General features: G+C 40.3%; 4 protein-coding genes across 4 annotated transcripts; 1 reads left to right on the top strand and 3 right to left on the bottom strand.

Annotated features, from left to right (window-relative positions):
• Positions 1 to 206,609: 206,609 nt before the first annotated feature.
• SNX13 (sorting nexin 13) lies at positions 206,610 to 341,701 on the bottom strand. Its single transcript, XM_067562103.1, has 26 exons — positions 341,370 to 341,701; positions 302,301 to 302,413; positions 296,372 to 296,474; positions 292,189 to 292,278; positions 286,629 to 286,750; positions 282,137 to 282,258; positions 281,860 to 281,961; positions 280,445 to 280,533; positions 279,256 to 279,339; positions 274,031 to 274,169; positions 273,262 to 273,350; positions 271,766 to 271,865; positions 270,485 to 270,678; positions 263,081 to 263,185; positions 260,993 to 261,125; positions 256,577 to 256,614; positions 250,921 to 250,990; positions 241,696 to 241,835; positions 233,020 to 233,127; positions 231,463 to 231,573; positions 229,409 to 229,570; positions 223,348 to 223,416; positions 219,942 to 220,087; positions 213,414 to 213,482; positions 210,185 to 210,297; positions 206,610 to 209,843 (listed from the first exon to the last, which is right to left on the bottom strand). The coding sequence occupies exons 1-26, from the start codon at positions 341,379 to 341,381 to the stop codon at positions 209,596 to 209,598; spliced, it is 2,871 nt and encodes a 956-aa protein (XP_067418204.1). The 5' UTR covers positions 341,382 to 341,701; the 3' UTR covers positions 206,610 to 209,595.
• A 68,988-nt stretch (positions 341,702 to 410,689) lies between these two features.
• On the top strand, positions 410,690 to 1,053,186 carry HDAC9 (histone deacetylase 9). The gene is made up of 28 exons (XM_067562102.1): positions 410,690 to 410,799; positions 460,969 to 461,117; positions 538,512 to 538,646; positions 724,258 to 724,320; positions 787,413 to 787,654; positions 788,656 to 788,806; positions 790,677 to 790,803; positions 793,821 to 793,942; positions 813,958 to 814,086; positions 818,861 to 818,976; positions 826,915 to 827,037; positions 829,804 to 830,014; positions 830,440 to 830,657; positions 843,940 to 844,209; positions 885,641 to 885,818; positions 890,894 to 891,027; positions 900,987 to 901,107; positions 906,671 to 906,720; positions 925,726 to 925,833; positions 937,671 to 937,726; positions 937,974 to 938,061; positions 941,646 to 941,765; positions 942,080 to 942,177; positions 986,136 to 986,254; positions 1,027,476 to 1,027,609; positions 1,038,555 to 1,038,639; positions 1,044,023 to 1,044,176; positions 1,053,147 to 1,053,186. Exons 2-28 carry the CDS (start codon positions 460,973 to 460,975, stop codon positions 1,053,184 to 1,053,186), a joined length of 3,537 nt encoding a protein of 1,178 aa, XP_067418203.1. The 5' UTR covers positions 410,690 to 410,799; positions 460,969 to 460,972.
• A 46,322-nt stretch (positions 1,053,187 to 1,099,508) lies between these two features.
• Positions 1,099,509 to 1,101,617, bottom strand: TWIST1 (twist family bHLH transcription factor 1). Its single transcript, XM_067561674.1, has 2 exons — positions 1,100,965 to 1,101,617; positions 1,099,509 to 1,100,208 (listed from the first exon to the last, which is right to left on the bottom strand). Exon 1 carries the CDS (start codon positions 1,101,601 to 1,101,603, stop codon positions 1,101,010 to 1,101,012), a length of 594 nt encoding a protein of 197 aa, XP_067417775.1. The 5' UTR covers positions 1,101,604 to 1,101,617; the 3' UTR covers positions 1,099,509 to 1,100,208; positions 1,100,965 to 1,101,009.
• Positions 1,101,618 to 1,123,653: 22,036 nt separating this feature from the next.
• Positions 1,123,654 to 1,124,151, bottom strand: FERD3L (Fer3 like bHLH transcription factor). Its single transcript, XM_067561673.1, has one exon. It carries the CDS (start codon positions 1,124,149 to 1,124,151, stop codon positions 1,123,654 to 1,123,656), a length of 498 nt encoding a protein of 165 aa, XP_067417774.1.
• Positions 1,124,152 to 1,132,212: the final 8,061 nt, after the last annotated feature.

The following is a 1,132,212-nucleotide window of genomic DNA, read 5'->3' as shown; positions in this document are numbered from 1 at the left end:
TGTATTCTGTTGCTGCCAAGCTGCTCTCAGCACCTTAGCTCATGCCTACGCCCTGGCAGGATTCCCAAACCAGGTCCCCCTCCCCCAGCTATCTCACCTACGGGGCTCAGCCCACACTTACCAGATCAGCGCTGAACCAAAGGCAGGCAGAAGTGAGCAGGTCTGGAGAGGACAAAGTGCAAGTACACCCAGTATCCTGATGGTTTGGGCACTTATCTTAAAGATGGGAGACCTATTTTCAGATCCTCACACTGCTGGATTTGGAGCAGAGATTTGAACTCAGCTCTGTCTCCTTCTAGATGAGGGCCTTAACAATGGGGCTAATATGGTTCTCTGGGGTGGGGCTTTCTTAGTCTCACCTGTTGAAGCTGTTCCACAGTGGATAAAATATTTCACTATTCATTGAATCAAGGACAGGAACCCAGATTGCCCAGGAGAATGCTCTAACCATCTGGGTAGGGTGTCATTCTCTTTGGCCTAGAGTTGGACTCTGCCCATCTAAGCATTCTGGTGACTAAGTTCCTTTGTAAAAGTGGGTGTGATTGGCGAGATGGAGACTCAGGCATCGCAATGCCTAACATGGAGGCACTCTGCTGCCCAGTGGAATCCTCAGCCCCCAAGTTAAGAACTCAGACTCCCTGCAGGGGGATAGTTAGACTGGGATCCACAGAAGTTAGCACGCTGAGCAGGGAGCCGCCTACGCTAGCCCATAGGAAATGCCAAGGAGTGTCATCATTATCACCACATGAGGCAATCGTACCAGCCTCACCGTCACTACCTGACTTCGATAGGCAATTCCAGAACCTCTGGAGGAGGCTCTCAACCTTTCCAGACTACTCTACCCCTTGTAGGCATCTGATTTGTCTTGCGTACCCCAAATTTCACCTCACTTAAAAACTATTTGCTTACAAAATCAGACAACTGCACAGAAGAGTCACAGCACACTATTAATGAAAAATGGCTCACTTTCACCATATAATTATAAAATAAATCAAGTGGTATCTAAATATCATACTTACATTTCAGTGTAGAGTATAGAGCAGTATAAACAAATCATTGTCTCTATGAAATTTTATTTTGTACTGACTTCGCTAATGCTTTTTATGTAGCCTGTTGTAAAACTAGGCAAATACCTAGATGGGTTGATGTACCCTTGGAAGACCTCTGTCTACCCGCAAGGGTTCATGTACCCCTGGATGAGAACCACTGCTTTAGATCTCCATTGAAGAAGTACAGCCCACCCCCTCCATTAGCTACTGAATATCCTGCAGGGTGCAGGTCCTAGTAAACACCAAACAGTGAGGTCATCTTAGAATAGGCCAACACAGCCTGACACACTCCAGCCACCTGCTCTCTCTCACTCCAAAAAGAACAGGAAAAAAAATTACTTTGTACCATCTAAAGGGGGAGGGTGGAATACTTATTCTTCCACCCTGCTCCAAATACTCAAGTGCAAACTGTCACTGAAAGAAACAAGTAGCACTTACCTAGATCTACACCTGCAGACAAAGAGGCCACTGTCTAGATCTCTTTGAGGAAAAGAGCTTAACTTTGACAAGTTTACAGTTCCACATCAACCCTACCAGGCTTTGTTAGTAACATATGATATTAACTACAATATTCACCAGGCCCACCAACAGCAATTCCAGGCCCCAGGGCAGAACAGTCCCATCCCACCTCTTCCACACACGGCCCCCATCCACAGTCCATCCCCATTCCACCCCAGGCCCCGCCTCCTCCCCCGGCTGGTCCCCTCACCGCCATGTCCCTCCCCCCGCCCCCCTGGCTCAGTTCCCCTCCTCTCTTCCATAGTCCCCCTTTCCCCAGGCAGTGAGTGACCGCTGATGGGAGGGGAGGGACGCAATGGGCAGCGGCGGGGGGTGGAGAGGGGAGGAAGGGGAGGGACACAAGTGGCGAGCAATGGCAGGGAAGCTGAGCATCAGGGACGGAGCAATGTGGCAAGCAGTGAGCAGCGGAGTGTGGCCAGGGCCACGGGCAGAAGAGTCCTGGGCCCTTTTAAATTGCCAGGGCCCTGAGCAATTGTCCCCTTTGCTCCCTTTCCCCCGTTAGCCGGCCTGGAATTCACCAACAAATTGCCGCAAGAACACAGACATCAAATTGAAGCAATCATCGAAGAAGGTAAATTGATAGCCTGCTCTGCCTTCCAAGCTTTGGTCAGTGGACACAGCAGACACAGTTTCCTGCTCATTGAAACCATCCATGGTTATGAGACAGGTCTCATGGCACCAAACCGCTGGATTTCCCAAAGCAGTCCAATCCTCCGAGGAAGAACTGTCTTTTGAGGGAAATCACCTCAGTGAGAAAACAGCTCAGTCCTTGCTCTCTGTGTATCGTTAGCCCAGCACTATGGAGAAAATACACTAAGTTTCAGCCTTATGGAAAATGACTAGCTCCCCAACCATTTTCCAAAAAGAGGGCTTACAAACCTCTAGAAAACACCAAAGAATGCAGTTCAGTAAGCAAAATGTTCTCCCTTCACTCTCTTGCAATCCCCAGGCTCTCTCCAAGATGTCCTTTTGATGGGACCTTCAAGAGCAGAAAATCAGTGTTCCTGCCAAATCCACTCAGACTAGACTCCTTCACCCCCATTTGCTGACTGCTTAGCTCACTCTTCCTCTGCCATATAGTATCTTAAAGATACAGAGTGGCACTGGAGACAATCACCACCAGTTACATGAAAGAATTCCTGTCCTTCCCTCCATCTCTGTCCCTTTTCAGGGACCTCTCTAATGAGATGATACCCAGACAGGAATTAGAAGCCTTGCTCCATCTGGGAGCCAAACAACTGGTACTTTCTCATCACAAGTGGAGAGGCTTTTACTCAAGATATTTCCTCATCCCCAAGAAGAAAGGGACTGGATCTCAGAGAACTGAACGTCTTCATCCACTGCCTGAAGTTCAGAAAACTGTGGCTTGTTTATTCAAGGGATTATACAAAGGTGACTGGTTTACAGCTCTCGATTTGAAGGTCCTTTATTTCTATATAGATATCCACTCCGCATGAAGGAGGTTCCTATGATTCCTCAATCAATACCAGTACAGAATGCTCCCTTTAGCCTTTTGATGGTGCTAAGAGTGTTTACAAAAGTATTATCAGTAGTGCTTACATAGTGATGACACCTATGCTATCAAGACAAGTCAGCATTCCCATACCTTGATGACTGGCTGTTCACAGGAAAGTCATACCAAGAACAGCGGACAGCAACCATATCCCTGCAACAACTCTTTTGACCATTAGGTCTCCAAGGAAACAGAATGCCTCTGATGCTATCAGCCAAAGCATACTTACTTTGGGACATATTCCAAGCTACATAGGATCTCATCACTCAGCTTTCACTGAGCGCTCAGATGACAATGGGATTCTACCTTATCCTTCCATGCTACATGCACTTATGTAATGCCCTTCATGGGACTTTGTCTGCATAGTATGACTGCAGATAGTCTATGTGCCAAGCAAGCAGAGTCTGGACAAACTGGTATCTCTCCACCACAGAGTTTGATTTCATTCAGCTGGTGGGAGACCATGGAAACAATGTGTGTGTGTGTGTTTGGGAGGGGGCCCTTCCTTCCCCACCTCTGCCCTCCACCTCCCACCCATGAAAAGGTTGATTTCAGATTCCTCCCTGCTAGGTTGGGAAGCATATCTAGCTGAGCACAGAGTACAGAATACTTGGACCCAACAATAATCCATGTTTCACATAAACCTTCTGGAACTGTGGGCAGTACATGAAGCTTGCAAATGGTCCCTACCATTTATTCAGACCCTGCACGTTAAGTCATGCTGGACAACATGACTGCAGTTTATTATATCAACAAACCAAATGGAGGGACAAAACCCATTTGTCTTTGTATAGAAGACATCAATCTCTAGAATTTGTGCACCTGTCGCCAGTTCACCCTCCTAGCAGAGCACCTTCTGGAGTGCAAGATACTCAGACGACATCTCTCCAGACACCATGAGTGGAAGTTACACAACTCAGAAGACCAGATCATCTTTCAACAATGGGGTTCCTGCCATGTGATATATTTGCATCTCAAGAGAACAAGAAATGCCTGACCCACTGTTCCCAAGCAGCCAGGGGCCCAGGGCCACACAGGGGACGTATTTCTAGTACAATGGTCAGAATTGCTGACATACGCATTCCCACCCATCCCCTTCTTACCTCGAGTCCTGATGAAGATCAAACAAGACAAAGCACCAGTGATCCTACTGATACCTCGATGGCCAAGGCAGTTCTGGTTCATCAGCATCCTTCAATAGTCCTCATGCCCATACATCGTCATGCAGTTCTTCCCAGACCCATTGACCAGAGGCAAGATCCTCCATTCCAACCCAGCATCTCACAGCTTGGTGTTTGGATGAATGATGAACTTAGAGAGGTCTTGCTTCTAGGCTATCCAATCCATCATTAGCAATAAGAGAAAAGACTTCACAAGAAAATGTGACACAGTAAAATGGAAAAGGTTCTCTATCTGGTGCCATCATCATTGGATGTTCCCAGAGCGCTCTATAATCCCTATTATTCTGAACTACCTCCTCTCTCTAAAAATGTCAGTGCTGTCCTTCAGCTTCTTGTGCATACACTTGGCAGCCCATCCTACTATTGTGAGATTTCTGAAGGAATCTGTCAGAACCTAACCACCTCCCATGCCATCATAAAATCTCAATCTAGTCCTTTCATTATTATGGCCTCATGCTCCTTTGCTCCTCTATCTGTGAAGGTTGCCTTTCTTGTTGCAATCACCTCAGCCAGAAGGGGTGAGATGGGGGTTCTGACGGTGGACTCTTCCTATACAGTTTCCCACAAGGATAAAGTTTTCTTGAGGTTACACCCTAAATTTATTCCGAAGATAATCTCAGAATGTCATCTGAACCAGGATATCCACCTGCCTGTCTTCCATCCGAAAACCCATGCCACCAGAACAGACAGGAAACTCCACTCTTTAGATGTCCATTGAACCTTGGCACTCTACCTGCTGTGGAACAAACCCTTCAGGAAATCTCCCAAACTATTTGTCTCTGCTGAATGCATATGAGGAAATGTAATCTCTGCACAGAGACTCCCTAAATGGAATTCAGGCTGCATCCTTCTGCGACCTCTCCCCTACAAGGTATGAGATCCCACTTGACCAGAGCCCAGGCCATGTTGGTAGCTTCACTCTGGAGATCTGTACAGTGACAACATGGGGCTCTGTACATGCCATGACATTACACCTTGGTGTTACCAATTGGTTCCCGAGGGTTGGCTGAGAACAAAACCTCACACCCAGACCCACGGCCAATGGGCCTGCTTCCTGAAACCCAAGGCACCTCAAAGAACAGTTCAAATTTGTAATTGGGCTGGATTCTCCAGGATTGCCCCAAAGACTATGGTATCTAATCACCCACTCAAGGGATTACAGGCAAGATTACTTTCCAAAACAGGGAGAGGTTTATTTACAAGGATAACAGAACCAGAAAACATATATAGGCTTAAAGCCAAGATCCATACAATGAGCATGGACTAACTAACAACAGGGGTTTTACTCACTACCAGGGACCGATACCAGGGGAAGAAAGGACGCAGGACGAAATCAGGATCTGGGACCAGAAACAACAGGAATCAGGAACCAAATGAACACCAACAGACACCAGGTACTTCGGGTAAGTTATTCTTCTTCTCTCTTGCATTGATGACAGGAATCAAACGATGGAACGAGTGCACACAGACTGCCACTAGAATGGACAGTCCGAGTGCCAGGGAGCACAGGATATTTATAATCTGGTTTTCACACCACTTTTCCACTCCTCCCGCAACTGTGCTGCACATGGTACTCAGTTCTGCACCCCACCCTCTCAGATTGGTGCACACGACACTCAAAACTCTGCACTCAGCACGCTGAGCGATGCACCCGGCACCACTGGAACACAGAAGTTCAAACAGAGGTCAATTAAAACTCTGATGACCAAACAACGTGGTGCTAATCTGTGCATATCCTTGACTACTCAAGCTCCTTTTGGGGAGGGGTTCCAGGTTATACTGGTACCAGCTTCAACAGCATATGCATCCTTTGGATCAGCAGGCCCCAATCTGGGGCACAGCAGGATTCCTTGCACCCTCCGGCTCAATAAACACTGCTTGAGAGTCTCCTCAACTGAAAACAATATAAGGGCCATCACTCCAAGAAGAAAGAAAAGTTACTTACCGTGTACGGTAACTGGCATTTGAGATGTGTGGTTCCTATGTGTATTCCACTGCCTGCCCTCCTTCCCCTCTGCTTCGGATCCTTACCCAGAAGGTTATCCGTGGTCGAAAAGAAACTGGAGAGGCAGTTGATCCACACTTATGCCCTCAGTATGGACACGAGGAGGAAAATATCTCAGGTGTGGACTAACGAACACTGCTAGTGAAAAATCTTCCAGTTTCAGGTGCATGTGCACCTTGAGTGGAATACACTTGGGACCACACATATCAAAGAACTCCAGTTACTGAAGAAGGTAATGTCTCTTTTTAAGTGAATAGCCTTCCAGTAGCTTCTTTAAGTAACTTGTTTATTGAATCTCCTTCAGATACTGAATTTATCAAGGCAAGCTGGCACCTATATCCTTGGACTTACTCTGGGGGGACAATATTTCTATAAATTGCTTGGGTAATCTATGATAAGAAAATAGAATCCAACTATTGATTTAGTGTATAAACTCAACTTCTGCTAAGCAGAGAAAAATCTATGGTAAATGGGTTTCATACATATAAAAGCTATTCCTTTCAGTTGTATGAATTTGTAGGAAAACATATTTTCACATTAACATTTCCATTACTTGCTAGTTATTTTCTTTACAGAATATTTATAAATAAACTTGTAATTTTTCCTTCTCTGAGTCATGGTTTCCCTTAACGTATAAAAATTGTATGAAAAAGAGTAGAATCACCCCCTGGAATTAAAATCATGAGTCAATTAATAATTGGGTCTAGCAAGACCTTTGCTTCTCCATACTGTATTTTAATAATATAGTTTAGAATAAAATTACTTGGCGCTAGCATACTAACTCATGCATAAAATGCTTTCTTATGCCCATGTTAGCAAGTAAATTCCTGGCTAGTTGATATTAGAAACCAGATATGCGCCTTCATTTATAAATAAAATGTCTGTGGTTTTGGTGTAGATTGCTATAGCATAGTTGAAAGATCCCACAGTTGCTCTTTATAAAACCCAGCATAAATTAATCTTGTTGATGCTCAAGTGCATATTTTGCCTAGTAGTAGAAGGGGGAATTAATTTGAAGACTGGGAAACTCGCCGCCATTGTGGTTGAATGCTGCGAGCCTGTGCATTTTCGAGCACATTATTCATTTTAGACTTTTGGAGCATGCTCATTTGTAACCACATATCAGTTAGTGGATCTATGGATTTTTTTAGCCTGCCTAAATACAATCATTTATAGTAGATGAATGTTAGTATATTTCCCTTAAAGTTACATTAAAAAGAACTTTTTTTGACCTTGTGGGATAAAATTACATCCTGTTCTGATTTTTGTGATTCTCTTAATGGCTCAGAGCCTTGTGTTTTAGGAATACTGGAAGCTAAAAATATGCAAGCACTTTGATATTGGAAAATACATTGTGCTTAGTAAGCATTGCACTGCTTACATTCTTTTTGTCATGTCATTTCAGTTGAGCATTTGTAGGTAAGCTACACTTGCAGAATGAATTCCAGCAATCCAACCAGGCTTCAAGACTTGTAACGGACAAACTTTGTTAAATTACTCCCTATCAATCACAAAAAACTAAATGTTTGGTTTCACAGTGAAGTATTGAGTAGAACTGCTTTATCTGATTAACTGTAGTTAGCTGTAGCTGTGACTGTCATGCCATTTTTATATGCTCATAGTGGTTGTACTTCATCCAAATATTGAGGCTTTGCTCAATTTGTATTTTAGGGCAGACATCAATCAAAGTTCTCATTTGCCGGTTGGCTCACTTTGATAATTAAGGCACTATCAACTCCATAGTGTAACCCAATTACAACAATGTGGTTGTGCTCCAGCTGTGTTATAACATGGTTTCTTTTTGTCTACACAGACCAGTTCAAACCATATTAAGGCAACCATATTACCAAGATCAGGGATGTAAGCTGAAACCAACCCGTGTTATAACATGTTACAGGTAGATCCGTGTTTTATAAGGTTGTCCAATGTCATGATTACATGGCAGAAAGGACGGTGATTTCACTAGATTTCTTAACCACATCAACCTTATTTTTAAACTGCCTTTGTAAAGATCAAATAAACTGAAATGTTATTGATGAATCATAAATCTAGAGATGGTTCTTGTTATTGTACTAAAGCTTTGTTCAGTCTAAGTTTATCTGTGCCAAGCAATGGGGCTTCCACTAATTCCCTTGAGAGTGTATTCAACCCCTAACAGTTGTCACTGGCAGGAAGATTTATCTGTGTTCAGGCTAAGTTTTCCCTTTCTTAATTTCTTCCCATTACCTTTCCTTATATGCTGTCTCATTATATCAAATGATTCAGCCCTCTCCTGGATATTTACACCACAAAATATTTAACTGTTATTGTGTCTTTCCCAAATAGCTGTTGCTTAGCCAAGCTGGGCATATTTTACTCTAATGGCTTGTCTACGTGGCCCTGCAATTTGGACTACAGAGGTGTGAACAGCAATGCACACTAGCATGTTGTGCTCTAACTGCCCTGTGTAGCTGCTGCTTGCACAAACTAAAAGGTACCTAGCTCGTGTTAACATAGTCCTCTTTCAAACAGGACTGCGTTAATGTGCACTAGTTACCTTTTAGTTCACGCTAGTAGCATCCACATGGAGCAGAGCACAACAATTTAGCGCCCTCTACAATTCACACCCCCATCGTGTACAGTGCAGTATAGCGAGAGCTATTTTTCCTCATCATGTCTCAACAAAATAATCTTTGTGTGAAGAGCTAAGTTAAAGTTAATATTTCAAATACATATTAGGTCAGACGTGACCATCAAAACGTCTTTAGTCTTTCCTCATAAATAAATCCCTTCAGCCCCTCACCCATCCCCAACAACGTTTATTGTTGTTCTTTAAACTCCCTCCACTTAGGCAAGGTTTTTCTGCAACTGAAAATAATATTTCAGGTGCTGTCACACCAGACACAGGATATATCTAAACTAAGTATTCATCACATTATAATGGTATCTGGATGCAGAGAACCCCTCCCTAGCTCCCTGTTCCAGGAAGCAATTCCTCAGGCATTGTATTGCTCTGGGTTTGTTGTATATTACATTGCAGGCTTACATCGACTTGGTCTCCAAAGTCTCTCTTTCTCCATTGGTGTCTTACAGGTCTTTCTTTTTTCGATGATTCCCCTCTGTGTAGGAACCGATACAATATCTGCTAACCAAAGAGGAGACATCTGTCTGTGATTCTTTGAAAGTTATAAAGACTAAATAAGTAAGGAACTAACATAGTACCAGAGAATCTGACTTAGAATCTATGGATGAAATTAAGAAAGAGTAGACTCAATATAAAAAAAAAGCTTCCTGACAGTAAAATCTGTTAGGTTGTGAAACAGTCTGCAAAGCAGACTCTGTTGATTAGGACATTTAAAATTAGACTGAACCATCTTGTACTCTGGGGACAGACTAGATGACCTAATGGATTTCTCCCATTTTTAATTTATGACCCTATGATACATGTGCTTAGAATCCATGAATGGATCTTTCAGTCTATTGGGAAAACACATGTCATGCAGCTCCTGAGGTTTAAGGGTACATGCATGTATGTGTGTGTGTGATAAGAGAGACTGAAGAATTTGGACCTGACCGCCACATTTCATTTTTTGTACATTTTTCAAAAGTCAAACAAAATATTTTAAAGTGCCCCAGCCAAATATTATTTCCAAATCTACCCAGAAAAGTTGGAAGAAGGAAAGGGTGTTTATTCCCCAGCTGAGACCTTGTGTTTGTACTTTCAGCTGCAGAGCATGTTTGCTGCTATCATCAAGAGGGTCTCATGGCAAACAACCAGAGATCTTCATTTGCTTCCAATTTTATTTATGATTCCCCTCTGTGTAGGAACCGATACAATATCTGCTAACTAATTCATTATTTATGAATTTATTTATATAATTTAACAAACTACAGCAGAAATTGTTTGCTGCTTCCAAGCATTTCTGGCACTACTTTATAGAATCCTTTTAGTATGTTAAAAATAATTTTTTATTTATCAATAACAAGGTATATTTATTTACTTTCTGGCTTGCTGTCCTCCTCTCCACCCTTACTTGCATTCTTATTCTGGATGTTCTTCATTACCCTAGAGGCCCAGTCACAATGGATTTAGTTCACTCTGCAAAAGAAGAAAATTGGCTTGTCAAAGATAGCAGGTGGGTTTAAAGCTGGCCTACCTAACCTTGAGAATGTGCATGCTTAAGGAAAAAGATCACTTCTCCTCCTCCATGTAGAAAAAGTGCAGGCAGTGTTTAATAAAATAACTGTACCAAAGTGCTTCACTGGCATCTAAAAAAACCTAGTCTGTCTATGCCACTCTGTTTCACCTCTGAGCCTCTGCTATCATTCCAGGTGCAGGGTCAAGTTTTTCAGGCTGAAAGCATTTGTCATTTATCTTTAAAAAAAAAAAAAAAAAAAAAAAGAAGCTATTGAGGAAAGTTCCCAGTTTTTTGGGTCCATTTTAAAATGAAATATTGTCTAAGTCCTGAAAACACTGACTGACCATTTTATTACACTACTTTTCTGATGTAGGCTGGGGCTATCTTTGGGACCAAAGTGGCTGAGATGGCAGGGGGCCAGGGGAAACATAACAGATTACCAGTATATCTCCCTACTTTATTCTTGCCAGGACATAGTCTCCCCTCCCCCTCAATCGAAGACACATATATCTTCACAAGTTACACCCTGTTGCTTGATTTGTCTAGGAAAGTGGGGAGTACTTTTGCATTCTATGTTCTAACAACTTCTGGAAGATTCTTTCTTGTAGAAGATCAGTTTATTTTTCAAATAAAGCAGCCACCTGCAATTAATTTCTCTCCAGCATTAATATGGCAGTAGAAACGAACTACCGGTGTTGGTACTCAATGCCTACAGTGGAGACTTCAAACTTCTGCTGCAGCAGACTGGCCCACTTATGCAGCTTATTGGTATGTGTTTTATTTATTCCTTTTGCAGAAAGATAATGTCATGGTCCAACAATTTCAGAGGATGAAGAGTGACTATTAGAAAGACTTCTCTGTTGAGGAGAGAGAGAGAGAGAGAAGGGGGATCTGTTACCAGATGCAACACTAGATGTAACCCTCTTTTGTATCTTACAAATTAGCAAGTTCATGCATTGTGATGGATGTATTAGATAAAAGTCTGCATTTCACTATGATAAAAGTGTCAAATAGTTACATAAATAAACTTTTTATTTTAGATTTGTAACTTCTCCACCCATATGAATGACATAGTTGTTTCCTTAATATTTAATATATTTCAAAGGGAAAAAGCAGATGGAGACTGAAAAAGAACATAACCCTACCGTATTGCGGCTGAAGCAAAAAGTTAAGCATGCTAGTACCTTTTATGGGAAAATTAGTATAACTCACTTGTGATACTACCAATCATGAATTAGCCAATGAATTTTGAGTGGAATTTTAGTTTCTTAATTAATTTACTTCCTCTGTGTTAACATCTTTCTGTGGTCATCTCTTACAAACCTTTGAGAGATTAATCGAGTTTCACTAGGAAAAATGTTTGCTTGAGAGGGAATATCAAAGTCACTTGTATGAGTATTCACAGAAACCAGATTTTTATGTTTATATGTGTAAGTCTCACACCAGAATGGCTTATGAGCTTACCCAATCAGAAACCAGAAATACTATGTGGCACATCTGGCCAGTCGTAACTAAGCAATACAGAATGAATTCTGAATTTTGGTGCTCAGTCCACAGAGTATAAAATCATTAAGATGCTCGTCTCATAGAATCATAGAATCATAGAATATTAGAGTTGGAAGGGACCTCAGGAGGTCATTTAGTCCAACCCCCTGCTCAAAGCAGGACTAACCTCAGCTATATCATCCCAACCAGGGCTTTGTCAAGCCTCAGCTTAAAAACCTCTAAGGATGGAGATTCCACCACCTCCCTAGGTAACCCATTCCAGTGCTTCACCACCCTCCTAGTAAAAAACTTTTTCCTAATGTCCAACCTAGACCTCCCGCCCTGCAACTTGAGACCGTTGCTCCTTGTTCTGTCATCTGCCACCACCGAGAACAGCCTAGCCCCATCCTCTCTGGAACCCCCTTTCAGGTAGTTAAAGGCTGCTATCAAATCCCCCCTCATTCTTCTCTTTTGCAGACTAAACAAGCCCAGTTCCCTCAGCCTCTCCTCATAAGTCCTGTGCTCCAGCCCTCTAATCATTTTGGTTGCCCTCCGCTGCACTCTCTCTAACTTGTCCACATCCTTTTTGTAGTGGGGGGCCAAAAACTGGACACAATATTCTAAATGCGGCCTCACCAATGCCGAATAGAGGGGAATAATCACTTCCCGTGACCTGCTGGCAATGCCCCTCCTAATGCAGCCCAATATGCCATTAGCCTTCTTGACAACCAGGGCACACTGCTGACTCATATCCAGCTTTTTATCTACCGTTACCCCCAGGTCCTTTTCTGCAGAGCTGCTGCCCAGCTGGTCGGTCCCCAGTCTATAGCTGTGCATGGGATTCTTCCTTCCTAAGTGGAGGACTCTGCACTTGTCCTTGTTGAACCTCATTAGGTTTCTTTTGGCCCAATCCTCCAGTTTGTTTAGGTCACTCTGTATCCTATCCCTACCCTCCAGGGTATCTACCACTCCCCCCAGCTTAGTGTCGTCCGCAAACTTGCTGAGGGTACAATCTACCCCATCCTCCAGATCATTAATAAAGATGTTGAACAAAACCGGCCCCAGGACCGACCCCTGGGGAACTCCGCTTGTGACCGGTTGCCAGCTAGACATGGAGCCATTGATCACTACTCGTTGAGCCCTATGCTCTAGCCAGTTCTCTATCCATTTTATAGTCCATTCATCCAACCCATACTTCTTTAACCTGCTGATAAGAATACTGTGAGAGACTATCAAAAGCTTTGCTAAAGTCAAGGTATATCACATCCACCGCCTTCCCTACATCCACAGAGCCAGTCACCTCATCATAGAAAGCAATCAGGTTGGTCAGGCATGACTTTCCCTTAGTGAATCCGTGTTGACTGTTCCTGATCACCTTCCTCTCCTCCAAGTGCCTTAAAATGGATTCCTTGAGGACCTGCTCCATGATTTTTCCAGGGATTGAGGTGAGGCTGACCGGTCTATAGTTCCCTGGATCCTCTTTCCTCCCTTTTTTGAAGATGGGCACTATATTTGCTTTTTTCCAGTCCTCAGGGACCTCCCCCTGTTGCCACGAGCTTTCAAAGATAATAGCCAATGTCTCTGAAATCACCTCAGCCAACTCCCTCAGCACCCTCGGGTGCATTGCATCCGGCCCCATGGACTTGTGAATGTCCAATCCTTCTAAATAGTCTTGGACCCGTTCCTTCCGCACTGCGGGATGTTCGCCTCCTTCCCATTCTGTGCCACCCAGTGCAGCAGTCTGAGAGCTGATCTTGTCTGTGAAGACAGAGGCAAAAAAGGCATTGAGTACCTCAGCTTTCTCCACAGCCTTCGTCACTAGGTCGCCTCCCTCATTCTCTAAGGGGCCCACACTTTCTCTAATCTTCCTCTTGTTGGCAACATGCCTGTAGAAACCCTTCTTGTTCCCCTTCACGTCCCTTGCTAGCTGCAACTCCAATTGTGCTTTGGCCTTCCTGATTTCATTCCTGCACATTCGAGCAGTGTTTATATAATCCTCCCTAGTCATCTGACCAAGCTTCCACTTCTTGTAAGCTTCTTTTTTGTGTTTAAGTTCGCCAAGGACATCTTTGTTAAGCCAAGCTGGACGCCTACCATATTTGCTATTCTTTCTGCACATCGGGATGGTTTGCTCTTGTGCCCTCAATAAGGTCTCTTTAAAATACAGCCAGCTCTCTTGGGTTCCTTTCCCCCTCATATTAGCCTCCCAGGGAATCCTGCCCATCAGTTCCCTGAGGGAGTCAAAGTCCGCTTTTCTGAAGTCCATGGTCCGTATCCTGCTGCTCTCCTTTCTTCCTTTCGTCAGGATCCTGAACTCGACCATCTCATGGTCACTGCTGCCTAGGTTGCCACCCACTTGTACTTCCCCTACCAAATCTTCCCTGTTTGTGAGCAGCAGGTCAAGAAAAGCACGGCCCCTAGTTGGTTGCTCCAGCACTTGCACCAGGAAATTGTCTGCAACACTCTCCAAAAACTTCCTGGATTGTTTGTGCTCTGCTGTATTGTTCTTCCAGCAGATGTCAGGGTGATTGAAGTCTCCCATGAGAATCAGGCCCTGTGAACTGGAAACTTTCCCTAGTTGAGTAAAGAAAGCCTCATCTACCTCATCCTCTTGGTCTGGTGGTCTGTAACAGACACCCACCACGACAGCACGCTTATTGTTCTTGCTTCTAAGCTTAACCCAGAGACACTCAACTGACTTATCTCCAGTTTCATACTGGAGCTCAGAGCAGTCATAGTGCTCTCTTACATACAGTGCAACTCCTCCCCCTTTCGCCCCTGCCTGTCCTTCCTGAACAGTTTATACCCATCCATGACAGCGCTCCAATCGTGAGAGTTATTCCACCAAGTCTCAGTTATTCCAATCATGTCATGGTTTCTTGACTGTGCCAGGACTTCCAGTTCTTCCTGCTTGTTTCCCAGGCTTCTTGCATTTGTGTACAGGCACTTGAGATAAGTAGCCGAGCGGCCTACTTTCCCAGTATGAATCGGGAGGCTTCCCCTGCTGCACCCTCCTCCTTCTGCTTCCTTGTGGTGTCCCTCTTCCCCACTAACCTTCGGGCTTAGGTCCCTGTCCCCCGTCGAAACTAGTTTAAAGCCCTCCTCATTAGGTTAGCCAGCCTGTCTGCGAAGATACTCTTCCCTGTCTTTGTTAGATGAATCCCGTCCCTTCCTAGTAATCCTTCTTCCTGGAACAGCATTCCATGATCGAAGAATCCAAAGCCCTCCCTTCGACACCACCTGCGTAACCAAGCATTCACTTCCCCAATGCGACTGTCCCTACCTGGGCCTTTTCCCTGAACAGGGAGGATGGACGAGAACACCACTTGCGCTTCAAACTCCTTAATCTCTTTTCCCAGAGCCACATAGTCCGCAGTGATCTGCTCAAGATCATTCTTGGCAGTGTCATTGGTGCCCACATGGAGGAGCAGGAAGGGGTAGCGGTCTGAGGACTTGATAAGTTTTGGCAGTCTCTCCGTCACATCCCTAATCCTAGCTCCAGGCAAGCAGCACACTTCTCTAGTTTCCCGGTCCGGACGGCAGATGGATGACTCCGTCCCCCTTAGGAGGGAGTTCCCGACCACCATCACCCTTCTCTTCCTCTTTGGAATGGTCGTGGAACCCCCGTCCCTAGGAGAATGCATCTCTTGCCTTCTGATCAAACGGGTCTCCTGATGATCCATTCCCTCTGAAGGGTCCTCCAAATCATTCTCCGCCGTAGTACTTGTGCAGAGAGGATGAAAACGATTCCTTACTTCTATCTGCATGGTGTAACTGGATTCTTCTCATGAATATTCTGCTAGCAAAAGCCAGGCATTGTGAATTATTCATTCATCTCTGCTTGTGACAATTCTTTATCTTTAGGCCAACCCACACATTATATACTCCATATATACCACCCACTCACTAGTGCTGTAAGGCGATTATAGATTTTCTCTTTTCAAAATGAAAGGAACAGTAGGTCAAGCAATTGTGATGAGAAACTATCATAAACCTAATTTTATGCACATAATTAAAATGCCTTCTAGCGAAAATTCACAAGTACAAGTATTGTGATTTTGTCTTTATGTACAGGATTCTGTTTAATTAAGTCTGCTGAGAGGAAAAACGGATGCCCTCCCACTGGGAATGAATGAGCACCCCATCTGGGAAAGGTGGTGGCCCAGGGCAAATGGTCAAAAAGTTGTTCAACCACCTCAAAATGAGGGCAATGAGACTCCCACTTCTAACACTAACTCAACATCAAGGCAATCCAGGTGTAGTGAGACAATGCAACCTTGGTCACACTTGCTGCTGACCTGGGTGGAAAAACACCTAATAAATCTGTCAAATACTCACATAGCAGAGGACCAAAATGACACCGCACAGTGTCTGAACAGTAATGTCAAAGAAAATAGGATCTTGATCTCAAGAAATTCAAGGAACTATGACACAAGCAGGTCTGATCATCACAGAGACTTATTTCAGCAGGTTCCTGGAGCGCGCCTCTGTGGGCAAAGATACTATCCCTTGAATGGCACTTTGAGTTCCATACATATTTCCATCACGGCCCATGGGCCTAGACAGTGGGCTGGCCCTCTGCACAGCAGTGCATTTCACTCTAGATAAATACAGATATATATAAGAAAAGTTAGACATTGATTCTGCAAGGTGTTGAGGCTACCCTCAGCTCCCACAGATGAGAAGACGTCAGTGAAGATACTGAGCACCAAGCAAGAATAGCCCCATGTTAATAACCATGGGAAGAAGTGATCTCTTTTATTCAGCACACATCTTCCAGGAAAAGCACCTCTCACTGCCTCTGCTAATACTGTTCCTTTTAAAGGTTTCCTACGGACCAGACACACAGTGTGTTACTGAAGGAGAACATTTTATATTAAAAAATAAATGTGGCTTACCTGAAGCTTTAAACTGACTTTGAAAGGTTTCACTTCAAAGCAGTGTATAATAGCTATCCCACACCCATGAATAACAACCTTGTTCTTTCTTTGAAAAGCCAGAAGTACAGCATTTTCTCTGGCTCAAAACCTGACACAAAGACACAATTCATTAAAGATTGGAGTGCTTTTTTTTAAATTTAAAACAAGGTTTGCTTTAAATGCTGATGTGCTACATGCCAGAAGACTCATTTATTTTAAGTCTGTATGCTGCATTTACCGTCAAGCTCTATGCTTAAGAATGATTCGACCATTATAAGTGACATCATATTCCTCAGGCTGTCCACATAGCAGATCTGTTATGCTGACTGGGGCTTGACAGATGCTATTGGTATGGGTGATAGGAGACTCATCCTTCATGTTTAACATAGCCATGGCATAGCATTTCCCCTTCCTCTCCCTGACTCCCCAGGTCCCATCCTCAACTGGTGTTGTGAGAGCTCCCTCTTCCGTTTCTAACTTCATCACTATTTGTCATATTTAATGGAAGAGTTGTGCATCATTTGCAAAATGGAGGAAATAGTGATAGGGATGTAATATCCACCTGTCAACCTCATCCCCGATCCCAGTATAAAAACAAGATCTAGAGTGGGGCCTCCTACTGTATATATATATGCTGAGCTAGAAATCACAATATTACAGGCCTGCAACTCTGAGTAGAAAGACAAGTTTTTTTTCCATGAATGTTGAAAGTATGGACTGAATCACTGTACTGGGCTACGGTAATACTACTCCCATTTTTAATAACAATAATATGGAACCCAGATCGGTAATGATGGAAAGAAATCACCATCAGCTAGCTGTTCAGTGACCTATTTGAAATGGGTTGGGTCTCCATCTAACTCCACATCATGAAAAAAGACACCGGAACTTGCAGATGTGAGAAAGCTCAAAGGCCTGTACTGGAATGAAGATTGAACTGCCCTCTTCCTCTGCTAGACATGTATTCTTCAAGTCAAGATGAGGTACAGTGATTCAGAAGCAGGGGTGAGGGAGAGAACTTGCACTTCCACCTAATCTGTTCAGTGGCTAGAAGACTTCATTCCCATGCTGTCAATTCACTACCAATGAACAGTACTAAATTCACATAAAATTTTGTAATAAATAACTAAAAAGTAAATAAATAAATAATATGGGCATGGACTAGTTTTTGAATATATTTTTATTCATATTACAATCACTAAAACATGCTACACACAGACACCGAAGTGAGCCAGGCTTCAACACCAGAAGGTAACAACTGGAGTTCCCAACTTGAAGTGATACAGAAACCCTTACTTTATTGGGAATAAGGAGAAGAATCATTTTCACATTTCTTTTACATGATGTATTCAGATCCTAGTATTTCTTGAATGCCTGAAGCTCCCTTATGATTTATAGATTAGTGGATGAATCACACTGGGCTGTGCCAACCAATCTAATATAAATGTTCAGTTTTAGTGTTATCTCAAAATCGATTCCATCAATAACACATAGGAAGAAATGTAATATAATTACATCTCCCATCCTCAGAGATTTCTAGTTGTAAAAACATTTCTTGTCATGTTACTAAGATTAATTTATTTGTACATTCATCTCTGGACTTAGATCCAAAACTTCTTTAAGTAAACTCAAAACAAATGCTTTCATATCTCTTTCTTACATTCCAGGCAGGAGCCTTTCATTTTTCAATGTGTTTTCCAATTACTTCCTTTCTTAAAGAAACTCACTTATGCATTTTATATACTATAAAATGTTCAGTTAACATTGAACAGCTGTTTTAGAGATGACCCACCAAAAGCTGGTATAATAGCAGGTGCTGGTTAAAACATTCAAATGTATTAGCCAAAAGCTCCATTAAAACTAGGGCTTCTTCAGTAAGCAATTTAACATATGCAAGATCCAGGTTTTTTTACCTGTACAGTTATTGTGATGTGATGTCTGGGGGGCTCAAGGGCTAATATTACAAGATCAGGTTTCAGCCTTGTTCTGGGCCACTTTTTATCATCTTTGTGGCATGTTTGTCTGACACCATGACTTGGTAACACTAATGAATGCTTTTATGTCATGAATCTGCATTATGTCTGTATCAGACTTTCTAACGGGTGGATCGGGTGCCTCTAGTTTTTGTCCTAATGATTATCAAGTGTTGGTAGAGGGGATTCTACCCACCATAGCATGTTCTGCATTGGCCCCTGACAAGAGACTAGTTCAAGATTTGAGTTTTGACTCTAGCAGCACTTCAAAGCTTCAATCCTGCAAATTATTCTGTACGGTACATTAACTTCAACTGCACAGAGCAACTTCAGAGCACCTGTTCTCCATCAAAGCAGTGAAGAATTTACAATAAAAGGTAAGGTTGACCCTGGCAGCATCGTCGTACACTACTTTCCCCCTGCATACTGGCTGGTGACATAATAAAAATGTGCTTCTCTTGTTATAGGACTGTGTGCTAGAGTCGTTCACTATGTGTACAATAACATGTTTAATTAGAATCATAGAATCATAGAATATTAGAGTTGGAAGGGACCTCAGGAGGTCATCTAGTCCAAGCCCCTGCTCAAAGCAGGACTAACCTCAGCTTTATCATCCCAACCAGGGCTTTGTCAAGCCTCAGCTTAAAAACCTCTAAGGATGGAGATTCCACCACCTCCCTAGGTAACCCATTCCAGTGCTTCACCACCCTCCTAGTAAAAAACTTTTTCCTAATGTCCAACCTAGACCTCCCGCCCTGCAACTTGAGACCGTTGCTCCTTGTTCTGTCATCTGCCACCACCGAGAACAGCCTAGCCCCATCCTCCCTGGAACCCCCTTTCAGGTAGTTAAAGGCCGCTATCAAATCCCCCCTCACTCTTCTCTTTTGCAGACTAAACAAGCCCAGTTCCCTCAGCCTCTCCTCATAAGTCCTGTGCTCCAGTCCCCTAATCATTTTGGTTGCCCTCCGCTGCACTCTCTCTAACTTGTCCACATCCTTTTTGTAGTGGGGGGCCCAAAATAGGACACAATATTCTAAATGCGGCCTCACCAATGCTGAATAGAGGGGAATAATCACTTCCCGTGACCTGCTGGCAATGCCCCTCCTAATGCAGCCCAATATGCCATTAGCCTTCTTGACAACCAGGGCACACTGCTGACTCATATCCAGCTTTTTATCCTCCGTTACCCCCAGGTCCTTTTCTGCAGAGCTGCTGCCCAGCTCGTCGGTCCCCAGTCTATAGCTGTGCATGGGATTCTTCCTTCCTAAGTGTCATCATCATCAATGCTTTTTTGCATTCCCTGAAAACTCCAGCAAGTTATATTTGCTTCTATGGCAGAAGCAGCTGCTTATTTTGTTTGTAAAACCTTTACACACTCAATTTTCTATTAATGTTGACTTCAGAAGACCTGTTACCGTCTGATACCTCATTTTACATACGTCTAAAACGTAGATACTCACTGTTTAAAGTTGTTCTTGAAAACCCCAAACAGTACTGAATTCTTCTATAATTTACATCCTAAGAGGGGAAGAATGTATTCATGTCCCACAACTTGACAAACCAATCCATTCAAGATCAACCTCTCTTCCCACTACTTTAGGGAACTGTTAATACATGAATGGAGTGAAATGTTCCAGTCAAATCACTCAGTGGCCATGGCAGATAACTAACGGCCAGAGTATAAGCTAAATTAAGTTTAAAATGACTAGAACAGCTCTGAACTATGGTTTCAAAATATGCGTTTATAGCTACTCAGTTTAGGATCTTATACCATGCCAATATTAGAACTGTTGTTCTACTCTTATCGAAAGTTATTTTAAAAATGGCATAGAGTCCAGTAATTGTTATTCTGCATAGAAATGTAATGATATCAATGTACTCTTCACTGCAGGCATAATGTAAAGCAGATGTTTTTCCAAGCAATGAGTACATTAAAATCCAAGCTCTAATACAATGTATATAGTGCTTCTAGATTAAAGCTCTTGCATGCCAGATTTCTAGCTTTGATTCTTTCTGATTTTAGCGTTTTGTAGGATTTATTTCAGCGATTCTGCCCTTGGGCCAAAATGAATCAGCTTTTATCTAGGATGATCATATACTGGCTAAGCCCTGTAGCTCTTCTTTTAATAAACATGTAACTTTAACCTACCATTACAGATTCATATAACATCAAATGAGCTCTTGCACAACACCACAGCCAAAGCAAAGTCCATTAAAGTTCAAGATGGAGTTCATGTGCAGAGTGATCTAAATAATACTTTTAATGTGTGTTCTTTTCGTTTTCCTGCTTGTCTTGGAGTTAGCTTTGTTATAATCAGACTTATTCTTTTACAAAATTAGAGTTTAGCCAGAGACACCAAAGGGCATATCTGCAGATTCTAGCCTTCATTTAAAAAGGGTGCTATCTTCATATAATAGCATTTTTAAAATGTGATTTAATGTTGTCCGATATTTAAGAATGACCCTTTAATCTCCTCAGTTTCTTCTTCAGCGGTAACTTTCCAGAAATGCTTGTTTATGTACTTGGCTTAATTTCTTAAACTTCTTTATTTTTCTAGGCCTTGCTGGCTTTGCTCATATTCTGAAAGCCTAAGGTGCCTGAATCCTGAACCAAGATTGTTATTTGTTATTTTTATAGCACCCAAAAGCGTGCTATGCACGTCACGAAAATAGATAAAAACAGGTGAACAGATGGTCTGCTATAATACTCGCCTTTTTCACTATGCAGGTGGTGCAAAAGAAGCTTGCTGGGCCCCCCCCCCCAGGTAATCTTTTCAAATGTTTCTTCTCCACTCACAAGCACTCTGGAATCTCTGTGAATAAGAAACCACAAATACTTTTTTATTTGGGGAAATACACAATATATACATAAAAATAATACATATTATACAAATAATAATACAATATATACATAAAAATAAAATTTGGAAAACTTAAACACAGTGTATTAAGGATATGGTCAATCCCACAGTTTTTATAAATAATTGCCTTGCTTGCTGAGTCCCAAGAACTCTTATTCACAACGCAATCCCCACCCAACTATAACCTCACTCACCTATCTAAGTAGATTCAGTCATGGTCATGTGGGCATTAGGAGTCAGCTCTCTTTCACCTGGTTGCTATAGTCCACCACAGGAGACCAACCAGTTCAGCGTTATGACTATCTAATATGCATATCTAATATACAGTTCCACAAAGTCAGCTCTACCGAGCTAGCTTCCACCACCGTTATCTTATGGTGATGGCAGCAGGCAAAGTAAGAACTCTGAAGAAACCCTTGAACTCTTAGAGACAGCCTCTCAAATTCCCTTACTGAAGCTGGATTTCTCAACCAACCAGAGTCCACTAACGCTAAACTCAGGATGTCAGTCACGTCTTCTAGGGGATATCTTTCTTAATTTCTAATTTATTTTAACAAAGACAAATTAAGGGATTACAGTCTATATGTATCTACATGGAGAACAAATATTTAATAATGGGTTCTTCAATCTAGCAGAGAAAGGTATACAATGATCCAATGACTGGAAGTTGAGACTAGACAAATTCAGACTGGAACGAAGGTGTAAATTTTTAATGATAAGAGTAATTACCTGTGAAACCATAGTGAATTCTTAAATCTGACAATTTTTAAATCAAGATTGGATGTTTTTTCTCCAGGAATGATTTTTGGAAGTTCTATGGCCTGTGTTATACAGGAGGTCAGTCTAGATGAGTCTAGCCTTCTGGGCTTAGAATTTGTGAATCTATGAATTTCTCCCCACTTTCATAACTATATTTACATGCACCATTTAATATCATTTCAAAAAAACAGAACTCAAAACCCAACCATACAACACAAAACACTGTACAACAATGCATTGGGGCACTATTATAATTCATGTAAATTAAGTCTGCCAGGGCTATTTTTTCCTCTTGCTCTCTTTCTCAGAGAGCAAAGAGCTATTTTTCCCCATAAGCCTTCTAGTTCTGTGGCTTACAGGAAGATCAAAGCTTTGAGCAGGGGGTTGGACTAGATGACCTCTGAGGTCCCTTCCAACTCTAATATTCTATGATTCTATAATAATTGTCTCAGAGAGGGAAGAATGCTGGCCTTTGCTCTGTTTGGTCCAAATTCAGAGGTAACTGACATACATGGATCAGTAAGTATATGTAATTTACAAGCTAAAGGCTAGAAGGACTGGCAGAAAAATAACCAACAGAAATGGTGTTAGAAGCTATAAGATAAAGAGGAGAGTCTTCCTACACTCTTTGCTTTCTCTCCTGCATGATATATTCACTTATCAACATCTAATTTACATCAACCTTACTGTCACCCCTGAACTCAGCTCATTATCTCTACTCTAGGTTAAATTTCATCTTGGATCAGCACAGGTTGGGTAAAATAAGAAATATTTCATCTGAAGTCATATGTTCATTTCAAAAAGTGGGATTACTGAGTGTGAAATATGCCCTATGCCAGACACATAAAACTTCTCGCTGCTGAACACTGCCACAACAAGCTTCCCTACACCACCAGTGTGACTAAAATTAGTCCTCAAGGGGCTATCTCTAGGAGTGAGGGAAAGTGTGTATGCATGAATGGTGAACTGTTGGCCCCTTTACTGAGACAGCCAACAAAAGGCAGTCGGGCTAGTGAGAGATTTATTTTGTTATGTGGATCTGGATTGAAACCACTAGTTTGGTTCACTTAGTCAGAAAACAGACTTCAGGAGATCTTTATCAAAGATCATAAAAACATTGGCTTACTACTGGTCTGGCCTGATTCAGTCCAGCTACATAGAGATGAAAGATTCCATCTCCTATTACCTGTCCTCTGACCCTATCAATCTTTCTCAGTTGTGGGGATGAAAATTTATGATACTATTTAATCACAAAATTGTTAGAGTTTGTTCACCTACCACAATTAATGCAGTAAGAAATGTCATCAGGTCAGCAAACTGTTTGATCATCAGTTCATTTTAACTAGTGGATATTAAATTACTGCGTTGCAGGAGATGCCCAGTTTTGTAATGAATAACCCTTTATTTAATATTAGAATTACCATATTGATCTATTTTTTTCCAGTGCTTATTCCTGGTACTGCAAGATCATTCTGTGATTGGCAAGAAGTTGAATCCTCTGATTTTTCACTTCAGTGAGGTGGTAAATAAACAGGCTGAATGCCTGAAATCTGTCTGTAGTAATTCATACCATGTCAGGATACAAAAGCCATCACAGTTTTAGTTAGGAAAATGTCAGCCTTCTAGTGCTGAGTTTAATTTTTTTACACAAAGAGTAGGGAAAATTCCATTTTTTCCAAAAGTTTGTCTTAAAAAGGGTGTCAGGTTAATTTGTGTTATGCTCTCTGATATGCTACACCTTTACTGGTATGTATATAAATTCTATTCAGACAATTCAGCAATGAAAATAGTGAAAGATATTATTGCTCTTTTTCACGATAGTCTAAATACATTTTTCTATCAGTCTGAGGAAAATGACACAGCCTTTTCAGTTCTTCTGAAAAATCTTTAACAGCCCATTAAATTGATTTGCTTTCCCTCTGTGCTTCCTAATATACTTATCTTTTTTTTTCAATAAATACACTGCTTTGTATATGGTGAGAGAGAAAGGCATAAAAGGAAGTCATATTTACAGAAGCTATTCTTTGAAATGATTCCACTCTGACTATGGCTGTATAATAGTAATACCCAGCTCTTCTGTAATGATGCCCATCCATATATTTCAAAGCACTTTACAAAGCAGGTCAGTGTCATTATCCCTATTTTGCAGAAGAAGAAACTGAGGCACACAGTGAACTGCCCCAGGTCACCTCGCAGGCCAGCACAGAGCTAGGAAGATAACCTAGATCTCCAGTCTAGTGCTCTATGTATGGCACTAGGTCACATTGATGTAAATGAGAAGTAACTTCACTGAAGTCACATGGGCGAAAACCCTAGAGAATCAGGCCAATGCTACTGAATTTGTCAACAGTATCAGTTTGTAGATTGTTCTGAGCCCCTTTTAAATTAGATTCATTTTCATTTTATTTCGCAGGGTGGTAAATGAGTAGCATGAGGGACAATAATGTTTCATTATGCTGTGGCTTAGTGATAAGTTAATTTACATTTTGTTTACATTTTCTTTTTAGTGTTTTATGCTGTCGGCAACTATTCACAATTACAAATACAACAGAATTAGTCACGGTGGCTTCGATAGTCACAAAAAACAATGATAAAGCTGGAAAAAACCCCAGACGTTAATTATGAGCGCTTTGAACCATTGCAACAACATATAATGTTAAATGTGAATGCTTTATAGTGAAAGCATTTTACATTTGGGAACTGATTAAGATCTACACTGGATTTGTTTACTGTAAATACTGGGGAAAATACATAATTCCATGAATTTACTTGATACAGTGTACAGTGACACAGGTGCCTGTGATTCCCCTCAAATTTAAACACTGTCAGGAAGGAAACGCCTCATAGAAAAGCTGCACAGGATTTTGGAATCTGCAGTTCCCATGTGACTTCCCTCATTTCTGCTGTGGCCCAGCAGCTCTGCCAAAAGTCTGGAGAGCAGAGCCTGAATTTGTTCTGCAGCGTGGAAAGCCTTGTAGAACGTTAACTGAAAAGCTAAAGAAAAAAGACGGTCTTAGATTTTTTTTTTATGGGTCTGCAATGGTAAAGATATGAGTGAGGCTGTCACTCAGAGAGGGTCCAACAGGACATAGCTGATGTCAGGGAAAGGTAGGGGAAATGGAAAGGATGGGAATGGAAGAAGAGCTGGGTTTGGAGCAGAGCTGCCAGAAAATGCAGATAGGAATTTGTAAGGCTGAGAAGAGGATTGGGATAGGAATGGGAGGGAGTCGACGTGGTGTGGGTATGAAAGGGAGATGGATAGAGAGACAGAGCTGAAGGACCTGAGCAGAAGAAGAGGAGAGGGGACAATGAGGCAGAGAATGAGGTATCCCTGGTGCAAAAGTAATGTCAGAAAATGATATCAACTAGCAGTCAACCAACAGTGCAGGTAATCAAACAGAGTAACAAACAGACTAACAGGCCATTCAGGTAATTGTGCTGTGAGTTAATAGGTGAATCAGGGAAGAAACAACTTGGTCAGAGCTGGAGGGAAAGAGCTGGGCTCCAGATGCTGGGGCTGTGGTAGTTATGGCAATACAAAAAGAGACCAAGTTTCAGAGGATAGCAATGTCACTGGCGGGGGGGACAGGCCTGAGGCAGTGGAGGTGAAGGTACACTGGTGATCCCCGCCTGCCATTAGAGCGCATCCAAGCCAATTCCAATTCATTTTTCTAGTATGATTGTCCAATTATACCTGACTGGCACTGTACATACTTTTAACATATAGCTTCATTCGCCACACCTCTTCTTCTCTTTTTATCTCATCTTTCTAGATTGTATTTCCCTATGCGACATTCCACTTATAAGAATCATCACAATAACTTCCAGTTACACCCACAACATCTATATCACACCTCAGCTTCACATACAATGTAAGTTAAAGCAATAACAAACAATTATATCCTGGCATCCATCCACTTACGCCCACTAACACTATTATCAATGACTATTAGAAGGTCTAATTATTCAACTGTTGTGGGTACAGTAGCTGCAATAGCTTTTTCAGTGTATAATTAAGTCCCTGATTTACCTTGTCACTTGTGACAATAGCAGTCTCCTTTCTGTGTGTGTGTTGTAGTACCTATCGCACTCCATTCCACTTTAGATGGTGTCGATTCCATTGTAGACGGTGAGTTTTTCTGCTATTTGTCTCTGAATCTACTGGAAGCTTCATCTAATCCTGCCACACTGCTTGGGGCAGGGACTCGCTGCTTGTTCTGTATTTGTGTAGTGTGTAGCACAATGGGCTCCTGGTCTGTGATTGGGGTTTCTAGACGCTACAGTAATACACATAAATAAAATAATAAATAATAATAATAATAATTAATAAAAGCTTTCGGCTTCCATCTGAACTCGAATCCATTAGGCAGTTGAACTGAATACATCTGGTAGCATTGTCTTTGACCAGCACTTTAACAAATTCTTCATGTTTCCTTACTATATACTCACTTGGTCACCAGTATTCAAAGAGAAGATAAATTATTCCTTTTGAGAAGCATATTAATTGGAATTAACAATATTTGGTTTTTTAGATGTATTGGGATGTATTTCCGCATACAATATACTTGAGAAACAAAAAAAGCAATCCAGATTCTCTTTATTTTCTTTTTTCTTTAGTGTATTTTTGACTATTTGAAAAGTTTGTTCTGCTAACTTACTTAGCACCTGGGACTAGGACCATATGTAATCAATTAAAATCCCAATGCTTTCAATTATGCACAAATATATTGTGGACCAGTATATCAAAATGCTTGATCAGGCACTCCGTGACTTGTAAAGATCACCAAACTCAAATCAATTTTCAACCATCCACCACAAGAATGTGTTGTTGCTTATGCAATCTCATTAGACACACTCACTCTGGAACATTGCCTGTTAACTTCTATCTTCTTTGTTCACTGCTTTCTCTATCCTCTATCCTTGGTAAGCTATTTTTCCAGGATGGGTGCAAGGAATTTCTACTGATGATAAAGGGAACTTTGCAAATGCACTGAAGCTATGCTAGACCCATCAGTTCAAGTCACTGCAGCATCACAGAGGAAAGAAGGCACATAGTATATATGACATGCTATACCCCATGTACACCCTTATGTGATGATATGATATGTGATTTGTATATCATTCATGTTCACTCTTACAGTGTAACTGTGTATTGTCTGACACAAAGTATGCCATGTAAGGTGGTTTTGGCTCATGGTATGCTGAACATTATTGTTATGGTAGCATGTTCCCTGCAATGTCATACATATGTACAGATATGAAACTCTGCCATGTTATATCTCCAAATTTGTTTCACACATGGCTTGAATAGATGCAGACGAACACAAAGCTGTGTTTCCATGCCCAGCAGAGGCATGCATACAGGAGCAACGGACTGGCCTAAGCATCTGTGAGCACTTTGGCTGAAGTGGAAGAAATCATGCCCATTGCCGGACAGAGCCAATCACCTGACCCCACGCGGTGTTGGGGAAACTTGTTAAAAGCTGAGGCCTCTTGTCTGGGGCTCTCCCCTGGAATCCATCTTCTAAGCAACACCAAAGACTGAGAATCTACCCACAGGGAGTGGGGGCCTGGTTGCAAGAGGCATCACAACCAGCCTGTGTGGTAAGCTGCATACAGACTGAAATATTAGTCTTAGGTTAAGATGCGAGTTATCTTTTACTTAATCATGGTTAACTCCTTGACTCATTTATTAATCTTTTGATTTATATTAATCTGACTTAGATCCACTTAAAATCTTGCTGTAGTCAATAAACTTACTTGTTTTATCTAAAACAGTGCATGTGGATTGTGTGTGTGCAGAGACCTCACTTAGAGTGACAGAGCTGGTGCATATCAATTTCTTTGATAAATTGACAGACAAGTGTAATGAGCTTGCAGGGTGCAGTGCGCAGCAAGAATGCAGAATTGGGCTGACACAGCTACACACCAGTCCGGACTGCAGGGTGGAACATCACAGTATGTGATGCAGTTCAGGACAACTGAACCTGTATTTCTCCTCAGTGGTTTAGCCAGGGCACCTGGCTCAGCCTCCAGCTACCCAGCTTCTGGCTTTCTGGGTGGAGATCTGTCTCTCTCTCCCTTCTGTCTGGGGTATTACCAGGCTGCCCAGTTCCCTGCCCTCACTGTGTATTTCCCAGCAGATAGTCTGCCTAAACAGAGCCTCTTGCTTTCTTTTCAGAGACTGACCACAGAGTGATTGCTACAGACATAAGTTGTCACACAGTTCTTTCTAAGCAAACCTACTTTATTCTTAAGGTAAAAAGCATTACAGAGAAAGCATGTGATAAACAATAAAAAAACCCTACACACATGCTAATAAGCCTACCGGCTATCACTGAACGATAAGGGTTTCTTTGAAGTTACAAATTCATCAGAGTTTCAGCTCAGTAAAGCACACAGTCTTATGATGCCTCTGTCCAAGGCCCTCCATGGACAGGGGGTCCTGCCCATTTGCTGGATCAGGAAGAAGGTCCTGAGTCAGTTTAATAACCAGGTTTTTTATCCAAAACTCTTTTTTTGGTCTGTTGATCTCTGGAGAATCCAGTTTGAACTAATGTATGGGTATCTCCCCAGGGGGGCTTCACAGGCTGATAATGAAGGAAGTTCATTGGCTTCCCCCCCTGCCTATTAGAGAAGATACATACAAAGCTACAACAAGGCATTGCATTTTTTCATCCAGTGTATCCTAAAGGTATAAACCCTACTTTAATAAGGTTTAATTTAATTCCATAAAGTGTATCTTAATCCCATAAGATTTGTTAAGGATGTTACAGTCAGTCACAGTATGTTATAAGATGGAGTGCCAACCTTTACTGTTTGTATTGTGCTAGCACGAAGGATCCCAAGGCAAGGACCAAGGCCCCTTGCACAGAAAAAAAGATGGGCCAGGTGAAATTTCTCTCTTGCTTATATTTCAGAGAAACAAAACTTTTGGGAGAAAAATATTCTTTACAGAAAGTTTATAAAATGCAAATACTGTTCTGATCTCTTGCATAAAGAACTGATTCCACATTTTGATTTCAAAAGTCGTGTAGTATTAATATATATATGGGGCCAGATCTTGAAGTCATGTAAATGGAGCTACTTCATTTACACCAGCTGAAAATCTGCCCCATAATTTTTAAGACGTATTATAGAGGCAAAAGGCTACCTATCACATCATTACACATGCAGCCTGGCTGTGGTTCATTATAATGAAATTCCTATGAAAAGTATATGTATATGCGAAACTTACAATAGCCAATTTTCAAACCACAGTGTCTTAGCAGTGATTATTTGCCAAAACTCCAAAAGCAATAAACTATATTATGCACTGTTCATATGCCAGAATATTTTTATCCAGTCATTTTTGTTAGATGAGCACAAAAAACAGCCAAACTGAATAAATGTTTTTACAAAATGTGAATACCTTAGAACAACAAAACTAATTTTTCTGTTACCCTTCTGGTTGAAAAGATACTGACTTGGAATACAACAAATAAAGTAAGGACTAAAGCCAAAAACTAAGGCTATTATTTCACAACTGAGGTAGGTGGGGTATTTTTAATCTCAAGGGAACTAATATATACAGCTGCCTAGTCAAGACATGTCAATGTTTTATTTTGTTGTTGTTAAAGTGAATGTAATGGGAGTGGTATAAATCTTACATGGAAAGTCATCTGAAATGAGATTGTGTGCACTATATTAGCCATTTCTGATTTTGGAAAGCATGATGCATCTAAACATGCACTTTAATATACTGGTTCTGTCTGATTTTTCCACTCAGTAATTCAGAACAGAACAGGTCACATGATGCTATTTCTACATATGTGGAATACATTGTACATATATGGAAGTTGGCCTGAACTTTGTAAAATGCTCATAGTTAAATCAGGAACAATGAAAAATCCTGTATTCATTCCTAACACTACTCTGTACCTTGGACCACTCAAATATGCATGTGAGTTTCTGGCCAAGAGAGCATATTTGAGTCTTTGTCGCTCCATGGTGGGTTAAAGTATGGCACTACTAAAAAAATGTGATGAACATATTAGAGCTGGTCCATTGAAAACATGCCGAGTTTCCCGCAGCTCATCCACTCAGCTCCTAAGCAGTCCACCAGGTAGGCTGACAGGGAGCTGGGAGCCTGGACGCCTGGGAATCCTGACTCCTAAACTCACAGCTATTCAGCAGCCTCAGCAACCAGGGTTTCCTTGATCTATGGCTCCAGGGCATCCTGCCACATGGACTACCTCAGGGATCCTGGCTCTGGGGCAGCCCGCCAGACAGACTGAAAGGGAACCTGTGATCCTGGAAGTCCTGGGAGGCTCCTGGCCCTACTGGGAGGCACAGGGTTTCCAGGCTCCTGGCGCTGCAATTTTTTTATTAGAGTTTGAATTTCTGTTTTTCAGAGAATTTTGAAAGATTTTGTTTTCATTCCAGATTGGAATTGCTGTTCTGCACCCAGGGCTATAACATAATTTCTCTTTGTGGGTACTCAGATTCACACCAGAGTGAATAAATAAATATCACATAGACTTTAAGGCCTGAAAAGACCATCATGATCATCTAGTCTGATCTCCTGCAAATTGCAGGCCACAGAACCTCACCCACCCACTTCTGTAATAGACTCATAACCTCTGGCTGAGTTCTGAGGACTCTGAAGTCCTCAAATCATGATTAAAGACTAGTTCCAGAGACTCCATCATTTACTCTAGTTAAAGCCAGGAAGTGGCCTGTCCCCCATGCTGCAACGGAAGGTGAAAAAAAACCCAAGTCTTTGCCAATCTGACCTGGGGGGAAATTCCTTCCCTCCTTCAAGTGTGGTGAGCATGTCTGTAAGACTCATCAGCCAGACACCTGGGAAAGAAGTCAACTGTTGTAACTCAAAGCCCTCCCTATCTAGCATCACATCTCTGGCATCTAGAAATATTTGCTACTAGCAGTCACAGATGGGCCATGGGCCATTGTAGGCAACCTCATAATACCATCCCCTCCATAAACTTATCAAGCTCAGTCTTGAAACCAGTTAGGCTTTTTCCCCTCACTGCTCCCTTTGAGAAACTGTTCCAGAATTTCACTCCTCTGATGGATAGAAACTTTCATCTAATTTCAACCCTAAACTTGCTGATGGCCAGTTTACAATTTGTTCTTCTGGCCCTTAACTTAAATAACTCCTCCCTGGTATTTATCCCTCTGATGTATTTATAGAGAACAATCATATCTCCCTTCATTCATTTGGTTAGGCTAAACAAGTCAAGCTTCTTAAATCTCTCATAAGATAGGTTCTTCATTCCTCTGATCATTCTAGCATCCCTACTCTGCACCTGTTCCAGTTTGAATTCCTCTTTCTTAAAGCTGAAAGAGCAGAACTGCACATAGTATTCCAGATCATCAATGCCTGATCTAATGCCTAATTTAATAGCAATAACACTTCCCAATCTGTAATGGAAATACCTAACCTGGTGTATCCTAGGATTGCATTTGCCTTTTTTCATGGCCACATCACATTGGTGGCTCATAGTTATCCTGTGATCAACCAATACACCCAGGTCTTTCTCCTCCTCTGTCTCTTCACTGATGTGACCCAGTTTATAGCAAAATTCTTGTTGTTAGTCGCTAAGTGCATGACCTTTCACTTTGCACTATTAAATTTCATCTCATTTCTATTACTTTTTCAAGTCATCCAAGTTTTCAAGGTCATCCAAATCTTCTTGTATGATATTCTGGTCCTCCTCCATATTGGCAATACCTCCTAATTTTCTATCATCCACAAATTTTATTAGCACACTCCCACTTTTTGTGACAATGTCATTAATATATATATTTAAATAAGATTGGTCCCAAGACCGATCCTTGAGAAAGCCACTAGTTATTTCCCCCCAACCTGACACTTCACCTTTCAGCATCACCTATTGTAGTCTCCCTATCTTCTCCAATTTAACTAATAATTTCCCATTTGGAACTGTATCAAATGTCTTACTGATATTCAGATAGATTTGATTTACTGCATTTCCTTTGTCTAAAATATCAGTTATCTTCTCAAAGAAAAAGATCAAGTTGGTCTGGCACAATCTATCTTTTGTAAAACCATGTTGTATTTTATCCTAATTACCATTTATCTCTATGTCCTTAACTGCTTTCTCTTCCAAAATTTGCTCCTAGATTTTGCATATAATTGAGGTCAAACTAATGTGTTTATATTTTCCTGGCTCACTTTTTTTCTTTTCTTAAAAATAGGTACTATATTAGCAAATTCTCCAGTCATAGGATATGACTCCCCAAGTTTATGAATTCATTAAAAATCCTTGATATTGGACTTGCAATTTACTGAGCCTGTTCCTTTTATATTCTTGAATAGAGATTATCTGGGGCCCCTGATTTGGTTCCATTAAGATGTTTGAGTTTGACTTCTACCATGGATGTGATCATTTCTACTTCCACATCCTTGTTTCCATTAGCACCCTGGCACTACCCCGTAAGCACCTCATTACCCTTATTAAAAACTGAGGCAAAGTATTCATTTAGGTGTTGGGCCATGCCTAGATTATCTTTAATTTCCACCCCATCCTCTGTGTTTAGTGGTGTCACTTCTCCTTTCTCTGTTTTATTTTTATTTATATGGCTAAATAAACTTTTACTGTTGGTTGTAATTTCTTTTGCAAGGTGCAACTCTGCTTGTCTTTTGGCAGTTCTCACTTTATCCCTATGCTTTTTGACCTCCAAGGGTTAGCTTTCCTTTAAGATCCATGCCACCTTCCATTCTTTGTAGGCTCTCTCTTAATGACCTGTTTGAAATGCTTGTTCATCCAGTTTGGTCTGCAACCCTCCCCTATGATTTTTTTCCCTTGCTGGGATGCAGGTTTCAGATAGTTTCTGCAACTTTGATTTAAAGTAATTCCAAATCTCCTCCATATTCAGATCCTTGAGTTCTTCAGTCCAGTCCACTTCCCTAACTAATTCCTTAATTTCTTTAAGTTTGCCCTTTTGAAATCAAGGACCAAGTTACTGACCTATTTTTCTTAGTTTATCCTTCCATTTCATTTAAACTGAATTAGTCCATGATCTCTCGAACCACAGTTGTTCTTTACAACCAGTTGTTCTATGAGGTCCTTGAGGTCCTCGTTACTAACCAATATAACCAATACTAAACCTAAAATGGCATCACCTCTTATCAGTTCAGTGACTCTTTGGTGAAGAAATCTGTCTGCTATCACACTGAGGAATATCTGGACCCAACCCTCCAATCTTTATGTAGAACAATGAAGTCTCCAATAATCACATAATTTGCAGTACTATTTACTTCATTAAAAACATTAAAGAGGTCTGTATCCATATCCAAATAGGATTCTGGGGGTCTGTAGTACAGCCCAAGCACTATCCCAGTGGAGCCTGTATTGATGTTAAATGATTTTGGCCTAAACAGATTCCATTTTATCCATTCCATTATTTCTAATTTCTTTATTGTCTACCTCATCATTAATACACAATGCTACTTTACTACCTTAACCTTTATTTCTGTCTGCTTTGAATGGCACATACCCTTCAATACCTATACTCCAGTCATGACTACTATTCCACCATGTTTGTGTTATTCCTATAATATCTGGTTTCACTTCCTGCACCAGTAATGCTAATTCCTCCATTTTGTTACTAAGGCTCTTTGCATTGGCCTACAGACATCATAGTTTTTTCGGCTTGGCTTAGCCCAGATTCTTTGCCCGATTAGGTATAGTCATTCTACTGCCAATATCACCTACCTGACTGTTAGTGTCATTGGTATTGGCACTATCTTTCCTCTTGTTATCTAGTCTTCTATCTCTGTTATTCCTTTCTCCATTGCTGTATCCTCTCTTGCCTGATATTCTTCCCGCTCAATATTTGTATCAGGCATGAAGATTATATAACCATCTCCAAACTGTCTCCCCCAGATTCCTAGTTAAAAGCGTTTTTAATCAGCTGTGCCAACCTCCATCCCAGAAGTCTATTTCTCTCCCTACTCAGGTGAAGTCCATCCCATGAGAACAGTCCTCTATCCATGAATGCCTCCTAGTGGTCAAACATCTCAAAGCCCTCCCAATAGCACCATTGCCTGTTGCACATCATAATCATGCCTTGTCATTGCTCTCCTTATCTAGGGACATGTAAAATCCCACTGAAGATCACATGAGCTTCCATTTCTTTAAGTGTTTTCTCCAGTCTGGCATAGTTTCCCTTGATGTGTTCCAGTGAGAATCTAGCAGTATCATTTGTTCCCACTTGAAGGACAAGCAGTGGATCCTTTCCTGTTCCCATTAGGATCCTTTTCAGTCACAGGTCCCCATCCTATATCTATTACTTTTAGCTCCTGTAAGATGTGCTGGAGCAGCTGAATTCTATTCTTTCTTGGCAAAATGACCAGAATAGTTACCAAGTTAAATACTCTTACCCCTGTGCAACTCTACTGACTGGGATTCCACAGATGTCATATTTGAGGAGAATGAGGTTTCACAGCTGTGGATAAGGGCATAATTTGGTCTGCGGAACCCTTACTGCTGGTGATGATACACAAGGATGATGAAAAGAACCCAACTTGGTTTTCAAATTCCAGATAAACTCTGAGGTTAGCAAAAGCATCTTTGTACGTGTGTGTCATCATCTCCATAACAAATGTGCTGATTCCACAACATAGAACCCCAGGACACCATATTTTCAGAGTATAACAACACTTTAAGGTGAAGGGCACAGAAGCATCAAAATTCTGGTGACACAATAAAAATATCTCCTAGAACCCAATAAAAAAATCTCCTTTGAGAGTCTCCTGCAGGCTTAACCAAACGTCTCTTCTCCTTCTCATTCCCAAGATCCCACTCCTCTCCACCTCTCTCTCACCCTGGAGCCTACGTTATTGGGAACTTAGTTGGTGGATTGAAGCAGTCTGGGCAATATTTTTCTATAGTCCATATTACACCATAAATCCCCTCAATTACCATAACCATCTATGTAAGATGTGATAGGGATCAGCCTAGTGTACTCAGTCACCATTGCACTCTGCTCTCATTTTCTGACCCACCTTTGGGCTCTGCTCCACTCATTCCCAGCTGGAGAGATATCAAGGGAGCTGGAGGTAGAATGGGGAGTTTTTTCTTAACAGGGGCTAGTCCTTCATGTTGCCAAAACTGGTAGTCCTGCTCATGGTTTGGGAGCAAGGATCCCAGAATTTTGTTATTTGTGAGTAAGCAGCTTCCTACTGCTGGCATCTAAACTTTGTAGCTGTCCATGAAAGAATCACACCTGACATCCAGTGTGAATCAGTTTTTCTGCTAGCTAAACACATTCTAACCACACACTTTTAAATGATAATTAAGGCAAAGCCTGTGGGAATTATATGCACAAATCCCATTGCAAGTTGGATGCTCAACTCGTTGGATGTTTAAGTCTCTCAGGCTCCTTTTAAAAACCCGAGTCTTTGTTCAGATTCCAGTCAGCATCATCACTGTGAACCAAAAAATACAAATACTCATTGCAACTAATTATGCACATAATTCTTGCATTATCTTTCAGTAACGTAGTGGAAGGCCTCACTGAGCCTGCACAAGCTTGAACCAATGCTAAGTGGTAAATTCACAACTGATCTTTAACTGGTCATCAAAAGAGAGTTTCCAACTACTGTAGCTTCTTAGAAATTGAATCCAGCTATGAGCAGTACACATTTATTCCCCATAAAGATAGATAAAGTTTGCAGGCCAAAATGTTGGTATTAAAAACAAAATGAAATATGGTTCTAATAAAATGTATGTTCTTTTAAACAGCTAGTTTTCAAACTTGTTATTGCAAATCCCAGAGATAACTAAGCTTTTAAAGTCCTTTCTTCAATTCATAAAACATAGAGAATCTCAAATTAACTATATTTATTAACCCCTTTGTTTGTTTGTTTTCGATCCTATCTTTTCTTTGGATGCCAATGAGATTGTGTATGGAATTGCTCTCATGTTCATGCACTTAGAGAAAACGGTTCCCACTGGATATCAGTTACCCATCCCATCATAAACACCTACAAGATCATGTTCAAAATAACATTTTAGCACCCCAGTCTAGACAAGGCAGTGTAAACATTACTGTGCGCTAGCTGGTCACATTGCAACCTAGGCTTCCCACTAGGCTACAGTTCAACCAGATAGGACAAGTCTGCATTGCCACGTCTATAGAATTTTAGAACTTGTTAACACAGGTGGAGTTTGACTGTTTAATTTGGTGGGGCAAGCGGGTAGAGAGGTAATTTCTCAGCCAGTCGCTTTCCCGAACATCCTGCTTCTGGTCACATGACCGGAAGACGGAAGTGCTTGTTTTTCTGGCAGGCCGACCTGCCAAAAGATAAGTCCCAAAAAAATCATCATAAGTTTGGGGGGGGAGGTCAATGCCCCCCAAACTCCACCCATGCTTGTTAACTAACATAGTCTGACACACTTTATATCCTAGTCAAAGACAAACCCATAAACTCCTTGGAAAATACCTGGCAAAATGTTCAAGACCCAACTGTCTATTGGATTAGAATGCTTTGTAAAAACAATATTGCTCGTTTTCTGTTCAGTTATTTTTTGGTATGACATGGTTTGTTCCATAGTTAGAGATTTAGCTGTAATTTTACAAGATCATTACCAACTAGGGCCAAATTCTCTACTGCTATGAATGGACACAGCTCCATTGACTCAGTGGTATTTCACCAACTTACACCAGAAGATTATCTGATCCCAGATAGCATTGTACCAGCAAGTTTTCTGATTTTGGCACTGCTGATTTAACAGGATGGAGGGTCACTGACTGAGAGACCCAGGCAGCCAGGGAACTAAGAAAAAAGCGGTTCTGTTTGTAAGTGCTTCAGTACAGGATCATCTCTAACACACAGGAAGAAAGCAGTCAGTTTGCTGGTGCAGTGTTGTGTCTTGTACAATGAGGAAGGCAACAAAGCTGATCTGCAGTGGGCTCTGTTTACCTAAAGAATCTAGGGGTGAGGATTTCGGAAGCACGCTGATCCACGGGCACAGACAAATCAATGAGATGCTGCTGCAAACATTGCCATCTCCCCACTCTGTCAGTGAACAGCATCACTATATAGATATACACCATAACCAACGTAACATAACTATCCTGACAACAATACAAATAGCTAGAGACAGTGTATTCCTAGTCTTTAGCTACCCCTCAGGTTTCAGGTGACAAAACAAGGGAATCACTGATTTCACAAAGATTCAAGTGACAGTGAAAAACCTGTGCAATGTTTCTGTCTGATGGGGAAAAGAAGTCAGAGTAAGGTCATGGTTAACTGCTTATTTATTTACTTTCATTTATTTGGAGAGTGGAGCGGTTGGAAGTAAGGGTGGGGGAGGTTGTGGAAACTCCACCGAGTCTATCAGAAGAATGACATATGCAAGTGAAGTGGAAGAACAGGTAATCACAGTTAGAAGGATTTTGCATGGGATATAGAGAGAGAATGATGGGACAGAGAGCTTTTCTCTATTCCTAACATTTCTTAACTTCTACATGGTCTAGTGATTAGAGATGAGGGTTGGAAAAGCAAGAAATCTGAGTTTCATTCCTACCATGGCCTCTGACTTGGTGAGTGAACTTTGTCTAGTCACAAACTCTTTATACCTCAATTCTTTCATGTACAAAATGGGGATTAATGATTAATCTTCTAATGCTTTGAGATCCCAGGATCAAAGTAATGATATAAGTACCAAGTATTATTTTCTTTTTTTGATGTAATATCCCATTTTTTGTGTGTATATCAGGGCCAGCCCTAGACCAAATGGCGCTCCCTCCCCTCCCAACTTCCATTTGTTAAACTTTTGAGTATCTTATTTTTTATTTCATTTGTAGCTTATTTCACTACTTTGCTGTGTGATTTGCATCATATATGATGATAAATTTGCACTCTAGGATCTGTAAATCTGTATTTATTCATTCAATATATAAGCAAATAAAAAAATCATTTCCTCTAAGCTTATAGAAACTTTTTAATTTTAAGAATAACTGAAATGTACTAAAGCCCGGTCTATGTTGTTCTGTTTCAGATATTTTCCCATCAAATTTGCTCCTTGCTGCAAACTAGATTGCCACTGAGCTTTTCGCTTCCTATACTGAGTTTCTGAAGGCTTCTTCCGGGGGCATCTTTTATTTTCGACGGGGGAAAATGGACAGTATTAGGGAGAGCAAAAGCCTATGTTCCGCAGTCTTAAAAAGTCATCAAACATTATGTTTTAAGCATGGCAAAAGAAGTAATAGTATTTCTTTTATATTGTTGCATAGATAGGGGTTTGATAAATATCTCTGGTGTCTTACTAAATGTCCTTTATTAGTCACTACTTACTCTCTTTAAATCTCAAGAAACAAGTACACTTTCACAATGTTCACGATATTGCAGCTGGGCTCTCACTTCACTTCAGTTCATTCTTATATTTCACTGATTGACTGGTGATGCTCCACTCCTTATATACCCTAGAACATTCTAGGAGGTTTGAGGAAAATTTAGGTCTCAGAAAGTCTGGAAGGTTCCATGAGATTCTACAAAGGTCCAGAACATTCTAGGAGATTAGTGAAAAAAAGGGCCACATACAGAATACCTGCAATATTTTAATTCAAACATTCAATTTTCCCTTTTGTCACTAACAACCAAAACATCATCCAGATCGTGGCACCTGGCCTCTAAATCTGGCCCTGGTGTGTATTCTATATTTGTCTGCATGTATATGCACTGAGTGAATAAATATGTAAGGAAGTGTATATATTGTAGATTTGGAGGAGAAAAACAGCTAAAGATGAAAACTAGCATTTACTTTTTAAATCTTCAGCTTTAAACCATCACTGTTAGAGCTGTCAAACTATTCATCAGGCTCAGTTAGTTAGTAAATTTAGCCTGTTTCATCTTCATAAATCGCCCAGGAACAGATCATGAATTTGTTCATTATTCACAGTTGTTCAGTGACTAGTTTCTATGATTCCATGTTTGAGCTATGCATTGTTTGTAGTAAGCTTTCAGGTGATTGTTCAATATTTGAGTTCTGTGACTGGTCACTCAGGTCACCTGGCATCGTTTCTGTTTCCTGATTGGATATGGTAGTACCTTTAGCCTTGATGAGGGATTGGGATTGCATTGCACTGGGCACTCTGCAAATGGCTAACACTTGAGAGAGCTCGCACTTTATGACATGGTGCAACACACAGATAAGCAGATGAACAGGTGTGGGATGGGAAACAGCAAAGACAGGTTCGCTGCACAAGTGGATAGTCTGCTATCAAAGTAGTTACATATATCATCACCCTAATACCAGACTGTTGTAATTTGTTGGCATCACAGAGAGAGGTTTTAAGGAAGGATTTAAGGCCTCTTTAGCAGAATACATGACTAGGGCCCAGACCCTCAAAGCTATTTAAGCAGCTAACTCCCATTGATTTCAATGGGTCCTGGTGTTTAGTCTCTCATGCTTAGGTCCCACTCAAGTCAATGGAATTTAAGCATGTCTTTAAAGTTAAGCATGTATGTAAGTGTTTTGCTCAATTGGAGCCTAAAAAGAATGATGAGGCAGTTTTTCAAATGTTGATGGGGAATTATTCCCATGTATAATGGCAGTTCCAGGCAAAAGTCAGATATGTTAGAGGGGATTTCCAGTTAAGGTCTATTTGCTTTGCCATGCAAATATTTGCAAATAGTAAATAAAAATACATCCCACACAGGCTAAATCTAAACCCAATTGCTAAATAAGTGAACTGTTTTGGAACAGGCTTTTGTACTATTCAAGAAGTTTCTCATACAGCGTACTGTCCCTTTGAGCCTTCCCTTCCAAGAATTAATCACTCATTGAAGGTGTGTAAAGAGCAGGTGTTTTCTGGGAGTGGAAAATCATTCTTCATCCAGCTTTGATTAAATGTTTGCAACAGTGGAAGCTTCTGGGTAAAACATTACGCTTTCATGGAAGCACAAAGAAATCAAAAAGGGTTTAGTGTTTTTAATTTGGCAGCAAATATTTCACAGCTGTTACCAGCTGATCACTACTCTACTATTGCTGAAGAAGAACAGACACAGACTGATGCCTACAAAGAATATATTCCAGCACCTCAACTTAATTGAGGTTCGCAGCATGCCATATACTAAGGCTTGCATGTGACAGGAGCCCAGGTTGTCAATGCTCCACTTGTACTACATAATAGACTTGTGTTTTGGCCATCTCTAAATGTTGAGCATTTTACAATTAACTAAGTCAATGACACAATGACAATGACAATGACACAATGACAGATTTCTGAGAATGGAAGGCAGATGTGAATGAACAGTGCTGCTTTGACCAGATGTCTATAGAACTGCAGCAATGGGCTGCCTGTCCAAGTCTCTGCTGCCTTAAAAAAAAACCTCACATCTTGTGAACTGGTGTGTGTGCTCCATTGGACTGTGCTTGAATATCAATCATTCTGAACAGGAAGAACAGAATCTGTAATGGAGCAGATGCTGCAAGTCAGCTTCTCTTCATTTTACTACTCCCCACCCTTCCCAGCCCCCAGAAGAAGCCAAGTCCACACCACAAAAGGGGAATCTGTCCTGAATGGCACATCTTCATAGCAGAGGACTATAAAGCCCTGCCGTGGGGCTGGATTTAAATTACTGTAAAAATAGCCTGTAAAGTGAATGTGCTTTTTTAGTCTTCTTTCAGAGGTTTCATGAAGCTTTTACTTCTTAAAGCAATCTATGTAATCTGTCACAGATAAACCTGAAGTCATCTGTGCTAGCTCTGTAATAAATGTAAATGTCTGGTAGAATGCAGTGTGTTCAGTGTTTCTTGGTTCTGTTTTGTGGCACGAGGGGGGAGTGTGTATTTTCAGTCAGCTGATCAGAATTAATTAGGCTCCAACTGCCAGGTTTAGGTTAGTGGTTTTGGAACATGATTTGGTACCACTTCAAGGAATTTCAAGCTTTGAAAAAGTAAGTTGTCTCAGTTTCCAATTAAAACAAAAAAAGCTCCCCTTGATTCTTCACTTCAGTTCAGAAGGCAGGAAACTCCAGAGTTCTCATTTCATAAAGCTTAGTTTAATCATTACTATACTAAGAGTTCTGGAAGAAGATGGCAGCAGCAGAGGACCACCTGCAGTTCAGGAGCAGCCAAGTTCTCAAGCTGAGAAATGGGAATTTGACCTTGATATCCACCTCCATTCCAGTCCATCTTGAGACCAGATGAATCTAGGGTTTCAAGAACGAGGCTAAAATATTTACAGTATAATGTGCCTTCTTTTTGCACTATCCAACCTGTGGTTCTCTTAACTGTCTATTTTATTCCTTATAACATCAGAAAAGAAAAGAGATTGTGCCAGAGTGAATATTATTCCATATAAAGCATTGCCTAATAAAGATGACAAATGTGCCTGAGTCTTAGAGGGCACATTTCTAGGGAGCTGACTCTTATTTGCAAAACACCACGGATACCCATGGTGATGAAGAAATAAATAGCAGCTTTAAGGAGAGGAAGAAGATGCTTTCCAAAATCTCCCTCGCCTCTTACCTCACTCAAGTGTCACACCCTATAGGCTGTAAATCAATATGATCCCTGACATAATCAAAAAGGGATGCATTTTCAAGTATGTCTAATAGTCAGCCTTCCTCACTTCTTGGCAATTTGATTGATTCACAGATTCCAATGCCGGAAGGGACCATTGTGATCATCTCATCTGATCTTCTATATAACACAGGACATAGAACTTCCTCAAAATAATTCCAAGAGTGTATCTTTTAGAACAACATCCAATCTTGATTTTAAAATGGTTAATGATGGAGAATCCACCACAAACATTGGCAAATTGTTCCAAAGGTTAATTACTCTCATCATTGAAAATTTACATCTTATTTCTCATTGGAGTTTGTCTAGCTTCAATTTCCAGCCATTAGATCGTGTTATATCTTTTTCTACTAGATTGAAGAGACCATTATCAAATATTGATTCCCCATATAGGTATTTATAGACTGTAATCAAGTCACTTGTTAGCCTTCTCTTTGCTAAAGTAAATAGATTGAGCTCCTTGAGTCTATTATTATAAGGCATATTTTCTAATCCGTTAATTATTATCATGGCTCTTTTCTTAACCCTTTGCAATTCGTCATCATCCTTCTTGAATTGTGGGCACCAGAACTGAACACAGCAGTCATAACAGTGCCATATTCAGAGACAGAATAGCTTCTCTACTCCTACTCAAGATTCCCCGGTTTATGCATCCCAGGATCCCATTAGCTCTTTCAGCCACAGAGTCACATTGAGAGCTCATTATCCACCATGATCCTCTCATTTTCAGCATCAATGCTTCCCAGAATAGAATCTGCCTTCCTGTAAATATGGTCTACATTCTTTGTTCCCAGAGGTATGTATTTACTTTCTCATTAAAATGCATATCGTTTGCTTGTGCCAGCTTACCAAGTGATCCAAATCACTCTAAATCAGTAACTTGGCCCCTTTGTTATTTACTACGTTTAACTCCCCCAGTTTTTTGCATCATCTGAAAACTTTTTCAATTATGATTTTATGTTTTCTTTCAGATCATTGATAAAGATGTTAAATAGTAAAGGATCAAGAACTGATCCCTCTGAAAACTGACCTGCTCGATGATAATTCCTTGTTTACAGTTACATTTTTAGGCCTATCAAGCCAATTTTTTAGTCTCTTTCTTGCATACCATGTTAATTTTATATCACTCTGGGTTTTTTAATCAAAATGTCATGCAGCACCGAGTCAAATGCCTTATAGAAGTCTAACTGTATTATGTCAACATTATTGTCTTTTTCAGCCAAACTTGTAATCTCATCAAAAAAAGATTTTAGTTTGACAGGATCTATTTTCAATAAATTCACACTGATTTGCATTAATTACATTACCTTTCTTTATTCTTTGCTGAAGTCCCATATCAGCCGATCCATAATCTTGCCTAGGATTGATGTCAGGCTGACAGTCCTATAATTATCTTGTTCATCCCATTTAGTCTTTTTAAAAATTGGCACAACTTTAGCTTTCCTCCAGTCTTCTGGAACGTCCCCAATACTACAAGACTTATTAAAAATTTACATTTTTACAAAGGGTTTTATCACCATATGATGAAACTGTTCTCCCCCACCCCCCAAATACAGAACAGAAATAACTATTAAACATTTCTACCTTTTTCTGCATTTTTATCTACCCTTTCCATCTAGTAATGGCCCAATACCATTGTTGGGATTCTTTTTATTCCTATTATATTTTAAAAACTCCTCCTATTGTCCTTAACTCTGCTGGTCATAGATTTTTCCTTGTGTCCTTTGGCCTCCCTTATCAATATTATATAAGTCTAAACTTCTGATTTATATTCATTCTATCAACTTCCCCATTCTTCCATTTGCTATATATTATTTTTCTACAGCTGCCTTCACTTTCTCTCTAAACCAGGTTGTGGTTTTGTTTGTTTGTTTGTTTTTTTAATTTGCACAGCATTCTTCCTCAGCTGTGGGATTGTGGTTTTTGGGGCCTGTAGTAAGGTATTCTTAAATTATTCCCAATTATCATTCAAATTTTTCTGATTAAATTCTTCCTCTCAACTGATCTCACTCATAATTATTTACAGCTGTGTGAAATTGGCCCTATTAAAGCACTAAGTATTTATTTATCTATTATTGACTGGACTTTCTTTTGCTTGCACATTATAAATGTGATAAAGTGATGATCTCTTGTACCTAAACTACCATTAACTTTTATTTCTGGGATCAGTTCCTCTCTGTCTGTTAGAACGAGGTATAATATAGAATTCCCCTGATAACTGCAACACTTTTTGTGTTAGAAAATTGTCATCTATAATGTATAGAAATTCCAAGGTATTTTAGGTATTTAGGTGCCTAAGTCCCATTGATTTCTAATGGGAATTAGGCACTTAAATACCTTTAAATATCTGGACCTAAATGACTTAGAAACCTAAGTCCCATTTGCAAAAGTGATTTAGGCATTCAGGATCCAATGAGACTAATGCTATTAAGCACTTAAATCACTTTTGAAAATAGAACTTAGGCATTTTGGTAAATTAAGCCTCTAATGGCATAACAATGATTTCAATTAATTAGTCTAGTGTCTCTTTCTTGGGCAAGTTACTCTAAGTCTGTGTCTACACTGACAGCAGCAAATTCGCCACTGTCAGATCAATTTATCCGATTCAATTGAGCGGAAATGAAGACCCACTCAATTGATCCGAAAGTCGATTTAATAAAACCACCTCTGAAAAAAGAGTAGTGCTGCGTCAATAGGTAAGCATTTCATGTCGGTGCAGCGTAGTGGAGACCATGCACGGAAGAGAATTTAGGAAGCCAACATAAGCTACACAAGCTACTTTATGTAGCTTGCCTAACTCCCATCAACTGCCGCCGAATTTGGTGGTTAGTGTAGACCAGCCCTAAGAAATGAGAACTTTATACCCTCTCCAGATATTTAGAATCATAAATATTTGTCACTGGAAAATAAGAACGTATGTTCTTATAAATACTTGTGTGACGGAGTTTCCCAGGAACAGTGCTTTGGAACCACTCAGGACGCAGCCAGTCAGGATTCTAGTGCTTTGGCATCTGCCACTTTGGGTCTCCACACACCAATGTAGCCACCTCCTGACTCTGGTCTTGCAGCGCTCAGCACGTCTGCTCCACCCGAGCTCCCCAAGCCCTTTGGCTGGGACTCTGAGGAGCCCTACATGCCCCCAAAGGGACCATGCACCCCGCCTTGCAGTCAGAAGCGATTCACAGCCAGTGTGGAAGTCAGAAAAGTTTAATAGTTCTCAGGATCACAGTGAAGACAGACTTTGTTAGCAGCTTACTTAGAAGTTACAGCAGCGACCACCTGGACAGCCCCCTTTCTCAGGCCCTACTCTCCCCAACCGCTCACGGGGGACCGGCCTCTTCCACCCAGCCACCCACAGACCCATCCCCTTGCCCTTCCCCAGTCCTTTGTCTCCTTCCCAGGCAAGGTGGCCACTCCTCCTGGTCTCCACCTGCTACAACCTGTTCTAGCTGGCTGACTCAGGAGGACAAAGGGGCCTGCTCGGTGGATGTGTGACTGAGGAAGACCCTTCCACCCTCCAATGGCCTCTGCAATGGTTACACACCCAGTTCCCATCATCGAAATATATGAGTAAAATTTGGGGGAAACTGAGGCGCGCACACAGCACTCAGAGAAGACCCCAAAAATACCTTCCCTTCATCACAACTTGTCATGGGAAGTCCAGACTAGAGACAAAATTCATCCTTGGTTTAAGAGGGAAGAAGCTTCCACTGAAGTTAATATGTATTACACCAAGGTTGTCTTCAGCCATGGGCAGAAGTCACTGAATTTACTGTAGGATGAAATGCTGCATATATAAATATCTGTATTTACAATATAATATATGCTTCTGAATTAGGCCCAATGCTGGACTGCACCCTGCATGGGTGGACTACCACACACACACACAGCCCCATTGACTTTAGTGGGGCTCCACACAGGCACAACCGTTAACCATGCACAAAGAGCTGAGAGATCTGGGACTAAAACTTTAGAAGGACCAAGGTATGGTTAACATTTTCTGGTCTTAAGAATATTTTTCCCCTGTCATTCTAGTTCTGAGATAATGATCCAAAAAAGAACGGAAAGGTCCACATAACAGCAGTTGTACATGACATTTGGCTTTTCCTGTGACAAGCTCCAAAAACAAATGTAAGAAGAAAATGTGGAAAAAATAAAGACCAACTGGTTTTGGAAGTGAAATACCGTCAAAATAAAATTACTACACCACCTATGGAAACTTTCATTAAAAAGCATAGCTCAACAAAAGAAGCCTTGTTTTCTAGTATAAATGAGAGGCCTGTAATGTCAGGGTTATCACCCAGCAAAGGGCACTTAAACAAACACCACCGAGAGAGATTGAGTGTGAGGATAATGAAGGACAGATGTTGATCAACCAAGATGCTGAGCTGAAGGTTTTGCTGTACCGAGTTAAGAAATAGGTGTGGTATGTATTGTGCTCTGTTTGCCAAAAATTATGCAGAAATACTCCTATACTTCATGATGAGCTGCCAACATTTTAATAAGGGGCTCCCTTCAAAATAAGTTCTGCCTCAGCTGGCAACAAATGTGATATTCTCTTCTTTCCCCAGAAAATCTTTCAGTTCTGTGTTCTCGCTCTCACTCAGAGCAGCTGCCAATCCCATACTCTTCCTTTCAGCAATCCTCTGGCATGTATGGGGGAAGTGAGTGGGTCTTCTCTGGTTGGTGAGGTGCTGTGGTAGCAGGTGTCCTTGACTGATTGGTGCATGAGTGGAGAGAAGGGTTTGGCACCTTTTGCCAGTTGGCGTAGGGGTTGGGAACAAGTTTCTCTTGGGGTCAGGGTGAGGAGTTGTACTCCACACTCCCAATACAGGTGCTTCAAGCTGTAGGCTAGGTGGACTGGCATCAGTGGGTTACAGCAGCTACAGGAGTCTCACTGCAATATCATTTGCTTCATCTCATTTGCTCCTCTTCAACGGTTAGTGGCTTTGAAAGCAAGTGGGTAATGTGTGCTGATTGTGGGGAATTCTGGAGAGGACTTCCTGTTGCAACAGCAGCAGGCTAACCCGAAACATAGGAACTGAGCCCTGGTCTACACTTACCTGGAGATTCGGCGGCAGTCGATGGGAGTTACGCAAACTATGCAAAGAACCTTGCGTAACTCACGTCGACTGTTGTGCTTCCCTTCTGTGCGGTGTCTTCACTGCGCTGCGCCGACGGGAACAGCGTTCCTTTCAACGCAGCGCTACACTACTTGAGGGGGTGGTTTTACTCAGTCGACTTCCAGATCAATTGAGCGGGTCTACACTGACCGTTCAATTGATCCAGAAAGATCGATCTGGCGGTGGCGACTTTGCCGCCATCTGTATAGACATGCCCTGAGTGAGCAGAAGCCAACTCGGTCCCATTTCCAGAGAGAGTTGCAAATGATAAGTGGAGAGGACCTTAGCATTTTCACGCAGTTTTACAAAACAATTTTCCAGTTACCCCACACCACAATGTAATATTCCTGTCCACTGTGATCACACCTTATCACACAGCTTTGGGACGGGGGAAATTGTGCTTCTCCAATCCACTAGAATTCTCTAAGTGTGTGAATTTAAAAAAGTAGATGATGGGTAAACAGCTGATAAAAATAACTTTCCACAAGAAAAATGTCCTTAAAATGATACTACTAAATAGTCATGTTGTGAAAGCTGAAGTTCTGTCCTGGATTAGCAATTGGCTAAGCAATGGCAAGCAAAGAGCAGGAATAAACGATAATTTTCACAGCCATGTGGTGTCCCAAGGCTGTATTAGGACTAGTGTTGTCTAATATGTTTTTAATTATCTGAAAAGGAAGTGAATATTGAGGTGGCAAAAACTACAGATGATCCAAATTTAGATTACCATGAATGGTATGTTACTGGAACTGTTGAATTAAGGTTCAAAGACTGTTTGCATTCATTCTGGATAATTAACTAGATTATTTCTCATGTTAGTCATTAACATTATTGCAATTGAATTTTTCATTTTAATTGCACTGCGTAATGGAATGATCAATGCTTTTAGGTGGAATATAATTTGGGACTCAATCCACTAATTTTGGTGCTTTACAATGCACATCAGCTCAAACCTGATAAGATCACAGCTCCCAAATCCCATCTGTTGCTCTGTTTTCACTGTATTTTCTGGTGCCAGAAGGGCACTCTGTGAAAGTCTTTATAACATTCAGCAGAATTTTAGATACCTAAGTTACAGAGCATGGATATCATGTAAGTACCCATTGCTTACCCAATAAGTACACTAGGTTTGTTTGGTAATGCCCTATATCTACTATAATTACATGTTCTTGCAGATTACTTAGTAATCCAAAAAGAATTCTATAGCCATTCTGCAACACGAAAGACTGGCAATGTGTACATTCCTTCCCTGATAACACTTGCAGAGTGTAAAAATGAATCGGGTGTGCCAAAGAACTGGTTGTTTACCAGAACAGAGACTGGCTGCTTCGAAGCAGAGAAACTTAAGGCACGCTAACCTGGAAAGCACTCCTCAAGCAATACAGCAAGTTCAGACAGGTACAGATAATAATAAAAACACACTAACTGCATTTCAGGTGCACTGGTTAAGAGCTTAATATTGACAATACTTACCGGTTTTTCAAGGGAATTGCAGAATATTTTTGAAGTATGTTTTGTCCTGGAGAAAAAATTTCAGTTTTAATAGGATTGTTCTATTATCAGTTAAAGTTTTAAGTTATGTGTTACTTTTATCAATTAATATTCATTTTATTAGAAATAATTCCCTCCTATTTTTTTCTTGTTAAGTAAGATAATTTCTCATCTGTTTAAAGAGGGGGAAATGTAAATTTTGTTATGTTTATGATAAACACGATTATTCTTAAAGTTATATCACTGGTAATCTGTGTTTATAAACTTCAAGTGACTAGATTAGACCCAGATAGAGAGAGATGTACTCAGTAATTGTTTCCTAATTAGAGGACACATTAATTTACTGTAGGCTCTAACACACACTCAGATATACACTTCCCCAGTTTTGCTTTATGTGGGACATATAACAGAGCTTTGTTTCTGACCTTTCTTCCTACTTGTCATGAAATCCCTCAAAGTTGCATGATATAAGCAGTCACACAACTTTTACCTTTTTGCTGGTGACTTCTACTTAACCAATTATAGTGCAGGGAGAAAACCAAAAAGATCATGTAAAGTAATCAAGTAATCTCTTGGAATATGCAGCACAGTCACCAAAAATAAATTGTGCATGTGAGATTTATTCTAATACTACCTGTTTTTATTCTTAGAATGAGTGATACTTCTGCAAAATGTCCTAAGAAAGAAGCTTACGGTACCACTTCATTCATAGTATGTACCTGAAATAAAAGGCTTGTGGGCACTTCTAATGATTGTCTGCACTTTCTGTGAGCCAGCTATGAGCATCATGTACAGGGTCTCTGCCAGCTTTTGCATCACATGTGATTGCAGTAAAAAATATGAGGTACGCACCCATAACAGATAGGTTAGCAAAGCATTTTAAGAATGGCTCAGTGTTAAACAATCCGAGTTATACATTTCACATTGAGTGTCTTCACCAGTGGAAGAAAAGCACATTCCTGTGTGTCCTTCCAATAAAAAGAGTAAAAGTGTAGCAAATGGAATAGCACTGTAGGGCACTGATAAGTGTTTGCCAGCTGGTGATAACATAACAAGCTTGCTCCTAATTGCTACTACTGAGCTGCCTAGGAAGAACATGCCATTTGATGAAATTAAGAGAATGATTATTTTGGGGGTTGAAACCAAACTTCATTTACATTTCTCTAATGTAAGAAGCTTTTGCAAACAAATATTTCCAGAGCTCATAAAAGAAAGTCTGAAATTCAAGTATTGAAAATAGCTCAGTCTGGTTCTGGATAGTTGCTGTGTTGTTAATAATTAACTTACACCTTAGTACTGTGTGCTTGGGCAAGGATTTCTAATCACAGAGTAAAAAGACTGGCTAGCCATGGTCATGGACCTTGTTTTGGACTAAGTCTGTCCAGTTATTCTTCATTCTTTCATCTTTCTAAATGCAGCCCATTTACTAGGTTCTCTTGATTTGCTTCCTTCCGTGTGGTTTCTTTTTGGCTTGTATTCAGTAGCTTCATGTCTTTGGATAGATTCTGCCCCATGTGCTGTCACGAGTGCTGGATAAGCTGCATAGCACCACAGGAGGAATTCTGCCTGACTTGATCAAAATTCCTCTTGGGGGCTGTGAGGAAGTGCGCTCTGGTTTGGCTGCTATCCAAGCCTGCAGCCTCCTGCCTCTATGATCTGCAGAGAGTGGGTAGAGTCATCCTTCTGCACTCTTCCTGCCCTATTCCAGCAGGTAGTGTACAGGTGGGAGCTAGAAAGAGCCCACTGGGATTCTGCCCATGCCCAGTTTCTTGTGCTCGCTCTCTCTTTCTCTCTTGGAGAACTGGCTAGAATCTGGCACTTTGCTAGTTCTATTAGAACCATAATTTTAAAGCTATTATTTAGTAGTGATGTAAACTACTCCAGAGACTCCAGTAGATATTGGGGCCCAGCTGTGTTGCATCCACATAAATCACTTCGTGCCTACAGGATGCAGGTATTTCTTTTTCCCATTCATTATCTCTTTTAGTGAATTTGTGTAGGTTGTGCCTCATTTAGGTGTCTCTTTTATATCTTGGCTCTACAAAACTCTGACAGTCAGGAGAAGGGGTAACTTACAGAAGGGAGTAGCACAGGGTGTCCTACTTTAACTTACACATTAGTGTGGTATGCCCACTGAAGGGCCAGAAGGATTGGGTTTAACCAACTTAGACTCTTTTTAGACTTTCCTAAACTTATCTATGCATTTGGTCCAGGCTGCTTAATTTTGACTCTAGAATAAAAATCACTGGAGGATTTAGCAAATCAAAAAGGGAAAACTCACAGAATGAAGATCTGATATGCTCCACTGATCTGGGTCTGTCTCTGACTGGATCTGCAGGTTCTTCTGGTTCATCAACTTAACTGGAGTTAAAAGGTCACACTTCCACTTCTGCAAGACTTGGGACTTAGACCTGTGTTATTTGAGTGCTGCCTAGGAAACAAAGACAGTTCCTGAAGAGAATCTTAGTAGGATGCCAGACTGCACGCGCACACACACATACACACACACACAAAATGTGTCATATTACTGAGCAACATCAACGGCAATGTGTGAAATAAGAACATAAATGATGCTTTAGGTATTTGTTGGCAAACGCAGGCTCTAGGCGCTTCAACTGGTAAATATATACAAATGTGCATTTTTGTGCAAAATACAATTATTTGGCCCAAAGTTCTCAGAGTTGCTATGACATCACAATGTAATTATTAATCTGCAAATTTCAATGGAAATTAAGTGGCAACTTTCATTCTGCTTGTGTAAATGTAGATAAAAGTGTTAGCCTTACTTGACACTAACGTAATATCTCATACTGACTTTCTCAGGTACCTTTCATTTGATGATTTCAAAATGCTTTACAAACGTAAAGCATAAATTACCTCCATATTACAAATAAAGAACCCAAGCTTCAGGTCATGAAGCAAGTCAATATCAGCGCTAGCAGCAGAACCCAAGTCTCTTGATTCCCAGGCCCCCGTTCTAACCAGTAGACCACATGGGGAAATAGCCACTTAAGGTCTAGCAGGACACTTTTGTGGGTTCTGATCAGGAGGAGGATACTTCATAAGTTCATATCATGTCTGGCTCTAGTCACTTGTATTCCTTGGGACATCCTAACCTAATATAAAAACGTCATGTGATGTGACTTCATGTCAGCCATAGCTCAGGTGTTCCAGTGGTTAGTTACCTTGCTGTGCCTTATTCACTTCACTTATTCAGCTTCAACCTCAATCCATTGGACTTTGTTTTGCCTTTGTCTAGATCAAAGAGTGCTGCAGTACTGGATATCCAGTATCATCCCCTTTTTATGGATGAAGAAACTGATGCACAGACAAATGAAGTGGTTTGCCCAAGGTGATACAACAGGAATGTGTCCTTCCTATTGAACCACATTGGCCAGATAAATGTTTAGGATCAGATTTTTTAATGACCATTGCCACGTGTGGGGCATGATATGGATCTGAAGCATCGGGGAAGGGGCATTTTGACTGGTTGTACCACAGGAGGCACAATCCTGTTCCCCAGATTTACAACACACAGGGAAAACGCGCATGTTTCTTTATCCTTTTGGATGGTGCAACCAGATCTTACAACAAACCACTAGAGAGCAGTGGCAATTACATGGCGCAAACTTCTCTGTTCTTTTTTGACCCCCTTTGGAATTATTTGCAATCCTGGGCCCCCTAGAAGGGAGCAGATCCTACATTCTCCCAAATGCAAGGACTGCTTTCACAGAGGTGCAAGTGGATGTGGGCAAAGCACACTCCCCATTTGCATACTCCCCTCTGCACACAATCTGTCACTTCTTTGCTAACACCTCCAGTGCCTTCTCTCAGCTACAACAGAGGAATGTTACACTATCATCCTGAATATTTCATTCTTTTCAAAATAGTTTCTTAATATCCCAAAGCAGATTAGTTTTCCTGTTCTTTCTTGCTGCTTCAATTCATGCTCACCTACTCCAACCATTTGATTCTTGAGAAATCTTTTTTTCATGACCCTTAGGCACATGATACAATAAAACACGAAGGTTCCCTTTGTTACTGTTAAATCTTTTCATGCTGCCCTAAATTCCAGACACATCCTATACATTTTTCTCAGTACTTTTCCTGATAAGTGATGGGTGAACTTCAAAAGGCCAAAAGATTTAGCTTCTTTCAGCATCAATCCAAATTAGAGATGAGCTGAGGATCCTGTGTTTTGAAAATCTTGTTGCGGGGAAGGGTGGGGGGTTTGATTTATAAAATACAAATCTTGGGTGAGTGACATATTGGGTGGGTGATAGCTGGATCCCATTTAATTTGAATTAAAAAATATAGGCTAATGAGGATGATGAGCAGAAATAGATCATAGCCTTCTGCATAGTATGCCCTCAAAAATTCATGAAGAGGAGTGGTTTCAGTTTTGCAAAATCTTGTCAACCTTTTTTTTTTCCCCCATGCAGTTTTTGTCTCAGAAATTAGGCTTGAGACCTTGTAAGAATGAGATTTTTCTGGTGAGGTCTCTATTCCTTTCCAGTTTTGATGGGTTGGGCACTGATAGTAGTCAGATTCCCTTACATAAGCTGAGTAGTCCCTTACTACCTACTAACCCCGCTGAAGTCATGGCATTGCTTGTATGAGGGAACTTCCCATCCTATGAAACCAGGGCCTTGTGGTACTTCTGGTCCCAGTATTGTGTGAAGCCAGGAAACATGGAGCCATCTGGGAATTCAAAAAAGTTCCATTGTTTTCAAACTAGAAAAAAAAGGGGGGGGGCGCTCATATTGGACTAGGTCTGAGTTTGAACGGTTGGTAATTTTATTTTTACCCCCCAGTGTTTCACTTAGCTGTAATCTTTATATTTGCTGTTAAACGTTAGTCTTTGCTATTGACATAAACAGAGGTGTCACAGAGGTTGGAAGGTATGAGTTAGAAGAATTATCATGTGAACTGTCTGCCGAGTACCTCAGCTTTCTTCCCTCAACCTCACCATATTCCCCAAAGTGGACCAGCTGGAAACTCTGCTAGAAAGAAAATCACAGTATTGTCTTGAGAATAATAAGACTGCATGAAAATCCCACCCTCATCATCATGTAGGTAGAGGAACTAGTGCAGTTACATAAGTAGTCTGCAAGATAAGCTGTCTGCACTAGACAGTGCACATATGACCTCCGGAGTGGGATGAAGGATTCTAAGCACATGGCAGAGGGAGGACCAAGGCCAGATGATTCGCGACTGTGTCCTACGATCTCCAGTCTGATTGAGCTATTAGTTATTACCCTCCCCCACTCTATAGATAGAGCAAGCTAAGGCACAAAACCTTCTCCAACCTCCTGGAACTGGCTCTTTGGAGCAGTTCGTGGAAGGTTCCCCCTGGCAGCAGTTAGCCAAAATATTTGGACTCTGGAGCGGGTCACTGGAAGTGGATTTGCTGATCCTACAAACTCTTAATCTTATGTGTAGGACTGCAATCCATAGGACTCCGAGCCAGGATCAGGCCCTAAGGAACTCTTTGTTTATATGAGAGTGATGTTAAATTTGAGGCAAGTTGTGTCATTCAGGACTCAAACATTAAAATTAAAAGGGAAAGCAAATTTGTGAGAACTCTTGTATATTCTCATTTCCTAACATAAACCTATAATGTACATAAGGAATCCATGTTTCCCCTCAAACAATTCGCACAGCAATTCAAAGGGACTTCAGATATTGAAGCTACACCAACATCTGACTGGGGAGTGTGGGGCAAGAACAAATGCTGGAACACTGTGTCTTACAGTTTTGGTAAGCTGGTCTTAATCTTCACTGTTTCCCTAAAAACTTCAATTCTTCTGGTTAGCAACTTGTGTGACTTTTTTGTGGTTACATTTTTGTTGCTATGGCAAGGTTTGGAATATTATTAAGGTGGTGTCAGATCACATGCCTCCACCTGGTGACACAAACTCTTCAAGGGAGAGAAGCTGCCAAAATATGTTGGGAAAAAGAACTGATAGTTAACCATTGTTTTGCTCAAAAGTAAACCAGGAAACCCCCACATGTATTTTAAATGCCATGCTAGTTTCTACTAATTAAAAAGAGATGAGGGTCAAAGCTGCACCATCTCTATTACAAAAAATTGAAAAGAGAAGTGACTCAACAGGAATTATTTAGAATTACAGCTCTGTGTGATGCTCTCAAAGGAGGAAGTCAGGCATGATTCAGGCTCAGAAACATAAATGTTTGCCCTCAGTTACACCTGTAAAACCCCATTAACTTCACTGGGGCTACGTGCATTTAACCGAAAGCAGAATTAGACCTTGTGTCAGAAGACTATGAAAGCAGTGGTCATTTCTTTTATGATTATCCCCACAAGTTCGATGCCATGTTTGAGAGTCAAGTACTGCTTTTCATATGGCTCTGTTAGGAAGAAGGAGGAATTCTCAGCCTGAAACCCTTTATCATTAACCCTTTGTAAGCCATATGCCTCATACTCAGGTCTGTGAGAGCAAGTCAACCAAAATATGCAGCTGCCATGTGGATGGGTTTTTGTAGGCAATGAAAGGGTTAAATGGATACCAGGTTTTTAAAAAACTTGAGAGCACAAAAACTGATCCCTCATTTAGCCTGGAGGGATGACGCTGGGTATTTCTCAGCCCAGTGACATGAAGGATGGCAAGCCATTCTGTATTTACAGTGGCACAATTCCAAGCCTTTATACTGTACACTTCCTCCTCCCCCCCCAGCCCAATACCTACTCAGTTCTTTATTTCTCAGAATTACAGACTTCAAATGATACACAACACCAAACTTCAGCTGAGACGTATGTGTCTCCAGCACACCCTCTCATTTTATGGGAAACATCAGTCTCTAGATAATGAGTCTCAATGAGCTCTAATGAAGAGAAAGCCTCATTATAGCCCCAATAACAGAACAGTCAATTGTTAATCACGAGATGAGATCATTATTTTCACTCTGACTCCTCAGTCAAATACCAAGATTTCATAGCACAAGACAGCCCTGGTTCCTCATACACCAATACTTCTCATTCATTTTAAAGGGAGCTTATGAGCGCTCAGCCGACTTATGAATCATTCCATTTATCTTCTTTCATCGATTTACTTTATAACTGTTCTAATGCAAAATATTTTATAACTGAGTGATTTATGGTGTAATAAACTTAACAGCATGTGTTCACAGTTACTGTTGTTGCAAAATGGGGGGATTTCTTATTGTTTTTTCAGGAAGATAATAAATAATACTTGGGTTGTTATGAGCTGTTTATTTCAGTGTCATTAGCAATAAAAATATCCGTTGCTAATTTAGTTAATAACTCAGTAACTTTATCAACCATTACATGCTCCAGAAGGTTTTCTGAGGGTTTTTTCCTCATTAATATGTGTGCACATAAAGTTTGCCACATTGATAGCCCTGGAGACCAAAGTCCATTTTATAGACACAAGAACAGGTATGGCATAGGCAATGGCAGTGAAAGCTTCCTCCCATTGCACCATTAAGAGGATTCAGCTGTGATTTGGGGACGATCAGCTATGTAGTTGTAGTTCATTCTCCATGGCCATTCTATCCTTGGCTTTGCCAGAGAGGCTGCCAACATAATGACTAGTTATTGCCCGTTGTCATACTGGTTATGGTAAAGCACTACCATAAACTGGACAGGAGCCACAAGGATGTTGGGCACCACTAAAAGGAAGTGCAAGACAATGGAAGGTGGACACTTAACTCCCATTTATGGCATTGAAAATATTTCAGAAGACTGTCAAATGAATCCCTGGTGTAATTCTACTAAAATCAGTGAGATTACACTAATGAGGTTGGCCCATAAGCAATTACTTTTGGCTTGGACAGTGGATCCCACAGTGAGATTAAACAAAGTACCATAGAATCGTTGCTGTCCACGTGTAGTACTTAATTGTGGTATTTTTCTTCTACATCAGTAGAACAGGATTTTACATTAATCATTAGTAACAATGTTGTACACATACTCCTAACAGCAGCGTGTTTCAGAATTCACCGTGCTTAACTGGAGGTGAACATGCATTATAACTGGTGGAAGGGCAGAGAGAGCTATCTAACAAACAATTTCTGCTTCCACTAAGACAAATAAAAATAATATGCCAAAACTCTTTAAACTTTTACTTAAACCTATTTTAAATTACATGTAACGTATCTGTCAAAAATATACAAATATGTGGGCCTGTCTTCCAGATGTGAAAATGTTTCAAAGCAGTTTTCACTGAAGTGGGTCAAAGGAAGGTCTTAAAAGTTACATAAACCTGTCGAGGTTCCTTCCTTGGCAGGAGGATATGAAATAAAGCTTGAGAGCTAGGTCAAGTCAACTGTATCTTAACAAGACATGACGTCCATCCTGTCAAACTGGGCATTCAACTGAGCTCATTGTAAATGACATTTACAATAGTATTTATTGAAATATAGCTCAGGCAGCTGGTATATTTAATATGGAGAGTGTCTGACATGTTAACACAGGGCTCAATTGTGCTGCATAGGCACAGCTCCATCTTGAACCATACTATGCCTGAAGAAGTTAGGGGAGGAGTTCTGCTTCCAGGAAGCAAATGCCTCTCAGAACTCCTCAGCCAACTACTATACTCCCTTTTGTGGGGCAATATACTTCCTTTGCTACACCAGTCCCAGTCCGTGGCCCAGGGGGAAAAGGGTTTGGGCCACACACCTCATCCCTTCCCACCTGGCCCGACTTTCTTATGGTGAGACAAGCCAACAAAACCCTGTATGGGCTGTATTTAGCCCATAGGTTCTAGTTACAACAATATGGATTGTTAACCATCAATACCATTTTCTGCAAAGGCTTTTCTACTATGAAAGCTTCCAGCCAGATCTGCCATTTCTCCAAACTGTTCATGTATTTGCTGTACTGAAACTAGCCATTGTCAATTGTTTTCTTAAGCTTCACTTCATTTCACTTTCTTTGGTGGCTGCTTTTATAGACTTGCAAATCATACAATAAGAGTAGTTTTCATATGCTATACGTGCATAGTTATTTCTTTTATTACTATTACTACAGACACTTGTTTCCGACACTGAACTGGGCCATAGCAGCAGACTTGAGGGAGTTTTTATTTAAGCCTTTAATACTGCATATGGTAACTCAGACCAGGTTTGTCAACAAAGCCACTAGAGTTCACCAAACTTTCCAGCGACTCTGGCCCAGGTTATGGGTTTGCCTCAAAATCATGTGAAATTACAAATTTCACCCGGTTTTCATGCAAACCCAGGTGATAAGCAATATATTCAAACCTGAAAAATCAAAGTGAAATTCAGGAGATGTAATCAGGCTAGAATTTTGCAGCCCAAAACTAACTAAATTGTTTGCACATGTCCCTGTGAAGGTAAGTTTAGGTTGTGCAATGTTTAGCTATGCACTGCATCAAATGAATGATGAGAGAACATTGCATTCCCGCGAAAACCACTTTGGACTTACTTGCAGGTTGAGTTATCTGGTACACAGATACCATAGTGATGTGGCTTTATTAGAAATGTCTACATAGTTCTTCCAAAAGAATTCAGACCCCCCCATTTAAGCTTCTAAATGAAGTAGCCAGACTTTTGGAAGTACTCAGCACCCAACAGCTCCAATCATTTAAACATAGTCACAATACCACTTTTCAGTACAGTATAATATTTTCCCACTGAGAACCTAACTGAAATCAACCAGTCAGACATTATAAAGACTTAGACAATCTCCTACTGATAGGTAAATATATATGCATGCAATATTCTGACTAGGGGATTCTCAACCTTTCTCCAGCCAGAATTTTATATTCACCCAATTTTTCATCCTGTGACTCCACATTCTGCCTCATTCAAAGAGTCTTGCTCAGATGCAACCAGAATCTTTTGTGCTGGTCCCTGTGGCACTTCTAAGGAGCCACTACAAGGGTTGGCAAAGCAGCTTAATAAGGTGTTTTTAGTATCTGAGAAAGGCTAATTGTAGTGTCTGAGCAAATCTGCTTTGGCAGACGGTCAGAGGGAAAAAAAGAAAGCAGACTCATAACCCAAAGCAACTGCTGGCTGCTCTCTTTGGAGGCTGGTAGTCATGGTGTTGTCGCTGAAAGCCCCCGATATGGCATATAGAAAATGTACTTCTTTTATTCCATGTAAAAGTGTTTTAAACTAATTAACCTGGTGCACACATGACAAGCATTCAGTGGTGCTGTCAAATTGGTGAAATACTGCAGAAATAATAGTGATGATTACAAACAGTGGCTGCCACTGATAAGCCAACACTTACCATGCAGTGGTACCAGAACTTGAGGTACAAGCAGTAACTGGATTACTTCAGAACGCACTGAATGCTGTCAGTAAGATAAATGTTGATTTTTTTTAAAAAGACAGCCACTGTGCTGAATGGTGATAATAAAATACTGCAAAGTTTCATTGCACGCCTTAGTTAGTGGATAGTTAGTTTTTGAGCTAAACTGTTGCGGGATCATTGCTGTTGTTATTTTTTCACTGAAATAAAAAACTCAGCTCAGAAAATTCATATGATTTCTAGTGACATCCTATTTATATGCCGTGTTCCATCTGTGTTGACTAAAGGACCAAGAGGTCAAGTGGCTTCCCATAAAGGCAAAGCAGCAGCTTCCTAGTGTAGCAAAACATAAAGCAGAATAATATTTCGTGACTTTTGAGCATGTAAATAACTGCAGGCTGGAAGGAGATAACATTTTTCCAGATAGACCAGAGCAGCAAAATCCTTTGGGAAGATGCTGAGTGATTTGCCTAAGATCATTAACTCTCAGCCAACATTAGAACTAAAAGCTTCCTGGTTTCCTAGACCTTTGCTCTAATCACTAGGCCATACAAGTGTTATCCATAACAATTATGCCTACACACGTATAAAATTCACTTGGCCTGAATCTGCTCCCACTGATATCAATGGGACAATTGCAATGAGTGTAATTAGGCGCATGCTGGACACCTCAGCATGTATGGTAACCTTTGGCAAATGTTGCTTAAGTTATATGCTTAGCTTTTGGGCCAAGGGATGACTCTTCTCTGAAAGGATGAAGAGGGTTACTGGTAGAGTTGTGAAAACCCTCAATGATTCCAGGACACCCAGGATCTGCTGCCTTTCCTGTTGGCCTGGTTTATGCACTAATAGAAGCTGTCCATTCAGAAATGGTTGGCATCCATACAAACTTTTATGGTCAGAAAAATGTTGATGAACTGTATTTTCATTCTAATATGCTGTTTCGTCACAGCCAAAATATTTTGCAGAGTCATCATGATTTTGATGGGAGATTCCAGAGCGTACTGGTCACTTCTGACCAGAGACAGAGAAAGAGTGACCTGAATTGAAAACCTGACAGTTTTTATCAGAAAAAGTGCTGTTTTAGCACAATTCTGTTTTTCAAAAATGTTGCAGCGGTTTTGGATTTCTTCCAAAGTGGAATGACAACAAATTTCCAAACTTGTCATGAAATGGAGCTGTCCTTTAGGTAGCTCTACTCCCATGCTCATGGCATGGTTTCTTGTATACTCATAGGCCTATGTGTTCATAAGAGCCTCTTTGGCCTGGAAGTGGAGCTAGAAGCTCTTTTGTAGATTCTCATGTGTAAAAATATAAAGACACTTCACACTAACTAGCAGGGCCATATTCAGTCGCCTCTCATTTACACCTGTGCAACTTCACTTTCGATAGAGTTCCACTATTTCTATGTTGGCCCTTACTGTACATGGTGTTCAGGCCTCTGTCCTGCAATAATATTCTAGCCCCCAGCATTATGCAAGAGAGAACTCAGATATCAGTGAAAGAAACTTCTCCTTGAAAAACAGAACTAATGATGACAATTTATTAAATTGCAATAATACTTAGAAAATTCCCATTAATTGGGGGAATTACAGAAGATGTTCATAGGCCTCAGCACAAGGTCTGAGTTGGATTGTTTTATTTTCAAGGGGCAGGAAGGAAACATATGTCAGGCAGGTCATAGAAAATTAGCTCTTTTAAGCAGTGCATGAGAAAGGAAGTTAATGTAACATTCCTTGAAATATATAATGAAAGCTTGCTGACTGATGGGTGACAGTACCATTAATATATCTAAGACAAAGAACAACTTTTTAACAAAACAAGCTTAGCCCAGCTGGCTTGACTTGGGAAAGGGTCTCTTTTACAGCTGTTGCCTATGGACCACAAGAGTCATGGTTCAATGGCCTGTTCAGTGATAACACGCAGAAAGCGAAGTAAAATTGGGACAGACGTTGGATGTCATTGCCTTTCTAAGCAGAGGGATGTCATTAACTCATTTGATAGTGCATGAAAGGGTGATAGATTACAGAAAAGAATGGAGAATTTTTAGGGTAACAGGAAATATCTACAGTCATAGCGTCTCTAAAGCATACAGTCATAAAGAATGTTCGTTAACTGTACGTTAAAATAATCTTGGTGATATATTTTACCTTGTGCCATTTTCTCTGACATATTATAACAGACTTCTCTTGTTCTTTCTGCTAATTAAATGTTCTGCTTACAAATAGAACTAACAGCTTGAACCAGATGTTTGCAGCATGAAGTATCCTTAGGAGGAGCTGAGGTAAAGCTGTGATTTTCATTAACGCTTTGTAGTTCATCCATTATAGATCTGTTACATTTATAAAAATTCTATTCAGTAATTGCATAGAACATTGTAATGTTTCAGTCAGGATGCAAGAAAGTATTCTGTGAGATATTATGGAGATTATGCATTTCTAAAATGCCTAGACACAGATATTTTATCATATAATGTGTATACATGCATGCACGCACACAGAGGTTTGGGCATTATGAATAGACAGTTGAACTCCAACTCCTCCTACATTAACAACTGATTTTTTTAAATTGCCAATGTCATTTGGAAAGGAAATTCCCCTTGATCTGTAGTAAAGTCTCAGACTTGACCTACAGTATGACTTCCAGTATCAGAAGGTAATGCACTAATGATCTCCATACAGGTATACACAGACAAGCAGAGAGCTTTTCGCTTAGCTGGCTGATTTATGTTTTGCTGATTTTACCCAAATTGTATCTAGAAGAATAAATTTCATGAGTAGAACAATGTATTTCTAATAGCTGACTTATTCACACTGGATATACCTGTTTCTCAGATGGAGTGAAATTAAGACCTCTTTAATTCTAAGAACCTCCCAGGAAACCCTTCTCTTCAAAGTACTGAAAAACTAGAACATTCTACTCAATAGTGAATGGATGTTCTGTTCACAGCTGCAGCTGTTGGGAAACATGCTGTATATCCAGGCATCACCAAGGGGGTTAAAATATATCCAGACATTGAAAATCAGGATTTTATTAGTCTCAGGTCTCTTTAAATCCCACTACATGGCTAGATTTAACAGCACCATGAGACAGTAAGATCTGAATATCAGTTTATATCTGCTGTTCTCCTTTCCATACAATGAAAAAGTATATTTAAAAAAAAAAAAGGCAATTTGGAAACATACAACAGATGGGAGAGCAAGGAGAGACATGGGGTTCCAATTACAGTAAAATGAACCATATGTCTAATTAAATATATATGTTTTCTATTGATCTTCTCACTAATTGCTGAAAACGGACACACATGTCTTCATCTAATCAGCAGTTAGCAATGGGTAGCTATAATCTGCCATTATGCATGATACAACTTTTTCTCACCTGTTGTTCCTCTTAACCCTTTGTAGATAACCACTTTGGTTTTCGCTACAGGTGTGTGCTAACTTGGATATTTGCATGTGAATTCTAGTGCTTATCTGTATGTCAAGTATAATAATCTTCACTTAGCAGAAAATCACAGGTAAGTTTCTAAAGAGTGACTAGTGATGTGAGGTGCCTCAAGTTTACAGTGTCTCAGATTGGCCACCTAAAGGATTGGGTACTATGTGCGTTATGAAAATCAGGGCTCCTTAGTGTCTGCAAAGCTGGACACCCAAAAAGGAAACTGCTTGCGGATGGCTGACTGTAAATCTGTTTCTCATGCACTTCTTGATGGGGTGCATCTATACACAGCTACAGTCCTGACACCATGCAGAGTTAGAAGAGTAACAAAATATTTTCCAATTTTAGTTTTAATGCTGTACCCATAAAGCAATCAACCTCACATAGTATGTTTCTGGTTCTTTTAACAAACGGCATGCCTACAAATTACTAATGTCATCTTGAATATATATTAATCTAAGAAAAATGCCAAGCCATGGGTGGATAAATTAAATCACTGCAAAAGACTTTTGTAATAAAGAGTGTGTTATTGAAATTTTTGAGTAATGCAGAAAAAAAGTGACCACTGAAATCATGTAGTCCATTTTAGTTCTTGAATGCATCTATTATTACAAATTGTGTCTTCATAATATTGTACTAGGCTAAAGCAAAGACAGTTCGTCATCAGAGTTACTAACTTTTTTTAACACTACTCCACACTGATTGGTGTATCATAGAATCATAGAGTTGGAAGGGACCACAGGAGGTCATCTAGTCCAACCCCCTCCTCAAAGCAGGACTAACCTCAGCTAAATAAATGTAGTATATAGGTCCTTTGTTCCAGCATTTCCCTTAGTCAACTTTGAATGTACTATACTTTTGACTGGTCACGGTCATTGAAGACGTATGGAAAAAATAAACAGAAGAACCAACTTCAATGTAAAAAGCTGTTCTTTAAACTCTTTCAGTGAGAGGAATTGTGGGGGGGGAGGGGAGGTTGTTGTCGTTTTTTGTTTTGTGAGAATAACTCTGCCAGATAGCATCCTCAAAATAATTAATTTCTCTGTCATTAGACCACGTTAGGTATGCAATATTTTAACAATACCTCTTCATGGGTTAATGCATTGTATTGGTTCTGGGTAGGTATAGCAGGCATATATTTAAACAGAGTATCAGTCATGTTTCTACCTATTTTTAACTATTTCCAAACACAAAACTTAACTGAGGTGAAGTTAAGGTTGAAACTCTAATTCAGTAAGTTAAGGGTAAACACCTTTACAAAAACATTGCAAATTAATAAAAAACAACCATTAAAAGCCAGGAAATTTACAAGAAACCAAAACATTTGAGGTTAAGGCACTCAGCTTATCTTAAAATATCAGATTGGTTGGTGAATGATTCACAAACAGAGCAAAGGGAAAAGTTTGTAACTAACATTATTCACAATAAACTATTTGCTCATATTTCTTATCTGGCTCACATGCATGCACACATATGCATACTTGATTCTGATCTCATACTAGTGTAATGACATTGACTCCAGTGGAATTATTCACAATTTACAGGTATAGATCAGAATCAGGCCCAGCATAAATAAAAGTTAGAGAAACCAAAGTCTGGGACTGTTCAGAGCCATGGTTTGGTTCAGCCATTATAGATACAGAGACCACGCATACAATTCAAATCTGCATCCAAACTTTCATGTAGTTCAGATCCTTGTCGTTGGCTTGTGTCCATCTGTGATTAATGCATTTAGAAAGACTGTATCAGTACTATTGAACAAAAAAACAAAAACCCAAAGCAGGTTATCCCCTCCACTACACATGACCATTTCCCAGTCAAAACTGGAAATCTCAAAACCACTTAATTTGACCTTTTGCTGCATAAGAGACCAATTCTGCTGCTTCAATTGATATTCAGTGGTTCACTGCCCTGCAGCTAGATGTATTGATTTCATTAGGAATACTCACAGAGTAAGGTCCTAGTCAATGTGAGTGAGGGTGGCAAAAATAGACCCTAATTAGTTAGTACTCTATATGTCTGGATTCCTATTTGTTAGCACATAGTCACTCCTGGTAGGTCTTGTTATTTGTCAGTGAATGTTCACTTTTGCAGAGGTATCTCCAGGAGATGCTTTACAGCAAGCCTACTTACAAAATGGAATTTGGACAAGCTATGGTACTAAATTTTATAATTCAGAGAAAGTCTGTGGGCCAAATGTGCCCTCACTTATACACTACGCAACTCTTATCTTAAAAAAAAAAAACATCCACAAGTCTGTTTGTTTTAGGACTCTTTTCTAAGATAAGTGCGCTCTCTCTCTCTCTCTCTGCTGAATTTGCAGATTGAAACTTCCAAAATGAAGACGGCCCACATTTCCCCCACCCACCCCACCTTCCCGCAAAAGACAGCTGCTCTTTTCAGTAGTGACATTCAGTGGTCATGCTCAGTGGTGCCATTTGGTGACGAAAATGCAGACTATAGAATATTACAATAAAATAAACATAGAAAAGCATCTACTTTTATTGCTGCTTTTAAACCAAACCTTTTTACAGGCTATAAAATGTGCCACTCTTAAGAAGTCCTCCCCAATCCTTCTCACGAGCAATATATGTTAAACCTACAAATCCATTAAAGTTTATTATCCCCATAAGATTTCAAGAAATGTCCTCTTTGCCTCTCGGTGGAGCAAAATATTATTTGTTGAATAACAACATGAGATGAGAAAAGCAATGACATGAGTAACTTATTAGGAACAAAGAGAGTTCTGTGAAACTGAGTAGACATCTTCCTCATAGTCATAGATATATCTAACACGCTGTTTGCATGGTGATCATCTTAACACCATTCATGTAACTAGCCATAAACACTTAAAACAGCAGAATTTTGTCTGGTAATTTATAACCTCAGTTGTTGACATCTCCGACTCAACCATGTTTATAGGTGGGATGATTAATTAATGGCTTCTCAGTTCAACGATGAGATCATTGCTACTTAAATTGACTACCACAGTAATATTGTATAGCTCCCCAGCAATTAATTTTATAGCTAATTTAGTACAGGAGCATTGGATATTCTTTCTTAATCTTTAGTTTCTAGTTTGTGCAGTAACAGTAGATGACAGTTCACGGGCATCACCAGAGCAATGCTACGATAAGTGTCTTTGAAGATACATAGAACTGTATCAGTAGCTCAACATATAGCAGTGTCACAAGTAATTTACATCATTATTCAGAGTAGAAAATGTATTAGTGGTAACGTGAATTAATATATGTATGCATCATTATGTCCAATGGGATTACTGTGTAGCTACCACAATGTGCAGTAATTGTCAATAACTATAATAACTTTTTGCCAGAATGTATTGGGTTGGCCAAGGAGCAAAGTATAGTAGCAGTAGGCTCATCCGTTCATGCTTGCTGTAATGTCCATTGGCTTTTTATAATGGTAAGACCTGGAGTAGAAGGTTTGTAAGGAATAACAATTCTCTGGGTCTCAACAGGAGCAAAAGAGAAAATGGAAGGGGCATTTAGATACCGGAAGGCTTAATTTGCACAATCATCATTTGCTTCATTGTAGTTACACAACACAATTCAAGTTTCATTATTCAGACTTCATTTCTTAGTTCTGTGTTTGGAATTGTATTATGATGAGTAATGTAACTGAATTTATGAAACAGCATCCAAAGATATGCCATGAGGCAAGTGGATAAGCCTGATCTGATATTCATTTGTCTCAGTTTGGATAGCCCAAGGTGGTTAAAGCAGGGAACAAAAGGGAGAAGTGTGCTTGGGATGGCATTCTGTATAGGAAATTCAAGACATTGTTTCAGATCTGAGTTTTGTTGTGTGTTTTCATCCCAAACAAATTGTGTGTGAGAGCGACAGAGAGCTGAAATTTGTGATGGGAAGAAAGCTAAAAATAGTTAAGGATTTGAGGTAAGTGTGTAAGCCTTGTCTACACAGAGTGTTTACTGCATATCAAGTTGCACCTCACTGGCTCATGCGCATTAAATAAGCTGCAGTGATAACATACACATGGACAGCTGTTTTCTGTTTCAATCTGTATCTTAGCGCACACACAACAGAGGCGTTGTGCGAAGTAAGTCTACAGCATTCTGGTGGGTTTCCCATGGTTCTCTGCTTCACTGCTGGGCTGTATATCTTCTGGGATTCTACTTGCTGCCCATTGTGGGATACATAGCAGAAGCCAGGCAGAAGCATAGCACAAAGCGGTGCAGTTACTACAGAGTTACTGTGCTTTAAGGGTTTGTGCCATGTGCACATAGGACACTACAATGAACACCAACTCAAGTTAGCACATAGTAACCACGCCATATAGACAAGCCCTCCGAAAGAAATCCAGACTTAATTTAAAGACTGAAAGGAATGGAGATTCTGCCATATCTGTAGATAAATTGTGCCAGTGGTCAATGGTTACCTGCCCGGCTAAAAATTTACGCCTTGTTTCTAGTCTGAATTGGTCTAGTTTCAACTTCCAGCAACTGGATTTTGTGTGCTAAATTAAAGAGCACTTTACTATAAGAAAATTTGTCCACATGACCCTTACAGACCATGATCAAGTCACTTCTTAAATTTTTCTTGGATAAACTAAATAGATTGATCTTCTAGTGTCTAATCAGCAGACAGGTTTTGCAGACAGATGTCAGATGAATTCTGTAAGCTCTTTTCTGAACTCTTTGTAATTTTTCAACATCGTTTTTGACGCGTGGACACCAGAAATGGATATAGTATACCTTCCTACTTCTACTCAACATTTCCTGGCGTATGCACCCTAAGAAATTAATTTGCTCTCTTACCCTGGAGCTCACTTTCAACTGGCTATTGACCATGGTCCACAAGTCCTTATCCAAGTCACTGCTTTCCAGTCCCTCATTCTGTAAGTGTGACCTATGTGCATGTGGCAGTATTAAAATGCATATTGTTTAGATGAGTCCAGCTTCTCTGTGATATTTCCTTGTGGATCTTGGGTTTGTCAGGTCATGGAAACTCCACTGGGTGGCAAATCTCTGAATGTATAATTCTATAATGTAAACTCACGGAATTTTCCAAGTAGCATTGACCTTCCTGCAGTTTGATCCGTCAATGTGATTACATGATTTGTACCTAAGTATGGTCTCAGTAGTGCCATACAGAGGGGGTGCATTCAGGGTCTTCTTACACAGGCATACCAGCCACCCATATAAACCAACATATTTTTTAGGACAGTTGCCTATCAGAGTGATATTTTTGTGCAGCAGCCCTGAGTCTCTGGAATGCCCCACAACATGAAGGGGATGGCCAGCAAAGTTAATACTGGTTCATCAGTATGGACCTTAATCTAGAATCTATGGAACTGTGTGCCCAAATCCTCTACCCTAACACTGCAATGAAGCTTTTGCATGGTTCACGGGTAGGGGACTAAAATTCTAACACTGTTCAGAGTTCACACTGGCAGCTGGTTAAGTTAGAGATGCCCTTTGGCTGCTCTAACTTACACTGGCGATCAGACCAATGCAGAGTCAATCCAGGATTGGAGGAATACAAAGGTATCTTAAAGTCACCTTTACACCAGCCTCCACTTGAGTGCTGAAATGTGTACTCATTGGCTCCAGCCACTATAAGTAATAAATTACATAAATGTCTTAGAATTAAATACATTTTAAAAGCAATTCAAATACAAACAAAGTGGAAAGATATTGTATTTTATGTGGGATATGGCTTGAGGATAAATAAATGACTTGTATGCCTAATAATAACCAACCCTCAGACTCCAGAGTGACTAAATGTAATATATTTGTAGAGAGTTGCTGGCTGAAAATACTCAGGAAGAATGTGAAATATTAATGGTTGACTTGGATTGCATATTTAATTTTATGTTGGATTTCCTATTCATTGTATGGTACCATTCATTTGGATTCATAGTAGCCGCTTTTATTCTCTTTCACAAACAAAATGTGATAGCTATTTTAATCTAATACATTGAGGCAGCTAGTAACAATAGATACACTGCAGATATAAGCAGTTTCCTACTTCTCCATCGTTTACTGAGAACAAAACATTTTTTCTCTCATTTCAGATCAAACATCCTTGTGATTAGCTCAGCTGTTGCCATTTGTTACCGCTTATTCTTGCCTACTTCCCACCCCTTCTCCTTCATTGCCAGATTTTGAGGAGAATGTGGGGGGGGGAGAGGGGGGAATGTAAAAGGGTGTAAGGGGGGAGAGAGAGAGAGAGGAAGAGGAGGGAAAGATCACATTTCAGCAGTCCTGGATGCCAGATGTCATTGTCTCAGCTCCATGCTAGCCCAATATCCTGAAAGCACAGTTAACATATTGTACTATATGAGGTGAGAAATAAAATTGGGGAATTCAGCTGAACTTAGCAGCAAAAGCTTCTGCTGTGATGAGCAGTCTGGTTTCTTTAAATTATTCACCACAATATCAAATGCCACTTTACAAGGTAGAGGCAACTGGTTTGGATACTAGTCTTTGTATTTCACAATTTAAAGATCCACACTGAACAATGGTTTCAAAATATGCCTTGTAATATTTAGTCATAATATGTGCACTTTCTTGCACTTTGTTCCCTTCCTGTGAGGGTTCCTCTGTGTGAAATTTTGTTTGCAAGAATGTTTGTGGAAAGAGAAGGTGTCATGATTATCGGATTTACAGAAGCGTTCATGCCAGAGGTATAAAGTAGCACTATGAGATTTGGGAGCCAACCAGACAAGAAGCAGTGGATAATTCACAAACAGAAAATGGGGTTAAATTTGCTGAATTAATTGTTTGCTAATAATAATTCACCTAATTCTTACCCCTTTCTTTGCATGTATCACTACTCAGGCTAGGGTTATATGTAAACACAAATGTTAGGAACCAAGAGTGCCAAAGGAAACAGAAGAAACTGTCCTTAGAAATGTAGCTTTAAATTCTATTTTAATTAGCACAAGGAAGCAAGAACAGAATTACCATGGATTAATACCTGTGGCCATGGAATTTTGACTTCACACAATAGGGTCCTGAGGTTGTAGAAATGACCATAGACTGGCTCCACACCTCTCTATGGCTTGGGAGAAAAGTTACTTCTTCAGCATGCAGCCTTATGACTTTGGCTGTGTCTTGGGGTGGGAGTTTTTCCATAAACATCAGTCTAACTGTATGTATGTCTTACAAGTTCACAGGGATCTCTTATTAGTATTCATTTGTATTATGTTAGTGTTTAGATACTCTAATCAAGGATTAGAGCCTCATTGCACTAGGCATCAATATACAAATAAAAAAAGAAAGCATGAGATTGAGAGCCCCATAATAGCTCGGAGGCAGGAACTAGCTATGTGACAGACAGGATGCAAGAGCTGCACAAAAAAGACAAATTGAATGGGGGCAATACCTGCCAGGGGTGTTGCAAGGGCTCTCACCTGCCAGTCTCTAAATAATAAAGTCCTGTAGTAGGTAAAGCAGCCACTAGGTAGAATCTTGACCATAGTGCATAGAGCAACCCCATCTTGTAGCACCTGTTCTCTGCCTGTGGCGCATTGTTTCATCTCCCGAGGACTGAAATGTTTTGGTCTAACTAAAGACTTTGAGCTTAATATAGGAATATCTGGGTAAAATATAATGGCCTGTGCTATACAGGAGGTCAGACTAGATAATTGGATGGACCCTTCTGGCCTAAAACTCTGTGACACTGTGGGGAAAGACTAGGGAGACAGTACCCGAGACATACAAGTTTGGTGTCTGAAGAAAATTAGGCTAAGGCATCTTGACCAATGCTGACTAGGCACACTACTGAGAGTGATATATAAGGAGTTTTATGCTGTTCCTTTAAATTTTATGTTACTGTATCTACAGAGACATTTTTTCCTAGCTGCTAGTATGCAAAGGCATTTACATCAAGTTTATTACAGAATCCTTGTCACAGGGTGGCTGGACCCAGTCATTGAAATAGGTCCAAGTCCCTGGTGCCTGAGCAAGAACTCCCAGTTGAGTCAGTTAAGGGGCAGGGTTGCACGTGGGTTATAAATGGTCAGAGGGAGTTCAATGAGGGTAGAGCTAGCAGGGGAACGGCAGAGTAAAGCTGCAGGGAGAGAGGGACTCCTGCAGTGGTTCCTGAAGCAGGGAGTTGGGGCTGGATAAGACAACCCAGATGCAAGTTTTGTTCCCCTTTGGGAGAAGGCAAAAAAGGCAGGCCAGGTCTTGCATATTCTCCAGCTGCTCAGACAGCAGAAAGGGCTAACACCTCAGGACGATGGGCGGGGCCCAGGCTGAGGTGAGGTGGAAGATTTGTTTCTGTGTTTGTGTTTGGAACTTTGTATGAACAAAGAAACCAGACCCCCAAGAAGGGCTGCGATTGGATGAGCCAGATTGTATGGAGTTTTGTTTGAGGAGCTCTAAAGAAGGGGAGAACAAGGGCAGGGTCCGGCAGAGCCACCGATCCATGAGGGGATGCCCGGGTGGCCACCACCAGGTCTCAGTCCTCCAAGCCAATTCCTAATTATTAACGTAATTATGTTCATTGGCATTTTATTAGCTTTCATTCGATTATGAGCAAAATCCTAGTGGGTGGAGCAAGAGCAAGTTCTAGAAGGGTCAGAACTTTGTGTATAGAAACCAAACTGAATAGTTCCGATTTTTTTTTTTTTTAAATGATGTCCTTGAATTGAAATTTCTGAGGTGCCTATATTATAGAACCATTTGCCACCCTTGGAAACAGATTATTTCTCTGACAAACAATTTTCACTGTCACCATGTTTTCATCTCTCATCTAAAATTGTCCGAAAAAGGGCGTCTCCCATTGTCCAACATGAGACCGCATCAGGCTACTTGCTCCTTGCAATGGTAGGACTTATTTGAAGAGTGCGGGATGTCAGAGCAGTGCCAGGAAACCTGAGCTCTATTCCTGGCTCTGCGAGTGGCTGTGTGATCTTGGCCAAGTTAAGTCAGCTCATGTCTTTGTGTCTGTCTTTCCCCTCCTGCCATTTCTTTATCTTGTCTATTTAGAATGTAAGTGCTCTGGTGCAGAGACTCTTACAAAAACAGTGTTTTTGAACAATGCTGAGACCAACAGGGCCCTGCTCTCTCTTGGGAAACCAGGCATACCTATCAAATTGCTACTACTAAACTAGTCTGTGCACAACAGTACAGCTTATTCTGAGTTAATATAACCCTGTGTTTGTGTGGGTTTTGGTTTTTTAAGTGGGACCGTGAGGAGTACACAGTTTAACATCGATGAGTTTAATTGAGAAAATGATTTATGCATTGTACATTCTATATATGGGCTCACAGAGAATTTTACTGCATGCGTTCTGAGTCAAGATTATTCCCCTATCGGTTCCAAAGACAATATTGCATGACCATTACTCTCCTCTATTCCCCTTCATAGGTCTCTGCCTTTTCATTGCAGGCTAAAGATGGCGTGCTGTGGAGAAGCTGTGCCCGAAACATCAAAGTTTATAGAAAACTAGGATAGCTTTTCATACATTTTAAGGCCAACAGGGCTTATTATGATTATTTAGTCTGACCTCTTGCATAACAAAGGCCACAGAACCTCACCTAGTAATTCCAGCATCAAGCACATAACTTCTGTTTGAGCTCCTGTGATATGTAGCACGAGCACTGGGCCTGCCAACTGAAGTACAAGACTAAGTTGACAACCACTTAGCAGAGCTCTCTTAGCCCTCACAATTGATTTAGGAGTTTGCCTCATTGCATCTGCACATTACCTCAGCAAAACACAGACACACAAATTCTACAGTAGTCTGTCTACCAGGTGAGCCAGGAGGCTATGTATTTCTCTTTTTACTATATCAGTTCGGATAATATCAAAGTCCTATAATGACAGCCCTGTTTATCATATAATTCTAACAAAGCTTAACTTCTACAAATATGTGGGGGTAAGTTAACAGAGACAAATACTTTGATAGTGCTAGCACTGTAAATCAACCTGCCATGCCGCAGAATCAAAATAACCCTCTAATGCCAGAAAAAGCAGGCTGCATCCTATCTACCTTTCATCTTTGAAGAAGAAATAAACATTGCATTGTACCAGACTAACAGCTGCCCCAAAAAGCTTGGGTCTGCCATCAAGGTACCTTAACTGGGTGAATTTCGTAATAGAGCATAAACAAATGCATGTGAGTCAAACCGCAGCAAACACCAACATCCTTTTAGATGTTAAAATAAAAAATTGTTTATGGCATTACAAACCAAAACACTAAAGCCCCTTTCTAGGCATGGACGTTTAACACACAATGTATTAATACATTGCAATAATCTTTTATTAGTGACTGTATCCTGTTTCCAAAAATTCTACATTAAATCCGCTGCGCTCTTGTTCTAAGACTATTCAGAAATGTTATTTGAGATCATCCATACCACCTTGGCTTGTGATCTTGTCAGCTCACATAAGTTAAGCAGTCTTTGGCATGGCCAGTATTATTATTTATTATTTGTATGATCATAGTGCCTAGCAGACCCATTCAGGGCCAGGATGCCATTGTGCTAGGTGCTGTAAAAACACAAAACAAAAAGACAGGACCTGCCCCAAAGAGCTTACAATCTAGATAGATTAGACAGATGTTGGATGGGGAAGAGGTATATCACACAAGCAGAATAGCTAATGTGATGGTGGCAAACTTCATGGCAGTTCCATGATTATTTCCCTCCTCCGCCGTTAGGTGGCATACTTAGAAGGAGTTAAATGGAAAGCAAAGAGAAGGGAGAGGGATACTGAAGGGAAGTGGGGTGAGGAGGGTAAGAGGCAAATATGGAGTGACACAGGGGCAAAGGGGCTGTGAGAGAAAGGGAGATTTGGAGCAAACAGCCAGTCAACACAGGGCAGAGGAAGTCCAGTCAAAACTAGAAAGAGTTCTTTGATGTGAGTACTCCAAGGAAAATGCAGATAATGATGGATAGATGGTTTTGTGTTCAAGGCATTGCACTGGGACTAAGACCCATCTAGATTCAACCCCTGGCTCTGACACAGATTTCCTGTGTGACCCTTGGTCACTTCTCAAAGTTACTGTAAAATGGGCATAATGCTTCTTTTCTCACACCGTGAGTGTGTCCTGTCCATTTAGTTTGTAAGCAGTTAGGGCATCTCGGTGCAATTATAATAAGGAAGTGGTGTTGGGGATTTGAGCAGAGTGACACCTACTAATGAGTCAACTGTGCATCAGTTCCCAAGCATGGTGTTGGGGACATTGTACTGTTGGTGGTGCTATCTCTCATAGAAGATGTAAAACTGAGATTTTTACCATTCTTGGCAATGAAAGATCTCACTGCACTTTTCAGAGATTAGGGATGTTACAATTAAGCTCAGTCCTTAGCTAAATTGCAGCTGCAGAAGGTCCAAATACAGCAGAAATATTGTTTTTCTGCTGTCGCTGGAAGTTAGTAGCCTGTGCAGAAGGATTCCTTGACTCCACACAAGCTGTGAGTCTGAGGGACATCACAACTCTCTTCACCAGACCACCGGATAGGTTTGTGGACAGGCACAAAAACTGGAAGGGGTGTGGCCACTGGGTTCAAAACTTACCTGGATCTTCTGGAACTTAACCCCCATGAAAGGAAGGGCCCAGCATGTGATCTGTACCAGCAAGCATGGCCAGATTGCCCAGATGCTCCATGTCTTGAATCCAGTTTAGGGGTGAAGATTTCATCTCAATCAGTAGCCAGGTATCTACCACACACAGAGCCCTCCTATTATAGCTTTGCTCAGGGAATCAGAATGTAACCCATTTTGCCTGTCTGATATTTCCCTAGTTATTTCAAGTTGATATGACTTCCTGTTTTAAACTGCTGTGTGTGGTTAGAGCGTGCTGTTAAACAACTGTTCAGCTGTTAAACAACTGATGTTATCTCTTGTGTTTCTATGGTGGAGGGAGTGGTCTTTTATGGTTTCTGTATTTGAAGAAATAATAAGGCCAGTGTGCAACCCAGGTTCCCATCTGTATTTAGCCTGTAAGAAAGAACAATGTGTTGCTTCTAGGCACAGACAGGGAAGTGCACTCTTTGAATTGGTGGAGTGGGGGGAAGGAACACTGATTGCTCTGACAGATGACATAATTGTTGGTGATCTCTTATTGTATCTTAACCATCAGGATTCATTACTAGTTCACTTCTGCTCCAACAGCTCAGTGTAGGTAACTGCTAATGGCTGTATGTCATAATTGAGATGATACAAGGAACTAATAGGAAACTCTGAAAAGGGAATGTAAAGGGGCCTTTCTATGCTGCAGTTTTAAGTGTCACCTAGAGAACCTGTCGGTTTGCATTGATTATTACACGTACATGAGGAGGATGTAAATAAAGAAACTAGAAAACATTTGCTAGACAGAGATGTTTTCCAGGGATTCTTTGAGAGAGAGAGAGAGAGAGAGAGAGAGAGAGAGGAGGGAAGAATCCAATAACTGAGAAAGGTCTTGCTGTATCTTTGCATGCTGCATGCCACATGCCACATTCTGAGCTCAGTGACGCTAATGCAGTATATACTAGTAGGGGCTTGAACGGTAGAGGAATGCTAAGATGGGAAAACTAGTTAGAGTGAATGTAGTAGAGAGTAGCCAGATTCCAATAAATGTTAGACTTAATCCATTGCCATCTGTTGTTATTCATTTAACTGGAACCATCATTACAGTGAGACTGATTTGAATATAGTATTTCATTTTCATTCAAACAGCCAGGCTAAGGCAGCTATTCACAACTGCCTTCCATTAGTAGTGGGGAAACCTGAATACCCTACGTTTGTGTAGTCCACGAAAAATCAGGTGCTTGCAGTTATTCAGACCTGTCAGTAAGTCCCCTTCTCTATAGCCCATCCTTCTCCCCAGTGCCCCAGCTCCTTCCCTCCAGCCTTTTGCTTCCCCTGTTTCTGTTTTGTTCCTTCTCTAAAATCCCTGATCTTTTACTAAACAACAACAAATTTCCACACACAGGACTATAATTCTGAGCACCTTTATCCTTCCCTTTCTCAGAGCAGCTCATAGGAGTCAATTGTGACCAAGCAATGTCTCCTCACATACTCATGCAAGGCCTATCCACAATCTAGTCCAGTGCACTTATCATAGGATACAGGAAGAGACCATGGTGAATTATGCCAAATTCCTCCTTATAACTCCAGATGCCTACATATCCTTTCCCTAGAAACTTGGCCAGGTAGACAGCATGGTGAGATTACCTGTTAATACTTTGATATAGTCCTTTACAACACTTATACTGCATGGTGAAGATTAAAGGTAAGATATTCCCTGTCAAGACTCCAGATTTTTAAATGAATTGGCGACAGGACGGGAAATTTCTCTGACATTGGATTGTCATAGTAAAAACCAAAGACAAAGTCCCAGATTTCCACATTAAAAGTCTCTTGGAATGCATAGCTAATATCCTGCAGACATGGTTTTTAGGCTTTTTATGTAGTGTTGCAATAAATCTTTCCCAAATCTGTCCAAATAACTTTCAAGCCTAGTTAATTTCTTTTCCTCTCTTGGGCTCTCCTCCTATTGAGAACTGACATCAGGGTAAAGCCACAGTCAGAAACTATTTTGGTCTCGCTCCATATTTACTAATTACACTTTTTAGTACGCTTTTCCAAATAATGTGACACAAGATAAAATACAGTCAGTGAAGTGGTAAGAACTCATCATAGTATACAGAGGTGCTGAATTGGTCAGAGGAGATGACAGAGATGGTATCCTTGACAATTGGCTACATCAGTGAGACCTAAATAACCACAGTTTCTTGGAACCACAGTAGAGAAACCTTGTGAACCAGTGTGACTTTGGTTGCTGCAGGGGCCACACTAAAAATGCTCAATCGGGGCAAACTGCAGAGACTTGGGCAGACGATCCCCAAAACTGGTGGTTTATTCTATAATTAGATTCAAGCCAGTAATAAAACAGTTTCCCTAATACCTTCCTGGTTACCAGGAAGCTAATATACATCTCCCTTTAAGAAAGCCAGCTTTTGGCTCACACCAAGACAGCCAAGTCTATATGGTGAGGATTATTTAAAATCTTATTCACCATATACAAAGTTCTACCAATCCCAAGAGATTCCCAGGTCCATGAATATTTCAGACCTTACCCAAATACAGACAGCCAATTCTTATAAACGAATCAGAGATTTATTAATAAAGAAAAGAAAGAATTACTATGGTTGAAAGATCATTATACTTACAGATAAGTTCTTAAGTCAGTTTTCATAGTAGAGATAGTGTGGCAGATGATTTGTAAAAGTCCTTCTGGAATCAGTCCCATAGATTATAATCCAATAGGTAGTCCATGTGCAGCACTTGTTCAAATTCTTCCACGAGAAGATGCAGGGATAATCCAGTCTAACTGGAGACCTCAATCGTTAAGGCTTAGAACTTTCCTGACAAAGTTTAAGCAGATCTGAGATAAAACAGGATCAGGCCCGACTTCCTTTGCAATTTGGGTGCTGTCAGATAACTCCAGCACATGGGCTTTGATGAAAGTGACCCAACAGTTTGATCTCTATTCAGTGGGCCCTTCCTCAGACAACACATGAAGCCATTCAAGCTATTCACAGGTAGTTTTACAATGTGGAGCCACAGATTGCAAGGAGAAATGAAGACAACAATATTATTATACCACAAAGGCCATCTAAATGTTAATATTCCTTTTTGATCTCTGGATCAATAGATCACAGTAATGAAACATTACAGATGGGAACTGAAGTTTAGCATCTAACAAGCTAATTAGATCACATTGTTAAACTGCTAATAAGATATAGGTAAACACAGACAAATACAATTAGTATCTATTTCTGATTCTCTATCAATACAGGCCTACATTTCAAAGACTCTAGTCTATTAGCATGGCTTTAAGAACTATCTACAAGGAATGGTCTTGTTTTCCATTTAAATACTTTTCTGATATATCCTTAAAGGTTAATTTTCAAGTCACACAGCTGCTGGTCGTTTAAGCCTCGCTGGCTCAGTGTCACAACCAGTCAGAACACTACCACATTACCATTATAGGTCCAGAATTCCCTGGGCTGGATTCTCCAATCCACTAAAGCCACTTTGCACTGTATAAATAGAGCTCAGGTGTAGTAGAGAACGAAGGCCCGGGTGATTCAGTGGGAGTTTTGGATGTGCAAGGAATGCAAGATCAGATCCATATATGGCTCTTAATACATAGGATCATAGATCCCATGGAAGAGCAACGTTCAAGGTTAATTCTCATTATGATGATGAGAATGTATTTGTGAAAGCCGTGGAATTTAGACATTTTTTAAAGCAGGTGAATTAAATATCCAGGGCATCTATTAAATCTCCAAAAAGAGAAATCATGTAGATTAATCGTAAATTCACTGCAGTCCGTTCTGTCTGATGCCCACTGTATAATTTTTGCAGCTTGATAAGTGTAGCTCAAACATTTAATGAAGACTTATATGTGCTCATGCATACAAGGTATCGTCTAAGAAAGAAAAGTGTATATTCATATAAAAATTCCTGATTTTGTAAGAAAAGACTTTAACACATTTAATACTAAGCTATTATTCTAACAATAAACTTTAGATTTTAAAACCTCAAATGGAGATGTACGTAACCTACGAAAACTGATCAAATAGGTTTTTGCATATGACATGTATATCTCCAGTGTTCTCTAATGGGAAGGTACTGGTTTCAAAGTGGCTAATTCTAAGTGTATATAATTATTCTTCCACCGTCAGACCCTCAAAATCATCACTTTTATTCCCATTCCTTCTTATGCACTGTGGCTGTAATGGTGGTGCTCTAAGGCAGTAATATCAGCAATATCTTAATTTCTTCTTATATGGACTCATGCTCTGAACATAAAGAGATGTTTTTCCTGAGGTCTGTGACCCAAACATGGGAGTGAGGGGAAAACTATCTGTTCAGAAGCACATTCTCCCATAGATCAATATCTACAACTATTGCAAGGTTTCAGTTTTCTCATGTTTCTTATACTGTGGATCAAGCAATGCTGCCAACTCTGCTGTCAAGATTTATTATGGATTCTGTAGTCCACTTTTATTAATTATACTGCTGGTCAGTGTTATTGAAGTTTTGTTTCTTTTGTTCTCAAATAAAGACACTTTGGTTTGAAGACTGGATATAGTCAGTCTAGCCATGAATCTTGGTAAAATGAGACCCTGAATTCTCGGACATGAGCCCCCTGTCAACTTAAAGATAGGAGCTACCCCTCCAAAGTTTGACATAAATACTAATGGCGGACCTTTTCTCACATTTGTTATCATTGCATTTCTATGTAGTACAAATGGCTACTCGTCTTTAAGAATCCAAAGCACACAATGCTTGGGAAATGCTCTCCAATTCTGTTACTGCCCTGGACATTGCATGATATCCCAGTACTCCAATGCGCTGATAAATGGCAGAGGCGGACTTAAAAATATTACTTTATACATTGTCCAGTTCACTTTATAGAAACAAATAATTACCTTGAATAGATGAGTGTAGTGAGTAGAGATCAGGGCCACATCCACTGTACTGAGCTTGGACTTGTCTGTATTGCCATGCCTGAGTCTACATCCTATGTTACTTACCACCAACGATCATTCTATATTTTAACTTGGAGGGGTCAAATCCCTGACACTTGTCCCCATTTCATAGGAAAACCCCCTTCCAAGGCTGGCTCCAAATGACAACCTTAATAAGAAAACATTCTGCTACAAGTCTTATAGTCCTCAGACTATACATCTGGAGCTACTCCATCTTACAGTATTAAACAGCGTGAAAATGCATGATGAGAAACAGCTCAAAGGATGTCTTTACTTCAATGGGAACAATGATTAAAGGATTGGAAAACATGTCTTATAGTGAAAGATTTAAGGAGCACAATCTGTTTAGTTTAACAAAGAAGGCTAAGGGGTGACTTTATCAAAATCAATAAGTGTACACAGGAAACAGAAATGTGGTAATAGAGGCCTCTTCAGTCTAGCGGACAAAGGTATAACAAGAACCAATGACTGGAAATTGAAGCTAGACAAATTCAGACTGGAAATAAGGCATACATGTTTAACAGTGAGGGGTAATTAACTATGGGAACAATTTACCATGGGTTGGGGTGGATTCTCCATCACTGGAAATTTTTAAATTAAGATTGGATGTTTTTCTAAAATATATTGCTCTAGCTCAAGCACAGCTATTGGACTTAAAGCAGGAATTAATACAAGGAAATCCTATGGCCTGTTGCAGGAGGTCTGAACAGACAATCACAATGGTTCCTTCTAGCCTTAAAATCTATGAATGGGAGCAACAATGGTTTCTGGCTACTGGAGACCTGTATTAGATACTATGCAAAGTTGTACAAGCTTTGGTGACATGATACCAGTCACAAAAGCTGGCCTCACCCTGTATACTATGGTGTTACTCAGGATTTTCAGTACCCACAGCAGTGGTGAATTAACTGTTTCACTCCAGGCTGTTTCAGGAGTTAACCAATGGGAACACAGCACTTCCTGCTGATGAGGATTAATACAAGCAAATGTGCTCTCATCTGAAACTAGTATTTATTAGATTTAAGTACACACAAACATAAGCGATAGGTTTAGGACATCCCAGATCTAGTTACCCACAGTCTGAGATGGTTTTGAGTTGTCACCAGCTGGACTCCCTCTTTCCGTCCAGCTGATGAGGAGTTCAGGTGTCAGCTCCTTGCCCTAAGAAAAGCTCCATCAGACTGCTCTGTGGTGTTTACTTTGACATAGCTAACTTTTATAAAACACATAACTCATAGTGACCCCTACTGGGTCATCATTTCTCCTAACCATCTTAGCTATAATAAGCTTCTGTATCAGAGGCACCTAAATTCCCAGCCACTTGTTTTCTTTCTGAGTCTCAAATTGCTGACTTTCTTCTCCCATCCTCCCATTCTGACTAGCAGAAACTGCCAGCCTTCAGTTAGCATCTGACCTTGCCTTTAAAAGCCCAGACCAGTGGATGCAATAGCTGTTAATAATAGTTGCTAGTACTCATAGACAGGTTGCTGTGGCCATAGGAGCTTGTTCAATTAACCCGTAACTGTGTATTGTTCTATTTTATTGATTCATGGTGGCTGAATGCACGCAATATGGCTGCTATTCGCTGGATCAACTTCTGGGGTACAAAGCCCCTTAAATCCAGGGTAACATTCCCCTCCTTAAAGGCCATATAGCCTTTAATATAAAGGCTTTTACACATGTGTAATGAGTTCAGTGGGTTACTTGTGAAGGCCCAGCCTTAGGCTCAAGGCTCTCAACCAAGACAGAGCAAGAATCTTCTCATTGGCACTCTGAATAAAAAAACCCCATCAAAAACAGCACACAGGAATGCATCATCTCCAAAATCTTCCAGCATTCATACTATCAGTAATCTGTAACACAAAAGAAAATAACTTCTCCCCTCCCTATGTAGTGGGAGTATGCATTTAAACATTTATTAACTTGTATTTAGACCTATCCAGGCCTAAATTCCTCTCTTCTCAGGACTGGGATCTTGAATTTTTCACTCTACTCCAAGCATCCTCTTGGGATCCAGCATGTGCAATGATCTTAATTTATTTAAGATTGGTTCGAGTTATTATCCCCTTCCCAGCTTTTCAGCTGTGAAGAGTGAAACCATTTCTTCTTTGACCGAATTTCTAGCTGATAAAAAGTGAGACTGGCTCTACTGCGAATTCTCACAGGTCCTGTCCAGGCTCAACTTAGAGTGTGGGCTTTCACTTTAACTGGTTGGTACATAACCATATCCTCTATCTGCCACTCCTGCGAATTCAAGATTGGACCCATTCTCTGATCCATTTTTCAAACATTGGTTCCTACGGCCACAGCAACCTGTCTATGAGTACTAGCAACTACTATTAACAGCTGTCTCATCCACTGGTCTGTAAGGACCTGGATTTGCAGGTTATCAGACACTGTTCCAGAGATTCTATCACCCTCTCTACACTTACCTCCGGGATTCGGCGGCAGTCGACGGAAGCTACACAAGCTATGCAAAAAACTTGCGTAATTCCCGTTGACTTCTCTGCTCCTCTTCTGCGCGCCATCTTCACTGCACTGCACCAATGGGAACAGCATTCCCACCAACGCAGCGCTATGCCACTTGCGAAGGTGGTCTTAGTACATCGATTTCTGGATCGACTGAGCGGGTCTTCACTGACCGCTCAGTCGATCCAGAGAAATCGACCTGACGGCGGCAACTTTGCCACCGTCAGTGCAGCCATAGCCTTTGATTATTTTACAATCGGCATTAGTGGCTGCACAGGACAGACGGTTATTTTCAAACTGTTCCACATCACTGCTCATGTTTGGCCACCAGCCAGCGGCTCGCAATCTAGCTAAGATTTTCTCTACTCTCAAATGCTCCCACTCACGGACTAGGAAAATCATTTCTGTTCTGAATGGTGTGGGTATCATCCAAACTCCTTCTCCTTCTTCCCCTTTTCATAACAGCATCTATCTACAAATCATATAACATCCATTTTGCTCTGTATTTCACTTAACACAGAGGACAATCTCAGCTGTTTGTGCTGCAAAGTCCAAACTAGTATCAAAACCTCCTTTTCACAGGGGACGAACCCTCTCTACTTCACTTACAATTTTGGAGGCAAAAGCCACAGGGCAAAGCCCTGCTCCATCGATCTGACTCAGCACAGTTCTCAATCCCCTCTCCATAATTGCCAGCTGCAGCACAAACAACCGTCTGACCCTGCTCCCTCCTAGAACAATTCCTGCAGCGGGGCTGTTTTCTCTAAAATCCCTCAGTCAAATCTTGGGAAAAATTAGCCATTCCCAGAAAGGATCTAAGAGCAGGAGATTAAAATCATCTCCACATGCTATTGACCAAGGGAGTGCCCTTCCCTGTCCTAAAATCACTCCAAGATAATTTTGCTTGTTGGGAGCACAACTGGGCTTTCTTTGATTTTATCTTAAATCCAGTTCGTTGAATTTTTTGTAACACCATACTGATATTTCCAAATTCTCTTCCCTGGTCTGAGTGCAAATCAGGGTGTCCATCCACATTTAAAAAAAAAAAAAAAGCACACTGTATATTTCAGGAATCCCATCCCACATCCTGATTACATGGGCATGACAAATAATCGGGGAATTATTCCAGCCCAAGGAAACTGGCAAACCACAATTGCTTCCCGTCAAGCAAAATTTATATTAGCTGTCCCGATGTAAAGGGATAGCAAAGAAAGCATTAGCCAAATCCAAAACTGAAAACCACTGCCCCCCTCACCCCCCCACACATACAATGAAGGCCATCAGCAGGGTCTCTAATTAAGGGAGGTAAAAATCCACTATCTGTCTCCAAATCCTACCGTCCCTTTTAAGAACTCACCAGAAGGCAGCGTTATTGAGGCTGAATTGTTCCACTAACCCCCTTGGCTCAAAAACCCTTCAATTGTTTCTTTCAGGTTGGCGTCTGCCTCCTTTGGATACCTATACTGCTTCTGGGAATTCTGCATCAATGTTCCCGTATCTTAGCTTTATTGTATCACTCTTTATTGCCATAGCTTTTAAAGGTTCACTGGCAACATGGTTTTGTGGTCTTAAACCTGGATTGTCCAATCATGGCCCGGGGGCCAGAGTCCGGCTTGCTAAAGGCTGCTATCTGGCTCACCGGGGCAAAGGAGCAGCTCCTCCCTTCCAGCCCCGAGCCAGCCAGCCTGGTGCAGCAACATCCTCTTACTCTGGCTGAGCACAGCAGTAGCCCCGCCCCTTCCATCCCCAAGCCAGCAGGGCACATTAGCAACCCTCCCCCTCCCCCCAGCGGGCCCGGTACAGCAGCAGACCCTCCCCTTCAACCCCGAGCCCCCCAGACCCAAGCCAGCTGGGTACAGCAGCAGCTCCCCCTCAGCCAGCCAGGTGGAGGACTAGTCCATTCCCTCCAGCCCCTTTGAGCTTACTAGCCCCCTAAGTGAAAAAAAAATTGCAATGTGGCCCCTCACACGAAAACTTTGGACACCTCGTCTTAAACAATCCATTCTCTCACTCAGAGTGCTGTGTTTCTACAGCATCACTGAGCTAATTCTTCTGCTTTTGGCATTCATTTCTTAAGGTGTTGCATTTTGCTGGTAAAGGCTTAACCGGCAAGTACAATCCCTGCAACACAGCTGCCTTTCTTGGAGTAACACCAAACTTGAAAGATTACTGGCAGCTTTCCCTAATGCTGCTTTTATCGCATCTTTGTCTGATTTCAGCTTCATGCCATTATAGTATACTTCAATCCCCTTACAAGTGGACTCAAGTGCCTCTTTTCCCTGGAAGGCGTCCTGTCCTCATAGGCACGGACCTCGTTCCACTAACCCTTTAGCAAGGAGGGTGGGCCCATCAGCTAGCTTCCCACCTCTCCTGGTCCCCTTTTTTTGTGTCTGGGGTGGTCATTCTGCCACAAGGTTGTGAAACTTGGCTGGCAGAAGGGCATGGGTAATCTGTCCAGCTGCTGTGTTGTGCTCAGTCATTCTGGTCCAAACAATCTAGGTTGCCCAAACAATTTAAGATTCCTGCCCTTACCCTTCTTTGTGGTACTCAGGGCATAATGGACCCAAGTTTACCCCTCCGTGGGCTCCAGGCTGTACCCCTCCGTGGACTCAGGGCACACACTCATTTCTGGTGGACTCAGGGCTCTATGGGGGTGTGGGGCCTTTTCCTAATGAAAGAGCCTTCACCCAGTGAATATCCTTCAATTAGCAACAAATCAACAGGATACACATGCCAAACATCTAAAGCTCACCACTCCCAATAAAACAGATGTACGCCTCCCAATGGCCAGTCAGGGTCAAGTTGTCTGTGGCTCCAGCTTCTGCACAGTCTGGTCATGCAGGGGTTCAAAAGTTCTAACAGCTTCGGTCTGTAGCTGTAACCCAGAGTTACCGTAAGTTCCAATGAACCCCGTCTCCAAACTTCCACCCACCAGGGATCAGGGACTCTGTCTCCCGTCTCCCTTCCTTCCCCCGCTTTCTTTAAAATGCTATCTGGGGAGGTTATTGATTTAAACAAGATTGCATCATGCACTAACAAACTTTTCAGTTTTTGAGCAGTCTTTGAGTCCAAGGGAAAAGAAAACTCATGGGGACCATCCCTCTCATCCTCATAATGAGAAGGGTACGGGTAGAGATCTTCCTCTGACTCACTCCCTCGTCTTAGGCTACGTCTCTCACGAATCACAGCCACTATTCCCTTCTGCTCTGTCAACATGGCTTTGAGAGCACAACTCTATCTCTGACATTCCCCGTGATCTGCCTGAGTTTTATCCTGGAAATCCTTTGATAAGGCTCTAACAATATCTTCACTCTCCACTGTCTGCTATTTCCATCCAGATATTTCCTGTTCAAGCCTGTTACTCTCTTGCTCACTATCCACTCTCTGAGCTGCCCTTAGCCTAGATATTTCTTTGTCTCTCTCTCAATTTTCTCTTTCTTTAACTCCTCATTTGCTGCCTTAAACTGCCTTATCTCTTCCATCTGCAGCCCAGTAAAGCTCCCAGACTTCCAAAAACCCTCATCAGGCTCCTGCATAAAATCTGTCAAGCTGATATCCAAAATCATTTCCAACTTTTCTTTCTTTCTAGATGTTCTCTTTCCTTCTGACGTATCTTCTTACTTAACCAGGCTATGAGCCTGAGACATAAATGAATAGCAGAGTGTGACCGTACATCAATTCACAGACTACGAGGTGGAAAATTACAGGTTGCTACCCTGCTCCGCTGTCCCCTTCCTCTATTGCAAACAAATGTTTTGTATTAATCTTTCCCTCCTCTCCGCCACTCCTGGCAACTGGCTCACCAAATCTGTTATGCAGGATTTTCAGTACCCACAGCAGTGGTGAATTAACTGTTTCACTCCAGGCTGTTTCAGGAGTTAACCAATGGGAACACAGCACTTCCTGCTGATGAGGATTAATACAAGCAAATGTGCTCTCATCTGAAACTAGTATTTATTAGATTTAAGTACACACAAACATACGCGACAGGTTTAGGACATCCCAGATCTAGTTACCCACAGTCTGAGATGGTTTTAAATTGTCACCAGCTGGGCTCCCAGGGGACCTCTTTCCGTCCAGCTGATGAGGAGTTTAAGTGTCAACTCCTTGCCCTAAGAGAAGCTCTATCAGACTGCTCCGAGGTATTTACTTTGACCAAATCTTTTATAGCTAACTTTTACAAAACACATAACTCAGTGAGCTCTACTGAGTCATTATTTCTCCTAACTTCAATAAACATCTAAAAAAAACCACATTCCTAACAACCTTAGCTATAATAAGCTTCTCTATCACAGGCACCTAAATTCAAGGTTCCCAGCCACTTGTTTTCTTTCAGTCTCAAATTGTTGACTTTTTTCTCCCATCCTCCCATTCTGATTAACAGAAACTGCCAGCCTTCAGTTATCATCTGTCCTTGCCTCTAGAAGCCCTGCTTGTTCAAATTAACCCGTAACTATGTGATATTCTATTTTATTAATTCATGGTGGCTGAATGCACACAATATGGCTGCTAGTAGCTCGGTCAACTTCTGGAGTACAAAGCCCCTCAAACCCAAGGTAACAATGGAAGCTCACACATTTTCAGTGGTTTGGGTTTAAGGCATGAAGTTAGTGATGCATTCTTTGATAGTCTTTTGTGACACAGGCATGTTATGTGTTTATGGACACCACTTTTATAGGCTGAATTATAATAGCATCATGGTCTGAGGCCCTAGTTCCAGAGATAAATTCACAGACAGTCCATACAGCATCTGCTGCGGAAGCTCCTGAAATGTAGACTGTAATGTGTTTGCTGGTACTGTATGTTCTGGATGTAGAAAATATCAGATACGCCATCAACTGTTCGACTGCGTTTGTATACATGACTGATGATCTGCTTCAGTTCTTGAAAGTCATGGATGTTCTGTTTGCTCATACAAATTTGCTGAGATAGAAAATCATTTTTAGAGTGCAATCTATGTACGAAATAGGACAAGGAGCCGCTCAGCCCCAATAGATTTTAGAGCTTTTCATGGATCAGAGTAAGAGGATGACAGAGAGCTTGGTGACTTTAGCACTTGTGTTTTGGTTTGTTCTTTAAATATCAGGTATTGCCATGTGTTCTTCTACACCAGCTTACATGTGGCACACTGGTGATTATGCAAGTGTTAAGTCTGTCTGTGCAGGAGACAAAGCTTTATCGAGGGCAGTCAAACGCTGTAAAATGAATTTCTTCAGGATCTATGAGCTGCCTCCAATGTCACCACTTTCTGTTCTAAAAGGTGCTTTTCTTTGACCTGTCTTTTTGTAACACACACAACACAGCAGACCTAAAATAAATAAATATGTACTTTTTAAAAAAATCCCTCACATAATTTTCCCCTGGAGAGAAAGAGGGTGAAAGGAGAGAATCATGTGTAATAAATGCTAGTCACAGAGCTTAACGTACTTTAGAAAGATGCTCAGTCACGAGGGTGATGGGGGTGGTGTAAAAACCTAAATAGAACTGTGTTCCCTTGTGTTTCAGAATGCATGTGTCTCTAACACTTAACAAGAAAAGGGCAGATGAGATTGGTGATTGAGATTTTCAAAGGGATCTAACTGAGGTAAGTACCCAACAACCACAGATGTTCACTGTCCAATACTTTTAGGAGTAGGTCTTTCAGGCTAGGAATGTGCTGATATTGTAGTATATATACCAAGGGCCTACAGGAAGTGCGGGGGAGGGAGGGAGAGGCTAGAAGGATTATTGAAGGTATTACCTGTACTCAGCCCTTTCCTGATATCAATACACATATGAGACAGTAGCTAAACCTCAGTAAATTTTGCACAGCTACGCCCGCCTTTAGGAAGCAAAAAGTGCAGAGGGCTGCTGAGTTACCATCCAGAGCTCTTTCCAAGTCTCCCTGAGAGCACATACTGCAGTGGCAGCTCGGCCAGACCCTCAGCTGCCTTTTGCGCCTTGATTTCAGAGGTCCCTGAGTGTTCTTTGGCCACAGCTCAGGACGTGGAGTCTTAAATTTTTTCTTTCTTTCTTTCTTTTTAATCTTCATCTGACAGATCCTGCATTGTTCTGTCTTTCAGTTGTGACACTAGAATAGATTGCATATCATTGTTCTGGTATGTCAGTTATTACTGCATTGTCCTCCCAGTGCTGCATTTCACAGATTTGCCTCCTCTTTGTGTCCATGTTGGATGGGCTTTACTACTAATCAATGAACATTGGATGGAGGTAGCGACAGGAAAAAAAAATTCATTATGAGACCAAGCGTGAACTCTGTAAAGCTTCCTGTTGTAAACTTATGCCTAAAATGATAATTAATTCAATCAAGCCGTAGTCAGAGCATGGCATTTCTCATGGAGCACAGCAGAGCTTAATGGAAGATGTATCATTATACAATAGTATATCCCTGATTGATCTCATGGAATAACTAAATTTCTGTTAAACACATGCCAGTCTTTGAAACTCCATATCTTGCCATGCCAAGTTTTAAAACTTAGAAGTCTAAAAATATCCTCCTTTAATGATAAACAAAGTGCATAGTTTCTGTTACAAGCAGAAAGCAAACTCCTAGAAACTTTACTAAGCACGGGTGACCTTTAGAGAGCGAACTAATAAATAGTTCTGAAAGAACAACTGCCAGGATATCATCTGTGATACTTTCTTTTGAATGTCATTTCATGGAGAGATCACAGATTCCCAGCTTTCATAAATTACTATATTAATAGTATTATGTTCTGTTATTATATAACATATTTATTATTTAATAAACACTAAACACATGTGACTGCAGAAACTACTTTCTTACTCTTTCCAGGCCCCCCAGTTCAGGAAAGCACTTAAGCATGTGCTTAAGTTTTAGCATGTTTATGTGCCCCTGACTTCTTTGGTACTTAAGCTTGTGCTTAAGTTCTGTTGTGATGAGAGGTGCTTTCCTGAATCGAAGCCCAAACCAGCCGCTAATCCAGCATTAGACATCTGACAAGATGAGAGCTTTACAATTATATGAAATGAAAAGCTGGATATAAACCTGATTTCCTAGTGAGTCAGGAACAGCAGGAAGATACAGGAAACAGCTACTTTACTAGAGATAGTCAAATTATTTGTTATTAAGATATTATCCCTCAAGTTTAACTTTTTTTCTGTTCATAAATCTTTCACCAATCAACATTCAATTTTATTTATTTTCTGTTCATACTTCTTCAATGAATGGCTTATACAAACAAATTTAAGCCTATGGATTACTGGCAAACTGTTCAGTATTCATTATTTGTAGGGGCGAGGAGGGAGGGATTTCATTCCCTAAATCAGAGGGTGTAAATTGTAAAATGTTTTTCATCCCAAAGTGTTTTATAAAATTGTGGGCCTGATTTGATTGCCATTGAAGTCATAGGAGGCTCTCCATTGACTTTTGTGGGAGCAGAATTGAGCCCTATAAAAGCAGAACTCGGGAAATCATGAAAAACAAGTGTTTTTGACTAAATTATTCAATTGACATAATTGCAAATTATTGACCCAGTTCCACATGCCTGGTGAATAAGGGGAGAAAATATTGCAAAGTTAATTGAATAATTATTTGATAAATATTATTCTACCATCTTGATATAAAATAAATCACCTCACCCATCACTGAAATGCAGCCACTCTTGGAGTAGAAGGTAGCAGCTGTGTAACAACCCACAGCCACACTACACCCTAGTATACAACAGCAAAAAGGTAATACCATATACTCTATCTTCCATTGAAACTGAACTCAGATAGGCTGAATGTAATTACTCAACTCAGATTTTGACTAGGACAGAGGAACTATCTCCCTTATATATAATAGCAAACTGGAATATTTAATGAAGACAAGTGATGGGAAACTTAGTTTAACATCTCAGCCAAAATATAAATAAGAGTATGGAGCAATAAAAATATGAGGAAGTAACCACCCCCTATATGTACATGCTAGGAAAATCTCCTATAAGTGAATCTCCCCTCTCCACAGCACTGCCCTGGCTCTCCAGGACTCCATGTGACACCATCTGCACAGGAGAGGGAGTAGAAAATGGGCAGATGATAAGGAGGAAGAGTGGGCATGTCAAGGGAATGCTTGGATGGGTTACACATCAGACACCCCCCAGACATACACACGCGTGCACACACACACACACACACACACGGACATTTCCTGGGAACATAATACAGTCTGGAGCTATTATAGTTTGCAAGGAGACCCCTGCAGGCTCCTCCAGAAGTGCCAAGAACAACTGTAACTAAGGACATAGTTGGGAAGGGCCCACTGGACACCAGAATCAATGTGGAGGCAGAGGGATCCACCAGTTTTCAGGATCCATGGCTGTGATAGAATGACTGGGAAGAACACCAGAATAAGAACGGCATTTTCTCCTCTGAGACCCCTCCTGACATCACCCCACTCCCACCCACCCACCCAGGGGATGATCTGGGACCCTATTTTCTTTAGAAAAGTTTTCCATATTTGGTTACATCTACATAACTAAGCAGAATTTGGCCCATCTCTGGTGCAGGAAGATGTGCATTCTTCACTGCAGATCCCACCAAAATCCCCATCTTAGATAAACAATCCCATGTGGTATAGAAAAGCTTTTGACTTGGATCCATTTTTGTTTTAAGGCAATGAATGGCCTCCAGAGAAAAGTTCTGATAAGAGACTAAATTTGGATTTCCAATTGCAGACAGCTGTTCAATAATTCACAAGTGAAATGACTTTGGCATGGTTAATTCTTGAAAACAGACATGTGCTGAGTATTCAACATGCCTGACTTCAGCACCTCATTTTTCACTCCATTTCTGTTTTCTGGGGGTCCTTAAATGGAGCAACTTCAATTTAAAATTATGAAGATTGCTGCCAAGAACTGATTGGAAAAACATGGTGCATGAACAATACTTTTTCCCAGGTATATTTTTAACTGTAAAGCTCAGCTTTAAATGCAAAAGACCATTATATAATGGTTTACATTTTAATAAAAGAATCACTGAATGGTTTTGAAAACCGAACTCTTTATATTCTGTGAAAATGCACATTTTCTGCTAGATTACTTTTATTTTGTCTCGCTTTTCAGATGTATTTTGGTGCATTTTTGAGCAACCTCAGTTAAGACTTTTTGAACCCTAATACAAGATAAACCACATACTTTAACTGAGGAAAATTATCCATTATACACTCAGCATTTCCTTTTAGCATAACTGTTATATTTTTGTTTGTTTCCTTGGTTAATGAGTCCTCCCTCTCCATCAGCTGCAATGAGCTATCCTTCTTCCATTTACTAATCAAAGGTGGAAGTGCTCTTTCTCGATAACCAGACAGACACCTTTCCTATCCTGCCTCTCTATTGCATTGTATGCAGTACCAACAGCAAGTCAGAAGGATCTGTTGAACCAATGAGAGCAGATAGGTCAAATGAGGGAATTCATGGTTCAGTAAGATCTAAAGGCATTTCAGTAAGGCCCATAAGTGCTAGATGGAACCAGTTGTTATACCACCAGCAGCACTTTTTGGAAAGATGGCACAGAATCAACCAGCCAATGAGATGAGGATGTCCTTTCTGGCAACAGCCGTTTCAGAGCCAGTACTGCTGAAAATGATCACACTCAGTAGGTCTGGTTTAAAAGGGAAGCAGATGGGCAGGATGCCCCGTTTGTCTGCAACTCTTGAAACTGCAAGTAGCTGTTCTCACATGGCTCCTCTCTAGCTTCCCTTCAGTGAATCCCTTTTCCTTATCAAACTTGTTTCAGCTTTCAGGAGATTTGAATAATACAGAATGCTTTCTGAATAATACAGAATGCTCTTGTATAACAGTTCTTATATAAATATATTTACCATCTGTTCTCTGTTTTCAAATGCAGACATGTGTTACTGTTTTATCAACTATGTGTCACTACAACAAATTCAGTCAAGTGGAAATCAGGTCAAGGTGACATTTATTTCAAGTACTTTTGTTCCAGTTCATTTAAGAGTTTGCCACGTGTCAATTATGTGAATTCTGAGCCAGAATCAAAAAAATAAAATTGCACTCTGGCTTCTGACTGATGCATTTTCAATGGACTGTTTCATTCACCTTTTTGAAAAGCTCTGACTTGGCTTCACTGAAAAAAGTGGCTGTTGGAAATCTTTAGCAGCCCGTTGGAAGATATGGGGGGCAAAAGCTGAAGCCCAGAATGCAAAGTCAAAGATAAAGCATGGACGTTCTTACACGTTTGGGTTACATGCTGGGGAGAGAAGTTACACATTACCCCTCACCACTCCATGTGCACTGAATGCAGTGGAACCAACACAGCTTCCTATACAGGGTGTCTGATCCTCCAGCTCCACTAAAGACAATGCAAGTTTTACCACGGACTTCAGTGGGGCCAGGATTTCATTCCATATGTGTTGCAACACTGTGTTCCACAGGAACTTCTTCTATGGAACTCGGGGTTAAATACAGACAGACATATGAAGGGGATAATGCAGATCAAGAAGGTGATTGCATAGATGCTATGGTACCTCAGCTGGTGTTTCACAAGAGAAACAGAGAGATATGAGGGAGTATTTCACCCTCTTGACCCTCACAGAATTTGAAACTATATAGACCAGCGGTTCTCAACCGGTGGTACTTTGAAGAAGGCTGGGTGGTACGCGAGCCGTACCGCGCCGCTGAATCCGCCGCCGAAAGTCCCGCCCCCCGCCACTACGAAACCCCACCGCTGCCGAAAGTCCCTCCCACCCCCGCGAAACCCTGCCGCCGAAAAGGGGCAAATGGCGGCAGGGTTTCGGCGGAGGGCATTGTTCCCCCCATGTAACCCCACCGACGCCGAAAGTCATCCCCCCCCGCTGATGCGAAACCCTACCGACGCCGAAAGTCCCCCCCCCCCCTTTTTTTCCCGAGTGGTACTCGGGTCAGGTACAGTCAGGTCAAGTGGTACTGTACCTGACCCGAGTGGTACTCGGGAAAAAAAAGGTTGAGAACCGCTGATATAGACCATATGGATTGTGTAAATTGGCATTAGCTACATAGTTCTCAAAAGCTATTTGCCTCAGAAACAGCAATTTGCTTAACCTAAGGTATATGCCAGGATCATTACTATTAAATGTCTTTAAAAAGCACTTTATTTTGCAAATTTTCCTATGCATAAACCAGAAAGCAACCTGAAGCAAATACTTACCAGGAACCATACACAATACAACAAGAACACTAACCCAGGAACCTATCCCTGCAACAAACCCCGTTGCCAACTCTGCCCGCACATCGACTCTAGTGACACCATCACAGGGCCTAACCACATCAGCCACACCATAAGGAGCTCATTCACCTGCACATCTACTAATGTAATATATGCCATCATGTGCCAGCACTGCCCCTCTGCCATGTACATTGGCCAAAACAGACTGTCACTACGCAAAAGAATAAATGGACACAAATCAGACATAAAAAATGGTAACATTCATAAGCCAGTAGGAGAGCACTTCAATCTCCCAGGACACTCTGTAGCTGACTTGAAAGTTGCCATGCTTCTACAAAAAAAAATCTTCAAAAACAGACTTCAGCGAGAAACTGCAGAGCTGGAACTCATATGCAAACTTGATACAATCAAACTCGATGTGAATAGGGACTTGGAATGGTTATCTCATTACAAGACGTAATTGTCACTGTTCACACATTCTCACCTTCTAATCAACTGTTGTGAACAGGCCTTATCTACTCTAACTGAATTGACTTTGTTAGCACTTGCCCTCCCCATTGTTATGTTTCTTACCCTTGGATGTATATATATATATATATATACCTCCTATCTGAGGTTTCCACTTCATGCATCTGATGAAGTGGGTTGCAGCCCCCAAAAGCTTATGCCCACAGAAATTTGTTAAGATGCTACAGGACTCTCATTGTTTTTACTGTATACAGACTAACACGGCTACCCCTCTGGAACTTTTCACCATAAATAGTAGCGATGGTGAAGCTGCTGAATTGTAAAAATATTTGTGGAATCAATTGAAAGGGGTTATAGTCCAATAGGCAGTACAGGTGCAGAGTCTGTTCAAGTCTTTCCATGCATTTTCCAGGTTATTCCAAATCATTATTTGGAAGATCTCCATTTTATGACTTATACTTTCCCTGTTCAAAGTTTAAGCAGACTAGAGATGGCAGGATCAGGCCCAGAGCTTTCCTTTATAGCTGTCTAGCAAGTTGACAAGTCTCTTGTCACAGCAGGACCTTCCCCAAGGAAGCACAGGTCATGCAGATTGTTGCTTTGAAATTAATCTTCTATTTCCTATGCATATACAGGTAAACTAGTTGCATTCATTCACATAAGGCAATTAGCCGTTACTTCATTATAGCATAGATAATTAAGTAGAAGACAATGCAGATAATATTATTAGTTTCCTGCAGTATCTTACAGATTTGATCCTAAGGTTAATGGAAGCATTCTCAGGCATAATATAAGGCAATTAAGACATGAAAAGGAATTAGCATCTACCAATTAATCTGGTTACATTGTTAAATTTCTAACAAGATATAGGTAAACATAGACAAATACATGTAGCATGTACCCTTAATTTCTATTATTACAAATAAATGTGTCAATGATTGCTGGTCAAGTACATCTCTTTTAAATTCACATACAAGTAGATTGTCTTGATTACATTTCAGTGCCTCTTGTTAAGTTGTTTTGGGTCAGACCCAGGTTAGCTGATCTGTCAGTGTAACAGACAGGTTACCGTTTTTATAACTATATTTTCTTAAATGCATCAAAGACCCCGGAGAGCAAAGGATAAGCCTTTGTACTTAGATTGTAAACTCTGTGGGAAAAATATTTCTTTTTGTTCTGTGTGCGGTCCCCACGTGCTATGGTAATACAAATAAATTACAATAAAACAAAAAATTGAAGCATAACAAAAATTCATTCCCTTATATTTCTATCACTCCCTTTGTTATGTTGTATTGTATTGCAAGGCCCCCATAGACCTGGAATAAAGGTGTGATGCAAAGGAGTGCTATTAAACGACTGATCTTTATCTGGCCCTAGTCCCGTGATATGGGTCAATTACAAAAGGTTCATCTTTATTTCCTGGACACAGTCACATGGCAGAGGTCTGCATCCTCTGACTCCAGTAGGTTCACTTACAAAACTAAATTCCCTAACCAGTTCCTCAATGTACCCCAAACAAGGCACTAGCTACACTGCATTATATTCCTTCAGCTCAGTAACAAAGCATTATATTTGTGAGCATATTCATCTTTTCCGTATAAACATCTATTCTAAAGGGTTTGCAAATAAATCAGAAAATACTTAATGAATAGTGCTAGTTCAAAAAATATTGACAAAAACAAAAATTCATCTTAAAATGGAGACATGTTAGTGAAATTTCTGACTCTCTCATTCTCCACTCCACTCTACAAAAGTGTTCACAAATTAATCAAAAACCTGGGCATCTCAGCTCAGGAAATGTAGCTTCTTCAACTTTTATGTTTCAATATAAAAAACAATTACTGTTTTTTGTGGCATGGGCATGATATATAAAATCTGAAATCATTTAAAACTCCAGCAAACCTACACAAATTACAAAACCAATATTTCAAGTGGGTTCTTATATTACACGCTCTGGTTTTATCAAAACCATTCTTATTTTTCTGATGTAAAGCCATGGTAAGTAGAGACCTTAAAATTGTCTAGATATTACATAGATATATATATTTTTAAAAGCAACATGATATATATAGCAACACACCCATATATATATACATACAGTATTTTCTAGGTCATTCCCTAAATTCTCCCAATACTTATCTCATATTATCTCTTATGTTTGTTACATCATCAACGTCATAAATGTCAGGAAACAAGCCCTCCATCATAACTGACTATTGAGATTACATAACTGATGCATTTGTAATATAAAATATGGAATTGCATTATAGGAAACCTTGAAAACTGACTCAATAAGGATTCCAACTATTTCCCAGTCAGAATTTTGGATTTGTTGATTTCATTGCATACACACCAGATTATTTCAAAACATTTCCATTTTTGAGTTTGGAGAAAATGTTAATAGGATAAGATAAAGTAACACGGATACTCTGTGATGTGATTGAATGCTGTATACAGAGGAAGCCTATTCAGCATAATGACAGATCTCCTACTGCTTCAGGAATGGCACATTACTTAGGCAGAAGTACTGTATCAGTGCACAGATGTTTCCTCTTTTGATTTTCCAAGTCCCCTCTAATCATCCAAGACACAGAGGCCCAAATCCTCAAAGGTATTTAGGCTCCTTAACTTTCATTGATTTCAATGGAAGTTAGGAGTCTAAGTACTTTTGAGGATCTGGGCCAGAATCATTTGTGTTACAGCTGAGAAGAAAATTTGTGAATGGCTAACACATTTTAATTAGGATACAGCTAATGAGAACCAAAACACTGTCCTATTAAAATAAAAGGAAGTCCCCAAGGTTCAAAATTATTTTATCCTGTCTTCAGCCATCTCATGATCTGAGGTTTCACCACGTTAGAAGACGGGACTCAATGTGCTTCTTGAAGCATAATCATATTGGGGATAGCATTTCTTTAATCTATATTTAGTGTCTTGTTTCTCACCGGAAATAGCTTGGACTCTAAATTAACCATTCTGCATGCTCTCCATGCTCTATCTTAAAATGTAACTTTAAAATTGCATTATTGCATAAGAGGCACAAAAGGCATAACTATTTCCCACTGATAGGTTCATTCAAACAAAGTCATCCTGGCAGTGACTCCACTGAAATAAGCAGAGCTGCAGTCAAGGTGAATTTCTCCTATTGTGTTTCGCACAGAGAAAGATACAATCTTTCAATATCTTGCTTTCAGAAAGCACTGCCAACTTTGAGAAAAACTTTGCAGAATACAATCTTTTAACAGAAGCCCTGTGGAACTGTCACATCATGTTTTGGTAATTCATTTTTAATGTTCGGGATTACTATTATTATACTTCTCTGTCAAATAAAGCTCTCTGTAGACAGGCTTCCCTGTGACTATACACTGCATCATCTGAATCCTTCCTTCGTTTCTCAAGTGATTTGTGATAGCCGAGATGTTGGTTTTCACCTTTCAGTCTATTCTTTATGTTTTATCCAAAAAAGGCTTATGTGTGAGTCAGTTGTTATGGCACGTTAAGACACCACTCTGCAGCTCTTGCATGGAAGCTAGTAGGAGTGCTCACCTGAGAAAGATCATTTTACATGGGTAAAAGTTTCAGAAGCAGGCTTTTGTGCAGGGCCTGATCCAAAACCCATTGAAATCAATGGGATTTGTTACATGGATTTCAATAGGCTTTGGACCAGGCTTATGTAGGAGAGGAAGTATGGCCCAGCAGTTAGGGCACTAGCCCAGGATTAGGCCTGAGTTCAGTGTCCTACTCCAACACAAATTTTCTCTCTGACTTCGGGCAAGCCATGTACTCTCTTTCTGCCTGAGTTTCCTCTCTCTGAATTGGGAATGATACTTCCGTACCGGACAGGGACATTTACAGAATAATACATTAATGATAGTGAGGCACACATATACTATGGAAATAGAGGCCATATAAATGCCTTAGACTAGATATGTAGAGCTACAGTAGCTTCTGCATACCCTTATATAATATTTAACAGACTTATTTCAAAGTAACAACATTGTAATGTAAAAAAATAAACTAAATTGCAAAACATGTAAATGAATTGTTAACGTACACCTGATTTCATTCAAATTTTTGAATTTTCATTACATTAACCACAATGCTATGACTTTTGTTATTTCATCATGTCAAATGCATTCTTCCCATTCCCAAAAATTGTACCATGACAAAATGCCAGCCTAATCAATCCAATAAATAATGCAGAAATAAGAAAGCAATCAGTATATTCAAACAGAAAAACACTGACATAATTTAAATGGCAATTTCTGTGGAAAAAATATACATTAAAGCAACTGGCTTGTAAAAAAGTTTCGGTTACTGGATCACTGCCAAAACCCAACCTAAACTGTGATTATTTTCTCTGTCAAAAACTATTCATGTGTGTAATGGCTGGGCCACCAGAAATATGCTTTATTGTATCCACATGAAAAAACTTACCACATTTTACTTTTGTACCGCAATAATTTTCTTTTTGCTAGTGTGCTAGAAGTATAAATCAAAGGTCAAAAAATTATTTTCTAAGACAAAATGTTGGGATAGTTAGTTTAAATTAAGCATAAATCAACTTTGTTAACGTGGAAAGATACTAAATAACCTATTCCTGTGATCAGCTTTCACATGGCAGAACGATATATAGAATAGACCTACAAAAGTGCACAGTGATAGATTTGAAATGTGCCTATTATTAAAAGCCTTCCAATTTTCAGGGCATCCTAAAAGCACTCACACTTCACCATGAGCTCAATGCCGGGGGTGAAATCCTACTGAAGTCAGTAGTAAACTGCAGCAGGCGGCTTCTGTCTCTACATCAAATCTGCCTTTCCAGTTTTGTTCCTTTTCTTCTGCAGACAACATGCAAAGGATCATGCATTGTTGTTGTCAGGAAACCAATGAAAAGAAATATAGAGTCTGGTTTTCAGAATGAGTGAGTGAAGTTTGCATGCACAAAATGGAGATCTCTGGTGACTGTGTCAAAATGATAGGAAGGAGACTACTTAGCTGTTTCTTAATAAACACATGCCAGGCTAAGAGCATCTTTGAAAGTGCTTCTCCATCCTCTGCTTTGTATGACAGGTTGTTCAGTTCAGTGCCTGATGTCTTGCTGTTGCTATGACTGTCCCTGCTGGAATGTGCACTTAACGTTAGATTGTGTATGGTAACAGATGTCCTAAAGTTGATTTTTTATATGGAATTCAGAAAATATTTACACTGTTAAACTAAGCACTCTAAGTGACACACAGATTCCAGGTGAAAGTTGTTTTATTTTAATATATTTTTCTGAGTAAGTTGGTTTCCTAAGATCCCCATGTCTAGAACCATCAGACTTAGGCCCTTTGAAATATGTAGCAAGGAGGAGGAGGAAAGTGTTCAGTCTTCTCATCTGCTACCTTGGGCTGAATTTTCACAGATATAACAAGGGCTTGTCTACACTTTATTCACTACAGTGGCACAGTGCTGCTGTAGCATTTCAGTGTAGACATTACCTATGCCAACGAGAGGGATTCTTCTGTCAGCATAGATAATCCACACACCCCCATGAAAGGCGGCAGCTAAATTGTTACTTCTTCCATCCATCCAGCACTGTCTACACCTAGGGGTTAGGTCGGTATAGCAATGTCTGTCTCTAGGTGTACATTTTTCACGCCCCTGGAGAGACGTAGCTATACCGATGTAAATTCTTAATGAAGACCAGACCTTAGAATATGGTTTTATCAAACAGTGTTAGTACTATATATTTTCTGAAATATTAGAAAATGTTATGTTTATATTTTCATAAGTAAGCATCGATACCACCACATTAATGACACTGATATCGATAATGGAAAAATACCCATGCCAGGAAAAGTGTCAGAATCACACATGCACAGTGTGTGCAGGATGCAAAAATGTCCTTATCTAGGAATGAGCTATGAATGTTCCTTTTATTAAACCTTGAATATTAAATTATTGTATCATCTATGCTTAAGCCTTTCATTTTAATAATACAGGAAGAAAATAATATAATATATAAACTTAAACAGCTTTTAAACTCCACGTCTAGTGGATTATATTTAGCCAATTATATCTAGCACTTTTTTTGCCTGCAAATGTCATCAGCAGGAAGGTAAAGGATATTTTTTTAAAGAGAATGATCAGAGACATGGCTATGGGAGGCAGAGAGAATATAGGAATAGCAAGAAGCTGGCACCTGAAATGTGAAGAGACTGCACTACAGGGACCACAGGAAGAAACTAAAGAGAACAGAAAGGGCTGACAGCAGAGATTATTGAGGGAGAGGAATCAGGGGAGGAGTTGGCACCTCAGAGATCATAGGAAGAAGGAACAGAGAAAAGGCTGATGGAGGAAGCAGAGGTCTGTGTAGCTGGCACCATGATACCTGAAGATGTTCAAAAAGCAGCGAAGAAGTTAACACAACAGAGAAAGTAGGAGTTGAAGGGGCTGGTATTGAAGAGACTGCCAAACAAGAAGTTGGAGCAAAGATGCCACAAGCATAATTTGAGCAGGAGGAGCAGCAAAAGGCAATCCTCCAAGGCAGAAAAACAAAGCAACCTTAACTCTTTTTTACAATTCTTACATATAAATTTCTTCAAACAGAATTTAGTGGGTTCTGTTGCACTCACCAAAAACCAGATGTCCTAGTTATATGTGGATTTGCCACCTCTGCCGTGGCTTTGGTAACCCCAGTAGAGTACTCAAGAACAACCCTTTAAAGCTCCCATCCAAAGTCCATTACCTTCAGTGGAAAGATTCCCACCAATTTCAATTGTGTTTGATTGGGCCATTAAAAAAAAACAAACCTTTCTCTCATCCATCTGCTGGAATATATTTGTTTTTGAAAATGTGCTTTTTGGACAATTGTTTTAAACACGTGGCAGCCTTTTAGCTACCTTGTTGTGGTTTAGCAATAGCAGAACTATCTATTGCATATTCCATATGCAATACACTGTTCTTTTGCGGAGCCCTAAGGAAAAATAATCTAACAAGGAAGGAAAAAATATTCCTCTTTTCTTTTTCCATAGGGCTGTTTTAACTTGCCCTCCCCTGGAAAAACAAGGCCAGCCTCAAAGTCTGAGAACTAAATGGCACAGAACAGAGCGCTGCTGGTCTTGTCTTACTTTTGTGCACATCTATTCTACATCTCCTGCTATATATCTTAGGAATGCACAAGCAATTTGTTAATTGGTACATCTAATATCAGTCAGAAGCAATGCAACGGGATCATATTTACTCTATTACATAAGAGGACTTGAGCAAACGTCCTAATATTAATTAAGGCAGACAAAGGAGAAAGGCACCCCAGAGAGTAGATGAATTGTCATGGCTATCTGCACATCTTGTCTTTGACACAAAAGACGGAATTCTGCACCACCTGCATGAAATGACAGGCACCAACTAGCCACGCATCATTCAAAAATCTTACTATAAAATTTAAAGTGCTTTAAAAAAATAAACATTTGCAGGCACATACTTTTTTTCTTTCCTTCCTCCTTTCTTGAAAGATCAAGATTAAATTAGCTCCTATATTTTTACGCTCATCCTGTGAAAAGTGACATAACACTGTAAGATTCTTTGAACAACCCGACAAGTGAGATTGTTGCTTTAGTTGTGTTTGTTCTTGCTCCTTGTCATTTCAGATAGCAAGTATTAAATGAAGCCCAAAGCAGAGGCTAAATAGCATGCTGGGACACAAATGCAAAGACTGCACGGGGGCCAGAACCTACCAGATGGGACTGTAGGCATTACAAATCTACTAACATTTGTACATAATGTCACATACATGGACTTTACATGGCCCCTTGCCCCAAAAAGCTTACCAATGAAGGACCCAGTCCTGGATACAGGTTGTGATGGAGTGGTGTATGTATGTCCATGTTTGTACCAAACTGTGACCTTCAATTGACATTGTAACCACCATTTTGAAAATGTAGCTGTAACTTTTTAGAGACGTAAAGGACAGACCAAAGCCAGTTTATTGTAATGCCTGACAGCTCCCTGAAGGACTGACACAAAAGTCATCAACTGTGATTGTCTTCCAGTCAGTGGGGGGGTCTACTCCTAGAACACTAATTTTTCTAAAGAGAGGAGCCAGGCTGAAGAGAGCTACTTTTCCCACTGTGAACTCCAGGAAGGCTGGGACTTCCCAGCTAATCACCTGAACAGAGTTCTGCCTTGCTGGCTGACCATTCCCTGTCACAGAAGGACTGCAAGAGGGGCCTAGCTATAGGGCTGACACCTTTCTAATGGCTGGTAACCAGCCCCCCTGAGGCCCTGCCCCTACCCCACCTCTTCTCCCAAGGCCCCACCTCTGCTCTGCCTCTTCCCTTTAGATAAAAAAAACAGATATCAGGGCTTATCCAATGGCATCCAGACACTTACACCAAAACCCGGACTGTCCAGGTGAAAACCGGATGGGTGGCAACCCTATCTAGCTACCTGATACACTGAATGGCCTAGGACTCACACAGGTGAGCATGAACCTAGGGGGAGAGAGTGTACAGACTTTTGTTGTTTTGCCCAAAGATCTGTAACTTTGGTATATTTTAGGGGTAACATTTATGGTAGTTAAGAAACTCCTGTGCAAATCCTGTGTTCCTTTTTTTACCTGCCTTGTGGTCCCCAAAGAGTTTAACTATAAACCAGTGCACATAGCAACTGGGGAGAACTGGGGTGGGGGAGTCTTGACACTGGTTTCGGAGCTAAGAGCAGTTGAACTGCAGAGTCCCACATCCAAAGGAAGGGTGCCAGACAAGGTGTTTGCACCCAGAAGTGTATCTATGGGTACATCTACACTGGAATAAAAGACCTGTGGCACAGCTACAACTGGCCCAAGTCAGATGACAGGGCTCGGGCTGCAGGGCTAAAAATTGCTGTGCAGACATTTGGGTTTGGGCAGGAGCCTGGGCTCTGGGACCCTCCACCCACGCAGAATCCCAGATCTTGGGCCCCAGCCCCAGCCCAAATGTTTGCATAGCAATTTTATAGTCCTGCAGCCTGCACACCACAAGCCTGAATCAGCTGATCTGGGCCAGCTGCGGGTGTTTCATTGCTGTGTAGACATAACCCTGAGCTGCCCAGAGCTAGAAACAGGGACTAGATTCTCCCCAGACCAAGCTGACTTGGAAGCATGTGGGATCCAAAGGTTGGGTCCAGTTACAACTGAATAGTGACCAACAGCTAGGGGGACTCAGCCAGGTCTGTAACACATGCATGTGAGGAACTCTACTCCTGGGAGTAATCCCGCTGAGCGCACACTCAGTAAAGCCATGTGCCTGTGGTAGGGTTTCAAGGACAAGGCACTGTATATTATATATAAGGGCCAAGGTGTCAGGAGGAAAGAAGGTACAAAATAAGGGTGTGCAATGACTGATCTGGCACAAGATTCATCTTAGTGCACAGATACCATGGCTGCAGGTACCCCTAGGAAAAAAACAGACAGCTGGGAGGATAAATCAATAGAAATATTACATGTTATGTAAGATGTCATGTAGATGCCTATATTTGGAGGGCTGGTCCTGTCATTTGATATTTTAACACGTATGGAGAATGCATTTATATCATGAAGGGGGTAGAAAAGGATCCGCTGTGCGTGACTGTCATGGCATCAGGATAAACAGCCTCCAAAAAAAATTCATTCCACTTTGCCGTTGATCAATGGAAACAACCCAGGGAGCCACATGCCTTATGGGAAAACCCCACGGAATTTAACAGATAACATCTTTTCAGCAGAACTTTTAAACCAGCATATAGCACTCATGTGACCGGGGCCTGGCCATTTCAGGCGGGTCAGCGACCGGCCTATCGGTGACTGGCTCCGCTATGGAAAATGAGCCAACTCAGATCCACTTGTGAGTAGTTAATTACCTCAGTGGCTGGGCAGCAGTTAATTAGTTAAGGAACATCTGGGCAGAACAAAGGCTTATGAGGGCCCAGTCAGAAAAAGAGACTCCTCAGGGGAGCTGGTTAGGAAACTACGCCCAGTGGTGACTCCCTAGAGCAGTGTTTCTCAATTGGTCTTCCGCGGAACGCGGGAACACTGTTAGGGTTCCGCGAGCAGCTGTTCTCCACGCCGCCAAAAAAGGGAAGATGTCTTGGATTTTCCGGCAGAGGGTATCCAGTATAAGTGTAATTTAAGTGAGAAATGCTGACCTTTGCTTATTTCAACATTTGAAGACTGCTAAGAGTTTGGGGGGGTTCCGCAATTATTTATGGAGTTCAAAAGGGTTCCGTGGCCAAATTTAATTGAGAAACACTGCCCTAGAGAGCAGGGGCTCACAGAAGGAGGAACAGCCCAAGAGAGAAAGTGCTCCCAGGCAAGGTACAGGAGCCACCCAGGGGAACAAACTGGGCACCTCCTGGGCAGCTACAGGGGGGCTCGCTCACAGCTGGCTCTGGGTTGGCTCATTTTCCTTTGCAGAGCCTGTCCCAGGTAGGCTGGTTCCAGACTTCCCTGAAAGGGACAGCCGCCATCACAACTCTGAAACAAGAGTATAGTTCTCATATATAGGTTTTTTGTTTTTTTTTAAACAAACTCTCCAATGTTTTTAAATTTGCTAACATAAGTAACCATGTGAGCTTATTACTGATCCCCTTGAACTCCCTTACCTTCCCGCTTCTCATTTGTCACATTCTTTTATTGGGTCTGAGCTGAAATTAGGCCTTGATCCTGCAGACACAGTCCCATTCATTTCAGCGTGGCTACTCATGTCCATAAAGGCAAGCAGATGCTTGTGGTTTTGAAGGACTGGGGCTTTGGATAGCCTCTTCAGAAGGGACTGGGAATACAGTTTCCAAAAACAGCTAAAGGTAGATCTAGACTGCACTGCAAGCCCAGATCTGTGTGACCTGCACCTGTGGACTCCGCATTTCCAAGCCTGCACTGGAGCATCCACACTGCATTTTAATCCTGGGTTTACAATTGCTGAACCCGGGCCTCACAAATGTGCTGATACATCCATACTGCACTATACAGATGTGAATCAGACCTTCTGCTTCTAGGATCATGTCCCAGCGTCTCCCAGGATTCCTAGCACCCTCGTCAGCTGTAGCTGCCTTTTGTACCTGAATCCCTGTGAGGAAGACTCAGGTAGACAGATAACAGCAAAGGTATGGTTTATTCTCCTTGCTCCTTCACAGAGTTTCCATTCTTATTCCTCCTTCTCTTCCTCTCTCTCCACCCTCCCAGCATGCTCCCCTCTCCTCATTCATCCTGGGAATTGTAGTTCCTGGGCCCAAGGCTACCAGAAACATCTAAGAACAAACTTACAAACACAAACTGGTGTGGCTATCTGCACCTAGCTAGGTACAACAGCCTCGCCTGACATGAGTAATTAACACATGTAGGGAGGTCTTGTTTCTTGGAAGATAGAGTTAGAGAGGTAAATGAATCATCAGGCTGAAAACAGGATGTTTGTGCTAAATAAAAGAAGTCAATAGGTCAGCTGAGCCAGCTAAGATAAGACAGAGATCATCCAGGGAACCATTTACTACAAACAAAATAAAAATGGACAAGGTAGAGATGAGGTAAAGAGTACATCAAGCATGGACAAAGTAACGAAGACAATCCAAAAATGTGTCATGGAATGTATAGTCAATTCAATGACATGTGTAATGTATATAAAAGGAGAAGGTTTCTGTTTATCTTTGGAACTGTCATGTACTCCCCCGCACCTCCCATGTTGGAATCTGATCAACTCAGCATAGTGTTGCTCTATGCCAAATAAAAATATCTGAGTGATCAAATCTGGAGTCACACTGAGTTCTTGGGAAGGCAAGTGGAAAGAGATCACAGAGGGAATCCCAACATGCTCTAGCCTTTCTTCAGGGTGTATTGTGGGAAAACATGTCTGACCATCCTATGGCACTTCAATGGAAGTTGTCTTAGCCTGCAGACACACCCAGCTGAGACATTTCTGGGTCTTCATGCTCCCGGCAACTGGAGCCAGCACCGATGGAAGAGCTTGTGCTTTCAGTCCTATTTCAGGAGTCAAGCAGAACATCCTTGAAATGCTGGTGGACATTTCAGTGGTGGTATTTGTCCTATCAATGGCACTTCTTGGAGGGTGATCTAGACCCGGCAGATACCACCTGGTTGACACTGGTTATGTCTGTTGCCATACCCACAGGTTCCTCATATGCAGAATGGTGCTTGTGGAGCAGGGCAACAAGCACAGACTGGTAGGATCGCATCATCATGCAGACCTGGGATGAGTACCAGTGGCTCCAGAACTTTTGCATGAAGAATTTGATTTCCTGGAGGATTGTGAGAAGTTTGCCCTGGCTCTCCAGCATCAGGGAGGTCATACCAGTCCAGACACAGGTTGCTAGAGCCATCTGGAAACCAGCAACCCCAAACTGTTACAGGTCTGTGGCTAACCAATTTGGTATTGGCAAGTCTACTGTTGGGTTTGTGATGGTGGAGGTTTGCAAGGTGATCAGGACTGTGATTCACCCAAAGTGGAGGGCAAAAACAATGTCCCTGAAATAATTGCTGGTTTTGAGAGAATAGGCTTTCCAAACTGCACGGGAGCCATTGATGGAACTTATGGACCCATATTTTGCCCACTGCAAGGATCACATGAATACATAAACCAAAAAGGATACTACTCTATCATTATGCAAGTGCTGGTCAACCCCAGAGGCAGGTTCACGAACACTAATGTAGGATGTACTGGCAAAGTACTTCCAGGAATAGCGTGGGCCTGCCCCCACTGATGCGACCGCTCTTGCACAGTGCACGTGAGGTCATGCTGCATGGGAAACACCATTCTGAGGCGTGTGCCACACTGCTCCCTCTTTCTCTCCCCCATGCAGCATGACCTCTCACGCACAGTGCGTGTACGGTCAGACCAGCGAGGGCTGAGGAGTGCACTCTTCAAAATGGCATCCCCCCGTCCAATACCAGACAATACCATATACGGTTTTTGTCTCAGTGTCGGATGGAGGACAAAAAGAGTTTCAAACTGGACAAGTGGCCTCCCTAGTGTAGAGGCTACACACAGCCTCAAGTGGGGTGTAGTTTAGACATAGCATAAGAGAGGCCCTGTTCCAAAGAGCTTACACTTGAAATCACGGGGGAAGGGATGCTAAGCAAGTTATGAGAGATGCTCAACACCTCATAGGATTGGGCCCCTAAATCATTCATTCCATCTAACCTTTCATGATCTGCTTTCACTGACCATTAAGGGCAAAATCCTGCAACCTCTTACTCACACAAGCAGCTCAGTTGAAAGCAGTGGAGCTGATCACATGCACCAAAATGACTCAGAGTAAGAGTTTGCAGGATCAACCTTTTGCTCTCTTCAGCTACTCTCAGGAGGATTAATGTAAATATCTGGTTTGGCTTCCTCCCTGAGCATTCAATGAAAACATTCCAAGGCTAGAACTTGTAACTAACCAATACGTCTTTATTTTTTTTTTCTCCTTGCTCCTAGTACAGTTGAAATTTACTCGGAACAGAGCAAGGCAGTTTGGTTTTTAATGTTTTAAAAGGAAACTTTTTGTTTTCTGTTTCCCCAGAGATGTGAGCAAGCTCCCAGTTAGTGACCTGCACCTGAGGTGAAAGGAGTGCCTGGAGTGGGAGGCCTGACTCTGTGTACATCACCTAGGACAAGCCAATTTATTTGGAAATATTATGGCACACACAAGCATTTTTCCTATAGTTGTACTTTTCCAACTGATAAGATCAAAATTTACATAGCAAAGAGCTAGATGAGTTTTTCCCCAGGCAGGATAAGACACAGGCCAACTGCAGTGGTCTTTTCCCTTCTTTAAACAAAATATGAGTGCTGCTAACAATGAGTTCTTTTCCCCACATGTGTGAAATCTACTCTAATCTCATATTTTTGGCCTGTAAATAACTTCAAACTTTCTGGCTTGTCTAGCCCCATTTTTCCTGAAAGAAATCTGTGATATAGAAAGACAGATTACGGGCATTATGCCCAAACTGAGTCATCTGATTACAGTTATGTAGCCACAGGCTAGGATTTTCCATTATATGTTCATGAACGGAGTTGGTCACATTATTTATCACAAACAACTTACTCAGCAATCTTTGGTGTTTCTTCAGATTGTGAATTGTTCAAAAACTGATCTGGATTTCTATGAATGTGGCTGTTCTAGTTAAGTATTTTGCAAATATTGTATGTAACAAATTTCAGCCTAGGATTGTTTGCAAACTGTTGGCTGGCCTTGATCCTCCACCCATGGAAGTTAATGATAAGGCTGTGATTGATTTCAGTGGGGCAGGATCATGTTCCTGGCCTATTCACTATTCACAGTGTGTGAACAGTCATCTGCATCACATGGTTCTGTTTCCTGACTGGTCAACTTTTTTAAACAGGAGAATGACTAATTACAATACAAACAACGACCAGTGACTAATGGGCAATGAACTATATAGCATGTGCTTTAGCTAGATAGTCATTTGTGCTAAAATTCACTAAACGTTCGGTTTTGCGGACTTTTTCATGAACAGACGAGCAGATATCTGATTACTTGTTGATTACAAATAACAAAGGCCCACATATGATGCAATGAACTCACATTTATTTGTGAAACTCTTTGTGATCCACCTTTTATATTATTTGACCCCTTCTACTAATAATTCATAATTTAACCTTGACTAGGATATTCCCAAATTTAAGACCAATCTAACAGCCTAACCTTGATTTTTGAAGGAACTGCAATTCAAGCGGGTCTTTCAAATAACTATCTTAAAAATTACTACAGTTTTTAAATGTCTGTCAAATGGGCATTGCCAGGGATGAAGAGAACCATGCTGCCACATAAAATAAATATACTGAAATTTCCATATTGATTTTTGAGTTTAAAGAATCATTCCCAAAGCATACCTTGTGGACATGAAACCAGACTATGGAGTTCTTCCTGATGGTGTCCAGGCCCACCAGAGCAAACAGAGAATGCTGGCGGGGAGAATAGGGGGGATTGTGAAGCTGGAACAGCATGTGTTCCTAAGAAACTCCTTTTCCTGCCGCATGCTCCAAACAATGAAAAAAAATCACTGAAAAGACACACACACAAAGATTATATTGGAATACTCCACAGAAAGCAATCAATCCCACAACATTTCCAGCAGGCTGTAAGTTATAGCAGAATTAAATCCACTGAAAAAATTTTCTTGGTTTTGGCATCTCTCTCTCCATTCTGAATTCCCACCAAATGCTAAAAGGAACTATTTAGCAAAGGCAATTATTTAGACACAGTTTTAAGGGGAAAATCAGTGATTTTAAATATTAAAAAAATAGATATTTGCTTTAGCTAAGTTGAACTAACAGGAACTGCCTTTCACGACAGATTCGGCTGACCACTGTACTATAATTGACCAGGACATCCAACAAACACAGTTGCCTTCAGCTCAGCATGTGATGCAGCTTTCATAATGTTTGATCAGCAGGCAGCAGAGCTGAAAGTGATAGTGACCTTTGCTAAAAGACATTTCTAGACTGCTTCGTTTACAAGATGGAAACTGAAACCTTGATATACATTTCTCCACTTGAAAATTGAGACAGAGCCATTTCTTCCAGACAGGATGTCATGGGTTTATCTAAATTATGCTAATAACATTCCTCAACAAAGGTTCTTGTGTGAAGAAAGCAGTAAAAGTCAAAGTTAAATAAACTGCATTAAAAATGAAAGCTATCAGTTGAAGTTTATGGCTCAAAAAGTCCACTCAGGCCATTGCCATAAAATAGCTATACAGTTGGAGGCCCTCACTAAAATGTAGATTGTTGAAATCTGAAAGGGAAGAAGTGTATGCAATGGTGTAGAAGGTGGTTCAGCTGATATAAATCAGCTTTACTTTACTGACATCATGGGAGTACTCCAATTTGCACCAGCTGAGGACCTGACCCAAGTATTGAGAAACAAAAACTAGTATTGTAAAGTGTCACCTTTAGGAATCAAGGTAATGCTTCTACAAACCCTTTCTCACACAAGCAATTTTTACTCTCACAGGTAGCCTCAGCGATTTTGATGGGACTGCTCACTAATATTAAGTGAGAGGATCTGGGCTAATGTGTTCAAGATCAATAATTTCTATGCTCAGTTTTCTGAGCTTTACAGTTACATTTGCCTAATCCTACATAAATGAATGAAGACAGAAAAAATCCTGCTCACTAGCTAATACAAAGAAGAGATAAAACCACCGATCACAGGCACGGACCAAAGTGTAAGGAACCAATTATACATTTGAAAGAAAAGGAGAGAGACACTTGAGTTTGCAAAATAGTAAGTCTTTCAGGGACAACTGAAGGAAACAATGTATAGTTCCAAATTAAAGGCCAGTCCCTTGGCCTGGAGCATAGGATAATATTTAAAAGAGAGAGACAAAGACTGGATTATCATGAATTTTGAGGGTTAGTGGATTTTTCTGCAAATACCTCATCAAAATTAATCATCAGTACAAAGGAGATATTTTAAAATGGGAATGCCTTAGGGCTTCACTTTTGTAACCTTTGATTAGCAGCGTGTTTGTCCATATTTTCACCAAGATGAACAGTTTAAACAGAAGTTCAAGCTTTTTTATATACACATGGATTATGGTTCTGGCAATGACGTTGCACTCATTTACAACAGCAGTGAATCTGAGCCCGGCAGTTTTACTTTGAAAAATACCACTTCTTGGTTAACACTGGGCCTCATCCCGCCCCCAGTTTGTATCAAACAGCTTTGGTGCACCTTTTTGTCTAATCATTAATTAAAACCAACACCACACCACTGAATCACTAATTTGGGAGTTGGATTCAATGTCTATGTGCAACCTGACCATTATTTCAGCTGAGACTCAAACCAGAACCCTCAAGTCTATAGAAAGCAGCTCTAGCAGGTGTACGAAAAGAGAGTCGTGCTAAACTTGTCTCAGTTGAGAATCAGTCTTTGTGTTTTGCTACTGGCAAAAGACACACATGGTCCTACTATCGTCATACTAGTCCAAATTCTGATAGTTATACCAGTGCAAATGTGGAGTAAGAGCTTTAAAAGGGCAAACGTTGGGATGCCTCGCTAGCGAATCCATGCTTCATTTTAAATACGCCACCATAGTTCCAGATGGATTGGAGACCTCAGATAAAAGGTTCCAGATTTGCCCAATCTCTAAAGAGAAGTGGTTTTGCTCTTGCAAAATGTTTTGGTCCTTCTAAACCAATGGACACAAATTACATTTTATCTGAATCGAGGCAGGAGAAAGGTGGATAAGGTTTGTGTTTTGAATCATCTCTAAACTAAAAGCTTCTTGGACATCGAACAGTAAGTTACATCCATCTTGCTGATTTGGGGATTTTTATAGTGCTTTATATCTCCAAGGCCTACTTACCACGTGTATAAATAGAAGGCCAAATTCTGATCTCAGGCAAGTGCAATAACGCGGAAGTGAATGAGGAGTACAAAGAAGTAAATCAGGGAAGAATTTGGTGGAAAGTTATTCATTACAGACTCCCAAAGAAGGGAGTCTTTCCGCTGAATTCACTAACCTTTGAATCAGGTCCTTAAAGTTGTATTTAGAGCCCTTCACTGATATTACTACTACAGCATTTTGCTGAAAAATGACATGATGCTGGCATTACAGGAAATCAGTGTCAAATAGTGCAGACCATTTTCCATCTTGATTCAAGACAGCTTTCAGAATCAAAAATGAAACTACATTGAGCATTTTGCCTGATTATCAGAGGTGCTGAGAACTCACATCTCTCATTGGCTTCAGCAAGAAGCCCTTAAGTAGTAAAGTTCTGCTTATTGGTAAATCACTTTTAAGCTGTACGGAAATAAATAGATTCATACATTTTAAGGCCAAAAGAGATTATTAGGATCATCTAGTCTGAGGTCCTGGAGAACACAAGCCACAGATTTCTCCCCTGATTTGCAGTAACATTTAATTTATCATCTCACAGGCAGTGAGATGCTAACCTCCAGGAACAAAGCAGAGAAACTGCAGTTTTTAGAAATGGCCAGAGATGTTTCTCCTAATGCAAACTGTTTGAATATTTGCCTTAGTACAATGGGCCCGGCTTTTTATATATCTCTGATGGTGGTCTGATTATGTGTGACCACAACCTCATTTAATCCTCTTACCTCATTGCTGCAAGAGCCAAATAAATCCTGTTTGTAGGTCTTCTGGCATGCATATAACATGTATTGCTGGACTGCATAGCTGTTTAACAATTAAATATATATACAGAGGTTCAGTAAGCCTAGTTTGGCTGCCAGGTGTAGCAAGAGGGGAAGGAGGTAGGCTAACGTGCTTAAAAGTGGAATGGCCCATAGCAGTTAAGGAGAGATTGTTTACATCCAGGAATCTGGGGGAAATGTTAAAGTTATGGAAGAAGTTTAAAGAGCTCAAGAGCAGCCACAGGTTGGAAGAGGCTTTTACTGCAGGAGGGCAGAAGAAGTCTGAAGAAATGGAGATGCTCATCTTCCATGATAGTGTGTAAGAGAGGAAGATCAGAAAGGCTCTAAACAATTGAAAAGAACATCTGAATGGGCCTGTAGTGGGGGCAATTTTCACACTACAGAGGCCCAGAGTGTCTGGGGAGGAGAAATGGAAAAAGTGCAGAGTAGCCAGGGGTTGACCAAAGAGGCCCAAAATAGTTGCAGAGTAGACTCTCAAGATGATGATTAGCTGTGGACAGAAGGAAATGGAATGCTCCAAACAGCTGTGGGTGGAGGGAAATGGAATCCCACAAGCAGTGGAGGGCAGGGGCAGCATAGAGAGACACTGAAGAAAATTTCTGAATAAAGATGGTTGACATTTTTTTGATAGAAAAAAATTTCCTTCTCCCCCCCTCCTCCCCCAAAAGAAAGAAATAAAAGAAAAACAAGAGTGAGCAAAAAGGGGGAAATGTGGGGAAATTAAAAATTTGGACTGTTCAAATTTTTTAGAAAAAATACTTCGAGAACAAAGTAAAAAAAGTTCCAATTCTAATCCTGTGAAATGGAAGAAAATTCAAAATGTTATTTTGTTCATTAAACTGTTTTTCCAACTTCTGAATGATCCAGGAAGGCTCAAGAGAGCTGGTGGAAAGGCAGCAGAACATGGACTTAGTATCACATATTGTAAAATCCTTTTCCATGCAACCAACATCCCACCCACAAGGCTTAAAAACTTATATGAGACATTCATAACCTAAGACAAAGGGGAACTGTTCCCTAAAATCCTTTTTAATGTTGGAAAGTGAGTCTTGTAAATCTTTTCAAGATTTATAAGAACCACCAAGAAAAAACTAAGGATGAACTCTTGTGCTTATGGCTTACTGATAGAACAATGATATTTTACCATTAATCTTTCATGTTTATTAGTCTTGGTCTAGATTATCAATTTAATGGCATATTTATAGGCTCTGAATTAGCCGTCCGTTCCTAATCAGCAAAGCACTTAGGCATGTGTTGGTATCAATGGGATTGAAGTACATGCTGAAAGTTACGCATATGCTTGAATGCTTTGCTGAATTGGAGCCATAAGACAGTTCTACTTTTCCATTGGTAATTGTATCAGTCTTTGGCTGAAAGGAAAATATCTGCATGTGCTGTGTTCATGGCATACACAAAGAGTCATTAGTTAAAAACAAATGCTTTTGTCAAAAGGTTGCAATATAACACTGCTTTTATTTATTAGGATTCAAGTCAATAACACACAAGAACCCCAAAATAGAGGGAGACAAGCAGGTTGCGTCCTCAAACTGAAAGGCACAAATCATTCCACCTTACTAGGTGTCTGACTGTCTGCTGCTCGGCCCAGATTTCCCACTTCCCTATAGATCTCCTTAAAATGAATCAGGAAACCCTGAAATGTAAAGTGACAGTTTATTATTTGAATAGTTTTCAATAAACCAAAGTATGAAACTGTGATTTTAACCTCTAGTTTTCTAGCACTGTGAACATTTTATATTTTCTTCTTTGCCAACTATATTTTCATAATAGCAATAATTACCTCTGGTCTGTCTGGATTAAGAGCAATCAGGTTCACCTGGGACCCTCATCTCTTTCTACCGGTCATTAATTGTGAGGCAATGCCCTCTCCAGAAATCATTATTCCTTAAAGTGCAATTCTACCCTGAGAAGTGATTGTAAAATTGGCATCATAGTGGGTTGCATGTTTATTATAGAATCATAGAAGACTAGGGATGAAAGGGACCTTAGGAAGTCATCTAGTGCAACCCCCTGCTCAAAGCAAGACCAACCCCAACTAAATCATCCCAGCCAGGGCCTTAAAAACCTCTAAGGATGGAGATTCTACCACCTCCCCAGGTAATCCATTCCAGTGCTTCACCACCCTCCTAGTGAAAAGGTTTTTCCTGATATCCAACCTAGACCTCCTCCACTGCAATTTGAGACCATTGCTTCTCGTTCTGTCATCTGCCACCACTGAGAATAGCCTAGCTCCATCCTCCCTGGAACCCCATTTCAGGTAGTTGAAGGCCGCCATCACTCAGTGATTCCAGATCAAATATGCTCAGTTTACAATAGAAAGAGGGTGAAGAGGGAGGGAGCTGCTGAGTTCTAACCATCAGCTCTGCAAAGCCAGCCAGATAAGATATAAGAATAAAGAGCTTCTTTCTCCTGTATCATCCCTGGTAATAAAGATTCTGCAGGCCAGTTTATGCCCTCATTTATATACATGCAAACCCATAGACTTCAGATTATGCCTTCAGTGACAACTGTACAATTCAGTTGTTAGGTGTAACTGATTGTCACTGTAGAGCAGATGTGACTCTGAATAGACACAGGGAGCAGATGTGTTTAGTCAGAAGTGGCCATTGCAACATAGTCAAAATTTCAAAATAGAACTACATTTTGATTACTCATGAGTTTTACTGCAGTACTTTACATAGGTAAAAATCAATCTCTATGTTGTACAAGGATTTTAAAAAATCACTGCAAAAAATCACTGAGGCCCAGATGAAGTGCTGGTTCCAGTAGCAACATTCAGTATTGCAAATAGTTTTTTCATATTTTAAAAAGGCAGTTTGCATTTTTTTAAATGTCACCATATTTCTGTGGGACACTGCATGTTTTTAATTTTAGAGCTGGGAGAAAGAAAATCAAATTTCAATATTTTTCATCAAAAAGCAGGGACAAACTTTTCACAAAAAAGCTGCAAAAAAATGTTCCAATCTTTTGACCAACTGTACAGGTTTACATTTTGACATAAAAACATATTTTTACCATTGTATTGTAACTTAACTGGCTTTTGATATATGCACTTTGATAAATCAGCACTTTTATTCCAAGGATCTCTGTGTTTTACAAAGTTACAGAGTCACAGAGTTTAAGTCCAGAAGGGACCACCAGATCACCTAGACAGACCTCCTGTATATCAAAGGCCACCAACACCGTTCAGCAACCATGCACTAAAGCCAACAACTGAAATCAAACTAAAAAATTTGGATAAGTATTATCTGTATTTTACAAATGGGGAAAATGAGACACAGACTGATCAAATGACTTGCCCAAGATTACAAAACAAGTCAGAGGTAGAACTAAAACTAGAAATAGACCAGTCTCGGTCTATCGCTTGATGGGGATAGATTAGATATAGGGGTATTTTTCAGCATCATCATCCCAAAGGGTCCTTAGACGGGTACACAATATATCATATGCCTGATCTCTAGAAGTGCTGAACAAATGCAGCTCCTATTGACTTCAGCTGAAGTTTTGGATGCTCAACCTCTCTCAAAATCAAGCGCATGTTCAGGTGTAAAATACAAGGGAAGTACAATTTTCCAGGAGGTGGAGACAAGCCTTAAGTAAATATTCAAGAGATCTATGATGGTCCCCAATAACCTCCTCATGTAGTTGCTACTGCACAAAAACGGCTTCTGGAATTCAGTTTTTAACTTCTTTGTCATCTAAAGTTCTCAGTGCCTGGATCAATCACCCATGAACACATGTGAAGGAAACACTCTAGCTAATAGCTGAGAAGTCTAGCAGAACTTCTACTGACACACCTGGAGGAGGAACTTCAGATATTTACCACCTTCACAATTTAAAGGCAGGAATGCTCTGAAGCTGTTCTCAAATCTTAATTTCTCATTGATTTAGCACATCCAAGCCAGTTGGCTGTGACTGTAGCAGTTAGTCTTCCTGTTCATCTATTGTTTTAGGGCATATCTATATACAGGCACAAATTAATCTGAATTAACTAAAGGTGAGAATTTAAAAAGTGGATTAGTTCAACTGCATTAAACCCCTGTGTGGATGCTCTTATTCAGGATTAAGGTGGCCTTTATTCAGTTTCTCTCAATTCATTTCCAAAGTGAATTAAACTGAACCAAAGTAAATCCACTTTAATTCTGAATGAGTGTGTCCATGGAGTGATTTAATGCATTTTAACTAATCCACTCTAACAATTAATTTGGATTAATTTTCCTGAGTGTCCCTGTGTAGACAAGCTCTTAGATATCAGGCCAGATACTGATCTCTGATACTGAGGGACATCTCAGCATCTGTGACTGAGCTTCACATTCAGGTAAGCCTGGGAATATATGAGCCTAGATTCTACTTTACAAGAGTTGAAGCTGGGTGCTTCTTAATAAAATAGTGAATCTAGACTGGCTTTTCTTTAGGTTCACCACTTTCCACAAATTTCAGGAATATTGCTTGGGTGGAAGAGTGTTTTCTTTTCCTGCTTCCAATCACTTTTTAAAGTGCTTTCATTGTTGACTCTCTGAGTCCAAACACTTATTCCATGATCTTCTCACTTATCCTTACAGTACCAGTTTTTCAGCAGAAGGTAAGTAGATATTTGACTGAAAATTCATTTGGACAAAGATGTCCTTACTGTTAAATGCTTTCAGCTCTTCTACTGAATGCTAGCGTTCTAACTGTCCTTTGAACTAGCTCCAGAACGACTTTGGGGACATTTAAATGTTTGTTCTCTGAACAGGTCCTTATAATGCCAAGCTGTAAAAACAAATGAAATAAATAATGTATTCAATATTATAGGCCCCCAGCATATACGCAGAACTCGTAAAGTGAAAAGGCTGCTTTCTTTGAAAAGAGCTTGTGTTTTTCATCTTGCTGCTGGCTTCCACAACTTGCATTCACTCCCTAAAGACATACCAAGAGATGCAGTGCTATAATTAATGCCTGTTAGATAATAATGTAAAAATAAACAGGACCAGATTTCCTGAAGAGAAGCACAGGGTCGGGGAGGTGGAGGAGGAAAGAGAGCAGAAAAGTTTGAAGAAAAGAAATTGTGTGTATTAATTAGTGGCAGAACAGAAAGTTCACCTCATTAAATCAAATCATTTTTCGGCCATATTCCCCAGTGAATTCATAATCCCTCACGTGGCATCATGGGGACTAATCTGGCTGTAAATGACCAGTAGAAAACTCACCAGTTTAGGGGAACACTCTGCTGCTGGGCATTGCTGAGCCTTATTCCACTCTGTGGCTCTTCATCCCCACCCCACTCTCAGCATGGTAGGCTTGTTGGGAACAGGGAGAGGAAAAGGTACGAGTGAGGAGTGAACGTAATGGAGCACCACTCCACAAATCCTCCATTGGTACAGGGTTCATTAAGAGCTATATGGTGCAGTTGAGAGGTGCCCAACAGCAGGCTGTAAGGCCTAGTCTACACAAAAAGATTTACCAACATAGCTATGTCACTTAAGGCTAACTGACATAGCTAAGCTGGTAAAAGCCCTTGTGTAGACGTAGTTATGTCAGGATAATTGTAATCATCATATCTGATGCCAGTTCCCTGAATGAGCATAAGTTATACTGATTTATAAGCACTTTTATACTATAACTGCGTCCACACTAGGAGTTTATACTGGCAAAACCCTGTTGGTATAGACAAGGCCTTCTGGTGTTGTAGCTGGGACTGACCCTTAGAAATAAAAAGTTAAACTCCATTCGCTGACATTCTCCACCCTGGATCAAGCAGAACTCTGGAGAAGGAAAGAATCTTGCCCTTCTATGGGAGCACAGAGAAAGCGACTAATCCTTTTCCTATGAAGTCAATGGCAAAATTCCCATGTAGAGCTGGCTGGTCGAAAAATGGTAGATCTGTTTTGTGTAAAATGTTGAAAGAAAAGTATTCTTTATTTCATTTGAAATTTTTCATGATTTTGTTTCAAGGAACAATTTTGTTTCAGTAGGGGGGGAAAAAACCTCAGTTTTTTTGTTTGTTTTAAGTACAAAAGTAGTTTTTCTTTCGCCCTCAAAAATAAAATGAAAAATTTTGAAATTGTTGCAAAACAAAACATTTTTAACAAAAAAGCCATTTTTGATTAAAATATTTCAACAGCCTCCACTCCCGTGATCTTCAGTGTGAGCCAAATCAGGCCCAAGAAAGTTCACCCTAGTCCCATTGAAACCAATGTGAGTTTTGACATTGAATTTTAATAGGAGCAAAAGCAAGCTCTATCGCTGTAGCATTTTTGATCCATCCTATTTCAGTCCACACTGAATAATCTTTAGTTATCTTTTATAAACTATCTGTGACATTTATTTATTCAGCCACGCACCTTCTGAGTGTTTGATCAGTAACATATATCTTGCTTCCACTATGTTTTTTAAAATCAGCATCATTGCAAATAGAAGCATTAGACACTGGGGAAAATTCCAAAGCATTAAGACCCAGGCTCCCTTTACACAGATGTAAGCCATGCTAGGAAACTTGGATCTTTATACCTTTCTAGTGGATAGTCCACATGGGTGGGTAAGAGTCTACTACAGCTTTAGTGATACAGGGGCACACTTTTAGCACTGAAGATTTGGCTGCTAAACTTGCTGGCAACACAACTAGAGCCATTATACAGGAACAATTTATATCTTCAAAATGAATTGCTACCTAGTCCTAGTCCTTATGTTGGCAACCTAATTTGCACCCGCAATTGCATTCTTTTAAGTGCCAAGCACTCAGAATAGTGCTTTTAATTCAACTATGGTGCAAATTGAAAATGGGATTGTTGCCCAGGGTTTTCCAAATGACCCCCCCAAAAAAAGGTTTTGATTCACCTTTTTTTTTTTTCTTTTCATTTTCTAAGAAGCCTTCAGGCTCACCAAAAAAGCAGTTTCAGAGTTTAAAGCTGCAGAACCCAGCAGTAGCAGCTACCCTATAAAGGAGAGCACCACTCTTGTAGGCAATACCACAAAAACACCACTCCTGATCAAGCGTTACACTTGATTTTAATCAGATATTCTTTGATTATTGAAATATAACCTCACACCTTGGAAATGTTTCTGCTCAGTGGCTTACCAAAGATGAAGTCCCCAGCCGCACCCTCTGCTCCACACTGCTGTCAGTTCTTCAGGTATTGTCAATAGGTTGTTCCAATGCTCTTCCCTGGACCATCTAGAAGCAGCTTTCTAAGGATGCTGATTGGCTATAAAATAAATACAGGTTCTTGGAAAATGAATTCCAGGTTCCAATAATCTGTAAGAACAGTTTGGGCAGTGAGACTGTAGACTGCTCACTTGAGTTTTTTTATTTTTAAAAGGTGTCACAAGCTCTTCTAATCTAAATCAATGTTTGTGAAAGAAGCTAGATTGACAGCACCAGAACCTGAAATCCCCTCCTTTCACAGATGAGGTGCAAGCACAGGCAGGGCACATTCCCTAGCATTGATCTCATTCTTTATCAGGAAGAAACACTATTAGAGGCTCTCTGTGGCTCCCTGAACATTCAGTCCTTAGCTGTTCTCCTGGGACTACTAACAAAAGTGCTGATGGTCAATATGCACAGACACCTGCTGATCAAGAACTAAATAGAGATAATTAACTCACGTTATATAAGCCACCAAACAGTCACAATAATGATTTTTGGTTACCACTAATCTGTGCTGGATAAACCTGTCTGTATCCTGTCACCAAACCCCTGCTAGGATGTAAACATGCTAGTTTAATGCTGGATGGGTCATTGGCAGGAGGGTTTGAACCTGGGCTTTCCAGATCTGAAAGCATGAACCTCTGTTGTCTGAGCTAAAAGATTCAGCTGTTAGTTTAAAGTCAGCAACTCAAACATCTGAGTTCCAGCCACTAAAGGAGGACAAAAAGCCATCCTGTGCAAGTGTGGGTTAACCTAGGATACTGTAAATTGCAGCATTGTATTCTAGAACATTTTTGTAATGCTGTTATGCACAGACAGGATATGATGCAGCCCATCCTCCTCTTTCTAGAAGGACATGTACATGTTCTGGTCCATAAAATCATTAAAGTTTCTTCTTTTCAGTTTCCACGACAGTACACAAAGCAGAATACAATAATGTTATTTATTGCTGCTGAAGACCTACAGTAGAAACTATGATCCCAGCTTTAACAGGATTTCTCTCCCTCTCCTACACCACTACACTAAAGCACATGTATAAAGTACACACTTCACTGCTTTATATACCCATACATTATAAGGCCAGAAGGGACCAACTTGATCATCTAGTCTGATCTCCCGTATAACACAAGCCATAGGAGTTCCCTGAATTAATTCCCTTTTGAACTAGCGCATGTCTTTCAGAAGAACATCCAACTGTGATTTAAACATTGCCAGTGATGAATATCATATTGATCTAATGCATTTATTCTTTTAAACACTTCCTGTATTTTCTCATTTTACAAGGAAACATTTGCTCTGACCACAAAGTCAGAGTCAGATCAGCACTGCAACATGGGCGGGGGAGTAAGTTGCAAGCCTTTCTCCTTTTACCAGCTAATACAAGAGACACACTCATTTCTTGGGCTATCTACATTGTGTAAATCCCAGAAAAGGAAGTGAATCATGAACTTGTGGTTGCTGCTTCAGCCTCTGAAGGCTAAGACCAGTGAAAGTGGACTGGCTCTTTTCAGGCAGAAGTGATCATTACAATCACATAACACACTATCCAGTTCTCTTTTCAAACAGACTAACTTCTCCTTTCATATAGGTATTTTATAGCCAGACTTCCTCGAGTCAGATGTTGAGAAAAGAATCTCCAGTGAACACCTTGAATAATTTTCCTTTTATTAAACAACCAGGTCAGTAGCAAAATGTTGGCCCTAAACCTGTAACTTCAAGACAAACTAAATAATGTCCTAAACTAAACAAAAAGAGAGAAAATAGCATTTGGATAGCTTCACAGCTGTCACTGCATTTCAATTTGGAATCTTTGACCAAACAGGATAATAAATAATTACTCTTCCACTTAGTGTTGACTCAATGTTGCTGATCTTTAAGATCGTGAGCCAAAAAAAAAGACTTGAGGACATGAGAACTAGCGCTGGCAACTGGGATCAATTTTGTAAAGGATGAAATACAGCAGATGTGTGACAGAGGAGGTGGGATTTAGCCAACAAATAAAAGATAAAATGCTTTCATTCATTCTGGCCAGAATGAGTTAATAAAAAATCCTCCATCCTGCAAAATTTTAACTAAGGAATCTTGACACAAGCCAGTGGTAACACCTTGTGCTCAGTGGGAATACTTGCAGGTGGGTAGGAATAGTCACACGAGTAAAGGTCTGTGGGTTTGGGCCCAAATGTGTTCAGACAGAAGAGATCATGGATGAAGATTTCAGATACTTTAGTACAAACAGTTTAAACAAATGTGAAAAATTGGGTACGATGCATTATTTTTGCAACAAGCATCAGCCTGCAAGCTAAACACATGTACATTTTACCCCAGATTGGGCCTGATGGCTACTGAGCTGTGTTGGGATCAGTGGGAAGCCCCCCGCCCCAGGAGAAGTTCTGGGGGGTATTGTGCCAAAGAGAAGCGTAACTCACTGAGATCCCTAGAGGAGCACTATGAGCACATCCACTGCACCATTCCCTAGATGGGTGCAGCATGTTTTCCCCTCCACAGCCACCGTGTTGCATTGGCTAGTGCAGACATGGCCCTGAGGTCTCCTCATCCATCCTCCTCCTACTGGGATGGTTAGTGCCTCAGACGATGTTAGCAGGGACCAGTCCTTGTGTTTAGGATACAGACCCGACTGATACTCTGTCTGGCCTCTGTGGAGAGGTCGACCAAGGATGGCGGAAGACTCCTTACCCTCCTCTGCTTTTGCACACAAGGTCCAGGTACAATCTGATTTCCTTCCGGCGTTTGCTCCCTTACTCATAACATCAGTCACCACACAGCAGACTTGATTCGACGTTACCTGCTGACATCTCATCTAATACCACTTAGTAACTGCATTTCACACAAGGAAGCTACAGCAGAGGATTTCCCCCATAGTATATCTTCAGCCTAGGTAACTTATTATACATCAATGTGACAGCAACTATTTATCTTTCACAATAGTATCTTCGATTCTTTTGGGAGCGGCTGTGGCTGGAGTAATAAAGCACCGTTGTGACAGTAGTCACCAGATGGTGCTGTTAACATTGTTTTACAAGTTCTGTTTCTTAGCTTATGAGAACCATTCAGTCTTTCAAGTACGGCTGCATTGTTGTTGGTTTTGTGATGCCACAGCTTTGGGGATGCAAGCAGAAGCAGAGTTTGCTACCAAAGTTAGTCTATTTAAATAGTATCCAATTCTTGAGGCAGAATTGCACCCTGGGAACAGGGCCTTAGTATTTGGGCTGCGGTTCCTGAAAGACAGGATTCCCCACATGCTGTTTGAGCACCTCTGTTCAAGGACTGGTACATACAGTGTAAATAAAACAAATTTCACTAATATCCATACTCTGCATCACTGATTTCCAGTGAGAAATTGACGTTAGGCCACAAAATCTGCTACTTCTCAAGAAAGGAGCGACAGTGTTGCAAAGTTTAAGCACCAATAAAGCTTTGCGGAAAAGATTTGCAGTGTTAATTAATCCCTTTCCCATAGTTCGGCAGGTCAGACTACATTGCACTGACTTCAGCTCAAAGAAAGTGATTCTGCGATGCTGTTCAGTTCTTACTTAAAACAAATTTAATATTATGATGACCAGTCCTTTATATATTGTCACCAATGCATTACAGAATGTAGTGGCAGACAGATTCCCTCTCATACAAATCCAGCAAATCTATCAGCCTGATCTTGCACTATTGAAATCACTGGAAGTTTTGCACCATAAATACCCAATCTTGCATTATTCTGAGGCCCCATGACCTCATCATCTTCAGAAGGAACCAAGGGAGCTCCGCACTTTGCAGAGACAACTCAGCACCTCGTGGAACCAGAGCCAAATCTGGCTTCTGTATATAGGCTTGATCGGACAAGGTGCTGAGCATCCACAGCTTCCATTGGTATCAATGAGAGTTCTCAGAATCAGACCCTGCTGCTGCCTGGCTGCTCCTCTCCTTCACTACACCCTCCCTCCCTGGAGGCCCCACTGCTCGCCGCGTGCATCCCTCCTCTCCTCCCCGCCCCCACGAGACACTCATCACCCCCGCTGCATCCCTCCTCATCCCCTTGCCCCACAAGAGCCCTGCTGCTCGCCGCATCCCTCCTCTCCTCCACACTTGATCCCCAACCCCTGCAAGACCCTCCCGCCTGTCTCATCCCTCACCCCTCTCCCCTGCCAGACCCCCTCCACTCTCTGCAACCCTCCTCACCGCCCAGCCCCCGCAAGATACCCTTCCTGCCCACCACGTCCCTCCAGTGGTGGGGGGGGGGCTGAAAGGAGGAGAGGGAGGAACTTGGGGTGCAGTGGGGCAAGGCCATGGGCGGAAGAGGTGGGACAGGGAGCTAGCCTTCTCCAGGTGAAGCTTCATCCGCTGCCCAGGGATCGAGGCCTCAGTGTGCTAAGCACTCTCAGACCCAGAGTGCAGTGACAGTGACACTTTGCAGTCCCAAAGAACTTACAAGACAAAATAGACAAAGGTGGGAGAGGAAACAGAGAGAAGTTACTTGTCTGAAGTCACATGGTAGGTCAGTAATAGAGCCGGGAATAGAAATGAAGTCAGCGATGACCAGTCCAGTGCCCCAGAGCCCTATCTATCTGTTAGACTACACTGTCTCCCCGTTAACCAATTTTAAAAAATGAGGCTAGGAACCAACGCACTCTCATTGGAATAGTGGAAGTCCATATCTGCAGGACTGAGCTGTATGATGGCATGAATGGGGTGGGCCGAAAGCGACAAACAAATTATCGATACAATTTTACAGACAATGCTCCATATCAAAGAATATAGAGCATCTGCACCCCACCCCTTGGCTCTCTTCCCTATGAAAAATCCAGTACGCCAAAACTATGATTATTTATTATAGAGGTATAAGGCATGTGGCTTCTGGCAGTGCTTTGTCCCTAAGGGCCGCTCTCCTGCAGAAGGCTCTCCTCATGCCAATCAACCTGTATTTGTTGACCTTCCAAGCCAGGCTGTAAAGCCCATCTGTTTGACTGGGCATCAATGGAGATGGGGAGATTGCAGTCTGAGCAGTGGGGTTTTAAACTACACTGATTCCTTAGCTTGGATGAAACAATACGTGGGAGGGAGAAATAAGGAGTGAGGCTTTGTATGGTGTTATGTTTGGAATGCCTATGATGTTGTATTTCAAAATGTAAGTCAAGGGTGCTCTGAGATTTCAATGGTACGCTTTGGAGTGGAGCTGCTTTTAGACTGAAATCAAAATAAATGGATACAATTTTTTTTTATTATTACTACTACATTTTTCACAGTTCTGAAATTGCCTCCAAACGTGGTGAGTCTTTGTAAAAATGCCATGGAAAAAAAAAACCTTTTGTTTTTAACCACATTGGCACAGCTCTAACCCAGAGGAAGTTTCATTTGCTTGTTAAATATGATTTGCTTTTGAAACAAATGCCAGTGACGCTATTTGGGGCTTGGGGAATGTTAAGCGGTTGTTTAAATTTTGGGGGGAAAACGCAGTTTCCCTTTAAAGAGCAAAATACAAGTACTGAATGAAGAAGGCCCCAAATCCATCTGGATATACTGTACAGACGCCTGAGAGTCCTGTGAGGCTGTACTAAAGGGATTCACTTGCGGTGGAGGGTTGGGTAGCTAGAACACAGAAAACAAAGTTGCATTTTATTAAACATCTTGAAGACACCACAATGTCCCCCTTCCCACCCAGCTTCAGAAGAGGCGGGGGACTTTGGACCAGTAGGGAAAAGAAAAGCTCTTGGCCCCCGTTAGAATTACTGCATGTCCCCTCTTTCCTCTTCATTGGCTTGAGAGGAGGAGATTGGGGGAGCTCTGTGGTAAGACATGTAACTGAAAGCATTTTGAGGAAGACTCTTAGTTTTAATGAAGAGACACTAATGTTTGGTATAGAAAGGAAAGGTAACTACATGGGTACGACTTACAAAACCAAGAACGTTAGATTTGAATTGATCTTCACTTTTGCCCTGTGACAATTAACAATCAAGTATATTAAGGCTGTAGCAAGCAGCCTTTTGCATGTTCACTGTAATGGCAGAACAGAGAGTTTTGCAGTAACTAAGCCACGTTGCGATGTGTCAAGCTTTAGATTATGAACATTTGCTATATAGTCCTGTCAAATAACCTCTGGTTATTATATTCACATTTGAATAGGATACACAACACTGTTCCTGTTCCATTACATTGTGTGCACCCACACACTTGGAAATGATCCTGACCTGTCATTTTGAAGAGAAATGGAAAGTGCATAGATGGTCCAGAAACTCATTTTGTGGGCAATCTTTGTTTATTTTGGGCTCTTCATCCCAAGAGTTGTTTTGGAAAGTGCTTGCATTGGGTTTGTGGTTTTTCAGATGAACAACCCTGGTTTTTGTTTATGTTCAACATATTCTTTTTAGGAGAAAGGGCAAAACCATTCATTTTGTTTTGCATATTTATCCTAGATACGCTTTTGTCTTCTGTCCTTTGCCCTGATGTACTGTATCTTTTTGTTTAAATTTTATGCTTTAAAAATGCAATAAGGCTTACTAAGGGGTTTTATCTAGTTTGATTCATTTATTTGTTCTATTTGAAAATAAAGAGTAAAAACTATGTTACCTTGAGTAGTCTGGTTTTTTTCTATCCTAGAAAATATAAACTTTACTTTTGTGTGACAAAAAATATGACATGGCTCCAGATACTCACAGAACTGGAAGGGATCAGAAAACACTGGAAAATAGTGGAAGCATGAAATGGTTTTCTTAAACAAAACGTAATCTGTCTTAGATATAGTGAAAATGTTTGAAATTTAGTAGCATGAGCTACTTGGCCTTCTATTTTCTGGAAAATATTGTGGACCATCTTCAAGAAGTTGTCGATATGTCCCAGTAATATGAGACATAATTACATTCTATTTATTGCCTGGGTTAGTTACACAAAGCCAGATCCAAAGTCCGTTAGAGTCAACTGCTGTTGGAGCCACAACTAGTTATTGTATGGCAATAATCAGTATAAGGCAACATTTTTAGCCACTCTCACTCTGGTCTTTAAATCTGTGTAAACTAATTGTGCAGCTGAATAACCCACACTTGTCCGTGACGCAGGCTTTTAGCTCTGACAGTCAGGAAATTATACATTTAATTACAAATCTGCACATACAAATATGTGTTTTGCATATGCAAATGGGTGCTCACATGTTATTGCTTGAGCAAAATTAATGGTGATAGCTCAAAATTTGCATAATGTCCTATACTTGGTGCATTCTTACTGTATGTGGTTGTCCAGCTCACTAGTAATAACTAACAAACTAACTTACAGAAATGTAACATTGAAAAGCTGTGAGTAAATAATCACACTATTGTAAACTGTAGACTGGTGGCATGAGAAATCTATACAAAAGGGCCTGCAACCTGGAGATTACTGAACCCAGATCTGTTATGCTTTATCCCATTGATCCCATTCTGGCAGCATAAAATGGGTGGAATCTCATGATGGAGAGCTGGCATAATAGCTCTAAGCTACCCTTCTCACAACCCCAAGCATAGCAAACAAACAAGATCATGGATGGAAGACAGAATGTGTCACACTGCTTCAGTTACTCATGGCTGCCACAACCACTTCTAGAGTCATTACAGCGGGGTGAGAATTAGAGCCACCCTAAGGCTGCTCTCACTTGGCTGTTCACTGAGAACAGGCAGAGTGGAAAAGTGGCTTATAGCTATCTTTGTCTCCACTTCCCCACCATTCCTAGAGTGAGTATGGCTTGGCCAGAACAGAGAGTCAGTGCACGCTTTTATTTTGACACAAGACAACATGGGTCATTTAAAGTTTGAGGAGGAGACATTACATTCAAATGGATTTTTAGCACAGGCTACAGAGAGATTATTCTTTAGCTAAAATTGACAAGGATATGCATTCCCAGTCATACCCTAAACAGTATTTGGCTTTGGAAGAGAGAGAGGTTTGTTAGTCTCACTGTAAGGGCTTTTGAAATATTTTAATAAACAATAAGGCTTTGTCTGAAAAGAAAGAGTCTTGACAGCCAGTATGTAGTGCTCAAATACATGCATAGTACAATTTTACTGAATTGCCTTTGTATTCCGACAAATCCATGGAAGACTAGTAGGTGTAATTCTTATTTGCACATCTGAATTGTTATTTCAGTGGCTTTTCCCATAATACTTATCAAAGAGGGTTAAGCTTCATGCTTCTCATCTGATTCTTCTGTCTGCTCTCCATCTGATTATATTTCACCCTATAAACAACAAAAGAACATGCAGCCTACAGTGCATGGGAAAATACTTCCGTGTTATACCTTGTATTAGAGAGAGCAAGGAAAGGAAAGGTGACCTGTAAAAAAGACTAACATTAACAGATGTTAGTTAACTGCTCTGATCCCAGCCTTAAAACATGTTTATTTCACAAAGTACCATCAAAACTGTGTTAGTCTTAATCCTTCTGTGTTCAGATAACCCAGAAAAACCATTAATAGGAAGACACCTGCAATATACAAGCTGTAAAATTATCTTCTGCCTAATTCTTTTGAATACCAAAGACATATGATTTAGATAAGCTTAAATGAGCCATATTAGATCTCTTCATTGGAAGAAAAGTCAAGTCTCTAATCTGTGTATCAGAGGCAAAATACAAAATGGAGGTGTCTTTAGCCTATAGGAGATGGTGGGTAATAGTCAGAGCTGTAGACAAAACAGTGCTTGATGTACAAGCCAATATGTAGCATGTTGGAGGAAATACTGTATAAATGAGGTAGCATAGGTCAAAGTAGTGGATTTCTGTCCTTTTCAGTTAGGTAAATGTTCAGCAGTGGGAGAGGAGCATTCTCATTGGATTTTGACTCTAAATGTCCTGACTTCTAAATGTTTCCGTTTTTATTGTCTCTCTCAAACAATCTCTATCTCCTCCAATTAAAGCCACAGGCAAAATTTCCATCGACTTCGTCAGAAGTAGGATGACAGCTATGAGGTTCTTTTGCTTTACTTCAAACTTTGGTTTATAAAATATATCCAATCTTGATTTTAGTTTGAGAATTCCCTTTACATTTTGATGAATAATCTTGGCAATGACTAATCTCTCAGTTACATTATCATTAAATGATACGAATGTTTCTTTTCATAGTGTAATTAATTAGTGACGCAAAACCTCATTTGTAAATTCAAAGCCTCTCTTCTTACCCAGGATTTTCCCCCACCCATAAGTTAGAAAAAAAGTGTCCTGCATAAATCTTTCTGATCCCTATATAAACTAGAAATATTTCTTTAAAAAAGAAACAAAAAATCATTGCAACCCTGAAGGAAAAGTCTGCTTTGAGGTACTCAGTTGAAAGTTTCTGTCAGAGATTTCTTACACCAACTGGGCTTATCTCTGGTACAAGGAGACTCCCTTAGATGCTTCCCTGGTTAACCCACACTGATGTCAATGAAATGCCCACGTTGATCCACAAGCGCCTGCAGTACCAGAGAGAAGAACCCTTTTCTATTGATGTACTACATCGCAAGATGGTCTGGGGCCAAAATTGGGATATGCGTGCCATCTGTCACCCCACCACATGTAGGGAATCCCATTGCTGCAAAGCCATCCTCTATTCATGCACATTTCCAAGACTCTCAGTCCTTCATAGCAGAATGCAATAATGACCCTGCACATGTGTGATAACACAGCTCCAACGGTGGACTTCCCACATCCAAACTGATTAGTGACAGATCAATAGCAGTCTGGAGTTGCCAGCTTCCACACAGCGATCGTCATGCACTTCTCCACCAAGAGGGCAGCTCTCATTCTGGTTTCCTTGCGCCACGGGGCAGGGGTGAGCTCCACACAAAGTTCCAGTCTGTGAGTTCACAAAGGCCCTGGAGAAGCTAGGTCCATTCTTTTTCAACTACAAAGCATACAATCATCTCAGGAAACAGATCTTATGCAATAATAACACCCTTCTTCTCAGTAAGGAGCCAGGCACCAAAATACCTATAAAATAATAGTCCAGGACACACATAGTGTATGGAATGTTTCACTCCGTATTATATGCAATGGGAAATGGTAAGATTTACTATTACAGTCCACAAACATCCATTTGTCTGCTTCTAAACAATTCATTATTTCATTAAAACCTGTTACTTCAGACTTTAAGCACATGTTTTTCTGTGTCAAGAAATATTTTGAGTCAAAGTGGACATTTTAATTAATAAAAAGTGCGCAACATAAATCTAATCATATTTTAAAAGGAAATATGCTCACTACATTGTTCTAATCTTAAAATGAAGGGTGATCGATTTTAATGTGCCTTCAGGTAGCTTTTCATCAGAGTAGATTTTTCAGTATTGTAGTGACATGGCCCTGAGCCCTCTAAAATTGACATGCTTAATCAGATTCCTTTGAAATATGGTGTACCTCAAAAGATTGCAGCATGTGAATAGTGATCCAAATTTGGGGTCATCTGAGTTAGGGATAGAAGCCCTGAAAAAAAATTGCCATTTCACTCAATGATAAACTGCCAGTATTTTGGAACAGACGCCTTATCTGTGATTCCTCTCACCAGTCCTGCCACAAACTACACCCTCCAACCGTTCTGAAACACAACCAGCAACACCATTCTACACCATTCTTTCCTATGTGTCTGAATGGTGGATCTCACCCAAATGCTCTAACCAAGCACCATATTTGGGCTCAGGAAGGTATTTTCCCCCAGGTCAGATTGGCAAAGACCTGGAGTGGGGGGTCGCTTTGCTCTGCAGCGTGGAGCACGGGTCACTTGCTGGCTTGCACTAGAGTAAGTGGTCGATTCTCTGCAACTTGAAGTCTTTAAATCAAGATTTGAGGACTTCAGTAGCTCAGCCAGAGGTTAGGAGTCTATTAGAGGAGTGGGTGGGTGAGGTTCTGTGGCCTGCATTGTGCAGGAGGTCAGACTAGATTATCATAATGGTTGCTTCTGACCTTAAAGTCTATGAGTTGTCCTTTGCTGCAAGCACTGGCTGAGGGGGAAGAAGGGGAGTAACAGCAATACAAACGTTTGTATACCAGGGAGTTAAGACTTCTGAAAGATTTGTTCCCTGCTTGTGGTAGAGGGTGGCCTGGGTACAGTAGAAGGGAAAGAGCCAGGTTGGAGGGGGAAATGGGTCAGGCACATGGGTGGGGAGAGTGTGCTGAAGCAGGGCCAATGGGGCCCAGCTGATGTGTGAGTGGGAGGGAGGGAGTCTGGCTTTCTTGGTATGCAAATTACAGTACATGATATATGCACCTGCCTAAATGACCACTAACCTCTCCCAACACCACATCCTTTTAAAAACCTAGGAAATTCAATGACAAAAAGACTATGTTAATGCAGAGTTAAGATTGCTTGGCGGTATGTTGTCCCCTTGCAGAATGCTGAGTTGAGACAGACAAACTTCTGAAAACCAGGAAATGCACAGTTAAGATTGCCCATGCAATCTTAACTCTGTCTTCTTTCAGCGATGCCCCAATATGCCACATTAACAGACATACCTTTACTTTGCCAACCCCACCGCTGTTGAAATGTACAGGGTCATCACCTCCTTTTGTAATCCTTTCCCTCTCACCTACACGATTCCACCTAACACTATGAAAGGATAAAAAGTGAAAAAGAAAGTTTGCCCACACCAACTTCCCTTCACCCTCTTCAGGCAATGCCTCAATATGCACATACTCCACTGGCCCTCAGAACTGTAAGAGTCAGGAGTTTCCAGTTCCTGGCGTACAATTATACAAGTAGCAAATGAACTCAACAGGAATAGCAGGGGTTTAGAACTTCTGAAGATCAGGCACTTTTTACCTAAGTGCCTAGCTTTATGCATTTCTCTCTCAATCTTTTGGTCTAAATTCACTAGTAGTGGTGGTGGTATTGCAAATGACACCTTTTGAAGTACATCCAAAGGTGTATGTAAAATCTATTTTGTCTACAGATTCCTCACTCAGTAGTCAGAGAGACCCATTAATGGTTTGCTTTCTGGTGAACTGCTCAGTAAATAGGGGAAGCAGGGCGAATAAAAATATAGTCCAATGTTAAACACTACTTTGCCTTTAGCTGGGACAAATACAGTCACATTTAACACACTAACCCTGTTTTCTAACATAGTGCATTTTCCCAGCATAGACAAATCCTGAAAGAAATCCAGAAGATTTTTCTGAAGGATACTTTATGCTCCTATAGTGACCAGGTCATATTATCCATACAGCTTAAAAGAAGAGAGAATGAGTGACCCTGTTTGGATACACTAAGAATCAAACTGACCCTTCACCCAAAACTCTGTCCAAACCCAAACTAAGCTTATGATGTTCAAAAAAGTTCATTTAATTTTGGTTTGTGCTGCTTTAAAAAAATCAACATTTCTTAGTTTTCACTTAAAATAAAATAACAACTGCGATTAATAGAATGGGTCAGAGATAATAAATTGAGAAAACTGCTTTAGGTGGACACACATCAAAGAACTCTAAAATTCCATGTGTGTTATGTCACTCAAGGGGATGATCATAATTCTTCAAACTGCTTTGTTAGGATGTTTTTTGCCTACTTATCCTAGTTGTCAATTACAATTAGAAGTGCTAATTACTCTGGTTCAAGGTTACAGCAGGTTTCCATTGGAGTGGAGAGATGTGTGGTTATACATTGAGTAACACAAAATGTTAAAATGAGTAGCCTTTTTATTTGGATGGCTCAATTAAGCAGCTTCTACTGCACAAAATTATCACACAGGATCATGTTCTAGTGAGTTTTTCCAGTCTACTTTTATGAGCAGGAGAGACAGTACATTATATACAGTTAAATATCAGGACATAGCTGCACAAGTTTTAGGGAAGCAACTAAACTTTTCAGTGATCATCTGACCTAAAACAAACTTGCACAGCACAGTGAGAAGTTTACAGACATTTCCACAGTGAGGAAATGATGATATAACAACTAGTGATGGAGCACTGGCTTGAATAAAAACTAGAGCCTTTGCCCAAATCTTCTAACCAAATTGGAGCCGAACCTTTTGAATTTGAAAAAGTTCTAACTTTTTTCTCTTTAACTATCATGTTCCTGTCCACTGCTTGGTCCCAGAGGGAATCAGAGTGCTGATATGGTACAAGAAAGGTTTTACTTATGGCGTTCCCAACCCATTCTGGAGCAGGAGTAAGAGGAATCTCATGAGAAAGCTTATTCCCATGAGTCTTGCAGCTCAATTTTGCAGACCCAAAGGGCTAAGATAATTCAGTTCCATGTTGGAACATGTTGGTGCTGCTTATGCACAGGGAACTAAACATGAACATAAACTAACAAGCTTGCTTGAAATTCACCCGGCAATAATAATTGTGAAGATAACACAGGGAGTGAAATCAAGGCAGTCAGTGGTTTCAGTGTTTGTACTTGCCCCTTTGTTTGTATTCTATCTTCTTGTTCCAGACAAATGTTGATATTTAATCGGGAGGCCATGCGACCTAGTGCTTGTGAGACCTGGGATCAATTCCTGGCTCTGCCACTGGCCTGCGGGGTGACCGTGGGCAGATCACTTCCCTCACCTGTGCCTCAGTTTCCCCATCTGTAAAAGGGGGATAATGATACTGACCTCCTTTGTAAAGCATTTTGAGATCTAAGCCAAGGAGGCATAGAAACTCCATCAACATAGAAGTCCATATTTGTGCTATTAAGGCACAAAGGGGAGGTTTGAGAGGCATTGTGTATAAGGGATTTGCTTTCTGTGATCTTGGGAGATGGTATCTTGGATCTTAGGAGGAGGTATCATGGTCTCTCCTCTATACCTCCGCCTGGGCCCTCTCCATCTTTTAGGGTGGCTTTCAGCCCTTTAACACAAGTAGTCCCTGGGTTTATCCAGGATTACTTGAGGACAGGGAGCAGGGCAGGCCCAGTGATGGGGACACAAAAGGAAGAGAGACCTCCTTGTACCTTGAACATTGGAACAGATTGTGACTGGCTTAAATAAGCAATCACGGAAGTCATGTGTGTCTCTGTTTTAGTCACTCTGGACATGAGGGCAGATCCTTCCCACACCAGAACTCATTTTGGTCAGGAAGAGGTGAGGGACATCAGGAAAATGCTCCGAGCTCCTTGAGTCTCAAGACCAGTCCTAGCATTTATCATACTTAAAACCACTTCCAGGCAGCTCTAAGTTCTGCTACTGACAACCAGTCCTTCTCCTATAGCAGTGGAGAACAGGTGGAGTGGAGTGGACCTCCACCACACCCCTTCTCATTCCCACCCCAGTCCTGCACACTTGCAGAGGGTGAAACAGGTGCGGAGCCCACAGCCAGCACACTTACAGTATCAGGGAGTTCCTTTAAAACAGGGGAATTCTCCATTGACCAGTTGCAACCCATTTCTGGCTCTTTTGCCTCTCCTGAGTGGCAAATTATCCTGTGGTGTTTTCATAGTGATAGGCCTGGTGTTTGCTTCCTGCTCAACACGGACTGCCTCTGCAGGGTATTAACCAGTAGCAGTAGCCAACTATGCCAACATTTCACCCTGGATTTTTGGCTAGCTCATTAAACCTGCATCTCTCCTGCTGCTCTCTGGTGACTTTCCAGTTATTCATTCCGTGGCTCTTTCCAAAGAGAGCTGCATATCATTCCTGATTGTCCTGACCAACATTCATTCAATAAAACATATTCTTGAAGTCCATATGAAGAGAGTAAATAAGGACATCTGTTTCCCTATATAGTCACTATTCTTGGAAGTATTGCCTTCAGGAACAATATTTCCTTAAATGGTCCAGTGCTGGTAGAGGGCCTTACGGAAACTCCTACAGAAGTTAATAGGACTGGAATCAACAGCTTTCTATAGAAAATTAATAAAGTTCTAACACTATGATTAACAGAGGAAGAGGATAGACTTGCAGGGTTTTTTTGGCCATCATCATTTCCTATTAAATTCTATATGGTTGATCAAAAAATAATGTAAGGTTCAGCATTTTTTATTAAATTCTATTAATAAAGGAGGGACCTATGGCAGATGTAAATAGTGGAGTTTTCAGTTCATTTAGAAAAACACCTAAAATACTGTATATTTCATCTGTTCCAGTAAGAAGGCAGAATGATTTAACTATCAACCCTGTAGATGGCAACAGTCAATGTGGGATTCCCAGCTCAGTGGGGATTACTTCAGCATATGGAAGATTCAACAATGGAAGGAAATAGTGGAAACCAACACCAGGATTTCCTTTGACAATTTACTTATTTCTTCTCCCATAAAATCCCTTATACTCACCTAGTAAAAATTGTAGGCATCAATGGCAGCTGGATGGAATGCAACTGAATGCCCTGAAAACACTTTAATCAGTCAGCGCATAGGTGTGGCAGCTGATTGCTATGTTATCACAAAGGAAAAGAATTCATGGCCTTTGTTCCCAGAGTCAGTAGAAGTTGACCAAGGAGGGAAATAGCTGTGGTCAGATAGAGGGGGTGGGGGAGTTCGGTTTTGGGGGCAAATAGACTCTACTTCAAGTTTACAGTTACCAATAAAGCTTTGAGTCAAGCTTACGCTGAGTAATCAGGACACAGGGGCTGTTTTTCCTCTTGTCATTCTACTGCTGCTCAGTTCTTCAGATAATGGATATGCCCTGAATCAATATCCCAAAAACCACCATAAAGTCGCCTTTATAAAGTCACCATAAAGTCGCCAACTCAGATATTAATACCAGGTTATAAGAAATGAACAAAATGTTGATATCTGTTCATATATTTTAGCCTTACTGGTAAAATTAATCTTTTACAAGGGACAGGTAGTGTCGGGAGCCCCTCTGATGGAGTGAGATCATATGTACTGGTTAGTGTGCCATTATACCTCTCTGAATTCAATTCCCCACTGTCACTGTGAAATCTTGAGTGGTGATGGCATGGTATGGAATGGCAGAGCTGTGAAGCCCTAGATAAATGTAGTTCTGCAAAATTATCATCATGAAATCATCATGACAAAGTTCTAATCCCACTCGGGGGGAAAGAGCTTCTTGCATATGTTTTGCAGCTACTTTCCAAAATTCAGCTTCTCAGACATCTTAAAATAACCTGTAAAGTGTGTTGTGTGAGGCCATTGCTTCTTCAGTTGTGTGTGGCTCTAGTCTTGATGGGAAAATTTTAGCTTTCACTCCTTAAATGAAATGTCAAGTTAAGTGTTTGAGAAAACGAATGCCCACTTTCCATTCTGGTTTATTGCTAAGTGTTTATAATACATCATGATAGTACAAGCACATTACATGGTCTAATTATGCAAAACCAGATCTTTCCAACTCCACAGCAGTTGGCTATGCAGCGTGATTCAAGATATACTGTATCAGCTGTTGGTTGGCTGGCTGACTGGGAGTTAGCAGTGGTCTCCAAAGAAAACATGTAAAGAGAGCAGAATTCTGTGAGGGAAAAGAGCAAACTTCATGTCACAGAGTTTTCTACCTGATGCCAACCAATTCCAAACATAAGACACTTTGATCTGTTTCTTTGGAAGATGAAGGAAGTAGGAGTGATCCGTGGATGAATTATATGAAAATACAACTTGGCAAAATTGTGCTATGCCATATCCTGTTGACACATGTAATACAAGAAATAAAATGGAAGAGTGGCAGATATTTTTAAGTCCAGACATTGCTATGCTTGGCTGTATACAGTACAGTGCATATTTGCACTGTCAAAAATTTACAAAATAAGGTTAAGATTTTGGCTTGCATATGCACAGGCAAAGGAAATGTAGACTTAAGGCTAAAATTCCATCTTCAGCCCACACTGTTATGTCTAATGGACTGATTTTAAAAACTTGGAACTGCCAGTATAATCTGAAATGTATGGACCTCATTATGGATAGAGATTTAGCCTGTTATCTAAATTTCCCCCCTTTTGGTAAACCCCTAAAATTATTTTAACTTTTTGTATATTACTTTCTTTCAATATGTGAATTGATTTGTCATTATTAGCGTTGTACCTAGCAGTTGGCTACTGGCATTAATTATTTTTTATTCATTTTTATGTTTATATACTTATATAGAATAGCCATTTTATATTTAAGGAAATAGTTACATGGATGTTGCAAATAGATCTAAAGGAGTTAGTTGAAAGCTGGGCCATTTAGGCTTAACAGTGTCCTTTTCCAGAACAACAATATGAAAGGTCAGTTAATTGACAGTATGCACAGTGGCTAAGCCCTAAAAGGGGTAATTAAGGGCCTGCTTCTGCTATCAGATACACTGTGGTAAATCAGTAGCAACAATGTTGAAGTCAGTGGTGTAAAATCAATGTAAGTAAAATCAAAAAGAGATCCTGGGTGTTCAGGCTCCATTTTTAGGCCATTAATGTTGCATCTCCACCCTTGCCCCAGTTTAAAAATTACTTGTGCTTTTGCTGGATGTACAGTAGTCACTATCCCCAGCTAATTAATATTACAGCAGAATTCACATGTTCCCTATACTTAATATAGGGAATACTGAGGTAACGAATTACTTGCAAAAGGAAAATATCAACATTTAGGCCTTGTCTACACTTAAAAAAATAAGTCGACATGATATAGGTCAATTTACAGTCACTGTTGTAATTACAGCGGCGTGCCCTCCTTGGGTGGGTGGAGTGCATCCTCACTAGGAGCGCTTCCACTAACCTAAGGGCAGTGCGGGGAGCTGAGAGCCCTGAGGCTCTCGGGCTCCCTGTGGGCTTCCTTCCCACTCCCTGGTCCCAGGCGGGAGCCGGGGGAAGGTGCTGGGGATTTCTCCCCTCTCCTTTCCCTGCCAGGAGCTGGGGGACGACATGCAGGGCTTTTCCATTCCCTGCTCTCCTCCAGAAAGGGCAGTTATGTCAATTTCATGGCCGTGTAATTGACAAGGCTGCCCCCCAAGGGAGCAGGTGGAGAAGCAACTGGACTTCTGACCCCAGCTCCCAGCTGAGAGTGGAGACCAGCCACCTGGGCTTGGGCTTTCTTGTCAATTTCACCGCTCCAGCAGTTGACACATGTCCAACAGAGTGGTGAAATTGACAAGAATGACAGCCCCACCTCTGACATAAGGGGACACAGTGTCTACATTAACACTGCATTGCCCTAACTATGCCGACAAAAGCCCTATACCTCTCGTTGAGGTGGTTTTATTTTGTTGAAAAAATGGGACAGTTTTGTCAGTGAGGGGTTGATTGTAGTATGTACGCCACCTCTGTTTTGTCTACCAAAGCTGACTTTAGTAGTGTCTTAGGCTATGTTTATACTGATGACGGCAAATTTGCCACCGCCAGATCGATCTTTCTGGATCGATTGAGCTGTCAGTATAGACCCGCTCAATCGATCATGAAGTTGACTGAGTAAATCCACCCCCTCAAGAAGCGTAGCGCTGTGTCGACAGGAACAACGCTGCTCCTGTCGGCACAGAGCAATGTGAACATCGCGCAGAAGGGAAGCAGAGCAGTCGACGTGAGTTACGCAAACTACTCTGTGTAGTTTGCGTAACTCCCATCGACTGCCGCCGAATTGCGAGGTAAGTGTAAACTCACTTGCATCTCAATACTGACTGAAGAACATTTTTCTAGCTTACAGCTCTTTCACAACAGTATTAGTGTCTGGATTTTAGGAACAAACTGAACAGTATTATGTTTCTTTTAAATTAGCTCCAACAAGTCCAAAATATCATTGGATACCTGTTGTCCAGGTACTGTTAGGATGGACTCACATCACTATATCTCTTGTAAACTAAACTATCAGCCTTGTTTTATGTCTAGAATTTGATTTTAAAATACATAAGGGAAAAGGTGCCAGCATGTTCCCTGGCAGGAATGGGAAGAGGATTGGATGCAGAATCTTTCACCTGTATGTCAACAATGTAAATCAGGCATTGACTGGTGGAGTCTGAAAATTATGTAAAATGAATTGACCACTTCAATAGTTCAGTTCCTGCTGAGGGAGTTTACACCACAAAAGCTGCCATCACAGTTGTCACTAATTTTCAGCAATCTCAGCTAAGCCATTACCCTTGCATCTCCAGAGGTGGTCTCTCCAGGTTGGGTTTGAAAGACATTGGCTGATTGTGTATATGTTGCCACAGCCCATTTTGTTCCTGCTTACTATTTAAAGAAATATAAAGTTTTGTTTGCACTATATTTCTCTCTCAAAGATGAACCAGGAAACAGAAGTACAAGGAAATTAGAGGAGTAATGTAAAGGAATGAAAATCCCCTAAATCTTAATGTGATACTCTGAAAGGTTTCTTTTTCTTTTCTCCTTAAAAAATCCAAATTAAACCAAGCTATGTATTTTGCCAAAAGGTGCTAAATCTTCCCTGCATTTACCCACCTCTAGTCCAAGTACAAACTGTTGACATTTGGATGTGATTACCTGAGTTCTAACCCCACGGGCAAAAAGACTGAAACACCCTGGCAACCTGCCAGCAAGAAGGAGAGAAAAAGACAATTAAAATCAATTTTTATAATCTATAATTAATTTGAATGGAGTCTCAAAATGCTCTAATCATTTCCAAAATCATCTGAAAAAGACTTCACTTCAGTCGCTTTCCATTCTCCTTCCTTCTGAACACAAAGAATTTGCATTCGCTATATCTGAAATTATTTCTATTCCATCCTAGTAACCTAATGTAAACTGTAATAAGTCTCTGCTATTACTGCGACTACTCAAAGGAACTAAAAGAATGTAAGAGGTTAGATCGTGTCAAAGCTTCCATTTACTTAGATGGGCTTTGGATTGGGTCTCCCAAAAGGAATGCTATATATCACTGAACAGTTTTTCAAGCAGTCAGATTCATTAATTCTTTTCACAACTACAGGATTTAGTGAAGATCAAGCCTTTTTAATTCTTTTCATCAAAAACTATGTTTAAATGCTCAGACATACTTTTTACCCCTAATGCATAAGAACATGGTGTTAAAATGGTCTTCTCCTACCCTACTCCACCCCCAAAAAACCATGAGGTTATGTAAAAACAGAAAGGGGATGAGTTGTATGAAGTCTAATATGATTAGAAGAATGTTTAAAGTTTTTTTTTAAATGTAAAGATTTTTGGGAGGAATTTAACATTTCCCTGCAGTATTAGGTACCCAAACACAACCAGCCTGATTCTCATTTACACTAACGCCCCCTTTATACCACTGTGACAGTGTACAAGGGGCCTTACTGTAAATGAGAATTTAGGCCCAACTTCATTGAACTAATGTATGAGAACAAGCAACTGAAAGTAACTGCACAGCAAAAGTGAAATTAAGGTCTGACTTGCTCCTATAAAAGCCAATAGCAAAACTACTGAGTACATGTTTGAACTATCAGTTAGTCATTTGATAATCCATTTAATACATGCCATATTGATTTTGTATCATTCTAGTTTCTTAATCAAAATGTCATGCAGTGCCACGTCAAATGCCAAGTTTACATATATTGCACTAGCATTGTTACTTTATCAACCAAACTTTTAATCTCACCAAAAAAAAAAAAAGCTATTTTCTATAATCTCATGCCCCTCAGCCATCTCTTTTTAGCTTTAGAAACAAGCAAATTCCACAAGTCACTATCAACAGAATCTTTACTCAGGCAACTGCATAAGAAAGTGTATTGAGTTGAGATTGGTGGAGCACACACAAAGACTTTGTGATGTTTTAGTTAATATAGACAAATATAATTGAAATAATAGAATAATAAAAAAGCAAGGTAAGTATAAGTACAGTAAAATGCTCTCCTGTACTGTATATACTTACAGCTTTAGGCTGGCACAAGATAAAATAATCCCCCAATGCTGATATACTTACAACCCTGTGCACAGTTACAACTTTAAAGAGACTGGTAACAGCAAAGATAGAAGAAAAAATAAGTGGAACTCACAACAAGAGGCTCTTTCGTATTCAGGCTCCAGCCATTTGGTCATCCCTGACGTTCTAACTAGCATGTGTTTGACCAGCTTTTACACACCTTTTTTCATTCCACCCATATGCATTTGGGACCATATCTGATCAAGTCTCAGTCCCCTATTCATCTCTGGTATTTCAGGAAATCAGTTTTAGGGTTTCGGTTTCCCAGATATGTTATTCCAGTTGGTCATAAGTACATTTCTGACAGTTAATCCAGTCATTCATGTCAATCCTTTTGGTATGTCAATGAAGTTTACTCTTTATGCAAAAAGCCCCTAAGATGCTACCATCTATCGATTTGTTGTTTACCTGTTTATCACAAGATGCATTGCTAAACTATCACAAGATGCATATTGCTAACATCTAAGCCTCACTCTAAACTCTTAATACTAATGCTTAAGACTTATAGCTGAGCCTATTTTTACTACGTACATTTTGGTTCTTCTACTTGCTGTTACAGCTTCAATAACTTCCATCATTATTTTGCCCAAAACTATAGACCCTCCAAGATCAGTCCAAAGGTCAACATCTTCTTAAAACTCTTGGAGTCATTAAGACCTACTGATTTAACAATGTCTAGTTTCAATAGCTTCTGTTTAACATTCTCAGGTGTTACTGTCAGACTGGAAAATATTTCATGATCATTATATGATATGAATACATCATCTGATCTAATAATGGACCAATACCATTGTTAGGATTCCATTCTTCCCAATATATTTAACCCCCTTCTTGCTGTCCTTAGCTCTGCTGGCCATAGATTTCGTCTACTGTGACTTTCCTTCCCATCTCAATTTTCTACAAGTCCTAGCTTCTAATTTATATTCATTACTATCAACTTTCGTCTATTGATTATTTAGATGTTTAATTTTTAATTTTTTTTACAGCTGCTTTTGGTTTTTAACCAATGTGGCATTCTCTCTCAGTTATGGTTTTTGTATTTTGTTTGGACTTTTTTAGGGTAGGGGAGAGATCCAGCAAAATGGTCTTAAACTGTTCCAAGTTATCATTTACTTTTTTCTGTTTACATTCTCTCCCAACTGATATGGCTAATAATCAATTTCAGCTTTGTAAAATTGGCACTTTTAAAACACCAAGTACATATATATTACTGGTCTGGACTTTATTCTGTTTTCACATAGCAACTGTAATCAAGTCATAATCATTTGTACCCAAGCTACCACTAATTCTGAGTTCTGTGATCAACTCCTCTTTATCTTTTAAGATGAGGTCTACTATAGAATTCCCTCATGTCGGATGCGACACTTTTTGAATTAGGAAATTGTCATCTATAATATTTAGAAATTCTGAGAATGTTTTAGTACTGGCCGTCTGAGACCGCTAGCATATGTCATTTGGGTTGAAGAATGCACCTCATGCTAAGGTAGCTTTTTTCCCCTATGCATTATAGATGTGTGCTTAAAGAGCTGGTCATACTGTTCTCTAGTGTGATTTAGTAATCTGTGGCAGACAACAGGTAGAACCCCCATCTTGTGCTTTGTGTGTTAAGATCAACGTTCTAAGCATTCAAAATCACTTGCTTCTGACTGTCAATGAATCAAAAACAGATGCCTTTCCAAGAATGCTTTCCCCCACTTATTGCTCACTTGAACCTTTCTAAATAGGTTACAACCATTGATTTTAACATTCCACTCATGCAACTCTTCCTACCACGTTTCAGTAATACCACTCAAGTCAACTTCATGCTTATAAATGAGCAATTCCAGTTCCTGTTCTTTATTATCCAGGCTCCCAGCATTGGTGTATAGGCAATTTTAAGGCACTAAAAAAAAATTATTGGAAGAGTCTCAAATGTGCTTTTTATAAGGACAGTTGTACATACAATTGGAGTAAACTGTTCAAATAAGAAAACAGACCCTCTTTTTTTTATCCAATTGAAGGAGCAAATTGACTTGGTTGGTCAAGATGTCAAATCTGTAAAATAAGAGATAGAGTTTCTTGAGGAGAATCTTAATATGATTTTCCATATACATAGTAGGCCTACTTACATGAGTAAGTTGAACAAGACTTGACTTGTAATTTGTAACTGAATGTGTGTATGTGTATTACTCCTTAAGGGAACTATGATATTCAGATCGCTTCTAATGATGTCACATCCACGGTACTTAACACTTTCAAATTCCCCCTGAAACACAGCTGAGTATTATAATTCTTAATGAATTCTGTGCTATGCCATGGAAAGGATTTTAAATGACACCAAGCAGCAGCTCTAAGGTATTTAAGTATGTGCACACGCATGTGTGTATATACATCTGTTATGTATATTCGGAGGTGCGTTTATATATAGGGTGTAATTTTCAGAAGCACTCAGTGTTGACCTAACTCAGCTCCTATTGAAGTCAATATAAGTTTTACCATTTGCTCTAATTAGAGCAAAATTAGGCCAATGCTCAGATCTTTTTGAAAAAATCACATCCCATAAACGCAAGCTACATCCTCAGACCAAATTAATCACTCATATAACTTCATTTTGCTCAAGAGAAATAGTATAGGGAATCAGTTTATTTAGAGAGCCCATCCAACCACAGACTTTGAACCTCATTCAGGGGTAACAGTTTTAAAAAAAAATTCTTCTTTGTGTTCTTGAGTAAATTACATAGACTTGAAATTTATGTTAGTTGCTGACCCGTTAGAAATGGCACAGAAATGTCTCCCAAATGTTACATAATTCAATTAGGGGCTTTGTTTAGTGATTCAGCATGAGCTTTAGATCATTTTTCCAATGAACTCCTTAACAAATTAATCGCTGTTCTCTTCTTAACAGGATTAAAAGATATGTAGGAACTCATATGAATTACAAGAGAATTAGTTGAACTGATCACTTGAGAACAGCAGTGTGGAATAGGTGGAAGTAATTTAGATGCCAAGACTAATTTCCTTATTATTGTAAAAGAACCAGTGTTTTTAAAACTAAATGACCCTGAACTGAAAGATTGTCAAGATTACACTGTTAAGCCACTCCAACAAATTAGGTGGGAGAGGTTGTGGAAAATATATCAAAACAAGTAACCTTCCGATTTATTGGAATACCAAAAATGTTTCCAAGCACCAACTAAGATTATGTTTTAGGCTCCCCTTTTGACTTGCCAGGTTGATCTGAACTCATGTCTGTATTTTGATGTCTGAACTGATTTGATCTGTTGCCAGGTTGTTCTGAACTCATGTCTGTCATCTTGATGCCATCTCGTTATTTTGTGCATCCTTAGTCTGAAATATTTAACAAATGTATGAGCATATTCATGGTTTTGTTTAACTGTCAGTGCTTATCTGAAGGAACCACTACAGGAAGAGGCAGCCTATCTGGTAAGCAAACTGCATCTTGCTTTGCTACACATAGGCCCCAAGTTTTAATATATTTAGGCATTGCCCTGTTCAGTGGTTCAATGCATGTGTGACTTAGATGCCTAAGTTCCATTTTCAAAAATTATGTTGGTACCTAGGCGCCTGAGTGTCATTGAAAGTGTGGGATTTAGCTGTCTAAATCCCTTAGTACTTGCAATGCTGAGCAGCGCAATGCATAACTGCCTTCAAAAATCTGAGTCATAACTGGTGGGTGGACCAGAAACCCAGGTTTATGAGGAAGACAGAGGAACAGGATGTCCTGAAGTGCTGGGCTCTGGGGACCTGGTCTGTCCTGTGGGGCAGCAGCTATATGGAATAGGGAGAGAGAAAGAGACACTATCTGAGCAAGAGAAGGAAGAGGAGAAAGATTGGGAAGGTGGAGGAAGAGAAAGATGGTGAAATCAGTGGAATTGAGAGAGACATGGAGCAGAAAGAGAAGAAGAGGAGCAAAATAAGAAGAGAACAGAAAGGAAAGTACAAAGGGAAATTGGAAGATGACAAAACAGATGGAAAAAAGCAGAAGGAATTGAACAGATGGAGAAGGGAAAGGAAGAAGGAAATAGGAGGTGAAAGAGAAATCAGTCCCATTTAATAGAACTAATTTGAAAAATACCAATAAAAAGTGTTTTTGTCCAAAGAGACATTTTTTCTGGAAAATTTTTGTAAAAAAAAATTAATGCCTCTTTCCTCTATACCTCTCACCCCCAACATTTTTGTCAGAAACATTATCAAAAGGGATATATAAATTTTACATGGAATGAAAGCATGGAATGAAATTCTGGCTCCATTGAAGTCAATGGCAAAACCTCAATTGATTTTAATAGTAAGGGGATTTCACTCCAGATTTTTAAAAAGGGACATGCACATTATTTGGATTGATCTAACCAGGAGGAGGTGAAGAAGTGTGACAAAAATGTAAAACAATTTAATGAACTGAAAAAATTCAATTTGGGATCGTGGAAGGCTTGCATCAGTTATTTTATTCCAAATCATCACCAATTTGAAATTGAACTGCACGCATTAATAAATAGCGATCAAGAGAAAGTAGATCCTCATCTACTCCACAGTGCTAAGTGAGCCAGATAACACTCAAAGAAATTAAACACCAAGAGGAGTTTAGAAGAAGAGACAACAATTCATGTCTAAATATGACAGCAGTTTCAAAAATAGAGGGAAAATATCAATCATGTTTAAAAAATGTCAGCCACTTCTCAGTGGCAGAAAATATCGGCAAGTCAGTGCAGATATAGCCAATATTGTTGAGAATGTGAAGCTTTTCATTTGAAAACACCACCCCTCTAAACTAATATGACATATATCTGACCTTTTTGCTCTGCTGGCAATGGGTAGAGACAGCAAGGCACTGCATCAAATCTATCTCATGTCAGTGAGGACAGTAATGCTGTTGATGAAGACAGCGTTTCCCTTAATGCACAGTGTATCAAATTACCAGCTAAAAAGGGACTGTGTCAATGAGCCGGGAGGCATGCTGAGAAGCTTTGGCAAAGAGAATGAAAAGGAAACATAATGTGGAATAAAAGAATTGAGGTGAAATTCCTGGTCCCATTGAAGTAAGTGGCAAAATTCCCCTTGACTTCAATAGGAAGAGTATTTCAATTCTTTACGTTTAAATCACTGCAGAATGAACTATGCTTATATCAAGCTGCTTGCTCACACTGCTGTTTCAGTAACATTGATCACAACAAACAACACACATGTATTCAGAGACATTTTAATTATCAAGGGGTCTGGTCACTTTTACCATCATTTGGCTTCTTTAACTCAAGATGGGATGTCTTTCTAAAAGATATGCTCTAGTTCAACCACAAGTTGTTGGGTTTGATGCATTGGGTGAAATCTATGGCCTGTGTTATGAGAAGGTCAGACTGAGATGCTGGCCTTAAAATCAACCAATCTATGTTCATTTCATCCTGAGAATGAAGCATAGTCCCTCCATATAGTGAAAACATGTTGAGGACACTTGGTCAGAAAACAAACCCTTTTAGCAATTCCACCAACTGGGAATTCTAGTTTTCCTGAAGGACACTTCAAAAATAAATGAAACAAGACACTTTCCATGTATTTATTTTGTTTTGCCCCCATAGTACCTTACTGCTTCCAAACTTTTCCTATTGCAATACTGTAAAGGAATGTGAGTAAGTAAGGTTTTGTGGTGGGGTTTTCAGTTTTAAAAAACACATTTGCTTCTAGTGCTAAATTAACATATGAAGTGAAAGAGTTTGTTACTTTTTCTCAGACAGTAACATTTTCAAGACTTCTTTGCAAATTAGCAAAAATTGGAAAACAGTAAAAAAAAAAAAACCCACACAATTTGAAAATTTGAAAAATTAAAAAATATTTTCTATTTAAAAAAGTTCAGTTCCAAAACTTTTGGAAAAATCATTATTGGCAAAAATGACATTTTTCCCATTAAAAAAATATCATTTTTGACTAAACCTCATTTCTTGATCCAAAAACAACTTTTAATTGGAAATTTTTTGTCATCTCTAATTCTGAGCTTTACTAGAGCTCATACTGACAATGAGAAAGGCGGAGGTGAATAACACAAACCACCAGCACTGTCTTGTTTTACCTAGCATTTGGTGAGCACTGATAGAAACATGCAACTGTTCCTTTGTCAAATTCTTCTGCCTGGAACACTATAGGGATCAATGAGAGGAAGCCTATAGCTCCTCTCACACTGATCTCATCGCAGCTGTATGGAGTAGAATGTGAATGGAGGAGATTAAATATACTTAAAATGTGATTGGCCCTATTTCAGTTATGACAAGATGGCTTGTGGAGAACATATTAGCTAGTAATGGTACTCTGATACCTATTTAAAACTCTTACCCATATACTCAAATATTTAAGGAAAATTTAGCAGAACACCAGCGGTAATTCTCACCAACACTGATAAGTAACTCTAATATGGGAAATCCTCCTGTACCATTAAAGTGAAAATGCCACAATGATCCTCAACACACAATGCCTAACACAGTGGGACCCAGCACAGAGCGGGCTGTAGGTGCTATTATAATACAAATAATCACCAGTTATTATATATAATTAAGGATAAAATTATGTCACAGAAGTTATGGATTCCATGATTTTCAGAGACCTCCGTGACATTTTCTGCTTCAGCCCCAGGGTGGCGGGGCCAGAGCTATCAGCCTGCAGGGACCCCACAGCTTCAAGCCGTGGGTGGCAGGAGGACCCGTCACTCAGCCACCACGGACAATAGGGGGATCCAGAGCTCCAAGCCTCTAGCTCACAACTCTCAGCAACCATAAGCAGCAGGGGGACTTGGAGCTCTGAGCCACCACAAGTGGTGGGGGCCCCTGAGCTGTCATATGCCACTACAGTGGATGCTGGACACCCCCCTCTCAGCTCCCCCACTCAGGCTTCAGTCATCAGCCCAACCCCCATTATTTTTATTGAAAGTCACAGATTTGTCACAGGCTTCCATGAATTTTTGTTTATTGTCCGGGAACTGTCCACGACTTTTATTAAAAATAACCAGAACAAAATCTTAATTTTATATATAATATATATAATACCCAACCCTATTCAGCATAAATGTATTAAATAGTCTATACTACCAGCAGGATAAACACAACCACTGAAAGACAATTGGGGATGTGAATATGGAATGCTGATTAACCAAGAAGAATTAACCTGGCTCCTAAGTGAATTCCCAGTGGCACTTCCAGAGAGCTAAAATGCAGCACAGTTTTTCTGTTCTGCTTTTTCCCCTCTGCTGAAGAGACAGTGATTGATGTCCTCTCCCATCCAAAGCAAGCTGTGCTTATTGCTCCTTCTGGTTAGAATTAAACCCAGCAAGACCAACGGCTCAATTCAAACACTCTCCCATTTAAGTGAAGTATTTATTAGCCCTGGATCCCTCTGTTCTTATACCACCTCAAAGTTTTTCTGCACGTCACTGAGAAAAACAAAAAGGCAGGATTCTGGCATTCAGCTGGAGAACTCAGCTACCAAACTCTCTAATAAGACAACAGACATAAAGTGACTCCTTCAAGCCAGATGTTTAAAAAAACATATAAAGCTGCAAAGAAAATAAGGAGCAGCTGCATTACATGGGAAGGAATGCAAGATAGTCATTGTCTATGCTGACACTACTGTAAGCTTTGAAATCTATATAACGGAATCTATTATAAAACCCAACTGATTTAAAATTAATAGTCTTAAAATTTACTTCTCTATTATTTACGGTATAATGATAAAGCACTTTACTAGGACCTCTCACAGTAACTACATGGATTCCATTAGTACTGCCCTGTTGAAGACTAAAATTAAAGGGAAAAGGAAATACTTTTTTTTTTTTTAACGGCAGTCTATTTTCATTAAAAAGCTTTCAGCAGCAGAAACTTAGAAAATGTAAAAGACAAGGGGAGGCTTTTTTATTTCTTCTGTAGTATGGCAGGGGGCAGGGAAACGACCTATTTCCAATTGCCTACACATAAAGCGCCTGCCCAAATATGCAGGGCATGCCTGCAGGCTCAGACCAAGGTAAAAATTCGAATCAGAGTGGATTTTGTCAACAAATTGGTTAAATCTGATTCAGATTTTTACTGCTAATCATGCATAGCTAAAATGACCTCTGTGCCCTCCACTTTTCCCCCTCCAGCGTCCTTCCCTTCCCTCCATCCAGCTGTGTGCTAAGTCCAACTCCCCGCTTCCTCCTGTCAGCTGTTTCCTCCCTCCACTCCCTTCCCAGAACCTAGCCTCCTTTCTTCTTTCCTTTTGGCCTAGCTCCTATCTTCCAGCCAGCTCTGGGTCCCTCCCTTCTGGTGGCTTCTGCAGAGTGGTTAGTAGACTTGTGTGTCCAGACCGAGGGCTTAATTCACCCTCACAGGCACAGGGAAGTGCAGTGGGTCTTGCCCTGGAAGGTTCCAGAAGAGGAGAGCAGCTTTAAACTCTATGAAATCTCTGCCAGAGGAGGCTGCCTTGGAGACACGCCAAACAAGCATATGTCTCAGATGCATCAGCCATGTCATCATCTGATGGACTCTGCACAAATTCTGGGTTGTGCCGGGTGGCTGCTCTCGACACTTCTGGTGAGCCAGGGGCTGCAGGCAGATTATGGCTCCATGCTGCTACTTCAGATAGACTTTCTGCTATGGGGGGCCCACAGACTTTGCCTGTGAAGTATGAATCAGGAACAAATTGGATCCTCAGTGTCTACTGGATCCCGCTAGCTACTGTTTCGGGCTCAGTGCATGGAAAATAACATGGACTCCTCATATCCAGACCAGTGCAAATAATGTAAAATGTGCTCAAACTCCATTCTTAGAGGTTATGAATGGCTATGCCTTAAAACAGGAATAAATAACGCCATACATTCTTAGTGCCAGTTTTCATAAATTCATAAAAGTGACTTTTCTTTCAACAACTTTCCTGCAATTTTCTATTTTTTCAAATTTACTTTTACGTGGAATTTTGGCAAAAAGTCATTTTTCACCCTGAAAATTTGCAAAAGCAGGAGTTTTCTCATGTTTTTAAAACAAAAGCTTTTTTCAAATTAAAAAGGCACAATTTCACTAAGACTCACGCTCATTCGTACTTAAAAAAAAAATCTGCAGAACATTGAAAGTTTCCTCAAAACTGACATTTTTAGTCCACTCACAAATGCAAACCACCCCAGACAGTTTAGCTGTTTTTACTACATTATGAATATTTTGCACGTCATCAGAATTGCAAGCTAACATTTCCCCCCACGCAGTATCAAATTATTTAACTGGTATTGAAGCAGCAGATTCTCTTAGAAAGTATATGCTTTTCCAGAGGTGAGCTCAGAATGTATGTTTTATACCTATGCAACCAGAAGAAAATAGGCTTCAAACCTATTTTTATTGAACAACTATGCAATTTAAGGGCAAGTTTTGCTTCAGTTTTATTCCTATTTCCCTACTGGTTCCACCTATTCATTTTTGAACTAGTATCCTTAATTTTCCTCATTCAAAGGAAGATATACCCTCCATTTACAATATTTTGGAGTTTCTCTATGTTCTCCATGCAATTTGTCTTGGTACTGATGACAGCTCATTTCTTTTTTGTTTCCCACAAAGGCAGTGCTTAGTGATCTTCTGCGTAGAGCACTGTGATTAGTAAGATTGATTTTTGTCATCATACTAGCTCAAATGATCCAAAGACTTTGCCTCAAAATAGGCAGCTGATGAAGGACTCTGGTGGATGGCACATTTAAATGTCTTTCCTGTTTGTTGATGTGTTGTCATTACTCCACTTGAGAGAGAGAGAGAGAGAGAGAGAGAGTGAAATATAAAAGGAACAATCCAGCATTTACATATGATTAATCCACTGAATTAAAACATGAGAACAAAAGGACAAATGGCATTTCAACTGTCTACGAACATATTTTAATGACATCAAGGGCAATCAGATCTCACTTTTTTTTTTCTTTAACCCCTATTTCACACATATGAAAGAAAAATGACCCCTCCAGTTTTCAGAGTTTGGCTCTGAATTTGCACCTTGTTTCATTGACACATACTTGCTTTTCAAATGCATGCTTATGTACACAGGGTCCATGCATTAAAAGATTACACTTGCAAAATGCTCTGTCATTTTGGTGATTTCACACCCATTAAAATGGAAAATGATCAGCTGGATTCTCATGAGGTCTTAATGGGGCCCAAGTAGTCTGTAAATTGAGCTTATTGGAAAACTTTGATGTTCCCATTTTATATTCCCCTTCCAATGCTTTTTATTATTTTTAATTATTTATATTTTTGATGGTGATTTATTTGGAGTTAGCATATCACCACTGCAAGCAAATATGGGTCCTAAAGTCAAGATCCCTTTTCACTCATTTATATTTTAATCTACTAATGTCTCCATCAAAGACTTTCTGAACAGCACTGCCTTACAATGACACCTGCTGGGAGAAGCTGGGAATGGAAAAACCACAAAGTCCACTCAAAATAGAAACAGAAAATCAATACATGCCTATATGCTGATTCTAAAATGCCTGTTTCTAACTGGTGATTCTGCATATTAAAATGTATGTGCCATGTATTTCCATCACTATAATATAGACAGAACCATTTTCTTTGAAAAAAAAATCTCCCTGAATAATTGGCCTGTCCATATTCACTTTTTTCAAAGAGATGGTGCCATATTGGGATACCCTTACTCACACTGATTAGTACCTCATGCTACAAGGAGGCTCAGCAAAGTCAAAAATGAAACTGAAATTATTTTTTTAATTGGAATCCAAAAAATTGTTTCAAAGTTTCCCTCAAAATAATTTGAAAAAATGAGAAGCTCTCGTCAGAGGGCATTAAATTACTTTGTTGAGGAAAAGCAACGAGTTTGGAAGTTCCAGATCTCAAGTTCTGCGGTTCAGAAGAAACAATCAGATTTTAAGACAAAACAGGATAAATACACACAACAGGGGAGAGAGATGAGACTGGCGGGAGACAGGAAAATTCCGCTTCTCTCTCTGGGCTACTGTTCAATTGGTAGAAAAACCCCTGGCACAGCACACAACATTGTTAGCCACTCCAGGAACTTCTACCAGAATCAAGCTGCTCCAAGCATTGTTTCTAGCTTGCTACTCTGATCACAGCAAATTTTTGCAAGTACAGATTTGTCCTGACTTGGCTAAGCTAGATTCTTATTAAAAAGAAGGTTAAAAATAAGAGGAAGGAAGAAATGGTTATACAAGTAGGGTGACCAGACAGCAAATGTGAAAAATCAGGACAGAGAGTGGGGGACAATAGGCGCCTGTGTAAGAAAAAGCCCCAAATATCGGGACTGTCCCTATAAAAATCAGGACATCTGGTCACCCTTTATACGAGTAAGGTATAGGATCTCAACCATGAACCCATCATGGATAGCAATAACTTCATTAGCTAGCAACCCTGAACTGAAGAGTAGTTTATGGGATTTTTATTACAAAATAGCTGTTAACTAACAGTTCATAGAGAACTGTGCTACCTATAAACAGAGCAATGGCTTATTTTATTTTTTTATACATATTTTTCAGTACTCTAAATTCTAAAGTATATAACTTACAAATAGGAATTCCATTATTTGTTTAAATTCCTACATATGATCTCATTGATGAATCCAGTGCTATGAGTTTACAGGCAGTTGTACAGTAAGAGAATGTGATTTAACTATCCTAGAATTCTGGGCTTGATGCGAAGCAGGAGAGGAAGTTGTATCATACAGGAAAGCACCATCACTAACATCAAAATACAATACTAGGCAGTTGATCTCAGTACTATTCCCAGAGAACATGACCAAACCCACCAACATGGTTGGGACGGTCAACCTAGCTGGCAAGCTGAGCAGAGAAGACAAATACTGAATAGAGCGTGGAGACAGAGCTATCTCTGAGTGCTAAAAAGTGGTCTCTCTCAGGGTTGAGGCAATTTGCCAGCATATCATGGAGAAACTCTGCCCTAACATATGCTTTATCTGTTCTAGGGCTTCAAGCCTTAATTCCAGCACCTTCCACAAGCACTACATTCACACAAACAAACAAAAAACTCCAAGATTAAGGTCATGTGGGCTTCAGATAACAAATATGTGGCTTTTAAAATGCTGGCTCCCCCGCCCCCTGCAAGTTTTCTCCCTTAGTCTCTTTTCAATGGCCCAGCCTGGTAATGAAACTTCTATTATTTGTATTTCTATAGGGCCCAGAGGTTCCAATCAGAAGCAAGGCATTGTTCTGGGATCTATACACACATTATAAAGGATAGTCCTTTCCCTGAAGTGCTTGTAATTCAGGGTTAGATCCTGCAAGTGGGTGAGGAGTTGCTCCCAGGTAGGCAAGATAGAAAAATAGCGAGGGGAAAGGATTAAACATACAAGCACAATGACTAGAGAGAATGACAAGCATCATGTGAGTTCCACATTTTAAAAATATGCTGTTCTTTTTATAGACAAACAAAGTAACAGTGTTACTGTGTCCATGCAGTGAAGTGTTAGCCCACTGTACACTGAGAGAGAAACCTAAAAAGGTGCAGGTTCTCCCTGGTGTGAAGGACCCCTCATCTCAAGAAATAATTCTGAAATGAGTTCATGTGTATGTTTGTACTTCCTGCCTGGGAAAGAAAGTGAAACTATTTGGTCCCGCAATACCTGTCCAAGCAGGGGAATTGCCTTGGCACCAGTGCCTTCCTCCAGTGACAAGAGTCTTGCCAGTCTCAGTTATTCAAAAATCATGAGTTAGGCCCAAAAAATCATGAGAATTTGGAAATACATTTGATGCTCCTTTCATTTTCTTCTGGATTGTCAGCCTTCGGGTTAACATCTTCAAGCTGTTCTCTGCAACCACGAAGCCTGGGAACTTACTAATTTTTTTTTTTTCAGCTGAAAGCTGAAGTTCTTATGTAATCACTTGATTGTAACACCTGGGGATCTCAGAAAAACATCCAATATTACAAGATTCATGATAAAACCATGAAAGAACTGGTAACAGTGTTAGATGGGGATCTGTTTTTAGTGAGCTCATGTCTGTGTCATTATTAGATTCTGCCTCCTTGCCTTAAACCACTAATATGGAGACCACGGCGTTGTATAACAATTGATAACTATATAAGGGAGAATGGTGTAATGTGGGAAGGAAGAGGGCATGAGTGAATCAGAGTAAGGGGATAGGCAAAGGAGGAGAGGGATGAGATGAGAATAGGGAGAAGAGAGAGGAAGGATAGAAAGAAGCTGAGTGCAGAGGTAGAAGCAAACAACCAATCAGCAGAGATGAAAACACACCCAGAATCAATATATATTAGATTTTCTTTTTTTAAATCTGCTGTTCAAATGGTTATTTGTCATAAATTCAGATTATTTCAATGAACATGTTGCACCATAAATTGCTTGTAAGCCCCATGGACCCTTGCAGAATACAAGCAAACACAGAGTGGAAGGAATACCAAGTAAAACTGAAACAGAAAAGAGACCTGTAAGGACACTTAAAAAAATGTGTTGTTTAAGTAAGTTCGGTATTTCATTCCATGAAAATAAATGATATTTTGTTGAATATTAAAGAGAAAAAAATTATTCCAAGTGCCATACACGTTTTTAGCCCGGTGGTTCTCATTGGCAAGAGTTGTCATTTGTGGGGTTAAACTACTAGCTGTCGATTTCAAATTAGATTTAATCTGTTGTCCTCATAAACTATGAAATTTAAAAGGGAGGGAGGGAGAAATGTGTGCGTATGTGTTTGAGTTCACATGCAAGTGCTAGCTTGCACTGACTGGAAGTGGACAAGGAGCCTTCTGTTCTGTATAGTTACTATAAATTCTCCCTCACATTTTTTTTTTTAAATAAGTTTCCTTTGACTTGAGAAGTACTTACCAAAAAGCTTTCTTTTCCTGTAACATTAAAGCTATATTAATTTACTACAACAACAGAAGTCAGTTTCTCAGTTGGTGTTTTGTTTTTACTATAAAGCTTGAAATGCGACCTTTGGCCTTGATGAAAACAGTAAAATTCCCGTAAATGGGATTAGTCACCCTTTTGTGTGCTGCAGTGTTGGATATCAAACAGCGAGCAATGATTCCCTGAGCTAACAAGTGGAAGCATACATTCCTATGAAAAAAAAAAAAAAAAGCCACAGAGAGGATGAGTAACATTTGACATTTTCATGTCCGGAATTTCTGTAAACGTCTCTCTCCCAGAGGAGAAATATCTTCCAAAATATTTGGTTCATTGTGGTATCACTCTTTGATACAGGAACCATAAAGTCCAGAGGGGGAAATACAGTTAATGAAAACATCTTTGTATTTAACTCTTTGTAGCCTGAGAACTTTTAAGGTATTTTAAATTAAGACTAGAATAGCAGATGGCATTTTAAATTATGGACAGGAAATGGAAATGGATGTCATTCTAATGGATTCCTGATGGACTTGGATCCCTTCGCTATAAATCTCCCTGTCCATGAGTCTCTTGAGGCTTTTAATTTCGTTCCCAAGAGATTAATTTCATTATTAGTAGGATCCTATTTTTCATGTGAAAAATTCCTCTGACTCCTTTGTTATGGCTGATGCAACCCTTATTCTTTCAAAAGTAATTAAGAACTCCTCATTAATGCTGAAGACCATGTTTAGTTTGGAACCCCTAGAATAACATTCATGTTCTTTGAAGTCTTTGTGAGGCCATATATTGAGCCAAATCCCATGTTGATCTACAATCTGTGCAATCCCAGACATGGTAATGGAATTACCCAGGTTATATAATAAGGTACCAATTCAGCAGTCTGTTCTTATTGAGCAAAGAACTTAAGCACATACCTAATTTCAGGTACATATGAAGTCTTGTCAAAACCAGTGGGATTTGAACACATGCTTATCTCTCAGCATGTGCTTAAGTGCTTTGCTGAACAGGGATGGACTTAAGCACATTCTTCAATGCTTTGCTAAACAGGGGTCTAAGGTTTTGGCCTATGGTAAAAGTTTTAGGCCAATAACATATCAAAGATTTTTAATGCTAATTTCACAACTTGTCTAAAGATACAGATCAATTGCAGAGGACCCAAGTTGTTTTGAATATCCAGGGCTTAGCATGACCATACTACTCCCACTAGATGCTATGTATTTAAGAATATGTATTTTGTAAGTGATGACTCATTAAGCCTCATTTAAATTATCATAGTGATTGAATTGCAAGAGTCATGGTGTTGGATACACCAGGTATGGAGTCTTTACTGTCCAGTGAGTGCTTTTTTAAGGGGCTATGTGAAATGAGTTAATGATCTCAGTGATCTACCAAATTTGGGTCTACGGCACAAAATCCAGCAACTGATACCCTTGCTGGGAGTCTCAGTAGAACTGCCAATAAGTAAAGGCTCAACTGTGCAAAAACCTTTGACAAGTGGCCAACAGAAGTTGAGGGTGCTGAGCCCCTTTCAGGAAATCCTCAGTACACTGCAGAACAGGGGCCTAAAAAGGGCAGAGGAAATGACCTCACCTCTGCAGATCAAAGCTAAGGCACAATGAATGTCTAGGGACCAGAAGGAAGCTTCCACAACAATGGTCTGAACTGCTCCTATTATGCAGAAAGAAAAGGCGGGTGAGGGGAGAGGGAGAGAGAGCATTTCTATTTCCAAAGCTGTTTATCTGGCACTTCTCTCATTTTTGTATTTTATTTTAATAGTAAGACTGCTAGGAGGTAAACTACCCTGACACGCAAGTTACAACTTGATAATGTCTTAATATAACTGTTGTTGTATTAACCCACCAACAGAGCATTAGCACCACAGCCACATATCCTCTATATTTCCTACAACACTCTTCTCTCTAGTTTTATTTAAGTAGAGCTGGTAAAGGCATACAGCCTGATTCAATCCTTCCCAGCTTAGCTGCAGCCTAACTGTGGGAATTTCTCACTGTTGCATTTGAATGGCTGGATTTAGGAACACAAATCCAATACATTTTATGTCAGTTCATTAACACCTTGTTCAAATCATTGCGTTCCACATACACTCCTAAACAAATCACCTATTACATTTACTGCTAAATGGTATTTGTTCCCCTGCTGCCAGACAGACTTTGCTATCAGGTGTCTGGGGGGAAAATATCTATCGTAAAAGAAAAAAAAGTTTTAAAATAACCAAACCATTAAAATGAATTGTCAGTTAAAGCTGCCATTTTATCCTTATCTTCCTTCACTGGACCTAGCTGGTCCCAGTATTCACTCCTACAGAGCTCTATCAAAGACGTAAATGGCTGTATTAGGGCAAAGAATTGGGCCCAGTATGTACGCTGTGTCCTACCAAGCAACAGCTTCAGTAGAAGCTTTGCTATGTTACTGATACAAAAAGAAAGGTATTGTCTAGTCTTGTTCTTATTTTGGATTTGTTATTTGTAGTAGCATAGTGCTTATGAATCCTAGTAATGGGCTTAGACCCTGTGCAAACCTGGAACAAAAAAGCCATTCCCCCTGCCCCAAAGAGCTGACAATGTAAAACTCCAGAAATGGACAAGAAGAGCAATGATTCACTAAGAGGGTGATGAAGCACTAGACTGGGTTACCTACGGAAGTGGTGGAATCTCCATCCTTAGAGATTTTTAAGGCCTGGCTTGACAAAGCCCTGGCTGGGATGATTTAGTTGGGGTTGGGCTAGATGACCTCCTGAGGTCCCTCCCAACCCTAATTTTCTATGATTTTCATCTGCTTGAAATGGATCATCTCAACCTGTGCAAATCTCAACCTGGTCTGCACTTGATGTAGCTGTACTGGGAGCAAACTCCACTTTCTGGCCAAAAATAGCAAAATGGGGTCTAATTTCTAGTCCAGGCAATGCCTACAACTTAACAGAGCAATTGCCCCATTGATCATTCCCTATCACATGGAACACCTCCCCATCCTTTCGTGACCACATATGCTCTTTATCACAGTTAGAGCACTGATCTCATGGAACATTAGAAAAATATTTCATTTATAATATTTAACCTTGACTTCTAATGCCATTTGATAGTTGGAAGCAAGGAAGAGAGCCAGTACAGTGTGACCAACCAGCCCTCTGCAGGCCACCAGCAAGCGTTTTGTGGACCACAGACAACAGTGGGAAAACCACTTTGTTACAGCATTTCATTGTTTGGTTCTTATAAATCTGCATCAGGTGGTTGATCTCTACCATTGGTCTCTGAAAAGGAACAGCAAACCAGGTGCAGGGAAATTAAGACATCCTTCATTGTGTTCATTCAGTTACTGCTGCATATATTTGCTTGTGGATGAAAGGTGCCGCTTGACTTGTTTCAAGCATTAGCTCTGCTGGCACAGCTCAGACAGGCTTTTACAGTAAAAGTATGTAAAGAAATACGAAAAAGGTGTGTCCTCAGAACTGACTGGAATTGCCGTGTGAGGGGGAGAGAGCAAGTGGGTGCTCCGGAAGGTCAGCAGGCCGGAACTGGGTAGTAGTCCAGACATGCCACCACAAAACCTCATACACCATCACAACCTTCAGATTTAGTCTCTCAAGTCATGGGTGGCTGCCAGTGTAACTCAACAGCTACATGCAGAAGAGGAGGAGGGAGGGAAACTTTACCCATTTCCCATTTAACAATTTATAACTGTGCTGCAAATAATTTCAAAGAGCTAATACAGGAAGGAAGGAAATACACTAAGGCATCTTTCAGTTTTAGGATTTTGAGGGGCTTTCTGAAAAAAAGATAAAGAGTTGGTGCAAATGACAAAGCCATTTATGAACAAGGATCTTTCTGCGCCAAATGAAAATGTCCAGCAGTAACAGCCCAGAGCAGCCCAGCTAGTGCTGTTTGATAGATGAAATAAGAGTTTGGAGTTTAACTATCTTGGAAATATCCAAAAGGAACTCATCTTTGAAGCCAAAAAAGTATCTCGCACCTTTTTTTGGGGGAGGGGGGCTTGGGGGGGGGGTAAAATAAAAATAAAGACAAATGAGCAGACTAATTCTTTGTTGAACCCAGTTATACTTTTGGCCTTCACAACATCCCCTAGAAATGAGTTCCACAGGTTGACTGAGCTGTGTGAAGAAGAACTTCCTTTTTTTTTTTTTTTTTTGTTTTAAATCTGCTTCCTATTAATTTCATTGGATGATCCCTGCTCCTTCTGTTATGAATAAGTGTAGACAGCGGTAGAACTGTATTCATTCATAGCTCTATGCCTATATCAGCCACCCATGGGAAGATGTATCACCTACCTAGATTATGGCTACACTTTAATCTGAGGTGTGACTACATCTCAGGTACATAAGAACATAAAGATAGAAGAACGGCCATACTGGGTCAGACCAATGGTCCAACTAGCACAGTATCCTGTCTTCTGACAGTGGCCAATGCCAGGTGCTTCAAAGGGAATTAACAGAACAGGGCCATTATCAGGTGATCCATCCCGTTATCCAGGCTCAACTTCTAGCAGTCAGAGGCTAGGGTCACCCAGAGGATGGGGTTGGATCCCTGACATCTTGGCAAATAGACATTGGTGGACCTATCCTCCATAAACTTATCTAATTCTTTGTTGAACCCAGTTATAGTTTTGACCTTCACAACATCCCCTGGCAATGAGTTCCACAGGTTGACTGGGAGTTGTGTGAAATACTTCCTCTTTTTTTTGTTTGTTTGTTTTATACCTGTTGCCTATTAATTTCACTTAGTGACCCCTGGTCCCTTTGTTACGTGAAGGGGTAAATAACACTTCCCTATTCACTTTCTCCACACCATTCAAGACTTTAAAGACTTCTATTATATTCTCCCCTCCTCCATTAGGTAGACATACCCATGCAAGCATTGGTAAAAATAACAGTGTAGAAGTGAGGCAAGGCTTCAGTGCAGGCTAGTATGTATCTTAGGATCCCCACCAGGCTTGTACAGGAGGCTGCATCATATCTACACTACTATTTCTAGCAATGCATGTGCAATGTGTGGGTGAAGCTAGAATGGATATGTCTACCCAAGCTGCAATCACACCTTGGCTTGCAGTGTAGACATAGTAAGTGAAACTGTATTCAGAGGCAGTGGCTCCAGAGACACAATTTCCATTAAAGAAACTTAGGCACTGGACATATAGACTGGGTAGCTTTGATACAATGGGCACCCCTCCTGCCATAGTAAAAATGTATCATTAACATTTCCAGAATGAAAGAAACAGTTTCATATTCCCCAAATTGACTGATAGAGAAATACTAATGGGAAAGACCACTGAAGGAAAAATCCAACAAGCAATTTATTTAGTTTTACACACAACTGTTGGACGCAGTTTTCACGTAGGGTCAGATTCTGATAATGTTATTCACATTGCATAGGCACCTTACTCCACAAAAGTTCCCACTGATTTCAGTGAAACTATTTGAGAAGTTAGGCCCAGAGCCACAAAGGTACTTAGGAACCTAAATCCTTTAGGTTCAGACACCTATGTCCCAGTTCTAGGCACAACTGTGATCCACAAAACCTCCATTCAGCTGACATGTTACCCTGGAGGCAGCTAAATTCACTCACAGCCTAAATTTTCCTCTGTAAAAAGTCCCTAGCACCTAAGTTTCTGCCTCTGGGCATGCACACAGCTACCTCAACTCTAGGCCTATCTCCTACCTACCCCCACTGCAATCCATGAACTGAGAGAAGATAGGTGGACAAGCATCGACCTTACCTGTGGTGCCCGATCCAGTAGGCTTGCTCAGAGGTCACCTCCAATTCAAAATCTGTCAAGAGGAGGAGGAAGCGGTGCCCAGTCTATAACTTTCAGACCAGTAGCTAGAGCACTCACCTGGGATGTAGAAGATCCACGTTCAATACCCTTTCTTGGCTGAGGTGGAGAAAGAAATCCCTCTTCAAATCCTGCATCAGGGGAAGGCTCCAATCACTGGACTAAAGGTTGTAAAGTGGGCGGCCCCACTATCTCCTCCTCCAGCAATTGTTCCTTTGACTTTCTAGGCACCCAAAACTGAGGTGTTGCAATGCTGAGCATTACAACACAAGTCCCCATGTGGATCCAGGCCAAAGTTAGTGAGCAGCATGAGTAAGGGGATCATAATTTGGCTATTAACAGGAATATATTGATTCATGTTCCACCATGTGGAACAAATTAGACATTAAATATAAAACTTGCTTTGGTTTTTAGAAGTCTATGTAACTTTGCAAAAAATAAAAATCCCACAGACTATATATCAATCACATTGACTGATCTCTGGAGAATATTAGTGCACTTTGAAGTTTGTCTGTTGTGCCAAGGCTCTGTCAGCTGAAGACATATTCTTTCCATCGTGCTTCTTGTGTAAAAATTGCTTTATCAAAAGAAAGCAAGTTTAAGAGGAAGGAGAGATGCATTTTTCTTTTGCTTTATCATTCTAGCCTACAGGAGGTCATTGTGAAATGTGATTAGATGATTGATTTCACCTTGAAGTCACTTCCTCTAACAGGACTGACTAATCTTCTCCACCCAGTCACCCCCACCCCAAATATTTCAAGAATCATGCTGCAACACAGGGGAAAATGTTTCAAAAGCACACATCCATCCCATAATATATCACCAGATCGCAACGGTTCAGACATGAGGCAGTAAGTCACCTTTAGAAGGCTGTGTTCATAAAAACACTTGAGATTTGCTTTGTCTCAGAACGTGTGGTATATAATCAGCCTCCTCCCTTAAGTGAGTATCTATTTTGCACCTGAATACAAAACATACATCTGTTTCTACAGAAAACACCGAATTATTAGAATAAGCATAAAAGGACGGGATGATAAAACTCTGCATGACTAGTATAATAACTAATATAACAATATTATATGACGAAGTGGGTTTCTGCCCACAAAAGCTTATGCCCAAATAAATGTGTTAGTCTTTAAGGTGCCACAGAACTTTCATTGTTTTGCTAAAATAATATATATAATTATAGTAACCCTGTAATATTCCCTTGCTTAAAGTGCAATGCCAGTTAGCATCTGGGAAAGAGATTAATCCTCAGCAGTTAAATGGTATGGGCTAGTGCAGACCTAAATGATGTCCAGTAAAAGAAAAACAAAATAAAATAAGTTAGTCCAATAAAAGGTATTACCTCACGCACCTTGTGTCTCTGCTGTCTATCTAGACATTTGTATGGGCATGTATATGGGCTCTGTATTTGCAGAGTCTGACTACCACTTAAGGGACTCTCTCTAGGTACTCCAAACCTGAGAGAATTATTGCGCCTCTAGCATGAAAAACATTGACTGAAAGCCAAAACACATCACAGCTGCATAAGGACAAGGTCAGGAAGGGCATGCATTTCATAAAGGTGCAGGACAGAATCTCACCCTTGAACAGGGATCCTCACCATTTTTTACAACACCAAAGGGACATGAAATTCCCCATTTTTCCTTTGTGGATATTATGAGGAAAACACAAAAACCTGAGTTTAGTGAATTTTTCATTAGAAAAAATAAAAAAAATAAATTAATTTAGACATTTTGCCATTGAACAAACATTTAAAAAATTCTAATCCTTCTCTTTTTCCATCTTAAATACAGACATACTGGAGAGGAAAGGAACTAAGCTCATGCTTACAAAATAAATACGTATGTCACATTAGCCTCTGTTACATGATCACATTATGAAAGACCCTGCTATCACAACACATGCACAGGATGCACAAAAGGTCTTGGTAAAATCACCACGAGGAACCTTAACATTGAACGTGGATTTAAACAGCTGAAATTTAATCTTGAAGCAGTATGATTTATGGCATTAAATAGACTGTTTTCATGAAAAGGATGCCCAGCAGCTCTTCCATTATTATTTTATATATAACTATGTGTACACACACACACACACACACACACACACACACACACACACACACACACACACACACACACACACACACACACACACACACACACACACACACAATAAATAGAGGTAAAACATAAGCATCCCGTTTGAATGGTTCAATTTTTATTCTCAAAAAGAGGTAGTTACTTATCATAAAAGTTTAAAGCTAGCTCTCTGTTGAAACTGTAAGGGACATCTTTCCCAGGCAGGGAAAGGATGTTATTTAAAGTGTTCCATTAGTCACCAAAGCTTTTTGCTCTAAATTGTGCAATTCTGTGACCTTGGAGGTCAGTGACTGACTATGCTGTTGTTGTTGGTTGATTTTTCTAGGGATTCACATCTAAATGCTCAGTCTGATGGGGTTTCTTAATTACATTTCCTTTTAGAATAATCTACCATGGTCTCATTCAAAAGAGGCTCAAACCAGTTTGTAAGTGCTTTCTGAGTGCATTCAGGGAGGGTAGTACTTCTCTAGTACTTCTGGCTGAGATGGACATGCCAAACTTAGTGACCACAATTTGTCAAACTCGAGTAAAACCAGATAGGGGGATCCTTTCTGAAATGGAAAAAAGAGGTTTGTACAATATGCCATCAAACCACAGCAGTCTCAGAATAAAGTCCAGACAACACATATTGTGCCATGGGAAAGCCTCTCTTTCCACTGTACTACCTGCAGAGGTCAGTGGTTATTTGTGGGGGTGAGAAAGAGTGCAGATGTAACTTTTTGTTTGCTTCCCCCCCCCCCCCCAACCTCACCCTTTCCTTTTTCTGGAGTTCAGCCAAAAGCCTTATTGAATGTAATCAAAGAAGCTGTATCTACTTGCTCTGAGCAAATATGGAAACATTCCTAGACAATAACGGTTTGAGTGACTACAAACAAGTAGTTGCTATTTCAGCACACTAGAGGGAGTGCAGGAAGCTGTTAATCATGCTCAGAAACTGTTTGGCAGGTGGGGTGGAAGTTTTCATTAAGGACAGACATTCTTCTACACACACAGCCTCCTTAGGTAGAAGCTGGAAACTCCTGACGAATGAGTAGCGAGTTGTATCAGGGATACAAAAGTGGTAGCCATGTTGAGCACCAGTCAGATCCATCCTGGCTTCACATGGAGAAGATAGAGCAGCCAGGGTAATTCAGAATGAATCTGTGGGCTGGATCTCAATACAGTTTCCAGTAATTTTACAGAAGTCAGTGCTATTGAGAGCGGGAAACCACCATAAAAGGAGAAATCTTAGACTGGAGGCCAAATGTCTTTCTGAGTTGTATCTCACCATTGAACCAAAGACACCACGTGAGCCTAACAATTACAGCAACTGCAGTTTTTTCATTTGAAATTGTGTATGCGCTCAGTATTGTAGATTGTGAAAAGTGGTTCTGTGGGACAACTAAATGTTTTATCTAGTTGTCAGTATAACACCCAAGGTGAGCCTACCTAAATGCAAAAGACCTCCACTTGTCTAACAACGTCCCAATCCCTGTATTTATTTTGTGAGATTTAAATATATATATTTTAGAGTTTAGACTATGTTATATTTTTCATTTTAAAAGAAAAATAGCAAATCTCCAATTAGATATGTTAGTCTAGCCAGGGTGTGTTTTAATTGATGTACTATTAACGGTTTATCTTCTGAAGTGTTATTCAATAAAAAAAAAATTGAAATGTGTGTGTGTGTGTGTGTAAAACTTTCTAATGGTAAAGACTGGTACATGATTACTAAAGGAGGGAGACAGGGAGTGAATCCTATTTTAATTTCTATCCTTTAGCATTTAGAGGGTTCCTTTACAAAACCCAGCCCTAGTTCCTCGCAAGGTCTCGCATGGTCTGTGCAAATACCAAAAGTCAGACAAATTCTGTAGCATAGACTTGGTAAGTAAATTGCCACCAATACAAACTCAGGCCTTGTCGACAAAACAATGGAAGTGTACACACTACAACGCTCCTCCTGCTGATTTAACTCTCTTGCTATACCAACAAAATAAAACTACCTCGACGCAATGTCTACACTAACACTGCATTTGGTTAGGTCGTTGTAAATGGCCTCCAGAAATGTCCCACAATGCCCATCCCGCTGTGGTCAGAAGTTCGAACTCTGCTGCTCTGTACTCAGGCACTCAGGAATCCACCCCTCCCCCTTTAAAGGAATGGGAATTTTTGAAATTCCATTTGCTGTTTGTTCGACATGGAGAGTTCGAATCGCATCTTCCCAGCTGACCAAGGCGGCTCCACACGCTAAATGATCTCCTGCATGGAGTACACTGGAGTTGCTGGCTCTACAGGGAGAGGAGACTGTGCAGTCCTAGCTCTGCTCCAACAATAGGAGCTTCGATAGCTACAGGATGATTTCTTGTGGCATGTTGGATAAGGGCTATAAATGGGACATGCACCAGTGCCATCTAAAGATCAAGGAGCTGGGGCAGGCATACTAGAAGGCCAGGGAGTCAAACCATCAATCTGGTGCTGTGCCGAAGATCTGCCACGTCTATAAGGTGCTGGACACCATCCTTGGCAGCGACCCCACCTCCACCGCCAAGAGCCCTGTGGATACTTCAGTGGGGCTGGAAACAGTGGACCCTGGACTCAACCTCGAGGATGAGGTGGTTGATAAGGAGATTGAGTTTGAGGATAATAGGGGACAGGCAACAGGGTCGTCCGGTACCATGGTGAGCCAGGACCGCTTCTTGACGCCGAGGGTTCAAGCCAGTCCCAACACTCTGGCTCTGGCACGCACGATGCAGGAGAGGGGAGCTCTGGTAAGTGCTGATTTTGATTTGATACTGTTCGATGACATGAAGAGCTGTCCTTTGCTTTGTTATATGCTGGAAGTGAGTTAAGGGATAGAAATGTACAAGGCTAGCTGTGTTTGCATCTGCTTCATATCACATTGCCCTATGCAGCTACACAGTGGGGGCCCTGCAGAAAAGTATGTTGATGCACACCAAGATTTCACAGGAATCCACCTGAGAGATCTCTAGGAAACTTCCACGATGGTACTTGCCAATCCTCTGCTGAAGGTTCCTCTGCAGAGCTGCTTTGTTTCTTCCCCCGCTGTAGGAAACTGCCACACCAATCGGCCATAACTTGTGCATGGACCAAAGCGGTGCACAGATGAGCGGCATAGGCAGGCCCACCAACAGCATTTCTGGGCCCCAGGGCAGAACAATCAATGGCCCCCTAGAAAGGGATGGCTGAGGGCCGAGTGAGCTTCCATTAGACGTTTTTACTTATTTATGCACCATGCATGTTCCCTGACGGCTGAGTGGTGGTATCTGCTACTCAGCTTCCCAGGTGCCTTGGACTCCCCAGGGGGATTACTGATGAACCTAGGAAGCTGAGTAGCAGATATCACCTCCTCAGCCTGCTCGGGAGCCTGCATGGTGCATAATAAATAAGCTCAGCTCAGGGGACGGGTGAAGAGCGTGAGCAGCGGGGGGATCGGGGAATGGGGAGGCAGTGTGGAGGAGAGGTTTCTATCCTCCCATCTGCCCGGACTCTTTTAAATTGTCAAGTCCCTGGTCAATTGCCCCTCCTGTCAGCAGACCTGAGCATAGGGACCCAGTCTGAAGCCGCATGCATGCAGGAGATGCACCCTTGAATCCTTGCTTACCCTCAGGAGTGAGATATCAGCTTCAATGACCCCGGCCTGTGGAAAATGGCGGCAGAATTTGCAATATTGTCCCTGGTCACTTGCAATGATCCCCTTAAAAAACCATCTAGGCCCTCTGCACCATCTTTAGCTCCCGCCCCCTGGGCTGAACTCACCATGTTTAAGGCGTTCACTGAGCTGTGTGCTTGCCAAGGGACAGAGAGAAAGAGGTATATTTTACTATGATTCAATGCTGTGAGTGCACTAACAATCATGCTTCTGTTTATTGCTTCTTATGCTTCTGCAGCGGTGCCCTACACACCCCTACACATGGTGGAGCACCTCTGCCATATAAACAAACAACCCTGGAGAATCAAGGAGGACATGTCTTGGGAGGTGCTTCAATCCTCTGATGCCACAGATCAGGAACACAGGGGGTGGAGAGAGACAATAATGAAAAACTAAAAATAGGCAGCCAGGAAAGGAAACTGGGCCAGGAGCGAATTTTAGAGAGCCAGGAGCAGGTGTAGAGGAGCAAACCGAGATGTTGAAGTCCCTAACTGCGCTGTAGACAGAACAACTGCGTGCTCGCCCCTCCTACCGCCACAGCCCATACAGAACTGCTTGCCACGTCCGCCCCAAACTTCACCCACACATTCCTTGCCTCTTCCTGGCCTGTTGCCCTACCCCATTCTCTCCATCCCTTTGGACAGATTCCCCGACTGTGGAGTTAACACACAGCTATGAGAGCCTCCATGAAGAGAGTGCTCCTCTCAGTGTTATTTCCCTTTCAATGGAGCATTTTCTGTGTGTTTGTTATTGCTCTTTAATAAAAAAAATACTCTCTGAAAGAAAAATCAAACTTTATGTGTCTCCTAAACACTGTGGTTGCTGCTGGAATTAATACACAGTGGCTACTGGCACATTTGCAGACTACAAATCACGGTCAGGAAGCAATCATCAAAATTTTCATTCAAGGCAGCAAGTTAACAAAGCATGGCAGAATGCTTTATAGAAACATATTATTGGTGCTCATTGTCACCAATCCATCCCTGATTCGAAAAGCCCCTCTTGTGCCCCTTTAATATCCCTGCTAGCTGGCTGCTCAAAATCAGCCACAAGGCGATCTGCCTCCACACTCCACCCCTGGGGCACCTTTTCACCCTTATTATGCCGCACACAGCAGGCTGCTATGACAATGGGAATATTTTCTTCACTGAGGTCTAAGCTGCCATAAAGCCAGTGTCAGTGTGCTTTTAATCTGACAAACACATATTCAATGGTCATTCTACACCTGCTCAGCCTGTTGTTGAAGCACTCCTTGCTGCTATCCAGGTTCCCCGTGTAAAGCTTCATGAGCCAGGGCAGTAAGGGGTAGGCTGGGTCTCCCAGGATCCCTATGGGCATTTCAACATCCCCCACTGGAATCTTAAGGTCTGGAAAGAAAGTTCCTGCTTACAGCTTTCTGTACAAGCCAGTGTTCTTGAAGATGTGTGCATCATGCACCTTCCGTGACCACCCTGCATTGATAACAGTGAAAGACCCAAGCGGTCCATAAGAACTTGCAATACCATAGAGAAGTACGTCTTTCTATTGATATACTCCATCGCAAGATGATCCAAGGCCAAAATTGGGATATCTGGGCATGCTATCTGTTGCCCCAAAGCCGTCCGCTATTTCATGCGCATTTCCCAGAGTCACAGTCCTTCATAGGAGGATACAATTCATGGCCCTGCACACTTGCATGAACACAATCCCCACAGTAGACTTCCTCTATGCAGGTTATGCAGCAAGGGACGCAGGTGGAGAAAAGAAAAAGAAGGGGAAAGGCAGGATAGCAGAGAATAAGCATTACTATGAACAAAAATGGTAAGAACAAAGTAATTTACTTCCCTGTCAGTAAACAGTCATAGAATATTTACTTACTCCATCAGGCATCCCTTTTGGGTTGAAAGACAAATATGTCACAGAAGGGGGCTGTTAACTCACAGACTGGGATCTGCTATTAGTGTGCTCAGGAATTGACACGACTCTCGTTCGATAATGACAGAAAGGTTTTAATTACTATACTTATAAACATATAAAATGAGCCCCCAAACCAAAAGTCCAGTATATTTTAGCTGCAAAAGTAATTATCCTCACCAATGCAGGCAAGAGGCGGTGATGGTTTCTTAGCAGCTTCCCCCGAGAGCCTGGATCCGTGGTCTCAGAAGACAGCTGGGCAAGATGGTAGTTCTTCTCAGTTTCTTGTCAAGAGTGTTCTTCTTCTCTTGAAGCTTGCCTGCTTGCTTATTTCCATTGCTTCTCTTTTATATTCTTAAATCCAATGTTTTTCAAAGCATTTTGGTAATTTACATGAGTAAACACAGGAATTCCCAAAAACGATACAAGAGGGAGAGACCCATGTGCTTTAATTAGTTAAAAGGTGCTATCCACCTAGATGTGTTGTTTAGCTTCAGTGTTCCACCCTTCAAACAAAGGGATATTGGGGTTGTTGTGATTAAATTGAGCAATACCTGGGGTGGCATCCAGCCATTAGCTTTGATCCTAAGGTATTTTGAGAGGTCTGGAGCCATGGAGGTCTAGCACCCCCTGCATTTAACACATTTCTGTTTACTGCATAGATGAGTTACTCCCAGAGGATAAATTCATTAGGGAAAATGGTCCAGACAGAGAGGCAATTAATAAACAGTTATCTTAATGAAATACCAACATACTTTGAGAATAGAAAGACAGCATGGGTGTGTTGCAATGAGAAACAATCACCCCTTTTCAAAATGGACTCCAGTCACCATTTCACATACTCTGCAATATGCACTTATTAATTTGGTAGTTTAATTTTATAAGTAGGTCCATCTTAGCTGAAATTTCACAGTCTACAGGGGCCAGCTATGCCACAGATCACGTTACTGATGGTCAGTTTCAGTTTTCAATCTTTTTTTTTATATATATATTACATAGATGGCTCCATGTTTCAGATGGTTTACATATGCTATAAAATCAAACCAACTGTGAATAAATATCTGTTTAAAGAGAAATACAAAAAAGGTGATTTTTTCCCCTCCCAATTGCATCTTGGACAATTAAGAGTCCAGAACCCTTATGTCTCCAGAGTCCCTAGGGCAGTTCATTTGCACAGATATTCTAAAGCAACCCATCACCAAAGAGCTGCTTTCTTTTGACAGCCCAGTAACTCAGAAGGTGTTACTGAAAGAGAGAGGGAAAGATTAGGCATCCTATGTGTGTCCTCTGGCAGTGATCAATACCCCACAATGCACCTGTCTAGCTGTGCAATGGAATATTATTGGGACAAGGTGGAGATTATAAATTCCTTTCTAACCTGCAGAGAGGAGCATCTCACAATTCTCCATGATAGACCATAAGGAATCAGACTGCAAATCTGTCACTTTTATAAGAATGACTATGTCCCATTCTGATCTCTAGGTTAATGTTATTTTGGAAATGAGTGGTCAGTGTGGAGGTAATAAAAATAACATAACCCATAAGTATACATATGTTCATATATTAGATATATAAATTCAGAAAAAACCTTGCTAAACCATTGACTTTAATGAACCCCGTGTCAGGCAATGAGTGCTGTTCTCTTTAAAATACACCAGACCCCTTCTTGATTTCTAACATTGAAGAGATTGTTCTTGAAGAAGAACAAATTCATATACAGTAGCAGAAAACAGATTTCATAGGTAGTTTAGGCTCCAGCACTGTGATGTAGGCCTGAACCAGGGCAGGCCCGGACCATGGATACGTATTTGAAGCTTAAGGGTTAATCCTCACACTGAGAAAGAACAAAACAGGGCATTATAGATAGGGATGTTCCGGACACATTGATTCTTTGTTCATGCCACCCCAGGCTCCACTATGATAATTGACTACTTGAACATATGAGTAGGAACATCCTACCTAAACATTTTGTGATTTAACATTTATGACACATTGGGGCCCTGTTTGTGAAGATCTACGTATGAATGTTTGGGAACATTTTGAAATATAATTGTGATCATTTACAAGTGAAGTAAAGTGCCCAGTGTATATCAGGAATATGGTTGATGTGTAAATCATGGGGTAATAAGGAGGCAAATAAGATTTATTTTATTTCCTTTAGTAAAATTGGTATTAATAAAATTAGTGTAGGTATAAGGATTTTATTATGTTAGTAAGTAAGTACAAGATAATGTACCAATGTAAGGGGATAAGACTGTAATGATTTTTAGTAAGTATGAATGAGGAGTGAATGCAGTTTGAGTTTGCTGAGATAAGATGGCAAGGAAGTAATTGCTGAGGTAATGGATCTTAGCCTCCAAGGGCAGGAAGGAGAGAAGATGCTTTTTTTAAAAGAACTTTTACAACCCAGATGCCGAATATCAAGATAACCTCGGAAAACAGGGGAGTTAACACCCAAGGACAGGAACATGACAAAGTGTGAAACAGGAATGAAAGAAGAATGGGAAAGCTGTCACACTTGTGATATCAAACATAATTGATGATTACATCAAACAAGGAGACTATCTGACATGACAAAATCCATAGACCCGAATGGGGATGTATAAGTATACAAATGGGGTGAAGAAACCTGGACTTTGGGCTCGTTCTGCAAATCCCAAGGAGCATCGTCTTGCGATTGACAGAGCCTGGTTCCATCCTCATGTCTGAGTCACTTGGCCAGTGATTCAGCTCACACAACACAGAGGCTGGTAATTATATCCCCCCTGCAGAACTGTGTGTGTGCGCGCGTCTGCAGGTTTGTTTAAGCAATTGCTCTTTTGAAATATTTTCTGTCTTCATAATAAACGCGGTATACTGCCTTGTCCCCTGAATAAGATCCTGCTGTTTATTTCATAAGTGTAACAGTAGATGGGGTAACTTTTTAAAAACTTTAATTCCCATCGACCTCACTGGGCTTCATATGCCTAAAAAACGCAATGCTCTGATAGTTATCACCTTGCTGTACATATCTAAATAGCCAAACAAGAACCCTTTTGTTGTGGTATGTTGCACTGAGTCTGTCATTAAAACTATTTTAGCTTACTCCCCAGGGTAAAAACTTTTGAAAAGGTAACAAAGGTGTGATCTTGAATTATAAAAGGGAAGAATTTATCCTAAGAAATTTCAGATTACAGTTTAATACAAATGTAATAGTTAATCTCAGTGCTCACTAGGTGGCAGTATTAGACTATAAACTGCATCTTAGCCCTTCCCCCCGACCCCATACCTTTTTAAAAAAGTTTACTTGTAAATTGCTGTGTCTGTTTGAAATGTGAAGACATTTGATTCATTGCATTTTCATTCTCTCAATATTTCATAACTTTCTTCTCCTTTTATTAATGAAAAATGTACTTGAGTTTCTGTTAAACAGCTGCCAGACAAACCAAGTTACACTGAAGCCATTCAAGCACTTCAGCAAAAGAGCAGCGCTTCAAAAAGACCAAATGAGTTCAAACAACAAGTATCATATTTATAATGGTAATCAAGCAGGGTATAAATCACCTTATCTCATATATAACAAAGGCTGGGGATATAATTGACACACATCCATAAGATCCAACATAGCTAATTGGGGAAATGTCCTGAAGAGGAGTGTATTTGAAGCTTAGTTTTAAGCAGCACACACTATATGCTTTTATGTTATTAAGACAATCTTGAAAAAATATATAAAATGCCTGCATAACCGTGGCATTTTTATCCCACTTTTGAATGCTCAATTATTCAGAATGAATTACTCTAATGATTCATGATGCCTAGTCTGTTAGTAGTCATTTGGTTATTGTTTAAAAAATGTAACGAATCATATTGAATAATAAGGCTCTGCTGATTTTCCACAATGAGGAAATCAGGGGCATTGAAATTCCATTCCTGACTTGTGTCACTCAAGAGAGCGAAGGGATAAGACAAAAATAAAGGTAAAGGTAGTGGAGTACCATTGTATATTATTGATAAGGTAGACTTAAAGAATGTAGAAGTGATAGAATGGATAAGACAGAGCCTGTTTGGGTCAAAATCACTTTAGGGAAGAAAGCTACCAGAGGTTCCCCTGGGATCGTGCTTGGGGTATGCTATAGAGCCCCAGAATCCAATCTGGATATGGATAGAGACCTTTAATGTTTTTAATGAAGTAAATACTACTGGGAATTGTGTGATTATGGGAGACTTTGACTTCCCAAATCTAGATTGGAGGACAAGTGCAGCTAATAATAGTAGGGTCCAGATTTTCTTGGATGTGATAGCTGACAGATTTCTTCACCAAATAGTCACCACACCAACAAGAGGAGATGCCGTTTTAGATTTGGTATTGGTGAGTAGTGAGGACCTCATAAAAGTACCAGCTATAGGAGACAATGTTGGTTCGAGTGATCATGAGTTAATTCAGTTTAAACTAAATGGGAAGATAAACAAAAATATGTCTGTGACTAGGGTCTTTGATTTCAAAAGGGCAAACTTCAAAAAAATGAAGGGAATTAGTTAGGGAAAGTGGACTGGACTGAAAAACTCAAGGGTCTGAATGTGCAGGAGTTTTGGGATTACTTCAAGTCAAAGTTACAGAAACTATCTGAAGCCTGCATCCCAAGCAAGAGGAAGAGACTTCTAGGCAAGGGTTGCAGACCAAGCTGGATGAACAAACATCTCAGACAGGTGATTAAAGCAGAAAGCCAACAAGGAATAGACGATGGGAAGGATCAGCAAGGAAAGCTACCTCTGGGAAGTCAGAAAGTAAGGTGGAAAGTGAGAACTGCCAAAAGCCAAGCAGAGTTGGACCTTGCAAGGGAAATTAAAACCAACAGTAAAAGATTCTAGAGCCATATAAATTTAAAAACAAAAACAAAAAACAAGGAAAAGGGGGACCATTAAACACTGAGGATAGGGTGGAGATTAAAAATAATCTAGGCAGGGCCCAATAACTTAATGAATACTTTGCCTCAGTGCTTAGTAGGGGTAATAAAGAGTTTAGGGATAATGCTAATGGAAATGAGTATATGGAAATAGAAATGACCACATCCGAGATGGAAGTCAAACTCAAACATCTTAATGGGATTAAAATGAGGGGCCCAGATAATTTCCATCCAAGAACATTGAAGGAACTAGCACATGAAATTGCCAGATTAATAGCAAGGATTTTTAATGAATCTGTAAACTCAGGGGCTGTACCTTATAGCTATAGAATTGCTAATATAGAACCTATTTTTAAGAAAGGGAAAAACTTTCATGAAGCTACAGACCTGTTAGTTTGACCACAATTGTATGCAAATTCTTGAAACAAATTTTGAAAGAGAAAGTAATTAAGGACATAGAGGTACTCAGTAAATGGCATAAAACACAGAATGGTTTTACAGAAGGTAGATCATGCCAGACCAACTTGATTTCTTTCATGCTGAAAGATGAACTGTCAGGCTGGAGGGACGTTACTAGTGGAGTGCCTCAGGGATCAACCTTGGGACCTATCATATTTAACGTTTTTAGTACTGACCTTGGCACAAAAAGTGGGAGTGCACTAATAAAATTTATGGATGACACAAAGTTGGAAGGTATTGCTATTAGGAAGAGAACTGGAATATCACACAAGAAGATCCGAAGGACCTTGAAAACTGGAGTAATAGAAATAGGATGAAATTTAATAGTGCAAAGAGCACTTAGAGACTAACAACAATAATTTTTCCTATAAACTAAGGCACTTATCAGTTGGAAGCGACAGAGTAGGAGCAAAACCTGGATGTATTGGTTGATCACAGGATGACTATGAGCAATCAATGTGATGCATCCATGAAAAAGGCTAAGGCAGTCCTAGGATGCATCAGGTGAGATATTTCCAGCAGAGACAGGGAAGTGTCAGTACCATTATATAAGACACTGGTGAGACCTCGTCTGGAATACTGTGTGCAATTCTGGTCTCCTATGTTTAAGAAAGATGAATTCAAACTGGAATAAGTGCAGAGAAGGGCTACTAGGATGATCAGAGGAATGGAAAAACCTGCCTTATGAGAGGAGACTCAAAGAGCTTGAGGGGAGATATGATTGCTCTCTATAAATACATCAGAGGGATAAATACCAGAGCGCAGAAGGAGTTATTTAAGTTAAGCACCAATGTTGACACAAGAACAAATAGATATAAACTAGCTATTAATAAGATGAGGCTTGAAATTAGACTAAGTTTTCTAATCATCAGAAGAATGAAGTTCTGGAACAGCCTTCCAATGGAAGTAGTGGGGGCAAAAAACCTAACTGGCTTCAAGACTGCACTTGATAAGTTTATGGAACGTTTGATGAGATGATGAGACTGACTACAATGGCATGTGGCCGATCTGTAACTGCTAGCAGTAAGTATCTCAAACAGCTGGTGATGGGACACTTGATGCGGAGGGCTCCGAGTTACTACAGAGAATTCTTTCCCAGATGCCTGGTTGGTGGGTCTTGCCCACATGCTTAGGATCTAATTGAATGACATAACTGGGAAAGGAATTTTCCACCAGAACAGACTGTCAGAGATGCTGGTTTTTTGCCTTCCTCCGCAGCATGGGGCATGGATCATTTGCAGGTTTAAACTAGTGTAAATGGTGGATTCTCTGTAATTTGAAGTCTTTAAATCATGATTGGAGGACTCAGCTAGAGGTTAGGGGTCTATTACAGGAGTGGGAGGGTGAGGCCTGCAATGTGCAGGAGGTGAGACTAGATGATCATGATGATCCCTTCTGGCTTTAAAGTCTCTGAGTCTAAGAGGATTGCATGCGCAGGATAGTGAAGACATATACATTACCACGGACAAGTATGTCAGCCAAAAATTAGTCACTAAAGAAGAATTTAGTGAAACTAAACTAAAATTTAGGAAGTCTGAATCCTGTTGCAGATTTTCAGTGGCAGTTTTGCTCTGTGAGGAAGGAGATGAGTGATGACTTGACAGACTGTTTTTGGAAAAGGAGGAAGACAAATCTTACAAATACAAATAATTTTGGCTTATGAGTAAGAAGCGCAATAGCTGTTTTTTAGGCAAAAAAAGTTCTAGTCTCTTGCCCAGCCTAATTCCCATTAACATCGATGGAAATTAGTCCCAGATAAGGGAAAAAGAACAGGAGACAAAAATAGAAGTTACCAGGGATAGTGGCAGGCTAGCTGAAGAATGAACGGTACGAAGGGCCAGAGCTTGTTCTCAGTGAGATCAATGGAAGTTTTTCCATTGACTTAATTGGGCTTCAGATAGAGCTTTGGTATCAATGGCAAAGCTCCCTTTCACATCAACGGGAGCAGGAGGGAGGCAGGTTTCAAAGGATTTTGATTGGGTGTGTGGTTTTTCCACATATTTTCGTCCATCAACTGCCACACTGATGTTGAGCATAACATACTGTACATCTGTAACTATATTCTAGATCAGAAAGCTGTGTGCTATCCTTAAAGGGGCACAGCCCCAGAAGTTGTCTTGGCTGGTGAGGGAGTCAACCACATAAGAAATACCTGTAAAAATTAGGCTCCCTGGTGGTCACCTATGTAGTCTATACCTCACACTAGCTGTGATTATACCTTGTTGAAAATCTATTATCTGTCACTCATCTGCATTTGTCTCTTAGCCTTGTCATGTTCAGGGGTATGATGAATGGAAGCCAGATTGTCAACACAAATTTTGCTTGAACAGCTAGAATCTACGGAATGTCAGGGGTGAAGATGCAGATGTGTTTGTGGCGATCACTGTTTATATCTAATCGGGGTGTGTAATGGAAAAGAACTGTCCATTTATGCCATTGACACACCCAACTCTTTTCAGAAGACAATTCTACTGTCTCCCAGAGAGCGCAAGGAGCCAGAGTTTCATACGTGCTCTCAGCACCCATTACATCTGGGAACATCTCATTCCACGGGTGACTTGATTCATAAAAATCTATAGAATCATGATTTCAATGGTGTCACTCTCTGCAGTGTGGCAGGGGAACTCTCTGCCCCCCTCGCTCCAGGTCCCTGAAGCTTCCACATACTACAGGACAAAATGCTTTTCTGCAAAAACGAAGCAGCTCCTAACAATCTTTATATTACTATTGACATCAGCACTTTATTCCACTTTTGATAGCAACATGGCTTTTGCAGCTTTTAAGGATATGTGTTGTGGTGCATTTCTGTGGATACGATTGCTAAAAGCTATGTCCATATCCCACAGTTCATCTTCAATAAGTGCTTTAAGGGCCTTTCTGCTAAGCATTTGTTTCTCTTGAATCCCATTCAAAGCACATTTTTCTCTGTACTTAGAGACCATTAGAGCCTCTGCAAGGCAAGTTAAGAACTCCAGATGAGTCACACAGTTTGCAGTGGTAAAACCAGTATTTTTCTGTAACTTTCACCTTTTGATGCAACACATTACATACATTCTTGGTATAGCACTCAATGTAATATGCAGCGTCATATGCATGGGCGTCTTTTGCAACAATGCAACTTCTTAACTTCACTTCCATGCAACGTGCTCACTACGTGTGACTGATTCATACCATTTTTCACCCATCTCACATATTGAAATTTCACTTAATGAATGCCTTCAGGCTTCTGGCTTACCACAGAAGCAGCAGGTGTACTTCTTGAAAAGCATGCCAAGGGACATTATATAAGGCGAGTTTCACCCACATCTGGCACTTGTCCCAGCAGCTTCACCTTTTTCTTAATTCTCAGTGTACTTCCTCTCCAACCTTGCCAAATTCAGCTTATGAGTACACTTCTTATAGCACGTAAGATGCCACTGATCATTGCATTTAACCAGGTCTTCCACACTGGTATTTCCCAAAGATTCCGCTGTTACCTGGTACTCTTCATCTCCCAGTTGATGTATAAAAAGGGTGGAGACCAAAGTAAAAACAAGAATTTTGTAGTACATTACTCTGGGATATTAAATTACGTTATGTTATTATGTAGTAGAATCCACCCGCAAATTGTACGCAATGTCTGACTGGATGCTGATGTCTTATCCAGTGCTTCATTTCAATTCTTTTGGCATAATAAACAAAGCTGATAATCAATACCATTGAGCCACTTTTTTGACGACAATGGCATCTCATCTCGACGCATTTCTGGTAATCTGTAACATTACAAAAATTAATCAGATATCATGTTCTGAACATTAACTGATAGTACTGTGTTCTCGTTTGAGGGCCACAAGGTAACTGTATGAGGGCTGCCTGTTTGACATGCCTGCATCAAAGTTTAATTTTTAAAAAAGCTGATTTTTAAACATTTTCTGAAGTATATAGCTACATAATTGCTCTAGGGTTGTCATGTTTGGTACCATTGTGTTCATGAGAGAAAAAGCTTTTGATTGATGCCCAACTTGACCAATTTCCAGTGACATTGTATAATTTCTAACAGCCAGAGGACCTGGAGCTGGGAGCCAGAGGTGGGGGAGGGGGACAGGAAAGGGAGGGAACAAGTCCCCCCGCCATGCTGCAGATGGTAACACCAATGAAATTATGATTCTGTAAACTTTTACAAATCAAATGACACTTCCTTTACCTTTCTAACCATTAACTTGTCTATGAAATTATCAGTGGTCCCAGACTGACTGCTGGGGTCGGCTTTTCATAAGGGTTTAGCACATTGGCTGCTGAACTCTTCTGAAACTTTGGTCCTTATTTCGGTGAGCAAATGGGAGCTGAGTAAATCTGGTTCTGAGCTCTTTGAAAATCTGACCCTAAGCAAGCCCTGGTCTACACTTACCTGAAGATTCGGCGGCAGTCGACAAGAGTTATGCAAACTATGCAGAGTAGCTTGCATAACTCATGTCGACTGCTCTGCTTCCCTTCTGCACGCTGTCTACACTGCACTGTGCGACGGGAACAGCGTTCCCATCAACACAGCGCTATGCTACTTGAGGGGGTGGGTTTACTAGAGTTGACTTCCTGATCGATTAAGTGGGTCTACATTGACTGCTCAATCGATCCAGAAAGATCGATCTGGCGGCGGCGAATTTGCCGCTGTCAGTATAGACATGGCCTAAGAAGGGTGTCAGAATCTTACATTAATAGAGATGGAATACCCTTGATAAACCATTGAGTTACCGTCCCCGTAAATGAAGGCCTTTACCATATAGAATATTTCCTAGTGTTTTCCCTGTTAGTGATTTTTTTCAACAAATCCCAGGAACAGGTGCTTTTAAGCGCTTCCTAAGTAGCTTTGAAATATTTACTGGAATGGACTTTTTCCAGTTCATTTCTTGCCCACATATCTGAAGTTTAGTAAAAGACATAGAACACCATGGCATTTAGAACTAATTCTTTAAATATTCTCAGTGGAGTTGTAACTCAGCAGGAATACTAAGCTGCTTGTATGGGCTAATTAGCTGGCAGCTTTCTCCAAAGCTTCTAAATCCAAAGAAGCAGGAATATTAAGCGGGTTTGCATGTCACATACGTTCGTTCTTCAGTCTAACCTAACAAATCATGGAAAAGGAGAAAAGATCTAATTTAATAGGAGTTCATTCACTAATTTAAAAGCTCTCCAAGGACAAGGAAGGAAAATCTACCTTCTTGTGATGTGCTTGATACAGCTACAAGATGCCAGTAATAACACTGGCAAAGTTGGTTGGGTGGACTCAATCCAGTTCCCAGTAGAAAAATGTCTACAAACTATCAGAGCATACTCATTGGCAGTGTTAGTAATGAGGTCAAGCATTCAATACACATGGAAACTAAACTACTTCTTTTGCCCCTAGAAGTGGTTTGCAGTCATTCCATGTACTGCGCATAGGTAGCTTGGTTTGAGTGTGTCTTTCATGCATTAGCTGCTTGGGATTTGTCACCTGGGGTCACAGGAGATTGTTTCTGCTCCATTTGCAGATGAGAAAACCTTTCAAATAGGAACATAACTAATAACTAAGAGAAGCAGTGTGGTCTAACGGATAGGTTGATGGATGGGGATTCGGGAAACCTGAGTTTTATTCCTGGATCTGCCATTGGCCTGCTGGGTGATCTTGGAGTTCAGTTTACCTTTGTGTAACAGTTTTACTATCAGTAAAATGGGGATAATGATACTTACCTCCTTTGAGAGCTGCAGATGGAAAAAAGCCAAGTATTATCATCAAAGGGACAATAGAAATTTTTAAAAATATTATTAAATAGCTCACAATGCACTTGTAGTATAAACCGTCTTTACAATGAACATTAAACACATAGGTGTGCGCAGCACATTTCATTAGAGTGTGCACCCAGGGACTTTTCATGGACTTTATCAGGGATGTGAAACTCAATTCCACCGGCGGGTCACATTTGAAGTACCCGCGGGTGGAATTCTCACCGCATCATAGTCTCCGCCGAGAAATATTGCGAACAGTGGTATGTTGGCGGCAGATTGTGGTGTGTTCTTTTTCGGCGGCAGCTCGCTCTGTCTTGCCATCTGCCGAAAAATCACGCGCCCTACTGTCTTTCGGTGGCAGGTCTACCCTCCAGCGAGATGGCGCTGCGGGACACATCAATAAGGTTCACGACCCAGAACTTTGACACCTACATGAGGATGTGCCTGGGCACACCCGGCACACCCCGTACGCATGTCTCTGATTAAACATTTGGCCATTTATTCAAGGAAATGTCTGCGACCGAACCAGCAGTCATGTGTGAATCAAAAACTATCCCACGAATGACAGCTGAGCAAATTTGACACACTAATTGCTGAAAATATTCACAAGTCATTTCTTGTGCTGCTTCACCAGCAATGCTGCACATACTACACTTATTAGGGGACATGCAAGGATGGGTGAGTTCTAGGTCTGAAGAGAGATTGGGAGTGGCTAGCCCACTACAAAAAAGAATGTTCCCTCTTTTGACATTCACACCTTCTCATCAACTGTTATGAATGGCCTCATCCACCCTGATTGAATTTACCTCTTTAGCACTTGCCCTCCTCACTGTGATGTAACTCACCCATCCTTGCGTGTGTATAGATACCTACCAAACTGAAGTTTCCACTTCATGCATCCAACAAAGTGGGTTTCTGCCCACGAACGCTTATGCCCAAATAAATGTGTTAGTCTTTTAGGTGCCACAAAACGTTCGCTGTTTTGCGAAAAACAGAGTAACATGGCTACCTTTCTTGCTGTAGTTTGTCATTGCTGCATAGCAACATCTTGGGAAGTTTTCATTCTGTATTGTCACATGGAAAGTGGTGTAGCTTAGTGCCACAGACAGACCATTTTGCTAAAGCAGTGCTCTCCTATACAATAGCCTGGATGTTACATCCCTGTGAAAGATATGGACAAAATAAAGTTAAAATTATCCACCAGTTTTTAGCCTCCGAGAGTAATGTCACTTAGGAAGCTCTATCTTTATGCATTGTGTGAAGTGGCAAAAACAGCACTCCAAATGAAAATGGAACTGCAGACAATAGTAGCTATAAAAACAGTGCTGGCAAAAAGTTTGGCACTGGAAAATAAAAACCCCCACAAAAAACGCAGGGCAACATAACAGCAGAACTGGAGCCTGTGGAGTTCTAACCTGCTGTCCATCCTTGCAGTCACCCTTTCCCTTTACAAACAGAGTGAGGGGAAAAAGATAATCAGCTACAAGTTACAAGCAATTGGTTGTTCATGCTGTGTATCACCAAAGACAAAAGTGATTTAGTGTGATTGTATAGATTGGTTTTGTGTTATGCTCATGAACATGAAGATGGGATAACCATTGGGCTTCTGGCAAGTTATCCATAGAGCTAACAGTACAGCAAAATGCAGATCTGAGTCATTTTAACTATTGTGGTTTTATCAGAGCTCCCTTCTGTACACTTGCCATTAATACATTTTGTATTACCACTTAGCTTTAGGGTGTCCTGTTTTCTTTATCTAATGAATTTGCTAAGATAAATTTTAAAAATATGGCAAAGGGCCCATGGGTAAGTTTTCTACTAACAGACCCTCTGCTCAGTGCTTTTTAAATGAGATGCATCTGCATTTGAAATAGTCCCTTCACAAGTGCATCAGGTTAGAAGACATGCTTTTTATACAGTGGACCTAACTCTAAAGCCTTTACTCCATCTTTGTTCAGGCAAACTCAGGCCAAGCGTCGAATACATGTGGTAAGCAAGAAATGTCAGCAATAGGTAAATTACCATCTCATTGCCCCTTAGGGAAGCTTATGTCTGCTTCTGAATCCTCTTCTATTGGGCCATGTCCGAGTCAGTATACCAGACTAATTGGTCCATTGAACTGATCCATAACCGAAATCATCATCATCATGGCAAATCCCAAACGAGTTGGCTCCTTGTAAATTGAACACTACCCAGATGGATCCCTGGCAAGGTGCTTAAGATGGTCTGGTTGTAGTGTCAGTCTGTGTCCCACCGAAATCACTTGGACTTTTGCCTGAGTCAGGGCTGAACAGGGATTCCCAGTTTGTATGTACTTAACTATTGTATGTGCTTTCTATTGTCCTTTAGCATTCACCATTGAGTTATAACAGCATCTCAAAAAGCCTTGGCTACACTCATCTTCTAGTAGACAGCAAAGATTAAATAGTTTTTTTTACAAATGACACATTTTTTAATTACTTAAGACAAAAAATCTATTGCGAAGTATGTTCATTGTTTGATTTGCCAAGGCCTAGTCAGCAAAGGAGATGTAACAGACACTTTTCATTTCTTACATCCAAGGGGGATAGTTGAGATTTAGCAACTCATTTTCAGTGGGTTTCTCAGAAGCCAAGAAAGGCAACACCACACACAAAGAGCAATAGCAAGTTACTTACCAAGAGGCTTAATTTACAATTTTAGGCAGCGATGCTGCAGGGAGCTCCAAACAGGCACAAGACTGGATTAAGTAAGTTGGGTGCCCTAGTCACACTATGAAACAGGGACCCCCCCATGGCTCTCCCCAGAGGCTCCATCCCCAGCATTTGGGGTTTGCAGAGAAAACTCAGGATCAGCCAAAAATGAGTAATTAACTAACAACCAATGGCACATTTGTGTTTACAAAGACTAGCCCAGACTGAAGAAGAGCTCTGTGTTAAGCTTGACAAACACCTGTCAGGGAGGGTTAAGGATGCATATTCTTGGCCTTCCCTCAGAACAGGAGACTGGACTTGATGATTTCTCAAGGTTCCCTATGAAAGCTGGACTCTCCCACCAACAGAAGTTGGTCCAATAAAAGATATTACCTCACCCACCTTGTCTCTCTACTATCCGGGGATGGCTTTAACAAAACTGCATTTTCCAGGAGGTGGCACTCTTGCTTTACATTTGTGCACATTCATAGTCAAAGGTCGGTAATCAGGTTTATTGTACTATATAAAGACTGGGCTTGGTGGAAGGCTTGCAGCTATTGACTTATTGTGAGACCAAGATATTTAAACCTTCTGGAGAGGGAAGTATTGGAAATTCAGGCAGTTTTGTTCAAAGCAACTTTTTTTTTTTTTTAAATGAGCTCAAATTTGGTTCTTCTTGGCAGATGCAAATCATTTGCCTTTTTTTTTTTTTAAAATAAAAATGATTACCAGATCTGAAAACAGATTCAACCCCCAACTTTGCAAGAGGAAAATCAAAAGTGTTAGCTGGGGCAGTCAGAGCTTCTCATCTCAGGAGATTCAGATTTAGTCCAGGACTGATGTGTTATGATCCTAGCCTGGTCCCCATTGGTCCACCTCTCAAAAACACGACCAAGGAGCCCTGTATGCTAACGAGTCCATAAGATCTGCTTCCTAGGAGAGTTTGGAACTTTTCTCAGGTAGCAGCAATGCTCATTAGGAAGATGCAGCTCAAGTCACTGGAGAGCACAGTAATGCAATCACTATCCCACTTAGGAACAGGAAAGGGTGGAGTGTACATTAGTATTCATTCACTGAGGGCCAAATCCCAACACCGGCACCTGCTAATAGTGGTGGCGAATTTGCACCTTCAGGGCAAAATTCTCATTGAAGTTACATTAGAGGTTTACCTGAGAAAAGACTTCAGGACTAGATCCCAAGAGAATTGAAAAGGAATGACCATGTAGTGCTTAACTATGACAAAAGATCATACCCTTCAGTGCAGGGGGCACGAACAGCTCTTATGGAGTCACCACCCTCCATAATTAAAATATGATAATGGAATTGTTCCATAAGCGTGCAGATAAGCATGCAGATTCCATAAGTGTGCAGACATGTGAAAGGAGTGCTGAATCAGCCAGAAGTGTCACTGTCAAACTGCCTCTTCTAGGAATAAAATATCAGAAAAAGGCACTTCTAATGCCATTGAGTGACGCAGACATCATTGGGAGAGTTAAATTGGTCAGAAATGAACATTTCCTAGGAATAACTCAGAGACTTAACCCTTACCTCTTTGCCTATTTATAAGGTACACTGAATACAGATTAGGTGTCAGCTACAAACTATGAGCCTATATATGAAACATTCCTATTTGAATTCAATAGATTTGTGTAGGATCAGGCCCCATATAAACCGGATCAAACCTGCCTTAAATTGCAGGAGATTAAATAGGGGGTTTAAATTCTAAGAAGAGAAACTATTCTGCCTTTTCACTCTATTAGGTATCTTGCTCCTTTCTAGTTCTCTTAAGTAATGATCGAGGGTTAGAGTGCATTGGCAGCAGTAGCAAAGATTTCCCATTACTGAGTATTCATGTATTTGCTATTAGGGCACAGAGCTGGGAAATCCTACGTGCACTTACTGTCAAGTTTTGTGGATGTTAATAGGCTGTTTTCCTCTAGATCATCAACTGCTGTCTCCCAGCAGACTTCTTTATTGTAGTGCATATAGATAAAGATTTCCCATTACTGAGTATTCATGTATTTGCCATTAGGGCACAGAGCTGGGAAATCCTACGTGCACTTACTGTCAAGTTTTGTGGATGTTAATAGGCTGTTTTCCTCTAGATCATCAACTGCTGTCTCCCAGCAGACTTCTTTATTGTAGTGCATATAGCCTCAATTTTCTGCAAACTCTTAAGGGATGCTTTTTAACAATTTGGATTTTAAAAGGAAATCAAAGTGCACAAATGGAAAAGGAGAATCTTGGTAATTTCTAACCAGGGACTCTGCATTAGGCATTACGTATCTAAGCCAGACTCAACAGGGCAAAGTAGAAAAGTTCTTCTCACCTGCCCCATACATATCATAGAACTGGATGAAAGGTTGACATTGCTAGCACTGGCTGATATTAGGAAGTCTGTAATAGTATCAGTCTCTCTTCTCAGAGTGGGTGCTGTTTTCCACATCAGTACAGGGAGAGCCAAATATATGGGACTGAGTCGAGAATGAGGTTGATAAATTACACATTCCAGACCAAAAAATAAATTATATTGCACAGAGACATTTGCTGCTAGTTTAATGAATTGGGACTGAAGGCCAAGAGACTGAGGGGTGTAAATATTCTCAGTCTGCCTCAGATGTCTATTAGTGACAAGTTTTAATCATCACAATGTGAGGCCAACATAAATCACGGAGATAAAAGGAGATTTTTCTTCTGAACACTGGAAAACACTGGAACATCTGGATTGGAAAAAGATTCAGTTGGATGTGTATTTTGGACATGGCATAGGAAAATATGTGCAAGAAAAGAGTGTGTCTTGTCTTTAAGCAATGATCACTGAGGCACAGGACATTTCCTAGGGATTAACAACTAGCTGGGAGAGTTAATGACCCAAGGAAAAGCTGAGGGTCATTAAATCCAGCCAGTCATCAACTCATCGGGAAATGCCCTTTGCTTGAGATAGTTATGATTGCTTTTAGAACCCCACCCCTCTTCCTTAACACAGACAAAAATGAATTGACGATGTGCCTTTCTGCATATCCAGTGGCCTTGATAACAACACTGCAAGGAGACTTTTTAGGGGTACTGCCACGATGCCAGGCATTTAAAAGATGCCCATCACAGAAGCCAGGAAAAGGTCTTCCTTTAAACTGAATGTTCTAACTGGGTTATAACAACAAACCACATGCCTCAGAATCGCCATCTGACAAAACATCTCAGAGGTGCTGGTGAACTCATAATCTGCCAAAAGCAGATTTTATCAGCACTAAGTACAGCATATTAAAATTATTGGCAGCAGAAATCACGTCATCCCTGGATATTTATGAAATCTATACTTTTTTAAAAAAACACTTGGGAAGAAAAGAGTACCTCCGCCCCCACTCCAGTTCTGTCTGTACCTTAAAACATTAAGGGACTGAGAGACTGAAATTTTGGCAAACATTAGTATCTTATGAATGTCCATTTGAACTTTTATTAAAAAATCTTCAGCATTACTTCTCACTTTCCTTCCTACAGAGCAGAACCCATTCTTACCACCACACAACTTAACTGAAAAAGGGATTCTCTCCACGCTTACCAGGTGCTTTCAACTGTCAGGTGCAGTTGGCTGCTGGAATGCACACATGTAGCTGCACTTCCCATTAGTTTGTGTATTGATCAAAGGGAAACCCGTGAATTCCACATCATTTCAATCTGTTCTGTCTCACACTTGGATTATGACACACATGTGAAATGGAGATCTGAATAGCTGAGGAGGCCCAGAGCCCATATGTGACAGAATTGACAAAGAGCCGACTGTGGTGTGGATTGCAATGGATCCAACCCTAATTTGATCATCATAAAGGGCATCCAGTCGGGATAACAACAGAACAGTCTAAGACATAAGTGACACTTTATATTTTGTCCAGTATACTGGACAAATATCACTCCATCCTCAATACCTTGAAGATATATTAGCATTGTTAACCACGTTTTAGAGATGGAGAAAGAGAGACAGTGAGGTTAACTGCCTGATTTTCAGAAGTGAGAGGCCCAATGAATTCAGTGGCATGCATTATGTTAGGCGAGCATGGAAGTTTTTGCAGCAATGGAGCCTTCAGCTTTCTTTCCTTCAGTTTCCTCATCTGTAAAATGGGTTTCATATTTATTTACCTTACTTCGGTGGGGTGCCTGTCATGAGGGTAAATCACACATTGCAGAGCACTTTGAGATACTCAGATGGAAGGATACGTTGAAGTACAAAACATTACTATCCCATAATCATTATTTATTGTTAGAACCTTGGCAGACTGACCACATTGTGCCCTGAAAGTCTCTCTAATCTAATGTATTTTCCTGTTTCTCTGTTATTCCTTTTCAAATGTTTCTTTTAGAATTTTACTCTACTTTTATTTTTCATGTAAACACTGTTATAAACAAACAACTCTTATTTCTGGGTAAACAGCAAGCATGTTACTGTTTTAAAAGGCCCAGAAGCTACTGTTCACCTGAAATATCTGTTTGCGTGCTATGCTGCATTAAAGGGACACAGTTAAAGTAAATATTTCATTTGCACCTGAAACTTTTAACTATGACGGGTACAAAAGTAACATAAAATGACAACTGGTCACTTTGTACTTTATGTACCATCAACTTTCACCATTTAGGGGGATCAGAAAATCCCTTTTTTAAAATTGGCAATTAAAAATACAAATCAGGACCTACTCTGGGAAAGGCGTTGTGTCAGAAACAGTGAGTCAGATTTTTAAGAATTCACTGAATTTTCAATGAATATAGGAATGTATTAGGGATTTGTATCTTGCTCTGAGCAGATCAGTGACACAGAGGCTACAAAGTGTAAGTTTAAGACTACCCTACAGTTTTGCTAGCATAGCCATGTTGGCCAGGGATGTGAAAAAAGCACACCCCCCCCCCCAACCGACATAACTATGCCACCAAAACTCCCCCTGTAGACATAATTGACTGGCTCTTTTGCCAGGATAGCTGATATTGTTAAGAGGGAGGAGGCCAAGGGGTGAACTATATGGGCAAAAGAACACCTTTTGCCAGTGTACGCTGCGTCTCCACTAGGGCACTTTTGCCAATGTAGCTATACCGGCAAAGCCTTTCAGAGTAGGCAAGCTCTATGACTGTTTGCCAAGGCCCAACCAGTAAAGGAAATGTAGCAGTGAAGCATTCTTTCCTTTTCTTTCACCCAGGGGAATATTTAAAATTAGTATCTCATTTTCAGGGGGTTCTGAAGAAGCCAAAGGCAACACCAGATACAAACAGCACTAACAAGTTACAGCTACCAACAGACTTAAAGTAATCAACAGTTTTAAGCCTTAGGGTATGTATTCACTGATGGTGGCAAATTCACCGCTCTCAGATCGATTCTTCGGGATTGATTGAGTGGAAGTGAAGACCCTCTCAATCCATCTGAAGTCGATTTAATAAATCCACCCCTGGAAAAAGAGTAACACTGCGCCAACGGGAGCGCATTTCCTATTGGTGCAGTGAAGTGAAGACGCCGCGGTAAGTTGAAGTTAGGAAGTCGATGGGAGATACGCAAGCTACTCTACTGTTGACTGCCGCCGAATTTCCTGGTCAGCGTAGACTAGACCTCAGTCCTTCAGGGAGCTCCAAGTGGGCACAGGGCTGGATGAAGGCAATTGGGTACTCTCACCATGACACGGGGCCCTCCTCCACAACCCCCACAGCTCCACCTGTTTCTTTCATTCTGACCAGGCCCCCACTTGCATTAAAGATGGCAAGGAGCCCTCCACTCCTCTCAAGGAGGCAGGGACAGCAGCATAAGGGTCACCTTTCCTCCTCAGGGGCTGCTGCTGAGGGGACCCTCCTACATATCCCAGCAACTGAAGTGATGCAGGTCCATTGAGCTCTTCCCCACCCACCACACAGAGTCCTTTGCTGGGCTGCTATGGCCCGTGTCCCCCAAAGCCGCGGGGCTTCATATTAATCACCCACTGAGACACGTGGGCAGTCCCCACCTCTCGAGCACACATCACTGCATCCATAACGTATAAGTCCTATTCTCAAGCTTTCCTTCAGAACCTGGAGGGATAGAAACATTTTTTTTTGGGGGGGGGGGGTGTGTGTGTGTGTGTGTGTGTGTGTGTGTGTGGTAAGTGAAAACAGATTCTGATGTAATCATATGGCCCCAGGAGCTGGAGTCCTGGGCAAGGGCCTACTCCTGAATGTACACCAGCAGAGCCCTATCGACATCAGCTTGGGTGCAGGCAGCTGCCCAGGAAAGCTCATTTTAGAATCAGGGCCTTAGCCTCAAATCAGAACAGACAATTGCTAATGTGTGAAGCAGAATTTCATGCTACCACTGCTCAGTATGAAAAACAGTTTGACCAGGATGATTATTCTAGTAACATATTGGAAGAAGGTCGATAGCCCAGCACATCCAGGGGGCTTAATTAGGAAGGGTGCTGAGCATCCACAACTCCCAATGAAGTCATTAGGAGTCAGAGGGCACGTGGCAGCTCTCAGGAAGAGGCTAATAGTTTGTTCCAGGCTCGTAACCTCTGGCAGTTGGTTGGAAAGGCAAAACTTCAGTGACATGCCACAGATTGCAATGACAAGGCTATGGTTAGGAGCATGTGACTTCAAAAAAAAAAAAAAAGAAATCTCTGCACAGACCATGTAGACAGTGCTACTTTATGCATGTGGCAGACACTAATATTGGCCCACAGACGGGTGCAGTCAGAAGAGACCACCATTGCACCCACGCACCTGGTCAGCCAGACTGTTTTACAAGCAAACAGTGGGGAAATCTGAAAGGGGGAGAAAAGCGGGACGCATCCAAAAATCAAAACAAGCTCTTCGTGCCCAAGAACAAAGAAACCAACGTTTGTTTCACTTTTCAGATGTTGATCCTTTTTCTCCCTCCCACACATGCACACAAACACAGACCTTGTTTTTCCTGCCTCTATCAAAACAATTTTAAAAGATTGATTTTTCTTTTAAAAGAACATGAGAAAGCCTATCTGAGTCACTACTCAAAATATCCTTAAACACAGGCTGGATATGGGCCCAGTCTGTGTGGGCTCTATCTTTACAATGCCTTGAAAAATAGTTACCTTGGGCCATTTTTTTAAAGGTGACCTGAAAAAGACTTTAAAAAAAGGGTATGTGCCCATTTTTTATTCTTTATCAAATACAAAGAAGGTTGAAGGTTTATTTATTTTAATAAACTTTTGTTTTCCTGCCTGTGTAACCTTGAAATATCAGGATTGTCATTTCTGGTCTTCCTCATTTGTAATGAAGGAATTCAAGGAGTCTCAAAGAGCATGGATTGCAAACAGTCATATGAAAGTAGTAAGACTGCTGAATTTTTATTATGGATACTCTCTCTCTCAAGCATTCATGATGCTTTAGAGTTAAATTGACATTAAACAAAAGAATTTCAAACTAAAAATCCCTTCCCCTCTCAATTACTCATTTTCAGTCTCTTATGATGTCAGAATTTCACTAGTTTTCCAGTTGCCTTCCAAAATCTGACTTTCTAAAATTTCTAAATGTAAAAAGCTAGCAAGGGTTCTAAACCTACCCTGATTTATCCCTTCTCCCCCTCTCCACTTTAAAATGTATTTTAAATGGCCTTAAAGAAACACTTTTGCGATTCATCTTTAAGGTCTCAGTAAGAAAACATTAAAAAAAAAAAAAAAGTCCCATTATTTTTTTAAAAATCTTTCCAAGTCCCCAATCCTACAATCAGATCTTGATTAAGAGTCTTTCTGCATAGATCCACTTCAGGATTGGATTTTAAACCAGATTGTGTGTCACATAAAGTAGACATAATGCAATGACATAAAGATTTCATTAGCATTCTTCTGGGATGACCTGCTTACAACCCATTTGGGGCTTGGTCATGCAGAGTAATTCAGACACTCATGCCAAGAAAACCTCTCTCACTCCCCTTCTCACGTTTGCTATCATATGGGTAGGTTTGTAGATAGAATGAACATTCCCAAGAATCCCACACACTGCTACAGACTGGGGACCGACGGGCTACGCAGCAGTTCTGCAGAAATGGACCTGGGGGTTACAGTGGATAAGAAGCTGGATATGAGTCAGCAGTGTGCCCTGATTGCCAAGAAGGCTAATAGCATATTGGGCTGCATTAGTAGAAGCATTGCCAGCAGATCGAGGGAAGTGATTGTTCCCTTCTATTCGGCATTGGTGAGGCCGCATTTGGAGTATTGTGTCCAGTTTTGGGCCCCCCACTACAAAAAGGATGTGGAAAAGTTGGAGAAAGTCCAGCGGAGGGCAACAAAAATGATTAGGGGGCTGGACACAAGACTTATGAGGAGAGGTAACTAGGCTTGTTTAGTCTACAAAAGAGAAGAATGAGGGAGGGATTTGATAGCAGCCTTTAACTACCTGAAAGGGGGTTTCAGGGAGGATGGAGCTAGGCCATTCTCAATGGTAGCAGATGACAAAACAAGGAGCGATGGTCTCAAGTTGCAGTAGGGGAGGTCTAGGTTGGACTTCAGGAAAAAGTTTTTCACTAAGAAGGTGATGAAGCACTGGAATGGGTTACCTAGGGAGGTGGTGGAATTTCCATCTTTAGAGGTTTTTAAGCTGAGGCTTGACAAAGCTGTGGCTGGGAAGATTTAGCTGATGTTAGTCCTGCTTTGAGCAGTGGGTTGGACTAGATGACCTCCTGAGGTCCCTTCCAACACTAATATTCTATGATTCTGGGGGGAAATGCACTTTGAACAAAAACTTAAATTATCCCTTCTACAGTAATTTAGAACAAAACTAAAATTATTAATCTCACAGAGAGAAGGAAATGAACATGCATTCGACAGTCAAGAAGATAGCAAGAAACAATTATATATTCTGTAGCAAGGAAACAATTCCATTCAAAGTAAAGTATCTCATTTTAGTAGCTTGCCATTTGGATGGCTTGACCCAGATCTACCCGAGATAGAAGTGTATTTTGCACTTGGAATAGATGTATTTTGTCCCCTGCAAAAACTTGCTGTACTGTCAGGTACCGAAACACCTCTTGTTTACTCTGTTTCACTGAATCTGTGACTCATTCCAAGTGAACATTTCCTCTCCCATGTTAAAAGGATACAGCAGTGTTCATGCCAGATTCTACTCTGACCCAACCATGGCAGCACTTGAAATCATGACCCCTTTGGAAGAAGCATGCCTTTTGGGTTGTACTCAAGGGGTTAGCAACTTCCTTTTCCGGAAAAAGTCTTGTAATCAGTTTCTGGTGGTCCCAGTTCTGAGCCAGGTTTGAAAGTTTACTCCTTAAGCATATGGTTTTACTACAGCCTTCTTTGGTTTTAGAAAAATAAAAAATTGCCAAGAGCTAGATTGACCTGAGAAAGTTTGACCCCAGTCAGCTCTTGTGAGTACTGACTAAAACAAACACATTTTCCCAATGCTCCCCTCCCTCCCACTTCTACTGTCTCATCTTTCCTCTTGCTGTGACACACTCTTAAACAGCAGCTTCTCCTCCTAAGAGACAAATGAGGGGAAAATTCAGCTGCTTTCATAGATTAACCCCCACACCTGCTGGAGTTTTCCCAGACACTTCTGTCATCAGCAGTTGACTACCCCAGTATGAGAAATATATAATTAGACCAGCTCATGAGACTCCTTTTTTGAAGGGATAAGATCACTGAAGGAATTAAAATAAACAGTAGGGGTTGGGCAAGGGACAGGGTGGGGGATATGAAAATTTGGTACAGCACCTTATGCAAATGTTTTGGTTCTACAAATATGGCTGGAAATCTACCAAGAGACCTTGTTCTCATGAGATTCCTGGCTCTCGATGGTTGCAGTGAGATTTGAGACGTTTTGGTAGTTTTGCTTCTAGCTGATAGCAGAAACCACAGAGACAAGCAAATATAGGTGAGCAAAAAGTTAACCAAACTTTTTCAAATGCCCCCATTCCCATTAGCTCTATTTTGTAAATTCTCACTGGACTGGGGGGTTCCTAGTGATGTAAAATTCATAGGTAATTTTTATTTTTTACTTGTAGCCCCCAATCAAACAGCTGGGGTCCTGGGCAGTTGCCCTGCTTGCCACCCCCTAATGCCGGCCCTGCACTTGTGACCCCCCCTAAAACCATCCAGCAACCCCCCTGGGGGTCTAAACCCTTAAGTTGAGAGAAACATATCTAGATGAGTTGATGTACCCCCTGGAAGACCTCTGCATACCCCTGGGGTACACATACCCTTGGTTGAGAACCACTGTGATACGAGTATACCCTAGGTCTCTATTAATTATACACGGTTGAACATCCACCCACTCAAGAATTATATTTAGAATTCTCTTGGTTACCGGAATCCCTAACTCCAGACATTTTAGAGAAATGTTTGTTATAAATGTACTGAATTTATATACTTATTCACTCAAGAAATATACTTGGATATTTGTTACCTCAGAAATCCAATTATGTTGGTGGGTTTTAAGTCAGCATATGCAAATATCTTGGAAATTCAAATCCTATGTGTGGGCTCTCCATGCAACTTTATTTTTTCTGTTAAGGCTTAACTTGGTGGCATGACAAAACAAAAGCTACTTTCCAAAAAACAAAAAATCATGACTTTTTTCTGGTGCATATTTCCACATTGAGAATGCCTCCTCCATTCAGCCTGAGACTTGCGCTTCCTTTCTAATTTGAGAGAGTCTATTGAAAGGTTAGCACATATCAATACTACATCCATTAAACACTAGCAGAATGATGGTGACATCACAACACACCCCTACGATTGGCAGGGGAAGGGTTAGTGAAAAACTAGAACATTCTGGGACTGAAGTGGAGAGAAAAGGGTTTGTAAGATGGGCCTTACACTGTATCCAAGTTTTACATTTAGTTCCTTCGCTGTAGTATAAAGAGGATCCTCGTTTTTTTATGGAGGACAAGTTGTTGAGCATTAGAGCTTCCCCATGCTGTCTATGTGCTTGGTGCCCTGGTGAAACCTGTTGCTCAAGTTGCCATGGCTGTTCCATCCTTGGCTTCTCTGCCCAAAGGGTCACAGCTGATGGGGCCAGCCTTACAGAAAACACCACCCACCACTAGGAAGGGGACTGAATAGAGCTGCTGCCAAACTGAATGCCTCTGAGAGTTTCTCTATGAAAGCCTCAGTAGCGCTTTTCCCTGCATCTCTCCCCCAGTTCATAGCACAATTTCCAAAAGCACATGCTGTACCTAACGTGCCAGCCAAGTGTATATTTCACAAAGGCAAAGAGATGATTTACTACTCCAGGGTAATAAATGTAGTGTGTGCGTTCATGGGGGCAGGGAGGGAAGTCACATAAAACACAAAGGAAAAAAACACTGTACAGTGGGCTTGCATATTGGTTTCTATAAACAAATCTCAAGTCTCACCCCACTTTAAAACTGAAAATAGTGTAATGCTGTTTTATAGGCCCATCACAATGGAAATATCCTGAGCAAGTTATTTGGCTGCAGTGACAGAAAGAGCTGTTAGTTTTGACACAGAATATTTATTTTTGTAATACAAACAAATTAGCAACCTTTTTGATGAATTACTGCTGCTTATAAACATCATGATCTCTGCAAAGTCACAGGACTCAGAGCCCATCAAAAACATTGGCTCAGAAAGAGAACAGAGTCAGGCCAGTATGTTCGTTATTGGCCTGGAATACTCTGAACCTCCACAGACAAAGCTTAGGGGATATTGTTGGCTTCTGTAACTTGCAAATTCAGTATCTTTCAGTCTTCCAGTCTGTTAACTTCTCCAGACTGCCACACATCTCACTTTGGGAGATAGTTGTGGTGGAGAAGAGGGATTAAGTTATCGTAGCCTGAGGCCCAAGAAATTAAATTTGCTACTGCTCTGTATCTCACTTTGGGAGTGCCTTAAACGTCTCTTTGGGAACTAGAGTGGAATGTTCCATTTCTCCAGACCTGCAGCGCTTTCTTTCTTTTTTTTGATGTGTCAAACGTAACTCTTACACGCCACACATTTCAACAGCATTCTTCAGCTGAACTATTCTGCAAATACCATTAGGAACCCTTGTGTTTAAAAAACCAAACAAATCAACATTAGCATTGTAATTACTGCAAAGCCACTGAATGGGCCACTTTGTTACCTAAAGTCCTTTTAAATCCCAAAACAACATCATTAGGATGGGAAAGACTTTCTGGAGGTATTTGAAATATGCTTACTCCATTTCAGTTCCTGAGAATCAAGTTACCAGCCTGTGGTGAGATAAGGCAGTGAGAGTGCTGGGACCCCAGGTTCTATGCAACTTTGGTAATTTGCTTGGCTCAGTACATGGGCCATGTTAAGCCCCCGAGAACACCAGCTGGAATGTGTGCTCTGTAGCCCTGGACAGCTGGAAGGAGAAAAGACTAGTCACAAATTAAATTAAGAGGTGTAAAATGCTGTGAGAAGAAAAACAAATTGAGATGGTGAAAACAGGTGCCAACTGACATTTACTCAATACTCAGTCACACTTTCCTTTCTCTATATGTAATTAGCAGCTAAGCTGAATGAAGGCAGATTTCATGCTTCTGTGACCTCCCTGAACCCCCCCTGAATAGAAAAAGGAAAAACACCTGCAGCTAGATTTTCCAAAACGAGTAAACTGAGAAAAATCCCTTACTACTGTGGAGCTGTGTGGGTAACAAATTACAGTGACCACATTTTTTTAATGATAAAAACTGTCTTGATCTGAGGAATTGCTGGTTAAGTCAAATCATTATTTGCCTTATTACATTTTTAGCAAAACACAGCAATGCAATGGTGCCTTGTGGGGAAAAAAAGAAAGGAAAAATACTAAAACCATTTATAGACTACTAATAGATGGGTAAATAATTGAGTGGTATAATCTAATGGCCAAGAGCACTGTGAAGTGGGAACTCCCCGCTATCTTATTCGTGTCTTCAGACTTGGACCCGTCAGCCACTGACTTCAGAGAGCTTTGGATCAGACCCTGGAAAATGGGGATCACATTTTCTTGCCTCTCTTGCAGGGGTGCAATGGGGGATTGAATTGGTTAACACTGTTAAACTATTTGAAGATGCAAAGCACTAGGCAGCTCTAAGCATTGTGCTTTAAAGTAGTAGTGGACTTGGGTCCCAATGGATTTAACTGCTCTCCCCTCCACTTTAAAGCCAACCTTTAGTGGGGGGAAAAAAGACGACAGCTGCTCAAAACAAGCATTATGGTCCTTGCTTTAAGTGACAATAATGGTTTAAAATCCATGGGACCAATCCGGCAGCTCTTGCTTACATGAACAATATAATTGAAGTAAATAAACCCAGTCATCCCCCCCCCCCCCCCCCCCAAAGACAATTTCCCACTGCTATGTGGAACTGGGGCTCTGTGGTTCGATCCCTGCCTTCCTCTGGACCCCCCCCCAAAGGCTCTCTCCTAGACTATGGATGTGGATGAGAGGAAGCAGGAAAAGAGTAGGTTTGGGAAGGCAGGGTGGAGGTAAACATCATAATAAAGTACAACCTAGGGCCATTTAACTTTTCCTCTGTCTAAGGACAGATCTGGAGACAATTCTGTCACTGGCAACGTGGAGCTGACTGCCAAGGAGCAGGGCCAGAGCTGTTGCAAAGACACAGAATTTGCAAGGACAAACCTTGCTTTGAGTGAATCCCAGATGATCCCAGGAACAAACTCTCTCCTGCCCCTGGAAGGAGTGACTTTGGAGAAGTCTCTGCGAGAACCACCGGGTTGATTCCTTCCTCTTTAGAAACAAAAATGTAGAGATCAGGTGCAGTAGGACAGTTACGTATACAAGGGCTGTAGGATAGGGTCCCATGCCTTTACTTTAATATCACTGCCTGTGTTACCAATAATACATGGATTATTAAAACAAATGGTACAACTCTACCTTGCTTCTTACCATTTCCAGTTATTTCCAAGCTTTACACTCAGCTTGGATAAAGGAAATGGAGTAATAATCAGTTCCAGCCTTTGATTTTCTGTTATCCCCACAATGCTGCAATGCATGGGTCACAAATAATGCAAGGGAATGTTTAAATCCAAACTCTATTCACTGACATTTAAGGGGTTTGCATTTGTATTTGATTTTATCCAAAAGCACAAGTTTGGCAAGATAGCCTTTTACTAAGCAGGTTGATGTTGCCTGTCTTTTAGAACATTTTTCTGCTTTGGACCATCTCCTTATCTGAACAGATGATGGCAAGCATGTACCACAAAATCATCTGAGAAAAATGCAGCGGGCTTTGAAAACAGTTCACATCCTCTGGTCTTCAGTTTCATGATCATTATCACATCAGAAGAATGTGTACTTTTGCTTACATTGTTTCTTGGAGCCATTCCTGTTGTGTTTCTTGTTTAAGTACAGACCTGTAAATCATTTTTCTATTCAGTATCTCTTTACATTCTATAATCGCTACCTGTATATCATTGACCAGTAATGTTAATGTGCTTTGTAATTAGAGAGAGGTAAAAAAGCAAAATTTGAGTTGAGGGAAGTCTGCATTTTACATTCAATAAGGACAAAGTCTTGAAAGCTGATCTCATGAGATTTTGAATTAAAATGTCAGAAGCTTCACATTTCCCAGATGTCAGGCTGAAATCTCGTATGGGGCGCCAACAACAACCAAACCAGAACCAGAAAACAGGTTCGTTATGATTTTGGATCTGACCACAAACAAAATTTTTAAGAGTGAGATTTGATCCAGGGATTCAAAATCTGGCCCCTGTCCATGCCATGTAATTCAAAGGTAATTTCATATGAAGTTCCAGTTTTGACCATTTCTGTTTTAATTACAATGTTCACACTTTGGTTCTTACAATTTCTTAAATGATTCCCCTTCACAATTGCTCTCAATTGCCTCATTGGTTAGACATTCAGAAATACACTCTATATCCCTTAAATTATACACTGTACCCTGAAGGCCTCCAAGAACTGTGCATCATCACATGTATCAGCTAAACCCTAGCGTGGTAACATCCCTCAGAACATATTTGCTTTTTGAAATGTACTACAGTGGTCACTATTTAAAAGCAGCATTTACTCCCAGGACAAATGAGACTAAATAATGAGTTTTAAACAAACTAACTGAAACAAACCACAGTTTTAAAAATATTGCTTTAGGTATAACTTAGGTAGAATTCAAGTGAAATAAATATTTTGGGAAATTTACTTAGGGTAACAAAACAGTGTTTATTACATACTGCAATACTGATTACAGAACAATTTATTGCCCACATCAATCCAGACTACGTAAACTCCAAAGACATATACAAAGCATTTTCTCATGTGTCTTATACAGTGCTGTTGTTGACAGGAAATTTTGTATTTGCAGGTAATTTCAGTAAGAACATGATTAATTCATAGAATTTAGTAATGGTTCACTTAGGTTAGGATTGTTCTCTGCAATATATTCTTAAGTGTTCAATCCTATTTTAGTTGGCTGGGCTCCACCATATGAAAAATGTTTAAGTAAGAGGAGAAGGGACCAGAAAACTGGCATAAGTGTGCTGAGAGCATCGATTTATACATGAAAAACCTGGAATGTTTTCCAAAAAAGTCAGGTGTATAAATGAAACCATTGAAGGTCTAAGTCAGGCAACTGGCTCTAATGTGGAAGAAGAATTAAGCTGATGAAGGGGAGGGGTGGAGAAAAGGAAAGGTGGTGAAATGCTAGGAATGGTGCAGGAATCCTCTCCTCCCTGTCTCTCTCCTTCACTTGACACTGTGATATCACATAGGCCATTATAATGTTTTACTAGCATAGCTATGTTGGTTAGGAGAGGGGGGGAAGCCACACCTCTGACCAAGATAGTCATGCTGGCAAAAGCCCTGGTGGTTATACCAGCAAAAAAGTCCATTTGCCAATATATCTTATTTTGTTCACTGACTTGGTTTAAGTTCTGCCAGCAAAAGAAATGTCAATATTAACTGTGTTTCCATCAGCGGATGCTGCCAATATAGCTAGGTTGGTGTAACTAATCGGCAAAGCCATTCAAGTATAGATGAGGCCACAGATGCCTGCCTTTTTTCCCCATATAAAATGGAAATAGATTGAAGTATCTTTAGCATGACAGGTTGGACATGACAAAGAGTACACTAAGCAAGCACAGATCAACTTGGTTATTGAGTCCTCTCCAGTGTTTTGCTACTTTAACCCCTTAGTGAATTACAATGGTCTGAACAAAATGGCAGACTGTCATTGTCAATGATGGAATTTACTTTATGTATCTGAAATTATCATAAAAAAAGCACCTATCCTGTATTGCAGGTGCCTAGGTGTATCATAAGCTTCTCAAATCTATTTTTGTTTGTTTTTATAAAGCACCCAAGAAGTCAAATTCATTTTTATAATTAGTTTTTTATAATTTGTTTTATAATTTAAAATTCGTTTTTATAAAGCACCCAAGAAGTCAAATATCTGAACCAAATGAAAGACTCTTTTCTTCTGAACCAATTAAAGAAATTGCATTCCAATGACCTGCTGGAATCCACAGTACTCTTTTTAGTTTGTGCTAACATGCTCAAATCTGTTTTTAGGACGTTGGATGAAATCATGGACTCATTAAGTCAACAGGAGTTTTGCGATGGGGCCAGCATTTCACACTCCGTACTTAGCGCCATTACCACAGTGAAATGATACCCTTGTCTTCTCTTAACATGCTGGAGTTTTACTTCCTTTCTTGTCACCACTTATATTTGGGAAGCCTACCACTTTTCAGTATTTTGAGCACCGAACATACCCACCAAGCCCAATTCTTTCATAGCACCTTCCTACACCCTTTTGCTGAAAACCTCTCCACATCCACCTGCATCTGAACTGTTGCTTAGTAGCATAAATATATGAAAGTATAACATCAACTAATCATGAAAATGTCTGGTGTCCAGGCTTCAAGGGCAAGTTCTGCAGCCAGAGTTTCAAAATCATTATAAGGTTTTTGGGAATGTGTTCCAGAAAATCCATCATTTTGTGCCATTCCTGATCTCTGTCACTTTCACAATAGAAGAAAAAGAATAAAGACAGTGTTTCCACCATCCCCTTCTTCAGTCCATTCCAGTCAACTGTTCCACCCTTCCATAGGGAATCTCTTCAAAATTGTTTGTATATATATATATATATATACACACACACACACACGTGTGTGTATTAAATATAGCTTCACCCTCTATACATGCCCGAAGAATGAGTGACTTTAAGACATTCCAAAACTATCTAGAATGTATTGCTTACCTTAAAATTAAAACAGGGTGAAAAAAAGAAGTCACATTATGGAGGATTCATCATACTCTGCCATTTGACCTAAGAAGCTGGCTATACAGAGGAATGGTTCAGACTGACCAGCATACCACAGCACAATCAGAGGATTGATAGCAAGTAAGTCTAACAAGAAATTTTTGAATGCTGCCATTACAGACAGCAGTCACTGGAGGTTAAACTTTGGTGTCAAGGTCAGTGAAAAGATGCCAAATCCCACCCCCGTTTTGGGTTCCATACATAGAAATATGTCCCATATTATGGAGGAATACATATCAGTGAGATTACATTTGACAACATTGCAAACAAAGGTGTGATTGTAGCACAGGCATATCTAGGCGAACTAGATTAAATCTAGCACAAATGTGCCTACATGTGCTACAATCACACCTTCACTTGATGTGTAGGCATACCTTTAGATGCCCTGTACAGTTATCCACAAGAAATTCATAGTTTTTTAAAAATATACTGTTAAAGCACTGCACTAATACTATTCATTTTCACTATGTTCCTGTGAGATATTGCCCTGATTTTACAGATAGGGAAAACAGGTAGAAATGTAAGCGGTAAGTGACTTGAGTAAAGCCAAAGGAAAAGTTGCTATCATAATCAGGTTTAAAACTCAGGAGTTGTTGGTTCTGCTGCTTGCCAGTCCATTAAATCACTCTTCTAAAATAGATATGGGAAATATTTAAAAAAGTCTTTTCTCTATTAAACCCACATTTTTAGCATTTTCATATTACTATTATCTCATAACCAGAAAAATGGTGATAAACCAGAATTCAGGGAAAACTAAGAAAAATGTTTAGGCTGGCATGGTCAAAGGGGCTTATGGGAGTTGGGTGCTCAGATCCTTGGATTAAAAAGTTACTTACCTTTCGTAACTGTTGTTCTTCAAGATGTGGTTGCTCATGTCCATTCCAAAGAGGTGTGCGTACACTGCATGCACAGTCATCGGAAGGTTCCCCCCCAGTGGAACCAGTCTGGTCAGTGCAGGCGCCCCCTAGAGTGGCATCACCATGGCATTGTATATAGGGCCCTGCTGAACTGCTACCTCCTCAGTTCCTTCTTGCCAGAAGGCTCTGGACAGAGGGGAACGCAGGTGGGTCTTGGAATGGATGTGAGCAACCCACCTCGAAGAACAACAGTTATAAAAGATAGGGAAGCGTTTTTTCTTCTTCGAGTGCTTGCTCATGTCAATTCCAAGTAGGTGACTCCCAAGCTGACCGTAGGAGAAGAGGTCAGAGCTCACAGAATCACTGATTGAAGCACAGCTCTGCTGAATGCTGCATTGTCCCTGGCCTGCTGAGTAATAGCATAATGCGAGGTGAACATATGGATCAATGACCAAGATGCGGCCTTGCACATTTCCTGTGTAGGGACCTGTGCCAAGAAAGCTGCCAAGGAAGCCTGGCCCTCGTGGAGCGCACTATTAGTGCTGGGGCTGGCACCTTAGCCAGGTTGTAGCAGGTCCCGATACAGGAGGTGAGCCACAATCAGATCCTCTGGAACGATACTGGGAGACCCTTTATCCTATCTGCTATAGAGATGAAGAGTTGGTTTGATTTATGAAAGGGCCTAGTCCTCTCTATATGGAAGGTTAGTGCCCTCCTGACACCTAAAGAATGGTGGCTTCTTTCCCTTTATTGGCATGTGGCTTCAGGAAGAACAGTGTGAGGAAGATGTCCTGGTTTGTGTGAAACTAGGATACCACCTTAGGAAGGAAGGCCAGGTGGGGTCACAATTGAACCTTGCATTTGTAAAGCACCATGTACGGATGGTCAAATGTCAAAGCCTTGAGCTCAGACACCCTTCTGACTGAGGTAATCGCCACCAGCAATGTCACCTTCCACGAGAGGAGCACACCTCAAAGGGAGGTCCCATTAATCTGATGAGTACCAGGTTTAGGCCCCATACTGATATCGGACAGCAAACCTGAGGGTTGACTCTGTCCACGCCCTTGAGAAAACGGGATCAGCAAAGACTGATCATCTGTCCGCTTCCAGGTAGGATGCAGAGATCGCTGCCAGATTCACTTTTATGGATGAAACTGCCAGCCCTAGTTGTTCAAGTGCAGTAGATAGTCCAAGATGAAGGGCAGCGATGCTTGCATTGGAGGAGTGCTCTTTTGCGTTCCGCAAATGGAAAACCCCTTCCATTTGGCAAAGTATGTAGCCCTCATGGCTGGCTTCCTGCTGCTGAGGAGGACCTCCATGACTGGCCCTGAGCAAGCAAATTCCATGGGGTTCAGCCATGGAACTTCCATGCCGTGAGGTAGACAGACTGGAGGCTGGGATGCTCCAGGCAACTATAATCCTGCATGATTAGGTCCAGCACCAATTGCAGGCCAACTGGGGCAAACACAGACAGTTCCAGCAGCAGCAGCATATACCAATGCTGCCAGAGCCAGGCTGGAGCTATCAGTATGATGGATGCCCTTTCCCTTCTGATCTTGAATAGGACCCTGTGAATGAGCGGGAAAGGGGAGAAATGCATAAAGCAGGTGGTGGGTCCATGGAAGGAGGAATGCATTTGTGATCGAGCCCGGACTGTGATAGAGGAAGGAGTAAAACTGCTGACACTTCCTGTTGAGTTGGGTTGCGAACAGATCTACTTGGGAACTGCCCCACTGCTGGAAGATGTTGTTCAGGATGGACCACTCATGACTGTGGAAGGATCTGCCGAGATGGTCTGCCAGCTCGTTCTGGGATCCCAGAAGGTAAGATGTTTCCAGACATATGGAGTGAGTGATAGAGAAGTTCCACAGTTTGATGGCTTCCTGGCACAGGGGAAGGAGTGTGTTCCACCCTGTCTGTTTATATAGAACATCGCCAATGTATTGTTTGTCGTGACTGACATGCATCTGCCCACTAGGTGAGGCTGAAAGGTTTGGCATGCCAAGCAAACTGCTCTCAACTCCCTGACGTTGATGTAGAGCAAGAGCTCTGCCAGAGACCAAAGACTTTGGGTCCTGAAGGTCCCTAAGTGCGCTCTCCATCCCAACTCGTATGCGTCTGTGACCAGAGACAATGATGGGTGTGGTCTGGAAAAGTGGACTCCCTTGCATACCAGTTGAGCACTGAACCACCACTGGAGGGGTTCGATGACCCAAGGGGAGACTAAAACCACCTTGTCCAATTTGTATCTGTTTGGTGGATAAGTTGATGCTAGCCAAGCCTGGAGAAGTCTGAGGTGCAGTCTCGCATGCTGAACCACATATGTGCAGGAAGCCATGTGACCTAGGAGTTTCAAGACAGTTCGTGCTGTTGTAGTGAGAAAACAACTGAAGTAATTTATGATGGAGCACGTATTCTTGAAGCAAGACTCCACCAGAAGTGCCCTGGCCTGAACCGAGTCTAGGACTGCTCCTATAAACTCTATTCTCTGGGTAGGGGATAATGTTGACTTGGGCACTTTTAGCCAAAGCCCTAGTTTTTTGAAGGTCAACCATATCAGGCTGATGTGTGTCTCTACTTGTTCCTTGGAGTGGCCCTTTACAAGCCAGTCATCTAGTTACAGGAACACCTGTACTTGTTGTTTCCTTAGGAAAGCAGTGACGACCACCATACATTTTGTAAAAACTTGAGTTGCCACTGACAGTCCAAAGGGAAGGACCAAGAACCTGAGGAACCTTCTGTGAGACAGGACTATCAAAACGTGAAAATATGCATCCTTCAAATTGAGGGCAGCATACCAGTCTCCCAGATCCAGGGAGGGGATGGTGGCCAGGGAGACCATACAGAACTTCAGTTTCTTCGTGAATCAATTGAGGTTTCGCAGATCAAGAATAGGTCTGAGAACCCTCTCAGCCCTTGGGATTAGGAAATATTCGGAGTAAAATGCCTTTCCCTTAATTCCTGAGGAATCTCCTCTACTGATCCTGCTTGTAGAAGCTCCTGCACTTCCTGTATAAGGAGTTGATCATGAGAGGGATCCCTGAAGAGGGGAAGGTGGGTGAAAGGAAAAAAATTGGAGAGAATATCCCACTGTTACCATACGAAGCATTCATGCATCTGAGATGATCCGAGTCCATGCCCGGTAGAAATGGCATAGACAATTCAGGAAAGAGGGGGAAGATCCTGGATTTGGTCTGATGAGTCAACTGGGTGCACCCTCAAAATGATTACTTGGAGCTAGAAGTCTACCTTGCCAAGCCCTGACCCTGGTTAGACAGGGGTTGGGGGATCTTGCGCCTGTTATTCCTGCCCCTTTCTAGACTAATCCTGTCTCTCTTCTGCAGGATAAAAACGTGGGGTAGGTTGGGGTTTGAAGTGCTTTCTCTGGGTGCTCAGTGTGTGTAGACCGAAGGATTTCAGAGTAGCCCTGGAATCCTTCAGGCTGTGCAATTTGGAGTCTGATTGCTCCAAAAACCCCGAGCCCTTGAATGGCAGGTCCTGTATTGTTTGTTGAACCTCTGGGGGAAGGCCCAACACTTGTAGCCATGAACTCCTTCTCATAGCAAACGCTGAAGACATTGTCCGTGTGGCTGAGTCCGCCGCATCGAAGGCCACCTGCAACAAGGTCATGGCCGTGGCCTTGCCCTCCTTGATGATTGCCATGAACTCCTGTCTGAAGTCATTCGGAAACAACTCCTTGAATTTTGTCATAGTAACCCAGGAGTTGAAGTTGTAGTGGCTCAGAATCACCTGCTGGTTGGTGATGGGAAACTGGAGCAAAGTATTTTCGTTCTATCTCCTTAGCTGTAGGGGGAATAGAAGCTGGTGTTTGCCAGTGTCATAGTGGTGGCTTGTATTGTCTTCGTAAGGGATAGTGTTACCCTAGAGAAGCCCTCTGGTACCAAAATGTCCACCATTGGCCCTCTGATTCCCGCTCTTCCCCAGGTTTTTGGCCACCCTCCTTAGCAGCTCCTGGTGCACCTTATTTCACTTGGTGATGGCATGGTCGAAGTTCCATTTTTCGATCAGTTCTACTGATTTTTACTACTGACATATTTCGACCAGCTCTACTGATCATCAAGGAAGAATAAACTTGGAATAAATATTTTTTTAAAGTCATTGACTGTGGAACAGTTTGAAGAAGGGCATGGTGGAAGCCCTATCTTTTAAATTATTCAATTGGAAAAAACAATGGAAAATACATTATAAAGAAAAACTGTATGTTGTCAGAGGCAAAGGCTTAAAGTCTTGCTTGGTATTTTCTATCTTAATTCCTCATGAAAAGACACCAACTTTGCTCACCTGAGAAAGCCAAACTGGCCAACTGAGATACAGTTCTAACCAATCCCCCCCCCCCCCAAGATGATCAACAAAAAGCAATTTTTAAGAGGTCTTAGCCCTGAAAACAGATGATGGAATGTTTGAATGGCAAGTGAATTTAAACGTGATGCATCCCAAAATGTTTGTGGGGTGTTCTGGGCGGGGGGAGAGGGAATAAATCAAGAAATACTTCCTCATCGCTAGTGTTTTTCTGATGTGGAATGTGTCTAACATAGAATCACAACAAATTGCTGAAAAAACCCACTAGAAACTCTATTGACCTAAAATTTTTGTCTCAGCAGGTGCTAGCCCCAAAGTCTCCAAAACTCAGTGCCTGTAGAGCCTAATTCTGTTTCATATTAGTAATGGGCAAAATTCAAAAGATTTAGAAGTTCAGTTAAGAACCTAGAAGTTATTTGTCTGACCCATTTCATACTACTTGGAGTCTGTGAATTTAGGCTCAAACTCCGTCTCCTATAGTTTTTTCTGAAGTACTTTATTGTTTCTTTCAGCTAGAGCAAGGGCAAGCAAAAGCCCTTTCAAGATCATTTTCAATCCTAAGAAAGATCCAGTTTGAATTTGGGGCAAAAGTTTGGGTTCATTATTTCATATTCTTCTTAACATTTTATCCTGAATGTCTCCCTCCATCACATCTACAAAATCTCACAACAGACTTGACTTAGGTTGTGGATAGCCAGGTTAATCTAGCCAGGTTGTGGATAGCCAGGTTAATCTTTACTCAGTGGATTCAATTCTTTTCTGTTTTGAGGAAATGATATGTTATGTTGTAGGTGGATTTGAAATTAATTCTGCATCCATGGGAAGGGAAAAATGCTAGGTCTGCTTTGCTTGAATTGCTCCCCAAGGTACTGGAGACACTAGGAACATCTTGTGCCAGAACCCATGCATTTACTGGATGGTGAAGGCCAGTGGGAAAGACATAGAACCATTGTTGACAGAGACAATAATGACTCTCTTACGGTGGGGGTTAGGGCTTCAGCTCAGGAAACTATTATTTGACCCTAACAGTGCAACCAAACAACATCCAGTATCTAATCTTCTATTTTTGGTTAAGTCTATTGAACAAGATGTGATGACATAACTCGGTCCTCCTGGCCTTCTTCAGTACATTTCCCAGAAGTGAAGAGCAGCTTTTTGTAGCTCAAAAGCTTCTCTCACCCACAGAAGTTGGTCCAATAAAAAAAAAATTACCTTGCCCTTGTCAGACTTGGTTTTGAGATGAGAATGTTATGGAGGTTACACTGGCCACACTGGTGAATATTCTCTTCCTAGCTGCAGATTAAGGAAGTGATCTGGAAAAAAAAAAGGGGGGGGGGGACACCTCATCACACCCACAGCTGCCCATCTCCCTGCCCAGCATTTAATTCTACCCCAAGCCCCAAATCATCCCTTTCCCCCTGCTAAATTCTGCCCCCACATCTGTTCCGCTCCTCCAGCTCTCCCTTTAATTCTGCCTCCTAGACTCACGTCTGCTGCTCCTGGGTTTCCTCACCCCTCTCTCCCAGGCCTGAGTGGACTGCAGCAGAGTCACCTTTGCTGCTTCTCAGGCTAGATACTGCAGGAAAGGAAGGGAGAGGAGTAGAGGATGCTGAGCTCTTTCTCCTCCCCTTTTTCCCCCTCTTGTACGAATTGGGTCTGCTCCTGAGGGGGTGTGGGGAGTGCTCTGCCTACTTCCTGCAGCAGCTCTGATTGGATGTTCCTCCCAAGGAGGCAAGGAAGTGGGGGAAAAAATCCAGAGGAGTTTTCCCTCCAGGCTGTACTAAAAATACACGCCCCCTAAGCAACCTAGGTGGCTCTTTAGAACTATTTATTTGAGACACAGCACACCTTAAACACTGGATGATCCGGGCAAAGATTTTTTTTTTTTTAAATGGGCAGCCATGGTTAGGCTTCCTAAAGCTGGGGCCCAATTCTCTGTTGTCCTATACTTTGAATACCAGGGCAAAATCAGATTAAAATGGGTGTAAAACACCACCAAGTGAGAATGGCAGTATCCTACATTCACTTTACACTTGTGTAAATGACTACACAAGATGCAGGGCAACAGAGAATGAAGCACCTAATTTTTTCCAAGTTTTTTCTATTGGTTCTCAGGCCTTGTTTATCCTTGCAGGACTATAGCGATGACTGGAGAACTAATGGATTTAAGACAATACAAGACCTGAAATGTGAGCAAGGAAGAGGGAAAGTGGATTTTGAGGCGCCTCAGAAAACTTCCACTCCAGTTCACTACTCTTCCAAGGAGTTCTCCAGAAGGTTTGCCTGAAATTTGTTTTCCTATGTCTTCATCCTTTAGGGCTTACACTAGAAAAGTGGTGCCAAACAAGAAAAAAATAGTAATTTTCTCCCATGCTCTGTCCATTTGATACAGCAAAACAAGATGCCATTCATAGTTGAGGGCCTGTGTGGGATCAAACCCTTAGGGCTTGTTCACACTTATCCGGAAATTCGGCGGCAGTCGACGGGAGTTACGCAAACTATGCAGAGTAGTTTGTGTAATTCCCGTCGACTGCTTCTACGCTAGTTGAGGAGGTGGACTTAAGTCAACTCCCTCATTGATTGAGCGGGTCTCACTGTCCGCTCAATCGATCATGAAAGTTCGATCTGGTGGCGGCGATTTTGCCACCGCCAGTGTAAACATAGCCTTAATGAACATAACAGCATTGCTAACTCACAATATTATGAATCTCATGATATCTGGGTTTTTTCTTGTAGCTCTGGTAATTCCATGAGAATCTCTGCTTTCCTTTAATAGAAGTAAATTTCTAGCCCTCATGGTTGTAGTAAAAAAGCCTGAAAACATGACCTCAGTGCACCTAAAGATTCAAAATCATAAGGACAATACCCTCCTTGCCAACACAGACAACTTAAAAAAAAACCCTCATATTTTCATACCCAGTTTCATTATTTATTTTGGGCCAGACTCAGGATTTTTTCAGTGCGCTGAATTGTCAATACTGTATAAACGCAGGGATCTAATTGTATAATTAAAATGATTCTTGGAACTAAATTGTTCCCCATTCAGATTCTAAAATGATGTCAAGTGAAAACTCCAGTTAGCTCTATCAACTTGAGTAACAGAAATTAGTCTATGAAACTATCGTATGTAAACAATCCCTAACCTCAATGGACCACAGTAATTTTTAAAAAAGCTTTGCAAGAGAAATAGTTATTTGAGATACTTAAAGACTAAAGTATCCACAAATAGCGAATCGGGGAGGAAAAACTGCAATGGTACAGATGGAACATTTCATGAAACTAAACCTTAATTAATTTTGAAATATTTAGCAAAAGTGTATTCACACTGTTTTCATTACATAAGTTAATTTCCTTTTCTCTGAGAGATACAGCAAGAAGTTTGAAGTTAGAAAAAGTCAAGATAAATGATGGTGAGTGCATAACATTATAAATACCAGTGACCCTCCCCCTTTGCGAGAGATCAAAGACCACATAAATTAGATATTATATGGTATCTTGGAGAGTAAAAACTAAATAAAATACATACATATACCACCTTCATTTAGCAACTAGCAGATGCATAATTATGTAGATTCAACAGAAGGAAATCCTTTTTAAAGGAGACAATTGTTGGGCAAGTTTTTTATTTTGAATAATCTAAATTGATTAAAGTTCATACTATGAAGTAAGTCTTACCATCAGTAGTGGCAGCTGAAATAAATTTTAATATAAATTATCAGTGAGCTAATGGAATCCCTGAAGTGTACATATATTCTGTAGCAAGAGTGTAAATTAGCTGAAAATAGCCACAGTAAATATTTTACCACAGGGTCAAACAAATGATATCTTTGTGGCTCCAAGATCTCAGGACATCTTTATGATGAATGTGGAACAGCTGGAATATATATATATATATATCTCAAAGGTAATAATTGTGCTTCCATGGCAGACCCAGCTGCTGTGAAAATAAACCCAAAGGGTAAAGATGTTTTTTGTAGCATAGGTCCAAACACGTACAACAGTTTGAGGAAGATCTGCAGTTATTTGCTTTTTGGCTTTCCTGCTCCAATCTTTTTAAAATGCAGGTGCAAAAAATGAAACTATGCATCATGAACTTCTTTTTAAGAAGTGAATCTGTACTCAGTATTTACCAATGGAAATGACTTTTTGAAGACTTCTTCCATACTACCTTTGGCAATTGTTGTAAAAGTATTCCTCTGGTATATATTTACAAATTATTCAGCTTCTATTGCTACTAGGTAAAGCAGTAGTGAATAGTGGGTTTTCAGATCTGAAGTGATGTGTTTGTCTACTGATAGGAAGGTTATTTTGAAACAAACCAATTACAGACTCTGCAAAAATATTGTTAATACTTTATTAGTGTAATATTTTTTCAGCTTTTTTATTGGACAGAGCATAATGCAAACTCCAAATAAAAATTTAGAGTCCTTTGCCGTTCAGTAAAAATGACCATGACATTCTGATTCATGTTCATTCTTTGTTAAACAAAAGAGGGAAGGGAAATATCATTAGAACAAGTAGGCACACAGCTGACACTTACTGTAGAATGATATGCACAAGTCATTTATAACAGCTATATTTGTAAGATGTGCTCTTTAGATTTTCCCTTGTACTATACGAGCCATGCTCAGTTGAGCAAAGATCACTGATAACAAGAGAGATTACAAGGAGTGTCAAACAAGACTTTTAAAACAAGTCCTTAAATAAACCGATGCAACAACAACAGAACATAAGTTGCTGGGTTAAGGAGACAGCTTAACCTAGATCACAAAACATTAAAAATTCATTTATTTTACAATAATTCAAATACACATGAGTTAAATGAAAATATTGCACAAAATTAAAATTTAGACTGTGGAATTAATTTATTATTTTTTACTTTTTAAAAAATTTGGTACACATTCTGGTAGCATTAAAGTTAACTGTTTTGTTCTAGCAAACACCAGCAACACAAGCTTAGGATTAACCAAATGAAATGTTTGACTGTTCATTTTCTCTTAAAAACAATTAAGGCTAAAATAAGTGCATTTGTTGGACAATGGCACAATTATTTTCAGCAGCTAGTCACAGCACACAAATGCTAGGAGATAGAGCTAGCCAATTAAGTGCTGTATTTTAACATTCAATTTTGGGGCCTTTACAGGGTAACAGATCACATGGATTGGCAGGGTTGATTATTTTAAATGGTCAACATGTAAGCCATTTAAAATACACAAACATTGATAAAAAAATTATTTACCATTGATGGTTCCTGCCTACAGTTAAGAAACCACATTCTGAAATAAAATAGTAGAAGACAAACCTTTATATATATATATAGAGTAGTAAATGCATTAAGTGTAATGACTTTTTTAAACATGGTACATAATGTACAATTCATGTACCTACAGATTTTTTTTTAAACCTATGGACCAAGTAATTGTAAAATCTCCTACAAACTGAGCATGAGCATTTTTATTCCAGCAGTCTAACATGGGTGCCTGCAGAGAAGATGCACCACAAGTTTCACAGACTACCATATTATCTTTCTGATTTCAAAGTACTAGATATAATTATTAACTTAAGTGATATTCAAATTTAACTCAAAAATAGAATTTGATATGGTCATGACTATGGTCATGGCTGATGTATTGTGTGGCCCATCAAATACAAATTCTGCATGATATTCTGTCCTTTAGATGTCAAGTATGCTGATACATACTGACATAGGGATAAGATTTAGATTGACATGTAAGCAACAGGAATTTCAAACATGGCCATATCAGTTACCTTATATAAGAACGTGAGGAAAAATGGTTAATTCCAACAGCACTTAACTACCATGTTTCTTTAGAATCTGGTGAAATATACATAGATGGGGCAGTGGGGAGGGAATTTTCCATATGTGCTAATGGAGTGTGTATGGTTCCCATCCTTTGCTCTATAGGTGGTGCTCAAGATAGAAGGGGAATCCAAAAAGAAGGATGCAAACTCTGTGATATACTACGGCCAAACAAGTGTAATTAATCATTACTTTATTCTTGATTAGACATTAATTTTTATTGAAGTAAATGGATACACTAGGGGTGGGGCCTTTGTGTAGAACAGGTTTATTTATTAAAATTTTACGTTATGTAAAAAATAAAAAAGATTGTTATTAAAAATATTGTAGTTATGTTTCCTTTTTTTATTTTCATATATACACTGATGCATTCAGGAATTTCCAAATGATTGCATATGACTGTTCAATGAAGTCTAGAGGAATCTTGTGTAGGTGAGGCACCAAGAAATTCTAGCAATTCATGTGAAGGGTATATAGTTAAAGTTATCCTAGGGCTATTTTAAATGAAGTACAGTATAATGGGCTTTTAAAAACAATTCTAAACGTTTTACTGGGAAAAGTTGGGTGTAACTTGCTTTTCATTGCAAATTTCTACTCTTTTAACGTGGTGTCTACCGTACTTGGAACATGTATCCCCTTCCTTCTGTAACTTCAAGCCTACTTGAGATATGCTTCAAGGAATATACCAACTGCACACTTTCAACAAAAAATTGTATGCCCCTTTTCCATTTAAATTGCATGCAAACTGTATGTCATGTGCCATAAGAACAGAATAGGGCCCTTAAAGCTACAAATTAATCAGAATAAAGGGTCTATTTTCTACTGAACCTCTGCCTTACACCACTTGAATAACAAAACCAAACAAGATATAATGTTAGTTTATTTTGAAAAATAAATGAAGGTGAAGTTAATTGTGGTGTAAAAGTCACATTATCTTATCTCAACCTTTTCTCAGTGAATGTTCTTTTTGGAACATACTGTAACTTTTTTTTCCCCAGAACCAGCTGTTCCAAAGACTTCTACTCCTGTTAGCTCAGCCTTTACACAAATATTGATCAAGACCCACAAGACCTCAACAATGATAACACAAAACAAATCCCACCTGATTCTCTCACATTGCACAATCTCCCAGTGATGAACTAGCCAAATCTCTCATTGTCACTGTAGTTGTGCTTTGCTTAGCACTAAACAAACACACTTTTCATGCTGGCAATCATCGATTCAGTCAGGAATGGAAGAAACTGACACTCCTTACATAACTGGCCAATATTCTTCTCAGTGTTGCATGAAGATGCACCAAATCATTTAAGACACACAAACTTCCTTGTGGTAGTGGTTGTAATATAAGTGAGGTTGAGAAGATCCACAGGTCTTATGGATGTATCAATAATCTAATATGTGACACGAAAAGACTGGTGCAGAAATAACAGCACGTAAATCCCACAGAATATGCCCAAGCCATTAGTCCTGGACAAAAACACACCAGTTTAATAGTTTGGAGTGTCACCTTTTCTGTAAGGAAGGCTCTTGAGTAGATTGTAGTCTCTGCTTGTATCTCTGCATCTGCTCTGATCGTGAATGCAGTTTGCTGAAGAGCTCATGAAATTTATATTGTGGAAATAAGGTTTCCAGGAAGCCCTCCAGAAAGACATATACCATTCTCTTATTTAGTTGAGTGTGCTGAAACATTTCAAAGACTCGAAGAATGCCTTTCCGTGTTGTCTCAGCACCTATGATGTGCTTCAGTTCATCTAAACAAATGGCAAGAGTTATAAAGCAGTTGTCTCGTTATCTACATACAGTATGCATGTCCACGACTCAAAAATACATTCTTTAGTTAAATTTAATACTGAGCTGGTTTTAAGAGAAATCTTAAGCTGTCAGACTATACCAAAATATTCAATCTTATCATAATCAGTTAAAATATGGGTTTAAATAGACATTTAGTTACTCCATGGATATTAATTTAATTCTTTAGCTCCTTTCCCTTTTAAATAAAGATCGGGACCCCTTACTCCAACTTTAGTAACAATATAAAATCCAAAAATGTACAATACTAGTAAAAATATTAAAATAGTTAAAGCTCACTCACCTGGCATTATCTCCAGTAGCTTAGTTTTCCCTGCCACTCTTGTTCGCATTCTAATAGCTTTGTCTCTGCGTGGAACAGTTTCTGCTAAAATGCCATTGGGCCAAAAGGCATCTCTGTAACAAACACAAAAATAAGCCTTTCAAAACAAGTTAAAATGCCCAGGTTTCTTTTTAAATCACATTTTTAAATCGTCTGAGCTACCTCATAGCATAATGTGAACAAACTGAATTCATTCAGAGATAATGCTAATGTGCAAAAAAGTTTAATACTCAAAAAACTTTTGGTAACGACTGGAGGTGTGTATCAGAATGAGTAGAATAAGGCATAGTTTCTCAACCTGTGATACGTGTACCCCTGGGGGTACGTGAGACATAGGCAGGAGGTACCCGGGGAAAAACTGAGTGAAGGGGGGATGGGCGGCAGCTGCCGACTTCTGGGGAAGCCAGGTGGCAGCAGCCCACTTCCCACCTGGTCCCAGTTCTCAGCTGGGAAGTGAGTGGCAGCTACTGGCTCTTGGGGGAGCCTGATGGAAGCTGCCCACTTCCTGCCAGGTCCCAGCTCTAAGATGGGAGGCGGGTGGCAGCCCCCAGCTTCTGGGGAAGGCAGGCGGCAGCCCCCTGCTTCCTGCCCGGTCACACCTCCCAGCTGGGAGGCAGGCGGCAGCTGCTAGCTTCTGGGGGAGGCGGGCAGCAGCCCCCCACTTCCCGCCTCGTGTCAGCTCCCAGGTGGGAGCCTGGTGGCAGTCTCTTGAGTCTTGTGAGCTGGCCAGCAGCCACCCATGCCCCGGGTCCGACCCAAGGGACAGCCTCCAGTGTCCTGGCTTGAAGACGGGCAGCAGCCGCCTGCCCACATCCCTGGGTCCCAGATGGTGCGGAAGCCTCCTCTGCCCCAGCTTGGATTGAGTGGCAGTTGCAACTTGCCCTGGTGGCAGCCCCCCTCCCTGGCTCAAAGCCCAGTGTCCAGAAAACTTGTCAATTTCACTGCTCTAGCTGAGCCATGAAATTGACAACTATGACAGCCCCAGATTTTACCAGTTACCCGCTTTTCCTGTCTCTCTCTCACCCCCTCCCCCTCTCAAATCTATGGCAAAAAATTTGGCCTGGCGCTTTATATCCCCCAGCATTGGCATGCTGCTCAAAGTCTCTTAGCTTTGGCCAACATCACCTCTAGGCCAGGTACATACTTGAGTTGTGCACCCCTGGCATAAAGATGGTAACCCTACCCCACTAGATCTCACATCTGTCATATCATGGCCTTATATATTCAGCCCGTTTTCCAACGTATGGCTCCCATTAGTCTGTAAATATAAAATCCCGTGGAATATTGAGTGTTCGGGTACTTATTAAATTTTTCAGAAGTTAGGGGGTACTTGCTACTTAAAAGGTTGAGAAACACTGGAATAAGGAAATAAGAATTTCTTGCTTGTCAATTTCTTTTCTTTAAAAGGAACATAACTCAGCAATGTTACTAAACAGTTGTATACTACTTTATGCATTCCAGGGAGTCTGTTGGTTGAGCCTCTTGGGAAAATGTAAACAACCACACCCACCCCTTCCCTGCCAGAACCTTCCAAATACAGCTGAATTTATTAGCTATATGTAACTTGTTTACAAAATCACTTTCTATCAATAAGTTTTTCTCTCTTTTAATAAGAACTTAGGCTGAAATTTGTTGGTAGTAAGACACAAGACGATGACTTGCTTTGGAACATTTGATCTGTGTGACAACAGTGCTGCTTGCATTTTTTACTTTAAAAGGGTCCAAAAACCGTAAGCTTCTTTGCTATGTAGAATTAGATGACATATGGGCCTCTCAATTTTCTTAGTTGGATAATTCAAGGAGACAAATGAAAACATAGACAATCCTGCTATCTTATCAATGAAAACTGCCATGAAATTTTGACTATTAAGACGAAATGTTACTTTTAAGCTTGTTAAAAAAATTAACTTTTTAGTTTCAAACATGTATATTATTTAAGAAAACCTGTGGATTGAAAGTTCCATTCTCTGTAACTGTCTGCCTGTCTAGCCAATCTGCCTTTACTTTATCAAATCAATTTGCAATTGCTCTGTTGGATAAATAACAAACACTGAAGTTATTTATCTGGAACTATTGTTTTGGAAAGGTATTTAACAGAGCCTCACGCGTAGGTCCGTACTGTATATTAATGACTAGAATCAGAACAATGTAAAATCACATTTTGAGCTCATACATTGCTGGCAAAGCAGTTTCAGTTTGGTACATAACCCTACTCATGCACATAAAACATGGATCACAGTCTGGAGATCTATTCTACCTTTGGAGAAACTAAGAAATTCACTCAGTAATTCCAATGAGAGATGAAATCTCTGCATCATCTTCACATACAGTCTTGTCCATAGTGGGTTAGATTTATACAGACTGGAAGAGTGTCCAAAAGACCCTCTGTTATTGGATGTTAGCACTATCCTTTGTATCTTTAGGTATTTCTCTCTTCAGATGAAAATACCTGTCACATATCCATCTTCTTTGCTAAACAGGGAAACTTTGTGAACATTGAAACCACGTTTCTGAAGAGCTCATGCTACATATCTTAGGACTAATCTTAGCTTGTTCTTGAGGCATTCACTAGGACAGAATTCTAAAAGTGATGTAGTACAAATAGATTTCTTTAGCTCATACATTTTTTAAAAACCAATTACTCGAGGGGCTGAAAACACCAAAAGAAAGTTCAAATGTTATGTATGTATAGGCAAATATTCGTAATAACCTGTGGCAAGGATTTAACTGCAGTAATTGTTGCTGCTTGCTCTATAATATATTATACATGTGATGTGCTTGCACACAAACAAGCCAATTCACTCATCAGTGAAGTGAAACTTAACTACTGTTTAAGACTAGACAACAATACTGCAGCAGTTTAGAACAGGTAGTGAATAACTTATTCCTTTCCCAAAAAAGAAAATTAAATGAGAGACTAGTCACAGAATCATCTCTTTCTTCAAGTAATGAGTCATTTATGTACCAAAATCTTTACGAATCAGGAAATAATCTACCTATCTGAATCTTTTACATAGACAGAATTTCTAATGTGAAGAGAGCAGGGAGGACTTACTGTCTCGAACAGCTTAAACTGGTTCCACTATTGAGGTAGGAGGACAATCTTTAGGTGTCAGTTGGCCTACATGGTGTAAGATTACACACTTCACCTTTTAGCGGTTTTAATAAAAAAGGTAGATACAACACATACCTGAAGCGTTTCACTGCATCTGCTACTTGTTCAGGAGATGTCATCCAGTCAACATGATCAACTATTTTTCTAAAATCAAAGTGAGACGAATCAGTGATCTCTCTCATTTTACTTTTCAAAGGGGATCAGGAAGCAGAGTGCTTTAAAGTAGCTAAAACTTCAAATAATATGCAACAAGAAAAAACAAAGAAGTGTATCCTTTTCACCATTCCACAAATAGATTACATCAAGTTATCACACCAGGAAGCCTACTGTAAATTTTCAGTTTCATTTAAGGTTTAAATTCACCCACTTTCCTTCCTCATTTTGAGTACTTCTGAAGTTAAGTATGTTTACCCCAACAGAAGTAGGAAAGGAAAAGGATGAAGAAGGGTGGAAAACAGGAGAAGCCTACAAGCTAGATTGTCATTAGGTAATTTACCCTCTTTCCCATCCAACAAACAAAGCACTAAATCATTACATCACGTTGACGTAGAAAGAGAGCAATTAAAGAATTTTCAATTTTCAGCCACTGAATCATATTGTAACTTTGTTTCCTAGATTGAAGATACCATTATCAAATTTCCGTTTCCCATGTAGGTATGTATAGACTGCAATCAAGTCACTACATAACCTTCTCCTTGATAAGCTAAACAGATTGAGCTCCTTGAATTTAATCAATATGAAGGCATGTTTTCTAAGCCCTTAATCATTCTTGTGACCCTTCTCGGAATCCTCTTGAATTTATCAACTTCCTTCTTGAATTGTGGGCACCACAACTGGGCATGCTATTCCAGCAGTGATCACCAGTGCCAAATACAGAGCTAAAAACCTCTCTACTCCTATTTGAGATTCCTCTGTTTATGTATCCAAGGATAGTATTAGTCCTTTTGCCCACAGCATCGCACTGGGAGCTCATGTTCAGCAGATTATCCATTATAACCCCAAAATCTTCTTCAGAGTCACTGCTTCCCAGGATAGAGTCCCCATTATGTAAGTATGGCCTACATTCTTTTGTTTCTAGACGTATACATTTACATTTAGCTGCATCAACACACACATTGTTTGCTAGTGCCCAGCTTACCAAACATCTAGATTGCCTTGTCTCAGCAACTCATCCTCTTCATTATTATCACTTCCCCCAATTTTTGTGTCAACAAACTATCAATGAGGCTTTACGTTTTCTTCCAGATCATTGATAGAAAATGGTAAATAGCTTAAGGCCAAGAACCATATCGTTCAATGATGATTACAATTACATTTTGAGACCTTTCAATTAGCCAGCTTTCAATTAATTTAATTTGTGCTTTATTAATTTTGTATTGTTCTAGTTTTTAATCAAAATGTGAAGAACACGAAGTCAAATACTTTGCAGAAATCTATTACATCAGTCAAACTTGTAATCTCTTCAAAAAAGGTATCAAGTTAGTTTGATGAGATCTATTTTCCATTAACCTATGTTGATTTGCATTAATTATGTTATCCTCCTCTAATTCTTTATTTAATCAAATCTCATATTAGCTGCCTCATTATCTTGCCCAGGATGACGTCAGACTGACAGGCCTATAAATGCTCAGATCATCCATTTCTAAATATTGCCACAACATTAGCTTTCTTCCAGTCTTCTGGGACTTCCCCAGTATTCCAAAACTTATTGAAAATCAGTATTAATAGTCCAGAAAGTTCTTCAGCCAGCGCTTTAAAAACTCTTGCATGAAAGTAATCTGCACTTCTTTATTTATAAAAAGGGCCTAATTTAGTAACTGCTGTTTAACATCCTCCTGAGATACTAGTGGAATGGGATGTGTTATCATCATCATGAGGTATGACTACATCTGGCTTGTTTCCATAACAGAAATATTTATTGAACAATTCTGACTCTTCTGCCATTCTCCCATTTCCATTGAGTAACTGACCAATACCATTTTTAGGATATATTTGTTACTAATATAGTTAAACTCCTTATTGTCCTTAACTCTGGTGGCCATAAATATCTCCTTGGGTCCTTCTGCTTACCTTATCAATTTTCTGCAATTCCCAGCTTCTGATTTATTTTCATTACTATCAACTTCCCCTTTCTTTAGTTTGTTATATATTCTTTTATAATGTTTTATAGCTGCCCTCACTTGCCTTCTAACCCAGGTTGGCTTTTACCCAATACAACCTTTTCTTCTGATGGTAGGACTGTGGCGGAGGTAATGGCCACCAGGAAAGCTACCTTCCATGAAAGCATGAGCACAGCACATGAAGCCACGGGTTCAAAGGGGGGCCCCGTGAGTCTCGAGAGGACCAGGTTGAGATCCCAGGGAGGTACCGGATCACGGACCTGCAGATAAAGCCTCTCCACGCCCTTGAGGAATCTGACCGACATGGGATGGGAGAACAGGGATCTCCCATCTAGTGGCTGATGGAAGGCCGAAATGGCCGCCAGGTGAACCCTTAATGAGGCAGGCCAGAAGTGTGGCCCTGGAGTCCTTCAGACCGTGCAGCTTTGCATTGGTCTGATTGGAGAATAGAGCCGACCCATCGAAGGGGAGGTCCTGGATCAGTTACTGTACCTCCTGGGACTGGCCCGAGGACTGCAGCCATGAGCACCTTCTCATGGAAATGGTGGAGTCTATGGCCCTATCTGCCGAGTCAGCAACGTCACTGGACATCTGGAGCACTGCCCTAGCCACCGTGATTCCTTTGTCCAGGATGGTGGTAAAGTCTGAGGCCTGGTCCTGGGGCAAGGCCTCAGCAAACCGCCTGAGGGAGTCCCACAAGTTAAAAATTTATCTCCCAAGGAGGGCCTGATGGTTGGCAATCCTGAACTGCTGGGCTGCCGTGGAGTAAATTTTCCTCCCAAACAAATGTTGTCTTTGTTCTTGGGAGTGGAACCAGGCTGACCTTACCTGTTCCACTGGTTGGCCACATCTACCACCAGGGTTCCCAGGGCCAGATGAGTGAACAAATACTCGAACCCTTCGGCCGGGACATAATACTTTTTCTTGGCCACCCTTGACACAGGGGCGACCGAGGAAGGGGTTTGCCACAGGGTCTTTACAATTTTGAGGACCCTATCGTGGACTGGTAAGTCCGCTCTCACTAGAGCAGCCGCCGCCAGCACATTGAAGAGGGTATCATAGGCCTCCTCTAACTCCTTCACCTCCAGTCCCAAGTTAGAGGCCATCCGCTTGAGCAGCTCCTGGTGTGCCCTGAAATCGTCCAGTGGCGTCATGTGGTCCCGGGAATCTGCCTCATCCGGTGAGGAGGAAGAGGACTGCCGAGGCACATCCTGCAGGTGCTCCGCCACCTGACGTGTGCCTGTAGAGGGTCCCTCCATGGGGTCAGACTCCTCGTCCGAGGAGTGGTGTCTATGGGCTTTCTCCTGTGCCGGAAGCATGGACTGAACCCCCAATGACAGGATGGATTGTGGCCCCAGACCCATTTGGATGCCCCATGGGGCCCAATAAAGCCATTGTTGCGGCCATTGTCCCTGGGGCCAACCTGGGGCTGACTGCGCCACATGCTGTGACACCTTCTGGGAGAGTCGGCTGTCCCGACGACTGTCCCCCCCGTGGGACCTCGAGCCACTGGACTGGCGGTGCCGTGCACGTCCTCGGTCTCAGGTGCCCTTCCGTGCCGGGGACCATCCTCTCGATGCTTCTGACCTGGAGGACAACGAGGACCGCCTCCGTCGCCGCAAGTGGTGCTGACAGACAGAGGCGCACTCCGAAGAGCTCTCGGTACTAGAGCACCATCTCAGTACCGATGACTTGTGGTGCCGCTTGCCCTTCGGTGACTGAGACCGGCGCCGCCCGAACTCAGCGGTGCCAAGTCGGACTCCGGTGACCAGATTCTGCTCCTCCTCGGTGCCAGGGATCTGGAACGGGAGCTGTCCGAGTACCACCTGGCAGATCTCGACCAGTGCTGCCTCTCGGCCTGCGCTGCCGCCGGGGACTGACGTCGGCGCTGAGAGGGAGACTCCTCGTCCTGAGTCAAAGCAGGCCAGCTCACCAACGCCGACCTGGAGCGACTGTGGGAGGAGCATCCTCACTCTACCCCCGGCAGCCAGCCGGTAGAAGATCTTCCTCCTCGTACCGGAGATCTCCATCACCCTTCGAAGGGACCCAACGTGGGCTTGACCCGAGACACTGGCCCCTTCTCCCTCGGTGGAGAGGGCGGGGGGGATGGAGGTAGCATTGGCAAGGCCAACAAGGCTCTTACCGCCTGAAAAGCCTCCGGTGTCGATGGCGTCGGCAGGGGCACTCTCCCACTTCCAGGAGTCGGGGGAGGCTCCCTGTACGGAGATGCAGGGACTGGAGAAAACTCGACGGGCGGAGCTCGGTGCATCTCCGCACTTGACCGTGCCCGTACCGATGGCGCAGAGGAATGTCCGTGCTCCGTGAGCTGTTTCTTCTTTTTTGGCACCGGGGATGTTGCTCAGTGCCGAGTCAAGGCCGGTGCTGACAGTGCACTCTGCACCAAGGTGACGCTCGGTGCCAACGTAGAGCGGGATGGCCCGGACTCTGGGCAGAGTGCTGCATGCATGAGCAGGGCTTTTAAGCTGATCTCTCAGTCCTTCTGAGTCCGTGGTTTAAAAGCCCTGCAGATCTTACACTTCTCTTTTCTGTGGGCTTCCCCCAAGCACCTGAGGCAGCGGTCGTGGGGGTCACTGGGCAGGAAGGCCTTCCAACAGGAGGCACACGGCTTAAATCCTGGCGACTGGGACATAGCCCGGCCGCTCTAAGTCCCCACAGGGACTTGCTTATCTAACTACACTTACCAGCACTTAACAACTACTTAAAACTAACTAGACTACTTAGAATAACAACAGTTCAAACAAGGGGAATAGCACTTGCAGAGAGCAAGGCTAGTTCCAGCAACTGTCACTGGCAGAAAGAAGGAACTGAGAAGGCGTAGGGCCGGCAGTGCCTCATATACCGTGGCATGTGCATGGGACTCCAGGGGGCACCAGAGCCAGCCCTATGGGATCTGCTAAGGGGAAAAAAGTTCTGGGAACTGTTCATGGTGGCGTGCACTCACATATAATGGAATGGACATGAGCAATCACTCGAAGAAGAACTAACTTGTCAGCTTCTCTGATTCTCAGTAGCATCTCTACTTCACCTTCCAATCCAAGAATCTTTTCTTCCAGTATAGCCACCAACTTGCACTTCATACAAAGAAGTTCCTTCAGGCAAGAAAGAAAACATGGCATGTCTGTTGCAGGTCACCACCATCGTTCCATTGCTGGCCATTGTGGAATCACATGTAGTGCTGGACCTGGAAGGAAAGCTTCTCAGTCTCCCTCTCCAAACTCCTGAAACTATCATGTTGCCTGCCCCCCGCCATCTCCCCCCCCCCTAAAAAAAAAAAAAAAAAAAAAGTTCTCAAGTTTGCCTAGCAAGTGACATTTTATGTCACGTCTCCCTGTTTAGCCCCTCAATACCAGGGAGCGACTAACCACCCAGACTTCAAAGTAGGGCTGGATCAAAGGTCCAAGGGTCAAAGCCACACAGCCTTACCAAGGCACCAACAAACTGGACCTGTCTCAGCTGCTTACTCAGGGCCCACGGCCCAGCTACAAGCCCACATGCAGAGAACAAACGTGATGAAATAGAAAAACTAATGCAGTAAGTTCCCAAATCATACTTAATGGAGCTGAGTGGGAAATAGTTTTACTATCCCACAAAAACTGGACATATCAAAACATTTTTCCATACCAAATCAGTCAAAATCTCACATCCATGAACGGAAAAAAATCAAAAAATATTTTCAGTTTGAGTCAATCAAAACATTTTGTTTCTATCATTTCTAAATATTTTGTTTTGACTTCAACCATTTAATTTTCCCCCCTATAATTATATTAAATATCTAAATGAACAGCTGTTTCAATGGGAAAATTGGAATTTTTCATTTTGAAAGCATCAAAACGAAACATTGACAATTATGATTATTTTTCCAAAACTTTTTTGAGTCAAAGTTTGTCAAAACCACTCCTTCCTTTGATAAACTGGCATTTTCCAACAAAAAATATTTTCTTGACATCAGTTCTAATATGTACAGTATAACTATGTACAATACAACCAATTTGATACATTGCAGGGCTTCAGTTTTATGGCCATTTGATTAACTTAACTGTTTAATCGTGCAAGAAGTAATAAATCTTTATAAACAGTCAAACACTATATAAAGTTCACCAAAAGCTTACACAATGTCAGCATTAGTTGGTATCTATAGAAGTATAAATCCATTATATTAACATCTGCAAGAGTTTACTACATTCTAGGAGATACACATTTTTAGAGAAGTTTAAATAGGACACATTCCATGTCTTATGCAACAGACACTAAAAAGACCATTTTTAAAAAAGACTGTCTCCATCTCATTCCAGCTTTATGAACAGAGATCATTAATCTCAGAAAGAAAAAATGGTATTCAGGCAGTGAACTTGCATTTGCAGATGCACAATTGTAAGAACATTAGAACAACGTGATAAAAGAATTTTTTAGACATGATTCACAAACTCATACAGCTATTGAGCATGAATAAAAAAGCTGGTACCTATTGATCGTGTCTTCATATGTTGCTCTAATAAGCTGTTGAAGTAGATTTTTTATATTTCTTCTTAACCACTGATGTTTCTCCTTTAAATCAAAGACTTCATCCATAAGGAGCAGCATTACTCTAAGAGGAGTATTGTCCTCCACCTAGATACATGGATTAAAAGGTAAAGTATAAACAGAAAACGAGTAGACCTGTATTCCAACTCAGGCAATTAAGGTATCTACTACAATTGTTAAAGTTAAGCATTTTAGTGCTTCTGCTACTGCCCTACATGCACTGTCTTTCTGAAAGAAGTCAGTGGTTGAAAGAGTTTGCTATGATCTGAAATCTTTTTCCCACGATGGAATCATTTGTGGTTTTTATTTTTAAATTAAACTAGGCTTAAGTATGGTCTTTTAAAAATATGGCCCAAAACAGAATCCGCTGCATTGTCAAGGCCAGGATGGTAGAGTTCAGAACCAGATACAAGGGCAGTGGCAGTACTATTTAGAGGAGTTTCTTCTTCTTCAGGGAGCAACAGCGCTCTCGAGAGTGAAGATGATGGGAAACTCAAGAAGTGGCTTTCTTCTGGGTACCCTTTCTTTTGAATGCAGGAGTAGCAACAGTGGTTCCGAAAGGAAGGGGCCTGATTGCAGACCATTCTTCCATGGCTACAGAACCCAAACTTTTATTCATTGAGGTCCATCTGAGCCTGATGCAGAAGTAAGCTGTCATTGTCAGGTCAGGGCCTGTGTTTTTAACTTAGTGGTGGGGAGACTGAAAATTCTGTTTTCAAATGCTTCACTGTGCTTCTGTAGTAAAAATTATGGTTTTTATTTTTAAAAGTTTGTATAGGCTGCTATTCTACAGTTTCGCTATATTTACAGAGATATTGCCAAAAAAATGTATAGCCCCAAATACTAGAAATCTAACGTAAAAGCCTATTGTGCAATTGCAGTAACTGTCGGTTTATATTGATTTTTAATATATATTCGTTATGTTTTCAACTTTTATCTTTGCATTTCATATTAATATCCATCACCGTAATATCTGACCACGCCAAAAGTAAAAATCTGATAACAAATGTTTCTTTATAGGATGAGCAGTAGGGTCTGTTATCAATGTGTTTTATGTAACAAATGCCAAAATAGTAGTTTACAAGATTGATGGATACTATTACATAAATAACTTTATTTTTGTCAAATACATTTACATGTAAGATCATAACTTATCTAGAACAGCCATTTCAATGTGTGAAGTCAATTCATACCAGATTGTGAATCAGCCAGAAGTGGGTATTAAAAATCAAAGAAAATCCACACAAAAATATTAACTGAGCTTCTTGCAGGCTTTTTTTTTTTTGCCAATTAGTATAGTTTTAACAAACTTGTACCCACTGGAACACAAGAAATCTAAGAAAACTTACTGAGCCATCTGTAAATCTCTGATTTAAAGGGTGAATTCACTTTGCTTCAGGTAGAAATTTTAAACTAAACATACTATTCAGTTGTATCGAAATATCTTATAGTGTGGCTTTGCTCTGAAAGGTGTCTAAAAATGGAACCTACTTCCTTTAACTGATATAACAACATTACTAAATTTTAGTCTTGTTAAAAGTCAATTGCAGAGTAAATACAGCTATGTGAAAGTTAGCTAGTCTACACCTTAGTGCATGTCTTCACTACAAACCTATGTCAGTTCAACTTACAGCCACCGGAGTAGGCTCTTGCCTTCCCACCCCCAGCTGGGGGTCCAGCGTCTAGGGACTTCTCACCTCCCTATATGGGGGAGCCCAGTGGGCGCAGCCAGCTCTAGCTGCTTAGCTTTCTTGTCAATTTCACGGCTCCAACATGGAGCCATGAAATTAATAGGACAGCCAACAGCCATTGTAAGTAACAGTGTTTTTACATAAAGACTGTGTCACCCTAGCTACACCAACATAAGCCTAACTCCCTTAAGGAGCACCTAACTCCTTAAGGATCCCTTGAAAATCCCAGCCTAAGTTTATATTTAGTCACTTAAAGGGCAAGATTTCCAAAAGTGGTCAAGACCCAGCATCAATTACTGAAGTTGGGCACTCAAAATATGGCCACATATTTAGGAGCCTTAATACAGATTTTGAAGCCTAATTTTAAGAGTCACTTTTTAAAAATCTTGCTCTTAGTTCACAATTCAGTTAGTGAGGTATAGGCCAACTAAATCTTCCTTATAATATTGATTCTCCGCAATGCTCACAGAAGAGAAACGCAGTAGAGTTGTATTATCTAAAGGTTTAACTATGAATATCCAATGAATTTTGTTAAGTTCAGGAAAAGTTCTAAATGTAACATACCAAATTCAAATATTCAAATTTCCAAGCACTATTCTTTAAAAATGAACTTTTTAGACTAGGTAGATACTAATACTTTTTCTGAAAAGTTGAACTACAAAAAAAAAAGGAGGACAATAGTTCAAACTTCTGCCCTATTTAGTGCTGACAACTGTGTATATGTACTTTTTGTATTAATTTGTTTTGTTTTGGCTGAGCTCAGTGTCTCAGAATACAAGAATATCAAAAGTAAGCCTCTGAAATAAACAATCTACCGACAAACAATTGCTTTAGACTAAATCATTGAAAAACAAAAGAATTGAAGCCTATGTTACTTGAGCAAAAAGGCATTTACCAGACCCCTGGTAGCAGTTATGCACAGGAAGAAAAACTGGAATGCTTTGATGTGACAAATAAAAATGTGAAGTGTAGAACAGGTGCAGATTTATGACCATGACAAATCTGCATATAATCACTAGTAATCTTATGGTTCTTTAGTCCTAGTTACGGATAAAAGATTTTTTTCAACTATTTTTCACACATATGATCAGTGTATCAATCAGAACACTGGGAAAATACCATAGCTTATGAGAACATCAAGAGTTTAACATTTTAAACTTCACTATCACGTTTCTAATATTTTTTCCCCTTTATGTACTTCAGGGTCTATATATTGAACATTTATTATTTAGGAATTTCTTTTTTTAAAGTTTTCTTTAAAACAATTCTCTTTGATCACCAATATTGAGTATGTTTGCTAGTTTTAAAGATGTTAGAATCAGATTTAGCTGAATACTATTAACATTGCAACCCTATTCTAACTTTGACAATAGTTATGGAAGTAACATTAGGTAGGTTATATTTACCACACTCCCATGCAAACCATTTAGTGTTAAAAGAGCTAAAAGTTTTAGAATGAAATATGTAAATTTCAGAAGTTAATTTTTTTTTTTAACTTTAAAGTGCTATTTTCAATTTTCACTCCTGTGTAGTTTCTGATTCTAATAAATAGCATAGCATAGACTGAGCAAGCATATAATACAATATGAAACAAAATACACATTGTTACTTTAAAATTAAGTAGCTAAACAAATCTGAAAAAGAAGTCAGACTCACGTCATCAAGCTGTGCTGCGACACGGCAGTGTTCAGGATCTGAATCAGTTTTCTGCATTAAGGGAGGCACCTATACTCAAAAAGAGACATGATTATGGGGGGAAAATTACAGGTCTCAAGGAAATCTCTAATTGTGATAGAACCAATTTCAAAATTTGATTTGAGATAATCTTCATAACTGACATACTATCAAGCATTTTGATCAGAAGTTAGTTACATACCAAGATATATCAATGTGCATATTGAACTATCTTCCAGTACAGCTTGAAGTGTGTATCCCAATATAGTTTCCCAAAACTTGGAATATCCTCATGAAAAAAAATCCAAATGCATATTTATATTCAAAATAATCATAAGAACTGGAAGATGATGATGGATTGTCTAAATTCTATATCCTCTCTCAGATAGCAGCTAATGCTTCAGAGAAAGGTGTAAAACTCATCAACTCATACCATAGAGCCAAGAGTGGATATGTCTTCCTGATCTCAGCATGTGCCCTGATCTCTGGCCTGAAGCATGAAGATTCATAATTCTAGATCTCTCTTAGTATATAACTGCAGGTGTTATCCTTATTCATGCAATTGGAAAGCTTTTCCAAAAGGGAGGTTCAGGGTGAGTCAAGGCCCAATCTTTGTTTTTTACAAGTAATAGTTCTCTCAAGGAAGATCTTGGAGTCATTGTGGATAGTTCTCTGAAAATTTCTACTCAATGTGCATAGGCAGTCAAAAAAGCTTACAGAATGCTAGGTAGGAATCATAAGGAAAGGGACAGATAAAACAGAAAATATCATAATGCCATTACATAAATCCATGGTACCCCCTACCTAGAATACTGCATAAAGTTCTGACTGCCCCATCTCATAAAAGATACATTTAAATTTAAAAAGTTACGGAGAAGGGCAACAAAAATTATTAGGAGCATGGAACAGCTTCCATATGAGAGATTAAAAAACGGTGAATGTTCCTATTAGAAAAAAGAAGATTAAGGGGGTGATATGATAGGGGTCAGTAGAACCATGAATGGTGTGGAAAATGTGAATAAGGAAATGTTATTTAACTGTTCACATAACACAAGAACACCCAATGAAATTAATAGACAGCAGGTTTAAAACAAACAAAAGGAAGAACTTCTTTACACCATGCACAGTCAACCTGTGGAACTTGTTGCCATGGGATGTTGTGAAGTCCAAAAGTATAACTGAGTTCAACAAAGAATTAGATAAATTCATGGAGGATAGGTCCATCAATGGCTATTAGCCAAGATAGTAAGGGATGCACTCCCATGCTCTGCATGTCCCTGAACCTTCTCTGCCAGAAGCTGGGACTCGATGACAGGGGGTGGATGACCTCTGAAGCATCTGGCACTGGCCACTGTTGGAAGACCAGATATTGGGCTAGACAGACCATTGGTCTGATGCAGTATGACCATTTTTATTTTCTTGTAATCTTGAGAAATTAGATCTGGGTCCAATAGAACTCTGTCACTGAAAGGGACAGGAGAGGAGGAGAGGAGATCCAGTGCTACCTTGGCCACGTTGGGGAAGTAATGACTCAGACATGGTCCAGGCTGATTTTTAATAGCACCCTGCGAAAGAATGGAATTGTTGGGAAAGAGTAAAGGAGGTCACTCATCCAGGGTATGGAGAAAGCATCTATTAGAGAACCAAGACTGTGACTTTGTAGGGACCAAAACTGCTGGCACTTCCTGTTGTATCTCAATGCAAACAGATCGACTGGGGAATCCCCCAAAGCTGGAAAATGGACTTGGCTACATCTGGATGAAGGGACCACTCCTGGTGACTCATGAATAACCTGATTAGGTGATCTGCCAGTTAGATCTGCACCCCTGGAAGGTAAAAGGCTGTAAGATTGATTGTGTTGGCAACAAAATCCCATAGACAACTGCCTCTTAGCGGAACAGGGGTGAGTGAGCCCCTCGTCTGTTGCGATAGAACACTGACTCTGTTCGGTCTGTGGCAGCGACAGGGGTAGGCTAGCCGGCTAGCCCTCAACTCGACATTTATGTGAAGAGTCGGGTGTTTTGTGGACCTAACCCCTGTGACTGAAGGAAATCCAGATGAGCCTCCCAGCTGAGGGCAGACATATTCATTACTAGCACTAGTGATGGTTGAGGAGGAACAAATGGAACACCTATGCAAATTTGGCAGGGTTTGTCCACCAGTCTAGAGTCTAAAATGTGAGCAGGCACTCTGAACACAGTGTTCAGATGGTGATGGCTGAGAAAAAATACTGAGGCTAGCCAACCTGGTAGAATCTGGAGACACAATCTGGCATACCAGACTATATATGTGAAAGAGACCGTATGTTCCAGATGTCTCATACAATTCTGTGCCGTTGTGACTGGGTAAAAGCCTTGAGATCTAAAATGATGGATTGAATGTCTCACATCTTGATCCAGGAAGGAAAGTTCTGGCTTGGGTAGAATCCAGTACTGCTTCTATAAATTCTATTCTCTGAGCTGATGAGATCAACTTTTCTGAGTTAATCAACAGACCCAAAGACTTGAAAGTTTACTGGATGCGAGATACACTGGAGAGTCCCTGAACTGTGGAATGGTCTCTCACAAACCAGTCATCCAATTAGGGACAGACATGTACTCCTAACCGTCTCAGGAAGGCAGCTACCATTTTGTAAAAACCTTGGAAGCTGCATACAGGTCAAAGGGCAACACTGCAAACTGGTAATGAGATTGATTTACCCGGAATCTCAGATACTTCCTGTGGCCTTCATAAATCACTACATGGAAATAGTGATCATTTAAGTTGAGGGTGGCATACCAGGATACAGGGAGAGGATAATGGAAGCCAGCATGACCAAGCAACACTTTATTGTTTTTAGATATCTGTCTGCTTTGATGTGGGAGGGAGAAAGGAGAAAGCTTTCTAGAGAGCCTTGATGGGTTCTAAAATTGCCTCATTTATTAGCAGTGCCACCTGAGATGGAGCAGCAGAGAAATATTAATGGGGCTGTGAGAAAATTCCCTCACCTCTTCTACTTGAATGTCCAAGACTGAGGGCCCCCCTTTTTAAACATTCTTGTTGAGCTCTGTAGTCATCAGGAGGAGGCAAAGGCACCCCCAAAGAAACTGCTTCATCTGGACAGGAGGAGGATGAAGCTAGGAAAGGGGGAGGCAGCTGAGCTTTCTTTGTTAGTTGTCCCACTGGATGCTCATGAACACCTTCTTCCTGCTTGGTACCAGGCTTGGGATCAGGAGGTGCTCAACACACAGACTCCCCACTTCTAGCCAAGGGAAACTGAATGCTACTGATACACTGAGGATCTGGAAAAAGGGGAAATCCCTCATGGATTCCAGAAGGGCCACAGAAAAGGCGCTGGAACACAGTATTTTGCAGGCCATATATGCATGGGTCTCATCTCAGGGGAATAAGGTGTAGGAGGGGAGTGGCAAGACACACTGTGCCTGGGAAACACAGGAGCCAACCTCAAGTCAGAAGAACTGCCTTCTCCTGACTATAGAGGAACCATTCCAGCCAGTGCCAGGGACTGGTGCTGAGAGTCCTGGGAAGAGAAGCCATCATCGCTGAGTTCTCTTTTGACAATACTGGAGGACAGAGCTCCAGGACCCAGGAGATTAACTGAGTACTGTGCCCTGCACTGGTGCCAAGTGGTCTACAAGTACTGGATGAATGATCTCCTATACCACTGGGGACAATGGTACCAATAAGCTTAGCAAGTCCCTTGCAGCTTGAAACATCTCTGGCATGGATAGCACCGGAATAGTCTGTGACCAGTGTGCAAGAGATTTAGACAGTGCCACAACCATGAAGGCACCAATTCAGGCCTCAGATTCGACAGTCCCTGCCCAAGCGCAGGAGTCAACAGGTCGACTTAGCCAATGAATAAGTGGAGGAGTGCTTCGATTCCGATTGCATTTTACTAACTCTGTCCCCTTTCCTGGCAGACTTCATAGCTGAAAACCTGCCTCTCCCAGCAGAGTCCTTGAAAGACTTCTGTTTCTTCCAGGGCACAGCAATTCAGTCTGTATTGGAGGCACACTTCCCTCAGATTCTGAATTGCTCGGTACCCTCTCTGACCAAGAAGGTTCTGAAAGTGATCTCAGAACAGCCTCCATCAAAAGAAACTTCAGCATGGCCACTCGATCTTTCTTGGGCCTAGATTTGAAGTCCTTTCAAATCCAACACCGATCCCTAATAGGAGACTCACCCAAGCACTTCAAACAACTAGAGCTCACAGGCTTGGACTTCAAGCATGCCAGGCAAGATACTTCCAAAGGCATTCCTTGGTACTCATAATGGAACTCCAAACTTGGGAAATTGAGGAAGAACTAAGGGTATGTCTTCTCTGTCGGCGCCGCGGCTAATCGATTCAGCAGGATCAATTGAGCGGGTAGTAAAGGGTGTCTCCCGTCGATGCAGCACCGTGAAGACGCTGTGCTATGTAAACTTAAGCACATTGATAGGAGATCCAGTCAACCGCCGGCAGCAGTGTAGACCAGGCCTCACAGACGCTAAAACTCACTCAATAAAGACTAACTAACCCTAATAACAATACAAATATGTAACTATATACATGAAAAAAACATGCTGAGAGCACTTGCTAAAGCAAGATCAACAGATTCCAACATCTGTCACAGGTGGTAAGAATGAAAAGTGGAGGGCATGTCATCAGTGCCCTTTATAATGACACACAGGCAGCACGCAGCAGCAGAAAGGCATTCAACCAGCACCAACAGGTACCACACCACTAAGGGAAAAAATTCCAACAACTGTTTGGGGTGCAAACACACCAAGAATAAAATGCACACATGCAGTTATTTGAAGAAGAGAGTGGAGCTCCCACTGCTTCCTTATAACCTTTGATATCTGATATACAGGAGGTGGGTGAGATCATGAAATTAGTCCAAATTATACAAAGGTATAAACTAGCCAGGGAGAAAAAAAGAATCCTGACAGAACCAATGCCAGGAAGCAGGCAATGAAATCACTGTTGAGTTCTCCCACTTCTAGTGCAGGGTCAGATGAAAAGAATACTTTCCTCTACTCCCACCCTTTCAGTTATCAGGGCAGCCACTCTCAGGAAGAAAAATAATGTACATGCCTGATGAGAAAATCATCAAGAGAGGGTGGTGAACAGAAGAACAACAGCTTCTTCTCCCCTCCCTCACAGCAACACCAAAGACTTGGTGGGAAAGAGAGCAGAGCAGCAGCTTAGGTGGCATTTGTAGGCAGCTATCATAAAGCCCTGCAACAGAAGCAGGAATGCCAGCATTGGACTTAGCTCCTTATCAATAATCCCTTGTCTGCTTTCAGTATCTGTGGAGCCTAGGGTTTCTTCACCTCTTGCCTGATCCTCAGCTGCAAGATGTAGGAAAGAAAAAGGCACAGCATCACCCCCTATGGTCCTGTAGATCATCTGAGGATACTCCTTCTATGTGAAGCAATAGCACCTTCTTGCTCCCTCTCCTAAAACAGCAAATGCTGCTTCCTTGCTAAGTGACTTCATTAGCTATTTTAGCAGGTAGCAGAGTGAGGGAAGGTCTTCCTAGAAACAGGAAGCAAGGAAGAGTGAACCTGGGCCATCTAAAAATTGGTTTGGGTCTTTAAAAGCACTTTTATTTATCTTAACTCTATTTTGAAGAGTGACAGTAAAAATGGGATTCTGGTTGTGCTTTGGGTTTACTCTTTTTTCAAATTTTGCTTAGTTGTTGGCTTAAATAAATCATGGGGCAATATGTAAATTTTTGCACAATATTTCCATCCATTTGAAATGTGTTGCCTTTTAATTTTACCTAGTGCCCTCTTTTTCTTGGATTTTAAAAGTAACTAGGTGTCTGATGTAGAGACTATCATCCATTACCTTGTATTTTGCTTTTATTTGCAACTCCTATTACTCTTCAACTTTCCAAAGTAAATAGAACCCCTGCATAATAGTTGTTTCCCCGTTTATAGCCTTTTCTATTCAAAAGGGTGCTTAACATTTGCTTTTAGATAAGGGGACCCAAACCTAAATGTCATTTCCTGTTAGACTCTACTATATATTACCTCAACAATACATTCTTACCTTGAAAAATGATTGCTTTATGTCTTGTCCCAATCTTTCTGACATTTTGCCCATGTTGTCTGACATTTTAGTCATCCCCTCTGCCAGGCTGTCAGGCAGGGACTTGACTGCATTTGAAACATTTCTCATAGAGTTACGCAGTGGGTTTACAAATGTGTCCATCTGAAAGGGAAAACATTTACCACAATTGCATAACCTATGGAGGACACTAGTACAATCATCCAGTACGAAAAAAGTCTCACTATTCTAGAGAATAAACTAATTTATAATATACCTCTTATTAAGAATGTAAAAAAATCTATTGATACAAGCACTATATTAAGTATTTTTACTTCCGTATTTTCACTCACACATACTGGAAACAATATCTAATGTGGATGAAAATTAATTGGCTATCAACACTTAAAATTTGGGAACAATGTGTTAAATACAGAATAAGGGACTTCGCCTGCTAGAATCAGACATGAGGCATGTTTTACTGAAAAGTCTTCAAGGTTCTATCCCAAGACTAATTTTATTAGTTTAAATGAATTCTGCATTTATTTTTTTTTACAATAAAGTACATTTTGAAACTTCTGGGAAATCTACACACAGTTGTTTGATATCTTTGTGTCATATTATCTTAATATATGGAAAAGTTTCCGTGTGCATATCTGAACTATACTTTATGGTGACACACAGAAATGTTGATTAAAGTGCTTAAGTTTGTTTCCCACTGAGTTCAGAGAAACATTTTAGCTTCATTCTCATCTATATATTACAGTTTCCATTTTCTCACATTCCCAGTCTAACTGCCTACACCTATCTAACCCTTATTTACTGTTCCTTCAATCTCAGTTTCATGTCTTCACTCATAGCACTCCCTTAGCTTGTGAAGGGTTTTCCATTTTATCCCCACTAATTGTCCTCTCTCTCCTGCAATCACACTTCTTCCAAAAGAGCTTCCTCCCTTGATCTCATCTCATATCCTACCTGAATCACTGTCCCATGTGTTGTCTATACAGCATCATGCTGAGCATGTTAGATGTAGCATATCACCATTAGGCACACATATTGAAATTATTTTTAGCATAATATTTCACAGAGACGAATTATGATTGTTCTGATTTTTCAGTGTACACTTTTTTAAAGTACAGCGCAAGTAACAAACACACAATCTAATATAATAGCTTACAAAAGGAAAAGATAAAATTATGAAGGATCCAATACATTTGGAAAGGAGAATACCAAATCTGCATTCTTTTCTGGCCATTTCATAAAGCCGGATAAATTCAGAATGATGTTTTGCAACTCTAAGGTCAGAAATTTTTAATGAACACAGTTTAAATAATTAAAAATAAATTTGTGAATAGTTTAAGGTGTTGGCTATGCAGGTCACTGGAAATTTGGGAATGACAATGAGGACCTAATTTGCAAAAGCAGCTGCCCATGCAAAATGAGCAACTGTAATCACAAGTACCTATTTGCAGAGACACCCATTTCACAAACACAACTGAGTTTTGGCAGGCTTAATAGTGAATGTACAACTTTGGTGTTTAGCTCTATGTGTTCTCTGCTGGCTGAATGTAAAACAGCAATAACAGCAGCCTCAGAAGGGACAAGCATTACATCTTTTGGGCTGGAAAGTAGAAGTCATGATAGCAGCAGCATGTGTTGAGTTGGAGGTGGGTAGGAGATTGGGAATGGAAAAGGGAGGACAGGAATCTCTGATGAGACGTTAACTTGTCAACAATAGAATTAAAAAGCCTTTTGTAGCATATTCAATGCCCACTCATTTCTTTGGAAATTTGGTTTCCTTGACTTACAAATAAAGAGATTTTCAAAAATGGCTAAATTCTTAATTCTATACTGCTCTTAATTCCTGATGTATTATTGTTGCCTTCCGACAATATACAACACTAATACAATGCAAATTCAAAAATTGCTTGAATATGAAATAAAACACTGTGGTTTATTACTGTCTGCAGTCAGTTACTGATATGTTCAACTCATTTACTAAACCATGGCACCAAATGCATCACTAAAGTCTGCTAAATATTAAATGCCATTTTTACCTTCCGAGCAAAATCTCCTTTTCCTTTACTGTAGGCTTTATTCTCCAGGAAGTCATACACACAATGGGCTAAAGCTGGGGAAGCTTTCATCATTTCAGGATTTAATAACAACTAAGAAATAAAAGTTTACAATTAATCTTTCAACTTCTTCCAAAATACTATACCATATTTAGAAAAAAATCATATTTCATTTCATATGATAAAGGTTTTTAATAACGTATGCATTGCCCAAATTTATATATTTGTACAAAGAAGTGGCAGTTTTGAATGTATTTTCTTCATTCTCTCTCTCTAAACATTACTTCAAGGTTAGTATTATTCCAGAGAGAGAAATAAGTACTTCATAATTAATTTCAAACGTTTTTAAGAAGGATCTATCAGTCCTACACTATATGTAAAAGGTATCTTTTTTGGCCACCTTGAAACTAGTTTCTAAAGCCATTAGTCACTTGGTAATCAACACTAAGAAAAAATATTGAATTCAGTTAAGGTACCACACATACTACAAATGCAGGCTGTTAGACAACCTAAACAGCTTTTAGATTTCATAGCATTTTGTTTACTCTCACTCCCTCTTAGAATTTTACTTCGAAACAAAGTAACTTCCCAGACAACTCTCCCCTGCTGATTGGAAGAGTGTACTTCAGTGTTAAGCCCTTTAGAAATCAATCTTATCAGTGAGTCACTTAAAAATTAGCCAGCTGAATTCAGCAACAGAATAACGGAAGAAAAGAGTGGTTACTCTAATGCTTTTTTTTAAAATGACCAAAAGACAGGACTATTATTTCAGTCAAGTTGAGTACAATTACCAAGACTACATCTTCGCTGCAGCTGGAGGTGTGATTTGCAGCTTGTGTAGCCATACCTACGCTATAATAAAGCTAGCGAGGTCACTAAAAATAGCATTGAGGACAGAGTGGCGTGGACTTCCATGAAGGCTGCACAAGCTAGTATACAACCAGAGAAGCCAGGCAAGCCTGTGCAGCCTGTGTTATGTCCTCACTGCTATTTTTAGCAAGATAGCTAAATTAAAGGTAGAATGGTTACATCTACACAAGCTAAAAATCACACCCCCAGCTGCAGTGAAGATGTAGCTAAAGTCAGAAAGTTGAGCTGGGAGTGGGGAAAATAAAGAAGGATGCTGAGCTAACAGTGAGAGGGGAAACGATTAACTAGAATAAAGTTTTAGTGTTCTACTTATGGTATAACAGGAGGGATACTCTTCCTTAAGCAGTAAACCACTTTCCATCACTGGGATAAACTACTTCCAGCCCCTTTGCTAATAACCCAATTTCCAGTTGGATTAACATTTTATAAAACTGTATGTATCTCTCACTTACACTTCAATTTAAATTCTGGACACTGAAATTATCCAAGTTAAATTTAGCATTTACCTTCAGCTGCGACATTTACAACATACTTGTTTTGTTTCAAATCATTATTAAGACAATAGCAAGGTGATTGAAATTTACTGAATATCTGATGGAAAACCATTAGTTCAGGCAGACAGCCATATATATGAAGGAAAATTTGAAACTAAACTAGTTAAGAACTTACTTGCAAATATGCATTTAAATCTTTTTTCCTCTTTTCTAAAAATTCTCTGTCCATGTTGTTAAATGTCTTTTTGCCAGGAAGCTTCAATATACTTGCTAGGTTTTCAAACTAGGGGGGAAAAAAAATGTTAGCATATTTTTTTAATTGTGATGCCTTTTCATGGAACCATAGGCTGGAAGGGTCCATTATGATATCTATTCTGACCTCCTGCATAACACCAGCCAAAGAACCTCACTCAATTTCTGCATCAAGCCCATAACTCCTGAAATTTCCAGAAGGCACCCCTGCAGACCACAGAAAAATTGCAATTAAGGTGTACAGCACATTCTCTGAAAGATGCCATGGGCAGACTTGAATGCTCATGAAATGGGTCTGCTTGTGTTCAACAGCCACAGCAGGTCAGCTTGAAACACCCACTTATTTTTAAATTAGAGCTGTACAAAATATAAACATAGAATAGATCATGAAATCTGCTCAAACTAAGCTTGGGTTTAAGATTTAATATTCTGTGAATTGGGAAGGAGGAGCTAAAAGATTGCTTGCACATTGGGAGAGTCCACAAACCCCTTCAAAACATTCTCCTGCCTCTCTTCAAGTCAGCCAGCTTGCTGCCATTCTCCACAAGTCCTCGGATGCCCTGCTTACCATTGTGTCTTCTGGGGAAGTGGTCTCCCTTCCTGCTACTGCTGATTCCATTCTGTAACTGTGGATCTATGCCAAGGTCTTTTGGGATATCACATGGCTGACTGCATACTGTATCTTTGGGGGAACAACACCAGCTAGAGAAGTGAAACACCCAGACCTGAAAGTGGCCACTGTCACAATAAACCCAGAGCAAGATAAGCACACCATAATACACAGCACACTAGCAAAGGAATCCACAGTTTCTTTAGCATTTATATGCTAGGAAATCAAGTCTCAATTCTTAGCATGTGGATTCTGGGAATCAGAGTTACCCTTAGTTATCGCACTAAACCTCACAAGCCATTATCCGCCCTTGGGCTTAGGACAGCAGCACCTATTGATGAGGCTGAAGTGCTTTTCTATCCCATTGCTTTACATGGAGAAGGTTTTTTTCAGGCTGTTTCTGCCTCTCTCCAATGAGACCTTGAGCTTTAGGAAGAGAGTGTCTTTCCATGACAATACCTTAGAATATTCAAGGTTGTGAAAAGAGACCCTGAAGACTCAGGAACAGAGATCTTCATGCTCAGCAAACCCAGATTTTCCACCAGAAACCTGGGACTTCTGAAGGGATAAGTGGGATTTAGTTAAGAACCACCTCTGGGACAGAGGGAAGAACTGTTCTCATGATATGTGAGTTAGAGTCCAATCAAACAGGGAAGGGTTGGTTCTGTCAAAGTCAGGCCAGAGGGTCTCAAAAGGGCATAACAGGGCCAGAGCGTGAGCCCTAGAATGCCAAAAACCCTTTTTCCTGCAAGCAGGGGAGAGATTATTGCAGGGCAACTAGACACACCTGGACCCAATGAAGGGCTAGTCCAGGTGTACTTAAACCCTGCCTTCCCTAAAGGGAGGGGGGGAAGCACAGGAGAAGGAAGCTGCCAGAAGGCTTGTGGCAGCTGGAGGAGAAACTTCCCCCAGGCTAGGAGATGGTGCTTCTCTGCAGCCCGAGGGGCAGAGACAGAGAACAACCCTTGGCCGCAGCCAGCAGGAGGGAGCCACAGTAAGGTACCTCCCCTGGCCCCGGGGGCACGCTGAGGGAAAAGGACAAAAGACTTGTTCAGCCTCGGGAGACGGGGTGACCGGTGACTCCCTTGCCCACTACAAGGGGTAGAAGCGTGAGATCCACTAGGGTGAAGCTGGCTGTTTGCCACAGTTCATTTCCAGCTCCTGCAAAGTGAACTCCCGAGTTTAGTCTGTGAAGATCACTGATCCTCGTAAAGCTCCCACAGCTCTAAATGAATTACAATCTGTAGGATGCACTGTGTAAAACCAAAAGGGAAAATGGTTCCAAGTCTAGTTCACTCTACAAAAAATGTCACAGAGGAAGGCTACTAGACAGACAGACAGACAAAAAATATCCTGCTAAAATAAGACTAATTAGAAGTCCTGGAAGTGGAGAATAGGCTATTGAATATGGGTGGTTGGTTTCAATGGCACTTTTCAGAATTTATTAAAATATGAACTTTTAGAAATTGGAAGCAAACCTATAGTACTTTCAAGATGCAGCACCAAGGTCAGAAAACAGAAAATGCAAACAGAAGTTGAACCAAAAAAAAAAAAAATCATTAAGTAAATAAATAACTATACTATCTTATAGTCTGACAAATTGTTTTAAATGAATATCAGGATTTTAAGCTCTTCTTTAAAACAAAGACATATTTATAAATTTGTATCTCATGTACAGCAATTTTCAAATTCACCACATCTTTACATTTCAGACAGACACCTGAAATATCATCATAAAAAAGTCAGTCATTACACAGCCAAAGCGAAGTTCAAGATCATGATCAAGTGCTGAGTTTCTGCAATCCTGTAAAAGGCAGTGCTAATCTTCAGTTTCAACACCCCTATTGATCTAAGATGATATTTCTATTAATGCACCCAGAGAAGCTTGCTTCAGTAGCAAGAGAATTTTGAGCTCCCTCTTCCTGCCTTCCAGAACCACCCACTACAAATCCTCTGCCCCTTGCTTCTAGGGTTGGGGTAGCTCAATCTGAAACCAATGTCACAAGCCAGCTTTGATAACTCTTATTTTTCTCAAAATTTCAGAAACATCACAACCCTCCTTCATGAAGGCACAAATACTTGTGACCCATTTCTGGGCTCTTTTTATAATAAAATATTGGGCCTAATTCAAAGCTACCACAGAAAAGCATAAAGTAATCCTCCCTGAATCAGCTAAGACCATTGCACTAAAGAGGAGATTTATTATCACAGGATAATTAAAGCTTTACTTCTTCCCCACTACTCCCCCTCAACTCTGGATGTTATTTGTTTTTAGAGACTCTCTTAATAACATGGTGGTTCTTTCTGTTAAAAATTAAATAAAAAAGGCAAACACCACAGGACTTGGTTTCCCATGGGTCCAAGCCGTGCTTGAGAATTCAGGAGGCTGCAAGCCACTGGCTATGACTCCTTGATCTAGCATTGGCAAGCCCCTGTACAAGTTAGAGAACCTGAGGGGCTGCTTTAACTTATGCCACTGTTGCAAAGCCCTTTAAGAACCTTACACCAGTGTAGGAGAATAGATGTAATACAACTCTGGCTCAAACACCACTATAGAATATTCTCATATTGCAGAGCACAGGAGATACAGCAATATCATTAGTTCTAACAAGCTATTTACCACACAGTGGCATCTAAGGCTTGGTCTACACTTACCTCGGCGATTCGGTGGCAGTCAACAAGAGTTACGCAAAGTATGCAAAGAACTTACGTAACTCCCATTGACTTCTGTGCTTCTCTTCTGCGCGCCGTCTTCACTGCCCTATGCCGACGGGAACTGTGTTCCCGTCAACGCAGCGCTGTGCCACTTGAGGAGGTGGTTTTAGTACGTCAACTTCTGGATCGACTGAGCGGGTTTTCACTGACCGCTCAGTCAATCTAGATAAGTCGATCTGACGGCAGCGACTTTGCCACCGTCAGTGTAGATATAACCTAAGATACCTAATTTTTTTCCAATGTCTAGAATAGGAAATCTCACTATATGGTAATACTTGGCAGTTTTACTTTTTAAATCTGTAGATTCAAGGTTTTAGATCTTGCGAACACCAACTGGTCATACATAATTAACAAAAGATTGAAAACTAGATTCAAAAGAAAGGCCACAGGATGCAAATATTTATAGTTTACAGAATTAGAATATATGCAGGTTAATTAAATACTCTGTGAAAGAGCAAGATTTAACTAACTTAAATGCACAATAGCACTGAACAGTGGTTTACAGCTTGTTCTGTACACACTTCCATAATTACATTTTGCTGTTATTTATCTGTAGCTTCCAGAGAAACTCATTTTAAAAAATAAAGATTTATCATAGAGTCAATATTGTTGCTTTAAACTGTAGTCCAGACTATGGTGATCTAGAGCCCAATACAAAACCCACTGAAGTGAATGGAAAGGCTCCCACTGACTGCAAAGGGCTTTTAATGTGTGTCTATATGTACAAACTACTGTTTTTCAAATACATTTTATCATCACGGGGTCAACATCAACTCCATATCTTTACCAAGTGCTGTAAGAGACCTACAGCTGTTTCAGCTTCTTAGATTCCAGGGTGTGGTATGTCTTTGCTTTTTTTTTTTTTTTAAATAGATATTGCATAGATATGAAGAATTATTCCTGCAGTCAGAAAGGGGTGCAAAATTGATATACTGAACTGTATTATTCAATATACCCTGCTAATTAGTGAGTTAGAATTGTCCAACTCTGATCATAGGTTTTATAACCTAAAAATTTTTTAATCTATGTGCATATACAAAATATTAAATATAAATTGTATGTGTACAGTATATGTACGTGTGTGTGTATATATGCTTACTTTTCAAGAAGTTGGCCATTTTCACTTTAAAATATTATTTTGACCTTATAATACTGACCTAGCCACAGAGAACCCAGAGTATTCAAACGTATTTAAATTTCTGTTACCAAAAAACAGAGTAAACGCATGCTACAGACCAAGAGTTTTGGATAGTTAAAGGGTTTATATAGTCATAATCTCAACTGCTGCTAAGACGTGGTTCAAAAGCATCTGACTTTTTTAAAAGCATTGTGTTGTTAACCCTTGTTCATGTCAGCAGGTTCTACTTTGTACCAGCTGGTGAATTACAAGTCTTTGCATTTTTTTTCTCTTATTTTATGGGGGGTTAAGAGTATGAGAATACAAGCAAAGCAATAAAAGGCAGATTGTCTAGTAGTATATAGCACTGCCAACAGCTGTCCCCTTCCTAGACCTCACAGATCCTTAGCATTTCACTTAAAAACCTAAATGGCCCATTTCCCAAGCTCAGTTTTTATTTCTTAAGCTCTGTGACAAATACAACAAATGAATTAAACCACTGTTCCACACTGACTACACTTCCAATGTGAACATCACTTAATTTTTTATTAAAAAGATTATTAAAACATGTCAACCAAATAATTCTTAAGATAATCTTTTTTTTAATTATTCTTTTGATGGTTAATTCTAACACCTATAAAAAGCACCTCTTTATTGACCAAACATAAATAAAGACTTCAATGACTAATCTACAAAAAACTATTTTATTAAAAAAATATGCAAATAAGGCTCAGTGCAAATCCTTCTTAACACTAATCATGAGAAAATGCAGTTGCATATCACATAAAAGCACATAAATTTAAATAGAAAGTCAGAGTCTAATACTGTTTTCAACAGCCCTACTTGACAAACACTTGTTCTGCCTGTCAAGCTAGGGAAATGGTGTCTATGCTGCAGAATAACAGTTTTGCAATTTATTGCCAACATATATTGAGGACTGCGATCAACTGCTTTCCATGTTCACTGAAGGCAGGACAAGAAGAAATGGACTTAATCTGCAGCAAGAAAGATTTTGGTTAGGTATTAGGAAAATCTTTTGAAGTATAAGGGTAGTTAAGCTCTGGAATAAGTGGCTGCCAAGGGAGGCTGTGGGATCCCCATCCTTGGAAGTTTTTAAGAACAGGTTGGGTAAACCCGTCAGACAATCTAGGTTACTTGGTCCTGTCTGAGCACAGAGGGCTGGACTTGAAGACTTCTTGAGGTCCCTTCCAGCCCTACAATGCTAAGATTTTATGATACTGTAATAACAGAGATGAAAACAAACTGGACTTTGAATTTAATATGCAAAAATACATTTGTGTTCTTTGTTTATACAGCAACTAGCACAATAGAATCCTGACCTCTGACTTAGGCCCTCTAGTAATCCAAATAATAATATAATAATCCTAAACTGACCTAACCGTGTAAATCCTAACAGCATGTACACGTTACCAAAACCAAAGCAGACATCTCTGCCCTTGCTAGACTGATTTTACCCCCAGGTATGAACAACACTGATTTAGACCACACTGATGTTGCTTATTCTGATTATCTTTAATGAACTATCTTGACAGGAATAAAAGGGTGCATTTTTTATCAGGTCAGATCAGTAATATTATAGAAGAAATTCATTAAGATGCAGGCTAGCCACATTAGCTGGCTGTGTTTTAGCCTACGGGGAGACTGCAGGGTAGAATTAAGGTTGTTTGCCTTATCTGCAATAAGAACTCAACCTTAGCATGCATGAATCTCTTTTTAGTGTAACCTTAACTCTGAATTTCTGGGTTTGTAACATGTGCAATCCACTTAATTATAGCATCCCTGTAATGCTTTTTGGCTTTAAGTGACTAATATTCTTAAAATGGAGTTGAAGTTAACATAGCTTTTTGTCTTGACATTGCCTTACTTTTAAAAAATCATTATAAGTTTCATACATGAACATTAAACAAAGAAACAGAATGCTACTCATTGATATTTCTAATGATCTGAACATATGTACTAAAATCTTAATTTTTTTCTATTTCCAGCCTGGTTTATAGACCTGTTAGTGAAACTGGTGATATGTGAAAGAAGGGCTGGGGAAACCAGGTCCCTGAATCGTAATATTTATGCAACTTTCTAGGTTCACCAATGTTTTTGCCTGAATTCCCTCAACAGTGATGCCCCTATACACAGTATAGCAGAGACAGCAGTGCCATGAGAGCCTGTCTAGGCGTGCAGCCATAGAATCTTTAAAAAGCAGTCCCACTTGAGCCAACTAATTTACCAATGAGAACTCAACACATGGCCAGTCTCCTTCATACCACTGTTTTATTACATGCAAATTAACTGCAGAGGAAGGGTGATGATTGGCTGAGTTACCTATGATGTCACAATAGCCCACACATACTTAGTTACCCAAGTTAATTAAAGCCTGTCTGTAGTTTATATAATCACAGCAATTACGTACAACTGTTGCTAATTTTGCTTAATTACAATTTAATTTCTTCTAATATTGTCCATGCCCAAGTTAATTTTAGTTAAATAAATTGTAACTATACAGAAAATTTAAAGAATCAGTGTTATTCTGTTATTAAGATCAAGTGGGACAAAAAATTGACATGCTAAATTTTTGAAGGACACAATTTTTAATAAATTTTAACCATCTAATTAACAAATTTGTCATTTTAAAGAAAATTCAGAAAACATGGACTCAGAGTAAATGCAGTAAGTTTGGGGACAATATACCATATTTTTCATACAGAACAAAATATTAAATCTCTGATTAAATACGAAAGTGAACTCAACCTTAGCTATGGAGTTACAAACAATACCTCCATAATAAAATTATCATTTATGGCTGGTTCACATATCATTAATTATATCCTTCTGAAGACTTCTCAACAAAGGCTCAAAATAGACGTTTCCCAAATCTGAATTCAATAATCAGAGTACATCCACACTGCTGTGGCTGCAGGGATCAATACAGTGGGATCGATGGAGTGGGCTATGGAGACCCCCTCAATCAATCCTGGAACTGCTCACCGGTCAATGCCATTAATCCACCTCCCCCTGCCAAAGGAGTAAGGATGTGTCGACTGGAGGGCAATTCCTCCACAATACAGCAACATAATTACATAATGTAGCTTGTATATCTCTCGTCGACCACTGGCAGCAGTGTAGACCAGGCCTCAGTTTTAACATTCTTTGCTCCAGTACACTTTCACTAAAATCAGGCCTAGTCTACATTTAAAAGTTAGGGTGACATAGCTATGGAGCTCAGAGATGTGAAAAATCCACACCCCGACCGACACAGCCATGCCGACCTACCCTCAGTGTAGGCACAGCTAATTTTGCTTGGGGATATGATATTCCTACACAGATGGAAAAAACCCTTCTGTCAGTGTAGGCTACATCTACACGTTATGCCAGTGTAGCTACAGCAACATAGTTAGGCTAGTATAGTCTCTGTAGTGTAGACATTCCCTCAACAAACTTTTACTTGAGCAAGTGCTAAGTAAACACTAAGTAACGACTTTAGGATTATCATTTTATAGTGATTAAGACAGTGGCATATCAAGGCAGGGAAGGGGCCATGACCCAGGTGCCGGCCTATGGGGGCCCTCTTCAGAGGCGCTTCCCCTATCACAGGCAGCCAGGGCATACTCCCAGCCCCTCCGTCCCTACACTGGGCGCCAGGAGGGAGTCGCCGGGACCAGAGCCCAACACCCTCCCCCCTGCCATTGGGCAGCCCCCGACACCCCCACAGCAGGGGGAGAGCAGGAAACACACCCACAGACCACTGCCCCCATGGGATGCTGCCCCTGCCGCTGTCAACAGGGGGGAGAGCAGGAAATGGGCCCGGAGACCCTCTCCTCTGCAGGGTGTTGCCACCACTGCTGCAGCCACTGACAGGGGAGGAGTGGGGGAGGGCGGACATGCCGCTGCTGCTGCCGCTGACGGGAGTAGTGGGGGAGAGTGGGCGCTGCTGCCGACAGGGGAGAGGGGCGCCAATGTAAGTGGGCCCCCGGGGCATCAGACACCCATAGTACACCACTGGATTAAGGCCACACAAGTGAAAGTATATTAACATCAACTTTTAGTAGCCAATTCTAAAACAATGCTATAGCTGCTTAAACATAATCACGACTTTCAAAGATATACTCATAAGATTAAACAGTCTCTATAGGATCAGTTACCTGTTCAGTTATCCTCATGTGGAAGTCATGGAAGTCACTGTAGCGACGATAGGTTTTCCATATCTCTTCACTAGTTGGATTTCGTCGATGTACAGTGATAGCATACAGTGCATATGTCTTGCCATGGTCATTGCATACTCCTGCCACAGCATATGGGTCATAGTCAGCATAGACTAGTAATTTAAAATAAAAAACGAAGAGGAAAGAGAAACACAAACAAGGAGGAAGACGAAAGGACACAAGAGACATGAAATGGAAACATCTGAAATGACAGACGTGGAGACAAAAATGGATGTACAAGCAGAAGAACAAACCCTCCTGTAACAGAAATTCTCCATAGGTAGCATCCTCCAGAGACTCCCATATTGTGTAAGCATGAAACTTTAGCTTAGAAGAAAATTATATAAGTTTCACTAATGTATGAAGTAAAAAAAAAAAAAAAAATACATGCCTCAAGGAGCATATAAGGTGTCAGATCTTCAAACACTGAATACCTTTTTGATTGACAAAAACATTTTAGCCTAGAGGATTTCAGGGAATGGGTGGAGGCTACTGTAAATCTAGAAAGAGTACTAGTCATACTCAGGTAGTTTCTTTTCTCTAAACATATAAGTCTTTCTTCTGCCTCTGCGGATTTCTTCTTTTGGGAGGCATGCAGAGTTAAAATGCTACCAAGCAAAACATTTTAAAACATTTAATAGTAACATCACTTGTAATTAGTTAAGTGAAAATTAAAACACAACTAGTAGATTATGATCCAGAAAATAAGTGCCATCAGTTAACTTGAGATTTTATTAAATGCAAGGCCTACACTTATTTAAGAAATAAGAAATTTAAGATATGTATACACACCCATGTAAGGAGATGCAACTCGATCCATGTAGCCTGTCTCTTCTTAATTTCTCTTTAAATGTTAATGAGTAATGAGTGTGACTAATCTGAGAGGTAACCGCTCCTTTATTTTTCTTTTATTACAGATAATTGTAATTGTTTACAGAGCAGATACAGATACCAATATATTTTTGAAATTTAGGTTCTCTCAGACTAATAAATTCAGCAAACTGGTTATAATTCCAATAACTTTTGTACCTTTCCCTCCCCATCCCTTTTCTACCAATGGATTTGTAGAGTCTAACACCAGACGGAAACATTAGATCATCTAGTCTGACCTCCTGTATAACATAGGCCATTAAATTTTACCCAGTTATGCTTGTATTGAGTCCAATAACTTATGAACCCACTGAGAGAGCCCAAAATGTTAGATATATAGTTATAGAATTCCCAAGTAAAAGCATTAACAGATATTTACAGTTTAAATCCATATCAATCAATGGTAAAACATTAAGGAAGTCTAAAAACAATATCAAGTTTATACTTAAACATACAGTACAGAGAATGCCATGTTAGGCGGTCAACAGAACTTTGAGTTGGCCCATCTATTGTCACGCTTGAAAACATGAAAAACCTCTGAGGTGGCATTTTTAGCTTTTAAAACTCTGTTTCATTGAATTAATGACTCCAAAAATTGAAGAACACATGTTAACTGACAACTTTACTCAGCTGTGCACTTAAAAATACTCTATCATTCCAAATGATACACCTTTACATCACACTAGTCCTGCTTATTTCCAATTATATACAACCCACAGAAAAAACTTATGCTTGCGAGGTTTTTATTAGAGAGACCACGTAGGGGATAATTGTTCAAGAAGCATTATGGCATCTATTTTCTGTAGGCAAGGATAACTCACTTTCCATTTGGAAAAATAGATAACCCTATGTAGGTCAAGAAACTTGGGCTCTCTAGACTCGTGGGGGAGTGAATATGTTAAACAAGGAAGATCCAGATTCAAAGACCTTTAACTGAGAACATCCTGCCTCTATGCCATAGAACAATAACTAGAAACTATCAGTTTGTGTGTTCAGCGGATTTCAATCACTAGGTTAAAACTCAGAGAGAGAAGTAGTCCTAAAATTAAAGGTCACAACCAATGACTTTCTAAAGGGCAACACAAAATATTTTAAGTTGTAGTTTTTAAAGCATTCTGAAGTGAAAATATTATATTGTAACCTATTGCCATCAGAACTGAAAGCTGCCATATCTTGAGCTAATAGGAGTCATGTAGTTCAATATGAAGCACATTTATAGGTGGGGCAGAGATACTGATGTATATAAAGTTGCTTGACGTTTTCCATTATAAGACCCCTTTTCAGTTACTTATAGCTTTGCCAAACAGACCATCTGGGTTGGAACTTTGTTTGTTTTTTTAAGTTTCAGCTAAACCAGCTCAGCTGCTTCTGAGAACAAAGTTAGTGAAAAAATATTTTGCCTAAGAAACTCTAACACTGGCACGCCATGGAATAGAGACCTTAAAGTTGGTAGGGGGACTTGGACATACCAGGGAAGCAGTTTTTGTTCTCCTCATGAAGGCTCACCCAAATTTGGCCATGTCATAAGCCTCTGGAAAAATCACAGTTTACACATGATCAATAGAAACTTGTTAGAGCTCGGAAGCTAATGTGTACGATTCCATGGGCGCCAAGCATGCTCCATCCCCTCATAGCCCAGACAGGCCTAGTGGACTGCACATGCATCATTCCCATAGAATACCAGAGTATGTATGCCCCATCCAGGAAACATAGGGGCTGTGCAGGACTTATCTTGCAATTACTCCTCCCAGCTGCCAGGAGTCACTGTGGCACTGGGCATAGGAACTAAGAGAAGGAAGATGGTCTTTCCTGTGCTCTCAATGAAGGGTGAGAGGATAGATGTGTGTGGGGAGGGGGGTGGGAAGGAGAGAGAGATACAGGGCAGGAACTGTCCTGGAGACAGGAGCTGGAGACAGGGAGAAACTGGATGATGAGGAGGGAGAGACAGGAGCAAAAGATCTATTACCACTAGAGAATGCTCCCGTGCAGAACCTGGACTTGATCGTACAATTCCTGAATCTCAACTTTTTTTTTTTTTGCTATCTAGCAAACAGCTGTGAAAGCCATTGGCCAATCATTCATCTTCAGCTCACTTTAGTGACAGGTACACATAAGATAACTGCATTCTACTGCCACCAGTTACTCCATTACCCAACTGTTAGAGGACAATGTGGTGGATCTAAAGATTCCAACACTGCTGAAGGCCCATATGAGTGTCAATGTTTCCACATGATGACACTTCTTTTAATAATTTTTAAACTTAGGAAATTAGATAAAAACCAGGTTGCAAGCACGCAAAAGCTATGAAATATGAGAATTAAGGTTACCCATGTAACTTTAATTTGGCCTCTGTGTGTATAGGTGTAATTAAAGACTGTATCATTATATGATCACATACTATTTATTTCACAGAACTGCTGCATCATTCAATTAACACAAAGGATGTGCTTAATGAGTTGGAAACTATTCAATGTTTTCTTTTATCCTCATCATTCAATGGGTGGCCCTATGCATTACTTACTACACATTATCCAAATCCTTCTCTGAATATAGAAATATTAATTTCCTCATGGGAAATTCTTTTATCATAGTGTCTTAATAAATATGAATTTATTTTCACAACTCTGTAAATTGAGGAGGTATTATTCCCATCTTACACACAGGGAACTGAGGTAGTGAGATTAAAGCCAATACTGTCAGAATTGTCAACTAATTTTGGGTGCTCTGTTTAACATTTATAGAAATACGTATGTTCAGGACAGAGATTCTATTGACCTCAGCTGCAGTTATGGGTACTCAGCACTTCAGCAAGGAAATAATGAAACCATATTTGTTGGCATGACAGGCAGTGATATCAAAACACCAGTGGCCTAACCATTATCTAGTTTTATGTAAGCATTACTGCAAAGGAGAGTTTGAAGGAAGATAATGAGTTAGCTTTGCGGATGCTCTTCCCAGGCATGAAGGAGGGAGAAAGCATCAATGTGCTTGTTTGAAAATTTAAACAGTGGGTGATGGAGGTTGGCATCGTGGGCTGCTTAGAGATGGTAGTCGGAATCTCCACAGTGAACAAGAGATAACAGGTATCATAGACGATTAGGGTTGGAAGGGACCTCAAGAAGTCATATAGTCCAACGCCCTTCTCAAAGCAGGACCAATCCCAACTACATCATCCCAGCCAGGGCTTTGTCAAACTAGGCCTTAAAAACCATTAAGGATGGAGATTCCACCTATCTTTGCAGCAGCATTCTGAATGGATATGAACAGAGGAACCCTACAGACAACAGCCGTATTCACTACACAAACCTGATACATTCCCATAGCACAGAATAAGACAGAATTCCTGGAGGTGGGGTGAAGGAATAATACATGATCATGTATTAAAGGCGTATTACTGCCCAAACTTACTGACTCTCAGAGCCGCATACAACAATTTTCAGAAGCTCAAGCGCCTGGGCACACCTGCCGGGCCTCTGGGCTTAAGCCCTGTGGGGTGGGGGTGGGGCTCAGGGCATGGCAGGCACGCCTCATGGGGCAGAAGCCCTAAGCCCCACCACCATCCTGACACAAGGCAGAGGCCTTCAGGCCCAGCAGGTGCCTCTCATGGGGCAGAAGCCTCTAGCCCCATCACTCACCATGGGGCTGAAGCCCCGAGCGCTGACAAGTATGCCCCTTGGAGCTGAAGCCCTGAGACCCTCCCCCGCTGGGCAGAAACCTCTAGTCCACATCACCCAACTGCATGGCAGAAGTCCTGAACTAACCACCCCAATTTGGTAAGTGGAGAATGGTGGTGGGAGGGCTTTGGGGGCACTGCGAGCCACACTAACTGCAAAAGAGCCGCATGTGACTCCTGAGCCACACTTTGGCCACCCTTGCTATATTATAATGCATATTCACAAGGGGGACAAATTAAGGCTGCACAAACTCTGATTTCTGGGGCTTCCTAACTTTTGAGTGCTTGACCTTACATTAAAGAGCTGTTAACATTGCAATTTTTATAATCAAGATATTGGTATTTCATATCAAACAGCATCTGCAAAGTTTATTAAATGGCAATAAAAATTAGTCAACATGAGTTAAGCTTGCCCAGTAATAGCTCTCTGCACTTCCAGAATGTCAAGTTCAGGATAACCCAAGCTTTTGAAAACTAGGATATACAGAGTTAATACATGTCCATGAAACCCTAACTCTACTTTCTTTGAATGACGCCCTGAAACACCCATAACACATATACATATTCTACTTTTTCACTGTAATGGCCAGGCGCAACCTCACTTGCCCTACACTAAAACACTGAGCCTACTGCCCCAAAAGAATACCACACTTGTAAAATTTAACAGCCATTGAATACCTTTTTACAAACCCTTGACATTTGCACACAGGATACTACCTAAACCTATACTTTCCACTACCCATCATCAAACCCATAGATTGCTGTCATATTCCATCTCACTACTGATAATACCAATAGCAAGAAGACCCCAGTGCCCTGCTACTGACACAACCTATACAATTATGTAATGAAATGATGCAGATTGGAAGTTCAAGGTACACGTGTACCTCCTTCTTTGATAACACACATGGGGGGCGGGCTCAGACCCAGATCTCCTCATGCCACAATCACAGCTCTCTGATGCTCCTCAGACCTCCTCACATCACAAACACATCTCTACCTGCCCCACCTAGTGCCTCTACCATTCATTATAGCCATATCTAAAACACAGGAAGCAGCTGGAGTGCAGTGCAGATAATTGTCAGCAGCTCTTGCCAATTCCAGAGGGGCAAAGTTAAAGTTGCACAGGTGGGTACCTTAACTTTGGATTTCCCAGGTTTCAGACGATTGAGTTTTGCTGACCTTGGCATTCTGGAAGGGCACGAGCTATCACCCAGCAACCTTACCTCTGTGGTAACAATGCTTTCTGTCATTTAATTTCTTAGTTTTTTAAAAAGAAAGAATTTTTTGTTGGTAGGAGTTAGTGGTAATTTAAGCAGTTGTAGTTCACACCTAGGTTTGCAGCTGACATGCTACTGTGGCTAGGTAATAACAAAAAAGACTTAGCTTTAATATAGTGTTTTTCATCAGTAAATCACAAAGAACTTCGCATAATTATCCCCATTTTACAGATGAGAAACTGAGGTACAGAGAGGTGAAGTGACTGGCCCCAGGTCATCCAGCAGGCCAGTGACAAAGCCAGTCCACACAGTTGCGATGTGATTCCTCAATGCTCCTCCCCTATCGTTTACAGTTTGAGTGGAACAGAGATAATGGTCATGCTTTTGACAGTTTTCTTACAGGGTGGTTACAATAACTTTAAGCAACATAGAGAAGACTTGTGTGTCTCCTTCTATATCTCCCCCCCATCATACACCTCTCCCTAATTCCAGTTCACCTTTTCCTTTCCATTCATTAAGCCATTAGTTGGCACTCTAGAAGCTATTAACATGTAAGAAGCTCATCCTTGCTGTCTCCTGCCCTATACTTCTGTGTGTACACATTACAGGCAGCAGCTTACTGGAGGGCCACACATTACCTTGGCTATGTAGCCTGAACTTCACATTGAGCTGAGCCCCTCACTCCCACCACTTACCCTACCTAGGACACTCCTGTCACTGCTTCAGCCTGGCTTCCCCAGCCATATGCCAGGCTCATCCAGTCCACTCCTCCTCCACACACTCTAGCCAGCCCTCCCAACCCCATACAGAGCAGATGTGTATCTTCACTATTCATTTTCTGAAATTCAGATTTTTAAATCTGCATTACCTTCAGCTCTTCCCTCCCAAAATACTTGCTTACATAGGGCAAGGAGAGAAGCTCCAAGATCCGCTGAGGGACAGAACCAACGAGATCCCAGCTCACAGTGAGGGGCAGGGAGAACTGCTCAGACACCCCAAAAGGAGCAGGGTGCCCTAGATCCCAGAACGGTCATTAGGCAGGGAGAGTGGCTCAGATCCCTGCTAAGAGCTAGGGGTCCCTCAGATACCAGCACACTAACAGAAGTGGAGAACTTACAACTGATAACGATACCCCCACCTCTAAACAACCAACTTCCTCTGCTACCCCTCACATTCTCCAGTTCCTCCTACTCTCCCTAATCCACACCTCTGTACCTGAGCCCTGAATCTTTTCTCTCTCCATCACCCATTTTCATTTATCCTCTTCCCCATAATAGCCCCATCCCTTGCTGCAGATCCAACCCCCTTTTCCTACCTACTCTTGCATCTCTTATAACCCCTCTTAATCGGGGCTCATATGTGGGAGGACGGGAGGAGGGGATCAGAGCCCCTCTACAGGGGCTAGGGTCTCCAAAATTGTGGTACACTCACAATGGCAGTGAGAGAGTCTCAGACCACTCCAAGAGGTACTGACAACCAGATCCTGGCATACATGGGAGGAGAATGTCATGTTGACACGTGCCCCAGCCCTATTCTCCCCCAGCCACTCTCACTCACATTCCCACTTCCCAGTGTCCCAACCCTTCTGCTTCCACTCCGCCTAGCCTCCTCCCCATAATCCCACTCTCTTTTTTGCACTCCAAATCCCTTTCCCCCATTCCCAAAAACTCTTCCATCCCTAATTACTTTCCCCTGCCAATGAATATTTGCATATGTAATTTATTTTTGTTTCAAAAACAGTCTCAGCGCCTTCTGAAAATCCTGCTGTATTCTGACTACATTTCCTCAAAACAAACAAAAACCTTTGACAGAGCCAGATGTCTCCTTTTTTAATTTCAGATTTCTGTCAATAGTTGGATTTGAACACACAGTGCCTAAAATGCTTTCCAGGTTTGATGGTTGGAGTATTCCTCCTTGAGCCACTCCTGTGACTCAGATATTAACAAGCTAATTAGCTTCACACTTGCTCTCTCTCTGCATGTGCAGAGTAACCTTTGTGGAGTGCCGCCAAGCACTTATATAGCTGACGTCTAAGAACCAAACTCTTTGGATAATAATGTTGTACTTTGATTTTCCCCAAAGGGCTAGTGGGGGGCATGCACTCTGTTGGAATAATTCAAGTATTTGGGAACTTGGTGGTATGATCTGAGCCCTGGTTTCTCTCTATCGGTGCACAGAAAGTCATCACCAAAAGACAGAAAGTCATCACCAGAAGATGCCCACTTTAAGAAAAGCCGTTTTTTCAGGTGGCTGTATCTCAGGAACTCCCTGTTCAAATGACCTCCAAATTGGATCACTGATTAATCCTAGTGCCCCCATGAGGCAAACAAAATCTCAAGGCAATATAACTAACTGCAGGGATTTGAGAGCACTTAGAAAAGTCAAGATGTAAACAAAAAGAGATATTTAAGGTTAGCTATAGTGGAGCTGGTGTTCCGCTATAATAAAAGGGGAGTTTCACTAAAGTCTACATAGGCTTTTGTATGCCTCCCAACCAACACTATCTAGAAGATGTACAAATATCCACAAATCATCTCTGGTTTTTAAGACATTACACTGCAAAATTTTCAGTATCCATATAGTGAAACCATAAAATGCACTCAGGGAATGGTTGTCTGAAATTATGGCCAAGAAAGAATAAAATACTAACAGGTTTCCCAATAGCACCGTGATACCAGGCAAAAAAAAAAAAAAAAAAACAAATATTAATATTGTAAAAAGTTCAAATGAAGTAACAATGACAGTCTTACTGTTGTAGCATAACGTGAACAGAAGATATGATATCATTAAACAGCAATCCTATTGAACAACTAAATTTTAATTGTAACAAGCAATTAAAATGTCATTAATTTTTGCAGAACCATTCTTAACATTCACTGCAGCATAAGATTTAGCCCCTTCTATAGCTGTAAAATTCTGGCTCACTTAATCTTTACAGAAAGATAGCCGAAGATGTTACAATACAGAAGAAAATAGTTGAGAATAGGGTTTGCTTGACTGAAAAAGGAACAATTAGAAATGTATAAATTCAATTTTAAAATAAATTCAACTTGACAATAATATGGTATTGTACATTAGTGAATTAAAATAAATGGATACTTTTCTAATTATTATTAGTAGAGAGACTGAAATATATCATATGCTGCACAACTATAATTACAATAGGAATTTGATGAGGCTCTGGATTAGAATGATTTCATCATCAGCAAACATGAAAACAAAAGTGTAAAATACAGAAAGGAAAGGATTAGGATTTAAGAGGGGCCTATAATTAGTTCACTAACATTAGAACATTAGTATTAATTAAAATAAAAAAATGTATTAAATGGTGGAACATATGGAAGCTCAAAAATGGTAGGGGACAGCAGAGAAGTAAGCCATCACAACAATAAAATCACTTACCGGTATCTGAAATGTATGCATGTAGTTGTGTTGATTCATCAGCAGAGACGTTTGAAAGGTCATCTAAGGACTAGAGGGAAGAAAAGATCATAGGTATACCCCTCTTATAGGAAGGAGATTTTTGTTTATTCACCTACTCATTTAATTTTCAAGGTCTTAATTCACGGTGTTGAATGGAACAGTTTTGTAAGCAGAAATACTATTACATTTATAAATATTTCCAGTATCTGACAACTACAATTTCTGTTTTGACATTAAAAGCCCCTATCTCAGAAGTTTTATTTCCACCACTTTGTTATACCTTCATTTTTAATTTTTTTTTTGTATTTTTACAATTTGATGAGCACCACTAACATGTCTGTCACACCTTCATCTGTTTGTTTGATTTTGGCAAAAAAGTTAACACAGTTTTAGATTGTCATCTCATCTACGTGCATCCTCTTTTTATAGAATATTTTCAAACAAAAATAATATTATAGACATAGTAGATACCGGCATCAAGAGTTAATAAATGTTATATACTATTGCTTCACATGATTGCATCACTCTGTTTTCTCTCTAAATAGGTTAAAAGTATTACACAAAAGTTGATGAACTGGATGAAAGAACATCTTAATTAAACTAAGAGTAGACAGTTTCAAAAAATTTTCTCAGCAAGAGATTTTTGCACTTATGTCATATGTAGGAGTACATTATCAGCTGGGTTGATGCCCTGTCTCCCAGTTCACAATTTGTCCCTCCCCCCCAAAGTGCCCATGTGTACTGGAGTGTGCACCCCATACTGCCCTAACAAGAGCTGAGTGGGGTCAGATGGGTCCAAGCTACTAATTAGGCTGCAAGCCAGGGAGCTAATTGAGGAAAAATGGGTTCACCTGGGCAGGAACAGGCAGGGCTTGTAGAAAGCCAGGTAGTTAGCAAGAGGGTAAAGGGCAAAGGGCAGTGGCTAAGAAGGGTAGTCACTCCCTGGAAAGGGGGAGGAGTGTTTGAAGCTGCAGGAAGGCAGGCTGCATAGACTCCCCAAGAGGAGGGAGTGGAGAACCAGGTGAACCCAGGGGGAAGCTAGTGAGATAGGAAAATGCCCATAGCAAAGTGAACTGGCTAGAGCATAGGGCTCAACGAGTAGTGATCAATGGCTCCATGTCTAGCTGGCAACCGGTCACAAGCGGAGTTCCCCAGGGGTCGGTCCTGGGGCCGGTTTTGTTCAACATCTTTATTAATGATCTGGAGGATGGGGTAGATTGCACCCTCAGCAAGTTTGCGGACGACACTAAGCTGGGGGGAGTGGTAGATACCCTGCAAGGTAGGGATAGGATACAGAGTGACCTAAACAAACTGGAGGATTGGGCCAAAAGAAATCTAATGAGGTTCAACAAGGACAAGTGCAGAGTCCTCCACTTAGGAAGGAAGAATCCCATGCACAGCTATAGACTGGGGACCGACGAGCTGGGCAGCAGCTCTGCAGAAAAGGACCTGGGGGTAACGGTGGATAAAAAGCTGGATATGAGTCAGCAGTGTGCCCTGGTTGTCAAGAAGGCTAATGGAATATTGGGCTGCATTAGGAGGGGCATTGCCAGCAGGTCACGGGAAGTGATTATTCCCCTCTATTCGGCATTGGTGAGGCCGCATTTAGAATACTGTGTCCAGTTTTGGGCCCCCCACTACAAAAAAGATGTGGACAATTTGGAGAGAGTGCAGCGGAGGGCAACCAAAATGATTAGGGGCTGGAGCACAGGACTTATGAGGAGAGGCTGAGGGAACTGGGCTTGTTTAGTCTGCAAAAGAGAAGAGTGAGGGGGGATTTGATAGCGGCTTTTAACTACCTGAAAGGGGGTTCTAGGGAGGATGGGGCTAGGCTGTTCTCGGTGGTGGCAGATGACAGAACAAGGAGCAACGGTCTCAAGTTGCAGGGGGAGGTCTAGGTTGGACATTAGGAAAAAGTTTTTTACTAGGAGGGTGGTGAAGCATTGGAATGGGTTACCTAGGGAGGTGGTGGAATCTCCATCCTTACAGGTTTTTAAGCTGAGGCTTGACAAAGCCCTGGTTGGGATGATATAGCTGAGGTTAGTCCTGCTTTGAGCAGGGGGTTGGACTAGATGACCTCCTGAGGTCCCTTCCAACTCTAATATTCTATGATTCTATGATTCTAAAGTTAAAGGCAATACAGGCCTAGATGGCATGTTATAGAGTTCCTGGGCTGGAAGCAGTGTAGAAGATGGGCCTGGGTTCCTCTACCAGCCACTGGGTAGTGGTTCCGGGCGCTGGAGATGTCAACCGGACAGATGGGCCGGAAAGACTAATTTCCCCAAAAGGGGAGGGACTTAGTGACCTGGCCAGTGGGCCAAGCCATGGACCGGCAGTGACAGCACCGAGAGCAAGAGAGACCACCTAGAGAGATGACGAATGCACAGCATGAGACGGAGCTAATCCCCAGAGCGATCAGCAGGAGGTGCCATGAGCGGAGAGGGAACCCTGTCACACCATGTTTTGGGGGTTTTTCTTTAAGAACACATTTTACAAAGTTAACTAACTTATTTGTGTATGTATAGACGTCTAACTACCTAGATTTATCTAGGCTGCAATTATCTAAAAGTGCAAAGAGTGTGGGTACAAATGTGCTCACAAAAAGGGAGAATGGAGCTTTTAGAAATTTGAAGTTTTAATCTTACTCTATTTTTTAAAAATAGGGAAGAGAGAAAATATATGTTAAAGGCATTTACATGTATGGGATCCTTGCCTCCTTTGCACCTTATGTCCAGTTTTTCAAAGTTTGGAAATCCCTAACTAATAAATGCACACATTAGACATGCATGTGTGAGCAAGTGCATATTATTCATCTATGCCAGAGGTCGGCAACCTGTGGTATGCATGCCAAGGGTGGCATGTGCAATGATTTTGAGTTGCACACTGCTCTCGCCTTCCAGCCCCACCCCTCTCCCACAGGGGCCCAGCAGTACCCTCTCCCTGGCCAGAGCTGGTGCAAAGCAGGCGAGGAAGGCTGCCTGGCCCCTGCATGCCCGGGGTCCTCGTGACTCCCTAGATGCACCCAGCGCGGGACCGGGAGGCTGAGGGGCTGGGTCCGCGCCATGGCCCTGGCCAGGAGCTGCGCAGAGGCCGCTTCCCCCCACCCCCAGCTGCTTTGCGCCAGCTCCGGCCAGCACACCACTGTGCCTACATGGCCCTGCTTGGGGCGGGGAGCCGCACAGCTTCGGCCAGCAGGGCACCGCTGGGCCCACTTGGAAGAGGGGCAGCTGCCGGGGATGTCAGTGGGCGGGCAGCATCCCTCTCAGGTACACCACTGCTGCATGGGGGAGGAGAGCAGGAAACGGGCCTGCAGACACACACCTGGCCAGGGCGCTGGGCTCATTGAAAGTGGGAGGCGGGAAGGGGGGAAGACTTGGAACCCCCCTGCCAAAAGGTTGCCGACCCCTGATCTAAACAAACTAGTCACCAATTAAACTTCAGAACAGAAATGTGTTTGCACAGATATCTAGTTTATGTTCACAACTGTATGTACCTAGCTTTGAAACCTGATTCAGTTCCATTAAGCTAATATTTGTGCAATTTTTATAGGCATAACAGCATATACTGCTGAAACAGTGTAAATTCTATATTATGGACTCATTTAGATATCTGTTTAACAATTTGCAAAATAGTTAGTGTATGTACTGCAATGGTTCTGTATATCATACATCTCAAATCAGACTATTTCAATACATCATATAAGATTAATCTATAATATAAATCAACTGCAAAAAGTTAAGAGATACATCAGTATTTTATTTTAAAATTATCTTAAAACAAAGTATATTTTCATACCTTATGTTTACCTATCTAGAACCTAAAACAGTTGATTTAAAAAAATTAGTTCTTAGGCTGAAACTGTCCTCCAAATAACTCTGAAATACATTCTTATGACCAAGGTATAAAATGCTAAAAATGCAGTTTTATAATGGAAACGCTAGCAATCACAACTAGATTGGCCGTGCTGGGAAGTGCATTGATTAATTATAGTAAACTGAACACATTATGGTTTCTTTATGAACAGATTTAACACTTACCACAACAGGTAAGAAGGGTGTGTGTGGGGGGTGAGGGGGAAGGGAGGTGGTTGGGTTGGGTTTTTTTTTTTATTAGAGCTATTAGGACATTTAAAATTATAAGTCATTTTACATAAAAACTTCTTACACAGATTACATTTAGGGAAGCACAAATTAATCCAAACGCTGTACATGCTACAGTAAGATTTCTTTAGATCAACTATTTTTCTTTACTTTTTATTTTGTGTGTTTGATGGCACTTTATGTATAGGCCATTTCCTTTTAACAATTGGTTAGTCAGTTTCCCCTGTTTTTGTGCACATTTTATATAACAGGTGAGAAGAAAAATAAGAAAATATGATTGCAAAATCACAAAAATTGGCAGGGGAACTCCAAGATATGTGAAAAAACAAATTACTTTCAATTCATTTTTTAAAATGTGTTAGCTTTCAAGTAAATTGTGGGAACTATTCTTTGTATTCCTCTGCCAATACAGCCAGGTAACTTAGTTACCATGAATCATACTGTAGTAGAGGGACTCCAAGAGAGTCGAAGAATCCCCTAAAAAACAACCTAGAACATTTTCTAGACATGAAAAAAAGTCATGCCTTCAAATTCAGATTTCTGGTTTTTTTGTACTTGAAGTAAGGGCTGACCCCAATGTTTACTTCAGAGCAGAGAGATGGGGAATACAGCTGAATCTTCTTGTCTTGGGCCTCAGCCAGGTGTAATTTAGGGGAACACACTGAGGGGAAAAGGAGGAAGTATATTTGGGCAGGCGGATTTTTTTTTAAATGGCTGTGGATTGAAGGTGCGGAATGTGCTTAGGGATTTGGAATGTTAAAATAAGTCCTGTTGGAAAAAATTAGTGGGAAAATGGCAGAGAAGGTGCTCAAAAGTGTATGATAAATTTGTTTATCATATGACTATTACCTTCATATATGTGGGAACATAGTACTTGTTGCTATAATGTTTATGTATTAAAAACTATAGAGGAGTCAGATAATTGAACGGTTCTGATTAACTATTGCAAACCTTTTATTTTAAAATGAAATTATTAAATCTGCAAGATTGATATTTACATATTTTGAACAATTACAATTATTTGTATATCTAATATAGAATAGAATCTAGAATTTAATTTACAAACTTCTAAATTTGTTTATCATATCTTGAAAGCTAATACTAGTAACCTTATAATTTCATAGGTGAATTATTTTTTAAAAATTATTCCTTTTAGATTTGCATGGTTTCAAGGTGCTCCATCAAGGTATGAAGTATTTTATTTTCACCCAAGCTCATATCTATTTAAGAAATCATTTAGGAATTAATGTACTTTTTTGCATAAATTAAAATAATTGTAGATGAATGTATCCCATTTCCATGAGAAACAGAATAATACATTCTTCATTTTTTAAAAAAATAGGGAAAGGGCTGAAAAGTAAATCTGTGTCCTGCGGCTAAATGAACAGCTTTAGGTTTGCTTAATCAGCTCAACAGGAAGGTAGGCTTGTATTTTCAAGAAAAGCAATTGCAGTAAAATCAAACCTCTCGTGTCTACATATTTTAAACTATTTTATAAGACTTCTATAATGTTGAAAAAAGCCCAAGGCACTTACCAAATTTATGCTGCTTGTCGGGGACCCATTAAAAGATTCTGCAGGAAAAAAATCAATTTAGAATTCAGAACATGCTTTCTAAACAGTTGCTGCATCTAAGGGTCATTCACTAGAAATAAAATCATGTCACCTTAAACACCACAAAACATTAAAGAAAAATGAAGAACTTGTGGCACACACCCAATTCCAAGTCTCTAAGCTCCTAAAGGCTCCAATCAAAACATCTAAATGAAAATGTGTGTGCACCTGCAGCTAGAAAAGAAGAGTGTATTCATACACTAGAGAACAATTTGTGATTTTAGGCTCATAGTATTACTTTAAGCTGTCTAATTATGTAGGCATAACAGTTAAAGTGAAAATATGAAAGTAACCTTAAGTTTGATTAAAATTCCTATATAGTTTACATTAACTATTGAATTTAGTCTCCAAATATGACATACTAACTTTGCTCGGGACAACAGAGTTACCTTTCTTTTTTCAAATGTTTACTAATTTGCATAAAAACCACTTCTTGGCCCCTTCCAGCTGAAGAATCAATCACTAGTCTCCAAATATTCCATACTCCATCCTATCACACATCAAATCCAGGCAGCTTTTAAAATTTAAACACAAAGAATCATTCCCTTGTTTGTTATAACCAATCTGATTTCAAGGAAAAGTCAGCATTCTGGTGGCTACTTCCATTCTATGACACTACCAGTTCTACTCAGCAGAGATACTAAGGAGCATGAGATATGGGAAGTTTTTGTGGGACCTGTGGATAAGGAGCAACAGAAGCAGTACTCATTGCTGCTGTTGCAACTCCAAGAAGCACTAGGCAGCAGCACCACCATACTGAAGACTTGGGTGCAGAGGGAAAGAAATTGACTGACTACTTCTCTGGTGCTGGTGTGTCTACTCAGGTTTTTATCCAGTCCTTATTACTGTAGTACCTGAGGGCCTTGCAAGCATTAATGGACATTATCCTCACAACAGCATTGTGAGATAGGAAGGTATTCCTCTTATTTTGCAGATGGGAAACTGACGATCAGGGTCCCACTGGGTGAGTAAGACTAAAGGCATGTCTCTACAAATATTTAGTGCATAACAAGCTGTGGTGTAAAATGACCTTGCACTAGGTCTGCTGCATGCTAACTGTCCATGCTAACTACACATTAAAAGTTCCATTTGAAATGGGAGTAGATCAAATAGCAGCAGGCTAGTACATGGTAAATTAACACACTAGTTTCTCACACACTAATTGTTTGTGAAGTCAAGCCCTCAGTGACTTCCCCAAGGTCTCAAAAGGAAGTCTGATTGAGCCAAATCTTGGTCTCACAAGTCCTAGTCCAATCTCCTATCCATTAGGTCATAATTCCTAAAAGGACAGCACAGAGCAAGGAAACAGGGCTCGGCAGCCTTTTGAGCAACAGCAACTTGGCGCTAAGGGATAAGGCTACCTCTTTAAGTCCCCAATTTTCCTGACCTGTTCCATCCGACCTCCCATCCTCCCATATGCTCACAAACCCACGTCAACTCCCCAGGCATACCATATAGCAGCAGAGGAAGGTACCAGCAGGCGTAGGAAGGAGAGGGAAGCTGAGGTTTATAGGGGGAGAAGTAGGGTACGAAGAGGGGGTCTAGGATGGAGATGCAGAGAGAAACTCCACTCAAATATCCTGTAGCTCCTCAGGGCAGGTCTACACTAACAGTGCTGCAGCAGCACAGCTGCCCCGCTTTAGCACTTCATTAAAGATGCTACTGTGCTGATATGAGAGCGTCTCCCGTCGGCGCAGTTAATCCATCTCCGCGAGCGGCAACAGCTATGTCTATGGGGAAAGCCCTCCAGTTGACATAACTCTGTCTACATCGGGGGCTAGATCAGTATAACTGCACCATGCAGGGATTTTTCATACCCTTCAGCAATATAGTTATATCGATGTAAGTTTGTAGTGTAGATGGGGGGCCCCTAGGTGGACTGCTCCCCTTTGCTCCTTTACCTGTCACTAATATAAAGCTCCACTTCTCCCACTCCATATATTAAGTCCAATTTCCCCATTCCTCACTTACCTGCCATCCTCTCTCCCCGCACCCACCATCACACCCTCTCATTTGGCATGTGCATTTGTTGTTATGTATATGTCAAAAGTGCAAACAATTATATCATGGAGGTAAATACCCAAATGCACTTGGACTTGTATGATATTTCGTTGTTATGATATGTTTGAAAGTTGCATTAACTTGCTTTTTACTTGATGTAAAGATTGTGTTTGCTTAAAGTTCCTCAATGCACATCCCATCAACAAAGTTTTTTGTTTGGGGCTAGCATATGCACAAAAAGTTGCACACTAATGTCTGCAAAGAAATGTTAGCTCTTCTTTACTATTATTCTTGCCTCATCATATTAGGTCAAAAAAGCCACCTAGTTTGTACTGCGAGAAAGCCATGAATTGGCTTTCATTATGAAATATCTGGACAAACAGTCTGCTAGCAGCAAAAACTAAATATGGAATGTGATTTAATGAATAACAGAACATCAGTTAAAGGGAATTTCTGTAATCTACTCATCATTATATAGCTTACAACAAAGATTTTAAAATAAGGCATTTTAATCTGGAACCATAGAAAAAATATAAAAAGGGTATTGTCAAATTTCTCTCACTAATGAAACTAAGGTGTGGTAATAAAATTGTTATCATTAATTTTTTATTCATAGAATCATAGAATCATAGAATATTAGAGTTGGAAGGGACCTCAGGAGGTCATCTAGTCCAACCCCCTGCTCAAAGCAGGACTAACCTCAGCTATATCATCCCATTTATTAATTTATTTATCATTTATTAATACAACATAATGAGAAATATCTAAATAAATAGTATAATATGCTAGCAAAACTGCATCCAATATCAAATTTGGAGATAACATTGTTCCTTGTTTATATATTGCATTGGTGAGACAGCACCTAGAATACTACATTCATTCATGGAACATTTCAATAATAGAGAAATGTTGACAAATTGAAGAATGGGTAGATGTAAAGGGTATGTCAAATTATTTGGGAATGAAAGAAAAGAAGTTGGCTGAATATCCCTGGGTTGTGTTTGATTGACATAACCTTCTCAAAGACAAGGGGAAAACCACGTGAACTTTGCTATTTAAAACTGGACAAACACTGGAGAATATACTCTAGTGAAAAACTATTTTGGCAGAAGTATAAATGAGATCAAGTAGATCTCATCTTCTGTTTATTCTTGTATAGAATAAATTGAGAGCTTTTGCTACAAAACACCACTAGAGGGCAGAAAAGTACACAATTTACATCTTTCGTCTTCAGCTGTTTCTATACTTTGTGTATATGTACATACATTTTAGCAACTAAATTATTTTTTCACTGTAGCAAAATCCTCCATTATATCAATGAGGTTAAAACGTGATGCAGTAAGTTTGGTTATCCTCAAACCCTGTATCACTTTATGTAAGTCATAAGAGAAACATGGGGCTAAATTTGTATAATCAAGAAAAAGACAACTCAGGAAATAGGATCATAGTCTGAGATAAAAATATAAAATAAAAAAGGGAACTATTCCCAGACCAGATAATACAGAAATGAGGAACAATGATCTGATACTAAAAGGGAAAGTTTTTAACTAGTTATTGAGTTAGGAGCTTTATTCCTCATTGGAATATAGCATTTCCTGTTTAGAAGTGGCTATAGATTTTTAAATTTTTAAATTTAAATTTTTAGAGAGTTTTCAGAAAACTCCACATCTCATGCATTTTCATAACACAACACATTTTATACACACAAATAAGTAGTACACACACGTGTACTCATGCACAGTGTTTACATTTTCATAAAATGAACCATATAGCTTAATATGTCAGGACACAATGATATCACTGTAGAGGCTGATTACATTTGAAAGTGAGTTGGCAAACTTCATCACTGCCCCGACATGCAATGTATTTGGAGAAAACCTGAGTTAAAGTTAGATATTTATTTTATCTCGTGACTCTTGTGGGCAAGCCTTCATCCAGCTTTATAGAAAGTCAGCGACACCAGGAATCCTAATGTAAAATCTCAAGCTTGAGTTCATCACAATAATCAGTTATAAAGTTAGCTATTTAAATACATACCAATAACTGGATTACAATGTATCTATAAGTTTGTCATCTGTGATATATTGTATACATTTAATTTAATAAAATTAATCTAAATACTGTTTAACATCAGTTAATAAAAAGTTAAATAAAATGTGTAACTCAGAAATCCACATATAAGAGAACATAGCAGGATAGAACATGGGAAGGTGATACAGCAAATCAATATTCATTTATGATTTGAAAAGTCAGACTGAAAATTCTGGTTGCATGACTGCTTAATATTTAAGTGGGAATACAAAGCTAAAAGAGAAAAGCTATAGTTCATGACCTCACCTCCTTCCCCATCATCGGATCCTCTGAAACTAGGATCCTTCAGCATATCCAGCTCGGCTAACATGCGCACATACAGTGCATTTTGTTTGAATGAAGGGTAAAATCTTTCATCCCGCAGCATCAATTCATACACCTTATTGAATTAAAATACCAAGATTACCAAAGCTAATAGTCAACGTAAGTTTCTAAATATGCAAAAGTTTTATTAAATTCTACTCGACAAATTGTTTATGTGCACACCATATCTCTCTCACACACACTCCCTATTTTGGAGTTTCTTTAAACCCTGTTGCTGTATTATACAAATGCTTTGGTTCACACGAAGCACAGTTAATATACTTACTTTTAAAACAAGGTTTGATATTACTGGTTCTAGTAATATTTCCCTTTGAAAGTATAGAGAATATCTTCTCAGACAATATCTGGTTTACCAGAACAAAGATTAAAATATGTTGTGTGTGTGTGTGTATATAATTTTTTCCCCCTTGTTTACGGAAGCGCAGTTAACCTTTTCACATCTCATAATAGCTCCTTAATATTTTAACAGTATTTCTTGAAGTTATCCATTGCAATAGCAATAAATGTAGATTTTAGACATTCTTGCAAAAAAAAAAAAAAAAAAAAAAAAAAAAAAAAAAATTTGCCTAAATTTCCAAGCACAGGCAAAACAATCTACTCACCCACCCTTACCCTGATATTATCAAAAGTAGTGGGACTTAAACACATTTAAATGTGGTCCTGCATAAGAATGCTTTCCTAAACCAGGACTAACTCAGAGATATCAATACCACCCTAATTATAACAATGCCCAAAAAATGCTGTCATATGTACATTCCCCCCTACCTGCTTTTAAAACAATGAACCAGTTATGACGCTTGTGTACTAGAACTGTAAGAACAGCATTGGATGACTAATTTGAAGCTGACACACTTTGGAGTGCCTTTCATTTTTTTAATAAAAATTGAAGAAAAAAGTTTGGTTGTTGCCAATAAATCCTGTAGAATGGGGGGATAGATAAACATCAATGATTTAATTTTTTTTTATTTAAATAGGTTTTTTATTTAAATTAAATACAGCTTTATATAATCAAATACATTTATTCAAAATTAAATTTGAAGTTGACAGCCTATATTAAATTTATTGTAATATATTAAAATTATTTAAATTAAATATAAAAAATAATATTAAGCACTACGTTTGCCAGTTTTAAGGAAAGTCAAACCCCTGAACTGGTGGAAGTCCCTGGCTAAGCACCTGGAATCAGCATTTAATGAAGTGCTAAAACAGCTTTTGACAGCAGTAGCTTCTTCTGCAGGAGCAGAAAGAATATTTTCTTCATTTCAGATTATTCAGCTACTTCAGTTCAATGACTAATTTATTCAAAGTTAAGAAGCCAACTGGAATTTGAAAAAGCAGGAAGACTTGTTTTTCTCTGCCATTTTATGAATGAACACTAGCTGTGAAAGGAGATCTACTAATTCTAAAATCTTGAAGAACATGGTGACCAGAAACAATCAGTTCAATTCACTAACTGTAAATAATACTTCCTTTTATGTGTCAGTTTTTGTTAAAGTTTTATGCACCCAGCATATTTAAGGCAATTTTATTTAATTCAACAAATCAAAATGCCGTTTTGACAAAAATCACAGGGAAAAAAAAATCAATTTATTAATAAAAATGCATTATCCAGCATTTTCTAACACGATAAAAAAGTAAAAATTAAAAATTTGAATAAATGTAAGCCAAGCTTATATAGCTGCTTAAATAAATGAGTATAGTTATAGTGTATCTTCCTGGTTACTACCACCAAATATAGTGTAAAGGCTGTGTTAAATTGCAAGTCCACATGTTTTAATGGTTACTTTCAACAAGAATCAAGTTTGGTTTTTTTTTTTTTTTTTTTTTTAAAGGAAAATAACTAAAAAGTACAAATACAAAACATGATTAACACCAACCATTTAAATCAAGTATTCCTGCTTGTGATTTAAATCATGATTAAAGTCAGCGATTTAAATTATTTTGATTTTAAAATCCACCTTGTTATGAGTCTCAACAAGTCCTATTAAGTAAAAAGTGAATATGTTATACCTTTCTCTGAATGTCATCAAAGATTTCAGGTGTTGGGTCCTCATGGTTCAATGTTTCTGCCAGTTTTGCTACCAAGGAGTCATCAATATTAACTCTTGGAGATGCCTGTCACAGAGATCTAAATCAATGTGTGCATTGTTTAACTTCAAAAAAAATAAATACTCCATTTGAAAAAATTAATCCCCAGCCTTAATACTCGAGACAAAATAGGGCTATAAATAAGAAACACAAAATAATGACTCTGCAACAGTTACTGAAATCAAACCTAAAAATGCCCCTTGGCATTTACTCGATACATGCATACAACTGCTATTCAAAGTTAATAAGAGTTATATGAATCAAGGAGAGAACAGACTGTTCAAATTAACTCTCAATATCTTCATTTTTGTTTCTTGAAATTTTCTGAAATATTATCCAGTATTAAATGTGGAGAATCACCTCAAGAATACATGTGAATGCTTTAAAGCTGTTTTAATAAAAATTAAATTATAAGTAAGGCATAATTTAAAAACAATTAAAATATTTGTTTTCATGTTTTTGAAGTGAATTTGCTGTTTGTGAAATATCCCAGTTGGGTTTTACAGAAAACTGAAGTAGTATTAATAATTATTATACAACATGGTCAACAAGAATATACATTTTTTAAAGAATATAAATATATCCCACAGGGAAAATGTGCCTCACCCCTGAAGGGACGCAGGGGAAAGACTAACAGTCTCTGAGTCAATTCAATCATTGATTTCTACATAGACTGCCAAGAACGGTTCTAACTATGACAGAGGGGTTTTTTCGGTGTATATCCAAGCTGGACTAAAAATACTAATCCATATAGCCCACCAAATCAGTTCCAAAAGGCAAAAATTTCTGGTCACCACCAACCTGGCTAGTATTGAAAACAAGTAACCAGAAGTGAAAGACTCATTATGAAACTGATGGAAAAAATACGCTGATAAAGAAACATTACACAAGAGATTTGGACAGTAATTTGTTGAAGACATCTGTGGAGGACATTGTCAGTGAATTTTATGAGCAGAGTGGAAGAGGTTAATCACCTTGTGCACTAATTGGTTCTTCGAGATATGTTCAAGATACCCCCCCTCCCATGGGTGCCCCACTTTAGGTGCATGTGCCTCTCGAACCCTTGATTGGACATTTTCTGTTAGCAGTGCCTGCTCAACCCACACATGTGCTCTATACAACTTCTTGCTGCATTCTGAGGGATATAGGGCTGTGTGGATGAACTACCCTCAGTTCCTTCTCTATCCGAATGTCCAACAAGAACAGTCCAAAGTAGATGGGAAGGAGGTTGGGTTGTTGAGCACCCATAGGTCAATCATCTCAAAGAACCAGTTATTGTACAAGGACAGTAATCTTTTCTTCTTCAAGTAGCATACGTATGGGTGCTCCACTTCACATGACTCCCGAGCTGTATCCTCACAGGGAAGAAGAGGGAGACGACCGTGTCCTGGGATAGAAGGTCGTGTCGCCTCGGGAGCTCAAGGGGTGGGGCAATCGAAAGGTCAAGCAGCATGCTGAACCACTGCTGTCTCAGCCAGGCTGGAGCGATGAGCATAATGTTCGCCCTGTCCCTCTTTACTTTCAGGAGGACCTGGGGTAGGAGCGGAATGGGAAGAAACACATACATGAGGGTCCCCACGTCCAGTCCATGAGAAATACGTTGGAAATCGACCCAGTCTTGCAACCCCGGAGCGAGCAGAATCTCAAACACTTCGTGTTCCAGGCCAATGTGAATAGGTCCAGTTGGGGAACATCTGGAATATCAAAGCCACCACCTCTGGGTGCAATGACCAGTTATGGCGGGGTAAAATCGACCTGCTGAGGTGACTCACCTCTTCATTCCTCACTCCCAGGAGGTGAGAGGCAGTCAAGTGGAAGTCGTGCGTCACGGCAAGGTCCCACAAATGGATAGCTTCCTCGCAGAGGGCTGAGAAGCGCGCTCCCTCCTGCCTGTTTATGTAAAACATGGCTACGGTGTTGTCTGTCAGCACCTGCACAACTCTGCCTGTCAGGAATCAAAGGAACACCTTGCACGCCAGGCGAATGGCCCTCAGCTCCTTCACGTTGATGTGCAGGCGCCTCTCCTTCCCCGACCAGAGCCCCTGAATGGTTAGGTTGGCGCTGATGTGAGCTCTTCATCCCACATCCGAGGTGTCAGAGATTAGGGTGACCGACAGGACCAGTTCCCTGAATGGAACGCCCTTCAACACTGCCCTGGGAGACCTCCACCAATCTAGGGAGGCTAGGACGGGCGGGCGAAACTGACCACCCAATCCAGTGGGTGTCTGCTCAGCACATATTCCGAGGTCAACCACGCCTGAAGCGATCTGAGCCTCAGGCGAACTAGTCTCACTGCGTACGTGCAGGCCGCCATGTGGCCTAACAGCTGTAGGCAGTGCCTGGCGGTTGTTCTTGGGCATCGGTGCAGCTGGGAGATGACAGAGACCATCACCTCTAAACATGGCTGAGGCAGGAAGGCTCTGGCCTGGGAAGCGTCCAGGGTAGCCCCAATGAATTCTATGCATTGCATGGGGGGTTAGTGTGGACTTCTGCTAGTTTATGAGCAGTCCCAGCCTGCTGCATGTGGAGCAAGTGATGGTCACGTTTTCCTGCACTTGGGATCTGGACCTGCCCCTGATCAGCCAATCATCCAGGTAAGGAAAAATTTGCACATCCTTTCGTCTCAGGTGGGCTGCACTACCGCCATGCACTTGGTGAACACCCTGGGAGCCAAAGATAGGCCAAAGGGTAGGGCTGTAAACTGGTAGTGGGAGCCAGACACTGTGAAACGGAGGAAGCGCCTGTGGCTGGGGAGGATGGACACAGGAAAGTATGCGTCCTTGAGGTCGAGGGCAGCATACCAGTCTCCGGGATCCAGGGAAGGGATTATGGAGGCTAGGGAATCCATGCAAAACCTGAGTCGTCTGACATATTTGTTTAGATGACGCAGGTCTAATATGGGTCTTAGACCCCCCTTCACGATGAGGAAGTACCTCGAATAGAACCCCTTCCCCCTTCTGCCTTGAGGGACCATTTCCACTGCTCCCAGTTGAGGAGGGTGTCCACCTCCTGTAAGAGGAGTTGCTCGTGAGAGGGATCCCTGAAGAGGGACGGACAGGGACAGTTGTTGGGGGAGGGGGGGGGGGTGTGTGTGTAATATGTAAACTGTAGGGCATAGCTCCCTGAGACTATCCCAAGGACCTAACGGTCCAAAGTGATTTTTGCCCATTCGGAATAGAAGGGGCTTAACCTGTTCAGGAAGGGGCGGGGCAGATCCAGGAAAGCAGTCAGGGCGACACCCTCGGGCGCACCATCAATATTGCCTCCTCTGGTTGCCTGACCTCCTGGGGGGCCCCTGCTGAGGAGCTGAGGACGAGCTATGGTACTGATTTCTTCTTCTAAACCCCCTATTCCTATCCCTATAGAGTTGAAAAGGGCTGGGCGGAGGCCTTGGCTGCTGCTGCGCCTCTAGCCATGACTGACGCGTGGAAAACTGGGGTGTGTAAAGGCCCAGGGAGCGAAGCATGGCCCTGGAGTCGTTTAGACCGTGCAACTTCGCATCGGTCTGGTCGGAGAACAGGGCCGACCCATCGAAGGGGAGGTCCCGAATAGACTGCTGCACCTCCTGGGACAGGCCCGCGGATTGCAGCCACGAGCACCTTCTCATACAGATGGCGGAGGCTATGGCCCTGCCTGCCGAGTCAGCAGTATCACACAATGTCTGGAGCGCTGCCCTAGCTATTGTGGTTCCTTCCTCCATGATGATGCTAAAGTCTGCAGCCTGGTCCTGGGGCAGGTCCTCAGCGAACCGCCTGAGGGAGTCCCACAGGTTGAAATTATATCTGCCCAGGAGGGCTTGAAGGTTGGCAATCCTGAACTGCAGGCTTGCCGTGGAATAAACCTTTCTCCCAAACAAGTCCAGCTTCTTATTGTCCTTGTTCTTGGGAGAGGACCCTGGCTGACCTTGCCTGTCTCGCTGGTTAGCCACATCTACTACCAGAGTTCCTGGGGTGAGGTGAGTGAACAAATACTCAAACCCCTTGGCCGGAATGTAATATTTTTTCTCGGCCACCTTTGACATGGGGTGACCAAGGAAGGAGTTTGCCACAGGGCCTTTAAAATCTTAAGGACCCTTTCGTGGACTGGGAGCGCCACGCTTGCTGGGGCAACCGCCGCCAGCACATTAAAGAGGGTATCTTCAGCCTCTTTTAGCCCCTTCACCTCCAGCCCCAAGTTGGAGGCTACCCTCTAGAGCAGCTCCTGGTGCGCCCTGAAATTCTTCAGTGGCGCTGAGTGGTCCCGGGAGACTGCCTCGTCAGGTAAGGAGGAAGAAGACTGCTGAGGTGCGTCCTGCGGGTGCACCCCTACTGGCATAGGATTGCACCCACTGAGGGTCCCTCCATGGGGTCCATCTCCTCGTCCTCGGAGTGGTTTCTATGGGCCTTCTCCTGTGCCCGAGGAACGGACTTCACCCCCAACAACATAATGGATTGGGGCCCCGACCCCACCTGGATACCCCATGGGGCCCACTAAGGCCATTGTTGCGGCCATTGTCCCTGGGGCCACCCCGGGGCTGGCTGTAATGCTTTGTGGGGGCATCGGTTCGCCCGACAACTGTTCCCCTTAGGAGACCCTGAGTCATCCTCATAGTCGGAGGCCCTGGACCGGCAGTGCCGTGTAAGTCCTCAGTCCCAGGCACCCTTCCGTGCCGGGGACCACCCTCTCGATGCCTCCGACCTGAAGAATGATGAGGACTGCCTCCGTTGCCGTGAGCAGTGCCGACAAACATAGGTGCATTCCAAAGAGCTAGAGGTACCGGAGTGTTATCTCGGTACCGATGATTTCCGCTTCCGCTTGCCTTGCGGCCCTGCAGACACCTTCGGTGACCGAGGTCAGCACCGCTGCCAACTCCTCGGTACCGAGTTGGACTCCAGCGACCTGGTTCCACATTGTGGAATGCGCGGTGCCGGGTCTTCCTCCAGTGACTGGGTTCCGCGCCGTCTCGGTGCAGGCGAACTCCTCAGTGCCGGGTCCTCGGACAGCAACTGTCTAGGTTCGCCATCTAGGTACGGGTGAACTCCTCGGTGGCGGGGATCTGGAACATGAGTTGTCCGAATGCCGCCTGGCAGATCTCAACCGGTACCGCCTCTTGGCATGCACTGCCTCCAGTGCCGGGGATCGACATCGGCGCCAAAAGGGAGACTCTGCATGCTGTGCCGGAGCAGGTCAGCTCGATGACAACGACGTGGAGTGGCTACTGGGGGAGCGGCTCTGCTCTACCCTCGGAGACCATCCAGCAGGAGATCTCTCTCCCCGTACCAGGGATCTCCACCGCCATTCAGGGGGACCCAACACAGGTTTCCCCCATGACACTGGCCCCTTCTCCTTGGCGGAGGGGGGCGGAGGTGGCGTAGGCACGACCAACAAGGCTCTAACCACCTGAAAAGCCTCCGGTGTCGACAGCATTGGTAGGGGCATTGTCTCACTCCCAGGAGTCGGAGGAGGATCCCTGACCAGAGATGCAGGCACCAGAGAACACTCGACGGGCCGGGTCCGGTATTTCTCCGTACTCAACCCTGCCTGTACCAACGGCGCAAGGGAGTGTCCATGCTCCGCATGCTGCTTCTTCCTCTTCGGTGCCGGCGATGTTGCATGGTGCTGAGTCGAGGCCGGTGCCAGCAGTGCGCTCTGTACCGAGGTCACGCTTGGTACCAAGGTGGAGCGGGATGGCCAGGACGCCAGGCAGAGTACTGCCCTCCATCAACAGGGCTTTCAACTGGATTTCTCAGTCCTTTTGAGTCCTCGGTTTAAAAGCCCTGCAGATCTTACACTTCTCTTTTCTGTGGGCTTCCCCCAAGCACCTGAGGCAGCGGTCATGGGGGTCACTGAGCAGGAAGGCCTTCCAACAGGAGGCACATGGCTTGAATCCCAGCAACCGGGGCATAGCCCAGCCGCTCGAAGTCCCCGCAGGGACTTGCCTTATCTCTAACTACTCTTAACAACACTTAACTACTTATCTAACTTAGAATATCAAACACGTCCAAACAAGGGGAATAGTACTTGCTGAAAGCAAGGCTAGTTCCAGCAAGCCATCACGGGCGGAAAGAAGGAACTGAGGGGGTGTAGGGCTGGCAGCACCTCGTATACTGCAGCAGCTTCAGTTTGGGCTCCCAATTCTTCCAAGCTCTAAATTTTAGAGCCAGGCAAAAGGTACACTTTTGGGAGATATGGGACTTCCCCAAACAATGGATACACTCAGAGTGGCTATTGTTGATCAGGATTGCCACCTGACGAGAGAGTTAGTGTTTGGAATGTATTTAGCCAGGCATGTCCCATCAGACCAAATAAGCTCCCCAGAAAAAAATGGGGGAGAAAAAAGGAGGAAAGGAAAACACGGAAGCCTACCACAACTAATTCTATACTAAAAACAATTAACACTAACTAGAACATTAAACAAACTAAACAACAACTACAAAACATGCATGAGGCAGAAACGCTAAAGCTCCATCTCAGGTAGAGGGGTAGAGACGGAACTTAGGGCAGTTCGCCCATGCAGTCCTGTAGACCCTTGGAACGCACACAGTATGAGGTTGTATAGAGCACCTGCGAGGGCCAAACAGATACTGCTAATGGTAAATCTCCGATCAAGGGCTTGAGAGGGGCCTGGCACCTGAAGTGGAGCACCACTGAAGTGAAATTGGCCTCTGAAGTGGGCCAATACTGAAGCAGAATATTGAGATGAATATGTCAGTTAAGTTTCCCAATATAACTATGGTAAGTCTCTCTTACATTCAAATCTGCATCACGTTACTTTTACAGTACCTGACCTGAGGTGGTGTCTGTCAAAATTGTGCCAAACTGGCTCGTGGATATTTAGACAGATAGTCACACAGGGACAGCAAATCACTTCACTTGGAAGCGAGGCCACTTTTAAAATGTAGGTTTGAACAGATGGAAGGCTTTACTCCACAGATGAGCCTTCTCTCCTCCCTGGAAAGAGACTCTGCTGCTTTCTTAGGTTTTCAATTTGTTTTTCTTTGTCTGTGTCAACCAACATTTGAGTATCTTATATGCATTGCATTTTACAGGACAGGCAGCCATCAGTGTTGATGCCAGTGTCCTTTTATAGACCAGCTAGCAGGAACTACTTATCCTAAGCTTGATACAAGTGAAATACTTCAGGTATCAACTGCAAAACGTCTGTGTTCTTGCAACAAGTTTTTCACCAAATCTATTTCACAGGAAGTTAGCTGCTATCGCCTTCTAATTGTTCTAAACTCAACTATGAGTTCCGACACTGCAGTGTATGTTTATTTTAAAATAAAATTTCACAAATACTTACCAATTCAAAATTTAATAAATTATTTCAAAAGACAATATTCCTACCTTCTCTGATAAATACTGCTCATAAATTCCAACTGCAGCTGCTCTTAATAGGCCTTTGGTTTGATTAATCTGATGTTTTCCATCTCTCTGCCGGCTTAGTAATACCTCCAGTTGCTGCTGTGCTGTAACCCTGTACCCTTCCACTGTCATCCAGAAGAAGAGATGTGCTTGGCCTCCAGTCTGCTGCATGTAATCTACAAAATCAATTATCATTATTGTAATTATACCTGTTAGGATAAAAAACACATCTTAAAAACTCACACATCCTCATGTAAAAAACTACTAAATCAGAAACATTAACTAAATTAGGAATAATCTTCAGGATTTGATTCTGGTTTTGGATAAGAATATAACATTAATACTCGCAAAGCCACCGTCATCCTCCCTCCTGCCACCTCCCCCAAAAAATATTAGTATACACAGAAGACTATCAACCAGCTAAGTCTGAAAGAAAGTCTAAAACTGGGGCTGTGTTTTATATTAAAACATGAACTCATCACATCTGAATTGCAGCCACAAAGAGCTGGGTACAGCATGGTAGAAGTCAAGAAAAAATTGAGCCTGGGGCAGAACCGGGTCACTTCAGAGATGTCTCAACTTTTATTTAATCCTTGAAAATGTCAGGTCTCAACTGAATAAACTGACATGTGAAATTTGTAAATGAACTTCACTCTATCAATTTTGTGATTTACTGCAGAATCCAATAATCTAAAGGCAGACAGATCACTATTCTTACATATGAATACATTTTAGAGATATTAACATTTGAATGCTTTTAAAAAGCATTTTTAAACAAAGGGCATTTTTGGAGTCTTAAAGTCCTGCAATCCTCCAAATTCAGACAGAGTGGATACTACCAGATGTAGTCTCATTGACTTCATTAGGACTACCTAGAGTACGAAGCAATGTGGTCATAATTAAAAAAATCAGTTCAATTTAAGAGAAATTACCAGTTCTAGTATATTCCCTACTTAAAAGGGAAAGAATCTCTTAGACAGGTAGAATCTTTCAAAACAAACTTAGGTGACATCACTACAAACATTTACTGAATCAGTCTTGGAGCTAGATCACTATGTCTGAAAGCTCTTTCAAACTGACTACAACATAAAGTATGAAGTTTAGAATATCAGTTTAACCTAGACTCATTATGCAAAGACTAAGTTTCATTTCCCTCTGACAAAGATCATGTACAGTTATGGCATGAGACAAATGTGTATTAGCTCATACGCATGTTCTTACCTCAGAAAAACATATATATTTTTAAAGTTAGCATTTCCTTACCCATAAAAAACTGTAGTGCAACATTGTCTACCAGAATGTTGTCCAGAGGGACTGTGCAAAGTTTTCCAAAGTTTGCTGCCAATTTCACAGTATCTATTTCCTGTAAAATACAGGATACAGCATTGATAAGTTACCGTATTATTTTGATATTTTTTAAATTACTACCAAAGAAGTGTTTATATTACGTAAACAGATTTACTTGAACTATAGGAAGTTGTTTGGGGTTTGTTTGTTTTTTTAAAACAGTAGTTTAGAGGATCACTGCTATCCCCACAATTTTTGTTTATGTAACTACTCACAACGTTTGTTTACAGCATGGGTGATTCGTGCCCTCTGGGGAATTGGACTCTATCCCTGCCCCTGCCACAGAGTTCCTGTTGGCAAGTCTTTTAAACCTAACTGCTCACAAGAGTCCAGTAAGTGCATAGATTAGAAAATGTTCATCACAATCTTCTGAAATATTTTCTAAAGAAATCAGTACAACCATCTTAAAAATGACCTGATACCACCTCAAATTCTGTAGTCAATTCATTATCACTTCACAATATATAACATGATATAGATCTGTCTGCATTGATATCTGACATCCATTAGTTATTTTTTTTGTTTGCATTACAGTAGTGCCAGGGGTCCGAGTCTTGGACCAGCACCCTATGTTGTACAATAAGCACAAACCACATAATCTTTATGCCACATCCAGGCTGAAAGCTCAGTTGATGGTGTCCCAAGAAACTGGACAAAGTCAGATATGCTAAAGTAAGAATGCAAGCAGCTTCTCAAACTTCGCAAAAAGTAGAGCTAGAGACTGGATAGCAATTGGAAACGCTATTAGAACAACAAAGAGTAATGACTTTTTGACACACAAGCACTTCCAAGCAGTGCAAAATACCATTGGTAGGTCTAAACAAAATAACTGGCACTCTGAACAACCAACTGTAGTTAAAAAGAGAGCATTACTATCAATAAGTAGACAGCAACTTTATGAACTCCTACAGCTGAAAAACAGGGACTTGCTCTAAAGGTTTCCAGACTGAGCTGCTTGCTGCATGAACTTCCTAGATGACATAGAGAAGCTAATCCCAGAAGTCTGAACCCATGTCAGAGAAACCTGTTTTCTCTTAATTCTGAACTTCATTAGTCAGCTATAAAGCTTACTTCAGTTCTTTCCTACCTAAGATTTTTAAATGTTTGAAAATAATTGAAATATGCAATAGTAATATTTAGCATAATAGCTATTGCACTAGGTAACATTTTCTAACAGAAGCTCTGGTAGGTGAATTTCCCATACAATATTGGAAGTATGAAGGTGCAACTTCAACTACACAGTTACTTAGTATACAGCTCAATATATTCAGTATATATACTGAACAGTATAAACTCAAGGGCTACAGCCACATTTTTTGCTTAATGAACTAGAGTGATAGAGACAATTTCACATCATCATTTACAATTAAAACATACATCAGAAAGAGTATTAACAGAAAAACAGTACTTACTTTTCCTGAATGCAACCTCTGTATTCTTGAATCACATACTTTAACAACATATAATAAGCTGTTGATTTGATTTTTTATATTATTGATATCTGAAAACAAAACATCACATGAACTAAGACTAAAAAAGACTGAAGTAGAAACAAACTAGTGATTAAGCAATTGATTTGAAGTATATTATCAATTTAAATATTTTTTTTTTTAAAGGTACACATTATGGGTTTTTCTTGATTTGTTCTTTCTGTAAGGACACCTACCAAACTGGATATCAATGTCAATATCTATAGTGAAGTTTTTCTTTTTTTTCCAATTTCATTTCTATTGGAAGAACTAAATTGCAGTTAAAAAGTCTCTTTTTCCTTCCCTCCTCAACATAACTTTCAGTTATTTAATAAAGTGAGAGTAATCCATAATTAATAGGTGAAGCACTATTGAAAGTCAGAACTAGTCAGGCAGGTTTCAACCAGGATCATTTGACTTTTATTAAAAGATTAATTTTATTAAAACAAAACCTACCAAGACATGCAATTACTGTTAGACACCATGGCCAGCACAGAAAGGGGAAATACAGATGGAGGCAATCAGTCGTTGATCTTGCACATAAGATCAAACTCAGGTTTGAATCTTCCACATAACATTTTTAATAGCACTCATAATTAACACTATTTAATAAAATAAGAGTTCACATTTTAACTCTTCCCGCAATAGAAAAAAAAACCCTTGCTGTTAGCTTTAGCCTATTTTACTTCTTCATAAAAGTAAAAATACTAACCATCTCCTGCTGTATCTAAGGATCGAAGATACTGCAGTTCTTCTCCAGCCTTATCTCTTACTGCTTCCAGCTCCCCTACATTGTCACTTAATTTAATAACATTCATGAAGGCCTCATAGTTACAATTGGAATCACGAATCTGAAATAGAAAATTTACAACCAAAAATTATGCAGAAGAGAAACATCTATCCATAGCATATGCTTCTTCATGGTGAATTGGAATGAGACAATTAAGGAAAAATTATAATTTTAACATATACTGTACAGTGCCATCACTTTAAAAGCATCACAGTTCACAGATGCCATGAAATGCAAACTGCTCTCTTGGGATTATGCTGTCTATGGAGAAATAAATCCTTGTGGCAGTTTAAACTATCAAACTTAGTTTTCAATTAGAAAATTCTATTTGAACCTGTAGACTTTTATAATTAAAAGCTGAATTTTTAATGAAAATTGTTAAGGACTCTCTGTTCAGAAGAAACAAAGACCAGATTGTGGGGGCCCACAGTAATTGTGTGCCTGCTATATTTAAAGCAAGTTTGTCATTTTGCTATCACATACAGATCCACACTTGTGTGTTTTGAATTGTTCCTGAGTCCATGAATGATATATAGACCCTACGGCATATAAGGGTTTCCCCACATTCTATCAAGAAAAAAAGATCAGAAAAAGGCATGAATGGTCCCACCGATATCCAAGACATCTTTCACCTCAGAAAATATATAAATTCTGAAAGTTTAAGACCTCACATTTAAAACTCCTTCTTAGATATTACAGATCTAGAGGGTCTCTCCCTACATAGTAAAACTGAGGGTGAGATACTGAGAACTTGCAGCACAGGGGAAAGTGAAATAATGCACCTTTAAGTCACCTTTGTGCCTTCCTGATTCTGGACTGTTGCAGGAGCCAAAACAGCCCACAGCACAACTCAGGGGTGTCAAACTTTTAGCAGTCTGTCTCCAGCTTTTCATATGCAAGAGCACTACCCAGAAGCTCTACAGTGCTATGTTCTGCAGCCTTTCACCTAACACACACACATCCTAACTCCACCTACCCTCTAAAAGGTTGCAGCTCTCTTCCTCAGTTTATACATCAGGAAAATTCTCCCATGACTGGATCCAGGAATTTTACAGCCCATTTATACTGCTCTGACCCTTTCATGTGCAGTACAAGGGCAGAGCAGAGAGTGAGAATCTCACCCAGAAACTGGGCACTAACTCTCATAAAAACAAACATATAATGAAAAAACTGCCTTCCCCCAACTCCAATCCCGAAGAACATTCTTAATTATAGGCAGTGCTGGTAAGGTCATCTGACACTTCCCATTATAAGACCTGTTTTCAGTTGCTTCGAAAATTTTGGCAAACTTTAACCATGTGGGTTTAAATTTTCTATGCTGGGCTTCTGCCTCAGGCTGAAGTTTTTGGAAAGTTTCAGCCAAAATGGTTCAGCCATTTCCAAGAATGAGGGTGGGGAGATGCACTGTTTTGCCCATATTAAAGAATTCTGGTGACATTTTCTTTACTTGCTTTGGAGCAGGGACTCGAAATCGGCAGAGGCAGTCTTTGTGTCTGGGATGTACCTTTGGTTGTGTCTGTGAAAATCTGCCTAAATTTGACCAAGTTTGACCATATTCAGTAGAGACAACTTAGATTTAAGCAGCTAAATTTCCCAAAGGTTACATCTACTCTGGACAGGCTCTAGCCTGGGGCTAAACAGGGCTTTCCATGCAATTGCAACTCTGAGCTGCTGTGACAGGCCCAAATGCAGACATTTGAACCGAGCTCAGGGAGACTCTCTTTCCCGTGCTGTCAATGATCCCCCTGCTGGCCCCAGCATGAAGAAGCTGCCTGATTAGAAAGTGGAGGTGACAAGAGCCGGACTGCAGCACGATGAGAGGAATGGACTGAGACAAGGAGCTCCACATGCCTGTTCTATAAATTCAAATAAGTAGCATTAGTCCAAGATTGTTATTTATTATTTGCAGTATCATAATGCCTAGATGCTAGTCATGGACCAGGAAGACCCCATTATGAGAACTACTGTACAAACAAAGAACAAAAACACAACCCCTGCTACAAAGAGCTTACGACCTACATGTAAGACTAATGACAACAGCGAGAGAGAGAGAGATCAGAGGAGTACAAGGAAACAATGAGACAACATTGGTCAGCACGATAAGCAGTGGTCTCAGCCTACCTTGCAGCCTAACTGTTGGCAATTTTTTTTTGTGGGCATCACAGCAAAGGAGAGTTTTAAGGAGGGATTTGATGGAGGATATGTCGTTAGTTTTGGGGGATGTTTTACAAGAGCTACCCCCAAGCATGACATTGACTTTGTACTACATGACATTTTGATTAAAAAACTCGAATGAAATGAAGTGAACATGGCATACATTACATGAATTAAAAGTTGGCTAACTGATAGGTCTGAAAATATCATCATAAATGGGGAAATCATCACTGAGCAGGTATGTTTCCAGTGAGGTCCCTCAGCGGTTTTTGGTGCTATGCTATTTAGCATTTTTATATATTGCCAGGAAGAAAACAAAATCATCACTGATAAAGTTTGCAGATGACACAAAAATTGGGGGAGTTCTAAATAATGAAGAAAACAGGTCACTAATGCAGCACAATCTTGATTGCTTGGTAAACTGGATGCAAGCAAACAATGTGCATTTTCATACAGCTAAATGTAAATGTATACATCTAGGAACAAAGAATGTAGGCTATATATGCAGGATGGGGAACTATGTTCTGGAAAGCAGTGCTTTGAAAAAATTTGGTGTCGTGGTGGATAAAAAGCTGAACATGAGCTCCTGGTGTGCTGCTGTGGCCAATAGAATTAATACAGTTCTGGGATGCATTAACAGTAGAATCTTGAGTAGGAATTGAGAGTACCATGGATTTATATAGTGGCATTATGATATTTTTGGTCTTATTATCTATCCCTTTCCTAAGGATTCCTAACATACTGTTAGCTTTTTTACCGCAACTGCACACTGAGCAGATATTTTCCACAGAACTATCCACAATGACTCCAAGATGTCTTTCTTGAGTGATAACAGCTAATTTAGACTCCATCGTTTTGCATGTATAGCTGGGACTATGTTTTCCAATATGCATTCCCTTGCATTTATCAACATTGAATTTCATTTGCCATTTTGTTGCCCAGTCACCCAGTTTTGTGAGATCCCTTTGTAACTCTTCACAGTCAGCTTTGGACTTAACTATCTTGTGTAATTTTGTATCATCTGCAAACTTAGCATCCTCATTGTTTATTCATTTTCCGCATCATTTATGATGATGTTGAACAGCACTGGTCTCAGTACAGATCTTTGGGTGTCACCGCTCTTTAACTCTCTCCACTGTGAAAACTAACCATTTATTCCTACTCTTTATTTTCTATCTTTTAACCAGTTACTGATCTACGAGAGAACCTTCCTTCTTATTCCATGACTACTTATTTTGTGTAAATATGCAGTGGTGTTGTAGTCAGGCTTGTCCCAGAATACTAGAGAGACAAGGTGGGTGAGGTAATATCTTTTATCATCTTTTAATATCTCTTCTTAAGAGCCTTTGATGAGGGATCTTGTCAAAGGCTTTCTGAAAGTCCAACTATATCATATCAACTGGATCACCCGTGTCCACGTCTGCTGACACCCTCAAAGAATTATTATAGATTGGTGAGGCACAATTTCCCTTTACAAAAGGGACTCTTTTTGTTGACTCTTCCCCAATATGCTGTATTCATCTGTGTATCTGATAATTCTGTTCTTTACTATAATTTCAACCAATTTTCTAGTACTTAAGTTACGTTTACCGGCCTGTAATTGCTTAGCTCGCCTCTGGAGCCTTTTTAAAAAGTCATTGCTACATTAGCTATCCTCCAGTCACCACAGAGACTGATTTAAGTGATAAGTTACATACCACAGTTAGTAGTTCTGCAATTTCATATTTGAGTTCCCTCAGGTCCTGGTGATTTATTACTGTTTAATTTATCCATTTGTTCCAAAACCACTTTGAATGATACATCAATTTGAGACAGCTCCTCAGATATGTCACCAAAACTAAATGGCTCAAATGTGGAAATCTCCCTCACATCCTCTGCAGTGAAGGCTGATGAAAAGTATTCATTTAGCTTCTCTGCAACGACCTTGTCTTTGAGTGCTCCTTCAGCACCTTAATCGTCCAGTGGCGATTGTTTGGCAGGCTTCCTGCTTCTGATGTACTTAAACTTTTTGCTGTTAGCTTTTGTTTCATCTATTATTCTTAAAGCCCTTGGAAAACTATTTCATTTGGAGGCATGCTATGAAAATCACTAATAATGTTGCTGAATTCATCTTTATCATGGTATTATGACCTACTGTTACTATTTTAACTTCCACGTAAGGCTAAAACGATTCCCAAAACTCTTATAAATATGGTTTTCCACCAACCCAAATTGGTCATTCCATTAAAATTGTACTGAGAACATTAAAGTTGCAGTTAAACACTTAAGTCAGGAAATGAAAAGTATAAGGTGGCATATGCACTTTACCTCTGCCCTTTAGTGCATAATTTAGGTGACCTCTCTACTGTGAACCTTAGGAACTATGCAGCTTTAACCTTACAGCAAGATGTATGTTAAATCATACATACACTCACAACTAAATGTTTCACTGTGTTATGCGCAAGTGCAGGTTTCCCTAGCTGTGCATCATGGTTAGGAAACTACTGTGCAAGTGCAAAATATGATTTCAGATGTATCGTGTCTTCCAACCCAAAACTAAACATCTGATGCAACTCTTACATGCATTTTTCAATTAAGGCATTTTCATAACAAATATTGACTACTGAAGAATCAGACCTCTCAAAACACAGCAAGAATTTAAGTTTTATGATTTTATAGTGAAGACAAATTATTTCCCCCCTTAATTTGATTGTACTCAAATACAAATCATTTTTACTCAAACTTTTTTAAAAAGTTTACCTGCAGGTAGAGAGCAAGTTTAGAAACTATTATCCTGAAAGAACAAAGTTTGGGAAAGTTATAAAGCCACCAAAGCAGGGAATTAGAATGGGAATTCTTATGCAACATTAACTATAGCATCCCTACCACTTCTACTGCATTACAAATTGTATTTCCAATACACCAACCATGCTTAGAAAGCATAGGAAAAGAGAATAAGAATGTGCTTACAGATGAATATTCTGGAAATACTACTGAAGCACCAAAAAGCTTACCATACATATGACATACTGATTAATATAATCAGGATCACTGAGCTGGTTTATTAATGGAAGAAGAATTCCTCGGGCGAGGATTTCCTGAAAAATGAAATATAATACAATTGAAATCTGTCCTCTATATCTAAAAAGCAACAAATGCTGTACTCAAAAAAAATCAAATTTTACTATGAATTCAACGTAAAGCTTATATTTGAGTAACAAATCAATCTTCAAGCAGATTAAGAACAAACTTAAAAACAAATTCTGAAACAAAGAATGAAAGAGATAATTAGATTTATTTTTCAAAACTCATTCCCCACACCAAAATGTAAATTCATGTGATAAATAAAGAATGTTAGCTCTCTTAGGGTATGTCTTCACTGATGGCAGCAAATCGCTGCTGTCAGATCGATTTACCCAGATCGATTGAGCGGAAGTGAGACCCTCTCAATCGATCCGGAAGCCAATTCAATAAAAACAGCTCCAAAAAAAGCATAGTGCTGCGTCAAGGGGAAATCATTTCCCGTTAGCGCAGCGTAGTGGAGCTGGCGTGCAGAAGAGAATTACGTAGCTTGTGTAACTTCCGTTGACTGCCACCGAATTTCCTGGTAAATTATAGACCAGGCCTTAGTCTGCTATGTGTTCAGTACAGAAACTAGTCATCTGACCTCAAGGAAGAGAGCCTTCCTTGGCAGACAGATATCATAGTGAAAGGAACCATAGAGAAGCATGACAAAATGAAACACTCATCTTTATAAAATTTCAAGAACTGTAATATTAATTGGACGAGAATACAAAGGTGACCATGGAAGAAACGTTTACCCTCTATAGTACCTGCAATCTCAGTTATTTCCCATTTTAAGCATACCAAAGTTATAGTATCACAAAAACCACTGTGTGGTATCATTAGGTAAATACTGAGTTTTTAACAGTGACCACTGCACACCAAAAGCTACTCATATCTCTAAACAATGACATCTAGAATTGTTCACCAATGTCACATGAAAGCCAACACCTCAGTATGAAAACATGTATCTAACCGATTATGTTGAAAAATATCATCCAGTATAAATATAATAGCTGATGATCACATTTTATACAACACACAAAATAAGTGACCTAGATCTAATTCTATTTTATAATATATATATGACTGGAAGTCTTAAGGTAAAATATAAATATAAATATAAAATCCTAAATTTACCCTGACAAAATATCGCATGATCTTGTTCTGGAAGTCTCCAGGAGGTAGCAATAAATACAGTAACACCTCACACAGATCCCTTAGGAATCCTAAGGAAAAAAAAAAAATTCAATCCAATACAGAGAAGTGACAACACTATATGTTCCTTTCCTGTATTCTCAGATAGCTTTTTTGTTTTGTTTTTTTTGCTTTCTAAAAGCTTTAGTTTATGGATTGAATTTGAAAGCATTAAATATAATTTTCAATGATTTTCAAACTTTTAAGTTTATTTTTCTACTTTATATAAACATATGTAACTGTCTTAAAATCTTACAATGCAGTAAATTCCTGATTGACTTAATCTAGACAGTATATTACTTTACTAATTATATATATTGACTAGAATAGAAGGATGAATGCATTGTCTTAACTCCCATAGAAGCACCTACTCTGCTCCAGTGCATTTTTCATATTTATGCATACAGCATTTCAGGATTTTTTCAACAAAACAGTTTTTCATTGAAATATGCAACTAGCTGAAATTGAAACTCTTCATAGAAATGAATCAGTGTCCATTAAACTTTTGTTGGGAAGTTTCTCGGGTCCAGGATATGAGAGAAAAGGAGAGAGAGACCCATCCCAGAGAAGCTACTGGTGTAGTGGTCAGGGCACTCATGTGGAATACCCTGATTCAAATCCCTGCTCTGAATCAGGCAGAGCAGAGACTTGAACTTGATCTCCTATAACCAACAAGTGCCTTAGTCAGTGGGGCTATGCAGTCAGTCAGTCTCTCTCTCTCTCTCACACACACACACACACACACACACACTCTCTCTCTCTCTCTCTCTCTCTCTCTCTCTCTCTCTCTCTCTCTCTCTCCCCCCCCCCCCCCCCCCCCCCCCAAAATGAATAACTTATTTATTCAAAGTGGAACGGTTCCAACAGGAAAGAGAGACTCACCACAGAATAACCAATAGCATGGTACTCATGTGGGAGACCCAGATTTAAGTTCCTGCTCTGAATCAGGCAGTAACTGCATTATTAATGACAAATCTCTTTATTATTGGTTTTTAATTTTTTTTAAATGAACAGATCCTTGTTTCCTCATCCAGATGATAATCTGAGGTTAGATAAAGAAATGACTAGCCTCTCCTTCCTCCCACCACCCATAAAGGGATACCATGACATTGAATAAAGTCACATTTCCATATGAAATTCTTTCAGCCTTAATTATATATATTGTCACTGACACTAAAAGTATAATACTGATATGCACCAATCAAGAAATATATGAAATACCATGTCATATTTGATTGCAATAAAGTTATAGGCTTAGCTTTGAATATCTTCCATGCTGTCAGCTGATGCTGTAACTAACATTTCTAACACCGCTTAATGAAGCAACACAACCCTTAGAAAATAATAATTAGAAAAACCTTCTTCATCTTTGGGAGAAGTGCAGACTAGATCACGACAGACTTCCTTCTCCATTTCAACTTCAACCTCAAAGAATGTATTTACAAGGTCTTCGGCTGTACCTACACAAAAGAAATTAAAAGATATTTGTGTACATGTAAGACTCTTTTGTAAGTCAGTAGTAATTGAATACAAATAAAGAAATTGTTTGGATAAAGAGTAGAATAGAGAAAACCCTAGTTTGCTATGCAGAGTCAACAACAACAAAGTCAAATGTATTTTAAATTATGGCAATACCTTTTGTTTGATCATCTTTTTCTGTTATCTTTTGTTGAGTTTTTCTGAATACTCGAAGATGAGTGGCAAAATCATCAACAAGTCGTGTGGTGAAATAAGGCTGCCAGTCTATTTCTTTTGACCTTTTAGAAAACAGACTATACACATCAACATAATTTTTAAAGCAGAATAAAGCGTTAATTTCTTTTAATGCTAAGGTAAACAGTAGTTATCTAAGGATTCAAGAAGTATGATTTAGTATTACATTTCTGAAAACCTGTATGAGTAACCAATAGTAGGGTCCTACGTTAGTCTATCAGCTCAGGGAGGTCTACAGAAGCCTACACAAAAGGGAGTCAATCAGACACACATTTCCATGTTTGTATTTATTTGTTCCTACAACACTAGAAAGCTTTTTATACATCTAAAAAAACACACATAGAGGACAAGGAAAAGCTTAAATCATGTATGATTTCTTACATACTATAAATATATTTACATAATAAACTATAATGTATATTGTACAACAGTAATTTCAACATTTGCATCAAAATGTTAAAAATGAGCATTTGCACTTTTCATAATTTATACTAAGCATAAGAAAGCAGAGGTTTAACATTTGTATGGTGTCTCAATATATAACACTAACAGACATCGCAGACAGATGTGTGACGTTACTTGTGAAAAAATATGGTGTCAAATTATTTTCTTCTCAACTTGTAATATGTAAACATATAAGAAATCACATTAGCTACAAATAAATGCAATGTCATAAGCAAGCAATCATTTAAAAAAAAAATCACATGAACTGTGAGGGAGCCAGTTATAGCAGAACCTCAGAGTTATGAACACCAGAGTTACGAACTGACCAATCAACCACACACCTCATTTGGAGCCAGAAGTACACAATTAGGCAACCGAAAAAAAAGAAAATACAGTACAGTACTGGGTTAAACGTAAACTACTAAAAAATGAAGGGAAAGCAGCATTTTTTTTCTGCATAGTAGTGTTTCAAAGCTGCATTAAGATAATGCTCAACTGTAAAGTTTTGAAAGAACAACCACAACGTTTTGTTCAGAGTTACAAACATTTCAGAGTTACGAACAACTTCCATTCCCCCAGGTGTTCTTAACTCTAAGGTTCTTTTGTATTATACATTTGGTATAATAGTAGCCACCTTTTTATGATATTCCTGTATCAGCATTTCATAAGTGCTCTGAGGGAAAAAACCACTTTCTAACTGTTTAGAGACTGAAAGATGTTCCTCCCTTTTGTTTTTAGTAAAGTAGAAGGCAGCCAATCATAGCATCTCCTCCCTGCTAGGCATTCCCCAGTCTGGGTTCTTTCTTAACTGAAACAACAAAAGCGAACTATTCTGGACCCTACTCTGCCCTAAAAGGTCCCTTACCCTTAACTAAAACCTCCTTGGTTTCTGAACTGCTTTCCCTCCAATATCAACAAGAAACTTTACAGAGGAGTAAGCCTATAGTAAAGTCTAGAAGAATGAACTGGGAGAAAATGATAAGTAGAAAGCATTACATCTTGAAGAGTGTGACAATGTTATGACGACTCAGTAGCCAAATTGTTCATCTGTAGTAAGTACCTACTAAAGCACACAAAGAACACTAGGTGGCAGCCTTACATAATTTCTCTGACAAGTATTTCCCAAGGAAAAAAACCAAGGAATTTTGCAGTATGTATATATTATCATTTTAGTGAATCTATGCCACCCTGTAAACTTTTAGAGAAAACCAAAACCAAAACCAATCCACCTATCTATGACAGTTGTATACCTCTCTCTAACCACTGTAACAAAAACTTGGAGCAGCCTTTTTTGATTGCCTATTGATGGCTTTGCACCAATTTTATGAAATAAGGTTCTTAAAAATAAGATGTGCATAAATGCAAACTTCCCAATCTTACAAGGACAGCAAGTTCTACTTTAATGTCAAAACAGGTCAATCAAGTTTAACTAACTAATTAGCACTCCTATAAGCTGTTAAATTTTTTGCCTATAGCCAAATAGCACTCAAAAAGTCGTGAATTCTTCCCTCCCTATAAAAATAAACCAATGAAGTAATTGCACAGAATCACAGTAGTTAAAAGATGGAGGCAAAGAGCAGTCCATCTCCTGCAAATGCAGGATTATTTCCCACAGTATGCTGTCTCCCATGTTGTTTAGTCCCAACACTAAACTTTTAAGGGTCCCAAGTGATAACATTTCCAAAAGTTTCCATTATTCGATAACCTAACAGTTGTCAACAGTAAGACATCATCTTGATATTAAGACTAATTTTTCACATCTATTTCACTCATTATTCTAGTTACATCCCACTGTTCACCCTAGATTATTTTTCAGCTCCATTGGCAACAAAACCCTTACTTGTGAAATGTAGGCAAATTAAATAGAGTTATTAACTTTTCCTCAAGTTACTACCAATTGATTCTTTATATAACTATTATCTGAACTTGCTCCAGCTTGCTGTCTACCCACTGTCTTTCTGGTAATGACATTGCTAAAACTGAATAATATTCCAGGTTCAAGCCATTTAAAAAGTGACCACTATGCTTTCCTGACCCAGGGCAAGGTACCTAAAATTGAACAGGGCATATCCTGAGAACAACAGGGCAAACCCCTCGTATAGTCCCACTGTACCAGTGTACAAAGTGCCTTGCAAAAGTGTAAGAAATGAAGTGCAAGCCAGTTGTAGTACTAGTGCACTGCATCTACACTAGGGGTTTACACTGATGTAGTTCCATCAGCATAGCCACACTAGTGCAAAAACACAAACACACCCACAACTACTTTAGACAAACCCTTAAGTATCACTGATTTTTTGAAAACTTACTTTTGTCAAAGGTAGCATCCCTATTTTTCAATTTTTTATTTTGTGCATTCGAGACCAGTTAATTTCTCCCTTTTGTCTATATAAAATATCCCCCCTATTTGTGTTGGGTGTCTCACTGCAACAGGGGAAAGAAATTAAAAATATAAAATATGATTGTAAAGCCACAGAAAATAGCAAGGAGACTTTGTGGCAGTAGTAGCATCTAGAAATGCATATTTTTCTTTTTTAATTAGCTAGATTTTAAGTTATCAGTATCCCTTTAAGAAGCAAGAGGTGTAAAGAAACCACCTTATTCTGTTCAAAAATAAATTCAGGCTAAAGCTCAATGAGGACAGTTGTCTATTTTCACTAGAAAGTGATTGTCTACTCAGTAACCCACAGCAGACCTGCCAAGAGAACTCATAGCAAATATATATCACTTTCAAGAAACTGGCAGAAAAGCCATTACTAAAATGTGCTTGACATCACACTTTAACTAAGGTAATCACAACCCCCTTTTCCTGCATCAAGCTACAAAAAGACATCATATTGGTAATAAAGCAATATATCTAAGAATACATATAAATAAAAATAAGATGATCACTCAGAACAAACAGTGAATGAAATATGTAATGAAATAACACCAAAATATGATGCTGTACAGCCACTTGGACTGATATAGGAAGCATACTAGGGAATAGCTGGAAGAAGAGGAATTTCTCTCTAAAGCTGTCCCTTTCTTTTCTGCTACCTACTTGACCAAAAGCAGGGGGGAAAAATCTAAAATTCCTAAAGAATGAAATAGTCGTGCCCATGTTATAGCAGCTCAGATACCATTCTAACACATATTTCTTTAAAATACATATATAAGCTTGCCATTTTCTGCAAATCACTGATGTCGCATTTACCCTGGACACACTGCATTGCTCTTATGTACTCCAGAACAAAACTACAGTATGTGAAACACTGGTAAACAAGTTCCAGAAGGTTAGCCGTATTAGTCTGTTTTTAGCAAAACTGCGAGAGTTTTGTGGCACCTTAAAGACTAACAAATTTATTTGGGCATAAGCTTTTGTGGGCAGAAACCCACTTCATCAGATGCATCGTCGGATGAAGTGGGTTTCTGCCCACGAAAGCATATGCTCAAAAAAATATGTTAGTCTTTAAGGCGCCACAGAACTCTCACTGTACTGGTAAACAAATCACCTTCATATAAATAGCTAGAACTTTTTTATTTTAAACAAATATATTATACAAATACCTGAACTATGGCTTTGATTGACTTGTCTTTGGAACCATATCTCTGTTGCAGATATGAAAAGGGATTACATATAAAAAGATGTCCGATGAATCACAGGTATAATTTAAAGCCAAAACTACCTGGAGATTACTATTAGGCATTTTTATGCATTATTTGTATAGACTCCAAAATAGAATAGCTGTAAATATCCCCTCGATTTACTCAGATTAGAGGACGGTTAAATGGTTGCACCTGTCTTGAACAATTATTTTAAAAAGCTATGGGCTCGTTCCACAAAATTCAGATACTACTTTTTGTACTATGCTTAAGAAGTTTTTGAAGTTTTTTTTTTTTAATATATAAACTCCACAATTTATACTGCAATCTAAAAGTATTATTTTGCATTTGCTTAAACTTAGGTTTATATAAACACAAAGAGTCTTACCTAGTAGAAAATTGAATGAGTGCATTTTGAAGAGCCTGCCTGATTTCAAGAAGAAAGGATTCATCATCACTTAGTGTATAATACCAATAGTGGACATAGTCCCTCAATGAGAACTGGATTACCTAAAATTAAAAAAAACATTAAAAAGATACAAAATTATTTGTGTAATAAAACAATGCTCTCTTACATCCTTTACATCCCAGTGACTGAGACACTGCTATACACATAACTAAACCTCAATGTTGTCTATGTTTAACTCACTCTCTACAGTTGACTAACTTGCACCCTTCTTTATTGTTACAATGGTGAAAACTCCAAGAAATATTTCAAAACATGCAGAGACTAGGCTGAGCATCAAAACAATCTCTGAAACATTTGATTTTATCAATATATTTTTATGCTTATGTAGACATTAAATGTACCTTAGACTATGCAAATTTACTCACAGCTACATAAAAGTCTCAGACTTTCTGCAGTTGTGGAAGGCCCCAAACACAGGGAAACACCTATTTTACTGGTTGGCTAAGGGAATGATAAAGCAGAAAGGCTATGCAGACAGACTCTGTAGCTTCTTGGAACTACATAGCTACTCTCTCCATGTAGTGTCTGAGCTATGGGGTGTTGAGATGTTCACCCAGTGGATTTGCCAATTACAGAGAACCACTGGTCACATAAAGGAAAGACGTGCAAAGCAACCTCTACTCATCACAATTACAACTGTGGCTCAGACATACAAGTACCATGAACCCTGCCACAGGGTTACAAGAGGATGGCAGAATATTTTATCTGCAAATCACAGCTCGTTTCTTTTGTTCTGTCTGGCCTTTGTGTTAAAGACATATCTAAAGGCACTGTGTGATGCTGACAGATAAGGTACCAGCTCTTACCAAGAACTGACAAACTCATAGCTGGCAACCAAATCAATTCAGCTGTATGTTAGTTTTGCTCAAAACCCCCCCCAAAAAAACAGTTATTAGTCTTATAAGATTTTATTTAGTGTTTAGACTAGGAAATGCTTGTTCAAATTTCTGCATCCATTAATCTTACTTCTAACGTACACTCCATGCTATCAGAAAATACGTAAGTTTTGCTTTATAAAACTTTGTAAATGTTTGCTCTGAATTTGTGAGCCAAGGCACGGAAATTAACCCCTCTTCAATTTCATCCAGGACTACCATCAAAATTTAAGATGGCCATTATCAGACAGTTTCCCCATCCACCATGAGAAGTACATGCAGGAGGACTCATCACATTGCTTTGAATGCTGGAAGAGGGAAATAAAAATAGCTGACATGAAGATTTTTCATATCTTTACTGTTTGAACTCTCACAGGGCCAGACACACCAAACTGCAGACAGAGATCCCCAGAGGTTGCCTCCTGAGATTTCTCTGGAAGACACTTTGAATTGACAGATCACTACAACTCTGTCACTCTTTGGATTCAGCAACTCATTTGCTTGCTTTAAAACCTATAAATAACTTTTTTCTCTTTCCCAGTTAATAAACCATTAGATCATTTATTACAGGATTGGCGACAGGAGTTTGTCTTTGGTACTTTCGATCGTACACTAATTGATCTGAGGTAAGTGACTGGTTTCTTGAGACTGGAAGTGACCTGAATATTGTGTGATTTTTGGTGTAAACGACCATTTATCACTAAGTACATTTTGTCTTGATGGCAAGATAGACTGGAGAGTCTAAGGGGATTGTCCGATTCCATGGTTAGACTGTTACAGTGATTCATATTTGTTACTGGCTTGAAAAAATCTAATTATAGAACATACCATCAGTTTGGGGTGTCTGCCCTGTTTTTGACAATCTACCCTCAGGAAGTCACTTACAATTGTGAGCCACTCCAAACAGCGTGACACACTGTAATTTTTAAATCTTCATATACTTCTTAGTGGGAGTACTTGGCAAGTACACAAGATTTAACATACTCAAGTGTATGATTTTGCTCTACATCATAATAGTAAAAACTGTGTCATTGGTGATTATAATATCAAATTCAATGAGAAATTTAAAGAAAGTGAAAAACTTGCAAGTTTCCTCTTTTCATACTCACAGCTCTGCATTCATAGCAAGTAATGGATTTTGCACTGAAAAAATCTGGTAACAAAACTGGCAGCAATCCATTTGTGACTCTTGCAAAGCTCACACTACATTTACTTATGCTGAGCAGTCTCCACCATTCTTTTTGTACAGTGTAGCTCTATACTGTAGATCATTGACTCCTTGCAATTTCTCTCTTTTATGAAATTGAACCAGAGATGAATCCATAAACTACAAGTACAAATATTATGAAATATACAAGTATGATTTTTAATAAATGCATTATCATTCAAGAACTATTTGCATAGCCTCCACAATCACATGCTCACAGCTATTTTACATGTATAAAAATACAGCAAGCTGGCAGTAAATACAGTTTCAAAATGAGTATTCCAGGGTCACAACTAATCTTGTAAAACCTTCCCTCCTCCGCACACACACAAATGGGTTTCATATAGATATAAAAAGCATATCTCAGACAAACAATAGAAAGGGGAAGTGAAGACAGTCTTGAGCCTGGGCTCAACATGTGAGTGCTGTTAGGTATATCTGAGGGGGGTAATGGCTCTGCTTTAAATTTTCCTAAGAAGCTTTCTGAATTACTGAAGAGTAATTCAACTGCAATGAGGCTAGTTTGAATTCTGCAAGAAGATGAGAGTGAGGAGGCAGAAGGACACAATTTTATCTGGTCCCAGACAATCCTTGCGGTCTGTGGAAAGCTAAGCATTGCAAATAGAATTCTGAAAGTACTTAGTGGTTTAGAATACAAAGAATCCAAGCTGCGAATTTTTCCTGACTGTGCTTTGTTCCAAGTTAACTTCTCCATGGTCAGTCAACAGCTGATAAAGATAGGGATTAAATTTCATTTATCAGCACCTATAAAGCATGTAGCGGCATGAAAGTCAGAGGAGAAGGGAACTAATTTAGCTTTTTTTTAAAAAATAATGAAAAGGTTTCTAAGCCTACACAGCTGCAAAGATAACTTCCAAATATGGACAGAGTGTGAATAGATTAAGGCTTGCTCTACACTGCTGGCGAAATTCAAGAACATAGAGAAGCTTGCTTATCTCCCGTCAATTTCCTAACTTCTACCTATTGCGGTATCCCCACTACACTGCGCCAACGGGAAATGCCTTCCTGTCGACACAGCATTACTCTTTTTGCAGGGGTGGATTAACAGCATCAACTTTCAGATTGATTGAGCAAGTCCCCACTGCCGCTCAATCAATCCCCCCAAGAATTGATCCAGTGGTACCCAGAGTGCTGCCATCAATATAGATATACCCTAAGTGTTGCCTTCCTGAATCTGAAGACAAACAACTCTAGTGCCTCTTCTGTTGTTCAGAGCCTTCCCAAGCAGTAAAAGAAGAATCTGAGCAGGAGTGAAACACATAACAGTATCAAATTCACTCTTCCTGCATGAAATGACTATGAGCAGAAGTAGAAGTAAGCACTGGTGATATTCACAGATAAAGAGCATTCCTCCCTCCTCCTAAAAGAGATGTTTGGGAAAGAGTAGCACACTGTAGGTCATCCCTCCAGAATCAAAAGAGTTCTGGAAACAGGTATTGATAGGGAAAGAAGGAATTAAGAGAAAATGCTCTATAGAATCACAAAAGATTAGGGTTGGATGGGACCTCAGGAGGTCATCTAGTCCAACCTCCTGCTCAAAGCAGGACCTACCCCAACTAAATCATTACAGCCAAGGCTTTGTCAAGCCACACTCTAAAAACCTCTAAGGATGGAGATTCCACCACCCTCCTAATGAAAAAGTTTTTCCTAAAATCCAACCTAGACCTCCCCCACTGCAACTTAAGAACATTGCTCGTAGTTCTGTCATTACCATTACTGAGAACAGCCTAGCTCAATCCTCTCTAGAACCCACTTTCAGGTAGTTAAATGCTGCTATCAAATCCAGCCTCCACAATCACTATACCCTGGGGCCAAAAGCCAGATATAAAGAGATCATGGAATTTGAGGACCCCAAATGATTCCGAAGTTGCCTCCCACACTTTCTCCATCTTCTTCAAAAAACACAAAATTAGAGACATGCCGATAACAGGTACAGCTGATATGACAGAGATCAGGGTGACAATTTTAACTGAATTTTGTAACATATTAATTTGGTACTATACACAATATCCAATCTGTACTAATTTAGATAGAGAATGGTGAGTTGTACAGTATCATTAAGAGATGAGTTATGGGGAGGAATGGATATAGACAACATAAGAACTCTGAGAATTATTTGCCGTACAGAGCTTGAGAGCTAGTACTGGGGTTTGAACACGAGTTTTATCTTTTTTAACAGTAAAAACTAAACTAAATTAATCAGTCTTTTTTTTTTCTGTGCGGATACTACTCAATATTAAGCACAGGATCCAAAACATTTGAAGAGCTGTATGCTACACCTATGCCATGTCAGCTACCATTACTTTTACTTTGGGAGAACAAACACTTCTAGAATAAGTCACTCACAAAAAAATACCTCCTGAAAATGAGATTGTTAATTATGTCTGTAGCACCAAAGGTGTGATAAAAGCTTAACCTTATTCTGAGCATTTAACAGGTTGTTACAGAACAACTATTTCACTTGAGTTTCTGGGTTTGTAGCAGAGAGTTTGTATTCATAATTCAAGATATTTGCAATCTGATGCCTGAAGGCTAGCACGTACTTCTCAGGTTTATTATAGCACGTAATTTAAAAAAAAATATGTCTCGCATTCTTTGGGGCAGAAAACATTGCTTTAGCTAAGCTCTATAAAGTGAAATTTATATTATTCTGTAACATTTTATGATAAATAACTTTAAATTAAGCTTATGAGAGTTAAATTTATAATTTACTATCTTTGCTTTCTTCAGTAAAGAGACCAATATAAGAACACATATGGAGATTGAATTCAATCTTTTCAACCCTTAGTCCTTCCTTTTACAGTAGAGGCATACTGGCAAGGCAATGTAGGGAAATTTATAATGCCACTGCCCATGTCATATTTGATCTATAAGTAAACAGAAAATGTCAAAGGAGACGCAATCTAATATATTTTATATTTATTTCTTGTTAAATTTCGTGCGCAGTGCTCAATCTGCAAGTCATTACTATGCTGAATGTAACAACTACTCAAAAGAATTAAACAACTGACTTGCTGTTTTTGTCCTCATTCATCATTTTGGACAAAATCTGTCGAACAAATAAGTACAACGGTAAAATTAAGGATTTAACAACACATTCCGCCACCATGTAAGTATAAAGTGAAATTCAGTCTTCCATACAGAAGATATTTTAAAAACGAGCTCTTCAACCTATAAATAAGGCAGGTATTCGTTAGTTATTTAGAACAGACTTCTATAAAAACTATGCAATTTATATTTAAGCAATGTTCAATTATTGTTATTCATAAACAGTTTCCCATTTTGTGGATCACACAAATATTTTAGTTATGAAAGTCACAAAAATACCATACCCAATAGATAAAAAAATATTCAAATATTTTATATTAAAACTCACTTGTTGCAAAGGTTCATCAATTATATTGGCACCTGTCAATCTTCGGTCAATCTTAATAGGCCTGGCTTCATGTTTCATTTCTTCTGCACACTTAAAAATAGATTAGACAATTTTACTAAACAGATCTTCACTGTGAATAAGAACCAGTGATATCTATTGTTCATGGTACATGAACATTTCGTAGTGAAGAATCCTACACTACAGTATTTATCTTATAATCATGAGTTATATAGTACATAAAATTATTTACACACACACACACACACACACACACACACACACACACACACACACACACACACACACACACTCTCCAACTCCTTCTACTATGCACTGAATCGAGCCGAGGGACTAATATTGGAAAAACTCTACCCATATGGTGAAAAAATTAGGTTCCTTCGAAATGCCATAATAGACAGAAGAGAAAGGATAGTCTGTGACTAAAATAGGACTGAAAGTACAGATCTGGGATTTGTACCTAACCATTAGAAACTGCAACCTTGAGCAACCTCCATGCTGTGTTGAGCACACAAAACTAAACTTATTTGGAAAATGACTTAAAAGAATGATGAACTATTATATAACAAACTCTGGAAAGCCTGTAAGTCAAAAATAAAGGTTTCTTTTATAAAATAAACATTGGAAAAATAGGAAAAGCAGAACTGTTTGTCTGGGTGCCCTAAACTGTGTCCTGTATCAATAGCAACTCTGGGGGTGGGGCGGGGTGGTGTAAAAAAAGGATATTTTCATTTTCTTACAGTCTTTGAGAAATCTGGAGACCTCTCACATTTTGGAAAACCAAAACTATACTTTTTTTTTCTTTTTTAAAAGACAAGTCATTTCTCCCACCTTGACCACCCGCCCACGCCTCATTTCAAAAAGTGACATCAGTTATGAGAACAAATGAGGTGGTGGTTCTGTGTAAATTGGGAGTTCCCTGCAAGTGCAACTTTTGATGAAACATATGTCCTATAATTAATTGAGTTGCTCTGTATATGATATTGCACTTGGATACATCACACTTCTAATTCACTGGTCTGAAAAAAATAAAACTTCTAAAACTTAAGTCACTGTTCTTCTGAGCCCACTGAATTCTATAGTGGTAGTGGGTACTATAGTGAAGGTAAGGCTGCCTTTAATATTTTAGGAATTTATTAGTTCAATCTGCTTGTCTAATTGTTTTTAATTGTTAACTGGATGAGCATAAGAGGTTAATTCAAACAAGAATTGGGGGCACATACCCAGGATGGTAGACTGTGACATGTAGCAGCTGCTCTGCAAACTCCTGAATCAATGCAGAAAACCAACTGCTTTCAAATCTAACTTGGACCCCATTGTGAACAGACCAAACTTGTTTAACCAAGCTCTCATGAGACACCAGAGAATACAAAGGACTGGTCTTAGACTTATAATAGGACATTCCCCATACAGGGGAGTATGAGAGTTTGGTGAGAAGGGGAACTCAGATTCCAGTGGTTGGGGTCTTTGGAGTTAAACAAGGCTACTTTAAGCCGTTAGGCAAGAGAGACATGCATACAGACCTTCATTTGTGTTAAAAAAAAATTCTTTTGTTATGCTGTGTTACTACTGTTACAATTAAACAATACTTGGTTTTGAAAAGGATGGTTTGGGTCTCTATTCAGTGGGTCATAGGTCCTGAAGAGAAAATTTGCAGGCGCCAAACCCAGTCAAGCCTGTTGAGTAGTCACAGGTGGTACGAAGATTGCTGTAACCAAGAGACTGGTACAAGAGTAGGAGAACTGCAAGATTGCACCGAGAAAGGTGAAGATGCAAAGCTTGTCACTTGAAGGAGTGCACTCAGAGATTGAAGAGGAGGAAGAAGTTACACACCTTGTGCAGGAATGATGGTTCTTCAAGATGTGTCCCCCTATAGGTGCTCCACTATAGGGGTGTCTGCGCCCCGGCACTTCTGTCTGGAGATTTTTGGTAGCGGTCCGTCCCGCCTGCACATGCGCTGCTCTCTGCCTGCCACGAGGTAGCCAGTGCGTGCGGACATTCCCTCCTCAGTTCCTTTTCTACCACAGAGTCAACTACTAGAACTCTGAAGCAGAGGTAGTGGGGCACCCATAGGAACACACATCTCAAAGAACCATTGTTACTGCACAAGATGAGTAACTTCTTTTCTTCCAGTAGAGTCTGTTTGATTGCTTCACTATAGGGTGACTCCCGAGCAGTGCCCACCACTGAAGGCTGGGACTTCGGAGTCGAGTCCGATATGGATGATAGTACTGTAGCATCAAATTTGGCATCTGCAGCTGAATCCCCCAGGATGGCATAGTGTTCTGCAAAAGTATGTGCAGATGGCCAGGTAGCTGCTCTGCAGATTTCTGATACAGGGATACCTTTGAAGAAGATTACTGACAAGGAGACCGACCTCATAGAGTGTGTGCATACTGAAGATGGGGATGTTGCATTACGCAGTTGGTAACAGAGTTTAAATAGAGCCTGAGACCCACCTAGACAGCCTTTGAGCTGAAATCGCTGTTCGTTTTGATCTATCTGCAACAGAGAGGAAAAGTCTCACTGATTTTCTCAACCCTTTCGTCCTGTCCAAGTACAAGGCTAAAGTTCTCCTTACATTGAATGTATGGAAGATGGCTTCCCTATTATCCTGATGAGGCTGGAAACTGAATAAGCTGATTTATATGGAATGCAGAAGTTACCTTGGGAGTGAACTTCGGATGTGGTCTAAGCGCGACCTTGTTTGGGAAGAATACAGTGAAGCGAAGAATGTGCCATGAGAGCCTCTATTTCCCCTATGTGTCTCGCTGAAATAATGGTGATAAGGAATGCTGTTTTCATGAAAGGTAAGTTAATGAACATATGGTCATGAGTTCAAATGGCAATCTTGGAGTGGGAAGTCTAGGCTGTGGGAAGAGGTTTGCTATGGCTTTGAGAAACCTCTTCATAGCTGGATGGGAGAAAATAGGTTCTGCTGGTGGAAGCTTCTGATTGTTGCTAGGTGAACCTTTAGTGAGTTAAGGTAGAGTCCTGATTTCTTGAAAGCCAACAGATAGCCCAGGACTATTGGTAGTGTGTTTGTATTTGGGGCGACACCCTTAGGTTGGCATCATACTTGGAATCTCTTCCATTTCTGTAGGTAGGTATGAGGATTACTTTCCTTCCTACTGTGCAGTAGTACTTCCTGTACTCATTACAGAAAGATGTCTTTATGTATTGGAACCATGAAGGAGCCATGCTTTGAGTCGTGGGAGTCACAGATTGGGATGGAGAGTATGTCTCTTGTTTGGCAATAGAAGGCCCAGAGTGGTCTGGAGAGTCCTTGGTGGACATAGTGCCAGCTGAGACAGGTAAGGATGCCACGTCTGTCTGGGCCCAGTGGGGGAAATCAGCATGATGGTTGCTTTCTTCCTTTATATTTTCTGGAGGGAGGGATCTTTTTAGGTGGACAGGATCTTCGTTTTTAACAAAGACAAGTACGAAGGAACACCTTCTCACTGTGGAAGTTCAAATACAGAGAACTACATGACAGCATGAAATACCTCTTCCATTGTTCTGGCTGAGGTATTTGTTACATTACCTTCAAGGTAAGGAGATGCAAAATCTACCCAGTGAAGAGTCTTAAAAGGAGGCTCAACCAACCAGAAAACCAGGTTGTTAGAGCAAAGAAAAGTCACTGGCTTCAAGAAACATGACTTCAAGAAAAATCCCAAACAGCAATGGTGATTCTATTGGATAAGAAGGAGGAGGAGTCCAGTCTCCACACTTTTGCAGACTAAGCCACAAACATTTATTAAATTAATAACTAGGAAATGACAAAAGTTAAATAGAGAAAAACTACACAGATTGCACATAGGAAGAAACTACTTAGTATATATGTTTTTCTGCTTCTCACACTGCAGCCAGAAAAATACAATAAAAACAAACAGTTTCTTTAAAGTAGCACACACTTCATAAAAATGTGTTTAGGAAAGACCAGTGCAGGGTTTACCCATTTATTATATTTCTTTGTAGCAGAAGAAAACCTGGCTCGAACTCTGAAAACAGAATTGTTCATCTTGGGAAATACGCACTTAAACAGATACATTTCAAATTCTTTGATAGTACCAGCACACTGAAAGAGTCATGCAAGAAAGCTTGAAGTTTATAGATTCTGATCTTGCAGCTAAAAAGTTTTGTTAATTTTCCTTATGCTGCTTACCTTAGAAATCCCAACAGGTGTAGAAGGAAGAAATGAGTGTTCACACTGTTCAAGGTACTTTTCTGAATTTGTTTTTCCAAATAAGAGAGTAACCACAAAACCCCTTAAAAAAAAAAAAAAAAAAAAAAAAAGGAAGTGTGAGCTTCCATGTTCTAAACATTCAATGACAATCTAAAACTTAAAAATTCAAAGGCATCTAATAAGCAATATTTTTTAACAGAAGTTTACATCAACATTGTATAACGCTTGTCAAGGGTGACTGTAATGCACCATATACAAAGTTGAATCTCTATATTCTTCAAGAAATATTTTAAATAGAAAGAACCATGAAAACTCTACTTTTGTTTAACATCCTGTTTAATGTCACCAGTGTACTTTGTATTAAGTAAAATCTTTAGACCCTACCCAGCACTGGGATCGGTGTTGATTCCTTCCTTCTGCACAGGGTAGGTGACTATGCTAGTGGACCCTGATTTAGGATCAGAACTAAAGATGGTAAATTTACATAGTGTTTATATCCACAGAGATGTTAGCAAAATGAAATAGTTTTAGAGGAAATCAGACCACTAAAAACAAATATATGTATATATTTTTTTTCTTTACATTCTATAAAGCGCTAAACTCTTTAGAAATGCACTCAGATCACAACATGAAAGCATAAGACATGGACACAAACTTTAACATTTAGTGTATGAAAAGAACCCTTTGTATAATAACTTTTACCAGAAAGAAACTGCTATGACACTTAATGTTTACTTAAATTTGCATGACGACAGCTGAAACCAGGTAGGAGCAGTAAAATAAAGATGCAAGGTTGAACAAGTAGACTGATCAGCTAACTTGGATAAGAACAGAACACTAAGTTAAAAGCCTAAGATGATGCTGAAGGAATTTGGTAAGCATGTGGTCCTATTATTTTTATTTAAATATATAATTTAATCAATAAAAGGAACACTCGAGCTTTTTGTGGGGTTACTATAAAAAGAGGTTTTATTAGAAATTAACATTTGGCTCTTCTTGAGTTTCTACAATGATAAAATGAATTGGAGATCAACAAATTTTATTACTGCATCATTTTCATCCTAGTAAAAACTAAGGTGACAGTAAAAAAATAATGGTTTCAGTTGCGATTATGACAAATTCAATTGCTTTTTCTGATGAATCAGCTATTTAACTCTGGTGGATGATAGTAGAAAGACAAATGCTGCTTTTGATAGGAAGTGGATGAAAGCAAAAAAACTGTACTGTATGTTCTTTTTCAACTTCTGAAATGGGTGGAATAAAAAAAAAAAAGCAATCTTTGAAAAAGAATTAAGCTGTAGATTAGTCAAACACAGAATTTTAAAGACCAAATTGCAAATTTCAAGTAATCTAGTTGGAGGCCTTTAACGGCCAAAGGGACAACCTGACGTGCTGCTCTACACTGAAATGTAACTATAACAAAAAGAACGAGAGTCCTGTAGCACTTTAAAGACTAACAAATTTAATTTCTGCAGGCATAAGCTTTTGTGTTCTGTAACCCACTTCATCAGATGTAAGGAATAGAAATCACATAGGAGGTATATATATATATACATATCCAAGTGTAAGGAACAACAATGGGGAAGGTAGATATAAGCAAAGTCCATTCAGTTAGAGCAGTTGAGGTCTATTCACAACCATTGATTAGGAGATGAGAATGTGTGAACAGTGACAATTACTTCTTGTAATGAGATAACCATTCCAAGTCCCTATTTAGACCCAGTTTGATTGTGTCAAGTTTGCAGATGATTTCTAGTTCTGCAGTTTCTCTTTGAAGTCTGTTTTTGAAGTTTTTTTTGTAGAAGTATAGCAACTTTCAAATCAATTACAGAGTGTCCTGGGAGATTGAAGTGTTCTCCGACTGGTTTATGGATGTTGTTATTTTTTATGTCTGATTTGTGTCCATTTATTCTTTTGCATAGTGACAGTCCGTTTTGGCCAATGTACATGGCAGAGGGGCATTAATGGGGCATAAATGAAAACAAAAAAAATAATGCTACTGCTTAAGTATATAAGCTTTGAAATACTGGTGAGGAAAAAGACACATTTTTAAGACTCTGCATGCCAAACAGGAAAAAACACAGGTATAAATATCAAAGTATCAAGCAAAGTTCCAAACCCAAAATTGTTGTGTGTTATGTGTTTTGGATGATACAGGATGATAAAGATGAGTTAGGTATAGGGAGGCCTTCCAAAGGGTGATCCAAAAGTATTAAGGTTTTTTTTCCTTCTGGTATAAAGGTAGATATACTACATGGCATTTTATGAGGAGGAATTTACTTTAAACATCAGCTTAAAACTTTGTAATTTATTAAAGTCAACAAGTACTTAAATACCTTTGTATCAGATGAAGAGTATTTGGAATCTTACATAATTTGGATCAGATTAATGTGACAGATCAATTTGTGAAGAAAAAGCAGACAGGAACAATTCAGATAAACCTATCTTCACCAGTTTAGTACACACAGCTTTGTTTTTCACACATTAATACAGCTTAGAGTAAGTAAATATCATGTTCCTAAAAAGATTAACAACACTAAGTAGTGATAAGTAGGAACAAAGGTAGGAAACCTTGCGCATGTTAAATTCACAAAGTAATAACATTCCACTTGAGGTCTGAGATTTAACATTTACCAACACCAGTAAACAAGTAACAGGAGGATGGCTAGAAACTCTACCATAACAGTATAGAGTATATTTTACCATAAAATGAAATTAGCTTTAAAGCAGATATTGATGAAGGCTTGGTTAAGTGTTCAAGATGTAGCAGTCATGCTACCTACAATAATGAGTAATCAAAGAAGGTAAACTGACTACATCAGGAGTTGTCTTTGGTTCCTCAGTCTGATAGGTTTGACAAGCCAAGCAGTTCAGCATGGGAGCTGAAACTGAACACAAACTAGAGATTAATGTAGTTTCCAAGAGAATAATGTAGTTTCCAAGAGAATTTATGAGAATTTCTTAGACTACATTGTAGTAAGGAAGTGGTAATAAGAACTGAAAAGCAAGAATAATGCAGGAGCTCTTGTCTATAAACATTTTAAAGTGGCCTGCAAATATTTTTTTTTTAAATGAACTAGTTTACAAGTCTTGTGCTCACTGCCCCAAATATCAACAGTAAAGGGAAAGTCAGCACATATATGATTTCAAACTTTCAAAGACAAAGTTGTCAAAAGCAAAAACATGCTACCTCAAAATATCAATAACTTACTCAAGTGAAGGAGCCATCGAGCACTTTAAGTAGTACTGGCCAACAGGAGAATACATACACATTAGATCAACATACTAAATATTGATAAGACTTAAGATATTGACCACACCACACCTTTAAGCAGGGGGATGCTGTCCGGCTGGCTGAGGAAAAGGAAACAATGCTCCACAGGTGGGGGTGGGGACGTAAGAGGTCAAAAGCAGCTGCAAAAGGGGGAATGGGTCAGCATGGTGACAAACTCATTCCCTGGGACCAGAAGGGTTGAAAAGAGGCAAGTCAGGGTGGAAGAATCCCTTTTCCATGGAGCAGAAGAGGTAGCATCCATCCTCCTCCTCCTTTAGGTGGAAAAATATCAGATTTGGCCACAACCAGTTGTGAGCATTGCATAGCCACCCCTTTCTGGGGGGAGCTGGGAAGGAATTTTTCCCTCACTACCAGACTGGCTTCCCCACAGCGGGTTCAGGGAGGGCTTTGTTGACATGAGGCGTAAAGGGAGTTAAGCTATATGTCACAATTCATTATGTAAGTATGCGGTAGATGTCCAGCACAGGTATTCCATAGGCAAAGTAAACAGTAACTGGATAAATGGCTTGGGTAAAGGACTTAAAAAGGAGGTGTCGGTTAAAGGAATGGAATGAAACGGGGTGGAGTGTAGAAGGGGGGAGTTCAGGGCTCCTATGAATGGTATGGCAGAGGGCCAACACCCCCCTTTCTTAGATCCCACCTTAACGCTCCTATAAGTGGATGGTAAGGTCCCAGCAATGGGTTGGCTGGGGGACCTGGATGGAAGAAGAGGAGGGGGCTTGCAGAAGCCCACCAGGTAGATATTGAATGAACATGGGATTACATTCACTATACACTTTTATCTGCTGGTTTGTCCCAGACATCTAATAATAAAGTTGCGGCCTGATTAAAACCAGATCAAGTGTCTCTTGTCCTTCTTTTGGTATAGCCGGACAATGAAGTTTTCAGATCATCTTACATATTGTGCAGTGAACCCATAACAAAATGTAAAAATATTAGTCTCTTTACAACAAAGCTCTACAGAAAATGCCACTAATAAAAAAATACCTTATCCATTCATGTCTAAAAGCCCACTCCTCCTAGGGAAGTGTTTGTTGGGAATAATTCAGTTTTAACCAAGTTGTCCTACTCCATAAAACTGACCATTATGGGCTCATTATGAGCCTAGACTCCAAAATGGTTGAGAAATACTGTGTCCTACTTTTAACTATTCTAGCCACCAATCACTCTCTCAGAAGCTACTATACCTGCCAATATGACCTACTGACCTAGCATCCTGAAGAAAGATTACTACAGTTGATAAAAGTGCACAGTAAACTAAAACTCACTATGTATTGAAGTATAAAAAAATAACACAAATGCAACATCAGAAGTTGAAAAAAGGGGGAATTTCTTGGCTGTTTACAATAGCCAAGGTTACTCCCACCACACACATTGTATAGTTTAGGATATACATTAATAAATATAATTTTGGCTTACATACTAGTATGCAATAAAAACAAACTGCAACCTTAATTATATCACACACAGTTGTGCCTACTATAATACTGGTGGCTAAACACAACTAAAATATCACCTGCTTTCTCCTCAGACAAAATTACACTCCCATGCCATCTCTCTTTGAATATGCAGTTGCAAGTGTGGTTGCCAAGGAAGACTGGCATTCAAATAGGAGTTGCTAAGAGCCTGTCTTCACTTACCTTGGAGATTCAGCGGCAGTCGACCGGAGTTACGCAAGCTACGCAAAAAAATTGCGTAACTCCCATCGACTTCTCCGCTTCTGTTCTGCGCGCCATCTGCACTGCACTGCACCACTTGAGAAGGTGGTCTTAATACGTTGATTTCTAGTTCAACTGAGCAGGTCTTCACTGACCGCTCAGTCGATCCAGAGAAGTCGATCTGACGTCAGCAAATTTGCTGCCGTCAGTGAAGACATAGCCTGACTTGACTAAGTTGTCTAAGATCTAGCATATGTTATATATATGTATATATATATAAATAAATGGGGTTTTGATAAGGGAAGTGGACAAAGTACAGTTATCCCATGGTTCTTGGCCAAATAATCAGTACAGCAATGGAAGGTAATGATCAACTGAAGATAGTTAAGTTGGTCATTGTATGCCTGTTTATTTTCTGTTTATTGCTAAAACATAAGAAATCAATATGACAAGTCATGAGTCAGAAAAAAATGATTACTGCTCAAACTTGTGTGGAAACAATGTACTTGGATGTTATAAGCACCATTCAGTGGAAAATAAAGTTCTGTTTGTTTTATTTCAAATTTACCTTTTTATTTCATAGTAGTTTGTACAGAAATTTTCAAGGGAAATAAATACCCTGTTAAGAAAGTTTATCAGACAAATAAAATACTGTAATTAAGTAAATAAGAAAGCAGCAAGAAGAGAATTTTGATTTTCTTCACTTATTTAATAAGAGAAGGTGGATAGATTTTGATCAGGTAAAGAAAAAAAGCTAGATAAGGAAATGTTCTCTGCTGTGAACACATGAAGCATCTGATAAAATATATGTGCTTCATGTCTTGATAGCTTCCTCTTGTACTTCTATCCTTTACTTAATTTTAGTTCTCATGTGTTCTTTTCTTAATTGTATTTCAGCAGACACAGTAAATTAAACATACAAAACAAACTATAATCCATAGTAGAGCATACTTACCCACCCACAAAGCTGAGGATATAAAACGCAAAGTAAAATATAGCAAAGGGTCCAAAAGTTACTAGAAAGAGCACAACAACAAGGCTTCCCCATCCCCATGTGGAAAGACTGGTCTGAAATAAAAAACAGAATAGGAATAATTAACGTAATATTTGTACATTTTGAAGAAATTTTAATAGATTAAATTTAACATATTTGTAATGTCTTAAAAGATTTCATAATGATGGCCCATTTCCATTTAGTTTTCAGAGTTTTAGTTTTGTTTGATGTTAAGAGAAGAGGTTCCAAAGTATCAGACAGAAAGTTTATCACTGAATATTTGGGGGCTAACAATCCCATTTAGCCAACAATCAGACTGCACAATTCTTTCAGCTACTAAATCTCCCTTTCACACAAAAATTAAATATTTACACATCCTTCCCTACTTTCCACACCGTCACTCCTATTCCCATTATGCATTTGTGCACTTCTCTTCCTTGGGTCATCTTATTTCCATGTAACTTTCTATTTCTTCCTCCTCTGTTACAGTCTTTACACTACTTTTGATGTGCCCCAGACTTTCTGGAGGAGAGAAGTGTGATGGTTCTCAGGGAATCCACGACTGAGAGTCACACTCTGCCTCCAACAAGAGGAAACCTTGGCCATGGTGGCTGGCTGTTAGCTCCCTATACCACTAGCCTGTTAACCACTCGTGCTCTCCTTTGGGCTATGCCAGGCCTGTCTTCATCTTGCAGGTTAACAATAGGCGCATTCCAGTCCCCGAGTCCCTCTGAAGTGTTCTTCTGTGAACTCCAGCTCAACACTTGCTACTCAGAAATCCCATATCCTCTGGGCCCAAAGGAGCAGTGTATACCAGTTTACAAGCATTATGAAAAACATCCTTACGCCATAAGATGTATCCTCAGTGAACTGATACACAGTGCCTTTCCCCACCCTGTGTTATACTGAAACAGTCTTTTGTCTTTATTCATAGGCAGGGTGATTCTCTGTCTGTTGTAACATTCCTTTTGTACCTCCACATGGCTTTTATTGTTTGCAGTTTCTCTGCTGATTTTCCATTGAAAGTCTTGGGACGGAGCAAGGCTAGACAATTTAGTCTTACATTACATCACCAACCAACCAGAGCAGGGTAACAACTCCCTCCTGCTTGAATAGGCCATCACCAAGGCAAATTATCCTGGAGGCTAACTTTCACTCCAAGTCCATAAAGTATACTCTCACTATAAAGACATTATTCCTTAAATATTACTCTCCATGCATCTCGCAATGATTATGAATCTTGACAAGTTACACGCTTTCTACAGATACCTTATGGATACATATTCTGCAAGACATGTTTGGTTGAGTAAGTTTGTCAGGTTTGTGGTGAGAGTCCTTTGCCAAGGAGCCTGTGTGTCATGGAAAGTATATCTTCATGTTACACAACAATAACCATCTTTCCACTTGTACACTACTTTCCATAGCCAACAAGTGCTGCTCCTTTATTTAGCCAGAAGGAATTACTAGACTAGAGACCAATACAAAATGGCTTTCTTTCGCTAATTCCACCACACTGGCCAAGAGCTGCATCAAACATTTGTTGAAGTCTTAATTAGAAGATGGAGTTAATTGTGTGTGTCACTTTCTCAATGACAGTGTCAGAGTCATAAAATGTAAGGCTGGATTATCTAGTCTGACTTCCTGTATACCACAGGCTACCAATACCACCCATACAGAAGTCTACTATAAGCAATCTATGTTGCTCCACAATCTGCTCTCCCCAGATCACTTTACAGTCTCACATTTTTAGACCTCCTCCTCCTATCAGGAAGTAATAAATCTGGGACCTGATGTATGTAATTAGGTGCTCCTCCCTCTTTATGAAGTATGTATTGGCAACAATCAGGCCATGGGCTGGTTAACCCTAAGATATCCTCATCAGCTTCATTTCTGGTTTCAAAAGCTCACCCTCCATAACAACTATCATAGCCCTCACTGTGTTCTTCCACATGCTCATTGAGATCTGCTACGACAATCAAGTATTTAATTTGCAGTACTTCACTTATCACTTCATCCAGATCTATCTGGAATTCCTCCTCCCTCAATCATACAACCACCCTCCGGTTCTTATCTGCATATAACATTAAATATTTGTTCTCTGCTCAGTGCTATTTTAATTTTCATCAGCCAATCACTCTTCCTCTGGATATCCACAACCTTATTCTGTAATATTTCTGATACAATTATTCCTATTACATTCCTCCTTACTGCTGAGCCATGATACATCATCTTGTAACCCAACCCTGATGTTCATGGATTTTGACCCAATCCATTTTCGTCTCATGTATGCAGACAACATGCACTTTCCTTTTCAACATTTCATCTACTCTTCATTTTCCAGTCACTGATCCCACATTCAGGGAAGCCAAATATAATTGTTGGGCTCACTTCTTTAGTGGAATGCACCCAGAACACATAGCCTTTTCCCATTTCCCCAGACAGCAGACGAAGCAGTTGTGTGTCACTTCTGGGGGGGACACCCTAGCTTTGTACAGACATACTCCCTGAAGATGAAGACCCACAGTGTCTATACTTCTCTTGGAAGCAAATCTCTCAGCATGGGTCAATAGATTTGGGTTAGTGGGGCTCGTACTAGTGCTCTATAAAAAGCGATTTAGACAGTGCTTTGAAGCTGCAGCTCAGGCTGAAGGTTGGTCTTTGAAACCTACCCCCGCCCCCCCAATCTTCAGAGCCCAAGGTCCAGACTGAGCAGCAACTGTCAGAGGCTACATATATTACACCAATTGCATGAGGCATTTTCGAGGGAGTGAAAACCACCTCAACCATGAAAAAAATTTGGAGGGAGGAGGGGGGGTAGGCAATATATAGAACAATGGAAAGGAATATATAGATAAGCCAAGATCCGGCAAAGAAGCACAAAGGATTTGGGAGCTGTAAAGTGTGTCAAAGATTAAAAGAGACGAGTATTGATGGAAGACAGTGAGATCATTTGGAAGTGGCAGTGGTTTTATGAGAAAGTGCTCAATGAAGAAAGCTCTGAGGGAAGTACATGCCAACAACATCCTCACAAGACCAGTCACCATAACAGAGACAGACAGTGGGAAGGTGGCCAGCACTCCACCCTGTATCCAAATGCTGCCCTGCAACCCAAACCCTGGGAGCCCAAGCCAGTCGACCTGAGCCAACTGCAGGGGTCTAACTGCTGTGTAGATGTACCTACATTTTACTTTGGATCACAAGCAATTTAACAATATGAACACTAAGGAGACAGAGTGACAAATGATAGAAAACAAGACAGAAAATTTTAATTCTTGCTCAAATCATTTGCGGATAGTATTGTAAAACGAAGCCTAATTTATTAATCTAATGAGCATTTGCTGAGTAAATTAATTCTGGGCAGCTACTTTATAGAGTTCAATGGACAAATCTTTACCTTTTTCTGCTCATGATGAAACTGCCAGAATAGTGGAATGAGATGTACACCATCACTATGCTCAATTAGTATTTACACTATAATTTGTGATATGTATCCAGGGTCTTCCAACAGCAAAGTAGGCCCTCAGATATAGTTTTAAAAGTTCAGTATGACAGTGAAGATGGGACCAAACTGTATTACACTACTTTTGCAATGCTGCAACATGGCTTATGAACATAATTTAAGCATAGTTCAATCCAATCTACAGTGGAATATGGAAAGCAAGTTTTAACCTGATCCCAAGCATGAAATAAATTAATACAGAAAATAATTTAGAGGCCTTCCAAAAGTTCTGCTATACTGAAGGGTTGTCAAACTTTTTCTTGGTGTGGACTACATCTAAGAACATGCGTAATTTACCACCTCTCCTACTAGTGATCAAATGACATCCCTGTAGCAATTGCTTATGTAGAAGAATAACATTAAGTATTTAATATACTTGTCTTTTAATGTGATTTGACAGTTGGAAAACAAAAGGAGATCTAGCACTACGTTGTCAGCTCAGCCAGCTCTCCTCAGAGAGTGATGAAAAGTTTACCTTTAATTCTTATTCTCTGAAAGGAGTGATTAGAATATTCAGAGCTTACATATTTTGGATTCCACTTTATGTGTGAAAGTCAGAAAGCTCACTTTCTAGAAAAGGCATTTAGATCTCTTAGGAGAGTCAAAAGTCGTATGATCCAAGGGAACAGACATCATAAAGTGGCCTTTGTGCCTTTCGTGGAGGGGAGTGGGGAGAAAACATAGGTAATACATTTCCACCTCTCAGGATAGATTGCTGGATGAGTGGGTGTCTGTCAATCTATCTTAACAAGATATGAAGAATCATATGTGATTCTAAACCTAGTGGAATGTTGACAGTGAAGTTCTGCTTTCCCATTGGTTAAAATTACTTGTTTCTTCCTTAGAAAGAGAGACAAGTCCCCTAAATAAGTGTCCCCATTATACATATTAAAAGGCAGCTATTTGAGCAGGTGGTCAAGAGTTGGAAAACACATTTTCCTTCTAACATCAGGGTTTTTATAGATAAATATTAATTAAAAACATTAATACAATTCAAAATCTAGTAGATAAAAACTGAAACCTCTACAGATTTTTTTTGGCTGCGAACTGTTTTGACCTTACTAGATGGAGTTATCCTTGCCTCAGAAAATAACAAGCTACTTTCTCTCTCCCCTTTACTCTTCTGACTATACATACATCTTTCTATCATGAAAAATCCAGTTTTTGTTCGTTCTCCATCCAGTTAGATCACCCTTAATAACCAGAAAAAAAGTTGTTTCATCTACGATTTCAAAAACACTACTTTTTCTAATATTTTCTAATGAAAAAACAGATTCTTCAATTCTTCTTTCTGCTATCAAATGATCCAAAGTGAAATACTTGGCTATGCTGATTTAACCTGTTATCACAAGGCTTAAAAATTAACCCCCCACTTAGAATAGGGCAGTTCTCACCTTGCAACATGTCTTGTGTCAGGAGACTAAAATCTCTTACAAAAGCTTAAATTCTGCAGAAAATAACAGAAATACCAAAGACCTCTGTCACCCTAAAAGTCGGTATTTCCAATGGCCCTTATTATAAGCAAGCTCTTGTGTGCACCATAGCACGGTGGACCAAAATTCTGAATCACAGATGCAACATTCTGGAAATTTTACGACAGCTTCATTTAATTAAAAATAGAGGTTTGTTAATCAATTTTATGAAAGCCAATAAATACAATTAGTGAATTTCTCCCTGTATTACTTTTACTGATATTAAATCCTATTTTACACTGTCATCCAATTTCAATACACCACATAATTTTGCATAGAATTGTCCCGTTTTGGAATTGGCACCTGAACAGAAAGTTTGGGATTGTGGGATAAAAACACTGGCCAATATTTTCAACTTTAGTCACCTAGAGATTTGAGGATTTGGTTGCCTCTTCTAGTCATATTACTCCTGTATATCTTTCTGTACATGTTTTCAGTGGTATCATCATAACTAAGGCCTGATATTTTTTTTTAAATGACCGTTCCAATTCTGAAGAATTGAATGCTAACTAATCATGGAATCGTCGTCTAGCCAAATCAGTCCAGGATGTAATTGTTTTCTCTTTGGGCAAAATACTATGGCCAAGCAGCAAAATGACAAATAATCTTATTTTTTAAGACCACAAGAACAAAAAAGTTTCCATTTCACAATATGACAAAGCAAGATTCCTCCAATTCTAGGTGCTCCCCAAGTTTAAAGAAGGAAATTTATTCACTGTGCCCTCAAAAGTACTAGGTGCTTTAACTAAAAAAACAGACATGACCCCTATTCCAAATAGTTTACAGTCTAAGCAACAAGAAAGGACAAGGGAAGACAAGACAGGCAGAAGTTAGAGAGTATGGTGATCAAAATTTATAAACACAAAAATCACATCTATGCTTAATGGCACTGTACACATTTTAGTTTTCTCTATATTTTTTTAAGTCATACAAAATGCTTATACTGAGGCTTTATTAAATTTGCATCACAAAAGCTAATCTTAGAAGTTTAGGGAAAAACTTCATATTTAGAAGATAAGGGACTCTCTATAATTATCAAACACACCTCCCTCAAAACTTTCTGGGTAGCCAGAATGACAACTTCTCTACACCATACCATTTTTTGTAATTTAGCTAACAGTAGCAAAGGGAGACAAATCTCATTAGGCATTTTAATAGGATTTCTTAAGACTAAAATTTAACTGACCCAATTGTATAAACTCTCTCACTACTTGGTACCACTGTATTAACTTTAGCTAGATATTCACCCAAATTGTCTATACTTTATGAAATGGTGCATAATCTTCTTGTTTTTTAGCTACTCAAAAAAGCTAGTAATTAGAAAGGTACTATTTAGGCTTCTTGATAATGGAATTCCCAAGAACAATTTTAGACAAAGGTAGCACTATGTCTCACAGCTACATTTGTTTTTTTAAAATTATATATATCAGCTACTGAAATGATAGAGTTAAGGCAAGGAAAGTCCATGCATTGTATTGGGTTAGCAAAAGGAGAGAATTTGCTACGAACACATAATACCAGTTTAGTAGAAAATGCTGGAGAATTATTTACCTTAGTGTATACTAATATTCAAATGTCAATATTTTCCAATTCCCCAGCCTTTCCTACTCGCCAGATCTCAGAGCCTGAGCTTCAGCTCCAATGGGAAGGCATACACTGCTATTTTTAGCTCCATAGCATGAGTCCCAGTCTCAGGCTCTGAGATTTGCTGCTGCAGTGTTTATTTATAGTATAGACATACTTTCAATCTCAATGACAGAGAATTTTTACTGTACCTTTTTTGTAGATATGTAACTCCTATAGAAAACTACTTAGACCCCCCAGCATATAATTTAGACCCCAATCCTGCAAAAGACTCAATCATGTTTCATTTTAAGCAGAAGAGTAGCCCTATGTAGTTCAGTGGGATTAATCCCATACTTAAAATTAAGCATGCGAGGTTGTGGGATTGAAGCCTAAATTATGAAATTCATAGCTCAGCTACAGAAAGGGGAATTCTATAAACATAATTTCTGCCACATAGCTCAGAAAGTTACACAGAATTCTGTATTTTGTTATAGTCTGTTCTTTTTCTGGGTCCCAATTTAAGAATATAGCATGAGCCAGCTCTCCAGAGAAGAAAGATGTGTCAGTTTATTATTACAGATAAGTAATTCCTTTCTAAAAAGTACAGAAGATATACACATCCTGCCACTGGCTCTAGCAGCAATTTGTAAGGGAGCGAAAGAAGAAATTGTGTTTTCCCTCCTTCTTTCCCCACTTCCACATCCCAGCCTCCTCGCCACATCGTGGATAGGCTAAATAAAGGTAAAGTTGCTGTAGGCATGCTGTGGGAAGGACCAGGTTAATGGTTGGCATGGACAGGGCTGATAGGACAGGGCTGTTTAGAGGCATTCCTTGATAGTTCAACTCTGTTTCCTGGTCAGATTACTCCATGTTTCCTATTTAAGGACAAGATTCTTTAAAATGGTGACTGGTAGTACCTTCTCCAAGTATGAAGCTAAGACACTCATTGAGAGGATGGTGGGTTGGGAGGGCTGTGCTTTTCACTGGGCAGCCATCCTGGGAGAAGGAAAGCATGTAATACACAGAGGGAGCCTCATGAAACTGACTAAATTGGGGTTGTGCCCACTTCCCTTTATAACAATAAGAGCAGAGCTTGTTTACGGATTCCCACTGTAAAGTTTTGTTACTGCTTTACACTAAGTTTGCTGGTGGCTTCACAGTTAAGTTTAAAAAATTTGGAAAGGCCATGGACACCTAAGATGAAGTGCCTTTTGATTGTTTTGTTCTCATAAAAGCAGAATAAAATACTTACATTAAGAGCTTGTTCCATACCTCCAAATAGCTAGATAGCAAAGAAGGGCATTTCAAAAGTTTAGGGTCATTAAGGGAAATGCACCAAACTTTTTTTAAATGGTGCATTGTGAAAATTATATACCTTGTATTAGAAGCTGAACATAAGAATTTTGAAATCTGCTGAATGGTTCATGTTACAAGCTGCTATTAAAAATCAGCAATTATGCTTTACAAGTATTTTTTCTGCAGTTTTCCATATGGTAGTTTTCCACATTTTTTGAACTAGCAAGTTCAGACGCATACCTAAAGCTATTTTAAGATGTACAAACAACAACAGAATTTTTTGTTATATTTTTAGAATGGCATAAATCCTGTGACAGGAGTTTTGATTTTTCCATGTTCGTGGGGGTGTAGGTGTTCTGAAACTGAAAAACACAAATGGCAAACTAGGTTACTGAATAGTTTGCTACTGTCAGAGTCTGTATTAAATGAGAAGCGCACCTTGAAATGGAACTTTCCTCTCTTTAAATAGTTACACAAAGATGAACACAAGGGGGGTATATAGCAGAGTTTTACAAGTTACATATTTTTCAATTACATAAATTCAATTGGACCTGAAGCTATGTAGGAAAAGCCTACTTTCTTCAGAACAGAAAGACTCAGCAACATCAGCTACCTGGTGGTACCTCTCACGCTCCATTAGTTCCAGATTCTGAGATGGCTGTGAGGTTACAGATAGGCTTGTTTGGAAGGTGTGGAAACAAACAGATAAGTGGACAGGGAGTTAGCAGTATTCAAAATGGGCAGTGTTACCACCTCACGAACAATGTGATTTTGGCCCCTGCTGCAACTGATCTTCGGAAGACTGGAAAAGCTTCAGCCTTCACATGATTTCGGGATGCTCAGGTGGTACAGGTTCATGCTTTTACATCCTGGTACCCACAGACAATCTTCATGGGGGCACAGTTACATTAGCTATGCTGTCTAGCTACTACACCACACTCTGCTTCCAGACACAGGCAAAAAGACCAAGAATCCTGACACCCAGAGTGTCAGGATCCTGACACGGGCAGTCATGACCAAGGGTCAGAGCAGGGTGAAATAAGAGGCTGAGAGTAGGAAAAGTTTTCAGTCAAGTTCCAATCTGGAGTCAATACAAAGGAACAGAGTCCAAGTCAGGAGGCGAGGTCCAAATCAAACTTGGGTCAGAGCCCTGAGTTCAAGAGCAGGAATGGACGTGGCAACTACAAAAAACCTGCTCTGTTGACTGGACACTTCCTGGAACTCCCTTTGGGTTTATATAGGGTGGGGAGCCAATCAGAAGCCATGAGGTTACTGCCTGTTAGACCCTTAAAGAAGGACTTCCTGTATTCTGTGTCCACAGCAGGTCATGGGTAGTGGAGCATGAGTTGGTTACAACTGTTGATTGGTGGCAAAGTGGAGGTGTTCGCTGCAGACTTGAGTTTGAGACTCGCTGTGCCTTACACAGAGTTGATGCTGTGTCACAAATACAGCTGAATTTTTTGATTTTGTGGCTTAACTGAAAAAAATCCAAAAAAGAATCTGGCTCATTCAGAACGGAAACTGAACTTTTGGTTTTCCTCACCGGAATGAAAAACTGAAAAAATGTTGTTTCAAAGTGACACCTTTCAACATTCCCAAAATATGGTTTCCTCAGTTCTTCTGACTGAAACTAAATGCACTTTTGGTGAATTTACCATTTGCCAAAATAATTCACTCAGCTTGTCACAAACACATTTAACACACTGGCAAAATATGTCTCATTGTTATGCTCTAGTCCACATAAAGAACAATAGTACGCTTACTTCCACATCAGCTAAAAGAATAACTGGTGGGAAGAGGTTTGTGCTGTGGATCTGACAACTCTGTGTTCAAACTCTGCTGATGACCCACCGCGTGAGAATGGGGAAAATATACATCTAGTATAAAACGTTAATGTAAAAAACCTTCAATAATTGCTGGAATGATTTTGTATGCCAAAGCATTGTATTTAGAAATGAAATTGAATATGTGATAATATTTGTATTACTGTTGCATTTTTACTGTTTGTGTTTTAGTTAATGGGAGCTCTCTCTTTAAAAACAGGCACCATTCCAGAGTGTATCTGAGATGCAAAGCAATCTGTGGGAGATTTTGTCTATGTCCAGAGAATAGAAGACTCTGCTTGTGAAAGCTCCAAAAAGTCCAGATATGATTTAATAAACTTGTTTCTCCGGACAGCAAGTCTGAAGTAACATTAATGCTTATGAGGGACTAAATTTGTGACAGTTGACAACACCAGTTGTCTCCTACATGTTGAGGGACGGAAGAGGTAATTTAAAAAAATAAATCAAAAACATGATTTAAAGCCTATTTAAAACATTTTTGTGCCAGTTATGTGATTTTCTCGGGATCTGACATGATTTTTTTTGAACTTTTGCTCCTGGCAATACTGAGTTAAGATTTGGGTATGAGGCATAATATGGGCATAAGGATTAGGAAGCAGGTATTGAACAAGTGATTTGCAGGGCAAATATAAGATTGAATCAAAGGTAAACGGTTAGGGGGACAAGATGTAGGAGGAGGAAAGAAAAAAAACACTACAAAAATTGTGGACTTCTCACTTATTTGCTTGCATGACGGCATCCCTTCCCCCTATCCTTCATATGTCTAAAACACCCAGCACACGTTTGGACATTAGAAAACACTGACTGTTGCATTATGACTCTTGCACTGTCAAAGGGAAAGCGGGCAACCAGATGCCCCAGACAGCAATTTGAACTGGCCATCTTCATACCAAAATAGGAAATGAGGAAGTGAAACGTGGAAAGAACCGTTAGATGCACAGTGAAAGTGGAAAAGAAAATCTCTGATATCTTCATTTTAAAAATACAGGCAAAATTACAGCTTATCTAAGAGAAGCTGGCATAAAGGCTCAGCTCCAGAATCATTTACCTGAACCTCAAGACTTCAAGAATAGGTTACTCCCCCAATATTACAGCTGTGGTAATCCAGAGATTTGTCCAGCCACCAACAAGAAACAGACTGGTTAAAATAGGTAGTTTTCCTTTCCTCTCAGTGGAGTTGTGAGAGAGTGCAGGACGGAGGTATCTACTCACTACAGAATAGTAGTGGTGAGGGTGCTCCTTTGAAACACCTACATTACATAATCATTTTATTTTGTATATCTGCTCTATTATAATATTTAAATTAAATTCCAGTGAGACAATGGTTTTACTTAGTGTAGTTTGTAAGTAGCTACTACAGAGCAATGACAAAACTACTCAATTTACACAAAGAATTATCAAATCAGTGTGTTCATTTTTAAATAAGAAATACAGTGCTAAAGTTTGCCTAATATATTTAGCATCACTGCTGGAATGATGGAAAACTCCATGTCAATGAATAAGTTACTGCATGTACAGTAGTTATCAGAAATTGTATGACAACTAACTAACATACAGTATTTGAGTTTAACTATTTAATTCCAAACACATCTGCCTTTTAAGCTTTGGCTTCCAAGTCTCAGAGCAATTGAAATTTGTTCATATATACACCTTATATAATTAGGGCAGATGTCATTTTAGTCATGTGATTAAAACAATTATTTTGAGATTCAAATTACTGTACTTCAGCTAGCATGACAACTAGAATCTGGAATGTTGTAGGTGGAGCTAGAACTCTGATTCACACAGCATATAACAAAAAAAAAAAAAAAAAAAAAAACTCAGTGAGGCACCTCATATGATGTGAAATAAACTGCTAACATCTTTACACCTAGATGACTTAAGGTTCTGACAACCAAATGAAAATGATGTCAGGTGGAGCTGTGCAAAAACACACCTCTGCAAATTATTTATCATTCCCAACTTCCTAGTAGCAGAGAGAGGCTAGTAACTATACTAAACTCTAGTAATATAACAACATGCAACTATCTAACAATTTGTTTGTATTTTTTACAGTCACTCTGTGATCCATTTTCATCCTAAGAAACTTTAAGGCTATGAAAAATTGCTGTAAGGCATGCACCATAACCCAATTCTCTCCGGTTAAGTTTTTCATATTGCAAAGGAAAACAAGGGGGGGGGGGGGGGGGGGGGGGGGGGGGGGGGGGGAAATCTATACACAAATCGACATCAGGTAAAGAGATTGAACTAATTTCCTTTGATCTTTTAAGTTATAGTCATTTTAGGTGTTATAACAGTAGGAAAAATGTTTCAGATAGAAATGGTATTGAATTGACTGTATCCCTTTAAACACTGATTTTTCAGTAGAAGTATCAAGATCACTATAAAATAATTTAGACCCATTTATTTTGACAGAACCTACTGGGTACAAAGGATTGGCATAGTCATGACAAGCATTGGGGCCTCAGCCTCTGACTCCAGGAGACACCATCATGTACGTCATCAGGATCATTCACTGAGCCTATCTGAGTGGTCTCATACTCCTAATTTACATCTTCTCCCTATCTGATTGACGCAATTCTCAAATGATGAATATTTTTTACTCCATCCAGCATGGAAACTTACTTTCCCCATCTCATGGAAAACACTGATCTGCCCAGTAACTATCAGCCCTGGCTTCTGGACGGTTCTGAGCACTTCTAGTTCTGGGCCTTGCTGTCTCCTTGCATGAGATACGGACAGAGATACAAACAAACAGAAATCCATTCATTTCTCAACTGCCTCCCCTCTCTGTCTCTAAACAAATAAAATATTGCAGTGCAAAAAGAATGAGGGTTACACAAGCAGAAGTCTTGGATTGCTGTTCGCTTTTTTGTTTTTCTGGGGGTGAGGTTAGGGCAGGGCAGTTTTGTAACACGGGAGAAGGAGCAGAATGTGAAACCAGAAAGGAGCAACACTGGTGTCAAAGCAGGACACTAGGAAAACTGGTCTAATTCTTTGGAGTCCAACCTTTTGTTTTGATTTCAACACGTGGGAACTGGTGGAAAAAAGCTGCCATGACTGCAGGTCATAAAGATTCAATCTGGGAATATTTTCAATAAATTAATGTACTTCTGGGTAAAAAATGAACATGTGCTAAATGTAAACAGTGGAACAAAAGGATGCCAGACCTGGCTGTCAGAATGAAACAATATTGTAAAAAATACTCTTCAGAAGGCAATGATTTTGAAGATGATGATGATGATGTTCAGATCACGTCTGCACAATCTGGATCAACTGCTTAGTAAATTTATTTTTGCACCATTCTTATTGACTGCCTCTGTGTCTTATGCTAGTAAATTATAACTTAGTCAGTCATAAATTTGTGTTTTGGGTGGATTACTTATGAATTTCAAAACATTTATGTTCAAAATATAATTGGTATATTAATTTGTCATAGGAGAAATTTATCAATAACATTTTTATTACTACTGTTGGATTTCTGAAATTATTTTTATTGCTTAATATAATCAAACATTCTAGGTGAAGATTTCTTGTTTGAAAGTAAAGTGTCATTAGGTATTTATGAATTTTAACATTTAAAAAAAATTCCCAAGCTGTTTGATATGTTGCTAGAGATAAGGGTTTAAATAGATTAAGATAATCTTTATGATTCATTTTTTCTCTATAAAACTGAGTTTAGCAGTAAAATTGATAAACTGTACAACACTTCAAGTGTCAAGAACATAGCTTTATCACATAAAATGCTGCAAAGGTAGCAAAGATGAGAAGAAATCTACAAGATAATGATGGGAACCTGAAACTAACAACATATGGTTTCAGTATTCATTTGATGCCTCTTTTAGCCGAAGATTTAAATATAACTCCAGGAATAAAGAGAAAATGTTGTTGAAATTGGAAAATATTACCGTAACAACCACTTTGCTTCAGCTTCACTGAGAGCAGGAGGATCCAAACTAATTCTTCCTAAAGATGTGCAATGGAATTCAGTGGTTGACTGTTTTGAGCTGTTTATTAAGAAGTGGCCTATTTTGATGACAATTTGTGAAGAAATTCTGACAAAATAGATGGAACTATCAAAGCCAAAGGAGTAACACTGAACTAAAGAAAAATGTAGAAGATATAGTGAATATACTAAAACCTATTTCCATAGACTTGGATTGCAGAAAGTTTGCTGCTTTATTGCTGATGCTAAAATTTGGAAAGAACTTCAAGAGACATTGAAAGGCATACCCAACAACCAAGATAAATTGCAGACGGTTAAGAAGCAAATAGATCAAGCACTGTACTCCACCTTACTTTCTTGTCATTATTCTCAGCTCAAAGTACCAGGGTAGATGCGGAAAATGCAACTGCTACACATGGGCATCTAATAATCACCCATCAACTATGCCAACCAGAATAAATTTCAGGGCTGGAAGTGAACCCTTCAAGCAATACATGTTCGCTGATGTTTTAAAAGTCATACCACCTAGCTGGTGGAAGTTACCAGCTAAGCACCTGGTGCCAGTTTAAATGCTAAGCCAGCTTTTGACAGCAGTAACCTCTTCTGCTGGCACAGAAAGAATATTTTCTTTATCTGGACTAATTCATTCAATGTTGAGAAATCAACTGGGAGTTGAAAAAGCAGGAAAACTGGTTTTTCCCTTCCAGTCTGTGAATAAAAATGAGGAGGGAGGGAATGAGATCTAATAGTTTTAAAAGACTGAAGGACAGCCTAAGTAACTTAGATGACTGTCTCATTTTCAAGGTACTTAGGCAAGAAAGAACAAACTCTAATCACTTTCACTTAGGCATATCTGAAAGTTTTCCAGGCTCACCTGAAATCAGTTTAGTTCACTGACTTCAGTTGTTTCCTCGGTTCAATAAATCATTTAGTTGTAAATGTGAAACATGTTTTGATAAAAAAAAAGTATATGTATCCAAAATGTTTAAGGTTGTTTTGTTCAGTAAAAATAAATTTTGCATGCTGTGTGTGTGTTTAATTTAGTTCGTTACCATCTTAATGCCACATGACACAAATCATGAGCAAAGAGTTAATTATTTAGTAAATAAGCAATATATCATTCACCATTTTCTAACATACTAAAATGTACAATTAATACAAGTCTGAAAACATTAAGCTGTATAATTGTTTAAATAAATGTATGCAGTTATAGCATACCCTCCTATGAAGCAAAAAGATGTACCAAAGCTAATTTAAATTAACATGTTTCAACCATTGAGAATGCACCTTTCTTTAATGGAAGTACAAATGGAAAAGTTGATTAAAATTGATGATTTAAATTGAGACTTTCCAGTTCGTGATTTAAATCACTCCACCATGAATGCAAATCAAAAAGGTGAAAACAGGAAGGAAATAAGTAAAACTAAAGGGGTTATAAAGAGTAAGAAAGTATTTTGAACCACACTAGCATGGGGAAAGCATAACCTTCCACTCAGAGTGGGAAAATAAAGTGATCTTTCTACCTCAAGGCCGAGCTCACGTCAAAGGGATAAACTTGTACTGTATCTGAACTGTCCTGTATTTGGTCTTTAGATAAATACATTACGTCTATTTCAGATTCTGCACTGAAACTGAATTCTCAAAACATCTCTTCAAGTAAATACAATACTATGGCTATATTCTACATTTCCTAAAACAAAAAAACAACTATATTTTAAACTATTGTTTTCATGTTGCAATAACATTGCAATTCTGTGTTAATCACTTAATAGTTTATTTCACCTATATTTACTTCCTGTCAGTTTGGGATTGTCTGAGCCACTCAAACTTCCTCCAGCTTCCAACATTCCATTCAAACCAGCTCATTAGGTCAGCCTTCATTTACAAAAATTATTTCAAGTAGACTGTCTACCTACCTATTCTACCAGGTTTAAAACTTGAATGCAAAGCTCAGTCGAAGCTATGGAAGCAACAGTAGTCATACAAGATGACCTACAACTGTAACAAACTTTTCTTCATAATTTAGTAGTTCTGCTTCTTGAAGATGAAAAGTGGTTTTGTAAAATTAATGTTGGTTATGTTTGTGTTAATGTGCCCTGAGAATGGAATGCCAACAGCAAACTAGCTGATTCCTCTGTAACACGCCTGCACTGCGCCTCTTCTACCATTCCGCTTAGCAGCAGTAGCCAGCTGCTCTCTGAATCCATTTCTACAGCGCGCTGCCCTGTCAGTCTGCACTCTCCCTGAAGTTATTAGATATATATGTACCAGTTGGTACAGCACATGGCCAACTCCTGGGGAGAGGGTGATGGTTGGCAGGGCCCCTTAAACTTAAATTTTTTTAAGCTTACAGACTACCTCTCTTTTATAAAGAAAAATTTCCAATGCTGTAAGAATAGGGGAAAAAAATCTCTTACGTTGGCACGGCACACAAGCTGCCTGATTCCATTGCAATAACCTTAATACTTTGCTTTCTCACAGCGTGATCTGGATTTTATCAGAGTTTCCAGCACAACTACTGAAATGGTGATAAAGAAGCAGGTGATCAGGGAGGAGAAGACTTGACAAGTGCTATTCGAATAGGTCAACCCAGATGATTTGGTAAGAGTTGTCAAGCTGCACTAGAAAAATGAAAATCTAGTCCTCTTATTATTTCTTAATATTATTATTAACATGGTGTTTACCAAATCAACAGTGATGTACTTATTTCATCTAAAATATCCTATACTGCTACACCCTGTGACAATGACATGGTGATTTATCAACTGCCTCAGCAGTATAACAACACTACTTGCCAGCAAGAGAATAACTAGTTCTGATGACTCCTAATTCATTTAAGAAGATAAATAGCCTTAGTTACTATAAGCAGATTGTTACATAAATTCCCAGGTAATAATTTTATCCTATTCCTACATAATGGGAGGCACAGTCAATAGTTTAATCTATGCCAACAACATACACTTTTCATGCCTCAAAGGGCATGTGATAAAAGTATTGAGAGCTGTTTTGTCCCAAGAATAAACTATATTGCCAATGTGTAAACGTGATTATTTTGCTATCGCTTTCTTTCCTTTGGATCATAAAGAGATGACAATCATTCTTTAAACGAAAGAAAATCCTCCACCAATGTTTAACAATCCCCATTCAAGCATAAGGCCTAAGCCACCTGTTTCTGTAGAATTTTAAATATCATTTAAAATAAAAACTAGGCTTCTAGCCCGTAGAGCTGCAAATTTAGAATTATAACCAAATGTAAACCAGTGTTTTTCTCCAAGTCTGCAAGTACTCCAGTTCTATGCAGCTAAATATAACTTTGCTATTTAGAATACTAGGTATTGATTACCCCTGCCTGCCAAACACACACATACCTGTGCTTCTCTTGTACCTGATGTTAAGGTAGGATTGTTTGTTTTTGAAGTATTTCAAATACAGAGTTACAATCTATCCTCTGGAAACATCCCCTGCAACCACCTGTGTGGCAGTCAAGTGAGCCTGGGAAAAGAGTATTTGAAGTTTTCACCCTCTTAAGCCTTTATATTACAAAATCTCCCACTATTTTTTTTTAAAGTTAACCATTAGACTGATATGACATTTTCTTCAGAAAACTTCCAAAAACTTAGGAAGCCCAACAAAGGCAGATAGTAAATTATGACCAAAAATGGAACAAATTAGCTGAGTTTAAACAAATAAGGAAGTCAATGACAGGCACTGAAGTAGTGTAAAGTTTCCCTCTTAGTAAAATTATGAAAATGTGAAAATTGCATACAGCACAAAAGAAATACATTGTCTTTTTTTTTTTTTTTTAATCATACATGAAGATACAATGCTCCAGAATACTTCACTGAATTAAATCTAACAGGTTATTTATTTAAATAAATTTTACATAATAAATTTGAGAACATTAAAACCCATTAAAATTTAAGACATTTCATTCTCTCTCCTTAATTCATGTATTGGTTTGTGATTAATATTCTTTTAACATACAATTCTCTTAAATTAACTGTTTACAAGAGGCTTTTCTTTTAAATATTAGATTGACAAATAATCAAAATGTAAAGACAGATCTACAGTTTCTTATGGGCAGGAAACACTATTGTGGATGTCAACAGAGCCCACCACGCATATGCTGCTACTATAATGTGTTTAGTTTTTAAGGTGGTAAGCTGCAAAAAGATTTATTCATGAATTACATCTATTTCTTTAGCAATGGTCTTTATTTTAATTACTGGTTAACTTTATACTACAATTATTTGAAAATCCTGTTTTATTTCTTTAGTATCCAGTTTGCTTGTTACTATAAGAAGCAATTACCAGAATTACAACATAGTTATCAAATGAAAACTGAATTATTGAGTTGTTCATTAATCTCATTCACCTGCATAGTTGATTTTATCTGGTGCTTAGCTGTGGTAACTGCAGATTCCATATTTTCACTCATGAAAATATATTCAAAGTATAATAAGTCTATGATAGGATATTAAATGCCATGTTTTAACAGTGCAAATAATTATGCACTCTATTATGTAAACAAGCAAGTGTCCAGTCTACTTGCTAAGTGAAGTGTTTCAATGCCATTGCTAGACAAGGAAAAGAGGTGCTTTCTAAAATCAAGTTAGCCAGCATGTCTTTTAAACAACCCTTAACACTTAGGGAAGACATAGTTAACGCCTTTACAATGGTGTTGTTTGGTCATGTTGTAACCTAGGTGTTAATGGGTTCAAGTCATGCTGACTAAATCAATTTTTTTAAAAGAGCACTGCCTTGCCTGCAAATCTTGACACACCCAATGACACTGACACTAGTAAACACTGTAGCTGGTAATAAATGTTTGCAAGATCAGACCCTTTTACAGCAGGCAAGAGGTTTTGCTTCTAGAATGAAATTTTTAGAATCCAAGTCAAACATAATTAAGTATTCAACCTCTTAAATTCAAACACAAATTGTCCAGATTATCACACTATGGAAAACAAAGTACCATGTAGCATCTGTATGGTCACTTTTAGTATTATGCATCCTATCTCATTGTGTGGGCTTTTGTTTGCAAAATTTTTTATTCTGCCTTTTTTCCCCCAAAACTTCATTGAAAATTCAACAGTTTACAGTAAAACTTTATATTGCACTGTTTATACAGTACTGCAGCACTATACAGTGGGGAATAAACCAACGAATGGAAAGGCTTAAAAATAAATTCAACAAAAAACTAAGGTAAATGATATGTATTATTTAAGTCAAATATAAATTCAAAGTACCCAAAACCAAAAGACAAAGGACACCCGGAAACAAACATAAGTTAGAAACCCATGACCTTATGACATGAATTTAAAGGGATGCCATTAACTTAAAAAAATTTAGAAGTGAGATTTTATATCTATTGCTAAAAACACTAGACAAGATTCCTTGAGCTGACAGATTAAAGAAAAATATCCATTTCTTCCAAGTTTACCTTGTCCATATGACAACACTTTGTTTATTGTCCTTTTCACTCTTTACCTTCTTAGTCCATTACCTAGTCCAGTTTCTTATTTGTGCTAATCGTTCACAACCCAGAGGAGAGAAAGCACTCATAGTTGTGTATTCTATTTTTCCTTCCTAAGTGATGTGCTTTGCACTCGCCTTCAACAAGATGAAATTCAACAAAGACAAGTACAAAATACTTCACTCAGGAAGGAAAAAATCAAATGCACAGCTACAAAATGGGGAATAATGAGCTAAGTGGTAGTACTGCTGAAAAGGACCTGGGCTATAGTGAATCTCAAACTGAATATGAATCAGTGTGATGCCGCCGATAAAAAAAGCTAATTTCAAACTGGGGTGTATTAAGAGGAGTGTCATATGTAAAACACGGGAGGTAACTGTCCCGCTCTACTCAGCACTGGTGAGGTCTCAGCTGGAGTAGTGTGTCCAATTCAAGGCAACACACTTTAGAAAAGATGTGGACAAACTGGAGAGAGTTCAGAGAAGAGTAACAAAAATGATAAAAGGTTTAGAAAATCTGACCTATAAGGAAAGGTTAAAAATACTGGGCATGTTAAGTCTTCAAAAAGAAGAGTGAGAGTGGACCTGATAAGTCTTCATATTTGTTCAACACTATTATAAAGGATGGTGATCAATTGTTCTCCATGTCCACTGAAAGGACAAGTAGCAATGCACTTAATCTGCAGCAAGGGAAATTTAGGTTAGATATTAGGAAAAAATTAAGTACAAGTGTAATTAAGCTCCATAATAGGCTTCCGAGGTCTATATTGTAGCATGAACCCCTTAACCCTCTGAGGTCATCGTTCTACAATGACCTTTGAAAATCTACACGTACCTTTGCAAATCTCAACTATAGTGCTTGTCCAGCAGTGTTTCTAGTTAGTTTCACTCAAAACTCTATAGGTATAGACACCTAAAGGAGTGGCAGAGTCAAACAGGAAATTTCCTGCAATTGGTGGGTCACTTAAAGAGATACTTCACTCAGCTCATCCTGCTGTGCTGAAGGAAACTGACTAAACAAAGTGAAAGATTTCACTCCGGAACTTCTCCTGCCATGTCCATGGGTAAGGGAAAGACCAAAAATAAGAGAAAAGAAAAACATCAGGGGAGCAGTGAGAGATGCACAAGAAGAAAAGCTACACCATCAGCAAAATGGAAGCAACCATTTGTATGGAACTAATTCAATCCCTATTCTGTGGGTCAGCACTGCAGAGTCAATTCATTCAGGCCCTAGTGAGAAATGGGAAATCTTGCATCACTAATTATCCATTCTCTCTGGGGAACTGAAGCAGCAGTATTACTATGCTATTTAGGGAAACCCCAGCTGGAGGAAGAATGGCAGGTATGCAGAGCCTTGGAAGACGGAGAAGGAGGGAAAGAGAAAACAGTTATCATGCTCTTTCTAACCAAAACAACAACAACAAAAAACCCAGCAAAAACAAAACCTGAGGAGAGAGGTTTCTGCTGTTAGATTTCATCCTGCCTGCATTTGGATCATGCAGTTCCCAACAGTGCTGTTGTGGCAGCAGTCACTTCCACAATAATAAAGACTGCATTTATTCTCACAGCAGATACCACCTTACCTGATTTTAACATACCAATGATGAGTTGGTGTGCCAAAATTTCAAATCCGGATTAGCATGACAACCAACATAAGAATGGCCATACTGGGTCAGACCAATGGTCCATCTAGCCCAATATCCTGTCTTCCAACAGTGGCCAATGACAGATGCTTCAGAGGGAATGTACTGAACAGGTAATCATCAAGTGATCCATCCTGTCGGCCATTCCCAGCCTCTGGCAAACAGCAATCCCTGCCTATCCTACTAGTCATTGATGAACCTATCCTCCATGAATTTACCTAGTTTTTTTTTTTTTTTTTTAACCCTGTTAGTCTTGGCCTTCATAACATCCTCGGTAAAGAAGTTTCACAGGCTGACTGTGTTGTGTGAAGAAATATTTCCTTTTGTTTGTTTTAAAACGCTACCTATTAATTTAATTTGGTGACTCAATTTTTGTGTTATGAGGAGTAAATAACACTTCCTTATTTACTTTCTCCACACCAGTCATGATTTTATAGACCTGTCATATCCCCGCTTACTCATCTCTTTTCCAAGATGAAATGTCCCATTCTTCTTAACTTCTCATATGGAAGTTTTTCCATACCCCTAATCATTTCACTTGCCCTTTTCTGTACCTTTTACTATTCCAATCTATCTTTTTTTCAGATGGGCTGACCAGATCTGTACACAATATTCAAGATGTGAGCATACCATGGATTTATAAAGAGGCAAAATGATATTTTGTCTTATTATCTATCTCTTTCCTAATGATACCCAACATTCTGTTAGCTTTTTTGACTACCGCTGCACATTGAGTGGAGTTTTCAGAGAACTATCCACAATGGCTCCAAGATCTCTTTCTTGAGTGGCAACAGCTAATTTAGACCCCATCATTTTATATGTACAATTAGGATTATGTTTTCTAATGTGCATTACTTTGTATTTATCAACATTGAATTTCATCTGCCATTTCATTGCCCAGTCACCCAGTTTTGTGAGATCTCTGTTATGAAACATAAGTGTTTGTTATTTTTCATTGTATTTAACTACTGATTTGAAATATGTGCAAAAGAACCCCATTCCAATCAATAACTGTGTCAACAGCTGCTATACAGAGATGGTGAACAATTGTTCTCCAGGACCACTGAAGTAATGGGCTTAATCTGCATTAGGTTAGATATTAGGAAAACTTTCTAACCATAAGGGTAGTTAAGCTCTGGAATAGACTTCCAAGGGGGGCTGTGGAATCCCCAGCATTGGAGGCTTTTAATAAGTTGGACAAACTCCGATTATGGATGTTTTACGTTTACTTGGTTCTGTCTCAGCACAGAGGCTGGATTCAAAGACCTCCCCTTTTCCAACCCTACATTTCTAAAGATTTTTAATAACTTCAACCGAGAAGTCTGAGTCACTATATCATAGTTAGTGGGTCATCTGCAACAAGTCTGATAATGAAAATCTGAACATTTTCTGCAGTTGATCCCTGTCTGAGAGAGTCAACAGGAAACATGGAAATGCAGAGTATCCTACAGGATGGGTAGCAACTTCAAACTTCCTTCTGAAGCTCACTCCTTTACAGCATAAACAATGGCCTTACTAACTTGGAATGGCCTTACGGTACCAGCAAATGTCTTTATTACAGCTCATTCCTTAAAACTAGAGAGATATGCTGCAAAGCCTGAAATTGAAGGAACTGAAAAGCTAACTGGCATGATTGTGACCACAAATATATTATAATCAGAGCTCATCCTAAAACATACTCCAGTAAAGTATTTTTACTCCCATAATCATGAAAAAATGAAAAAGCCAGATGTGTCTGCAGCATTGCCTAATACTCATTAAATAGTAACAAGCTCAGAAACGTTCTTAGAAAGCAAAAATTTGGAATATAGCTTCCTGACCTACTGATACAAAAAGTCTACAGTTAATTGTCAACATATGGAAGTAAAATAAGGAAGTATTTTAAGAATCTAATGACACAGTTGACACTGGCGGAAAGGACATTTAACAGGGTTATTATCCATCACTTTCACAAAAATACCATTAACTATGAATCAACTCACCCTAGCAAGCTACTGAACAAATGTAAAAAGCACTGTCCCAACAGCAGTTATGCATGTTTCCTGAAATACAAAAATTGGAGATTGTACAAGAATTGTTGGGGATCACCTGACAAACCTCATGTTTACCTATACACATTTGGCAAGATGAAGAAACTCCTGATGATTCCCAACAGTTCTCCATATCAAACTGTTCGAACCCACTTCTCAATCCATCTCACACACTTCCTTTGTAAAGTGTGACAAAATTGATGGTGATGGTATAGTCAGTCAATTCTATAGTTTCCAATATGAGGAACTACTAACCTAATCACTGTGGCCTGATCCTATAACATGTCTGCGGACAGATTGCTATACTTGTGTAAAACCCCATTAAAGCTCCATTTGAATAGAACAATTTGCAGTTCTTTGAAGAAGGGATTCTTTATTTCATGTGTGCATAATACCTAAATACCATGATGATGGTGCAAAAAACAGCAACTTTCAGACCTATATTTGGTCAGCTTATCTGAATTGTATTATCGAGGTCACATTTAGCCACAATAAAAAAAACATGCAGCTGTTTAACACAAATTGTACAGGACATGGTATTGCCATGTGCCAACATACTTGGGAATTTACAGGCAATAGCTACACATAACCTGAATAAAGACAAGGCAACTGATTCATAGATATCCTTCAACACTCATAGGCATGGTACATAAAAACTTTGAAAGTTATCCTAAGAACAAATATTTAGTTACCAAAAAAAAAGCACTCAGCCCAACATGCCTAGCCATCTATGTATGCTATTTCACAATGCTTGGTTTTGGTGTGTATTTGCAAGTATTGAATCTTATCCATAATAATCACGGTTATGCCACTGAAACCGTGATCATTTAAAAAAAAATTCTCAAGGGTGTTTTATATGATTAAATTTAACTATGTGAGAACTGTCACCCGTCCGCACCTAGGGTAGCCCACCTGAAAATGCCACGGTCAGGGCAGGCTACAAAAAGAGAACAGATTCTCCCAAACTGGTGGCTAACACTGCAGTTAGATTCACCAACTAGTCACAAACAATGCTTCTCATTTCCCACACTGGTTATCAAGAAACTACAACAAGAAATATACAGCCCCCTTCACTGCATTTCTGTCTCTGGCCCCCAATCAGCAACTAGGTCCAGTAAAGAGATAAGTTATTAAAACTCTATTCCCTTTACCAAAAAGGTTATCCTGATCCACAAAGGTTCAGCCACATTACCAAATCATTATGTATCTGGATCTTACCCAAAATACCATGCTGCCAGCCAATCCTTTAGCAACTAAAGGTTTATTATAAAAGGAAAGAAACAAATAAGAGAGATGTTAAATGATTAAAGCAATCAGATAAAAACAAATGACTTCCAAGTCTATATACATATATCAGATTCTTAGTGGAATTGTGGAGTTTGCAGGCTTATACAGTTCCTCTGGTGCAGTGGTTGCGAACCGATAAAATTTTTACAACCCCGAAAGGCCACCAGTCTCCACCAGCAGGCCCTCACCTCCATGCAGCCAGAGGGAAGGAGTTCAGGGAGGAGGCTGCCTTCTCACTGATATCCCCTCCCCCTCGCTGCAGCAAGGAAACTGCATGGGTCCTGTAGCTCTGTGCACTCCACCTGGGTCTCTAGACAGTGGCTCCCTTCTGCAACCCGCGGGACAGAAGATCACTGTTCCCCTCCCTCTGGCTCCAGCAGGGACCTCAGGACCTAGAGACCCAGGCAGAGCACTTTGCCATGCTCCCTGCTACAGCCAGGGGGAGGGGAGCACTGATCTTTAATCCCATTGGCTGCAGCAAGGAGCCTTCACCAGACTTTTAGCCTTGCAGAAATGCGCTCTGCCTGGGTCCTAAGGCAGGGGTTCCCTTCTGCAGCCAGCTAGAGGGGAGCTGTGGGCCACTTAGAAAGCCCCCGTGAGCCACAGGCTGGGAACCACTGCTCTGGTGTATATCCAGTACCTGGATGGCTCTCAGGCCTTTGTTTCACAGCTTCAGTTATAGATGAGTTGATCCAGAAGTAGGAAGCAGGAAAGGGGACAATATGGATGTGGTACAGCTGCCTTTTATGTCCCTTTGCCATATGGCTTGTGCCAAACACAGCCACATAGCATGGAAAAGTCTCAGAATCCCCTGTCCTTAGGACATGTTCTTACATGTCCTGGTGACTCATAAGGTGTAGCCCTGGCTTCTCTCCCTGGCTCAAACCTGAGAGTTCCCTTAATGGGCCATTAAGCAGGCTTAGTGCTACTGTCATCCTGTCCAGGCTGTCGCCCAGAAACACAGCACAAGCTGAAGTACAGATATGCCAGACATAATTATAATTTACAGTACCAAGATGATACATACACAAACAATATCATCATATTTAGCAAATTATAACCTCTTCAGTGATACCTGACATGGCATATGCCGTATGAACTATTGTAATTTTGCAATACTGATATTAAATACTATTCTAAAAGAGCCCCTTAATTTAGACAGCATCACAAGAACACCCATACTAGCCCTAACAAAGTAAATTTCAAAATGTTTTCAAAGTGGGACAGCATCCAACCATTGAAGACAGGGATCAAAAATGTCAAAGATTCGGACACCTATTGCTCTACCACTATCAGTGGTCAGGTGATCAACCCTACCTCATGACCCCTTCTATGCCACAACACCTGAAATTATGTTTCTGGAGACAGTGCTTCCAGCCTGTGATTTACAAATAGCACTGCTTCTGGTTGGATACATTTTATTTGAGATTCTACCTCTACTATTTTCTATCTTTGTCCTCTACTATTTTCTGATCTTTCTACCATATCAACATTGCCATCTCTACCCAAGTAACAGTCTGAAATGTTAGAAGCACTTTAAATAGCCAATGCTTTGAGTGCTACCAGCAACAGAATTACTACCAGCACCTTGTGTCTAAAGCTGAAGATGTCTGAGAGCTGATACTAGCAACTCTCCTCATGGTCTCTGCTAAAACAGCATGCTATGTCATCTTTGTGTGGGGAGGTGAAAAGAGGGGCAAACATTAGGATCACAGACATAAGGTCTCTGTTAGGAGCCAGTTCAGTGCTACAGACCAGCTGGAATCATGTTCAGACAGTTTTATCAATTTGCTCCCTGTCTGACTAACCACCATTTTAGCCCACTTCTCACAATCTTTATATCTGCTTTTACTTCATGGGTATCACAGGCTATACATATAGGTTGCTCTACCATACCAGTCATCGCAGAACCTGAACACACATCAAAATTCTATGTTTACTGTATGACTTATGATAAGCTATTTTGTATGCACTTAGTTCATGTGTTGTGCAATAAGGCCAAGTACCAAGGAACTACAACTGGCTACACTGCAACTAAATGATTTTAAGCTCCATTATATATTCAAGGCTATTCTTTTGGAGATTTCAAACACTGCCCTTTAATAAAGTTGAAAACATTTTAAATATATTGTGTAGCAGGGATGTAAACTATGTCAGACACTTGAAACTTTACCTTTCTTAAAACTGCCTAAGAAATATACTCTAAGATCTCTTTATTGTTGGAGTTCCCCCAAAATCTCTTCCACTTATTCCTCAAGAACTCAATTCAACTCCAAACTCATCACTTAGGTTCCTTTATTTGGAATACAGCAAAGTTATGCTGAGTTGATCAGATGCAGCTAAGGTGCGGGTAAAGAGCATACCACACATCCAAAGTTACACACAGCAAACCTCTTCTTTTATATACATTTACATATTATATTGTATTTACTTTGGGATTGGCTTAGTTACTTTGTAGGGACCAATCCCTATACAGCATGCTCTGTCCATGCACAACTTATTCTTTACCTCATCTTTACATTCCTGACTCATCTTATCCATTGTTAACTTGTCCATCGTAAATGATTCCCTGGATGTTCCTCCTTATCTTTGCTAGTACAAACGTTCTATTTCCAATATGCTGATCCATTCACCTCCCTAATTCAGTCTCCCAAGAAATGAGGCCTCACCCACTTCCAATTACTCATGTCAAGCTAAGCCTACATTCCACTGCTTTTGTTTTTCTTTTCTATGTTAGCATAGGTTTATTTGCATTACATTTGTGTTTCTGTGCTTTGTTTTTCAAGTTTATTGCCCAACAACACATTCCCAAGATCACAGTAGTTGTAATTATTTGAACCACCACTAACACTAGGCCCACCTGAAAATGCCAAGGTCAGGGCAGGCTGCAAAAGGACAGCAGATTCTTCCCAAACTAGTGGCTAACACTGCAGTTAGATTCACCAACTAATCACAAACAGTGCTTCTGACTTCCCACACTGGTTATTAAGAAGCGACAACAACAAATACACTGCCACTTTCAGTCTCTGGCTCCTGATCAGCGAGGTCCAGTAAAGAGATGAGTTATTAAAACTCTATTCCCTTTACCAAAACGTTCTCCTGATCCCCAATGGGTCAGACACGATACCAGATCAATTTAAGTTTGGATTTTCCCCAAAAGCACACTGCCAGTCAATCCTTTAGTAACTAAAACTAAAGGTTTATTATAAAAGGAAAGAAATGAACAAGAAGAGATGTTAAATGGTCAAAGAAATCAGATATATATGGACTTTGAAGTCATTTGTATGTATCAGATTCTCGGCAAAATGGTGGAGTTTGCAGGCTTGTATAGTTCCTCTGGTGTATATCCAGTACCTGGGTGGGTCTCAGTCCTTTGTTTCACAGCTTCAGATGTAGAGTAGTTGATCCAGAGGTAGGAATAAAGACAAGAAAGATGGAAATGGTGCAGTAGTCTTATAATTTCTGTCATGTGTTTGATACAAGCCACAAGTTCACTGCACATGGGCAGGAAAAAGCACTTGCAGTCCCGTCCTGCCACCGCCCCCCCAGCAGGCATGTCCCTACATATTTTGATGACTCATAGGTGCAGCCCTGGCTTCTCTCCCTTGGCTCTTTGTATAGGTGATGACCCTCGATGAATCATCAATGCAGACACTAATCTGCCTAGATGGTGTAACCCAGTAGCACAGCACAAGTTTTTGGGTACAGATATCCATATATATCACACATCCATAACTTAAAGTACAAAGACGATAGATACACATAAACATTATCATACTTAGCAAATTATAACCTTTCCAATGGTATCTGACATGGCATATTTTGTAAGATTCACTGCAATTTTGTCATATTGGTATTAAATAATATTATGGTCACCTCTAACACAGACAGCGTCACACAGGGGGTGCAACCTTACTTCCTATGGTATAGCCCACCAGGGAATAATTCCACATTATAAGCTTACAACTGCCTTTAAAGCATCCTTCTATAATTTTAACTTTGCTTTTATTACATTATAAAAAAACTGCTACAAAATATAAAAAACTTTCCATTTATTAACACAGGAAATTTAGGTGTGAAAGAAAACCTATGTCAATTAAAATAACATTCCCCAAATCCATACCAGAAGTGGCCCTCTTCAGACACCACACAATATTTATCACTAGCATAGGCAATTTTTATTTTACAAAGATCCTAGTGTCTCAATTGTATTGTGCAATTTGGACACTGTTTCTCCAGTGTGAACCCACTTGCCAGCATCTCTGTTTGTAAGACATTAGACCTTCACATGTAAGTGTCCCCTAGGTGCAAACAGTAGCACAAGTCTGGGGCTTTCCAGGCCTTGCATTATCTTGCAACAGGATTTGAAGAGAGAAATCAAAATTCTTCCACTTCGTATGGGATACAGTGGTTCCACATTTAATTTAATGGTATTGGGCACTTGCTGATTTTCTTACCCCGCACCAATTGGCATTACATTACCTCTCTTATACCAAAATTGTAACTTTTTTGTGGTGATAAAAGACAAGTTTTCTTGCTTCATATAACTTGAGGTCACATTTACTTTGCATAGCATGTATCTCCCTCAAACTACTATACTATTATTAGAACATATTGACTTAATGTCTTACTTTTTAAAAAAGCAATTACTTACACTATTAAATATATTATATACAGTTAAAACTTTATTAATATGTCCTTGGTTTTTCTCATTCAATGGATGCACTATTTTTGCTGCTATCTTCTGTTGAACTGCTTGGTTACGTTCCCACAGTATTTCTCTGTCAGTTTGGTTTTTAAATGATATGCTAATTTTAAACAGTTTACTTTTTGTGCCAGTCCTATGAAGTTTCTTGCAGTTTAGCTACTCCCACCCTAGCAGTCCTATGCATTTTAATAGGGGTGTCGAGTGATTAAAAAAAATAACCATGATTAATTGCAATTTTAATCGTGTTATTAAACAATAACAGAATATTATTTATTTAAATGTTTTTGGGTGTTTTCTATATCTTCAAATATAGGCTTGGAGCTTCAGCCCTGCTCGGGGCATGGGGCTTCAGCTCCCTCATGGAGCTCCAGGCTCAGGACTTCAGCCTTCCACTCCCCCCGCTGAGCTCCGGAACAGGGATTCAGCGACCCCTCTCCCCACCCTGTCTGAGCTCCAGGCTGGGGATTCAGGCCCCCCGCCAAGAGCTCCTGGCTGGGGAAATCACACACCCCTCCCCCCTGCCGAGCTCCAGGCTGGGAATTCAGGCCCCCCCCTCCCTCCGAGCTGGAAATTCAGCCCTCCCCCCCTCCCCATGCCTCCCTTCTAACCCAAAGGTATATGATTAACCCGTTAATAGCAGTTAACACCTGCACTTAACTGAAAACAAAATTAATTGACAGCCCTAATTTTTTGAAATTTTTAAAAAGTTTTTAACTGTATTTTACTAAACTTTAGTGAGCACAATTTTTTAGGTAAGTGCAGATTGGTAAAATTTAAAAATGACACAAAAAACACTTTTGTGCAGTATTCCCCCCTTATCTTAGCTAATAAAAACATTCTGTTTCTGGCCTCTTGATCCATTTACCTCCCTGTAGCCGGGAGACCAGGGCCCAGCTGGCAGCCGATGCAACCCGCTCAAAGGTGACTAGGAAGGCCTCCGGGTTGTCCTCTGGTCCCAGCTTAGTCAGGCGGAGCAGCATCAGGGCCCTACCTGGGCCCATCTTTTCTCCCACAGCTGTGCTGCTCGGGCTAGGGAACAGTGCAGCCAGGTGCTGGAGGCACTGGTGTTGCTGTTCCTGCTGCTGCGACCCTTGGAGAGCCAGAAGGGACACGCAGACCCTGGGACCTAGAGGAGCTGCTCTCCGCAGAGGACCCTGAACAGTTTCCAGACCTGCTGCCAGTCGACGGTGAGGGAACTCATGGGACTCCCGCTCACCATCTACCCCAGCGACACAGAGGGAGACGACTGGCCCCAGGTACTCTAGGGAGAGGGAAGCCAACTACGGTCCGGGTGAGCTTGCACAGGCTGTGAGTCAGCGTGTTTCGGCCAGAGCCCCACTGACCCAGTGACGGGACACCCTGTCACTGACAGGGCCCTGGGCTGGGACGCGGTGGAGATAGGTGGGCCTGCGTCCCCCTCCCCCTTTCCTACGCTGACCTGGGGTGAATGTCCATTGAGGGTCAGAGCCTGTCCCTTACTGCCAGCCATGCCCTGCCAAGGGGCTGGGCACAGACTACTTACCCGCCTTGCTAAGGGCTAGAGACTGCTGCCCTTCTGCCCTGCCCTGCCCGAGGGCCAGGGCCCTGGACCATTTCCTCGCCCTCTAGAAGGGCTAGGTGTTAGTCTGATGACTCGCCCTGCCAGGCAGGTGCTTGCCTGCCTGCCCTACAAAAGGGTCAGGCCACAGACTGTTGCTCGCCCTGCCAAGGGCTCGAGCCTGTGCTTGCCTGCCTGCCCTACAGAAGGGCCAGGCCATAGACTGCTGCTCGCCCTGCCCAGGGCTCGAGAGTGTGCTGGGCAGCCTGCCCTTCCGAAGGGCTAGGCGATAGACTGTTTCCTCACCCTCTGGGGCTAGAGACTGCTTTTCCCACTGTTGGCCCGTCCCTGGCTGAAGGCCTGGCCCTAGACTCTTTGCCCGCCCACAGGGCAAGAGACTATTCCCCTTGGAGCAGTCTGAACCCCCAGCTCGTCCTACTAAGCGCCAGAGGCGGCCCCTTTAATTTGGACTCCCAAGAGGCATAGGTGCCGGGAGGTGTGGCCTCCCTCGAGGACTGACACCAATGGAGAGCCGCCGGCGCTGCCCCCTACCGGGGGAGGATCTTCTACACTCCCTTATATTGTCTCCCAAAAAATAAAGCTTCACCCATGTCCAATTACTCATGTCAAGTCAGGCCTACATCTACCAGCAATTTATAACTCAGTCATGATGTTAAACTTCTAAACCATCTTTGGAAAACCTGATTGTCAACCTTTCATAGCTGCAAATCAAGGAACAGACAAAAGAAATCAAACAAGTCTGTATATGCAAAGCAATTAACTTACTCCTGAATATTTCTGAATCAAGCTAGTATTATAGTAGTGAAGTGGTAAACGGCAACGTGTTCATAAATGTGATTATTTCAAAGTAAGTTAATAGCAAAGAAGGCTGGTTGTTTGACATTGCAAAAATAGCACATACACAAATTTATGGGGAAAAATCCTACAATAATTATTTTCAGTTCAATATAAATTATTTCACAATAAAAATATAAAGCCACCAAAATACCAGTGTCAAAATACTTTGCTCCATTACATAGGAGCCAACTATAAATGACCCTAAGACTTTTTACTGTTTTTCCTCCATAAAAGACAGCCCTTTTTATCATATTTAAGACTTGATAAGTTATCCTGTCATTTAAAACTACTGTGGTATCCTATCTTTGACATTTCTTGATCTGAATACTTAATTTTGCAACCTTAACATTTACTTAATATAGGGTTATATGGGACTTATTAGGTTTATTGTTTATTTTTAAAAGGCAAATTCACATAAAAAGGGAGTCACTCCCTAGGATTTTGCAAAGTTAGCTTTAAACAATATTCTGGAAGTTTTGGCTCATTGACATGGGAACACTAACTTACTTAGGAGATCCACAAAAATCCCCTTCTATTTTCAAGATGCACAACTGGGAATGGTGCTTTGTACATTGTCCTGCTTTGATACTCTCAAGATGCTTCAGAGCAGCAATTCTACCAGACCCCGTTGCACCTCCAGTACACTTTTACCTAAATAATTAAGGATTTCGCTTCAGCTTAATTCACTTAGTAAACTAAGGCCACTTTAGTTCTGAATGAGATAATTTACTCGGGAGTTTAATGTGCTTTAACTAATACACTTTAAAGTCACACCTTTAGGCCTGGTCTACACTTGAAATTTTCATTGACATAGCTGTTATGCTTGGGTGCACAAAAAATCCACACCTCTGAACACGATAATGCTGACTTAACCCCGGTGTAGACACAAGTAGGTTGACAGATGAATGCTTCCGTTGACCTAGCTACCATTGTCAAGGGAAGTGGTGTTCTACGGTGATGGAAAAGCCCATTCTGTCGCTGTAGCTGCATCTACACTATGGGGATATGCCAGTATAACTAGGGCGCTGTAACAAAACCACTATTGGCCCATAGTGTAGACACTGTCTTAGTTATTTGGATTAACTTCCTGTGTAGATGAACCCTAAGAATTCATCTACACTGCAATGCAAGCTCAGAGTTAGTAGAATGAGAGTTAGCAGACCCTGGGTTTGTTGACCTAGGGCTTGTGCATCTACATTCATTTGCAACCCCAAGTTAAGAATCATTGAACCCTGTGTCCCTACCTGGGATTCTAGCACCTACACTGCATTACGTGGACTCAAGTCCAGCCACCATATCCCGACTCCCTAGGGCCCTCCCAAAATTTGGCTACTATAGTCCTTTGTTCATGGCACAGTGTGGGCAAACTCAACTATCCCCTAAAACTGACTGTCCAGAGAACAAAGAAAGTCAGCCCTTGTGATTGTGGGATATTTTTGGCAGACCCCCAGAGCATGAGTCCATGGGGCTATATTTACACTGCAAAGCAATAGGGCTTGAACCCTGGGTCCCAGCATGAGTCAGGCTTGGACCCCCTGCCCCCAGGGTTCTGGGACCCCGGGTCTGAGCCCTGGGTTAATGCAATTTTGTACAGCTGGAAAGAGGATTAGGCTTGAGCCTGAGTTCAAACCCTGAGCTTACACTGCAGCACAGACAAATGCTTAGTCAGCCATATATGTATGCAGCATAGATTTCCATATTTGCACGCTTCAGAAGCTCAGCAAGAAACATTATGCAGAATGTAAATGACACAAGGAAACATGCAATTTTCATAGGGTCATAATTCAGTCAAATCAAACCTAATCTTCACCAAAACATTCAAAATCACTTCCCAAAAAGCATTATTTCCAGCCAAGTTTCAATTTTCTATGCCCAGGTGTTTCAACTGAAGAGCTGTTCAAAAATTATTTAGCAGGAATTTGTAATGTGAAACCCCATTTACACACACACTTTTCACAACTCAATAAACAGCTCATCTGTTTTTGCACAAACTTTAAATAAAGGATCCCTTTCTGGCAGAGCCCAAGCCTGGAAAATTTCAACCTGAAATAATGAAGAGTTTCAGAAAGTTATAAGAAACTATAAAGGAGGCTGGAATGGAAACCACTGTTGAATTGGGTCCTCAAACTGTCAAGACCTATGCACATGCTTAACTTTATTCAATGTAAGAAGTCCCAATTCAGACAATGGGCCTAACTCACTGTACAGAAATTTAAACATGTATAGGTCTTTGCTGGATTTGGAGCCACTGTAGTCACTGATGCTCTCATTACAGCACCTACAAATTAAACAGTGCTTTGCAAACATTAACTACATTTTAAGATATTTGCACACAGATTTAATAGAAAGAAAAAAATGAGCTACCACATTTTAGTCTACTTCATTTAGATCAGTGGTTCTCAGTTTATATTGGTGAACCCTTTCACACAGAAAGCCTCTGAGTGCAACACCCTGACCCCCTGGTGCCTGCTCCTGGCCGCCGTGGGCTCCCCACTCCCCCTTCTCCTCAACCCCTGCAGGCTCCCCACTCCCCCGTCACCCCTCACTCCTGCACTGTGCTCTCTTCACCCCTAACCCCTGCAACCCCCTCCTGCGCCCACCTGGGGAAGCAGACCTGCATGCACAGAGCAGCTGGTATTGCTGCTTGCTCCCATCTTGAATGCTGCTCTTCCACACACCCTTAGGAGGCTATGAGGGGGAAAGGGAGGAGCAATGTCAGGGCTCCCTGCATCCAGGTCACTTCCCCATTTGGGCTGCATAAGGGTAGGGCAGAGAGCAGCAGTTCCTGATGCTCACCTCATAGCACTGCCCAGATGGAGAAAGTGACCTGGATGCAAGGAGCCCTGGCACTGCTTCTCACTCCTCCCGGCCCAAACCCGTAGGAGGGCACAAAGGAACGTTTGGGGGAAAGAGGGAGTGTGCAGCATCTGTGTATCACTACTTGTCCACTCCCCCCAACATTCCTTTGCCAGGAGGAAGCAGGGAGGCTCACAGCCCCGCACCTGGCCAGGGCCAGGGCTCACAACTCATGACCCTCACATAACCATGTTGCAACCCCCAGTGTGAGAACCACTGATTTAGATTCATAGATTCCAAGGCCAGGAAGGATCTTTGTGATAATCTTGTCTCACCTCCTATATAGCACAGGCCATAGAACTCCCCCAAAATAATTCCTAGACCATACCTTTTAAAAAAGCATCCAATCTTGATTTAAAAATTGCCAGTGATGGAGAATCCACCACAACCCATGATAAGTTGTTCCAATGGTTAATTACTCTCACTGTTAAAAATGTATGCCTTACTTCCAGTCAATTTGTCTAGCTTCAATTTCCAGCCATTGGATTGTGTTAAACTTTTCTTTGCTAGACTGAAGAGCCAATTATTAAATATTTATACCCCATGAAGGTATTTTAACACTCTAATCAAGTCACCCTTTAACTCTCTCTTTGACAAGATAAATAGATTGAGAGCCGTGACACTTTCACTATAATGCACGTTTTCTAATCCTTTAAAATCATTCTCTTGACTCTTCTCTGAACCCTCTCCAATTGATCAATATCCTTCTTGAACTGTGGACACCAGAACTGATCACAGTATTCCAGCAGAAGTCAAACCAATGCCAAATATAACCTCTCTACTCCTACTCAATATTCTCGTTTATGCATCCATGGATTGCATGAGCCTCATGTTCAACTGATTATCCACCATGACCCCCACCAAATCGTTTTCAGAGTCTCTGCTGACACAGTTGAGGGCAACTGCACCTGTATTACCCCCTCAGTGATCCAGCCAGGGCACCCACTCTCAGGCTTCCATCTCCCCAGCTGTTATCTTTCGAATGGAGACATGCATCCTTCTCTCTTGTGACCAGGCTATTTCCAGTCTGTCCAGTTCCCTGCCTTCACCATGTATTTCCCAGCAGAGACAGGTTGCCCTCAGATGCATGCTTGCTTTTTCTTCAGAGATGTTAGCAGTTATAGTCACTACATACCAACAGAGCACTTCCTATGAAAGCCTATTTTATTCTTAAGTTAAGCATTACAGAGAAAACATATTTAAAATAATAAAAGAATCTACATACATGCTAATAAGCTTATCAGAGTTAACATCAACTCTAACACGGACTATGGCAGGAGCAGTCCTTCAACTCTCCTATCCAATGGGATTCCTTGCGGTTAACACTTCATCGCAGCTTTAGTTCAAAACAAGCACTCACTCTTATAAACCTCAATAGACCTAGTCCTCCAATCTTACCCTAAGCACTGTGGTCCTGTGTGGATAAGTGGTCCTGTCTGTTTGCTGGATCAGGAATAAGGCCATGAACCAGTTTAAATCCAAGCTATTTATCCAAAAACCCTTTCTTTGTCTGTTGGTCCCTGTAGAATCCAGTTTGAACTAGTATATGCATACCTCTCAGGAGGTGTGAGGTGGGTAAAGAGAGCTCTTCTCTGAAGATATTACAACATGAATGAATTTGCTTAATCTCCCCCTGCAGTTCTCCTTTTTATCCCTCCACGAAAATATATACAATTGCACAATAACACATACACAACTGCATTTTTTATAATTCAATAAAGTTAATTCAGGGTATTGCAGGAAGTTATCAGTCTGTCACAATTGCTTCTTAGGATAGAGTCCCCCATCCTGTGAGCATGACCTATATTCTTTGTTCCTAGATGTATGTATTTCACGTAGTCATATTAAAAAACAATGTTTGCTTGGAACCCAGTTTACCAAGTGATCCAGATTGCTCTGTATCAGTGACCTGCCCTCTTCATTATTTACCACACCCCCAATTTTTGTGTCATCTGCAAACCTCATCAGTAATGATTTTGTTTTCTTCCAAATTATTAATAATAATGTGAAATGGCATTGAGCCAACAACAAGCCCTGTGGGACCCTACTAAAAACACACCTATTCTATGATGATTTCCAATTACATTTTGAGACTTATCAGTAAGCCAGCTTTTAATCCATTTATTGTGGCCATGTTAATTTTATATCTTTCTAGGTTTGTTTTTTAATCAAAATGAGATGCAGTACCAAGTTAAATGCCTTACAGAAGTATGACAATATTTGTCATTACTAGGCTAAACCATACAGAATATTTGTTTTCCAAAAGAAAAGTCGTACATGACCATCTAAATGGTATCCACTTGAAATGCATTTTTGTTTTTGCAAAGCAATAATTTTATAAAGCAGAATCTAGTGTCTGCTTAAGAAGAGATATACTATACTTGGACCACTTAAAGAATTATATTTTTAGAGGAGCATCTAATAAAAGCATCATGAACATAGCAGCAGCATCCCGGAAATGTTAAAGTAATGAAGGAGCAATACTAACAATAATTTAAAATGGGTCTGTTCGGGGGGGGAGAACAGAGGGGAAAAAGAGGGTGCTCAATGACAAGCTGATAATACTTAATAATAAGAATAGAAAAACAATTAAGAATATGAGTATATGAATGCAAATTGTGCATTAAAATGTTTTTATTATTTTGATTAAATGTAACTATGGATGACTGAAGGAGGAATAATGCTTCTAAAAAAAAAATTAAGATGAATCATCTACATAGCACTTACATCTCCCTCTGACCCTAACATCAAGTCATATGTTTGGTTCAAAGGTTATACTTCTTAATTTTACATACTAACTTCACTTAAGGTGGGCTACTCTTAAGGTTTCCAGTTTTTGATATTGCCTGACAATTTTATGGAGTTTCTTTTGGCAAATAAAAAGGACACAAAACATTTCTACTACTTACTGATTTCCTCTCCAGTTAGAAGTCTTCAGCAATGGCCTCTTTATGAAACTGATTCTGAGCAACATGAAGCAGCCAGTGGGGAAACCTGGAGCTGTATGTATCTTTTTAGTATTCATTTTAGTATATAGCATTTGTGGATAACTCTGTTTTGCTAGTAGGCTTTTAATCAGCAAATCAAATTTAAACCTGAAACTTGAAAAAACTGGTAATCTTTATTAGTTTTGGGCAGCATTCTTCACTTTACAACTCAAATTGGAAAATATAAGCAGCTATTAGCATGAATTCCAATGATGTACCTTGAAATATCACTAAGAAATCTGATAAAAATCAAAAGAACAAGTTTCAACCTCAAAGCAGCTCAGTGCTACTATAGGAACTCCTCAGTAATTCCTTTTAGACATAAAGCTCCTTGGATATAAGAAATGTTAAAATCTATGCTAATTTAAAATAAACACAATCTGAGATAATATGGTTTTACTGCTGAAATACTGCACATAAAGCTTTGCATATACACATCACTTACTGATCATTTACTCCAAACAAAATATCACCATATAGTTCATGTTCAAACTAGGATTTTTATTTTCCTTCTATTATTTATTCTGCAAGTTCTTGCCCTGTTATATTAATATGAACATTTTCCACAAATACTGCACTGAACCTTCTGCAAATCAGAAGCTTAAATGCCTGTTTGCCTTCATGTCCAATAAAAATCAGATGCTTCAAGTGTCAAAAGGCAGTGTCACTTTCCTTTAATGCCATTTTCCCCCACACAAAACAAGTGACAAAATTTAACTATACATTGTTTAGAGGAATTAGCCTTCCATCCCTTTCCTGCAGGTAGATGAACTTAAATGACAGACTAGAATATGAAGAGGAACCATGGAGAGGGATCATGCCTTACAAATGTTTGTACACCAAACACATTCTTGACATTCAGAAAATGAATAATCCTTTAAAAAGAAAGCTTACAAACATATGAAACCCATGTCACTTCAAGTGTTTAATAAACTATACCAGACATGATATTGCACACCTAGCCTGTTGGTGCAGTAACCATATCTTTTCTCTGTTTCATACAGCACCAAGCACACTTATGACACTCAGGGCTTGTCTGCACTTAAAACGTTATAGCAGCACCACTCCACTGTACCACTTCAGTGTAGACACTACCTACACGTCAGCTTACATAATCCACCTCCCTACAAAGCAGTAGCTAGACTATGGAAGAATTCTTCCATTGACCTAGCTCTGTCCACATGGGGACTTAGGTTGGCTTAACTATGCCACTCAGTGGTGTGGATTTTTCACACCCGTGAGCAACAGTTATGCCAACCTAATTTTCTAGGGTAGACCACGCATCAGATACTTTGGATTTACATCAGACTTTATGTGATATAAAAACATTACCTTAAGCTTCACAACACACTTGTAAGTAAGGCAGGACTCCCCACACTGCCATGGGGAAACTGAGGCAAGCAAGTTACAGGAAGTGCCTACAGCCATACCCCAACAAGGCAACAGCGGAGCAAGGCTAGAACCCAGGAATTCCTGCTTCTCAGCCCTTTACACCAATCAGCCTCACTGTCCAATTAATAAACACCTTAAGTAAACAGGGCAAAACCTCTGCTCAGCCAGAGCACCAAAGAGCATCACAGGGGGTCCTAGTAACGCTGAAGCAAAATCGTGTGGGGTTGGGGGCGACCCTTGGATCTCTTAGGCTGAGAAACCTGAGGCACGCAGGGAGGGACCTCGGCCTCTTGAGTGACTAAAACCCAGAGCAGGGGCGGCCGCACTTCATAACCACCCAACCCCGCAGCCCTAAGCGGGGCCGGCCCAGCGGCTCCTCCAAGAACCTCCCCAACGGGAAGCGACGAAGCGCCGTTACCGGCTACTGAGGGGATTAACGATGGGGACGGGCTGAGGGGGCCCAGCCCGAGGGTCGGGCTGCGCAGCGCAGCGCCAGGGGAAGGGAGCCGCTGGCTGCTGCCTGGGCTGGGCTGGGCTGGGGGTGTGAAGGCGCCAAGGCGCCGCAGAGACCCACACAGCGGGGGATGGAGGGGTGGCTCCCTCCGCCGCTCCCCCGGCCTCGGTGGGCTCTTACCTCTGCTAACATTATTGCCCCGCTGCGGACTCTCCCGGCTCTTGCCCCGCTGCATGGTGCCCGCAGTCGCCCGGAAAGACTCCCCCGCCCCGCTGCGCGGCGGGCGCCCCCGGCTCCCGGCCGCCCTCCTGAGCGGCCGTTTGGTGCCCCCTAGCTCAGCCCTGCCGCCGCCGCCGCCTCGGCGCAGCCCGGTTCGGAGCGGCGGCCATCTTGGGAGGACTCCGTCACGTGAGCCGAGCCCCGCCGCCTCGGGCGCGCCGCCTGCCCGCCCACTGGGGCCGCGGCCCGGCGCGGCATGCGGAGAAACGCGCACTCAGCCGCCCCTCCCCTCCCCTCCCCTCCCCATCTCGCCCTCCTGGCCTGAGCCGAGCCCAGCCGAGCCCAGCCCTGCTGCAGTCCTGAGGCCTGGCCAAGGGTGCGGGGTGATTAAGGCAGCGGCCACCATGGGCTCGCTCCCGTCCGGGGAGCAGCCTGGGCTAGTCACGCAGGGCAATGGCCTGGGGCAGGGGCTAGTAGGCGGGGAAGGAGGCCCTAGCTGGGAGCTAGGCCTTGCGCTGGCAAATGCACCTCAGTCAGAGAGCAGCAGAGGGAGCAGACGGTACGTGTTGGCCCCCCCCGCTAGGGCACCAGGAGTTCAATACAGTAACTGCATGGATGATGATGGTGTATTGGGTCTAGAAATACCTCACGTGTCAGGGGCGGGGCTGGGTTGGTTTATTGGGGGGTTTCCGGGTTTGCTGTCGCTCAAGAATGTAGTTGGGTGGGCTTTGTTTTACTACAGGCCCTGGCTCCTTATCCTTATGGATCTTGTGTTCTGATCCTGTCCCTCCTGGATTTCGCTTGCTCCTTTAGCTCATTGCTACCTGCAGGTGCAGCTGGATCTGAGCAATGCCTGGGCTAACAGATCTGCTCCTATAGAGTTCACTGCCCTCTGGTATCAGCTTTTAGGGCAATAAGCAAGTATTTCGTTAAGATGGCTTTGTAACTAGTCAACACGCTTTTGGAGGGGGGACAGTAAATTGTGTAATACTTCCGCAGATTTTGCTGCACAATTAGGAGAGCAAAAATATAAATGTGTAAACATATTTACAGCCTGATCTTGCAGAAACACACATACACCTAACTTGACCCACGTTAATAGTTCCAGGGAAGTCAGTAGGAATGATTGCAAATTAAGTGCATCAGTCTTTGTAGGATCAGGACCTTAAATTACAATTGATCCAGCAAGTCTCTGCTTACAGAAGAATCTGTCTAGACAGTGCAGTATTCATCTAGTTTTATATGTACTAAAATTAAATTATTAAAGCGGTGGGTTTGTACTGAAAGCAAAACTCCATTATCCTTGGAAGGCCTTCATGAAATAGGCATGGGTGTGTAAAGTGGGGATTGGGGTTTAGCATCACAGCTCTCATGAGGTGCATGAAGGGAGAAATAGGAGGAGGAACTCCCTGTAAGGGAAAGTTTGGAATCTTCAGAAATGGAAGAGGGGAGGAGACCTGTTTTGGTCTTGTTTGGATTTGGAAAGGGGAGGAGACCTGTTTTCTTTAGAGTGGAGGCGTGAATGGGGGAAGTGGTAAAGGAGAACTCCTCTAGGAGTAGTGAGTACTAGATGTGTTAACTTAGGTAGTGTTTACATTAATATTTACTAATAGAGTGTTGTCAACTCTTTCAACTTTTGTCATGCGTCTTGTAATGATTTTTTTTTTGCCCTTAAGCCCGAGCTCCTGAAGTTATGTGAATTTCAGCTTTTGTTTTAAAAAAGAGGAAGTATCTAGTCCTCACGGCTGCAGAGAAAAGCTTGAAAAGGTGAACCCTAAAAGTTAAAAAATGGAATGCAAAGTAAAAGAACCCAAGATGTTTTGTTGAATTTTGTATAGTTATTTAAGCCAAATCTCATGATTTTTTAATGCTTGAGCTTGGCAACAACAGTAATACTTTCTCTAAGTGGATACCTAAGAGAAGTACAACATTAGAAAACAGAACCATACTTTTAACAAGATGGTTGTTAACAGTAACATACTGTACTATGTAACTTTATGTAATTTGTCCACTTTATGACTATAACAACAAACTGATAAAATAATTGTTCAAAAATACTCTGTCATGAACGCTGATAGCTAACAAGAGGTATTCCGCTGCATCAGGCATTTGGGTTTTACTTACATATAAAAAAGGACAAAACAGAACAAAAAAAGTTATCAGTGCTTAGTTTTCTTTCACACAAAAGACAATTGTTTGGCAGAATTAACAAAATTATGCATTGCAGTAAGACTGCATTTACAACGTTCATGTCTTCATCACATAACTAATTGCATTCAGCCAATTAGCTGCACCGTGCTTAGAGACAGCTCTGAAGGGAGAATAATATAGCAGAGTGCTTGGTAAACCATCAGTTGTGTAATTATGCAAAAACAGGGTGTGAGCATATAGTCATATAGCTATTTTGGTACTAGCTGTACCCAAACTAGGTAATCTCCACAGGCTGCCATTAGTGCATTCTCTATGGGTGAGGTATAGTACCATCCAAATGATAAGATAAATTACTATTGCTACTATAAATCATGAGCGAAATGGGAAACAGGAAGTGCAACTGTAGGGATTAAGTAAACGTATACAGACACAGGGTTATTGTGTTTTGCCTGTAATTGAACCATAAATGGTGTTCTAGTAAAATGGGTACTTTGTGATTAGAATCAAATGTTTCTTCTTTCTGCACCTTGAGCATCCTTGAGAGCATAGGGTGGGATTTTCAAAACACCTAAGTGAGTTTGAAGCCTGAATCCCATTGAAGAAAAAAAAACACTTTTGAGAATCCTACCCTACTTTAAATATGCTACGAGCAGAAAGAAGGGACACTTTGTTCTTATAACAAAACATCCATTTGAAAGTCAACAAGACTTGTGCTTCTAACTCACTTAAGCACTTTTGAAAATCCCAATTGTCAATGCTATAAGAGCAGAATATTAGGCTTGACACTGTAGCATGTATTAATTGCTCAGTATCCCAAATCCTGGAGCAGTATCCTTAGCCTCAGACTGGTCTTTTTAGGCAAAAACAACCCTTACTTTATGGTAAGACCTTTTTTTCTCCCCTCTTAAATGTGTATTTTTTATGATAGGTTATGCACACACAGGAAAATGTACTTCAGAGAATGTCAGTGATACAGTAATCTTGGTTTAGTTGAACAAACTTAATCTTCCACTCCTCTTCCATCTCATAGAACAAGAAGCACTTCCTGACTCAGGTCAGTGCAAACAAGGGAGCTTGAAATTCCCTGGACGTAACATGTATCATTTTCAAATTGTTGAACCAGAGTTTAGGTAGATAAATATAAAGATTTCTTTTCTTGTCATTAAAAAGATATCCTAATTAATACATGAATTATGCTTGACTTCTTTGAATGTATCCCCATTTCTGCCTGAGAGCTGGCAGTGCCAGACAACATGCTGTGCAGGGAACCACCTAGCATTCCTGTACTGGTACATTGAAGCTACTGAATAGTGTATTCACTACTGTTCTTTATCCCTATACCTCTGAAAGATCCTGTGGAATGAAACATCAATATTGATGCAAAAATGATTAGCTATGAAAGTTATAATATATTATTCTAATTTTAGGATATTAGTAGTCTGGCATCAGAAGAGAAGAATGATGTGGCTATAAACAGCAGGAAGAAGGGTGCAAGGGAGGGCAGGACCACAAACATTTACACAGAGGAACATGAGACAGCCTAGCAGAGGAGTTAACATGGAGCGGGGTGGGAGGTGGTGGGGAAGAGGAGAACTGAGGGTCTGGGAGTGGAGTGGAAATTGAGGCATAATGGCCTGCTGAGATTAGAATTGAAGAGGAAGAGAGACTGTAAGGAAGGGAGAGAACTGCTGTATTGCGTGGATCATTGATGGATTATGGAGAGTGCATAGTGAGGTTCTCCTGGAATGCAGATGTTTACATTTGCACATCTTAGGCACATTTTTTCAGGCTTCTTGCTGTGCCAGTGTAAGCAGGTCTGGAAACAAGGCCATTCACACAGCTAGATAAAAGGATGACTACGCTGATGGTCCCTTCAACAAAACCACCAAAGATAAGATCAAACTCTGCCCCGTAAAACCCAAAGACCAAACACTTATTTGCTCTTCAACATAGATCAACTTCAAGGGACAAGCCTGATACTAGGTTTGAGGAATCATACACAGAAGTGCCAAGACACCTTTGTACCTGCTTTGTGGACAGCTACATAATGCCTCTGATATGGAGTATGTATAGCTTTAACTGTAACAAACTGAATAAAACTTTACATAAAAGATTGGGCATCCTATTCTTTCTTGCAGACCTGGTAAACCATTCTTTTCTAGTAGATATATCAAAGTGCTTATTGGGAAACCTACAGAGTCAGAGCCAATCGGGCTTTACATGTGAAGACCCTAAAGCTGTCAAACTCGTGGTAAACCTTGTATATCACCAAAAGGATATTCAGCTCATCTACAGCTTTTCCTGACCTGAGCTTCCCTGAAGGCTAATCCAGATTTTTTTAACTCCTGAAGCTCTGATACTGTGCAAAGTAATATTTACTGCACTTCTTGGTGAACTTTGCTTTTAAGCCTGCAGCTTATACCCACACCACCAAGGGATGGAGTGGAAAAGAGAATCTGAGAGTTTAGCAGCTTTGTTCTTTTAGGTTTTGTGTGCACTCCTGGATGCAGTGTGAAATTTACCAGTGATTTCAGTAAATTTCAGTTTGTGAAAACATTGAGTTGATCTGCCTTCTCAACAAAGTACAGGTATGGGCAGAAGGACACAAGAGAGACCAAGGGAAGGAAGAAAGATGATAAGAGAACAGGGGGAGTGGAAAGAAAGAGATCAAATGGACAAGATGTAGCAATAGAGGGAAGAGATGCTGCTCTGACCTGCAAATGAGACAGAGAGGAAAGTATTAATTTTTCAGAGACTAAAAGGAGGACAGTCTGGGGATGTAGGGCTGTCAACTCACCTGGAAGGCAAAAATCAACACACACAGTCAACAGATCATCCTCCAAAACACTGATCATCTGCATTTGGAGAGGTCATATACTCTGGCTTCATCCCAGAAGGTCTGAAATACAGGAGACAAGACAAGGGGAAAAGGAAAGATCTGAACACTGAGGAGGCAGGAGAAGAAAAACACTAAAGAGAAGAGGTGGAGAAGGCCAGACCAAAGAAAAAGGTCTACAAAAGAAAAGTGGAGAACAACAAAAGAAGGAGAGATAGCTTGTTCTATACAGCTCTTCACTTTAGTAGTTATTAGTCTTTTTCTAACTAGAACAAAAATCAGCAAAAACAAATTCTGAAATTTCCCACTTTTCTTGGTAGGAGATTCTCTTCCTAATTTTGCATATTATTGATCAGACTCATTTTTTATTTTGACAGGTTGTGTAGTTTAGGGATGGATAGATCCAAGTTTGACTTGATTCAGTTATCCTTGTTGTTTTCATGACCCTTTCTAGCAGTCTCATGGCAAAGTGTCCATCTATAAATAGCAAATCAAATGCCTGATGTGATGGAATAGCTGTTGATGTGAGACAGTTTTCAAGATTTGATACTGTTGCTAATATCAAATTTCCTAAAATGACTCTGCTTTTCTTTCAAAGAGGACTCAGAGGGTTGTGATTCTACTTCTCCCCCAGGGCTCTTATATTCTGAATCCCACAGATTCTCTTCTGCTACCCTTCCTGCTTAGTGTGCATGGGCTATTAGGGTAGACTGGAAGATGTTTTGGGCTGTTGTACCATCTGTATGCTAGCGAGATTCGGCTCTACAACTTCTTATTGAATAGATAGCTACATCTTCTTGGTTCCCCACTGTTTAGCTGAGGAAAAGTATAGGAGAAAAACTAACTGGTTTTAACACAAGATGTCATGACTGAAAGGATCAATTGAGACAAGGAGAAATTAATATTGGCAGGTAGAGGGAAAGGATCTTGAGGAAATGACAGGTGTTATCATTGCTTCTTTCATTGCGAGGGGCATGTGATGCCCACCCCTCCTGTCAGTATTTCAGCAGTTTTCTTGGAGCCATCATTGCTCCTTGGGGGTCTGGAGTCTCTTTCATCACCTTTGACCCTTCCTTCCTGATAGAGAGCTCATTACATTTATACATACATTTGTCACCTCCATTATGCTATGCTGGACTACTCCAATGGGCCCAAGGTTCTGGGTTTTGTTTACTATTTTTACTTATTTGGAGCATTTAGGAGCTAGTTTGGACTTCTGCACTTAGAAAAATGGATTTATTTTTATAAAGACCATCATTCTGAGATTTGAGAAATTAAATTGTTTCATTAGTCTATAATGACAGTGACTGAGATCATTTTGGAGCAATGATGCAAGCATCAGTCACTCAGCTTCTGGCCTTCATTATCTGAATAGCATGCAAACAGAATGCTTCTTGTGCCACTTACCATGCTGTTGCTGCTATGGGCAACAAGTAAATGAAAGAGAGTAGACAGCATGCTTAGGAAAATAGGGGTTTTTAACTGGCCTGTTTTCATCGGTATTTCTTTCTTTAAGTGGACTTATTTTAAAAGATCTTTTTTTTTTTTTTTTTTTTTTTTTATTTCTTGCTTTCATTTTAAAATAAAATTCTTCATGGAGGTTACTCAGACACTTCAATTAGTATGGAATATGTGGCCACATGTCACCAAAGTGGGTCAGGAGTTACAAGAATATATAGCTGTGCTCTGCAAATGCTTCCTGTCCCCATCAAGGTATTGGGTAATATCTGTACAAATGTAAGTGGCCTTTGTCCTGGCTATCGGAGTGATGTCTCTCCTATGCCCTCTTGTGAAATGTCTGAATGCTCTTCCTCTTTGTCCTAAGATCTAAACTCCTGCTGTTAGCTGACATGTCATTGCAGGCCTTCAGCTCTGAAATCTGCTTCCTCTGGGGTTCCATTTGAGCGTGACCATTTTTAGAACACACTGCAGCCTATATTTGTTTACTCAGACTATTTCTTTTGTCATTGATCAGAGGTGCTGGAGACAGGGATGGGCTTTATTTGTTCCAGTGGTAAGCAAGCAGAATTTATTTGAATCTTTGTAACACTCACCCTCCTGCTCATGAAGATATGCACAATACCATTTATTCAAATAAAGTTTGGGGCCAGAATACTTATGTCACAAACTAAGCTGAAATTGGTGGCGGGCAGGAGGGGGTGTCTTTGGAAGGAATATCTAGTGATCTTCTCTGTATAGTGTAGAGAGCACAGGTAACTGGCCATACACAAAGATGCTGTAATGTGGTACTTTGTAGGTTGGGATTCCCCAGTATTTCTAAAGGTGTTAGGATGTTCTTGGGTTGGAATGAAAGACTGAATCGATGCAATAAATTTAACAAAGAAAGGAGCACAGGGTCACATTAATGGCTGAATGACCCAAGGATGGGAGCCAAAAGAAAAGATGTCTCACTCCGAGAGACACCTCAGTAAAATAAGTTGGTAAAACATACAACCACCCCAAATATGTTATTTTCCCATTTTCAAAGAAAAACACTGGATTCCTAGTAGAAGGGGAAAGGAGGCAAGACCCAAGAATAGAAGAACAGGTTGTATGCTGAAGGCAGTAAATGAGAGAATGCATTGATAGTCATCTAAGCTTTGTGGATGACCCAATCAAAATCAGGGTATCTGTATTCTTATGCCAAGCTGTTTTTAAAATTGAAATATTGCTTAGAAAGAGCAGTAGAAAAATAGCATTGGCTGCTGAAGGTTTGACAACAAGGGGCCAGTGAAAAACAAAACAGTATAGAACCAAGCCATTTTGATGCATTAAGAGAAGGAAATCGATAATGGGGAGCATGAGTCACCCCTGTAGTCCTGACTATGCTGGAAAGGGACCAGTCCTTGTTATGCAAGATCAGCTGTAAACACCATCCTGAAAGCTGTTAGAACTGTAAGGAAAAATTAATCTCAGAGATTTGACACTTCATCCGAGAAAGTGTTCTTAATTAGGAAACGTTAAAAAAAGTCTGAGTTTTAGTAAGGGAGGCTGAGTAGAGGATGAGTGTCCTTGAATATAAATTCATCATTCTGTAAAAGGAAAATACCAGTGACTCTCAAGATTTCTTGTACTGTGGGTCACCTCCTGTCCCAAACTCCTAATCTAGAAACCACAGCTTTCCTGTGGCAACTAGCCTGCCTCCTGTGCATAAGATACTGTATTATTATGGCAGTATTAAAAAGACAAGACAAAAAATGTGCTAACTGCAGCATTACCAAAACCAAGCATTTACAGATCATTAGTCAGGTCATAAAAAATGAGATTTCTTTAAAAATGATCATTTTAAAGTTTTTTATTTTCCTTCTGGTTTTTTAATCTTTTCAGGTTCATTCACGTGACATTTTCAAGCTTTTATCCACAACCATGAGGGCTAGAAACTTACTTTTTCCTTTAAATGAAAGCCAACACTATCTCCTAATTGCATGACTCAACAATCTGGTATTAATACACCAAATACTGAGAAAGTTACAATAAACTTGGAAGAACTGGCAACACTAAAATTCATGCTGACTATAGCTAGCTGATTGTAAGCCTTCCTCGTTGTGTGTTTCTACTATTTATTTCTTCTCTCCAAGTGAAGAAGTTTATTATTTGTACTGTATCTTCCCTTATTGCTTCAAGCTCCCACCAGTCCAATCTTTTCAGGATGCTTTGCAGTTTGGTTCTGTTCTCCCATGGGTTGAAACCCCTCCCATTTGGCACTATTAGCAAAAATGGACCCAGGTTAAATTCATGCCAAAAATCACAACAAAGACAGACAAAATAATAACATAAAGTCAGAGCTGTTTGTTTGTTTAAATTTAGTCATCAAAATGGTCCTTGGAAACCCTCAGAGACAAATTTGGAACCCGGCTGCAGTTTGCAATAAATTAGGGAAAAGACTATCCTACAACTCTATCTGACCTATCTGAAAGCAAGTAGCTTGTGAGTTGTGTTTAATCAAATCTATGCCCTATCCAGGGTCTTGTCTATACTAAATGATTTACAAGTGCCAGTCACTTTATTTCAATTTTTTCAATTTAAATTTTTACAGTTGTGCAAAATTATGGGTTTTAAAGTAAATATCCTTACGTCAAAATCAAAAAACTTCTCAAGAAACATTTTTCTTACTTTGCTTATCTATAAATTTAATTACTGATGGAAATATTTTTTGTCAGTTTGTGTTTGTATGGAGAAATCAATGTTTAGTGACAGGCTATTCCTTTCCCCCCCAGAAGTACCTCTCTTCCACTGGATTGGGAAGGGACTCTGGCTAGTGTCTCCACTCTTTCTTCCCCAGTGTAGCGTGCAGGCTCTGGGGTGGAAGCATGCTGTTGGGAAGGCAAGTCTCTGCTGCCTTCTGTCTTCCTCTGCTGGCTGAGGAGAAGTCTCATTTCCAAGGATAATGGGGTGCTGAGAGCCGCAGTTGCCCCTGCAAGAAGCCCTTCTGCTCCGACCTCTCTCCCATTCCCTCCAATTCAAGGGGAAGTACTATTGTCTCCCTCTGTCCAAATTGAGAGAGGAAACGTCCTCCCTGCTCCTTCCGAAACTATGGCTATGCCAGTGTTGCCAACTCATATCCTAAAAAGTCTTGTTTTTTTCTTAAAGCTCCAGCTCATTATGTCATGTGATTACGTGAGAATCTCCTCGTTAATTTGTTTGAACAAATAAGTTATCCCTCATGGCTGTAGAGAAGATGTGAATCCTAAAGGCTTAAAAACTAGAAGGCAAATAAATGTACTCAAAACTTCCTATTTGTAAGTAATGTCATCACTTTTAAAGCCAGTCTCATGTTTTTAGGAGCTGGCACATGATTTCTGAACACTGAGGGTTGTCAATACTGAACTTTACTGTATTGATTTGAGCAGAGTCAGAAAGACTCCCTAGATTCAACAGCTATGTATCTCTTAGTCCCTAGAGTTCAGATGCTGCAAACACATGAGAATGCCTAATTTTACTGTAGTGGGAATACTCTCAGCAGTAAAATTAAGCACATGCATAAATGTTTGTAACATTAGGACCTTAGAAGTTTAATATATTTATCTAGAAACATCTTTGTACTGATTAGGACTGATTGGTGTGTTCTGGGCACACAATACTCCTCAAAGAGATTAGCATTTCAAAAGGTGAGTGATCCGTATTCTTCTCAGAAATAAAGGGCTTTCCAGAACACACAGGAATCATTTGTTAATAATTTTAATATGGATGCAAAATAGACAATAAGGGGAGATGACTTACGGTGCAGGATACACACATTCTTCCAAGCAGAGAGTGAAGCTGTTACTGATAAAGGGCCTGAATCTCCACTGTTTTGAATCCACAGGCAGAAGTTATAAACAAGTTGGAAAGCAGTGCAGAATCAAAGAACCAGAACAAAGGTTCTCTAATGAGATCTAATGATGGACTTTTCTTCCTACATTTATTCGTTTTTATTTAAACCATGATTTTTCTAGTATGCAGCTGCTTAGTTAAACTAAAGCCCTGGCCTTGCAAGATCATCTGCTTCGGCTATATAAATCATCCTGCAAGATGAGGGCCCTAGTTTGTAATGCAATTGCTAGCCAAGTGACTGCTGTAGTGATTTATTTTTGAGACTATATAAAGAAAAATAATCTCTCTTCTTACCTGAGGTAGGTAAAAATGCTGTGAGTGAAATCCTGGTTTTACATTATTCACCATTTAGCTGGATACATACTAGCTGTCTTTATAAATACATTCAGAATCTTTACTGTCATGCCTCAAAGACCTGATCCTATAGATACTTATGCCTGTAAGTAGTCCTGCATACATTGTATGAATAAATGTTTGACCTCATTGCTGCAAACAATGAGGAAGACTATGTAAATTCTGCTATTACCATAAAATATATTCTCTCTTTTTGCAGTTAACATTTTTATCACACTGAGGAGTTCAGGTGTTGATTAAAAGATTGCAGAATGGGGAGCTAGAATCAGCTTGCTTTTTTTTTTTAAACAAACCAAATGAACTAGTGTCTACTAGACCTTTGAGTGGCACTTTGTGAGGGTTTTTTCCAGTTAAAAATGACACTTAATTTTAACAGTTTTAATAGCTGCGTGGTTCAGATTCAGGTGTGTTTGCCTAGTACTGTAATTACATAAAGTAATTTTCAGGATTTTAGATTTCAGGATTTAGCTCTCCATGAGAGAGCCTACGAATCTTTGACTTCCTGTACTATTTTTAAGGCCTCAGTAATAATGTTTATTTTCTGCTATGAGTGCCATAAAAACTGAAGTCATTCAATTTTCATTTTTATTCACTTCTTTCTAAAGTATGAGGTAAGCTGTAGGCTTTGGTTTTCCACTGATTTCTGTATGCTTTAGATCAGGCCATAAAGTAAGGTGAATATCAAGGAAAAATGCACCTCCTATAGGCTTGTACATGACAGTAATTTATCTCCAAAAGGAAACTTTCAAGATCTGTAGGCATAAATATTGACTTGACAATTTTTTCATATTGTTAATCTTACCTTAGGATTTTAAAGGTGTATTTTTGTTGTAGTAATTATTATTTTGAGCACCCAAAGGTATGCTAAACGCTTCACAGGAATAAATAAAGATATGGTCCCTGCACCTAAGAGCCGGCAATCTGGGGGGCGGGCTCACTCCAGCAAACATTTTCTTGTGAATTTCACTCCCATTCATAAGTTAGGATTGGGACCTATGATCAGACGTTGTTATGCAGTTCTTTGTTTCTATGGAGTTCACTGTTAAAAAAAAACAAACCCCAAAACAACAACAAAAACATTTGGTGTGCACTAAACAGGAAATGAAATGTTACATATTATTACAGTATTTACTATATTTTGAGCACTTAGCTTGAAAGTGAATTGTCAAGGCACTTTGCAAATTAAATTTTTAATATTAATTTTCAGCTAAAAAGATCAGAATGGAACAAGGAATTTATACCCAGTTTTAGGAAGACACCGTGAATGATAGTAATGAAGAAATTAACATACACATTTTTATGTAGATACATTTAATCACTTGTTTTTAATAGTACTGTAATACAAAAACAGGTATGCCTAAATAAATAAAGAAACAAGAAACAGCCCTCTCCTCGCCTTCTCATCATCTACTCCCCAGGGCCAGGGACACCCACAACCTTTCCCCTGAGCCACTCAGCTGAATTGCAACAAGACCCAGACAGCCCCAGTACCCCTCAAAAAAAGAGAGATGGATGTGGGGCTTGTTGGGTTGTGGTTTTTTAATGTGTGCATTAGAAATTCAGATCTTATTTACTGTGGAAGACTGGTTGAAGACTGTGGGTGACTGGAGAATCAGAGCCTGACTAAAAAGTCTTTGGATTCAGGCCTCTAGTGAAATCACAATATAAAAAAGAAAGATAGCAGGCAAAGATAAGTAACTGAGAGAAAGGTATTCATTCTCGAATTTTTTTTTCAAGATAAATATCAGTTTAACTCCAATGTCTAAAGAACCCATAAGAGAAAGGTTGCCTTTGTTAAAGATTCAGTACCTCCTCCAGTTAAGTTGTGAGATGTAATAAAACAGCTGAGCCCCACGGTGACAAGGCAGAGTCCCACTCCGGTCTTCTGTTCTGCCAACACAGACTGTTCAGAGATCTTCAGTTGTTAGACACCACTGTGTAGTTTATTTACATTGCTCTTCCCTCCACCTTAATTGAGCTATATACCACGTCATTTACAGCATTGGTTTCTCTTCTGCCAAGGAGGGGAGAGATCTCAACACCAAGAAAGCCTTCCATAGTTCTAACAGCCCCCATTTTCTATCTGTGGTGCCTTCTGCCCTGTGTTGATGCCCTGTGTCTTTAGTCCTCCCCAGCACATTCTAAGCCATTAATTAGCCACAGTCAGGTCCACCCTAGAAGGATTTAATTGGCATTTAAGTGATCAGAGTGCTGGCTTAGCTGTTGCCTACCACAAAGTTGACATTCCAAACATTTCTAAGGTTAAAAAACCTAGCCAAATACCTCACTTTCAAGCCTTCATTATGCATCATAAAGAGGCAAAAAAGGGCACACGCCCAATTAAAATAAATTATTTGCAGATCAATTGTTGTAATTCTTCTATTCCATAGTTTTCATAATGTTTTGAATATTCAAGCAAAAAATTCTGGCACTTAAGGCCCAAATTTTGTGACAAACAACACTGGCTTCTGTAACATTAATAGATCAATTAGATGATCCTGAACCAGTAAAAAAGTATGTGATACCAAGAAAGTGGCAGGTGTTCAGCCCCTTGCAGGATAAGGCCCTGAGTGAACATTTCTAACACAATGCACAGCCTGATAAAATACTCAAGATCTAGTAGGAAAGATAGGAAGTATGGCAAGAGACCACCCTGGCTTAACCAGTAGATCTTCAATGATCTTCAACTCAAAGAATCCTACAAAAAGTGGAAACTAGGTCAAATTGCAACAGATGAATATAAACAAACAACACAAGCATGTAAAGATAAAATTAGAAAGGCCCAAAATGAGATTAAACTAACTAGATATATAAAGGGTAACAAGAAAACATTATAAAAATACATTAGAAGCAAGAGAAAGAGCAAGGACAGGGTAGGCCTGTTACTCAATGAGGAGGGAAGAACAATAACAGAAAATGTTGAAATGGCAGAAGTGCTAAATAACTTTTTTGTTTCAGTTTTCACCAGAAAGGCATTGGTGAAATTGGACAACCAGCATATAGTGAATGCCAGTGAAAAGGAGGAAGGATCAGAGGCTAAAATTGAGAAAAAAATGAATTAAAAATTACTTAGACAAGTTAGATGTCTTCAGGTTGCCAGGGCGTGATGAAATACATCCTAGAATACTCAAGGAGCTGACTGAGGAGATATCTGAGCCATTAGCAATTATCTTCCAGAAGTCGTGGAAGGTGGGAGAGATTCCAGAGGACTGAAAATGGACAAATAAAATGCCAATCTATAAAAAGGGGAATAAGGACAACAGGGTGAATTACAGATCAGTCATCTTAACTTCAGTACCCAAAAACGCATTTGGGGTATTGTGTCCAGTTTTGGGCCCGCCATTACAAAAAGGATGTGGACAAGTTGAAGAGAGTCCAGTGAAGGGCAACAAAAATTATTAGGGGGCTGGAGCACAAGGCTTACAAGGAGAGGCTGAGGGAACTAGGCTTGTTTAGTCTGCAAAAGAGAAGAACGAGAGGGGGATTTGATAGCAGCCTTTAACTACCTGAAAGGGGGTTCCAGGGAGGATGGAGCTAGGCTGTTCTCAATGGTAGTAGATGACAGAACAAGGAGCAATGGTCTCAAGTTGCAGTGGGGGAGGTCTAGGTTGGACATTAGGAAAAAGTTTTTCACTAGGAGCGTGGTGAAGCACTGGAATGGGTTACCTAGGGAGGTGGTGGAATCTCCATCTTTATAGATGTTTAAGCTGCGGCTTGACAAAGCCTTGGCAAGGATGGTTTAGTTGAGGTTAGTCCTGCTTTGAGCAGCGGGTTGGACTAGATGATCTCCTGACTCTAAGATTCTATGATAATGGAGCAAATAATTAAGCAAAAATTTGCAAACACGTAGATGATAATAAGGTGATAAGTAACAGTCAGCATGGATTTGTCAAGAACAAATCATGTCAAACTAACCTGATAGCTTTCTTTGACAGGGTAGCAAGCCTTGTGGATGGGGGGAAGCGGTGGATATGGTATCTTTACTTTAGTAACGCTTTTGATACAGTCTTGCATCACCTTCTCATAAATAAACTAGGGAAATACAACCTAGATGGAGCTACTATAAGGTGGGTGCATAACTGGTTGGAAAATTGTTCTTAAAGAGTAGTTATCAGTGGTTCACAGTCAAGCTGTCAGGACATATGGAGTGGGATCCCGCACAGATCAGTTCTGGATCCGGTTCAGTTCATTATCTTCATCATTGATTTAGATAATGGCATAGAGAATACACTTATAAAAGTTTGTGGATGATACCAAGCTGGGAGGGGTTGCAAGTGCTTTGGAGGATAGGATTAAAATTCAAAATGATCTGGACAAACTGGAGAAATGGTCTAAAGTAAATAGGATGAAATTCAAAATGAATTTATGCAAAGTACTCCACTTAAGAAGGAACATTCAGTTGAACGCATGTAAAGTGGAAAATGACTCCCTAGGGAAAAGTACTGCAGAAAGGGATCTGGGGGTCATAGTGGATCATAACCTAATCAGGAGTCAAGAGTGTAACATTGTTGCAAAAAAAGCAAACCTCATTCTGGGATGTATTAGCAGGAGTGTTGTAAGCAACACATGACAAGTAATTCTGCCATTCTACTCGGTGCTGACAAGGTCTCAGCTGGAGTATTATGTCCAGTTCTGGGTGCCACATTTTAGGAAAGATGTGGACGTACTGGAGAAAGTGCAGAAAAAGGCAACAAAATAATTAAAAGTCTTGAAAACATGATCTGTGAGGGAAGATTGAAAAAACTGAGTTTGTTTAGTCTGGAGAAGGGAAGACTGAGAGGGGCTATGATAACAGTTTTCAAGTACATAAAAGGTTGTTACAGGGAGGAGGGAGAAAAATTGTTCTTGTTAGCCTCTGAGGATAAGACAAGAAGCAACGGGCTTAAATTGCAGCAAGGGTGGTTTAGGTTGGACATGAGGAAAAGCTTCCTAACTGTCAGGTAGTTAAGCATTGGAATAAATTGCCTAGGGGAGGTTTTGGAATCTCCGTCATTGGAGATTTTTAAGAACAGGTTAGACATACCTGTCAGGGATGGTCTAGATAATACTTAGTCCTGCCATAAGTGCAGACGACTGGACTAGATGACCTCTCAAGGCACCTTCCAGTCCTACAATTCTATGATTCTATCCACAAAGGCATCCCTCTGTGTGTGGATCTTCTCCATGTAATATAGTGGGTCAGCCACTTCCATAGGACAGCTGTCCTGTGCATAGGGAGGACTAGAACATGGAGTGATATATGCATTACAATAGTGTGTCTTGTCCATTTGTCAGTTTTACAATTACCTGTAATTGCTTTCATGCATGAAAACCTGTAGTTGTTTTTGCTGCTTTCCCTTGCTTCCAGCATTAGTGTAGTGATATCTCAGGCTTCTTTATTTTGCCAACTTTTACAATAGTCGATCTGAATCACCTTTATTAGTCACATTATCCTTTTTCCCTTTCCCATGTAAGCCCTTAGGGAGCTCATTTGGGGATATTAAATTCTCCATAATGATGACTCTAGTCTCACTGCTTAGTTTAAGAAATGACTACAAATTAAAAATGAAAATCTGTACAATCAAAGGAGGAAGCTAGTAATAGGTGCATGCAGCTGTACAATTATTTAAAAGCAACAGTCTATACTTAACGGAGTTATCATCTGTCAAACAGACAGCAATGACTAAATAACACAATTACGATAAAGTTTCAGGTTGAATTTGTTTAACAATTATTTTCCTTTATGCATTTCTAGAATTACTTGGCACAAATAGGACTTTGGGTTTCTCCAGCATCTCTTAAAGGACAAAACCCACAGCCCAACCTAAAATGTAAAGAGCAACCGACATCTGAGATGAAGAATTCTTTCTTCATGCTCATTGTCCCAGGCTGCCCTGATAATGGTTACAAATGCATACAAGTGTCCAATTATCTTTTTAGGAAATTGTCAGAAATTCTCTGAAGTTCTCTTACTGAGAGCGTGTCAGAGGCAAGATGGCTCTTTAACTATACCAGCTGAGGCTTTCATAGCAAGTTTTGTTCCATCTGTCTCCCTATGTTCCCACTGTGCTGGGGACTATGCTATTTGTAGGACTTCCTCTAATTCTAGGGCCACAGTAACTCCATCTGTGCATCCGCAGGATGAGGATGGATGGCTCATGGGTCAGCCTCAGGAACACCTTTAAACTTCCTTTTAAAACGTCTTTTTGGAGTCTGAGAGGAGGTTATAGCCTTCGTGATGTTGCAAAGATGGCAAGTCTCCATCCTGGGTATATATCTGGGTGGAAGGAGGGAGTCTTTCCTGTTTTTTTGATCAACTTATTTTGGAAAGATAGAGGGTGATTTTTGGCCGCATGGCCCCTTATCTAGCAAGGAACTATCAGACAGGGAGATCCCAGTGAATTTGGTCTATGACTCCTTTATAAGTCTTTCCTGGCTGAGCCATGGGAGAGCCCATTTTTTAGGATTTCAGATAACTTGCTGAGCATAATTCTTAAAAGCCTCATTATTATATCTACTGACCAAGCTGGGTAATGTCTTATCCAAGGTCTGAGGGGAGGGGAGCCTAGTATAATGCTCTATAGTGCCGTCTCTATTATACCAGAAGACACAAAGCCCAGCTTGGACTGATTGATCCCTTGCTGCTAATCAGTCCTCAAAGTGACCTTGCTTCCATCCTATCTGAAGTTAAAATTCTGTACCATTGACTATTGACTTTTGAAAAACCCACACTACATCTTTCCCTGCCCCAAAGTACACCTCACAATACAATTAAAAAATATGATCCTGTCCCAAGGATCTTTCAAACTTAGGGCAGGTCTACAGTACAAATTTACATCAGTGTAGCTGCACCAATGTAGCGTGTCTGGTGAAAGCACTCTCAGCCGACAGAAGAGGGCTCTCCCATCGGCTTAATAACTCCACCACCATGCCGCCGACATAGCGTTGTCTACACGGGTGGTTAAATTTGGATTTTCACACCCCTGAGCAACGTAGTTATATTGGGCTAGTCTACACTACAAAGTTTTGTCGACAGAAGTCAGCGTTTGGCAAGAAACCGGTGGCATACACACTACAATGCTTCCCCCGCCTGCCGACAAAACTCCTGTGCTTTGGCGACAAAATAAAACCACCTCAGCAGAGGTGTAGAGCTTTTTGTGGCGAAGTTGGAGCGAGAAAGCATCAGCATAGACGCTGTGTGCTGTAACTAACCTCCAGGAGCTATCCCACAATGCCCACCCAGACCATTCTGCTCAATGTTTTGAACTCTGTTGCACTGCACTGCATTCCAGCTACACAAGCATGCACCCCTCCCTTTTCAAAACCCCAGGGAAGTTTTGAAATTGCTCAGTGTGGAGAGCTCACACAGCTATTGCCCAGTTAAGCATGCCAGCTCCCGGCAGCAAACGCAATCCTGCATGGACTACAGGGGAAGGGGAGTGAATCATTCTCCTGGGTCTGTGGGCTGGGGATACGAGGCTGTGGGAAAACTCGGAGGGAATCAATCTTGCTATCCTATGGCAGGCATGTAGGCAGCGTGGGCTGCTGCTGGGTGACCAGGAGGGAGAGACTCCTGATGTGTTGTGCAGAGCCAGGGAGGGAGGCAGGGGTTGATGTCAGGTGTACAGGTAATGCTGGTGTACAGATCTCTGCTGAGCTGGGTGTGGGAGGAAGGGGACACCAGCTGTCTGTTCACCAACTTCTGCCTCAGGATGGTAGCTTCCAGCTGCTGTCTGAAATTAAAGAGACAGCATGTAGACACACTCGTTGTCCCCCAGTACACACACTGGCTCTCTCACTCACTCATTCACTCACTGTCTAACACTCCCCCCCCACCTTCACCTCCTCCCCCATACACATATACTTCTGGGGCTTCTTGTGTTTGTGTTCAGCAATGTCAGTTTGGCTGACAGGGCAGTTGAAAAGCGGCTGTCGATCTAGTAGGATGCCCATGGAACAATGGGATTCAGAAACCTTAATCGTGTGATGAAGTGGAGGGGGTGAGGTTCGGTAGCCTGCATTGTGCAGGAGGTCAGACTAAATGATCATATTGGTCCTTTCTGACCTTAGAGTCTCTGAGTGATGCTGTGCCTGCCCCATGAGGCATTGCAAACCCTTCTCAAGGCACCCTGTGTGCAGTTGCACTTGGGATAGCTACCCACAGTGCACTGCTCCCTGTGCCGATGCAAGAGCTGGTATGTGAATGCATTCCATTGGCACAAGGAGCATAGCAAGGACGGGCAACAGCAGTTTAATTACAGTGGTGGCTGTGCTCTGGCATAACTTGCATTAACAAAACTTTGTAGTGTAGACAAAGCCCAAGCCTAAATTCTGATGTGCTCTCAATGAAGACAATAACAAGGCAGAAGGGAGGAGGAAGGACAGAGGTAACACTAGTAAAGTCAGAGTTACTCAATGGAAGCTAGTGAAGAGCAAAGTGAACCAGTCATAGATTTTTATTTTTAACAAAGTCTTAGATGGCTAATTTCTGTAGGCTTCACAGAAAAAGTTGGCCTTAAATAGGGCTATGAATTATAATGACATCTGATCTATTTACGGTGTGCAATTCAGCAAAAAAAGGGAACCAATTTAATAAGATACTGAACAAATGTACTTCCTCAGTGTATAATATTCTATTTTGGAATGTGCCATAACATAAGACTTGTCTTCCCCCTTTAATATAACAATACAGATAATTAAATCTAATTATACATTTTCCAGAGTAGTTTTCCTTGCCTCCTGCAGAAGTGCCAAATAAATTGTGGGCTAGCAAAATTAATGTTATCACAGAAGTGTTTTATAATAAGATGTAATGTAAAAGTTAACAATCTATCTCCATTGTTTCCAGATTTGACTAATTAAAATAACACAAAAATGTGTTTATACATTCTGAAGATTTCTTCCTGTTATGACATTTTGGACTGAGTCACTTATCCTAATCTTTCCACTTTGGTGCTAAATCCTGTCCTTTTCAGCTTTGGTGCAAAAAAGGGCATAATCAGAGGTTTTAGAAGGCCATTTTCTCACCACTTTCCTCCCCATCCACACATACATAAATAGGTGGTATACCTCCATAAGGTGTGGAAATTACAGTTATTTAATATACCATGTTCCCAAGAGATATAATCTGTTCATTACAAGGTATATCTGCTCATCCTTTCTCCGTCGGGCTAGTCTATGTGCAACTTGACACCATGTACAGGTTTTGTTTGGTTGTGTGGAATCTGTAGGCAGCAGCTCTGCACCTACTAAATGATTCAGTCAGAGGGATAAAGGCAAGGAGAACCAACTGGCGATATGATGAGCTTCTAATAAAGTAAATTTCATTACTACTAAGCAGTTGCTCCAAGACCTAACTACCTATGCAGTCAAACAGAACATGTAAGACAATCTGTAAGAGCACCAGCTAGTGATTTTCAGTGTTACACTGCTTTCAACAGTTTCTGGAGTACCTGTTCCTGCTAAGATGGACAGCAAAGTGTGCCCTGTGGGACCTGATCTGAAGCCCATGGAAAGATCTCCATTTGAATCAGGCCCATGGTGCATTGTCCTGTCCTGTCTTGTGGAAGCTTTACCTTGTACCATCAGGATTACACAGCAGATAGCATCTAATTTCTCCCATTCTGTGCCAATCAGAGCATGTTTTATCTACATTACTTATTATAGTTACATAGTTTATTTAAAGGCTTAATTAAGAACTCCAACAAAGTTATTAATATTTTTATTAATTGGTAACATTGTGCTGCTTCATGCTTGGAAAAACAGATCCTGTCCCTGTCTTGTGAAGTTAGGTACAAAAGCTTCTTTACTTAGCCCCTTAAGAAAGGGCTTATTTACTCAAACTAATTGTACCTTTTCTTCAGTGTTTTAAATAGACTTTTGAAATTCTAAAGCAGAAGTATGTATTTGTACAGCGGGTACCTTGTTCTTCACAATAAAATAGAGAGTTTATCTTTGGCAATTAAATTAATGTATTCAGACTGTATAAATCTAGCACCAGGAACCAGAGACTGCTGTTGACTTCAGCCTGCAGCTTGTCTATTATGCTGTGTAGTAGTAACAGTCTAGAGTCCTGAATCCCAATCTGGAGGGTCATCTATGGACCTTTGCAGCCACACCTTGTATCCATGCTATACAATAACATCTGTTCTCTGAAGTCACACCATTGATTTTGTGGGAGATAAACGAAGTTGGCAAAATATGTGAATTTTAGTAACACATTAATCATTTTAGTGTACTGTACATATAGCTAGGGAGTTTTATTTGTTTATAAGCTATTAAAATGAGTAAGAATAGAATAAGAGAATAAAAGTTCATCGACAAGTAAGCATCAGCCTGTGTGTTTGGCAGATAGAGGGAAACATTATCAGTTATAATGGTGTGTGAGTCTATAAGGACCTCATATCTTCAGCAGAGTCACTCTGAACTTAAACCAGCATAACTACTAGAACTCTACAAAATTTGGAATTTACATCCCACAGGACATTCTAACATTTCAACTTTTGTTTTCATCCTGAAATGGAACAAAATGTTGAAATGTCTAAATTTTCTGTAGAAAAGAAATTCAAAAAATTCCTGTATGGAAATGCTGAAATGTTTTCTTTTAACATTTTAAATCAGAATTAAATATTTAGATATTCCCCAAACTGAAATGTTTTGTTTCAGTTTGCTGAAGTGATACGAAAGACTTTGTAAATTCATGTCAACATTAAGCTGCATTTCCTTATGGTGATGGTGGCCTTATCAGGACTATAGTTTAGACCTTGATGCCCCCATTCGCCTTTATGGCCCAGTCTTCCTGGCAGTATTACATGAGCCATAAAGTATCCAAAGTCATGTGACTCTTATTACCTGCCACACAGCTTGGTCAGAGTGAAATCAGTGCATTGTTTTATGGGAGATGTAGTCCTCCAGGAACTCAGCCCATAGGAAAGAACAGGGGTCAGAACTACAACAGTAAGTTGTTCCCTAATAGGAAAATGCAGTTTAATATTTTGTTGAGCTCATCTGAAATTAAACAGTTCAGTTAAAAAAACTAAATATTCCAATTCATGTCAAATCGACTCAAAATAAAATATTTCATTTGATTTAAAATTTTCCTACAGAAAAATTTTATTTTGTGGCAACTTCATTTCCCGCTGGAAAATCATTCCGCTGGAAAATTCCTGACCAGCTCTAAGCATAACTGATTGCAAAATTAACCCTGTGTGTTTATAAGTTCTACTTCTTCCACCTTACCCCTTCCTTCCCTCCCATCTCTCTGGAAGCAGATTTAATATACACTTTCAATTTTTCTGAGAGTTCAAAAAACTTTCAGAATGGGCCAAATTTTCCTTCCACTGACACTACTGTATCTCCATGAAAGTAAGTGATGTTGCTGTAGTGTGCCTGGGAGGAGACTGTGGCTCTGTATATGACTTGCTCATTTGACTGTTATTTGGACCCTTATTTACTTCCTTCTCTTCCCTTTTTAAAATGCAAAGCTACACTTCTGCAGACCTGGCAATTTCGCAGGCTGCTTATGGCACAACACCATCTGGTTTATCAGCAGGGGCTGAAGCCAGGCCCCACATTGTTACAAATATGAGACTTTGTTATGTGAGCTAATAGACTTAGGGACAGATTTTTAAAAGTATTTAGATACCGAAATATGCAAATAGGCACCTAGAGGAATCTTCAAAAGTGCCTAAAGCACCTAGCTCCCATGAAAATCTGACTAGGAGTCTATCTGCATTTTTAGGTGCCTTTTAGGTATCTTTAAAAATCTGGCCCTAGTCCTTCATCTGGAAGCCATAGCAAATTGAAAAATGTATATGGACATCCACTAGAGGAGAACAAAGATCAACACTCTCCTTGTATGTCTTACATAGTTCCTTAGCCATGGGATGCTTGTCCAAAACATCCGAGGTCTCCTAGACTTCGACACTCACATTAAGCATGATTATTGTAACTGAGGACTATTAGCAGGAAACACATTATGTGGACCAGCCACGAGAGCCATAATTTCCTAGTTCGGATTAACTATGCATAATTTTTAAAAGCAGAATACATTATAGAACACTGTTATACAATCTAAATTATGCGAACCTTCAAGGTGTACAGGTACAATTATAGGCAGAAAGCAGCCTTAAACTAATCATTAAAAAGACAGAAGAAACATTCCCTTATTATACTGCTTCTACTTTTTTTCAAATGTTCCATTGATAAGCAATGAAACCTGACAAACATTTCCAAATGTTTGAGATGTTATTACCTGCCAACAGCTCTTCAAATCTCTTTTTGATGTCACCAGGTTATATAAAATTAAGGAGAGTGCAGGAATATGTATTGTGTGTGTGCGTGGGAGAGGGAGAAGAAATACAGACTGAAATATATAGTAGAGGAGTGCAGTAAAATGTAAGGAAGCTATCATTTGTCATTGTTACCTATAGCTATCAAATGCAAAATAATTATATTTGATGTAAAGCGAACTGCAGTGTGTCTTCCAACATTGTGAGCTGTCAATACTTTTATTTCAAAAAGAGCTACAACCCTCAGAGATCATGAATTCTGTCCAAAAAGTAATTTACTGCTTGGATGAGCATGACATCATAAACCTACACAAAGCATGATCACTGAGCTATAGCAACATTCTGTCTTCCTTTACAAATGTTTCTTATGTAGTAACTTGCTGAATGCTTCAAGATGGCACTATTCTTTCTAACTGAAAATGCTTTGGAGACAACTGGACAGTGGGGTTATAAAATGTTAACTACAATCTAAACCAGCTGAATTTGTTAACAGATTGGGGGCCTCATAACTGTAGATTACTGCATGGCAGATGTGTAGTATACTTCTAAAAATACCATAACTGAGAGATTTGTTGGAATAAGTCTAACTGCAGCCAAGTTCTGTTGGGTTACACTGATACAAATCAATGGAATTACTTCAGATTTACACCAGTGTAACAAACCCCGCTGCATGGGGTCACTGCGAGTGTTGTGGTACAATAGTCCTCTAGATGTTTGGTATAACACCAGCCCACATGCAAGAGCTGTAGGCACTCCTAGCACAAGTTTCTACAGGCTGTAGTTCCTACAGTGAGTTCCCAAAAACATTCACAAGGTCTGATGAAACAACAAAGAATTCCTTTGCTAAGGCTGCCAAAAAGAGGAGGTGCAATATCATAGGCACCATTGTTTTAAGAATGACAAAGAGATGAACTGACAGTTCCTATTCCCAACCCCGGGGAACAGTCCAGTAAAGGGGTCTAAAGGTAACCGTGTTGTTATAACCCCTTCATTCTGTCCTCCAGTCAGCAGGCCACAGCCCTCGTGACCCCTTCTAGTGCTGGCTCCCTGCCTTCATCCTCCTTGTAACACTAGGTCTAGGAAGTGGGAACTGGGGTGAAGGGCCCTGGAGCTGCCTTGGGGAGGGGGAGAGGGAGTACAGAGCCTTGGAGCTGCCCCTCCCTCCCCAATCTTGGAAAGGGGAGAAAGCTGAACCCTCTTCAGCTGCCTGTGACACGCTATGGGGTGGAACTGATATGGAGGCAGAATTGATGTGGAGGCTTGGCGATGAGCATAATAATTGATATGGGTGCTGGGGACCAGAATTAAATGTTGGCTAGAGGATGGACAGATGTCGAGTGGGCAGGACGCAGAATCGATTAATTAGAATTTTGAGGTTTGGGGAGAAGCTGGAAGCCCCACGCCATTAGGCGGCCAGCAAGAGCTCCCGCAGCTAGGGCCAAACTCACCTTACTCAATACAATTGGGAGCATTGGCAGCACTAATTCACACACTGTAGAGAGGTGGAGTGGTCTCCCTCAGAGCCTGATGGGGAGGGACCACTCCACTCCCTCCTGTTAGGCAGAGCCAGGCCAGCCCCACCAACCACTTGGAAGCAGAGGAGTGGGACCAGAAAGATAAGAGGTAGGGCCTCCGGTTCTCTTGGGCCGGAACCAGGGAAGGAGCCAGACATGTCTAGCCTACTGCGAGACTCCAGACCAGACCCCAAGCCACCCACCACCTTGCCTCCAGAGGAGACCAACCGCAGGGAAGAGTCACTGGGACTGCCATCTACTGTTTACCTGGGGACATGGATGGTGGAGAGGTGCTACTGAGACCTCCAGCTGCTGCGTGCCCTGAGGAGGCTGAGAACTTACAGACTATGGAGCTGCACCAGGAAAGTGTGGTAGGAAATGACCTAGGGAAAATAGACTTTACTTTGATGGTGTTGCCAGAAGACGTGTCAGCATGTTTTGGTGAAATCTTCACTGATGCAGTGGTGGAATCATTTGCCACTGTTAGGACCCTGACTTGGGACCTGGTGGAGTAGATCCCAACCAGAGATGGTGGCCTGTTCACCTTAGGCTGAACAGCCGGTGTTTAGCTGTGCTGGGCTCCAGCCAGAAGGCTGCTGCTAGCTACTGCTCCTTGCTCTGCCCTGCCCAGAGAGCCAGAGCACCTGACTGTATTTGCTGTCTGCCCTAGCCAGGAGGCTAGGTTCAATCTAAAGACTGATGGTTGCTTGGGCCTGCCTGAAGGGCCAGGGCTATAGACTGCCAATTGTAGCTAGGAGCTACTAATTCCCCTGCTAATTGACTTGATCTCTGTGCTAGTAGTGAAGCAGAGTGGCCTCCCTCTGAGCCTGATGGGGAGGGATGACCACCAACGTGAGAGCACACACGCACGGACAGGAGGAACAAAAATCAAAGACAAACCAAAAAACCCACTATGATTTTCTTTTAAAAACAAGCTCATGATTATTGAGACAATCATGATTTTTTTTTTTTTTTTTTTTGGTGATCTGATTCATGGGATTTGAGCTTTGGGGGTTGTCAGTATTGTTTGCATTAAAATCTTCCTACTTGACTCTTGAATTCAGAAATGCCAGTATCAAAATGTATTTTTGATGCTAAAGAGGCATTGTATAATATGTATGTTGGATGTAAATTGGATACTTCACTCTTTATACATGTCTCTGGATTTACTTTAATGCTGGCTATCTGGCAGCTTTTCAAAAGCAGCTAAGTACTTAGGAGTACAAGCCCTGGTGAAAAGCAATGGGACTCTGTGCCTAGGGGACAACTAATAGAGCACTGGATAAATGCCCTGCATCTCAGTGCAGAGTAGCTGCTATTGTTACATCAGGATGTAGGGGGAGGTGGCTACAGATACCAAAGGTCATTCTATATCTTGGAAGGCAGGTTGATGCAAGTTGCAGTCAACACAGCCTGTTGTGTTACTGCTATGCAATGTTAAAATAAATAGTAATTTCAGTGTTAAATACAAACTCTCCATATGTAACACCATGCCCCTGGGTGGGTTGTTGGCCATGGGGCGTGAATCTGAGACCTTTGGCTCAAAAAGCATGAGGCTCTACCTGCCTGCCCTAAAAGGCCCAGTCTCGTTAGCCAACATTGTTTGAAGCTTATCAGCTCCTTTAGATGGCCCAGCAAATGCTACAGTGCAAGTGGGTGTAGGTGACACCCTGGAAAGGTAAGCTCATTCTGAACTTCAGAAGTTCACCCAGCTCAATTCCCTGTACAGGCCAAAGAATATCACAAGCTCTTCCCTCAACTTTTAGGTAGAAAGATTATAAAGTTGTTGAAACAGAGACCATGTCATCCTATATGTTAGCGCAGCAGCTAGCACAATAGGGCTAAAATAAAAACTCTGCTTTTTCATTTTATTTTCCCAAAATAAAAAATGCCACAACAATTTTTGTAAATATGCGAGTAAACCACATTGCATACATTTTTTACAAAGAATACTTGTTTCAGAATGCCCCTTTTGACTCCTGCACAAGTAATCAGTCTGGCATCTCACAGGCCAAAGTCTAAGGGCATACATATCTCTAGTCATCATTAATGAATTGTCAGAAGGCACTCATAAAATGCCAGTATAATCTTTAAGGCCAGTATAACCTCAGCCTTACAGAGACTACAGATTCTCTTTTAGCTCAATAACTAGTCCCATTTTTGGTGCAAAGGTCCCTGGTTCTCTTCCCTGCTGGAATGGATCCTTCAAAATAACAATAACTTTTCACTGGATTTCACACACTTGGTTATTATAATATGCCATGCACAACAAACTATGATTTGTATGTCGATAGAATTCTTGATAGAATATGATTATACAACAGGCTATTTTGAATTTTTTAATTGGTAAGTTAAACAGTCCAAAGCTGCTTTTGGATAAAATGGCTAAAAGAATTGGACACCATTATAAGTAAAAAATAGTTTTATAATAAACTTACTGTATTTGGCAGGAAAGACAGCTTGGTCTTGTAAGTAGAACACTGAAATGGGATTTAGGAATCTTGGGGTCTGTTTCCCACTCTACCAAAGACTTGCTGTATGACCTTGGGCAAGCCTCTTAACCACTCTGTGCCTCACTTTCCTCAAATGGAGATAATAATTCTTACCCATCTTTGTAAAACACCTTTTTTAAAACGAGCAAAATATCTCATACATATAAATTCTAGAACATTTTGAAGACATGTATCGATCTATGATCTTTTCTTTTTATCATGAATGAAAGGCAGCTGTGGCTTGTTCATATTTTGGCCTGGTACAGTTCAAGGAGTGGGGGGGCCACCAAAAAGGAAGCAAGCAGCCAGGCCAAGCATCAAGCCCGCTTGGAATCTTTATTTAATAGTTTTGCAAGTGATAATTGTTCAACAAACTCAGGTCCAGGAGGTCCTGTCAGCTTGGGTCCAGTCAGCTCTCCAGTTTCTGGAACATTATGTGTGTATTCTGTGACTTTCAGGATTTATATAGCAGTTTCCAACTGCAATCAATTGTTATAACCTCTGTGTGCGGTAGCGAACTCTTATGATCTCTCTCCTTTAACATCATAATTAATAAATGTCTCATTTACATATAAATGGACATACTATATCCAGATTTCTTATTTAGTAGATTTAGAAGACAGTAGAACTCTCTCTGCTTCATAATTCATGTATGGAGAAAGAAAAACCACGCAGCTGATGAAATTGTCAGGTCTTGATGTACCTGTACATGCAATCCCACTGGACTCAAATTTAAAGCATCAAGAAATGAAAAACGACAGCCTGTTTTTAAAATATTGGTTCATTTTGCTGATCAGCTATTACATTTGTAATCCGAATAGCTGAGAAATATAGATTCAAAAAGATAATTTCCAGTCCTGTAGTGTCTTTGAAACAGATTGGTATCAGTCAAGAAATTACTCACGTCATCAAACTCACATTTATTTAGAATCAGTCCCAATTTTCTAGTCCTTTGCCAATATTCAAAACCTAGAGCTGACTAGTGGCACTTAGCTCCCGAAATATCCTGATGCTGGAGTGTCACAACGCAATACTAGTGTCATCCTACGCCTCAACTCTAGGTGGCAGTTTATTCCATCGCTTTGTCAAACATCAACATCGGCTGCAGAATACTGATTCACAAGCTTTTGCATTACATTGTGAATGTTTTAAGAAGAAAGCAAATCAGCATATGATTCCATTTATCTTGATTTTATATAGATGTATGGCTAAATTAATCTCTGGTGTGATGTTATTGAAATGATTGGGTTACAGGAGGAATGGATTTGGCTTAGAGAAATGTAATTTCTTTTAAGATGAATATTTTCTATAAACTCAAGCTTTCTTTGGTTAATCTAGAAAAAAGGTCACAAGACTAGGCATCCAAATGTTCCTTTAAGCATTCTGAGATTTTATATCATGGTGCATATTCAAGACAACAACAAGCCAATCTTGTACCATAATTATATATTATTGAGCTAAATGTTTTGTTTTTCTTGAGTCCTCAAATGTACTCATTTGCTGATAATGTAAAATAATGTAATTTAAAACCTCATTTTAACTTTCATAGCATACACTTAAATGTAGATCAGGTATTCTTATAAGATGCACAGAATATGGGCTACCTTCCCTGAAGGAACTGTATGGGGGTGTAAATTGCACCTCATGCTTCTAGCAATCCCCTAGAGAGATTTACTCCCAGTATCCACTACCTGCCCTTCTTTGGGGTTTCCTCTTGAGTTCCAAAGAAGAATTGCTGGTAGAACCAGCTGAGGGGATGTATTGAACCAGCACATCCCCTGACAGCTCTGTCTACACTCTCTTCCTGGCTAGCTCCATCAACTGTTGGGCTGTATTCCTGTGGTAGTGATTATGTTCTTGGTTTATAATTGATGAGACAGGGTCTGTATTCCACTGCAGCCCCTTTACACTACCTGGAGCAGCATATAGCTGGTGGAACAAGCCCCTAAGAAACACCATTGGTAGGAAGGAATTGTCTGGGCATCGTGGAGATGCTGGAACGGTTCTGGGTTGCCCTTCTGACTCCTCATACCCCATTCCACCTGTGAAAGTCCCTTGTGCAGGGCACATACTGGGGAAGGATGGGATCACAGTCAGACTACGTTGCACTCTGATCACTAGTCTTAGCTGTAGAATGACCCCTAAATGGCAATTGTGAGTATAAAATTATTTTCCAGTGTGTTTGCAGAATTCTCACCTGTAAGTCTATGGTACAATTCACAAAAGTCTGATAGGTCAGGGAGTAAGCATCATTGACTGAGTCCGTGTGGGGAAACTTCTGCTTATGACAATCCCCTTTTTGTACCTTCTGCACCTCTGCAAAGAAACAAAAGCCAGCGCTCCAGCTGCAGTGCACCTGGCCAAACAGAATCCTATTAGGGAGCACAGGACTGCACTAGAAGACATTCCTAACAAGTGTGACTGGACATGCACACTGTGCCTACTGGCCAGGTTCCAGGAAAAACGGATAGAGCTACGCCAAAATCCAGTGATCACGTATGCTGGTGTGATTGCAGCGAGCATGTTGCTCCTACATTTGGCAGCTTTACTGTACCCAAGCCTTGAACATCTATGAATATTTTTGCAAGAACAGGCTCCGCCTGTGCTATCTTGGATGTTTCTGGTACGGGACATGCTTTACACTTATATACAACTGCATGAGGCTGCCCATACTCTGCAGGATTTTGGCCATAAGGTTTGGAGATTTGGGTTAAACCTGGCTGTAACTAGAGCTACTAGTCCTTCATTTGCATAAGAATTAAATTAACAAATATTTTTGTAAAAATCTAAATCAAATTATACCACAGATGAATAAACCATTTTGGTGAGGAAAAATAAAGGGGGGGAGGGGAGCTAAAATTTAAAAACAAGTGAGTGGGCTTTCATTTGAAATCTCTTTAATTTCCCTAAGAATTCTCAAGTGAAGAATATATTAATTGGCCAGCAATAAAAGACATCAAGAGGCTAAACACAGACACACCCATCCACAGGAAAGACATAATCTGGCACACAGAAAATCAGTGGGGGAAATGCCTACAATAGTTACTGTAGATGAACCACATCCTGAAATTTATTTAACTAGATATCTAATATTAGATGCAAAATAAAATTAAGACCAATTAATGCTAACCAGTTTGGTTACCCCTAATGTAGAGCATATGTTTCATGACAGACAGATCAGAATAAATGATCTAATGATCCCTTCTTCTGGTGAAAATCTATGAATTGGTCTGAATCTGATCGCTCCACTTTGTGCTGTAGGCAGAAAGTGAATGTACAGTATGACATTTTCTCAAGTACTGAGCATATTGTTGTTAGAATTGATGTGGGTCAACTTGGACAGTTCTCTCTGGGTGTCAAACTGTGAATGATCCAACATCCCTATCAAAACAACTGGTTTTTTATGTAACAATGACTTTGTACTTGGTTCTGTACATATGTAGCTATGGTTTCTGCCTATGAAATTGGATTTTCAGTATAGTTCAGACATATAGAGCCAGAACCTAAGCCTAGGAGCCATCTTAAATGACTGGAAAGATATTAAATGAATAGTTAGGAGGGTGATTTAGGAAGAACATAGGTAGTAGGTTGATGGAAAGAGTAATCCAGAAGAGAGGTTTCAAGAAGGGAGGTCACATGGTCTGAATGCCAGGCAAGAAAGAGGCTTTAGCAGCAGCATTCTGTGTAGTCTGGCTTGTTTTGCTTTTAACTGACTAGTTACCAAACAGGCTAATCCTGCTCCATCAAAGATAGTGGCAAAACCCACACTGACTTCAATAGAAGCAGAATCAGACCCACAAACTGTAGCACCTGTCAGATGGGAATGTGTGCTTCAGCTAATCCATTTTACAAGTTGTACCATATGCTAATTGCTTGATTTAGAGTTGATTGGAATGAATGTGCAGCACAGATTTAGACGTTATTTTCTTGCTCACTGTTCTCTTTGTGTAGTAGTATCTCCTCTCCCTAAGCTTGTGTTCTTTTATCCTTTGTGCTAAAGCAGGAAATCTGAATCAATAGTTCATGCAATCCCAGACAGTCATTTTTGGGTAATGTGTTTGAGCACTGGATTGCCTGTGAGTATTTTGGATACCCATGCTGTTTTCCTGAAGATAAGGCAGAGCTCTGTTCATTAGCTAGCAAAACATCTATATCTAACTGACAGGTAGGCTAATAAATGCAGTTTTTGCTCTTTCAGTATCTAATAAAAAAAGTGTTCACAAAGGGTGAGAAAGCAATATTAAAATTTTCATGAAAACATAAAAGCTTAGTTCAATATCACAGCATATAACTGCAAAGCTTGAAAGAAAGATTGTCAGATTCTGTATGTGTAGAGGAAAACGCTTAAACAACTATACAATTCTGTTGCAAAATCTGAACATTTGGGTCTTAGGCAACGTAAGAATTTCTGATGGGACAATAATTCAGACCTAATGTATTGTGTCAGTGGCCTGTAATTCTCAAGTTTGTTTAGCTTTGGAGTGAAGATTCTAAAAGTTGTAATTTGTTAGTTCACATGAATATTATGTTATATGATATAGTTTTTGCTATAAAGAAGAAAAGTTTGCTTTTTGCAGCTGTCATAGATAGCTAGAGTTCCAAAAATGCAGAGTTATTGTTTCTGTATTCATAAAGCTCTAACCCACTATCCTTTTCAAATTGAAATTAACATAAATAACCTAAGAAATAGGACCAGAACGAGGGAACACAAGTTAACAGTCTGTGCTATTTACATATCTTTCATTATATAGGATGAAAACTTGCTGTGGCTTACCATTAAAAGCAAAATCTTCACATCTGATCTTAGACACACAATTTAAATGTTTTAAATATAGTATGGAAAATCTCTCTTAAATGCAGTTGTACTGTGCTGTGTATTTTTGCTCAACATGTTCTAATTTAACTTTAAGCTTTGTGGAAAAGAAATAGGCAAAAAATGAAATCTAAGATGAATAATGCTCTTACTGAAAATATAGGCATTTGGTTTACTGGTGAAAATGAAGTTTAATAAGAGGGGTACGAATTTCTAAACTAAAGTTGTTTAAAATTATAGTTATGAATGTTTAGAACTACCACCAGTAGAGCAAGTTCCCTTTGTTGTTCTTTTAAAATACATATATGAATCTAGAAGAACTCAATAAACTATCCTCTGTCTCATGAGGGTAAATCTACACTACAAGGACTGCAGCAGCACAGCTGCAGTGCAGCAGCTATGCTGTTGTAGTGTAGACCCTTGCTACCGCGATAAAAGGGTTTTTTCCATCACTATAGTAAATCCATCCCCTTGAGAGGCGGTAGCTAGGTCGACAAGAGACTTCTTCCATCGACCTTCCAGTGTCTACAGCAGGGTTTAGATCATCTTAAACAGGTCTCTCGGGTGTGAATTTTTCATGCTCCTGAGCGGCACAGCTAGATTAACTTAAGTTTTAGGTGTAGACCAGGCCTTAAAGATATGCTGATGTCTCATGGAAAGCTTTGAAAAACATTTTTTTCTCCTTGTTTCCTTTTTATACTCTGTTGCTAAGATCATTTTCATGAAAATAGGATCATGTCTACTGTTTATTCCATACATGAGGTCATTAATCTTTTTTCAAACTCATAATCCTTTTCCACTGCAACTAACTGGAATGTCAGAAACAGAGGATTATGACCAGTTATGGAAGGCCTACTCCTGCTACCACTGAACCCACTGAGCGTTTCAGGGGTTCAGTACGTATGAAATTCAGGCCACTTGGTTGCATAGCTTTAGAAATCCCAAATTTGTACATTTTGGCTTTAATGCTTTTCAGAGTTTCCCATATGGTGTAGTGCTCTCTTGGGACACAATGACTGTTCCTTTTCTCTTCTCACTTTCTCTATTTAAAAAAAAAAAATACCCCTTCCCCCTCCCCGCCCCACCCCGCCAAACACATAAATGATGTATCTTTTAATCAGTGGTTCTTCAGTTCTCCCTGACACTGGGATCAAGGTCTCAAGTCACTTAGACACATGCATGTGTTACGCTGGGGAAAAAAAGGATAATTTGAATAAGACTTTGATCTAGTGGACTGAGCACAGACTTTAAGCCAGGAGACCGAAGTTCCATTCCCAACTCTGCTGCTGACGCTGTGATTTTGGCTAGATCACTCAGGCAAACATTTTCACTAACTTCGCATTTCTCCTTTTTTATGTGCCCAAGTAATGCATTTGATTTTGAGAGTTGCTAATGATGTGTAGCACCTATTAACTTTAATTGGAATTGAAGGTGCATAGCAACCTCTGAAAATCTAGCCCTACAGCAGATTTCTGAAGTCGAGTGCCGAAAAATGGAGGCACCTAAAGTTTATGAATGTTTGCATTTGAAGATTCAGATCTTAACTTCATGCCACATCTGTAATATGGACATAACAATACTTATGCACGACTGAGCTCTTAGAGATCTACAGATGAAAACTATTATAAGTATTCATATTAAATTGCTAAGATTACCTCATAATTTCAGTGCCACTGTGGACTCCTTTGCCTGAAGCAGTTTAAAACTTTCTATTAGCTCAGCTTTTGAATTTATGCCATTCTTTTCAATACCATTTGTAGAAGACAACAAATTTTAAAATGAGGGAGTGATCAACCAGGGTTCAAATCTCCATAGAAAAGCTAATAGTTTTAAAATAATTGCCATGTATATTTAAAATATCTTCTCTAAGTTTCTGCCTATCTTGGTTTTCTAATGTGTTTCATCACCATGGTATCTCTATGCCTTCACTGTAGTATTTGAATACCAGATGGATATTTAATATAAGTGTGTTTCAGACTTGATACCTATATTGAAGCATCCAGGCAAATAAAATATTTCTTTACTCCAAATACCACAGTACCTTTTTTCATGGTGCAAAATCTCTCAAAAGGTGTAGATCCCCAAGTTTACTTCTGGATGTCTTAGTAAAATGTCCTATTCCTCTAACGGTCTTATAGTCTCATAGGCGTGCGCAGCACATTTCATTAAGGTGTGCACCCAGGGAATTTTCATTAGGGTGGGCACCCAGGGACTTTTCATGTTCTTTATTAGGGGTGTCAAACTCAATTCCACCGGCGGGCCACATTTGAATTATTTGAAAATCGCACGCTGTCCACTCTTTCGGCGGCAGCTCTACCCTCCAGCGAGATGGCACTGCGGGCCACACAAAAAAGATTAGTGAGCCAGATGTATGACACCCCTAGGCATAGTCTGTAGTTCTAAAAGAAGTTCAGACAAAATAGTTTTGACTATAGAGAAAAAGGAACTTTGTAACCTGAAGGACTCTTTCTCTTTGCTTACATTTCAGTACAGAAACACTACACTGAAAAACAAGTATCTTCTCTCTAGATCAATATTCTTAGTCTGAGGCTATCCATTGCATTTAAGCCTGTACTCTCTGTTATGGAAACAATACTATTTAGCAGACCTAAACAGGCCACTGGATGATAAAGTTCTGCATCAGAAATGATTCATTTTTGTCATTTTTGGTGGTTTATTCCTTGTGTACCTTTTTTTATAAATACAGCCTATTATTTGAATGTACTTTATAGTCTATCCAACTGCAGTGTGTTGTCATGGGACCTGATCCTGCATTCTTTGCAACCCCAAAACAAACAATGGTTTCAATGGGGGCTTTGAATGTGTGAAAACCTAAGATGTATGAAATTATTAGTTATGCACATTGATTCATAGAAGTCCTCAAGAAAGAAACTATAACTTCCAGGTATTCAGGAGGAAATGGAGGAGTTTGAGCTGATGGGAGTGGCCATTTCCCTTTGCATATGATGAAGAAACAGCCAAACAGCAGCAGAGAGGCACATATGACTGAAGGGCCTGATCTAAAGCCCATTGACATCAATGATAGTTTTTCCATTTACTTCAGTGGGCTTTGGGTCAGGTTCCAGGAAGGTATTACCAGTGATGGCTACTAACAAAAATTATCTGAGCCAACAAAGAATTTAGTGCTATTAAAAAAACACAGGAAACACCATTTTTAAAAGTGGGTCAAATTCCACTCTTACTTGTGCTGGTATAAATCTGAAGTAACTCCTCTGACTTCAGTAGATTTTCACTAGAGCTAATGACAGCAGAATTTTGGGCTGGGAATTTCAAAGGCGCTTTAGGCATCCAAATCTCACTGAATTAGAATAGGAATTGGGCATCAAACTGCTATAGATATGACTGAAAATCCCTGCCTTAAATCAATGTCACAAGGACATAGAAAGGGTTTCGCTTACTGAAATACAGTATAGATGATGATCATGGAAATATGACATTAGTATTATCTTGCTAACTCTCTAAAATGCACCTTTCTCCCCTGTAAAACAGAGATGATAATATTTATCTATATCACAGGGACTTTGTGATGTGCTGTTTATGTAAAACTATTTGTATGATAGATTCTGTAGTGGTGCAAAGTATTATTATAGTGTAAGGAATAGCTTTTCATTTTTGTCTACTGAACAGTTTGTTTGCTTCACCCTGATGAGCAATTCCAGTACAGGCTCACTCCCAAGGTGTGAATGCATATTGACAGTTGTGACAAGAGGATGTTGTTATACTTACCTGGACAAATATATCCCCAAGAACTTCACTGAGACCATCCAGCTCATTTCATTTCTTACTCAAGAAGCCCAGACCACAAGAACTGAAATGCTAATTTATTTCTCACTGTGCCCCTTAGACATTCAAGTGTGTGAAATACAATCTTTAGACAGAGATCTAATGGCTTAGGGAAAGTTAGCACTGAATTACTGGGCAATGTTACTAGATTAGTGTCGTATTAATTTCAGAATGTTTCTTTGAGTAAACTTGCATATCCTTCACTGTTCTTTAGTTCATGAAGCTGAACATATGCAGAATAAGCTTTTTAAGAAAACAACAATCAATAGCCCCATTTAGGCAAATGGTTAATTTTATCTTTGTTTTGCCAAGTCACATTTCATTGTCCTTCTTGATGGTGCAAAACTAATCGGCTCTTATCACAATTACATTACCTCCAAGGCAAATACAATTAATGCAAAGTAAGGATCACCATGATGTGATCTGGTTAAAAGGGAAATAGGCTTGCATAAAGTTGCTGCAGAAACCCGCAGCAGACACTTGCTGAATAATAAATCAAGAAGTTCTCCAGGTTATCATGTTGTGCTCTAGTTCATTATTTTTTTTCGTTTGTTTTAACCTTGGGTTGTCCCTAATACATCTGCTCTGTAGTGATTAATAGTGCTGATGGAAATAAATTGTTGAAGGGCAGTGCTGTAGTGCATGACTAATTAGCCTACCAAGTTGTGTTCACAAATTTAAAAAACTGTTTTTATTCATATAAATAGATCAAAGCTTGCTAAACCCCCTGTGCGTGGAGCGCTATCACACCTGCTGATGTGACCTTTCCAAGGGGGTCCTTCACTTTCAGAAAATGTATTTAGAATGGCATCATTTTCCCACTTTAATTTCCCTCCATTCAGTTCCTGTATCATTTGCCATCTTTCCAGAAGGATACCCTTTGGAGTCTGATAGTGCCATTATTTCCTTGCCCAGAGGGGTCACTGTTAAGCAAACCTAAATAGTAAATTCCTTTCAGGAAATCTCTCCTGTCCTAGAGAACAAATATCAGGACTGAGTCGGAAGGGACACAGTATTATCACTGGGTAGTCAGACTGGCCAGTAACTGTGGAATTTAAAAAAGAAAATACCAGTGGTATTTTTTTAAATCTTCAAAATTAGGTATTAAAAATAAAACGAAAACCACCAACACCAACAAAAATATTCTATTTAAGATAAAAACAGAAGCTTTTCTTCAGCGGAAGACATTCAACATGTCTAGAAAAGTCAATAAAGGAAAGGTCATTTGCTAGATGAGGTTCTTATGTTGGATATTTCAATTATAGTTAAAATTAAGGCCAACTTTCTGTTTAAAGTTTGACTCTTCTAAGTGCTCTAAAATCCATTTGGTTACTTGGTTGTCTTGAAACATGGCATGCCTCTGGGAGCCAGGGGTACTGTTAATGATCCAAATTTGGGGTCTGTAACAGGGTGGCTTATGCTGGGGGATGGAAAGCCTGGGGCAAACCTGATTACAGAGTGAATCCAACTTGTAAGGTTGTTCAGTCCAGCAAGGGGCAGCAGACGCACCTGAAGACATGCTGAGGAAGAGCCCCAGAGAGGGCAGAAGGATTTTTGGTTTTGTTAAAGATATCCGTGGAGTTTTAGTTTGAGGCAGTTGTGACCCTAAAGAGGGTAGATGATGATCCAGCTGAAGAGCTGTGATACCAAGCAAAAAAACCACCCTAGTGCCTTACAGATCATTGATAAGTGCACTCTGTTAGAGGGCCATTTGACCAAGGGATTTCTGAGATACAGCTGCCCCAAAACAGCTTTTTTTTTTTTTTTTTTTTTTTTTTTTTATTATGTTGACACATTCTGACAACCTCCTTTTGTGCACAGATAGAGTTCCAAGCAGGGCTCAAATCATTGCATCAGGGTCTCAGAAGCTTAAGAGTTACCCCTCCACCAGAATGCACACCATGCACCAAGCCCTTTAGGGGAAATCAATGTTATTTGAAAAAGAGTTTACTTCTTCAAGTGCTTGCTTATGTCTATTCCACTATAGGTGTGTGTACGCCTCTGTGAACGGCTACCGGAACTTTTTTCCCCTTAGCAGATCCCGTAGGGCCAGCTCCGGCGCCCCCTGGAGCGCCGCACACATGCCACAGTATATGAGGCGCTGCCGGCCCTATACCCCCTCAGTTCCTTCTTTCCGCCCATGGCGGTTACTGGAACTGCCTGTGCTTGCACTGCAAGTGTGAAATTCACCGTGTTTTGAACTTTAAGCAAGGATTTTTTGTGTTAATTAGTTACCTTAATAACTGTTGTTAGTGGTAGTTAGAGACTTTGAGATAGTCTAGCTGAGACTTTACAGGGACCGGGTATGCTCCAGTCTCATGGCTTCATGCTGTGTGCTTCTGGCGGGAAGGCTTTCCCGCTAAGTAACCCCCACTGCCTGAAGCATGAGGGGGAAGCCTTCGTAAGAAGAAGAACGGATCTGCAAGGCTTTAGACCAAAATCCGCCTGAAAGCCTCGCTTACGGAGCCCCTGACCGGCTCCGAATCAACCTGCTCCACTGCAGTACCCAGTGTGCTGTCGGTGCAGAGGGCACCATCAGTACCGACCCGACTCAGCACCGCGAAGAGATGGGATCAGCGCTTGGAGCGCAGATACTGTCCCGCACCGGCCAAGCAGGCAGGGTGGAGCACCAATTCGCACGTAGGTCGGATCACAGAGGATCACTGCCTGAGCCAGTGTCTCCAACCAGGGATCCTCCTCCAACTCTTGGGAGTGGGGGAGCCCTCGGCACCTACCGGCACCGTCGACTTTGAAGGCTGTTGGGCGGCAAGAGCCTAGTTGGCCTTGCATATGCTACCGCCACCCATATCTCCACGAGAGAGAAGGGGTTGGCATTATGGGAGAAGCTCGTGTTGGGACCGCATGAATGGCTCAGGAGATCCCCAGCACAGGGAGGAAGATCTCCTGCAGACCAGTTTTCTAGTGTAGAGCAGGAACGCTCCCCTAGAAATTATCCCAGGTCGCGGTCGCCAGACTGACATGCATCGAGGCAGAGAGCGAAGTCGCCTGCCCGACACTGGTCTCAACCCCCCGGCACCAGGTGAGATCCATCTCACCGTTCCCACTCTCTGGCAGTGAAGAGTTCTCCTGCAGTTATGATCCCAGTTACTGGAGACAGTCTCGGTACCGAGGAATTCACCGGGCGGTGCTGAACCCGGTTGCCAGAGACAGACTCAGCACCAAGGAGTTCGCTCTCTGCACCAAGGCAACACTGAATCTGGATGCCGCAGACAGCCTCAGCACCGAGGATTTGCCCTGCACCGAGGCTGTGTCAAACTCAGTTGCCGGAGACAGACTCGACACCGAGGAGTTCTCCCCCGCACCGAGGCCGCACAGAACCTGGCGCTGGAGTTTGACTTGGCACCAAGATGCATGCAGAGCGCAAGTCCTCGCTACCAGGATGACGCTCTGGTCAGCCCAGCTCACCGGAGCATTGTCCGTACACCTGCTCCAGCCGCGGCACCAGTGTCGAACCTGGAAGTTGAGGTCATCGATATTGAGGGGAGGCTCATCGGAGCGCCGGAGCACCTGGGGATTGGGGCACTTCCCGGCTCCTCCCCCCCGCGCTCAGTACTGCACGGTGAGAGCCTTTGGGGCAGTGCTACTGTGGCCTTTTGACGGTGCCTCGGTGTCCCTTGGAGAGGTAGTTGCTGGAGGAGCCACCACCAATGAAAGGTGCCAGAACCCCAGCCTCAGGTAGTCCCGGATAGCCTCAGAGGCAATAGTCATGGAGGCCTATAGGGTTTCTCGGGGGACGGGACCATGGTCCATCAACCCCTCGGGGATGCAGTCAGTCCCTCGGGTACAGGAAAAAGGGCCATCATTTGCCCTCGGACAACGACTCGGCCCCATGGGCAGGGACTCCTGTGGGGACCGCCTGTCGATGGGAAGAGGTGCTGTGGCCCTCCAATTCCCCCCCTCTCCTCCCCGCCGGATGAAGCATTCTCCTGGACCCTGGTTGATTTTACGGCACACTGGGGACTGCTCAAGAGGTGGCCTCCACCTTGGGGCTGGAGGCAAAGGAGCTAAAGGGGCGTCAGACAGTCCCTTTAATGTGCTAGCAGTAGGCCCTCACCGTGGGGGTAGCCCTACCAGTCTACAAAGGGCTACTCAAGATAGTGAGGGCCTTGTGGCAAACCCCCTCCTCCGTAGCCGATACCTAAATGAGCTGAGAAAAGTATTATGCCCCAGCCAAGGGGTTTGAATACTTGTTCACCACCCCGCCCCAGGTCCCTGGTGGTGGTTGCCGCCAACCACAGGGATAGGCAGGGCAGCTGGGCTCTACTCCAGAGAACAAGGGCGATTGTAAGCCAGACTTGTTTGGTGAAAAAATTTATTCAACAGCACTACCAGCAAGTAGAAGGTGAGCCCTTGGGGGACTCAGTGAGCCGCTTTGCTGAGGCTCTGCCCGGCAGCAGGTGCTCAACTTGTATACCATTGCACAAGAAAGTACCATGGGAGCTAGAGCAGCGCTCTGGGCTGTGACCCGTCCATGCCCAGGGCAGCCACCTGAAAATGCCAAGGTCAGGGCAGGCTGTAGAAGGAGAGCAAATTCTCCCAGCACTGGTGGGTGGCATTGAAGCCAGACTTCCCAACCAGCCACAACTGCACTTCTGAATCTCCATAGAAGCCAGTACACAAATGCATACAGCCCCCTTTACTGCATTTCAGCTCAGGGCTCCCAAATCATCACTAGGTCCAGTAAAGAGACCAGTTATTTAAACTCTATGCTCTTTACTAAAAAGGTTCCCTCTGACCCCAAGGAGTCAGCCACAGTACCAGTTCAATATAAGTTTGGATCTTACCTAAAATATCACGCTACCAGCCAATCCTTTAGTAAGTAAAACTAAAGGTTTATTGTAAAAAGAAAGAAATAAACCATGAGAGAAATGTTAAAGGGTCAAAGCAAATCAGATACATACAAATGATTGAAATTCCATATACATCATGTTTCTAGAAGAAATGTGGAGTTGCAGGCTTGTATAGTCTCCTCTGGTACACATCCAGTACCTGGATGAGTCTAAGTCCTTCAGTTCAGTTGCAAAATGAATTGATCCAGAGGCAGGTGTCTGTCAGTAACTGAACAGGAACAAAGGCAAAATGGTTTCTCTGGCTTGATCTTATATACTCTCTGTCTTTGGCCATGCGGCCTGTGAAAACTTACAGGAGCTAAAATGGAGACCAGAGTCACATGGACCAGTCCTGGTGCTTCATCAGGTATGCTGCCTGTAGAATTTCACAGGAACCAAAAGGGAGTCCAGAGTCACATGAGCAGGTTCTGGTGACTCATTAGTGGTGCTGGCTTTTGCCCCTGGCCCCCTTGCACATGGGAATGGCTTAATGGGCCATTAAGCAGGCTATTGTTCTGCAGCCATCCTGTCTGAGATGCCACTCAGACAGCACACTCTGAAATACAGATATATCAAATATATCTATAACTTCAATGTCACACCTCACACATGAACATAAGTATTATCATCTTACTTAGCATATTATAACCTTCCTAACAGTACCTGACATGGCATATCTCACATGAATTATTATGATTTTGACATATTGATGTCAAACAATATAACCAGTGCTCTCCCCCCATCTACCCAGCATGACACAGGCTCCTCAGTTGCTGTTGATTCGGTGGGCAGAGCCATACCCGCCACCATCAGCATGCTCAGCTGTTAGTGGTGGCAATCCCGGGCTGTCCCAAAAGGTTCGAGCACCCCTTCCGGGGCCCTCCCTTGGATGAGTCAGCCTTGTCTTCAGTTCAGATGGATGCGAAGCTGCGTTGTCTGAAGGACTCCAAGACCACGCTCTGTTCCCTGGACCGTTACACGCCACAGACCTTTAGGTGTCAGGCATGTCCCCAGGGACAGTAGCAGCAGAGGGGTCAGCCACGGCCGTCTCACGACCTACGGGCAATGCAACAGAGTCAGGGGGTCTAGGAGACACCATTCGTCCTGAGTGGCTCCTTAAGCCCTCAGTAAGGGTCATCTTGGCGATAGGGCAGTGGGAAAAGGCCCTTTCTGATGGTGCACGGAAGGGCAGCACCCTAGCCTCTATCCTCCTTCCGGTTCACATGGGCCAGAACGCCTTCGGACCACTGGGTCCTTGATATGGTTCGGTGGGCTAGGCCCCCCGGTCATCTCCGCTTCCCCCTCCCCAGCCCCCATGACACCTCCCCCTTCCTCCCTCTCAGTGGCAATTCCACATCCAAGAGGTTGAGGCTGCCTCAGCCCGGAGCAGTGAGAAAGGTCCCTCAGGGTACGGCAGAAGAGATTTTACTCAAGGTACTTCCTCGTCCCCTAGGAAAAAGGGGAAAAAAGTTCTGGTAGCCATGTATGGAGGTGTGCACTCACCTATAGCGGAATGGACATGAGCAACACATCTCGAAGAACAACAGTTACTGGTAAGTAACCTTGTTTTTTCCAGTGCGATGTGCACCAAGCAGGTCTACAGCTACGTCCTATTCGTGCACATAAAGGATTACACTGTACGTATGCAGAGAGAGAGAGAGAGGGACTGTCTGGAAAATTACTCTTACATCCCAGGAGGTGTGTGGCTCATGGTCTTTGAATCCAAGTACAGCCACAGGCACTGTGAATTTAAATTGAACCCAGGCCAGAAATCTGAAGTTAAAAAAGAAAAAAAAATCCACATTGCTCCAAGCTGGCTCTTTCTCGGGGGGTGGTTATTTGGGGGAAATGTAATCAGACTACAGCAGAATATACAGAAGGTGCTGAAACCAATTTCTTTAAAGAAAAATTATACAAAGAAATGCTCACTGGGAGGGGAGGGGAGTGTGATTAGGGGTGGAACAACAGGTGGGAGTAGGAAGAGAAGGGTTGGGAGATCAGATGATGAGCCGAGGGGGAGTGGGAAGAGAGGATTTGGGACACTGGGAAGTGTGACAGGGGATCTGGGGGAAATATGGCAGTCCTAGTTAGGGGAGATGAGAAAAGCCACTGACTTGAATGGGGCAATTCACATATCCCAGAGCTATTATTTCAGGTATTGGTATTCACTTTCAGATGAGAATGGGCACTTCACACCTCTCTAAATCTGCTAAACTGCTGATGGATGCATAGAACCCCTCTGCTCCATACTCTTTTTAATTCAAAGGTCCCCAAACTGTGGGACGCACCCCCGTAGGGCCACCCAGTCCTGCTCTGTCCCAACCTCTGCTCCAGGCCCAGCCATGGCCTCTAGCCCCAACTTGGCTGCAGCTTTGGCACCCATCCCCTGGCTCAGCCTCAGCCCTAGTCACACCACCCAGCCTCCCACCTCAGCCCCGGCCACCTTGGCCCCAGTCCCAGCCTCTCCCCCAGCCCTGACCACAACCCCCCGACCTTGGCTCCACTCCCAGCCGCAGATCCCAGCCCCAACTATGGCCCCATTCCCAACCCCCCCAGCTGGAGGAGGGCAGGGGACAAAAACAGGAATAAGGTGGGGTGCAGGTGGGGACCACTGCTTTAATTTCATATAGTATTATAATTAGGCTTGGAAGGATTAAGTTTCTATCAATAAATGTCCGTAAACGTCAATCTCGCTGAACACACACGGAGGAAAAAATATTTCCATAAAAAATAATACAAAATTACAGATAGGCAAAGTAAGAAAAATGCTACTTGAGAATTTCTTAGAGTTTGATTTGATATTTACTCTATATTTTGATATGTGATGTTGACAATTTGTATTTTAACAGTTATAAAACTTTGTTTTTGAATCTCAACAGCTATTATATAATTATTTTTTGACTTTCCTATAAATTCCCATAAGTGTGAAAATTTAAATTGACAAAAATAAAATATTAAACATTGATATTATGTCATTCAGAGCATAATTGTAACAGAGCACGAGCTCTGCTCTAGGTAAGGTGAGGAAGCCCTTCCTGTTTAAAGGATGACTCTACTACTATGGAGGATGACTCTACTAAGTAATCTAAAATCCATCTACTTACATGGATTGTCTTGAAATTTGGTATGCTGCCTAAAAGTTTAGGGTAGAGTGAATGATCCAAATGTGGGGTCATTTGAGCAAGGGATTCCCAAGATACAGCCCTGAGAACAGGTTCACTAAGTACACAGCTTTGAAGCAACTTTGAACTTTGATACCTACCTTGGGCAGAAATCTGGTAGTGAACTGTAAACATCTGTGGAAAATCTGCCTCTGTCAAGGTGTGTTATTTGCAGGGTATGTGTGTGTATGTGTGTGTGTGTTTTGTTTATTTTTAAGAAATCTTATCTGAGTATAGCAGATTATTCTTCAAGTAGTGTCCCCATGGGTGCTCCTCTGTAAGTGTGTCTGTGTCCCTAAGCTGTGATCGGAGAACTTTGGTAGCAGTATCTGTTGGGCCTGCACATGCGCTGTCTCTTCTCTGGCTGCGCCATGAGGATAGCCAGTGGGTGCAGGCTAAACCATCCTCAGTTCTTTCTCACCTGCCCTTGGCTAGAGAGAGAACTTTAGCTGTCCGTTTGTAGATCATTAACTCTTTTACAATTGCTAATTTTAGTTTCCTTTGTAGCTGCTTTTGTTTCTTTTCCTTGTTATACTGTTTTTTTGGCCATTGTCTAAAAAAAGAAGAAGAAAGGATTTTGTTCTTTTGTCATCCCCCAGTTTGGGGCGGACCCCCCTAGACAACGGTATGCCAAGGTTTCCAGGATTCAAGAAGTGCCACACTTGCAGTGAGGTGATCCCAGTTGCAGACAAGCACTTCCAGTGCATATGCTGCCTCAGCGAGGGCCACATCCAACAACAGTGTCACCTCTGCCAGCAGCTCCAGCCAAGATCCCACAAAGCCAGAGAGCTTCACCAAAAACTCATCTACATGGAGGCAGCTCTCTGACCCCAACCTTCCAGCGGGAGTGAGTCTTCCACTCAGCCTTCAACTTTGAAGGATAGTGGGTTGAAGAAACAGTCCAGGGACTCCTCTCACAAGTAAAAAAAAGACAGCGGGAAGTCCCCTCAGCAAGCTTAGGGATAGCCAAAAGTGATCGCCATCTCACTTGGTATCTTTGGCAACGCCAGCACTGAGACCACAATCTGGCTCCCACACCTCATGGTGACAGTCGATATCCAGTACCACAGGCCCACAGACCCTTTGGGCATGAGCACAGAATCTTCAGTACAAGAGATAAGGGCAAACATGCTAGGAAGATGCTACCGGTACACGAGTTGACATCAGTACTGCCAGCAACAATAGTCTGTCTGGCACCCAAAGAGACCGGTACAGACAAGGACGCCATCTCCCCCAGCACCACCACCAACACTGGGCTGATCAGTAGTGGCAGAATTTAATTATGTCAGTTACCTGGCATGATGGAGACACCTGACTCTCTGCCTCTCAGTACCGATGTCACGACACTGAACCTTTGCAGGCCACGGGGCATAGCCCCGTAATCATGCCATGCCCCTTTACTGTTGAGTGAGGAACTGGATAGTGAGCCTGGGAGGTTACAGAGTACTCCTCCCAAGTTACATATGGGACCCACTATCAACAGGGTCTGAGACTGTACTTGCAGATGGCACCACTACCATCTTGGTAGGGCCACCCATGGGCACCTCCACTAGGCCATATGCCACCACAATGGCCATACTGGGACTCTTGGGCAGCACACTGACAGCTACCTCACAAGGTTCAAGCATCGCCCGGCAACCCTCCAGGCACGTTCCTTCAACCACAGGATTGAGGGCGTCAGAGCCTCAGGAAACAGAGGAGCAAGAAGAGGACTCAGAGGTAACACCTAAAGCCATATCCACATCTTCCCCAGATGAAGTGGTCATGCGTATAACACTGTCCATGGCAGACGACATCCATCTGTTCCGGGAGCTGGCAAAAAGAGCAGTGGATATCCTCCACATACCATTGGAGGAGATCAAGGACACACCATCAGTTAATCAATATTCTCCATTCTTCCTCCTTGAAGATTGCCCTCCCAATCAACAAAGCCATGTTAGACCCAGCTAAAACTGTGGCAAACCCTGGTAGTAGCCCCAATGTGAAAGCATGTGACAAAAAATATGATGTCCCCGCAAAGTAATCAGAGTTCCTTTTCTCTCACCCGCCACCCAATTCCATCATGGTGGATGTTGTAAACTCTGATGGCTGACAACATCATTTCAGGGACTAGAAGCTCCTCAATCTCTTTGGCAGGAAGGTGTATTCCTCAGCCACTTTACAATTTCGTATTAAAAATTACTAGGCACTCATGGCAAAATACAATTACACAAATTAGAATAAATTAAATGACTTTATTGATAAGCTGCTATAGAGTCATCGGGAATCTTTCAAGGCCATCATTCAGGAGGGACAGCTAGTGGTAAAAACACTGCAATTGGCTCTCGACGCCACCGACACAGCAGTCAGACCCATCTCCAAGGCCAAAGGAGGTGCAGACCACAGTGGAAGACCTCCCCTTCAAGGATGTGAAGCTCTTTGCAGAGAAGACCAACGCCTCTCTCTACACCTTGAAGGATTTCAGGGCCGTCCTTAGGTCACTGGTAATCTATATACCGGGGCAAAAGAGATGTTTTAGCCCCCAATCTCCACACACACCTTATTTGTCTCAATTCCCATCCCAGCGCCATTATGAATCACAAAAAAGGGAAAATTCCTGAAATGTAAGCCATCTGGTTCACAATCTTCAACCTAGCGCACTGCCTCAAAGCACCACTTTTGATGGGCAGGTCGTGGTTCTGCAAGACAATTCCCAACTACTATCTATGACCGTGCACCCATTTGGCCACCATTCTACAGTGTTCCACAGTGCCTGGAAACACATAATGTCAGACAGATGGGTCCTAGACATTGTCCTATCTGGGTACTCCATCCACTTCACCTCTCTACTCCATCCATAACAGCCTACCCCATCCCTCTTCAGGGACCTTTCTCACAAGTGTCTCCTATGACAGGAGATAGCTCCTAGCTGGAGAAGTCGATCTATAAAACCAGTTCCTCAGCATCTACAAGGCAATGAGTTCTATTCTCGTTACTTCCTAATATCCAAAAGGAAGGGAGGCTGAAGACGCATACCAGACTTCAGAGCTCTCAGTAAATTTGTCAAAACTCAGAAGTTCAAGATGGTTACCTTATCGATGATCATTCCATCACTGGAACAGGGAAACTGGTTTTTGATCCTCGACCTGCAGGACACTTACTTTCATATTTCCATACTAGTGGCTCAAAGACGATTTCTCAGATTCACTCTTGGATCTGACTATTATTAATACAGAGTCCTCCCCTTCAGGCTCTCATTGGCCCCGAGAGCATTTTCCAGTGGTAGCCACCTATCTATGCTCGCAAAGGATAATGATCCACCCATACCTAGATGAGACTCATTGAGCCATCGACACCACAGTATACTTGTTTACAGAGCTGGGCTTTCGGTTCAATACCAGAAGTTGACCCTTATGCCACATTAGATATCAGGAGGGCTTTAGCTGTTAAAAGGGTAATTGATCTAATTTTGAGGGGCACACTCAACCTCTCCCCCTTCGCAAAGAAACTCTGTGTAATTGTCCACTTCTGAATCCGTATCTATCACTAGTGTGGTTTGAAATGACCAATGACAGTTATAAGTGAACCAGTAACAGATTTATTTATGGATTGATTAACATGTAGGATAATTAGAGAATGAACAAAATTACCATATGCCCAAAAGTCACTCGGGTTAAGATGGTATGGGAGGTGTACTTGAGACCCCACTACCTTAACATTATCCTAGGTCCAAAGTCAGTGATAGTACATTACAGTTCTTTTTTCCCTCCCAGGGAATGCTGTTCATGATCTGGATGGCCCAGAGCCGATGACTGGATCCCAAACAGGTAAGTGGTCTTTCCTCCTTTTCTCCTGCACTTGGGTAAGGTGTCTTCTGGCTTGTCTGTCTGCTTCTCGTCCTGGTCCTGAAGCCTGTGCAAATAGACGTAACCGTGCCACACTGTTACACGTATGGACAGCCCTGAGTCTCAGGGCATGCTGTCTTAAATACCCTGTCCGAGCCTAAGCTCAGCCAATCGGTCGGCTGGGATTTTCCCTCCTTAGCCCTGCTCACTGAGTTGCTGGGCAGAGTTTAATCCTTGGCACACTGTCAACTTAGGCCTGCTTCAATATGGAGTCCAACACAATTTAATATGGAGTCCAAAACCGTACATTACAACAGCATATAAACCAATTAAAGAGAAAAGGATCTGTTTACAACCTAAATCTCTCCCAACATAGCATTCTACCTTGATAGAACAAAGACTCACAGGAAGTTACCTAGACTTTTCTTTTCTATGGTGGAAAGATCCAAGGGCTCATCAATATCAGCCCAAAGACTTTCTAAGTGGGTCTCAACTTGCATCAGACAGTGCTACCAAATTAGTAATGTGACCCTCCCCAGACTCGATCCGTAAACATTCCACAAGATCGATCTCCTCATTGTCGCCTTCTTCAGGGATGTCCCTATCTCAAAGATCTGCAATGTAATTCAGGAGTGGCTGGCTATAGCACTCATATACTATAACTATGAGGAGACCAGGAGTGGTAACTCTCACACCAAAGCAATGTAAAAGGCACCCCAGTCTGGAGAACTGAGGGGACACAACTGTTCATCAATCCAGATGGTATCCTGGGTAATGTCACAATGGAGCAGGCAAGGAAGGGGTCAGTCAGGGTGGGAGGGGGAGCACAGGGTCCACAGTGGGGGGGAGGAGCATAGGGTACCCTGTGGTGGGGGTAGGTGGGAGTAGGGGAGCACAGGGGCCCCAGTGGGGTAGAGGAAAGAAGCAGAGGGTCCCCAGTGGTGGTGGGGTGGGGAGCAGAGGGAATACAGGGTCCTTCGTGGCAGTGGGAAGGAAAGGGGCCCCAGTGAGGGGGGAAGTTGGAGCCTGTAGGGAGCAGTGGGGTTGGAAAGGGGAGTCAATCTCCAGGAGAAGGGAGAGGTGAGGGTACAGGGGTGTGTCCTGAGGGAGGGGGCAGTGAGTGTGGGAGAAGCAGCGTCTCTGGGGCAAGGATCCTGAGAGAGCGAGAGCTGAATAAGGGTGGACAGCTAGGAGCAGCAAAATGGGTCTTGGTATCCGTTTGCCTTCAGAGAGGTAGCGGCACTCTCACCTCTGCCCAGGAAGAGACCAGGGACCGACCCTTCTGGTCCAGAGCCATCATGTCCATTAGCAGTTGCCACTTTAAGGACAGGTGTGTATCCATGCTATGCTGCAAATTCTGCCAGCAGGTGCTGAGCTCTCAGGGGATGAAGCTGTGCTGCTGGCCCACACAGAGGTTGACCTGTACTCCATCGACATCCCACCCACCAGGTAAATCCCCTTCAGCTACCACTAGCAGGCATCTCAACAGTTGACTCATGTTATAGTAGCATCCGGTGTCCTTAACCAGTAGGAGTCCCCCTTGTGAAAGGCACCATACAAACCATTAGAAGGCCTAGTTCCTGAGCCATAGATCTCAATCTAATCTTTATAATGCCGTATGGTAGGCAGGCAAGTATTATTATTCCCATTTTACAGCAGTGGGAACTAAGGCACAGTGTCCAAACACAGAATGGTATTTTATTATTTAGGGTTTGTATATATGGGTATTTTTTAAACAAGACTCAATTTTTTTTCTCAACTTTAAAATGTGGAATTTTCTTGGTATTTGGTTTTAAATATTCTCTCGTGAGAACTGCAACGCAATCACTGAAGTGTTGTGTTTAAGAGCTTTCTGGAAAATAACTAGCCTTTAAACTGAAGCGAAAGTGGCTTGCAAGTGTCAGTTTCTAGTCTATTACTATTTGTGATAGGGTAACACTCCTAGAGCCCCAGTCAGGTACGGTATAAAGTCTCAGGTCTTTGCCCTAGTAGAATGTTTCCAAAGAGTGAACGTTTTCTTGAGTATGAGAAACTCAAAATAATTGCAGATCATTATGGCTCAACAGGCACCAATTTTTGGTGATGTGGATGCAGATGTCAAAGTTGTCAAGAAGCAGATTGCACCAAAAAATTGACTTCAATTTCTGAATTCTGGAATGTTCTCAATGACTTACCAAGGAGTTACCAATCTTTGCTGTCTATTGTAGATATTGTGTTGAGCCTTCTGGTACTTTTCAGTGCTTAAAAGAGTGAAGGACTACTTAAGATCCACATTGGGAGATGGGCGCTTAAGTGACATGGTAATTTTGGCCTGTGAATATGAAGATTCAAAGCACCTGGATATCAACAAGGCCATTGACAATTTTGCCAAGTTGAGACCATGGTGGTATCCATTGTTTAAGCTCAGATCTGGAGTGGTTTTTGTTTGTTTTCAATAATTTATTTAGTGTTAAGCAACAAACTAACTGTCTTATTCTCCTCTTCACAATTTGAAACATAAAACATTTTTTAAAAAAAACATTGCAGGGGTAAATAGATTTTATTTATTTTTATTTATCTCTACTAAAGATAGTGTACAAAGTATCAAATCTGTGTTTCTGATATCTGTGTTAAGGCTCCAAAACTGATACCTAAAGGCTTGGGATTGGGACTATCTTGCTGTATTATCTCCTGATTGTTCTAAATGTACATATAAACTCAAAATACAGCTTTAATTGGTGTTTGTATATATTTTTTCTTTCTTTATATAGGAATTAGATACAGTGTTTCTGTCAGCTAATTTCTAAGTTATCTTGAAAAAAAACTAGAGTTTTCAGATGCCTAAATATCTGGCATCACAGATAAAGTTGCCCCTCCTCTATATCTGAAATGGTGCCTCTGCCCAACCCCTAATATTCCCCATTACTGAGACCCTAGTCTACTTCCCCTTCTGGTTCCCCTACCTTCAAGAGACACTGCAGATCACATCTTTTCCACTCTTAAGATCCACATAGATTCCATTTACCCTTCAGTACCCTACTTTCCCACAAAGATCTGTCAGATCCCATTCTCCTCTCTCTCTATAACTTTCTTTTCAATAGACCCCTAATGGACTTCCTCTCTGAAAGATCTCCAGATCAGTCTTCATAACCTCCTTGCCTAAATACATCCCCTATCCCCTTCTCCCCTCCCATATGAAACCACCATAGCTTAACATCCCATCCCTCCAAAACTTCCCTACCATATCCCATCCTTTCTTGGAAGGAGAAGGAAAGAGAGAAATTATCCCAATTCAACTAACAGCTGAACTGAACCCTGACATTATGTAGCAAACAGTGGATGCTCCAAATACTACCAAATGGGGCCATCTCAAAGGCCTAAATATCTCTTATCTGCAAATACGAAAAGGCATTTAAGCCATCAGGAAAAGAATCAGGTTTGTAGCAAACCAAACTGTTTGTCTTTTTAAAAAGTCTATTTTTCCCCATTGTTGTACAACTTAGCTGCTATTTGAAATCAAGATCACCTTCTGTTAAGCCATGTCAGATCAGAGAATGCAGCTGAGGTTGCTTCTTCTTAAATACAGGGGAGCTGGGTATTTGTAACTATAAAAAGATGACTATACAGAATGTTGGCACAAAATTTGTTTTGAATTTCACCTCTGCAGTTGGTATATTTAAGGTGAAACATTGCATTTTATTGAAAAATAGCCTCATGGATAAGCACAGTTCAGCTTTAACAGAAGGTCCTATTTTAAACCTGATAAATTAAATCAATTTCTCTCCCTTCTTGTCCTCAAGAATATTTGGTATTATTGCATATAGCCTTGCTTTTAATGGCTTTGAGCTACATTGTACCTTCTAATGAAGAGGGGCAGGGGAATGGAGAGGAAGAGAGGGGCTCAGACCCTACAGAGGGGCAACCCCCAAACCTGGCTCACACAGAGGGCAGGGAGTAGGGTTCAGTGCAGAGCCCTCCCAGATCTCAACACTCACATAAGAGGAGAGAATGTGGTGGTCACAGGCCCCTGGTCTGCCTCCTCTGCTGCTCACCCTCATGACCTCTCTCTGTGTCTCTCCTACTTCCCCAATCCCCATCCCCTCTTTCTGGCCTCCTCCCCAGGTCCTCTCCACTCCCTTACCATCCATCCCCTTTTATCCAACTTGCCACAGCCCCAAACCTCTCTCCCCCTAGCCCCTGCCTCTCCTTGGCCTGCAAATCTCTCCTCCTTGCAGTATTCCAACCCCCACACCCAAAACACTTTTTCCACATATACTCATTCCCCCTCATTGCTCTGATACCCCATATTCCACAGCTCTGCACCAAAAGAGATGGAAAAATCTAAAAATGTTATGAACACCTCAGAGGGCTGCGTATCAGGAACTCCTTGACCATAAACTCACTCAATCCCATTGCTCAGGAAATATGATTACATTTGATTACATTACATATCCTGTCTTTCATCTCCTGTATAGATAATTAATGCTGGCTGCAGGCGGAAAAGTATCAACATGCCCAGCAATCATTCTCACATATCTGCCCAGATCATGTGTCATTTATTATCTTTCAGAAAACAGCTCTCTAAATTTGTTGTATAAGTTATCGGGGCACATTTAAAAACAAACAAACAGAACCCAAAAACATAACAAAGGCAGCTAATAGCAACATGCCTACAGATTTCTGTTGAGGGTAAGGTTCAGACTTAACACACATGTAGTAGGGTGTAGCTTAGGTTCAGTGATAACCTGTCCCATTGAGCCATCCAGTTACTTTGTTGTTAGCTTTCTGCATAGACTACTACTAATCTATAATCTATAACTGATTAACTTTCATTGCATATTTTTAATTGCATCCAAAGTATTACACCAGCTCTGCTATAGTTAAAATTAGGTTACTTGCAAACCTTCTTGCCTAATCTTGCTACACATGCACATTTCAATCTCTTTGGTGCATGAGTGTTTGGCACATACCATTCTTGAGAGCCACCCTCTTCCATTAATAATACTTTCAATATTGCTTCCCCAAAGAGGCAGTGGCGGGCCGTGCACTAGCTGTGATAAAGGTCAAATGACTGAGATCAGTTTGGGGGGGGACAATCAAAGCAATAGTTTTAACCCAGGAGTGTGCAAATAAAAATAAAAAGAAGTTAAGGACTTGATATTGTAAAATGCTGTTTTTTTGTAGGGCTGTATCTTAGGAACCCCTTGCTCACATGACCCTAGATTTGGACCACTAACCTTACAAGTGAGGCACATCAGATGCCAGGCCAATCAAGGTAAGCATGCATATTTAGAGTACTTAGAAAAGTCGTCCTTTAAACAGACTTAATTTTAACTAAATTTTAACTTAAATTTAACTAATGCAGAGCTCTGCTATAATACTTTGGATTCAATGAAAAATATGCAAAGAAAGTTAATCAATTATAGATTAGTAGTAGTCTCACCTATGCAGAAAGCTGCTGTATAAAAGGCACATCACAGTTCCTTTTGCAGGAACATTCTGCCTCCCCCTGGAATGACAACTTTCAATCCTGTAGCAATGACTGTATATGTAGAATAACTCTTCACATTTGAATAAAACTTATACAACGGTATTATAATCTACTAGTAAATTAAAAAAAACAGCCCATGGGGTTTACTATGTAACTGTGGTTCAAGTGTATTAAAATGGCAAATACTGAGACATTATTCCTCCATTCTCACCCTTGCTCCTGTGATAGGCAGCACAATACCTACCTAAATCAGCTCTTCAGGTTAAAAGACACCAATTAACTGTCAGAAGTACCAGTATCTTTGTAGAAGTATCTCTTAAATTTCTTAAATTGATATTAGTTTCTGCTCATTATGGATTCCTCTTTTAAAAGTTCCAACTTCCTTCACTAGAAAAATACTGTAAAGAAAAAAAAAAACCCAAAAACCCTGACTTACAACCACTAATGAGAAGAAAAAAAAATTGTCATCTTCCAGGAAGGAAAAAAATTGGTGTGTGTGTGTTTTTAAGTGAAATAAATGCTTTCCCTAACCATGATAGCAGTTGACAAAATGCTGGATGTTTAGGTGGCAATTATAGCTCTTTCAGAAACTGTCAAATCTTGTCACAACACATATTATAAACAAGGACAAATTTAGACATCCTTTATGACAGTTATGTGTAGGATGTGAATGGTTGGCAGTTAAATTTCAAATGCAGGGAAATTTTCCTTACAATGGATATTTGCTTGTTTATTAAGAGGGAGTTACTTTGTGCATTGAATCTTGCATCTACCGTGTGCAGCTCCTGATACTTACAGCATTTGATGTTTCACTTTAATGTTCTTTCATGACAGTCATCTGAGCATATCTGAGGTAAAAGTAACCTACAATGCTCTGGAGATGTATGAAAGCTTTAAAGCTCTGAGTGTTTTCATACTGAGATTACAGTTGAAAATGTGTCATATTATACATGGATGGGTAGACAGCAAAAAAGCAAATAACAGTGAGTGAAACAACAATAAGAGAAGGAGGAAGCTTCGTGATGTACACAGAGGCTGGAATAATATATTAGCCCCCGTATATCATGTAAGACCCGTAACGATACATAATAATAATTAATTAATAATAATCATGTGCATCATATAGCATTTTTCATCTGACAGTATCAAACTGTTTGAGAATGATTACAGACCAGATGATGGATTTTAAACCATTGCCTGTGCTGAAAGTCAATGGATGGTGGGGAAAAGGATGTGAAGAGAAATGTGGAGAATGAGGGAGATATCTGTAGTACTGTTTATAAGTATGATGTGTTACTCAGTTTACCTATTTGACATTATCCTGCCTGACTACATTGAGTAATATCAAAGGAGGCTGTTGAGGAAGGGGAGGAAGAAAACTGTAAAGTGGATATGAAACAAAGAAAAAGACAAGGCTGTCTAATGAAACAATGGGAGGAACTATTAACTGGAGAATGCTTCTGCCTGTCTCCAACCAGGCTGGCAAGGTTTACTGTTCTGAGGCCCAGTCAAAAAGCATGCTAAAACCTTAAAGATGCTGAACTAGGGAAGAAGTGGATTGTCAGCAGCAGCTGGAGATGAGTCTCTGTCAGAAAGAGACACAGAAACTGCAGCAACCAGGTAGTCTGCTTCTGTCAACTTAGAAATGGAGGTAACTGGGCTGAATGGAAATTACCAGAGCTTGCAAGGAAGGATTAAGTCAGTGGTTCCCAACCTTTTTGGCTCAAGGGCCATAGATATCGTTTTTACAACCCTGAAGGGCCACCAGTCTCTGCAGCAGCCCCTCCCTCTCTGCTGGAGCGAGGGAAGGGGGGCACTGATCTCCCTTCCCCCTGGCTCTAGCAGGGATCAGCTATGGTCCTGACGGTCCATATGGACCAGCTATGGTCCAGCGCCTATGGACCGAGGTGGAATGCTTTGCTGTGCTCCCTGCTACAGCCAGGGGGAGGGGAGCGCTGATCTCCAGTCCCCTTGGCTGCAGCAAGGAGCCTGCACCAGTCTTGTAGCCCCACTGCAATGCACTCTACCTGGATCCTTAGGCAGCAGCTCCCTTCTGCAGCCAGCAGGAGGGGAGCGGCAGCCACTTTGAATGGCCATGGGTTGGGAACCACTGGATTAAGATTTAGGTAAGGGGAAATATGCATATAGGCCTTTATTGTTTTTACCTTTTGCTCTGCTTACTATGTACGTTTGGGTGAATAAATAATGCTGTGTTTTGAAGAAGCTGTTTTTGAGTCACTTTAATCAGTGGCTGTGGCATGCTCCTGGTCAAAAAGGGCTTACAGGTGCCAAACATATTTGGGCCTGTCTGGTCAAAATGGTTGGTAAACAAGGGGCTGCAGCTTAGACATTCAGTATCAAAGTGGTAGGACCATATGGTTCCCCCCAGCAAGGAGTGAAGGTACCAAAATACAACTCCAAAGGAGTACTCTCGAGAAGGACTAAAAGGGGTCTTATGTGCACCTCTCCCTGTAACTATGATGAAGGGGTCACATTGTTGTGGAACCCCTCAGAAGTAATTCTAGCTGAGTCAGCCACCTCCACCAGTCCAGTTCTGCTAGCCAGTGCAGGAAGAGTGAGTGAAGTCCTGCAATTACCCCACCACCTTTTTGTAAAGCTAGGGTCATCGCTAATTAGAAAAAAGCTAACAATACTCTCTAACCCCTGATTCACATCTGGACAGGTCCCTGAACAGGGATGGGCAGGGGGAAGAATTGTTACACACTTTCCCTAATACTTGCACATTCATGTATGCTTGACCACAGTCTAGTTACAGCGATTCCCAACTTGAGGTTTGCAGACCCCTGGTGGTCCGTGAAGCTACTACAGGAGGGCTGCGGAAAAGAAAAATTATAACATCCTCACCAAAGAAATGTACAATTTCAAATAAAACTAGTAGCATGTGGTGGTCCGCAAAATGTTTGGAGGTTGAAAAGGGGTCCACACACTCGAGAAAATTGGGAACCGCTGGCTAGTATTAATGAATTTTATCCCACAATAACCCAATGAAATAGGTAGATAAGTGTAATTACACCATTTAACAGAGATAGGGAAATAGGCAGGTCATCAATGATATATAGCATCATGGTCTCATACTGTGGTCCTACTATTTAGCTAAAGTATTTTATCAGACAACATTTTTTTTATATTTAAATAGTTAAAAATAGCAGGCTAGAGTAGGATAATAGTTTGAGGGCCAGGTTGCATTGAAATCAATTGGACTACTGATGTGCTTAAAGTTAAGCAGGCGCTTAAGTCCTTTGCTGGATCAGGGCCAAAGTGCTCTGTGTGTTGGAGAACTGAGCCCATAAACTGGAACATTGTGGGCAGTTACACTATGCTTCTTGTAGCACTGAAGTCTTTGTACTTTCTACCTGCATAGATGTGATAGTGTTATATACTTAGCAAAGGGATGCACTCATGAACATTCCTAAAGATCATAAGACATTCAGAAATATTTGTGAAGTTCTATCTTGGCTCAGACAAGTCAAACCCTTGAATTTTAAAGGAGGAATTTTTTTTTTTCATTTTGTTTTGGTTACAGACCATTCACTTAGCCTTAATTACACGCATGCAACTAAATGCTTACCATTTCACAAATGTGAAAACAAATGTACTGTTTCTGTGTTTCTCAAGACATCAGCATTTATTGCCTCATTTGGGGAAACAATAGACTTAGTTAGTTCATTTATACTCAACTCAGATACTGTTTTGAAACATGGACTGCCATCTTGAACCTTGGAGTTTCCTTATAAAGGCTGAAAGTGAAGTTATTTGCCCCCAGTCATCCTTCTTTCATTCAATTCACTTGTACAAAGGAATATTTAAGGAGAAGAAGACCACAGACCCCTTGAAAAATATATAAATCAACCTATCAACAATTTGCTAAAATGTACCATACGTTAATCTCTTCTGATTTGCTCAGCTGATCAAACTGATTTACAGCATGTTCCTTTTGTCTATTATTGACTTCAGAAGTTTATGTAACCTTCAACCACCTTGTGTGTAAATAAATTCTTCTTGATGTTTTGTTTCCGTTTTAACCATTCAGTCTATGAGTTCTTATTATAAATAATTTATTACAAAATGTTTGCTCTCCTGAGAAACCCCCTCTATGTGTGTTTAAAACAAACAAAAAAGATTAATGACTTTAAGAAGTGGCTATACAAGTCATGGATTTGGCACTGGAATATTTATCAGCTAATTCTACAGTCTCAGCCAGTGTTTAACTAATGTGACGGTGATGGGGATGTGAGGAAAGAGGAAATCTCCTCATTGCAGTTTCAACCCCACTTATTGCTAGATTCACAAGGGAGACTTAGGTCAGGTCTACACTACAAACTTACATCAGTACAACTACGTCACTCAGGGGTGTGAAATATCCAGACCCGTGAGTGACCATAGTTATACTGACTTAATCCTCAGGGTAGACAGCGTTACGTTGACTGGAGAGTTTCTCCCATCAACATAGCTATTGCCTCTCGCAGAGATGGATTATCTACACCAACGGGAGAAGCTCTCCACAAGCACAGTAGCATCTTCACTAAAGTGCTACAGCAGCGCAGCTGCCCCGTTGTAGCTGTGCCGCTGCAGTGCTATATGTGTAGAAAGCCCTTAGGTGTTGCAATGCTGAGCATTGCAGTGTCTAACTTTTAGATAATCTGCCTCCTAGTGGAATTCACAACCCTAATTTATGCACCCAGACTCCCTATACGATGCAGTGGGAGAGTTAGCTGCTAAAAAAGAGATTATTTGATTTTCCTGTTGCTCACTATGCAAATACAATTCCCATTATCTCTGGCTAACCCTGCTCCGTGTACATTTAAGACTTGAGCAGACAGGGAAGTCAGTATTCTTTTGTCTGGGAAATCTTTAGTTATTAACTCCCCTGCTTCACTTGTCTTAAATATATATTTAGTGTAAACATACAACTATTTAATGGTATGTACATACATCACATAATGATCATGATAACCAACATGATATAAGTTTTCATTTGATATCTTACAAAATATTCTTTGTAGATAAATACCATGACAGCGATGTGTTAGGTGTAGTGAGTTGTTCAGGCCAGATAGGCATTGCTGTTACATGACAGCAAACCCTTTGCCAGTCGGCATTGAGGGGCTCTTAAGCTCAGACATGGTAACTCAGAGTAGACAAGATTTTAATTATTATACAGATGCAGAGGCCTTCAAACTCTACAGCATCCAAAAGCCCTGCCTCAGAGTTCTTAAACTGGAAGGATATATATGTTTTGGAAGCAGGCACCCACTCCCCACTGGGGAGAAGGAGGCTATACTTCCCTGCATCCATCCCTACTTCTGAGGGTCAGGTTGTTGGTGGAGGTCATCTGGAGCCAATGTATACTCTGCCATGGGCAGGAGAAATATAAAAAACGTATCTCCTCCAGGGTCTCTGATGTCACCTCTGTGGGATGTGAGGTCAGTAGCAGAGGTTCTCTGTATTTGGAGGCTGCCCTACGACTGGGGAGGGGAGCATATACCACCGCTCCCTCCCCTAACCTCTGTCTCCCTGATGTCAACTCTTGAGAGTGAGGAATCCATGGCAGGGGCCCTCTGGAACCAGGAACTGCTCTTCATTGAGTTGAGCTCTTATTCCACTTTTAGGCACAGTGACGGGGTGGACTTATCCCACACTGAAAGAGTTAACCATACTCTGTGGGCAGCAGAAAACCCGCCCCCCCCAGACTCTGCTGGGCATGCTCTGACTGTTCCCTAGGATAAAAGGGAGCAGCCTAGCTCATTCAAGAGAGACCACCGAGAAGGAAGGATGCCCTGCAGGAGCTCTCAGCCACGAGCTGCTTCAGCTCCAAGCTGGAGGAACTGGAGACTTGGACAACCAAACTGAGACCCATGGGACACCGTCAACGGTTTGGAGACCGACACCTAGTAAGAGGCCAACACGAGGGGACCCCCGAGAATCTGAGGAGCCCCAGATGACAGCAGCAGGGGAAACAGTAGGAAGTGGCCAAGGAGCTCGGGGTGAGTGGTACCTCCTGCCTACGTCAAGTCAGCATGTTGAGGCAGGATCCCTGCTGACCTGCTGCAGTCAGGAGGTACCACTCACCCCGTGCTCCTGGGCCCCACCTATATTTTAAAGTGTTGGTGTAAACACCTAGCACTAGTACTACATCTAGGTGTAGACACTCTTGGTTGTCTGAGTTGATGATTTTTGCCTTCAGTATCATCTAACAAGAAAACTGACATATTGTGACATTATGATTTTGAATTGGGTAGGTCTCTGTCCCCTATATTAGTGAAGGCTTCAGATGTGTTCATGTATCTTATATGTATATTTCCATAGGACATTGTTAAAGGTAATTTATTATTCCAAGCCCTCATCTGTTAATTTTTTTATGTGGTCTCTTTGGCACAAAACATGGACACACAATGATTTTCTGTAGTGTTGTTATTTTAAAAATAAATATGTCACAAAGGTATTAGGGCAAACATAACTGGAGTATTCTCCCACCTTCATGCTCACAGTTTGAATTTGAAGGTTACTTTATATGATTGTTTCAAGAGTCATTGTTTCAATAAACAATATTGGGGGAAAGGAGAGGCCTTGTCTTTTGCCTCTAGTTAACTTTAAAGAATTTGAGATAGCTGAACTAGTGGGTTTGGATTCCTGTGGGCTACGGTATAGTGTTTAGACACACCTAATAAAATTGGCACCAAAATCAATTTTTTTCTAGTATTATATTAAATGTGTGTATTTCTATACTGTATTAAAAAGATGACTCCATTCAACACTATCAAATGCTTTAATCGTGAGAGATAAAGCAAAGCATGAGAACAGTTTCTTTCTAATCAATGGGGTTCTAATGCAGTTAGCTTCAAATCTCTTCTTTATTAATCCTGTTTACTCTTGAGGGGTTATAGTGTCTATATCTTTTTGTAGTCTGCTTGCAAGTATTTTTGACAGTAGTTTACACTCACATTGTGAAAGTGAGATCAGCATAAATAATTTAAAGAGAGTCTTTGCTGGGTTTTAGCAGTAGGGGTAAAATGTGCCATGTTAGTAGAATGGGCAACGATCCTTCATCAAAGCACAATTAGTAATCTAGGGGCCCAGACTTATTTATGGGGATGAGAGAGTGAGTTCAGGACTAGAGAAGTTTGATTTTATTTATTTGCTGTTGAATATTTATCTGTCAAGATGGGATAGGCACACTTTTATGTTTTCTGTAATTATTTGTGTATATATTTTTGTATATATAATTTTTAACATGTGGGATGAAACACTTAAAGCATAGATGAGGGTCTAGAGAGGTTTTTATAAATGTAAATAAAAAGAAACATCAAAATCAATAAACCTATATTTAATATAAAAGCTCACCAGTGAATCCATCTGAAGTCAGCTTTATTTGAAGTCAGCTTTTGAGTTTTTACTCTATTCATAAGAAATACAAACAAGAGACTAACATACACTTGTTTCATCTGAACAGACTAACAGGCCAAGTGTACAGGAAAAATGTGAGTTAACAACCTGATTGCTTATTTATTGGTATGTATTTATCCTTAATGAACTCCCTTCTGAAGACCTTAAAGGACCTATAGATTGGGCTGTGACAGGGCGCCTACCCTTCACTGCCAGGAAAGGGTTAACAGGGCATTTGGAAAGGCAGCCAATAGAAAGGAGCAGCATGGCAGCCAATCAGGGCCCAGGAGGCCAGTATATAAAGAGAGAGCAGAGCAAGGAGTACCTCCCAGGAGCTTGAAGGGGAAAGACTGGCAGTACCCTGGACAGAGCAGTGGCTGGCTGCTGGGAATCAGCAGAGCCAAAGGCCTTGAAGCAAAGATGGAGAAGGTACTAGGGCTGTGGGAAAGTGGCCCAGGGAAAGCTATGGAGGAGTTGGGGTTGATGCAGTGAAAGGCTGGCGCACCTAGGGGCTCTGGGCTGGGACCCGGAGTAGTGAGTGGGCCCGGGTCCCTCCCCCAGCCCGATTGCCATAGGACTGGTGGCAGGACTGCAGTGGCCAACCGTGGGGAAGTGGGCTAGAATGGACTGCAGAATCCCTTGAAAGGGAGGGAGCCCAGACTGTGGCTCAAGCAGAGGGCTGAGTCACGAGAGCAAGGGTTGAGCGGAGACTGGATGAGACACCACAAAGAGAGGCATCTGCCTGGCTGAGGGCTGATTCCCCAGATAAACAGTAGGAGGCACCCAAGGCGGGGAGTTGCACCCCGAGACATAGGCTCATAGTTCAGCTGCCTTACAAGAAAAAGACAGGAATACTGAGAGAATGGATTCTCTATTCTATCATATTCTCCTATAATTCTAGTACTGTAATTCAGTGCAGTGGAAAGAGTTTAAAAATCTCTTAGACATCAAAGGTTACACACAAGGTGAATTTTCATTTAACCCTAAACCCCTTCTTCTAGGAATTTTAATAATTGTCATGGTAAAAATCTCTCACACCTAAGTGCGCACACAAAACAACTACCAGCTGCACACAGTATAGGTATTTAAAATAGTATTATAACATTTTATTTTACAACCATCAATGCATAACACAATGTTATTCAATGGTTAGCATGAACAAAGACATAATTTTGAATTTGCATCTCACACACATACATACATACTATTTTACTCCAGCTGAATAGATGGTACTCAATGGGTGTATATATATATACACACACTGTGCACAATACATTTTCTGAAATCTTTCAGTAAGTGGGCACTCATACAGTACAATGAGCATGTATGACCTCTACACCATTATTCAGTTTAGTGTAGAAGATATTGTACATAGTAGGCTGATAAAAGCTTAATCAGAGATTCTCGTCCAGGAACATTTACTGAACTGAAAACTGAACTCTTATGGCAAAGAGATAGTAATTGTGAGAAACAGCCAAAAACTACGCTGTGAACCACACAAAGTTATGCAATATTTAAATAGTTCAGATATCAGTGAGATTTCTATAGAAGCAAAAGACATCCTTTGATAATTTTTCTCTGAAAGTCTTTTGTTTTTTGGCCTCCTCTCAGGTGTTAAAGCCTGCATTTGTCAGACATCTTCAACATTTTTTTGTGTTGGGTCTCTTAGAATTGTCTGTAGCTGGCTTTTTATTGTAGCTTTGAGTTGGTGAAGCATTATATGTTAACCTATTGGTGCTATTAAACATAGCACCTCTGTTTGATGGCAACATAGCAAGTAAGTTTTGGCATTTATTGGTATTCACTTTTGGAACTCAGGAACTGCTTAAAAGTAGGCCAGCTTCCAGTACAGACGAAAAGTGTGTTTTTTGTTTTTCTTGTCTGATTAATTACCTTTTTAAAACTTCTTGTAATAAGAAGAAATCTGGTAAGGAGTTATAGGTAGCAGATACCTTGTGACCATTATATGAACAATCTGAAAGTCGTATTTTGTGCCTTCACAATGCAACATAAAAGGAACTCTTTCTAAGTCATTTGAAAACTAAGAGTTTGATGATGCAAGGTGCTGAGGTCCATAACTCCCATTGGATTCAATGAGAGATGAAGGTGCTTAGTACTGCCCATGATTAAGTCATTAATATGTTGTCTAGTCCTGCATGTGCTGAGTGCTTCCTGTGCGTTGCTCAGCATCCTCAAATCTTAATGAAGTCATTGGATTGAGCCCTTAGCATGCTTGTGAGTCTACAAGATTGAGTTGCACTATTTATACTCCAATAACATATGTATACTGTACTATCTGTACTAATATTTTGTAAGAATATTTTTGAAAAGTAAAATGTGATAAGATTTGTGGGCAGTAATCGCAGGACCATACATGACAGCTTCTTCCTTCTCTCACTCAGTCACACAAACATTCTTCCTTTTAATATAAAATGTAAATGGAACTGATCATTTTCTGTAAATAATGTTTATATTATGTTAAATAATGTTATGTTGGTGGTGGTAGGTGAGTTCCAAAAGGGAGCCAAAATCCTTATTTTCAAGCAGAACTCAATCACATCACAGTATTTTATTCCAATTACTTCATTTTCATTATCCACATCAACTTATAATAACAAATATGAATTTGTAAAGTACTAGTGTTCATACCAAAAGATCTCAGATTGCCCCACAAACTGAAGCCATATGTGGGGAGCTGTTTAAACAGATCAGAACGCTAATGCTACTGAGTAGGGCTGGCTGGAAAACAAGAATTTCACAATTTTTTTGAGGTTTCAAAATGTGTGGTTCTACATCAGAATGAAAGCAAGACGTTTTAAAAATGAGGGCAAGACAGACCCAGGAATAGCCAATAGCTCAGTGGGTAGGAAACTCACCTGGATAGTGGGAGACCCTGGTTCAGGACAGCAACTTGAGTCTAGATCTCCCATTTGCCATCTGAGTGCCCCTATCCACCAGCCTATAGAATCAATCTCTCCTGTTCCACTTGAATAAGTAATTAAATATTCACCAGGCTACCGCAAGACTGACTCTATAGCCCAGTGGTCAGGGGTCACTCAGCTGACATGAAGGGAACCGAGGTTACAGTCTCTGCTCCTAATTAGGCAAAAGGAGGGACTTGATCCTGGGCCTCCCACAGCCCAGGTGAGTGCCCTAACCATAAGGTTGGTGTCTTGCTCACTTGAAAGTCCATCTTAGATCTGAGAAGTGTTCTCATGAAAGTTTTATCAAAACCAGTATTTGTTTTTTTACAAATCACACTTTTGTTAGAAAATTTCCAGCCAGCTCTGCTACTGAGAAAAACTGCAGTCCTTACCCAGGTCTCACTATAAAGTCAATGGAAGTTGTGCCTGAGCCAGCAGGAGCAATGACAAACAGCTTCAGCCATTAACAGCTGCAACATGGCAGGGGGAGCCAAGATCAGGCTGCGGATACTCCTCCCTCCAAGACTCTGAATTATGCAGAGTAGAGTCCTCTTCCAAGAGCACCGTGGCTCATATGGACTCACCACTCCTCCCAGTAATGTTGTCTCACAGAAGAGAAAATTCTGGAAAGGGCCTTCTTGAAATTCTCTCTGCTTCTGCTGACTCAAGGAGCCACAGTAGGGACCTGTAGATACTGATTGTCAGCAGTGCCTGACTGCTTTTTACAGGTGTTACTCTGGCCATTCTCTTCCCCTGCTGATTGGCTGTTGGCTCCAACTCCCTCCTATCCTCTCCCACATAGACTCTTCAGCATCACTCCACCTATCTCCAGGCTTCCTTCTACCATTCTTTTCTTTTCCCCTATCTTCCTTCTCCCTACTTCTTTGTCTTGCTGTTTAGCTAATATACCTCCCAATAAATAAATAAATAAATAAATATGCCCATCCATAAATAAATAAATAAAAATACATAAATACAAACAAATCAGGAACACTGAAAGAAAGCAACAACAGAAATTGTGGAACTCTCATGACGTTTGCATTTGCATCTGTTCACTCTGTTATACACCGTCCCCCTTAATTCCTTGTCTGTTGTGTCTATTTTCAAATCAGGTCAGAGTTGTAAGCTTGCTCCTGGTACCGCGTAACCCAGTTTAAGCGGTCGTGGGTCAGGTGTTCGGCAACTAAACTGTGAACCCCGTCATTCAGTGAGTGGTGGGATGCCTGATACCTATTGGAATGAAAAACAATATCCACAAAGGAGTGACTCCATCTGGTGCGGCTGCCTTACAGAAGCTAGTTCTTTGCTGAACAAAGGCTAGAGGAGAAAACCCTGAATCAAATCCACTGCATGGAAAATGTTAGGTATACAGCACTGCAACTCAGCTCTGCCTTGCAGCTGTGCTGACTTCCAAATGTCTTGGTCTCCAAGCCTTTGGGCCCAGTCAGTACCACAAAAGCGGGGGCTTTGATCACAAGGCAAGCCTCTGCCTCCTTATTTTTTCTGCTTAAGTGTACATACCAAAGGTTTGTGTATGATGGTCTCCCAGCCTCTTCACACTTGTTTGTTGGAATGTGAAGACAATGTGCACTGGTATGTCAATCTAGAGGAGGTCAATGGCTCTAGAAAGTCTGCCAACATTGATAGAGAGCTGGAGAAGTTAGACATTGACGTAGCCACTCTCTCTGAAACCAGACAAGCTGACACAGGCAAGATGCATTATACTTTTTTCTGTCATGGAGAAAGCGAACAAGACCACTGTCAACACAGGTTGCATTTTGCAGTTAAAACACTCATTAGCACTCATGTTCTGATATCTTGTTGCAACATCGGAATGTATCATTTAACTACAAATATTCATCACAGATGGCTTTGCCAACGTCATCAGTACATATGCACCACCACTTTCCTCCATCTCTCACTAGTAGGACTTCTTCTATCAGCAACTTAACAGCATTATCAGTAAGCATTTAGTGAGTAACTGTAACTACGGGGAGTTTTCAATGCTCAGATGATGAGTTGTGGCTGCTATGCACTGGCCACCAGGGAGCTGGAAAAATGAACAACAATGGGCAAAGACTACTGGAGTGCTGCACTCTGTGAGTATTGTGCATTACCAGTACCTACTTCCAAGGCTGTCACCACTGCAAGGTGTCATGGAGACATCCCAGATCTGGACACTGGCACCAACTGGATTAATTACCACCCACGGAAAACACTGGATGTTCTCCATACTCTCAGTTTTCACAGTGCAGACTGTGACACAGACTACGCACTTGTTGCTGAAAACTAAAGCTTTCATACAGAAATTCCATAGTATCAAACAAAACTGTTGCCCACACATGAACATCAGCAACACAAAAGATGAAGGAAGATGTCTCCAATTCACTATGAATCTCAAGGAAGCTATGTCATTGACTATACCTCCCCTGAATTCTGATGTAGCATGGAACACACAGAGAATAAATAGCTATACAGCTGCAACCTTACCTTTTGGTAAAAAGACTGTACACGATAAAGACTGGTTTTCAGCATACTCTGAATATATGCTTCCAATTGTTGAAGCAAAATGTACAGCATATCTCCGCCGCAACATGAACCCCTCTCCTGAGGCATGTGCTAACCTCAGTGTGGCCAAGAGCATATTGCAATGAAAAGCAAGGCACCATGCTGAGTCATACTGTCTCAATCTGTTTGAGAAGACACAAACATCCTTTGAGGTTGGAGATCTAGGAGGTGTGTAAGATGAAATCAAGAAAGCAACAGGTCTTTCAGTCAGAGAGACTGCTCCTCTCAGATCTCTTAATGGAGACATAACTGACAGAAGTTATGAGTGCTGAGAGGAACACTATCAGAAACTCTATTCATGTGAAATCACTGTTGAATTTTGAATAAAAGACTCAGTTACCCCAGATGAGGTTGAATTCCCTGAAGTTATTTGACTGGAGGGTTAAGTCACATCTACAGTGGAAGTGGTCTGAGGACGATGTGGGGAAGCTGAAGCAGAGCTGCTAGATTGCCATGGCCCTATATGAGGGGGGTGCTGGGAAGGCACCTCTTACAAGCCAACTCTTGACAGAGGGCCTAGGTAGTTGGACTGTGGGGGTCTCAACTCTCAGAAAGGGGACTTAGGGACTGCTAGAAGAGGATCTGTGCCCTGAGAGAGTCTCTAGAGCAATGGTTCCCAACATGGGGTGCAGGACCACCTTGAGGGGCACCAAAGATTATAGGGGGTCCGTGAGGCTTCAGTAATATTGAGGTCATTTAGTCCTCCAAGCCCTGTGTCCGCCAGGCACAGCAGGCTGAAGCCCTGCGCTGGCCGGAGCAGAGGAGCAGGAACAGCCCCTCTGAGGGAGCAGCAGCCCTGAGCTTCACGCTGGCCAGAGTGGAAGAGCAGTTTCCCCAAGTCCCACACCAGCCGGAGCGGAGGAGCAGCCCCCCCCCAGCCCTAAGTCGGCTAGGCACCCAGCTGGAGTGGCGTAGCCCTGAGCCGGTGGGGGCCTGAAGTAGCCCCAACCAGCCCGACAGCACCCCCTGCCTCCATTACCCTCCGTACATGAGGGACGGGAAGAGGTGGGGCCACACGGGGTGTGTGGTGGCGGCTGTGTCAGGGAAAGCTTGTCTTCTTACTCAGGTAAGAATATTTTATTATTATTATCATTATATGTGTTTATAGGGGTTATATGTGTTTATGGCCGGGTTGAGAAGTGAGGTGTGAGGTGCATGTTTTACCTAGTGTTAACTAGTGGGGCTTTCACTCAAAAAAGGTTGGGAACCACTGGTCTAGAGAGCCAGAGTGAGACATAGTGCCTGGCCTTGGTTCAGGAAGTTAAAAGAGCATACAGAATCCAGTGAGGTGGGCCCCAAACACCACAGCCTGCTAGTGTCCAGCCAGGGGAGCTCTACAGGACGGTTGTGTGCATGTGATGGACCTTCATGCCAAACAGCTCCAATTCCCCTTCTCTCGGCTTACCTCTGAGTCCGAACCAATTCTCAGTCAAAGCCAGAGCCAAAAACAAGAATAAGGTACAACAAGAAGTTTTTAACATTTTGGTCACAGAAGGAAAAAATCTGAAAACAAGTTTTAGAATAAATATAAGCTTTCTTAATCAAATAGAATCAACCCAAATAGATTAAACTTCTCTTCTAATCATCAACATGGATAGGTAGATAAAATGTGTTTCCCAAGAACTTGAGCATAAATCAATAAAATAAATCAAATACATATAAATTAAAATTAAAATTCCAAAGTCTGTCTCTGGGAAACATCTGCTGAGGATCATACAAAATCTGAGGAGCTTTTGGATTGTGTAAATTTTAGAGGACCAAACTGCTTTGAGGCTATCCCTTCTCCTACTAGGGAAAAAATAAAAAGCAGAAGCTTGCCTTTTTCTAGGCAAAACAGAGGCTTAGATATAAACATAAATAAAACATATCTCTGCCCTGAAGAGCTTGTGGTGCATATAAAACAATACCTAGGATAATATTTTAGGAGAGGAAAATTGTGGGGATTATTAATTATTAGTAGAGGAGAATTTTAAGGAAGGTTTTGGAGGAAGAGAGGCATCTTGTGGATGAAGACAGTAAGACTGTTCCAAACAGAAGTTTGGCAGAAAGAATAAAGTTGAGCCTGAAAAAAGGAGGCAAAAGTGATAGGTGTAAAGGTCTACAGGCATAAAGACCCAGGGAAGTGAAGATATATTGTCTGTAGTGGAAGGCAAAGTAGCTTCTTCCATTATTTGACAGTTAAAGACTGACAGAACCAGTGGAAGATGCCACCCAGGAGTGACTCCTCCTTTGGTGACTGGTATCGTGTCTTCATTATACACTACCCATAAAACTTCCCACTGTCGCAGCTCCACCAGTGTCAGCACTAGTGGAAAATGCTAATGTGGGCCAGCTGCCAGGGCTGCAAATCATGCCACATAATCCTGCAAAGCACAGGTCTACATAAGGCAGTATGTGAGAGCATGTGGCTGCTGGTGCCTTGTTTACTTTAAAGCAGCGGTTCCCAAACTGTGGTACGCTGGTGATACACAGGCCACCTCCCCATGATACGCGTCCACCTACTGCTGGGGGGCTGGCCAGGAGCCGCTCCAGCGCCGGCCCTGTCCCCAAGCAGTGCAGTGGCCCAGCCGTTCTGCCCCCTGGACACAAAGCGGCTGGCCAGGAGCTACTCCAGCACCAGCTCAGCCCCCCAAGCAGCCCAGCCCCGGCTCCCCCTTCCAGCTGTGCCCCTACAGCCGGTGGTACTACAGGTGGTGGCAGGCAACTTGGTAGAGTTTGGGACCCGCTGCTTTAGCGCGCTCATTGTGGTTACCACTAGCAAGACGTGCAAGAAGAGAACGTGCAGCATAGGCAAAGCACATGGATAACTGAGTGGCAGATGTCACCAAAGAGAGGGTCAATTTGAAAAGAAACTGATGCAGTAAATCTAGTTCCCCGAGGAGGTTAGTGAGAACTTGGTGGCACTTCGCACAACGCCCTCACTTCCCCGTCCCGGGTCTAGTGCGGAGGCAGCGGTGGGAAGATCTGATGATACCCCAAAGGAGGGGCTCCGCTCCCAGTGCCTATGCCCACAGCCCAGCCTTTCCTTAGGGGACCCCTGACGGGGTGTCCACGGGGCTGTGCAGGCCCAGGGGGCCATGGGGCGGACGGGGCCCTGTACTCAGGGAGCTGCCTGCCACACGGGGCCGGGCCACCAGCCAAGGCCCTACGCCGAACAACTCCCCGCTCTCTCCTGCGCTTTAGCCAGGGCTGCAGGGGCGGCCCCCCCCCCTCCGCACGGCCCTAGCCCCCGAGGGCTCCTCTTCCCATCCCCACTGAGCCTCTCCAGCCTCTCCCCCTCTGCGCTCGCCCCCCTCCCGCCGCGGGGCGGGTTGGCTCGGCTCGGCTCGGCTCAGCCCGCCGGCCTCTCCCCCTGCCGCTCGCGAGGGGCTATTTTTAGCAAATCCTCCTCGTGTCGCCACGGGCTGCGCTCGCACATCGCTTCCCAGCCCCTCCCTGCGCGAGCCTGCCGCCCTTCCTCCCCCCCCCCCGCGGCTCCTGCTTGCGCGCCGCCCGGGCCATGAGCAGCTAACACCCCCCAGCCGCCGCCGGAGCGGCAGCCGCGGCAACTTTCCCCTCCCGCGCCCTTGAAAGATGGCAGCTCGGGGCAGGGCTGGAACTTCCAGCCCCGGGGCCAAGCGGTAAGGAGCCGCGCGGCGGGCAAGGTGAGTGGCAGGGAGCGGCGGGGGCTTGGGGCTGGTCGCCAGGTTGCCTCTGCTCCATCAGTCCGGAGCCCCGGGCTAGCTCTTCCCCGGCGCCCCGCCCCCCTCCATCTGTGCCCTGGCGGCCGGGCGCTTGGCTCACCTCTCGCCAGCATTGTGAGGACCTTTTCCCTTGGCTGTCACAACTTCAGCTCCTGCCTGGGTCCAGCATCGTGGGCTGTTTGCCTGGCTCTTTGGTGCCAGGATGTGGGGGGGGGGGGGCGAGGATCTAGTGCTAGAGACAATTATTCCCCAACAAGTTTTTATTTCTTTGGAGCGCAGATAAATAATGAGAAGGGTTTGGGGTTTGTTTGGTTTTTTTCATAATATGCTTTGTACGGGGAAGGAAATCTTCATGACTGCCTCCCTCCCCCAGCAGCGGCTGTCACTGTGCTGTGCCCTGCCAGATCCAGCTACCATATTAATAAAACATCCAGGTTTTCAGGAAAGTTCAAGAGCTGACAAAAATAATTTCTAGGCCGGTGGAAGGGGAATAGTAAATTATATGCTCGTTAAGGCTAACTGGGTAATTAAAACCTACACTGTGGTGTCACAGTGGGAGATGTACAGTGGGTAACAAAACAGGTGGAAGAGCTCATGTCTGTACGTCCAGTATTAAGTGGTTTTACAGTCATTGCAACCTGCAGGGATTTTGTTTTAAGGTGTGCTTTCTTGGCTAACAGGACATTTGGTTAAATAATAGGAACGGGCCAGGTGTAGCTATTTTAGAAGCATTTGGATGATAGGAAAACTGAATATGCCTTTCCTGCTGCTAATTTGAATCCTCATATAAGACTCTTATACTCCAAATTTCAGGAAGATGGGAGTTTTTATTTTTTATGACTAAGTAGCTAAGTGACTTCAAATTCCAAAACTTTGTAAGAAACTGAAATAAGCATAGACTAGCTAATTTTGGCACTTTAAAATAAAAGGTAACATTGTTTTGCAAACAAAGTAAGTATACCCAATTTTTCTGTATATTACTGCACAATCTAAAATAGATTATAATGGTAACAATACTTGATACTTTGCCTCAAGTTACTTTAGAAAAATAAGATTTACCATTGTGAATACTGCAGAGAAGGTATCCACCCTTAAAAGATTTATGTTTATCATGATGCAGTTTGTATTTGTTAAGATTCCTGTAGCAGTTTCAAAACTTGGAGGTGTTATTAAAATACATAAGAATGAAATAAATTTATAGAAGAATACTTAAAACAAGCCTAGAATGGATAGAGAAATAATGAAGTGTGTTATGGAACCTTCTGACATTTGAAAAGGTCTGAGTGTTTTTTTCTAATGCAATAGCTGTTACTCTTCTTTGTCATAAATAGCACAGAATAAGCACAGATAAAAATTATAACATAAACCAAGGAATTCATATATATTTTTGTCTATCTGCTTTATGATAATAGTTTAATGAAATGAAGAAATGTAATTTTCTATGACAAGTAAGAAAAGTTTTGGGACATTCACTAAATGCAATTTTAGTTCATTTTTTAAGTACGAGGGCTTTCAAGCTTTATTTATAAACTCTATGAGCAAAGAGGAAAAGCATTTCATATTAAGGTTTTTCCAATGCCTTCCTCTCAGCACCAACCTTCCTCGATCTGCCTGAGAGAGTTGTAAAAATCTAATTTTCCCTCTGTTTTCTTTTCTAAATTTTCTGTGACCAGCCCACCCGTTCCTTTCAGAAGGGCCTGGTCTTACATTTGTTTTGTACCCACAGAATCCTGTTTGTTTTGTACCCACAGAATCTAACACAGTACCAGAGCATTATTGGAAGGCAGCTCTCTGCCCTCACACAGAGAATTGTGTCATTTTACAGTTATACATTATGCAGTTCACAAGTGTGTATATATAACTTAATCAACACATTTGTAAAATTAACGTTACAACAATACACAGTTTTAACACCTCCTTTTGATTATATCAGCAAACAGACCTCTTCCAACCCAGTGGAAAAAACATGCCTACTGGGAAGATGCAGTGTTCTCAGCCATATTATGCCTGCCCACTGGTGCTGGCCCCCTCATGTACACATTGAAATATCTCTGCTCTATGGGTACGTGAGTCTACAATGCACCCTTTTTTCGGCAGTGTGTAGTGTACATACACATATAGTCTACCTAGAATGGATATAAATAGCAGCGTAGACTGTGAGGCACAGCTTAGGTGAGTAAAGTAAAGATGTGCCTGAAGGGAGTGGGAATGTACTTGAGTACCTAACTAATGTGGTTCTCTCCTTCCCTAAGCTGTGCTTCCCTGTCTACACTGCTCTTTTTATCAGTGTAATGTCCTACTGTCTCCCCACTGCTAGAGCCTTTCCTTGCCATAGAAAAAGACTCTGGCAGTGGGGAAAATCTCTGGTAGCGGGCATGCTGCTGGGAAAGTCTGCAGCAGCTCCCCACTGCTAGACCTCTTCCCTGCCGCAGGGAAAGACTCCAGCAGTGAGGAGAGGCTCTGCCAGCTCCCCATTGCTAGAACCTTTCCTGGCCCTGGGGAAAGGCTCTGGCAGCGGGGAGGAACTGGGGAAAAGCTGAGCCATTTCCCTCTGTCTCCCGCCTGCCAGAACCTTTCTTCCCTTCAGTGAAAGGCTCCCGCAGCAGAGAAGAGCACTCCATTCCACTTCTGCTGCTGACAAGGTACTCTCATTTACAACACTAAAGATAGGTTAACCTTACTCAAAACACTGTTCTCTGTCTCATATTCCATTTCATTCTGATAACCGGCATCTCTGGGTGCATTTTTAAATTTTCATCCAGACTAAAATGTCAGTTGTGGAAACAATGTCTCTTGGCCTCCCAATCGCTTTCTGTGAACTAGCACTTTTTCACAAGTGAGTAGCAGGCTTTAGTGAAAAATCCACTAGCAAAGGGAAACAGTAATTCCTGTTAAGTTGCTTTCAGCTTACTACAACCACCTTCCTTCATGTGTCTTGAAGTTTCTAAACAGAAGTGAACTAGTGATTTGACTTTATATATTTAATACAGATGTCTCTCTCTCAGAGTTGCAAAGGAAAAAAATCTTTAAATTATGAAAAAAAATGAAGTCTTAAGGTCAAACATAAAACAGATTACAATTTCTGAAGAGCAGATAATATATATGTATATAAAAGTCATTTTCAAAGAATAAATTCATTCTAAAAATGAGGACATCAGAAATGTTCTAATAATGAGAAATAATTATCAGCTGCTTATCTCAGCATCCTACTTAGGTTTCAGGTATTGTTAAAAGATGTAATTCACATGCCAAGAACCCTGATCAAATTCACGCACTTATAGTAGTGTGACTAGTTCATGCTAATTTATAATAACATGATCATTGTGAGTGAATACAAATGATAGGAGTGCTTAACTTCTTTTAATAGGAGAAATTTAATTTGGAAATTAATCAAGCCCTATTGTAACATGGAGGTTAAACTTACTGAAGTGATTGAAATATATTAAAAAAAAAAAAAATCTAGAAAGCTGGAATATAGCCCAGTGATTTCCAAAAATAGGAAATGAAAGAACAAGGTATTGGCCAGGTAATCTCTTCAGTAGGTCCTTGAACGCCTGCATTATCTCACAGATGTTGCTTACCAACACACACAGCTCAGAACCAGATCGTCTGCTAGTGTTAATGGTCATAACTCCACTGAAGTCAATTGAGATGTGACAATTTATATCAGCTGAAGATCCAACCCCACATCTTTAAAGCCTGATCCAGTATCCATAGAAGTAATGGAAAGCCTCCCATTTATTTCCGTAGGCTTTGGATGAGGCCCTTTTAAAAATAAGATAATGGCGATAAAGAAAATGAAAATGTGCAAGAAACAATCAAAAGGAAAAAACTCCCTGCAGGAATATTACTGTATGTTGTAAATGAAAGGGATCCACACAACGTTGCTGAACAACTGCACATCTTCACAGCATTAAGGGCAAATCTGGCCAACTTCTACCTGTCATTTTACTAAGTTACAGTTTTATATTTATTGCTTTCATGCAAGGAATTGCAATTGTTTTTCAAATTTAATGTTTGAGTTTGATTGTTGGCAACTGTTTTGTTCTAAAACAAAAATGTTTGTTGATCTGGATAGTTTTGAAGTGAATACAGCCAGATGTAATAAAACCTCAAATCAATAAAGAAAAGTAACAATTTCAGATTGGTATTTAAGCACGGCATTTTTAATTTAATAAATTCAAAGTTGAGATCTGAGAACTACAATTTTTGTAGATTTTGTTTTATTTTTGCACACTTTTGTGTGCTACTCTTCCAGCGATAATACTATCAATGTATATCTTCCACAGGATTTACTCATACAGGGCCTGATCCTGATAGATGATGACTGTCTTCAGTTAATGAATGTTTAGGGGGCCAAGCACCTCTCTAAGTGCAGTGAGCACCACATATTATTGAGCCCAAAGGGTTTCATCCTCCAAGCACTTAAGGCTTGGCTATATCTGGGGTTGTTCCCAATTAACTCTTTTCCCAGAATAAGCGTGCTTTGCTTCTGTTCATCTTAAACCACTGTGTTAAGCTAAACAGGGGAGAAAGACACTCTTTTTGTGAAATAGGAGCGTTCACACATGGAGTTAATTAGGAATAGTTTATGAGGAACAGCTCCATGTGTAGACATGCCCTTACTTGCTACCAGGTGTAGTGTTTACTATATGAATGATCCCCCTGCATCAATGGTACTGCGTGAGTTTACATTATCGGATTAAGCCCTACGTGGTAAATGTTAACTACCTCCCCTGTGGCCATGAAATTCCTTGAACACAGTCTATGTGTGTGGAGTTCAGGGACACCACACACGGGACCACAGTGCCAAGCTGTGCTCCCCTATGCCACCACGTGCAAGGGGATTTCAGGGAGCAGCAGCAGCTGAAGGACAACAGTAGGGATGGTGGATCCATGACTGCACAGATTCCACAGCTTCTCCTCTGGTTTCTTCAGCCCCTGAGGCTGCAATGGTGGCCATTGGCCATAGAGCAGCTCACTATTGCTCTGCTGTCTTTGGTGGGAGGAATCTGTTCATCTCTAACAGGATATCCAGGGACCCCTTCACAATGTGGCCTGATGACCTAGGCTGGACAGTGGTAAGATGATTTGATCTTAAAAGCTTGAGAGTGCACTGCATAGCCAGGCAAAGTTCCCATTTTAGTCAGTAGGAGATTTGTTTGCATTTGGAATGCAGCATGGGGTGTTTTGCAGAAAGAAGCAAAATCTTCCCTTTGTTTGCTAATGCTCTGGGTGAAAAAGTGACTGGCCCTTTTAAGTGAGAATGGGTTCAACCTGTGAGTAGTCAGTCACTTAGCAATGTGGCCTGATAGAGGGCACCTGGGTTCTGTAAAGATTCAGGCAGTAGCTGAGAAAGGGGAGCAGGGAGAAACAGTCAGGAGTTGCCAGGTATCGGAGCTGTGAGAACAGTAGTTGAGCTAACAGTGCAGAACATTAATAGGATTGTGCTGTGGCTGAGATTTGTTGGAGAGAATTGGCTAGAGTTGGGGAAATTACTAAGCAGAAAGTTCATGTCTCCCTCTAGGCAAAGGAGGAGAACTAACCCAGTTGGGGCAAGCTGAGCTCAGAAAAAAAGAGGGTTTTTGGTGGTGGTTTTTTTTGTTTTGTTTTGTTTTGTTTTGTTTTGTTTTGGGAGGTGCCTGGGGGTGGAATATTGAGTGGAGCCATCTTGTAAAAGCCCTGCATTGTGGGCTACAGAAAAAGAGCCACAAGAAGCTTGGAGAATTGCAATAGATATGGAGGTCCTGGAATCGAGTCACGGGAATGGGAGAGGAGTAATTGTTAACTCTCAGGTAGATGGCATGGAGGGTGTGACCCAGGAGTAGGAACAGAGGAGCTGCAGAACAGAGTAGTGGGTTTCAGAGCTATGTACAAATACAGTGTCTTTTAAACTAAAGTTGGGATTCCATTTTTTTTTTAAGATTACTGACATTGTCCCTTTGCCATTTGTGAATAATCTTTTAGTTATATTCCTAAATCACAGAAGTAAATAAAGACAAACAAATTACAGCATAGAGAGTAATGAATGTACACTCACTGGGGTAGGGAGGAGGAGAATATAAAACAACTGATGAAAATATCTTGTATGCTTAAGTTTTCTGTTGACTCTTCCAACTTCTGCTTTGAGTCTACTGCATGTAATCTGTGTACTCTTCAATGAAGAATGCCATCCCTCGTGTTAGCCTGTTTATATGTAAAAGGTCTATGTCTACATTGGGGGGAAAGGTGTATTTTTAAACACGAGTTAACATGTTAAAGTCCTACTGAAGACAAGACAGTCCTAGTTTTAATGTCAGCTGGTCAAGGTAAACCCTATGGGGGAACTTAGAATTTATCTTGACCAGATAACACTTTTTAGCACTACAATTGCCTTATCTTCAGTGGGACTTTAATACATTAGTTAACATGTTTAAAATACTCCTTTTTTTTCTTAGCATAGACGTGCACACAGTTCTCATGCAACATAACACACATTTTAGAATGTTTCTGGAAAAACTTCCGTCAACTATTTTAATCAAAATTGTATTTTTCTAAAGGACAAGGATGTTGAGAAATTGCATGGAGATCATGATTTTCCAACTGCACAAATCTATAGGAAAAAATTGTAATAATTGATTGCTTCTTATTTGTACCTCATTGATGACTAAATAGGTGGTTCAGAAAACAAATAAAGTCACTGACCTGAAGACCTTACAATCCAAAAAGCCAAGAAACAGAAGGATAAGGGAAAGGAATATTTTCTATAAGCAAAATGATGAGGGTGATTACTGGCAAACATTTTGGTAATTCCATTTTTATAATATATTGTTACAAAGTATCTACAGTTTGCACTCTAATTGGCTATTGTTAGCTCTAGTTAAAAAAATATAAACTATACATAGTTGACCTTGCTACTGCTGTGATCATGACTGTCAATTCCTTATTGGTAACCTGGGATGAAGGTGCCCTATTACATCCCCTCTTGTCCTCCTGCCTTTCTGCTCCCACAGTTAACTCTCGCCTTACCTGGGGCAAGGAAAGAAAGAAAAACAAAAGAAATACTTTGTGAAGGAGTGTTCTACCCCTTTAAGGGACAGGCTGGACCTTGTGGCTGGAACAGCCTGGGGCGTAATCAAGAATGCTGTGTCCTGCCCGAGAGCTGGGCTATTTAAACAGAAATAGGAAGTAGAGCAAGAGAGGGGGAGTAGAAGCCCTGCAAGGTGCAGTGAACAGTGATATCTCTCTCAGTTTCCAGGAGACTTGCCTATTAATCAGACCCAGGGACTTTGTTTTGTGGACTTTAAGTTTGGGAGCTCTGAAGCATAGTCCTGAGGTGAGGACCTTATTTAGTGGCATTGCTTCTCTCTTGAAATCTTATTAAAATGGGACAGGCTGTTTTGTTAGTGTGTGTTGGCTTCTCCTTGTCCCGGACTGTTCAAGTGAACCTATTACTGCCCCAAGTGGGAAAAAATTAAGGCAGAGCATACCCACAGTACCAGATTAGGCTGCAAAAGGAGTGGGTGAGGATGGCATATGGTGTTAGACACTTGAATGTTCAAAGTTCCCATTATCCAGAGATTCTTGTGGGAACTGGCCAGAGGCAGGGAGGGAGTAACTGACCCAAGAGTAAATGGCCTGTCTCAGGTCTCTCCTGTCTGCTGTGTCCTTCACAGGCTTTCTTGAGCAACTCTTCTTATGTGCTTGGATTTGCTGCTCTGACACTTTTGTGTGAAACTTGAGCCTTGCCTATACAAGAAATGGTAATACCTAGCTCTTATAGAGTGCTTGTTATAAATAGAACTGAACGCGTTTTACAAAGGAGGTAAGTATTATCTTCACTTCACAAATGGGGGAAACTGAGGCACAGAGCAGGATGTGACTTGGCTAAGGGTACCAGGTGATAGACCTCTGAACAGAATTCAGGTCTCCTGAGCCCTAGTTATCTGCTCTATCCACTGGGTTACACTGCCTTCTAAAAGAAAGTTGAGCACTGGTTCATTTTAAGGTGTGATTTAAATTTTTTTTTTAAAAACAGATTCAGTTAAAGCACTGTAGACACATGTTTCGATTTAAACCCAGTTTACTTTGGTTCATCATAAACCAATTCTTAATAAGTTTAAGCTAAATCAAATATTCCATTCTTAGAAAGGAATAAGAGTACCACATAAGGGTTTTAGCTGGTTTCACTATATTGTTTTAAATAACGAGTTTAGGCTTGGTCTGCACTTAAACTCTTGTGGCTATATCTATGTTAGTCGGAGGTGCAATTCCCTTCCCCCCTCCTGACATGGTTGTGCTGGCAAAAGTCCTAGTCTTGATGCAGTTATATTAGCAAAAAAGTCCTTTTTGCGATAGCATATTTTGTTTGGCAAGCCAGCTAGTCACCTGGATTCTGGGTGGGCACGTACAGCCCATGGTGGAACTGCAGCAGCACAGGTTTCAGTGCTCCAGTATCCGTGCTAGCTAGATTCAAGCTAGTGTGGGTATGTCCATATAAGCTGCAGTCCCATCCTGCAACTGCAGTGTAGGCATGTCTTTTTGCAGTGTGTCCATTGCTCTCTTTGGCTGCGCTAACTTGAGAAGAGTTAACTCTGTAGTGAAGGCATAGCGTGAAATGTCCTAACTTCACAACCTTGGGATTGCTCTGCAAGTGTACATATAAAATGCTATGCATTTTTAAGGCGTTTTCTCTAATTAATATTTTAATCTCAGTTTTGTTAGGAAGATGATAATGGAAGGTTAGAAGTAGGGACTGATCCAAAGTCCAGTGGAGTCAGTGGAAAGACTTCCATTGGCTGCAGTGGACTTTGGATCAGGTCTCAAGAGAAGACCAGTCTCTTTAGTCACTCCAATCCGAAAATCGACTTTTCTTGATTTGTGCTTTTGTTTAGAGCTGAGCGAATCATAGATTTTCAGGTCTGGGACCAAACAAAAAAGAAAAATTCTAGTTCGATTCAAACCAAAACCTTCTTTATTTTAATTGAAAAATTGGTTTCAGATCAACTGAAATGTTTTGGGTTAATTTGAAACAGATTTTTCCAATTTTTTTTATTCTTTAGGATTGACCAAAATGTTTTTGGTGAATTTGGCCATTTTCAGGTGTCTTTTACCTTGTGTGTGTGTTTGTGTGTGTTAACTGGCCAAATTTTAATTCAAAATGCTATTTTGAAATGGAAAAGTCAAAATGAAACAAAATTGTTGAAATTAAACATTTAGGCTCTTTCAGTTTTTTTTCTTGGCTGAAACCATTTGTTGAATTTGACCTGAGTTTGTGAATAATTTTGGAGCACTGAAAAGTTAATCTTTTACTGAAAAATTTGCCCAGCTGTACTTCTGTTGCCTTTCAGCACTGTGCACATTTAAAATAAAAATAAACCCTGTACACATTCCTTCCTTACACTTCATCACAGCACTTCACATTGATGATAATGCCAAGTAGTAAACAGATTAATAATTTGCCACAAGATAATGCACCAATAGATTAAAACCATAGCTCCTTTCCCATAAAGTTCATTTTAAAAGTGCATAATTCCACTGGAGAATTTGTTTGTGTATCTTATCTACAGGAAACTTAAATGGACTGATAATTTTGCATGCAAAGGTTCCTTAATCTTTTTAAATTGGAGTATGAGGTAGTGTGACACAGGAATTTTATTTCAAGCATCTTATATACAGTACTATGACTTCTTTATAAAAGTTGAGCAGGAAAGTTGCGTAACACAAACATTCCAGTAAGCCTTGGTGTTTAATTGAACAAAACCCTAATTGTTAATTTTTTTGACATCTATCAATAGGCCTCCAAGAGGCAAAGCTATTACATTCAAGCTTTGTTTTCAAGAGAGGGATTAGCCTGAGGCAAAAGTGTAGTATTTCCAAGAAGGAGGGGGAAAAATATCGGAGGTATAAATCCATAATAGAAAGCAAACTTTGGAGTTAAGCAGCTATAAATATGGCTCATGCGGCATGCACAAGCCAACTGCACTAAGAAACAAATGGGGGTGAAATGACTTGCTGGTATTTAATTTGTTTGAGTCATTCAGACTTGAAAACAGTTGTGGGTGTATGTATAGAAAATGTGAATGTCTTCAGTCCTGCACTCCTTCTCAGGCCCAGTCTACATATAAAATTTAGGTTGACCTACCTACATCACTCAAGGCTATGAAAAATTTCATACCTTCTGCGGTGTAGTTGAGTTTACCTAACTCCCACTGTAAATGCAGCTAGGTCAGCGAAAGAATTCTTACATTGACTTAGCTATCACCTCTCACAGAGGTGGATTGCCTACATTCACAGAAAATGCCCCTCCATCGATGTAGGAAGTATCTATGCTTCAGCGGCACAGCTGCAGCACTATAGCTGTGCTGCTGTAGTGTAGACGTAACCTTAATAAAGTCTGCTCTGTTTAATCATTTTTTCTCCAGAGGCTCTCTGTTTATTCCGACCTAAAAGAAATGTTTAATGATTCCAAAGTATATGTATTCTGACAGTATGCTGTAGGTATAATTACTACCTTAACGTTACAGCTATCCCTATTCTATAGATAGTATAACCACCATGGATTAACAAACCAGACTATGCATTTCTTAAACTGGAAGTTAGGTATTCTACACTGAAACTGAAACCACCAAATTATTTTTGTATTTACAGTATAGAACACATTAAATAAAAGATGGTGTGAATGAAAGATCCGTGAATCTAAATGGAAAATAATATTCAATAGTTAAGTAGTAACTACAATATTTAAGATTTCCTTTTTTTTTAAACTGTTTAGCTTTTACCTTACAGAATGTTCTTAAACTTCTACAAAACAAAGGTCCTGTGAGAAGGCAGCTGCAAACTATTGACTTATTGTACTTTCCAATATTCTGAAACATGGAAACTGTCTATTTTCCATCAGAATAAAGATGCATGTAATAGAAGCTGATGGGAGCATGTAATTATTGGAGGAAAATGGACTGTTGTCCTTTATCATTTAAAGGGGATTTATGGAGTGGATTGCAAACAGTCTTTGTTATCAGAGTATGGCTAGTATAAGCCTCCCTTCCTACTCACTCCCAAAATAGTTTTTTTTAAATGCTGAATTAACGTTTCTAGATTGTATATTGCACTAGTGCAAACAGCAAGGAAATAAGGATTTAAGTCATTCAGTATCTCATCTTTTATAACTATATGTGGCCTTTCTCACTGTAATATCTGAGTGTCTCACAATTTCCCTGTGAGATAGACAGGTACTATTGTCTACATTTTAAAGGTTTAGAAACTGAGGCTCAGAGAGTCTGTTACTTATCCAAGCTCACACAGGATGCCTGTGGTGGAGCAGGAAATTGAACCTGGATGTCCAAGTCCTAGGCTGGTGCCTTTAACCAGTGAACTGTCCTTTTTCTTCCATCTGAACATGGTTCTGTCTAAAACAAACAGTAGAAATAAATGGTGAGTCTTCATCATGGCAAAAACATTGGGGTGCCCCATTATTAGACAGTTCAACTAAACCTTGCTGAGTTTGAATTGTGATAAAAATCCCAAAGAAAATATTAGGTAGAATATGTTTGGATTGAAGATTGGGATAGAAAATAATACAGACTATATTATAATACCATTGTTTAAATCACTGGCATGTCCTCACGTGGAATGTTGTGTCCTGTTCTATTCTATTCTATTCTGTTCTGTCCTGATCTGTGTATATGTGTGTGTGTGTGTAGTAGAGACAGAAGAGGTTCATAAAAATGGTTAGAAGAGACTTCTTTGACAGATTGGAGTGTTTAGTTAGAGACAAGACAAAGAAGATGGAACATTTACCCTTTCTCATAATACAATAACAGGATACATTCAATGAAAATGAAAGAAATTAATATAAAATTAATAAACAAAAATACTTCTATACATAACATATACTTAACCCGTGGAACTCATTTCTACAAGATATCAGTGAATTGCTTAACTGACACAGACTGGTGATTTATATGGATGATCAGGATATTCACAGTTAGATTAAAGAGGATATAAAGTGTTTTTTTTTTTTTTTAAGATGGGCTATAAATCCTTAGACATCGAGATATAAGACAACTATTAATGGATAGGCTTAGGAAGAAACTTTCCCTTTAGCTGGGGTTCCCAATCTTTTTGAAGGCGTGACCCCTGCCAAACTTTTTGTGTGTTGACAAAAATCAACAACCAGAAACCAAAACATTTTTCTAAAGAAAAAAATCAGTTTAAAACTTTCAGTTATTGAAAATGAATATTTTTTCCAAAACCCAAATGTTTTTGTTTTTCAAAGATCAAAATGTTTTTGCTTTGTTTTTTCTCTGAAAATACTAAATATCTTTATGGGAAATGTATTTTTTCTACTTGTGCATAAAGTTACCACATATAAATGAAATGAATAAATAAATGAAATCAAGCTAACTTTTAAATCACCCCACTTGTATTAAAAAAGAGAGAAGAAGCTGTTTTGGGCCCTTCTAATTAGGGTAATAACTCATAGTGTAGCCATGTGTTGTCCTCCAACACAAGCACAGCTCAAGTGTGTTGTGGTCCATGAATCATTCACTCAGTGTAGACCAAACTGGCTATATTTGAGTCTAGTTCAGCTAAGTGAACTACACCCCCGATTCAGGCCTCTGTCTCCTTCTGTGAGATGATTTTCACTTTTGCATGCCAACAGAAACTTCCCTTAAATTTTACTGTTTTCAAGTGAGCCAGGAGTGACTCCAGGCTCTAGACTTCTTCAGATGGGCCTAATCCCATCTAGCAGCTGTGGGGATCCTCCTTCCCCTGTCTGAAGTGCTCCTCATTCTGGTAAGTCCTTCAGAGCTTTATACTGTCCTTGATTCATATGTGGATCACTGGGAATTTTTAAGAAAAAAATCAAGGGATAAAATATGCTTCTTTGTCAGCTGACTTCACTTTCAGTAGGGGAGTTGCAGCGAAATTGCAGTTCACACTGAAAGATGCCACAATAATTCTGTGTTAGAGATACGGCTTTTGTTCTTTTAAACAAATGTTTTATTGTATTTTGGCTAAAGTAGTGTAGTAGGCCTAGTCACTTTAAACTTTAGGTTATTACTATTTGTATTGCAGTTTCCCATAGAGTCCCCAGCTGGGATCACAGCTTTGTTGTACTAAGAACAGGACAGGCAGATAGTGATAGTCCTTTGAGACAAGATGCAACAAGTGAGTGTGTGACAGACAAAAGGAGAAAACGGAAGAAGGATGAGGATAACCAAAGAAGTTCACATAATTACAAAGTTAGCTACATGAACAGCCAAAAGAAACTTGATGGTTTAAAGTCAGTGTGTTTATAATTTTAAATGATTCACCAACTCAAGTACAACCAAACCATTATTTGGTTGGCTGTTTTGTATGTGACACTGCAGAAGTGGGTTTTGAGGAATGATTTGAAGGAATAGAGGGGAGGGTAGAAGATTTATCATTATTTAATGCAGGGAGGAGGTTCCCTGCATAAGAGGCAGTGTGCAAGAAGGTATGGAGATGATTGTGGAAGAATTGACAAATGGAGCCAATGTAATATTTGACTAAAGTACAACTAAACACTGCCGTCCTTACACTTTGAGATCAATAATATCAGGTCAATCCTAAGAGAGGTTTTCCAGGTAAATGAGTGCCATTTAACAGCAAACACCAAAAAAAAATCAACCAACATGAATCAGATCAAGTCAGCCCTTGAGCTAGCAATAATAATCCATAGTGAGGTTTGGTGAGCAAGTCAGCCTGAAATCCAAATAACGGAAAGCCATCATAACTTTTTTAATGATAAATCTCAGGCTTGCATGTTTATCTCCTGTTTCTCATGTTAGCAAGAGCTTTAAACAAAGAAATACCAAGGAGGAAAAACAACTCTTAAAAAATTCATATGTAAATAGTCAGGTGGAGGAACACAGAGCTTCTGTACTTGGACTTGACTTTCAATTATTCCATCACCACAAGTGTCCACTAAATATATCTTTTATATCACTGAAAGAACAGCAGGGCCATCAGATATTAAACTATCTCTACATTTGAATATGCTTTAGTCATAATGGAACAATAAGATTCAAACATCCTTAAGTTAGAAAAGAATTTGAACCATAGTTTAGGTTTTACAAACAGAAACAACAGGTTAGAGCAATAGAAATGTTTCCGTACATTTAAAAAACAAAACAAAACAAAAAAACCCAGTATCCCTGGAAATGTTTGCAATCCAAAATACTGCAACACTGAGAACGTAGAAGTCTATTTTCACATGGTTGAGGCTGACAGAAATATAAACAGTAAACAAGTGAAAAGTAAATTAGATTTTTAAAAACTCTTTAGGGGCAAGTTCTCCTGGCTTACTCTGGTGAAACCCTATTTTCTTGCATGAAATTGGTTAGCTTTAAGATATTGAGGCTAAAATATTTATTAAAGTATCAGATGATTCTCTTTCAGATATTTTAAGGTGCCTATCTCTGTGGTTTGTATAGCATAATCTTATACTACTGCATTTTGAGAAAGAGAATGCTATGTTATTACCCATCTTCTCGCTTCAGATATGTAAAACAGAAGATATTAAGGGCCAAATTCTATCATCAGATAAGTGCATGTTTATACACTGAATTCAGTGGGAGCTCTGTTCACATATCCAAGGACAGAATTGAGTTTTAAACTGTTTATCTTACTGTTCACATTTGATTTCACAAGAAGCTAGGCATGCCAAAGGGCAGTAGGATAGTCAAATCCTCAATTCCCCCACCCATCATGGGTGCATAGTCTTTTGATCCTTAAAACGCTTACGTACATAAGTAATTTTACTGCATGGTACTTACATATGCATAAAGTTACTCACATGTCCATTGCCTTCTTTTTGCTAACATTGCTAACATTAATTATCCCCCGATGATACTCTAGTGATACCAGTGGAGTTGCACTTATTGCATACCAGTGTAAATGAGAGAAGAGTCTAGTCTCTTGTATCCAGGCAGCGAAATAAATGGCCATAGATTATATCTAACCTATCAGAAAATGTAAAATGAAATTTTTGAAGCTGCCTATGGAAATTCAGCATACAAATGCCCTTACTTTTATTGGGAATTGGGTATCTAAATTCCTTAGGCAGCATTTGAAAATCTCAGCCATAATGTAAGTTTATATGAAATTAAAAGGAAAGCCCTATCTGTTCCTAGACAGACTAAATCAGCATAACCTAAAGCATAGCTGCATGTTTACTATGACAGTGGACTGATAGCTGTGAGTATCCTTATGGCCAAAGCTTTCTGTTGTTCCAGAGGTAATCTAGATTCATCCTGATATAATAGAGCAGAATTAGTCTAGAGACTACCACACAGTTTAATGGTGTGTTCTCCTTTCCTGTAAAATTCAGCTAGAAGAAATAATTCTCTTGGAACTCAAGTGGGTCTAACCCTCTGCCAGTGGTCACTTGTTTGGGGTGAAGTTTAATACTGTGAAAGTATGCAAGAATCAGTGAAGTTAAGCCTCAAATATCACTTGTAACCACTTATATTTCACTCAGTTTCCGTCTTGGAATTTTTTTTTTTTATACTGAGAAATTTGATTCCAAGAAAAATAGAGTTAAGTATGAGTGGAGACTGTAAAAGATAATTCCTAACTGTAATAGGTTTGGAAGCACTTAGGGCCACAAACTGTGGGTTAGTACAGCACCTAGCACAATGGGATCTCATTTCCTAATAATACCTCTAGAAGCTTTAATGCTGATATTTCAGAGTGAGTTAACTGATTTTCTTTTACAACATATCAAGGATATAAATAGAGACTATTAGCATTTTCTTGCAGTGCTGTAGCATAAGAGTGGAAGTGTGACTGCTATTCAAAGAACTGTTTGCAGAATAATAAAAGCTGCAAAACACATCATTACAAGAACAACCGAAAAGAAAACTAAATGTTCCAAAAGGGGGGGAGCGGACAAAAAGACTAGAGGCTTTGTATTTGGTCACTATCATCTAAAGCCTGTGGCCAGTGCAGTCTGGGTAATTGGGTTGGAGATGACTGGGGAATGCAGAGTCAGTCAGGGGTGCTGGAACAATTTGTATCGTGGGAGTGCTGAGAGCCATTGAACCAAACTGTAAACCCTGTATATAATGGAAATCACTTCAAGCCAGGGGTGCGGTAGCACCCCTAGTTCCAGCACCCATGCAGCCACTTTGCATTGATACCCCATTAGGTTTTGCTTGTATTGCACTCCAAGAAGTAATAGCTAGTGGTTCTTTGTAGTCAGATCCACTTGTCTCCACCCTGCTTCCAAACCTATTCTGATGGGATTTAGAGAACCACTGAAGAGCTGTTATCTAGTGTATGGGGACATGGCCCAGCTCATAGGGTTTCCAAATCTTACCGCTCTCCCTTGGGCAATTCCTGTGGAGTTAGGATCCTCCATGCTGCAGAAGGGGAAAAATAACTTTTATGTTGTTCTATAACATATTGGGGAGATGTTCTGGCTATTAATGATAAGCATAACAGGCTGGCAAAAAAGCCAGAGTGTGTGAGAGAGCTGGTGGCATTCTCATCCTCCTGTAAGAGCACAAGTTGTATAAAGCCTTTATCTCTCCTGGGATGGAATGCCATAATATTCGCACTCTTGGACTGGGCTCTGGCCTACTGTATGCTGTGTATCAACCCAGCAGGTCTAACTGAGTGCTGGTACTCTTTCCTTAGGGAATCCGTGACCAGTGGTATGCAGACAGTCTTCTCAAACCAAAATATCATTTGTTTTAACAGTAGGGAACAAAGCATTTAGCAAAAAGGATTTTGAAACAGACTTACACACGTCTATCTTATCTAAAGGCTTACCACCCCCTGATAGTAACCCCGGTAGGCTTACCTTCTTCAGACACCCTTTGGGAGTCCCTGTGTTCTGTCTGGTTCTTGAGAGAGAGGTCTTCTTAAACCCTGCTATCATTCTTTTGTTTTTCTCTGTTCTCTTGCTTTGGCCTTTCTGGACAGAACCAGCCTATAGGCTCAGGAGGAGATCAGGCCAAAATCCTCAGAGCCAATGGCTCTGCTATTGTCTCTTAACAGCCCTCATGTGTTTACTGAAGGGTGGCTTGGCTTGAGCCATTCTTTCCCTTTTTGTTTGTTTTTCTAAAAGCCTTCAGTTAAATTAAACTAATACATTTGTACAGTAAACAGCCCAATAACCAGGTCAACAAACAGTATTCATGAATTATTACAGAAAAGCTACAAGTGCATCATAAAACCATTAATTCCATCACAATATCTTCTTTCTAACACGTAGTTTGCCATGAGGCACCAAGACATTATTTCTAAAAACTACTAATGGCAGTGCAACTTCTCTCAAGATCTAACAGGAAGTATTGAAAATATCCCATGATACCAGTAGAAGAATTTGCTTCTGTGTCCATAGGCCACAGTATGGATGTAATTATTATGGTTTCAGAAATTCATGCTCAGGTTCCATTTTTGGCAGCTGGACTTAATTACCTTGCCTTCACTCACAGTCTAATTGTCCGGGGTGTACAATCATTGTTATCTATACTTTATAGATGAGGGGTAAAATTTTCAAAAGTACTTAAGTCCCATTTTCAAAATCGATATAGACACGTAGGCTTCTAAGTCCTATTGCCTTTCAACTTGCTTCTTAAAATTGTGCTGAGGCACTTTTGAAAAAATTATCGATGGTACTTGGTTATGTGTTTGTGCAGTTTCAGCAGAAATGAATTAAGCTTATGGTCTCAGAAAAACAAAACAAAACAAAAGTTGATCTCTGAATTTTCTGGGATGGGTTTCCCTGCATGCTGTGACTAATGAATAAGCTTCAATCTTTCAGATGGTCAGCCTTCTTCTGAACCAGGGGTAGAAAGTGCTGCCTTTATTACATAACAAACCTTTAAGATAATTCTTCTGTTTCTCTCCAAGGCTGCCTCAGTCATGCTGTTTAATATGATATACAGACACCAAACATTGCTCAGTGTGATTAGATGCTTGGTTTTCCCTGGAATGGGTTCAGCAGTTCTGTGTCACCACCCCAGTGGTGCCATTAGGATGAGTTCCTGCCAAGCCAAACCTGATCATGGGTGTTTTTTATGGTTTAAATTCCAGCAGGCATTTCAGATGCTTAACCTGAAGTGCTTCCAAGATCTGAGGAAGCTGGTTATGGCTGAACCTAGTAAGGCCCATAACCTTAAATAATGGGCTGGGCTATTCTCATATGTGGGAGAGTAGGGGTTTTAGTGATCAGAAGCCGGGAGAGGGAGCTCAGGAGACATAAAAGCTGCCCTGTTTGTTGTTGTTCTGCTTGTTTGGCATTCATAGGGTGTTCATTCAGATGCATGAAGACAACGTGGCTGCATGTGTTCTTTTTACTGAACAAGAATCTTGAAAATAAATGGGGAATCCTGAGGTTTGGTTTGCCTAATCTGGGTGTGATGTGAGTTTTACTGCTCAGAATCTGACCATATCACAACTAGATACTGCACTTCGGTATCCACATCCAAGAAGCCTGAACTTTTAAGCCTCGTTATTGAAGATTATGAAATGAAGCAGGCTGGTTTACTTGAATAATTTTTTTTAAAATTGAGATGCCTTTAAAAAGAGGATTCTCTTACTCTCTTCACTGTCTGTTGGAAGCTGAAACGATTCCTTCTCACTTCTATTCATGGGATTGTGGATTTAATTGACATTAATAATAACCTTAAACAGAGCTTTTTATATGAGATCCAGCCTGCAGTTCTTGGGGGTGATAGAAGGCTCAATCCTTTCTATGACAGCAGTTTGTTTATTCAATTCTTGATGGGCTCTGTTGCAAGAGCTTAGTTTTTTATACGGCAACCTTGGTAAGAAGTGTTTTTAACATATAGTTTTCCATACAGTTTAGACAGCTTTTTTGAGCTTCAGCAGGGTATTATTACAAAGCCAACCCATTAAGGAGCCTTATTCTCAAATCTTAAACAAGTTAGGTCCATAGACTATCCGACTTTGCATTTGTTCTTTTGTGTGATATGGAAAGTGACTATTCTATAGACTTGCTGTGAAATCCTGGCCCCATTTAATTCAGTGGCAACACTCCCATTGACTTACTGGTGTTAGGATTTCATCCTTAGTGGTGTTCATTTTCCATTGGCTATGCCTATATGAGAAACTTCTGTTTTAGGGCTTGATCATCATGTTCACATTGACCTCAATAGCATAACTTCCATTGGTTTTAATAGTGTAGGATCAAGCCCTGAGACCTTTACAAAGCTGGGGTTGCTTTTTTTCTTATAGAAGTCAAAGGGAGCAGGTCCGAGCTGTGTAGAGCAATTTTAAAATGAATGTAATCCTACGTCACTCCAGAGAACTTATTGTATTCTCTCTCCTGCCCCAACAAGTTGAACATTTTGTTTATTTATATGTATTAACTTGCATTGGGACACTTTGCTTTGCTTTGGTTTTGGAAGAGACCAGACTAAGAAAAGAGTAATTTACATACTCATTGCAGGAGGCGCGCGAATGCTGAATGTAGTGGGTTTTATTCATAAATCACTTCCTTGCTCTTCCTGAGGACCTGGAGGTGTAGGTAGGGCTCATTTAGGCCACACTTATTTTGAGATGTTTGCTTCACTGAATAGTATGTTGGGTTGTTATTTTTTATTTTTTTATTTTTTTGTGCTGCAGGATGTTTAAATACAGTGTTCTGTGGAGCTGGTGAGAAAATGAGAACAAATTATGAATAACTTCAAATTTTCAAAATTATTTTTGTTTCACGGGATTCAAAACTGCCTTTTTTTCTCTTTTCCAATTTTTGGACACATTTTTCATTGAATTTTTTATTAAAAATGTAATCAAATCCATTATCAAAATGGTTATTGAAATTTTGCATTTTACTGAAAACTGGATTTTTCATTAAGCCTGTTTTTTTGGTAAAAGAAATATTTCTATAACTGTTTTTGACTAAACCAAATATTATGAAAAAAATCAAGATAAATATAGAAAACAAGTTTATACAATATTTTTAAAAGGCCATTTTTTGATGAAAAACTTCTCATTTGAAAAATTTGGATCAGCCCTAGTTTGTTTTTGTTGTTTTGCATTCTGTTGTGGATGATATGAAATTTTGCTTAAGACTACGTACAACATAAGCCCATCATCCATTGCATTGTGTCAGTGTTATATCAGCAAACAATTCTGCAATAATAAAATGTCAGTGACAGGACATACACACCACTACTGGTGTCTACTCACTCTGTATATCTATATTGTTCTACATCTTGACTTCTTGTCTGTAGATTTTTTTTTCTTTGTTGTTTAGCACCTCTTCTCTCTTCCTTTCTCAAGTCTGGTTATGTGATAAGTGGGACTATGTGCAAGAGATAAATACATTTGATAATGGTTGAAGTCAAGCTTGCTTTCTGTGCCTACCTGGGAAATGGAACTGCAGTTAGCTCCTTCCTAGGCTATCAACAGGCCAGATGCTGGATACTGCAAGGCTAGGCAATCTCTGGTAGGAACCATGGCATGAAAATTGGTGGGGTGGGGAAGGTTACATCTATAGTGCAAAAGCACAGCAAGGAGAATACATTTTAAATTGTTCTCTATCCTGACCACTAGGGATTTCTAGGAGTTAAGGAGGCACTGTGAATGGCAGATGGGATCCAAGTGAGGGCTTATCTGAGAGATAATATCTTGTATATTTGGATTCAGCACCAGTGTGATCCAATCCAATGTTTTCATCCTGGAAATTTGTGGATAAAACCCTATTTTGGGGGATGTTTGTACTTGAATATATAGCACAGCCTTAGTGACCTGTACTGTGTACGCTAATACAATAAATGAAGCCTGTTCAAAATGCACAGTAACCATTAACAGCTGCTATTTTGTTTTACGTGTATTGTTCTTCTACAAGCAACAGGCTGAATGGACAAAATCAGGACACAGGAAGATAAATGCACAACTTACATAAAGGAAAGTTAGCGCACCGCTACCAGAGCAGAGGGAATATAAGTACACCGTAATCATACCTTCCAGTGGGAAAATAGAAACAAAATTAACTAAAACTAAAGCCCAGTTGAGAACACACTCAAACATAATCTAGAAAGATAACATGCTGCAGAACCTTCAGAGAGGAAAACAGAGCCTCTTACTCAATAGAGGCAATCAAGCTGACCAAAAAGAAATGAGTACAAAACACTCCATTTAGAAATCTTTAAAACATTAAGAGTACAAAGGGCCAAATATTTAGAGGCTTCTACTAGTAACAGTGACGGATTTCTTACTTGCTATTCTCCATCACTCTCAGACATGGATGTGAAATCAGGCTTACAAGTGCCTGAATTTTTACCAAAAAAACTGAAAACCAAGCACCTTTCTATATCCTGTCTTTATCCACACAGATTCCATTGACTTCAGTGGGAATTGTATTCTCTTAAGAATAGCGGCACTTAGTTATTGTAAAATCGCAATAGTCTATTCCAGAAGAAAAAAATCTTGTGGATAGAAACTAATTTGGACCACAGTCAGTTGCCCCATCAGTTCTGAGGATATATATCATGCCATCTACTGCACGGTATACTGAAAGTAAATGATATTTATATCAAGGGGGTGGTGGAGACTACAGTTCTACTTTAAAACTGAAGTAGCAAGATCACATTGGCAGCAATTTCCTTTCAGGCCTGCTATCAAGATTTAGTGATATAAAAGTTTACTAACACAGAGGAAAAACTCTTGCTGAAGATGTGGAAAATAATATCATCTGGTGAAGCAAGGTGCATGGAATTGTGGGCCCAAATCCAGCTACATTATGGGTTGGGTAATCAGTGGTATTTTCACTGATGTTGGTCAAATTTTATTCTTAGGGCCTGGGCATTGAGGGTGCTCAGTCCCGCACAAGATCAGGCCTACGGACAAAAATTAAACACCACCAATGATGACAAAAGTGATTCCTCATCATGTCACTGGTAGCAATTCAGTGCAGGTAACGGCTATTTCGCCTCTATGTTCAAGCTTTACTTGGCCTACTAAAATGGATTTCTGTAGTTTTCTATTGCTGCCATAATATCCCTCTCAGTTTAAAACACTATTTTTTTTAAATTTGTGAAAGGAAAGATCTTCTATTTGCTGAAACACAGTAACTTGAAACAGTAATCTTTGTTCTGGGAGTCTGATTGCATTTTATTTTGATAAGTCTTTTTGCACCACACAATCTTTTCATCCCCAGGCCTGCATATCTCTACTGGCTATTAATGTAAAGGCAGAAGATCAGAATTTATTTCATTCGCTTCTGATAACATCAAACATTATGTTTAAATGTGAATTGGAGAATTTAAGTAAGATTCACATTTAGAACTGGAGAGGACAGTGAAACCACTTTTGTAAATTAGAAATGTAAATAAATATTTTTATAATTTCTATCAATAGAACTTCAGAAGCAGTATTATAGATATACATAAATGCATAATAAGGGGTTATTCTGCCAAATATATGAAGTGTATATGTGTATTTGTTGAAGTTGACTTATATTTTGAAGTGGTGTTCTGATTTCCTTATGCATTTGAAATGACAAATTAATATTTTAGGACTTGATTCCACAAACCCTTGCTCACTCATTGAAAACAACAATTGGGCCCTTAAAGGGTGAATCTGAAAGTGGTTTGGAACACATAGGCAATTAACACACTTCAGTGTAAGTAGTACTGTATCTGTTGTAAACAGGTCTGTACCCAAAGAAGCCTGTTGTGTAGTTTTTAACCCTTCAAGTAGTCAGTGGGGTCCTACAGCTCAAACCTGGTGCAATACTTTGAACATTTACCCCAAAGTGTTTGAAACCCAAAGTAATTTTACTTTTTATATGGTGAAGCAAACTGTTCATGTACACATTTCAAGCTTATTTTTAGGCATTGAAAAAGTCTTTTCAATAACTAATATAATAATGTAAAAATATAATTGGTAGTCTTCTTAATGTCTCCAAATAGGCTAAGTACAATTACGTAGCCATGCATATTGGTAATTGAGAATGCAAATCAAAATTTGTGTGTTCAGGTATGTATTCTGTATTTACAAATAAGGATTATGTGTGCTTATAAACGTTGTACTTGCATATTTTGCAAGTGCAGTTCCTCAAGTGCCAGTTCCTCTGGGCATTTACTGTGCGGGTGCACGTGTGCTCTGGGTGCCCAGTACTGGAAAATTTTCAATGTCACTATTTGTTGATCTGGACCTGCATGCTTGATACTGCAAACCAAGAACATAAGTGGCAGTGCGGACTGCCCACCTCTTCAGTTCCTCTTCTGCTGCTCGCGTGCTGGGATGGAACTCTCCTGTGTCCATGCTCTCTAGTGTGTTCAAAACTCTACTCCTAATTAAACTATGTACAATACTTATAGTAGTTTTTAGGCTCTAGCTAGTTAGTGGGATTTGGGGGGGTTCTCCTGCATTGTTCTCCCAATGCCAGGGCACTTATGCCCACAGTCTTGGGCTTCAAGCCTTGCCTCGCCTGCCTCCTGGTCTTCCCAGTAAGCAACCTGCTCAAAAACTGCCTCTATGGCCTCAGTGTTCTGCTGCTCTTTCTCCCTTTGCATTAGGCAGTCTCAGGAGTTCAGACTCCACTGGCACCTGATGGAGCTTGCTATCAGACCTTTGTCAGATCTGAGACCCGCGTGTTCCCACCTCACTGGCTGGAGCTGCTGAGCAGTACCCCGCAGGCACTGCTGAAACCCTCTAGCAGATCCAAAGACTCCATGAAATGGAAGCATGATGAGGGTAAGGAGAGGCACCTCGTAAGAGGTCGGTCAGATTCTCTCAAAGATGAGTGGCTTCACCCTTTCCTTCAGGACTTAGCAAGACTCCACACCCTGGAGTGGGTGTGCCTGGAGCTCACAGTGAATGCAGGCTGGCATCGACAGTGCCGGGAGCTTCCAGTGTTCCAAAATTACCAACCAAAGCACGCAAGGACATTAAAGATCCCTCAGCTATACCAGCTATGCCACCCTGTGCTCCTCAGCCTGCACCAATGGATCTCATACCCAAGACTCTGCCTGTTCTCCCCCCGCTAGACCTTCAGCAAGTCCTGCTCAAGAACCTGGCAATCTACATAGATCCGGAGTCTCCAATCCTGACAGACCCGGTGTTAGTGAAGGACATCACTACACCGTTCACATGCCACTCACCAGTACTGAGTTCTAGCAGAGCCATGGATACTCTGACACCTTCAGGGCACTACTCTCTAGAGCCTACCTCAAGCCGCATGACCTTAACATACTTGACTCCCCCTTTTGAGTCAGACAACTCTTACTCCGAGGAAAGGTAGGAGATTGTACCACTGGTTCTGCTGAGGGTTTGATCTCAAATGACTAGCCCACATAGGGCATCTGGAGCCTCCTGGAGATCCTCTCATCCCTGGGGTCCATATCTGACCACCTGGGAGCAATGGTACCCACCAGTGGTCTGTCCCACCCTTATGAGCCCATGCGTTGGCCATACTGAGGCACATGGGATCCCTGCCAGCAAGCTTCAGAGTTTTAACAGCTGGGACACTGACCTCATCCCAGCCACCTCCTGAGGAAGAACCTCAGCTTCTGCTGGAGCGCACAGATGAGCCACAGCAGCTGGTGACGTCAGATCCGCCAACAACTTTTTCATCTTCAGATTAGGCGGCAATGCCAGACACTGCTCAGGAGGATTGCTGAAACCCTCTAGATCCTGCTGGAAGAGGCTTAGAGTCCCACACATAAGGTCCTGGATACCTTCCAATCAATGATTCCCTCTGAGGTGGCACTCCCTATAAATGAGGCCATTTTGGAACTTGTCTAGAATATTTGGCAGACTTCAGCCACATGTTCCATATCCCAAAGGGGGGAGGAGGGATATTTTTGTGAGGGAGCAAAATATTTATTCTCCTATTCAGACCTGAACACTCTGATAGTCCAAGCGGTCATGGAGTGGAACAGACTTCACTAACCAGAGGCCACTTCTGTGGACAAGAATACAAAGAAGTAAGACCTCTTGCCAGAAAGAACTTTTCTTTGGCCAGCATCCTCCTCCTCCTGACTGCGAACTACCAGTCACTCATGTCAAAATATGACAATGAATTATATAACAAGCTTTTGGAGTTTGCCCACAAGCTACCTTTTGGGTGTAAGATACAATTCCAGACCATCCTGGATGAGGTGAAGCTAGTTACCAGATCGTTACTTCAAGCATTACTGATTGCAGCAGGCATAGCCTCTCATGCTGTGGCGATCTCGATGATCATGCGACGGGTCCTGACTGCAGTCATCGGGGTTCCCCAGGGAAGTCCAGTTGACAGTGGAGGACCTCCGCTTTCAGGGTAACAACCTCTTCAGTAAGATCAATCTGTCACTCCACTCACTCAAAGACTCTCACTCCCCTCTCCGTTCCATGGGGATATACTTCCTGCACAGTGCTGGGGTGTATTCCGGACGACCACAGCATAGGTTCCAGGCAGCCCCACAGTTGTTCTACCACCAGATGTCACTTATTAAACCACTGAGAAAGTGCCAGAAGTTACAGAGAGGCACATACACTGTTCCACTACTGTCTCCCCTCCAGACCCAACAGTCTCCCAAGAAGGTGTCCTGACAGAATGCTTGAGCAATTAACCAGTCACCAGCTCACCAGCCTCACTCCTTTCAGTAGCCACCTGGCCTGTTTCTTTCCAAGGTGGCAGTCTTTAACCTCAGACAAGGTCCTGGACATCATCTCAATCGGCTGTCTACCTCTTCTCCAAAACCCCTCTCATTAAAGGATTCTCAGATAGGAAGTGGACTCACTAATCCAACCAGGAGCCATATAGCCCATGCCTCCTCTACACAGGAGAAAGGATTTTTACTGCAAATGCTGCTCCCCATCAACACTTTGAGTTGTGAGCAATACACAGAGTAGGCCAACAATTCCTGCCTTTATCCCATCCATTCACGTCTGAGTCAGGTAAGACAGTATGACCACAGTTTATCATATAAACAAACAGGTGGCGGGGGAGGGGGCAAGGTCAACATCACTCTGCAGGGGAGCAGTACAGCTATGGATTTTGTGCATCCAACATCGTATCACCTTCTTGGCAGTGCAACTATTGGGGGTAATGAACTCCCTTGCAGACCACCTCAGCAGGCATTTTCACAAGTACCGCGACTGGGGGCTCCGCTCATTTCTGACCCAACAGGTTTTTTTGTTAGTGGGGAATCCCATCGTGAGACCTCTTTGCCACCTAAGCAAACAAGAATTGCCAGGTTTACTTCTCTTGGAGTGCATGAGGTGCAGCTTCAGATAGGATGCATTCCTAGTGCAATGGTCAGATGCTTTGATGTATGTCTTCCCCTCATCCCCCTCCTACTACACATCCTCAGGAAAATCAAGATTGACAAGGTGATGGTAATCTTAATAGCTCTTCTGGTGGCTGAGGCAGTTCTGGCTCATGGTGGTTCTCCAGATGGCCTCCTGTTCATATGTTTACTTATGGGTGTTTTCAAGCCTCATGTCACAGAATGAGAGCAGAACCCATTACCCCAAACTGGCATGGCTCCATCTGACAGCCTAGCTTTTGGATAGGCAACAGACTTAGAGAGAGCTGGCGTGTAGGAGGTCCAAGCCATCTTCCTCAATAGCGGGAAGTTCTGCACAAGGAGGTTTTATACAGCCACATGGAAGCTCTTTTCCAGATAGTGCTATAAGCATCAATTGCTCTGAGGTGACTGGAATTCTCCTTATCCTGAACTATCTCCTCTCCTTAAAATCTTTGGGCCTCTCAATCTGTTCACTTTGAATACATTTAGTAGCTGTTAATGCCATCCATCCCCCAGTGAAAAATTGTTCCATTTTTACCCACCCTCCTACAATAACATTTTTAGAAGGCACTGTGAGAATGGTCCCACCAGTATAAAGGCTGATGCTGGCTTTGTATCTGAATTTGGTGCTCTCTACCTTGATGAACTCACTATTGCAAACCCTTGGCCTCCTGATCCCTATTATATTTATTGTGATGGCAGCCTTCATGGCTAATACCTCTGCCAGAAGGGTAGGTTAACTTGGCAGTCCTTATGGTGGATCCTCATTTATACCATCTTTCATAGAGACTAGATATCCCTGAGATTGTATTCCAGATTCATTCCCAAGGTTCCCTCTGATTTTTCATTTAAACCAGACAGTCCACTTACTTGTATTTTACCTGATGGCTTACACAAATAGGGAGGACATAGCCACTCCCTAGCTATGCATAGAGCTCAGGCTTTCTATGTTGGTAGGCCAAAGCCTTTAGAAAAATCACCAGATCTCTTCATTTCTGTAACAGAGAAGATAAAAGGAGAGGTCGTTTCTTTCCAGATCCTTAAACTGGATTTCCAGCTGCATCCTTCTCTGTTATGAACAGTAAGTAGGAGCTCCGTCTTCCCAGTCCTTCAGAGCTCATTCAGCCAGAGCATAAGCAGCCTCCAAGGAGTCCACTTTCAGATATGTAAAACAGCAACCTGGAGCTCCATCCATACATTTCCCCAGACGCTATTCACTGATCAAAGTCTCGATGGGCAATGGTCCATCTAGCCCAGTATGCTGTCTTCTGACACTGGCCAATTCCAGAAGCTTCAGAGGGAATGAACAGAATAGGGTAATCATTAAGTGATCCATCCCCTGTCATCCAGTCCTAGCATCTGGCAGTCAGAGGCTTAGGGACACCCAGAGCATGGGGTTGCATCTCTGACCATTTTGGCCATTGATGGACCTATCCTACAGGAATTTAGCTATTGTTTTTTGTAATCCATCTGTAGTTTTGGCCTGCAAAACATCTGCCAGCAATGAGTTCCACAGGTTGACTGTGTTGTGTGAAGAAGTTCTTCCTTCTGTTTTTGTTTGCTTTTAAACCTGCTGCCTATTAATTTAATCAGGTGACCTCTGGTTCTTGTTATATGAAGGAGTAAATTACACTTCCTTATTCACTTCCTCCACACCATTCGTGATTTTATTGACCTCTAACATATCCCACTTTAGTTATCTCTTTTCCAAGCTGAACAGTTCCAGTCTTTTTAATCTTTCCTCATATGGAATCTGTTCAATACCCTTAATCATTTTTGTTACCCTTCTCTGTATCTTTTCCATTTCTAATGTATCTCGAGCAACCAGAACTGCATGCAGTATTCAAGTATTCACCAATCCTCTTTGCATTAGCAATAGACTGAGCAGTGAAGCGGGCAACAAAAGGCATCGTGGATGGAGTAAAATGGGTTAGAGACGTTACATGACCTTGCCTTTGCTGATGACATTGCTCTATTAAATACGACATGGAAGGGAATGATTGCCCTTACATCAGAAGTAGAACAGAAAGCACAAACATTGAATTGAAAATAAATACAGAGAAAACCAAGATTATAAAAGTAAGAAACTGATCAACTGATGCAAAGGGTGGAAAAGAAATCCTTCTGGTAGAAGAAAGATGCTATCTGGGGAGTGGTGACATTTGAAGGTGTCTATGATAAAGATATTCATACAAGATTGGGAAAAGCAAACACTACCTTTGGAAGGATGAACATCATTTTGTGAAACAGATATCTCCATACCAAACTAAAGGTCAGATTATATCACATGATTGTACTGTGCAAAGCAGAGATTTGGCTGGTGACCGTGTGTAACACGGTGGCACCCACCTCTCATAAGCGTCCCCTGACCAGGTGTGTGTCTTCAGCTCTCTCAATCTGTGGTGACCCCTATTAGTGGTGTCTCAGGCAGTTTCAGTGCCTCAGCCCTCCGGCCAAGTTGTGTACACAGTCTGTGGACTTTCAACAAAACAAATCCCCTTCTGGGATAAATAGTTCAACAGTAAAGTCTTGGTCTGCAGTCTTTATACAGTCCCGGCCCTGGTATTGAGCCATTCTCCTAGGGCTTCTTTTCTGGACACAATGGTTTTGCCCTTGCCCTTAGCAGTTCAGTTCCCCTTTTGGGGGTGTATCACAGTTCAATGTTCAGTAAATTGCTGACCCTCTTCAGGGTCTTCAGTCCTGTCTCTGAGGATAGGTTCAACTCCTTCCTCAGGGAGTAGGCCACTCTGCTTGTGGCTAGTGGGGACGGAGGGGCCCAGTCCTATCCACTACTCAGTGGATTGCAGACAAGCTCTTTGGGTAAGAAAGACCTGGGAGAGTAGATCCTGAGAGACCAGGGCAAAGGATCTTCAGACAGAGATCTTCAGACAGGGGAGAGAGAGCACTGATTAAAAAAGAGTCAAGGACTAAGACAAGCTCTCAAGGTGAAGAGGCCTGAGAGAAAAAGGACCCTGCTAGAAGAGGGTAAATTAATAGCTCTCCAGACAGAGAGGTCTGAGAGGGAGAAGACCCTGCTAAAGTGTGGCAAAAGGGCTGGATAAGAAGGGACATTACCTGCAGCAGAACCACCCCCCAATCCTGTCTGAGAGGAAAGGTGTGTGACAGGGTGTATCAGGCCCCCTGCTGGTGGCTTCAGGTCCTACCACACCCTATCCAGAAAGGAGCGGTGGAGCTAGGCACTCCAAGTGGCCTAAAGAGGCTTGGGAGAGCAGCCAATTAGAGAGAGGTAGCAGGGAGCAGCCAATCAGAGCCCAGGAGGGCCATATAAAAGGAGCTGTAGAGCTAGAGACAGTCATTTTCTTGCTGGAGCTAGAGGAGTGCGGGTGGTGCTCCTGGCTGGCCCAAGGGAGCTACAGCACTGTGGATAGAGCAGTACTGGCAGGGACCGGGAGAGCAAGAAGTTGCTCTTGGTTGGTTGCTGGGACTGAAGATAGAAGAGCTCTATGGTAAGAGTGAAGCATTGGTGAAGGCTGTGGCAATAGGGAAGTGGCCCAGGGAAACCTAGCAGCATTGTGAATGTTCAAAGGGATGCAACGGGTGGCTGCTATTCATAGGCTCAACCCGAGTAGCAGGTGGGCCCAGGTCCCCACCATTAGCCACTGGGGAAGCGACCTGAATATTGGACTTGGACACACCCTTGGAAGGAGATCTGAACTGAACAAAATAATACTGTGAAAGTAAGGTTGCTGACAAAGCAGGACATGTTACATTTATCATCCGAGAAAGAAGGCTCAGGTGTCTGGGACATGTATGCTGTATGGAAGATGGGAGACATGTTTAGCATGCATTGAATTGGGCACCTGAAGAAGGAAAGAGAAAGTGAGGAAGACCAAGGAAGAATTGACAAAAGACAGTGACAGAGGATAATGAATGTGCTGTCATCACTTGGGAAGAAGTACCTCAACTAGAGAGTGAATGTAATCAGTGGAGGAACTGGACTACTCAATGTGTAAGTGGCACAGGAGGAACTGAAGTCTAAGATGCGGGCGTTGGATCAGACGCATAATCTAGTAACCTGATTTACAGATCTGCATTACCTGGTGTTTTAAAGGGGTGAGGGGAGTGTTTCACAGCTAAATCAGCCATTGTAACAGGGTTTCTGACTTCTAGGGACAGGATACTAGTCCAGTGGTTAGGGTGCTAACCTGAAGCTCAGAAGACCCGATTCTCTGCTCCACCATAGACTGCCTGTCTCCTTAAGCAAGTCACTTTGTCTCTTTGCCTCAGTTCCCCATCTGTAAAATGGGGATAATAGTACTTACTTTCTTCACAGTAGTGTTGTGAGGATAAATACAAATTGTGAGGTGTTCACAAGCTATAGTGATGTACTCTGATAGGGTTTTCCAGTTCTGCTTTGCCTCATGTTTTCCACCTCTCAAGAGACTTTAGTAATTCCTATTTCACACAGGTGCTGGGCTAAATTGATGTTAAAATATTTTAAGATCCTCTAATGAAATGTAATGAAAGATCAAAATATTATTTATTTGTTACCCTGCTAATTAGTATCCAAAACACAAGGGAAGAAAATTACAAATGAAGTTGTTTAAAGTAAGCTGTTGTCTATAGTTTAAGTATTGTAAGAGACTGATTTAGCTGATCTCATTTTCAGAAAACAGAGTTGTAGCTTTTTCTCTTTATCTGAACCCAGGTTTAGCTTTGGCAGGGAAACCATAATAGAATGTGTTTTTCATCAAAGCAGCTGCTATAGAGTTTCATGCATTTTCTCTGGCCAGCACTTACATTTAATTGTGACTTCCATTGCTAAATATAGGTCACTAAATTTTCTCCATCTTGTGAGAAAGGTGTCTTGCTTATTGGCTGAGATTTAACTAGCTATTTCTGAGTTACAAAAGACATGCAATTTGAGATTAACCATATATTATTTTTGTTTCTGAGCTTTTAACTGGATTATTTTGTTACATGTAGTTTTCCTAGTGCATCTGGATAAGTTATTTTAAATACAATAAGTTCTCAATATCTGTTGTTTTTATTTATATATCTTTTTGCTGTCATAATCCTAATTATTCACTAGACTGCTAGAAACAAACAAAAACACATAGAGCTCTTTCTTTAGATCTTGGTATGTTGACTTTTTCAGTTGTAAATACCTCTCCATAAAGATTTTTATTTTACTAATTTTTTGAGGGGGGCGAGAGGAGGAAGGGAGACGGGAAAGAAAACGAAGGGGACAAATCACTTCCTTTCTCTTTATTCATAGTGTCTCATGTTTAATGAAACAGTTGGATAAAAAAAATAGTACTCATTCCTTATTGTCCGTAATTCTTGTCAGTTAACACATACATGTTATGAAACTAAAAGTAAGCACACAATGTAGTTACATGGTAACTCATGCAATTTCTTTTATATTTACAGCATTGTATACATGACTTATTAGTTAATCACTGAAGCAACTTTATCCCCCCCCCCTCCCCTTTACCAAGTGTGTCGTTTAACTCTACCAGTTGGTGGGTGGGGTTGATGCTGCTTTAATTATTCAAATAGAGTAAAAGCGGTACCACACCCCCAATCCTTATACCCCAATCCAGCGTGGATGCAATGTGCCTAGTGTGGACACAGTATAAAAGTACGCATACCAATATAGTGTATTCCAATATGGGAAGAGAAGTAAGCTCTACCAGTACAAGGCACCTTTATACTGGTATAAGTAGAAGTACTCACTGTACCAATATAACTAATGCAGTAAAAATGCATATAGCTAATGCAGTAAAAAATACACCTCAACTGAAACACTTATACCAAAAAACCTAAAACCTGTGTGTAGGTTAGGCCTTTGTCCTCAATCCTGAAACAGGATCTTATATCCAGGCCAGGGCCCAACTGAAATTAATCAGGCTCTGTACAAAGCAGGTACAAAGGCTCTGTGCAGGCACAAAGGGCCACTTGTGTGGATCCAGTTGCAGGAGCAGGGCCTTGTTTTAAAATATTTTTCAATTTTTTCCTGTTGAGCAAAAGCAAGACACTGCAACATTGCCCTAGGGGCACACAACTTGTAGCTGAAGCTCTTACAGACTGTATATGTTCTCAAATGGAGAACTGAAATATGAAACTGAGTGCTTTTTAGCTGTAGGTGTTCACAATAATCAGGACTTCATAAAAAAGAATATTCTCAGTACAAGCTTGGTCCAAAACTTAGGTTTTTTGAAAATAAGATTTTTATGAAGTCCAAGGCCAAGTGAAACATTTCTATTTAATTTTAAAAATTCTATTGCCAAGAAATTTTTAAACATTCTTCTGCAGGATTTGCAACTCACAAGTTTCAGCTTTGTGTTAGTGTGAGAAGCTGAAAATGCAGTTAACTCCTTTATTTTCATTGTTCAAGTTGGGAGAAATGAGCAACAAAAAGAGTAAATTACGTTTTTACAATCTTCCGTTCTAATCTAAAATATAATATAGGATTTTTAAACCTTTAAAAAAAACTGATTTTTAACAGGATATTCTTTCTTATTTTTTTCATGTGCTTCAGTGTGTGTTGAAGCATTAAATACTATGTCCTGTAACAATTTTCTTGAGTGTGTTTCAGGTTATGACTTCAGAGAAGCCATTGATTTACATTGTATGGCTTTTTTTTTTTTGCTTCCAAATTACTTATCTTTTGACTATTACTTGTCCAGTTTCAGCTGCTGGTGTTTGGAGAGGTAGTGGGGCCACTGAAAATCAGCATCCACTGGGATTAGCTAACTGAGCTCCCTATCTTCTAAACTCACTGTATACTGTGAGGTCCTAATTTCTCTTGAGAGATGAGAGTACAGGTAACTGATAGTTCTTAAGACTCTGATTCTGCACAATTGAGGTCAGTGGGTACTTTGTTATTGGTTTCAATGGGCGTTGGTTGAAGTTTTAATATATTAACAGATTATTGACCTGCTCCACTTCTGCTTTCCCTGAAAACTCTTTCCCTTCCATTCTGCTCTCCATTGAACACAGACATGGCTGTATTGTTCCATTTAACATCAGAAAGGTACATGACACCATTCATGCTTTGGTTCACTCTACTGTACTTGTCACAAACTCTTCACTAATTTCCTCCCCTCCTGCCCCTGTGGAGGTCTTCTAATCTGTGAATGAAAATTCCTCATATTTGAACACCTTTAAAATCTTACTCCCTGCTTCTCTACCCTGGCCTCTTACATTATCATGGTCATTGACTGTCTCAGCTGGAGGCATATCTCAGAATACAATTGAGAATTGTCCTTCTGTAGGTTTTTTGGGTTTTTCTGTGTTTTGTAACTCTCTCCAGGGATTTATTCTAGTGAATTTTTTTGACCTTGTATCCACCTACTTTCCTGCCCACTTGTTCTGTTTCTGCAATTTTGGCCTCTTCTCTCCCCTTAACTGTCCACAGTTGGAACTTTTTGCTTGCTTCCTTCTTAAGAAATTGGTACTTGAAATCTCTTTCTCTTTACGAATGGTTCTCACTAAACTCTTTTGTGATACATTTTGCACACTATTGCACATTTGTGTATGTGAGCCTTGGGATGTTCTTTTTTGCCTTTGATATAGATTTGTTTTTATTTTCTTCATTTCTTGGGTGATGTATACTGCTGTTCAGTTTATTATTGTTTATTAGTTCAATATTAGTGTTGTGGTAGCATCAGGAAACTCCAATCAGGGATCACAATGTCATTATGCTAGGCACTGTGACCTTCATCCTGCACCATTAGCTCATTGACTTCAGTGAGTTTAGGATGAAGCCTGTAAGCATATATAGTAATATTCACACATCTTCTATAGAAGTGTTAGATGTGTGACTCTTTTAAGGGTATTTCTGAATCTCTTCTTTCTGAAATTCACAAACATAGTTTATTCCTTATGAAGTCTGTGCTAAATTTGAGAAAATTAAAGCTTTTTAAAACCCTCCGTTCAGAAGGTAGAATATTACAATCAACAGGCCTGGCCACTGCTCCCTCCTGGGACTCCATCTTTACCTAGAAGAGAGATCCCTAAAAGTAAAGTATAAATTATTTTTGGTGCTTGGTTTTGAGTCTCATTTTGCACTGAGATTTAGCCATTATTCAACATTTCAGAGTGGGTTTTTTAATAGATTGAGGTCTCCCTCTAAGAAGTGAGATGAGGCCAACAAACCCATTTCATGCAGGACCTTTAGGCATACATACAGGTTGGAAAACAGGTTTTATTCAAGAATCATGCAACCTTTTCAAACTGTGGCACAGTTTGACTGCTTATTCTGCAGTCACCTTGAATTTTTTGTGTGTGCATAGCTTTAATTTTGTTTCTCTACTAAACAAATAGGGTTTAAAGTAAGGTCAATAGAAGATTTTAGTTTGGACAGTTTTTGTTTTCTGTGTTTCATTATATGATGGTGTCTTGCAATTAATGTTATGTTTTTATTTTGTATTTGAAATTTTTGTTTATTGTGACTTGTTTGTTTAAGGCATTTCCTGGCATGTAATAGAAATGTGTGTTGTGTTGATTTTGCATGTTCTTTTGTTTTATTATTTTTTATTAGATATGTTTCAAGTTGACTTTTAGACTCATTGATTCTAAGGTCAGAAAGGACCAATATGATCATCTAGTCTGACCTCCTGCACAATGCAGGCCACAGAACCTCACCCGCCCACTCCTGTAATAAATCTCTAACCTATCACTGAGTTATTAAAGTCCTCAAATCGTGGTTTAAAGATGTCCTCAAATCATGGTTTAAGGTACAGAGAATCCACCTGCATCTAATTTCAAGCCTCAGCTTATTGATAGCCAGTTTATATCTATTAGTTCTTGTGTCCACATTGGCGCTGAACTAAAATAATTCCTCTCCCTACCTGGTATGTATCCCTCTGATGTATTCATAGAGAGCAATCATATCTCCCCTCAACCTTCTTTTGGTTAGGCTAAACAAGCCAAGCTCTTTGGGTCTCCTCTCATAAGGCAGGTTTTCCATTCCTGAGATCATCCTAGTAGCCTTTCTCTGCACCTGTTCCAGTTTGAATTCAACTTTCCTCAACATAGGAGACCAGAACTTCACACAGTATTCCAGATGAAGTCTCACCAGCGCCTTGTATAACGGTACTAACACCTCCCTATCTCTACTGGAAATACCTCGTCTGATGCATCCTAGGACCGCATTAGCTTTTTTCATGGCCATATCACATTGGCGGCTCATAGTCATCCTGTGATCAACCAATACGCCCAGGTCCTTCTCCGCCCCTGTCACTTTCAACTGATGCGTCCCCAGCTTATAGCAAAAGTTCTTATTAGTCCCTAAATGCATGACCTTGCACTTTCCACTATTAAATTTCATCCTTGAATAATGGTAATCTGAACATGAGGCTAGCTGCCCATCCACAGATAAAGAAGGGATCAATAAGGGATTTTGTTATCACATTACAATAACTTATTTTAGGATTGGACAAAGCCAGCAACATCAGCAGATGCTCAGATGTGATATATGTGTACCAGTTGAGTGTGTGATTTTTTTTTTCTGTGTTTGAGGGCACCAGGACGATGAAGCTTCTGTTTATGGAATTATTGTTTGTTTCTGGTAGCATCCATAACATGCTGGGTACTCTACAAACACACAAGATAGTTGACCCCTGCCCCAAAGAATTTACACTCAAAGGTTTAAGGTAACAATCCCCCTATAGCGGTAGATATCCAGTGTGTGAGCTGTATAGTAGACTATAACACAGGCTATTTGAGCTCTGATGGTAACATAGTGTGGGATCTGCTCCTGTTTGTGCAACTGAAATCTACTTTCCACAAGCTTTGACAGTAGGTTATGAAAATCTAAATGTAATAGTATATTTTTAATTACTAATTTTTCTTCTGCTTCTGGTCTGTTGTGGAAGAATTTCTGGGTTATTTTTCATTTCCTGCTTTTGCTATTCTGTGTGCATTCAAAGTGACTTATAATTTATACTATAGTTATATATCTGAAACGTGGCCTCCCTTGGAGCATGCATGTTTTGTACACTTTTATTTACAAAAATTTGCATGAGTCAAGAGAGTACTAAAGGAATTCAGATATATACATTTTAACTTTGTGCATTTAAGTGATGGAGAAAAAAACACACATGTACAAGTGATTCATGTGTGTGTGTAAACTTGCATGCCCACAAATGGAGAGCTGGGTTGTGGCCCTTTTGAAAACTTCACCCTATATATCCTCACTTTCTTTAGTGACAGCCTGGCCAAAAAATACATGGCTTTCCTGAAAGGTGGGTACCAGTTGTGGTAATGTGGTTACAGATTCCTAATTACATTTCATATTTGCATTTGGAGGTATGAATTTCCAACTTCTGTTTAGAATGCCACTTCTTCCAATACTTGGATAGCAGTTTCTTACTGGATGCAGCACTGTCCAAAGGCAGACCTCCTGACTATGAGTCAGGAGGCTGGGTTTATTCCCAATTGTATCATTGATTTCCTGAGTGAATATGAGCAAATTCGTTAACCTCCGTGTGCCTCCATCTGTTCATCTATAAAATGCTTTACAAAACAAACCGGTTTAAAAAGGAAGGCAAATATGCTGTTGCTAGGCATAAAAAAGATTATATAGTTTAATACAGTTCCCTCATAGCCTGAGAATTATTTATTACCATGTATTTTTAATACCAATATTTACCTCCTTCACAGCTCAGAATGTGAAACCAATAGTGGGCATTCATATGAACGGAATTACTCAGAATTCACCTTGCAGTGATTAGGATCAAGAATGTAATCTAGTCATGATAGAGCTAACAGACTATATATGCTGTTGTTAATGTGTCATTTGTCAATTTATCAGTTTTAGTTGAGTTTTTCTAAAGTTTTGGGCTTTTGGGGAGTGCAACAAGCCCATATAGAACCTGAAATAATTGTGCAGATGAAACCCTGCAAAGCAAAACCACAGTATATTTTTTCACAGTCCTAGTGAAAACAGGAAGGGAAACTGAGTCAGTCAATGCCACAATGTCTGTCTCATTTCCAATTGGAAGAGGAATAGCCCATTATTTTTATATTTGTGGACTGTGAATCCATAGTACAGACAAGACTTCTCGTTTATAGGATGTGGAATTTTGTGTCTGGTTGATGGTTATAATTTTGTGAGCACAGTTTAATTGAGCTTCGCCTCAGGGGCTATGATTTGAGGTAATGCAAGCCAGTAGTTTTATAAGAATACTTAAAATGGAAGTATTTTTTGGGGAGCTGTATTTGGGGAGTAACTTATGAGCAAATTGCCTACCTGGCAACCAGCCTGAGTAAGTGGGACTTGGGTGATGTATCTTCTCATTCTTGAACTTCAGCCATTGAGTGGGAACAGACCAGCCCTGAGAAGGCCAGAATTGAGGTGCTAAGTAGTGGCAGAGCCTTCTCTTTCTCCTTCTCCTAATACTCACTTTGCACAGGTGCACAAGGAGCACCTACAGAGCTGCACTTAGTGCCAGGGAGAGTATGTGCACCACCTGCCTGGTCTCTTGCATGCCTCCCGCTTCCTTCCCGCCCCCATGCACAACAGAAAGGATTAATAGAATTTAAGGTCAGGAGGGACCATTAGATCATGTAGTCTGGCCTCCTGTATATCACAGGCTATTACATTTAATCCAGTTACCCCTGTATTGGGACCAATAACATACGTTTGGCTAAAGCGTATCTTCCAGAAAGGCATCCAGTCTTGATCACCTTGGTACTTTGTTCCACTGGTTAATCACCCTTATTGTTTAAAAAAACAATTGTGCCTTATTACTAATTTGAATTTGTCTGGCTTTAGTTTCCAGCCATTGGTTCTTGTTTATGCCTTTTTGGGCTAGATTAAAGAAATCTTTAGTATCTGGTATTTTCTTCCTCGGGAAGGTACTTAAACACACTGCAATCAAGTCACCTCTTGGTTCCCCCCCCCCCCCCTTTTATTTTTTTTTAAATTTTTTCTTTTAAATAAATTTAACAGATGGAGATCTTTAAGTCTCTGAGTGTAAGGCGTTTTCTCCAGCCCTGGAATAACTTTTTCTTCTCTTTTCACTCTCTCCAATTTTTCAACATCCTTTCTAAAATCTGAATACTAGAACTGAGTGCAGTATTCCAGTGCACCAGACTCACCAATGCTGTATACAGAGGTAAAATCACCTCCCTACACGTAGTCCCCTATTTATACATCAAAGGATCACATTATCCCTTTTTGCCACAGCATTGGTCTCAGAGCTCATGTTCAGTTTCTTGACCCCTACATTTTTTTTGTGTCTCGGCATTCCAGGATATAGTTCCCAATTCTGGAGGCATGGTGGGTCTGCATGCTTTGTTCCTAGATGTAAACTTTGCATTTGGCGGTATTAAAATGCATTTTGTTTGAGTGGGCCCTGGTTACCAAGTGATCCAGGACTGTTCTGATCTCATAATTATTTACCACTCTGGCAATCTTTGTGTCATCCACATATAATTTTATCAGCAGTGATTTTGTAATTACTTCTAGATCATTGAATAGTGTCAAACCTAGTATGAATCCCTGTAGAAAGAAACATCCCTATTTAATGAAGATTCCTTGTTGACAACTACTTTTTGAGATCTGTCAGTCAGCCAATTCTTAATCCACTTAACGTGACATTGTATAGTTCTTCTTTCTTAATCAGGATACCAGGCAGTACTAAGTCAAATGTCTTACAAAAGTCTAAATACATAATATTTTTGCAGTTACCTTTACCAACCTGTGATGGAGTGTACCAGGCCATTTGAGGCCCCCGGCTCTGGAGGTGGCCTAAGACCCAACAATGGGATAAGGCTTGTTTAGAGGCAGGAGGGCAGGACTTAAAGGGACACCAGAGAACTGCTAAAGGACTTAGAATTTCCAGGGAGAAAGCACTGGGGGAACTGGGCTGTACCAGGAAAGACATGGACTTAAAGCTAGCCCAGAAGGGGCTGAGGAGTGAGCCCACAGACAGGGCTAAAGATGGTAACAAGAACACAGGGACAGGCCCAGTTGGACCGTTTACCCTGGGAGGGGTTCTTTCATGTTTTGAGACTGTGTGACTTAGCTGGAGGGCTGAGCCGCTGAAGACGAGGGCAGCAGCTGATGGGGTACTGTGAGCAGAGAGAGTGCAGGTTTGCACCCATCCAACAAGAGCCACTCATGCGCACCATCACACAGCCAAAATTCTGATCTTATCAGAAAAATAAATCCACTTTGACAAGACCTATTTTCTATACAAATATGTTTACTGCCATTAATTATATTCCTGTCCTTTTAATTCTTTATCCATTGAATCCGATATCTGCTTTTCTATTGTTTTTGCCCCATTTCAGTAACACTGCCAAAGCATCCTTTCCCTTGTGGCAGAGGCACAGGATTTTCCATTTAAGTTCTTTTCAATTGTTGGATCCAACACCCATTGAAGTTATTAGGAGTCTTTTGATTGGCTTTAATGAATGCCATATCAGGGTCTATGAACGCTGAATAAAGGCTACCTACTTTGCAATGTTCCAGATATAACTTGTAAATTATCAGAATATATTGAAATCCCAAATAATGTTATTAATATGCACATTGGTGAATTCATAGAAACTTCCTTCTATCTTGAAAACATTATTCCAGATCTTTCTATGAAATCATTTTAACTACTTGATGCTGGAATTTAGATTTGCTTTGCTTACGTCCCATGGTTGGCATGCCAAAGCATTAATTAAACCTTCCTGTGTTACTTAATGCCAGCCAAAGTACCCACTGGCATACAGTAAGTTATATTCAAGTAACATAGAAGTTCTGTCACAAGCCAACTATTGTAAAGAATCCCACAATTAAGGAATAGTGTCAATTTATATTTGCCCCACAACTTAAATTTTGTGAAAACAAGGTTTACTTTAAATATAAGAAGCATAGATGTGTTTCTTCATTTAACTGTTTGCACTCAATTTGTCTGTGTTTTCACCACTAAACTTTCCATTGCAGTGTTTGAAACCCAAATGTGAATCCAAAAGTGAATCCAAAAGTGAAAATAACTATAAATAAAAGCTGACATCAAAGCTTTTCATTCTCTAAGTTTGGAGAAATTAATTAATTAAACGAGAAACACATACAATGGCCAGTGATTTGAGTTTTTAAAACTTAAACTGTTAATAATCTAAGGCATTTCTAAGAGATTTGGATGGAAAATACATTTTTGCACCATTCCCCACAATAAACTTCTATTTTTGTTTAAAAAACTAAAATGTTGTTTTCAGCAACCAAAATCCAGTTTTTTTGGCCAAAAACTGTTGCAAATCAAAATTTGGGAGGTTTTGGGTTTTCTGACAAAAATCTTTCCTTCCTCCCCCCACCCCAGTGAAAATTGTCTGTTAATCAAAAACCCTATTTTCCATCAAGTAAGTTTTTCATTGGGAAATATTTGCTCTAGTTATAGATATTAATGAAGATGTTTGTTTACAGCATATGAAAATCATTCCTCTAAGGTTGACAATTGGGACAAAATTCCCCATATGGGTTACCTGTATGTAACTCCTATTGAAGTCAATAGGATTTTTATGTGCCTGTAGTCGGTGCTGGAATTTAGCTTCTTATCAGTTTGTCTCATCTTTTCTTCCTCTATTCAATGCCCAACTTCTCGTTTTGATTTTTCCCACTTCCTTGGTCCTGTTAAACCATCTCTTACTTTTCTCCACATATTTTTTAAAAAGGCATACGTTATGAACAAAATAGTCAACGTTTTAAAAACTTGTGCATTAAAAGATGACATTTGACATATGTCACTGTGACTACTTTGCTTTTTTGTTGTATTCCTTTTTCACACCCTTTGTCTCTCTAGTCTGTTTAGGTTGTAAGCTCTTTGGGGTCAGGGCTGCTTCTCCTGTGTGTTTGTACAGCACCTGATACAATGGAGGCCCTGATATCAGTTGAGGCCTCTAAGTGCTACCATAACATGAAACTAAAAATAATTAACTATTCCTTGGTAAACATCTTGAGATATAACTTGTACCAGACTGTTCTTTCTTGGTTCATATTCTATCTGTGCAAGCAGTTTCTGCCCAGCAGCCATGTCAGCTTCTTTAATTCCATATTTTTTTGGAGTCCCCCAGGAGTCTGTTCTGAGTCCTTTGCTTTCTTTTATGTCAAACTATTTCCCCGAGTGGTTTTAATATGATGTAAATCATCTTAGAAAGGGATTCACACATGATCAGTATGAAAAGGACAAAATCCAGTGAATCATAAATCCAAATACTCACTTGTCAGTTTCGATTTTATAGCATATCAATATTACAACATTCAGAAAAGTTCCATTTTCTTTGAAACAGCAGGATAATATGCAGCTGAAATAGGTGTTCCTCTAGCTTCCCAGAAAGACACACAATCATACCAGACTTCTAAAGCCTCAAACTAAATTTGAAAAATATCGTTCTATACTGCTGTGTATAGGACTGGAGACTGTTCCTTTAATGGGGAGACAGGGCAGTTTGAAACTTTTGCCAAGGGTGAGTCTCAACTTTCTTTGCCTTTCTGCTTCTGAAGACTATTCCTCAGTCCTCAGACAGCCAGTCCCAGTGCATGACCATGTAGTAGAAAATGAAACCTCCCCTTCCTCTTCATGACATTTCATACTGGATTTATAGACAGAAAGGATAGCCTTGTGTTTAAGACTGGAACTTGGGAGCCCTGGTTTCCGTTCCTGTCTCCACCACATACTTCCTGTGTGACCTTGTGACTTAACCACTCTCTGCCACAGTAAGAATGGTGATATTAAAACATCCAGTTTTCCCATCCTTTATCTGGTTTACACTGCATGCTTTTGAGGGCAGGGACTGTCTTTTAGAAAAGGGCTCAAATCTTGGTGGGGGCATTCTTGGCACTACTTTAATAGAAATAATAATGGTTTAATTCAAACAATGAGTAACTTAGTATTTTTCTGAAACCACGATTCACCACCATGGAAAACATGGCACATTTGTTTGTTTCACATCGTTTTGGAGTTGAATTAAACCCCAAATTCAAGGCAAAACTTTGGTAGGTTCATGTGGATTCACACCCACCTCTCCAAAATATATTGAACCCTTTGCATAGCAAGACCACTGAATTTAGCACAGCTCGGTAAATAACTATATAAAAACTTATCTGTCACGTTGACATTGGAGAAATATATTTACTTTTATGCTTTAAGTATGGGATTTTCAGAAGCCCTCAGCCTTGGCCTAATATTGTTCCCACTGAAGACAATGGTAGAACTTCTATTGACTTCAAAGGAGAAGAGTTAAGCTAAACCTGAGCACTTCTGAAAATCAATATAAATGGAAACACTAAAAATTCTGAATTAAATTTAACAAAGAACTCGGCAGGGAACAAGGATAGCGTGAAAAAAGGCACTCTTGAGAGCAATGAAGTCTAAAGCAAGATAACCCTAAAGAGCATTACACATGAGGAAGAACTACTACAACAAAAACCAACAATTGGAACCATCATGGACTCAGTCATAAAGATAATAATTAATAGTGGTGTTCATGGTCCTCTTGCTGAAGTGCTCAGGCACAATACAATCTAATAAAATACATAATTAAACTGCCTCTTAATTCGAAAGGATAAAATGAACAAGGAGAACATGAAATAAAGACCATGGCTATGTCTACACTGCAGCACTAATTCGAATTAGCTTAATTCGAATTACAGAAAGTGATTTATAGAAAGCGCTGCAGACTGTCCACACTACAGTGTTTGTGCAGGTTTCTTGCGTCCACACTGGCCAGCCTTAATTCAAATTAGAAAGCAGTGCAATATGGGAAGTTATCCCACAGTGCAACTAACCATAGAGGCTGTTGTGATGAGTGTCATCATCCCAGGATGTAGCTCTGTTTCCCCCACCCTCTTCCCCCATCCCCAAACAAACAGGAAAAAGATTTTCATGCTGTTTTTTTTACTCCCCCGATTACCATTGCTGCAGGCACATGGAGCCAGCTGAACTATGCTTTCATTTTGACTGTGACAAATACATCGCAGCTTATCCTGGATTACTTTAGAACTGTATGCTGTTTGCCTTTTATGCTTCCCCCCCCCTCACCCCCTGTATATTGCTTGCCTTAGATTTTGATTCTACAGGTGTCTGTAGAATGTAAGATAAATAACAACCCAGTCAGTTAGTATATTAATACAGTGATACAAATGTTTCCATTTCACTGATGGAAAAATGATATAATGTATCCACATGTAACACTGTTAATAAACTGTTAAGAAAGTATCAATTTCCATGATTGGCCACTGAAACAATGTAGCAAAGAATTTCCTCTCACTGCTGGCATTTAAAATGCATTCACCACAGGGGAAGAGGGGTGGGTGGTGAAATCTTTCAAAGGGACAAACTTTAAAGGGCTAAACTTTCAAAGAGACAAATCTTAAAGGGACAAACTGCAAAGGGCTTGCTGGGCCATTAAAATGCATTCACCACGTGGGGGGATGGTGGGTGGGGAAATCTTTCAAACCCTTAAAGAGACAAACCACAAAAGGCTTGTTGTGTGTGTGTGGGGGGGAGGGGGGATGATCGCTGCTTGGATTTTAAACCCATTCACCGCAGAAAATGAAGATTTAAATCTTCCCAGGGCTGCTTTGGGGGAGGGTACTGAAATGGGGCATCATGGGATACAGTCTGGAGGCCAATTAATTGCGTCCACACTCACACTAATGCAAATTAACTGATGCGCTTCAGGCGTTAATCCATTTGCAGAGGTGGTTTTATTAATTTGATTTTAAAGGCTCCTTAATTCGAATTAACAATGTGCAAGTGTAGATGTGGGAGTAATTAATTCAAATTAAGGGACTTTAATTTGAATTAAGCCACCAGAGTAGACCAGGCCATTGTCACCTTAATATCCTCATCCTTCTTCCAGGGCTGTATGTTAACTGCTCACACTGCTGATTGAGGTTCATTAGTATCTGAAGAATCTGTTTCAATCTTTAAAAAAAAAGTTTCTAATCTTTTGATAGAAAAGATAAACCAAGGTAAAACACTCTGTTTTGTGTCTGTTGCAATCTATTAGACTGTTCCACGGAGTTCAATGTGCCTGTCCATTTCTAGTTCCTTAAAACAACTATTTTTGCTAGTGCCAGTGCTCTCAACAGATATTATTGTTGGGCTTTTATACAGTTTGTTTAAATCCTTGACAATGTTCTGGTCTAAGACTCTAAATTTTTGGGCATACCGTATTATATCGATTTCTCCTGCATTGTGTCTGTCTTGCCTATTTAGAGAGTAAGCTCTTTGGGGCAGGGGCTGTCAACTATTCTTTTGTTTGTACAATCTTTGTTGATCCCTAGGTACTACTCTAACAAACACAATAATATCAGTGTTTAAATTATATTTAATCTCCTTTTAATTTCTTTTCAGAACTTCTTTTTTAAGGGCAATGGGCAAACTCAGACAAAGGAGAGATAAAGAGGTTGAACTCAGCATGAGTATAAGCAGATGAGCTCTATTTATATTGGTGGAGTAGGGCTCCTTGGACTCCAGTCCAAACTTGGTGCAATGTGCTTTCTTTGTCTGATTCCTGAAAAAGCTCAGTGGGGAAACAAAAAGATACATAGGGTTCTTCAGACCAGAGGTTCTTTTAAAATAATCTACATATAAGATATTGAGTGCAGTATCTGACTCTGCCCCGCCTCTTTTTCCTTAGTGTGAAACTCACGGGAGTGAGCTATAGTGGAGAAAATCTCCTCCAACGTTCAGCTTGTATAAGTTTCTTCCTGATTATTGTGTCATGAGAGGGGTGTGCCCCCACCTGGGAACAGGCTATCGATACTGCCCACAAATCCTCTGGAATCTTCTGGATGTTTGTGGTCCCCCCTGGTGGCATCCTCCCCACTGTCTGATAGGTGCTGAAACACAAGCATAAATTAAGCCTGTGAGTAGTTCCATTGGTTTCAATGGGAACTAAACCTGTACTTAAATTTTAAACATGTAAGTACACCTCTAAACTGGGGTAAGTCCTCTTACCTCAATAGCAGAAACACTCACCCAACCAGCATGCAGTTTGTGTGCATTAGGAAGAGAGGGTGAAATAATGCTATCAAACAGTGATGTAGTTTCTGAAATATATAGAGATCTAAGTCAAGCTGAGGAGATGGAAATCAAGCACTTTCCCTGCTTATGATTGGGTGAGTGAGTTGTTAAAATAGTGATAAATTCATTCTTTTTCCTTATCTTCCATATAAATTGTGGAAAGTACAATGACATAACAGTTACACAGAGAGAAGAGAAGATCTGCATTTCTTGACTCCCTAGTGAGGAATTTCCCCACTTCTAGTCACACCTAATGTATATTTACCAGTTTTTGATTATTTCATAGATATTTCTTTGCAGAGACTCTGTGGGATCATGGTTTTTCTTTACCAGCCTCCTACCCCATTCTTAGTCCCCGATCCTACAATAACCAAGATGCAGGAGTCTGATTGCCCAGAAATCATTTCAAAATTTGGGCCATAGTTTCTGTTTTTGAGAGCTAGAAATAAATCCATATTGCATTCTATGAACAGGCCTCATGCCTAATGGCTTTACACAGACTTCATTCTTGTGTTACTGTATTAATGTTGTTTACATTAAAATGTACTAAAACCAAAATAAACACAGGTGTTTTTTAAAACCAATTTGCTTAAGTTTCACATATGTATTTCTTTAGACTCCTGACCACCACCTTGGAATTGTTTTGTCTTCGTGCCCCTATGCCAGCTTATTTCCTAGCCCTGTTTTGATGGTTCATGCAGGACATGAGTGGTGGACTTGGAGTGCTGTCTGTCTGCACGGGGTCAGTTTACAGCTATCTATGTATCTAAGTTTGCTGTAACCTGAATTGCGGTCTTTCTGTTGCTATGCAGTGTACCATTTAATTTGATTCTACTTCATCTTCAATGGATTTTCTCTGTATTAGAGCATTTTATAAGCAAGTTCAACTGTATATGACATTGATACCTCTTCATAATTATGGTGTAAACTTCTGTAATTTAGAATGTCAGCTTTTACATTGAAGAGTTATGTTCTTGCTGCCCTGGAGGGATAGTTATTATTGAAGGTGGTAAGTAGGTTGGTTTGTTTTTAAAGGTTTAGGATTTTTTTTATTACTGTATCTCCAGCTGTGGCACACTGCAAAAAACATTATATTATTGGACAACAGGGAGTCTACCAGTACTAACAAAGGATTTGGATCTAAAAAATTCATATACAGCAACTTTAGGAGGAAGTGTTTTTTCTGTGCTACTTGAGGCCAAAGGGCCAGCACATTTTAGGTCAAGATAAAAGAAAACCTTCACAGCAAGTGATAAACAGATGCTACTGTTGTAAAACAAAATAGCTGGCAGAGATATTCTGATGACTTAATGTATTGCTGGAGATGCCAACTTGTTTATAATTTCTGGGAGTACAGTATGCTATATTTTATTTGCAAAATCTATGCATAATTTCCCCACACACTTTTCAAAGGGAGGTATTTTAGAGAAAGGTGTAATGTCCTTCTGGAAGAGGATCTGGTTTCCTCCTTAAGAAAGTATTTAAAAATATATGCTATTGGGTGCATATTAAAAGCACACTCAAAAAAATTCATCTGCTGGGGGTGGGAGGGAATGGAAATAGATACTTCTGTTTTATGTAAATTCTGTTAATTTGTAGTTAGTGCATCCTATTTTAGAAACCCTATTCTCTCAAATATTGCAATATAGGCACAACATAAAGAATGGGAGTGAGTGAGTGGTCTGGGGAATTTGGGGTGAAAGAAGATGACAGTTTTCAAGTAACAACATTCATTTGAAATTCTCATTTCTGTCTAAAAATGTTATACCTAATTATAGTCACAAGAAGCTCTAAGCTTTATGGTGACCATAGAGAAAAGAAATCTATCACCTCTGAGGCTAGTCAAGGCTGCATTAACCCTTGCAGCACCTGCCACATCCTCTATGAAGGGAATGTCTGGCGAATCTACTGCACTTCCATTGCCCTTCCCTTCCACAACCACTCACCATCCTGGGGCATGTGAAGTGCAGCTCGTTGGTATGGGGGCTCGTTGGTATGGTGGCAGAATAGTTCTGCTGTGGTTAGGAGCTTTGCACCTATATTGCGGGAGGGGAGGGGGGAGAAGTGGGGGAGATAGAATTATCCTTCAAGGAGGATTATAGTGTCCACCTAACATTTTGACCTAATGCTAGCACTGTTCTGATTCCCTTCAATTCAACTGCAACACTAAAATGCATCTGGGGATGTACTTTATACTGTAGCTCATAATATGACATCCCCTCCAATATTTCTCTGAACATTCCATCACACTAAGCAAAATGAATGAGCTTTTAAAGTGTAGGTGTATTTGAATGAGAGTGATTGGATTGCATCTGTACTTCTGTATGTGATGGGATGGGATTTTTCATGGGACTAAATGGGAGCTCTGAAAACATGAATCTTTTTACAAGTTCATTTTTTTTACAACTCTTCAAACCAAATATTAGTAATAAAAGCTCTGTATTTGAAAGAAACAAATGGAAATACACTGTCTCGTTAGGCAGTATGCCAGTTGTCATTTTATAAATTCCTCTCCACTGGTAATATATTTTACGAAAGAAAGGTAGGTATTTTATAAGGATCCCAGCAAAATACTTAGATCTACTGAAAATAATTTGTGTACAACTATCTTCCAATAAATATTCAGGGCTGATTCTATTTAGCAGTATCTTGGAATTCAAGGGTTTTCCATTTCATATCAAGGACCTACAAAGAAGCAGTTTAATAATGAGCATCAGGGAAATAGAATCCAGTAGCTTTAACTGTTAATTTTTATGGATGGCGTACTGAATGTTAACTTAACACTTAAACAATTGGGAGTCACAAAGTACACATACTGAGTCTAGGACTCAATAGAAGAATTGCCAATAATGGTAAAAATCTCTCAAATACAAAAAATAGTTTGATGTTTTTCCCAAAAATTGTTAAACTCGTTTGGTTTTGCCTCAAATATTAGATGCAATTGAAAGACTGGTTCTATCCATCATTTTGAATTGATGGACATTTTTCTCCCAGCTGACAACCAAAAGAATGGATGTATCTCTCGTATACTTTTTTTTCCTCTTTGGATGGCATTTTTCTTTCAGTAGTTCAGAGGACATTCCTTACAGACAAGAGGGAATTATATTACTTACTGAATTACAAACATGACTTCTGGCAACCTTCTCCCAAGTATTAAGCAGGGTCAGGCCAGCACATCTTATGAAACTTAACATGATACTAGTCCTAGAGATGGTGGCTGAAATAATGCTCTTGTAACATTTGGAGCAAATTGAAACCCTTAAAATGTTTTATTTCATTTAGAAGCACGATTAAAAATCCCTTCTTGAAAACTCACTCCTTTGATAATGCTCACAGTAAGAGAGTCATTTAATATCTTCTGTTTTAAATCATTATGGTCATTATTTCAGTGAACCCACCCTAGAGAGAGAAACTTTATCTAAACCACCAAGATATGCATGTATTTAAAACGAATCATTATGTAACCATAATTTCTGTAAGGCTCATTCTTTCTTGCTCTGTCTCCTCCTCCTTTGTGTGAAATTTAGGGCCTATGTTGTAGACATCTATACATGTGACTTTAACTATCTGAACAATTGTATTGAAGTCACTAGTGATATTTGCATCATTAATTGTTCATATTTGAATGTGCAGGATTTGGTACTTAAATTTTTTTCTGAGGCAGGGATTATATTTTTCTTTCTTTGTTATGGAGTCACTAGCACACCTTGTAAACTTGAGAAGTGGAATAATAATCTTGCTCTAATCCAAGATACCGCCTTTTTGTTTTGTGTGAAATCTTCAATTCTAGATATTAGAGTGATGCAGATGAGGTCCATTATTTCCCCAGATTAGCACTTACTGTAGCCTTGTAAATAAAAAAAAAAAAAAAATGCACAGCTCAGACTAATTTTAGGGACTGAGTATCAGATCTATTTGAATTATGTATCTTTGGTGGTGACACTAATACAGGTTCTTCATCTAAACAAGTGACCCTCCCATTAGCTAATGTTGATGATCCAAAATTACTAAATTTTGCCATTCTGGTTTACTAGCTGAAATGCAATTCAGCTCTACTTAAAACCACTTTGTGTTGAAGAAAACACATTGACAAAAGCTGCTAACGGATACAGCATTAAAATATCTTTGAATATCCAGACACATCTAGAGAAGTGATTGAATGAGGTAATCGCAGGTACAGTGCACTGCAGTTGGAGATAAGAGAAGGTTGTGCATTATGCTGTTTATATCATACTTGAATTAAAATATACCTCTGAAAGTGTAATATATCTGCAGTTTTCAGTAGATAAAGTATTACAAAAGCATTGCCTCTTCTTTAATATTCCAGAGAGGTATAAAAGAATTCAATAACAGCAGAACTTTCTTGACCTACTCTCAAACAGCCCACCCTATTAACAGCATTCCCCTGTCAGTGTCATACATGTCAATTAGTTAGTAGTGGGAGACCGACTCAGTGATACTACAGATGTCAACAACTTGTCTATTTCCAAACCATGTAAATATTAGTAATTGAAACAGTAAATTTTCTGGAAAGAGTTCCCAATGTGAATTTTTGCTACACATTCAGAAACCAAAAGTCTGCAATTGGGATATGGTTTGTGAATAACTAACCATTGTGTAACCAAAAGATGGTAATCCAGCTACTTTATCCTCAGGCCTTTCAATTTCCACAGTTAATCCTCCAACCTCATGGTAAGAGAAGTCATCCCTTTTGACCTTCTTTTCCAATCTACTTTTGAAACTAGAGATGGGCCAAAGCTGCAAGTTTAGATCTGGATTTGAATTTCACTAAAGTTTGAGGATGTTTAGTTCTAATGGTTTGGTTTTTGGGGCCGTAGTTACTTGAAACTACAGAACATAATGACAGAAGAAATCTTGTTTATAAGAGCAGGTTATATTATTAATATAAGATCCATGTTTTTCATCTTTAGATTGCATCTTCAGATTCACCTCTTCTTGGCCAGAACATTCCAATCTTGTCTACTGCTGCTGAGATCTGGTCTCAACCTGTCAACAATTTATTGTTTCGTCACAACAATGAGCTCCACAACACAGCCAGGTTAGTTTTTTTCATGTGTCACAGAATATTAGCATACATTATAATTTGCAGAACTCTTCAATATGTGTCTGTGTTCGAAGCTGAAATAGAGGTGGCAATTGCCCTTTTTGCCAGTTTCATCTAATAAGATTCGACTGTCATATAAAATGAAATACAGGAGTATACATTTAGAAATTATATTGTCTGGATATTTTATCTCAGTTGGATTACAAACTGAATGATTCTGTAATTCTTGTGTAATGTCTTCCATGAGATTTGTTTAGGAGCTAAATAATCATAATTAAACATGAATAAACATCTTTACCTTATTTTTTATTCTTTCCTAATATTTGTATACTCATGCATTAAATTATTGTGCACCTTTACGCAATGGCAGTATTTAAAGAATCTGAATGTAGGCTGCATTGTTCTGTCCCTTATTCTTCTTATCCCTACGGATACTTGCCTATGTGGTCATCCTCTGCTACCCTTTTTCTCTTTGTAGACACATGCTTAGTTAATATCAATCTTAGTATCTGCTTTATCTGATGTCAGTAGAATGAGCTGGTTCTGGTTCAGTTGGTAGGAGATGAATTATGAGCAGTACAGCCTACATCCATCATTCTAGAGAAAGAAAAGTTCCATATAGAACACGCCTACTCTCCCCTGCTTTGAGGAATGAGAATCCCTAAGTCAAATCTGCACAATGTCCCATATGGCCCATACTCCAGTGCACCCCCACTTTAAACATCTATTTGTTGTGCTTTTGGGAACATAACCCTGTACAGGTGATTTATTTCTGTCTGCTCTGGTTTTGTGAAAATACTAGTATAAAACATCAAGAAAGACATAATAATTAGCAGAGATCTTAACTGGTTTTTTTTTTTGGGTGGGGGGGGGGGTTTGGTGGGATATCATGCACCTCAATTTAGGAGTGTTTTTCAGTTAAGATTTTTCTTTTTTGAAGAAATGTCAGATACATTGTGTTGGAAATGAGGAATTCACATTAGTGCAGCAAAAAGCGGCTTTAATTGCAAACTTAGCCTCCATTTTTGCAAACACAATTTTGCATCTGTAGTGAGTTGTCAGGAAAAAGCGTGAATGAGCCCCAGTCAGAAATGGTGGACATAATTTATTGTCGATACAAAATATGTCTCCAATAATGGAAGCCTGACTTTAAAAATCAAGCCCATGTTCTGGGTTTGAGTACAATCAGTTTTGCAGAGGAGGACTTGATGATCTGAAGGGTACTATCATTAAGGCTGTTATTGACTTTCCTTTCTGCTTTTTTGAAGGAGTTGTATTCTGCTATTGGCTCTGTGGTCTCTTGGTTTTGTATATGTCCCGTTGGCAACAAATATGAAATAAAGTATCACTGTGCTTTTCTAATACACTGTACATGTCACAGCCCTCCACTTTACAGGGTGCTTTACTAATTTACATTGCTGATCTCGAGTAGAATGCATTCCTGGTGTAGCTCTGCTGCAGTTGGGAATGATTTGGCTCCTCATGAAAGGTGTCAGATTGACCCTCCTTACCAGAAGAAAGAGGACTGTGGGTGTCCGTTCAAATTTCTGTTGTTATTCCAAATTCCATAAAGGAGAAATATTCAGTGTGTTGAACAGGGTAGTAATGATACGAGTTCTGTATGTAGGGTCCATTCCTGCTAGGTGCACTGCATCCTCAACTCCCAGTGGGTCTTAACTGACTACCATTAACATTTAGAGTCATGTATTTATGACTGTGCCTCGTAGACTATAACTGGAACTCTGATTTATTAAAAGAAAATAGTCCTTGTTTGATGGTGGTTGGTGTTTGTGCCCACTCATAAGATACAGAAACCTTACCATTCTGTGTAGTGTTTTATAAAAAATTGAATTTGAAGTGACAGTATAGTAATCTAGTCTCTCTAACCATTTGTAATCAGTCTGTGGTGAAGGTCATTCAGTCAAAATAGTTTTTGTCACAAAAACTATTTTTATCTGTAAAATGGAATCACTGTTAAATTTATAACCGCACAGATCTCACTACAAGCACTAAAGGTTACCCCAAAGGCTCGGTCTTGTTTTAAAAAGTTGTGGATGACTTATTGATACTACCAATGCTCTACTGCCCATAGTTAATGGCATTCAACTGGAAAGAGGAAAAAAGAAAAAAAAAAAAAAAAACTATGGAAAAGTTATATAACTAACAATGATTATAACCCCGAGTTCGTTAGCTTCCTTCCATCTCCTGAGGGGCTACACAATAAAAAGATGAAGGGGGGAAAAAACTAAAAGTGGTAGAGAGAGGCTGCTTTCACCCTTTCTACCACCCCCATGGAGGGCCAGGCACAAAGTGGCCCAACATGCGTCCATGCAGTTCTGGAAACTGGGCCATAGTTGCTATGCAGGTATCATTCTTCCTGTACTGTAAATATGTGATCAGATTCCAGATCTAGACAATACAGGTGTACTGATTTCTTCAGGTCAAATATTTTGTATTTTTATTGGCGTAACTCCTGGAGGTCAGGGCCCCACTGTACAAGGCACTATACAAATATATAAAAGAAAGATGGTTCCTGCCCAAAAGAGCTTACAGGCTAAGTTTTAAGATAAGACAAGTGGATACAAAAGACAGGTGGATGGGGGCGGGGGGAGCACAAGGTAACATTGAGAGTTCTGGACCGTGTAACAAGCAGCGATTACAGATAATACGGTAATGACTGTGAAATACAAAAGTATAAAATACCTGATTAGTGTTTCAGGGGACTAGGTCTTTTAAAATTTTAGAAATGAAAACATAATAAAAAAAAGCAGCTCTTAAAATAAACTACTGATATGATCCCAGCTTTCAATAGGGCCCTATTTGTGGCCATGCTGCTTTTTACTATTTACAGGTACGTCTATACTTATGGTGGCATTTAGAGTACAGAGAGTGCATGCTCAGCTAGCATGGGTATAAATAGCAGTGTAGATGGTGAGACACAGCTTAGTTGAGTAGAGTGCCCTACATACCTGAACCCCTAGGGTTTGTATATCACATGATCCCCTACATGCCCAAGCAGTGCCTTCTCCATCTACACTACTATTTTTAGCAGTCATGTCCTGGTGCCTCCACACTGCTGGAGCCTTTCCCCTCTGCGGGGAAAGGCTTTGGTATGGGAGAAGCAGTGGGGAAATGATCTGGCAGTGGCTCTGGAGCCCTGCTGCCTATCTGATTCCAGAGCCTTTTGCTGCTGCATGTGGCTACATGACTCAGTGATAAGTATGGACACAGCCAGCCTTCCACTGTGGCATGTAACTATGTATGTACTGCCTGTCTTCTACATGCCACTGTAAGTATAGATCTAGCCTAACAAAGCTACAGTGGGTGGTTTTAAAAATTAATTCTGGGTTTTAATTTAAAATAACTTTTCTCATCTTCACGGGACGCAGAACTCCAACTGATGGTGGAAGTGATTAACTTTATAACATTCAGTAATTGCACCTCTGGCCATGTTGCTTCAAACTTTTAGTAATGAAATAAGATGCATTAGGAGTATTAAGTACCACTTGGCTTACATTTTCTTTTAAACAAAGTGTGACTGTGTAGAGTGATCTGTCTGCAGGTGAAAAGCAATTCAAAATCTTTAGCTGCCCCAGCACCACTGGGGTGTAGGGCAGCAGCAAAAATCTGAGAAAGCTCATAGAAAAAGAAAATGTGCTTTTAGAAACATATATGTAAGTGGAATTATGGGGAAAAAAGGAATTATAACATAAGAGAATGAGAACATGAATTACAATACTACAAATAGATTTTGTGATCTGGTCATTTTATTCTGTGATTCCTGAAGATTAAAATCCACTCTTCCAAAGTAAAGCCCTGGTAATCTGACGCTGTTAGGAATGCAGAGAGGTCGGGAAAGTTAAATCTACCCCCATGACAGTGCTAATTCTGATTTGAAAATCCTCATTTTCCCCCGACTGCTACCTTTTCCCATTCCCAACTTGCTGTTCCAGCCAGTGGGCTGGAATAACAACGTTGACCCCACTGTATGAGTTATCCAGGGTTTTCAGTCCTCTGGATATGCTTAAGTGGCTCCTTTGACCATTTATCCCCTGGCCCTCTCATGATTTGTCTCTATCCAGGCTTTTGGCAGATACTGTTTTCATGGAGTATAGGCGCTCCTGTGCAGCCACTCCAACTTATCTCCCCCAGGTGTGAGGTTCAAGTGGTAGAGGACCTTGTGCCGGTCCTCTGCCCATCCACAGTGTACAGTTATGTCATCTGTATATGATGCTGAACTGGTGAATTTGTACATTATATTCATGTAGGACTGAAAAACTGGAACTCTACTATGTTAATAAGCATACAGCTTTTTCGTGCTTGCACAGTAATTTATTGTAATCAATCCTTGCAAATTTTGGTGCTTTTTATAAAGTCCCAGTTCCTGGAAGCATGTGAATATGAAGGAATCTCCGCTTTCATCTTTAAAAAAAAAAAAAAAAAAAAAAAGGGAAGTAAGGAAGCTTCATGATTGTACAGAAAATCTTGAAAACACCAACCCGAAAGGCTCAAAACCAGAAGGCAAATAAGATTAAATCAATTTCATTATGGGGTGAGGGGGCTGATTCATGAGTTTTGAATGGCTTGTGATGGGCAATATTGCTATTAGAATGGAAGGAGCATTTTTTTGTTGTTGGTTATAGACTGTACTGCTTCCCTTATAGCTCTATCCCGCTGACACACTGGCAGAGGAATCCATCCCTGGGGAGGGCCAGCTGTGGTGGTAATACCAACCTCCCTCCCTTGGCAGCTTTTAAGCAGCTTTTAAGCTTGAGGAAGCAGCTTTTAAGTTCTTTCTGGAGTTCCAGAGCTGCCTGCCTGAGCGAGGCTCACAGAAGGCATGTTGAATCAGGCCATGGTGGGCTTGCGGATAGCTTGCCCCACTGCCCTACCACTACTGATGGAATTGATGTTTCCAGGGGCCCTCATCTGACACAGGAAAGACTCTCCTCATATAGAGACAGAAGTTAAGGAAGATGAAATCACTTTTGAACGGGGAACGATTGTAATGACTGATTAAGTCCAACAGTATTAAAAATACTGCTACTTTTCCATTTTTCACATGCTCCCTCATTCATCCCCTATACCCTATATGCATGCTCAGAAAGAACTGCAGGAATGTTGTTGGAACTGGTAGTGTTTTGGGCCACTGCTGTAGACTACTACAGTATACTTCGAGAAAAGTTGATGATAACCCTTTTGATTTTACATTTTATCTTGGAGACAATGAGCTCATTTATTTAGATAAAAATAACACACATGCTATTTACACAGAAGGGGACCACTGTAAGTGAAATACCACTTTGCTGCTGTGGTGTCGTCATACATTTAAGTGGTACTGTTATGTAAGTGCCACTTAAATGTTTCATGCTGATCCATTTTGTAAGTGGGATACCCATTTATTAATCATCTTCTTACATCATTTTAGATTTTTGTTTAAAGTGTAAAATGTTCTGCTAAACTTGTTTTATATTTTCAGAACATGAGCTGTGGAAGTGTTTTGGGCGTTGGTATTGCTAAAAACTTTGAGTGCTGGAGCAATAAGCAGAGGAAATAGTTTCTTTCTTTAGAAGAGCTGTATTTTAACAAGCTTCCCTTTATGCTGGGTTTGTAAACTCATTGTCCAAAAAAAAACCATTGAAAGAACAGATGTGGACCAAGGAAAAGCTGTACATGTTTTATCTAAATGATATCCAAGGAACCTCTTTTGGGTAGGTTTTGTTTCCAGCACTAATGCACATAATAAATATTTCCTCACACTGCATGATGCAATAAATAGGCCTCCTGTGTAGCAACATCTACTTACAACAACAGTGTAACCCAGTAAGTTGAACGCAACTCTTTGAACCTTTGGGGATCAGGCTCTGGCTAAATGAGTGGCTAATTCTTGTAGCTATAAAGTAAATGCTGAATCCCAATAGGGGGTAAAATGCCTGAGTTTGATTGTTTGCTTTGCTTGTTATAAAGTGTAAGATCATTAAGGAAGTGTTTACATCCTGTTGCTGTTACATGTTCTTAACCAATCCATGTACATAAAAGTATTGGACAAAAAAAGAAAATATTTGCTCTTAAAAGAGGGTGGTTAACCTGGTATTGTTTGTGGAAAACTTTTCCTCCTTTGTTTGCCTGCTAATAGTGATTAAATAAGCAAAAGCTCAGTGGTGGATTAATATACATGGATGATTTATATGGCAAGAGATGCTTTTAGAGGTGTTTGTTTACTTTTATAATACATAGTCATCAGCCGAGAGCTCTCTCTTTTTTAAATAATCCATGGTTTTGTGGCTGGAGCTTTGTTTACATCAGATGAATACCAGTTCAGTTCCTGATACATCTCTTTCTTGCCAACATGCTATTTTTCTGAATCCCAAGAGAACATTTTAATAAAATTGGGTGACAATAAAAAAGTTATTTTATGTTAAACACAGTTGTTCAAATTTTCAAGGGAAAGCAAAACGTGCACGCCTGCAAAAATGAATGTACTTCCAATATGCCTGCAAAAAGCAGGGTTCTGTAAAAATGGTGGTTTTTTCCCTGGGGAAAAAACCCCACCAAACCAGTAGATTTTGTTGTTGTCCCCCCATTTTTTGAACCAGTATTTCACTCTCAAAGTATTTACATGAACATAATGTATTATTTGAAAATTTTATGTTATTAGAAATAGTGGTCCTAATTTCCATCTGTGAATGAAAATTTTTCAGAATAAAGGGGATGTGATGAAAACATCAGTTTTATTAGGAAACTAAAAGTTGGGGAGCTATATAGAGGCCAGGAGAAGAAGGAGATAGTATGGAGTCATTTGTGATTGGGGAGAGGTGCATGACTAATGTCATTAGATGTTGAAGACCGGAAAATGAGTGGAGTTCTGAACTGTCCACGGGCCTTGATCTTCTAGAAATGACCAACTTCTGAAAAGTGGGCAAGGTGTTTTCTAGATAGTAGTCAGCTTGATATTGAACTATGCTATTTATCCAATTTCACAGTGAATTTACTGGGCAGTTGTTTTTTCACTGTAGCACCTATGAAAGCTGCTGATCAATGCATCAAAGGGATGATTATTGAGAGTTTTTCTAAACCCCATGGAACCATGCCACTTTTTGAAAAGACTGTGGGCATATGCTGAAAAGTAGGCTGAAAAGAAGATGTTCAAAACGTGTGTAGAGTTCATTTATATGCACAGCAGAGAAACTTTTTAAAAAAGGTTAGAGTGCTAGGCTGCTGTATAGCATATTGGTTTTGAGTACCTCTTCCCCATTTGTGCTCTTCCTCCTATCCGCCTAAAAGCAGTATTACTTGGCTGGCCTCAATTTAGGAGGAGATGTTGCTTGAGAACTATCAGTTGGGATTTTTAACTCAGTACAACTTTTATTAACAGTTCACGTTAATTTAAAAAAACAAACTATAGCATCAATAATGAAAGAAAAAAATCCACCTACTTCCTTTTGCAAGGAAACAAACACAAGAAGAGTGATTAGACATTTTAAAATATTTAAATAGTTAAAAGGTTTAGTAGCCTGAAACTATTACACTTTAGTGTGGACCTCTGGCCGCTGCCCGAGCACAGCTACATAGTTGCTTGATCTTTGCATGTGAAAACAACTTAGTGCATTTAAAAATTACACCAAATGGGTAGGTAGCTGCATGGACCATAATAATTGACTTTAACTACAGATTTACTCTGCTACCTTTATGTAGGGTCCTGATTCAGCAAGGTACATAAGCATGTGCCTAACTTAAGTGCATGTGTCAATGGGGCCGTGTGCTTAAAGTTAGGCATGTGCCTAAATATCTTACTGATGAATAAAGCTCTCATTTATGCTGTTATGAAGCTTTAAGGCCTGTTTTTCTCACCTCTGCATCACTCTATGGGCCTCTGAACACATGCAGCAGTGGTACAGGGTCTTAGGTAAGGCAGACAGAGGTGGGTTATTTTTGCTGGGCTAGACGCTGACTGCCACAGCTTTGTGCTCCTGGCAGAGTCTGGCCCTCATTCCATGCATCCTTCCAAGAGAGAAGAAGCTGAAGCCAGTACTCAGCCATGACATTGACTTGAGTGCACACTTCAGGCTGAGACCCAGAGTAACAATAAAGAATAAGCATGTTAAACCTATAAAGCATTTCCTATCTTTTTCATTAGTGAAAGGTAATTAAATGTAAAAAACCTACATTTTGCAACTGTCAGACTATGCAGTTAAAATTCTTTTCAGGAAATGCAAAAGTTAAGGTTTGAGTAGCAATGATAACATGTTTACAATATATAGTATTCTGTATTCCTATTTTTCTGTTTAAACATAGAGCTTTAATATATTATTGTGTTATGACCCAGGGTTGTTGTAGCCATGTCAGTCCCAGCATATTAGAGAGACAAGGTAGGTGAGGTAATATCTTTTATTGGACTAACTTCTATTGGTGAGATAGACAACAGAAGTTGGTCCAATAAAAGATACTACCTCACCCACCTTGTCTCTCTGTGTTATAACCCATGAAACAAACAGGATTTACAGTGTGACTAAGTTAATATTTCAGTTGGAATCTTCATTTCCTGACTCTGTGTGACTTTTTTTTTAAAACCTCTTTCCCCCCTCAAATGTGCAGTCTTGATATTCCAAACATAGTGTTCTGAAGTTAATTAGAACTGAGCACCCTCCCTTTATACAGAGATGGTGGTCTATCCAGAGTTAAAAGAAAGGTAATTGTCATTGCCACCGTGTGTGATTAATAGGTAATGCCAGTTATATTTCAAAGCTGCCTATTCATATCATGGTGGGGGGAGGGAAGGAAATTTAAAATATGGGAAGAGAGGCCTCTTGAACAATTTGGATGGCTTCTTCTTATAGGAATCAGCTCTGTTTTTATGTCCTGTGTTCAAAATCAATTACATTTGTCTCTGACTCTGTGCAGGCTTGCCTCCCTTCCACGCACAGTCCATCCCACAGTTAGTGTGGCAGTCCCAGTCTCTGTTCTATGTTTTTATTACAAGTAGGCTTTATTGACCTTATCTGCTGCATTTTCTGCATCCTCATTTCATCAGTCTGGAAGTGGTGATTGTTCCCCTAGGCAGGAGTCTGTGTGAATAAGCAAACGGTTGCCCTATCTGTGTACTGTTCAGCTTGCTCCCATGCTGTGTTTTAGTGAGACAAAGAGATGGAGGAAAGACAGTGGCCTTAATAATGCTCGTGTGTTTTTTCTGTTCTTCATTTTATTTTTGCTAAATTAAAGCAAAACTAGTCTATTCCCTATTTAGTTGGCTTGTTAGTTGCTTTTTGGCTATGAAAGCCACAACAACAGGGAACAGTCCACAGGTGGCTTTTATCGTGATGCCTGTCAGTTCAGCAAAGAGTACAATATAAAGAGACAAATAAATTAAAATAAACATCTACTGTTAATTAAAGACTTGTTTAATCCACCACATGGTCATCCACCCTCATGGCGCCCGTTGTGGATAAATTTACCAGAAGAGGGATTTACAGTAGAGGATGTGTGACGAGATTCATGGTCTGCAGAGAAACTGACAAATAATTATCTTGTCTCAGACCCCATGCAACATCAACCTGGGTTTGATTTACCACGAAGGCAATGGAGCCTTCTGAATCAGTTTCATATGGGACATGGAATTTGTGCTGCAGTGGAATTTTGGTGGCGTTTGAGACAGTCCACTATGTCAGTGTGGGTAGCCACAAACCATGCACATGTTGTTGAGGACTGCAAAAGGACTCAACTTCCTGGAGGCCTTCGTGCCTCGAACATCTTTGAAAAGAACACTGTGGTGTGGCTTGATTGGATTGCATACATCAAATAAAATAAATTATTTCCACCACCCGTCCCCCCCATTCTAGGAATTGGCAATTATACTTCTCACTCAAGCCATACTTACTGATCACATTACTCTTTGACTGTAATGCTAGCTTTTAGTAGGCCAAATTAGAATACATTTAAAATGCAGGTGGTGGGGGTTCTTTTTCCTTCAGATAATGCTTGCACATCATCTTGTTTATATGATCGTCTTGGTTTTTTACATATATCTCAACTAGACTTCTGAGGTCCTTTTCAGTTCATGATTCCTAGTTTCATTTTCTTTGTGACTGTTCTTTTCTCAGTCTCCTCCCCTAATCTCACTTCTTTTCACTTTCTCATTCTCTAACTTTGAGATATCAGAGTACCTATTTAAACGTGAAAGTAAATTCTCCATCAAATAAAATTTCCCATGACTCGAAGTACAAACAGTTGAAACACATGGTTTCTCCCTGATTCAAGTCCATGTTTCTGTGATTTTTATTTGTTTATTTTTTGTGTGTTGCATTCCAGATTTGATATGGAAGGACCCACAAAAAGGGTGTTTACAGTGACGCCCCTTGGAGGAACAACATTGAGAGCAACATGTAGTAGTTCATGTTGGCTGGTTAGGATTTCTTCTTGCCTTTTCTCTTCTTCAGTGCTTTGTCCACACTTCCTCCCTGTTCTTTGTATCAGTGCTAACCTTTCAAAGGTTTGTATACATTGCAAAAGCTTCTTGTTGTTCAGTTCATAGAATTTGACTTTTTTCCCCCTTAGACTATGAAAACGGACACAAGGCCTCTGAATTCTTCCTCTTCCTACTTCTGCAGCTTCTCTATGTCACCTTGCCCTTTTGCTCTCGTTGCAGTCTTGATTCTTCTTAATGTTCCTGTTGTGGAATAGCTTGCCATATCTCCTCCTCATGTTTTTCAGTTGCTGACTCTTCCTGTCCTTGGCTGTTTTCTTGTTCTGCTTTTCTTTATTTTTCTTTTCAGGGTCCCTAAATTTGTAGAAAACTTCCCTTAATCCAAATTCCTTCCTCTATTGATCGATGTTAACATCCCAGTACTAGAGGTGGGTAACCCCAGCCAGTTGAGACTATCAGATCTAGCAGCAGACACCATGGAGAGATGAAGCCAGAAGAAGCTTGATGGCCAGACTGCATATGTTCACTTTTTAATCAGTTATTCTCCCATTTAATCATCTTCAGTCACTTTGGAAAATATTTGAGAGAGTTTAGTGCTCATGGAAGATGCATGATGAATGGACCTGGAGAATGAAGTCTTCTGTTATACACAGAATAGATACAGCACAATTACATATGTGCTTAAATTCTATTGCAGTCAATAGAACTGAAACATGTGCTTGAACACTGTTCTGAACTGGGGTGTAACTGCATTTGATGAAGGAATCAAATGCGTTCCTAGTTTGCCATGATTTTTCATTTTAAGGTGGAACACAAAAATATCTTTGGATAAAACCTGACCCAAATTTAGTCCTACTATAAGACCAGTGAGCTCAATAGAGTTGCAGTGACTTACACCAGGGCTGAATTTGGCCCAGTAACTATCATAATTAATAGACGCTTATTATGGCTTAACAGAATTCATGTCTAGTTTGCTGTTGCAGCTGCACTGTATATTTAAAATAAGGAAAATAAGTTCAGGAAGCTCCTGCAGATTGAAATAGGATACATTTTTTTAACTTTAAATGCAAAGCACAGCTCAAGTGTTTTGACCTTTCAAATCTCCTTTCAGAGATCCAAAATAGCCTTAGTCTGACTGTACAATCTGACTTGTCCCTTGGTGAGGTTGAAAGAAGTTGCTGCATATAGAGTATATCTTTCTCTCTTTTTCTCTCACAATGGATCGAATCCTGAAGCTTTTACATTGTTGGAGTCAGCCATTGTGGGAGTGAATAACAACTGAGCATGATTAAAGATTTGGTTCAAGATGTTGGAGGTTTTTATATCTGTTCAGCTGCTTTTTCTCTTCAAATCTCATAGAAGTATTTTATACAGATGACTGGAAACCTGGTTGCCTGATACATGCACGCATATATTATCAATAGTCACTTAATTGATCCTTTAATTCATTTACATTTCCCTTTCCACATGGAAACAATTCATACAACTTTCCATAGAAAACGACTTATCAAACTGTAAGATTCTCTTGCTTCTTGCCCTTATTGTGCAGTTATTTTTGTGCGTGTTATAGATTCCTGACCACTGATTTCCACGCTCACTTTTCAGTTTTAAAATGCATGCTTCTGCACGATAATTCCTTGGAGGCTAGATTGCTGTGGGACATAAAAAGAAACAAGTCAAGGTTGTTGGTGGCGTTCATGGAACTGGATATGGCAGAGCACTGGTTTTCAGCCCGAGAAACAAGCACTGACTGGTGGGATCACATTACCATGCAGGGTTGGTATGATGAACATTGGCTGCAGAGCTTTTAGATATGCAAGGCCATTTTCCTTGATCTGTGTGTCAAACTCTTCCAAACCGTCCAGGGCAGAGACACCAAAATGATAGCAGCCCTGACAGTTGAGAAGTGAGTGGTGATCACATTGTGTAAACTTACTACGCCAGATTGCCACCGGTCAGTCAGGAATCATTTTGGAATTAGGAAATCCACCGCAATGTGCAAGTGTGCAGGGCTGTTAATTGCCTCCTGTTGTGAAGGACTGTGACTCTGGGCAGTGTGCGGGAGATAGTGGATGGTTTTGCAGCAATGGGCTCCTAACTGTGGTGGGGCAATAGATGGCACTCATATCTTTATTTTAGCACCAGAGGAGGATTCATGGGACATCACCATGCACATAAACTGCTCCACATAGCCACCACTGACTAACTCTAGAACAGAATGAAAAGCAGATAGCAACTCTACCTTTCTTGATTCTTCCAGTACCTCATTTAGAACAAGTAAAAATGAGCAAATGAAAATACGTGTTCTGCTACTTTGGGGATTGCTCCCTGGCCTTCTGGTCTGCCTGCGACAGCTCCTTGGCTTTCACGTGCCACTGCTGCTAGTCTCTGTTTGTAACCCTTCTCTTGCATCCCCTGAGCAATCTGTTTGTAGTGTCCATGTTTCTATGTCTGGATTGGAGCTGTGCCTGCACAGTCTCTTCTCCCCACAGGCCCAGGAGATCCAGTATCTATCTATTCCAGACAGGAGTGCATCTAAAGCATGTGGCTGGCGTGCTCAGCTGGGCAGTTGTGCACAACCGTGGAGAGTTGCTAGGTGTGCTTGCCAAGCTGGGCAACCAGGAAAAGGAATTTCAAAATTTTGCAACGCTTTAAAGGGGAGGGGTGGCTTCCTGTCTACCTGACCCCTGGACAGCGGAGTTCGCAACAAATGGGTCAGTGTGGAGCATTGTGAGGCAGCTCTTGGAGGCCAGTTAACAGTTGATGTAAGTAATGCAGTGTCTACATTGGCACTACATCAATCTAATTACATTGACTATGCTGCTTGGGAAGGCAGTGGTATTAAATTGGAGCAGAGAGGCACTTATGTTGGTGGGAGCCAAATTTAAGTGAAGACACTTCCACAGCTAGGTCGACGTAAGCTGCCTTGCATTGACCTAACCCTGTAGTGTTGACTAGGCCTAAGGGATTGTACACTTGAAATGCTACAGCAGCACAGCTATTGCTGTGCTGTTGAAACACTTCAGCATAGACACTATCTACACCTGTGGGAGAGGTTCTTCCATTGACATAAGTAATCCACTTCCCTGAGAGGTGGTAGTTAGGTTGACAGAAGAATTCTTAGTGTTGCCTACATGGGGACATGGTTTGGCTTAACTATGTGGCTCAAGGGTGTGGATTTTTCAGAAACCAGAGCAATGTAGCTGGGTTGATCTCATTTTCTAGTATAGACAAGCCCTTAGAGATAAATGCACTGATTTATAATCAATATCCACCCCAAAATTATTCAAGCACTTTACAGTAGTTTGTGCAATTGTGTTACAATTTACCTACAGGCTGTTAATTACATCAGCGAGGATAGCTTTCAGTTTTGAGTCATACCTCTTCGCCATTTAGGCCTTGCAAAACAGATAAAATATGTAACACATATTAATATCTTGGGCATCAATCGATTCATCAGTGACCATGGGCAAGCAATTAGACTGCTTCACCAATTCCATAATCTTGTGCTTGTCACACTTGGCAAGTTTATGTAAATATTCATGTCTCAGTTGTGCTGAGGAAGGAATCGCTCCACCACTTGCTACATTTCATCTGAAGAATTTCCTTAGCTTTTGGTTGTCTAGTTTTTCAAGAGAGAGATTTGTGCAAACAAGTGCCTCTATTAGGTCAAAATTTAGGGAGTTGCAGGCTTCACGGGTTTCAGTGGAATTTTGAAACAGGGGAGTCACCGTTTTTTTTGTTTCTTTGCAGATAAAGCAGTTGACATGCTGCTTTGTATTTCCGCCTTTCTCTTTGCCTGAATCCAGATGTCTGACAACAGATTCTTTTCAGTAGTGATCAACAGTAACATTGCAGGATGTACAGAAAGAGCTTACCTCCATCACTGTGTACAACTGTGGATAGTGCTTTATGCTTTATGCAATCTGCTGCAGATACTTCTTTAGCTTTTTCAGAGACATTCATTTTCTGGATTGCAGTGTGACTGTTTCTCGCCTAGATTTCATTTAGCGATCACTACACAGCACTGTTTGCTGCACATGTTCACCGCGCTGTGTTCTTCCGCATGTGCCTAGCATTCTAAGCTGTGCATGCTGAAGAATAGTATCCACAGGCATGTAACAGCTGAGCTGAACAGTTTGCTGAGGCGATTTTTAAAATTTTATACCCATTTTACTTTGACTGACTATTACAAAAAATTACGATTTTGGGAATATTTTCATGATTTCCATGCACACTGTGAATTTACAGAGGGCCTAATGATTGTAAAACCTTTCCCTGTGTTCATTACATACCTTGGGCCAGATCCTCCAATGGGTATGTATTGGAACTATACTGATTTACACCAGCCAGATATCTGACCCCAGCAAGGCCGGATTAAGGTTATGAGGGGCCTAAGGCTAATGGGAGGGGAAGGGCATAAGTAAGAATTACATATTGTGTAAAAAAAAAATTATGAAGTCATCAAACACTTATTTACATACATATTATTTATTTATGTAAAATTAACAAGTTTATTCTACTCTCTACACTCAGTTCTTCAAACAATTTCCCCTCCTAGCTTCAGCTGTGGCAAAGTCATGAATGATGTCATCATAATTCAAAAACTTCATTATTTCATTCTCAGTGCTCAAGAGGGACAAAGCACTGAGATGTTCTTGAGTCGGGGTGGATCGGAGGACATTTTTGACCCTTGTTAGAAGAGAGAAGGAACGTTCTATGCTACAGTTAGTGGTTGAAAGTGACAAATACAGCCATAATGCAGCTTCAACATTTGGGAAACATTCTATCACACTGGATTCAGTGATAACTTAGTACATCCAAATAGATTTGCTTTCGTCATCTTTTCTTTATATATCTGAGGTGATGTGAATTCAACAAATTGAAGAAACTCTTTAGCAAAATCTACTGGGAGATTGCCTGGGTACTTCTGACAGATATTTGTATCTTCACTGATTTAGGAACATGAAATGTTAGGAGAAAAAATTGTCAGCATGCTCTTCAGTTTGTCGATGATTGTGATGAAAATATTAACCCTGAAGGCCTCCTTGTCACTGAATGAGTGGGCAGTTGCATCATTAGATGTTTTCTGTCTTTTGCTGTGTTTGGCTAACTTATACTCATGGTTAGCAGTCCTTGCAGCCCCCTGAATTTCATACTTATCAAAACTATCCCACATCTGTTGAAGAACAGTTCCAAGACTCCTCATTAGGGTCACAGCAGTGGAAAGGTTAATTTGAGCATTCACAGCTTCAGTGCTGGCACTCCACCATGTCCCTGAGAGTGGACGCTGGGCATTCCTTTAGTAGCGAATCTGTAAGAATCTTCCAATGATTGATTGATTGCAGAGAAAAAAATGTGCAATTCTTCGACAAATCCAAAAAAAGAAACTGCTTCAACACAACAATCCATGGTAGACTGCCCAACAAGGTTGAGTGAGTGTGAAGCACATGGTATGTAATCAACCAAAGCATTGCACTCTTTTGTCTTTGTCTGCATCCCTGAATATTTGCCACTTCATTATACTTGGATTGTCGTAGCTTTGGCCACGACAAACGCTGATTTCAGTACCATTTTTGGTGACGAAATAGAGTTAGGTACAAGGCAAGTTTCTCCTCTTGTGGCTAGTGATGTTTATGAAGGCATGAAATGCTCAACTTGTCCATTGGATAGCACATAATGCAAGATGAGTCAGCTGACCTACATGTGACACAGCCAGTGTTGAGTCGATGGACACTGAAAAATATCCCACATCCTTTATCTCATCTACAATGGCTAATAGCATTGTTTTTGCCAGCAGTGCAATGAATTCATCACAAATAGTCTTCGATAGATACGATGTATGGCCTTTTCCATGAGTTGCATGTTCATTGATGTGCTGAGCTAAGAAACTGTCAAACTTAGCGTTTAGCTCTAGAACACCAAGGTAATTGCCGTGGTGTTTCGATCAAACAGTCTCATCTGAGCCATGGAATGGCAAATCATGCTAAGCAGGAAAAACTATGGTTTCAACTATGCATCTAAGAACATACTTCCAATAAGCACGAGCTTCCAAAAACTGGTTTTCCATTTGGATATCAATTTTGCCGCTAACTTTCTTTCGAGCATGGTAGCTGCTAACTGACAATGTATACTGCTCACCCATTGCATGATTGGTAAAGCATGCAGTATTCTTCCAATTATTGAAGCCTTCCCAGAATATTCCCCACTTTTTGTTATCAGAACACAGGCGGCAATAAAGCAGTACACTTTCTTCTTAGAAGGCAAATAGATGAGCCATTCTTGCTTGCCAATCTGTTTGTTAGGCCTCACATATTCAAACATTGATTTGGTCAGATAATGATTCTGATCGCTGTACTCTCACTTTGTCAGTGTAATGTTAACATCTAGATTCTGGCATTTCTGTGGGCCCTTCTCAGTCCAATATGCAATGAGATCTTGAGAAGTCATGTCCCACTTGCCTGGATCATTGGAGAAGGATATTTTTGTGTGACTATCATTGGGAAAGTCTTCAGAGGAGTGGGATGAGACTGCAGCTAGAGAAGTCATAGGAGGCTGCTCCTTTTTATCAGGTGCAGCCAGTTCACTTGGACTGATGTTCGCCTGGACTTCCTGATCATGACTTAGTGGGAGGGAATACATGTTAGGAGAGAACGAGTACCTTTCAGCACTACATCTTGTCTTTGCCGTCTTTCTTTGGCCTCCTTCAATATCTGCCATCCTCCTTTCTTTGACATGGTTTCTATTGTCCAGTGTAGGCCTACTGTGTACAAAGTTCAATATGCTTGGGCCCACAAACACTTACTTAGCCCATAAAAACAATCACAACCACCATAAATTGAACTCACAATCTTGATGGATTAATTTGTACAAAGCAATATCTAATGAGATGGAAACATTTCAATAGCCCCGCTACCGTTGCTCAGCTGTTACTTCAATATGGAACAGAGGGCCTAAAGTAGGGCGTAAAAATAGGAGGGCCTAAGGCTATAGCCTTATTAGCCTATGGGTTAATCCGGCCCTGGACCCCAGGGTTCTGGGTAAGGATGTGGCTCTGACTGTTTAATTGGGTTTTAGATAAACTGTGTGGAACAAAATGCACCAATACCATGAAGATTCCTACTAAAGAAATATTAAATGTCTAGCACTTCAGTTTCTCTCCCCTCCAACCACCAAAACAATCCAAAGGAATTCTTTAAATATATCAGGAACAATTTGAAATTCTAGTAAGACTATAGTGTAGATCGAGTACTCTCTAATGACCATAAAATTGTCCATCATGATATAGAAAAGGCAGAAGAATTCAATACATATTTCTTTTCTGTATTTGGAAAGAAGCAGTGAAATGTATTCATATCTTATAGTGATAATTAAATACTTTCTGTTCCATCAGTAATTACGGAGGATGTTAAACAGTAACTCTTAAAGTTAAACATTCAAGACCAGATAGCTTATGCTCAAGAATATTAAAAGAATTGGCCTTGGCGCTGTCTGAATTATTAATGTTGACTTTTAACACTGGGGAAGTTTCGGATGACTGGCAAAAGGCTAATGTTTACTAATATTGTGAAAGGTTAAATCGGATGACTGGGGTAACTATAGGCCAGCTGGCCTGACATCAATCCTGGGCAAAATCATGGAAAGGCTGATATGGGATGCAATCAGTATGAGAATTAAAAGATGGTAGTGTCAAAGTTTCAGGGTTAAATCCACCTTTCACACCGCACTCCCTTTTGGGTGAATCGAGGGCACCCAGTCATCTCTCTTAGGTGGAGACCTGCATCTTTCTCTCTCTCCAGACCAGAGATTTAGGCTTGTAATCTCTCTGCCCCTCACTGTGATTTACCTAACAGGTCTGGCCAGGGTTCTCAGTATTTGTGATTCTCTCTTCCTCCAATGGCTGCAACTGTGTACATCAATTACCAATTAGCCTTCACAAAGCAAAGTACATTTATTTCACATGAAAAGCATCACAGAGAAAACATATAAAAATAATTAGGCCTACACACATACTAAAAACTTACCAGCAGTCTTCAACTTTGGGCACTGGTCAGTGTCAGTCATTCAAACCCATCAATTGGTTTGCTGGCTTGGTTACCAGCTCATGTCCATTTTAGATCAAGAACAGGAATCACCTTGGAATGGTTCAGCTGTTTCTTTATATCATGTTGGCCTTTGATCTCTGGCTTCCTGTAACACGGAACACTAATCAAGACCCTCTCTTCAGGGACTGAAGCTTCAGAGTGGAGTTTTTAAATAATTGGTGTTGGGGAATTTACATTACTTATCCCCAAGGTATTGCCCAGAAAACCAACTCAGCAAGTCAGGATCTCAAATAAGCATTTAACACTTATTGTAACAAGCCCATGTCTTAGATTCCAGGGCTAGAAGAGACCACTGTGATCATCTAGTCTGACCACCTCTATAACACTCGCCATAGAACTTCCCCAAAATATTCCTACAGCATATCTTTTTTTAGAAAAATGTCCAATTTTGATTTAAAAATTGCCAGTGATGGAGAATCCACCCTGACCCTTGCTAAATTGTTTCAATGGTTAATTACCCTTCCTGTTAAATTTTTACACCTTATTTCCAGTCTGAATTTGTCTAGCTTCAACTGTCCAGCCATTGGATGATGTTATACATTTCTCTGCTAGACTAAAGAGCCCATTATCAAATATTTGATCCTCATGGAGGTATTTATAGAGTGTAATCAAGTCACCGCTTAACCTTTTTGTTAAGCTAAATAGAGTCAAATAGCTCAGTCACAATAAGGCATATTTTCTAATCCTTTTTCATTCTTGTGGCTTATCTGAACCCTTTCCAATTTATCATCCTTCTTGAATAGTGGACACCAGAACTAGACAAACAGTATTCCAGCAGTGGTCACACCAGTGCCAAACACAGAGGTAATAACCTCACTATTCCTACATGAGATTCACCTGTTCATGCATCAAAGGGTCACGTTAGGCCACAGCATTGCACTGGGAGCTCATGTTCAGGTGATTATCCATCATAACCCCAAAATCTGTCTCAGAATCAATGCTTTCCAGGATAGAGCCCTCCCCATCTGGTAAGTATGGCCTGCTTTCTTTATTCGTAGCTGTGTATACTTACATTTAGAAATATTAAAACTTATATTGGTTGTTTGCACCCAGCTTTCCAAGTGATTCAGATCACTCTCGATCAGTGACCCATATTCTCCATTATTTACCACTCTCTCCATTTTTGTGTCATCTGCAAACTTTATCAGTAATGATTTTTTGTGTTGTTTTTCTTCCAGGTTACTGAAAAAATTTAAATAGGATAGGACCAAGAACTGATACCTGCAGGACTTCATTAGGAACACACCCGCTTGATGATGATTCTTCAACAATTACATTTTGAGACATATCAGTTAACCAGCTTTTTAATTCTTCTAATATGTGCCATATTGATTTTATATCATTCTAGTTTTTTATCAGAATGTTGTGTGTTACCAGGTGACAAACCTTTCAAAAGGAAGTATATTTAATTGGTACTATTACCTTTTAGCAACCAAACTTGTAATCTCATCAAAAAAAGATATTAAGTTAATTTGGCAGGATCTATTTTCTACACCCTTGTTGATTGGCATTAATTATAGTACCTTCCTTTAATTCTTTATTAATCAAGTCCCATATCAGCCACTCCATTATCTTGCTTGGGATCAATGTCAGATGGACAGATCTATAATTACCTGAATCATTGTTTACCCTTTTTAAATATTGCCACAATATTATCTTTCTTCCAGTCTTCTGTAACTTCCCTAGTGTTCCAAGACTTGTTGAAAATCATCATTAACAGTTCAACAAGCTTCTCAGTAAATGTATTTAAAACTGTTGGATGTAAATTGTCTGGGCCTGCTGATTTAAAAATGTCTAACTTTTTCGTAGCTGCTGTTTAACATTCTTCTGAGATACCAACAGAATGGAAAGAGTATTAGTATCATCATCATGTTGTAGTCATATCTCATAGTTCCCTCCTCTCCCTCCCCCTTCCCTGCAAGCACAGAACAGAAATATTTATTGAACACTTCGGTTTTCTATATTATTTCTGATAATCCTGCCACTGCTATGAAATAGTGCACCAATGCCATTGTTAGGATTATTTTTGTTCATTATATACTACTTAAAAAAAATCTTCCTTGCTGTCCTTAACTCTGCTGGACATAGATGTCTCCTCTTTTGCTTCCCTTATCAATTTTCTGCAATTCTTAGCTTTTGATTTATATTTGTTACTCTCAACGTCCCCTTTTTTCCCGCTTGTTATAAATATTTTTATAAATGTTTTAACTTCCATGTTTACAGTTATGTTAACTGAAAGGAAACTTCACCTTTTCCAAGCTCAGTGGGGTTTTAACACAAGTTTTTACACAGCTCATAACAATATATTACTGGTCTGGACTTTATTCTGTTTGTACATTATATATGTGATCAAGTCATGACCATTTGTACCTCAGCTACCATTATTTTTAGTTCTGTGATCAGTTTCTCTTTATCTGTCAAGACGAAGTCTAATGTAGAATTCCCTCATGTTGGATGCAACACTTTTTGAGTTAGGAAATTATTTGCAATATTTGGAAATTCCAAGGATGTTTAGTGCTGGCAACATGAGATGTCAGAAGTGTCACTCAAATTGAAGTCCCCTAAGATCATGGAGCTTTTTCTTCTACACATTATAGATAGGAACTGGTCATCCTGTTCCCTGGTATGAGTTGGTGATTTGTAACAAACCAACCAATACCCCTTGTGCTTTATCTGTTAGGACACTGATCCATTTGCATTCAAGCTAATTTTCTTTTGAGTTTGTGAGTTGGAACCAGATAATGCCATTTTTGACATAGAGTGCTGCTCCCCTTCGCCTTTTGCCCACTTAATGGTTATAGCCTATTTAGGAAGGATTGATATTAAAAGTCCAGTCAAGTGAATCATCCAACCAGGTTTCAGTAATATCAACTAGATTAAATTTATGATCATAGGTGTGCAATTCCCATTCCTTTTGTGTGTTACCCAGACTTTAGGTCTGTGTGGCACATTTCAATATAGCAGTCTTTTGAAGACATCATGCTTCTCAGATCTCATATCTGTTGCAGGCAAAATAATTAATGCCAATCAACATAGTTTTATGGACAGTAAGTCTTGTGAAAGACTTTATTTTTTTATGAGATCACAAATTTGTTAAAGGTAATTCTGTTGATTATAATATGCTTATGCTTCTGTAAGACATTTGACATACTCCCACGTGACATTCTGCTTAAAACCCCCCCAACATCCTATATAACATCTATAGCCCATGTTACATAGATTAAAAACTGGTTCACTGATGGATCTACAAGTAATTGTATATGGTGAACTGTTATCCACTGGAGCTGTTTCTAGTGGGGTCCTGCAAGTATCTCTTCTCTTCCCAATGCTATCAACATCTTTTTATAGTAATGATCTGGAAGAAAATTAATTGACTACAATTTTTAGATGACACACATTAGTGGTCTGGTTTTAAAAAAAAATGGGCACAGATCAGTTACCCAAGAAAACGTGGATTGCTCGATAAGGTGAGATCATTTGAACACCACCCATTTTTAATACAGCCAATGCAGAGGCATACATCTAGGAACAAAAAGTGTAGTCACTTTTACAGGACTGAATCCTGGAATGCAATGACAATAATTATAGGGGTCGTGATAGGTAACCAATAGATAATGAGCTCCCACTCTTACTCTGTAGCTAAGAGAATGGCTGTGATCCTCGGATGTACAAACAGGAAACTATTAAGTGAGAGTAGGGAGGTAATTTTACCTCTGGGTACTGCATTAGTGAGACCATTACTGAAATATTGTGACATATTAATCTGTGAAAAACTGGAACTAGCTAGAGGGTTCAGGTGTGGTCAGTTCAAAAAAGGATAAAACTGGAAAGGGTTCAGAAAAGAGCTGCAGACTTGAGGTCTGGAAACTGGGCTTCTTAAGTTTCTTACTATAAAGGCATAATCTATTTAATTTATCCAAGAGAAGATGAATAGGTGACTTGATCATGGTTTAAAAACACCTGCATGGAGAACAGATTTCTGATAGTAGATTGTGCTTTAATCAAGGAGAAAAAGGCACAACAAGATCCAATGGTTGGAAACTGGATCTAGACAAAGTCAGAGTAGAAATAGTGTGTAATTTTTTTTAATAATGGGGGTAATTAACGATTGGAACAATTTACCTAATGATGTGGTGGAGTCTCCATGAGTTTGTCTTTTAAATGGAGTGGATGTCTTTCTAAAAGATATGGTATAGCTCAAAGAGAATTCATGGGCTTGATGCACAGCTCACTGGGTGAGGCTCTTGTCTGTGCTATATAGAAGGTCAAATAGATTATTTTAATGGTCTCATCTGACCACCTAATCTGAGTCCTGTCAGGGAACTAGAAAGTGCTTCAACCAGGATTGACTATCTGACAAAAATACATCAACCCCTATACTAGACAGATTGACAACATAATTCTACAACAAATTTGGTCAGCTATAGGTAGAGCCTTGTGAAATTATTATCTGTAATTTTTCATTATAGTTTGAGGAATTCCTTTTTTATTTTGTTTTATGCCCCTTGGGGTAGAGGGAATAAAATGAAATTCCCCAACATTTCCCAGGGAGAAGGGCAGGCTGTAGCATAAGTGATGCCCTTACGTTTGATGACCTGTCTCCCAACAGATACTTAGTGAAGATGGAAGTATCTGTCTCATGCAATTCTGGCCAATATTGTGTTGCTGTTCAAGCTGAGAGAAAAGAGTCCCAACCATTGCATGAGATCCCATTTGACCGTCGGCTAAAAAGCCTAGCCTTGTTACAGGAAGTTATGGCTCTGATAACTGTATCATTCTTCCCCCAATGAACAGTCAAGATCTAAGAGTCTAGGCTAGCAAAAGGATCCCACAACATCTTTTAATTCCAGTACATGTGACACAGTGAGCTATGATCCAGTGCTTTTCCTGGGCTCAGTGGATGGTGCTGTGGCTGCTACCATCCAGTGAATTTTCTACCTGTTCTAGCAGGACCTTCACATATGACTAATATTGTTCAGATTGTATCCTGCAAGCCTGATCTTAATGAGCTGCTAGGGTGTTCAACTTGATTAAACAACGAATCCTAAATTCTTTGAGGTGCAACCCACTAAAATCAATAGCTCTTTGTGGTACTGCACTTAATTGCAAATTGGTCAGGAAACTGCCGTGTCCACAAAGAAGACTGGCCAAGTCAGGGGACTAGGAAGATGACTTCTCAGAGCCTTAACACGGCATGCTTTCTGTCTGCACACTCTTATAGTACTGTAGTCACCCAGTTCCTTTCTAATTGATCTTAGAGGATGTGCTCATTGGTTCAATGAAGGTGATTACAGAGAAGAGCCTGGCATCAAAATTGTCATATGATTATTCAGGTACTAGGTCACCAATCCAAAAATCATCCCAGATGCATTCAGACTCACTGGATAATTCATTGCTGAATGCTGCAAGCAAGAGCTTAAGGGTAAGCAAGGTAATAAACATATATGGGTCCTGCCACAAGAATGCAGCATATACCCGACTTTCTACATGCCGATGGATAAGGGAACACCTATAGGGATTGCGGGAGCTGGTTCTGCAGGTGCAAGAGGAAATACCAGCAAGGCATGCTAGTACGATGGATTCTGATGAGCCATGTTCATAATTGTTTTAAAATTCTGAAATTTAAAAAATTTCAGCCAGCTCTAATTTATGCCATGTTATTTCTCTCATACATTTTTTTAAACTGATAAATATTATTTCTGATTCCCAGCAATCTGAGTTGAGCCCAAACCCATCCCAGAGTACGGGGCATGTCCTTCGCCTCTCCCTTCCTTCTTGCCCCTGTACTGACTGTCGTAGTTGCAATATCCACCTCTCAGGTGTGACTCCGCCCCGTAGGCCGCACCGGTCCAACACAGGCTTGTCCAGGCCCCCTCTGCTGCTGTCTCCTATCGCCTGTGGGCCTCACTGAGTCCCCCACCGCTGGCAATGACCACGCCAATCTCCCACCGACTGCTGGCACCAACCGCACCTGGCTCCCGCCGACCGCTGGCCGCCCTGGCTGGCACCGACTGTGCCCGGCCCCTCCGCCGACCGCCTTGGGCTGGCACCGACTGTGCCCGGCCCCTCCACCGACCGCCTTGGGCTGGCACCAACTGTGCCCGGCCTCTCCGCCAACCGCCTTGGGCTGGCACCGATTGTGCCGGCCCCCTTTGTTGACTGGGCTGGCACCGACTGTGCTAGCCTCCCACCAGAGTTGCCTGTTGCCCACTCAGCTCTGTTAGTGGTCAGGCAAGGTTCAGCTCTCAGTGATTTCAGCTCCTAATGATTTCAGCTCTTAGTGATTTCAGCTCATAGGTAAACCTTCTGCTGTCATACAGGAAATGTCCCTGCTTTCAAGAGACAAAAGACTCCAAGGTGAGTCATTAAGTCTACCTTTTAACACTGGGAGGTGAGAGTCACTCCCTGCCAGGGGGCCATCCTTTCACTTGGCCCCTGCAATCCCCATAGGAGACTCCTCCACCTCCACCTTTTCCAGGCTGAAACATCGGCCTGCCACCCTTGGGGAGCTCTGTCTATTTTAGGGTGAAGTGTTCTATCATAACAGACTAAATACAGTTTTGCTGACATCTGTTCATACAATTGAAGGGCAACATTTCATTACCCCAGCAGTTAACACAAAAGTGTTTTGTAACCCAAACCCAGCCCTGCTAACCATTTCCCATTATGCTCCACACCTAGGTAAATTATGCTAAGTACTTAATTGTACTCATGCAGATACAAAGCCCATGCAAATAATGTGCCCCCCTTTACTCAGACACTCAGACCTTGCTTACACACACATGGGTGCACATATGCACTGCAAATTGATAGGGATTTTTTAAACAGAAACATTTTTGCTTTGTTGAAGCAATCATTTTGTGTTAAGATTAAGTAAATGTTAATTACCCTTACAATTTCCCCTTAGTACTTTAGTTACCTGTAAGTAAACCAAAAAAAAAAAAAAATTCCTTATATTTGTCCTTTAGAAATGTCACCAGAAAAAATTTCAGAACTACTACATTTTCCCCCCTAAATGGTTCCTCCTTTTTACTGTCTGTTGGTCCAGTGTCTTGGGTCTAATACTACCCCTCTGGTATTTGGTCTCTGGTTGATTCACTGGAATAAATGTCCTATGTATTCCAACTGTTTCTCTCTCTCCTCCCCCCACGAGGCTTCTGTTGATTTGTGTGCTCTTTGCATATGTGGATGGCTTTACATCCGTTGAGCTGATTCCAGCATATCCTTTGGAACTTGGCACAATGATTTTGCAAATGATAATGGAGCCCGTTAGAGCCTTTGTGGTACTGAAACTCCCCTGAAGTCGCTACACCTCTCTTTGGTGGCTCGTGGCTACTCTGATCTGGTTTGGTTACTCTAGCTCCACTGTGACTTCAGATCTAGCATCCCTGACTATCTAGTTCACGTGCCTTAGCAGTGTTTCTCTGTTTTTTCTCTACAGTTGGTATGTACCATAATAAGCTCTCCCCGAGATCCTTTTTTATTTTTTAACCTTAATTGACAGTCTCTATGACAGTCTCCAAACTACAGCTCAGTATTCCCAAGGGGTTTCTCTTTTACAATATATAACTTGATAGCTCAACTGTCCACCTGTCCTCTGTACCTGTTGGTCCTGACTTGGAGGACCTGCTTTTGCAGTACCCAGCTTCCAAGGACTTTTCCAGGTCAGTGTTGATCCTGTTCTTGCTCATCTTATTAGGAGGATTTCTTGTCCGTCTGCTGAGTCAAACCCAGTGGCCTAGCAATGACTCTTGGGTGCCGTTAACTTTCTCTGTGAGGTTTCTTTCAACCAGGAAAGGGGCAATTTCTAGTTTTCTAATGTTACAAAACTCCTGTTTTTGTCCCAGATAGGCTGTGAAGTACCAGGAATGAATATTGCCTACCTTGGGCCATGGAGGGTGGTGCCAAATAAGTGTTTCCTTCTTTCAGGTTGTTTAAAAGCAGGCGCCAGTTACTTGATGTTGCTCAGAGTTTTGGCATGTTACAGGTAAGCTTGATGGAACTGAATTAGTGGGCATGGTTCACATGAAGTGTATTATATCTTTACGTACTTTTAAGCCAGCTATGCCCTTTTAACTAAGTATAAAGTCTTTAAATAGATGAGACTAACCATGGCCAGCCCTAGACCAAATAGTGTCCCACACGAGGAGCGTTTTCAGCGCCTCCCCTGCCTCCATTTGTTAAACTTTTGAATATCTTATTTTTTATTGCATTTGTAGCCCATTTCACAACTTTGATGCATGATTTGCATGCATGATTTATCATAGCTGGGTTCTCACTTCAGTCCATTCTTTTATCTCACTGACTATCTGGCGACGCCCCGCCCCTTATATACCCCCAAGGGCATGGCTGACAACATTCAAGGAGGTGCGAGGAAAATGTAGTTCTCCGAAAGTCTGGAAGGTTCCATTAAATTCTGCAAAGGTCCAGAACATTCTAGGAGGTTAGAGAAGAATGAATCCACATACCGAATACCTGAAACATTGTACTTCAAACATTCTATTTTCCCTTTTGTCAATAACAACAAAAACAGCACCCCAAGCCTAGTGCCTCCTAAGCTCAGCACCCCAGGCAGTCACCTGGGTCGCCTGATTGTAAATCCCTGAGACTAACAGCAAGAAAACACACTAACAACAAAAATAAGTCCTATGACCCAGTAAGTGCATCTTTATTTATAAGCTACATCATTCATTCTTGGGTTCACTTTCCGACAAAAATTGCAGCTGCTACTAAATGCCAAGTCCTTTGAACTCTGCAACACCAAATGTTCTAGACCCCACACGCATTCTGCAAGGTTCATAAAGCTCCAGCCACCACAAAACAGCTAAAGATATGTGCAAAGTGCATTTTTTATCACAAGGTCTTGCAGTTCAGCACATAGATGTCATAAACACATAGGCAGTGTACAGATAATTGCGGAAATAAAATGGTTTACACAGAAACTTTAACAAAACACTCTAAATAAATAAAATCAGCCTATCCCAAAGAACATGTCCCCATAACTCTCTCATATCCCTGCTTTTAGCCACAAAGTTAGTTACATTCCACACAGATCTTGTGTGTTGGGTCTTTGTATCACATTGTGTCCCAGATTTGGGAGTTGGCAGGTTGAACTATACTTCCTGTACTATTCTCTTCCTATTCTTTCCACTCATCTCTGTTATATCATCTCAAAGTTTTTCTGTAGTTTCTGAATTCATTAAATCAGAAGCATAGATATTAGGAAGAATAATTGGAATAACAGATTATGTTGAGCTCCTGAAGAAAGAATGTTTGACAACTTTTAATTTTTTTCCACCCACACACCACTTCTTAAGTTTGTCTCTGGAAGCTCAGATGTGTCTGCAGAATAAGTGATTCTATAAAGATAATGAGAACACTTATAACAGGTAATTTACAGATTAAGTAACTCTTACGAAGTTGGGGCTATTTTGGTGATGTGGAAGCAATTTTAAAACTATGAAGCATAGTGTAAAAGGATATAGTGAATTGAGCTTCATGTTCTAGAAAGTGACATGAATGCTGGCTTATGGTTGATTTTAAGCCTACTATCTCTTAACTGTTACTCATAACTATTTTTAGACACAGATTTTATCTTTGCCTAAATGGCCTCATGCCAAAAATGGTGAATCATTAAATTTGTAACAGAAGGTTCTTTATATGAAGAAAATTAAGGAAACTAATTTCACTTTTTTGTAAGATCTTTGCAATACCATTTCTGTCCAAAGCTACATTTTGGTGTGTTGAGGTCTCATATGCCTTTATGGAATCGTTTGTGTTGTGTATGAAGTAATCAATGAGATAATTAAAGTACACATCCATCATTTGTGTATATCTTTTCTTTCTAGAAGGTGGGGTTTTGTTTTTTTTAACTGGGTTAAGTGTTGGTCCATTAACCAGGAGCATTCATTGCCTGTGCTTGGGACTTGAAGTGTTATCATTCACAAAGTGTGGGGAAAAAGTAATAGTTGAAACAATTTCTATTTTGCAGAATGTATATATACACAGAAGTAAAACAGACATAATTATTGTTCATTAATATTGTACCTTCTTAACAATACTAGACTACAAGTATGAGTATAAGATTTATGAATGACTAATGTTGGGGAAAGTGATCTGGTAAAGACATGCTGTGTTTTCTGTAGGTGCATAGATCTGTTACTCATCCTGCTGGGTCTGTGTTCTGTGTATCAGTCACTGCTAATCAAAAAAGAAGCATTAACCATTGCAGGAAACAACAAGCTCACTAACTTCTGGGATTAAATTAGTTATCTTTTTTCCTCCTGAGAATGTGGCGCTGAATCCTGTTGATTTTACTTAGAGGACAATGGAAGCTTATGTTTGAATAAAGACTCCAGGGCTATCGTTTATTGGAGATATTCAGAGTGAATAAGGGTGGAAGAATTATTGATTCTGATTATTAATCTGTATCTAGTCAATTTGTATTTTGATACTGTACTGCAAATCAGGGGTGAAATCCAGGCCCCATTTGAAGTCAATGGCAAAGCTCCCATGAACTTCAGTGGAGCTGGGATTTCACCCAAAAACCTTACCTCTCAGAAACTGAGTAGGAGTTCTGTTGTCTTTACACAAATATTTATCACAGCTTCCTATAGAGGGTTTATGGGTTGTGGTTGTCACACTAGCCTAAGTGTTCCTGACAGGATACCTGGCCCCCCAGAGAAGCTCATGAGTGACCCTGGCAGTCTTTTATGGACATGCCCCCTAGTAAGCAAAAGAAGGAACAGTCCTGAGGAGATGTATGTGTATTGACTGTTCCTTTCAGCAGTGGCATGAAGAATAGCAGCAGAGGAAGGAACTCAGACACTTTCCATATACATGGTGCTTTCATGCTGGGACACAACATTACTCTGCTTCTTCTAAAATGTGGTGTACACAAAAGTTGTACTGCTTTAACTATGCTGGTATAATAAAGTGGTACCCCCATAGCAGAGTTATGTTCCCATACGAGAAGGGGAATAAGCAATACTGGCATAATCCATTTTATGTTGGAATAACTGCCCATAGTAGGGGATGGACTGGTATAATTATATTGGTTTTAAAAAAAAATCGCACCCTAATCAAAATAATTATATTGGTACAAAATTTGTTTGTAGCCCAGGCCTAAGAGGGAAGACAGTGACAAAAACAGCAAAGAAATATAGGGAGGGAGGGGAGAAAGCAAGGGGGGGAAAGAGGATGAAAACTCAGATGAGATATGAGGCAGAAAAAAGATAGGAGCTGACAAATGAAAAAGACTGGAAAAAAAGGAATGAGGCCAATGAGCATGGTCCAGGGAAAGATGAAAAAGAAATAGATGAAAGAAAGAGAGAGGAAGATGAGATGGGCAGTACTGAAACACTGAGAGTAATATTTTTAAAAAGATATTCTGAGGAAATGCCCCCAGATCCCTTAGATATTGATGTCATGAGAAGTCCCAGACCAGACTCTCTCCTGTGCTCAGACCCATCCTGGCATGTCCCCTATGCTGTGGTGGGAATCGTGAAAGGAGAAGGGTATGCTGACTTTATTCAACTCGGAGTTTCTCAGTTGGATGAATTCTCAGGTAGCCTGATGTGGCTAGCTTCAAGCCTCTTTTTGTTGCTGGGGCAGCTCAAAGGGGCTAGGTTGGATAAGACAATTTTAGCAGCTTTTTAATAAAGGTTCTTCTTTTTGCGTATGCTGTATATAGTCTATCAACTGTGATTGCATTTAGATGTACACTAAGATGATGAGCTTGTTGGAAGGGATAAAAACCTCAGGTTCGAGGGTTTAAGATAATCACTATTTATTAGAGATTATGATGAGACTTTGAGGGATAGCAAATTATCCCAGTTCTGTGGGGTTTCTTGCACCTTCCTATGAAGCATATGGTGCTGGCCGCTGTTGGAGACAGGATGCTGGATTAAAGGGATCCTGGGTCTGATCCAGTATGGCCGTTCCTTTGTTGTTAAAAGCAGATTTGCCATCCATGTAAGGGAGGAGGGATTTTTTGGGGGCATGTTTTTAATTTTGTTTTTGTTTTTTATTGTAGTCTGAATGTTTGCTAGGTAGTTTGCAGGATGTTCCATACAGAACATGTATGTCATGTTTAGGAAAACAGTTTTCTTGCTGACTTTGAGAATCTTTCAAGCAAAAGCTAGCACAGCAGCCAGCAAACACACCCTTGCAGCAGTTATGATCACGTTCTTGCCATATCCCGTGAAACACATTTTAAACAGATGGATTTTAACATGCATTGTCCAAGCAAGCAATACAGCACAAATCAGATTGGTTAGTAAACTGAGTAACCATCATCCCAATCCAAAAACACCAGTGCCTGATACTTGTCTCCAGAAAGTGACTCCTTAATCGTAAAATGTGACAAAAATAATCTTATTTTTTTTCCTAATCAAGTACACCTCCCTTAATTAGAAATCCTGTACTCTAATGCTAAACCTGGTCAGTATTCTTAAGCAATATGTATTTGCATATGGAAATATTTCATTTGTTGGATGATGCTGAAAAGCATGAAGATCTTCATCCACCCAAGAAGTATAATAAACCCTTGAAGTGTCTTATCATTTTGACATTGGATCTCAAAATAAAATAAGGTTAAAATACCAGACTTGTGCATTTACTGGCTCATGGACAGTAACATGGATAGGGCATTGCTGAACATTAAGAGATTTTAATTGTGTCCAGAGTTCTAAAACGATGGCCTGCCCTAATGGTTGTTACAGAGCATCCTTGCATCCTAACTGTAGTGCATAAGAAGTTATTGTCATAAGTAAGGAAATCAATGAGGGCATCAGAGTAACCAAGTAGCTCACAGTCCTAGAAGAGCTGCACAAAGAGTGAAATTCTGACCCCAATGAAGTCCCTGGGTAAACTCCCATTGACTTCAATGGCTTCATCTTTTCACATAGAAAATGAAAAAGCTAGATTTGTGGTGTTTATTGAGATGCCTCAGTCAGTGCCCTGCTATTTGCACATGTAATAAAAAATGCATGATTTTTGTTGCTAGATTGTTGACCCTTATTGTTGATTCGTGATTTACATTTCTCCCCTACCACAGATGTGCTATAAATAAATCAGCTATAAATAGTTAACTTATAAGTGTATTGAAGGCTATAGCAATATCAAGGTGTTCTGATAGCATGCTCTCAGGCAGGAGTGGGAAGCCATATTCAGCTTTCTTTTTACATGCTGTGGCACTTCTCAGAGTGGCTATTCTTCCAAGACATGGCAGTGAGCTTTACTGGGTGGCCGGACCACTGTTTCAACAGCTAGCAAATGGATTGTGGGCCAGCTCTGATCCCTGAAGACAGGTGCTGGTTTGTAGCAGGATGGACAAGGCTTATTTCTGAAGAGAAGGCAAGGAAAGAGAGAGCAAAATAATTTTATTATAATTATTTATATAACGCCCAAAACACTTTACAGGCTAATACAGGGGTCCAACTGAGATCTGAGTTTAAATGAGGGATTCAGAGCTGGTGTGATTAAGACCGCCTTAGACACAGACAGCCCAAGGTGGGTATCATTGTGATGGCTTTATTGCAGCACAGCTGCAAAAACTGGGTTCTAGAGAGCATCTTTAGTGCAGGGACAGTGCTGTCCCCCCCCCCCCACTCCCCCACCATCACAGTGCTTTGCATGGTAGTATGACTGGGGCCAAGAGTGGGAATGGTCAGAAGGCTAAGTGCTCCATCAGTTCTGGACTGCAGAACTCCGTATGAAAGAAGATCTTCATGGGGTGAAAAAAGGCTTTAACACAGTGTTCTCTAACTCAATTTTTTTTGAATGTTTTGCTTTCTTCAGTGTCCAAATTCTCCAGACGCTCCTTGCACTTTTGTAAAAAGCCAGGAAGTGGGCAGGTCTTTTAATTGGGACACAAGCTATTTTATTCAGCCTTCTATCCATCTTGAACAGTGACTGTGCCACAAGAATTGCACAAATCTTTTCTTAACTGTAGGTGGTTATTCATTTATTAATGTAAACACCATGTGCCTTGGATGTGTGAGCCCTAAAAATAAACTTACAGAGATAAAAATAGATCTCTGGGAGTTTTGAGATGCTGGTTAATCAGAACCAGCTGCAAGCTGTCTAGAAAATGTAAGTTATATGAGCCAGATGGCTTTTGCCCTTTTTGCTTTAGACAGCATGTAATTTGGGTAACTGCAGCTCCAGTAATATATTTTGCCAGTCAAACTGTTTGATAAACATATTTGTTTAGAACAGACACTACCAATTAGAGGGAATAAAAATGTTAATTTATTGTAATATTTCCCCACATGGATGAGTCAAAGGAGGGTTTCATAACGCTAAATTCATAGGAACGTACTATTTATGTTCACAAGAAAAGCCCTATTTGCAATGGGCCAAAATTTGGCACACTTAGAATAATACCTTACTCCACAAGCAGTCCCACTGAAATCAAGTGGGAGTAAGGTACAAAGATTAAAGTACCATTCAACATGAGTAGGGGTATCAGAATCCTGCATAAGATAATTATTCGTATTTATATTAGAGTAGTGCCCAAAAGTGTTAATCAAGATCAGGCCCCCAATGTAATAGGTAGAGCTAGTTGGAACATTTTTGCTGAAATGTTTCACAGAGACGTAGCAATTTCCACAAGACCTTTTTCGGGAAGGTTTCTGGATCCAGGTCAACAGAAAGACAGAATGTGAGAGAGACTCTGTAATTGGGTGGGTAGGTACTGGCCTAGGATGTGGGAGTTTGAGGTTGAAGCCCATGATGTAGAGCAATCTGGGAAGATAATCTCATTATGAATTAAACAGATTATGGAGTTGAATCTGGGTCTCCCACATCACAGGCTAGTATTTGAACCACCCATCTGTGGTCTCTCAACCCATACCAAAAACTTTTCTGATGAAAATAATGTGGAGAGAGAGGTTCTTGCTCTCTCCAATGTGGAATGAAAACAGATTTTAAAGTTGCCAAGAAATAGAATTGTCATCTGTTGGTCAACTCAAAATAATAGATGCCATACCTACGCAAGTTCTCTGTCTGAAAGTGTTTAAAGATGTCATGGTCCTTCTCTGTGGCTAATCTTAATATGATATATCAAATATTCCTCTGTGTACAATCTGAGAATCTCATTGTAATTGGACTTGCAAATACAGATTTGAATATTCTCCTGCCTTATCACACACTTAGAACTAAGTAAGTGCCAAAGAACTTAGGGCAGTGTACATCATCAGAAGTGAGTAAAATGTATTGAAACAAAAGCCAAATCAAACATCTAACAAATATAGTGAATCAGATAGGCCCCAGCATGGGAAAAGAAAAAGTGAAATACTATAGAGTCAAGAATGGTCAAACTAAGCATAAGTTCTACAATAAAGAGATTTTTATTTTCTAAAGCAGGAGAAATGTAATAAGACACATTTCAGGGGAGAAGCAATTGGGTATTGCAGGAGCCGTCATGGCAAAAGCCTAACTGTGCATGTGCTTGAAACGTAGTGGTAGGATCTGTAAACACTGATGGTATCTGAACATAGATTCCCTTTATGTCCCAGGTTCAAAGAGAGGGGTCTTACGTAAAGCAAAATTCGCTACAGTCTTTGATAACAAATATTGATTAAGTAACCCTTCTGTTACTTTATAGACAACTGATATAAATTACACAGAGCAGACGTATTATCACATTCTCGTGTGTATGAAAACAATGGTTATTGATAATTAAATGCTTTCCATACCCTTCTCCCACCATTTTCTTCCATTTTCTTTTAAAGTTTTTGTTACAACACTAATGTTTTTCTTAAATCTTATGTTCAGTCTCCTTTTACTCTTGATGTTTGGAATGGAATTTCTGCCCCAACTTTTCCTATTTGCTTTAATTAATTTTTAGCTGTTGCCTTTTATTTCATTGAAAAGACCTAGATACTCCTTTTCCCCCCTTTAAAATTGTTTTCTGTGCCTCTCTGTGTTCAGCAACCAGCACCCTTACTCAAAAGAGCAACAGTGCCACAAGTACAGTTTTACTAGACAAGTAGATGGAAATCAGATGCGATGTGTGTGTGTGGGCGCGGGGGGAGGCACATGGGGGTTATATGCCCCCCAGAGTTACTGCTTGGCTTATAGTGAGCATGCTCACACCAGCTGGCTCCTCTGTTGCGCGTGCAGAGTTGTAGCTGGGTAGCTCTTGCTCATGGCAGTGGCGTACGGTGAGTCTCTGGTGTAGGAGGGGTCCCTGGTTCCCATCAGATGGCTGCCCTGGGAACGGGAGGGTCTGTACCTGGGCTGGGGGGAAGGACACACACCACGTTCCTCCTCTTGCACCCCGGGGACTTTGTGGTGGTCATGGACTTTGTGGCGGTGGAGCTGGGCTTTGGCTGGGCTCTGCTGCCATGTCTTGTATCCCTGCCCCCCGGAGCATGTACCTGCTGCGCAGGGAAGTTGGGCTGCTCTTGCTCGCAGGGAGTCAAGCCCAGCTGCAACTTTTTCCCACACTTTGCACACGCCAGTGGGGGGAGCTGTGCTGGGTTTAGCACCTCCCCCAAGCAAGAGCTTCCCAGTTGCTCTCACTGGTGGGGAGCAGAGCCCAGCTGCCGCTCTCCCCCCCCCCAGTTTAAACATTTAAACAGCTGATTACCATTTAAATGTGTTGGCTTTTACATCCCTACTACCAACCTATCTCAAATGACAGCTTCAGAGGCTCAGAAGAATTGCCGTATGATAAAAAGTGATACAATAGTTGAATTCATTAACTATTCTTTACAAAAGGCTTGTGTTCAAACATATCTACACTTTTTGTAACACTGGCATTTTTTCTTTGACATGTAATTCTTTTGCACCTGCAATGCCCATGAGTGGTGAGGTTTTTTTGAATTGCAGAAAGAAACACATTCATCAGTCTTAGTTGGGCCTGTGATTTTTTTGTACTAACTGTGCTAAGCAGAATTTTAAAATTTCCAAAAGCTTTTTGGAAGCATTTCAATATAAAAGCATAAAAATAACTTTCAAATCACTTGTTTGATTATTTTTTTGATCATCGGTTGTAACGAGTGATTTAAAAACTTGCAAATCTGACATCTCCTGCAAGTGATTGCATGTTCAATTTACAAGTGGATCTTAAAATAGTAACACTTGTAGTCAGGTTCAAAGATGTCTTGGGGGGAATCAAACTATGAGTATTATTAGTTTTTGACAAGAGCAGTGATAAAGCTAAGCAGATGGGATTTTTTTAAGTAGATGTATACGTAGCTGCACGACATGGGGTCTTAAACTGATGAGTTTCCGGATTTAGATCACCCCAGCTGTAGGAGCAGCTCTGTGATTAGTTTGATTGCTCCAGATTTTTTATTTAAATATTTAGTCAGTGATATACAAATGGTTTCCAGTCCATTTACTAAGGGATGATTGTGGCCCCTTCCCTAAATGAACATATAGGGTAGTAAGGGAGAGTAAGACCCCCCAACAAGCCTTGCATGACCGTGTTGCCTTCATTATGGGTCCAAGTGGAGGAGGGACAGCAGGAGTTGAATATCTAGCATTCTATAAAACCCAAAGCATATGGATGAAAGGGGGCAGAGAGAGGCTGGTTTTGGACAGAGTATTGGCTTTGCTCTGGATAGGTTGGCCTACAGACCTGAGCTAGTACAAGTAGGGAAGTAGGCTGCACTCAGCAAGTTACTTTATCTGCCCCCAGAGGCTGGGGGATAATAAGGAAACAATTTCTACTAAACAATTTCATACAACCAGTATGGAGGAATTCAATGTTAGACTTCATCTTGACAGATAAAAAGGAACTGCTCATGGAGTTAAAAATTAATGATAGCTTAGGTACAACTGATCATGACTGCATCAGACCTATATGTGCAAACACAATAAAGTCCAGTCCAGTAATATATATATATATATATACTTGGTGTTTTAAAAGGGGAAGTTTCACAAAGCTGAAAACAGTTATGAGCCAAATCAGCTTGGAGGAAGAACTTAATCAGAAAAATGTGAATGATAAATGGGAATTATGTAAGAAGACTTTACTAAATGCCCCTCAAAACACAATCCCATAACTGAATAAGGAGAACTAAGACAGCTATAAAATATATTTATAACAAATGGAAGAAAGAGATAGAAAAATAAGGAAAGCAAAGGGATATAAGGAGAAACCTATGGCCAGCAGACTTAAGGACAATAAGGAGTTTGTAAAGTTATTAGGAACAAAAAGAATCCTAACAATGGTCTTGGTCCCTTAATAGATGGAAATGGTAGAATTCTCAATAATAATGCAGAAAAGACAGACAATATTGCTTTTCTGTATTTGGGGAAAAAATTGATGATGTAGTCATATTATGTGATAACTCTCTTTCCATTTCACTAGTATCTCAGAAGGATGTTAAACAGCAGTTACTAAAGTGAGACATATTTGAATCAGCAGGTATGGATAACTTACATTCAAGAGTTTTAAAAGAGCTGGCTGGAGAGCTTGCTTGATCATTAATGTTGCTTTTCAATGGGGTTTGTAACACCAGGAAAGTTGCAGAAGAAATGAAGAAAGCTAATGTTGTACCAATATTTAAAAATGGTAAATGTGAAGACTCATGTAATTTATAGGCCTGTCAGTCTGACATTGATCCTGGGCAAGATAATGGAGTGGCTGATACAGGACTTGATTAATAAATCATTAAGGGTGGCATTAATTATATTAGCCTGTCAACATGGGATTATGAAAATAGATCCTGCCAAACTTGATATCTTTTTTAAGAGAAACGTTTGGTTGATAAAGGTAATCGTGTTAATGAATTATACTTAGACTTCTGTAAGGCATTTGACTTGGTAGTGCACAACATTTTGATTAAAAAACTAAAAAAGATGTAAAATTAATATGGCACATATTAATGGATCAAAATCTGGTTAACTGATAGGTCTCAATGTAACTGTGAATGAGGAATGACTATTGAGTGGCTGTATTTCTGGTGGGGTCCTGTAGGGATCAGTTGTTAGCCCTGTGCTATTTAACATTTTTATCAACGACCTGGAAGAAAACGTAAAATAATCACTGATAAAGTTTGCAGATGGCACAAAATAGGGAGAATGGTAAATAATGAAGAATGCAGGTCACTGGTACAGAGCAATCTGGATTGCTTGGGAAGCTTGGTGCAAACAAACAATGAGTATTTTAATATGGCTCACTGTAAATATATACAGCTAGGGACAAAGAATGCAGGCCATACTTACAGGATGAGCACTTTATTCTGGGAAGCAGTGACTCTGAAAAAGACTTGGTAGTTGTGCTGGATAATCAGTGGACCAGGAGCTCTGTTTGACACTGTGGCCAAAAGGGCTAATGCAATTTCTGGGTACTTTAAACATGGGAATCTTGAGTAGGAGTAGAGAGGTTATTTTACTTCTGTATTTGGCACTGTGGTGACTGCTGCTGGACTGCTGGTGTCCACAATTCAGGAAGGGTGTTGATAAATTAGAGAGGGTCCATAGAAGCCACGAGAATGATTAAAAGATTAGAAAACGTGCCTTATTGTGACTGAGCTCTTTGAGCCTCCAGCTTAACAAACAGAAGGTTAAGGAGTGACTTGATTATAGACTGTAAGTACCTACATGGGGAACAAATAATTGATAACAGGCACTTCAGTCTTGCAGAGAAAGGTATAACGCTATCCAGTGGCTGGAAGTTGAAGCTAGCCATATTGAGACTGGAAATAAGGTCTACGTTTTTAACAGTGAGGGTAATTAACCATTTGAACAATTTACCAAGAGTCCTGATGGATTCCCCATCACTGGCAATTTTAAAATCAAGATTGGAATTTTTTTCTAAAAGATGCTGTAGGAATTATTTTGGGAAAGTTCTAAGGTCAGATGGTAAGAACCCAATGATCCCTTCTGGCCTTGGAATTCAGGCATCTACGAACAGGGAAGGAATTGTGACTCTGATCCTATTATTAAACAGCAGCATGCCAAACCGCTTTAAGACCTCTTTAAATTGATGTAAGAATGTCCACACACAAAGTTGCACTGATTTAACTAAACCAGTGCAACATCAGGCTTTTAAGACCATATGGGCTTGATCGCACTGGAGTTGAGGGCGTCCAGTACCTCGCAGGAGTGCTCAGAATCGAGCACTACCCCTTAGCTCAGACCCCCTCCCAATTGCTGGCACATCTTCGCCTTATCTCTGGGTACATTTTTGCCACGCAAAGTCTTAGTAACTATTATGACCAATATCTTCTGGAGGTTCCTGCAGGTAGCAGGTCAGCTTAGAGTATTTTACAATGTGCCCAACTTTATAAATGGAACTGAAGTATTTCTCTATTGTACATGTCTGAAGCTAGTTTAAGTCCTTATATAGATAAGAAAAGAAGTTAAAAGCTGTGGAAGTTCCACAATGACCACAGATTTCACACTTGCACTACCTCTTTCTTTACAGCTAAATTTAGAGTTTTCAAGAGAAACACAGATTTCTATATTTCCCACCTAAAAATAAGTGTCCAGGCTCTTCTGCATATTGAATATTTTAACTGATTTTAGACTGAGCAGGAAATCCTCCTTCAAGTGATAAACAGAAAAAGAAAAATGAAATGGGTAGAATGAAATTACTTTTATTATTATACTAGAAGTGCATCTTTGTCTCCTGTTTAGTACAAATAAACTCTGCTCTCTTTCTAAAAATCTAATTAGTTTTAATTAAGATGTCCCACTTCTAAAAATATCAAATTTGGGGGCAAATTCTGAAGACTGTAAACATGACAGCAGAAATACTAAATATTTGTGCTCCTAAAAACCAGGATTTTCTCCCATGATCCCATTTCCCAGAATCTTTGTGGTGTTGTCCCAGAATAATTTGCAATATGTCAGTCAAGATTTCTAAAAGTGGCATAATACATAAAATGCTAGATATTTTAGGCTCATTTATGGCTTAAGTAAGTATACATGCAGGGAACCAAATTCAGCATTCACTTACAACTCTGGAAATGCAGAGAAACTCCATTACAGCCCATGGAATTACTCTGAAATGACAGCATTGTAATTGTGTGCAGAACTGGCCCTATGCGTTTAATGTTGGTATCTTATTTAAAATATATATGGGGAAGAGTATGAATTATGGGGCAGATTGTGATCACACAGAAAGGGACTCCTCAGTCTTTGCTGTTTCTTCTCTTGTTCCAAATTTAACCAGAAAGGAGGCTAGGAGGAGGTGAGGTCATGGTCCCATGGTCCCATGTTCCCTCCACAGTGGCCTACAGTGTGAGCCCAGCATACCGGGGGGGGGGGGGGGGGGAGAAATTTTCATCGTCCCTGTGCACATGGAGCAGCCCTAAAAGTAACTGTGCCTGAGGCTTCTGGAGTTGCAGTACATCTCCTTTCCACCCCCATACAGAAGCCTTTGCCCAAATGGCATTACATACTTTTTTGTTGAAAATGTTTTGCACATTCCCCAATTCTGTACATCCAACTATCCCAGTTCACTTTGGAAGTTTATCTTTGCAACTGGTGGTTTAGGAGTGTATCTATTGCAGATCATTTCGAGTTAGAACATTTTTGCAGCAGCCCTATCCACCAGAAAACAGTTTCATAACCCGTCCTGGAGTTGTAACCCCAAGTCTGAGAACAGCTTCACTTTTTTTTTTTTTTTTAAAAACACTTGGCCCTTGCTAAACATCAACTACACTCATATATTTCACAGTTATTTAAATTCTTCCTCTTGCAGATTTACCAGATGTCATTATCAATAATTTTCACACAGGTCTGCTTCCAGCCCTTAAATTTAGACAAGGATAATAACTGAGCAAATGGAATAGTGTGGTGTAAATTTATAATTTTCTATTTTTTCACTATAATCTGATGGATTTAGGGCTTTCAAAGGTCCATTTTCATGTAAAGCCCAATGTTGTATTTCTCATTAAACATCACTAGGATTTCAGATTTAGAAGATTGGTAATACTGGAATATGGTATCTTTTCGCCTCTAGCTCTCTGCATTGAATTAGGCCAATGTTGGTAGATGTACAGTGTCATCATCATCTCCTGGTTTTTGATGATTTATGAAATAAACTGATGGTGTCTGTCCCTTTTCTAGTGAATTATTAACATTTTATATTATTTATAATAAGAGATGTCCATAGAATTACCTTTTGTTTAATATCTATGTACATGGATAGATAGCCACAGGATTTATTTTTCTGGACCTCTACAAGGCCTTAAAAGTGACCGCTAGTATTATAAAGTGGCTTCCTGTAATTTTTATTCTTACCTCTTGATGTTAGAAGTGATGAGGGCTACTACACTCTTATGGTTTCCCTGCTATATTGAATTGGACATACAGAAACTAGACAAAAGATCAGATTAAAGTTTAATAAAAAAAGCAATTTTAGTATAAATTAAATCAAGCAAATAGGTAGTAATTAGTATCCAGAATACCTAATGCTGCATTATATGGGCAAATTTCTCACCAAGTAATTTGAATCAAAGTCTGATGAGGCTTTCAAATATACTTTTGAATATACTTTTAGGTAATTTGGAACTTATTTCCTCCATACACCTTGTTAATGGTAAGGTGTGGAATTCCTAGGACAGAGCTATGTCATTTTGATGGGAAATACTCTATTTCCTTTATTACTTTTGGGATCTTTTTATCGTAATGACTGAAGACTATTGTGCTGATAGATTCAGAAGAGGAAAGGGTGAGCTTTTTCTGCTTCTTCCTTGACATATTAGGTGTTTAAATCTTCTGTAGGTATATTCCAGTTGAAACTCAACTGATCTTCACTGGTCCTTTTGATGGTTGGCATGAACATTCTTTGAGTGCTTGCTCATGTCAATTCCAAGTAGGTGTGCGTGCGCTGCCTGCATGGTTGCTGGAAGTTTTTTCCCCTAGTGGTATCCGTTGAGTCAGTTCTGGTGCCTCCTGGAGTTGCGCCTTCATGGTACCGTGTATATAGAGCCCTGCCAACCCCCCACCTCTTCTGTTCCTTCTTACTGCTTGTGTGGGTCACTGAAACATTGGTTCTTTCTCATGCTTCAGCAAGCACTTCCCGAGTGGACTCTTCTCTTTCACCTCTTTCATAGTTATAACAGTTAGTATTAGTGTAAAGTAGTGTATAGTTTGTATTTAGAATACTTAGGACACCAATTACTGGGGTCACCTCCTGTGGGCCCAGGGCATGCATCGGTCCTACGGGTTCAAACTGTGTGGGGCATGCAACAAGTCCATGTCTAAAAGCGATCCCCACACGACTTATTTGAAGTGTGTGGGGAAATCCCATCAGAGGGATCATTGTAAAATTTGCAGGGGATTCCACCCCAGAACAAAAAAAGAAAGGGACCAAAGACTAACATTCCTTGTGATGGAGGTAGCCCTCCACTAACACTCTGAGCCGAGCCTGACTGAACCAGCACCGAGCACATCTGCTTCAGTGCAGAGCATACCATAGTCTATGGCAAAGTTTACGGCACCGAGAAGAGATTCAATGTCTCAGCAATGGCCAGGCTCCCTGGCACCAAGAGGCTCCTCGCAAGAAGCAAGGCACCAATCTCAATCTCCGGTGTCACGCAAAAAACAGAGGAAGACACAGAGTGCTCATCTACGCCAAAACAACCAGCATGTAAAGGCTTGAACAGAGTGCGACCTGTGCTGGGCAACTCAGGTGCCGTACCGTTTTCTACGGCATCCTTGACTCCCCTTCTAGAGAGAGCCAAGGGCAGACTTTGAAGATTTCATCTATGCCAGAAACTTTCAAGGCAGCAAGTTAGCTGATAGGACTTATGGCACTGCTGTCTCCCTCTGGGGGTAAGAGTGGGCACTGGACCCCACATCGGCAGCATAAAGAACCATCCAGAGGCAAACCTGCAATGATACCATGCAGGTTGCCTTCCCCTTGGCACTACTCCCTGGCACCATCTGGCACTGCACTGCCCAGGTCACCATGGAGAGAACCTTCAAATCCAAAGCAGAATCTTGCGCTTCGAGGAGGAGCAGATGCCGGACACAGAGACTGCACCCAGGGACCGATACGGCTCAAAATTTCCCCATGCCCTGGCCAGGACAGTGGCAAGTGCCAACCCAATGGCTTTTTTGGACCTTATGGGCTTTTCACCAGGCCCAGGGATCCTACTCTAGGAGGTCTCTGTCAGTGGCCTCTGGTAGGAGAGAGCCTCCACCACCGTCATTGATACAAGAGCAGTCTTGCGGCATGGTGCACAGCACTGAACCTGCCACCAACCCTGAGGCATCGGCACCACGTGATCCCCTCAGGGCAGATAGCCAAGAACAAGCTCCCGTACCAGCTAGGGCATCATCATCTTCATCCCCAGATGAAGCCATGGCAGGGACCTCTGCAGTGCTGGCCTTGGATGACAGCAGAGCAAATCAGGAGCTCCTGCAAAGGATGGCACGTACCTAACGCTCCAGATAGAAGGGGTGTCAGAGAGCACGGACCCCATGGTGGACATTCTGGCTCTGGCTGGGCATCAAGGATTGCCTTGCCGCTAATTAAAACCATTCAAGAAATGACAAAAACTCTTGGCAAACTTCAGCCTCTTTGCCCTCCACAGCAGAGGATGGAATGAAAATACTTTGTTCCTTCCAAATGGTATGAGTACCTGAATACCCATCCCCCACTGGGCTCAATAAAAGTGTCTGCTGCGAATGAGCATGAGAGGCAAAGCCAGCAGGACCTTCTCTTAAAGCAAAGGATGCAAAGAAGCTGGACCGTTTTGGTAAGAAAGTGTAGTCTTCTGGGGGGCTCCAGTGTCATATTGACGATCAACAGGCAGTACTTAGCAGATATAGCTTTAACTGATGGGGGTCCATGTCTAAGTTCACTGAACTGATGCCATCAGACTCCAGGACGGATTTTTTAGTGCCAGTAGAAGAGGGGAAAATGGTAGCAAAGGCCTCTCTACAATTGGCTTCTGATGTATCTGACTCTGTAGCCAGGACCATGTCATCGGCCGTGACCATGAGACGCAGTTCCTGGCTGCAGGCATCGGGCCTGCCATACAAGGTCCAACAGACTATCCAGGACCTCCCCTTTCAGGGACCGGCTCTGTTCTCAGAGCAAATTGACTCGAAACTCCATAGCCTCAAGGATTCGAGAGCCATCCTAAAGTCCCTGGGGCTCCATACTCCCGCGCCACAAATGAAACATTTCAAGCCACAGCCCATACCTCATTTTTTACCAACAGCAGAGGCAGGAATCGGAGCAGGAATTACAGGAGAAGGCCTCCTCCACCACTTGCTAGTCCTGGTCCTGTGAGACCGAACCTCAGACCCGAAACAGAACCTTTGAGGGTGTTCCCAAGTGTAGTGCACCAATTCAAAACCCAGGTCCTTCACCCCTGTGTTTTTCAGACCAGTTATCTCACTTCTGTTATGCATGGGCCCAGAGTACCTCAGATCTCTGGGTGCTACACATGATAGAAGTGGGCTATTCCCTTCAGTTCAGTTGTCTCCCTTCTTCCTTTTCTTCCTCCATCCTCCCTGGCCCTCTTCAAGAACACCTCTCACAAGCAACTTCTAATTCAAGAGGTACAGTTGCTCCTAAAATTAGGAGCAGTGGAGGAAGTTCCTCGGGAGCTAAGAGGCATGGGCCTCTACTCCCAGCATTTCCTAATACCGAAAGCCAAAGGTGGTCTCAGACCTATCATGGACCTATGAGGCCTCAACAGATTCATGAAGAAGCTGAGGTTCCGCATGGTCTCTTTGGCCACCATCATCCCCTCCCTGGATCCAGGCAATTGGTATGCCACCCTTGATTTGAACGATGTGTACTGTCACATCTCTGTTATCCCAAGCCACAGAAGATTCCTCCACTTCATAGTGCAACACCTCCAGAACCAATTCACCGTTGTTCCCTTTCGCCTGTCAGCGGTCCCTCAAGTGTTTACCAAATGCATGGCAGTTGTCACAGCGTTCCTGAGGAAATAAAGTTCAAGTGTATCCGCGCCTCGACAACTGTCTGATCAAGGACCGCACCATAGGGCAAGTGGAGGCAGATGTGAGCTTGATACATTCAACCTTCGACAAGCTAGGTCTGCTAGTAAGCACACAAAAGCCGACTCTCATTCCCATTCAAAGGAATAGAATTTTTAAGAGCAGTGCTGGACTTGAGCCAAGCCAGGGCATTTCTCTCAGAATCCCGTTTCCGAGCTATGTGCTCCATTAGAGGGCCTCAAGCAATACTCCACCACCACAGCATGGAATTGCCTGAAGCTGCTGGGACACATGGCCATATGCACATACATTGCTCAGCACGCAAGACTCCGGCTCTGGCCCCTGCAGGCGTGGTTAGCTTCAGCGTACTGCCCAAGTTGAGACTCCTTGGATAGAATAGTTTAACTCCCACCAGCGGTGATCGAAACTCTTTGCTGGCGGCTCCATTGGCAGAATGTCGGTGCAGGGGTCTCCTTCTCCAAACTTTGCCTCTTGTTGTCTCTAGTCACAGACGCATCAACGATGGGGTGGAGGGCCCATCTGGAAAGGCTCAGAACCTCAAGGTCTCTGGTTCCAAGTGGAGCTCTCGCTGCACATCAGTGTTGGAGAGCTGAAAGCAGTATGCCTGGCCTATCAAACATCCCAAGCCCACCTGGAAGGCAAAAGTATCGGTCTTAACAGACAATAGAACAGCGATGTTCTATATCAACAGATAGGGTGGAGCATGCTCCTCTCCCCTGTGCTCAAGCTGTGGGACATTTGCATAGCCTGTTCGATACACCTTGAGGCATCTTACCTTCCAGGATCTCAGAACGAGTTGGCAGACCACCTCAGCAAGTCTTTCTCCAGCCATGAGTGGTCCATTCACCTCGACATTGTGAACAGCATCTTCCAGTGTTGGGGAGTTTCCCACATAGACTTGTTTGCAACAAAATGCAACAGGAAATGCCTGGAGTTCTACTCCTTCCTGAATCGCAGCCTGGAGTCAGTTGTTGAATGCATTCCTCATCCTATAATCAGGTCATCTGTTCTATGCGATCCTGCCTATTCCACTTGTTCACAAGGTACTGTTGAAGGTCAGGAAGGAAGACGACTCCTTGATTCTGATAGCTCCAGCTTGGCTGCATCAGCAGTTGTACACCAAACTCTCCAACTTGTCAGTAAAAGCTCTGATTAGTCTGCCTCTGATTCCAGACCTGATCACCCAGGACCATGGCTGCCTACAACATCCCAATCTCAAGTCTCTCCACCTCACTGCATGGAAGCTTCATGGCGAAATCCCCTGGAACTAGCATGCTTGGAGCCAGTTAGAGAGGTTCTCCTTTGGCAGCAGGAAACCATCCACCAGGGCCACTTACCTAGCTAACTGGAAGAGATTTTTAGTCTGGTTGACATGGAAGGGCATTCTGCCTACACAGTCGTCGATTCCTTTAAACTTGGACTACCTGTTACATTTATAGCAGCAAGAACTATCCATGTCATCAATCCAGGTCCACATGGCTGTAATCTCGGTGTTTCATCCCTGGGTCACAGGCTGCAATCTGACCCCTCCTACTACTGATCTCCATGGGAGTCTCCTACTTGGAATTGATATGAGCAAGCATTCGAATAATAACCATTTTTTTCTTCAACTTCTGTAACTGTTGTTCTTCGAGATGTATTGCTCATATCCATTCCAAGACCCACCTGCCTACCCATGTGTCAGAATCAGCCAGCAAGAAGGAACTGAAGAGGTGCCAGGTGGGGAGGGGGTGTCAGCAAGGCCCTATATATAGCACCATGAAGGTGTGACATCTGGGGGGAACTAGAGTCGACTTGATGGATACCACTAGGGGAAGAACCTTCCAGTGACTGTGCAAACGGCACGCACACACCTACTTGGAATGGACATGAGCAACACATCTCGAAGAACAACAGTTACGAAAGGTTAGTGATTGTTTTTTTTTGTCCACAATGTACTGTGCTGCAGTTTTACCTCTATCTCTGAAAATACGCTGTAGATAAAGGTCAAAATATTTGAATAGATAATCTTTGTTATCACAGTTCCTCCCAGGTGGAAGTAAAGTGCTTAATCCATCTGATAAAACTGCCTCCCAAATTTACATGAAAAAAGCCCATTTTTTTAAAAAAAGAAGAAAAGGCTGTTCAACCAAGCCCCAGACCTGGTCAGCATCAAGTAACAATAAGACATGCTGCCTACTGTCACCTTGTCTGCATTAAAAACATCAAATTGTTATTTTTTTACTACCCTACATGTCAAGCTTCTGTGTTAAAGGCTTCTATTGTTTCCTCTAGGATCTCTGATAGTAGTTTGAAAACTATTGCTGGTACTCCTTGGTTTGGTGACAATGTGACCTGTGTCAATGCTTATCTGATGAACTGCATGCTTTGACTGTCTCTTTTCTAAGCTGCCATGCTAATACTTTTCTCAATTTTCTCCCCTCATGTCAGAATAATTATACTTAAGTCTCATGGCAATCTTCTGTGCTTGGTATGTGTTCAAAAGATTTATTTGCATTTCTATCCTGAATAAATTAAAATGATTTTGTTGGAAATAGCTTCATAGGAATTGAGTTTCCATATCTTTCAATTCCTGTTCAGGGTTTCTAATCTGGTGGAAATGTTAACAATTTAGAGGTGAAAGAAATGCAAATGCTTCTTATGCATGCATTCAGCAAGTCCCTGGGTGCTCAGAGAGATAAGATTACTTATTAATTTCCAAGAATTTACTAATATTTCTAATCCCAGTTTCAAATTCTGGATTTTGCTTCACTATTTTATTTCATCTTCATTGATAAGAAATGGGGATTTTTTTATTTTAAATCCCAGAGAGTAGTAACACAGTTAATAGTATTGATCTGATACTGTGTAACAATAAGATCACTGTAGCAATCTTGTTAAAATAGTTTAACTTTCCAGAAATTAGACAAGCTATTCTAATATGTGATGTGCAAATATACAAGTAAAATGAATAGGTTCACCTTTTACATATAAATTCCAAATCCTGTACTGTGCTGAATATCTTGCACGGTTTATTACATACAACTGCTAGTGAGATTTTTTTCCTCTCCTGTGGACTTTTCCATAAAATGGTGGGACTGGGCCTTAAATATTAATCTTTTCCATTAAAATTTAAATTCTACCCTATATACAATTATACATATTTCCTTGCATTTCAAACTGGATGACTTCCAAATTTTCCAGAATAGAGTCAATATTGATGATATTATAAATAGCTAATTTTTCATAATTTTTCATAATTTCTTTTAGTTTGTTAGCACTTGCCCTCCCCATTGTTATGTTTCCCACCCTTTAATGTATATGTATACCTCCTATCCGTGGTTTCCACTTCATTCATCTGACGAAGTGGGTTGCAGCCCATGAAAGCTTATGCCCACAGAAATTTGTTAGTCTTTAAGGTGCTACAGGACTCTTGTTGTTTTTGCTGTATACAGACTAACATGACTACCCCTCTGTAAATTTTTCATAGTTGACTAATCTTTGGGTTTACCTGCTAGTTTAAAAAAACACATAATGTTTTCAACGACAGTAAGATTTTAGGAGTGCAACAGTATTCCCTGTTCAGAACCCTTTGATATGCTGTATAGTATGTGGTATTGTCCCCTCCTCTCTGTTTCTATTTTCTATCCTACTTCATAACTAGCACATAACACTGAAATCATTTTTGAAACTAGTTTACTTTTAGTGCAGAAGCAAACTGGGCTGCAAGATTGGTAAAAGTTACGTGTCTGATAAATGAACTATAATATTGTTACTAAAAGTAGTTATCTGTTGCCCATTTCCATGGTGTCCTTAAATGTAAAAAGAATTCAGCAATATCCTTGAACTTGAATGAATATACAGAAATATGACCCATTTTATTAAATTAAATGTTCGTACGTATTATGCTTTTTATATACAGATTTGCAGTCAGATGCCTCTAGAAATGCTTACAATAGTATGATTTAATCATTTAAACTTGCAGTGTCATACTACAAATGCAGGATTGTTGATCAAGATTCCTTTGAGGGGGTAGTCTTTATTTTCTTAAATAGTTTTTGTTAATTTATATGTGAAACAGTGTAATTTGTCATATTCAGATTTTTAAAAATGGGATTACACATACAATGGCAAAGGATAAGCCTAGGTCATATCCTTAGATCACATACATATTTAATTAGCTAATATAATAAAGATTCTTGTCCAAAAAGAGGTGTTTTATTTTTATAGCACAGTGTGTCAAGTGTTAAACTACCTCTGATGAAACCTGATATGTTGTTAGGATCCATGAAAGTTGCCCTAATGGCTTTCACTTTGCATAGTGCCACCTGAATACAATTATAAAATCAAAGGCATTCCAAGAAAGGCATTCAAGTTCAGTGGGATAAGGAGCATGGTAACGGGAATTTGGACACACATCTTACTTACATTGAACAATGATTCAAACATCAAAATATTAGTAATCCTCCGCTTCTGAGAAATCCAAGAATCAGGATTGACTGGTTTTCAGAATCTCTTCCAGTAGGGCTTTAGTGAAATTAATGTCCCTGAAGATGGAGTTAGATTATTAGCTGGTATGAATCGGCATAACAACATTGTCTTCAACAGAGCTATGCTGATTTACGAGAGCTGAGAATCTGTCTCTAAGAATTTTTCTTTGTAGATAATTCAGAATTTTTCAAGGAATAATAGAGCTGTTTGCACTTTTGGATGTTCACATGCCCATTAAGAGGAGCAAACTCATTCTGATATGCTTCTGTGATAGTCCTCGAGTCAGGGAAGGACGATATCTTGGACTTCATAAATGGCTATTCCTATGGGTTAAGACGCTTCCAGAATTTGTTCCCCATTGCATGTGTCAGACAAGGTAGCAATAATAATGCTGCTTCTATTGTTCTCTTGTTTTGTTTTTGAGTGCAGGGATCTTATAACTCCTCTCCACAGCAGAATATACAATTTTGGGAGCTGGAATGGAGTTTTCTATGGATGGGCTCAAGATCAACAACATGTAGAATTCCCAGGATATGGTTCTCTTGAACCTTGACTTGGTCCTCGATGCTTCCAGTTTTAATTAGCAAATAGTTATTTTTCCTAAGTAATCTTGCACGTTTGTTTCTTTAAAGTTCTTTGTTTTTCAGATTCTCTGTGGCCTAGTTTCTGCTAATTTCTGGAAACTCTTGAATACAAGGCTGTCAGCATCCCAGAACTTGACCCCATTTTCTCCTCTACTGAAGAAACAGGAGTTTTAGCATCTAGATGGTTCAGAACCAAAATAATTTCTTTAAAAGATCTTTCAGAGATCCTTTTTCTTTAGCCAGTGTTTCAGAACAGTGTTTCTCAACCTTTTAAGGAGCAACTACCCCCTAACGTCTGAAAATTTTAGTAAGTACCCCAACAATAAATTTCCCACGGGATTTTATATTTACAAACTAATGTGAGCCATATGTTGGAAGAAGGGCTGAGTATATAAGGCCGTGATTAGACAGATGTCAGATCTAGTGTGGGTAGGGTTACCACCTTTACACCAGGGGTGCACAACTCAAGTATGTACCTGGGCTAGAGCTGATGTTGGCCAAAGCTACGAGGCTTTGAGCGGCATGCCAGTGCTGGGGAATATAAAGTGCTGTGACAAATTTTTTGCTATAGATTTGAGAAGAGGAAAGGGTGAGAGAGAGACGGGAGGAGAGCGAGAGAGAGAGGAAAAGAGGCAACTGGTCAAATCTGGGGCTGTCATAAAGCAGTGAAATTGACAAGTTTTCTGGGCACTGGACTTTGAGCCAGGAAGGAGGGCTGCAGGTGGCTGCTGCCTGGCTGCCAGCCCAGGAGGTGGCAACTGCCACCCAATCCGAGCTGGGACAGAGGAGGCTTCTGCACCGGTTGGGACCCAGGGATGTGGGCAGGCGGCTGCTTCCCATCTTCAAACCGGGGTGCTGGAGGCTGTCCTTCGGATTGGAGCTGGGGTGCGGGTGGCTGCCACCCAGCTGCGAGCCCAGCTCATAAGACACAGGAGGCTGCCACCAGGCTCCCACCTGGAAGCTGGGACCCAGCAGGAAGCGGAGGGCTGCTGCCCACCTCCCCCAGAAGCTAGCAGCTGCCGCCTGCCTCCTAGCTGGGAGCTGTAACCAGGTGGGAATTGGAGGGCTGCTGCCCACCTCCCAGCTCAGAGCTGGGACCTGGCAGGAAGGGGGTGGCTGCCACCCGCCTCCCCCAAAAGCCGGCGGCTGCCGCCTGCCTCCCAGCTGGGACCGGCCAGGAAGCAGGCAGCTGCAGCCCAGCTTCCCAGGATTGTGGCAGCTGCTGCCCTCCTCCCAGCTGGGAGCTGGGACCCAGCAGGGAGCAGGGGGGATGCTGCCTGCCTCCCCCAGAAGCTGGTGGCTACCGCCCGCCTCCCCGCTGGGAGCTGTGACCTGGCGGGAAGCGGGCGGTTGCTGCGCGCCTTCCCAAAAAAACAGCGGCTGCCTCCAAGCTGGGACCCGGCGGGACGCGGGCGGCTGTTGCCTGCCTCCCCCAGAAACTGGTGCCTTCTGCCTGCCTCCCCGCTGGGAGCTGTGGGTGGGCAGGAAGCGGGCAGCTAAAGCCCGGCTTCCCGGGAATGTGTTGCCTGCTGCCCGCTTCCCAGCTGGGAGCTGTGATTGGGCGGGAAGTGGGGGGGGGGGGCTGCTGCCCACCTTCCCCAGAGCCAGGGGCTGCTGCACATCTCCCAGCTAGGAGCTGGGACTGGGTGGGAAGCGGGCTGCTGCTGCCAGACTTCCCCAGAAGTCGGCCGTGGCTGCCCACCTCCCCTTCTCTCTTTTTCCCCCCGAGTACTCCCTGCCTTTGTCTCATGTACCCCCAAGGATATGCCTACCACAGGTTGAGAAACTATGTTTCAGAGGAGCAAGATGCTGCTGGTGAGATTTAATGGTGCCTAGACTGCAGGGGGATTCTTTCTGTTGGTTTCAGTGTGCTTTGGGTCAGGCCCACAGAACTCCAGAGTAGAATTTGACCGGTTAGAGATAGAATATGATTTAGCTAATTAAATAACAACCAGCACTGATTTGAGATCTAGTGCTACAGAGATTCAGATGAGCAGGTTGCTAAAACTGCACCTCCAGCTCAGTAGCTTTGCTTTGGCACTAAATTGTATTTGTGGTGCTAATACCTGCAAACAGTAGGGTGTAAATAATCCAATCGTTAACTGTTTGTACCCTCCAGAACTTTTAGGGAGATGTGGGACGGTCTCTCGAGGCAGATTACTGACGTCTGTGTAGCTCATGTTCATCACAGTGTGCACTAAATCTTGCAGGTGCTAATGAATTACAGATCCCTGGATTTTTCTCTGCTAGGCTCACAGGGCAGTCAGTGTAAAAGGAAGAGCTCTTAGAGGGAATCATAAGGGAATACAGAAAATACTATAAGAGCATCTACTTGGTAATAAGAACTTGGTAAGATATTAGTAATAAGAACTAGTTGGTATTAAGAAGTGGGAATGTTTTTGAAAAAGTAGAGTTCCATACTTGATAGTTAAAGAAATAGCTTGTACCTTAAATTTAGGCATTTACCTTTTTTATTCTCTTTTATTCTTCTCTGAGGAAGAGACTCTCCCCATCCTCTTTGTTAAGCATGTAGATTCATTTAATCCTGGTACTAAAATCAGAGAGACAGAGTCCGGTTCTGCTTATACCTGGGCAGTAATATTTAAATTATATGTAATTTAGGACAGAATTTGGTCCAGAAGAAAGATTATTTTTTGTAAATAGAGAGAACTGTTGGTAAAGTTAGCGGTAGAAATAAAAATAAAGTTCCATAATAAACCAGGTGAAAGTGAAAGTTACAAGAAAGTTTGTTTTTTTCCAGTTTGCACAGTGTTGTTATTTATGTGTGCTATAGTGGTGTTCATAGGCTGCCATAAGGATTGGGGTCCATTGCACTAAATGTGCTGAACAAACATCTAGTATGAGACAACCCCTGCCCTGAACAGCAATTTTTAAGGCATACAGGGGTTGATTTTCAGAACTGCTGAATGACCAAAACTTCATTACATTTAATCGGAGCTGCAGGTGCCCAGCACTTCTGAAAAGCAGTTCAGTTTTGCACAGTTTAATCCGGATTTACTGAACTCTGGTTAATGAAAACTCTTGGTTAATCAAAGGTTGGTGCTGTCTCCAAGGCACACTCCTCAAACCCTGTTCATGTGGGTCTTACTGCTCTTCATAGCAGCAGAGCTACAGAGAAAGAAAGACATCCATCTTCCACATGGCCAGCTTGCTCAGCAGAACCTGTATGCATAACAGTGTAAAATCAGAGTTACACTGTATTTTCAGTAAATTACTGGAGTCAAAATTCTTCAAGTGATTACTAGATATTTTTAGCCCTTAAACTATTTGTAGGCCTACATAATAAAGGTTTGATTCTGCAATCTTTACTCACGTGCATAGAATTTGTGTGAATGGTACCTTCAAACTAATAAGGTTTTTTGTATGACTATGTATTACTCTATGTAAGGATTGCACGATCTGGTCCAAAGTAACTATGTAAATAAAGTATATAGTTGGTAAGAAATGTTTGAATATGCTTGTATTTTCTTTTTAGAATATTTCAGAATAGAAAAGAAGAAAAATATGACTCTATGATATGGTACTTGTAGATAATTTCTATTTCCATGTATTTCTATGTCAGTACACATCTAAATCCATCATGATCGTTGTAAGTGGCAATATACAGTATATCTGTCAGTATGTGTTCACAACTTCTCTTTATTTCAATGAGATTTTCACAATGCAGACCATTTTTATCAAAACAGACTCATGCTGAGGACCTGAACAAAAGACAAGTTAGTGTCTCCTGTAAAGAATAGTGGAACTGTATAGTTACTAATGCTTCTATGAGATGCGTAGGACATACTTAAGTAAAAAAAAAATTAGTATCAGACAAGTAGAAATGCTGTAGAGCTGCAAATGTTTGTGAGATTTGTGGAGCTCAGCACATACCTTGGTGTTCTTTTTGGCATTGCCACAGTCATATGACACACCATGATACTTGTGAATGAGTAAATAAAATGTTTCACTAATGGTGAGGGTTTCTGTTTAGCATTTATGTGGATCCTAAACCTTGAAGAAGGTGTATGTTTGTTAAAGTAGCAATGGCTGACTTCTTGGTGTTCAAATGTTACACAGTCAGTCACTGAATTCAATTTGAAGTATTTTTAAATCATTCAAGTTGCTCTGATTAAATTCATGACTGAAAAAATCAACTGGGGAACATAGATTTAGAAAAATATTTTTGAGAACTTTACACTTTTGTTAGGAGGTCTAACTCTTGGCACTCTTTTAAATCCCTTCTTGGGGCAGGATAATATTGTTATCTGGAACACTACCATCCTATGTCGAGAAAATATTCTGCATTGCAATAAAAGGTAGCCAGATGAGTGGTTTTGATGTTGGACTTGTTTTCACCCAAGAATTTCCATTAAGGGGGAAATGCACATAAACCTCACATTTTTCATAAGGTCTTCTGAGGACTGACAAACAAATCAGTTCTTGATTCTTTCGTAGTTCAAGTAGTGATGGAGGGTGTACAAGAAACAAGCCTCATTAGGTATCTTCTTCTTGTAAGTAAAGTTGGTATAAAGTAATATGGAAACTAGCCAAAAACCCACTAAGTTTATCTGAAGTAACACTTGCAGCTTTGTGGAAGTGTGTGGCTGAGTGATGATACAAAAATAGCAAGTTATTTTGAGGAAGAACTTATGTTCTGTAATAAGGAGAAACTGGTATACAGATAAAAATTGCTTATCTAAATGTAAATTTCAGATGAGAAGGATCAATGGCTTAGTGCTCTAAAATCTGTGCTAGAAGCAGTCATTAAATGTTGTCTCAGCTGAAAAAAGGGAAGATTTAAAGATGCACCATTATGGTATGCTATTGCATTGCTTTAGATACACATATAATAGCCTGCCATTGCATTAAAATGAATGGACCGCTCCTTAGATTTGGCAATGCAGTGATAATTGCAGAGCTTGCATCTACAGAACTGTATAAAAGTTGTTTTGTGGAAATTTGCCTCATGTTCAGATCATGTTATCAAATGCAACTCTAATTCTCTTCTGTCCCAGTTCAAGAAAACACTTAAGCATGTGCTTAAATGCTTTCCTGAACAGGGTTAGATTAGAGAATGTGTTTAAATCCCCATTAAAGTACAGGAGATTTAAGAATGGTTTAAGTGCTTTCTGGAATATGGATGCTTGTCTGAAATGAGGACACAGAAGAGTGTCTACCACAATATAATTTATTCTGATTTGGAGTGAAATAGTTCTGAATGTCAGAACTCAGCTTGTAACATTTGAAGTATTGTGTCCAGTTTTGGGCCCCCCACTACAAAAAGGATGTGGAGAAGTTGGAGAGAGTCCAGCGGAGGGCAACAAAAATGATTAGGGGACTGGAGCACAAGACTTATGAGGAGAGGCTGCAGGAACTAGGCTTGTTTAGTCTGCAGAAGAGAAGAATGAGGGAGGATTTGATAGCAGCCTTTAACTACCTGAAAGGGGGTTCCAGGGAGGATGGAGCTAGGCTGTTCTCGGTGGTGGCAGATGACAGAACAAGGAGCAACGATCTCAAGTTGCAGTGGGGGAGGTCTAGGTTGGACATTAGGGAAAAAGTTTTTCACTAGGAGGGTGGTGAAGCACTGGAATGGGTTACCTAGGGAGGTGGTGGAATCTCCATCTTTGGAGGTTTTTAAGCTGAGGCTTGACAAAGCCCTGACTGGGATTATTTAGCTGAGGTTAGTCCTGGTTCATCCTGCTTTGATCAGGGGGTTGGACTAGATGACCTCCTGAGGTCCCTTCCAATTCTATGATTCTATAACAGTTTAGCTGGGAATCAAGCAAGGACAAATATTTGTGGAGCTCTGAGTAGAACCAGTTTCTGGTTATTTAATGATTATAAAATGTGTGTGTGTGTGTGTGTGTGTGTGTGTGTGTCCGTCTTTCACTTTTCAGTTGTGAATTTGGACTTTACCTGTAATTTATTAGCCAGTAGAGCAGGTAGTTATGTAGGACTGAAAGCTCAATCAAAGGAGGGCCAGGATGGGATGAGGAAGGTTTAAAAGAAATAAGTTTATCACAGAGAGTTTGATGATTTAGAAGAGTGGTTCTCAACCTTTTTGGGCTCAGGACCCATTTGTAAATATTTATGGGTTGTCGCCACCCACTAAATAGTCTGGGGGTGGAGGCACTGAGATGGTTTTGTTTGCCCCCCAGTGGGGTTGGGTCCTGCCTGGTGGCTTCTGCAGCTCCTGTGCTGTGGGGCTGGCTGGGCTTGGCTCTCGGTTCTGAGCATTGCAACCTCTGGGATGGCAGTGTTGCTCAAGTTTGACCCCACCCCTCTGACTGGACTAAATTTGTTTGAGTAGAGTAATGACCTGATTCATGGGGTTGCCGTGCCACTCACTCAGATATGGCTTACCTAGGCTCCCGTCATCCTGACAGCTGGGCCAAACCTGAGTGGTGCTGGGACCCCAGAGGTTGCAGTGACTGGATCAGGGAGGCGAGCCCAGCCAGCCCTGTCGGACAGGCACTCCTATGTGACCCTTGAAACAATTTTGGGTCCCAACCCATGAGTTAAGAAACCCTGATTTAGAAGATAAAACATTCCCTGTCATAATCACTTGTGAGACCCAGCTCAAAAGGAATGCACACTTCAGTGGATGAGAGCTCATGGAATGCAGCAGAGTTGATTACAATAAAGTTGAGGATTAAAGCAGTGGTTTGGGGATTAAAACACTTCTTTCTATAGAGTGCCATAGAAAGTGCTCTACTTCATGATTAATTTCAGCAAAATGTTCTACCACACACAGTAGCTCTCAGATACTCTTGCCCTGGGAGTAAATAAGGGACAAATAGCCACCAATCCCTTTATCCATTTAGCCATCATGAATGTGCACACTCAGCACCAAGATCCTTATCTTTAACTGATCACTGATCCTTTTAAGCCTCTTACAGAGCATACCAGTTAAAGAGCTGGTTTACATATGTCTAACTCCAGAGCAGTACAGGCATTGAAGATACCAGTTTACAATCAGAATCATGATAACTAGAATTACTTAAAATCTAAAACCCCTGTAAATGAGATTCATCTACAGGCTGCATTGCTTTTTAAGGTCTGACCATTCAGTGTAAAGCTCTGTCTGATGCTCCTTAAGTTTTAATAACAGGAGAAGTTATGTAAAATAAAATATGCCCTGACTGTGCATTTTTTGGAATTTGCTTTTCAAAGGATTTTGATGCCAGGTTGAAAAATTTAAATATTTTCTTGGAACAGTTTTGCCAAAAGCAAAAAATCATTTTTCATTTGGCTTTTGGAGGAGGGGAATCTCTTTGTTTCCTGAAGCATATGCATCCCCAAAATTGAATTTCCACTTGCTGTGTCATTTGTTCTCAATCTGTCTGACATAAGTGATCATGCAAGCCTCTTGTACCATAACTAGGAGAGATGTTGGCAAGGGATAGTGGTCATGTGGGCATCTGAAGAAGATTGGTGGTGGGGGTGGGGGAGAGATTCAGTTTACAATCAGCATAAAATCCTCACTCTGCCTTTTAAGTGTGTTTTTTACTTTTGTTACAATCCTTGAGGCTAGAATGTAAATGGTAGCTGTTATAAACTACTTGTGGTATTGCTATTTGACAGGACTGTAGTAGAGGAACAGAGGGGGAGAGAAGAAAAATTCCAGAGAATGTTTGAGAAGTTAGAAGAGTGTGTGTGTGTGTGTGTGTTGGTGGGGGGAGATATACCCACCAGGAAAACCCAGGAAAAAAAAGTTTTCTCTGTAAAGGGAAAAGAGCCGGAGGCAAATATAGTAACAGCAGCAGCTCCTTCATTTATGATTCTCTGAGGTTTGCTTCCCTTTTATTAAGTATCACCAAAGAAGAACGTACAAGAGATAAGCAGAGTACCTCATTTATGTACATGAATGCTATGGGACAGGGGCACACTGTCAGTGTCTGGTATACTTTTAGTGCTATCTATTAATCACAAGAGGCATAGTAGTTGTGCAAGATGAATTTAGTGACTTTTGCTGCATTCCCAGAAGCTTCTTATCATTTTCATGTTTGCTGTGTTATACACATTTTTTGTATAGCCTTGTTGAGAGAAAAATAAACTTTAATAATCAAAATGAAACTTAAGTATTTGTTTTTAAGGAAAAAATTGATTCATTTAAACAACCTACTTCTGATGACTGGCCAGGTGGCTTAATGCTGGTGGCCTGGGTTTGATTTTCATAGAATCATAGAATATTAGAGTTGGAAGGGACCTCAGGAGGTCATCTAGTCCAACCCCCTGCTTTCTTCCTCAGGGCTGTGGAGGCCTTGATTTCAGCTACTAGATTATATTTATGTAGCATCTTTCATCTAAGCACTAATGAAGTCTCAAACACTTCTGAGAGATAAGTGTTCTACAGAGGGGACAAACTGATCCTCAGAGCAGTTACGTGATTTACCGAAGGTTGCACAGTGAATCATTGGCAGAACTGGCAATAAAACCCAGGAGTCACACTTCCCTGCTCTAACCACTAGACACACTGCCCAATAAGTGACCTTTGGACAAGTCAAAGAGCAAAACTGATGAGATCCAAGGGTGGTACCATGCAATCCTCCTCATATAAAATGAGCCATTTTGGATGCTGCATATGGAGGAAAAGTGGAGGATCCTTGGGTCTGTGGAGTATATAGAGGGCCCCCTCCCTCATAGGAGTGAACAAAGTGTCTGATGATTCTTCCATACAGACATTTCTAATTTTCTACTCTATTGCACCTTTTTTCTAACATGCTTGATTTCATTTCATTTATTTATTTATTTTTAGATTAAAAAAGCTCTATCCCAAAGACCACTCATCCTGAGCCTGGAGCACCCATGACATACGTTAAAAGCACAATATAGAATAGTTTTAGGCAGTCAATCAAAGCAGCAGCAGCCCTTGTCCTTCCTTACCCACATCTCATACTAAACAGCAGACCCAATCTGAATTAAAACTCCCACCCTACACTATTTATTTTATGACCATGTGTTCCCAAACATACCGGACCAAGATTTCAGAAGTCGCTAGTGATTTTCAGTGCCTTGAATTTTGAGTGCTCAACTTGAGACATTTGAAAAGGGCTGAGCACCCGCTCTGAACATCAGACTGCTTTAAAACATCTCAGGCCGGGCACACCAAATTGCTAGTCATTTCTGAAAATATTGGCCACTAGTACTTTGTATAGCAAATCTAAAACATGTAAAGTGCCACTTTTCATACTTCACCTCAAATTTAATATACTTTCTAAAAGTTAAAGGAAACTTAAAAGGACTCTGGTAACCTATCTTAGCCTCCTGTTTGACCCAGTTTAAAGTTCCTATCCTATGGTGGGAAATGCTCTTAAGATTTGACTTACAAATTGAGCTATTTTGATTTTGGCCCATTTCCACTGTTAACCTTTTTTATTCTGAGATGTCCAGGGTGGGGGAGGGCCAGAGAGTTCATCCTTGAGTTTTTAGTAATTTATAAACTTTCACTCCAAGCAGCCTCCAACAGTCACTTTTAGCAATGGAATTATATAGTCTTCAGCATTTGACCTGTCTTCTTCCATACTGAGAGTATTGAAAATACAGAGAAAGTAGCATAGAGGGTATGTGAACAAGAAAGAGATGCTGCACAAGATCTTATTATCACTTCACGCTCAGATGCCTGTGGAAAGCTGTGAAGCTGAGGCTTTTCGTTACATAAACGTTTCTGTAAATGAGATAGCACGGCACAGCAGATAGGAAAACCATTAAACTTTAGCCATCAATTGGCTGGCCTTGCGCAGGAGATGCTGATCTCAGTGGGTTTTGACAGGTCTACGTTCAGAATCTTAATTTACAGAAAAAGTATGCTAGTGACTTCCTTGACAGCACATAGCACTTGAAGAGTTTTACTGCAATGTGCAACCTTTCATAACTGTTTGATATTTAGTGCTCCTCTCATCTGTTTCTAAATCCAGCTGTGGAGTTTGGACCAGATCACACAGGGAAAGACAGAGATGTTAGATAATGAGAAAAAGACATTTTCTCAGAAAATTAAAGTGTCTTAAAGTCTGCAAAGATTTGAGATCCTCATTGCCTTTTCCAACACATTCAGTCCATATTATAGGAACATATAACTGGAAAATGTGGTCGCTACTCAATACATAGGGATGGCAACCAACAGCATGATGTGATTCCTTGAGGGAGTGGGGCGCAGGCAGCGTTGAATACTCTTGGAGAGGCTCTACCCTGGAGCAGTTTGAGGGCCAGTAGCACTGACCCAGAGACTGAATGTTTTTTATTTTTTTTAACCTTTGGAACTTCTTTAAACATCACTAAAATTGGAATGTGCTTAGAAAACTGTCAGTTGAAAGAACAAAAAGGGGGCAGTGCTGATCCTTGACACTAGCAGTGGTCCTTTACATCACAGCCCCCACTCTGGCCCTGTTTATGTGTTAAACAGTTGGAGTGCCAGAAAGAGGCTTTAAGCCCCATGTCTGGCTGGGTAGGATTCTCCTGGTGCAGGCACTGTGGAAGAGAGCTGTAAGGATGCCCTCTGAGGAGACCCTCACAAACCCGTGTATGCCAGGGGCAAGGCTGCAAAGAGTCCAGGCAACAGCTGGGGAGTCCCCGGTAGCATAGATAGGCCCCCAGGGCTGTCTAAATTACATTGAAAGCCTCTCTAGCCCGTAGAGCAGCCCAGGATCCAGTGAGTGCAAAGGCGGTTTAAAACCTCCATAGGCTGTTCTATGGAGGGCAGAGCTTCCTTCAGCACTGTGGTCCTGCCTACGCCCAGGTTCTGGAGGCACAGCACAGAATCTCACCCAGGCAGTGTATGGGCTGTGTTTTGAGGCTCCCTGGCATTGCCAGAGTGGAGTAAAGGAGCCTTAGTGTAAATGAGACTCAAAATACCTTTTCCCACAAAATGCAATGAAGACCACTGAAGTTGTGTCTCTGGTACAATTGTGAACAGGGTGTATACACATTCTATAGAGTCCTGCAAAAACTCCTTCTGACTTTGTAATAGAGGCAAGTGCAAAATAGGGCAGGAACTTTTACAGTAATTTTTAGCCATCTCAGCTATAAGTTGATACATAATGGGCAAATGGGAGTTCTGCCTGCTGATTGGATCAGGCCCATTAATAGTCCCTTGATAATCCTGTGTAGGTTTGGCAGAATTTGATTTTTATTTTTTTATAATTTCCATGGATAATATCCATGTTCATTTTTAAAGCATTTTTAAAAAAAGTTATCCATTTAATTTTTCACTGTAGTGTAGAATTATGGGTTTTGCTTTTTTTTAATCAGTTTAAACTTTCACAGTTGGGGGAAGTTATAGAGGTGGGATCAGACAATAGGGAGGTCAGAGAATAAATTAATGACAGTAGAAGTTGAGATTCAAAAAATTAAAGCTTTGAAACTGTTAAAACACAAATTGTCAACATCACATGTCAAAACATACAAAGCAAACATCCTTAAATCAAACTCTAATAAGTTCTCAAGCAGCATTCTTCTTACTCTGTTTATCTGTAAATTTCAGTTACATATTTTTTCCATTGATTTGCGAGTGTATTCTGAAATTGAGGTTTACCAACATTTACTGATTAAAAATATAACCCTTCTAAGCCTAATTGTATATTAGTTAAGATGGTCCCTTCCAACCCTAATCTTCTATGATTCTATGGTCAGATCCTTCCAGTCAGGTAGAACATTCTTTTCACTCACATCGAAAGCATTGCTTTCTAAAAACCTAGGCTGTGCAGGCCTTTCTGTGCAGACTAGGGTGACCAGATGTCCTGATTTTATAGGGACAGTCCCGATATTCGGGGCTTTGTCTTATATGGGTGCCTATTAACTGCACCCCCTGTCCACACTTCTTCACACTTGCTGTGCTGACCATTGGGACATGGAAACACTGAGGCTTTCAGGTAAAGGCATTTTTATGTCATACAAAATTTAGTAAGTGTTTCAACGGTAAAAATAAAACTAATTTTCCTCTCTAATGCCTGAGGGGAGTAATTTTATAGAGCCAGATTGTGGCCTTTCCTCTGTGATTTTCTTTGGAGTTAAGGGGTAGGCACTCCTTTATACCCTATGCCATCTACCCATATAACAGGTACCAGTGAGGAGGGCATACAGCCTCTGTGGGGTGACTGTGTCATCCCTGCACATTGGGTGGAGTGTGGATTAGAAGGAGCAGCTCCACTTCCTTCCAGCCAACAGAACTGCAGTGGGAGATGTTCACTGTCCCAGATATAGGTGCCATGGCACAGGGTGTGTTATGCCAAGCAAAGTTAAAACAGGAGGTAGATTGTGACTCTCACAATCTGTTTCATAGACTGCTCCTGGGGCAGCACAGCTGCTTTTGCTTCCACATATGTGGAACAGATTGTAAAATAATAATTTTAATCATAAAAATCATGGAACCTTCTCCCCGTTCATTAAAAAACAAGACAGTAAAATAGGATGGTGGTTATCTCTTTCCCCATAATTGTTTTATAGTAGTTTGATTTACTAGTAATATTTAAAGGTCAGTTTTAAAAAGGCAATTTATGTTCTGTCTATACGGACGTTTGTCTCTTGGGAAAAAAAAATTGTTCTTTTCTTAGGCAAAGATATTAAAAAGAAATAGCATGGGGAAATGAAACAAGCTGTCCAAACTTCTGAAAGTTGCACTTCCTCAAGGAATTTCAGCAATGCATAACAACTAGTCTAAAAGGAGATTGGAGCAGTTGAGATATTTTTATTTTCTTTATTTTTAATTTTTTAAATAGGAAGGAGCATGTAATGATTTCTCAAGAGAGCAAATGAAACAATTTTTAGATGTTTGTCTTGAAATCATACTGTTATGTTGCTTATGTCAGCACAGCAAACAATTATTTAACTAATAAAAAAATGAAACTGCCATAAAATAGCAAACATATTTATTTTTCACTGAGTTTAATTTTAAATTTAAAAAGTCTGGAAATCTTCTGTGTTACATTGTTTTCAACTGAACAGAAGCAATTGAATAGATGCAGCTGTGTGTGTATATTGAGTGATGTGAATGGGGATGGATGTAGATTTTGTGATACTAATATGAGCATGAGCTTCCTGTTGGATGTTGAGATATTGACCCTACATTTGAACATTACAGCAGAAGGAATGATAGTCATTATACTATCCCAGTATTCTGAAATGAGGGGAATATATACGTACTTTGTTTCAAAGTTGCCCGAACTAAGTATATTGTATCCAGAGGTGTTCCTGAATGCTGGTACTTTCAGCTGGTGTTGAGGACTTTTTATTGTCTCCTGTTAAGAAGCAGGTAGCAGCCAGTTCATGTGGATGCAGACCTGGAACATTATTTTTAACTATGTTTTAGTCATCTTCAGGTTGGATTATTTTCATGTTCTGGATCTTGCTTGTCTCTCTGCCAAATCTGGGCTCTTTTGAACCAATCTGCAGGATGCTCTGAAAGAGTCTCAGGTTTTTCGTGGTGAGAGGGTTTGTTGGGGATTATTTTGGTGTGGATTCTGAAAAGGAATTATTTTATGGCTGGGGAGCTCACCTGAGGGCTATTTATATACTGTGGGGGATAGTTGGGGTTAATGGGTTGCTGGGTCTTTTTTCATTTTACATTTGGGGAAATCTTTTGAGAGAACCTCTTAATTTACCTTTTGAAACATGTAATAGATGTATATGTCTTGGCAGTGGCACTTAGGTGATGGTGATATTGACGCAGCAGTTGTCAGATAGTTCTGTTGAAGTGCAACAGGGGAGCAATGATGTAAAAAACATTGTACTTCCATGATGCTAACCTCTTTTTGCACCTAGGTCATGTTTACTTTTAGATTACGTTTTAGACTGTGCAAATTAATCCTCTGTCCCAGAAGGCCGTAAATCTTATACTGAACAGTGGTCAATGTAGTGTTCAGTCTAAACCTATCTTATGTACCCCTGTGATATATTGGGGTTGCTCTTGTGTAGATCAGTGAAGTTCCATGGAAGTCATGCTGATTTACATCAGCAGAGGATCTGGCCCATTAAGTTTCAGTGACTTTAGGCTTCTTTTTATGAAACACAACAGCTGAAGTCCTGACCTATTTGCTAAACACGGGAAGGAAAGTAAATAAGCCCAGATGATTTGCTGACATAAATAACTCCTGACATGATTGACTCTGTGTTCATATATAATTTATGTAGAAGCATTGGACCAGATTTATTCCATAGAAGAAAATGCAGGTGCAGATTATTCTGGCTATACTGTACATCTTAACAGTCAATTACTTAGCTTTTGTTGAACCATATTCTAAACACCTTCCTTTCTAGCCTTGTGCAATATACAGTATTTTTAGCCTTTCAAGCGTAGATCAAGCACTGTATTTAAACATTTGTCTTGAAGACTAAAATTTGCTCAGTGTGAATAACAGATACTCAGAAAATACCTATTCAAGATGTCTTGAATAAGTTACTATTTTTCCTTTCCTCTGGATATAACATATGTAATGTGCCATGTCTTGGTTTCAAGAACAGTAAATTGAATATGAAATGTTTGTGTGTGTGGGAACACAATTAAAAATCAAATATATCTCTAAATGGCAATTATTTATATGAGATTTTAGTGGACCAGCAGTTATTTGGATTCAGTGTACATAAGAACCTGAAAACATTTTGCGAAAAGTCACATAGCATAAAATATAAAAAGAGGGGGCAGTGGGTGGTGGAAAAACAGAGGCCCAGTTTCTGCTCTGCAACATTCATGCAAAAAACCTGATTGACCACCTGCATCTGAAAGCAGAACGGAGTGTAGGATTTTCTTGTATGATGGCTGTTTCATAAACTGTTTCTGTGGCACCTAGATACGACAGCAATGGTGCTTTATAAATTGACTGTAACTTACAGTATGCAGCACTGCAGTAATTTGTTTAGAAATGAACATCTTTAAAAAATGAGCAACTTGTTAAAAGAACAAACTTCCTTGGGGCCTCTGTCCTGGCTAAGGGCTAACTTATCCTCTCTGAGTTTCGCTGCAGAACAATGAAAGTAATGGAAGACCCTCTAAAACAGATCCAAATCTATTAGGCTCAGCTTCCTTCCTTCAAAGTGCCACCATTTCACTGTCCTTTCTACTGTGTGGAAGTCCATGTGCACAGACTCCACATGTTAAGAGCCCTGTGAGTTTAGTGGGTGGCACAGCTGGGCAGGGAAAGAGCATGGGTGAGGGAGAATTGCACTGTATGATATCATCCTGAGAGTAAATACTCTAGGAATTAATGCCCTAAAATGACCTAATGGAATGCTGCATATGAATCCTTAAAGGGCATTTGCCAGATATAGTGGGCAATGTTCATGGCTGAAGCCAAGGAGAACACAGTACAACTCCGGAATGGTGTGTGCAAAGGTGGCTTTCAGAAATCTTTGAAAAATGTTCTGTTTAGAAATAATTTTGCTCGTGCATCTTCTGAGCCCAATTTTTCCCTGCCTTGCATTTTGCACTCACTTTACACATGTGTAAAGACTGCATTCAGTGCAAGGCAGGGGAGAGTCACACCTGCTATTTTGAGTAAGAAATGTTTGCTTCTTAGAAATCAAACTGCTTATGCTTTTTATCCCTTGCTTTAACTAATATTCCTCTCTTTGTCATGTTGATTTCATAATAACATTGTCAGCAACTGATTGTGAGATTGCAAAGGATTATGATTTTGTGTGAGGAGAATTTGTGAGATTCTGCAGGAAATGATGGAAAATCTGCTTTACAATACACTGTTTCCTGTTAAAAATGATCTCCACCTTCTTAAAGCTCTCAGCAGAAAACACACGTATCAGTATTCCCCATGGTAATATGAGTATGCAGCTGGACAGAGAGTTACAAAATGCTGACCTGCATGTGTAAAAGGAAGAGATTTACATAACTGAACCTGATCCTTGGTGTTCAGTTTTGTCCTCTGAAGTGTGCAAGAGCAATACCTGATTTTCTATGCTACAGCACACAATGTTGTGTGATATGTGTTGGAACTGAGGTCATTCTTTTAGTGTGCTTGGTTCCTGCTTATTGGAGGGTCTTTAAAAGTTTGTATTGACTCCAAAGTCTGAACAGTAACAAGTAATACACAGTACACATCCTTACACCCCCGAAATGCTCCAAATTTTGTTGGCATCCATTCTAAGCAGCAAGGAGGGGAGATATTGTTAGGGATAACTCTGTAGACTGGTACTTCCACAGATAAATTTACTAGCTAATATCCTGGGAAACTGAAGCTTTGTACTGCTAGGACAGTCTGTATCTAGTTTCTTCTGCCATATCATACCCATAGTAATGTAACTTTTGCACTGCTGACTGAATATAACCCCCTGAAAACTAGTTAGATTTTACAACCGAAAGGAGGAACTGACGTGGAAAGTTAAATTGTGTGTCTACAGCATCAGGTATTGCTATGCGCAGTGGGAGGGAGTAGTAATAAAACCGCAAGTTGACTAACCACTTCCCTTCATTGTTGCTTTTAATTTTTTTATGTCAGTTATAATATTAGCAGAGCCCTGCTAGTTTTCAAAACTTCTGGGAGCTATATAAGTGAGACAAATGTACACTTGGACTGGTAAGTTACTTTTACTTAAGAGCTAAGGTGATGATTAAAGTGGAAATAAAGTGCAATGTTTAATACTTTTTTAAAAAGATGTATGTTTTAAAAGTTGAAGCCTTTGGATAATAATCTGAAATACAGTTCCAGAGGGGTAGCCGTGTTAGTCTGAATACAGCAAAAACAACGAGAGTTCCGTGGCACTTTAAAGACTAACAAATTTAAGATTTGCAGACATAAGCTTTCGAGAGACTTCATCTCTCTTCTTCAGATGCAGTAATACAGAAAATAGGTAACACAGAGGCAGGTGGAGTCCGGTACTTAAGACCTAATGACGACCATTAGGTCTTAAGTACCGGACTCCACCTCCCCCATTGTTCTCAATGCACCTGGATATCTATAAGATGTCTCTGTGTTACCTATTTTCTGTATTACTGCATCTGAAGAAGAGAGATGAAGTCTCTCGAAAGCTTATGTCTGCAAATATTAAATCTGAAATACAGTATAACAGTTTGTGCTATGCAGAAAAATGGGTTTGGATCACATGGACACAGGTGCTAGAATAACAAGTTGATATGTCCACCTAGGTCCATCTTCCCTTGATGAGGAAGATGTACATTTAACTACTTCTTAATGCAGTTTATTCTTCAAACTAGCAATAGCAAAAAAAAAAAAAAAAAAAGGGTGGGGGGAGTAGGGTAAGGTGGTAGGGGGAAGAGAACAATCCTGAGTTGGGGAGAGTAGAAAATGATAGAGATTAATTGGTTAGTTGATCTCTTTGCAGTACGTTGAAAATGTAAATCCTTATGTAAATGTTAACTATTAGTACTTTATTGTATGCAGCCCTTTGCCTCCATGCCACTTGGTTGAATGCAGCTTTATGTATTCCTGTTACCATTTGGTGGCTGTTTGCTAGGTCTAATTTGGTGGTTTCCATCCAGTTCCTGGTAAATAAGTGTTCACATAACAGGAAATATCACAGGTGGTACTAATCAGAAAACTTGTAGATGGGCTGAACAGAAGCCAAGGAATGGATATTGAACCATCCTCTTACCCCATTCATCCACTGGTGGAGGTGTAACACACTAGCCCTGCTTCTGCCTGGTGTGTACCTTTTTTTTAAATGAGGATTTCTCTCTGGGTGTATGACTATATGGCAGCTGGGAATATGCTTCCCAGCATGCATAGACAGATGTGGGGGGGGATAGCAGGGTAGCAGCTCAGGCTAGCTGCCTGAAAGCAACCACCTGGATCCTTTAGATACATAGTTGCGTGGCTAACCCAAGCTGCCCCCATACTGCTGGTGGCTATAATGCTATTTTTAGTATGCCAACTTGAGCAGAGCTAGTGTATGTCTATCCACACAAGCTGGAAGGGTGAGACCCGTACTAAATAACCTGAATTGAAGTAATGTTGTTTTAGACTTATATAATTAAGGCTGAAACTCTGATCTTAACTTACCTCATTAGACTTACCCAATATTTGGAGACCAATGCAATTTAAGGTCCTGATCCTACGTTTAATTGGTTTTAGTGGGAGCCGTATTGGATCCTAAATACACAAGCAAAAGAATTGACAATAGAGTTTCAGCTGTAACAACATTTAATTTCATGCTCTGGTTTTTTTAATAAGGCACCTGTGATCTGAGTATCTAAGCACCAAACAAAACTATGAAAAAGCAAACAAATTCATAATAAATGGCATATTCCATATTGTGCTGCTGGCTCACAACGGTGTGTCAATTTATATGATCAGTGATTTTTATTTAATTATGGGTGTTGTACTTGGGGGAGGCTTTATCAAAAACTTGTGACAGAAATAAACTGACGACTTTTTAGGGGTCATCATCCATGGTAATGCCAACCTGGAATCACTTCAGTTGGTATGTGAGTACAGATGTTAAGCTCTATAGTCAGTGTGGTTACTTCATCATCATCTCAGACTCCTACGTTTTTTTTCAGAGTAGTTTCTTCCTTTTTACAGTGATTACTTTAAAAAAAAATCCAAAATAATAATCGACTGGATTGTGTTTGGCTTTTTTGTTTTAAATAGTGGAATCATTCAGCTAAGTCACCTGGAAATGGAAATGAAATCACCTGGAAATGAAAGCAAACAGATGAGTATAGGAGGGCAAAATAGCATCTGAAACCACTAAACATGCTTGCTTTGCTTGCTGTTCTCTCACTGAAAAATAGTGGAATTAATTTAAACAGAAATTAGTACAAGACAAAATATGGGCACTTCTGTATCAAGTTTCAGCCAAGAGCAAATTTTTATATCCCAGCTATAGAATAGGGGCTCTTATTATAAGCAACCAATATTTTATTGTAAAATAGTTTAATCATAAAGAATCTTTAACATTAATGGCACTAGAGGGCACCACCATAATGAAGCAAATTTTAAATCCAGTAGGTCAGGGAACAAAACAATGTGATTTCAATTCTTACAATAAACAAGTTAAGCAGTAGCAGTGGCTGCAGAATGCATTGCTTTTTAAGGTAATTGGTCTCAGTCATCTGAGTTAAGTGGGGAGAACATACAGTGTTGTTATAAAATAACTTAACACTGAATTATAACACAAATAAAAACTGGCTGGCGTATCTGGCCTGTTTTGAGGGGAGCTTGACACATCTGATGTGCATTACCTTGTGCTTGTCTACATTGAATTTCTTTATTATTCTTTTGCTCGGGTATTGCTCTGGAATTTTCATAGAATTGTAGGACTGGAAGGAACCTGGAAGAGGTCATCTAGTCCAGTCCCCTGCATTTATGTCAGGACCAAGCATTATCTAGATCATCCCTGACAGGTGTTTGTCTAACCTGTTCTTAAAAATCTCCAATGATGGAGATTCCACAACCTCCCAAGGCAATTTTATTACAGCGCTTAATTCCCTGACAGTTAGGAGGTTTTTCCAAACGTCCATCCTAAACAGTGCTTGCTTCAGTTTAAGCCCATTGCTTCTTGTTCTATACTCAGAGGTTAAGAAGAACAATTTTCCCTCCTTGTAACAACCTTTTATGTATTTTAAAACTGTTCCCATGTCCCCCTTCAGTCTTCTCTTCTCCAGACTAAACAAACTCAATTTTTTCAATCTACCCTTATAGGTCATGTTTTCTAGACCTTCAGTCGTTTTTTGTTGCTCTTCTCTGGACTTTCTCCAATATTTCCCATATCTTTCCTGAAATGTGGAGCCCAGAACTGGACACAATACTCCAGTTGAGACCTTTTCAGTTAGGAGTAGAGCAGTGTTGCTTACAACACTCGTGTCTTGCTTACAACACTCCTGCTGATACATCCCTAAACCCTCCAGATATTGTATTTGTCATAAACGGATTTTGCGTTTCATTCTTCACAACGTTGCAACTACTGCTATATTCTGGATCAGAACCTCAGCTGGTGTAAATTGTCATAGTTTCATTAACTTCAGTTCAGCTATGATGATTTACCCAGATCAAAGATCTGGCCGTTGTTTGTCGTGTCGTTCCTGCCCCAGCTGGAATCATTTGAGTTTTGGCTGAGGTTGGCAATACTGTATGTATCCTCACTTCAGCATCATTAATATATCAGTTGAATAGCACTGGACCTAGTGTTGGTCCTTAGGGCATCTCACTATTAATCTCTCTTGGAATATAGGAATTGCCATACAGTATCAGAGCCAGTGTCCTGTCTCTGATGGTGTCCAGTACCAGGAGCATGCGAGGAAGGCATTGGAACTGTTAATAAGGTGGTCTGCTCTGTGCATTAGATCTTATCCTGATCTCAAATAGTTAAGTATTGACTTAATCCCTGATGCGTGAGGTTTAATACACCTTTCAGAATTTTTGTTGTTAATTATAACTCTAGATATTCTTGTTATCCATATAAACATCCTTCTGAATCTTATTAAGTTCTTGGTATTCTTTTGCTTCTGAGATATGGAAAACATTTTTCCAAGCCTAGATATGAGGCCTGCTTTTCAGACTGGGCCTTCATTTTGACAGACACAGGTTTGTGACCACAATACATGCTTTTCCCCTTGCAACTAATTGTGAGTGTAAGACTGCATCCAAGTGTAACATACAAAAATTATGTGTACCTTAGTGTTACTGTACTTCTTTTGTTTGTTTGAGGATAAGAACTGGAGGGAGTGCCTGAGCTATATTTTCCAGTGTCATTTCCCTAAATGTTTTATAGTATGTAGAGTGGCAGCCTACAAAAGATATTTTTAATATTGCAGCTTGTTTTAAACACTTCTATAGCTGGAGGCAAAGCTCCCACTGAAATCACCTTGATTCTATAGAGTAATCTGGCAATATAAATGTAAAGAGCCAGTAGAGAGAGTTAAATACACTGGTGATTCACTAGCATGATTGGTCAAAGTTATTTCATTCGTGGGTCACTTTCTCCTCCCAACTGTATGAAAACAAAAGATGTGCTGTACGATAAATCAATTCTGAGGTGTGTGAATCACAAGGGTGCTTGTTTGGGTGTGTTTTTTAAATGGCGACTTGAGAACGCTCTGGAGTGGAGACTGCAATGTTTTTAATCACTTTAATCCCATTCCTGATTCTTTTGTCCAAATATTGTACTTCTGGGAATGATGATTCCCAAACTTTGTATATCTCCAGTCAAAATGAGATAAAGCAGCAATTGTACTGTATATAACTGAACAGAAAGCTTTAATCAGCTTTGTATTTGGGGATAGATTTTTTTTTTTATTCTTGCAATAAAACAGCAGATGTTGATAGTCATTTTCACTCTCCCCATCTTTTAGCACTGTAAAATCTTCAAATTGTGCTTAGCTTTGTTATTCATTTAATATTCTTAAACTACTGGAGCTCTTATTTCATTTTCATGATTACTTTTGGCTTCAGAAGTGAAATTAATCCTGCTACTTTGTAATTTACTGTCCTGTAATTGTAGTTTATTATTTAGTCTTAATTTTATTTTTCTTTTAAAAATTCCTGAATCTTAGCTATCCAAATGATTATTATTACAGCTAATTTAGGAGACTGCTATGGTTGTATAACCCAAAAGGCCACTACTTCGTTTCATACCACACCAGTTTTCAAATTCTATGCAGTTCTTTACAAATACATAGATAAAAATAAGTGAAATAAATGTCTCAGGGCTCAGTAGAGCTGATCTAATACTTTAAAAAAATAATCAAATAAATCACTTGAACAAAAACCAAAATTTGCTGAGTAATATTTATAAATAGTATTCAACTATTTCTAGTGCCTGGTGCCAAGGTGTGTGGTTTTTTTTTACTCTTTTGTCCGTTCTTGTTTAACAGCAGCATTGTGCATATTGGAAATAAAAATAGGCAAGGCAACAATATCTTGAATCTAAAGTACATTCATTTCTTTCCCATTAGAGAACTAAACCACTCCCGTAGTCCAACCCCTTTGTGACTATTTGGTAATGGGGGCAATCTGATGACCGAAAACATGGATATCAGGCAATAAGTCAATCTTTTGTGAAGTTCAAAAATATAAATGAATAAAGTAATGGGGTTAATTAAAAGTCAGTTGGTTATTAAACACTAAATTAAAATGACAGTGAAAGAACAGCCTTAGATGTGTGACTGTGCATTTTAAAGTGCTACATTCATGTTTATGCAAAAGTAAGTCTTTTTATATTTTAAAAAGTGATTAACACCTTGGCAATACACCTCTCAGGATTTTGTGCGTGTGTGTGTGTGTAACACTGCATAAGATTTCAGGGTTTTGTTTTAAAATTTGACCTACTTAAAAAAAAAGTTCTGATTAACACCATGATAATATAGTCCCTCTGTGTTGCAAGTACCTTTGGGTAATGTATTGTAGAGAAAAGTAATCTCATCTAGGAGTGTAAATGGACCTTATCACATTGAAAGATATAGTTTATTCACTCCTTCTGCCTAATTTAGCCCTCAAATACAGACCTGAGTTTAATGATACTACATTTTAATGATATTACAGTCTATCAAGCTTGGGTATTTTACCAGCAAACTTTGTCTGGCTGATGCAAAAAGGCCTTCCCTTGAAGTCAGATGGCATGACTTAGTAAAGCTTAATCAGTTCCTTTTTGTTACAAAAGAAAAGTTTTCTCTTACTTTTTTAGGAGGTCATAACACACTGTAGTTAGCTGAGTGTAAATGTGTAGGGCCCCAGAAGACCAAAGATGGTACCTCTGCCTCTGTGTGGGTTATCCTATCTCTTGGCAAAGTCTGCCTGCCTCAAAAGGTAAAACCAACACCACATAGCTTCACATTAATGGGCTGCAAACGTGCCTGGGGAAGAAGATCTCATAAATGAACACCACAGTGGATAAAAATAATTTTTTTAAATTAAAAGGTCAGACTTTTTTAGTTTAAATTGGATTTTTAAAATTTAAATAAAATACAGGTTTATTTTTAAAAATCTATTTACAATTAAATTTAAGATTGACAACCCATTTTAAGGCCTACATTTATTATAATCTATTAAAATTATTTAAATTAAATACAAAAAATAATATTAAACAGTACATGTTTGCTGCCACATTTTAAAGAAAGTCATTACCACTGAACTGGTAGAAGTTATTGATTAAGAACCTAGAACCAGAGTTTGCTAAACCAGCTTATGACAGCAGCACCCTTTTCTATAGGGTCAGAGAGAATATTTTCTTCATTTCTGTTTATTCAACCAGTTCAGTTCAATGATTAGTGCATTCAAAGTTAAGAAAAAAGTTGGGATTTGAAAAAAGCAGGAAATCTTGTTTTCCTTTTCCAATCTCTGAATGAAAACTAGGCCTGAGAGCATGAGATCTACTGTTTCTAAAACCTTGGAGGACATGTGACCAGAAACAATCAGTTCAGTTCACTAACTACAGATACTTCCTTTGTTTAATGAATCAATTCGTTTTAAATGCAAAACAGGTTTTGATAAACTTTTCTTATGCATCGAGAACATTTAAGGCTGGTTTATTTAATTAAAACAATTAAAATTCTGGTTTTGTTCATTTTTAATTGATTTGGAATTTCTGTCCAAATAGAGCTTGACAAAATCACAAGAAAAAAATAATCTATTAATAAGAAATGCATCTTTCACCATTTTCTAATATAATAAAAATGTAAAACTTAAGTATCTGAGTAAATATGAATCAAACAGGATAATTGCTTAAATAAATTTGTGTAGCTGTAGTGTGTTCTCATGGTAAGCAAAAAGCAGTACCAAATTTAGGCCTTGTCTACACTAGCACTTATGCTGGCAAAACTTTTGTTGCTCAAGGGTGTGAAAAAAAACACCCCAAGCAACATAAATTTTGCCAGCATAACTGCTGGTGTGGACAGCGCCATGTCCGTGTGAGACACTCTCTCTCTGACATAGCTACTGTCGCTCATTTAAGTGGTTTTATTATGTCCATGGGAGAGCTCTCTCCCATTGATCGATCATGATTATACGAGCGCTATACATTTTAAGTGTAGACTAGCTCTAAGTGTGAAGGCTTTATTTAGTTGCAAATGAACATGTTTTAATGGTTACCAACCGATGAGAATCAACCTTTCTTTAGGAAAATGACTCAATACAAATGCAAAGCCCGATTTATATCAATGACTTAAATCAAGGTTTTCTGCTTGCTGATTAAAACATGATAAAAGTTGGTGATTTTAAACTGCTTTGATTTAAATCAGTTCACCCTGATGAATGCCATATCTCGTGCTTCATTATTCCCATTCTTCTCCTTCCTTCTGCTGGAACCACACAGTTCCCACAATACTAAACCAGTAGAGAGATCAAGTATCTACATTCACCTAGAAGCTGGAAAAGGGGTTCCTAAGTATTTCCCTCATGAATCAGTGGTCAACAGCTGCTGCTGCCAGATGTCGGGAAAAGGATGCTTCCCAAAAAAGCTAACTTTCAGGAGCAGGAATTGCCTGTCTCTAGGACATCTCCCATGTTCACTTTCATGGCTGACAATTCTATTTCTATGTATGCAGTATTGTAGTAGCCGTGTCGGTCCCAGGATATTAGAGAGAGAAGGTGGGTGAGGTAATATCTTTTATCTGATCAACTTTTGTTGATGAGAGAGACAAGTTTTGTAGCTTACACAGACTCTTCTTCAGGTCTAGGAAACCAGAGTGTGACAGCTGAATACCAGGTGGAGCAGATTGTTTAACAACTTTCTCCCAGCTGCCTCCCCCCTCCTTTTATTCCCCTCTTTGACTGGAGGAGTGTAAACGGACCACTTAACATATTTCAAGAGACCATTCAAGGTGAAGTAATTATGCTAAACAATCTGTTCCATCTTGTATTTAGCTGTGGCACTCGGAGCTCTGTGCTACAGAGTTAGGTCAACGCAAGGCAGTTTACACTGCCTGAAGTGTCTAGACTAAAATTTTGATTCCGCCGATGTAACTCCCTTGCTACACCGACTTAATAACTTCACCTCCATGACAGGCGTAAAGTCATTGTCAATGTAGTTAGGTCAACGCAGTGCCAATGTAGACACTGTGTTGCTTACATCCACTGTTGCTGGATTTCAGAAGCCATCTGTAGGCTGGTGGCATGGTCCAGCCCGTGTCCTCGCAACCCTTCCTTGGGCCCAGGCTCCGAGGAAGGCCACAGCGCCTTTGTCAAGGGTAATAAACTCCCTGTTTATGAGTCTGTAGCACCAGCCCCCAGGCGGAGCAGGCTTCCCCAGCAGTCTATAGCCCCCAGCCTTCCGACAGGTGGGGTGGGCCAGTAGTCTATTGTCCCTGGCCCTCAGACAGGGTGGGACAGGCAACAGAGTCTTTAGCCCCTGGGTTACAAGCGGGGCTGGAAAGTACCATGGTTCTATGGCCCCCAGCCCTCAAACAGGGGGGTGGTGGTGGTGGTGAGTAGTCTGGTGCCCCTGGCCCCCCAAGCGGGGCGGGGCAGACAAGCAGTCTGTTGCCCCCGGTCCTCAAGTAGGCAGGCAGGTACAGTCTACAGCCCCTGGCCCTCAAGGCGGGCAGGGCTGACGAAGGAGTCCATAGCCCCCAGCCCTCGAGCAGGCGGGGCACATATGGGTTGCAGCCCCCAGCCCTCAAGCCAGGCAGGGCTGATGCAGCAATCAATAGCCCCTGGCCCTTGAGTGGGCGGGGCAGGTCTAGTGGTCTATAGCCCCTGGCCTTACAGTCAGGCAGGGCTGGCAAAGCTTGGGGTCCTGTGGCCAGCAGTGTAGAGGACGCCAAGCACTCCCAGGGTGGTTAGTGAAGGGGGGGGAACGCAGGCCCACCCAACTTCACTGCATTCCAGCCCAGGGCCCTATTAGTGGCAAAGCGGGGCTCCAGCTGCAACACGCTGATGGGGGGTTTTGCCCTGACTCAGCCACTTGCTATGGCTATCCCTGGGCCACTTCTTCTCACCCAATCCTTGGGTATCTGCAGCTATGTAGCTCCCTCCGAGTCACTGGGGGAGGCTGTGAGCGGGTGTCCGGCGAGTCCCTCACCATCGACCGGTGGCAGGTCCGGAAATTGCTTAAGGTCATCTGCGGAAGGTAGCTCCTCCAGATCACAGGACCCCAGGGGTTCCTCCGGTCCACAAGGTTCAATCCATGCCGGTGGGTCCTCCACACCAGGCAGCTCCTCCAGGTCAGGGCCGGCCTCGGGGTTTCTCCCACCCAGGGGGCTTGGGTAGCTACTCCCAGCTACTACGGTCCAGTGGCCCTACCCCATCACTAGGGTCGGGCAGCCCCCCTCCAGTCACTCGAGCCCAGCAATTCGGGCAGGCTTTGGAGACTCCAGTCGGCGGCGCGGTTGCGCCAAACTGCTGCAGGGCCTGGGTCAGGCCTAGACCACACCCTCTGGGAAGACACATCTGCCTCCAGCGGCAGCTTCCCCCTGACTGAGCTGCTGGGCCTGCCTTTTATACTTCCTACCCTGGCCCTGGCTTCACCCCTCTGCTTCCGGGTGGCTTGGCCTGCAGGGCCTGGTTCTGTCCAGCAGGGGTAGAGTGACCCTTCCTTGGGCCCAGGCTCCAAGGAAGGCCACAGCACCTTGCTACACCATCCCAGAATACCCCGCACTGACAGTTCAGTTGCAAGTGCTCCTGATGAGGAGGTGCACCACTGACACAAGGAGCAAAGTGTAGACGTGGCACAAGGGATGTAATTACTGCAACAGTTGTATGCTGCCGTAAATTAGGTCGACTTAATTTTGTAGAGTAGACATGCCCTAAGTGTGTTTTCCAAAATCTGAAGCAGAGCTCTGTGTAATCTTGAAAGCTTGTCTCTCTCTCACCAATGGAAGTTGGTCTGATAAAAGATATCACCTCATCTCTCTGATTCTGTTTCCAGACTTTCAGCTGTCAAATCAGCCAAGGAATAGTGGTCGTATTGATTATTACATTGTGGTAGACCACGTATATAATTCAAATAAATCTGTGTTAGCCTAGGTCAGTGCTAGGCTATAGACCACACTTACAATGCTGCAGCAGCACTGCTGCAGCTGTGTTGAGGTAGTGTTGTAAGCATAGACACATATTGCAGTGATGGGAGTGGTTCTTCTATTGCTATAGGTAATCCACTTCCTCAAGAAGTGGCAGCAAGGTTGAAGGAAGAATTCTTCCGTCAACTTAATGCTGTCAATGCTGGGGGTTAGGTTAGTTTAACTATGTCTCTCAGGAGTTTGGATACAGCTGATTGGCAGCCAGTCCCCACCCCTGAATCTTGAAGGTGGGGAAGCAGTCTCTAAGGCTATGAGCTGTAGACCATTGCTTCCCTGCCTTTGAGATCTGCATCCAATCCACAAGCCGCAAAAAATGGTCTGCGGATATCTGCGGATTTGCAGGGTTCTATGAATAAACCACCCCCTTAAGCGACATAAGTTACACCAACATAAACACCAGTATGGGCAGCACTATGTTGGTGAGAGAGCTGCTCCCGCCAACAGAGCTACCACTTCTTGCAAACCTGGTTTTATTATGCTGATGGGAGCTCTCTCTTCTCGGTATAGGGTGACTTCTCCATTGCCACGCTGTAGGTGTAGACAAGCTCTAAACTTCCTCAGGTGTTTTCTGAAATAATTTTTATTATAAGAAATATTGTTTTGACAAGGATATCACTTCTAATTTGTAGTAATTAATTCAAATAAACACTAAAAACAATCTCTTCAAAGTATTATTTTCCATTGTGGTACATGGTCAAAATGATGATTTTCTCTCTTGAGCTGAAAGTCACAAGACTGAATTTTGTAGGGTTTTTTTTTTGTATAGCCATTGTTGTTATAGCCATAATTTTGAATAGCCATTGCTTGTTATGGGCTATGTGAGAGGCTCCTAGGTTAAAAATACTTTGCAGGGTGGGAAACGTAGTGTCAACTGTCCATTTGGGTAGAGAAAGTTGACTTAATCAAAATTGTATTTCATGTTCCTGTTCATGTTCATGTACTTGGTGTTTATCTTACTTTTCACTAAAATGGATTTAGATGGAAAATGTTTGGGATGCATTACAGAAGCCCCTTATGAGAAACATCTTAACTACCCAGAACGATTTGGACACCTGCAGAGGGGTCTTTCTACAGTATCTCCTGCCATGTATTGGAATAGACACTGGGGCGATGGTAAGTAATGTAAATACTTGCTTACAATTATGCATACATTTTAACACAGGACACAACTGTTTTACAAATATATTTGTCCTCATTACATTGGATTTTGTCCTCTGAGACCAACATATGGTATTCTAAGATCATTCATCCATACTGTAAAGCAATTTCATATTTAGTAATGAGAATGAATGAAGCAAGTTAAAAAAATTAGTCGAGTGTTGATGGTTTTTGATTTTCTGTTGCTTGTTTTTACTATATTTTAATATAGTAATATAGCTGTCACTACTAACATTTTCTTTTCCCAATCGAATTGCCTAGAATGAGACAGGAATATTTTAAATGAATGCTTTTTGCTCACAAATACCACAGAGAGCAACAGAAGTTGCTTCTAGATTGGGCAGAAGAAAATGTGCAGGTATGAGTGAGCTTTCAAAATGTGATCATCTAATTTTGGATATGTAGGAAAATATATTTATTCTGGACAACAGACTGATTTTTTGGGTTTCACTGAGACAGTTAACTTGAGGAAATAAGTTGTCATTAGGTAAGCATGCTGAGGCTATATCAAAGCTGTTAGCTACACAATTCTTCGGGCAAGCAACAACTGCAAAATGAGAGATTGCTGTTCTAGAGTACGCCTTCAGTATTATCAAATTATACCTCAACTCTTGTCAAGACAAACTCTTAGAAAATGCAGTAGTTCTGGAGAAATACTTGACATATTATTAAATATTTGGCTTTATTTGATAGCAGTTTCCCATTCCTATTGTGGGAAATTATTTGGGAGTGCAAGTGAAAATGAAATACTTTTGCTGACCAGTAAGTAGCACAGTACAGTTAAATTAGGGCCCCATCCTGCAAGGTGTGAAGCACCGTCACCTATCATTTTACTCAATGGGAGTTTTGGCAGAGCCAGGAATGTAGGATCAGACCTGCGACGGAAGTGTATGAGATTGTTGGAATTTACATGGCAGAGTTTCATATTTACTTGAACTGCGAGATAATACATCAAGTTTCAGACTGTCTAAGAACATTAGACATGAGTAAAGTTTGTATATGATTGTTCACACTAGGTATGATATATGGTATGAAATTTACAGTTTCTGCATTGTTTTACTGTTTCATTTTTATTACTTATTCTTTTACTGATGTATTTTTGTGACTTTTTTGTGGTTCACTTTTGAATTTTTAAAAAACTTGTTATATTATAAATTACCTTTGAATTCAGAGAAAATATTTTCTCAATCCATTCATGAGCAAATATATTGCTCAGTGTCTTGATTTGTTGGAAATGGAGAGAGAATGATTGCTTGGAGTGCACCTCGGTAATTCCTAATTCTTTACAAGTGAATACACTTATGCTCTTAAATCATTGGAAACACCCAAGGGCTACCTATGTATAGAAATCTTCATTTAGCCATGCAGTTGTTTTTCTGTTGTTAAGTATCATTTGTCAAAAATAGTCATGTATAATTGTTGATACAAAATGATCCATGCTGTGCATACCTCTTTTGTCAGTGTGGTCTGCAATGTCAGTAATAACTTGTAATACCTCAGTGCTTCTCCCCAGCTTGCTAAGGACTCAACAAAATCACAGTTCTTCAATTCGCTCTGGGCTACAGCACCCAGGGCTTTTCCCCCCTTTAGTTCTCAGGTTACTTCTGGCTCCCCTTTGGGGCACTCTGGCAGTCCTGCTTCCCTGCCTCACCTCTCAGAGGACTCTGGCAGTTCTCCTCTCCAGGTCTCCCAGTTCTTAGGGAGCAGGCAGCAAGAGCCCCATGTCCACTCCTTCTGCTCTTTTTCTGACCAGCTGTCAGCCCAACTCACCCAGGCTCCTCCTCACAGGGTCTTTCTCAGCTGGTCTCCTCCCTCTAGGATCAGGTGCCTTCTTTTAAAGTTCAGATGGGATCAGCTGGCCAGTCACAGGTGCACTGGCCCTATTCCCTCTTAAAGGATCAGTGTCATCCTGTAACAATGCTACAAAATAAGGGGTTGAGAAATGTAAGAAAACATTCATTAAACAAAACAAATACACCACACTGACAAATAATTTAGGCAATTGCATAGCTAATTTGTATGTAGAATTGTGTATACAAAATAGGTATTTTTGTATGGAAATGACCATAATCATCCACTAGTCTTCACAATTACCTGTTTTATTTATTCAGTCATGTTAATTACACATGCAAGGTGTGATCCAGATCTTGCAACAGATAGCAGCACACAAGTGAACTTCAGTGGCCCTCTCAGTGAATGCAATAGTTTGCCTGTGTGCTATCAACTGCAAGGTCAGATCCTAAATGTGCAATTGGGCAAGTTTTCTATGCCCAACTGCCTACTTAAATTACTTGAGGTATATGTACAATGGAATTCTTCTTCAGATAGCATGGAGTTCTGAGTGGGAGATATGACTCTGGAGGCAGGAGCCCAACTGATTAGTTTTGTTGGACATGTTGATTGTATTGCTGACACTCTGTCTTGGTCGGATGTATAGTCCCTGATAGCAATGGTGGCTACAGTACTTTAAGAGTGGTTGAAATACATGTGACTTACTGACGTTGCAGGTGCATCTGAAGCCATGTAAACACAAATCACAGAGTTAGAAGACTCCATGTCTTTGCTCGTTTATGAATGGAGAACCACTACCAGGATAAAACAATGAAAATGAGCGTTACAGAGTGGCATTATATATATACCATACTTAATATACAATATAGAGACATGAAAGTAGTGAATGTGGCTGAGTCCCCTCATTGACCATTTTAATTTTTTTAGCTTGGGTAGGTACATAGTAGCTCCATCCAGCATTTTCAAAAGAGATCAAGCCCATATTTTCTAGTGCTCAGTGCTCATAATTGGGACCAGAGTTTCAAAATAGCTAAGAGCTCAGAAGGCTCCAATTGTGACATTTAGAGCTAGATTTTCAAAAAAGCAGAATGCTCAACATGTTGATGACTTTTGAAAATCTGGTGCCTTTATGTAAGGGCCTAAGTGATCAGAGCTCTCCTTTGAAAATCTAACCTCACTTCTCGGTGCTGAGCCCTCTTAAAAATTCTGTCCTGTGGTTTTTTCCCAAATATGCAGCATTAAGCATTCTTTTAGGAGAGCTTAAAAATTTAACCTGTTTGCAGAAAATGCTGCTTCTCAATATAGACAGTTATAAAAATACATACAAATTCGGCTACCGGAAAAGAGCATGAGAGAGAGAGAGAGAGAGAGAGAGAGAAAGAGACATGTCTAGAAGAAAAGCAGCATTTGTCTAACTCTCTATATACCCAATCAAGGAAGTAGTAAAAATTAGCTTTATTCACTGTTACAGACCAGTGATATTTTACTAGGGCTACGGCTACACTGACGGTGGCAGAGTGAAGACCTGCTCAGTCGATCCAGAAATCGACGTACTAAGACCACCTTCACAAGTGGTGTAGCGCTGTGTTGATGGGAATTGTGTTCCCATCGGCGCAGTGCAGTGAAGACGGCGTGCTGAAGAGGAGCAGAGAAGTCGACGGGAGTTACGCAAGTTTTTTGTGTAGCTTGCGTAATTCCCGTTGATTGCCGCCGAATCTCAGAGGTAAGTGTAGACAGAATCTAGTACTGCAAATGTCATCTTGTGGAAGCTGTCTATTAAAATTATACATGGGGATAGTGAAGCTAAAATGTGGCTTCCATGGATTATGGGCCTGCTCTTAGTGAAGTGTCTGGCAAAGGCCAACTGATACTGATGTCCTATACATACAGGATCTCTTTGTGCTCATTTGATCAGTATAATACCTCTGTGCACTTATAGTGCTTTTACTCCAATGATCTCCAAGCACTTTATCAACCTAAATGAGTTAAGCCTTCAATCCCCTTGTTAAACAGTTGAGTACATGAGGAAGATGAGGCACAAAGAGATTAAGGGCTAGAGTGTACTTTTAGGTACAGTCCTAAACAAGGGGTAGTGTATCAACTGCACCACTCCAAAAGTAGCAGTGGTAGACACTGGGCCTCAGAGATATAACTCTGAATCACAGTTTCTCCCTTGTCCCAGCTTTGCTCCCAGTGGATATTAATATTCTGCTGAGCTGTACCAGTAATTAATGACCATCCTCCCTCTGCTGGCTCAACTGCAGTGGCCAGCAAAATAGAGGCATTGAATTAAGACTGTACTTCAGCTGCATCCATTTCTTGTCCCTCCTTGCCCATTTCCTACTCTGGGAAAAGAGTAAGCAAACAGATAACTCCACCTACACCTATGCGCCTGGACCTAATGAGTGAGATCCTCACTCCTGTTCTAGCCACTCTTTGCCACATAAAAGGGTTTAAAAAGCCCTGGGTCCAATGTGGGGCAGAGTCCCATGGTACACACACTGCAGTAGAGAACCGTAAGGCTGCCTTCCAAGGACTCCTTTGGAAGTTCCACTTAAGAGACTGTTCCAGGAGTGGGGCTGGGAAATGGCAGGTGTGTCAGGCCAGGCTGTAGCATGCATGGTGTGTGGAGATTCTGGGTAGTGCTCAAGCCCATAGAACAGCCTGGTAACACTGCTGGAACTTAGACAACCTGGGAGCCTGTCTAAATTATGCTAGGGACTTATATAGCCCCCAGAATAGGAGGGTGCAAAGGTGAATTAAAACCACATTAGCCTCTCCTGCTTCTGGCTTGCAAGTTCCATGCTGTGTCTCTTTCATATAGTTTGAACATAGTTTAGTTCTAAGTGACTTGACCAAAGACACACGAAGTTTGTTGCATGGCCTTGACTCCTGACTCCCAATCTTTTGTCTTAACTATAGGACAGTCTTGCACCTCTCAGGAAAGCCTTTCATTTGAACAGAAATTTTGAGGACTGACGCACTCCAGTACCAAAATCTTTTCCAAAATTATTATTTTTTGTTGCAGACCGTATTCTCCCAAGTAATTCCTAGCCCATCTGTGGATCTGCTGAGGCAATTGAAATGGCACTGTTTCTTTGGAAAGGGTTTGGAGGAGCTGTAAACTAGCCTGGGTAAAGGGGAGATGGTGGGCCAGCCAGTATTCATTCAAGGAGAATGGCATATGAAGGTGTAATGTTATTAGATCTGCTGGTACATCAAGTCACATGGAAGTTGGATCAGCCCCGTCAAAGTCAATGAGCATGTTTCTATTATCTTTAAAGAGAGTTGCATTGGATTTATAGAGAGAACTACTATTACAGTGGGGTGGGTGTCTGGGTGTGTAACAATACTAGGGTGAAAAATGGCATGTTCATGCAGGATTACAAAGGAATTAATTTATTTCTCCATGTATATAACATAAGTGTTAATGAGAGCTAGGCACATAAATCTGCCCCTTGTTTTATTTAAAAAAAAAAAAAAAGCAAGTATGGATTCTTAGTATTCCTATTAGAATATTGTCAGAGGAAAAAGTTTAAACTGAGTTGGTGACTGGAAGATAAAGAACAATCTTGATAGCAATGTTTTCGTTGTTACTATTATTTTTTATCAAGTACTATCAATGTGCTTACACTGTGAAAAAGTAGAGCAAGATACTGTCCTCTTCCCTCCAGGATCTTACGGTTTAATGACATAGACAGTGCATTCAGACAGATTACATCTCTCTCTCTCTCGGCAGGGCTAGTAGCACTGCCTATTATTAAATTGCCCAACACTTCCCATGTTATCCATTGCTTGTAACTTTAGCAAACTTTTAATCATTTGGGTTCCAATTTTCCATGCCGGTTTTCTGCTTCAGGCTGGATATTTGCAGCGGTCAGGTGGGGGAGTGGCCAAAATAATTCAGCTGTTTCCAAGAACAAGCATAAGGAAAAATACCATGTTTTGCCCAAGTTAAAAAATTCTGGCAACCATTTATTTGAAAAGCTCTAGCACCTCCATGCTTTGGAGCAGGGATTTGAAATTTGGTAGGAGGGGTCTTTGTGTCAGGGTTGTATCTCTTGCTGTCCTCATGAAAATTGACCAAGTTATAAGCCTTTTAAACAAGTCTGTAGCAGCTAAATTCCCTGAAGATTCCATCCACACTGGGCATGCTCCAGCTTGGGACTGAGAAGGGTTTTCCCTGTAGTTGCAGCTCTGGGCTGCTGTGTGCTGTTCCAGGTTCTGGCACCTGACTAGCCTGTCTCTCCTTTGCTGTCAATGGGACTAGTTAGTATGGAGGAGAAAACTGCCAGATTAGATTGCAGAGGGGATAAGAGTCGGAGGCTGGCAGAGGGGAGGGAAACTTGGGCTGGCTGGGCAAGGAGATTGGACTGAGAGTTGGGGGAAACTGGGAATGCCTAACAGTCTACTGTTGCTGTCAGTTACTTGGTTAGCTATAGTGGCAGAAGTAAGTACGGTGGATCAAAAGGTTCCAACCTGGCTGATGACTTATGTGGCTGTCAATATGATGCCACATGATGGAATTTGTTTTTGGAGTTTTTTTTCTGCTTTTTAAAAAACCTAGGGAATTGCAAACTAAAAAAATAAGTTAAAATATTGTTAAGGCTTCATAATTGAACACTCAAAAGTTCAACAATGCCAGAGTTAAGGTCGCCTGTGCATCCTTAATTCAGCACCCCGTGCATATCCATTACAATACAGTCTTTAATTACATTATCACATTCTATTTATCCACCAGACCCCTGCCTCATTCAGTGTACCAGATGGATGGTGCTCAGGAAACGAATGATACCAGTGGAATGAATGTTGTCTGTAGGACTCTTGACTCGTTTGTTGCAGAAAATGGGAGGCGTGCAATGAATGGAGCAGAGGCTTGCCGGAAGAGACAGGATGTTCTCATGGTTAAGGCAGTTGAATGCTGACTTGGAGAATTGGATTCTATATCTTCCTCTGGCACAGAGTTCCTGCGTAATGCTAGGCAAGTCACTTAAACCAAACTTTTCACAGGTAGTAACTAATTGTGTGTTCATCGTTTTCGGAGTACCTGAATTGGTACCCTGTGGCATGCTCTGCACTAGTTCTGAGCGCTCACAGCTGTGACTGAAGTCAGTGGAAGCTGTTCTTTGAACACATAAAGTGCTATAGAATGCTAAGTGTTAGATATATCAAAATTACTGAAAACTTTTGTCCTTAATCTTTCTGTGCCTCAGCTTCTTTACAGTGGGGATAATACCAATTCTTAACCTCACACGGGGCTTCTGGAGATAAGATAATTGTTTGCAAAGTGCACTGATACTATATTGATGAGCACCATAGAGAAGCCCATGAGGAAATTAATAATTCTGTCTTCCAAACAGGGTTTGAATAGTGTGCAAAAAATAAGATATAGAGCCACACATTGAAAAATGAGAAAACAAAATATTGAGTGAGCACTGCCCAATCTGTGCACTGAATGAGGTAGGAGCCGTAGGGAAAATAGTAGTATTTGGTCATGTAATTAAAGTCTGTATCATAATGCATACATACAAAAGGGGAGGGGCAAATTAAGGTTGTTCAGGCAACCTTAATTCTGGCATTTTCTAACTTTTGAGTGCTTGACTTTTAACACAGGGTTTTTTTGTGTGTATAAAATATATATAAAATCAGTAGATTGAAAGTAGTGTGAAACAGTGCATTTTTGATGTTTTTGCTTTATTTTATTTCTGGTGGATTGTTTTTGAAAGTCTTCATGGAAGAATTAGATTGATTTTTTTTTTAAATGAAGGATTTGAAAGTGGAAAGGAAGATCATCTAGTGATACATATCCCTTCCCCTAGAGCACTTTTGCAGTAAGGTTCATTATCGGGTGTATATATGGTGATCTAGAGCCTGGAACCTCCAGGCAGAAAATGAAGCATGGCATTTGCTCTATATACATTTTACTACTCTCATCAGTCTTTTAGTCAATTTAAACACCCTCATTATGTATGCAGCAAAATCTTGCAAACTTTTCTAAAAACGTTCTGTTTCTTTGACAGTTTATTCATTTTAAATAGTTCAAGGAGCTGCTTGCTTAATTTCAGATACTATCTGCAATTAAATATTTTGACAAATTACCACCAGCTTTATTCTACTTAAAATATTTTGACAGATGGGAAAAATGTTTCAATCTCAGTTCAAAATTATTTTGAGGTAGAGAAGAATTGGAAAGAGATAGCTCTAATCTATTTTTTAAAACATCACATTCAGATTCTTACAGTGGAATGCATGGGACTTAAGGGTTCATTTTGGTCATTGATTGCTGTGTGTGCTGCATGTCTTATATTCATAGTATTCTGACAAGAGAAAAAGATCTTATTTCTCTATATGCAAAAGACGTATGGATCCATAACCAAGAAAAATATTCCCCCTTCTTTGTTATTTTTAAAGTGTTTTTGATTTTGTTACTTGTTCTTTGAAGCATAATAGTGGATGTACTTTTCCACAGTCCAGTAAGTATTGCAAGGCCAGATTCTGCCCAAGTCCATTGACTTCAGTATGCATGTAAAGTTAAGCCAGGATACAATTTGTCCCAATGAGTAGAGCTGGTTGGGAATTTTTGATTAAATGTTTTTCATCAGAAAAGCTGATATATTGAGATAGTTTCTAAGGTGCAGGGTGGAATTTCTGGTCAAAATAAGATACTGTGGGGCCCCAGGATAGTCAGTAGCCCAGGTGCTAAACTTATCCTCATGAAGAATGTGGCAGATACAAGTTCAAGTCCACATTCCATGTGAGTGCCCTAACCATTGGACTATAGTCAGTATCTTTGTTGTTAATATTTAATTACTTATGCAAAATAGAACAGCTCCAACAGGAGATGTTGAGAGACTGACTTTTTGCCCAGTGGTTGGGACATTTGCCAATCAGGCAAAGCAGGGACTTGAACCTGAGTCAGCCCCATCCCAGGTGAATACACTAACCTGCAGGCCCAGGCCCAGGCCCAGGCCCAGGCCCTCCCTCTCTTACTCTTCCCCCTCCAAAATTGCAAAAAGACTTGTTTATGTTCCACTGTGGATCAGAATCTATATAGAAACTTCAAAAGTTTTTTGTGAAATGGAGTTCTTGTTTTCCAGCCAACCCAAAACCATTAGTGCTATTTTGATTTAACCAAGAGAGCTTACAGCAATTAGTTCAAAACAGTAGGTCAAATTCTGCCTATTCATGAACCTCATTGGTATTTGTGAAGTTGCATGTGGAACAATGAAGAACTCAATGTTGAATTAATTTTAACGAATATCATTTTCTCTTGTAGCTGTAGCATGAGAGAGGTCTGATTTGATTATCTTGTGCTTGAGAGACAGAGCTACGGACAGAATCTTGGCTCCCAGTCACACATCTTAACCACAAGATATTCAGTGAGACCTCTCTTATGTTATAGTTACAAGAGAAAATATTTGTTAAAATTCATTAAATATATGCAAACACACATACAGAGGTATGTGTGGACATAGATGTGTTGTGATGCTCAGATTGTTAATGTTTGATCAGCGCTCACATGCTACAGTGATGCACTGTAAAACAGCAAATTTTGCTCTCAGGTGTAAAATCAGTGAGGATTAAGGGCCTAATACAACAGAACCTATTGACTTCAATGGGTTTGATCTTTCTATTGATTTCAATGGGCTTTGGATCAGACCCTGCATGGAAAAGAAAGCAGAATCTGTGCCTGAGTACTATAAAATGATCACTGACAGATTATTTCTGAGGAAGTTACTATAGTTTTGTTCTTTGTAAGTGAAGTAGGTGTTTTCTTAACATTGGGCATAGATGCAGACAAAATATATAGCGTGTCAGATTTCTGTCTGTCTGTTTTTATGGTAATAGATTGTAATTCACATTGTGAATAATTGTATTCACCCAGCCCTTCTGTTCATACATGCAATTTTCATTCATTCTGTCCATAGAGATTCCTAACAGTACCCAGAGCCTACAAGTGGTGTAGAGACCGGTGGATGTATGCTATTTCTTTTTTTTTCCCCCCTGAATGAAAGAAGGGAACAGAAGGTTAATCCTTAGATACTGCACGCATGCACATGCACACTGTAAAATAGATTGAGAAGTTGAATTTATGTTGGACTCCAAGGGTTGCTGTTCTAACACAAGCAGCCCTACACCACAAGTCACTGCTATGACAACACTCTGTCATTACCAGGGCAATGCACATTACAGCATGCAATATTCTTATGAATGTCAGCAGTCTGATTGCTTGTAACTGAAGTGGCGATAAGTACTCCTCATCTGTGAATCTTTCTAATGCATCCAAATCTAGAACCGAGACAAGCTAATCATGGCAAATGCTTAGAAATTCTTTAAAAGGTCTCTACACCATCGTATCATGGACGTTTTATTTTAGACCTTTGGATGTATCTTCTCTGTGGAGCTCCCACAGACTGAAATAATCTGAGGGAATAGTTTGAATAAACAAGGATATAAGGAGTTCATCCTAACTTTACATTTCTGTGGTGTGTTTTTCAGCTTTTATGTACACAAAGCAGTTATTTCACCATTGAGCAATGTGTTTAACTCTGAAAAATAAAACCAGTTTGACGTGCTGAAAAGGCAGGGCCAAATTTATCCTAACATGATTCCATTAGCTCAATTGGAATTACAGTGAAGATGAATTTGGCCCATGTGTTCAGCATTTGTTACTGAACTATGTAATGAAGTCAATAGTTTTTAATGACCAATCTTTTTTTTACTGAGAGAGGATTTTCCAGTTTGAGGAAGTACAATTTACTTAATCAGCTGTATTTTAAAGTCCAAATATTGCTTTATATGTAATAGATATCATTACTTAAAAGCAGAAGGCTGTCATGGAAATCAGCTTTGTAAAAATCCTGTCACTTTAATGTATCTTTAACAGAATTTCCATTTTCCTCCATTGCTCTTTTGTCGTTTTTTTTCCTAACCATGAAGCAGTGCTTTGAGTTAGCTAGAATGTTGCAAGGCAGTGAAGCATCTGATGCAACCATTTGAAGTTTGATTGCATGCACAGACTTTTAGTAGAAATTTCTAGTGTTCTTAACAAAATGGATGAAATGATTAAAAAAGATTGTATCAGATAAAAACTGCTTGATCTACTGACAGAATACATCATATACAGTGTATGCCTTTCAAGTAAACACTGATTATGAGAACAAGTTCTTGTAAGATGAATTTACATTTCAAAATATGGAAACGTGGATTACATTTTGTTGCTTTTATTGTTCATGTAATTGTCTGTTTTCATCCTTTACTAGGTAATTATTTATGATAAGTATATGTAAACAGAAGCATGCTCCTGTATTACCTTCCTTTAGCTTTTCACATCAGACTCATAATTTATGACTCGAACTTTCTCAATGTGGAATCCGCAATTAGGAGGACAAAAAAAGCATATGGTCCTTTCTACAGCCACATATCTTAAATAAAATAAAATGTGCCAGTGCTGAACAGAAAACAATAATAAATCTTTTTAAATGCAAATGAATTAAATATACATGGTATGTTTTTATTTATTTAGTTAGTTAGTTGGTTGGTTATTTGGTTATTTATTGGTAAATGAGAAAGTCCATTTTCATGAACAAATTACATTTTGACCTCTGTTTGTCATATATTAGGGCTTTTGAATTTCTCAAGTCTTGTTAATGTGAATACTGTATTCAATGCACATCTCAAACAGCTTCTTGATAATGATAAAACTCAGCATCCTGTAATTGTAGCAGGGTCACACAATGGAGGCTGTCTGTTCTCAGTCTTTCTGAGACCACAGTGTTTTGCTCTTTGAATGCTAATCATAGATATAAACTACTGTAGAAAAACAGACATGATGATGGGTTTTAATATTAAAAGGGGTGCTTATCAGGTTCAAGGTTTGCAGGCTTCTGATACTATAGTGTTTTATTAGCTATTTTATTATAATAATTCCTTGGGGGAGAGAGAGACTGTGTTTTAAAATGCTAAATACTTAATCTACAGTCCATCCACAAAAACTTTAGTTTTCATTAGCTGGTGATGTTGAGCTTGGCAATTTTTACTTTCATTCCACTGTGAGTTATATATTTGAAAACAAGTTGTACTGTGATCTGAGATGTCAGCTCTGGCAAAAATTGCTGTTGTCCATCATCCATTACACTTTCAGAGCACCTCTTTAGCATGGTTAGAGGCATTATTAGAGGTAAAAAGAGCCAGTGTTCAGTATGGAGAACAAAGGAAGTATCCGTACAGAGATTAGTCTTGTCTAGACGTTTTAGAAATGTAATATTTACATAACAAATTCACATGATTTATTAATTATTTGGCACCAGCCATGGATTAGGTACTGTACAGTCAGTTATGACTATATTTGGTAAGGTCCACTAAGATGTTCACTGAGATCAATGGATACTAATTTACACCAGTTCAAAATCTGGGCCAAGGTCACCTCCTCAAAGAACTCTCAATCTAAACAGTTTATGCATTAACTTAACACTTCTGTCCATGGATGATTAGGGCTTGATGACCTTTTGGCAGAAATGCTTTTTCAGAAGGGACTTGGAGTAGGCTAAAGCATGGTGAATCAACACAGGAGGAGTGTGAACCCTGCGAAAAAGATGAAGAGCTGGAGAGAGAGTGGGGGAGCCTGAATTTCTTTTTCTGGCAGTTATTTCTGAGTTTTCTTTAGCTGTCAGTCTGTGACTTTTAACAGCCCACTGGACATGCCAAAAGGTTGCATTAGATTGCATTTTATACACTGGAAAAAAATGAATAAATTGGAATGCAGTGCAAGTCTTGAAATTATATTGCCCTTAAAATCAGTGATCTTCTTAGTGGTATTATTTCTATCAAGTGACGTGAAATATTCAATGTGTAGCTGCTCTTCAAAACCGAAGGAGTCCTGCATCACAGGTTTTGAAGTGGAATGTTTAGCACTTTTGGTTAAATAATTTCAAAGCATTATGATGGTTCTTGATGTTAATCACCTTCATTGGTTTGCATGTAAACTTAAGTTCTTCAAACTGATGCCACTGGCTTGACAATTAAACTCTGCAAAATACAGTAGATCTGACTAGAGCAGACAGAGACCTTAAGCTTTATTTGTAGAAAGAGAGATTATTTATTCGCCTGAAGCTTTAAAACTCTGTAATTTCCTATTTAGGATTACCCTCTACAGTTAATCACAGAGCAAACAAATATTTAACATGCCTTTAGAAACACAGTGTGCCAACTTTTAAGTTCCACTATTTTATTTTGTTATTAATTTATCTTGCAATTCGCTGTTTATATATGTTACTATTTATATTTATATAGTGGCCATGTCTGCTAGATGCTTAACAGGCTTTTATTTGGGAGTGGAAGTGGGGAAAGGGCAGAGGGGAGGACACAGTTATTGTCTTCCTGGAAATAGTTTGTTGCATAGGCAGGCACAGAGGAGGAGGTAGTGGCATGGGGGACTGGGACCAGGAGAGAGTTAGGAGCACAAAGCCTGACTGCATGGAATAGGAGAGAGTGAGAGGAGGACCTGAAGGGTGGAGGGATTTGTATGGCTTGGACAGAACAGAGTGGTGAAATGGGAGGCTGAACACAATAGTCTGGATTCACCTCTCAAATCCATTCCACTTCAAGAGAGGTAACTTAAACAGAAGGTAGGAGGTGTTGCTGCCATCTGTCCTTCCTCTGGATTTCCACCACAGGGAGCAGTTTTAAGTTGCTGTCCGGATTCCAGAGGAGCCCAGCCAGCAGAGGCTTTTGAAGGGGATGTGCTGACTCTGCATGTTCTCCAATTACCCTGCCTATTCCCCAGGCAGAGCTACCAACTTTTTGGTCCAAGCTTGCTCTCTTGATGGAGGGAACATTTTAGCTATTTTCTGCTACCACAACCTCTTCTAGCAGGTTGTCCACCTTGGGAACCTGCCTCTTGGGATAATTCTAGAAAAAGCTGATATAACTTTGGCCTGAGTCTGGCCTAAGATGTTGGGAGACAACTCCTTGAAGACTTTGGACTAATTTTATTAATTTATTTTTAACAGTCTTCTTATTTCTGTGAACTCTGAGGGCTAAGTCAGGATTGGAGCACGCTGACGGTATGTCCACTCCAGACATAGAGGAAGATTGCATCCGCCTAGAAGAGCTTAGACTAAGAAAGAGCTTAAAATCATAGTTGAGCCTGTGTTAACTAAGAAATGTATCTGAAAATTGATTTACCTTTGTTGTTGGAGGCTTTAAACTTTGGGCATGAAAAAGCTAGGCACTATCTTTTGTTAACTCTTTTCCAACTTTGTGCCAGAATATATAGCGTAATGGAAATTGTTCATCCAAGAGCTGAGGCGTGTCACCAATATGTGGCAGGCACGCTGTAGAGGTGATAGGCTTGTCTCCTGTTTTTCAATTGTGTAGTGATGTTGACTATGGACTCTCCAAAACCATGAGGCATGGTTCAATCTGTGTGGCATGCCATTGCCACAGGTGTTAAAAACAGGTACTTAATATGCTTTTCATTTGCATGTGCACATACACAGTAGCTTTTATGTAAATCCTGACTTCTTACGGTTACAGTCAACAGGAACTACAGAAGTATTACAGGGTATTTGACCTGTTTATGATACCACATTCCCTCATGGAACTGTTTTTTAGACTGATCTTTGGGATCCTGTTCTTTCAGCATAATTATAAATGTGCTTTGGATAAATACTGCTTCCAGATAGGAAAATGGCCAGTAGACTTTTTGACTGAGGTGATAATTAGGGACCTCATTCTGTGTTTGAAAGTCAGAGTGAGGTAACTTGAATATACAAATCCCCCAAACAAATTTTAAATGCTCTGTTATGAGCTGGGTGCAACCTTGTTATGGGTTGGACTAAAATAGAGTGTACACACATACTGAGGTCACAGACAAGAACAGAGAGAATGGGCAGAGGAAAAGAGGCAAGAAAAAAGCCATGCAGGCGCCTATAAGCACAATGTGACCCTGGGAAAAGCAAAAGTCTGGTGTTGACTAAAGAGACTTGGGGGGCAGGGGGACACGGCTTGGTAAACTAAGAAATTGCTCCTTTTTGTGTTTGGTTCCTTCTGTGTCCAGAGACATAGGACTCTGTATGTTCCTTGTAAATAAACAAAATATACCTGGCTACCACCAATTTCTACTCTCAAGTGAAGCACCCACAGGGTCCTGAACTTCAACTAGCTGCTTATGTCAACATTGATGTCAAGAAAGGGATCCATTTTCCAAGAAGAGAGGTTGTGAGTTGATATTCCTGTCAAATCAAGATGGAACATATAATGGAGTTGCTTGCAGAAATAAAAAATAGCCAGCGGGATTTAAAATAGGAGCTGGTGATTTAGCAAAAGGAATTAAGAAAAGAGGGTTCAAAGATAATTTGCAGGCTGAGAGGGATCTCTGAAGCAGCAAATATAGAGTGCCCGGAGGGAAACCCAGTTGCAATACAACCAGATTGTAATGGTAGAATGGATTGAGGAGGTTCCCAGAAATCCAATTGCCATACCAAAGGTTTTTCCACAAAATAGCAAAGATTAAGCAAGCTTTAGTCAATGTGGAATTTGCCAACCAAAATGATCTGCAGCAAGGACTTATGGAGCTAAAAACAGCTACTGAAGGAAATCAAAGGGTTACTGTCCACAGTGGAAGGCAGCCACCTGGATGAGGAATTGAGCCAGCCAGAGGACTTCGTAAGACTAGGCACTTAGAACAGTTTTTTACCCTGTTTGGAACCTACAAAGACCCAGAGAGACCAGGTTAGACTCTCCCAGATAAAATAACGCAAAAACTTTTCAGGAAAAATTCCTTGGGAGGCTTATTTGGCTAAATTCACCATTCCAGCTCAAATGAATGGCATGGAGGAGGGATAGAAAGGGGGATTACTAGCAGTCATCTTGGGTGGTCCACTGGCCCTACTCTGATGGCACTGAAGAATTTAACCCAGAAAAGAAATGGTGGAAACCCTTGAAATGTGATTTGGAGCTAGTCATAAGTCTGAGTTGGCCAGGCCACATCTAACAGCTAGAAAGAGAGGGAAAGAAGAAACTTCACCTGAACTAGCAGAGGACCTGCAGAGACTTGTGGTCCTGGCATACCCATATGCCACCAAGGCCTTTCAGGATAGACTAAAAATGGACCAATTTATAGATGTTCAACTAGTCTTGGACTTGCAGATCAAGATGAGTGAGAGGAGGCCAAATACACTTCAAGAGGCTAAGGAAATTGTCCCAGAACTTGAATCTTTTCTTGCAGCAGTTCACCAGAACAGGAAGCAGCTGCTAGTGAGGAAGATGACCATGAGCCTGAAGATGGCCATGAAGCTGATGACCATGAGCCCTGTAAGTACAGCTCTGGGTACAACATATATGATAAAAGAGGGTGTTCAAATCTTATTCAGAGCCATATGGAATGATTGGAACAAATGATAAATTTAGTTCGTAAAACAAGGGAAATTGACAACAATACAGACATTAAAGGAAACTGGTCAGTTAAACTGACTTATTAAACAGCCACCTCTGCAGTTGCCAGGAACAAAAAGGGAAAAGGCACTACAGGCCATCGCACAAAAGGCATAATGGAGCCTTCAATCAGCCTCTGCCCCTCACCCATAGGTCTGGTTAAGCAAAAGGATAGCAGCATCAGATTCTGTGTTGACTACGGAAAATTAAATGAAGTCAGTTTAAAGGATTCTTATCCATTTTCACAAATAGATGATGGTGTAACAGGTTCAATCTGGTTTTCCACACTTCATTTTAAAAGTGGGTATTGGCAAGTAGATCCAAAAGAGAAGGGGAAAACAAACCTGTTTTCACAGCAACACAAGGCTTGACGTAATTTAAGATGTACCAGCTACAACTGAGGGGCTAACAGAGAGGGTATTACATGGCATGTCCTTCTCAGCCTGTCTGTTATAGCTGGCTGATCTGGTGCTTTCTAAAACATTTGAGCAGGAGCTAAAACATTTACAAGTGCTTTGTGATAAGCTGAAGGTGGCCACTTTGAAACTCAACCCAAAGAAATGTGAGTTGTTCCAAAAAGAGGCACTCTACCTTGGACACACAATTAGTGAAGAGGGAATTTTCACTGACAAAAAGAAAACTAAAGCTGTACAGAGTTTGTCAACTCACCAGACACTCACAGATGTGCAGAGTTTTACAGGGCTCTGCTCCTATTAGGTTCGTTTGTGGATTTCCTAGTATTCCAAACCACTGCATAGGTAGGGTGAGAAAGGGGAACCATTTCAGTGGTCAGCAGAGTGTGATGTAGCATTTTCAGAGTTGAAAAAGACTCTAGAGTCTGTTCCTTTCTTGGCCTATCCATCTTTCAAAATCCTTTCAAATCCTTCAAAATCCCAAGCCAGCAAATTTCATAGAAACAATAGGCATTCCTCAGGGGCTGACTGAAAGGTAGTTAAAAGGAAATCCAGGCAGAACCCCAAAGAGATTTGGGTGGGAATAAAATTCTTTTGGTTTGGTGGTGTGAAAGCATCTTGACAGAAAGACGCTGTACATACGTAAATAGTTAAGCTTGTGTAACGTATAATTTATTAAACTATTTTTTTTTCTGTTTGGGATGGTTATTGGTTGTCACCACTTTTAGGCTTCATTGGAGAGATGAATGAAGCTGAAGTGGGGGTAATGTTATGAAGTGGGTGAAACCTCATTATGGATTGGGTTAAAAACCCATTTAAGGTGTGAACTCATCTTTCAATTAACATAACTAATTTTAAGCCCTATGTAAAACAAAAGGTGTGTGTGAATTGGCCCAAGACCTTTTGGGCTGTGTATTGTTTTGATAGGTGTGTGTGGGGGTGTGATAGAACACACACATACTGAGCTCACAGACAAGAACAGAAAGAGGCAAGAAAAAGCCAAGCAGGAGCCTTTAAGCACAGTGTGACCCTGAAAAAAGCTAGAGAGAGAGCTTATGGATTGGGTGTAGGCTAAAGATCCTTGGGTGCTAAGCTAAAGGTATGTCTTCACTGACGGCAGCAAATTTGCCACCGTCAGATCGATCTATCCGGATTGATTGAGCGGTCAGTGAAGACCCGCTCAATTGATCCGGAAGGCGATGCATTAAAATCGCCCCCTCAAGTGGCGTTGCACTGCATCAACGGGAAACTGCTCTTTTTTGTTCTTGGTTCCTTCTATGTTCAGAGACGCTGGACTTTGTACATTCCTTATAAATAAACAAGATTGCATCAAAGAACAAATGATTGGCTACTTCCAATTTCAATTTCCCATCTGAAGTACACACACCTGTACTTTGCCGCTTTTTGATCTGAGTAGCTAATCAATGTCCCCAAAATTAAGTCTCTCACCTGATTTGGGACTAGCTACTAACACCCGCCATGTCCTAAATAGATCCCTTCAACAGTCAGATTTACATGCTGTAATATTTGCTGCAGAAATTGCTAAACATGGTTTTGCTTAGGAGTTAGTGGGTAGAGGCTGCAATTCTAGAGGGCTTTGGTCTTTTTTTGTTTCCTTTGACTATCACATCCTTCTGAGATTAAATGCATACTAAAAATAAATAAATAAGAAGGAAAGAGCTGTTATATAATCTGAGTTCACTGGAATTTCCTAACTTTCTAATGAGGGCTTTAAAACTGCAGTATCATAACTACAGGAGGATCAGCCAATTTGCTAAAAGTGGTGCTGCCCTGATTATACAAAGAGATCTGCCAAAAATTTGGAGTTAAGTGTGAGACTCTCCCAGCTGGTAGTCTTCCCTTTTAGAAAATTGTTCCATTTAAATAAATTTTTAAAAAACCCCAAAAATCATAATGGAAGGCACAATGAATAACAGAAACTTTGTTTTCCATGTTAAGGAAAACTGTAGAATGAAAAATGAATGAGTGAGAAGGAATAGCAAATGTAACATGCACAGGGCTCTCGGTTCATTTGGGTTTGTGCTGTTAGGTCTCTGCCCATCTTGTTGAAAGTCAACCAGTTTTTTTCTCTCCCTTTTAGTGAACAGTGGATGGAATTTTAAAGCTACTTTTGCTTCCTTAGCACTGCTCTACAGGAATGAGCATTGAGACTGCCTATATCTGCCCGATGTGAGGGAGTCCTCAGCAGATGTAGAGCTGATGTAGCCGGCTCCTTATGCCTTCCTTTCTACAGCCCCTACTTCAGGGGGCGTGTTGGGAGAGAAAGAAGAATGTCACGGTGTGGAGGAGGAGCTGCCAGAGGTTGGCTTGCTTCAGCTCTCCCCCAGTAGTGGATGATCCCGTAGGAAAAAAGGTGCATCAGCTAACTCGAGATAAGGTCCTAGTGAAGACCAGGCAATCTGTAGTTTTCACACAAGTTAGAAGGTTGAGTGAAAGATCTGCTAACTTGTGTGAAAACTGAAGGCGGCCTTGTCTTCGGTAGCACTTACCTCGAGTTAGCTAACTGGAGTTAAAAACGCACCTTTGTTTCCAAATGAGGCAAGACCTTAGGGACGGTTGCCAGAAAGCACATGTTAGAGCAGTTCAGTAGTGGGGCTAGGGCTGGAGAGGGCTGTAGCCAGCTCTCCAGCAGCCCCTGTCTCTGATACGTGCAGAGAATCTAGCTCTAGGGTTCGATAGGTCTGATAAACTGAAACTGAAGAAAACAGTGCTCCCACTATTTTACTGAGTTTCCAGGGTGATGTAGAAGTATCATCCATCACTGGTAGACTTGGAAAAAATAGTAGAATATTTGGTAATGGTATTCAAATGGGTTAGCTTTACATTCAGCAAGATACTCAATGGTATCTTGCTAGTAGCTGTAAGTGCCGGATCTGTTTTCTCAGGTAACCACTGTATTAAACCACATACTAAAAACACTGTTGAGAAAGGCACGAAGTCGGTATGTAATTGTGAAGCTGTTGTTAAAGATAGAGTGAACTTCCTGCCTGTGGGAAGCTCGACGGTATGAGACCTTGCTGCGTGTTACACACCTCTCTTTATCTTATTATTGCCCAGCCATTGCTTCACTGCTTTGTTTGCCACACGCTGCAGAATCTGCTGAACAGAAGACTTGTAAAACATCCAATTCTGCCCAGGAGCTGGTTAGGGAAGGGCTGAAATACTCAAGAGTGTTAGTCTATTTCATTAACTTTGACCCCTTTTCAAAATAACACTTCTTAATTTTAATTTATTTTTAATGAGGAAAGAGCTGTTTTTGTAGCCTGCATTTAGTGCAGTTCAGTAGGCTCCAAAGGGCATCGAAGTCAGAGGGAATCTCCATTGATTTTAATGAGCTTTATATCAGGTCCCTAAAAAAAAACTTTAGAACAAAAGTAACATAAACAGGCCAGCAACTATCCAGAATACATTTTGGTATTTGTTTGGGTCCATGCTTTCATAAATCAAGTCACTCTTACATCAGATTCTAGCTGTGGGTTAGATTACAAAAAGAGATTATATTTTGAGATCAGTTTAATAAGGATATTGAGAGGTCCAGGTTTTCATAAATCCTCTTTCCCTGACACACAAACTCGAAGGATCCTGCTTAAAGACCTGTATTTATCTTTTGTGATCTACTTTTGCTGCCTTTTGTTACGACTGTTTACATTCCAGGTCTCATAAAAATGAACCAGATGAAGTGGTGCAAAGCAGCAATGTTAGCTGGACTGACTGCCAATATTTTCCATTGAACTTTAACTTCAGGGGCTTTCCCCTTTATAAAAAATTAATGTATGTAGATGGAGAGTGACCTGAATGCTTTTTTAAACTCTCTTGGTAACTGTCTTTTCTTTGTAAGAGTGATGATTTTTACGTGACTTGAGGTTTGTATCCCTGCGTCCCTCTCCTTTCTTGCACTAAAGGTCTCCCCTCTTCCACTGAGTTAGATACCTGTTTTCACCAACACTAAGCACTCCACTGGCCTTTGTAAAGGATTTCTTTTCCTTTGCTGTCTTTGACTCTGAGTGTTGTGTCCTGAGACCGAATGAAATATTTATTGCACTTGCCGTGTGTGACAGTTGAGCCCATTCTAAATGTTCTGAGATTTTGTGTAGAAATGGACTCTGAAACTGAACCTGCCAACAACTATTAGCTCATAAGGCTGTTATCCAAAAGACACTTTTTATAATAAACTGTGCTGTAACATTATCATGCATGCTTCAAAGCAGTGAGAGTTGGCAGAGCTGCTGAAGTAGGATCAATGTAAGGTGAACAGACCGACTCAGCCGCATTTGTATCTAACGTAGATTTTTTTTGATTGTGCCCATCATAGTAATGGCTAAGTTCTGGTTGCTTCTGAAGTGATGTCTGTTGGTAGGGAATTATTTGGCAAGGGCTCTGTCTACATCTTCTACTATGTGATTCCTATATAATTTAACAATAACTTCTATTAACCTTGAATTACAATGACCTTCATGGGAATGGATTGCCGCATGAGGGACTTAATCGATCCATTGTTGCTCCTTGATTAGACCGTATAGTAGCAGAACCTGCAGCTACAAAGTCATTTACAGCTGGACAGAAGGCTGGGTTTTCCTCTCAAATGCAGATCTTGCAACAGTTATCATTATTACTAATCATAGTGTCTAAGGATCAACTCAGAATGGGGCCCCTTGCGCTAGGCCATTGGTTTTCAAACTGGGGGTCGCAACATGGTTAGGTGGGGGTCACGAAACTGTGAGCTCCGACTCCGGCCAGGGGTGGAGCTGTGAGCCTCCCTGCTTCCTCCCAGCGGGGAAACATGGGAGAGGGGGTAAGCTCTGACACACAGATGCTGCTCACCCCCCTCAACATTCCTTCGGCCCCCCCCCAGGGGGCACTGTGGGAAGGGGGAGAGAGAAGCAATGCCAGACCTCCCTGCATCCAGGTCATTTTCCCCACCTGTGGTGTGCTGTGAGGCGAGGATTAGGAGCTGCTGCTCTTGCCCTCCCTTTATGCAGCTCAAGTGGGGAAAGTGATCTGGATACAGGGAGCCCTGATTTTGCTCCTCGCTCCCTGTGCGCTAAGGAGCAGTGTTCAAGTAGGGAGCAAGCAGCAATACTAGCCGCTCCATGCATGTAGGTCTGTTTCACCAGTGGGTGCAGAAGGAGGGGGTGGTGCAGAGGTTAAGGGTGAATGCAGCACAGTGCAGAGGTTGGGGCAAAGAGAGAGTGGGAAGCCCATGGGAGGCCAGGGACAGTGTGGGGGGGGGTGCCCGTGGGGACCAGGGGGTCACACTCAGAGGCTTGCTGTATGAAAGGGGTCACCAATACAAAAAGTTTGAGAACCATTGTGCTAGGCACTGTAGAAACAGAGTAGCAGATAGGAAGCTGTGATTATATGACACCTGTGTTCAAATCTCTGCTTTGGCTTCCTTTTCATTTCTGCAGACAGTTCAAAGCCGTGAATGGTCCAGGAATTGGTTAATTGACTGACCTGTTTCTCACTCTGTACACAGTCACAGCACTGAAGACTGAGTACTTGCTATTGGTATGTAAGTTTGAAAAGAATGTCTTCCAGTGTTTTCTTAATTCAGGTCCCCCATCCATAGTTTTTGCTCCTCTGGGCAGCTCTTTAGAGCTGTAGCCTAGCCATGACCGGGGCATGATGCAAAGCATTTTGTTTAGCATTTGTTCTGTCGTTAGACAGAAATTTAGTAAAATTGCACAATTATGTCTAAATTCCATGGAATACTCTGGTAAAATATGCTTTTCAAACTAAATAAATTAAGTGGCACTCAAAGCACTTTTCATGTGCTTCCTAATACTGAATACCAAATATAAATATACAAACATACAGCGTTAATGACTCCAAAACTTTGTGTAATCTCAAAACTGCTGCACCTGAGACAGTATGAACAGCATCAGGCTAAAGAGAGGAATAAACCAAGCATGCACTCCAGTCAGGTAGAAATACCTACATGTGGCTTGACTGCTCTTCATGTTGTTAGCTGCTGTTACTTTTAAAAACAAACAAAAAAGTATATAGCCTATTATAGTTTGCCTTCTTCACTGATCAAGATGAAATGAGGAACAGTGGTGGTTGTTTATTTTTGTTTTGTTTTTTTTCTGTGGTCCAAGTTCTGATAACCTTCTTCATGCTGAATAGCACCTTACACCAAAAGCTGTTCCTTTGACATCAGTGGAATGACTCATGCAGTAAGGTACTATTCCACTGATTAAAGGTATCAGAATCTGGTCCTGTGCTTCTAGAATCTATTTTATTTAATCTGGTAGTAATTTGTTCTCAGCTGGCAGTTTTTCAAATGTGAGTTGTGCAACCTTAACAGCCTGCTGTAGAAGGGTGAAGGAGAGTCTTTACCCAAATTCTGTTCACTGTAACAATAGTATAAGTGGAAGTCACTGGAATTCTTGATTTACTCCAGTGTAAGTGAAGGAGAATCTGGACCTGTCTCTTGAAAATGATATCAGAATCTTCTGCTCAGGAGAAGAGTTGGTACTGCTATTAAAAGCATAATTTATGTATTAAATAATCTGCCTGTGTGTAGAACAATTCAGTGATTCAGCAAGATATTTTTCTGAAAAATTTTGGTCCTAATATTTCTTAAAATTCGTTTTATTAAGAGTTTAAAAACTTCACATCATAGAACCCTTTCACTTATATCAGATTTAAAAATAAATTTGACCACTTTTTGTTTTGTTTTGGTTTTTTTGTGTGGAGTTACACAGTGAGGGCCTGTTTTGCGAGTTATCAGAAATATGTTTTTGGTCAAAAGTTGAGTTCCTCATGGCTCATTTTCTTCTACTCAGGCTGGCCTTTGCTTACCACAGGATATCTGAATTGTCCCCACATAATTAATAGTTAATTCCCATGTCTACAGATTCTGAGGTCACAGACATTGTTTTCTCTTTTTTTCAGTGCAGGATTAGATTGGAAGTGAGGAAGGGCCGGGAGGGGAGATCACACTGAACAAACACAAATATCTGAAATACTGAAAAACTGAATTAAAATAAATTATTTTGAGTAAACTGCTTGTTATGTAAATGTTTCCATTCCATCTATTCCCCAAAATTCATTCTGCTGTAAAAGTGGCTCCATAAAGTATGCCTTCTGCATTCAGTGTATATACTTGAACGCAGCCACTCCACCTGCCTTTCCCTGCCATGTGGAGCTATCGTTATTTTGGAAGATGCCATTGCGTTGTCTTATAGGGAGCTGCAAAAACCAGCATGGCTTTAACCACACACACCCTAGGGCATCAAAATGTTTCCAAACTGTGCCAGCTGGCAGTGTGATGATGTACTGGTTTTAAGAATGAGTGAATGATATTGTCCTCGGCTGGTCCTCAGAAAGGATAGACTTATTGCTAGGAGCTATAGCAGTTACTGTGCTCAGTAGTGGGAGAACCCTACGTTTCTGTTGCAGACGTACAAAGACTCTTGTCCTGGCTTTACATGTGCATTAGATTATATAATGATTATATCAGTAGCATGTGAACTTGTTATAGTAGGTGCAGATCATCCCTGGCTTGCCTATGACAGCAGGACCCCTATAACTGATCCAGCAAGGAGCTACTGTAATAGTTGACAGTGGTGGAGTGAGACAGATGTGCTAAATCAGGGATGAAGGGTTCAGGAGTGTTAATGTTTTACGGATGCCAGGCATGTACACTCTCAAAACTGAACACATGATCCTGAACTAAGCCAGCTTCTCTACCCTTCAAGTAGCAAATGCAGGAAAAGAGATCTGCCTGTAAAACCCCATGATCTAAGATTTTAATACAAGCCCCCTACTTTCTTAATTGGAACTATGTTGGTATAAAGGTCTAGGTGAAACATATTTTTGCAGTTTTTAATCTCTTATTTGGGATTCATCCCAAAAGTAGGGCATAGATTTAAATACTTCTGCTTGCAACGGTTAGCTTACTTCTTAAAGAGGGGTTTAACATTTCCAGCTGGTAAGATGATTTTTTTTCCTTTTTGGTGCCTACTATTTTTTTTAGATTCCTAGTTAAAAACAGTATTTAACTACCTTGCTGTGAATCAAAGAACCATGAAGCACCCACTTGAAGCACATCACTGAAATGATTAACTTTGATTAAGCCAAGATGTGTTTTCCAGATAACAACAAGAAAAAAAAGACTAGACATCTTCAAATTCTAACACAGCAGTAGCTCTCCAGCTATTTTTCTGCATTGGTCTGTCTTAATACAATTAACACAGATGCAGATAGTTGTTACTATTTGTATTGTTGTAGAGTCTAGGAGCCTTAACCATGGACCAGGATCCCGTTGTGCTAGGTAGTGTTTAGGCGCAGAAAAAAAGGGGGAGTGATTCCCAAACAGTGTGTTCCACGGACCTCTAGTGGGCCATGTAGTTCTTGCTGGTGGTTTGTGGGAATAGTCACAGTGTCAACTCTTCTCCTTATTTCCAGCTGTTAAGTCACAGTAAAAGAATCTAAAGATGTCCTAATATTACTTTGCCATATGGGCGATTGCTATATTTGCCAATGGGATGTTAGGCCGCTTCCCTTCTCATCCATGTTTGAAAGTGGATCATACATTGGACAGGAGATATCCAAGAGAAAATGACCCAAATTCTCCATTCTCCAATTTATGCTTCACATTTACGTAACAGAAAGTGGCCTTAAACTGGCCGAATTTCCCAGCAGAGAATTCCCCTATGTATAGGGAATCTCTGCTAGGGTAGAGAACCCCACATTACACTCTGTGTAAGGTGGAGAAAGAGCAGTGTCATGTGCAGACTGAGGGTGTGTTGGGAGCAGGGAGGTGTGACAGAACTGAGCTTCTCAACCTTATGCCAACACTGTAAATCAGTGTAGGATTCCTCCTAATCTAAATTGTGAGGAGTCTGGGCAGTCCAAAGGCAGGGAACCACAACCAGCTCCGTGCATCCTCTCTTGCCACTACATTTACACAAGAATCAAGGCTAATGTCTTTATGATACAGTCTGTATTCTGAAAATATTTAAGTACCCAGCGACTGTAACACTGGTTACAAGAGCGTATCACCTTTTACTGTACTGGACAATAGGAACGCAAAGGCTCATGGGGGCTCCGTGTTAGCCAGCATGCATACACTGAGCGGTGACTAACCCTTTAGTTACTGGATTAAATAATTGTGTAAAGTGCGTATGGAGTGAGTGTGTGCATCTATTCCTGAGGCTGAAATTTGAAAACTCCTGTTATGAGGAAGAAGAGACAAGAAATTACCAAAGGCAGAAATTTATGATTGAACTAACATGGAAAACACCCGAACAAAACACAGTGAAGGCAAATAATCTGGGATGTCACCAACCAATATCTTTTTTAGTACTTGTGTATTTCAGTGTTTCAGAAATTGGAGTGTTACTTAGGCTTGGTCTACATGTAAAACTTAAATTGACATAGCTACATAGGTCAAGGGCATGGAAATACCACACATCTCACTGACAGTTATGCCAACAAAATCCCCATAGGTGCAGCTTTGTCAATGGAAGATTGCTTATGTTAGCCTGGCTAATATTGCTTAGAGAGGTGGCATTCCTACACCAGTAGAAGAACTCCTTCTGTCCGTGTAAGCTGTATCTACACTAGGGGGGCTATGCCACCACAGCTATCCTGGCATCGGCTCTGTAGTGTAGGCATAGCTTCAGCATATCTTCCTCACGTTTCTGTCTAGGAGAGAAGGTGCAGTTCTAAATGCATAGTTCATTTCTCTGTCTAATTTTCTTTTGAACTTTCAACTGGATTCTTTGCTTTTGTCCTAAACTGTTAAATGGTATCACTATGAACTGTGAAAGATCTCTCATCATTCACTCAGCCAGTAGGTGCATTTCACTGTTGCAAAAAGTAACCCCTGTATGTAGTTGCAAGTCAGTTTTTGAACTCTGAATTAAAGATGCTGCAAATTTTATTGTTACCACTAGTGTAAGTCTGGGAAGAGGATGTCTAATTTGCCTATCTTATGTGTTAGAGATGTACTTTGGAGCATTAGGGGATAAAGACTATGGTTTTGAATGTAACTCCATGGAAGTTAGTGGCAGTTTTGCCACTGACATCAGTGGAAACAGGACTGACTCCCAAAGCTTTGAAAGAAAGATGAACATGTTGATATGGAAATTTCCATATCTATTTATATGTGCTTGGTGCTGTACAGAACAGACACTAATGCAATCCTTGTCCCAAGGAGCTGACAATCTAAATATTACAGAGAGAAAATATATATTCCACATATAAAGCTGAAGACCCATACATACATGCCAGATGTACATAAAGCATAGAAGATATGTAAGTGGAAGAACGTGCTTTTGTTGCTGCTATTTGTATAGATCTGCCTATCTAGATCATATTAGTTTATCAAAGCGTCTTGGTACTTAGCTTTTGTCATTAGAGGGCTTTGCTATACAGTGCATTAATTTTAATTGTATTCTGTGAACAGTCAGATGATGTGAATAAAACATGAGCCTGGTACACTTTCTTTGAGATTATCGATCACTTCCCAACTCCTTTGTCATGAACCAAGAGAGCTTCTGACAACTTTTAGCACAGATATAAGACCTTTTGGGGTGGGATTGTCTCATATTTGTAGTTGTAGTGTTACAGTGATCTTGAACTTCTTTGTTTGAGATTCGGCTATTTGGATATAAAAGATGACATTTGAGAAACACCTGTTTTCTATGTCTTATCAAACCTAATGGGGGTTTGTGAACTTTTGTTAAAAATTATAAAGTGCCCTGAGACTTGTAATGTGACAGACTTCACTTGTGTCGTTGTACATTAAAACAGTGTTAAAATCACATTTTTGTTCCAGCTCTATTTGGACAGCTTTTTAGCAGAAAGCAGACTTGAGCTTTTTTAATTTTATATATAGGATTTGAGAGTCATAATTCTCAGTGCTTGTGAGAAGAGAGAAAGATGTTCCTAGGAACTGTGAAATTCAGCCAATGTCCCTCTCACACATGTAGTCTAGAGAACTATATTAGAATAAGTGTGGGAGGAGGAGGGAGAGATGTCTATAAAGAGTTGTAAATTGAAGAGTAGAACATAAAAAAACAGCAAAACAAATATAAAATAAACAAAACCTCCTTCATTTTCAAGCTTTCAAACTAAATCAGCTGCCCCAAAACTTTTAAATCTTTGCGGGAGGGAAGTCCTCATGTGTTGTTTTATTCTTGTGTTACAGTTTAATAGGAAAAGAAGTCTTGGAATTGATTATATTTAATCTCTGGTTTCCTCCAGAATGCACTGTGTGTTTTAAGGAAAGGCACTTTAAGATTGCCCTACATGTTAGATTGCTGTAGATCATTCAGTGTGAGTATTATTATAAAATGTGGCCATTCTGCATTAAACTGTTATGCTCAGTTCTCTAATGTTCAGAACTATTCTGCCGTAAATGTAGTCATTCACTAAACTTTATAATACTGTAAAACAAAGAGCTAACTTGCTGTGCTTCCATTACAAACAAAAAAAAAACAAACAAACAAAAATACTTGGCTTTGAGGAAAAACAAAATAAACCCATAACACTAATCATTCAAAAAACTTATTCAAACGTATTGCACTTCTTTGGTCAATAAATGAAACTGGAAACCTCTGGAGAATAGCTTTTTGGTTTTTTTGGTAAGATTTTTTAGAACTGAGATTGGAGGTACCAGGATGGTAGAAATAATTTTTCTCACGGTATCTCTGACACTTCCATTTTTATCTTTGGCTGAAATCAGAAAGTGCGGATGCATGGGGAACTTTAAACAACAACACAAACAAATAAAATGTTTTTCACCTACAGCAAAACTGCTAGTTCTTTGAGTGAGTGCCCATGTTCATACCACTATAGGTGAGTGCACGCCTCCGTGCATGGCTACCGGAACCTTTTTCCCCCTAGCAGATCCCGTAGGGCTGGCTCTGGTGCCCCCTGGAGTCCCGTGCGCATGGTGCGGTATATGAGGCACTGCTGGCCCTACGCCCCTTCAGTTCCCTCTTTCCACCCGTGGCGGTTACTAGAACTGCCTGCGCTTCATTCTCCGTGTTTAAACTTTAGACAAGTTTTTTGTGTGCGTTAGTTAGTTAGTTAGATATAATAACTGCTGTAGTGGTAGTTAGAGACTTAAAGATAGTCTAGCTCAGACTTTACCGGTGCAGGTATACTCTGGTGTCATGGCTTCATGCCACGCACTTTTGGCAGAGAGGCTTTCCTGCTAGCTGGCCCACACTGTCTGAGGTGTGGGGGGGAAGCCTTTCGTGGAAGGAGAGAGGCTTTCAGATCCGGAAAATCCACCTGAAAGCCTGGCTCATGGAGCCCCAAGCCAGCTCCGAGCCATCCCGCTTCGCTGTGGTGTCCAGCGTGCGGCCGGTGCAGAGGGCACCATCAGCACCGACCCGACTTGGCACTGCAAAGATGGAGCGTGGACACTCCTCTGCACCGTCGGAGCAGGCGGGGTGGAGCACCTACTGGCACCGTCGACTCCGGTGGCTGAAGGGCGGCAAGAGCCTTGTAGGCCTTGCATACGCCACCGCTGCCCATGCTTCCATGAGAAAGAAGGGGCTGGTGTTCAGGGTAGCCCGCATTGGGACCCCCTGAATGGCTCAGGAGATCCCTGGTATGGGGAGGAAGATTTCTTGCAGACCGGTTTCCTAGGGTAGAGCAGGAACGTCCCCTAGAAGTCATCCCAGGTCACATCTCCGGGCCAACCTGCATCGAGGCGGAGAGCGAAGTCACCTGCCCGACACTGGTCTCAACCCCCCAGCACCGGGCGAGGTCCATCCCACCGCCCCGGCATTGAGGAGTTCGCCCGCAAGGATGTGGAGCTGATCCCGGCCATCGCAGACAGTCTCAGTACCGAGGACTTTGCCGGGCAGTGCAGAACCTGGATGTCGGAGACAGTCTCAGCACCGAGGAGTTCGCCCCTGCACCAAGGCAATGCAACCCCGGATGCCGGAGATGGACTCAGCACCGAGAAGTTCGCCGGGTGGTACAGAACCCGGTAGCCAGAGACAGGCTCGGAGCCGAGGAGTTCACCCCCGTGCCGAGACAACACCGATCCCTGGATGCTGGAGATAGACTCGGCACCGAGGAGTTTTCCGGGAGGTGCAGAACCAGGTAGCCGGAGACAGGCTCGGTGCCGAGGAATTCGCCCCCGGGCCGAGACAACGCTGAACCCCGGATGCTGGAGATGTACTCGGCACCGAGGAGTTTGCCGGGCGGTGCAGAACCCAGCATCGTGAGACAGCCTCGGCACCAAGGGGGTTCGCCCCCATACCAAGGCTGGGCATAGTTGGTGGCAACGAGACGCATGATCTGCCACGCAGGCCCAGGTCCCAAGCCCAGAGTGAATAAATTCCTGCATTGCATTCGGCCATGAGCAGGTGAAGGTGCCGCTTCTGGATGCCACAGCTCTCCCAGCAGAGCTCAAGCTCCATCTACAGCCTTCCTAGCAGAAGTGCTAGGGGATGGCATCTTCACATCCCACCACACCTCTGTTCAGGGCGCGGGAAGGAGTGGGCTTCAGCAGAGCTGGACTGCAGGCAGCTCTCCGCTAACTCAGGCCCACCTCCAAGGTATTGCTTGTTAGTCACCTATAATGGAATGGACATGAGCAATCACTCGAAGAAAAAAACAAGGTTACTTACCAGTAACTGATGTTCTTCGAGATGTGTTGCTCATGTCCATTCCACAGCCCACCCCCCGTCACCGCCGCCAGAGCTGGCGGAAAGAAGGGACTGAGGGGGTGTAGGGTTGGCAGTGCCTCACATACCACAGCATGCGCGCGGGACTCCAGGGGGCACCAGAGCCGGCCCTACGGGATTTGCTGAGGGGAAAAAAGTTCCGGTAGCTGTGCACGGAGGCGTGCACACACCTATAATGGAATGGACATGAGCAACCCATCTCAAAGAACATCAGTTACTGGTAAGTAACCTTGTTTTCTTATTTTACCCAGGTTAGTTCACTGATCCTTGTTTCTGTGGAAGCTAAAGTCATGGGGCTAGTTGTGTCAGTCCCTACCGTTCTCAGCACCCTCTTCATCCATCTCCCTGTTTATATATATATATATATAAATAATTTATTTCGTGAATGGTATGGAAAAAGTGAATAGCGAAGTGTTGTTTACCCTTTCCCACAATACAAAAACTAGGGATCACCCAATTAAATTAATAGGCCTCAGGTTTAATACAAACAAGAAAAAATTACTTTTTCACACAATGCACAATTAACCAGTTGAACTAATTACTATGGGATGATAACTGGGTTCAAAAAGAATCAAGTAAGTTCATGGACAATAGGTCCATTAATGGCTATTCGCCACGATGATCAAGAAAGTAACCCCATGCTCTTATACGTAAATAAACCGAAACATCACAGAAACCTCAAGATGTGTATGTGCCTTAATCAAGTAACCACATGATCTTACTGTTGTAACCATTGTCCTCCCACTTCTTTCCATCTCCATTGTTTGCCTTTTGGCCTCTCTTGTTGTGTCCCATGTAACCTTAGATCTTGGTCCTACAAGGGTTCATGCCTGTGAGTAACATTATGCCCATGAGTATTCCCAATAACTTCAGTGGAACTACTCAAGAGTGTCAAACTTTGCAGTATCAGGCCCTTAGAGTTTAACTTTTTGGGGCAGAGATGTTTCTCTAAAGCTCATAGCACAGTTTTGAGTGCTGAGAAATAATTTATAATGAGAATTCCAGGTCCTTCAAAATACAGGGCAAAAATGAAGTTTCCAGTTAGAAAAGAAGAAAATGGGTGGCTGTTTTCAAACTATTTTAAGTCTCTTACACACAAGGAGAATGTAAATGATAAAACTGAAACTTCATTAAAAAAAAAAGATTGGTTCCTTTAAATACTCAAAGGAAAAGAATTTACCTTACAATAGTTGTTGTAGTTTAACATTAAAGATCTCATTAAAACGCATAAAGGTGAGGGTATTTGAAATAACTGTAAAAAATATACCATGTCCTCCAGAATTAAGGCGTACCGAATGTAATGCCTGGATGTTGTGCCTTGATATAAAAGAACATTTGATTTCAACATTAACTTTGACTTTTTTTTTGCCATTTCATGTTTCACTTGGATCCTTACTTTAAACTTAATGCAGCTTTTATATAAAAGCAAAACGGAAAAAGTCAGAATTAGATTATTTTTGTCATTATCTCTGGCTGGTGATGGTGATTTATGAAGCGGTGTGAACGCAGCTGGGTTTTGTTCAGCTCAGTTAAGCCTGGGTTGCTGAGAATAGCAAAAACATTATTCAGTAGATAAAATGGACAAACACTGTAGAGATAACCAGAGTGGAAGTGGATGGTGCTCAAGGTTAAATTTTTAAATTATAATTATGCTCAGGTGCATTTTTATGCTTAGGGATCTGTGACATATTTGTATTATAATCTTTAAATGGTTTACAATTCAGTTGTTATAACTTTCCCTGAACTTTCCACAGCTACCAGTGCAGTTGTATGCCAGCTGCCTAGCAGTGATTGTATTTCAAGTTTTAACTAATAGAACCTTCTCATTCAGTTTGTTTGCTTTAGTTAAATCAGCAGCATATATTTTGCATGTGCAGTGATGGTAACTGTGTGCAAAAATACAGGTTTTGCACATATTTGTGCGCAGCCCTGAGGCCTCCATTATTAAAGGACTCTACTAGAAGAAGCTAAGACTGCAATCCTACAATGAGCTCTCCACGGGTAGACCCCTCTGGTTAGTGCAGTGGAGTTCCACATAAGCATGGGAACCCACCGGCATTAAGCTCATTTAAGGCCTAAATGGTGTATGAAGATGCTACTCCATCTTCAACTCTCTTTGTTGTTCTAGTTATTACAGCACCTATGGCAGGAAGAATCCATCCACTGCTCTGGGATCCCTAGACTGCCGTGGCACACTGGGGTTGATTAAGAATGGAATAGCTTGGGTGTATTTATATCTTTTTTTTAATACTTGCTTCGTGCTGTTGGCATTCAGGGATTGTTTCTTCGGCATTTCTTTATAATGTTCCCAGTCAGTGGCCTTGCCAGGTTGCATTGACTTTCCAAAAATTTGATCCTGCACCACCATTGGGGCACGTCTACACGGCTGCTGGGAGCGAGCCTCCCAGCGCGGGTAGATGGACTTGTGTTATCAGGACTCATGTAGCGTGCGAAATAGCTGTATGGACATTGCAGCACTGGTGAATGCTTGAGCTAGCTACTTGACCATGGCCGTAAGGGGTAAGGTGGGCTTGAGCTCAGGTGGCTAGCTTAAGGCTTCACTGGTACCACAATGACCACAGCTATTTTAGGGTGCTGGCGCAAGCCCTGATAACATGAGTCCATCTACCTGGACTGGGAGGTTTGCTCCCAGCTGAAGTGCAGCCATACCCTCGGACCTTTACCACTGACTTCAGTGGCTGCCCTTTTGCCCTGTCTATGCTGGCGAAATGCATCATGTTAGAAAACAAGCTAACTAACAGGTTTTAACTAGTACTACGTTAGGTGTGATTTTACCCTGACCAGCTAATGTGTTTTTAAACATGACGGTTTTGGTTCACACAAAGGGCAAAAATATGTTTAACATTCTGTGAGCTAAAGCATGTTACCATGATGCAAAGTTTCAATATAAATAAGGGCTTTGAGTGATTGAAGCCTGGTGTCTGCAGAGTACCTCTGCAGGAGCATATATTTTCAGCCTTCCTTAGAATTTTGTTTATTTTCGGGAGATTTAGAACTTACTTTTTACCTTGAAACATTAACTGTAAATATTCCTAAAATTTAAATTAATCCTGTACTATCTCTTTCTAATGTTCATATTAATTACTAAAGCTAATAATAAATAATATGCATATGAGAAAGTGGTATTACAAGATTCATTTTAACTGGCATTGATTATCTAGATCAGTGTTTCTCAACCTTTTAGGTAGCAAGTACCCCCTAACTTCTGAAAATTTTAAGAAGTACCCCAACACTCTATTTTCCACTCTAAGAAATACAATCTTTTCCCCCTTTACCACTGGATGACTATATTTCTCGTAAAGCAGGAGAGTTCTGAGTTCTGCAGTGCTGTGTGGCTGTGGCAGATCACAAGCCCCCCTGCTGTTTCTCCTCTTCTTCCTCCTCCCCTTCCTCCATATAGGAGCAAAGGTCAACACCAGCCAATCACTGTGGCCTGATGGCGGGGTCACGTGGTGTTCTCACACAGGTGGGAACACGTGAGGTATGAGCAGGCACAAGAGTTGATAGCAGTACTCCCCATGGCCATCCCTAGGAGAGTGCGGGCTTGGGCCAAATCACACTGTGGGCCGCCTGCCTCTCAGCTGGGACCGGGCGGGAAGCCCGCAGCTGCCACCTGGCTTCCCCAGAAGTTGGGGGCTGCCGCTCGCCTCCCTTCACTGGGTTTTTTGCCGTGTACCCTCCGCCTGTGTCTTGTGTACCCCTTGGGGTATGCGTACCACAGGTTGAGAAACTATGATCTAGATGCCTCTTGTAAAATCAGTTTGGTTAAGTGGTGGTACATTTTGTTGCTTTGTATGAAGTTACTGTGGACAAAAATAGAGCTATTTCCATTACTCAGTAGCTGCAAAGATATATTTCTCTTGAATTAGGTATCTATTGTATAATATTGCTGGAAAAAATGTTAAAGCAAGCAAGGTTTTTTCTGGAATGAAGTATCAAAACTCTTTGTGAACAAATTGTTGACTTCCTGCCCTCAAATCGTAGAATCTCCAACAAGAAGGAAATTGCACCAAACAGCTCATTTATGGTACAAAGTAAAGGAAGAACTCATTCTTAGTGAGGAAGGACCTGCCAATAAAACCTAACAACACCAAAGCTTAGAAACAAACAATACAAAAGTATGCATTACATCAGGAAATACAAGGGAAGAAAGGCACACATGTATAAACTTATGTTAAAATAGTATTTAAATTTCTGGCTTAAAGTGAGAGAAGTCAGAAAACACTAAAAGCCCTTTTCCTTAATGTGTGTGTCATTGCTACCAATGTATATAAAATTACCCATTCCTGAGAGGACCATATAAGCTTCATTAACTGGCCACAATAGAGTGGGATGATGAGAATGTCAATCTTAATGGCACTTCCTGGCTTATATTTATTTAAGACAAGACCTTAAAGTTATTTTAAACTGTTTTTACTACATTTCCCCCCATTTTCTTGTAATGTTAGTTTAAACAATGCAATACAAATATTTGCTTATAGATTGTTGAGACCACGTTTTTGGAAGGACATCAGCAATGTAAAAAAACATATTTTAAAACACAGATGATTAAAACAGAAAGAATTGTAAAAATCTGATTTACTTTTTACCCTTTATGCTTTTTGTTTGCTCCTTACACTCCCCTCAAATTGGAAAAGGAAAGCCTGGTCTGTTCAAGAATATTTACTTTCTGGTTTGCTTCAGTTTCACTTAGCAGTTTTCATACTTTAGTGCAGAGCTGCTGAGTTCACATTCACAACAGTGCAGACAAATTATTTGTAGTTGTTGGGGTTTTTTTTGTTGTTGTTGGGTTTTTTTTACATTTTTTTTTTACATTTAATGCTTTTCAAAATGTTATGAAAATATTTTTACACATGTTAGGTTTTGTACAGCCTTCTTTTATAAATAAAAACCTCCCAAAAACCAAAACAAGGACCTAAATTACTGCACCAGTTTCAAACTGAGTTATTTATTTGCTGGGCTTTTGACATCGGATGAATTGAAGGTTGAGGTGGTTACTTCAAGAGTTTAATGCATCATTTCTTCTTTGGGGATTAGGATCATGGTGTCTGTGGTTATATGGGCAGGGTTTTTGTTGTTATATTTTGATTGTGTGGATGTTAAGGGTTTTTTTCCAGCCAATTTTTAGAGGTGCTGAGACCCTCATAGCTCCTGTATATGGTCTGGGTGCTTGCCCTGCTCTTGCACAAGAAAAAACACATGTATACTCTCTCTCTTCTTCCCCCCTACCCCCAGTTTGGCTTTAGTGAAAGGTAACTCAAAACCAAAACAACAAGCCCAAGCCTCTTTCCCAGGCCCTAACTTCTTCTCCCAGAGGGCTTCTCCTAACTTTGCTTACATCCATGGTGGCATTAATGAGCCACACAACCCAGTAAGTCAGGAAGAATCAACCCACAGAGAGAGGAAGGATGATCTAGTGGTTAGGGCACTAGCTTGGGACCTAGAAAACAAGAATTCAATTCCCTGCTCCACCAGACTTCCTGTTTGACTTTAGGCAAGTATACCCCACAGGCTGTTTAATAAATACTCTAAAGTGAGCCACTCAGATCATATAGTAATGGTGGCCATATAAGTACATAAGATAGAGGCCTCAGCCCTTTTCAGGGTTAAAATTGAGTGGGACAACCACTCCAATGACAGTGATCTTGTCATCCCTTTAGAGTCTCATTGATCTTAATAGGAATTGGAAGTGCTAGCATCCCTGGTAATAGCAAATGATTAGGATGGGTAGAGAAAACTGAAATAATTTACTAAATTATATGTACTATATAAAGAGTATAGAGCTCCTATTCTAATTACCCAAAAATAGTGATGGCTTCTTCCATATGCTAGTCTGGCGTGATGTCCTACACATATGTGATAGCTGTTTTTTCTAAGTGTAACAGCTCATTAATGACTAATTTGTTCTTGAATGCCTCGGAACCCAAAACTACAAGTCCACAGACGTACACAAATGCAATCCTAACTAAAATCCAGATTCATGAGTTATAAGAAATGCTCCAGAAAACATCAATTCCTGTTTTTATGTTGCATTCCTATAGCTTTAAAATGGCCAAGCTGACTTTCCCTCTGACATTTTGTAAAATGAATTTTCATTATCTGATGGTGCATGCCATATTTTAGCTTAGGATATATTTGTATATGCAAACTATAATCCTCAAAAGCAGACACCATTGACATCTCTTTATGTTCAGTTGTACTGGCAACTGCCTCAGTAATACAGCCAGATGGAAAAAATCCACAAAAACTATAAATTAGAGTATATAGGCAGATTACTCAGAAGTAAAGGATTCAGTATAAATTTAGTATATCCATTGTAGTTCCTGGATTTTGTAAAAGTATGACAAAGAATTCTCATAGGAAGTACCAGAGAAATTAAGATCAAAGTCTAGAGATAAATAAAAACAAATGATAGAGTTTGTGTGGACCAATTAACAATGTACTCTGTTTTTGGCCTATAATCATAAACCAAATAGGAAATCAGATTAGGCTGCTTTTATCAGGAATACAAATGGCACTTAGGGCTAAAAGGAAAATAATCATTGCCTTTATCTTCGTATTGGTTTTAATTGTTCTTTCATCGTTATTTCTCATCAGTCATATTCAGATTAGTTGCCTAATTTTAGTCAGGCAACCAAGTGTGTAATAAATGCATGAATTCCATTTGGTTTAAATATCCCTATTTAATTATCTTGTGCTTTTGTTATTAATCTCAACTGTTATCAACATAATGGCAAAAAAAAAAAAAAGTTTTTTAGTAATTAAATAGTTAGAAGACTTATTGTAAGGGACTTTGATGCACCAAACACATTTAATTATAACTATTAATAGTCCCTAATGGCTTTTGGTAGGGGTGGGACTGAGTGTTAAGAGAAGACCAGTCTAATTGTGCATTTCCTGTTCTGCGTGTGTAGTTGGAAATATCTTATTCATGACTTCAGCAGTGTTTGCCTTTTTTTGCAGGATGTTTAGCTTTTCTTCCTCTAAATTTCATCAGCTTCACATAGCTGCTGAAGAATAATATAGCACTGCTGAAAATCACATTCCAATAAAACTGAAGATATTCTCTTTTCCTCTTGGGGACCACAGCTGCAGTGTTAGCAGTGAATTGGGATCATGTGGATGACTGTTTGTTCCAGGGGAGAAGAGTTCAGCGGAGAGCAGAGAGTCAGGAGGTTACCTAAAGATTCATAGATTCCAAGGCCAGAAGGGTCCGTTGTGATCAGTGATCTAGTCTGATGGCCAGTACAATAAGGCCATAGACCTTCCCCAAAATAAAATTGCCAGTGACAGAGAATCCACTACAGTTCTTGGTACTATCATCAGTAAACATTTATGCCTGATTTCCAATCTGAATTTGTCTAGCTTCATCTTCCAGTCATTGAACCATGCTATACCTTTCTCTGCTAGAACGAAGAGTCTATTATTAAGTGTTAGTTCCCCCATATAGGTACTTACAGTCTGTAATCAAGTCACCCCAACCTTCTCTTTGCTAAGCTAGATTGATTGAGCGCTTTGACTCTGTCATTATAAGGCACATTTTCTAATCTTTTAACCATTGTTGTGGCTCCTCTTTGAACACTCCCCAGCTTATCAAAATCCTTCTTGAATAGGGACACCAAAACTAAACACATTGTTTCAGCAGTGGACCTTTTGGCACAATGTGGTAGTAGGAGCTCATGTTCAGCTGATTATCTACTGTCATCCCCAAATCTTTTTCAGAGGCACTTGGTAAGTACTGCTTACATTTTTTGTTCCTAGATGTGTACATTTACATTTAGTTATATTAAAAGGCATATTGTTTGCTTGCATCCAGTTTACCAAGTGATCTAGATTGTTCTGTATCAGTGACCAGTCCTTTAAATTATTTACCACTCCCCATATTTCTGTGTCATCTGCAAACTTTATCTGTGATGATGTTCTTGTCTTCCAAGTCATAATAGAAAAGTTAAACAGTGTACAGCCAACAACCGATCCCTGTAGGACCCCACTAGAAACTCTTTTGTTTGATGATGAAAGAGAGTAGTAAGCATGGGGGAAAAAAAATGTAAGTAAGCCAGTGCAGTTTATTTGAATGAGATCTGTAGAGTGAAAACCCAGTACAAGCTGCTGGGTTCCACTTCTCCAGCAGTAAAAAAGGACGATAGAGGTCCAAAAATCATTCTCTTTATTAAAAATAAATCAGTGGGCTTTTTAAAGGGAACAGACATGGTAAAGTACCATCTCTGGCTTTTCTAAAAATCATGAGGCTAGCACTAGGACAACTTAGAGAGATGGTTCTGTTGCTTTTGCAAAACTGTATTTCCTGTGAGACAAGTTAACTAAAATCCTACTCCAGTTCTGGCTCAGACTTAAAGGGAGAAATATTGGATTCATAACAGTAATAATAAACAGATATAAACATTCTTAGGTCTAGTATCAAAATAAATATTGAATATACAAAGATTTGGAAGTAGAACTGGGCAAAAAAATGGGAAGAGGAGAAATAAATAGAATTTACCCTCCTTTTTTAAAATTTAAAATTAAAAAATTCCAAGCACTATTTTGGAAGAGAGTAATGGGTATTTAGGCACACTTATTTTTATAATATGGGTGGCCTTAGAAATTGCCTTACATATTCTGAACTTAAATAGCTTTTGAACACAAAGTTCATTAGTGGGTTTTCCCCCCTGTATTATTAGAGTTTTGGGGTTTATATTTGCTAATTTTTCATTGCTGCATTAATGTTACTGAAGTTCACAAATCCTGCAGAGGTTTCTTTCCATGCCGGTGTGAGTAAATATTCAGATGGCATAGGGATCATGCAGGTCAATGATCTTTGAAATCTAATGAGGCAGTTATTGTCTAAACTGTACAGTCTGTATTGTTTTAAAAAAAAAGGGAGGGGGGAGGACCATCTCAATCTTCTTCATGATCTTTTTCCTAACAATGAAAACTACTGAGCATTGATTAATTGCACTTGGCTTCATACATATTTGGGAAATCAATGGGAGGTGGTGGTGGTGTTCAATCTTGCAATGTCACTTTAAGAAACTTACGGGCCATATTTTGAAAAGTTGACACCTAAGGTGTACCTGCAAAATGTGTGTGCATGCTCATTGAATGTGCAACTATGCATTTTTGTGCAGAGTGGCATTTGCACCTACAAACAGGTTAATGTGTGCATCATTACGTATATATTTACACATGCGCTAACAGGGTTTGCTGGCACAATGTAGCCTTGGAAAAACTATCAAGATAAAGAGCAAGGCTAGAGTGGAAACCTTTACCAGTAATAATGTTGGTTTGGGTTTTGATGTTTTTTGTTTTTTTTTACATTTGTATACCTGAAAACAATCTAGTGTACATACAGTTATACCAGCCAAAAAGTGCTTTTGCCAATATAGCTTATTTCATTCAGAGAACTGGTATAATCTGTTCTGGAACACTTTCGCTTGTTGAAGATGCATCTACAATAGGAGGGTTTGCCAGTAAAGCTATATTAGTAAAGATATGCTGTCAAATAGACTTAAGGCTTGTCTTCAGGGAGAGCTAGTACATGACCAGCCAAGGTGTGAATCTACAGCACACTAGCTTGCCATGCACTAATTGGCCATTTGGATCCTGCTACCACACACTAAAAGTTCCATAGTCCACTTTGACATACTGCTGCTTCATATGGGAGTACATCAAAAGGCACAGAACTTACCTCGTGAGGTACCAGGGTCCATATGGCCAGTTAGTGCGCTGTAGATTCACACTCTTTTTTGCCACTCACTAACTTTCTGTGTGGACAAGCCCTTCATTTCAAGGAAGAAGACTACATATTTCTGTCAGTGAATGTTGACAAAGAAGTCAGCTGAGCTCTACTGGATCGAAAACGTGGCTTGGGAGCCAGGTATTGCTCACTTTCTCTGGTGTGCTATATGACCATAGGCAAGTCACTTATCTCTTCTTGACTCAGTTACCTCTAAAATGGGTGTAAAAATGCTTTCTTAGATTTGTAAAACATATTGAGATCTATTCAAGAAAAGTGCTATGCTGAGTGTTGTGATAGGGCTAAACTAATAATCAGAGTGGCTATTAAATTATTCAAGTAATTACCCTATTTATATTTGAAAATATATCCTTTTACTCTAATTCTATTGTAATTTCAAGATGTATGGTATTAACATCAACATCGTGTTCAGACAGCAAACAAAATCTATGTGTTAAAAAGACCAGCTGTTGCATTAGCATTACAAAAGAAAATATTATTTTAGAATTTTTTCCACATTACACTTTGTGAATTTTTAAAGAGGAACTGAAAACCCAGCCAACTTTCAAGTGTCCCTTTTCCATACTTCTGCAATTTATTTATAACCAAATGTGACCTTTCTTCACTTGTTCTCTTGGTCTGAAGAGGGAGTTCCACTGACGTTGGCTTAAAGCGCCTTTGAACCATTTTCCGATATGCTGTAATTGTGCTGGCCTCTGTCTTTAGGTGACAGAGTTGGTTATTTTTCTAGTGTAAATTGTTTGCATAGTTCTGGGACATATGAATGCTTAGTTCTATAAAGAGTGTAGTGTAGCAGGTATCATTTGATGCAGTGTTTAAAATCAGTTGGAAAGCTATGGCTGCTCTGTCTTGGTTTATGTATGAGCCCAAAGAAATTAAGTTCTGTTCAGTTATAGGATACAGTTTATTAGTTGGATAAATGTTTCTGTTTCAGCTGTTTCTAATTATTTGGAATGATGTTTATTCTGACAAGATTCTCAAAGGATTGTGGCACTCTTTGTTGGTAATTCAGTTCTTGGATGGCAGACTCTTCTCATCTGTAGGCCGACTCTGCCTCCTTCACCTGCCTTTCCCTGTCCCTACCACTGAACTCCGTGAGGGATCAAGGGAGTCCTGCACCTCACCTCCTTTTAGCACTTCAGAGTGTAAATGCAACCATTATTTCCGGCTTGATAAACTAATATAGTATGACTGAATTCCTCCCATAATCTTTGATGGCTGTCCATGAATAAAATATTGCACGAGTCTCTGAATATCTGATAAGGAAATTAATGTCTATTCAACCTTTAGCAATAATCACAGCTATAGAGATAAATCCACTGCTGTCATTTTAAACTAGTGGGGCTGTATTTATTGGTAGAAAATTGAAGCACTGAGGTTTTTTTCTAAATCCATTTCTGTCACATAACATGCAGCATTTGGGAAATCACAAGTAGAGACAGTACTTTTTCTCCATTCTTCACAACAATATCCATATTGATAGTCCAAAGGTGCATCTCGAAGGATTTTGGTAATAAATCCTCTAAGAAGAGTGATTTGGTTTCCAATGTTTAAAATACAATTTTCCAATAGAGTACTTCTTAAAATATGCATTTAACATATATGCATTTTGTTGGTTATTGCGAAAGTCTACATCAAAACATTTTCATGGTGGCATTTCTTAAGCTTCTTAAGAATGAGCTAGATGATGTTTACTAACTAGGATATCTCCTGCTTAGCTTTAAGCCAAGGGTGCAGAATAATCAAAGATACCATTTCTTTTTGAAATGGCAAGCTAAACAACTGTCTTATTTTTTTCCCCTCCCCAATCATTTTTCTCTTCTAAAGTAGTTTTTTATATCCTATTTAAATTTGGATTCCATCCTACAGTGGGAAATGAGTACGTCCCACATTGTTTTGTTTAAAAGAGCTCAATATGTGAAAAAGAAAAGAAGGGGTGTGGGGGGAGGGGGAGGGGAGGGAGAGGGAGCCCATGCTTTTCTTGAGAGCCCTTTCAACTCTTAAATCCCCTTGCAAAATAAAATCATAATATGATAGCAATAAAATAGGAAAATGCCTGTCTTTTGTCGCATTGTATCTGTTTCAGCATATTTACATTTGAAAATGTTTGCTGCATTAATGTTTTGTTGTAAGGAAAATGAGCTCCCCAGCTCCTCCCAGGTCAGCTCATTGAAACCTCCTGCTGCTAATATCAGATTTTTTTTTAGCAGTTTCAGCTCTTTTTGACTCTCAGAAGTATTCCTTTTAGCTGTTATGATCTGTGGTTATCACAAAGCTAATCAGATTCCAGAAACAAATCCTTTCTTTGTGTGAGAGTTGGGTTTGGAAATGAATTTAGGACTGAACCCTCCAGGCCAGTGTGTGTGTGTGTCTGGTGGTGGTGGTGGGGAAAAAGGGGGGTAATCATGTGTTGCAAAAGTAATATGCTCAATTGTAAGCAAAGAAGGAGAGAATACAAGGCTGGGGATGACCTTATTTGGTGCCTTGGATGTGAGGAACTTTGGGAAATAAATTTTCTTTTGAAGAAATTGATAGGCCCCTCGGACTATTCGTCATCTTTAACTACTACATTGTCGTCTTTGCCCAAGATCTTTCTGATGTCTTCAAGAAGGCTGACAAGATTCAACATGTCCCTTTCGCCCAAGCTCCATCCTTGTCTCCCACCTTTTCTTCCTTTCCCCTTCGTATATTATTTCCTCCTTTATCCAAGTCACTTTGAGATATCTTTCCTATTCTCACCTTGGATCCCTCTGTCCTGAACCCCATCTCCTCCTGGTTATTGCCCTCTCTATACCCTACACTCACTCCCATCCTTATTCCATCTCACGTTCTACTTATCTTGAAGTGCTTTTCCATATGTGTTTAAGCATGAAGCTCTCTCTCCATACTAAATTCAAGACAAAATGAATACCTCCCCCCAAATAAATCTTGAACCCACTTGTCTCTCCAGCTGCTATCCCATTTCCCTTCTCCCTTTGCCTCTACATGTATGTCTACATTGCAGTGTTAGCCCACAGTTCAAAATCAGGTTCAAGCCTAACCCTCCTTTCATCCACACATGAATTGTGCTAACCCAGGGCTCAGATCCAGGTCCCAGGACCCCACCCCTTATCCTAGTAAATGGGGAGCAGATTCTAATTCCTCTGAGGTGGTTGGTTATGCTGTTGACCCTTTTATTTTGGATGATGGGGGGGACATTTGGGAGCTCATTCATTTTCTGGTTTTATTCCGTATTTGTCTTTCCTAGTTCTTTTAAAACCTCTTGTTTTTTATTCCCATGTGTTGCGTATGAATTGGATCGGTTAATCCATGATTACCATCTCTTCACCACAACCAACCCTGGCCTTTGCTGAGACTCCCCCAAGATTAAATAAGCCAAATGCATTCAGAGGCTTGTGGAATCGCAGACATGACATTAAATGTAGGTGCTTCAGCTGTTGGAATTCGTGCTAGGGTGTGAATACGTAGTGGGAAACTGTCCCCTTCCACCGTGACAGCAGTGGAGCCCAGAGTGTGAGTGGTAATAGTGTCCATTCAAGTACACACATACATAGGACTTGAGAACACTTTTGGCCTGCAGAACTGTTTAACTTTGGAACAACTAGCCCCGCTCCATGTCTCTGCTGCTGCAGAGTGTGATGCCACAGAACACTATTCCATGGCAAGGAAGGGTGTGGTTCAGGTTAATGCTGCTCATTTATAAGGTTTCCAGAACTGACAGAAAGTCTGGTTGAAAAGGGGACCTGGCAGTGTCCACTTACCTGCAGTTCACCGGCCTCTGCCACCGAGAGACAGGATGATTAGCAGCTGCTGCTCGAGCCTGGAGGCGCACTCAGGAATGGCGGCAGCAGAGAGAGGCTCTGGCAGCTTCCCCCTTCTTGCCCCAGTCCACCCTGGAGTGCAGCTACCCCTCCCCCATCCTGCCCCAGTGACCCCCACCCAGCCAGGCCCGCCGACAGCAATTCCGTGCCCCAGGGCACAACAGTCAATGGCCCACCAAGGAAGGGATGGCTAAGGCTTATGACCATGGGTGGCGGGTGAAACTTCCCCTCGAGGAGACTAACTCCCTGTCTCGATTCTTCCACCTGAGGGCCCACCCATGCTCCATCCCTGATCTGCCCTAGGCCCCACACTTCCCCCACTTGGCCCGCTCTCTTCCACACACCCTCTTCTTCCAGGTGGTGAGAGGGAGGAGAGAAGGAGGGATGTGGGGGGGTGGGTTGTGGAATTGGTGGACAGGGAGCTAGCCTTCCCCAGGGGAAGCTTCACCTGCCACCCGTGGCTCGGGCCCTTTTAAATGGCTGGGCCATTGGACAATTGCCCCCTTCACCCTCACCCCCTCGTCAATGGGCCTGCCCCCACCCCTGGAGTGCAGCTGCCCCACCTCCATCCAGCCCCAGCCAACCCTTCCCAACGCTCTGGAGAGTGGCTCCCTACCTCTTCCTGCCCCAGTCACCCCACCACCACTCCTAGAGCCCTGCTCAGCTGACGGGGAGGGAGGTGGAGAGACCACCGAGCAATGATGCGAGGGTGGGGGGGAAGAGGAGCAGAGGTGGGGCACAAAGGAAGGGGCAGGGCCTCAGGGCAAGAGGCGGAGTAGGGAAGGGGACAGGTTCCAGCATTTAAATATCCGATTTTCACATATTAGAAAGTTGGCCATCCACTCATTTACTTAACAGTATGAACTATTGAGAGCATATTTAAAACTTTTCTCTATGGTTTCCACTGGCTTGTAAGTGCAGTTCAGAGTGCAGTGTTGATTGTGATTTATCAAGTCCTGTTTTGCTTGTTTCTTGGCCCAACTCTCGCCCTATGTGGCTGTTGAGTTCAGCCAGTGCTCTTCATCTCACAGTCCTCAGGTTTGCACACTGTAGGTCTGGAGATGGGGCATTCTCGATGGATGGCCCTCACCTCTGTAATTCTTATACTGCCAACCCCAAATGCTCAAAAATCATGAATCAGGACTCCAAAATGATGAGATTAGTTTAGACATTGTGAGATTTAAATGTTTTGGGTTTTTTGTTGTTTGCCTTTTTTGGGGGCCATTAAGAATCATGTTTTCAAGCTTTTCTCCAGGAGGGTTTGCTTACTTTTTTTTTAATAATGAAAGCTGAGACTCTAACACCACAACATGACTCCAGAACTTTGAGCTTTAAGAGAAAGATCAAATATCCTGAAAGTCATGATATAAATTGCAGGAGTTGACAATAACCCCAATATTTTGGCTGAAGCCTTTGCTTAGGAAGGGTGATTGCGGGGTGCATGATTGGGTTGTCCTCATGTGTTCACATCAGTTGATATATGTTTTTGGTTTTTAAATTGAGTTTATATCGGCATCTAGAGGCATGAAATGGGCATAGTTTTATAAATGGTAATATATATATATATATATATATATATGTATTCAAAGGCATTCCTTTAACAGCGTATATCACTGTGGAAACACAAAAGGAGTAATTGTTGCTGTGGAAACCATAAGTCTGAATATCATGACTTTTATGCATTTTTATTCCCACCCATACTATTTAATTAACCTAATTTTTCACACTAAATCTAAACAACTCCAAATGAGAGACCCTGCAATATGATTGGAAATATAAGGAGTCTGGCACATCTCACCTTATCATGTGCATGTTTTTGATGTTGTTAGTCCACCACTCTGAGAAGTCTCACAGGCACAATCATCTGTTCAAAACAAATGCACCTACCCAAAACATTGTTGCTTAAAATACAGCAATATTTCTTCAAGAAATTGCTCTGTTTCTAAAACAGTACTGTATGTTGTTATATGCTGTTTGTGCGTGTTTGTATACTGCTGCCCTCTCCTGGCTAGAAGCAGATCACTTTAGGGAAGTTTAGAGAGTCTCATTCAGCTCAGGGCATATAGACATAAGTTTCAGAAACCAAAGGCTTTATTGTATTTCCATGCTGTATATATATTTGGGTAATTGATAATCATGATGTGTTTATATGCAGTCACAGATAGTAACTTCGTATTACCTTACCTTTAGGAAAGCAGAATTCCATGTTTCACTGAATTTTGGAATAAAAGCTAAATCAGATTCTTACAGTTTGTTTGTATTGTTGACTAGGGATGCAGTAATTTTTGTGCTTTTAGGCCCAAATCTAGGAAAATACTTCCTCTCTTCCCCTACCTCCACAAAAAAACACAGTTAAATCTCTAGATATGATAATCTTTCCTACATGGACACCTGCAATATATAAATGGGAAATCTTCTGAAATGTTATGGCTTTTATGCAGATTGTTTTCTGAACAAAATCCTATTGCCTTTTAGTATGTCCTCATTTTATTTCATGTCTTGTGTCAAATATACATGGACCAGATTCTTAGCTGGTATAAACTGGCATAGCTCAAAGGGTCTGGTCCATAGTACTTAACAGATGGGAGAATAACTAGTAGAACTGGTGTGAGGGGCTAAATCTTGTGAACTTTAAATCCTCCTTTAGCCCACTGTTGTGGTGCAAGGCAGCCAGGCAGACTGCATGTGCAGCAAATACTAAAAACATTTCCAAACCAATGCAGAGAGAAAATAAAAAAAATGTTCTGGGATTAATGCTTTCTTCAGTATAAAATGTCTGGTCATTGGAGTCATGATGGGAAGAAAGAAAGAAAAGTAATAAGGAGCTTGATAGCACTCTTTGGCTTCGTCTAGCTTTAATCAAGATAGCTTGGGTACTGGGTAGTGAAGTCGTGACAGCTTGGCCTTCAGTGCAGGCTGTACAAGCCCACCGGGAGCCCCAAGTAATTACTCAGGCCATGCTGAAGCCCCACCTGCTGTGGCTTCACTTCTCTGATACCTGAACTAGCTAGATTAAAGCCCGCTCGGTTATGTCTATATGAGCTGCAGTCTTGTTGGTATAGCCTTTGTAATATTCCCAGGTAAGCAGAAGCTTAAAGAAATTAGTGTCTTGGATAGGAATATAAGCCTGAATCAAAGGTTTGACAATCTCTGACTGTGGAATCATCCTCAGCAATAATGTTACGATGCTAAAAGTGGTAAAGACTCTAAAATTAGTTTAATATAAGATCTGAGTTAAGTCACGGAACAGAGTTAGAAAAATCTACTTACTTGTGGTAAATGGGAAACTTTCCCTGGTGAAACTCAGATACCTGTTTTTTCAGAACTTAACCTTTTCTTTTTGTTTTTCTAAATCTATTCCTTATGGTTATAAAGAAAACCCTTTCTTCTGTGACAGCAATATAAATGGATGCAATATTATTTTTCTTAATCTTCAGACACATCCTCTGGCATAGCTTCTACTGCAGTAGACAGAAATTTACAAGACTGTTCAGTTTCAGTCCTGCTATTTGAAACCTTGTGAGCAGCATGAAACTTTAATAATCATGTTAGCTTCATGCTGCTGTTGCTGCTGACTGGCAAACACATGAGCAGTAACAGCAGCAGGCACAGGAATTATTATAGGAGAGGAAGATTCAGGTTATATAAAATTTATCTGCTCTTTTCTTCTTGCAGTTTCTTAGTAACAGAATGCATCATACAGAATTTAGGACCATATTCATTTACACAATTCAGGACCTAAAAATAAGGAAGTTAGTTACAAAAAGAAAAGGAAGCAGTTGTAACTGTGGAGTCTGGGTGGTTAGTATGTGCCTAAATTTTTGTTGACTGCTCCCCTTGAATAGGAGAAGTGTCAGTGAACATTTCCCTTGACATATCTTTAGACACATTTTATGTAATCAAGATTAGTCTTTCTATAGCTTCTGGTAGGTTCTAAAAGATCCTTTTATTTTTCTTTGTAATTAAGGGAATACAGAAGAAGGAGCTTGAGAAAAGAAGGGATAATTTACCTTAATAAAGGTTTTATTTGTACGCTGAGATCAATCCTTGGCTTAGTGTTGGGAGTGGACTAATAAGGATAGTGATAAACCAGAACTAGCTCACTGACTACCTCAATCTACTTAATTATGCATTTTGCTAGAATTAAAGATGTGCTAGAAAGCTTAAAATTGAAAACCCTATAATGCTTGTGACTTGGAAAATGTGAGAATGAGCTAAAAGATTAGGTACAGCAGGTCCAAAAAGGAAGTTGCTTTGGATTTTTGAGACCTGTCCTTTGTTCACATCATTTATTATATAGCCTGTCCATTTGTCCCCTCCTTTTCCACAAAATGTCTCTAGGTTTCTCCAGTATGTCCCAGATGCAAACATGCATTGAGCATGAAAGGACCATTGACTTAATGTTTCTGGGATCAGGTTGCAGCATTTTATATAATAGTGTTAGGATTTCAGGTACCACGGGGTACAATATTGTTTATATTTGGCATTGCTATATTGGCCATATTCCTGATGTGCACAGCTGTAATACTGGTAAGGCATCATCATTTCATATCATGGAAGTTAATAGTTTGGGTAATGCTTCCAAACTTTCAATCGGGACTTTGGGAATTGGGCTATGTCATCCTCCTTCTTAGAACATCTCTTTTCTTAAATGGTTAGTTTAATGATTTGTTTTTCGAGTAGTGTCCTTATGGGTGCTCCACTTCAGGTGCCTCTTAAGCTCTTGATTGGAGATTTCTAGCTAGCAGCATCCACTTCGGCCTGCACATGCTCCCTCTGCCTCCTTATGGCACTCTGAGGCTCTACAGGGGTGTGCAGGTGAACTGCCCTCAAGTCCTTCTCTACTGCCTTGGCTTGATAAGCGTGTCCTCGTAGAGCAGACGCTGCCTTCTGTTTTTACTGCAGTTAGGTAGTTTATAGTTGAGTGTTTGTGTTTAGTATAATTAGTTAGCTTTCAGGTGAGAGGATTGTTTTTCCCTCTCTTTTCTCTCTGGGAGACTTGTCTTCTCGCGGTGAGGCATGCCTGGTTCATCAGGCTTCAAACGTTGCCTCTCTTGCTGGGAAGCTATATCAGAGTGCCTGTCACTTACCAAATGCCTGGGGGAGTTCCATGTCTCCCAGAAGAGTTCCTTCTGCTTAAGTCCATTGCAAAGAAGAACAGGGAGATAAAGCTCAGACTGTCAGCCATTGAACACTCCCTGAAACCATTCTCTGAGCCAGGTCAGGAGACCTCTTCCCCATACATCTGTCCCCAGACGGAGCCAATTCCGTCAGCCTCGGGGCATGGATCTCCTAAAAAAGGGAAGTCTTTGGAACCCACCAGGAAGACTCCCAAAAAGAGGAACAGGTCCCCATTGAGTTCCTCAGATTCTGAAGGTTCTGTTGAGGCTAAGAACTATTCCTTCAGTACTAGTGGGCCTATGAAGCACAGCTCTGATAGGGCACCAGTATCCTCCACCAGTAAGGAGGGCAAGCACAGGTACCATCGAGTTTGGCCCCACAATCAGCACTGAAGCATCATACTCAGCTGTTGGTGACAACACGTGCCTTAACCCAGCCATCAGTATTGTGCAAGCGGTACCCTTGGTACTGAGCAAGCAACAGTGTCAGACATCTGTATTGCCAGCAGTCTGCCCATCATCATCAGTATCGTCAGCTTCAGCTATGGTGATCTCGGCCATGGTGTGTCAGTGCTGGGGTCCTTTCAAGAACCTCAGGAATTCCAATAATTGAGGGACCTCTGGAGTCGTATGAGCCAGAGTCCCCATTGTTGATGGCTACTGAGCATTTGGTTCTGAGACTCTGGTCTCCAAGCAGCCATCCTCTCATATCTTTAACGGCTGTCCCTCCATGGGAGGTGGTGGGGGAAAAGGACTCCTGGTTGGTCTCCTTGATTTCAGTGAAGGGTTCTCCTACATACCTCTTTGGGAATCTGCTTTTGGCCAGCTACAGGGAGAACTTTGCAGATCACCAAGGCTGGTAAAACCAGCCTTGCATGCCACCCCTGTTTCCATATGAAGCCTCGCAATGGCCATATTGGGACCTGTAGGCTGCCTGTCAGAAGCAATTTACTAGACCACCAGTACCATCCCTCAGGGAGACCAGGATTTCACAACCTTCCCCCCACCATCCACCACCCCCACAAGAGGAGATGTTTAAGGAGCAGGAGGCTAGAGCAGATAAAGAAGCCACCTCTGAGACTCCTATTTCATCATCGCCAGATGAGGCAATTATGCCTCTACCACCTTCCATGGCCAATGACTTCAGGTGTTTCAGGACCTCATTAGAAGGGTATCAGACACTGCAGATTCCTCTGGATGAGGCCAAGGATCTGCAACACAAGCTTCTGGATATCTTGCAGTTGACAACACCCTCCACAGTGGTGCTACCTTAATGAAGTTCTCCTGGACCTGGCTAAGATGGCGTAGCACACGCCTGCCGCTATTCCACCAATGTGCAAAAAAGCAGATAAGAACTACTACATGCGCCTTAAGGATTCTAACTTTTTATTTTCCCATCCCCCACCTAATTCCATAGGTGTGGATGTGGTGAATGAATGGGGTAGCATTTTTGCAGCTAATAACTTGGAAAATAGCTGACAGGAGTATTGTATCTAATTCCTATATAAAGAAAGAAAGAAAAAGCACTTTTTGAGATCTATCCCATGACCAAGATGAAAGACCAAGATCAAGGCTGGATCTCTTTGGACAAAAGTTGTATTTGTCTGCAGTTCCAGATCACAAACTATCCAGTGGTCATGGTCAAATACAATCTTACCAATTACAAGCTCACAGCCCTCACTGAGCACCTGCCATATGATTGCAGAGAGCAATTCCAGTCCACAGTCACGGAGAGTCAACTATTGGCCAGAACGGCTCTCCAAGCCTCTCTAGATGCTGCGGACACTGCTGCCAGATCCTTCTCCACAGTGGTAGTTATGTGCAGGGCATCGTGTCTCCAACTTTTTCGGTTTCTGAGGGAGGTTCAGAACACAGTAGAGGACCTTTCCTTTAATGGTTATAGATTTTCTCAGAGACCAGGAATGACTCCCTGCACACGCTGAAGGACTCCAAGGTAGCCTATGTTCCCTGGACGTATACACGCCCTGAGAAAAAATGTTTAGAAGGCCACAGACTGTCTGGAGGTCACACCCTGCTCAGTTCTCGGGGTACCATAGTCCCGCAGAACTCCTCCCCCTCTGCAGAAAGAGACACAGGTTTCAGAGAAAGAGGCCTGTCAAACTGCCCTCCATGACCATCCAGGCATCATCTAAACAGCAGTTTTGATGGGTTGGTAGCGGATTTGAATCATCCCACCCCTCTGGATTTACAGTTGCTCCCATTAGACCACCTCCCTCCATAGGCGTAGTTTGACTTCTATATTTGGGGGCAGCTCCAGTCCAGCCAATGGGGCTGCATGTAGGCATGGGCCCCATTTCAGATTTTGGTAACCATGATTCCAGGGGCTACTTAGGCAACTGAAAATTCTAGCTTTTTTTGCAGCTAATAACTTGGAAAATAGCTGACAGGAGTATTGTATCTAATTCCTATATAAAGAAAGAAAATTAAATAAATATTTGACCCACTCAGCTTTAATACTAACATGTTCTGACATCTTGTGGCAAGTCACTTAAGGGACACTGGTTAGGTTTAGACTTCTTAGACCCCAAGACCCACTTAGCTGCTCTTATCCCTCCACTCTTTCTCAGCTCCCCCTTCCTCAGGATCCTTGCCCCAGGGACAGTTCTCCCTCAGCTACCCCTTGCACACTCACTGTCCCCTCCCTCAGGGCACAGCCTGATGCCCTCACCTCTCCTTTCCCTTAGAAATTGACTCCCTTTTCCCACTCCACTGCCCCTCCCCAGGCTCCAACATCCCCCACTACTGGGGGCCCTGTGCTCCCGTCTCTTTCCCACCATCACCACCACAGAGGACCCTCTGTTTCTTCCCCCCTTGTCATGACCAGGCCCCTGTGCTCCCTCCCTTCTACTCATCCCCACCACGGGGTACCATATGCTCTCATCCCCACCACAGGGTACTGTATGCTTCCCACACAACCACTGGGACCTCTGTGTTTCCCGCTTTGACTCTGACTGACCCCTTCCTTGCCTGCCCTACTCCAAGAGGCACTGCTCACTGCCCCACTACTTTTGGTTACGAGGATTGTCACTCTGTATAATGTCAGTTGCTGATTGGTGGAGGCAGACGAGGGGGCAGGGTGGGTGAGCTAGCACGCAGAGGAGACTGATCGGGAGAGCACCAGCTCTGCCGTGAGAGGGAAATTCTGTGTCTGCCCAATGCTTGTAGTTTGGGGGGAAATGCCCTCCCTCCCCCAAACTATGCCAATGCCTTCCCTCATTTCGGACCTTCTTGTCCATTTCCAGTAGGCTTGAGAGCAGATCACCACAGACTAATGGGTCTTAGAGGTAATTACATTGAGCTAGACCATCCATTTTATGTCACTCCCCCCCTTTCCCTGTCTCTCTTCAGGGACCCCTCTCATGAACTTTTACTGAGCCAAGAAGTGGATTCTTTACTCTGACTAGGAACAATAAAACCAGTCCCTTCCCCTCATGGGCAGGGGGTTCTACTCAAAGTATTTCTTAGTGCCAAAGAAGGATGGAGATTGGAGGCAGATCTTAGATATAAGGTTGTTGAACAGGTTTATAAAGCCTCTAAAGTTCAGGATGGTTACTCGGACAACTATAATTCCTTTACTGGAGAAAGGAGATTGGTTTTCTGCCCTCAACCCACAAGACGCCTACTTCCATATAACTGTACACCCATCACACAGGAAATACCTATGATTTACCATAAGCCAAGATTATTTCCAGTACCGAATGCTCCCCTTTGGCCTATCCTCTGTCCCAAGGATGTTTCTGAAGAATTTAGTGATAGTGGCGGCTTACCTTTGGCAGGAAATGATCCTCATCTTCCTGTACCTCAGTGAGTGACTACTCGAAGGCTGCTCCTTTGAGATAGTGCTGTCTTCCACCCAGATAGCCCTGCTCTGTTCCAGGCATTGGGCCTACAGCTGAATGTAAAGAAATCCACACTGGTACCAGTAAAAAGGATATAGTTTATAGGGGTGAACTTGGACTAACTGACAATTGAGCGTACCTCCCTTTAGACAGATTTGTGACCTTGTCATGAGAGGCAATTCAGGGAAGCCCTCGGATCACAATAAGGAACTGTCTTCAACTCTTTAGCCATATGGCAGCTTGCACCTTTATGGCCAATCACTATGCCTCCACTGCTTCCAGGGTTGGCTCAGAACCATCTACTCTCCAAGCCTTGGATAGGCAGGTGACTGTCCCCTTGCATGTAAAGAACTCCCTAAAATGGTGGAAGGAGCAGTTCAACGTTGGTGGGGGCGTCCCTTTCTGTCGTCCAACCCGATCAGTGACTCTGACTACTGATGCATCCTTGTTAGAATGAGGAGCCCACCTCAACACCCTCACAGTTCAGAGCAGATGGACAGTTCATGAAACCAGTCTCCACATCAACCTGTTGGAGTTCAGAGTTGTCAGGAATGCTTATCTCCATTTCCTGCTTCTCATCAGGAGCAAGGCAATCATGGTCATGGTGGACAACATGTCCTGAATGTTCTACATCTGTGTGCACTGAAGCCATGAAGCTCTGGAACTAATGTAAAGCCCACAATATCCAGATTTCAGCGGTCTATCTCCCAGGCATACAGAACACCATAGCCGATGCCCTCAGCAGACACTTCTTCCATGACATGAAAGGGAGCTGGACGCTCAGGTTCTCCAGAGAATATTGCAGAGATGGGGACTGTAAGAGATTGATCTTTTCTGGCACCTCCGAGAACAGGAAGTGCCTTCTCTTCTGTTCAAGGAGGGTCTGGCTCATCACTTCCTAGAGGACACCTATGGAGAAGAATCTGTTCTATGCCTTTTCCCCAGTGCCCCTAATCCTAAAGGCTGCTGAACAAGATCCGGCAGGACAAGGCCAGAGTTATCCTCATAGTACCTGCCTGACTAAGACAAGTTTGGTACCCTTACCTGCTTCAACTTTGTGTCCAATCATCAATCAAGCTCCTGACCATTACTCATCTTCTGTCTCATATGCTTCACCGCAACCTAAGGGTTCTATGCTTCAGTGTGCAGCTTCTTAATGGCTCTTGGGAATGGAGGCTTGCTGCTCAGCAGATGTACAGCAGGTGTTATTAAACAGTAGAAAAACATCAACCTGCATTATTTTTCTGCAGAAATGGAAGAGATTCAGCCATTGGTGTGGTCGTAGATACCTCCAGCCTGAATTGGTTCCTGTTTCCCTTATCCTAGATTACCTGCTAGATCTGAAGATGTCTGGGTTATCCATCAGTTCAGTCAAGGTATATCTGGTTGACATGTTGGCCTTTCATTCCCTGGTTGAGGAATTCTCCATTTTTGCTCACTCAGTATTGTCCAGATCTATTTGCTCACCCAGTATTGTCCATCTTCCCCATGTTAGACACCACACCCCATCTTGGGACCTTAATCTAGTTCTCAACCACTTCACCAGACCTCCCTTTGAACCAATGGTAACCTGCTCCCTACTTCGCTTATCTATGAAGATTGCCTTCTTGTTGCTGTCATGTCAGCCCATAGGTCAGAAAGATTGGGGCCTTGATGGCAGATCACCCGCGCCCCCCCTCCCCCCTTACGATGTTGTTTAATTATAAGGTCTGTTTATGTCCACAGTCTAAAGTCCTATAGAAGGTGACATCGAATTTTAATCTTAACCAATCTAACCATCTATCAGTATTTTTCCTGAAACCTCATAGTTCTCAACAGGAATCTTATTTCCATACCCTGGACCTTGCCCTTCTATCTGAATAGGACTAGGCAGTTCAGGAGTTTGTCTAGACTTTTTGTCTCCTTTGCAGATAGATCTAAGGGGGGGCTCCTATCTCTTTTCAAACACTTTCAGAATGGATATTGGGTTTTTATCTCTACCTGTTACGAGTCTGCAGGTGCTCAGTCCCCAGTGGGGGTGAGCACATTCAGGCAGATTGCAGGCAACATCTACTGCATTTTTCAAGAATGTTCCAGTACCTGAGGTATATAGAGCCACTACTAGAACTTCAATCCATACCTTTTCAAAGCATTACTTGCTCCGTGCCATCAGATCCAATTCGGCAGTTGGCTCTGCAGTACTATCTTCAGTTCTGGACTCTGTTCCAAAGCTCTTGTCTCTTTCTGGGGATATAGCTTGGAAGTCATCTGTGGTGGAGCATCCCATAGGGGCACTACTCGAAAAAAAAGGAAGTATTATTCTCACTCTGTGCAGTAACCGTAGTTCTTCAAGATGTGTCCTCCTGTGGGTGCTCCACTACCCGCTCCCTTCCCTCTGCTTTTGTTGTTCTTTAGGGGTTAGAGAAGGCACCTAGGGTGGTTGTCTGCACATCCCTATATAGTCTTGGTGACTGCCATGAGGAGTCTTAGGGTATGTGCGCAGGCCAAAGGGACACTGCTAGCTGGAAATCTTCGATCAGGGGCTTGAGGTGAATGCGTACCTGAAGCGGAGCATCCATAGGGAGAGTCATCTCAGAGAACTACAGTTACCATACAACGTGAGTAACTTTTCCTGGTAGTCTTATTATAAACTTAATATATTGCTCTCATTCAAGACCACCAGTTGTGAATTCATTTTGGGGGGAGAGGGGGTTTGGTTGATTTATTGCAATATCCTTCTATTACTCTTCTCCAGTGTTTTGGTTCAAAGATGCCCCATAATAAATGAAATGTAATGTAAAGAAGGAGAATTTATGTCATGTCTGGGAACTGCATATCATACAACTGAGTCCCTCATTGCTCTAGATTTGTGAATATCTTTGAAATATGAAGCAGAGACTCTATGCATTAGACTTCACATTATCTAATCAACATCTCTGAGGATTCAGGTATTTTATTTTGGTGATGAGTTGGTTCTCATATTTTTCTCTTAGTGCAACAAAAGGCCATGTTTCCAGTTGGCTTGTGAAATTGCTGGGATCATCAAATAGCGAGGTGTGCATTTATGTGATTTGTGCATAATTACCTCTTTATATGTGGGTCTTGTTGATCCTAATTATTAGGGCTTTAGTGGTACTAACTGAAAAAGGAAATCATGCAGTAATATAGCACAATGGTTTATTTAGTGGTGCAAATTAAAATTTGGTGCAATAACTGCAGAGTGTTTTGCATTAAGTGTGTCAGTAAGATAATCACAAATAAAAAATACTGTATATGTAACCATGGATTACTCTATTGATTATATGAATGAATTTATCATTCATGAAAGATGAAATATAACATGGACTATTGTCAGAAATGTCCCTCCTGTACTCACCAAGAATTTTTGTTGGCTTGATCCAAGATGTTGTCTTGGCTAGACGGGTTTGACAGTCTTGTTTCCCACGTCCTGCTTTTTTTTGTTTTTGTTTCCAGCAACCTGAAAAGTGACAGGTAGGTAATATTAGGAGGAGGACAACAGGCTGCCACACCCAATCCTGCAGTTATGAAGCTGACATTTAGTCCAGCCCCACACCTATACTGGATATGAGGTTGAGAGATGAAACAGAAAGACTTAAATGTGGTAGCCAAACACCTATAATGATGTGGCTAGTGAAAACTACAGGTTTCTGTTACTCTGTCAAACGATATCTATTGTGCGTCACAACTCCTAAGCTAGCTTAGCCTAGTGACTGAACTTTTGCCTCTCAGCTGCTATGAGATGGGGAAGAGCTCTCCAGAGTATAAAAAATAATTTGCAAGTCCTCACCCTCTAAAGAGCTTGAGATGAGGAATGGGATGTGGAATGTGCACTGAAGCAGGAGTGGAGGATTGTAAAATACTTAAAAACTTCTCCAGAAGGTATCATGCTGTGTTGGACATATCTGTATCCTGGGGTATTGTCTTGAAGGTTTCGTGAAAAGGACTGAGGGGTTGAGTGTAATAACTGCTTCGGAGTGCCTGAACATTAGCACACGCACACCAAGAATCTGAATATTACATGATTCACTCATTCTGGAGCTGGACTGGGTATTTTTGCATTATGGCTCCCCCTGCTGACCATACTATTGAATGTTTTCCAAATAATATTAGTTTCCTTGAGCGTGTCTTCGGAGCAGCCTCCGGTGTAGTATCATTTATGCTACAGATGTAATAAGAGTAAACACCAACATTTAATATTATAGTGTACAACATACTAATGTATTCATAAGATTTCACTGATTCTGCTACTGCTAGAAACAATAGACCAAAGCTGTTCAATATGTGGCTGTTTTTGTTAAAAGGCATTAAAGCTTTATTTAAATACTTGTGTGCTGGGCTAAGAAGGAGATCTTTTCTCAATGCAGTGTAATTTGTTCTACATTGTTTAGGAAATAATTCATTTTCTTAAAACAGCACAAGTTCAATAAAATCTTCAGAATTGTTTGTTTAATAAGCGTGTGTGCATGGGTGAGTGTGTGTAAATATATATATTTACATGCATGCTTGTATGCAGATCTATACACACACAACCCAGAAAAATAATCTATTTTCATTGACATTTTAATTAAAATTTAGACATGAAGAACTGAAGGCACTGAGAATTTTACTGTTCCTAGCTTCACTCTCCTCTCCATTCTTTTCCTACCTTCTTTTATACTGATAGTTATTTCATGGGATTAAATGTTTTCATTTTCTGCTTCTAGGCCCATGTTGCCCCCTATGTAGCAAAAAAAAAAAAAAAAAAAAAAGGCTTGTGATGCCGTAAACACCACAAGCTTCAACTCATGGAGTTTCAAGTACATTGCTTCTCCAGTAAGCTGAATTGTCTCCTTCCTTTCTATAGCTGAACGGACAGAAGGCAATATCTGACAATCCACAGATTTTTCTGAGCATAGTCTAAGGAGGGCCTGAGGTCCTAGAATTTAAATTCCATAACAATATTTAGTTAATGTTTAGCTTTACTTATGGGACTGGAGATCATGCCAAATGTGCACCTTTAATTTCACTTATCTATCTCAACAAAGCAGGTTAAAACTAGAAGCTCTTTCCAGAACATGTTATGTTAATAGTGCTCTCATTGATTTTAACTTTGCATCAGGTTTAACTTAATGCTTTACATATTGTGAAAATCCAAGTTCCAATGAACCCTTTAAGTGCTAAAGTACTAAAGAAGCACAGAAATTAGAGATGGAAGAGATGTTTTACGTCATCTAATTAATTTCTCTGAGAATTCAGGATTACTCTCTGCTGTATATATTGTTGTTTATATTATGGATATGCTGAGGGCTGTTGAATAAAAAGTCCCAATTCCCAGCACTAAGAGGTTAACTTGGGCAAGACTGAAACACCCCACGTATTGTTTTGGCTTGAGTGAGGTGGTATTGTAAGTCAAAGCATTAATGTGAACTTGTTTTGTAGTATATAGCTTAGTCTTAGGGACACACTGGGGCCTTATCTTTTGTATAAGGGTCTAACATTCTCATCGCCCTACTCTGACTTCAGACAACCCTAATGCAACTCACCCTCTTCATTTTTATCACTAAAACTAATCTGCCAGGCTCCCAATACAATGTTTGTGCCTGAGGATGGAGTGGAATTTTGAAGGGTGAGACATTGCTTTGCTTTTCACTGAAGACCTATGTTAAACTAGGGCTTTGGAGGTGTCAAGACATTTATTCAGTCAATTTCAGAGGAATTTTTGAAGGGAAAACAGCCCGAGACCCATGTATGCTTCTGCTTGATTAAAAATGGGTTTTAGTGCTGCAGTGAAAGGAACCATTTTAATCCAAGATCATAGAATTGTAGGACTGGAACAGACTCGAGAGGTCTTCTAGTCAGGTCACTGCACTCAAGGCAGGACAAAGTATTATCTAGACATCCCTAATAAGAGATTGTCTAATCTGCTTTTTAAAACCTCCAAAGAGGGAGATTCCACAACCTCCCTAGGCAATTTATTTCCATGTTTATCTACTCTGACAGTTAGGAAGTTTTTCCTAATGTCCAACCTAAACTTCTCTTGCTGTAATTTAAGACCATTGCTGCTTGTCCTATCCTTAGAGGTTAATGAGAACAATTTTTCTCCCTCCTCCTTGTAACAACCTTTTATGTACTTGAAACTGTTATGTCACCCCTCAGTCTAATCTTCTCCAGACTAAACAAACTCAGTTTTTTCCATCTTCCCTCACAGATCATGTTTTTTAGATCTTTTTTCATTTTTTGTTGCTTGCCTCTAGACTTTCTCCAGTTTGTCCACATCTTTTCTGAAATGTGTCGACCACAATTGGACACAATACTCCACTTGAGGCCGTATCAGCGTAGAGTAGAGCGGAAGAATTACTTCTCGTGTGTTGCTTATAACACTCCTGCTAATACATCCCAGAATGATGTTTGCTATTTTTGCAACGGTGTTACATTATTGACTCATATTTAGCTTATGATCCACTATGACCTCCAGATCTGTTTCCACGTTACTCCTTTCTAGACAGTCGTTTCCCATTTTGTACATGTGCAAAATTGATTGTTCCTTTCTAAGCGGAGTAATTTGCATTTGTCCTTATTGAATTTCATTCTGTTTACTTCAGACCATTTCTCCAGTTTGTCCAGATTATTTTGCATTTTAATCCTATCCTTCAAAGCAGTTGCAACCCCTCTCATCTTGGTATGATCTGCAAACTTTATAAGTATATTATCTATGCCATTATCTAAATAATTGATGAAGATATTGAACAGAACCAACCCAAGACCGATCTCTGTGGGACCCCCTTTGAGTTGTGATTTGACTGTGAACCACTGATAGCTACTGCCTGGGAATGGTTTTCCAATGGATTATGCAGCAACCATATAGTAGCTCCATCTAGGTTGTATTTCTCTAGTTTGTTTGAGAAGGTAATGCAAAAAGTATCAAAGACAGTATCAAAAAGCCTTACTAAAGTCAAGATATACCACATCTAACACTTCCCTCTACCACAAAGCTTGTTACCGTGTCAAAGAAACCTATTAGGTGGGTTTGACATCATTTGTTCTTGACAAATCCATGCTGAATGTTACTTCTTATCTTCTAGATGTGTGAAAATCGATTGCTTGATTGTTTGCTCCGTTATCTTTCTGGGTAGTGAAGTTAAGATGACTGGTCTGTAATTCCCCATGTTGTCCTTATTTCCCTTTTTATAGATTGGCACTACATTTGCTCTTTTCCAGTCCTCTGGAATCTCTCCTGTCTTCCATGACTTTTCAAAGGTAATCTCTAATGGTTCAGATATCTCCTCAGTCAACTCCTTGAATATCCTGCAATGTATTTCATCAGGCCCTGACGGCTTGGATACATTGAACTTGCCTTAAGTAATTTTTAACTTGTTCTTTCTCTATTTTAACTCTTTCTTTCCCTACCTCATTTTCACTGGCGTTTCCTATGTTAGATGTGTAATCGCTACTAAACTTTTTGGTGAAAACAAACAAAAAGTTGTTTAGCACTTCTGCCATTTCAACATTTTCTGTTATCCCCCCCCCCCCCCCCCCCCCCCCCCCCCCCCCCCCCCCCCCCCCCCCCCCCCCCCCCCCCCCCCCCCCCCCCCCCCCCCCCCCCCCCCCCCCCCCCCCCCCCCCCCTGCAATTGAGTAACAGGCCTACCCTGTCCTTGGTCTTCCTCTTGCTTCTAATGTATTTGCAGAATGTTTTCTTGTTACTCTTTATATCTATAGCTAGTTTAATCTCATTTTGGGACTTTCTAATTTTATCCCAACATGCTTGTGTTGTTTGTTTATATTCATCCTTTGTAATTTGACCTAGTTTCCACTTTTTATAGGACTCTTTTTTGAATTTCAGATAATTTGAAGATCTCCTTGGTAAGCCAGGGTGGTTTCTTGCCATACTTTCAATCCTTCCAATGAAGTGGGATAGTTTTCTCTTGTGCCGTTGAAAAATTGCCAATTCTATTGAACTGTTTTTCCCCTTAGACTTCCTTCCCGTAAGATCTTACCTACCAAATCCCTGAGTTTGTTAAAGTCTGCCTTCTTGAAATCCATTGTCTTTATTGTGCTATTTTCCCTCCTACCATTCTATAGAATCATGAACTCTATATCATTTCATGATCACTTTCACCCAAGCTGCCTTCCACTTTCAAATTCTCAACCAGTTCTTCCCTATTTGTCAAAATTAAATCTAGAACAGCCCCTCCCCTAGTAGCTTTCTCCATTTGGAAATAAAAAATTGTCACCAATACATTCCAAGAACTTGTTGGATAATCTGTGCCCTGCTGTATTATTTTCCCAATGGATGTCTAGGTAGTTGAAGTCCCCCATCACCAACAAGTCCTGTGCGTTGAATGATTTTGTTAGTTTAAAAAAAAAGCCTCATCACCTCTTTTCCTGGTTAGGCGGTCTGTAATAGAGTCCTCCCATGATATCACCCTTGTTTTTACCTCTTTGATCTTTACCCAGAGACTTTTTCAAAAAGTCTGTCTCCTCTTTCCATACGTCAGTCAAAGTATATATATCTTTGATATATAAGGCAACACCTCCTCCCTTTTTTTCCCTGCCTGTCCTTTCTGAGCAACCAATATTCCAGTCGTGCATCCACCCAGTCTCTGTGATGCCAAATATGTCATAGTTGTGTTTATTAACTAGCATTTCTAGTTCTTTCTGCTTATTCCCCACATTTCCTGCATTAGTATACAGACATCTAAGATACTGATTTGATTTCCCTCTATGTTGCCTCTTGTCTCTCCCTTGACCCTGCTATAATGCCCTATGCTCCCCACAAATTCCAACCCTTCTCCCAGGTCAACATGTTTTTTACTTAACTGTTGGCTTTTGTCTACCTCCATCGAACCTAGTTTAAAGCCTTCCTCACTAGGTTAGCCAGTCTGTATCCAAAGTTGCTCTTCCCTTTCCTCATAGTTGGACCCTGTCTCTGCCGAGCAGTCCTTCTTAATATTTTTACTATCCAATGTTGATTTACACCATAAACTAGAGGAGGATAAATGGTCTTGTGGTTAAGATACTGGACTGGGATTCAGGAGGTCTGGGTGATATTCCCACAAGGTTTTAGTATGACCGTAGTCAACTCTCTGGACCTCTTTGTGGCTCAATTCCCAATAGTCTGCTTGTATGTTTTTTCCTTGTTTCCGCCCTTTGTCTGACTTGTCTATTTGGAATAAAAACTCAAGGAAAGGACGACTTTTGTTAGGTGTTTGTATAAGGTTTTGCACGGTCGGGCCCTGCTCTTGTCTTGGTGCTAGGTGCACCTGTCATACAAATAGAAAATAATACATTAGAAATGTACAGTTTTTTATTAGCTACTAATTAACCCAGTACCCATACAAATATTCACTCTCTTCTGCTGTCTTGAGATTTGTCTGAATATTTTATATCTTGTGGCCCCTTCATGATCAGTCCTAAGCTAATTTACCTTGAAATCCTGTAGCATTTCTCATTCAAAGAACAGAAAACATTTTTCTTTGTGTTTTTAGCTGTAATTGATTTAGGTTAACTTGCATATGATTTGCTCTTGGTCCATTTATTCTACTGTTCCTGTTGTTTGCTGTCAAAATGAAAGCAGATTCCTTTCCATTTCTGGCTGATTTGCCTCCTTATAAACAGGCCTTGTTGTCAAAAGGTCAGAAATTCAAGTATTACTCCCAATAGGGGGTCAGGATCCGGTTATGCAGTTATTTTGTGCATAGAACTGCCATGACTTCAATGAGTGTTTCTGTATGTGACACAGCTATAAGATCAGGTCCATATTAAAACACACATTTCCCCCATAGTCGCAGAGAATTTGGGAGATCACTGTTCTTGTTACATGTGAAAAACAAGGCAATGAGGGTCTGTGAGTATCATGGAATGCAAAAGAAATTGATACCAGACTAGGGACTTGCTATATTGAATTCTGGAGCAGTGCCAAAAAAAACCTCAACGAGTTCTGTTAGAACGAGGGACCAGTGACATTTTAAATATTGGGTATGTTATAAATAATCAAGGCAAGAAATGACTATTATCTATCATTTTTCATTTTTCAACAGTAAATGACAATTGTTTCTAGACCCAAAAAGCTTGAGTTAAGATGACAAAACCATACCATTCTGATTGTTTTCGTGCTTCTTCATTCCCAGGTTTCAATTCAAATATAATTTTAGAAGGTACTGTCAACAGACCTGCTAAAGCCAGAAAACAGTGCTTTTGTAATATACAATCTAAAATCTTTCAAGCGGCATAAAGCACTAAGGAAGCAATTTTTAAACAAATCAGGTGTATAAGTATAGCCATTCATGTTCACCAATTTATTCATGATTTGTTTAAAAAAACAAGCTTTTAGTCCTTGACTGTAGCAATTCATGAGATAACTGACTGCTTAAAATCATGAGGGGTTAGAAGAAAGCAACATTGTGATCAGAATTATGTTTTTTTCCCCCAGATTTTGAGTTGTTTGATGACCTATCAAGGGCAAATATACTTTGAGGGACCATTACACTTTTTCCCCCCAGACCTCAGGACAGTACAGTACTGATTCTGGGCAGGTCGTCAGAAAAGAAAAATTTTGATCCTTGATGGACATTATTTCAGTAGATTAATATGACCGACATACAAACACTAATGTATGGTTGTGATTTCTGAGCTGTTGAGAAATAATTGACCAAATCTTCTGTTTGCAGACAAAATTTACAAGTTGTTCATCTGTATACTTTAGTGGGGAATAGGGCTGAGCCACATGGTTAAGATCTGGATCTGAATTTCGAACCAGCTATGCTCATGGGTGTTTGGACCCTTTTAATCCATTATTAAAATAGGAGCTAGGGTGAAATTCACATCTAGATCTGGCTTCATATTCTGAACTCAGATCAAAGGCACAAAGCCCTTCCAAGCGTTATGATTTTGGCTTGTTGTATATTGTATCATTATTTGACACATCAAAATATTCAAACAGTTGAAACAGGTGAACAGCTGAGTTTTCTCCTTATTTCTGAATAAGGCACGTGCATTAGGGAACCATAAAATTCTTTTTCAATTTTCTGCTTTCATGATCTTAAATTGCTCTCCTCTCCCCTTAAAAAAACAAAACAAAACAAAAAAAACCCCAACCCCTTCCAAACAAACAAAACCCACTTTATGAATGGTGGGAGCTTTGAATTTCAATTCTACTTAAGCAATAGGGAGAAACCCTGCCACAAGTAGTTAATTTGGCATAGTCTATGGCCATAAAGATAAACCTCACTACTTTCCCAATAATACAGGTCAGTGACACACACAACTATTTTTTATTTGCTTTTAAACAGAAGGAATATGATTTATGCAGGATATTCGCTAATGTCACAGCATCAAGCTTTGCAGGTGCAGCCATGGGATCCTGACCCACCACTAATCCGCATAAGTACAATGGTCATGCATGCAGCAGCTTTGTTACTGGCATGTTCTTCTTAACCTGCTTTTCAGCTTTGAGCTGCAGTGGTTTGGAGACTGGAGTCAGCTGGACTGGACTGTCTTCTAAGTTCTTCCATTTTTACAGAGATCTGATTAATTAAACAAACCATGTGCGTTCGCCAGTAAAAAGTGTCATTAGAATAATGAGAACCCATGTTTTCAATCATGCTGGAAATACTTGCTGACTCGCTCTTTTCTTGGAGGACACAGTGGAACTGAGTGATTCTGCTGTAGAATGAGGCAGGATCTAGGAGATCCACACAATGGGCCACACTCTGTGTAGCAGGGCCCAGTATGCAGGAGAAGTTATGGGGTAGGGACCGGGCTAGTGGATATGTAATGTCTCCACCAATACCACTTTGGTATGAGAGGTTCCCCAGGTTGTATTCTAAGAACAGGATTTGGCCCTTACATGTCCTACTTTGACCTCCTGAGGTCCCTTCCAACTCTAATCTTATATGACTCTATGTTTAAAATTGATGTAGATGTGATGTGTTGATGCCCCTGTCTCCCTTTCAGGCTGTAATATGCAAAACAGTAAGGCCTTGATCCAAAGCCCTCTGAAGTCAATAGAAAAAATCCCATTGACTTCAAAGGCCTTTGCATCAAGCCTTGCTAACTTGTTCTCTAGTGTCTAGAACAATGAGGTGACGTGACAATTATTTTTGCTAGCACAATTACTTTGACTGCATCTCTCTCTTGATATTTTTCTAACAGTCTCATTTGGCCTAAAAAATGTGAAATCCATTAAACATTTGAAACCTAACTTCATGCATCTGAAATTCTTGTCCCTGATCAAGGAATGAAACTTAAATCAACATAAATGAAAAGAAGGCAGACCACAAGGTAGAAACCTCTAGGGGGAGCTAAAGTCTTAATTTTTTTTGTAACTCTGCTTTTACTACTGTGGGAAACTTTACAGAGAATTGAAACTAATTTCTAGAATAAGTTAGTTAGTTTTCCTCTCAGATGGTATTTTTCCTAATTTATTTTTTGAGATTTAGACATACTGTATTTAAATACATTTTTCAATTGTACCAACAAATTAAAGACTGATGTATATGCAGCTGATCACGACCATGGTTTAACTCCTTGAAATGTAGCATTGATTAACATCCTTAATGCCTTTAAATTTTCTAAAAGTTAATGAAAATTAAAAAAGATTAAATGTAAAAACACAAAGTGTTTCTCAGGGTGCCCAGCAAAGGAAAAACCCAACACAGTCTTTTTGGTTTCTGCAAATAGGGAGAGATGTGAAATCAAGGATCACCAGTAGCTTATTTTCATCTTTTTTTCTTTCTTTCAGCAGCCCCTTTGTCTTCAGGTCTGTTTTTCTCTTCCAGTATACTCTTGGCTTCCCCAAAGTGCAAACTTTCATCTCATAAACAAATTTGTTGACAGCCTTACTATATTCTCTATGCCTTTCAACGAAGGTCAGGCTCCACAGTCAGCAAAATGTCTCCCAATACCTTAGCGAATCAGCAAAATATTTTAAGAAATGTTGTATTTCCATGAACCAAATACCGTGATGGTTATTGGATTTGTCACAGTATATAAGGTTTCTCCTGTAGCCATACTGACCTTCACGCGCTATTGTGTTACAAAACTAGCTCTTTATGTAATCAAATCAGGGGAAGAATGCTTAATTAAAAATAAATGACCCCATATTAAAAAACAAGTAATACAATAAATAATGGTATACAACATCATTCAATTCACACTTACAAACTCTGGTACTTAGGAGTTTTAACCCAGAGACTTAGAAACCTTGCAGGACATAGAACTATTTTTTCAATGGAAAGGCTATCTGATAGCTTTCAGCAGGACACCACGTTTATGGGTGGACTTAGATCTCATAACTCTAAAGTGACACAGAAATGAGCAGGTTATGAAAGGCTTTTCTCGTGAGCAAAATAAATGTGCTATTCAACCATAAATCAAGACATATTCTTGTTATACCTCAAAGAATTAAAGAATGCTAAGTAAATGATTTTTTCCCCTTCCGCTGTTCTTCTGAGCCTTATTATAAACACTGGGTTCTGTTGTCGAGTGATCCAAAAACTACTGTCGCAACCTTTTATTCCCTGGGAGCAAATTAATCCTTTGTAAGGACATTATTTTCTGTATCTTGGGTATCAACAAGCATGCAAGTGAAAATGGAGCATAAAAACAGTCAACCTTCAAAACCATTTTTACTTGCAGGCTCGTGATAGCAGAAATTAACGGTTACTTACTTCACACACACTATTGTATGCAGCAATATACTTCTAAATAACTTGATATATTTTCTTCATGGTTATTCAGTGTGCTGCTATTCTGTGCAGGAGCAAATATCTATATTTATATCTATATATAATGAGACATTTGTCCTAGCTATGGCTGGCATGTAGATATCATTGTTTAAAAAATGATGGAGAGAAATACAAATTAAATAAAATTGAATGTACCTGGGTTTAAACATAAAACCTATAGCTTTTTTAATGTGGAAGAACTTGTCTGGAATGCCACTCGCAATCGTGTTCTGTCTTCATAAGGACCTTCAATGATCGGATATGGCCCCTATGAATAAATGCTTCCATGTTTGAATGGGCAGCTGAGTTCTGCCCTTCCACAACCATAAACACAGAACACTTGATGTGGAGGTTACCGGGGGGGGCGCAGGGGAGGAGTAAAAGAATCTGGCATATAGAAATGATATGTTATTCTTGTGTTCTAGATATATGGTATTGTACATATAATAGATTATATATGCGTACATTTTGCTTGGAAGTACTGTATAACTGTTTGTCTTATGAAGAAAATTTGATACAATTTCAAACATAATCATTATATTTTCTCAAATGTATTTTTTCTGGCTACATTCCTTCCCATTACATGTGCTAACCACCTCTTCTTGACCTTGAGTTGACCTTGAAGTTTATGGGCTAAAGGTAACAATTATGCAACAGCTGAAATATGCAGACAGAGCTTTACCGCCTAGAAAGAATTGCAGTCTTGTATTTTGTTTGAATTAACACACTTCACTGTTTATGAAACTTCACTTCACACTAGTAGAAAGTGGGAGGAAAAGACTGACGGTAGCTAATGTTCAGACGTGAATTCTAAAGGCAGAGGCTGGGGCTAGTGCAGAAGGGTGCCAGATGCATCATGTTATATGAATGTCTGTGGAATACTTGATGGTGCTCTCTCGGTTTTGGCTGGGAAAGGTGCTGCTCGATGATGCATCCATCCACAGATTTAATGCTGAAAAAGGTTAGTCACCGTATAAATACATGGAGAAAATGAAAGGAAACCTTGTAATCTAAAACACTGACTCAAAATAAAGTGACTGATAACAACCACCTTTGGTTAACTTCTTGGCTTGATTTCATTATGCATTTTGATCCACAAGATGCCAACTAGCTTTATACCTTTCATACACAATTACACAGTACAGTAATCAGCCATGTTACCATTGCTCCACATTGCAATTCGTTATGAAGAGAGACAGAAGTTAAGTGTGATGTATAAAATATTTGGTGTGTGATCTTGGTGGTGTTCATGAATCTCCTTAAGATTTTAAATTGAATTTTGTTACCCCTTTGTAAACAAAGGTGGTTATCTGTAGAAAATATCTTTTGAGTTAATCTTCTATCCCATCAAACTGTGTGATGGCTGCTAAATCCCAATGCCCAATGACTATTTGAAAATAGAGATATCTAGGCATGCAGGTATAGAATAAAATAGAAGTAGGTTTGGTAGAGGACCTTTTCGATGTCAAGATATCTTAAGTCACTGGATGCAGTTGGTTACGTACTTGCAGTGCAGTGACTATGCCCTGGTCCACATTTACCTGGAAATTTGGTGGCAGTTGATGGGAGTTATGCAAGCTATTCCCATCAACTGCTGGGCTTCCCTTCTGTGCGCTGTCTTCACTGCACTGCGCCGACGGGAACCGCCTTCCCGTTGACGCAGCACTACTCCACTTGAAGGGGTGGATTTACTGCATTGACTTCCCTATCGATTGAGCGGGTCTACACTGACCGCTCAATCGATCCAGAAAGATTGATCTGATGGTGTAGACATACCCTCAGTAGGCAAATGAGACCGCTGTTGTGCGCTCATCGTGTTTTGAGCTTTAGGACCCGTTTATCTGTGAGGATTAGCCAAAACACTGGAGTTATCCTCTCTCTTTCCTGAACGTGCTGTAGGACCTGTAGTTTTCACCTTGACTGTCACTTGCTATCTGTGACTTTCCACAAGGTCTGGGAGAAACTCTCCACCTCCTATCTCTAGGTGTAAAATCAGGTTAATAGTTACCTACCTCACATAGATGTTGAGAAGTAACTAGTTAATGTTTTGTAAAGAGCTTTAAAAACAGTGCTGCAGCCTTAAGGACTGTTCTAGCCCAGAAGCAAATGTGTCACCAACTAAGCCATACTAACTCTGGAATGAGAGAAGCTGGGAGATTCTAACTAATGAGACTTTAGGGAATTACATTGGACAACAGATGTTACTGTGACTTTTCTAAATGGCTGTCTGCACTGCCACAACTGGAAATAGACCAAACCTCCAGATCCAAGCACAAACACCCCAACTTTGGAGACATTCAAATCCACGTGTGGCACGGGCCATTTGTATCTGCAATGTCATCATAACAAAAAACATCCATTAAAAATAAAATGCCCTTTTAAATGCTTTTTCAATACATGGATCGTGGTAACGATGAATATAAACTTACGATGAAAATGGGATACTAAAGTGGATCATGTTTTCCTTGAGGATTACCTGTTTCATATGTGTTGCAAGCTCCATTGACCATGTAACTTTAGCTTTTAATAAAATATAAACAAATGCCAGGCAAAATTTTAGACTGCATCAGATCATTGAGACAATTTTGTTCTGTCTTGCTACTGCTATTATTTCTGTTAAATTACCGAAAAGTGCAAAATCCTGTATTGAAATTGCCAGTGATTTATCAATCTAATACTCAAAAACTTAAAGAATAAATGTGATTAATTAATTTGTTTTGGTGAATTCCAATAGATTAAGTCCTTTTGCTGGGTTACCTCTAGAGGGAAATGCACTGTTTTTATTAGGAGGAATAATAGGGATTGTAGAATTTGTAATGTGAAATAAGCTATCTATAAGGACAAACATTAAAAAAATATTGCACTCTTCGTTAAAGCTCTCTATGCACCTTTAAAGTAAAAAATTTGCATCTCAAATTTGATTGCTTTTCACCATTCCTTTAAAACTTTCTATGGCTACAAAAACTAACTCATAGTAAATATGTATAGGTCGCTAGTGAAACTAGTGCTAAGTGAACATTTTTATAGACTTTGCATCAGGCTTTTATAAATTAAATTTGCTTTAGCATGCAGAAGTTGAGATGCTTTTTACTTAAAGTGTATCCAAATGTTGTAGAAAGTCCCTGCTCAGCTTGTGACCCTACATCTACTCCCATCCACCTTTGGGGATTTGTTGATGTACTACTTGTGTATCTGAATTCACCACCTGTGTGGTATTGGCCAGTGGTAGTAAAGAATAACAGAACATAATTGCCTTCCTGATTAAGGATTAAAATCAGATAAGCAATTGGCTGCTGAGTGTAAAGCAACATACCTTCTTGAATTAAATAGATTAAACAGAGGAAAGAATAGCTGAGCTTAACTATATATACTCCTCAAAAGGAAGTTTAATGTATAAGCAGGCCAATTCTCCATTAGCCTGCATGACCTGCAGTCATTTACACCAAAGTAAAGTGGGTGTAAATACTACTAAATCAGAATGGAAGCCTTTTACATTGACTTTGCACTGATGTCAGTGACTACATATGAGGGCAAGCTAATGGAGAATCAGCCTCATTGTCTTTCTTTTCACTGAGTGCTTGTAGAAGTGGAGTAGGGAAGGGGGCCCCCACAATAAAAGGCAAATAACTGCACGGCAGACTAAATTAATGGCATCGCTTACAGTACCTATGTGATTTGGAGAGTAGATTGTTCCTAACCTAATGGAAAGTTTAACAAGCCAACTGGCTCCTCAGTCCACTGGAAAGGAGGGCTGGAAGCAGACAAGCTGTCATGGTAGGACCTGGCACTACTGAGCTTGGATCACTAGTGAAAGATTAGCCAGAAGCATTGAACGTTGAGTTTATGCCTGTCAGCTATTTTTTTTTTTTAGTAACAGCTGCAAATTTAAACTGCATCTTTAAATCAAATTCAAGCATGAGACTCCTCCTGCTGTACCTTTTGCAAACTCTTAACTCAAATTCCTCTGAACTGGGAAGAGGAAATCACATGTTGTTTCTGGCCTAGCCTACCTGGCAGTGTTCGAAAGGAGGTAAGTGAACTCAGGATCCATAGAGTCGCTTAGAGCCCCAAGTCTTGTTTTTCAGCTTAACTTTCTCTGAGCTAAGAGTAACATAAGAGTTAACAGAGGAGAAGAGTTAAGTTCAAGCCACTTGAAGAAATGTTGCCTTCAAAATCTTTTAAAAATATCTATATTTTACAAAGGCAGTTTAATGTGGCATTTTCTTTTCTACTTTATACAGAAAGAGGGGATTTTTTGCCAGTCCTTCACTGACAGGCAAAGAACTTGCAGCCAATTTTTTTTTCTTGAAAGACAGATTCTCTCCCTTCCTCTGCTACGTTGGTCCAAATGCAAGTGCTAATTCAGCGTTGGCTAACTCTTTAGTTAGCTGGAGTGCATTCCTGCTTTTACAGGAGTCAACATCAGTAGACCAACTGGAGCTCCAGGCAAAGTCCCAAAGAATATATAGTTCTTCAGTTTGATGCACTTTGGTTGCAAGAGAATAGTGTGATTTGGTAAACTGCCGAACAATCTAAACTTTTAGTCTGGACTACGTAGCTGCTCAGTGTTTGTCATACAATAGAACAGCATATCTGCTTCTTGTGACTTTAGGGCACAAAACGAATGATTGATCTTGTTAGAGAGTCATAGAGTGATAGAATTTAAAGCCAGACAGGACCAGCAGATCAACTAATCTGACCTCCTGTATATCAAAGGCCACCAACCCCACGCACGCAGGTCCTCTTCTCTCTGTTGCTTCCAACTGATGAGCTCCCAGTTTGTAGCAGAAATTCTTATTGTTAGACCATAAATGCATGACCTTGCACTTTTTGTACTATTGAATTTCATCTCATTTCTGTCATTCCAGTCTTCAAGGTCATCCAGATCTTCCTGTGTAATATTCCCACCTTCACCTTTATTGATGATGGCTCACAGTTCTGTATTATTAGCAAATTTCGTTAACACACTCCTATTTTTTTGTGCCAAGGACATTAATAAAAATATTGAAGAAGATTAGTCCCGAGGCTGATCCTTGAGGTTTTCTGCTAATAATCTCCCTGCATTTCGATAATTCACCTTTTAGCACAACCTGTTGCCCTCTCCCCTTTAGCCTTTTCCTTATCAACCTTACAATGCTTAGGCTGATCCCTATCTTTCCTAATTTAACTAATAATTTCCCATGTGGTACAATGTCAAATGCTTTACTTAAGTCCAAACATATTAAACCTGGTCTACATTAAGAAATTAAGTCAATATGATTATGTGACTCGGGGATGTGAATAATCTGCACTCCTGAGCAACGCAGTTAAACCAAGATAATCCCCGGTGTAGACAGATTACCTATGCTGATGAGAGAACCCCTTCCATGGGTGTAGGTAGCATCTTCGTTGAAGTGCTACAGTGGTGCCGCGGGAGTGTTTTAAGTGTAGATAAGCCCTTAACTCTACGTCCTTATCTAAAAAATCAGTTATTTTTTCAAAGATGGAAATCAGTTTAGTTTGGCATAATCTACCTCTGTTGCATTATATCCCCTTCACTGTTTACTTCCTTGAATTTAATTATTTTTTCCTTCACAGTTTGTTGTAAAGCCTTGCATACTACTGAGGTCTGGCTCACTTTTTTGGCCCCTTTTCTAAATATAGATACGATGTTAACAGAAACAATCTGCTACTGGTGTGTTAGTTCCAGTGGCTAACTGTTAAAACTGTGTGCCTGATTTTTATTTTGAATTTGTCTGGCTTCAGCTTCCAGCCATTGCTTTTTCTTATGCCTTCCTTTACTAGATTAAAGAATGCTTTAGTACCAGTATTTGTTCCCTATGAAAGTACTTTTATACACTGTCGTCATGTCCCCTCTCACCCCTCCTTCTGAAAAACTAAACACATTGAGCTCTTTCAGTCTGTCATTGTAAGGCATTTTCTCCAGTCCTCAAATCATATTTGTGGCATTTTTTCAGCACCCTCTCTAATTTTTCATCATCCTTTTAAAAATGTGGACACCAGAGCTCTCTCTATTCAGTGTTTGGCTCACCAATGCTGTATACAGAGGTAAAATCACATCTCTGCTCCTAACCACAACTCCCCCATTTATACAGCAAAAGATCACATCAGCCCTTTTTGCTGTAGTATTGCCCCGGGAGCTCATGTTCAGTTGCTTGTCCACCATGACCCCTAAATCGTATTAAAGTAGTAAATGCTTCCCTTTGTACTGTTGTAACTGTTACCCACAATGACTAACCAGCACTAGAACAAAAAATTATAAATGAGAAATGCCTGTGAGGACATTTAGTGCCACGGTTCCCAGATTGTGCGAACATTTAGAGTAGAATGCAAACTGGGGTCTATGGAGCACTCTCTGGCATTCCAGGGTTGGTTACATGGTACAGACCAGCCTCCTGGTTTTCAGCTGTTAAATGGCATTTAAAAAAGCTAAAAATACATTATTGTTCCTATATTACCTTTCCAAGTAAGCAATTCTTGCCATGGAGGCTGTGACTGCGAGTGAAAAGGAAGGTAGTCTCTGTGTTTGCAAACAGGCAACAATCTCTATTAACATGTTATCCACCTTATGGGGAAAAAATATGGAGAACCACTGAGCTAATCCATCTTCCTGCCATTGCAGGGTTGCTCCCTATCACTTATGCTTTTACATTTCTAGGGGGGAGGGACTTTTCACTTTAGAAGATCCCTTCTGCTTTTCTGAGAAATGTGCAGTGGGGTTCTTAGCATGAAAAGAAATGTGCAGCTGTTTGATAGTGAGCAATGGAAGGCACCTGTGAACAAGTTCAAGAAACCTTAGCTCCCTCCATCTCTGTATTCCAGCACTGTAGGTTTTGCCTGCTATGTGGATAGCTTTCTTCCTGTAATCACTAGCAAATCAGTGAGTGTGGTTCCACTTAGAATCTCATAAATCACAGTTTTAATTAATTACATATCCTTTCAAACTGCCATCAAAAGAGAAACCTTGACCAGCTTTTCGATGTCATGGCATGCTCTAAAATCAGCATTATGGTCTACAACATTGCTGAAAACATTAATTTAGATGGTGGGCTGAAAATACTGAGCTTCAGTAAATGAAACAAACCATTGCTTTATTTCTTATTCACATCACAAAGAAAGCTTCAGAGGTGAAAGCAACGCTGCCGATCTCACTCTGTATCTAGGATATGCCTTACAAAACACATTTTGTTTAGTAAGCAGAACATTGTTTCTTGCAGTTTGTTAGTAAATCATAAATGGGCTAGTTGGGTGATTGAGCTATATAAAGAGCACACTCCATTAAAACTAATTTATTTTGTTTGTCTTTTATTTAGCCCTTTTTGGCAGTATACTTGAATGTTGTTTGGAATGTTCCACATAAAGGTTGTATTTGTTTGTCTAATGAACTATTTGTCCTCTGCTAGATGACATCTAACTGCTTAAAATCTGTAATGAGATGTCAGGTGAATTGCATTGATTGGCATTGATGGACGGGCTTGTTGAAATACTGCAGAAGCTCTCCTACAGGGGCACTACTGTAGAATTGTTGTTTAGAGCTTCATATCGCCTAAGCACCCAAGCTGTAATTACATAAACAGAGCCACTTCAGCCAGCCCAATGTGTCATCATGAATTTTCCAGTTAATCTATCCATTCATCTTAATGGTCCAGAACTTGTGCTTCATGTCACCCTCCGCCTTTGTTCCACTCTTTGATCTTTTGAAATGTCTGTCATGAAGAAAGTGTTTATCTTGAATTATATGTCAAAGAAGGTTAGGGTGCACAGTTCTGAAGCTTGGGCATGAAATTTCTTAAGCAAACCTTGCCAGTTGCTTCACGAAAATAACTGAAGTATGGATTTCAGTTTAACATTATGTATTAATGTTTTTTGAAGCCCTGTAAAATAATAGTCCTTTTAATGAAAACTGAACAAAAGAATTCTATTGAAGTACACATGGCATCTTCATTATTAACATGACTTTATATATCATAACTAATATTGCTATAATAAACATTAACATAAATGAAAAATGGTTAGACTATTATTGTAAAGACTTTCTAATCGAAACATTTACTTGTATTACATTTCAGCTTAATACAAGGAAAGATTTAAACAATCACTTGTCTTAGATGGTTTTTGCATTGGATTAATGCTGGTATCATATTGCTGTACAAACATATGTAGAAAATAGGTGTATGAGGATGGGTAAAAGAGTATGTTAAGGCTAAAGGACCCGTAGGAGGTTGAGGTACAGAAAGAAATAAGTTAGGAGCTACAGAAAGACGCTCGCTAGCAGGGATATCAGGGCTTCATAACAGGACGATTTGTAATTTTACCTGCTGAGTGCTTTAGCCACACTCTCTGCTCCTCTTTCAGAGGATACTTTTAATTTAAGGCAGGACTCTCTCCTCATCCCTCAATAAGAGAACGAATCTGTCTGAGTATCCTACTTCTTAGTATTTGCATGTCTTAGGACAAACTGCCTAGATTGTATTCAATCTGTGTTAAATACTTTGTAGATATTCTTTGTAAGATATTCTTTAAAAATAATCAGATGTATTAGTAAGAGTTCAAGAAGCTTCTGTATTAAAAAAAAATGTTAAAGCAAAACATTCACTGCACAGGAATGAATAAATAAACCAGAAGAGATGCATCCCAAATTATCATAGGACTTGCAAATTGAGATATCTAGGTTATCTGACTCCCTTGCTCATATAAAAGTGTGAGCGTCTGATGTGCATTTTGTTTCAGCTGTATACTGTCCAAATACATTTAAGACCCTCAATAAGCAATTTACGTAAATGGGTCAAACTTTAAGCTTCTGAGTAGTCCTGTGCAAGTCAATGGAACTGCATACACATTAGGTATGTGCTTATTTTGTTTTACTGAAGCCTAAAATAGGTCAGGAATACATCTCCCGCACCCCCAAACATTTTGTGTATCCATTCTAGAAGAACTGCTTGTTTCAATGAGTTGTCAGTTTTTGCTAAATATTAAGCTGATAAGAAAGGGCACAGTATTGGCCCCAGCTGGAGCAGGATGCCTAACAGTGGAGTCCCTTCCCTGCCCACGTGCTGGAGGGGCGGCTGGGTCAAATTTGCATGGCAATGGCATTGTGACCCCTTGGGCCTGCTTCACCCCCATCCCCACATACTTTTGAAGTCTTTCCAACACCATGGGCACCAGGCACTTCCAGCCACCAGGAGAAGCAGAGCACGAGGCACCGAAAACACCCAGTTCTCAGAAGAGTGGGAGGATTGGATCTCAGCTTTTGCTGCTGCCTGTGGAAGCAATGATGAGGAAGGAGGATGGGGTCTGGGGCTCACAGAGCTCCCGGGCCCCTAGTGGGCATGGTGCGCCTTAGCCTGACCACCTGCGATGTCCTGGAGTTTCACCCTGGTGCGCCCCCTTTCAGTCAGGAGTTTTGCCCTCTATGAGCCCTGCCTTCCTTCCCTTCACCCAAGTTATAAACAAGTCCAGGCAGATCTTTTAATCAGAATGCCCCCTTCCAAGAGTCTCATTTATTTACAAGAGCCGTGAGTGTAAGTAAGAGCTCTCTCAGATATAGCTTGTGTATTCATCATCTCAGGCTTCATACAACTAGGGGTCTCTGGCTCATTCCTTCAGGAGACTCTTTCCTGCACGTGTAAACACTCTCTGTTTCTGTTTCTGTCTCTTTTCAGTTCCTTCTCTGGGTTACTTAGGTCAGTCCTTCCTTAAGCAGGAGTTCCCAGCTCTCCTCTGTGGAACTAGGCTGTATTAGTTAGTCCTGTGCTTTCTCCCCGCCCAGGAGACTCCTGAGTTCTCTTAATCACATTCTCTAGTCCTTCTTTAGCAGGAGCCCATCGCTGTCCCCTCTCTTCTCTGAAGCTGAGTTGTGGAATATCCAGCTGTGCTGCTTCCCCAGCTGGCCCCTTTTCTTAGGCTTCAAGCTGCTCATCATGCCAGCCTTTCCTACTGGTATCCACTCTGAGAGGGGAGACAACCTTTATGCTGGTCCCTTTCTTCCAGCTCATCCCCAGTTGGTCAGGGTGGGAGTGGAGAGCCTTGACCTACCCTCTCTGCAAGGCTTCTGGCCCCTAGGCACTTTAATAACAGTAAGAGATTTCCTTCCAATCACTTCTTACTCCTGGGACCACTTCCACTCTCCCAATGTTTCCCAGGTCCTTATATGTAACTGGACCTTTCAAACCCTTAATTGGCCATGCCATGCCATCCCATGTGCTGGGGTGGGCTGACCATTAGGCCCTTTAGGGCAAGGCCATCCCGTCACACCACCTTTTCTGGATAAGAGATCTGGTCTGGGTGTGGGATGGGGAGAGATCACAGAGCTAGGTGCAGGGAGGAGATCTTGGAGTTTGAGTGCAGGCAATAGGGGTGGAAGGAAGAGCACAGGGTAGAGTGTGGGGCAGCAGGAGGGGGGAGAGAGTGAGTCTGGGTGTGGGGCAGTGGGGAGGGGATGTGTGTGAATGTGGGAATAGGAGGGAGAGTTCGGGGAGTGGCATGGGGAGAGCTCGGGGCTGGGCACAATGGCAGCAGAGGTGGTGAGGGGGAAGTGTATGGGGTTAGGTGCAGGACAGCAGAGAAGAAGACAGTTTTATGAAAATTCTGGTTGCCCTTCTGCTAGTAAGAAAATGTATAGGGCCTGTCATGAGAGATGTAATATCAGAAGTGCAACCTGCTTTATCTAAATAACGTCATTAGACATGGGGGAGATTCGTTGTATTAATGTTTCCAATTTACAACCTGGGTGAAAATTTGCACTCTAACACCATGCAGCCCCATTAACATTAATGGGGTTGAATGGATGTCACTTGGAGCACAACTGTTTTCCTTTTGAGTCCATTGTTCTGTCTGAGGGGTGTATAAGGAGCAAGTCGGTACTGCACCTGTGTATCGGGCATTAATGTCAGGTCTTTATTCCACCTGCTTTCAGTATTTTAAAGCTGTTAGAAAACAGCTGCTTCTAAAGATGAAACATGAACTAAAACCTTTAGATCTGGGCAGCCCCGAGCTCTGAGAAGTTCAGACTGTTCCAAACTTTGCAGCTTGGAACTGTCTGTACTTAATACAGCGATTATTCAGATCAGACTAAAACAACAGCTATTTTACATATTTTATTGATTCTTCTGATTCATGTGACCCACATTCAGTATTTCTCAAATAGATAAATAAAAAAACAATTCTCCAGCTCTGGCAGAATAGACCTTAATATTTTAAAATATCAATTTAAAAAGAAACTTAAAAGGACCGTTTTTAGGAAGATGATAGAATCAGATCAGTTGTCCTTAAAGGTTAGCTAGTGGACCAATGAGCAGCAGGGGTGGCAATATCTAGATACAGTTAAGAAAGGCATTCTAACTTTCTATCTATGTAGCTGCAGGCATAATTATGTGTTTGTGTCAGACTGGGAGTCTCAGACTTGTACAGGTTTTTATAGACCTTGTTCGTTTACATTATGGATGATAGAAGGGTGGAAACAGATGCTTCATCTGGTGCTCAAGCCCCAGTACTGCTGTCAGTAAACTTTAAAGCAAGATTAAAATGGGCACTGAAATTCTTAGAGCTTATCTACTGTCTTTCACTCAACTACAGGCTCCTGATTGAGAGTTCCTTTTCTAGGAAAAGCAATGCCTTTTGTAGTGTGGCAAATGAATGCAGTCTAATACTATTGAAATGTCATTTTGTCATACCAGTCCTTTCAAAATCCAAGTGAATAAGTGAAACAAAATCAGCTCTGCAAGGGACATATATTTAATGCCACTCTCCAGCTTTGAACCTGTGAGGTAAATCATCTTTATTGATCATTAACATTCCTCAGCTGTTCCTTGAAATTTTAGTTATCTGTGGATGAGGTTATGATGATATATATATTCTTTGCTTTAGGATCATGGCTCTTCTTGTAAGTAACTTAACTTTTTTTAAAAAACAAATTTATAGCCTTGGTATTTTTTGTATTCTGCCAAAACCTACCGAACTGTTTCGCGGTGCAGCATATTTTCATTTTAAAAACATGTGAAAACCAGTACACTGGAACTTGACATTTGATTCGTTGGTCTTTTTCCCATGTTATTGAATATAAAAACTATGCTAAAAAGCTTCAAGGGTGTGACTTAAAATTAGCCATAAAACCAAAGACATCCAAAATGAAAGATGACAGCTTAACTCCTCTATTGAAAGAGTCTCATATTTCACATCCTTCATAGGTCGCCCAATTATGTCATTGTATTGCAGCTCCTATGGGCAAAACTTTTCTTGTCTCTGCAGTTGGCTATTGAATTTGAGCTACATTATGACAATTGATCAGTGTTGCTAACTATTAGGCTTGAGTCTCCACTCTGTTACACTGGTTTTACACCAGCCTAACTCTCATAAACTTCAAATCCAGTGTAAAGGAATGGAGAATTAGCTTCCTACTTTGATCTAAGGCACAAATAGGCAAGTAAACATACAGGGTGAAATTCTGTCTCCATTAAAGTCAGTGGGACTTTGCCGTTGACTTCAGTGGATGGCTTTAATGGCCAGGATTTCACCCACCATCATTTATTATATAATAAATTATGCTATTATTTATTTATGTATAATTTATTCAGCATAGTAGATATGCCAGGTGCTTTACAGATAGATAAATGACAGATCTTTGCCTCTGGGGGTGGTACAGTAGAAGTGGTAAATCATGTAGCCCTGGTTTATAAAGTACCTCTTACACATACAAAGAGCACAGCAGAAATCAAATGAGTAAGAGTTATGTGATTATGTCCTAATTTAGTTAATAGAACTCATTATTTTTTACACTGAGGTTCTGATATTGCAAATGATAATGTGCAAGTATGCTGCTGTGCCCAGGCAGAATCCGAATGAGTATAGTGGAACTCGGGGTTGCAGTGGGATGTCTGCAGGTGTGAGGCCTAAAATTAAATTACACTGAATATGTTCATCCTTGAGAATTTAAAAGTTCTATAGACCTGATTCTCATTTTAGTGTGACTTGAAATCATGTAAATGGTAATAAGTAGATAGATATTCCATGATGGAATATACACACATACCCAACATTCACTGCAGCTGTGAAATTGTATATCATGCCCACAAAATTGTGTGTTCTTATAACATTTCACAAAACAGAATTTTGGCACCAAAATTTGCAAATGTTCCATTCTGGGCACATTTTTTAAAAGAAAATGGATCATCTTCTGAATTGAATTAAACTATTATGAGGTTTTTGCTTTAAAATTAGGTCACTTTTGGGTAGCATGATTACATTTTTGTTAATGTTATCCTATTCTTCATTTAAAAACTTGTATATTTTTAAATTTTGTGAAATTGGACCATTTTGGGGGAAACCTCAGATTCTGGCTTTCATTAATTTCATAGTGAATATTTTACACTAAACTATCAATCATTGTAATTAGAAATGTTTGTCACTCTCTGAATGCACTACTGAAAAGGTATCCTGAAGACTTTAAGATCAGAAACAATTAATAACAATAAGTTATTTTTTCTTAGCTGCCAGGAGCTGCATTTTTAAAAGTCTAGAGCATCTTACTTCTGTGTTGTGTAATTCAGTTTTAAAGACTCTGGTATGCAAGTGTGGTGCAGCTTTATCTTGTTGCTTTTGTTGGTAAGAGATGAAGAGTTATCCACAGGAAATGGTTCATTTTTCACACCTCTTGAAAAATATTTAACCTCTCATTCCAGGAAACCTAAAGGAGATCTCAGATTCCTCGGTAGTTAGAACGGAAACTCCTAAAGCCCAAAGACTTAATAATAGATAGGAGTTTAAATGATCAGTCAGCAAAAGTAAAACAATTAGTATCTAGGCATTATGGCCAATAGAGACCAAAGCTAGGTATTTGGAATAGCTAATGTTTGTAGGGTTTGGTTGTTTATTCTGTGTCTGATTCATATTTAGTGACTTAAAGGCAGGGAATTGTAAATAATCCCGTAGAGTTAGACAGTTTATTTTTGGTATGGCTAATATATTAAAGTAACTTGCAGGTGACTAATAAAGAATTTTGGTATGTCCCTAAAGTTAGGTTTATGTATTATTGTGAAAGCAAACATAGATTTCCTCTTTGCCAGTAGACTGGTGCTTGAAGGATTGTGTACAGCATTCCTGAGATGGCTAAATAAGCATGTAGATTCTCTACAAAAATAGTAGTGCACATACAGTAATATATGTGCACATAATATTGTTTTTTTCCTCTTTAATTCTTGAATGGATTTAATGAAAGAAAGATTCTATATAATGCAAATGTCAGATTTGAACTCTTTGAACTTGGGTTAAGGACACACCAAGAAGGATTAGAATAACATGGAGTCTACGGGTGGGTGAATTTTAATAACCTTTTTTCTGTTGAAATTTGCAAAAAGATAAAGTAAATTGCATACATCACTTTTGTAGTCAATAACTAATGAATTGATAAAAATAAAGATCTCACAATGATATATTATAAATAATTTGAAACATTTGTTTAAAGTACCCAAGCAATATCAGAGCATAAATAGAATAGCAATGGGATTTTGTCCAGTATCTGTTGTGTCCGGAAGAGCAGAATATAGATATCTATCCATGATTCACTTCCATTTGCTTATCTGCCCATTGAGATTTTCAGAGAAGTGCAGGAGATTTAGCCACACATCTTCTCTGAAAACTTTATCTGAGGTGACTTGAAAAGTTGAATAGTTATAATTTGAATAGACATCATACGAAACATTTCTAGCATAAAAATTCACTCCATGAGTATTTGCTTTACAATTAAAAAAATAAGATCCATTTATCTGTGCTTAGTTTATTAGATTGCACATGTTAAAAATGTGTATGCAAGTATGTATACAATAGTGTGTATGATATAGAACATAAACAACATGTAGTGCATATATTGTAGAAGAGTATAGGGGAGGGAAAGAGGCTTGTATGACTGTGTGTTTTTGGAACAGAGTTTTTATCTAGAGGAACCGAGCATTGCCACGTTATTCACAAGTGGAAAAGCAACAAGTGAGTAATATGAAAGGAGAGCTAAGAAAACTTTTATAGTACTCCACCATACTATGTGTTCTGTACATGCCACACACATTACAGAAAAAAATATTTTACAGATTTTAGTGGGCTATACTTTTTTTAAATTATTAGACCTATTTTTTTATACTCATTTAAATCCCGGATGCCTTTGCATGTGTTGGGATTCCACTTCAGACCTTTTCCACTTGGCTTATCCAGAACGCGCTGTCTAGTTCTTGGGAGAACACCTCATCTGGAATCAAAAAACCTCAGTTTGACTTCAGGTTCCTTTCTTTGGCGTACAGCAAAGCTACATTGAGTTGATCAGACTCAAGTGTAGAGGATAGGCATAGGCAGTGCCACACATCAAAAATTATGCAGAAACCCTATCTTTTCATATATATTTACAGATCTCATTGCGTTTACTCTACATACATCACACATTTTTGGATTGCTTAGTCACTTTGCAGGAACCAATCCTTGTGCAGCATACTCTGTCCATGCATTGTCCATGCTTAATTTCCTTTTTACATTCCTAACTTATCTGGTCCATTGTTAGTAACTGCCTCCCTGGGTGTTCTCCCTTTGATTTTAACTGGCTCAGACATTCATGTCTACACAGCAAAGAAAAACCCACAGGGCTTGGCCTGCTTCATTGCTGTGTAGACTTCTGGACTCAGGCTGGTGCCCAGGCTCAGGGACCCTTCTACTCTGCAGAGTACTGGAGCTCCAGCCTGAGCCCGGAAGTCCACACAGCAGTGAAACAGCCCCATAGCCCAAGTCTTGCGAGCCTGAGTTGGATGGGGGGTGGATAAGGAAACATTTTAATCGCAGGTTGAGTTTAAAAAATAAAATGAATGACAATTTGAAGTTGTTTAGCAGTTCAGAATGTTCAAAATAGTCCCAGAACAAATAAATTGGTGGGCATGAAGTGGTCAAAGGTGTGTAATAAATGAATCGATCCCATGAATATCATCTCTAGATATGTGTGAATTACACATATGTATGTGTATATAAAATACACACACACACTTGGAAATGATATCCATGGAATACATTGCAGAGCCATGGGATACATTTGGTTGTGTTTGTTACACATACATACTTCAGAGGACGTGTGTGTGTGTGTGTGTGTGTGTGTGTGTGTGTGTGTGTATGAACACACATGGTATGCATGCATAATATATTATAAAACCCCATACCTTTGCACTTGTGGTTTATTGTTGTTGAAAGCTTTTCACAATGCTGTGAATAAAAAAAGAACAACAACAATCCTTTGGGTCAAACTCTGCTCTCAGATGAGTTCACTGAGCTCACATTGAAGAAGTTAATGGTCGCCTTGTACATGCGTCCAAGGTAGAATTTACCTTTCATTTTATAACACAAAATGTGAGAAATGTGTAATGTGTGTTTCAAAAATTCATTTTAAAATGAGTAAAATATTTTAAATAGTAGCTTTGGGACATGTGCAGCAGCACTCTTGCTGTCCGCTGATCAGCTGTATTATGAGGTGTTGTGTCACTGTCACCACTCTTTAGAGAGTGTTGCTGGTTTTGAATATGGATTTCTGCATTTCTGTAGAAATGTTGTTGCTGTGGGTGAAAAAATTAATTTTTTGCACTTGGGGCTTTTCCATTCAAAAACCATTTCACTGTTTGAACTTCTTTTGACTTCGCTGATAGAGAGAGCTGCAAGTTGGAGTTGTGCCCATCTGGTTAAACAATTTCTCCATTAACACAAACCTTTCATTATTCAGTTGATGGGACTGACTGTACAAATGGGTTGCAGAGTTCCAGGGGAAAGACCAGTTTCCCCAGTCACCACATTCAGAAAATGCTCTTTTGGGTACAGAGAAGAGAAATCTGGAAATGTGAAGAAAAATGCATTAGGTTGAGCCCTGTATTGCGTCAAAAATCAATTTGAAGAACTGTTTTTTAAAGTGTGTGTTTATATAAGATTGAAATGGCTCTTTTTAACAGCTTGAGGGCTGTATTCTTAAATGGTACATGTCCTTGAAAGGATACCTGCATGATCCTCATTGTACAGCTCATAAAATCAGCAGGGTTGCATATTCAACACTGGGTTACTTTTGTATTTGAGGCTTGTGCACTGTTATGATGTCCAGAGATTATTTGATTTGGCTGAATATTCCCATAATATCCCTTCCCGCTCCCATTGTGGTCCAGTTCCTACTTTTTCTCCTTTCCATTCCCCTACTAAAAGGTGCAGCGGAAATTGGCCTTTTCATATTTCCTGCTGAGCTAGGGGAGGGAATGACAGAAATATTTCTTCCCATGGGGATGGCAGAGGAAGCAGATAGATGTCTGGTGTAAGTGATGCTCCTAATATTCGTACCTCTGAAATGTTTGTAACTCTGAACAAAACATTATGACTGGGGTTGTTTTTTTTTAAAGTTTACAACTGAACATTGACTTAATAGAGCTTTGAAACTTCATTATGCAGAAGAAAAATTCTGTTTTTCCTTTATTCTTTTAGTAATTTACGTTTAACACAGTACTGTACTGTATTTGCTTTTTTTTCCTCTCTCTTTTTTGTCTTTGCGCTGCCTGATTGCGTACTTCCAGTTCCAAGTGAGGTGTGTGGTTGACCGGTCAGTTCATAACTCTGAGGTTCTACTGTATACACACCCCTCTTCAGAAGTGGTAATATAAATCTTTCCTTCACACAGATTCTGTAGGCACTGAAAACAAGGCTAACTGTGGAACATGCTCATTAGTAAACAAGACAGAGGCAAATAACTAATCTCACAAAGACAATCAAACGCCACTGAAGACTTAGTTACAACCAGCCTATGTTGCATTCAAACCACTGGCCTAGGACCTCGAGGACAAAGACTCTACAATGTGACTCTTTCCTACAAAGACCGAGTTTACAACTGAAACTAGACATTGTAATTCCCATATTATTTTTTTTTGTTTGGGTTGTGACCAGTTATTCCTACCACTCACTGTGGTGAAAATATCTGTCTGCAGTATCTCCTTCCTATCTCATGGTGTAAGAGTAACAGCAGAGAGACATTTATTTAAGTCTCTGGGAGAAAGGATAACTTCAGGGACAGTGAGTGTATATGCTTCTATTCCCCTGGCATTGCGAGAGAAGTGAGAGGCAGTGGGGTAATAAGGAAAAATTAGATACAACAAGGGGGAGTGCTGAAGAAAGTTAAGACAGCAGGGGAGGCGATTTAGGAAGTGAGTTGGAAAGGAAGAAATAAGGGAGATGTGAAAATATTAGCCAAGTTTTTTTTTTTAGGTTAAAAGAACTCATTTACATCCAGAAGAGTTTGTCTTAAATTTTACTGCAGTGGTGAGAGCTAGAAATCATCCTCTTTGTTTTATCCATTTATCAGAAAACAAAGGAGTACCCAATTTTGCACTGGTGTGCTAGCTAGAGAATTGGAAAGGGATTGTTAGCCTTAATTTTCTTCTTTCTTCTAGATGATTACACTCTAACTCCTTTAGAGGGAGCTATAGTAGAAGATTTCCCTCTATCTCTGCTATTTTACCTTTGACTGTTGAAAAGATTTGGGTTGGGTACAGTTCAGGCCTTTTCTGTTCCTATTTCCTCAGTTTGGAACGTTGACTTGTTGCTTGCAGATAATCTTTTGATCCTTCTTTGTCTGGCCCACAAACTTGTAAATCATGTCATTCATGTCCTCATGGTTGCCAACTGTATTAACATTTAAAAATAAAGAAAGCCAGTATATTTTCTTATGGCAGACATCCTGGAGCCCTCTGTTTTGGATGTTATTGGCATCATGCTACACAAGGGCCAACATGAAAAATTCCTGAGAATAAAGTGATGGAAACAAATTTATATAAAAGATCTCCAGTTAAAAAAATAAAGGTTTTTGCAAATTAGGAAACATTTTGGGATAGCAAATTTTCAAATAAATGGCCCAGGTTCAAGCAAAACTGCATTGACTCATAATTATATCAGTCTAACATTTCTCCCTCCCACTGGGCTATTTTGGCTTTTCCTACTCACTAATAACAGTCTAAGACAGTCCTTTTTATTATTTCTGATATACTGGAAAGGTATTTATGGATTTCCAGAAATTTTTAAAATACAGCCATGGTATTATCATGGAGCTCCTGGGATTCAGGTCCTATTGGCTAAGCCTTTTCTTGTTTTTTAACTCGTAAAAACTAAATTAAAAGTAACCTAAATGACTAGGTGCAGGAGATTCAGAATCACTGGGGCAAAAGTCTGGATGTAAGATTGTTGTTCAGTAATGGTTTGTGGATGAGAATGTTTCTTCTGAAGTTGCCATCAGAAAACATCCAAACTCAGCATGAGTATGTGTATCTTTTCGTGTGTATATGTATACATACATGGACATATCTTCGTGTGTGTATGTGTACACATTATACATACATATTCGCATAATTATAGAGGGAGCTGGTAGCAAAAACCTCTATAGCTAAGGTGCATTATAAAAGATTCTTGCAACCTTCTTTTGAGAAGCACTTGTTTACAGCAGGCCTTTAAAATTCGGCAGGGCTAGAGATGTGGGCTAGAGATGGGCCTTTTGTTTGTCCCATGAATTTCTATTCAGGTTATCTAAAAATATAAATAGGTAAAAATTGTCATTTCCTTCCTGTTGCATGTGCCGTGCAGGAGAATTTTGGCAGCCTGCCAAAATAGCTGAACAAGAACATTCTAAAGACCTGGCCTGTGTGCTGCCCAAGCAGCAATAGCAATCGACTGGTGGAAATGGTTGGGAGCTGTCAGAACAGCGGTACTAGTGGTGGGAGTGAAAGAGAGGCAGGCAGGACTCTCCCTCTGACAAACCCTTAAATCCAGCATATGGCCCCAGTGACCCATTCTCCTTGTGGTATCAAATGGAACAGGAGCTACCCAGTTTCTGGGGTAGGGGTGGTCAATAGGTGGACTGCAGGCCAAATCTAGACCACCAGTTGCTTTTGAACAGACAGTGAAATCCTTTTATTTACTTATTAGCATTATTATTTTTGATTATTTTTTCTGGAGTCTGGACCTTTACTATTCTTGACTAAGAAATTTGGACCTTGACAAAAAATAGACTACCCCTGTCCCATCTACCGTCCCTGCAGCCTGAACACATGACGTTAGTGACCCATCCATCCAGCCCATGGGATAATTGCCTTCTTCTGTTCCTAGTTAATATTGTTAGTCCTGTAGTCCATGGGGTAGAAGTTTTGACTGCCATGCTGAAGGCTCTAGGTTCAAACGCTGATTCATGATGTGTTGGGGTGTTATGATTGTACAGAATAGGATTTGATTTTTGCCTTTTTCTTAAAACCAATGCTCCCCACACCCTAGGAAATTATATATGAAAAACTGAACAAAAAGAGTATTGTTTAGATGGAAGTTAAGACGTCAGATTTCAGATGCCTGCTGGACCTTAATTCCATCTCCTTGTGGATATATATTATGTATACAGTCTTTAATTACATGATCACATACTAAGTTTTCCACAGGTGCTTTGCTTCATTCACAACACAGAAGGGGCACACAAAGGGAACCTAAATAAATCTTTTCATGTAATGTTTTTTGGGGGGTGTAGACTCATATAATTAACAAACCAAACTTTCAAACATGTAAAAAAGACAAGCAGTTCACATGCACAAATACATATTTGCACACCGAGCTCATTGAATATTCAGTTACATCAGTTGTACAGTATATAATATGTACTGATTGCTTATTCATTCCAAAAAGACAAATGTGGCAGTTTGAAAATTATTCTAAAACTTAACTCATTCTATAACAGTGTTGGGGTGAATGTGGCTCAGTACAGGAATGATCAGGGACTAACATTAAAAACTAGACAATCCAACTAGCTTTGCAGTAGAGCTGCATCACAGATGTTTGTGATATGTTTTAAAACAGACAGCACAAAATTGATATGCCATGTGGACTGGAAAAAATGGCTTAACATATTGCAATTATTACTGTGGTAGTGTGTAGTCTGAATCTGACTCAGGACTTCAGGTCAATCTGACCAGTGTACTGAAGACTATGTCTTTAGGAGAGCTATTAAACAGCTGTACAGTGGCCTTTTCCTGAAAAGCCATACTACTGTGACACTTTATTATTATGTGTTGCTAAAGATGGGGAGAAAAGGAGGTTACAGCACAACGTTTTAATTGATACAGTAGCATGTACTAGGCTGATAGTGTAGGAATTAATTTTACTTTGTAATTTTAGAACGGTTCAGGGAAGGATGTGCTGGGGCCCTTCTGTGCAACTGGAAAGAAAATCCTTTTGTTTAACAGGTGGGGATTGTAGACCTGTTTTGGCCAGCGATCTATCTCCCATATAGATTTTAAAACAAAATCAATCCTACAAGTCGTTCTATGCAGATGCATTCCTTTATTTGCATGGAGTCCCATCAGCTCCATGAGTTTTCCTGCACAGAACAACTTGCAGAAGAGTAACCTTATGCTTGCTGGCTCTTTTATTTTAAAGAAGAAAAATAACTTAATTAGAATTCATAGAGAGGAAGGATGGTTTTGTGTTGAAGGCATTGGCTGGGACTTGGACTATCTGAGCTCTGTACACAGCTCTGCCACACACTTCACTTAATCTCTTTGTGTTTCTGTTCTCTTTCTGTAAAATAGAGATAATGCTCACTTTCTCACATTCTTTGTTTTCCTCCTTGACTTAGATTGAAAGCTCTTCAGGGCAGAGATTGTCTCTTACTGTGTGTTTGAACAGTGCCTAACCCAATGGGGGCCTAATGCCAGCTGTCATAGACATTGCCATAGACAATCACAACAAACACACATAACAAACATAAATAACATTTTAAAACCATAGTCCCATATACAGTATAAGGTCCCCTAGAAATATATGTCCACCCTACAGTAAACAAAAATCTGCAATAGTTCAAGTGACTCATAAAAGTTTAATTGAAATTCACAGAACAGAACTAATTGAAGGCCAATCTACTCTGATGCAACTCTGTTGCAAGTTCATTGGATTCAGGAGTATTCTAGTGGAAATTCTGTAAATACTGTAGTGGATTCAAATACTTTAAAAATGAGTTATAAATTATATATGAAAATGTGATAATCTGATCAACGCATTACATTCTGTTTATTTTTTCACTGTCTCTGCAATGTCAGTTTTCAGTATGCCATGTTTTTTTGTATTGACAACACATAACCACATCATGAGAGTTGTCACCAGCAAGCTGGAGGTTTTGGCTGCTGTGCAAAGGATAGTTGAGACTTTTGGCAACCGATGAGGTATGTTTGGGATCACACAAGCACATTCCCTAGCAGGATGTTTGTGAGGAAAATGAGCAGCAAAGAAAAGGTTAACAGTGTTGACATTGGTGTTGTAATCATTAGGTTTCAGAGCTATCACCTTTAAGATGAGTGGGACAGCTTATACCAATCATCTCTTTTGTTGCTGGCTGTCTGCAGACTCAAACACAAAGCACTGCTTCGTTTAACTTTGAAAACATAAGCTCATTGTTTTCTTTGCAACCATGAAGGCTAGAAACATTTTTAAATAACAGCTTGGATTCTGAAGCACGTTCTGTGGTACAGTGTGAATTCTGCAGCATTTCCAGCAGCATTGTCATAACATAACTTAAATGTCATATATATATATATAGTTATATTTTTAGTTGACTGTGTGTGGACTGGTCTAACAAAGTAAAGGAACTCTACCCATAACTAATCTTACACCTAAAAGAATAAAAAACAATGGTCCTGATCACCCCCTCCTGCAATAAAAGTTGCTGGAGGGGAATAAAGGGCAGGAAATCTGAGGTTTTTCTCTGATCGTTACATTGTAGGTGAGGAGGGCATGCATCTTCCTCCTCCCCCAAACAACAGACTGTGGCCCACAAAGTGCACGGATCACCAGTGATCAGCAGGAGGCCAGGAGCATTTGTGCTGAGACTGTGTTCCCTGGACAGATACTGCATTCCCTGCTGCTGCAGTTCAAATAAAGCCATGCTGCCATGGCTTCTGCAGCTGTTGTGGAGACCCCCCTAAAATCCATCATCACGGCTGATTTATCTTTCCCTTTAATGTGGAATCTGCAAAGCTTGGGGCTGTATGATCTTTCCTCTGTAATTTCTGTGTACCGAAATTACAGGCCTCCCCACCCCCCAACCTCCTTTGTGAGATCCTCTCTGTTCTCCTCCCCTCCCCCAGCCCCGGTAGTGAGCCCTCTGCACAGTGGCAGCACTGCTGTTGAGGTGGTAGTGTCCATTTTCCACTCAAGATGACTAAAATCTGCACACAAAGGATCAGGAGAGGAGGGACTCATGGAGCAAAGAGCATTTAAAAAGAATTGTACCTTTTCAAACTACAGTTTTCCCCTAAAATATGAGCATGGTACATAAAATAAATACCTAGAGCCCAACTAAGATTACTACAGTTGGGCTGGTCTCCTGATCAGAGATTGCTTGTGTAAGGGGTGCAGGATTGTGCCCATATCTCAAGGTATGTCTACACTGCACACTCCTTTTGGCGGCATGTAGAGTACATACACTACATGTCCTCCTACCAGGGGTATGACTAGCAATGTAGAAGGTCAGACGCTGAGATGCCTGAACCCTCCATGTATGCACCCTACAAGTTTCTACTCACTCAAGCAATACCACCCCTGTTTACATTGCTATTTTTTGCTGCAGGGAAAGACACTGGCAGCTCCCTGCGGGGAGCCTTTCACTGCAGCAGGGAACTGCCAGAGCCTTTCTCCCAAGGTTGGCCTTACGGGTGGTCAAGAGACAAAGACTGCGGTTGGCCTGGGGTGTGATGCCATGGAAGGGAGCTTGGGGCAATGAGGGTGGGGGTCAGCAGGGCCTGGGGGCAGGGTGGGGTGGGGAGCCTGTGAAGGCAGTGGAGCCCAGGGGAGATGAGGGGGGAACATAGGGAGGCAGCGGGTCCCAGGGAGGATAGGAGGATGAGTGGGGAGGCAGCAGAGGACAGGGTGATGGGGGATGGATGGGGAGGCAGCAGAGGACGGCAATGGGGGATGGATGGGAGAATAGGTGTGGAGCCTAGGGAGGCAGTGTGGGCAAGGAGCGATGGGAGTGCCAAAATACAAGTTCATCCAGGGCACCATTTTCCCCTTGCAGTGAAAGACTCTGGCAAGGGGGAGACAATGGGAAAAGACTAGCAGCTCCTCACTGCCAAACCTTTCCGTGCTGCCTTCCCCCTGCCAGAGCCTTCCACTGACATTGCATCCACCGTGGTGTGTAGCTACACACACTATACACGCCATGGCAAGAAGTGTGCAGTATAGAAGTAGCCTGAGAGGGAGACACGCACACATGCAGATTTGTGTGTTATTTACACGTGTCCCTGTGTCAGATAGCTTTGCTTGCCACAGACGTCTCCTCCTGTAGAGAACCAGATGCACATCTGCATGCTTCCCCAATTACAATCTCAAATTTAAGGGATGTAAATGTAAGGTTAGATATGTAAGATAGACAGAGCAACTTCCAGCTGAGACCTATTGTCACAGCTCCTACTGACCTGGCCAAGGGAGACTTTACTTTGGCTCACCCCGTAGAAATGCTGCCTATATACCACTAAGGACCCAGTTTGAGTCTCATTAGAAGTAATGATAATACATACACAGAATGGTGGTGATGACTGTTAATTAGCTAGCTCCACTCTATTTTCTGGATACAAGCTGGCACAGACTATACTTTTCTAGCATGCACTGCAAGGGAACGCTGGAGTGCTATTTTGTTTTCTTGGCAAACTGTTTTCTGTGTCATAAATTTGTGCGTGCGTGCACACGTTCTCTTTTATTCTCTATAGATAATTGCTGATCTTCTGCTCATTCTGTAACTGTCAGACCATTATATATTTTGGGCCTAATTCTGATCTCACTTATGCTAGTGTAAATTAAATGCAACTTCAGTGAAGTCACTTGATTTACATTGGTGAAAAAATAATGTGAGATCAGTATCAGGCCCTTGTTCATTAGTATCTGAAAATAAATTTTAAGGACATTGAATAACTTATAAAAGATAGCTACAAAATATTTCATTTTTAACCTGCAGATCTTTTTTTCCTTATAAATATCCCACATTCAGCTCTTATAATTCCCGGCCTCACTAATCAATTATCACTATCCACTGTATTAAAGTACATAATGCTTTTGAGATCTGCCATAAGCATCTTATGCCTAGATGGACTATGACTTATAGACACTATCCATTTTATTCATCTATAGTGCAACTCATCTCTGATTACCGTACATGCACACCACTGATGAAAATTTCTGCTGCATAACATAAGTGACCCCCCCACGCCCTACTCATTACTGTCCTCCTGAGCTGGTGTAATATAACACTGTGGGGAAGAAAATCATATGGGCCAAATCCTGGGCTTTTGTGCCACCTTAAAAGCTGCCTTAAGCTGGGCAGGGAAGGCATCTCAATGAGGGGGACTCCTCAACTGATGCAGAGCCAGGAAACTCAGCACGTCAGGAAAGAATCACATAACTTTCTCTTCCCACACAGTTGTTGCAGCTAAACTGTGGCACCATAGTCGTATGATACTCGGTTGTTTCTCTGTAGTCTCACACAGTACCGCAGTTAAAGCAGTGGACTGAGCCCACATCACTACTGCTGACAGTGTAGCCCAGACGGTGTTAGGCTGCCAAGGGACGCGGGTTCCAGGGGAACTAGGAAAGAGTTAACCTAGCTTGTCTGTGTGATCTTGTCCAGGTAATTTCTGCAAAGAGGGAGAGATGTGCATTACCTCCCAAGTCTACCTCATTCCCATAAGGGCCAGGGCACGGTGCAGTGGAGTCACCTGAGCCCCTACTTCCATATAGAGGAGGATAGATCCAGACGTGGAGGGATGTGCCTGTTATTCTTGAGATTGGAGGGAAACCATCTGGCCCAGCAATACTTAGCATTTACCCAGAGCTTTACATATTCAAACCTATAGTACATACATTAACTAATTGAACCCACCCATGCTGCTGTGAATTAAGTGTTATGAGACAGAGAGGTAAGTGAATCAGTGGCAGAGCCCGGATTAGAACTTGGGGCTTCCTGACTTGCTGCCCAGTGCTCGTTGTCCCAAACCAGGCAGTTTTCTGAGCCCTGGTCTACATTTACCTGGAAATTCGGCGTCAATCGACTGGGTAACTCCCATCAACTGCTGGGTTTCCCTTCTGTGCTCTGTCTTCACTGCACTGCGCCACTTGAGGGAGTGGATTTACTCCGTTGACTTCCTGATCGATTGAGCAGGTCTACACTGATCACCCAATCGATCCAGAAAGATCGATTTGTTGGCGGAGACTTTGCCGTCATCAATATAGACATACCCTGAGAGTGCAGAACGCTCATTTCTGTTGTTGCCTCATGTGACTTAAAACTTGGAGAAGGCCACTAGGGAAGGGAGGCCTCTGTCAGCAGTGATGCATACATCTGTAGAGGAAGCCCTTCACTGTGGGCACTGGATTACGTAGCCATCAGAGCCACTACTGGCAAAGGTTGGAGTTGGCTGTTATGCAAACTAAACCTTCAAACGGAACTTCTCTTGGATTTTTTCAGCAGTTTTTGGCAATGCAATTGTTACTGTGTTCAAGCACAAAACTACTTATCCCATGACAAGTTCACCGTTCCCACTGGTTACCATTGCAGCTTGCAGTCACTTGTGACAATGGACTACAAAGCCAAGCAAAGTTGTAATTTCCATCTATCACCCAGAAACTCCCAGGTCCCCATTTTATGCATTCCTTAACATACCATTTCATAGCTTGATATATGATGGTGGTATTGGAGGAGGCTGTGGATGATACACTAGGCTCTAGGGGGAGCCACATGCCTTCCCTGAGATCTGCATGGTACAGGATGGGGCAGCTTGCTCTCACTGGGGTAGAGCATGTGGGGCAAATGAACATAGCTTCTTTTGACCCTTTGCTTTTTAGCTAACTTTTAATGCTGTATTAATCAATATGCTGTCTGAACACCATGTGGGGGCAATGTACATCCATCAGGAACCGAGGAGAGAGCAGCTCTGCACTTCTCTAAGCACATTGTTCCAGGCTCTTGTGTAGGGGATGAATGGGGCAGAGAAGTGTGCATGTGCACCTGACCAGGGACAAAGGCTCCCTAACAGACGAGTTTCCATTTGGTTGTGGTAATAAGCATCTAAGATAGTGCGACTTCCTAAGAATATAGTTCAAGGAAAGGTATCATGTAATATTCATTCATGTATTTTGGAATTTTAGGCCTGATCTTGCAATCTTCCTCATATGAGTATCCTCATTGAAGGGGGATACTCACATAACTAAGGACTGGATGCATGAGTAACCATTCGGGTAGAGAACCACATGCAGCAAATGTTGTTTTACTGTGCAATCAAGTATTTTCAAAGCTGTGTTACAATGTTTGGAGGAATAAGAAAGGGGCCTCAAAGCAAGACGGAAAAAAAACAGTGAATGCCTAAATGGAGACGCTAGGGAATTAGAAGGGATGTAAGATAGTTTTAAAGAGCTGAAACAACAAAGCATTTTCCTTGAACAAGTGAAGTGACCTCTGACTCTTAACCTAAAATTGGAGGCGAACAGGAAGTTGAGCTTGTTTTATATATACAAATGGTTTTACAATTTATAACTATGCTTTCCTACAAGGTAACACAAATGTATCAGCAGTATAGAAACCCTAGTGCTTTAGTTTCAAGGTTTGCAAGGTGAACAAAGCATGTGTTCAGTTCTGTGCATTTTCTTGTTAGCTCTCAGGCTTCAGGAGAGCAGGGCTTCTTCGAACTCCACATTTTCTATGTACGTGTGGATCCCAAGAAAACATGAACAAATAATTCTCATTCATCCTTTTGCATAGGATCTGTTCACCAAACTAATAAATTAATGGTTTCCCCCAGCATGTTGAACCGAAGCAGAATAATAATAAATGACAATTATGTAGCACTTTGTCTTAAAAAGTGCTGAGCAGATATTAGCCAGAGATGAGTAGTTCAGATCTAGATCTTAATTTTGTGGCTTGGGCCCATTTATCTTGTTAATAGATTAAAGGAATAACAAAGCAAACCCTATGACTAGTTGTATCCCAGAAAACATTCATACTAATTATGAATCGGTAGATTCTTCATATTGCATGTTTCCTGACTGGACTTCATTTCACTGGCTTTGTACTTAAAATCACTTTACTGTATTTAGTGCCAGTCCACTAAGTTGTTAAGCATCTGAGACTTACAAAGTAGTTTGAGGGGTTCTGTTTAAGGAGGGAGAATTTACTAAATTGATTTTGTATAACTTTTCTTGTGTCTTTAGTGGACAATCATTCTTTCATCCAGTGTCTTTGGAAACCAGACTGAGAAGGCCACGGCCTTAGTTAAAACCCTGGTTTGACTTCAGGTGCATGAGTAGGTTAGCTACAACAGAGACTAGTGCCCAGATGTCCTCTCTGATGCCACTCCTAAGAGAATGAGTCAAAATGACTGGCATATCTCCTGCCTACTGGGGCATGGCCAGTCAGATCACCAAAACAAGTATCCCATGACGAATCTTAGTCAGCCTCATTTTAATTCCCAACCTTGCCCTTCCAATGATTAATGTAACTTCTTCTTGGCCCTCATAACAAAGGGCCATGTTTTGATAGCCTTACATCTTGCTGAGCAGTACCTTACTCTGCAAGTAGTTGGTTTGAATTCGATGGGCCCATCTGTGTAATAAGATAATATGCAACATGAGTAATGGTGGCAGAATCTGGTGCAAATAATTTCAACTATTTTTATTATAAGAAGTTTTTTAATTTTTAAAGATTTGCTTTTGTTTTGTGAAAAATAAGGATTTTGTAGAAAATGTATTTTCATTATAACATTTTGTTAGGAGTAATTTTTCCGTAACGTGCACAGTAGAAATCAGAGCTTTTCCAAATTTGACGCTAACATTACAAAGCAATATCGTTTTCTCTTACAATAATATTTCCATTTCACTGCTTTCCACTGACATGTTCCTTATGGAAACTTTTCCTGTTCCTATTATTCAGATCATACTGCTCTGATTTCTTTAGGGCATTATTAATAAGCTGGACAATGCTAAAACATTTGACAACTGATGTAGACAGCAGTGATTTTTAATACGAATCATTCTTGTTTTAAATTGATATCTTATAAACAAAATCTATTAATAATGTCAATTTCCAGTGTAAATGCAACCAGAAAACAAAAGCACAGATAATTGGACTGAGGCAAAGCAGTATGCATTTTGAGGAAGTGCTTGTGTTTTATTTTTACTTCATACACATGTTTCACTCAAGCTCAAATTATCCCTTGAACAGTGGAAGACAATCTGTTAATTGAAACCTTGACGTTTTCTTTTCTTTTCTTTTCTTTTCTTTTCTTTAAGCCTAATTTAGACTAGATTTCAAAAACTAAATAAACAACAGTCTGCCTGCCCATTAAAAATTAGTGTGTCAGGTTTCTGAGTATTTAAATAATCTCCACTTAGCTTTTCACAATGGGCCTTAAAAATCTTTAGGAAGAGGATGTACTGAAATCATATTTTGACCGTGAATGGAGGGTGTGTGTTGGGGGAGTGGGAAGGATCTTCCTATTACGACTACTACAGCACAAAGTTTTATCTGTGGTTTGTGTAGTCTTGCATGGTCATGATATGCTCTGTGTGTGTACGTATGTGTGTGTGTTCTTTCTGACCATTAATAGTGAACACTGAGGCCCTGATCCTCAGCTCTTGGTACGGAATACTTGGGTGACCTACTGTGGGAAAGAGCAAAGGAAGCTTTAAGCCTAGGGCTGCTCTTTGCCAGGTCAGCACCGTGCAGGAACTAGAGCAGCTTGAAGATGGTACTAACAAAGAGGTGCAAAGCTGCCCTCTCACACTGTGTACAATCTAGCCCAATATGTTTCAATTTGTACCAAAGGAAAAATGTCTTTAGAACTACTATTTAGAAAACATTGGCTTTTTAGCTATCACTGCAGCTGCACCACTGCAGACCTGTACAGTAGAGTTGATTTATACTTGTGCAGTGCCTAGTGAATACACGGTTCTAAAGTGGAGTAAGCTGCACCAGTACTAATTGTGTCTACACTAAGTATTTAACTTAGGTGCAGGCGGCTAAAACTGCAGTGTATATAAGATATAAGTGATATTTGTATTAAATTGCACAAACTGTTAGAACCTCTCAGTCAGAACACTTTGCTATTTAGGTTGTATCAAGGCTTGCAACCATAATAACTCACAGAAATGTTACATGGAAAATTTTGTGGCTAAAATCCATGAATAGAAAGGGTGACCTCATGTCCTTCATTTCCTCAAAGTGAAGGCCTCATACCCAAAATCAGTGGCTCATGGGAGAAAAAAATGCAGTTTTTGTAAATTGTCACCCCATGCTAGTATACATGTAAAGGCACTTAAACGGTTTCACACACAATCTGATAGGCATTACTGATTACCTCTGATGGAAAGATTAGAGTTAAAATTTATAATTTTTCCTAAATTCAGTGAACCAAAATGAATACATGTGCTAAATTTCAAGACACTAGCTCAATGAGATCATAGAAAATAATTGTCAGTCATTCGCTCAATGACCTGTTACAACCCTCTCTGCATTATATTACATACACATTCACATTTATGCATCATATACATTGAAATAGTGTGTGTATATATCATATATGTACATCTGTATAGCTATTAATATGAACATACGTACTTTTCACTTTAAACTTAGAAAAATTATTGGGGAGGAGCAAAGAAAAAGTAATTTGTAATGAAATTTTATCATAAGTGGAGCTGGTAGCACTTTCCAATATTAAGAGCCTGTTTTCAGGTACTTATAATTTAGCCAAACTTTAACTGTTTGTGAAATTTTCCATGTTGTATATCTGCCTCAGGCTGCCGCCTCCCACTTCCACACCGTCCCCCCTCCCCCCAGCCAAAGCAGTTCATTTGTTTTCAAAAATGAGGCTAGGGAAAAATTGTTTTGCCCATGTTAAAAAATTCAAACCTCCTTTGTAAAGCTCTAGTGCCCTTGTGCTTTGGAGCAGGAACTATAAATTTGCCAGGAGGTGGCCTAGCATTCAGGGAGGTGACTTTTGCTATCCCCGGGAAAAACCACCCAACTTTGGCAAAGTTATAAGAATTTGAAAAAATTGCAGGTTGTACAATTTAACTTAAAAGTTAAGGCAGTTGAATGTTGCCCTGGAGCTTGGATTCTATCCCTGCTTCTGCCAGACAGTTCCTATCTAATGAACAGCAAGTCGCTTAAAACAAACTTTTCACAGGTCACCGATTGTGTGTTCCTTATTTTGTGGGTTCCTGACTTCAGATCTGGGGTCCGATTTGCTGTCAGAAGTGCTGAATACTCACAGCCACAAATGAAGTCATTGGAAGCTGTGGTTTGAACATATGAAGTTTTATATGAAACCAAGTACTCTGAAAAATCAGGACCTGGGTGTCTCAAATCGGGCATCCCAAATTAGTGGTTTAGTGGCCTTTATCTCTGCTTCAGCTCCCCGTCAGTAATATGAGGACACCACCCGCTCATCTCACAAAAGTGTTATGAAAATAATTTAATGTTTGTGATGCACTCAGCTACTATAGTAATGAGTGTCCTAGTAAAGCCCATGGGTAAATTAATAATTCTGTTTTCACAGCAGAGTTTGAATAGCGTGTCATAATTAAGGCATGTGGCTACACATTGAACAAGGAGAAAACAAAATGTTAATGAGCAGCTCTTCAAATTAACATAGTCCATTGTGTGTACTAAATGAGAAAAAAAAAAGAGAAAAATAAAAATGATCATGTAATAAAGACTATCATAATGTATGTGCACAAGAAGGCCAACTTAATGTTGCATAGGTAACCTTAACTCTGGCATTTCCTAATTTTTGAGTGCTTAACCTTCAATCTTAATAATGTTCTTTTAACATAGTGGGATTTTGTGTCAAATCATGTATAGATTATGCCCTCAAGACTAAAATGGTTCTGAATCATTTGTGCTTCATGTACTAAAAATAAATAATCTTATTTCAATCACGAATAACTAGAGAAATTTCAACTCAAAGTCTTCTTTCCAGAAATCTATATGAGATGAAAATTATGGGATTATAGTGCAACATGTCTTGCCACCTTTAGTCTAGCAATGTGACGGCAGTGCAACTGCATGATAATGGTCTTGCAGTCTTAACTCACGAGACTCTAATGCATAATAAAATACCCTGCTAGAATAGTTTTGGAATTTTTTCCCCATAGTATTAAAAGTGATGAAATCACATTCTGGATTAGTTGCCTGTTTGATACTGAAGTTGTGTTTGAGTGATAAGAATGCAAAATAAATACTCACTTAAAAAGAAATTGGAAAGAAGGGGTCCTTTTCCCTTCTTGAACATACTGCCATGATGCTGGAGGGCGCAAGTCATGACAATTGTCCTGCTAGCCTATGGGCTTGATCCTGCACCACTGAAGTTAAATGGCAATATTGCCATTGACTTCAGTGAGTGCAGGCTCAGGTTGTAGGAAGGCTGGACAAAACTAGTAACATGGTAAGTGGAGTAATTTGCTTGTGACTGACATAAGGTAGGTAACCAAAATACATCCTCAGAGCTATCAGCCTCTGTTATCCTTGGGAGCTTAGTACCATACTGTGGATCCCAGTTCAGGTCCTTGCTTGTATGGAATTGTTGGTGCTTGTCTAATTTAAAAATAACTAAACTGAGGTTTTCTTTTCTTACTTTTTAAATTCAGTGCAAAAAAAAAAAGGTGAAAAAAAAAAAAGAAAAAAAATTGCTGTTGAGCTGTCTTTACATACCACATTTCAGCCTCAAGCAGATTTTTATGGCTGAGTAATAAACCCCTGGAAATAAACGTTTATAATGGAAAATGCAAGTTAACCTTAACTAGAGCAGCACCTTACAATAACACATTTGGAACCTACAAAATCCTTTTGCTCCCCAGGGTAGTGTCATAGGGAGGAAGGAGTATAATAACAGTTTAATTTACCATAAATACATAACATATTTTATGGTGATTTGATTGTGTTGAAAAATTTCACCTTATAGATTTTAATAAAGCAACCTCTTGGTAAACTTATTGCAGTTGGCTTTCTTTTCCTTTGACTAGTAGTCTCAATGGAGTGAAGCATACAGCTTTTATAAATGGCTTTAGTTTTAGAAGCTGGCTAATAAAAATAGATTTCCTGTCCTTTTGACTTGTTTATGAAGCTGAAAAATGACTAGGCAGGTCACTGGTGTGTGACAAAGCTAATTTCTATAGCCCTTCAGGTGGCATTGAGTAAAACAATATGGTATGACTGAATGATCCATTTTCCTCAGTGAATGTGAAATTAAAAAGGGCAATCTCAGACACACCTATCACAAACAGGAAAATCCCTTATAACCCTCAAAACTAAAAAGCAAGGTAAATCAACTGTGGAATCAAAGTTGCAGCATGTGGGAGACTCCATCTGATTATAGATTTTGAATATCAATATGAAACAAAATGTTACAACAATATGAAAAGGATCTGTAATTTGAAGCTGTTATTTTAATGCCTAATTTGCCTTGTTGCATAAGTAATACTAACTGGATGGGATTATTATGGGAACAAGAAACTATCTATCTGGCCCAAATCATCTTCCACTGGTTTTGTGGACTCTGGAGCTATTGAAATTGCTGCCTCTTGTTCATTGCCAATGTCTGTGTAATGCCAGAATTGGCCACCCACGATTACCCCTATTTTAGGGGTGGAGTCAAAGGGGCAGATCTTAAGCTAGTGTAAATTGTCATAATTTTAATCAGTGGACTTCAATGGAGGAATGAGAGTTTATACCAGTTGAGGATCTGTTCCAGACCCTGACCAATATAGCTATTAATCTTGGAAATGACACTAGGGAATACTGTGGGAAATCAATGCAGAGTTCCTAGGGAGACTTTCTTCCCTACCTCCACCCCAATAATAGATTTAACATGTGTGGAATCTTGGGGGGGAGGAATGGGGATGTTAAATTGTGTAATGTTTACTTACATTTCTTCATGTACACATTGTAATGTAGAAACACAGAGGCTTCCATGACCATCCTGCACTGATATCAGTGAAACAACCCAAGTGATCCACAAGAGCCTGCAATACCACAGAAAAGTACCCCTTTCTATTGATGTACTCCATCACAAGATGATCCAGGGCCAAAATTGGGATATGCATGCTTTCTATGGCCCTGCCACAGTTAGGGAATCCCATCGCCACAAAGACATCCACTATTTCACACAGATTTCCAAGACTCACAGTAGCAGAATGCAATTAATGGCCCTGCACACATGTGATAACACGGCCCCAACAGTGGACTTCCTGACTCTAAACTGATAAGCGACCGATCGGTAGCAGGCTGGAGTTGCCAGCTTCCACACGGCAACTACCATGCACTTCTCCACTGAGAGGCAGCTCTTATTCTGATTTGTGCCACAGGCCTGGGACAGGGTCTACACAGAGATCCATGAAGGTGACTTTGAGCATTCAAAAGATCTGCAGCTACTGCTCATCATCCCAGACCTGCATAACGATACGATCCCACCACTGAGTGCTTGTTTCACATGCCCAAAAGTGGCGGTGCACCATGTGCAGATGCTCTGTGAATGCAAACAGTAATGGGGTGCTGTTTGTTTGCATTACACACAGCAGGTCAGGTGCCTCAGATTCCTGTTCCGATTGTGAACTCATGATATATTGCATGACCAGCCGCGATGTGTTCAAAATGCTGACTGGAACAGTGGAGAGCAGTGCAGAATCCATCCTTTCAGCTAGAGATGGCGGGAGCTCAGGAAACTTCAATCCTCTCTGCCTTTCCACTACTCCTATCAGCACAAGGTGGAGAGTTGCACAGTGGGATGGCAGCCCACAATGCACTGCTCTCACTGTCGATGCTACTACACCAACTGTGGATGTACTTCGGCAACACAGTGAGTGCTGTGTGGACAGGCACAAGCATTGTAATTATAGCGCTTTTTGATCATCGCTGTAACTTGCTTCAACAACACTTTCAGTGTGGATAAGGCCTCAGTGTTGATGTTGCTTTCGTAATATGGGAGAAAACAAAAACAAAAAAAACCTAGTAAAATCCTTAGGCTAAACTCTAACCTCAGGTACAGGCTTTCCAGCCTGACTAAAATCATTTTAATTCCATATCATTTTTGTCTCTTCCTATTTCTTACTTGGCTTATTATTGGCTTTAAAAACCGTTATAAATGTCTGGTTTATTTTGATTCAAGTTTTTTCCCCTCTCAGTTATATAAATAGAAGTTACCATATTACTAGGAAATCCATTCCACCCTAATTCAAAGGATCACAAAAGAGTACACTCTACTTGTTCACATTATACCATACTGTAGGAACATGCTCCACAATTAAGCCTCAATCTGGAAAGACTCATAGAAATGTAGGGTTGGAAGGGACGCTGAGAGGTCATCTAGTCCAGCCCCCTGAGGCAGGACCAAGTAACCCTAGACTATCTCTGACAGGTGTTTGTCCATCCAGTTCTTAAAAAGCTCCAGTGATGGTGATTCCATAACCTGCCTCAGAAGCCTTTTCCGGAGCTTAACTGCCCATCTAGTTAGAAAGCTTTCCCAATATCTAACAATCTCCCTTGCTGTGGATTAAGCCCATTATTTCTTGTCCTACCTTCAATGGGCATGGGGAACAATTGAACATGTATTCCTTATAACAGCCCTTAACATATTTTAAGATTTATCAGGAACCCCCTCAGTCTTCTTTTCTCAAGACTAAAAATGCCCATTTTTTTTAAACCTTTCTTCATAGATCAAATTTTTTTAAAGCTGTTATCATTTTTGTTGCTCTCCTCTGGACTGTCTCCAATTTCTCCCTATCTTTCCTAAAGTGTGGTATCCAGAATTGGACAAAGTACTCCAGCTGAGTCCTCACTAGTGCCGAAGAGAGCAGGACAATTACCTCCCATGTCTTACATATGACACTCCTGTTAATACACCCCAGAATATTAGTCTTTTGTGCAACTGCATCACATTGTTGACTCATTCAATTTCTGATCCATGTAACCCTCAGATCCTTTACAGCAGTACTACCACATAAGCAGTTATTCCCCATTTTGTAGTTTTGCATTTTATTTTTGCTTCCTAAGTGAAGTATTTCGCACTTGTCTTGTTGATTTCAGACCAAGGTCATATTCTTCCCCCCTCCAAACTTCTATCTTTTTGTACTGTAAACTCTCTGGGGCAAGGACTATGTATTAGCAGAGCGCCCGATTGGAGGTTTTGGGCACGCCCACATTAATAATAATTTATATAAAACCCCTTTCCAGAATGCAGCTCAGGTTTTCTCTTTCTTGACTCTGCATCTACAGCCAGGAGCTTAAATTATTTGTTCATATTTTGGTAGCACCAAACCCACATAGATTTAGGGACCCATTGTGCTGGGCACAATGAAAACACATAGCTAAATGATCTAGTGCATCACTTATTGTGTTTTGTTCAAGACATTTGATATAGTTTCTCCCTGCATTTTAATGCTCTGGTATCATGTAGTATATTTAATTAAAGTCCCATCAAATTTCTTTTGAAACATTCTTTTTATTATTTATTTATAGTGTCAACAGTATTTATATGTGGAAGAAAGATCCTGGCCCAAGAAGTTTACAGTCCAAATAATCTAAAATGTGAAATTACAGTTTTCATTTTATAACCACCAAAAATCCAACAACATCTAAATCAACATATAATTGTGCAATACCAACTTAATACATGTGAGATGTGGTTCACATAACGTATAAGTCATCACAGTGCATCTTCAGGAACACTGGCTTGTACAGAAAGCTGCAAGCAATTACTTTTTTCCCAGACCAGAAGATTCCAGTTGGGGATGTTGAAATGCCCATAGTAATCCTGGGAGACCCAGCTTACCCCTTATTGCCTTGGCTCATAAAACCTTATACAGGCAACGTGGATAGTAGCAAGGAGCGCTTCAATAACAGATTGAGCAGGTGCTGAATGACCATTAAATGTGCCTGTGGCAGATTAAAAGCTTTCTGGTGATTACCTTTATGGCAGGTTAAACCTAAATGAGGAAAATATTACCATAGTTATAGCCACCTGCTGTGTGCTCCATAATATTTGTGAAGCTAAGGGTGAAAAGTTTCCTCTTGGGTGGAGCACAGAGGCGGATTGTCTTGCAGCTGACTATGAACAATCAGATGACAGGGCTATTAGCGGGGCACAATGTGGGTGGAGGCATTCGAATCTGGGAGGCCTTAGAGGAGACATTTTGACAGAGACACCTTATTATTGCTCAGTAAACAGCACTGTGCCATGCTATGAGTGCTAGCCAGGTTGTACTGTGTATCTATGTGAGCTGTATCCACCATACACAAGAGACAAATAAAGCCAATATCTCACTCCTGAGAGTAAGCAGGGATGCTAGAGTGCATCTCCTCCATGCAAGTAGCTTCAAACCAGGTCCCTATGCTGTTCACCTGTGTGCTGCTTTGGTCCCTGCACAAGTGATTGCCAATTTGCACGGGAAAGCTTCCTACAATGGGGGGAAAAAACAAAGCAGCTCTGCTGAGGAATCTCTGGTAGAGAAGAAGCTGCTTGCCTGGAGGAGGTGCAACCTAGCATCCCTGTTTACTCTCTGGAGCAAGATAGTGCCTTCTATGGCCCCTGCCTGTGGAAAATCGTGGCACAATTTGAAATTTTGTCCCTATGTACCTACATTTATGCCCCAACCTCTACCCCAATATGATGGACCACTCCCCACTCCCACCCCTCCGGCAAAACTCACCATGCCCAGGCTGAATTCGGAGCTGTGCTCTTCCCTGGAGACAGTCAGAAAGAGGTGTGTTTAACAGTAATGCATCTATAGTATTGGGGCACCCACAATAATGCTTCTGTTCATTGTTTCTTGTGCTTCTACAGATGTGACCTTCAGAGCTAAATCCCCCACACCAACATAGCGCCTCTGGCTGATAAGCAAGTGACCTCGGAGAAGCAAAGAGGAGATGTTGCAAAAACTCCTCCATTCCTCTGAGGCGGCAAAAAGAAAAAAAAAAGGGCATGGAGACAATCTGGGTCCTAAAGTCAGAATAGATAGACAGGAAAGGAGGGAAAACCATGTCCGGGTGCTGGCAAATCATGATTGCATGATCAAGGTCATTGAGACGTAGCTAATAAAGACAATCATGACACTGCAGACAGAGTTCATGTGTGCTTGACCCCCCCCTTGCAGCCACTACAAAACTACTTACATGCACTCCCCACACACATTCCTACCAAGCTCCTGGCCCATCTCATTACCCCTTACACTCCACTCCTTCAGACAGCTATGAGAGCAACAGCTGGACTTACACCGAGCGTTCATAGCTCACACTCCCCTTCACTGATTTCTCCCTTCTAGCCCAGTGATTTATTTGTATTGTAAGCTGTTTTCATTTAATAAAGACAAGCAATAAGCACTCTTTATTTCTGTGTTGCAAACGGTACTTTCACCTGGCACTGATATACAGCTCATGCTGGATAGCAGTCATAGAATGGCATAGTGCTGTTCACAAAAACACCTTATTGATTCTCATTCTCAAAATGGGCCCTCAATCCTTCCCTGATCCAAATGGCCCCCTGTTGTGCCCCTCTAATACCCCTAGTGTCTGGCTGTTCATATTCAGATGCAAGGTGATCTGCCTCTGCGGTCCACCCAGGAGCAAACCTTTTGCCCTTAGTTTCACATAAATTATGGAGAACACAGCAAGAGGCTATAACCATTGGAATAGTGTACATATTTTGGTTTAACCTGCCATAAAGCATCTCCAGCGAGCTTTTAATCTTCCAAAGGCACATTCAGTGGTCATTTGGCACCTGCTCAATCTGTTATTGAAGTGCTCCTTGCTTCTATCCAGGTTGTCCGTGTAAGGCTTCAAGAGCCATGGCATTAATGGGTAGGCTGGATCTGCCAGGATCACTATGGGCATCTCAACATTCCCCATTGGAATCTTTTGGTTTGGAAGGAAAGTCCCTGTTTGCAGCTTTCTGTACAGGCCAGTGTTCCTGAAGATGCGTGCGTGTTGCACCTTTCCTGACCAACCCGCATTGGTGTCAGTGAAACACCCACAGTGATTCACAAGCACCTGCAGTACCATAGAGAAGTACCCCTTTCTACTGGTGTACTCTGTTGCAAGATGATACAGAATTGGGATATGCATGACATCTATTGCCTTGACACAGATAGGGAATCCCATCGCTGCAAAGCCATCCACTGTTTCACGCAGATTTCCAAGAGTCATAGTTCTTCATAGCAGAATGCCATTAATGGCTCTGCACACTTGCAATAATGCCAGTGGCATACCATGGGTCTCCGGTGCCCAAGGGCCAAGCCTGCATTTGTGCCCCCCACATCTGACCATTCCCCCCATGCAGGGCAGGAGGGGTCTCCGGCTCCCACCAGACAGCATCGCCCCCCAGCTGCCCCTCAGAGCCTTCTGCACCCTCCATCCCCTGCGCATCGTGAAGGGCTACCCCAGCCTGCTTCCCCTGCCCTCCCCTCGGTACGCCACTGGATAAAATAACTCAACAGTGGACTTCCCGACTCCAAACTGATTAGCAACCAACCAGTAGCAGTCTATAATTGCTAATTTCCACATGACGAGCGCCATTCTCTTCTCCACTGAGAGGGCAGCTCTCACTCATATGTCCTTGCATCGCAGGGCAGAGGCAAGCTCTGCACAGAGTTCCAAGAAGGTGGCTTTGCGCATTCAAAAGTTCTGCAGCCACTGTTCATCATCCCAGACCTGCATAAAGACGTGATCCCACCATTCAGTTCTTGTCTCACATGCCCAAAAGCAGCGGTGCACCATGTACAGATGCTCTGTGAATACAAACAGTAATGGGGTGCTGTTTGTTTGCATTACACACAGCAGGTCAGGCACCCTGGATTCCTGTTCCGATTGTGAGTTCATGATATACTGCATGACCAGTCGTGATGTGTTCAGAATGCTGACTGCAACAGTGGAGAGCAGTGCAGGATCCATCCTTTCAGATAGAAATGGTGGGTGCTCAGGAAACAGAGGGCCATTTGAAAATGCCACGAAATGCAGCCGGAAACACAAGGAATGAAGGGACAGAAATCAATGCATCATGTGACATTGAGCCTGCACCCATGATGCACTCTGCTCCTTTCTGCCTTCCCATAACTCCTAAGGGTGCAAGGTGTTGACTTGCACAGTGGGATAGCTACCCAGAGTGCACTGCTTACTCTCGATGTAAGAGCAGCAACCGGCGATGCACTTTGATAACACGAGTGCTGTGTGGACAGGCGCAAACGCTGTAATTACAACACTTTTTGCTCACCAGTGTAACTGCTGTCAACAAACCTCTCTTGTGGAGACAAGACCCGAGAAACCTGTGTGTGCAAGAAAAAGCCAGAGAGCTGGTTAATGAAATAATGGAGAAGTATTTGAATGTGCCATGAAGTCCACTGCTGTTTCTTCACTCAGTTTATGGCCTGTTAAGAGAGCACAAACTAGTTTACTCCTTACATTTGTGTTAATCTTTCCCTTCATGAGGTGTCAAATGGTAATTGTAGTTCACTGCAAGATGAAAGCATAATAGTGTTCTCTGCGGGATTTTAATGAAAGCACACTGTACACACAATTTTGATCTTGATAAATCCAAACATACAAAAATCAGGAGTCAGGCCCCCCCAAAACCATGAGATTTTCAAAACAAATTTTGGGTCTTTTTGTTTTCGTTTAGGGTTCATGTTTTTTAACTGTTCTCCAAACTAGGAAGGCTAGAAACGTCTTCTTTCTTTTTTTTTTTTTTTAAATGAAAGCCAAAATTCTGATGTACTAAAAAGACTCCAAAACTGAGGCTATATGAGAACAACGAACTCTTGCGACACTTGTGATTAAAATTGTGAGCGTTAGCAGCACTGAAATTTACTCTTGTCTTATCACAACAATTTTCTTATTTCCTTCCTGAGTAACAATAGTATAAAATCAGACCTCTCTGATGGGGTGAAATACTACTCTCCACTCTGCAAAGCCTAAAATGGGTGGGGAGACTGGAATGCACCCCAGCCTTCAGGCAGAGTGTGTAGGGCATCTCCATAGCTATTAATCCAGCTTCAGGTATCCTGAATACAAGACCTATATTAGTTTTTGCCTCATGGATCCAAGTAATTGTTGATCCAAGGGCAATGCAGAGCTACAACAGAGTTCAAGTTCACTGAGCCTAGGGTATGTGGCTAATAGTCATCATCGCACAGCTATCTTATACTTCGTAGGGTTCCAGGCTGCTATGGGAAAGTGAGAGATTGGACCATGAGTTTTTACTCTCTCCATACCCCTAAAGAACCAGGCCCCATTGGGGTAGGTACTGTTTTAACAAAGTAAGAAACAGACAGTGCTCTGAAGGTCTTTCAGTCTAAACAGATAAAAGGGGAAACAGCACAGAGAGGTGAAGTTAGATGCCCATAGTCACTCTGCAGGTTAGTGGCAGAAGTAGGATTAGAATCAGGAATCCTGATTTTCCTCTCCTGTGTCCTATCAGCTAGATTACACTTTACTGATATGTCCCTGAAAACAGTTTGAGATCTGTAGTTTCTTATCTAACTCTAAAATACATTTAATGAAAACTGACATGGTTTCACCTGATGAAGCAGTTCTAAGCAAATTATTAGGAAGTCAATTTATCCTCATTCTTTCTAGTGCCCTTGATATATTGTATATCTATAACAATAGCATGAGAAGTATTGTACAGTACTTCACGTCTTGATTGACAGAGATCTGAATGCTATCCATTCTTTGTGTATTTCACTTATAGGAAATATTTGAATGAAAGTTCCTGCTGTATAAAAGAGGCAATTTTCTATCTACTGTTGGGTTTGCTGCTTCTATGAATCACTGCCATACATAAACAGAGACTGGTGTTTTAGTGGGTTTTTTTTCCTGAACTTGATCAGATCAAAACTTTGGCTGATGGTTTTAAGGGCATCTTTGCTATATTTTGTGGATAACTTTAGGAATCAAGCAAAATGTTGTACGAGGCTGGAACGTTACCTAGTTGTTAATTGGCAGGTTAAACTTTTATGGGTTTCTGGTACCCTGGCGATACATGACTATTAAAAATTGCAGGTGGTTCAGAGGGAGGGGGCCGTGAGTTCCAGTGCTAGTAATATATCATAAAACTGTATATTTCACATGCTTCTTGTGAAAGTGGAGACTTTAATACTCTTTCACAATATAAGCTGATTAAGGAATCTTTATGGATCACATTAACTAAGCGTTTTCTCTGGGAATACTGAAAAGTGTAATGCTGGTGGACAGAAACACAGAAAAATAGTTAGTCTCGGTGGTGCCTCTTTTGGCCTAACAGAAACAGTGTGGTACCTGGCTGCACCCATCAGTTCTTAACTTAAATTTTTGTCCATGATTTGGAAGATTTCCTCACTTTCTGCTGGCAGAAGTGAGCGAAAAGAAGTAGAAATTAGGTTGGGACAGTTGCATGCTTCCCCATGCCCACGGAAACGCCAGCTAATACAAACCGATGCGGTAGTCTCCTCTGCACATGGACTACCATGACACATCATCCTGTCCTCCATTCTCTTGCTCCCCATAAAATATCAAATCAAGTTCAAGGTCTTTGTCCTTAACTTCAAGATGCTCAATAGCCTGGGCCCAGAATATATAAAAGATCACCTACAGCTCTATGATGAGGACTGTGGTCAACAACACTATTCCTCAGGCACAATAGAATAAGAATAAAATTCATCTGTGTAGGAGACAGAGCTTTCTTGAGGACCAGTCCAGGTGTACAGAACAGACTCCCACAGGAAGTAACTCTCACTGCCTCCTGCTCCCAGTACAAGCTTTCTTTAACATTAATACACAAGTGTGTACACTTTAAGAAAACAAACCTCAAAACCAGCATCCTAGCAAAACAGAACACTGCAGTGCAAACACAAGTCTCCCCTGAGTCTAACATAGTTCTTGGTTAGATGTTAGTCACATGACTTAATGCATTAATGTTTGCAGTGTTTTTGCAGCCATATTGCTCCCAGGATATTAGAGAGACAAGGTGGGTGAGGTAATATTTTTTAATGGCCCAATTTCCGTTGGTGAAAGAGACAAGCAAAGAGGAACTCTGTGTAGCTCAAAAGCTTGTCTCTTTCACCATCAGAAGTTGGTGTAATAAAAGATATTACTTCACCCACCTTTGACTCTTAAATGCATTAATGGAAGGCACTGAGATACTAGAGTGATGAGGGTGGTATAACCACTTAGAGAGACTATAACTGAAGTCCTTGCACACACACTTCCCAGCTAGGGAATGCTCAAGTTGGAGAGCATACTGTGAGGGTGGGAGTGGCTGGGATGGGATGACTTGTTGCACTACTGCTTCTGTATCCCTAAGGGATACAGACTAGTTTCCTCACAGAATTCTTGAAGGTAGCTTCATGAGCCTCCTTTTGTGGAGACTGCAGAATATTGTTTGCCACTGGTAGATTTCTCCACAAGAAAGATCAATTGAACTCTATGGCCTCAATTTGAAAATGTGCCCTCTTCATGTATGTTCTTTAAATGTCAGTCATTATTATTATGGGAAATACATGCTCTCAGTTCACTAAACCTATATTTATTTTGATCAAACATGGCAACTTTTAAACTATTATGATGTCCTTTATAGTTTTTTTCCCCTAAATACTAGGAGTAATTATAGTTATCTGATCACATACATAAGGGGAGGAGGAATGGGAGGGGAGGGGAGAGAAAACATCTTCCCCAGTTAAATCCTAAACCTCTGTTCTGAATGGGATAATATAGATATAGTTGCCTGCAAATTTGTCTGATACTCTGATATTTTAAAAGATCATTTTTCTCCAAACAGTTTGCTAACTGAAATGTTTTTTAGTGAATACAGGCTTAAAACATCATCTTAAACGCCTTCTATGTGTAGATATACTGTGTTCCTAAGTGCATATGTTATTGATTTTGTTGATTCTCATTAGAATTCTCTCTCACTTCTACACTCAGACTCCATCCATGGCTATTTGCTCTTTTTTAATTTCATAAGGAAAACAGCCCTTTGTGTCTTTACATTTAAATAATCCAACTTCCTTCCTTTCACTAAAACCAACCATTGAAATCTTGTAAAACCTTTCTTGAAAATGTTACAAAGCAGTTTTTGTGAAGTTTTTTATTGTATTAAATTAGAAACATTCTTAAAAATGCCCTTCCCAAATACAAATCTGTTGGCTGCATTTTTAAGTATTTCACTGGGAAGTCTCTAAATGAGATTAACTGGTTTGTTCTAGCATGATCTTAGTGTGAGGTAATGGCTGCTGGCATTTCTCATCTCTCCAGTCATAGTACTACATTCAATGTAAATTAACAGAATAGCAGGTATAAGACAGATAATGACCTAGGCCCATATTATCCCTCTTTTATGTAACCGGAGGGGCCCAATTTAGGCAAAATGCCCCTTTATGGTAGGCAGAGAAAGAGTGCTTCATCCATGATATTGCCACTCCATCCCTAGAACCCCCTGGAAGTCCCTCCATAAGACATTTTGTGGAGTCATGCTACAGTGCCCTAGAGGTCATGGCATGGAAGGGGTTGCACTAGTTACTCTTCACTGCACTGCTCCCAACTGGCCCTACAGGATACGCTTCTGGCGTTAAAGTTGACTCAGGCAACATTCCTTCCCGTGAAAATTCCTACATTGTAGGTTGGAAAATCAGCCAATGGCAGTGTGGACTCTGCTGGAACTGTGCTGCCTAAAGGGGGGGTAGGGAGATAATAGTATGGAGAAGTTGCCCGTCTGTATGGCTGCTCATTCATCTGTTAATCTTCCTCCCTGTGGATTCCCAGGATTTGTGACACTAAGCTGGATCCCAAAACTCCTTGTGCTGCAGGAAAGGATGTGGCAATCAGAGAATGATTCAGTCCTTTATGTTCTTTACACCATAAATAACATGGCTTATTATATTCATCATTTACATATTTCAGAGTCATGGTAAACTTAGATTACTTGAGAAAAAACTAAGTCAACAAAGAAGCTTCCTCAATTTTTTTTTCTTAAAGTTCCTCTGTAGCAAGGCTCTCGTGATGTTTCAGTGCTGGTGGAAGGGCCATTTGCAGAAAATGAATGTCATCTCAGTGATGATAATAATACCAGCAATCGTGCAAAACGTGACTTAAACTCTGAAGCAGCAGCTCAATGTGTCATCTCTTTTGTTTAAACCATATCTAAATAAGATGCCTGAACATAAATCTTAAAGGGCCTTGCCACAGAAAAAAATAATACCATATCGTGTTTGGTTCCTACACCACAACTGTTTTTTTCAGTAGTGCAGAAAGCATGATCAGTTGGGACCAATATAGTTTTTGAAGGCAGGAGATAACATCTACAAATAGTTATAGCCAATAGTACTCATTGTTTTCAACACCATATGTTTTGTGAAGCAAATAAATAGGCCATTTCTAGCTGTGGTTTTGGTTTCAGATGTATAAAAAGGACAGAACACACTTTTGTTTTTTCTTGTTGAGAAATATTTCCTTGATGCATTTATCTGATCTAGATCTTTCTGAGTTGTTTAAATAATAAGTGTGTATATATCTCTCAAAAAGTCCAAGTTAGCCAGACAGGGGACAGTGAGCCTGAAAAGGGGAATGTCCGTTAGCCCATTAATATATCTGTGATATATTGCTATCTTTTGAGACACATTGTTTTCTAGAAAGTAAAATAATAATAATAAAGATATTAAATGGAACAAAGAGTTTAATCTGGGGAAGAATGGTTCAAAGTCTGTGTATCCTTCTAGTAGAACAGTGACTCTGAATGAGGGGGCAGATAAGCACTGTTTACTTGTTTGTGAAAAGCATCCATTTTTTCTTGTCTTTTTTTTATATTAAATTGTTTATGTATTTTTCATTATTGAAGCAGTCAATCAATATTTGGACCTTTAAAGGCCGATGTTACACTCTCTGTGCGCGCGCGTAAACGCAGGTTCACTAACAGAGCTGTCAGGTTTGCAAGTGTTCTCCTTTAAAATATTGGAGAAAACACAATAAAGCAATATATATCCAAGAATCTTGCTCAAACACCACAAGAATCCCTCCCCAATTTGTACTAAGTGGGAGACCCACTGCTAATTATTGAAATTTGCATATTAGTGAATGAAGGACCAAATCCATCAGACCTTACTCAGACAAAAGTCACTGTAGATTCAACGAGTGTTTTGTATGAGTTTTGCTGGGATTATCTCAAGGGCCTGATCGAGAGCCCATTAAAGACAACTGGAGTTTTTCCATTGGCTTCAATAGGCTTTCGATCATGCCCAAGTGAACAAACGTTGAAAAAGAAAGGATAAGGCATCACAAAACATACCATGTTTATCTAGATACCTGTGCAGTAGTCTATTATAACTTTAACTATTTATAAATAGTATGTTGGTAAATGTATTGTATGGTAAATAATTAAGGCATAGTAATATTATACTTCGCTACATCATTCTTCTATTAAATAAACCTTTGCTGAGAAGTCCAAAGATGACACCTTGTGAGTGTTTATGTGTGCACATGCACGTGTAAATTATAGTGTGTGTGATTAGCAAAGTGTAGCTTGGCGAGCCCTACTATGCTAACAAGTAACACATGGCTGCCAAGATCCTGCCCCTGGACATCAACACTCTTATAGCTCTAATGGAAGACTCCAAGCGTAGAACACCTTACAAATATCTGGTGCACATAGCAGATGCAATGAAATATCCTCTGGTATCTCCCATTTCTTTGCCGCAAACATTTTCGGCTCAATATACAATTGGCCATCCAAATCAGCAGATAATTTTAATACAGCATAATGACATCCTAACAGTTGGAACCGTTGCTAATGTCTGAAATTCTGTGGTATCTTCAGTGAGTGCAGGGTAAAATCTGAGGCTAGGGCAGAGATTTAGGATCCTTTAGACACATTCTTGAGGTGATCTTGCAATGAATAGTCTTTGGCTTCTGGCTTGCCGGTAGCACAAGATACTAAAGTCTAACAATTTGGTTGTGCAGTCCCTCTTTGCAGATATAGAGCATAATAACTTATCAAAAAATGTTTCCAAGATAGCAGGCAATCACCCATTTAAAAAACAATAAATAAAAATAAAATCAATAATTTTTCTATATTGTAATCTTCTTGCAACATCAAGAATACTTAAATTCAGAATTATTGCCTTATTTTTCTTTTATCTGTCTGGTTTGCAGCAGTTCTGTAGTCTATTCAATGAAGACAGTTACATCTTTGAGACCAAAGAAGTGTTTTAAATAGATCCATCCTCCACTCCTCAGTTGCTCTTGTTTGGAGCAGTAGCTTCAACCCTTTTGTAATACAAATATCCTCAGACAGACTCTATCCTTTTATGCATCATGTTCATTCTGCTAAAAATACCATGCTCAGTTTTCCATGGGAGTTTCTTTTAGCTTCTAAACCTAACAATGGTGGAAAAATTTGTAAAAGAAAGGGGCTGGAAAGAGGTGTGAGGCGTATCTGATGGTTTAGAGCATCTTCACTAAACTTAGGTTTGTTTGGCTACTGGTAGCCAAACCTCTTCAAAGCAAGTACACTTGAATTTCTTCTGCCAACAAAATACTCCAGGTTAGTTTTTTTTTAACTGCCTTCAGTGGTATCAAAAAAAGATTGCTTTGTTTTGGTTAGTGATATTACATGACTCCCACTCCATTTTGTATATCATTTACACAACCACTATATGCATATTCCTTGCTTTACAGAAATTTTTCTAGCCATGCTTGTCAAAATAGAGCACTTTTTATGCATATTATCAAATGACTATATATCATGCAAATCTCTGGTGTCTCATATCCAGATACACAGTATGCAAAAATTAATTGTGCTCAGACTTGCAGAACATTAAAAAACATCTGAAGCCTCTTGGGGTATATATCTCTTCCCCCCTTCTCCCCCACCAACTCTTCCTGAATAACATGAATATGACTCTCTGCATTCAGCTTTTTCACTATTTGTAATAGTGTCTTTCACTGGATCTCTTCATTAATATGTGGTTAGCATTTTATATAAGAATGAGTCATTATTGGGAAAGTACCTCACCAACTGACAAGATTAAACCAAAGCAAATCTAGATTTTATATCTACTAGGTAAACTAATCCATCCTCACAGTTCTATTGTATAAAACCTATTATCTATCATATTCTGAAATACAAAGATTCAGTGAGGATAGGCACCTGACCTACTCTTGTTAACCCAGTTTACCAGGTGACAGCTCTCACCATGGAGAAAGGGGATCCAAGTTTTACTGATCTTTCACAGCTACAGTATAACTGGTAGTCAGAAACTTCTGACAAGGACTTTAGGAAAGCTCCTCTTTCCCCATTTAGATCAGTTGCCAGATCTTTGGGTAGAGACATTGTTTATCATTGTTTGGTGGTGGCTGCAAAGTTTAAGACCATACAGTGCCCTTAATTCACAGTAGATCTGCTGGTGATGAGTGTGGGAGGCTTGCACAAAGACCCAAGGATAGGCTATAGCCCTTCTGCAGTAACTAACCATTATGGCCTGATTCTGTCTTTCTACCCTTTAGAATAAGATATTACTCAGCATGAGTAAGTGTCCTAAATTAGCACTGGCCTCTAAATTTAATAAAACTGTCATTTCAGCCACCTTCACTCATTTGGGGAAAAAACTGATGCAGAGCACTTTTAAGAACACAGTTATTTCTGCCTTTTGTTTATTTGGCCACTGGCCCCTCCAATGTGGCTAATACATGTACTGCTTAAGAATACAATTACATGCTAAAGTCATTTGAAAATAAGTGACTTTTGAATATCCTTATTAGGCGTCTGAATTAGCACCCCAATAAGATGAACAGAGGCAGTACCTATATATCTTAGAACTATTTTTGGGTTGCTACAGTAGTATTGTATCAATTCATATTTAGAAAATTATCTTCATGATCATAAGGAATTTTATATCACAATCATAAAGAATGTTATATATACACCATATTCCTTATGATTGTGAGGATAAATTTATATATAATTACATATATATCAAACAAGCTTGCATTTCAACAGAATCTGAATATTTAAAGGGGGCCAGATAAGTACAATAAGTAGGCCAGGATATAGATATAGATTAAGATTTTAGATATTAAGATATAGATTAATGATGAATTTCCTGATTGGCTGCTGCTGTCATCTATCTAGTCTCATGCATGCATGGTATGGCTCAGTTTTTTATTCAGTAGTATTTGGAATGGGCCCGAGCCACACAAATTGGGTCCAGATCCAAAGTGCCAAGGTGCTCAGAACCATTGTTTTGGTTCAGCTTTGTCTTCAATTATTAGTTGAGTTATTGCTACTAAGTATTGTGAGGTCGCCATTTGGTTCCTTTGATAAAATTAAATTATTGGGAGATATTGTGAGATTATTCAGTCTGTCTCTGGCAGCAGTCTGGGGCTTACTGAGCTCAGGGGCCTGGCTTTTATACTTCCCCTTCCTGTCGGGGCTCCGCCCTGCTGCCGCCAATTGGACTGGCTGGGCGGTCCTATCACGGCCCGGGTCCCTTGTTGCTGGGCAGACTCCGTGGCAGGATGCGAGGTGGTCCAATCAGGGCGCTCACGCCCTTCCTTGGGCTCTGGCTCCGGGGGAGGCCACAGCGGCTTCCTACAGGTACCTTAATGGTACATTTCTGTACCACAACATGTCTGAATTTCTTTTAGATTTAATTGTGAATTTCCTGGGTTTTTAATGTTTGTTTCTGGTAACAACATCCTGTAGTATATTCAGCCTTAAATTGCTGACCATTACCGTCAACTCTAACTTCATTTTGTCTAGAAATATATACAGAGCCTGATTCTCCTCTCACTTAAACAGGCTTCATATGGGTATAACTCCTTTGATTGAAGTAGAATTACTCCTGGTTTTAATTTTGTAATTGAAAGCAGGATCAGGGCCATGGTATTTTTAGTTGTGACCGATTTTATTATTTTTTATTCCCGAGTCCAGTAACTCTAAAAAAGTTACATAATGTTGAGTTTCCAGCATTTGGGGATAATTCATCTTAATCTGACTATGCACAATTTCTGATCATAAATAGTATAATTAGGTTTGTAAGGATTAGATTTTTATCGGTAAATGTTGGTAAACATTGATTTCACTGCACATGCACAAACCAACAAAAAATATTTCCATTGACAATAATAAAAATTTACAAATAGGCAAACTAAGAAAAATGCTGCTTGAGAGTTTAGAGTTCGATTTAAATATATTTATTTTGTATATTTTGACATGTGATAATGACAATTTGTTTTGACGGTTATAAATCTTTATTTTTTTAGATCTCAGTGTCTACTATCATTAAATAATTATAGTCTGACTCTGCCCCTTGCTATCCCACTCCACCGTCCCCTGCATAATTTTTTGCAACTGGGAAAATTTAAATTGTTAAAAAATTAAAAAAAAAAAAAAGCTTAAATGTTGGTATTCTTCGAAGTTATAAAAAAATTAAAATCGCATTCTGCCAACCCTAAATGTAATCTGTGAAAAAGTGTGTGAGAAATCTTTACATAAATTCATGGAAGCCCATGCTCCATATCAATGCTGGTTCCTCTACATATACTGTAATTCTTGTACTCTACAGTGAATAATTGCTCTATGGACCAAATGGACTCCTTCTGTACTCCAAGATAAACAAGAATTCAGGAAGAAGCCTGCCTAAATATTTCTATTTCATTAGTAAATACCTCAGTGTTGGGTTTGATATGGTTTTTTTCCCCCTCTAGAAATGCTTCTCTGAGGTAACTAAGGTAAAAGTATTTCATTATTTTAAACTGACTTTTAAATGGATTATATTAGTTTTATTAATAATTTGCATTATAGTCACACCTAGGGTGCCAACTGAGATCAGAGCTCCAAGGTGCTGGGCACTGTGCATACATGAAGGAAGAGACAGTCTCTTCCTGAAGATCTTAGTCTTTTTATATTCTAGTCTCTTAAGATGAAAATCCATAATAATGGGTGACATAATGGAATATGTTAATATAAATAATAATTTCATATTTAATAATCCCTAGATGGGAACACATTAAACCAGATACTCAGCTGGTGTAAATCACCATAGTTCCACTGATGTTAATTTTTCAGTGGTATCTTCTAAAAGGTGTAAGCTTCCAAGTCCGTATTTATGTGCCAAGGATTTTAACCTCACTCTGCAAAATAATTTAAACAAATCCTCATGTTACCCCGTCCCTCATACAGAATCTGAAAATGAAAAGGAATAATACAGAAATAGATAAAATATTTAAATCTAGTAGACATATTGAGAGAAATATACCTCCAATATATACAATACATATATTTCTTCCCCTAACATAGATCTTACTTGTGAACATAGATCAAGCTTGTGAAGCCTTCAGGGGTTCAGAGTTGGGCGGAAAACTTCTTCTGGGGGAATGTTGGACTTGTATGATTTCTTGGGCTCTGTTACCCTGGAAGGGGGTGAACTTCAGTGGTGACCTGGCCAGAGGGCCAAGTTATTATCTACCGGAGAAGAAACATGCCTGCACTGGAGCAACCATCAGCAGAGGACACTAGAGACGGTGGAGTTGTGACCCAGGAACCCAACCACTAGGCAATACCACCAATAAGCCCAGGCCCTTTACAAGAGCCTACAGAATAAGCTCAGTTGGCTTAAAATTCTGGAAAATTAAGTGGTATTTAGAACAGAGTCTTCTAAAAGCCCTTTGTGGAATAATCTTTTGACATTTAAAAACATTATTCAGATTTCATGTAAAAAAAATGTCGGTGGTGGTAATTTTATAAGTGATCTTTTAAAATTATTTGAGACTTGGGTTACTGGAAAATTTTCAATTTTCCCTTCCTAAAAAGTTTTTATTAATGATTACAAATATGGCAATGGATTGTTTCTAATTAGGGATCTGAGGACAGACCTTTAACTAGTGGGTAGAATAATTTAGGCTCATTGCATAAATAGCACTAAATAAATTCTCTTGTGAAATCTACTTCGTATCACTTTTTGGTTTAAAGGATACAAAATTGAAATTATAAAATTACGTAACCTATCTGGTAGCTCCCATAACACTGAAAGAAAGGAAGAATTCCTGTGAATTAACACATAATTTATTTTTAAAAACAAAAATGTAATCCACATTATTATGTCTTCATGATCTTTATAGGAGTCCAAGAAACAGACAAAACACATCTTTTAGATAAATTCTAGAGATTTAATATAGAAAGTAATATCTTAATACATAATACACTATGGAATTGCATAAAACAGCAACAACAACAACAAAAAAGCAACCCCCAACAAAAAAACCCCAACAGGGGGACATTGGCATGGTTTTATTTAGCATGAAGTCTGCACCTCCTGTTCCATTGTCCATGCATAAACATTTTTTTAAGCTAGTCCAAGGAAAACCATATTTTTATTTTTAAAAAAAGCATTTATTTCCTCTGTGATCTTCATGTACTGTCCTCAAAGTCCAGCCAGGGTCCTGTTTCATGCTTATGACAGTTTTATTCTGTACATTTGCCCTGCAGGTCACTGGCAATAATACTTTTTCCTTTAATACTGGGTGCAACAAGTTTTTTCAAAGCAAGGAGGGAGCTGCTGTCTATTGGAGTGCTGGGAGGAAAGACAGAAGTTCTGTTGTATTTCAAATAGTGCATTTTCCCCATTCCTCTTCAGGTTTGTGGCACTGGGAATCCTCCTGGTAGAAGGATCCTGTACAAGGACACTGCAACTGCCACAGCTGTTCAGATCACTCCACAACTGGCAGGATCCTCCCTGTGAACTCATTGCTGGCATTCCTAGTACCAGCATTTTTTAAACCGTAAAGGCCACCACCTCTATTTTGGCACAGTTATGCCTATGGCTTGTTGACAATTAGGGAAAAGGCAAGTTCTTAGATAAATCAATTTCTCTACCCCATTAAGAAAATAAATCCTTCAGGTTTGGCTGGGGGGTGGGTGCATATTGTAGGTGGATTTTTCTGTTTTATTGTCCTGGGTTAACTCACCCATCTTTAACGTCTATTCATAATTTCAGCCTCTCTCTGCAGGCCTATTTGTGGGATCAAAAACGATTTCAGCATTATGGTGCATGTTAGAAAGAGTTCAAATAAATGGCCTGTAATGAAGATTGCAGCCACAAATACATCAGTATTAGGTCCAGAGTAACTTTATAGCACAGCTTTAGTGGGTGGGTATACTGTATTTTACTAAATCACAACAGACTTAAACTGGTGGAACATTTTTATTAATACTCATATTTATTTTTACAATCCAATTACCTCAGAACCCAGCAGTTTATTCAAAACAGGTATCTTGGATTTCTTTTCTAAAAATATTTTGATATGGTTTATGAACTTTTAAAACCAAAACTCTCGGTGTGTTAAAAAACAATACATAGACATTTTATGACTTTCTGCCTTTTTGTCACACAATAAGAGTGTGCTCATTGTGCCAGATTCCAAAAAGAAGGCAGTTCTGGTCAAGAATAGGAGACTTAACTTATTCTACATCAGAACATTACACAGCACCCAGACACAATCTGATCTGAAAAGGGCCTCAGGGGCACTGACAGATTGACACGTGATAAAACTTTCAGTGGAGGCTCAGGTTTGAACATGAAATCACCCTTATTGGTTAGGGTTTTATTGCAGTGGCTCTAGGTTAACCCAGATAGACACCAGTTTACCAAATCACTAGCTGCATTCCATGGAGTTTAACAGTCAGTAAACACAAAAAAGCATAACAAAAAGTACAAACATTGGTAGCAGCTTTGTGTCCTCAGAGAGACCTTATCTGGATTCTTGTCAGCACGATTCCTTTGTTTCTGCGATCCCAACCCCTTCTTTTCAGCTGTTCGTCTAAATTGCATTTAATCCTGCTCCTGCTAATTCTACCATGTGGATCTTAGTTGCTGGATTTTGGTGTAAGTGCAGTTAAGGCCATGGGTGGGAGTCACAAAGGTGCTCTAGGTACCTAAGTCTCATTTTTACGCAACGCGTCAATCCACAAAACTCCGGCTAAGCTGCTGCCTAACACTGTAGGCACCTAAACTCACTCAGCACCTACATTTGTTTTTTTTTTCCTTCAGGTGAATGTGCTGCAGCCTCACTCTAGGCATCGAGTGCCCATCTCTGGCCTCAGCATGTACGCAACTGCCTTATGATAAGGGTACAGATGCCCATCTCCTACCTAAATTCTACATATAGCTGCTGGAACTAGGGGTGCTGGGATTGCTGCCACACCCTCAGGCTTGAGGATTCCATCATATACAGGGTTTACAGTTCAGTTCAATGGCTCTCAGCACCCCCACTATACAAATCGTTCCAGCGCCCCTGTCTCCAGAGTGCTTCACAGACTGGGGAAAATAGGTGTTTGTCTACCTAAGTCACGTGCACTGTTCTGGTAGGTAGTCTCTGAGAATGCCTACCAGATTGGGCCCCCAAGGTAAGTTCACACAAAACAGCTGAGGTGGGGGAAGAGAAGAACCATCCTGAGGGGGAAAAGGGATTTAAACAGTGGTCTCCCACTTCTTAGGTAAGTGCCTGATGTAGGTTTCCCTCAATCTCTCCTATTAAAGTTGTTCCACTTTAATTAAACAATTGAATACTCAATTACTACTTGGGCCAGTGAGAGTTAGAATGTCACTATTGCCTAGCAGCTAGGGCATTCACCTGAGCAGTGGCAGATATCTGTTCAAATCCCTCTCCCCTTCAGGTGGAGGGGCACTTGACCTCGCGGTCTCCCACATTCTGGGTGCTTAGATTCACTAGGCTAAAGACTATAAGGGGGGTTGTATCTCTTGGTTTTGTTTAGAGGCCCACATGCATCTTAGCTGGCTGAGTGCTTATCTTCCCTCAATTCATGGATCACTAGCAAAGGTAGGTGCCTCCATACAGCCTGGAATTAGGCACCTATTTTTGAGAGAGGGTAGGGCTTAGCACACACCCCTCTGGTCAATGTCTCCCATTGGCTATCTTATGTTGCTCCCCGCCTAGCGTGCTTCAGTGGATTGCAGTTCAAGGCGTCTGTCTTTCCCCATTCATTGTATAGGGAGCCTAGATGCCTAACTCAGGCTTTGTGGATTTTGGTGGGTTTGTCTGTGATTTTCTAGGCAGCTAAAAGTTAGGCATCCTGATGCTCAGCATTGCAATACCTAGGTCCCTTTATGGATCCCACCATATTTGACTGTTTTGGGGCTCTGTGCAGGCTCAGGGGTCTGCATGCATTGAACAAGTTCCAAGATCAAAGACACGAACCATTGTCAATGGTTAGACATATAAAATAGGTAGATTGACAACAAAAAACGCACTATCTGCCCTTGGGATTTCCCCCTCAGATACACACACAAACCTTGGAGAGTTTTGGATTTGCATCCAATATAAGGAAGGAAATAGACTGGAGAACAGGAGATAAATTTGTAATGGCAGAGAAATAGTGCAGGGTTTGCAAGTACAGTCATACATTATAGACAGAGTTTCAAAATATCCTAAATACTTGAAAATAGCATTTTCACAATTTATTTTCACAATTACTGTATAAGTGTATACAGCTGAAGGCAAAATAAAATGAAATGTTAAAAACAGTGTCAGCCAGAGCCCCTTGGGCTGTGATCTTCTTAGATCTCATAAGCAGGCGTGGCCCATACTGGTCCAGTAACTCAGGTGCTGGATAAATTATTATTGGCTATCCAATAGATGGCCATTTCCCCTTTAAGTCAGCACTAAATGAATGCCCAATCACTACACTATGCCTCACAGTTCTGCTGGAGAGTCTTTCAGATGTAAAATGAAGGACCTGATTACATGGGATCATTAAATTATCTCATGGGTGAAATCCTGACTGCTGAAATCAATAGCAAAACTCCCAATGACTTCAGTGGGGTCAGGATTTCACTCATCCATGGTGCTTTTCTCAGGAGTAATGACATTTAACCCTGGTTCTTTTATAGCATCTATTGGAAAGGAAGGTATGCTATACTTCCTGTTATTAACTGTTTTCTAACATTGCTCATGCACTGTTCATGGCTTTGAACATCCTTTGAGTGAATGCCATGTTTATGTGTTTTCAAGTATAGGTGAAGTGGTCTCAGTATGTGTTGTCACCAGCTTGTTGAGTGTTTTGGGATTTTTAGATGAAATGTCTCATACTTGTAAGGGATTTTATTCGTTCATATCTTTTACATATTTTATCAGTCTAGAATTGCTATGAAGTGTGTGTGTGTTTGTTTGTGTATATATGTAGACAGTATAAATTTATACGGGCCACTTTGTTAATTGAATTCCAATATGTTACTCTTATCAAAAACAAAAATATTCACAAGAACAATTATTAAAAGTTTGTCACCTCATCTCAAGTCTGGAAGCTCATTTACTGTCTAAAGAAGGTTTATGATACCGAACATGGTTAGTTACAAAAATCAAAACAAACAAAAATCCACCGATTGCTTTTTTATTTGCCGCCCGTATCTTTATTTCAAGTGTAGTTGTACACTTTATGAATCCACAAATTATTGCCTTTATTGAAAGGTTTGTATTATTCAAGATGACTTGTAAACTTTACTCAATCTTCCCTAGCAAGGGAAACAGGAAATACCAGAGAACACTAGACTCAGTAAACCTATAAAATTTGAGAATGCAGCCCATTATTTTTAGTGACTTTTCACATAACACTTTGGGAAGCAATGACTAATTAGTTTTTGGCTTTAACAATAACAGTTTCAGGGGCTTTTTTTGTTTTGTTTTTATAGCTTTCATATTAGGTAGAGGAGGGAAGGTGGCTCTGAATGATGAAATATTGGCAGCATATACACTTGCTTCTCAGTAGGAGCTCAACTCTTTGATCCCTAGTACAATTACATTCATTGCTCAGGCTTTATTACCATGTCAGAAAACTAACAAGCAGCCGCTATAGCCACAACAGCATCCTAATAGATTTTTGTTTAGTACGTAATTGAGTATTTAAAATTAATGTTTGAAATTCCCTGGATTTTTGGCAATAATTGAATGTTCACAGCTATGACTTGTGGACTACTTCACACAAGTATGATACATCAAATCAGATATTCTTCTTAGACTACTACAATGCATCTTTATTCTCACTGTAGCTAGAGCAAAATATTACTTTTTCTGTTCTTTCCTATGTGAATACAGTCAAGTGCAGATTTATATCCTGCATTCATAAAAGGACTGAATTGTTAATGGATAGAAGGATTTGACCTTATTCCACATCCTTTTGATGAGTTTGTCAAGCAATTTTCACTGTAATTTCATACCAACAGAAATGCCGATGTTTAATCATTCAGCTAATAACTGTATATAACACTTTCCACCTTCAGCCTTGGGAGGCAGCGTGGTCCACTAGTTAGAACACTAGACTGGGATGCAGTCGACTGGGGTGCTATTCCCACCTTTGCCATTGATCTGCTGAGTGACCTTGGGCAAGTCATCTTAGTTCTCTGTGCCTCAGTTTCCTTTCCTCTCTTTGTCTGTCTTGTCTGTTTAGACTGTGGGCTCTTTGGTGGAGAATCTGTCTCTCACTCTGTATGCGTACAGCCTAACACTATAGGGTCTTGATCTCAGTTGTGGCCTCTAGGCATTACCGTAATTCTACTAATAAAATCAGTTTATAAGGATCTTTTGATATTCAGCTGAACACCCAAGTATATCTTTAAAAGTTTCAACAGTTTTATTTATTTTATTTTACTTAGTCATTTAATTGGATAGCACAAAATGTTGGTATGAGCTATAAACAAGTACTGATGAAGATGAAATGACAGGGCCAAAAACTGCCCTGTGTCCCATTGAATCCTACATGATTAGGTGGACGAATTTGAACCACTGGATATACTTGGTGCCTCTGGCATTTTGTTCCTGTAGGAAAGAACAGGACCTTTGAGAACAAAATCTGAAATTAATCCAAAATAAAATATTTTTGATAGTAGTAGGTTTTAACACCCTCCCCAAACCTACATCTATTCTTCTGCTCATGTTCATCAGGTCATAGAGGAAACAGCCCTACTCTTCCTGAGGACATTTTCACATTCAGTGGTAACTGGCTTGCTGACAAGCCTTGCTTCTGCCTCTTCCCTAAATTGCCGCAGGATGTTTCAGAAAGCAACAAAATCTCCTTTTCCAGATATATACTGGTTCTCTCAGGAAATACAGAGAAATTGGATGAGGTTAACAAATAAATTAGGGAACAAATTCAGAAGATTTGTAAGTGTCCATAAGAGAGGGATCAGTAGAGGCTATGTTGGCTATGTTCCATGAGAAGAAGTTACAAGACATGCATCTAGCATCAGTTGAGAGGTTTAAAATAGTGCCTCCTCATCCCTCCAGTTTAACTTATACCTTCCAATGACCTCTTCTAGCACCTAGGGTCTTCAGAAGGTCATCTAGTCCAACCTCCTGCTCAAAGCAGGACCAACCCCAACTAAATTATCCCAGCCTAGGCTTTGTCAAGCCACATCTTAAAAACCTCTAAGGATGGACATTCCAGCATCTCCCTAGGTGTAACCCATTTCCAATAGAAACGTCCTTCAATTTTATTTTTAAAAGATTTTAAAGCATAAAAAGCCCATAATAAAAACAAAATATTTTCTTCAGCCAAAACTATTTTTTCCATAACTTCCAGCGAACCAAAAAATCCGTTATCCGCACAACTCTACTCATCACTCACAGCTCCCACTTGGTGTACTGAGGACATGTGAAAATGAAGCCTCTTATATAAGTGATTAAATATTGATTTAAGTTCTAACTATAGACACTCAATTTTGAAAATTCTGGACTAGGTTTGTAAGGTCTCAACACATATATAGTGAACTGCATGTCACAGCTTATCTACCAATTAAGGTTTAGCGGACCTTCTTGGGAACTGAGGCTATGATTCCCAAGAATCTAGGTATTTTAAACATGATGCTTATCACTGTGCTGCAAAAGGGGTAAATTATATGTTTCTTGTTACAATGGTTTTCAGATTATCTCTGTGTGTGAGACTGGCTCTGTGTTTCATTTTAAAGCACAAAACAATTCCTTCTATAATGACAAATGTAGGGCCAGCTCCGGAATTCCTTTCTCAGTCCCACTCAGGAAAAATCATAGATTTCTCTGCATAGCAGTTGACCAAAAACAGGGCTTGATTGTGGATAGTGGTGGTGGGGGAAAGGTAGAGAAGACCCAAGGAATCTTCTTCCTTCTTGCACCTGTGCAATAGAGGCCATCCATAGTGTGGCTGGTAACAGATTTACTGGGCCATGCTAGGGCTAGTGGCTGTGCAAAATCCCTAATGTGGGACTAAGGGAGCAATAGCAACCACATAAATTGTACTCCAACATGGCTTGCCTAATACACTTTCCAGGAGCAGTTGAGGGAGACTCAGAACCATTCTGAAAAGGTTGTCCGAATTTACTCTCCCTTCCTGGCCTTGCCGGACCAAGAGGGAAATGGGAGGCTTTGTGACTGGGTCACAGTCCTTGAAGCTCATCCTGGATGGTGCAGCTGTGTGTTGCTCCTTACACAGGGCCAAATCTAAAGGTTCAAACTAGCCCTTAATTTGGTGTTTCTGAAGATAAAACAAACAGGTCCATCTTGGCTAAGTAAAGTGTGGTCAATTTCTGGGGGATCAGTGTATCCTTGACTGACCACATCAAAATTGCCATGCTCAGTCTAAATAATTAACAGAACATCTACCTTCTATTTGTTGCATCTTGTGATTCCACCCTCCCCATTTTTTCAAAATTCAGTTTAGTTGAAAAATAAGCACAGCAGGTGCAATAAAAATAAGATTCTTCTTGATTAGTGAACATGAGCATGGCAGTTCTGGAATTCCAGGTGGCTTTGAAATATCTTGGTAATTCAAAATGGGACTTGGCATTCTGGAAAATACAAAACAAATAACTTTTAGTAACAAGCATATTCTTACTTGGGATATTAGCAAAGACAGTAGATTCTGTCAATGAGACGTGGTGCCCATAAAAGGGCTTTGTGCTCCCTGCTGAATATTTTGGATCAAAAGTGAACCAGGAAAGGGAATTAAAAATAGGTAGTTCTTGTAAGAATTTCATCTGCCCTGATAAAAACCTGTAGCTCTATATTTATCTGATAGAATTATAGCCACAAGAGAAAAGGTACTTTGATTTTAAAAGTAAACCCTTTCTTGAACTTCTTTGCATTTGGAAGGGTGAAATATCTCGTGTCCTGACAGTAAGTCTCTCTTGTAAATCAGAAATCCAATGGATTATTTGGTCCATATATGCCTTCTAAAAGAAACTTTGTATTCATTATATAAACCTTTGCTGAAACGCAATCTTTTATTATGAAACCTGCTGTATATCTAAAGTAGCTAACTAAGGAAACTACCAGGGGTGGCTTGTGGTATTTATTTTTCTGGAAGAGTCAGAGGTAAAGCTGATGCGATAGAAATGACTGACTCCCCAGTCCTGAAACTCTAGACCAGTTTGAGCTAATTCACTGATGTATGTGCCTAAACACATTAATAAGGCTAAAATAGACAGAGGCATCTAATGACGCATGCTGGGCTGGGGATAATGGAATAGCAGAGAGGTTTACGGAAGATCTGTTCCACTGGAAACAGAGACTTTATATCCTAATTAAAGCCCTGTAAACCTCCATTTAGCACTGGAAATCCAGTATCAGGTTTACTGAGCTGATTTTAATTAAAGCTGATGTTAGCCCCAATTTCATTTGGATTTCTGACTAAAATAATCTTGGGTAAGTAGTGTGTGTGTGTGTGCATACACACTTCTGTTTGCCATTTATAATTAAAACAGATTACCTTTGAGTTTAGCAAAGGTACGGTTCTTTATTTGAGGGGAATAATTACATTATTTTTCCTGCTGTGTTAGCTGTCATTTTAAATCTGAAATCAGGTGAGGACTCTAAGACCCTCATGTCAAAAAAACCTGGTGCTTCCCCTATCTAAAAATAGGGCTAACCTTCTGTGCCTAACTGATTTGGAATGAGATGTAATGACGCACCTCTGTACATAAATAGAACTTTAATATCCCAGCTGAGGAAATTAGGATTTTTGCTTTTGCTTTTGTTTGTTTTTAGAAACCTGGTACAAATACCATAAATCGGCTTAACAAGAGCCTAAATATAAATTCTGAAGAAAGATACCCTGTTCGCATCTTCTAATCAGGAAGAAATAGAGGAAATAAGTAAAATATATTTCAATATATGTTTGTGTGTATGCATACAAAATGTGTGTGTGACTTAACATTTTTGTTACATCTTATGTAATCATGAATAAAAACATGAAAATTGCTGTGCAACCTTAATACTCTCCTTTTTGTGCACATGCATTATGTACCAGTCAATTACGTGATCACATACTATTTTTTCCACAGGCCCCTGCCTAATTTGGTGCACTGGATGGATGGTGCTTACTGAATAGGTTGCTGTTCAATATTTCTTTTTACTTTATTCATTTAATGTGTGGCCTCAGGCCACTTTATTGCATGCCATCCAAACTGTGCATTGAATACAGAATTATTAATTTCCTCATACCATTTTTTATGATGCTCATGACCATGGTATCTAAATGTAGATCTAAAAGTTAATTTATTTTCACAACACATTTGAAAGATGAGATGACATCTTCATTTTATAAATGGGGAATTGAGGCTCAGAGATTAAGGCCAATATTATCAAGTGACCACTAATTTGGGATGACCAATTTTAGAATCCTTAAATTTGATATTTCAGAGTACTTAGCACTTTGTTTGTTCATAGAACCCTCCATTCGACTTCACTTGCAATTCTGAGGGCTGAGCACTTCTGCAAATCAGAACCCCAAATATCTCAAGTCATACATGCAGAAAATGAGGAATACACTGTGGCCACTTGTGAAAATTTGACTTGACCAACAACGCAGAGGAACTCTGTGGCAGAGGCAGGAATAGAATCCAGTTTTCCAGAGCAGCATTCAATTGCCGTACCCATGAGAGCTAAGGCAATAGAAGAGAAGAGCCCTTCTCTTCCTGCAGTCCTCTCTGCCTCATTCACTTACACACTTTCCAACTTCTGCAACAAATGAGGTAGGGGGTTTTACTACAACATTCACTTCACTGCTGTGTTTCATTTCCTGAGCACCATCTATCCTGTGCACTGAATGAGGCAGGAGTCCTGTGGGGAAAAAATAGTATGTGATCATGTAAATTAAAGATTGTATCATCCTGCATACACACAAAGGGACCAATTTAAGATGACATGAGCAACCTTAATTCTGGCATTTCCTAATTTTTCAGTGCTTGAATTTGCAACCTTAACATCCTTTAAATATGATTTCTCTTTTGTAATTTCCTAATATTTTTAAACATAAACTGCAAAAAAAAATCTGTCACATGGATTGATACTGCCCCTTCACATTGAGAATACAAGAGAGAGAGTCTTCCAGCTCACAGGTCTGGTGTCACAGAAAGTCCTTGTAACCCAAAGGCACAATTGCAGGAAAAGTCTTTCTTAGCACTGGCCTGGAGCGTGCATGCTCAGTGTGCTCTGTGCGGGTGGATCATGCTCAGTAGAAACTGAACACTCAGGAAATTTCACTGCCAGCTTCTGACTAGCCTCTATGCAGCATATGCAAATAGTGATTTTTGAAGTCTTAGATTTGGGTGAATTTTCACTGGGAATGGCAAAAGGCCCCTTTCAGAGCATAGGGTAATCCCCCTGCCATATTTCAAGTCCCTGTTCCAAAGCTTGTAGGTACTGGAACTTCTCAGTGAAACTCCTATAAGAATTTTTTAACATGGGCAAAACAATATCATTTCACGTCATTGCCTTCTCAGGAAGAGCTGAACTGTTTTAGCTGCAACTGTCCCCAAAAATTCAGCCTTAGTCAGACATGTAGCATGGGAAAATTTCAGCCCAGTTAGTTTGTCAAAATTATAATCAAATGAAAAAACATGGTTGTACAATGAAAAGTATTGGACAACCTTAACTATAGGCTCCTCTACCTATGCTCTCTGTGATATCCCAGAAATTTGGGAATCTAGATTTGGGACTCACACGCAAAGGTCCCCATTCCGTTTAAGACACTGGGAGTTGAGGGAGCTAAGTGCCTTTCACAAGGTGCTGTGGACTTCTCAGGATTGAGTTCCAAATGTTCAGAGCAAGAATCTAGACCCTTACTCCACAGAGGAGATATCAGCCTGGCCCAAAAGCAGTAAAAGGGATATCCTTCCTGGTTGTCTTGGGAGTAAGCATCTCAGCCATGGTTCTAGCAATCTCTCCTTTCATCTTACAGTGAGGAGATGAGCTTTGTGTCAGGAGGTCTAAATTGCTTAGGTTAAGGAAGTCTGGTAACCTAAGCAGTATTGGTGTCCATCCTTACAGTTTACAATATTCAGCATACTCTGGCAACGATAATTCAGCAGGGCGTATGGCCTGCCATTAGGACTGACACACTGGCACATTTGGCAAAGGAGAGAAGTTTTTTTTTATTTACAGTGAGATGCGACATGTCTGGAAATATTATACCCAAATTTGTTTCTCAAAATGTTTTTTTATGCATGTCTAATATATTCAAACCCCTTTTACAGGTTCCTACAAGGTAGTATGTGACTCTCATGCTTTAAATATTTTGACACTAAGGTTGTTTTAAAAATGATCAGGAAAATAATGTGACAAAGACTGGGCTCAGTTACTATTGGATAAATCCAAAGCAACTTAGTTGACAACGGGAATTGCTGTGGATATACGCTCTTGTACTTGAGACTCCAGTTTGGCCTGGTAGCTTTTACTGTAATATTCAGTACACCATTTATATGAGGCCCATATTTATTTTTATGATTTTGCATGCCGACCTAACTTTTGCATCAGATAAAAGAAGAGCTATAAATGAGGTCACTATACTAGTTCATTCCAATGAATGACAATAGAGTACACCATTCTTCACTCTTTTCTGATGTATATTTACTTATAATAATAATAGTAATAGTAAGATTGTTGTTTATAATTTATTTCAGAAGTTCAGGCTGATTTTGCCAGAGTTAATATTGTAGGACTCCAGCAGGTGGCAGATGAGACAGGCTTGTGAACAGGTGACATTTTCAGGTACTTGCTTATATTAGCAAAGGAAAATGAGTTGTTTGGACTTAGGGAGACTGGTCAGTTTCACTTCATCCAGTTTCAATTAACTGAAACCAGCTCATACAGTTTGCAGGAGTTCATGTTCTCTGAATGGTTTTTGGTATGTTGTGTTTGCCTGAAATTCTAGGTGAAACTTGAATGAATTCTGGTGGAATTTGCCCATTTTGGAGTTTAGTCAAAGGATTATAATTTTTTTTTCTCCTGTAAATGCACTTGTAGACCACAGACCAATATACAGTGCCCAAGGGGAAGAACCCCACAGTAACAGTTATAAAACATAAATAAAAGGGACACAAACAAAGGGGATCTGATTATCAGACCTAAAGAGCCTGAGCTAGGTTCTCAATTATACCACTATAAATCTGAAGTAATATGATTGAAATACTCTATTTACATTAATAGGACAGCTCAGTTAGGGCCAGGAGCTTTAGACCTGTGTAATCCTATTGAACAGTCAATAAACCAGCTGCAGAAAACTCTAGATAAGAAAAACTCTACATTAAAAAAAATGAGTAAATTATTAAAAGCGGGCATATTGGGCCAGCTGAAGCTTAGTGCAGGGAGGTGTTAATTGTGCTCCATGGAGGGATTAACCCTGGGGAAGAGCAGACTGCATTGCCGCCATTATCTTCCTCACATTTTCTACCAGGAAATATGTTTAATGTGTGACTATAGCCCCATTAGCTCAGTCTGCTGAGGGAATGTGCTTCCTCAATATGGCTATTGTCTGCCTTGGCCAAGCCCCTTCCAAAGAGAGCTGGTGAGAGATGGTTTCGCTATCCTGCAAAAATGTGAGATTTAAAAAGAAAATTCCCATTGCACGTTGGGACAAAATCAAGCCATTTCAAAATTTTTCACAAAGAACAACCACCACACCACACCCCTAGATCAGTCAGTTGCCTGATGGTTAAGGTACTCACTTGGGATGTGGTAGTCCTAAATTTAAGTCCCTGCTCTGATTGATTCCAAGCAGGGTCTTGAACCCTGTTATCCTACATCCCTGGTGAGTGCCAAAATCACTGAGCTATTGGCTGTTCTCGCATCTTTCTATCTCTCTTTTGTGTTGATCAGAAATTTCATCTTGGACCTGAGGAACTTTTCCTGACAAATCTGCATTTTCCGACCAAAAAGGGTTTGTGGACAAATTCCTAACCAGCTACATGCACTCTGGGGTCTACTATGGCCCCCTTGTAAATGTGGATGCTGCAAACTCTCCCTTGGGGAGTTTCCACTGCCAAGACCCTATGTCTGAATTTACTTTAGAGGGTGAATGTCTGGCCTTGAGAAATTCAGTGGTGAATGGGAAGGGGTCTATATGATTGTTTTCCAGTTTAGTTTATTTTGACTTTGCAGTTTTAGAATGCGAATTTTAGGCCAACTTCTCACCACTGTTACACTGAATGCAACTATTAACAATATCATTTCCATTTAGGAATTTAGAGCAGGAATTTCCATTTTTAGGAATTTAGAGCAGATTTGCCCCCTCATCCCTTCTCTAAATACAGGTACACGTTAGTACCATGCACCTATTCCAGGATGATACTAGCTAACTAATCACAACAGCATTCAAACAGATGTGTATAGCAAGCATGTGTGATAAGAGAGGCAAAACGCTGAGGCCAGATTCAGAGCCCTTTATTCATGTTGAGTCAATGGGACCATTTGTGGCATATGGCAGTGTAAGTAAGGGTATCAATATCTGGCTTAATAGCACATGAGATATTTCCTTGTCAACCCCATCTGAATTACTTTAAATATCCCTTTTGTATTGTCCTGCCACGAACTTTGTTCATGTAGCTAGGACTATGAGTGGGAATAGGGAAAGGATTGCTCACACAATCTAAATTAAGTGGGATATGTGGGTGGATAATCTCAATATCTTTTCATTCACTGGCCCCTTCTGGAACCCAGGCATCTATCATCCTGAGGATAAGAGTTTTATAACTTTTATTTCTTGTGTTTTGGATAGAATTACTTATTGGGAACTTCAGACACCTGAATCTGCTGAATTACTCTCTCTCTACCTCTGAGAACATATGCCCTCACTTCTCAGGCTCAGGCCGATAATTAATAGTACCCATGACCCAAAGGTCCCCATAGCTGTTAATATATGGGTTATGGAACAGCTTGCAGTCTGCTGAGCATTTCTGTTATAGAGAAATTTGCAGCTGCAGCAAAATGAATAATGGAGTTTTTAAGACAATAATCATGTCACAGCCAACAGATTACGTACTGAATCAACTCTAATCAGCTTGCACTGATTACGGAAGGTAAAACTGGTTATTAGTGTCAAGTCAAAACTTTCTTTAAGTAGTAGCCTAAATCTAATTAGAGTAAGTTACTTTAACTCTGCCACTTATATCTCATTGTTGTCCACTGAAGGTTTTGGTGAACTAGAGGCTATTTATAGATGAGTTAATGTATTGTTTTGTTTCTCAGTAGCAGTTTTTTGGTTCATGTCATTGGGTTGAACTAACTTTTGTTGCTAAAAGCTCAATGTTTCTCACTAGAGGATAGTTTGCTTGTTTGATTAATGTTAAATGTTTCAAGCTAGATCCTCAGCTCATGTAAGCTGGGATAGCTCCATGAGCTTCAGGATCTGGCTATACATCTATCTGTATTTAGACCAAGGTTACGGAGAAAAGGATTTGAATTTATTCTCCAAAGTTCTTTTAAAAAAATAATGAAGATTTAAAAGCAGTGTTAAGTTTAGTAGTGCTAGCAGTTTTCAAAAACATTAAGGATGCCATTTTCAAAAATGCTCTGGCCTAAACTGTGCTCCCATTGAATTAGATAGTAATAGTTAAACTTCCATTGACCTCAAAGGGAGCATAGTTAGACCAACGCTGAATGCTTTAAAAAATTCCATCCTAAAAACCTGTGGGCCACAGTATGCCCTCTCCTTTGCATTGTGAAACCCTAGTGAAAATATATGGAGTTGCAATGCTGTCACTGCGTGCACAGTTTTGTGCCTGTGTATTCCAAAACACTAAGTCCTGTGACAGTTTTCAATCTCCAACAGTGGATAAATGTTTGTATTAGAACTGGCAGGAAAATGATAAATATTTTCCACAAAACGTTTAGAAAGAAACAAATGTGTCTTGTTTTGCTTTTTAAAAAAATCTGCAGACACCGAGATTAAGGCCAAAATTTTAAACTTTTTGTCAAATAAAGGAAGGTTCAAAAAGAAAGTTTCCCCACAATATTTCATTTAGGAAAAAAGGTCATTTTTCATCAAAAGAATTTTTCAAGTGAACATTTTTGAAGGTGCAACGGCTTCTTTTAATTGAGGATTAGTATGTTTGTGAGGGAGGAAAACCATGCATTTTGGGCCTGTCCAGTAGTATATTCACTGAACAGTGAGGGATTTTGTAACAGAGTTCACTTACCACTGTGCACCCCTTCCTGGCCAGACATAGTGTAGCAGCGCCAAACTGGGCTAGCACCTCCTGTTGACAGTCCAGGACTGTGGTGGTTTCTCTGTCAGATAACTCAACCCTCCAGCCAAATCACAGTCTTTAGTCGTCGTCGTCGTGGTGTCGTCGTCGTCGTCCGTCCCCCCGTCCCCCCCCCCCTCCTTCCTGGGACACTGTTGTCCAAAGTAAAGTTCAAAACTATCTTTAACAAAAACAAAAAGCTTCCACCCTCTCTGGACTTTTCCTCTGCCAGGTCATGTTCAGTCTGCAGCCCTCTTGCTGAGCTCAGTTAACCTTGTTAACTATATGTAGAGCTTGTATGCAGAACCCTGTGACAGGACTTGGATCCTGCGGGTCCCTCAGGATCCCAGGCCTCCCTAATGGCTTAGGGTATGTCTGCGCTGCAATAAAACACCCACCCCTGGATGACTTGGGCTCGTGGAGCTTGTACTGCAGAGCCGTAAAATTGCTATGTAGATGTTCGGGCTCTGGGTGGAGCCCAGGCTGTGGGACACATCCCCCCATGGGGTCCCAGAGCTGGAACATCTAAGAGCAATTTTATAGCTGAGTCAGCTGGCACAGGCCAGCCACGGGTGTTTTATTACAGTGTAGACATACCCACAGGTTTTTTCAGGAGCCTTCTTGCTCCCTGCAGTCTTTTCCCTCTAGCTTTTCCCCACCTTGGCCCCTTCAACACTTAAACCTGGCTCCTTTTATACAGGAAATACCTGATTTCTCTCAGCTGGAGTCCATACTGTTATCAGGGCTGGCTGAGCCCAGGCTCTCTAGCCCATGGAACAAACTGCCCTGTTATAGCTTTCTTATCCCTTTTCAAAATTCATGCTTTTGAATAGTTTAGGCAAACTGGCAATCCCTATATTTATTAATCAAGATAGCCCAGCTCCTCAACTGGTATAAATCAGCTTAGCTCCACTGAAATCAGAGTTTTTCCACACAAAGAAATGGCATTGACTCAGTTTACAATATGATTTTAAACCAATTTAATTAAACCAGGTCCAACGTCCGTGTGGACATTCTCTTTAAATTAGTCTTATTTTGGTTTAGCTTAAGTCTATTGGAACAGGTTTAAATTAGACCAAAATAAGTCATTCCTCAATAGAATTAAAGTAAGTGTGGTCACAGAGGCTTGCTTCAGTTTAACTAAATCAGTTTAAAAACCCATTTAAGTTAAACCACTGTAATTCCTACATGCGGACAAGTTCTTGATCTGATCCCATGATGTGTGCAGATGAACTTCGGTACACATGTTGTTCCATGTAAATTGCTGGGTCTCCACAAGGGAGCAGGGGTCCAACCATGCACATTGCATACAGGATTCAGGCTTAGTGTGTTCCAATTTCTGGAAGAGAGCTCTGGGCACAAAGTATCCTGAGTTTTAGCCTTTTTTTTTTTCCCTACGAGTTGGAAATGATTGTGCCACATAAGCAACTATTTAAAAGGACATGAATTTAGGGTGATTTCTGTTCATATTTATTGATATATTTTAAAGGAGCAATAGCTTCTAGCAATTCATTTTTATATGGTGTTGTCTACATTTTGCAGAAACATTTCCTAAAGTCATTGCCAAAAATCAGGTTTATGATATTAACCACATTTTTGTTGCTACTGCACTCTATATCCTGTCTATGTTCATTTTCATTCCAGCTCATTTGCCTGCACTGCAGAAGTGGTAAAAGAATTGATAATCCCTATCATTTTAGACACATTGCAGTGAATTTCCAAAACTGCGTTTCTGTGCTGCAAAATGTATCCTTGCTCATTATTTGCTTTCCATGTTAACATGTGGCACATCTTTTTAAATTTCAAAAGAAAGCAAAAAATATTTCAATATGACAAAAGCACTCCTGGTGTCAATAAGCAAATAGCATAAGGAACAAATGCCATATAATATAAAATTATACACCAACTCACCCATATATATACACACATGTATGGTTGAAATCCTTTGCAATGGTGATTACTAATTATGATAATGATCTACATGAAAAGATTTTGTGATTTTTCTTGGGGAGAATTTTCCATGTGTAACGATAGCATAGACAAAAGTGCAGAGGTGCTGGTGGAGAAGTGGGCAGGAGCTGATGGCTAGTCATTCTGATAATTAAGATGGGGCTAAATAATGAAGGGCATTAAAAGCAAAGACAAGGAATTTGTGTTTGATGTGGTAGAGGATGGCGAACCAGTAAAAAAAGAAAAGGGTGATATGATCAGAACAATATACCAGGAAGGTGATCTTAGAAGCAGAATTGACTTGAGGAGGACAAATATGGCTGGCATTAAGGCCAGAGAGGAAGGGTTTACAATAGCTAACTGTCGTCATATGAGTGAAAATGAGAAGGGAGAAGATATTTGTCCGGCTAATAGAGTTGAAATGCAAAGAGGTTTTGAGCTCTTTCTAGTGGTTTTCATAGGCATGTGCATGAAAAACTGCAACTAATACCTATGAGGAATTAAAGGAGATTTGGAAGAGAAAAGGTGTATTGTTTAAACTAAATTACTCCTTGTCCCTAGCATAATTAAAAGTGAGCTTTTACTTGCCGTTGGTTTTCTTCTGAGTTAAAGAGGTAGAGAAAGAAGGAAGCAGTAGAAACTGTGATTCAATCTCTAGTGAATGATATACAATAGCATAAATTGGACAGGATGCATATGTAAATAAGGGGGAGATAAAGGAAGATATGTGTGCATTTACCAGCATAAAACTATTTCCCGAAGTTGATTGAAATTCTAGTGATGAGTTGCATGAAAATTTGGGGAAGAAACAAAATCTGCCCCACTGAAGTCAATGGGAGTTTTGCCATTCACTTCAATAGGAGTGGTATCAGACCCACAAATAATTATTTCCAGTTTCACTAAAGATTTCAATTCACATCAGAAAATAATTCTGTTCCTTTGCATGTGCAGTTTTGTACATTATTCCCCTTGTTTGCCTGCTTAACAAGCACTCTTTGGGTATCCAACCCTTAGTATAAAAGTTTAATATTACTCTGTGATAAATATTTGCCTAAATTCCCCCTAAGATAGTTTGGTAGACATGTTTTCCTCACAATGAAACTATCCAGATTATTTTCTACAGATAACCTCTGAAGTTTACAAATAGTTTTTAACCTTTGGCTTGTGATACAGAATTGGGCTTAAAGTTCCCTATCTTTGATTAGCAGTTGTTACCTAAGGAGCAAATCCTGTGGTCCCCATACACAGCAGGGAAGAAATCAAACAGCTAGGACTTTGCATTCACTGTGTACTGTGCAGCTGAGTAACTCTCTCTGCTGGCTGGGTCATAACTAATGGATGCACAGCACAAGTACACTTATCTACAAACTCAGGTAGGTAGTTAGGAATGTGCCATGTATGCGTTTTCTTCACATGCCCTATAGTTGAGTCAGTGATCCATCGGTGTGGGTGTTCTGGGCTCTGTTTACAGGTTGGAAGAAGCTCCTTGTTACCAACCACTGTGTACTTAACATGGACAAACATGTTTTTGCTCAAGCTTTGCTTGGAGAACCAAAATTTGTTTTGTTTTATTTTAATGTATAGGCGATGTCAAATTATTCTCTGTTACTTGGGGAGCAGAAAGGGAAGTAAACCTTTCTCCCTAAACCTCTAGACTATCATTTGTTGTCAGGTTTAAAAAATGATTTTGTTTTGGATGGCCTATGGCCTTGTTGCCCACAGCTGAACTGCTATGCAGGAGTTTCCAGCCCTGGCCTCTCCTCTCATTCCTGAGAGGAAGTACATGTGGATGTCTCATGTCATTCAGCTATGGCTTTGTTGTCCAGTTAAGACATAAAGCTATGATGCTATATTACTAACCTCAGCATTGCCAAATGCAGCTGATTGGCTTAAAAATTAAGAATCGAAAAAATCATTTAAAATATTATTAATTTTTTTAAATAAATTTTGGGTTCTTTTTACTTGCCTTCTGGTTTCTGCATCTTTAGGATAGACTTGGGTCACATTTTCAAGATTTCCTTTGCGACCTTGAAGGCTAAACACTTTTTAAAAAATAAATAAAAGCTAAGATTCTCACCTAATCACTTGCCACCAAAAGACGGAGTTTGAAGAAGAACACCAAATATCATGAGAATCACGATAGAATTGTGAGAGTTGTCAAGGATCTGTGATGGGACCAAAAGAGGATAGTTAAGATGTAGTTTTATTTACTTGAGGGTTACTGTTAGGGAAGATACAAAGATAATTCCCTGGGGTATCCATTGTGGATTCCGTGATGCAGACAGTCATGATTTCAGTGCTTAACAACAATTATGTATAATTTTATGGACTTTGGTCTTTTCCCTTGAGAACCAGCTTTACTTGCTTGGAATTTGATTACACTTGATTATTTGCAGACACAGACTACCTTTCAAATTCACTTGTACAACTTTAAGCAGAATATAAACTAAACTAAAAAGATCTCTCTCTTCCCACTTACTACCAGAATACCAAAAACATGGTAGCATATGTGCAAAACTTTAAAAATAATTCACAAAGCATGCAAAAATTATATAAATATGAATTTAAATAAAAAATGAATTCAGTAGAAGTATGCAATTCTCTACTGGAGTCCTAGGTTTCCTGCAGAAATTTTGAATGTCTAGGAGTTTAATGTAAGTGATTATAAAGCTTATGGTATTATGTTTTTAGTCTTTCAAGGGGTTCTCTGAGATCCTTTTATAACAGGTGTGAACATCCCTTCTACCAGGTAACCACTTCTCTGGTTAAAATTATAAATATACAATTATAAATATACAATTATAGTATATTATAGTAGGTACCTGACTGAGATCTTCTCAGTGGCTTCATCTTATTCATGAGTGATTCCTTTAACCTCTTGGAGACTAAAAAATATTCCGTGTGCAAATTTCCTTAACTACTCTGAACATGCTATTTCAGGTGTATAAAATACGGTATGATTATGGTATGAAATATGGTTTTATACGTTATCCTTCTCTATGCAATATACATATGAAACTGGAATTGAATGTTTTTTGCAATGACATGACACTGCAAGATCATTTTTACTATGCTATAACCTGTCCATCACCCCATGAGTCTCTTCTGTTGTCTGTCTGTCTTTGTCTGTTTTGTTCATTTCCTCTCCCCAGGTATTGGACTTTGTATGACTGTTACTGAGTCTCATCTGTTTCATCCAATCCTGTTACCTACACTATCTTATCTAGGTTTCCTCTCAGTGTCTTTGCATCCAGTTGTCGCTCTGACACAAACTTTTCCAGACAATCAGAAACTTCACTTATACAATACCAAGTTTATGAAGATAAGTTTTGCACAAGAGAAATCTTATGATCCCCAGCTCAGGGTTTTACTACCCATTCTTTGGTAAATTGACAGCGTCAATGTTGGGTTTGCACATCTATGAAATGTTACAGATAGCCAAAACAAGAACTTCAAATCTCAATCCCTTTTGAATTTCAGGTGATGCAGAGTTGAATCTTTGTATTCCAGGTGAAATCCAAAATTTCCTCAGTGCTGGTTCTGATGTGGATGAAAACTCCCAAGAACATGCAGGTGGTGAAATCCTGGCTCCTTTGATGTCAATGGCAAAATTCCCATTGACTTAAAATGAGGCCAGGATTTCACCCATACTCTTTGATTTCAGTCCAAGATGGCAAAAGTGTGAGAACGTTGATCGCTACTGTTTGTGCTGGCAGAAATCTCACTAGATTATCTAATTTTACAAGATTCTGCCATTTTGGGATAAAATCTTGCAAGAATGATCATTAGATTTTGGTATAATCAAATCCAAACTTGAACCTTAACTCTGATTAACTGTTGAACACACATTCCAAAGCATTTAGCCTACCTAAGTGGCATCCAAGCACCACTTTCCTGGCTCAACACTGATTAAAATATCTACAGTACAAAATTAAAACAAACAATAAAACTGAAACGACAATAATTGAAAAAATGGCGTTCCCCATCTCAGAAAAATGTATATTATGATTTATTAAATTGCTGAGGTCCTGAGTCAAATCTAACACCTTTTTGCAAGTCCATGGAAAAATACCTCTGAAATTATATGTGGCCCATCTCTTCATACTAGAGTACTTCATACTTGTCCATCCTGAGCATCCAAAATTATATACACTTATATACGCTTGGTCTGATCCAAAGCCCATTGAACCCAACAAGAGTCTTTCCATTGACTTTAGTGGACTTTGGATCAGGGTCTCTGAGTTTGTTGCTTACTCATCTGGTAAGTGGCATCAGACTTGTGCAGACATAGTAACAAGATACATTATAAAATGCTAAATCTTAACCAATATGAATTTTTAAAAACATCGCATTAGGAAATTTACTACTAAAGCATCGTATTTGAACTTCTTCATAAACCATTGTAATTTACAGCACTATTTAGTATCTGGTTTTTGCTTCAATTGTGCTCATCCTTTAACTTAAATACGTTTAAAAAAAAAAGAAATCAACATTGTTGCTTTTGGCAGCAGTCTCACTAGATTTCAGTTCAGGTCAGACAATTACTGACAGAAGTTGCACGTAATTTTGTAGCATTATGACACATCAGACAGAGCTCATGCTCTGTTTGCAAAAGTCACAGCTTTTTACATTTAATGTTCATAATATCTTTACATCGTGCACTTCAACCAGGGATGTCCCTACAATGAAACTGTGCATATGCATAAGTTCCAATAGGACATTTTATGAGGGATAAACCCTAATATGAATCCAGTTGAAGATGGATTTATTTTAACAGTAGTCAAAACAGTCCAATGCTAACCCCTAACTAGCATTTGCAGCTATGCTGCTTGTTATGCCAAACTGAGAAAATAAACAATAATTACAAAAAATTCTAGAAATAGAATATTAAGTTAGTAGTATCATTAGGGTGGTGGAAAAAGTACAGTAAAATTATATTACTGCTAATAAAAACATTGTTGCTTTTATTTAGTAAACCATGCAAATGTTTTGTTTTGCTGGGTGGAAAAGATAAAAAACACAGTTGGTTCAAAAGATTGAAATATTTTCATCAGGGTGATTTTAAATTGCTTTACTGATTACAACTGGTATGAAGGTTAAGTTAGTAAATTCAAGACTAATTCTCTGCGAGATAGCTAACATTTTTCAGTACAGCTGACATTTTTGGTGCTTCAGTGTGACTTGGGGTAAAAGTGTGATCTGTCTTTGAAGAAAATACAACGTGTTTGTGAAAAGACTTATTTCACCCACTAGCAAAGGAGTATTGTTGTTTGCATTTGTCTGTATTTTCTAGTAAAAAGAAAAGGATTATACCTGACAAAAACAGCTGTTTCCACCTAAATATGTGCTTTCCCCATAGAATCGTTTGTGGGATTTTAACATTACAAATGTATGTTACAAATCAGGCTTATACATATTTTTCAGTTTGGTGTGATAAGAAGTTATCTAGCCACTGCATTTTTGGGTTCTCTTTATTACAACAAACTTGGCCTTTAGTAGCTTCTTAAGCCTTTAAAACAGTAGTAGGCAGTGAACCTGTTTTTTATAACAGGCCTATTTATAGTGGCAGATTTGGAACAAAGCACTAATTTTGTTAACAATTGCATTGTCAGCTCTTATTACCAGGTGGGAAAACAAAACATTTGGAATGGACATAGATTTCATTGCTTTACAGTCTGGGGATTTTTTTTATTCATAACCTTTCAAAGGAAATAAAGTTTTGGTTTTTTTCCTATTTTTTCAGCCAATCCAGTCCATCCTGTGGGATCAGTTTCACTCTATTTTTGGAGCTGATCAGCTGTAGGCAACTGTAGGCAATTTCCTATGAGTTGCCTAGAGACTGTATAAAGCCTTATAGTACATCAGATTGTGATCTGGGGGAAAGAACCTTATGTGAAGAATTTACCTTTTCATCTTTTGAAAGTGTAGTACTCATAACCTGAGCCTGCCAGTTGCCCAGCCACCTCCACACCATTGACTTTTTCCTATATTACTTCTCCCTCTTTCCCAAACAGCAGTAGAATGAAACTGACGTTATTACTGTGAATATCCCAGCAGCCAGGGGTTTAAGTAACAGCCATGAAACTGACCAGAGTTCTCTCAGTTTCAATCTGGTGATGCTTAGGACTAGTGAGCAGCAACAGATGCTTGGGCATGTTTTTTCTACAGGCTCAGGAAGACAGCGCTATAGCAATTCACCTTTATAATGTTATAAAGCGCTGGAAGTGTAATTATTTTAGTGAGAGCTCAGACTCTACAGAAGTTTTCAATTCCTCCTATACAAACATTGGGACCGGTGTTTTTATTCTGCACTTTTAAAGGTGAATACCTATATTAAAGAACAGTAATCAATCAGAATTTCTACATATCTTTTTACAGCACCTTATGCTGTTAGATAAGTGTCTGTGTGTGTACATGTGTGTTTTACATAGCTATTGTATTCCAGGTGATTTGGATTGTATGCTCCTTGGGGCAGGATTCTGGGATGAAATCTTGGCTCTATTGAAGTCAATGGCAAAACTCCCATTGATTTTAGTGGGGCAAGATTTCACCCCATGTATTTTACATACTGATGAAGTTTCATAGGGTACATCTACACTGACGGTGGCAAAGTTGCCGCCGTCAGATCAAATTGAAATGAAGACCCGCTCAATCGATCCAAAAGTCAACGCTGTTAGTCCACATCCCCAAGTGACGTAGCGCTGCGTCGACAGGAATGTGGTTCCTCTTGGGGCAGTGCAGTGAAGACACCGTGCAGAAGAGAAGCACAGCAGTCGACAGGAGTTACGAAAGCTACTCTGCGAAGCTTGCGTAACTCCTGTTGACTGCCACCGAATCACTGGGTAAGTGTAGACCACGCCATAGACATTTACAGCATTTCACAATCATTCTTTGGATCAGGTGTGTTGAGCTGTAACTATATAGAGTTCAGAAACTTTTTTCAGCATATCTGAGAGCATTAAATTTAGGAGACTTCAATATAGTGTGCTTGTTTTTTTAATCCAAACAACCATTGAAACAATCAAGGTAGCCAAGTTGATCAAGCAACTACAGTGCATTGATAAGAGCACACCCTCAACTCTAGGGTGCCCCTTCATGCCTGGACACAGCAATGCAGCGAACTTCACCTCTTCTGCCACCTGTCAACTACTTTCTCACCTCTGCAGTGATCTGTTTCTCCCCCGAGTGTTCCAGGGCCTAACCATTTCTATGGCTACATCTTTACTATAGGCTAGGGATGTGAATCCCCTGCTCACGTACACACTTGCACTAGCTCTCATCAAGCGAGCGCAAGTATAAAGAGCAGTATAGTCACAGTAGCATGGGCAGCTGCAGAGACACTGCTGCAACTTCATTCTATTTTTAGCATGCTAATTCAATGAGAGCTAGCACAAGTATGTCTACTGAAGCTGGGAATCACACCCCCACTCAAAGTGTAGATGTACCCTATCTGGGCGCTGTGTGGCCTGGCTCTCCTAAGCTATTTCTTACCTAACAGGTTCCCCCTGCCTCCTTCCCCAGGGACTCCAGAAGTTTACATAAGTGACCTCCTTGTTCCTTGCAGGCTCCATCTCAAAGCTCGAGCTCTGTGAGCCTCTTCCAGTCTGGCTTCTTGAGGCCCTTCCTAAAGAAAACTTTCTCCTCCCCAGATCAAGTTCACAGCTCAGTTTTAGTAGTTTCTCTCTCTCTGATCCCTTACAGCTGGGGTTAGCCATTATAATTGTCTCCATCACCCTCACCTAGGGGATAGCTCTCTGCTCACAGGTGAGGCTGAGCCTGGCTTGCCTTAAAGACAAAGTAACATGCATCCTGTGGAAAGAAATCTTGTCTAAGTCATAATGACTCCATTGACCTGATGTCTTTTCTAAAGAAGCTTCATATCTCATGGTACAGCAGTGCCACTTCCCTTCTGCCTTTTTTTAAACCAAATGTGTATCGTAAAAGCCATACATAGAAGATTAAATAACAACTTACAAAACTGAATAATGTTAAAAAAATGATTGAAAGAAATTTAGAGTTAAATACCAGACTTCTTTCTTAAGGCACATCATCATCAATATAATTATTATCACTTTTTATTTAATTCATTATCATTTACATAGCATACAGAGAATATCAGTTGATATACAGATAGATATGTAGACAAAGATCCTGCCCTCTAAATAGAAATGGAGAGAAAAAAGGATGAAAAGTGGAATGGACCAAAAGCAAGGTGACTAACTGCTGAGGTTTAACAAATGTCTCATTAGTTCCACAAGATTTGTTTAGAAGATTTTTTCCCTTCATTTTCTAACATCTATTGTATTCACATTTTGCATCTTGGAATAGTTTGGGAATAGGTGTTGATCTCACATACCATATAAGGTGAAATAGTGGAACATAATGGGGTGATTTAAGGCTCAGTCCTAATATAAACTGTCATTGTTTTTTCTATGGGTCAAGACAGATCACTATAATTTAGGGCAGGTTTACCTTAACACCAGCCACTGAAAAATTGTCATAGTTGCCAGGAATGACAACTTGAACCTGAGAATAAACAAGAGGCACGTGAAATCTCCGCAAAATACACTCCCATGTGCTACATGTAAACAGATTGCACTTTATAGTTCAACGCTCTATAATGCTCTTTTGCATTATAAATTCCCTTTCATAAGGTTTCTCCGTTTTGCTGTTGTTTCTAGATCAACTATTCAGCCAAATCCTGTGAGGTTCTGAGCACCCTCACATCCCATTGTCTTGTGTTCCTGTTCAAGACGATGAGATTTGAGGGTGCCTCAACACCTTGCAGAAGGCACTCAGCACTTCTCAAGATTGGGCTCAGTGTTTGAAACACCCCTGTGACATGTTTCTAATTTTAGATACGCCACTTCATCCTTTGTGAGTGTCTATATTGTGTGTGGAGAGAGGGAAGGGGCTAATAGTGATCATATCTTTAACCGTGTATTTAATATAAGAACAATAATGGTGAATACACCTTGGGGAGGTGAAATCTGCTGTATTAACTGAGTTCCATTCTCACATGGCCAAACAGAAGAAATCAGTCAAGTATTTGATACAAGCTGCCTTAACATAAGCATCAGAATTTTCTATGAAACATGTAAGAAGGAGGAAATTGTAGCAATATTTATCATGTATGGAAAGCCAAAGGTTATGAGAGATTCCTGACTTGATCTTAGAGTTATTGCTGATTCTCTTCTCTACATCATTACCAGCATTTTTGTAGAGCTCAGCAAAGGAGTTGCCAGAGCTGAAGGCAATAATATACTGTAGGTATGACTTAACCAAGTGCATTGCATAAACTCACCTTTTAATATAACCTAGTCATTTCTTTGCTATTTTTGCTAAACGGGAAGAAGCCACCGTAAACACTAGTGTTACACATTTTAGTAGAATGATAGACCCTCACTCCTACTTGTTATTGTTACTTCTATAAAGTTTGGCTTATCATAAACACAGACTGAGCCACTGAGACGAGTGGTTTTTTTTTGGTTTTTTTGTTTTGTTTTTTTTTTAATTTGCAAGCTATTGATTCTCCTTCCTTCATGCTTTCTGACATAATGCTAAATGATGCATAGCATTACTTGATGAATAACAAACAGGCATAAGGGTGCAAACACTTCTGCATTTGCTTAACTCTATGCACTAAATAGTCCCATTACATTCTGTGTACATAAAGTTAAGCATGCCTGTAAGTGTTCGCAGGATCAGGGCCATTGTTATTTATATGACACCACAGTTGTGAATGGCTCTTTGCAGACACAGTAAGACATGGCCCCTTCCCGTAGGAGCTTACATTGGAAATGACACAATGGGGATTCAGTTAGACATTTGTCACTGTGACTCCACTAGCAAATAATGGGATTGTAAAGGTGTGAAGCATATAGATGATTGGCATGCGTTCTCAACATGAGGAAGACAGCAGGCATACCAAAGAAAGATAGAAGTCGTGAAAGAGTGATGGAAAGAGAAGTTGCAGACACTGGTCTGTTGGCTAGAGGATCTGATCAATCAGGTGATTGAACAGTGTTATTACACACCCTGTGCTTCTGCTGCTTTTTTTCAGCACATTTAAGCAACATACAGTGAAACATGAACACGTCCATAGAAAGCTAACAAAATATTGGAAAATTGTGTGTGTGTGTGTCTAAGCTTTTAAACTAATTAAAAGTTTGATTTTCAGAGTCTTGCTGTATGTTTTGCAAGTTAATTGCCAAGATCCATGATGAGCCATGTATGGTGACTGTGATTATATGCTATGAAACCACCATATCTAGGTCTGTCAGAGAGATAATGTGATTTTTCTCAAAGTGCCACATTTGTTTGTTTTCCTAGCAGGCTTCTTCAGGTTTCTATGAGTTCCACAGTACCCATCTCTGTTTGGTAACTACCTCATCACTCCTCCTACTTTGCTATGCATTGGACAGCTCTGTGTCCCTTCTCTTATACTGTATTGTGGGAAAGACTGGCCATGTCCTCTTTCATTTTAAGAAAGAAAGCCTAAGTTAGTGTCATTTCCATTAAAAACAGTGCTTTCACACCCCTGTCTGTTTTCCAAATAGCATAGGATGAAACTGGCTAAAAAGAGATGATCACAAAATATGGAAATCAAATACACAAAGCTCCTATTATGTTCTCAGTGTCTTTTTAGCAACGTTGAAATATTGAGTCTTTTAGAATCATAGCAAATTTGGTGCCCTTTGTGTGTTTTCTATTTCTCTTGTCTGGTCCTTGGAATTACACTGGCTTGGGAAATAAAATTGTTTAGCTCAGGAGAAGTTGTCTTTGTTTGTTGAGTAAGTGGCAAGTGAGTCCAGATCTCTCAACCCCTTTGAGCGGCATATGGAGAACCAGACTTTCTCAGAGAAGGATGAGATGCAAAATTGTAGCTTCTGCAAAATCAAAAATGAAATTAGCTGAATCTACAACAAATGTCACAACCCTCCTTCCCCCAGTCACGTTCTGAAGTGCAATCCAGATCAGTGAGGGGTTGTGTTCCCTGTCTGCCCTGTAATCTTGGGTGCATCAAAATGCTTTGCCGTTGTAGTTCCTATCTGGGCTACCCACAACCAGCCTACCAGCATTCAGGTCACACCGTGAGTGTCTGTGTGCGAGGCAGCCCTGGGTCAGCAGATTGGACTCAAGCAGCCTGTCTACAACCCCAGAGCCCCCATTGTAGCTTCCTCCATATTTGGTTACTACTTGCAGGTGACCCCCAACACACTCCCAGTCCTAAATTTTTGCAAAATCATGTGCTTTGCAATGTTTTGCTCTCTTCTGGGCAGTTCAGAGAACTAGTATGGCTTGTTTGCTCCTTTAAGGAAACAGAACACACCAATTTGCCACATTAACTGGAGCTAGCATTCACTTTAGTACAAACACAGTATGGCTGGTTTATAGTAAAACAAGTTTATTAAAAAAAGAAGATAGAATTGTAAGTGAATTCAGGTATAAAAGAAAGTTTGAACTGGGTACAAGCAAATAAAAATGAAAACATGCATCTTAAGTCTAAAACTTAATCTAGCACGTTTTAGTTCAAGGCTTTGTTCAAAATGGCCTTTCACACCCACAGTCTTCCAGCAAGAAGGTGGCTGACCATTTCCTCTGTTAGGATTTCTTCCAGAGGCCCAAAAGTGCTGATGCCTTTGTCTTCTTAGGTGAAAGAGAGAACTTGGGCTTTTCTGCCCCTTTCTTTTATTAAATGCATTCTTCTGAAGATTACCCCTCCAAGCGAAGTCTATTCAAGTAGTGAGAAAGGCAACATGGAGTTGTGGTGAAGGAGGCTCCGTGCTCTTTTTTCCCCCACTTGTGTTTGCTGAAATGCAAGTTGTTCTGTTCCCTGCCATCTCCACCCCCTTGCTGTCTTGATGACCCTGTTTGCTTAAATGTAAATTCCTTTGTTTAGGATAGACCCTTTGAACAATGTTTTCCTAGGCATGGCTATCTGGTTTTGAACAAGTAACATCATACAGGGAGAATTCATAACTTTCCAGATAATGGTGCTACATACATTTCCTCATGATATTATTGACAAGCAAGTTAGTTTTCAGATGATACCTCACAAGCATATTTTGTACAAAGATTATTACAGTAGTGTGTCAGATGTGAATACAGGGGTGCTTTGGGTCATTCACCCCACAAAAAGGGGAAATAGGGGGATTAGAAGTGGTTTTTTCACTGTGATTGAAGTTTCCTTTTGCCTGGGGAACTTGGAGGAGTATCGGTATTTGGAAAAGACAATGTGTCATTGAGAAGCATGCATATAGTGTAAGGAAAGATAAAAATATATGAGTACAGCACAGAAACAAGTGGATGAGAAAAGTGTTTTTGAATAGCACAAGATAAAAAATTATTCAGGCTGTATACAAGAAGAACAAAGGGACCTCAGTTAAGATATGAATTAAGAGATCAAAAGTAAGAAACTGTGTTTTGAAATAGGGGATAATTTTAGACAGCTAAGAAGATTAGAATGGAGAAGTGTTCATCATAGGGTTTTGGGAGGGGGGATAGTGAAGAACTTTAATGGAAAATGGGGCAAATATGGAAAAAAGTAGGAAAAAAAGCAAGCATGAGAGAGAATAGAGCTGTGAAAACTAAAAGAGAAATCTGTGGGAAAGATGTTTATTTATTGAGGAAACACTGGGATTCCAAACAAATATATATGGTGTCAACTGTTCTTTGATGGATGCCCTGTATTTATTACTGGAGTTCAACACAGACAGAGACCATGGAAGTCTTCATTATGTGAAACAGGGAACAACAATAGGTTTGGAACAAATGCCATTTCTAATTGTTGCAAGGTGCTCCCCAAATCTGTTTGGCATTCATACAAATGAGCATTTCCTACAAAAGAATGCAGTTGATGATATTCTTGGGAGTACCTCCGAAATTCTGGATTAACAACAAAGTAGTACTGAGACTGCAGTAATCGAAACAGAGTTATAATTAGAGCTGTAAAGCCATGATCCCTCAATTCACGTCTGTTAAGGGGCCACTTTATGTTGGTAACCATAACAAAAAAAATGGTTGTGAAAACTCTTATTTTTAAACAGCATCTACCTTGTGCACATGTAGTCTAATCAGTTTCAGACTTTTGGCCTACTGTGTATGACACCCTATTAATAAAATTAGTGAAATAAGCCTGGATAGATCCCTGACTAGAGGAATAGAATCTGATTTGCGATAGCAGGTTTTGATATCCTCCTGGTTTCCAAGTCGTAATAAATGTAAGAACATTTGTGATAATTCAGTTCAAGAGGTTGATCTTCAGAGGTTTCTTAATCTGTGTTTTGAGAGAAGATGTGATTCCATGATGGAATCCTGTGAAAAATCCTGTTGTGAGAGTCACAGACAACAGAGCAAAGTGGGAAAACACCGGTTTAATTTTATTTTAAGAACAGGCAGTTCTGTCTGATTGATGGGAATAATAACACATCTGTGCGTAGCAAACAGTTTTTTTTCTGATGACTAGCTCTATCAAGCAATAGAGTTAGACTATTAGGGGATAGTTTAGCCAGTCCTGCCTTGTTTTAGTGTAGTTCAGTAAAGACTTTTCATGGGTTTGCATTTCTCTGTTTTCCATGCTGATTTCTCTCTGAATTCAAGTACTTTCCAAGGATTTAACATAACAAAAGTGGCGACGGAGGGGATCGACCTGGGCTGCACCAGCAAAAAAGTAAAAGTCAATGTAAGAAAAAAACCTTTTTGCTGTTTTGGGGGTTGGGCTGTATACACTGAAGGTTCAAACTGAAACTAAAACAGGCTCTGCTTTGTTCTGACCGAAGTGAGGCGGACAGACGGGGAACAGGGAAGAAACAAAAACAGAGCTAGTGAATGGAAATCACCAGCAATTGTGTGTGAATGACCCCAACACACATGAATGAAAGAGAGGGGGAAAAAAAGGGACAGCAATTGCTACACTTATGTTGCCCCTGGGACCTTTTGATGAAACTCTAGAGAAATGGAACTCATATACTGAGTGTTTTCAGCTTTTTGTTATTGCAAATGAAATTACAGATGCAAAGAAGGTGCCCATTTTCTTAAGTGTTGTAGGAGCTAAAACCTATACTTTATTGCGCAGCTTACTGCACCCTGATATGCCAGAGACAAAATCTTACAGTGACATTGTGAAAATCTGGAGGCACGTTTTTCTCCAGAACCGCTGGTAATTGCAGAGGGATTTAGGTTCCACAAAAGGAATCAAGAAGAAGATGAAACAATTATGCAATTTGTAGCAGCTCTGAAGAAGCTTGCTGAGCACTGTGAATTTAGTGATGTGTTAAATGACACCCTACATGATAGGTTAGTGTGTGGTCTGCACAATGTGGCAATACAGAAGTGCCTATTGACAGAAGCCCAGGTCACCTGGCAGAAGGCCATTGAAATTGCAATCTCTATGGAGCTGGCCATAAAGGAAGCCCAACAGCTCAGTGCATCGACCAGAGTGCATAAGGTGTCACAAGAACCTATCCACAAGACAGTGGAGCCAGGAATGATACCGCTGTGGAAAGCCGGGTCACCATGCATCAGAATGCTGGTGTAAAGACCTAGTGTGTTGACAATGTGGGAAAAAGGGACACAGTGAGTGTGCCTGCGAACAAAAGAAAGAAGTCAAACAGAACAGGCAAACCGGAGAAAAAGAATACTGCTATCTGGCGGACAAAAAGGGAAAATTTGCATGCAGTAGAGCAGACTCAGGATGATCAAAGTGGCACCCAGTCAGAAGAAGTGCCACTCCATGACTTGTCCATGGCAGTTGGCTCACATGAATACTGGGTAATCCCACTGTTGGAAGGTAAGCCTGTATGCATGGAACTGGACACCGGCATAGCAGTTTCGATGGTCTCAGACACTGTGTATAAGGAGAAACTAAAGCATCTCCCACTTAAGCCGACAAAAACTGTTCTGAAGATATACACTGGAGAAGCTGTATCCATGTTGGGCACTACTGATGTTAAGATGGAGCTCAATGGACAGACTGCTAAATTGCCACTGTTTGTGGTGGAAGGCAATTACCCAGCCTTAATGGGAAGGTCATGGCTTAGGAAGATCAAGCTGAACTGGGCAGAAGTGCACAGGATGGTTAAAGAAGAAACTGGTCTGACAGCTGTATTTAATGAAACATGCTGCTGTTTTTGGAGAGGACTTGGGAAGTATGAAGGGAATCACTGTGAAACTGAACATTGAGCCTGACAGCCAATCAAAATGTCTGAAAGCCAGAACTGTGCCATATGCCATCAGGTCAAAAGTTGAAGTGGACCTGGAGTGCCTGGTCAAAAATGGAGTCCTAGTACCAGTTCCCCACAGCCAATGGGCAATCCCAATCGTTCCAGTATAGAAGAAAGATGGCTCCATTCGGATTTGTGGGGATTTTAAGGTCACTGTTAACCCAGTGTTGTGTGCAGAGCAATACCCTTTTCCCTGCATCGATGACCTCTTCGCTGGCTTGACTGGTGGCCAAAAGTTCAGCAAGATTGATCTGAGTCAGGCATATTTACAGATGCATGTCGATGAGAAGTCCCAAGAGCTGTTGACTATCGTGACACATAAAGGGCTTTATCTATACTGTTGCATGCCCTTCGAAATAATGTCTGCTCCAGCTTTGTACCAGAGGGTATGGACCAGATCTTGAGTGGCTTGCCAGGAGTCCAGTGCTATCTTGACAACATCCTGGTCACTGGCAAGAATGAGGAGGATCACCTTAAGAACTTGGAGGCTGCCCTACAAAGACTGGAAGAGTATGCCCTACGAGTCCGCAAAGACAAATATGAATTCTTCCAGCCCTCTGTTGAATATTTGGGACATATCATAGATGCTACTGGCCTTCGTAAGGCTACTGCAAAAGTTAAGACTGTTGTGGAAGCTCCACCTCAAAACATAAGCCAACTTCACTCTTTTTAGGGCTATTGAACTATTATGGAAAGTTTATTCCACAGTTAGCAACACTATTAAAACCACTTCATGAACTTCTTGGCCAGAAAAAGGTCTGGAAGTGGACTGAAGCCTGTGATGTTGCATTTAACAAAGCTAAATGCACATTGCTAAATTCAGAGGTTCTGACACATTTTGATCCATCTTTACCTCTACAGTTGGCCTGAGATGCCTCCCCTTATGGAGTGTGAGCAGTCGTGTCATACATTATGCCTTCGGGAGAGGAGAGACCCATTGCTTTTGCCTCACACACCTTAAGCAAAGCAGAAACTAACTATGCCCAAATCGAACATGAAGCACTGGGAATTGTTTTTGGAATTCAGAAATTTCACCAGTACCTGTATGAATGGAAGTTCACACTTCTCACCGACCATTGACATCTAATATCAATTTTTGGATCACGCACAGACATTCCACCATTGGCTGCTAGTCATATGCAACAATGGGCATTGTTGCTTTCTGTGCACACATAAGAGATCATATATCAGAAATCCACTCTGCACTGCAACACAGATGGTCTCTCAAGGTTGCCTTTACCAGTTAAACATCAAGATATTGGCTGGAAAGAAATTTTCTACTTTGAACAGGTAGAGAAAACACTCATCACTACCATTCAAGTAAAGAAGGCAACTCATGTTGATTCAGTACTGTCCCAAGTTATGGACCTAGTGATGCATGGAACATCTTTACGGGACTCTCAGGTCTCACTCGACCTCCTTCCCTACATGTCCAGGAGGATGGAGTTATCAGTTCATTCTGGTTACTTGTTGTGGGGGATGCGCATCATTATTCCACCACTACTGGGATCACAGATGTTAGAACAGCTACATTCAGGTCACTGTAGAATAGTGTGCATGAAAGAAATTGCATGAATCTACTTTTGGTGACCTGATCTGGACAGTGCCATTGAAAAGAAGGCAAGAGCTTGTACTTCATGTCAGAGTGTAAGGAATGGGCCTCAGTTGGTGCCCCTACACCCATGGAATGGGCCTGAAATCCTGTGGCAGCATATTCATGTTGATTTTGCTGGCCCATTTGAAGGAAGCATGTTCCTCTTTGTTGTAGACACCCACTCTAAATGGCCAGAAGTTTCTGTAATGCCGTCCACTACTGCTGAAAGTACTATCCAGAAACTGCGTGAAATCTTTAGTCGTTTTGTTCTGCCAGAACAACTTGTGAGCAACAATGGATGCAGTTCATTTCTCAGGATTTTGAAAATTTTATGAAAGCAAATGAGATACATCACATCACTTCAGCACCATATCATCCATCCACCAATGGATTAGCTGAAAGGTTTGTACAGACCATGAAACAAGCTTTAAGATCTGCAAGGAGACATTCGTCCATTCGAAAGCATCTGGACACCTTACTATCTTCATACTACACCTCATTCTACAACCAAAGCGTCCCGGCCTTTCTAATGATGGGACAACAGCTGCGCACTTGCTTTGATCTGCTGAAACCTGCCAAAGCATGACAAGCTGTGCAAAGTCAACGGCAAAACCAAGTCATCAGACGTGCACACAGAGCAAAAGACGGAATCTTTAGTCCTGGACAGCCTGTCCTAGCTCAGAACTATGCTTCTGGAGCTAAATGCATCCCAGCTACTGTCATCGCCTAAACAGGACCTGTTTCCTACACTGTCCAGACTGCAGATGATCTCACCTAGTGGTGGCATGTAGCTCAGTTGTTGCCAGGTCATACATGTCCCAAGGACATATCTCCAGTTGAACTCCCTGACCTCACCATTACAGGTCATATATCATTTAGTCAAGAATCGTTCGTGCCTGACTCCCCTTTTCCGTCCACTTCTGCAGTGGATACAGGCCCCTTCCCTGTTCGAGGAGATACAACATCCTCACTTGTTAGAGCTACAAGTCCTGAGCCCATTGTTAGACCCGCACGAATAACACTTTCCGATGCAAGAATACCAGAAATCCGCTGTAACCCACTTAGAGAGAGAAGGCTTCCTCAATGGCTGGATCTTTAGCTAGGGCAAACCCACGTTATGGGGTAGAATAATCTCGGGGGTTTAGCTGGCAACTGAGGCAGTCTACCCTCATTCCCTAGTTTACTGATTGTTCTGTTAAATGGGTGTTTTCATTAAAGGGGGAGGAATATATTACGTATTCTGTGTCTTGCCTTATTGCCTATGTTGCCGTAGCAACAGAGCGTAGCTTGTTGCCATAGCAATAGAGTTAGACTATGGCTATGTCTACACTGATGGTGGCAAAGTCGCCACCGTCAGATCGACTTATCTGGATCGACTGAGTGGTCAGTGAAGACCCGCTCAGTCAATCCAGAAGTCGACGTTATTAATCCACCTCCACAAGTGGTGTAGCGCTGCGCAGTGCAGTGAAGACGGCGCGCAGAAGAGAATCACAGAAGTAGACAGGAGTTACGCAAGTTCTTTGCATGCTTTGTGTAACTCCCGTCGACTGCCTCCGAATCGTGGAGATAAGTGTAGACCAAGTCTATATGGGGATACCTCAGCCAATCCTGGCTGGTTTTAGTGTAATTCAATAAAGACTTTTCATGGGTTTGCATCTCTCTGTGTTCCGTGCTGATTTCTTTCTGAATACAAGTACTTTCCAAGGATTTAACAAATTCCTCAAATCATGGTTTAAAGATTTTAAGGTACAGAGAATCCACCAGCAAATGAGCCTTGGTGGATGGCAGACTGTTCCATTAGTAAGAAAGCCCAGATGAATAGAGTAAAGGAAATACTCACATCAGTTTAGCTTCTAGGAGATTCCTGATGTGACAGTGCTTTCTTGGTGGTTATTGGGATTGAACCAAAGACCTCCAGAGCCAAAAACGTGAGTTTCTACAACTTGAACTAAAGAGCCATGCCTATAACAGACTCACATCTTCTATGTATCAAGGTACTGATGGGTACTAATAAAGCACAGCAACCATGATTATTATTATTTATTACAGGAGTGGCTAGGAGCCCTAGTCATAGACCAGGACCCCATTGTGCTAGGTGCTATACAAACACAGAACAAAAGGATAGATTGTAAATTCTAGGGGGTAGGGACTAAGTAGAAGACGAGACTACAGATGGATACAAAAAGATAGATAGGGGAAACAATGAAACAGCAGTGGTCAACATGACAGGGAGTAGTCTCAGAATACCAGCAACATAGCAGGTGTTAATATTTTGTAGGCATCATGGCAAAGCACTAAGGTGATTGTTTGACAGTTTAAGAAGTAGATGATGGAGGCTGGAATCATGGCCTGATTGGAAGCAGGAATCAACATTTTAATACTGAATAAGATATGATAGGTAAGATGGGGATAGTCTGTGAAAGGCCTTGAAAGTGAAGACAAACAGTTTGTTTAATGTAACAGAGAAAGGGGAGCCAGTGGAGGAATGTGAAGAAAGGGGTGACACATTCAAAGTGATGGGCTAGGAAAATGACTTTTGTGGTTGCATTTGTCAAAGCAGAGAAAAGGATGTTGTAGGAATTGAGACACAAGATGTTGAAGGCCTGGATGAGAGTTTTAGCATCATGGAGGGACAGGAGAAGCCATGTCTCAGAGAAGTTATGCAGAAAGAATCTGCAAGATGTAGACATAACCTTGAGAGAGCTCTGAGTCAGAGATGGTGGGCCTGAGGTGGTGATTGAGAAAAGAGGTGGTGAGGAGGCTTGGGGGGGAAGATTAAGAGCTCTGGTTTAGCCATGTTAAGCTTGATCTGATGACTGGGCATCCACAAGGAAATGTCAGTGAGACAGGCTGAGATTTTTAATTTGGACAGAAAGAGACAGGTCTGAAGTAGGAAAGTGGGTCTGTAAGTTTTCAGCATAGAGATAGCACTTGAATTGGTGTTTGTGGATGAAGTTAAAAACATAAGAACGGTCATACTGGATTAGACCAATGGTCCATCTAGGCCAATAGCCTGTCTTCTGACAGTGGACAGTGCCAGATGTTTCCGATGGAATGAACAGAACAGGGCAATTTCGAGTAATCCATTCCCTGTCATCCAATTTCAGTTTCTGGCAGTTGGAGGTTTAGGGACACCTGCAGCCTCCAGCCATGCAAAAAATATCTTCACTGGACAGTTGAATCCTGTGGAAATAAGTACCTCAATATGGATGGGTCTCTTGTTGTGGCTCCAGAACCAGGGTAGTGCTATGGATGGAGGTTGTCCAGACAACTATGTAATGGAGAAGAGGCAGTTCATCATGGTCCATCATGGAAAGAAAACTAGCTGTCCATGCCAGGCCCATGTTGGAGACAAAGTGAGCAGAGCAGGTGCATATGACCACTAGGGAGGCTACAGCTGAATGTAGGAAGAGTGACTCCTCCATTCAATGTTATCAAGCCATCATGTGATGCAGATTTAAAGAATGAGATATTTACCCCCATGTTGAAAAATAATGGGTCGTTTTCACCTCAGATATGAAAAAGGTTGGGTTTTTGTTTTGTTTTTGCATATTAGGCATTTAATATGCACATTAGCTGGATTCGTTGCCTGCTAAGAGTTTTTACTGAGTCTTGTTGTTGTCCTCTGAGTCTTGTTATGAATGGGAGTGATCTCTAGTACAAAAACTGGGGAATTAGAGAGAAAGAGAGGAAAATGAGGCTTCTCCACTTGACCATGACTTCTGAAAACTACTTTCAGGCACCAAAGTTTTCTGGGAGGTGGAAGCAGGTTGCTTGACATCTAAAACAGCCCTCGGGGAATCCCCAAACATTGTACCCTAAAACCCACAATCCAACCCCAAGAAATATTGTGCCAGACTACTTAAACCCCCAAGATGCCCTTTAGCTCTGCATCTTCCTCTTCAAATCTGAAAATACCCCTCCTCCCCCAAAAAAACCAAAAAAACAGAGGAAAACTATCTCCCCCTCTTATACAAACAAAATGGTGCCTTATGGAACTCAGCTGATGACCGTAAATACTGTTGAAATTAAATCTACGGTTTCCACTCTATAGACCACCATGGCTACGATTGAGAGTGCACTACAAGCTGTATCCAGATAGGTGGTGAAGGAGAACATAGAATTTCTGAAGTTGAAGTTGATCTCAAAGAGAACAAATTACATGTTATGAAGAACAGGTTATGATATTAAGACTGTTAAGATCAAGCTAATTGATCTAGAAGGCTACTCAAGACAATGTAGCATCAGGATTGTGGGTGTCCCTGAGGGAATATAGAAAGGTAAACCCTCTGAATTTGTCCTTAACTGGTAATTAACTAAGTTGTTGGATCTGCCAGTAGATTTTTGTTTTGATATTGAATGGGCACACCTGGCCCTTGCCCCCAAGCCAGCTCCAAGAGGTCGCCTAGAGCATTGATTGTGAAGTTCTTAAAGAGCTTATATTGCAAAAATCCAGAGAAGAAAAAGGAGCTGTTATGGGGAGAACCAGCAGTTAAAATACTGCTCTTTCAAGATTAGCCCCATGATATGGTTGCAATGAGGGCAGCTTTTAAGCAAGTGAAGCAATTGGCCAGGAAGATGGTCTTGAAGTATTTTATTAAATTCTCAGCAACATTCCGTATTAAGAATGGTGAGAAGGTAGTATCATTCAATTCTTCTCAGGAGGCAGAAAATATCTCAATAATCTGCAAACTCCTCTCTTGCAAGAGGAGACATCTATGGAATGATCCAACTGTACGGAATTGCTGTCTTGCTATCTGAGATCTGATATGGCTGCTCTAAACAAGCTGATGAATGCTAGTTGATATTGATACATTAGTTCCTTTTCTTTTCTTTTTTTTTTTTTTCTCTCTTATTGCGGCTGAAGGGTTAAGGGTTATTTTCAATTTACTTCCTATTGCCTTAACTCATGGAAAAGGAGCATCGGAGTAAAATCTATCATTTGATTAGGTTTTATATATATATATATATATATATATACACACACACACACACACATATACACGCACACATATATTATCATTGCTTTATTAGATGGTGCTTCCTTATGGACTAATATATGATGATTCTATTGGTAATAGGTGTTTACTATAGTTATAATGTTTGGGGTCAGGGGTGTGAGGATCTCCAAATTACACCAGATCCAGCTACCTGATGTGGGTGTCAATGTGTATTTTTAGACTGTTTAAACAGATTCTTTCTTTGGATTGTATGGCACTAAATGTGTATTTCTCTCTTCACTATCTCCTGTTTTATTTTTTCACTTCTTTAACTCTTCTATCTGTCCTGCAACTGTTACCCTCCCATGCTGGGAATTTCCTTCCCACTCCTGTGAAATATATACTGGGTAGCAATATCCTACCCCTGGATTATATAACGTTTGCTGCTTGGATATGCAAGAACTGTATGTTACTCAGGAAAATTTGCAATTTCTCATTTATTCATGAAGCAACTTTATATTTTATCAAGTATATTTTAACAAGGATGATTCCAATAATTAAGTGTCTCTCTTGGAATATAAAGGGTTTTAATAACTCTATTAAAAGAAAAAAAACCTCAGTGCTAAAAAAAGATAATGTTGGGATTGCTATGCTCGAGGATAAGCATCTAACAGAACTTGAAGTTTGTAAACTGAATAGAGATTGGGTAGGCCTCAGTTCCTAGTTGCCTTAATGCTAAAGTGAGGGGTGTTGCTATACTAATACATAAAAAATTGAATGCCAATATTCTGAGAACAGGTCTAACAGTGAGGGCAGATTACTGTTCTCCAGGCTGAAATTGGCAGTTCTATAATCATTTTTGCTAGTCTCTAGGGGTCACACTGGATGACATGGGCCATCATCCTGTTGTTCTAGCTGGAGACATTAATGAAACTCTAGACCCAGGCCTTAATAAATCTTCCCCAGCTCCGTATAAAACCACTAATACTCATCAGATACTTCACCCATGCATGGCAGATTTAGATATACAAAATGTATGGAGATTGGGTAATCCTACATCCAGAGGCTATAAATTGTTTTTTTTCCTGCAGGTCGTTCAACCTATTCAAGATTGGTCTATTTTTTAGTGTCACAAGACTTGATCAACTCTATCTCTGACTGTGGCATTGGTACTATTGTTATAGCTGACCATGCTTCTATACAGATGTCTTTTCTGCTGCTACAGTATGCACCCTCAACTAACATGTGGAGATTAAATATATGATTAGTAATATATAAAGTATAATTAAATATACATTATTTGTTAACTGTATCCAGCAGGAGTTAGGATTTATTTTTAAAACAAATGCCCTCACTGCTTCCTCAGCTGCCACACTTTGGGAAGCCTGTAAATCCTTCATCAGAGGCCATATCATCTCTTATACCACATTTACAAATGGAAAGAAATGGAGAGACAGTGGAATTGATACTCTTGAGAAGGATATTAAGACCTTGAATGTAGAATATTCTTCTACCCACTCCAAAGAGAAACTCAGAATCCCCATCAATCTAAGGGCTAGTCTACACTTAAAGCTTACAGTATCAGTACAGCTGTGCCACTATAAGAGCACTTGTGTAGCCAGAGTATGTCAATGGGAGAGTGTCTCCTGCCAACATAGTGCTGTCCACACAAATGTTTACGCCGGCAAAACTTACTTTGCTCAGGGGGGTTTCACACCCTTGAGCAACAAAAGTTTTGCCTGCATAAGTGCTAATGTAAACAAAGCCTAAGATATAAAAACAACAAACTTCTGTCCCAAAAGGTTGAATTTGCTTTATTCAGTTTGAAGCAAAACTACTGGGAATCTGCTGAGAGAACTGGCAAGCTGTTGTTTTATTGACTTAAGAAAAAAAAATTCATGATAGTAGCAATATATTAGGAACAACATAGTCTGATATTAATAAACAATTTCAACAGTTTTATCGAAATATTACATCTGTATTTAGCTGATGAGGTAATCAATAAAGATGCCCTAGATAACTTTTTTAGTGGATTTTCTCTGCCACAGATCTCTGGCTCTCAAGAGGAACTTTTAGATGCCCCTTTAGAAATCACAAAACTGACTTAGGTTATAAAAGAAATGAAGATTGGAAAGACTCCAGGTGCAGATGGATTCCCAAATGAATTTTACAAAAAAATTCTCAAACTTTAACACCTAAATTATTGAATATGTTCAATGAGGCCAAGAATGAGCAAACTCTCCTGCCTACTCTAAGAGAAACTGTAATTTCAGTTAATCCAAAACCTGGGAAAGACCTTGGACTATGTAGTAATTACAGGTCAATTTCTTTAATCAATTATGATGCTAGGAGTTTAGCTAAAGCTCTTGCTTTGTGATAGGACAAAATTATCTCACATGTTACACACACACATGAGGTAGGCTTCCTTGGTAATAGGTGTGGCTTGGATCATTTGAGTCAACTGATTGATATTATTACTACTTGGAGAGATTATAAAAAAAGACTTGTAGCTGTCATTTCTTTAGATGCTAGAAAGGCCTTTGACCGCATAGCAAAATTTGGATTTGGTAACCAATTTATTGCTTGGATTAAGATTTTATACTGTAATCTGAATTCCATTGTAGTTACTACTGGTGGTATTTCCACCCAATTTCCATTACAGAAAGGTATGAGTCAGGGCTGCCCTCTGTCTCCTCTTCTGTTTGATTTAGCTCTAGAACCTTTAGCCATTGTCATCCAAGCAAATCAACAGATTTATGGCCCGGGTGGGCCAAACAGAGCACAAAATTATGCTCTATGTGGATGATGCTCCTGTATTTATATCTAAACCTGAGGTTACCATTCCTAGTCTTCTAATCATTATTAGTAAGGTTGGATTCCTCTAAGGATATAAAATTAATTAGGGTAAATCAGAAATATTAGGCATTAAAAATATGTCCACAAAGGCCTTTTCTCGAATTGGGACTTTCAAAGGCAGTTCTCTTATATGACACTTTTAGGAATACTGATTCCCAAAAATATTTAGGACATCCCTAAGACAAATATAGAACTAATTATTGCCCAAGTGGCTAACGATTTGGGGAAATGGAGTTTGTTAACCCTCAGTTTGTGGGGTAAAACTAAGATACTGAAAATGAATGTCTTTCCCAAAATTATGTGTATCAGAGGGGTCTCCCTATTTCTATTCCTCAAACTTGTTTTAATAAATTCAATAATACTGTATTTTCAGAACGTTCCTTTGGGGCACAGGTAAGAAACTGAGATAGGCTCTGAACAAATTACAGCTCCCCTATCTCTTGGTGGATTTTGTTTTCCTGACTTGGAAAATTATCAGATCTCCTATTTGTTAAGCCAGGCATCTTTGTGGCTGTTAGATATGACCCTAAAGACTCCCACCTTGGGTTCAGTTGAATGAGAATTTGAATGCCCTCTTCCACTTCCAGGCATTGTGGGATCAAATTATTATAGATTTGATGATTCCAGGGCTCCCACAATAATGGCTGTGAGGCAAACTTGGTCAAACTTGTCTAAAAAGTTCTGCTTCCATCTATTCTTCCATGCAAAGGCACTCCTAGAGCAATCCTATCCTTAAAATCAGTGGTAAAACCTTGATGTGGAGGGATTGGATGGACAGAGGAATTATGACTGTGTCACAGCTAATTGACAATGATAAATTTAAACCATTTGTAGATCTTCAGCAACAATTTGGCTTGTCCTGCTCCGGAGCATGGAGATTTCTCCAGTTAAAGCATTTACTTATGAATGTATTTGGACTGGATGCATTGGGAACTCCAGAACCTACAGAACTTTTATTATTTTTGAGGGAACATCCTGGATTTTCTCAGCCAGCAGTATGCTATTACTATTTTCTGGCCCAAAAAACTTTGCCAAAGATTGATAATTTGAGAGTTGCTTGGAATAGAGATTTGGATATGCAAATGTTTCTGATCTAGTGGAATACAGTTGTATCTGATGTTAAAAAAACTACTATAGATCTGAGGCATGGCTTATTCATCAGAAGGCACTTTTCTGAATATACCAGTCCCCACTTAGGCCAATGTTAATAGGCCTAATAAATGCTGGCCTCTTTTCAAAATCTAACTACCTTAGTGCTACATTAGTTCATATGTTTTGGGAATGCTCCTGGAGCAAGAATTTCTGGTATGGGGTGGGTCAAAGGACCAACTTGATATTGGATGGTAAGTTGGAGACCTCCTCCTTAAGTTTCATTCTTGTGTATATTTCTGATACCTGTAGGTCACCTGGTAACAAGGCAGTATGGTTCCAATGTGCAACATTGGTCGCTAAAAAAATAATCCTGCAAAAATGGAAACATTGATTCCCACCAAATAGCTGTTGACCTCGCAACTAACAAACCACCAGCATTCCTCAGAAAGGGAATGCCTGAAAAATTCAAAGCATTTGGGCTGACTTTTTAGAGGTCTGTGGTTAACGTAGACCATGAAGATAGATATATTGCTTCTCCTTCCCTCCCTTTATACTAGCCCTCTTTATTTACTTTGTGTATTATGATGAATCTGATATATTGGTATATTTGTTGTATTTGGAAAATTAATGAAAATAATAATTTAAAAAGGCTACTTTCAGAATTAATGGTCAAGCAGAGAAGCCTTTCCCCCCTCCTTTTTCCTAGTTCCTCAGTGTTTCTATTAGATACCCTCTTATTCATAAAGTGGAACAACATGACTTCAGATGTTCTCAGGGATGGGAGGCTGGATTAAATATAACACAAAGACAATATTTTTGAAAAAGGAAAGCATGTGTAGGCTGTTTGTGCCTTCTCTATGTTATTTAAGTAGAAGCCACCTAGTCCAGTGGTATTGGGAGACCATGGAGGGTTTTCTTTTCAGCAGTGATTATCCTCTCAAACAATGCAGATTAATAAAATACAAAGATGGCTACAGTAAACTCCTGCAGTTTGCCGATTTAAGGTGGCAAAAATGAAGCTTACAAATTATTATCAATGGATAAAAGGTGCTGTTGAGATGTTAATGCTGCTATACTCTAATCTAAGGAATTTATATGGCTCCCAATACCACAATATTTGAGTGCCCTCAATCTCTAATGTATTTTCCCTCACAAATTCCCTGTGAGCTAGGGAAGTGCTATTATCTTCCTTTTAGAGATGGACAGCTGAGTGGTACAAGATTAAGGCTATGTCTACACTGCCACAGGAAGTCGACTTTGTTTAATTCGACTTTCAGCAGGCGATTTTTAGAAATCGCAGCAGAGTGTACACACTACGGTGTTTGGGCTGGTCTCTTGCATTCACACTGACCAGCCTTAATTCGAATTAGAAAGCAGTGCAGTGTGCGTAGCTATCCCACAATGCAACTAGCCACGGTGGCTGTTGGGACGAGTGTCTTCATCCCAGGATGCAACGCTGCTTCGCCCACTCTTTCCCTGCCCCAAACAAACAGAAAAAGTGTTTTCGCACCGTTTCTTTACTCCCCGCGATCACCACTGCTGCAGAGACATGGAGCCAGCTCAACTCTGCACTATAATTGTGAGCGTGACAAACACATCGTGGCTTATCATCGATTATTTTTGAAATAGAGCAAGAAGTCAAAGCAGAGACAACACCGATGCCACCGAGGCTGCCCTGCTAGAAGACATCAAGCAGAACAATTCCCGATTGCTGCAGGCTGTAACAAGTCATCTGCAGTCCGTGGAGCACAGATTCTGGTGCAGGGAAACAAGCACAGACTGGTGGGACCGCATTGTTATGCAGATGATGATCAGTGGCTGCAAAGCTTTTGTATGTGAAAGGCAACTTTCCTGGAACTGCGCTCGGAGCTGGCACTGTCCCTGAAGTGCGTGAACACTCGCTTGAGACAAGCTCTGGCGCTGGAGAAGAGAGTCGCCATCACTCTCTGAAAGCTGGCAACCCCCGACTGTTGCCGCTCAGTTGGGAATCAATTCGGAGTCGGTAAATCTACAGTGGGCATAGCCATGAATCAAGTGTGGAGTGCCATAAATAGACTTCTGCTATGAAGGCTAGTGACTTTGGGAAATGTGCAGGACATAGTGGAGAAGTTTGCCACGATGGGCTTCCCAAACTGCGGGGGACCATTGATGGGACGCACATCCCCATATTAGTGCCTGCACACCTAGCGACTAAGTAAATAAACTGCAAGGGGTACTTTTCCATGGTCCTGCAGGGGCTTGTGGATCACAGGGGTCGTTTCACAGACATCTATGTGGGGTGGTCTGGGAAGGTGCATGACGCTCGTGTATTTTGTAACTCACGGCTGTTCTCTAAGATGCAGGTGGGAATTTTCTTCCCTGACCAAAAACTTCAGATTGGGGGTGTGGAAATGCCCATAATGATCCTGGGGGATCTTGCTTACCCCTTGCTCCCTTGGCTAATGAAACCGTACACCGGTCACCTTGACAGTGATAAGGAGCATTTTAATAACAGGTTGAGCAGTTGCAGAATAGTTGTAGAATGTGCCTTTGGGCGTTTAAAGGGCAGATGGAGGAGTCTCCTCACTAAGCTGGACATGAGTGAGAAGTACCTCCCTTCTGTGATATCTGCTTGCTGTGTTCTTCAGAATGTGTGTGAAGCGAAGGGTGAGCGATTCCCCCAGGGTTGGGCTGTGGAGACAGAAAGACTGTCTGCCAGTTATGAGCAGTCAGATGCCACCAATATGCTGAGAGCTAACCGTGGAGCATGTTGCATTTTAGGGAAGCTTTGAAAACCAGGTTCTGCAATGAGATGCAGGACTGATTTCTGTTCCTGTATGTTGTTTGCCTTTGGTGTAACCTCCTCCCTCCTCCCCAATGATATCTGTGCCCACCAAATCCCTCCTAAACAAGATACGATTTAATAAAGAAACGTGTTGAAATGATGCAAAACTTTATTTCTGAACATTCAAGTCATGGGGGAAGGAGAGGGGAAATGTTCATTCACTGTATCAAGGGGTAGGGTGATAGCTTGCTGGCTAGCTATCAGGGTGGCCGCACCTGCTTTCTGCTCGTCTCCACTGGGGTGGAGGAGAGCACATACTGTATCTTGGACAATCTCCTCCAAGACCACTTGGGGGCAGGGGAGGGGGAGGGCAGCAAAGCCCTGGGTTGAGGAGCATTGTGGAGGGACTGCAGCAGGACTCTGTCCTGCCTCCGCTCCTCCTGAAGCTCCACAAGCCGCCGGAGCATGTCTGCCTGGTCCCGTATGATTCGCCGCATTTCCTGCGTGATGCTGCAGTCATGCTCCGTTATTTCTCTGCGACTCTCCCTGTCCATGTCCATGTTCTGTGACAAGGTCATCCGCCACACTTTGTGCTCTGTCTCTGCGGCTGCTAAGGCGTTCATGAGCTCCGCAAACATGTCGTCTCTGCTTTTTTTCCCCCTCTTCCTAATCTGAGACAGTCTGTCCGCAGCATTTCTTAAGGGTCGGTCCAGTGCGGAGGTGTCTTCAGAATGAAAGAAAAGTAACAAGGTAGCCACAGTTAGCACAGTGAAAATGAAACAAATGTAACAGTTTAGATAATGATCCCCTGAAAAAAATGTAGCAAATGATTACAGTGAAACAATGTATACAATATTTCCATTAAAATGTTGCAAATGGTTCCCTTGATACAGTGTAGCACATGATTCACTCTGCTTGTATTTTAAACCATTACAGAGAGGAACTGCAGACGGTGGGCGGGGGGGAAGCTATGCTTAAAACACATGAAGCCATGATGCTGGCTACCTTGACTGCAGAGAAGAATCCTACCATGGAGGGAGGAACAAGGCAGCCCTCCCCTGAAAAATTTTTCTAAGGATAACAGATTACATACATTAAATTTTCCAAGAGATATCAACTGATGATAAACGTAGCATTTCTCATCAAATAAAAAAACGGATCCCTGGGTAACCACGCAGTACAGTCAATGAAATGCCTGAGATCCCCTTCGTGCCACCCCCCAACCCAATGTACAAGGACAGAAATGCTAATAAGAATGAAAACTCACCAGATGTGCCTTCCCTGAGATCATTTGTGCTGTCCTGTGTGCTGCTGGACTGCTCAGGGGTCAGGAATAAGTCCTGACTTTCGGGGAGAATGGACACTCCGCTGTCCTGTACCCTACTCTCCTCAGCTTCCTCCTCCTCCTCATCCATGGAGTCCTCATCCTTGATCATGGACTGTGACCTAGCGGAGGTATCGATGCTGCGGGGAGGCACCATGGTGGGATCCCCACTGAGAATTGTGTGCACCTCATCATAGAACCTGCATTTTCGGGCAAGGAACCAGAACAGCTGTTAGCTTCCCTGGCTTTCTGATATGACTGGCGCAGCTCCTTAATCTTCACGTGGCACCGCTGAGCATCCCTTTGGTGTCCCTTCTCCAGCATGCCCTGGAATATCTTCCCATAAATGTCCAGATTCCTTTTGCTGGCTCTGAGCTGAGCCCCACAGCCCGATGAGGTCTAGGACTTCTGGTCGACTCCATGCTGGAGCGCATTTGGACTTTGTAGTAGCCATGGCAGTAGCCATGTGGAGAACAGTGACAAAGCTCTCTCCACGCTGGCAGCACAGGAAATGAAAATTCAAATCTTCCCGGGGCTTGCGGGAAGAGGACTTTTCCTGCTAGCGTTACCACTGAGCAGCACAGCGCGACTGTCCAGAGCCGTCAAAATGGGGCATTGTGGGATACATTCCGGAGGTTAATTAATTCAAATTAATTTCCATTGCATCTACACTAACAAATTCGAATTAGGTGCTACATCACTTGCGGAGGTGGTCTTATTAAGTTGATTTTACAGGCACCTTGATTCGAATTAAGAGTGGTGCCAGTGTAGACGCGGGTGTAATTAAGTCAACTTAAGTGACTTTAAGTCGACCTAAGTCGCCAGTGTAGACCAGGCCTAAGTAACTTGCCCCGGAATACTGTCGCAAATTATAAGAACAGCCATACTGGATCAGACCAATGGTCCATCTAGCCCAGTATTCTGTCTTCCGACAGTGGCCAATGCCAGATACTTCAGAGGGAATGAACTGAACAGGTAATCATCAAGTGATCCAGCCCCTGTCACCTATTCCCGGCTTCTGGCAAACAGAGGCTAGGGACAGTTCAGAGAATAGTTTTGCTTCCCTGCTCATCTGGCTAATAGCCATTGATGGATCTATCCTCCATGATTTTATCTAGTTCTTTTTTGAACCCTTTTAAAGTCTTGGCCTTCACAACATCCTCTGGCAAGGAGTTCCATAGATTGACTGTGTGTTGTGTGAAGAAATACTTCCTTTCGGTCATTTAAAACCTGCTGCCTATTTATTTCATTTGCTGACCCCTAGTTCTTGTGTTGTGGGAAGGAGTAAATAACACTTCCTTATTTACTTTCTCCACACAAGTCATGACTTATAGACCTCTATCATATTCCCCCTTAGACATCTCTTTTCCAAGCTGAAACGTCCCAGTCTTATTAATCTCTCTTCACATGGAAGCTGTTCCATTCCCCTAATCATTTTTGTTGTCCTTTTCTGTATCTTTTCCAATTCCAATGTACCTTTTTTTGAGATGGGGCAACCAGATCTGCACTCAGTATTCAAGATGTGGGCATACCATGGATTTATAAAGAGGCAATATCATATTTTCTGTCTTATTATCTATCCCTTTCCTAATTATTCCCAGCATTCTGTTAGCTTTTTTGACTGCCTATGCACATTAAGTAGAAGTCTTCAGAGAACTATCCACAATGTCTCCAAGATCTCTTTTTTGAGTGATAGCTAGTTTTGACCCTTTCATTTTTTATATATAGTTGGGATTATATTTTCCAATGTGCGTCACTTTGCATTTATCAACATTGAATTTCATCTGTCATTTCGTTGCCCAGTCACCCAATCTTGTGAGATCCCTTTGTAACTCTTCACAATCTGCTTTGGACTTAACTATCTTGAGTAGTTTTGTATCATCTTCAAATTTTGTCATCTGTTTACCCCTTTTTGCAGATCATTTATGAATATGTTGAACAGTACTGCTCCCAGTACAAACCCCAGGGAATACCACTATTTACCTCTCTCCATTCTGCAAACTGGAATTGATCCCAAGTCTTCCAGGTCCCAAAGTAGTGCCCTAACCACTGCATTATTCTTCCTCTCTTGGACTATTTTTCCTTTAATTTTAAGTATTATGATTAATATATTAAATAGATATTAACAGTGCCCTCCAAATAGTCTCTTTGAGGATAGTTACATTACCTTCTACCTTGCACAAAAATTATTGTTGCTATGTATGTTCTTTATCTGCATTACTCAGAAAAACAGAGGCTCATAAGCTTAAATATAACCAGTAATTTACTAGTGGATATTTGCCTTTCAGTACATGAACAGAACTCAGGGTTCCCTCCTGGCACAGCCAAAATAAAATTGCTGCAGGCTTCCCGTGCTGACAAAGTACAGCATGTCGTTGCTTTAGGTAAAGTAACTAATGTTACCTTCTCCCTGGCTTGCACAATAGAGCATTGGCTCAAGATAATAGTGGGCAGAATGAGTCACATTCAGGCTGGTTTGTTCAGTTTGCAAAAACAAGTACCTATGATGCATTTGAAAAGATGTCATGGGTGCGGGTCAATCGCTTTTAAATCAGACTGAATGCTGCCACATCTGTATTCAAAATTAAAATGTTAAAATCTAGACTCCTTCATTAATTTGAAGATCTGCAGCTCTGGTTAATTTCACATTCATGTACAGGTAACTGTGACATATAGTAAACCCTTTTATTTACCCATTTTTTCCTGCACAGTTACTAAAAAAATCAATATAAAGCTTAGCAAACAAAGCGGCCAAATTGTATGGATTGTTTATCAGCCTCTCCAATAACGTCAACACAATCTGAAATGTCACTCTGTCCTCTCATTGCGCAAATGGTACACTCCCATTGTTCTCTCTTATAGGACACAGGACAGGAAAATTACAGGCTGCAGGGAAGCGTGTGCGTATGCGCGCGTGTGCACCGAGAATGGGAAGAAGAGAGGTATATGTGAGTTAGAAGGGGAAAAATCAGCTCAGTTTAAAATTATTGAAAGGAAAGGCTGAAGTTGGTAAAAATCTTTTAGAAGTGGTTTGACCCTACATTCTGTCTTCTATGCTCCTGGAATAGGATAATATGCAGAGTTGTGGTATATAGAGCTGGGTCTTATGTAAGAAATGAACTGAAGAGAAAAGTTCCACTTAAAAAAAAATTGGTCCATGATTATGCATAAAAATAATTTAATTTTTATTTGTGCTACCATAAGTAACCATGGTTATAATTTTGGGGGATTATTAAAGACTTTGATTTTCAAATGCTTTGTAACCTATGTCCTAAATAGATCTCATAACAAAGACTGATATTTGCCTTGTATACACCAAGAGTTATAATCTTTAGAGGGTGTTAGTTATACAGTTCTGGGAATCTCAGGACATATAGATTGTCTAGGAAGAGCGTCACCATCTTAGAGCCTCCTAAAGATAACCTCAGTGGAACAGTGTAATATGATGTGAAAGATAACTTGAACTTCTGTCACTATAATTCTAATGCTAATAAGTAGAACAACGAGTCACTGAGGCAGTAGAAGTAAGTTTAACATTGGCTGAGCCTTGGGACCACAGGGAATGATGCTGAAAGTCCTAAAATTCTTCTCCAGCTAGAAGCAATGTCACAGCTAACAGAAAAGACAGTCCCAAAAAACAGTCACTAGATACTGCAAAGAATTTGGAGTTTCCACAAACTGTGTTTTTGTAATGGTACATATCCCAGGTAAATGAAAGCAGGATTGGTTGGAGCCAGGGCTACCTTCTGATTCAGGACTCATCCACACAATTTATTTCATGCCCTTCCTAGAAACACTGCATTCCAAAATGACACTGAGAAGGATAATTGCAGAGCACTGGAAAAGATTTTGACTGATATTTCTGTTGGCAGCAATTCCAAGAACATTGCTAGTCTGTGGGGCTTGCTGATAGGCAATGTGTTTTGGAAGCTTGTTTGGAGGTTGTAGATAGTTGATATTTGCCAGTGGTTTTGTTTGTAGATGACGCATAAAACAGCAAAATGTCCTGCTGGTCAGTAGCTCTCTGCTGTATTTTGAAGTGTCTGAAAATTTGTGAAAGAAAATTACCTGTTAATTCTTTAATAAAAGTGAATGTAATGTTTTAGGCCCCAACTCAGCAAAGTATTTAAGCACTCACATGGTTAAAGTTGAGCACATGCTTAGGTACCTGGCTGAATCTAGGCCTTAATACACTATAGTTTCATGTGGCTATAGAGGAACTTCATGGTCTTGGGATGCCAGTGGCTAAAAATGCATAGTTTGCATGGTGTATGTGAACATGTACCTTACAGTGTGTGGAAGAGTTAGATTTTTATCCTTGATATGTGGATAAGTACTAATATAAGAGTGTGATGTGATTCAAAGGTTTAAATATAGCATTTTATTTGAATTTGACTATCTTATTGCAGACAATGGTTGTGAAATATAACATCTATCATGTTTTATGTGCATGACTTGAAAGTAGAGCATGAAATGGACTGGGGTTGGTAGGCAAATTAATATTGTAAAGTATAATCATTCTATTTTTAGAAGAATTCGTACTATCTGTGCTTCAAAAACAGGCTTGTGCTGATTTCATTGCACTTGGTTATTTTGCTTGTGTGGTTTTCAGCATTCTTGCTATTATGAACGTGTTTATTTTTAGTTAAGATGGTGCCCAGTTTTGCTACCTCTGATCTGACTAAACGAAGGTAGAGCCATGGACATCTTTTGGGCATGTTCACCCATCTCCCAAGACAGAGAAAACTTCCTCCCCCATTCCAAACAAACATTTTTCAAGACATGTTTTCTTAATGATGCAATGTTTGTTTCTTGATTTGCTGTGAAGGGAGTGTCCACAGTGAATCCTAGCAGCACTAGAGCAATAGTAAGGAGGATCCAGGAAATCCATGAGCACACTCCAAGGCCATGTCTACCCTAGGAAAAATAGATGTGTTTTTATAATGATACACATTATAAATGGTAGCCAACACATTGCACAATCCTCTGGGGTTCACTTAAACCAGCAACATTGAGATAAAACTGCAACTTGCCCTGTCTATGCTAGGTGCATGCTAGTGCATGTTAGCTATCTCGTTGCAAAAAGACACCTATTTTTCCTAGGGTGGACATGGTCTAACGGTTTTAGGAGTTGGTAAAATAGTGAGCAATAGCCAGAGACTTAGGAAGGAAAGTTTTACTCAGGATCTTAGGAAAATGTTCCTAGCAGTGGGGCAGTGGAATAGACTGGTGAGGGAAGAAGTTGAGGCGCTATTCCTGCAGATAGAGAATCAGAAGTAGGCTAGCTCAGACATTACTCCATGTGTGATATATACATTTAGAAGCTCTGAGTGGTTGACCTAGGATGGGTTTTTTCCTCGCAGTATTGTCAATGTCCTCCCACCTGCTTCTACCAAGTAGCAATGCTGTGATAAGATATACTGAGGCCTGCATTACTTTTAGAGGTGGGCCCAAACCACAAAGGTGAGATCTAGATTTTGGTCACCCTGAAGTTCAAGCCTATCTCTAATACACTCTAACCTCTGCTGTGAATTATGGGTCCAAGCCTTTGCTCTTCTATATTATCTCTCTTCCTGGATTCCCCTGTACTTGGTGGCATGAGTTTTGCCAACTTCCTCCTACATCATCCTCATTGAGACTATTAAAGCATAATAGGTGAAATCCTAGTCTTACTGAAGTCAATGAGAGTGTTCCCATTGACTTCAATAGGGCCAAGATTTCACCCATTGTAGATACTATATCAACTTTAATAAATGCAAAAGCACATTTAAAAGTGAAGTACAAAGAGTTAATGTATCCTTCAACTGTTGAAAAGTTCATAAGGAAGAAATAAATCTATAGCTGACTTGAATGGGAGTGTTGTCTGAACAAGGACAATATGGTGTATTGTAATTCATTATATTCCATAGTCTCTTGTAATTCTCTGTAGTTCTCCAAGCATTGCATTCTATAAGGCTTGCTATTAAGTTTAGTTCTAAAATGTTGAATGCAAATGTTTAAAAGACTGGGAGGCCACTCAAGACTTTGATTTGCTAATGCCAAAATGTGATCGTCAGCACGTTACAAATAAAAGTATTTTTTTCTGTGGTAGCCTGCACACTTTAAGATTTATTTGTAGCGGGGGGGACAAGCAACCTTTGCCCTAGTTTTATTCAGAATTGTGCAAAGCTCAGTGATTTGAGTTCACTTTTATTTTGCTTTTGTTGGAGTTTTCAGCCTTTTAGATTGTGGTTTGAACAAGACAAGTTAAATTTACTGAACTCCTCAGGAGAAATTGAACCTCTGCTGATTTGCATTGATTTCATGAGGATTTCACCTCATGTTTTGCCTGGTTTTGAATAGAACAGTACGGGATAGATCTTCAAATAGCATAAATTGTCCCTGGAGCTATGAAAATTTATGCCATTTGAGGATTTGCCCCTATATCTTTTCGTAGAATCAATGAGGAGAGACAAGATTAGCTCAAAAATGGATCCAGGTTTCATAGATTCCAAGGCCAGAAGAGACCATTGTGATCATCTAGTCTGACCTCCTGTACAAAGACACAACAAACTTACAGAGAACTCAAGCCAAGTTTCAGGTTTCTATCTACATTCAGAAATCAGAGGGATTTCATGGGGTCCCATAATGAAAGTATTGAATGGTTCTAGATGTGATTTTTTAAATAATAAAGCAGTGAGTGCTCAGTTTGTCTCTGCTATCAGAAGCATGTTTGCATTTGTAATATTATTTCTCTATCTGCTTGTCTGCTCTGCAATGAAATGCAGTTTGGAGAACAATAAAAGCAGAGAAGGAGATCAGAGAGCAGAACATCACAGCAGGGAAAAATGGCACCTGCATGCATGTAACTAAAATCTAAAACATAGCTAGTACGATAGGTCACATTTTTGGTCCACCAGTTTAAGCAGTGTGCCTTTCAGGGTAAACCATTTGCCCTTAGTTAATCTTTCAACTGGATTGTTGTTATACCTCCTAACAAGATATACTTTGATTTGTGCGTTCATTTTAATATCACTATGATTAAACAGAAGTACCCTGTGGCTTATTTAAAAATGTAGCAGTGCAATTGAGAAACCTGACCCATTATTTAAACATTAAATTATTTGGTTTAGAAAAGTTTGTCCTGTGATTTTCAAGCACTTTATCGTCAATCCAGTAAATATATTGGTAACACTGATTTTCAGTTCCATTGCGATGTTGAGTTGCTATGATTATTTAAAAATTAACAGATACTTTCAAATAGTTTACAAAAAGCTCTATCTAGTGTGTTATTTTATTCAAAATTATACAGTCTTATAACAAAACAGCATATTTGGAATTTTAAAAAATAACATTGGAGTTTAAATAGAAAATTGAGCAACTCATTCCTTCAAGAGAGACATTGAAGTCAATAGGAGTTTTGCCATTCAGTGGGAGCAAGATGTACTTGATTAGGAATGGAGGGTTGTCTTTAGAGACTCTGTGGATTAGTTTATTTTACAGTAAGTAACAGGTTTGTAAGGGAGGAAAGCCTGTTCCTATTAAGTATTAAAAATGCTCATAACCTAATGATTTACATTCTTTATTCCATGCAGTTTTCACATTTTGTTGAATTGCACAAGGCTAGAAGTTACACATAGCCTTGCTGACCACATTTAATTTTTCTCCTCAAAATCAATGTCTGCATTAATTAAACGATTAGAAAGTTCGTCAACAACATATTCACAACCTAAATAGCTCTCTCTCTCTCTCTCTATGTCTCGCTTTTTGTTTTGTTTTGTGTTTTGTAAAATTATTTACACCCTGTCATTTGGGAAAGTATCCCTAGCCAGTAAAACACTTAACCATGAGCTGAATTCTGAGCTTGCACTTAGAGTTAGACACATTCTTTAGTGCCTTTTCTGAACTGGGGACTTAATTTTTAGAAGAATAGTTATCAGCACTACTAGGATTATACACTAGAAGACAAATGCAGGGATAAAATATAAGAAATCACTAGATGAAATATGGATATATAGGAATTCTTTGTTATTATACAGGGGACAGGTAGAGGCCCCCCTAGTTGGGTTGTCTAACACTTTCTACTACAAAGGATTCTTGCAGCCTTGTCTTTGAAGAGCTCTCACACTTCCATTGTTTGCAGCAGATTTAATATCCAGCAGGGGGAATCCCCTGAGGCTACAGATGTGCCTTTTCTTTGTCCCATGAAATTCCATTCAGATTTGATTGAGATAAAAAACGTTACAAATCAGATTCCCTTCTCTCACTTGGAAGAAATTAGCCACGTCCCAGAATTAAAGAACACCTTGCGACTGGGCTCATGGCAGTGTCAAAGAGTACCAGCAGCAGTAGCAGCGTACTGTGCATTAGGATACCAGTAAGCTGCTTGAGCAGCTGCAGTGGAAAGAAGAATGGGGGAATTGCTGGGTTGCCCCATCCCATGTAAACTCCCAAACCCAGCATGTGGCCCACACCCATTTACACTTCCCCAGGAGGAGTACTATGTGGACAGGGAAGGAGCTCCCCTAACATAATGAGGAGGGGAAGGAAGAGAGTGAGAGAGCACCAAACCAACGGGCTTTCACCCTACCCAGTAACCCCCATCCAACTCCTCTGGGAACACAACCTGCTCTTTCTGCTAGCTAATATAGTTAATCGTAATGTAGCTTCAGTGCTGCAATTACTAGGTTCACCCCCTGCTAATGATGGATAATGGAGGTGTGGAGGTGTTACAGTTGCATGTGATAGAATTTTTAAAAACTTTTTTCTTTAAAAAGAGTCCTAGAAAATTACACACACAAAAACTTTATTAAAAGAAGTTATTTACGTTGCAAAGTTGAGTACTAAAAAATTAGGAAATGATTTATGGTTGCCCCTTGTGCATATGCATTATGATAACAGTCTTTAATTCCGTTATCACATACTCTGTTTTCTACAGGACTCCTGCCTCATTCAGTGCACAGGATGGACACATAAGAGGGCCAAATTAAGATTATACAGGCAACCATAAACCTGACATTTGCTAACTTCCGAGGGCATGACTATGCAACCTAAAAAGCAGTCTTTTAACTTAATTTTTTTTAATGTAATATCTATGTAGTGTGAAACTTACATTAAGGAATCAAGCACGCACAAGCAAGGAAATTCCAAAAGTTAAGGCTTCACTGCAATCTTAATTAAGCTACACTAAAAAATAGCATGGATATTGAATAGTACAGATTAAAAAGCAACCAGTAATACATTGTTTACATTTAATAAAGAAAACAGGAATAAACAAATACTACTTAATTACAATGTGGCTGAGTTACTCATGCAGTAGAAAACTTAACTCTTCCTTGTTTTGAGTGCTTGATTTCCCAACCTTAATGTGGCATTAATGTTTTTTAATTTAATTTACATGTATTTATTTATTTATTTCTGTTTAGAGGAGCAAAGGGAGAACAGCATTGTCAAATCACTGTAATGAGATCTCAGTGCTTCCACTGTGCTTTAGAGTCTTCTCACTGTTGCTGAATGTCTTTAAAACTACCTTATCACTGTTAAATCATGGGTCATTAAAGCTCTCTAGGTTTTAGTACATGGGGGGGAGATAAATAGAAAAATCATGTTCCTGCATAAAAATGCACACCTGAAACATGCATAGATTTAGAAATACAAAACAGATTCTCTTCATATATGAACTCTTTATCCTTTCCCTTTGGGGGTTATAAAAGATGTATAGAAAACTATGTGATCACTGATTGCTGATTCAGCAAAACATTTAAGCATGTGTTTGAATCCCATAGAAATCCATAGGATTTAAGCATGTGCTTAAGCATTTGCTGAAAAGGGATAGATTTACACACATGCTTAAAGTTAATCATTTATTTATTTAAGCTTGCGGACGATACCAAGCTGGGAGAGTTTGAAAGTGCTTTGGAGGATAGGATTAAAATTCAAAATGATCTGGACAAACTTGTCTGACATAGATAGGATGACATTCAATAAGGACAAATGCAGAGTAGTCCACTGGGGAGGGAACAATCAATTACACACATACAAAATGGGAAATGACTGCCTAGGAAGGAGTACTGTGGAAAGGGATTTATAGTGGATCACCAGCTAAATATGAGTCAACAGTGCAACACCGCTGCCAAAAAAAAAAGAAAAGAAAAAAGCAACCATCATTCTGGGGTGTATTAGCAGAAGTGTTGTAAGCGAGACACGAGAAGTAATTATTCCACCTTATACTGCACTGAGAAGGCCTCAGCTGGAGTATTGTGTCCAGGTCTGGAAAGGTCAGATCCAGGTCAGGAAAGATGTGGACAAATTGGAGAAGGTCCAGAGGAGAGCAACAACAACAACAACAACAAAAAGATTAAAGGTCTAGAAACCAGGGCATATGAGGAAAGTTTGAAAATATTGGATTTGTTTAGTCTGGAGAAGAAGACTGCAAGGGGACATGATAACAATTAAGTACATAAAAGGCTTTTAGAAGAAGGAGGGTGTAAAATTGTTCTTTATAAGCTCTCAGGACAGGATAAGAAGCAATGATCTTAACTTGCAGCAAGGGAGGTTTAGGTTGGAGAAGTACCGGGAAAAATTGCCTAGTGAGGTTGTGCAATCTCTATCATTGGAGGTTTTTAAAAACAGGTTAGACAAACTCCTGTCAGGAGCGATCTAGTTATTATATAGTCCTGCCTTCAGTGCAGGGGACTGGACTAGATGACCTGTTGAGGTCCCTTCCAGTCTTACACTTCTGTGATTCTTCTTTGATTCTGTGCGTTGCTTAATCAAAACCATAATGGATATGCACAAAGGGGAAGACTCAAGGTTGCAAAAGTCCTAACTTATGATGCTTGTCTTTGGAAATATTTATTGACTTTGCAATAGAGAACATTTTAATGTAGTTTTATATATAAAATTTAAAATGTGTGTGTTTATATACACTCAGATACAACAGTGAGGCGCCGTGGTGTAAAAATGTAGATAGAATAGTATGTTTGTGTTTTTATGTGCATGTGCCAAATATTAAGGTTGCCTCAAGTTAGGCAATTAAATGCATATTTCTACTCCTACAGAATATTCTGATTTTCAGTCACTAAGCATCCCTAAGCCCTATCTGAAGTCAACTGGAGCTGTGAATGTTCAGTACCACTGAAAATCCATCCACTTACTGAGAGCCTAAATACAGTGGGACCTCAGAGTTACAAACACCAGAGTTACGAACTGACTGGTCAACCACACACCTCATTTGGAACCAGAAGTACGCAATCAGGCAGCAGCAGAGATCAAATTGTCAGACTGTCTAGTAGCTGGCTCGCAATTCAGTGTGCCAATCTTAGGTCTGACTGTCAGAAAACAGGGCAGACACCCCAAAGTGGTGGTATATTCTATAGTTACATTCCACCAAGCCAGTAACAAATTGCACTCCTGGATTACTATATTAGTCTCACAGTCCCCTTAGGCTCTCCAGTGCATATTGCCACTTAGACAAGTTGGATTTCTGTTATGAAAACCAAAAATCACGACACATTTGGTTACTCCCAGCCCCAAAGGGCCAGTCACTTACCCCAGGTCAATGAATTCTCTGGATCTCTCACACAAAAGTGCCAATCCTTTAGTAACTAATTAAAGATTTATCAGTTAAGAAAAATAAATGAAAGTTATTCAGAGGTTAAAGCAGGTAAATACATAACAGATGAGTCCGCATATGTAAGTTCAAATGATAGCAGTGATGTAGTATCTGCTAGTTTCCTGTAGGTCTCTCAAAGTTGCCCAAATGGCTTTGGGGATCTCTGTCTTGTATCTGGAACACCCCCTGACAGCATCCAAATAGATCAGAGATCCCACCACCAGTCTGTCTTAGGGACATTGGAGAGTTGTTCCGCCATGATATCGTGGGCTGCCCCGGAATCTGACGATGAACCAAGTCAGACTGAGGGGACGCCAAGGTCCCTACAAGGAGAAGATATACAGATCATGGAGGAATGCCTGCATACCCCTCCATTACCAGCATCCTCCTCCTCATCACCAGATGAGGCAGTGACAGGGCCCCTTAACACAGTCCCATGAGATGGTGTCAGGGCCCACAAGGAACTCCTCAAATGGGTGACAGCCAACCTAGGGCTGGAAGTGGAGTAAATGAAGAACACAGCCGATTCTCTATTCGACATCCTGGCAGCGGCAGCCCTCTCTAGGGTGGCCCTCTGGGTTCATGAAGGCAAAGAACTGGACCTCTTTGGGTGCAAGATTTATTCCATGGTATGCCTACAACTTTGCATTTCAAACCAGCAGGCATTGTTGGGAGATACGCTTTCAATGTCTGGCATTCAATGTCCAAATTTGCAGGCTCCCTGCCCCAGGAGTCAAGACCAGAATTCCAGGCCATTCTGAAGGAAGGGGAGACAATGGGGAGGGCCTCTCTCCAGGCTGCCTCCGATGCCACAGATTCAGCAGCCAGAACCGTGGCGTCGGCAGTTTCCGTGAGAAGGGCGTCATGGCTGAAATCATCTAGCCTATCGACAGAAATTCAGCAGGACCTCCCTTTTGACAGCACTGCCCTGTTCTTGGACCAGATGGACACCAAGCTGCATGGGCTCAAAGACTCCAGGGCTACATTATGTTCCCTAGGGTTATATACTCCACAGGCATCCAGGAGGCACTTCCGCCCCCAGCCCCAGCATCTGTTCCAGAGCCACTCCAGGAGCAAACCCTATAAAAAGAGAAACACGAATTATACTGACAAGGCCAGACTTCCTCGACACCTCAGTCATCCTCGAGCCTCTACCCATGAGGTGGGAGGCAAAACTTTTGAGGGTATGCCCGGGAGCGAGGTAGCAGTCTCAGACCAGGATCCATACCCACTTCTTTTCTCAAACCACCTTTCCTCCTTCCTCCCTGCGTGATCAGCAATAACATCAGACAAGTGGGTCCTGAGTACCATTGCAGCGGGATACATGCTCCAATTTGCCTCTATCCCTCCTTCCCACCCCCCATCCCTATCGCTCTTCAAGGACCCCTGTCATGAGTAACTCCTTGTCCAGGAGGTATGAGAGCTCATGCAGGTAGGGGCTGTAGAGCGAGTTCCCTGGCAAATAAAAGGAAGGGGGTTCTACTCCCATTGCTTTCTGATTCCAAAAGCCAAGGGAGGCTTGAGACCCATACTGAACTTACGACGCCTCAACAAGTATCTCAAGAGCAGTTTTGCAAACAGCACATCCATGAACTCCTGCTAGTTAGTCACCTAACATGGAATGGACATGAGCAAGCATTCGAAGAAGAAAGATGGTTACTAACCTTCTGTAACAATTATTCTTCAAGATGTGTTGCTCATGTCCATTCCACAACCCGCCCTCCTTCCCCACTGTCGGAGTTCCAGCAAGAAGGAACTGAGAGGAGGGGGACCGGCAGCGCCCTATATACAGGCGCATATGTGCACCACTGCAGAGGGTGCTAGAGCCAGCCCTACGGATACCACTGAGGGAAAAAGTTCTCTGGAGCTGGTGCATGTGGCGCACACATACATCTAGAGTGGAATGGACATGAGCAACACATCTCAAAGAACAACAGTCACAGAAGGTTAGTAACAGTCTTTTTTTGGTAGTACCTTGTTTTAGTGTCCATACAATGTTTTGTGTGATCTGAATTTCAAGACCCTGAATTAAAAGAAACTGCCTGATGACACTTTGTCATTGTTGAGTATTTTGAAATATGAACACCATCTCCTCCCGATTCACAAGTCAGGAGACAGTGAAATCACTTTAATTGAATTTCAATTATTTTATTGAAAACTTCACATTAATATTTTGTTAAGGAACATAATTAGCGAGGAAGTACAGATGATATATCTCTATTAGTGTCTATTAACTGTATACTTATTAGTACATTCCTCCTCTCCCCACAAACCAAGACATCATGATATATGTAAGAACCAAGAGAGAAGGAGATTAGCCACTGCATCACATTCCTGGAATATTACATGTACGACGTTCCAGGAATATGGAATGATATATAGTGATATGTACATTGAAACCACCTTCATGAGGTACGGCGATGGCCATAGTGGCATCATTGGGATCACTCTGAAACCAGAGACTCTGAAGACTTGGATTCTTAGCCTCCACATATGCAGCTGGGCGGCAGAAGACATTACAGACATAAAGACCAGCAATTAGGCACAAGAGCTCTACAAAGAAGAAATGAAGTCAAGGATAGCTGCAGGTGTAGGGGACAGAGAAGCCATCAATAAGAAACTAGAGCTGTGCATCAATCTCTTGCACCCACTAAGCACCCATAGTCAATCGTAAGCATTGTCAGTGGTGGAATGACACCACCATCAGTCAGTGTACATGACGCACTTATAACTGGAATTTGCCAAATGCAGGAATTTGAACTTGGCTGGCCCACAGGGGTCTATGACGACACAATGCCAAGGATAATAGAGACAGTGGCAGAAACAAAAAAGCATGTGCAGGTATCTATTCAAGAGCGATAGGCCCAAAAGCTAGTTACCATGGGTGGACATAAAGAATATATTGCCGCGTGATTTGGCTTATGTATCAACCTCAATGTTTACTGACTCTGGTGACATAAGGATTATCCAAGCTAAGTCTAACCAAAAGAAGCTGCAGACCGAGGTGTCACACAGCTAGATATACTTCACAAGAAGTCACCTGCACAGTTATTGATGGTTCCATAGCTCTTTAAGTAGTATGCTAGCCAGCAAGTGGTATCATCAAGGACTTGTGACCAGTTTCAGAGTTTACACTGAACACAAGCCAGAAGCAGGTGATGTATACCTTTGACAGTACAAAGACTTCAGCACAAGATTTAGTAGAGCTACAGAAGCAAGTAGAGTGCATCAGTGGAAAACAAGTACACAACTTCCTCCACAGAAAGTTTTCTTGACAGTAACTGAAAATAAGAATCAGATGATTGATATTAATGATCTGGAAGATGGGGTAGATTGCACCCTCAGCAAGTTTGCAGATGACACTAAGCTAGGAGGAGTGGTAGATACCCTGGAAGGTAGGGATAGAATACAGAAGGACCTAAACAAACTGGAGGATTGGCCAAAAGAAATCTGATGAGGTTCAACAAAGAAAAGTGCAGAGTCCTGCACTTTGGACGGAAGAATCCCATGCACAGCTACAGACTGGGGACTGATGACCTAGGCAGCAGTTCTGCAGAAAATAAAAGTTACAGTGGATAAGAAGCTGGATATGAGTCAGCACTATGCCCTGGTTGCCAAGAAGGCTAATAGCATATTGGGCTGCATTAGGAGGAGCATTGCCAGCAGATCGCGGGAAGTGATTATTCCCCTCTATTCGGCATTGGTGAGGCCACATTTGGAGTATTGTGTCCAGTTTTGGGCCCCCCACTACAACAAGGATGTGGAGAAGTTAGAGTCCAGCGGAGGGCAACAAAAATTATTAGGGGGCTGGAGCACAAGACTTATGAGGAGAGGCTGAGGGAACTAGGCTTGTTTAGTCTGCAGAAGAAGAAGAATGAGGGGAGATTTGATAGCAGCCTTTAACTACCTGAAAGGAGGTTCCAGGGAGGATGGAGCTAGGCTGTTCTCAGTGGTGGCAGATGACAGAACAAGGAGCAATGGTCTCAAATTGCAGTGGGGTAGGTCTAGGTTGGACATTAGGAAAAAGTTTTTCACTAGGAGGGTGGTGAAGCACTGGAATGGGTTACCTAGGGAGGTGGTGGAATCTCCATCTTTAGAGGTTTTTAAGCTGCGGCTTGACAAAACCCTCGCTGGGATTATTTAGGTGAGGTTAGTCCTGCTTTGAGCAGGGGGGTTGGACTAGATGATCTCCTGAGGTCCCTTCCAACTCTGTGATTCTATGATTCTGTGATCATTTGTACAGAACTCAATCAAGTCCAGAAATTTCATCAGCGACATGTACTAGAGCACAAGCTAGTCATCACAGGCAGCAACACCTGCTAGGGAGATGTGGTGATCAATAGAGAGCATATGGCCATCTCTCATATGGAAGACAACAACATTCTTGCACAACAACTAGTGATGATTGCAAAGCATAATCTGTTGGGAGTATCATTATTATCAGATGACACTGATATATTTGTTTTATTTTTGCACCATTACCTTGAACAGAGTCTAACATCTTCAGTGATTTTGGAAAACACCTCTCTCCCCCAATACAAGAGAGAGCTGTAATAGACATCCGTGCTCCTGCAGATCAACACCAGAATATTGTACCAAGATAGTTAACTGTCCATGCACTCTGAGGTGATACAGGAGTTTCCTATTTTGACCTCAGCAAAGACACTATGTTTGAGTTTCTGTGAGCTGGATGCTTGCTCCCCTCTCTGCTGGGTGACATCAGTGGAACAGTGCCTGATGTCATCGAAATTCATCGCTGCCTGCTACGGACTATCAAATATGCCACCATGTTGGAAGCTAGCAGAAATCATGGGCAGCAAAAAATGGCAAATGTCAACACCAAATCTCAGTTCACTACCACTAACAACTGAAGCATTTATAGAAAATGTAAAATGAGCACATCTTCCAGCATCCACTTGATCCAGTATGGATCGATGCACAATGACAGGTCCAAGACCCTGCTTTCAAAATCTGTACCAGACAATGTCATTATTGCTCATCCAGATATTTTAAAGTTAATCAAGTACTCCCGTGAGAGTGATGTGCCTTGTAAGTCTATGAGATGTGGATGTAACAGTGCCAACCATATTGTGTGCATGCCAAGGAGGTATGGCATGCTTTAGTGATCTGAAAAAATCAGCATTAGCATTTGCAGATGAAAATGGCAATGACATATTCAGACATTCAGCTGTTGTTTGAATGAGAGAGAACATCATAGTCATAATTTATAATGATGCCAAAATGAAGTATTTGGTTAAAGTTATTATTCTTTTATTCAATATATATATATATATATATATATATATATATATATATATATATATATATATATAATGTTTGATATTTTTTACATAAAAAGGAGTGGTAACTGTATAAAATGAAAATTGTGGTCAGTGCTATTCCCCCAATTCCCATCCTTATGTGCCCGTATTATTAAAATATTATTGTTATTGGTTGATATTGCAAATGTTAAATACATGTTAAATAAATGTTAAACATTTCACTTATAAAATTCTTGATTTCTGTATGCTCCAAATCATGCAAACTCTTTTAATGATTATGGGGAGTGGTAAGGGTGGAATGAAAATTTAAACATTCAATACTTCAAAATGCTCATCAGTGATAGAAGGTCATCATTAGGCAGATTCTTAAAATTTATGGTCTTGAAATACAGAATCCACAAAAACCCTTGTGCGGACCCTAACGCAAGACCAGAGTGGCAACCAGACTGTAGATGCAGGTTGAAATCATTCCAGTAGGCTTCCCACTACTGACTTTCAGTGCACCTGTGGCCTATATAAATCTCCCAGAATCCACTTTTGGGAGCTGTGTGGGGTACTACGGAATGATTCCCCATAGGGCATTGCAGCTGAAACATTTAGAACAATGCAAATGTGAATACATGGTTACAACTATATTGGTCCTTAGGCCGAATTACCAGGATTAATGTGGATGCATTGAACTGTCTGTGCTGAAACTAGTTCTATCCTGTCAGTTCAATGACAAATAATTCAATTCTCTATACTTGATCTAAGAGCAGAATTGAATCCATTCAGCCTAGTAACCTTGCACCTCCAAGAGAGAAAAGAGGTTGAAACGGCCCAAATATTAGTTGAGTCTCATAAGGACAATGGGACATGTCCATCTGCTGCTTTATTTGACTTTCTAGGGTAATTACTAACCTGCTGTGCTTGCCTTCCCCTTCTCAGAACTGGAATACTCTGATGTACTTATATCTTTGAGAGGTTTGTGGCTAGTTTATAATGTTCACATGATCTATTAAAAAGCTGACGTGGTTTGGCTCGAAGAACGTTGCACTAGTTGAATACATAGCAAACTCTATATAGCAATACTGAACCAAAAGACACCAAGTGTATCATTTGTAGCATTGTCTTACGTATCTAATTCTGTGTGTACAGGTATAATGACCTTTCTACTTAAATAGCAAATATAATCTGCACTTACCTGCCTTTTAAAATGCAAATAAACTGTTCTTGAGAGCTGGCTGGGGGGGAGGGGCAAACAACTGCACTTGGCACTGCATCACACAGACGCTTCCAAGAGACACATGGACATGTAGTTTTAACATTGCTATGTAAGTTTGAAAGCTGCTATTTTGTGTCCATGTTTCTTTCTAAATTCTACAGAGAACTACAGTAAAAATTGTTTAACGCTGAAGCTGTGAGAGAGGCAGACTTGTGCAGCTCTTGTTCAAATTCTCATAAATCACTGGAATAGTGCATCTCTAATATGTGGTACTGCAGTTGAAAACTGCCATAGGACAATATCAATCACCCAAAAATGAACAAAGTGCTTATAATGAAAGTGCAAAGATGGATCCCTCTTTAACATGTCCCGTTTCCCCCCTCCCCCCTTCTCATTGGTTTCAGAAGCCACTGCTTCTGATTCTACTGTAGGTCCTGAAACTAAGACAGCAGCAAGATTCTAGTGCTACAGCCAACTGCAGTGTAGCCAGAGAAACAGGCAACAAAAATAGAATGCCAGGATTGCTGTGCGTGGGTGAGGCAGAAACCACATTATGAGCAAAAGCTTCCAGTATTATTTTAGAACCAATCCAGAGCCCTTGTCATTTTGTTCTTTTTTTTTCACAAAATACCCATGAAGGGAGAGATGGGGGAGAAAGAAAGATATCAAACATCATGAACGTTCCTCTCTCCAGAATTTTAATTTATATTCCTCTTCTTATTTCTCTTCTTGAAAAGCTGCTCACAAACACACAGTTGTGTACCAATAGGTTTGACAGTGAGAAAGGGTTAATTACTTTTGAGGATTGGCAAGAGAATAGCAGTTTGAAAGACAGAGACTGGACAGCTGTGTTTGCTGTGGTATTTTTAAATGCATTAATGCAGGCTCCAATCACTCGGCCATGCTTGACCTATTTTTGGCTCAGGCTGGCCATTGTTCTATTTCTGTTGCCTGTGGGCCACGCTGTTGTTGATTCATATGCAAATGAGTTATCACTAGCTTCAGCCAACTTTGCAGAGAGACAGAGCAAGGCAGAGGGAGAGAGAGAGAAAGGAGGAGGGCACAGGGACAGAAACACTTGTCAAGGCTGAGGGTAGCTGAAACTAAGCCGGTAGGGACTGAAGTTCCTGGAAACGATGCTTATTTGTTTTATTTTTTAAAGTGGCTTTATTCTCTCTTCCCCTTCCTCCCCAACACCACACAAGAAAGCCTGAAGCACAAATATATTTCTTCATCCACCTGCTGTTGGCTTCCAGAACACAACTATTCCAACTCAGAGGTGCATAGTCCACTGAGTCCTCCCTATTCTTTTGCAGCAGACTGGGACAGAGTAAAAATGGATTGTCCTTTTGTTTCGTTTTTTCAATAGATATTTATTCAAATGCTTAAATATTGTTAATTACCAAAGTCTATTATTTTTTCCACTCCCTGTGAAGGAGGTAGGATTAGAAAGGGTTGCTCCTGACGCCCTGATATGATACAGTGATGAATCTTTCATGTAGCTGAAGTACAGACTGCCTGGAATATGCTGCAGACAATTTACGAGAGCGAATCGTGTTTTTCCTCAGATGGAGTTTCTGGACCTGAACAGCTCTTTGCTCAGCAAAGAATGCACAGTATGATCAGCTCAGGTAAGAGGCAGTTCAATAACTAAGGCTTCTCTGTCTGGAGGGTGACTTTCTAAGGAAATACTAACTGTCACAGGAAAGCACTTCTGCTTTAAAGAACTGGTTCTCTTTTAAGTTATTTTATTTAGCTTTTTTTTTAAATGATTATCTCTACAACAATATTACTTGGACACTTGATGCTACTGTTGTGGTTTTCTTTTAAGCCTGCTGCTTCCAAGCCAAAAGAAAACTAGCAAGTAAAATGTAGTTTGAGGGTTTTTTTTTCCCCCTCTTGTTCTGTGATTGCAAAATGGGGCTTGTGATGATCGCAGGCTCAGTCAGAACGAGACTCCATCAGACAAGACCGTATCAGCAGGCTGCAATTCATAACTCATCCTAGTCAGTTGGGTTCATATATGATTTTGTAAGCAGGAATAAGGTCTATTTATAACTTTCTTTTTCTCAAGTTTACAGAGAGATTTCTGTAAAGGTCTTTTTCTGTTTTCCTAATGCTATCGTTTTCAATCATTCTAAAGTACATCTGTCTTTTTTACATAGGGCTTATGTTACTTTAAACATATTACTTTACTTTAAATCTAGTTATATCTTTAAACATATTTAGGAACCTTGGCAATGCCAGTCAGATGTGATGACTCACTGAAAATGTAAGTTGGATGTGTTTTTGAAACAGGTGTTTTAAAGCTGCAGTTACAGAATAATGGATATCACCTCCCAGTTTTGAAGACCCACTTGTATTTTCTACTTTCTGTGATATCTGTGTCTTAGATCTGCGAATGATGCACTGAGACTGAATTTAGTTGCTAGAGTTTAACAGGATAGCTTAGTAAAAGAACCCAGTGCTCAAGTCAAATTTGGCCTCTCTCTGATTAACACTGTGAGATTCTGGCTTCGGTTTTATAGGGCTTAACTTCAGTATGTTTTGGGACACAATGGTTTGTATCTGCTTTGTGGTTTTCAATCCTTTGTTTCTGGTTCTTCTTTATTAATTTGTAAAGCTGGCGTTGCATAAAGCCTGCATGTGAAATTGTGATTTGCTCAGGTAGACTTCAGTCTTTTAAATGTTCACAAAGCTTAGCGGTGCTTCCCACTTTCCTAAGCATGATTATGTCTGAAAGAACCCTTTTGTTGGTCGGCAACATGCCTGTTGTAATGGTCAGACTCTTGATCCACCTGTTGAACCTTTCCTGATTAGTGTGTATATTTGATATCTGCTTCCTTTCCTATTTGTAGGCAGGGATAAGCTTAGAGTTGTCTTTGGTTTTTTCGTACTGGGGTGGAACTGAAGAGCAGAATAATGGTTTCAGATATTAAATTGTTGTGTTGTGAGTTTGTCACCTGGGAATGCCTGCCTTTTCGGATAAGACATATAAATGTCTTAACAAGTAACAGCACAGTAAATAATTTGCATTGCAAAAAACCAAGGCCACCTAGGAATAATTATAGATTGAGAGAAGTGATGAAAGACTGAAAAACTGCTTAAAGCAATCTCAAGTCTAAAGGTAATGGATTGGGAGAGGGGACTTATGACCAGTACTGCTTTGTATTGTCAATTTTCTCTGTGTGTTATAAGGCTTTTATTTTTCTCCCACTGTGACTGAGTTTTTAGTCTCTTCTTCAAGAATTTACAAAACTGTTTCTTCATGTTTTGGGAATAGGTTTTGTACCACTGGTTTAAAAAAATATCTAGTGGTAAATTTATTCGTAAATGTAAAGAGCTAAGTACTGGCTCAGACGGTGGGTAGGCACTGTAGGTTCTGTCCATCAAGCTTTCTCACAGCTCTGCCAAGCCACCTAAGTGTAGACCTGTTGTTATAGTCATTGGTCTACTATGCACAGATTAATAGTTATCTGATGGTTTTGTAATGGGCACCGGCATAACCCAGAGATCAGATAGGCCCACTTCTTCACTTGAAAAAAAGCCAAAAAAGCCAAAAAAGCCAGGTTTACAGAGGTTAAAAGTTAGTGCATACCCATCCTGCTGCCTTGAACTACCAATCAGTTCCATTTGAATAATAGCAGTTCTCTGATTTGGAACCCAAGAAAAGCTGGTACTTTTCTGTGAGATTATAGCTCTACTTTCCTCCCTTGAAGACAAGAATGTCAGGTAACATTTGATTTTTATCTGGTATTGTTAGATCCATGTAACATATACAACTTCTTCTGAAGCAACAGATAATGTTTTAATGGCTTCCTTTATTAATTGGGAGACAAAAAACTATTTTCCAGGTGAAGGATTTTTAAAAGTGACTTTGTTTCAAACAAAAACATTCTTCAGTATTTATGCTGACCTTTAAAATATACAAATAAACTACAACTATTGTATGTAGCCTGCAGTTTAATCCATCTCATGAGCAACTGCAGGGTCCAAAGTTGCTTTTGAGTGACCTCTCCTCCTTTTGACTTCTAGAGTTTGCAGGATCAGGCCCTATAATTTGATACCTGGCATTTTTCATATAATGGCTGATGTGTTACAGAATTTATGGAAAATATCGCAACAATAGATAAAATCTGATTAAACACTAAGGATCCATATAGTTTTGAACTGGAAAGGCGCTCCTCCCTTTCTTTCTATAGTATTTTATCGCATTGTTCTGCAACAAATAATAAAAAAGATGCCACTGTGCCCTAATGTGATTTAAAATTAAAACAAATCCCCCTAATTTCTGAAACTTGTGAAAGATGTCTGTGTCAGCAGAACTTGCTCTACTTATAGGAGAGAGGAGTTGCCCCTCTAAGACTGCTAGGGTGCTATATGGCTGTGTTAGATAGGGTGCCTAAATGGTCAGCTAATTGTAGTGATTTTGTTTTCTAATTTATACATGTGTAACTTCCATTCCTATTAATGAGCTGTGCATATTTATCAAGAAGAGAAGAGACCTCTAAATATTTACACTGTGCACCCTTAATCCTTCAAAAATCTAGGAATTAGCACAAACTTAATGGATATTTAGATTTGCAAATCTCCAGATTCACTGTGCATGCATTCCTCAGTTCTAATTTTAAAATAGATGGAGTCAACCCCAGAGAAGACTGTTCCAATGGGCAGCTGATATGTATTCACAAATCAAACTGTCTGAGGAATTTCTAAGAATACCAGGCATATGAAATACTCCTGTCATGTGAAGCAGCACTTCTGGTATTCCCTTAATTACTGCTTTGCTGCCTGCCTCCATTTCATCTTGTAAATCATATTATGAATGGGATGATCTGGATAGGTACCAGTCAAAAGTATAATCATGAATGGGACAATCCAGATAGGCACCAAATCAAGAAGCTATATAATTACAAACACCTACACCCTATCTCAGAAATAGGAATATCAGCGATCTTGAAAAAGACTGTTCTATGTGTTAATGTATAGTACTATTTGCTCTAAAATGCACTATCAAGTGCTCGACACGTTTCTTCAACAGGATGACACTGATTAATGAAGTATGGTATCAAATATGTGTTTTATACATAAGGAAGTGAACTGTCTCTCTCTCTTTTTAAAGAAAAAATATTTTGTGTCTTGTTAATTCCCCCTCCCCTCCCAAAATGACTGTTAGTTATTTCAGAGATCATGCGTTTTGTTAAACAAATGAAAGTAGGTGGGGTATAGCTGTCAGGCCCAAAAGGCTCTTATTTTAGCGGTGGTGGAGCTTTCTGTGTACTAATATGTGCCGTTATGTTTGTTTTACCCATTACAGTCACTTTTCTATGTTTGTACAATGCCTAGCATAAGGGGCCCAAGTTTTCAGTTGGCCTCCAGGCACTACCACAATACAAATAATAAATAATAATAATAGTGCCTTGAGGGAAAGTGTGTTGGGTCAAATTGGTTTCTGGTGAAACGCCAGTAAGCTTAATAGATCATGGCAAGTAATTGGCCCAAAACTATAATAATTTATGTGAAATTCTAGTAAGTTTTTTTTTGAACAAGGCAAATAGTTTGCACAGAACAATAATAATCGGATTAAATGGAGTTTAACCGGTGATGAATTTGGCTTTTGTGTAGGGGGAGATGTAGATTTACCATACTGTTGGGACTGAGGATACATGGCTTTGAGAAGTGAACCCAAGATCAGGAATCCTTTTGGTCATTAAATATTCCTTGCCATTTTAAAAAAGCATAGGGGTGGTGCTCCCACTTTCCTGGCCATATTCCAACATGGGTTCCTGCATTCTGCCTCCCTAATCTCTATGTACATTTGTATTTGGATTAAGAATTCTTCACTTCCTATCCTGTGCTGGTGTGTCGCACATACAAGCCTGATCAAAAGCTCAAGAAAGTGCTTGAGTTCTAAGCCTGAATGTGCCACTGACTTGCTGGCCCTGGGCATGTTACATAACTTGGTATGTCGCAATTTTCCCTTCTGTAATATCAGGAAAATAATGCTTACTTAGGCTCACAAGCATGTTCCTAATGGAGTAAAATACTTCAGAATGACTGATTTGGTTAATGTAGCCTCTCTATCTGCTTCCAAAATATCTGCAATTTCCTGAAATTTAGTCAGTGCATATATTTTTAAATATTTTACTCTGTGGTTTGATTAAGAAATTGAAGTTGTGTTGCTGAGGTGTGAGTGGTGGAATAAATCACATTTGTTGTTTCTGTTCTGTGGTTGGATGAGCATGTGAATTTAAATGGCTGACTGCAAATACTAGCACCTGTGACTTTGAAATTTGCTTTTCATGGCCAAGAAAACTCAGTTGCTCAAATGTTCTTGCATAGTGAATGCAAAAGGGTCATAAAGATGGCTGAAACCAATTCATTTGAAGATTTGCTCTAATATTCATGGAAAACTTGAATTATTTGCCCATTTCAATTAATACCATATAGCATTTTACATTGGTAAGGGGCTGTATGAATCTTGTTGTCTAGCAGCAATGGCACTATGGCTATTAAAACACTAACGAGAGAGAGAGAGAAAGTTTGATGTTTCCCTGAACTTGTGCTTTTTGGCTTTCTCTAGAGCTCTGGAAAGAGGAAAAGCAGAAGAGCTGAGCATTAAGCATGTTTCAAGAAAGAGAGATATGTGGCTGTAGATATGAAACCCAGAAACTCTTTAAAGCATCCAGAATGTGACCATTTTGCAACTAAGGGAATCCATTTCTGTCCCACAGACTCAAAGGTAGAAAATAGGATCTATTCAGTGCCATAATTATTAACAGAATTAGAAGAGCCAAAGTACCATGGGTCCTGCAGTCCTCATGCAGTGAAAACTCCCATTAACTCCAGTGGAAATCTTACCTGCTGTGGGACTGGGTATTGATACTACAATGAGTTGAGGGAACAAAGAGCACCTGCTAGATTGGCCCCTTTCTGTGTGATGCTGCTTTTGGACATGATCATGCCTAAATGAGAGCATGGAACTGACCAATTCTCATTTTATCATGTGTCTTGTAGATTTTGTGTTTTTCTTAAAGCCCTAGCTCCTGGATTCCTGGGATTACATGAAAAATTCAGCTTTCATTAAATTTCTAGTCCTCACATTTATGGAGAAAAATATGAAAATATGAACCCTTAAAGGCACAAAAACAGATGTCAGATAAAAAGAATCCAATATGTAATATTTAAAAAAAATCTTTTAAGCCTGTCTCTTGAGTTCTGAATGTTTGGTATTGAAAGTACTGCAATTGCTATTTGCCTGAATTGCAGGTACTCATTGATATCAGCAACAACTCTCTGTAGTGCATAGTGAATGATAACTTTCAATAGTGGGGGAGGACTTAAACTCTTTCCATTTTTTGCCTTATATCATTTTAGCCATGTGTATTTAAATCTTCAGCTCTACTTTATTCATTGGAATGTATTGCACTTAAAAGAAGATAGCATGAACCAAATTCTATTCCTCATTTATACCTATACATGAACCCACTGATTTCTTGCACAGGATGTGAGGAGAGAATTCGTCCCATTCTGTATACAGTTTGCCTTGTCCTAGCTTTAATCAGACTTCCATTTCTGCATTAATTATTCTCTCCCTTTCTCTTGTGCAGTCTTTGCAGAGAATGCAAAAGCTGTGAGAAGGCAGAATGACTGACTATGTAGTATGCAAACATTAGTATACTTCTGTGTGTGTGTGTGTGTGTGTGTGTATTTGCCATGTGAGGTTTCAGATGACATTACATTGTAACCTAGTATGGACTAGTATAGTTTCTGTTGTTTAAAAACACAAAACAACCCAAAAGCATTCTGGGGAAAGAAAATGACAGATTATTGTTAAATAGATGAAAATCTAACGTGCCCTATACTGTGGATCTCTTTAGCAGGCTGACTCCAATCGGTCAGTTATTCTTAGCCTAGTTATTTTCATCTTGTGGCATTACAGGTCTAAGATTAGCCTGTTAGGCGTTATCATGCCATCTGAGTTACCTCCTAATATAACTCTACACCGGAATGATTATTTATAGACAGAGCATTCTGTCATTTTTGGGTTATTTCTAGTAGTTTAAATAAAGAAGAGCAACATTCAAGAAAAACCACAGAGTCCTTCCTGCTGCCAAAACAACATGATAACAGCCTGCTAAGGGGCAATGATATCGTTTAAAACGTGTGCTTGTAGCAGATGCAACATCCCTTTTATCTGCACCACTTCAACTAAAAAGAAATGCCTTATGGTAGTGCTCTTTTTTGCTCTGGTGGAGAAAGGGTCCAAATTAATGCACCATGTCACAGGGAACACAGGATTTTGGTTGACAATGACAACAAGAGACAACAAGGTTCTATTTTGGGGGGCAGCCACTGTGGAACTCTGTGTTCAGTGTGAACATGTCACACACACACACGCAGTTCCTCCAGCACTGACCCTTTTAATGAAAACTTGTTAACCACAATGGAAATGTTTTCTAGTCAGTTACATGCCAATGTGCATTGTGATTCTCTATGCAAAGACACAACAGGTATCTTCAGTTCTTTGACACACTTCTAGCAAGTTTCTTCTTACTGCCTTCCAAAACATGCATGCTTACCTGAACAGCTTTAAATACTACATAAAGAACTATCATTCCTAACTAGGATGAACTAAATTCTCCCCTTGCTTACAACCAGAGAACTCCACTGAGGTCAGTGTGGTTGCCCAGGTGTAACTAAGGGCAGTATTAGGCTCCGTGTGGCTTTTGGAGGCAATATAAGAACTAAAAATAAGGATAATGTGACAGATCATTAGGAATGTGTTGCTGCAGAAGCCTCTGTTGACTGTAGAATGTTGCTCAGGAAGGTAGTGAAATATACTGCAATAATATCTAGGGACAGTCGAACAAACTTTTCCCCAAATTAAACAGCTTACTGTGACCCCTGTTTACATTCCTGATTAAATAAAATGTCCTGATTAAATAAAATATCCACTTTGGAATGCAAGTGTTTAAAAACACCTGAAAAAATGGCAGCATCCATGATGTGGTGGACAGTGCGGCATTAATGCTTAATTCTTATAGTATATGATAAGTAGTACTTTTGTTTTTGAGAGCTGTGCTGTTTTGTACATTACTTTAAGGCTATTTTGGCATTATTATCTGAACATAGCTGATACATCTGCCTTGGTTGTTTTGTGTCTCCTGATTATAAACCACTTACTGCTCCAGGAAGTATACAAATATGACAAGAGCTTCAAGAATTCAGGCCCCTTGTTGATGAGAGTGCTTGAAATGCAGGAGAGTTTATTCTAATGATAGCACATTCCTTCTTGTATTGAAATTGCTTATCATCAAAATAAAACAAAACCAAGTACAAAAATGAATTCTTTTCATAATGCCCGTTTTCTAAATCGTGTTTTTACAAAGGTTATTGTTCTCTCCCAGGATGCATGCAGTTGGAGGTATGCATACCCCAGGGAGGAATGATAGCTATTCAATTTATGTGCAGTTTGGAATGGAATAATGAGAAAGTTTAATGTTAATTTAATTATTTCCCCCATTTGTTCTGTTCCTAATCCAAGTTTCCTTTTTCTTTCCTTGTGCCCAAGGCCAGCACCCTGTTGGTGTTGAGCAGTAACAATACTGCAGGGGTGAGGGAAAATAGCCTCTAAATGCCAAATGTTATAAAGTAATTATGTTTGGTTTGTGCTTCTTCTGCATGCAACCACTGTAAATATGTGACTTTATTACTTAGCCCTTCATAACTCCACTCTCCACTGAGAATATTTTTTTAGTCCTCTTAATCTATGTGATCCCTAGTTCACCTGTCATTTTGAAAGGCATGGCTTTTTCCTTTAACTAGATCGATATTATATTTTCATGGGTATAAAAGAATCTAAACAACCAACCTCAATCTTCTAGCCTGTTATTTTTGACAGCCAAATTTGAATCTGTTAGAAATGACCTTTAAGCTGTTTAAAATCCATGTAGAAAATGTATGAATTACAACAACAACAAACATGAAATATATTTATACACAGGCTTTTGGGGAGTTTATTCTGAGATGAATAATTTAATGTCAGAGAGATTTAATATCTTGAAGAACAAGAAAAGATGTGACAAATAGAAAGAAAAGATTGCCAGTTTACATGTCTTTGTTAATATGAATAGCAGGACAGGTGCATAGTATATTTTCCTGAAGGGTTTATGTCATAATTTTTTGTTATTGTTTCTTTAAGACATTTTCCGTACAATGACTTTTTTTCAGAGAAAGGACAACAATGTACATTTTGAAAGATTGAGAATAGTTTCTATTGAAATAATTTCACCCTCAGCAATAGTATTTAGGTCTCATCTATCTTTCTTCTGCTAATATGATATAGATTAAGACCCTAGATGGAAAGTGGTTGGAAAAGGATGGAAGAGATTAAGAAACATAATACTTGGAGCACAAAGATTAACATTATAAGTGTACCTCCAGAAAATATTAAATGTTGATGCCATGAAGGTTGGTGAAAGATCTGAAAATGAAAGAGAATTGCATAGGAAGTGGAAATAGGGCAGATCGAAATACGTATTAGCCATCCAGGAAAGTGAACCTAAAATAAAGGAAGAGGAAAACAATTGTGAAATAACCACATTGGTTTTCTCCCAAACAGTTGAACATTAAGGCTGCAAAGCAATTGGTTCTGAGCCAATATTCAGACACCTTTCTCCCCACCACATAGAGTGTGTGGCAGGACAACAGGGGCTTGTCTAGATGAACAGTTAGTGAGCAACAAGCTGGGATATAAATCTACCTTGCATGAATATGTCAGCACTAACTGTCCATGTGGCCCCTACTATCGTGCACTAAAAGTTCCGTGGTGTGATTTGAGCTACTTCCTTTTGAAATGGGAGTATATCAAAGCTCAGTAGGGCACATTTAGTGTACGTCAGCAGGGTCCACATGGACAGTTAATGTGTGACAGGCTAGTGTAAGGTACCAGCTTGCTGCAAACCTATCTGTTCATCTAGACAAGCCCTTTCTTAACTGTCTAGTGTGGGGTACATAGGACTATGGGCATGTTACGTGTGTCACAATGTGTGGGCTTCATCCGATAGCTCCTTCCTGGAATACACCTTGGCTTTTATAGATCACCTACAGAGCAGATTCTCCATTTGTGAGTTAAACATTGCCGGTGATGGAGAATATCTGCAAGTGCAGGGTGACTGGACAGAACAGTAGGTTTAGGGCGCTTCCCCGCTTCCTGTGGACTTACTGACATAGGTTTGTGGGGACATAGAATTAGACCAGAACAGTTACACCCATTTTTCCTCCACTTAATCTTTTTGGGCGTGCCTGTGTAGGCCAGTCAGAATTTTGCACTCACTTGACTATTTTTTGTGCTGATTTCAACCCATAAAGGATAATAATGAGGCAATCGGAAAACTTTATGCAGGAAGCAAGGAAATCGCAAGTGACAACAGTAGAGAAGTCACAAGCAAAGTGGAAACAGAGAGATAAGGAAAGCCACTGTAACTAAGATTAATAGGAGTGACACTGCAGATGAATAAATGGCAGTGATACTACCTGGCCATTTCATTCTAAAACTATATTTTCAGACACACATCAGTATCTTGAAAAATGATCCTTCGTGTTGACATTTCTCAAACTTAATTTCAGACTAAATGCTCAAAACACACACACACACACACACACACACACACACACACACACACACACACACACACACACACACACACACACACACACACACACACACACACACACACACACACACACACACACACACACACACACCTTAAAAATACTCCATGGGCTTGCTAGTGACTAATGAACATATGAAGGTTCGTGGAAATGCAAGGAGTTCCGGGGGTACGTCTGCACCACTGTAGCCAGGGGAGTGATTTGCACCTTGTATGGAGGTACCCATGCTCACTTTAATTTAGCTAGCTCACTAAAAATAGAAGTGAGGATGTAGCAGCAAGGACTCCGTCGCGGGCTGCATAAGTGATTATGTAACCAGGAGGGTCAGGTAGGCGGGTGCAGCCTGTGCTGCCACATCCTCACTGCTCTTTTTATTGAGCTAGCTAGGTTAATGCTAGAATGGGTACGTCTACATGGCTGCAGATCACATCCTCAGCTTCAGTGTAAATGTACCCTAAGACTTAAGGGTTAGGTGAGCCCAAACAAGCTTGCTAAGGCTTGTGAGTGGGGCAATGATTCTCCTATGGTTGTCTGGTAGTTTTTCCATTCTGTAGACTTCAGAAAGTCCACATGAGGGGATGGGGGAGAAGCACCCTAAACCTACCCTTCTGTCCAGTCACCCTCCACTTGCAGATATTCTTAGGTCTGCAGCAGTGGTGGATTCTCCATCACTGGCAATGTTTAAATCACAATTGGATGTTTTTCTGCAAAGATACTGTGTAGTTCAAACAGGAATTAATTCAGAGCAGTCCTATGGCCTATGTTATAAGGGAGGTCAGACAAGATGTTCACAGTGGTCCCTTCTGACCTTACAGTTTATGACTCTATGAAGGGCTTCCTTCAGAAGGATCCACCGCAATTGGGGAATCTCATTGCTTCAAAGCCATCAATTGTTTTCTGCATGTTACCAAGAGTCATAGTCCTTCACAGCAGGAGGTGATTAATGGCCCTGCACACTGGCATCACTGCAACCCCCACGGTGGACTTTCCAACTCCAAACTGATTCACAACTGACTGATAGCAGTCTGGAGTTGCCAGCTTCCACTCAGTGATCACCACTCGCTTTTCCACAGTGAAGGCAGCTCTCATTCTGGTGTCCTTGTGCCACAGAGAGCGGCTCTCCTCTTGGCATAGAGTGGCTACACAAGCAATCTCACAGTGGCGTAGTTGCATTGGTACAGCTGTAAGCTCTGTTGTGGAAACATGGCCTTAGTGTCTACACTGAAGCGCTACAGCAGTGTAGCTACCATAGTATTTCAAGTGTAGACAAGCCCTGAGTGCCTAGAAAAAACACTTCTCAAATTTGAATTGGCAATTTGTGTATGAAAAGATCAGAGCTTAGAATTTCACACATAATTAAAACCATATTAAACACTCTTAATTACATGGCACTTCCCCATTAAGTGGAATGTATGCTAACACTGACCTGATTAAAGGGCCATCATTACCGTTCATTATCCATAGGCTAAATTTCAGGATGTCCCTGTAAGAAGAAAATACTATAATAATACTTTATTTTTATATAGCACACTTCACCGTCAAGTGATGGCTACATCAGTTCCACTGAACTGCAACAATCTCAGCTATAGTGGAGGCAACAGATAACTGGAGCACAAGACCCTACACAACAGTGGTGGGGAGGGACAAGTACATCCCTAGGCCTTCTGGGGTTTTTTTTGTTTTGTTTTTTAAAAAGCCTCCATTACTACTTTGTGTATTTTCTCTCTCCTTTTCTTTGTAAATGTGTTTGTTTCTTTGTAGAAAATGTTTTTGCCAGACATTTTTCCACTCCAATCCCTCTGTTCCTTCTCAGCTTCTCTAATCTGCAGATGTCCCCCCTCCTCTTTCTCCCCGCTGCCCGCCCCCCTCACCAGTCACTGCCTCTCTAGACAATCTGGACAGTAATAGAACTAAAATGCAGGGAGAGATATCCTGCCCCATATGATCTCTAGCTGCAGAGGCACTGAATAACAAGACATATATAAATTGCACTGTAAAGGGACTCCAGGTGATGCAGAATGCAGTGGCTCACACATTCCAGCAAACACAGATCAAAAGGGGCATATTACTACAGTGCTCCAATTGTTGGAACTGAATATTGGGTCAAGTTTAATGCCCAAATCTTGATTTTCAAGGCTGTCAGTGGATTGTGCCTAAGCTACCTTTATTAAGTGCACTTCTTCCATGACCAAGACTTTTGAAGACAGCTATTTTCATCCCTGTGAAACTCTCAGCAGAGAGTGTTAGACTAGTAAGAGCTGGAGACAGAGCCTTTTTGGTGGCTGGCCCAATGCGGTGGGGAACGTCTTTCTGCAGGAGCTGAGGATGACCACAAACCTAACCACAGTCAGGGCAAAATGCAAGACTCACTTCTTTGTCTTAGCTTTCCCAAGGCTCTAATGGAAAACATGCACATATAAAACTAATAATAATAATAGCCATTTTGCCTGCTTTTGGAATTGGGTGAGAGAAAAATCGAAACAGAAGCTTAGTGATGTGCTCAAAAATTCATCCTGTTGTAGGAAATAGCTGAGTTTCCTCTTCACTCCCACACTTGCTTAAAGTGTGTTACTGAAAACTGGACACAGTACTCCAGCTGGGGCCTCACCAGTGCCGAGTACAGAGGAATAGTTACCTCCCATACCTCCCATATTTACATTTGATACTCCTATTAATAGCCAGATACTCCAGAATAGCCTTTTTTGCAATCATATCATTGGCTCGTATTCAATGTGTGATCTACTATAAACCCCAGATCCTTTTCTGCAGTAAAACTGCCTAGCCAATTATATCTCATTTTGATTTGTGCATTTGATTTTTCCTTCCTAAGTGTAGTACTTTGCACTTGTTTTTATTGAATTTATTGTTTTACTTGTTGATTTCAGACTAATTCTCCAATTTATCAAGGTCATTTTGAATTCCAAAGTTCTTTTAATTCACCCTAGCTTTGTGTCGTCTGCAAATTTTATAAGCATACTCAACTACGTTTTCCAAGTTATTAATGAAAATATTGCATAATATTTCCAGAACATGCCTCTTCAGGACCCCACTAGATACATCTTCCCAGTTTGATGGCAAACAATTAATAACTACTCTTTGAATATGGTTTTTCAACCAATTGTGCACCCATTTCATAGTAATTTCATCTAGAACACCTTTTCCCAGTTTGCTTATGAGAATGTCACACAGTGTCTAAAAGTTAACTAAAATCAAGATTTGTCACATTTACAATTTCACCCCTATCCATTAGGCCATTAATCCTGTCAAAGAAGGAAATTAGGTTGGTTTGGCATGATTTGTTCTTGACAAATCCATGTCACCCTTTTATCCTTTAGGTTCTTAAAAAATGTATGTTTAATAATTTGTTCCAGTGTCTTTCCAGATAGCAAAGTTAGGCTTCTAGTCTGTAATTCCCCAGGTCCTCCTTTTTCCCCTTTTTAAAGATGGTTACTATGTTTGCCCTGTTCCAATCCGCTGGGACTTCACCCATCCTCCAAGAGTTCTTGAAGATATTCATTGATGGTTCTGAGATTGCTTCAGCTAGTTCCTGAAGTACCCTAGGGTGAATTTTTGTCAGGCCCTGCTGATTTGAAGACATCTAACTTATCTAAATAGTCTTTAACCTGTTCTTTCGATATTCTGCTTGTGCTCCTTTCCCCTTGTTTAATATTAATTGTGTTATTAATGGGGGAACATTTATTAATTGTGTTAAACATCTGGTCATTTTTATCCATGTCTCTGATATTTTTTTCATCCATTTTGTACCTTTTTATTTTTGCTATGTCTTTTTTAAGTTGGGATGACCAGAACTGAACACAGTATTCCTAACAAAAATGCTCTATTCATGTATATGGAACTGCCCTATTCCTAGTGTATTCTATACCAGTGGTTCTCAACCAGGGGTACAAGGCCTCCTGGGGGCCACAAGCAGGTTTCTGTGGCTCTGTCAAAATAAACCAGAGAGCAGGGCCGGCGTTAGTCTTGCTGCGGCCCAGGGCAGAAAGCTGAAGCCCAAACCCTGCCACCCAGGGCTGAATCCAAAGCCCAAACAACTTAGCAATTACTGTGTTTGCTTCCCCCTAACGCTGGCCAAAATTTTTAATCTACTCGGTGTGCAGAAACACAGTTGTCGTGGCATAAGTGAGTCGTGGAATTTTTTATAGCATGTTGGAGGAGGAGGGCAGCTTAGAAAGAAAAAGGTTGAGAACTTCCTAAAACTGTTTTTTAAGTTCTGACTGCTGCACATTGACTAGATGTTTTCACTGCGTTGTCCACAATGCCACCCTGGTCTCTTCCCTTAGTATTTAAAGGTAATATAGAGCCCAGTAAGGTGTAGCTCAAATTATGCCTCTGTTGCAGGTCCAATAGAGCACCGTCCCTTGGCCACTGATTAGACTGCTGTGAGGAGACCCAGCTGCTGGGTCCCCAGTATTTTAAATTTCCAGAGCCTGAGTGGAGCACAGGCACTGCCCCAGTTTCAGGGTCCCTGAGCACATTTTTGGATCACAGAGCCTCTGTCTAGCACTTCTTCTGAGAACTGGAAGCTGTTGTCCAGCTGCTTAGACCCTGGACTGAGTGCTGACCCCTCAGACATCCCTGTAACTTTAACACATTCTGCCCCAGAACTTCACTCAAAGGTGTGACCCTTCTGGTCACCTCTTCAAGGAGCAAGTGGTAGGTGTAAACGCTTCTTTAATACACAGAGATAGAATCATAGAATATTAGAGTTGGAAGGGACCTCAGGAGGTCATCTTGTCCAATCCTCTACTCAAAACAGGACTAACCTCAGCTAAATCATCCCAGCCAGGACTTTGTCAAGCCACAGCTTAAAAACTTCTAAAGATGGAGATTCTACCACCTCCCTAGGTAACCCATTCCAGTGCTTCACCCCCTCCTAGTGAAAAACTTTTTCCTAATATCCAACCTAGACCTCCCCCACTGCAACTTGAGACCATTGCTCCTAGTTCTGCCATCTACTACCACTGAAAACAGCCACCTACGTCCATCCTCCCTGGAACCCCCTTTCAGGTAGTTAAAGGCTGTTATCAAATCCCCTCTCATTCTTCTCTTTTTCAGACTAAACAAGTCTAGTTCCCAAAACTGGACACAATACTCCAAATACGGCCTCACCAATGCCAAAAATAGAGGGGAATAATCACTTCCCTTGATCTGCTGGCAGTGCTCCTACTAATGCAGCCCAATATGCTATTAGTCTTCTTGGCAACCAGGGCACACTGCTGACTCATATCCAGCTTCTTATCCACTGTAACCCCCTGGTTCTTTTCTGCAGAACTGCTGCCTAGCTCATCGGTCCCCAGTCTGTAGCTGTGCATGGGATTCTTCCGTCCTAGGTGCAGGACTCTGCACATGTCTTTGCTGAACGTCATCAGGTTTCTTTTGGCCCAATCCTCCAATTTGTCTATGTCACTCTGTATCCTATCCCTACCTTCCAGGATATCTTCCACTCTCCCTAGCTTAGTGTCATCTGCAAACTTGCTTAGGGTGCAATCTACCCCATCCTCCAGATCATTAATGAAGATATTGAACAAAACGGCCCCAGGACCAACCCCTGGGGCGCTCTGCTTGTGACCAGCTGCCAGCTAGACATGGAGCTATTGATCACTACCCATTGAGCCTGATGATGTAACCAGCTCTGTATCCATTTTATAGTCCATTCATCCAACCCATACATCTTTAACTTTGCTGATAAGAATACTGTGGGAGACTGTATCAAAAGCTTCGCTAAAGTCAAGGTATATCACGGCCACTGCTTTCCCCAGATCCACAGAGCCAGTCACCCCTTCATAGAAGGCAATCAGGTTGGTCAGGCATGACTTGCCCTTGGTGAATCCATGTTGACTGTTCCTGATGATCTTCCTCTCTTCCAAGTGCCTTAAAATGGATTACTTGAGGACCTGCTCCATGATTTTTCCAGGGATTGAGGTGAGGCTGACCAGTCTGTTGTTCCCTGGATCCTCTTTCTTCCCTTTCTTGAAGATGGGCACTATATTTGCCTTTTTCCAATCATCAATACTTAGAAACACTTTTCTTGCACCACTGCTCTTCCTTTCACACAGAGAGTACAGATCTTGTAGAGCATAGTAAACCTTGTAAATGCTAGCTCACCCATCCATTGGGAGACTGCCTGACTCATCTGGATCCCATACGCTGTGTTGCTTTGCCCTCCTCTTGAGCAGGAGAAAAATGGGCCTAAAGAAGAGCTGTCAGTCCTGCCCTTTTTATAGCTTTTAGCTCCCTCTGTCAGGGAATGTCCTGATCAGTCTCCTGAGGTACCAGAGATCCCGGCCAGGTAACTTAATTGACAAGATGAACGCTCCCCTGGCAAATTAGTTCTTCTGGTTGGGAGATAGTCTATTGTTCAGAGCTATTCCATTTGAAAGGAGCAGCACTTATAATCAACGACCCTCTTTTGCTACTCTTTGTCACCAGCCTTTGGAGTTTCAGCCCAACATGATGGCAAGTGGCCAACAGAAGAGCAGAACTTTCAAAATGGAGATTGCAAGTTGGTAAAGATACATACAGAGAGTTCATAATCTCACACAGAATTCAGAGACTGTACTGAAAGATTCCCCAAATAGTCACAGCCTCCCAATAGACAGTACTTTTCATATGTAAACTGTGCATTTAATCTGCCAATGAGTTACCCAATCACATAGCTTTATTAGGATTCCAAGGGTTCCTCACAGTCTTCCTTTGACTATCCTAAATATATTTTTTTCATTTAAAGTTTTATCCAGATCACTCCCCCCCCCCTTTTTTTTGAGATCATTAATAAATTTATTAAAGAATAATTCTGTTGCAGAACCTTGTGGCTTGCCTTTATCTGCTTTGTACCATGTTGAAAATGGTTTATTCTTACTCTGTCTTTTTAACTCTAAAGCAGTTTCTTATCCCGGATAAAACTTTAACTCTCAGCCCATGACTAAGTGAAGACTGATCCCAAAGCCCAATAGAAGTTAATAATTTCCTTACAACCTTTTTTGTTGGATTTTGTGAAAGGCTTTTTGAAAGCCAGGTAAATTTTTTGAAGCAGATTGAAGATAATGGAGCTATAACAATTTTTCTAGCTGAGACTATGCTTCTGTCTCCTTTAGACCTTTTTTTTTTTTTTTTTAACCCAATGCCCCAGAGTTTGTATAACAAACTTTCAAACATGTATAACAAAAATTCAAAGCTTTAAATTGCAAAAGTATAGAACCAGTTTTCTTCAAACTTGACTTGTTCCTTAAATGTCAATAAGATCAGAACAAACCATGTTTAAACAAAATTGATTCAGCTATTATTGAGTAATTTGGGGAATAAAGTTTGAGAGAACATATGTAGAAAGAGCATCTCTCTCTTTTTTTAAATGTGCACACATGCAAAACTCAAAAACGATTGAATGTATTTTGCTGAAACTTTAAATGATTAATTTCTGGATTGAGACAAAACATGGGAAATCGTAGCCTGAAAGCAATTTGTTTTAGAAAGAGCAACTGAAAAAGAGAAAGTAGTTAGAACGGAAGCTGCATTTTGACCTTAATTGTAGCGGTCAAAACTGTAGTGGTAAAACTTTTAAAACTAGCGAGGTAATTGTGTCACTCTGCACATATGCAATACTGTGAATAGTTCTAGTCTGAACAGTTTAAAGCTAGAGAAAATATAAAGAGTAACAAAACTGATGCAAAGGCTGGAGGATAAAGAGGGATGGAGGGAGCTATATTTATAGTATATAAAGGAGAAAACTCAGGAGGCCATGGGCACAAGCTATAAATAACTTCAAGGTAACAATATAAATGAAGGAAGGGAATTATTTGTTCTCAGACGATGGTGAAACAAGGAAGGGGGAGGGGGAGGAGAATGACATTTTAGGCTAAGATGTAAGAACTTTTTTCCTAATAGTAAGAAGAATTGAGAGCAGTGACACAGATAACCGGCCAAGGGAGATGGCTGAAACACCATCACTGCAGGTATTCACCAACAGGTCAGGATTAAGTGGAGCAGCATAGGGAGAAGTGTTGCAGAATTGAGGGGGGTTAGACTGGGTGACATGAATAGATTTCTCTGGCCTTATTTTTTATTTTAATGTTGACTAGATTACACAGCAATGGGTGCAAAACTGATAACATTCCTGTGGGCCAAGAGCGCAGTTTACTCACTGTCAGTTCATTTCCCTGCTGCTGCTTTCTTACTTTCTGCCTGTGTCTAATCCAGGTGGGTCTCAAACATTTTTTGCTGGGACCCGCTTTGAAAGTATTTCAGGCTGTGTCAGCCCTCCCCAAAAAAGTGACGACCCTCCCATGCCATGCCACTCTCCTTCAAGTCATGCCACCCTTCCTTCTGCACTGCTGTTGGGGGTGGCTCTGCCTGCAGAGCACCTTGGCCAGCAATTGCTCTTTTCTGGCCATCCAGGTCTGAAAGGCTCTGGATGTCAGCCATGCACGGGGCTGACAGCCACAGCCTCGGCATATGTGGGGGCTGACAGCTCACGACCCCCCCATAACAACTTTCTGACCCCTTGTGGGGTCCTGACCCTCAGTTTGAGAACCCCTGGTTTAATCTTTTTCTGCAACAGAGGCATTTTATTTTGCACATTACTTACCCAGGAAAGCTGAATGATGGCAACTATTTCTTCCATGAGTTCCTGCTTTTTACACAAAAATGGCATATAGCAGACTGCAGCAGTGATGGGGAGAGAACATGGAGCAAGCATTGGTGGCCTATCATCTCTCTCTCTGAGAGGAAGGCTAGACGGACACTCCACCTCCTGGAGCAGTTTGCCCCACTTCCCTCCCCTCTATTATGTATACTGAGCCCTGGTCTCCACTTACCTGGAGATTCGGCGGCAGTCGACGGGAGTTACACAAACTATGCAGAGTAGTTTGCGTAACTCCCGTCAACTGCTGTGCTTTCCTTCTGTGCACTGTCTTCACTGCGCTGTGTCAACGGGAACTGTGTTCCTGTCGACGCAGCGCTACGCTACTTGAGCGGGTGGTTTTACTCAGTCGACTTCCTGATCGATTGAGCGGGTCTACTCTGACCGCTCAATCGATCCAGAAAGATCCATCTGGTGGCGGCGACTTTGCCGCCGTCAGTATAGACATACCCTGAATCTCAGAAGTGGGTGCTGCAGTAAGTAGTGTTGTGTGCTGGTGATTCACTAGGTGGTACTGTTCCCTCCTAGTCATAGTGCACAAGTGCCCAGCGTGATGTTAGAGGAAACTGTGTTGTGGAAGGTGCTGCCTGTCAGATGAGACCGTACGTGCCTACACTGGATCATTAAGAAACCAGACATCTAATTTGCATAAAATGTAAATTTACATGCTTGCAGCCTATAGAAAAATTGAGTGTTTCTTGGTTTCTCTTTCTTCACAGGACACACTACAAATCTGTTTGTGCCCTTTGGTGTTTTTGGTCACCAGGTTCCCCTCTCTTCCCCTAAGGTGGGGAAAAGGTGCCTCTCATGTGCTAGGAAGAGCTTCACACTGCTGCTTTTTTGGAAGATCAGTCAGGTATTCACCAGAGCATGTTTGTTCTCCTCTTCTGGCTTTCCTGAGCCACTCTACTGCTAGGAGAGATCAAAGACCAATCTGCTAGCCCCATACTTACCCAGTGTGACTCAGGAAAATAAGATTTTATAAATTGCTTTGGGATCCTTAAGCATGAATAGTGCTAAAAAAATATAAGATATAATTTTATTACTGTTGTTGCCCCAGGTATTAAAAATAACAAAATCTACAGTAGAGCCCTGCTATTTATTTATTTATTTTGTCCTGATACTAACAAGAATTGGCCATTAAATCAAATTGATAACGAAATGATTTATTTCCCAGCATCTTAAGAGGGCCTTATCACCTTTTTGATATTTCTTTTTTAGTTCAAAGGGATTACATCCCAACAGCTTTCATATAAGTGAAAATGGCCTGGGTATGCAAATCTAATTTTCTGGCACATTGCTTGGCACATTTCAACATTTAACATTTATTACATTTTGAGTGAGTTGTCCATAAATGTTTTCATATATTTTTTCTGTCAAGAGGCAGCTATCTTGTATTGTAAAAGTGTTTATCATTTTGTTTGTTCATTTCATTGTTCTTGATTGACAGTATCTTTGTTTGATATAGACCTTTCCCAAAGTTAAATAAGTGACACTCAACTTTTTTATTATTGTTTCTCCTATGCAGTTTTTTTCCCATTTTCATTTTCAGCTCATCCAAAGCTGGGGATTTGATTACGTTTTCTGAATGCTTGAATTCTGCTTAGATGCATGTTATGAAATCTGTCCTTGGGAGAGGGGGAAAAAACCCCTAACCAAACAAGCTGTTTTTAAATAATTTAAAACTTGAAAAATATGAGTCATGACTGTTTTGCATGTTATCTACATATGCAGTTTTCAGAATCAGCTCAAATTGCAGAGATCACTATACAGATAATAGTCAATTTCAGATTTCTGCCAGACTCCCTAAGGACACGTTTAGTTGCTTGAAAAATGTGTAGATAAACTCATTTTCCCCCTTTTGCTGGGCCCCAGTTCTAGTCCACTGGGCCCCAGTTCTAGTCCATAACTCTTGTTATGTTCTTCTTCAGTATTACCCTGAATTTTTAAGTAATGATGGACATTAAGAAACTTAACTACCATTTAACACTGATGAGAATGTGTCCAACTTGCCCCAAATAATCTGAAAAATATGTTGCTTTTCCAAAATGAAAATCTATAATCTTGCATCTGATGAAGTGGGTTTCTGCCCATGAAAGCTTATGCTCAAATAAATTTGTTACTCTTTAAGGTGCCACAGAACTTTCGCTGTTTTTCTGAAAACAGACTAACACAGCTACCCCTCTGGAACCTTTAAACTATGTGTTGATGGCTGAAATTATATGGTATTGATGTTAAGGGAGGCACTTCCATTCTCATCTCTGTTTTCATGTGCCAATAACTTTCCTGGAAAAATACCCTTTGGCTTGAAACTTAAAATCCTTGTATTCAGTGATTCTGTGTATGTGTATAACTCAAAAATGCCTTTTTTATAAAAAAATGAGACTCCAGTGCTGCAAAGAGCTATGTACCGCTGACCCTTGCGCCAATGCAGAATTACATATTCCATAGGAGTTAATGCGGGCTGAGCCCTGTGCCAACACAGATCTACCCTTTCCATTGGAGTTAATGTGGGCTCAATGCGGGTGCTGGGGTCTATCTATGCAGAGTTCATTGTAGGATCGGGGCCCTGGCTTGTATGAGGAATGAATGGTTGACTAAGTTTGGTAAGTATTGGTTGAGAAATAAGTGATGAGTGAAACAGATGTTTAGTACATCATGGGGAATATCCTGCCAGGTGCTGAGCATTCTGGCCCTGATCCAGCAAAGAGACTACTCATGTGCTTAAAGTTAGATATGTGTTTAAGTACTTTACTGGATTGGGGCCAGAGCATTCAGCACTTTGAGGAGTCGAACCCCTCATTTCTTACTGATTTGAAATGGGAACCATTGCAACAGTAACTCAACCACACTGCATAAGTATATTACAGTAGAAAGCTTTTTGGCTTTCATTTGTAAGCTCTTCAGGTCAGGAGACAGCTCTTTATGTTGTGAAAATTTAAAGTGCTACATAGTTGTTTTGTAATAATTTGTTGACAGAGTTGTTGACAGTTACTATGGTAAATTCATAAAACTAATTATTTTCTATTAACGTAGTCCTAGTGGATATGTCCCCAGATCCTTTGATTCTGAAATACTTGGGATCTTGGTCTTATGGTAAGTATTCATGACAAAAATATTAGTTAGGTTTTCAAAAATAGATATATACTCCCCATTGACATCAGTGGCAGTTGGATCAAACCTTGAAGTTGCCTCTTTCCTTGGACTGAACATAAGACAGCAAATGGAAGAAAATACATTCCTTACTATAAAAATAAAGAACCATTTCTGACTTTATCTCAGTTGATTCCCCTATGGAAAAGTCTTGTTTAAACAAATAGTCCTATAGAAAAGTCATTGGATTCCATAGAAACCACTCTAGAAAATGAGATATTTGCTGTACGTTTTTGAACCATGGTATCAAATTCTATAGCAAAGATCTGATTTTCTATTAAATTGTAGGATGGTTCAGAAACCTATAGAAAGTTAACAATATTTTATTAAATTCAGTGGAACTTTTCCATTAGGGTCAGCTGACTTAGGTGATTTTCTTTCATCCTGTTTAAACTAATTCTTTGGAAGTGCTGTTGTGTCCACATTGCTTTAATTAAAATAAGCTGTCTTAAAACAGAAATTAATATTTTGAAGTGGCACCTGTCGCATGATGAGAAATTAATTAATACATTCTCTAATTCCTGATTTTATTTTGACAAGGTATTTTTCAGTGAAGTGAATTGAGAATTTGTTTAGATAAGAATAATACTATGTCTTCACTGATGGCAAATTTGCCGCCATCAGATCAATTTCTCTGGATCGACTGAGCGGTCAGTGAAGACCCGCTCAGTCGATCCAGAAATTGATGTATTAAGACCATCTTCTCAAGTGGCGTAACACTGCATCAACGGGAACACGGTTCCCATCGGCGCAGTGCAGTGAAGACGGTGTGCAGAACAGAAGCAGAGAAGTCGACGGGAGTTACGCAAGTTTTTTGCGTAGCTTGCATAACTCCGGTTGACTGCCGCCGAATCTCGGAGGTAAGTGTAGACAAGCCCTAAGTCTCACCAGACTATGCATGACCTTAATCAGGTATTTGGATAGACTGTAATATTCTACTACATCACACATCCAGAATCTTTGTACCAGGGTACAGTACCAAAGATAGGCACAGTGGTCCACATAAAGTACCTAGTCCAGGACTACTAGAAATGCTATATTCCTGTTCTTCCTTTCCCCATAGTATTCTAAAAAAAAGGAATAGAGTTTTCTGGAGACTGCAGTCTCTTGTGGTTGTTGTTGGTTTATCTGTGACTCTTGTAAATGAAAGTCATATCAGATCATGCAGCCAGTCTTGCCTTTGTTTAAGTCAATGATAAAACTCTCAGTTACAATATTGGGAGCAGGATAGGGACCTTGCTGAAGAATTATTCATAACTGTCACTTGGAACTGTCTTTGTGATGCTTATCTGCCTCAGTCACAATTGACTTTAGTGGTGGCTGAGACTGCTCAGCAACTTGCAGCACTGGGTCTTTAATGAGCTTGGGATTTCAGAAATGCGTAATGCATAGCTATCAATTACCTGGAGTTACATTATTCAAGCCCTTTAGTTGGAAAGGGAAAGTGTAAGTTAGGACACCTCTGAAATCAGGGTGGAAAGATTATCAAATCCCATTGTTTACATCCATTTCCCCTCAGTTTTAGCTAGCAGTTAACAGGAAGGGATCCAGTATGACATTTCATTTAACTACTGTAGCTATTTCATTCCTTCAGTGCAGAGTATTTGTATGTTGTCTGTTTCCCTTGGATTAAAGCCATACCTTTCATACCAGGTCTGAGTGGAAAGCCAGTCATAACTGCAGTTCAACACACTCCAGTTTGCTTGTAAACAGCACTGTATGTGATACCCCATTCATCAGGGGTGCATGTGATTGCAGAGAGAAAGGGGACTGGATAACCTATTGTTTTATTATTCAGACATTATACATTATATTAAACATGACCAATGAGGCAACATCATTTGGTAAACTTACATTAAATATATTTCATGGAAATATTTATACTTTGCTCCTGAAAAATATGCTGAGTATATTGATAATATAGGATAGCAGAGTGAACAGTGTGTAAGCAGAAGAAGATGTGTGCAAACTGGTGGAGGAAGTGTAACTGCAGCTCTTGTAAAAGGGATTCTACAGACAATAAACTCCTTCATTATTACACAAGCTTGATTCAACTCTTGTAGGCATACCACACTAGCTTTAATCTAGCTAGTGAGGCTGAAAATAGCAGTGAAGACCAGCATGGACCCTGGCACAGGCTGGGAATGTGAGTATATTCCCACGGTTCTGGGTGGAATCCCTGCTTCATTTGCTGCTGAAGGGATCTTGTGGGAAAAATAGTGTTTGATCAGGTAATTAAAGACCGTATCATAATACATACACTCAAGGGAGCTGAATTCATATTGCACGGACAACCTTAATTCAGGCATTTCCTGACTTTTGGATGCTTGGCTTTGCAACCTTAATAATGTTCTTCTAATGTAGTTTTTTGTGTATAATATATATTGAATTTGTCTTGATCATCTTTAAAGGCAACATATCTGTTCTTCATGCATATTTTTCTAAGGTCATGTAGTAATTAGCCATATCCAGAGAGCAGTAACCTTGGCCAGAGGCAGAGACTATTACTCCAGCCTTGTGTTCAAGTAGGCAAAAATGTTATGTGGTTCCTGGGAGTCAGTTTCCCTTCCAGCACATCACTGGTTTGGATCGTGGCACAGAGTGTTTCAAAATGAAGTCACAAAAGACAGACTGAGAGAGCAGAAGAGAAACCAAATGCAAAAGATAGTGTTATCTGGGGAATTATGTCAATACTTGCTGAACTATTATTATTTTTTCTTATTTGTTTCCGGTAGCACTTCTGCAAAATGGGAGAGAACATTAGTTTCCTGACCTACTGCTCTGATCTCAGAAAATCTCCCGAAAACAAAGCACATCCCCCTTTTCTTTGCCAAAGGGTTTTGTGTTGTTTTAGGTAATTTTTTGCCTTACTACTTCTCCAGTTGTTTACTCCTCATTTCCTTAACTTCTGAATCCAATGCTAGCCACCAGTAGTAATATTACACACGCAAACTACATTAAAGAACGTAATTAAGATTGCAATGTCAAGTGCTCAAAAGTTAGGAAATGTCAGAACTAAGGTTGCTTGTACAGCTCTTCATATGCAGCTCTTCCTAAATTCTAGCACAGTATCCAGGGACTCGTCAATGGTTCCCTAGTCTCTAGGTCTAGAGATTATGCACTAGAAAGGAAAGCCCTGTAATTGCTAAAATGCAGTTGTTGGAGAACATCCAAGGATTCTTTAGTTACTAAGCAAGACCTTAAAAGGCACTTAATGCCAACGAGCTCATTTCAGAGCTGCTACTGAAAGAGAGGGAGGGATGAGCTGGAAGTCATCCCTCTCTTGGTGCTCTTGGGGGTGGCCAGGATACTTTCTAAACTCCCTGGAAAACCCTTGGAATTGTGGAATAGTGGCCCTGTCTGGTGACTCCTGAAGATAGGAGAGGGACAGTCAGGCAACATGCTAGAAATCCAGGGTAGGGTCTCCCCAGTTGACTCTTAAACCCACGGAAGAGAATAATGGTTGGTAGGGTAATTCTGGGGTTGATCAGTGTTGAGTTGAGGAAAAGGAGGGGGTTGCAATTGTCTCTTAGAAATCAAAGTTCACAGCCTTGAATCTCCAAGCAAACATGAAGGGAATGATTTACTGCTACTCGGTGACAAACCTAATTGCAGAATTAAGCACGTAAACCTTATTGTGTTGCAAACCCTCCAGGGTTCACCTAGCTCTTAATCAGGCATACTGCTGCATTAATGGTTCTTTAAGAGTACACAGTACTAACAGGTACAGTCGTTTTTTGTTTTTTTGTTTTTGTTTTTTTTCTGTTCTTAAGTCAACTATCTAATACACAATTTGCTTTGTGTAGAGGGGAAACATAAATGTTATTTCTGCACCTTTATTTCAAACCTACAGTGAATCAGATACCTGAACCTCATCTAGATCTTGCTATTCTATTGTACAGTAATTTTACAGCTTTAATTTTGAACATGAGAAAGCAGTAGGGATTTAGAATGTTCCAGCATTTTTTTAAAACCCTAATGGTCAGCTGCAGAGCTCCCCAGTGTGACTCTGTGATGGGCATGGACTGTCATGTAGACAAAACACTTTATCCATTTATAGTGTTGCAGTTTATGCTGTCGACCTATGGGCTGCTAACATGTATAAATTAAAGGCAAGAAAGAAAAGACATAATTTCATCCTTATTTTGCTCAACTGCTCCTTTGGAAAAATTACCTTAGTTTAGTACTATGGAATAAACTATCTCCTTACTGTTTGTATAAAGGAGAGAAATGACCTATTTGCTTACTGCCTTCAATGATTATCCTCCAGGGCAAAACATTCAGGTTGTGGCTTTATACCTGTTTTACTGGGTTCAGGTAATATTCCCATTTGTGTCAGATCTTGCATCAATGGAAACGGAATGAAATATTTGCTATTTGTTAAAGGTCAGGTCAGACGATGATGTTTTCTTTTGGTCATGGGTATCAGTCTTCTGAATTGTTTTTTTTTCAGAATTGATTTACTTTCTGAATGGAGATGATACAGCAGTTGGCATGCAACTAAGTCCTCACATATGGGTTTGACACAGTGTCCCTTTAAATTCATTGTTCATTTCGCAAATACATTAATACAACTCAGTGAGAAATAGTTGATTTATCAAATGTGTCGTACAGTGATGCCTCTGAGCAAGGGTTCACAGTGGCCCTTTCTTGTGCCCTGATCTTCCTGAAAACATTTAAACAAACCAATACGTAAGAATGCTTATTAAAAAGATGACATACAAATAACACAGACGTTCCAGGTAATTAAGGCCCTAATTCAGCTAGGTACTGAAACATGTACCTAACTTTTAAACATGTGATTAGTCACACTGAAGCCTGTGTGTTTATGTATCTTGCTGAATTGGGGTCTGATAGATTGGCCTATGAAGGATTCCTCCTAAAATTGGTGTTTTTCCTTCCTCATGTGAAATGCTATACTGTTAAAATTCATTGACTTTACATGGATTTGGAGGAACTATACAAATGGGTTGGAATCAGACATGTACTTTATAGTACACTGTACCAGCATGGCTTACATGATCAGAATCTGCAATATTTTCATTTTTTTAAAAAACTTTACAGCGATGAAGAAAACCTTCCAGATGTCAATGACAGTTGCAGTTCCAAATTTGCACTGTAGTTCTTCCTGAGCTCTGCACATGGAGGGGTAAGGCCAGTGCAGGGAGAGAAAGCTCCATTCTGTTCTTCTCTGTCTCTTGTGCACTCAGGTAAATCCCAGATACTGTCTGAATCTTTCTCTGTAAAGCTTTATACAATCCCTGTGAATGATAGAAGTTGTATAAATGGACAACATTATTATTCAGCATAGGCAAGACAAATCAAAAGGAGGTGTTGACCATCTGTTTGATAAATTGGGGGAAAAATATGTAGTTTGAAAGGAGGAAGATACAGTCTCTGTCCTGAGGAACATACAGGCTAAAAAGAAAGATAGACAAAAAAATCCTGGAGAACCTAGTTGAAGGTTCTGTTTTAGAATAACATTTCTACTGGTGGGGAGGTAAAATGTGACTGATGGTACTTTCATTAATCTGGGTTAGTGTTTGTGTACTGCCCAGTGAGTTTTGAAGATGGATTTGAATGAAAAAAAGATTAGAACTCAGTGCACTATAACAGGAGGGCGCATAGAAGAAAAGACTAAGAGGATAGGTAGAAAGTGGTGAGGTGGGATTCATTAGTGGAGTGAAATGAGAAGGGTGAAGAAGAGGAAAGAAAGGAAAGCAATGAAGTAAGTAATGTAATGTAAACATAGGCAATAGGATAATCTCAGAGGCATTGGCCAAAGATTTTTTATTATCTGGGACTTTTACCTGAACCTTTTCTTGAGTGGGGAGGAGGCGGGAGAGGTAGAGGGGTAGAGAGGTAGAGGTAGAGGTGGAGCAAATGCAGGGCTTACATAGGCTATAAACAGCTAAAAAGAAAGAGTTCATTAAATGATATCCTAGCAGCAGAAAATCAGATGCAAGATGACATTTTAGCTGCAAGGCCCTCTTTAGGCTGTTGAAAAATAGTGTAGTAATAACCATGTTCTATTTTTTCTGCAGCCCCAAGAAGACCTCATAGCTGCAGTTTCGCAGCTAATTTGCTTTTACAGTTCATTGCACTTCAACTTGATTTTTCTTTTTTTAAAAGTTCATCGTACTTCTTTTTAGAGTTGTGATTAGACGTACTTGTTTGCTGAAAGTAGACGGTTCTTCAGGCTGATTATACATGAAAAGGCTGCCTTAGGAGGATGAATTCTATAACTTATTAGAATTATACTGAAACAAATACCAATAATAATGTGGAAGAGCTAAGTAGAAATGCATAGTTTGAGCTAACTGTTCCATGGTTTCCGGGTATATCTATGTTACTATGGCTCTTCTAAATCCCATGTGTACAAGATAGTTTTTCAAGATTTTTAAAAATAAATAGAAGAGAGAAAGGCAGTGGCCATGTTGGTGCTATTTCACTTCTATAGTACTGACTTGTAAACAGATAGTACTACCCTTAATGTCTTGCTCCATGAATAGAAAACGATCTGATAGTAGCTTGCATGGTGCATCCTTCAGGGCAGTAGTCTAATACCAACGCTAAGCTTTATGTAAGAAGATAGCCTATAAAACTGGAGCCCAGCTTGGCTGCGTTGACATGTCTGGAGGCGCACAATAAAATTGAGTTTCCTGCTTTAACCATAGCTGAGTCTTAAAATAATCTGAAGAAATTATAGTTCTGATTACATAGAAAGTGAAGGACTTAGAACATTCTCCTAATAAAGCCATGGGATGACACAGGCTTAGTCATCTGCAGTCTTTCTTCAACAGGCATTTTCAGAGAGGAAAATAGAGCTTTGAAATTGGATAATTTGATTTGCAATCAGGCCTAATTATTTTAAGAACTCAGCAAACCTTTCTTTTTGTCAAAAATAATGATGTGGAATCCAATTAGGAAAGAACAAGCCATTTGAACAATAATGGATACCATGCAGTTATAGGAAAACTGATGTCTTATGGCAAAAAAACAATGTTTAGAATAGTGTCGTCCTCTGTAATTTTCCTCATTGGGAGGCAATCCATTTCTTTCTGAAATAATTTATTGTTTCCTTAGAGTCTGTCACCAGTGATGATGATTGAAATGTTTTTTATCAGAAATGTGCAAAAAGCCAACTTCTGATGGATGCCAGCAATTTTGAAATCCTGACACAGCTCCCTCCATCCTTTTCATAGTACTGTGTAACTTTGTAAGGGGAAGAAGATGTTTTGAGAAAGTAATAATGAACTAACAATGGAAAACCAGCGACCTTCCACGTCAAAACCTAGTTTTAAGAGCACTACTAATACAATAAAAGAGCTTGTGTAACATAGTTGTATAATACTGCCTGAATTCAAACATTATCCAAAAAGCTCCTTCAGCTCTTTCCATTGCCTCTTCTGACACTTTTTACATGCTGGCATTTCTGTTAATTTAGGACCTTTATGGAGCTGTAAAGGTATATCTAGACTAGGATAAAAGGCATTTGTATTTTAGCATGTGCTAGCTGGTTGAGTTGAAGCCTGGAGGGAAATCTCTATAAGTCTCATGAAGAAGCTGACTGATACATTGGTTTGGTCTGATACAAAAATTCTGTCCAAAATTTGCCACAGATTAAGGCCCCAATCCTACACAGGGATCTGAACATATGTAAGAGTCAGTGGACTCAGTGTAACCTGAAAGGTCCACCACCTGGATCCTAGACCCAGAATTACGGCATAGGGCACGATGATGATTAGCTCCTTTGTCTTCCTTAGTGAAGACTGTAAAAATCTACCTGTCGATTCAGGGTTTTCTATATAAATGCAAAAATAACTTACAAATATCCAGCTATCATATTTATAACATGACTCTGGTTGTGCTAACTTTTCTATTGATGAATTGATTTTAGGTACAATAACTACCATATATCAACTGTGTTACATAATGTTAACTAGCTGTAAAAGGCCATAAACTAAATAGTGACATAATAGTGACATAAATAATAACTTATATTCATCCCTTAATTCACACTGTTGTGAAAAATAAAAGACCTAGCAAATAAAAAGGCTTGAGTGGTAGATTTTGCTGTCATTGTCTTGGGCCTTTTGTGTGTGCTAGCATTATGGAAACACCTGCTGATTCTTATCTTTCTTGCACCAGTGCCCACTGGAAGCAGTTGTGCCCCATGGGAGTAACTCCATTGTCTGCAACGCTGTTACAGACAGTGGAGTTATGCTTGTGTAAAGCCATAGTGACACAACCATCAGGCCCATCACTTTTTGCATTTAATTTCATTCTTTTAATTATTTTTCCCCATGTAGGTGTTTATAAACTGAATATTATTAATTCACATAAATATCTGATGTGCTTTTTATTAAAAGGTGTTCCTAGGGTACGCAATGCAGTAGTCTGGGATGTCCAAGTGTGGGACGGCTAGAGTCCCCATCAGCCTCTTATACCCAGGGCTAACCCTATGGCCTGTGCCTACTGCAGAAGGGCAATAATGCCTCCAAACCTCCCCAAGTTTTGTGTCCAAGAAGGTATGGCCTGCTCAAGTCCAGGTGAGGGTGAAAAGAGAGCTCACATATAAATATCCTTAATAATATCCCATGAACTTCTTCTCTCTCTGTTAACCAGCCCCCCCAACACTCACCACCAAATCCCCTGATGGTGCAGCACAGCCCAAAAGAGATTTTATAGTCTTGGGGCTGGAATTATACCTTTGCGTACTGCCAAGGAGAGAAGCATGAGTTCCAATGCATACCAGGGAAATGGGGAGAGACCTCAGTTCTTCCTCACTTGCCTTCTGCTGTTGGGGCTCCCTTTCCTCCTTGTCTCTTAGAAACTTCTAAGACCCATAGCTACAGAGGCAAATTTGGGTTAGTTAAAGCCCCATCATTACTTAGTGCACATCCTTACTGGGACCTGCTTCAATAAATAGATTCAGCTTCATCAGCTTTTGCACAGCCTTCCTGATACAGATGTAATATTGACCCGTAATCCTTAGGAGATTTTTGTGGGAAGTAATCAATGCATATGCAGAGAAAAGCATATTTCCAAGTGAAATAACTCAGTCATTTATAATTTGTGCTTTTTCCCCTTTAATTACTGAAAGACTCCACTACTCTTAATGGTTTAATGGCTTGGAAAAATATATTTCCAGAAACAAAGCCATTACTGAACTATAAGAGTAGAAGAAATTTATCTGTAATCATAAAACAGCAATGTATTTACATTCCTAAGTTTAAAAACAGCCACCACTTTCTTTCCTTCTTCAGGTTTGGTAAAACCTATGTTAAATTTAGGGCTGAAACCTTTGCACTAAATTTCACTGAGGGGCAAAATGGCACTGTAACATAAGTTACAAAACTCTGAAAATGGGATGGGTTTAAAATGAGTCTAAACTGCAGCAGGAGAAGGTTGAGCAAAAAAGAACACAGCTTACTGGATGAGCAACATAACTGGGAGTAGGGAGATGCTAGTTTTGTTTGCAGTTCTTGTGTGACCTTGAGTAAAACCTCTTTGTGTCGCTTTTTTCTCAAATGATGGGGATGATAATGCTCCTTTCGATTTCAAATTACCTAACTCCTACTGGAGCTTTTGAAAATCCCACTAAGCATCTATCTGCATCTTTAGGCAGCTAAATGCCTTTGTGCTGCTCAGATTATTGAGGTAGAAATCTCATTTTGGAGAATCAAAATGCCCCTACCAGTATGTAAATACTAGTAAAGTATTTCACTTTTGCTAGCAGAGCACTAGAAGCTAAAAGGCGTAATTCACTAAAGTGCTGGGTGGGTAAAACCACTGCTTGCTTTTGCATCACACGGCTTACTATAAAAAATTATTGCCCATAATGGAGTCAGAGGAAATTGAAGTCGCCTTTGGCTCTGTATTATAGAAATTCTCTCTGAAGTTTCAAACTACCAGAGTAGCTGGCTAAATTCAGCAGCAGGGAAGCCTTCAATTAACTCTTTCAGTTCTGTTTGTAGTACAAAAGATATGAGTGGCCTATACAGGGACCAACTAGAACTTAGAGGTATGCTGCATATAGCACTCTCAAAGGAAAGCAATGGGATCACTGTTAGTCAGCAGTTTGAGACAATAACTAATTTAAAGGCAAGATCTGGATTGAATTTAGATGTAGTGTCTAGTCAATAAGACACGCAGGCAGAATGTCTTAAGAAGAGGCTGAGAGAGACAAAATAGATGAAGCAATTTTTTTGGACCAACTTCTGTTGGTGGAAGGTACATGATTTTGAGCTGCACAGAGCTCTTCTTCAGCTCTGGGGAAGGAAATCAGAGCATCTGAGCCATATACAAGTTTGGACACATTGTTAAGCAGAAGAGGTAACGCACGTTACAGGCAGTCACTTGAAATGAAGTGGGCAAATGGGAATTAGATTGTTATCCATAAAGGGTTTGAAGTGCACAATTAAGGGTAGCAGGCAGTGTGGTGTATTACAAATTGTTGTAATGAGCCATAAAACCAGTGTCCCTGTTAAGTGTATGGGTTTTGATGTCTAGCAGAGTTAAGAATTTAAATTTCCAGATTTGCCTTTTGAAGGTGTTTGCACAAGTTTCCTTTGAGGACAAGTACTGAAAGATAAGATATGGAGTGATCATTTTGTGAAAAGTGTTAACCCACAGGTGTTTTTGTCTTTCATCATTTTTCTGTGTGAGTTTAATGCAAGCGTGTAGTGATTGTCTGGTTTCACCCACGTAGTAGTTATTAGGGCATTTGATGCACTGGATGTGGTACACCACATCTTGTGATTGGCACATGTAGAACCTGTGAATCTTGAAATGTGTATTGTGTGGGGTGTTGATCATTGTAGCAGAGGAGACACGTTTGCAAGTTTTGAATCTGTTGTTCTGGCAGATCTGGTGTCATTTTGAGTTGTGTTTTCTAGTCTTTGGGGAGCTTGCTTCTAATGATGAGCTTGGTGAGGTTGGGGGTGTTATTTGAAAGCCAGAGAGGGGTTGGGTAAGATTTTTTTTTCAAGATGTGGTTCCCATTGAGTATGGATTGTAATTGATGATACCTGGTAGGTGTTCTAGTGTGGGGTAACAGGTGACAACTAGGCCATCTGGTCAGTGAGTTTTGGGGTTTTTTTAGTTTTTTTATTTTGAAATAGGTTCTCCCAGGATATTTGGGTGGCCTGTTCCATGATGAGATCTACTTCTCTAGTGGAGTGTCCTTGTTTAGTGAAGGTTGTTTTAAGTGTGTTTTGCTGTGTATACTAGACTTGAGACAGAGCAAGTTCTGTGGAATCTGAGCGCCTGGTTGTAGATAACAGATTTTTTTGAGTGTCTGGTATTACTGGATCAGTGGTGGTAAGTATGCTGATCAGTGGATTTTTTGTATATAATTATCTGTAGGGTTATATTGTTCAGGCAAATTGTGGTGTCCAGGGAATTGATGCAGGTGTGGGAGTGTTCTAGGGAGAAAGTTTACTGCACAGAGAAAGGTGGTGGTTGTTGAAGCTATGTTGGAAATCTGTGAGGGAATACAGGTTATCTGTCCAGAGGATGAAAATATCATCAGTGTGTCCTAGGTATATCATTGGTTTTGTGGTGCATTTTTCCAGAAATTCTTCCTCGAGGTGGCCCATGAAGAGGTCAGCATATTGGAGAGCCATCCTAATACCCATGGCCTTTTTTTTTTTTTTTTTTTTTTACAAGAGGTTGGCTAAATATAGAATACACTGCTGAAATCAGCAGTGGGAGCAAGCAATTGAAATGAGTTCAAGCCAGAACAAGGCCATTTTTTCAGAGGTGGAAATGGTTAGCCCAAGGGATTCAAAGACTTTCATCTCTTGGGGACATAGGCTTCAAAGACTTTCATCCGTAGGGCATGAATTTGAATCTAAGCTGGTTGTTAGGATTGACCAAAAGATGTTATCCTGCTGGCTTTTCATTGGCTTCTGTGAAATGACTCTCCTGGTCCTACAGGACAGGTATCCAAAACTTGCAATCTGCAGAGAAAAACTAAGGATTAAATGGACTTTGCAACTAAATTATTCCTTTGCCTCTCTGTGCGTCCATTCAGGCCACTTGTAAGAGATATTGGTAAGAGTGTGGGGAAACTTGCACTGCAGCTGCCTCTCTCCACTCTGTGGATAAACGGAGGAGCTGAAGTTCCAGGGCTGACAATCAGGTAAAATAAATATTAGGTGCATGTTAACAGAATATGAGGAGAGAAATGGAAGGTGCAGCCAGTAGATGTTGGCATCATTGGCATGTATACAGTCACACAGACACCTGAAACCTTACATCAGCATTGCTCTTTAAATTAGAGCTAAGCATCCAGAGATGGGTGGGTTGCGCAGTGTGGAGCCCTGCACAGTTGGAATGAATGAACTGTTCTCCCTCATGGAACACAACCTCCACTACCACTTCATGGGACGGAGGAGAATATCCCACCCACACGCGCACATTCCTCTATCCTCCCATGCAATAAGGCATAAGGAGCCTCTGTGGAGCAGGGCTCCATGGCATGCAGTGGGTCTGCACAGGCTCTTGATATCCTGCCCTCTGATTTTGCTGCAGAATGGTACTATTTCTACTTGATCAGGGTCCTCTATGGTTGCAAAGGAAGAGGCAGGATTTGGCCAGGATTTGGTGCAGCAGTACCCACTGAAATCAGTGGAAAGAATCTCAGGATTGGATCAGGTCCTTTAAGTCTCCAAAGAAGGATTTATGAATTTGTTTCTTGGAACTCGTGTGTTGGTTACATTTCATGTCCAAATTGTTGAGCTACCATCCAATATCTCTGAGACTGTGGCAGAAGGGATTTTTCATTAGGCAAAGACACTTAGAAATCCATTTGCTGGTGATAAAAACAAGAATGTCATAGAAGAATAGAAGTGGTCTGTCTTGTTCGATTGTGAACCAAAAACGAACAAGGGTAATGTGGAATTTCAACAAGATTTCATAACCTGTGCTATGTATCTGTCATTTTATCCAAAGAGTAGTCTCCCTTGGATATTCTTGGGTATCTTTAGATATTTGTAATAGTAAAATTACTTATAATCTTACCTTTATTCTCCAGCTGTAAAGTAAAAATATTTTAAAGAGGTTTTATTTAAGGCAAAGCATCATTTACCAAGTGGGATGCCAGAATGATTGAATTGCCTTCTGTATTAATATGAAATAGATAATTTATTAGTGGAAAGTTGTACACTGAAATGATGAAAGCAGTGACACTGTTTTGGTTTCATTGTACATTTGCACAAACATAAAAATTTGCCACAAATGCGAAAATTATTTATATACATGGGAATTCCAGAAACTTCGTAAGTCAAACATTCATCTGGCTAAATTCATCAAGCTAAATTACCTCCAGCCACAAAAGCTAAACTTTGAAAAAGCATCTACTACATTTTTTTATTCAGTTTTTCATGTTATTGCGTTTTACTCCCAGATAGAACATTTTACTCTTGTCCTGACACTGGTTAATCATTGCTCTTGCTCTGTCTTCCAGTCCACAACTTATCACATTTCTTCCCCTATGCAGGGATTTAACTGCTTGCAGTGCAATACAGACTTTGCAACACACTAGCCTGCATCCTTCCACTACATCCCCTTCACCTTGAACTCTTAAGACGTCTAAGCTATATTCTCCTCTCAGTTATTCTGAGCTTCCAAAGTTCTTGCACTCATTTCCTGTTTATAAATCTTCTACTTAGCCAAAGACTCATTCACAACAGTTCACTTGTCACATTCAGGAATACTATAACTCAAAATGAGCATAGAGCTAAATAAATTATGATAAACAGCCACCCTAAGCTGATGAAACTGCATTGGCATGGGGATAAAATAAGACAGCTTATGAGACTTTTCCAGCTCTATGTTCTTTAACACCTGGCTTCTCTCTTTTACTATAAGATGATCAGAAATCATCTTTTTTTAAATACATATAGAGAGTCCTTTGCAATTCTGGTTCAGAGTAGCTCATGTAAGTACACTGGAAATTTTCTAGTTTATTATTCTCTGCAATCATATTTCATCGGTTAAAGATTATTGTATGACACAGTTTGTCTAATGAATGTCCTTCCTTGATGAATCTTGAAATTAGTCCTGCATTTGGCATCTGAACCCGCACCATTAACATTAATAAAACTTTTGTCATTGACTTAAATAAGAGGAAGAACAGACCCTGGATGATGAAATCACTTTGGAAGAACTTTGAGCCTGATTTTTCAAAACAATGTAGTCTAGGAATGAAATTTGGCTGTGTTGAAGTCAGTGGAAGTTTTGCCTTTGATTTCAGTGGGGCCAGGATTCACCCTGCGTGTATAGGCGGGGCTGGTCTATGATTTTGGTTGCCTGTCATTTCCCACTATAAGACCCTGTTTCAGTTGATGTTAGCTTTGCAAACTTTAACCATTTGGGCTGAAATTTTACATGCCTGGTGACTGCCTCATGCTGATTTATTTCAGCCAAAACAGTTCAGCCATTTCTGATAAGATGGCTAGGGAAAATATATTGTTTTGCCAATGTTAAATTCTGGCAGCTTTTTCCTATAGGAAGATCTATTCCCACCCCACCATCCCCCTTATGCTTTAGAGCAGGATCTTGAAATTTGGAAGGGGTGGCCATTGTGTCAGGAGATGCCGTTTGCTTTTCCCATGAAAATCCACCCAAATCTGGCCTTTGAAAAATCACACCTGTTCAGTATAGACTTGCTAGAGTTGTGTAATTTTGTTCCCTGAAGATTCCAACTACACTGGGCATACTTCAGCCCAAAGCTGTGCAGGACTTTCCCTGCTGTTGCAATTCCTGTGCTGAGACTGGGCAGTGAAACTGAGAGCAGGCAGCCTCTCTCTCTCCTGCACTCTCAAAGCCCCCCTACTGATCCCCAGGCAATGAGGAGGAGAAAGTCACCTGATTCAAATGCAGAGGGGAGAAGAGTTGGAACTTTGCGGGGGGGGGGGGTGTAGTTTGGGACAAGGAACTAGGAAAGGAGTAGGACACTGGGACTTGAAGACTGGTGGGGTGGGGTGGGGTGGAGAGGGAACTGGGGGTGGAGTGGAGTGGGGACAGTTTGGGATTGAGAGGCTGGGCAGGAGACTGAGACTGCCTGAGCAAAGAGATTGGGATTGGGAGCCAAGGAGGGAAATGAGCAGGGAGAGGCTGGGAGCTAGTTGGGGAAAGAGAGGTCAGGGGTCCTGTGGGAAAAAAATAGTATTTGATCATGTAACTAAAGAGTTTATCAAAATGCATATGCACAGGCAACCTCAATTCTGACATTTCCTAACTTTTGAGTGTTTAACTTTGCAACCTTAATAATGTTCTTTAACATAGTTTTTGTGTGTGGGTGTGTATATATAATGGTTCCCCAAAATATGACATTTTGATTTTGTTGTTCAGGTTATGGAGTCCGGTTGGCTTCTCATGGCTTCTCAAAGGCTACAGAATTAAATTCTAGGTAGCTTTAGTCTAAATGAATTGATGTTGCAAAAATAAATAAAAAGCAACGCATAATATGTTGCATTTAGTAGATGGCTTTAAAGGGTTTTAGACATCTAAGAAGCCTGATTTTGTGGGAAATGGCTTCGAAAGTGTAGCAGATGCCACTGATTTGATTTAGAAATTTCTTTTTTATGAAGTAAATTGACTGTGAAATATGATTTCCATTGGCATATGATCACTTGCTAATATGTATGGACACATGCCTTCCACTGTGGGCCAAGAGACGATGGCCTGGGCAGCATGGCATACTGGCCAAGGTGAGTGTGTGTGTGTGTGTATGAGAGAGAGAAAGAGAGAGAACCTTGAACTGATTTTAATTTTCAAACAACAGATTTATTTTTGTATTAACAAAGTAAATACATCCATTTTGGCTTTAAATAACAGTTCATAGTTCTTTGTGAGGATGCATTTCAATAGCATTGTTGCAAAGCTATATGAATCCTTGAGGCTCTGTACATTTGTTTTCATTTTCTTATAAGAAAGCAGAGAACGGAATTGAATTTAGCTCTCTTGAGGCCTATTTTAGTACCTGAACTAGACGCCTATCCGTCCTTTTTTTTTTTTTTACTAAAGGGAAAAAAACACTGCTATGAATGTTCATAGAAGACAATAGAAAGGATGGCAAATTCCATTCAAGCAAGTTGGATTTTTTTCAAATTACCGTTCGCGATTACGTGCTACAGAACGTGACCGTCACAGAGGGACTTGCCCTGCACTGTGATAAGAGCCAGTCAAACCACCCGGAATTGATCATGCTTAGCACCTTGTACGACTGGATCAAAAAATGACCACAAAAATGTCAGGCTGAGAAATAAGTCAGCTACAGAATGCTGTCTCTTGCTGCTGACATGTTTCTTTCTGAATGTGCCTGTCACTCACAGGGTTTCTACACTCTCTTGTTCTTGTTCCTCACAGAGTCCTCCGACCTCTGATGGTTTCTTATCTATCCCTTTGGGCTCTTTTCCCACATGAAAATCTCTTCTTGGTCTTCAAAAGTAGATGAATGAGCATTAAAGCTGGATAGAGGGATGTCTTGCTCTCCAGTGAAGCACCTTGCAACCTCTTTTCTGCTTTCCTTATATCTGTTGCTTCTTCGCTCCTGTGCTGTGGAGGACAGAAAGGGAGATTGGAGGCATTGAGGAATCAGCTGCTGACAGTGAAGAGGAAGCAGCAGTAACAGGGACCCAAGTGGTTGGTTGAGAGGTGTAAGGTTAATACATGTTTTCTTAGCTGACAGACCTATGTAGGAGAAATGGGAGGGGTTCCCCAGTGGTGACATTTTAATAAGGAGCTCCAGCTTGCTCCCTTCAGCATATGACTGCTGTTACATGTTATTGAGCCATAGTGTCATCTATCTACTTTCCAAGAAGCATGGAAAGATTAGAGTGACACTGATGAGTATGGGTTCATTTTCGTATTTGCTCATTTTGGGTCACGCCATCTCTTTCCCATACTTACTGCAAAGAAATGAGTGAGCGACACAAGACAAAATGCTGTGCCCCATGCATCCATGTTGAATGTGGGATGGGGTGGAAAGCAAGGTGCATGAGTTGTTCATATCTTGGGTGCATATTGGGCAAGTGATGGGGACCTTCTGAAAACAGGTTTGGTCATGGCCAAAGCATTCCAGCTGTATACTCCCCACCAGAAATGGTGTAAGTAAGAGAGTAAAGGGTGTGCAACTGAAAGCTCTTCAAAGCAGCCATCCAATGCTCCTTTTCACCTGCCACTCGAAAGCGAAGCTATAAGCAGTGCTGCTGTGAAGTTACTACGCTCTGGGGGCACTGCGTACTTCCATGTCCTGTTCTGTGTTCGGTTTGGATTTAGTAAGTGTTACGCCATTGAGAATGATTCTCCTGATAATGAGAAATCTTTCTCTTCTGTGTGATTTGTTTTTGTATCCCTGAGCTGTTAGCTGTGATGATCAATACTAAGCAATCTGATCTGGTTGTAGGCACACATCACAAATCTTTCACATTCCAGATTCCAAATGTTCCTATTTCCTGACTCTTTTCTCCCTCGAGGAATGGTAATATGTCGCATGAGACAACAGAGCCACATCAAGGATTTGTGCTGTGCTATACAGTGATACGAATTCACTAAGTGGTGATGACAGCTGATTTATATTGGTGGAGACTTCCTGCATGTTGAATACAGACACAATCTGCACTTGTACTAGAGATCTATGATTCCTACCTGCACAATGATGCTTGTTCCTAACCTGTGTAAACTACAGTATTATAAAAACCTTTGTCTTTATTGTTCCCAACATGCAGTATTTATTGGGGAAAAAATACAAGGTTCACCAATAGAACTGAAATAGTAGAGGATGATTCTTTGGATGACTTTCTTAAATCTTTCCATTTTATAATACATTCTGAAAATAAAGAATGCTGCAGATATTTGTCATATATGTTTATTAGGTACCTGAAGAGGGAGATTTATCCTGTCTTGGGCAATCCTTTTCCCATGAAGAATAGTTGTGTCCAGTATTTTATATGTGCTTGTATTATATGCATACTACTCTGAGTAAATGTCTGCTGTCTTTTACTATTTTTATATGTTCATGGTAGAGCTGAATGCTGTGTTAACTGTGATCTGCCTTCAGAACTGTTAGCACAAATGTGATGGACAAATATGGTAGTGTTTTCAGATGAAGGTGTTTATAAATAAACACCACATGAAACTAGACTTCCAGATTTCAGGCTATGCTATTAGTTTTAAAAAGGTCTGAAATAAGTATGTTACTAAGCTACATATAAATCATGCTTAAGTTATCATGACCCAGCCGTATGCATAACAAATAGTGAATGATCAAGTTTAATCCAATGAAACATTACTTAGTATGATCTCAATACCAAATCATATGGCAGTCTTTAGAAGGGAGATATCATTGTATGATATCAGTCTTGCATGAAAAATACTATAGCATTGTAGCTATACCTGTCCATAAAAACAGTATAAGTGACAAAGTAATAGATGCCACTGGTTGTTTAAAGACACAGTGCAAAACCATTTATACATTTATCAGAAAGTGTGTTCACATAGATGCCAATTTATCACTCACTTACCAAGTAATGCATTAACCTATAGTAATGGTGAAATTTTCAGGGGCCTAATTCGGTTTTTGTTTGTGTATGTGCAAACTTTTTTGTCCCTACTTTTCCAACTTCTGTGCACAGGTGAGAGATTCCAAAATATGCACACACAAGTGATGCCTGCAAATCCCATAGAGGAGTGGTGGAAGTAGGAAGGGGGCCAGCTGTAGGCAGTAAAGTATTGGCAACATGACTTCAAATAGAGCCCCTGTGCCAAGAGCATGAGGAGATGGGTGGAGAGGATCAAAGAGCAGCGTGGAAGGCCCAACCTTCTTTTCAAATGTCCTAGTCCTGCATGAATACCGTGAGATTCATGGGATTTTCTTGCAGATCTTGGCACATCAGTTGGGTTGTAGGCCCAGGCCTATGTTCACTTTTAAAGGGTAAACTCATGACTATTATTTTTAACATCTTTTTCTCCCTTGTGAAATTTTCTGTGAGAGGATCTGGCCTAAAACAAGTTCACTTTTCCAAGCAGCATTCCTGCACATGCGGTCATAGATCATAAAGTAATATAGTGTGCTGTGGCTATTGGACTGATAAGATAAGTCAGTGTGACTGGCCAAATACTCTCACATAGTTTAATGGCAGTTGTAAGCAAGCGAGGGGCTGGGAACTAAAAAACTCTCTAATCCCAAGTGAAGGTTAGTGCAAATAAATGCAGTTCCAGTCTTTATATACACTTATCGGCTGGGGGAGATTTGAAGCCCATAGGCCGACTCAAATCTCTGCCTGCCACAATTCTTTGTGTATGGTATTGGCTCTCCTGCCTTGTCTGCCATAGTCTCACATACGTTCAGTCAACGGAAGCTGCTGCTTGAAGCAACAGCAGCAGATTGTTTTGTTCTTTCTTTTGGACGCCCTCCCTAGATGTAGAAACAGCCCTTGTTATATTAGCGCCTCCATTTATTAAAAAAGGTCTGATATCTGCCTTGGTGGAGATCATGTGCTGTGTCAGGCTGAAGATTGGAGCATCAGTTACAGGCCACTTCTCTCAGACCTTCCCAGTATTCGGAAGCCTGCTCTACCATTCTGGCAGTCTGCAGGCCCGGCCACCCCTTCTTAGCACTTTGCAACCTTCTCCTACTGCTCTGCAATCATAGCCATCCCTCTTGCCTTATCTCCTCCTCTTACTCTCTGTCCCTCTTCTCTTGTGGGCACTTTTATCATCTCTGTCTTACAGGCTAAAGATCGTGGGAGAAAGAGGAGTTTTAAGTACTCCCTCTTTCTGGGATTCCTACCTTATTCACACACCCGGACTGAATGTGTTAGGAGTGGTTACTGGGAGCTGTTTAGGTCTGCACTGGTTCTCTGCCTTCCCTGCATTCTCTTCCTGTCCAGATTTAGCTGCTTTCTGCTTTGCAGGCATATCCAGCAGGGAGTGGAAGAAGACAGGGGACTGTAGCGTCTCAACAGGGAAACAGAAGCACGTCTGGCAGTGAGGGAAAGGAAGTGACATTAGATATCTGCATGGATCCCAGGGACAGCCAGGCCTAGTGAAGCAGTTTAACTGCCCCATTTCTTGGTGAGTCAGAATTCTCTCCATGTCCATATCCCTTTTAACTGGGGATCCTTGCCCCCTCCACACTGTGAAGCATCCACACACACTTTGTGGCCCCATCTTCCTGTACTCATGATGGTGGTCTATCAAATGGCTGGAGGTGTCATTGTCTAGCAGTTATCTGCCTTTATGATGTGCCACCCCCAGGGCTGAAGTGTGTGTCACTGCTGTGCTGTGTCAGAGCTCTTCCAAATGTAGAAAGGATTAGATCATTCTGGAATGCAAGAGCTTCCAAGCCACTAGGCCAGCCAACTTCTCATGTTTTAAGATAGCATCAATATGGTTTTTAGTAGCTGGTGCTAAATACAGAACTTCAGTAGGTAGTTGATAATGTATTTGTAGCCATGCAAAGATACAATGGTCAAAATTAATGCCTGAGGAAATTCTAATCCCTCTATGTATTGAGTGCACACAGCTTCCATTTACTTCACAGTATTGTGGCTTAACTTTTTAAGGCCTTGATCCTACACAGGGATGCATAGGGCAGTTCACCTCTCTCAGAGGAATTGTTTCAGGCTCTGTTCAGACTCAGGCAGAGGTACTGCATTGTTTATACGTAAGCCACATTTTTCATCATTCCTTCACACCTGAGGCTAGAAAATTACAAAAGAAAGAGAAAGAAAGCAAGTTTAGATTCTTATATGATCAAATAACTCACGGAGCTGGGGCCCTAGGCATGGGACCTGTAGTTCCTGTGCTCTAATCTAGCTCTGTTTCACATATGTTTAACTTTACAGAATTCACTTGCATGCATAATGTTGTGCACATGTGTAAGGATTGGAGACTTAGTGAGTTTTTGGTAAGTTAAGGTAGCTAAGCTGAGAGGCTGCTTTCCTATTCAGCATCTCCCATCCCAGCCTGACCGTTTTATGGTAGCACTGAAACCCAATGCCTCTGCAGCTTTAACTCAGAACTGTGTTTATTTGCTTGTGGCAGGTTTTATTATAAAATAAAAATTTCAAGAATCCTGCTTTCTGTGTGCTTTTTTTCAAAGAAGATTATAGTCACTCTGAAAAGTAAATGACTGAGTTTTAATGGCATGTAAAGATGCAGTGCAATATAAATCATGGCAATTGTGTATTTCAAAGAGAAACCTTAAGTGGGTTTGGGTTTTTTTTATAGCAATGCAAACTACAGATTCCAAAAAGCCTAGTAAAGCCATTGGAACATATTGTGCTAGAAAATATAGGTATTTGGACACATTAATCATTTTATTCAGCAACTGAGGTAGTGTGTTGATGCTTCTTTACTCCAGAGATTGTGGCTCAGTTCTTGGTGCCCATAGTTGGGAACCACAGTAATTTAGCAGGAAATTTATACTGGTTTTGAATGTACCTTGGAATATTGTGTAGCCTATTGTGGAAAAGGAAACCACAGAGTGGAGGAGTTAAAGCATCTCTGCACTTTGTTGGCATCCCCCAACTAAATCAATGGGCAATAAGTACAACTAGATCAATAGCTCGAATTAGTAAGGTTCCACAATGGGGGATGCCAACAAAGGTTTTACAGTCAGATTAGTAGCTGGAGATGTTGCTAACATGCCACTTTGATCCCAAGGGCTTAGAGAAAATATGAGATGAGGAAACTTTAAAAAAAAACAACTATTATAAAGTATTCAATAAATTGCAGTTGAAGTTGGTGTCCAGTTAAGTCCTCGTTTATTGCCACTCCTTTGGCACTGTCCCTATTGTGATCCTCTGTGCTTTGTCAGTTAGATTGTTTATTTGCATACATTGCTGCTCCAAATATTGCTATATGAGATAGGACATATGTTGTTTAGCTTGTGTAGAAAATAGTATTCTTCATAATAAGAGAAGAGTAATAGCTGGACTTATTGGTGCTATGCATTCTGACCTGTGTGTGTGTGGAAAGTGGGTTTTTTTGTAGCCCAATGTGACACTAATGCATGAAACAAAGGTCCAATAATCTGTCAGAGAATAAATACCTGCAAATACGTTTTCCAGGGAAGTGTCTCCTGGTGTTGTTTTTAAAGCAGAGAGAGTATAGGTAAGAAATAACATATAAAGTAATGCACACAATTATTGCTAGTGTTTCACTGCAGCTTCAATACTCATTTTATTTTTTTATCTTCAATTTTGGCAAACTCACAGCATGTTCAGTAGCTATTGCAAGGCTAAATGCATTGCTGTCTATCCCTGGAGTTTTTCCACAGAGCCACCACTGTGCATAGTTTAAATAAAAGGAAACTACTTTCACAAGAGATTCAGTACATTTTATTGCATTGTGCCCATCTATTCTGTGTCAACATGATTCTCATGTGGAAACAAGAGCTATGAGATGTGTTGGGGAATAAAAACTTTTGTCTTGAAAGACCAAAGGGAAATGCAAGTCCTTAGACTTGAGCAACATTAACTATATCAAAAAAGTGTGTTTTTCTTTTTGGGTCAGACTGACATTTGCTTCAGAATGAATAACGATTATTTTGTCTTTCTTTCTCATAATGATAATGAGGAATTTGTGATGGAAAAACATTTCAGCCAAATTGCACTAGGAAGTTGTGGAAGGCAGTTTGATAGACCATTTTAGCTTATTAAGAATCTTGATGTCACAACTGAAATAGCCGGCAGTTTGGTGGACCAGGAGCTGAGGCAAGTGGCATGTGAGCCTGACAGTCATTATCAAGATACATGATCTCATTGTTGTGACAGTAGTTAGAGCCCAGAAACTCTTGGTACTTGACACACAAAGAAGAGAGGAAGTATAAATTGGATTATTTTGAGAAGAGGATTCTGTTTATTAGACTGGAAGACAGTGTGAGTAATTCTATGTTCCATAAATGACCATAACAAAGCAGTAATATGGGCTTGGGTATTGTCATCAGATATTACTTTAGGGAAGAAAATTGATTCACAGGTTAAAGTAACACTAACTAAAACTAGCAATAGTTTATGACCACAGCATATTTATTATTATATTATAGGAATTTTTATACCTAAGTATTAATGTAAGTAACCTGCCTGGTAAAGTTCCTCCATATTCCAAATATCTATTTTAAAAAAAATATAAATCTAAAATGAACATAATCCTATAAAGTATAGCCACTTTTACTGTGAATTCCACAAGAAACTGTTTTAATTTTGTTTTTAATGTCTTTAATATGATTCAATTTTAATATTGCTTTGGGATTGTTACAGTAAACGTAAGCTGCTGTATCTTTTTAAACAGCAAAGCTCAAAATCAAGTAGATTAATATAGTCGGGAAAAGTGTTTAAAAGTTGAGTGAGATGTGTGTAGGGTGACCAGATAGCAAGTGTGAAAAATCAGGACACTTTTTTTTTTTTTTTTTCTTTCCAGGGAAGTTGTGGGTATAGTTGTGTATATGTGACAAAGCCCCCATTAGTGGAATGGTCCTGATAACATTGGGACATCTGGTCACATCTGGTCACCTAGGTGTGTGCATGCAGTTTGTTTGGCCATCAGTGGCAGGGAAGCTCCCGACCTCAGCCATGTGATTTTTGTTATTTACCCAAGCAGTTCTTGCTATAGTTGTGTATTGATCGAAATGCCTGGTGGTATAGATAAATATGCCTGAGGGAAAACCAGCTCCTCTTAAATAACAAAAGTCCCACTTTATGTTATGTTTGTCAAAAGAATCTATGTGATCAGTGGGCAATGGCTATTCATCTGGAAAACTAACTTTAGTTTCCAGAAGTTATCAGACATGATTGCTTGTTGAAATGAGGTGAAGACTGAAGGATTAGATGCCTGTAGGGCTCAGTTTTAACTCTTCATCCAAAATTCAAAATCTGTTTGGCTAAACTAAAAAATGATGGTGAAGATTTCAAATTCAGATCTAACATCTTTTGGATATGGTCTGTTGTATTAATATGAGCTAACTAAGGAAAGCACATTTCTGAAAAATAAAATGAATATAACTGCAAATAATCTGATATAAAATGCCCAGATTGTGGGACTTTTATTGTAAGTAAGCACTTGAGGTTCTAGAAGCATTCGTCCCCAAAGGGCCGCTCAAGATCACACACCTTGTCTTTCTAATATCCAAATATCTAATATCCTGGGACCAACATGGCTACAACAACGCTCAAGATTTCACATTCTCAGTGTATTCCCTTTGCAGTTCATGTGTCTAATGAATAAGGGCCCAATCCATCTCTCGCTGAAGTCAATGGGAGTTTTATCATTGACTTCAGTTACAGCAAGATCAGGACCTGAGTAATCTGGAGGTTCTTTGGTGGAATTGAATTATTTTTTTAAAAGAATGTTCAAAGTTGTCAGGTATCTCCTTTTGCTAGCTCTAAAACCAGGTTTTACATATTATACAGTCTTGCATTAATGAATCAAAGGAAGGCTTCTGGAGCTATAAAGCAGTGATTGAGAGATTAAGGTTTGACTGTGCATTTTTATTTGCAGTGTATTTTTAGGATAATTTATATGATGGAGAGTAAACCTCAGAATGGTTAGAGATTTAATCAGATAAGCATCTGAAGTGTATCTGTCTTAGGGTTTTATACCGTCACCCGTCAATGTACTATCTAAACCTGCCTTCCCTGGAGCTCTGCACCCTCTCCTCTTCTTCCTCAGTCCATTGATTCTGTAATCAATCCCCAAAACACCGTTCCCTCTGCCATTACTCTCCCATTAAACCTTCCATCCCACTAACTCTGAACCTGGCTCACAGCCCATATCTTCTGCTCCTATTCTTATCCCTCTGAGTGCCCCTGGAAACAGTCTAAGGACTTCCTCCACTACAAATTTATCCACTCCTCATTTATGACGATCATCTTCCTCACAAACCACTTGTATTTCTCTTCTCCATAACTATAGCCTCTACAGTCTTTTCACCATCTTTGATTCCCTCTTCAAAACTTCTGGATACTTGGCATGATCTCCTTGGAAGCCCATATGGCTTCCAAAATATCTAGGCAGTTTTGTCCTCTTCCCCTGGATGCTTTCTCTAAGCACTATCAGCTACAGTTTTTCAATCAAGGTTTAAAGTGATCTCAGAAAGGTTTTGGGTGTATCATTGCTTACTGATGGGATTTCATTAATAAACACAATTTTAGAGATATTACCTCACCCTCAATTTAGAGCTCATCCCTCTAGTTTAAATGCCAACTCACCATCAACCAACCCACCTCAAAGTTGTCCCATTAATGTAATGGCTGGGTTTCTATCTGAGGTATTTATATGTCCCCCATTATTGTAGGATCTGAGCGCATCAAAATCTTTAATATATTTATCCTCACCACATACCTGTGAAGTCGGGAAATATTGAGGACCTCATTCTATAGATAGGGAACAGAGGCTAAGCAATGTGCCCAAAGACACATAGGAAGTCTGTGGCAGAGTAGGGAATAGAACCCAGGTCTCAAGTCCTAAACTATCACCCTTACCACTGAACCGTCCTTCCTCTGGCTTAATTGAAGCCCAGCCATTGATTGTGACCCTGTTTAATCCCATCCTCTTTAAGTTTTGCCTTCATGTCTGCCAGCATAGCCTTTAGATGGCAGGTATTTAGCGCAGTTACTCCCACTTAGTTCTTCACGTAGCTCTTGGTGTACCATGATGGATGCATGGGTACATAGGGGTTTATGAATCAGGTCCCATCAAGTAAAGGATGTCCTGAGAGTGCAGAAATAGAAATTCTTACCTGTTAATGGCCTCTATGTATCACAATACATCAGTTTATAATGACCCATCTAGTTAGGTTCACAATTTCAGTTAACACTATTCCATTTGTTTCACAATGAAATATGTTAAGATGGGCCCACCTAACTATTAGTTCAGACCAGAAACAACCTAGAAATACTAGTTTGAATTTTTAATGTGGCAAATAGTTCTTTCATTGTCTGATTGATTAGGCTGGAATCCTTGAATTTTAATTTTGGGTGTCTAGTTCCCTTAGACTCATTTTAAAATTCCAACTTGAGTATTTATACTGGCTGTGATCCAAAGCCCACTAAAATCAATGGATGTCCCTTATGATTGGGCCTACTACAGTGTTACAGCTATGGAAAATCTTTCTGGGGAAAAGAATCTCTAGTGAAAGTCTGAGGAAAAGGTACCAAAAATCCTCTTACTTCAGTGACTCATTGCCTGTCAGATGAGAGGAAAAGAGAAGCAAAACACTAGTTACAAATTGATGTGCTAAGATGCAGAAAACCAATTAATGGGTAATAATTTCTGTTTCTCAGTTTCTTTGAATCAGACGTGATGCTTTGCCTTACTTATTATTTCCTAGCAGAGTTGTACAAAATTGTTCTGTATAGTTATTTCATCTAATGGGCTGGTTTATGTATATATTTAGAAGTGATTCATTTGTCTAGTCACATTAGGTTATAGAATATTATAAAACATACAGTCATTTTGCAGTGATTATTCAGAATAAGAGTAGTTTCCCTGTCGAATGAAGCAGTACCTGGAAAGCTGCCATCATGAAAGAAAATCATAATGTTTGTTTGCTTGCTGATTAAAAATTACAATGGCAAATGTTTGTCAAAGTGAAGAGAAATTTTGATTTTTTTCTCACCTAGCATCTTAAAACTATAACTCTGCTTGATCACAAGATGACTTAATCAGAAGTAAATTGGAGACAGCCTGCTGTGTTTACAGTTGTTATTGAGCCAGCATATGTCTAAAACAGTTGGACTAAGATTCATGAAAGTGACTTGAAGCCAAATAAGGAAAGAACACTAATTTGAATGGAAATCTAGGATATTGTCCTGACGGGACAATAGGAATCATTAGAAGACCATTCTTGACCAACCTAGTCCCGCTACAGTCATACATGAAAGATTATATTGAGAGGAATTCTATTCATAGGAGACACTTCTAATAACAATTCAGGATTATTCTTCATTTTTGATAAAGTGAAGACCATACTAAATTCAACCTGATTTTCATTTAGTTTCGCATGCATATATATCTTGGTAGAAACCTGGGAGTCTGTTTGTATTCTCTTCCCCTTGTATTTTCTTTTCTTTTAATTCTAAATGTATTTTTATTTACTTTAAAAATGGACTCCCTCTGGTGGCTAAAGTAATAGCATTATATTCCAGTGGATGTTATCCATAGATCTATTTAGTCTAGGGAATATTGAGCGTACTTAATATTGTACAGTACTTTTTGGTTGCTTTGGTAAAAAGATCTTAATATCTATATTCTATCAGAGTGTCAGATGGATCACTATATTTTTAATGCTCAGTTACATCTATCATCAGAAGATTCTGAATTTAATAAGAACAGTTAAACAACTTTTTGTTAAAGACACAAAATGGACCCTTAGGGCAAAATAAATAAATACATGAGAAAAGTTGGATCTAAACCATTTCATGTGTTCAAAGAAGCCAAATTAGAAAAAGAACAGCTCATATACACAGTGTAGTAGATTGGGGAAGCTAGATAAATCACATAATTTTATGAAGTAGATATTAGATCTCTTAGCAGCTTATTTTTTTTTCAGCTCAAGAATGTAATTTGATATTAGAAGAAAACCCACAAAGTATGACTTTGCCAAGTAGACCTTAGCCTTTACAGTGGAAAGTGTTCTGTAAAATGTTGATTGAGTATAACTGTGAATATGTGCTGTTTCTCTTCTTCTCTGCTTTAAGCAATCCTCATAGTCATTCTAAATAGCAGAGAAAAAAGGACTTTCCTGGGATGATTTTCTGTAAATTGCTGTGGTTTGACTTGGGATGCTGTAAAACCAAAATGTCTTCATGTTTGGGAGGCAGTGGCTTGCATTAAGTGTTCGTGATGATTGATGTGTGCTTCCTTGATTTTGCTTTTTTACTTTCTGTTGTGTGTCGTTCCGTGTAAATCCTCACACTGAAGCTCCTCGCTTATAATCATAAACATCGGACATGGAAAAAAATCTGTTGATTTATTTAGTCCATCCCAATGTCAATCCAGGATGCTTTTCCAAAGTATACACCAGCTGCAGCAGAGGGTGCAGCGGGTAAATCAGGGCCTTCCAGTCCTCTAAAACCCTCGCACCAGAATTAGAGGGAGCCTCCCAGGAAGCCAGGCCTAATAGCTTGCCCATCCCTTCTTCAGGGGGAACTGCAGCAATGGCTGCCTTCTCACATCAAACTCGTCAGTTCTGCATAATTTTTCCATTGGTTGCCATTGCTATTGGTTTTTTGGCCCCTTCATCCCACTCCACTACAAAGACTGTAACTCTTCATCCTACCAAGCCTCATGCTATTTGTCCATTGTATTTTTCCCCCTCCTGAGCCCGTGTAGTCAGCCAACCCTGAGTTTGGGCTTGGTTGTAGCATCTTTGAGTCTTTTCCCCGTGGGTCCCCTACAGGAGTCGCACGTGCCTGAGGAATCTTATTATTCACAGCAGGAATTGAGGTCATTCCTTTTTAGAACCCAGTTTGCAGTCCCCTCGTCTCTGGCCCCTTATGGCACTTCCCAGAACACCTCAGTTTGCTGGCTGGAAGCAGCCCTCCAAGGCCTTCACTCATATTGACCTTATTGTGTCAATCTACCCCAAACAAGGGGGGTTGAAGGAAAAGGTTACTTACTACCTCAGGTTGAGTTGCCTTGCTACTGGAGCTCACCAGCAGTCTTGGCAGCCTTCCTGCTCCTAGGAAAACTGCCCCCTCTTTCTGTGGCTAATCTCACCGTTCTAAGCTCCACTTCTCCAGGTAGAGCATGTTCTGCAGGTGTGTCTAATTCAAGGTGCTGCCTGAGTTCAAGAAGCATTTCCATCAGTGGGATGGGGGTGTGTCCCATCATTTCCCCCTTCAGTCTACTCCTAAATTTTCCTTTCCCTTTATCCACTCACCTCTCTTGCTTCAACAATACGTTTGTCTTCTCTGTGTCAACTCCACCATCAGGCATACATAAAAATATGGAACATGGCATATGTCTGCCATCGTCCTGATCTCTTTGCATTTATGTTGTACCTCTTTGTATTCTAGTAGCACCCAAAATATTCTCGGTGTGGTGTACACGTACACGCACACGCACGCACACATACACAGGAAGGTAGTCACTGGCCCGAACTGCATGCAGTCTAAGAAGACAATGAACATATTAACGGTAGGGGAAGAGAGGTAAAATATATAATGAAATATATCATATTACTAATAAATATAAACAATAATTAACAACTTCATATGTACAGGATCTTTACTCTTCGGGTAGCAGTACAAGTTTCAATAAGTATCTCATTACCAGTGTAACCAGTCCCCCATTGCAAAAGACGTTTAAAAGGGGTATTATTATCTTCCTGTTGGGATTTTTTTCTCCTCTGTGGGAGGCTTCAGTTTAATACCTCCTCTTTTCTGTTTCTGTGATTAGAAACCATGTTTAGCCCCTGGCTTGCCAAAGACCAGGGTGTTCCAAAAACATTGATTAAAGGCATTGAAATAATCAAATGTCTCTTTTAATTTCCTGGGCATAATGACTTCTCAAGGGGTTGTGAGCTCAGTGAGCACATTAAGTTACACTGTGCAATATGAAAAAACCCGGCATTCTGATATCTCAAGGACTACACGCAGCTGCAGAAATTCAAAAGGCTTGCTAAGTATGCCTTTTAACCACGTATACTCTTGGGTCTGTCTTTTGTGTATATTTTTTCTAAATGGTAATGTTACCTTCTGGCCTCTGAAAGGTTTGCACTGAGTTTGCTGTCTGATGTGGCCCTTACCCATGTTTGCTGGGCGTGGTAGGGATCCCATGTTTGAACACCAAATTGATTTGTGGACAGTTTGCTCGCAGATGTCTGCCTCCTGGATGAGGTGCATTTGGTAGCAAATGGTACTAGGGGACAGCTACCAGCCCACTCAAATGATATTTCCTTTGGGATCTCAGTGCTAGGAGAATATTCTTTGCCCTGCCCCCTTTCCTTTAGTTTTGTGCTTTGATGAAAACTGGTTTTTTATGCTCACTACTGGAGAGTGCTCAGCCAAGGGAAAGCCATTATAGCCACTAGCCTCCCTACAGGCTCCTGCGCAAGAGAATGTGGAGTGAGGAAGAGGAGTCAGAACATAGTGCACTCTGGCTACGTTTTGTTGGCAGACAGTCCCTTGGGACTTGGGAAGTGTTGCCAGCTGGCACAAGTTACAGGAGACCTGAGAGCTACCAGAGTCCGGGGACAGAACCAGCGATCCATAATCAGCTCTGTAGCACCCCACTCCCAACCATCCTTTTGTTTTCCGAGGAGACCAGGGCATCTGGCCCATGAATTTTTACTATTCGATCTCAGTGACTCGGAGTAAAAATGACCCGTTTGGGAAACACATCGCATTCATTTGACAGTTATTTTCAAAGGGGTGTTTGCTAAAATCCTTCTTAGTCAGATTTTGAACAAAAGTCGTCGAGGGAGATTTTTTTTTTGCCTTCTTTGATTACATGCCAAAGTTTGAGATGGGAACCACAGGATTGCTGAAATCATAGCCTAGATTTTTATATTTTTGAAAGAAAAGGGGATGGGGAGAACATGTGGCCAATGTATCACTGCTATCCTTTACTTTTTGCAAAAACATCAGGATATGTGCATGCATGCGTGCACGCATGTGTGGACACCAGGGATTCACTGGGGTCAATGCGGGTACGTATATACATAGAGACACAGCTAGTGATATGCTCCTGTCTAATTCACACTTCAGAACTCTACTGCATATGTCACATGGATTGAAAACTGGCTACGTGACCTTAAACAAGGGTAATGATAAACTGCCATGTATTGAGTTGGGGATATATGTCTATTTAGAGCTGCAGATAATCATGTCACATTAGATCCATTCTTCAGTAATGACTAGGAAAAGGCAAGAAAACAGGGCTACAGTTGTGCCTGGTCATTGCATGGGGGACATGAGGGCAGAGAAATGCTTGAGAAAAGACTGAGAGGGGAATCTGATAAGTCTTCAAGTATATTAAAGGCTATATTGTAAAGAACAATCTGTTGTTTTCCAGCTTCACTGAAGGTAGGACAAGAATTACTGCGCTTAATCTGTAGCAAGGGAGATTTAAATTGGATGTTAGGAAAAACTTTATAAGGATAGTTAAGCACTGGAATAGGCTTCCAAGGGAGGTGGTAAAATCCCTGTCATTGGAAGTTTTTAAAGACAGGTTGGACCACCCCTGTGAGGGATAGTCTAGGGTTACTTGGTCCTGCCTCAGCGCAGGAGGTGGGATTAAATGACTTTTCAAAGTCCCTTCCAGCCTTACATTTCTAGGATTCTGTTATTCCATTGGCATTCTCCCCTGCCCTTTCTTGCATACATGTGCAACGGTCAGGCACAATCTGGCGAGACAAATATGATATATCTGAACACAGCATTTATGTGTGTGTATATTATATTATATTATCATTAATTAGTTGTCACCATGGGTGTAGCATGGACACTGGAGCTGTGAAGGAAGTCTGTCGGTTGAGGAGAAATTCTACATTTTTAAATATAGCCACATTTATCTTTGGCTTATTTTTATCTTGCCTGCAGCAGAAGTATCTAGAATTAAGACCATTCAGATTCCCTGTAAGAAAAGGTCAGCTTCTGAAAAATGAACAGTCCCATCTGTCAGCAGGTGTAGAGAATCTGTGGGTAAGAACGGTACTGGCTGAAGCATAAATAGAGCAACATGGAAATCCAAATATAGCCCAGGTCTAACTTTGATAACATATCATCATGGTTTTGGTCTTAACAGATTTTGCATTTGTTCCATATTTTAATGTAACATCTTGTGTGCATTTGCCCTTAATCTTCTGACCCCTGCTAGTTAACAGCAAGACGTTGGCTTGATGTTTGCAAGAAAACTGGCAAGTTGATAAATGGCGCTTTTGCTAAGTACTCACTAGTGAAGTAATAGCAAACACTGCAGCATTTAAGAACTTCTTGGGTATTACAAATTATGTGGCATTCATGTTTGTGTTATGGTTTGTTATGACTGTTTAACTCATAAACATATTTGCAGAGAGAGAGTCTGAGTTTAGTAAATCAATATAATACAGGCTTTGATTTTTAAAACAGCCAGCCAGCTAACTTTTACTTCAGTGTTGGTATTTCAAGGCCTCTCACTGATATATCAGAAGTTTGTGGTTGTCTGAGCTTCCTTTTTAGACCCTTGGGAAATAAGAGAATGGTAAATCAAAGTCCAGAACGCTATTTGCATTTATTTTACTTCTCATTTGTGATGTGTATGCAAATGCTTAAAAGAAAGAGAGAAAAGATATAATTGTGGTATGTAGAACAAAGAGGAATACATTTCTAGTCATTACTGCTTGACCCTGTAACATCAAATGAGTGTGTCCCATCAGGTTTGGTACCTCATTTCTATTTCTAATTTCACAATGGTCCAATTCCTTACACTTTAATTATTCCTTACACTTTAAGGGAGATCTAAGTATAAATTTATGTTCTGGTAAAAAATAACAGCTGTTTAATTTCTTGTGCTTTCCCTTCCCAGGACATTACAAAGGAGGGGAGAATTTCAAAGGCACAAATGGCACCTAATTCTCATTGCAAGTCATTATACAATCTGTGCTTTGAAAATTTCCCTGTGTCCATACTGTCGTTTTTTTCTATATTTCCATTTTCTTTGACGTCCAAAAGCCTATGATAGAGAAAATGTGAATTCATGTGAATTGCTTACAGAAAATATTGTAGTGAAAGGTGTTAAGTGACCGTCCCATGGTTTACAATGTAAGTGCCTTTCCTTATCAGTTGTGATGGTAGGGAATCATTCCCATACATGTAGTAAAACCCTTTTTTACAAAACCTATACTTTAGTCCTAAATCAGGATTCTGGTGGCCCTTTAAGAATAACTAAAATAAAATTCTCTCCAGGCCACCTTTGCTTGTCACTCCAGTACTAGTGGCTAAGGTCTTGGGGCCAGATTCTCAGCTGGGGTAAATCAACATTGCTTCATTAAAACTAAGAATCTAGTCCTTGGCATCCCTTTAGATTGTGACATCTTATTGCTTATGGATTGTCTGGCTTGATGTATTCAATACTTTTAAAAATCAAACCTTTTAGCCCCCTTCTGCAATATGGGTCCAATCCTGAGAGCCACTGAGCACTTATTGCTCCTCCTGAAGCAAATGAGAGATGTGAGCACTCAGCTTCTCTTGGGAACAGGTCCAAAATGGTGAATTATTGTGTAACTATTTTACATTGGACCATTGCAATAGTTTTCTTGCCAGACTCCATGTTTCCTCTATCCCTGGTTGTTCTAAACCATGTTGCTCACTTAATTTTCCAGTATTCACAGTACTGATACATCACTCCGTTATTTGTTTATTTACATTGGCTGTGTGGTCCTGCCACACAACTTTATCAGAATGCCAGAACTGCTCTTAGATTACAGTGTGCAATGTTCCTGTAATTCTGTTGCCCAACAGGAGAAATTTCTTCCTCAACTGGCTCTGAGCTCCTGACATCCTCTCCTTATATACTCCATTTCTGGATGATTGCAAACTCTTCTTCAGCCTGCCCACCCTCTCTCAGTGGCCTTGCCTCAACCTATTTCTCTTGCTCCCTCCCCACATGCCTGTCCTCTACCTTCCCATAGTTCTACCAACTCCTACCTGTGGCCCCACTACTCCTATACCTCCCTCATTGTCCCCCCTATACCTCATTCAGGCAAACCCCTAATACTCCATTTCTTCTACCCCCTCCACACGCTGCTTCAGGACATCACAACACCTACTCCTAGGGAAATTCTGCATCAAAAATTCAAAAATTCTGTGTCAAAACATTAAAAATTCTGTACACAATATTTTAAAATTCTGCATATTTTATTTGTCAAAATAATACAATATAACAACACCAGTTTCAATTATTTTGGTAATTTATTTAGAAATACCTGTCAGCAAGTACGTCTGTAACAATACAGGCAACAAAAGAGATTCCCCCAGGAGTACAGAGTTAAAGAAACCCTATGACAATCCAGTTCCTGTTTCTCTGTTATGCTTTTGTTGGGCATCTCAGTCTGGGTGTGTCACACGTGCCAGCTGAGCACATCTTAGGAGACAACTCTACTCCTCTGGTCTCAGACACCTGCAACCCTTCCTCCTCAAAGCCCAGCTGTGGAGTGACACCAGCCCAGACACCCTCCCTCCCAACCTCCCAGAGATCCAGAGAGAGAAACAGTCTGATGCTGGGTCCTGGGCTTGTATGGAGCTTCCTTCCTTTAGGACGTGCTGGGAACTACAGCTGCCAGGAACCCTACAGCTCTCCCTCCCACTCCTTCTCTTCCCCGGCAGCGTCCTGTATTTGCGAGCTGGAGAGCTGGGCTCTGATGGGTCCAGCGTCTCTATTGGCAGTCAGCAGTTCTGCAGCACTAAGTCTGCGGGGAAAAATGAAATTCTGCGCAGATCATTAATTCTGTGCAAATTCTGCATTGTGCTGTGGTGCAGAATTCCCCCAGGAGTAAATGCTCTCAGGATTTACCTCCTCATCTTTCAAAAAGTGGAAACTAGGTCAAATAATAAAAAGGATGAATATAAACAAATAACATAAGTATGTAGGGACAAAATTAGAAAAGCCAAGACACAAAATGAAATTAAAGTAGTTAGAGACATAAAGGGTAACAATAAAACATTTTACAAATACATTAGAAGCAGGAGGAAGACCAAGGACAGAGTAGGCCCATTACTTAAAGGCGGGGGGGGGGGGGGGAGGGGGAACGATAACAGAAAATGTGGAAATAGCAGAAGTGCTGAATAACTTTTTTTTTTCAATTTTCACCAAAAAAGTTAGAAGCAATTGGACATCTAACATAGTGAATGCCAGAGAAAATGAGGTAGGATATAAGGCTAAAATAGGGAATGAACAAGTTAAAAATTAGTTACACAAGTTAGATGTCTTCAAGTCACTAGGGCCTGATTAAATACCTTCTAGAATACTCAAGGAGCTGACTGAGGAGATATCTGAGCCATTAGAGACTATCTTCGAAAAGTCATGGAAGACCGGAGAGATTCCAGAGGACTGGAAAAGGGCAAATATAGGGCCAATCTATAAAAAGAGAAATAAGGACAACCTGGGGAATTACAGACCAGTCAGCTTAACTTCAGTACCCAGAAAGAGAATGGAGCAAATCATTAAGCAACCAATTTTCAAACACCTAGAAGATAATAAGGTGATAAGTAACAGTTAGCATGGATTTGTCAAGAACAAATCATGTCAAACCAACCTGATAGCTTTCTTTGACAGGATAACAAGTCTTGTGGATGGGGGGAGGTGGTAGATGTGGTATATCTTGACTTTAGTAACGCTTTTGATACTGTCTTGCACGACTGTCTCATAAACAAACTGGGGAAATACAACCAAATTGAGCTACTGTGAGGTGGGTGCATAACTGGTTGGAAAACCATTCCCAGAGAGTAGTTATCAGTGGTTCACAATCAAGCTGCAAGGGCATATTGAGTGGGGTCCCACAGGGATCAGTTCTGGATCCGTTTCTGTTCAATATCTTCATCAATGATTTAGATAATAGCATAGAGAGTACACTTGTAAAGATTGCGGACGATACCAAGCTGGGAGGGGTTGAAAGTGCTTTGGAGAATAGGATTAAAATTCAAAATGATCTGGACAAACCAGAGAAATGATCTGAAGTAAATAGGATGACATTCAATCAAGACAAATGCAAAGTACTCCACTTAGTATGGAACAATCAGTTGCATGCATTCAAAATGGGAAATGACTGCCTAGGAAGGAGTAACATGGAAAGAGATCTGGTGGGTCATAATGGAGTACAACCTAATTATGAGTCAACAGTGTAACACTGTTGCAAAAAAAAAGCAAATATCGTTCTGGGATGTATTAGCAGGAGTGTTGTAAGCAACACACAACAAGTAATTCTTCCGCTCTACTCGGTGCTGATTAAGCCTGAGCTGGATTATTGTGTCCAGTTCTGGGCACCACATTTCAGGAAAGATGTGGACAAATTGGAGAAAGTCCAGAGAAAAGCAATAAAAATGATTAAAGGTCTAGAAAATGTGACCTATGAGGGAAGATTATAAAAATTGGGGTTTGTTTAGTCTGGCGAAGAGAAAACTGAGAGGGGACATGATAACAGTTTTCATGATAACAAAAAGTTGTTACAAGGAGGAGGGAGAAAAATTGTTCTCCTTAACTTCTGAGGATAGAAGAAGAAGCAATGGGCTTAAACTGCAGCAAGGGCAGTTTAGGTTGGCCATTAAGAAAAACTTCCTAACTGTCAGGGTAGTTAAGCATTGGAATAAATTGCTTAAGGAGGTTTTGGAATCTCCATCATTGGAGATTTTTAAGAGCAGTTTAGCCAAACACCTGTCAGGGATGGTCTAGATAATACTCGGTCCTGCCATAGGTGCAGGGGGCTGGAATAGGTGACCTCTTAAGGTCCCTTCCAGACCTTTGATTCTATGAAGTACCAGTGATTTCTCCAAAATCCTGGATTTTCTGCACATAAATTCCAAGGTTCAGGGGTTAAAGTGAGAAATAAATTCAAAGCATTGTCATTAATTTTTTTTAAGCTTTCCCAGCACATTCTTACCATTTTAAACTAATTTCTGTGGGTTCTTCAGCATCTTGATTATATACATGTGATGCTTTGTTGCTGGTCAACCCATTCCTTCTATTTCCACATTGAAAAATATTAATTCTGTACATTCATTTCTTCTCTACTTTTGGAATCTTAATTTAAAACTTATTTCTTCTCTGAATGTTTGTAACTCTTTCCTATGTTTCAGTTTGTTTTTATTTTATGAAACATATATGATATATATAGATGGTGCTGCACAACTTAATAACAATTTCAAGATTTACTTTTTTGGAGAATATAATTAAAAAGAGTAACACTAACATCTTTCCCATGAGGCTCTATAGAAAGGATTGTCTTTTTTTTTCTTTTTTTTTTTTAATATCTTATGTCTCAAAATTGTGCTGACATTTTGAATAGTTTGTGTCCCTTTCTTTGAAGTTTGTTTCTTTGGATTTTAATAAATCTTACACATTTTCAGAAAATACTCCTTTACCACTTATCATTAAAATTGCTAGCTTTAGGGAAAGGATGGTTACCTGTTGCAATGTGTGATTTAATTTTAGCTTTCCAGCTGCTGCAGGCTTCCCTCTCCCTACAAAAAAAGAGTCACTCCCCAACTCTAAAATGCTTCTGCTGCCCTCTCCTTTCCCACCTCCCCCTCACAAGGAGACAAAATGAACTTGACCCAATTCTAGCTGCTTTAACCTGTCTGCCACCTGCTCCCATCTGAATAACTCAACCTGCTGCCCAGGGAATTCAGTGATGAAGCAGTTAACTTGATTTTCTACACTCCTAATGCACTTATACAGTTCCTCTAACCTCAGAACTGTTAATGCAGCAAAGAAGTTACGGTAAGTGAGCCTATTAGTATTCTTCATTATATTTCAAATAAAGAATAGCAGACAAATGGTAACCTGATAGATTACAGCATCCCTTGCGCAAGTTTCTGTATTTTAAAATGACATAATTGTGTACCAAGGAAGGGAAGATTGCCCCTGTTGTGAGAATATGGTGATCAGTGCCATATTTGCTGTTTTTTCTTTATTTTCTTATAAAAATGGTGAGTAAGGCCGTGATCTTTGAATACGCCAATCAGCGGAAATTTAAACTCTGAGTCACTGAAAAGAAATGGCATTCTTCAACAGAGGAGCTGTGCTCTTCTACTGCTGTCCATTTCGAAATGGGACTTGGAGAACCAAAGCCTCAGTCAATTAAAATCAGCCCTTTTATATTGTTATACATGGGTGTGCAAGGTCCATGCCTCCATGTGCACTTTGGATCATGCTGCTTTGCTGGTATTGCTATTCTTTTTCTTAGTGTGTTAAAAACATTGCTGTAGGTCCCATATACTGAATACAGCCTGTATGGGACACCCTATTATAACCCCAGTGCTGTTTATGTTTTAAAATTAAGGCAATAGTAGATCTTGAGGGAAACAAATATACTTGTTTTTGCAACGTGCTGAGTGTTTGTTCCTGTAACTATTTTGGCATAGTTCCTGGAATTGCAGGAGCTTAGAGTAACATCTTCAGTTGTCTCACCAGCATACTGCAGGATGTCAGAGCTCACTGTTTTCTTTATGCCCATTCTTCCCCTCTTTCAGCTGATAATTTTGGTAAGTCCTCAGATGGGTGACCAGAACCCATTATTTTTAGGGATGTTTAAAAATTCCCACTCCTAGTTCAGCTGTGCAAAAGTTGCAAACACTGAAAATTAAGACACTTAGAAAAATGCATGTGTTCCAGTGTGATGTGGCTGTGTATAACACATGAAGTGTGTTGAAAATAAACATTGTTGTGCCTTCTTTAATCTTTTAGAATTAAAATGGTAGGGGAAAAAAGACCTTCACAATAATATGTCAAAGCTCTTATACATGCTGACTGGTTCTCAACTTCATTTCTCCACTTTTACACTGATGTCTCTCCATTGGCTCCCTCTATGTCATCCTCATGAATTGGTAGGAAATAATGATAATAGAAATGGCTCAGCCATATAGAGCAGCCAGCACCATAACAATCAGTTTAATTCGTGATTTTATATACATTTTGTTTAGAATAATTTCTGGGGTTTTTGGTTGATGTGGTTAGCTATTACCAGGGATGCCGTCTCAGTACCATGGTTGCCATTAAAAAATCAATTTTACTGTACCAACAGTTACCTCACGATAATATCCAAGATAACACAGTTGTTACCAGTACTTTTGACAGGAAATAACTGCATGGTCTCCAGGATTATGAGCATTTGTAGGAAAATATTGACTCTTTAACGATGACCATTGTAAATATTGTATGTTAATTTACACAGTCTCTATTTCTGAATACCTACTTCTTGATTTTTGTCCCTGCTACTAAGGGTGGTAAGTTGAACTCGCTGAAGTGGAGCCACCATTAGTATTAGTGTGCAGTATAGGTAATATTAGTTAATATTAGTTAATATTAGAGCTGCGTGAACTCTTTGCAGGAAAAATTTGAATACCTTCAAACTGAGCATGGGTTTCAGGTTTGCTACATTTTGCAGATTGAGAGAAGGAAATTTTCATTCACCATTGTTAGAAAATCTATTCACTCTGTACCCCTAACCAGATAGGGGCTTGCTGTGGATAGAGAGGTGAGGATGCTCCTTGGCGGTGAGAGTTATAATCAGACTTGAATCTTCAGGCATACATGAAGGGCTTGGTTTGTAGCCAGTGCCTGCAAACCAAACTGCAGGGTTCAGTTTGCAAACACTATTGCAAACTGAACCCCGCAGGTTTTCCATGGCTCTAGTTACTGTTATTGCTCCTGGTGAGGCTTATTATCCTGTCACAGAAGATGTAAGAAAATCCATCTCTCCGCTTTAAACATCATAAGCCTTTGTCACCTACAACACAATTAATGTTAAAAATAGAACAGTGCTTATGATAAGATTGTGACTTGCAGGCAATGAGCCATTGTCCAAGTAACAGGGGCTTATCTGGAGGGCCAGTCGACCTACACAGAACTGTCAGTTTGCTGATTGCCATTTCTCTCTGAGTTTGATGAAATATTCATGTCTCTGCTCTGCTCTCTGGAAGCACTATTGATTTCTTGTATAAACGCTGCTATATTTAGTCTAGACAAATGGAATGTGGATTGCTGCTGAATAATTTGGATGAAAGGCTGGGTTCTTGACTGCTGCTTTCTCTTGGTCTGGGGCAATTATTTATAATCAAGAGTAGTTTTTGTAAGCTAAGGGTGATTTTTTACAATTTAGTGATTAGTCTCAGAACAAAAGCAAGCAGTTAGACACAATCATTTTGTTGGGATAGCAGGTTAAGTAGTCAAATTGTACTTTGAGGTTTACAATCACTGTTTCAAGGAATAAAACAAAAATGTTTGATGTTTATTGACAGAAACAGAATATAATGAAAAGGGAGAGATTTGGTGTCTCATGTCCTCCTTCTAAAAAAAAAATGTTTATTTTTATTCAGCATATGTGATATGCCAAAGTATACCAAAAAGCATATACTTAGAACTCAGCTGAATCTGTTAGCTTTAGTTTTAGCTTTCACAGCCAGCATACTACTACTATTTGCTGGAATGTTTCTACTGTATTCTGTCCCTATCTTCTTTGTTTTGAGCTGAGGGAACAATAGACATAAAATGTGTGAGAAAATATGTATAGAAGTATGTGTAGCTGGTCATTTTGAGACACTGTATTTATAACCACTCAATATTTTTTTCTATAAAAGTAGTTGCAGTGAACTAGTTGGTATGTTTGTGTGTAATTCTCCTTTAGTGGAAGGAAACAGAACTCTTCAGACCCGTACTGCTAACTACTAATGGAGATTCTCTTAGTACAAGTGGTGTAGGCCTGTAGCATAGTGAAAATCATTGTTTGGATATATACTTGGATTTAATTCAGGGAATGAAAGAACAAGTGATTCTTCCTTACCTGATTCTATGTTGTGTTAGCAATTTATTCCATCTTTGGGGTTGAATTAAAACAGTCTTTTTAGGAAGATCTTTTCATTCATGATGAATATGCCATGTTCTATCTATTATAAACATGTGACTGTTCACTATTTAAAACAATGACCACATTAAAACTTAAAAATGTATTTTTCCCATTATTGTCCCATACAATCCTGTCTGTCTTCCTCTGTGCCTAGTGTATTTATGGCTCTCACTGCATAATGTAGAATTTGCACAATTTGTAGAGCAATGCCTCGGTGTAAAATCCCCGTCAGTCAGTCTGAATGTTAGCTTTCTCCATTGAGAACAAGAACTTTCACAACTCCAGTGCCTTCATCTTGTGCCGAATACCACAAGTCTACTAAATGTGTATTGTCACATAACACTGCATATCCAGAAATGTCTCATCAATTGAACTAAATCATGCCAAGTCAGCAGATTGGCAAATTCTGGCATGTTGCACAATGTTTTGTAGGACCTGGGGTTCTCATTATTTTTCAGGGGGACAGTCTTAAAAAAATGGGAGGAAAGTAATAGGATGGTGTGTGAACTTCTTAGATTGCTAGTGGAAATGACTAGATTTTGCATATGATTTACATTGAAGGATTTTGAGGGTGAAATTGAGTTGTTCTGTCCCTCGCTCAATATGGAGCCTAAATTAATTTTTATCTGCTTCTCCAATTAGATTTCATATATTTTCCTTTTTTTGTTATTATTTTGTAGTGGATGTAAAGTCAGAGGTTCCTGTGGGACTGGAGCCTATCACACCGCTGGACTTGCGAACAGATCTCAGAATGATGGTTCCAATGGTGGACCCAATTATGCGTGAAAAGCAGCTACAGCAGGAACTACTTCTGATCCAGCAGCAGCAGCAAATTCAGAAACAACTTCTGATTGCAGAGTTTCAGAAACAGCATGAAAACTTGACCCGACAGCACCAGGCCCAGCTCCAGGAGCACATAAAGGTAGCAAAATCTTTCATTTATCTTTGGGATTCTCCACAATAAGCTGAATACTATAAAGAGTGTGATCCTGGAAGTTTTTTTCTGATTTAGAGATGGAGTTTGAGTGATTATTGTTGTACATGTGCATGGTATAGAGAAGTAATGGAAACCCACACTGGATTGAATAGTGATAACGTTTGGCTATTAAAAAAAGATTTTCAAGCATAATTGGTAGAGGCTATTGCAGTGTTGTACTATGCAGGCAGCAAACCAAGGCACTCTAAATTAGATTACTCTGTCTCGTTTGGATGATACGTCATCAAAGTCTATATTTTTCACCACATTTTCAGGTAGGCCTCAATACAGCTGCTTTTTTGTAGGTGCCATTTTGATCTGCCTAGCAGTTGTGACTGCTTTTTCACAGCTGCTTGAGTTTGTGCCCACAAATCAGATACAGGTGTCCTGCCATTGATATTTGCAAAAATGGGGGCAGGTGCTGTGAATTTGGCACTATACCCTTTTCCAGGCTCCCTCCCATAATATGAAAGAAATTGATTTATGGGATTAAACCTGTCATGGAAGAAACACCGAAGTAGAATTTTTGACGGAAAGTTTATGGTCTTGCTTTTATTTTTTTTCTTTCTGAAGTATCTCAGACTGCCACTCTGCTGATGGGGTGAGCCTTTCTATGGTGCAGCTAACAGACAAATCCAGTTGAGAACAGAATCTAGAGTCTGATGCTATATTGGCAGAGAGTGAGAATAATGTGCAGGTTATATCCACATTTGGCAAAAGAGAAAGAAGCGAAACCGTTGCAGCCAGCTACTTTGTGATATTAGAGCTGATTTTAATTGCAGTTGATAATGCAATATCCCACTTGAAAGAATAAAAAAGTGGGTTACGGAGTAATATGAGCACAGATGACAACTCTGATATCAGCTATTGTAATGGGTTGTTTTGGCCAACACTGACCTTGACAGCAATGCAGACTGCATTTATTCATGTATTTTATTCTTTGCAAGTTACAACAGGAACTCCTAGCTATTAAACAACAGCAAGAACTTCTCGAAAAGGAGCAGAAACTGGAGCAGCAGAGACAAGAGCAGGAACTGGAGAGACATCGCAGGGAACAGCAGCTTCCTCCCCTCAGAGGCAAAGAAAGAGGCAGAGAAAGTAAGAACCACTGTATCTGGACTCAGTTTAAAAAGACGATATATCCTTCCCCCCCAGAGTAGCTAATGGCCAGGAGCGCTAAGCTAAGAAGCATGGTCCTATTCAACATTAAATATTCAGCCAGGAGTAAAAGGTGTGCCTGTAAAATTCAGATTCACCTGTTACACCTGCTAATCCACATTATTAGTTTGTGCAAATGCAGGGGGTTGTCTCTGAAGTGCATTGTGCCAAGGCTGGATATCTCCCTCTTGGATACCTTCCTTGCCTTGTACAAATAAAATGCTATGTCGTTTAAAAGCATAAAGCTTAATTTCAGATCATCTGTCTACGAGAATTTCTTTATTACCTAATGCCTGCTTGCTGGCAAACAAATTAATTTGAACAATGTTTCAAGACTGAAAACTTAATATAGCATTTAAGAGTACCTCAAGTGAGCATGTCTGCTTTAGGTACAACACTAGGTCTTTTCAGCCGGGCATATGCAGTGCTGGCGATGCAGCTTCCTAGGATGTGACCAAGAGGTCTGTTTCCAGCTCCAGTGTGGCTTTAAGGCAAATGCAAGATAGAAAGAACATTGCTGGAATGTGATGCTCACTAGAGGGAGACAGATACAAATAATTCCCCTCAGTAAGGTCAGTTTAAAACCAGGTTGTTCCAGGGTATCAAAGATGTGAAATGATTCAAAATGGAATTGCCGCAAGGAGGTATTACCATGGCACAGCTGAAAGAGCACAAAGTATTAATTAATAAAGAGCAAACCAGAAGAGATCTGCATAGCATCTGACATTCCTCAGCCTTTTTATTTATAAGGAAAATGCTACCAGTTTAGCATTGGCATCTAGAATATGTTTTAGGTTTTAAAAACTAGACTCCATAGAACTCCCATCACGTTAGTGTAAACTGCACACGAGTTTGAAGGCAAAATTTGACTCTGAAATTGTTTTTTCAAAATATTTCCTCTATTCTGTTCAGGTTCTTATTTAGCACCCATCACCGTGGTTTCAGAGTGCCTTCCAGTAGTGCATTGAGCAATATGTAGTTCTCGTCTTCTCTCTCACCCTCCAGGAAACATCACATATGGATTTTTTTATAACTATACGACATGCTGTGTTTATGTTAGCAAAGACAAGGTTGAAGAAGTGCAGTTTGCACTTGAAATGGAAGATGGTGGTTGAGGTTTAACGTAATTCCCATATCCTGTGGCAGTTCGTTCCATAGCCCGAACAGGCCTCCTCGAAAGCTCTGGCTCCTGCACAAATGAGTTTCATTCTTGCTGTGGAAAGTTCCATTGTGTCAAGAGCAAAGTTGTCAACCACAGTCCTTGTCTTGGAGCATTAAGTGATCTTTTAGGTATTGCAGGTCCAAGTCAGTAAGCACCTTGAAAATAAAGACTGAGCTCTTGGGCTTTATGCAGCATTCTGTTAGGAGTCAGTGCAGTAGGCAGAGGGCAGGTTTAAGGTGCTATTAGCATTGCTTTAGTTCAGTGAAGACATTTTTGGGTAAGTCAAAGGGACTTAGACAATATTTTATTTCTGTCAGCATTTCTTTTTCCTAATGATTTGGGGATATTTAAGAGTTGGTTCTGCACCTGGAAAGGATTCACAGCACAAAGGGCCTGATTCAAAGGCCACTGAAGTCAACTTAAATACTATTAACTTCAATGGGCTTTTGGATCAGGCCCAGAAAGAGAAGTCTCCTGCAAAGTGAACGCTTAATTTAGATTTTGTCCCATTTTTTACTATGGTTTCCACCTGGGCTCCTTCTATTTTCCATCACTTTCCACGACAAGCTCCATGGCTCTTTTTGGTTTTTGTTATTTTCCTCAGTGCTGTAGAAAGTGGGAAGAGTTTTCAATCTTTATGTGTTTTAGGAGCAGTGGCAAGCACAGAAGTGAAGCAGAAACTTCAAGAGTTCCTCTTGAGTAAATCAGCAACAAAAGACTCTCCAACTAATGGGAAGAATCATTCCACGAGTCGTCACCCCAAGCTCTGGTACACGTATGTTCAGTGTTAAGCTTTTTTCATGCCTCACTAATATACTTGCTAAGGGTGGGCACCGGGATACCTCCCCACCAGGAATATTGAGAACCTGTCCAGTTGCCAGGCCAAAGTAAAAATTCACCCAAGAACATTAATAAAAAAAACAAAATAAAAACATTTCTTAATGAACAGAGTAGTATTGGGGGCCGATGTAGTTAGAGCTTTGCAAACCAAAGTGGTATGAGTTCACAGGAGTTTATATGAACTTTATTTTTCCTATTTCGGGTCACATGTGCCTCACTTTGAGTTTCACATTCCAACCATGTCCCATCAAACTCAAAGCAGAGCTCCTCCAAAAACTCTCACATTTGGAGACAGACTATGTGAATCCATCTATTTTCCACCCACACCCATAATTTTCCCAGGTTCACTCAAAAGTTGACTCAGGTTGGCTAAAAAGCTTGTGAACATGGGCCAAGGTTTGGGTTTATGATGATGATAAGCAATTTTTGTCTGGATTTAGAACAGATTACGAAAGTTTGCTGTGACCTTGTGGTTCACCTGCTCGTGCATAACAGATTGATAGACTCAGGATGAGCCATCCCATTTCCAGAAAGGGAAGCTGATATAATTTGAGGTTCTGGGGAGGTGGAGATTTGTTTTCAACTTCTCTGACGTTTTAGTAGCCTACAACCTCTGCTGCTATATAATTTATATGAAATCTCAACTGATCTTGCAGATCTGTGCTATTTTTACATTGGGAATAACTTTGTGCTTGAGTCACTGAAATTAAGGCCTGGTTTACACTGCCGCGCTGGGTCGACGTGAGATTTGCTAGTTACATAACGTAACTAACGTATCGCGTGTCAATGTACTTACATCTGCGCAGCGCGGCGTCTTCACGACGCTACATTGACGGGAGAGAGTCTCCCTTCGATGCCACCTTCCGCCTTTTGGGGAGGTGGACTAATTCAGTCTACAGGAGAGCGCTCTCCCATTGACTGTGCGGGTCTACACAGACCTGCTCAATTGATGCTGCTGCATAGATGCCAGCCGCTGCAGCAGTGTAGACATGCCCTCAGACTCAGACAGTGAAACAGCCCCGTTTTACCCTGAGGTGTAATGCAAAGCCATGAATACTGTAGGTGAAGTTAACAGATATTGTGGAATGCTGCTCTCCGATCCCGTGTATTGTGTGGGATTTTAGAAATAATTCTCTAGCATATTGAGAAGTGGTAAAAGATCTTAACATTTTTCACCATTCTTTTTGAGGTTATTGGCCCTACGTATCCAAGAATGCACACAGACCCCAGAGAGAGAGAGTATGACCATAAAGTTTTCAGGTTACTGAGATAGTGATGCTGCTAAGCATTGCAATGGCTGCATAGGTTTACACTCATTCTTCTGGGCCACTTTTTTCACTATTTGAGTCCAGTTTTTTCTGCCTTCCTCATGGCAGATGCATCAGTATAAAACAATCCTGCAAACAGGATAGTGGACATGTTTCCAAGAGACTTCAACACCATACCTGAGTCTGCTTGGATAGAAAGAAGTGTAAGCAACATGCTGGTTTCACCTTCCCGGGAGAGGCTTAGAGAACTGAGGATCAAACCCAAGTTTCCTACCAAGATAATCTGTTGTGCAGTCTACCAAGATACTTAGATGTCCCTTGACTAAACATTTTTGACTAAACCCTTTTGGGTTTTCAATGTATAGTACAGTTTGAGAATCCTGTTAATATGTTTTAATATGTAATCACATTGTTTCCGATGTCAATACTGTACTTAATAGTTTGTGCCATATAATGTGCAGTATTCTACTAACTATGTAAAATTTCTTCCCCAGCAGTCAACAGGTAAATCTGAGGCTGGGGTCTTCAAATAAGCAGGAACTAGGAGATCTGTAGAGGGCTAGAACCCTTAGCTCCCCAAGGGAAGGAAGCACTTCATTTCTCACATGAGCAATTCCCTTTAATAAAGGCATGTAATATGCAGTGTTGTTGTAGCTATGTCGGTCCCAGGATATTAGAGACACAAGGTGGGTGAGATAATATCTTTTATTGCACCAACTTCTGCTGGTGAGAGAGACAAGCTTTCGAGCTTACACAGAGCTCTTCCTCAGGTCACCTGAAGAGCTTTCTGCAAGCTCGAAAGCTTGTCTCTCTCACCAACAGAAGTTGGTCCAATAAAAGATATTACCTCACCCACCTTGTTTCTCTTGTGAGAGAGAGAGACACAGAGAGAGACAGAGAGGTGCTGCAACAGGCCTGTAGAGGAGGACAGGAGTAAAATGGGTTGATAGTTGAGGTTCCAAGAAGGGCTTGGAAGGTCTCACCCCACAAGAAAAATGCTCTGTAAATTAAGTTGTCCTGAGCCAAATGATGAAATTCCCTTGGGCATTTATGGGTAGAAAGAGCTGACCACAATTTTTCTCGCATTGCCCAGGTGTCAGAAAGAGCTCTTCAATGTGGAACTTCACTGCTGACACTAACTTTACGGTGCTGCAAAGTAGGGCACTTATGAAGTTTCATTTGCTGTCCAAACTAAAGACAAGGTTTTGATTTCTCTCTTACAACTCCTGGCGAACTCATCTATATTTTTCCAGAGGGAATAACACCTCTTTCTCAAAATGTTGGTTAATCACCCTACAAAAAGGGACAACTGCATAGTAAAGTCCACTTTTAATTTATATTTTTATTTAATAAACAGGAATCCAATGGCTTTGCTTCAGCTGGTACATATTGAAAAAACACAACACGCTAAAATGGTCATTTCTGGTGCAGATCCCATCTGTGGGCCATCGTGATTCTTATCCTTTGTGACTTTTATGATAAGTGCAAAAAGTGCATTCTTGGGAATCCTGAGCAGTTCCATAACTTCCTGTAAAAGTGAATTGGTTACATGAGCCTGTGGTTTGTGCACACTTGGAGGAATAAGAACATAAACACAGCTGAGACATGTGGACAACATGTGTAGATGGCTACTGCTGGTCACCTCACTTACTGATAATTCATGACCTCTCTGTGTCTGCTGCAGGGCTGCCCACCATACCTCACTGGATCAAAGCTCTCCACCCCTGAGTGGGGCCTCTCCGTCATACAAATACACTTTACCAGCAGCACAGGATGCCAAGGATGATTTTCCACTTCGAAAAACAGGTGAGTCAGAGAAGTTTATTTTAATCTCCTACCCCACAATTCTGCCTCACTTGGTTTTTAGTCCTCCTGTACCTTAGCCAGGTATATATCATAACCTGCAAAGCCTATTCAGTGTGATTCACTGGAAAAGTTCAAAGGTACTAATTGTATAATTTTCCAATTTGGATCGACCCTGTAGTGTCAAGAAAGAGTATTTCCCAATGTTAGCAGCTGGTACCAGACTCCAGTCCTGATAGATGTACTTGTTAATATTTCACAATATTAGGGGAATTTGTGCAGTATTATTTAATATATCTAATATTAATTCTGGGTTTAATTTGACATTCATGGCTCTTGCTCTCTCTTCCTCACGTACAGTATATACAGCATTTACGTTAAGGTCTTCAGAGTTCTTTTTCTTTTGGGAGGAGGTAGATAATTATTATATCAGACCGTTTTCTTTGTCTGGTTGCCAAGGTTAAATAGATATATTTTAAAATCCTTCAAATAGAAATGGGAAATGTTTTAGAAGAAAATGTTCACTTAGAAGACAAACTTTAGGAACTGAACCTCTTTTCCTGACAACAGGTGAACTGTAGACTTGACTTTGTCTATACCATAGAGTGTTTTAAGGGGCTGGTGGTGGTGAGTCAATGGTTGTTGCATCAGGTTTTTGGTGTGGTGACTGGCACCCAAGAATGCAGGGAGACACTAAGGGGGTGAGGGGGAAGAGAAAAGAAAACATTAGATCCTTTATTGCATGAGGCTGCTGTTGAGTGATATAGTTACATTCTGAGAGAAAGTCTATCCCCCTGCTGTGCTAACTGCCTTTGAATGTGCTTCAATCACTGTGAGATTGAAAACTAACTGCAGAACTGGTACTGACATAGAAGAGAAGTGGCATTTGTAACCAGTAAGCATTCAAAAGTTCAATCTACATCTAATACTTCAGGACAGACACTCAAAGCTCATGTTATATCCCATAATGTTTTCACAAGAATAGCTTAGTGCTTGTTTTTGTAAAGAATGAAAAACAAACTGCTAATTTATTCTGGGTGAATTATTTAGTCTGCTTTTTTGATACACCATGGTGGCAATATAACAGGATCCTATAAAAAGCTTGCTCAGGCTATTCTGTCATAATAAGCCTTTATGCAGTTCTTAGCTTAACAGCATTATACAAGCTGTATTTTCTGTGCCAACAAGCTATATGTTTTCAGTTGTTTGGAAAACAAAAGAATACAGTCTGCACCTTCTAAAATGCTGTTAATTTTTTTGCATTTTGAAAATGCAGGTTTTAATTTTTCTTCCACTTTCACATATTTTAAATAGTATGATTGATATTTATGATGTGTCAGACTGTTGATCTGTAAAACAAAACATTTTCAAACACTGCAACAGTAAAGTTCTTGTGCAGCTGTTAATACTTTTATCTCTCTGTGGGGGTTTCAAAATATTCCTTAATTCAATTCCCATTGTCTGTATAAGAGGGCTATAATATAATTAAATCCAGATGCTTTCCATACATTATTCCAAATATTTGGGCATGCAATGCATTAGTTACAAATAGAACTCATAACTATATGACTCTTTAAAAAATACATACAACATAAATAGACAAATATGTTCATTAGTGTAGCAGTTTTTTTTGTCACTTCAGTGTTGTTTAGTATTTTTACTTAAACATTCTACTATGTGAACAGAGATATGTTCAGTTTCTCATTTCTTAGCAAAGAATTGTAGTTGATAGCTCTATGTTTCTGCTAATATAGCAACTCTTATCAATATCTTGTTTACCTATGAAATCATTCCCAATAGCAGAAGAGTCTTAATTCAACCCTTCAACAACCTCTCCACAAAGGTTCCAATGATTATTCCCCGGGTTCAGAGTAAAATCAACAGGAACTGGAACAACACAAGTCAAATGACCCCAACCTGATCTGGGTGGCTATAGGGCCATCCCTTAGGCAGAGGGGACATTGTGGAGCCTGTGTCATCCTCGTGGGACCATATCAGACAAAGATGTCCCAGGAACATTCATATATATAGACAGGCTCTCTGCCTGCAGAAATCTGACCTTTGCCACAAGGGTGAACCTTTTTTCCCTTTTCCTGGGGCTAAGAATGCTTATTGCCACTGGCTTCTAGTAAAATTCTGTGTTTCTGAACTGGCATGCAGTCAGCAATTGCTATGAAAATGAACCTTTACATTCGGTTGAGCATTAAGAAAGCCAAATTCTGTTAGTTTTTAATAACAGTTCTGATTTGTTTCCCAAGTTCTTATTGATGCTCTTAACGTAAAGTCAAGAGATGTCTTTTTCTTCTCTAAGTTTACCTGGTACTCTCAAAGGATACTTCTGATTATATTTGATTAGTTTAGATTCAGCGTATAGGAATGAGAAGCAAAGCTGAACAATTCTATCCCAGCACTAAACGATGAACAAAAACCATAGTTTTGGGAAAGAAACATACAAATCATGAGGTTTTCCTTCTTTTTATTTCAGCAGAATGTTTCCCCAACCTTTCCTTCCCCATCCCACCATTATCATCATGGGAAAATGGTGTCTTGCTACAAAATCTGTTCAACTATATTCAGAGGTCAGACTGTAAAAGGAAAGGTACTCTACTCAAATTCTGCCTACGAGCCCCAAAAATCTAGAATAACTGGATAGCGTAGTTAAATAGTTAGCAGTCTTGATATTTACATGCTTATCTTTCGATTCCAGAGTAATCACATCACGGTGGTGACTGTGAGCCCATGTATCGTTCCTTTCTCAGAGGGTGCAGAGAGATCTGTGTGTAGTAGACATGGTGCAGTTCTAGTGCACAGGGGCTCGACAGGGGTTTGGGGCATGAGGCCAAGGATTGCAGCTCCTTGCACAGCGGCATTCACAGGCTTTTTGTTGTTTGCAGTGTTGTTGTAGCCGTGTTGGTCCCAGAATATGAGAGAGACAAAGTGCGTGAGGTAGTGTCTTATACTGGACCAACTTCTATGGATGGAAAGGACAAGCTTTCAAGCTTCACTGAGCTCTTCCTCAGGTCTGGAGAAGGGAACCCCAGTGTCCAGGCTAAGTACATGATGGGGCAGATTGTTAAACATAAGAGGTTCACACACATTGTAGGAAACAATTTAAAATGGAGTGGGCAATTAAGACTACTGCCGCGGTGGGACAAAGGAGGATAGAAAGCAGCAGGGTGTGTCACCAGTTGTTGTAATGAGCCATACAATCAGTGTCTCTCTGAAATCCACGGATGTTGGTGTCCAGAGTTATGAATTTAAGATCCCAGACTCGTGTTTTGAAGACGCTGTGCAAGTTTCCTTTGAGGTCGAGGACTGGAAGGTCAGATGTGGAGTGATCACTTTGTGAAAAGTCTTTGCACATGGGTGACAGGCTTTATGTTGACAGGCTCAAGAAAGCGCTGAGCAGGGAGAGGAATGATGGAGCCATCACTTTGTCAGGTAGATGGATATAGATTTAACATATAGAGGAGTCACACCCGTGTAACTGAGAGCAGAATTTGGCCTACTAATATGTAGGGTCAGATTTTTAAAAGTGCTCAGAGCCCAGAAGCTCTCATTATGGTTAGTGTGTGGGACTGCCAAAAGCACCTCAATGACTTAGTAGCACAAGTGCCATTGATTTTCAATGGGATTTGTGCTCCTAAGTCACTCAGGTACTTTTGAAAATTCCACTTAATGGAAGCTGCTCAGTACTGGACACTTTTGAAAGTCAGGTCACTTAGGTGGCCTAATAGGAGCTGATCTCTTTTGAAAATCTGGCCATATATTTAGTTGTCTATATGAGAGTCAATGGGTGCTGTGCTCCATAATTCTCTGCACGTCTAACTGGGAAGATGTTACCTTTAGGCTAGACTCCTTTAAAATGAATAAGGGTAAAAATGTAACAAACCACACAGGCTCATGGGGGGTTTGTTCTCTAACAAAACTTACTTTTCACCTTGTTGAAACAATACAAAAATGTTCTGGCAAAAAGCCAGAACGTTTGCATTTTCTGGGAACTGTAACATTTCACTTTCTATGCTCTAGTAATGATGCAAACCAGCAAAAGCCAGTAAATTCCAAATGAAGATTAACCCTCTGTTTTAACTAAAGCCATGTGCCTTTTTTAAACATTACTTATAGATGGAGCCTCTGCTTTCATTTTGCATCATTTCTTGGCATTCGTTGGAAGAAATTGCAGGGGACACCACCACATTGGAATCCTAATCTGGCAATCAAAAGACTAGACAATTGAATACCTTTTTATATTGCAACATTCTAATAGCAGCTTCTTACCCTTCCTTCATGTTACTTTCATATTTAAATGGTGTTACTCTTACAAACAGATATGGTGCTATCCTTGAAATTGTTACCCAGGGTAATGTTTGCATTTTGCTAGAGTTATAGATAGTCTGTGTTTCACCTGAGTGCTAACTACTGTTGAAGACAAATGTTTTGGAGGTTATTTTCCTCACACTGAGCAGAAATTGCAAGTTAATAGCTCTATAGCAGCGGTTTTCAGCCTGTGGTCTGCAGACCCCTGGGGGTCAGCAAACTATGTCTAAGAGATCTGCGAAAGGTTGTTGTTACTATAGAACAGTAGTTTTCAACCTGAGATCTGCGAACCCCTGCAGTTTGCAAATGAAATGTCTAAGATTTCCAAAGGGGCCCATACCTCCATTTGAAATTTTTAGGGGGTCCGCAAATGAAAAAAGGTTGAAAACTACAGCTGAACATTCCACAGGCCTGAAGCAGACATTGAAGTCCAGTGCTACTGATCAACACTTCTATTTATGTAAGGAGCTCTCTGGATTTTGTGTCTTCTATTCTTTACTTAATTAGTGGACTGAACTGCAAACTTTCATCTATGGTATAGTACTATCTAAGAAAATGTTTGCAGTTCACTAGCCAAATATTGGAAGTGTGTACAGGTGAAACTCAGCACAGTATTTTTAATTAGGAAGTAGCACAAGGTGCTGTTTTGGTGCTGGGTTATATTATTTCACACTGGAAAATAAAAATATAGGGAAAGCCAAGAGTTCATGTATGGTAAAGGAGGGGAGAAGTGTGCTGTGTAACGTGAAGCACCAAACACAAAAAATAATATGATCACACTAGACTAGCCTAATTAGGCAGCATACTAACAACATAGTCTTAGCAGGTAACCTAGCTTTGTTGTGGTGGGGTAGAAGATTCCTGTACCTGAACTCAGCAAATGTCTTTTTTAAAGTAATTAAACTTGTTCCTTACTATGGTTTCTTCTGTGCTTAGTGATTCACTAATCTGTAGGAGTGACTGAAATTGAGAAGAAAAACATTTTGTGTGAGAAAGTCCTTTTCTTCCTTTCCTCCCTGATCTACACCCCATCTAATTCTGCCTCTGTCTACATTTTCTAGGAAAACACCGCCCCATGAAGTAATATTATACTAAAAAACTGTATTTGTAGGTTTCTTCTGCGTTTACTAGTTGCAAATCTTCCCTTAAAAAGCCTAGAAAGGGCTCAAATCAGATTTCCAGAAGGGAGCTCTTTTCATGTTCTTTGGGCAAATACATAAATCTTTAGAGGTTAGGACAGTGTTCACAATTTTTAAATGGCAGGGCATATTTGTTGTGAAAATAAAGCGAAGATAACATCCTTCTCCTTATTTGTAATCTGACTTTCAGAGATGCTGACAATCCATGACTCCCCAAAACTGGTTGCCAAATTTAGTAGACACTCTTGAGAATTTTGCCCTAACTGATTTGCCCAACACAGGAAGTTTTTGGCAGAGCTGGGAATAAAAGTCAAATCTCCTGATTTCCAGGCCATTTGCTTCAAGATTCTTCTTCTTCTTCTGTAACAATTAATTACTAGATGGAATTTTTAGCCTTGTTAAAGTCTCTATTGATAAGTTTGGAGGAGTAATTAGTAATAATAGGTTTGAGAAACAGAGGAAACTTGCATTTTTAATTAAAGAAGGAATCTGAAGCAAACTGAGGGTAACAGCTTCTTCCAGATTTATAAAAATGAAGAGGCTAGAGGAAGGTTGCAACCAATTTGTACTGGAGTCCAATAGCGCTGAAGAAATGCAATCCGGTTGCAATCTACTTGGTACTATTAGTGTTCTGCAGCTACCTGAGTTAGGGTTGTGAATGTTGTGTTGCTCCAGTTTTGTCTGAGTAAAAAGTAAAGCACTGCAAAATAATCTAACACAAAAATAACAATAAAAGTTAAGATAAAGCTAAAAAGAGTATCCCAGAAAGGAACTGCACTATTAGGATTTGATCCATACTTAAAGTCCAGCAGGATCAAATCCTTATTTTATCCCCCTACCTGTGGACGATTGTCTCTGTAATGTATTTTATCTTACACTCTACTTTTCAGTGTGTCAAACAGAAGGCTTCCCTTTAGACGACTATTCTAACCTCACTTTCAGGATGCTTCCCCCCCCCCCTACATTTTAATGCAAATGTTGTTTTCTTAATTTAGTCCCATTGCTTGTAGTTACATCACCTTGTATTACACTAAATAATTCCTCTGCCTCCTGAATGGATTCAACCTGCTCCCATAGTGGATAGATGATTACTGTGTCCCCAATTAGTCATCATTTAGCCAAACTATGCTAAATTAGTGCCACTAATTCTCCCTTTGTCTACTTCGTTTATTGGGTTGTGAGTGCTGTAGAGTTTTATGATGATTGGGTGGTAAGTTCTCTGATTGGAGGCTGGTTTGGATGTGACTTTCCTGATTTTCAGTGATTGAGTTAATAGGAAATACACATGAGAAACCTGAATTCTCAGTTAACAATGTATTTTGAGTGATATCTAATTTAAGCTCTGATGCAGGATCAACACTTATGCATGTGCTTCACCTTAATCACATGAGTAACCCCCACATGACTTCTCATGAACAAAATTAGCACCATCCATAAGTGTCAGAAAGATCAGGCCTTTAAATTGTAAGTTACCTAGCAAATGAAACAGTCTTATCTTATTTCTTCTTAAATCAGTTCATCCAGCCCTCTAATCATTTTTAGTACTGTTCTCTAAGCTCACACTAGTTTGTTTACTAAGGATATGTCTACACTGCCGGCGGCATTTTTGGCAGTGCACGATCAATTCTGTGAGATTGATTGAGTGGCAATGAAGACCCGCTCAATTGATCCAGAAGTCGATGCTGTTAATCCGCCTCTGCAAAAAGAGTAATGCTGCGTCGACTGGAGGGCATTCCAGTCGGCGCAGCATAGTGGGGATGCCACAGTAGGTAGAAGCTAGGAAGTCAACGGGAGATACGCAAGCTACTCTATGTAGTTTGCATATCTTCTGTTGACTGCTACTGAAATTTGCCTAAGTAGAAAACAAGTAGTCAAAACTGCACCCTGTGTATTTTACATTTGTTAATTGTTATCATGACACACGCGGATTTTGTTACACAGAAAGCTTTCCAAAGGTTTTCACATATGAACATGCTCCGTTGTCTTATCAAAAAGCAAACAGCAGACATTGGGCCCTTTTCTCTACACGCTGTACTCAGGCAAAGATCCCTTGGAAGCCAAGGGGAACCTTGCTTGAGTAAGGAGCGTAGAATAGATCCCATGATACATACACATAGGCGGAGATTTTCCAAAGTGTCTAAGAGATTTAGGAGCACAAATCCCAGGAAAGGTGAGTGGAACATGAGCTCCTACATTTCTTTTGTGCCTTTGAAAATCTCTCCCCTACAAATAAGAGTGTTCTCAGAGAATCAAAATATTAGGGTGAAATCCTAACCACGTTGAATTCGATGGCAAAGATCCAGTTGATTTCAATGGTGCCAGGATTTCACCACAATTGTACCAGTGGCAGGGGAAAGTTGAAAACTTGGGGAAAATAAATCAAAACATGTAGAAAGGTGACAAAAAGAGAGAGGGGGCTGAATACTGGAAGTCACATGATATCAGACCCTCCAAAATAGAATATGTTGGTTAGTAAAGATTATACTTCTCAAAGCTCCTACCAAACATAGTTTCAATGAAAATCTCTTCAAACCCACAACTCTAATTAAAGGTTTTAGCTGCCAAATAACATGTTCTGGCTAAAGCCAAGTAAGTATTACAGAGTTGTTCATGAATAACGGCACAAGCTTTATACTTCACTGTTGATTTTCTCATGGGAAAGTAATATAAATGAGAGTGATACCTCCCCGTTGGTTTTAACTGTTAGAAATGCAAAGCATGTTGAAATTCTACATAATTCTCTTCCAAAGGAAAGGAAATAGCATTTCAATGCTTTTCCTCAGTGTCTCATTGAATTATGGTGGTGTACAATTATTCCCGTTAAATTACTCTACCAGATGGAAGGTTACATTGTATATTTAGCTAATTAAGTTGTAGGGTACTGGAATTATATCTGAGAAGATAAAGAGCATATCTGAAAGTAAACTTGTTTTAATTACGTTCATTGTGAAGGTGCAGTATCTATGCATAATTAAAAGTTTAAACAGGTGGTTTTTTTCCTCTCTTTGATTAACATGAGAGTTCCTTTTACAAAACCAGCCTTCATACCTATAGAATCACAGGAGTTATTGAAACATATGTTTAGCAAATATTCAGGGCCAAATTCAGTGTTCACTGACTTCAATGCAGTTGCTCTTTCTTGAATCTGAGCTGAATTTGGCCCGGAATTTTTCATGCTGAAATCAAGACATATTGCTTTTTGTGTTTAGTTTTTTTGGCATCATATACTGTTACAGCAAATTCCCTACATGCTGACATTCTTCCTAACCTTTGCACAATTCTAAGCAGTATGCCTAGATAGTGTAGACCTCCCGAGCTTTCATCTGCTGAGGAAATTAATGTCCTTTTAAATACAGGGAGAAGGTGGTGATGTTTAATCCAGAGTTTCTGAAGGCTGGTGAAATACTGTGCTGTAGTTTGTTGCCTGCCATCAGATGAGTTATCATTGCTGGATTTTTTCCTAGATTAAAGTCCCTGGGATTTTATCATCACATTAAATAATTCTTTCTTGTGTGGGGACTAAAGGAAGTGAGCACCAATATGCTGTAGTCTACAGATCAAGCATCTAAGGGTCAAATTATGGCCTTGCAGAAGCTTGGAGCAATGGGGTAATGGGATTAGCTCTGGCACTTCTGCAATGGAGTCATTTTGCCTGTGCAAAGTGTAATGATTCCATGGATGTTACGGGAGAGTACAATGATGAGTGGGACTAGCTAGCTACACCCAGAGAAAGTCTAGCTTCTATAGTTTCCCAGCTGGCACTGTTGGGTATACAAGCGCAAAAGTGGGGATAATGAGTAGTAAGTGACTTGCTGCGCCTTTTTCTTCCCCTAATGCTTGTCGTTAAAGTGGGTAAAAATTTCTAAATTTGAGGGGTAGGGGGAATGGGGAAGTTCATAATGAAGTTTTCAGGATCTCCCTCTCTTCCCCTCCGTCTTCCAAGACAATTTAATTTACCTATTGTTCCTCTGTTTCTTATAGGAGAAAGGATCCTCTTTTAAAATAATGTCTTTCCCTGTGATGCCATGGGAAAACTTAGGACAAGCCATTAAGTCATTGAATCACACCATAACTTAAAATAACAAATTTTTCTGTTAGGCTCACACCAAAATAATGGGCCTGATTTAGGAAACACTTCATGCACATAGCTCTTATTGAAATTGACACTTATTGGAGACCAGTACATGGAGTGGTTACATACAAACTTATGTGAAGGCAATGTTAACAAATAGCTCCACTGCATAAATTACATACTTATCTCATCCCATTAATGTACATAAGCCATGAACTGAAATATATCCAAATTATGAGTGGTATGGCGGGGAAAGAAAGAGACATCTCAGCTTTGGCAAGGGCAGTTAACGACCTGGAACGTGCTAAGACTCCAGTAAACCCAAAACGCAATGCGGACTATGCATCTTACATAATATTATTTAAAGTTCTGTGGGTAAAATCCAGGTCTCATTGAAGTCAATGGGAGTTTTGCCAATGCAGATGCAGGGCCCAGATCTGGCACAAGCAGAGAGCTCCCCATAGCCAGGGAATTCTCTTCTGGAAGTTGGCAGCCAGAATCTGGTGTCTTTGCTTCCCAAGTGACACAAAGAAGCCAAATGTTAATAGAGAATCCAATCCCATGTTCATCATTTGCTCCATCTCCCTAGATTTAAAAGGCACCTAATTCTCTGCAAGAAGAAATGGTACAATATAAAATATATATAACTAAATCAGCAAAGACTTCATTAGGCAAGCGTAATGCTTCCTTGGATGGTCAATGAAACAGGTTTTACATTAATATGTAAACTACAAAGAAAAACAGAAAGGGAGATTCAAAAATGCATGTTAGAAATTTAGAAAAGGGCTTGAGGGGAGATTTCAGTTCTGAAGCTTCTTTAGGCTATAGATGAAAAACAAGTAACCTTGTTAAATCTGCTTCCATAGCCTGAAGAAAGCTAAAAGGCTGAAATATCCCCTGTAATCTAATTAACTGTTTTTAACATGTGTTTCACTAAGCCTGTTTTTTTATTTAGGGGTTGGATATTTACCTTAGCCTGAGTAAATAAAGCATTTTACCTTTTACAAAACTAAAATAAAGCAAAGGGCTAAAAGGTTTCACATGTGATCAGCATTCCCTTTAAACCAAGCTGCTGGTCAGGAAACAGTTTCTGTGTATGCTGAAAACACATTAGGTGATGCAAGCCAGAAAAATAAAGCATCTTTATCCTTCACCACATTATGTGACGCTCTAGACTTGTTGGGACCACCCAACAGTTAGGCCCATCCGAATGGATGTCCATGTAGTTCTTGGGAAATCTTTAGAGGGAATAGTGCAAATGGCTTTCTCTTTCATAGATCTCATTTTAAACTTTCTGAGAAATGGCATTTTAAAATACCAGAATTAAAGAGCCAGTGAACTTTTAGTAAAGTGCGCTGGCATTGTCTAGAATGCCAGCCATGAGAAATACCAACGGCATCCAAAGGGTTAACTCCCCGTTACTGGATCTTGTTGGAAAGTGGGGTTCTAAGCACAGAACTCACGTAGTGAATCAAAGGGTCAGGAGAACCAAATGGCCCATCTTGGTCTTTAATAAATACAAATATTCTGAGGTGGCTGAAGTGAAGAGGCTGCAGCTGCTTAAAACAGCAGCAGCCAGAAATCACCAGGGAAATACAGTGAATATTTATGCATCTCCCAGAACCTGGTGCACCCTGGGATGAAGTTGTGAGACCCTCACACACCTCCAGTAACGTCAGGCCCATTGGCAGCTCTCCAGCAAGGCACTGAGGGAGCAGGCAGCTCAAGACTGGTAACCCTTCTCTCTGAACCCCTTTCCTTCAGCTCTCTGCCATCTTTAGAAGGGTCCCTGGCATCCCAGAGTCTTCAGGAGGGAGCCCACTGCCCTTCTTGGTTATGGTGGTGCGGGAGTCTTGTGCCTTCTATGCTGTCCAGGTTATTGGAAAGGACTTGGGAGCATCTGGTCTCTCCTACCTCAGAGTGTGTGTGTGTGTGTGTGTGTGTGTGTGTTTTTTCCCTCCTATGTCATCATTCCTTCCCTGCCTGCCTATACCCATGGGAGGCAAAAATGCTCCTCTTTCTTCAGCTACCCTCAGTGCACTGGCCTGCTGATGAGGTGAAATGAGACACTCGCATTAGCCTGAGATTCTTGGCATGGCACAGGTACTCCTCCCTCAGCTGCCTTTACTAGGGAGGAGTGTATGTGTATTCTTCCCAGCCTCCCCCCAGATACCTTGGGGCAGAGAGGGGGACAGATGCTTACCCCCCTCCCTGGAATTTTCAGATTGCTGCTCTTTGAAATAGCAATGGACTCCTCTCTTCAGCAGTCTCTGTTTCCCCAAGTATTGCTGTGGCTGCCCCACTCATACTGCTATACAAATGTACCTATGCCGGGATGCAGGCTCAGGCTTCTGTCTTTGGAAACAAAGAAATGGGAGAGAAATTGGGGGCCCTCAGTATCCAAAATGATATATATTTTTACATTTATCCTCCCCGACTCTCACTTTTATAGAATGTACCAGAGTTACATGTTATCCCCTTTTTATTTATAAATTTTAAACCACTCTTTTTTTAGGGATGAGAATATATTACAACCAATCTTGTATTATGTTAAGGTTTCTTTTTGTTTCAATAATTGACTGGTAAATTGCTCCAGTCTAAAGCATCAGCCTGCTTATTGAAAATCAGCCCTCGAAAATGATATTGCCTTTATTGATACTACTGAGATATGACACTGGAAATATAAAAACAAAATGTTCAGTGACTAATCCAATCAACAATTTTATTTCTCTGTAAATTCAGTAGAATATATTCTGTTAATGCCACACAATATATTAAAATCAATTTAACGCCCCCAAATGAAATCCCTATATGTACCCCAAAATTAAAATTACTATATAGTAGGCTATTTCTTTATTTTTGTCTTATTTCTCTTTGGGGACTTAAACACATCACAATAGTCCTTATTATTTCTATAAATGAACTCAGGAATAGTGATTTGAGCACGAGCTGTAGGGAACAAATTGACATTCTTAAATAAGACGCAACAAAGCTAGGAAACGTACAGAAGCTGCTGCATATTAATTTTAAAAAATTAAACAATCACTATTGCCAAATTTAGTATCAGCTATCTCTGCTTCCCTGCAATTTTCTAAAACCAGCCTACCAGCTAATTAAAGGAAATGCTTTCACTTTAGACCATCCTAAGCCTTGACAAAAGCTTGCTTTCTGCTCCTCAGGTTTCCTATATATGGTTTTAGCCTCAAGATGAGGACCCGCTCACTATACCCCAACCCATCCCCCATTTCCTGCCTGCATTCATTAAATGCTGATTTGAAATTGGCACACACTTTTCTGATACAAAAGTACTACTGTTTTCCAGGCACCATTAAAGCGGTGCATTACTATCTGTTAAACACCCTTCATTTATAAGGCTTCCCTATTTAATGTTAGGTGTCTTGATTCCTCCAATAGGATTCTTAAATACCTGAGTATGTTTAATTAAAGAAATAGTCAAGCTAATCCTAGCCAAGAAATCTCAGCCTTGTTTGCACATTGGAGAGTGCATTCTTCAAAGCCGGTATCTGTAATTTGCAAGTGATTAAGAACACTGGAATATGTGACGTGATTTCAGTGTATTACTTTTCTGTCTCCCATGCATGTGTTTCATCATCACACTACTCATGAGAGACTGAAGCTACTTCTGATGTCATACAGTTGAGTAACAGGGGTGATCTCAGTGAAATCATCTGTACATAGGTACAGTATCATATATTCCGTTTTTAATGTCAATAGTATAGGAGTTTTGTTCTTTCCTGCAGTACGGTCTACCTCCTGGTCGCTGGCTACCTAAGTGTGAACTATTCTATGTCTCACCCAACCACTAAGGACATTTTCACTTGCCCTAGAAAACAGCTTGAAATGATGTAAGGGATGGGGGTGTCACAAAGTTTTAACCTACCATTTGGTCTAGTCCACCCCATTGTGACTGGCTTCCTTGCTAATGGTTCATATAGCAAGAAGTATTAGCATCTTCTTCTGCAAGGGCACTCAAGAGCCACCTGCTACAAAATTCCAAAAATTAATTCTGACATAACCCACACTCCTTCCTCTCGGACCAAACACATCCGTCCTGCAGAGCTACCTGCCTCTCTTAGCTCAAGGAACTAGACTACTCTCGCTATTGCTCTCAGCTGACCTCCTGAGTTGCCTATAATTCTTATGTAACGGTTTAAATTAAAAGCATGTGTTGTATGGTTTCTAGGTAGCCCATTTAGAGTAGATCGGAGAAGTAATATCAAGGGAAGTCCTTATGATCAGCATTACAGTAGACATGAAGCAAACTGATAATAATGGGATGCTGAACAGCCAACATTATTGGAATGGCCCTTAACACTTGAGACCTGAACACAGACTGCAAATAAGAGTTGAATAATTCCACACTCCACCAACAGAATTCCAGAGGACTTCACCATTTCTTTTTGCTTCCTTTTTCCAAAGTGAACTTGAACAATACATTTTCCCTTCCTTAAATTGGGGAAATATCAGCAATGCTAGACACAAAGGGCTAGGTCCACAAAGGGAGATAGGTGTTGCAATTTCTAACTGCCGTGCCACCCAGTGACATTCACAGCCACAGATTCAGTGTCCAGGCTCCAATGCATTGTGTGGGAAGAGTTAGGCACCTATGAAAGGGATTCACAGAAGCCAGCAAGCTGGGCATGAAGATGCCTAAACTAGCCAGGAATGTGGGAGATCTCTTTTCAAATCATGCTCTGGAGCAGGGACTGAATCCAGGGTCTGCCACTTCCTCGGAGAATGCCCTCATCATCAGGCTGTTGGGTATTCAAGGCCGAGTCTCTTAATCTCTCCTGTTGAAGCTGTTCCACTTTGTATAAATAATTAAATATTAATTGGGCTAGAGAGATTGGCTCTATTGCCCCAGTAGTTAGGGGAACTCTCCTGGGATGTGGGAAAGTCAGGTTCAAGTCACTGCTCCATTGAATAATTATTTATACAAAGTGGAACAGTTTAAAAGGGAGAAATTGAAAAGACTCACTGCAAAATACCCACTAACCTGGTGGTTAGGGCACACATTTGGGATCTGGGTTCAAATCCCTGTCCCAAAGCAGGCAGGATGTGAATTCAGACAGGGAAGTGCTCTAACCACTGGACTCTTGGGTATAATGGGATATACACAGCCAAACCTCCCCCCAAAGTCTTGTACCCAGCTGTCTTTTGTGGGGGGTTAAGCCATGCTCAGAGCATGCCTACCAGATTGGGTTCTGCAGGTGAGACAGAAAAGGGAACACCTAGTTTGAGAATCCTGCCATAGCTTACGAATGAGCTAGGCACCGAATGATCCAGCAGTGTCTAGATTTAGATGGTCTTGCACATGCCCACCAGTGGAAATTTAGGCATGTAGGAGACTTTATTGGCAGAAACGTAGGCACCCCTAGGGTTAGGCAGCAAGAGAGAGAAGGTTTTGTGAACCTTCTATGGCACCTAAATGTTGGAGAAAGGTGCCTAAAGAGGTATTTAGGTCCCTAAGTCCCTTTGTGGATGTCACTCAAAGTGCTATGCTGATTGGCAATGCAGAAACTTAATGGAGCTGAGAGCCAGATGCAAATTAAAAGCTATGAACTAGATTCATTTATGTCGGCTTCTTAGTCAGCATAGTCCCATTTCTGCATCTGCCACTCAGGATGTTATGCTTAAGTTGTGCTATCCATGTGTAGCCTCCCCGGTGAAGGGCAGTTGTGGAAACAGCTCCTGCCCTGATTTAGGGATGCATCCTCCTTGGCTTGTTAGGGACTGCTGGTCCAGGAAGGTGGAATTTGCACCATCCTCTACCACCCAGGCTGAATCTAGCTGAAGACCACTGACTTAATGGGACTATTCATGTGCTTAAAGTTAGGCACATGCTTAAATACCTTGCTGACTCAGGGCCTTAATGCATTGATGAACCACCATATGGAGTCGTAAAGGTCTTTTTCATGACAGATGACAGATACATGTTGTTAAAATCATTTGATACCAGAAAAAACGGAGGCATGAAGAAATTGAGGGTGAAATTCTGGCCTGTTGAAATCAATGGGCAATTTATCAATTTATCATGACTTCAGCAGGGCTAGTATTTTACCCTGTGACTTCTCCAAGATAACGGACCAAGTTGATGTTTCAACTTCAGGATTAGAGCCTAGAACTGTTTCCCCAGCCCAGTCAGCTTCACCTCAGTCCCTGGAAAAATCATGGAGTCGGTCCTCAAGGAATCCATTTTGAAGTACTTGGAGGAGATGAAGGTGATCAGGAACAATCAGCATGAATTCACCAAGTCATGCCTGACCAATCTGATTGCTTTCTGTGATGAGATGACTGACTCTGTGTATACAGGGAAAGCGGTGGATGTGCTATACCTAGACTTTAGCAAAGCTTTTGATATGGTCTCCCACAGTATCCTCACCAGCAAATTAAAGAAGCATGGGTTGGATGAATGGATTATAAGGTGAATAGAAAGCTGGCTAGATCATCGGGCTCTGTGGGTAGTAATCAATGGCTCAATGTCTAGTTGGCAGCTAATATCAAGCAGAATGCCCCAGGGGTCAGTCCTGGGGACAGTTTTGGTCAACATCTTCATTAATGATCTGGAGAATGGGGTGGATTGCACCCTTAGCAAGTTAGCAAATGCCAGTAAGCTGAAGGGAATGGTAGATGCTCTGAAGGGTAGGGATAGGATTCAGAGTGACCTTGACAAATTGGAGGATTGGGCCAAAAGAAAATCTGATGAGGTTCAACAAGGACAAGTGCAGAGTCCTGTACTTAGGATGGAAGAATCCCTTGCACTACTACAAACTGGGGACTGACTGGCTAGGCAGCAGTCCTCCAGAAAAGGACCTGGGGGTTACTGTGAACAAAAAAACAATAAGCTGGTTATGAGCCAAGAGTGTGCCCTTGTTGCCAAGAATTCTGTTGCTAACAGAATATTGGGCTGCATTAGTAGGAGAATTGCCAGCAGATTAAGGTAAGTAATTATTCCCTCTATTCTGCACTGGTGAGGCTACATTTGGAGTATTTGTCCAATTTTAGGGCCCCCCACTACATAAAGGTTGTGGAAAAATTGGAAAGAGTCCAGCGGAGGGCAACAAAAATTATTAGGGAGCTGGAGCACATGACTTATGAGGAGAGGCTGAAGGAACTAGGCTTGTTTAGTCTGCAGAAAAGAAGAGTGAGGGGGGGATTTGATAGCAGCCTTCAACAACCTGAAGTGGGGTTCCAGGGAGGATGGGGCTCGGCTGTTCACTGTGGTGACAGATGACAGAACAAGGAGCAATGGTCTCAAATCTTAGTGTGGGAGGTCTAGGCTGGATAGTAGGAAAATGTTTTTCACTAGGAGGGTGGTGAAGCACTGGAATGGGATACCTAGGGAGGTGGTGGAATCTCCATCCTTAGAGGTTTTTAAGGCCCAGCTTGACAAAGCCCTGGCTGGGATGATTTAGTTGGTGGTCCTGATTTGAATAGGGGGTTGGACTAGATGACCTCCTGAGATCCCTTCCAACCCTAATCTTCTATGATTCTATGAACCCTGTGCTCTACCGATCAGCTCCAACACCCTCATTTTATATAGTCTTTTTGCTGTATTAAAATGTGAGTTTTCACCTCTGATCATCTACAGTCCTGTCTGGTGAAGCGCTCTCAGTTTGCTGCATTTCACGAGGGTTATTGAAGAAAGTCTATTTCTGAACCTCGTACTCTTCAGAGCTTTACTTTTTATCTTTTATTTGGAGTATTACAAAAACTGGGTTGTTTTCTTCCTTTTCATTTGAAAATGTATTGTTTTCATTTAAATAATGAAATTCCTCTTTTATGCAAGGATTCTTTTCTCCGCTGGCGCATAAACTCAGATATCCACATAAAAGACTGCTTCTCTGTTTATGTGATTGATTGAAATGCAGAGTGTGATGGCAACATGGTTAAAAATAGAAAGGCAATCAGTGTGACTGGGCATGAAATACATTCATATACAAGTGGAACATCTCCCCATTGAATGCTGAAGAGCTCTTTCTCTGGGCCCAGAGGATTTACATCACATTAGTTAGTCACTGGTATGGATATCTTCTCCTGCAGCTTGGGAATTTGGAAAATTATAAATAGAATTAACTCTAACCGCAAACTGAGTCAGCACAATACAGGAGTTACTTTACTTCCGAATGCAATAATAACTAGATGAGATTTATGGTCTGAGCATACATAGATATGTTCCTGGGGCACTAATGTAATCTTATCATACATTAATTTATAAGTTTACAGTTCTATATCAAAACTGTTTCTCGCTAAAGAAAGAAATCAGATTTGCTTTCCCCTTGAGGAGTCATAGCGACTGATGAAGTGTGGAATCTGAAGTTAAAGTTTTCATCAAAGATTTCTGGTTTTGTATTAGAATGCAATATAGTTCCTCCGAAAGCATCACAAATTGTAGACCACACAGGAGGCAGTGTTCCCTCAGGAGCTATTTAGCACCATGAGAACAGGCATGACAAAGGTTGGCTAGAGACATTGCAAATCCAACCAATCCTGAGTTTACAAAATATTTTGTACCACTCTTTGAGCAGGCGAAATATAAGTTTTTGGCACCCTCATTGACCTATCTCAGGCAGTTCTAATGTGCTCATCACTGTAGGAGCTAATGGAACAACTGGAAACAAATGCGTTCACAGTGCACGTGGGGAGAGAATTGGAATTAGAAATCCTGAATAAACTAAAGTCAATGACAAAACTCTACTGACTTCAATGGAGCCAGGATTTCATCCCGTCCTTTCTTCCTCCATTTCTAACTCTCTGGAGAGAGACCATGCCAGAGAAAAAGAGAGAGAGCGTATGTGTGTGAGAGAGAGAGCTGATCCTAATTTCCAACTCTCTAATTAATAAACACCACAAAATCTGGTCTCTAGCATTCATATTCAAAGACTGTGTCCATTTAGCAAAGGGAAAAGGTGAAAAAATGCATTAAATATAATCCTAGGAGTCCTGGCATTTGATCTTACTTTTCCTTTTCAGACTGAGACCCTGTCTACACTTACCTCCAGGATTCGGCGGCAGTTGACGGGAGTTACGCAAGCTACGCAAAAAACTTGCGTAACTCCTGTCGACTTCTCTGCTCCTCTTCAGCGTGCCGTCTTCACTGCACTGCGCCACTTGCGAAGGTGGTCTTAGTAAGTCGATTTCTGGATCGACTGAGCGGGTCTTCACTGACCGCTCAATCGATCCAGAGAAATCGATCTGACGGTGGCAACTTTACCTCCATCAGTGTAACCGTAACCTGAGTTTATATTTCATGTGGAAATATTCTCAGAGTACTGCAATAAATGCTGTTGTTTTGGTGCAGTTATTCAGAAAACATTGAAGGTTTCTGGCTCAGAACTGCTCACTAAGAAATATTCTGCCAGTGGGCTTTGATATACACCAGCAGAGGCTTCTTCCTATTTCTACCATCAGATCAAAGTCTAAACACAGAAAGAGATTCCAAACTATATTGTTACCAGTTTTCACCTGCAGTAGGAATGTAGTAGAATAAAGCTTTTCCTTGGCCTCTGGGTAATTAATGTTAATGATAGAACTGCATATTAATAACCCAAATTTCTGCTGTTTGTTAACTGCTATAGAAAACTTTGTCTATACTCATGTTGAGATACCTTTCTTTGAATCACAGCAGGGATGAGAGAGAGAAATAACAGAGATTTCTGTAGGACTGGAAACAAAAATAAACTCAATGGCTCACTAGTGAAATTTTTCTTTTTCATCTTTAACATAACCATTGAAACTTATAATAAAAGTAGTTTTGACAGTGGGATAGGTCTGTACTCCACTGAATTAAAGAGAGAAAGAAGTATATGGAAAATCATATCTGTTTAGAGGTAATTTCAAAAGAACTCAAGCGTCTTAGGAGTACAGTGTTGCAACTTTTAACAAGTGTCACTAACTTTCAAGGGGCTTTGTGCTGCTAAATCTCTCAAGCACTTTTGACCATCTCCCATTAATATGTTAGCCGTATGCATTTAGATGCATATACACCATTCAAGCAGAATAACCACAGAGAATTTAAAAACAGGAGAAATTCAGTGATTTTGCTTAGATGAAAAAAAAGTAAATAAAAATAGTGTTCCCTCTTACTTTCTCTGCTGTCTCTTACCGTTGGCTCAGGGCTAGGGTATGGGATGGAGCCCTAGTAAGTGGGTTTTCTAGGGTGGCACCATTTCTGGGAAGAGCATATTTTAAGCTCCTCCTCCTTCCTCTGGTTTGCTCAGAGTTTAGTTCCAATTTTAGGCTGAAGTGGTAACAGTATTGGCAGCAGCAGCTTTTCAGCTGCCTCAATCCTCCTCCCATCCACCATCTTAAGGTTGGTCCATTTGAGGGTGCTGATGAGCTGTAATTAAATTTCTCTCTCTTCTCTGATCAGCTGGGGGCTGAGGGAGGGGTACTCTAAGGAGAGGAAGCAGTGCTTGGTTAAACAGCTTCTCATTTTTAATTCTCCATTTTCTTCTCTTAATTCCCAGCCTCAGAGCCCAACTTGAAGGTACGTTCCAGGTTAAAACAGAAGGTGACAGAAAGGAGAAGCAGCCCCTTACTCAGGCGGAAGGATGGAAATGTCAATTCATTCAAGAAGAGATTGTTTGAGGTGACAGGTAATTAAAGATTGGAAAGATTCTGTCTATACTACTGCTTAGAAGACCTGAAAAATAGTTTACTGGAAACATAATTGTGTATTGAACAAAGGTATGGAAAGAGAGTCCTCTGTCAGAAAAGAAGCCATAGTTAAGGTACATTTGTATACAATAACTCACTTTATTCACTTATTAGAAGGGCACTGTCAACTTAAAAAACACATTTTTTTTTACATATAATAGTAAGTACAAAACCAAGTAATTCCTAGGATTGTTAGAATAAAAAGACACTAAAAGGAAGAAGAATCTCTATTTTTCCTCTTTGTTTCCTCTGTGGGTTGGCAGCACTTTGAGGACAGTCCGTCTCACTGGTTCATTGCCGGTCTCTTGCATCACTCTCTTGTACTGCTCTGTGGAGAATGTACAAGCTCTTCCCTCGGCTGTGTAAGAGGGTGTTTAGTAATAGCAGCAGCAAAGCTGAAATGTAACCTGCAGAGGTGGCTGGGTGTACAGAATGGAAGAGGAAGAACAGAGGCAAGATGACAACCAAAACACAGCAAGGGAACAGAAAAACCCATATAATGCTTTAAAGGGATAAAAAGTGCTATTTAAATACTAACATATACTATGTAAAGATTGCACTATCAGAAAAATAGATTAAAGATACTTAATATAAACAACATTCTAGTCCCTTTAATTTGAACAGGAAATGAATGAATACCTCTCATCATACTCCAGCCCAAACAGGGAATGCTAAACCCAAATTAATCTCTTCAGGAGAAAGCAGACCTTTAGGAATGTAGAAAATGAACAGTACACAGATTTTAACAAATCTGAGCAGTAGTTTAACAAGCTTGCAGACAGCTCTGAAGCCAGCACCAGTTAAGGCCCAGATTGAGGAAAGGACTTAAGCACATGCTTAAATCATATTAGCTTCAACGGGACTTGGGCACATATGTAAATAATGTCCTGAATAAGAGTGTTCTCCCAAACCAAAACAAGATAGAGCATTAGTTGTAACACTGTAGGTATGTGTGTTTGCTTGTTCTCTGGCTCTTCTAGCCAAGAAGAGTGGAGCAGGATAACAGTATTCTCATCAATGCCTGGGTAATAGACACAGATTTAACTTACTCTGTAATTGCTTGACTAAAGACTATGCAAAAAATGCTCAGTCGTGAACACACACGATCAATCATCCATTAAGTCAAGATCTCCTGGTGCAACCTGAAGTAACCAGCTGCAGCTCTCCCCATTCTGACATGCCAGCTGCATGCACTCAGAGCTAGTGATGGAGAAGCATCCGGCAAGCAGCAGCTGAGAGTCCTGGAGAGTATGCTTTACTGAGATTTTGGCTCTCAGCAGCAGCCCCTGGTGAAGGGAGACAGGCAATACAGTGGCAGCCACTGGTGCTCAGTTGCCAGAGGATGCTTCTGGAGACTGAGTGGCCTTGATAGGACTTTTGAAGCGTAGGGACCCACAAACCATATGAATCTCTCTGGAGAGGAATTTGTGTGTCTGTATACAGCTGTTCTGAAGTAATTGAAATTCCACCTGCTTTTTGGCTTTGTGTGTTACCGAGATCTACTGTGTGAGAGGGCTTGTACTCTTTTTTTATAAAGGGAAAAGTACTGTACTTTTCAATAGCCCTCAATGGCAATATTCTGTCTGATGTATCTGCCAGCTTAGTTTCTACTGGGTGATGTGACAGCTTAGTTTCTTTTGGAATGAGCATGTTAGAAATTCAACCTAATTCTTTGGGATGTCTTTCTGTGAGTTAGGATTTCTCTGAAGTGAGAGATCTCCCAGGGTTTAAAGAAATGTGTGAACATTTGGGACAAGATGGGCAAGATCAGAAATATCATTGTGATGATTTTTCCAAACAGAGTGGAAGACACCTGATTCCTTGGAAGTGTTGCTTGGATTAACAATTTTGATGAGTGAGGTCTGATGTTTTCAAAAGAAAGAATTTGAAATGAGGGTAAAACCCTTCAAAATCTTTTTGAAATCATATGTTGGGCCACTCCTCCTGGTTCCCTTTATTTGAAAATGTCAGCCTTAATTGTTTTTGATTTTTAGAGCTCACCAACGTATTTTGTGACTTGAAGTATTTACAGACTTGTTTAAATATTCATTGGTGCATTTTCAGTCATAGCAGATGGTGCTGCTAGTAATTAGAAGAGATTTTTTTTAGCAGTTATAAAGGAAAAGTTTTGCACCTTGGGGAAAAAAGTTGCAGAGAGGAAAAAAGCTGCAAAGTGAAAAATTTTAGGTTAATTAAAATTGGTTTTGAATCCTTTCCATACAGTTGAACTAAGTAAATGTAGAGGCCAATTATCGTCAGATAATATACTTTTGCATATTATATGTGCTCATAAAGTGATTATATATGTGTAGCGTTCGTGTGCCATTATCACATATTTTATCTTGCAAAATTAGAGCTGAACTTTGCTTTGAATTGTCCCTTGTGCAAGCACATTGGAATCCAGACTCATGAATATGCAGACATAGAATGCTTTCAGGGCCTGGCTCATTAATCTGAATAGAACAGGAGGCTCTGTAATGTCTGGGCCTGATTCAGATATCACTTGCTCTTATTTGACACCAGTGCAGCACCATTGACTTCCATGGCATCACACCTGGTTTACATTTGTTTCAATAAGATGAGATTCAGGCCCTGTGTGTCTACAAGGCCACTTGGTTACTGCTCTGCTGGTTTTAGATAATATATATATATATATATATTATTATATATATATATATATATAAAACCAGCAGAGCTGTAACCAAGTAGATATATATATGCATCCATTAGGCAGGAAAGAGTTTAATTAAATCAGTGCATCTCACAGGTTTTACATCACCATGTAGATGTGACACAGTGTAAACAAATTAAGTTCTGTGTCCAGTAAGTGCAGTTTTCAGGACAGTGCTCCACAGTGTTTATTACAGACTGTGGGATTGTGAGATGGGTTCAAATGTAAAAAAAAACAAAAAACTTTCCTGTTCTTAATCTCCAGAGAACAGCTGAATACAGAACTTTATTGTGATCTGACCAGAATATTCCCAGTTAATTTCGCAAACATTGGTGTTAAGTGTAATTGCTGTATTTGTTGGGGATCTAAGGGTTGGCATCTTATGGCTTATTCTCTCTTCACTGACACTCTTAACATACATTTCTAGAGTGGCCCATTCCTTTGTGATGGGTATATTTGCAAGTGAGGTGCAAAGTAAAACATAAATGATTTTACTAAGAGAGCATTACCTATACTCATAGTTAAAGTACATGACAGAGCATCGGGACATTTCTATTCTAATCCTGACTCTGTCACTGATTTATTATCAGTAATTGCTTATATACATGAAAATATATTCCTGAGACACTTTTTCCACAGGTTGCCATTGACTTGATTGTGATTTTTTTCCATCACAACTTTGTAAATAGCTCCCCATTGTCTAACAACTGATCGAACATTTTCTGTTGAATTCTTCTTTTTTAAAGAAAATGGCTTTTTGACTACATTAAAATTGATGTAGAAAAACCCCCAATGATCATAAAATGTTCAGAAATTAAAAAGCGATATTTATCGGTCTGGGGTCTCTCTTTTTTTTAAAAAATTAAAGCCTGAAATATTTCTGAGCAAAAACATTTCCTGACCAGCCCTATATTATTAGTGTGTTGATGGGATAATGAATTGCAGAAATTTACTCTAGTTGGGAGTAAGAATGGGTCCTTAAAGCCACTAACAAAACTCTCATTTTCTTCAGTGACAAGAGGAGTAGGGAGCGAATAAATTGGCCCAAAAAGAGAGCAAAGAATTGGTGATAGCCATAAATTGATAGCTGGCCAATTAAAGAAATTCTTTAAATTACCTTAATTTTCTGAGAGTTTGTATGAACAACGTTCTATAAACTAAAGATTCTTATCTCTGCTAACACTAAACAATTCTAATTTTAGTTATTAATATTCTTTCCTTGTTCTGAACAAAAACTCTCATTGTCATCAATATAGGATTTATAACCGTTAGATGTGATGAAGACCCACTAGATCACCAAGTCCATTCTTTTACAAGTGCAGGATATCTTCCCATGATATACATCACTGATAGCAGATGTATCATTTCCTAAACTGATATTACCTTTCGTCTTAACCAAGACTCCTGGGAGTTTTTGCACCAAGCCCGAGTAAATTATAGCCCTCAAAATGCTATTTTAGGATTTTGTATGCTGCAAACATTCCCGCATACCTTGCTGACAGTCATGTATTGCAAATAGTATATTGGTTTTTATTGGTTACTCATGTAGTGGTTAGTTCACAACTGAATACTCCGGAGCCTTTCCCAAACAGCAAGGGAATGGCAGTAGGCCTCATGAATTGATTACATGTTTTCGTGACCTTTGCAAGTCTACTGTTTCTGTCATTTTGATCTCTCACAGAGGCAGAAGAGTAAGCAATAAAAAGTACTTCCTTTCCTTTTTCCTCATTAGGAGTTCTGTTTGTACATCTCTGCCTGCCACCAAGTAACTTGCCATCTTTGCAGAAAAGTCAAGTAATAAATTCCCCCTTTGTACAGAAGGAATCAAGAGGGGAAAAGAATGAGAATATTTATCTTTTTAGGGTTGGAAACAAATTGGGACTTAGAGAAAATCCTTAAGACAGTAAATACTCCATTCATACAGGAAAACTATTCTTCAACCAAAAAAAAAGACCATGCCATAAGCAATATATTGTGCATTATAATTGCAACTGGATTTCTGTGTTACTAATAAATTCATGTTTGCTTAATCTGTTTTTCAGAGTCGTCAGTTAGTAGCAGTTCCCCAGGAACAGGGCCCAGCTCACCAAGCAATGGCCCTACTGGAAGTGTGACAGAAAATGAAACCTCACTTTTGCCATCTAATTCTCAAGCTGAGGTAAGAATAATACACTGAGTCCCTTTATTGAGCAGATAATTGCTTAGCTTTTTAGAGCTGGAAAGATTCCAAACAGCACTTTAAAGACCATAGCTGCTCTCTGATTTCCCTCCTTCACTGGGAGTCACAGTTGCAGTGTGTGAAAGAGAAACTGGCTTGCATTTCAGATGGCAGTGGAAACTGGTCTATGGCAGAGATATGATGGTGCCTGGATACATTGTGGAATGATTGTTTTGATATACAAGGAATATTGCCATCTTAGAAATCCCAGGAAATAACACTAGCATCTCTAAATATTAGCATTAGCAACTGATCCGGGATACTGTAAAATTCCTTTGACTTTTATTTGGAGCAAATGATACTCCAGCAAAATACTTTATGCTTCCACGCACGTGTAAATGTAGGGCTAGATTTTACCTGCCATAGGGCTTGTCTACACATGGAGTTATCCATGATTGACTATCTCTGATTAACTCTATGTGTGGACAATCCAGAATAATTCCATGTGTAGACAAACCCTTACTCATGCTGAGTAGTACCTGGCTCCATAAGTAGTCCGGTACAGTTTATGCTGGCTCTGATCCATCTCATTTCTGTTCCGAGTTCCAGCCTGGAACAGAGGACTTCTGGAAGTTGTAGTTCCCTGAGTGACCAGGGAGTGTAGGCTGGTACAAAATATGCTGGGAGAAAGGCCAGGGATATAAAAGATTTCCCTTTTGCTTGCTGTAGAGGGCAGCAGCTAGCTAGGGAGGTTCTTCAGTGACCAGGTTCTGAAGAACGGTGGTGGTACACCCAGAAGAGAGGGCATCAGGGAAGGAGGCCGGTGGGGAGCCATACTGTAGAATACAGGGAAAGAGGTTGTGGGGGCAAAACAAAATATAGGAGGCGGCCTTGAGGGAAAAGTGAAGCAGTGACAGTTGAGTTTGGAGTAGGCAGCCCCTTCACTCTTTGGGATTGTAGGGCCAAAGCATGAGCTCCCCGGTGGCACTGAGGTGCCAGCTAGAAAGGCGTGGTTATACCCCTGTGATCAGAGAGAGAGGGAGACCCTAACAAGAGGGATATGGCCCAGAGTCACAGACTTGTATTGTGGACTTCTTGTTTTGTTTACACAGTAGGATAGGACCATTTCAGTTTAGCCAAAGAGCTAAACTAATTAAACAGTGAAAGGGAGGCTCTGAGGAAACTGAGGCAGCAGCCATACCTGTGTCGGAGTGGCAAGGCACTGTTACATAGTCCCATTGATATCCATTGGAATGCTTGTACAATAAGGCACTACTCACTGTCAGAAATGCGGCAGAATCTGGTCCATGTAACTATAACAGTATGTTATGAAGCTATGAAGATTTCCAATACAAACATAAACCACAGGGGTGAAGCATAGCTCACCAGAACTGTGAATAAAGAAATGCAGCCTTACAATATGCACACCCAGGTGTATTGCGTCTTGTTTAGTATGGGTGAACCAACAGAGAGCACAGATATGTAACATAAACTCCCCAAGTAATATACAGTAATTGACATCATTTACTGTTTTTCTTGATGTATTTGTTTGTTCTCCTACACATTTCTCTGAGGTAGTAAAATAATAAATCTGGATGTTTTGTGGCAGTGTACTCCAGTAACTGAAATAAAAAACAAATACAAAAGAGAGATGTTGTAATCTGTTTCTAGCACAGCTGTGAAATAGCTTTATATCATAGTTTTAGCTAGCTGGCCAGATGAGTTTTGCTCTGTTAATTAAATATAGACATTCATTCAAATACATGTTCTTGCAGTAAGTTTAGAAATTTCTTTCACAAGATAATGTATTTAGTTTATTTTCAGATATGACACATACACCACAACACATCCAGTAAGACATAGTTGGTCCTACCATAATAGCATCCCTCCAACTGCTGACAGATGTATTAGAAATCAAGAGCAGATCTAATGAGTGAGACACAAAGACTAATAGCTTTATTAACGGAGATACAGCTCTCATGGATTCCATAAAGTATATTAAACCTTTAATGTTTCTTCCACTCATAAGGCATCCTGAACTGTAACTTTCTTCTTCTCCCTGTCCCCTCCCATCATGTCCCAGTCCTTATTACAAACAAAGGGCAAGGAGAAGAGACTTGCATCGTAAGATCCCGCAGAAATGGAACTAGGGGGATAATTTCTAACTCTGGGATCTGCTGCTTGTGGATTTGCAGAGTGGAGCACCCACCTAGCAGACCTGAGCAGATCTGTCAGATTTCCAGTGCAAAGGGTTAACACCTCCAGTAATAGACTACAGAGAAGGGAAAGGGATGTGGGGGCACAAAAGGGTTGGTGAATATATCCAGGTGTTCGTGGTGACTCTGGACCTTCAGCTTCAAGGACCAGACAACATGTAAGAAATTGCAAAAGGGGCTCATTTTAAATTTCATGCACGTACACACACACACACGCAGATACCATAGACCTTTGGAAAACCTAATTTGTGGGAAGCAAAGTCCTACATTATTGAATAAGCTATTAGTTATCAGTTATTATCAAATGAAGGATGGTCTTGTGACTAACTCCTACAGCTGGTAGTCAAGAGCTCTATTCTCAAGAGACGTTATGTGGACCTTGGGCAAGTCACTCAGTCTCTCTGTGCCTCGTTTTCCCTATCTGTATAATAATTCCTTGGCATAACAAAGGTGCGAGGAGGCTTCATTACCTTTTTGTAAAGCTCTCTGAGCTTCCTAGTTGATGGAAGGCACTATATCCTCCCACAGACAATATTTGTAATGCACGTATCAAGGGTAGTGTTTGCTTGTTAGTGCCAATACATTTAAAAGAACATCTCATTCAATGCTAAGAGTTGTATTCCACCCTATCTTATACAGCTAATGCTCATAATCATAGCTACTTTGTCTTTGATGGCCTAGTTTGCTGTTAATTGTTGTATATTCTCTACTGATTAAACAAAATAGCATGAGGAAATGTGACTTAACGGAGTTTGGGCTAATGGAGCTATTTCTCCAGGTCAGTGGCAGGACATTCACCTCAAAAAAACTGGAATGGCTAGTTCAACCTCCAGCAGGGACTTTCCCCCATAATGAATTAATTGTGTGTGTGAACTATGATCCAGAGGGCAGGTGGGTGACCTCTGCACACTGATTAGTAGCCCTTCTATGGCACAGAAAAAATAAGAAAGTTACATTGATGGCTAACATGTGGTTTTGCCTCATAGCTCTCTGTATGGGATTGTATGGAAACTCAGATTATGTATTGCAAGATACAAAAAAGTTCAGTTCAGACCACAGGCTACAATGGGATTAAAATGATACATTTTCACCTTGGGAAGCACAAGTTCAAATAGGCGTATAACCTTATAATACGTGGATGTTAATGACATCTATGGAAAATCACATGGAACTGGATACCACAGCTACTTGAATACTTCACAATTAATGCTAACACCACAAAATACAAAAGGGAATGAATGTGATGAGGTTTATTTGGGCTTATTTACAGTGTTTGGTAGTCTAAATATTCTAGCTCCTGGACACTTGTCCACTTCATTAAACCACCACTGAGACAGATTACAATCTGGCCGTCTTCTTAGTGGATGTGGAATGTGCAAAACCAAACTGCGGAAGCCTCATCGGTGAAGTGCAGAGCCCTCAAACCACCATCAAATCTGGTCAGTCTGGTGGGACTGGCAGTCTCTGTTCAGGAGAGGCTCGGGAAGACTGCAGCTCTAGCACCGTTAGGACTGTATTCTGTGCGTTAACGGAACGCCACATTGCAAAATCATCTTCCGTTACTATGCCAGGCAGCGGTGGCATTAGTCTTTTTCTACGATGGGTACTGAAATCAGCCTAAAAAAGCTATTTTAAAAGCTGAGCTCTGTGTATTGGAGCCACTCACTCAGCTCATTGGCAGAACACTTGGAAGCTGAAACCACTGGCTTCCATTTCTGGCTCCAGTCAGAGACTTCTTTACCTCGCTGATTACTTGATTGTTAATTTTGTGGTCCTGTGGGTGCAAACATTTTTCCATAGATCTCAACATCAGTACATTTTGATGTTATTAGGATTTTATTTGATAGTTTAATAGTAACCAAAGAGCTGAATATTTCTTCTGTAGTTGAACATTAGCTGCCAGCTCTCAAATGCTATTCATCTAATCAATTTTTTGTCAGACACACAAAATACAGGCATTTCTAATAATAGACTGTGTTCTAAAATCATGCAAAATGTCACTTGTTTTGCCGTAACCCTGCATGACTCACTCTACTGTTTCCTAATATTTATCATGACATTTTCAGTAAGTGTTATATTCACATCTGAGTGGGCTATAGTCATGGTTTTCATGGTGGCAAATGACCACTTTTTGCTGGGGAAAAACAGATTGCTATGACAGAAGAATCATTTACCAGTAAAAATCTGAGTCAGTACTGTAAATGATCACAATTTAGTGACTAGAGCAATATCAATAATGAAATTTTTATTCTTTTAAAACATTTCTGCCTGAGTCATTTAAATAGCAATCCCTTAAGTGTCTTAACCCACAGTTGGCAGTGTAGTAACCATTTATTTAAATATTCTGAAAGCACAGAGGAGTGCTTTGGGTAAGAAAACTTGCAGATCATCTCTTGCTTTCAGTTTCTCTAATAGTGATTTCAGTATCTGGTCAGTTAAAAGACTTTCTCTCATGATATGAAACTTAAAAGTCAAACTTATAATTACACCTTATAAATAAAAGTTGTTTTAATTAGGCCCAGTTGCCCCTGACGGTATCCAGGTTCACTGCAGGTAGTTATTTGTCTGTTGGAGCAAACCATATACCTTCAAATGACATGCTGTGCATGGCTAAATCCTGCTTCCCTTTCTCATGCAAGGATTTCCAATGACTTAATTGGGACAGCTTGCCTCAGTAAGGCACAATTCAAATTTACGTGATTAACTCTAAGCGCAGAGAGGGCCTGATCCAAAGCACAATGAAATCAATGGGGAAAAAAAATCCCTTAGGCATCAGGCCCATACAGAATCCATTTATATTTTGGAGACTGGTATTTTGAGAGTAATAGTAGAAACGGAACCACCTGATTATATGGAGGACGTAAATAAACACACATGATACAAATGTTTCTTAAACCTATCTTGTGTAATATTAGTTTATGAACCTCAGCTTTGAGGAGCATGCTTTGTAGGTCTTCATTGGTAAAATTTTTAAGTCTCTAGCCAGCGTGATGAAATTGAAATTCATTCCAAACATGAAAACTAATTTTTCTAATTAATTCCAAACTTAATTTTTAAAACTAACAAAAATGATAGTAGAATTAGGTGCTTACTTCTGAGTGCCACTTATTCTGAATATTCAGAGCATGGTTACTTCAGATACTTGGTAAATTCAGATACTTGTCTACAACTTGGAAGACTGAAAGCCAAAAGAAAATATTCCCTTTTCCTCCACTTGTGTGTGTGTGTGTATGAGAGAAGTTGATATTAGACAGGCATGCCACACACTGTTACATCTAATTACTATACTTATATTTTAAGAATTAAGTGAACCTGACTGATAGGACTTTTTTTTTTAAAACACTTGGAAGCTGGGAATTCTGCCTCATCAAATGGATGCTGCAAGGATAGGACTGTGCTCCATTTGCTCAGTATATTGTCACTAATTAACACTTTAAGTTGCCCAAATACACATGTAGGCCCTGATTCTGCAACAAGCTCCGTGCAGGTGGCCCCCTGAGTCAGGATGTGGGTCTTAATATGAGCTTAATTTGAGAATTATTGAAAATCAAATACCAGATGATTATTAATAATATTTGCATTCAAATTTAACAGCGTGAACATGCCTCTACAACATAGTAATTTTCCTTTAATAATCAGTTGCTGTTTTTTTAACACAGCTGTCTTATTACATATGCTTAACAGAACTCATTTGGGGAGATTCAGTCATGCATTATCTTTTAGTTTTTGACTTTTTCCTTAAATTCTCTCATGTTACTTTTGTTCCTTGCACACCTTGGAATTTAACAGTGGCATATCATAAAACCAAAAAGAAGCGTGTATTTTTAAAATGTAACACCATATAGATGCTGCAACCAGTACAAGTCTGATGATGTCCTAAAAAGAGGATTACATGTTTTACAGCATCTCTTTTGGTAAGACCTTTATAGCATTTCACACTAGGCTTTTATATTTGGGATATACTTCATTTGAATAATGTACCAACTTGGATGTTCTCAAGCCAGTGCAATTGTAATGGGAAATTAATCTAGTATACAAATGAAGCAGTTTCTTTACACTTGCATTTCATACAGTCCATGTCTCTTCTCTCTTTTGTATACTATCTTCTAGCAGTCCCAAGATACCAAGAGAAAATTCCACATGTAGCTTTCTACTGTATTGTCTCAGTGATAGGTCTTATTTCCAAACAAACTATAGGAGGAAGGTTATGTTTTGGAATAACATCCTGTGTTTTTGTGCTGCACCAGTTTGCAGTGACAGTCTGAAGTTGCATTGTATTAGCACAAGGTATTTTCCAAAGTTAATTGATATCCCAGGTTTGTCCAGGGGAAAATCTACCGCTCCCCACAACATGCTTGACAAGTTATTATATTTACTTTAATCAAAGCCCGAGTGTGCGGTATCCCTCTTGGAGGTGGTCTATTATTGGAGCCCCATATGCTTTTTGTTTGGGAAGAAAGCAGTCACTGTGTCATACTGTTACACAGGGTATTCTTTTTCAGGGATGTTGTTCCCTTGGGGACCATATCATGCCAGAGTTCCTAAGCCTAATAAGACCTTTGTAGCTCTTATTGTGTAAAAGTTCTGGGAGGGAAGCAAGAATTAAACAGAAAATGTAATTCAAGCAACTATACTAGACCACATGTTGAAAAACATGACTGTTAAAGCAGAATGGCAGAGGCTTCAAAAAAATTCCTCTTGCAATAGGCATGTGATAATGTAACCTTTTATTAGGCTTCTTCCCACTGAATCTAAAATTGGTGGTTTGGGGGATCTTTTCAGAATACCTGTTACTCTTTGCAGGATGATTTAAAAAAACATATCAGAAATTATATGTCCTCTTCACAAATAGTTATATCATATGGTTTCAAAACAAGTAGGGGGACTATCCAGCAAGGTGTTGAATTTGAAGGGAGTTGAGGAGACTAAGCCCTTCACAGGGGGAGCTCAGTATTCAACAGGAATGGGAGCCATGTTTTTGACATTAATGTTTTTAAAAGGCATTTGCTTCCTAAATCACTTTGTACTCAAACTTTCTCCATCCTTATTACACAGTGTAGCCTAAACTGCCCCTGATAATTTAGTGGCAAGGGGACAAGATACACAGAATGAATATGTTGAATTATGTTGGGTGAAGTTTTGCTGCAGTGCATCTGAATTATATTCCTTTAGAATTTTTCTTCCCTCTTATGAAAATCCCTAATGTATGTGATATGCTGTACTTCTATATAGGAGGATATCCCTCAGCATATCCAAATGATGTCCAGTACAGGGATATCCTTACGTGCCTTAAGAGATGAATTCATCACTGTTCCATAAAACAAATCCTGCAGTCCTCCTTGAATATTTACTCAGGCAAAACTCCCATTGACCCTATAACAATGAATGTGTAGTTGGTGGGAGAAGAGGTAGTGGAGGAGGGAACCCTGGACATTCTGATTCTGCATAGGAATTTAACTGATTAACAAAGGCAGCATGGTAGGCAGGTGAGTATTAATCTTCATTTCAGAAAAAGAATCTCAGACCTATACTGGAGAAATATCAGTAGGCTTCAGTACTCAGGATACTCAGTATATTAGGAAATGAAGTACTTTTCCCTAATATTTGGAGACTTAGGGAGATGCACACTAGCAAAGATAAATTACTAATTGGCTTTTGTTCCTGAAGGATAATAGAAATAGGGGTTATAAATCTGGAGGTGATTTTTTTTTTCTTCTTCCAGCATTTGGTTTCACAACAACGTATTCTGATTCATGAAGAATCGATGAACCTGCTGAGTTTGTATACATCTCCTTCTTTGCCCAACATTACCTTGGGACTTCCAGCAGTACAATCCCAGCTCAGTGTAAGTGATCACTTTAAAAGGGTGTCCTTTTTGTATCAGGGATTTTTCTTTGAGACCAACCTCCCTTATCCTTGCTTCACCACCTCCTCTTCTTCAACTTTTCTCTCTTCTTTCTACTTTCTTTCACAATACTCTGGTCTCTTTTCCCACTCAAAAAGCTATCTCCATCTCTGTGTCTGTTTTGTCTATTTGGAGTGTAAGGAATTCAGGGCAAGACCCAAGACCTCATTTGTGTTATACAGGTCCTGATACACTGTGGGCACTATTGGAAACAAATAAATAATCATACTGAATAATAATAAATAAACAAATGTGAGCATAAAGCTCATACATTGATTCACAATTTCTGAATTATAGGTATGTGTACTTGAAGCCACAGAAGTGGTCAGATGTATGTGGGTGGGTCACATAATTTGACCTTTTGTGAACTACTTTTGTACCTGTGACTACTATCTTGAATAAAATTTCTTTCAGGAGTACCCTACCAAAACCAGTAGTTTTTAGGATGACATTCTAGTACTGACTCAGGCTGACTTGGAGCTTAATAGGAGAAGTCCCTTGTGTCCCTGCCGGTAGATTTGTTACTTGGTGGTACCCTATATAAAGAGAGTAAACAATTAAAATATCCAGCACTCCTGGATCTAACTGTGAATCATTACATATTTAAATGTGCGTCTAATGGCAGGTATGTTTACATGATTGATAGACCAATGAACATTGGGTATTTTAGTAGTTGCTTTTCTGTGAATTTACTTGGCCTTTGTTTAAGTTGCAGCAATTAAATTTCTTTGTATTTAAATGTTAAAATAATCATATGAATATGTAGACACAATAGTCTATTAATGAATGACATTAGGTTGAGCAAAAGTCACAGAACTCTACTGGTGAAATCCTGGCCCTGTTAAAGTAAATGAAGGTTTTACTGTTAACTTCAATGGGGCCAGAATTTTACCCGAAATACTTAGTGCAGTTTGCCTGCAAAGAAAGGTTAACAATAGGTTTTATGATGACTCTATACAGTAATATGTAATCCTGTAAAGAAATCTCTGCAATTTAAGATTTAATTTATGACACAATGGTGTGATTTATGAATTTGGTAGAACTTATACAAATTGTAGATGTATAAATAAGTATGTATGACTTTACAGTATGTAAGTTTCATTTTAAATGTGCACTTTATTATGGTTTTCAGTAAGGTAGAACTTAATTTCAATGCTAAATTTAGTTCAAGTTTTATGTCATATCTTGCGATTTTTTTAGTACAGTGTCATGTCCTCATCTCTGATATATTGCTGTTTCCTAGTTCACTTCTCTGGGAAAATATGGTAATATTTTCAAATATCAGACACCAGAAGTTTGCAAAAATTTTTTGCAAAACTAAATTCTTTAGGAATCTTGCATCAGACACTTGTAAGCAAATGATTCTAGATAAGATATTGATCATTAGTAACAGTGAGTAACATTCCTAAGTATACTAAGTACACATTCTAAGTTCATAAATAATTTTTCCTTTCTGCAAAAATGTCTTGTCTGATTGAGAACAAGTAGTAAGTAATGTTAAAGTAATTTTTACATGAAATTAAAAGCTATTCTCTTAAAAAAAAACCAACAACACACACGTCATAAAAGCTTTTATTGTGGTCAGCTATCACTAAACGCTACTTTTGGAAATTGAATAAACAGGGTATTTAATTTTTGCAAGGTAATGTTTATGCAATTGCTAGAATAACTCAGTGTAATTTGAATTTAATATAGCTCACCTTGGTGGTTGTTTTTTGGGGGAGAAGGCAGCAGCAGAATGTGAAGTAAGAAGTGTGCGCAAAAAACTTTTAATGAACAAAGTTAGGGTTTGCCTGACTAGAACATCTGGAATTCAGATAATCGGGGAATAGTCTCTTTTTACTCTGACAAACTGAATGGTAACCATGTCAATCTGGAAGTCTCAATTAGATATTTATTACTGCTATTTATTACTTTTTTATCAATCCTTTTAAAAAATTTAGTTTACAATTTCAGTGAAAATGTAGGCATCTGTTAGATTGAATATAGATATCTGAAGTAGATTTGCAATACTAATGGTTCAAGATTTTCAAAAATGGATGCCTAAATTTAGGTCTCTAAGTCTGTATTTAGGCAATTAAATCAGGGACCTTTAAAGTGCCAAATGCCCAGCAGCCCCCATTGACTCATGTAGACCAGATTGCCTCATTACCCAGGGTGGATTGTAAAGTAACGATGTAGGGTTGTGCTGCCCCAGGAGTAGGCAGGACAAGGAACTGCTTCAGAGAGAAGTAGCATGCACCGGTTCTGTACCAGCTGTCAACTTCCCATCTCACTTTGGCTCAGTATTGCTGATTGGCCTTTTGTGTGAGAGGAGGATGTTTGGAAAGTCAAAGCTCACCTGCATCCCACTGAATTCATGGCACCTGTTTCCCCTGCGCCTCTCCTTCCCCCTGTATAGAAAGTGTTGATTTAAGTGAGCTATGCAGTGACCTGGCCAGGGCCCCCGCCTCCCTACACAGCATTGCAAGGAGAAGGTCTTGCTCTTCGAGAATAACCTCTTTATTTCAGGTTCCCTGTGCAATGATGCCACCGTGTTAAAATAACTGACATGGTCTCCTCCATTTTCAGTCCACAGACACAGGGTAAGATCGGGATTCTCTTTGTCTTTTAAATTGCAGTATAATAAGCCCAACTAATTCTGTGGAGACCTAATAGACCAAGTCTTTGAAAAGCTGCTAACATCTCTGTTGTATCTTGACACAGGCTTCATCTTCACTCAAAGAAAAACAGAAGTGTGAGACCCAGCCACTCAGGCAGGGAGTGGCTCTACCTGGACAATATGGGGGAAGCATACCTCCTTCCTCAGCTCATCCTCATGTTGCTCTAGAGGGAAAACATAACAGTAGCCATCAGGCTCTCCTGCAGCATTTGTTACTGAAGGAGCAAATGAGACAGCAAAAGCTTCTTGTGACTGGTAATTATCAAAGGCTTCACTGGAGTGTCCTTTAGGGCTTTTTTTTTTTTTTTTTTTTTTTTTAAATGTAGTGGTTTTACAACAGAGTGACTTCATTTTTAAATTAAATGTATTGCATGAATCCTACAGTTCTCAGCCACTGGGAGGGAAAAAGCAGTGTCACGTTTGATTTTGCTTCCTGCTTCTAGTGACATCTGCACCAATCTCTTCCTTATGCCTCCCAGGGTAAAATGATTGCAGAAAATGTAGTAGCTTTCTATTGGGGCCATCAAACTTTCTGTTGTTGTTGGGCATGGTAAGAGTGCCATTTTATTGATATTACTGCAAAGTTCTGCAGTATGCCAGCTATGCTGAAGCTGTCCCTGACTTTTATGTTTTCTTAGTTTACTGTTCCTCATATTTGATGAAATGTCATTGTTTTGCAGGAGGGGTTCCTCTCCATCCACAGTCTCCATTAGCAACAAAGGAGAGAGTCTCACCGGGCATAAGAGTTGCCCACAAGTTGCCACGTCATAGGCCACTGAATCGAACCCAGTCAGCTCCACTGCCTCAGAGCACGTTGGCCCAGCTGGTCATTCAGCAGCAGCACCAGCAGTTCTTGGAGAAGCAGAAACAATACCAGCAACAAATCCACATGAACAAAGTGAGCTTCCAAACTAAAGCCTTTCCAATACACACACAGAATGAAAAACTAACAAGATAGCTTGGGTACCTGGGACAATGCTGTACTTGTGCAGTATGCAAATACCTGCTACATGGGCATATTATGTACACGGAAGCATGTAAGATGTTGGTGAGAGTGTTGATGTTAGTATTACACTAGACATCCATTTTCCGTCTTTCTTAAAGTTTGTCCAGAGTTGGTTCTCTGGACATCAGGAAGAATGTAATTAAATGAAACAGCAACCAGATTCTCTTGCATTTTTAAATTACTATTTTTAATCAGTTTCCTTTTGTATTGACAAATGATTCCTGAAAAGGTTATTGGATTTATTTCTGACTTATTTCACTTCCCATTTCACTGTTGGGAGGCAATTCTGTGTTGCTACTTGTGATTCATATTTTGATCTTACTTGATTAATGGTGAGCAATACATTGGTAGTTCTTCAAAATCAGCCTCCTGATTGAATTAACCTTTTCCATATAGAGGCTTTACTGATCAGCCAAAACAACATTTTATCTCCTTCTATCAAAACAACTCTTTCTATATAAAATTGACAAATAATGAAAAGTTCATTGCCTGCATGTCAGGATAAAAAATTAATATTGAAGGATATGTCAGAGGAGAACCAACTATTGCTACTAATGAATTTGGGGCCCAATTTTACTACTGTTTCTTATGTAAAGTAATCCCTTATTCTGTAAGAATCCCTTATTCTGCAATAGGACTATTGGAGACTAAAAGACAGCTCAGTATAAATAAAGAATGGCAGAATCTAGCTATAGTCATAGCAGAGAGAGTATAGTTTTATAAAAGAGATAGCCAGAGCTTCCTCCAGGGATAAGTTGGAGCCCTGGATATTAGCACACTTTAATACTGAAATATATGAGTAATTAAATGATCTAATCCCAGGAGGACTCTTTTAGTGCACACCCTTCCATCTTACTTATTGTACTATACTCATTTTCAAGTTGAAGTTAAATAGATGTTTGCCAGACTGCTTTGAATAATTTTGACACATATGAATCAGTGCATCTTCCCTGTTTCTATCTTGTCAGAGAATTATTTGACAGGTACATATGAAAGCCAGTTATATGGGAGAAAATAAGATGAAAAGCAGGCATGTGGCCCTTGTACATCGGAGAAAGGATCAACCCATTTCACTGGTGAACTTCTCTCATGGGGTGCTGATTCCTTGGAATCTTTTAGGAATTCCTAACAAAATTAGAAACAAACCTAGAGTTTAAGTACATAGTTTGTACAGTGGTTTGGTTATAAAATCTTGTCTTAATTAGGAAAAATGAAGACCAGAAAACTTCAAAGTTCAGAGCTGATCCTTGCATGTTAACCCCTCTCAGCTAGGGTGTTTTGATTACTCAACTAGGACTCGAGTTGGCTTTTCTTTGAGTATGCATTCCATATGTTTAATCAAGATGGCATATGTACATCTTGTAGCCTCCAGGTTTTGAAAATATTTCACCTGCCTTCAATTGTCTGAAGAAAAGAGAACTTTTTATTACCGGGTAAAGGACTGATCCTTTGCGTTGTTTCAAGGTATCCACAGTAAACAATGATCATGCCTTTTTCACAAGAGGAAGTATCAAATCTATATTTGTAGGAAAGATAAACCTGTGATTCAATTATAAGACAATCTATAGCTTTTAGGGATATATAATATGAGCTTTAGGTGTTTCTGTCCCAAATATATCCTAATTAAACTCGAGTCAAATAAAATCAGAATGGAATAACATTGAAGTAATAGTTACTAGTCTTTTAACTTTACCCAGGCACATGTTTCATCCAATATGAATTGGACTGTAAAGAACTGGAAGGGCTGAAATTGGTCTGTAGTTCCATTTTGAAATTGTTTTTCTTGGTTGAAATGCAATTAAAAAAAAAAAAAATTGGGGGGATTAATCACGTCTTGAGACACATATACTTAATTAGTTAATTACTCTTTGGCATTGCAGAATAAATAAATATTGCTCTTATTTATTATATGTAAGGGTTTGGTCTGAACTGTGCCATTTTCAGCCAGTTAAGTCGGTCAATGCCATCTAACCACTAATTTACATGTGTGGTAGAAATTAGAAGGGACTATAGTATTCAGTGACCCAGTATCACTTGGGAATTCTTTGTCAGACTTGTTTTTACTGGCCTTTTCCTCGTGAGATTATGGCCATGATTTCTGGGTCAGCATTTTAGCAACAGTACATCTTACAGAAATCACTGAGAGAAATTCCCTTGTTCTAGTCATGTAGTTATCCTCTGGAAACATACACAAAGCTAGAGGGGATCTTCACGTATCTAAAAGCAGCATCTGTATAAATAAATGACATTTGAAAACAAACCACTGTGAGACTATAGAAGAGAACTGAACAATTTGGAAGGAGGGTGATCATCTCAAGTACTGTAGTAACTTAAAATGTTATATGAATGAAAGGGAAACATGCAATTTTGTTATTAAATTATTGCTTGAGATTGAACAGCCTTTCACCTACACTTAGATTAAACTTTTGAGGTTTACCTGAACTATGAGATAATTTACCACAAAGTGTACTATGTTCAAAGCAGTTGACACAGTCAGCAGAACCTATCTATTTGCAATGCTAGAAAAGATAGGATGTCAATCAACCTTGTTAAGTCTTATACAAAAATTTTGCTAAAAGGAAGTAATTCAGAACTGTCTTTTCATCTCCAGGTGGTCACTTTGTTTTGGATGACAACATTTGTAAAGGCATTATTCAAACACAGTATAGGATTGATAAGCTAAAAGTTTGGTCTACTTGAAGTTTAGTTATCTGTTCATGAGATCCTACTAATAACTTTAGCTTGTGGAGATATTTAAAGCAAAATAAAAAGGACTGCAAAGCTGAATTATTTGGTTCTTAAGAAGCTGCACTGTATTGTTTTCCATGTCACAAGTATTTATGTGCATCTAATGTTTTTCCTCTGATCCTATTACCCATTGCATTTCTGTACAAAGGCAGTAAAGTGAAATGTGCCAGAATCTATCATTTTATTTCCGATGTTTTGTTTATGAAAGGGTGCTTTATTTAATAAATCAGATACCATGAAGCATTTTCTTAGAAGTTTATACTGGGAAAGCTAGGAAAGTTCTTTTTAAGATGGCAAGACTCGAACTAAAATAATGCTCTCTTGTTATGAGCTCAGGACAAGATAATGTCCCTTTCCCCTCCATCTTGTTACTCTGCCCTTCTGGAAATTACTGGGATGTCATGACTTATTTATTTTTAGAACTTTAAATCAACATTTTTAAGCACACAAATTGAAACGCTGTATTTGACGTTTCAGCTTTGAGTAAGATTTTATGGCATACGATGTAAACCCCCTGAAAGTCATAGACTCTCTTTCTATAGCAATTGGGAAAATTGAGCTATAGCAGGGAAAAACAGCAGCTAAACAGGTGAACTCTTGATTTGTAAAGCATTATGGCTTGCAAAACTACAGACATAAAATGTGGTTCCTTTTCTTTGTAAGGGAAATATAGTCCAGCCACAAGCCAATGCTGTGATTAGAGTGATAATAAGCAAAACCTGACACAGGCCAGAGGTAAAGATTTCCCTGGATCATTTCACTCTAAAAAGAAACAAATCATTGAGCCAGGAGGTGTGCCTCTATCCTTAGTAACAAAGAGAAGATTCCCCTATGGATTATTTCTGGTTAATTGTCAGATGGCAGGTTTTTGATGTGGGAAATAGTATACCTTCTCACTGGAGTCTGACATTTATACCTACGGGATCTAGTACACTGACCTCCTCAAAACATTCTAGCTGAAATGCAAATTTTGACATCCCATCCAGAGGTAGGTGGAAAGGCTTGCCCTTGCTTTTGAAAAAATCAAATGTGTGGAAACCTGAACTGGGCTTTTCTTTTGGAAGATAGGCTTTGCTGTTGTCAGATTTAATACACTTCTGTCCAAATGACAGCTTGTTTCCTTGTGGAGTCCTTTGATCACCATTTTAGAATTTCATTTTACCCAATAAAAGGAATAGTATGTCTAGGAACCCAGTTAAACTTATTGTAGCAGGTACCAAAAAACTGATGCTACAACAAAAATCTTACTGTTTGGCTCCTTATGTTATTTAGGTATCTCTGCATCTAAGGAACCTTGACCTTACTACTTAAAAAATGTGATTTCTGCATAATTAATATAAACACAGGGCCATTGGCAAATGTCTGAATTTAGGAGAACCTCCAAAATTAAAGCAGTGAGGGGATTAAGTGAATGTGCTGTTCCTTTAGAAGTGGTTTACATCAGTGCAGACAGTGGATAAAATCCTGGCCCCAGTGAAGTTGATGGCAAAACTCCCATAGATTTTGATGGGACTAGGACTTTATCCAATCAGTATAGGAACACTTCCCCATATTGTTGTTATATAATGAATTTACATTGTATTAAGAGTTCAGTATTACTTTGTAATGATGCAATATTGTCGTGGTGAGGAAAATTAAACAGTCAAGTTACCGGACAGTTTGCAATGTATACTATCGTTCTCAATGCTGCTTTCATAATTTAAAGATAAAAGGAGGCTTGACCTTCAGTTTTCACTCCAGCCTGCAAATCTGTTCAAAAAGTCTTTTATTTGGATGAGAAAACAATGGTTAGGCATGACTGTGAGGTGAGAAAAATATCTAGGAAAATGAAATGCGAGTATTTTAGATAATGTTAATAACGGAGACAAAGCATATAAAGAGAGGGAAAATAATGTGGATGTTTCTAATTCTAGACATGAGTTGTTGACAGAAGAAACTGAGTTTTTCAATAGGAACTTTTAATGTGGGCAACTAATTTTCGGCAACCAAAGCAATGAATGAATAGCTGTTTAGCACGATGCTAAAACTGTGTCTGGGCCAGATCTTCAGCTGGTGTAAATTGGCATAGCTCCATTGAACTCACTCCGGCTCAGGATCTGGTTCTCCATCTTATCCTGAGGTATGATCACCATGTCCATCAGGTGATGGTGTGGAGGAGGGAAACCCCTACAAACACATTTCCTGTTTTAAAAATTCTAATCACTTTTTTTTTTTTTTTTTTGGGACAAGGCTATGGCAACAATAAATAAAGAATCTGCCTATGGCAGTGCATTATTCATTGAGAACTAGCACCTATGCTCACTTTGGAAAATAGTTTTGAATGAACGGCTGACTCTTTAGCTTCTATGGTACATGCTCAATACTAAATGTCTATCTTTAAACATACAGGTGAACTGGTTATGCATACACAGCTAGTTACAAGCATACCTCTCTAAGTGCATGGATATGTTGATTAAAAAATGTATTCATGTGCTTATGGAAAAACTGTTTTTCCCTCCTCTTCCAGTGTTTGTTTGACTCATAAATAAGGTGATCGAGTTCTGGTGGAAATAAACATAAGTGGCTGTTGCTGCAGGTTACTCTCAGTGCCTCATATGTTTGTAGAAACATTTCATTTAAATTGTCTCAGGAAATTATGGATTTTACAACAGCTTATTCATTGTAAAGGATACATGAAAGCAGTGCATGCCATGGAAAGAGCTATAAAAGGCCTATGTTCAATGGCCAGATTATTTATACACTCTCCCCATTTTCTGGTGCAGTTAAACAGCCATGATTGTCTTTTGATGTCTTTTCTGGTTGGACCCTTTCAATTATACAATGCTTATACATATTCCTTACAGTTTAATTTCCTGAAATGAAATATGGGTTACAATAGCTTGAAGCCATTCTCTAAGCAGCTCTCTACATTTGAATAACTCTAAAATGTATGCGTGCTGCTTTGGAGAAGGCCAATTTATACAGTTCCAATTTAGTCATTAACGGAAACATGGCTGTATCGTTATTTTAAAGTATAGTCTCATTAGAACTCAAATTAAGGACTCCTCTTTCCAAAACTATGACTAAATATTCATGCTAGCAACTACCTGTTCATTCTCAGTGTCAAAATCTATGTATTTAACTACAGATTCAGAAACAAAATGATCAGACAGGCTGAAGGAGTAATACCAGGAAGTAAAGCGTAAACAGATATTTTTAGCATATGTGACTAGAAGAGCCTTGTGGTATCACGTATATTTCTCAATATAATAGGACAGTGCCAAGCTATCTTTTACACCACATTAACAAAATGAAAACTCAGGGAGGGAGAAGGAGATGTAGAGTAGTGGATTGAACATGGCTGGGACTCCAGGAAACTCAAGGTTCCATCTTCAGATCTGCCATGAGGCTTTGGTAAAGTTATTGCCCTATTTTTATTTCTTCATAAAATAGGGACAACAATGGATAGCCACCTAGTAAGATCTAGGAATCTTTGAGATCTGTGAAAGAAAGCACAAATTCATTACGTATAAAAACCTGGATCCCAGCGACATCTTTAGCAAATACCCCATTGAGTTCAGGGATGCAGGATCAGGTCCTAACACAGCTATAGTGCAGATTTAAATGCAGGCTGCCACTCCTAAATGTAGTCTAAGAATAAAATACCCCTCCTACTTGCATCATTAGGTCACCCAAAATGCATTTGAGCATGTGCCATGCTTAGGTGAATTACCTCAAATGACACTATGGGGTTGCATCAGTAGCCTCATCAGTTTTCAGGACCAGTGCCATACAGTAGCATGAAAGAGAAAGAGCCCACATAAAAGTAAGAAAGCACAGAAGAAAGAGGAACAATACGGAAATGAAATATGCTCCCTAACTGTGTTATGGATCCGTTCTCAGTCTCTCTTGGATTCTCCTCCAGAGTAACCCACCTGATGTCAAACAACTGGCATATGCAATGTTTTACAGATGGCTCAGCATCAGTGATTCTCACTAGCTGTATATGATTATCTGTCACACAGATGTTTTAGCTTTGCGTGTGCTTGCTAGCCATCCAGCAGCCAGACTTTTTTTTTTTTGCTGGGGGATCACCAAAAAGACAGAGAATAGTCTACATTCTGAATAGCTCCACTGCCTGAGAAATAACTGGAAGAGATTTACTGGTGGTATCTGAGAAATGTTCCTAATTCTTCTTTATAAGGAGTCAGTTAGCATTCGTTGCACTAGCAGGTATTCCCCTGCTTATAGCAATGCCATCTGCAGCGCTCAAGATACAAGTGATTGATGAATACTAGAACATAATGGAGAGAATTTTTGATTAGGCTACTGCTGCCCTCAATACCAGTACCCTAAAGGGTTCTTTCTCATGCCTCAAGATTTTCATCATGGACATATTTTTCTTTGATAGATGTACTATTAGACTTAAGCTCTGATCCTGCAATTAGAGCTGCACGCGTGGGTGCACGCATCTGCTTGTAGGTTCAGCATCTTCAATTGCCTGGATAATCTTGCCCTACTGAAGGGGGATTGAACTGTACCTAAATTATCCATATAACACACACAGCTTGTTCAGGATCAGCAAGGGTGCCGTACTTTTTTTGCTGCTGCAGGTCCTGGTTAGTGTTAATGATTATTATCTAGGGGCTGCAGCTCTTTATTTCATTTACATCTCCTTGACACTCCCTAATGTTTATGGGCAACAATCTGACTGATGTATTGTAGATGATCTGGGTATGGGATCTAGGAATAGGATAGAAGATGATTTATTTTTTAGACAAAGGGAATGCAGTGGATCTAATTTACCTAGATTTCAGTAAGGCATTTAATACGGCTCCACATGGGGAATTATTAGTTAAATTGGAAAAGATGGGGATTAATATGAAAATTGAAAGGTGGATAAGGAACTGGTTAAAGGGGAGACTACAATGGGTCATACTGAGAGGTGAACTGTCAGGCTGGAGTGAGGTTACTAGTGGAGTTCCTCAGGGATCGGTCTTGGGACCTATCTTTTTTAACCTTTTTATTACTGACCTTGGCACAAAAAGTGGGAGTGTGCTAATAAAGTTTGTGGATGACACAAAGTTGGGAGGTATTGCCAATACAGAGAAGGATTGGGATATCATACAAGAAGATCTGGATGACCTTGTAAACTGGAGTAATAGAAATAGGATGAAATTTAATAGTGGAAAGTGCAAGGTCATGCATTTAGGGACTAATAACAAGAATTTCTGCTATAAGCTGGGGATGCATCAGAAGTGACAGAGGAGGAGAAGGATCTGGGCGTATTGGGTGATCACAGGATGACTATGTGCCGCCAATGTGATGTGGCCGTGAAAAAAGCTAATGTGGTCCTTGGATGCATCAGATGAGGTATTTCCAGTAGAGATAGGTTATACAAGGCGCTGGTGAGACTTCATCTGGAATACTGTGTGCAGTTCTGGTCCCCCATGTTTAAGAAAGATGAATTCAAACTGGAACAGGTGCAGAGAAGGGCTGCTAGGATGATCTGCGGAATGGAAAACCTACCTTATGAGAGGAGACTCAAAGAGCTTGGCTTGTTTAGCCTAACCAAAAGAAGGTTGAGGGGAGATATGGTTGCTCTCTATAAATACATCAGAGGAATAAATACCAGGGAGGGAGAGGAATTATTTAAGTTCAGCACCAATGTGGACACAAGAACTAATACATATAAACTGACCATCAGGAAGTTTAGACTTGAAATTAGATGCAGGTTTCTAACCATCAGAAGAGTGAAGTTCTGGAATAGCCTTCCAAGAGGAGCAGTCAGGGCAAAAAACTTAGCTGTCTTCAAAACTGAGCTTGATAAATTTATGGAGGGGATGGTATGATGGGACAGCCTAGTTTGGCAATTGACTGATCTTTGACTACCGGAGGTAGATATGCCAATGGCCTTTGAAGGGATGTTAGATGAGGTGGGTTCTGAGTTATTACAGAGAATTCTTTCTTGGGTGTCTGGCTGGTAAGTCTTGCCCACATGCTCAGGGTTTAACTGATCACCATATTTGGGGTCGGGAAGTAATTTCCCCCCAGGGCAGATGGGCAAAGGCTTTGGAGGTTTTTCACCTTCCTCTGTAGCATGGGGCATGGCTCACTTGCTGGTGGATTCTCTGTACCTTAAAGTCTTTAAATCATGATTTGAGGACTTTAATAACTCAGTCATAGGTTAGAGGTTTATTATAGGAGTGGGTAGGTGAGGTTCTGTGGCCTGCGTTGTGCAGGTCAGACTAGATCATCAGATTGGTCCCTTTTGACCTTAGAGTCTATGAATCTATAGCTTCCAGCATTTTGCTCATAAATCCTACATCTACCTGAGGGAAAGTATGGTGTTAATTCTGCCCTGGCCCCAGTCTGCTGCCATCATAAATCCTTCTTTTTCACATCGATCCATGGTCCTGGAGGACAGCTTAAAAGGGATGTTTTGCATTTATAAAAAGCGCTAATCGCAAATTTTAGGCGCCTGCCTACAAATATTTTAAAATATTTTTAAAACATTATACAAAATGCTACTGGATAAATATCTCAAACTACCATAAATCTCCTCTTCCCAATCCACTCCTCCCCATTCAGCCCTCCCTGTCAGAAAAAAAAGCCTATGAAAATAAATACCAAATCTTGGCTGGACCTAAAAGGGAATAAGATCCAGAGTCGAGGGACTCTTCACTGAAAATGTTCTGCCATTCTCTATTCAAGTTCTGTGTCTGATTTTCAACTGCTAGGGTATCACACAAAGAAGGAGGTGTTCTCTAGGATAGCTCAGTTCCAGTTTGTTTAGGAATGTTTAGTTCAAAATCAAAAGCTTCCCATTTGGAAGCCAATGCAGATCACACAGCATAGGTGTAATGTGTACTATTCATAATGCATTTAATAAGGGAGTGTCTGCATTCTGTATCAGTTGAAATTCATGAGTGGTCTTAAGCTGTAACCCACTGTAGAACTGATTGAAATAATAGTCTCGTTGTGATAATGGCATAGGTAACTGTGATGAGAGGCATAGCTACAAGGACATTTCAGTACTTTCTTGCTAAAACTCAAACAGAAAACCCAAATCTCCTAACTTAATTCCTTTAAGAACCTCCTACACATCTAGGAGGCTCTTAGAAGTGACTCTGTTAATTCCTGCTTGGGTCTGTAAGTATATCAAAACTCTTCATGGTCAATGATATCAAAAGCCATTTAATCTAAAAGACCAAGCTTGGAGATTGGATCTTTATCCATTGTAAGAAGATCCTTAATGAACACAACGTACACTCTTTGCACAATAACCAAGTCTATAACCAGATTAACTGGGAATAAATACAATTTTTAAAAAACCCTCTGAGGACTCCAGATAATATCAGAGTTCCCTTGCCACATGCTTATCCAAGACCTTTTCCTCAGGAAGGAATTTTCCAAGGAATATTTCCCATGTCCAAAGATGGTTTCTTGAGAAAAGTCTTTTATAAGAAGTTGGTGCCTTGCCATCCTGAAGCGAGACAGTAACAATCTTCTCAGATATAACAAACCTAGTACTTCCTCTCTGGGTTCACCAAGTAAAGACATCAATCCAATTTGCAGTTTGTGCCCATAATGTCTCCATAAACATCCAGTATCTTGAGCACACATCACTGGCTAAAACTCAGTCTGAAAAGACTCTACATTTGTCCACAAAGACATGACTCTGCTACCACAGAAGAAGACTTCTCCATCCATAAGTCTTGGCCCAGATCCCGTAAACTCTTATTCACGTCACATCAATATGACTACTTTAATGAATAATGACTATTCCCATGAATAAGCATTCGTAGGTTCAGGCCCTGTTGAATCTTTTCCAGCAAGTTAGAGGTGCAGTTACCGGACCACATTCCGGAAGCTCACACAAGGAAGTGCAAAATGCCTTCCTGCATCAGCCAGTCCTCTTACATTGCAGCAGACACTTAAAGAAGCAGATGGCTGGCAGTGTTTTCACTGATACCTGTGCTGCTCTGTGGTTCTTGCTGAGAGGATCAGCTATCATTTCAACAGGGAGTGCCATGTGAGAGACAGACAGGAAGGCTCGATCTACAAAAAGACTTAGGCGTTGTGATGGTGAGTGTTGCAAGGACTAACTTTCTGGAGCCTAGAACATTGCAGGAACAACAAAGCAACCCACAAAGTTTCAGTTAGGTGCTTAGGCTCCCTGTAGAATGAATGGGGAGAGATAGGCACCTCAGAATGATTTCCACAAAAGCCAGCATGCTAGGCAAGGAGCCACCTAAGCTAGCCAGTGGGAGATGACTAAACCCTGATCCTCTCATGGAAATAGGCATTTAAGTCTGGACTGCTGGGAGGCACATATCTCTGCTTGCGATCCACAGCCAGGAACCCCTCTTTTGGAGCCAGGTGGCTTAGGTGCCGAAGTTATTCTTGTGAGAATGATTTTGTGACCAGCTTTGTGCTACACAAAATGGCTGGAGGAGAAGGTGAGGCTGGTGGTTCCGATGTCCACCTTATAATTTTTAGCCCAGTGGTCAGAGCAATGTGGGAGACCCAGGTTCAATTCTCATATTGCCTGCCCCCACTACAAAAGTGGGAGAAAGAGTTTGAACAGGAGTCTCCCTGTTCAAGTGAGTGCCCTAACCACTGAACTATGGGATAGTCTGATGGTGGGGCTCCCTCAGTCTCTCCTAAAAGCTGTTCCACTGTGGATAATTAATTTGAATGATTGGGCTGGAGAGAAAGAGACTTTATAGCCTGGAAATGGGGAGACCTGGGGTCCAGCCCCCCTGCTCCACTGACCCTTTAATTATTTATACACAGTGGAACAGCTTCAACAGGAGGGACTGAGGGAGCCCCCACATAAGAATATCCCAGAGCTCAGTGATTGGAGTATTCACCTGACAGGTGGGAGATCCCTATTCAAATCCTCCCCCCTCCCCCATCAGGCAGTGGGAGGAACTAAACCTGTGTCTCCCACCTGTGCTCTAACCACTGGGTTGGAAGTTATCGGATGGGCACCCCTCACACACCAGTTTTGAATGCGACCTTGTCCAGTAGGCAGTCTCTGAGCATCCCTACTGGGTTGGGCCCGATAGGTAGAGGAGCACCTATCTTCCCCCAGTTCATGGATCACGCCAATGCTTAGGTGGGAGATAGGCATCCAGATGCCTAGAGCGAGGCAGAAACAGACACCGAGGGAACTTCTACGGTGAAAATTTAGGTGGTTAGGCAGCAGCCAAGCAAGGGTTTTTGGATCATGATGCCTAAAACTGGGACTTTAGGCACCTAAATCTGGAGCTTTGTGGATCTGGGCCAAAGTGCATATGCTGGCCAGTGCTGTTCACTGTTTGAACTTCACTGATGCTCTGTGTCCTTGACACCTTGCATCCCCTCCACTTTCCTTCTAATAGACTCTTCACTTTGGGGATCTATACCAGGATTCACACAAGGTTTAACCAATATCACATTTTGCAAATTACACATTATTTTTTGCCACTACATAAAATTTTCTTTTCATCAACAGGGCAGATTTCATGTGGCTACTTATTTGAGTTAAAGTAAATCATGATCTCTTTTCTTTCTGTTACCCGTAAACATGTTTCAATACTGATAGCTTAGCAGATCTTTAGATTAGCTTAGCTGATCTTTTTGTTAAAGTATTAACTGCGACTTAAAGTAAGGGCCCTAGAGCTGGTGTAAACTGGCATATCTCTATCTATGTCAAGAAAGAGGGAAACCCAGCAAAGCACATAATCTAACAAAAGCAGAAGTTTCTCTGCTATGCAGAAGATAAATGGGGAAATGTTCACCACAAAATTTAGTTCCACAGGTGCAGACTAAATTAAGCAGATAGAAAAAATATATTAACCTTTCAGCTTCTAAAATTTTCAATAGCACAGACGCTCTGTTTTTCAGCCTTTCAGTATTTACAGGCTGTACATGCAAAAGGAGTGGGGAGACTTGGAAAAACGCTTTTAATTATTTATTTTTCCTCTTTTTATATTTGTGTGTATGGTTAATTATGTTAAGCTTGTTAGAAATTCGATGCAGACTCTATTATGTAAAATGTACTGACCTTCAATTCATATATTTGAATAAAAATGTATTTATATTTGACAGCTAAGGTATTCTAAGGAGAAAGATCGTATTCTAAAAAAATTCTATATGTACGCATTTATAGACGTCTGTTAGTTATGTTGCTCTATTACGATGTATTATTGTTAAATTTAACATTACTATACGCCATATTTGTATACAGCACCTTCTAAACAGAAAGATGATAGGATCCTGCTTGTGAGGAACTTATATTCGTCATTCTGGTCAACTTCTGCTGCAAAGTTGCATCATTAACTATTTTTGCCTGGAAAGTTTTGACTCCCTTGTCAGTGCAAATATAATAATCCTTAGCATATGGCATCTGTAGAGAGATATTGGCAGTAACTTTCATTTATCTTGCTCTCTCTTTCAGATGCTCTCTAAATCCATTGAACAGCTAAAGCAGCCTGGCAGTCATCTAGAAGAAGCTGAAGAAGAGCTTCATGGAGATCATGCTATGCAGGAAGAAAGAGCTCCCTCTAGTGGAAACAACATTAGGGATGACAGCTGCAGCGTTTGTGTGGATGACAGAATAGGACAGCATGTGAGGGCTGTGAAAGTGAAAGAGGAACCACTGGACACTGATGACGATAATCAAACCCAGCAAATGGAATCTGGGGAGAAGGCTGCTTTTATGCAACAGGTAATAGGCAAAGATTTAGCTCCAGGATTTGTAATTAAAGTTATTATCTGAACATTTGTAGGGCTTGAATAAGAGATTAACTGTCTTTTGATTTCATGTATCTAGCTAATTTCATTTTAAGTGTTCAAAGAATCTAACAAAGGTGAGTGCATTTGTGTGCACACTTAAAACACAGTGAAGCTCATTTTAAAGGCCACTAATTGAGAAAATACTTGTTGCACTCATTTGTTCTACATAAGTCAGTGCATAATAAATAGAACTTGTATTAGCCCTGGACTATTACGTCAGTTAGTTCTAGGGAAATAGAAGTCACTGTTGTTTAACTAATCTGTTGAGATCAGTAGTTGCTGGAGTCAGTTTCCAGAACTGATCAATGAAACATTCTCTCTCTTTTTGAATTCTTCTGATGTCTTGACTTTTGCTTTTACCAATATGTATATAGTGTATCATACTGTAGTCTTGAACACTGTTAAGAGTAGGTTTGTTTTCCCCATTAGGCAGGTACTGGTTGCAATACCAGTGGTCCTAGGTTTGTGTATAGAGTATGATTAAGGAGATATTGGGAGTGCAAGGTGGATGTAAACATGCAAGGCACTATTTAGAAGGTTTTTCCTTTTTGCACTGCTTAGTTTATTTTTCATTCTGCTCTATTTGATTATATTGTCTGCAAAGACATCATCAAATGAAGCAGATTCAGATATTGGCAAGGAATGATACACAACATTATGTTCCAATCAGATATTAGGGTCTCTCTGTAATTGTAGAAAACCCCCCACAAAACTATCATCTGATATTCAATATTTGTAATAAGGACTAATCATACAATATTGCATAACTATTATCACTAGGGTCTCATTGAATTGCTAAATTAATGACAGTGTGTAAGACACCAACTTGACAAAATATCCTTTAAATTCGTAACGTGTGTTTTAACAATTGCTAAATGATAAATGCATTTATAAAGCCTGTACATTCAGAATGCTGGTGTCCATTGTTGCTATAAAATCATAACGACTCTGAATGCAATAGAAGGCACTGTTTATTTAAGTCAGTGCTTTGTCAGGTTCTCCTGCTGTTCTCCTGCAGAAAAGTGATTCTGTGGGGGTGAACAGGAAATGCCTTATAGAAACAGGAAGTCCAAGTGATTCATGTACCGAGGAATGTAAGGGGGTGGGGGGAAGGAATGGGGGGCATGGATAGTGTTTTACTCTGTTTTTAAAGGGCACTCTTATGAATTGATTTATTGTCAAAGAAAAAAAAAAGCGAGTAGGGAAATTGTTAAGGAAGCTTTCCAGTGAAACATTTCCTCCATATTCCCTTTTGATATGTTTACCTTGTTTTATAGGTTTACTTTTGTTAAGCTAGTTAAGGATTCATTGTATTAAGATCTCTTTAATATGGATAATCCAAAACTGACCTGGAATCCCTGTCAGTTTTTTTTCTATTAAAATATTTATATTTCTAAAGCTAAGATATTTTAAGGTGCAGTATCCTGTTTCAAAAGAGATAGCTGTTTTGCCAAATGTAGAAGTTGTTCTAATATATGTTATTAGTATGTGTTGTTTACATTTTGCTCTAATATTATAAAAGTCTCTTATAAAATGTTGTAACTTCTAAAGATACATTATCCTCTTCCTTAAAAAGTCTCCAAACAAATGATTTAAATAGTTGCTGTAAAAGAAAAGCCTCCTGAAACATTGACATCAGCTTTGATAGGAAAGACTTGTTAATCGAAAATATATGTTTTTTGCTTAAATATATTCCCTACCTTAAATACCAAGTGGGGAGAGGGGGGAAATAACATGCACATTCAACAATGTGAAGCATATAAAGATGAAAATATGTATTTTCCCATCCTGTATATATTTCATTTCCTATCAAGCCTAATTTCAGCCTCACCAAAAATGGATAGTGCATCTTTTTAAAATACATTTTATTTGGGGAGGAACTTGCAAATGACTAGACTTTTATACAATATCATTTCAAAGATGTGTAACAAACAACAAAAGATATTTTTGTAATGTCCTTCAGGGGAGTTACCCTAGCTCAGCCAGTGGACTTTAATTCTATTCAAATTTGATGGTCTCTGAATTGAATCAAGAAACTACCTGAAACCAGTGAAAAGGAAAACTGGGTTAAATAACCATATGTCTAATTAATAAATGTCTCTTACATTTTAAATCTACTGTATTTATTATAATCTACACCTTGGAGGTAATCTCTTGTTTTGTGTTGTAAATATATTCAGTTTGTATGTTTCCTTTTTTTGCCTTCTGATATAAGTCTATTCCTTTCATAAATAAAGTTTTGGTTTTTTTTAAAAGATCCCCTTTCATATATCTGGCTTTGTGTAAAGTTGATCATTTTAGTTGGTGCTCTCTCTTTTGTATAACCAAATGTGCTGGCTACGCATTGTTAAAAAAATCCATTAAAGCTTTTAGGAGCAAGATTTTTTATTACATTATTTTTACAATGATTACACAAAGTCTATTTTTTGGTCTGTTATTTGATCCTGCATCAGCTATTGTAAACTGTAAAACAAATGGAAATAATATCTATGCATGCTCATTTTCCCATCATGGCATTTGTCTTGAACATGTGATCATCAATGGTACCATACAGAAAAAATAAAATACAGATAAACCCCAATTTTCTGACCCTTGATTAGACAAAATTTGGGTTACTTCATACATAACCTAAAAAAAATTCATATGAAAATGATGAAAGTTTTGGATATCCCTTGAAACCTTGATTAAAACAAGGTTTATCTATAAATAGAAATCTGGAAATAGAACTTCAGATTAATTAGAGGAGCTTTTTCAACATTGATTCAGAAAAGCTTTGTAAGCATATGCTTAACTGCTTTGCTGGATGGTGATGGTTTCCTGAGTTGGGCGTAACTTTGCTTTAGCTTTTACAAAGATAAGTATCATTCCAATATACATAATTACTTTCATTGTTACTAGTCTCTGAATTTTTGCTACAAAAAAGGTGTGAAGGATATCTAAAGGATCCAGAAAATCAGATACTGAAAAGGTAGACTGGCAGAATTACTATCCGTCTTCTTAAATTCTGCACTGGATAGATTCTTAACTTTCACTTCTGCACTAAGATAAATGCTTTCAGTTAAAATAAATAGGCATGAATAAACGTGTTTCCATAAATACAGTTAATTTCATTACAGTTAATTGTATAAGCATTATTTTTTTCTGATATGGGTGAGATACTCAAAATACTTAGTAGTTAAAAAGAATAACTGTCAAAGGCTTAACTTGCAAAAGTTAAACAGGTTTATTAACATTAACTATACTGTTATAACAACTTACCATATCAAACACCTATTTATAAACTGAAGCCTTTACGTAGTTGATACGGCTGACAATATTTTTTTTTTAAAATATGAGGCCTGTTTTAATAAGCAGGCATAATAGCAGTTTTAAACATTTTCCATCTATAACCCATGAGCTTATTTTACAGCATTCTTTTTCTGAGGATGTAGCTAAAAGATTTCTTTATTTGCCATGTATCCAAGCAAGTTGCAATAAAACAAAAGTCATATTCAAATAAATACCATATGTAATTTTTTTCAGGCGGTAAGGTGTCTCTTCTTTGGCACAATAGGTACCTGTTCTGTCCTGTTGTCAAAAATAAAGCCTGTATGTAGCAATTTGTGACCAGTCACTTCTAAATTAGTAAAATTGCTTCATATAACTTGTGTTATATATTCTGAAGAAACATACTCTATTCAGACACATACATTGCTTTTATACAGTTATTGTCCCTTTAGTCTCTGTTCATTTTTTGGTGTTAACAAAATAGTTTTAAAAGTTGAATCTCTGAGCAAAGCAGAAGTAATCTGTGCAGTGCTGACACATCTCTACCATTCAGAAATTCATTCATGCACCTTCATCATTACCATCATCATTTTTAGGATCACTAAGATTTACTCTGTGTATCCATCTTGAGTAATCCAGCTGTACCCTGTTTTCATTTCACTGGCATTCGGAGGCAAATTTTTATAAACATTACTCCCAAATACCAGGCTATGAACTCTCCACAATTAGCAGCCAGAATTAGTTAGAAAATTAACTTTGCCATATTATTTTCTACCCCACTAGCAGCCTGTTCTGCTTATCCATTTAAAACATGTTTGTTTGCTTTTAATTTATTTGTTTAGTTTCTGATTTCCTTATACAACTCCCATCAACTGGGTGGCAGAGCTTTTTCAATACCTCATTTTCTTGGTGGAGGATCATAGTTTTGAGCATTATACTATACACTGAAGTCCTCCTCAGGCAAAGAGAAGTTCACTGTGGGTAAAGTTATTCTCTCATTTACTCTGGTACAATCCCATTGACTGTAACAGGCTTGCATCAGTGTATTTGAATGGAACTTGTCCTTTGTGCCTTTCATCTTCAGTATAACTCAGCCCAGTTTGATTTTTATTTTGCTTTTTAGTCAAACTCTGACAGATATAAATGCCTAGCCAAGGCAGAGTATTCTTGTCTGCATTTTTCCAGTAGTTCTGCGCTGTTCCTACCTGTGCTGCTTTATCTTTATGCCATATGGTTACAGAGCATATATTAAGTTTTAGCCCTATTTTCTGGCTTTCGTGGTATACTTCAATTCTTAGGAGCTGCATCTGTTTCCGTACTAGATCACAACATTGAATGGTTCTTATATTTTTAAAAACACAATGCACTGCAAGGGTCAGTTTATCATCTGTGACACAGTAGTGCCTCTAGACCCTAATCGAGATCAAAGCCCATTGTGCTGTGAGCTGTACAAATTAATGAAATGCCCTATTTAGGAGGGGATGGGAAAGAGAGTGGAACTAGTTTATCCAAGCATCACCTATAAGTGCAAACTCTAGCCATCAGAGTGTGTGCCTGTCACAATAATGTGTGAAGAAACAGTAACTCTAAGATTTAAATGTGTTATTTTTTGGGCTTCAGGATCACACTAATGAAACCCAAAGGGGGCAGTCCACAACTCCTAAGACCAAATGTTCACCTGCCCCACATGAAGTGTGAATAAAGAGCTTTTCAAAGAGGCTTTATGAAGGGCTAGGGAAATCATCTCCCACAATCAAGTGGATGGCTCGGAGCATAGCAGCTCTTCATAGGCCAGTTGTTTTAATCCCATGAATCCACTTCACACTGAATCTCCTCATCACAGCCCCCAGCCACACCACCAGAATACCCTGCAAGTCTTCACTTGCACAAAACCACACTGGTTTGGGTCCATTTAGGGATAGCATTTTGGCCTTAGAGACTTGGCCCTGCCGTTCACTTTCAGAATAATATTGTCACAACGAGAAGGGATGGAGGCCTAATTCTGTTTCTAAATGCATTTAGCACTCTAGAGAAAATGTTGTCACCAGAGGAGTGTAAGTACAGTACTCCAAGGCATCCCAGCTCAACTCAATGCCTTCAGCAATGGTGAGATTACTCTTCTTTCTAGGCCACCTCCTTGAGTCTGTTTCACACAGGAACCAGAAAGTGGGCCGGCAGGTATTATACTATTATTCTGCCCCTTCAATCCTGGAAGTGGTTCAGCCTCTACTTAGAGCAGCTCAAAGCTACTCTGAATATTGCAAGCTGGTAATGGCCCTGTGGGGCCCACTATGAGTCCAGGGATTGGAGGTGCATAGGGCATTCCATCCATGTCCCCAGAACCTCCCCGTGTCATAGGGGTAAGTTAGGGCAGGGATGTTTTGGTTACTCATCTGATAGCACAGTCTCCTGAAGTGTCACAACTTGTGTTCTACAGTGGGGGCATGCACGGAGGGGAGGTGGGGGGGGGGCCAAGCAGGGGCATGGGCCCTCCCAATAATCGGTGGGGGTGGAGGCACACAGCTCCTCTGTCCTCCAGCGGGAAGGGTGCGCACTCCTTCAGCCCTTGGAGCCCTGACGTGGGCACAGAACAGGCCCCCCCAAAAGTGCTGGAATTTAAATTCCTGTGCACACGCTGCTCTGCAGTGACTCCCAGTGCTTGTTCTTTTACTCCTAACATTATCATTTGAAATGTATGTTTTCAGGAGGAGATCCTGTTAGCCTCTGAGAAGAGTTGAAAGGGTGAGTTTCCTCAAACTGCTCTGTGATGAACCTCAGACCTGACTAGGAGGGACCACTTCTAGGGCCTCTTCAGGCCTGTTCATTCTGAATACCAGTAAAGTTGACAGTTAACATTAATTATGCTGCTGAGTTCTTTATTTACCTCTTAGCACCCAGGCTGATTCTCCAACTCGTTTCACAATTCGCCACCAAAGAGCAGCCAGCAGGACCATCTTTTGGATACGATCAGGCTTGATCCATGGTTGAAACAGTGATTTAGACATGAGACTCACTATCCCATCAGCAATCCCTCTAAACCGCCTTCTCTTTTCAAGATAGTTACTTTTGCTTTTCTAGCATTTTATCTAACATTCTCTTATAGTTCTTCTACTCTCTTATCTGGTTCGTTTCCTTTTGGCTCATAAAATGGAAAAATGCTTGAGTTTTATCTCCTGTGGAGTAGTGTAATGGATTGCCCTCTGGATATTTTTAAAGCTGTTGAAATTCCTGACCATACAAAAGAAATTGCATTGAAGATCTAAGTGTATTTTTGATAGTAGAAGAAAATTTCACTTCATCAAGTAGTTCAAATCTGTTCATTTCTAAGGAATAATTTGCATCGTATGCCCCTCAGGCAAACAATTTGGACTATAATAACTTGCACAACCCCTTTGCTAACAGAATTGTCCATTGGACCCCATAAAGGAGACTCAAAGGTTTCATTATATTCTTTTTTTTAAAGTTCTAGTGATTTTCTTTGCAAAGAGAGCCTTAAAAACCAATACAAACTATTAAGGCTAAAAGGAAGAGCAGTGGGACACTACAGCTGCAGCTGGAGATGGTGGATACTGTTCACTACACCACCATATGGTTTATGTAAAATAAGCTTTTTATATTTGAGATATACCCCACAAAATCAACCCTTGGGTGTGTGAATCATAGATGATTAGGGTTAGAAGGGACTTCAGGAGGTCATCTACTCCAACCCCCTGCTCAAAGCAGGACTCAACCCCAACTAAATCATCCCAGACTGGGCTTTGTCAAGCCGCACCTTTAAAAACCTCTAAGGATGGAGATTCCACCACCTCCCTAGGTAACCCATTCCGGTGCTTCACCACTCTCTTAGTGAAAAAGCTTTTCCTAATATCCAACCTAGACCTTCCCCGTGTCAACTTAAGACTATTGCTCTTAGTTCTGCCATCTACTACCACTGAAAACAGCCACCTACTTCCATCCTCCCTGGAACCCCCTTTCAGGTAGTTAAAGGCTGCTATCAAATCCCCTCTCATTCTTCTCTTCTGCAGGCTAAACAAACCTAGTTACCTTAGCCTTTCCTCATAAGTCATGTGCTCCAGCCCCCTAATCACTTTTGTTGCCCTCTGCTGGACTCTTTCCAATTAGTCCACATTCTTTCTGTAGTAGAGGGCCCCCCCCAAAACTGGACACAATACTCCAAATGAGGCCTCACCAGTGCCGAATAGAGGGGAATTAATCACTTCCCTCAATTTGTTGGCAATGCTCCTACTAATGCAGCCCAATATGCTATTAGCCTTCTTGGCAATAAAGGAACACTGTTGACTCATCTCCAGCTTCTTTTGGCCCAATCCTCTAATTTGTCTAGGTCACTCTGTATCCTATCTCTGCCCTTCAGCATATCTACCACTCCCCGCAACTTACACCTTGTCACCTGCAAACTTGCTGAGGGTGCAATCCACCCCGTCCTCCAGATCATTAATGAAGATGTTGAACAAAACTGGCCCCAGCACCGACCCCTGGGGCACTCCGCTTGTCAACTAGACATCGAGCTGTTGATCACTACCCGTTGAGCCCGATGATCCAGCCAGCTTTCTATTCACCTTATAGTCCATTCATCCAACCCATAGGTCTTTAACTTGCTGATAAGAATACTGTGGGAGATCATATCAAAATCTTTGCTAAAGTCAAGGTATATCACAGCCAGTGCTTTCCCCAGATCCACAGAGCCAGTCACCTCTTCACAGAAGGCAATCAGGTTGGTCAGACATGACTTGCCCTTGGTGAATCCATGCTGACTGCTCCTGATCACCTTCTTCTCTTCCAAGTGCCTCAAAATGGATTCCTTGAGGACCTGCTCCATGATTTTTCTGGGGACTGAGCTGAGATTGACCGGCCTATAGTTCCCTGGATCCTCCTCCTTCCCTTTTTTGAAGATAGGCACTATATTTGCCTTTTTCCAAATAAGGTGAAGGTGGACCGGAATCCATTTCATTTGGATTTAGGGGCAGGAAAATACTGCTTTGCAGCCTGCCCAAAATGACTCTGCATCTTATAACTTTCAACCCTCTCTAGGACTGAGCCAGCCACTGCTCTATGGTCTCTAATTATGTGCTTATATGGTCTCCCGCCCTCATAGCATTTGAGTGCCACTTGCGTATTTAGAAATAATCATGTCTCTTTAGAAGAAATAACTTTGTTAGTTTAGGTATTTTGCTTTAAGGGTGGGGGTGTATGAGGGAGAGAATGAATGTCATTGGTGAGAAAGTTTAGTCAAAGAAATGACTTTTGTATCTTGCTCTCAATGCACTGAGGCCAGTGCTCATTCTCATCTCCTCTGGCAGTGAATTCCACAGTCTAGATCCTGCTCCTGTGAAGATTCTCTCTCCTGCACTCTCAAATTTCCCACTGTTGACTGGCAGTTTCACTGTTCCAGTGGAGTGGAGTTGTCATAGAAGATCATTGTCCTGGGGAAAGCACAATTGGTCAGGTAGCTAGCTCCAGTTCACAAAGGACTTTCCGTATCAGGACAAGGAACTGAAACTGGACTTTTTCTGTCGGATGCCAGAGCAATGAGTGATGCATTCATACATCCTGTGTTGCTAAGCAGACAGATCATAGCATTTTGTTCTTACGTGGATAATTTCAGAACATATGATTTCGGTCCTAGATTTGAATTGCAATAATCAGTCCTAGAGGTCATGGATAGATGGATCACTGTAGCAAGATCTGAATCTGATAGGATGAGGTGAAATCCTCTGGCCAGTCACAGATGGAAATTGATGTTTGGTTCTTCACTGGAGAAGGCTGTGCACTGACCGGTGCCATCAATAAGTGGGCATGTTACAGAGGAAACAAGTTCTTTGAAGCCCTTCTGTCTTCCTGGTAGTAGCCTGTCAGCTTTTACTGGGTGCAGCTCTAGCCAGCTGCTGTTCATGCTAGTGCTGATTTCCGGTAGGGATAGAGAAATCTGGGCAACTGTGCTCTTAAAATTTGATGTACTTGTATAGCTAGTTGATATCAATGTACTCACCCACTGCAGCAATGTTTTGGATGAGAGGATTGAACCTTGTAGGACTCTGCAGGTAAGGGCTCTGGGCTCAGTCTGAAAGGAAGGGCACAAGCCATTTCAGGCTGATTCTATTCAATCTGCAGGAGGAACAGGAGTTTTTGTTGATCAGTGGCATCAAATGTTTCAGAAGGGTCAAGAAGGATGAGTATAGATGAACTTCATATGTCTATGCAAAGAGAAGGTCACCCACCAGAACGAGTGTTGGGGCCTGACACTTATCTGAAAAGGATTCAAGACATTAGCAGTTGGCAGGTATGCATGGAGATATTTTTTGGTAGCTTATCAATTAGCAGGTGTTCACTCCCAAGCCAGCCACCGAGCCCACCACCAGAGAAGACTTTCTCTCCATCTGACCACGCACACCACAGCCAAAGGATATAGTACAATCCATCTTCCACCACCGCTGCAAAGAGAGGCCACAAGACAACCGCCTACCACCACTGCTGCTGCTGTGAGGAAGAGCTGTCAGGTAGGGGAGTCTTCTTGAGGAGCTTTTGACAACAGCTGTTCTGGGGGAAATGTGGTGGGTCAAGAAGTATTTGGCCAGGGGGACAGCGATGGATGACTGGATGGATTCGGACTGGGAAGTGTGCGCTCTGGCCAAAGGGTTGATACAATTTTGAGAGGTAAAACCATAGGGAGAAAGGTTTTGAGGGAACTCCTTTTCTAAATATTGACAGCAGCACTAAATGGCACTCTCCTGTACAGTTACCTACAAATGGGAGATAAAACAGCATGGAAACACCTCAAAATTTTCTTCAAACTGTCCCTTTGGACAACTGTGGGTGTTGACTGTGGAACTGGTTTAGTGTTCTTCAGAGAAAGCAGCAAGGGTTCCTCAGAGTTATGGTGATAAAGAACACAATAATAACAGGAAGATTTGCTTTCTAACAATGACCTTCATCAGAATAAGGAGAAAGCTATTCTGTGTTTCCCTGTTTCTCTGAAGAGCTTCTACCTAGAAACTTTCCCAGCCCTTCCTGGCTTCCTGCTATGATTTAAGTGGAACAATTCATGTATCCTCACAGGTCCTCCGTTGTATCAGACCCACCACAGTGTTCCATAGGCCCTCTATTTCCTGGATGCATGGTTATTGGAAGCCATGTGCTGTTGCCCAAGGGAAACCCTCCCTGGAATGGTTACAAGCATAGAGCCTAGTTAATGCTGCTTCAAGCAGCAACAGATTAGGTAACAGATACCTGAGTGGGTAGTTCTGACTTCTATGGGAAGGTAAACTGAGGATGATGGCACCTGCTGCCATCTCCAAGCTCACCCGCAAGTTCTCCAGGAAAAATTCTCATGTTGCACCCACTTAGGAAAAGGGGACAGGAAAAAGGAATATGCTACAGGAGCAGCACCTTCCACCTCCTCTAGCCAAGTCTGTGTCCCCTCTTGTCCAAGCAGATGGTAGGTTTTGTCCCTCTGTATCTACTGATTTATAGCATCTCTGCTTCTTCCTCATAACCTCACCACTTCAATGGGAAGCTCTGAAATAGATCAAGACTGAGGATACCAGGTTTACCTACTATATATAATAGTTTAGAGAACTGTTTATCACAGCTGGGTTTTTTTTTTTAAATACAATTTTGTGATTTATTTTTATTGTTTACTGTTTTTCCAAACATCTAATAGTTGGGATCAGCTCTATAGCTGATTGAAAAAATAAAACACACATTTTCACTCAGTTTTTTCAGAGTCAGTTGATGGAGCTCAAGGAATTTTTTGTTTTAAAAAATCTAAAATTCAAAAATTTTCTACCAACTGTAGCATGACAGCCAAATTGATTGTTGCATATCTATCATTTGTGACTCCTTTAATGATGTTAGATTTATGGTTAAACAAGAATTTTCCTGGTCTATAATCTGTAACTGAAATTATAATCAGTACACAAAAGATTAAAGGAGCAGAGATAAAATATTTTTGGTTTCAGTCTCCATATTTGTTACATCTAAAATCTCATTTTAATAATTGGAGTGCATATTATAAAAACCAGAGGAGGAGCCAAGAGTATAACAGAGATGATAAGAGGTTGATACCATTTATGAAATACAAATGTACACTATTATTTTTCAAGCTGGATTTCATTTTATCATTATCAATTATTAAGTCTAACACTTTTTTAATACAGTGCCCATCCTGAAATCTAAACCTCTTCAAATATCTGCTGAGGCTATGACCAATTGCTACAGAAACACATTCTGGGTTAAAAAAATAAATAAGGTAAACAGAAATGACTAAAAATAATGGCAAAAGTTTACAATAAATACTTAACCAAAAGATATTTGGCACATTTTTCTTCTTTCATTAAAATTATTTTAAAAGACAGGTCTTGATGCGCCAAGTAGGCTTTTCCCAGATTCATAATTCTCGTTATGTTAAAAACACTTTATAATTCAGTTCATATCATATATGGGAAATGGTTTACCTGCCGTTAGTCATCTCCTAAAAATCTCAGTGACTTGACATTTAAACCACAGTGACAATCATTCATTAATAGGTCCTTCTTCACTCATTTTCAGTCTTGGTCCTGTGATGCAAAAAACTTGTACAGTGATCTAATTTGGCATCCTCATCTATTTAAAAGCTAGTCCTAGATCCAGTCCTAGATATTAGTTCTAAACTAGCATTCTAGCTGGTGCTAATAACAGGGTCAAACCAAGAGTAACACATGATTTTACCCGAATGAGGTGTAGATAAATGTGCTATATCCTTCAGGCAAGTTGTCACAAAATACAAAATTTAAGTCCACATCATACAAAAAGTAGTATTTGTTGAGCTCTGGATTAGGATAAAATGCCATCAGAAATGTGTTAAAACCTTGGTTCAGGCGATACCTGAAATTTCCCTTGACTTCAGTGGGCAGATTTCTTTTTTCTTTAACCTGCATATCTATGCTATTTTCAGTTTAAGTCTAAATGAACCTTCCTGAGTTTTCACACACAAACAGTTTGAGCTGCTCTTTTAGAAATAAATAACTGACTTAACATTTGAGGACAATGACCAAAGACAGGGAGCTTGCAGAACAAGCCGCTATTCTCACTTTAACATTATTTTTGTGGGCACCCTGCACTTCTAAAATGGTTACACTTTTCCCCCAACCAGTGTAATATAAAAGATTTACTGTTACAGTTTGTGTGTGGCCAGGCAATGGCATATGGAAAACATGTTTCCTGCTATTTAATTTAATTACTCCAATCACGTGCCAGCCTCGGGCATGTCATTCTGGACCTCTGAGGCTCTTTGTCTGTCAAAGAGATGGACAATATCTTGGCATTGTTTAGCTGCTCTAGAGGCTGCAGATAAAACCACTGAAATACTGACTGTTTGTTTAACCAAAACTTTACATTTTTACCATTTGGCTTTGATTTTTTGTTTTACAAAAAAGATGACATTTTGGCCTGGGTGCGCTGAAAAGGAAATAGTAAGGATATGAAGAAGAACTGTCACTTTTGGAGGTTTAATATACAAAAAAGAATACTCTAGCTTTCTGGTCAGAAATAAGCTTTGTTAGCAGAAACTTAAGACATGTATCATTGTGTTATTTCAGACTTGGCTGTTAGTGTGGGGCAGCTGGAAAAGTTGTATGTATAACTGTTCCATCATAATGCATTTAGTTCTTGTCTGAGATGTTTTGGTGGGTGCAGTTTTCAGCTTTTCTTTTTCATTTTTAAAAGATGAAATTATAAAAGCAAAACTAAATGTGACTGCACTTCAAGTCATCAGACAAGTAGCCAGGTAAAGGCTAACTTTTTAAAACCCCTTTAGTAATTCAGAAATGATATGAAATCTATTGGGTAAATCCTAGATCTGATAAAGTGACATTTATGCAACAGCAGAACAAGCGACTTTTATTTTTCACACCACTGACATTATAAGCCGCAATTCAGGAAAGCATTTGAGTGCTTAACTTGAAGCATGTGCTTAAGTTCCATTGGCTTCAGGGAGATTTAAGCACATGCTTCAGTGCTTTCCTGAATTCAGGTGCTTTCTTGAAATAAGGCCATAAATGGTAAATGCTATTAAATAATATTTAAGACAGGAAAACCATCTGCAATACACACTTGAGACTTTTGACAGAGAATAAAGAAAGCAAACTGTCAGTGTCAATTCTATGAAGCATCTTTAATCAAGGTGAATTTCAGAAACTACTATGTGTGGAAACCCTTTTTAGTTTACATTTTATTCAGAGCTGAATGAGTTAAGTGTGATTGAGGGCAACAATTAGTAGCTTTGTAGCCAGTTTAAGTTACAGAGTTCCCTTTCATGTATATTCATGTATGGTACTGCACTTATGTCTCCACATATTCAGGTAGAATTTGCTTACTAATGAAATCAAACTAGTTTCTTCAAAGTCACAAAGTAAAGTAATTTACAGAGTAAAGTGTCAGTAACTCATTCTGAATAAGAGCTCATGATCTACTTGACTTTCAGGTCTGTGAACTAACCACAAGATGACACCACTTCCCACATATTAAAACAAGTGTTTGTCTTTGTTTTCCCATCCACCTAGAAACACATATTGATATGCTATGAAACTATGTCACTGCAAATAGAACAGTTTAGAGGTATTGTGCTGACAATTGTACATTTCGATGGCATCCACTCTTTGTGTAGGTATGTGCATATACATAGACATTGATCTAGTGATTGTGTGTGGATGTAGTCCTCTGTATAAAAAAAAAAGATGTGATTGTAATATGCATGACTTTGTAGGGTGTTGTGGTGTAATGGTGTGGAGCTTTAGTTTGGTTCAGTGAAATGAAAACAATGGAGTGATTTTAAGGAGAGAGGTGATGCAACTGGGACTTGGGGAGGGAGACAGAAGAGACCATTGCTTTTACAGCATCATATCGGAAAGAATAGGGAATAGAGGCAGAGAGGCTAGGCAGGAAAGGGTTACAGTAATCAAGTCAAGAGTTGACAAATCTGTGAGCAATAGGTCAGAGATGCGGTTATGCTGTCAGGCATATCCGTGGAGTCCCTGCTGTGTTTTGGGTTTTTTGTTTTTTTGTTGTTTTTTTGTTTGTTTTAAAGTGGAAACAAAGAACCTTCCTGGCGATATATGGGTATAGTTTCATGTAAGCAAGTGAGACCGATATTTGGGGCCTGATTTTCAAAACTCTAAGAGCTCAAGGCCACTTGAAAATAAAGTGCCTACATTTGCACTATTAACTAGTTTGCACAAGTACAATGACTGCATGTGTAAATCAGGCACTTGCACTTCAGCTGCCTATTTAGACATATAACTGGCTATATCTGTGCAAATGCATGGTCTGTCTATGGAATTGTCATAATTGTATAAATACCTAGGTATGAAATTGTGCTTACATCTTTGCATGTGGCCTAAAATGCCTGACTTTTTAAAATTTGGCCATCAGTGTGTTACACTGTTTTCACATTCAATATCTGACCTATTTAGAAATTACAATGTATGTGTTTACTTCTATTTAATGGTCTGTGTGGTATGCCTGTATTTAAAAACGTATCTCTAATCCATCTACTAACAAGTCTGATTTTCCATACTAAGAGCAAGTTAAATAATTATTTTTGGTTTAGTAATCAGAACTCGATGTTGCATACCAGACTGTTACACAGTGCCACCCTGTTTCAAATCCTGGCCCTTGATTATGTGCTAATTCAGGTTATGTAAATCCCCTATTGTTGCTCAAACCAGTGTCCGACCAACCAATTTATTGTGAGCATCATGGCTTGCTGCAGAAGGGAAGGGGGTTTGCATGGAAGCAGCCCTCCACTTCAACTGCCTCTCTTGCGTCTCATTCTAGTGTAACCTACTGTTTCAGCGTTGCTTGTTCCCCTCTTGTGGCTGGGCCACAGAAGGTAAGACCATGCTACCTCTGCAAGCCAACAGAGACACTCTTTTAGGCTTTTGTGGCAGAGGCTTCTGCTTTTAGTGCTGATGGTCTAGAGTTTATTCCCCCCTGAAAACCTATGCTGAGGGGTTCTTAGACTAGGTTGCAGAAAGGACTGTAGACCTAAAAATAAATGGCAGCATTTGTGCAGGATGAGATGTGGTCTTTCTCCCTCTTCCTGCTTGTCCACCACAGGCCGACTGCCTAAAAGTTCTAAATCAAGAGGTCTGAGACTCCAAAGTGGGTATTTTAGGAATGTGAAGCACCTTGTAAATTGTTGGAAACCGGCCTTCTCCATTAGTTTATAGAGGCAATGGGCATGTTCAGAACTTTCCTAACATCCCCTAGTACCTCCAGGGAGGAGCCATGGACTCCACCTCTGACAAGGAGGAGAAGTTGATTAGCTGTAGGAATACTATGAGCCTTAGTGATGGTTCTTTCACTCGCCTGCAGAAGTGCTTCATGGCTGTAGGGAGAACCACACAAATTTAAGCCAGTTCTGCATCATGGAGCCACTATGATCTCTACTTGATCAGTAAATAACATATTGCTGCTTTTATGCTATTTTCAGACGGATGTGCCTTAAAGAGACATGCTAAAGCCCTTAGCAACTTGCTGGATGACCTTAAGACACCATCGTTCATTAATGGCACCAGTTCTGCTCCTTTAGTTCTATCACTTGGTTGATGTCGTATATTTATTGTAGTTCTGATGAAGGATTGGTAATACTTATTCACAGCCTTAATTCATGTCATATGGGGCTTAATTCTGCTACACCAGTGTAAGTCCACAGTAGTGGTCTTGCACACCAGTTTGACAACAGAATTTGGCCCATAAAGGATAAGCTTGAAATGTCTGTTAACTTCCATTCTTATTTAAGTAATCCTGAGGTGGACGGTGGGATGAATTTGTAATGACTTTGGGCTAGATTTCTTAAGCTATAAATTGTAAGCAGAGGTAGTTTATTACTGTTGAAGCAGTGTTGGTGAACATTGTCCCCACCTTGGGCCTCTTTTTTTTTTTTTTGTTGTTGCTTGTGAACAGTCTCACAAATGGATGTTGTTATTTTTAAAACACTAGCATGTGGAGGAATGGCTGGATGAAGATCCATTTTTGTATATGAACAAGAACATCCTACATATAAGGGCATTTATTTTTTACTCTTCATTATTCTGTTTCAAATGTTTCCGCCATCTAAGCAGGGAACAGAATCAATATTGTGATTTATGTGGACAATTATACACCACGAATAATGACAAGTTTAAGTGAACGGTTCACAAAACACTCATAGGCTGAAATTGGTTTGAAAAAGTAGTTGTTGAATATTTACGAACAGTCAATAGATTTGTCAAAGTAAAAGTATGTTCTTAAATTATCTGAAAACAGAAAAAAGGCTAAATTCATCTGGTAATTTATTTTCAACCAATGCTTCAACTGGATCTAGATACAGACTAGAATTTTCAACAGCTCTTATGGGAGCGAGCTGAAATCAGTGGGAGTTAGGTGTCAGGCACTTTTGAAAATCCCACCTGGTATATCTTCATCTTTAGGCACCTGAATGCCTTGAAAGAATCTGGCCCTAAGTCCCTCTGGAAAATGGGACTTGGGTACTTTTTGAAAAATTTACCCAGTATCAAACGTAAATCATTAAAGGCACTCTATACTCTTATGCATGTGCAATCACATTAGGTAAACTCACTGGAAGTTGTGAATCTAATGGAAGATTTGGCTAGACTAATTTGAACATAGATTTGAATAAAAATTAGACATCAGGGTGGAAGAATAATAAATGAGCCACTAGTTCTGGTATTTTATTAAACTCATGTTTAGTCTAAACAAATGTAATTATTTTTTTCAGACTTTGGTTTCTTCTGTAAAATGTTTCTTGTGTAGTTTGCTTTATACAGAATGGCTGGGAGGGTTGCTTTTCTTTCTCGGAGTTCTTACAATTTTTATTTTTTAATGCAATGTGATTGAACCTCCCTTTGAAGGTTGTTTATGGAGGGGAAGCAAATCTCCACCCTCTTTGTGGCTCACCACAAGCTCGAGGAAGGTTAGCTGGAGAACACTAAAATAAAATGGTCATGGGAAGCCACAAATCTTCAGACTTGGAATCTGCTGGCATGCATTTCTGTGAAAGTCTCCTCTGAGTGTGTTTGTGCATGTAGTACATATAGTAGGGACAAAGCCTACGCTCATTTACACTGTGTCTGCATACTGCGTGAGTTTTTGTGCAGCACCTGATAGACACAGCCCAAGAGGGAAAAGGCTAAGGCAGCTTTAAGCCACCTTTGTATCCTCCCAATTCTGCACTGCTGCATGGGCCAAAACAGCCCACAATGTAACCTACTGCATCTGGCGAAGTGGGTTGCAGCCCACGAAAGCTTATGCCTGCAGAAATTTGTTAGTCTTTAAGTTGCTACAGGATTCTCGTTTTTAATGTAACCTATGTTATTTAGCTCAAGCCAAACTGCCTATAGGGGCAGGGCCATGCAAAATCACTGTAGTGGAGTCTTTTGCAAGCCTGATGCCTCCCACTCCAGGCCCAGCCCCTGCAGCCAATGGCACCAGCCTCAATATATCTCCTACCCTGAAGCTTGTGGAAGGGGCATTTTAAGACTTGACGGCTATTTTACGCAGTTTCTGTGCTGAAGGAGTTCTCGCCTGGATGGATCAGATGGGAGTGAGTATCCCTTCCAGCATAACCCACTAAAATCAGTGGAGTTACTCCAATTTTCCCCCACTGTACAACATGAGAGCAGAACTTGGGTCACTCAGTATAAAAGCTCAGTCTGAAGAAGACTCAAGGTGCATAATAAATATAGCCAGCTTTTTACCACACTGAAAATGAAAACAAGGCATTTGTAAACATAAACATGTTAGAGGATTAAGAAAACTTTCCACATATACAGTGGTGTTACCATTACCAAGTTGGCTTTTACCAAGAATTATGGTGCAGCACAAGGGACAACCGTGGTAACGGTCAGTAAATACTAACTTTTTAATTTTGTTCTTTAGCTGTGGTCTTTCATCCATGCGCCAGTCATGATTTTCACTTTCTTTTATTCCTAACCACTCCTCTGTAAAGCAGTAGCATATTCCATTCATCTTCAGTTATCCTCAAAGGGATACTGAAATCAATGAGCTTTGCATCAGGCCCTGAATGGGCAAGTAACTTTCTCCAAAATTATCACCAATCTAACCACTGGGAATAATTAGTACAGAGTTTCCTACCACAAGCACTGTATCTGAACCAGTCTTAGTATCCTGAGCTTCTGCCACTAGTGCTTGGATGATCATTATTTTGACAGGTCCGTCCCACTGCAACCTCTGCTACCCAAACCCTTTTCTAGTGCAATTGCTATGCTCTAGGATTTCGAGCACTCCAGGTTCTGCTACAAACTGTAGCATGCATAAGTGAGTGGCAGAGAGGCAGTAGTGGTACACTGAGCCTCAGCACTGACTTTGGACCCAAAGTCCATCAATTAAGGAAGGAAGGAGTTTGCTGTCTGGTGATACAGATGCCAAGGAAGTTTCTGGGTAGTACAGCTTAACTCCCTCACTTTTCAGGAAATCATACGAGGAGTTCTTCTGAGCAGATCTTCTCTTTCCTGCCATTTCTTTCCCTCCAGTATCATGAAGAATTCAGTTTACACCTGGGGAAACAGGTCCTGGGCCAAATTCAATTCTGGCATTGAATGAATACTTTCAATGGGAGTCTGCTGTGATTAGGACCTGAATTTGGTTCAGAGTTTACAAATCTGTATCTCACCTATGGTAGTGACAGTGGTGGTCTTTCCTAAAGCAGAAAGTTGTGGTTGCTCATAGCATGCGGATACTAAGCTATGTCACTGAGGTCAACAAGAATTGCTACAGAGAAAAAACATAGGCTGTCAAAAGAAAGGGGCATGAGGAGAAAGAATACACCAATTTAACAAAGAAATGAATTTAGCAGTAGATCTACAAAGTATAAGTTTGAAATTTACTGGAGAACATCATTCTAAGCATTTTGGGAAAGTGAAAAAACCATATGAGTCTAACCCTGTGAAATATTACACCTTCAGTACAATCTGTTTCTAGCAGCTGATCGTTTTACTAAAATTATAATAACTAGTTTTACACACTTAAGGTAGCAAGATGAAAGATTTATAGTTTGCACTGGGTATAATGGTATGAGAGGAATGGGTTGCCAAATGGGGCTGTGATTCAAACAGAGCACCTTTGGTTTGGTTGGTGTATTTGTTTTGTGGCTAGAGTTCACTAAAAGAAGTCTTTTGATGTGATGGCCAACGATAACTATCTGGGGAGAGGGAGAAATCCAAATCCTCCGTGTTTTAGAGAAAGAACCGAATGAAATACTTGGATATGCAGAAAAAATAGGACAACAGGTTCCATGATGGTGTGAAGTAGATCAATTCATAAGGCACTTGTGTGATTTATCACCTTAAAAAAAAGCTTTATTGCCACCAAATCATGGTAGTTTAAAGACCCAACAGGACCTGTTTTTGAAGACAAGGCTGCTTGAGAAGAGGGGATAGTATGTTTGGATAGAGTCCTGAGCTTTAGAAACAACTCTGCTGGTTTGACTTACTTTCCAATATTGTTGCTTACTTTTAAATCCTTTCAGCAGGACCGCACTCCATTGTGATGACCAGTGAGAATTCCTGTGGAGTAGATTAACCCAATATTTCCCCAACTGCCTATTCTGGTTTCAAAGTGAATTTTTAGCATGAGAATATAACAGAGGCAAAATATTGCATAAAATCATGGATCTAGGGTGCAATTCCGATCAATGTAGCTTTGAAAGTACCTTGAACTCTTCAGCATAACTGAAATAAGACTTACCGTTCTTAGAAAGACCTGACATTTCTGCTCTGACCTAGAGCTGAATCTTTGAACTTTGACTGTGACTCTTGTCTTGCCTGTGAGAATGGAGTTATACATGTAACATCTTATCCTGTAAATCATTTGCTTAATGGACTCCCCCATTTGGGCTTTCTTTTTTATTGCTGGAGGTGAGTCTTCAGAAAGAATGTGTCTGTATTCCCTCTCTCTCGCTTAGCACGCTCTCTACTTCTCTGACACTCCTGACTGAGAAGCACCTTTGCACTTCATATCTAGCTCGAATTCTTGCGAAGCATAGACCGTTCAAAGGCACTGGTTGAAAGTCTAGGGATCAATGTGCATGTCTCTTTAGGGACGGGAGACAGGCAAGCCAAAAGCTTATTGCTATTTAGCATTGAATGAATGAGATCAAATTATTCTGTAGCTGTCCTTTATTTTCACTTGATTTCAGCAACAAAAGACACCAAGTGCCTGCTCTGATTTAAAAGTTTAAAGAAAACAAGAACTATGTTTTTGATCAACTTTTGTGGCACATGGGGTGAATGTTTAGCACAATGCGTGAGGCTTAGTCCTCATAATCCCCACTAGCGGATGTGGCAACAGGACACTTCAAGTTATTGGTACTGCATGATCTGCCCATGGGAACAAAACAGCAAAAGTTCTTCTGGAAAATGATAGAACCCTAATGGTAGTAAGGAAGGTGGATAAGTTAGGTATCTTTTATGTGAGGGTGGTGGTTTAAACAAGTTCAGTTTGTTAGCCATTTCCATATGTACAAACCTCTCTACAGTCATTTTATGGTTAAAGTAAAACCACTAATGTGTTTTAGGCACCTATTATGGACATAGCTACATGCCTATATGTATGTGGGTCACTTCCTAAAGGGCCCAGAATAAAATGCAAATGTTCTTTGCCATGCAATGAAAACACATGTGTATTTACTTAATACTTACATGTGCATCAGCTCAGTTTTATGGGTGAATAAATCTCATATAATTAATGACGGAGGCAGTGAGAAAGGGGGGTCCATACACAGTCCCCTCAGGAGGTATGGGACATGGCAGAAAATCAGAATCATTTTATACACTCTCAAGCTTACTTCATATTTCTCTGAACATTGGAGGACGAGGTGCGTTTTTTTTAAATCAGAAAATTCCACAGCCCTCTGTAATCTGAGGGATGAAGTAAGGGGTGCTATTAAAACTACACAAGGAAGTCCCTAAAGTATTTTAAACATATTAAAAAATAAAGTGTGCACAGATTTGTGTATGTCACTTTGTTGCCTTTTCTGGTATTACAGTTAGTTCAGAACGAAAAATACAGGGACTGTAGTAAGTAGCATAATATAAAATTATATGTTGATTTTTCCATGGGCTATTAATATCTTGTTACTGTGAGACTGTGCTGGTTGGTGGTTTCTGGCTTAGTGATATTTGGCTTGTAGGTAAAGGGGAAAAAAAAAAAAAGAACTAGACCACCTCTAACATGAATACTGACCTCCAACTGCTATTTAACATAAATTATTTTTTTGTTATTTCCAAATTTATCTTTCAACAGAAGATGAAGATTTTATGTCTTCCCAGCCTTATTCTGTGTAAGTTTATATTCCCTGAAATACTTTACACATGCTTACCAGTATCATGATCAAGTCAGCATTAACTTTTGGATGATGGATGGAATTCAGGGCTCTCATCCTTCGTGGCATTATAGTAGATGATTTAGAATGGCCAGAAAGAAAGACAGAAGAACTCTTTTCCATTATCAGTCACAGGAGACAGCAGGAATAGCAGCAAAGGACTGGTGCATAATGTGTTTCATTAGTACAGTACCTCTTTTCCTTAGATATTTCTAAGTACATTTCATCCTAATCCAGCCCTTGCTTTGCTTTTATTATTATTCCCCTCCATTTAAATAAGGAACAATGGTACTATTAAATGTCAATGAGGTTCCATTGTTTGGAATAGAAGTTCCATCCAAGTTTTAGAGGTCTAGTGCAAGACTGAATTTCACTTTCCTTTTGAACTAATGAGGAATCAGGACCATTGAAAATATTACTGTGTAGCCTATGAATGTTAATGGTATTTAGTTATTGAAATAAAAACTATACGAGGAACTGCATGTCTGAGGGGGTTGGTAATTGGATAAAGAACCTTTCACCTTTGCATCACTGGTTCAAATCTGTCTCTTGTGCATCGTGACCACGATCCATTATAACCCAACTGTTCAGAGGCCTATATAAAATGAATGCATAGAAATTATCCCCCTGCCAGTGCAGAATTGTTCTCTGTGGTATGTTTTCTAGTTAGTAGTTTATCTAGTTTGTAGTGGACAGTTGTCCACATTGCAAACCACTACAGTGGGTACTAAATAGCATCTAAGAGCTTAACTGTGCCTTCAGGATACAGGTCTTTTGTGGAGTGGAGCTGCATCATTCAAATGAGCACTTTAGGAGGAATTCTACAAATAGAGGAAACTTGTTGCTACACCACTTCAGGGGTGGGGATGTTGGGAGGTAAACCATACTTCGCTCACTGCTGGCCTCAGCTCCTTCTCAACCCTTATCAAGTGTCTTATAGACCAAAAGGTTTATAGAGGAAATAATTCATGGCTATGAAGATTGAATTAACTTTTCACCCATAAAAGTCTCAACAATGTTGTTTCCTTAACTAAACGCCTGTCAGAAAATTGCAGGCCACCATTATGACATTTGATGGCATTCAGATCTGGGGGGTTGATTCAGGTCATTATAGGCGGCAGGGCCAGATATTAGTTCAGCTATTGACTGGATTCAGATTCTCCCAAAGTTTGGAGTAGCTCCATGCACAGGGGCTTGGTTTTGGCATCTCTCTAAAATGTAGGCATTTCATTCAGTGGGAGATTTCCCATCGACTTGAATGGGAGTAGGATCAAGCCTTATTATTCTTTACAACTGACATTTGTAAGTAATTAATTGTATTCTATAGTGCCCTCTAAGAAGTGTTGGGAATTGCATGTATATATATATATATATATATATATATATATATATATATATATATATATATATAAATAAATAAAATACACACACACATTTACACACACCAAAGCAATGTTAAAGATTGCTTTGTCAGGAATTTAAGCACTGCCACTAGCTATTGTGTCACAGATGGGTATGGGTGTGTGTGTGGGGGGGAGGAGGGGCTACTTTAATTCACACTTTGGGCTCCCCAGCCTGTAAATGACACTACTTAGATAGTTTATCACGGGATACAATGGGTATAAGAAAGTCTGAGTGTAAGGAAGAATTATGCATGATTTCTGTATTTGGCCCACAGATTTTATAATCTAATGTTTCCTGTTAAAGATGTTGGAAATACAAATCTGTCATGTTTTGGAAGTGAGAGAGTGTATTTAGATCTTGAAAGTTAAATACCGCTTCCTTGCTGTTTGTTTCACTTACACTAAACTTCCACTGGGAAAGCCTCCTTCAAAGCCAGTCAGTACCAGGACACCACCGTGTAGTGTCCAGCAGGTGTTGCTGTCAGAGCAGCATGGCCTGCACTCTTTTCCTAGAGAATTAAGTACAGTCGCTGGGACTCCCAAGTTCTCTATAAAATGCAGGTGTCTTTGTTGGCAATGCAACCGACTACTGCTGTGTTACTGGAGTGAACCCACTTCTGATATTCACTGTGCTTAAAAATTTGAGCAGATGAAAAATTAAACTGCTCATGGGGAAGAAGGTCCTTTTGAGTTTAGAGTCATCAGAGTCCTAATGGCTTTAAAAAAAAACCCAAAACAACCAATCACACAGTACAAAATTTGGAATGTATTAGCAAAAGGAACACACCACTATTTTTTTCAAACAAAATCAAAGTGTTAAATTGTTTTTTAAATGCAGATTGAGAGAATGAAATTGAGGGCAATAAACTAGTAGCCAACAAAAGCAAGAGAGGCTGGAATGTTGGTAACCAACTGCAAGCACAGAATCCAAGCAAAACATCTTGAATTGCTAGTACTGTAATAAATTACAGTTTTCACTTTTGTATTTTGTAAGTGAAAACAGCACTAAATCAAGCTTGAGAAACACGGAATAAATGATGAACTTTTTAATTCACCCGCACCTATCACAAGTCTAAAGAACTACAGTGAGGAGCAATAAATGAAACAAATGAAGCAGAGTTAAAGACAAACAGAACAATAGATGCATTAAGGGCCAGATCCATCTCTAATGAATGAGGGTTCCTGTGCTGCTGAAGAGTTAATTGTCAGGTAGCAATAGATGAAAGCCAAACAGTCTGTAAGATGGTCTGCTACAGTGGCTGTTATCTCATTTTCTTCCATGGATTAATTTTCCCTATTTAACTTTAATGAGATAAAAGTCTAAGGGTAGGAGGTGGCCCTGGAGTGTTCAAAGGGCAAGAAGTGGTCAAGAGCTGGTTTATCTCAAACTTTGATTAGCCTATTTGATAAGTGATACTAAGCACCCTGATTGGTTTAATGAATGAGGGGGTCCTCCATGGTGACTGACTGAGAAAGTTGGCCTCCCCCAGCAGGATAGTGAACACGTAAACCTCTCCCCTTTAGTGAGTATCTACTTTGGATAGGGGCAAGAGTGATTTATTTCCTGGTCAGGTCCTGGAGTGTATCTGCTTTGATTGACTCCCTTGATCTTGACATCAGTCATTTGGTTTTCAGACAGAGAGGAACACAGAAGATAATGAAAGCTACATTAGAGAGAGCCTTACAGTTTTTGCAAATGGCATTTTATCTTCAAAGGCAAGTATCTTTCAACAGTAAAGGAGAATTTATTTCCTATTTAAAGAATGTTAACATGAAATACATGACTATTTTTTCCCTTTTCTTTTACAACTTTGGTGCAGATTTTTCCTTCACTTGAACTGTAGTTAGTTTTGCCTAAAGGGAAAAGAGTGGCATGAAGTATAGCCCTCAAATACTGAATTAACCACGTTCTGGTACCTTGGATACAGGTGCCCACAGGCAGCAGCCTGAAGCTGAAGCTACCAGTCTAGCTTCTCCCAGAGCGTGTAGCCTAGGCTATGTCTACACTAGGAATGAAAGAAGAAAAGGGGAGAGTGTAAGGGGCCTACAAAAATCAGAGCAGAAATGAAGACAATACCATTTGTAAGTCACACACTGTGCTGACTTGACTGTTAGTGTGTAACACGGCAGTAAAAAACCTGAACTAAAATATGCCCCAGATTTGGTCTCTGGCAAATATCACCAGGACAGTGAAGCTCCCCAGAATGGCTGTCTGCCAGGTCCTTCTTGATCACCAGAATAAGGGACATACCTGGGGCATGTTGAGGAATGGAATAGCTGCAGCTATTCTCAGCAGGACAACCCACAGAAGGCAAATGCAGCCACAGGGTAAGTTAAAGCAGACCAATGAACATATGCGGAGTAGATAAGTGAGTTGTACAATGGGGAACTGGGAACATATTATCTGCCCCAGATTACTATAAAATGCACAAACTCCCCAAACCCAAAATGCACTTTAACATTACTAATTCCAATACAACAGAACTTCACTTAACTATGTCCTGTCAACCGCTTGGAAAATCCTTCAGCTGTAGTTCAAACTTAGCAAAAGTAATTCACTCTAGCTCCAGAGTCAAACAAACACTTTCCTGCTTTCTCTATGTTAAGCCATCCAACTGCTGATCTCCCTAGCTCAAAACCAAAAACTCACATTTACCTATCTTCTCCAAGATAAGCAATTTCAAATATACCTCCACTGAGTCAAAAATCCCACCAGTTACACATGCTGAAAGTAATGGACTTAAACCCTGTAATTAACTAAAAGGTTCCATACTTTTCTCATGTCCTTTTTATTAGTGATTAAGTACAGTACAGTGTATTTTAAAAGTGAAGGACTTACAATCAAGAAATTATTATACAGTTTAACTTAATATGTCAAGAATATAGGTACAATATTTAAAATTGGATAATACAGTTTCAAAATGTTTCTCATTGGTGCCCTTTTATTAATCAGCACCTTTCCAGTGAGTATAGTAGAAATGTATATGCTGGCTAAATCTTGTACAAAGATATTAATAACCAGGAGTCTAAGCATTTGCATTTCTAAGTGGGATACAACCCTCTGTCTGGGCGAACTAATCATTGAGCTGTTGGCTGCATATAATCATATTTCCACTGGAGAGGAATTATATAAATAGCTGGAACAAAGTATACAGCAAAAAACCCAAAACAACGCCCAAAACAACAATGACCCCCAGGAAAGTACATGTCCTCTTCTGAGAGGATTCTTTCCCAGTCTTGAATGAGGACTGTAGTGATCCAAAAATCTGAGGTCTCTGTTACAATAGAACAATTTTCCCTAAACCACTGTACTGATCATGCGAGGCACTGAGCATCCCATATAAAGTGCTGAAATTGCTCATCTTCCATTGAGGTGAATGAGAATGGAGGAACTCAGCATCAAAGATCAGGCTCTAATTGGCCCTTGAAGCAAAATTAATATTTGTACCCTGTACTTCTGGTTACAGTGAAGTGCCTGGGGAGGGTGTGTAAATTCACAGACAGGCAAAGAAGGGAGGCACCCATGAGCAGGCGACACCAGTAAGTAAACATAATGCTACCAAAAATCGTACACAAAACTGAGGTGAACAAGCTATTTCCAGGACGCTTTAACTTGTGGCACTAACAATTGTAGAACCAGTAAGCAAAGCTTTGTCAACATTGCAAGCTCACTCTCTATGTAAAAGGAAACTGCTCTTGAACACTTTCCCCAATGTATTGGAGAGAGACTATTCTTCACCATAAGGTATGTCTGGCTTTTAGGGTTCCAGCTTTTCCCGCCTTACGTATACAATCCAGAATTTTATAACCACCAGCTGAGCAGTTGCAGTGGCACCAACAGCAGAAAACATAGTGGTAGCAAGAGTGGCACAGCTGGGAGTATCAGCATGAGCAGATGTCATGGAGCTAGATAGTCTCCCTATACTGTGCTGTCAATGCAACCAGATTTAGTGCACAACATGGTAAGGGGCTACATCTTATTCTCTAGAGTCTAAGTACCATACAAAGTGTTCAATCAGTGTTTGCCAGCACAATCCAAAAAGGAGGATTTTCTTCCTCATACATATGCAAGTGCATGCTCCACCAAACCACAATCACATTTTAGAGGTTTCTTTTTTTACTTAGTATAGGTAAATCCACATCAACAGACATGCAGAAGATCCCCTGGACAAACGAATAAAAAAAATGCTTTGTGTATGCAAGTATATAAAATTAGAAGAGAGCCACACCTGTGCATAAAATCCTTGACAAGAGTAGATTCTTGCATACAGAAAATGCATTAATTTATTGACAGGTTCTAATGTACGTTTAATGAGTTGATGATAAATCATAACTTGGTTTCTCTCTTCTCCCTTTCCCCACCCAACAAAATTACTAAAAGCTTTTCCTCCTTCCCCCACCTTTAAAAAAAAAAAAAGTTAAAAGAGACTTTTAAAAATTCCTCATTCTTAATGCTTTAAAATGCATGGGTTCAGAAAATTAAATTATAATATTTTTATCTGTTTGGGATCAGTACTGTTTCCTCCTTCGCCCTGTGTTTACTTTCCTGCAGTAGCTGACATCAAAATGTTTTCTGGAATGCTGAGACTAAATAAGTTATGCTTAACTCAATATCTAATACAAATAGCCCTGGGGAAGCTTCAGCAACACAATCATAAAAGCTATAGTTTCTTTTAATAGCTTGCCACACTTTGCTGATATAGTATTTCTCTAATCACCAATCTTTACGTGCCTTCCTGACCTTGGAGCTCTCTGCCCAAATGACTTTGTGGTATCAAAGGCCTGTGTCATTGGAAGAGTGAATGGCTTTCATTTTTCCTCCTGAAACTTCCGGTTCCTGGCATCTGTAAAGAATTATTCCAACTAGTGTTTTGCTGCCTTGCGGCCAGTGCCCTGTAGTGGCCTGACTGATGGAAGTGACTTTTCCCAAAAAGGTTATTGTGGTCAGTAATAGGTGGGAGCTGCAGTCAGCATGAAATCAGACCTGCTTTCTCAGCTGATTCTGTTTGACTATTAATTGTCACAGTGACATTATGTTTGTGGTAGTTTAATTACCATTTCTTTTTAGCAGACTTCAAATAAACCGGGTCTGTACCGTGTTATAGGTATTCTACATCAGAACAGGGGCTTTGAAAAAGCCAGGAACCGATTCAAAAATCATCATGTTGCAATGAACAAGCCTATTCAGTGTCTATATTTGAAGATTTTTGCAGCAATTGCTGAAGTGAGGCTAAAGGGACTATTCTTCAGAACACTTCATATAGCACATGGAGGCCTAAAATCCATGCATGGATGTGCAGTGACATTTATTAAAATGTGCGCTGACTTTTCAGGTAGATGGTTACAGATGGGACAAGCCAGATTTTTTTTAAAAAAGAAAAGCCCTTGAATGCTGTCCCTATTCAGGAAGGCAAATGTTTCACAATAATAGTTGAAAACAAAGCAATAAGTAATTCTGTTTTTGGGAACCCCACACATCAACACTGGGTTAAAGGATGATTTCCAAGTCACATGAGACAGACAGTGGTTGGATTCAGATTCTCAGTCATGGGACCTGCATTATTTGTAATTTTTGCAGTCAGACCCATACTAAACAAGCAGTCTAACTTCTCCTCTTCTCTCTGCCTTTTCTTCTGCCACTTTGCTCCTCAGTTCCTTCTAATTGGGTTTTTTTAATTTGTTATTTCTGTTTTATGATTAGCCCTATCCAGATAGCCCCAAGTAATTCTTGTGGAAGGGCCAAGATTTGTGCTAGAACAAATTGTGAGAAATATACTACATTTTTGGTAGTGGGTTCAACAATTAAAACAAATCCTTTTTTCATTATTTTTTATTTGTATTACAGTAGCATGTAGAGACCCCAACTGAGATCAGGAGTCCACTATGTTATGCACTGAACAATCTCACCGTAAAAGACAGTCCTTGACTTGCCAAATTTAAATCGACAGCACAGGAGAGGGGGGGAACAAAGGCACATAGAAGTTAAGTGACTTGGCCAGGGTCACACAGCTGATCAGTGACAGCTGCAAACAGAACCCAGGTCTTAGGAGTCCCTATCTAGTCCTTTGTTCACTGGACCACCTCACTCCAGGGATTTTAATTATTTAATTAGTTCTCAGCAGACTCAACTCTAGGCATGAAACAAACAAACAAAAATGGACTCATATCTGAACCTTTCTCCTCCCCGCAAAGAAGCCCCAGGGCTTTGAACCATCCACCCAAGTAAGCATTTCCCCTGCATCTCTCTACCATCTTTATTTTGAGCACAGCAGCTCCTTTTATTAAGAACAAGTTCCACCAGCTGCTATCCTTGTCTGCATCCTGACACCACTTCTGCCTTCTCCCTATCCATAACTACAGGGAAGGAGGTAGCAACTCTGCCCAGCTATCTCCTGATGGCTGTTTCCTTCTCACCCACTCCCCACCATTGTCATTAAAGAAAAGCAGACCTCTGGACCACTCCTTTAGATTCCCAATGGGCCTGTATAACAGAGATACACAAAACCTTCTGACAGGTGGTAGCTTTCTAAGAGCCTTTATCCCAATGACACTGGCATTAGCTTCCGAAGGCAGTGGAAAACAGATAAAGCATAAAACTGAAGAGACAGTATGTGACCTTGGGATTGGAATCCTCATGCCTGATAGCCAGTGCAGAGATGCATGATCAGTTGCAGAATTACTTGTGTTACCAAGCAAGTAATATACTGCAGTGAATGTGCAGTATAGCCTGGATTCCAAACCTGTATGGACAGAGATCACAAAGATCCGGAGAGCCTTATCCATTGATACAATAGCAGAGGCACAAATTCTGAATAATCACACTCGAACTTGGGGCAGAATCCATTAATACTGTATGCACTGCACAGACATTGGTAACAGACTCCATTGGCAATCAGGCTCTTTTGTTCCCTCAATTTTTGAGAGCAAGTGCCCAGTGACTGCAATCACCGGTGAAGGTCTGGGTTTGGAAACCTAGATACACACCATGAGTCCTTGTCCTCCTGGCTACCTGGTTTGAGTTCTCTGCTCCCGTCCCACTATTCACAATGATTCCTTAGCCTGCCTGCCTATCTGTCACACCACTCAAGACTGCAGATGTGGGTATGGTGGCTTCTCAAGACACCCAACATCTAGGTAATCTTCCATCCACTGTGAAGCGTTAGCCAGCTCTGTATTTTCATAGGCAGAACATCCACATGCAATATAAATACCATAGAATACAATAGTGTCCATCCATATAACCATCACTGTTTGAATCTCTGGTTTCAGCCAATGGACTGCAGCATGCAAATAACTGTACAAGTACATTTTTCTTAGGAAACATATAGTCCAGGTGGAATTATTGAACAGTTAAATTCTAAAGACAGAACAAGAAAATCAAAAAGGGGTTAAGGAATGTCATGGAACAATGTCAATAAAAGGATAAACATCTGCTGGCAGGAATAAGCAAACGCAGCCCTGTTTTTCAGCATGTCGGGATTTACAGATTTATGATTTTTTTAAATTTTCTGCACAGACTATATGATTTAGTTTGTCACTGGTCACAAATCAAGTACACTTGGGGACAACTGTAACATTACCCTGAGTGAACGCAGGGCCAACATAATTAGGAATAAAGATGTGAGATGCAAGGGGAATCATCTGCATAACTTCACTTGGTAAATCCCCCATGGAACATGGCAGGTAGGAAATCTGCATAATAACAAACCTATCACAAATCAAGGACAACTGAATAGAACAATTAGAATTAACATTTTGCTTTGACTGGTTTTTAAGGCTCTTTCACTTTTACTATATGCAGTTAAAATTGTGGTTTTTGACTTATGGCAATATTTGCCATTACATTTTTCCTCAAACGTTGTCTGGGCTTTAGAAATGCTCTCTCTTTTTTTTGTGGGTTTTGTTTTGAAAAGTAGCTGGTAAAGACCAAATTCTGTACTGCCTTATGCCAGTGTAAATTTGGAATAACTCTAGTGGCCGCAATGTGGCAACCAGCATGCATGATAACACAATTTGGCCCAAAAAACTAGTACTCTCTTCTTCCGTAATGTAACAAAAGAAACCTAGTTTCATAGAGGCCTGCATGTAATATAAAGGCCTATGTTTTCAAAAGTGACCAGTGATTATGGAATATCAGTCCCTTTTAAAAGTCACATTTAAAAATTAGATTAGAATACCATTTTTTCCCCCCAGTGCTGGAAGCAGCATAGTTGGGATGAGGTTGGCATGTGAGGTTTAAAAATCTTCTCAAACTTTGGGTTCCAGAGTCTTGTTCAACTCCACAAATCTCTTTTCCAGTAATTGACATCAATATTTGAAGGATGGGGGTGGGGGTAATTTCATTTTTAATTTTTTTTTAGCTAAAGAGAAGCATCTGCTGCATATTAAGTGGTAGAACATTTCCTGCCTTCCACCCCCTGCCTCAAAAAAGCTAGATTGGGTGTATGTTCATGCGTGTAAAATATTTTTTAAAAGAATTATTCTGTTCCTTCTTCTCTAGTCTGTTCCTTTTCAGCCTCTCTTATGGTTGCCAATTCTTGTGATTTTATTGAAAGTCTTGTGATATCTGAGGATTTATTTAAAGTCCCACCTTTCTGAGATGTGTGATTACGTGAGAAACTCAGCTTTCATTTACATAAAAAAGTAAGTTTTTTGATCTCATGGTGATGGAGAAAAGTCTGAAAATGTGATCTGAATGCTGCACCCTAAAGGCTCAAAAAACAGAAGGCAAATGAAAAGAACCCCAAATATATTAATTTTAAAAACATCTCTTGATTTGTAAGCTTATCTCATTATTTTGGGGGCCTGACTCATGGTTGTTTGGGTTTTTTTTAAATAGCAGGGTTTTTTTATGGCAGTACTGCTCTCACTGGTTCTCTCCAACCCCTGGGGTTTTTTTTCAGTCTTCTCTTAAATGGAATATGCATCTACTCATGTTTAATGGAGTCAAACACATTATGTTTGAGTGAGTTCAAAGTTCAGACAAGTTCACCTGTCCTTACCATGCAACATAATAACTATTATGATCATTTCTGAAATGCACTCTGCTTTCCTTGGTCCAAGATCAGTTGGAGAGATGAGAAATTGGAGATTACATTTTATTTTGCAGTCTGTAATATAGTATGTGCTAACACAGCACTAATTCTATTTTCCAAATTTTTTATCCCCTAGTTCTTCCTAGATCAGCAAGTATAGATTCTCCCCCCTGCCCCACAATCAATTAACCCCCTCTGGTAATGTTTTATTTTCTCTTCATATTAAATACAGTGGAAATGGAGGACTCTACTTGTGATAGACAATCCCGGTCTTTAGTGAACATTTTAAACATTTCCAAGGTTTCAAGTACAATTTTTCTTCTAACGTCCATTAAATATCCACTCTACCTGTCAACTGATACTTGATGGTGGTTGCAAGTGAGAAAAAAAAGCGGGTGAGGGCCTTTTGTTCTTTTTTTTTAATTCATAATGATGTATAGAGAAGGTCTGGAAAACTTTCAGTTTTATTTTCTTAAGGGTTTTCTTTTTCTCCTGCATGTTTTTATTTATATTAGGAAAAAATCAGGCCTTGTGTCCTGAAAGACTTTATGATGACTGGAGAATTAGTGAAGTGATGACATCGCAAAAGACAAGGAGGTGAAAGTTGAGTTCTTGAGGAAGGAAGGGATTTTTAGTCAGACTGTTTAAAATTCTCCTTGTGGAGTGTGGGGGGGAAGGATTGTGTGTGTTTTTGTTTTTGCCTAATATTTTGGAGAAAGGAAGTCTGTCAAGGATTCAAATCCCACGATAAGTAGGTCATGAGATCTAACAATACACATCTCTGAAACCCTCAGAAAGTTCTCCAGTGAAACAAGGTAAGACCAGAGTTGACATCCCTGGTATTTCTAGAGTTAAAAATCCATATTAAAAGAAAAAAGAAAAAAAAAAGACAGGCCTTCTTTATTATTCACAGAAAATAATTGTGTACAGATGATGGCAGTCCTAACGGCTGACAGACTTTGTGCTTCAGGTGTAGTGGCCTGTATGGCTCACTGCAGGGGCACAGGATTGCTGAGCTGTAAAAATGTGTTGGCCACACCACGTGTTGGCTTCGGATACCTCCCAAGAATGCCCTCTGAGCTGAGGGCTCCTGCAGAGGAGATGCAATTCTGGTATAGCAGTCTTCTGCACAGGACAGAAGAGAATCTTGGCTAGAGGGCCTTCACCTCCCCTAAGCAACTGTGAATCTGGCCCTTTGTTGTTCAATACACCGCCATACATATGAACACACAAAGAATTCCCAGTGTTTCCGTCATACATGGGGCTTGAGACATCTCCCGTTTATGTCATAGAGAATATTGAAGTCAGCAGAATTACAAAACCTATATGAAGCAAGGAAGTAAAAGTAGAATCAGGCCATGTATATGATTAGAGCACATGGCCTGTTGCTGAATTTAGTCCATTTTTTCCTGGAAAGAATGAGGGACAAATATTTTTATTTAAAAAAAATAAATGGTGCTAATTGTTAAAACATATTTATAATACCAAAAATTAATTACCTGAACAGAAACAAAAATGAAAGGGTTTTAGCCTTATAATCGGGATGAAGTGATTTACATAAAAATAACCCACTAATACTGATTTGATAGGGATTTTGGAAATCATTGAGGGTATAAACTTCCTATAACTATGAATGGGTAGACAAGAGGCTTTTATAGATGGTTGGCTGGCCAGATTCTTATCTGAATGTTTTAATGCTGGTGGAGTTATGTGGCAATATTATTTATGTGTTAATGCACATACAGTCTTATATAAGCATCTTTTTATTATTTAAATCAAAATAAATAAATATATTTTCCCCAAATTTGAATGGAATGTAAAATATGGGGATACGTTAGTTTCTAGTAGTGTTCACATTTGTGCATCTCTACATTTCTTGCTCCTGGTATGGAAACCATCAAAATACCGAGGAAGACCTTTGTGCTCTATCTAACCTGAGAAGGTACCAGAAATCTTGTAAAACTTATAATTCATGAAATTTCCACCCTGTTTTGTTTTTTACCTCCAGCATGTTCAAATGGTTATGAGAAGGTTCAGTCAGGAATCCAACCTTAGGTGAAGTACCACATTTGCCAGAGTGCATGGTGTGTTCAGTTTCTGTAAAGCTTGTATTCTGGTAAAGATGACAGAAGTCAAAGACTTGCGGCCACACCTGTGGGAAAGTCAGGTCTTACACAGAGCAGGAAGCAAAAATAGCACCATGTTGGCTTTGGAGCCTCCTTACTGCAATATCTCTCTGTCACTGCCAGACATCATTTCTCAGTGTGGCTTTCCTCTTTATTCCTGCCTCCCTTCAGCCTAGTGACTGCCTTAATCCCATTCCTTCCTTACCTTCCTGCTGCCTTCTTTTTCCACCCAGTCAGGATGGAAAACACACCTGTTTCCTCCATTTCCACCAGTGTTGCTTCCCCTGGGTTAGGGTACCAGAAAAAACTTTTCTTTACCTCTCCCACATGCTTAGTCTGATTCCTTCACATCTGTCAGGTCAGGGCCCCAATCTTGTTCGCTCCTTCCTTTGTGTATGTGTTAATTACTTACTTTTAAATGATGATGTGTGGATTGCAATATATATGTTAAACAGTTAATTTCTGAGGTTTTCTTAAAAATGATGGAAATTTGTGGTTTTATATTTGGTTTTGTTTACAATGGCATTGCTGGGGTTTCACAGTTTTTACATGTGGTTTTTCAAATGACAGGACAATTGAAAAATTTAACCCTAAGACCTACATTTTTAAAGGCTCCTCACAGGTTTTCATTTCTGAGTATGTAGTTTTGCATGGACAAGTTACTTGTGTGCAGAATATTTGTGCACTCTCAACTGTGAAAGTATATGTGCTTATTTATGTACACAAAGCCTATTTTTGCTCAGTTTTTAAGTGCAAATAGGGATTTTGTATAAACATTCTTGTTCAGGAGCATCTGCATCCAGATTTTTTCTCTGGAAAGACAAAGACGGTGCTCAGCTGTGAAATATGGATCCAAGTCCAGGGTGGAACCTGACCCCAAATTTCTAATATTTGTTCAAAGTTTGGGCATGTTCAGATCTGGAGATTTAGGCTCAGGTCCACGTCACCTCCACAATGGGGACTGCATAAGCGAAGATAATAATTCCTAGCTCTTACATAGTGCCTTTCATCAGTAGCTCTGAAAATCAATTTACGAAGTCTCATTCTCACCATTTTATGGATGGGGAAACTGAGCCACAGGGTGGTGACTAGCGTCACAGCAGATCAGTGGGAGAGCTGAGAACAGACCCTATCTTTTCTGGGTCCCAGTCTAGTGCTCTATCCAGCAAGCAACACCGCCTGCCCTACTCAATAACTACTGGTTAAATCAGCCGAGAAATCTGTAGTTGTTCATTTCTACTTACAGAAACCCACTAGGCAAGAACACCCAAAACTCCGAAAGGAGAGGGACGGGGGAAGTTTCCTGCTCTTCTCCCTCCAAAGTCAAGAGTAGGAAAAAGAAGTTTTCGCTCGTGCATTAGAAAAATCCATTCTCCTTCCTAGTCGCCCATCCTTCAGCGGGAAACTTGGGCACCAGATTCCTCGTACGCAGTGAACCTGGAGAAGGAAGGGCTCTGCTCCCCACTAAGTGCACAGGCGCCGCTCGAAGGTCCCTAGGCGTGCAAAGCCACCGCCCAATGGATTTCCCGGGCGGGGGGGAGCGTGTGACCCCCGTGGAGAGACGGGGCACGGGACGAAGACTCCGGCACCTTGTGCAGATCTGCTCTGCTGCTAAACCCGGCTGGGGCAAGGGGGCGGGAGCGAGCCCAGCCAGGCAGCCGCAGGGATGAGCCCTGGCTCCCCCGTGCGCAGCGTTTGCACCAGGCTCACCCGAGCACGCCGCGGCTTAGCCATTGCTGCTCCCGGGGCTGGTCCCACACCCCACCCGCGTGTCTGCGAGAAACTCACCGCGCCTCAGAGCCCGGCGTTCCTGCCCGGGTATGTTGAACTGCCTCTCCCGGCCGCTGCAGTTCTGCCTTCAGCCGCTAGATGCTGCTGTTGGCACCTTGAGCTGGCGGGCGGCGGGGCAGCCGTCACCACCAGCAGAGCCCGGGGCGGTGCTGCGCGCGCTGCTCGTGCAAAGCGCGGGAGGGGGGAAGGCGGGAGACAGCAGCTACTAGCCGCTTCCTTCCCTGCCCTGAGGCGGCGCCAAGGGGAGCAGGGTGGCAGCCTCGGTCTGGTGCCCTCCCCAGCCCAGCCTCCAGGGCTGGGAGAAGGTGCTTGGCCTACAGGAGGGTCCCCTGTTAGGGGCAGCCCAGGGGCCAGCTCTCAGGAGGGCCCCACCCTGTGCATGGGTTATTTTTGTGCATGTCCAGGTTGTTTCTGGAAATGCGCCAAGAGGGGCAAGGCCCACTGGGGGGGTTAGAAACACCAGCAGATGCCCCCCAGCCCCACCCAAGTGTTTTTAAACAAAACAAAACAAAAACAAAAATGATTTTTTTATTGCCGATCTGGTGCGTTTTGAACTCGCAGGGTCCCCACGTTTTACAAAGGGCTGACAAATTAACAATGGATGTTTACGCTGGTTACAACTCTTGAGTCCTATCTGGTGCCCAACCTTCCCAGACCACTGTACCCCTCTCAGGAGGCTGATTTGTCTTCCACACCCCCAAGTTTCACTGCACTCCGAAATGACTTGCTTACAAAATCAGACATACAAAAGTGTCAGCATGCTATGACTGGAGAAGTGCTTTCTTTCTCATTTTTATCATATAACTATTAAATAAATCACAAACCCCCCTCCCTTCCCCCCAAGTTGAGAAACACTGTTAGAGTCTATAGAACAGTATAAAGTCGTCACTGTCGGTATGCAATTTTAGGTTGTACTGACTTCACTAGTGCTTTTCATGTAGCCAGTTGGAAAATGGCAACTAACTAGCTGAGTTGAGGTACCCCCACAGGTATGTGTACTCCTGGTTGAGCACCACTGTATAAGAATAGTGGTTTTCAACCAGTAGTCTGTGGACTGCTGGGATCCACAGACTATGGGTAAGATCTCTAAAGAGGACAATACCTCCATTTGAAATTTTTTAGGAACAGGTCCACGAATGAAAAAAGATTGAAAACCATGGTATTAGAAGCATATCAGTAGAAGTGCTGTAGATGGTTTTACGGCATGGGCATAAGAAAATTATTTTACCTGCTTGACTGTTATGACAACAATTCACTAATGCTGATTTCAGTCTTAGGAAATGCAAATTTTGAACATTTCATGCAGAAATGAAAAAGGTTTCTCTGATAATCAATACCAAAGGAGAGGTAATCCTGTGTGAAACCTGAAAAGTAGTTTACAGGGTAGAATAATTACCATTTTTTCCAGAAAATTAAAAAAAAAAAAAAATTAGAATGAGAAATTTAAGCTCATGGTTGTCCTATTTCTAAATATACAAGGGGAGGTGCTCAAATCTCTAGACTAAAACTATCGTGGCAAATTGAACAGATGAACAGCACAGAAATTACATAACTGTTTAGGAACAAGAGCAAGTAGGCTGGTAGGGATCCAGGTGAAGAAACAGAATAAAATAATCAACAGAGCAGAAGAAATGAATGCAGGTGATACTAAATCTTATAGCAGCTTTACAGTGAACAGAAGGGACCCCTGATCTCATCTTGAAAATTATAACTTCCTGACAGCAGCCAAATTGACTAATCTTGCTGAACATTAGGTAACAGCTCTCAGAACCATTGGAAACAAAGGAAATAGCTCTTATTAAATTCCTTAAACTATACAAAGCATTAGGTTGATGGGTATGAATCACATTTCTATATAACCTACCTAGGAAAAAATATATAAGCCCCTACAGAGAGCACTTGCATCAAGTCTAAACTGAGATCCACTCCCTCCAAACAACAATTATTATCGTAATGCTAGAAGAACAAGAATTCAACTTACATACCTCCGAAAGACCCCTCTCCCTTTTAGATACTGCTTTGCAAATCCTCCTCAGAATAATTACTAGGGGCCAGATCCAATGTCAAGAGAAGTCAATGTATGTCTTTTCACTGACTTGGAAAGTTGTTGGATCAGGCCCTAATTGCCTAACTCCTCTGATGAACTAATTTCATGCACCTGGAACAAACAGGCTTCATGCAGGGAGGACAAGGCTCAGATAACCTAAGAAATGTTCCAGATATATTCACACAAATCACTAACTACAGATGTGCAGACAGTGCTCTTGTCCTATCACTGGACACATGGGCATATGTTTGCAGTGCTGCAGCACAGGGAATCCAAAGATGAATTAATAGAATTGAGGTAAGTCCCATCCTTCTGAGTCCAGGTGCATTTTCTGGGAAACCAGAAAAGGGTGTTAATTAATCTCACTACTCTATACATTAGCAATTAAACCCCTGACCAGTGTGATACTGCATTACTCACAGATGCAGGGCATAAATATATAGGGGGATGAAAAACATTTCTGAATGCATATGACATTCTGCTATTTATCAAAAAATTGAAGTGCTCAGTGTCTGCGGTCTTTAACCTAATTCTGGAATTCAGCCTAAATCTCTGACTCAAAACTAATCAAACCTAAAACAGAAGCAAATGGTGATAAGAGGACATCCACTTGGTATCTACAATCTGTATTCTTACAGTAAAAGGGGCTTCATGATATCTTGAAAGAATAATCCACCCCAAAATTAACCCCCATCATACAAATTATTTCAAGTTGTTTTAACAAATTTTAGAAGATGTGCACAGATTATTATTTCTAGTGTTAACCTAGCAGTAGAGCAGTGGCTATTAAAATGAATATCCTACCATGATTCTTCTACCTTTTCTAGACTGGTTATGCCAGATAGGCTTGTTACAATTTCTAGATACATGTATAGGTTTATTAGGGGACAGAATAGCAACAAAGTCAAGACAGACTTCAGCAGGATAAGAAACCCAGGAATTAGCTCCTCTCCCAGTCTTCAGCAAATTTTATCATAAAGTGTTTCTAAAATATCTAATAGACAGTTTGTTAGATACAATACACTCAGCTTGATGCACATAGAAAAATCAATTCTTCTGGCTGCAACTGAGAACAACAGTCTTTATAGATACCACGTAGATCAAAACACAAATACAGAGTGCCGTAAGGTCAAAAGCACCGTAACTATTTAAAAGCACATAAAAATAAATTGCATGTCCAATGTCTCTGTCCTCTTTAATACACATATCCAGTATCTCAGGCTTTGCTCCGGCTTTCTCCCAGGAAACCATAACTGGATGGGAGCAGAATAAACCCACTTAGATCAACTCTTTCAGATTTCAGATCGGAACAACTCATCTCACAGCCTTCAAAGATTAGATTTCTATAACTCTCTCTCCTGACGACAGAAAAGACTAGGCACACATATGGCAAGCCTTGTCCACATCAGAAAATAACTGGCAAAACCAGACATACGTTTCTAAAGGTAGTACTAGGCCAGCACTGGAGGGAATGAGTGCTGAATCCTCACAAAGGAGGCATAAGTGTCTACGTGCTATTCCTGAGCTCACTGCCTTGGAGCTGTTCTGTCTACCACTGTCCTCTACAGATAGACTGTTTCCTGCTTATGCTGTCAGTGCACGACTATTCCTTCCCTTCCAGCACCACTTCACACAGCTATGGCTACAAAAGACACATTCAGTCTGGAGCATAACACATATCTTCACTAACACATTATGCGACTTCAGCAGGTGTGTTAAAATAACATACTATCAAGCATTTTGGGTAAGTGGGGGACTTCCTTTATGTGCCCTGGGGTTGTGATAGGTTCATAAAGAAGTTGGGTGCGGTGATTTGTTTATCTATTACCAAGTAATTCTGGGAATTTATAAAACCCTACACCACCACTACCTAAAGAAAAAATAGTTCATGACCTAAAACCAAGCAACTTCCTGTAAAAACCTCTTTTCATTTATTTTCCTAGAGAGGCAGTTTATCCTCTCTGTGACAAGACATCATCTCACTGAAGTGATCACTCTGGGTATTAATGTAGGTGAAGGGGGCTTTCATGTCTTTTAAGTGTTGTTCCCTTTTCATCTCTTCTTGTTGAACACTCCTGTTTGGAGCAGCTGTCCCTTGGAAAAGCTTTCGTTCCCTCTCTAACAGGACAGCCACTTACACATCACAGGAACCTTGGACTCAATCTACAGCTAGCTAGGGGAAATAGAGTACTCCCTCCTGCTTTTGTGTACTAGCTGAACTCTGCTTCCTCTCTCTGAGCATTGAACAATACTTTCCATGGTAGGCCAGGCCTTTGGCAACCTGAACTTGCTATTGCACCCAGTTCTGTAGCAATACTAAATCAGCCAATAGATTGACTATATTTTGCTTAATTCCAAAGAAACTCAGTAAAATAAAGGGCCTGGTGATGAAAAATACACCTTATAGCCCTGATATGGAGAGCTATATTTCAGTTATTTATAGAGCTAAATATTGTTCTAAAGGTCTCTGTTTTACATCTAGAACTGTGCATACAAAATTAAGACTAGGGATGACATTCTGGCTATATTGAAGTCAATAGCAAAACTCACGTTGATTTCAGTAGAGCCAGGTTCTCACCCTAGAGTATGTTGAAAAATTTTGAGTTTCAACATTTTTTGACAAAAAAGGGATAAATCTGCCTTCCCTTGTCTTCTCCACTCGGCTAACATCAGTACTGTGTGGTATTTACACTTTCCTCTAATGCACCTGGTATTGTCAGCAACAGGTTACTGGTCTATCTGGACCTTGTGTCTGATCCAGTATGTCAATTCCTATGTTCCTACATTTTTCACAAAAATTTCTGTTAAAATGTTTCTCATTTTCTGACCAGCTTGGTGAAGATTAGATTGAGGCCTTTGTAAAATTTGTCCCTGAGGATTCAATAAAGTGCATGCGCTCAGGATCTTTTTCTTAGAATGAAGTACTGTAGGAAGATTTTTTTCTCCTTCATGTAGAATTGTAACGGTGCAGGCCCTGCTGAATATTATGTTATCAACTTACTAGAAAAGTCTTCAGTCAAATGTTAGTCTGTGTGTAAAGCTGTGTTTCTTTCCATCAGTGAGAACTGAGAGATTGCCTGCCATCCCGTAGCATTCAGCAATGCAGGCAGCCCCTCAGTGTCAGTGTGAAAACATCTGTTGAATGGATTTATTGACTAGGTCTTAGGTGGGTTTTTTTTTTCACACTGTTTATTACAGCCCTGACCTAATGAACTTAATTTGTTGACATGTTTCTCTCAGTGTCTTACTTGATCCCTTCTCACATTTCTTTCTACTGTGCTGTTTTCTTGGCAACAGCGGTTCCTGGAGCATCAGCGTATCCACCAGTTGCAAATGTACCAGGCTCAGATGGCTACAGTTGGCATGGCAGGATTAGATAAACATCGGCCTGTTTCCAGGACCCAGTCTTCCCCTGCTACTTCCACATTACCTCATCCAGCAATGGACCGGCCCAACCAGCCTGTCTACATGACTGGTAGGACTCCCTAAGGACCTCTTTTAATAGGCAGAGTAAATGCACTATTCATGTGGGCTCAACTGATTTAAATGCCTTGAATATCTCCTGTAGCAATGCATTCATTTTTAACCTCACCGTTACTGGGTTTTTTGATGCTGTATGGGCATTAAGTCAACCAATGCAGCTGATAAATCACAGGGCTAATATTCACACAATCATAAATTATTATCATTTACTGGTTCTGGCAGTTTAGCAACAGGTGCATTTTTAGTATCTTTAAGTCATTTACAATTTTTTATTTTATTTTGCCATCTTCTGCCTCTCTTCTCCATGCTCTATTTGCAAAGAGACCATCAGTGCATTGAAAAGAGACCACCAGTTAGTGGCAAGACTGGGATATGATTCTCAACATCTTCATTTGATTGCAGTGGGAATGTCACTCAGTCCTGCAGGGGGGGCTGTTCTTCACTATGAAAAACAAAGCCCTGGCAGCACAAATGAGGTGATCAGTCATGGGACAGCGATGTCAGCTATAGATGGAGAGGTTTGCTTGGGCAGACGCTGTCTATTCCAGACATTCAATGAACAGCTTATATGTATGTGGTCCACACTTGTCCAAAACAGAAAGATAAGGGGCCTGAAAGTCTCCAATGATAGGAAGAAAATGCCTTAAACAGAGTGCCTGGTTCCCCATTTGCAGCTAATCAGAGGAAAGAGAATCTAACCTGTGGGAATGTAAATCTTGGCCTAAAAATACCGTGTGCACGCCTGTAGGTGGGAGATAAATCATGCTTTGCTTATTCTGGTAGGAAGAAAGAGAAATAACTTGTAATTTTGCTACTTTTAAAATATTATTTCTCAGGATTCTCTCTTGGGTCTTAGCTCTTTTGCATGAGACTGGCAGAGCTCCCCTAGTTCTTAAAGTTTATCATTCTTGAGGGCAGAGTATTGGAGCCAAGTGAGAGCCAGAGCCCCTTAATGGCCACCAGAGACCAACCTGCCAAGCGTAGACGCTGCCTTCCAAATATTTCAATTACTTGATTATGCAGGAAATAAAGTTTGCCGAGAGAAATGACAGTTGGAGGTGATCAACATGAGATTTTAAAAACAGGGGTCTCAGAGAAAAAATGAAAGACAAGACGCAAAAGAAAAACCCCTGAAAAAAGGTAATCTGTAAACACTAAGGGGAAGTGGGTGAATCGGTGTGAATGGGTGAATGACTGCAAGACGACATCTTTAGAGAAACAAAGTAACAAGTTAAACATTTTTTCCTTCTCTGAAGATACCCTCTGTGTAGGATTCTCACTCTTAGAGAATAAGAAACATGCAGATGTCGCAAAAGAAACACAGATAAACCAATTGTTTGGGCCCAGGCCAGTGCCAACAGCGTGGAGAGGGAGTTGTTATAGGTAGTGCTGGTAGTGCTATAGGTGTTGTAAGTAGTAGTGTTATAGGTGGTGCTGCTAGGAATGGAGACTGGATTAATATATACACACAAGGGGGGCCGAATTAAGGTTGCACAGTCAACCTTAATTTTGACATTTCCTAACCTTTGAATGCTTGACTTCAAACTGCCATTGTTCTGTGGGAGAGAATTCTTGTTAGCAAAATCCTGGCATTCCGAATATGTCATGCAAGCTCTGCGCTATTTAGGCACAAGACCATGAGCTAAAGATGGAGGGGAACATTAAGTCTGATTTATATTCATTTCATCAGTTTATATCAGACTTCTGACATTTTTTATTTTAGATTGTTATGCTGTTTAATTGATTAGTTTCCCTTCCCTTGTGTTTTGATATTGGTATTGTTGTTCTCAATGACATTTTACGGTTGCAGCTTCATAGAAAACATTGTCATCAGGTTATTTGTTAGCCACACATTTAGGGTGTCACTGCATTGTTCCAAATGGTATTAAAAAAGATGATCCAGGTAAGGAATTTTGGAACAGAATGAGATTTATGCAATCCTGACTAGAATGACTCACCTTTTCTGACCCAAATGAAAGGTAAATTTCTTTGGTCCCTTATCTATCATTGCATGGTTGAGTAAGGTCACTTTTCTATTTTGTCACCCAGGGCCAGAGTCTAACTTCAGTTACACTGGTGTAAATCGTGAATAACTCTGTTGGCCTTAGTGGATTTAGACAAAGGCATATAAGATCAGAATCTGGCCCTAAGCATTTTTTCTAGAAAGACAGAATAACCATCTTTTACTAATGTTCCACAGCAGCCTGCAATTGAAAACAGTTGTCTCTTCTTTTGTGGGGGTGGGGAGATTGTTGGCTGAATCCTGTTAGGGAAATCCTACAGGCTATTTTTAGCCGTAAGCTCTGTTGCTGCATTGTGGTATTGTACCAAACACATGTGCTATGTGACCAGCAGCCACACAGATGAATTATTTGCACATCCTAAATCAATTTAAATGCTGTGTATTTCAGTTTCTTTTAAAACCAAATAATCCTGTTTAGAACTAAATTATGCACTCATGGTGTGAATATCTTACCATTTAAAAATTCTGGGGTGGATATATTCATCGTGAAATTACAGTAGTGACCCATTGACCTCATACAAGCTAAATTGATGTTTTGATTTGGAGAAAATAACTCAAATACTCTAAAAATTATATTAATGTTACATTGTACATGCTCTGTGTTACGGAACATGCTAATGGCACATTACTGACACCTCTAAAATGGAATGTTTGTATGGTTATATGCGTTGCTAGGCTTCATCAACCAATAGCCTCAAAATTGTCACAGCCACATAGCCCATTATAGTTTCCAAAAAAGTAACTATTACACAGTACCTTTTAACTGCTAGCTCAACAAAAGTAAATGTTTTTATTTCTGTTGATTAGAATTGGGGTTACTCTTGGAGACCCACTTGGGAGCTAGCATTATTAGGACAAATCCCAGGTGGAGGGAGGGATAAGTTTTGTAGGTCCTGATTCTGGAAAGACTCTTGCACATGCTTAACTTTAGATTTTGTGAGCAAAAACACTGAAATCAATGGGACTTAGGCACCTAACCTGCTTAGCTGAGTTTTTAAAATCTCACTAAGCACCTACTGGCATCTTTAGGTGCCTAAGTACCTTTTGAAAGTCTGGGCATAGTACTTACCAGAGACATGTGCTTTTTGTTAGTTAGAAAAAAATTGTGCTTTATTCAACCAAGTAATGACCACTGGAAAGTTGTATACTGAGCATAAAAAATAAACCTATAGGGGCACAGAAGAGAGATGCATAGCATGTGAGTGTATGCACCTACATGTAGGTGCATATGTTGTTTCACAGAATTTATAAGCCCCGATGATGAAGCAGGAAAGCTTGTAAACTGTGCAATGCAAATAGCTGTACAGAAAGGAAATTCTAAACTATATTGGCAATGCCAGCAGAGCTTTTAAGCTGCATTAGATGATTACCTCCAGATTTTCTTTTTTCTCTTTTTCCTTTAAAAGAAAACAAACCAGGAAAGTCAATGCAAAAAGTTAGCGTTAATGCACTTTTAAGTTTGTTAGATCAAGGATGCTCAATCAACATGAACTTCACCATGTTGCAAATAGGTCATTTCTCTTGCTCATGTTATATGTAAACTTTACTAGCATACGGTATTATCATTTTGTAGTCTGATCCCACACTCATAGCCATTGAATTGAATAGCAAATCTCCTAGCGCAGGATCAGGTTTAAAGTGCACAGGATAGGTAATATAGCAGAATTAATATATCAGAAGCACCATATTTTGGAATGCTCTGCCTTTTAATTACAACCGTAACTTTCCATTACCCATAGTGCAAACAGGCCCCGATTCAGCAAATCACTTAAGCATGTGCTTGTGCTTAACTTACACATGTGGTTAATGATGTGTTTAAGTGCTTTGCTGAATCTGAACTTTAGCTTTGTATTTTCTTCACTGACTGACTGTTCAGACTAATACAATTTTACCAGAACTGTGTTGACATCATCAGTGATGTTGGTGCATAAGAGGGAGGTTTTTAGTGCTGAATTGTGTAATTTACAGAAATTGTTAATTTCAGTCCCATCCAAATGCAAGGGGAGACAAATCCAAAGTTTTTCCAAATGAAAAAGATCCAAAGTGGTTAGGAAAATATTTTTATTTCTGTCATTTCTGAGGGAAATGCAAACACCAGAGTTAAAATAAATAAATAAATAAAAATGACTTGTCAGTGTCTTAGACTTGGCTTTAAATCACGCCTTGAAATGAAAGCATTGAGCCCAATGACCAAAATACCCTAAAACCTTCTTGCTTCCAAGGTGCAACTAAAAATTGACATGACATTGAGAGTTGTTTGGTACTAAATTCTTTGTCCTTGGATATATGAGTAAATCAAATACAAAGGGAGCCTTGCATTTGCAACTGGCAGCAAAATTGGGCTCTAAATTCATGCAAGATTCATTCTTTTCTTTGATTGAAAGAAGGGTTTGGCTCCAGCTGCTGTGTTTGTACCATTCACTAAACTTCATATAAACCATATTTTAAAATCTACGGTTTATTTTCTATTATTTTCAGACGATAAAAATACTTATTTGTTCTACGTTAGGGACTTTTTTCAACACATTGAATCAAATTCTCAGGTGTCGTGTGAGTGATTTCCCCATACTCTGCAATGTATATATGCTCTTCCTATGCCACAAAAAATGTCAGTTGAATAAACTGTAAATAAATGATTAAGTAATTCAGCAGAATTATGCTACCTATGAAAAATTGTTCACGAGGTACTTTTTAATATTCTTTGCAGATTATGTAGTTTGGTAGCATTATTTCTCAGTGATTTTACTTTTGTCTTCTATGCTGGGACAAGATGTTCTGTGTATGTACAGCACTTAGCACAGTGGGTTCCTGCTCTATAACTGACTGCTCCTAAGTACAATAATAATAATTAATATGCACATTTGGGATCCAAATTTTGATATGCCCAAAGTTAAGAGGTGTAAGGTCCAGCAATTTGGTTTGGATCTGGTCAATTTGAGTATTAAATAAAATCTGTTCATGGATGTAAGCACTATATATAGAATATTATAACTTATATTTCAGTTTTCCTTATAGTTTCTTGTTGTGTTGTCTTTGTGCTGAAGGTGTTGTCTATGACAGTCTAATGCTGAAGCACCAGTGCATGTGTGGCAACTATGTCAATCATCCTGAGCATGCTGGAAGAATACAAAGCATCTGGTCGAGGCTGCAAGAAACTGGGTTGCTAAACAAGTGCGAGGTAATAACAAATAAAGACTAGGTAGTTTCAAATTGCAAATTAATAAATCTTAAGTGTGTATCACTTCTGTAATAGTAGAATACATTGTCTCTGGAGTGATTGGTCATCATTACTAAAATATTGTACATTATGATGCCTCCTTTCCATTCACAAAATGGGATCTGCACACTAACATTAATTTATCCACTTGTAGTTGGGTAAATTTCTTCTCCTTGTAGTATGAAATCCAGACTTAAGATGTGTTCTCCACCCTGGGATAATGAGAGAGAGAGAGAGAATATAAAGGATAGACAGGATGGATGGATAAGTAGATAGCAATCAACAGGGAGTTACAGTCCTCCCAGTAGAATCATCATTTGTTTCTTCAGGCAGCTAACAATTTTGCTTTTATAACAGCATAAAAGCATCATGTTATTTTTTAATCATCCCCATCATCGCATGCTTCACCTTGTCACGTTTCAGCATATCAAACTTGCTTTCATAAACTTTTTTTATTGTCCCAGGAGTAAGATGGATATTGGGTCAGAATATCAAGACACTTGAAACCCATTCAATTCTCTAGACAGCATCAGGGCAACTTTGGTGTTTAACATATTTATATTTTAATTTCCTTTACAACTTTGTTCAGTATAAGAGCAGTTAAGCTCTGGAATAGGCTTCCAAGGGAGGCTGTGGAATCCCCATCACAGGAGGTTTTTAAGAACAGGTTGAACAAACATTTGACAGGGATGGTCTAGGTTTACTTGGTTCCGTCTCCAACAGGGGGAATGGGATAGATGACCTTTCAAGATCCCTTCTAACCCTACATTTCTATGATTCTATGACTGTGTATTAGAGCATAATAAGTTAATTAAATGTGGACTGAAAACAGCCTCCATTTACCAGTTTGCAAATCTTAGAAATATGCACTAGGGGCTCAATCTTGCAAGGCATTTAGTGTCCTCTGAGAGGTGCTGAACATGCTCACATCCTATTGAAGTCCATGGGAGTTAAAGGTACTGACTGCTTCTCAGGAGCAGGCCCTTGAAGAGCTCTGTGCACATGACTCCCATAAGTAAAGTTAGCAAGTGCTTAAGTTTTGCAGGATCAAGCCATTTCTTGTGCTCTCATACTCTGTTTTTCACATTACATTGTATTGTTTACTAATATGTTTGAAAATCCATGTGAACTAGCACTGTAGGTCACTTCTTCAGGAAATACTAACTGTTCACAGAGATTTTCTGCTCTGTAGGGAGCTGAGCACATAGAAAACTATTATGTAACAAGCACTGTAAATGGATTTGTTATATACACTAATCTAACTAGATGGCAACACTCTAAAAGGCTAGTATTTTCATTTGCTTTCATTTTTTTTTTTAATGTTTTAGTAGGCTCTGACTCAGCAAGTCCTTAAGCACATGTGTAACTTCTAACACTTGAGTAGTTCCACTGATTACAATGGACATGAACACATGCTTCAGGAATAAATTAAAGTTTAAGTGCTTTGCTAAATTTGGGACCTAATTATTTTGCTGACTCAGGGTCATAATGAACAAAAGAGAACGTAAGTAAAATACAGAGTGGATTTGTAGTTACATGTTCTCTGCAGCAAAGAAGCTGACATTGCTAAACAGTAAACTGTGTCGAATCTTGGAAAGGCAGCACCTCTAATGTGGTGTAAATTGATTGTGAGGTATATGTGCCACATGCCTGAGATACATTATAATTCAATAGTCCAATAGTTTTCTGGAACCCATGAAGTTCCAACAGCATATCTCATTACACTCCTGGAGACTGCTGTTACTGCTCATATTACAGATGCACCTAAACTGAAACCCTGAATCCTGACACTCCCAATTTTTGGGAAAGCTTGGATTTGGATAGAAACTTTATGAGTGGCCTCTATCTAATCCTAAATCTTGGATCTGAACACCTCCAAAACAGTGGGAAATTTGGATCTGAAACTTTGTGGTTCAGACCCATGCTAGAAAATGTACAGAAGAAGACAACTGGCATGTTAATATGTTACATTAAGCTACAACAAGCAAAAATAATCAGAGAGGTATCTAAAAGAAAAATACCTTATTGTTTACAAACACTATTAGGACAGCTGCCATAATAGTTGGGTGGTCTACATGGTTTCCTTTCTTTTGTATATACTATTATGTAAATCATTAAGGGACAGATTCAGATGCCCTTACTCTGATTTGTAGCACTTTACTTCACAAGTCATTCAACTGACTAGTACTCAATATAAGCAAGGGTGAGATAATCAGACCCCCCAAATATTTTACAGGTCTGAATAGAATTAAAGGTAGAAAAAATGTTATATTTTTATCATGTGTAATATTAGGCCAAAATAATCTTTTTTCATATTAAATATTTAAGATTTTCCCCTACCACTCAGTTATTTTACAAATTAAAATGTAGCCTTTCAGATCTTGTAGGATCCTGTAATTTTGCAGGAGCTTTGTGGAAACAAAGGATTTTAAATCAAGTCACATTCAACTAATTTCCTCCTCCTGTGTGTTTGGAAGAAAACATTTTGAGAAGGCTTATGATTTTACAAATGGCCTTTCATAGCTTGTTGTATATTCATGTTTAATTATTTGAAAGAAAATGGCTTCCTTGTTGAAAATATTCAAAATTTGTTACTTTAATGGTTCCATTGTAAAAATAGCCTTTTCATACAATAAAGTGAAATCTGAGGGATACAAGTTTGAGGTGCTTTGTTCGGTGGATGTAGGGAAGTGCACATTGCTGGTGTTTGTCTTGAGCTTGTTATCTGGCTAAAGAAAGGATTTCATTTGACAGTTCAATCTGTCTTTTACCTTTCTTGAACTCTAAGGCCCAGTTTCAGCAAAGCATCTTATGCACATACTTAGCATTAAGCGTATGCTTAAGTCTTACCTTATTTAACAGAGCATTTGCAGCATTGGGCTACCCCCTAGACATTTTAGCTGTTCATATAAAGATTTGCAAGAATATTTTGTTTAATGAAGATGGTGAGTTTTTTGTTTGTTTTTTACTCCTTCTACTTTGTTTTTACTCCAAAATGGCTGGATCATTTTCCCATCAACTTAAAGAAAATAATAATTCCCATTCAGCCCATGACCAACCCATGAAAATATTAGTTTGAATAGTGAGATTTAAAAAGTTATTAGTGACTGAAAACAAAGGATTAGAACGGAATAATTTATATAGCCTTTACCATACTGGGGACTTTAATTTGTGTATAAAACATGGATGTAATATTTTCATATAAGATGAGCTGTTGCTTGTACAAAGGTACCTGTCTGCCAAAGGTCTACTAGCATAGGATAACCAAGTAAGTGTCATGTGATACAGCAGAACAGGGCAACTAAAAGGTGCAGAGTACTACCTAGATTAGATTTTGCTGCTAGATTGGATTTTGCAATTTTATCCTAAGTAAAGGGTGTTGTGATAATTGGGCCTACGAATTTACCCTAAGTATGAGCGCAACTGTGAGAAGTGAGTGAAAGTTTGTAAAATGTCACAGTAACCTATAGCAATAAATGTTGATGGGAAACGGTGCAAAAGGGAGCCTTTTGGAGTCTTAAAAGAAAAGACTTTTGGGGGAAAGTGAAGAAGAAGAAGTTGTCTGCCAGCAACCATTGCTTCACCATCATGGCTGCCACCCCTACCATCTCCTGGGACACTGGGATCTTCTGTAACACCATTGGGTCTCTGTCATTCTCACCCTGAAAGATGTCCTGACCATGCCGGACCAGAGAGATAGATGCAGATCACATCATCACCTCCACCGGGTTTGGCTAAATCCTGAACCATACCAGGGATACGAGACTTTGTCACTGCCGCTCTTCGAGTGTAATTTTTCTTCCCCACTGTGAATCAAGGCACCCCTGTATTCACACCCTACACACTACTGCAAGGATATTTGTACAAAATATGCCATGTGAGGTATCATTTGAAACCTAATAACAGACTGGTCAGTAATATCATTGTAAAATGTATGTAACCATGTCATATGTAAAGTTATGAATTCTCTCTGTGTGATGTTACTAGAACATGTTTAAAACCAGATGGCCTAGCCTAGGTAAAAGTAATAAACAGGTTTGTCATGGACAAAGGAATGTGGGTTGACCTCAGTTTACATATTAGCAATAAACAAAGCCATCAAGCTAAATCAGCAGGGGTTATCCTGAGACTGAACTCGAGAGACAGAGAATTAGCATTGCTCCTGCATCGCAGAGTGACACGGGAGATTGACTCGCAAGGAAGCCTTCCTGACTTTTAGGACAAAGACGATTCCTTTGGAATATAAGGGTTAAAGACAGACTCCATCTTCATCTGGCACCTGAGGAGACAAAGAAACCTAGCACCTTGTGTTCCCTGTATTGGGTCCTGGTCAGCCACGCAAAGTTAGGTCTTAGTCATTAGAAAGCGCATTTTTACTTTTGTTCATTTGTAACCCGTTCTAGCTTCAATCCCTTCTACATGGTATCACTTAACCTATGTCCTATAGTTAATAAACTTGATTTATTTTTACTATAATCCAGTTCAGTGCTGTGTCTGAATTGAAGGGATTGTTCACTCCAGTTAAAATGATAAACTGTACTTTTTTTCTTTAAAGGATCAACGAACATTATTACTTCTCTGAGTGTTCCAGGAGAGGGCTGGAAACATCCAGGCAGATGATGTTGGGGTCACCCTGCAAGTAGTCATCTAGGCTGCTGGAGACCGGGGTGGGGCTGTTGTGTTGTAGGCAGCCTGTTGGGGTCAGAGTGCTGAACCAGGGCTGCATAGCACTCAGACATTCAGGGAACTACATGCCTGTCTGCTAGCTATTGGCATCCAGGCTGTGAGCCCAGCTATGGAGTATTTAAAGGCACCTGGGGTTACAGGGCAGGCTGTGACACAACCTCTCACTGGTCTAGGTTGCACCCCAAAACATTACACCCACCTTATTTCTTCTCTTTTCTTTCCTTTTCCATTTGTCTTCTGTCTAGTAAGAGTCTGAGGGCAGGTCTACACTACCGCTTAAGTTGCTCTAACTTACATCGCCCAGGGTTGTGAAAAAGAGGCCTCCCCCCCTCCCCCCGAGCAACGTAAGTTACAGCAACCTAAGTACTGTCCATTCCAGCACTATGTCGGTGGGAGATGCTCTCCCGCTGACATAACTTCCACCTCTTGTGGAAGTAGAGTAGTTATGCCTATGTGAGAGCGCTGTCCTGTCGGCATAGAGTGTCTTCACCAGACACGCTACAGCAGCACAGCCGCATCGGTGCAGCTGCACCGATGTTGCGCGTCTAAGGTAAACCTGCCCTCACTCAGTTGGCCAAGACTGTATATATTGCAACGTTGCTGTCAAAAGAGGCAGTTAAAAGAAGCAATTCCCTAAACAGCCAGGTGTTGGTACAAATTTGCCAGTTTTCAGAGTAGCTAATACATGCATGTGTTTATTCCAGCAGTGAGGTTGCAAGTCAAAGTCTACACAAGAGACAGAAGCTGCATTTTTTATCTTTACTATTCTTTTCTATCCCCTTTTGTGTATGTTTGTCTTGTTTTGTCTTCTAGGAAACAGGATTGGATTTTAACAACAGCTCCAGCCCATCTCATCTAACTTTTTCTCTTTTTCCCCTAAAGAACAATTACTACCATTTAAGAGGCTGTCAGACTAGCATTATTTTGCTTCCAAAGAGACTCTACAGCTAAAGGGAAAGGAAACAAGGGATGTTGTTAAAATGAAAGCCTTACTTAACACTTCTCATTTCAAATACTTTAGCTTTCTGTATCTTTAATAAAAAGTTAAAACGATTTTTAATAGTGTATTTGCCCATGGTACTAAGCAGGCTAAGATTTCTATATACCAAACCCCAAACTTTGTTTAAAACTCTTGAATGTTGGACAGTGACAGGGACACTTTTAACTCTTTGTCCCCATATAGTCCATCAAAATTAATATCCTCAGGGCAGTGCATAATTGTGCTGCCTTAGGCACCAGAACAGTGACTGAATTGTGACTGAGCAAATATTGGTTTGATTCCTGCTTTCCACTTGCTCCAGGGTGGGGAATAAGTTGTACCAACTCTTTTGCTGGCACAGAAGAGTACATCCCCAAATGTACTGGCTGAGCTGCATGGCTGGCACATGGGTGGAGGAAGAGAGTAGAGACAAGACTCCAGCTACTTCCTCCACCCCTACAGGGGCTGGGGAATAGTGATCCAGCATCGGCTGCTCACACACCACGTTGTGGCCTACAGTGCTTTCACAGGGGATTAAGGAGATGTTTTATGCCCTCTCCTGCTGCCTTACTGGGTGTTTTGGTCAGTTCATGAGCTCTAACTTAAGTTAAAGAAGCCTGAGGCTCCCAGATTATTTTTATTGAACTTTGAACAAAAGATTCCTTCTTCTTAGTCTCTCTTTAAGTCTAAAGAAGATGCAAAAGACATGGCTGGAGGTAAGAGAGTTATAGGCCATCAGGAGGGAAATCTGTATGGGGACTTCAAAAACAACTCAAAAACTTTTTAATGACATGATACTGAAAGACCAGGAAAGATGGAAAGAACATGTATTTGTGTGCATGTGTTTTTAAGAGAAAGATACATACACACACGCACACACACATACATATTCCTTTGTGCTAACTGGGCAACAGGTCCATTTAGTGTGTGTGTTTTTTAAAAAACAGAATTTAACCACTGTGAGAAATCCCAGGAAAGTGGAAAAAATCTATGAAGACCTTTAGTTTGCTTGTTTATTTGCATGTTTGCAGACTAGAGAGCCTAATGGAATTTTAGAGAAAGTAGATCCCTACTTATAACTGTAATAAATGAAAAGCTTATATTGAGAGAGTTGAGTGATAAATATTGTTTAATCCATGTTATCAATTATTTTTAGTTTAATATGATGGAGAAGATGAAGGCCTCTCCAGTTCTGACAGGTATAACTTGTAGGTTCTAGAGTGGTCATTTCCTAGTACCCAACTTCAATATTTTACTCCCCCGACATATGCATGCCTCCAAGCTGATGTCAGTGAGAGAACTGCCTGTGATGGGGAAGGAGAATATTATGGAGTTCAGAGAAGAGAAGTTTGCCCTTACTATGGATCTACCTCAAAATGAGGCCTTTCGGGTTCTCCATAACACCAAACCAATGCAATCCATGTGTTCTGCTACATTATTTCTAATACCCTAACAAAAGTGTATCATGATTTTATGCTTTTACTATATTTTACCAAAGGTTTAGATACTCCTAGGGCCAATCAGAACTAATTAGGACATTGGCCATATCTCAGACCTTGAAAGTATTAGTGGAAACAGATAAAGCTGTTCGAATCCCTCCGTTTATCCCCCCCAACAAATAAATATATGTATGTTTACCTAAAGATATGGAAATGCATACATTTTACTGTCTGACATCTTGTGGCCCATGAGGGCTGGAAACGTTTTGCACCACTGGAAAAACTGAGTCTCCAAATTGTATAATGGGGTTACAGCTTATATAACTCATATAACACTGGTAGGTCCTGATATATTGGACCTAGAATTCATGACATTGTGACTCGAGTCCTGAGTAGTTGGAGTTTTGGTACTATGGAATCTGGCTTTCGAGGCAAAAAGGTTATGACAATTAATAACAAAAAAACCCAAACCCTAACCGTCTTAAATATTTCTAAAATAGTTTTTCTATAATGTATGGACTTCTCTGCATGAACATTTAGTTAGCAGCAAGCAGGGGTATAAATCTACCCTGCATTTGCCTGGTGCACACTAACTGTGTGAAACATGCTGACACTCACTAACAGTTCTTTAGTGTGCTATGGTCTAGTCCCCTTTCAAAGTGGAGTAGATCAAAATGCACTAAGGAACTGTTAGTGTATGGCAGTGCGTCCACACGGACAGTTATTGCATGGCAGCCTGATGTGAGGTGGATTTATACCCAAGCTAGCCGCAGACTAAATGTTAATGTGGACATGTAATCTATGTGAATGACCATGCAGTACAAGGGGTTTATGGGCATTTATATCAGATGACCTGCATATTGCACTCTGGCCTTTGTCACTTGTGACTAATGCAGCTGGTCCAAGCTCATTCTGATAAAACATTGACACCACATCTACTTATCTATCTGATTAGAAAAATATTTGTAGCTGACCTAAGAACTATCTTTCCCTCCCTAGAGAATTGTGTACATATATTGTGAAACAATTGATAGAAACATATACAATTTTTAGAGAGAATGGATGAATGAACAAATGTTACCAATCACCGCACTGATGAAGAAAAAATATTTTGACTCCTTGAAGAAACATAATGTGCTGATTTTGATTGTGGAACTGTGTGTCTAAAGGATGTGAATGTGCTGCTACAAAGTTTAATTTGAAACTGGGAGAGGCCTGGAGAACTTGGAGATCAAAAAAGTACTTAGTCATTTAGTCCTTGGATTTTTCTCCTTAAAAGTTTATTTTCTGCTGCTGTGTCCAGTCTAGTTTTAAACTATCCAACAAATAGGACTTCCACCACTTCCCTTGGGAGACTAGCCCACAGTGCACTAGGTCTAACTGTTAGGGATTTTTTTCTGATTATTCAGTAAAAATTGCCTTTGCTTAACTTAGTGTAAATTATGCTGTCTGGTTGGACCACCCTAGACAACTCCTTTTCCTCAATACTTGCTCTCTGCAAATATATGAAATTGTTGCATTTGTGCCATGGTGAAGAGAGGAGAAGAGTTTAGTGTTTTGTGGTGTCTGTATGTGAGGTTATATAATGAGTGCTAGGAAGTTACCTCCTGGAAAAAAAAATTCCTGAATGGAATTTATCCAAAAGAAGAGTCATCCAAAGCTTGGAAGTATATACTTTGAAAAATGATTCCATGAAAATAGCACGGGGGGTTACATGTGAGTTTCATGTCTATTTACTTATATACAGACCATATTTGATGGGGGTAGATCTTCAGCCTGAGTTCTGAAAGTTTGCACAAGCTGAGGATTTGACCCATGTTGTGTCTAATTGCCAACACAGCAAATCAAACCTAGGATTTTTAAATTGAGCTGTTTTCTTTCTCCTTCTACAACAATAAAGATATTGCAACCAGAATTTTGTTAGCAACTCTGTTGATTGTGCATGAACCAGAATAAAATCCATTTCACTCTGCTCTAGCTGTATGGGCTTTGTGCAGTACTAACATGAGTAGAAAGCAGTAAATGCTTATCTACGTCAGTGTAGTAAGCAAATATGACTAAATACACACAGGAAGCAGATCTGTTGAGTAAGCAAGTGTCATTTTTACAGGTTTTTTTTAACTGACTGTACTTTAATGGAGTTAGAAGAATAGTCCTTGAAGTTTAACAATGCTGTAGGGGAAGGGTAAAGGCTGGGGAAGTATTTAAAGGGCCAAACTCCAGTTAGAATAGGTAAGGAAGCAATAAATAAAAATAGGCAGCAAATGAATCTGAGTCTGGCAGAATGAAACTCTAGGGAGACCAACCCTAAATTCAAGAAAAAAAGTTCTTTTAGCTTACTTAAAATGTATTACCTTTATTTTTTCCTTCCTGGAAGAATAAATTGATACCATAATAGTGACACTAACAAAACGTAGTGATCTTTATTTAAAAACTCATCTGTGGCTTACAGGTGTGAATAAACTGTTTTCTTTAATACAGAGATGTTCAAATTGGACTGGGTACTATAGAAAACACATCTATGTTGTTTCCTAACTCTTATTTGATTGAAAGAAAAGGGAGAGAGAGATTCTTTTTTCTATTATGTGAAATGCTGTATTTTGCTAAATATAAGACTTAACCACAGCATTTGTGATAAACCACACATGCATTTGTTTTTCATCTAGTATTACTTTAATAAACAAATCAGTGTCACATTCCTGCATGACGCAATTTCAACCCATTATTAATCATACTAAATGTTATTTTGGACCTTTACTTTTTTCCCCCTAAATATTGTCAGTGGAATATTGTAGGCCTCTGCTGTTTTCTTTCAGCGAATTCGAGGTCGAAAAGCCAGTCTGGAGGAAATACAGCTGGTTCACTCTGAACATCATTCACTGCTGTATGGCACCAGCCCCCTGAACAGACAGAAGCTGGACCCCAGGAAACTCCTAGGTCTGTACAGGCCTCTATTCTACTGAGAACAGCACATTCCAGCACTGTCATTAGTCATAGCTGGTGTCAGTTTAAAATACTTGGCAAGCAGTGTGACAAAAATTCACTTTTTCCAAATGCATTGCTAAGTGAAATGAGAATGTTACAATGGAAGCCAATATAGATTAGTAAAATGCACTGGCTGGAAAACAGCAATAGAAGTTTCCTCACATTTGCTTTTATATCATTTTAATGTTAACTCTTTAAGTCATTTCCACCAGTAACTATGGAAATTTGGAATGCAATAGATCTTCTATTTCTTTATGTCCTTGATCGAAAAATAAGAGTTAAAAATACACTTGCTTGTCAAAATTGTTCTTCTGCTGTTCTCATTCATTTTATTTAATCTTTATTTCAGCCATGCTGAGTATAGATACTATACATCAGATTTTGCTACTAACTGAACTTTGTGTAAGTGTGTACTATGCAGTGTATAGTATCTTTGCAGTAACATAATATCATATTTAAAGTATTAAATGGTTTTAATGGATATGCAAAATAAAAAAAGCCATCAGCACTGATGTGTCTCAAGAATTATATTAAGATGCATTGTCAGTGCTGAGCATATGCGTTAATATTAGGAACAGTAGTGTTAGATTCCAATCGCAAATAAATAACGCACAAGGCAATGTGACTTGACTAACCTACATTAGTGAATGTTGCCTTATACATCCCAGCATATTACATTTACCATTACATTTCTTAGCTACTTTTATTTCCCCCTGCTTAAAACATGGACCTTTGTATTTATAACACATGCCTTCCCACCAGAAGCTTTTTTTTCAGAGATTCACTAGTAACTATTTCTACAACTACACTAAAATGGAACAGTTATTTTGCTATGGTAAACTGTGATGCTAATAGTTTCTTCAGTAATACTGATAAACTGCTTCTGCAGTGAGGCACTAGAATAGATCAAGAAAAACACAATGATCCCAGTCCTTTTTATGAGCGTTTATATTTTTTATTAAGCAAGGTCCATGGGATGTCAAAGTTAAAAAACAATGACAATTTGATACAGCTGGTCAGGAACTGTCCATGGGAAATTCTGACATTTAGGAAATAAATTGGTCCAAGTTGGGATGAAATCCAAAATTTTAAAATTTCACACAAAACAAAAATTCCAAAAATAAATGAAATATTTCATTTAAACTTTATCATTTTGATTAACTTTGTTTTGACTTTTATTTTGTATTAGCTATAATATGTTATATACACACAATGTTAAAAATATAATAAGTTTAGGCTTGGCAGAATTTGATTTTTACTTTTTTATAATTTTGATGGATTATATCAATATTTATTTTTAAGCTTTTTTATTTTTATTTATTTAAATTTTCACAATTACACTAAATTATGGGGAGAGTCACAGTGGAGGGGTCACACAATAATTATTTAATGACAATAGATGTTGAGATTCAAAAAGTTAATGCTTTATAACCGTTAAAACACAAATTGTCAGCATCACGTCAAAATATACAAAGTAAATATCTTTAAATCAAATTCTAATACAGTCTCAAGCATCATTTTTCTTACTTTGTCCATCTGTAATTTTCAATTATTATTGATGGAAATATGTTTTCTTAGATTTGTGAGTGTACAGTGAAATCAGTGTTTATTAACATTCACTGAAAAAATGTAATCCTTACAAGCTTTAATATAATGAAATATAATTAATTAATATATAAAAGTCAAAGCAAAATAAATTGAAATTATAAAGTCTAAGTGAAATATTTCCCATTGATAATTTCATTGAAATCAATAAATTCCTGCAAAACATTTAAATTTCAACAAAACAGCATTTTTTGGACTGAAAACTGTTCTGTCGAAAATGTTTTGACCAGTTCTACAATTTGGCGTTCAGTATTAACACAAAGGAAAGGTAAAGATTGACAAAATCAAACACTCTTTGGTTCCCCAACTCCACCCAACATGGACGCATAGTATGAAAGTTTTCAGTGGAACACCCAGATGCTAGGTCTGTAGAAACAACAGATTTATATTTCATGAAACTGTTTTATATTTAGAAATACTTAAATCTTTCTTTGTAGCTTAAAAATAAAAAAAGAAGTGGCTCAGAGAGCTAGTGTTAAAAGTAACTTATGGGTGATGCGGTAAATGTAGTGTGAGAAACTTAATACTTACTAATTAAGTGCGTGTTTTACAAATTACACATTAAAGCCCCAATTCAGGAAAACATCTATCTTCAAAAAGGATGCTTAGCCACATGCTTATGTCCTGAAAAATCAATTGGATTTAAGCACATGGTTATAGGTAAGCAGGTGCTTAAGTGCTTTTGTTAATAAGGATGGATTTATACACATGGTTATATTTTTCCTGAATCAGGGCCTGAGAGTTCAGTTACTACAAATGACCATTTTACAAATTATGTAACTTTTTGCACTATTAAAAAGTTAAGCTTTTGATTACTCATATTTCACTACAATGTGTTAACATGACATGTTGCATTACAGCTTGATGTGATGCAAATTAATATAGGAGATGATGTGCCATATTACATTATGGTTTAATGTGAGAGGATACAACATTTCAAACCTCTTTTAATGAGCAAAAATGCAGAACAATCAGTAACTTTCATGGAGATTCTACAAGTTCTACAAGTTTTGTGAATTTTTTTCTCTCCCCCATTATGAGAACATTTCTAAAAAAGTAAGTTTCCAATGATCACAGATTTGTAAATATAAAAAATATGCTGTCAGCTCATATGCTTCATTTAAAGTGGAACAAAAATACATATTCAGATAGCATGTTACAATTTCAGTGCATTCGTATATGATCACTATCCTCTTCAATACTGAGTGTTTATATTGGAAAACAGCTAAGGTCCCCAAACTTCCCTTGTGTTCTGCAAACTTTCATATAGTATTACTAGATTGTCCATCTTTCCACGAGGTAATCTTTTTCTGCCAACTCTTCTTTTGCTCACCAAAGCCTCAATCCTGTATTGTGAATCACTCATGCGAACTGCAGCGCCCATATGGATTGCTGTCCTGGCACTTAACTTTGCATCATACCCTCTCCTCCAAACAGTTTCCTTTGTATAAAAGTTCACCAAAAAATCCTTTTCTTTGTGAACTGACAAATCAGAAAAGGGAACCTTTGTGATTCTCCTATTTTAATATTCCTTTATTTATGCTCTATATTGTATCCATGACTAATAGAGCAGACCATTGTAACACCATGTCCCTCAGATCTTCTCCTGTTGGTCATTGTCTTCAAGTGTGCAGCTCTCAGTCTTACAAGACCTTCCCTGATGCAAGTTTGAAGAACTTATTGTGAAGTTTTCACTCTTCTACCTTATTTGGTATATTCAATCCCATTTTTTTCTTTGATACATTTTGTGAAAAAGCAAGCACGAGGCATTTGCCAAGTACTTTTGAATTGTTTCCAAATATGATTAGGGTCTCTTGAATTGTCTCATTTTGAACATTTTTTACTGCAGGTTTTTGGTTTTGGTTTTTGGTTTCTTTTTGTTTTGTCAAGGAAGCTGGAGGGTCTTTCATTGCTATGAGGATCCTTAGGTGACCGTCCTACTCCCTCTTAGCTAAACCTTTTCATACTGTTCTTTCAAAGAGATCTTGATGTTTTTCCTGTTCTGTTATCACTTTGCTATCTGCCTCTCTGAGGATTGTGCAATAGGGAGTGAGTGTTTCTGGTAAATGTCTTGATGTGTTGAAAAGACTTTGTACATATTTTCCCCTGTGTCGATACTTCAGTGTTGAATACTATCTGTTGATGGATTTCTATGTCTTGCTTCACCATCTGCTCTCTTCTTGTGATATTTCCTATACGCAACTAGCAGTGAGCTATCCGAGATTTCATTTTTCCCTCTCATGTTCCATCAGTTAGCCACTGGATTTAAATTTTTTTTCTAGTTATACAATGTTTTAAAAATGTCATCCTTTATCTCACACTAAACTTATTTAGTCACCCCCCCCCTAATACTTTGACAGCTCCTCAAACCTGTTATTTTTAATTATGTAATTTTTATTGCTCTTTCCCAGACTTTTCCATCATCTCCTCGGTAAAATGTGAAAAAGTGCCGTCCACATCAGCCACTGGATCTACACTGCAAGAGACCTGGGGACCTCCTTACATATCACCTTTCTGGCACACCCCAGAGCCTCTACCTACCCTAGTATATTTGGGATAATCATCCCTCTGTGACATTCTCCCTTTTCCCTCCCCTTCTCAGTGGGAGAAGATTCTGTACAGCTGCTGAACCCTTGCATAACCACACGGGAGCTCTTAAATTGGTGCAGAGGGTTTTGTTTGGTTCTTCTGTACCTGTATGATTTTCACTCTACGTGAATTGATCCATGTGCCCTGTTTTGCTGATTAGAAATATCTACAAATTCAATGTGTCTTGGATTTCACTATCAGATCAAGGCACTTTCTTCCAGTTTTGCAGTCTGGTCTTTCAGTGCTGAAAGACTATAGCTTGTAATCTTCGTTATACACTTCATTTATATTGGTTAAACACAAATAACTCTAGTCTTTGCCTCTTCCTCAGCAATGGGTTGCTACTTCCTAGACAGTATGAGTTGATCCACCATCTAGCATTTCCTCTGTGTTGAAGTTACAAAACTAATTCAGTGGTATGGTGGGGGAAATCTATGTTCTCTTCCACAACTGCCCTGGAAAGATTTGCCTAGAGCCAAGCTACATACTTCAACAGTAAATGGGTCAAATCCTAAAATCCTTACCTAGTTTGAACATAGCCCTTAATAAGGCAAACACTGAGGTCAAAGGTAGTAAAAACTGAATATAGGACTGACTTAAAACTAAGTAACAACTTCAGGATGTAGTGACTCATTATCATATCATGGTATATTCGTAATTTAAGGAAAGTAATAAATTAGACTGTAATCTGTATGTTCTGTGTCTACATTTCATTTGGCATAGCAATGCTATCAATTCATATAGTGCTTCTGATGTACACAGTTATCTATGTTAATTATAAGCTATTAAAATACTCATATAATTACAGTTTAAATGAGTGCATACTGTAATTGTCTGGACCATTAAAAGTATCTGCATTACCACTGACTTTCGAAGAGGTTGCATGTTCCTGTTCCTTTGGAAACCCCAGCCTAACCAGTTTAACATCTTTATTCGTGTTCCAAAATTTAACCCCGAAGTCCAAAGACTGATTTTTCTCTTTTCAGTACTAATAAGAGTGTTATTCTACAATTACAGTATTTTTGTTTAATTTCTGTTGGTGAAAGACAGCTTTCAAGCTCCACAGAGCTCTTTTGCAGAAAGACCTGAAAAAGAGGTAGGTCTAAGAAGCGCGAAAGCTTGTCTCTCACACCAGCAGAAGTTGGCCCAGTACAAGATATTCCCTCACCCACCTTGTCTCTCTCATATCCTGGGACCCACATGGCTACAGCAACGCTGCAAACAGTATTTTAGTTGACTAGTTATTGAGATTAATAAATTAGGATTGAAGATTATTTTTCCAGTTTTATTCTTATTGTTGTCTTCTCTCTTTAATATATAGGCAGCGTGTCTCAAAAAATCTTTTCCTTGTTGCCTTGTGGGGGACTTGGGGTAAGTAGAGGCTGTTCCAATGTAATCTGTACAACATAATAGAATTTTTAAATTATTCGTCTTCTTCACTCTCGTGTTTAGTGGGTCCTACACTTCAGGAGCTAATATACAATGGCAAAAAGTAAAAATGAAGCTTTTGTCTTACTGCCATATTGAGTTTTTCTGGATACTGTGCATTGCAATATATTCATAATCTTAGAGTGCAGTATCACTGGGCGATGTCTTTGTCATGATAGGAGGCATGTTACTTGTCTGTCCCTGTATATTTTTTTTTCTTTATGTGTTGGTTTTTGAGAAAAGTAATGTAATAATTAGACTGTAATTAGGCTGTACTGTAATGAAATGTTCTTGGGTATAGCAAAAGAGTGTTGAAGAGTTAATGAAGTAGTACTGTGTTGCACAGAAAGAAAAAAATAAAGTACGCATAAATACTACTTTGCATAATGGGAATTGTTTACTAACTGCCATGGCATAATTTTTGTTAATAAAATGTTAAATAGAGCTTTTGACTAACCTTTTTTATACCAAAATATGGAAACTATTTATTCTGATATATTGACAAGTGAGTACCAGGGCAGTTCTGTGAGCCAGTGGGTCTAGATTTTTATGGGAAACTGTTGCAACATTAGGAAAAGAATAAAAAATTTTGGAAAAAAAATCCCCTGCAGAAGAGAGCTCTATCAGCATTTGTTAACATTCTCCTGTTATTTACTAATGAAAGTAGTAACAGTTAGAAATGGTTTTTCATCTAGAATTTTCTTCACTGATGCTTTCTTTAGCTACCCTATGCTCTGTGGTCTAGTTCAGTGGTTCCCAACCTTTTTGAGTGAATGCCCCACTAGTTAACACTAGGTAAAACGCATGCCCCCACCCCCCAACACGCCACCCCCTCATCAGCCATAAAAAACATATAACCCCTATAAACACATATAATGATAATAATAGTAACACTAAATTACATAAATAATAATAATAATAATAAATTACTCTTTACCTGAGTAAAACGCTAAGCCTTCCCTGGTGCAGCCACCACCGCATGCCCTGTGTGACCCTGCCTCTTCCCGCCCCTCATGGACAGAGGGTAATGGAGGCGGCAGGCGCTAGTGGGCTGGCTGGAGTTGTTCCAGGCCCCAGTGCAGGGCTGCTCTGCTCCGGCTGAGTGCCTGGCCAGCTTGGGGCTGTGGGGAGGGGTTGCTCCTCCGCTCCGGCCGGCACGGAACTCGAGGCGGCTGAACCTGGCCGGCGTGGGACTCAAGGGGCTAAATGACCTCAATATTACTGAAGCCACATGGACCCCCTATAATCTTTGGCCTCCCCACCCCAAGGAGGTTGTGCACCCCAGATTGGGAACCGTTGGTCTAGATGGAATTGTAAACAATCACTGTCAGTAAAATCGAGGTGCAATTCTTGGATTATTTGCCACTGATATGCTCGTTGAGTGTTGCACATTTATTCTAGCTCCCTTTCACTGTTTTTATCTTCAGGAGTGAAACCACAGCCTCTAGAGTGCAATTGGAGATAGAGGCCAACTTCCACTGAAATCCTACAAGTTTGCTTTTTCTCTGCTATAGCTGGCCAACACATTTTATTTGCTTTTGTCCCCCACATAGGATAATTTCCATACCATTGTAATATTTGCTGTGAGTTTTTCTTATTATGAGATAGTATCGTGAAACATGACCCTGACAAAAAGCATATTCAAGCTACAGGGCTTTAACAAAAAATCAATTTCACTTTATAATTGTTGTTATTATTTGGTAATTTCTAAAGATTTCACCAATGGGAATTAAGGGACAGACTCTCAAAGGGTGTAAATCAGTGTGGCTATATTAGCTGAGGATCTGATCCAGTATTTTAAGCCCAGTGACTATGGGCAATGGCATGCTATACATATGTATTCAGGATATATATATGTGTGTATGTGTGTGTATGCACATAAAATACACAGTTTCTCAAATATACAATTACATATGGTACACACACATATAGGACCAAAACAGATCCTACTGAGACAAAACTGTCACTGAAGTTATTGGGAATTTTGTTTGAGAAAGGACTGAACAAGGAATGAGTAAAGACTTCAGGAGATGTTGTCTGCATTGATGAGTAAAAAGGAGTTGACAAAGAGGTACCTGATACCCAGGATTGCTCATGGGAAAGATTACCTTGTGCTCACATCGTTTTGAAGGGTAAAATTTTGAAAGATATTAATTCTGAGAAATAGATCATCAAGATATTGACCAATGTGTATAATGAGAAAAATCAATGAAGAGAGGGGCTTTGCAGTGCTTCCAGAAATGAGAGGAGTGTGCGCTGTTGTCCACTGAGTTTATAGCTAACACTGCTGAGGAAATATTCAGCCAACCTTTTTTTCTTCCAGATGTTTAGTGGAACCTGCCCATGTCAAACTCATTTGTCCCATTTCTGATTAAGAACCATATAAACAGAATATATGTTTTTGCATTAAGCCTTCTATTTACTGTACTGCTAGATAGTTTGCCTCTTTTTACTTTATTTTCATGCTTGCTTAGGGACTCCTTTTAGGGAGGGAGGGAGGAGGTTATGACCTTTTCCAAAGTAAATGGTCAGTTTAGGAGACCTTTTCTGACTGAATTTAGTTGTCCCTTAGTTAAAATGAGCTCTGGAAAAGGGAACTGCTTCAGGCTGGGTAGAAGGCAGTTCCTCCATTTACTTTCTATTATAAGGATGGACATAGTGAAGGGTCATTGTTATTTGATAGCATTTGGGGGAAGGAGGTTAGTATTGCATAAAGCAGTAGCTCAGGACACTGCTTGTTTGAATGTATTATGTGTTGGGATGGATGAGTTTGAATGTAGTTTTCTCATTTGTTGGTGAACAGATCTTCATTTTCTTTTGTTTACTTGTGTGAAAATGAAATTCAAGTCTCTATTCTGTGGTAGAGAATATAGTGGGAAAGAATATATAAGACTCCCATTCTTTAAGAAGATCTGAGTCTGTGTGGAGTTATCTGTTCTGTGTTTGGGGAGCTGATAAATAATCAGAAATGATTTGCAAATGGAAATATCTGGTGCCAGATTGTCAGCTGGTGTCAATTGGCATTGCTCCATTGAAGTCCACTAACAGCAGCTGAGAATCTAGTTCCTAATGTTACATTACAAAACTCAAAGAAAGTTTATTCATTCAAAGTATATTATAAACTGTGGTGTTATTTAAAGAAAGCTTCTTTCTTTCTTTCTTTCTTTCTTTCTATTATTATTTGAGTATGCACACAGTGCTTAGCAGTTTTTACATTATTTTCTTTTTTATGCTTATACAATAATATGACTAAACTTCTTTTTAAGTGCAGTTCCTTGAATGGGGGAGAGAATAGTACGATGCAAAGTTTTTTGACCTCCCCCTGTCGTATTTTTGGAATTTAAGCCCCTGCAAAGATTTGTGCATATGCTTAAAATTAAGCAGATGCATCATTTTTGAGTGATCAGTGCTTTAGTGACTAGCTTTATTATGTTAAATATTGTTTGTGTTCTGGTTTGAAATAAAGAATATTAATTCTATGAATGGATTATTATAGTTAGTAAATTATAGAAAATTATCAAATTGTCTTGATACTTATCAAGTTTATCAACTCCTTTTATATTGAAATGTAGGGAATAAATAATGATTTGGTGTGATATAAAGTTTTGTCATTATGAGTTTGGGATGGCCATCAGAAACTGTAAAGTCATCCTAGGGGAAAGCACTGCAACTCAACATAGATTGCTGGTTCTTGACTATAGATACATATCATACATAAGATGAAAACAGTCCAAAGTAGTACAGAAAACAAAGTGGTGTAAGCTTAACAAAGTTAGCAGAGAGTTGAAAATGAAAATGTCAGCAAATATCTCTTTAGCAGGGTTAAGAGAACATGTGAGTCAATGGCAGATTCATGTTGCAAGCAAAATTCAAGAATGTGCACAGAGCCTGCTTGGTGAAACAGAAGCAAAAGCCTTTTTCCCCACTGAGATCTAGTGATGGAATGAGAAATGTTGAGAGGCTGAGAAGGAAAAGATTTTCAGCAGTATAAACCCCCACCCCCCAAAAAAAAATAATAGCAAAGAAAGAGCTAGTAGCTGGTAAGGCTAAAGCCACGGAAGGTTTAAATGTCCATTTTGAAATGAAGGAAGGCGAGAAAGAAACATATAGACTGGCAATGACCTGTGATAAGTCAACTAAAGACAGTAGTGAGATCAAAGTAATTAAAGCTGAAAGTGGATATAATTAATGAAGGAGAACCAGATTAAGGAAAAATGCAGAAATTACTTTGAAAGGCTTATAAAAGGAGAGAATCCAAGAGAACCATGCCCCGTGATAAAACCAAACCAGGATCTGGTGGCACTGGACCTAAAAGAAGAATTTACAGAAGCATTGAGCCACATGAAAAATAAGAAAACTCGCAGCCCTGATGGCATACCAGCAGAGTATGGAAGTGCCTGGGGCAACAGGCATGAACATATTGACCCAACTGTTTAATTGTATCATGAGGATTGAGATGATGCCTGCTACCTGGAGAAAGAGCACATTAGTACCAATATTAAACAGAAAAGGAGACGTACAAGACTGTGGTAACAACCTCAGCATTAAACTCATGAGACACTCGATGAAGATATGGGGAAAAGTTATTGATAAGAGACTACACACAGAAGTAAAGGTCAGTGACAGTTAGTTTGGATTCATGCCAACTGAGGCAACAACGGATGTTATCTTTGTGTTGAGATTGCTTGTGGAAAATAGAGAGAAAAGAGGAAAACCCTGCATGTAGCATTCATCAGTCTTGAAAAGGCTTATGACCACATTCAGAGAAAAGACTGTAAGTATGTCTACATTTATGGCAGCATGTAGTACAGACACTGCATACCCAGCTAACATGGGCATAAATAGCATGGTACGGCTTAGGAGAGGCGAAGAGAATAAAGTGCCCTACACAACTGAATCCCCAGGGAATATACCCTACATGGGCTCTTTACACACTGAAGCAGCGTCTTTCATGTCTACACAGCCGTTTTTACCCACTGTCTGCAGGCTGCTGGAATCTTTCCCCACAGCAGTGAAAGGCTCCAGCAGCAAGGAAAGGTTCTAGCTGGGGGAGGCAGCAGGGAAAGGCTCCCCACTGCTGGAGCCTTTCCCCTCTGCCTTGCCTCTCCCAGAACCTTTCCCAGCTATCTCCCCCGGCCAGAACATTTCACTGTGGCATGTAGCTGCACACCACAGTCGCAAGTGTAGATTCAGCTGCCTTTCACTGTGGCATGCGCTACACATGTAGTGCCTGTAATCGACATGCTTGCCATAAATGTAGACATAGCCTATACCAGATTCATGTACTAGCGTGCTGTCTCCACAGTTAGAAGGCCATATGGAGGAACTGAACGCGTTCTAGGAAGAGTGGGAACACATCAAGGCTCGGCACTAAGCCGCTTTTTGTTCACGACGCACTTACAGAAAACATCCAGAGAGAGGCACCCTGGTGCATGCTCTTTCCAAATGATGTGTGGAAGAGAAAAAAGAAAGTGGAAAAAACGTTCGTGAGATGGGGGTATGTACCTGAGAGAAATGGCATGAAAATCAGCAGAAATAAAGCAGAGTACATGGTCTGTAGATTCGATGATGCCTTTCAGGAAGGCAAAGAATACTGTACATTTGGGGGGGGGGGGGTCAGCCACTACTACAGGTACAGAAGTTCAAGTATGTAGATTTGGTAATATGGAATAATGGTGAACTCAGAGATGAACAGGAAAGGCATAGACTAAATGGAGAGAAGGGAGCAGAGTGATCTGCAATAGAAGAATTATCACACTGAAAATTAAGATCTACAAGATAGTAATTAGGCCTGTACATTTGTATGGTTCTGAATGCTGGGCACTGAGGAAGACACAGGAGCAGATCTTGAACACAGTGGTAAAATGTTAAGATGGATGCTTGGAGTTACAAGGATAGACCATGTTTGGACTGAATGGATTAGGGGAACTGTGAAGATGGTACCAATTATAGAAAAGCTGAGTGAATCCAGGCTTAGATGGTTTGATCATGTGAAAAAAAAGACTGGAAGAATATATAGGAAACAGGATGTTAAATTTAGAAGTAGAGGGTAAGAGAAGGGATGGAAGACCCAAACCTAGATGGATGGATGGATGTCATACAAAAGGATATGATTAGCTGCAGACTTTCCGAAGAACTGCTTCAGACTGGAATGACAAAGACAGACTTGAAGAGCTGTGACAAAGGCTGGAAGAAGAAGTAGTTTGGGGTGACCTGGATTATTTACAGATGGTCCTAAATGAGGGCCAGTACAACCTTCATTACACATTATTCTATTAGTTTATTATGTATATTACAATAGCACCAAGTGGCTCTAACCGAGATCAGGCACCCTTTGTGCTAGGTACCATGTATAGGCATAGTAAGAGACAGGCCCTGTCCCAAAGATCTTATCATCTAAATAAGAGGCCAGTCTAAATACTGAAGCCCATATTTTCTGTGATTAACCTTTGCCCTGCACCTTTTGCACAGAAGCAAAATAAGTGTAAAATGCTACCTGTTGTAAGCATTTTATACCCATTTTGCCCTCACTTTCCTGTAGTGAAAATGACCACAGAAGATACAGGTGACTGGTGAATTGAATTCGGTATGTTCCAAATATTTTGTAGAATTTTTTTTAAAAGCTCTTTATTAGAACTAAATCTATCCCTCTGCCCATAAAGTCAGGTTGCCTTGTACTGCGAGCCGAAGTATACAGGTTTCACATGGAGAAATCATGACTAATTCTAACCTTTTAAAATTGCCTGAATTAGTTTTTTTCACACTAGTGTTTCAATTTTTAAGATTTTATATCTTGGGAACTTCCAGGACTAGCGGTTTGAAACTTTTGAAAGGCTGGGAATCTCCCCTTTTCAATCTCCTGATTCCCTCTCTTCAGAGATGCAATGTTTTGGATTTTACACTGTTCCAGGACTGCGTATTATCAATTCCATACCTCATGCTGTTGTAATTTTGGGGAGAAATTCCACATGTTGGAGAAAGAAAGAAACTGTTTTAAGGCTAGTGGTTTTAATAATAAATGATGACTCCTTGAAGTTGCTCAGAGGTTTAGAATGTTAGGAGTATCCCAGGAAAAATGAGTAAAGTGCAGGTGAGATGGCCAAAAGACGATACTAAATGCAGATTATCTTCTGGCTCTGAGAATTATCAAAGGGTTCCACAATTCCTTATGCGGATATCGCAATTTGAGATGTGATTGATCATTACACCTACATTATGCCACCTGAGATGTGATGAATTTATTACAGCTCCTCCCTATGAATTGTGCTATGAAATGGATAATTATGGGAAGCAGAAAACAAATTTTAATATGGGTAATCTTTTTTTTCCCCAGTATGGCACTAAAAAATAGTGATTGTTTTCCTGCCCATCTGACTTGCTGCTGTGTGAAAAAATCTTGAAATCATTTCTCAGCCATATTTTTTGTCTAGTTGATAGGCAAAAAAACCACAAAAGCAAGGAAGAGCAGGCTTTTATGATAATGTCATCATCGGCTCCGAGCTTCAAAAGCTTCTGCGGCTTTTGAGTTGTCATTTATAACTTGGAACTGAATCGACCCATAGTTCCCTTGATACATTTAGAGAAATTGATAACAGACCACTTCTTTTATGGCTCAGAGGAGGCAACTCCAATCACATCACTATTGGCAGTCAATATTATTTTCTGACATGGTTGTAAAAGTATAAAGGGGTTTATGGCATTTGTTTAGATGAGGAATGGGCTCTCAAGCTGTGCTAGGGTTTATGGGTCCAGATTAGTGAGTAGCAAAGGGAATATGATGTTTGCAAACAGGATATGATTTTATTTAAGTTTGGGTTTCATACTTTGATCCCTGGGGTCTGCCTTGCAGACAGAAGAGAATTCCACTTTTATCGTGAAATAGGGCAGTCATCCAATACCAAGATGGGGGGAAAACAACAACAATTCTACTATGTGCAAAGTCAGATCTTTAAATTGGAAGAGGAGGAGCTGTGGAAGAGTCAAAACAATACTCTACATGAAATCAGACTTGCCCAACATAAATGCTGAGAGAACTAACTGAACAGTAGTCCATGTACTAAATATTGATGTTTTTTCATCAATCTAGCTACTCTCTGTGGCACAGAATGGGTTTCTGAATATTCTGTATGTGCACAGTGAATTCCTTATAACTTTGCTTCCATGTAGACAAACCATAGGTCAAAGTATCTGCCAGTGTAAATGGATGCAGCTTCACTGACTTAATGGAGTTCTGCTCATTTACACCAATAGAAAATTTTAGCCTGTAACTACCCAGAAGAAGAAAGTGTGGAGGCGTGTGTGTGTGTTTTTTAAAATGCAAGCCACTTTTTTTTTCTAAGGTTACTATCTTTTAAAATACTGAGTCAAATCAGTAAATGATTTATCTGTTTATGTATAATTTGTTATTTCTCTGGTTTTCCTTAATGTGTCTGACTGGTGTTATCTTATCTCTTAGTGATACAGGTTTTACTCTTTGATAGTAGTTTATTAGTGAGTATTTTGGATTGGCAGCTGTACAGTCCTGCAAACCCTGGGTCACCTAAGTTGTTTTTACTCAGATGAGTTTGCTTTCTTAGTGCACTGGGATTATTCATGTGAGTGATGACTATTCACGTGAGTAATGGTTTGCAGGATAGGGCTGGACTTGTGCAAATTCAAGCCATCCACACATAGACTCTTCAGGGCTATCAGGCTAGCATTTTTCTCAAGCACGAAATGTATGTGAAAAAGAAAATGAGAAAACAAAACCCTGCACACATAAGACTTTATTTGGGTAAAGGAGCAAGGGTGGATTCTGGAGCACATCATATAATTGGGCTAATGTTGATATTTTTCATGTACTGAAATAGCCCTTTGACAAATCTGTGAACACAGACCAAATCTGCAGAGTCTGGGGTCTCACAACAGTTTCTCTTCCCCCTTGAATGGATGGTGCTGAGATTGTACCTCCAGTGCATTGTCCACAGCACAATACACCTGTCTATACAGATTGAAGGGCAGATATTCTGTCCCATTTGTCTCCTTTTGTAACACTCAGGTGGCTCCTATGCCACTCTCCACACAGCCCAGAACACAGAATCATGCTGGGGATAGTAAGAGATGTGGTTTGTTTAACCAGAGCATAGTCCCTTGGCTTTGTTGCCAATGGGTATAAGTTAAAGAAGAGCTTCAATTTGCCCAGACTTGTACAGGCCTGGGACTGGGGGCTAGATTGATAACTGAGGAGGTGTAACCCTCTCCAACCCAATTTTTTTGCCAGGCATAATCTCGGTAAAGCACAGAATCTGTCCCTTTAGATCTATTTTACCTCATTTTATCAACTTAGCACTTTCTTAATAGCATTCACTGTTTCACAGGTACTAAGACAACTCAAATTATAAAACACCAAATATCATGTAGAACACAGAGAATTATGATACAGTGCCATAAATTCAACTCCTTGAGGATTTTATTTCATTTTGTGGCTCCCACAAAAATATCAAGTATCCCAAAGCTTGCAAAGTACAGAGTAGTATTAAGTAAAACAGGGAATCCGTCCTTACTTGTAAGAGTGGTATTGAACATTATACACATAAGTTAATTATAAATAATGTTATACTACATTATATACAGTTTACATACACACACACATATGAGGTTTTGCTAGAAACTCTATAGCTTTCTGCATTTGTACTTTGAAATTCCTCTGTGACATGCTTCAATGATCGAATTTAGCCTCCAAAATTGGCATAAGAATTCTTTTGAATTTTTCATGTAATGTTTATCATTGTAAATACAAAGGCTCAATAGTAGCTCCATGGTTGTTTCTAATAGAAAGAAAATCATCTAGGTCCAGGAAGAGGGCTGAAACACAATGCATCAGAAAAATGTGCTCTGTAGTAAGAGGCCAAACTTTTCAAAGAGGAGGCTTGAGTTCAGCATGTAAGTAACTGCAGTTACTAGGATTGCATTCACAAATGGCTAAATAAATATTTAGCAATCAACTTGCACACGAACTGATAGGAACTGCATCATCAAATATAGGGAGGCAATTGCACATGTATTTTTGCACACCTATCCATTGAAAAAATGAAGCAAATGTAGAGTTAAATTAATAGAGCACTCAGGGCCAGGTCTGCAAGTGCAGTAACTTTTACAAGCATCTGGTGATATGTGCCACGTATCTGATACTTGAATCTGGGTCTACATGTTTTATTTATGATAGTTTTTTCTAAAAATAAGTTCTAATCCGCCCTACCCTTTCCCCAAAAGAAATTATCCTAGCATCACCATTATATCCATCCAAACTTGGGTTCAAGGATTTTGTGTTTCTGTTAGGTCTTTGTACGATCTTTAGCTGCATGAGACACACAGAATTCTGAACTTGAGTCTTTGCAAGAATTGAAGGAGGGTAATTATGTTAAAAATTAAAATAAAAAAAATGGAAATGTTTTCCCATTCACTTTTAAAGAACAATTAGTGCTGCTGTTATAAACTTGCTTTTTAAGGCATTTATGACTTAGAAATTGAATTCACAATGAAAATTTGGGCCCAATAACTTCAGTGGTACTTACATCAATATAACAGGGCAAAATAAGGCCCTTGACGTTCTTTTTCCCCCCCCACCAGCAGGAATATTTTCTCTGAATAAATTTTGGTCTGAAGATCATTCATGAGCAGTTAATTATTTGTGTTCATTATTCCAAACTTTAGAAGTCTTGATTAGTGGACACACAGGTAACATGGCATTTTTTCTGTTCCTTGTTTGATGCAACTTAGCTCTTGCGGTTTGTCTCCACTGCAATCAGAGGTGTGACTTTGTCCAACTAATTTTGATCTAGCTAGCTCAAATAATAACAGCAGTGAAGCCAAGACAGCACAGGTGGCAGAACGAATTAGACACTTGAATACATACCTAGAGTCCTGGGCTGTGCTGCTGTGGCTTCACTGCTGTTCTTATTCAAGCTAGTTAGATCAAAGCTAGTTCAGGTACGTCTATAGGTGCTGCATTCACACCTCTGACTGTAGTCTAGACATACCGATATATTTACATTTCTTGTGCAAATAGTTGCTTTTCTAAATTCAAAATTCACTGTCTGGCAGTATTCTCCAGTAAGACCTGAAGAAGAGCTCCGTGTAAGTTCAAAAGCTTGTCTCTTTCACAAATAGAGGCTGGTCCAATAAAAGATATTATCTCACCTACCTTGTCTCTCTCATATCCTGGGACCAACACCACTGCAACAACTCTGCAGATATTTTCCAATGTCATCTTAAAATTTGCTGTTTCCATGAACATTCCAGCCAGTCAACTCATTTACTGGAATGTTATCAGGATGCAAACACAAATGGGGAGTGAATTCAGCCTAAGTGAATTCAGGTTGTTGTTTTTTTAATTAACTATTTGTGAAAATATTTTGAAGTATTCACCCAGCTCAGATTCTAAAGATTGCATAATATTTATTATTTCCTTAAATCATACTGGAATTACAAATATATTCTGGAATATCTGCTTTTCTGAGTACTCATACATCAGGGAAACTAGTTAGTGAAGCCATTATCAAAGCAATTCTTAGTAAAGTGCAGCAGTTTTATAAGTAATTGTGCTATTATAAGAGACTCAGTATGCCAATGTTGGAATATATTCTTTCTAAAGTATCCTACTCACATGCTTTAGAGACATGAAATTTATGAAGGAAACACCCAGGTCAGGCACATACACTTTCTCTCCTTTGTTCACTATTGAGGGACATGGATGACAGGCCATTTATTAGGGATTGTTTCTAGGTTATGATGCGCACACCTTAGCTTCTTTAGTCATGGTGAGATGAAACAGAAGCAAAGCAGCAAGACAGAGGATCTTTTGATTCCTAGTGAAATCATGGATGTGATGAATGATTACTGTGACCAGTAATTCCATATGGATAGGCAACGTGAACGCCGAGCATGGCAGCTGGAGTGTAGCACCGGGCATGGACATGAATGTGCTGTTGCAGGCTAGTGCATTAACACTCTTTGGCACTAGCTCATTCCAATGATGACATGCTCATTGCTGGCAGTCATATCAAAATGCCACACACAAGTTTTAGAGGCTGTAATGCTTCAGGAAAATATTCAGTTACTGCTTACTTGCCAGTAACAAAAAACAGAGAAGGAAATATGTTTGCTCTGGCACAAGTGGCAGAGTGTCAGACTGAAAACTTTTATACCTGCTAAGGCACATAAATTCACTAAGCAATATACAAATTCCTGTGGATCACAGGGTCACATGGGAAATCTGTGATTTAGAGTGTATTTCTTACACTTTTCTGTGGGTACATCCCAGGAAGGCCAATAACTTTGCTAATTAATATTACTCTATTGTTTTCCATTTTTATATTTACTGTGTCTGACCACAACATAAAATCAATGCAATGGGTTCTCCAAAATTTGTGTTAAGACACTGATTTCCCCTGAAACGTATGTTGGAGCAACTTCCATCTGAGAATATTTTAGCACAACTCCTCCTGGATCAATGGATGAGCGAAAAATGCCTTTAACTAGCTCTGAAGAGCTATTACTTTTGAACCACAATTACCCTTGTCTGCTGTTGTCTAAGATACTGTGCATATAATATACAGTAACTGCCATTAAAAGGTCATCATTTGCCAACAATTCCCACCCACCAGCATATGAGAAATCACATTTTCCCATTATATTTAGAATAGGGAATATATGCAGTAACTTAGATGGTACCATTTGGTAACTCTTGGCAAATTTTGACTTTTTAATGGCAGTCATTGTTCAGTGAATCCCGCATAGGATGAGGGATTTAGTGTGTTATTACTTCTACTTATATTTGGCCATTGTGCAGAGGTCACAAGATCCCACTTCAAGAAGCTGCATACATTTTAATTCAAAATGTGTGTCTGAGTGAGAGAGAGAGAGATGCATTAGGAGTCAGAGGGTACAAAACAGATATTCTAGCCCTTTGCATTTATGATGTAGAGCTTGCTTTCACTGCAGTTTTAGCTCAAGGTATCACTCAAGTGTTACTCCTAATCTGCCTCCTGTGCACACACAAATAGTGCAAGTTAAATTGCACTTTAAACTCAAGCTAGCTGGCCCGTCAGGGGGTGTGGGTTGAAGCTCAAGTGCTGCTGATGCAGGAGCTAGTAATTCAGTAGGGACTTAGCTACTCTGTGCTGCTTGAGTGTTGTTCTTGTAGGGTGACTGCTCTCACTAGAGTTAGGCTAACATAATAGTTGTTAACTTGAGTGTAGATAATTCAAGCTAATGCTACAGTGCAGACAACCCCCCATACCCTAAAATTTGAGTTGATTGCACTCTGATTTTTAAAGGGTATTATTCAGTGGCAATTGTGCCCCTCCAACTCAGATCTGTTTGATGAATCAGAAGAACCTACAGAGCTTGTAAGTGTGGGACCTAAAGAGCGGCCCTGTCATTGCAATCCCCAGTTATTGCTGTAGGTGAATTTGAATTTGAGACTGAGTTTTGTTTCAGAGAAGAAGATAAGCTGTAGAACACTCTCTCTCTCTCTGTCTCTCTCTCTCTCTCTGATAACTGAAAATGACACAATTGTATTATTATATTATGAAAGGAAAATCTGGATCCCAAATGCCCATAGAATAAAATTGGTGCCAGGATGTTGAAAGGACCCTTCTTAAGGAGGGAGAGAGTTTGGAACGGAAGTCAGGCATGGGGGCTGAGATACATGACAGGGGAAAGAGAGAGAGGAGAGAAAAGTTGCAAGAAAAATGTTTTAAAACTGGTTTTAGAATTTTTTCGTGACTTTTCCCTTCTTTCAGACAGGGTCCACGCAACTAAACATGAGTATGTATTTACTGAAATAGAGTATCTCAGGGTTTTGTTATTAAAATATACCATTAACCTAAACAGTCTGTCTCTCTCTCACTCTTTCTCTCTTTTTCTCTTGCTAATGTGTCTTCCCTCACCTCTCTCCCTCCCCCCACACACATCTGGCAGTAATTTATAGTGGTAACAGCAATTTTCAGCTACTAGCCAATCCAGCCTAACAGAGGATATCCCAGTCTTGCTGTAGAAACAAGCACCCTATAAAGTGGACTGTTATGTGTTGCGGTGAGGTTTGTTTTTTGTTTGTTTGCTTTTGGGGTGTTAAGGTTTTCGTTGTTAGGCCTCAAGGTATCAGATATAAATTGCTGATGAGAAATATATTCCTATCAAGTTCCTTTTGGTAGCATAAGATACAGCATATCTGCATACAACACTTGAAACATTAGATTCTTTTAGACAGTATAAATGCTTTCCATTTAAGTCATTCCCTCTTCCTTTTTAATATTGCCACATCCACTGCAAGGATAGGTAGTTTAATTTCTATCATCTGCCGCTTTACAGAGTATTAGCATTGCTACTCATACCAATGGTTGAGCTATGATAGATGTACTTGAAAAAGTCTGCAGCCTAGAGTTTATTCAGAAAACTCTGAATGAAGTAAATTCATATGTATCTTAAAAATTTTACTCTTCAGATTTGGGTTGTGCTTTCAGCCTCATGGCATTATCACAGATGATTCTTATTCATTGAAGGGCTTCATAAATGATAATAATATTGATGCCAAAACACTGAATATAGTTATATTTTAATATTGAGGCTTTGGTGCTTTAAAAAGTCTATTGAAAACCCTTTTTAGTTTTATGTTATGTATTTTGTATATTTTATTCTATTAAGATACTGAACGTTGTAGTTTAATTTCCAAAACATCCAATGCATATGTTCCTCACAGAAAAAAAAAAAAACAATTTAAGAGGGATTAAAGTAGAAGGATCCTGTGCTATAAACCAATTGAATTTAGTATAAAATGCTAAATTTTATACAGGGTTTTATTTAATCATTCTGTAGAAATATCTAACAGATACTATTTTCTATTAAATCCTATAGAATGGTACAAAACACCTATGGAAAAAGCATCACTTACTATTAAATTCTATAGGACTTTTTCTTAAGGCAGTGATGCAGAAACTATAACATCTTTAGCAAGAGTGTTATGTGCTGAGTATATAGGTTGTCCATAAGGTATACCCAAGGTAGGCAGGAAATAATAATGGAATACACAAAGAGTCAAATCCTACTCCCCTTTTTCATAGAAGTTATCCTGTTGTATTCATCTTGTGCAAGTAAGGCAAACAAAAATTGGCCTTGTATACCTGACTCAACTTTAATGCAGGTTGTCTTCATGTCTTAAGGGAACAGCCAGTACAATATTTAAATTAAATATCATTTCTGTAGTTTTAAATGTCCCAGGTGATTACATTTGAGACATTTTCTTAGGAGCTGTTTCCTATATAATAAATAATCATTTATTTGTGGAGTCAAAATAATTGTAAACATTGCCTTTCAATTTAGTCAGAATTGTTTCCTCTCCAATACCGCTTTCAGACTATGAGCTACATTCAGAAGGTACATAAATGCTTGTATAAGTTACCTTCCAGTACATTGGTGTGAGTATATGTTGGTGGCATTAATACACATAGAGAGCAGAAGAGTGGGATTGGAACAGGAAAAATAAAGTCATACATAAAGGAAGAAGAAGCCTCACACCCTCTTACATCCCGACTGCTTTTTCTACTACAATTTTCTCCTTCCTCTCCAATTTATTGCAGAAGTAACACACATAATTTACACTCAGACACTGACATGTTGCTGAATCTCAACCATTTATACACCTCTGAATTTGACCCATGGTGCATAATCAAGAAGATATATAGGGCCACCGTCTCCTCTCCTTTACATCCCATTGTATTGCAGTTAAAGAGTGAAGTCTAGAAAAGCTAATAGACATAACTTTAACATGTTTGCCTTTTTATACAGTGGTAGTTCAACAGCATGCTGCTGAATAAACTGTTGAGTAAACTGCATCTAAGAAAATGTCTCAGGCACAAGCAATTGAAATATTTAAAACTAGGGTAAGACAAAGCACTAGCAAAGATACGGAAAGAAACAATTCTGCACTGGCAGAGGGATTAACTAGATCATCTAAGAGATCTCTTCCATTCCTGACATCTGGGGTTAAATCTTATGGGCCAGGATCCAAGATCTTCTTTAATTGTTTCTCAGGGAAATCTCCCATGGAGTTCAATAGAGGTTTGCAGAAGTATGGACTCCAGAATTTAATTTTTAAGGGGTAAAATGTAATGCTGTATCTCCTCACGTTGATCATTCCTTTTTCATGTATGTATGTGTGTTAATTTTCTTGTACTCTTTTTGCAGCTCATACAGTTCTGCAGCTGGAATTGCACACCTGCTGCTTTGAGAGATACAAATGTATGATATGTGCCATCTCCAACTCATTTGTTAAAGTGCTGAATTTTCCATATACTCTCCATTGGTCATACTTGAAAATACTTTGAGACATGCTGGTTTGTTTCCCAGTTTTCCACTCTTATCTCAAATCCCTTTAAAAGTAGGCTCTCATGGTTCAAGAGCTCATAGGGAAATTTCCAGCAATAGATATTGGGCCTTGTTCCAGTTCATTCTCCCCACCCACAGTACAACACTCAAACAGTTAACACAATAAAGAGTCTGGGCAATAGGCACAGTATTCAGCTGCTAGTAATCCCTTTCCCATGTTCTAGAGGCGACAACCGTTTTGAAGGGTGGATACATTCACAAACTGTGGTTACAATTTTTGACTCAGTAAGCAACCTGGAAATGAATCATAGCTCCTCCAAGACTGCAGGCTCCCTGCTTGCTTGTACCTTGGCACATTGAACTGCAGTTGAATCATTTTCATCAACCGTTGCTTTGGTTTTTAACTTTTATTTGCTAGCCATGCACTTGGTAGAAAAGTACTCCCCTTTGGCCCCTTCTTGTTAATAAACATTCAAACCGAATACAGCACTGTATTTATCATGCTCTGTTGTGTTTTGGTTAAAATAGTTTAACAAATGCCTTCTACCCTTTTTGATTTAAAGTAGATTTGAATGACAGCTGCTTCATGTGAAGTATTAGAGACAAAAACCACAGGAGTGTTGTCTAATGGCTAAAGCTTTGGGATTTAGTGCTTGTTGGTTTTATTCCTTGATCTATCCATTGACTCACTGTGTATCCTCGGGAAAGCTGATTAATTCCTTTAAAATTCATATTACCCATCTCTAAGAGACGTAGAACAACTCATTATTTACTTGTGTTGTGAGGCTTAATTCGTGTTTGTAGAGCACTTTGACCTCCTCAGATGAAAATAAAAAATATTTTTATTATACTAAACTTTATAAGCAAATTCCAGTCTTACTATTCAAAGAGTCTAATTCTACTCCCACACTGATGAGAATGTGAACTAACCCAGTTGAAATCAGTGGTGTTACACCAATGTAAATTGGTGAAAGTGAAAGAGTCATCAGGCCCAATACACTGAAAAATAAGATCATTATGATAGCTTGAAATGTAATAGTAATGTAAGAACAATGTGAGGACATTTGACAGATGTATAGAAGATCAAACTTCTTTCTATTTCCATTGACTAAACAGAGAATTCTGCAGAAAGACCAGAGTCAAGTAACAGTTGCATCTATTTTCAATGACCTGATTTCATTTTTTAGAAATTAAGAACAGGAGCTGCTAGTTCAAACTAAAAACATATCTCAGTGTATTTGGAAACAATAAAAATAGGATCTGCCACCTAGAATCTGTATTTCTAAAGCTTTTTCTTTTCATAATGGACTTGTATATTTTTCCCATTTAAAGGTACTTTTTACAGAGTATCAAAGTAAGCTGTATGTTTGCCAGATTCAAGTATTTCACACTAATGTGTCTGCTTGATATGAAATCATACTCTGTAAATAAAACCCTTCACCGTTTTCATTCATTCGTTTTCATTCTCCTTTGAATTCATTACTTTATACAAACACATTTAATGGATTATTGAAAACAGTAGTATTTCATAAGTATAACTTTAAAACATACTTACTGTAGTTCCTAACCTATGCTGTCTCATCTCTGCTGTATTCCTTTATTTTTTTTAATAGCTGGCATGCTCTCATTTAATACGTATGATAGAAAATAATTTGTAGTGTCAACAATCCTGTTTATCTTTAATGAAATGTGAGTAGCCAAGACATATTGGACCAAATTCATCCCTGATATAACTGCAACGAATTCAGCAGAATTGCACCAGAGATTAATTTTTCACGTTGTATTTCTTCTTTATTTTGCTCATATGTCAAGCATGAATCAAATTAATCATAAATATATAGTTTGCATTCAAAAATCTAACAAACTATTTGATTATATTTCGATTTGCCACTAGCCAAATCCTAGCAAAGTAGCATATAGAAAATAGGATTAGGATTATAAAACAGTGGGATTGTCCCGCGAATGCTTCTCTTTATCTGATTTATTATTTTAGTCCTAATTTTTAAATGGCTTTATTTAGTGTTCTCAGTATATTTAAAATATTCCTTCCATTTATTTAAGGAATATGAACTGTAGCTGTCGTCTTGTGTAGAATATGTGCTACTGATGTCTTCTTAATAACGCAAGCTTTTGCTTTCCTAAAGCCTGTAATCACAAATTTCTTTTAAATTCTTTGTCCTGGCACTTGCAAAACCCATTTTTATGTATAACTAAGCGCCCCCAACATATATTGTATCTGCTATTGGGGCCTGGTGTCTAACGGGCCTGAAACTAGGCTAGATCTGGCCTATGTAATACTGTTTGTAATGAGAAATCTAAACAGAGAATGGCAGTGAGGCATGACAGGAGTGTGTTTCCATTGGAGAAGTCAGTGTAGAGAAAAAGTATAAGCAAAGCCATGTCCAGAAGGCCTTTTCAGCTGGCCAAGGCGGAAGACTAATGTTATTGTACATTGGCTGTCACCCTGCCAGCCCTCCCTCACTGATTTGTTTTCTCTTATACTCTCTCTCTCTCTCTCTCTCTCTCTCTCTCTTTCTTTTTTTTTTTTTTTTCCTCCCCCTTCTCTGCTGACTGTTTTCTCAGGTGGACAGTGACACCATTTGGAATGAGCTGCATTCGTCCGGCGCTGCACGCATGGCTGTTGGCTGTGTCATCGAACTAGCTTCCAAAGTGGCCTCAGGAGAGCTGAAGGTGAGGTCTGGGTTGCATGGTGTGTGGGAAAACGAGCGAAGAAGCTGAAAGAGAGATGTTATTTTTCAGGAGTTGTGGCGAGGGTGGAAGAGGGGAGAGTGGGGAAGATGGTCACTAAGGTGTGGCAATCTAAATAGCTCTGCTAGGTAGTTGGCAGATTTTATTACTCAGAGCCTTCTGTTCACAAGGGAAAACTTTGCTGTCAGTATACTATTGTATTTTTTTTACAACACAGAGGTGATTAGAGAGCTATGATCCAAGTTAAAATTACTCATAGTATGTACATATCTGGCAAGCTGTTCTGGAATTCCCTTTTGAAGTGATTTTTAATATGATTATTGAGTAGTATGTGTAACCTCAGAATACCACCCAGAGAGAGAGGAAAGGTAGCTAGTGGACTTGCAAATTATGGAGGAACTGGGAATTTGTTGATTAGGAAGGTAATGATCCAGAGTATGCCTTTCCATGAAACAACTTCAAACAGACTATGCTTCATTGTTCTTCTTCCACCTTGTTTTTCTCTTTTCTACATGATCTGAAAAGAATGATGTACAAAACCCAAATTATTTCCAGTCTAAACAATTTATAAAAGCTCCAGACATGACAGACTTTGACATTTTATTTGGTATTTTTACAACGCTATTTAAGGCACACCATGTGCAGCTTGAATGCAGATTTACCCCAATAAACATTGCTGGAGCTAACATGGCTTCTTACTGCAACTGTGTATACATTTTCTAGTCCAAATACTAGAGGACTTAGTCCTATGACCAAAGTCTAGGTAGGAGGTAAATATTTTAGGACCAACAATATAAGTTGGAATGAAATTATGGTGGATTTCCTTCATGACTTTCATCTCAATTTTACTTCAGTCAGTATTTCAATTATACCTTAGATAGAGTAGTTCAGTTAGGTACAGTACATTTTTAGCTCCATTTCAAACCTGGATATTGACAGTTAGGTGCTTAAATCATGGTTATTGTCTGACTGTTTCCTGGTACTCTCCTGTCAGTCTGTCTGTATCCATCAAATTGTCTTTTGTCTTATACTTAGGGTGTAAGCTCTTTGGGGCAGTGTAAACTCTTTTGTTCTGCGTTTGTACAGCACTTAGTTCTGTACTAGGGCTCCTGCGTGGTATCATAATACAAACAAACAAATGAACAAGTAATATTTGTGATTTGAAAAAGCAAATGAAGAATTGGGGCATCCAAATATATGGCCATATTGTGGAGCCATCTGCTCAGGCTGGAGAATCGTCCTGCTGACAACATGTCAAGTCTTTATGCACAGATGTTTGAAAATTGGGCCCTGTTTAGTATTTTGTACACAGTTACAGTGCATTGTTCCTGGCTTGAGGGACCAATGAGGGACCTGTAGGAATTTTTAACAAGTTTTTATCTTTTGTTGACTGTAGGTTGCCCTGTAGAATTTAACAGAGTTTAAAAGGAGAACTAAATAAGAATAATCAGATATGCTTTATGTGCAGTTGACATGACCAGGATCTGCTGCAAGACCTTTATTGCTTATCTCCATGGATTTATGGTGTCTTTCACACCGTGTGATTGCTCTTGGTTGTTTATCTATGTGTAATGAATGGCTGAGAAGAATAAAGCGTCAGCCACTGTAAGACCTCAGTTGCCACTGAAGTGACAGCAGTCTGGATGTCAGTATTTTAAATCTAATGCTAATCTGCTATTTATTTTGTTTGAAAGAAATCATGGAGATCCTATACTGAATCTGTCTGGAATTCAGATACTCAAAACATTGTCATACAACATTTGGCTGAGAGACACAAAATGCAATTGTTAAGAGTCCTGCTGATGAAGTCTGCGCCTTATGTGCATTGAATCAGCATATTTCCCATCCAGACCTGCTGCATCCCCCTCATTCCTCTCACTGATCAGCCCCACAAAGTTTTGGCGTGACTCTGGCTGACTGTAGACCCCTGGTGATGAGGAGGTTGTGGAGGTTTATGACACTACATTACAGTACCTGGAAAACTTTCCTCAGCAATGGACCTTCAACTAGCGTATGTGTAAGCAGAGGCCAGATGAATTTTATTGCAGGAGTGTTCTGTGGATGAGAGATGTCTGTGTAAATAGTTAATAGATAAGGTTCACTAGATGGTGCTCAAGATTGTGGAACATCATTCATGGGGATTTTAGGGCCAAATGCAAGTTGTGTGCTACAAATTAATTTTTGTGTGTAGCTCTTCAAACAGGTGAGATCTTATCAAACATGGCCCATGGTCTTCATTGGAGAATCAGGCTCTTGGGATGAGATCTTCACCCCTGTGCTGAGCCTTTTAAGACAAGTAAAGGGACAAAACATCCATACAGGGGCCCTGTCCTGTGGAAGAAGACCTTTGTCCTGCAGAGGGATCATGCCCTCAGTTCAAGCCCTGCTTTCGTGGGAGGGAAGAGGCGTGCTGGAAGTGGGTGGGCACTGGGGGCCGTTGTATTGTGGGTGGGGGCGCAGTAGACAGTGCTACAGCTTATAGAACTGCTCAGATGTCAACATGGCAATCAGACTTCAGAGGTGTGACTGCAGCACATGTATGCATACCCAAAGCAGCTTATGGAGCTCCAATAACAATAGAAGTGCCGCTGGGGCAGCGCAGGGAGCAGCATGGCCCAGCTGCTAAGTACAAGCCTGCCTGGGATGCTGGATACGTACTCAAGCAGCTAGCCCATGCTGCCATTTTTATTTGCACTAGCTAGAGCAAAGCTAGCTCAGATCTGGCTATACATACAGCAGTCACAACTCCTGATTGCTGTGTAGACATATCCTTAGAGAGACGCCCAGAGATAGCCTAAGTTATGTCAGGGACGTCTCCAGTCCCTGCAGCAGCCTAGGATAGAAAAGACACACCTTTGCTTTCTTCCCCTGGGTTGCAAGTTCTATGCTGCACCTCTGAGAGGCACAGTGCAGAATCTCACCCTTGCTGATAATGGCTTTCTGTGGTGGTCTCTGGTATTTCTTTATTGATAACCAAATTGTCACTACTAATATTGGTAACTTTTTAAAACCAGATATGTTGTTGTTGTTATTTATTATCAGTGCGTCTTCATTATACCAGTAACGCTTTTAAGGCTCTAAAATTCAAATCTGAGAGTAAATTAATGCTCTAATTGGTTATGTTTACACATTGCTCAGTAATATTATTCTTAAAAAACCTTTTTGATACATCAATATTAGTTTTACAGGACAGTGTCTTGTGGAAATGCAATCTCTCAGTGTCTTTTCCAGTTATGTAATATGCTCCAGATTTCTTTGGCTACTCCTTCACACCTTCACATTCACCGAAAAAAGAATAGCTGTGAAAAAGGTGTAATTAAGTACTATTCAGTGAGTAAGGATTGCAGAACAGGGCCCTTAGAATCTACAGGAACATTTTTATATTGTTTTCTGCAGTTTCCAATATCTATGTTAAGTACTACTATAAGCTGGAATTAATTATTTTAAGCACATTACTCAAAATAAGGATCTCTCTTCATTTTATTTTTTATATCCTTTACATATGTCAACATTGGCAATAAAGAAACACATAGGCACCATATATTTATAATTTGACAAATATGAAACAGAAGAGACCTCTGCAATAAACTGTGAAGAACGGGTGGTTTTCGTCTGGTTATTCCCTATTGTTTTAAAAGTTGCCAAGGGCTAAGAGGCAATTATGCACAAGGACACTCAAGAAAAAGGCCAAATCAGTTAAAAGACGACAAGGTCTGATACTATCTTGAACATCCAGTTAAACTGAACCAAAACAAGCACAAGCCCCTTCCCGTATCTTCAGGTGTGTGTGTGGAGTGGGGGAAGGGGAGGAAGGAGATGTAATTACCCTCTTGGTAGACAGGGATCATTTAACTGAATTAAAACAGTTTGAAATTAATATCCTCAGAAATGAAAACTGTATCCATTTGTGGGATGGTGCTTTGTGATATGTCAGCATGCATCAGGATCAAAATAAATTTGCTGTATTCAGTCATAGTTACTGTGCTGTTTGCCTGCAATTTCTGGATAACTTGAATTGAACTTGAAATTGTCATTCCAAATAAGTGTGGATACCAATATTGCTCAAGGCACAAGTCATCCAGGGCCAGGTCCTGCTTGCCATGCTCATGGAAGTAGCACCATAAAATCAGTGATATTATTCATGTGAGTAGGGTAAGCATGATTTGTCCCAAAATATTTCCTTCTTTGCTACACTTAAAAGAGAACGAATTCTTAAAAAGATATATTGTGCATTTTCCCTTTCAATCATGTGCCTCTCTAAAAAAGATTTTTTTACCCAGGCCCTCACGTTCAGATGCATTGCTAAAATCCAGTTTAGGCAAACCTGAAAAAAGTTGGTTCGGACTTTACCATGGGTGAAAAGTATTGAAGTCTGTACATAGCAGAAGACTATGTAGTTATTTACCAGTCAGAAGAACATGGATTGGAATATGGCTCTGCCTCTGCTCCAAAGCACCTTTATAAAACTCAGAGAAATCAGTCAAAGATAAACTAAAGAGATGCACAACAGGAGCTTTACTCCTACTCTCTTAAAAACAATTTAGGAAAAAAATCTTCTTTAAAAGACCATTCTACTAACATAGGGACTGATTCAAACTCCACTGGAGACTCCTATTGACTTCAGTGGGCTTTGGATCAGTCCCATGTGCTTGAATATGGTGTTTGCAAGAGTCTCTGAACCACTGTCTCACCTCAAGCTATAAAACATAGTGCCAGACAGGATTAACTGCATGAGATGGAAAGATGTGCCTAACACTTTGCCAGATATTTTTGGCAGCACTGAATTTGGGTACCAGCTGATTTGCAGATAGAGTGGGACGTTGTAGTCCATATTGTTTCAAACATCATGAAAGAGTTTAATTAGCTGTGTGTTGCCTGAAAGTATGTTGGTGTGCATAATAGATACTGGGGAGAAATATTTTAAATTTTTCTTCCCATCTTTCTAATGTGACAAGTTATACTATTTGGGTACATAGACCTATATAATTTCTGCTTCCTGCATCACATAAAATGACTGAAGTATGTTAGGTAACATGACAAATTAACTTCATCTGTACCAATCTACCTATTATGTTATATATGCAGTTATAGAGTATGTTATATATTGATTATGAAAGGAACTTGCTTCATGGTTTATGCTTTACTTTAGCAGGTATTTGTATGATACTCTAGTACTGATAAGTAGATCTATAAAGCAATTTCATATGTCATAGCAAACAGGAAAATGAAGAACAGTGCCCAAATGCATTTCTGTTGAACTACACTGAAGTCAAGCATATGCTGAAGTTGATGGAGTTACATGCTTTGTGCATTGGGTCTGGTAAAGTCACACTCTCTGTTGAAGTGTAAGAAATGTTAAGATATAAAGAGTGAAAGAAAACAAGCCAGCTTCAACCCTGCAGGTGAAATTTTCACCTTCCGCTGAGGTAACTGAACCCAAGGGTGTATTCCCCACTGGGGCAGGATGCTGGTAGGACCACTGCGACTCTCCCCCAGGAGTTCCACTGGGAAGTGGCAGTTTTAAAATCCAGTCACAGCTCCACAGTAACAGAGACTTTTCAGCAGCAGGACTGCTTTAGTTAACTCCCGAATAAACCTGGCTCTAACCCCTCCTGGTGGTCTCTCATTTGGGATTCTGCTGGCCAGTTCTGGTTCTGGCCGCAGAGTGTGGGAGTGCAGCAACATAAGCCACTTGTTTGAGATGGACTTACTGCCACCAGCTCTCATCTTCTTGATGAAGAAATGAATGGATTAATGTCCATGGCAGGAGAGATTTTCAAAGCCATAAAGGGCAGTTTGGTGCCCAACTCCCACTGACACTCAGGATTAGGTGCTAAGCTGTCATTGGTGCCTTTGAAAAACTCTCCCCGTGCCGATTGCCACAGCATTTATGCATGCTGAGTTAAAAAAAAGAAAAAGGATGACAAACACAAACGCAGTAAATTGCTCTAATCATAATTGCTTTGTTGGTAGTGGTTGTTATATTATTTGTAGTGTTTTAATAAAAGCTGGCAACAGTAATAGTATGGCTATTTAAATAAACACTGTCCTTTACTTGCTCTACTTTTAGTCTTTTAAAATGCATTCAGAAACATCTTTGAGATGTTTTCTCCTAGTAATTATGGCTATGGTCAGAGCTGAATGATTGCTATTATTTTATACACAATACAACTTGAAATATTCACTTGAAATTGAAGAATCACGCTCTCCTCTTCTTACTGTTTGTTTGATTTTTCACTAGGGTAGTTAATATACGTGGGTAGACAGGGCAACTCAGGTATAGCCATCTTAGACTACAAGTCCCAATTTCCCGCTTCCTCGAGTACTGTCATCTTTACAGAATCTTTAGGGAGGCAGACAAGCAGCTGGACATTGCTCTTTGTTTCCGTCATACAGTTAAGTGTTTAATAGCGATTTCTTGTGTTTCTGGTTTTTTCCGGCTTCCTTTGTGAGAAACAATGGCATTCCCCCTTGTTCATTATTGTTTCCTGGGCAAATCTACATGCTGCTTGTGGTGCTCTGTTAATATATTGAGTCCTTGTCCACAGCGTTCTTAGACACCAAAGGTCAGATGTTAGCTCGTGCTCTGGCAAAAAGCCTGTGAAGCTACCCTAAACAGGCATCTGAAGATTCCTCCAGCTTTTACACCAGTCACTCTTGTCCTTGCACCAGGGTGTGTGGCATGTATTGGGGTCATGCTGAAGCAGAATGATTGGAATACAGTGATCATCCTCCAGGGTAACAGCTCCAAAGGAATTATTACAAGCCAGTGGGACTTACAGCAGCCCCTTGGCTTCTCTAGGTTATGCCAGGCAGCTGATAGCATCAGAGACTGGAGGAGCACAAAGATGGCATCAGGCCACCTTTGTTCACCCCCAACAGTTGTGCTGCATGGAGCTGCTGCACAGCTGCAGAGGTGGCTACAAAATTATTTTTTTAAAATAGCATAGACCAGCTATCTTAAAAGTAAAGGTTTTTAAAGTGTGCTGCTGTAAAGGGTTTCATTTATGAAAGCACACTCAACGGGTGCAGTCCAAACAGAGAAATGCAGTATTGTCTTGTGTCAATATTAGCCTGATACTGATACTGGTGCACCCAACTACTATGTAAAAATCCCGAAAGTTTGTCAAAGCAGAACTAAAGCCTGCCCATTAAAGTCAAAGGGATGCTTGCGTGACCTAGAATGGCATTTTGAGTACTACTTTGTTAAGCACTAGGTTCCAGCTTCACACTGTTTTACCTAATTACACCAGTCAAAATAAAAGACAATGAGGGCTAAATTTTCAGAATTAGACATCTAAGCTGTGTCTGTTGAAAAAACAGGCCTTACTTTTTTTTTTTTCTTCACACTAGTTATCCCACTGGGATGCAGCAAGCAGCATGCATGACACTGCAAATGATTGGAAAACTTTTCAGGGAGCATTTATTTATCTTGTAGAGTGAAGTCATATGAAACTCATTTTTAAAGATGGCAGAGGTACTTTCAGTCAATGCATAAGTGGGCTTATAAATATCATACTGTATTAGTTTTGTACTGAAGTTGTGGATAGCAAAAGAGGATTAGATGTCTTTTTTCCAAAGGAACCCCTGCTGCTTGCCATAATAAATATATTTTACAAATGCTATACAATTTTTGGAACAAGACATAATATACCAAATGTCATTCATTTTAATACAAAAGTTATATTTATCCATTAGCTAGTCAAAATTGGCTGGCAGTGATTTCAACCAGTGAGTCAATTGTACCCTTTCAGGGTCTGACTGTGCAAGTTATTAATCACCCTAAACTCTCTTTGAAGCCAATGAGAGTTGATGGTGCCCTCTAGAAGTCATTCAGCACTTTGTAGGAATGTGTCTGTAAACACATGAATCATTGAGTATGGGTACAGGATATTTGAGAAGAACATTAGTAACCATGATCTTGTTGTCACACATTGTTTTGAATGGAGAAGTTCATATTATGGTGAAATGCTTCTCATGCCTATATTACCTCATTATGCAGTGGATCCACCACAGAAGATCAGGGCAGACAACCAGTCCCTAAACAGCAGAGAAACCAATAATGTGATGGAAACTGTCCTTGACTGCCTATTTCAGCAGAAACAGGATGGATGTCTGATTGTGCTGTTGCATAGCACAGCATAGTATCAAGGAATTAAGTAAAACACCGAGGAAAAGAATGCTAGCACATATGACTGATCTCCCAGCTGCACATATAGAGCTGAAAAAGAGCCGAATACTTACATTAGTACAGGAAGGGGATGAATTCTCCTTGTTTTTCTCTCCAGTAGGCCAGAGATGGGATCATGTAGATCTAAAATGCATCTTTTCTGTGAATTGAAAGTTTGAGCATATGACTCCTCTGTCATTCCCAGTTCGAGCATGTGTAGTCTTTATGCCATCTTAGCTGTAGCTCTATTCGTTATCTTCAGGTTTCACCAGAGAACTACGCTTATAATCTCACAGACATGAATCTTTCCTTTAATGTGCATTTATGTCAGTCAGTTTGCTTATAATTTCTTTATAGTTATAGTCTTATAGTTTCTGTATCCTCACATAAATAAGTGTATGTAAAATAATGCTTTGAATTTATGTGTTCACTTCATTTTCAACATACAGTTCTTTTTTAGTGTGTCTATCTCAACAGTGTATTTTTGCCTGTCTGTCTAGCCCTCACCCATTGTTCAGAACTCACAGTCTGGTATTTAAATATTGCCTAAATAAAAGAGTTCACATTCAGTTGTGCTACTATAGAGTGTGTTCATGAAAAGCTTGAAGCTAAGGGAAGTGTGAAGTGTTCTGTCAGGTGCATGAATGTTGTTTTTAATATTGTGTGTTAACTGATAATTAGTTTTCAGTGTTGCTCAAATATGGATAGCATTAAATTAACTACTTGATCAGCAGCACAGGGTTTGTATTCTAAGAAAAATATTTCCCCAAATACCTGTTGTAATGCACTGAATATCACTGGAATGTATGGTTATAAAATATATGCCCGTGGGGCGGGGTGTCACATAAGTATTTTGGATGCTCAGAGCGGCCTGATGGCTAACTAACCCAAGACATCAGAAATTAGCCACTGGTAAGGAAATTAGACCTCCAAACAGATCATTCTAACAATTCTCCTTGCCTTTGTGGATTGTCACAGTAAAGAAACAGAAGAGAGGAGTGTACAATGTATCTTTCATGCTGTCAAAAACAGGAAAGTATCCCCTTTTCTTCCCTTTAGGTACCCCCATGATGTACGCTGAGAGATAATTATCTTAAGTATATTGATCTTTTGGGAATGCTGATAGGGTTAGATGATAATGAGCTGTGAACTGAGCAGAGCAGCTATAATTCTTGCACTGATATTTCTAAATTCTTTCCTAGTAATGAAAGAGCAAAATACACATGTCATAATTTGGTGAGTGATGCCTCTTTGACTATGTGTTCTCTTGGTTCTCTACCTACATGTACTTAAATGTATATACATAATATACATTTTCACAAATGGTAGAAGGGAGAAACACATCCCAGAATTTGTCTGATTGAGAAGGAAATGTGTTACATTTGTTCTCTGAAACATATTTTGAGAAAAAAGAGGCCACATAAAGCCTATTTGGGCAGAGTACTAAGACTTTAGCTAGGGGTATAAATGTGGTTTGACATCTATAGGTCAAATGCAGCCTGTGAACTCCTAAAATGAGGCCCACATCCTCCTGATTCAGGTACAATCAGCAGCCTAATGATTTTAAACAGTCAGTGCTGATCAGGATTCCCAACCCTAAGCATTTTATTTGAGTCAGATCCCCAAAATACAATAAATTTGCTTTAAAATCATGAGATATTTTTAAAAATAGTAAATCTGGGGTACTTTTTATTTCCCATCTGGCCTTTGAGCCTTCCAGGGTCACATTTTCAAGCTTTTGTCAGCAACCGTTAGGGCTAGAAACTTATTTTTAAGTCCCCTGACTCCAGGATTTGAGGCTTTAAAAAAACCACCAAACACTGTGAGTGTAGGCAACCCTTGATATCCTTCTCTAATGGTTTTGCAGTTGCCTTGGTTTTTGGTTTTCATTGCTGGTGAATTCACTCTATGAGCAATTTCTGTTCAACTAGCAAGGGAGACCAAGCGAAGAACTGACACATATTTGAAAGATGTGTCTCTTTTTGATAAAGTATGAACATTTATATAGAAATTAGGGGTATGACAATGAGAGATGCTGCTGAGTGCCTTGAATTCTCAAAATTCTCAGTGGAAATGCTCACTACATTGCAGGACTACTCCCTTTGCAGCTGCCTTTGGACTCACTTTCTAGACTCTAGAAAACAGTGTAGTTGGCTGCTTGAATTGTGTTTAGCAGTAGGCTATATTAGATGTTACTGTATGATTGCTTAGCTTCTAAATTAGCCTTCAGTAAAGCAACTGCCACTTATATGCTCATAGATCTCACATACACCAGTGTAACTCCCTTGATTTACTTACAGTTACTCATTATTTACACCAGTGGCAGTGAGAGGAAAATCAGGCTCAGCAATTCTCATTGCTGTTTTGCCTGGATAAGGATTACAGCACTGCAATCTAACTAGGTTCTTTAGTTCTAATTAGAATAATTTAATCAATAAAACGCATAGGAGTTCAATCCTCCTGGAATGTAGCCTACAATATTTTCTTAGAATCTATTGCCGTATTTCGTATGAGGAATCTGAGGCACTCCTTGTTGACTACTTAAAATACGAGTTTGGCTGCCAGAATTATGCACTGATTAGAACATCATTTTTTTTTATCTTCATTGCCTGTCATTATAAAGCCATAGTTGAACACACAAGAATCCAACTCTGCTCCCAGTCGCAACAGTGTGAACCAAGATTAAGATGAAGTAATGGAGTTACTCCTGATTCACACTGGTGTAACAGGGAGTGGAATTTGGCTTGGGTTTTGATGAACAGCTTTTTCCTTATGACAACAAATTATTTTCATGACTACCCAGCCTACATTTTTGAACAGCAGCCGTCTTGCAAGGATTTATAGATCTTTCCTTTGCTTCATGTAGGGGGGACTTCATTCTTTTTCATGATGCGTTGCAGTGAATCTGTAGGTTAAGGAATTCCTTGATCATCACTACCTCTGATAGCTGATGTGTATGAACCTTTTCTATAAAATTCCAGAATGTGTGTTAGAAATTGACTGAGGGAATTCAATAAAGTTGCAAGCTTTGGCAGGCCTCCAAGCTTAATTTATAGACTGGAGAAAAATGAGATTTCCATTGTCCTCCTTTTCGACTCTTAGGAATTGCCTTTTTTTGTGTGTGAGTGTAAATTTATCATTTAGTTTACACAGTTGGTAGAGCCAACATTTCCAAACCATTGTATGTAAATATCAATGCTTTTTCCCCTTTATTCTGTTTTATAGTCTGAATTGAATCTACAGGGAGCAATTTAACATTGGATCAAACTTTCATCAGGGGTGGATCAGTGATACTTTCTCCCTACCAACTATGAATTCTGGACCTAAATGAATAAATCAGTTATGCTTGTGTCGTGCAGAACAATAGCTATTGTGTGTATTTGCCAGCTAGATTCTGTACATCTCCAAAATTACTCTTATCCTGGCTATATTAGAGCTTGTCTCTTTGCTTCTCTTTAAGTCATGATATATATGCAGCTGTGATCACATATATTGTTTCTGCTAATTCTATGAAAGGGTAATGGGGGCAGCAAAACGTACTCAAGAGTCTCTAGTAGATTCCAATACTGTTTGCCTGCTGTGCTGTATTATACTGAGAAAGCAGCTTTTTTTAAAATCTGATAATTGAAAACCTATCTTGTTCTTACAGAATGGTTTTGCTGTTGTAAGGCCCCCAGGCCATCATGCTGAAGAATCAACAGCCATGTAAGTACCAGGGAATATTGCCCATCTTGGAGCACTAGGGTTACTGGCAATCACCTGCACTGTGCATGTCTCTGAAGAACTCTAATTGTTAACAGATGACTGAAAAGGCTTTCTAGGTACTCCCAGAAGCAGATTTATGGCTTCAGAGATCTTAAAGCATTTTTTTTTTAAAAATGCCCTGCACATTATTTATAACTGTTTTCCTGACTGATTTGCTTTCTTATTTCTGTTCTTCTCTATTCCACAGGGGGTTCTGCTTTTTTAATTCAGTTGCAATTACTGCCAAATACTTGAGAGACAAGCTAAATATAGGCAAGATATTGATTGTAGATCTGGTATGTATTCTTGGCAAGCATCATACTTTCAGTGCATCTAGATAAAAGATAACGGATTTATATTTATATGTCAGGTTTTCCTGCCTTTAATACTTACAAGAAATAAAGGTGTGCATTTCCTTTGAATTTGGGAACTCATTAAAACCAGGATGGCAGTACTGAAACTATAAACATCTATGTTTTACTTTAATGGTGTTAACTGCAATTTAATGAGACGAAGGCACAGATCAGGGCAACATTTATGATCCTTAAATGAATTGATACTTCCACTGTTAAATAACCCAACAGAACCCAAGTTTATTTTTCCCTACAGAATACAGACTTTAAATAGTCTGATATGCTTTAAAGAATGCTGTTGCTTTGGTAACCAAATTGGCCACTTCCCCCATCTGCTTGTTGTGTAACACTGATATTATTAAAACAAATCAACAAGTCATTCTCTCTGAAAAGTTTTCAAATCATTTATGCCAGCTTTGGATGATTCCCTGCAGGAGAGCAAAATGATTAAAAGTCAACCTCATTGGATTAGTCTTGTATTTTAATAGAATGCATTCTTACACAATAGAGTTCTAATTCATTTAACAGATGGTTTATTTAAATACAGATGTCATTTGGCATGTTGTCTATATTATTTTCATGAATAATGAATTGGAGCTTTGCTTCGTACTTAAAGGATCAACCCAATACACAGCCCAAAGAAAGCTGAATGTTGATTTATGAGCACCATTTTTGTTTTGCCTACAGTTCATGAGGAGGTGTAATAGGTTGTCTGACAAAGCATAGACAGGAAATGAACCCTGGCATCAAAACCTAACCTGTTACATCTGCACTTAATTAATTTTTGCAGGTGATAAAAGATTTAAAGACAAAATATGTTAAAGGTTTTTTGAAGTGCATGGCTTAATAGTCTAAATCTTGTTCATATCTGCACTCATAATTAAATCTTATTGTGAAGTCATGGCCTTACCATCTAGCACTTTTGTTCAGTTAAATGTGCATACTAGTAGTTAAGGAAAAAGAGAGAGGGGGGTGAGAGTTGGTGAGAGAAAAAGCAAATGAAGAAATATATGGCTAAAATAAATATAAAAGTAATACTGATATTCTTGGAATAATTTTCATATATTTATCAGAAATTTTACCCTATGGTTTAGGAATGCACTGATGGAGAGAGAGAATAGTGCAAACAGTCTTCTGCAGAAATGCATCAGGATTTATGAATACACGCCCTTCCATTGTATTTTGTATCCATTTGCTCACTTGGGTCATTCAGGTGATTGGGTTTTACTAGCATGAAGTAAATTTTAAGTTTAAGTCCTAGCAAGCTATGTAAAGTTTGGATTATGTGGGTATTTCCAGTGGAGATCTGTGTGTAGCTGTTACAGTCATCCAGTCAGGGAAGAGAATTATAAACATGAGGCCTATTTGACCAATCTCCATTAAGAAAACTAGTTTGAATTTTGAATAGCAAGTAATTCTCAACTTCACTCTGGCTCTACTCCACAAACATGTTGAGCTGAGCTGGTAAAGAGGGCTAGCACAGGTGACCTCACCCCTGGAACAATCACAGTCTAGTCTCTGATCTCCTGAATGCAAATATGTACTGCCCCTTCTATGAACATAGTGGCAAATCCACAATCCAAATGTCATTAATTAGCTATGAGATCTTTAATCTCCATTCAGAGAAAAGGAGAACTTGGTCTTACTGGTCTCACCTGAAAGAGAACATAGAATCATAGGCATTACGGGTGTGAAAAATCCACACCCTTGAGAAATGTTACTATGCCGACCTAACCACCAGTATAGATAGTACTAGGTCAACACCTCTTGGGAAGATGGATTAACGGCAATAATAATAATTTCTGAATAAATCATAAATTTCATCCAAGGAGGATAGACTCTGAACCCAGTCCATACACAAATTAATAGTAGAATATACTATCCTCACCATGCAGGTATCTTTGTCTACACCATGGCATTATTGGACTATTTCCTGGAGTAATAATTGGCAAAATTTAAGTTTACAATATAAAATTATTTTTGCGATATAGAAGATCAAGAAGCATATAAAAGGCCCGAGTGTCTATTTTAGTTCCTATAATTTAAAAATTGTCAAAGCAAGAACATATTAAAAAATCAAAACACACAGCAATAGAAGCCAACTTAAGAGTGGAGAGCACAGTCCTTTATAGAATTTATTTTTATGTTCCTCTAATTTGTATCTGGTGCCTAGATATCACAGTGAATAGATGAATGATTAACAGACAGCAATTTTGTGGAGAGATTTTTAATAAAATATTTTTTTTGGAGATTATATATCAGCCCAGAACCAAGGACACTTATTTGTAATAAAAATGCAATCAGAACATTAGGGTTGCTTTTCAAAATATTTTGTTTACTTTTCTTGTGGAACAACTCCTTGAAATTTACATTTTTACTCAGATAGAAGCAGAATAGGCAATTGAAATCTTTCAGTTTCTTATAAGTTCAAAAGTGGAAGTTTACAAAAAAACCCAAACCCTTAAGTTTTCTTCCACCAAAGTGCACCTGGGTTTTCTTTTCACTAATAAAATTCCATGTGTATCTAACCATATACTGCACAATGAGACAATTGTGAAGAAACAAAAAAGAAATTTGAAAAGTTTAAACCATCACCCATTATCACATGCCCATGCTCTAAATATTATTTTAGTAGTTTATTTAATGAAAGAGATTTCCTATGTGCTGGTGTTCGGACTGTTATATAATGTTTGAAATATGCAAATTGACTATGATCATTGCCTGGTTGTGGAAGGGAGCATACCATCGGCTCTTCTCTGCCAGATGATTTAGTAGCTAATGAGATCTTACTCCTATATCTTTGACTGTTGCCGTCATGATTTTGCAAAAATGAAGTATGAAGTCCTTCTGCGTCTGGCATCTTTTGATGTGGATCTAACTGCTGAGGGACTGCTAACTGAACTGAATGTTTCAAGAAAGCCAATTTACTCAGCTGGTCGCAAAGCCTTTGACCTCAGTAGTGGAACTTGGCAAATCAATGAACACACTTATGTTTAGTGTTCTGTCAAGAATTGCGAAAATGCTCTGTAAACCATAGATCCTTCTACAAAATACTAGTTTGTAGTTTAAACATTAGTCTTTCTTCAGAGGCCAATGAGGCTAGTTAATTAAGCCTGAGGGGTTATGAACTGTTGGCAGTTAATAAGTCATAAAATTCCTCCATAAAACAGGATGCTAGATTCCATCACAGAGGCAAGGAGTACAAAGAGCCGGTGTATAAATATCTAATTGTACAAAAGGACTGGGATTTCTCAATGACTGCTCATCTGGAGTCTCCAGGGCACGCTCACTATGGTTTCCTGATTTTTAGAAGCCAGTTTAAAAAATGAGTGCATTAAAGAGTAATTTGCCTGAAAGTTCAGGAAGTATAGGGGTGGTGGAGGGAGCAGGAAAGAGAAAGAGAAAAGGAGGGAGGGAAAGAGACAGAGAGAGAGAGGGAGGGAGAAGAGGCAAAAGAAAGCAGAAGTGTTCTCTACACACCAAGTTGGACATTATTGCATTTGTCATCTGTTTTCGTTCCCCTTTAGGATGTTCACCATGGCAATGGTACACAGCAGGCTTTTTATGCTGACCCCAGTATCCTGTATGTTTCCCTCCATCGTTATGATGAAGGCAACTTCTTTCCCGGCAGTGGAGCCCCAAATGAGGTTAGGTTTATTTCTTTAGAGACCCATTTTTATTTGCATCTTTCAGGTAATTGCATTGCATGATTACCCCTAATTTTCTCATCCTTCGCTGGTGCTTTAAATTACACCAGATTACCAAATTGTCCATTGGGACTGGGGGACCAGTGGAGAACAAGTGTATAACCCAGAACAGTCCTTGTCAAACAAGGCTGGGCTGATTTGACGTGTTGTTTGATGTTTGTTTCAAAAGCACACGTTTGTATATTTTCTTATTTTTTTTTGTCTCCCCTTTTTCTCCTCACCTTTCCCTTTGGTACTTTCCCCTGTCTTTTCAGGTTGGAAGTGGCCTTGGTGAAGGATATAATGTAAATATTGCTTGGACAGGTGGCTTGGATCCCCCCATGGGAGATGTAGAGTACCTAACGGCATTCAGGTTGGTATTTGTTTCCTTCTAAAAGTGCCAAAACTGGCAGTAAAATGAAAGCTCACACGAGCAACAATTACAGTAGTCCTGAAAGACATAAAAATGACACATGGTGGAACCAGCTTCAAATAAATGTTTAAGTAAAATGGCAACAAACTACTAACTTGTACCTCTGACCTCTGTCAAGACTTGAAGAAATGATATATCGAGAATATACAACTTTATACCTGTACTATATAGCAAATATACTACAAGATATATAAAACTAGCTTTAAGTAACTGTTTTGTTAGACATTTTATAAAATTCATTGTTCTCAGAAACTTTATAGGTTTTAATAAACAAGCAATTTACTTGTTCTGGCTGTCCATTCAAAATATACAAGAAAATGTTTGTTGATTTAATCAGTCACTTATATACATAATTATTATATGATATCAGTAAACTGACTTTAATCTACCTCCTCACATCTACTACTATAAAAGTTAAATGTAAACAATTTTACCCAGCATGGGAAAAATACTTAATTTTAAACTAATTGTAATTGTATATAAGTATAGAAAATACCAAGCAAAATGTAATATGGGCCAAATTCTTCACTCCTTACTCAGATAAAACTCCCATTGAAGTTCATGGATTTGACCAAGAATGATATCTTCTGTGCAATATAATAAAGTGTTATTTGCTGTAAAATAAGTGATTATGAAACATCATAATATCAGTAAAATATCAATTCTAAGTGATGGTTCATTCATTCAGCCATGAAGCATTGGCTTTTGATAATCTGTTTTCATGAGGCCAGAGGAGATAGAACCTATTTAAAACATGTCCTATTGCATGCAATAAGACCACTAACTTGTACCTCTGACCCTGTCAAGACTTATAATTTGAAATGGCATATCTAAAATATATAACTCTAAACCTGTACTATAAAGCAAATATACCACAAACATATAAAACTTTTTTTTCTGTAACACTCTTGGGTGGTCCATGAAGTGTTATGTACAGTATCCAAGAAGGCTTTATATTCAGACATAACACAACTGAATTCAAAGCCTAAACCCCAAAGATAGAAATAATCTAGAAAAATCACAATCTTTACTGTTTTTGTGAAATGGATTTTAATTTTATGTACACCATTTGCCTTACTTAAAACAATCTAATGACACAGCCAGTTATTTCAAGGGACATTATCAAGGTGGTGGTAGGCCCCGAAATTTAGCTTCCTTAAAAGTGTCATTTACGCTGTTGCCAAGGTCAGTCTTTTTATTTGTTGAGATTCTATAGCAGCAAAGAGTTTGCATGGCTCAGAGGCCTAGTAGTCGGCTATAATGCTTCTTACCTCTAAGTTCTTGGTTCAAATCCAGCCTAGTTTGGTAGTGAGTGAAATTTTTACCATATCATGGCTTATGTGAAATGAGTTGGTGGTCTCAGTCCCTTTTAATGGGCAGAAGTCTACTTTGCCGAGACCACTGCCATAGTTATCACTGACACCAAAGACAGGGAACTAATGATCCAGCCTAAATATATTCCCCACAAATCAAGTTTAAAGCGCGTTCATGATCACTGAGGAGAAGCTTGTATTGCTCCTGTCCATGCTTTGCCTGTGTCATGATTAAACAGAGGACGTCAGTCTCCATGGCTGGCAAACCAGCACCTTTCTGGAATAGTAAATTAAAAGGCAAATTTTAGAAAAAGAAAAAATATATATTGTTATTTATTAAAGAATAAACAATTCTAGCAGATCTGCAACCATACAGTAACAACTTGCACCCAACTTTAATTTAAAAAGACCCAGACTTTTACCAATTTAATTTTATTACTATGCTTCCACATAAAAATGTAGGCAGCTTAACTTACTTTATCTAGCTGTTATGTCAAAGTTTAGTGTGGCTGTTCTAACAGTGTCCCTTTAAATCCCATAATTATGTCCAAATAATTGGATACAACTTCTGCATTGTACTAAAGCTAATTATTATTTCATTTTGAAACTTTCTTTTGTGACTTTGATGCTAATGAATGGCATGGGATTGTTTGCCATAGATACCTATGTCTTCCATTTATCTAAAAGAGCAGGTGCAATAGTAAAAATATCCCTTCACTACCACACCCCTGTGCCTCAAACCCTCCCTGAAGGGAACTCCTTTAAGAATTAGAGGATAATTCAGTTTGCCTCAGTAATCTTTGCCTTTCTCCTGAGACTGCCATTATGAATACCAATAATACTAATTGTGAAGATGATTTAGCATAGTTGTCAGTATAGCAACCTACATGGAATTTGGAGGGAGCAGCACAGGTTTCAGGAGGGAAGAGTTTGGAGGAGGCACCAGAAAATCAGCCTGTATGCACTTGGCTTGAATGTTAGCTGCAGTAAAGAATCTCTGTACATAGTTCTCTTAATAAATAGCCAGTTTAGATTAACAAGCATGAACAAGCATATGGTGCATGGTGCATGATAGCATTGGCCAGTCAGTCTAGTGAGACCTATAGCAAGGAAGAGAGTGTGATTAACAGGCTAACAATGCAGCACCTGGTCACAGAGCAAACAGGCAGCATGGAGGGGCTAAATTTCTGGGAATGTTAGATTTCCAGACAAAAAACCTTGCACAAGCATGGAAACAGTGGAAGCAAGAATTGAGCCTATATACAGAACTGACCATGCAGGGAGGGGAGGGGGATTAAAGATGATGAGATAATGAAGATAAACCTTTTTACTCTTAGTGGGAAACAAGAATGAGAAGTGAGTGAGATGATATTTCCTGGGATAATGCCTAAAACACTGGAACAGCTTATAAAGGTGCTTGATGAGTGGTGTGACCCATTCAGAATGAGAATGTAGAAAGATATTTGTTTTTTTACCTGAAACCAAGAAGCAGAAGAAGGGATACATTCTTATGTTACAGAGCTGAGAACTGTGGTGTCCATGTTGGCGACATTAAACATTCCCTAATTAAAGACAAGTTCCCAGAAGAGATTGTTGAGAGAAACAGAAATCCCTAGAGAAATGCCTTCAAATAGCAAGGGCAGCTAAACTGTTCAGAGAAAAGATCAAAACTATAGCAACCACTACTGCAGAAGAGGCACACAGAAGCAGTTAAGAGAATGCTAAGCTAAGCAGGTAGTCCACTACAACAAAGCCAAGGACCTGAGGCCATTGCATACTGGTGAGCAGGTCTGGGCCCAACTGTCAAAGAGCCCAAAAGCAAAGGCAAACGGGAACCATCCATGCTGCAGTGGGACACACGTCATATGAAGTAGCAGCAGACTCAGGACAGCGATAAGAGACGAAACTGAAGACAATGTCAGAGTAGCTGCTGTCAGCCGGCACATCGACAAACAGTGCCAAAGCCAGGACCAAGAGGATGTAGAAAAAGCCTCAGCCACCAGCTGGCCTGATGTTGACAAATAAAAAGAAATGAGGTGTATGAACAACACAGAGCACCAACGTGATGCCACCCAACAGAATGAAGGCAGTAACAGGGTAGAAGCAAATTCCCCTCCAACAACAATAACAGAAACAAGAACTTGCAGCTCTCAGAGCACTGGATTCTTCTCAGAATTGCCCCAGGAACATTTTTTGAAACGTTGGCAACTATGCGGCATTTGTGGCTTCCTAGTTAAGGTTGAGCTCAGTTTTGCATTGAAAGCAGGCACCCATGCTCTTTGTTAGATATGAGAAATATAGCATTTCCTCCTGAAAATACAGCATTTACTCTTTGAGAATAGAATTAATTTTCTGAGAATTTACGAGTAAATTATTAACTAGTTTGAGAGGTAAAATTAATTAAATAATGGGTCTTTCGGGAAATATAGAGCCTGATCATAGAATCATAGAATCATAGAATATTAGAGTTGGAAGGGACCTCAGGAGGTCATCTAGTCCAACCCCCTGCTCAAAGCAGGACTAACCTCTGCTATATCATCCCAACCAGGGCTTTGTCAAGCCGCAGCTTAAAAACCTCTAAGGATGGAGATTCCACCACCTCCCTAGGTAACCCATTCCAGTGCTTCACCACCCTCCTAGTAAAAAACTTTTTCCTAATGTCCAACCTAGACCTCCCTCCCTGCAACTTGAGACCATTGCTCCTTGTTCTGTCATCTGCCACCACCGAGAACAGCCTAGCCCCATCCTCCCTGGAACCCCCTTTCAGGTAGTTAAAGGCCGCTATCAAATCCCCCTCACTCTTCTCTTTTGCAGACTAAACAAGCCCAGTTCCCTCAGCCTCTCCTCATAAGTCCTGTGCTCCAGCCCCCTAATCATTTTTGTTGCCCTCCGCTGGACTCTCTCCAACTTGTCCACATCCTTTTTGTATTGGGGGGCCCAAAACTGGACACAATATTCTAAATGCGGCCTCACCAATGCCGAATAGAGGGGAATAATCACTTCCCGTGACCTGCTAGCAATGCCCCTCCTAATGCAGCCCAATATGCCATTGGCCTTCTTGCCAACCAGGGCACACTGCTGACTCATATCCAGCTTTTTATCCACTGTTACCCCCAGGTCCTTTTCTGCAGAGCTGCTGCCCAGCTCGTCGGTCCCCAGTCTATAGCTGTGCATGGGATTCTTTCTTCCTAAGTGGAGGACTCTGCACTTTTCTTTGTTGAACCTCATTAGATTTCTTTTGGCCCAATCCTCCAGTTTATTTAGGTCCTTCTGTATCCTATCCCTACCTTCCAGGGTATCTACCACTCCCCCCAGCTTAGTGTCGTCCGCAAACTTGCTGAGGGTGCAATCTACCCCATCCTCCAGATCATTAATAAAGATGTTGAACAAAACCGGCCCCAGGACCGACCCCTTGGGAACTCCGCTTGTGACCGGTTGCCAGCTAGACATGGAGCCATTGATCACTACTCGTTGAGCCCTATGCTCTAGCCAGTTCACTATCCATTTTATAGTCCTTTCATCCAACCCATACTTCTTTAACTTGCTGATAAGAATACTGTGAGAAACCGTATCAAAAGCTTTGCTAAAGTCAAGGTATATCACATCCACCGCCTTCCCTACATCCACAGAGCCAGTCACCTCATCATAGAAAGCAATCAGGTTGGTCAGGCATGACTTTCCCTTGGTGAATCCGTGTTGACTGTTCCTGATCACCTTCCTCTCTTCCAAGTGCCTTAAAATGGATTCCTTAAGGACCTGCTCCATGATCTTTCCAGGGATTGAGGTGAGGCTGACCGGTCTGTAGTTCCCCGGATCCTTTTTCCTCCCTTTTTTGAAGATGGGCACTATATTTGCTTTTTTCCAGTCCTCAGGGACCTCCCCCTGTTGCCACGAGCTTTCAAAGATAATAGCCAATGGCTCTGAAATCACCTCAGCCAACTCCCTCAGCACCCTCGGGTGCATTGCATCCGGCCCCATGGACTTGTGAATGTCCAATCCTTCTAAATAGTCTTGAACCTGTTCCTTCAGCACTGCGGGATGTTCGCCTCCTTCCCATTCTGTGCCACCCAGTACAGCAGTCTGGGAGCTGATCTTGTCTGTGAAGACAGAGGCAAAAAAGGCATTGAGTACCTCAGCTTTCTCCACATCCTCCGTCACTAGGTCGCCTCCCTCTTTCTTTAAGGGGCCTACACTTTCCCGAATCTTCCTCTTGTTGGCAACATGCCTGTAGAAACCCTTTTTGTTCCCCTTCACGTCCCTTGCTAGCTGCAACTGATGTCAGACCTTTTTTAATTAATCCTAATTATCTCAGTAATGTAATAATATAGACCCTTCAAACTAGCCATAGAGTTAAAACTTGCTGACATCTTGTATGTAGACTTGTCACAGAGTAGTCTGTCCCTTAAAGACAATACTGCCTCCTGGTCAGTCCACGACACCATCTGGCATGACTGTTTAAGAGCTGCAAGGTCCAATTATAGATACAAGAACCTGGGAGATATTGGCAGAGAGAAAGTGATCCCAGAAGTAATTAGGGTTTGGGAAGACATGCCCCCCCCAGTACTGTTTCATCAAGGCCCCCGGAAAGAGCAGAGGAAGGCTCCCCTATTTCCCTACCAATTGCAGATGAGCTGGTAAAAGGGGACCAGCATAAGTGCTGTCTCCCCCCTCACAGCAGGGCGGATGTCGGCAGACACTGAAAAGAATAAGAAGGCTCTGGTAGGGCCCTGAGTTAACAGAGAACAGACACTAGCAGGAGAAGTCTGTCAAACCTTCAGAGCCTGAGGACTAAAAGGGGCCAGCTGAGGGAGATAAATTGCAACCCAGCTCCAGGAAGACACTTGGGCACTCCTACATAAGGAGAAGACACTGAGACTGAAAGGTAGTCCTGAGACAATAATTGCTTCAATTACCCAGCTCTCTGGAGGAAGGCTATGGCTCCTGCCATAAGGAGAAATGACAGAGACAGAGAGAGAAACAGTAACCTATCTCTAGGACAAGAGCTGCAGACTCCTGGTGAGGAGATGGACAATAATTGCTTGAATTGTCCAAGCTCCAGAAGAAGGACTGGATCTTCTGCTATAAGGAGAGTTATAAAGGATGAGAAGATAATCCTCAGGGTCTGTATGCTTCAGAGGAACCCTGAAAGCCAGAAGCACCTCTTGTTTATTTGGGAGTTTTTGTTATGGCCCCTTTTGTAAGTAGTTTTTTTAATAAATAAGCCCTAAGAAGGGTATTAGAGAGTCAAGTGCCAAGAGTATCTAAAACAGTTATTGGCTTCCTGAGAAGGGAAGCTGAGACAGGGAGCATGCCTAGTTAAGCAGCGGGTGCTACAGGCACACCCTACAATGACTACTCTTTTTAAGGACTAACAATTATTTTTTGCCATTATTCTTCATAACTGAAAGTTACTCCCTCATCAGGGTTTAAGGAATGTTGTTTTCCTATGGAGAATTCCCCAAACAACTGTTGTCTCTCAGAATGCTGCTGTCTTCCATTGTTCAGAATGGTATTGATGCCACAGATGCCATTCCAAAAAGGCACTTTGCTCCCGTTATCCTCAGGGCCTCTGATTTTTGACAGTATAGCATAGCTCAACTGTTCACTTCCACCATTCCAAGGCCAAGCTGGCTTTACAGCCGTTGACAATGATGGGAGGTGGCAGCCATTTGGAAAGAGGGCATAAGGGTCTCTGAAGATTTTCACATACTAGATTCTGTCAACGGATACATCCTCAGTTATAAAGAATTACAGTAAAAAATGACTGCGAATCTTAAATCTTTCTTTTCAGAAGCTATTGTTCCAGATCTACCCAACAAAGAGGGCAGTAGGAAGGAAAAAACTAGCATTTGTTTGTGTGTGTGACCATGAGTGTGTGAGTACATGTAGCGGGATGTAGGGGCTGCAGGAGGGAGGAGGAAATGGGTGTATGCATGCAGGGGAATGTGGGAGATGCAAGAGGCAGGAAGAAACTGGGGTGTACTTTTCAAGCTGCTTTGTACTCCTCTGGTGAAACAATGCAGTTGTAAATTCAGGTTAACTGACCTGTATGCTTTGGCTGCTCCAGAGTGGGATAAAACAGTCAGAGTGCATCAATGACTCTGGTCACAAAAGTTAAAGTAAAAAAAAATAATTAAAAAAAACTTAGACATTTCAAAATGCAACATTCTTCCTAAAGTTCTTTTTTTTTTTTTTTAGTTTAGTTTTTTCCTTCTTCTTTCATGTGTGAAACTTTAATTTAAAAAAGCAAGGAATTCCCCAGAATTTAATTACATTATGACAGAGTTAAGATTGAGAGTACATATCTGTAATTTTGAGTAAAATACGTTATGGAGATTTTGTAATTAACCCAAAAACCCAGCATTGTAAGCTGAGGAAACTAAGATTTAAGATTACACTTAAAATAAATCCAGACATGCTAAGGTTTTGAAATACACAACTAGGGTATCCAGACAATCTTAACTCTGCCCTGTAACACAATGTATGTTGATGGGAAAAAAACCTAAAAAGTCTTCAAAAATCAGTTCAATCTATTTGGGACCACAAAACACTAAATACCTTAATCGTAATCATATCGTTTTACATGATGTTGCTACAGGGCAGGGTTAAGGTTGTTTGTGCGCTGTAACAGTGCGTATCTATACCTTAACATGTTTGGATTCTTTTTCAGTTTACCCTTAACTCTGAATTTCCTGAGTTTATAACACTTAGATGTGGGATAATTAAAACATACCTGTAATGTATTTTGCCCTAAAATCTCACTAGATACTTTCAACCTTAACTCTATCCTAATGTGGGTTGTGTCTGGGATTCTGGGATAACATTTTGATTTACACCAGTTGAGGAGTTGGCCACTGATCTTTAACTCCCCCTATGAATTGGCCCTGTGCAAACATCTCCATGGCAATCTTTTAAAAATACCTGTATCTAAAGATATATTGGCAGATAACAAAGTTTAGTTGCATGGTAAAAATGAATGTGCCCAGCCACTAGAGTGATGCTATTTGTTGTTTCATGAAAAATTGCCAAAAAAAAATGAATAATGTTAATGACCATTCAGTTGGCCTCGCCCCACACACACATGAACTTTTGGGCATAGAAACCTGCACTTTCATTTATAAAATGGGCATATGTGCTTGAAAATAGGTCTGCACATGAATTCTGCTCTCAATTATTCTTGTGCACTTCAGTAGAGTTACTTAGGATTTACACTGGTACAACTTTCGAATGCAGTTTGTTCCATTGTTGCTCATTTTTATGTACAATGATGAGAGACTGAAACAATATGAATGATTTTTCAGACTTGCCTGAATGAAGAAATGGAGGTATAATAATGGTGATACTGCAAAATGATAATCAAAATGTTAGACCTTTTTAACTAGTTATTTCCACTAACAGAATAATTTTAAAAAGAAGAGGATAATCTCTGTGGCCTGCTATGTAGAAGTAATACACGGATGTTTGCAAGGAGGATTTTCTATTCTAGAATATCATTTATTTTTGTGGTAGATGTATAAATACCAGTGGTTGAAAAGCAGCAAATGCAAGTGGAATTTTTGTGAGCATTCTTTGATGAAAGTGAACAGAACTCCTGAGCTGCTAAAAAAGCACAGATCACACTCCATCCAAAATCAAGGTTGTTTTCTAGTTCATTGTGATATCATGAGGTCAGTGTGGGGATCTATGGAATCACTCGCTTTACACATAGTTTAGGTTACTTGCTTTTACTGCATACACTGATAGTGTACTAAAATTCTTTAACCTGATAGGAATATAATACTTCTTACCAAAACCTTGATGTTGTTTTACCATGAAATATATGCTGCTTATGTTGCTGAAAATTATCTCTTGGATAGCAATTCTATACCAGATCACACAAGCAGTCTGACTAGTAGCCTGAGTACCAACTGCTTCAGAAGTAGGTGGAAAAAATTCTGGAGTAAGCAGGTATAGAATAATTTGCCCATAGAAAAAGTTTCTTCTTAATCCCCATTAGTTAGAGGTTGGCTTGTGCCCTGAAGCATGAGGGTATATGTCCCTTTCTTTTCCTAATCCTTACTATTATAATTGGATGTTTCCATTATCCATATAAATGTCTAATCCTTTCTTTGTATCCTGCTGAGAATTTGGCCTCAATGATATCTGGTTTAAATGAGTTTCATGGGTTTACTTGTGTATTATGTGAATGATATTTTTGGTAGTTTTAAATGTATGGTCTTGCATTTCATTAAATGCCCCTTGTTCTTATATCATGGGAAAGGATGAATTAAACTACCCAATATTCATTTTCTGTATCATTCATTATTTTATATACATTACTTTTGTCAGGTCCTGTCTTATTTATCTCCTTTCTAAAGTAAGCATTCACAATCTTTTCAATTTCTCTTTATATAGAAATTGTTCCATGCCTCTAATCATTTTCATCACCCCCCTCTCTGAAGTCCTTCTATTTCTGCAGTGTCGTCTTTGGGATCAGAACTGAACATAACATGCCACCTGATGGTGTACTATTGATTTATATAATGGTTTTTATAATATTTTCAATATTATTACAGTACTATTTAATAAGTGGTATGCCCATTCTGCACTGCTGCATAACTCTCTGAGAATGAGTGTTTTTCTGATCAAATAAAATATGAGACAACAGGCAGTATTTTCCCTAGCTACACCTAGAAGCATAGTAATTACATGAACTAGTTGGACGTTAGTATGGGGACTACATGTATTGAATTCAACCAGGATATCCCTCCGTAGAGGAAAATTCCCCTTCTGAAAATTATTACTAAATATTCTTTAATCAGTGTTGTTATTTGTACTACCATAGTGCCTGGTGGTTTCAAGTGAGATCAAAGCCCCCTTATGCCAGGCACATGGTCAGAGATAGTCTCAGTCCTGAATTGTTTTCAGTATAAATAGGCAAGGGGTGGGAGGGTAAACAGAGTGGTGAAGTGACTCGCCCAAAATGATGCAGGAGAGCTGACAGTAGAACCAAGATCATCTGAGTTGCAGTCTAATGAACTATCCACTAGATATCCACTGACTTCGTTGCAGATGGTTTCAGATTATCAAAATGCAATGCCCATCTTTATTAAAGCAATTGAGATTATTTACTGTGCACTGTTTTTGTTTCTTTATCAGCTGATCAGGAGTATACAGGTTACTGTTATCTCTTGTCTTTTTAGTGACTACAGTGTATGCAGCACTGTCTAGTACAAAGGGGATGATGACATGATCCCTGGACAAGAAGTCTTTCAATGTAAGGGGCAGATTGAGACAGGCCCAAGTGCAGATGTGCAGTGGGAGAAGAGTACAAGGGCCAGCTGCTTTCCCATGGGCCCCATGTGACCTGTGTTCTCTCCCCTGCACCATGCCATGGGACCACCATGCCAGGCGACTATGCCCCATGAAAAGGTATAGCAGTAGTGACTGTTTCTGTTGTGTACCAGGGAGATTAGGGATGAGTTCCCTGAGGCAGAATTCCTCCTCAAACTCTCACAAAGGTGATGTGGCTCTGCACTGCTGCATATGTTGGTTTGTGTGTAAATTGCACAATGTAACCCTAAATGAGAAAGGCAATACAGATGCGTCACAAATAACTGGGCCACCTATGGTGAGTGTAGTAGCATGTCTGTTCAGCCTAAAAATATGTAATTTAGTTACTTTGCGGATCATCATCCTAAGGCATTGCAGAAGTGAGTTTTGCAGATGGATTTGTCCAAAGTGAAAATAGCCACATAAGCATGTGTGTTAGGAACAGTGTTCTGGAAATTCAACTGTGATTCATAAGTTAAAAGTGGCAACTAATTATCAATTACATCTCTGATTTTTGTCCCTCTTCTCTTATAGTTCCACTTCAAAATAAAACTGTTTCAACTGAAATTTTTCATGTGTGTGCTTCTGCCAATGTTTTTGGGAAAATTTAAAGGTAACTGGACAAAGCGTCTGTGAGAGAAGATTTAAAAATGCATAGGTATATTGCTATGTAAAAGTTTGTTTGGAATGATCTCTCTCAAAACAGCTTAATGTGTTAGATTCTAATGTAGTTTTATTCAGTTGTCCTGAATGAGGACTGATATTTTCTAGTAACTTTTTTGAAAGTGTGGATGGTAAATTTTGGAGCTGTGCTGTTTTCTTTGTTTCCTGACATTCCTTCTAGATCAGAAGAACTCCTGAGTGGGCAGTGCAGTTTCACATTTAGATTTGTATTGGTGGGCAGGGAGACTTTTTGTGGGTTTTTTTCCCACTCAGGATAGGGAATGGAAAAGGGAGGTTAAAGCCATTTGAAGCACAGTGCTGAAATGGCCTCTCATCATTTTGTTGTGCTTCAGAGTTTACCATAAAACTAAAACTGGCAGCACTGCTTATATCCTGTGACCTCTTGTTCTTCTCCCTTGTTTGTTTTTATTTGGAAATTCCAACTTCTCACCAAAACACTCTAAACCTTCTTGTCTCCCTATCTGCACCAGCTTTTTAAAATTGCAAATGTAAGCACCTTTAACTTACTGGAACTACAGAAATGAAATCTTTCATTATAGAAATTAATTAGTGTCGACTTACTTTCCTGCAGATGCACAGTTTCTTTTATTGACATGGCCAACTAGGGGGTGAGGGAGAAAGGATAATAAAATATGGCATTTGTCAAGTTTATGAGGCTCAGGTTAAAAACTATTTGATTAAAACCCTAAGCCATGCAATGTCAATGGTTTTCAAAAGCAGGAATGTACCTGAGCTTTTTTAGCATTATTACTATTTTCCAATTTCTGTCAAGCCAAAAAGATGAAAGAATAGTGATATATGGAAAATGAATTTGCTAACTTTTTGAAGACTCTTGTGAAGAAGTAAGAAATATCACCTGAAATGTCCTTGAAGAAATTAAATAGAAAAAATGGTATCAGAGGATTTTTCTTAATAGTCAAAATATCCATGGTATTTAGGTCAAGCAAAACCTCAGATCTGACTATAAAGTCCTGCACCAACACTAGATTTTTGGGTAGTTGTCCAGCCCTATATTTAAAATTAATTATATATATATCCACATGTTCTCTTCTGGAACAGCTCCAGACTATAACAGAACCACTGGATTGCACCCTGATGCTTTATGTATTATTTAATTGTTTTCCTTTGGTGGATATTTTTATTAAAAGCCCATTATCCAGTATCAGACAGAAGTGTCGTTTCAAGAACAGCAGCAACAGAGGCCTTTCAGTTACCTAGTTCTTTTTACATATCTGCCTTTAGTGAGTTTAACTAATGAAACCTCCACCATTTTTTTAATACTTTAAGAAGAAAAAAGAAGTGGAGTTTTTATTTGCCTCCTTTAAAACCTGATCTTGATTGTGTAGAAGTGTTGTGAGGTTGTGAATGTATGCAAGCACCTGTGTCAGTGTGTATGTCAATGAGTGTACATTTGGGGTGGGTGCATACCATATGTGCACATAGGTGTACTAATGCTTGAGTGGCACAAACTTCTTGGTTTTGTTTTTTTTTAATCCTAGTGGATCTAAGTGGTTGTGTCACAGATAATTCCCTTCTTTTTCATGACAAAAGATATTTTGCTCAATACCTGAGTATGTTTGTATTCATATATATATGAAAGAGGCGAGGTGAGGGAGGTAATACCTTTTGTTGGACCTATTCCTGTTGGTGAAATAGACAAGCTTTAGAGCTCCAGAGAACTCTTAAGGTCACTACAAGGCCTATACAGTAATTCCAAAGGAGAATAAATCACTAAGGGCCAAATTCTAACACACTGTCTTATGCTGAGAAGCATCTGACTCAGTGTTTTCAACTCTTATGATTTTTATCCTGAGTCCCATGATATTTGGTGTTTTATTAAAAGCCCCAGCTCCTGGAATCCTGTGATTATGTGAGCCGGTCAACTTTTATTTTATTGTTATTGATATAAGTTCATAGCCCACAAGGTTGTGCAAAAAATTTTGAAAACATGAACCCTAAGAGCTCAAAAAAGAACACAAAAAAAGAGAACTCTGTTTTGTTTTAAGTCTCATGTTTTTGGGGCACCTGGCTCATGGTTTTTTTAGGTTGACAATACTACTTTAATCCACACAAAATCCCACTGAAGTGAATAGAACTATGTGTAGAGTAAGGTGCTTCCCAGTGTGAGGGAGACTATTAGAATCAGGCCTAAAAATTGAATTGTTTTACATATAATAATAAAAGAATGCTCAGACAGCAAGCTACCATATTCAGTGTTTGATGATGCAAACTTGTGCTTCCATTTTAGCCACACACATGAAGAATTGTACATGCATGAGGATCGAGACATAGGACTGAATCAATCGGATTTATCATAAGAAAGCATTGTTATAGGGTAAATTCTATAGCAGGGGTTCTCAAACTAGGGGTCATGACCCCTCAAGAGTTTGCAAGATTATTATGGGGGGGGAGAGGTTGCGAGCTGTCAGCCCGGTGCATGGCTGACATCCAGAGCCCTTCAGATATGGGAAGCTGGAGAGCAATGGCTGCTGGCCAGGTGCTCTGAAGACAGTGCCGTTCCCAGCAGCAGTGAAGAAGTAAGGGTGCTATGGCATAGGGGTATAGGTGGCATGGAATGGGGGATCATCACTTTTTGGGGGGCTCATCATAGCCTGAAATATTTTCAAAGGGGATCCCAGAAAAAAAGTTTGAGAACCCCTGTTCTATACAGATATATTCTAAGGACTGAGTTCTGATACTTTTATTCACATTGAATAATAACACCTTACTCCAGAATAGTCCCAATGGCATCAGTAAAATCAGTGGAACTACTTACAGAGTAAAGGTGGCAGAATCTGGCTTTAAATTAGTTATTTTAGCTATGTTTAAACAACTGTTCAAGTAACCATAGTTAAAAAAAATACACACAAGCATTCACCTGCATCAGCACATGCTGAAATAATTGGCTGTCCTTTTAATTATTTATTTGACTTACATGATTTGCCTATCTCTGTCTCTGTAGGCACCTTAACAATACATTTAAAAATACAAACACTTCAAAAAAGAATGACAATAAAGAAAATACATTAGACAGCAGTAGCACTGTAAATGCAACAAGCCTTTGCTGACTTCTCCATCCTATGCTGAGTGATCCTGAATTATTGGGCTGATAAGGAACTTTGTGGGTTTATTCACAAATACCCAGCAAGAGATTTCTAGATGAAGGAACTGTGGCCATGAATATGATAATCCCTTTCCTCTTCCACCACTTCGATTCTCACAAGATAAGATATCATGATTCCCTAGGGCTTAGGCGCATCAGCAGTCCCCCTACTAACTAACTCCTTGAAGAAGCTGATTCAGATTTTCAAATGACAATCGATATCCATTTATTCGACAATAGAGGCGTTTTTCTTCAATAAGAAACAAAAAGAGCTAACCAACCCCCAATAATGCTGGAAGTTATTCAGTTTAAACATTGTTGCTATGATTTTTTCACATAATTGATGCTAACAAAAAATAACATTGAAAAAATAGAGAACTTACAACAGCTCGTATAATTTCTGATGACTGACTGATGGGGAAGACAATTATTTCACTCCAACTTTGCATCACCAGATGAGCCACTAATAGGCAGGATCAGCAACATACCAGCGCCATTGAAAGAGACACCATTCAACAACAGGAGATTCTGGACCTGATTCGCTGTTGTCCTGCCCTTTGTGCAGTCATTCACACTAATGCAATTGAGTGTAAGATGTTACCAAATAAGAACGGTAGTAAGATGTGCAGTCATTTGCACCAGTCCAAAGCAAGTGTAAAAGGTGAAGCGCAATGGAGAATCAGGATCTCTGGTTTAAAAATTTTTTTTCAATATATATTATTGAATAAATATTTAGCTATTTAAATGATTAGAACAAATCATTTGCATTTTCCTTTAAGCAATGGAAATCAATTGACTAAGACTCCTCCCTACCCTTTTCCTTTCACATATCTTTCTTTACTGGAACCACGCGCTATATGCTCCAAAACAGTATCTGCTTGTCTTCCTTTCTCTCTTACAACTCTCTCCACCTCCACTGTCACAAACACAGAAGTTTCTCATCTACTTGCCTCCTCTAACCTGCCCATTTGCCCCAATGACCCCATCCCATCCCATCCCATCTGATCTCCCTCATGCCCACTCTCATCTTCTCCCTGACTCTTCTCCTTAACCGCTCATTCTTCTTTAGCTCGTTCCCCACACTATACATGTATGCTTTAGTCCCTCCGATTTTAAAAATCCCTAGCTTGACCTCCACTTGCCTCTCCAGCTACCGCCCCATCTCCCTTCTCCCTTTAATCTGTAAGTTCATTTAATGCCCTGCATATAATTGCTAACTGGAGTTCCTCTTTTCCAATTCCATCCTAGATCCTCTTCACCTTGGTGAATGGAATCTGTCAGCTGCCTTTGACACACTTTTTAAAATCTTGTTCTCCCTTTGTTTCCATGATTCTGTTCTCTTCCTACTTCTCTAAACACTTCTAATCAAATGCGTTCTTCGAATGATCCTCCTCATCTCTCTTCCATCTTTCACTGGGGGGGTCCACAGGGTTTGGTCCTTGGTCCCCTTCTTTTTTCTCTATACACCATCTCACTGGGTAATTGCATCCACAGACACAAATTCAGCTACCATCTCTATGCTATGCTCTCTACTTCAGACCTGTCTCCTTCTGTCCACACTAAAATCTTGGCCTGTCTATCTGACATCTCTTCATGGATGCCTTGCCATCGCCTCAAGCTCAATAAAGCTAAAACAGAGCTCTTAAACCTCCCCCAAAGTCTTTCCCATTACCTTCTTTTTCAATCACTGTGGCTAACACCATCATTCTGCCTGTCATTCCGATCCCTAACCAATATGTCTTCTTTGACTCAGACCTCTTTTTAGGTCCTTACATCCAGGCCATACAGATCTTGCAGCTTCTTTTTGCATACCCTACGATAGTGTCTTTTCTGTCCCTCTACACAGCTAAAACTCCAAGTCCTCATTATCTCATGTCTTGAGTCCTGCTACATCCTTTTCTCTTGGCTTGACAAATGCAATCTTGCCCCACTCATATCCATTCACAGTACTGCTGTAACCATTATTTTCCTAGCCTGTCACTTTTTGACCATGTTATCCACCTCTTTGCATCCTTCCACTGGCTCCCTGTCTCTTTTACATGAAACATAAGCTGCTGGTCTTCCCTTTCAAAGCCCATCCTGGCTTAGCCCCATCCTTCCTGTCATCTTTAATTCAGTATCAACTTTTCGGCTCCTGCTGATCAGCCCTTGATGTCAGTCTCCATTGCCCACTTGTTAAATTTGCACACATGCACCTTTGTGTTTTCTCCCACACAGCCCATCCCACTTAGGAGGAGCTCCACAAAACCACCTCATCCTCCTTCAAAGTCCTCCGTAAATCTCTTCCTTACTGTGATGCCCACAGAAAACTTAACAATGGTTAGGCCATTGGTATGCTGATATCACTGCCTAGCATATTGTCTTATTGTTTCCTTGTATTCCCCCATCCGTCTGTATCTGTCTGCTGTCTCTAGTTTTATACTTACATTATAAGCTATTTGGGGTAGAGACTGTATTTTTGTTTTGTGTTTGTACATCACCTAGCACAATGGGGTCTTGTTCCATGAGTGGGGCTTGTAGGTGTTATGGTAATACAAATGCTACTACTACTAATAATGATTAATAATAATAGATAAGGAATTCTTAGGCTAGTTTGGCAGATTTTTATGTTTGCATATGGTGTCTTGGGATACAATCATTCCCTGACCAGGCTTTGGAACTGTGACCCCACCCTCTAGTTACCATTCTAAAGACCATATATGTACCTCAATATCAATTCTAAAATATATATGATCTCATTAAGCCCCTGAGCCTAGATATCATGTTGACATTTGAGGAAATATGATGATCATCAACAAAATGTAAGCCCTATTACACACTATATCACTTCAAACAGAATAAGGTAATTAGGACTTAATTACATCAGAAACAGTATACATAGTTTGCTCGTTTATAAAATGTCACTTTCAGAAGTTGAGAGGTATAAAAGTTTCATACATTTGTATTATAGTTTTATATCCAGCAGTATTCTCTGACAAACTAAATAAATTACTGCATGTATTGGACCTCTGAGGCTTGGGGCAAAGAATGGAAAAATTATTTACAAAAGCTTGAAAATATTTAATCACTAGAGGCAGGGGGCAACAGTGTTTTAATTAGCAGTTCCTCAGGCCATTGGCTGGCTGGAGGCTTTCTCAAACAACCACACAAACGCACTGAATAGCTGTTTGCCAGCCTTAGGGTCAGGCCTGAGATGAAACAGATAAGATAATTGGCTCTAATGAAATCCAGAAGGCCTTGGCTTTCTTGTTTGAGCTTGGATTTGAAAAGTGCGTGTGGAAGTGAGGCTTAATTCAAACCAGTCCTGAACTAGGTCCGTTTCTCAGTGACTTTGATATTGTTTGAAGTTCTAAAAGTGTTCGCCACACCACTAGCCTGCTGGGCTGGGCCTCCCCGGTCACCTTAATTACTAAGCTTTATTGCTGACTTTACTACACAGGAAAGGAGCCATTATATGTTCCATCAACATCAGCTCTCTTCAGATTGGAGGAAAGGGCAGGGTGAAAGGCCACTGTAGGAAGGCAAAAACTTCACTTTGAGGTAGTGAGATCATTTACCAGTGTTAAATTTCACTGTTATGTGTGTACATTCCTAACAACACAGAAGCCCAATTTCCATTTTTTTTAACAAGTGATTACTTTTCAAAACATTTTGTTTGTGCCTGATTTGCGGAGGGGGCATTTATTTTTAGGGCTGGAAAGATGGCAAATTATAACAAATGCCTAATTAATCATCACAGAAGGAAAGAAATCTAGTTAAAATCTGTCATAAAGCGAAATTATTTTTAATGCTTCTTTGAAGTGGAAATAAGTGAGGGAAACCCCTGTGGTGTGTTTTCAGACCTGACACCCTAAAGAAACAACTCCCTTATATCTGGCCTGATATCTTCAGGGTAACAGAGTGAATGCAAAGGTGTGCTGCAAAAACAAAAACGATCCTGTGAACACCCCGACAGTGAACGCAGAGCACATCTGTGCTTTTAAAAGTGAAATACTGTAGCTTACAGAAACAACTGCAGCATTTCAGCACTGTTAGCTATGAGTTACACTTCCAAGGATGATTGCTTTTGGAGTATGGTCCTAGCCCCTTAGCTGCTCCTGCTGCCGGATAAATTAGAATATGCTCTCATGATAAACAATGAGTTTCCAGATCTTGTTACACCAAAGCGAGGAGAGAGTTCTGTGTCAAATCATTGGGAGATGATTCTAAGGCCAGAGCCCATTGCGGTCATTGGGAAGACAGCAGTTAATAAGTCTGGAATGGACCCTGCAAACACTTAGGCAGTTGCGTGAGTAGTTCTGTACACTTACTCACATCAGTAAAATTACACATCTGCATAAATGTTTGCAGGATTGGGCCTCTCAAGAATGAGAGTGTGTACTGCTGGCAAATTTGTATTCATGTTACCACCACTGGCATGTTATAAAAGCAATATTAATTGGAGGTGGGGTCCAAACTACAAAGCTCGGATCCAGAGCCAAACTTCTCCCTACCCCTCCAAACCCCCCACCCCCACAAAAAACAAAACGAAAAAAAAACAAAAAAACAACTCAGGGGAAAAAATAAAAATAAGGGGACCAAGAGTCATTTTTGAAGACATCTGTTTTGTTTTTTAAGTGAAGCCTAACAAAGACTCATCACCCATGTGACATTGCAGTGCTCATTCAGTCTGTCCAGCCAAATGAGCACAGGGGTTAGTATTCGGAAAACGTGCATGCTGGTGACTGTACATTTCATCACAACACACTGCCCAAGCCTCTTAAAATAATTGTCTCTCTATAAACAGGAAAGGACAAAATTTTGTGTGCAAACAAAATTGTGGATTCCAGAATTTTAAGTTCTCCCTTACTTATTCCTGGGTTCTTAACATTCTCAACATTTTTAGATTCGATTCGGGAAAAATTGAATCTTTTTATGTTCTAATGATACAGCTATGAGATGAAATTTATACACTGCAGAGAATCTCTGTTAATTCAGCAATATAATACTCAAGGATACTGTAATTTGGAATTATGTCACTCTATGATATACCTCAAATATTCTGTATGCAGCCATGCTACTTGTAACTGAAAAATATTTTATCGCAAATGACCCGTGTATAAGAAGCCCATTTTTTGCTTTTCCTTTGTATATTCTATAATTGTAATGCATTTTACGCTGCTGAAATAATAGTTCAGTTATGTAATGTTTTAAAATATTTTAATATTGTTTTATTCTAATCAACACCTTACAACAATTTAACATGTTCAATATATAGAGAGCTATTTTTAATCTTGATGGAGATTTTATTATCATTAATATGCATCTTGCATGTAAATCTCTATGCACTAATCTGACAAAATATCCCTTTACATAGTCATAATGCTGTAAAGTAGTCAGAAAATAATTATTTCTCTTCGAATACAACACAATACAAAAATAATAATATAATTGATGAGAAAATGTGCTAGAGGTGTCATAGAGTGAATTTTAAGATTCCATAGATAATATTTCCAGATGGACAGATGTTCTGATTTTTATTAAATAGCAGATTTTTTGCTCTCGTTTTTAGTGGCTAAATAAAAAATGTAAGAGACTTCCTCTTTGATCTCATACTTAATATAAGAGATAGTTTGAACTACCACTGCAGTAAACCAGCACATACTGGACCCATGTTTGCCCAGGTAAGATGCAGTTTGAATCCCTTAACAAAATCCAATAGAAGACCTGATCATACACATCCTGTAATGTGTTAGTGAAGTGGAATAATATTTTAGAAATAGAATTGGAATGACTGATCTGCTTGCTGCAATTATATGTATTTGTGAGGCAGTTGTGTGGGTTTAAGTATATATAAACTTGGCATGTCTCCACTTTTAACTATTTTGACTGTATTTTGTAGCAACTAACATGATTTTAGGGAAGGCATGCGTGTAGTATATGTTAATATTATACTATATCAGGCACTGACCCTTTGAATAAGAGAGAGGATTTTATAATCCACTAGTAATTTAATGTGACCTTTGCATTTATGTTTGCAAATTTTATAGGGCAAAGTTAAGGCTGGGTGAATGATGTAAGTCAGGTAGAGTGATAATGAGAGATGAAGCATTCTATTACAGTTGAGAACTACCTGGATACCATACTATTCTTTCCAAGCTTTACAAAAAAAATTTTTTTTGAACGACTAGGATGTTCATTATATAAGTGATAATTTTCTGGTGAATTTCCTGGTAATTTTCTCACCCATAACTCTTTTTGTGAAAAAACATTTTTTGGTTAAGACTACAACTTGGAAAGCAAAGTACAATACAAATATTAATAAAACAGTTTTTATGTAACACGGTGTATGTTTAAAGCACTGAACAGACCACACAGTGAATCACTGGCAGAGCCAGGATTAGACGTATAACCAACTCGGTGCTGATTCCTGCAGGCCACATAGACTTCCTGACTACTTTTTATGCTCAAAACACTACTGTTGTCTTTATGTCATATTTTTCAGTGGTTTTAAAAATGATTATTAATAGTAATCCTTTTGTTCCGTGTTCTCTGTATATGTTGATGTAGCCACGTTTTCCCCTTGTGAAGGTTTCTGAATTTAGGGTTTGCGTCTCCTCTTACTTTACATTGAGGTAACTCCATTTACTTCACTGAAATTATTCTTCTTTTACACCTGACAGTGGAGTTACATGAAAAGTGCTTAATTAATATTTCAGAATATTTTATTATGTTTTATACCTACCTAGAACTTTTTATCTTTAAAGTGTGTCACCAACATACAGTGTGACCCAACCAAATACACAACTGTGAATCTGAAAACCACTTAATACACACAGTCAGATTCACCTCTCTAGGTGTGTATAAAACATAATAAAATGTTCCTTTTTTTCACCTAATTGCTTCATCTGTTGTTCTAATTCCAATTTACCTTAAAACAACAATATATTTGTGCTCTATGGGAGAGTGAAAGAGTTAATATAATATAAGAAAATTATCTAGCTGATGTATTAAATGTGGCTTTTTTGGCTGTGATATTTCATTGCTGTACTCTGTAATAGCAGTGGGAATAATTCACTGCAGAGAATGTGCATAAAGGATATTCTAGTTAGGTTATACTTTGGACTCTGGAATTCCATTGGGACACATTTTTCATACCACGGCACATGCTGTATTCTCATAGATTACTTTTGTGTGATGTAGAAGATCAAAGAACTGTATTTTTACTTTCCTGACTAGAGTAAACGTGAAAAGAATAAAAAGGGATAATGGAGACCATCACACAAAATAAATGGTAGCTAGTGTGGTTTAAAGAATACCTCGCTTCTTTATTATTTTTGGTGGTTGTGTGAAGACTCGCACCTGCTTGCTAAAAAGGTCAAAATTGGGATTAAGAAAAAGCATGGGGTGCTTTTAGTTGCAGTGTTTTTTTCCTAATGGACTGAGTTGCTTTAATTTAATTCATATGTACAATATTTCATCATAACTGCAGTGATTGATAGTACTGTATTGAAACTGAGGAAGACATCCAGGAATTCAAAGTTTCTTTAAGAAGCTAAAAATTGCAAGAGACTTCCTATTGGATTCCATTTATTATTACACTTAAAAAAACTTAGCAAATGGGAAATGTTGTTATTCTATCTTTAACTTGGAGCCATCGTTTGAATTTGTGAGGGGTCCTATCTTGGGCTTCTGAAAAAAGGGTATAGTAATTAGCAGTAAGTTTGGTTTTTATCTAATAGGTGCTTCAATCATTGAGGCAAGACCCTATGTTCTGTGCAGCACACAGGGTTCCTCAAATTAAAAGACCAGTATTCCATTTCCTGTCCAGTGCCCCATTTGTTAATTATTTACATCAGTATTAAATTTAGTTTATTTGCACAGATTTACAATGATTTTTTAACTGAAAATGCATACATGTAAAAATGATTGGAAGGAAACTAAGGTTTTGGCAGCTGCATAGGAGACAGTTGCTGTTACTAGCATGCAGGAAAGCTTGGGAAGCATTTTTGATTTTTTTGGCACCCAGGAACTAGTAGAAGAATTTGGTCTGGGGGATGGGATTCATTTCTTCTTTTCCTCTCGCTTTTGGTCAAAGATGACTTTGTATTTAGGGAGAAGAATTAAATTCCTCATTTTTCACCACAGGCATCTGTCACAGCTCCTAAATGCCCCTCCACCTTTAGAGATGATGGAATAACAGGTCTGCTTGTTAATGTCTTGGTATGTCTGTTTGGCTTTGACTGTTGGAGCTTTGATTAACTCTGTGGTTTGTAGTCTCTGAGTGGTTAATCTTTCCCTGGTAGTGAGGGGCAGAGCTGAGCTGAACTTAGCAGGAACACTGGGAATAAAAAGTCACTTGCTAGACAAACTCAAGAGCCATGAACAGAGGCAGCTAATAAGAGAGTTTGGGAAGGAATTTGGAGATAGAGTATGAGAGACTTTCCCTCCAGGTCCAGCTCTATGTGTGATTCCATAGTGGCCAGCAACGAAATAGTGATGGTGACCTGCAGCAGGTGTGCTATATTTTCTTTCCTGCCTAAAGCCAGAAGGGACTTCCTGTGTATGAAGTGCAAGTTGGTGTCTGTGCTGGAGGAAAAGATTCTTGGATTGGAAGGCAAAGAGAGATGGTACTGAGAATCAGAATCAGAAGCTGAGGCATTCCTAGACAGCCAGGTTCAGAAAACATCAATACCCCAAGTTCAAGGAAGAAAGGAGTTGGCCACCAAGGAGTCAGAGAGAGAGGAAGTCAGAGAGAAGGTTTGGCAGCTCAGAACCACAAGAGGCAAGAGGTCAAGTGGCATACTACAAAGCTGGAGATAGAAAAGGGGGGGGGGGCACACTGTGCCCCCCAGAGGAAGGAGGGCCAGGAGGAATTTCACACAGGTAGCAATTTCCAGTCAATACCAGGTGCTCAGCATAGAAACTGTGGAAGATCTCTCTCAAAATCCAGCTGCTCCAAGGAAACAGAGAGATGCATCAGATACATCTGCGAATTGCTGTTGGGCCTGATGTTACCTCTGAGCCTGGGTCTGCCTAAACCTGAGTTACCTCTGAGCCTACGCTTGCTGAAGCCTGATGAGTCATCCCTGAGGCAGAGGGTGTGATGAGTCATCAGAGGCAGTTACCTGCAGGTCTTGTGACAAGTGCCACACAGTTCAACCAGGGTTCAGACAATCCCCGAGTGAGCCAAGGCAGGTATATAGGCTCCTAAGAGAAGCAGTCTATTCAGTCTACTCAACATCACTGTCCGATGGGAACCCTCCTATTGCCTGTAGCTCTGACAGACTGCAATTGAGCCTGCTCCTGCTGCTGCTGGCGCTTGCTTCACTTCTGCTCTAACCTGTGCCTCTCCCTACATTAGCCAGCTTCTGATTCTGTCTCAGCTGGCGGCCTGGCAATTCTGACACCCAACCTGTAAGAGAAGCAAGCTTTCCCACAAAGACCTCCAACCATGTAAGGAAGACAGATGACCCTTGGCCCTATGCTTTTTAACGTTTTTATCAGTGACCTGGAAGAAAACATAAAATGATCACTGAGAAAGTTTGCAGCTGACACAAAAATTGGGGGTGTAGTAATACTGGTTACTGATACAAAGCAATGTGTATTGCTCAGTAAGCTGGACTCAAGCAAATTATGTGTTTTAATACAGCTAAATATAAATATATACATCTAGGAACAAAGAATGTAGGCCATACTTACAGGATGGGGGACTCTATCCTGGGAAGCAGTGACTCCAGAGGAGGAAAAAAACTGGGTATATTGCTTTGATCATAGGATGACTATGAGCCACCAGTGTGATGTGGCCATTAAAAAGGGTAATGGAGTCCTGGGATGCATCAGGCAAAAAAGATGTATTCAAACCAGAACAGGTGCAGAGAAGGGCTGCTGGGTTGATCAGAGGAATGCAGAATCTACTTTTTGAGAGGAGACTTAAGGAGCTTGGATTATTTAGCCTAACAAAATGAAGGTTGAGGGGAGATATGATTGCTGCCTTATAGATACATCAGAGGGATAAACACCAGGGAGGGAGAGGAGTTATTTAAGTTAAGGGTAAATGTTGGCTCAAGAACATATGTATATAAAGGGGCAATCAACAAGGTTAGGCTTCAAATTGGACGAAGGTTTCTAACCATCAGAAGAGTGAAGTTTTGGAACAGCCTTCCAAGGGGAGCAATGGGAGGAAAAAATCTAATGTGTTTCAAGACTGAGCTTGATAAGTTTATGGAGGGAACGCTATGATGAGTTTGCCTACAATGGCATATGGCCCATCTGTATCTGGTATTAGCAAATATCTCCAACAGCTGGAAACTGGACACTATATGCTATTGCAGAGAATTCTTTCCCAGGTGTCTGGCTGATGGGCCTTGCCCACATGCTCAGGGTCTAACTGATTGCCATATTTGGGGTAGGGAAGGAATTGTCCCAGGTGAGATTGGCAGAGACCCTGGAGGTGTTTTGCCTTCCTCTGTAGCATGGGGCCTGGGTCACTTGCTGGTTTGAAACTAAAGTAAATGGTGGATTATCTGTAATATGAAGTCTTTAAATCAAGATGTGAGGACTTCAGTAAATCAGCCAGAGGTTATGGGCATAATACAGAAGTGAGTGGGTGAGTTTCTGTGGTTTGCAATGTGCAGGAGACTAGATGATTGTCATTATCATTTCTGGCCTTAAAGTTTATGAGACTCTGAAAAGAGATTTGGGGGGTTTGCTGGCTAATAAGCTGAACATGAGCCCCTAGGGCAACACTGTGGCCAAAAAAGCTACTGTGATCCTGGGAAACATAAAGAGGGGAATCTTGAGTAGGAGTAGAGAGGTTATTTAACCTCTGTATTTGGAATACTCTGTCCAGTTCTGGTTTCCACAATTCAAAAAGGATGATGATAAATTGGAGAGGGTTCAGAGAATAGCCATGAGAATGATTAAAGGATTAGAAAAAATGCTTTATAGAGATAGACTCAACGGACTCAATCTATTTAGTTTAACAAAGAGGAGGTTAAGAGGTGATTTAATCACAGTCTATAATTATCCGCATTGGGAACAAATATTTGATAATGGGATTTTCAATCTATAAAGAAAATTATAATACAGATCAATGGCCAGAAGTTGAAACTAGACAAATTTAGACTGGAAATAAGGTGTACATTTTTAAAGTGAGCGTAATGAATTATTGGAACAACTTACCAACGGTCATGGTGAATTCTCTATGACTGCCAATTTCACAATCAAGATGAGATATTTTTCTAAAAGATATGCTCTAGTTCAAAAGGAATTTTTGGGGTGCAGTTTTATTGCCTGTGTTATTCAGAAGGTTAGACTAGACGATCACAGTGGTCTCTTTTGGCCTGAGATTCTATGAATAACTGTAAGCATGTCAGCTTGATGTTTCTGCTAAAATGTTCCGTTTGAAATAGTTAACAGTGGTAACAGTTAATATGAGATCATTAGGTTTTAGATTTAACACAGTTTTTAAGTTTTGGCATAGGAAAATATTTCAACACTGTAGTCCATCTCTGGTCAGGACAATACTTATGCATGTAGTTAACTTTAAGTTTGTGCTTAAGTCAAACTCGCTGTCCTGACCAGTGATGCTTTCCTAAATTGGGGTATAAGATAATATGAGTAGCTTACACTTCTCTCAGAGCTAATATTTCAGGTTGTCCGTCTGGAGACTCAGACAGACATCACTGAATCAGTTTATATTTGCTCCACACATTGAAGGTTAAGTTTACAGCCAGAATGGCTGGATTCTAGAGCACAATTATATAATGATTTTTTAAAAGGAGGGCAATTAAGTAGCCATATAAATGCAGGGTTTTTTTTTTTAAATGAGGGCAGCTCTGCAGCCATTATACACAGGATCCAACAGATAGGAGCGAGTCAAGAGTGAGCAAGTGTGAAGGCAAGGATGCCATTTACTTAATCAATGATCTGAAGTGGTTATCCTGTCTAGGTAAGGGAGCCAGAGCCATGTCCCTTACCTATATAGGATAATGACTTCAGGTCATGGATGAAGTAAGTAAGTGGCAGGACAGGTACTTAGACTGTACCTTTTTTGGAACAAGCACTGTCTTTTCGTTACATGTTTACAGTACCTAGCAGTCCCATGACTGGGACCAGTAAGCACGACCTTAAAACAAATAATAAACAAAAATAAAAATTTGGGGTGAGATTGCATTATAGCCAGTTCTGAGCCATACATTCACAAAGGGATGGTACACAGAGCTGGTAATATTTATGTAAGTTTCGGAGCATCTGAAGTGTTGGATAAAGGTTTTTTTTTAAATAGTTAAACAGCAGCACATTCCCCAAAGAGGTAGATGGGATCACTTCATACCTGTCAAATGAGGATCTTGCTTTCATGTTACTGAATGAATAAGTCCTTTCCAATAGAATTAAGAGCCTGTGGCATTGTGATCTGTGTGAAATCTTATGGGAAATCATGTGGGATCTTGTGACATGTCTGAAATAAGCTTGTGTCACTAGCAAATAGAAATAGTCACATAAATGTGATGGGTTCTGTAATTGAGATTTTCTGAGATCATCTGCAGCTTGACAGAGAGCGTCTTTTCAGTGTGATTTATTCTGTAATACAGTACACTCTGGTGGCTGCCTTCCAAAAATGCTGTCCTGAATAACTGTTTATAAATAGGGTTTGGCCAAATCACTCAACTTCATGAGTCCAACATTTTATTGCAAGATAAATGCTCTTTCAGCTGCATTGTTGTGGATGGGGCATAGATGGGATTCACTTTCAGATGGTGCCTCTTAGAAAATGTAAAATGCAAGTTAAATTCCATGACTGAGTGAGCCCAGGTTCCAGAAACATACAGACTGCTGGCACCAGAGCAAATCTTATGTGTCCCACAAAACAAGAACTGGTTCCTTATATGAAGAATTTTTAACTGTTGGACATGACAGGAAGTCTTCTTTGTGCAGTCAGAAGCTCCACCAGCTGCTGCAGAGGAAGGAGGGAGGAAAGCAGACCATGTTTGACCCTTGGGGCAGGGTCTTTTTGTTCTGTTAGAATAGAACCTAGCACAATGGGGTCTGGTCCGTAAATAGGGCTCCCAGGCACTCTGGTAATACAACTCATTTTTAATAATAATAATGTTTGGATCTTACCGTGTTGGTGATTCTTTGTTAGGTGCTCAACTACCGTGATAATGAGTGGGATATATAAATGAATAGGTAACAGTCTGGGAAATCTTTTCTCCCTGAGATGCTGAACATCCCTTCCCATCTGCTTCAATGGAAGTGAGCGAGTTGTAGGTGCTCAGACAATATCTTCAAAGTATCCTGAGTGAATGCAAGGTGTTGTGCACAAGCAGGAAATGTTCTGAGTGCCCCTCGAGTGGATGGAGATCACATCTGTGCTTCTCACAGTTCAATACCCTACAGTAGCTGCCGTTGACAGTTGCAGGATTTTGTAGTGTTAGTTAATAGCTATTCTTCAGAAAGAAAGTAAAAAAGTTACAGTGAGTTCTAATTTAGGTTTTAGATTGAATTCAGATTAAGGATTATTTCTAGCACATTTATGGTGGGACAGATTCTGCCATCCAAATTACAACATACATGGTGCTGCAAAGGTGACATATAAAGCAGAATTTGGTCTGCTGAGTTAGGTAACTACCAATAATATAATGTAGATATTTAGTCCCTGATCCAGAAGAGATTTATACACATGCTTAATTTTACATAGTATGAATGACTTCAAGTGCTTCATTTATACTGCTTTCCTGAGCCTGGTTAATAGATAAATGATATTTTAATTAAAATGAATAAATTAACAAGGTTCTCTAAACAAATACAATAAAACATAACACTTCATTAAACATTACTGGATCATTATATTCTACTTACTTGTGTGTAGGTCAGACATTATGGGGTGCCGTACTTTTATATGAATTGTGGAGACACCTCCTGTAGAGATTCATACTACTAGGAATAACATCCCAATATACACCAGACAATGTTACCTACCACTCTGATGACATTCAGAGAAGTAATACCATTAGGGAATTGAGGACATCCAAGAAAGTCATTAAAAGAAGTTAATTGGTGTTGAAAGTGCTTAGCACCTTACAAGATTGAGTCCTTAGTCTTCATCCATTCTAGGATACTTGAAAAGGAAAAAAGGGATAAAAGAAGAGTAAGGAGTGGGGAAACAGTAATGAGCAAAGAGATGAGAGAAAACAGAGGGAAAACGTAGATGAGGCAAAAGATGAGAGAAAACAGATGGAGTCAAAAAAAGCCAATGAAGTGAGAGAGACAAGAACACATTGATTTACACAAGGGATGGTAGAACTAGTCTGGATAAAGTAAAAACCAACACACACCTTCAATCAGACTTCAAAATGAACCAAACTTTGACAAGATTTGAAAAAGTTTAGGGAACTTAAAACAAAACTATTGTGAACTTCTTTGTCCTGGGACTGGAAGCAGAGATACTCTGAGAGAGGCATATTCTGATGGTTTTGATGACCCCTCAGAGATGAGCTTCAGATAAACATCAAAACATTTACATGTTTATCCAAACCAAACCTCTTGAGATCTATCTTTCGCTAATGTACACTTCCTCTTGAAGTTAAACTGAACTTATGTATAAAATACATAAACACAACTTATTTTTTCAAGCGAATGATCTACAACACCAAATATCTATTTTATCTCACAGCAGTCCAGTCTCAGAATTAAGAATAATTTCCTGCCTCCTAATAATACATTATATTTATATTTGCATGATGACTTTTAGCCCAAAGAATCCCAAGGACTGTTGTAACCTATCTTTACAACAATCACTTCTTTCATCATTAAAATGCAGCCACCTCTGGAGTACAATGCAGCAACTGGTAAAGAGCACACAACAATACTACAGGAAGTGTAGGTCAGGAGTTGAATCCAGTTGCACCTAAAGAGGGGGTCAAATTGGAATCTTCATTTAAACCTTATGGTTGATGTAACATCATATCACATTCCATTTTTAAATTTTCATTTGTACTGTAAAGTGTCTCTTTACTTTTTATGGTATTTCACTTTCTGAAACTATACACTGTGTCCTAATTCCTCCTAAGCCTTTCTTGATAAATGGTCACCAGTACTCAACAATACAACTAAAACTAGTGCTGCTTAGATCACAGGTGCCAGAGTACTTTTGATTCTGGGGAAATAGTTGGTCTAGTCACCAGATTTTTTTTCTGTACAATCAGGGCAGAGTACATCTTTAGAGATTCAACAGAATTTAAAGAGAATGGAGAAGAGCCGAGGAGAGGATGGAAAAACCAGTCTTTGTAGGACTGGCCTCTTTTGAAAGTACTGTTTGCTTCCTGGTATTCCTCATCACCATCTTTGCCTTGTTAGCTAACAAAGCAGAGAGGCAAGGTGATGGGAAAAGGATGCTTGTTTGTTCTGAATCATAACAAGCAAACTGCCTCCAGTTTCAGGTTCTCCAATCAAGTTTCCTCAAACATGGCCATTTCCTTCCTGACTTTGGGTCTCCAGTTGGTTTGATAAGTTTGCCAGGATTTCCCAAATGTCTTGGAACTAATTGTCTTTGGATTGTGACTTTAAAGTTTAACCACTCCACTTTTTTATTTGAACTCAAGGTGTACAGTAATGTGAAGAGATTGTTAACTACTTAATGACAATGTAGCTCAAATACAAAAAAATGGGCACTGCAATGTGAAAGATACATTGTTAAAATTAAAACTGATCAATAAACATCAAAACTATTCAAAATAATGTAACTGATGATGGAAAAAATGTCATCCTATAAATCATTTGATGAATAATATTTGACCGGTTTATGCAGCTGGTTGACTAATGTGGAAAATTATTTGTCCAGGAATTTAAGAGGCAAAGTATATCAAATATACTCTGGATATTATTTGATCAGCTCGAGTTGAAATCCCAAAAGTCAGAATATGCTAAAATGACCCCTCCAAAAGCAACCTTGACTTGGCCATGTTGCGTGTTCTATTTGTAACCTTTAATCACCTAAGTTTTTGTGATTTTATGTTTTTATCCTTAACATTGTAATAATATGCAGGGTTATTTGGTTTTTAAAATATAATTTCCTGGACTGTTCTTAAAAATGAAACAAAGAATAAAAAGTGTAACACAGAACTAAATCCATAGCTATTCATCTTGAGGGTCTGACAAACTCTTGGTTCTGGAGGCAGGGCTCCTCAATCCTTTCCACTTTGTGGGCCACAGCCTAGATTAACTAGAGGACTATCTCCCCATCTGTTTGTGATCACATAGACTGCCTTCCCACTCACTGTAATTGCATAACTTCCCTGTGGCACCTATGGTAATTTTTCCTGAAAAAAATCATTTTAATGAAATATATATGGGTCAGATTCTCAGCTGGTGTAAATTGACAATATTCCATTGATTTCAGCTGCGGAACTGGTCCAAGACAGGAATTTAATTTTTACCTATCTTTAAATGCATTTTGGCAGGTGGAAATGAAGAGCTCACTATTACAGCAGCCAGATTTTGCAGAGCAGTAGCAAATACTTTGGGTACTGTTGGTAGTTCATGAACCATAGTTTGAAAACTACTGCTCTTGAGCGCAGTTTACAAGCTTTACTGGCTATTTTATGGCAAAGGATTTAAAATGGCAAAAACAGTCTCCATAAGCAAATGCTTACTTTTCTCCTGTTTGCTTTGAGCACATTGAAGACTATTAAGTACAAATCCTCATTCAGGAATAATAAATGTTAATGAAGCTGCTTATGTAACTGAGGGGTGTGTGTACACGTTACCCCCCAATTTTATGAAGGTCTCAGAGGACCTCTGTAATATTTGGAAATTGGCGTTTAATAATACCAAATTTGGTTTCATTAAAAATTTCAGATATGAGACCAGATACAGATTTTGGATAACATGGGCTCCAGATATTTGAATCTGGAAAAAGAGGGTTTAACAGGTATGTAATGAGTCTTGCATAATTAGAATATACATCCTCCTTCCATTTCTTACAAGGTTTTCTGGATAGATTACTGAAAGTTCATAGTCATTTTACTCATGTAGCTAATCTGTGTTGTTATTTTAACTGTAACTGTGAGTGACAAGTGTGTGAAAAATATAATTAAAAGTGAAAAAAATCATGCTTATTTGCTTGCACTGCCAATAGTTCCAACATTATAAATTTAGCTGCATATTGCATAGGGAAATATGCTATTCAATTCATTCTTAAATGTTCTTGAAATTATGATCAATTTCAGTTCCCAAGGTAACTGACCACATGAAGATAGACCAGCCAATAATGGGAAACAGCTTTCAGTTTTTTAACTATAACATATGGTAGAAAAAAGTATTTCTTGTTTCATGCAATTTAAAAAATGCTCACAAAAGGGGTTACCCAATATATCACTTCAAATGGGAATGAAAAAATGGTTGAAAGAGGTGTGAAGCAGTTTAGCTTCACAGGAAGAATGCAGTGATGTGAGTGAATGAATGAAAGGCAAATTCAGTAACATCATTTTTAAAATGACTTTGGATGCTAGTCCAACTCCTGCCATGCTCCATTCCTTTGGCCTTGCCCTTACTCTGTATAGGACCTATGCCACCAAAAGATCCCCATTGCATTACTGTGAACCTCCCAGGATGAGATGTACTGGCTTTCTGTCCAGAATTTGCTAGTGGTGCAGCTGAAAGCTTTCTTCTCACAGTACTTTTGGAAGAGTTATGTCTTCTCTAGGCTTCCACAGGTGTACTGCGACAGGACCCCATGCATTAGCAGTGTGTCTTTTACCCCCTTTTTTTGCAGAGCCTTAATAAAACCCATTTGGTGAAATACTGATCTCATTGAAGTCAACAGGACTTTAATTAAATACTTATTTAACATCATTTTATTGCCACTTAGCTCTATATTTTCCCTTTTTGTTTCTTGGATTGAGCTTCCCAGTCCTATTCCCTGTCTCTATTCCCCATTCCTTCCTGTTAAAACCTGGGAAATATTTATTTAGGAGTTCTGCCTGATTCCTCTATTATTGCTCCCCATCCTCATTCTGCAGAGGTCCTACTTTACCCTCAATCTTTCTTTTCTGCTAGATATCTTGGAGAAAAATACTTTATTTCCGTTCATTGCTTTAGTCAACAGGTTTTCATTGTTTTTTTTTTTTTTTGGTTTCTCATAATCTTCCGCCTTTATCTTTTGATCTTTATCTTGTTTTCTGCTTTAGATAACAATTTTTAAATAAAATCATTTCAATGATGATGTGCTTTTATTAAACTTCATTTTAGTAACGGTATTTCTTTTCTATTCAGGCCTTCCCTCTGTATGAGATCTCCTTCTTTTAGGTTTCAGCTATAAAGGTTGATTTCTTGGTTTCATTGAAGTCAATGGCAAAATTCTTATACAAAAAGTGGCCCCAAATCTGCCAACGTCTCCCATCTCTCCAGTTCCTTTTTTGGACTCCGTCTTTTAAGATGGTGAGCACATTGTGTGAGATAGAAGGACCACCAACACCTTGCAGGCTGGTTACTTACATTTTAATATGCCTAACAATCTGATATTGCCCACTGTGATTAGTAGTCTTCTCCTTTCTGAAGTGTAGTGCTTTTCTTTGGCTGTCTGTGATTCCACCCTTTCTTAATAAACTTAATTCAGTTGGTTTGTGATCTCTGGCACTGAATTTCCCTTCCACTTTGGGATCTGTTATAATTTTTTTTCTTTTGATGAGTAAAAAGAGAAAATGAGAAAAGCTGGATGACAGTGTTACCTAGAGCCGAAACCAGGTCAGATTTTTAGCTAAACAGTCATTGGAACTGTTACAGAAGCAGTAGCAATTTCCAGCACTGTGTAGTTTCTAAAGGTTGTAGCATTACTATGAACATTGCTCCTTTGTAGTGTAAACAAACAGGCCAAAAAGTTGTACTGATTACAGCACATCACTCTGTGTCTCAACTAGATTTCTAATTACACAGAATTCTGCACAGTCCACATTAGCGGAGCTGGCGTTTGGTTTGTGTACTTCATTAATGTTGGTTCTAGTGGTAGTGCTTGTGAGTGTGAAATCCTGCTGCTCCATTTAAATACATGTTTGGAAAATAATATAATAATGTAATGGTTTTTTCTTTGGAGCTATTGTATCATGGTTTCAGTGAAAGATTCATAGCTCTGCTGGGAATGAAAACGGCCAACCGTTCTGCATCTCCTAAAAGGGAAGTGTTAGACACTGACACTGTCTGTAGCATCAACATCAACTTACTGTAGACTAGAGAGACTTCCTCATAGTGAATTTGACTTGGGTGTAAGGAAATCAACTGCTTCATTTTATCCATTAGGACAAAGTAGGAGGAAATAACACATACATACCTCTTTGAGGTAATAACTCTTAAGAGTTGACAAAATCAGCTTAAGCGCATAAAGCAACTTCTGAATTTCTTCATGCTCAAAGGAAAAGTGGTATATTCGGTACCTTACTTTGCTAACAAGACAAAAAAATTTAGGCTCTAAATTGTGGCTTGGCTCGTTGCTTTGTATGATCTCTGCAACAAACAAAGTGTGCTTTGGTTCATGGAGGCAGAATGTTCTCTAGTTTATTACAAACAGTACCCTTGTCTTTCTTCTCCCTACCCACCTGTTCAATATTCTTTTGGCATGTGAGTAAGTTAGCTGCTAAATCATCTTTTCTGTTGTACCATTCTTGTTTGTTCTGAACTTAGGGAATTCTTGATGATGTCATGTGCTTTGGAAAAACCACATTAAAGAGTAATCTGTTGAAAATAATACAAATTTTTCCATAGAAATAAACAATTCCATAGACAGGATGTTATGTTGTCATTTGTTTTGTGAATTCCATAAACCACATTACATTTACTTTCCATAAGGTCTGACCTCTCCATTTACTTATTTCTATTATTATAAAACTTGATTTTTTTTCTTTTCAGGAACAACCATTTTTCGTATGTAATATTTAGGTTTACTGTGTGGGGATTTTAATGGTCTTCTTGGCTTATTGTGGTAAAGATTTAGGCCAAGTCCATTGATTTGTGATAAAATTCTGTTGAAAGAAATGATTTGCGTAAAGACAAAACTGGTAGCAATTGAAACCTAACAGAAGGGATATACTGTACTGTACTCAGGTTTTACAGAAATGAAATATGAGTGCTAAGCTCCACATTACACCCATCCAAATTTTAAAATAGAAAACTTTTTTAAAGTCCCTATTATTGCTTATATGTTTTATGTCAGAAAAACGTTTAGGGATTGTGTGTGTGTGCGTGTGTGTGTATATATATATATATATATATATATATATATATATATATATATATATATGTATATAAAATAAAGTAATAACAGATGGATACTAAACTGAGTTTCCAGTAGACACATTACACTATATGGACTAAAATCTGGCCTAAGGTATTCTTTGGGGCAAAAGGTAGCTCTGTGTGTGTATGCACGTGATGTATGTTAGTGTGGTTATAAGGTTTATCATCTTTCTGCTTCTCCTTATTCATGGTGTTCAGTTTACAGGTAACACAGTGAGTTTTTTTTTAATAAACCCCCAGCCTTGCAAACAGTGTCTAGAAGTTAAGCTGGATTTCTTCCTGCTTGTGCATCTTCACCAGCAGTAAATATCTTCTAGGCCAAATTAATCCCTCAGTCACATTTGTCGATACCATGGTCCCCAGCTAAAGGAACTTAAGGAATTTTTGTTTATGATATACAAGATGGAATTATATCCAATTTGATCAGTTTTTAGGCGTATTGGTTCTGCAGAGGAGAAGACATAAAACACTTATTACTATCATTAAAATATTGTAAACATCTATGAATACATGAGTAAACAGGTGCTATTTTTATATACTGGCTTTTTCAGAATAAAATGTTCTTTAAGGAGACATACTACTGTATGTTAAAGACTAACAAATTTCTGCGGGCATAAGCTTTCGTGGGCTGCAATCCACTTCGTCAGATGCATAAAGTGGAAATCACAGATAAGAGGTATATATATACATCCAAGGGTATACACCCTGACAAAGTGGGTTGCAGCCCACGAAAGCTTATGCCCGCAGAAATTTGTTAGCCTTTAAGGTGCTACAGGACTCTCATTGTTTTTGCTGTATACAGACTAACATGGCTACCCCTCTGGAACTTTTCACTACTGTATGTGTTCTCTTGGCCTCTTTTCAAATATTGTCCATATATCACTTTGTATCTGTATATGGGGGGGCAAGAGTAAATGATTTTGACATCTATAGCAGTTCAATAGCAAACTGTCTGTAAATTTTGTTTGGGTTTGAACTACAGCCCCGTATTTGAACACTGAGGCCTGGCCATTGTTATGGATCTAAACTTCCTAAAGTTTGTCTCCATATTGTGCCAAATGTAAAACCCTCTGTCTAAACACTGCTAAAATGTGAATAAGTTGAGATCTGAATATAGATATTCATTAGCATTGTGGATGTCTGTATATCTGTTTTTTCCTCATAGCTTCTAGAAGTTGGATACCATTAGCTCCTTCTATTTAGTTTCTGAAAACTTCAAAGTAATGTTTTTTTAATATTTCTCCTGTGTGCTAATTTATTTTGCCCATCTTTGGTTATTTTTGCACTAATTCAGAGGATCGGACATAGGCATGCCATAGATCAAATGTAGAAGAGCCCTAGTAGTTACATGAAAACCACCTTTGTAAACAATGATTTTAAAAATGGAAGGATCAGCATATATTGTGGTCAATATTTCTTATGGTTTTTTATTGCTGTGGATGTTGCAATTCCAGTTGTAACAGAACTTAGGAAAATTGCGGGCAGGATGCCTAAATCATTATTCATTTAAAAAGAAACCCACAAATAATAAACTTAGGCTCAAAAATGTAAGCTGGAAAAGCCAAAAAAAAAAAAAAAAAAAAAAAAAACCCAAAAAACAAACAATAAAAGATGGAAAGCTGAGTGTGTCTTTAAACCCTTTGGTTCACTGGAAATATATTTAGTCCCACAAATTACTGGCAAGGCTGGCACACTAGAAATCAGTGGGGTTACTCACAATAATAAAGTTAAGCAAATTGCGTAATTGTTCGTAGAGTCTAAAGAAGGGAAGGTCCCTTCATTATGCTAGAGATTCATTCCAGTTTTAAAACCCCATTTACTCTGATTTAGCGAAATATCCCAGGTTAGCTAGATTGACTGGGAAATATAACTGTACTTAATGTTAAAAATACAGAAAAAATTAACCTGAAGTTCTTGGGGGAAGGAAATGAGGCATAGTTTTCTTTTATGTGAATAGGTAAGTTACGTGATATTATATAATATTAAAACATGTGAAAATAAGGCATAAAAGTAATAGATACCATAAGGCACTATTCCTAACAAGTATTGCATATGCTTTGAAATGCTGGAGAACAGCCTTATGGGCTTCATTGATCTAATCATCTGGGCCTGGATTCAGGAATATACTTAAACATATGTAACTTCAGTCCCATCCATGGAGACTACTCTGTGATGACATGATATTGTTTCTTTAGGATGGGAAATTGGGAGTCTTGGTAGATAGCAATACATTACTTCATGTTAAATGAGGACCCCGCTTAGATAAAAAAAATCAGAATTATTAGAACTAATGTGTTCTGTATATTCAGCAAAAGGTGGGAGTGGGGAACCTGAATAAATAATACTTAGTGCTTATACAGTGTTGTCTAGTAACTAAAACAGTGGACTTGATTTCTGTTTTCTGTCCAGGTCTTTTCTTATGATCACTGTGTTATCTTAAGCAAGTTAGTTACCTGCCCTCTGCCTCAGTTTATGTATTTGTGAAATGGGTCTAATAATGCCTAAATTAAGGGGCTGTTGGGCTAGATCCTAGATATGCTGATTTACATTAGTTGAGGATCTGGACCACTGTGTTTCTTAGTTAACATTTATAAAGTGTTTTGAGAACTGTGAGTGGAAAGTGCTACTTTTAATAGTCAATGTGAATAATGGATGCTACTAACCCACTATGCTCTCTAGGTTCAGAAAAATGTGGATTCCCCTCTCAGCTATTACCGTCCTTAATGTTCTGTGTTGGTTGCCCTTGCTCCCTCTTAAATTATAAACACTGCCCAAGTAGAGTGGTCATTTATGTCAACGTAACCCTTTTTAAGGAGATCTTTGTCTTTGTTTGGTGATGCATGCAGATGCATTTCTGTCTCGGGTACTTTTCTGCAAGTCTTCTGGGAGAACAAATGTTTGGGAGCATGCTTCTCATGTGCTGTAAAACCACAAAAATAAAATAGAAGAATAAAAGGAACAAGATCAAGTAAATGGTAAACTCTCTATAATGTCTTGCATCTGATGTTCATACTGTTGGGGAGAGGGAGGAACACATGCTTGATGTTTTCTGTAGGACTAAACCCAACTGGAAGCCATCCCATGGCTTCTTTGCAGACAGCAGCATTGAATGCATTAATCCTATGGGGAAATCTCTTTTGTGGAACTAAAATGAATCTTTTCAACTTCCCAGGCACATACTCCGCTGTCAGTTCCATCAAACTACAAGAGGGGCCTGCATTGGCTTGAGTTAGATGAGACAGCTCCACTATAGCTGTAAGGCTTAATGGAGTGAAGTAAACTCCTGTGTCACATAAACTATGACCTTACTGCTCAAGATTTTAAAATGTGCAATTAGTGACACGGTGAAAGGAAAGGAAGAGCAGGGCATCCTTAGAATCCTACTGTTCTTTTCAGGTGAATACTTTATATCCAATAATTATGGCTCCATATAACGCAGGATAACAGATTTTTGGGATTTTTTTTTCTTTAGAGAGAGAAGGGAGGAGTGCAGAGTATGAGTCATAGGTAAAATATAAAATTCAGATCTAGTCAGACAACAATAGTAATTCCATCTAAAGTCTCAGAAATATCTTAGTAATAGATTTTGCTCTCTGTTACACCCATGCAGCCCAGCTGGCTTTAATAGGGTTGCACTACTGCATCTGACAGAAGAATTTGGCCCCTAGTGCACTACTGCCTGGATCTAATTTGTACTTCTTATTGCCCCTCCAGGTAAGATAATAACTGTCCTTAGTCTTAATCTTGGATACAGCCTCTGTCTACAGAGCCTTATAGAGTATTTTTGTTGGGACTGTATGAAAGTGTTTTGACATTCATCATAACCAGAACCTGTCATCATACTATTCTAATAACGTGATCATGTGATCATACTATTGAGATAGAGATGACCTGAGGTATTGGCAATGGCTAACAAGACGATTCTTTAGGATACACCCAAATGTAATTTTATGGTTCTTTTTTCTGTTATGTTCAGATCCAGACATATTCTGGCTGAAGCTGGCCAAAAGAAAATTGCCATGGCTTGGGTGAACTCCCTCTGGTGCAAACTCAGTGAGGTGGCCCATGGGCCAGCTACCCCATCCCCAGCCCGGTGTAATGGGTGTGCCTGAGGGAGGGGTGGGTCATGGTGGAGCTCTCTTTGTTATGCTGATCTGTCACTAGCTAAGGGTCTCAAGGCCGCTCTCACGGATGCTTGGCCAGGCCATCACAGGATCAGGAAGCTGTCATCTGCTCTCTGACTGTCCCCACTCCCATGAGCTAAACAAAACTCAGATGCAAGGGGAGAATTGAGCCTCAAGTATGGGTGGAAGAAAGGGTATATCGTCAAGGCTCCCCAGCAAAGTGGAGCCCAGTTGCTTGCATAGAGCTTTCTGTATGGTTGTCAACTTCTAAAAGGTTTTCCAAAGGACAGTTGTCCAGACAGGCCAAGGAGGTTGGGGGCCTGTGAGGGCCACAGCTACCATAGGGTTTGGTGTGCACTCTGATGAAATTTAGTATCTATATATTTGTTTCAAACAAATTACTCATGACAGCAACCCCATACAGTATCACTGTCTTAGTTTTGTAGATGGAGGAATATAGGCAAAGATGTTTTGTCACTTACCTAGTGCCACAGAAGGAGTCAGTGTCAGAGTTGGGCACAGAGTGGAGAAGTCCCTTGCATTCAGTCCTACACGTAGTCCGTTAGCCCAGGCTCATTATACCTCCATGATGTTGAACTGCCCCTTCTTGTTTACAGAGATCATATTGATTGTTCCATGGAGAAGCCAGCTTAGATTCATGCAGCTAGGATGAAGGGAGAGAGCAACATTAGTTCTATCAGTAGCAGTGTATGGAGCACTGGACTCCATTGACATGTGGATACTCCCAAAAATCAGTGGACCCGCAGCCATGGCTTGGAGGCCAAACACCAGCCTTGGGCTGCTGTAGTGAGACCCATAAACAACTAGTGTTTTTTAGAAGAAAATTGGGACAAACTTTCTAGTCTTGCAATCAAATGATATTTTTCTTAGTATCTTTGCAAAGAAGAGGACTAGAAATGTATTTTTTTATTATTAAAACAAGAAAGATTAACTAGGCTGTCTGAAATTCCAGTTCCCCACCCCCAACCTCAAATTTGGAGGGATGAAAGGGAGGGAAAGCAATGACATAGGCTTTTTGGTCTTCACAGGTCAGCTCTGTGTGAAATATGCTGAAGCATACTCGCAAAAGTCTGTCACAGTTTATAAAGTAACCGTATGGTTTTGTGGTGGGAGAAGTTTTTATTGCTCTGGTGTAAAATGCATTCATTCAAGTTGACTCTTAACATCTACATTCTCAAAAACAGAATTTCTCATTCTTTTTTTCTTTTTGCAAATTTTCAGAAAAGCATTTTGAGGAGTTTATTCACCCTTATAATCTCAGCTATCACTAGTATACTGACAGAACTGTTCTAAACGTCACCTCCACCTTTCCAGTTGCTATCATTGTAATCTTCATCTCTTTTTTTTTTTTGGTCTGGAGATTTCCAGGTATCACCTCTGTACAGACTTTTTTACTACCATTATGGGCAGTGCTAAATAGTGACACCTATAAATATGCTTGTCTGACACTTCCCATTGTAAGATACTGTTTTCAGTTACTTATAACTTCCCTTATAGTTTCCCTTTTTACTTATAACTGTAAATTTGAGTTGAAATTTTCCATGGTGCATTTCTGCTTCAGTCTGAATTTTTCTGGGAAGTTTCAGCTAAAATGATTGAGCTGTTTCTCAGAACAAGACTAGGGAAAAATACATTTTGCCCAAGTTAAAAAATTCTTACAACCATTTCACTGATACTCGTTAGTGGCAGCATGCTTTGGAGCATGGACTTGAAATATGGCCAACGAGTGGGGTGGCGGTGCCCTGATGTCAGGGATAAGCCTATTGCCTGACACATGAAACTTTGACCAAATGTGGTCAACTTATCAGGGTCTGAATAATAATTTCAGTTTGCATGTGCTCACTAGAGACTTGTTAGACGTTGGCAGCTAAATTCGCCAGAGATTCAGACTGTAGTGAGCATGCTCCATCCACTCACAGCTACTACATGATGACAGGATGTGTGTGTGTAGAGCCCATGATATCTTTATTTTTTATAATATTTTTTTGTTTTAGGAATTTCTTGTTATTTTATTCCACACGTTATTCAGGCACCTCTGTGCCCCTTTATATGCTCCCGTTGTCACCCGGCGCCTTCGTCACTACTTGGTGAACCTCGCTGCCTGGCCAGTTCATATTGTTTCACCATCACAAACACACACACCGAGCTGTTTATTGTTCACCAAGGTGTGCGTTTATTTCCCTTTTATATGGTAATACTTGTGCACCATAGGCTTACAGCAAGATAGGCTTCCCTGCAGCCCTCTCTCCCCAGCTCAGGCTCACTCTCTGAGCTTCCTCTTGTGCTCCCCTTGTTTCCTGTTTCCGCTCCTTATGCTCTCCCCAATTACCTTGTTAACCCAATGATTATCACCTGGGTGCTCCCAGTCCCCCATCAGAAAGTGTGCCATTGCCCTCAGCTGGGCCTGCAGCTTTCTCCACACTGCAGGAATGTCAGTGATCAGGGTGCTTCTGATAGCACCCTATCACACCACTCTCCCATTGACCCTCACCCGCCAACTCCCTATTAGCTCCAGAAACTCCTTCTCTACCCCCCTCAAATATTTCACCTCGCCCATTGAGTCCCAGAACCCCCATTAGTCCCAAGGACCCCTCTCCTATTCCTCCTTATATATTTTCTCTGCCCCCTGGTTGAGGGGCCCTGGTGAGGTTGGGTCCTGCCCCTGGGAGGTGGAAGACCAAGGGGGGGTCAGGTCCTGCACTCTTGAAACACTCCATCCCAGGGGATTGCAGAGAGAGCCCACCCCGCACTCACTGTGCAGCAGCAATGGCTCCTGTCCTGCGGGTCTAGGATCGGTTCCCCAGGCCAAGCATTGTGACTTGGGCATGGGTTCATAGCGTTGCTCATGTTTGCCCCAGCTGCTTCTTCATTGGTGGGGCCAGTCCAAACCTGAGCAGCATATGAACCGATGTACCAGGTTGCAACACCCAGAGCAGGGTTCTGGGCCCAGCCCTGTGGGATAGGAGTGCCACTGCAGACTGTATTTTTCATGTCATGTCATTTTTTTATGTTCTTTTTTGTTTTGTGTTATTTCACATTTGCGGCAAATGTGGGGCTTTCCTCATGCACTTCCCCCCGGAAGCATATTCCACCCCAGGACTGCAACCCTGAGTAGGGTTTGCCTGGCTTCATTCTCTGTTGTGCTCTCAATGCTGCTCCTGCTGGCATCCAGTCAGCTTAGGGAAGGAATATACATCCTGACTGGAATGCAGAAGGGTGAGGAACTGGGGATGGTAGGGTGGCAGGAGACACGCAGTGCTGTAGGTCAGGAGTAGGAACTTGAGGAGATAGGAGTATGAAGGGGAAGGGAGTTAGAAGTGGAATGTGGGGTGAGGCTTCACAGCACCCCTACTACATTCAATGTGCTGGATTCACAATGCTCCGGGGGTGAATCTGGGACTGTGCAATGAAGGAGTCTGATGTCTGGAGGGCCCCTGCCTCATTTGATGCAGAAGTTGTAGGCTGTGTTGTGAAAGAGGCAGTGATCATGGTCTTAAATACTATATCATAATAAATAGGCACAGAAAGGCACAGGCATTTCCTAATGCTTGACTTCTTGACTTTTGCAAACTTAACATTCTTTCAACATAGCTTTCTTAAATGTAATTTTATAATATGTTGTGGGTTTTTTTTGAATTTTCTATACACTTGCATTGTATTACTTTAGTGCAGTCTCAATGGAATAAACATAACAGACCTGCAGTAAAATTGGACTATCCTTTTTTCTGAGCTAAAATGACAGCAATGGAATCCTGTAGTGTCCTGATCATAATCCCATTACTTAGATGACTCTCCCATTGACCTCAGCTCAGGGGGTATTTTGTGGGAGTAAAGAGTGCAGGATATGGTCCCTGATGTTAAAAGTACTATTGAGGAATTTGGAACAAAACAAAGGAAATTAAAATGCAGAAAAAAATTATACCGAAATTATACCGCTGTTAATAGTCTAACTTATTTAACATGGAACCTAGATCCTTAACATACTCTTTTTTTCCCCTATGTGCAGTATAAGTAAAGGAGAGCACAGGTAACTTGAAATAAGGCAGATGCTATCATATATAGTATATAATGCTATCAATTTTAAGAAGAATATTAATCTGAAGTCTGAAATTCCTGGAGTTAGTGAATTTAGATTAGCACCTTAATGTAATTGACATTGAATATAATTGAAAATCTTCAGAATTAAATGCAGTCAACAGTAGTAAATTTTGTGTCTGAATCTGTTATGTTTAAGCTGCCAACCTATGAGTATGAATCCTGAAAAGTCGAGTCAAAGAAAATATTTACCTTTTCTTTAACAAATTTGCTTAAAAAAATCTGTACATGTTGATAAAAAAATAAACTAAATAACAAAAATCTTAACCCAGAATAACACCTATGTGAAGGAAAGGGTTACAAAACTAGACCCTTTGGGAATGTGAAGCACTGAATTATCTGACTGAAACCAGCAGGGGTTGCTGTCACTAGTTTGTGGTTGTCACATTCCTGCTATGCTTGACCTTGGAAAGGCTTGACAATGTAGCCTGGCTTTGATTAAGGAAATTTCATGTTTTTCCTTTGCTAGAGTCACCCCCCACCTCGACAAACATTTAAAAACGTTAAGAAAAAAAATGTTTGGAAAGCAAACATTTTCCTAAAAGAAATTTATAGTTCAAATTTACACCAAGTTTGCACTAACTGGAGCAGTCCAGCTTTCCACTAAAGCTTTGAATATTCTCTGTAAAACATTAGTCACTCCCCTGGAAGAGGCAGCTTTTTATAAGCAGTGGGATAAAACAGGCACAGATGTGTGTGTAATAGTAGAGGTTTTTGCATGTACCTGTACTTTAAAAAAAAAAAAAAAAAAAAAAAAAAGACTAGAAAAGTGGAAGAGAAAAAAATGAATACAGAGATGGGTAAAGCAGATTTTTTTTTTTTTTGGCTAAATATAATGATGAATTTAGATAAAGGTCAAATTGTTTTTTAATGCACAGAGGTTTTTTTTGTATAGTGGATTTAAGGGATCATGCCAAGCAGTGTGCTTAATGAAGGTATGCGTTGTAGTTTGTAACTGGCTGTCTTTTTATTCTGTAGGACGGTGATTATGCCAATTGCCAATGAGTTTGATCCAGACATTGTCCTAGTATCCGCTGGATTTGATGCCGTGGAAGGCCATGATGCTCCATTAGGCGGGTACAAAGTCACAGCGAAATGTAAGTGTAGTCATAAAGTGTTTATTAGTTTCTGGGTTGATAATTTCTTCTGGGAAGGGCCTTTATTTTAGGACCAAATTTTGCCCTCATTTATACCCATATAACTCTATTAGATTGCCCAAGTGTAACTGACAGAAGAATTTGTCCTTGAGTTAATATTTGTGGGCACCATAGAACTCTGAGGTACCATTTGAATGTGATACAAATAAAATTATTTCTTAGCTTTTCTCGTCACACGGCATATTTTTTGTCTATGTTTGAAAGCTTTATTCTGCTGGCCTTCAAATAACATTTCAGCGACTTCATGCTTTTTTTCAACAGGCCCCACTTCCAAATGCAGCAATAAATTAGTTATTTTTAAACTAAAAATGTGTTCAACATGTTAAATTTTGGGGGCTTAATTCTGATCTCACATTAGTTTTATACCACTGTAACCCATTGACTTCAAATGAGTTACTCCGGATTTACACCACCGTTCATGAAGGCCAAGATTTTCAAAAGATACCAGTGATTTGCGGTGCCTTCATTTCTGGATGCCCAATTTAGGCCCCTACAGGAACCTGATTTTCAGAGATGGTGCTCAGCAGTTTCCAAACATTAGGTCCCTTTAAGGTGTCTCAAAATGGACACCCCAAAATCACTAACCACTATTGAAAATCTTTGTCAAAAATTTGTTTCATAATATATTTAGGTGCTTAAAGAGGCAGATAGACACCTAGTGGAAATTTCTAAACAGCCTAGATGAAATCAATAGGAATTAGGTGACTAGGTGATTTTGAAAATTCCACTAGGTGTCTAGCTGCATTTTTAGGCTCCTAAATACCTTTTAAAATCTGGCCAAATAACAACATGTAGAGCAATGTGCAGAGTAGCATTGTTGTATATGAAAGGCTGTTGACATTCCATGCTGGAATACAAAATAGACTTGTTTTCTAATTCAGAGCCTTATTGAGTGTAATTTAGGAGTCAATGGCAGTTGTGTGCTGGTGTGCAATGGAGGAAGCACTGTGTAAAGCTTAGCACAATGAGCCCTTGCACACCAATAGGAGGTGTTAATCTGCAGTGGGATTGGAGAGGAAATGAGAACATGGCTCTGGTCAGGAGCTGACCAACCACAGAAGCTGGACAGCCATCTCCTTTAAGGTTGGTACGTTGTCTGCATTGTGACATGCACACAGAGAGCCAATAAGCAATTACCTTTAATTTATTATATCTCTAAATTTCTTCTGCAAATATATGCACTGGGGGTGAAATCCCTCCTTGGCGAAAAGCCTGTGCAAGTCATTCCATGCTGCACAATCCTTATCATTGTCCTGTACAAATAGGAGTAATGGGTAGAGCTGCAATTACATGAGCTCAACACTCCTGGTGTGCAGGGGAGGAGGGTTTCACAATGACTCAAAAACTGTTGGCTCAGAGGGTTCCATACTTATCTGGATGTCACACCCAGGAATCCTTGCTCGGTGGGCTTGAGAGGTACCACTTGCTGTTCTAGGCAGGATGGGCTGTGCAGCAGTCCCACAACATACCAGTATGTTGGAAGATGCATCTAATTTCCCCGCCCCCTAACTTTGGGAAGGAGAATAGGGTGAATTTCACTCTCACAGTGAGGAAAAGAATTATCTTGTTTTTTAAATCAACTCAGATCAATTTTTCTTCATCCACTCTGCATTTTGCATCCTCTCTACCCCCTTTGCATAGCAGTTACAGAACCTGAAATCATCTTAGAATTTCAGAACAAGCAGCTGCACATATATAGCAGTATAAATGTAAACAAAAAGATGATTTACAGTAAGTGGCTCTTGTTTAAATTAAAGGAAAAGCAAAAATAGGCCCAGATAATAATCACTTACCTAAAGGATGAATAAAGTCCTTTGTACAGAGCCAAAGGAATTTATTATTTCCCCAAAACAAAATTCTCAACATTCCACCATATGTTTTTAGAGCATATTATACTGTATATGGTATAGAGAAAAGTGCATACAGCCTAACAAAAAATCATTTAACATTTGGGAGACAAACTCCATATTAAAGAAGTACAAAGGTAATGTAAATATGGGTTCATAAAGAAATAGTAATATCATTGGTTACTTCTAAGACTTGTAAAACATATACAACATAAGCAAGTGCGCAGAGAAGTTTTAACATGTTTTTTGCAAGCCAAACTTCAGCTTGTAGCCCAACTATTTTTGTCATTTCATTTATATGCTTTTAGTACTCTACACACATTTAATACATTGGTCTATCTGATTTCCCATGACCCGATACAATATTTGCATTTGAGAATTAAGAGGACATTTACATCAAAGAAGGAAAGTTGATTCTTTGACTATTTGCCGCACTTGCACTGCACAATTGGTGGAGAGCATTTTATGGCTTTCAGTCAGAGCACAGTCACAGAGGAATAGCTGGAAAATATTAACAGAGCAGCAAGCTCTACCTATTAAGAACTGAGAGAAAAAGGATGAAGATAAAAGATCCAAATGAGAAATACATATACATCCCTCAATGGAGTTACACTACACGTTATAGAATCATAAAAATGTAGGGCTGGAAGAGACCTCAAGAGGTCATCAAATTCAGCTCCCTGGGCTGAGGCAGGACCAAGTAAACCTAGACCATCTCTGGCAGGTGTTTGTCTGACAGACTTCCAATGATGGGTTTCCCCAAGCTCCCTTGGAAGCCTAATCCTGAATTTAATTACTTTTATAGTTCAGAAAGTTTTTCCTAATATCTAATCTAAATCTACTTTACTGCAGATTAAGCCCATTGCTTCTTGTCCTACTTTCAGTAGAACAATTGATCACCGTCCTCTTTATAAGGCCCCTTAATATATTTGAAGACTGTTATTAGATTCTCCCTCAGTCTTCTTGTCTCAAGACTAAATATGCCCAGGTTTTTTAACCTTTTCTCATAGGCCAGGTTTTCTAAATCTTTTATCATTTCTTTTGCTCTCCTCTGGATACTTTCCAATTTATCCACATCTTTCCGAAGTCTGGTACCCAGAAATGGACAGTGTACTCCAGCTGAGTCCTCCCCAGTGCCAAGTAGAGTGGGATAATTCCTCCCATGTCTTCATACTGCTGTTAATACACCCTAGAATGATATTAGTCTTTTTCACAATTGCATCACATTGTTATCTCATATTCAATTTGTGATCCATTATAACCTCCCGAACTTTTTCTGCAGTACTACTGCATAGCCAATTATTCCCTATTTTGTATTTGTGCATTTGATTTCTGCTTCCTAAGTGAAGTACTTTACACTTAGTAATTTCATCTTATTGATTTCAGACCAGTTCTTCAATTGGTTAGGGTAATTTTAAATTCTAATCCTGTCCTCCAAAGGGCTTGCAAACCTTCCCAGCTGGGTGTCATCTGCAAATTTTATAAGTCTACTCTCCACTCCATTATCCAAGTCATTAATAAAAATATTGAGTAGTATTAGACCCAGGACTAACCCCTGCAGGACTCCAATAGATATGCCCTCCCAGTTTGACAGTGAACAATCTATATCTTACTTTGAGTAAAGTTTTTCAACCAATTGTGCACCCACTTTATAGTAATTTAATCTAAACCACATTTCTCTAGTTTGCTTATGAGACTGTCAATTGGGGCTCTGTCAAAAATTTTACTAAAATCAAAATATATCATATCTACAGTTTTCCCCCATCCACTAGATCAGTAACCTTGTCACAAAATGAAATTGGGTTGGTTTGGCATGGTTTGTTCTTGACAGATCCATGCTGACTATTCCTTGTCACCCTATTATTCTCTAGGTGCTTACAAATTGATTATTTAATAATGTGTTCCAGTATCTTTCCAGGTATTGAAGTTAGGCTGACTGATCTGTAATTCGCTGGGTTCTCTTTGTGTCTTTTTTTTAGTCCTCTGGGATCTCACCTGTCTTCCATGAGTTCACGAAGATAATTGCTAATGGTTCCAAGGTTGCTTCAGCTAGTTCCTTAAGTATACTAGGACAAATGTCATTAGGTCCTGCTGACCTGAATAATCTAATTTATCTAAAAAAAATTTTAACCTGTTCTTTCCCTATTTTAGCTTGCATTCCTTACCCCTTCTTGTCAATATTAATTGTGTTGATTATCTGGTCACCTTTTTAGTGAAGACTGAAGCAAAATAGGCATTAAACACCTCAGCCTTCTTGATGTTGCCAGTTATTAGCTCTCCTTCCCTGTTAAGTACAGGACTCACACTTCCCTTCCTCTTTCTCTTGCTCCAAACGTGTTTAAAAAAATCTCTTCTTACTGGCTTTTATGTCCCTTGCTAGGAGTATTTCATTTTGTGCCTTAATCTTTCTGATTTCTCCCTGCATGATTGTGCTATTATTTTGTACTCCTTAGCAGTTGGAGCTTTTTTTCCCTGCTTGTTTTTCCTGAATAAGATATACCCCTCCATATGAATATTCCAGTCATGAGATTTCCCACCAAGTCTCTGTGATGCTAATTAAGTCACAATTTAGCTTATGTACTAACACTTCCAGTTTCTCCTGTTTATTCACCACACTCCTTGTATTTGTGCATAGACATCTAAGATGTTCAGCAGATTCCCCCACTGATTTCTATCTTTTTGCTCCTATGACCCTATTATAATTTTCTATGTCCACCGACATCTAGCTCTCTGTTAAGGTTGCCTTTTTATGCTTACCAGTGGGCTTTTGTCACCTGTCACCTTTAAAGCCCTCCTCACTAGTGCGCAAAGATGCTCTTCCTCTTGTTGGTCCTAATCTCTTCCCAGCAGTCCTCCTTTCCAGAACAACATCCCATGGTCGAGAATGCCCAGTTTCTCCCATTGACATGACTTGCGCAGCCATTCATTCATCTCCAGGATGTGTGTGTCCCTGCCTGGGCTCCTGCCCTCAACTGAGAGGATGGGCAAGAACACAACCTGCACCCCCATCTCCTCTGCCCTCACTCCCAAATCCTTGTAGTCACTGCTGATCTGCTCAGGGCCATACGTGGCTGTATTCTTAGTGCCTGCATGAATGAGCAGCATGGGTTAGTGGTCAGAGGGATAGTGAGCCTCAGCAACCTTTCTTGATGTCTCAGATATGGGCTCCAAGCAGGTAGCCTGTCAGGTGAGCATGATGGATGCCTCTGTCCCCCTCATAAAGAAGTCCCCAACCACCAGCATTCCTCCTGTTAGGTGCTGTGGGCATGAGCCTCTCAGGCTTTCTGGCTCCTCCTCCTCAGCCATTGGGGTCTTCTCCTCACCTCCTGTTGCCAGTACAGCATACTGGTTCTTGACTGCATTGAACATGGGCCCTGGGAGGAGGATGGAGCCCTGTGTACTGCCCTCGGTGGCCAACAGGCAATCTTCTCCACAAAGAGCAGCCATTTCTCCTTCCTCCTCTGGTGTCACTGTAGTCATTTGTAGTTGGCTAGAATCCTCTATTCCAGATGTTTCCATGTGCATCCTGTTGATGTGGGCCTCATATTCCTAGATGCTACACAGATGAGCTATCTCCTCCTTCAACTCTCTTACCTGCTTCCTGAAGGACTCCACCAACATACACCTCTCACACCAGGTGGTTCCCCTTGCTTGGCTTTCATCGTTTCGGACAAGAACGCTGAATTCCCAGCAAGTCAAAACCAGGATCTTAGTAGATGTCTCCAGAGTCAGGATGCCTGTCTGGCCAGGAGCCCCACATGTGCAGGCAAAGGAAGAGCTAGCAGTGGTGTTGGCAACACACCATTTTCCTTCCATTGTGAGTTCTTCCTTATGGAGTAACTGCAAATTAAGGAAAGGAAAAAAACTAAACAAAATAAAACTGGCTAACTCCCGTAGTCTTCCAGCTGCTTTTGTTTCACCCAGCCATGTGCCCCATGAATGTGGCCTGTTACATCTGTTTATTTTGGAAAGCATATTTAATTTATAGCCTGTATTAATGCAATCATACATTTTTGCATGTTACTTTATTTAAACTAAGTGTAGTCTGGGCCACTGCCTGGTCTCAACTTCTGAAAAGCAAATTAATACGTCCGCAGCAAACAAATACTACATACCCTTTCAGCTGGCGCCCATTCAGTACCAGGCATGGCCTTTGAAGCCAAGTCTCTCCCTGAGATTACCCCGGGGTGGTGGTGCTCCTTGCCATGCCTAATATAGTGCTGCAGTTTAAAGGCACAGTTGAGTCCTATGATGATAGTAATACTGGTTCTGGAGGATCGGTCACCAGACTAATTAATTACATAGTCTTTGATACACAGGTAGTGCTACTCCTTTTTTGGCAGGCTTACCAAGTATTTATGAGCCAAATCCAGCAGTCTGTGGCAAGGATGTGGAAGGACTTGAAGGTGAACCGGCACAGTCGTATTTCATGGGGGGTTCTGAGCCATGCAGAACCATACCATGAAGTGGAACTCCATAGAAGGGTTTTGAAGGCAATAAGGGAGGAAGGCGGCATGACCAGTGGGTCTACAGCCATGTGGATTCACTGCCTAAAACACCCTATGAAGAGGAAGCACAGAGGCCACAGGTATTTCTGCAGTCATGAGACTGCTGTTGTGGCCACAGGTAATCCTGCCAGCTGCTGAAGGGAGGATTCCTTCACCCCACCACCCCTCACAGAGGGGTGCACAAATCCTGTTTACTTGGCCTTTGCCAAGGGGTCACGGTTTGGCTTTGTGCAAGACCACAACATAGAGCATGTTGCATGGGACTACAATACAGCTGTGTATTTGAACACTTTTCTGAGATGTTAATGAAGGAAATGTGAGACAGTTCCTACTCACAATTGTTCTGTATGCCATTTTCATTTATATTTGGTCATGAATAATTGAAGTTTAATCTTTGAGAGCTGTTTGAAATGTTTTAAAAATAAAAAAATTTGTTTTGAAAAAATCATGATTTTTTTCACCACTTTTGACCAGCTTTATGATCATATTTATTCATTCTTATTATTGTATAGGAAGGCAAGCTAACTGGAGTTAAAATGTATCCTAAGGAACCCTTAACTCACCAAAACAGTGATTAAAAGATTTCAAAGTGTGGGTTTTGGATTGACATTAAAAATAGAAGCTTTCGTGAAGACTATCCATATTTCTAACATCTCCCTCCTTTCTGCCAACAGGTCTCATAAATAGAGTGGGTCCAAACACATTTTTTGGTGAAAAATGGCCTGTCAGCTAAGGCCTGGTCTACACTACAAAATTAGATTGGCATAATCATGTCACACAGAGGCATAGACAGCACTAGGTCGTTAGAAGAATTCTTCCATCAACCTGCTACTGTCTCTTGGGGTGGTGGATTACCTATGCAGATGGGAAAATCCGTCCTGCAGTGCTGCTGTAGAGTTTTAAATTTAGACAAGACCTACATTTAAAAGAGTTCTATTATTTTTTATGAAAATATAATATTTTCTTTTAAATGTTTCAGCTAAAATGTTTTGAATTATGTTTTAAACAAAAGCTGAACATGACATATCTTCATTCATTGTTTGATCTTCCAAGAAAATGATATCGATCCTTAACTGAACATTCACTGGCCTCCAAAAATTCTGATTTGATTCAGTTAGGAGGCTGAGTGAAGGTTAACCAAACCAGTCAGTCCATTCCTAGTTGGCAGGATTTTACCCACTTTTTCACTCTGAATTGCCTTCTTTTGTCCCACTTTATTCCAGTGTCCTTGCTCACAGAAATGTTGATCACGCTCCATGATTCCAATTCAGGAAAACACTTAAACACATGTTTAACTTTACGCATGTGCTTAAGTCCCGTTGCACAAGTTTATAGCTGGATTCCACGGTTTGCTTATTGCAAAGTGGCCTTTAAATGGCTGGAGATAACCAATGGAGTATTTTCTCTTGAGCAGGGGAAGACTCTGCTGGCAGGAAGTTGTTGGTGTCTTCTGCACCATCTACACCACCTCACCTCCAGCGTAAGAAAAGGGGAAGAGAGGGTTCAGTGGTGTGACATGACAGGAGGGGGGCATGGTGAAAGGGAAGTGACCGTGCCTACTCCTCCATTGGCATTGGGTCTGTTATGGATCTTGTGCTAGCAGTAGACGTTAGAGTAGGCCACCTAGTACTCTAACTTCCATTGGGACCAGGCAGCTGAGGATCAGGGACCCACATTCCACTCCCTGAAACTGCCACTTGCTACTACCTCCGAGATGCCTTCACATGTAGCAGAGAACTGAAGCCTTAAAGTTAAGTGTAACACATACATATGCACTTAAGTACTTTCCTGAATAGTGATGGACTTAAGCATATGCATTAATAACCTTCCTGAACTGTGGTACATAGGAACACTGCTCTCGTGTTGAAGTTACTAAGAGCTTGTCTGCACACAGTTTTCTACCAATTTAGCTAAACTGATAGAAAAACCAGTTGGTTAAATTGGTGTATCCCCATAAAGTGGGTGCAGTTTACAAAGCACCTTTGTACCAGTATGACTTTATCCACACCAGTAAATTAAATCAGTTACAAAAACTATTTGTGGAGGGACCCTATGCCATGGGAGACTCTCTCTCTCTCTCTGTATGCTGCTCTTTCAGCAAGCTATCGTGATCCAGATAGAATGGCACTCCTATGGCGCTGACCACCTCTACTGGCTCAGTAGGAGAGATTTTCAGCATTATTTCCTTAACGGTGATACTTGTAAAAATATACACAAACTTAAAGGGCAGTATTCCCAGCTGGTGGGAATGGGTGTATCTCCAGGGCCGTGGAACATGGATTGGCCCTAAACACATGTCAATCAAATCTTTACATCACACCATCAAGTATGTATGTGTGTATATATGCCTGGCTATAAGAAAAGTAATATTGAAGGCTGCCTCTTTATGAAATTAATTTCTTTCACAATACACAGCTGTATGAAAAATGCAAACCTAACATATAGATTCTATTCAGCTTGTATAAACTTACTCATGTTATCTATCAATTGTAGCATTTTCTATAGCACCTTTCACCACACAGCATGCTATGGATAGTCCATTGGTCATTTATTGTAGCACTCAATAAAAGGTTTTACAAAATTAGGAACATATACTGCTGCCTTTGATCTTCATGCAGGGCAACTATTGACATTAAAGGAAGTTCTTTGTCTGGATCAAGTGAAGTACATGAACCTTAATTATAATACAATCCAAAAACATTTAAGAGGAAAAGCCCATATCAGTTACTGAATAATCTCAATATTTCTCTTTTATGACTAACCTTTTATTAAACTTTCAATAATGTAACATAAAATAGCACTATAATATACACGATATTATAAAAATATGAGTATAAAATATCTTTTTTTATATTGAACTAATGAAAAATCTACATTAAGGATGAAAGGGAGGAAGGAGAAGTGATGTTGAGAATATGGTATTCTAAGATTCTGTGTTGGCTTATCTGGAACACTGAGATGTATCTGGTATGTCCTATACTTTGTTTTATAGTTAATTTCTATAATCTGTGCATATTTTCATGCCCTTTGAATATACTCTACATACAGAGCTAAGAAAGGACTGCCAGATCTGGTCCTAAATTTGCAGTTTGTTGGATCTAGGAAAAGCAACATTTTCAAATTTAGCTATCATGAATTTCTCCCTGTAATATTATCCTTATGCAAATTATTTTCTCTTTGTTTTATAGTGTAGTCTTTAGAGTAATGTCTGCAATAAAATCCCTTATATCATTTTACCACTCAAGTAAGTATTGTAGGCAATTGGTCATTAAATGGTGATCATACCATAAAAACTGTAAACAGAGAATTGTCAAGCAAGAGTTAAGATGTTTTGGGGTTTGTTATCTTCCTTAAGAACTGCATTTCATTAAGGGCTATAATGATTTGCTGAAGTTTTTCCTGTTGTTTTACTCTCTTATCCCAGGGAGACTATTTGACACCATGGTGTAAAATGAGATCAACAATTAGCAGTAGGAAAAGATGCCACTGCAGGCATTTAAAGAGTAAATCATTTAGTGACAGGTTGGATACCTACTTACTGCTGTGTCAAATTAGCGATGCATGGTTGCTCAAGTATACGGAATCTATGAGTTCTAACTCACTCTTAGTTAATGTGCTGCAGGCCCATTATATTGCCCAGCGTGTGTTGGTTTACTATCCTTGTACATTTTTCTTGAAGAAAGTCAAATTGTAATTGACTTCTTTAAGCTTGTTGAAACAAATATTGCATTATGAGGTATTTTGAATGTGACTAATGCAAACAGTTGTAAAGCACTGAATACATCCCACCTTTCACAGCACAGAGAATAGGGAATCCTCCCATCATAGCACAGGGAACTGGGCACCTTCTCATCACAGCACAGGGTCTGTCCCATCACAGCACAGGACTCACTAAAATTCTAAGCATCGATATTTTTCCAAGAGACATACTGTCTTCTGCTGCAAAACTTAATATGCAAATTAAGGTTGCTTTGCAACTCCCACTTCTTGGATTAGCTGTGCTCACATCCTGTAGATCCAGCCCCCATCCAAGAAACAAAATGGCTGGGAGAGTCATTTTCCTCTTTTTGGGTCCTTGTGGTGCTTCTCAGAACTCAGATGTAGAATGGGCAATTTGAACCATGGTTTCTGCTTTGCTCTTCAGATAGTTGATCAGAGTGTACAAGCTCCTATGTGGGAAAATATATCTGCCAGTAGAGGGGTCTTTAATCTAAAATCCAGTCTGGAAGTTGAAGCTAGACAAATTCATTCTAGAAATAAGACAAATGTTTTGCCTAATATGGTAGATCCTTCATTACTTGCACCCTTTAAATGAAGATTGTGTGTCTTTCTAAAAGGTGTGCTTTAGCTCATCCAGAAGTTATAGACTTGCTGTATGGACTTGGTGAAATTCTATGGTGTATGTGTGTGTGTTATGTGGAATCTAGACTAGATCATAATGGCCTCTTCTGGCCTTAAAATCTATGAAGTCTCAGGAAATAGTAAATAATATTTTTGTGTGTCTTTTGCTCTCTGCTTGGGTGCTCATTACTGTTGATGTCTTACATCAAAACAAATGATTTGGTTCTTTCTCTGTGTCTTTTCAGTCATCTTCGGCCTCCTGAATCTTTTTTCCCAGGTTCAGAGTTGCTACCTCATCTCTTGAAGTTCTCTTCAGTTTGTCTGCATCACTGGATTTGTAATATATTTAAAAGAGGTGGATCCAAACAAAAGCCCTTAATCTGAACATCACTGAACTTTGGGGGAAGTTTGATCTGGAGCTAAACTTAGTGGCTCAGGCTTGTCTTTATAAGCATGGCTTTGCTACTTGCTTTCACCAGAATTGATAAATTGTTTTTAGTGACTATTTTGGCTGTTCCAAGAACTGATCCTCTGTGTTTTTTGACGTAGTTTGCATTGTCCAGCGGGCTCACAAGAGAATGTTGTGAAGTCTGATACAGAGTACCTTAAACTGATTGTTAGCTATTTAGGTCAAGGACCATGTGTTCCTCGGTGTTAACAGCATCTAGCATAAGAGAGTCCTAATCAACTCCCATATTGATTGGGTCTTCTGGGAGCTACTGTAAAATACACCTAACTTAATATTATTATAAAGGAGCCAGGCAAAGGAAGCCCATATATTAATATATGATAGATTACATAGAAAATGAATTTTGGTTTGGTATCTTTTTAAGTGCAGTTCTAGTTTACAAAAATGGCATTATAGGGTTCCATGTTCATTGTGTCTCACTGATGCCATATCAAATTTCCTCGCTCTACAAGCAAAGAGACCTTTTTCTTAACAGCCACCCCAACAAAGTATGAGCTTTGAGAGTCCAGCATTGCTTCATTTTTTCTGGATTCCCTCTTACCCTGCTGCTCTTTGTCCAATGCGTGATTTTGATAGGAAAGTAGACAACGTTGTTTACTTCTGATGTACAGGACATGTGGAATTCTGCAGGTGAGAACTTTGGAAGTGGAGGAAGAGTTGTCCATAATGTGAATCTCAATCTCAGAGGAAGGTCTTGGGCTGTGTCAGGGAATTTCCATTCACTCCTGCTGCTTCTTGGAGACAGGACCAGAGTATTTGGTAACTGATGGTATCAAAGGCTCCAGAGAGGCCCAGCTGGATGACTATGGATGTACTTCCCCTATTTACTGATGGGAGGAGGTTATCTACCGGAGCAACAAATGCTAGTTCGTTTAATACACACCCAGGCTTGATCAAGAGAGATCCAGGATAATGGCAGCATTGGTAGGTGGCATTGCAGTCTTCTTTTTTGTTAGCTTGCTTAGGAAAGGGAGGTTAAACAATGAGAAGGTAGTTTGTGAGAGTTGTGTCAATGATTTCTTTAGTATGGGTTGAATTATTGCATACTGTAGCGTGAATGGTAGATTCTTCTCATCAAAGCATTGGTAGCATTCCATCAATCATCCACATTTTCCACTTCTAAGGCCTGAATTTGCATAACTGAAATCAGTTACAGCTTTTCCGTTGATTTCAGTGAGTGTAGCATCAGACACATAATTTGCATTTCTAGAGTAATACATTTGAAATATAGAAGATTCCAAAACTCTTTTTGTATCAGAACTGAGAAATCTGTTTGATGTTAGATGTTTCAGAGGTGGAACTGATGTATGAATTAGCTGTGTACTATTCTGGATGACTTACCCTATACCACTGTTTTTCAACCTTTTTGATGCCAGGGACTGACTTGCTGCCTTCCTAAACCCTGTCAGGGAGATCTCAGGGACTGGGCTGGTCCACGGACCAGTTGTTGAGAAACACTGCCCTATACCATATAAAAAAGCTTCAAGGTGAAGATATGAAATGATCTACATAGTTCTCTTGCAAGTCTCATTCTAAGATTCTAGTGCTTTGAGAAACAAATGCCAGGATATGTAGATGAAGGCTAGACCATTTTCAAGATGTTTGACTAGCTTGTCTGCACATACAGTCTTATTCTGCCAGTACACACTCTGCTTGGTGCTAATGATTTGTACTGTCCACCTTAACCAGGCTCAAAAGAATCAACATCAAGGGGAGATGTTTTTAAAACCTTTTCTGATACAAGCTCTATGAACATTTTACCTAATCTACCAAAGCCAGAGAAAGCCTCAGGTAAAGGAAGTAAAAAATTTGCTAAACCAACAGTTTAGAACTAGGGAAGGGAGAACTTCATGGTTTGGTATTTGAACTACAAGCCCCTAACTGGATGCTTATCCAAACCCTATCTGAACTTTACAGAACTCTTCTTAGCACTGATTTTGTTGTGTCTAACATTTTCAGAAAATTCACTTGGATAACTACTACACTTAGATTTTATATCTGTGACTGTTACTTATATCTTCCAGGAAGAGGATGTCTAAGGAGGAAATGAAGACAACTAAATGTATTAATAGATAAACACTTAATGGACCTACTTCTTCGCTTAGTCTTCCTTTTTGTGAATCATCAAGGAGATATTTTCCTTTCCAACTCCTCACACCCCCAAAAATAAAAGACGTGTCTTCCAGCTAGTTAACAAGAGCAAGTGAAAAACCACCTGTATGCTGTGTTCCAGATATACAGTGGTGACCCATCTGCAGAATACATCAGGTGCCAGTTATTTGATTTAAGGTAGTTTGCTGGTGACAGGGTGGAGGATGGATTACGATGGAAAGAGAACCCTTGGCATTATTAAGAAGCATTTTTCCCTCTCACTGCTCTTCCTTTATCTCCTCTCTTACTCATGTTATTTTCCCTTTGTGCTATGATAGTGGCACTGAATGATGATGAAATAATAGCCGATGCAACACATGCAGTAATTATTTTGGCAGCATATTCTCTAGGTTCTGAAACTTAAACTCAGTCAGTCCACACTTTTGCCTGATATCAAAAAGGTTTGGGCAATCCATTTTAAGGGGGAGGGGGAACAGAGAAGGATTTAATTCCAGTCAGGATATTTTAAACTTGACAAAATTATGAGGCAAAGAAAACCACTAAAAAATTAAGTTTTAGGGCTTGTTTGAAGCTAATGGGTGTTGAGGGGACTCAGAGACTTGCATGAGTTTCTTGGCATTTCACAAGATTGGGTTCTGAGAGGAAAATGTTGAAAGAAGTCTCCAGAATGTGAATTTCTACATAAAAGAAAATGTCTGATCTTTTGCAGCATTGGTGCACTGGGAAATCAGCTTCTCTTTGGGAATTTGTGAAGCATTTATTAGAAGAGCATGACTTATGTCTTAGAATTGAAGTATTTCTTGTAATAAATAGAAATGTCCCACAAATATTTACTTGGCTCTGCCATGAGAACATTTCTTAACATATTGTCCAAAGCTTCAAAAAAATACAACGCAAGACATTGGATTTGGGGGCAGAGCTATCCTTTGTGATTTTGACCGCTATATTTTATTAATATTTTAAAAAAAGAATTAGTGGCCAACATGTCTTCATCTCATTAGGCAGAGAAGAAGAGAGCACACACCATTTTGATTATAAGCTTGGAGTTGGAGGGTTCATTTCTTAGGGCTTCATATCCCCACCACTTAAGGCAGACTGTAACTTTAAGATGTTATCTCTTGGCTGCACAAATAAACAGCCAGTTATGCTTTTTATGGTGGGTAGTTCTGAAACCAACAGGGGATTGGAAGATATTAGCTTGAGTTTGTGGTTCCCTGCTGAACTATGAAGGGCTCCATGGATTCTTTTCCTGAAACTTTCACAAAGCAAACACTTCTTATCTTTGGTGATATTCTCACACTGGCCTCTTGGCCATGGACTTCAAAAGCTGACCACAGGGAGGGCTAGCAAGGCAATAACCCTTAATATAACAGAGCCTATCATGATAGGGGCAGACAGGGTAAAGGTAAAGGCATCTCTGAAGTTAGCTGTTGTGTGTTTAGCTCCAGGAGGTGATAAGGGGCCATCTGTTTTCTGGTCTGCGAACTCATCTCTTTCACACTGTCCCAGTACCAAGTACACTTCATGCTTGACTGGTAGCAGCAGCAGGGATCCCTCACTTGTCTAATGATATTTTAGACTCATTTATCTTTGATCCCAAACAATTGTCCTGTTTGCTGTAATTTTTTTAAAACACTCAAATTAAACAGATATCAAATTTAAAACACAGGGGAAAGAGCTTTTTGTGTCCATTTAGAGATTAAATAGAAAAGAACAGCTCATGGAATCATAAATAGGGTTGTTTTGGGCAAACATTCACTGATGGGGCTCAATCTTGCAATCCTATCCATGGCAGAATAGTTGCAGAAATCTACCTTTTGGGCAATACTGTGCATTATGTTTGAATTTTAATTAATAACTAAAATGGAATATTAATATTGCCAATCCAAAAGTTAAAAAATCTTGAGTAACCTCCCCAAAATCATGAGATATATTAAAATATGAAATGTGGGGTTCTTTTTATTTGTCTTCTTGTTTCTAAATCCTTAACATACATTTGCTTCACATTTTCAAGCTTTTCTCTGCAACCATGAGAACTAGAAACTTTCTTTTTAAGGAGAGCTGAGATTCTCATGCAATCTCTTGATTCCAGTAGCTAGAGTTTAATAAAACCATCAAATTTAATGAGATTTGCAACCAAATGCAAAAGGTGGCAACATCAAAACATGATAAAAATTATTACTTTTTTATCAACATTTAAAATATATTTTTTCTGAAGGAAATTGCTCATGCTTCTATCAACTAACAACCATAAACTGCTTCCACAAATCCTTATTCACTCGAGTAGTCCTGTTGACTTAAATGGGACCACTCTACTGGCTTGATTAAGATTAACTGTAACAAGTAATGATTTCAGGAACAGGCACCAGGTTTGTAAGTGCTAATATAATATATAAATATTCACTAAAGAAGATAAATGTCACTTTCCTGGTCACATGACAAAACTACTGTTTAAATATTTTTAATATTTCTCTCAGTTTCATGGAGATAACTTGGAGGAAGCAGAAGCGCTATTCCTAATAAAAAGCAATTTACTTTAAATGCATAAAAAGAAGCACATTTTTATGTTCAGTTTTGTCCATTGATTAAGATTCAAACAGAGTGCACAAATTTATCCAAAAGGCACATTTCTGGACAATTGTACAGTAAAGTAAGAACAAGCCAAGAATAAGAGACTGTACAAAAACAACTAAATATTGCCAACCCATCAAAGTTCTGTTCCATTGTGGCTGCTCATATTTACTAATTATTGATATGTATTGAGATTTTCTCTATCTCTTTTGTCATCTGGCCTTCTCATCCTCTTCCCTTTTACACACCGTGAGAGGATGGCTCTTTGGCTGTGCTGTGTTGTGACCCAAAAACTTCCAAAACAAATGTCTGCGTATACATCATCATTTGGGCAATGCAAATTTGGAGGTGATGCATGGGTTTGTAAACCAGCCTCAATTCTCCTTTGTACTTGCTTCGCAATTTTAAAAAACATAGCTATACCATTAAAAATGCAGAAAAATCTTTAGATATTGCAAGGGCTGTTGTAAAGCGGAGGACAGAGAGCAATTATTCTCCATGTCCACTGAAGATAGAAGAAGTAGTTGGTTTAATCTCCAGTAAAAGATTTAGGTGAGGTATTAGGAAAAACTTTCTATCTCTAAGGATAGTTAAGCACTAGAGTTGCTTACCGAAGGAGGTTATGAAATCCCCATCATTGGAAGTTTTTAAGAACAAGTTAGATAAACCCCTATCAGGAATGGTTTAGGGTTACTTGGTCCTGCCTCAAGCATGGAAGGCTGGACTATATGACCTCTTCAGGAGCCTTCCAGCCCTACATTTATATGATTTTCTTGTACATAAAAGATCTGATTTTTAAAAGTGGTAGATGCACAATTGCATACCTAATTTGCACGTCATTACTATGTTTGGGTATGAATCAGATAATCACTTGCATATATACTATTACCCAATTTGTGCCTGCAGTCATGCACATTACATGTGTGATTGCACCAGCATTGTGTGTATGCAGTTCAGCATCTACTCTTTTAAAAACATTCAGGTTCTAAGGTTCTTTTTCTCATTGTCAAATCAGGTTTAACGCATGAAGAAAAACTAACTTAAGATCTTCTGCGTGGGATTCTCTTGCTGCCAGCAGAACCAGTTGAAATTTTTCATCCAGAATTTTTTTCCAGTAAAAAACAGCCTTTTTTTCAAATAAAAAATATTCATGGAAAATTTTAGTTCATTTTAAAATATTTTTTTCAAAAAAAAACCCAAAAACTTTTTGATTTTTCCATCCAAAGAAACGGAAAACTTCCAAAAAAAATACTTTTGAAAAAATTAGCAATTTTTCTTTCTTTCAAGATTTTTCACAGAAAATGCTTTCCAACTATCAATCTTCAACTAGCGATCTAACTATCAATCTTACTAATGCTATAATTTTTCTTTATCTTTATCTTTCTTTATCTTGGTAAGATAGCCATTACCCATAGTCAGACTTGTAATTAAATCCTTTATTTTCAAATACTATTAATAATTTATTTCAAATAAGAAGAACTTTTGAACTTTCATACATTGGAGAAATTGTTTGAGATCAGGTTATTTGTTTGAATGTGACTCTTGTAAATGGTAACAAGTTTAGTAAGATTTTAAGAAAAGCAGCATCTGGGGGAAGTTTTAAAATGTACACACTCACTTTCTTCAATATTTCAGAACATTTAATGTAAGAAATAAAAGTGGTGTATAGTGTTTAATCTTGTATTTAGTCTATACCATAAAAATGAACACAAACAAGATCAGTTTAATATTTTCTTATTAAACTAAACATAAATAAGAAAGCAAGTTTCTTAAAGCTACATAGTCTTCATCTGGCCATGGGAACAGAGAAAAGTAAATCTGTGGATCAAGTGATAACATATTGATTCAAATCTCATAATTTAATTTAACGTGATCAAAGGAAAAGTGTATAAAAATTGTGATGTTTATATGCCTTATAAAGAGAAGGTGACCTTACGTACAAAACTTTATTTTTCTAGTTGTATCAGCTACCACTAATTGTTGTTTTAAAAGAGCACTTTAGAGAAGAAGGTATGTGGGCTGACCCATACCTTTTTTCTCCTGACCCTTCTTGGATGTGTACATTCCTGCACACAACACACATCTCTGGCAAATTTCCCAGCATGCCTACCTACATCTTGGAGTAGAGGCATCAGGGTCACAAAGTTTGAACCAAAATGCTTAGAGGACTATGGAAAATAATAATAGATTAGAAATGGGAGCATCCACCAAGAGTTTCTGTCCCTCCATTCCACTGATGGTTACTGATGTGGCAAATTTGAAAATTATCCAGGCTGACATTGGATTTTATAATGGTTAGTGTTATTGATGAGGAATAATGAAGATTATCTTAAAAATACACTTAAGGAGGCCTGGGCAGTTTTAATAGCTTGAATGAAACAAAACACCAAACAGGATGTCTTGGTCCCCTTTGAACTTGAGGCATCACATGGACATGAAGCTACTGAATTTTCTGATTAGTTATGTGGTGCCAGACTCCCAGTGGCACTTAATGAAGATAAGTTTTTACCTAGTGCTTTTAAAGAGAACGGGAAATTAAATCTGCCTGACCACATTTAATGCTTTATCGCAGACGTAGTAAAGTTGTAGGGGGGGCGCAGGGAAATACACACACAGGCAGACACACACATGCATCTTTTGTTCAGAAAGCTTTCAAAGTGATTTACAGACCATAGGCCTGACTTTCTTTGCATTAAAGTCAATGGGAGTTTTGCAAGTGACTTCAATGTAAACAGGACTGGGAACATCAGATAATTCAGAGACAGCATTTGTCCACTTTTGTAATGCAACCTCCTCTATGATGGTACACACCAACCAATCTGTATCTGCCACACTACACATTATTTTAAAGAGGGGAAGTGAGGAGTAACTTCTCCATTTTAAAATGCATGAGTAGTTTTAGAGATGGATACCAAGGTAAATATATTTACTTTAAGCAAAAATTGGGAGGTGATATTTTCAGTGCTTTAATAGTCAGGGATTTTGTTATATCTCAACCAGAACATAACAGCTCTTCCAGCACACCTTTGGCATTAGGTCAGTACTGATTCAGAGAGAAGAGTGCCACAGACTAAATCACCTACACTACTTGTTATTCAGGTCTGGTTTTTCATCCCGTTGACCTAACTCAAATCTACCTAGTTTATGACATTGAATTACACAGTCAGTGTGTTATGGTTGCAGGTGTACTGTACTTTATCATATCATATCATTATCATATCATATCAGATCAGATCAGATCAGATCATATGTGATATCATATCATATCATATGTGATTTTGGTTGTTCTCAGGTTTTTGCATCACTCTTTAAGAAAAATTCATGCTTGTAAGAGACTGCTTTGGAGAAGAACCATAAATAATCACAGAATCAAAGAAGATAGAGGTAGAAAAGATCTGTTCTGCTAGTACCAGATTATTCCCTCCTCTATATATCATATTACTGAATGTCTTTTCCATTCTAATTTTAAATTATTTCATTAATGGTGCTTGTACAATTTTCTTTGGGAGACTGGTCCACTTTAACTTAACTAATAGGACATATTCTTAGATATTCATTCTTCATTTGCTCCTAGTTATATCTCCATAGATATTCCTTAAAAAATAATTCCTCTCCATTCATGGAATTTTCATCCTTCAAAGGCTTATAGATGATTATTATTCAGATATGCTTCAAAGCCATATAGATGGCATTGTTAAACCAGCACCAATAACACTGAGTAACTATAAATATCAGCTTTCATGCACAGCCTTGGAAAATGCCAGTGCTAGGTAACTTGACCAAGAACACTGAGTACACTCCTGTTTCATTCAACTATCCTGCAAATTCAGGATATGGTACAGGAGGTACTGCAAACACTGACACGATAAGGGTTTGACATGTGTAGACCCTGCAGATTTTCTGCTCCGTTTTTATCTTCAGAAAGCTACAGTAAACTGTTTTCAGTGAATTAAACTAAAAAAACAGAAAGACTCATTCTGTGGTAAGGGGAAGAAAGAAGAGAACTAAGTTTAGAAGAAAAGGATTTGATGTTTGTTTGTTTATAAACATGAAATAACAGTTTGTAAATCAAGAGCACAATAGCCCAGTTTTATGAGTTGTGTTGTACTTTAATTTCATTATATCTTTTTTTGCCATTGTTGAAAAAGCAGCCAAAACTTCCAAGGGAAATTGCATGTGTTCTGAGTCAGGCCTTCAGTGCTGATGTATGATAGCACAACAATTAAAAGTAAATAAATGTGCTTTTTAAACTCCCATATTGACCCAGAATTGCTTTTGATTCATTCAGTTCCTTAAAAGGTGTGTGGTTTTTTTGTTTTCTGTTTTTGGAAATCAGCCTTATTTGTTTGATCTTATTTTATCAACCATGTAAAGACCAAAATAATAGAGAAAGAGAAGTTGTCAGAATATGTCTAAACACCTGTTTCTGGCTGTTTTGTAGAATGGCAGGCTCATAGGAAGGAAAATGAAAATTTTCAGTGATTTGTCTGATTGTGAATATGAACTATGTAACATCTCAATTTACCCACAGTTTGCCAGCGTTTTGTTTGACAGCCAGGGTTAAGAAGTGAAACAAAGAATGGAAGTGCAGCTATGAAGTTAAAATAAAATGTTCCTATTTTAAATATGTTTTTCAGTCTGGGTTACTGATAGATCTGGATAAAAAATGGGATGAGTTTTTCACAAAAATGTTTGTGAAAATTTGCTGGTTTTGTTTAAAAAAAAAAAGAAAAGAAACAGCCTTCAAATTTTCAAATATTTTGACATGCTCTAGTTACAGATGCATTTTCTGTTACTGTCTTTGGCACCTATCCTACAGTTTGTTGTACTTAAAGGGAACGACACATCTGCCTATCTCCTCATTGAAGGGCTCCATGTGGGTATACCAGACCATCTGCACATACCAAATCACAATATTGGGACCTCTGGTATGTCCTTTTTTACACAGTACTTGTTTGTAGAATTATCATTTGCTGTTGTTCTGCCAAGTCATCTTTATGTTTCATCTGGTAGTGGATTGAAAAGTAGGTTAGTGACACAGATTAATATTAAAGCTGGTTGAATGCGAGTGGTTTTTTTTGGTCAGAAAACCTGTGTTTGAATTTCAAATCTCTGTCTACTCCAACCATCTTCCTCTTTTAATTTCCTATTCAGGAATATTTACAAGCACCAGCTTTGATTCCCTTTAATGTGTGAGGAGTGGCTGTATGAATACCTGGGTATGTGTGTAAACTGAAATATTTGAGTTTGTTACTTACACTGTCTTTTTTATTCACTATTCTGTTGTGTATAAAGCTTCAGATACCCACTCAAGAAGCAGAAACAATACTGTGTAAGTTTGGTGACCGCCCATTTGCATGAATAACTACTGGTGAATGGTCAAAGCGAACAATTTGCAAACAACCAGTAGGTTGTTTCTCCAAATTATTTGGCAGATACTAATAAATACATTCAGGAATGATTTGTGAACATAAAACAGAGCTATATTTGTTGGATAATTTATTGGCAAATGTATTATTCAATCAGCTGTAGTCATTTGAGGCTTGATTCTACTCACATTGAGTCAGTGGGGAAAAAACTTTCACGAGAGCAGGATTGGTCCCTGAAAAAGCATTCAGCTTGCATTGCACAAAAGCCTGTCAGGCTGGAGACCATTTGTAGCATATCTCTAGGTTAATTGCTGACTATGTGCTAGCTAATTTTTCTCACCTCTTCCACATACAAACTTCAGGACAGCCCAAGCTTTTGCTTGATCCTGGACCCTTCGAGGTTTTTAGTGGGCACTACTGATCTAGAAGTGACATTTTTGTTCATGGTAAATTTTCTAGTAAGGGTTTGAAGAACCTTACCCAAGTCAAGAGGTCTATCACTGCTTCCGTGCACTTGTGCAACTTCTAGCAGTGTAATGAAAGTGATGTGCTTTCACTGAGGAAAGAAAAGATGTTAAAGATTAATTGAAAGTCTGTCTGACAGGGAATAAATACAAAGAGTGTGTTCTTATATAAATACCATCATTTGAGGGAGAACTGTAGCAACCCTTTATTTAGGTTGCCTAACACTTTCCGTTTTAAAGGATTCCTCTGACCTTTTCTTTGAGAAGCTCCCACACCTCCATTATTTGCAGCGGACCTTTGGTATCTGGCAGCAAAAACGCCCGCAGTCTAGGCAAGTGCCTTTTCTTTGTCCCATAAAATTCTGCACAGCTTTTGCTGAGATCTAGGTGCAGATCCAGTAAGCTAAGACAGTTTATACCAGATGAGGGTCTACGCTACAAGCTGTTAAAAACTGCCATTTCCCTTTTCTCACTTTCATTCCTCAGTAAAATGTTAGCAGTAGGGCAAAATAAACACCCTAAAGCTAGACCCATGTTACCACCAAAGCGGCAACTGCAGGCAGTGCACTGGGAGTTGCCAGAGCAGCTGTACTTGGGTGGGAGAGACTGCTGAGCTAGGCTCCTCCAGAATCTGGCACAAGCCCCAGTGACACATGCCCCGGCATCTCTGGAGGGGAGAGAGAATAAGTGCTGGGCCAGATTCCTCCCAGCATCCCAGACCCAGCATGGGCCCCCACAGCCTTTCCCCCTCTGAGGAGGAGTTCCTCCATCTCACAGGTGGTGGGAGAGAGAGAGAGGTGGGTTGGGCTTCCTCCACAACTACCACCAGGACTTGGCATCAGTCCCTCCCCTGGGATAACAGCCTTCTCCTACTAGCAGCTACTGTCATTAGGACTGCCTTTGTGCAGGTCGCCGGGTTAAGTGTGGGCCTAATTTGAAGAAAGTTTGATAAGGAGAAGGTGAAAGGGGGCTGCCCTGGTGGCCCTGCAAATGGAATTTTAGTTTAAAAATCTTCGATAATGTGCCAGGCAGAATATAACAGTTCACTCTCCAAGACCTGTGCTAATCTTGCAGGGCCGGCAATATTTCAGTCTAAAAGTACAATTCTGTCTCTGCCTTATCCCAGTCCAAAATAGGGCAAGAATGTGTTGCAATGAGCTAATATCCACAGCACAGTGTGCATAAGAATCGGGAAGAAATGCAGTCACCCCCTCTTCAAAGAACACAGGGATTGCTCCTTCTCTGCTTCCTTGGGTACATAGGAAGGGGCAGGGAGGAAACAGGGCCACATATCCCCACTACACACATCCACCCAACCAACCAACCAGTGCTGCTGTCTGGCTGCAGAGGGGGGTTGTATGCTGTACCCTCTAAAAGGGTGTGAGCGCCCTTTAAGATGAGGTGGCCACAATGCAAGGCTGTGCCTACAAAGTTAAAAATATCCCCTACAAATTACATATGCCCCTCCCCTGTGCTCCACAGGCTTCTGTTTTCATCCTCTTACTGCCCTTCTCCCTTTTTATGTTGCTCCTAGTCATGACTCCTTACTATTCCCTTCACCTCATCTTGGTCCTGCATCTTCTGTCCTGTTGCCACCAAAACTTGGACAATGCTTTTGTCCACCACAAACCCTTCTTCTGCTTCAGTTGCTTTACTCAGCTTCTTTTTCTTCCATGAATCTTTCCAGGATTAGCCTCTGCACCATTGATCTCGTCACACCTTCCCTTTTTTTCAAGGATGTCTCATGTTTTGTCTGTATGTGTTAGATTGTAAGCTTTTCAAAGCAGCTACTGTATCTCATTCGATGTCTTATAAAGCACATTGTAGATGTACAGATAGTTGTGTGTTGGTGTCAGTGGCTACTGTTACTATTAATCATTTTTAACGTGGAAAACCAGTTCTTTCTTTACTTACCTTCAAAGATTTCTGTTCTGTTCTGTTACCTTACTAGAGCAGAGCACCAAAGCAATTCAAGAGCTATGTCCAATGCAGCACTTTGCACTTTTGTAGGTGCAAAAAACTGGGCTCATTTTAAAAAAAAAGTTTTCTGCTTCACTTTCGAAGGTTTTGCAGGAGTGGCGATCTGTGTGTGAGGGTCACTGTACTGGTGGAGTCAGCCTGCAGATGGAATCACAGCCAAGGAAAGGAACAGATTTATTTTTGTATTTGTTTTCCCTAGCTTTTGGGGATTCATGTACATCAGAGTTAATTTGAGCTTCTGTACCGTGAGGCATCAGAGCAATAACAATGTGTAAAAACATACCTGGCAACAAGTTTGAAAGAGCAGCTGCCCTGCAGCTCTCTAGAACCAAAGTTTGGATGCTGTTGGAAAAAAGCTTTGTCTCGTGTAGATGTAATTACAGAAGCTTAAGAAAATCTTGTGCTTGCTATTGTCTCTATTCTGGTTCTCGAAACATGCCTCTTTGTTGTTTTGGCTTGAACATAGTTGTGACACACAATTTCCAGGGTTAGTTTTATGATGATTAAAGAATGGGACAGATATTGCATTTATTGGACTAAATTCTGCCCACTGTTACACAGGTGTAAATCCATTGTAGTCAATGGAATTACTCCAGATTTACATTGTCCCCTACCGACTAACGTGACTAAAGTAATGATACTAAGCATAACTGAAGCAGTGACAAAGGGTGAGATCTCTTCTTGGGCCACATGCTCTTTGTCAAGGGTCCAACTATTATGGTATGTCTTCAGTGAGACTCTTACTCAGGAGTTGGCCCTACCCCCTCTCCTGTCTACGCACACAAACCTCTCACCCATATCAAGAGATGCTTTGAACCAGGGCTAGTTGGCACAGCTGGGCATGTGGGTTAGAGCTCAGGTTCTGGTAAATCGCCCACTCTGCAGTGAGGATGCAGGCTGAGCCATGCAAATGTTGATAGTCCAATCCCCCAGTTCCTTCCTATGTGCCCAGAATGACAGACACATTCTCCCAAAATTCACTGGCAAAGACAGCAGCTCAGCTTACTGCAACACACAGAACCCAGGGCTGTGACCCCAGTCATGCTGCCAACTCACATGGAAGAACATGCAGGACCAGTGAGGACACAGTGACTTGGGTACGACTTGCACTGTGGCTGTTCGCTGCCAGGTCCGGCTAACCTGATTGCCTGGTGCCGATCACCCAGGCTAACCCTTCAGTGAAGACGTACCCGTAAAGACTTAATGGATGTATCTGATAAGGACTTCTCCTACACTTGGTCAAAGACAGCATGAGCAAAGCTTAGGTCCAGGAGCGCTCCCCACACTGGATGGCATATGAAGAAGAGTTGCGTAAACAACTGGTAACAATGACTGGTACCAACTCACCCCTCCAAAGTGAGTAAGCGAGGTGGTCAGTAGACTCAGTCGTCCATAGGAAAGTCGTCGTTGATTGTCTACTCCGGATTACATTGGAATTGTCTGGATGAGAGGTGGGATTTGTGCTTCCCATGGAACTGTCTGGGGCTTTGGCCCTAAACAAGTCCTCTAAGATCCCCAGAAGCCCTGTACTTCAACACTGACCTCAAGCCTCTATGGCAGCACAGTTCCATGGACCTCCCTGCTGATTGTTGCCCCTGAATTCTCCCTCAGAAAGTGTGATTTACTGTGTGGTGGATTGGGTGCTGGATTGGGTCAGCATTTTCCTGCTTCATGACGCCCCATGGGCCTGTGAGGGCTAATGTTCTGGAAAGTATCTCTCATGATCCCTTCCCAGGTCCCACCACCTCCTGCCCCAGCCCACTTCCTTCAAATACACATTGCTCAGTCCATGTGAACCACTTACAAAGGAGCTAGCAGAACATCTCCCCTTATTCATCTCCCAGGGGAGATGCTTGAGATCTAGGTCCCCTCTCTTTGTAGAAATAGAGGGGAATGATTTATCTCTAAGCCCTCACTGCTCCCTCTTCCTTCCAAATCTCATGATGGATGTACAGGAAAATGTAGTTGTCATCGTTCTGGCCCCATACATACATTCATTTCTACTCTTGCTCATCTACACAGGAACTCAGATATCCAGTGTTCTCTTTTACACGCTTACATTGTTTCTTTGGCACAAACACACACACTTACTCATTGTCATACTCATTCACTGACACACCACACACACATCCCGTTTCTGACACACCCACATCCTCTCTGTCTCTGTCTCTCTCTCTGTCTCACACACCCATGTATTACAGGGATGGGGTCCAGCTGTGAAATTTGGAGCTGAAAAGCAGGGTGTGTTTAGATCTGGAATTTTGGTTCATGCCTATCTCTCCCATAAAATGAAACTAAGTAGTTCTGCCAAAACTGAGAAGGGAAAAATAATTTCCCGCATGCAGTAGAGCAACTGAAAAGTTCTGATCTGTGGAACTGCTCCAGTTTTAGAAAAATTTGGTTGATCCTGTCTGTTTGGACCTGCTGAAAGAGTCAAAGACTTCTTGCTGTCAGGAATTTTTGAGTTGCTTTGCAAATAGGATTTCTTAGCATGGGATCGAACTTTCAGCTTCTGTGGCTGCATAGCTGTGTCTGAGGGAAGGACAAATGCAGTCTTCTTTGCTGCAATTCAGCATGTGCTGTTCACAAAGGTCTTGGAGCTATTGGAGACCTTCAGGATTCAATCTGCGAGGTAGGTCCTTGTACCTTCTAGTTGGTAAAAGTCAGCAGACACATGATGGCTATAATTGTAGTTGATTGCTGGAGACAAGATGCTTTCTTCTTTTAAGGAAGCTATTGTTATTGTTGCTGAAGAAGCCATCTCTTAACACTGAGAAACTATCCGATTATTGTCCCATCTTGACTTTTTTGCTATTAAGAAGAAGTACTGAGAAGGCAGTGGGGTTGCAGCTGCAGCAATACCTAGAGTCCTCAGGTCAGCTCCACACCAGTCTGTTTGGGTTTAGGCCTGGATCTGGTACAGAAACAGCATGGTTGATTGATCCTTTTGGTGATGAATGAAGATTAGGCATCCCTACTGATTTCTTTTTAGAGATCTGTCAGCTGCCTGTGACACTACTCCATTACTCTGGTGACAGAGGCCTAGCTAGATAGAGGACATTAACCTGTCTGCAGACCCTAGTGGTGCAGATGCAGAAACTTGAGTGGCTCCACTCCTCTCTTTCTGAGAGACCCAGAGGGTAGTAGTAGATGATTGCTCATCTGCCTCAAGACCTTTCTCATCGGGAGGTCCTGTTGGGATATGTAACTGGATGCCAGCACTATTTCAAAATTTCCCTTTGATAAACCAGAAAACTAGTGGATGGGTATTTCCTAACAAAGCTGTAAATACTGAGAATAGCAGTCATCAAATTGTGGTCAGTGGACTCACTGGTTTTCAGTAGTGCACAGAATGGAACATTTGAGATCTGTATGTTGGAGGCTGGGAGAGGGATGTTCTGTGGAAGGATTTTACTCTCCTGTACATGTCTGCAGAATGAAAAACACTAGAAAACCCTTGTTCTAGATTTTCTAAAATCCAAAGCATCTGAGGTGGAGATAAGTCACATGTTTTACTCAGGAAGTAGCAAAGAAGAACATTTTCTATTAAGTTTACCTGACTGTGAATCAGAATAAAGTGAAGTGAATTCTGAACCTTGGTCCCAGTCCTCTGGTCCAGCTCTGTGGGGCACAGGTACTCAGTTGGCGTCCAGATGGTTGTATGCCAACTTTGTGTGTTCCCTGGGGCAGCTGGTGACTGGTTTGGTCTCTAGCATACGTTAGACCAGCCTCTGGGCTCTTCCACTCTCTGCTGTCTGATAACAATATACCTGACAAGACTCTGACCTGATTCCTACATTGGGGAGCTGGGAGGCTGTGGTATAGATCCAGCTATGTCATTCATATGCCAGCCATGGTTTCTCTCACACTGGGGAATCCTTATCTGCCCTTTCAGAGCATCCTTATAGACCCTTTGAACCATCTGAGAGGCACAAAGGGCTGTCATGTGAGACAGAATCTAACCCTTCATTCTTACACATCTTTGTAACAGAACACAGCAGAAAACTGCTCAGTGTATTTTATTAGGAAATTACAGTTAATCAGAGGACTCTGAAGAGTCAGACCCAAACCCAGTTTCAACATAGTTTCCTCTCTTTGGCTGAATTTTACACATATCCTCTGCAATAAGAAATGACAGGCAGTGCATTTCTGAGTTATGATAACAGATGTCAGGTGGAGTTCAAAGGCATGAAGCCAGAGACAAAGTGACTAACTACCTAGAGTAATTCCTTAGAAATGCACTTCCTTGATTCTCTCTTGCTAGTATGAAACGGAGTTTACTAAATATAAGGGACCAACTCACATTGACTTCACCGGGAGAGTGGGTGCTGATCTGAGCCAGGAAATTCAACATTCGCTCTGAAGTTCTCTGCTTACTGCAAACCCATCCACATTGTATTGCTGTAGTCTCAGCAGGGTGGATGATTTTACATAAGGTGGACAGATCCTCAGCTGCTTTACACAAGGTGAGGCTCTGTTCCTTAATTGAATGCAATATGTAGGTGTTATGCGGTAAATACATGACAAAGTGAGAGCCTTAGTTCACAGAATTAGCGAACTGCACACACTGGAAAGGTCACACAGCAGGTATCTAGCCTATTCTGCCTTTTGGGCAGAATTCTGTAGACCATCTCCATTCAGCACCAATCAATTCTGAATTTCTGAGCTGAGGGCTTAAGTCAGCATCATAGTGTTATTCTCGTGTGTCAAGTCAAAACCAATTTAATTTAGGTTTTTACTAGTTTAAAAAAATAGGGCCAGCTCCTCAACTGGCATAAATTGGAAAAGATCCAGTGACTTCAACTAAGATACACCAGTTTATGCTAGCTACGACTCTGCCTTTATATTTAAAAATCTGTTAAATTGATTGTATGGGCAGTAGCATTGATATCATAGTAATATCCTCCAAACCTAATCTAGTTCCCTGGTTTCACTGGATATATGCTAATGATATCTGATGTTACAAATTGCAGGTGAATATAGCTCTACATCTGAGCTAAGAATCAAGCGCTTTTATCAAACACTTCATATTAGGTTCACGTCCAGTGCAGTCCTATCTTTTAGACCTACTTTGTTGGCATGACAGGATTATTTTATTTCCTATTATATTAGTTCCACAAGCCTTGTGGATATGTTAAATGTCTATGAAAGCACTGCAATTAAAATCAAACTATGTAAAATCGATTCAATTCAATTAGGCATTCTGGGCCAGATCCTCACTCACACTAAAGGCTGCTGTATGCCACTCTTATGGTGTAAAGCTGCCTTGATCCTGGCTTGAAGGACCATGGGAATCTTCCCCCTGTGTAGTGGAATTCTCCAGTGGCACAGGACAACCATAGCAGCAGCTCTTACACCAAGCCCCTCTGCAGGGGATGTGCAAGGGATATACATGGCAGGGAGATAAGGGGCACACCAGAATGTTCCTTATCCCCTGATGATTTCTGGCTGCCAGAACAGCCCCTGAGAGCCGTTGACAGCTGATGCAGATTGGAGCAGCCCTGAAGTTGATCTGGTTTACACAGGATATTGATCACAGGCTCTGGGGCTGCCAAGTTGGTTTAAAGTCACCACTCCACTTCACCAGTCCTACCCCAAGCAACATTCAGCCTAACTGGAGGATCTGGCCCTCTGTATTTTACTTAATGTTCATACATAAGACCATAAGAATGACTGTACTGGGTCATACCAATGGTCTATCTAGCCTAATATCCTGTCTTCTGACAGTGGCCAATGCCACGTGCTTCAGAAGGAATGAACAAAACAGGCAATCATTGAGTGATCCATGTCCCCTGCTGTCCACTCCCAGAATCTGGCAATCAGAGGCTAAGGACACTCAGGACATAGAGTTGCATCCCTGTCCATCATAGCCAATAGCTATTGATGGACATATCCTCCATGAATTTATCTAGTTCTTTTTTTAACCCAGTTATAGTTTTGGCCTTCACAACATCCCATGGCAATGAGTTCCACAGGTTGACTGTGCATTGTGTGACGTAGTACTTCCTTTTGTTAGTTTTGAATGTGCTGCCTATTAATTTCATTGGGTGACCCCTAGTTCTTGTGTTATATGAAGGAGTAAATAATACTTCCTTATTCACTTTCTCCATACCAGTCATGATTTTATAGACTTCTATCATATGCCCTCTTAGTCATCTCTTTTCCAACCTGAAGAGTCCCAGTTTTATTAATCTCTCCTCATACGGAAGCTGTTCCATATCCTTCATCATTTTTGTTGCCCTGATCTGTATCTTTTCTAATTCTAGTACATCTTTAGCCGGAGTGACCAGAACTGCATGCAGTATTCAAGGTGTGGGCATACCATGGATTTATATAGTGCCATTATGATATTTTTTTCTTATTATCTATCCCGTTCTTAATGATTCTGCTAACTTTTTTGACTGCCACTGAACATTGAGCAGATGTTTTCAGAAAATTATCCACAGTGACTCCAAGATCAGTTATTTGAGCGGTAACAGCTAATTTAGACCCCATCATTTGGTATGTATAGTTGGGATTATATTTTCCAATGTGCATTATTTTGCATTTATCAACATTGAATTTCATCTACCATTTTGTTGCCCAGTCACCCACTTATGTGAGATCCTTTTGTAATGTTTCGCAATCTGCTTTGGACTTAACTATACTGAGTAATTTTGTATCATCCGCAAATTTCGCCACTTTACTTTTTACTCCTTTTTCCAGATCATTTATGAATATGTTGAACATTATAGATCCTTCGGGAACACTACTATTTACCTCTCTCCATTCTGAAAGCTGACCATTTATTCCTAACTTTTGTTTTTTTTCTTCTAACCAGTTACTGATCCATGAGAGGACCTTCCTTCTTATACCATAACTGCTTACTTTACTAAAGAGCCTTTGGTGAGGGACCTTATCAAAGGCTTTGTGAAAGTCCAAGTACGCTATATCCACCGCATCACTCTTGTCTACATGTTTGTTGACCTCCGCTCAAAGAATGTTAATCAATTGGTGGCCTTTACAAAAGCCATGTTGACTCTTCCCCAATAAATCGTATGTGTTTGATAATTCTGTTCTTTACTATAGTTTCAATCAATTTGCCTGGTACTGAAGCTAAGCTTACCGGCCTATAATTGCCAGGATTGCCTCTGGAGCCTTTTTAAAAAATTAGAGTCACATTCGCTATCCTCCAGCCATCTGGCACAGAAGCTGATTTAAATGTTAGGTTACATATCACAGTTAGTAGTTATGCAATTTATTTTTGAATTCCTTCAGAATTCTTGGGTGAATATCATCTGGTCCTGGTTACTTATCACTGTTTAATTTATCAGTTTGTTCCGAAACCACCTCTAATGACACCTCAATCTGGGACAGTTCCTCAGATCTGTCACCTAAAAAAGAATGGCTCAGGTGTGGGAATCTCCCTCAGATCCTCTGCATTGAAGACTGATGCAAATAATTCATTTACCTTTGCCGCAATGGCCTTATCTTCCTTGAGTGCTCCTTAAGCACCTTGATCATTCAGTGGCCCCACTGAGTATTTGGCAGGCTTCCTGCTTCTAATGTACTTAAAAAAATTTTTGCTGTTAGTTTTTGAGTCTTTGGTTAGTTGCTCTTCAAATTCTTTTTTGGCCTGCCTAATTATACTTTTACACTTGACTCGTTAGAGTTTATGCTCCTTTCTATTTTCCATAGTAGGATTTAACTTCCAATTTTAAAAGGATGTCTTTTTGCCTCTAACTGCTTCTTGAGGGTAACAGTTTACAGCTCTAATTTAAGTCAGTGGGTGCTGATGTCCCTGGGCAGCCACAGGAGATATATAACATCTTGCAGTATTAGACTAATAATTTGAGTCGGCCAAATCATCTGCTGGTGTAAATTAGTGTAGCTTCATTGACATCACTCATGGTTCTCCACGAGCAGCAATTCACTTGAAAAGAGGCAAGGAGGAAGACCACCCCTTGAACCAGTGCACTGGGTGGAGCAATCTGTGCTAGTCTAATGACTCACCATCACTCCTTGTGCTTGGAGCAGCACCTGGAGAGTTTGTACCTATCTCTCTCCTGGGCTGGTGGGGCTCTGAACTTACCCCTACACATAGCTGTGGCATTAAATCCTAGTCCTAAGATTTATTACCCTGAGTGGCAAAGCCTGGTGTTCTGGTTTTTAGATATCTCCATTTATTCCTTCCATTCTATCTCTCTTGTCTTCGTAGTCACTTACAGTACTTTCCATCAGTTCCTCCAGTCCTGGCAATTCTTCCCTCTCTTTGTGAATGTGGACCCTTGTTTGTTGTTCAGAAGGTCACTCCCTCTTGTTCTGGCTGACCCTTCTAGAACTCTCTTTCTCTTTTTAGCCATTGAGGCAATTGCTCTTTAAACACTTCCTTAAAACCATCATTTTCTCTTTAGCCTATAAATATCTCTGTGAAAGTTTTAGCCATATTGTGTACTTTGGATCCTAAACAATAATAAAATGCATTACATTTTCCCACTGTATTTAGTTACAAACTTAATGTCATAACAGCACTGGAAGCATAATAGTTCCCTTGTATCTTCCCATTCATTTCATCTATATATTACATATCATAGACAGTGCAAAAGACAGTGGAGGGAAGAGGTGGAGGGAAACCTCTTCTTCCCTCATGCACTCTCTTTGCCACTTGCACTTGGCTGTGCTGCCCAAAAGGGTCGCCTTGTGGTGGAGGTGCACAAGTTGCTCCTTACTGAAGGAGTAGTAAGCAGATGCTCATAGAACGTGGGCCCCCGATCAAAGTACCTAGCTAGACTGACAGAAGCGGTGGATAAAAAGCTGGATATGACTCAGCAGTGTGCCCTGGTTGTCAAGAAGGCTAATGGCATATTGGGCTGCATTAGGAGGAGCATTGCCAGCAGGTCACGGGAAGTGATTATTCCCCTCCATTCGGCATTGGTGAGGCCGCATTTAGAATATTGTGTCCAGTTTTGGGCCCCCCACTACAAAAAGGATGTGGACAAGTTGGAGAGAGTGCAGCGGAGGGCAACCAAAATGATTAGGGGGCTGGAGCACAGGACTTATGAGGAGAGGCTGAGGGAACTGGGCTTGTTTAGTCTGCAAAAGAGAAGAGTGAGGGGGGATTTGATAGCGGCCTTTAACTACCTGAAAGGGGGTTCCAGGGAGGATGGGGCGAGGCTGTTCTCGGTGGTGGTAGATGACCGAACAAGGAGCAACGGTCTCAAGTTGCAGGGCGGGAGGTCTAAGTTGGACATTAGGAAAAAGTTTTTTACTAGGAGGGTGGTGAAGCACTGGAATGGGTTACCTAGGGAGGTGGTGGAATCTCCATCCTTAGAGGTTTTTAAGGTGAGGCTTGACAAAGCCCTGGTTGGGATGATATAGCTGAGGTTAGTCCTGTTTTGAGCAGGGGGTTGGACTAGATGACCTCCTGAGGTCCCTTCCAACTCTAATATTCTATGATTCTATGATTCTAAGCCCAAGCCATCATGCCCAATGGTGGCAGGCCAGCTACTGCATGCTCCATTTAGTTAGTGCCACTCTTCTCCCTCATTCCAGAACCTATTTGGTGAGACTGGTCAGTATTATTTGTCTTGTGTCTCCTGAAGTATGTACCTCATAGATATTTGATAATGTAAGATATGTACATGGTAGTCCTATAGTGATATGTTTTTCAGCTGCTAACAACCATGCAATAAAACATCAATTATAGAAATTGTTATTACTCAAAAAATACATTTCTGAGAATGTTGATATTTATTTAACGAACAATTAGTATCTAATTTAATCTAAATTAAATGCCTGCTTGAGACATAAATTAAAGTGTTACTGAGCTTCTTTCTGTGGTATTAAAAACATGAAATCACCAGCTACTGCATGGAGGTCAGATATTTGTCTTTTAAACTCATGTATTTTAGTACTGGAATTAAGAACTTCAGCTGTTTGGAAAGTATCTTTCATAAAAAGGTATTTTGCATTAAATACCCTCCCCCTCATTCCCTCAAATCCCAGATCCTACTGACTCAGGCAAACCTCTGCTTTACTTCAGAGGAAGTTTTGCTTGAGTAAATGCACAGGATCAAGCCCTAAGAGAATAACTTGTTTTCCTAACACAGGACAAGCTTTGCAAAGTGCTTCAGCTCTAGCCCGGCGCTGGAAGGGTCAACTATCATTTGACTGCTGTGTGGACGTATTTATTTAGGACACGTAGCCTGATGACTCAGGAAGTTATGTAAAAACTGACCCACTTAATTTTAGATGCTATTGTTGGAATAATATCAATGAAAAATAATCAAATAGTCATGAAAGAACCGCAAGGATAGAGTGCAGAACACTGGTGGGTAGATTCTTGGCAGTGACCATCACAAAAGTTTTAATGAGAGGAAAACACATTCTCAAGTAAATTAGAGAGTAATGACATGATTAAATGGTAAATAATAGTTAAATACATGCCTGTAGGTCCAGGACAGAGACTGTGGAGTTTTTGTGTTTTGGGAGTATTTCTTTCCAGACTGTAATGAACAGCCAGAGGAGATCATCAGCTTTCTGCTAGTAATTTAGGGTCGGATTGTGGCTTTTAAGATACTGCCCATGCTGGAGGGGGTGCAAAAAGGCCCTGCTGCAGCAGACCTCTCCAGAGGAATTCTGGGTAACTCAGCAGCTCCACCATCCTTCAGTGGCCACAGTGGGTCCTCCTCCTTCCACCAACCACCCCTCAGAGAAGTGGGTCAGGACCAGGTCTGTAACATCACCCCATCTTTTTAGCGAATAGCAGGGAACAATGTCTGTACAAGATAGATCTGTCTTCCTTGTATGCTGTTGAGGTGCTATCCTTCCTGATGCAAGCACAGCTCCCGTAAATTTTTTTAAGTATGTTAGCAACAAAAAGAATCCTAACAATGGTATTGTTCCATTACTAGATGAAAATGATAGAATTATCAATAATAATGCAGAAAAGACAAAAATGTTCAATAAATATTTCTGTTCTGTATTTGGGGAAAAAACAGATGATGTCATCATATCATATAATAACTTGCACTCTTTGCATTCTGCTAGTATCTCAGGAGGATGTAAAACAGCACCTACTATTATAATACATTTTAAAATCAGCAGGTCTGGATAAGTTGCATCCAAAAGTTTTAAAAGAGCTGGCTGAGGCACTCACTGGACTGTTAATGTTGATTATCAGTGAGTCTTAGAACAGCAGGAAGAATGAAAGAAAGCTAATGTTGTGCCAGTATTTTAAAAGGATAAACAGGAACCTGTGTAATTATAGGCCTGTCACTCGGACATTGATTCTGGGCAAGATAATGAAACAGATGATATGGAACTTGATTGATTAATAAAAAATAGAGCTTGTCAAACTAATTTGGTATTTTTTTATAAGATTACAAGTTCGGTTGATAAAGGTAATTGTGCTGCTGTAATATATTTAGACTTCTGTAAAGCATTGACTTTGTACTGCATGACATTCTGATTAATACAAATAGAAAGATATTAAATTAACATGTGCACATTAAATGGATTTAAAACTGGCTAACTGATAGGTCTCAAAATATCATTGTAACAGTGAACCATCATTGAATGGGTGTATTTCTAATGGGGACCTACAGGGATCAGTTCTACAAGAAATCATCACTGATAGTTTTCAGATGACACAGAAATTGGGGGATTGGTAAATATAAAGAGAACAGATATAAAGATCTGGATCACTAGATATGCTGGGCACAAGCAAGCAATATGAGTTTTAATATGGCTAAATGTAAATGTATACATTTAAGACCAAAGAATGTAGGCCATACATACAGAATGGGGTCTCTATCCTGGGAAGCAGTGACTCTGAAAAAGATTTGGGTGTTGTGGTGGATAATCAGTTGAACATGAGTTCCCAGGGCAATGCTGTGGCCAAAGGGACGAATGCAATCCTTGGATACATAAATAGAGGAATGTCGAGTAGGAATAAAAAGGTTATTTTACCTCTGTATTTGGCACTGGTGCTACTGCTGCTGGAATACTGTGTCCACAATTCAAGAAGGATGTTGATAAATTGGAGAAGGTTCAGAGAAGAGCGATCTGAATGATTAAAGAATTAGAAACAACATGCCTCATAGTGATAGACTCAAGAAGCTCAATATATATATTTTAACAAAGAGGTGGCTCAGGAGTGACTTGATTACAGTCTATAAGTACCTACATGGAGAACAACTATTTAATAATGGGTTCTTTAATGTAGCCGAGAAAGGTATGACGCGATCCAATGACAGCAAGACAAATTCAGACTGGAAATAAAGTGTAAACTTTTAACAGTGAGAGTAATTAACCATTGGAACAATTTATCAAGGACCATGGTAGATCCTTCATCACTTCCAATTTTGGATGTTTTTCTAAAAGACATGCTCTGGGAATTATTTGAAAAAGATCTGTGGCCTGTGTTACACAGGAGGTCAAACTAGATGACCACAATGGTCCCTTCTGGCCTTGGGATCAATGAATCTATTGAATACGAGTGTTGAACATGCACAGATTAGAGAATAGAGATTATACATATTACAGTTTATGGAAAATGTAAGTACATTGTACATTGTACAAATGTAAGGCCACATTGGCCTGGAGCATCCCCTCCACATGTGACTCTCCCATCTGCCTGGAGAGAGGAGCACTAGATGCAGTGCATTAACAAATGTTACTTATGATCTCTTCTATAGTTACAATTTATGATACAATCTATTCTCAAATATTTCTTTGTCAGAGTGACTACAGGAAGACTTTATTAACATTTGTTAATGTAAGGCATCTGGTAACACAATATCAGAAAATTATGTGATTTAGCCTATGGCTGGGTGAGCTAATTTGGTTAACATTAGGAAATGACCTGATTTTTTGCTCCCTACTCACTAGTTCATTACATCATAGTGCTAGATTCTCCTTTGAGGGTGACCGCCAGGCAGCTTGCTCATTTGTGCAAGCCCCTTCTTCATGGAGTATCTTTACATACCTGCTTTTGACTTTTGTTAAGGAGCAATATGGCAGGCTGTTTACCCCTGCCTAGGATTGTATCCTGTTTGCTACATTAGAATCCAGTATCTCTTACTAGGGCCCACTTTAAAGTATAAAGCTTGGAGACAAAGGGAAAATAATTTGTGATTTTTTTTTATTGGGAATTTTGTCAAAATTTTAACCAGTGCTATAGTTAGTCAGAATATGGGGAGGGAGCAGGGAGATGGAAAGGAGAATTAATATGAACAATTAGTTCAAGTCAATGGGGCTCCTTGGAGTGTGTAAAGTTAAACGTGCATACATGTGCATTGCAGGAATGGGTCTGTAGTTAACAACAACCACCAAGTGTATATCTTGATGTATATAGCTAACCATGTCTTTCAGTGTCACATTTACAATTTGCAGTTTACACCGTCATTGTTTAGTTCCACTGCTCAACATTTTTATAATTTGTACATGTTCCAAAGAAAAAAATTGCAGCATACAGGGTCTGATTTTCAACCTGGCCATAATCTACCCTTCCTTTTTGTGTCTACAGATTGTGGGCACAGTTTAACATCCACAATTTATTTGTTGGCAAAAATTAAGGCGGTTAGAGGGCGGGATTCTCGAAACTGCTCAGCACTTTTCTGACTCTGATCCCACTAAAGTCAATGGAAGTTTTATCATTGAATTCAATAGGCTCATAATTAGCCAATGCTAAGCACTTTTGCAAACCCCACCTAGACATCTAAGTACTGATTTGAGAGGGAAACAGGAACTTCAGTGTATAAATTAAATTGTGCCTGAAACTAATTGTTGGCACAAAACCATACTCAAAGTTTCCTGGCACCAAAAAAAAAAAAAAAAAAAGGCTAATTTTAAAAATCTGGCTACTGTTGTGTAAGTATTACCAACTTTACTGATGCAGCACATTCACAGTAGCATTTGGGAAATACCAACCAGTATTTAATATTTACATTATTATTTATCCACTTGAAACAATCAATTTTTAACATCCAACGGGCTAGATGTTTTAAAAATGACATCCTCTTTTAATACCCTCACTCATGAACGCAAGTAATTGTGGGCATAATTAAGCCATTTATGCGTCCAAGTAATAGACTGCACCCACCAATTCACATGCTTAGATGTCTAAATGGCCTGAATTGTCCCTGCAATTTTTTCTGTCTGCCAAATTGCAGGCTCAGAAAGGATGCCCATTTAAGGTTGGGCTGCAAATTAAGCTCTTAGTGTTTTTAATGTGACTTTCCATTTTAAACCTCCAAGGAACCTGTTCGGTTCACATAAAATGCTGTCATGGTATAAATCTTATATACCACTGGAAAAGCCAACCCTTTTACAGTATGGCAAGGCCAAATTGAAATTGTTTTTTTGAAGCCACCATCACAACTGGCACCATCGTCAGCAATGTCAGCAGGGAGGCCAAGAATTGAATCTGCTGTTGATTTTTTGAGGATTCATGTGAATCTGAAGGTTTAGGATTAAAAATGCTTGTCTGACCCCTTCCTTGACCCAGTCATCCCAATGCTGGTCACTCTGGGAATTCAGAGACATGCTCAGTCTCATTATGCCAGGAGACATGACTGCTTCTTTTCACAGTGCTTGTTTCTCCCCCGGCCACGTCCCCTCCTTAATTACATGGCATGAACTACAGCCCATCTTAAAACCATTACTTGACTGGGATTCCTCATTTCCATTTCGTTACTTCTCTACTCCAGGGAATTTCCTTTAGGAAGCTAATATCTTTCTAAGCTTGCCATAGTGGCACATGATCCAAGTTTCTTTGTTAAGAATTTCCGTAACTCATTCAGTCGTAAGAAACATTGGTACTGTTGGCTAAAGTCATTTCCTCTCACTCCAGCAAGTCACCTTGACTTTCTGGGTAATTGCACTGAAGAAAAGTCCGCTCCATAATGGTTTCATTTGGCAACCGTTTATCTTGTTACCATATTTTTGCTCTTATTGTCCAATTAATTCCATCCTGAAATTGTATTCTGAGTGATATGTGTTGTGTGGCTGATTGTACGGACATCTCCTGGTAAGTCAGTAGTGAATACTGTAACATTGATATTTGCTAGTAGTACGAGGAAGGCAAGCAGACAAATTAACTTGGTAATGATGTCTATCAGAAGTACTGTGTACAATTTTCTAAAAGAAGGAAAATCTATTGGGAAAGACTCTGAATTTATTGCCCCTTGCCCCAGAAAATTATGCTGTCACTGCAGTGACCCTTGTGGTCGTATATTGTTTTCAAACTGTGCAGGGGTATTGGATTCAGGAGAACTTTTTTCTTCTGACAGAAGCTGTAAGGGATAATAGCATCTTAAAGTCCTGTTGCACTTTTCACGAAGCTGAAGGGAGAGTTGTACAGTATGTGGATGGGGGGAGTCCATGAACTATTCATTCTTCTTCATTTCCTTTAAATGCTATGTGTACATCTCATGGTACTGCTCTTGGTATTGTCTTGATATGAGTCTGAAGATCACATGTGTACATGCAGACAGAAATAAACCTTCTAGGTAAAAGGAAGTGGAAACTGGCTAACGATCAAAGATTATCCTCATTCCATTCCTTCCTTCATTTTTATTAGCCTGCTAAATTTAGTCTTTTTGCAAAGCTTTTTTGCCCCCTGTGACAGAAGGTTGAGCTTAAGTGAGAGCTTTAAAATTTTGATTCGTTTCAAACCATTTGTAATTTGAACCACAGTGTAGTGGCTTTGGTAGAGTCAAAACTGTAGTTTTTGGAGAGCTACAATAGGTTATGAAATGGTTTAAAGAATGAACATTTCACTTCAAGAGTTCTGAGATCAGCCCTGGGACGTGTGGCAAGTAGAATTTTGTGAACATTTAGGCAAAAGGTGGAATCATTAAGGCCCCAATCCTACAAACAGTTATAGACATGCTTACTATATGTTGCCTTGAAATAAATGGGGTTACTCATGTGCTTACTTGTTAAGCATCTGTGTAAATGCTTGCAGGGTCAGGGCTTCAGTCTGTGCCCCAGAACATTTCGCTAGAATATTTTTCATTTAGCGCAATGTCAAATTTCTGCATTCCGTCCTCACTGGAGCACAACAAAAATGTCTTTCTGGAGCCCTCAATCTACTGGGTGTCTTGCCAGTATGTTTATTAAAGCTAGGGGACATTCAGTGCTCTGGAAATGGTAGAGGCCACTCTAGAGCAACTAGAGCAGAACGGATAGAAGACCCGCACTGCAAGTGTGTTGTGTATTTAACTTAAAAAGTCTCAAGGCCTTACCTGCCATTAACCACTGGAAGGGAGGTCAAGCAAAAGTATAAACTACCCTTACACTATACTACCATTTTCAAAATTTTTCCCCCCAAAATTATCCATCTTTTCATGAAATTTGATGAGGCAAAACTGAAAGAATTTCAGCTAACTTTAATCACAGATGAAATGTAAGTGGTGGTATCACCTTAGTTGAATATCCCTATAAAGATAGATACAACGGAGCTCCATTGGCCACCTCTGGTTGTGATACAGAGCTCGAGTGTTGTGGATCAGTACTGAGGAACATTCACAGAGTTGTCTGATATACCTTGAACAGTTCCAGCCTGCACTAAGCCTGGTTCCAGAGATTGCTGTTAGTGCCTGGCTTTAACAAACACCAAAAAGGAACATATATTATTATTTATTTTTTACACTGCGGTAGTGCATTAAGATCAGCGCCCCATTGTGCTGGTCCTTGTACAAAGTGAAAACATGCATCTAAAAGTCTAAATTTTAATCTAGTCTTTAATCAGTCTTTGTTCAAGATGGTTTCTCTTGCTCACAGGCTCCTTTTCAGCTTTTACTAGCCAGCCTGATCAGGCTTCGTCACAGAGCTCAAACCACTTGTTTTTTTTTGTCTCCTATGGTGAAGGATAAAGATGGATTCTCTCTCTGTTCCTTACATCCCCAATGGGATGGCTTTGTTTTACAAGTCAGGAAAGCCTCCTGGAGATTCAGTGTCCTGGGTCTCTTTGGGGTGCAGGAACCATGTTAATTCACTGTCTCTTGAGTTCAGGATCAGAATAAACTCCTCTGCTTTTGTTTACAGCTAATATGTAAACTGGGGTAAACCCACAATCCTTTGTCTAGGACAGACCTGCTTATCACCTTTACCTTGGGTAGCCTGTCTGGTTGTAAACATGTTCTAGTAATGTCACACAGTGGAAATTCATAGCTTCACATATAACTAACACATGCATTTTACAAAGATATTAATAACCAGTGTGTTATTAGATTCCATATGATACCTCACCAAAGGCATATTTTGCACAAATATTGTTGCAGTAGGCCATAGGGTGTGAACACAGTGGCGCCTAGGGTCACAGTTACACTTTCCTCTGTAGCATTTAATACTGACCAGTGTTAGAGACAGGTTACTGGACTAGATGGACCATGGTTCTGACCTTATGTTTCTGTGGAAGATCCTTATGTTTCCTACTTTCTGATACAATAGATGTAAAATATGTCATTAATATCTGTCTGCTTTAATAATTTGCACTAATGTCTTTGACTGCTAGGTTTTGGTCACCTAACAAAGCAGTTGCTGAAGCTAGCGGCTGGTCGAGTGGTACTGGCGCTGGAGGGAGGACATGACCTTACCGCCATCTGTGATGCATCTGAAGCCTGTATAAACGCCCTTCTAGGCAATGAGGTAAAAGACAAGTCCAAGGGTTGAGAGGACAGTGCATGTTTTTGAAAAGTTATGTCTTTTGTTTTCTTTTGATAAAACACGACAGCAAGAGTTTTTCATGTATGTAGAAATAAGTGCCTTTTGCACGTGTCTTTGGAAGTTATTTTGCTTTTGATAAGCACCCCACAATCAGATGTTTATATGAATCTCTAGGGTTTGCAAAACTATTCTTGATCTTGAAAAGAACTCAATACACAGCGCTCCCCTCACTGACATTCAGGGAGCTGAGCACCTGCCTTGACATCCCTGAATGCTCATCAGTGATCCAGTGCTTGAGCGAGCTGTTGTGGAAAAACAGGCTCTTCTCTCAAGAGAGCTGGTAATTTCTTGGACTGAAAATAGCAAAAGCACATTTCCTTGCAGTATTTTGATACTTCTTTTTCTACCATCCACTGGCAAATCTCTGCTCTCTTCATTTGCTCACTCTGGGGTGAAAATGATAAATGGCAAATCTGCTGAAGACACATACAAAAGATCAAATATATAAAGATAACATACCTTTCGCATAAATTGTGAGCCTGTCACATGTTCTCATGCTACGGTCTGTGAAATCTTGTTGTGGGGAGAAGTGTTGCAAGTCATTATTTTTACTGGAAATTGAGTATTCTTTAGTGTATATCACTTACTAGTCTCCTAATTCCTTTTCAGGGCAACATTTCAGGCCTATTAGATTGGTGTGACGTGCTGTTTCTTAGAGTAGAAATTGCTTATAACCTGTAAGGTCACCTATGAAGGACTTTTAAAAAACCTTTATGCACATTTTTGTTTTTTTATGATGTGTAAAGAAGGCCTAAAAGGTTTTTTTCTGCTTGTTTTTTTACCTTAAAGATAACAAAAACGTCACATCAGGCTTTCCCTAGTTTTGCTGGAAAACCTCTTAAGAGTCTCAAAAATATGTATTGGGACCTCTCAGACCTGAATCAAAAGGGTAAGGGTAATGAACCTTTAACAAAGGCATCGTTTCTCCCAAATGTTCTTTAAGCATTGGAGTTGAATATGTGTTAACAAAAACAAACTGTTTTAAACAGTTTGTCTTAAAATCCTTTTCCCCTTTCAATTGCTCAGTTTTCAATCTATTGGCTCAGGTGAATTCTCAATGTCACCAATTCTCCAGAGTCCATAGAAACTTCCAAAGTAGACAAGACTGAATTTGTAATGTTAAAAACAGACAGGAAAACCCCCTATCCTATGCCTTTTTCCCCTACTTTGAACCAAAACCTTTAGGCTATCTTTATGTATCACAAAGAAGCTATAAAGGACAGAAGCCCATTATTTTTTCCTTTGCAGGTTAAGGAAAATGTACTATATGCCAAGTCTTTAATTTAGTTTATATGGCAACATAGGTGACATAAGCCACAAAAGGTTGCATGGGCTGGCTATGCACCATAGTAGCTTGTCTTGAGAACAAATAGCCTGATTCAGAAGGTACAGGGCACCTGTTTCAGGAAAAGGAGCTACAGAGCTTCTTGGGAACAGGAAATGAAAGCAAAGAAGCTCCCCTGGGCAACCCCAAAGAGTTCCTCAGCATCCTCCCTTGGGCACCAGGGACAGTGTAAGAATTAATACATTAAGGGAGTGCTACAGTAAAAGGATGAGCAAAGAAAAATGATACCTTTTGTTTAAGGTTGCTGGAGAGGTCTCTCTTCTCCCCATCCTCTTGTGCTCTAAGGGAACAGGCATGCCATAGCAGAATATTCAGTCCTACTTGGCTTCCACACTGAGTGACCTATGATATGGTCCATAGAGGTTTTCAAAAGTGCTGAGCATCCAGTATGTCCTTTTGCGATGGATGTTCAATGATTTCGAAAATCTGGACCCTTATTTCTGTGCTGAGATATGAATTTAGAAGCTCAACTTCAGGCATCCCAGTTTGAAAATCCTAGTCATAAGATTTTGTTACCCTTCCTGATCAGCCTGCCTTCCTCTCCATCCTCTCCGATTCCATCATTCATGAATTTCATACCCCCACACAGCAGTTTCTTGTGGGGGTGACAGTGGCACATCCTCTGAATCCTCCTCCAAAATCAGCCACAACAGCAAAGTTCTCACTGTGCAACCTTGCCCAGCTTTGGCCTGGAGATGTGCCAGCCTGATTTCTGCTTGGCCCTGGTGAAATTAGATGCATTTAAGATATCTCTCTGAGGTTTGCAGCCTCATGGGGAGATGAATGATGCTAATGAATCTATGCTCCCAGCATCATGACAGGTGCCTGACTCCCCCGCAGCCAGCTATGACCATTTTGGTGACGCTGCCTTTTTGTGAGGAAGACCTTGTTTTGTTTTAAAGTTGGACCACCCCTGCAACTGCTTCTACAGCTGCTCACCCTCTGCATTCTCAGAAAAATACCTACTGTTGGAAACAGACATGAAATGTATTTCACTGTGACTTAACGTGTGAGTGCACCGAAATATTGACTTAACTCTATTGGCTATTAAGGGAGACCAGTAATCTGAGGCCAATATGGTAGGCTGGGTGGTTCAATGGGTCTATCTGTTTGCAAAATATAGCTCAGTAAATGGAAGAAAAGACTTTTAATATTGGAAGATGAAGACAAGGGTGAGCACACATGCATTATAATTCACTTGAGAAAAGAGATGAACATTAAGATCTTGAAAGATCTCACACAATAAATATTCTTCTCATGTATACTTACATTATAATTTACAGTGCAAGCATGTTTATATTCAAAGTATTAAATCTAGCCAGGAACATGCAGAAAACAGGCAGACACACATCTCCAAACCAAAGTTGAACTGTGTTACAGCAAAGAGGGAGCAAATACTGCTCCTGCTAATTTTGGAGAAAGAAGATTCAGAGACTATGTCATCACCACCACCATAGGAAACTGCTGTCTGCTCACAGAGAATCTGTGACTAAAGGTATTGCCGAGGTGGGGTAGGCTGAAAAGGAAGGTCAGATAGACATAGATATAGGACCAGATATCCACCTGGTGTAAATTGGCACAGATCTATCAATTTCCATAGAGCTATGCCAATCTATACTAGATGAGGATTTGGACCATAGCATATATATGGTGTACATTGCCTCATTTCAACAGAATACTTGCAGGTTTGCACAGCCAATTACAAAGTATCCTCTGGTCAAGGGCAGAAAAAATTGGTTCCTTTAAGTCACCAATTATTGTAATTTGAAGATGCATTCTTCCCTGAATGCAATTCTTTACAGGTGATTAATAGGGTAATTATAACTTATTATCTGGCACTTCACTTTCACAAATAATGGTACCTACTGCAACCATAGTTTAAAAACATTGGCAAGACCAGCTTTGGTTTCTAAACTCTGCACATGCAATTGAACTCAAATTAGAAAGGTCAGGAAAGGCCTTTGTAAGGTACTCTGCAGTTTGTCAGTTGTATTTATTCATGTGCTGAGGATTAGAATTCATAAACATTTTGCAGGGTTTTTTTTTTAATTCTTTTTTCTTTGCCTATGTTGTTCTTGGCCGGGACCTGTCAGTAGAGCAATACACTGCTTCGTATGTCCTATTATCCACAGAATAACATATAACAAAAAGAGTAACTGTAAAACTAGCAGTAACTTCCAACTTTCGTAGGGAGCCAGTCGAGACATGTAGATGAAACAACAGACTTACAAGCTAGAAATGCTTACTTTAACTAATTTGTCTCCGAATCCCTGCAAGAAAAACATGTTGACACCCAAAATAGACAAAACCAAAAAAAAAAAAACACACCCAAACTTGCTTTTGATTACATGTGTCCTTCATGAAAGTGATCTGTTTAGCAAGATATCTTTTACTTTTCCCTTAATAAATATGAGTTGGGTCAGTATGAAAAGAATATGCTATTGAATTAACCTTCATTAAATAATTTGAGCATGGTAAAAGAAAGTCCTTCATGCAACTGTTGACTTTGAAGACTAACCAAAAAATCCATTTCAGAAGGTCTCTTTTTCTTGGAAGAGCTCAGCATTTAAATGAGCTATCAGCCCAATCAATGTGTGATGAATATCTCTGAACTTCTCCACAGAAGTGTTATGAACATTAATTTTGGAAATTCCACAGAGACATACATGGAATTCTACAAAATAAAAGCCACTGGTTCTTTTTGATCAGAAACACTTAGCTTAGCATTTGGTTGTTTGTAAAGACAATAAATGAAACAAAAAGTCAACAATGTAGACATAAACATAGACGTAAATGGATCTAAATTTCAGTTTTCATCATTCATACTTTGTGCACAAAAAGAAAAACTCGAGTTTCCTTTAGAGACAATTTACTGAACTATATTGCAAAGCTAATTAGAAGCACCCTGGGTTGCCTCCTAGAAAGGAAATCTTCCCAAGAGGCGAGAAGTGATTAAGCAATTGGATTCCCCTGAAATCCAAAATGAAAACAGTGAAATCCTTCATGCAGGTAAAGAAAGAAGGATGAGGTTAAGTTGCTGTAAAATGTCCTAAATGTCTTCTGTTAGTGGTTTTAGAACACATCCATTACATGGGCACCTGTCAAAACAAAAGAAGTGATGGTTTTAGCTAATTAGAAAAAAGAAAATTACTTTTCAGTCAGGAAGCTGTTGAGATGATGATGCAGCCTTGCACTGAAAATTCAGCTCCCTCCTTTTCTTATGAACATTGCTTTTCCCTGTCGACTTCCATTACTAGCCTGTAGAGGAACTCATATCTTTTCTATCACGGATTAAATGTATTACTTTATGCAATATATATTCCTAGACTTAAGGCTGCCATTAATATACTGAGGCTTGTCTTTATGGGTTAAATTTCTCTTTGCATCTCTAAGCCCAAGAAAGTGGACTGGGTGTTGAAGAACTCAGTGAGGGTTCCAGCAGCGAGAATCTTAGGCCCAGGCCATGGAGTAAATGTGGACCTGCACCATGGCTTCTATTCCAGTCATTGGGCTAGAATAGCCTCTGTGGCCGTTGCATCACTATGTCATAGTAGGCGATGGCTAGTATATCTGTGCAGTGACAGATCTGCTAAACCAGGGGTTCTCAAACTTTTTTTTGCAGGGACCCTTTTGAAAATATTTCAGGCTGTGACAACCCCCCAAAAAGTGATGACTGCTCCCCCATGCCATGCTATCTTTTACCGGCATGTACTGGGGCTGACAGCTCGTGACCCCCCCATAACAACCTCGCGACCCCCTGAGGGGTCACAACCCCCAGTTTTAGAACCCCTGTGCTAAATCTTCTTTCCCTCACACTATTTGGTTTGAAGTCATGGGCTTAATTCTTTCCTCCACAACGCTTACCTTCCCACTCCCCACTGTAAGCAGCCATGCAGGATCTCTCCTTAGCACACAGGAGTTGAGCCAAACCAATATGCATCCTGTCCCCCAAAAGAAATGGTCTATGGGTTAGGGAAGGTATCTATTAGCCCCATGTGCTATAGCAAATGCCACCCTGGTCTGTTGCAAGTGCTAACTAGTACCCTATGCACCTTGTCCCCAAGAAGAAAGATCTACCGTTTAGTGGAGGTATCTATTAGCCAGCCCCATATGCTGTAGCATGTGTCCCATGGTCTGTAGCAAGTGCTAACTAGTAGCAGATGTCTTCCTGCTCAGAGGGAGCAGCAAAGTGTAGTCCACACTGCCTTCCACCCAGCAGGATCCTTGTAGCAGAGGACATACCAGGAAGTGTGTCTGCTTTTTCTTACTGTTCTGGCCAGGGCTGGGTTTGGCCCAAAGTAGAAAAACATTTTTAAATGGCTAAATTTAACATCTTCTAGTAAATATTCTTCCTTCTTGAATTATTGTTCTGAAGCCTAATCTGACAAAACATTGTGATTGGTTGGCTACCAAGCACATTTAAAAATCTGTCCTGGACACTTTTGTTTGAAAGGGTGAAGTATGTGCTGCTTTCTTGCAATTAGTGGATCTTGGGTTTGGGTGCGTATGGCAATTTAAATGGAAAACTAGTGCTCTGCAGCTTTCATTCAGATGATGAAAAGCTGACATTTCCCCCTGTTTGTGGAATTTGGTGTGAATCTGGGGAAGCTTGCCAACTATGCAAAGAACTCTGCCAACAACACAGACACTGCATTAAAAAGGGGTGTATGATTTGTTGGAACAGGTGAGTGCTTCTCTTTGTAAAATGGAAATATTCCCCATAAGTGAAAATTGCCTGAGATCAACTTTAAATTGAAAGTTAAGTCCAGTCACAACTCATATCTTTATTCTTAATCTGAAGGTATGTCTACACTGACAGTGGCAAAATCGCCGCCGTCAGATCGACTTTTCTGGATCGATTGAGCGGTCAGTGAAGACTCGCTCAATCGATCCATAAGTCGACGCTGTAAAACCATCTCCTCAAGTGGCGTAGCGCTGCATTGACAGGAACACAGTTCCCATCGGCGCAGTGCAGTGAAGATGCCGTGCAGAAGGGAAGCACAGCAGTTGATGGGAGTTACACAAGCTACTCTGAGTAGCTTGCATAACTCCCGTTGACTGCCGCCGAATCGCCAGGTAAGTGTAGAGGTCAAAATCTGAATGGGATGGGAGCTGTGCAGTGTCAAAGAACTCTCTCATGGCCTACTGTTGGACGTGTCCACCCCCAGGGAAGTCAATATAATTACTAAAACTCCTGGGAATTGCCCACAGAAACTGTTAAATGGAGTTGGAAGCAGCAAACAGTCTACTCTTATGACTTACTCAGAAAATGGTGACTGTGACTACCTCCAACATCACTCCAAAGTGTATGATTCTCCACATGGGCATCTGACTCCTCTTCACAGAGCTGTAAGATGGTCACCAAGTCAAACCTGTGCCAATGAGAAATCCTTTCTCCAGTAAATCTATAAAGCCCCCATTGCCTGTAGATCCACTTTGAAGTGTATGATTGACTTCAGGCACCCATGGCATCTGTGGACCTCATATTTAGTACCATCTCATTCTCCAGAACCCTTGCTTTGAGCCTGAGATTGCCAAAAATGTTCATGGGTGTCATGTTTTCTCTAAATAAGATCATCAACACCTTTTAAACAAAGCTAGTTTCTGCTCCTTAAAACATGGCAGGGCAAAGGAGGCAATGCAGTTAGGTGCCACGCTTGGGCTTCTCATTCACAACAGACTGCAATTGTCTCAAATTCTGGCAAACTGCTTTTACCTTCATCATCACTTGTGCCATCTTCCACGCTTTTGAAAATTCCATAGGGGGTATTTTTCTGACACTTGCTGATAAGAGCACGATGGAGTTGTGGCAACTTTTGACTGCCCAATGTACTTGGTGCCCGGTTGCTTTCTCCTTTGAAAATGCTCAGTGGGCACAAATTCCATTAACATCTGCTATTTATGGGCACAAAAAAGCCCAATTTAATGGTACAAACCCTTTGAAATTTTTGACTTCTGTGTCTGTATCCCTTAAGTGGCTTTGTTGTCCTGCACTGACCTTAGTCATTTATCTATGACAGATTCTGTTCTGAAAATGTATTTCCAGTGCTCTTTAAAACTTCTATTTTCTTCGACTCCAGATCTAATAAACTGCATGATTTGAATGCCAAGAAGTGTAGGAGTGAAGGTGATGGTGCTATGACTGTCAGGTGTAGAGTGATTTCTTTTGTTCACTGTTGGGTCTAACTCCTGATATTTTCCAGGGACACCTCTATGTCTATGTAGCTATATCCAAAAAGTGGATCACTGCCAACAGAAATTATTCACCCTGATGCAGAAGGCTCTGTTCCAAAGGACTCTAGAAATAGTTGTAATAATCCACTGGCTTTATTTTTACAGTGTTTTCGTAACAATAGTGCATCTGGGTTGAACAGGGTGTACAATGTAATGAACTTACGTTTAGAGCCTGATGTGGTTTTATTGATATGGAACAGGATCCAACATTCTGCCTGGCTACTGCAGAGGATATGGAGACAGAGAATGTTTCTGCAGTTGAAACCAAGTTGGAATAGTAACGGAATTTTAGGGGGAGAAAGAAATTTAGAAATAACAAACACTGAAAATCCATGTCAGCTACAGGTCTGTTACAAGAGCTGGTCAAAATATCCATCTTGAATAATAATTACTGCAAATTTGGCCCTCTTTTCTGGTTGTGGTTGATTCATAAACCTAACCTGATCTCTGTGCATGTATTTAGTATTCATAAGTATTGATCAGACATTTTAGATGAGTTAACCTATGAGTTATTTGTGAACTCCTCACTTTAACTGTTCATTGCTGGCTTGTTAAGGTGTGTCATTGGCCTCCTAAATAACACCGAGGACAGATCATTGGAACCCAGTCCAATCCACTTATGAAAGTTGCCTGACAAGATTCCCTTTGGTTAGGAAAATCCCTAGTTGGCATAGAGCTATAACAGCGATGTCTACATCACCCACTCCTGGACTCCTATTCAGTATAAGGAGTTTGCAGGAGAACAGGAAGGATATGTTGAGGATGGAACAAAGTACAGCTGGAGCATCATGCACTATGACAATTCCTCAGCCTGTGCAATGACTCCCAGAGGGTGCAGGTTAGAATCTGCTCTAATTTACTCCAGTGGCTAAATTAGGTGCCAATAGCCGTAACAATTGGACGAGTGCAAAAATGTGGCTTTAAGCCATCTATGTCCTCCTGCCTGTGGACCCATGCTCAGCGCAGCCTAGCTGGACCTGAGGATCGGGCCCATAGTATCTTTCTGCTTCCTGTTTGGATGCCTGAAACATTGTAAACAGAGAATAATGAATGACAAAAATAAATCATTCTTATTAACAAATACCCAACTTCTGGTATGAATTTTCAGATGAATAATCACTTGTGCTAAACTCTGTGAAACTTTACTGATTTGTGAGCATTTTCATAAATACCCAGCTTTCATCCAAATGCTTGCAAATAACCAAATGCTATGACCTATGAAAAAAGCAGTGAAGCAAAATTGACTTGCTACTTTGATCTTTTTTATTATTCAACTAGCTCTAATCCTAATGCTGGATTGGCATGTCTTGATGCACCATCTAAAATAGTAGCAATCGACCATTACAATCTGACATTTGCAGTGGTTTTATTGAATTAATAGAGGCTGATATTTGTACCAGCCCTTTTCTGGGAGTCCTGTTGAATTCCGAATAATTTAAGCATTTATATTACTTCAGTATAAATTATGTTGCTAATTTTTTTGGTTTCAAAGAAAATCTTCCAGGTAGGATCCCAATGCAGGACTATAGGCAGAAAAAAACAAGAAGTATGAATAGTGCAATTAATCTCATGACTGTTAACCGAGATGCCTGATGATATCTGGCATTTCATCAGCATTAAACTATTTCACTGCTGATCATTTTTCCTGAATCCCAGCAATTCTGGGACTTTGGGTAAATTTGCTTAGTGTGTCACTGCTTTATAATCCAGGCTAATTTACTTGATGTAATGACTAGAGCTAATATAATCATTGATAATGAATAATTGGGCCAATTTTATTTCTTTTTCTGCCCACAAAGTATCCATGACAAGTTTGAAATTTTCTTCCATTTATTCATCATACAAATGTATTCAACAAATATATTTTTGAATTTGTTTACTTTGTTATAAATATTTAAAAGAAGAACTAGTTTTTTAGTTGTGATTGGTCAGTTGAATCACATGATGTTATTTCAGCCCTTTGATTGGATGAATGTGCAAATACTACTGGCATCAATATCTGTCTGTGTACAAATTTCAACTATTGTTTCCATGAGTATTCACACAGATGGCTTTGAAATTCTTTTGCTGTGAGCATTTGTGGCAGTAAAACTTAGTTGTCCTAATGTGTGTAAAAGGTGTGCAGAAGGGAGCATGAGCACAGCTGAATTCATTTAAAAATTGAAATGAATGTAGGTGGAATGTGAATTGCCTTTTTTGCTTGGCTCTCATCATGATACAATGTCATCATATTAGTGCTCAATAATATGACACGCTGATATTTCACAGGTCTGACCATTTAATTTAGGATCCAGTCACATCAGATATAATAGGCTTTCTATCTAAAGTACTTGTAAGCCCTGCCGCCCCCCCATTTCTGTATCATCTGAGCACCTCACAACATCAGTATGAAATAGAGCAGTACTATTATTCCCATTTTACAGTTGGGGAACTAAGGCACCAAGACACTAAGTGACTTGCTTAAGGTCATACAGGAAACCTGCAGTATATTAGGAACTTGAACCCAGGTCTCTAAAGGCCTATGCTCGTGTCCTACCCACTGGACTAGCTCTCCTTTCAGAATAGTTAGCTCCATTGAAAATAGAATTATAGGGGGAAAAAACCATATCAGTATTGGCATTTTGTTTCGTGCATGTGCACACTCAAACACATAAACAAACTGAAGGGTATTGAAAGTAAATGTAGCTAGTTAAAAGCACAGTGGACCCCCAATAAAATGTATACAACTTTTACTGTTGACATGCTTAAGCATTTTGTCTACTACTTTACTTGAAATTAACACAAGGCTACTAAGAGCAGCTGTGTTTTATAGTTTTCCATTGTAAAATGTTGAAATGTGTAAGATGGTTGGATGTAATAAGACTAGAAAAATAAAGATAATAGAGTGCGCACTGTAGTTCCAATGTGGCTTCAGCCAGGTTTTGTTTGGAGTGCCCAGCTGCACATACAGACGCACTGGAATTTGGTTTGTGAGGAACTGACAAAAAATCACACAAATAACTAACATTTTTTTTAATGAATAATACACAGACATGCACCTGCTTCAGAGACTCCATAGATTAGTCTTGCAGCCAATGGAAAAGCCCCTTGGAATTCAATTACATGGCTGAAAAACAGAAAACAAAATTGTGGCTATCCCTTTTTTAGAACTGATACCAGCAAAACGTTAACTAGTTCTTGGGGCTGAGCTTCTCTTGAGGATTAGGCTGTTTCAGTTTGGTTTATTTCCATGTGGCTTACTGCAAATTCATAATATTCTGCTCATATTATTCTGTTCTATTCTTGCAGCTGGAGCCTCTCCCAGAAGATACGCTGCACCAAACCCCTAATATGAATGCCATGGCTTCTTTACAAAAGACCACTGAAATTCAAAGTATGTTTCAGTGTTTTTTCCTCTTGTTCTTAATTGAGATCAGATAACTGATTAAATTTTTGTTACAGAGTGAAGAATAAGCAAAAATATGATATATAAGCACATACATGATACATGTTTATAACACGTATGCTTGTGCTCTTGTTTCTTTGGCACATCTTTTATTTCATTGCTGACAACACTTAAAAAGCTGATTTCTTAGCATTAGTCAGAGCTTTCCATTCCCACGTAGTCCAAAATCTTTCATTTGCACAAAGCTCATTTCCAGCATTTTAATCTTGCAATCCAGTGAGAGAAATGTGTGTATGCGTAGATATAGGGCGGGTATATTTGGGATATGACGTAATCTCTTTGGATTCAATTTGTACACAAATATCTTTTCAAGGTATTCATGTTGAGATGGACGTGAGTTTAAAACGAAATCTGAATATTTAAAACGGCTGCTGCCACATGGAGAAAATATGCAGTGCTTCCCTCCCATCACCCTTTCCCTATGCAGGGAACTCCCCACCGTCTCACTTATGCATCCAGACACCAATCCTGAACATCCCCCCATACACTCTCTGTGGCCCTCTGCTGCCACCCTGTTACCACCAGCACCTTCCTATGTGCCCTTCTCCCAGTTGCCTCAACTCAGCTCTAGAGACCTTCTCCCACTTGCCACCATATGCTACCTCCAGCCATGTTAAGTGAGTGGAGGGAACTTCCTGTCTCTTGCCTATCATTTCCAGCTCTTTCTCATCACCCTCTTGTGCCATTTAGGTTTAGATTTGGTTTGAACACCAGATGCTGTTTTTTAGGTGAATCAAAAAAAAAAAAGTGGATTAATCTTTTACATTGTGTGTATATTTAAAAATATGCATCATACATGACTATTGGTCTGTTCTCCATGTATTTCTTCACGTATGAAGAGGCATTGGAAAACTCATGTGTGGCTACATAACTCATAAATTATCCCTGCTCCCACTTATGCACTCAGGTAAATAAATGTCGCAATTAAATCAGCTTTCTTCAGTAATTCATGATAAATGTCACAGTGTCCGTTTGGGGGGGGAGGGGGGGGCATGCATAGTGGGGTGCTGCAGGAGCTGGTGCTAGGCTCCGTCTTCTTTAATATCTTCAGCTAATGATCTGGAGGACACAGTAATCAGCTAGTGAATGAAAACCAGATACCATACAAAATTGGGGTAAAGCTGCAAATGCTAATGAGGATAGAGAAATACATAGGGAACTAGAGAGATTAGAAACCTGGACAAAGAATAACAAAACACAATTCAGTTTGGGAGAATGCTTGTGTGTGAGGAAAAAAAATGTTTTGAAACAAAATGGTTGAATGGAAAGAAAAATCTGGAATGCAGTTATGCTGAAAGAGACCTAGAGATAATAGAGGACAAAAATGAGACATGCATGTGCAAGTTAAAGATAACATAGGTGCCATATTCATCACAGAACAGAGAAGCAATAGTCTTTTTCTATATATCTCTGATGTGATCTGAATCTTGCATTTAGTTCTGTACAGCGTATAACCAGAAAGATCTTGACAAAATGGAGGGAGTTCAGAGAAAAGCCATATTAATGATGGAGGTAATTGGGGGAATTGACTTAAAAGAGCCAAATCTGCATAATTTGGTTTAGAGATGACTGAAAGAGAGGACATAACAGTCTACTAATATTTGAAAGGAATAAACACTAATGATGGAGAGGAACTAACATGATTGTTACATGGGAGAGTTAGTTCAGGAGAAACAACTGGATGAAATTAAAAGAAGGAGAATGTAGGCTGAATATCAGGAACAACTTATGGGGGTGAAATGTATTAAGAAATGTAGAATAATATCCAAGGGAAGTGGTGGAATCCCATCATGTGTAACATTTAATACTAGACAGTACAAAATACCGACAAATCATGCTTCAGCAGGGCATCTGAATTCATGTACCTTACTTACACTTATGTTTCTGTGATGCAGCTCTGATGTCAGATATTTAAATGTTATAACCTATGAGCAGTGTTTAGTCCAAGGATTGCCGTTGCTTCATCTCTGCTTCAAAAACAGGCTGGAAATTGCAGATTTTAGATCAGACAAAGAGAAAATCTAAATGGTTTCCAAGCAGAGTGGAATTTGTATAAACGTCTTTGTTTGTGACAATGGTCTAACATACCTATGGTAATATGATACAATTGGAAGTAGTATTCCCCACAGCCATACAATATGTATTTCTAAATAAGTCATTCTCACTCACTTGGGCACCACTTCACAACCGAGCTTTTTGTACATGGAAAATGTCAGCCTGAGCCACATACAACATGCCCAAATACTTCAAGGAAGGTTGCTTTCAAACATCTGTAACAAAAATACATGATATATACATTCACTGTTACTATTTCCTTCGTGAATGGGAAATGTTCCCATTGCCTTATTGGAGATTTGAGCATTTTTTTCAGGCATCAAACAAAAGCATACCTAGATTACTTATTTGGTTTCATAGTTTATTCTCAGAAGTAATCAATGCCACAAGTTGTGTGTGTATGGGTCAGGCAACCCACATCATTCTACTTCATAAACTCCAAAATGTTCTTATCAGCAAATATAACAAAATTAGTGGAATTTCACATTCCTGCTTTGGACAGGGAAAATGTCCGTTTTGTCAGTTGTGAGCTGTTTGTCCCAGGTGCTTTTGTTTCAAACAGAGCTGGATTTTTAATACATAGGCTGCTTAGCGCTGCTAGCAACAGTGATTGTGCAATTGCATGCACTACTACGCATATACAATTCATGACTTCATGACATTGTTCATGCAAATCAGGTAGCTGAAAACACACCAAGACACAATTTGTACATTTGATTGTGGTAGCCACACATGAAAAATTGGTGATAAATTGCACATGCTTTTTGTACACGGCCCTAGGCATCTCCTTTTTATAAAAATAATTCTACAATCCTCATTTTCCAAAGATTCTTTGCATAGGATACAGCTTTTTGTTTTTAAGAAATGTATCTCATATTTTCTTGTCATATCAGGTAGCATTTAGTCCATGAACTCATTGAGTCTACCCTCTGCTAACTGGATGCTGTTCCTAATTCCTAATGGGGACTGCTTCAAAATTCCCTCCCCAAAGTTCTCCACATTCTATCCTGAGATAGGGGTATCGAGGTGCTGTGACTGCTACCTGGATGCTGCCACCTGCTTCCTTTCCCTGCTCTGCAATTCCCCTCTCCCTGCAGACCCCCTCTCACAATTTTAATTGAGTGTAGGGAAAGGGAAGGGGAGGAGGTAATGAATGATCACATTGGGGTGGAGAGTAATTAAATGTATACACCAGGCCAACTAATATGCTTGACTTTGGTTGTGAGTTTCAGTGTTAGAAGAAAGTCAGGGCGGGGGGGCAGCTCTTTGAGTGTGTGTGACGTAGCAGTCCTCTCTGATGCTGTTTTATTGTTGCTGCAGGAGAGTGGTACAGTAGTGGCTGGTTACTAATATTTTATTTTATGAATAGGAGCCCTTGAAAACTCCAGCCGTGTACACAGGTTCATTTCTTTTATGGGCAAAACTGTGTATTATTCCCATGCTAACAGATTTGATTTTCTCGCACATCTGTTTCTGCAGCAAAAACCCCACCCACTTGTGAACATTTAAGCCCATAAATTAGGGGGTGTATATTGCACAGGCTAATTTTGTAAATAAGTTCTGTGAGAACGTTGTGGAATGCCTATATAACTTTTTTTTTTTTAATTTTTATTTTAATGAATAAGGAATATGGTCTCTCTAGAATATTTTTTGTCTTGTTTTTATAGAATTTGCCAGGCCTCAGCCATTTGGTTTAGCATTATGTACACACTTTTTTAGCCCCGGTTCTCATATCTCTGGAGGAAAATCCAGCTTCTTACATGTAAACTTAACTTGGTAGGATACTTAATACACTTTAGATTTTATGCCCCTCAAAAATCCCTGTTATTTAAAGATCCTGCTAACTATTCAAACATGCACAGTACTAGGGATCAAAGAAACACACTCCTGCTATGCTGCCGGTCGATTATGCAGATTGACTCATGCTTTCATCTTTTGATTATATTTTAAATAAGGTCGTTGCTATCTTTATTGACAGCTGCCATCTCATTTGACCTAGAACGCTCATCTTTTGAAAAGCCTGAAATGATAATTATGTGCCATGTTCTCAAAGAGGGCATTTTCAACACCCTTAGTTCAGAATACACAGCACCACAACTGGCCCTGCCTGCCAGCTGTTGAAACCCTCCAGCTATCCCATGGCTAAGCACCTTGACCCAACCCACTTCCCAGCTGCCAAAATCTGCCTTGGAAAAGATCCCCCACTTGAGCCCCCTCTGTCACAGCTGTTGAAACCCTTCCACTAATTCCCAGATAAGTGCTCTGACCCCGCCTCTGGCCCAGCTGCTGGAAGCCTTTTGCTAACCACTGGATAAGTGCTGGTCCCAAACTCCCTTCCAGCCCGTTTCCAGCTCTTAGTTTCCAGGTGGCATCCACCTGGAATTTAGTAAGAATTCTATGGATTATTATACTATGAGGAATATGTATGTAAGTTTTAAGTTGTTCACCTGGTTACCACTAATTGACCCCAGTTCTTGAATAACAGAGTAGTGAGTGATTATTTTTCATTCCAACTCACCTGCACATTATTTGTTGCTTCACTTGGGACACTCTTCAAAGTCTTTTCTGTGGCAAGCAGAAGGCTGACAGCTCTCTCACACTTTTATTCCACTGGTGTGTTTTTACAGAAAAAAACCGGAAACATTTCTTTTTTATAATACCTAGCAGCATTCCAACAAAAGCCAGTACATATATGAACATTTTAAATAAATTATTGTTCTAGTACACACCCTGAGGTTGGAGGAGAAAGAACATCCAGGACTAACAAACCTGATTGTTCTGGCAACATAACTGCAAGCCGTGCTGGCATTGCTGACATTCCCCTCCTCCCCCTCTTAAAGCCAGTGCTATGTGAGTGCTTTCCACAATTATTTTCATTTTTCTATTCCCATTTGTCGCAAATGCACCTACTGTCCAGCAACATCAGACCTATCTGCTGTGAACTTCCTTCTCCCAGCATAGATAGAGCCAACAGTCTGATCACATGAGCTCATTAGGTTGTGTGTTACTCCTTCAGTTTATTACCTTCTGGGGAAGGGTGTGACACAGTTCTTGGAATGAGAGCACTTTCCAACTTGGCATTCTTAGATCCAGAAACATATTCATCGCGGCAGTTTGAAATCCCAATTACTAACTGCTTACAGTGCAGTGATTTTAACTTAGAATCACTCTGCGTTGGACCTAAGTGATTACTGTGCTTATACCACCAGGCTAGCTAAAATTCCCATAAATTATGATGTGTGATTTTTTTTTTTAGGCAAGTACTGGAAGTCAGTGAAGCCGTATCCTGTGCCAGTGGGTTGTGCTCTGGCTGAGACTCAGAAACAAGAGAGAGAGGAGACAGAGGCTGTCTCTGCTATGGCCTCGCTGTCAGTGGATGTTGCACAGTCTCTTTCTCGGGAAGACAGCAGGTAAGCATACGCCACTGGAAACGCAAATGGCAACATTTTGTACCCTTGTGATGTAAGAACCAGAAGGCTCTTAGACCCAGATTTTGAAAAGTATCTGCTAATTTGGGATGCCTTGGGCTTTGACTCTCCAACTTGAGACCATTAGGAAAGTAGCTGGAGTTGGGCATCCAAAACACAGAGTCACCCTAAATTAGACCTTTGAAAATGTGTGTATAAATCTTTGTTAAGGATTACTTACTTTGTTACAGGATTACTAAATGCACCCATCCTCCCCCTCAAAACCTAGATTAAAAAGCAAAATACTGATGTGAAAAAATCCTGAATTGACAAAGCATAGTTGATCATGTTCTTCTCCTGAGAGGACATTCAGACCTATTTTAGATTTGACTTTATAAAAATACATTTAAACTGTTTCAGACAGACTTAGTAATGATGGACTGAAATCACCACTGTGTTACTCCAATTTTATGCTGATGTAACTCCACTGATTTCAGTGTGTGGCATGGTGCAAAACTGGAGTAAGACAGTGGAGAATCAGGCCCAGTGTATTTAGTGTTCCACAATGAAGATAGGTCGTCAAATTAAGGGAGTGTTGGTTTTCCCTGCCTGTCAGCTAGCATTTCACACGGATCCAGTCAGACTGACTTGGATGTGAATTTAACAATTCTATAAAATGGAATAATAACTGCCAATGCACTTTTGTCCATACTGTATTTCAATATGAAGCACCAAAGTCTATTGAATAATGCCACATGCAGCACAGTGTTTCTTTAAGGAATTGCCGGAGTCTGAAAAGTTGCTCTGTAAAAATGACATTATGGAGTTTCCTATTTATTCTCCTTCAGGGCCAAACCCTCCTGGCCGCTCTGCAGTGGAGAAAGACCCAAAATGCAGTGGAATCAGAAGATTCCACCAGACAGGAGAAAAAGGGGCAGGAGACAGAGGCCATAGAAAGGAACTCCTCAGCTCCCTGTGCTCTGGGAAGTTGTGCTCCATGACAGCTCTCTCCACAGGAGCATCGCGGGGAGGAGGGAGTTGTGGGTGGGCCAAAGGAGCAGTGGGACTGTAGCCAACGGATCCATGACTGATCTGAATGTACTGGCAGTTGCTTCCTGTGGGCTGAGTGGTAGCGTTCTAGTCCCTTCAAACTCGGCATTGATTGTTTTAATCAGAATTCAGCTGACAGTTTTCCTGATGATGCACCCCCTTGTTTTCCTGGTGATGCACCCCCTGCACAGCAACAGAACCCAGCAGAATACTAGGGAATCTTCTGTCGTTATATCAGCTCCCACAAGAGTTAAAACCTGGGTTTTTCCAGTAAAGTAAGCGGCTGTGGCTCAAAGATACAGATCTAGTGAGTAAAGTATGCAATATTCACATGATCATTTTCTGATTATAACTGCACTTGAATAACTGATTATGATGATTGTTGTTGTTATTATTACAAATACAAAAGTGCGTAGGAAGGAACTCTTTCTTCTCTCAGTGACAGACAGTTGGTCCATACCCACGATCTTATTTTTGATCCATGACATTGTTAATTAACCCTCAGCTAAGGAATGAACCCAAATATTTATAATCTAAAAGTTTGGTAATTATTGCACTCGTTTCTTAGCCAAGGATATAAAAACCTTTTCCACATGTGTGTAAGGGGCTAATGCAAAGGGACTATAATTTAGGGTTTGGTAACTAATTAATATGGTGAAATAAAGCCAACTTTTAGGCTCTCTTAAATAAAGTGTAATTCATTTTGCATATAAAATTACGTAGTTTAGAATAATCAGTAATTAAAAGTCATGTTATAAGCCTACACTAATCTAAAACTATAGCCACCTCACAATAATTGATTCTATAGTCATTTAAATAAAGCAGCACTTCTGCTAACAGTGTATATTCTTAATTCTATGTAAATATATCACCTAACTACTGATAACCTGTGGCAATTTCCACCCCTTCTTGACGTGGAATGAATTTAGAGTGCAGTAGAAGGGAGTGGGAGAAAAACGGATGTACTGATATGTATACAAATGGAATTCATGTGGCTGCCAGGTTCACTACACATCATCAGTTCTGGACGGTTATAGGGATGAATCTGTCATGAATTGTTCTGTGAAAAAATTGCTTCAACTTGAAATATCTTTTGTGGTGCTGTATAGGTTTTTCAGCCACACAATAAAACCTTCACATGCATACATTGCTAATTGCATTACCACATTCATAACCTGACAGTGGTCACCCAAAACCAGCCTGTCCGTAAGTGAGTGACAGGAACAACTTTGGTATTTTCCTGTTGGACCAAAAGGATGGCCAGTCTCTCCAGCAGTTTGGACCACCATGCTTTCTTCCCCGTCTCGCCCCGCCCCCACCCACCCGCCAACAATTCCTATTAACAGAGACAATCGAAAATAGTTACTTCTAAAATCTGCTTTCTAGGCCCTGCTTTCTTTGAGATGCTGGAAGCCTCCTGAGAGGAACTGAGCATGCTTAGCACCAGCTTGGAGGAGCTCTCAAGCAGCATTAGAAACACAAGTCCTGATTTACCACTGCACTACTCCAGTTTTACACCATCTTAACTCCCTTCATTTCTGTGAAACACAGCAGCATAAAACTGGAGTAACACTGCAGTGAGACAGACCCATACAGGACAGTAAAACATATAACAATTACAGACCAAGTATGAGAGCCTCACCCCTGCCAGATGTAAAGGGCCCTTAAAAGCTCTAGTTTCAGCTGAGTGAGTGTTGCTCTGGAACTGGCCCTGAAAAGAGAGCTGTAAGACTGCCATCAGAAGATCCCCTGGCAAGCCCTGGTATAGGGGATGTGCCAGGTGATGTGGAAGGCAGGGCCAAAGCACATAGTGCTGCAGTCCACATGGCAGTCTAGGGAGGGTGCTGTGATTTAGACAGGCCCACAGAACGGTATAAATTATGCTACAAGCCTTTCCACCCCTCAGAACAACCTGAGAGGATGCAAAGGTGGCTTAAATTTTGCCCTCCTCCTCCAGACCTGGCCTACAAGTTCTGCGCTGTGCTTCTAAGAAGGGCACCCCAAGGGCTCAGTCTTGCTTTACTGAATGAATGGTAAAGATCCCATTGACTTCAGCTGTGTAGAACCAGGCCCCCAGATGAAGAGAACAACAGCAAGAGAGTTTCTTTGTAGGAAACTCTTGCCAGTTATGTTGGAGGATATACTGGTGTTTGGAGTGAGATGACTCATTTTTAACTCAGATTTTGGGTAAAGCAGCTCTTTTTCTGGCCAACTCATATCTGACTCATTTACCACTGATGAATAAAGGATAAAATGCTCCTGGCTAAGAACTATTCTAAGTATTTTTCTTTTTCTTTCTTTCTTTCTTTCTTTCTTTCTTTCTTTTGTTAAATGTAACACAAAGTAGACAATTGTTTCAATTTGATTGGCCCTGACATGATGAGTGAAACAGACTTTATAAAAAGCTATTTTTGTTCTTGGTGTTTTCTTGTTTTATTTTGTTAAAACACAGCTCTATGCATTTTAATATACCTTTGAAATGTAATTGTAAACTTCAGAAGAGAATAGAAAAGGGAGATGTGATGGATAGAAAAGAAGGGAAAATATGAATGATGCAAATACAAATTTAAATACAGAGACAATTAAATAAACAGGCATGGTCCTCTAAACATGTTTAACCGCCACACGTTGTTTGTGTTGATAACTACTTATTCCCTAAATGAGACACATTTAACTGATTTGAGCTTTGTAGTGGCCAACAGTTTTTTCAGAAAGATTTTTGCTTTGAAAAAGTTCAGCACAATGGTTTTCTTGATTCTTTTACTTCTTTTTTTAAAAAAGGGAACAGAGGCTGTCTGGTACTTAATTGTTTTACAGCAAGCCATCATAAATTTTAGGAGTATATTTAGGAGAATTTGATTTCATGGTCCTGATTTACCTGGATATAGATTTTACCCAAGTGGAAATGAGAAATGAAATGTGATTTTTAGATGTTGGATTAAAATCCATTTTAGAGGATTCTGGGGTTTCTGAACTAATGATTGGGATTTTCATCATATTATAATTTCTGTTGGCAAGATTAAGGACCAGATTCTGAGATGCAGGTGTTTTCATAGAGTGTCAGTCATGGGGGGTGTACATGCAAAGGTGCATAATGCTGGTTTTTGCACTCTTTTCACCCTGGTGTCATCTCTGTGCAGGGCTAATCCACGTGCATCAAAGTAGAGCTGCTCTAATTTATGCCAGCTACAAACAGACCAAGTGGGCTGAAACCATAGTCTAGGATTGGCGTGGCACAAGGTATTCTGGCCAAACCCTTTCCTTTGGCCATGGCTCTCTTTTCCTGCTGCTCCCGGGCAAGGATAAGAGCCCTTACACCAAAAATCACCTTTACATGGTAGTGATCTTCCACAGTTGAGCTAGTTTAGAGACACATTCTGCAGGGCATGTGGCATAAAATAGCCACATCACACAGCAACAGAAAATCTGTCCCTTAGAATGCATTGCTCTGTGAGCATTTGACAGTTCTCTGTTGCTTAGAAACATACCTTGTATTTCTATTCTTAATCTCAATATGATTATGTCGATCTGAGAAATCTGTAATTCCAATTTATAAAGCAAGGAAAACACTTTTTCAGTGACATAAATTATTTCTCCTGTATTTTTAACAGTGAATGAAAGAAATATAGAAACAAGCCATTTAAAATAATGTTTCCATTCCAGATCTGGGAGCACAAGGAGCAATTTTTTTTTTTTCAGCAGGCTGATTTCTGTGTTTAGAAAACTTGACTGTTTGAAGCTGCTCATGGGTTCATTAAAAACAGTATAACAAACTATCTGGAAGATCATAACATGTTCAGATCTAGCCAGCATGCATTTTGCAAAGGAAAATCATGTCACACTAATCCCTTAGAATTCTTTGAACATTTCTGTAGAGTAGTGGATAAAGAAAAACAGCTGACACAATTGGTTTAGACTTTAAAACAGGCTTTGACTGATACTAAAGAAATTAAGTAGTCATGGGGTAAGAGTCAAAGTATTGTAATGCATCAAAAGCTGGCTAGGAGGCAGAAAGCAAAGAGTAATTTTCATCATTGCAAAGGTTAACAAAGGGTGCCTCAAAGTTCTGTAGTAAGTTCAGTGTGTTACTTAATGTATTTATTAATGATCTGGAAAATGGGTGAGTGGTGAGTAGCAAAATTTGACTCAGTAATTTAGGTTAGTTATCACCAGAGAAGACTGCATGGAGCTTCAGAGAGACTTAAACAAGCTAACTGAATGAGCAACTTGATGGCAAATGAAGATCAATGCTGATAATATGCACAATAATGCCCATTGGAGGGAAAAATTAAATTACTCATACACTCTTCAGGGATCTAAATTAACGGTATCAACTCAAGAAAAAAATCTAAGGATGATTGTAGACAGCTCAATGAAAACCCCTGCTGTATGTGCAGCTGTAGTCAAAAAAGCAAACAAGAAGTTAGGATGCATAAGGACTGTGATAATGAATAATACAAAGAATATTATAATGCCCTTATATAAATCGATGGTGCAGCCTCATCTGCAACTCTGTGCTGTGCTGATCACCCCATCTCCAAAAAGATATTTCAGAACTAGAGTGGATTCAGAGAATAGTGATGAGAATGAAGAAGGGCACAGAAAAATACCCATATGAAGAGAGTTTGAAAAGATTGGGACTCTTGACCTTAGAAAGGAGATGAGTTAGAGGGAAGATGATAAAGGGTATGAAACAATGAATGGTATGGAGAAGGTAGAGCAGGATCTTCAGTTCTCCCTGTCATAATACAAGAACAAAGGGACATTCCGTGAAATTGAAAGACAAATATTCAAAACTGAGAAAGGAAATGTAATTAAACTGTGGAATACATTGCCACCGAAGTCATTTGAGTCCAAGAACTTAACAAGATTCAGAAGGGGATAGTATATTTATATGGATATCAAGAATATCCAACATTATCATTATTAATAACAAAAATTTGGAAAAGATATTAAACCTCATTCTTCAGGTTCTAAGTCAGTCTCTAACTATAAGAGACAAGGATGAGACCTTATGTGTGTATGCGTGTGCTGGGAGGCAGGGGGGCAGATTATCCCACACCTTCCTATTGTTGAGTTCTTTCACCTTCTTCTAAGGCATCTACTACCGGTCACTGTCAGAGACAGGACACTGGACTAGATGGATTTCAAGTCCTCTCCCATATGTCAGTTTCTAGGTTCTGACATGAGGGTGAATCCAAAGGAAGATGGATTAATGAGCAGAGAAATCAGGTGAAGTGATCAAAGTTGCAAGATAATATTTAAGAATTACATGGATTTTCAGTTTAGCATTTGGGTATCACATCTACATAAGTGGCTGTGTGTGTGCAATTATATATATATATATATATATATATATATATATATATATATACACACACAGAGACACATATGTTATACATATGTAAAATATGGTCAAATTCTACTTTCACCTAAACCCTTGCAATCCTATTGCAGTCAATGGCTTGCATGAATGGAAATGAAAGATGATGTTGGTCTGTTAAAATCAACACAATTGTAGAAACCCCTAAAAACTGTTCTCTAAAAACTTTTCTCTACATAAAAATAGCATGACTTTATAGTAGGATATTTTGTGACCTTCCAGGTCTCTAAGTAGACATAGTAAAAGATGGGAATCTCCCTTTTGCAATGGTTGGAAGCTCTGACGGGCAGGACGCTAATGGGCCACCAACCTGTCACTGGTACAGGACCTAATACTGCCTATCCTGATTCTTAAGGAGCAAGGGATAAATTGGGATATGGGAGAATTCATATTGGGAGAAAGATGGCTATATTTATCTGGCCTGTTATCTATATCACTAAATGGCAGCTATTTAAAACTGTTCATTTAAATTTGAAATGTTAGAAGCAACCTCTGGGGAGATGGATTAGAAGGCAGAATTCAGGTGAGACAGTTCAGAATGCTATGATAAGCCTCGTGGAAAGGTTATGCTAGGAGGCTCTTTCCTCACTTCCAATGGTTGCAGATAAGCAGAAATGAATAGCTTCTATTCTCGGATCCATTTCCGTTGCAACTGATTTGCATTCTTGAGGGCAAATGCTATGAAAGCCCTATGCCAGAAACACCTACTTTCTCACACAAATCAGTCATCCTAAGATAATTTGCCTGTTTGTACTTTGATTTTTGTACATGTTCTCTATTAGCCAGAATATACACATTGTATATACAGCGGTGACTTGTTTGGAGATGTTGTGATGAGTGCCTATTTACCACAGAGTCCGTGGGGCCTTTATGCCCTATCACTGGAATTCAGTGCACCACACTGAGTAGTGGGCCATATGCTAGTGATCTCAAGGGCTGTGCAGCTGTTTCTGTGGCTTGTGGAGCTGATTGGAGCATTTACAAAACACCAGTGAAAAACTGAATCTATTTTTTTCATTAAAATTTCCAAGAACATAGGCATATAGGCATTGTTTATACCCCCCTTCCACGTGTGGCAGTGATCAATCAATCTGCCTGGGAATAGAGACACCAAGCCTACCCAGCCCAGCTCCTGCCACATTTTCAAACAGACCTAGACAGAGCAGTCTGCATGGGTGTACGCTACTGCAGTGCTCCCATAAATTCCATTCCCTTTCCACTCCCAGGAGCAGCAGAACGTCAGTGTTTACGTAGCATATGAGACCCTCCACAGCGTGGGGAAGGGGAGGATTTGTGCTTTATGGATTAATAATCCAAATGCATTGTAAAAATCTTTATGGAAAGCAGTTCGTTACAAGACATTTGCTTTTTTCATATCTCACTTGTTTTATTTTATTTTTTTTCAAACTACCAAAAGTGATTGATGATTGGATTAATAACCTGCATAAATTCCTTTAAAGAGACACTGCTGAATTTTCATTGGAGGAGCTTTAAATAAAGTCCAGATTCAGTTAAAGTTCTTTGGCTTCCTTGTAAGGCTACGCAAACCCCAAATAATTCATTTTCTAGGGCTTGCATGGGCTTCCACTTCCTGGGGGAGGTTTTATTGAATCCAAACGTTAAGAGAGATTTACTGGTGAATGCCTCTTTTTGGGTTAGCCCTCCTCTCATTTAAAAAATAGCTTGAACTGATTTTTTTTTTTAAATTGAAGTTCCAGGCTTAGATATTGTTTGTCAAATTATTTCTAAGGAAAAAAATGGTTATGTCCAAATTCTTAAGCCCTTCAACAATGAGGTTTCTAATATAATCTCTGACAAGCCCTTATACAGTGGCTGCTGATACTGGGACAGATCCTCCACTGACATAACTGGTCATAGAGCAAAGACAGTTTACACCAGCTGTGCATCTTTAACGGCCCATTTTGGTTTTGCCTGAGCGGAATGTCTCCCAGATGATTTCTAATAAAGGATAGGTGCCTAACCTGATTATACATTATTAATAGATACCTGCTAATCAAATTCAGAATTTGGTCTTAGAAATTTTAGGCAGGCATGCAGCCAGGCCTGTAGATATGAAAGTGCAGAAGCAAAAAATCAGAGGACTGCCATGTCAGCCTAGGAAGAAACTTGGCTAACTACATGGTAACTATTTGGTTTTAATGGTATGGTCCCATTTGAAGAAGAGTAATTTATTTTTTGTTGCAAATGCTAGAAAAATAAAAGTATCACAGCTAATTTTTTTCATTAAATTATTTGACTCTGCTGACACAAAGCATGTACATTTTTTAACCTAAAGTTATAAAATATTCTGACATATTTTAATATAAACAGGAACATTTGCAGTGATTGCTTAGATCTAAAATGTTTTTCCATTTGACATTTGTTTATACTTCCTAAGAAAGAAACTCTATTTATGGATAACTGAATAACACAAATAAACATCAGAGAGAGCTGAAAAATCAGCTTTGATTATGCATGAAAATCTACAATGTCATTGTGTACTCTTGCACCGTATTCTGATTGCCTGTTTATTTTTACAGAACTGCTGGCGAGCCCATGGAAGAAGAGCCAGTCTTGTGAAGTGCCAAGTCCTCCCTGATATTTCCTGTGTGTGACATCATTGTGTATCCCCCCAAAGCACCCTCAGACATGTCTTGTCTGCTGCTTGGGTGGCACAGATCAGATGGAACATAAACACTGGGCACAAAACTCTGAACAGCAGCTTCACTTGTTCTTTGGATGGACTTGAAAGGGCCCTAAAGATTCCTTAAATGTAACCGCTACAATTCTAAAGTTACAGTAAACCAGGCTTGGGAGAAAAAGCCTAATGCATGTTTTTCATATGCTGTGTGACCCACTCACTGACATAAATTGTGAAATAGAAATATTAAAAGATTCTACATGATAGATTATTGATTGCTACAAGAATTGCAACATTCTGGGGAAACTCCATGAATCGCTCTTTCTTATATTCTGAAACACTTTTTACTGGGTAATTGTTTTCACACTGTGTTAAATTGTTAATAGAATTTGTTTTCTTGTGTTCAGTGTAATGAAATAATGGATAGCTCATAAACCGTGTCTTTTTTTAAGACAGTGTACCAAATGCTTGTTTGGATAAATTAAAGATGTGTAAATTCAGATGAGGGAATTTTAGCTAAAAAGAAAGCACTGCTTACTGTACTTTAAGTCCCCCGAAGTACTGTGCTTAGTGGTGCTTTATTTTATTTTCTCTCTTTCTAGAATTATATCCTGTTTAATGTATAATTTTATATCAATAACACCATAATCGAGGTTCTCTAAAATGAGTGATCTTCTGCCTTGTTTTAAGTGCTGCACTCTGCATAGTTGACAGTAGCTCTTCGCATATGTGCATCAGAGACTCCAATAGTTTCTGAAAAATGGATGGCTTTTCAAAAGTTGTTTTAGTTTGCTTTGCATCCTGACTTTAAGAATAGAGTGCTTAAATATCTGTGTGTAGCTCGTTTGAAGCTCAGATGTTTCTGCATTGATAATTTGTTGAGACTTTTTTTACATGTCAACATGTGAATGCAAATGGATTATTTTCTTTACTGCAGAGCCACAGAAGTTAGTGTTGCTTAAAAAGTTCCAAAGGGTTTAGTCTATATTTTAGATCCTTAAAAGTAGCAAAATGTCCTTGAAAAGTGACATTAATTCCTTAAATTAATGTTTGAGAGTGTAACATAGAGTTGTGCCTTTAGCTGATAATGAACACTTAAACTATTACACATGTTGCCTTACTGTCAGAGAAGGTAAAAGGGAACAGGGCATTTATGTAGAGTACTTTAAATGAACACAAATTGTGATACAGCAAGTTTTGTTTTGTTTACAACTTCCCCATCTAATGAACCCTGGGAGATGTTTTACTTACCTTAAAAAATTCTACTTGCAGTATTTGATAATTGGCTTTGCTTTTGAAAGCAAGTGATGTTCATTTTTTTTATATTTTTCCAAACTCAAAGGATATATTAAAGCCATAAGTGAAGACTGTCATGCTTTTTATTCAGAAATCTGAAAGAAACCTTAATTAAAACAAGATTTGGGGGAATGCAATGATATGAAAGATATGGAACAATATGGTTTCAGTTATAGGGGACTCAAACCTGTAAATCAAAGATGAAAGATTTCACTCAAATAGAATTATATAATTCTCTTTTGTTATGCAGTCAGACTATATTTTTCATGCATTTGGGTTTGTTTACAATTAGCATTTTAATTTTAAAGACTTTTATTACTCATACAAAAACTCTCTTGGAAATCTTGGAAATTTGAGGCACTCTTTGAAATAAGAAATCTGAAAGGAATGTAATTTCCTATAACATTAAGTAGACTTTTTATTTTGAAAGAGTTATGTTAAAATGAATATATACCATTAATTAATTTTTAAAATAAAATAAAATTCTACCCACACTTTTATGAGCTAATTCCTGCTTTTTGTACTTATGCAAATAGGTCCAACAGTCTAAATTCATTCAGCTGTAATTCTCTGCCATGGAAATACACCAAAGATTAATATAGTCCATTGATCTGAATGGGACTATTCAGATGAATAAAACAATCAGGATTTGGTCCTGTATTATCAAAGGAGCTTGTGATGACAATCTTATTTGTCAGTTACTGCAGTTTTCTAGTACTCATCAAAGAAACTGTGCTTTGGTGAAATTAAAAACCATTCCATGGCTGATGGGTTGGGTATTTTAAAAAGTTTGTCATGGTTTAAAACAACATGGTGTAATATTTTAATTGGATACATAATTGGGAGGATTTAAAAACAACCTGAAAAGTCTATTTGTCGTTTTCTAGCCTATATGCAAATAAGAATTACTAACCTATATTAATTTAACTCTGTATTTATAGGGTGGGGGAAATGTGCATGCATCAGCTAAGTCAGTCTTGGGTAATTGGAATCATTTTACAAATTCCAAGATCATTTTAATTAAAAACACATTATTAAATCAATCACACATTCATGCTTTCATATAGACAGACATTCATATATGAGACTGTACACTGTTGGTTCCAGTTAGAATCATTTGGCTTAGCAAATGTGCAGATAAACTACACATAGGATTAATTACAGATGAACATTTTTGCGGGCTCTTGTTCCCACTGAAGTCAATAGCAAAACTCTCATTGATTTCAATGGGAGGATGGGGCCCTGTATTTGCAAGTTCAGAGCACCATTGTTTTTTGTTTATACCATTACAAGACACAGTATAGCCCTCTGGGACATGACTGAGGCTTATGGAGAATATCAACACTGTCTTTAAAACAAACCAGTGCTTTCTGAGAGGGCAGTTTCACTTGCTGCTGTTTTCTTCTCACTTTGTTTTTTAATTTTTATTGCCAACAATAGCTCCCCATGGGATGCTGTTAGACTCTCTCTCCCATTTAAGCACAGGTTTTAGCCATATCTCTTGGTCAAGAATCACACACATGGACACTTAAAAACACTCGTTTTTAACTGAAATCAAGCCCAAATTTTCAAAAGTGTTCCCTAATTTTCAGTCTCCAAGTTTAGACACTTAAGAACTGATTGATAGAGGAACAGCAGACTCGGCGCTCCCATTGACTCGAGCTTGAGTTGGACGTGTTTGGCACTTTTGAAAATCAGGCCCCCAAATGCATAAAGTTGGCCACCAAAAAAATGAGGCTCACCAAATTAGGTTATTTCTGAAAATGTGTACCTCAATAGTCATATGATGAGACATAAATTACCTTCCATTCCTGTGGGAGCCATGATGTCATGGAGAAGGTGGAGTAAAAGGAGTTATACAGCAGCCCTGGACCTCCATGTGATTCTCCTATCCACTGTGGAAGTCAGAATTTCAGGAAGTTTTGGGGACAAGCGCTCCCCACCAGTTCCATAGGTGTAAACCCCTGGTTCAGGTGGGAGACCTTGCAGGAAATTCAGAATAGAAACTCATAGTGATTCAAAGCCCCTGTATCTGAAAAACCAGATGGGGTAGCATGTAGCACAATTTCAAGACCAACTTGTTTTTCTCTACTACAGTACCTGTACCTGGACTGGGGTGGAAATAACAACAAATATTCAACTGCTAATAACTCAATGTATCCTGTGGGTCACAAACTTTTCTTGTGGGAAGCATACATGTACTAATTTGTTTTAGTACAATTCGCAGCCGATATGAGCCTGATTCTGCAGTCCTTACTCAGGCTATATTCCCACAAAAGTAATCCAAGTCCACAGAAATTTGGCCAATGTGAGGGCTGACAGATTGATCCTTTCCTTGCGTATCTGCTTAATTATACTTACCATGAAAGTGAGGAAACTAGTTTGAGGCAATCAAACCTGAAAAAATCCACTGACTTGACTTGTATAAAACTAATAGAGAATAAAAACAGATCTTATACATTGAAACAAAACAAACAAACAATGAAACACAGCTAGATGGATAAAGTGGCAAAATTATTCTGTCTGTAATATCTTGGGTTTTTTTGTTTTTTTCCCGCTGCAGATATCTTGTCTGTGTACAGACTCCTTTAAAAGCTGGGCAGCATAACTGGAGATGAAATATTAGAAAGGTTGTGTTGCAGCCAACTTCAGAGGTACTGTAGAGACCAAGTATTGGAGATAGACTAGTTTGTGTAGACATACAGCTAAACACTTTCAGGGCAATTTGTCTGGCACTAGGAACCAAGGAGAAGATTTCCAAAGGCACAAATGTCAATTAGGCACCGAACTCCCATTAACTTGTAGAGCAAGATGCCTAACTGCCATCTATGCCTCTGAAAATTTCTTTCCCCTTCCAAAAAAAAAAGAAAAAGAGGTGCACTGCCCTTAAAACGTGACCCATATAGTCATCTCTTTCGCCCCTAGGAGAGATGCCGTCTAACATAAAACTAGAGAGAAATAATAGGTTCTGCTCCAGTGGTCCTTCCAAAGACCTAACAGTGTATTTTAGAAGGTCACCCATAGGGCCTTGTGAACCACTCTGAGGTGCGGGGGGGGGGATTTTTGTTTTTGTTTTTGTTTTTTACAGGCTCCCTATGGAAGTAAAAGAGAATATGTACATGGGGGGAACCAGCTGGGAAAGGATTTATCTTAACTCAGCCCTCTGCTACCTGGATTTGAAATGGTTTTGGTATTTCATTATTTCTTAAACTTTTACTTTTTTCACTTCACTTATTTTGTTTTTCATTTTAACTATACTTTTATTTGCAGAGTACAAAAACCAAAATCTGGTAGGTCTGACAGAAGCCTCTGTGCTTGATGTGAGAATAAGAATAGCTTATCTCTGTCACTTCTTGCAGAATAAACAGTCTTCTTTATTTGCAATTAAATTCTTAGTTTTGTAACAGATCCAAACTGGAGTCAGTATTTTATTAGTTTGATTTCTCTGTCTGTCTGCAGATTGTCAAAAAAAAAAAAAAGGAAAGAAAGAAAGAAAGAACTTGTGACTTTGAAACTAACATTCCTCTCTAACCTCAGAAATGACCCATTTTGGGACTAGCAATGTAATATTTTCATTTGGTCCAAAAGGGATTTTTGTTCCATGGCATCTTGCTACCAGCTCAGCAGAAGTGAAGTTTTAGGCACTAGTAAGTAGCACACCACAAGAGAAAAGCAAAAAAAACGCCCAAAAAACTAGCTAATACTGCATATACTCTCAAATCCCTCCTCATAGAGCTGGATTCTGCAGCTCAGCATTTTATGACAATTTATAAATTATTCTGCTCATTTGCGGCTGCTCAGGTTTAATAGCTGAATGTTAATTATGTAACACTATGGGTCAAGTCATATACTACTTGGAGTGTGCATAAGGTCCAGAGAAATATGAACCATAAACCCTAGGAGCACTGTCACTATATTATCTGAGAGGTGATTCTTCTTTGCTAAATCTCCAAATGCTTTTCCTTAATTTGAAGATACTCCCTATGATATTTCTGGATATTCGATGCCTGTATGCACATCTGCAATAGCAAAGTTGTGTGTGGCCTGATCCAAAGTCCACTGAAGACCATGGAAAGTCTCCTACTGACTTCAACATGCTTTGGATGAGGTTCATTAAGCGGCGCTGGATCCAAACTTACACTCTGAATCCAAATACGCCTGAACTTTGGAAAAGTTCAGAATCAGATTCAGATCTGAACTGAACAGATTGGATCCATTTCTAACATGAAGTACCATTTCTACCTTAACTAGATCTATCCCAAAACACATTTGACACCAATGGGAAGCTTTCTATTGATTTCAATGGGCTTTGAATCAGCCCTATAAAAAGAATGCTATTTTGACTGAAGAACCTCTCCATACCCATTGCCCTTGCTGCTTTATTTATTGCAGTGTTAAACTACCTGTTGAACCTAACGTTTTAAAATAAGGATGCAGTTGGACAGCAAAAAGCAACACCTAGTACATTTGTTGTTAAAACTTTCAGAACAAGCTTGTTGCTGTGTGTGTCAACAATGCTGCTTTTTTTCTCTGGTCTAAAGATGCACTGTTGAAATGTCAATTTTTATTTTAAATTGTCGTTTACTATCTGTTTCTATAATAGAAGTGGCATGTTTGGCTCTGTGCACCAAAAGTTTCATCTGTCATTTGTCTTTCCAGTTTCATTAAAGTAGGAGCTACTGAGAAAAATATAAGTTACCAAACCTGTTTCGAAAGCAATGGGATCATCACCAATGTGCAAAACTGTTCTAGAATAAAAGGTTAATATTAATATTGCTGTACAACTAAAAGGCACCGGTGGATCATTATTATTCCTGATACGTTTTTGTATCTGAAAGCATCCATTGGGTGACTTTGAGTAGTATTGTGCTCCAAAAATTCGTTGGTTGTAGATATATAGACATTGGACTGGTGTAAGTAGTCTTCAATCAAGTTGTAAAAATTCCTTTTGTCTTGCGTTATGTATAATTATTTGGCTATTTATCTTGTACTCGTGTGAATAAAGGCTATTTGAAATAAGATTGTTTGATACTCTACTCTGTCTTTTTTGGGGGAGAGGGGGGCGGGGGGGGGGGGAGGGGGAAGGAAGGGTTTCCTGTTATTAAAAATCTGGATTAAATAGAAGTTCAGCATCTGAACTTGCCACCCTGGTTGAATCAGAGGAATCTGACTAATAAAACATAAAGAGTTGAGTGTGATGAAGCTGGAGTGCATAAAAAACTGAACCGCAAACGTTAATGTAAAAGTAATGTTATATGTCAGACTAAAACCCACATACGGCAAAAGAAACTCAGAGTTAAGGCTGAAAAACCAAGCTCATATTCTGTACTTAATTTGGCTCATTGTTCTGAGGTGTTGCAGAAAATGCAATGAGCCCAATCCTCCCCCATTGAAAGATGTACTATCACAAACACTGTTTTGAAAGCTATTCAGAACCTACTCCTTTTGGGAAAGAATTGTACAGCATAGTACAGTAATAACCTCCAACGCTACAGTGTACTACTGTGTTATTACAATATTAGGGCTTACTATTGTATGATAGGATGCTAGTTTTCATTAAGGACTAAAGAAAAGGGTGGAATAAGTTTCAAAAAAGTCATATTTAACTTGGAATAAGTTTTCATCATATTCACATAATCAAAAGTGGCCTCTGAATTTGGGCCTATAAAATCTGCTCCTGCGTGTGGCATTTTGTGCTCACAAAATTGGAAAACTTGGCATAAAAATGGGTAGTTGGGTGCACAACTATCTGATTTGCAAATGTAAATCCCTGTTTGCCTAAACAAATGGTGGTTCTGCAGGTGTCATTTCAGAGGCCATTTTTTTAAAAAAATGCTTTATTTCAGTTTCAACTAGTTCTTCAGAATTCAGTCTTTTTGCTTTTTAATCATCCTGATGAGGAAAAAAATCTGCCCTTTTCAATATATTGTGAATATATAACACTTATATTTGTAACCCTGTAATTTACATGGCATATTAAAAAACTATGTTCCATACCCCTAAACAGCTTCTGACTCATCTATCTGCTTCTCTGGTTGTCTGTAGTTTGTGATATCCATATGAAAAATTGCTGGGTATGTGATAAATTTCATTCATCAGTCACCTTTCGCTGGCTCATCTGCATGCTGTGCATTAGCCCATCTCCCCTGGGACTACTTCTGACATACCAAACTTCTGAGGAACTTCAAACAAACACCAATTCTGTTTGGAAATGAACTAGCCGCAGAAATGCCCCCTGTCTGAAAAAGAGATGAGCTCTGATGGACTGGCAGAGGTAAAGACACTCCTGAGATCCTTCTTTGGCTGGGACTGAGTTCCTTCCTACCTCCCCTGGGGTTCCTCCTGGTTGCCTTTCGTTTCCGGAAATGGCAATCCGTTGGCTGCTTTGCAAGAGATGGAGGGAGCTGTTTCACCACTTTCTCCTCGGAGGAGGAGATGAATAGCCCTTCAAGGGTTGGAGTAGATGTCCACATTGGGCACTCGTATTTGATCCCTTGTTTTTCCCTCCCTTCCAACCAGAGTGAAGTGACACCAAATGTCTGGGGATGCTGTGATTATTAAATTAGTCATCTTTGTGTGTGTGTGTGGCAGAGCAGAGAAGGATTTTTCCCCTCATTACACACTGTGCGTTATTTCACCTTCCCCACAGGCAGCCTGGATGCTTGGAGTGAGAGGTGTGTAGGATCCTGTGTGACATTCCATGCTCAACGCACTTTGTCTGGGGTCAATGTGGGGGTTGGCTCTGCCTGGGGGCCAGATTGTGAGTAAACCCAGTTACAAGGCCAGGATGAGGTTCCATATTCCATATGTGGCTGAGCTGGTTATGTGCTCCAATGTTTTGTGCAGATATCACTCTGTCTTTCTGCCCTGTGAGCTCCCTGAGGCAGGGAATCCCTCATCTCATATACATGCAAACACTCAGCACGTGGTACACATTATAATAACTAAATTAGTCATTATAAGCTATTAATAACTAACGACAACAACTGCTTTTACATTGAAAAGGCTCCAGAATATCAGCCTTTTAATTCATGATGTCTTTACTCACAGAAAACACCATTTTAGGAACATTAATTTTATGTTCTTTGAAGCAGGTGTGACATCCCACCGACCCCCAACACACTTCCAGTTCTGTATTTTCCCCAAGAAATGTATGTCTTGTACTGCTCAATCATCTCCTGGACAATCCAAATATATTAAGTACGTTATTCCTTTAAGGGAATAACATACACTAGTTCACCACCTTAAATAGAGTTATCCAGACACTTTAAGTTAAACACACTGGACTAGATAAAACAAGTTTATTAACTACAAAGAGAGAGATTTTAAGTGAGTACAAGCAATGAGGCATAAAAGTCAGAAATGGTTACAAGAAAAATAAAGATAAAATGCTTTCTAGTGCCTAAAACTTAACAAACTATATTCGATTCAAAGGAAAGTTTCTCATCACATGCTTCCAACATTACTGGACTCCTCCCCCAGAGTCCAACTGCTGCTTTGTTTGTCTTCTGAGGTGCAAAGAATGGAATGGACAGGGAGAGAGAGGGAAGAGGTGTTTTGGAGTGTTTGCCCTTCCTTTTTATGGTTTCAGGTGACCTCTTGAAAAACATTTCCAGCTGAGAACTTAAGGGTTGTTGGATTAGGCCCATACTGAGAAATAATAGTTCCAGCCATGGAAGCAGCAGCATTGCAATCTGTAGGAAGTGGAGATGAGAATTTAAGAAATAGTTCTGCTCTCCAGTTGTCTTTTGGGGTATCCAGGCACATCACTCCTTGACTGGTATAATCACAGTGATGGACTCTTGTCTAAAACGTAAACTTTGGGTCTTTTAAGGAACATTCTGGTGTAAATATGATGCCTCGGAAGAAAACTCCACCTTCGTAGGCGTATCCTGATGCTGCTGATGTCGCCTTTGAGGCCTGCATTGTAGTTGTGATGTGGATCTAAGGTGATGTTAATCAATTCCTTCTGAATCCTCTTGGTGCTGGTAGACAGGCACTTGGGGTATTTACTCATGATGGCATCCCTTTCCTTTTCTTAGGAGTGGGTCTTTCTATGTCAGTTTGATGAAGATAAGGAGTAGATGGTACTGGCCCTCGAATCATCATCTACCTCAAACCTCCCCTTTGAGGACTTGCTATTCCTGGGTGTAGCTAACCATGGCCAAAAGGGATGTAAAAGAGATTTACTGATCCTCTAAATGGGCCCCCATGTGGCTAGGATACAGTAAGCAAGTACATAGCTGCATGGGGACAACATTCTTTTTGATTCCTAGAAGGAAAGATCACAGACTGGGCAGCTCCCAACATTTTTGAAAGATTGTTATTTAGTACCATATTCATCACCGCTCTTTGCCCTGCTCACCTAATAGCAGTGCTATAGTGACAGCACGACTGAGAGGGGACAGAATGAGTCAAACAATCCACACTTACACCTACTTCTATTCAAACACCTTGATAGGAATTTTTGGTGCCAGTGGTGTTACACAGGGCAGGGTAAATGAGGCAGAATTTGGGCCTTTGTGAGGGAATCCCACTTCCCCCTGCAACTCCCTCTGCCCTAACACCCCATGCACACAGATCACGTTTATTCCCTCATTTTTAGATCATTGTAGTGAAGCAGACATTATCTCATGGCAGTGTGCACCAGCTCTCACCTGGTGTTCTGCACCAGTAGGAGTTGCTTCGCTCATATTCCCTGTAGTTTGTTTTGTTTTGAATAGCAGAATGGCCATGATGTCACCATTAAAATCACTCTTATTTGACCAAAGAAACTGGATCATGTTGATCTATCTATTTTATGTGGCCCTCATGATGGTAGAATCCAAGGCCCAGACCCTCAGTGGTATTTAGGCACCTAACTCCAATTGATTTTAATGTGAGTTAGATTCCTCATTCCATTGAGAATCTAGGCCCAAGTGCCTCACAATTGCTAATAGATTTTTATCGTCACCACACCTATGAGGCACGGAAGTATTATCTTCATTTTACAGATGGGGAATAGGGTGAGTTAAAGGACTTGTTCAAGGTTAGTCTGTGGCTGATCCAGGAAACTCCTGAGTCCCAGTCCTGAAATCTAATCTAATTCCCAGTTAAGCCACTAGACCGTCCTTCCTCCCCAATATAGTCAGATGGGTCTTTAGATGTGTTTGTTTAGACACTGATTGTTCCTCTTCCTCTAATTTTAACTCCCCCTTTTGAGCCCCTTTGGTCTCTAGGATGTGTAAAGCAAAGGTAGCCAACTACTAACTGGAACATTGAAAAAAATGCTTTTGGACATGGAATTTTTATTAATCATATCCAGTAGTTTTCTGGTTTTTTTCTAACTACCACCTTTTTAGCAGTACCTCCAGGAAAACCAAAACAAACCCTCTTTCGGCTGTGTACAAAATGAATTAATTATATTGAATTAGATCATTCCTTCAGTTTATTAGACAAGCTGATAAGGCTTAGTTTGAATTTTGGTAATGAAGAACAAAGACAATTAAATACTTCCTTTGTTTTTAATAATGACAACCAAACCACTTCAGGTCTCTCCCGTGTTGCTATCAGTGCACATGGGGATTTGAAAGGAAATTGACTCAGCGCCATCCTTTCATATAATTACAGAATTGGGCAAGGCTGTCACTTGCCTTACTCCCCCTGTTCTGCTTTCCCATATCATGCATCACAATGGTGTGGGGGCTGGGGGGTAAGCAGCCTCTGTAGGGCCTCTAACTGCATCTGCACAGGTGAGCAGTATTGCAAACCCAAAGCATTCAACAGTCATGAGTCAGGTTCCTCCCCCAAAATCACAAGAGTGACTTAAAAATAATGAAATATTTAAAATTGTTTATTTATTTGGCCTTCTGATTTATGAGCCTTTCAGAGTTTCCATTTTCAAGCTTTCCTCTGCAGCCATTACAGCTAGTAGCTTTTTTGTTGTTGTTGTCGTTGTTTTAAATAAAGCTGAGTTTCTCACTTCATAAAGTGACTCCAGGAGCTTGGGCTTAAATAGATGCTAAATATTGCAAGACTTCTGAAAAAATCATGATAGTTGGCAACAGTGAGCGGGAAGTACATGAATATTAATGGAGAACAGGCCCAGCCACATTGCTGCCCCCATAACATCTTGAACAGCATATCTGATGCAGATATGGTAAAAAGACTGGTGCAGGTTACTTCTCCCTTGGAGCCACAGTTTGGTCCCTGATCTTCCCCTGCCCATAAATTGCATACAAATATTGTGCAAACTAAAATCAGGACTGTTTGTTTTTTCATCCACAAAGTGCAACTATATCCTTTCAGTCAGAAAGGGCCTTTATTTTGCATTGAGAGCAAGAAGACAATCAGAAGGTAAGGTCTCCATCAGAGACCTCACAATATAACAGCAGCTGTGAACTGTGAACATCTTGAACTGTTTTATCAGGAATGCCCCTGCAGAAAGGCAGCATTTACTCTTAAAGGTGCAATACATAGACACAAGTCATACAAGACACAAACTACATGCACCACCACAACATACTAGACAGTAGTGCAAGGCCCTAGTGATGACTGTTGATTCTGGAAATGAGATCAGGACTGTAGGAGCTTTGGAAAACCCTGTCTCTTTGTAGGATGCTGATTTCTAAGAATTCCCTCTGCATGCCTGTTTCTAGCTGTTTAGCCTTCCTTTTTCTTGTATATTTCTCAGGATGCCATTTGTTTAAGCCTCCCATATTATGTACAAGCTGGTGCCTCAGACCAAGCCTCTCCAAAAGAAATTTCTTGCTGTCTTGTGGTAAAACACTAGGGTTGAGAATCAAAGAGTCCAGGAAATTCTGCAAAGTTCATCTTGCAGTATTTTCTTGGAATGATCCCCTGTTAGAGGAGGAGCTGGGGGGGAATCTGTGGGGAAAGGCAGATACTCTGCCAGACACAACCAGGAATGAGTCATTAACCCTGTGTGTGGATTGCAAAAGGGCATCCAACCAGTCCAGAGGCAAGCTTGGATTGTTGTGCAAGGAGATGGTGCTGCCTGACCAGCTGAGCTCGAGTTCCAGGTACAGGCGGTAAAAGGGTTTCTGAAGGCCCAGAGAAAAGGGGGCGCATAGGAGGAGTCAAGTTATAGGACTAAAAATAAGGCTGCAAACCATAACTGTGATGACACAGTAATTTCTCCATAATATTCATGTGTTTTTAGGAGAACGGCTAAGGATAATGGGAGCTGTGTCCACACATAGAGAGGAAGATATACTCCAAGGAAATAATAAGTAATAATAATGAAAAATAATTAATCATGATGATTATGTCAACAATGCCACCAGACAACTCTTTGATACCACCTACTAAAGAAGACCCCATCACTGTGATTCACACAGGAAATTAAAGTTACCATCAAACCCTTTCCCTTAACAATGTCAAAAAAAACTCTACATCCTCATCCCCCACGAACCTACTGCAGGAACATTCTTCATACTTCCCAAGATATATGAACAAAGGAACCCAGGCAGCCCCATCCTATCTTGGTCATGGCACTCTTACATACTTACTCTTACTTACTCTTATATCAAAACTTATAGAAACCATCCTCAAACCACTCACCACACAAAGGGCATTTTCTTGAAGACAATACCGACTTCCTCCAGAAATGCCACAGCTTCAACAACCTCCTCCTCCACCCCAGAACACCATTCTTACCACCCTGGATGTCACTCTCTATACACCTACATCCTTCACCATAACAGCCTCACTGTCTGCCTCAAATACCTACAAGATAATGTACAATGCTTGACTATCCACCCTAAAGAGGTTGCCAAACTCATCCATTTCATCCTCACCCACAGCACATTCACGTTCAGGGACATGCGCAGAAACTTAAATGTAACTGCTTTTGGAGGGGCATGTTAGAGTAGCGGCCGAGGTTTGGGTCAGCAGAGGGAGGGGGAGGGTGGGACTGGGGCTGAGGCCAGGCTGGAGCAGTGGCCAGGCTGGGGCAGCGAACAGTAATCAGCGGCTGGGACTAGAGCAGCAGCCAGAGGTGGGTCCAGGGCTGGAGCAGAAATGTATATTTTTAGATGAATATTGGGGAAGGCCCATGCCACTGCTTGCCCCCTGTCCCCGTGCATGCCCTTGTTCACATTTAACAACAAGCACTTTGTCCAAACCATGGGAACAACCATGGGTATTAGGATTGTGCCTCAATATGTCAACCTTGTCATGGGCCACCTTGAGGAAGAATTTCTGGGAGGAAAAATGCACCACAAAACCAACACTATACCTCAGGTACATCAATGATATTTTCATCCTCTGGACAGAGGGCCTAACTCCCCTCATAGATTTCCACCGCAACTTCAACCACCACCACCCAGCCAATAAACTCCTTCTAGAACACTCCCACACCAGCAGCAAATTCCTGGACACCATGATCAGCTTCAGCAATGGAACCTTACAAATGACTATATATAAGAAACACATAAATTAATAGACTTACCTCCACAGATCCACCAACCACACCAGACACACCAAGAAATCTGTTATCGACAGCCAGGCATCCAATTATCCATATACTTCCCTCTCACCACTCAGATTTTCAGTATCTGTCAGATTTCAGTAAAATGCATGATGATCCCAAACATTAAGTTGCATGAGAGACAAAGTCTTTTGTGCCCTGAAAGAGCAAAGATATGGTGAAACTTGTGAAGTCAACAGACAGCATAATTAAACAATCAGATCCCCTTGAACATTTAACTGAGGTTACGAATGAAAATAAAGGATATGTTGACTGAAATTTGTCCTTTTATCTCTAGCTTGGTCCCATTTGATTTAGTTTATTTTTCCACCAAAACTTTGGCTCTTTTAAGCTATTGTTTCCCACAATAAAATATGTTAGCATTATGGTAAAGATTTCTAAAAGGGTTTACCCCTTTTACTTTGGGAAAGTTGTTGTGTGTAAACTGCTGTATGAATGCATGTAAAGTGCGTGCACTAAACATGATACGTTTATTTTATCATTTGTAGCTAAAGAGATGTAATTATTTAAGTGGGTGTAATTTAATGTTATGGCATCCCTCAAATTGCAGTACTAAAATGGCTTTAAGCTATGCTTTGGCTGGGGAAATGTGTGAGAACTTTAAGCACACACCAAAAAAACCCAGAAGAGAGCTCTGGAGAAGCCCAAGTGACATCTTTTCAGGAAGCAGTTGTGTAAATACTATTTACAAGGCTCACTTTTTTCAGGTGCTTTTATGTCTATTTACCTTTTCAAGTAACTCTTTACCGGATCATCATGCCAGATTAATTTGCCAACAGGCTGCATGTTTATAAAACACTACATTGGAACTCTATTAAACTATGTTGGACACTGTGTCTTCTATTGGCTTCAGACTGCTGCCATTCAGCGTCTCAGCCCCACCATTTCAGTGAGAAAGCTGGAAAAGGGCAGTATTATGTATATACGTAATGTGTGTTTTTGCTGTTATATCCTTAACAAAACTTCCTTAACTAAAATTAGCAACAGTTAGTTTATCATTTTATACCATGCTTTATTTATGGCAACATCTCAATAGTAACAGCAGCAAAAATATGTTCAAATGATTCCAGCAATTCGCTATATTCAAACTCTGAAAATATTGCACAATGTTGCAACAGTAAATCTCAGGAGTCTCAGGCCTGCTTTCTAGCAACCAATATTCGCAGTGAAAATCATTCTGAGTGCCTAAAAGAGTAGCTTGTTAAGAATCCTTGGTTTATGAACTGGGTGTGGTATCCTGGGTTTTTTTTTTAATGACTTAAGCACAATTTGAACTATGTAGACTGTGTCTAGTACTTTCACTAGAATGGAAATACCAAAGTCAGCTCTTATTATTACGGGAATTTCTTCTATGGAGAGCCATCACAAACAGAAGGTTGTCATATCTGGTGCTAAAATAAATTTAGTTTCTTAACAACTACATAATGAGGGTGGGCCAATTCCTGTTCCCTTTGAAGTCAGTGGGGATTTGGCTGCATTTCATCAAAGATAATTCCAAAATTGGGGAACTATAGTTTCAGTTAGGCATTATGCCTTTTGCCTCAATTTAGCACCAGCTTAAAATTACTTCTTTTAATACACCAAAGTATTGTATTTCCCTTTCATTCCACCTCCTTCTGCCACACATGAAGACTAGGAGAATTGCCTGGTTTTTTTGTTTTTATGAGTAACTTTCTTTTCCCATTGTGGATGACTTGATTAGCTGCTCCATCTCCTGATCTCCAAGAAAGAGTCATCCTTGAACCAGCTCTGAGGCCTTACAGGCAGAGAGGTAGGAGGGTTTGCGTCTTCCCAGTCATGATGCAGTGTGTGGGAGGGGGCTGCTTTGGATGCTAGGGCAGACTAAGATGAACACCCTAGAAACAATTAATGCATACCCTGCTCACCCTGATTTGCCCTGGGACTTCTCCTGTGGCAGGACCAATTCTGTGCTTTGTGGAGACATCCCCTGCACCGATGGTATTCACTGCGAAGGGTCCTTGCACTTGCTTTCCAGCCTCTTACCATCAATGATAGCTGATGCAAAGGGACCTGGGGGCAAAGATCAATTAGAGCCTGTGGCTGTAAACTATACAAATGAGGAAAGTATTTGTGCAGTTATCTTGATGTATATTTTACCAACAAATACATATATTGGTGAAGAAAATACCTACTTTTTACCTTTATAGAGTAATCAACCTAAGCAATTTTCACTTATCCTTATTCTGCTAGCTGCATGCACCAGAAATGAAGGTAAGCTAGAACATATTCCCTGTGGGTGCCCCCTCCCCAAACTAGAAGACCCTGACTCTAAAACCTCCCTTCCTGATGATCTAACACTGCACATCTGACACTGCACTGCTTTAGGCGATACTAGAGCTATAAATCTACATATATTGCACATCTTTGGTGATTTAGGCCCAGATCTTTAGAGGTATTTAGTTACCTGAATGTGTTGCTTGTCAGTTTGTTTGTTTTGTGCTTGCTTGCCCCCTGCCTCCTTGATTTAAGTTTATAGTATAGACTGTTTTGGTGGCTGTGTGCTGATCCTAGCAGTCTGCTAGGAAGGCTGAGAGCTTCCTAATGAGGCTCTAGCCCACTATGCTTTGATCCTTAATCCCTTTAGGATCCCTTGACATGGGTGTGGGTCTAACTCGGAGAGAAGGGGTTTAAAAAGCCAGCTTATAAGCAAGCAGAGGAGCAGCAAACAGGACAGTTTTGCAAGGGAGTTCTCCAGGTGAAGGCGGAGCAGAAATCCAGCAGCAGAGTGGGGGCTATCCAGTTTATTGCACTGACTGCAGCATGTATGATTACCTACACCGTGGGCAGGTGGTATATTGGTGCATTCAGTGCAAGCAACTCATGGCCCTCGGTGATCGAATGCAGGCTTTTGAGAACAGAGTGGCTGAACTTGAGGAGCTAAGAGGGACAGAGATACACAGATGAGACTTTCCAGGACATAACTGAGCGGTCTCACCTCAGTCTGATAGCCTTTGTACTGTTGAGGAGGATCAAGGTCTTTGGGAAAGGGAAAGTGGAGTAGAGGGAAACGATCCCATAGTTGGGGCTCCCCCTCCAGATGATGTCATGGTATACTCTCTCTTACAGGAGAAGGAAGCCCAGATATTCAGAAAAGTCAGGTAACAGTAATGGGGGATTTGATTCTTAGAAATATAGATAATTGGGTTTGTGATCATCGGGTGAATTGCCTGCTGGGTGTGAAGGGTGCGGATCTCTTGAGACATCTAAACAGGCTTGTGTGCAGTACTGGGGAGGAGCTAGTGGTTGTGGTACAGGTATATACCAATAGCACAGGCAATGGTAGGAGAGAGGTCCTGGAGGCCAAATTTAGAATGGGAGGTAAGAAATTAAAGTCCAGGCGTTCCATGGAGCATTCTTTGAAAATGCTTCCAGTTCCACCCCAGGTGAACCCCAGGGGTGGGGGACAGAGGCCAGGGGCTGCTCTCAGGCACCCTGGCCCCTCGCCCAGGGCAGATGGAGGGTCCAGGACTCCCCACAGTGGCCCAGGCTCCCAGGGCGGCTCTTATCACGGCCTGGCTCAGGCTTCCTGCCTGGCCAGGAGGCGACACCTCAGGGGAAGAGAAGCAGAGGCCAGGGCCACACAGAAGGGCAGGGCCTTGTGTCCCCCCAACTTCTACTGAGGTTCCAGTGCTGTTGCATGGTATGCCCACACCTTCAATACTTTCACACCACACCTTCAACACCTACAGTTCTGGTTGCCCCATCTCAAAAAAGATATATTAGAACTGGAAAAAATATAGAAAAGGGCAACAAAATGATTACAAGTATAGAACAACTTCCACATGAGGAGAGATTAAAAAGACTGGGACTGTTCATCTTAGAAAAGAGATCACTAAGGGGGGAAATATGGTAGAAACCTATAAAATCGTGACTGGTGTGGAGAAAGTGAATAGGGAAGTGTTATTTACTCCTTCACGTAACACAAGAGTCAGGGGTCACCTAATGTAATTAATAGGCAGCAGGTTTACAAGAAACATAAGGAAATACTTCTTCATACGACACACAGTCTAACTGTGGAACTTGTTGCCTGGGGATGTGGTGGAGGCCAAAATTATAGCTGGGCTCAAAACACAATTAGTTAAATTCCTGGAGGATAGGTCCATTAATGGCTATTTGCCAAGATGGTCAGGGATGTAACTCCGTGCTCTGGGTGTCCCTAAACCTCTGACAAAGTGAGAAGCTGGACTGGATGACGGGATGGATTACTCAATAACTGCCCGATTCTCTTCATTCTCTCTGAAGCATTTGGCACTGGCTACTATTGGAAGAGAGGATACTGGGTTAGATGGACCATTGGTCTGACCCTGTGTGGCCATTCTTATGTTCTTACCTAAGTTCCATTGACATCAATGGGAGTTAGCTGTCTAAATATCTTTGAGGCTCTGAGCCGTAGCAACACAGTCTTCATACAATCCAAGAAATCTACAGCTTGCTCTGTATTTGAACACGGATCTTGATGCTGAGCTCCACCCATTCACTTTGCGACTGGTGAAAAAGCATATAAGCAAACACAGGGAGCAGGCAGCAGGCAGCTGCACAAGCAATTTTCAAAATGGTTGCCGCAGACACGGGTATCAGATAAATCAAAACAAGTAAGGAGAGAAAAGTGAAAAGCGTGTTTAAGGGTATTGCTGTTACCTGCAATGCTAGTACATCTCTGTAACCAACATTATTCTTATTATGTATTTATTCATTTCTTGAATGCCGTCAGTGTGATGAACGGAAGCTTCCATGCTCATGCAAACAATCTCATAGACTTCAACAGGGCTCCTTGGCAGAGTAAGAGCCTGCAGAATTACTGTTAGAGAGACAGTATTGCTCACATATAATATGCCCAGGGCCTGATCCAAAGCACACTGAAGTTAATGGAAGTCTTATGCCAGTTACTTCAATGGATTTTGGATCAAGCCCCAAATGACTGGAGGGCTGAACCTCCAAATGCTGCAGATATCTATCTTTCCCATGGTGTCTGGTTATTGAAAGACTTAGCCACTACTGAATGTAGCAGTCAGTGAAATTTTATATGCTATATATTTTCCCAAGTAATGTCCTAAGGTGTCTAATATGCTGTCTATTTGTATCTACAAGTAAGCGTGCTCTTTGTGTATAGAAGAGGAGAAAGTGTTTTCTCTTAATATGTATAATGTGAGTTTTTATGGGAATGTAACAAATAGGAACTGAAGTACTGTTTGTATTTCTGTTTTTGTCCATTGCCCTATTTCTGTCACTGTGTTACTTGCATTATACACTCTGTCTCACCATCATCATTATTGTCTCAGTTTTCTGTCTGCTTTCTTCATCATGTCTAATTAGCGTGTGCCCTCTATAATATGATATTCCCAGATGTGCCAGATTTGTGTTTTTTATTGTTTATATCTCCATGCATTATTTTGCCTCAAGACGTATTGTGGTTGGCTGCAGTAATGTACTGCAGTAAATCTGAAGAGCAGACTTCAGATTTGAACCATTTTCCATTTGTACAAATGTTGCTTCATAAATGAATTACTGAGAACCTGTTTCTAAAAGTGTAAGCTGAAGGTGAGGACATTAAGTGCATTATGAGGTGAGTAGGGAGTGTGAGGATAACAGAACAGAAATCCACCTGGATGTTCTGTAGAAATTGTTGTAACTTGAAAAAAAAATACAGTTTTTAATCTCTTCTGATTAGGGAGCCAGCCTGAAGTGTTCTGAAGGGAAACTGTTTTTGCTGAATTGGTTTTAAATTGTTCTACTCTGAAAAGTATGTATTCCTATCAGCGCTGGAGAAGCAACAAATCTGTGGGAGACAGAGCTGCAGTCTACGCTGCTTCAAGCAATATCGACAAAATCGTTGCTTTAGGGAACCCCTAAAGTATCCCTTATTCTGGTCAGCAGCCCGCTAGCTATCTTATTGGAGTTAGTGGGACAACTCGTGGAAGTAACTATTCTATAAGTAATACCTCAAATTGGAAGTAAAGGGGCCATCATTTAGCTCTGCATTTCTGTTGCTGACTCTTTATTACAGTTACATATGATTCATGTGCAAGAAATAACAGCTTGACTTTAAGGTCCAAAACTGAGTTTGCAGGTCTGGCAGTTAGAAAAATTGGTTTTTCTCTTGTAAATGAAGCAAATTAACCTGGGAATTATTGGCTAAATACCAGCTTACCATAAGCATATTTAGGTTAGCTATCCACATTAATGTAATTTATTTGGGGATCCAGAGTGCTAAAGTAGTCTATATAATCTATCTATCTCTAGCTATATATACTACATTAATGAATGTGTTATCTGTACCATCTCGGTATCTAAACTATAGGGGGTAGAGCCTAAACTGGTGTAAATTGTCAAAGTCAAAGCCAGCTGGGGATCTCCCTCGTAGTGAAATTTTGGCCCTACTGCAATCAATGGGAATTTTGCCATTGATATCAGTGGGGCCAGGACTTCACCTCATGTAATTCCATTTTTTCATCCATTATAAATATGGCTGCAAAGCAGTTTACTATATATAATATCACTGAGTATTCTGTTAAATTTATATTCCATAGAACTGTGCTGAGAAACTTCTCCAGCTTTTGCCAGCATTTCATATATATTCCTCTTGGCCCAGAGATTATCTTTACCTATGATACAATTTAAAAGCCTGAATTTAATACCTCAAATATATGAAATCTTTCTGACTTGTACTGATTTCTGGAATTAGTGAGGCCAAAAAGAATGGGAATTTAAAAAAAAAAAAAAAGAAGAAGAAGAAGAAGAAGAAAGAAAATTGCCCATGGAAATTTTAAAGCTTGAAACTAGAAGAGAACTCGCCTACATTTGTGCCAAAATATCACTCACAAAATTTTACCAAATTCCCATAAGTGTCTGTTGTCTCTGGCAATGGGGTGGTGGTTTTCCTTGTTGCTCACTTTAATGAATAGCCCATAAAGTAGCAATTTTAATTAAATAAATACAGTGGCTATAGTGTGAGGTGATGCTAAGAGTTGTGCCCACGCTTATTGTGTTACTTAAATTTGGCCAAGAAAAACATTATCTGATGAAAACAATAGTTCCCAGAATGCCCTCCTTTTTAGTGAAAACTAATTCTTTTCAACTCCATTTTCCAAAATAAACATAACAGACTCTTTAAATTTACTTACACAAATTCCTAAGGACAGGAAAGCAAAGCTATGGCCCAAATCAAGATAGTTCAAGCTGCCCCTTAGCTCTGGTGCTATGTAACAGTTGCTCACTAGTTCCACTTCTGCTTCAGATCCATCCATCTGGATCTGGGTGTGTAAATAGAAAATGGTCTGGATAGAGCTTTTTTAAATATTGTTTTGGAAAATAAGAGCTGGAAAGAATGTTTTTCACAAAATGGAGTAGATTCCATGAGTGATGGTTTTCAGTTTGAGTTATGAATCCAAAAAGGACTCTTACCTCCCACTGAATAGCACCCAGAATTTATATACTTTCTTTGGCCAACGTCTGGATCTGCTTTTAAAGCCAGATATTAGAAACAAAGTGTGCTGGATCGTTTGCTTTCTTCTCTCAAGCTTTTAACCTATGCACATATATTTTGGGAACGTTTTCAGAAGGGAAAATACATCCAATTTGTTCATGTTGACAACTCCCCCCCCCTTTATATGTCATCACCGACCTTTATTCACTATCCACGCTCCATTCATGTGACTTCCAAGCTTCTTGGAATGCATGCCACATGGCAAAAAGGAGAATAATAAGACTTTACATTATCTGATTAAGAGATCCAGGCAGGTTTTTTTTATTCAAATCACATGAAAATCCTAGAGACAAAAACACGCCCCCCTCCCCCCCCCCCAAAAAAAAACTGACAACAAAAAAACCCCCATTGTTATTGTAAGTTTAAAGTTGATATTTTAAACATAACTGTCTCAATCTTCTGGTCTGACAGAGCTCTGTTTGGTGCAGGGCAGAGAGACGGTTGGGGTAAAGATCTTTGTATGTGGTCTTTGTTTATCTCCAAATTCAAGAGCCAATTTGGCACCCAACATGAGTTAGAGCAACCTCAGAGAAACTTCAACTTACACTCAGCTGTAACGGCCACTTAGAATCCGCTGCAGCACCTGGAAAGCACCAGAGTGCAGTTCCTTCTCCTGAAATATCCCATATACTGGAGGCCAGGAGAAGGTGGCCTTAAATCAGCTAATCCAGGGTTTTCCCCTACGTTGGGGGAATACTTGGGGTACCAGCTAAGCCAAACCCAAAGCAGCTGCAACAAGGAGCCAGGATCTATCCCCTAAAGACCATGGCATTTCCAGGTAAAGCTCCAAAGCCAGCCTTAATTCTACCATGTATCTTATATACCTGCTAATTCTGTATTCCATCATATGATGCTACTATCCTCACCCATCCTTCCAGCAAATAGAGGCGGGTGATCTGGTGTTAGATCTGCGCTGCGGCCCACATCACATTTCCAGTTCTCTTGCACAGCTCTGCTTGCACACCTCTTAATTTCTCTCCTACTGGCACACCTCTAGTGGAGTAATCTGACTGAATCACCAACAGCTAGTAAGAGCACCACAGCAGCATGACATAGTCTCAGCCAATGGTCAATGACATGTTGTGGCAGATCCAACGTGTTACAGTAATCTGTCCTTGAAAGGCGAAATGCCACACCTAACATTGCATATCATTCCTGTTGAGATTGGGGCTCAGGCTGGCAATGTTTTGAAGGCGATTAAGAGAAACACACCCAGATTGACTCCTGGGGTTGCATGGCTCCAAGCCAGAAGTCACTACATTCTGGGCTCGAAGTGGCAGAAAGTCCACCTGGAGCAGAAGCACAATGGTGCAAGCTCCCCGCAGCACTAACTCTGCTAAGGGGCTTGTACACAGCATCAAAATGGGATGGGGCTGGCAGAGGACTGGGGAAGTCCAAGCTAGCTGGGAGATGCTCTCACTCTGTGTCACTCCCAAACAGCCTCCACAGGAAGGGCCCCTAAAGAGCCCAGGTTAAAATGTACAGCTCTCCTCCCCCATCAGAAGCCTAGGGGACGGGCGATAATAGCTCCATGATCTGCTCTCATGTGGAATGAATCCCTTATCTAGTGCAGCTGCTCCATGGGGTGTTGGGGGGGGGAGGGGCAGGAGCATAAATTGCAACCCCCGTTTCTGGGAGGGTGAATCTGGCCTGCTAAATATAGATCAAACGATAGCTCTGAACAGAGCATAACACTGCCGGTTATTGTAGCTGAAGCTAGGATGATTGTGCTATTATCAAACTGAATTCCCCCAAGGAGGAGCATTTCCCAGCAAACATCTGGGATGGGCCAAGAAAGCTTCAGGCCTGCTAGAGTGTGATTTAATAAAATTCTTTGCCATGCAAGCAACTGATCAAAAGCATAACAGCTCTGTGGCAAAATATGCAGCACTGTAGCTCCCAAAAGCGACCCAGTGAAAAAGAAAGCTCTTCGGCAGAATCCCAGTACAGGGGGGGCCACGCTTGTCTCGGTCGGTTACAAATTTTGAGAAAAACTTCAGCGGCTTCTCCCCAAAATTGAAAATAAATCCTTAAAAAAGTTCTAACCTCCCTTAGATGCTAAACACACACACACACAATCTAAATACTCCTGGATGCTGTCTACTGTCGCCTGGATCATGCCATGTTAGGCGCTGGTTATGCATAGTTAGAATGTGGCTTTCATGCCACCGTTTAAAAAGGTGCACTACAGCTGGCAGAGGCAGAGGCGGGATAGGGCCATGATCCTGCCTTTTTCTGGCCTCCTTAAATCAACTGGCACCAGAAGCTGCACTACCCTTGTATAGGTGAGTCCCAGGACTGTGATCATACTCAGCCCCAGTGTTGGGGTACAAGAGAAGCCACATTCTTGTGTACCCACACAATCTAACATTGTATGCATATACAGTGATTAAACTAGATTGAAACAAGAGGGGCATTTCTACCAGTTCCAGTAAGAAGGGGTGTTATGAAGGATCACTATTTACTCAAGCCAGGGAGAAGAAAGGAAGCTTTTAGCAGATGATGGGATCCATCCTGCCCTAAAACCCCCTTAGTTTAACCCTTGTATATGTATTACCACAAGCAAAAAGAGACACTTCTTCATGGCACTACTTGTTTGGTATGGAAATATTACGAGACAGCAAAATAATCAGCCTGCAGGCAGCAAACAACAAAAAATGAAGTTAGGATTGTGTTATTCCTTGTTTGCATCCAGCTTTCCCAGACAGGGTTACAGGGATATAAGTTGTCAAGTGAAATGATTCATCCTCAACACCTGTTTCACCCGAGAGAGTCCTTTCCTTAAACTGAGTTTCCAGAAAGTTTCTAGCATCACTGACATCAAGGGGGAAAAGACAGTTATTGCCCGCCAAATTTAGCCAGATGCATGATAGATGTAGCAGCAGGAATCTCCAAAAAGCAGTTAGAGGAGAGTTTTTGTCAGCTGGCAGAGAGCTGGGGAAAGTGTAAATCTTTGTTTTTGTACAAGTCTGCATTTCCCTTTTATTCTGTTTATTGCATTGATATAGCAAAGGCTTTGTCATCTGAAGTGGATTTGTTTATGATATCACAGCTGACCACCACTGATATCCCAGATTCAGAAGCTAAATTTGCAGGTGAATTCTTCAGTATGTGCTGCTTTTTTGTTTGGTTGGTTGGCTGGCTGGGTTTTTTTTTTCCTGTATGCAAATGTTTTCCTGTGTGGATTGGCCAGTCCTTACAAACAAAAGTTCCCTTACAAACAAGTAGCACAATGCTGGGGTACATCTCTATCGCCACCATCAGAAGTCCTAGAGCTAATGATAGGGCCAGATTTCCATACACGTGCAATAGCTTAGTTCATGGGTGATAAATCACGTGGATTAATGGTGGAGCAAGAAACTACTCAATCTGATCAAGGGTATCGGACTCTGAAGCTTCATATTTGCACATCTGGAAGTGGGAAACCTGAAGGAGGGTGGCCCGGCCAGGGAAGATGTGCTTTTTCTCTCTGCACAAGGTGTATTCTCCACTAGCCACAGCTCTGGCGCTGGCAGGAATGGGGTTGGCAGAGCCATAAAGCTTTTTCCTCTTTGGATTCTTTTAAATTCAGGAAGTTTTCTTTATGATCATTTGGTAAAGGACTATTGTTAACTTCCCCAGTAATACAGATGAAGCACCTCAGAAAAAAACAAACCATGCCACAGATGCAGTCTGGGAAGTCTGAGGTTATACAAGCCCCAGTTCAGAAGAGCAGGGTTCACCACGAGAAATCGATGTAATTGTTTTTAAAGCTACTGAGGTGTGGGGGTTGCCATCAGCAGGTCCAGAGCTAGCACTAGCAGTGTAGAGGCCTCTGTGCAGCCATCAAACTGTAACTAAAACCATTTAGTCCCATTGTTTTAGAACAGACACCTTCACTCAACATGCACACTGTCCTGGGTTCCCTTCATATGACTGCAGACTTGACAGCTTGTCCCAGCTGGCTATAGGAAGCCTTCTAGCTGGTGGCTCAGCGAGGAGCCCTGGATCTGTGTATCCGTTTCTGTGATCTGGGAAATGTAACATGCTCATGTATATTTTGTTCCCCATCAGAAGTAAGGCCCTGAGCCAGCAACCCATTTGAATGTAACTTTAAACACGTTAGTAGTCTCAGCCAGCCAATGAAATCAACAGCATTGCTCACATGCTTAAAGTTAAATGCTTTACTGGACTGGGGCAGTTAGTTTTAATGTGCGGGTGAAGTAAAGATGGAGTTGCAGCTAATAGCAGCCAGTTCTGGCATCCATCACATGAAGAGTCTCTGCTCAGGCCCTGTCACATCCGTTTCCACCCAAACACAATGGTTTTGTCCTGCTCTGCAGGCAGACTTGAGAAGGGGATGGGAAGGACCATGTGAGCCAATGCAGCATACAGGGTAGCTACTAAACCACTGACCAGGTACACCAGTGTACCAGCAGTTGTGCACAAGTGGCCTTTTACAACATGGATGTCCAAGTTAAGCACTCATGCTTCCATGTGGAAGGATGGTCTAGTGGTTAGGCACAAGGCTGGCACTTGCTCAGCCTGCATTCGAATCCTTGCTCTGCCACAGGAGACCTGTGTGACTTAGGGCCAAATTTTCAAAGGTATTTAGGTGCCTAAAAATGTAGATGTGCACCTAGTGGGAGTTTCAAAAGCTCCTGAACAGTTTAGGCTCCTAACTTACTTTGGTACTTTTGGAAATCCCACTAGGCACCCATCTGCCTATTTACATGCCTGAATACTTAAAAATCCAACCCAGTGTCCCTGAGTTCCTCATTTGTGAAAGGGGGATAATAGCGCTTCCCTAACTCACAGAATTGCTTTGAGGATAAATATATTAAAGATTGTGAGGTGCTCATATAAATACCTACCATACATAGAACGTGCAATTACAGGTCCATTGTGGATGACAAGCATTTCATAAGATGTAGCGAGAAATGAAGAAGCTTTCCCAGAACCACAGAGAGAGACAAGGGAATTGATCCGATTTGCTAAGAATTTCCAGAAAAATGCAATAAAGATTAAAAAGAAAATGACCTCACTGCTGGAGAGATGCAGCAGAATTATTACCTGCAAAACAGCACTCAGACAGTCTAACAAAAGCTTCTCAGGAGGCTCAAGAAATAGTGGATAATATTTCAAATATGAAATAACCCTCTTTAAGTCTAAGAACAAATGTAAATTTAACAATGTGGGCACCTGGCCCAAAACTGCCAAATAGCCTTCAGCGACAGAGACATTTAAATACATCTCTCTTAGGATAAGAAAAGATCAAGCTATTTTACTCCTTCCTCCCCACCAATAAGAAGCACAAAAGAATTTACTTTCAACTATTTCTCCTTTGTCTTGGAGTTGATAGCAGGATATAGAGATGCTACAACTCTGACACTAAATGTACCTTTTCCGTGGACCACAGGAATTTTTTGCTGATCATTCCTGAAACCAAACACAGATGAAGTCAAGTTAACATGTATTTCCAAAAGACCATTTGCTTTCCTCAGCTTTGAAGGTAGGGCTTCAAGTTGCACACAGTAGTCTGATCCTGCTCCTATTGAAATCGATGGCAAAAGTCCCATTAATGTCAATGGGAGCTGGATTGTGTCCCATAGTAAAGGTTACACTGGGAGCTGGGGAATCAGGGCTGCTTGACAGAGGGGGCCTATTATATGCTGTTGGAATTTTCTTAACAAACAACCCCCAGAACAGAGCAAGCACACGCATAAATGAAGATTGAAAAATACCATTTATCAGGGAAGTCTTGCCATGTCATGCGTTCTGTTCTAAATATTTAAAGCGGTGTGTAGCCATCACAGGAAACGATTGTTTGTTGGTTCTGCACAAAGCAAAGCTATTGTTATCCCTTCAGTTAGAGCTGATTACACGTTGCTGGGAGGGAGTCCTGGCACAATGTATGTGAAGTCAATGGAGCTGCACCCATTTATGCCCAGGCTAAGTTTGGCCCATTGCTTTTAATGAAGGAAAACAAGAGCCAGGCTGGGCTAACTAGGGAATTTTTCCTCCTCAATTTCCCTTTCCCAGTGTGAGAGGAGGAAGAGGCTGAGTGAGATCTGTTTCGCTGAAGAGCAACAAGGCAGGGCTTTGTGAATACACAATCTTTCTTGTCCCCTTCTGAATAAGAACAGAAATGGCAGAATTTCCCCTCCTATGTCTTTTCTTACAGACATCCCAAAGGACGAAGCCAGAAAGGTTTTCTGCATGCCCACATCCAGCACCCTCCAACAGTATAGTCCTACTTGATGTGGATAAAGGTGGTAGAATTGGGTCCATTATTACTATTTTATTTGTACTATCATGGCATCCCTGTAATGCTTGATGCTGTTCAGACACAGAGTGAAACCTTGGCCCCTTTAAAGTCAAGGGGAGTTTTGCCACTTATTTCAATGGGATTTCAATGCCAATGAATTCACCCATAGCCTGATGTGAAAAGCGTACAGCTTCAGAAGACAAACAACATACAAAGAAAGGGTGGAGAAACAATAAAACATGGCATCAAAATTTATCCATTTCAAGAAACATTAAAGAAACATCAACATTTTCTCCAAATGCCCCTCAACTAAGCAAGCATTATTTGGCTAATTTCTTGTATGCAGACTGGAAGAAGTGGGTCCTGATGAGAAGTAGGAGAGAATAGTGACCTTACAGATCAATTCAGGGAGGCACACCATTCATAAGGGACAATGTAGAAGAAATGCACCAAGAAATTTATGCAAGGCAGACAAACAGGGAGGCATGGCTATTATCTCTGGAAGAGCCTATCTCCATGTGATCAGGTAAAGAATTTGTTCTCCAAACTGCTCATCTTTGTCAAGCAGGTAATATTTTCAGACAGCATCAGTTCTCATGTTCTCACTGTATTTTTTTCCCTATTTGTAATTTAAATGAGAGCAGAGATACCACTCTACCAATGCAGTACATTCCTTGAAAGGTTCCACTCCACATCTGTTGCCTCTACTTAAAGCCATCGGCTAAATTATTGGCTGAAGTTCAACAGCATCCATAAGTTTCCTCAATTAATCCATCAGTTAGCAATTCCCAATTGGTGACCCTAATGTGCCTTGTGGATTAAAAGCCGCCAGTCCTTTTTTTATCTCAGACAGAACAAAAAACTATGTTAATAATCTTTCAGCTGTGAGTGACCATACATTTGTAGTACAGCACGGTGAATATGATCCCTTTGCAATTATATAGTACTATATGTAACTAGTTTAAGGTTCTATGTGTACAGATGTACTATAATGCATCAGCCAATTAGTCATAATCCACAATTAATACTCCTTTTTCCCTAGCACCTATTTAGCACAGAATGAGGTTGGTGTGTGCTTGAATCCTCATGTGAGTCTTGATTGCATTGCAGAATATGATCAAAAGGCTCCAGTTGAATGTGCATGATTGTGTTGCTTGCTGCACTCAATGGCAATTTATTTAAACATGATACTCTGCAGGAGAACTCGGTCAAAGTAAAGGCACAACAGGCAGTTTATCATTTCCATGCGAGGTATTTAGGATTATTGCCTCTCAAAAGCTTTAAAAAAACAAGCCCACGGGATAATGCTAGCGGGAAGAGTTAAAAGGGTGATCTGTTCATAAGCCCTGTTATCTGTGTACAGTACAAAGTTAGAACCCAGAGAGTCAACAGCTTGGTGTCCTCTCTGGAACTGAGATCAGCTTTCCAAACTTTGGAGGGGCAGGGTAACATTATTAGTGGCTTCATGTATTATAGAAGGTAATGCATCTGGGGTAGAACATAGTGTAATTTGAATTATTTGATATTGAGTACATACCTTACCAACCCTCCCACTCCCTTCACATCATGCATTAAATAGCCATAATTAGCACTGTAGCATTATAAAATTCCACTGCACTGGACAAAGCTTAATGCCAGTGACAGGAGTTTTGCCATTGACTTCACTGGAAGCAGGATTGGGGCCATACATGTGCCTTTTGGCTAATCCTGTTTGAGACAGTGAAACCCAGGTAATAGACTAGTGGGGTTCAATCATTTTCATAACAGAAATCACGTTTCCATCTAGCCAGTCAACCCAGGATTTCTTTCCCTTTGAGCACCATGGGAAAGGGAGGGTGGTTGCAACTCGTGACACCTGGTCATGACCCTCCTCTCCCACAAGTTCAGAACCCCTGCCGCAGATCATTCTGAACTGAACTGTAAAGATTCAAGATTAGCTGGTGCTTTTAGGCATGGCTCTGAGCATGGACTGGTGTGTAAGCTGCATGACCCCCAAAACAGACCAAAAAAATGTTGTTCTCAGAGACACTCCTCTCCCACACAATTCTTCCCTTTGCACCTTGAATGGGTGCAACTTTGGTCCTGGTTTCTTCCTCACCAACTACTCTGGGCAGTGAGCAAGGGTGGCCAAAGAGCAAGGCTCCACACACTCACTGGCTCTCTCCACCGCTCATATGGCTGTGTATCCAGAGTGCAGGAGTTGCAGTGCACACTACACCTGGACCAAGAGATCGAGCAAGGGAGGGCTATTCTGCTAAGTGAGATGAGCACCAGTCTAGCTTTCCTTCCCAAAGCTGCTCAGGGCAGAGCAGTTCCCTGCCCCTTCTTACTTGAGCTTTGCCTAATGGCTCAGTCTAGCAGTAAATCACAAATGTAACACGAGACTAAATAACAATCAACCAGGAACCTGCCATTTGTTGTCATTTTGGTGGGCAAATGACATAGATTATGTAGGAAATGCAGCTCTCATCGAAAAGCAAAACAGATGAGAAGCCACAGTGGGATCAGTCCTTCCCTTTTAACAATAATTGACTGTCTTGTCAGTAAGTTGGAGCAATTCCTAAAGGGACCGCAAGGCCAGACACATCTCCCTGGCTGTGGGACAGGAGGCAAGGTAAAGCGCCCTGGGAGCACAGACAACTGAGATTTGTCCTTCAGAGCACAGGATTCATTACCATGCATTCCCCACCTGATCCATACAACTCCACAGGCTGAAGAGTGGATTTATGGCAGTTTGTTTTGGGTTGGCCCTTATATCCCACTGACTCTCCATATGTTTCCAGAATAGTGAGGCGTGACGTGTGCACACCCAGTACACATCTGGCTTGATTGTACATATTCTTGCAGGTTATGTATGTGATGTGCTAGATCAGACCTTAATGTGTGAATTTCCCAGGTGCAGCAGGATTGTAGAACATCCAAAATGCAGTGGAACCAGCACAGGACATAACACGGCATGGGTAGACCATGTAGGGGGATTGCTGACTTCCTGAGTGCAATGAATCTCTGGGAATGAGCTGCAGATCTCTGTCCATCTCACAGAGGCAGGATTTGGAATGGAGCCTGTGTATCTGCAAATGGGCAAATCCACTGGTCAAAACCATGTAGCTGGCTAAGGATGCTACCGCAGCTACTCTTGGAGTTAACGGTGGCTGCCGAGAGTGCGTGCTTCGCAATCTTACTCCAGAGTATACTTGAGCTATGAAAAGTAAATATTTATTTAACTTATCCTGTTGTGTTTAGGTGTTGCAGAAGATACACGGTGGGCTACACGACACCATTCACTCACTGGCTTGAGACACCAGCTGTACCTAGTCACTACGAGGTAAATTAAGGATGGAGTATCAGATCAGAGTTTCAGCTTTAACTCTCAATTTCCTGGCTTTTTGTGGGTTTTAGGCAGACCCTTAACGTTAGTTTAATGTAGGTATTTTTTTGTGGTTTAATATTTCTAAGGGCAGTAAATTATTTCCAGCGTATGTAAAAAAGACAAATTTCTCCTGTGGTTAGTGACCACAAAGCAAAACAAGAAACAGAAACACTCGAGAGTACGGTTCTCAAGAAAAGGGTAGAGTGCTTTAAACCTTGACTTTGATGTTACACATAAAAAAGGAAAGTTCAGGACAGAGTTGATGACTAATACCTTTAAGAAGCATAGTAGCAAATAAACATTACCATATTCATCATCTGTGCATATCAGTACAAAAGCGTTTTGTCTCCTGTGGCACATATATACAGACAATCTGAGACTCTGCTCTCCTCTAGTACATACACACCATAAAAATGAGCTGCTTAATAACAAATGTATCCTGACTACTGAGGATAAGTCCTATTACTGTCAAGAGATGAAGAAAAGGCAAACTTGAGATGGCTCCTATTACTGTTTGGTTCCACCAACTAATTAAATGTTCGTATATTGTCTGTCCCATGGAAGGGAAACAGAACAAGGTTGATAACTGAAATTGGAAAAGTGTTTTTACTAGAGCTGAGAGAAAGGAGCTTTAAAAGAGATGATCGATAGTACTGGGTGAAATCTACTCCACCTGCAACGAGTCTCAGGCTCTATGTGGGTAAAGTCTGGGGAGGTGAAATCTATCTCCCCAACCTAGGACCAGCCTTCTGCCGCTGGGCTAGAATAATGGCCACCGACCCCGTATGCCAACTGAACAATTACTGGAGCTACTGTATAAATGTGGATCAAGAACTCCTCTTCCAGCCTGCCCCTCACCTCCAACTGGTCTGTCGGCCTATGCAGAACCAATGCATTTTCTTTCCATGATGCATACAGGGTATGGTCACTGTCAGCAGACCTTCTGCATATGTTGTAAATGGGGATTCAGTAGTGCCGAGAACCTTGTTTTGGCCCTCCACACCTCAGGTGAATGTCACCTGTTGTGTGTAAAGCACAGTAACTCACTCTGCTGGTGACTGCAATATCTTTTATTTGCAAACATTTGAGAGAATGAGTGTCTATTTACAAGACTGTTTTCAGGAAGCAAAAGCGGCGGGGAAAACAAGCACAACTAAATCTGCGCCAGGGTCTTCACAATGGGCTTGTTCTCATGGCCATTTTGAAAAGCTCCTTTTGTTATTCACATCATAGCTCTGCTGAGCAATTACAAACATTCACTGTCAATTTGTGACCCTCTGTTTATAGAGCTTACATCATCCAGTCATTGACTTCAAGGGGCTCCGCCAGGCATCAGAGTCCACCCACAACGATCCAGGGGCGGGATTGGAGCTGAGTTTTAAATCAGAAATAGGTCCAGAGAGCAGTTTAAGAAAGCACAGAACAGTGGGCTGGCTAAACTGTCTGGCAGACAATGCTTAGAGCAGCTTTCAGCTTCCTCACTCCATCCAGGAATGATGTCTTCAGCTACAATGAAGGAGTAGAAAGAGATGGGCATTAAAAAGACGGTCATATTCATTGTTCTTTCTCATTCCCTTACAGGGGATTACAATGAAGGTCAGAGGCATCTGCCTAACCTCATGTTCTCAAGGCAAGACAATTGCTCTAAGACACACAAACAAAGGTATTAGGTGCCTACCTCTTTGAGGACCTGGGCCATAGCCACCCGAAGTCTACATCTGAAAAGCCAAACTCACCATTGTCCATGAGTCTGCCTGATGTCCAGTCTAAAAAGAACTATACAAACACCACTTCCTTGAATTAACAATGTGTTCCCAGGAGAAATGAATAAGCTAATTAAAAATATTAGCAGTTCATTTTAAAATAACAACATGTGAATTAGTCCAATATTCCCAGCTGAAGCAGAACTCCCATAATTATTCTTTTACTTCTGTTGGAAAGAATGTAAAAAGGTCATCATTCCCCCTCCCACCCCTCTGTTTGCAAGAATTATTCACTTTAGGCTAAAAGATCATTACTATGACTGGAAGACATGTTATTACTGGCAAGGTGTTGTACAAAAAACACTCCACGAGTCACATTCTACTTCGTGAATCTATTTCCCCCCCCTTGCACTGAAAAGCTATTCTGACTTGCCAAAAGCCCTCAGTAGATGCACGTATCTGCCATTTCTTGTAGATCTTCGTTCTTAAATAAAAAAATGGAAGCAAGAAATGCTGAAGGCCAGATTCCAAGATCTTTGCCCACACTGAATTATTATTTGTTTATTTATTTGTATTACACTAGTAAATAGTAGCCCTAGTCATGGACTAGGCCCCCGTAGCACTATGCGCTGTACAAACACAGAACAAAAAGACAGTCCTAAAACCTGACTCCATGAATAGCCCCATGGCTTCTATAGGGCTACTTATTGAGTGAGGTGCTACTCAATGTAAGTGAAGGGGTCAGTACCTGGTCCAGTAAGTGTAGCATGCTGCATGGCTGTCTACATAAAACAATCAGTGAAATGACCTCCTACTGTCCTCTTGTGCCTTATGTTATATTTTGTTTACAGACAATACAGATAAAGGTAACATCAACACAGGCTATTTGGTTCAGCTTGAACTAGATTTTATTTCAATTTAGGAAAAAAGAATGAAAATATCAGGAGTTTAGAAAGAAAATAAAAATACGTAATGTAAGACAAAAAGCATGGTGTATATATAATATAAGGGGAAGGAAAAGGGAGTATTCAGAATGGCCTAGTCATCCTCTGCTGTGAATCTTCTTAAAATAAAACTGTTTTAAATTATCTAAGTGTACTGTCCAAGTGGGTACATAACGCATAGGTTATAAAGCTTATAGATTATGTTCCCACTGGTGTTGTGCACGTCGAAACATCGAATCATAAAATAATACCTTGCACAGAGAGAGCATCTTCCATCGGATCTCAAAGCACTTTACAAATATTAATGAATTAAGTCTTGTGACATCCTTTGAGATTCATCAGTATCATTATCCCCCAATGGCTTGCTTGTGTTATACAGGAAATCTGTGGCAGAACAAAAGGGAAAAAATCAGATCCCGTGATTCCTAACTCTCTACCTTAAGTATCAAATTAGCCTTTCTCTCTCTGCCATGGTACAATACAAAGATTTTATTGGCATGAATTTGGGATGGCTGCATTACTCACGTGTGGCGAACCTATATGTGAGTCATGTTGGGCTTCACAATGAGCATCCATAAAACCTTTATATCACACCTTTATATCACACTTTAATGCCAAAACATTCTTAATGCCAAATGTTTTGACTAAAAACGATATTTCAAAATATTTTAAACATTTGGTGGACTATTTTTCATACTTACGTCAATTAAGACAGCCCCTATGAAGCCAGGCTGCCTTAATTACCATGAGTCCGACTGTACAGGTCTCCTTGGAAGAGAAAGGTGATAGCTAATAAATGTTAGAAACCTCTACACAATAAATAAAGTACCTTTTTTCACACATAATGTCATAATTCATCCACTATTTTAGGACCTGTCAGGGTTAGAAGCAAGTGCTGCATTATATTGGAAAGCTGGAAACCTGTATTTTTCAGTGATATCAGTCTTTAAACCTGCCACTGCTCCAGGACTACTTCCTGAAATGTACTTCACTCCACTGTTTTGGTTTGGTTTTAGATGGTATGTTTGTGGGATGGGAGGGGGACAGTGAGGGAAGGAGTATTTCCACATTTCCCTGGCAGTGTTTTATTTTTCTTGTGCTTGTAATGATGTCTATTTGCAGCTGCTCAGATATTTGGAATATTGAAAGCAGTCCCAGGGGAGATGGATTAGTGGGCAGAGTGCAGGTGAGACAATCAAAGGAGCATGATTAAAAACAATTTGTCACACAGCTTAGCAATTTTACACGTAGATATCTCCCCCCACATGTTGAAAGGGGAAGAGGGTTGTGTTGGTGTGAATGTAGATTGATAGATACTATAATGTGATTCACATTTATATATTGTAACAGTTGCGATATTACTATTTTCCCCTTTCCTTGCAGTCTGTTAGAACACAGAAGTTAAAATAGTGGCAATAGTGAAGTGTAGGTAGTGTTATTCCTGCTAATTCTAGCATGTATAATCTTAAGGCAGGTCTACACTACCTGCAAAATTCAGTGGCAGTCGACGGGAGTTACATAGAGCAGCTTGTGTAACTCCCGTCAACTTCATAACTTCTCTTTAGCACACCGCCTCCACTGCGCTGCGCCAACGGGAAATGCATTCCCATCGACGCAGCGCTGCGCTTTTTGGGGAGATCAACTTCGGATTGATTAAGCGTGTGTTCACTACCTCTCAACTGAACCAGAAAAATCGATCTGCAAATTCGCCACCTTCAGTGTGTACATAACCTGATTGTAATCTTACATTTGAAAGAATGACTGTTTAGAATTTGAATGGCTCTGAAGAATATGGCAGGCCTAGCAGCAGTATAAGAATTCACGGATGACAATGTTGAGAAGGCCCTCTCAGACTATATTTTATCTCAACCTTCTACATTAAGCAGGAAGAACTTTACACAACTCTTTCCTCTATCCAATGGCTTGTCTTGGGTACGTCATAGTCACTCTCTTATCCAATGCCCATAGATTAGTGGAGGACTCCATTGGCTCCAACAGGCTTCATGTCCAGTCCGTGGGTAACAATCCCCCTGCTTGACAATATGGATGAGAAAGAATTATATTGAAACTATTTCTAACTTTCTTTCTATTGAAAGATTTCTCTACTTTCTTCCCATGTCCACATACACAAAGGAGATAACTCATTTCAGACAGCAAGAATCTCACCCATACAAATATTCTTTTCCTATTGACTATACTAATAAATGCTAAACACACGTTGTTCCCTGCACATAGAAGTTCAGCATCAATCTATCATTAAATAGGATTCAGGTAACCCCCGTGGTCACGGATCTATCTTTAGTACTAGCTTTAGAGGCCCTGTCAGGATTAATTACAATTTTCAGTGGCTTGTGTTGCCTTTTGGGGGGACAAGGTCTTGACCAGCAAATATGAAAGTATATTGTTGAGTTTCCTCCCAGTATCAATACTTACTATCACAGGTTTGGTCTTGTAAGTGCTCCCATATGCTTCAGAAATAATTAAATTGTTATTGACATTTTGGCCTAGCTCCTAAAGATGAATATCCTTCAGCTGCTAAACATTTGATAGGTTTGAAGTTTGGGGGAAGTTTCTTTTAATTTTCTTGCAAATATACATGCAGCAGCAGGACAAAAGTGATCCAAGCCATTTGATCTGGATGGCCAACATGGGGGAGTGCGTGGGCGGAGAAGCCTTTTTTTAGGCCAGTCACCATTTTTAGTTACATTTACTTGGCTTTTGTCCTATGATTAAGGTTTTTTTTATGCTAAGGGTCAGTTAGTCATAAACCAATACAAAACTGACTCAGTCCCTCAATCATTCTCCAGCTTAAAAAAAAAGTTCATTTGCATGCTGAGAGTAAATTAAGTCTATTTAGAGCATTTGCCCCTTCTCCCCACTAACCTGTTCTCTACCTTCAGATAAATAAACTTTTATCTGTGAATTTTCAAGTAAACTGATGGCAACATGTGCTATGTTATATAGGCTTTTAATGTAGGTTTGGAGGGCTATCATCAAATGTAGCTATATCTATCTAGCTGGCAGACCAGTTATCTTTTATAGCACTAAACTTTATAATAATTTGATTCTACCAGCGTGGGATTTTAGCTCATCTGCTAACACTTTATTTAATCCCATTAGCAAAGTTCCCATTGACTTCAACGGGGGAAGGCTCGAGCCCCAGAGCTTCCATTACAAATACTGACTGTAAGTACATTGACATTGCTCCTGTCCCCTGAGCTATTACCCTCCAAGCCCAGGGCTCATTGTTGGCTTTGGTCTATATGTGGGCAGAATGCATTACAGGTCAGATGGAAGAATGTCTTGTTCTTTGAGAGAAATCATGAGGGAAGGGGGTGATTTGTCTTCTCCCACGCGGGCAAGGCGATGAGGCTTTGCAAACATTGAGCCGGATTCTGATGTCCTTTTTCCCTCCCTCTCTCGCTTCGCTCCCGTTGCTCTCAGTGGGAATTTGGGGCTGCACATGGAAGGCGGCTGGCGCCCATTGTCGGTGGGAGATGCCTGGCCGCAGCTGCAGGGTTTTACAGTGGAGACTCCTCTCACCCCGTTCCCTGCAATCGGACAGACCTGGTAAGCCAGCGGGTCCTCAACCGCTCCCGGGTTCTCCTGGGATTCCAGCGGGGTACGAGCTTGCCTCGTGTTACCTGGTGCATTCTGAAGGCGTGTGTGTGTGTGTGGCCCCTTCATCTCCTCTGCTCACAGCTTGACATGGTCTAGGCAGGGACCGCTGGGCGGAGGAAGCCTGCCTCTGCCTAGCTTGGGAACTCCTGGGGCAAAGGGATCGTGGGGTTCAAATACTTTCCGGGGGGGAATAAAAAAAATCAGAGGAGGGCCAGCCCCCAGACGGGGCCCGGAGAAGGCTGTGAACGGCCCAGGAACCAGATGTTCGGGATGGGGGCAGCTGCCTTTCGTGGCTCCAGGAGGACAGGTTCCGTGTCGTGGGTGTTAAAGGAACAGGCACCAAGCAGCGGCCTGCTCGGCAGACGCGTGCTAAGGATTTGTTCCCAGAGCCGGTGCCCCTCCTGGTGACCCAGTTAACCAGCTCTTGAAGGAGCAGCCGCGACACGCCGTGGCTATTGGAAACAGGTTTCCAGCCCCCCTCCCTCCCGATTCCTGCAAGGTAAGAGGTTTGGCATCTGGAGGTGTCAGAATGAAGCCCTGAGCCATAAATCGGCCTGAAAAGCGTTCAGCGCAGACAAGCCACTCGGAGGTTCACCTCCACAAGGTTCAGCCTCCCCTCAGGCCATAAACACCTATTGTATGCAAAGGGCGACTTCACCGAGAGGATGCACCGAGTGGAGCCGGGCTCGCCCTACGGCCTCAGAAACCCCCAGCTACGAAACGCCCCGAGCCGTCACACGCCCACGCCAGACCTTTCAGCCGGGCCTAGCGGAGGTGCGAAGGTGCTTTCAACTCCTGCGGGAGCGTCCAAACGCCCCGGAATGGACCGGTCCCTCCATGGGGCAGGAGACAACCCTGTTATGTGGAGGGAAAAAACCAACACCAACAAAGCGGAGGTAGCTGCTTCAGCCCTGGATGCTGAATGCCACCCAAACACGTGGCGCGGTTTGCCTGAGCAAGAAGAGACCCGGCATTTTCGGGCGCAGGTGTTAATTGTAGGGGACAAGTGAATGAGGTTTCGCTGGGTTTTCTGCCTTAGCTAGCAGTATGGTTGTCTTCTACCCAAAAGCAAACTGCCAGTTTTAGATCTATCTATCTATCTATCGCCCACAAAACTTCCTTGTGCACAGTCTTATTATCACCAGTGATCAGGAACATTTACCATTCTCTGTTTGAAAAAAACCCTATTCAGCTGGTTTTTCTTTATTAAAACAAAACCAACAAAGAAATCAGTGGGATAAATCCACTCTCGAAATGAGAAGCACGGATGGCAGGGTAAGTTAAAGCAGTATCCAAAAGGTAGGAATCCGCAAGGCGCAGAGAAAATCCTGAGCCTCGGGTCTTAATCACACAGCCAAAATGCCTCTTACCAATCCATTTCTGCTGGTGATTTATGAAGCCCTTTGATCAGAAAAGAGTTTTAATTGTCTTAACCGCAGGAGCAGACATATGCTTCATAAAAAAAAAAAAAAAAAAAAAAAACCCAACCCCTCTTTCCCATGTCCCTCTTTAATTCCCCTTCCATTGAAGCCTGATTAGATTTTATTAATGCCCCATATTCTTAAAATCATCTTTCAGAGTAACTCTAGACATTGATTGCCGGGTAAAAAAATGCCCTCTCGGTCTAAAATGCCCCTTTCAGCCACAGATCTAACTCCCACACTGCGCCAAGACGAGCTCAAGGTGCAGCCCCTTGGAAATGAAAAACGATTCTGGTAATGAAGAGGGAACACAAGGCATCCGATGAGGATTTCTGATGGGAACCAAACCAGGGAATGATCAGAGAAACGCCCAGTTACACGCGTTCCAAGGATCAGACTATTTATAGAGAGGAAGAGGGCAAACCAAATACGTATTTTATCATAATTTGGGGGATGGTAAGAAAGTGGAGTCGCCGAAGCAGGCATTGTCAGGTATTAATAGGACTATTATTTTCATTAAAACCATATCCTTGAACAAAGGATTTTCTTTCATGTTTTTCTTTATTACTCTGACAGGTCTCCTAAAAAACAGGGCTTTTCCAAATCAAAGGCACAGAAGTTGTCTTATTTTTTTTCTCTCCTCCCCCCGCCCCCCCTCAAACTACTTTTACTGTCATTATCCCTGGTACAGATTCCTGTTGAAATTCTTGATTCAAGCCGCAGGACATTTAATAGCTGACTGGATTAAATATTGCAGACTCCAGCCTCGACTCTCTTTGAAAGTACAGGTCGAGCACTGTGCCTAAATTCGTTGGATGAAAACTGATCTATGATATATGTTTTAAGTTTAGATCTGAAGGGGGGGGGGGAGGGGGGAAGAGCCTCTGATCTGGATCTGGTTTATATTGGTATAAAAAACTTTAAGTTGAAAGGTGCTCCAGGATGCATGAAAATAGAAAGAAAGAAAGAAAGAAAGAAAGAAAGACAGGAAAGCTATACAACGGTAAAATTAAATAATTAACCATATAACTATGCACGTGGGAAAAAGACATATTTTCCATTGACAGAAATTAAATTTGAAGCACATCAACACATTTCGAAAGCGCTGAGGTTCCATGGAAGAATTAGCCGCCTGTTTGAAATTAACACTAATTTAGCCTCTACATCAACAAGCCCTTTATAGACAGCACATCACTCTGTCACTAAACATGTTTGATAGCTCCAGGGTCCGTAAGAGAGAGAGTACGGTGCATAAGGATGAAGAAAAGTCTTAGTTCTTTGTGAAATTTCAAGGCAAAAGAAAAAAAGCTGCTCTCCCATATTTTTGTCGATTATTGAATTTATTGTGAAGAAAGCTGGGGAAAGCAGTAGTGTCACTGCATTACTTAAGTGCATCGTTTATATCCTAAGGTGGACAACGGGAAAAGACATCATAGTTACTCTTTTATTTTCAAAATCTTGTATGTGCATTCGCTTAAAACCTATTACAAGATCATGTGATAGGGACTCGAAGACAATAAATCTAGATTAAGAATCCCGAGGGGTTTTCAGACTGATGCTATAGAGACAATAAGCAGTGCATAGCAAAGCAGACTATTTATCTAGTGTTACACAGACCTAAATTGTCATCCCTAAAGCTAATGTGATCAATTCTCTTCTTCTACTTTTTTTTTTTTGTTTTGTTTTTTTTTACTGTTCAAAAGAAACAGTAAATCTGGGCGCATTGATGGCTACCTTTGAAAACTCCCGATGGCGAAGTTTAGCAAAAGGCTTGTTACTATTTAATAGAGATGCACATTATACCGAGCGTCTGCCCCCCAGATACATCCAAGGTAGGCTAGCTCTGGGTACTCGCCTGAGTATGTGAACATATAAGGAGTATGTACAGTTCATGGCTATTTTCTGCAACTAGTCGAAAGGCTAAGGAGGCTGGACTGACCTAGGGCACACACACGCATTCGGACATCTTTCGACTCATTCCTTTCCTGCAATGCAATTGGGATTATTACTCAGCTTTTCGGCTTTGCGGGTTGTTCGATTTTTTAAAGCTACAACTGTACAACTGCGTTTTCTCCCGTACATCCTTAGGATGTCATAGGCCCCTGGGAATTACACTGGCAATGCGTATTGAACTGGAAGAGGACTTTCTCCTGTACACTCAACTACCTGTTGGGGCTGGTGTTAAATCAGAATTCTGCCCAGAAGGAAGGATTTATGCCTTTTCCCTGTAACGTGGCCAAGGACTGACAGCGCCCTTCTGAAGTGTCAAACTTTGGGCGGCTTGGGATTTCCCGAGTAGCCCTGGCGTGGCTTCTTTTGTCACAGACCTGCTGCTCGCTCCCTCCGGAGATCTCCCTGCTCCCGGAAAGCGGGCAGTGACAGCCAGGCGAAAGGCGCGACAGAACGGGCAGAGCGCTCCGCAGCCTGGCAGGAGCAGACCCTGTGTCTCGTTTCCAGCCTTGAATCTCCTCCCTGGATTTGGAAGTTCTCGGCTCTGTCCGGAGAGGCATTCCTTCACTCCTCTGATCAGCCACTAGCCACCTTTGAAAAAAAGAATTTGATTAGTCCCAGCTTTTTCCCAACCGAGATCCGATACTTTCTTCAGGATCAAACGATCCTGAAAAGGGAGGGGGGGGGGAGATCAACCCCCCCCAGTAACAACAAAGAGGGAAAGTGACATTGAAAAGACTCCTAATCGTCAGACAGCCGGGCCCCGGGATCGCACATTTGCGTCCCCCTTTCCGAAAATAAACAAAGCGACACACAAACAAGTAAACAAACGACCATGACTGTTGAAATGAAGCCCATTTCTCAGACAAGAAGGCAAGGCTGATTTATGCCCGCTTTTCCTTCCGTGTAGTTAGAAGGCGTGGCTCCATTTGGGAGTTGTACATCTGTTCGCTTCACGTGACAATTTCATAAAAGCTCTAACATCTGGTCAAAATAAACCTCTTTCAGGTACCTGCTTAACTTTTCACATGTCAAAATCCCTCCACCTCTGAATTCCCCCCCACCGCGGCTGCTTTGTGCGCTGCTCCCCCCCCCCCATGCTTTGTTTCTCTCCTCATACTGCAAAAACAAAACAAAAAATGTCCCAACCCTGAAATATTAAAGTGGCAACCCTTCCCCTCCTGCTTTGACCCCCCCCGTAAATTCCCAGCTTTTGCTTGGATTACTAAAAGTAACATCTGACACTCCGGTGCGATAGTTGTGTGTTGATTTCTGCTCCGGATCAAACAAGGGAATTCGAAACAAACCACACAGCCGCAATTCTCGCGTGGGCTAATATCTTCCCTGCAAAAACTCCTCGGAAACACTCCGCAGGCCAGGTGTTGATAGCTTAATCGGCTAAATCCGCAAGCGAGACACTTTTATTCTGTTATTAATGATAATGTTTTCAACTTCTTTTGTAACGAGATTGCTATGGGAATGAAACACAACCCGGGTCTCCGGTAGGTGTTCTCAAAGAGAGCGCGTTCAGCTGGTTCAGCTCCTTTACACATCAGATCCCATTATAACAGTCCTTACCGACCTGTTGGTTACTACACACGACAAAGCGGTGTAAATAAAAACGGAACAGTCCTAGCGAGGAGGGCATTAGACACCCGCTTGCAATCGACACGGCGGGGTCTCGCTGCGGTTTTCCCACTGGGCTGTTCCGAAAAAAATGGTGCAATTTCTTTTGGATTTTTAAAGCACGTGTTACTATTAGTAGCTCTTTATTTTCCCTGCGTTGTAAAACTGTACAAAGCCTTCCAGAATTCTTATCTCTCGGTCCTTCTAAATGGTAGATTCTTTGTTAAAAAGAAGTTGGGGGGAGGCGGAATTTGTGCAAGTGATTTTAACCTGCTCCACCTTCCAGTGACCTGCCAAATGCTCTTTCTTATTTTATAGACATCTGGGAATTCCATACATGCCTTAAACTCCAATTACACACCTTCTTCAAAGGACACGTGCTTTGATTTGCTAAGAACATTAAGTGGCCTGAAGTCTAAAGAAACTGGTGCAGAAGTTAATGTAAAATGCATCCTGTGCAATGTTTACTGCGGCCAGATTACACTGTTCAAGCAAATAAAACAAATCCTGGCGAGATCTAAATGTGGGCGCCCTCTTTGCTCTTAACCACATGCATCCTATGGCAGCTGATTCGGCTCATTCCCCCCCCGCTCCTCCCGACTTCCAAAAGATGCTAATGAATGGCAAAGCCCGCTTTGAACAACGGGTCTGGCTCGCAGCTTGAATGGATGCAGGTGAAGTGACTGCTCGTGTGAACTCGAGCACACAGAACCCTGGTGAATGGCCCAAGCGTAGCTTCCGCCTCTGATTCTTTACAGTTCTCTTTCGATACGTTATAAGGGTTGAGGTTCAGGGACCCGATACTGCTCCCAATAGACTCTCTTGGACTGCAAAGGGATCCGGATCGGCCCCCGTTTTTTACAGTCTTTTATCCTGTCTGCTGGTCTCTCTCTTTTGTTTTTAACGCGAACTTGTCTGAGCTACAGGTTCCAATCGCTCTGTATTTACCAGGTTCCCCCCTGTCCACACGCAGGGCTGTGCTGTTGATCCACGCCGCAGGTGAACCCCTTTTCTCTACTGAATTTTGTTTGGATTCCCGTAACATTTGTTCCCCGCACGTTTGTTTGTTTTTCTTAAAATTACAGATGCAGGGAAAACCGCCTGACATCATGAGAGCGGGACAAACACTCACTTTGAAGGATTCTTGGGCAGGACTTCAAGTGAAATCATATGCCTGAGAAGAATTTGATACTGGACTAGAGAAAATAACTACTTCGGAGTTTGCCAAACCGTGGAATGCGCAAAATGCTCCACTTTCTTGCACAAGGCCGAGAGTAGCACCCCCAAGAATCTCCAGTACATAAACTGAACCTCAAAAATGAAGAGCCGTGAGCTTATTTCATTGTGCAGAGAGATATAGACTATACATCTGGGCCGGATCCTGGAACCTTTACTCACTCTATTAGCCTACAGGCAGGAGTAAAGTTCCCAGGATCCGGCCCCTGGTTTCCTTTCAGTTTAAAAGGCATTGGGTTTGTTATCCTGCACAAGTGGCCATGGATTGCCAACATGACACGTTTAGTCTGTTCATAGCTATGGTAACAAAACATGGGAACATTCTGCATGGGAACCTCATCTACGCTACATTTTGTTCTGGAAATAAACCGTACAGCTTTGTGCCTTGCAAAAAATAAATACATTACAAAATCAATCCGACATCATAACTTTCAAAGACGGAGTTAATTTTTGATTGCAAGGGTGTTTAACATTCTTAGAAGACAAATTAATATTTTTATTCAATAAAGCTGAATCTGATTTCATGGCTCTTGACTGAAGTGTAGGGCGGCTCTGGTGCTGGGCCCATACAGTCACAAAATACCAAATGGGAAGGTCACGTTTGTAGTTTTAAATCAGGATTATCATCTCGTGTGTTTAAAAAAAAAAAAAAAAAAAGATAACGCTTTGCGCTAGAAAGATAAAACAGACCCATGCTAATGGGAACAATTAAAATATTCGGTATATGGTATTTGTCACCTTTTTCTACTGATCGCTGCAAAATGTAGATTACATTAGAAAAGGTACAAGGCAAGTAAGGATAGTATACGCAGTAATTAAAAATGTTGAAAAGTGACTTGACTGCTCCCCCCCCCCCCAGTGTATTTCAAGCGGCTGGAAAGAGTCGATGGAGCTTGGGCCAAATTCTGCACTCACGATGGTGTCAATCAGGACAAACGACATCCAACTCAGGTGACTTACTCTGGATTTTTCACCAGTAAAGTGCGAGCAGAATTTGCCCCCCCCCCCATTTTATTATCCACTTGTCTGCTTTTTTATATTTAGTAAATAATCTGCTGCGTAAATTCCCTTTTCCTTCCAAATTACAGTTGATTACCTATTTCTCTCTCTATCCTTCTTTTGCCAATTTAGAACAAATTATTCTTTTCACGTTGGTGATTTCTTTAGCATTTGTCATGATATTCAGCACATTTTCTGATTTGCCTTCCTCTCCCTAAGAGAGAAAAAAAGAGAAAAAGGTACAAGACATTCCTCTTTTCACCATCCCTTGACATTAGGAAAGGTAGCAGAGATAAGCATTACCTTCTCCTTGGTGGTGGGGCCCTCATCATTGCTGGAGCTTTTCAAGAAATCTGAAATATCAAGCGATCAGACCTTGATGGAGGGAGCCAGAAATCCAGTTGGTAGGACCACCGAAAATAGCGAATCTCTCTCTAGCACACACAAAAATTTCACCCTTCTTTCTGATGCTTAGTGCTGGGACCACCACAACTCAAATCCAATTTTCAAAGTCCTTGCTAATCCTTTAATAAAAACAAACGCTGCAGGCTTTCTACTGCAAGCATTGCGCGCTGGTCTAAAATATGCACGATATTAAATTCATAATAGTGTTATGTCAGCAATATATGGTAATATGTGGATATGGAAACAAAAACAGTCAGGCAATAAAGTAAACTCGACCTGGGCTAAGCAAGCATTACTTGTTTTGAGTAAACACACCATCTTATTTACCCTAGACATTGACTGAATCGGTTCAGCAAAAGGAATTTATAGTTTGTAATCCAAACGCCTTTTTTTGAGTTACTACAATTTGATCTAGAGTCTTATTTAGGAGCGAAACAATGAACGTCCACTTTCCTATTAGTATCAGCATATTGATCACAACCTGTAATTTACAAAATGAAATAAACAAAGCATTGCTTGTCAATGTTGTGGTTTGCTTTATATAGAAATAACAGCAATAGCTAGCTATATAATCGGTGGAATACAATACAAACATAATGATACTGATTACTATACTAGAGAGACCGGCTATTTTCAGTATTTTAAACAGCTGCCCTTTCCACAATTATTTTGATCTTTGACGCCTGAAGATACACTTCCCTTTACAACCGTGATTTTACAGAACATTCGATTTCAAACCATCAAAACGTAGAAAAATAGAGACAAAAATGCTTCCTAAAAGGCGAAGCACTCCTATATTTAGTTATAAAAGGAAAACAGCGTTGGTTTACTGTATCCCGTCCCCTTGTACAACCGAAAAACAAAACGAAACAAAAACACTTTTAAGCCTTGCAATTAAAATATTAAAACATCACCTTTCTCCATAAACCCCAAATATCCATTTTGTTTCTTATTCCAGCCATTCTTTGCCTTCCCCTTGTCAATTTATGGGCCTCTTTAAAACGGATGCGCTCTCTGTCCTCGACACTTTTTTTTTAAAAAGAGAAATCAGTAAAAATTGCAGTGCACAGAGCCGTGGTAGGGGGTATATGCAATCTTTCTGGCTTACATTTCGGAGGCAAATGGCCTGGAAAAAGAATGCCATTACTTTAAATTGGTGGCTAAAACAATTCTGTTCTTCACTTAATTTAACATTATTTGGAGTTCTGATTAAAATAGAGACAGAGAGAACACCCTACCCCAAAGTCCAATGGGCACTAAAGTAGAACAATAAAGCTGTCTCTATAAATAACTTGCCTGTGTCTGTCAGTAGCTAGTTTATTTGCATTTTTCACTCCGTTTGTTTATATAAGTGCCCCCTTCTCTCTTGGGTATCTTTACAGCTCAACAAGCAGGTATTTATCTCCAATTTCAACCCAGCATTTTCATATAGACCAAACTTTACGGTTCTTAAAATTTCAACCATATTTATTTATTGCAGAAAAATAATATACAATGATATTTACAAAACAACCATAAAAATATGAATGCATTTAGACACCCGATCTATTTGCATTTTAACATGGGTCATCAATAAATAAATAAAATGTTTATTTTTTTTTCTCAGAGGAAAAAAATAATAATAAAAAAAGTAGGAACCGGGTAGGTTTGGGTATAACAGTTTGAGCCCAGTTTTTTCCCCCCTTAAAAGTTTTCATCTCTAAAGTTTGTTGGGTTTCTCATTATGACCTTTCAAGAACGGCGGAAGTCCACAACTATGTATTTTCCTTTCATCAATGGCTCATAGGCACGACCTCTTGGGAATGCATGCATGCAAAAAAAAAATAAAAAATAAAAATTAAATTCCAACATTCTTCGTCAAAATTAAAAAAAAAAACAAAAAAAACAACAACAAACTGTTCAGACTTCTATCAGAATGCAGAGATGTGTGGATTGTGCAGATGCCTATCTGGGTGGTCACTGTCCGAGCACCCTTGCCTCTTTCTTTCCTTAAGTGCGCCCCACGCCCTGCTTTGAATTTGGATATAGCTCTTCTAATTTCCAAGAAAATCCTTGGCACAGTTTTTTTTTTTTTATTAAAAAAGAAAATGGTATCCAACTTCAGAGTCTCTAGATTGTCCATTTTCTCCTTCTTTGGGAACAATGTCATCTGCAAAAACCCAGAGAGGGGGAGGAAAGGTTTGTTACTGATTTTTTTTTTAAATGTATGCAGAAGGGGAAAGAGAGCGAGGGAGAGAGAAAGCGGGGCTGTTGTGCATGCGACACAAGCGACGGTGATACAGCACAGCTGAACAATCCGGAGGAGTTAAAGCCCCGGCCGGGGGTGGGGGTTAGATGTGGGGGGAGCCCTGGTGGGGAGATGCGGACCTGGGAAATGCACTCTGCGGAGTGGACCAGAGACACAGCGTCCTCTTTTTTTTACTGTTTAGGGTTGGTGGCCGAATACTCACACACAGAGGCACCGTTTGGAGTCCAGCACAGCCAGGGCAGGAAAGGATCCAGCCCCCCCACCCCGCCGCTTCGTGTCCTGCTGGCCAGAGCCAGCGCCTTCCCTTCTCCCTCGGCGCCTGACACCCCCCCCCCCCCATGCCTTTCCAACAGCCACCGGCGTGGTCCGGGGGCCCGGCGGCTCCAGACACCTCCACCGGCCCCTTCGAGCCGCTCACCCCGCCGGGCACCCAGCAAGCGGAGACCTCCCAGCTGCCCAGCGCCTTTGGAAGCCCTCGGCCGCACGTCTGGGTGTGGGCCCGGCCCGGATATCCCCCCCCCCCACACTCCAGGCCCCGTTCCCACACACGCTCCCCCCCCCCCGACCCCATCAGCCGCCCCCGCGCGGCGAGGACCGGGCCGCCGCGATGCCCCCCCCCCCCCCACGGCCCACGGCCCAGCCCAAGTCCTCCCTTACCTAGGTCTCCGTGCCCGGGGGGGTGCGGGTGGGGGCCCCTCCCTGCTAGTGGGAGGCGGACATGGACCAGGCGCCCTCCATCCTCCACACGGAGAAGGCGTAGCTGAGCCGCTCGTGGGCCACATAGCTGCAGCTGGCCATCTTGGAGTCCAGCTCGTCGCTCTGTAAGACCTGGTAGAGGAAGTCGATGTACCTGGCCGCCAGCTTGAGGGTCTGGATCTTGCTCAGCTTGTCCGAGGGCAGGGTGGGGATGATCTTCCGCAGGGCGGCGAAGGCTTCGTTCAGCGACTGGGTGCGCTGCCGCTCCCGCACGTTGGCCATGACCCGCTGGGTCTGCAGCTCCTCGTACGACTGGGGGCTGCCCCCGCCGCTGCTGCTCCCGCCGCCGCCGCCGCTCCCCGCCCCGCCGCTGCCGCCGCCGCCGCCGCCGCCGGACTTCTTGCCTCGCTTGCCCTGCGCCGGGCTGCACGGCTCCTCTCCGCCGCCCACGGCCGCCCCTGCGCTCCGCCGGCTGGATCTCCGCTTGCGCCCCCCTCTCTTGCCGCCGGGCTGCTGCTGCCTGTCGGCCTCCTCTTCGCTGTTGCTCAGGCTGTCGTCGGCCGGGGAGACTGGAGAGCTCGACTCGTCCTGCTGCATCATCTCTGGGGGAGACGCACGACGCGGGCCGGGGAGGGGGAGGGGAGGGGGCTGGGAGAAGAGGGGGGCACCTAACCCGCCAGCTCCCCCTGGATCGCGGCTTACGGCCTGCGAGGAGGAGGAGGAGGAGAGGGAGGAGGACCTCAGTTCGGGGGGTGGGGGGATGGCATCGGGATCCAGGAGGGGGGAAAAAAAAACCCCAACAGACACACACAATCCACCCCTCCCGATCCCTCCTCGGAGCCCCTGCGAGGTGTCTGGGATTGGGAGAGAGTTGCAGACTTGGAGGCTCTTATAGCTCCTGCTGGCGGAAAGTTTGGGGCAGCGGTGTCATCAGCCTGACGTGGAGAGGAGGGACTTTGCCGGGCTTTATAGGGACGCTTCCGCTCTCCCCCTCTTCCCCCAATTATGTTTCAAACCATTCACAAGAGATCTAACCCCCTCCCTGCCCGCCCGCCCTCCCTCTCTCTCGGGCTCGTTCCGTTTACACGGTCGCCTTGCGGGTCTCGCCGCTGCACCCTGAGCCCTAGGAATAATGGGAGCAGGGCCGTTATTGTTGAGGCTGCACCGCGGTGCTTGGAGCAGCAGCAGCAGCAGCAGCACGAGCCGCTGGGGCATCCTGCACCGCTCCCGCTTCCCCAGTGCAATGGGCGCAGGAGGAAGGAATGAACAGTGTGCGGGACTAGAGCGCACACCACTCGCTCCCATCCCTTGTGGTCCACAGGCTGCATTTCCGGGGCAGCCAAGAATTTCTTGGGCGGTCTGTCATATCAGGGTGATGTAATATGCGAGGGAAAAGCCTGCTGCATAGATACGTAAATGTGGGGACATGCAGCTCTCGGCTCATTTCACGCGTATGCACCAATCCCGGAGTTCTTCTGCCTTGCAAAAAGGAAAAAAAAAGACGTAATTGGCATGGCACTGACAACCAAAAGCTTAGCGCACAGAGGGAAATAAGTGTGTTGTACAACTATTCACTGCTGAGAATTCATTCCTGGGGGTCGGGCACTACGTTTTCCCTCACTCAGAGTGTCATAGAGGTATGGGGGGAAGATGGGGGGAAGACATAGTGCCTATTCGTTTTACATTTGGTTTTTTTTTATGTTTGCATACAAAGCTTTTGGTCCTCCCCTCTCAGGCCTCCCCCCTCCCCGCGTAAAGAACAGGTGCGGTATTTTTTTTAACAGCAGCCCAGATGCAAACTGTAGAAAGCCTCCGTTCGAAAGTGATGAGTTGCAATGCAGAAAGACATGTGGTCAGTCAATATTTTAGAGCACTGTATTAGAGATCGCAGGTCCTTAATGCGGGCTTTACATAATACTCGGTTAGATCAACCACTTGAGAAGAGTTCTCTGTCTGTCTGGGTACCTTGTAGAAAGTCAAAACCCAGGACGGTACAATTGTAGTCCAGAATGTACGTGTTCTATTTCCCGCACTTCTGAGGTTAGAAGAAGACAAGAAAGATGAAATATACAGATTGAAAGAACCGAGAGTATTAATACCGCTGTTCTAAGCAGGAAAGATGAATGGGGGGAATCCCAAGGAAAGGAGAAAGCGGGGATTGACTTTGTTAATTAATTAATCTAGATTTAGTCCCCCACCCTCCTAATCTCAGGTTTACTATAAAGAAATACAGGGAGTCTCAGACGCAGCGGTCTCAGAACTAGAGGGCAGATCCTCAGCTGCTGTTAATGGTCATAAACCCTTTCATTTCAGTGGCGCTAGGGCAATTTACCCCAGTTGATGATCTATCTGCTCCTAGGTAGGTTGAGGCCGTTTGCAACGGACGCTTTCATTGTCAAAAATCTGAATCCGATTTCTTTTGGCATGGCTTGTATCTTCATCCTTTGCATGCCTAATAGGTACTAGTCTAGTTGGCATTTAGAAATAACTGGGCAAGCCGGCTACTTCGTTGTTGTTTTATTATTACAATTGCGAACAATGAGTGTAATTCGTGGTTGTATTTCCCCCACGGATTTAAACAAAACATGGCTCTATCCTTTCCCTTTTGAAAAATAGCTGTGTGAAATGCAGATGGGTTACTCATTTAGAGGAGGCAAAGACACCACACAGCTCCAAGCAGCTGCCTAACACACGTTGACAAGGTGCATGTGCAACGCGCTAGTTGTCATCGTTCCGTTGGCTTTGCGATTATATCACTGTACACTGACCGATAGGCCTTTCACAGTAGATCTTGTCGTCCCCCCTTAGAATGATGGCTTGTCTGGGGGGGCTATTTTATCATTCGCTCCCAAAGTGTAAGAGCTCGCTCCTACCCACCTCCCCATTATTGGCAAAATGACCAGTACGTTGATGGTCCTCTAGGCTATTGGAGGTTTGTATTACAGAAAAAAACAATTTCAAAAAGGAATATTGAAAGCATCACTTCTTAGTGGCACCTCAATCTCTTTCAGAGATCTGAAAAGCAAAGGATTTCACACGTATTAACCCTGTTTGCATTTCATTATATTTGGGAGGAGAATCTGTCCAACGCCCAGTACTAATCTAGTACCTTTGCTTTGATGGCAGCTGGCAATGCAAGAATAACCTTTGCTAGGATGGAAATAGCATCTTTCTTTCTTTCTTTCTTTCTTTCTTTCTTTCTTTCTTTCTTTCTTTCTTTCTTTGGCTATAATACAGGCAACAAAACTATAAAATGAGTAGTATCGGAGGGTAAAACCTAAATATTACCTCGAAAAATGGGTAAAAATGGGGGGGGGGGGGGAAAGAACAGAGAGTCCAAAATAAGGAAGTCAAAGAGTAAAACGCTTTAGCCTAAAAGCATGCTATTAAAACAGTCTTGCCTGCGAATCACCGATTTCCATAGCTGGGTTCTTACACCAGTAAGTGACACCAGTCGTTCACCAGAGCAATGACCTCGAGTGATCTTAGTAGCGCATGGCGGTGGTGGATGGGGCAGAAGAGTCTGAGTGTTATTCCTTAATCTAAAGAACACGGTGAGTGGAAAAATCTACGTGACAAGCCTAAACAAACTTTCCTTTTCCACCTTAAAGAAAAGGGCACCAGTGGCTCAGGAGAAAGTAATCCCTTTGGATGGCTGGACTCTTTTTCTACCTAATGAAAAAGTCAGGGCAAGCAAATGGCCATAGCTAGCCGACTGAACGGTAAAAATTGTCAAGGAAAGAAAAAAAAATCTCCTTGCTATGGGGTTGCTGAAGTGGGCCAAGCTCATTTATGTTCATATTGCATCTAGTCTGAAATGCCGTTTTCTTAACTGCCTACAGGATTTTCACCCAACAGTTGCATTATCTGTAATTTATACTTTCCGTTCTAGTACAACCACCCAACAATCTACATCAGACTGATTTTTAATACGAAACAAATTAGTTGCTAGAAAGAGAATTAAGCGAAGTCCCTTAAGGTACTGCCGACACAAGAACAACCCTGGAAGTCGAATGGGTACAGCATACGAATGTATTATAAGCGAGCTGCCAGGCAGACGCTAGTTAAAACGGTGAAGGACATTCCATTCGAAACCCCTCTTTTCAGGTGGTCTTTACGTTTTCAAAAATAGCCTTTTGAAAATTAAAAGTTCTCTGCATTTCAGCCCAAAGGTGAGCGGTTCCTTTCTCTGTGTGTAAAGTTTAAAGAGAGTCAGATCAGTATTTTTGAATTATGCAACTGCAGAGAGGAGGGGGGGGGGGGGGAGAGATGCAGAATTTTCCACTCAAAAAGATATCCTGGCCATTTTTGTGCTCAGATAACATGAAACCACCTTTATTTAAAAATCTCCCAACTGGGATTCTGCAATCCTTGGGTTTGATGGGAGGTTTGCCTGAGCGAGGACTGCAGGAACCAGTTCCTGGGCATATTTTCCGCCTTAAATGAAGAATGCCACATTTCCTCTCTCTCTCTCTCTCTCTCTCTCTCTCTCTCACACACACACACACACACACAATCGTGCTATAAACATGAGCAGAACTTTGATTTCCTCACAGACAGCAAGCAACCACGTTGTAGACAAGCGATCATTCTCCAAGCTGCAAAGAATTCCAGTAGATTTCATATTCCGAGGACGGGTCGTCTGATTGTATTTGATCATTCTGTAAGCCTTACTGGACCTTCCTTTAAGGGAATTTATGAGACAGGATCTTATACTGAGAGAGAACACTGCTCAGCACACAGCATGCAACGACTTCCTTGTTCTGTCATCTTGGCAGTAGTTTATAAAACTGTAATACTAAATATATATATTACAGATGTATGAGTGTCTTTTGAGATGAATAAATTATGGGACTCAGAGGAAGCTGAGGTTGCAGCAACTAGATGATTGAAAGATCGGAGTTGTGCTGGTCAGTGTGAACTTGATCTCATTTCTGTTTTAAAAACTGTCCTGGATGGTCATGACTAGTATTTGGATGGAAAGCCTCAAAAGGAACAGAGTCTGTGAAACATGTACAATTCAGGTGCCATCCAAGGTGGTACTACCCAGACAGAATAAAAAATCAGATTCTTTTTTAGCTTCATAGATAAGCCCACTGCTTTTAGGTGTAATGGCTCAGTGTTCAGTTATGAGTTATGGGACCACAAGAATTCTAGTTTACATTTTTTAAAATAAATGAAATTCAATGAGAAAGTGTAAGAATTAAAACACAGTCAATGAATTGGAAAGGTAGTGTTCCTAGCAGTGTTAACTCAATTATACACACACACATACACACAAGCTCAGATTTAACAGGACGTCCAGTTATGCAAAATATTACAGACACACAATGTGCTTGCATTAATGATGATGTGAAAGCCTTAACTTTAGAATTTCCTGATATTTTGGACATTTAGGGCCTGATCCAAGGCCAGTTGAAATGAAGAGCAATCTTTCCATTGGTTTCTATGAATTTTGGTCAGTCCTATATATTCTAATCCTTAAAGACACAGAGTGAAATCGTGAACCTTTGAAATCAATAGCAAAAGTCCCATGACTTCTTGTATGGCCTGGATTTCATCCACATACTTTCATATTGTATACAGTTTTCAAAGTGTGTAGAGGAAAAATGTGTATAATTTCTATAGTGCCACTGTACAGATAGGTACTGAGGTGCACAAAATAGAGGGATTTGGTAAAGTATAAGTGAATGCTACAGAGGCAATTTTCCAGTTTCTTTTCCTTTTTCTACTACCCTGTTTCACCTTTCAATCTTTGCATTGTTATTGTTCAGAAACTATAGATATATATAAACTTTAAAATTCAGATATTCTAGTGATTGCTGTAGGAGAACAAAGATTCTTGAATTCAACTTCTGTTCACTTTGGACACTGTACCCAAAGTATGTGATTTTTTATCCAGCTGGAAGTAGATGTTACTTGTAAAGGTATTGTGCTGTACTGCTAATACCACAGGAGGGCACAATTTCCTACAGAACCCTGTTTTAAAGAAAGGTATCTCAGGAAGAGTTTAGTCAGGACATCAGCTGAGGAAATGGTAATGATTGACCTCTCTTTCCTCCTTAAAATTTTGGAAATAAAATATACAAAAGTATACTTTTCTGCTGTCGAGTAAATCCAGAATAACTCCACTGATTTCAATGAAATTACATCGGATGTACAGAGGTGTGTCTGAGAACAGAACTAGGTCCTACATTTTTCTTTTCTATTTAAATTGGACTTGAAGAACATAAAAATACCAGGGATACAGTAAGTCAGAGTAACTGTATTTTAGTTAACCACCACCATTTCTTCCTAGTCCCACAAACTCATCCTCACCCTCTGCAAACACAAATTCTCTTTCTCTTACAAGGACCAGTGAGTGAATGCCATGAACCAGACTTTAGTGATTGCTTATGAGGCATTTCCATGCTGTTCATCTATGTTCAGACACTTATACATTTATATAAAATCACTGACATTTCTAATATTTTTTCTTACTCTGAAAGTCATTTTTTAGCTGCTGAAAATTTGAAAAAAAAAATCAAGTATTTTAATTTGGTTAACTGCCAAAAGAAACAAAACTGGATTTAAAAAATGGAATGCTGCTACTTGTTTTTTGAGTCACTAAAATTATGACTATCTGTGGATTCAAGTACAGATTAGAATGTTACTGCACCATTGATTCTCCTGCTTTGAATAGAAATCACTTCATTTCTACATGTGCATACCTTTTACGGTGTTTATTTCACTTTTGGGAGCATAAGTTGCCCCTTCCATTTTGATCTCTATTTTTCTCAGGGACTCTGATTTTTGTAAAAAGCCAATCACTGTATTTTCAGGACAAGAATTTTGTTGGGCTCTGTTTTCCCTACAGGTGAAGATATCCTGCTTTAAAACACTATTGTAGCTTCTTTTAGCTAGACTCCCTCCCCCAAATGTTGTTTTGTCATGTTTCTCAGAGTATACCATAGTAGATTGTCTCTGTTCTTATGTCCTTATATCAGGTAGGTAGGATAATGGGCTGTTTGTTGATCATCAGCCCTGACTTATGTTTACACATACAAGGTGGCTATTGATTCCAGTGGGAAATCTGCAAAAAGAATAGCTACAGAATTGAGTTATGGGACCACAAGTTCCCTCCTCTAATATTCTAGGATCAATAGTACAGAGTTCACCTCCACAAGCCAACACATCTTCAAATACAACTTTTCAGGCAAGTAAATACAGTAAATACACTGGGGTTTTAAAGTGTATGTAGATGTGTTAGGTAACGTTATTTAACATACACCTTTTATGCCAAGGTAGACATATCCTTTATCGAAAAGAGAAGCCACAAAGTCTCTGTAGGTGAGACAAGTACAACTCTGTCACTGTCCAAGACACCACAGAGTACCCACTGCTACCCCTCGATGTAATGGGGTTTTCACAGTATCTGAAGGGGTGGGAAGAGCAAGGAGTCTTACCAGTGCTTAATATGTAATGAAAGAGGTACCAGGGCTCAAGCAATTATTTTACTTTCATAACTGACGTGGCAAACCCAGAGTTGCCCGGGTTATGAACTGCCAAGCCTAGAGTGCCGGGGCTCAGCTTTGGCAAAAATTAAACACTGAGTCTGACTTAAATCCCACTTAAGCTTCAAAATAGTGGTTCATAAGGCTTGTGTTGGCCCTCTGCACAGAGGTGAATTTCACCCTAAGTGTTTAGGATGATGTAGACAATTAGAAGACAAGGGGTGAGATCCTCCCCCAGCTCTGTCCCATTTACACTGTGTGAAAGGTCTGGAATGGCATAAAGGGGCCCTGAAAGTCTAGTATGCAGCCAGAAGAGGAGCCCCATTGAAGAGGCACTGTAGAAGACAGCCATAAACTGCCTACTGAAGACCCACAGGCCCTCACACACCCCAATATAAGGGATGTGCTAGGGGTGAGAGAGGCATGACTGTAATGGAGCCATGGCACACAGCACGATGGAGATCCTGGGCAGTGTTGCAGCATAGGACAGTCAGGGAAGGCTGCTGTAACTTAGACAGGCCCTGGGGGCTTTCTACGATAACGCCAGGGGTCTCTCCAGCCCCCATGGCAGTTTAGGACCAAAGGTACAAAGGTCACTTTTAAAAGATCCCTACCCCCATGGCTGTGAGTTCTGTGCTGCACATCATCAAGACACAAACATTATTTCCTGCTGAAAACCTACTTCCTTCCACAGGGTGCTGGATGTATACTCATCCAGGGAAGCTTCTTTGCATCTGGAGCTTGTTTTTGATTGTGGTTTAATTCTGGGCATAAATAATATGTTGTATTTATTTTATATCAGAATGATCTTTACACATGAATCCACAATGTATGGGCATATATGTGGACACATATATGTGACATTGGTGGATCAGGTGCCACAGCTCTGGCTAAGGCTTTAGGCCACAGCCGAGCACTGACAAATTCATTGCAGGAAGCCAGTCTAGCTCACCTATGTGTTAGCATGGTTAGGATAGGGACTGGATTTATAACAATGCGTTTAGTGTTTAGACGTTATGAAATGCTTGTAAATTGCCGCATGTATTAATCCTACTTATAATGTCTGTACCCCATGCTATAAGATAATACTTAAGTGTTTGTGCCATAACCGTAAAATGTTTGTTCTGAACTGTGTAACTCACTAAACAGGGAAATATCTTCACCTAATTCAAAATGCTGAATTCTTATAAAAGGTGTTATCTCCTGCCCATCAGGAAGGACTATTGTATCCAACTGGGCCATAGTGGGACATCATAATACAAAGGCTTTATTAATTTGCCCCATCGCACCCATGAAGATGCCACCTGCAAGAAAGCTTATCCCATCATCTTGAGTTCTGCAAGAAGGAAATAAAGATAGCTGACATGAAAATTTTTCATCTTTCATGCTGTCTGGACTCTAAGGGGCAACAAGTCCTAAACATACACAAGAAATCTGCATGCTAATTGTCATGGGGGTTAGCCCTAAAAGTGTTGTTTATAACTCTGTCATCTTCCTACAACTCTGTCACTTTTTAGAACCATAGACTGTAAATTATTTGTGCATATATGTTGCCTCTTTTAACTGTAATGCTCTTCTTTTTCCTAGTTAATAAATCCTGAGTTAGGATTAGTTACAATCCTAGGATTGGCATAGGATTGACTGGGACAATCCTAGGATTGTCTTTGGTATGAGATCTGAGGTACAAATTGACCTGGAGTGAGCGACTGGTCTCTTGGGACTGGGAGCAACCAGAATATTTTGTGTTCTTTGATGTAAGTGATCATTTATCATTTAGTCCAGTTTGCCTGGGTGGCAAGATAGACTGGACTGCCCAAGGGGTCTGTCTGTAACTTCATGGTAAAACTGTTATAATGCTTCAGGAGTTCACATTTGTTCAACTGGGTTGGAGAAATCTAATTATAGAACATACAACCTGTTGGGATGTCTGCCCTGCTTTTTGACAATCTGCCCTGAGGTTAGCACTCATGGTTATGAACCACTCCAGATAGCACAACAATATATATAATATATTAATACAGATTCTGCCCTAAAATTTGTCAACTGTACTGAACATACTTTCATATGTGAGTCTATTATCTGACCTTGCTCCACTAAAAATAGTTACTGTCAGGAGCAGAGAAATATTTGTTTCCCGTTTTATGACATTTGTGGCAAGTGATCATAATAGGCCTGATTCAAAGTCCACTGAAGTCAGCGGGAGTGTTTCCATTGGCTTCAAAGGACTTTAGTTCAGGTCCTAACATAGGAAATTAAAATGACATATGGCCTGGATCAATCAGGGAAATGGGTTTTCCTGGGGCTCACAGAGGGTGACTGATGCTGGTGAAAAAATGTTTGGAGAGGTCCGTTTTGGAGCACATGGCTCAAACAAGCCCATCCAGTCCTCATCACCACTGTTCATTAATATTTATTTTAATTTTAGCTAAAGTTACTTGATGAAATTTTCCAGATTGAAAGAAATGTTTCATTTGATCAGAATTCTAGTTCAATTGCATTCTTGAAAACACACAGGTTCTTCAGTGCTTTAAAACTTTGTTTTTAAAGTATGTTGGTCAAGTAAGTGCAAAGGGTGTGTTATTTTAATGATATATGTATTGGCTGGGCCCTAAATTGTAAGATACGGCCTAGATTCCCAGAGGTGGAGCAGGGACTTCATTCCAAAATATTCTCCTTCCACTGAAATGTTTCCAAGTTTATGTCTGTGTTCATACTCAGACAGGTTAGGAAGTTTTCTAACGTTTAATCTAATGTTATTCTTTGCTATTACACACTTTGCAAATGGGCTAACACAGCCCTCGGTGACAGCAAATGTTGTAATTAATTAAAAGGCAAAGAATATACAGTGGAATGTATTAAGGGTTTCAGCATGAAGGAGAGTGAAGTTTACGCCTTCTCTTGGATCAGTAATCCTTTTCCTCACAGTGGAAATAGTGGATAACAATACACATATTAAAAAGAAAACCATTATAAATCCAGATTCCGACCTCCCAGCACTTACTCCACTGCATGCCATGTCAAACTGAGGGTCATAATGTTGGTTGCTTATATTCCTTATCCCAGATGTTTAGGTAATTTGAATGAAACATGTCCTCTGGAGTTTCTGCTGAATATTGATTATTCAATCAAAGTAATAACTAATAAGACAGTCTGTCCTGGGTCTGGTACTATTCTATCTTTCTGTAAATGATTTGCATGATGGAGCGGAAAGTATACTTCTAAATTTTGCAGATGACACAGAGGAATTACAAGCACTTTGGATGCCAGGATTAAAATTCAAAAGTGCTTAGATAAATTGGATAACTGATCTGAAATCAACAAGATGAAATTCAGTAAAGACAAGTGTAAAAAGGAAAGATCAAATGCACAAATACAAAATGGGGAATAACTGGCTAAGTGGCAATACTGCAGAAAAGGATCTTGGGGTTATAGTGGATCATAAATTGAGTATGAGCCAAGAATGTGGCTGCAAAAAAGGCTAATATCACTCCAGGGTATACTAAAAGGAGTATTATATGTAAGACATTGGTGGTAATTGTTCCTCTCTACTTGGATTGGTGAGGCCATAGCTGCAGTACCATGTTCGGTTTTGGGCACCACACTTTGAGAAAGATGTGGACAAATTGGAGAGAGTTCAGAGAAGGACAATAAAATGATAAAAGGTTTATAAAACCAAATCTATGCGCAAATCTTAAAATATTGAGAATGTTTGGTATTGAGAAAAGAAGACCAAAGGGGGAGCTGATAACAATCAAGGGCTTTTATAAAGAGTCCAGGAATCAATTGTTCTCCATGTTCACTGAAGATAGGATAAGTAATTGATTTAATTTGCAGCAAGGGCTATTTAGGTTAGATTTTAGGAACTATAAGAACAGGTAAGCACTGGAATAGGTTACTAAGCTAAGTTGTGGAATCCCCTTCATTGGAGATGTTAAAGAAGAGGTTAGACAAGTACTTGTCAGGGATGGTCTAGATTTACCTGGTCCTGCCACAGGGCAGGGGTATGTACTACAGGACCTCTCTTTCGAGATCCCTTCCAGCCCTACATTTCTATGATGCTATGATCATTCATTACAGAAAATATTTGTCTGGTCATGTAGCTTTCAATGGCCTGCAGCCATACAAACTCATGTTGTGATCTGACAAGAGCTAATGAGGGTTGGGACTGATCTCTACTTAAATGGGTGACCTCTAGCAAAAATCCATAGGACTTGAGAAAGTGGCACAGGTGATACAGTAAATGAGGCATTTCCTCTCTGAGGCAGTACAGATCCAATGCCCTCACATGATATTAAAATATATGGTGCTGGAGGTTCCATTTTTTGTCTGATGATGGTTATATGTTATATGCTTTATATCAAAGCACACAGCTAGGTTGCTGTCTGCACAGGAGAAGACTTTACTGTCTAAAAAGGCAAGTAGCATATGAAGGACGAAGGAGAAGGATAAAATATACAATCACATATAAAATATATTTCAGCTATACCCAAGTGACCTTCAACCTAGATTCATTATCAGCCAAGATCTTACACTGAGGAGCAGACCACTTTTGGTCATTAAAAATCACAAAGCAGCCTTGAAAGAATAGCTTGTCTATGTAAATGTAACATCAATAGTTGCTTAGCTATGGTATGGTCCAGTTGGCTTCCATTTCAATAATCTATGCTAATTTTCTATTCTTCTTGTCCTGTATTATTGTGTACTGTTCCTGTGCACTGTGAAACATTCCTAGGGAAGTGGTGGAATTTCCATCTTTAGAAGTTTATAAGCTGCGGCTTGACAAAGCCCTGGCTGGGATGATTTAGCTGAGGTTAGTCCTGCTTTGAGCAGGGAGTTGGACTAGATGACCTCCTGAGGTCCCTTCCAACTCTAATATTCTATGATTCCTCTGGAGGTGGCTGCATTTTAGTGGAGGGTGAACTTGGCCTCCAATTTGGAAGGCAGAATTTTTCAACCCTAAATAATGGTGCCTGAGTTTCATGCCTACAATTAATTGCAGGAACAAATAATTACATTTAGATATCAAATTACCCTGACTTGTTGAGGAAGTTAAATGTCTAGATGTTTCCATTTGAACCTACAATTAATTGTGAGCAGAAATTTTCATTTAAGGAGAAAAAAGGGGCAATGGTGTTTGAAAATTGTTCCATTGTGTTTAGAAAATGATGGGCTAGATCTGTAGTTTTCAACTTTTTCAGTTGCAGGCCCCTAAAAAATTTCAAATGGAGGTGTGGACCCCTTTGCAAATCTTAGAGAGAGTCTGCAGAACTCCAGGGGTTCGCAGACCATAGGCTGAAAACCACTGGGCTAGATGGTCCCTAACCCTAGCTTAATTGGGCAAGAAAGGGGGCAGGTCCTTCACACACCCCTAAATATTCTGTGCAAATACTTGGGGCAATCGGAGTGCAAATTGCCCCTAGTGGGATGCAGATGGGTGGGAAAAGTTCAGCCAATCAGCTCTGCAGGCCATATTCTTCACCCCGGATGTGCAAAGCTGTCCATCTGCACAGGGTCACTGTAAAGGGGGAGCAGGCTGAGTCATTCTCAATGATAGGGCAGCACACACTTTCCTGTGTAGTTATACTTCGGAGCTACAGGAGGTAGTGTATTTCTTCTGGCACTGTCCCTCCCAGAGCTTCCACTGGAGCAAAGAAATTTGACATTGCCCCCTAAATCAGGTCAGTAGCTAAATTACTGTATAGGCAAAAAAGTGGCTAGTAAAAGCTGCTAAAACATATTTCATAGCAGTTTAAAATGTGATGTTGAAATCAAGATTGGACTAAATACCATTAAAAAGATACTCATGCTTCAGGAGACATGACGCTATCATAGCAGTGGCATGCTAGTGGCATGCTAGTGGGAGACAGAAGCTAAAGTAGCTCACAATTTCCCTACATTGGTTAGAAAATCTTCACAATACAAGTAGTAGGCATGCCCTGAATGGATTGCATCTAACAGAAATGTTAAACGTCTCCATATGGAGCAACTCTTGTTTAAATAAATGGAGAAAAACAGAGTTTCTGACATTTATAGGAAAAGACAGGAATACGGACACCAATTCTTCCATCCTTTTCCGTGGATAGATAGACACAGGACCCAGTGCAACCACTGTGATTATGCTGGGTGCTTGTGTGGGGTGTCAGGAGCCCTTCCCTATGCATATGCCCCATGGAGGTCAACTCTAATCATATTCACTAACGTGGCCCTGTGGAGATTGAACAGTGGTTGGAGGGTCTGATGCTATGCATTTCTCAGTACTTCTCCTGCCACTGCTCTCAATTATCCATTTTGGCTCTACAACTTGGAAGGAAGAATATCTGTGGAGATACTTTAACTTCATGCATTTAAACTTGTGGAGTTTCCAAGGTATCATGTGGTCAGGATGTGGGGTTTGCCCACTTGAGCTGGCAATAGATGTGGCCCTTCATAAACACCATTGGTTCTCACAGTGTCAAACATGTAATTGTGAGAACTGACCGCACTGTTTATGGAAGCATGCACAACTGGTATGGTAAAGTAATGGACAGGGTAGTGGGAGAAACATTCCTAGATCTAATAGCTTGCTATTGTTATATAACGTTAAGGGTTTGAACACTCTGTTGCATCTGACCAAAGCTTGAAGGAAATATTGTTAGGCTGATGACAAAATCCACATCCACCCATGATTAAGAATTGCTTCTTTGTATGGATGAAATGGCATCTTATGAGGAGCTAGAATATCAACTTAATGATAATTTGGCAATGCTTCAAGATATCTGAGAAGACTTATTGGAAATTAAAAACATACAAACATAGAATACAATTAATTAAATGCTTCCCTCAGTACAATAAGGGAAGACCTCCAAAAATTATTTTTTTCATCGTCTCTCAATCACTTTATTCTCTTTCCCTTTTCCCCCACCCGTTATTCACTCTCCTCCAACTTCTCTTGGATTTAATTGTTCTCATTATAAGGTTGAAGGATACGGTGGAATCACTTTATTAATGCTATTTGTGCATTGTTCTTACACATGGGAATTTAAAGCTGTCTCAACTTTTCTGTATATTCAATGAATATCTGATCTGTTAATATGTCTTTTTACTTTTTTATTTTGTACATATATAAAAACAATAATCTTCTTAAGCCCAGCAGTGTAAGCTATTTATACATTTAAGGACTCCCAAGTGTTTCAGGGAATATTCTTGAGTCCTAGATCTCACATTGGAATCTCTGAATCGTCTTAAAGATACTTAAAAACATATGTATTCCAACAGCTCCCTGTTAACCGCAAAGATCAGTTATATACATTATTCTAAAAGACGTCACTTGCAACTTAGGTGGCCAAGACCGGGTCCAAAAGCACCTTGAAAAGATGATAACCTATAAAGTACTTCAGCATTTGAATAATTCCAGCTATTTGGGGCCAACGACCACTTCTCTTTGGCAATCCACTTCCCTGCATTGATGCAGGCAACAGATGGATCTCTGGGTTTTGGAAGATGTCAGATTTCTGGCACATTTGCAGATAAATGAAGGGTCTGATTTCAGATCATCACTTGTTTAGCTTATTAGGGGGGGGAAAAAAACCCCAGAGTTACATTGTGTGGGCTGAATGGCAGAATGTGGTCACCAGTGACAGTTTTCTTGGAAATTTGACCCCTTGTTGCAACATGAGATCTCATGCATTGTTGCTGGATCTAGCCCTAAGTGGTTTCATGTTTATTTTTAAAGATTTTTTTAAAAAATGGAATGTTAGTCACCCTTCAAGGGCTCTATGCTCCCTTCTACTGACAGTACAGAAAGGAGTGAAGCTGTGGGGAAAAATTCAAAGAACCTCTGGCCCAAGAAGCAGGGAGTGGAGACTATGTTGTGTGATTTCCCTGCACTTTCAGAACCCCTCTCTGCCCGGTAACTCTTGTCTGGCCAAGGTTCTGTTGCATCATGTTGGGGTGTGGGTGAGGAGGTGGAGCTCGGGAGCAACTACTCAAGATGGCATGCTCCCTTCCAAATCATTCTAGGTCACTAGTGCTAGGAGCTATGCAGATATTGGCTGTTCCCCACCCTACAAATGTCCCTGTGCCTGCTCCCTCCCCGATCTCCAGAGGAGATAGACGTGTTAGAGGAGGAGTTAATGGAGCTCATTAGGGCAATGCAGATTACACCCTAGCATTCCATCGGCTCTGGACATGTTTGTTAATTGAACAGCAAACACTGGGAATGGTGACAGTGAGTGAAGAAGAAAAGATAACATTTAACCCAGTGGAGCAAAAGCATCTGCATTCATGGCTCCTGCTGACCAGATTACATAGGGTCTTTGTTGTGCAAGGCAAAAGATCTCATCAGCTCTGGTATGCACAAATACTGAGCCCCACATTTTTCAGTGGGCATGCGCACTTTAGCATTTGCCTGACCTACACACATGCACTGGGCATTTCACACATATATGTACAGAAGTGTACAAATACAGTTGCACACATCCATTTAGGCCTGAGTGTAGAAAGGTGTTCAATATTAGGAATAAAAGACAACATTTTCTAAAGTGACTAGTGATTTTGGGAGCCTGATCTGGGACTCCTTAAGGGGTCGTAATTTTCAGGTAGTGCTGAGCATTCATCCTCTGACACTCATGCCCTCTTGAAGGTGTCTCAAGTGGGCGTGCAAAAATGGAGGCCACTCAAAATCTCTGGCAACTTTTGAAAATTTTGATTAATTTTCTTTTAATCTAATGAGAAAGAATCCTCTGCAACATTAGAGATCAATCAGAATTTTTCAGGAAGCTCTGGTGGGGTTTGTTTTCAAGGATTTGTGATTATACATTTACATTACAGTCACCATTAACAGCAAATGTTGTCCCACTTTTCCTCTGACCTATGAAATGCCAGATGTAAAAAAACAAAAACAAAAAAGGCATTAACAAAGTGAAGGATGCTACAGTAAGTAACATGTGCTAGAAAAAAGAAATATCAAAGTCCGGATCATTAACTGTGGATGGAAGAGAACCCTCTAGACATAGATCTCCCCCTTGCCATGTAAAGTCTGTGAAAGGTCAGCTGTCTTCACAACATCACTCCCCTCCTTTTAGATTCTGGGTCCAAATAGGGTTAGGGAGAAGAGACTAGAAAAGGGAGTGGCCAGAAAAGTGAGTGGATGCACACTGTCACCCTCTGGCCCCATGAACTGAGTTGAGAAAGGAGTTACAGCATGAAGCTCTACTGTCTTTTCAGTGGAGCTCTAAAAGGAGGGAGAACATGCAACTGATGCAGGGGCATGAATGGCCCTGGCCTCCCATAGGTTCCTGAGAGACATCCATCCTTGGATCATTCAGATTTGGCATTAATCCTCAAGGCCTATTCCATGGTAGAGAGGCCCATGTGCCTGCAATGGAACATTTAGGGAGGAATTCTATGAAGGGCTCTTGGTAAAGATTTCCTCCTCCTAAATGCTTTACCATGGGCAGAGATGATCCGAATGCAAGAATGTTATAGTTAAAGCACCAAAACCATTAAAATGTATGTAAATAATTCTAAGTTAATATAATATACATAAAGATTTGATTACCTTTATAGTTCGTATCTTTTCTTACTAGTATATATACATATGAAAATTAACATTATACATCCCAAGAGTAAGGATTATTATAGGATCAGCCCCTTAACTTTGAATTCTTTGGTTAAGTCAATGGGAATTTCAAATGATCAAGGATTGCAGGACTGAATTGTCACTGTTGTTACCACAGGTGGAGCAACAATGGAAAATTTTAGAGGATAAAAGTCTGGTGTCGACCAAACCTGAGAGTTACCTTTGAAATCAGGGGAGGAAAAAGGTAAGAAACAAAAGTCTTTTGTAAAGAAGTTCAGATAATCATATATGATTCAGCTGAATCATATTCTAAGGTCTATTATGTTAACACAAAGACCTACCTGAGGAATTTTTATTGACCAGGTTTATGTTCCATTATGGAACCTATCCTACAGTTCTTAAACCGACAAACTCTTGAAGACAATTGCAGTAGAATTCTTGATCCCACTGAAGTCACTGGTAGTTTTATCTGGGCATGCTGGTAGGGTTGGTATTAATTGTACAGCAAGCAACATAGTTATACCGACCTAACTCCCAGTGTAGACAGTGCAATGCTGATGGCAGAGCTGCTGTCCCGTCGACATAGCTATTGCTTCTCAGGGAGGTGGATTAACTATGCTGAGGGGAGAAGCTCTCCCATCGACGTAGGAGCGTCTTCACTAAAGCACTACAGTGGTGGCACAGCTGCATCGGTACAACTGTGCTACTTTAATGCTGTACATGAAGACAAGCCCTATCTGTCATGCTGAAGTGTCACGAGTGGTTAAAAAGTCCAGTTCTCGAGCAGCAGTCCTTGCCATTGATGGTGCAGGAGTAATGCTCAGGGCTAGAATATGAAACTGGCTTTTGGGGCCTGCTGCACTTTCATTATTATGGATCACTAATATCAATACATAGAAAAAAGATCCCTATGAAAACTGGTCCTACATATGTGCAGCAGTCACCCTTTAAGCCTCATTATCTCAGCTATTTGCAATTTTAAAAAATCAAAGGGTTCCAGTTCATATTAAGGAACAAAATGGCTGTAGAGAAAATCATCTTAAGAAACACAGCTGATCTGAAGTTAAAACACCAAAAAAAAAAAAAATAGCTTAAGCCCCCATCTCATCTATTCTGCTTAGTACCCCTGTGACTTCAAAACCTAATTTATTTTAAAGTTTGTAAAAGAGAAGAAAAGAGTCCTTGGGCTAAGACCTCACTTATCAAGTTTCATCCTGGAGGGAATTTTTATAGCTGAGTTATAAACCCTCCACACTAGTGTGTTTATAATGGAAATGCTGACAAATGTGATAATAAACACCAATCATGGGGTCTTAGTAGCTAGCCTGAATGTGGATGCAAGAGTTTTCAATGCTATCATAATATTTTGTTCTGTTTCCAGCACTAATTTGCTTAAATCTGCTTTCAGGTTGGGGAGCTGTAAAACAAGATCAGCCTGACTCTAGATTGTAAAGTCTTTTGATTATTTTTACTTCTCTTGGAAAGCTTGGTAATGTCTTTCAAATATGATTTCATTTCGACTTATTTTTTGGTTTACATGTCTGAATACTAAGAGTAACCTGATAGCTATGAGGGAACTCGGTTTTATACCAACAGGCAGCCTTCAGTGAGCAAAAAGAATATAAACAAACCCGCCTCAGAGCAAGATCTAAAAATGGTATTTGTTCAAACAGCTCTAAGACTTTAAAAACCCCATTATTATCTTTTCCCAGGAGTAACTGATACCGTCAGTTATTCTTTTTAATGCGATGATAATGGCATGGTCCTTTAGGAAGAACAATAGCTGTGATTAGCTTGTGCATTGGAGTATTGGTGGCTGCTGTGTTTTGGAGATGGAGAAAGACCTTTAAATATACTGGGTAAAATCCTAGCCCCATTGAAGTCAACAGAAGTTTTGCCATTTACTTCATTAGGGCCAAGATTTCATTGGATCCCAGTCTGATCCAGATCTACCAGATTTATACTTCTCCTTTTATTTTAGTGGTGTTACCCTTGTTTCAGACCAGGGTAAGTGAGAGGAGAATCAGGCCCATTGTACATTTTATTGCAAGAGAGGGGATTATACTTCAGCTGGAAACTTGTTCAGTCTGGTTCCAAAAGGGTTTACCTGGCACATCAAGGCCCCGGTATTGCAGCTGCATCACAGAGGCGGCCTGATGGGGCCATGTGGAATCTCACTGCCTTCAGTGGAGTCCCACCTGGCTGAAAGGGTCTGCCTGAAGAGATCTAGTTACAGTTGTTGATGGGAGCCCAAGAGAGTTTTGCACTAAGGATACTATTGTATCAGATCAGGCTCCTTTTTATAAAGTCAATGATAAATACATTGAAATAAGCAAAGCCAGACATTTGCACTTGATAGCTGATTTGTAGAAAGACATTTGTCAGCTCCTCCCCTCATGTAAATCAACATAGAATTGGAGTAGCTCCTTTGAAAGCAATGGCACTATAGCAATTTACACCAGTGGAGGTCCTTGACATATGCTCTGTGCTGTTTATACATTTTCTCCTTTGGCATAAACTGTAGTGGCATTTTTTGTCAAAATCAATGAATCAAAGAGGAATTTCACTGTAGCTCTGACTTATTACTGTAAAATTTCCAGTGAATTCTTTAATAATAATTAATTACAAGGGATCAGGATTTTGGTTCATATATAAATAATAAAACACAGACGTTGCTTTCTGCCTTTTTTCTAATTGCTAACACAAGTATGAAAACAATTTGGATCTTGAATATGTTCCAATGTTTTGTTATTAAGCCAAAAAGAGAAAACTAATACTTTTTGAATTATCTGTCACAGACATGTTTATATTTTAAAGCTCTTAACTTAAAATAAGATGGGTTATAGCGGCCTAATTTTATCCAGTGACATAGAAATTAACAATTGTGAAGCGATACACATCTTTCTATGGAAAGCGAATAGTTTTAAGAAATTAAAATTTAATTGCACACTCCATTGTCCTTAAAGAACCTGCCTTCATCTTGAAGGTACAGTGCTAACATCAACATACATCTGGACCATGTGTTGATCTGTGGGGTTTAATCTTCATTCCTAGTTCAATCTTTAATTTTTAGCAGAAAATATTCTAATCCGGGAAACACCCCAGTTTTACAGTGAGGTTTGGGCTGCATTAGCCAACCCACCATCTCTTCAAAAAGACATTTAAACCACTCAGAAAGCAGATCTATTGCAAAGCAACTGATATCTGAATCAGGAAGGTCAGCACAGGTAGGGAATAAGCATAGGACAATGCAAATGTTAACAGCAATATTAATAGTAAATAATAAACACAATGAGAAATAGCAATAACAATCCTTATTGGAGTTAACAAAACCATGGAATATATATAAGAGATACTTGGACCAGATTTGGAGCTCGGTTATGCTGGCACAAATCCAGAGAAACTCTTTTGACTTCACTGGTACTGCTGCAGATTTATACCACTTAATTCAAAGGGAGTTCTGTCACTGATTTCTGTGAGGCGCACTAAGGCCCTAAATTGTTTATTAAAATAATTTTGCTGTAAGGTGGGATGAACAATGCTCTGTGTTATTGATCTCACTGGAGATGAAGTAACAACATATCAATTGAAGGAAAACCGAAAGAAAGGAAGATGAGAGGGAGTAGGAGCACTAAAAGGTATATGGAGATAAATAGATAGATGTAATGTAGATATAGATGATCCAAATTTAGATTACAGCTGGTTGGAACTCTTTAATTGAAACATGAATTTTTTTAAAATTGGGAAAAATAAATTAAAACGTGAAGATTGTTTTCTTTCTGTTTTCAAATCACCTACAGGAGTAGCTGAGGTGTTTTCTGTGGATTTATTTTTATTTTTTTTTAATTTTCAAAATCTCAAATTCCTTTTTTAAAAAGTCAAATTTTCTCCCCCACCCCTCCACAATTCACCCCCACTCCCACCCCACCCGCTGTAATTCCAGTGATAGTAATAGGTTAGGCACAGATTCGTGGATTCCGAAGACAGGGGGACATAGTGATCACCTAGTCTGCCCTCCTGTATGATACAAGCCATAGAACGTCCCCACGGAATTCCTACAGCAGGTGTTTTAGGGTTAAAAAGGGCCAGGGGTGACTCATCCATGTCAGTTTCCCCAGCCCATTGCTGGAGAGGAGAGGCTGAAATGTACAGAAGGTGGCTGGCTCAGGCCAGGACTGAGCTCAGGAAGCATCCAGGAGCCCCTGGCAGGGGGGCAAAGGCCCCACAGCTATCGCCGAGCAGAGGCAGCTGAGCGGGGAGTTGAGAAGCGGCTTTTCCCCTTCACTGCTCATTCGCCGCTGGCTCTTGCCGCTTGTCCCGGGGCGTTTGGGAACGGGTGACCCCGGAGGCATTATCGGATAATGCCAAAATAATTAAACTCGCCCGGCCTGTGGGAAGCGTCCGTCCGCCCCCAGCGGCAGGCAGCGAGCGGGCAAGCCAAAGCCAATTAGCCCGGGCCGGGCCGAGGGGACACAATGGAGGAAGCGCCGGGGTTTCTAGGGGCGCCCGGCCGCGGCCCCCAGCTATGTGCGGCGGGCGAGAGGCGAACGTGCCTGCGTCTGGGAGCCGGGCAGAGCGACCGGGGCGGGGAGGAGCAGCGGGCCCGCCAGGATCCCCCTGCCTCGCCCTGCCTCTCTCGCTGCCTGCCCGGCCGCCGAGCGCTTAGCCCCGGTGCAGCCAGTAGAGCTGGGCCGATCGATGGGGTTTTCTCCTTGCTGTAGTCACCCTTCCGCAGATCAAAGCGCTTCTTCCGCCCAGCCCTATGGCAGTCAGCCGCGCTGCTTTCCTGCGCACACCGATTTCCCATAGCAGCCATCCTCACCCCTCACCCGGGCTCATTTCTGTTCACCCTCCCCGCCCCCCAACCCTCTTTCCCCTGCAAGTCACCCAGGGACTTTCCAACATCGGTTCCTGGCGCTGCTGGATTCTCCCCTCCAGTCCCACACCTGGCCCTAGCCCCTTCCTTTCCCAGCACTTCTTTTTTTCAGCGACTTGGCTGAAGCCGCTGGAAGAAACGGTGCCAATTACCAGCCCGGTTCAAAGGGTACCTTTGACTCCGCCGTTCTCATTTGCTCCATTAGATTGGCGTGTCAGGCGCGGAGCAAAGTGAGGATGTTCCGAACGCAACACTCGTGTGTGAACCTTCGTGTCTCACTGGGGCCGCAGGTGGAAAGCATTTACCCCTCCTCACTGTAGCTAAGACAATCCCCGGGGAAGCCACCCGCTCTATTTTCGCTGGGGAGGCGCAGACCTTTTCCAAAGGCAGCAGGTTGCAGAGTTTGAAGCAAAGGGAAACAAACAGAAAGCACCGCTTTTTCCTTCTTTTCAAAAGGCGCGTTACATATCAACCAGGCTACAGATAGTGATGCTCTCCTCCCTGCCTTTCCCTCCCCAAATGCCCCTGGATTTGATCTTATCCCATGGCCCCTAGAAGCCTGCGAGTGATACAAGAAACTAGCCAGAAAGCCAAGAGCGATCTGCCTGGTAGGGAGCACTGCCTGGGACAAGCTGCGACCCCGTCTTTCCCCACAGCCTGCCTGGGCTGTGATGCTGTCCTCCTCCATCCCGGGATGGAGAACCACTTGCGTCCTTGGCTCTCTAGCTCGCCTCCTTCTTGTTGCAGCCGTCCAATAGCTCAGTCATAAAGGAGATGTAGACTATGGCCAGGCGTAAGGTCTCGATCCTGGAGAGCCTCTTCTCGTAGGCGAAGGTAGGCACCTTCTTCCGGAGCTGATCAAAGGCTTCGTTGAGGTTGAACATCCTCTTCCTCTCCCTTATGTTGGCAGCCTGGCGTTGGGCATAGGTGATGACTCGTTTTCTCTTGGGTCTGTCCAGCAGAGACGTGCCCCTCATTCTCTCCTCCTCCTCCTCCTCCTCTTCTTCCTCGGGGTCTCCATCATCCAAGGGGGCCAGAGGCAGCCCCCTGGCCAGCCCCTCTCGGAGGGACAGAGCTCTCTCCCCAAAGGGAGGTCCGGTGGGGAAATCGTACAGGGCCAGGCCGGGCATTCCTCGCGGGTGGCACTCAGGAGACCCCAGGGAGAGATCGGCCACGAAGTCCAGCACGGAGGCGCCCACCAGCCCTTCCGGATATGCCATTTGCTGGGCTCGGCTGTGTAGTTCATCGATTATCCCAGGGCGGGTGCGTGTGGGCTGGGAAGAGGCTGGTTGATATCTCACTTCGCAGAGGGCTTGTCTGGTACCATCCCAGCCAGACGACGCGAGGACATCAATATTTATAACCCAAGAGGTAACAGGATTAGCCGGACCGAAGAGGAAGGCTATGCAACGTTCCCCCTCAATGCTGATGAGAGGAGACAGGCAGCCCCTCGGGGACGCGTGGATGTTCCAATGAGAGAAGCCCCCGGGGATTCAATCCTGTCACAGCGATCAAGGGCAGTTCCTTCTTGGCAATCCTCCTCGCTCTTACCCGCTGGGCGCTTTTGTGTCTTCTTACACGCCCGCAACCAAACGATTTTCAGCCTCTTTAAAGCCCGAGCGGCACAGATTGTTCTCCACCGGGCTTGTTTTCCTGCTTTCGGCAGGGATCTGGGGACCTCGCGACCGTGTCTGACAATTGATGTCAGACAAGTGCATGTATGCTTTTAATGATGTCCTGAAGAGGAGACCTGCATGCAAAGGGTCACGGCGGAATGTTTACCCTGTATCCCAGCGCAATGGGAGCTGAATGACAGGACCTCCATTAGCCTAAGCAAGCATTGTAGGGGACCCCATCGTGCATTCCCAATAGTAACTGTTGGAATCGGCTTTTTTTCCCCTTCAACTAGAGTTCAAACATCTCTCCAGCGGGGCAGTAAAACACGGGCTTTTGTTTCGGACAACCTCAAAGCACTGGATGTGAAACGCTTTCTTCCTGCACTGGAGAAGACCATTACTACTTACTTCAGCCAATATCTGCTCCAACAATGCCCTAGAACCAGCCCATTTCCTACCCAACCCCTGGGCATATGCGAATCGAGCTCAAGTCAGGCAAGGAGAACCATACGATTGGTTTTTAGCAGAGTCCTGCTGACTACCTTTGATTTGGCGAGCCAGGGGGGCAGGAGGGACCTGTATTTTTCAGTTCCGACACCCCCTGCTGTATTTAGATAGGCACACTGGCCCTAGAGGTCTATTGATTTGTTGAACACACCGCTCATGAATTGGAATTTGCATCTCTTTATCGATCGCCGACTGTACATTGTGTGTACACGGGGAGCCTTTTGGACGGGACTGGAGGTTATTTTTGAAAAGCAAAGGCATTGGTTATTTCTGAATGCTTATCACGCATCATCAGCACGCCACTCCGCTTTCTGGCTCTTTGTCTTACATTTCGGAACGGTTCCAAACCCCATCACATCTCCCCCGTCAGCCCTTCTCACCAGAAAAAATCCAAACCAAACCAAACCAACCAACCCCCCCCAAAAACAAACAAACAAAAACCACCGCGCAAATCCTTCCTGTTCGGCTACACGATTGCAAACATTTCCAATCGGCGACGAAGCTCCCCTCCCATTTCCAACACGCTGAACAGCTGTTGCAAACCAAATATCTTTTCCTGCGAAAGATGAGGATGGAACATAGTCCCCCTACTTCAACCCCCCACCCCCATTCTTCCTTATGTTTTTGATAGGAAGCAATCCCGTGCTTTCAAAGAAAAAGGGAAACAGCTCTCCAGCACAGTTCGATGTCATCAGGAGAGCATGGAGGAGTCTGGGGTACCACCTAGTTTGGGACACCATCCTGAAGGTAAACCGACAAGGAGAGAGGTACATTGGACAGCTCCCGGAACTCAGGAGCCGTCATGAGCGATGATGCAACAGGTAAGAAATATTTCTGCAAGTACTCAGTGTCCGAGTTTCAAATAGAGGCAAGCTATGTCTTTTTTTTTCAGTTAGTGTATTGGCTTTATCCTGCCCTTTTACTCACAAATCAAAGGGAATCTCTCTTCATCATCTTATTACACTCGCATTATTAGTAGTTCCAATGTAATTATCGCAATGTTTTGTGGCTTTTTGTGCATTTAAATTACTTAATTCAATATCTAATAATAAAGAAACAGAAATAACACAGATTCAGTTCACAGCAACATTAAAAAGTAGAAAGTAGATCTCAGCAGTGTGGTTATTTATTGTGCATACGTTTAATTAAAACACAAGGCAAAGGGAACTAGTAAAGCAAAGAGATTGTAAACATTTGCTGGAAAACAAGATAATCACAGAGCACTCTAGAAACGGTAACACAAGAAGTTGAAGAGTTCAAATTGTTCGGGATTGTCCTAACTCTCAGCTCAAGATGAGCAGTTAAATGCATAAGGCGATTTATCTGGGAAAGGAACTAAACGTTCTCACTTTCATTTTACACCCTTTAGCATTGTTTTGTTTAAAGATATACAAAAGACGTTTAAAGGTATACATTGTTTGCCAACGGGGATAACTGACAACAAATTGTTTCCATTGCAAAGTTCCTTATCAAGTATTTATTTACGTTAGGAAAGGAAACAAATAGGGACGGAGATTGGAAATCTTCAGCTATATACATCTCCTTCAACATTTCCACTGATGGATGAAGCTAAAATAGATCGGAAGAAGTATCAGATACTTAGCCCAGGCTCCTCAAACACAGATTTATATTTTTGGAGGTTTTTGTTTGTTTCTGGTCCAAGTTTTTAATTAACATTTTTAAAAGACAAAGCACAAATACTACAAGACCAAACCAACCAATCAACGAAACAAAAAAACCCATGGGGGTTTTACACAGGGTTCCTGATACAGGGAAAGATTATTACAGGGTCTACCTGCTACTAAGATTTGAATAAACACATAGTTCTCTGACTGGACAAATGAAAAGTTCTAATGGAAAAGGTACATGGTTATAATAGAAGGGGACCATGTTGTCAAATTATGTTCAGCTGTAAAACTGTTGGGTTTTTTTAGCTCTTTGCAGGTAAGGAATATAAGCAAAATTATTAATTTTCTTTTAATTTCAAAGGTGTATACAGTAAATTCATTGAGCTATCATTTCAGACATATTTCAACATATTTTGAATGCAGCAGATTTGTAACATGTTGAGAGAAACGGAGGGAATTAAATATATAAGGTTATATCCATGCAACACTTTTGCACAGAGGTTTTCCATTTCAGCTAAAATAATGTGGGGGTATGAAGATACTTTTCTGTGAGAAGCTGCTGTGAAGCCTTCCTGGTAAAGCTCTGTGGTTGATTTAAATGTATTATGTTCCCTATGTTTGTTTTAACCAGACATAAAGTAATTGCTCAGTGATTGTTTAAATTATTACCCTTATCCTTACATTTTGCCAGTGCTTCACATTCATTTTTGAACCTCAACTTGTGTGTCACAGATACCACATAGTTTAAGAACAACATCTAGTACTTGTAGATGGTTTACATATTCAAAGAGCTGTGCAAACATTTAGTTATTCACATTTCTTTAAAAGCACCTACCTCACAAGTTCAGGTGCTTGTACAAATCACTGAGAATATTCAGAAATGGGGGTTCAAAGAAAATGGGGTAGATGAGTTCTAGAGTTCAAGACACTGGTATGAAAACACCTCTGCCATCTCCCTCTTAAGTCAGGGTGCTGACCATCGACCTTTTTGCTGATCACAACTGGCGCAATATGGCACAAGGAGGAGGTGGTCACTCAGAGAGCCAGGTGTCAAAAGATTATGAGTTTTATAGATATAAACCAACACCTTCAATTCCACCTGGAAACTAATTGCAAGTCAGTGTTAGTCCCAAAGCTCTGATGTCACCTGCGAGCTCTGTGAAATGCTATTTCATAGGCAGGCAGCTGCATTCTGTATGAACTTAAATTTCTGATGGTTTAGTATGTACGGAATACATTACAACAGTCTAATCTTACAGTGACAGATACATGGATAAATGCAGTTAGATCTGCATACAAACAAAGGCCACACCCTTCTTCCGAAATTCCCCTGGAGAAAAGTAGCCTTAGCTACACTTGATCCAGGAGCTACCCAATGTCTTATACAACTCTCAAACTGTGACCCCAAATATCAAATGGCAAAGGCACTCTTGGAATCTATGAGGGCTAATGTAGTCTCCCCTATATATTCCAGTTGCTTCCTCCAACCTACCAATATTACCACTGTTTTGTCTATTGTTGTTTAACATTACAGTAGTGTTTATGAACCCCTATCAAGAACTGAGGCCCCACTGTGCCGGGCAATGTACAGATACAGAAGACAGCCCCTGTCTCTGTGGATTTGCAGGTCACATGTCAGACAGAAGGCAACAGATGGACAGAACAGCCAAGCAGGGTGGGGGTGAGTTAGAGATTACAATAAAATGAGGAATAGAGTTTAGCAGAACTCCCAGCTCGTCACTTGTCTTACCAACGGCAGAGGTGGGTGATTTGTAGGGCTCATACAGAGACAGACATTAAGATGTAAATGAGGATAGAAGGCGGCTTTACAGATTTGGACAGGGAACTTTTCTTGTGCATAGAGGGCGGCATGGATAAAAGCATGAGTGGGAAGCCGACAAGCACATGATTGGGGCTGGCATCCCTGGAAGAGCGAGGGAGAGGGATGATGTCTTGATATGTTAGTAGACCTCATAAATAGGGAGTGGCTAAATGGTTAAAGGCAAAGAGCTTGTGCTTGGTCTAGTGGTGGAGTGGAAGCTAAGAGTTCCTACAAAAGCCACAGGTGAGGGGGGCAGAGCAATCAGTCAGGAAGATGATCCTAGTTGCAGTGTTTTGAATGGACTTGAAGGGGCAATGTAGCTGTCATAAAGACTAGAGAAGAGGAGATTGCAGAAGTCTAGATGCAAGATGATGGAGGCCCTTGGCACTCTGAATGGTCAGAAAAGGCCTTTGAAATGTTATGGAGATAGAAGCAGCAAAACGTGGACACAGCCTAAAGATACGGGTCTAGAGAGAGGGCTGAATTGTCTGGGCTGGGCCTCGAGCACCTAGCCCTCTGCAAGCTTCCATTCTCAGCCACACAGCAAGTAAGTTGCTTGACCACACCAGATGCGGAAGACAAAATGGAGACCAGAGCTGGGAGTTTGTATGTAAGCAATTGAAAGAAATAAAAGCAACTATTCCAGAGCTTTGGTTGAACTGGATTGATTGGAACTTGGAATCTGTAAGCGACCTCTTGAAATCCCAAGATTCAGATTAGTTTTCTGCAAAAGCTTGACCCTAACATGCAGTATAAATTCCTTGTGCTGATGACATATCTTTTCAGCACCATCTGTTTTCAGAGTTAGTGAATTATTGGAGTTGCAGCCCAGGAGACAATTCTGATCTCTGCCTAAATCCAGAATAACTGCATTGAAGTTAAAGGAGTTAACACTGTTATTGACATCAGAATCTGGTCCCTGAGACCATTTTAGGCACTGATCCTACAATCTGACTGTGTGGATGGACCACCATGTCCCTGTGTGACTTCAGGAGGACTCTATAGTGGTATAGGGATCTGCAGGATTGGCAGTTTTTTGAGACATGTGACATTCACTAAAGTGCAGTTCCTTGACATAGGAAACCAGTGGCAATATGAGCATTCTGGGCAAAATAAATTTAAGCTGGGAGCATTTTTCCAGTAATGTTGAAATCATTTCTATTTACAATGCTATTATGCAGCATTTGAAAGGTTTTTGGAAAATAATTATTGATATTTCCCCATAAGGGACCAAGAATGAATTTCAAAAGTGCAGTTTTGGATAAATCACAGACAAATTAAATGGATAGCTGAGGTTGGAGTGTGATGTGATTATCATGTGTGCACAGTTTTATGAATGACACTTTATTCTTTAGTCAGGACCCTGGCATTGGGGGGGAAATAAGAACAGGGCATATATTATTCAATTTCCTGGCTTTTTATCAGTTTGTGTGAAAAACTATAATGTTATTTAAACTTAGTTTCATTTCATTGATTTCTCTATATGATTATTGTTTGTGGAAACTGGAATGTAATAAAAATATATATTGTTTACCTAGGAGAGGGGAATGTTTTCCCCTAAGTCATTATTATATTCATTCATTTTATTATTATACACATGGATATTTCTTTATAGTTTTTTCTCTCTTCACCATAGAAAGAATGTGAGGAAATGACAGATTGAAAGCTCTGGAGACTGAAGTCCTTTGTTTATCTGCTAACAGATTAGGCACAGCATAAATAGCGGTAGAGCAAGATTCACCACACGACTCTACCAATCTATCTAAACCTTAATCTGGTAGGACCATCTCTAGGCTGAACGGGTAGCAGAGTCTTCACACCTGCTTAGTTTTTGGTCATTCTGCAGAGACTCCTCATACATATCCATTTATAATGTTATTATTTTGGTGTGATATAGACATTTGTCCACTGAGAACTGGAGGAAGGCCACCAGCTTGTTCCTTATAGGGCACAGATCATCCATCACATGGCTTTTACTTTCTGCCACCAAAGTAGGCTGGATTTGAACTGATTTGACATGAAGATTCTGTAGCCTTTGCTAAACTGCTGAGCCAGCCAGTTGCCTCACTGGTTTTTGATACCCTCTTAGCAGTTTGGAAATATTTTTTCCATACCTGTCCTGCTTCTTTCCCTCCTGCCATAAAATAGGAAAACTTAATACTTTCCATCTTCAAAGCAGTGTGCAGATATTAACTATTTGTTACTTAATCTTAAAAAATTCAGGGAGGTAGGCAGATAAGCACGTATCGTCACCCTGCTGATGGAAGATTCAGATATTGAGAGGTTAAGGATCCTAAGTCACACAGCAAGTTTGTATCAGAGCAATAATTAGAATGTGAGGGTTTGATTATCCCATCAGTTGTGCATGTGAACTCCTAGTGAAGTAGATGTTCAGTCCACTAAATCACATTAACGTCCTCAGAGTGGAGTTTCTGTGTCTTTCACAAAGGTTAATTCATTTTTTTCCCCAACATCCCTCTGGTATGGAAGGGTGTTATTATCCCCATTTTTCAGATGGGGAACTGAGGCATCTAGAGATTGTCAAAATGATCCAGTAATTCTGGGTGCCCAATCTGACACACTTACGACCTGATTTTTCAAAGTCGTTAGAAGCACTTTATATGTGTAATGCACAGCTCCCATTGACTTCAGTTATAACTGTGAGTGCTCAGCACTTCTGTAAATCAAAGCCCAGTGCCTCAAATCAGGCACCCAGAAAATGAGGAATACACAATTAATGACCACCTGAGAAAACTGACTTGCCCCATGTCACATAAGAACAGTGGCAGGAAAGAATCTAATTCTCCAGGGCACCATTCAATTGCCTTAACCATGAAATTGTTCTTTCTCTTCCTGCATAGCCCCTGCTTCATTCACTACACACTTTCCACCTTCTGCATCAAATAAACAATGGCCTTCTTCATTACACAGCCCACCTCTATCCTGTGCACTGAATGAGGCAAGGGTCTGGTAGCAAAAATAGTATGTGATCATGTAGTTAAAACCAGTGTCATAATGTATATGTACAAAGTGGGTGGAGCAATGAATTAAGTTGCACAGGCAATCTTAATCATGGCATTTCCTAATTTTTGAATACTTAACTTTGCAACATTAATAAGGTCTTTTAATGTAGTTTTTTATGTGCTATTTATTAGGTTTTTAAAAAGCAAACCGAAACTCCCACAGAAGTTTCATTATGTGACATCAGATTGATACCCACATGGTCATCACCAGGAGCTTTAGATTCGCCACAGAGACCTCTGCCACTTGAGCTAATGGAGTAACTGATAGTAATAGTAGGTTGTTATCCTTTATGTGGACTAGCACTAGAGGGGGATGGGACACTTTGTCAGTGAACTTCACAGGCATTTACTGACAGCAGAGGAATGGCAAGATTCAGAAATCTTGGGGTACATTCTAGGGTCCAAAGGGGACTGGGCTCTAGTGGGCACAGGGTCTTCAGCGCATTCCCTCCAAGTTCACCTCCTTCTGTCCTGTCCCCTCCAACTTCTCCCTACCCTGATCCTGCCTCTTCCCCCTGTATGGCTCCTCATCCCAGTCCCATTCACCTCACCTAGCTAGCCCTGGTCTCCACTCCTCAGATTTCTCATTCCAGTCAGAGGCCTGGTCTACACTTGCCGCGAAATTTGGCAGCGGTCAACGGGAGATATGCAAGCTACTCTAGGTAGCTTGCATATCTCCCATCGA

The sequence above is a fragment of the Emydura macquarii genome, unplaced genomic scaffold (genome assembly GCF_026122565.2).
Source record: "Emydura macquarii macquarii isolate MOO-44397 ecotype Brisbane River unplaced genomic scaffold, CSIRO-AGI_Emac_v2 contig_2422, whole genome shotgun sequence".
NCBI lineage: Eukaryota > Metazoa > Chordata > Testudines > Chelidae > Emydura > Emydura macquarii.
The sequence above is the reverse complement of the archived record's forward strand: the minus strand, read 5'-3'. Positions and strand labels throughout refer to the sequence as shown.

Excerpts from the sequence above, each read along its gene's own strand:
- SNX13 (XM_067562103.1), bottom strand. Across the intron at positions 281,962-282,136 it reads AAAAGATGATCAAACAAAAG|GTACAGCCGAAGACCTTGTA; the intron begins GTATTGCCATAA and ends TCTTTTGTGTAG. Across the intron at positions 233,128-241,695 it reads ACATGAGGATAACTGAACAG|TTTGAAAACCTAGCAAGTAT; the intron begins GTAACTGATCCT and ends TTTCCCCCCTAG.
- HDAC9 (XM_067562102.1), top strand. The coding sequence starts at position 460,973 with ATGTTTTTCATCTTTAGATTGCATCTTCAGATTCACCTCTTCTTGGCC. Across the intron at positions 906,721-925,725 it reads TGCCTTGTGGGGGACTTGGG|GTGGACAGTGACACCATTTG; the intron begins GTAAGTAGAGGC and ends CTGTTTTCTCAG. Across the intron at positions 938,062-941,645 it reads AGATATTGATTGTAGATCTG|GATGTTCACCATGGCAATGG; the intron begins GTATGTATTCTT and ends GTTCCCCTTTAG.
- TWIST1 (XM_067561674.1), bottom strand. The coding sequence starts at position 1,101,603 with ATGATGCAGCAGGACGAGTCGAGCTCTCCAGTCTCCCCGGCCGACGAC.
- FERD3L (XM_067561673.1), bottom strand. The coding sequence starts at position 1,124,151 with ATGGCATATCCGGAAGGGCTGGTGGGCGCCTCCGTGCTGGACTTCGTG.